Below are 1153433 nucleotides of genomic sequence, written 5' to 3' on the forward strand. Positions count from 1 at the left end.
TTAGGCAATGGCTGAAAATGTAAGTACACCCTGATGCTATTGTCCCACATAAATGAAGTCTTATTTACGAATTCTACGGGTCGCACTCTATGTAGGATCATAAACGCAGGGTCACACATTCGTGGAAATATTTTCGCAGAAAGCTTCAGTATCGTGTACAATTCAGCAAACTCAAGCCTCCATATATGCATAAAGATGGTCTATAACGAAATTCGTTTACTTCACAGTCCTTGAGGTATCGGCTCCTAAGATAGTCTCTTGTCACTGCCGCCGGTTGGCAAAACGTCTCCTCCTCTGAAGCCTGACGCAACAATCGCACCCAAGAAACGTACCTACGTATCATCATGTCTAGTATGGCTAACTAAATAGCTAACTGAATATAATGGTCTGAGATACAACTTAAAATTGGTTTAATGTTAATGTGTTTTTAATAACGGTTCCAAACTTTTTGTCTTTCTCTTCTACAGTTCTCGTGGAACTATTTATAATAGACTTCAGATTAGAAATTCGAGGTAATGTTTTACTGTCAAATTTATCTTCGACTTCTTTCAGAAACTGGTACTGTTGTTACCACACAGTGTGGTTTACTTCATCTTTACTCGCAGAGTAATACAAAATTTGTTTGAAGTCCTCCAGTCTAAAAAATTTGTTACTAAGGATCTGTAAACTGCAACTGTGGGAATTATGTTATTTCGCTGGTACAATATCATTTCACCACCGCAGTCTTTGTGTTCCTCTACATAAAGATCAGTCTGGCAAATAATTTTTAATTTAATGTTAGTTGCCATACGCAGGGTATTTTCAAGTCTAGGGAACAACTTATGTTTGCGGACAAAATTTTCGCTGATGCTTCCTGTAGACGCTAGACGTCTTTTAAAATTTTTTATGCCCCTGAGAGATAGCATAGCGTAGGCAATCTGCAGCGATCACGTGCAGTGTGTGTTTCTGTAACTCTATGTGAAAGAGTGTAGGCTGAACTTATAAAATATTTTTCTCCGCTTGCAGTGGTACCACATGGCAATCGGATTTTTGTAATTTTTTTCATTTGTGGTACGTGAAGTTCAGAACTCAAACATACCTTTCCTAAAGCACTTCGATGCAACTCTCAAAAATAAGAGAAGCTGGAGATTAAGGAAGACAGATTCGACCTCTACTTATCATCTTTTAGTAGAAAACCATTCATATAAGGTCGAATGTGAAGTTTTACATTCTGTTAAGAGAAACAGAAAGATGTCGCTATTGAAAATACTGCAGATCAACAAACGCATGACATGGAATGTCAGCTTATTAGTTAATTAACAGACTCAATTTCAATTTTTCTATTTGTTAAGTCAAGTTTTCATCACAAATTCTAGATTAAAACCGTAAAGTCCTCATATTTTTCATAAATTGTTAAATGTATTTCCATGTAAGAACTTTGTTTACTTCCCATTTTTAGTTAATGTAGTTGTTTGTATGTGAGCCGGCCGGAGTGGTCGTGCGGTTCTAGGCGCTACAGTCTGGAGCCGAGCGACCGCTACGGTCGCAGGTTCGAATCCTGCCTCGGGCATGGATGTGTGTGATGTTCTTAGGTTAGTTAGGTTTAATTAGTTCTAAGTTCTAGGCGACTGATGATCTCAGAAGTTAAGTTGCATAGTGCTCAGAGCCATTTGAACCATTTTTGTTTGTATGTGACAAGAAATGTAATGCGTTTGTAGCTGGCCGGTGTGCCCGACCGGTTCTAGGCACTACACTCTGGAACCCCGCAGGTTAGAATCTTGCCTCGGGCATGGATGTGTGTGGCGTCCTTAGGTTAGTTAGGTTTAAGTAGTTCTACGTTCTAGGGGACTGATGACCTCAGAAGTTAAGTCCCATTGTGCTCAGAGCCATTTTAACCATTTGAATGTGTTCGTATGTAAACACTCGGTCATTTGTGCATCTTCTGTACAAATAATACCTGTGTAGGTCGCGGGTAATGTTTATCTGCGTTTGCGACATTTAGGTGTCTCATGAAGATCGCCTGAGAAACCGAAAGCCGATTGTGATGAAATAAATATAATTTTGCAGAACATAGGAAATGTTTTCCTTGTTTATACGATTATCATGATCCACCAGGCATCAACGTAAAATTCAATTAACATTGTTATTATTATAATTTCTATTATTATTACTATTAACTCCAACTGTAAAAATTTTAAAACGCTTATTCATTAAGAAAACTGACAATGCCAAAGCAGATAACTTTGTTTCAAACTAATTTTGAAAAAATGTGGTGCGAGAGGCTTACCATCGTTCATTTCGACTACAGGCAAGGAGGTATGTTCTTGCACCATACCAAACTACAGAATCAAGAGAAATCAGCTTATGTCATATTTTTTGTAAATATCGTAAGCAAAGTTGTTCAGGTGGAATACTGTCGCATATTAGCATGCAAATGGCTGCCTCCAGAAACATTCCAGATCCAAACTAATTTGGCTGTAGTGTTTTACAGCTTCTCCAGTCCATTGTAGGAAACACATGGCGTATATTTTAGGGGATCTTATGTGTTTTTCGCCACAGTCACTTCACCTCATCCCCTTTATTCTATTCGCGTTGCGTAACACAGTGCGCGTAAGCAGGGCTAACAAGTAGCATCTCCACTAATGAGCTCGTTGTGGACGGGGTTTGAAACCGTAACAAGTAAGTTCCGTTTATTTGTTAAGGCGCGCTACGCTGGTGGGGAGCACAGACTGTTCGTAATTCGTCATCACGCAAACCGTAAACGAGAGTCTGTAAATATTTTCTGCGTTCACTTTTCACTGATGACTAATGGAGTGCATTGCTAATTGACCTACGGAGCAAAATCTGAAGGAGCTTGACTCCATTGTTATTCAACAGCGATCTTCTACAGCTCGGAAATTATGTTCTATGAACAGTGATATACGTTTTGAAAAATGACCTGATTGCTGTTCCACGGAACATAGTAAGCAACGTCGGTGTTTCTTTATATACACCCTGCGACAACACCGTAATTTCCCGTTAATGTTGGCGCTTTTCATTATCAAGTGTAGAAAGTATTGACTATAAAAAAGAAGGATTATGATAGATAGCTCTCGACCAAAAGTGTAAGAATATAAGTTAAACGTAACTAAACACCTACATATGTCTTGTTCATTGAGTTTTCAAATACATCACAGCGTTCGCCATGACAAACTGTACTGCATTATGATAGAGTATACGAGTATTATTATGGTGATGGTACGTGCAGGATTCGTGTCAGAAGTACGGAACTCAAACTGAGGCATTCTGACATGCTAGAAAGTGTTATATAGTGATGTGCAAACGTACCTCCGCAGATCACTGTAAGCGAGGCGGGTTATTTCCTAATCTGACGTTTAAATCAATACAAGACTCCTTCTGGAGATATACTAAGTTTCATGTAAGAAGAGAAATTCATGTACCTGATAATGCCAGACGTAATTAACAGGAAACCAGCGTTTATAGTCTTTAAATCATCCCTAAGTTCTGAAGCCCTGTCACACAGAAGAAAGCTGAAGATTTACATTATTTTTTCAGTTTAGATAACTTCGAAAGAAATTTAACACTATAAAGTTATGAACCTGGACAGTAAATAAAACTGACAATCAGCGAAGTATGTGATTTGTGGACGTCACACATCATGTTACAAACATCGTGAGAAGAAATCGAATCAAATGCTCAAATGTGTGTGAAATCTTATGGGACCTGACTGGTAAGGTCATCAGTCCCTAAGCTTACGCACTACTTAACCTAAATTATTCTAAGGACAAACACACACACCCAGGACTCGAACCTCCGCCGGGACCAGCCGCACAGGCCATGACTGCAGCGCTTTAGACCGCTCGGCTAATCCCGCGCGGCAAATCGAATCCAGCGGGCAGATTATGCAGCAATGCCCATAACTGTGGTAAAGCGAAAACCAGAGAAAACTATGTCCCTTCGGAGACCAGACTGCAATGGTGGATTAAATGGTAAAACAAAACAGATCGGTGTATCAGAGGCTTGTGCAACTAGAACCTAGGTGAATGGATGTAGAAGCAACTTCATAAAGTAGCACAAGGGTTCTGGGATTGCGATTTCTGGATTATTATTAATGGATTCACTTATTTTTACATGATATTGATATAACAATGATAACGGTTTAAACAAAAGATGTGACCAAATTGTGAACTTAGTGTGAACCTGTCGTATCATTCTGCAGGTATTCAGCACAACTGCAGTTTTGTCATATGATGACATGGTTGGAAACCGTGGCTGTTATTTGAAAACCAATGTTGATGGTGTTGAGACAGCAACCAGCCACAAATTTATTTTAAGTTCCTTTATTCGAAAGTTACCATTACCGGTTTCGAAGCATTACAATTCATCGTCAGACGGCGTTCATGCTTTCATTGGAAGATGTGGTGCGTTTATTTTTATATTTTTAGTTGTCCTAAAATAAAAATAATACATTGTTATAAGCACGCCACACAGATGGTTGCGTTGCAGATTTGCACTGGGATGTGACTTACGTGAAACGTCGGTCTCGAGTACTTGTTTTCATAGTTTTCGTTCAACAAATGATGTTCGTAGTTTTCACCACATTCTTATCGTTGCACACATATGTATGTATATTGAACACTTAAGATTTGTCACAGAATGCATTTCCACCATATTCTTATCGTTGCGCACATAAATTTGCGTATGAAGTACCTAACTGCATAGCGATGAATCCCCCAACACCAAAACTGCGTGCGCAGCGAAAGGTTCATAAAGAAAATTGTCCCATTTGCCCGATTTTTAACTCAAGAAACAGCTCAACATACTTCATAAGCCATAAACTAAAAGACCTCATTACCAAATACTATCCATTTGAAAGTAACTACACCATACATAACATACATGTACTCATAAGCTTAATTAAAGACATCAGCATCCCACCAACAGCTAAATTAGCATCATTAGACATAGTCAACCTATATACCAACATCCACGTCAAAGATACTATTAACATTATAAGAAACAATCTGCTTAAATGCAAGAAAATTAGTATTGTAGAGATCTACGAGCTCATAGAAAAACTTACACTTATTCTAGAGCATAATTGCTTTAACTTCAACAAGAAGCTGTACCAACAACATAATGGTTTAGCAATAGGAAGTAGCTTAGCTGGGATATTGGCTCATATTTATATCAACCATATAGAACAAAAATTCTTCTTAACCAACTAGCACATCTCAAACAAAATAATCTACTACCGAAAATATTTTAATGATATAATCTTGATTTTTGATGGTACAAACAATGAAATGATTCATTAGCACCATATCTAAGCAAAATACACAAAAATATTAAATTCATGGTTGAATATGAAACTAATAAAAGCATTAACTTTCTTGACCTGAAGATTTGTAACAGCAACCAAACACATCAATTTAATATTTACAGAAAACCTACCACCACAGATGTCAAAACTGACAACCCATCTTGCCACCCCTGCCGACAAAAAGTGGTATATTTCAGAGCTATGGTGCACCAAATTAAAAAAAGTACCAATGAGTGACAGAGACCAACAAAATGAAATCAATATAATTAAAACAATTGTTCATAATAATGGATATAAAACCATAATAATAGAAAAACACCACAGCAAAATGGAATCAAAAACCACAGGTCCACTTAACAGTATACCACAAAACATGAACTCCAAAAAAAATCAGTGTTCCACAGAAGCCAAACCTAAATGTGCTGTTCTCCCATGCATAGGTCCACTATCATTCCAAATAGCAAACTTGTTTAAAAATAAAAATATCACAATCAACTTTCCACAGATAATGAATTACAACAAAAAGTAATCCATGAAGTAAATAACTCCAAGATTCCCTACAGTATATTAGGAATATACAGGCTCAAATATGATACATACCCAAAATTCTACATTGCACAGACAGGCAGAAGTTTCGAAGCTAGATAGAAAGAACACATTGATGCTTTAAGGCTTGGTAACTTTAACAAATCTGCATCTGCAGCCCACATTGCTGAAGAGAACCATTGAGTGAGAAACACTGAGAACAACTTAAAAATTTTACATCCAGCAGAAAAAGGAGCCACTATGAATATATTAGAACAAGCAGAAATACATACACACAAGAACAATGCCACAGACTATATCCTTAATGAACAAACTGAGTTAGCTAACACCTCTTTCCTGGAAAATTTTCAAAAATTATTTTCCACCTCACAAAGCAAATAATATTCCTGCACATATCTGCTCATTTCCATTTTCAGTTCAAATCTGTAACGCAACCATCTGTGTGGTGTGCTTATAATTATGTATTATTTATATTTTACGACAACTAATAAAAAAACGCACCATATGTTCTAATGAAAGCATGAACTCCGTCTGCATTATTATAACACTGGTGTCTGATATACAGAAAACAGAGTTCTGTTTTCTCTTGAGCTGGCATGTCCCTGCATTTGGTCGTCATCTCTTTGCAGCTTGTTTGGAAATTATAGGTGTTAGGTACAGCTATTTCTAAGTGTAGAGTGACGTAATCAGCTTTAATTATTATTATTATTATTATTATTATTATTATTATTATTATTATTATTATGTCACGAAAATTGCACTGAGTGAGTTTCTCGACTAGTATACTATGGTTTGTGTAAATTATGACGTTTTTTTCTACAATACTGACAATATCGTATGTGTACTATGGAGGAAAGACTTTTATCAGTTCATACTACTGTCCAAGCTTCTAGTGTATTATTTTAGCGACCTCATCAGGCCTTTACAAATACGCAGCGGGTGCCGGGTATTACACTCAGATGTGATGTCTCATATGGTTTATTTCTAAATCCCTCGCTTATTGCAACTATCATGTACTTTTATTTATGGTAGGCGTATTTTCGATGTGAGGAGATGAGTCGGTTCTTACCTTCTACTGCAACCACCATACACTGTTTCATTTAAACAATCTAATAGGTGAATACTTACAAGGGAAACTCCCCATCGCTCCCCCTCAGACTTCTTGGTAAGAGGTCCCAGTGCAGAGCCCGCCAAAAACTGAACACAGATGAAGCAAGAAAACAGGAAGAAGGTGTACTGGAATGAAAAAAAAAGCAAAAGAGATACACTGAATGGTCCAAGCGATGAACAGCAACATTGAGCAACGTTACTGTGTTGGACTGCCATGTAGGTGGGCCGGCTTCGAAGCTGATACGGTGCCGTTTTTTCCCACAAAATTAATAACTGTCCTTCCGGTCACTGAGGTGTCTGTTCTCTGTATTCAAAAGTGTTAGGAGGGCTTAACATATCGTCAACGTTTCCCTCGTTACGCTATTAGATGTCCAATTGGATTGAAATATTGTGGAAAACCGGCAACGGAGTTATGAAGGAACCATTACATCATTTTGGGGTAATGATGTAAAATTAACGAACACTTCAGTCACGACGATAATCAGAACTAGTTTTGAAACAGGCTTCTCTTTCATTTTAGTTTGGTGTTTTACTGAAACAGCAAGCCGCTTTGTTAACGAATCCTCACTTTACTCTTAAGAAAATTCCATAGGAGTTCCTGGTGTACCGTGCTAGGATTTTTCATTGCTTTCTAAAAGTGTTTATTGCTGCAAGGGCGTGGGATCTACTGACAGTTTACAGATTGTCTGAGGATGATTGGAGGAAGAATGACAGGGATTAACAAATAGTTGTTTTATTGAATGTAAGGCAAAACAAGCGCTGTATCATTGTAGGAAGTACAGAGACGAGCGAGTGTGCCGCGGCTTACGACATTTCACTACAACCAGCGTCACGTCATCATTACTCGCCTGTGTTTAACATAGAAAGGACTGCACCATGATCTAAGAGTGAAATTAAAAACTGAAATAATTTTTCCAAACTTCGTAGATCTATGCTTAGGTATGTTAACGTTAACATTGTAAAGTCACAGAATTATCAAATGCATGTCCGCCCCCGGTAGCTGACTGGTCGGTGTGACAGAATGTCAATCCTAAGGACCCGGGTTCGATTCCCGGCTTGGTCGGAGATTTTCTCCGCTCACGGACTGGGTGTTGTGTTGTCCTAATCATCATCATTTCATTCCCATCGACGCGCAAGTCGCCGAAGTGACGTCAAATAGAGAGACTTGCACCCGGCGAACGGTCTACCCGACGGGAGACCCTAGTCACACGACATTTACATTTACATCAAATGAATGTGTTAGGCAAAATATACTGTCGTAAGAAAAAAAAAGTGGGGATGCACAATAAAACTACGAAGCTAAAAACTTTCAGAATGTGCAGATGTATGTTACAATTAAAAGTTACAAGCCTTAACTTGCTCATAACAATATTTTAGTTAAAATCGGCGTTCTTACGAAAAAAAAGATGAAACTTCGTATGTAGCCTCAATTTGCTGTAAAAACATTAAATATGTAACACCAATAAGGTACCTCAAATAGTTTTCAAGGTATTTACTAAAAACCAAATTGGGAACAAAAACGTCCTTATTCGTGGTGTATCAAGTATCAATTGCATTAGTAACAGGAAGTTCTGATTACACCTCTTGATTACATTCATGCGTAATACAGCCGCACCAAGTTTCAAGACTGTATCGTGAATAACTACAGTTACAAGGAATCTTAAAGAGAAAGAGGCTGTTCAGAGTTCATGTTGTACTGTTGGTTCTGTTCTCAGAGTTGTAGCCGGAAAGGCTTAAAACCAGTCGAGCCAAAACTTTTTCAGTAACTAAAACGAATTTCACTCTGTTTGCATGAAAATTAACAAGATTGTAAGTTGTTAAACGACAGAGCTATTAATTAATACGTGGCTGAGAAAGGGGAATTTAGATACTGCCCTCTGTGCCTATGACGTTTGATAGCAGATGTTCCATTTGGCGGTCCGCTGTGCCCTTATATAAATACAGCCAGAAGGCAGAGAAGAGACACTTGACACCGAGACGTCAATCTGTTTTGCGCCAGTCAACCGCCTGGGATGACGTCAAAGATGGGCGGAATTGAATGTGTTCTCGGTAAAAGTAGGAAGAGAACTCGCGTGACTGTACACCGTCCTGGATCGCTTACATTTCATGGAAGTAACTGTCTGTGTGCCGTCCGTAATGTTAACAAAACTGCCTGGGAAGTGTAGAGATTATTTTCCACTTTCAAGGAGAGCAATTAACTTTTGATGATCAGAAGTCACGGAGATAGACCATTTTCCTGGAACTTGCCCTGAAGGTCACTTCTGAACTGTTAATAGAGCTGTTTCCAGTAGACGCATTATATAGAATACTAAGACCTATATTTAATGCGTGTGAACTTTTATAGAATGTATAAAACAGTTAAAACTCAAATCTTTTATTTATAGTCGTAGTTCCTGATCCTGCTGAGTAAATGTCAAACAGAAACATTTTCTTTCAGTGAGCACAAAGAGTCGTGTGGGCTTGCAGACTGGAAATTATGGTCGGTATGTTCTCTACCACTTTCCGGCTGACCGCATAAATAGTTTTCAGCCTATTGTAAACGGCGAAGGTAAGTGTAAAGTAAGCATAGACAATTTAAGAGTCTTTTCATAACGACATAACGAAAAAGATCGACCATTTGATTACTGCCTGCCGTCCCACAACTTGAAGTACAGTACTGAGATCTTAATATAGCCGAGAACGATAGGTTAGTAAAGGAGATGTGCGCAAAGTAGAAAGTGACAGCGGAATGAGGAGAGCATGGAAATGGTGTGACGGAAGAATGGTTACTACCAGCGAAGCTATTCAACATACTTGCAGCAGAACGGGTAAGTAAGGCTTTAGAGGATGTAGGAGACAGTGCAATAATTGGGGAAGTAAGGACAAAGACCATAAAACACGCGCACGATCAAGCAGTGCTAGCGGAATCAAAACGGGAGCTACAGCAAGTTTAGAACAGTATTGCAAGAAGGGTCGAGGAGTATGAAATGAAGATAAATATAGGAAAGACATAGGTGATGAGACTAAGGAAGACGGAGAAAAGGTATAACGTTTTTACCTGTGCGATTTATTGGCATGGAACGGAAACTGTACAGAAGAAATAAGGAGGAGGATACATGTGGGAAAGAAAGCATTTGAAAAGCTGAAGCATTTACTAACAACTAGCAGAATTCCAGTGGAGGTGAGGAAATAACTTCTTGAATGATATGTCTGGAGAGTAGTGGTACACAGCAGTGAAATAAGGTGAGTTGAAAAGACAGAGGGGAGATGTTAAGACAGTTTTGAAATGTGGATATGAGAAGAATGCTTAAGGTGATGTGTATTGACAGTCTTAAGAATAAAGGAAACAGATGAATGATGAAGATTATTGGAGATGATTAGAAGAAAAAATCTTGGCTGGGGCATATTCTGCTACAGCGCAGCTACCATTTTAAGTGAAAAATATACGAGGGGGTGTGGTGGAATACTGCATTGCCCGCCGGTAGCTAGAGAGCATGGCGTGTCGTCATTTGGGGAAAGGCAACAACGATGTCGAAATATTGCGAGACTGGCTAGACTCACTCCGTGTAACGTGCTGACGCCGGCCGAAGTGGTCGAGCGGTTCTAGGCGCTACAGTCTGGAACCGCGCGACCGATACGGTCGCTGCTTCGATTCCTGCGTCGGGCATGGACGTGTGTGGTGTCCTTAGGATAGTTAGGTTAAGTACTTCTAAGTTCTAGGGGACTGATGACCTCAGATGTTAAGTCTCATAGTGCTCAGAGCCCTTTGAACCATTTTGAACAGGTGCGCCCATATCTGGAATAACTAGCTGTCAATCTTGTGGCATAATAATTCGCAGCCCAGGAGTGTACCAGGTCGAAAGAAAGCAAGATAGAGCCGCCAGCAGCAGCAACGTGTTCGAGTCTCAGTCACAGTACCAGCTTCCTACACTAACTCCTCCTATGTGAGCGGTCTAATGTGAAGGCGGCGCGGCGCTGGAACACGCTAATAGGCGAGAGATGCAACGCTAAGCCATGTGATGAGGGTACTCTGTCGTACGTGCACAACCCAGCCGCTCGACAGCTGATCCCAATACTTTAAAACAGCAACTTTTCCAATTTTCTTCCTTTAAAAAATACTGTATGTTAATAAATCAAAGCTACATCGACTCGTGGAGTTTTTCTGTGCAGATTTCCCTTTTCTTTAAAAAAATTAGAAACCACTTCTTTCCGTTTTGTGAGTTTTCTTCACTATAAAATATTTCACATTCGATTCTCAGAAAACGGACACAAAAATTGATTTTTGTCTTATCGTAACGTTCCACATCACAGCTCGAAGATGAAGTGTCTCTTTTTTAGATATCCGTCATACTTACCGTAATACTTATTTTTAAAGTAATGTATCGCATAAAATTTGAAAGGTTTACAGCTCAAGGCGTGGTCGCTGGCTGCTTTACGTTTTGTTCATTTTGGGTGCTCTGTTACTGCCTACTAAATGTAGCTAACATATACAAATGGTTTTTAAAGTTGAAACGAAAGGCATGTCTCGCTACAGTATGGAGAAAATAGAAGATGATGTACTTCATTCGAGCGCACTGACGCCGAGCGTGCTACCTGAGCGTGCCACGCACAAATTCCCTACACCTCACACGGTCGTGAAGAGTTGGTGGAAGTAAACACGTTTTTGCGCCTTCAGAACGGCCGCCAGTCAGCACAGTAGAGTCATTATGGAAAAATGGTTCATATGGCTCTGAACACTGTGGGACTTAACATCTGAGGTCATCAGCCCCTTGAATTTATAACTACTTAAACCTAACCAACCTAAGGATATCACACACATACATGCCCGAGGCACAATTCGAACCGGCGGCCGTAGCGGTCACGCGGTTCCAGACTGAAGCGCCTAGAACCGCTCGCGCACAGCGGCCGGCGGAGTGTAGTAATACAATATGCACCTCCCTAGAAAGGTTAATAAGTGAATAATTTCACGAATTGCACGAAGAACTGAAACGTCAATCTTTGCTATTCGAGGAGTATGCTCTAATGTTACTTGCAACATTTGATAATGTCGTGGACACTATCCATTCTGCAATTAAATTCAAGTAATACAGCTCGGCCCACTCACTTCAGATATTGCTGTTTTCCCAATCGTTGCAGAAGTCTGTTAAGTTAGATCGACGACTTAGTTAATAAAGAACATGCTGAAATCAACAGAAGATGACTTCAATAAAAAGTACATGGTTTTTGTGACAGATGTCAATTCCCTAATTGTCTCGCAAGTATTGATGGGAAACACATTCACAATAAGAAATACAGTAAATCTGGTTCCGTGTATCATTGCTACACAGCCTTCCTTTAGAATAAATTATTAACTGTCACTGGTGCAAATATTAGATCTGTTATGGTGAAGATAGGCTTCTACGGTAAACAGAAAGATGCAGTTGGTTTTGATGACTGCTCATTGCAGCATACAATATAAATGGCAAGAATAAAAATACCTAAAGAAGAATTTTTGCCAGGATCCACTATCAAGTACCATAGGAGTTGTAGCACCTATGTTATGTTAACCGGGGACCTAGAAACGACGGAGAGGCTCCGTCCCCGCCGCAGCCGCAGTGGTCCGCAACCCCACGACGACTACCGCAGTGCACTTTGCACCTCCACCGTCCCACACCGAAACCAGGGTTATTGTGCGGTTCGGCCCCCGGTGGACCCCCTCCCCCCATAGGGAACGTCTCCCACCAGACGAGTGTATCCCCTATGTTTGCGTGGTAGAGTAATGGTGGTGTACGCGTACGTGGAGAACTTGTTTGCGCAGCAATCGCCGACATAGTGTAGCTGAGGCGAAATAAGGGGAACCAGCCTACATTTGCCGACGCAGACGGAAAACCGCCTAAAAACCATCCACAGACTGGCCGGTTCACCGGACCTCGACACAAATCCGCCGGGCGTATTCGTGCCGGGGACCGGTGCTCCTTCCCGACCGGAAAGCCGTGCGTTAGACCGCACGGCCAACCGGGCGGGCCTGCAGCGCTTACTCTAAAGGAATATTTAATGAACCCTTTTCCAGAAAGGACAAAATCTGTGTGTGATGCTAAAGATAGGTAAAGCTATCGGGTACCTTAGGCAAGAATTGTGATATAATATTCTTTCATTTTGCGTAAACCTATCGAAACCAGTCTAGAAAATGGAGTACGTTTCGTGAGAGCTATATGTTTACTTATCTCGGTTGAGGGAATGAGACTAAGATTGCATAAGACTATTTACCAAAGAGATAAGATACTGCATAGCGAGTAGCCGTGCAAAAGATGATAGTTTTAAACTGTATTTTAAACAAAATCTTACGCAAAGAATGTAAAATGTGCTGCTTAATTAATGTGTTGTATGTATTTATTTATAGTACCAATTACTTTGGTAACTTCCTCCCATTCACAGCATGTTTTTACTCTGTTATTACAATTTTTATTTCTCATGTCCCACAATACACAACTTTCTTGAAGAGCACTGCTCAAAATTTCAGACATTGTAACCCGAGAAACGAAACGCGATAACGCGTCCATTTCGCGCGAACATACCGAACCAAGTGATAGCGTCCGCTTCGCTGCATCGCTTCGCTGTATGCGCCCCGCTTGTGTGCGCTCACGTAAGACTGTTCAAAAAATGGTTCAAATGGCTCTGAGCACTGTGGGACTTAACATCTGGGGTCATCAAGTCCCCTAGAACTTAGAGCTACTTAAGCATAACTAACCTAAGGACATGACACACATCCATGCCCTAGGCAGGATTCGAACCTGCGACCGTAGCGGTCGCGCGGTTCCAGACTGAAGCGGCTAGAACCGCTCGGCCACACCGGCCGGCCGTAAAACTGTGGATCCATTGGCCACCGTTTGATATTTTCGCTTGGTGGCCACGCCGCTTTCGCAACAGTTCGTTCACGCCGCCTTGTGCATTCTCACGACTTGGTACCACAGTGCGATGGGTCTTACCAACACCGCCTCAAAGGAAGGGCTCGGCACTTTTTCGTGACGTCACGTCAGCTAGGTACGGCGAATGCCAGGACTGTTGCAGGCAGAAACGCCTGGGCGTGCTTATCACTATAAATCTCTTATTTTTGGACAAAATGTTTGGTATTTGGATGAAAGATTTTCTTACTATCGTAAAGCTACAAATGAAGATCATAGTTCTGTATTACTGAATCCTGTCGAAACAAATGTAGATCAAAATGAGATGATGCTTTGCCCCATTGCAAGCTTCGGAAATTTTACATTCAAGTAACTATATATACTTGATCCATTTTGTTATCGAAACTTACCCCAACCCCCTTACAATGAACTCGTTACTTTTATTTATTTATTTATTTTCGTTTGACATCGTCACAGGAAATGTGAACTAATTTACATGTGTAAATGTCCAACTGTTGACAGTCATAAGGTTACAGTCGTTTACAACGAAAGGAATTCTAAACAGGAAACAAAATACACTCCTGGAAATGGAAAAAAGAACACATTGACACCGGTGTGTCAGACCCACCATACTTGCTCCGGACACTGCGAGAGGGCTGTACAAGCAATGATCACACGCACGGCACAGCGGACACACCAGGAACCGCGGTGTTGGCCGTCGAATGGCGCTAGCTGCGCAGCATTTGTGCACCGCCGCCGTCAGTGTCAGCCAGTTTGCCGTGGCATACGGAGCTCCATCGCAGTCTTTAACACTGGTAGCATGCCGCGACAGCGTGGACGTGAACCGTATGTGCAGTTGACGGACTTTGAGCGAGGGCGTATAGTGGGCATGCGGGAGGCCGGGTGGACGTACCGCCGAATTGCTCAACACGTGGGGCGTGAGGTCTCCACAGTACATCGATGTTGTCGCCAGTGGTCGGCGGAAGGTGCACGTGCCCGTCGACCTGGGACCGGACCGCAGCGACGCACGGATGCACGCCAAGACCGTAGGATCCTACGCAGTGCCGTAGGGGACCGCACCGCCACTTCCCAGCAAATTAGGGACACTGTTGCTCCTGGGGTATCGGCGAGGACCATTCGCAACCGTCTCCATGAAGCTGGGCTACGGTCCCGCACACCGTTAGGCCGTCTTCCGCTCACGCCCCAACATCGTGCAGCCCGCCTCCAGTGGTGTCGCGACAGGCGTGAATGGAGGGACGAATGGAGACGTGTCGTCTTCAGCGATGAGAGTCGCTTCTGCCTTGGTGCCAATGATGGTCGTATGCGTGTTTGGCGCCGTGCAGATGAGCGCCACAATCAGGACTGCATACGACCGAGGCACACAGGGCCAACACCCGGCATCATGGTGTGGGGAGCGATCTCCTACACTGGCCGTACACCACTGGTGATCATCGAGGGGACACTGAATAGTGCACGGTACATCCAAACCGTCATCGAACCCATCGTTCTACCATTCCTAGACCGGCAAGGGAACTTGCTGTTCCAACAGGACAATGCACGTCCGCATGTATCCCGTGCCACCCAACGTGCTCTAGAAGGTGTAAGTCAACTACCCTGGTCAGCAAGATCTCCGGATCTGTCCCCCATTGAGCATGTTTTGGACTGGATGAAGCGTCCTCTCACGCGGTCTGCACGTCCAGGACGAACGCTGGTCCAACTGAGGCGCCAGGTGGAAATGGCATGGCAAGCCGTTCCACAGGACTACATCCAGCATCTCTACGATCGTCTCCATGGGAGAATAGCAGCCTGCATTGCTGCGAATGGTGGATATACACTGTACTAGTGCCGACATTGTGCATGCTCTGTTGCCTGTGTCTATGTGCCTGTGGTTCTGTCAGTGTGATCATGTGATGTATCTGACCCCAGGAATGTGTCAATAAAGTTTCCCCTTCCTGGGACAATGAATTCACGGTGTTCTTATTTCAATTTCCAGGAGTGTAGCTTCATACATCGAAAATACTGCTGAGCTTAAACTTTTTTAAACATGCACATTAGAAAAGATAAATATTCCCCTCTTGCAACTGAAAGGAGAAACTTTATAAGATAAAAAATTTTTTATTTGTTAAAAGAAGTATCTCTCTTTTGCTTTTTCTTCTGTCCCCCACCCCGTCCCCCAACGTGTACAATCACAAGATATTTCATTAACATGCAATGCTCCTCACCCCATAGTCAACCAAGATACCTAAACAAGAGCACAAATATGTTCACAGTTTCTTGTAAAAGCAACCCAGTACAAACGTAACTTCCTCAGATTTACAAATAAGGTAAAGAAGCACGAATTCCGTTGCTGCTGGACCATGAAGTTGTTTTTGTATGTCAATGCTTAAAACAGGTGGAAATTTAAGTTCAGGAGTACACTATTTGTTAAGAAGTGTAATGAATTGCTCAATTAATTGATTGCAGAAATCTCTCAGAGCAATGTGACAATAGTTTCACATTTTCCTGTGTCAGAGAGGGAGACACCACCATTATGAGAATGCCTGCAACAGACCTGGCGTTCGCTGGGCCTAGCTGACGTGACGTCACGAACAAGCGCCGAGGCCTTCCTTTGAGTCGGTGTTAGTCTCACCGGCTCACTCCTGCACCAACCGCACTGCTGCCCGGGGGCACCGGAAAGGACACAGTAGCCGCCCTACGAGAACGCCGTGGATGCGTCTCCTCCCTGCACGCTTCGGTCATTCATTGCGGACTTGGCTACTTCTACAAGATTCCTGTCCGTCTCCACGCTGCGCTGATGCCGACCCAGTGGCTCGTGCAACAGGGGCGACTGCACGACACCGAGTGCAGTCGGCAGCAAAGCGGAGTACAACTATGTGTTGCAATCAGCTGGCTGGTCGCTAGCAGTCGTCTGACCGGTTTCCGACCCTCTTTCCGAAGGGTGGGGGCTTTCGTGCCTCCCCATATCGACATAGTGTTGATGTACAAGCAGAAAATAAATTACGGAGTAGGAAATACTGCAAACGGCCACAAGGTTTTTGAAATGATTTTATTGTACCATTCTAGTTTCGGGACTGAGCCCATCGTCAGATGGTAGCGTTGACTTCTTTGCAAGTTTTACATTTATGTCCTAAAATTCACTGAAGAGCCAAGGAAATTGGTATACCTGCCTAATATCGTGTAGGGAGCACGCAGAAGTGCCGCAACACGACGTGGCATGGGCTCGACTAATGTCTGAAGCAGTGCTGCAGGGAACTGACACCGTGAATCCTGCAGGGCTGTCCATAAGTCCCAAGGAGTACGACGGGGTGCAGATCTCTTCTGAACAGCACGTTGCAAGGCATTCAGGTTATGCTCAATAATGTTCATTTCTGTGGAGTTTGGTGGCCAGCGAAAGTGTTTAAACACGGTACAGTGTTCCTGGAGCCACTCTGCAGCAATTCTGGACGTGTGGTGTGTCGCATTGTCCTGCTGAAATTGCCTAAGTCCATCGGATCGCACAATGGACATGAACAGACGCAGATGATCATACAGGATTCTTACGTACGTGTCAACAGTCAGAGTCATATCTTGACGTATCAGTGGCCCCATATTACTCCAACTGCACACGCTGACACCATTAAAGAGCCTCCACCAGCTTGAACAGTCCCCTGCTGTCATGCAGGGTCCATGGATTCATGAGGTTGTCTCCATACCCGTACACGTCTATCCTCTCGATATAATTTGAAACGAGACTCGTCCGACAAGGCAACATGTTTCCAGTCATCAACAGTCCAATAGCGGTGTTGACAGGCTCAGGCGAGGTGTAAAGCTGATTGTCATGCAGTCGTCAAGGATACACGAGTGGTCCTTTGGCTCCAAAAGCCCATATCGGTGATGTTTTGTTGACTGGTTCACATGCTGACACTTTGAAATCTGCATCAAATTGCGGAAGGGCTGCACGTCTGTCACGTTGAACGATTGTCTTCAGTCGTCGTTGGTACCGTTCTTGTAGGATCTTTTTCGGGTCGCTGTGACGTTGGAGATTTGATGTTTTACCGGATTCCTGATATTCACGGTACACTCGTAAAATTCTCCCCACTTCATCGCTACCTGGGAGATACTGTGTCCCATCCCACGTGAGCCGACTATAAAACCACGTTCAAACTTATTTAAATTTTCATAACCTGCCACTGTGGCAGCAGTAACCGGTAAAACAACTGCGTCTGACACTTGTTGTCTTATATAGATGTTGGTGACCGCAGCACCATATTCTGCCTGTTTACATATCACTGTGCTTCAATACGCATGTCTATACCTGTTTCTTTGGTGCCTCAGTTCTTATCAATTTTTGTTAGAGCGTACTTTACAAAAGGTTTCACATTTTCGTACTAAAAAATAACAATGCTTTTGTGATTACATAGTTTTATACTTATATATGCCCTATACATTGTACTTACTGCATGAAAAGCCCTCGGTCACATCGAACGACAGAGGGCTTCTTATGAAGTGGGTGTATGTAGAGCACGTATAAGTGTAAAACTATATAATCACAAAAATTTGTAATGTTTTAGGACGCAAATTTAAAACGTTTTGTACACTATGCAATCACAAAAACTGACACATTTCAGGTAACAAATGTAAAACTTGAAAAGAAATGAACGCTACCATCTGACGATGGTCGCAGGCCCGAAACTACTAATGGTACAACAAAATCATTTCAAATATGCTTGTGGCCGGTTGCATATGATGTTGTGTGGCCAGCGGAAGTGTTTAAACAGAGTACAGTGTTCCTGGAGCCACTCTGCAGTAATTCTGGACGTGTGGTGTGTCGCATTGTCCTGCTGAAATAGCCCAAGTCCATCGGAATGCACAGTGCACACGAATAGACACAGATCGGCTTTGGTGTTCTCTACCCAAAATGGATAAAATAATGAAAGAAAATAAATTAATATTTTTGACAGCCGCTTCTCTCTAGACCTTCATTGGTCTACCACTAAGCCTCAGCCCACAGACGTTTGACACCCTGACCCCGCCACACCAGGGTCGGCTATAATGTGTAGGTACTGTCTGCAGTCAACATTTGTAGAGGGAAAATTGGAAGGAATCAGAGGAAGAGATAGGAAGACAACTGAAATAATGGACAATTATACAAGAATATGAAGGAAGGCGCTCAGAAAAGAATGTGTGTGATGAATTTATCCCCTTGAAACCTGTCGTAAGACAGATCCACTACAGATGAAGAAATAACCCGAATTGAAGCTATTCATATAAGCCAGTTGTCTTCACGTGACAGAAACAAGTCGGCAGATTTATTTGTGATTCAGTAAAACGTATAAACCAAATGTCGAGGCCTCCGCACCAGTCAAAGTTTGGTAATCTTCTGATTGAGAGAACGCTTGCTGATCGTATTAAATGCTACATGAAATAGACTACACACAGTTACTGACTGTGTACTGCAAGACGGGATTCTGCAAAATGGTAATCTTAATTATGATAGATCTTCTCACTGTGCAATTATATCAAAAGAACTTTTTTTCTTCCGCTTTCCCATTCGTCAACGATTTCAACAGCATTTTCATTCTGAAGTGGAGTGTACGTTGACTGGGAATTCCCATCAGAATAAAGCTGTGTACTGGACCGGGACTGCATTTCACAGTAAAAAGCTGTACAGACTCAGCTATTCGGTCATGACACGCCCCCACAGCCTTAATTCCGTCGGTAACTCTCTCCTACCTTACAAATTTCACAGAAGGTCTTCTGCGCACGATGCCGCACTTAGTACCCCTGGCATAGTGTGGAGAAATGGCATAAACACTGAGAGAGCTTTTCTGTAAAACTCGACAAAAACTCTTTAACCAACATCAAAAGCTCAAAACAACATCATTTCTAAAAAAAACAAAAAAAAAACCAATATCAATTTCCCTAACAGTCACGCGTCTGAATGATCGAATCAATCTTGCAGAACTTTATGAAAGCAAAGCAATGTTATCGCTTCTTTGAGCAACGGTGACACGAATATGAAACGCTGACAGTGAACTCTTCCTTTCCTTCAGATGGTTTCATACACAATATATGCATCTTAAAACATCATAGAACTGTGTCCTTCTAATGGCTCTGAGCACTATGGGACTCAACGGCTGAGGTCATTAGTCCCCTAGAACTTAGAACTAGTTAAACCTAACTAACCTAAGGACATCACACACATCCATGCCCGAGGCAGGATTCGAACCTGCGACCGTAGCGGTTTCGCGGTTCCAGACTGCAGCGCCAGAACCGCGCGGCCACTTCGGCCGGCTGTCTTCCTAATCTTAAACGTATTATTTGACTACATGACGAACATCCACATGCTCTACTGTTAGAATATGCTAGGTAATTTATCATTTACATTTACACTATGTGATCAAAAGTATCCAGACACCCTCAAAAACATACGTTCTTCGTATTAGGTGCATTGAGCTGCCACCTTCTGCCAGGTACTCCATATCAGCGACCTCAAAAGTAGTCATTAGAAATCGTGGGAGAACAGAACGGCCGGCCGGAGTGGCCGAGCGGTTCTAGGCGCTACAGTTTGGAGCCGCGCCACTGCTACGGTCGCAGGTTCGAATCCTGCCTCGGGCATGGATGTGTGTGCTGTCCTTAGGTTAGTTAGGTTTAAGTAGTTCTAAGTTATAGGGGACTGACGACCTCAGAAGTTAAGTCCCATAGTGCTCAGAGGCATTTGAACCATTTTTAGAACAGAATGGACTTCGGAAATCATGGACTTCGAACGTGGTCAGCTCATTGGGTGTCACTTGTGTCATACGTCTGTACGCGAGATTTTCACACTCCTAAACATCCCTAGGTCCACTGCTTCCGTCGTGACAGTGATGTGGAACCGTGAAGTGACACTTACAGTGCAAAAGCGTACAGGTCAACCTCGTTGGTTGAGTGACAGAGACAGCCAACAGTTGAACAGGGTCGTAATGTGTAACAGGCAGACATCTATCCAGACTGTCACACAGGAATTCCATACTGCATCAGGATCCACTGCAAGTACTATGACAACTAGGCGGGAGGTGAGAAAACTTGGATTTGATGGTCAGCGGCTGCGCGTAAGCTACACATCACGCCGGGAAATGCTAAACGACGCCACGCTTGTTGTAAGGAGCGTAAACATTGGACGATTGAACAGTGGGAAAACATTGTGTGGAATGACGAATAACAGTACTTAATGTGGCGATCCGATGGCAGGGTGTGGGTGTGGTGAATGCCATGTGAACGTCATCTGCCAGCGTGTGTAGTGCCAACAGCAAAATTCTGAGGCGGTGGTGATATGGTATGGTCACGTTTTTCATGGAGGGGGCTTGCATCCCTTGTTGTTTTTCGTGGAACTATCATAGCACAGGCCTACACTGATGTTTTAAGCACCTTCTTGCTTCCCACTGTTGAAGAACAATTCGGGAATGGCGATTGCATCCTTCAACACGATCGAGCACCTGTTCATAATGCACGGCCTGTGGCGGAGTGGTTACACGACAATAACATTCCTGTAATGGGATGGCCTGCACAGAATCGTATGGAACACCTTTGTGATGTTTTGGAACGCCGACTTCGTGCCAGGCTTCACCGACCGACATCGATACCTCTCCTCAGTGCAGATCTCCGTGAAGAATGGGCTGCCATTCCCCAAGAAATCTTCCAGTATCTGATTGAACGTATGCCTGCGAGAGTGGAAGCTGTCATCAAGGCTAATGGTGGGCCAACACCGCACTGAATTTCAGCATTACCGATGGAGGGTGCCACCAACCTGGAGGTCATTTTAGCCAGGTGCCTGGATACTTTTGATCACATAGTGTATGTCTGACCTCAGTGCGGTGATCCAAGGTAATAGCGAGTGCTCAGCACTAGCTTATCGTCACTCTCATTGCGGCGGGTGATTGCTGCAATTTTATTCTCGCGTTTACTTCCACACTTCTGCACAACAATATATGGAATCACGAGACTGCCTCTTTCTGTCAGTAGGCACACCATTTTATTGACTGTAACGAAGGCTGTTAAAGCTTCATGAATTTGTATGAGCAGATTGGCCACAACAGTACCAAAAATCTGAAACAGCCTGGGATAAAGAGACATACACTTCCAAATGACGCACCACCGGCAAAACATGGCAAAATTTCTGCAACTGATGCCTCGTGTTACAATGAGAGAACACTGCTTCACTCAAAATATTAGCACGTAATATAGCCAACAAGCTACGAACGAAAAAAAGGAAAACAATTCGAACGTAAATGTTGCTACTCCTGGCAAAAATGGTAGATTTGTTAGCGGGGAGATAAATTTTAAGAGGTTATTCTAGCAACAAACCACATGTCTGATGAAGCATAGTTCAAAGATGGGAAGTAACAAGTCTAAGCTTCACATCGTGAATGGTGGGTGGGGGAGAGGGGGATTGTTCTGAAGTTTCTGTGGAATCTCAGAAGTCATACATGCCCCCTGAGTCGTATTAAATGATGAGAACTTCAGAGAATTCGGCTAATCCGTAGGGGTACGGTAAGGCGGGGGGGGAGGGGGGGGGGAGGTCTGAGAAATCACGACTGCATGCTGGTGAGCGCAGCTATAGCCATATATACATAAAATCATGGCATACTACAGAGGTCACGTCCAGCGTGACGGTGGAACGTTGTATCAGAAAACAGGGATCTTTTCTTAATCGCCAGTAAGACGACGACGCAGGAAACATGTACGTAAAAAAATTATACCTTAAGCTGTGTGCTACATGCCGGGACTGGATGGCTGCTGAAGAAAAAAGTCGTTAGTGGTCTACTTCTAGGCCACCTTTCGCAGATCAAATCAATTTCCTGACTTACTATGTCAAAAAGTGCAGTAAATACTTTTTCAGTCGTAGTTCAACAGCCTCTACCGATGTCGTTTTATGCAACCAGCAAATTTATATTTCACGTTAAAAAAAAAAAAAAAAAAAAAAAAGACAGGTATGAGATTTTCGTATTCTTTCGCTCGCTACGCGCAACCTATAGTCCTACAGTAAATTTAATGCAGTTAACTTTTGTACTGGGATATATTTTCTCTAGAGCCGTAGTTTTCCAGCTACCCAAGAAAAACCCACCTCTACATCCACACACAGCCCCCACCGGTCGTGATTCAAAGTATGAAGTTCATGGCACACCTTCCTAACCACTGCACAAATATTTACGGCTGCACGAACTATTTCCCAGTGAATTTTAACAGCATAAAATAAACAATTACATCGTTGTATTCGTCAAGCATTCTGACTACGAAACGACTGTGCTTGTTAGGGTTAAGTTTGGTTAGAATTGTCAATGTAATTAGTTTTAGCGTAACGTTTACAAATGTCGTTTTCCTTTCATTACCCACAAGGGCACTTTTAAATTAATAATGTTAACTAAACAAACGACTTTGCTGCTGGTGTAATAGCCCAATCAATAGAGAACAAGAAAGGTCGAATTTCGGGAATAGTTCGTGTAGTCGGATGTTTTTGTACGCTGATAAGAGGGAATGCCACGAACAGCATCCTAGAAATCCTGTCTTGTGAGGAATGAGTGTAGGGGTGGAGGTGCGTTTGAGAGTCGCTTTTGTGCGGTTTCCTTGAATAACTCGAAAACCATGGCGTCCAGCGAAAACTTATCCCAGTAAAAAGCTTAAATACGTAAATCTACAAAAAGATCTTGGTCATTTTTTCTGTAGGACGAATTGTTTACGTGTAGCGTGCGAAAGAATATGTAAATGTCAAGCGCGATTTTTGAAGACAGATATAGAATTGCGGGGTGCTTAACACGACATGTGTAGGGGTAGCTGAATAGCCATGTACAGTCATTTATATTTGGAGGAACACATTGCAAGCTACAAAGAATCCAGAAAAAATATTCGTGGAAATGCAGCGCGAGGGTGAAGACGTATAAAATCTCTGCTAACATCACAGCGCTCAATGAAAAGGAAGTTTCTTTCAAGGTTGTGTTAAAATGGAAAAGGAATGAAATATTTTGTAACTTTATTTTCAGATGGTTGGTAATTATTTGAAAGACAGCGTTGGTTCAAAAAACATTCTGAATAAGACTTATCTGATAACACAGGTGATACGGTACTACAGCTTTTTCCTGCTTTCTATGGAGATCCACAGTGATGCTAAATTCAGTTTTCAACAGAAAACGCCAGCGTCAATTATCTGATGCGTGAAGCGTGACAAATTTTTAGACGTACTTTCTCGTAAATTCATGTATATGAATGGAACTACTGAACTATAGACAACAGCAATGTATCAGTTAAACGAATGGGATAGGAAACGTGTCGGTAAATTTCTAAAGATATTTCGTTCTGACCGCTCTAAATGTAACTGGCGTATTTACAAAAACGGACCTGCACGCGGTGCAAGAGCCGCGCGGACGTAAAGACGATCGTCGGAAATTTTTTCCACAGACAAAAGAATCAGTTACTGTAAGGGAATTTATACATTACTAAAGAAATACATGGAAAAATGGGAGTGGAAAAAGTGCACGCTTCATGAAATCGTACAAAATTTAATCTGTAAACCGAAGAAAATTTTTATCTGCAAGAATCGAATACGAAGTGATTCAGACTGAAAAGTTCGAAGCTTTTATTTCAAGTGCGAAAATAAGAATTTTTTTCTTATCTTGCGCGTATAATACATATGAAACTACTTTGGAAAAAGAGAAGCACGCTAAAAGGCAGCTAGCTTCCCGATGGGAAAAATTAAGTCCCAGTTTGCATTCAGTCATTCAATCATTCGAACTCTGTAGTGTCCATCAGAACGCTGTATGGCTAAATTTTATCTGTGTGCTATGGGTGCGATCACGAAACGGCCAGATATTTGTGATCGTATAACCAAAGGTCGAAGTTCAGTACAGGATTCTTGTACTACACTCATCGAAGTCTAAAAATAGTGGGAAAGGAAATTTTGGCATTTGAGTATGTGGAATTTTGCAGCGTATTTTATCAATTAAATTACATTAAATGTCGTATGGCACTGTTGGATAGGATATCCTGTGGGGTGGGTTCAGCCACCTAGCGGAAAGAATGATCTTCCTGCTCTCATTGCCCCCTTTCCTTGCGGATATGTGAGAGTTTTCGCGCACGTGTATTTGTGGCATGTAGGTGAGTGTAATGGTGCGTTATAGTGAGTGTTACGTTCGGGTCATATGATGATGATCAGAGTAGGAGGGCCGAAATACAGTCCCAGCACACAGGCTACTCCTCTCAAAAAGCACGAAGGTGTTTGTTATTAGCACACTGGACTCGCATTTGGGAGGACAGCGGTTCAATCCCGCGTCCGGCCAACCTGATTCAGGTTTTCCGTGATTTTCCTAAATCACTTCAGGCAAATGCCGGGATGGTTCCTTTGACAAGACACGGCCGACTTCCTTCCCCATCTTTCCCTAATCCGATGGGACCGATGACAACGCTGTTTGGTATCTTCCCCTAAATCAACCCAACCTCAACCCATCCAAACACCGTTTCTGCCAAGCCCAACGTCATGATCTGACGAAGGGATCACCATCATCACTCTAACACGCCCTCATTTCATGGGGTAATGCGGAGAGGCTTGGACGGGTGATCGGGAACTTTAGGCCAGAATCTCTCCTCACCTTGTAGGCCAAATACAGACAGTGAAAATTTCATCCACTACCAGGATCATAACTGGCTTACCTCTGAGCTGAGCCCCGCTGCAGAGGTGTGCGGATGTAGAGCATCTGTGACGTTTCAAAGACAGATAAAGCTCTTATCTCAGGACCACGGTGTAACCTCATGCCCCGCCTTGCCTCTGGAGCAGTGATGTGTGATGTAAGGGGCAGTCAAATGAAAGCGAAACACGTGGAGGAAAGTAGGTATCGCCATATCTATAACACATTCATACCACTGTGAGACTAGGCTATCAACGCCTTCGTGGAAAAGTGTTAACGGTGGCCTACGGAATCATGTTTGGACCCAGGCGTGTACTTCTTCGTCCGCACCAAATCGACGTCCACGAATGTCTTTCTTCAGAGCTACAAAATGAAGGGAATTGTATGGGAAGAGATTAGGAGGATGTATGGAGGATGTCTAAAGGTTTCTCGACGAAAATTTTGCAGCGCAGTCGAAACAGTCTTGCCAACATGTGCCTTCTGTCAATACACCACTGCAGTCTACGGTTATACCCATTTTTCCCAACATTCCACATTAGCCAATTTTCTCAATAAAAACACTTAGAAATATGGGTAAAAGAATCAACGCATTGCGATAATTTAATATAATAACAGAGATTTTCAAAATGGTTCAAATGGCTCTGAGCACTATGGGACTTCATCTGAGGTCATTAGTCCCCTATAACATAGAACTACTTAAACCTAACTAACATCACACACATCCATGCCCGAGGCAGGATTCGAACCCTCGGCCGTAGCGGTCGCGCGGTTCCAGACTGAAGCGCCTGGAAACACTCGGCCTCACCGGCCGGCTAGATTTTCAGAATTAAAGAATTTTTTTTTTAGTAGCAAATATGCACCAGACCTATGTTTTTCTGAAACGAACTTATCCTCCGACACTATTAGAGTGTTTCGTCACTTTCTTACCTGCCCCCTTAACACTATAACATTATACTGGGCTTGTAAAAATAACAGCGGGAACGTATCTACAGAGAAACGCGTGTTGTTGTTGTTGTTTGTTGCTGTGATCTTCAGTTCGAAGACTGGCATGACGCAATTCTCCACGCTACTCTAATCTGTGCAATCCTCTTCATCTCCGAATAACTATTGCAACTTACATCCTTTTGATCCTGCTTACTTAAGTCACTTCTTGGTCTCCCTCTACTGTTTTCACCCTTGTGCTTCACTTCAGTACTACACTAGTTTCCCCCTGATGTCTCAAAATGAGTCTCATCAGCCGATTGCTTCTTATAGTCAAGTTATGTCACAAATTTCTTGTCTTCCCAGTTCTGTTCAGTATCTCCTCGTTTGCTACGTGTCCTATCCATTTAAACTTGAGCATTCTTCTGTACCACCAGATTTCAAAAGCTTCTATTCCTTCATTGTCTTAAATGTTCATCGTCCACATTCCACGTCCATGTAAAGCTACACTCTAGACAATACTTTCATGAAAGACTTCAAATGGCTCGGAGCACTATGGGGCTTAACATCTGAGGTCATTAGTCCCCTAGAACTTAGAACTACTTAAACCTAACTAACCTAAGGACATCACCCACATCCATGTCCGACGCAGGATTCGAACCTGCGACGGTAACAGTCTCACGGTTCCGGGAAAGACTTCCTAATACTTAAATCTATATTCGTTGTTACCAAATTTCACTTCTTCAGAAACGCTTTCCTTGTCATGGCCAGTCTACGTTTTATATGTTCTGTATTTTGCCCACAATAAGTTAATTTGCTCCCAAATAGCAGACCACAACTACTACTCTCAGTTTATGGCTTCCTAATCTAGGAGAGCGACTGAAAAGTAGTGCTTTCGACGCTTTTGTGGGAAAACTCTTAACGCTTTTTAAATAAAGGAAAACAGTGCTAACATTCTACAACTCTTTTCTTCGTATGTAGAAATTTTCAGCCCTCTACCACTAGAAGGCTCGGAATGATAGCGTGTAACATGGTAGCATCTAACATAATAATAATAACAGCGTATTGTAATCGAGTTCCGAATTCGAAGAGTTCGTCCACATCTGGAGCGTCGTCTCGTTCAGCATGACAATCAGCTGCACAACGATTGTGATTCACGATATCCAGTTTTATAGCGCTATACGATAAACTCGTTGATTCGTAAAAAGCGTATGGGGCCTGAAGATGGCAAAATGAATTGCTGAAATTCGTTGCTTTCGAAATAAAATAAAATATCTTAAAGTGTACGGCTGTTGGTAAAGTTTATTGAACTGAAAAGTACGTGCCAGCCGATGTCCCCTGCTGTAATGGACCAACAGATACTGAAGAGAATTGTTCAACGTAACAGAAGCGCAACCTTTCCACAAATTTCTGCAGATTTCAATGCTGGGCCATCAACAAGTGCCAGCGTGCGAGCCGTTCAACAAAACGTCATTGATATGGACTTTCGGGAAGGAAGCCCACTCGTGTACCCTCGATGACTGCACGACGCAAAGCTTTACACCTCGCCTGGGCCCGTCAACACCGACGTTGGACTGTTGATAACTGGAAACTTGTTGCCTGGTCGGACGAGTCTCGTTTCAAATTTTATCGAGCGGATAGACGTGAACGGGTATGGAGACAACCTCATAAATCCATGAACCCTACATGTCACCAGGGGATTGCTCAAGCTGGTGGAGGCTCTGTAATGGTGTGGGTCATGTGCGGTTGAAGTGATATGGGACGCCTAATACGTCTAGGTACGACCCTGACAGGTGACATTTAGATAAGCATCTTATATTGTATCCTGCATTCATTCATGTCCATTGTGCATTCAGGCGGACTTTTGCAATTCCAGTAGGACAATGCGACACCCCAAACAGCCAGTATTGCTACAGAGTGGCTCCAGGAACACTCTACTGAGTTCAAACACTTCCGCTGTCCACCGAACTCCCCAGACATGAACATTATTGAGCATATCTGGGATACCTTGCAACGTGCTGTTCATAACAGATCTCCATCTCCTTGTAGTCTTACGGATTTATGGATAGCCCTACAGGATTCACGGTGTAATTCCCTCCAGCACTACTTCAGACATTAGTCGAGTGCATATCACGTGCTCCCGGAGGCCCTAGGCGATATTAGGCAGTTGTACCAATTTCTTCGCTCCTCAGAGTACTTTGTTACATATAAACAACAAATAAGTACGCATAGTATATGGTAAACACAAAACCCTTCACTTTACATGTTTTCTGGATATTTTGCTCGTCAGTCATAGTTCATCGAAAACACTCGCCTTATGATTTATATCTTACAAGAATAAAAATGTTACTACAAACATTTTACTGAATTTGCAGTCCTTCCAGGTTTAAGTAATTGTCTACAGTCATCTTAAGGGGCTCCTGAACGCCCTATACTTGCAATGTTAAAATAACGCTTATAAATTACATCTTTCCTCACAAAGTATTTGAGGTAGGAAGTTGAACTTTTTACAGATTATTTATTGGAATATGGGCTACAACTTAACACAGGGATTTTACAAAATTTTAGTTCAGTTGTTAAACATGATTTTTTTTTCAATTGTAATGAAAATTCACAACATTTTTTTGCAATTTTTTATTTATATATTCAAAAATATACAGTTTTTTGGAAAAATGCTGTGTTAAATTATGCAGAAGGTACTGTGTAACATTTACTGAAAGTTTGAAACAAATATGTTTGGAAGATCCTTAGAAAACATGTAATTAGTATGAGAAAATAAAAGTTTTGGGAATCGAGCGACAAAGATTGGATTAACTTTTTAGTGCATTCCAGGTCCATAGGATGGATTATCTTCATCCTCTGCAAACTCCTCCTCCAGCTTCCTCTTGTTCCCCCTCCTGTTTACTCTTGCTTGTTCAAATGGTTCAAATGGCTCTGAGCACTATGGGACTCAACTGCTGAGGTCATTAGTCCCCTAGAACTTAGAACTAGTTAAACCTAACTAACCTAAAGACATCACAAACATCCATGCCCGAGGCAGGATTCGAACCTGCGACCGTAGCAGTCTTGCGGTTCCAGACTGCAGCGCCTTTAACCGCACGGCCACTTCGGCCGGCACTCTTGCTTGTATTTCTAGACTCTTTACAGCCCTGTCTGCAGCCCGAAGGCGTTTCTTGGATAAAGCAAGCATCGCTCGTTGTTGTGTTCGTAGATTTTGCTACCATTTTCTTCAGTTGCAGTTACTGCAACACTGTTCCAAAAGGTGGTCATGTATGAACACTTATCACATTTCAGTTGTATTTTACTAGCAAGTCCTACGTGCTTTATTATGGAGAGTTCCAGACCAACTTCACTACAATGAATACATCTTACACAGTTTGGAAAAATTCCTTTGAGAACCAACATATCAAATATTTCATTCACATCCGATTCGCCCATAAAACATTCATAGTTTTCACTCATTGAACCAAGCTTCTTCTGTGAAGTATTTTCTTTCCCACTTTGACTGCTATGGGCAGGTGTACTTGAGAGGTTAGGTCCACTCACTTGGTTATCGTCTTTATTGTTTACAGTAATAACACATACCTTTGGCTTTCCAACATTTCTCCTTTTCTTAAAATCCTTCAGAGGATTTCTAATAACTTTACTTTTACTCATTATTATACTTCAACAAAACAGAGACTCAAGAAACAGAATTAATTACGAATATTTTCGAGATAACGACAGAGTAAATAAACATGAAACAATCGACAATCACACCAGCAATATATATTGAACCATCACAGGTTAGCCACAACACATACTTTATCTCACATCACTAAAATGTACCTGATGAACACGGACGTTAATAATAACACCATTTGACAGCAGTTTAACAGCGCCACAGTGGGTCACGCCCATGTAGAACACATTTCAAAAAAAATTTAAAAATAGTTGTTGTCTTCGGAATTGAATAAATTATATAAATATTAAAAGGTAATAGTCTGCAGATTCATAAAACGCAAAAAAGTAAAAATTGAACTTTTCATGATTTTGAGCCTTTCCGGAGCCCCTTGAGTTTCTTCAGTCGCGTTAAGACCCTGTTTAGGCCACTTTTGTCACTGGAGAACCACTTCGGGAATATCTGTATACGCTTGAAGTGCCCATTATACAGATGCAGTGCGTCACAAGCTTTTGTTAGTGATAGAAGCTGGCTAAAAACATCCTTTAGTTCGGTGATTTCCAAAACCCTTGGGATGACCCTAGAACCCTTGCCATGTTTTCATTACGACAGTTAACAGGATATTACGTGCACAAGAACAGTCACTTTGAATCCCCGAATCTCGTTAACTGGTAATGATATCACAAAAATTTCAAGGTTCCCCTACTACATCATGTTATGAACATTCGATAAAAAGTTCGACTATTTGCCATGGTTGGAAATGACAGAAGTGGTCATCCCCAAAACTGCAACGGAAGATACGTTACACACTTTAGATGCCAAATTTTCTGTACATTTCATCATCATCATAGAGGAGTAGTTCATTTGGGCCAGATATCTTATGGGGAGCTTTAGCATGACGCTGCTGCTCACATATGCACCAGTAGAAAAGACGGTGAATATTTTTCGGTAGCGTATGACACCAGATGTCTGTAAGCTCGTGCGACGGAATATAACGACCACTTATTTCAAGTGGAAAGGCAAATTTTATGAGTGGCTGGACAGAATAGCAATGGGGTACGAGTAGTAGCGGTCCCCTTTATGGCAGCGCTCGAAGAATAGCCACTTCACTCCGCAACGTTGCACCCAAAATACCGGCTCCACTATGCTGACGACACTTCCGTCGTATGGCCGTATGAAGAAGAAGAACTCGAAATATTCCACGAGCACTTCAACTCGCAGAAGTACACAGTTTACGGTGGAAATAGAACCGAACGGCATTCTCCTTTCCTCGACGTTGCCGCACTGTTTGCAGGAAGATCACCAGCATCCACAGAGATGTTCCTTTTTTAAAAAAAGAAAAACAAAGGAACTTGTCTTACATACCAAAAGGTTTCACCACGTCTTCTACGTTGCAAACACAAGATTCCTAATTCACCGTTAATGTTACCGAACATGCTAAATCTATCCCTCTGACGACCATATCTCTTTCGATTTCTTTTGATTTTTCCTGGAGCCATTTCGTTTTAGCTTCCCTGCACTTCCCATTTATTTTATTCATAAGTGAATTTGCCGATGTATTTTATGTATTTTTCTCAGCACGTTTGTACTTTCTTCTCTCGTCGATTAAATGAAGCATTCCGTCAGTTACCGAAGGTTTCTTCGCATTTACCTGTCTTGTACCTACTTCTATTGGTCCAACTTCTACGATTTCTTCATTTAGAGTTGTCCATTCTTCTTCGACTGAATTATCGACTGTGGTATTCATTATCGCAGTATCTATCGCCTCAGAAATTTAAACGCACTTCATCATTTCTTAGTATTTCAGTATTCCGTTCCACGTTGATTTTTCCTTGCAACGTTGTTCAAATGCAGCTTACTCTTCATCATTACGCAGTTGTAATTTGGGTCTCTATCTGCTTCTTTCACTACAAGATCCCCGAGCGCGGTGGCGCAGAGGTTAGGACAGTAGACTCGCATGCGGGAGGACGAAGGTTCAAATACGCGTTTGGCTATCCAGATTTAGTTTTTCCATGATTTTCATAAATCTCAAGCAAATGCTGGGTTTGTTCCTTTGAAAGGATACGAGCGATTCCCTATCCCATCCTTGAAACATTCTAAGCTTGTGCTCCGTCTCTAATGACATCGATCTCGACTGGACGTGTACGCAGCTCGTGGTCTAGTGGCTAGCGTTGCTGCCCGTGGATCATGGGATCCCGGGTTCGATTACCGGCCTGGTTGTGGATTTTCTCTACCGAGGACTGGATGTTTGTGTTGTCCTCATCATTTCATCATCATCATTCGTAACAGTGGCTAGATTCGACTGTGTAAAAACATTGGACTCTGTAAAAACTAGGGCTGAGTACAGGTGCTGAAGACTGCGCAGTTGGGCACCCTACGAACCCCATCAAACATCATCGACTGGACGTTACACTCCAAATCCTCCTTCCTTCAATCCAATATCTGATTTCGTAATCACTGTCCCTCCATGATCTAATCCAGCTGGTATATTCCTATCTCCTGTTTTTTTTTTTTTTCAACTATAGCTCATTTCTTTTGATTCTAAGTGAAACCGTCAGCATGGCAGACAGGGAAGAAAGACACACATCACGTTTCATTCACAAAAGCGACATGAAAAGATTCTATTTCGGGAGCATTCTTCAGCAATACTAATTTTACACCATACTTCCATTAGTATATTTGCAGCGAATATCAGTCTGCAGAAGATTAAGGGAATGTGATGTTTATCACTCAGTTGGGACATGGAGTTTTGCTTTAAGAGTATCTGACTCGAGAAAGTTCACCTATACCATTTGAGATGTAGACAGGGATTCTAAAGATGCCGTTTAGAGAGACATGTACCAGTACTGGATCAGTAATCAACATTGTCTGCACGACAAAATCCATCTCTGATCTTATTCAGTGCAGTTGACACAAACAACAATAGTTCTGAAAATGAGTTTGGTCCAACCACCATCCACAAGGCCTACGCAGCATTGCACTACTTTCAGCACATCGCAGTTTATGTCGAAACATGTGACAGGGACAGAAGATTTGCCTATTTATTTAGAAACTCTGAATGGAGCCTCCTGTTCTGAAAACGATTTCGTAAGAGATAAATAGTTTACAGTTCAGTGGATTTGATACAGGGTAACAGTTATTGAACTAGATGAAAAAACGTAAATTAGTTACAAACTACGGCGTGGACACACCATATTAAAACGGTAAACGTCACTACAGATATTCGGATTTAGGTTATTGACATTTTCGAAATGGCTGCCATCATTGACGATGATATGGCGCAGACGAATAGCGAAATTCTGCATGCCCCGATGCTGTCAGTGACCTCCTGAATGGCTGTTTTCAGCAAATCAATGGTTTCTGGGTTATTGCTGTACACCTTGTCGTTAATAGAGCCCCACAAAAAGGTGTCGCATGTGGTCAAATCAGGGAAATATGGTGACCAATCGAGGTCCATGCAAGTGGCTTCTGGGTACCCCAGAGCCAGAATGCGGTCACCAAAGTGTTCCTCCAAAACATCAAACACTCACCTACTTCGATTGGTCGATCTCCGTCTTGCATGAGCCACGTATTGTCGAAGTCAGGATCACTTTGAATAAAGGGAATGGAAGCATCTTCCAAAACCTTCACGTACCCTTCGGTAGTCAACGTGTCATCAAGGAAAATCGCAGCGATTATTCGCTGACTAGACATTGCACACCACACCGTCACCCGTTGAGGGCGAAGAGACTTCTCGATCGCAAAATGCGGATTCTCAGTTTCCCAAACGCGCTAGTGTTGCTTATTGATGAACCCATCCAAATGAAACTGGGCTTTACTCTTTGTTCAGTATAACGCCTTTATAAATGTCAAGCTGTCCACCAGCAGGACAGCATTTGTGAACCGAAACTAATAGAAAACATAAACTGAAAGATGCTGATATTGCAGTACGTAAGTCATACTTTTTAACCAGCAGAGGATCAAGTAGGTGAAAGGAAGAGGGCTAATAGAAATCCTTGGGTAATAAAAGGGATATTGAATTTAACTGATGAACGGTGAAAATATAAAAATGCAGTAAATGAAGCAGGTTAAAAGGGAATACAAAAGTCTCAAAAATGAGGTCGACAGAGAATGCAAAATGGCTAAGCAGGTATGGCTAGAGGACAAATGTAAGGACGTAGAAGCATGTATCACTAGGGGTAAGATAAATGCCGCCCGCAGGAAAATTAAAGAGATCTTTGGGGAAAAGTGAACCACCTGTATGAATACCAAGAGCTCAGATGGAAAGCTAATCCTAAGCAAAGAAGGGAAAGCAGAACGGTGGAAGGACTATATGGAGGGTCTATACAAGGGAGATATACTAGAGGGCCGATTATGGAAATGGAAGAGGACGTAGATGAAGATGAGATGGAGATATGATACTACGTGAAGAATTTGACGGAGCACTGAAAGACCTGAGTCGATACAAGGGCCCGTAATATAGAACATTCCGTCAAAAGTACTGATAGCCTTTGGAGAGCCAGCCGTGACAAAATTCTTCCATCTGCTAAGCAAGATATATGAGACGGGTGAAACACCTCAGACTTCAAGAACACTAAAAAAAATACCAATTCCAAATAAGGAAAGTGCTGACAGATGTGAAAATTGCAGAACTATAAGTTTAATAGTATACGGCTGGAAAATACCAACACGTATTCTTTAGAGACGAATTGAAAAACTGGTAGATCCCGACCTCGGGGAAGATCAGTTTGGATTCCGGAGAAATGTAGGAACACGCGAGGCAATACTAACACTATCACTTCTCATAGAAGATAGGTTAAGGAAAGGCAAACCTTCGTTTACAGCATTTGTAGACTTAGAGTAACCTTTTAACGATGTTGACTGGAATACTCTGCTTCAGATTCTAAATATGGCAAGGGTAAAATACAGAGAGCGAAAGAATGTCAGTTTGTACGGAAAGCAGATGGCAGTTATAAGAATAGAGGGGCAGGAAAGTGGAGCAATGTTTGAAAAGGAAGTGAGACAAGGTTGCAGCCTATCTCCGCTGTTATTCAATTTGTATTATGAGCAAGCTGTAAAGGAAACGATAGAAAAATTTGGAGTAGGAATTAAAGTCTAGGGAGAAGAAATAAAATTTTTGAGGTTTGCCGATGTTATTTTAATTCTGTTAGAGACAGCTAAGGACTTAAAAGAGCAATTGAACGGATCGGAAAGTTTCTTGAAAGGTGGATATAAAATAAACATCAACAAAAGCAAAACGAGAATGCTGGAATGTAGTCGAATTAAATCAGGTCATGATGAGGGAATTGGATTAGGAAATGAGACATTTAAAGTAGTGGATGAGTTTTGCGATTTAGGCAGAAAAATAACTGATGATGGTTGAAATTAGGGAGAATATGAAATGTAGACTGATGATGGCAAGAAAACTGTTTCTGAAGAAGAGAAATTTGTTCACATCCAGTACGGATTTCAGTGTCAGGGAGTCTTTTCTGAAAGTATTTGTATGGAGTGTACCATGTATTGAAGTGAAACATGGGCGATAAACAGTTTACACAAGAAGAGAATATAAGATTTTGAAATGTGGTGCTACAGAAGTGCTGTAGATTAGATGGGTTGATCACGTAACTAATGAGGAGGTGCCGAATAGAATTGGGGAGAAGACGATTTTGTGGCACAGCTTGAATAGAAGAAGGAATTCGTTGGTAGAATACATTCTGAGGCATCAAGAGATCACCAGTTTAGAACTAGATGTAAGCGTGAAGGGTAAAAATCGTAGAGATCAAGAGATGAATACAGTAATCAGATGCAGAAAGATGTAGGTTGCAGTAGTTACTCGGAGATGAAGAGGCCTGCACACGACGCAGTATCGTGCAGTGTTGCATCAAACCAGTCTTTGGACCGAAAACAACAACAACAACAACAACAACAACAGATTTCTGATACATGTAATGTGTTTAAAATAAGTTTACATTCACATCACTGCATTTCTATTCGTTAACGTAGCATAACCTGTTTTGTACAGAACCACAAACTCACTTGAGAATGACCTAGAAGGCTGAAACTAGCCACCGACAAATAACATTAATACAGCAAGCGTGCAAAATGCCAACTTCGTTTAAAATTTTTGTTTTGTGTACTACGACCTTTTGGCTGTGTAGCCATTTTGAAGCAAGTTTCTTAACCTCTTAAACGCGTATGTTTTGGGTTATAGTCATCTAATTTCATGGACATTGCGTGGTGGAACGGACGGCCCTGATATGTGGTTGTGTTGAAGCAATAGCATGAAGACGAGCTATGTACTAGTGTCTATTTTATGTATTTTTGAAATTTACTGGTGGGAGAGGGCTCTGAACTCGTGGAAAACAAGTCAAAGATAGAATAAACCTGTGAATGTCTAAACGGCCGAAACGTCGTAGTGTACAAAATAAAGATAAAATTAACAAAAGGGAAAAATAGCCAAACCAGGAAACAAATGTTTCTAGAAATTTACCAAGGATTTGGACCATGTTGCAACTACAACAGTACTACAGTTCGTCTTATTTATTGTATAGTATTAAACGTATGTATGCAACAAAATTCTTAAACTATTTAATATAATTAGAAGCAACATACAAAAGTAAGAATATCAGACAAGTGTTACATATACACACTGACCAAAACAGAAAGTTTTTGATCACAAATACCTTTAATATACGCTACCAAACTGACACCCCAGTATTTCCATGACTGCGAGATTTGTTGATTAAAATTCCATCCGTATGTGAGATTATTTTAACTATATTCTTTACAAAAACGCCATTACTGCAAATGAAGAGTTCCAAGAGTACGTGATGGCTATTGTGGTGTATAACCTTTCTGGAGACCGGATCACAACATGCCAACACGACGTACAAACACACTGAAGAGCCAAAGAAACTGGTATAGGCATATGTACAGAGATATGTAAACAGGCAGAACATGGTGCTGCCGTCGGCAACGCCTATATAAGACGACAAGTGTCTAACGCAGTTGTTAGATCGGTTGCTGCTGCTACAATGGCCGATTATCGAGACATAAGTGAGTTTGAACGTGGTGTTATAGTCGGCGCACGAGTTATGGGACATAGCATCACCGAGGTAGGGATGAATTGGGGATTCCCTCGTTTAATCATTTCACGAGTGTACCGTGACTATCATGAATCCGGTAAAACATCAAATCTCCGACTCGCTGCGGCCGAAAAACGGAAAAGTATCCTGGAAGAACGGGACCAACGACGATTGAAAATAATCGTTCAACGTGACAGAAGTGCAACCACTCTACAAATTTCAGCAGATTTCAATGACAGGCCATCAACAAGTGTCAACGTGTGAACCATTCTACAAAACATCATCGATGTAGGCTTTCGGAGCCGAAGCTCCACTCGTGTGCTCTTGATGACTGCACGACACAAAGCTTTACGCCTCGCCTGGGTCCGTCAGCACCGACATGGGACTCTTGATGATTGGAAACATGTTGCCTGGTCGGACGAGTCTCGTTTCAAATTGTATCGAGCGGATGGACGTGTACGGGCTTGTAGACAACTTCATGAATCCATGAAACCTGCATGTCTGCAGGGGACTGTTCAAGTTGGTGGAGGCTCTGTAATGTTGTGGGGCGTGTGGAATTGGAGTTATATCAGACCCATGATACTTCTAGATACGACTCTAACGGGTGACACGTATGTAAGCTTCCTGTCTGATCATCTGCATCCATTCATGTCCATTGTGGCTTCTGACAGACTCTGGCAATTCCACCAGGACAATGCACACTCAACACGTCCAGAATTGCTACAGAGTGGCTCCAGGAACACTTTTCTGAGTTTAATCACTTTCGCTGGCCACCAAACTCTCCAGACATGAACATTATTGAGTATATCTGGGATGACTTGCAACGTGCTGTTCAGAAGAGATCTCCAGTACCCTTACGGATTTATGGACAGTCCTGCAGGGTTCATGGTGTCAGTTCCCTCCAGCACTACTTCAGATATCAGACGACTGAATGCCACGTCGTGTTGCTGCACTTCTGCGTTGCTCGCGGGGTCCTTACGCGATATTAGACAGGTGTACCAGTTCCTCTGGCTCCTCTGCGTACAACAAATCGCTATCTTTCAGGTTCTGAGGAAGGATGAATCACTGGTATCATACCGTAATGCAATGAATTCAGTGCGGATGGTAAAGGGATGGATGCGGGAAAATCTAAGGTACTGTCGACTGTCAAATTAACTTCGTACACGTGTATGAGATCGGCGGGTATGTAAATGATTAGGTTCGCAATTCTCTGTGACACGCAGAACGACGACTAGATTGCATTACTGTTTTCGTGTTTAGTGTTCTTACCTGGCTTGGCGAGGTATATAAGGGGCGTGAACAGCGTCAGATGTTGAGTAATGACTGAAGGACACAGAGATGCTGCGTAACCCTTTGAGGCGGCGTTATCAGCACGTGGCAGAGTCTGAAAGGGGCCTCACTGTAGGTCTCTAATCAGCCGACTAATCGTATTGTTGACTACCTAGATTTGTGGGGCATTCGGATGTGACAATGACCCAATATTTGGCTGCAAAGGAACGTGAGGACGGTATACTCGTTGTCAAAATTTCGGACGACTACGTCTGATCACCAAAACGAGGATCACAGTATTGTGCGCCAAGTCCATCGTAACGCTTCACATTAATGCTTGCCATCCGAGACCCCGTAAAGGACTCCCTACAATATTCTTTGCCGTACCACACCATTCATCGAAGACTAGCAGCAGTCAGGTAAGGGAATTACCGTGCCACGTCTACGCTGCCGTTATACCACAGCACAAAGGTCTGTGTCTGGAGTGGTGTCGTCATCGGGAGGCGTAGACTGGTGCTAGAAGGGGTCGCTTTGTGTTCGGCAATGAATATCAGTTCTACATCGCCGCGGAGGGCCGACGTCGATTACACCCCCAGATCTGTCCCCAATAGAACATACGCCGGGTCGCCATGGATGTCGACTCCAAAATGGGCCAGCTCGCTCCGGGAGGGGATGCCATGGACTTATGCATTCATACTAGCGTGTAGTCTGTAGCTCGCAGTCTAGTGGCTAGCATTGCTGCCTCTGGACCACGGGGCCACGGGTCCGATTCCCGGCCGTGTTGGGGATTTTCTCTGCCCGGGGAATGGGTGTTTTCCTCATCATTTCATCATCATTTGTGAAAGTAGCGAGACTGGACTGTGTAAAGCTTGGGAATTTGTACTGGAGCTGATAACCGCGCAGCTGAATGCCCCAAAAACGAAACATTATCATCATACTACTAGCGCGTATCCACGTAGAGTGGTGGCGGGTAAAGTCATACTGACAAGTGGGCTCCTACCGTAGATTTCTTTGTAAATCTGTCTCGACTTTGCAAAAACTACCATAAATTCACATATCCCCTCAACCCTTGAAACTTCACTTCGGTCGCTCCTCTCCTTCTGGGTGCGTCACTTTTTTCACTCATATACCCCCTTCCTCATTTCTGGTGATGAAACAAAACCGCGAGGAGAGGATACTTCTGCCATTACGAAACCCCTCCGCGAGTGTTTTTCAATGGGGAAACGAGTAACTTATAAAACGAATGGTTGAAATGGCTCTAAGCACTATGGGACTTAACATCTGAGGTCATCAGTCCCCTAGACTTAGAACTACTTAAACCTAACTAACCTAAGGACATTACACACATCTATTCCCGAGGCAGGATTCGAACCTGCGACCGTAGCAGCAGCGCGGTTCCGGACTGAAGCGCTTAGAGCTGCCACAGCGGCCGGCTTATAAAACGGTATGGGCTTCTCGTTGGACGAGTTGCACTTTCTTGGGTCGCGGCTAAGAGGATAAGACCGTGTAGAACACCACGCTTTGAAGTTTTGCTTCTATTGGTTCACAAAATGAGTGCTATAAAAGCTTCAGTTATATCTAATGTCTATTTCGGGACGGATAGAAAATAGAACTACAAAAGATAGTTGGTGCATCCTGAGGACCATGTTGCATTGCTGATGTGGTGACAAAGGTCGATATCGTCAATCCAAAACGCTGAAGCAGCGAGGCGACGGAATCTCAGAAGGAGTGGGAAGAACCAACTCGAGAGAATTCGCTTGTTGAACCAACAGAAGTAGAACAAAGTTGTTTTTCTCTGCGGTAGGAATTTCTCATGAAATATCAATCACCAATTTTCTCCTTAGAGTGTGAAAATATTTAGTTGGCACCCACCTACATAGGAAGATATGATCATAATAACAAGAGACATCGCCGGCCAGTGTGGCCACGCGGTTGAAGGCGCCTCAGTCTGGAACCGCGCGACCGCTACGGTCGCAGGTTCGAATGCTGCCTCGGGCATGGATGTGTGTGATGTCCTTAGGTTAGTTAGGTTTAAGTAGTTCTAAGCTCTAGGGGACTCATGACCTCAGATGTTAAGTCCCATAGTGCTCAGAGCCAACAAGAGAAATCAGTGCTCGGACGGAAAGATTTACTTGTTCGTTTTTCCGCACGCTATTCGACAGTGGCACGGTAAAGAAGTAGCTTGAAGGTAGTTCGATGAACCCTCTGCTGGGCACTTAATTATGAATTGCAGAGTAACAGTGTAGATGTAGCCCGAAGGCGGGCAGAACTGAGAAGACGAGGTGGCCTGACAAGTATCTTAGCCGAGACGTTCTCGTTAATAACACGAGACGAGTAAATGAAAGACAAGCAACAGATCCTAAACAGGGATCAAACGAGAAACGGAAACGATGCGATAACGTAGCGGAGATAAACTGGAGGCCGGCGAGATGGAAACCATGCAGAGTGGAAGAAAATACCAGCCTGTCGGATAACCCGGCTGTGTTTATCTAGACCGCGGCGAGAGATGTTCACGAGAGGAATTACATGCAGCGACCTTTCGGTGATTGCAGCTCTTCGCATGTACTTCCGCCGCGTATTTGGCATCTTGAGTCCATGTCTTCCGTCGGATTGGGCCGGTGTGCCACATGCACCTCCGATTAAATTCATAGGGTTATGGAGAGATATTGTCTCACTATTTTCGTGTACCTAGCTACATACTAGTAATTTAAGTACCATTATTCTGTTTGTTACAAGAATTACATTTGATGCTTCATAAACAGCTGCTGATACACAAGCACAAAAACGTACAGCACGAAACACATTGTAAGGCAACAACTCTCAGACGCAGAACGCAATGTGGGGTGATTGCTGTCGCTGTGGGAACATCTCGAAAAACTGTGCCACGGTCGTTCTTCCACGGCATTCAGTGAATCCACGCAGGAGACTAGTATCGGCGAACACTTCATAAGTAAATCTACCCATACTATACTGCTGCGTATCACTGTTAACAGAAAAGTTACATTGCCAGAAACACAAATCTGAAGACAGGTAGTAATACATGTAAGGTTACTTCTGCTGAAAATAATGAGTTTAGAGGTCAGATAATGTATTATGATATGTTATTAGCATCCCACTACTAGAAACCAATGAGCTCAATTTCTATAGAATGTTGACACCCCAAACCACAACAAGAGATGAACCACGATACAAGGAGAGACATACTGCAGATATACAGGCAGGAAGAGAGTATTTAGTACTAGTTAATTCTAAGAAGTTCTATGGTGGACTCTCAGCAGATCAAATACAATGCAAAGAGGGGACTTAACGGGATACAAATATTTAAATAAACTTTTATAAAGTGGTCCATGTCCAGTGAGGACGAGTGTGAAGTCCATTTATTACAAAGCAGGGTCATTCCAAAGAATTGCACCTAAAAGTTAATTACCTTAGAAAACGCTATGTGGACGCATCTTAGCGATAATAAATTTCTACATATATGTCTGAAGGAAGAAAGTGCGACTATTCTGAGTAAGGAATAGGCTTATAGGGATATTCACCTACGTGGCCTGGGATTGCTGATATTCTATAAAAATTTCAAAGGTGGTGGATCGAAGCTGTGCATCCAGACGAATAGAATAACATAGACCACTATAACTGGAAAAGACATTTTACCTAGTATTACACGGAAATAGATTGTTGTGAAAAACTGGAGAGAAAACTGAACCTATCAGAAGTACCATTAGAATTTACACCAAGACATGTAGGGACTACATTAGGCGACCTACTGGTAGCTGAGAAAAAACTGGAGGATGTGGAGCAACAAACTAATCAAGAACAAAATGAAATGGACCATGAGATTAGAGAGAAACACTATTCTATACCTACAAATGTAGGCTTCATATTAACTGTAGTGATAGTTAAAGCTTGGTGTTGCTTGCATTGCCCGTGTTGCAAATAAATATTTAAGCATTTCAAAAACTGTTTTGGCGGTGGAAATTGTTGCCAGTCAGTATGTGTTGAGACTAATGTAGTCAATACACCTGAGTCTACTCGATCGAGAAGGGCAAATGACGTCGTCATTTATGAGAAACGTACTAATGAAGAAGAAAATGAACTTTACTGAAAGAATAGTGAGAAAAAAAGAAAAATGAAAATCATGTTATTGCATTATAAGAAAAATCTTTAAAAATGCATTTGTACATTTAAACGAATTAATGGCACACTGTGTAAGTGATCACGAGTTATTTTGCGGGAGGAAGGTTTCATCGCTGTAGAATTTTATTAATGTAACAAATGTAACGGCTGCAAGGAAAAGAGAGAAACTTTGCTGTGATTAATATTTAAGATGATGCACAAAGCGTAGTGTGCGGCAGACATCAAAACGTGGCCGTGCACTCCGTATGAAGTCAGATTTGTTGACAACTTGCTGAGGAAGCGATGGCGCTGTCATGGCTAGGAGGGTACAATACCCTCTGCTACCAAGCTGACGCTTGCATGGCATGTAGCCAGAATGTTCGCGAACTTTTTGGAAAGTTCTGGAAGGGTCCTTAGGAAGGTCTTCAGAAGAATCAGGGAAAACACCTAATCGCCAGAACCTTGCTCAAAAGCTCTGAGAAAGCCAGTTTATATACAGTAAGTGCGGGGATCCAAGACAGTTAGTACCACGAAGCAGCTAGGAGCGGTACAGCAGCAGAGTTTTCGGGAGCAGTCACTAAAGAGTGATAACTTGATGCTGATACAGTATAAACTGCGAGAATTCTATTCACATTCGCCAGAGTACAGCTGGATTTCCGACAAATGCCCAGCAACAGTTATGTTGAATTTTCTACCTGTTAGAGAATAATAACCTCTGTAGCTTTTGTCTCTGGTAGCTGCAAGACTAAGAGTTGATATTTTCTGTGTGGCAGGGTATAATGTGGAACAAGTACCGTCTCGCACTTGTCTCCTACTGCGAGTGATTGTGTTGAGGTGCAACGAGTAATAGTTGATATTTTCTGTAACTCAGAAACAAATGATGTCTCGGTTGAAGTATATGATCTTGAGTTATTGGGACGAGTGCCAAGCAGTGTGCTCATCTCTGAATGTGATAGATAGAACTCAGGACCGGTAGTTGTTGGAAAGGACTAGGATACAGACTGGTAGGGTGTAATCGTTTATGTGCAAAGATACACAGAAGCGTCAAAGAAACTGGTATAGGCAAGCGTATCCAAATACAGAGATACGTAAACATTCACAATACAGCGCTGCGATCGGCTACGGAAATATAAGACAAGTATCCGGCGCGGTTGTTAGGTCGGTTACTGCTGCTACAACGGCAGGTTATCAAGATTTAAGTGGGTTTGAACGTGGTGTTATAGTCAGTGCACGAGCGATGGGACACAGCATCTCCGAAGTGGCGATGAAGTGGGGATTTTGGCGTATGACCGTTTCACGAGTATACCGTTAATAGCAGGAATCCGGTAAAGCATCAAGTCTTCGACATCACTGCGGCCGGGAAAAGATCCTGCAAGAACGGGATCAACTATGACTGAAGAGAATCGTTCAATGCGACATAAGTGCAACCCTTCCGAAAATTGTTGCAGATATCAATACTGAACAATCATTCGGTGTCAGGGTGTGAATCATTCAACGAAACATCATCGATACGGGCTTTCGGAGCTGAAGGCCCAATCGTTTACCCTTGATGACTGCACGACACAAAGCTTTACGCCTCGTCTGGGCCCGTCAACATTGCCATTGGACTGTTGATGTCTGAAAACATTTTGCCTGGTCAGACAAGTCTCGTTTAAAATTGTGTCGACCGAATGAACGTGTACAGGTATGAAGACAACCTCATGAATCCACAAATCCTACATGTCAGCAGGGGACTGTTCAAGCTGGGGGAGGCTCTGTAATGGTGTGGGCGTGCAGTTGGAGTGATATGGGATCCTTGAAACGTCTAGATACGACTCTGACAGGTGACACGTACGTAAGCATCCTGCCTGATCACCTGCATCCATTCTAGTCCGTTGTGCATTACGACGGACTTCGGCAATTCCAGAAGGACAATGCGACATTCCACACGTCCAAAATTGCTAAAGATTGTCTCCAGGAACAATCTTCTGAGTTTAAACACTTCCACTGGCCATCAACCTCTCCAGACAAAAACATTATTGAGCATATCTGGGATGCTTTGCAAACGTGCTTTTCAGAACAGGTCTCCACCCACTCGTACTCTTACGGATTTATGGACAGCCCTGCAGGATTCATGGTGTCAGTTCCCTCCAGCACTACTTCAGACGTTAGTCGAGTCCATGGCAGATGGTGTTGATGCACTTCTGCGAGCTCGCGGTGTCCCTACGCGATATTAGGCAGGTGTACCAGTTTCTTCGGTTCTTCAGTGTGTATAGCCACTGTGAGACACCTCTCCGAATAAGACTGAACTATTGGGAAACAAAATGTTCTTAAATTAAATCCGTGAGTGTTTGCACCCTTGTTCACTTCGTACGAAGCCAAAATTTCCTTCTCTCCGTTCCCAAATCACCTGTGCCAAGCATCCTATGAGGCTCTCTTCCACTCCCTACGTTGCAACGTAGTAGACCTCAGCTCACACTGTTGTCATCGTCTTGCTTGCGCCACGCATGCCTCACTTTTGTCCAAAGGTTGTGATAGGACCTGTGTTGGGACACGAAATGGTAGCACATAATCATAACCAAATCAAAGTGATATATCTGAGGTATATTGTACACCACTGGTAATTAAAATTGGTACACCACGAAGATGATATGCTACAGACGCGAAAGTTAACCGACAGGAAGAAGAGGCTGTGATATGCAAATGATTAGCTTTTCAGAGCATTTACACAAGACTGGTGCCGGTGGCTACACCTACAACGTGCTGACATGAGGAAAGTTTCCAACCGGTTTCTCATACACAAACAGCAGTTGACCGGCGTTGCCTGGTGAAACGTTGTTGTGATGCCTCGTGTAAGGAGGAGAAATGCGTACCGTCACGTTTACGACATTCATAAAGGTCGGATTGTAGCCTAACGCGATTGCGGTTTATCGTATCGTGACATTGCTGCTCGCCTTGGTCGAGATCCAAAGACTGTTACCAGAATATGGAATCGGTGAGTTCAGGAGGGTAATACGGAACGCCGTGCTGGATCTCAACGGCGTTGTATTACTAGCAGTCAAGATGACAGGCATCTCATCCGCCTGGTTTTAACGGATCATGCAGCCACGTCTCGGTCCCTGAGTCAACAGATGGGGACGTTTGCAAGACAACAACCATCTACACGAACAGTTCGATGACATTTGCAGCACCATGGACTATCAGCTCGGAGACCACGGCTGCAGTTACCCTTGACACAGACAGGAGCGACTGCGAAGGTGTACTCAACGACGAACCTGGCTGCACGAATGGCAAGACGCCATTTTTTGGGATCAATCCAGGTTCTGTTTACAGCATCATGATGGTCACATCCGAGTTTGGCGACATCGCGGTGAACGCACATTGGAAGCGTGTATTCGTCATCGCCATGCTGGCGCATCTCCCAGTGTGATGGTACGGGGTTCCATTGGTTACACGTCTCGTTCACCTGTTGTTCGCATTGACGGCACTTTGAACAGTGGACGTTACATTTCAGATGTGTTACGACGCGTGGCTGTGGCCTTCATTCGATCCCTGCGAAACCCTACATTTCAGCAGGATACTGCACGACCGCATGTTGCAGGTCCTGTACTGGTCTTTCTGGATACAAAAAATGTTCGAATGCTGCCCTGGCCAGCATATTCTCCAGATCTCTCACCAATTGAAAACGTCTGGTCAATGGTGGCCAAGCAACTGGCTCATCACAATACGCCAATCACTAACCTTGATGAACTGTGGTACTGTGTTGAACCTTCATGGGCAGCTGTACCTGTACACGCCATCCAAGCTCTGTTTGACTCAATGTTCAGGCGTATCAAGGCCGTTATTACGACCAGAGGTGGTTGTTATGGGTACTCATTTCTCAGGAACGATGCACCCAAATTGCGTGAAAATGTAATCACATGTCAGTTCTAGTATGCCATATTTGTCCAATGAATACTCCTTTATCATCTGTATTTCTTCTTGGTGTAGCAATTTTAATGACCAGTAGTGTAATTATTGGCACGTAGTTTATACCAATTAGAGCTGTAGAGGTAGCGTTATGGTGAAACCATCTCTAAACCAGACGCGAGAAATCAGATTTTTGTATAGTTTTGACTTGAGGTGGTATATAAACGTCTTTCCTACAGAATATCGATCCAGTGGAACACAATTCGAAGATGGTTTTATAAATTTGTGGACCCTGCGTGAAAGATACAGCAATTGCGGGGCACCTATGAGTACAGATTCGTTATAGGGTCCTTTTCTGATGCAACATTAGGTATTTAGGTTCATGCATACTAGGAAGGTCTTTATCCCCAGCTTCTCGTACTTGCATCGACAGCAGACTTTCTGCTTCTTTTTCTTTCAATTCTTTCCATTTCGTCTTCTCAGCTCCACATTGCATCAGGAAATAAGTTCTGACAGCTATTACCTTTATAATATTGACCTCAGTGTTTGTAGTCCAGACTGCGCAGTCTGTTCTATATGTAACTGGGCCGCATTTCGCTGAATGCAAGCTTCTGCTGTGGCTAGATTTATTACGTTAGACTTCTTACTAGGTGCTAAAAGGCGTCCTGAATGTGCCAGTAATAAATTTACAGGGCACCACTTTCAGAACAAAATCAGGGTTAGACTCAGTTAACATTAAGAAGCTGGAGCCAATCCCGTAGAAGAGAGAGGTACTAACGCAAATTCCATCTATTGACATAACCAGTGTTGCAGCAGTGGCAGGGCAGATGCTCTGCGATATGCAGATAATATTTTACAATACACGAAGTGGAACCAGCGCTATCCACCGTCCTAGGCCTGAATTCATTCCGCCCTGCTACAAGTACACTAAAGCCCAGTGTAGTGTCTGTGTACGATATCATTTGTCAACGCAAGTATGAAGTTCAATTCGTTTGATTAATTACTGAGCCTGCAGCAAACACTCGAGGTAGGCAACATATGTATTCTGCGTGCTCCAGTCTGATCTGCTTCTCATGTTGTCTCTCCGCCGCTGGACGTTTCGCCGTTGTGAATTCCATTCTCTGACGATGTGTGCGAATTACACCCAGACGGCCTCATTTCTCATCAGGGAAAAGGCTTACTTCTCTGGGTTGTAAATGGGGGAGGGAGAGGTATTTGTAGTTTGTACACAGATATTGCAATCAGTAGCTGCTGCACGCTAAAGACACACATCTGACGTTGATTCCCTTTTAAGTAGACAGTTTTAAGCTAATTGACTAGAGGGAACCTAAGCTATTTGATGAAGAACACCAACGGTCCGGTAACGCTCATCTCATAAATCTGAAGGCAAGTGTAATTTGGTTCCCAACAAGGATGCGCAGCGCAAAAAGGACTGAATCATACAGTGAATGTAACAAACAATGTTCTTGTTTAACTTATCGTCGACTTCTAGATCATTACAATGAAGGAAAGGAAGATCAGTCGTCCAGTTGATGACGAGGTCGATAGGATAAATCTGAGTGATGTAAGAGTACATCGGAAAATCTAAATCTTACTGGCTGAACCAAAATTTTGAACCCAGATTTTAAGAATAGAAATTCGAAACCTTAACTTCTGTGCCTTCTAAATCGGCGTACTATCGGTATCAGTCCTGTCACCCACGTTTACACAATACCACTCCTCATAAGCGAAGAAAACACTTCTATTAAAACTTACGTGGGAGAAGAGTATCCTATCAAATGCTTGGGTGCTTCCCACTGAAAACGGTTTCCTACCCTAATAGCGCTGACGATAGATCTTTCGATAAACTGGTATCTTTTGGTTTAATGTAATGTACTTAAAACCCTTCATGCAAAAGAACATTTCTATGCCACCCGTGCGATACTGCAATACTAACAACGTCAAATGGCAACACGTGATAAACGGTGGTTTGTATCATTTATATGCCCAGCTACTGCAATAGGACACCTCATACCTATTGAACAACTTGTAGTGGATGCCGCTGGGGAAAATGTGCTGCTCGTTTTGCGTAAAAGTTTTAAGCGCCGACCACCGATGAGTGGAATCCAATCAGGTGGGGATAGCAAGCGTGAAAATGTAGGTGGTATTCATAACGAGAAAAGGCAATTACATTATCTGAGGTATGGCAGCACAAAACGAAACATTTGGCAGACGATCTTAATCAAGAGGAAAACAATCTGTGTAAATTAATTGTCGCAGTTGCCTGACCTGAATCTGCGTGTAATGGGATGAAAAATTCTATTCACAGCTGTCCCGCACATCGCGAATCACATACGTGGTTCTCCGATAAAACCATCTATTTTGAAAATAACGTTACTTTGCTGTCATGCAGATGAGATGCTTCAAAGTTGTTATAAAACAATTAATTATTACCGACATACTGGCATCTGTTTTGTTCCTTTGAAGGGAGTGAATAGCAATTTACATCATCACTGTTATTAACAACACATATTTCACTTGATATTATTATCCGACATCCATCAATTATGACTCAAAATTAGTGGTACACAATCGATGAAATGTGTATGTCGCAAATGTATCAGAAGGAGCGGCTCTTCATTTCACATCAGGCATGTCGAATTCCGTGCAAACATTGTCGGCAAAAATACTGTGGATGTCACACCAACCTAACGTAGTAACCACACATAAATTTAAAACATTTGAATTTAATTTTGTGGAAGTGTACTCCCAGGCTCTAGGATCCGCCACTGGATTTTTGTTATTTAAATTACTACACTACCAAAAGAAACTACTGTGAGTAAATTTTGATATACGTATTTTAATATCATTATTTAGTCAGCAAATAATTCTGACTGTCTTTCACCATCATTCCATAACTGATGAGTTCAGTGACTGACAACACCGGTTTGAGATTTAGTAGCTAAAATGTCAAGCTAAACACTAACTCGTGTAATATTTTCAGGCTCTCTCACAATCTGATAGCACGAGGGGGTACTCAAAAGGAACCGAACTAACTTTTGGTGGGCAGAGCTTTTGTAGTACCGCGTTTTGCCACTAGGAGCGCATAGGCCGAAAAATACCATAATAAGTAAGTCGAGTGCGTACGCAGAGTTTATAGAGACAACAGTTTTTTGTGTTGCCGTTTTTGCAATGTCTGATATTCGAGAACAGCATGCGCTGGAGGAATTCTGGTTTTTGCTCGGAGAAAGTGGAACAGAAACTCTTGAAATAGCAGGAACGGCGTACTAGGGCGATGCTATGCGGAAAAATCAAGTGTTTGAGTGCCACTCCCGTTTCAAAAATAGTGAAATGTAAGTTGATTGCATATCTCGTTCTGGTCGCCCTAATACGGCCCGAACACATGAAAGTGTTGAAAACATTAGAGGAACGATCAACGAAGATCGAATGCAGATCACTGAATAGTTGTGGAGCTGTCGGAAGCGACTTGGAGTTAAGCGCAGCGAATTAAAGAAGATTTGGAAATGAAAACAGTGGCTTTCAAATTCGTGCCACGACTGCTGATTGCTGAACGAAAACAAGATCTCTTGGAAGTATGGTGAGTTTTGAATGAAGAGTCCCGAATGTGGTGGTGGTTAGTGTTTAACGTCCCGTCGACAACGAGGTCATTAGAGACGGAGCTCATGCTCGGGTTAGGGAAGGATTGGGAAGGAAATCGGCCGTGCCCTTTCAAAAGAACCATCCCGGCATTTGCCTGAAGCGATTTAGGGAAATCACGGAAAACCTAAATCAGGATGGCTGGAGACGGGATTGAACCGTCGTCCTCCCGAATGCGAGTCCAGTGTGCTAACCACTGCGCCACCTCGCTCGGTGAAGAGTCCCGAAATGATACAGACTCTTTTTCAAAAATTATGACTGGTGAATCAAAGCAACAATCATGTCCGTGAAAGACTTCAACTTCGCCTAGCCTCACGAAAGGCCGTCAGGTGAAATCAGACATTAAAAGAAATGTTTTTTCGACGTGAGAGGAGTCATCGATTTAATGTTTTGAAGTTCGGAAGTTTTGAGAAGATTGCGCAACAGTGTGCGACGGAAATGGTCCGATTTGTGGCAGATGGGTGACTGGTTTTTCCACCACGACAATGCCCCTGCTCACACAGCCTTGTCAGTATGACAATTTTTGACGAAAAATTACAAGTCTCCTGTTCCGGACCTTCCATACTCACCCGAACTTGCTCCCTGCGACTTTCATTTTCCTTGAATGAAATGAGACATGAAAGGAAAGCGTTGTGATAATGTTGCTGAGGTGAAGAAAAAACGACGGAGCTGCTGTCAAGCAGGGAAATAGTTGCTTCTTAGTACACAGAGAATTTCGAGACCGCTATTGTTACTTCTATAAATAGTTATACTGGTGTAACTGAACTTAGGTAACGTAGGTGTATAGTTTCTTTTTTACCTTGAGTGAGAAGTGTGGGCTCTGTCGTAGGTTTGTGAGTAGTGGGTTATGGTGTGGGATTTGTTCCAAGTATTTCCTGTGGGGGAATGCAGTGGGGAAGCCAGTGGGCATTCTAGCGAGATCTTCTCCTGGGAGTGCAGAATGTATAGTAGAAATAAGTTGATATAGTAGCAGGAGCGTTAGAGTTGTGGCCTTCAGGTGCAGTTGCAATGCGCAAAGGAGGTACAAGATAGGCTGAGGGGGGTGAACGGTGGTGGGGAATGGGAACTGGCAGTTGGCAAGAAGGCAACTAGGATGAGGAGGTATCAGACAGTTACACTTCGCGTATATGCAATAGATCTGAGCCACTGTCAGAGTTGAGTGGAGAAGAGCCTCCTGTAGCTGTAGATGTAGGGAACATGCAGCAATCCTCAGCAGATAGGAAGCCTAGGTCAGTTGCAAAGTCTAACAGGAAGGAGAAGGTTCTGCTGCTAGGTAGTTCGCACAGTAGAGATATGGAACAGGAGTTGCAGGAAGTGTTGGGGAGTGAGTACCAGGTCACCAGCACTGTGAATCCCAGTGCAGGCTTGACTCAGGTGCCTGACAACATAGTGGAGTTATTTAGGAATTTTACGAAGGAGGGATCAGGTAGTGATAGCGGGTGGAGCAGGGAACAGTGTTGATAGGGACGGGGAATATGATATAGGTGGTGACCTGGTACAGATAGCTACTCAGACTGGCGGCACTAATATGCATTTCGTGTAATTGTTTCAGCGTCATGATCGGCCTCATCTCAATGCGGCTGTTAGGCGCGTTGACATGGGGCTGGGGAGGGCGCCGATGGCAGAGGGCATGGGTCACTTTCCATTGGTGCTAGTTGGGTCTATCAGTAGATCGGGTTTCACTAGGCATGGCCTGCACCTCAATAGGTAGAGGAAGGGGAGGCTGGCAAAGCTTATAGGTAACAGCGTAGTGGGTGGTGGTGGGATCACTCATGGAAAAATTCCTGTAGTAGTTGGTTTTAGAGCTGCACCTTTTTTAGATTGAAGTCATCTGATAGGATTACCCGCGTAAAGGAAGTCCCTCTAATTAGGGGCTCACCTTCAGAGGACGTCATGTTTCCTAGTAGAGAAGTAATTATTTCATTAGAATATAAGAGTTATTATAGATAAAGTTAGTGAGCTCCTTGTAGATGTTGACTCTGAAATTATTGGTGTATCGGAGCACCACATAAATAATTTGACAACTCGGAGGCTTCCTTCACCAGGATACAGATATGCTGGCTGTTTTTTAATGTGTTCCTTGCAGGGTGGGGGAGTGGCTAAGTACGTAAAAACAGTATACCATTTGTGTCTATAGACGTATCACGGCACTGCACTGAACAGATATTTGAATGTTGTGCAGGGGCAGTTGAATTTAGTGAAACTAAAATTCTAACTGTTGTTGTTTATAGGTCCCCTAACTCTGACTTCATAACATTTCTGGTCAAGCTAGAGAAGGTTCTTGATTCATTTTTAGGAAGTACCAGAAATTAGTTATATGTGGTGACCTCAATACAAATTTTGTATATGATGGTGCAATAAAATGGATGTTGGTAGATCTCCTAAATTCATATGATCTAACGCAGATTTTTTTTCCAACTAGGGTGCTGGGGAACAGTAGCACAACCATAGAGAATATTTTTATTCATTCTTCATTAGCAGATGGGCATTCTGTTAGGAAAATGGTGAATGGCCTTACAGACCATGATCCACAAATTTTAACACTAAGGGTTTAGGTACTCAAACAAAGGTCACATATAATCACAAACTATGTAGGAAAGTTAATCAGGGAATGGAGAGTTTTTTAAACCTTGTCTACGAACAAGAGTGGTAGGATGTTTACAGTGCTGATAACATAGATGAAAAATATAACGCTTTCCTTAACACATTTGTCATGCTCTATGAGAGTTGCTTTCCATTAGAACGTTCTAAACGGGGTAGTAGCAGCAATAGACAACCCAGGTGGCTGACTAGTGGGATAAGGATATCATGTAGAACGAAGCAGGAATTACACACATCAAAAAAAGTTTTGCATCACCTCGGTTCCGAGAGTTCCGGAACCTGTACAGAAAATTGTAATAGAGATCAACATAAACATCATTTCTGCCCTTTTTATTGCTCATGAAAATTACACATTTCATGTTGTACCACCATACAGCGAGACCTTCAGAGGTGGTTGTCCAGACTGCTGTACACAACGGTACATCTAATACCTAGTAGCACGGCCTCTTGCAGTGATGCATGCCTGTATCCGTCGTCGCATACTATACACAAGTTCATCAAGGCACTGTTGGTCGGCGATTCGGCATAGATCCCTCATAGTGGTTGGTGGGTCACGTCGTCCATAAACAGCACTTTTCAACCTATCCCAGGCATATTCGATACGGTTCATGTCTGGAGAACATGCTGGCCACTCCAGTCGATGGATGTTGTTATCCTGAAGGACGTCATTCACAAGATCTGCACGATGGTGGCAATAAGACGAATGCCTCGCCAATATGCTGCCAATATGGTTGCACTACCGGTCGGAGGATGGAATTCACAAATCGTACAGTCGTTACGGCACCTTCCATGACCACCAGCGGCGTACGTCGACCCCACATAATGGCATCCCAAAACAACAGGGAGCCTACACCTTGCTGCACTCGCTGGACAGTGTGTCTAAGGCGTTCAGCCCGACTGTGTTGCCTCCAAACACGTCTCCGACGACTGTCAGCTTCAAGGCATATGCGACACTGGTCGGTTAAGAGGACGTGATGCCAATCCTGAGCGGTCCATTCAGCATGTTACTGGGCTCATCTGTACCTCGCTGCGTTGTGTCGTGGTTGCAAACATGGACCTTCCTGTGAACTTCGGAAGTGAAGTTTCGCATCGTGCAGCCTATTGCGCACAGTTTGAATCGTAACGCGACGTCCTTTGGCTGCACGAAAAGCATTATTCAACATAGTGGCCTTGCTCTCAGGGTTCCCCCGAGCCATAATCTTTAGGTAGCGGTCACTCACTGCAATAGTAGCCCTTGGGCGGCCTGAGCGAGGCATGTCATGGACAGTTCCAATCTCTCTGTATCTCCTCCATGTCCGAAGAACATCGCTGTATTTCACTCCGAGACGCCTTACACTTCCCTTGTTGAGAGCCCTTCCTGGCACAAAGTAACAATGCGGGCGCGATCCAACCGCGGTACTGAACGTCTAGGCATGGTTGAACTACAGATAGTACTAGCTGTGTACCTCCTTCCTGGTGAAATGACAGGAACTGATCGGCTGTCGGACCCCTCCGTCTAATAGGCGCTGCTCATGCATGGTGGTTTACATCTTTGGGCGGGTTTAGTGACATCTCTGAACAGTCAAAGGGACTGTGTCTGTCATACAATATCCACAGTCAATGTCTATCTTCAGGAGTTCTGGGAACCGGGCTGATGCGAAACTGTTTTTGATGTGTGTATATCAAAATGTTAGAAGTAGTCGCAATCAACCTGCAGTAGCCCATTATAAACAGTATTGTAAGGTGCTTAAAAACGTTATCAGGAAGGAAAAGAGTATGTGGTATGCAAATAGAATAATTAATTCACAGGATAAAATTAAAGCCATATCGTCAGTTGTGAAGGAAGTATCTGGTTAGCAGTACAAAGTCGACGATATAAAGTCAGTTCGTAACAAAAATATTTCTGCTACTGTTGAATCAGATATATGCACAGTATTAAACAATCATTATCTGAGCATTGCAGGTGAATTAAATAAAAATTTTAGTTTCTGCTTAGAACCATATAACTTTCTTGGCAAATGCCTTTCCGAGACTGATGTCTGAAATACTCCTCTGTGATACAGACAACGGGGAGATTGAGTCAGTAATTAAATCAGTGAAGACTAAGGTCTCTTATAGATCTGATGGACTGCCTAGCGGAAGATTAAAGTATTGTGCTGTACATGTTAGCCCTGTATTTAGCCATATTTGTAATTTTTCCTTTATTAATGGTCAGTTTCCTGAACGATTAAATTACTCAGTAGTAAAGCCGCTTTACAAAAAGGGAGAAAGGGTAGTTTTAGACCTACTTCTATGCCATCAGTGTTTGCTAAAGTTACTGAAAAGACTGTATATGTAAGTTTAATTGATCCATTATATCACGCGAATTGGTATCAAATATACAGTTCGGCTTTAGAAGTCGTTTAACAACTGGAAGTGCTATATTCTCTTTTCTCCGTGAGGTACTGGATGGGTTAAACAAAAGGTTTCGAATGCTAGGCATATTTTTTTATTTAACTAAGGCGTTTGATTGTGTTCATCATAAACTATTGCTCCAGAAGTTGGGCCATTACGGAATACCGTGGGTAGCTCACGATTGATTCACCTCTTACTTTAGCAACAGACAGCAAAAGGTCATTATTTTTCAGTGTTGAGAATGGCTTTGATGCGAGGTACGGTAAAGTGCGGGGTGGCCCAGTGATCAATGTTAGGGCCACTCTTGGTCCTTATTTATATAAATGATATGCCCTCTAGTATTACGGGTAACTCTAAAATATTTCTGTCTGCTAACGACACTAGCTTGGTAGTAAAGGAAGTTGTGTGCACCAATGGCTCGGTTTCAAATAGTGCAGTTCATGACCTAAGTTCACGGCTTGAGAAAATAAACTAATGCTAAATCACAGTAAGACTCCGTTTTTACAGTTCTTAACTCACAGTTCAACAACACCTTATGTTTTAATTTCACAGAATGAGCATATGTTTAGTGAAACTGAACAGTTGAAATTTCTAGGTGTTCAGATAGAGAGTAGACTGTCGTGGAAAGCCCCCTTCTGGATCTTGATGAAAGACTTAATGCTGCAATTTTTACTATTCGAACGGAATCTGAAGTGAGTGACGGTTCGACATGAAAATTAATTCACTTTGTTTATTTTAATTCGCTTATGTCGTATGGTACTATATACTGGGGTAACTCTCCCCATTCTAAAAGGATATTTTTGGCTCAGAAACGGGCGGTTCGGGCAATAAGTAGTGTAAGGTCACGAATCTCTTGTCGATCCCTGTTTACGAGTCTGGGTATATTGACACTGGCTTCTCAATATATATATATATATATATATATATATATATATATATATATATATATATATATATATACCTTACTGTCATTTCTTGTTAACAACATTAGCTTATAACCAAGAATAAGCGGCTTCCACTCAGTTAATACTCGGCAGAAATCAAACCTTCATTTGGATCGGACTTCCTTAGCTCTTATTCAGAAAGGTGTGCAGTATACTGCTGCATCCATTTTCAATAAGCTACCATTAGAATACAAAAATCTTAAACTGAAGAATTTCCTCATGGGTCACTCTTTCTATTCTGTGAAGGAGTTCCTTGAAAAATTAAGCTGATTCTTGTTGTATTGTTGATTGTGTTTAATTAAACTTATGGATTGACTTTTTTCGGGGTCATAAACATTTTATTTTTATCTGTTATTACTTTTATGTTGTAATTTCATGTACTGACACGTGCCATGACCTTGGAGATTTTCTCCTCAATTTGGTCCTACGGAAGTTGGCGCGTAAATAAAAAATCAAGCACCACAACAGGTAAATTAAATCAGTGTTTCAAAAAATGAAATAAAATATTAGAGAAGTAAATTAGTGCAAGTGTAGAGTACTTTGAAGGGGTTGAATGTTTGTGCTCAAAATGTAAATAAATAAGTTAAAAAATTGGTCGGTTCCTTTTGCATACCACCTCGTATAATGTGGGAAACTCACCACACTTCTCACAGACTTATAAGCATATCAAGTAGTGTTTAACTTTGCATAGATCATGATAGTGCGTCGTATAATGCAACCACGTGCAGCAAGAAATTACAAAAAACATTTAGTAAGCTTAGAGGGAGTTACAATGATAAAATACAACTTTATAATATGAAAACTTCATCCAGCATACTGAATAAAAGGATTAATTTAGATAGAAACAATTTTTAGAGCTTTATTTTACTCTAGTTTCGTGGTGATTTTTTTCTGGTCTGGTAGTGCGACCCAAAACAGAAGTACTAATACGTCAAACGAAACTACTTTTGCGGATGTCCATGCGTCCAGCCCACACGTGAGCGACGTTGAATTAAGTTATCCTTAAATGTTTTGTCTAACAGAAAGCTGTTTACATTTATGCTGTTAGATGATTCTTGTGCCACAGCACAAGGAGCTACTTTCTTTGGTTTTGCGCGCATGCGCTTCTCTATTAACTAGCATTCGTGTCATGCCGAACTGTTGGTTTTCGGTCTTCCTTGTTTATCGTATTTTTTTCTATTTGTTTATCCGTTTCAGTGTTTTCCATCCCAGTCAAGGCAACTTTAATGTGCTGGGACCTAAGAATGATGCGTCTTTCAGCTTTTCTCAAGCAGTTTGCTGATTTACTTTCACGTAAAGAAGACACAGAAGGCACACATTCTAAACGAATGGGCCTATCACAAGAATGTGTTGGAGTTGAGTAGAAAGCAATGGCGTAACTATTATTTCACTTGAAGGCATAAAGGAAAGCAGAGTGAAAACAGAAGCGATAAGGGGTGACACGGTCACCTTGAAGGTAACTGCGTTCCAAAGTTTAACAACATGTAAAAACCAAAACAGTCTATGATGACCAGTATTCGTTTTATACCACAGACGGTTTCGATCGTAATGTCACCTTGAGATGATCTCTTTCCTTAAAGTTAACAAAAGAGACAAATAAAGTTTATAGTCATTGTTGGCAAGATCACACAGTATAAAATGATCAAACTGTAGTACATACGACTCACATCGTAGGGCCGTCGTTGTCACACACTAACGACGGTCCTACATTATAGGTCAATAATGTTTATCATAGTTTTATCTAGTTTTTGTACCACGTGACGATACCAGTCATGGCTATACATTCTTTTTGCCCTTTCGTTATCTTCAAAGAGACATATCGTCTGAAGATGATCACTACGAACGAAACAGGTCATTGAATAAAACCAATACTGGCGATCGTAGACTTGCTTTTTATGTATTTGGAAACAGAAGAACCCGAGTTTTCCACCCCGTATAATGTTGATGGACTGGTTTTTTTCTTGCTTAGTTCACTTCCTGGAAAAGGCCTTAGTATTATGTACTAATATATAGTCTGCCATAACTACCTGTACTTCATGGTCTGTGAGCGTATTTACGATCAGGTAAGCTGATATTTGCGCGTTGAACATCTGTGAAGCCATAATCAATCAGTATTCCTCACTCTGTAAGTAACTTGCTAGAATACAACTTTAGTTTTCAAATAATGTCCCCACCTCATTTATACTATTGCAGTTCTTTGGAGGATACCCTACTGGCATCACTAAAACCAATAATTACTTATGTTTCCATGATTCTTTGATATGTTCTTGGATAAGGTAAGTAGAAAGCAGTTTTCCTGTGTGAACTTCTTCGTTCCTGCAGTAAAGGGCACTTTTCAGCTTCCTATCACAAGTACATGCGTCTACATACTGATCTCTATAAAATACAGATATTTAAATTTCCCTGAGCTTGTGACCTGGCATGATACACAAATAACGTTTCCTGTTGTTATGTTTTCTTTCCACAGAGACGGTGGTAGTGTCTAACAGTTAACATATTAAGTACGGAGTTCTTTGCTTCGGATGCTTTCAGATTTGTATGATACCTGAAAACCGTTATAGTAAGTAGTAGATGTGTGGTTTCTTCACATAAGAGTACTTAAGTTGTGAAAACTGTTGGAAAGACGCATATTTTCTCATACAAAAAGGCACAATGTGGAGGTATCCGGTACAGCGCTGGCGACCCCCCGCTGTCGTAACTCGTATCAATACTTGAGAGGGACGCGCAACGGCTTTCCCGCGTGCCTCTTCGATAAATTATTCCGGGCAACCTCCGCTTTTTGGAGATGGCCTAGTGGTGCATAAGTTGGGGAATTTTTCGAAAGAAGTTACCACAGGCAGCTGGGAATAACGGCTCATATGATTTCGGTAAATTACTTCCATAAAGTGTAAGAGAGTGTTCACTTCTGTTTTTATTACACTGTGAAACGTCTTTAGAGAGATTCATGTTTTAGTGGCCCACAGCACAACACGTTGGGTGCTCAGCTTCAAGTCAGAAACTGTTCTCCATTATTACTGCAAATAGGCAGCTGGTGAGATGCGGCTAAGAGTTTCGAGGAGGTGAATCTTTATTTTGTGAAAGCAATGATTATTTTACTCTTAACGGAAAGTCTTGATTCACAGATAGATTCAAGTCTCTGCCTTCCCTTCTTCAAACAATACAGCATTAAATTAAAGAGTCATCTCTGATGTATTTTACAGTTCCAATGCCATCGTGTATTTGGAAATAGAGAAACTTTAAAGGAGCAATGAAGAAATTAAAATTAAACCTCTGAATGGGGAGCTCTCGAAGGAAAGAATTTTACTGGTTGGCACCATGTTGAGATGCCCTGCTTATAAGGCACCTACACCTAGTTGAGGAGGAATTTTGAAGGAACCTCTCTGCTTTGTCCTCAAGTGATGTAGGGGAGCCAATGGAAGACTAAATCAGAATGGGTGAACTAGGATTTAAAACCTACTAGTCCTGTATATGACTGCAATTTATCAACTATTGTGTCAACACCCCCAGTGCGACAGCTCATGAAAGTTTTAGACTATGTTAATTTCGTTTCGATTTTTCATGTAACAATTACGCAACACTCAGTGTAGAAGAAACACACTATGTGAATGGTTATTTTCCTGTCATGGATATTACAGCTAAAGTCCTTGGAATATGGTCTTGTGAGTGCTTCTTCTGTTCCTTTTCACGGGTCTCAAGCATTACTGCCATAACTTCATTCCGTAACCTCTCAACGATGTGGAAGTTATATTTCATAGCACAATAATAACGTTGTTTCTGGTTACTGTGAAAAATGATCGTGGAATAGAACTTCCTCCTGCGGCTTCTTATCCAACGAGTATCACATCTACGATACCAAGATTATACCTATGGTAGAGGATCCTAAATTATATTTCAATACGGAACATTGGTTGGAATTAATATTGTGGAAGGTACGATATGCGTACACCGCTTAGCTTCTGCATATATGCGGTGGTGGCATGTACTACTGCTATAAGCAATACACAATAATATGTGAGTTATTAACGGTAGATTTTTTCCTTTGAGAACACGTGATGGTCTTGGTGCATGAAATCCGAGTAAGAGCTGAACAGGAACTGGTTATTAAGGTTCTGGCTGCCCGTCTGATTGTGCAAGAGGCACCATGAATAATGTTTTGAGAATGCATCAAAATGTTATACGGACTGAGGACGTTATTAACTACCAAGATGGTGAAATTGTGATTTTTTGATATTAAACTAACACTACATATGTATATTATGTTGTGGACACAAGTAAATAAATAAGAAATCTATAATTTCTTTTTAGTTCCAGAAGAGCAGTTGCCGATCATACAAATTACAATCATACAGTAGCGTGAGAATTAAACTGCTTGTAAAATTAACTTTGTCATGTTCTTAGAATGGGTTGAAAGGAGTAGAAACGAATGTTTGCAGCACTGGACATGGAAATACATGTCTGCGAGATAAACAGTGCACAGCCCTTATGAGAATGACCTGCAGCGAAATCCTGGATAACATAGATCACGTAAGCTGGGAAGATCAATGAGGTTAATGTTCAGTATGCGCTACACAAATTTAATGCTTTGCTGGGGCATCTATCGCAATTACTACAAATGATGTTGAAACTCATTACTGTTTAGCTGTTAATATAGAGAAAAGAATGATAATTTCGTACATGAAGGAATCAGAGACAATTTCTGTAATTAAATATCAATCTGTTTTTCTGCAGTTATGGGGGGAGCTTCTAGATTCATAACTTTCATTGTTGCATTGGTACTAGACTTATTTCACATACCCTCCAATCACGAGGTGCTTATTCACAGTAACTACGAAACTGGATCGAGTTGAACGGCCTCTGCTCGCAAACAGTTCTGATAGTCATCGGAAATTTTGGTGGATCACCCATAAATTAATTTAACGTCATTCGCAAAAATCATACTACCTAAACATGAATTACGCAAAAAATGGTAGAGCCACTGCATTTCGTTCAACCATTCAAAGCCAAGTATCCATTTATTGGGTGATTAATTTTTCTTCGCCGAGAATGCCGTTTTCTACGAGTGGTTAGCAGTTAAATACGTCACATCAACAACGACATAGAAAAGAAAATGTAAATTACAAAAATTGGTAATCTTCACGGGTTGGCTTCCAGAAGAGTGGAAGATAGAGTTTCACGTCCCATCGACGGTACTTGTTAGTCTCTGCCAGAGGTGTATTAATACACTTATCATAATATTACTATGTGAACCTCGAAAACAGAACTACCGATTTTTAAAATTAATTGTACAAGGAGCCCAATGAAACTTAAATAATTCGAAAGGTACTTCGTCATATGCGTACACAAAAAGTAATGTGCGTACGTATCCCTTAAACATGTAATACGAAATAGATGTACACACATGAGAAAAGTTCTCTCCCGTCCCTCTCACTGCTACCGATTTCTAGGCCGAGCGGTTCTAACGCTTCAGTCGGGAACCATGCTGCAGCTACGGTCGCAGAATCGAATCCTGCCTCGGGCATGGATGTGTGTGATGTCTTTAGATTAGTTAGGTTTAAGTAGTTCTAAGTCTAGGGGACTGATGACCTCAGATGTTAAGTCCCATAGTGCTCAGAGCCATTTGAACCATTTGAACCAATTTCTACCAATCAGGTACTATGGTGGAAATGATACACGAAAGTAACAACTTTTTGTGAAGTCTCAATTTAGAGGCGATCATGTTGAAATGTTGCTTATTCCTCACTTGCGGCAAACACGCACACCGGGTAGTACAATGCCACAACTACAGGGTCACTGATGACGTCAGCAGTTGAAACTAATCATCGAAGTAACGAAGCCTTCGGGGGCAACACAGACCTTACATAACGTCGATTATTGGCGTCTTTTCATCGCTTACTTTTACCTAAGAGTAAACGGAACTAAATGTTGTTTATTTGTCACCATTAATTATATCCCTGATACGGGTGTTTAATTCTCTCATGCCTGCTCTTCGCCTTATCTTACTCTTTTCCTAATAGCGTTCAGGTAAGAACTAAAAATCTGCATTGCTTTCGACTAAGAGTTAGGAATCTATTTATATAATACGTGGGTTGGAACTTATATAGTGTTAACTATTTATTCACAACCGATACAAAAGAGTTACATGTTTGCACGTGTCACTGTCCTTCAAAGTAGCCACCAGCGTTGTGTAAATCCGTTTCCAACGATGTGGAAGGCGCAGTACACCGTTAGCAGAGCCTCTTCTGTTGAGCGAATGGAGCGGTCCAACGTTATGGTGATTCTCGTGTACGACTGTGATGGTGTTATCCTAACGCATTATGTTCCTCTGCGACAGATCGTCAATGCACAGTATTACTGTTCATTTTTGGAGCATCACCTGCGACCAGCTTTGCGAAAGAAGCGGCGAAACTTCCTGCGCAATCAACCCATCATTATGCACGACAATGCGCGTACGCCGTACAGCGCAAGCTGTGGCTGCTCTGTTCGGCCGATGGGACTGGGAAGTACTGTACCATCCATCATACTCCTCGGGCTTAAGTCCTTGTGACTTTGATTTGATTCCGCAGATGAAGGAACCACATCGTGGCATTCGCTTCAGAACTGTTCCAGAGATTCGACAGGCAGTAGGCCACTCCATTCGCACCATCAACAGAACTGGCTCTGCTAACGGGGGTACTACGCCTTCCACGTCGCTGGCAACGGGTTCTACACAACGCTTGTGACTACTTTGAAGGACAGCAACAGGTGCAAACATGTAACTCTTTTGTATCGGTTGTGAATAAATAGTTGCCACTATTTAAGTTCCAACCTTCGTATGTATATTGATTAATCGTGTATGTATATTGATAACTATCAATAAAATAAAGCGCTGCTTATTGAATTGGCCAGCATTTGGTATTGCCTACTTTGGCCCATGTAAACAAATACTCGTCAGCATTCAGTTTCGTCTATCTTCTTCTATACAAAGTAAAGGGGTGGTCTGAAACCAATGTACCATATGGAACCTCAGCTGGAAGGTCTGTACTCTCCGCTATACTCCACGTCTTCCAAGCCAAAACGTTTGCATCAGGCCCGCATGGAGTTCTTTGTTCCGCAGCTCTGCGGCTGTAGACGCGTGCGGATGCTTTGCTCTTGGGTGTCCCTGGGTGTTGGCTGGCAACGTTCACTTGTGTTAACGTACCACTGCAATGCCTGTGCGACGTGGTTATCGTACCGTTGGTGGCCCAGTGTTCCTGTGTACAAGTCTATGAAGGCAATAGACATTGACCTTGCTGACCAATTCAATAAGCAGCCTACTAGCTAAGGTTCCCTATGGTACATTGGTTCCCGACAAGCCCTTTTCTTTGTCTACAAGAAGAAAGAATAAGCTGAATGCTGACGACTATCTGTTTATATGGGCCAAAGTAGGTAACAATTGTAAAATAAGGATTACTAGTGACTGTATGTTGTATTACAGACAATAAAAATTCCTCATCTCCTTTCCTAATGCCTTACCTTACCACAAAAAAAAAAAAGATTCGTTCACTCATTTACTCTCTTAGCGCGTGGTTATGCGCTAGGCGTTGTGTGACCTACATATATAAAATTTTACCCTCGCTAGTGGTTTCCAGCTAGATTGCCGGCCGCTGTGCCCGGTTCTAGGCGCTCAGTCCGGAACCGAGCGACTGCTACGGTCGCAGGTTCGAATCCTGCCTCGGGCATGGATGTGTGTGATATCCTTAGGTTAGTTAGGTTTAAGTAGTTCTAAGTTCTAGGGAACTGAGGATCTCAGATGTTAAGCCCCATAGTGCTCGGAGCCATTTTTTTGCATCTAGATCTTGAATCAATACGCCCGCCACTTTCAGATGAAACACAGTTGCTGTCTATCCCTGCCAGTTCCAGAGACTGTGAGTTCACATAGGCCGCTGAAAATGCCAGGCGCATTTTGAGCCCGCTGTTACTATTTGGCTAAGTGAAAAGATATTATAAAATATAATCGGGGTTAAGTCGCAGGCACCCTTTTATGTAGTAAATGGATACAGAAGTCTATATTTCAACGAATATATGTTGAATGACTACGGTAGATGAAAATTTCCTTAGTATGGGAGTAGGTGAGGCGTTGCTCATCCTGACACTTCTTATGCTGCCGTTATATCTAAATACCAATCAAAACAATTGGGTAGAAGGTTCCATTAACATTCTCCATAAATATTCATTGTATGAAGGAGGGATTTTCCTCAGGACACCCAGAAAACGTTTAGCTGTAATGCAACCGGGTTTTGTACATGACTGTTTCACTCTGCTGGGGTGTGTGCGTTTTTCAGAAATTCGCTAATAGATAATAACTGTGCCGGACTTAGAACTGAACCTACACACGTGCCATCCGGTTGGAATGCTCTTATCAGTTGAACTATGCTGTCATTACTCACCATCAGCTCTCATAGCTTCAGTTTTGGAACAGAGTTGACTGAGGTAAGTTTGGCAGATAGGAATGTGTAACAACTCTCATCTTTCAACTGCCACGTGACTAAGACAGGTCTCAAACCTGCCGAACGAGTGGTTAGTGAGGCGGACGAAATTATCTGTTTCTTTATTTTTTCTTCATGTAAGTAAAATTCTACACGAATATGGTAGCATTAATAGAAATAGTACTTTTTGCTATTCGTAAATTATTATGGTTATTCGTACTAGATAATTCCTCTGTGCCAGTTTAAAGCTTAGGATTACTTTATTACTTCGTGAATAAAGCTTGGGGGGTTAAGTTAAAACAATTAATTGGTTAAGGAACCAAGTTTTCACAGAGGGTGCAAAGCTAATTCACATACTGTTTAAGCTTGTACCATGTCTGTGTATAATTAACCCTTATGATTTAATATTGCTTATTTATATTTTTAAAGGGCAATATTATTTTCAGGTGAAACAAATATTTCCAATTTCAAAAGAAAAAATGGGGAAAGTGGCTGCAGACGAAAGAATTAACAAGGTAATCTTAGAGAAGACTTCCAGCAGCAGTTGATTTTTAATTACAAGATTCGTGCTATCTCTTGTGACAAATATGAGTCCAGCCAGCATCAAGACCTCGGATTACTTTCAAACGTAAAGAATTTGACGCTGGAATCACGATCTTCAGTGGCGGTTAAAGTTTACACGTAGAACTGGTTTTTTCCTTGTTCAATCTGCTTTGTTATTACTGTAGTACAAGACTCTTTATTAATGTAACTATCAGAATGTAATCGTAAAAAAATGCCCAACGTATAAAAAACTTAATCAATGGATAGATGATTTAATATGAGATTATTATTTGAGTTTATCTTCAGTGTCGAATGTCTTGTTGAAAGACAAACCAGTCTGAATAGATGTTATTTTGTAGTATATTTGACGTTAAGTGGTAGACTCTGAATCTGCAGAGACCTTGGAAGTGGAACCAAACATGTGCGGTTTCTTCTGGACTGAACCGAGTGTTACCACGACGTGTCGACGTTTCTGGGCGTCCTTGGTCTCAGTTTGGCTATGGTAAGACGAAAATTACGATATATATTTTGTTAAATCACAATCACCTTACCAGTTGAGTACATACTAACAACTCATCAAAACTTATAAAAAGACCTGTTATTCAAAAAATGGTTCAAATGGCTCTAAGCACTATGACACTTAACATCTGAGGTCATCAGTCCCTTAGACATAGAACTACTTAAACCTAACTAACCTAAGGACATCACACACATCCATGCACGAGGCAGGATTCGAACCTACGACCGTAGCAGCAGCGCGGTTCCGGACTGAAGCCCCTAGAACCGCTCTTCCACAGCGGCCGGTAGACCTATTATTAACTCTTTGTGTTCTTATGCCTGTAGATATTCAGATCCGAGCAGGAAAAACTTCTAACTGAACAATAGAGAAATATTCGGACATTTACTTTGAGTCGACACGAAAAGAAGTTAGATGACTTGCTTACAAGTACTCCTTTGTGAGCAGCCGAAATATGCAACTACCTCAGGATGAACCTGAAACGTCGGTGTGATTTGGACTTTATCTTCCATGAACGGAAAGAAGTCTATATCGATCAGAACCTGTTACCCTAGCCCACAGCTCGCGGTGTAGTGGTTAGTGGCGCTATTTCTTGACCACGGAGTCTCTGGTGCGTTTCCCGGCTGATACAGCGATTTTCTTCGCCTGGGGACTGAGTACTCGCGCTGTCCTACTCTTTATACATCATCTTTATCGACACGCAAGTCACTGACGTGGTATCACATCGGAAGAGTTATACAAGGCGGCCGAACAACTCCAAGACGATGTCACCCAGCCATGCGATTATTTTACTTACCTCAATCTACTTGTCTGCCGAGTGCTAAGAGTTTTAACATGACAGCCGTTAGGGATCTTTCAAAAATCTGACGACAGTCATGCACCTTATGACTAGGAATGTTGACGAGACTGGCGTGACATCAGTCCACTAGCTGAAACGGATGCCTGGATCAATGGGATTCCACCAAAGTGTGGCATCATATCCCTCCAACAAGGGATCTCGAAACAGTGGCAGTGGCTGTAAATGCTACTGGCAACAGTTTTCCTTCTTTTATTGTGTGCCATAGGGTTAACGTCACGCCGAACCTCGTCCCTGATGCTCCTGTGAACCGTGAAGGGGATTCTAACACCCCAGTATGGATGATAGAGGGAATTTTTCAAAAATTTCCCAGTAATTTTATCCGTAACCATTGAGGACTTCTTAAGAAGGCCGTGCTTGTTGCAACTCTAAAATCATCATTCCCGTCTCTCAGTTGAACTCCATGATTATTTCAAATACTTGGAGGTGATACGTCTCAGACGGTTCCTCCCGACTGCAACAACTTAACAGAAGTGTGGGCTGACCTTACAAATCTTTTAGCAGCTACACTGTCTCTCTAATCACTTTTGTCAATATCAATGCGGCCTCCAGAGTCAGGCTTTCCCTTTTAGAAACTAATACTTCAAGATGGGCCTTGTCTGGGATGTGGAAGAGGCCCTTCCGGCGGCTATCGAGCGTGAAGGGTGCAGCCAGCAGCAGACTGTTGCACGTGTTGGCACCAATGATGCCAGTCGTCGGGGTTCCTAGGAAATCCTTGGGTCCTTTCGACGGCTGGCAAAATTGGTGAAGGCGGCCTCCATCTCTCGAGGAGTGGAAGCCAAGATGACGATTTGCAGCATCGTACCCAGGGTGGACTGTGGTCCTCTGGTTTGTAGTCGAGTGGAGAATCTAAACCAGAGGCTACGTCGACTCTTTGACGAAAAGTGGAAAGTTGTATTAAGCCCCTCGATAGATCAGTGGTGCCCTACACACAGGTAGCAGTTACATGGATAGCACAGTACATGTGGCGTACACATGGTTCTTTTTTAGATTAGGTTCCTCCCCACGGGAAATAAACCGATGGCCTGAAAAATTACCTGTTCATGTCACTAATGTGGGTGTGTCAACTGTAAAAATTGTTAGTTCGCCTAAACAGGTCATTCCAAAGCATTTAAATATGCTAAGTCTCATGTTAGCAAGATCCAAGACTTACTCTCCGAAATAGTGGTAATGCCAGTATTGTATTAGGTACCGAAAGATGGTTGAAACCAGACATAAATAGTAGTGGAATTTTGAACTCGGATTGGACAATGTTTAGGATGAAAGGACTGATGCTATGGGAGGTGGTGTGTTTATTGCAGTTAAAAGCTGTTTAAAGGCGGTTAAGATCGATACTGGGTCGGACTGTGAAATAGTCTGGATACAGCTATCAATCAGACAAGGAGTGACCATTGCATTAGGATGTTTTTATAGACCACCAGCATCCACAATAAACGTCGCAGAACGTTTCAGGGAACGTCTTGAGTACATAGGAAATAAATATCCAAATTATCCATTAGTTATAGGTGGAGACTTTAAGCTGGCGTCCATTGACTGGGAAACTTACACGTTTATCACAGAGGGCAGAATCAAAGACTCGTGTGAAGTTATTCTAGGAGCGCTCTCAACATACAAACTTGAGCAATTGATTAGAAAACCAAATCGAGATGGGAACATATTAGATACCTTGGCAACAAAATGTCGTTGTGGCTTCTGTGTCAGTTGACGTTGCAAAAAAATCAGCGTAGAGTTTTCTTGCTTGGGAAAGCAAATAAAAGTGTCATTAATGAATACCTTCAGAGTCAGATCCAAGCATTCACCGCGGGAGACAAAGATATTGAGCATCTTTGGTCGGAATTTAAAGGTATTGTCCATAATGTGCTAGAGAAATATGTGCCTAGCAAAAATATAGGGGAGAGTTAGGATCCACCTTGGTTCAAAAAACATCATGAAGTTGCTGATAAAGCGGAGAATTTTGCACAGTCGTTTTAAACGTAGTCACTGTCGCGCTGACAAACAGAAATTATGCGAAACGAAAGCAGCTGTCAAAAGGCCAATGAGAGATTCCTTTAACGAATTTGAAAGAGATATTTTATATGCAGATTCTAAAAATAACCCCAAAAATTTTTGGTCGTACGTAAAATCTATGAACGCTACAAATAATTCAATATCTGCTCTTGCTAACAGTACGGGTTATGCAACGGATTATGATAAACAGAAGGCCGACATTCTAAACTTAGCTTTCAATAACTCGTTTACGGTAGAGGACTGCTGCACCATTCCCCCTTTCAATTATCGAAAAAAGGCAAGGATGGCTGACATAGTGTTTAGTGTATCTGGGATCGTAAAACAGTTAAGGTCCTTAGATGCCACGAAGGCATCTGGCCCAGATGGTATACCCGTAAGATTTCATGTTGGCTATGCTACAAATATAGCACCATTGTTTTCCATCGTCTGTCAGAGATCATTGGAACAGCGGGAAGTTCCACGGGACTGGAAGAAGGCCCAGATTATAGCAGTCTATAAAAAGAGTAGAAAATCGAATGCACGTAATTACCAGCCAATTTTACTGACATCGATTTGTTGTAGAATCATGGAACATATTTTTTGTTCAGACATAATGACGTTTCTACACACTGAGAAGCTCATCTGCAGAAATCAATACGGTTTTATAAAACAGCGGTCATGCGAGGCACGGCTGGCCCTCTTTGTGCATGATATACAACAGGTTCTAGATACCAGCTCCCAGGTTGATGCCATGTTCCTCGACTTTCTAAAGGCGTTCGACTCAGTTCCGTACTGACAATAGACCCTAGATACTCGCTCCCAGGTTGATGCCATATTCCGCGACTTTCTAAAGGCGTTAGACTCAGTTCCGCACTGTCGCTTGCTCCAGAAAGTGCGCGCTTATGGTCTATCCGAGGACACATGCAGTTAGATAAAGAGCAGTATATCGTACACAATGGGAAGACTTCAACAGAAACAAGCGTAACATTAGGTGTGCCCCAAGGCAACGTAATAGGTCTGCTGCTTTTCACGATTTACATAAACGATCTGGTTGATGATGTTGACAGCGGCATTAGACTGTTTGCCGATGATGCTGTAGTCTACAGGAAAGTAGTATCACACGAAAGTTATGAACAAATCAATGAGGATTTGCAGAAAATAAATGCGTGGTGTAGTGACTGGCAGTTATCTCTCAATATTAGTAAGTGTAACCTACAGTGCATAACAAAGCGAAAATCCCCATTAATGTACGAGTAAAAAATAAATGCCCAGTCTTTGGAAGCGATAACATCCGTCAACTATCTTGGTGTACCTATTCGAAATGATCTCGAATGGGACGATCAGATTACATGAGTAACGGGTAAGGTGAATTCCAGATTCCGGTTTATTGGTAGAATCCTGAAGCAATGCAGTCCTTCAACAAAGGAAATTGCTTACAGTACTTTAGTTCGTCCAGTCTTACTGTTCGTCTGTCTGGGAACCTTACCAGTTGGGTCTGATTCAAGAGATTGAGAAGGTCCAAAGAAGAGTGGCAACATTCGTGACTGGTACACTGAGCCATCGCGAGAGCGTTAAAAATCTCATAGAAAGTTTGAAGTGGGACACACTTGCAGATTGACGACCCCCTAAACGGAAGGGGCTGTTCACTAAATTAAAAAATCCGATCTTCGCCGAGGATGTAGAGCATATATTATTACCACCAACTTTCAGATCACGCATGATCACCATTCAAAGATAAGGGAAATTTGAGGGTTTAGAGGGTTGGTTTTCCCTCGCGCGATCCGCGAGCTCCGCAACCCACCGCTTGGTGGCTAGCGGAGTATATATGTAGATACTAAAACCTGATATAATCTTAGCAAGAGTACGTTCCCCGTATATATCACTTTCGCTTAATATTATGGCGAATTTACTTGAAGACTGTTTTTTTCTGATGAAGTTGATGATCACGATGATGATGATGATGATGATGATGATGATGATGATGGTGATTGAGGCGATGATGAAGGCTACACTTGTCTGGAAGCGGGGGAGATTGTGTGGTGATAAAACACCTTACTCGTTTTAGACAGGCTCTAATCGCCGTCTGGTCATTCATATTTTGGTTTTTGCGTGACCCTCCCTAATTACTTAATCAAATGTCGAAAAGGTTTCTGTGAAAGGACACAGCCGATTTCCTTCAACCTAATTCTTTCATCTGAGCTTGTGCTCTACCTCCTTTTCGGAGGGACGTTAAACCATAAACTTTCTTCCTTTCCTTTGTAGTGGTTTGGATGCAGGATCTGTGGTTCTTTAGCACCCGAACTAAATATCTCTTACGATAAAAGTAGGATTAAAAGAAAATTTAAAAAAACTTCCAACATGGCTTAAATAATCAGTTCTGTGAAAAACAGTCTCCCTCTCTGTCTGTCTGTCTGTCTGTCTGTCTCTCTCTCTCTCTCTCTCTCTCTCTCTCTCTCTCTCTCTCTCTCTTTCTCTCTCTCTCAGGTGTATAATTTTGTTCCTGACGTTAAAATAATCTTAAAGATAAATTCCACTTCAGGTAACATGGTGATGGACGAATGTATGTCAACGATGTAACGCCACTAAGATTCCGTGGGCTGAGAGATAGGGGAGATGTTTGTTATCAGAATGTAGAAAAGATCAAAACTGTAATTGTATCACAGTCTAAAGTTAATATTCTAGCCCAATTTTCTGTGACATAATATCTGTGCAGTTATATTCCGCAGCAAAGCAAAAATGTTCAAACAAGACATGATAATTTGTTGTGGCTAGTGGTGCGCGAAACGAGCGAGGTTTCGATGAACATTAGTAGGTATCGTTTGTACACAGTGTTTTTGCGAATATCCTTTTACTGATCACGGTGTTACAGCGCAAAATAAAATTTTACTGCTGTTTCGCGTCCAGTTACAACATGCGGTGGTGTCGTCTTTCACAGCGTAAACTGAGCTCACTCTAAATACTGGTAACCTGCGTAAAATTGACCGCCAAATCCGCCAGTATCGCCCATTTGCTATAAATACTCTCCCAGAATACAGATGACATCGGAATAGTGTCCATGGCGCGTATTCAGGCTGCAATTACAGTAAAATTGGCTTCAATCTATCCGTGACAATTAGTGACGAGATTTATCGAGAAATTACCGGTTGGCTTCCGTATCGAGTTCTTCGGCCGAATTTGTTTCATAATTTTTCTGAAGTTTCGCCAGTGCGAATGGCTGGCATGACCAAACCTTCACATTCCATTGTTGGTGGTGGAGGATGAAGCTTTGACAACACAAGCAATTCGTGCTTGTGAAACGTCAGAAAAGTTATCAAACATACGTCGGCCTAAGAACCCGAGACAGAAGCCAACAGGCATTCTGTCAACAAGTGGCCACGAAAGCCTTAACAATTTTGAGGTTTATCTTGTCCAGTAAGTGTTTAGAATTATATGTGTGTACACTTTCCCTAAAAATGTTCATCGAGAAAGTAACGTAGTTAAATTTTATTATAGTATTAGCCTTCAGTTTCGCATGGTCTCAAGGGCATTGCTGCCGAAGTACAATGCTCTGTAGACAGTGCCCCACCTGAACCCCCCCGGTCTGTCATATCGGATCGCGGTATCGTTGGGCGACGTGCCCATTCTGGCCTGCCGAAACGGCAGTCGCAGTTAACACGGTGCGCACCAATGTCAAAGCAGGACTAGCTCTTAAAATATAAACAGCCCTTTTACCTTTTGTGTTGCTTACAAGGGTAAGTATCATTGTCACTGTAAGCGGCCTGGTTGTTGTTACATTCCAAGTACCTGGAAGAATCACTACAGAAAACTTCCCCGATTAAAATACCGACTGGTACACTGTGTGTGCTGACCCAAGAATAAACAGTTTAACACTATCTGACATTAGTTTAAGAGCACATTTATGCAGGAATAACTAACTTTTCCCAACAGTTAATCAGTGGGCTTAATGAATACTAGAATACATTTTAATGATCCAGTTTCGTATCACTGACTCCATCACTTGACTAACGGAATTTATAAATGGTCCATCTTATGGAGGAAGCATATGCTACGAACATACTTCGCTCACAGTTATGCGCCGGTAGCTGAGTGGTCAACGCGACAGAATGTCAATTCTAAGTGCCCGGGTTTGATTCCCGGCTGGGTCGGAGATTTTCTCCGCTTAGGGACTGGGTGTTGTGTTGTCCTAATCATGATCATTTCATCCCCATCGATGCACAAGTCACCGAAGTGGCGTCAAATCGAAAGACTTGCACCCTGCGAACGGTCTACCCGACGGGAGGCCCTAGTCACACGACATTTAGTTGTGCCTCAGGTAAGTTTCCACACAAAGAGTGTAAATATCGGATAAAAGAAGAACAAGTGTATGTCTCCTGGAATATAACTAGCCTTTCTGAAGCTCTCAATGCAAACTTACCATCTGCAACCTGACACACTACCAGCAGTTGTAACCAAAAGTGGTTCAAATGGTTCTGAGCACTATGGGACTTAACTTCTGAGGTCATCAGTCCCCTAGAACTTAGAACTACTTAAACCTAACTAACCTAAGGACATCACACACATCCATGCCCGAGGCAGGATTCGAACCTGCGACGGTAGCGGCCACGCGGTTCCAAACTGAAGCGCTTAGAACCGCACGGCCACACCGGCCGGCTAGTTGTAACCCACAGATTTTTCGTGGACATACGTAGCATGTAGCGAAGCAACCCAGAGGGCCCTTGCCACCAGGAAACAAAGAGAGAGAGTGAAATAAAACTAATCCAGACATCAAATTATAGATTCATAACGCTAATGAGATGACTAGTGCATAATTAAAGACATACCTAATTAAATCAATCAATTCGACTACCAAACTAATTTCCTCTGACCAACAGCCGACCGTTGTGGCCGAGCGGTTCTAGGCGCTTCAGTCCAGATCCGCACTCGCGCTACGGTCGCAGGTTCGAATCCTTCCTCGGACATGGCTGTGTGATGTCTTTAGGTTAGTTAGGTTTAAGTAGTTCTAAGTTCTAGGGGACTGATGACCTCAGCTGTTAAGTACCATAGTTCTCAGAGCCATTTGAGCCTCTAGCCAACAAATACTAATGTTGTCATGCCTGCAAGGGAGAATATCGAGTGGAGAGGACCCTACATTTCTCCAGTTCATCATTAAATTAATATTAAAATTAGTGAAGAAGGAGAGCTTTCTTCAAGTTTGAGCCACTACTCTCAAACTTGACCACAGACCACACTGGCACGTAGGGACACTAATTATCTGCTAGTTCGAAGAACTGGAGTCCAAACAGGCCCCGTGACGTAAACTGTATACAGCCGAATTGTACCATCGGTCTGAGGTCACAGCAGCTCCTGTCCCTTTTGAAATGGATGCAGTCATCTTTTGACCTCCCTTGTTTCTGTTAGCGTATCTCGATTCACGTGATTTCCATTTCACATTCTAGAGGTTCAACTCTGAAACGCGTCAGTGAAATAGTGTACTGGCATATATCGTATAGCACTGCTGTTGGTTCATTTTGTCATAATCCGTATCATGTTTCTACCGACTGATGAATATCTAGTGCTGATAATATGAAAGATATCAGTTATTGCAAATATCGAGCCTCTAACACACGTCTTAACTTCCCTGTACCTGTGTAGATAATTTCATGTCCGGAGTTTGTTGTGTTGCACGAACCTGACAGAGTCTTGGATAGGCCACAGGCGAATAGCCTCTCAAGTTCCTTGGGGAGAATTGTCGAGTTTAAAAGATTAAGCCACCTTTTTCTTTTCTACTACATATTTTAATGAACTGAAATAAGAAGGTTTTACAAGTGTTTATGCATATTCCAAAAAATCAATTCCTTCTCTTACTCATAAACGTAATAGCAATAATAATAATAGCAGTAATAATAAACACCAAGCAGAGATTTTTCTCTGTTGTATTCTCAGTGTGGTCTCAGGAAAGCCTCTACTGTAATTCTTTTTCCTTGTAAAATTAAAATGTTTTTCTCAAGCGTCTTAATCCGTCAGGCGATTATGTTACTGACTAAAGCGTTCTCTACATCGTCCTTTTTCTTTCGTAACCGGGCTCGTGAATCATACTAAGATAACTATGCACTGGCGCTCCATGTCTAGTTCCTATCTGAGACCGAATGTTGATTGTAGTAAGAGAGACATTTTTCCTTACTCAGCTCCAATACTAAACGTTTTCTTGCATAGATATATGTGTTCCATATTCGCTTCAACACAGCACACACCGCACAAGGCTGAGGGGGACTATCTTATTTTAAATTACTTAGCAAGCGTTGAGTTGGTTTCCGTGATGACACCTAGCCACATAACTCTCTATTGGTGGGTAAAATCTTTGCCTCGACATTTCTCTACACTTGTGGGCTATTTGTGTGAGGATATTTAATTGCTGTATATTGCTTAGGGGCGCGATGGTTTACTCGTTGGTAGACTATTGCTTAGGATTGCTTCAGGACGTCCTCTCCTAAGTTGCTTGTTTCTCTGTAGCAGTATCTGTAAATTTGGCGCTCTGGTTCGATATAAATTGGCAGGCTTAACTGAGGGTCAAAATATTTTGAAAGTATTTTGTGTCATGCACCTTCTGTAAGTATTTTTCTTGCATATTTTATGACTATTATCATGCACCGCTGGTACACATTTCTCAACCCCAATCCAGTGTTATACATGGGGTTGCTGTATTGAGAAACGCCAGTTAGAACAAACTGAACTTCCAGACGTGCCACGCTGCCACGAAAAGTGTCTGTCTCGCATATGTTTCAGGTATAGCTACGACTGTCGCCACGTTAATGAGTTTGAATAATGCGTAAACATTAATGTAGAAAGCCATTTGTATTCTGTCTAGGCTTCGACTGTATGGGCTTCTTAATGTCGTTTTGATTGACAGCACTTTCTCCTGCCAGCTGAGTGCTTGGGATTCACCGTTTCGTCAACTCTACGCAACCATAGGTGCAGTCGATGATGAAAATTGGCACCCAGGTCAATAAAACTGATTTATCCACTTTTATTCCCGCTCCGCTGGCTCTTTGAAATTCGTCGAGAATGTCATCCATGCTGCCCCTATCATCCCGTTATTTAAAATTAGACTGAGGTCATCTGCGTATATGTTTTCCGAAATCTTCACACGATATATACAGCATCCGGTCAGTGCCGTCTGTAATCTTCGAGGAATTGCTTCCGTAGCTGTTGCATAGAGAGAAGGAGACAAAGAACAATCATGGCGGAGGGTCCTGTGCACCAGTATGTTTTCCAAATGATTATGATAAATCTTGACTCTGGTGGGCACATTTCACAAACCTACACAGATAATTTCCATGAATTTTCTACCAAATCCCACTTTATTCATGACATTTTTAATGTAGTTGAATTCTACTCTATCGTACACTGTTTGGAAATCAAAAAATTCAATACGCAAAGTTTCCCAAGCGAAATGGACGCGTTCAACATAGTCTGTAAATATGTCAGTCACTCTACATCCTCGGACCGCGGATTTTTGGGCGCTTGGAGCAGGGGTTGGTGATACAGGTACTGACCACCAGGTTGGAGTTTATAGATCCCGTACGGTCTGCTCCAACGTCGGTAACGCTTGTGCGGTCAGGATTTCACAAACAGTTCGAGACTCCGATTAAAACGCCCACTATAATGAACTTCGTCTTACGTTCTGCCAGCACAGAATAAATCATTTTTACAAGTCGTCCTCTCTATTCAAAGAACAGCTTTTTGGAATGCTGTTTACGACAGTAACGCTTTTTGTAGACAAAAGAAGGGTACCAGCCGGGTCGAGAGGTATTCGTATCTGCTTCCTCGTGGGAAACACAATGACTGTTACTGTTAAAAATCATTTTCTTCTCTCGTTGCCTTGTGGGAATGGAAATATGACAGCCTTGCACCACTCCTCGTGGAGTGATAATTTCTCTTCCTCGCTTAGTGGGAAGTTAGTTTATTGGGTTATCTAAAACAGAATTTGAAAGTGGAAGTTTACGACTCCTTTTCTAGAAATTTTGGACAAGGAAAACAGCCCATTGGGCGACATAAAAATATATCTTAAACTGGGAGAGTGGAATTCTGTTTCCTCGTAATTGTACATGCGAAAAGACAGCTCATTGACTAACCTATAGAATAGATGCGAGGCAGAGCGCTGGACTGCTGCTTGACAAAAATTACATCCCCCAGTGTTTATTGGGCCTACTCGTTGCTGAGGATTCTTTTGTGTGAGTTTTTGTGTAGAGAAATACTTCGTCTTACGTTCTGCCAGCACAGAATAAATCATTTTTACAAGTCGTCCTCTCTATTCAAAGAAGATATATTTTTATGTCGCCCAATGGGCTGTTTTCCTTGTCCAAAATTTCTAGAAAAAGGAGTCGTAAACTTCCACTTTCAAATTCTGTTTTAGATAACCCAATAAACTAACTTCCCACTAAGCGAGGAAGAGAAATTATCACTCCACGAGGAGTGGTGCAAGGCCTCGGAAGGCCTAACGGTCCCAACCCACCGCCATGTCATCCTTAGGTAAAAGGGGTCACTGAACGCGGACAAGGAGAGGAATGTTTTCAGCCCACCACTATCTGGGGCGTTGTTGGTGTTTATGAGCGGAGCCGCTACTTTTACTAAGAAGCTCCTCAATTCGCCTCACAAGGACTAAGTGCACCCCGCTTACCAACAGCGCTCAGCAGACCCGGACGATCACCCATCCAAGTCACCCTCCCGCCGGAGGTTTGTGTCCTCCCTCGGGCATGGGTGTGTGTGTGTTGCTTTTAGCATAAGTTAGTTTAAGTAGTGTGTAAGTCTAGGAACCGATGATCTCAGCAGTTTGGTCCATTAGGTATTCACACAACACACATCCAAGTCCGACAAGGCTTAACTTTGGTGATCTCACGGAAACAGGAGTTATCACTGCGGCCTGCGGCAAGGCCGTTGGCCAGAGAGAGAGAGAGAGAGAGAGAGAGAGAGAGAGAGAGAGAGAGAGAGAAAGATAGAGCGAGGAAGGATGACAGAGCGGCGAAATTTGACATTAATGAGCTATGGCAGCATACGACCAACGCGAGGGCCTTGCTAGTATCATGACAGCACCTGTAGCTCCTCACCTGGACACGTGACCATATCCGTTGGACCCTAGGCGACTGGAAAACCGTGGCATGATCAGATGAGTCCCGAATCCAGTTGCTAAGAGGTGATGATAGGGTTTAAATGTGGCGCAAATCCCACGAAGCCATGGACCCATGGACCCAAGATGTCAATAAGGGTCTGTGGAAGATGGTGGTGGCTCCATAATGGCGTGGGCTGCGTTTCCTTGCAATGGACTGAGTCCTCTGAATGTTAGACTACTTGAAGACCATTTTCAGCCATTTAAGGGCTTCATGTTCCCAAACAACGGTGGAATTATTGTGTATGACAGTTTGCCATGTCACCGGGCCAGAATTGTTCACGATCCGTTGAGGAACATTCTGAACAATTTCGGCGAATGATTGGGCCACGCAAATTGCCCAGTATGAATCGCATCGAACATTTATGGGACACAATTGAGAGGTCAGTCCATGCTCAAAATGCTGCACCGGCAACACTTTCGCAATTATGGAGGGCTATAGAGGCAACATGTCTCAATATTTCTGCAGGGGACTTCCTATGTCTTGTTCAGTCCATGCCACATTGAGTTGCTGCACTACGCCGTGTGAAATGAGGTCCGACACAATATTGCCGCCCGGTGTGGCCGTGCGGTTCTAGGCGCTTCAGTCTGGAACCGCGCGACCGCTACGGTCGCAGGTTCGAATCCTGCCTCGGGCATGGATGAGTGTGGTGTCCTTAGGTTAGTTAGGTTTAAGTAGTTCTAAGTCTACGGGACTGATGACCTCAGATGTTAAGTCCCATAGTGCACAGAGCCATTTTGAACCGACACGATATTAGGAGGCATACCATGACCTCTGTCAACTCAGTGTATGTATCCTGCCACTTCTCCTCCCCTTGACGGCGAAATATTGTCAGTGAAAATTTTCCGACTCTAGCGTTCGAACCGTCTTACCTCCAAGTGGAGTGCCATCGCACAGGCGTTAGTTAGCGACCTCCGCTTCGAGGGCAAGGTTACTATGAAACAGACACTAAAAGTTTTATGGACAGTTCGTGCACATTACACCTATTTTAGTTATAAATAAATGATCATAAAAATGTTGCTGTAATCACTCTGTAACTGTCATAACAAGGCTCGTGGGACAAGAAGGCCACGGCTTTGGTTTGCACAGCGCGTAGGTGCTGTGGAGGTTTAATTGCTGTGCTGTACCGTCAGCGTTCGGTGGAATTACGGGCAGTTAATGAAACTGTCAGTCATATCTGGTAGGATCTCGTTCAGGCTGTCCCGCAACGTTCCAAGACAAACGACATGTACAACGACCAAATATGAGGCTTGCAGCTAGTAGCTGTTCCCAATTTAGGACAGATTCATACCAAAGAAACTTTTACAGGTAATATAAGTTATTCACTGCAGTTCAATTACCCTTTACAGAGGCAAGTTTTCTGCTTTGTGGAATACAACCATTCTCGAAATGATGATATCAATAAATCCTGATGGTAATCAGGTGCACCGTCGCAACATAATGTTGCCAGCTATTGACGCTTTGACGAAGTGAAATTTTTACGTTTCCTTTTAACTATTTTGCAACAAACTGTGACTGTTACTGTGACAATTGCTGAGGCAGTAACACATGTGTCGTCACCAGCTGCTTTTCTGCAAATGCATAGTATTTAGTCGTTATTTCACTTTTCCAGTAAATATTAGTGCGAACAGGTAGTATTTTATGCTTAACCCCAATAGGAAGGTTTGATATTCCGGAAGGTGATGTACGTGGCCAACTGCGGTAAAATCGTTTAAGACAAACATAGGGAATTCTTAGAATATTCTCTACATAAACACTTGCATATATTTCCGTCGTAAGGCATAATTTTGTTTCTATACACTACTTATTATAACCTTTTGCTGCGTTTAAAATATAAAAGGCTTTATAATTTATTTTCATATCTTTATAATACATATTTAACAGTCACACACTTTTCCGAATTCACAACAGTTATGAGACATTTTATATTCAGTTTTAAAAGGTCGAAAATAAATTTTCAAATATCGTTCACCTCCTACTTCAGTTCCTTCCTTTCGGAAAATGTTGATCTCTTAGTACTTATCTGTGTCTCATTACCCTGGCATAGTCTCCTTGAAGTAATCTAACAGTTTATCTCTCTTATTCTACTTTCTTTTGTGGACTTGTTTGTTAATCCAAGCCCATAAACTTTGTAACAGTGTTAGGTCTTGTGGTTTCATGGACGAATATTTGTACAGCCACGAGTAATTCAGTTATCAGGGAAAACGATGATAATATGTTGCTCTTGCGTATGATGCAATGTAAAGGGACTCGAGTGCGTAGGAAGTAGTTGTACATTCATGGGGTCATTAGTCCCTGTATAATTTCTCATGTACTTGTACTCTCTATACAATACCGAAACGGATGCAACCATTGTTGCAAAATTTGTTCTGCTGCCCGTATGAACCGCCATGGCAGCCAGAGCTATAAATGTAGACCATTACGACATTTGCAATAATATAATAAATTCGAATATGTGAGTAAAGTTCTGAGAGTAATTAAGACGTCCATCAGTAGATCGAGAAGAAAACGTTTCCTTGATGATCAATTGAATCAGCATGACACCCTTTAGGTAATTTTGAGATCGCTGACGACGATTATATTCCATGAAACGAGACATGAATCACATAAAAGAATAGCAGTTGCATTGATTGTACAAAAGTCTACTAAAGCATATTCTGAGTTCAAGCACAGAGAAGTATCTAGAACAAAATGACCTCCATGGATTAGGAAAATATCGATCATGTGAAACCAACTTTTGCCTTTCTCACGTGACATTCTGAAAGGCGTGGATCAAGGTAATGAGGAAGATACCTTATTTCTTGACTTCCTGTCAGAAAAACGTTTGATTCGAAACCACACCAATGTTCACCATTATATGGAGTATTTGTCACTGAGTTAAGGCTTTCTTTGTGGGCAGGACAGAGCATTTATCCTTGAATGGATAATTATTGGAAAACCTCTTGTCAACCCCTGTTCACTAGTTACCTTACGTTGTAGGATATGAAAATAACTATTATGGCTCAGTAAAATGATAGTAGTTTACGTCTGACAAACTGAAATAAAGACAAATTAATTTTGCAACTCAGGCCGGAGTCTACGTGCACATAAATTCTGTATGTGCTTCAGTACTTCAACATTGCGCTCCCAGAACCCTTCTAATGATAACGGAGATACTTAACAGCATATATCTTCGTACGACAGAGTGATTACTGCAACATTTTTATTATCCTTTATTTATAAAGAAAATAGGTGTAATGTGTACGAAATGTCCACAAAACTTTTAGTGTCTGTATCATAGTAACCTTGCCTTCGTAGCGGAGGTAGCTAACTAGCGCCTGTGGAATGGCACTCCATTTAGAGGTAAGACGGTTCGAACGCTAGAAGCGGAAAATTTTCGTTGACAGTATTTATATTACCTGTATTTTCACCCTTGTTCACTAGTTATTTTCATATGAGTGACATGTCGTGTTGTAGCAGGGGAAAGAATGGACCCAGCGGAAAAATGCTCGTATCGGAGCACTACAAAAGCGAAGATGATACTGTTTAAGAGACTCTGACTGAAAAGTGGGCTACCAGCTGCCTGATTCTACCTTCCTCAGCACCTATAAAATTTTTCCCACAGTGTTGGAAGCCGAACATATCCGCACTTTTCCATATGGAGAGAGCAGACAGTGGGAAAGACACGGAAAAGTAATAAATACTGGAAGATATTAGAGAGTGGTTGTGGTGTACACAGAGCGAAGGAGACAATTGCAGTGTAAGAGAAAGAGAGGGATACGGTATTCAGTCGATAATTTGCGTCTATTTTAAGGAATTGCCAATTCAAATTCTTGAACGTCTCTGCGGCACTCTTCCGTGAGTCAAACAGGTTTGTTAACATTCCTGCTGCCTTTCTCTCTACATTCTGAATATCGTACATTAGCTATATTTTATTTTTATTTACACGTCAAGTTCTTTAGGAACAAATTGAGCAGCAAATCTCCAAGGTCGTGGAACGTGTCAATACATGAAATTAAAACATAAAAGTAATAACAGATGAAAGTAAAACGTTTATCAACCCAAAAAAGTCAGGCCATAAGTTTAAGTAAACACAATCAACAATATAACGTAAAAATAACCTCAAGTTTACAAGGAACTCCTTAGCAGAATAGAAGGATGACCCATGAGGTAATGCCCATGAACTAAATGGTACCTCCATGAGCCTCTTGAGGCGAACCGTAGACCACATCTAATGTGAAAAGAACCAATCGATCTGCTAATATTCAAAAATGTACCCTGTACTGTAGGACAGGTACAGTAAGGAGGTCGTTTTGTTAGGTATATAAAGGACCATGTAAAACACTTGACCCCACCTTTCTGTCACCAACAAAACCCGAGGTATGAGCCCCAGAAAAATACTGTTTTTGTGTCCGGCGTTTTGGACCATATTGGTAGGGCATGCAGTCACATGCGTACCGATTTAGAAGTATAAATTGATTCTGAAAGTACATTGCTTTTCCACTGGCCTTCGGAGCGTTTTCTAATTGTTCGAACATCGTATTTTCTAAATCTTCCAAGTATATGTCCGCCAGTAGTTCCTGCGTATTAGCACATTACGTTCTCTCAACGTGTCACCGATCGGAGCGAAAATATATTAATGGAAACGTTTGTTTCCACTATATCATGTGTTTCTTTCTGCTACCATCCTTGGGTAGTACGTTTTATCGATGCGACCGTATGTCAGTGTGATAGTACCGACGGAGAAACATCATGGCTTGTACGTAAGCAGAACCAGGATATCGCTCTGATTGTATCATTATACTGCATTGCAGATGCAGATAAAATATGAGAATTAGGCTGCATGCGGTTTCCACGCAGTGCGTTAGAATAAAAACAATGATCCGATATTCACCGTTTTGAAAAGAGCCGACGATTTTCTACAGTCGTAGCACTTCCATATCATAAAGTGCGTTACTATTTCAGTAACCATTAAGGTACAACATACTTCCTATTCTATATTAGTGAACACGTGTGGTATTTTCAGCCAGCTCTCTAACTTTAAAATGTAAAAGTTAGTTCAGAAAACATACAGATCCACTCGCAATCGATCGCACTCCTGCAGTAGCAGAAAGCAATAGGTAGCTACGAATCTAACCGTTCCAAGTTTCCACAACATAAACATTCTGTGGACAGACGTTCGAGTAAAGAGAAGTGGGCAAGTTAACAACGGAATTCCAGGAGTAGAAAATCTAATGTATATCAAGCGAGTTGTGTCTGTGAAACAATAATTCCGATAAAAGCTTTCTCTTTCCAACAACCATGAGAAGTGGCTGCCATCATATGTCGACTAATGTGACATAGTTCTGTGATTCTTTCGTAAATTCCACGTTACTATTTTAAATTATTTTGATAGTGTATGTGTTGCCTAATGTTCTCAACAATGCTTTCTTAATGCAAACACAGAACACAAGGATCTAGAATTGCACAACCAAGCGAGCTGTCAATAGTGCCATTCTATAATTTTGGATTACTTTGTTTACAAAAGGTCGCCAAACAGGTGGACACAAGAAGTTTAAAACAATTGTCTACAACCGTATTGATAATTGTTTTCTATGACAAGCGTCGTGAACAAAACTTTAGTGTGGTCTAATTGATGTTGTTGTTGTTGTAGTCTTCAGTCCTGAGATTGGTTTGTTGCAGCTCTCCATGCTACTCTATCCTGTGCAAGCTTCTTCATCTCCCAGTACCTACTGCAGCCTACATCCTTCTGAATCTGCTTAGTTTATTCATCTCTTGGTCTCCCTCTACGATTTTTACCCGCCACGCTGCCCTCCAGTACCAAATTGATGATTCCTTGATGCCTCAGAACATGTCCCACCAAACAATCCCTTCTTCTAGTCAAGTTGTGCCACAAACTCCTCTTCTCCCCAGTTCTATTCAGTACCTCCTCATTAGTTATGTGATCTACCCATCTAATCTTCAGCATTCTTCTGTAGCACCACATTTCGAAAGCTTCTATTCTCTTCTTGTCTAAACTATTTATCGTCCATGTTTCACTTCCATACATGGCTACACTCCATACAAATACTTTCAGAAAAAACTTCCTGACACTTAAATCAATACGCGATGTTAACAAATTTCTCTTCTTCAGAAACGCTTTCCTTGCCATTGCCAGTCTACATTTTATATCCTCTCTACTTCGACCATCATCAGTTATTTTGCTCCCCAAATAGCAGAACTCCTTTACTATTTTAAGCGTCTCATTTCCTAATCTAATTCCCTCAGCATTACTCGACTTAATTCGACTACATTCCATTATCCTTGTTTTGCTTTTGTTGATGTTCATCTTATATCCTCCTTTCAAGACACTGTCCATACCGTTCAGCTGCTCTTCCAGGTCCTTTGCTGTCTCTGACAGAATTACAATGTCATCGGCGAACCTCAAAGTTTTTATTTCTTCTCCATAGATTTTAATACATACTCCGAATGTTTCTTTTGTTTCCTTTACTGCTTGCTCAATATACAGATTGAATAGCATCGGGGAGAGGCTACAACTCACTCCCTTCCCAACCACTGCTTCCCTTTCATGTGCTTCGACTCTTATAACAGCCATCTGCTTTCTGTACAAATTGTACATAGCCTTTCGCTCTCTGTATTTTACCCCTGCCACCTTCAGAATTTGAAAGAGAGTATTCCAGTCAACATTGTCAAAAGCTTTCTCTAAGTCTACAAAATGCTAGAAACGTAGGTTTGCCTTTCCTTAATCTTTCTTCTAAGATACGTCGGAGGGTCAGTATTGCCTCACGTGTTCCAACATTTCTACGGAATCCAAACTGATCTTCCGTGAGGTCGGCTTCTACCAGTTTTTCCATTCGTCTGTAAAGAATTCGCGTTAGCATTTTGCAGCTGTGACTTATTAAACTGATGGTTCGGTAATTTTCACATCTGTCAGCACCTGCTTTCTTTGCGATTGGAATTATTATATTCTTCTTGAAGTCTGAGGGAATTTCGCCTGTCTCTCTATAATTCATATTTATTGTTAACTTCTATAATATACTACAAAGAACAGACCTTCTATCTGTTTTGGATTTTACAATACTATTGTTTGAGATCAAAAGAAATTAATCTCAAAATGCATTTTTGTGACCTATTCAGTATTAACTGTCACAACGTATAGATCAGTTATTAATTCATTTAACACTGTTGTCATCGAAGCACACTGTTTTGATGAACACAGAGTACTCTCATTTACGAACAGACAATGTATTTGAGGTGCAATGCCGTTTTTATAGAGCAAAGGAAAGAAAGGATACATTTACACACAGTGTACAAGAAATTACAGTAAAACGTCTCATTTGAGTATGAAGTCTAATAATCAATAAATTTTATATTGGCATCAGATTACATTATAGCCTTTAATCGCTATAATGATCATTTTTCACATCCTTTAGTGACATTTTTGTAACTGAACTGTCTTCAACATGCTGACTGCTTCGATGCCGCCGGTGGTCACGGCAGAGCTTCTCGCCTGACGCCGTTTTCACAAGTGTGGCGCACATTGATGTATAAGCCACAAGCACCACACACTGGAGAGTCCTCTCGTCAGAGTATGAAGCCATGCGTTCTAGGGCTGTGGCCTACTCGAAGATGAGTCAGAAGGATCTCGTCCCGTCGAGTGGCTGGAAGGAGGTACGCCACGGCCGCATATTGTCTGCCACTTCCAGCCACTCGTCTTCCCATCGAAGCATGACTTTGTAACTCAACAGCGACCTTATAGCATGCAGGGGGATGCCACACTAAAATACCTGAGGATCACGAGAGGCCTCCTTGGCTGCCAGATCCGCTATTTCGTTCCCCGCAATACCCATGTAGCATGGACCAGCTAAAAGACACCTCCTTGTCCAGTCGTTGTAGTTGGAGGACATCCTGGTTATTTTGGATTACGTCATCTGCAGGGTCTAAACGTTGGAGAAAGTGAAGGGCGCTCAGAGAATCGGAAAAGACAAGAAATCAAGCCCCGGGAGAACGTCTCGTCTGCTCCGGTGCCCGCAGGACCACATATAATTCTGCGTCGAAGACAGTAAATTCCTGACGCAGTTGGAACTTGAGGACACGAACCGAGGAAACGACAGAGCAAGCAACGGAGTCTCCCTGCTCGGACCCATTCGTAATGATAGCTACTGAGATGTGATTCTCATACAAAACATCAGCCAGTATCGCATTAAAAACAAGAGGAGGATTGCAATTTCTCGTGTACTGCACTATATCTAAAATCAACTTGGACCTCTGCAGTAATCAGGGCGGCAGACGGTTAAAACTCTCGATTGAGGTTGTACTTGCTCTACACTGAGTGACTCCAGCACACGTTGCACGCGGATCCCATATGACACTGTGGCCCGTGGAAGGTTGGAGAAAAGGCGTTCCAGAGGCGGACGAGCAACAGTATGGTGTGAGGGTGACATGGCAGCTGTGAGGAGCTTACATGCCTGACGCAAGATGAGATACTGCAACCGGATAGTGAGTCGCGCTTCCTTAACCTCAGCTCAGGGAGTAGCTACGGGACTGATCCTACAAGAAGCCGTGGCCAACCGAATCCATGATGGACAGAGTCAATGATCTACAAATAAGAAGGCCTCGCCCATCAATACACCGTGCTCTGTGTTCGCCAGCACCCTCGTGGCAGTCAACGTGCTAATATCAAACAATGGTCACTTATGGACCAAATACAGGATTCTATTGCAGGTTCAGCGTTTCACGGTGAAGCAAGATTTAGCATTTTGCAAACATATTGACAATTTCCCACTATCAACCATGGACCTCGCCATGGTGGAATTGCCTGAGTGCCCAAACAATAATACCGCAGGTGCACACATATCAGATAGGCTTTTGTAGAGAGGCCGGAGTGGCATATCCTTTCTGAAGAGCGGCAGCGGCCTTTATAGCAACTGCAGCAGAAAAATTCGGGATGACTGACCTATCTAGCCTTGTAACATGAGTTAACATGGCTTTGCTATAATTGGCACTTCGAACGGCTGGGAGCAAGACCAAACTACAGCCGTTATGTTTTACCAGGTTATGTAGCTCCACCGTATTGCTTAATGAGGATGGTATTCCCTTAGGCAAAACATTGTGGAGGTAAAATATCCCCCGTCCTTACCTCCAAACGTGGTCTACTCGGGAGGATATTTTCATCGAAGGCAACAAATCTGGTGTTGTATGGACTGGTAAGTCGGGCGTTAGGTCCTTCAATCGCGTAGGTAGTTTAGAGAACATAAGGGAGGAATGGATAGCTTAAAGCTGGATATAGTGGGGGAGGCAAAGAACCAGGACATCTTGTCGGTGAGAATTAGGTTAACAACATAAAATCAAATGGGAGCAATGTACGAATAAGTCTAAAAATGAATAAGAACATACGAAAGCTGATGAGGCATCATGGCCAACATAATAGACACATTATACTAGCCAAGATGGGCACAAGGCAAACACCTACCGCAGCACGAATTTATATGCCTTCTAGCTTCGCAGCTGATGAAGGGATTGAAAAAAGTGTTTTATGACTTAAAAGGGGCAGATGTGCGTACTGGCCATAATTTATTTTTTACTTAAGATTAAAAGCGAAGAAATTGTAGAAAAGTAAGAAATTAAGTGGATGAGACGTGTAATAGTCCAAAAAAGAAAAAGAGAGGTGGTTGGGACTTTAAGAGGAAGCTTTGAGTAAATAGTGTCCGAAGCAGGGGCCGGCCGCTGTGGCCGAGTGGTTCTAGGCGCTTCAGTCCGGAACCGCGCTGCTGCTACGGTCGGAAAAAGATACCAGAGGAAACAGATGTCCGAAGCCTGAGAGTAACAACAAGTGCAAACTATCGAAGCTGCATCAAATATGTGAAGACACAGAAGCATGGCTTCGGGTCCTGCATATATAAAAATTAAAGGGTCCTTTGGAATAAAGAGAAGAAGCTGTATGAATACCAAGAGCTCAGATGGCAAGCCAGTATAAGAAAAAAACGGAAGAGTGAAAGAAATACACACATAAGAAAAAGTTTTTCATCGCCTCGGTTTCGAGAGTTCCGGAGCCTGTACTGAAAATTGCAACAGAGATCAACGTAAAAATCATTTTCGCCTTTTTTATTGCTCACGAAAACCACACTTGTGTGTTGTACCACGACACAGCGAAACATTCAGAAGTGGTGGTCCAGATTTCTGTACACACCAGTACCTCTAATACCCATTAGTACATCCTTTTTCATTGATGCTTGCCTGTATTCGTCTTGACATGCTATCCACAAGTTCATCGAGGCACTGTTGGTCCAGATTGTCCCACTCCTCAACAGAGATTCGGTCCTATTTGGTCGCATTCGTTACTAATGTCACTATAGCTCACGTTTACGCGATTACTGGACACCCGTAAAAATATTTTCTCAAAAAGAGCCGTTTACTAATATCTAATGTAAATTTTAGGAATTAGGAAGTCGTCTTTGAAACCATTTACTGAAGTGTAACCTTGTATGAAAGTGGAACGTGGATGATAAACAGTTCAGCCTGTGAGACAATGGAACATTCTGAAATATGCCACAGGAGAATGGTAAAGATTAGGTGTTTTTTTCGGATAATTAAAAACTTTTGACATTACTTGATCAAACGAAGAGTTTTATTGATAGATCAAATTCTGAGGCATCAAGGAATCGTCGGTTTGTTAATGATAGGGGTTGTTGGGGGTAAAATTTGTAGGTCACCAAGGCTTTACTACAGTAAGAAGGTTAAAACGAACACAGGGTGTCCCAGGAGGAAAAGTCAGCATTCATCCATATGACAGGAACGACCATTCGGAGTAAAATCTCTAGTAAACATGGTCTCTAAAATGTATACCTTAAGAGCCGTGAGTACTTCACCATCTACGATACTGTGAAACAAATTTCTTCTACTGAACAAGTGATCCTAGTTCTTATGGTGTTCCTTTTAGAGTCCATGTTTACTTAATAATATTATTTCTTGTTTTGGTCTATACTACCTCTTCCCAAAACATGGAAAGTAAAGAGCCTGCAGTAAAAAATATATATTTCACAGTATCCAAGACGCACTGCTCAGAGCTCTTAAGGTATGCATTTTAGAGCCCATGGTTACTGAATTTTCCTGCTTGGGATAAGCATTCCTATCACATCCCTGAATACTGACTCCTGGGACACCTTGTATCGTGTTGCAGTAGATAAGCAGAGTTGAGGAGTCCTGCACAAGATATAATACCTTGGAGAGGTGAATCAAATCATTCTTCGGACGCGAGACCACAACAAGAACATCAAAAGATAATAATTTCACTGGTCCATAGCCACTGCTACTGGAAGATTGTAATTGCTTTAAGGTGACGATATTCTGCAGGAGAGCCTAACCTGAATTATTAGTCAAGTTCTATAAGTTCGTAGGGCTTCCGCGGCCTGTGTTGTTTTGTGTAAAATAATTTCGGGTATTAGACCGCGTCACTGGAAACCACTAAAACAGCTAAAATTCCGACGTTTCGACTAATTTGCTGCCGCCCTCTTCGGGCGATTTATTGTGAACCGTCCTGAAGAGCATCGTAGCAAGTCGGTCGAAACGTTGGCGATTTAGTTGTTTTGGTAATTTACAATCACGCTGCCAAATATCCAAAATTGTTTTATTCAAAATGTTAGTCAGCTTGTTCTGCTACACAAGTCGCTCAATAATAGCTTTGTTTGGCTCATAATTTCTTCTGAAAGAATAATGTCGATTCTATCGTATCAGCCTGTTAATAATTGTGTAGTTCAAGTAGCGAGCAACTATATACACGCATAACCCCACGTCATCCGAATTCATGCGTCTATTTCTTTGCTCGTATGTGACTCTTCCTTCGCTCCAGTGCATTGCTTATTGGCCACGCCCTGCCTGCTCCCCTAATCAATGCGCTTCCTCTAACTATAATTCTTTTGTGTCTGAATATTATTTATTCATACACCTCTGAACAAACACAAACTATTATGTCCTTTTTAATGAAAATACAGAACATTTTCTATTATAAGGAAAAATGACATGCTATTTAATATCATGTTGTATGTGTTATTATCAGTTCTACCAAACTACACGAAGACTGACCTTCCTTCATCGAATATCCTGTAGTTATATTTCACGAGTCGAACTAATATTTTTGGAACTAAGATATCAGACTTTTGCCTCATCATTATCGTCGCGGGCTAGAGCATTGAGTCGAACCCAAAGCTAATGAGTACCTGGTTGCCCTGTTAAGAAAGATCTTGTACAGAACAAACGACAGCGTCTCTAAGCATTAGTGAATAACGGAATTGCCACGATGAAGAAATACGAAGCAGTATTTACAAACGACAGGAAGCTTTATATCCATCAAATGCAAGCACATTCAACTGCTTGGCCACACGATACTAACGGAACAAGAGAAACTCAAACAAGCACGACCGTAAAAGAAAGTTTCATCGGTGCGATTTCCGAAACACTTGAGGTGAAATAAGAGTCCATTGCTTTAGAACTATACCCTAGATAAGTCATCAAATAAGGGGGTGAAACCCCTTCAAGAAGAAATAACAGAAAAATGGTTCAAATGGCTCTAAGCACTATGGGACTTAACATCTGAGGTCATCAGTCCCCTAGAACTTAGAACTACTTAAACCTAACTAACCTAAAGATATCACACACATCCATGCACGAGACAGGATTCGAACCTGCGACCGTAGCAGCAGCGCGGTTCCAGACTGAAGCGCCTAGGAGCGCTCGGCCACAGCGGCCGACTAAGAAATAAGAGTATGTTAAAACAAAGACAACATTATTTACGACTGCTCAGCATCTGATGATCAGTTATCGTAGGCTGTGAAATCTATAGCCGGTTCTTAGCGGTAACAAAGCCACGTTGTTTCGATTTCTTGAACAATTCATGGAATAGTACGTATGGGTACGTTACATAGGCCATCCCGTACTTACGGTTTAACAAAAAGATACAACCAAGCATTAGGAAACATTCCTCTCAAATAGAAGAAAACATGCTACATCGACGTGGATCCGGGATCCCTTTACTTCCTTATGAGAACAGTTTCCAGTACTCTTTATAGTGCGTGAAGCATGGAAAAGACGCACGAACAAAGCGTACCAACTCCTAATATTAAACTATTTCCACCGTAAAATGTTCAACTGTCTCCCGTTAGCATAGATACACGCATTAACCCTTAGTTACATTACATTCCAGATGTTATTATGCATCCCTGGAGTATTATGTATGTTTCCACGTATTCCGGAATAAGGTCAGGAAGACTCTGTGTAACGTGCCGGCGTGCGATGAGCATGAGCTTTCAAATGCCATACAAATAATTATCGGATTAGGTCCGGAAAAGATAAAGGCTACAGAAACTGTCAACCTTTTCCTAACCCTCCGTTAAGGAACCTGAAATGAGTATTAACTATATGTTTCATGGACGTGATAAAGGTATCTTGTGTGGCAGAGCAAGTAGATTACTCTCTAAGAAATGGAGCCTAGATGGAAGATCACCAGGCTTTAACACTCACGAAGAATTACAGAAGTAAGCACGAGTGTATTTCGAAAATTTCATGTGAGAGAGAGTTTGAGGTGTTGTACTGGTGCGTTCTGTTTCTGTATGTACAATAAGTTGTGAAAAATGACTTCTAACATCGAAATGATGCGTTTCCAGACCTATATCAGTGTAATATCTCTTATTTTTCAATGTTTGTACATTCTTTATGGGTACAAATTATGATTCTTATCAGCCATTTGACCAACTCTGATGCATAAATAGGTCCCGCAGACTTCTCCACACATTGCAGTCATTTCCGTCTACCCCCTCTGTTATTTATGCACGTTTTCTAGTATCTTCTACAAACCTTCCAACCAGTAGCTGTCTGTGTCTTTCGATGTCTCTCAGAATAGAGTAAATCCCTACCGCGTTTGCCGCCTGGCTACGTATCTAGCTCAACTGTCTTAGATTTTCATTAGATATATTGTCACATTCCTCACTCCAGAGTTTTCTCTGATCCATTTATTTATCGGTGTATATTCTTCTATGAATCATTCTCTACACCACAAGTTGATATATCTTGTACGTGTTTGTTAAAGAGAAGTAAACACTAATAGAAGAGCTCTTACTATACTTCTTTTATCGCTTACTACGTGGTTTCCCACTTTCATAAAAGATCACTAATTATCTTGCTATACTGTTTCTAGAGTACTTCCTATAACTGTCAGACATTCTATTCTTCATCGTCATTATCCGTCTCCTAACAGTGACTTCATTAAATGCGTGATTTACATATACTAATTACTGAAACAATGCACTACTTAAACTATGTTGTTATTTGGGTGTTCCGGAGACATGACAGCGCAGTATACTTATTTATTATGATAATTACAAAAATTAATAGTAACTATTATATAGCAACACGAGTAACCTATAACCTCAAGAGCTCGCACCTGTCTACAGAAGAGAGGGAGTGTATGGAATTTTCGTCTAATAGGTGTGCACCTAGCAATGTTGAAGTTTATTACTACTATCTTTGGCACCCACCTACTGCAATATATCTCTGTTTACTGGAAAAAAAAACAACTAAAGCCATGTTACGTAAGCTTGCATTTTGGTAAAATAATTTGTGTATTCTTTCAGTCTGAGTAGATGTGTTTCACTGCGTACCAAAAGGCTTCATTGTAGGGATCTGAAACCTTAAGCATAATTTGCCAACTCACTGAAAGAGGTATTCCACTCACAGAAAAAAAAATGTGAGGTGAACGTGTCTAACGACAAAACCTACAACACGAAATTACGCAGTACTGAGATAATAAATTTCATCACGCTAGCTCTCGTTCTGGATATCCATTGAACACAAAAATATCGCCTTTCTTACGCTTTTTTTTTCGTTCTCTGCTACTTCGCTTCATATTACGCAGTTTCTTTTACGTAACTTTTCTCATCTTTCTGTTGGTTCATATTAGTTTCCCACCGTTCTTTTTATTATAAGGAATATTGTATTTGGAATGTCTAGAACTGATTTCGAACAGAAGTCAAGCGGAATACGATCATATTATTTAATTAGGATAATACGGAGAGGGCTGGGCTGGTGTTTACGCCGCTACGAGCCGATCTCTGCGGTGAAGATTAGGGCGCGCGCGTCGGCGAGCAGACGCGGTTGCTGCTCCGGACTAATTAGCTCCGGCAGAGGAGGGGGCCGGGCACACCTTTCACTTTGATAAACATGCACCCAGCACCTCATTGCCATTCACGCGCCTCATTTAAAGCTTACAACGTCCGTATTTGTCAACAAAGATTACCTTTAGAATTCAGTACTGTGGTCTAGTATTTCCGACCATAAAAATAATAAATAGACTGGCCCCGCCGTCATTTTCGTGGCTCTAACATCTCTGGGCTAAAGTCACGTGAATGTTGGCAAAACATGGTTGTTTCGCGTAGCGCCTATGGCTGTACTCAGCGTTTTGTCGGGGGAAATGGCATTACATTTCATGTGTGTTTCTATGATAGTGCAGATGCGTTTATAGAAATCTGCTGAAGTGACTTTTATATCTATTTTACATTTAAAATAGAGTATCACGTAAAGTGTTGAAAGCGACGCCTGTAAAGTCAGACTCATATTACATTTTGGAAAGTATCTGTAATAATTCGGTTACAGACGTAAGTATAACTGTTTCTCGTTCCTACTCGTAGGTTCACTAAGGATGAAAACCGAAGGCAGCTTTGGATACAGGCCCTGAAACGGAAAAACTTTAAGCCATGTGCACATACGCTCCTTTTTGTGTATACAAGTCAGATTATAATAAGGTAAGAGCACCTACAGTCAACACAAGAAGAGAATTTTTTTCTACCTTCTAATACTACTAAATAAATGTAGGCTCCAAAATTATTTTCTGAAACTTCAAAGTCTCACCTTTCGTCTAAAATATCTTTTTTTTAACTGACAGTTTAAACTTTTGTAAAAATAGTAGGAACTGCACCTTTGAAGTGCACCTAAAATTGATACTCTAAAATGGACCTGCTCCTAAAGTCGACAATTTTGGCACCTATAGCTGACATAATTCCCATATCCCATTTTCTTTTATAAGTGACTAGACCTCAAAACGCGGCGAATCCAATATTTAAAGTTTTGACACGAGCCCACTCTTACTGTTTAAAAGAAGTTTAACGACATTTTACTTTAATTGATAGTTTATAGTAATTACGTCCCGCTGCCCACCAGAGGGGCGTTCGGTGTATTTGTTAGATTTTGTAAATGGTACTGTGAATAAATCCAGGTCAAATGTAGTTCTGACATAATTTATCGCAAATAAAAAAATAATTTTTGTTGGAAGCGTTTGGCAGTCAATTGAGAAATGTGGGTAAAATGCGATACAAACATAGCATGGCAGACCGCCGATTTGAAATCCCGCCACGTTTTGCCAACAGTTACGTGGTTTATGTTGGAGCCACACCAGCCCTATAGCTTCTGCACAGTATCTATGGTCGAAGTTCAAATGGCTCTGAGCACTATGGGACTTAACTACTGAGGTCATCAGTCCCCTAGAACTGAGAACTACTTAAACCTAACTAACCTAAGGACATCACACACATCCATGCCCGAGGCAGGATTCGAACCTGCGACCGTAGCGGTCACGCGGTTCCAAACTGACGCGCTTAGAACCGCACGGCCACACCGGCCGGCCTATGGTCGAAGTCTAGTATATAAATGGTTAACGTCTTTTCCAGAAATGCTGTTTCTTTTAGTCATTTATAACCATCGCATCTACTATAATGCCAAAATGTTACGAGTATCTTAAAAGAGAAGAAATTATTTATATATGCCTTTGATTCACGTGGCAGGATTAGAGTTTCAGGTGCTCTCTTATCTCTAATTAAACATCTTCGACTGTTAACTGTGCAATGTGCACAGTGCATTAATTATAAATAGTATATGACAAAAGTCACCAGACTAAAAGTCATAGGCGATAAATTCAGTATCAGAAGCAATCAGTTGTTCAGAGAGTTCTCAGACATTCACATCATAAAACGCTGATTAAAGTTGTGCTATCATAGCTAGAGAATGAAACCATACTTACAAGACAAATAGTTCAATTTTATGAAAACAGAAGTAAAGCAATAGTGGAGTCCACGAACTGGACTGAAAAAACAAAACTCGAGAGGCATCACACAATTAGATATTGACCATAAAAGTGTTTCATCTAAAGTTCAATAATGTCTAGGTGACCAGGAGGATACACGGAAGACGACCGGGGGCAACTTTGTCCGAAGCAAGTAATCATGCCTATAGCAAAGTAATGAAACAAACCTCCACAGAGGAATGTCAACAAGCATTTAAAGTACTTTGCTTGGTCCTAAACGGATTCATTCGAATGAAAAGGAATCCAAGATGATAACACTCATAGTGATGAGTATACACCGTCCGTCCAAAAAATTCTGAGACTGATTTTATTCCAGGCGTATAAGTGTCGTAAGCGTAGTAACAACTGGGAACAACAGATGTGCACTACACCAGACGGTGTTAAGAAGTAGCCCCTAGTGTATCAACGTTGCTGTCTCACAAATCGCAATGAAGCAACATCTGTAAATTCAAGAATCTACATATTAATTTGAAGGGGACAAACGCTGTGCAAAGTTTGTCATGCTTAACTTGACTCCAGAGCAAAATCGACGACACATGGACGCCTCCCATGACTTGAGTGAATGAAATGCAAAATGCGGGCAATTTTTTTCCAGCAAATATCATGTGTGTGGTGACAAGGTGTTATCAATATGAACCAGCACTATGCGATCAAAAGTATCCGAACACCTGGCTGAAAATGACGTACAAGTACGCGGCGCCCTCCATCGGTAACGCCGGAATTCAGTATGGTGTTGGCCCACCCTCGGCCTTGATGACAGCTTCCACTCTCGCAGGCATACGTTCAATAATGTGCTAGAAGGTTTCTTGGGGAATGGCAGCCCTTTCATCACGGAGTGCTACACTGAGGAGAGGTATCAATGTCGGTCGGTGAGGCCTGACAAGGAGTCGGCGTTCCACAACATCCCAGAGGTGTTCTATAGGATTCACGTCAGTACTCTGTGGAGGTCAGTCCATTACAGGGATGTTATTGTCCTGTAACCACTCCGCCACAGGCCGTGCATTATGAACAGCTGCTCGATCGTGTTGAAAGATGCAATCACCATCCCCGCATTGCTCTTTAAGAGTGGGAAGCCAGAAGGCGCTAAAAACATCAATGTAGGCCTGTGCTGTGATAGTGCCACGCAAAACAACAAGGGGTGCAAGCCCCCTCCATGAAAAACACAACCACACCATAACACCACCACCTCCGAATTTTACTGTTGGCACTACACACGCTGGCAGATGACGTTAACCGAGCATTCGGCATACCCACATCCTGCCATCGGTTCGTCACACTGTGTACCGTGATTCGTAACCCCACACAACGTTTTTCCACTGTTCAATCGTCAAATGTTTACGCTCCTCACACCAAGCGAGGCGTCGTTTAGCATTTACCGGCGTGATGTGTGATTTATGAGCAGCTGCTCGACCTTGAAATCCAAGTTTTATCACCTCCCGCCTAACCGCCGTAGTACTTGCAGTTGATCCTAATGCAGTATGGAATTTATGCGTGATGGTCTGGATAGATGTCTGCCTATTACACAATACGACACAGTACACCCTCGGCGGTGTCTGTCAGTCAACAGACGAGTTCGGCCTGTACGCTTTTGTGCTGTAGTTGTCACTTCGCGTTTCCACTTCACTATCGGAATCAGTGGACCTACGGATGTTTAGGAGAGTGGAAATCTCGAGTGCAGGCGTATGACACAAGTGACACCCAGTCACCTGACCACGTTCGTAGTCCGTGAGTTCCACGGAGCGCCCCATTCTGTTCTCTCACGATGTCTAATGACTAATGAGGTCGTTGATATGGAGTACCTGGCAGTAGGTGGCAGCACAATGCATCTGATACGAAAAACGTATGTTTTTGGGGGTGTCCGGATACTTTTGATCACATAGTGCGCCACGAAATGACAAAGTACAGAAAGTCGCATGAAGGTTCAACCCTTTGACGAAATAATGAACATTCAGACCATTGTGATGCATGAGTTGAGCAACATCCCACACATTCCCACGGTTGTAGGAACGTTCTGTAAGGACACGGTACTAAAGTGGTGGGAGGGAGACTATGTGGAACACCTACAGCAGTAAATTTACTATCTTAATGTTTCACTATGTGCTGTTAAGCCAGTATCGATATTTTTTGGACTAACGAGGTATGATGTATCATTTTAATTAACTTTATGTAAAGTAATATTCGCATCAAATATGTGCATCAGGAACAAAGAATAGAATTAGGAGTAGCTGACTGATCACGAGTAGAGCGGAAAAAGTAGTGTAGAACAGATGAGAAAAAGGAAAAGAAGCTCAATAAGTATTCACATGCAGAACAAGAGCAATCCATACATTAACACTCATGCTTTTACAGTTTTCACAGCTATGTAACACATTTGCGGATAATTTTTACTTGTATGAAACTTTTAAGATTTAACTTCAAGTTTTTATCTACAGAACAAAAAAAAGTAATTTTATTTCTGAAGCATAATACGAATATGGGTAAAAATTATCTGATAGCTTAAGCACTGTCAGAAAAAAAAACTGAACTGAAAGTTAAAACGCTCGTTTCAGGTCTCCGTCACAATGGGCGGAGGAGGGAAATTATAAGAATACGTAATACAATGTTCAGAATGTCATTTGAATTCTGTGACTCTTCAGGTGATATGATTATCATAATTTTGATGACTCACAAAGTTTTTTTTTTCAGATCAGTTTGCTTTATTTTTTCCGTAGGTTTGGGTCCAGCTTAAGGCAGGGGCATACGCTTACATTTCTTCTGAAAATAACAGAGAACATCATAACTTACCAGATGTTAATCGTCACGAACATCCATATAAATTTTGCTGGCAATGATTGATGGTAAACACGCACCTAATCGTTACAATTTCTGAATGCATCAGCCGTTTATTTATATATATATATATATATATATATATATATATATATATACTGTACACAAGTTTCATCCACTACTGCTAACATTAATTCATTTTATTTTTATCATACTAAAATGTTAAGAAGCGGTTGTACAAATGACAAGCTACTATAAGCTGCACAAGTTAGTAAGCATGAAACAATAAGACCAAAATTTTTATAGATTCGATGGTATTTTAAATTATTTGTTAACTCGATTTCCTACGCTCTTTCTATTTTATTTGCGTTATGTCATCTAAAAAGCTAAATGACATGCTCTTTAACTTCCCGATCGGTTAGAGTTTTTCCGATTTACGTTAGTATTGCGAGGCTACGATTACATCTAACTACAATTAACGGATACAGAGTTTCGAAATTTTGCTATCACTAGCACAGCCATTAAACACACTTTTCCAGAATTCTGATGTACCTTGGTACACTTTAAAGGCGTTCTTCAAAATCTGCCACAATGCTCTCTAGTTGTTTATATGAAAAAGTTATTTTACAACTATGTTTAACCAATTAATAAAGATACGAAAAGTAAGTGTTTCACTATGAACATCCTTTAAGCACAGTCTGTGACATTCAACTTCGCAAGACTCCACGATAAACCTGATCAGCGCAGGCTGCGAATTAATTACACTTTATTCAATCATGCTGAATGACAATACACAATATCAAAGTATCTCTTATTTCGATGACGCATATCTGCATTGAGAGTCACATGAGTATCATTCAGTCCACTGCAAAAAGCTACAAACATCCAATAAATTTGTACTTCGTAATGACACTTCAGAACGCAATGTTGACCTGCTCGTATTTTGTAACGCGCAGTCCGCTAGCTTGCGAGAGATGGAGATGACCCAGACCCGAATCGAATGCGCATGGTGGATTTACGACCATAGCCAGTACGCCGACCAGCCTGAGTGTGGTTTATACACGGTTTCCTGCGTTCGTCCTGGCAAATGCTGAGCTGATCCTTCAAATACCACCTCAGAGAATGTAATACACGAACAGTTAAAATACGATATCGCATGGGATGAAGGGTGCACGATTCACAGACAGGCAGCAGACACGACTCCCTCCCTTAGGTTACCTTAACGACTGTAGAGGCAAGAAAGGGCATCCGGACACAAAGTTAAATAATAAAGTAAAGTTTGCCAAACCTTGATAAAGCGGAAACCATACTACATAGGATTAACGGTACGGAAAATAAAGATTCCAGATATCAAAATTGATTTTTTGTTTGTTTGTTTGTAGTAAGATTACGCCTGTGCTTCCGTCGCAATTTCACGACCTCGAGTAACTATTAATCGAAGTAAACATAGATCAGCATTCACTTAAAAGTATCACTGTATCTTTCAGATGATAGTTTTAGGGTGACGAAATACACGGAGTGTGATAAACTAAGTATACAAAATTTTATAATTTTAGAGTCGATAAAATGAAATGCTTCTTTACGTGTAACATTTCACCGCTAGGGGCCCATGAAGGTTCTGACTTTAGTGATGTACAGAGACAGTGTTCAAACGGCTGAGTGATGAACATCCTTTGAGAGATGTTAGGTTCCCATATACGTGAGTGTTTCGAAGACTTCTTAAGTAACAGAACACAGTAAGTTGTCCTCGACGGGTATCGTCAGAGGTGTTCCAGGGAAGTGTGGTAGGACCTCCCTTACTCTCTATACACATACAGGGTGTTACAAAAAGGTACGGCCAAACTTTCAGGAAACATTCCTCACACACAAATATAGAAAAGATGTTATGTGGACATGTGTACGGAAACGCTTAATTTCCATGTTAGAGCTGATTTTAGTTTCGTCAGTATGTACTGTACTTCCTCGATTCACCGCCATGATTTCATACGGCATACTCTACCTGTGCTGCTAGAACATGTGCGTTTACATGTACGACACAACATGTTGTTGGTTGGTTGGTGGTTGGTTGGTTTGGGGAAGCAGACCAGACAGCGTGGTCATCGGTCTCATCGGATTAGGGAAGGAAGTCGGCCGTGCCCTTTCAGAGAAACCATCCCGGCATTTGCCTGGAGTGATTTAGGGAAATCACACAACATGTTGTTCATGCACGATGGAGCTCCTGCACATTTCAGTCGAAGTGTTTGTACGCTTCTCAACAACAGATTCGGTGACCGATGGATTGGTAGAGGCGGACCAATTCCATGGGCTCCACGGTCTCCTGACCTCAACCCTCTTGACTTTCATTTATGGGGGCATTTGTCTACGCCACCCCGGTACCAAATGTAGAGACTCTTCGTGCTCGTATTGCGGACGGCTGTGATACAATACGCCATTCTCCAGGGCTGCATCAGCGCATCAGGGATTCCGTGCTACGGAGGGTGGATGCATGTATCCTCGTTAACGGAGGACATTTTGAACATTTCCTGTTACAAAGTGTTTGAAGTCACGCTGGTACGTTCTGTTGCTGTGTGTTTCCGTTCCATGATTAATTTGATTTGAAGAGAAGTAATAAAATGAGCTGTAACATGGAAAGTAAACGTTTCCGGACACATGTCCACATACCATATTTCCTTTCTTTGTGTGTGAGGAATGTTTCCTGAAAGTTTGGCCGTACCTTTTTGTAACACCCTGTATATTATGTGACGGACACGGTGAGCACCAATCTGAGGCTGGTGTGTACGCGAAGATGTCGTCGTTGAGACACTGCTGGAAGATACTAGAGAACATAAACAAAATTTCTAGTTGATGCGGTGAATGACAGCTAGCTCTGAATGTAGAAAAAGTTAATGCGGATGAGTTGGAAAAACAATTCTGCAATGTTCGAACACAGTAATTTGCCACTTGATACGGTCACATCGGTTAAATAACTAGGCGTAATGTTTCAAGGCGATATGCAATGGAAGGAACATGTAAGGCATGTAGTAGTGAAGACGAATGGTGACTTAGATTTATTGGGAGAATTTTAGGAATGTGTGGGTCACCGCGTGTAGAAAACTTGTGCAAATCTTGTCTTGAGTACTCCTAAAGTGTTTGATATACGAAACATGTGGGATTGTTGGAAGACATCTAACCATTTCAGAGGCGGACTGCTAGACTTCATTCCGTTAGGTACAATCAACATACATGTATAGCGGAGATGCTTTGGGAACTCAAATAACAATCCCTGAAGGGAAGGCGATGTTCTTTTCTGGGATCACTGTTGAGAAAATTTAGAGAACCGACAACTGAAGCTCACTGCAGAACTATTCTACTGTCGGCATCTCACATTTCGTGTAAGAACCACAGAAATAAGATGAGAGAAATTAGGTCTGGTACGGGGACATTTGGATATTCGTTTTTCCCTCGTTCTGTTTGAGAATGGAAACGGAAAAGGTAACCTCCACCACGCACCATACGGAGGCTTGTGGATTATGTATGTAGATGCAGAAAATGTCATCCGTTTACATTAATGGGCAACTGGCAACTGCGTACTAATGATAACGTAACACTCTCAAAACAAAGAACTGTTTGAGGAATAATGGCTGCAGCTTCAGCCAAACGGGTAACCAGCTGTTCTGGCACGTCTGTCGGTGACTCGAGCACCAAATGCTTCACCTTGCACCAAAATTCTATAGGTGGTCAGCAACATCTATGAAACAATATTCATCACACAGCAGTTTGAACACCGTCTCTCAACATCATTAGTCTCCAACACTTCATGGAACACTTGTGGGAAAATGGCGCTTCTCTAAACGCTCTAAAATGTTGCATTCGTAGGTTTCTTATACTAAATGTAATACCTAACCATATATCACACTGACAAGACATGTACCTCATATAAAACCAAATAAAAATGCTTTCAACAGACGGAGATGTATATTTTCTGCTACATATCAGACTCATTTATATGTGAAATTCCGCATCTGTGTAGTTTGATATTTGTAGATTAATGAATGTAAATGCTACAGACGTACGAGTCGATGAAGATACAATGATTAGTGACAGGCACATTCACAAGGGTAGTAAATCAAATGTTTTTTGGGAAAAAAATCTAAAAATTTGCTGACAACTGTGAATATAACATAAATAGTACTTACGAAGTAACATTGGGTGGCCTACGGCAAATAGCAGTTTTCAAGTTGGCCACACTGCTACTACGTAGAAGTGTTCGAGCCATCTTCAGCATTATACCATTGAGTTCAGTGTGTAACTCATCCTATGTGGGTGTGTACTGTGCCAATATCGTGTGGAGAGCGTTCTAGCTGTTCAACGCGCTAAGTGCTTGAGAAGAGACAGCCATTTCTGTGTTCCACGCAGGACAACATCCATGTAGGTAAAATAATAGAGCGTGACACGTTCGGTAAGCTATGTAAAGTGCAAGGAACCTGAAATAACAGTTATAAAGCAGGAAAATATCCGAGTAGCTCATGCAGCTCTACTACGAAGCCCACAGCGATCAGTCAGTCGAAACTGCAGAAAGCTACAAGTGCCTGGCAGGTGTTAGCAGAGGGTTGTGAAAAACATTTAAAGAATCATCTTTATAATCTGCGAGAGGTTGGTTGGTTTGTGGGGTTGAAGGGACCAGATTGCAAAGGTCATCGGTTCCTTTTTCCACGACCATGAAACACCCATAGGGAATAAAAACAAGCAACGGAGGTGACAAGGGGCGACACAAGACAAGAAAGACACAGACAAAGACCAGAAAAAAGGAATTAAAAGCACACAGAATTTTACAGTGGTTAGCCGACCATGGAAACAAAAAAAGTAATAGCCAACCACCAAGAGACACACTAAAAACCCCAATCGAAAGCCGTAGGCCGAAGGACAGACTCAACACACAAAAGAGACAGACCCTCAGATTGAGCGATAAAAGGTGTTTGAGCATCTAATAGTGGGGGCCGTATCAGGGCAAGCAGCTAGGACACTTTGGAATTCCCACTCACTGAATGGAGCATTGTACGATTCGGAATGGCACGTATGGAATGTAAGGCTCCAACGTTCAAACCACTCTTTCAGGGAGCGGAAGGCCAGCGGGTAATTCGTAGAAGCGGAACTTTGAGCATAATGCTCTGCTAAGAGTTCTGCAATTGTGTCTGATTCAGTACAGACTGGTCCATTCAGGGAAAGCCCAGATACGCTGATGGGGTCTGATATCCATAGAGTCACCTAACCCTGGTCCAGACCTGCGATGGAGAGGTACGGATGCCAATGATGGAGTCATACCTTTCCCAGCATTCCTGCTTCCGTCGGCGAGTAAGGCGTCGGGCTCGGGCATGGAGCCGCTTAAAAGTAAGAAGATGTTCCAGTGATGGGTGCCGCTTATGACGTTGGAGGGCCCGCCGGCGATCCCAAATCGCCTCAGCGATCTCCAGTGACCATCAAGGCATTGTCCTCCGCTGAGGGGACCCGGAACAACAGGGAATTGCAGATTCCGCTACAGAAACTATGCCGGTGGTTATCGTGTGAACCACCAAACCAATGTCGTCATGAGAAAGAGGCTCAATAGTGGCAATGGAGGAGAACGAGTCCGAGGCAGCCTTATTCAAAGCCCATCTGGGGAGGCACCCAGAAGAGTGACGCTGTGGCAGTGACAGAAAGATCGGAAAATGGTCACTATCGCACAGGTCCGTATGCACACTCCATTGGACAAATGGTCGAAGTCCAGGGCTGCAGACCGAAAGGTCGATGGCTGCGTACGTGCCATGTGCTACACTGAAATGTGTGAAGTCACCATTATTTAAGAGAGAAAGGTCGAGCTGTGCCAACACGTGTTCAACAACAGTGCCTCGGCCTGTTGCCACCAATCCACCCCACAAAATGTTATGGGCGTTAAAGTCGCCCAGTAACAGAAAAGGTGGCGGCAGTTGGGCTATCAGCGCAGACAGTACATGCTGTGGGACATCACCATCCGGCGGCAGATAGATACTGTAGACAGTAACAGCCTGCGGTGTATTCTCCCAAACAGCGACAACCTCTAAAGGTGTTTGAAGAGGTACACACTCGCTGTAAAGAGAGTGAAGAACATAGACGCAGACTCCACCAGAGATCCTCTCATAAACTGCCCGATTCTTATAATAACCCCGATAGCCACGGAGGGCGGGGGTTCGCATCGCCGGAAACCAAGTTTCCTGGAGAGCAATGCAGAAAAAAGGGTGAAGGCTGACAAATAGTCGGAGCTCAGCAAGGTGATGGAAAAAAACCGTTGCAATTCCACTGGAAAATTCCACTGTCCACAGCCGGAAAAGGCGTGAAGGGACTGATGAGGTGGATTACGCCACTGGGTCATATACCACCACCGAAGGAGAGCCAGAATCGAGAACCATTGCGTCCGAGGTAGGGGCGAGATTGAGGTCGTCGGGGGAAGCCAAAATCTGCAAATCGTCCTGAGACGCAGAGCTCGTAGCAACAGGTGGCACACAGGGAACCGGAACCTCTTCCTTCTTACCCAGATTTTTCTTCTTCTTGCTCTTCTTCTCCACCACCTGCTTGATTCAATTTAACCAGTTTTATTGCGGGTCATCCGCCCTGATGCCACCCACTCCGACCAGGGGCTCTCCCCACGGGCGCCACCCAGCCTCAGCAAGAGCCACTTGGCGGGATGGCCATTGTCTGGAGTCCTGATGCCCCAAAATGGATGGGCACCTATTCCTTAGCGTACGCGGGGAGATCTCAGCTCTAGCATCAGCAGTGCGATCCCTGTGTTGTCAGGGGGTTATACATGATACACGACAACCCCACCACGACGGACTGGCTACCGCGTTGTATTTCGGGTGCCGAAATGGTCCAGAATTGTCTTGGGCGGGAAGGATGGGACGGCGCAGGAGACGATAAGAAGGAAATCCATAATACGTCGGATGCAAAGTCCGCTATACGACAATAAGTAGCATGCAAGACCTTCGTGCTCGATGGACAAACAAAAAACACCACGTAAGGCGTCCTTCCCCAAATGGCACGCACAGTCAACAGAAATTTGGGAAAGGTGGAAGTCAAAACCGAGCGGGGACCATCACAGAAAAGCCGAAACGTTGGAGACTCCATTTACTCGCCTCTTACGACAGGCAGGAATACCGCAGGCCAATTCAAACCCCCGAACCCGAGGGGGGGAATCTGCGAGAGGGTCAACAGTTACAGCTTAGAGATAAAGCGAGTAGGCGCAATTTCTGCACAACATTACAGAATAGAACTGACCAGGATGACGCATTTCGGAAAAATCTTGCTATATTTGAAGATACAAACTTTCGTCTGATTGGGTTTGTCAATAAACAAAACTTCCGATGTTTTTCGGACACAAACCATGGTTAGCAAAACCTCATGATCTCTCAGCCCCTGTTGATTTCGTGTGGGATCACCTCAAGAACAATGCTTTTACGGCCACAATATTTATGAGTCGAAAGCCGCAACTTGGGAAGAGAGAGAGAGGCAATTTCTCAATAAATGACTGAGAACGTAATGAGAAGCTTCCGCGAACATTTTCAGCAGTGCATCGTCAAAGATGAAAACCATTTGAGTGATGTACTTTTTAAGAAATAAGAAATTGTGTTTGGCTTTTCGGTAATGCCAATGCGTGTAGAACTACAGTGAAGAACCAAAGAAATTGGTATACGAATGCGTATTCAAATACAGGGACATGTAAACAGGTAGAATAGGGCGCTGCCGTCGGCAACGCCTACGTAAGTCGTTAGATCGGTTACAGATGTTACAACGGCAGGTTATCAGGATTTAAGTGAGTTTGGACGTGGTGTCATAGTCAGCGCACGAGCTATGAGACACAGCATCTCCGATGTAGCGATGAAGGGGGGTTGTCCTATACGATCATTCCACGAGTGTACCGTGAATATCAGCAATCCGGTAAAACATCAAATCTGTGACATCGCTGCGGCCGGAAAAGGTACCAGCAACAACGGGACCAACGACGTCGAATCGTTCGGCGTGACAGAAGCGCAACCCTTCCTCGAATTGCTGCACATTTCAATGCTGAGCTATCAACAAGTGTGAGCGTGCGAACCAATCAACGAAACATCATCGATATGGGCTTTCGGAGCCGAAGGTCCGTTTGTGTACCTTTTATGACTGCACGACAGAAAGATTTACGCCTCGCCTTGGCCCATCAACATCGACATTGGACTGTTAATGGCTGGAAACATGTTGCCTGGTCGGACGAGTCTCGTTTCAAATTGTACCGAGCGGATGGACGTGTAGGGGTATGGAGACAACCTCATGAATCCAGGGAACCTGCATGAAATCAGGGGACTGTTCAAGCTGGTGGAGGCTCTGTAATGGTGTGGGGCGTGTGCAGTTGGAGTTATATGGGATCCCCCATACGTCTAGATACGATTCTGGCAGGTGACAAATACGTAAGCATTCTGTCTGATCACCTGAATCACTGTCCACTGTTCATTCCGACGGACTTGGGCTATTCCAGCAGGACAATGCGACACCCCACACGTCTAGAATTGCCACAGAGTGGCTCCACGGACACTCTTCTGAGTTAAACCCTTCCGCTGTCCACGATACTCCACAGATATGAACATTATTGAGCATATCTGGGATGCCTTGCAACGTGCTGTTCAGGTGAGATCTTCACCCGCTCATACTCTCACGGATTTATGGACAGCCTCGCGGTTAAGGCGCTCAGTCCGGAACCGCGTGACTGCTACGGTCGCAGGTTCGAATCCTGCCTTGGGCATGGATGTGTGTGATGTTCTTAGGTTAGTTAGGTTTAAATAGTTCTAAGCTCTAGGGGACTGATGACCACAGATGTTAAGTCCCATAGTGCTCAGAGCCATTTGAACCATTTATGGACAGCCCTGGAGGATTCATGGTGTCAATTCCCTCCAGCACTACTTCAGACATCAGTCGAGTCCATGCGACGTGGTATTGCGCCTCTTCTGCGTGCCCTCGGAGGTCCTACACGATATTAGGCAGGTGTACCAGTTTCTTTGACTCTTTAGTGTGTTATCTATAGGTTATATTGATATAAATACACGCTAAAACTTCTAATAACTAACCGAAATTGTACTTCTTTCCTTCTGTCACCCTGTATATCCCAAAATAGTCGCTCTGTTGCTGTACTTCCTCCCCTTATTCAACATCGAAGTGCAAATGTGGCATTTCGATGAAGACATTAAAGTCCAGCACACTTGAGAATACCAGTTTGTGTACATGTTACATCATTTTCAATCCATCCACTCAGTGGTAAGCGAACATTAAGAGCCACAGTGATCACATTGCACCGATCTTTGCCACGAAGTGTTCCATACCACTGTGTTTCTACCACGTCACTAAAACTCCACATTTACACTTGGATGACGAATAAGGGACGAATGTATGACAACGTAGCAATTTATGTTTCGGGAAATATCATTCTGTGATTACCGCACGTGTTAACATTTATTGTTTAGAAAAAGTTATTAGTCTTTTTTTTTTAAGTAATACCTCATTTACAACTCTCGTAAATATGCTGGCCTCCATCACTTGTTATACGGTAATGTTTCTCACACCCAAACCTCCAGATGTGGGACATTCAGATACACTGAACGCTGTATGTCGTTACGAGTTGGTAAAAAAAAGTTGGTGGAGTGTGAGTTCGTGATGCCTAAGGATCCACGTTCAAACCACACTGACGACAACTTATTGTAACTGTTTATGTGTGAAATTGTTATATGAGAGAACATTTTCCTGACAAGTAAAAGGACTTTTCGGAAATTGCAGTAATTTTCTTTTGACAGTCTGCTTTCGCTTCGTTAGTTGAAACTGGTAAACCTATAGAGTACATCTGTATAGATAGGTGTGGTGTTTTGTCACACATGTGTTTGTTACTTTCAACTAACGAAGAGAAAGCAGACTGCCAAAAGAACATTGCTACAAACTTCGAAAAGTCGTATTATGTGTCAGAAAAATGTTCTGCAATTCGACCGTTTCACCCGTAAACGGTTAAAAAATTGTTATTAGTGTTTTTTTTCTTGGATTTCCCCCTTATCGCGAGCGGTCGCCTTACCTTCTTTATTTTTTTAAGTACTTTATCGATTTGTTTTGTTATTTGATTAGATCACATAGGATGCCCTCCAGGCAAAAAATGATGATGTGTAATTAGCATGAATGACAAACAAAACACAAATGGAATTAATCAAGTGCCCTCCTGGAGGAACAAACAAAATGGAACCAGCGCCCCGCCAACTTGTGGGTAGACGCAATTAGAACCCCAAGGCAGTCAGGCACGTTCCAGGCACGTCTTCGCCAAGAATAATCCACTTTACCGGTACATTGGACCTATTCCTGGTATTACTGGGGTCTGAACGCGAGCCCTTTCATACGTCATCCTCAAACTCTACCAACTTACCAATGCGAGACCTACAGAACAACTACCAACACAAATCACACATGCGAGACCCACAGATCAATACTGACAGATACGCTTTTCTTGTGATCCGTAGTTCTGGTGTTACTTTTAATTACCTTTTAGGAATGTCCCACTGGACAACAGACGCGCTGTGTCAGTGAGACTACAGCGCGCGTACGGGATAACCACTTTTTGTCGAAAAATCAGAGTCCTTATATTTTGACTTTCCATTACTTAAATGAGAGATATAGTTACTAATAATCAACTGTCTGAGTATCAGCCAGTTATACTGACAAATTACGAACTTATAAACAATTTAATTTTTGATAGACTAAGTCTCATACGGCATTCAATGTATAAGAACTTTAACTTTGCTGCCTTGATCTCCAACCGCTGACGTCATCAACCGCACATAGAACAAACCAAATCGGTGTTTTGGCTGATACTCTATCGACTTACAACGTTTGGTACCTATCTGAGAGGCTGACTTCTGAAGGCTTGGGTGTCATTGGCATACACTTTTGTAGCCTCTGGATTCGTTATCTTTCAAATATATGAATAGACTGCACACAAATACAGAGTTTTACAGATAAAAGATCTTGATGGATGGTATAAGAGACAAGTGGTTCAAATGGCTCTGAGAACTATGGGACTTAACATCTGAGGTCTTCAGTCCCCCGTATAAGAGACACATATTCGTATTACAATATCATTTTTATAACGGCTTAGCCTTTATAGCTGGGGTGCTTCCCTTGTATGTAGGGAGGCCATTATTGTGAGCCAGCGAAGAGTGTACCCACTTGAATTAACAATGGTTGCCCATATTATCAGTCCTAGATACCAATAGCGGAAGAAGGAGACTGCAAGTCAAATTCTGTGCGCTGCGTTGCTAAATGTCTTCACCCCTGGGGCGAGGTAGACGGCCGGGCGGCGGATCGCAAAATGCACGACGCACCGCCATGTTCGCTGCGCCTCTAATTATTGGCTGGCACCGTGCCTTTGCCATTTATTATGCTTAGGCCGCTGTCTTCTGGCTCTCCTATTTTCTCTCCAGTGGAAGCATGAGGAAGCAACGGGGAAGGTGTCCGTTTCTTATGAATAAATATATTTGTGATCGTTTGCTGAGATATTCCCTGCGACAGGTGAAAGCACTGAATGCGGCGATTTTTGTGAGAATAGAGCTTCGAATGAGATTCATGCCAGCGTTGATTCTCTAACTAACGCTATATCACCCACAGGAAATGATGGAAAATAATTCTGAGTCAGTGTACAACCTCTGCAGAGAACGCAAGAGTCGCTTCTGATCTTCAATAGAGCGAAATACAAGAAAATGAAGATAATTCCTGCACATAAAAGTTAATTACACAGACTGCTGTGTTGACAGCTAAGTGTCATTGCTTATGATACTTACTTCTGGACTACTCGGCTTTTGTAGTGTAACATTAGTGGATACTGGAACAGGAGTCGTACTTCCCTCAAATGGTTCAAATGGTTCTGAGCAATAAGGGACTTAACATCTGAGGTCATCAGTCCCCTAGACTTAGAACTACTTAAACCTAAGTAACCTAAGGACATCACACACATCCATGCCCGAGGCAGGATTCGAACCTGCGACGTAGCAGTAGCGCGGTTCCGGACTGAAGCGCCTAGAACCGCTCGACCACAGCGACCGGCTAGTACTTCCCTAAATAACGGTACAGGGTGCACAAATTGTGAAAACGTTTTAGTTCTTTCCTAAATAAATGTACTTACAAACGGAAGATGAGAAGGTATACGTACTAACACTTTTTACGCGTGAAAAGAATAGGACCTTAGCAGGACTTGTGAGGGCAGAGCGGTGAATGTCAGCAGAAGTATCATGTTAGAATGCAGGCTACCACCAGATTAGCATGAAGGAAAATCAATCAGTTGGCCTAGTTCATATAAAACAAGTGAGAAAGTACCTATACCGTTGAAAACACCATAGGTACGAGGTAGAAATTATGCTGAATAACACGTTAAAAGAAGACTAATGGAAAATCTACGGGTACTCTGCACTCGACACCGATAACCAATTCAGGTTTAAGACTACTTACTTGAAATTAGCATAACACAAAAGTTGCTGTAGGATCGTGCCTCATCAGCAGTTTTAAGAACTGGCAACTGACCGAAAGGGGATCGCTGGAGAAATACATTGAACTTATCAGGTTAACGAGAGCTATCTCTGAAACGTGAACTACAGATAGGAGAGTCAAAACCGAAGCCTCGGATTTAAAACGTTGGTGTAGCCATTCATCAGAAGTGAAACAAATGTTGGAGAATATTTAGGAAAAACTTGGAGAGTGGTAAGATGAATCGCGCACAATGGAGTGCATGAAACCGGTTTGTACCGCAAACAGATACTGTAAGACGTTCGTCAACTTAGATCTACCAAATAGGTACTACGTACTGTGCTAACACGATACAATAAAAAAAGGCAGCGTGTTGCCCACACTGTGTGCCATATTTTTGACGACACTGGCTAAACTGTCTCCCACACGCCCCTCTCGTAACCATCTGTACGGAACTGATCTCAGTCCACAATACTTTAATTCATTCTCCCATTTAAATACATCCAAGCAATCTACGGATGTAAATAATTGGTTTGGACTACATAAAATTGCTGACGTTTAGTGTTCTAAAGGCAATTCACTGAACTGCAGGACTTGACTATAGAAAGTGCCTTGTCAGGCAGAGCATATGTAGTGCTGCAGACAGATCTGCTCCTGACACTCAGCATAAACTAAGACCGAGACAGAGACGCCGAACGAATCTTCAGCTATAGGGCAACTACATATACTTCCTGTTTTAGCTCTGCACAGAGGACTAAGAGTAGGAAAATTGTCGTTCAGGGGCTTTCTAATCGCCTCTTTCCCCGTTTCCATCTGCAATGATGTCATGTTTGCCTTCATAGTTTGCAAAATGTAACGACGCTACACACTTGTGCAGTGTCACCTATCTGCTAGAACATCAATAGCGAAACGTCGTATATGAACACCTTAGGCCTCCTCCTACGTCTCTAGCCATTTTGATCTTGTATTCGCAAGTGTGGTGCATCATGGCCAGGACACACTACAGTTCTAAGCGCCACTATTCATACGCTATTGACATGCGATGAGAACTTACTTACCTACAATCGTGGACGCAGATATGTGTGCTAGGCTAAAGTCTCCACGACTCTGCCAGACGCAGCTCATGGTAAGGAAATGCTGAACTACACACGACACTTTTACACTGAACCATCCATATACATTTGTGTCACAAAGGCAAACCGTTAGACTAGAGGTTTCGTCTGATCGCACATACGTTAATTTTACTTGAATTCCTGATTTAAATATTGCATGGAATAAAAAATATTTTTTTCTGTTTTAATTGTGAAAGTTAGCGCATTCAGTGATTCAGCGTAGCATGGCTTCGACAATAGCTTTTTAGGTTTCCAGGGGTGTGTGGCACCAGACATATACGTACACGTCACGCAAATCCCGAAAATTTCGACTACAAGTTTGTGGTCGCGGAATTGGCGCCCAGTAGTACCCCAGATATATTTCACCGGGTTCAGATCAGGAAAATCTGTCTTCCAAGACATAAGACTGAGTTCACCACCATGCTCCTGAAATCCTTGTAGGACCATCCTCGCTTCGTGACACAGACAGTTATCCTTCTGAAAGACGCCATCGTCAAGGGGAAGGTATCAAGCATCCTCGTAAACAGATGGTCCGCAGTCACGTTCACATAGACCACAGATCTCATAATGCCTTCGATTACTACCACACGTACCATGGAAGCCCAGGCGAATGTCTTCCATAACATAATACTATCCAACCTTCCGGCGGCCGTCGCGCGGCCCATGTTAGGAGCAGCCGTTCGCCTAGATGACAGCATATCCAGGCACGATAACTGACCTAATGTGTAACAAAGAACGGGATTCGTCCGATAAAGTGACACTTTTACATTTATGCTCGTTCTGGTCTCGATGTCTGTTTGTGCCCTCGGCAGCAGTGGACGTTCAATGACCATCATTTGTACCCCAGAACATGTCGGGATACCGGGCACTGTACTTGCTGACAGCCTGGCCAGACAGGATACCGGTAAGCCAACTCTGGAGATCGGCCTGCCGAAGACTGATCTCCGATCGGCCTTACGTCGTAAAGTTGTCGCCATCTGGGATACTGAGTGGCGCATCCTCAGCACACCAAATAAACTCCGTGTTATGAAAGAGACAACGAATGTCCATCCATGCGAGCCACATCATCTAAAGAGGATGCTGGAAAGCAGTCGCCATGATTTGGTGTCAAAGGGGTGCATTTCAATGAGCGCGTGTATCTTGAAATGAGGTTGTTGGCGATTGCTGCACAAACAAGTTCTCCACGTGCGCGTACACCACCATTACTCTACCACGCAAACATAGGGGTTACTCTCGTCTGGTGTGAGACGTTCCCTATGGGGGGGTGGGGGGTCCACTGGGGGATGAACTGCACAATAACCCCTGGGTTCGGTGTGGGGCGGATGTGGGATGGGTGGACTGCTGTGTCCTGTTGTGAAGTTGTGAACCACTGAGGGCTACGGCGGGATGGCGATGACTCCACAGCGTAAACATTGTGGAGACATGCAGTGCCGCTGCCTACGATGACAAGCCCCAACCCAACATCGCGTGTGCTGAGAGTAAGGGTTTCCACCCGTATCTTGGGGATACGTCCAACGCTGACGAAACAACTGAACGCCGCCAGTAGTCGTTGTGCCATCACGGCCATCATCGGGATGGCTATTGATGAAGGTGACTCGTCGGACCATTTCCAGTGCTCGTAATAAGTGCTCCGTCACGCCTGTTCGTACCGCCTGTAGAACGCGTATATAATTAATCGCCGCCGTGAGTAGAATCAGTGTGGATAAAGAGAATGTCCAGCTATGTAAAAATGTTCATCGACTTCAGGGGTGATACAGTACCCTCCTGGAGGCCTCTACCTCTGTTCATCACTCCAGACTCACCCATGTTCATATGATTGCACGCCGCCGCCCCGCATCGCACAATCTATTTCACAGCCAACTTCACCTCATGGTGATCTGGCCAGAAGGAGCAGATCATCCACATGTGCCCTGCAATGAAATGTGTGTCCTCGCAGCGTTGTTACTGTGAGACAACAATTCAGTCTGCTTATAAGTGATTTAAGAGCATGTAAGATAGCTGAGAGCTAGCAACCCTAGCGGGCCGATTGCGAAACTGGCATGAGGCCCGCCACACATCCGTTAACTAGTACTTTGGATAATGCAACACGGAAAAGTCGCAGGACGCACTGCTAAAGGCTGGGGGAAAGCCATGTGGGCCATCATCGCCTTAAGGAAACCATGGCCCTCCCTGTCAAAATTGTGTTCAAAGCCCACTGCGATCAGGGGACCTCGAAGGCGACAGGCCTCTGTGAGGGATATCAGATCGCGATAGTCTTTAAGCGCCGTTGCATGTTATTAGCTTCTCCGATGGACGTTTGTTCCATAGAAAGTACTTGGGGCAACGCGCTCTTAAGTCGCGCCGCCAGAAACCTTGTCAAGGTCTTAACGTCACTGTAGAACAAGGTTAGCGAGGTGTTATTCTCAATCCCTCCTACCCTTGTGGGCTTGGGGCTCGGGATAATCATGCCTTCAACAAGGAACGGAGGCAGTGGGACAGTAGACGTCGTCATTTTTTTGACACATCGAGGTCCATCTAAGAATCATCAAATATTGACAGTCCAAGTACAACTCCAAGGAATTCCGTAGGAACCAGGGGACGTGTTGTTAATACCTTTTGCTATGGCTTCTTCGAAGCATTCGCAGGTAACTGGAATCATAAGAGATTCCACTGCTGCGCTCTCGAGGATATGCGATATTGAATGTGGCACATCAGCAAAAGGTTCACCATTGTAATGCTCCTCATGGTAGAACCGTTGGTAGTCGTGAACAAATGCATTCACAATGTCTGGCTGTGCAGTCGAACGGCGACCATGTGGCATGTCAAGAACGTGGGTCATCGTTCGTCATCCCTGTTGCATTTCGCGAAGAAAACGGTGCATAGACGGAGGTTCATCGCCGACCCGATCTTCACAACCTGCTAGCACCACGACACCTTCGAAACGACGCTGCGCATGTGAGATGGTCTTCGCCTTGATGCCACGAATTAGCTCCTGTCGGTCAGGAGACGGTGGGCTTATCATACGCTCTCAGAGCAACGGAAAGTAATAATCTGTCGTGTGCCGATGCCAAAGGAACTATCCTCTACCATACTGCGTCATCGCGGGCCGAAGTGACGGTATGGCGCATTCGAGTCACCGCTTCAGCGTGGATTGATACTGCGACAGTCGTTGTTCACAGGTGGACCATGTGTCCACTACGAGTAGACAACATTCAGGCTCCCGAAAACTCGCTACTTTCATTTTACAGCAGCAACGACTCCTTCATATCTTCTGACAACAGAGAAAGACTGTGCCTATGTATGGGCTTTGATAGGAACAGACTAACGACAATGTTTCCGCCTCCATCGTCGCTGCTGCTAGATCAGGCGAGACATACTTACGATCGAAACGACTAGCAGAGTCACTGGTGATGTGTATCTGCTGGTCGCCGTGCACCATTTCCCAAGTGTGTAGAAGACGTAGCTCCTGCACCAGAGTGCAGGACACATGGTGTAATTGGGATATTGATGGCTCTGAGCACTATGGGACTCAACTGCTGAGGTCATTAGTCCCCTAGAACTTAGAACTAGTTAAACCTAACTAACCTAAGGACATCACACACATCCATGCCCGAGGCAGGATTCGAACCTGCGACCGTAGCGGTCTCGCGGTTCCAGACTGCAGCGCCAGAACCGCGCGGCCACTTCGGCCGGCCGGGATATTGATCTTTTGGGTAAAGTACACTATTGAAGTTACCACCAAGGATACAGTTATCATAGGGTCCCAGGAAGAGAAGTGTGATATCCTCCAAACAGAAACGCGACCAGCTGCGCCTCTTGTCCGTGCCGTTAGGTCACAGATTTTTATAACCTGTGTATCTTGTGTGATTCTCACCAACCCTCAGGCAGACCGGAAATACGTCACCTCGTCTACCTCTATGCTATCTAGCACCAATATAGCCGTACCACTACCAGCATTAATAGCAGGCGTAACGTACAATGCGTAACCGAAGAGAAGCCCAAAAAGGTCTCCAAACGAACTGCTTGCACGAGTGGAATGTCCACATCTTACATTCGTAGCATATCGCACAGCAATTGAAACTTCACTTTCTAACCGAGTGGAACCAATCCATTGGTCTACCACAAGTATACTGGCACATGTACACTCATTGCAACAGATGGATGCAATCGTTCAACATCTTCTGCAGTGTCCATTCGCACGTCTTCCTACACATCACCAGAAATTTATTAACTGTGGGCTGCTGAGGGCTCGGTTTCCAGGACAACCTCAGTCGTGGTCTCTTCTTCGTCATTATTCGCCGACAGAGATGGGCGGCGGACGGCATCATCCGCTAGAACTTTCGAGGGCTCAACGTTGGCGTTGGCGCTGCAGTTGCAGGGGAGCATTTTTCACCTCGGCAAACATCGTCAGGTTTTGCTACTTTTGACAATGGTGTAACCATGTCCAGTCCAGTGTGTGAGCACAGGTTGCGTGTATCCATGGCTTCTGTCAGTGCGTTATCGTCTGGGCGATACGAAGCATCATCTGCCTGCAACTGTGTTTCGCGGTCATCAGATGGTTCCTCCATCTCCTCTTGCACTACTTTGGCGATCATTGTGTACGTCAGTGGACTTCCGTGTAGGACAATGGCAAGTTTCTGGCACGAATGCTGCCGTGCGTACTATTATGTTATCAACATTTATGCCTCCGTCAGCAGCTTCACCGTCCGTCGACATAGCTGTCGGGGCAGTAGCTGTATCTGTGATGGGCGTGGAAGTCGCTTCTTTCCTCTGTGCTGGCTCAGTCATCCGCAGAGAGTCGCTAGTGCCCGTCACAGGCGGCAACGTGCCAACAGAGTTCTTGAGCGATGCCATATATGTCGCAGGTGGGGACCTAGGCAACGGGAGAAGAATCGGGTCGACACGTGGTAGTTATGCTATCCTCCTCTGCAGACATTCGGACAGGACGTGACCTTCTTTGCCGCACCCTCAACACGTCTTAGGCTGTCCATCGTAAATGATGGCGGTGCTGCGTCATCTAATGTATAAATAGGAGGGACGTGTTTGTTTAAAGTAATGCGGACTTGACGCAAGCCCTTAAGGACTGGGTATGTGCTGAAAGGAGCCCATTTCTCCGCAAAATGTCCATACACTGTCCCGGAAGGCCGAAGCGCTGAGACAACCTTGTCCTGAGCAGTTCGAAAGTAAATTCGAAGGTTGTGATCGTCTGAAATCCCAGTCCAGCATGGTCGATCTCCACGTCATCCATATTACCTTAGGAGTGATAGAACGTGAGTCCGTTTTTGGTCTCTCGAAGGATCTTTGTCGCAGAATGCATCGTTGAGAAGCTTGACATACATCACACTGCGTACTATTGAAAGGTGTATACCAATAAGTTCGTAACTCGCGATCTTCACTACGTCTCTGAGAAAACGTTCTATTTCCAGAGCTTTAGTTCTAGCAGATTCATGCTAGAAACTGTATTTCAGCGTCGATTGTTTATAAGAGTTGGACATTGTAATGGATGAAAACAGTAGTACGCGCGAAACGACCGTATCAAGTATACAAACGCCAAGCGCGCACATCACGTTAGGGACGCAAACAGAACGTCCGCACCACACGGCCCCTCGAGCCAAAGAAGACATGTTCTTTGCTGATATTCGGAGTCCCTCTCATCCCTTAGATCAGTTACAAAAGCATAATGGAACTCATTTACAGTATCACACACCGTGATGTGTGCTGTGTTACCATCATAAGTAATTAATCTCCTCATTAACTTTACATGCAAAGTACCAAAATGGTATCTCCGTTTTGTGCATATTTTACGTTCAAAAATCAATTCCTTCGAAGTATACGTTAATTTTTTATCCATGCAGTAATACATGCTCATTAACTATCACACACCACAGTGATAAAATGAAATTCTGAGTTATAATTTTTGAGTTTTTATGCGAACAGAATTTATCTGTAAGTGACTGAGGCCACATGATAGGAAAATATGTAGTTGTTGGGTAAGCAGTATTTACTGTCATGTAGACAGCTCCTCCTTTATTTCTCTCTATATAGCATAATCCCATGTTTATATAATTATCGTTTGTTAGCTCTTAAAATTTTCGTTCTATTGTGGGGCTTGGTTTTACTCACTGTCGTTTGCGTGCGTTGTTGATTAATGGCTCTGAGCACTATGGGACTCAACTGCTATGGTCATAAGTCCCCTAGAACTTAGAACTACTTAAACCTAACTAACCTAAGGACAGCACACAACACCCAGCCATCACGAGGCAGGGAAAATCCCTGACCCCGCCGGGAATCGAACCCGGGAACCCGGGCGTGGGAAGCGAGAACGCTACCGCACGACCACGAGATGCGGGCGCGTTGTTGATTATAATTTTTCTTCGTTGCTTTAACATAATAACCAGAGCAAGGTCAGAAACATGGGTAATAACTGCCAATATGTTAGAAAAGCATCCTTTACGTAGCGAAATTCTTACATAATGATTCATAATCAGCAGCCTCAGCAGGCATGTATGATCCTAGACCAGTTAAATTGATACGTCATCATTAATCCTTCAAGTGGAAGAAATGAAGCTACAAAACACATTGTCGATATCCCCTTTCTGAACGGGTCGAACTGCAGTGTAATTGTCCACCATTACGCAAAACTTTCAGTAAAAATGATATCGATATCAATAATATTCGTCATTAGAATGAAATACGAAGAATCAGGCGCAAGCATAAGGCGTTCAATTAAGTAACAGTGAAAATAGTTACCGATCGTTCCATTTGCGTAAACATCCTCGAGTTCTCATCGATGTTAATTTGAATGGAGCTATAACAATTTTTGTTGTTGTTCCCATTCCATCTAGAGTCCATACAATATGCAATGTAAATTATGGTTACGTGTAAATGCGTTAATACGCACACGTATGTATGGTTAATTGGAAATTGCGCTACGAATATTGCGGTAGCCGCAAGATTATTCCAGTTACTAGCACCCACTGAACACTGGTGTCTTGCTAAAGGGAAACTAATTTTACTGCCCACAATCTCCGTCCTCCGTGATTACATCCTGGAACCATTTTCGCCGTCTGCTTACGCTTAACTGTACTTGCTGTTACGTGAAAAATTTGACGTAGGGAATGGCTTCAATAGCGAATAGAGGTATCGGTTACAAATAACTGCGTATATCCGAAGAGGAAGAAGCAACAACTTATTTCATTCTTAGCTGTATACTATCCGTTATCTTACATTTTGATCAATTAGGTACTCGAAAAATAAGGACGTAATAAAGAAAAGATTATGACTAATTCACTTACAATTTGTCTAAGCACAAGTCACACTGAGTGATTAGCGTGCGTAAACAAACCCCTATTTGCTTCTTATTAACTCAGGAATCTTGCCGCAAGTTTTATTAAATACTTCTTGTAATATAAGTCAATGATGAAGCGTTTCCCATTCTACCACAAATGCGTATTTACTTGTGGTATTTTGGCTGGTTTCAGGATACACGCGTAAGCAGTAATAAGACTTCCTTTCCCGTGTCGAATATCAGATCTGTGTTTAGATAACGTTATCTGTCAACTGTCACGCAAATTTATGAGAGTCTAAAAATATTCACATTGATCTTACACAAATCTGTGAAAGAGTAATCTGAAAAACCAATCGTGAGCTCAGTTCCCTTAGGGAGAGCGTTGCATCCGACTTCGATTCCCCTTTCTGTATAGTTTCCTGTAATTGGATCCAATCGGTGATAGTGCATACGTTAATATCAAGTGTCAAACAGCATACCAGACCAAGATCAAAGCATATTGTGAACAATAGTGCCCTGGCTATGCCTCTCGGTGTATTCCGAGACCTACATTGTCCGCCGGCCGGTGTGGCCGTGCGGTTAAAGGCGCTTCAGTCTGGAACCGCGTGACCGCTACGGTCGCAGGTTCGAATCCTGCCTCGGGCATGGATGTGTGTGATGTCCTTAGGTTAGTTAGGTTTAATTAGTTCTAAGTTCTAGGCGACTGATCACCTCAGAAGTTAAGTCGCATAGTGCTCAGAGCCATTCACCTCCATTGTAATCCTTCAAACGCATAGCAGAGGAGATGTAACACAGGTAATTAATTGGTCACAGAACCAAGTGGTTAGTATGATAAAATCTTTGAACTCTTTCATAGTGAAACGTTCGATAAGGATGAAATATGTTTAAATACGGCTCCGAGAGTTGCTGGTAGAGGAATTAAAGCGAATAAAGTTGGTAAATGTTCCCATTATCATTTTGTCAGTTTGTGAAACATGTTAGACAGTGTCCAAATAATATCAGCATCGTACAATAACAATAAATACCGGATGTCTTATAGTCGACTGTGGTCGGCGTGAGTGTATATGTGAGTGTGTATGAGCGCACATGGAGTATCAATAGCCGTCCGTGCGTATCTCATAGGGATATGACTTCAAACTTCCTTTATTTCCTAAATAGATGAAGGTAATGTCGGAACGGTTCCTTTGAGATGGACATGGCTGGTTTCCATCCCTAGTCTTCCTCAATCCGAGATTGTGCTCCGTCTTCAATGACTTTCTCTTCGACATGATGCTTAACCACAACCTTACTTGATTCTTTTTCTTCGTATTTCGGAGGCACCGTTAAATTTCTTTGAATTATGCCCCTATCGTTATGTCAGTACCGGATCGAAATACTGCTCTTTCAGAAGCCCTTTGAAATTACATGAACACGTAACCATCTAGGGAGTGGAGAGGTTTGTGAGTACAGTTTCTTACTAAATACGTGACAAACAACGGTATGTGATTAACGACTAACATGAATTTATTTATTTGATCGTTTAATAATACTGAATATCTGTACGCAGATAAATATACGACTGAAAAAGTAACTATTTCACTAATAAATTACAGTTTTCCCCATGTCATAGCCGGCCGGGTTGGCCGATCGGTTCTAGGCGCTACAGTCTGGAACCGAGCGACCGCTACTGTCGCAGGTTCGAATCCAGCCTCGGGCATGGATGTGTGTGATGTCCTTAGGTTAGTTAGATTTAAGTAGTCCTAAGTTCTAGGGGACTGATGACCGCAGAAGTTAAGTCCCATAGTGCTCAGAGCCATTTGAGCCCATGTCATAAAGACTGATGACAGTTTACTTACAGGTGTAATCAAATGAGCAGATTCCACTCACTTTCTCACTGTGACAGTCGCGATTTGAGATTTTCGCTTAAGCCACATGACATAACACTTCCGATATTTGCTGTTACACAGACAAACTTGGCAGTTACCCTTCCATTTATTTGCCTTTAAGTATGTATAAACCGCTAATATCAATAATGTCTGGGGTATTTAGCGATCAGGAAATGGCTTAAATCTGTTAACTGCGTATTAAAAATCCAATAATAGATCATCTCTAGGTTACAAAATGTGGTGATTTCTACATTAAAAAGAAAAAAAAAACCTCTGAAACAGACGGTAGTCACGGGTATTTACTATGCATACTCTGTATCGTCAGCAGAAATGATGTGGTAACTATAAATGGCCTTTTTTCTATTGTTGTAGGACTACAGATTTGCTACCTATATCTGAAAATTTCGATTTTTCATACCCACTTTGATCACTTCTTTACGTAGACTGATTTTTGTGTTGTCAGTGTGATTCTTTCGTTTCATTTACTGTGACGAGTGGAAGGCACATCAACAGTCACCGAACATATTAGAAGTATGTCTGAATATAAACACTAAAAACGCCGGAAGTATGGACTATAGATGCTGATATACGCACTTTGGTACGGGAAACATGCGCTAGAAATGCGTTAGCTACGCACTTTAATGGGATTAACCAATATAAAATAAAAACTGGGTACCGACTAAAACGCTTTATTAGGAATATATAATATCAACGATAATTTCATCTTGCAACGAACAGTGTTGTACGAGGGTGTGCTGAAAACTAATGCCTCACAATTCTTATTCCCTTCTCACTACCGACTGAGGTATTATCTGCCCTACATATTACTCGGTCTTCCCAGGTTTGCTGACCCAAATTACAAACTTTAGCCACTAGAGGACTCCGAACTGTAGCGTGTAACATAGCGGAGTGTAACGTAACTATGTCGATGTATGAGAAACAGAGTGCTGTAATCGAGTTTCTAACTGCAAAAGAGTTCGTCCACACATGGAGCACGCTCTCCATCAGCATTGTACTCACGAACAATGCGAAGTTTGCAACAATCCGACACCTTGTGTTTACTGTCATCGATCGTCCTCCGTGTCGTTCCGACTGGGCCCCATCCGCTTTTCATCCGTTTCCTAAACTTAAAGAACACCTTCGAAGATGTCAATGTAATAGTGTTGAAGTGATGCAAGCACAGGTGAGGTCGTGGCTCCGTCCACAAAGTCACACACTTTACAGTGACGGTATCAACAAACGGGTCCTTAGTTGGGAGAAATGCATTTGTCACTAGGATGGCTATGTTACGAAATAAAAGCGTATACATGAAGAATAAGTATGCAGAACGCTAAAAAAGTTTGTTTTATGTAAAAAGCTTTAAGAGTTTTCACATAAAAATATTCGGAGACATTAGATTTAAGCATGCCCTCGTATACTAAAATGTAGACTTTCACGGCCGGAAATATCATGTCCATTATAATTATCCGGGCTGTAATGCCATGGTCGGTTGATGAATTCTGTGGTGATTCCCAACGTTTCGTCTGCGACTGCGGGAGACATCTTCAAGGGGGTCCGTAGCTCGATGGAAGGTGCAACACACACAAAACGTTGGGAATCACCACAGAATTCATCAACCGACCACGGCATAACAGCCCGGATAATTATAATGGACTACTTATTTTAACCGGTATTTTTGAGTGCTTTTCGGACTCGAAGGAAGAATGTTACCAACACCCTGTTCATTGATAACGGCGTTGTATATTTTCACAGATGTATGCCAAACTAAGTTATGTTCCCTATAGTCGTTTGCTTTCTGATGCCAGGTTACGAAAGTGTGATTTGGTGTATGCAAGACAGCTCAGAATTCTTGCTCCCACATGCTATAATGACAACCTCGATGGTGTAATATTCCTCTGGGTTTAGGGCAAGCATAATACATCTAAAAGTGCAAAACTGAATAATACACATCTATAGTTTGAATTATTTTTTCAGTGTAAGCGAAAACCATGACGTATGGGCTGGAAATGAGAAACAAACTGAGACCGATTACCGGCATACCGACTACTTTTCTAGTCTTATAAGAAGGGCACCGCCAACAATAACGTTCCTATACAACAGAAGCATCACTGTCTAATCAACACGGTCAGATTATTACACTCCAGTAAGGCAAAGTCAACATGTTGGTGATTTAGCCCAAAATTTTACCATGTAGTTTTCGACCAAGAACATTACACTGCCATATTTGGACTACTCTTGTCCAAATATTTCATGTTTTTCCGGAACCAACATCCGAACTGTCTGGTCGCTGCCACGAAACTACGATCCTTTCACTGTCAATCTTACTCAGGTGGCTAATAACACTATAAACAGCATCAGTATATGTGCTAAAGTGACTTTCTTCCAGATTAAAATTCGCTACGTTAAACAGGTGGATTTTTGCGACACGGTACTACGGGGAAGTTACTTATATATTGAAAATAAAACTCAGAAGCCGTTATTGGAAGTTGTTGTACTCAGTCAGAGAGCAATAACGAAAAGGTTAGATTTCAATCTAGTTACGTTTACCGCTTATTTTGTGTTAGGGAATAATTCAGTTTTTTTAAGTACGTGTTCGGATATATTTTTAATTTTATTTGTGGTTAAATTCCTCTGTATTTCCTATGAAATGGGTGGACTTGACAGTGCCCTCTGTTCTTTTTCTACACAGCCACGTGCCTCCAGTACTTGTGCCTAATAACTTGAATCTCTTCGTGCGTATCTAAAATTTAATATCTCTCAACTCGTTGGACCAAGTATTTTGAGTTAAATGAGTAAGTTACTGAGGTTGAGTGATAAATTCCACTGCCATACCCATGTTTAGTAAATTCTGTAACTGTTGATTTGGGTAATAAAATGAGTAATCACCTTGAGTTATCTACTCACGGTTCTCATGCATGCTTCCAATGATTTTATCGCGAATTTTTTATCGTTTCCCATGTGTCACGTGACCACCACATGTGATATAATTGAAAATTGAGTGATCATAGGCACCACCAATGACTGTACCATGCTATTCTACACGGAAAGAACCCCAATTTAAGACGCAGGGATGGAATTTAAATGAAGTTATCGAGTTTATTACATATTGTTCGAAAGCACTGATGTTGAATCCTCTAGCACTGTAATTCACCCTCCTTTTTCCGTTGTCTATATGGTTTCATGGCATTGGAAGAAGGTGGTAAAGTTCTCAGAACATTGTGTGTTTGCAACACGGACGTATTTTCCCTTTTGTGAAATTTTCTAGTTTTCGTATCCACACCTTCCCCCAGTTCTACTGGGTCTTGGCAGAATGTTAAATATAAATTACATATATTAAGAGACCATTCTTCTTTCAATATTAAATTCGAAACTGTTTTATTTGCTTTATTTGGGTATTTAGAATATTGTAATTAACTCCTATTTTGATCATAATTGATTTGAAAATGTTAAAGCACGTCACACATTTCCGTATCGTACGAAATCCACCTAATGGCCAATAGCTCAGGGTTTTGAAGAGAAAAAGTAATAGGTATTTATCATCATGAGTTAACCAGATTATGTGCTGTGTATTTCGTCTCCATGTGTTTGTACCATACCCGTTGTGCAATCTAAATTCATAGTTTAATAAACGATGTACTCTGCAAGGAACGGACTGCATTGCGTATATGGTAGACGAGAGATGTAAGTAAATTACTAGCTTCCCGATTTGAAGTCCTGTGAGAGCAGAAATTCCCTGGTTCTATTTACTAATTGTGTGTTTACTAAGGTAACGGCAAATCAGACAGTTATCGCTGGTAGAAAATATAATCGGAGTAGGGAGACTGTCGTTTCCATTTACCAATACCTCCCAGGAATACTAAAAACAAACTAGTAGACGGCTTTTTCACAGAATACCTTTACACCACGTCGTACCAGTCGAGAAGCAGAGTAACTGAGTCGGGACACTCAGGTGCCACAGACCAAGACGTAGAATTATCAAGATAAATGTTAATAATGTTTCCATATGTTTTAGACGTATGCTGCGTGTTTTAAAAACTATATAAAGACTCCTGAATACGGCTAACTATTTGTGGAAATTAGTTTCCGACTTCGCGCATCAACGTTGGTGAAGTTTGCCGCCCGATGAACTGAGATATAAACACAAACAGAAATTTGGAAATTTGTGGTAAGTACTATGGGAGCAAATTGCTGAGGTCATCGGTCCATTGGCTTACACGCCACTTAAACTAACATACGCTAAAGCCGTCGGCACACGGACCGTGCTGTCGAACGTTAACATTGAGCGTGCCAAGTTCAACGTGCTGCTGAACGTTCAGGAATGATGCGACTTGTGCATACGATACGTGGGCTCCAACGTGATATACGCGATCGCAACGCATTCCGGCGGCAGTTGAGGGATGTTTCTAGTTCGTAAATCACACTGTTTACTCAACGGGTCCGCCTAAAATTCCCACGTTAGCTCTATTAAAACCCACATTTCCTCCAACGTCCACGAAAAGGAAAGTACCATGTCCAATCAGTAAGGACAGAGACATATAAAAGTTCCGTTACAAACAGTGCAGTACAAATTTGGAATATTTCTCCGCTTAAGGTAAACATTATTTCATCAGTCCCACATTTTAATAAAACCCCAAGGTCAGTCTTACTTAGTCACTGTTCCTACCCAGTAGCAGAATCTTAGCAACGTGTGAATTACTATGCGTAAAAGAAAAAGGAGCAATATATCTTTATACAAGTAGCGCAAGCTGTCCTGTAGATTAAGCCAATCGAACAGTCACATCTCAAAAAAAGGTGAACTTATATTTACATAACATCAAATATTATAGTATATATTTATATTAAACTAATAATAAAGTATGAGAACCTAAAAAAACGCGAATGTTAGGAAATAAAATTTAGCAGTGTCAAGACGCGAACCTCCGCCCCCACTTCCAAATCATTACAAGACAATGACGCAACTTTTTTTTCTTTTATCCCATTTTGTTCGCTTTTGTTCGCTGCATCTGCTCGGGGCGGACGTCATAAGATATCCATTGAAGTTCGTTGTTGATCGATTAACTCAGTTTTTTTTTTAATTTTTTTTATTTATTTTTTGTATTACAGAGGACACGTAACCCTCTGACCAAACACGCTGAGCTACCGTGCCGGCATACTCATTACGATAAACCAACAACACAGACATAACAACTAATCAAAGTATGTTACCCATTGCAGAAAACCTTATCGTAGATATGTTACTGATTATAACAAATTGTACCAAGAACAATGCGTTTTGGGTGGATCTTCCGTGTCGCTGCCTTCAAACAGCCCACTCTCATAATACGCAAGTTACAATAATTCCTTTGCCATGAAAATGATGTTTCTCGTTATTTTATTGGAACGAATCACGCAGTTAACAACGGGTTTTCCAGTGATTCTGAATTTGCTGGTGCTCAGAAACGGCATATATACATATAAGCATGAAATGAATGCCAATATGGCGCCTCACATCTCTGTACTGAAGGGAGACGGCGTGCGTATGACGTAGATGGCGTTGTGCCATCTCATTGGTCAACGCTCAGAAGCACGCTCAGAATATCTGACATGCCAGATATTGCTCTGCACGTTCGGAAAAACTCCCGAACACCCACCAATGCCCGAGAGAGGACTCGAACCTCTGACAGGGGGAGCCAAGTGAACCATGACAAGGAGCCTTGAACTGAACATCATTATACACTCCTGGAAATGGAAAAAAGAACACATTGACACCGGTGTGTCAGACCCACCATACTTGCTCCGGACACTGCGAGAGGGCTGTACAAGCAATGATCACACGCACGGCACAGCGGACACACCAGGAACCGCGGTGTTGGCCGTCGAATGGCGCTAGCTGCGCAGCATTTGTGCACCGCCGCCGTCAGTGTCAGCCAGTTTGCCGTGGCATACGGAGCTCCATCGCAGTCTTTAACACTGGTAGCATGCCGCGACAGCGTGGACGTGAACCGTATGTGCAGTTGACGGACTTTGAGCGAGGGCGTATAGTGGGCATGCGGGAGGCCGGGTGGACGTACCGCCGAATTGCTCAACACGTGGGGCGTGAGGTCTCCACAGTACATCGATGTTGTCGCCAGTGGTCGGCGGAAGGTGCACGTGCCCGTCGACCTGGGACCGGACCGCAGCGACGCACGGATGCACGCCAAGACCGTAGGATCCTACGCAGTGCCGTAGGGGACCGCGCCGCCACTTCCCAGCAAATTAGGGACACTGTTGCTCCTGGGGTATCGGCGAGGACCATTCGCAACCGTCTCCATGAAGCTGGGCTACGGTCCCGCACACCGTTAGGCCGTCTTCCGCTCACGCCCCAACATCGTGCAGCCCGCCTCCAGTGGTGTCGCGACAGACGTAAATGGAGGGACGAATGGAGACGTGTCGTCTTCAGCGATGAGAGTCGCTTCTGCCTTGGTGTCAATGATGGTCGTATGCGTGTTTGGCGCCGTGCAGGTGAGCGCCACAATCAGGACTGCATACGACCGAGGCACACAGGGCCAACACCCGGCATCATGGTGTGGGGAGCGATCTCCTACACTGGCCGTACACCACTGGTGATCGTCGAGGGGACACTGAATAGTGCACGGTACATCCAAACCGTCATCGAACCCATCGTTCTACCATTCCTAGACCGGCAAGGGAACTTGCTGTTCCAACAGGACAATGCACGTCCGCATGTATCCCGTGCCACCCAACGTGCTCTAGAAGGTGTAAGTCAACTACCCTGGCCAGCAAGATCTCCGGATCTGTCCCCCATTGAGCATGTTTGGGACTGGATGAAGCGTCGTCTCACGCGGTCTGCACGTCCAGCACGAACGCTGGTCCAACTGAGGCTCCAGGTGGAAATGGCATGGCAAGCCGTTCCACAGGACTACATCCAGCATCTCTACGATCGTCTCCATGGGAGAATAGCAGCCTGCATTGTTGCGAAAGGTGGATATACACTGTACTAGTGCCGACATTGTGCATGCTCTGTTGCCTGTGTCTATGTGCCTGTGGTTCTGTCAGTGTGATCATGTGATGTATCTGACCCCAGGAATGTGTCAATAAAGTATCCCCTTCCTGGGACAATGAATTCACGGTGTTCTTATTTCAATTTCCAGGAGTGTATGTGAGTCATTATTAGTTGAAAACTAGTATTGAAAATCCCTCCAAAATATCGCACTAACAATATTTGGATTCATCACCCATCAACTGCGTACTTCATTAATTATTTGAGAGCAAATATCGGAAAAATACCTTTAGATTTTTGTGTGTGAAATAAATAGTGATTGTTATGCATTCTCATTATACGGTTTTAAACATTTCATCAAATATATCATGCAAGACCTAGATCTGTGATTATGTAAGGACCCCATAAGTCAAACCCCCCCCCCCCCCCCTCTCCGAAAGGATGTGTTTCATTTTTATTATTTCTGTATTTCCAAAATTAATTTTTTCTTTAAGATACCTATGATTTTAATAATCTTGAGGTGGAGAGTATAAGACGAGTTCTGTCGAAGGACATTATTTTTATTTTAGCGCTTTTCATTTATTCGTTCTATGCGCATATGTAAAGGTGGGAGATTCAGGCGGTGCAGCTTCGAGCAGAGCTGCGAGGATGAAGGGCTTCTCGAGCACCTGTGACGTCAAATGCAGGCTAGGATCAGAGGCGGGCGCAATTCTCAGAGCCGTCCTCGCCTAATGCGGCAGGTAATCACACAGCGCAGTGACGGAGGACAGCCAGATGTGCTAACCGTACGATAGGAAGCTCACTAGAGAAAATCCTACGTTAATTGAAGGCCTTATTTCAATAGTGGTGCACCTCGAAATTTGTTCATTGCGATATATTTGAGGCTTAAATATAACTGAGTGATGACAGTAGAAAGAAACGGTAATCCCATGTAACAAGTGATGGGGTGCAATATTTCAGGTATCTCAGTCCGAGAACTGTCATCAGCCTGTTGTGTGTAAGCCTCATTAACTCGAAATTAAAAAAAAATTAAACTGGACGTGTACCACTACCTTCAGTCATACACTGGTCAGCAAGAACATTACGTCCACCTACCTAGTAAACGGTACATCCACCTTTGACACGGGTAGCAGCGGCGACGCGTCGTGACACGGAAGCAGTGAGGCCTTGGCAGGTCACTGGATGGAGTTGATACCACATCTACACACACAAGTCACCTGATTTCCGTAAATTCTGGGGAGGGGTGATGAGCTCTGACGCCACGTTCAATTACATGACAGATGTGTTCGATTGGGTTCATATCTGACGATTTTGGGGGCCACCACATCAACTAACTCGCCACTGTGTTCCTCGAACTACTGTATCACATTCCCGGCCTTGTGACATGGTGCATTATCTTGCTGAAAAATGCCACTGCCGTCGGGAAACATGATCGTCATAAAGGGGTATACGTCTTCTGCAACCAGTGTTCGCTACACCTTAGCCGTCATGGTGCCCTGCACGAGCTCCACTGGACCCTTGGATGCCCACGTGGAAGCTCCCCAGAGCATAACGGAGCCGTCGCCAGCTTGTCTCCGTCCCGCGTTACATGTGTCAATGATCTATTCCCCTGGAAGATCACGGATTCGTGCCCTCCCATCGGCATGGTGAAGAAGGTATCGGAATCCATCAGACCATTCAGCACTCAGCCACTGTCCCAACGTCCAGTGCCAATGGTCACGTGCCCATTTCTGTTGTGGTTGCCGACGTCTTGGTGTTAACATTGGCACATGGATGGGTCGCTGACGGCAGAGTTCCATCGTTAGAAGTGTTCAGTGCACTGTGTGTTCAGACACACTTTTATTCTGCACAGCATGAAAGTATGATGTTAGTTCCGCCACAGTTCGCCGCCTGTCCTATTTTACCAGTCTTCCTAACCTACGAGTCCGACATCTGTGATGAGGGGTGGCCGTCCAACCCCTCGACGCCTGGACGTCGCTTCACCTTGGTTTCGCCACGTGTTGAAGACACTGACAGCAGCATTCCTCGAACACCAGATAAATCGTGCAGTTTCCGAAATGCCACTGGCGAGCCTCCGGGTCACCACAATCTGCTCTCGGTTAAACCCAGATAGATCACGCGCCTTCTCCATTCTACACACGGACAGCACGCTCACTGATACTCCATGCACCCTGAGTGTGTCTTAAGGGGCTCCGGAAAGGCTCAAAATCATGAAAAGTTCAATTTTTACTTTTTTGCGTTTTCTGAATCTGCAGACTATTATCTTTTAATAGATACATAATTTATTCAATTCCGAAGACTACAACTATTTTTAAATTTTTTTTGAAATGTGTTCTACATGGGCGTGACCCACTGTGGCGCTGTTAAACTGCTGTCAAATGGTGTTATTATTAACGTCCGTGTTCATCAGGTACATTTTAGTTATGTGAGGTAAAGTATGTGTTGTGGCTAACCTGTGATGGTTCAATATATATCGCTGGTGTGATTGTCGATTGTTTCATGTTTATTTACTCTGTCGTTATCTCGAAAATATTCGTAATTAATTCTGTTTCTTGAGTCTCTGTTTTGTTGAAGTATAATAATGATTAAAAGTAAAGTTATTAGAAATCCTCTGAAGGCTTTTAAGAAAAGGAGAAATGTTGGAAAGCCAAAGGTATGTGTTATTACTGTAAACAATAAAGACGATAACCAAGTGAGTGAACCTAATCTCTCAAGTACACCTGCCCATAGCAAAGTGGGAAAGAAAATACTTCACAGAAGAAGCTTGGTTCAATGAGTGAAAACCATGAATGTTTTATGGGCGAATCGGATGTGAATGAAATATTTGATATGTCGGTTCTCAAAGGAATTTTTTCAAACTGTGTAAGATGTATTCATTGTAGTGAAGTTGGTCTGGAACTCTCCATAATAAAGCACGTAGGACTTGCTAGTGAAATACAACTGAAATGTGATAAGTGTTCATACATGACCACCTTTTGGAACAGTGTTGCAGTAACTGCAACTGAAGAAAATGGTAGCAAAATCTACGAACACAACAACGAGCGATGCTTGCTTTAGACAAGGAACGCCTTGGGGCTGCAGACAGGGCTGTAAAGAGTCTAGAAATACAAGCAAGAGTAAACAGGAGGAGGAACAAGAGGAAGCTGGAGGAGGAGTTTGCAGAGGATGAAGATAATCCATCCTATGGACCTGGAATGCACTAAAAAGTTAATCCAATCTTTGTCGCTCGATTCCCAAAACTTTTATTTTCTCATACTAATTACATGTTTCCTAAGGATCTTCCAAACATATTTGTTTCAAACTTTCAGTAAATGTTACACAGTACCTTCTGCATAATTTAACACAGCCTTTTTCCAAAAAACTGTATATTTTTGAATATATAAATAAAAAATTGCAAAAAAATGTTGTGAATTTTCATTACAATTGAAAAAAAAATCATCTTTAATAACTGAACTAAAATTTTGTAAAATCCCTGTGTTAAGTTGTAGCCCATATTCCAATAAATAATCTGTAAAAAGTTCAACTTCCTACCTCAAATGCTTTGTGAGGAAAGATGTAATTTATAAGCGTTATTTTAACATTGCAAGTATAGGGCGTTCCGGAGCCCCTTAAGAGCACTCATTCCTCGCCGTGTGACACTGCTATTGCCTGGACGGGTTTATATCGATAGTATGTCGGTGGTCATAATGTTCTGGCCGATCAGTGTTAATACTGGGAAATCCATTACGTGAACTGATCATAAAACTTGATGTTGCCATTCTGCAATATTTCCTAGTGTGCAAAATAAAATGACTGTAAATTAAGTGCATGTCTGTGACCGAAGCCGTCCACAATCGTCCGAAGGCCTTTTATATCAGGAGTGCTTGTAGTCAGTAATCATTTTGACTTCTGCATGATTCAGTCGGTCACCATAGCGGAGGTAGGCAACTCGTGAACGGAATGTTCGCCTGTTTGAAATGTACGAATAAAATGAAAAGGAATAGATATGTTGTCTTCAGCGATGTGCGTTTGGTAGAATATAAATCTCGACCCCGATTCCTTTGCCACAACTGAAGTATTAATAGTATATACTGCAGGTGTATACAGAGAGTATTAAAAAGAACGATTTTTAAAAAATCCTAACTATTTCGTTATTTGAGATACGTGCGTGTAAAACGTACTGTTGGAAAGATCAAACTCTCGAGTTTCCCGCTAGGTAGCAGCAGTTTGCGACCACTTCAGTTCTAGTAAAAATGGTGTCTGGACAACAGAAAGCGTTTTGTGTTCTACGTTTTGCACTGTGCGGGTCAGTAATAAATGTTCAGCGTGGCTTTCGCACTAGATATGGTGTGGATCCTCCTACAGCATAGAGCATTAGACGATGGCATGAAGAATTCCGAAAAACAGGTTGTTTGTGTAAAGGCAAATCGCCGGGCCTCCCCGAGTGTATGACACAGACGTCGAACGTATCCGCCATAGTTTCACAAGGAGTCCGCAGATATCCGTTCGCTGTGCAGCTCGACAGCTCAACATACTCCATGTCCGTCTGGCATGTGTTGCGTCGACCGTTACACATGAAACCATACAAAATTCAGTTGCTGAAAGCGCTTCGTGAAGGTCATAAAGAACAACGTGTGGAGTTCAGTAATTTCGCTCTTGGCAAGATGAAGGATGACAGTTCTCTTTCACGCTTAGTGTTTAGTACGAGGCAATATTCCGGTTAAATGGTAGGGTGAACCATCGCAATGTGAGAATATGGGGTATGGGACAACCACATGAAGTTGTACAACATGAGAAGAACTCTCCGAAATTTAATGTGTTTTGTGTAGTATCACGGGAAAAGGCGTATGGTCCACTTTTCTTTGCCGAGAACACTGTTACAAGAAGCACATATCTCGATATACTAGAGAACTCCCTTTTCCCAAAGTTGGAGACTAATTCGAACGACTTCATTTACCAACATGATGGGGCACCGCCACACTGGTATTTGGAAGTTGGGGAATTTTTAAATCAAAGGATTACTGAACGATGGATTGGTCGCACTGGACCAAATGATTCAGCCTTACATTACTTGTTTTCAAAGTCACCGGACCTGTATTTGATTATTTCTTTTGGGGGTATATAAAAGGCTCTGTTTATGTGCTTCTGTTACCAACAACAATGAATGAACTGAGACATAGCGTAACAGCAGCTGTGGAAACTGTAACTGAAGACATGCTCGCTGCAGTGTGGCAACAATTTGAATACCGCATTGACATATGCCGTGCATCTGACGGGGGGCATATTGAACACCTAAGAAAAGGTATAAAAAACGTTTTAGAGTTTCCCGTTCATCAAAAACCAAAATTCATTGTATGTGTTTATTAGTTTCAGAAATATAGACGTGCCAAAAACGGATGATTATTTTTGATACACCCTGTATATAGTTTAGCTTGCCTATCCTGAGTGCCTATACATACGAGTATGTCACTCAGATCTACGCTGGTTGGCTGAACAAGCTATTACACGGGGAAAGATAAGCCGAAGAAACAAAGTTGGGAGCTGTGACGTCGTGCACTATCGCAGAACACCGTAATTTTCGCTTCTTATAAAATTATATATAAATCGCAACTCTAAATCCACAAATTAGGGAATATAAAGTGGTATCGGGAAACACTTTTTCCAAAAAGGGAAGAAAGAGTTTATATCGATATCTTGGCATTTATAAAAAAGAAATGTATGAGAATATAGAGTGATATTCCCTCATCTAAATACTACTGTAGTTGAATTTGGTCTAAACCAATGGACAAAAATATTTAAAAGGAAACACAAAGACAACACATTGAAGAAATTTATTGGAGAATTAAGAAAATAATGAGAATGCATTCAACGCGCCCCTAATCTCATTACTGTTTGCACATTGATTTGAAGGAAGACAGCCTAGCTTTCTCCCGCCTTGGACCGAAACCCAAACGCATAGAACTGGAATTTCTTCTCTAATTTGCATCACAAATTGCAAATGCATCTCATACGTAAAGAAACATCCTCATATACTATTGAAACAAGTAAAAAATTTGGACTTCAATTAAGAACATTCCCGCACAATTTCAGTTCAGAAATATAAACTTTACCGCTGCTTGTTATCTAGTAGCCATATCTTTCATCTGTGACTCTCACATCTGTTGATATGTTGTGAAGTTAAAAATTCTGTTGTTTGGGTGACAAACTAATAATCTTGTTTAGTGCTTCACATTCACTCCACTATTTTTTTTTGAACGTGTAGGATCAATCATCATTAGTGTAATGGTAATCCTCTTTCGAGACCAGTCTTTTTTCCAAATTAACTGAACTGTCGCCATCTACATCAGTACTCACTCATGACACGTGCTTCTACATCGCGAGCTCTTACGATGATTCCTAAAGAGCGAAGTATTACTAAAGAAGTAAACATTTAGCAGTGTAAAGTGTATGTACCAATGAGGCTTTGGTTAAATGTTGTGCAAATATCAGCTGCACATTATACAGTGTCCTTCGGGTAAGACAACGCGCAAAGCATGGATTCCCGAGAAAGCAATGTACGTCGTACGTTTATTTTTATAGCTGACCGCTCTACAAACGTTGATTGTCATGAAGAATGACTGTAGCTTATCTGACTGGAACGGTGTTGACTGAGTAAATATGACATACCGCGTAAAGAGTAGTAAGTTTACAGCAAACGTAAAACAAGGACTGTCCGCAAACGCCGGCCGCTGTGGCCGTGCGGTTCTAGGCGCTTCAGTCTGGAACCGCGTGACCGCTACGGTCGCAGGTTCGAATCCCGCCTCGGGCATGGATGTGTGTGATGTCCTTAGGTTAGTTAGGTTTAAGTTGTTCTAAGTTCTAGGGGACTGATGACCACAGATGTTAAGTCCCATAGTGCTCAGAGCCATTTTTTGTCCGCAAACTTCAGAGTACTTACGGGGGCATGGGGTAAAGGAATATGTATGGCTGTAAGAACTCTGGCAGTTTTGAATGTTACCCCCTCCTCCTCTGCTTCTTTTTTAAATATAACGTCGGTTGGAATATCACGTCTTCAACTGAGAGATCATCGTGCATTAAAGTATAAGTTAATTTTGCAATATATGTATTAGACAATCGTTTGTGTAATACAAATTATTATAAAACACCTAGAAAATACATCTTAGGAGCTTTTAATGTATTGTGCATAAACAGAAGGAAATAAGTGTTCTTGTTTGAGCACACATTTGTACTTCAACCACTGTAAACAATCCCAACCATTACTTATCTTGCAGTAAGTGTCCGAAGTGCTTTGTAGTGGAACCATCACATCATTTTAGTAGGGAAGGCAAATGTAAAAAGGATTAATTGGAAGATTACTAAGAAAATTTTACTCTCCCCCTAAGTAACTAGCCTCAAAACTTTACTTTGACCTAATTTTATGTATCGTTAGTCAGTTTGAGGCGACTGTCAGGTAGTATTCGGGAGGACGACGGCTCAAACCCTCGTCCGGCCATCCCGATCTAGGTTTTCCGCGATTTCCCTAAATTGCTGCAGGAAAATGCCAGGATCGTTCCTGTTTGGTCCCCTCCTCCAAATCAACCAGCCAACCAGCTAGTATTAGCAGAAAAGAAAGATAAAACGCAAAGATAGAAGAACAGTGCTTTTCGTCACTGGTTGGTTTGGTAAGCGCGACAGCCTCGTGGTAATGGTCATGCAGTTACTGGATCAGACGCTAGGACTAGATGTGCATCACAGAGAGGTTTACTATCAGTGTGCGTAGAGCTCCGTTACGCGAAGTCTGAAGAAAAATACTCCATTCTCTACATATATCTCATGAATTCATCATGAAGAGAAAACTAGAAAACTACGAGCAGATAGTATGATCCGAAATACACTCTCAGGTAAGTAAAAAAAAAAAAAAAAGATTATAATTTCAAGAAAATTGGGTTGTGTATTCGGTAGAAAGAGCTTCGCAAGTAGAGAAAGTCAACAACATGTTCCACCGAGCGAGGTGGCGCAGTTGTTAAGAACTGGACTCGCATTCGGAAGGACCACGGTTCAATCCCGCGTCCGGGCATCCTGATTTAGGTTTTCCGTGATTTCCCTAAATCGCTCCAGACAAATGCCGGGATGCTTCCTTCCCCATCCTTACCTAATCCTATGAGACCGATAACCTCTCTGTTTGGTCTCTTCCCCCAAGGCCGGCCGGGGTGGCCGAGCGGTTCTAGGCGCTTCAATCTGGAACTACGCGACCGCTACGGTCGCAGGTTCGAATCCTGCCTCGGTAATGGATGTGTGTGATGTCCTTAGGTTAGTTAGGTTTAAGTAGTTATAAGTTCTAGGGGACTGATGAAATCAGATGTTAAGTCCCATAGTGCTCAGAGCCATTTGATTTTTTCTTCCCACAAACAACCAACCAACAACACGTTGCTACACCTCTGGTCCTTACGCAACCAGTTATTCGGCTTAGCACTGATTGAGGCAATTTTTGGATGTCCTCCTGAAGGGTTATCATGCAATATTCTGTATAAGTGGAGCTTGCTGGAGAGCCCTGTCCATAAACCTCTAAACGTTCGCAATTGCGGATAGATCCGGCGACCTCACTGGCCAAAGTAGTGTCTGGCAAGCATGAAGACAAGCAGTAGTGACTCTTGATGTGTGCGAGTGGGCATTATCTTGCTGAAATGTAAGCCCTAGATGGTTATCCTTGAAGGGCAACAAAACAGGGCGTAGAGTATCATCGACGTACCGCTATGTTGTGTGCATCGGATGACAGCCGAAGAGGCCGCACTCTGAAATGGAATGGCACCATAGACCAATGCCAATCCGAATAATTGCTAGCGTAAGGACCAGAAGTGGAGCAACGTGTTGTTTACTTGCTTAGTTTGTGAAGCTCTTTCTCTTGAATAAACATCCAAGTTTTTGAAATTGTGATCATTTGTTTGTCTGTACACGTACATCACATCTACCGATTTCCGTCCCAGTCTGATAATTTTTTTCTGGTCATCGTCGCGCGTCTTTTTTTGTCTTAGTATGTCTGATACATGCGTTTTACATCTTCGTAATTTTATAGGCCAATTCAGAGGCCACAAGTCTGAAAACTTTTAAGTATGAAACAATGTTCTCAATTTTTCTATGTTTATTGACCCACGTACAAATTACTTCGAAACGACCAATTTATGCGACATTATTATTGTTATAATGTATGAATGTTCTCATCTGCGGTAAAACAATGAGTTGCAGCGTTTATATAATAGTGTGCACATCTCATTATGTAAGTTTTATTTGGTGAGGTGTTCCCGTATCTTTATGCCTTACGTGTTGCCTCAGTTACGTTGCCTGGAAGAAAAAGGCTCTTGTCACCAACTGATTGCTGCAGTAACGATCCAAGAGGAGTTCTCTTCCTTGGGGATTGTCTGCACCGGCCGTTGGAAACTTACTAATTGCCAGGTTCTCACGTCTTTCGCGACTGCACACCGGCAATAAACCTAAGACAAGCACTCCATGTTGATTCTTTGTCCACCAGTCGCAATGCTGACATTTATTGCGTACCATGTTGGGAAATTTAGAAGCTGTGACAGTCTCCAGCGCATAGTTTTGTTAAGTTACATGATAAAACATGAACTACTCAAACAAAATCTCTGAGACATTACGTCAGTCTCGTGATGCGGTCTTTCGATGAACAACTGAGATTCAGCAATGACGTACTGTATGATATGTGATACTGTATTGTTGTATGTGCAATGCAGTATAACATGAAGCAGACATGAACCATAAGGTTACTATGGGGACCCTTGTGGAATCTGAAGAACCTGGCAACTGTTCCCTCCTAAATGTTGTTGTTGTTGTTGTGGTCTTCAGTCCTGAGACTGGTTTGATGCAGCTCTCCATGCTACTCTATCCTGTGCAAGCTTTTTCATCTCCCAGTACCTACTGCAACCTACATCCTTCTGAATCTGCTTAGTGTATTCATCTCTTGGTCTCCCTCTACGATTTTTACCCCCCACGCTGCCCTCCAATACTAAATTGGTAATCCCTTGATGCCTCAGAACATGTCCTACCAACCGATCCCTTCTTCTGGTCAAGTTGTGCCACAAACTTCTCTTCTCCCCAAACCTATTCAATACTTCCTCATTAGTTATGTAATCTACCCATCTAATCTTCAGCATTCTTCTGTAGCACCACATTTCGAAAGCTTCTATTCTCTTCTTGTCCAAACTATTTCTCGTCCATGTTTCACTTCCATACATGGCTACACTCCATACGAATACTTTCAGAAATGACTTCCTGACACTTAAATCAGTACTGGATGTTAACAAATTTCTCTTCTTCAGAAACGCTTTCCTTGCCATTGCCAGCCCACATTTTATATCCTCTCTACTTCGACCGTCATCAGTTATTTTGCTCCCCAAATAGCAAAACTCCTTTACTACTTTAAGTGCCTCATTTCCTAATCTAATTCCCTCAGCATCACCCGACTTAATTACATTCCATTCCATTATCCTTGTTTTGCTTTTGTTGATGTTCATCTTATATCCTCCTTTCAAGACACTGTCCATTCCATTCAACTGCTCTTGGAAGTCCTTTGCTGTCTCTGACAGAATTACAATGTCATCGGCGAACCTCAAAGTTTTCATTTCTTCTCCATGAATTTTAATACCTACTCCGAATTTTTCTTTTGTTTCCTTTACTGCTTGCTCAATATACACATTGAGCAACATCGGGGAGAGGCTACAACCCTGTCTTACTCCCTTCCCAACCACTGCTTCCCTTTCATGTCCCTCGACTCTTATAACTGCCATCTGGTTTCTGTACAAATTGTAAATAGCCTTTCGCTCCCTGTATTTTACCCCTGCCACCTTTAGAATGTGAAAGAGAGTATTCCAGTCAACATTGTCAAAAGCTTTCTCTAAGTCTACAAATGCTAGAAACGTAGGTTTGCCTTTCCTTAATCTTTCTTCTAAGATAAGTCGTAAGGTCAGTATTGCCTCACGTGTTCCAGTGTTTCTACGGAATCCAAACTGATCTTCCCCGAGGTTGGCTTCTTCTAGTTTTTCCATTCGTCTGTAAAGAATTCGTGTTAGTATTTTGCAGCTGTGACTTATTAAGCTGATAGTTCGGTAATTTTCACATCTGTGAACACCTGCTTTCTTTGGGATTGGAATTATTATATTCTTCTTGAAGTCTGAGGGTATTTCGCCTGTTTCATACATCTTGCTCACCAGATGGTAGAGTTTTGTCAGGACTGGCTCTCCCACGGCCGTCAGTAGTTCCCATGGAATATTGTCTACTCTGGGGGCCTTGTTTCGACTCAGGTCTTTCAGTGCTCTGTCAAACTCTTCACGCAGTATCATATCTCCCATTTCATCTTCATCTACATCCTCTTCCTTTTCCATAATATTGTCCTCAAGTACATCGCCCTTGTATAGACCCTCTATATACTCCTTCCACCTTTCTGCTTTCCCTTCTTTGCTTAGAACTGGGTTTCCATCTGAGCTCTTGATATTCATACAAGTTGTTCTCTTATCTCCAAAGGTCTCTTTAATTTTCCTGTAGGCGGTATCTATCTTACCCCTAGTGAGATAGGCCTCTACATCCTTACATTTGTCCTCTAGCCATCCCTGCTTAGCCATTTTGCACTTCCTGTCGATCTCATTTTTGAGACGTTTGTATTCCTTTTTGCCTGTTTCACTTACTGAATTTTTATATTTTCTCCTTTCATCAATTAAATTCAATATTTCTTCTGTTACCCAAGGATTTCTACTAGCCCTCGTCTTTTTACCTACTTGATCCTCTGCTGCCTTCACTACTTCATCCCTCAAAGCTACCCATTCTTCTTCTACTGTATTTATTTCCCCCATTCCTGTCAATTGCTCCCTTATGCTCTCCCTGAATCTCTGTACAACCTCTGGTTCTTTTAGTTTATCCAGGTCCCATCTCCTTAAATTCCCACCTTTTTGCAGTTTCTTCAGTTTTAATCTACAGGTCATAACCAATAGATTGTGGTCAGAGTCCACATCTGCCCCTGGAAATGTCTTACAATTTAAAACCTGGTTCCTAAATCTCTGTCTTACCATTATATAATCTATCTGAAACCTTTTAGTATCTCCAGGGTTCTTCCATGTATACAACCTTCTTTCATGATTCTTAAACCAAGTGTTAGTTATGATTATGTTGTGCTCTGTGCAAAATTCGACCAGGCGGCTTCCTCTTTCATTTCTGTCCCCCAATCCATATTCACCTACTATGTTTCCTTCTCTCCCTTTCCCTACACTCGAATTCCAGTCACCCATGACTATTAAATTTTCGTCTCCCTTCACAATCTGAATAATTTCTTTTATTTCATCATACATTTCTTCAATTTCTTCATCATCTGCTGAGCTAGTTGGCATATAAACTTGTACTACTGTAGTAGGCGTGGGCTTCGTATCTATCTTGGCCACAATAATGCGTTCACTATGCTGTTTGTAGTAGCTTACCCGCATTCCTATTTTCCTATTCATTATTAAACCTACTCCTGCATTACCCCTATTTGATTTTGTGTTTATAACCCTGTAGTCACCTGACCAGAAGTCTTGTTCCTCCTGCCACCGAACTTCACTAATTCCCACTATATCTAACTTCAACCTATCCATTTCCCTTTTTAAATTTTCTAACCTACCTGCCCGATTAAGGGATCTGACATTCCACGCTCCGATCCGTAGAACGCCAGTTTTCTTTCTCCTGATAACGACATCCTCTTGAGTAGTCCCCGCCCGGAGATCCGAATGGGGGACTATTTTACCTCCGGAATATTTTACCCAAGAGGACGCCATCATCATGTAATCATACAGTAAAGCTGCATGCCCTCGGGAAAAATTACGGCTGTAGTTTCCCCTTGCTTTCAGCCGTTCGCAGTACCAGCACAGCAAGGCCGTTTTGGTTATTGTTACAAGGCCAGATCAGTCAATCATCCAGACTGTTGCCCTTGCAACTACTGAAAAGGCTGCTGCCCCTCTTCAGGAACCACACGTTTGTCTGGCCTCTCAACAGATACCCCTCCGTTGTGGTTGCACCTACGGTACGGCTATCTGTATCGCTGAGGCACGCAAGCCTCCCCACCAACGGCAAGGTCCATGGTTCATGGGGGGGCCCTCCTAAATATGACACTTAAAAAAAGACAATTCTAAACTTTTAAATTCAACTATTTCGTTGTTTTCGCATAAATTAAGCTTAACTACAATGTCGGTAACTTTTTTACGCGAAAGTTCATCAGTATTGTTATATATTGGTTTAGGTTTAGCTTTTTTGTGCTTACTAAGCTTTTATAAATGTTGCTGCTGTACAAATTTTTACAGCTACCAACAGGTTTACCATACATAAATACAAATTTTCATTAAGAAAAGGAAAAAGCAACACTTAAACCTATATTCTGGTGCTTCTTTCTAGCAGCCACCTTTCCACTGTGCAGCTTTTAACTACGACTTGACTGAAATATAGCAGGAATTTATGTGCAAAAGAAACAAATCCACCACATGTCATAAAAACACGGGGTATTAAGTTGAAAACATGTTCCTGCCTACTGCAGAAAATTTTCACATTTAGTACACCGTCGGTTTAATTCTCGAAACCGCACAACCGTACTTAGTACGCGTCCCATTCAGGCGAAAGTGTATTACGGGTGAGCTGAGCCGGAAAATCTACTTTCTAGACAGTTCCTCAGGATTTTCCCCTAATCTCAGTCTCTCCTTCGTTCCTAGTCGTTAATCGTTTAAAATGGCCTTACAGAGGGCAACACCTTTATGAACACTTTTAGTGGGTAGACGGAGCCGTGGGGGGGCGGGGGGGCAAGCTGGTGTGTCAACACTACTTGGATTTCTCTGTATGTCCATCGTTTTAGTGATGGTTGCGGTACTCGGCTGTTAGATAGAGGATGTCAAATTAAACACCTTTCAGCCGTCAAATACGCAATCTTATTATATTTGGTAACCAGTTTCAGCGATCTACTACGCCATCTTTGTTTGTCGGCAGGTGATGGTTGAAGTGATCACTGTAGTAAATATCTCCTAATACCAGGATTGCTGGTACCTATTTTGATCACAACCTAGGTAGATTTTTCCTACACGTCGGTCAGGGACCTGAAGATAGCGTAGTTCAACGCTGAAACTGCAACTTGATAAATTTTTACCTGTATATTGCATCGCACAGCGTCAGTCATCGTTTAACGAGTTTGTAATGCATTTACACTTGCGGTTGTTTACTGATATATGACTGAAACCTTCTGTAAAACATGTTAGTAACAAGCTTATGGTGAATAAAGCTTTCACGTGTACACGTGCTCTACTCATTTGATGTAATTATATAAATTTCTTAATGAACATGTTACTTAGCCAGCTCTACTGCGCTCTCGCCCTGTTTCTTTCCCCACCGCTGGTTGAAATGCGATACAACTCGCTACCCCTCCCTCCACCCCAGCCTCCATCACCTACACCACCACTTGTATCAGCACTCTGTGGAAGTATCAGCAGCTACCTCGCTCCGCCATCCGTCAACAGAATCAACTCCCGGTTAAAGTACATATCTTACCGGTGTGTCACTACCGTAAATTGCATGATTTACTATTGAAATAATTAAAAAAACTCGATGATAATTAGGATCAGAAATGTTGTTTACTAGGACAGATAATTCAGAGTTATGATCTGGTAACAGATTTTTTAAAATTACTGAAAAAAACATCATGTATCAATCCAAATTTACTTTAGAAGGTGTGAGCGTTGCTCTGAACTGAGAAATACGGCAAATGGTAAAACTTTTCTTAAACTTGAAGAAATTTATTTTATTTGCTACCATACAGCAACATTCTTATAACTATTTATAAACTGTTCTTAACCTCACCTGATCTACCAGCACACGACATGTTTTCCTGTAGAAGATACGCTAGGCGAATCGACAATGAACAGTCGAATGCGTAATAGATATCATGGTACGCGCATCACCGAGTATCGAAGTAGAAATAAATTTTGTACTTGTAAGAATAAATCTTCTAAAACGTGTGAAATCTAACATCACAATACAAATTTTGTGAAATGATTTGTCTAAAAGTGAGGATTAAAAGAGATTAGAGAAACATTTGACACTATTTTGAATGATGCTGGAAATCATGTGCAGCAGCTAATACGCTCATATGCTATTGACGTAAGGAGACCACTAAGTGACATTCCACCAGACAAATATACACTGCAACTCTTTAAAATTTTAGGGTTCTAAGATCAACATTATACTTTAAATTCTCAATCAGCACCTCATTTGCCGAGCATGCTTTCGAGCATCACTCAATGGCGCGTCAAATAAACTCTCTAAACTAATTTATTTCTGAGTATTAGACCAATTATTTCGCAAAATATTTTACCTGTTTTTAATTTGTTTTCTATTTTCAGGTCTCGTTCAGAAAGCATGCAATGTAACATATTTAAATATCGATCGATATTCTATTGCTGTTAAGAATATATAGATCAAGGGAAAGCTATGGCGTTTCAGTTTATCCTGTGATTTGATATTTTTCGACACTTCATTTCCATAGCTATCAGCTACTTTCGTGAAATACTTCAATTTTTTCACAAATTATTAATTAATTATTAATCACCTCGATTACACTCAAGCAATCAAATATCTTTTTGAAAAAAAACAGACCTCACACTGGTCTTTTTGATGCCCCATTTTTCCATTTTCCACTGTTCGTTTGGCAATGAAAATTCGGGTAAAAATCCACTGTGTAATTTCTGGGGAGTATTGTTTTCGCCCCGCTCGAACATTTGACCACAAAGAAAAATAAATCAGAAAGGTAGAAATTGTAAAAAAAAGTAATTAAAACCTGTCAAAGTCAATATTGAGGCTGTCTTCCCGAATTCGTGCCCTGTGTCCTACACAGAATTCCTCGTTGCTCAGCAGAGAGTGACAATTGGCCACGTCTGGAGATGGTGGGCTGCCAAGTTCCAGGACGCAAATACACCGCCGCTGTGCTGAGTTACTGTTATTAATTCGTATTCATATCGCGGGTCGCTACTAACATAAGTAAAACGCGCATGTGAGCATCGGTCTCTGTGGGACATGTCCTTTCCCTTACATTGGTCCGTTTAAAATTTTGTTTAACTCTCAATGTGTCACTGTAACAAAACGGCGGTACATCTTTCACATAGAAAGTATTATGTCCCTCTGAACTGAATACCCGCAGTACGTAAAGGAAGAAGATGTGCAAATACTATTGCCACGAGCCAGTTCATATCTCGGTTCTACAAAGCTGATTATGGTGATTAAAGGTTCCGCCATTCAGTTTAGAGCTACGTCCGCTCTGTCACTGAAGCATCCCAAAATTTGACTTCCTACCTGTGTTGCAAACACAAAAAATGGCACTTGATGATGAAGTGAACTGTAGAACCTCTGCACTCCGATGAGAGACAACGTGTAGAAGACTCTCTTATACACGTCTCTATTCTCACAATTCATTTGTGCAACGGCTTTTAAAAAAAAAAAAAAAAAAAAAAAAAAAAAAAAAAAAAAAAAAAAACGCTCAAGGAACTGGTGACGTCAGAAGGCAACAGTTGAAAAAGTATTTCAAAACCCAGTTTCACATAAACCCAAGAAGAGATCGCCGTGCACAATGGTAACAGTGAAATTAGAATCTACCAACCCGGTATCCATACTTCATAGTATAATAATTGGCTAGAGACAAACTTAGAGCTTACCGCCTCGCTATATGGGAGTCAGTCGCTTAATAGCGTGTGCTGTAGAGTTAATAAAAGTACAGAAAACATGTATCTGTGTTGTAACTACAAGACATACAAATTCCTGACACTCAACATAAATATGAGCTCTCTATAATACATCACGAAACCTGCCCTGTCTAATTCTTAGTATTACATACCTGGAACAGGCAATGATCATGGCGGGATAGAGTCAAAAGCAGAACATTGGTAAGGACTGCCTCTGTTTTGGTGTACACAACAAAGACATAATTGGCTGAGAGAAGTTGTCAAACTGCGAGAGAGAAACAGAATTTGCGAGGTAGGCAAGAATTGTCTCATCTTCGGCCACCGTATTCGGTCATTTGGATTCATGCGCAGGGTGAAATTTGTTTTCTCGCATCGTTGGTTTCTTTCATGCGCTAACATTATGTATGTTGTGTCTAGGAAACCTGCATATTCGGTTCGCTACACAAACAAGCAAACAACTCGTATTAAGGAGATTTGTTACAATAAGAGAAGTACAAATACTTAACTTTCATCTGAGAATTCTTTTAGTCCTTTATACATGATCGCCCACAAGCGCTATTGCACAGATGTGTCACAAGCAAATGGCGACATACAAAATAATCAGTCTTCTTCAGAATAGACAAACACAAGTAACACTTCTGGTCCTAGCGAGTGCTACTAACGAAGTCTGTCAACTGAACTGCAGTAACTGCTGATCTCTAACTGCCCTACGTAGAGATGGCCAATCAAAAGCCTACGATGCGTCGGTTGATGTAGTGGCTTACGTTGAAGTAGCTATCGAAGTGGGCTGCACCAGTCGGGTGCGGCGCTTATGTCCTCTTCACCTAGGGGGCTCTGCTGTCGTGTTGTCGTCCTGGAGGGAAGTAGGTCAGCGTGCGATTGGCTGACCTCTTCTCACACCCTTCTCTTCTCTGTCGCTCCCGGCTGGTGTGCCGGCGCTGACTTCATGGTGTAGAGATCTCTTGCAGAACATGGCCAGTTGAGAAGAGTATCCATATTTTGCTGTGCTGACAAGTCCTACACCATCTCTGGGTAGAACATTACTGACTAGCTCGACTGGAAACATTACTCCCTGAGCTGCATACTGCATGCATCGAGAACATTTCCCGATTGCCTCAGTGCATCGCTTATTATTTACGTGCAACTGTTGGATTTGTGAACAGTGTGTATGAAAGCATGCGTTGCAGATAAACGTTGTGCAACGAACAGCACCGTCGCCAGGTGGAGCTCCTCCTGGAGAGCCCACAGTTCACAAAAATGGTTCAAATGGCTCTGTGCACTATGCGACTTAACTTCTGAGGTCATCAGTCGCCTAGAACTTAGAACTAATTAAACCTAACTAACCTAAGGACAAACACACACCCATGCCCGCGGCAAGATTCGAACCTGCGACCGTAGGGGCCGCTCGGTTCCAGACTGCAGCGCCCAGAACCGCACGGCCACTCCGGGCGGCCCACAGTTCACAGCTCATTGTCTCCTCTGTGTGCGTGCCGTGAAGCGGGAGATTTGTAAGTGGTCTGATTTTCAAACTTCTTTTACATCGAAATAGTACATTTCCTGACTTGGGTTCCTTATGCTCTTTACACCTGCTAGAAGCTTATGATAGGAACCGTGGACCACCCTGTGTGCGTTTTGGCCACTTCATTCGACGCACTGACAATTTGCAAAGTATATAAAGTGAGAGGTACGTAACAGTGTGTTCCTAAAAATAAGAGTGAGTTGGCGTAGTGATAAGATACTGGATTCTCTGCCCGTCTGGCCATCAGGGTATATGTTTCCCACGATGTATCTACGTCGCTTAAGGAAAATTCTGGTTTCGTTCCTTTGGTACGGACGTAGTGATTTCCTTCCGTACATTTCCACAATACGAGGTCGTGCTGTGTCTCTAGTGACCTAGTCGTGTAATGGACGTTGTTCCTTATATGTTTCTGTTTTGTATCATCAACAGCGTCTATTTAAGAAAACCGAAATACACAGTAGTACACGACATTGCTAGGCGTAACTCGAGTATGGTGAAGGACAAGCTGTAGAATAGGCTGCAAGTTCGTCTTAAGGAAATGTAGCATACAGCAGCAGGGCAAGTAAAGTTCACAAGTTCAGCTCAAAAGTACACAAGATACATAGCATATGTCTGGAGATATCGAGTTTTCAAAATAAGACAGGGATATTGTTGGCATCAGATACGAGCACGGTCAAGGTATTCTTCCGTTTCGTTGTGCCCTTCGAAAACTTTTCTTCAATCACGTGTGCAGTAACTTAGGAGACCAGAACCAGCGGTCGCACTGCGGTCAGTTACTCAGGATGGAAACCACGCCTTGCGAGTGAGGGCCAATCGTGATGGCAGCGGTGCGTTAGTTACGCCTCCTTCAGGAAAGCAGAAGTAACGAAGTGCTACAGTACCACTGTGTCCACGGCGGTGCTGAAGAGGAGGCTCTTGGCTTCTGTTCTGCCCATGTCATGTGACGTCTGTGATGCACAGAGCACACAGCCTGTATGTAGTCTACGTGCAAGTTGCGTAGCAACCATGAAGCCAAGAGCTTACCTGCTGGCTGGAGCCTGTGCGTAGGGAGGCGTGTTGAGATGTCTCTGTCGAGAGGGCCGCTCGACGGCTGAGCGGCCGGAATTGATAGTGCTTGGCAGCGGCCGCATGTCGATGTCCGGGACGGCAGGCTGTCTGCATCAGTGGAATTGCGACGCCGCTGAATGTAGAGGCTCGGTATCGTCTGGCGCACTTCGGCGCCCTCCAGACTCGAACATGTCTTCGAGGACCGGCAGTATTACGGGATACAAGTGGTGTGCCGCCGGGAAACGATCGACTGGCGTCGATGCATTGCATCTGGACAGCGACGTCGTTGCTTTGGCTAGAATGTGTAACGCTGATACTAGTTCTGGAGCAAATGGTGACTACGACGATATCATCTGGTTACGGAGCAGAATGTATGGCAATGGCAAGGAAAGCGTTTCTGAAGAAGAGAAATTTGTTAAAATCGAGTACTGATTTAAGTGTCAGGAAGTCGTTTCTGAAAGTATTTGTAAGGAGTTTAACCATGGATGGAAGTGAAGAATGGATGATAAATAGTTTAGACAAGAAGAGAATAGAAGCTTCGAAATGTGGTGCTACAGAAGAATGAATAGAATTGGGGAGAAGAGGAGTTTGTGGCACAACTTGACTAGAAGAAGGGATCGGTTGGTAGGACATGTTCTGAGGCATCAAGGGATCACCAATTTAGTACTGGAGAGCAGCGTGGAGGGTAAAAATTGTAGAGGGAGACCAAGAGATGAATACACTAAACAGATTCAGAAGGATGTAGGCTGCAGTAGGTACTGGGAGATGAAGAAGTTTGCACAGGATAGAGTAGCATGGAGAGCTGCATCAAACTAGTCTCAGGACTGAAGATCACAACAACAACAACGGAGCAGCTTTTACGACGGTGAACCTCTCGAATCATTTCCGTCGGAGCCTCCGAGTTTATCCCGACGAATAAACAGCGATGGGGTGTCAAACACCCGATCTACATGGTCCTGGAAAACAGTCACTTCCTCTGTTCCGCGTACGGAGGGAGGTACCTATTTCATTTTAGAGGCTTGTTGACACGCTCGAGATATTGCTAATACGTTTCCACTTTTAAGAATAATCACTACTGCTTCATAAAACAGCGAACATTGTGTTCCCACAACAGAGATGCAAGACCTTTTCTTTTTATTTCTTCTTCTTCTTTTTCATTATCATCATTATCAAACGAAACCAAGCAGTTTATGAGTTACACAATAACAGTTAAAGGTGAGTTCGGCTGCTTCTTATGCGTTCTCCGTAAGTTGGTCCACTTTTACCTATTTTTTTGGTTTCGAAACTTTTTCATACAATTCTCCATTTCATACTTCAAGACGTCCTTAATGTTTGGCCCCTCATGACTGAAATAATTTTTGTGGCATCGTTTTAATTGACTGTAGGTGTCAGCCGCTTCTCTGCCCATGACGTAGGACCCCCATACGATATACATATAGCTTCATTTTGATTGACTGCTCTTTCAAAGAACTGCCAAACATCACAGTTCCGTTTTGTCATATCAGAAAGATAGATGTTTTTCGAATACAAATGTAATAATAGTCTCAGATAAAGCACTGTTGCAAGAAGTGTCAGCGAATATGTGTAAACGTACCTTCTTTACAGTACCACACGTAAAGTGCATTGGAACATACAGCGTCGAATTCTTTTGCTATCAATTTCCTCATCATATCTTATAATAGCACTGTAGATAACCAGAAACAGCGCAATAGTCGTAATTCCGATTTCCCCGCCGGTTAGGTGGATTCGCTGACAAGCTATAATGACGACGATTTATGAAATGCCAGCTGTTACTAATGCCTCCACGGTCAGGGCTGCTCCTTGTCTGTGCTGTCGAAATGAACTCTTTTCCACAATATACTTAAAGGGCGTGCAATTACACCCAGTTGAAGGAAGGACTAATCGATTTTTCCCATAAAGTGTCGCAGATATTCACTCTCTCTCAGCTTCAGTACATCTTCATTTGCAGCCAAGTGGTCCTCTGTCGGTTCAAACCATTTCATAGAAAGACTTAACTATTAAAGTCCCATTTCAGTCCCGCTTGTTTCAGTTTCGTGAATAGCGATCTTTTATTCCCGACGTATTCTTTCGTGGTGCTATAACATCCCACGTACATGATTGCTGCAGGCGGTGTTGGTTTCGTGACTTGAATGAGTTACTCTAAGTGTCTCATGAAGACTGCCGTTATACTGGCTACACCTCGATGTAGTGCAATAGATCGGTTTGCTTCTGTCACCATTACGCTCATCGAGATTTCATCGAGCAGAATTTGCAAATAGGTGACAATGTGGGAAAACACTCGCCTCAATCAACTTTCTAGTTACTCTTCAGGATGCATAATACTATAAGTGACGTTTAGTCCACAAGTAAACTTACTAACAATAGCGACATCTCTTTTCTCATGAAAAACTCATTTCGATATTATTTCGCTTAAAGTAAACACACTGTCAGTTTTTGTGCGAGCTATTTAAATCTGTGCAGTTGAAAATTTTAGTACATTCTTGTTATGTCGTACTCTTGGTACTGCATATCTGTTTGCTCTCCTATAGATTCTACAAACGGTCTGTTCTATCCATGGCTGAAGGCGGTTAACTAGTTAGTAAATACAACGATACATTTTATCGCGCTTGTTATGCCAAGCGCAATAAAGAATACTTTTTGCAATAATAACTGTTTTTCTAGTGAAGGCGTTTCATGAGTTTTCTTCTGAAGGTTAAACATAAATTTTCTTCAGAACTACAATTCTCACAATTATTTCAGCAACAGTTTGGTTTTTGGAAAGAAATTCCTCTGATAATTTGATAATTCTTTGTGTATGACGGCTCGAGATGCGGTTTGGTGGATGGAATTTTATATTTACTGTAGAATAGAAACTATGCCTCGGGAAACATCCATCACTTTGTTTCGTTACTTAATGACAGGGAGCAATTTCTTCGCGGTCACTTTCTTTTACTTTGTGTTTCTGTCAGACGTTCTGTGTACGACGCGTGCATTAAATTCATTTGGACACTAACTAAAATAGCAATCGGCGCTCATCATAACCATAAAAATTGGGAACATTATTTTATATTTACTCCGATAATTTTCGAATGTCCTAAATAAGAGCAACACGACAGGAAAATCTAAGGCTTCTTTCACTTAAGACAATTGTGATTCACTGTTAGATATACACTTGTCACTGTGTGTATGCAGGACGGTGCCTGTAAGACGTGTTAGAAGATCTTTACATCTCGCTTTTATCAGAAAGGAGAAACAGCACTCTCAACGTGTTCGCTTGACATGTTGTTCGCCAGAGGGAAGTTTCTTCGATGGATGATAGCAAGTTAATGCAAAATGACGAAGTATTGTACTTTTCGTAGTGGATGGAAGCTCTAAAAGTTCATACATGGAAGATAATACCGATAAAAAGACAGAATACACTCAGTAATATCTGATTGCGAAATTAGGATTAAATTTCAGGAGCTTATCACATCGTTTAAAATCATGGGGCTGAAACAAAATTTGTAGGGATGAATACTAACCATCAGTTGTAATAATCAGACGAAGGGAATCTAATCTCCATGTCAAATCGCTAGTCATGAAATCAAGGCGCCGGCCGGGGTGGTCGAGTGGTTCTAGGCGCTGCAGTATGAAACCGCGCAACCGCTACGGTCGCAGGTTCGAGTCCTGCCTTGGGCATGGATGTGTGTGATATCCTTAGGTTAGTTAGGTCTAAGTAGTTCTAGGGGACTGATGACCTCAGCAGTTAAGTCCCATAGTGCTCAGAGCAATTTGAACCATTTTGAAACCAAGGTGGAACAATAATTACCGCATAATTACATACTGTTCCCACGTACACACATTCCTCAGCTATGGAATCGTTTTTGGTGATCAAAGGCATAAACTAATGACTGAAAATAATGTGACTCATTATTAAAAAGTTTTAAGAGTTCGGAATTCTGACAGAATCTTTTGAATAGATTTACCAGCCAGTAAAAATCTCTAATTATAATCATGGAATAAGAACATGACTCAACTTCCACAGACCAATAAAATTGTACGTATTTGAAATTAGACCAGAAAAGGAAACTAACCTTGATCATTACGACGGAGCCTCAAGTAATTGTAACCGCAGATATCCTGCTGCTTGGCAGGATATTTTTCACAGCGTAAGACACAACTGGAGGAGTTGCCAAAGTTTTAATTATCACCTCGTAAGATAAAGTTTTGTAATTAAGTTTTTTTCTTGCTTACAGGTACGTGTCAACAGTCGTAGTAGACACTGAAATCTCCGTGCCCAGCATCGTAGCACGCTGCAAGAGGAGCCGTCTTCACAGACGGTGCAGTGTGCTTTGCAATACGTGTGTTGTTTTAGAAATTTTTTGTCGATTTCTACACGTAGAACTTCTTCACGTAAACCTCACATTTCCCAGTGTCATTTTCAAGATTTCAATATTTGAAAGCATTTATAACAATAACGCCCTCACCTAACCCCCAGCCCCCATTCCCACAGGGTTCCTGATACATGGTAGTTCAAGTAGAAGTTATTATTTGACGTCATAATCACTTTACTACTTCTTACGTGCTAAAGAAAATTGCCTAATCACTAATGCCAAAAATGGTTCAAATAGCTCTAAGCAATATGGGACTTAACATCTGTGGTCATCAGTCCCCTAGACTTAGAACTACTTAAACCTAAGTAACCTAAAGACATCACACACATCCATGCCCGAGGCAGGATTCGAACCTGCGACGTAGCAGCAGCGCGGTTCCGGACTGAAGCGCCTAGAGCCGCTCGGCCACAACAGCCGTCTCAGTAGTGTCGCTGGTCAGATTTGACGAGTGGTTTGGAATTCTTCACAACTTCCTTTTTCTAAGCACGTGCATCCTCGTAGATTCTTCGATAGGGAGCATCACTTAACACAAATGAGGCAACGTTTTAGGTGTTACATCTAACAGATAATAATAATAATAATTCATTGTCCAATACAACATTTATTAAAGACCACTCATATTTCATAGTTTCTTTCTAGCCATTTGAAACATATTCATTGTCTTTCTGTAACAAAGTAATGTCTGTCGCATTCAGATCATACCACATAAAAGTTCCTACTAGCCTGTTTCTGACATTTACTAATAACATACGGAATGGGATGGCATAATACCTTCTTTATTGCTTGAATTCGATGTGTGCCAGCTACCTTCTAAAACCAGTTTTTATGTTTTTGGCTTCTTGGTCTTGAGCTGAGATCCGCCAAATCTGAAAGATGATACTGATTTACCGGGGAACACTTATTCCAGCCACATAATAAGATACACTGAAGAGCCACATAAACTCGTACACCTGCCTAATATCGCGTAGGACCATCGCGAGCACGCAGAAGTGCCGCAACGCGACGTGGCATGAACTCGAGTAATATTTGAAGTAGTGCTAAAGGGAAATGAAACCATGAATCTTGCAGGGCTGTCCATAAATCCGTAAGAGTAGGAGGGGCAGGAGATCTTTTATGAACAGCACGTCGCAAGGTATCCCAGATATGCTCAATAATGTTCATGTCTGGGGAGTTTGGTGGCCAGCGGCAGAGTTTAAACTCAGAAGATTGTTCCTGGAGTCACTCTGTAGCAATTCTGGACGTGTGGAATGTCGCATTGTCCTGCTGGAATTGCCGAAGTTCGTGGGATTGTACAATGGACATGAATCGATGCAGATGATCAGACAACATGCTTACGTACGTTGCGCCTATCAGAGTCGTATCTAGACCTGTCAGGGGTCCCATATCATTCCAGCTGCACACGTTCCATACCATTACAGAGCCTCCACCACCTTAGATAGTCTCCTGCTGGCATGTAGGGTAAATGGATTCATGAGGTCGTCCACCCATGAGATACAATTTGAAAAGAGACTCGTTCGAAAAGGCAAGATGTTTCCAGTTATCAACAGTCCAATGTCGGTGTTGACGGGCCCTGGCGAGGCGTAAAGCTTTGTGTCGTGCAGTCATCAAGGGTACACGAGTTGGCCTTCGGCTACGAAAGCCCACATCGATGATGTTTGATGAATGGTTCGGACGCTGACACTTGTGGATGACCCAGCATTGAAATCTGCAGCAATTTGCGGAAGCGTTGCACTTCTGTCATGGTGAACGATTCTCTTTTGTCGTCGTTGGTCCCGTTCTTGCCGGATATTTTTCCGGCCGCAGCAATGTCGGAAATTTGGTTTTTTATCGGATTCCTGATATTCACGGTAAATGATCGTATGGAAAATCCCCACTACACCACTACCTCGGAAATGCTGTGTCCCATCGCTTGTGCGCCGACTGTAACACCACGTTAAGGCTCACTTAAATTTTGATAACCTGTCATTGTAGGAGCAGTAAACGATCTAACATCTGCATGAGACACTTCTTGCCGACCGCCGCGCCGTATTCTGCCTGTTAACGTATCTCTGTGTTTGTATACGCATGCCTGCACCAGTTTCTTTGGTGATTCAGTGTATATGCAAAATATAATATTGTGAAATATCGGCTAAACTTAATTTGGCGACACCTACTGCGTCGTGATCACGCATAGGACGCGTGGTCGATTACAAACCACTTAGAAATATATTTTCTCGTAACCATCTGGCTGTCCAAAGCATGGCCTTACAAGGAAGCATAGACTTTTTCGGCGTTTGATGGGTTACTGTTTGGCGAAGGGTGGCTTCAGTCTAAGGGTGAGCGTGCAAGGATAATGACGAATGCTGTGAGAGAGCTTTTTGCAAATACTGTGGATTTTATTCTGGTTCAATTTTGTATGATTACTATTCAACGTGATTGTGATTACAGAGAACAGTTCTCGTAATAGACAAAAGAGTACCATATAAATCATAAAAACTGTTTAAGTGCTCTTTGCCAACAGCCAGACAATCTAAATTTCCTTTAATTCACGTCTATGATTACAAATGTTTTGTCATCAGACTACCAGTTTCGGTCTGTAATGACCATATTCAGATGTGTTTTATAAAAATATGTCCTAATATACTGGATCCATAGTGGCATCGTCACTACAGTATATTAGGACATGTTTTTATAAAACAGATGTGAATATGGTCATTATAGATCGAAACCGGTAGTCCGATGACAAAAAGATTTGTGACCATAGACTTGAAGTAAAGGAAATTTGTATTATATTAGGGTCACTGTTCAATTCGAGACCATTTCGCAGCTTGTGAAGCCCGACAATCTATTAAACTTATAGCGATCCTCATTAAAATGTGAATGCTGCCATGGACCTACGAACCCACGAAATTTTCTCCGCAAGGGACGCAACTACACAAGACGTAAGGTGAGTGGAAATAATATTCGTGACGAGGGCATGAAGATGTGTGCATATCCCTTGCGTGTAATATCTGGCTGTTACAACCTGCCAATATCATCACGTTTCATGAGTAATGACGATTGATGTTCTTGCGAAGTGTAATCCAGCGGAAATATTCCGTCCGCTTTATCCCCGAAATCATCGTACTCGATCCTACTTACAGCCGCAAATCCCGCAGTGTACAGTTACATTATTTATTCAAAGCTATTCATTACTATGTTGATGAACAGGAAGTGTCAAACGGAAAGCAAACCACGGCAGGAAACAATAAGTTAACTTGACAACTTAAATACACTATCTGATCAAATGCATCCGAGCTTCTATTAATGGACATTAATATTGGTGTGTCCAAACGTCGCCTTTATGACGCCTTGAGCTCCACTGAGGACACATTCAGTGATATGTTTGAATGTCGGTGGAGGAATGGCAGCCCATTAGTCCTCAAGAGCCGAAACCAGAGAAGCCACTGATGTTGGACAGAGGGATCTGGAGCGAAGTTGAATTCCTAATCTTCCCTAGTTTGTTCCACTGGGTTCGTTCAGGTCGGGAGTCCGCAGTTCGTGGTCTAGTGGCTAGCGTTGCTGCCTCTTGATCACGGCGTCCCAGGTTCGATTCCCGGTCCCATCGGGGATTTTCTCCGCCCGGAGACTGGGTGTTCATGTTGTCCTCATCATCTCATCATCATTTCTGGATTACATTGAAATCAGACAAAATGAGTTCATTAGTATGGAAGGTTTCACATGTTGTCAAACCCAGCAGTGTAGAAATGCGGTAGGAATGAATGTCTTCAGATAATGAGAAAGGCGTTACTGGATTCCAACGAGCGAGGGAGAGAATAGCAAGTAGTGGGAAGGTGGAGTGGATGATGTTCAGATGTGTGTGAATTCCTAAGGGACCAAACTACTGATATCATCGGTCCCTAGGATTACACACTACTTAGACTAACTTATACTAAGAACAACACACACACCCATGCCCGAGGCAGGACTCGAACCTCCGGTGGGAGGGGCTGCGCAATCCGTATCATGGTGCCTCAAACCTCACGGCTACTGCGCGCAGCAGGTGGAGTGGAACATGACGACGTGTTACCTTGTCTGTAGGCGATTGAGTCTTATTGTTAGCTGCAGACTGCTAGCCGGTGGTTCGTCCTTTGATCGCGTAATCCAATCCTTGTGAACGGTAAGCGTCAGCATCTCCATCACAGGCTCTTACAACCTCTCTGAGTATGCGAGCTCTGAGGAGAAGACTGTGGTCAGCATGTAGTCTAGCACGAGATGCACTGTGGTGGGCTCTGGCTACCTGACTCCAGTGGTACGTCTGAGCTGCTCCAGAAATCTGACGAAAATGAGACAGACTGATCCTGGCAGTTCTATTTAACGACTCGATCCTGGCGTACTATCGTGACTGGCATTCATTCCTGTTGTGATCTTACATGGAATTTTCTAAGAAAGATTGTCACATTTGCAAGGAACTTCTGAGAGACCTCTTATTTATTAGTTTTACATCATCTGGCTGATCCCACCCGCCAACTACATCTCAGTCAAGGTAGCCTAGTGCTCAGGGCGTACACTTTTATACGAAGAAAATTATCTAAGGGTAACCGTTATCTTTCTGAAAAATTACTAGAAACTCAAAGGAATTAAATCCTAATTGAAATTCACGCAAAACTACCTCCGCGTCTACTGAATAACACAGTCTATTTTGTGTTACTTCGTTTCAGGAACAGGGAAACTTATTGTATATTTGTTAGCTCTTACTAGCCGAAATCAAACTTCAATTTAGTCAAACGACCTTCAGTTTTAGCTAGATAAATATATTAGCAAGATAAATGTGCTAAAATCACCATCCCTAAAGAGAACGAAGGTGGAATGTACTCCCCGACAATACTCGTTCAGATGTTAAACATAAAAAGATGCAGATATAAAGCCTCTGACTGGAGATTTTTCCTTTATTCAACCATCACTTGAATGGACCACGGAATGTTTTCTCTGATAAAAATGTAGTAGATTTTCCAAGCTCTAAACCAGCTAAAAACCTTCAGTGGAATTCTTTCTTGGCTTTACTATGGCGTAATGAATACATGAAAAACAAGTCTGCTCGCATTCACTCTCCTATGCTGGAGTGTGGAACCATTAACTTGGCGGCATATTTTCCTGGGGGAGAGGCGAGGTTCGTGGGTGGAGCCGCCTGAATGAGATGTAAATTTTGATTGCTGGGCTCGTGTTTTTGTGGAGCACAGAAACTCTACATTTTCAGGCCGTGCGACTGATTATTTTGTAAGCACAAAAATTCGGACGCTGGCTTTTGTGAAGAAAACTCATTGCTGTGCTGCAGTAACTGATCAGCGCGGTTGCCGCATCATTGAAACAAACAAGACGATTTGAAATACTTCATACATTACACACAGATGTGGATCCACACTGGACGGAACGTACGTGTTACTACAAGCTTTCTCTCACTTCTACCGCTGTTTTTACACTGATAAAGGCTGTACATTTTGACTATCAGTGACGGTAAGGGTATTCTCCATTAATGGAACGAGATCGCTTCGAAATCATACCAGACTGCTCTCAGAGCATGTGTGGGTGTAAGTAAGAAACAGAAACCGAGCAAATACATTCAGCTTTGAATAATATTTGTGTACATAGATGCATTATATCGGTAACATGAAATTTTATCAGTTTGATGTAAAAGAAAATAATCAAACATGTAACAGTTTTTCAGTTATTTATTTGTAATTTTTGCTGCCAGTAAATTTTTTATTTTTTGTTATGTGTTTAATCTACCATAATACAACGCGCTTCGAAAATGTTCTGTTCATCGTCAGGCGTTTATACATACATACATACACAGTAATGTTACTTAAAAATAAAGTGTATTAAACTAGATTAACCTAGAACTCTCTGTCCATTGTTTGTTACTGTAGTGGCTGGTGTGGCATTTGGGGGGAACAGGGGGCAGTGGATTGCCAGAAATCGATGTCAGTGATATCTTCTGCTGGTTTTATCTTGTGAATGATTATGTATGATATCACAGCCTGTATAGGATGCAGATAGTTTTGCGTCAGTTGTGTGTTGCGAAAATAGGGTGAAAGGCATTTTTACAACTAAGCAAGTACGTTTTCAACTTCAGTGTAGCTTCTTCAGGATTCCACGATTGTGTTCTGCAAATATTGAAGCATATCTTCAGCTGTTTCCAACACTACAGTGAAAGTCTATCTACAGCGGCTGCATCTCGAGCGATGTTGGGCAATGATGGAAGATAGGGACTTATTTTTTCATATATAGAACGGTGAGATGCATTTCCAATCTCTACTAGTATCAGATTTTCCGTAGTCCCTTAGGCACTCAAAATGAATGTAGGACTTTCAAACGAGTCACTACAGATTCTTTCACCCACGACTTGTTCAAATTGTCTAGTGCACTCTCACTCATGCCCCGAATTTTGAAGAGCAATTAATATCTAACTTGAGCCCGCCCGGTTAGCCGTGCGATCTAACATCAAATTGTTTAAATTGCTGAATACGTTGTCTGGAATACGTTTTATTCTTGATGCACTTTGTATCGTACATCCTACATATGGCCTACATTTATTATTCTTATCCACAGTAACCCCAGCAAAAGAGCACACTGGTCGCTCTATGGCCCTATAGATGTTGCAAAACTGATACCAGTTGCTCATGTGATCCTCTGTCGATGACGTAAGGCATAATGGTGAAGCGATATGTTTGTTGTAAGGAATCGGCAAGTAAGATGGGTCGAAGTGGAAGCGTGACAGAACGGCAGTGAGAGCAATCGTGTGTGACTTTCCATGAGCACACCGTGAATGAATTTATCCTATTTGTTGTTCCAAAAACATGGACTGTCTAGCGTCTCTAAAAGAAATGGTTTAAAGCTATGTGACACGGCATAAGGACTGTGGTCGTAAAAACATCCTAACCGACTGGGACAGTAGACGAATGTCACGCCTTGTCAACGCCAATCGTTTTAAAACCAGAACTGCTGTCGACAGTGAATGCAGACATATCTTAACCTCTTTCCATGAGAACACCGGAAAGAAAACTGCACACAGTCGACATTTCTAAGTGGTTACCTCGACAGGGCCATTGCTCACAGTGGCACTTGTATCTGCACTTCTCCAAAGGGCTAAAGAATACAGAAACTGATTGAAGGCGTGTGGTGTGGTCTGACGAGCGGGTATTTTGGCTCGTTTAGTTCTGAATTTGCTGAAGGCATGATAAGGGCATTTAACCCTCAGAGTTTGGATCTGTAGGATTCCTCTTGATAGGTCAGGGGTGCACTACACAATGGAAGCAACTATGCGGGTAGCAGAGTACTTTTGGAGTGCACATGAGAGATTCTTAGACTAGGTGGTAGTTAGAAGTGCTGTGACGAACACTTGCCAGTCAATACGCAACAAGGGAAGTCAGACGGCGTTCAGAGTAAAGACGCTTCGAATGTCAAAATCTTAGAAGTATACTGTCGAATTATTCGTAATAAATTTCCCGAATGTACTACCCTCCAGGAACGTTCTCCTCAAATTATTCTTGGGACCGAGAACTGGTTGACACCCGAAGTGGAAAGCTCTGAAATATTTATCCACTCGTGGAACGTATGTTGGAAAGCCAGATTAGAGGCCATAGGATGGGGAGTGTTCACTGCAGTTGACAAAAAAATTGTCTCTATTGAGGTTGAAGTTCAGTGTGACACTGAAGTTATCTGGTCGCACATAACAGGTGTAGGTGAAACCATTTTAGTTGTTGGATGTTTTTGCGGCCACCCGACTCCATTGTGACAGTTCCAGAGGCATTGAAAGAAAGTCTACGGTCAGTAACACGGAGATATTCAGCTCATACAATACTACTTGGAGGGGACTTTAACGTACCGAGTATGGACTGGGGTGCCAATGGATTCATTGTGGGTGGGGGGGGGGGGGGGGGGAGTTATGAGGGACAGACAGTCATGCAAATTCTTTTGAACATGTTTTATGAAAACTGTCCCGAGCAGCTAGCTTGCCAAACTATACGCGAATATATGTTAGATACTGTAGCTACAAACAGCCCTGATCTTATCGACAGTGTCAGTATATAAATGGGGATCAGCGATCATGATGTCATTTGAGCAGCTATGTTCACGAAAATTAATAAATCAGTTGAAAAGGCTAGGAGAGTGTTTCTGCTAGATATAGCAGATAAACAGTTATTGGTTCAAATGAGTCTGAGCACTATGGGACATAACATTTGAGGTCATCAGTCCCCTAGAACTTAGAACTACTTAAACCTAACTAACCTAAGGACATCACACACATCCATGCCTGAGGCAGGATTCGAACCTGCGTCGTAGCGGTCGTGAGATTCCAGACTGAAGCGGCTAGAACAGCTCGGCCACAAACAGTTGTTAACATCTCACTTAGACAGTGAACTGACATCACTTAGTTTCAGTAAAATGGGCAAAGTTTAAGCAGATCGTAAATCGTGGTCTGGAGTGTGATGAGCCAAGTAAGTGGATAAAGGATGGAAAAAACCCACCATGGTTTAATAACGCAATTCGCAAGATGCTGAGGAAGAAGAGGCTGTTGCACTCTCGGCTGAAAAGAGAGCGCACAATTTACTACAAGCAAAGGTTAATAGGGGTTCCAGCGTCTGTGAAAAGATCCATGCGCGAAGCATATAACAACAACCTCCGTTACATCTCAGCAAAAGACCTAGCAGAAAACCCGAGAAAATTTTGGTCCTATGTACAATCGCTAAGCGGGTCTAAGGCTCCATTCAGTCCACTGTTGACCGGTCTGGTGTGGCAGTCGAAGAGAGCAAAAAGAAAGACGAAATTTAAAATTTCCCGTTCAAGAAATCGTGCACACAGGAGAATCGTAAGAACATACCGTCATTTGTCCATCGGACAGACTCTCGAATGGACGACATAGTAATAATCATCCCTGGCGTAGAGAAACAACTGAAAGATTAGAAAGCAAATAAATCACCAGGTCCAGATGGAACCCAAATTCCGCTTCACAAAGAGTACTCTACGGCACTGGCCCCTTACGTAGCTTCGTGAATCTCTCGCCCAGCACTATGTCCCAAGCGACTTGAAGGAAGCGCAGGTGATTCCAGAGAATAAGAAGAATAAAAGTTCACACCCGCAAAATTACAGCCCAACATCTCTAACTCCTGTTTCCTGCAGAATCCTTGAACATATTCTCAGTTCGAATATGATAAACTTTTTTGAGACTGGGAAGCTTAAGTCCACAAATCAGCATGGTTTTACAAACTATCGCTCGTTTGAAACTAAGCTTGCCCTTTGCACACATGATATGCTGCGAACTATGGATTAAGAGCAACAGCTAGATTCCTTATTTCTGGATTTCTGGAAAGCATTTGACACGGAGCCCCATTGCCGGTTGTTAACGAAGGTACGAGCATATGAAATAAGTTCACCCATATGTGAGTGGCTCGAAGACTTCTTAAGCAATAGGAGCCAATATATTGTCCTCGACGGCGAATGTTTATCAGAGGCAAGGGGTGCCCCGGGGAAGTGTGAGAGGATCGCTGTTGTTCTTTGTGTACGTAACTGATTTGGCGGGCAGGGTGGACAGCAATCGGTGATTGTTTGCTGAGATGCTGTGGTGTACGGTAAGATAGGGAAGTTGAGTGACTGTAGGAAGATACAAGACGACTTAAACTAAATTTCTAGTTGGTGTGATGAATGGCAGCTAGCTCTAAATCGGGAATAATGTAAGTTAATGCGGATGAGTAGGAAGAACAAACATGTAATATTCAGTTACGGTATTACCGATGTCCTGCTTGACACAGTCAATTCGTTTAAATATCTCGGCGTAAAGTTGCAAAGCGATGTGAATTGGAACGAGCCTGTGAGAAATGTAGAACTGTGGTAGGGAAGGCGAATGGCCATCTTTTGGTTTATTGGAAGAAGTTTAAGAAAGAGTGGTTCAGCATCAAAGAAGCCCGTATATAGGACGCTGGTGCACTCTATTCTTGAGTACTGCTCGAGTGTTTGGGATCCGTACCAGGTCGGATTAAAGGAAGACGTCGAAGCAATTCAGAGGCGGGTAGATTTGTTACCAGTAGGTTTGAACAAGACCTAAGTATTACGGAGATGGTTCTGGAACTCAACTGGGGAATCCCTGGAGGGAAGGCGACATTCTTTTAGAGAAACACTATTGACAGAATTTAGAGGACTAGTATTTGAAGCTGTCTGCCAAACGATCCTACTGCCGCCAATATATATCGCACGTAAGGATCACGAAGATAAGATTTGAGAAATTAGGGCTCGTATGCATGCATATAGATAGTTGCTTTCCCCTCTTTCTGTTTGCAACTGGAACAGGAAAGGAAGTGACTAGTAACGGTACAGGGTACCTTCCGCCACGCACCGTACGGTGGTTTGAGTAGTATCTATATAGATGTATATGTAGATGTGGATGTAGATGTGTGTGGGGAGCGGGGGAGGGGTGGTGGGGGACGGGATGGGGTTAGTTCAGGACAGAGGTGGTTTTGTGATGTTTTGCGGTGCACAAATGCTTTTCTGGTTTGACGAGCACTCAGACATCTTAACGCACTTCGACTGGCTCGTTGATCAACCAGTCTCAATTCCACAGAAACCTTTTGGGACTCTTCGGACCAGCGGCTGAAAGGTGGCATCTTCGCAAATTTATAGCGTTGCGCAATCTTATCATTAATGAGTGTTTCCGGCTGTGTGTGGCATACCTGAAATAACTGTCTTCCTCGCCAACTAGTCATTATCAAGGCAAAAGGTGGTGTTACACAATGTTAACGTGGTTTTCCCTCGGGGGTTGGCTAATTTTGTGTTCGATGTGCTTATTTATTGGAGTGTGTTATCGCACAACTCTCTTTCTCTCTCGAGTTCTCTTCTTACACCGAGACATGTTTTACCTCGCTCGATCAACTCAATGAATGGCGATACGGCTTGTTCTTGCTATCCGCTGAGGCCTAATTTGTACTAAATGTGAATGAGAAGGAGCTAGACAGATGCTGCCATACTCTATACTTACGCCGCGCCATACCACAATGAACTCGTTTGTTTGATTAAGATGGAAAGCGTCAGCCTTCGCTCTTTTACCAATCGTTGAATTTAGAAAGCATCGATTGTGCGAAACTCAAAGTGCCGTTTTCTCAAATTATATCCTGCAAACCATAGATGAAGGGCCATGGGATATTCTACATTCCTAGAATTCCGCGAAGCGTTTGACATAGTGCCCTAGTGCCGACTGTTAACAAACGTCTGAGCATACGGAATAGGTTCCTGTATACGTGAGTGGCTCGAAGACATTTTAATGATGGAACCCAGTACGTTTTTCTGGATGGTGAGTGTTCATGAGAGACTAGGGTATCATTCCGAGTGCTACAGGGAAGTGTGGTAGAACTGATCCTGTCTCCTATATACGTAAAGGATTTGACGAGTATTGTGACCAGCAATCTGTGACTATTTGTTGACGACACTGTGGTGTACAGGGAAATGTCGTTCAGTGCCTGCAGGTAGATACAGGACAGAATTCCATTTGGCGTGGTGAGTAGGAGCTTGCTATCAGTGTAGAAAAATATAAATTATTGCGGATGAATAGGAGAAACAATCCCTGAATGTTCTAATACATTATTAGTGGTATGCTGCTTGACACATACGGGTCGATTAAGTATCTAGAGGTAAAGGTGCAAAGCGATATGAAATGGAACGAGCACGGGAGGTTCTAACAATACCACCACTTGCAAAGTAGGTTAGAGATCAGATTAATAATGTTGCTCACGCAGCATATGTTCGCTTTATCGGGCAACAACAAAGTTATTGACTGTGGATGGTATCGTCAGAATGGAAATAATGAAGTCACTGTAAAAAAGTCATTAATTTGGGCACTTATCTTGAATGGATTCCCACGTAGATTTCGTCGAAGTTGTTATGGCTCATCTTGTTGATTCTAGGGTGATTCCACTTTGACTGCTAGAAGGTCCAGATCTTTATATTAGCAATATTTGAAGACCTAACAAATGCGTTTTTTAGGAAATTCTTAATGATCAAACAATCCCAAATCAGAACAATGGTATGGTAGAAATAATGTTTGACTTGGTGTTCACGATCCACGTTTTTATTAAACTTCTAGTAAATTCACATATACTTCTTCTTAATTGTCACATCATCAGGGAAAAAGTTTTGTATCAATCTTCATATATTTAATTTCCACTTCAACAAAACACGAGACTTGACTGTTCTTTTACAAAGCGAAATAACAACTTAACTTCTACAAAGTGAAACAAAGACTGCTCTGTGAGCATTCGCGCCAAAACGGTCACAAGTAAGTCAAAGATTATGACAGTCTCACAGAAATTAATACACACGAGAACCATATCACTGTAATATATCGATACATCGGAGTACCTATACATTAATAAAACCAAATGTGAATATTGTCACAAAAATACACTCCTGGAAATGGAAAAAAGAACACATTGACACCGGTGTGTCAGACCCACCATACTTGCTCCGGACACTGCGACAGGGCTGTACAAGCAATGATCACACGCACAGCACAGCGGACACACCAGGAACCGCGGTGTTGGCCGTCGAATGGCGCTAGCTGCGCAGCATTTGTGCACCGCCGCCGTCAGTGTCAGCCAGTTTGCCGTGGCATACGGAGCTCCATCGCAGTCTTTTAACACTGGTAGCATGCCGCGACAGCGTGGACGTGAACCGTATGTGCAGTTGACGGACTTTGAGCGAGGGCGTATAGTGGGCATGCGGGAGGCCGGGTGGACGTACCGCCGAATTGCTCAACACGTGGGGCGTGAGGTCTCCACAGTACATCGATGTTGTCGCCAGTGGTCGGCGGAAGGTGTACGTGCCCGTCGACCTGGGACCGGACCGCAGCGACGCACGGATGCACGCCAAGACCGTAGGATCCTACGCAGTGCCGTAGGGGACCGCACCGCCACTTCCCAGCAAATTAGGGACACTGTTGCTTCTGGGGTATCGGCGAGGACCATTCGCAACCGTCTCCATGAAGCTGGGCTACGGTCCCGTACACCGTTCGGCCGTCTTCCGCTCACGCCCCAACATCGTGCAGCCCGCCTCCAGTGGTGTCGCGACAAGCGTGAATGGAGGGACGAATGGAGACGTGTCGTCTTCAGCGATGAGAGTCGCTTCTGCCTTGGTGCCAATGATGGTCGTATGCGTGTTTGGCGCCGTGCAGGTGAGCGCCACAATCAGGACTGCATACGACCGAGGCACACAGGGCCAACACCCGGCATCATAGTGTGGGGAGCGATCTCCTACACTGGCCGTACACCACTGGTGATCGTCGAGGGGACACTGAATAGTGCACGGTACATCCAAACCGTCATCGAACCCATCGTTCTACCATTCCTAGACCGGCAAGGGAACTTGCTGTTCCAACAGGACAATGCACGTCCGCATGTATCCCGTGCCACCCAACGTGCTCTAGAAGGTGTAAGTCAACTGCCCTGGCCAGCAAGGTCTCCGGATCTGTCCCCCATTGAGCATGTTTGGGACTGAATGAAGCGTCGTCTCACGCGGTCTGCACGTCCAGCACGAACGCTGGTCCAACTGAGGCGCCAGGTGGAAATGGCATGGCAAGCCGTTCCACAGGACTACATCCAGCATCTCTACGATCGTCTCCATGGGAGAATAGCAGCCTGCATTGCTGCGAAAGGTGGATATACACTGTACTAGTGCCGACATTGTGCATGCTCTGTTGCCTGTGTCTATGTGCCTGTGGTTCTGTCAGTGTGATCATGTGATGTATCTGACCCCAGGAATGTGTCAATAAAGTTTCCCCTTCCAGGGACAATGAATTCACGGTGTCCTTATTTCAATTTCCAGGAGTGTATGTCTGTTGCTTCGCAGAAAAGTAGTACGATATTACCGGTATCGAGAAATGGGGTTGGAGTGCCGTAATGGTTCTTTATTTACGTAACCATTGCAAGGTCAGTTGTAGGATGGAAGAATTTTTAGGAAGGTGTAGTCAATTTTCGAGTAGACCACGCGTAGAACGCTAGTGCGACCCATTATTGAATGCTGTTTAAAGTGTTTATGGGATCCCTAACAGGTCGGATTAATGGAAGAAATCGAAGCTATAGCGGTGCAATATTTGTTAATGGCAGGTTCGACCAAAATACGAGTTGTACAGAAATGCTTTATGAACTCAGATTGGAATATCTGGAGGTTAAACGACGTTCTTTTCGAGTAATACTATTAAGAATAGCTAAATGGGAATTCGTTGGATAACATTAAGAATATTTAGAAAACTGGCAGCTGCGGCTGACTGCAGAATGATTCAACTGCCACTAACGTATATTTCGCTTCAACACCGCGAAGACAGGGAAAGATAAATTAAGGCTCGTAAGGAGGCATACAGACAGTGGTTTTTCATTCTCTCCACTTGCGTGTGGAACATGAAAGACAATGACTAGTATTTTTACAGTGCACCCTGGATCTTGCACCGTATTGTAGCTTACAGAGTATGTGTGTAGATGCAGAAGTTGTAGCTGTATTCGGGCGCCGTATATACAGGGTGAACATTAATAAAGCCGACAAACTACAGGGATGGATTCCTGATTGGAAATTGAGAAAAAAAGTCCTATGAACACGTGTCCGGAAATGCGGCGTTGCCACGGTAAACGACGCTAGCAAATGAAAGTTTCTCTCACTACGTACCGTGTGTTCCTTGTCTGATGCAGGCTGCATGGTTGAAGCAGCGTACTGTAAGCAGCACAATGGCCCAGTATTCATCTCCTGAACAAACGGAGATGGTGTTTGTGTACTGGAAAGCAGATGGAAACGGTCGCGATACAGCACAGCTATACCAAAACGAGTACCCTCACAGACACCAACTACACCAGACACCATTTCAAGCTCTTTTTGGGATTTTGTGTGATCATGGGTCCTTTCAGATAGACGAACGTGCAGAAAGGAGCCGAACTGTGCGTTCACCAGATTTGGAGGACTGTGTCCTACAGGTTACTGAGACGAACTCTAGTACAAGCTCCAGGCAAGCGCCCGCCAACATGGCGTAAGCCAAAGTACGGTTATGTGTACCCTCCACGACAGCCGCTACTATCCATATCACCTGGAACGAGTGCAAGGATTATCAGCAGCTGATTTTACTCTACGGGAAGAACTTTATCGATGGTTTTTGCACCAGACCATAACCATTTATGGGATTTCTGTCATCAGTCCTCTTTCCCGACGTAGCAACCTTTACCAGAACTGGCATCATCAGTCTGCATAATCGTCATCTGTGGGCTACAGACAATTCTCGTGGAATGGTTGAGTCGTCTCATCAACATCGATTCAGCATCAGTGTGTGGGACTACATACTTGTACCTGTTATTATTCCACAACGCCTCAAAGGAGGAACGTACTTGGATTTCCTGCGGAATACTCTGCCTGGGCTGGCTGAGAATATGCCTTTGGTAATGCGGCAGTTTACGTGGTTTCTGCATGACAGAGTGCAACCCCATTTCGGCATTACAGTTCGCCGATACTTGAACATCATCTTTCCCGGCATGGATAGGATGCGGAGGCCCAGTAGTATGGCCTGCTAGATTACCGCTCTTAAACTCCCTGGATTTTTACCTCTGGGAGGTATCTGAAAAGCGTTGTGTATGTTGTACCGGTTCCTTATAACCAGACCCTTCAATAGCGTGTTCATGACGCCTGTGGCACTATTCGGAGGGACAGCAATCCGTGATGCGACGTGTTAACGTATGCATCGCATTCCTTGCAGGCCTCTTTGAACATCTGTTGTGACGTGAATGCGATGCAGCTGTGTACTTTATTCTATAACGATTTGTTGTCGTTACACGCACACCGTCCATTTCTGGACACCTGTTCATAGGACCATTTTTCTTCTATTTCCAGTCAGGAATACGGCCCTGCAGTTTCCCGTTTTATTAATGTTCACGTGTATAATTTGTTTGGAATTCGGAGGGAAGTGTGCATAACCTCTGCTGAATACAGCCGATCCTATGTCCTTCGGATTCTCTGCAGTTCAGAAGATCAGATCAGTTTCCTCTGGGACACATCGGTAAGATTGGTGGCTATATTAAGACGGCAATATCTCTCTGAAACCCCTCGGGACGGTGTGGTTGTGGGTGTAGGATGTCAAATCGGACGTTGGCGCCTGCCCCCGTCAAACGGGCGGCGGCAGCGCTGCGGCTGGGCTGGCACTCCAACTCCCAGGAGAAATAATCGGACGCTTGCCAGCTCACTACCGGTTTATGCCGCCTGTCAGCGCTCTATTGGAAATCTCATAAGAAAAAGGGCCCCCTCTGATCTTTTTCAGCTGTGTGAACGCAGTTAGCGATGTAACGCGGAATTCCTTTCAAACAGTAAGAATTAATTCGTTATATTAAAAAGTGGTATCAATTCTGGATGCCTCTTAATCATATTACGTGAAATATCACTTCAATGAATAATTATTATATATTTATTCGTTATGCACCCAAAATACCAAACGTGAATATACTGGCAGCACAGTTTGTGCTGTTATCGAAACGTATAATCCGATGTCGAACTTCAGTTGACTTCTTTTTTGTATTTTTTGCTTCGTTTGGGGCAATGCTGGCCCCTGCGTGGATTTCTTAATTATACTTTGTCCCTATATTCAAATCCACACAGCTGTTGCATACTCGAATAACAGGAGTTTAATCACGTAGTTTCGGATACATATCTAATGGTCCATTCAGGGAAATCGACTGGTCTATTGATGGAAACGGGTATCCATGAATGGACCATTACAGACAATAATTCAGCACTTTTTTTCTTATGGTTTTAGAGGTATTTTGGGAATAACCGTCGTACACTGCCAAGTAGATCACCAGAAGTGTTCTGATATTTAGTTTCACAATATTCGAAACATTGGATTTCCCTCAATTCGAAACAAAATTACTTGATCCACTGATAGCAGTCTTATTCTAGAATATGTAAATCACGGCTGTCGCTAAGTGACTAGTTGAAAGTATAGTATCAACAACGTTTCAAAATCGTAGTCAAAGTCCAGAAGTGCGAGCTATCACTGGTATTCAGAAATTGGTGTTACAATGGCATAATTGGCGAGATAAAAAATGTAGATCCGTTTAAGCTGTTCCATTATGAGCGGAGGCCCTTTAGTTTTTTTTCTGTTCCTTCTTGAAATAAGATGTATTAACAAAGCAAATACATAAAAGGAAAGAAATACACTCCTGGAAATGGAAAAAAGAACACATTGACACCGGTGTGTCAGACCCACCATACTTGCTCCGGACACTGCGAGAGGGCTGTACAAGCAATGATCACAGGCACGGCACAGCGGACACACCAGGAACCGCGGTGTTGGCCGTCGAATGGTGCTAGCTGCGCAGCATTTGTGCACCGCCGCCGTCAGCGTCAGCCAGTTTGCCGTGGCATACGGAGCTCCATCGCAGTCTTTAACACTGGTAGCATGCCGCGACAGCGTGGACGTGAACCGTATGTGCAGTTGATGGACTTTGAGCGAGGGCGTATAGTGGGCATGCGGGAGGCCGGGTGGACGTATCGCCGAATTGCTCAACACGTGGGGCGTGAGGTCTCCACAGTACATCGATGTTGTCGCTAGTGGTCGGCGGAAGGTGCACGTGCCCGTCGACCTGGGACCGGACCGCAGCGACGCACGGATGCACGCCAAGACCGTAGGATCCTACGCAGTGCCGTAGGGGACCGCGCCGCCACTTCCCAGCAAATTAGGGACACTGTTGCTCCTGGGGTATCGGCGAGGACCATTCGCAACCGTCTCCATGAAGCTGGGCTACGGTCCCGCACACCGTTAGGCCGTCTTCCGCTCACGCTCCAACATCGTGCAGCCCGCCTCCAGTGGTGTCGCGACAGGCGTGAATGGAGGGACGAATGGAGACGTGTCGTCTTCAGCGATGAGAGTCGCTTCTGCCTTGGTGCCAATGATGGTCGTATGCGTGTTTGGCGCCGTGCAGGTGAGCGCCACAATCAGGACTGCATACGACCGAGGCACACAGGGCCAACACCCGGCATCATGGTGTGGGGAGCGATATTCTACACTGGCCGTACACCACTGGTGATCGTCGAGGGGACACTGAATAGTGCACGGTACATCCAAACCGTCATCGAACCCATCGTTCTACCATTCCTAGACCGGCAAGGGAACTTGCTGTTCCAACAGGACAATGCACGTCCGCATGTATCCCGTGCCACCCAACGTGCTCTAGAAGGTGTAAGTTAACTACCCTGGCCAGCAAGATCTTCGGATCTGTCCCCCATTGAGCATGTTTGGGACTGGATGAAGCGTCGTCTCACGCGGTCTGCACGTCCAGCACGAACGATGGTCCAACTGAGGCGCCAGGTGGAAATGGCATGGCAAGCCGTTCCACAGGACTACATCCAGCACCTCTACGATCGTCTCCGTGGGAGAATAGCAGCCTGCATTGCAGCGAAAGGTGGATATACACTGTACTAGTGCCGACATTGTGCATTCTCTGTTGCCTGTGTCTATGTGCCTGTGGGTCTGTCAGTGTGATCATGTGGTGTATCTGACCCCAGGAATGTGTCAATAAAGTTTCCCCTTCCTGGGACAATGAATTCACGGTGTTCTTATTTCAATTTCCAGGAGTGTATTATCAATTGTGAGAAACGGCAGTCACCTTAGAGAGCGCTAGAGTAAAACATATTGTACAGTTTATTTTGCCTTCTGTAATGAAGACGCCGTTGAGGATCGGAATACGGACGGCAATTAAATTAAAAATGGGGAGTATAATCTGCTGAGCAAGTTATATGTGCGTGTGTGTATTAACACCGCACAATTTCAATAAATGAATTGTTTAGTAGTAACTTAAGCTGGTGTTAACTTCCCATTTTACTTTATATTCAAGCCCGTCTTACGCCATTCACAACTTCGATGTATTAGCAATTAATTACTTCTTTCTCAGAAACGATTTCGTGAAATAAATTCAATGAGTACGTAAACCAGAGAGTAAAATATTAATATCGTTTGTGAGGTGGTGTCATCACTTCCATCTCACTCAACAGAGACGCAGAAAACCAGTTTTTCTATACTTCATAATGAGCCTTTCCGTAGCCTCTGGTAATTTACATCATCGAATATGTTTATGCTGTCATGCAAGCAATTTCACAGGAAAGGGCACTGCCGTGAGAGCTGACAGTTTACATTTTCTGTTTGTGATTCCCTTTGACGATATTGCCCCGTACGTGCCGTTATCTTCAACACGTTTGTGAAAATTTCGATTGATACTTACTTTGTTTTGCTGTCTGATATCGTTCTGTGGCCCTTTGTTATGTGTGTAGGACTTTTAATTCCGTTTTCGCACTGTGTAACAGACGTACCATTTACAGATATTTTGGTAGCATCAAGCCAACTAGAGTAAATTTCATGTATTTTTTTCATTTTCATGAAGCCTTCATGTATTGTAACAGAAAACGTTTCATCTAGTTTTATAGGCTTATTTTTCCCACACAATAACTTGTCAAGCATCTCATTTAACACATTCTGTTTTAACCAGATCATGTGAACGTATACGCGTTAATTAAATTACATAATACAGCTTTCGAAACCCTATATCCGTTGACTAATAAATAATGGAATACGCAGATGAATTCCTGTGGTTTATAATTGACCGTATCAAATTAAGTATACCGCAGAACACGCGATATTTATCTACGGCGCAGTTTGTGGTACGATTTTCAGAATGACGAGGATATACAGAATTGTGAATAGCATGTTCGGATATCACTTGAGACTGACTCAGTATTTTGAAATGAGTCTGTCATTTGTAAGGGTCTCAGAAGTGGATCGATATGTTTACTCCGTAGCACTCAAAGAGAACTTTAACGCCGTCCAGATAATGCTGAACACTTAAAACATCACAGAAACTTCTTAGTTTTTGCGGTAATTAAACTTTTGACTAAGTATGATGCTTCCTCTATCTCCTTATGTGTTAGCTCTTCATCTACACTTAACATCGAGGGTAATCATTTTGCCTGGCCTTGAGGTTTTTCATCTTCCGACTCTATGTTAACTAGTATGCATGTGAAGGTTCCCATGGCATGTTAATGCAGTAAAATCTTCCGCGCTTTCTTCTGCGTTAATTTGCAATGTGTCTTGGTTTCAGAAAGGCGTATGCTTTGCTTCCTTGTTTCATATTCGCCACAGGTATTAAGGAGTGGATATATCTTCAGGAACGTCGTAGACACACAGCAGATAAACTCCACAAGAGGTCCATGAAGATTTTATTGTTGCGACAGTACTATTCTGTGATGTTTTCATCATGGTCAAAGAATTCCTTATTTTTCTTTATAACGATTCTCATAGATTTCATTCTTTATTCTTTCTAACACTTCTTTATTTCATATTTTACCTGACGTTAGTTGCCGATATACGTCTGTAGCAACACAAATCAGATGCTAGTATCTTCATCGGTTTACCCACTGTCCGCGATCCATTTCCATTCAGTGCTTTACGAGACGCTGAAATTCAGAAAATTCTAGAAATAGTGTTTAATTCAGTTGATTTCCTAAGAATCAGTCACCAGGTCGCCTACGTTGACGTAATACTAATGTGAAATATGCACTATACTGCCCGAAATTCTGAAAGAATAGCAAGATTCCACAGTTCTGTGACGTTAAATACGATCTAGTCTTACAGAACTCGAGCTTACACGTTATCTCGTCCAACCTGCAGCTTCCAAGTGGCTATAAAATTATGTTTCTTGCAATGAACCCTGAAGTTTAAGAAACTGTTAATTTTGTGTGAATTACAGTTTTGTGTTAGATAATATTCAAGGTATATTGTAATCTCTGAATTACAGGTACGTCCATGATAAACTTCATGCGCTTCGAACATGTTGTGTCATATTCCTCATATTTCTTAAAACTATGAACAAAACAGTAAGCGAGAAAGACAAACACAGTCTGGATCATATTTTGTGTCTAATCGGATTAGTGGTTTCCTAAATTGTCAGAGCCCATCTTCAGCTCCGAATCCTACAAAAGGTGATAACACGATAGGACTGTACAAAGCTGATCGTAATGTGATATAAAAGTACACACAGTTGCAGCATACAAGTACTATTGTGAATCGCAGTTAGCAGACGGGATGAGCCGGCAAGGGAGCCCGAGCGGTTCTAGGCGCTACAGTCTGGAACCGCGCGACCGCTACGGTCGCAGGTTCGAATCCTGCCTCGGGCATGGATGTGTGTGATGTCCTTAGGTTAGTTAGGTTTAAGAAGTTCTACGTCTAGGGGACTGATGACCTCAGAAGTTAAGTCCCATAGTGCTCAGAGCCATTTGAACCATTTTTTTATCGGGATGATGTTTAGATACAACTACAAAATTTGTGAAAGCTGAACTACTTGGAAAGTTATGTACGTTGTCACGATTGCTGGCACCATACTCCAGCACCCGCATGTAATTGGAACCACCTTCGTAACAAGTTAGAAAGACCGAGCCTAAGAACTTAAAGTCTAAATACATGTGTTTAAAGTATTACAATTAATACATATTAACTATTACACAAAAAGCTAATGATATGCAGGTTTACAGAAAAACAAATAAAAATAGTGATAAGATAGCTCCATGCAGTACATTGAACTTCGAGCGCGGCACTAGAGTGTGTTTATGGACATTGTATTTTGCCGGTATCGCAGACTACAACAAAAACTAGGAATGTGGACTGTTATGGTATAATGGACACAACATGCATCCTACATTTCGTGAAGTAGGTCATACTCTTTCTTATTTTTCCTGGCCTTATCCCGTACCTTCAAGGGGATGGTTCAAATGGTTCAAAGGGCTCTGAGCGCTATGGGACTTAACATCTGAGGTCATCAGTCCCCTAGACCTTAGAACTACTTAAAGCTAACTAACCTAAAGGCACCATACACATCCATGCCCGAGGCAGGATTCGAACCTGCGACCGTAGAGGTCGTGCGGTTCCATACTGAAGCACCTAGAACTGCTCGGTCACACCTTTCAAGGGGATGGCGTATTACTGTGGATTAGGCGGTGTTAGTGCTAGAGGCTGGCCGGACGGTATTCCTGTCTACAACCCTTCCACCCCAGACAGAATTATTGAACCCCATCTGTTTGCTTCTAGTGCTATCCAGATGGAAGTGTGAAAACGCTTTCAAAATGGTTGCGAATCGTGTTACTGAGGTTGGACGTGAGTACCAGCCCAGTATTCACCTTGTCATATGTGGGACATCAAAAATAGCGGACGTAATCCCAACCGAAATCAGCTCAGGGAAACAGATGCAGTATTCCTGCATCGCCAGTCTTGGCAGGGTCGCCGTTGCCTTCTTCGGCTCTCTTATGAAACGTCAATTGCGTATTTTTTCGTGTGGATGAGTATGATGATTGTGTTTACTGTGTAGCGTTGAGTTTATGTTGTTATGGATGAATGGAAGGGAGAGAGTGATACCCACAGTTATACATAGCCTACTGATCTCTAATAGCTGTGAGGGAGCCGTTCAGCTTATTGTGACCATCCGACAGACGGATCACCATTAAATTCTCCTTTCATGAGACACCGACAAGAAGATTGTAACTTAATCCATGGCATTGACATTGCGGAGAGGTTGGTAATTTTATCGATGACATTGACGCAAAGACTTATGATCAGAAGCTTCACGCCACTACCTCTCCCCCACTTGCAAACCAAATACTGGAAGAGAAAATTTTCCACCACCAGGATTCGAACGAACAGGCTTACCTCCGAGTCCAGTACCACCACACATATGTGAGTTAACTATCACGGCTATGAAGGCAGGTAGACTCATGTCAGATCACAATATAAAGTCGTTGAGAAGGTCACCAATATCTTCTAATATATTTGTTCACTACTGGACTTGTGATTGCAGATATAAATTTGTTATATGTCTTTGCAACTGGAGCTCATCCACATTAAACAGTCTATTCTAATTGTCTTATCATTGTTCAGCATTTCATTGCTATTTCCTCGGTAGTCTTCTTTCGCAGAGAGATTGTTGTTTGATGTTATGTAGTTACACAGCTGTTCTAGTAAAATTTTGCGTTATATCCTGATCCACAAGTTAACAGTCATCTGCATACAGCTGCCGCAATTTTCTTGGCAGCTGATCCATTAGTACAGCTATTCTAACGTCAGCCAATTCCACTTTACATGATACAGCCACATTTATTTATATTTCCACGAAATGGTTTCCAGTCCTTCCTTGCCGATATTTTCCAATATTCCATTTCCTGTGACATTGTCGTTCCCTTGTAGGAGAGATGGTAATTCCACCTTGATGCCATGAACTTTGTGAATTCACCAAATAGAGAAATGTTAGATGCACCACACGTTTCCTTCTGTAACATTAGAAACTCTCCATCCTCAAATTGTTTCTAGCATCTCTCCTGATCACAGATTTTACTCATCATAATGTTATCACTTAATGAGTCTGTAATGAGTGTAAACTCATTTAAATTCTTCTTGGTAGTAGATGTACATGTTCAGTGTAATTTATGTTACCAGCATCAATACCATGATGGTCCAGTTGCTGCAATAATAAATACAAACCAAAGCGTTCCTCAGTTGATCACATCGTCTTCCCTAATAGTTGTATTTTTAGCACGTTCGAGGACACCACGTTGAGACTTTTCACTACCACTTAATACTAATAAGTTACAGCTATCGAAATTGTTACATACTCTAAAGATCCAAGAAGACGGCATTTCTGATCACATGATCATGTCACTTCAGGTTATGCTACCGAAATTTAGAAGACTGCTGGGTGCTACCTCTCAGGTTGTCGCCCACACAGCACTGAGCGTGTGGAATACTACGATGTTGGCCATGACAAGATGCTGCTGCTGACCTACGCACATTTCACCCACCGAGACCAGCCAGCACCCTGGTGGCACTGACGCCCGTCTGTTAACATTACGACCATTACATCTTTAGGTTTGAACAAACGTTTATAAGTAACTACTGTTTTCGTGACTGGTCGTCGGACATCCCCCAGGTACCTGCCCACAGCCTTGCTGCAAAGAACACAAGATACAGAGCTCAACGCCATCCCGCTCACAAGAAGTACAGCTGCACCACCAACTGTACAGGTCATTCAGCCCCTGATCTCTATATTATAAATGTTTTCTGGGGCGGTTTTATTTTCCCTACAGTGTATGTGTGATCGATGTGGTGCCACTACAGTGTCAGTGGCACTCCAGTTGTCCTCCAGTCTACGATTTATGTCTGCTGACAATTTTTCACACTTATCCCTTTCCAGACTGTTAGAGAAGCAGGAAGAATTCTAATACAAAGGTTTATTTCTTACAGCTAATACACTTACAGGTTTGAACATCTAAACGACGCCATAATATTACAATAAATATTAATCTATAATTATGTTGTAAGAAGAAATCACCAGTCAGGTTAAATAAAAAGGGAAAAAAATAAAAACTTCACCTGATTTTTTTGGTAATATATGCAGGTCTGTATACTCATATAATCCTTTATCTTTTTCTCTGGAATATTTTTTTTGTTATTTTCTTCCATTCTTTGTTTGCGTTCTTTTACTCTGTTATTGATTTATAGCCTCTCAATATGGGTCACGTAGTTACTAGCGAAAGAAGTGTTAAATGGAGGTTAAACAACTGAGATCGAGAATATGATTGCGTCAGCTGTAGCTATTACATAATGCCTGTTGATGCATAAAAGCTACATTGATCAGTGTAATCGAAAAAATTAAAGATGTTGGAATTATAGGCTACTTACTACTTACTGCTTTCAGCGGTTTTCCTCATCCCATTACGTGAATGCCAGGCCGTTCCCCACATCCCGCCTCGGTTACACGACTCGCAGACATTTGAAACACATTCGCACTGTTTCATGATTTACGCTAGACGCAGACAGCTGTGGTACACTAATTCCATCTCTCAAGGGAGGGGGGGGGGTCTGGGGAGGTGGCAGGACGGACATCTGGCCAGCCCTTAACATTAACCTTTCCAAATCCGTACTTAACCCTGCCGCCTCTGCGCACGATGCGGGACAATGGCAGTAGAAAATCAAGCACTACTTACTGCTTTCAAAAGCAAAATGTCTGTACTCTTTGTGTATGTGGTTGGTTCAAATGGCTCTGAGCACTATGGGACTCAACTGCTGAGGTCATTAGTCCCCTAGAACTTAGAACTAGTTAAACCTAACTAACCTAAGGACATCACAAACATCCATGCCCGAGGCAGGATTCGAACCTGCGACCGTAGCGGTCTTGCGGTTCCAGACTGCAGCGCCTTTAACCGCACGGCCACTTCGGCCGGCCTTTGTGTATGTATTATCTTATCAGTCGTACAGATGATATCCACCTCTCACTGTTGAAGAATCTTCTGAACGCTCTTGCAAATCCATTGTAAACAACTGTATGAGGAAGTCTGAAGGCAAGGTTTTGTGTCTGTCTTGTGCTCTGTGTCACAGATAAGGACATATTGCCACGGCTTGTGTGTAAAATATCTTCGAAATTATTTAAACAGTACAATATCGTGCATAGAATGCTGCACACTAACATAAAATAATAATTCTGGACAGAGACAACAATGTTTCTGAACATAACCTCACTGTCAAACACACAATTTTTTTTTCGCACTTAACGCAAATGTGTAGCACCACTGATGAAAAACCAACAGTTATGCACCTGGTTATGGCAGAACGCCTCTGAAACGCATCTTGCTTATAAATATTTGTGACTGTAGCTGAGTAAGTGTTAATTTATAAATTTCGTAATACAATCACAGAGGTCAAAATTTCGCGTTAAACATGGACAAATATAAGTTTAAGATTACAGTGACTGGAAAGTTCAATGCACGTCCTATCCATTTCTGTAGATTTTCAGGGCTGAAAGCTCAAGGTTATAAATGTACTTTTGTGAATATAGATAGTAAATTTACTCTGTGTTCTAAGCAAACAGCTAAAGTAGGCACGAGGGCAAATTAACTCGTAGCAGGTTGCCTATCTAACTGTTTCCAGGGGAATCTGAAATGCTGCCATAATATGCTCGTCACGAAATATAGTCTTACGTTTAAGGCTCAACACAGTAAGTCAAGTATATAAAGTTGGAAACTGTGTATATGTGTTGACGTAGCGTAACTGAAACAGCGCATATTAGCCGGGCTGTTTTCATCGGGTATTTGAGAATGAAAGCATTTAACGACTTCCAACAAACTTTACACATAATTTCAGAACTTTTCGGATCTTTTCTCGCCGACACCAGCCACCCCGTCATAAAATATTGAAACAAAAACAGTTTATCGTTTACTACATTTTCTCTGTTCACGCAGTAAAACTTCGCCATAAGGAATGAGGTTTTAATTTATTACTTCTGTAGTCGCAACACATTTTGCTGACAGTATTCACATACACCACTGCATGTAGCTGCAAAATCATATCACTGCACATCACATAATTCAGGAGTACGACGACATTAACACGGAGATGCGATAAAAATTAAATCTTCTTAAAATGCAAATTACTTAGACTATACTCATCCAGCGTGTGAAGTCGTTTTATACATACCATTTAGATTCTTTAAAAAATCTGGGGCTGTGGAATGCTTGTGTTTTTCTAATATTCTCCACGTAGCCATGTAGATAAAAAATGACAGAATTCTTACGGACATTGCTCCTCACATACTTACCTTTCCAACGCAAATTCTGAAACGAGGCTGAAAAGTAAAAGTGACACTCGCTAAAAAGTGAAGAATGGAGTATTTGTGTGTTGTTGCAGGAGAGAACTGTCCGATAACAGGTGCGGGCTTTCTGTTATCCGTTGTGGGTTTCTGCTAATATCTGCAACCTCCCTCGCATCTGCCGGTTCTCGGTGGGCTCAACAGGCCGGAGTTTTGGGCTACCTTCTTGCGGCCCACACGCTCCTTTGAAGGCGCGCAGCACCACAGCCGCAATTACAGAGCAAGAGCGGGAGCCGGCGCGCAATCCCGCCGATGCTACGAGCCACACAAATTCCTCCGCCTGCTCGTATGAACACACGGAACCGAGATTATTGGACGCTTTCTATTCCCCTTTCGCCTCTATATCGCAACTAAATGCGTTACACGAAACAACACATGTTCCTGCAAACGTTAAATTTAATTGTCCATTTCCTCGCAAAAGCTCTTTTGGTCTTAAGGTATAAGACTGTGGCCACGCCGCCCAATAAAAATCTTTGTCTCTTTCTGAATTCTTGAGTCAATTTCCCTAGTCTCCTTTTTATGGGGAAACTCCGCAACTTTCTTAGCGTGATCGATGTCTCGTTACTTTTCTTCGTGTGATATACAATCCACCGCTGTGTAATGTGCATATATTCTGCACTGGTTTCTCGCGTACCGAGAGTCTTCTGTTATTTAGAACTGTTTTGTTATGTTGAATGTCTTTCATAACAGCGTTGTTCATGCTGAATCCTACTTTATGTACAAAAGATGGAGAAAAGAATAAATTGTGTCGTAGCATATTTGATTGAAATAGATAGCATATACCAAAATATAGATGGCCGTTCGAGGGTTTAACGGATTTTCCGATTGGGAATAGAAAAACAGTACGTTTCAGATGTGCTGTGCGTCTATGCAGCGCCTTTCTCAACCTCATAAAGCGATGTGATGGAAGATGCATTTTAAAACTCACGTAGTTTTCATAAAAACCCCTTCTTCCAAAAATCAAATTTCGTCCTTCCTTCTTTCTCAACCAGACGTGTTCCAGCATGTGCCAAGTCCAGGATATCTCTTATTTATGTGAAAATAAGATACGCGTTCGGGTTATTTTAAGGGATCTTGGACTCATGTTATTTTCGCGGTAGTCAAAATTTACAGATTTCCAAACAGATAGCTCTCTGCACACTTGCTTCTTGAAAATATCCATTAATTTTTTGGTGTTTCTCAACTGATACGTCTCTTTTTAACAGGACTGTATACGAGCTGGGTATGCGAATATTTTTTTTTCTAGAGGGCAGGGGGGGGGGGGCGGCTTTTCTCCCCAGCCCTTTTGAAATTGGTGTTCAAAAATGTTCAAATGGCTCTGAGCACTATGGGACTTAACATCTATGGTCATCAGTCCCCTAGAAGTTAGAACTACTTAAACGTAACTAACCTAAGGACAGCACACAACACCCAGTCATCACGAGGCAGAGAGAATCCCTGACCCCGCCGGGAATCGAACCCGGGAACCCGGGCGTGGGGAGCGAGAACGCTACCGCACGACCACGAGCTGCGGACGAAATTGGTGTCTTTAATGGTAAAAGTAACTTCAAAGTCACCATGCACAGAAAACTACTACAAGAGAATGAGGTTGAGCCATGGAAACCCACGAAATAAAATACACTGAAGTGGCAAAAGTCATTGGATACCTCCTAATATCGCGTCGGACCTCCTTTTTCCCGGCACGTGCATCAGCTTAACGTAGCTGGGACTCGACAAGCCGTTATAAGTCCCCTGCAGAAGTATTTTATCATGCTGACATTACAACCGTCCATAGCCGCGAAAGTGTTGGCGGTACATGATGATGTACATTAACTGACCTCTAGATTATTCCCATAAATGTTAGACAGGAATCGTGTCGGGTGATCTGGGTGATTAAATTATTCGCTCGAACTGTCCAGAATGTTCCTTAAACCAGTCGCGAACAATTATGGCCCAGTGACATGACATGGAACACGAAGTCCATAATGGTTGCTAATGGTCTCCAAGAAGCCGAACATAGCCGTTTACAGTCAATGATCGGTCTAGTTGAACTAGACGACCCAGTCCATTTCCTGTAAACCCACACCTTTATGGAGCCACCACCAACTTGCGCAAAGACTTTTTTCAAACTTGAGTCCTGTGTTTCGTGGAGTCTGCGCCACACTCGAACCCTACCAACAGCTTTCACCAACAGAAATCGGGTCTCACCTGACCAGGCCACAGTGTTAGTCATCTGGTGTCCAACCAATAGGGTCACGAGACCAGGAAAGGCGCTGCAGGCGATGTCTTACAGGTAGCAAAGGCACTCGCCTTGGTCGTCTGCTGCCATAGCCCATGACTGCCATATTTCGCCGCACTGTCCTAACATACATTCCTCATACGTTCCGTACTGATTTCTGAAGTCTTTTAACACAGTGTTGATCGTCTTTTAGCACTGACAACTCTACACAAACGCCTCTGCTCTCCGTGGCTTAGCGAAGGACGTTGGCCACTGTGTTGTCCGTGGTGGGATGTAATTCCCGAGATTTGGTAGCCTAGGCACACTCTTGACACTGTGGATCTCGGAATATTGAATTCTCTAGCGATGCATACGGTCCCATGCGTCTAGCACCAACTACTATTACGCTTTCAAGGTCTGTTAATTGGCGTCGTGGGGCCATAATCACGTTAAATAGGCTTCCACATGAATCACCTTAGTACAAATGACAACTCTGCCAATGCACAACCCTTTTATACCTTGTGTAGGCTATACTATCGCCATCTGTATATGTGCATATTGCTATCCCATGACTTGTCACCTCTGTGTATTACAGCTGTTTGACTGGGAACGTTCTAAAGAACTTGGAAAATTACGACAAGTTATAGCTGAAATATGCGTTTTATGGGGAAATAGTGGAGGCTATTTCGTTTGGTAGTTGCAGTTAGAGGCAACAGTGCCTTGGGAATCGAAAATTTACGTTAGCTGATTGCACACTGGATGGTACGACAAAAAATTCACTCGCATGTAAATAAACTATGTTTGTAAATTGTGATACGCAGCAGTACATTGTTATTACATTCAGAATACTGATAAATCAGACGTTGTTGTCATATAAAGCCACAAAACAGTGTCATATATAATGTTCTTATTCCCAAACAGCAGAGTAGTTCTCCAGAATCTTATCACGTGTCACCAACCTTAATATTTCACATCAGAGCAACTGCATATTACTCATCTTATTAAACTGTTGGAGATCAAGACGTCAGTTAATAAGCTCACTATCCTTATCATATTCATACAAATATTTATATGCAAAGAGTATCTACTAATCATCGTGAATATTTCTAAAAAATGGTTCAAATGGCTCTGAGCACTATGGGACGCAACTGCTGAGGTCATTAGTCCCCTAGAACTTAGAACTAGTTAAACCTAACTAACCTAAGGACATCACAAACATCCATGCACGAGGCAGGATTCGAACCTGCGACCATAGCGGTCTTGCGGTTCCAGACTGCAGCGCCTTTAACCGCACGGCCACTTCGGCCGGCGTGAATATTTCTGTTTCACGCCCTATATACGCATTTAGAAAGTGAAATGTCAAGTGTAGTGAATAAAGGGAATATCCGACGGTGACAAACAGAACATACAAGTCTCGTCAAAATAGGAAGAAATGTTCGATACAGTTGCAGATGCCAGATGAAAATGGTCACCAAATTGTTTTTCGAAAGTATTAAAACTGTTATATAAATTGAGAGTTTCTGAAAGCACTATTTTAATTGTAAGAGAAAATCTGCATCGTTTCGTCTCACTAAAAGTTCTGGAAAAAAATCTTTTGATTATTGAATTAATTAGCGCACACAGAAAATGGCACAACCACGTATAAACAGGCATGGGGCATTAAAACGTAAATAATTGTTTTTCAAACGACGACAGTTACGAATTCGTTGTAAAAATACTCTTAACATTCACCTAGATAATTGTAGCGGAAGGAAAAAGTCCTCGGTGAGGACAGAGCGGGTCGTGGTGCTACGTATCAACTTCTTGTAGCAAAGTAGTAGCAAAACATCTGTGACACTAAGCAATCCGTTCGTCTGGGGACTAATTGTCTAAGAGTCCTTAATCAACTAGTCCAGACTATTGCTCCTGAAACGTGGCAGCCTGCTGCCGCTAAAGAGCCAGCTGCATTCAGAGTATTCGCACAACTACGTGAGTGCTCTTTAGACATTCCTCAACGTTTGCATGCATTCCTACCCCAATCCTGCCAGCGAGGTTACAAGTGTCTTCGGAATTCCTGCGTTCTATCGGTCAAAGCGCTCCGCGGTGTAACGGGCTTTTGATGTTTGCAGCTTAGTGCTCTTCATGCAGCATAACAAGCACTCGCATCGAAATGATATTGGCGCAGAGTTCAAGTGATTGCGGTTAACTTAGGCTATAAGTACCGGTCCCTTGCAAAACAGTGAGTGGCCAACCGGTCGCAGGACACATTGACAGAGCTTAGCGCATGGCTAACTATATGGAATGCACACACTGGACTGCTTCAGAGGTGTTACGAATCTCTCTCTATGGAGCGACCAGAAATAATCTGTTTGCCAGTTCACATTGTGAGTGAAGTAGCGGAATCTGTCATCGCCCATAGTCACCAGTCCAAAGGAAGGGCCCTGCACACCGTCTGTACTGGTTGTGAGCGTGGGATTGATCTGAGATGTACCCTTTACCCTGTGGCTCCTGCAAGATGCAATTTCCACCCCCACGCTACTACAGAAGTCAGACAGACGCTCCTAACGTTCTAAAGAGAAATGCCTGAAAGACTTTCAGCAATAAATATCTTCTGGAGTCGTCCGCTGTAAGGAAATGACACAAAAATTCACAAAATTTCTTACATGACTAGTGGGATACTTGGGTACTGGAGTAGTGCTAGTTAGTGTAAGAAAAACATGAAACTAAGAAATTTACTTCTGAGAAATCACAATGGCACTTTTAGTTACGAACTTAACACGTTATTTCCGGGCTCTTTTTGGAATGTGAAGTTACCTCTTAAGGATAGGATTCGCTAATGAAATTTCTATACAAAGTTTAAGATTGTTATTGACTTGGCAGAATGGCTGAGAGACACGCCTACTCAACTTGAATAATTATCCGTTAGAATGTTGCTAGTTACGGTCGAGGCTGTCGCGTGTGAAATGCAGTGAAGTGTACTGTTGTGGAGGAAATATGGGGCTCGCAAGAGCTGTAGCGCACAATTCCGTAAGCTGCGATGACTGCTGTCTGCGCCGCTCGCTACTGACAAGTAAGATAACTCTCGTTCTATCTGGATTGACCTTCGCCAATCAAACTCTCCCTACGCCTTGATGAAGTCAAGGACTCCTATTCGCCCCTGGTCTAACTATTGGTGTGGTACACCGGTCAGATAACCAGTCCACCGCGATGCCACTCAAAATTCGCTCGCAGACGTTTAACTACAACTTTGTCCATTCACACCGCACAATAAGTGTGGCGGCCAACACAGTGAACAACGCTTAATCGTAAGGACTCAATATAGAGTCGCACTTCGATTCCCGCTAGACAGAGGTGCTCTCCCACTGAAGTATTGAGGAGAGACTTGCTCCTCGCTCTTTGAGTACACGTACGAGCGCGCACGCTCTCGTTACGTGTTCTCGCTCCAAGAGCGACAACGGAATGGCCCCTCTCCACGCCTGACGTGAAGGAGTATATCTTTCGGTCTCTTCCATTACTCCTTCAGCTCAAGGCGTCAGAAATATTGTCTGCCAATCAGCATTGCTCTTCTAAAACGGGAAAATGACGTTTCGTTTGAGGCGATCAATCCGGAAATCTGTAGTATCGGCGTTTGGCGTTTGCTGTCTCCCTGTGAAAATCTCTGAAACTGCATGCTACGTGTAAAGAACGCGTAGGCTGGCCGCTCCCACACAATGTAGCGGAATTTGCTTTTAAGCCGAACACGGGGTCGTCCTTTCACTCGGGCAAACGCTGTCTGCTCTACGGGCGGTCACCGGCCGACGTAGACGGATTGGGACCGGCCTCCTGGCGTGTGGTTGCCTCTCTCAAACTGAAAGCTTATGTGACCGTCATGTCTGGAATGTATGTGTGTACGCCAGCCTCGAGTATTTCAACCACGGTGCGCTTACTTGTTATTTGCATATCGTTTACATGAATTCTTACAACACTGACTTTATCTTATCGAGTTTGGGTTCGAATGAAGCGTCTTGATGGGTGGAATATGATTGTGAGGGCGGAATATGTAAGCAATGAAGGTCAGGAGACCACGACGTCTTACGTGGTTGCACGGCTGAGCTGGATTACAGAGACTGCTCTATTTAACAGAAGAACATACACAGTGTGACAATTATTGAGCAATATGAAATAAAATCGTCGTAACTTCTGAACGGTTTGCGTTGGGATGTTCAAACTGCACGATTGGTCGCGGAGCATGATGGGAATTAGTTTGCGCATTATGGTTTCGTTTAGCGACGAAGACTACTTTCATTTGGATGGGTTCGTCAGTAAGCAAAACTGGCGCAGTTGGGGTACTAACAAGGGAACCTCCCCATCGCACCCCTCTCAGATTTAGTTATAAGTTGGCACAGTGGATAGGCCTTGATAAACTGAACACAGATCAATTGAGAAAACAGGAAGAAGTTGTGTGGAACTGTGAAAAAATAAGCAAAATATACAAACTGAGTAGTCCATGGGCCACATAAGCATCATAATCGACATTATGAGCATAGGAGCGCCGTGGTCCCGTGGTAGCGTGAGCAGCTGCAGAACGAGAGGTCCTTGGTTCAAGTCTTCCCTCGACTGAAAATTTTACTTTCTTTATTTTTGCATAGTCATTATCTGTCCGTTCGTTCATTGACATCTCTGTTCACTGTAATAAGTTTAGTGTCTGTGTTTTGCGACCGCATCACAAAACCGTGCGATTAGTAGACGAAAAGACGTGCCTCTCCAATGGGAACAGAAGACATTTGATCGCAAGGTCATAGGTCAACCGATTCCTCCACAGGAAAACACATCTGATATATTCTATACGACACTGGTGACGGCATGTGCGTCACATGACAGGAATATGTTGTCGACCCACCTAACTTGTACACTTGGCGAATGGGTAAAAAGATTCTTCTACCTTGCCCGATTTAGGTTTTCTTGTGGATGTGATAATCACTCCCAAAAAAGTGATGAAAACATAAGAATTTGTCACATAAACTGAAATTAACAACTTAAACTTCTCACTTGATGGAAGATTTGAACCAGGGACCTTTCGTTCCGCAGCTGCTCACGTTACCACGAGACCACGGCGCTCCTGCGGTCCCAGCCTCCTTTATGTTGCCTATGTTCCCTTGAACTACTCAGTTTGTATATTTTGCTTATTTTTTCACAGTTCCACACAACTTCTTCCTGTTTTCGCAATTGATCTGTGTTCCGTTTTTCAAGGCCTATCCACTGTGCCAACTTATAACTAAATCTGAGGGGGGTGCGATGGGGAGGTTCCCTTGTAAGAAGGCGCATTTCGCGATCGAGAAATCTCTTCACCCTCAGTGAGTGACTGTGTGGTGTGCAATGTCCAGCCACGGAATAATCGGTGCTATATTCCTTGATGGCACGGCGGCTACCGAACGGTATGTGTAGGCTTTGAAAGTTGATTTCATCCCCATTATCTAAGTGATCAGGATTTTGGCAGGATGTGGTTCATGCAAGACGGAGCTCCACCCAGTCACAGCAGGAGAGAGCCTGACGTCCTGGAGGAGCTTCTTTGAGACCGCATTCTGGCTCTGGGTACCCAGTGGCCACTGGCATGGGCCTCGATTGGCAACCATATTTCCCGGATCAGAACACATGCGACTCCTTTTTATAGGTCTTTGCTAAAGGTTAGATATAAAGCAATTACCCCAAAACCATTGCTGAGCTGGAAACAACAATTTAGGAGGTCATCGACAGCATCGATGTTCCGACACATCAGTGGGTCATGCAGAATTTCGCTATTGGTCTGCGCCACATCATCGCCAATGATGGCAGGCATATCAAATATATCATAACCTAAATCTCAATATTTGTAGTGACGTTTACATATTGAGTAAAATGTGCGGCCAGCATAGTTTGTAACTAATTTTCCTTTTTTTTCCTTCGTATAGTCCAATAAGCTAGGAGCAGCCACCGGGCAGTGTACAGTTGAGAATTTGGTAAAAATATCGTGCATCCTAATGTCTAAATCAGCAATACATTTTATAATATCTTACTTTTAGAAACGACATACTTACGTATTTCCAATCGGCCTACAATCCCTGTCCTATAAAGAAAGGCTTTGTGATAATAATTACATTGTCTAAACAAACCGAAAATAAAACTTATTACAATCGTGAAGGTCAATTCACGAACGCTCAGTATGAAGCACGGTTACACTACGTAGCACTGCCATAAACTATATAATTTTACTTCATTTCATACATTACTTGACTGTGTCTGCTTCTGAATGAGTGCGATGTCAATTATCATAGAGATCAATCAATTTTCAATGCTTTGTCAGATTAATTCATTGTATTAGGCCTGAAACAATACAAAAATTTATTTTTCATTTTCAAGTGATCGAAACGTTACGTACCCATATTGCGTCAGCGATTTGGCCGTATCTCACGGGTCTGTAATACTTCCATCTCCTAACCGGTGTTATGCTTTTGTGTGTGTGTGTGTGTGTGTGTGTGTGTGTGTGTGTGTGTGTGTGTGTGTGTGTGTGTGCGTGCGTGCGCATGTGTGCTCACATGTATGTGACAGAGCGAGCGAGTGAGGCAGAGAGACAAACATACGGCCATGTGTTTGTGCTTATATATACGTTATTGTTCCTATTTTCGGTGGAAACGATTTCATTGGAGATAGAATATTCTCCAGTGAAAAGAAGAACCAATAACTGAATGGTACGTGTTCGGGCTTTTCATTTGAAGAATAATGGTTTAAAGGAAAGAAAATAGAAATTCTGCCTAATACCATTGTTCGACAGCTAACGTATTTAAGGGTTCCAGTATATCTGCAGCTTTCGCAGAAACAAATTGAAGTTTCTTTTAGCCGGCCGAAGTGGCCGTGCGGTTAAAGGCGCTGCAGTCTGGAACCGCAAGACCGCTACGGTCGCAGGTTCGAATCCTGCCTCGGGCATGGATGTTTGTGATGTCCTTAGGTTAGTTAGGTTTCACTAGTTCTAAGTTCTAGGGGACTAATGACCTCAGCAGTTGAGTCCCATAGTGCTCAGAGCCTTTTTTTTTTTTTTTTGAAGTTTCTTTAAGAGATAAAATATATTGGAGACTTGTATTTGTGGACAGAAAAAGGCACATATCACAAGTTGTCCCTCTTTATATATTGAACCAATGGCGTATACCTGCTAAAAGTCCGACCGTTTATTATATACTTCGCACATTATATTGCATTAGATGTCCCTCTGTATATGCACTTTATGGAAGACAACTGAGTAACTGTGCATACAGATACGGAGCAAACTTGTGCCAAGGATTTTTGGTTCTTTGTGGACAAGTTACCTCATATTCTGGAGGAAGAGAAGGAGAGGCAAGATGGGGTGGGGGGGGGGGGAGGAGGAGAGGAGGACAAGGAGGAACATTCCGGCAAATTAATTCGGGGGCCTCCGGTTTGAAGCGTAAAGGAAGGTCTGAAAAAGGACATCCTACTAACCATATATATATGTCTACCACCAACTCCTCCTGAATTTGCGGGGCTTTTGAGGAGCTTCAGTTAAGAGGGTGTTCCCATTGTTAGTGACCGTACTGCCTAAGCAGAACCTAATATGTCTATACTGATAATCGTATAGTTTTCTTAGTATGTCCTTTCATCCACTATTGAACGCCACACTACCGTAGTCAAGTCTAGATAGAGTTAGCTCTTTCTGCGACGTCTTTAAATGGGTAGGACGAGAGCCCATCAAACTCGGGAGACTGATCGGATAAAATTGAATCCCTTTTCACACTCATATTACTTGGTTTGTGTGTGTGGCCCATAATAACTGAGAATCAGATTCGAAGCAGAAGAGCCAAGTGTCGGATGACGCTGGGTAAGGTTCAGAATCTAAGATCATTAAATGTGGATGCGTGGACAGGAAAAGTTGGACAACACAACGATATGTTACTTATCAGCCGAAGCTATCGTTACGTGTTCTCAGAGTCAGCTTTTCAGACGGGACATGGCAGAGGAGAGTGTGGCCTCACATCATATACCAGTTTATATGATGTAATAATCAGTTGTGTGGATGCATTTTGGTGACATATTTTAGATGTGGAAATACAGCTAGTTGCACCCTCTGAATTTTTTGAGCTAGGTTCGAAAGTATTTACCAGAATATTATTTATATTGCTTGCATACTATTTAGCGCAGCCAAGATGGTGTCTCTGCGGCTACAATATGAGTGGTTGTTTAATTGCAATGCAATGTAAAGTACTGCGATGTTATTGGAGGCGGGGACAGTGGATAGAAGGGGTTGGGGGAAAGAGGGGGAAGGGGTTACAAGGCACAGCCGGCCGGTGTGGCCATGCAGTTCTAGGCACTTCAGTCCGGAACCGCGCGACCGCTGCGGTCGCAGGTTCGAATCCTGCCTCGGGCATGGGTGTGTGTGATGTCCTTAGGTTAGTTAGGTTTAAGTAGTTCTACGTTCTAGGGGACTAATGACCACAGATGTTAAGTCCCATAGTGCTCAGAGCCATTTTACAAAGCACAATTATGCTAGTTCTGCCAGCTTGGATTTTTCTGATTTTCTTTTATTTCCATTACCTGTCTATAAATTTTTCAATTTCTTTAATTTTTATCATATTGAAGTTCTGGATTTCCCATCAGTGTATGTTGTAGTTTCAAAGTTCCCTCCAGCACCATCTTCCAGTTTTCAATTTCTCGTCATCCGCCATTTTGGATGTTTGAATTTCTCGCACCATCAGCCTTTGTAGGGCCGCGACAGTATCGCCGTCTAGTGCCGTTTAAGTACATGCCCCTTTCGTTTCTGAGCTTACACTCAATCACAGTTGTATTTCAGATCGTCGTAAGTATTTACTGATTTAGTTAGGCGTTAACACAAGGAAGAAATACGTTAGGCGGAACTGATATTTACACTCTTTGACTATGGCGTTGCACACATGGAGGCAGCCACGAACTCGGAAACCACCCAAGGGATACTCAGATCTTGCACTAGCGTCACTGTTTCTTTAATGGTGTCCAAATTGGCGTTGGTAACACGCCTCCTTTTAATATCAGTCTCAGAGATTTTGTACTAGGTCCTCTTACACATGCTTGATGTCTGTCGTCACTCTTTTCCATGCTCAACCTAGCCTTCGTGTGTCCTATAGAGTTCCTACCTCAAACCCTTTGAATAAGCAGTATACCTTGTTCTCGGTTCATAGCACGTGTTCCGTGCACTTGCGCCAACAGCGATTTGTTCTCTACCACCCTCAACGCACTTTCTGACGAAATGTAAGCTTTACTAATTCTGTATCGTATTATGATGCAGATCATCAGACTCACTCTATTTTAAGAGCTTCAGCAGTAAGAATTTGCTTCACATCGTATGTTTTAAGGAGGCATTTGTGGCACACGTTGCGATTAACATGCCAATATTTGTCCGGTCACTAAAACCCGCCAGGGTAGCCGAGAGTGCTAACGCGCTGCTTCCTGGACTCGGGTAGGCGCACCGGTCCTGGATCGAATCCGTCCGGCGGATTAACGGCGAGGGCCGATGTGCCGGCCAGCCTGGATGTGGTTTTTAGGCGGTTTTCCACATCTCGCTAGGTGAATACCGGGCTGGTCCCCATGTTCCACCTCAGTTACACGGCTCGCAATCATCTGAACACATACGCACTATTCCAATGGATTACACTCGACGCAGACGGTTGGGGTACACTAATTCCGTATTCGGGGGTACGGCGTGGCGGCAGGAAGGGCATCCGGCCACCCCTTAACCACTAACATGCCAAATCCGATTAAAGATGGCTGACCCTGCGTAACTGTGGGACAAGGCTTAAGCCGTAGAATAAAAAAAAATGTCCGTTCACAAAACTTTTAGACAAACATTGTTTTACATCTACATTACGAATCTGCAGTTCACCCTGATATCCCAGTCAGAGGGTTTAACGAAACATCTTCCGACTATTTCCTTACCGTTCCACTCTAGAACAGCGCATGCGAAAAAAAAATCTTTCTCTTATTTTATTATGATGGTCATAACTTCACATGCACGTTGGCATTAAAAAATACTTTCGTAATCATAGGAGAACGTAGGACGTTGAAAGTTCTCGCCATCCAGATTTAGGTTTCCCATGATTTCCGTAAATCGCTCCTGACAAATTCTGATATTGTTCATTTGAAAGGTTATGGTCGACTTCCTTCCTCATCCTTGACACAATACGAGCGTGTGCTCCGTCTCTAATGACCTCTTCGATTAACCCAGTCTTACTTCCTTCTTCCGCCTGGTGGCGTTGCGGGCACGTGAAGCTGTAAGGAGGGTATGCAAGCGGAGGTGAGACGGATTGGAGATCACCCTAGCTAAGCCATGTGCTGCAAATTGGGAAATTCATTGATGTAAGCGACTCTGACAAAGGGCAGATTATTGTTACGCAGAGCCGCTGAATGTGTAACTCCAAAACGGCGAAGCTGTCGTGAGTATCCACGGAAAGAGTTAGGAGAACAGTGAATCTACCTCTAGGCTCTCAGTGGTTAGACGTCCAGGCGTCTTCGCACCACGTGGGGGTCGGACGCTTCTATGCTTTGTAAAGGGCAGATGGCGATCTGTGGCATCTCTGACTAAAGAGCACAATGCCGGAGCACACACAAGTGTTTCGGAACACACTCTTTATGGTACATTGTTGAACATGGAACTTCGCAGCAGACGAATCCTACGTATTCCCACGTTGACCGAAGGAAATCGACAATTACGACTGCAATGGGCACGGGACCGTGGGCGGTCGACCTTGGATTATTGTAAACTTGTCAGCTTTTCGGATGAACCATCTTTCTTGCTGCAACAGGTCGATGGTCGTCTCCTTTATCCGTTATCGAGGCGAACGGCGGCTCAAATCATGCACCGCACCTCGGGCGCAGGCTGGTGGAAGCAGTATTATGCTTTAGGAAACATTATCCTGCGCTTGCATGGAACCTGTGACAGTAGTCAAAGACATCATTTCAGCAGCGGACCACCTGCAACCCTTCATGCTTTGTGTCTTTCCTGACAGTAATGTCGTCTTTCAGCAGTTTAACTGTCCTTGACTGGAAGCCAGAATCGTGTTAAAGTGGTTTGAAGAGCATTATAGTGAAATAACGTTGATGTATTGGCCACAAAATTCATTTGGTGTGAATCCAATGGAACCCTTCTAGGTCGCTATCGGGCGCTAACACCATGTATACAAATAAGCGGCACGCTATTGTATTTTGAAAATCGTATCATATTTATACACATCAAAAATAGTTTTGCGTGACCCCGATTCCCAGAACTCCTGAAGATAGACGTTGACTGTGGATATTGCCCTGTGGCTGTTCAGAGATGTCACTAAACCCGTACAAAGACGTAAACAACCATGCATGAGCAGCTCCTATTAAACAGATTCGGTCTGACAGCCGATCAGTTCCAGTCACTCCACCAGGAAGGAGGTGCACGGCTCGTGTGGTCTGTAGTTCAACCATGCCTAGTCGATCAATACCACGGTTCGATGCGTCCGCATTGTTACTTTGTGCCGGGAAGGGCTGTCAACAAGGTAAGTCTCCAGGCGTCTCGGAGTGAACAAAGCGATGTTGTTCGGACGTGAAGGGGATACAGAGAGACAGCAACTGTCGATGAAATGCCTCGCTCAGGCCGCCCAAAGGGGATTACAACAGTGGATGACCGCTACCTACGGATTATGGCTCGGAGGAACCCTGACAGCAACGCCACCATGTTGAATAATACTTTTCGTGCAGCCACAGGACGTCGTTTTACAACTCCAACTGTGCGCAATAGGCTGCATGATGCGCAACTTAACTCTCTGCGTCCATAACGAGGTCCAACGTTGCTACCAAGACACCATGCAGCGCGGTACAGATGGGTCCAACCACATGCCGAATGGACCGCTCATGATTGGCATCACGTTCTCTTCAGCGATGAGTGTCGCATATGCCTTCATCCAGACAATCGCTAGAGACGTGTTTGGAGGCACCTCGGTCAAGCTGAACGCATTAGACACACAGTCCTGCGAGTAAAGCAAGGTTGACGTACCCTGCTGTTCTGGGGTGGCATTATGTGGGGCCGACATACGCCGCTGGTGATTATGGACCGGGTTCCCGGGTTCGATTCCCGGCGGGGTCAGGGATTTTCTCTGCCTCGTGATGACTGGGTGTTGTGTGATGTCCTTAGGTTGGTTAGGTTTAAGTAGTTTCTAAGTTCTAGGGGACTGATGACCATAAATGTTAAGTCCCATAGTGCTCAGAGCCATTTGAACCATTTTTTTGTGATCATGGAAGGCGCCGTAACGGCTGTAAAATACTTGAATGCCATTCTGCGACCGATAGTGCAACCATATCGGCAGCATTTGGCGAGGCCTTCGTCTTCATGGACGACTATTCGCGGCCCCCATCGTGCACATCTTGTGAATAACTTCCTTCAGGATAACGACATCCCTCTAATAGAGTGGCCAGTATGTTCTCCAGACATGAAGGCTGTCGAACATGCCTAGGATAGATTGAAAAGGGCTGTTTATGGACGACGTGACCCACCAACCACTCTGAGGGATATACGCCGAATCGCCTTTGAGAAGTGGGACAATCTGGACCAACAGTGCCTTGATGAACTTGTGGATAGTATTCCACAACGAATATAGGCATGCGTCAATGCAATAGAAAGTACTACTGGGTATTAGAGGTACCGGCGTGCACAGGAGATCCGACCACCGTCTCTGAAAGTCTCGCTGTATGGTAGTACAACATGCAATGTGTGGTTTTCATGAGCAATAAAAAGGGCAGAAATGATGTTTATGTTGGTCTCTATTCCAATTTTCTGTACAGGCTCCGGAATTCTCGGAACCGATGTGATGCAAAATATTTTTTGATGTGTGTATTTTTCGATTGTTGGTTTATCCGTAGTAGAACATTATGGTACCTTTTAATTCTTATTACTGTTTGTAACTACTATGCTGAAACACTAGCTATACTGCCCCTCGACGAATACCTGGGCCACTGTTTATACTCTAATTATAGCTGTCGATGCACAAGAACAGTGGTGCGACTTGTTTAATTAAGCCATTCAGATGTCACATGCATATCTGGGAAAAAGTTCTCCTTTTACAGATGTGCAGTTTCTTCAAAGATCTGTGTATTTCCATAGCTACAGCTCTCGGTACATTTTTTGTTGGTGCCACAGATCGCTTAACCATGCCAAGAGCTTCGAACAATCGTTTCTCACATTTTGCATCCAATATTGTTTAGCATTTATATTGCCTGAGACTCGGTTCGCCACCCGTTCGTAGCAAGATGGCGGGGCAAGGCGACGCAGCAAAAAATTCTCCATCTAGTCTATACTGTAGATCGTTTTCATCCTTGTGAACAAGTTTTCTTGGCTGGCACTTGCTAGCCAAAAGTTTTCGTGCCAAGAGCATTCTTTAAGCAAATTAACTTACAATTTTGTAAGTCAATAAGGTAATCGCCTAAAGAAATGTTAGCGCTTACACTGAATACATAATTTTGAAAATAATTTTTATGCAGAGGGACCTTTCTTTGCAGACTGAATTTTTCCTTGAAAGATTGAAAGCAAATGAGGTCGGTTTTTAGATTTTATTAACTATTAAAATAAATTTTGCAATTATGAGATTGGATGTGTGAAACAGTTTTTGTCTAAAATTTTTAACTTTTTAAAACATATCTTCCTTTTTGCCTTCACTGCATTAAAACTTTACAATTGATTACTAGTTTCTGTTTCTCCACAACCGTTTTCAGATCTGTAAACGTAACTGGAAACCGAAAATGGCTTTTAGGTTAAAATGACATTTAAAGCCTTGAAGAACATATGCTATTTCTAAGTAATGAAAGTTAAGCACTGAAAAAATACCGTTCATGCTAGAGACTCGGCTTCTACACACACTGTACGCTGGAATGCCATCGTCTGATTGCGTACAGAGGAACATGTAAATAAATGGAAATTGTCTGCAAGATCAATGTGAACAGTTAACTATTTAGGGCATATGTTATTTAAATAGGTATTATAGCGCGAACAGAATTAATAAAAACCTACTACGCTCACTAATGAGCCAAGTTTTCAGTACAGTTTTAGTTATGTCAACAAAGTTACGGAGTGCAGTTATGAATCTTTGGAGACAAACGAAGAATTTTCTTTAGTTAAAAGTAAGGCAATGAACAAGTTCCAACATAAATTAATTGTAAGGCAGAGGAATAATAAAAATGTAAAATATAAGACATACGCACCATACTTATTAAGAAGTGTACCTCAGGACAGAGTTGACATATTCTTGTCACGATTGTAGTACGTATCATACTAAACAATACAATATAAAACAATGTAAAAATTTGTCAAAGCGTCTTCATCACTGTTTGAAACCATCAGAACACTAAAAGTCATAGGTGCTTGTCGGCACCAACCAATGCCTTATATTTTTTATAATTTACGTACATCGACGTATTACAGTTCGTAACAAGAATATGTCAACTGTATACTCTTAATAAGTGTCGTATGTTTTTCTTATTTCTTACATATATCATGCTTTTCTCCTTTAAAATAAATTTATGTTATTAGCTGGTCTAGTAGATAAAAGATTCGGCTAGGATATAAAGAAGTAAAAACCATCTCATTGAGAGTCAACAAAGATAATAAAATAGATGCCGCAGAGAAGAAAGAGATATGGGAAGACTAAAACATGAAATTTTTCGGATGATAGACCAAATGTTGTAATTTCTATTAATAATAATCTAGCAGGACCTATATTTATAAAAGAAGATATCAAGAAAGCCATATGTAATTCAAAAACCAATAAAGGAACAGGACTTCACGAAATTCCACTGGAACTCAAACTTTCTGATAAAGAGTCTTATTCAAAAGTTTTAACAAAGTTCGTGATACAGATCATTCCTCAGCGCAATGGCTATTATCATCATTCATATCCTCACTGAGAACAAGAATGTCAGAATGTGTGAGGATCATATACTCATTGGTCTGATGAGCCAGTCCTTGAGATTATTTCAAAGTTTATATGAAAAAATATTGGAAACTCATTGGTGAAACGCAGTTTAGGTTTAGGAAAATTTTAACTGCAAGGGGAGCAATAGTTGCACAACAAGTTCTAATGAAAAACTAGTATTATCAGGATGAAAACTGATTGTAGAAAAGCCTTCGATAGCGTAAAATATGATAAACTGACGGAAGTTTTCAAAAGAATGGATATAAGTCGGACGGACAAACGCTGTATAGATAATTTATATCGGAATCAGACAGCACAAAAAAATGGCTCTGAGCACTATGGGACTTAACATCTGAGGTCATGAGTCCCCTAGAACTTAGAACTACTTAAACCTAACTAACCTAAGGACATCACACACATCCATGCCCGAGGCAGGATTCGAACCTGCGACCGCAGCGGTCGCGCGGTTCCAGACTGAAGCGCCTTTAACCGCGTGGCCACACTGGCCGGCTCAGACAGCACAAGTTAAGTTTGATAATGAGGTCATCGACTTTGCTAATTTTCGTAGAGGAGTCCGACAAGGATACAGTCTGTCAACCCTGTTGTTCAGTTTGTAGTCAGAGAGCATTTTGCTGGAAGCACTTGGAGGTACAGAAAAAGGCATAAAGGTTGACCGAGTTCTCATCAACAACATGCACTATACTGATGATACAGTACTGATTGTTGGTAATTCAGATGATCGTCAAGAACTCTTCAACGTAGTAACAGATTACCGCAGTAATCTAGGTCTGAATAATAACACCAAAAACACGAATCTTATGATTGTCACACGGCAGCCCGACTCTCAATAAATGCAAAACTAATATTCAATGGCTCCCTGAAATAAAGAGTATAAATGTTTAAGTACTGTAGAAGGTTGTTCTGTTAAGTTTGGGGAACAGAAATGGAGATAAAATGTTGCTCAGAGAACGCCCGTAACGCCTTAATAAAATTTAAGAAAATTCTCTCACACACAGACCTAGAATTAAACGTTAGAGTTCGATTTGTAATATGCTACATCTGATCTACGGTTCGATACGATTCTTAAGGATGGGCTCTAAATATGAAAACAGTAAGGAAGAGCGAGGCCTTTGATTTAAAATACCATGGACAGCAAGAGTAACTAAAACTGAAGTATTGCCAAGAATTCGCAAACAATGAGAAATGGTAACAATGTTTGAAAGAAGAAAACTGCATACCTAGGCAGTATTTACCGAACACGAAATATATGCATCCACAGTTGATAGTGGAAGGGAAGATTAAGGAAAAAGGAGAAAAGGAGGTAGAAGAATATCTTGGTTAGATAACAAAGCAGTGGACAGGATTACCAAGCGCAGAACAGCTGTTAAATACTGCAGCTCATAGAATAAAGATGTGTCATGTAGTCGCCAATATCCATTAATCCTCGCAATACCAAGGCGGTGGTGGTGGTGGTTGGGGGTGAAGGGGGAGCGGAATTTTAAGCCCAACTTTTTAAGATATAGTAATAAATCCAGATACCTCATATTATAAAACTTAAGAAGAAAATATTCATTGTTTTTAATGAAGTCTTCTGCCGGATTCCATAAATTTTATTTTTCAGTTAAACGTTGCCCAAAAATTTTAAGTTACAAGGAGGGGTCCCTAGCCGTTGGATCGAATTTTTGAAACCAAGTCTGCGGTGGCATAGCTTAATGTCGTAGATATCACACACTGCAGCCATCCGCCGTGGTGGGCTCCCGTTTGCGAGTAATCGACATGCTTCTCTATGGCTTAAAAAAGAAGAATTATGTAGATCAACAGCTTAGTTTAGTCGCTGCCTGTGCAGACGTGCATTGCGGCGGCCCATGTTGTAGCTGACTGGTTACGTAAACAAGTGTTGGGGTACGTGGATATGTACAATGATGCACAATGATTCGATCACGAAGAATACTTTGAAGATCGCCTTTGACAAGAGTGAAAGACATGTGCAACCCACAGCTATGGAAACTTTTTGCTATATTGCGTATTTCTGCTACGTTAGAATATTACTGGAAAGCGAGGGCAAAACTGAATTCCGTCATCGTGATGATTCTGTCAGTACCGATGATATAAGTAACGCTAACAGCGAACAACGAACTGTTGGGGTGCTAAATATTCCCCCAGAGATAGACAACAAGGACTTAATAAGAGTACTTTCTAATTACGGACAAGTTAAAAGCATCGAATTTGAAGAGTGGTCTACTGGATACAGGACTCAGTGCTGTATCGAAATTACATCTGTACGAATCTCTCTTACTTCCAGTAACCCGTCCCACATTCTTTTTCAACTGTCCCCGTGGATATTTATCAACGCCTGTAAGCAGCTAAAGGTATTGATTTCATTGTAATTTCACACATAACATATGTTGGACAAACTACCTTATGTCACGTGTGCAATGAACCAGGACATCTTCGAGAAAACTGCTCACAGCGAGTGTTTATTTTACGAAATAATTTGTAACAATGTACAAGACTGGAGACTCAAAAACTGATTCCTTCAAGTACCGCAACGGGCAACACCGAGGATACTCACATGGAATCAACTGAACAATCCCGTATTTTAGTTGAACAGGACTTCCCATCAAATGGTTCAAATGGCTCTGAGCACTATGGGACTCAACTGCTGAGGTCATTAGTCCCCTAGAACTTAGAACTAGTTAAACCTAACTAAGCTAAGGACATCACAAACATCCATGCCCGAGGCAGGATTCGAACCTGCGACCGTGGCGGTCTTGCGGTTCCAGACTGCAGCGCCTTTAACCGCACGGCCACTTCGGCCGGCGACTTCCCATCCTTAAACAAGAGACCATTAACAAATTACGAACACAAGAACTGAGACAAAGATGAAACGGATGCTACCGGCAAAGATCAGTGTGCAACTATTGTCCAGGAAGATATGAGATTTTAATTCAATAGCAAGAAAACGAAACAGACATGGGAAATGGGAGTTCTTATCTCATCGAAATAAGGACAACAAGAAACGACCATTATAAATGGGCAATACGAGCTCCGAAGAAGACCCCGAAGAAAAATCGGCACAGGTACCAAGGAAACAGAAGCCCGATAACGTTACGACAACAATGGGTGGACCCGAGATTGGGATGGAATCTCTCGCGGACACAGACATTTTGCAGTCTGCGCAACCATACGTGGCGAGCCCCTTGAGCCGTCTTTAGTAGGAAAGTAAACACCAACCACTGCAGGAAACAACAGGCCAGGCACCCACAAAGCAACAGCTGAGTGAAAACAGCAGTTGTGACTGGACTATAAACGGGAAAGCAAAGTAAGAGGTTGTATGGAAACGACTTTCAGTATCACCACACAATCTGCAAGGCACACATTTAAAGCAACAGAAGGAAGTATTATTAACCAGAAGTCTATAAAATCTGAAGATGCTGAAAAGGCACCGAGAGTGAAAGCCAAACCAGATGTAAAGGCTCCAAGTCGGAAAAATAAGAAATATGAGGATAGAGAATACCAGGATGTCGAAAAAGGGGAAATGGAAAGTGACCTTTCTGGAAACTGATCCGGACAAGACATTTGTTGTTGATGGCTGTTTTTGGGGGGAAGGAGACCAGACAGCGAGGTCATCGGTCTCATCGGATTAGGGAAGGAAGTCGACCGTGCCCTTGGAAAGGAACCATCCCGGCATTTGCCTGGAGCGATTTAGGGAAATCACGGAAAACCTATATCAGGATGGCCGGACGCGGGATGACAAGACATTTAATGAGGGGAATATGGACATGAAAACTGCTAAACAGCCTGCAGTGAACAAAAGTAGGGTGCTTACTCTACTCCAGCTAAATATCTCCGGAATAACAAGTGAAAAAAATATGAGGATTCTGTGGTATATTTTAAAAACTAATGACGTGGACATTGCGTTCCTTCAGGAAGTAACTTACGAGGAGATGAACCAACAAACGCAATACACTGTGCACAAATATGTCGGCTCTAGCCATAGGATTTACTGCATTTTAATGGGAATGGGACTGGAGATGGAGAACTTAGAAAAGCAACCGGATGGACGCGTTGTCAAAGCCAAACTAAATTAAGTAACATTATTAAACCGTTATGCCCAATCAGGAACAAATTACAGAACTAGTAGAGAAAACTTTTTTAGTGAAACTGTCCCGTACTTTATGAGACACGCTTAGGGTGAAATAATAATGAGGGGTGATTTTGTGTTGTAATATCGGCAGAATAGCGTCTCTGGAGGACTGCAATTGATAGGCGTCATAGATGGACTAGTCATCACACGACCCAACAACACATATCTCCATTCTCAGCCTCCAGACTGGACAGATTCTATACCACAACAGGAATAGATGTATAGGACTATGAAATAATCTCCGTCGATTCCTCGGACCACCATGCAGTTTTCATTAAAATGAAAGATCCACTGCAGCCCAACGTAATGGGAAAGCGATACTGAAAGTTACACTGCAATCTGTTCAGCACTGTGTGGGCATAAACAGAGTTCCGTGGAAGTTATCGAACATGGGTTGATCAGAAGCGGTTCTTTAGTAGCGTTCTTGAATAGTGGGGTAAACTGGTGAAACCTGAAATTAGTAAACTGTTCAGAAACGTAGCGTATAGTATCAGTGATACTAGAAGGAAAAACATCGAATTCTATTTTGTGATTGTTCGAGAACTCCAAGAAAAAGTGGATAACGGGGAACACCGACCTCGCGCATTGAAGAAATTCAAAAAGAAGATCCTAAAACTAAAGGATGAAGAACTCTCAAGCAAAATAATCACTTGAAAAGGTGAACAGTGGAACAGTGGAGCATCTACCACCTCAGTAGAGAACGCAAACGGCGCACACAGAGATTTATCGTAAATACAACGTCTTTCTACGGAAACGATACCAGTAATATGGAACGTATTAAGGACCATTTCCGGAGACTTTCGGATAGCAGCCATGAGTTACTACCAAGACAGCAAGTTTGCTACAGTACAGCACGAATTCCCTATGACGAAAATGTCACTATATTGATGGAGCCCATATGAGAAGAAGTAATTGAAGACAATATAAAATACTAACCACGAAATAGGAATCCGGCCACTGACGGTATACCGTAAGAATTTTACGAATTCTTCTGGCATACCAAAACAATTTTACAAAGTCTTCTGGTCAGTTATCAAAGTGGAATTCACGGAGCTCATGAAAAAGAAACACAGAGTGGGCCAAAAATATTCAGAAAATGAACCATGATTAATAGTCCTTGTATCCAAAACTTCGAATTCAAGAAGATTAACTGAATATACGTCAATAATTGTGTTACGTGCCGACTCAAAAGTAATGGAGCTTATAATAGCTGTGAGACAAACAGACTCTTCCAGAGATATTCGGGCCCGGCTAACTTGTAGTGTTCCCAACAGGAAGATCATTGGTGAACTTTGCTCTCTGAGAAACATGACATTCTTCTCATGGATTTACCTAACCGTAACGATAGGACTGTTGAGCATCGACATAGATAATGCCTTTGACAAAATCAGTCACCAATATCCATGGAATGTGTTGCAACACTATACCTCCCCACAGGCCACAAAAGATTTGCTACTACCTGACCGGAATCCAATAGTCTCCGAAACACCGAAAGAACCGCCACTTCATCGGAAAATTCTCTGTTCAGCACTCAGCCCAGGAGGGATGCACGTCATCTATGACATTATTCATAATTATGATTCCTTGGAAGAAGTGATACGCTCAGCAACCCACTGAATCTCTGGAATAAATGTTGGTGAACAAACGTTCGCCGTTAACGCTTATGCCGACGATATAACTATTGTACTCAGCAGTATCAACATATTGGGAAGATATTAGAAATAATGAGTTTTTTTACCGAGCGAGGTGGCGCAGTTGCTTGCACACTGGACTCGCATTTGGGAGGACGACGGTTCAATCCTGCGTCCGGCAATCCTGATTTAGGTTTTCCGTGATTTCCGTAAATCGCTCCAGGCATTTGCCGGAATGGTTCCTTTGAAAGGGCATGGCTGACTTGCTTCCCCGTCCTTCCCTAATCCGATGAGACCAATGATCTTGGCTTAAGTGAGCGGATTAAACTGAAATGTGGAATAGTATTAACGACAACAACGGCTGAAATTAACACCAACAAGACAATGTATACAGATTTCAAAACATCCCTGGCTTCAAAGACGAGAACAATCACTTTTCCTATGTACAGGGTTATAACAAATGATTGAAGCGATTTCACAGCTGTACAATAACTTTATTATTTGAGATATTTTCACAATGCTTTGTACACACATACAAAAACTCAAAAAGTTTTTTTAGGCGTTCACAAATTTTCGATATGTGCCCCTTTAGGGATTCGGCAGACATCAAGCCGATAATCAAGTTCCTCCCACACTCGGCGCAGCATATCCCCATCAATGAGTTCGAAAGCATAGTTGATGCGAGCTCGCAGTTCTGGCACGTTTCTTGGTAGAGGAGGCTTAATCACTGAATCTTTCACATAACCCCACAGAAAGAAATCGCATGGGGTTAAGTCGGGAGAGCGTGGAGACCATGATATGAATTGCTGATCATGATCTCCACCACGACCGATCCATCGGTTTTCCAATCTCCTGTTTAAGAAATGCCGAACATCATGATGGAAGTGCGGTGGAGCACCATCCTGTTGAAAGATGAAGTCGGCGCTGTCGGTCTCCAGTTGTGGCATGAGCCAATTTTCCAGCATGTCCGCGGGCTACGCGTGAAACTTGCACGCACGCGTTCAACCGTTTCTTCGCTCACTGCAGGCCGACCCGTTGATTTCCCCTTACAGAGGCATCCAGAAGCTTTAAACTGCGCATACCATCGCCGAATGGAGTTAGCAGTTGGTGGATCTTTGTTGAACTTCGTCCTGAAGTGTCGTTGCACTGTTATGACTGACTGATGTGAGTGCATTTCAAACACGACATACGCTTTCTCGGCTCCTGTCGCCATTTTGTCTCACTGCGCTCTCGAGCGGTCTGGCGGCAGAAACCTGAAGTGCGGCTTCAGCCGAACAAAACTTTATGAGTTTTTCTACGTATCTGTAGTGTGTCGTGACCATATGTCAATGAATGGAGCTACAGTGAATTTATGAAATCGCGTCAATCATTTGTAATAGCCCTGTATATTACTGTATAAACTACGTCATCAACGACGGAAGTGAAATGTAACTGAAATCGAACTATACTTGCACCAGAAAATGGACAAAATTGCCAGAAATAACTGTAAAAAGGAAGAAATTGGCACATTCATACACTTTTTATGAAAGAACAATGTAATTTTAATTATTTCTATGCATTAACATCACTGCAATTTCATCCGTTTCCCCATATTCCTTTCCTCCGATTCTGCGTGGAACCTCCTCATTCCTTACCTTATCAGTCCACCTAATTTTCAACACTCGTCTGTAGCATCTTAGCCTACAATACCGTACAGATGATTTCAAAAAGTCTATTCCACTGTTGGGGACGTCTCATTAGTAGTAGATGTGACTTTCCACAATGCACGTCATATTCAATATTTTCACGTTTAGGGCTCTCCATACACATCAGTACCTCTTTTAAAAGGTATTTTGTCTGTAACAGTCCACAACAAAAAACGAAATTCATAATTTAAAAATTTTTGTTCGTGGTCACAAAAAACCCCCTCCTTGGTAGTTCTCGTTGCTGACAGTGCTTTGGTTGTGCTAAGAGTGAGCTGAAAGATACTTTCAATTTCTTGACCCTACTTACACATCAGGAGTTAACAACAATTAACGAATCTTGTTTTTTCATTCTTTTTAAAGCGGGCATAAAAGTACCCGCCCACCCCTCTCGGTAAGCCACCGTTTGCAAAATGCGTTCTTATTGCGAGGGTTAATGGATAAACAGAAGAAGAAGAAGAAGAAGTTCCTTGATATTTACGAAAATAACTTCTTTTGTCTCCATAGGTTCAGAATTTCACTCTGTAACTTCTTTGGTGTAAAGAACAGTGTACTGAAAACTTGGCTCATCAGCGAGCATGGTATGCTTTTGTGAATTTCGTTTGCGTTTTAACATCTATTTAATCCTAGTAAGGTGTTCTGGTCTATTTTTACCCATGATGATTGTTGATGGCTTATAATTTTGAAAATATTTGCTTTCAGTAAACTGCCTTCATTGACTTTTTTGGCCGTTAGTGAAGCGAATTCCGACAAATAAATATATTTTGGAGCATTGCTATTGCATCTAAATGAATAACAACCTCAAGCTGTTCTGGTCTTTTTATATCCCGGGCGTATTTTAAACTTCATTATTACAGCAAATTCTCACAATATTCAATTTGCCAACAATGGAACATGTACAGTTGCAGTAAGGTGTGTGTAAAGAATTGAAGCCATGGTTTTTTTAACACTAGGATGTTTATTTCTGTGTAAATGAAGGAAAAGGTAGTGCGAGTCATTGGTTTCTCCTGTAACGACACCACTTTGTAAAGTGATTCACCCCGCTCAGGTGACTAGGTTTCTACCTTCACAAATCATGTATTTCGTATGTTTTTTTTTTTTTTTTCTTCTTCAGGATAATGACCGCTTTGCAAGATGACGAAATAGCAGACACACTGATGAACATATGTGATAGTGATGAAGAAGTTTTGGAGAATGAAGATCACATTTCGGAATCTAGCTCTTTATCTTCTCTAGCAGTCACAGAAGATACACCAGAGCAGCAAATGGTAAGCAGTTTACTTATGATGTCAAGGGGTAAATCAACTGAATGGAAGACAGAATCCCTTCCTCAACTGGGACGGCGTGTAGCATGTAATATAGTTCACTTAACTCCAGGACGAATGAGGTGTGCTACTTCTCGCACTACAAATGAGTATTCAGCTTTCAAATTGTTCCTCCTTCCATTCAATTAAAAACATTATACTCGCCCATTCTAATGCTGAAAGAATGAGTTTATATGGAGGTAAGTGGAAAAATTAGATGTTCTTGACCTAGATGCTTAAATAGGTCTGTTACTATGAGCAGCAGTCACATAATGAGTCTGCTGAAAGTTTATGGGATGTGTACAAAGGCGTCTAGCTTTCAGAGCTGCAGTGTCACTAGAAACTTTCAAAAACATATGAAGGGTTATTGTATTTAATGACCAAGAGAGAAGACTACAAATACGTGAACTAGATAGGTTTGGATCAACAAGCGATTTGTGGGAGAAATGAGTAAAGATATTACTTAAGTTATACAATCCAAATATGTGTATTACGGTAGACGAACAACTTGTTGCATTCAGAGGGAACTCCCTTTTCCGCCAGAATATGCCTTGTAAACAGGCAAAAGTTTTGGGTACTTTGTGATGATGAAACACGTTATGTATCCAACGTTGAGCCACATGCCGGGAAATGACCAGGTAGTGCCCCTGAAAAGAAATGAAGTTAAGGGTTGTAACTGACTTGTCTTATGGCTTGAAAGGGCATAAAATTACCTGCGACTAGCCTTTCACCTCCTACGAGCTAAGGCTAATGCCAATGAAGAGAAATATCACAATGGTCAGAAAAAAAACAAGCCTTCTGTCCCATCAAAACAATTGCAGGCAAGGGGGATTCCTAATTGCGCATAACATTTGCTTTCAAACAGGCAACAGCGCTCGTATCACATTTCCCAAAGAAAACCAAATGTGTTGTTGTGCAAAGCACTCTGCACCACAATGCAAAAATCAATGATGGCATCAAGAGAAAACCTCAAATTATATTAGACAACGGCGCTACGAAAGGAGTTGTGGACGTACTAGACAAGATTGCCGGTAATTACACAGTAGAGAGGAAGACAAACAGATGGCCTATTGTTGTGTTCTCAAATATCATCACCATGTTCGCACCGAGCGAGGTGGCGCAGTGGTTAGCACACTGAACTCGCATTCGGGAGGACTACGGTACAATCCCGTCTCCAGCCATCCTGATTTAGGTTTTCCGTGATTTCTCTAAATCGTTTCAGGCAAATGCCGGGATGGTTCCTTTGAAAGGGCACGGCCGATATCCTTCCAAATCCTTCCCTAACCCGAGCTTGCGCTCCGTCTCTAATGACCTCGTTGTCGACGGGACGTTAAACACTAACCACCACCACCACCATGTTCGCATGCAACCGTTATGTGTTACACCAGGCGACTTACCCCCAATGGAAAGCAAACATCCTACAGCGAAGTGGACTATTACTAGAAACTCTTGGCAATAATCTAATTAATGGGGGTATGAAGAGACGAGGGCATCATCCAAGAAGGGAAGGTTTAGAGAGAAGAACATCGTTTGTATCTCCATGCTCCACATCGGAAGAAAATTAACCTAGGTGAAAGAAGGGAGGCAGACGTCATCTATAAAGAAAAACTGATAGCAGAAGTTCAGTGAAATACGTTAAGTGGGAAAGAAATTGACTTGCAACAAACATCTTAGTCCGCAGCTCGTGGTTGTGCGGTAGCGTTCTCGCTTCCCACTACCGGGTTCCCGGGTTCGATTCCCGGCGGGGTCAGGGATTTTCTCTGCCTCGTGATGACTGGGTGTTGTATGATGTCCTTAGGTTAGTTAGCTTTAAGTAGTTCTAAGTTCTAGGGGACTGATGTCCATAGATGTTAAGTCCCATAGTGCTCAGAGCCATTTGAACCATTTTTGAATAAACATCTTACATACACATGTAAAAACCGTTATTAAAAGTTAGGCATAGTGAAGTAAAACCAACACGCAAATAATTATAATTTTCGAATATTGGGTTTGTATACTCTTCTATTATTTACTTTGAATGATCAATGTATTTAAGTATGTAAATAATAACTTTACTTACTATTTCAGTATACCAATGTATAAAAGTGAACCTACAGGAAACAAAATACAAAACCGGGTCTCTTTCGACTCGAACATCTTAAGTGTATGTTCTAAATAAAAACCGTAGTGGGGTTAAATAATGTGTGTCGCAGAAACGTTAATTGTTCAGCTTGGCCTGATAGATAGTATTCATTTATTCACATAGTTTCGAGATACGCTACCAGACGATGGCATTACAGCCTATAGTGTACGCAGAGATGCAGTCTCTAACATGAGTGGTATTTTTTCGCTACTTAAGGTTCATTACTTTCAAATAACGAATGTTCTTAAAGATTGTGAAAGTCGTTTTAACCTAAAGCCAATTTTCTATTTCTTCTTACTTTACAAATCTGAAAATATTTGCTTAGCAACCGAAAAGAGTAATCAGACGCTCTGCCCATCTGAGCCACCGAGGGCACATAGGATAGTGCGACTGCAGGGACTATCTCGCGCACGTCTCCCGCGAGACCCACATTCTCACCTTATATGTCCACACATTACATTCGTAGTGACCCTACCCAACACACTCATTACACGTGGAAGACATTCTTACCAAGTCCTGTAAGAGTGCGGGTAATATGTGTGCATCCGCACAGAACAAGGAGGTCATGGCCGGTATTGCCAGAACTATATACTTATGTGGATATGGTATCTGTTCTTTCGGACATGTCCGAAAGAACGGACACCATAACCATATAAGTATATAGTACAGAATATGGTGCGATTTCTCAAACTAAATGGAGAGTCCAGTTTCGGAGAACCACTTAATAATTATTTAAAAAGTATCATTAACTATCAATTCTGTTGCTTTACTGTAACACTAGTATCGTCTGCAAAATGTACCTATTCTGCCTCCTTTCAAGGTGTTTGAATTATTCAGCACAATATTCTGCATTCTGTGAAGGGTCTTTAAAGTTTTATAGTTATTTGTTTTGTTGGGACAAATTGTCAGCAATGAACCATAGTAAAGCTGAATTTTGAACTACCTCTTACAACGTCTGCATTGAGTTACATAGAAGCTCCCTACGTACCCGCCCTTCCACGGTAGATGGAACAACACAGAGTAGCTAAGTGTAATTTTCTCATTACGACGACCTTAACAAAACGTACAGAAACACTGACAAAAACTGAAATAACTGCTAAAAACACCCGGAAGAAAGAGAGTTATTTTAAATTTTAATTAAAGGAGAGAAGTATATACCACTTAGCTACTGTTGAGTAAATTCGTAAATTCGAGCTCTACAGCTAGATCCATACTCCGTAAATCATTGTGAAGTGCATGCCTGACGATGCTTCCCACTGTGCCACTTATTATGGTTTTTTCCTTTTGCGCCGGCCACTGGGGCCTAGTGGTTTTAGGCGCATCAGTCCGGGACCGCGCTGCTGCTATGGTCGCAGGTTCGAATCCTGCCTTGGGCATGGATGTGTGTGATGTCCTTAGGTTAATTAGATTTAAGTAGTTCTAAGTCTAGGGAACTGATGACCTCAGATGTTAAAAAGTCCCATTCCATCTTCCTTTTGCATTCGTGTATGGCTTGCAGAAAAAATGATTGCTTAAATGCTTCTATGCGCTGTAATTACTCTGATCCTGCCTTCACGGTTCCTACAGGAGCGAATTCTGCAGAACGTCTGTACGAGACAGATAAAGTTACATATCTGGCCTCTTGCGGCTCAGCGCTGTCTGCTCACATCAACTCGCAACAGCATGCAGTTCATGCGCAACTCTGCTCTGCGCGACTAATTCATAATAAAATGCTCTGCAATACATAGCAAGGCCACTTAGGACAGCCTCAGTACATCCTCTTCTACACAACTGACACATCAAAACTGCCTAACTTCAACTGCCACTTTCCCTTCCTTCGAAAACAACGCGATCACGTGGCATCAACACGCCCTACACGTTCATTGACTGAGATAATCAATCCAAAGAACCTAAATACTTCCTATGCAACGGAGGGATATCGAAATCTCTCAGCGATCGGTCGGGAAATATGCCAAAGAACTCTGCCCCAATCGATATGCAAAAATACATAATCGAAATGAAGGCTGGCTGAATCAAAACACATCTTTCAAAGTATCAGACAGGTGGGTGTTACAGGGTGAAACAAAACTATACTGACAAATTTCGAAGGGCTACACAGCCTTTTTTAAGGAAAAAATTTGGGGGTAGCAACCAGCGTTCGGCAGTGGTATATGACGACGCTACTGCGTGTCAAAGTTACAGGAGCCAACGCATCCGTTTGGGGATTTCGCCAGTAAGAGTGCGTGCCTCCTATGTCACCACTGTGCTTAGCCGTTTCGTAAGTATTTTGGTGCCAGCACGTGGACGACGCGTTCAGTACCACCTTACGTCCTGAACGTGCAAGAAGTTCTGCTTGTGATTTTTCAGCTTACAAATTCACGTTTGTCGTCGAAAGTGTGCCCTCTATAAACTCAACGATTTGCATCTATTCGGTTGACATTACTGGACATTTGTTAAGGTAGTCAATTTATTTCTCAAGGTAACCTCTACGACAACAATCGGGAGGTTGTCCATGACGTTTAGTTACAACCTATATACAATCTTAAAGAAAATCAAATCCAATATAACTTTTTCAGTAGTATGTGCAGTGTTCGGAATGTGAAAGATGCTTGCCTACAAGGAGCATTTCAATGAATCGTAAGTGCAAACTGAGTTACTGAGAGAGGTAAAACACAGGGCTCACTTTCAGACTATCCAGATTTTTACTATACGATACTTCAGTGCCTGTGTTATTCCGATTATGAGGCAACATTCCTTTGGTTCTGGCCGTGAGTCGTGCACGAATACCCAAATGGCAAGGTGACCGTTAGCGATAAGTGGGAAATACGGGTTCGAGTCCCGGCCCGTAACAAATTTTCAGTGTGGTCATTCCATTCTACAGCTCATGGTTGTCCTTAATCGCAACTCTGAATTTATTTAATGTATCCAGATTTTGTTCGTCCGTGGCTTCCCTAAATCGGTTACAGTAAATGCAAGGCTCAGTCATTTGAAAAGTTTATACAGTAGATTTCGTTCGCTTTTCTTGCCCAACTCGAGCTTTTGCTCCTCCTGCAATGACCTCGTCGGTGACGTGTCATATAATCTATCGTCGTCTTTTCTTCTTTACACAGTTAGTTGAACTTCTATAACGACGGAAGCATTACTCTTGTCGTCATTCCGTGAGGTTGTTCTTGAACATCGACAGAAGTTCCACACGTTCTCCACTTCCCCAGGACACACGCAGCGGCACCACAACCTTCTGGGACGCTGAGATGTCTCATCATGTCTCTTCCAACGTGGGGAGTGAAGTTATGGTGGTTCTTTTAGTCCTCCCGCACAGCAACACTGCTCCGCGGGTGGCCAAAAGTAGCAGGGGCTACAACAGCCAACACGGCCACTGCAGTTCCGGCTGCAATCACCGCCAACAGGCAGCAATGGCGTAGCTCCTAGAGGGTACATTCGGTGTGGACCCACTCACTTCCACAGCCTCATATAGTCAGAAATAGGTCTCACCATTTGCTGACGCCTCAAAAGTACTTAGCCCCGTGCACCGCTACGGCTAGTGAGTTCTCCAGGGACGAGCTCTGAATTTTATGCCGACCGCGGCCACTGTTCAACTGTCAGCTTTCCTGGAATCCTTCCTCGATCTGACGTCCGGCGCCACTCTACGACTGGAATCTTCGTCACCGATAAGACAGTTATCCTCGAGGTATGCTAAGACTTGGCTTCCACAGCGCGGACTTCAAGAACTTTGGTATCTCGGTCAGTGCTTTGACTCTAGAGAGTCCACCAGGATAACGTATTGCACCCACTTCAAAGACAGAGATTTAATGGTGAACAATTTCTTGTGTTTCGCGTAAACTTTGTTCTCATTGTCTGCTTGTAGTTAAGTTTCTCTACTTTGAGCCCTGTGCCGGCCACCTCGCAAAATATACCAGTTATCTCAAATTTAGGAACAAAGCTAATGACCCATAAGCCAGTGACAACACTCGGTAGTATTTATTCTCAAATGCAAACACGTATTAATTTTATCAGTACGAGGGCATTATGTCTGTAAAACACAGCATTTCCCGCACAGAAAACATTGTACTGAACTCGCCGTTGCCTTTCTTAAGTTTTAATATCGCTTAAACGTTTTTAGAAACAACGTAAAACCTAATCGCACGAACGATAGATTTGTACTGCTTCGCGTTACTTCGTACAATAATGCATTGGTAGTTATATCATATTATATTTGGTATTCTAAAAATGAACAAAAATGAAGATCTACAGCACAAAAGACATATGTTATCCGTCATTTAATGAAAATCTAAAACGCACAATAGAAAACGACATAAGTAGAGATTACACCCGTATTTAAATAATAAAACTTTTAAACAATGAGACTCTTTACTTGCTGTAGCTTCTTGTCTTTTAAGCAGATGAGGTTGACCCCTGTGAGATATCGTTCATACGAAATCGGAAGCACGCACCAGTGGTTGTTCCTGTAAAAAAGGAGCAACTTATCAGAAATGAATAAGAAGTCAGAACGCACCGTCATGCACCGAGAAGTCTTTAACGCGTGTGGAACAGGAACCGTCAGTACTGTTCTACCTAGGAGTATTTAGAAATACTGCACGAAGGTGTAACGAGAACAGCAAAAGAAAATACATCGTCGCTACAAAGCCAGACATAATGGTTCTCGAAAGATAAACAAAGCATTGGTTATTTTCGTTTCACCAGAGAAAAATCGTTTCTGTTTCCTGCGCAGCTGCAGCACGAGGAAGAAAGGACTTGTTATGTTAAGGTTACAGCAGAGAAACATGTGCGTCTGTGAGAGACAAAACAAAGAAACGTAAAGGAAACACTAGGCAGACGAGAGTGCCACACAACCGTTCTCGATGACGTAACAGACTCCGACAGGAGTATTTGTAATATGCACCTCTCATCCGTGTATTTGTTTATTTGTGTAGTCATTGTTTTCTATCTCTGCCACTAATGACAACAGTAAGAAACATAAAACCTATGTAATGCAATGAAGCAATCACATTTTGTAACAGTTACTGGCAGAGTCAGTGCGAGTTAACATATTTGCTTTCGAGGACCGGCTGACAGGCGAAAGAAGTGTGTGACGTATAATTGGTTGGATGGTAAAGTCGCCGCACTCAACGGCTCAGTTGACAGAGCTCTTAAAATACCCTTTAGCAGAATAAAGTGATGAGCATATGTAAAAAGAAAACAATATTCCCACTAACTTTAGTAAAACTCCACTTACTTTCTTACATCCAAGCTCAGTTTGAAGAAAAACTAAATCTAAAATTGCTAATATGGTCTTCATGGTCAACTGTTGCATTAACAAGCAAATACAAAAACATAAAGGAGTTGATTTATCACTTGTATAATAAATCTATGACCCATTTACCATGAATACACTAAAACCTTGTATCTATCAATACAGCTAGGGTAGGTGTGAGGCTGGATTTTAGGATCTATGCGATGTTAATCATACGATGACTTAAACTGGAGGATATATTTTTACCCACTCTCAGTCAAGTTATATCGTACCAGAATTTCAAAATCTGTATACCAAAGGAACTGAGCACTTTTGGTCCTCTAGCCAGAGGGATAAACATTGCAGAATTGAGCAGCGTCCACACAGAGGTGAGTAACAAACATTTGGTTAAATACCTGTGGCTGGAAGGAGTTGTTAACAGGTAGTTTAAATAATGATTTCTCAGATCTGTCAGAAGCAACAGCGCTAGTTTTTCTAGCACATAAATTTTTCTACGGTGAGTCAGAAGCATAAGCAGGGTCCTGACATCGCACTTACCCCGGCGTTGTGAGTTCCCAGACACAGCTGGAGCGTGTGTTCTGGGACAAAAAAAAGAGCACAATATCAACTCAGCAAAGAAGTTTCCATCCCTTTATGTGCAGAACAAATCGAGCACCTGCCTTCTTACTTGCACACCGCTATAGTGGAGGACTAACCGTGTACTAGCAGTTGAGTGGCAAATCGCGCACGTGCCACTACTAAGCACTTCCTGATGTAGGAGCTGGAAAGAAACGTGAACCTGCCGGTACTTAGTATTCGAGAAACACCCATCTCATCAAAAAGTTGCAAAGTAAACAGTTACGTGGTAGTCTACCGGCACTCACAACTGTTATACCACTGATGAACTCAAGAAATAGTGAAAAGTAGTTTCCAAATGAATAGATGGTTCATTGGAGACAATTGGACTGAGAAATTGTAATGCTGGATCTCAATATTTTAATATCATGAAGATTAGCAGATACCGAAATTTTACTTATTGTATTACTACAGTATATTAGCAAGAATGTATGATTAAATTTTTGGTGAACTGGAGCAATGGCTCCAATCCGACTGGTCATCGAATCGACATGTGCTTAGACGACAAACACGAGTAAGTCATTCTATGCTGCCTCAATTTGTGATTGAGTTCATCAGGCGTAGTGGTTAGCGAGTAGTGGTGTTTCCGTCTACCAACGAACAGATGTTTTCAGTAAAGGAGAGATCTACATAAACGATTTAGGAGACAATCTCAGCAGGCGCCTTAGGTTGTTTGCAAATAATGCTGTCGTTTATCGACTAGTCAAGTCATCAGAAGATCAAATAATATTGCAAAACGATTTAGAAAAAAAAAAGGTCTGTGTCGTGCAGAAATTGGTAGTTGACTCCAACTAACGAAAACTGGGAGCTCATTCACACGAGTGCTAAAAGGAATCCGTTAAACTTCGGTTACACGATAAGTCGGGCAAATCTGAAATCTGTAAATTCAACTAAATACCTAGGAATTACAATTATGAACGACTTCAATAGGCAAGAATACATAGAAAATGTTGTGGGAAAGGTTAAACGAAGACTGAGTTTTATTGGCAGGACACTTAGAAAATGTATCAGAACTACTAAAAAGACTGCCTGCACTACGCTTGTCAGTCCTCTTTTAGAATAATGCTGTGCGGTGTGGGATTTTTACCAGATAAAACTGACGCAGTACATCGAGAAAGTTCAAGGAAATACAGCACGATTTACACTATGGCGAAATAGGGGAGACAGTGTCATTGAAATGATACAGGATTTGGGGTGGACATCATTAAAACAAAGGCGTTTTTCGTTGCCGTGGAGTCTTCTGAAGAAATTTCAATCACCAACTACCGAGCGGGGTGGCGCAGCGACTAGCAAACTGGATCGCATTCGGGAGGACGACGGTTCAATCGCGCGTCCGGCCATCCTGACTTAGGTTTTCCATGATTTCCCTAAATCGCTCCAGGTAAATACCGGGATGGTTCCCTTGAAAGGGCATGGCCGACTTCCTTCCCCGTCCTTCCCTAATCCGATGAGACCGATGATCTCGCTGTCTGGTCTCCTCACCCAAAACAACCCAACTCAATCACCAACTTTCCACTCCGAATGCGAAAATATTACGTTGACGTCGACCTACATAGGGAGAAACGATCATCATAGTAAATTAAGGGAAATCAGAGCTCGCACGGAAAGATATAGGTGTTCGATTTTTTCCGCGCGCTGTTCGAGATTGGAATAACTGAATTGCTGTGAAGGTGGTTCAATGAATCCCCTGCCAGGCACTTAAATGTGATTTGCAGAGTATCCATTTAGATGTGAATGTAGGATTCTGATAGTTTAAGGTACTGCTGCAGAATACTAGAGGTACGAAACCCACAGATCCTCACTTCTGAACTCGAAACACATGAGGACGTCAAATATTTGGCTCCGGTTACACTACTAACCATGAAAATAGCAGCACCACGAAGGTAGCACGCAACAAACGTCTAAATGGCATTAAGTGCATTACTAGCTCGGAAGTCCAATGGCCGGCCGCTGGTGGCCGAGCGGTTCTACATCTACGTCTACATCCATACTCCGCAAGTCACCTGACGGTGTGTGGCGGAGGGTACCTTGAGTACCTCTATCGGTTCTCCCTTCTATACCAGTCTCGTATTGTTCGTGGAAAGAAGGATTGTCGGTATGCTTCTGTGTGGGCTCTAATCTCTCTTATTTTATACTCATGGTCTCTTCGCGAGATATACGTAGAAGGGAGCAATATACTGCTTGACTCCTCGGTGAAGGTATGTTCTCGAAACTTTAACAAAAGCCCGTACCGAGCTACTGAGCGTCTCTCCTGCAGAGTCTTCCACTGGAGTTTATCTATCATCTCCGTAACGCTTTCGCGATTACTAAATGATCCTGTAACGAAGCGCGCTGCTCTCCATTGGATCTTCTCTCTCTCTTCTATCAACCCTATCTGGTACGGATCCCACACTGCTGAGCAGTATTCAAGCAGTGGGCGAACAAGCGTACTGTAACCTACTTCCTTTGTTTTCGGATTGCATTTCCTTAGGATTCTTCCAATGAATCTCAGTCTGGCATCCGCTTTACCGACGATCAACTTTATATGATCATTCAATTTTAAATCACTCCTAATGCGTACTCCCAGATAATTTATGGAATTAACTGCTTCCAGTTGCTGACCTGCTATATTGTAGCTAAATGATAAGGGATCTATCTTTCAATGTATTCGCAGCACATTACACTTGTTTACATTGAGATTCAGTTGCCATTCCCTGCACCACGCGTCAATTCGCTGCAGACCCTCCGGCATTTCAGTACAATTTTCCATTGTTACATCCTCTCGATACACCACAGCATCATCTGCAAAAAGCCTCAGTGAACTTCCGATGTCATCCACAAGGTCATTTATGTATATTGTGAATAGCAACGGTCCTACGACACTCCCCTGCGGCACACCTGAAATCACTCTTACTTCGGAAGACTTCTCTCCATTGAGAATGACATGCTGCGTTCTGTTATCTAGGAACTCTTCAATCCAATCACACAATTGTTCTAATACTCCATATGCTCTTACTTTGTTCATTAAACGACTCGGGGAACTGTATCGAACGCCTCGCGGAAGTCAAGAAAAAAGGCATCTACCTGTGAACCCGTGTCTATGGTCCTCTGAGTCTCGTGGACGAATAGCGCGAGCTGGGTTTCACACGATAGTCTTTTTCGAAACCCGTGCTGGTTCCTACAGAGTAGATTTATAGTCTCCAGAAAAGTCATTATACTCGAACATAATACGTGTTCCAAAATTCTACAACTGATCTAGGCGCTTCAGTCTGGAACCGCGCAACCGCTACGGTCGCAGGTTCGAATCCTGCCTCGGGCATGGATGTGTGTGATGTCCTTAGGTTCATTAGGTTTACGTAGTTCTAAGTTCTAGGGGACTGATGACCTCAGATGTTAAGTCCCATAGTGCTCAGAGCTATTTGAACCATTTTTTTTATGTCCAACGGTTAGCATTTCAGCGCAACTGCACAAAGCATAAGCGGCAGTCAAATGAGAAACAGACAATTGGAAAATAAGTAAGCGAACTGTTTACTGTTCAAAAGCAATCGCCATAACTTTTAAAACATTTATCCCACTGTGGGACAAGATGGCCAGTGCCTTCAGGGAACAGCTTCTGCGGCTGTCTACCAAACCATGATTGTACAGGCGGGCACCTCTTCGTTCGAAGAAATCGGTGGCCACGAATGTCTTTCTTCATGGCTCCAGAAGTATGGAAATCGCATGAGGAGAGGTCGAGACTGTATGGAGAATGAGAATGTGCTTCCCGGCAAAACTTCTGCAGTGTAGTCGAAACAGCCTGCCAGTAAAATGCCCACCCACATCTTGCCAAGGTTGTTTCGAATACACTGCAGAAGTTGCGCTGGGAAGCTGGGAAACGTTATCAAAAAAATTACAAAAGTTCTTGACCGATTTGCAACAAATTTTTACACTAGGGTCTAATAAATATTGGAACAGACATGATGGGCCTTACAGTTTTTAAAGAACAATGTACAGGTTTTCTGCTAAAACTGATTGTGAGAAAGAAAATGCCGTGCTATGAAAATGTGTGGAAATTCGGAAAATTGTGGTAAGGTACTATGGCACCAAACTCCTGAGGCCATCGGTCCCCAGGCCTAGACACTACATAACATAACAAACTAACTTACGCTAAGGACAACACACGCACCCACGCACGCACGCACGCACGAAGGAAGACTCAAATCTACTGCCGTTGGGGAGAGGAGAGGGGGGGGGGGATCCCCGCAAATTGTTGGAAGGCGCCTCAGACCACGCGGCCAAAATGTGCGATTTTGTTTTCTCTGTCGCAGTCAGGTCTAACCATGAAAGCAGGGTATTAAAACCATGTGAGGAATTGTTTCTCCCATATGTAGTCTTTCCCCTTACATACTGTTATAAACAATTTTATACTCTACACTGTACTGTTTTGTTTTGTTTTCTTCTTCGTAATCAGTTTTAACGGGGAACAGGGAAGTACTATTTATGACTTACCGGCTTATGATTAGAATACTGCTACAGATTATGTGTAAAGCTGTGACTACAATCACACCAAACGCGTTTCACTTTTATTTATGAAACACCTATGGCTATTCTGCAAATTGGATACACGTGTTTGTACGTTGTTGGTTGTTTTATGTTAGAAACAGCGTTTTGTTTATAAAGTTGGTGTGCAAGTTATTTGTGGTGTTTCTTAGCATATGCTGCTCTTCCGTCCTTGCTAGAGTCGGCTGACGTCCGGAAACTTCGATTCACACATGCACATGACGGTGTTTGCTATTCTGCAGTATTTGTTGAGCTCCGTTATCTACACTTCAGTTTTTTAAACTATTGTATTCCGAACAGTAACAGTGTTTATGTCTGTTCGTTTGTTTTCGTTCACGTTCTGAGTGTTGCCAACCTGTGAAAATACTTCGCGTGTGTGTGTGTGTGTGTGTGTGTGTGTGTGTGTGTGTGTGTGTGTGTGTGTGTGTGTGTGCGTGCGTGCGTGCGCACGCAGAGATGAGAGGAGTGGGGGTGGGTTGAAAAATTTCTTTTCCAATCTTTTTTTTGGGGGATGTGAGTGGGGATGTGCCTGGTCGGTGATTATAGGATAGAAACTGGGAGGAGATGGTGATGGTAATGGAGCCCGTGATTATATGTATGTATTTAATGTTGTATTAAGTGGTCAATCAGTTTAGAAAGTGTGTGGTTTGCTAAGTTGGTATTATCATTAATGAGTTGTTTCTTTACTGTTATGGTTCTTTGGACGTGGTACTTTTCTCGTAAAGAAAGGAGGTGTTTCTATTTGTTGTTTATCATTATGATTTCGATGTCTGTGTGTCTCGGTGTAATTTTATGTTCGTGTTGGTGTAAGTGTTCTGCAAAAGATGAATGATTTGTACTATACTTCCACGCTCTTACATGTTCTTTGTATCAGATGTCAAACGTCCTCCTGGTTTGACATACACTCCTGGAAATGGAAAAAAGAACACATTGACACCGGTGTGTCAGACCCACCGCCGGCCGCGGTGGTCTAGCGGTTCTGGCGCTGCAGTCCGGAACCGCGGGACTGCTACGGTCGCAGGTTCGAATCCTGCCTCGGGCATGGGTGTGTGTGTGATGTCCTTAGGTTAGTTCGGTATAAGTAGTTCTAAGTTCTAGGGGACTTATGACCTCAGATGTTGAGTCCCATAGTACTCAGAGCCATTTGAACCATTTTGTCAGACCCACCATACTTGCTCCGGACACTGCGCGAGGGCTGTACAAGCAATGAACACACGCACGGCACAGCGGACACACCAGGAACCGCGGTGTTGGTCGTCGAATGGCGCTAGCTGCGCAGTATTTGTGCACCGCCGCCGTCAGTGTCAGCCAGTTTGCCGTGGCATACGGAGCTCCATCGTAGTCTTTAACACTGGTAGCATGCCGCGACAGCGTGGACGTGAACCGTATGTGCAGTTGACGGACTTTGAGCGAGGGCGTATAGTGGGCATGCGGGAGGCCGGGTGGACGTACCGCCGAATTGCTCAACACGTGGGGCGTGAGGTCTCCACAGTACATCGATGTTGTCGCCAGTGGTCGGCGGAAGGTGCACGTGCCCGTCGACCTGGTACCGGACCGCAGCGACGCACGGATGCACGCCAAGACCGTAGGATCCTACGCAGTGCCGTAGGGGACCGCGCCGCCACTTCCCAGCAAATTAGGGACACTGTTGCTCCTGGGGTATCGGCGAGGACCATTCGCAACCGTCTCCATGAAGCTGGGCTACGGTCCCGCACACCGTTAGGCCGTCTTCCGCTCACGCCCCAACATCGTGCAGCCCGCCTCCAGTGGTGTCGCGACAGGCGTGAATGAAGGGACGAATGGAGACGTGTCGTCTTCAGCGATGAGAGTCGCTTCTGCCTTGGTGCCAATGATGGTCGTATGCGTGTTTGGCGCCGTGCAGGTGAGCGCCACAATCAGGACTGCATACGACCGAGGCACACAGGGCCAACACCCGGCATCATGGTGTGGGGAGCGATCTCCTACACTGTCCGTACACCACTGGTGATCGTCGAGGGGACACTGAATAGTGCACGGTACATCCAAACCGTCATCGAACCCATCGTTCTACCATTCCTAGACCGGGAAGGGAACTTGCTGTTCCAACAGGACAATGCACGTCCGCATGTATCCCGTGCCACCCAACGTGCTCTAGAAGGTGTAAGTCAACTACCCTGGCCAGCAAGATCTCCGGATCTGTCCCCCATTGAGCATGTTTGGGACTGGATGAAGCGTCGTCTCACGCGGTCTGCACGTCCAGCACGAACGCTGGTCCAACTGAGGCGCCAGGTGGAAATGGCATGGCAAGCCGTTCCACAGGACTACATCCAGCATCTCTACGATCGTCTCCGTGGGAGAATAGCAGCCTGCATTGCTGCGAAAGGTGGATATACACTGTACTAGTGCCGACATTGTGCATGCTCTGTTGCCTGTGTCTATGTGCCTGTGGTTCTGTCAGTGTGATCATGTGATGTATCTGACCCCAGGAATGTGTCAATAAAGTTTCCCCTTCCTGGGACAAGGAATTCACGGTGTTCTTATTTCAATTTCCAGGAGTGTATGTATCTTCTATCACATGTCTAAGATTTCAGTTGGTATATTCCTGATTTCTGATATAGATCAATTTTTTCTATTGCTTTTGAGAAGTATTTCTGAACCGAGTTGTTAATATCCCCAAAACAATAGGAAAAAATGATCTTTATCATAAATCAGGAATATACCAACTGGAATGCAATACATGTGATGGAACATACACAGGTGAAACGAGGAGGATATTTATCACCAGATACTAGGTTTTGTGTCGTCCTTCTCATCTTTTCATCATCGTAACTGACCCACAAGTCGTCCAATGTGGCGTCACCTGAAATAAAACATACTCCCGGCGGCCGAACGTCCCCGGATGGGAGCTCTCGGTCATGATGTCACACAATTTTTTAGTTTAGTAGGGAATCTAAATCGTCTCAAACGTTGTAATCCTACCCGCTTACACGTTAAAGCTATGCGAAATACTGTCGCTGAAGCTACTACCCTCAGATTCAGCATCTGGAAAGGTCTCTTATTCCCTATACCAATGACCCCCAACTGATTTACCTATTCATTATAAGCGTCTTCAGTGCCCAGTCAAGGTTTCGCTTGAAATACCGTGAAATATGGCTCAAGTTTAGAGAGAGAGAGAAAGAGAGAGAGAGAAAGAGAGAGAGAGAGAGAGAGAGAGAGAGAGAGAGGGGGGGGGGGGGGAAGACAAGGAAGGGAGAAGGTGAAGATGCGCAGAGAGAGGGGGGAGAAGGGTGATAGGAGGGACATCCAACTCCGAAACATATTTAGTGGTTGCAAAGCATTGCAGAGTTCCCTAATGTTGTATAAATTCAATGTTTTACCATAAATAGGCGTACACCATTTTTATGATTGTCAGTTGTAGTTGCTTTCTTCACCATAGACGAACTTCCGAATTTTTTTCGTATAGGTAATAGACGGGAAGTATTTACCACCATTCTTGCGACCCCCCTCCCCTCTCCCCCATCTCAAAGTAACAGTCTACACGCTTAGTGAATTAGTGTCTATTAGAAGTAGTAAAATAGTGAAACCGTTGTTTAATTCTGTTATTCTCATATATGTAGGTAATTATATATGGTGGCATTATCGAAAAAATGTTACACAGGCGTACCACCCACAGTGAACCATTAGTAAACGTAGAAACTGAAAAATAAACTTAATTTTGCACAGAAAAAAAATCACAGGAGTATTTGACTAGTTCAGAATAGCAGTTGATTCGTAAGAGGAGTTTAAAAACAATAAATTGTTACTGAGCTCCATAGATTTATGGAATTTTTTAAAATACGCTGCTTCATTATACCAAATAGATATTTAGACTTTTACTTCTCTAAAACAGCATATCTCAGCGACAAGTAAATCGACGTCCCATCTCCGGACACGTTCCTCTCCATACGCAGACAGAGGATAAATTTGCACGTGATTACCGCAAAATTCCGGTATCGCTCACGTGTCGTGAAATTCGCGTTATTTCCCCGACTGTTATATCTGCTGTTTGCCTTGATGTTTTGAAATAACGCCAAATCCGCCAGTATTTCGGCGAAATTGCTTCCTCTCTGCACCAACTGTACGCTGATTGAAATCTCTAGTGGCAGATTAAAATTGTGCGCCCAGCAGGAGTAGAGGTAAACAACACAACACTGCTTAACAGAATGATGAGAATGAGCACATAAAGAGATTGTGTACGCTATGTGCTGCTCTTGTTGTACAGATGCCGACGAAATCACATAAACAGCGCCAGATGAATCGTGATTGCGTAATCGAGAAAACAATGTCTGATTGTGAAGGTTTTCTGGGTAACGTGTTGCAGACGAGAAATTGGTTCCTGGTAACATTAGTTAGACTGTGCTTATGAATTACAAGTGATATGAAATTTTTGTTGGTGGCATACTGGAACAAAGTTCAATTTCTCTGTTGTATGTCTTTTTATGGTAGTCACAGGAAACTCCAATGTGAACGGAGAGGTTTTTACAAGGTCTTTTTTTAAATCGTCTCTTCACAGAGTATTCGTATCGATAATCCATTACTGTTTAATTTCCTGAAATAAGTAGCTAGTAGTTAACCAGGAGAGAGGGATAGTCTCAACCGAACATTGGGACTAGATACCACACAGCAGTTCAAGGAAACGAATCCATTTCCGTACATCTGAAAATCCCTCGTTTTTCATTTATTATAGTAAGCAGCATTGCAGAATAGCACATCATCTGTTCGCAAGTAATAGCTCAGTCAAATTTTTCTCAAAGTTATGACTCATAGGTAATGTTTGTGTCTATGATTTCACACGCATGTGAACTACTATAATCGTGAAGTGTGGTACCATTTCCAAACTCACATACTGAAATATCTGGAACAATTTATGATACTTTAAGAAACCGTCATTGCTTTTGGAATATCCGTTCCATGAATCGATTTTTGTAGTGTTTCCATAGAAAAGTATCCGTACTACTGGAGACGGTTCAACACGCAGGACGTGAAAATGGTCATTCTCTGCCTGTCAATCTGCTGAGCTTCGCGTTGCTGCTTCAGTAAATCCACAACAAATTCAGGAGATACGAAGAGACAGGAACTGTAGAGGACATACCTCGCTGAGGCAACCCAAGGGCAACTACTGCAGTGGATGACTGCTACCTACGGATTAGGGCTCGGAGGAATCCTGACAGAACACCACCATGTTGAATAATGCTTTTCGTGCAACTACAGGACGTCGTGTTACAACTCAAACTGTGCGGAATAGGCTGCATGATGCGCAACCTCACTCCCAACGTCCATGGCGAGGTCCATCTTTGCAACCTCGACACCATGCAGCGCCATGCAGATGGGCCCAACAACATGCCGAATAGACCGCTCATGGTAGACATCACGTTCTCTTCAACCATGAGTGTCGCATATAACTTCAACCAATCGTCGGAGACGTATTTGGAGGCAACCCGGTCAGCCTGAAGGCCTTAGACGCACTGTCCAGCGAGTGCAGCAAGGTGGGTGTTCGCTGGTGTTTTGCTGTGGCATTATGTGGGGCCAACGTACAACGCGGGTGGTCATAGAAGGCACCGTAATGGCTGTAAGATACGTGAATGCCATCCTCCGACCGACAGCGCAACCATAGCGGCAGCATATTGGCGAGGCATTCGTCTTCATGGACGACAATTCAAGCCATCATCCTGCACATCTTGTGAATGACTTTCTTCCGGATAACGACATCGCTCGACTAGATTGGCCAGCATGTTCTCCAGACATGAACCCTATCGAACATGCCTGGGTAGATTGAAAAGGGCTGTTTATGGATGACGTGAGCCATCAACCACTCGGAGGGATCTACGCCGAATCGCCGTTGAGAAGTAGGACAACCTGGAACAACAGTGCCTTGATGAACTTGTGGATAGTATGCCTCGACGAATACAGGCATGCGTTTATGCAAGATGACGTGCTACTGGGTATTAGAGGTACCGGTGTGTACAGCAATCTGGACCACCACCTCTGGAGGTCTCCCGGTATGGTGATACAACATGCAATGTGTGGTTTTCATGAGCTATAAAAAGGGCGGGAATGTTGTTTATGTTGATCTCTATTCCAATTTTCTGTACACCTTCCGGAACTCTCGGAACCGATATGATGCTAATCTTTTTTTGATGTGTGTATTTCAAGTATTTACAGATCGGACTACATATGACTAACGCAGTGCCTCTAAATTTGACTAGATTTATAATCATCAAATAACTGTTACTAAAGCAAGGACACAGTAAGTAAACAGAATATGCCGTATGAAGATAAAACAGAAAATACAGTTTATTTCACCAATTATTGATACAAACATTTCTTAGTGGTGAATGATCAAATTTCAATACGTTAACTTCAGATTAAAATGGTTCGACAGTAAGATTTGTTTCTCATAGTACCATAAACCGAGGATGACATCATAGGTCCCCACGGAACTTCGGTAAAAATTACTTGTGTCACAGCACACGAAATCAAACTACCATAAACAGTTCCTAAAATCATGCAAGTGTAACAACCATACGTAGAATTACTGAATCCAATAACTCACGTAATAATCAGTCCTGCAGTGATCTACGCAAAATGTACTAAAATTCCAACTTCTTTACGATTTATCTTAAGTTTTGTCGTCACAAGATAAATGTTTTGAGTACGTAACGTGATATTTATAAAAAAATTATATAAATAATGCTGCACCAAATTGCGAGCTAAATCCCAAAGATGTTCCGGCTCACATGCGGTTCCTCATCGCCGAAATGTCTTGGCTCGAACTCATCTATGGGTTGAACAGTAATAATAATATCGGGAACTAAGTTAACGACCCATAAATGATGCAGGCCACTCAGTAGCGATTCGGTTAGAATAATGTTTATTCAGAAAGCAAACTAATAGCGAAAGTGGTCTTATTTAGAGTTACTATTACACTCAAGCGCATATCCATTTGACACAGTTCGATCATTCACAATCGCGAAATACAAGTTATCTACGCGAAAAGTTGAAGTCCACACCAGGCGCGCGGCTGCTCACCGCACAGGGACTAAGTCCTGCGATGCCACACAAGAAGAAATTTTCTAAGTCGCTTCACTTTCTAGGTACCTGAAGACCGACCGTCCGCTTTCGCGTCTGCAGGAGCACTGTCCTAACCCGGGCGCGTTTCCCTCGCGCCAAGTATCCTCGCTCAAATGACTAGGCCAGTTTCCTTTCCTGAAACCGTCCATCTGATTGGCTACAGCTTGTTCTACATTATTTTACATTTTAACATATTTAAAAAATCGAAGCTTGACCACTTTCACGTTCTATATAAAGTAACAATAATATCCATTACATAATAAACATTAAATTCTTTTACATGTAACCAATACAATTTCACTCTTACCTTTGAATGCCATGGCCAGTAGCCTTGCACCAATGTGCTTTCTGATAAATAAATAAAGAACAAAAGTAACTATTGTGTACTAAACTTTACAACAAATATTCTATTACCTAATGATTCAATAAGGAGTCATGCTGTCATCGTTCAATGAGTTTTGCGTGGAGGAAATGATCTGATGCTTAACTGTAAATACCGATAATTTAAATTTACTACATATTTTAAACAAATGAAGTTACAGATTTGATATTTACAACATTCGTCATTTTAATGATGTGTTTCCACATGAAATATAGATAGTCAATGTCGACCAAGGTGCTCAGATTTTAGCATTCAGGTCTTTGTTACAAAACTTGTTAATTTCACTTTAACAGTAAATCGGAAACTATTACAGATATGATCAATATTCAAGTTTTATTGGGATTACCATGAAAATTTATGAAGGATGGTAGATTAAAATTACTGTGGCTTCATTCCGAATTACTACAAAATTAAATAGTTTTCATAAATGTTTCCCTTTACGGGCGATTTTAGGTCCGCCTTATTTAACACTGCTACATCTCCCTGGCCACAAACAGCTTGTACGGGGTTTCCCTGTGACGTACGTTCTCTTCTGTCTCACTCACACACTACGGTGAGTAGGCCTCATTCAGCACAATAGACGGCTGTGAATTTCCCTATCTCGTGGCGAATCTGCGCTCTTTGTGGCGCACGGTCCTGAGCGACAGGGTTCGTTTCACAATTTCTGAAGGCTGACTCTTTCGGCCATATACTTAAATGAGAGTGAAAAGCTCGGTAACTCACAAAATCTACGTTCGCGCCAGGAAACTGCAAAAACCAATTTCTCCCGTGTGTTGTCATGTGTCCACTTAAATATTAGATGCCATCCCGCCCCCTCTCACCAACCCCACCACTTTCCCCAACAATTTACCCAATATGTAAGCATGAAAAAAATTGTTTGAGCAATGTACTACTTCCCCCGGATGGAACAAAAAGGAAGGTGACTGGGAAGATGAATGTGGTACCCAAAATGCCCTCCGACAAACACTGTAAATTGCATTGAGCAGTTTGTGTTTAGAAGTCCTCCATGAGTAGGTGCCGTTTGAGATATCGAGTTGGGGAAGTTATATTAGACCGGTTTGAACAATGTCTCACACCGTTTTCTGCAGACACGGCTCAATCCGCTATAGACTGATCACAAGCTTGTGACTGAAGTACAGTTTTGAAATACTAAATGCAGAGCGAACGCGGCCGTTGTGGCCGAGTGGTTCTATGTGCTTCAGTCTGGAACCGCGCGACCGCTACGGTCGCAGGTTCGAATCCAGCCTCGATTATGGGTGTGTGTTATGTCCTTAGGTTAGTTAGGTTTAAGTAGTTCTAAGTTCTATGGGACTGATGACCTCAGATGTTAAATCCCATAGTGCTCAGAGCCATTTGAACCAGTATTGCAGAGTGAACGTTGATCCACCCGATTACTGATGGCAAAGCAATCGAATGCCTTACAATAATCATAAGTGAAAATATGTGGCTATAATTTGCTGGTGTACCATAGTATAATATATTTCGTTGCAAGGAAGAGTAGTGCGCTTTCCTTCGGCCTAGTATGTTCTATGCCTCTTATTATCTACCCTCGATTTATCGTCAGTGCAATGCTATTTTAACAAGTTTATTTTATAGCAATCACGATCTGCTCCCCTTCTAGCAAATTTCCGACGAGAGCGATAAAAAAATTGTGTGTGATAACGTACATACTTGTCGAGACACGTAGACGTAAGTAAAATAGTAATTTATAAAATGACATTTCAGATCATAAGGAAGACGTTAATATGCTTCACTGTTCACAACACCCACAGGTGCACTTGAAAATGGAATTGTAAGGCGAAACAGGCAAATTGGTTTTGCATAAATTTCTAAGTACAAACGAATAAAAATTACATTGGAGGTACTGAAACTGACTTCTCATAAAATGTCGTATGCTGACTTATTTCCTGCGACAGGCCTCACTGGCAATCTCTAATTCCTAAGTGTTTCCTAATAATTTATTTTATGTTTCTTGCTGACAAAGGCTGAGAAATGCAGACGATCTGTGGATTGTTAGTGCAGACATTCGGCCGCATGCCTTTCTATAGGTATTAGTGGAGAAGTTCTCGCCGATTTGATCATGTGGGTCCTGTGAGGCAAGCCCATCAAAGAAAATGAATTATAATTTGACGCTTTTGCTACATGCATTTACCGTAATTTTGCACAGAATTCAGTGTTCAGAAAATGAACGTAGAATGAAGCTATAGGTCCTCGGTAAACAAATGAAAAGACTTCGACCAATTCTGCGAAAAAGTGGTACACCTTCGATTACACTTGATTAATGGAACCGGAGAGTTGCGTCATGTCAAATAAACCTGAAATATCGATTCCGAGAAGGCTGCTGTTTGGTGTAGGGTGTCGCTGTCGATTGTAATTCGTTTAATCTCCTCCGATACAGCCATCACAGCCGATGCATGTATAGCTTCTCCAGCACCTTTGGGAAATTGGCTGACAGCGAGGAATTCTCTAGTGGGTGCGTCTGCGAGTTTGCACCGACGTTACGCAGCGGCATAGCGGAATTCCATTCCTCCTCTTGCTATTTGCAAGGTACCTCAGTCATCGCAAACGCCAGGCTTGAAACTATGCGTACCTTTTTTGTGATGAATAATGTAACGTTTACATTAAGCGGTGAGGACCATAGATATATGCTAGCGTAGCCCAGTTTCTTGAAGCAGTGATAGTGAAAGTACTGATAAGGCTGGTTCGTTTCATTATTTGTATTAGCCTTTTGAGACGCTAGAAAGTTAAAAAAGACATTGAGATCATCAGATTTCATAGGGAATTTCTAATGACCTCAATGTCCATGGTACGCTATGCTACAATTCTGCCCATACTACCCACTGTACGAGAACTTAGATAAATCCACATGAAATTGTTTTTATGTGCTCTTAAGTGTAAAACGGTGAACAAAGAGTCAGTTTTTGTGACTTCCTGATCTGACTTTTAGTTGTATTACTCAGAACCATTTGCTAATACGAACTCTCAACCACCAAAACTCTGAAAAACTCTCATTAGGTTTCAAGTCGAGCTACGAGTTATTGTGTTCCGTAAACTCACCGTCAGCGTAGCCTTTGGAGGGTGATCAAGCATTTAACGTAATCCAGTGTTAGTAATTATAGTCATTCCCTGAAAATTCTATTTTGATTTTAAAGTTTTAAAATTATTTTTTAGGAGAAATTGTTGCTATTAATGAACCACTGTAAAACAAAATTTTGGACTGTCTCATATGGCATCTGTATATGAGTAACTCAGAAGCATTCTTCATACGGAGAAGATCGGCTATTTGAGAGATAAAATGAATCCTAGAATAGAAACGAACTGGCCAATACAATTTACATTTTATGGTGATTTGTCGGCTCGTAGTGTATCTCCCCTTCCCTTAAAAAATGGAACAGCACAGGGTACCTAAGCGTTATTTTCTCATTACGGTGAATACAACAAAGCGCACCGTAACACTGACAAAGAACTGAAATAGCTGCTGAAACATCCGAACAAAAGTGGTTTATTTTAAATATTAATTAAAAAAGGAACCGGCATGTACCGCTCGGCTTTTATTGACGATGTCCACTGAGCTCGAGCTCTAGGTCTACAGCCATACTCTGCAGATCACTGCGAAGTGCACGGCAGAGGGTACTTCCCATTGTGTGACGTATTAATGTTTGTTCCGTTTCCATTTGCTTATGGATGGCGGAAAGAATAATTGCTTTAGTGCCCCTATGCGCAGTACATAAAAAAAACACGAGAACGCTATCCACTCTCAAACGTAATAAAACGTTCGGATACCTGTCTGAGCGTGCGCTCGGTCACACACACACACACACACACACACACACACACACACACACACACACACACACATACACACAAAATCCCTTAAATCTTCAGCTGACATGAGGTAAAATAATTCTTAATTGGAAGTGGATAGCGTAGTAGAATTACCGCTGGCACAAATTAAGGTCTACGTCCAAAAAATATGGAGATTACGCCTGCTACAACGCAAAATTTTAAAGTTCGCCATGAAATCATCCATCAGTCGCCAAAAACGGACAAAAAGTCCGTAGATGATTTCAACAGCAAATAAAATCGTCAGAGTTTGAACACCATGCACCAGATATGGTACGCCACAAGCACCGAAAACTGTAGCTTCCTCCCACCGGAGAAGGAACCCATGCGTAATATGGCACTTCGGCAAGTTAATGTGGCTGGCCACTGACAAAGTTGTTGTCCCTCACATTAGATTACTTTTCCTCATATTAAACTTGCACCTCGACAACAAGAGCACTGCATGTCGGGAAACTTCACATACTGTCATTGTTTACTTCGTGCAGGCAAATTGGACTTTTCTTTCTGCCACTGCAATGCGCGGAACTCTAACGTGTGAAGCAGATCATGTCCTTCTTCCCTACATGTTGTAAGTGAAGAAGGCGTCCTGGACGGACTGGACATTTCCTGCTGTGAACGTGCTCTGGATAGCTTGTAGAGCACTAAGACAGTCGGGACAGATGAAGAATTCTGTAACTCAAATACATTTCATCTGCTCTATTTTCCCCAAAATCGAATACGTCCCTCCATTGTACACGCTTATTTGATTGCATCAGCGTATCTTGCAAGTATGACTGGTGCAAACTTCCTTTTCCTTAGTTCATTTTTAAAATTATTACCGAGGTAATATGAAACATGATTAGTTTGAGTCCACAGCTGGAAATTTGTGGGTCATGAAGCAGCACAATGGCTTAATTTACAAAATTTGGGTATCAGTCTTCAATATTACTCTCATTACCGGTAGAACGTACTTCAGTTTAAATAGAGCGTACACATCTATGTTTTCTATATTGCACATGTTATCAGTTTTTATTTAGAAATACGTCTATGGAACTAAATTCTCCATAAGATGAGATTTCAGTGTATAGCTAAAATGTGCTGGAAGGTGCCCAGAGGAAGCTTGGAACGATGTCCATTCAGCCACGTGAGGTCAAATGTAAGCGTTTTTCTGTAATAGGGAGCGAAATTGATACGCAAGCTGCCCAAGTGTCATCAGATAGATAGGCTTCCTCAAGGAATGTGAGATATATATATATACAGGGTGTTTCAAAAATGACCGGTATATTTGAAACGGCAAAAAAAACTAAACGAGCAGCGATAGAAATACACCATTTGTTGCAATATGCTTGGGACAACAGTACATTTTCAGGTGGACAAACTTTCGAAATTACAGTAGCTACAATTTTCAACAACAGATGGCGCTGTAAGTGATGTGAAAGATATAGAAGACAACGCAGTCTGTGGGTGCGCCATTCTGTACGTCATCTTTCTGCTGTAAGCGTGTGCTGTTCACAACGTGCAAGTGTGCTGTAGACTACATGGTTTATTCCTTAGAACAGAGGATTTTTCTGGTGTTGGAATTCGACCGCCTAGAACACAGTGTTGTTGCAACAAGACGAAGTTTTCAACGGAGGTTTAATGTAACCAAAGGACCGAAAAGCGATACAATAAAGGATCTGTTTGAAAAATTTCAACGGACTGGGAACGTGACGGATGAACGTGCTGGAAAGGTAGGGCGACCGCGTACGGCAACCACAGAGGGCAACGCGCAGCTAGTGCAGCAGGTGATCCAACAGCGGCCTCGGGTTTCCGTTCGCCGTGTTGCAGCTGCGGTCCAAATGACGCCAACGTCCACGTATCGTCTCATGCGCCAGAGTTTACACCTCTATCCATACAAAATTCAAACGTGGCAACCCCTCAGCGCCGTTATCATTGCTGCACGAGAGACATTCGCTACCGATATAGTGCACAGGATTGATGACGGCGATATGCATGTGGGCAGCATTTGGTTTACTGACGAAGCTTATTTTTACCTGGACGGCTTCGTCAATAAACAGAACTGGCGCATATGGGGAACTGAAAAGCCCCATGTTGCAGTCCCATCGTCCCTGCATCCTCAATAAGTACTGGTCTGGGCCGCCATTTCTTCCAAAGGAATCATTGGCCCATTTTTCAGATCTGAAACTATTACTGCATCATGCTATCTGGACATTCTTCGTGAATTTGTGGCGGTACAAACTGCCTTAGACGACACTGCGAACACCTCGTGGTTTATGCAAGATGGTGCCCGGCCACATCGCACGGCCGACGTCTTTAATTTCCTGAATGAATATTTCTATGATCGTGTGATTGCTCTGGGCTATCCGAAACATACAGGAGGCGGCGTGGATTGGCCTCCCTATTCGCCAGACATGAACCCCTGTGACTTCTTTCTGTGGGGACACTTGAAAGACCAGGTGTACCTCCAGAAACAATTGAACAGCTGAAGCAGTACATCTCATCTGCATGTGAAGCCATTCCGCCAGACATGTTGTCAAAGGTTTCGGGTAATTTCATTCAGAGACTACGCCATATTATTGCTACGCATGGTGGATATGTGGAAAATATCGTACTATAGAGTTTCCCAGACCGCAGCGCCATCTGTTGTTGAAAATTGTAACTACTGTAATTTCGAAAGTTTGTCTGCCTGAAAATGTACTGTTGTCCCAAGCATATTGCAACAAACAGTGTATTTCTATCGCTGCTCGTTTAGTTTTTATTGCCGTTTCAAATATACCAGTCATTTTTGAAACACCCTGTATATATATATTCACTACGGATGCAAACCTGGCTCGAACTCGTACGGGTATCGGCGAAATGCCGCGAGTAATGAGGATGATGCACAAGGAGCACTACAGTAGTAGTGTATGGATAACCTGAGAATTTTGTCCTGACGGGAGGCGTGCTAGAGTATTTTGTGCAGTTCTGATGGCCACTGTCCGGATGTCGCAGTAGTACCGACAAGGCTGCACCCTATCCATGTACCTTTATGCAGTGGCGCTGGAGCTGCTCATAAGCCTGCTGACGACGCAGTTGTCTCGTCTCTCCTTACGCGGCTACATCTTCCGGTATCGTGCATACGCAGATGACCTCCTGCTGCTGGTTCGTTCTCGGGAGGAGGTCGGACGGATCCTCGACACTATCACGGCTCATGGGAGAGCGGCTGGCAGTGTGATGAATGCGCGCAAATACACGGTGCTACCTATTGGTCGCGGGCTACCCCAGGAAGATTTGGTGCCCCTGTCCTGTGTCCAACATCTCCGCTATCTTGGGATTACCTTTACGTCTTCAACGCGCTGTACGTCGGTGGTCAACTTTCGTAAAATTTTGAGAATTACCCGTATGATGATCAGCTCCCTACGCCGCCTCGACCCTTTGCAGCGTGTTGCCTACCTGAGTGTCTATGAAGCATCCAGAATGGTTCATATTTCGCATATTCTACCGCTGCAGATTACGATAGGTTGTTGTATTCCAGTGGCATTCAGATATTATCTGACGCTGGGTACACCTGCAAAGTACGTGTGACACACTCATTCGCCCTTGCGTGCAGGAGTGCTTGGTTTACAAACGTCCGCTATCGTGCGGCAGAACCTTACATGGCCACGATGCACAAGCAATGGATCAGTATCGAGGCTACCAACACGCAGCATTTACTTGCCGTTCTTGTGCCAGTATCCCTCTCTCCGCCGGTCCCGGTCGGAAGCATCAGGCTCACCTTCGCACATATCGCGGCTTTCATTGTGGAACTCTGTTATGATTGCGCCGAACTCCTTTCCTTGAGTGGTGTAACCTGTAGCGTCGTGGCCAGCCGAAGTGGCCGCGCGGTTCTGGCGCTGCAGTCTGGAACCGCGAGACCGCTACGGTCGCAGGTTCGAATCCTGCCTCGGGCATGGGTGTGTGTGATGTCCTTAGGTTAGTTAGGTTTAACTAGTTCTAAGTTCTAGGGGACTAATGACCTCAGCAGTTGAGCCCCATAGTGCTCAGAGCCTGTAGCGTCGTAGAACGTAAGTTCCCACTGTTGCGGTGGACTGTGATTTGGCGCCACATTTATCACAGCTTCTTTCCGACACATATCAGGTCGACTTGGTATTAAGCGACCTGTGGGAAGTATCTAACAAATGAGCGGCTCCATGCCATAGGTCATGTCGGACGTGTCCGAAAGAACAGATACCATATTCGTATAAGTATATAGTTCTTGCAATACCGGCCATGACCGTCTTCTTCTGAGCGGATGCACACATATTCCCCTAACTCATACGGGACCTGGTAAAAATGTCTTCCACGAGTAATGAGTGCGTTGGGGTGGGACACTACAAATGTAGTATGTGGACATAAAAGGTGAGAATGTGGGTCTCACGGGAGGCGTGCGCGAGATAGTCCCTGCAGTCGCGCTATCCCCTGTGCCCATGGTGGCTCAGATAGAGGCCGGCACGGTAGCCCACCGTGTTCGGACAGAGGGTTTAGCTGCCCTCTGTAATAAAAAAAAACCCTGAGGGAATGGATCAACGAACAACCTGAACGACTGTCAACGGACGTCCGCCACGAACAAAGTAAACGAACAATATAGAACAAATTGAGATTATTAAAAAAAGGTAGATAGAGCGTGTGTCATGTAAGCAAGAGATCCCGGGTTCGATTTCCGGTCGGGGCACACATTTTATCCTGTCCCCGTTGATATATACAAACGCCCGTCGGGAGCCAACGGTATTAATATAATTCTAATTTCGTTCTAGGCGGCTGCAAGTAATCAGTGGTGTCTGTTATTTCGGACATATCGTAATTATCAAGCGCGTCAGCACGCGCGAATCAGTAGTTTTGTTATGGTGACTAATGGTAAGTAAGCTACTGTATGTGCTGTGATGTCAGCCGTTCTTACATGTCTGCTTTTCCGGATAAGCACAGCTAGGGAGGTGCCAACCCCTACACCCCCAGCAACAATTTCTCCAACAAACGATGCAGTGACACGCGCAACGTTGTAGCACGGTGGTGCTACCGGAGGGGTCTGCGTAGGAGCCTGCATCTGTGAATCGTGCTACTGAGTTAGCCATACGTTATACAACATATACATTGTGCCACCAATTTTACAATTATTAACTTGGATTACGTTCAGCGATGAAAAAAAAAATAGTTCTGTTCCCTTCTCCACTTCCTCAAGGGAGGTTTAGTCATGAAAACGTAACAGAGTTATTTTTTTAACCAATAATATTGACATGAAAGTATGGATTAAACACGTTGAGGAAGGTATAAGCACTACGTTCATTGTGTTGAATCGTACACTGCAGAGCCATAGAAACTGGTACACCTGCCTAATATCGTGTAGGGTCGCCGCAAGCTCGGAGAAGTGCCGTAACACGACATGGCATGGACTCGACTAAAATCTGAAGTAGTGCTGAAGGGAACTGACACCATGAATCCTGCAAGGTTACATATAAATCCGAAAGAGTACGAGAGGGTGGAGATGTCTTGTCAACAGCAGTTTGCAAGGCATCCCAGATATGCTCAGCAATGTTCATATCTGGGGAGTCTGATGGCCAGCGGAAGTGTTTGAACTTAGAATAGTGTTCCTGGAACGACTCTGTAGCAATACTGGACGTGTGGGGTGTCGCATTGTCCTTCTGGAATTTTCCAAGTCCTTCAGAGTGCACAATGGATATGAATGGATGTAGGCGATCAGGAAGGATACTTAGGTGCGTGTCAGCTGTCGGACTCTTATCTAGACATATCAGGGGGCTCATATCACTCCAACTGCACACGCCCCACACCACTACAGAGTCTCTACCAGCTTTAACAGTCCCCTGCTGGTATGCAGGGTCCGTGGATTCATGAGGTTGTCTCCATACCCGTACACGTCCATCCGTTCGACAAGATTTGAAACGAGAGTCATCCAACCAGGCAACGTATTTGCAGTAATGAACAGTCCAATGTCGGTGTTGACGGGCCCAGTCGAGGCATGAAGCTTTGTGTCGTACAGTCATCAAGGGTACACAAGTGGGCCTTCATCTTCGAAAGCCCGTATCGATGATGTTTCGTTGAATGGTTATGTTTCGCACGCTGACACTTGTTGATGGCCCAGCTATGAAATCTTCAGCAATTGACAGAAGGGCTGCACTTCTGTCACGTTGAACGATTCTCTTCAGTCATCGTTGGTCCCGTTCTCTCAAGGTTTTCTTCCTGCTGCTGCGATGTCTGAGATTTTATTTTTTACCAGTTTCCTGATATTCACGGTACACTCGTAAAATGGTCGTACTGGAAAATCCCACTTCATCGCTACCTCGGAGATGCTGTGCCTCATCGCTTGTGCGCCGACTACAAGACCACGTTCAAACTCACTTAAATCTTGATAACCTGTTACTGCAGCAGCAGCAGAACCAGTAGTAACCGACCTAAAACCCATGCCAGTCCCTTGTTGTCTTATACAGGCGTTGCCCACCGCAGCGCTTATTCTACCTGTTTGCAGATCTCTGTATCTGGATACGCATGCCTATACCAGTTTCTTTGGCACTTCGGTGTATTATGTAGAACATATAAAAGCGGTGGCTCGTTATTATTTTACAGGTCACTATTTCTTGCTGTAAGGGCTGTGATTTTTGATATTTTGTCCAAACCAGCAACGTAAAACAGAGGCCACTACTTCCACCACATCAAGTGGATTTAGTGCTCACTTACTCACACTAAGCCGTGAACACTTCCCAGTTTATCAACGGGGAATAATTGAAAATGATCATTACTATTATCGGTGCCATGCGTGCGATGGTCGTGCCAGGCGCGCGATATTGAATCTTTATACTATCGTTAATGGCGAGAGACCTGCACGACCTTATAGCAACCGCTATAGTTCTGCATTATTCTGTTACACTAGGGGTGATTTCCTTAATGAAAGAGAGAATGTAAGATTAAAGGACTCATTTATTAAACAGTTGAGAATTAAACAATAATACAACCAAATGGGGGTGGGGGTAGAAAGATTCGAGTTCAGCAGCCTGCCCCAACGTACGTTCATAACAAGCCACGATAGCAGAAGAAAAGGAATTTTAGTAACGATCGCCGTATTATCAAATGGGGTCCCATTTAGTAAAGGAAGGGGTTGCAGGCATGCAACGACCACCACCATGAATCAGCCAAAGACTAAGAAAGATGTTACTGTGCGTGAATCAAAAATGGTTCAAATGGCTCTGAGCACTATGGGACTTAACTTCTGAGGTCATCAGTCCCATAGAACTTAGAACTACTTAAACCTAACTAACCTAAGGACATCACACACATCCACGCCCGAGGCAGGATTCGAACCTGCGACAGTAGCGGTCGCGCAATTCCAGACTGTAGCGCCTAGAACCGCTCGGCCACTCCGGCCGGCCGTGCGTGAATCGCTAGGTAGCCTCCCGTACTAAAGGAATAAAACCCGCAAGACGCGAAACTATTCACAATGACCTATAAGGTTCCCTCTGGGCCGCAGGGTGCAAATCTACAATGCACGTCGGCGCTCATGCTTACCGAACTTCATCTCCTGGAAGCAGCACCTCTGGTCTCCGGCACGGAAGGCGGTTGGCCCCTACCGGCGAAAAACGGGCGCGCACCTGAACTGACCAACCAGAGGGCCGGAATCTTACAGGGAGGCGACCTCGCGACGTTAAAATCGAGCAGAAATAGCTGTTACAAGGTTGGTAAGGCAGGTTGGGGAACTGAGAACAGGAGAAACTTTGGCCACTACTGAATCTTTCAAACGACACCACGTGCTACCCTGGCGATCGGAAAAAGGATGGGAAACGGGAAGCCATCATGGCTGCTAGGAAGACTGCTGCTCTCGCCCATAAATAAATAAAATTTCTAGCGCCAAGCTCCTCTCACAGATCAGTGTGAGACAAACTGAAAAAATCGTCAAATAAATCAGGCAACTGATAGAAATTATTAATATTGCCTGAATTATTATTTTACCGAATACCAGAATGCTGGGATTCGAAATATGAAATACAAGCACTGAATGGTGAATGAAGTGCACGTCTTTCGCATATAAACGTATAAAAACATGTTCGCAAATATGTTTAAGTTTAAATCTCAAAGAAAAAATGTCTTTTTCAAAGAAAAATGTAACAGCGCCATCTATTAGGTCTTTGGTCTATTACGAAACTAGCAGCGCCATGAATTCGTTTTTTGACGTATTACGCCACGATGGTCGTGTTTCCGATTGTGAACATTCGAATGCGCGATCTCAAGGCAAGAGTAGGTCTTTATGCATGGCCGAGACAGTTGCCCGGACCACGTGGTAGTCGGCCGTCTGTTGTCCGGCTGTTCCGCTCCACCAGCCGCTACCGCTAAAACGACTATCGCTACAGCGGGAGGCAAACTTGAGTACGACGGGCAAGGCGGCGTGCATTGTCTGCGAGACGGCATGCAATACGGAATTTTCCTGCGAGGAGGAAATGTAATTCGAGCGTTCTGCACTTGTGAAGACCTATGTACGGGAAAGAAGAGATGACAACACCACTCCAGGAAACAGACAGCAGCCCATTATCGCAGACGAAGAAGGCTTCATTAACCCGCCGAAGAAGTGGCAGGCGAAACGGAAGCAAGTGATGGAAGTGTCAGTTGTGGAGACCAGCAACAGGTATAAAGCTATTCAGGAATGCACTCATGCAAATCAAGATGGAGCCGGGCAGCAGCCATAGCCTAAGACGCAGAACAGCTCGTGCTACAGTATCAAGAGATACCGGGTATACTGAAGTTGACTGATGTCTGTAGTTATGTCAAAGTCATGGACATTGTAGAAGCGAGAGGGATACCGTACTTCACCTTTGCCATGGTGAAGTCGCAGAGGTTGAAGACAGCTATCTACGGCATTTCTAATGATGTGAGAAACAAAGAACTATAAGAAGGATTTGAATTTTTGTGGTTACTGTTGTGGACTACTTGTACTACCGAGGTAAACCGAGGAAAACGACGTGACGAGTCATTATACTTCAAGACACTGCTGAACATTGAGAAATACTTTAGCTTATAACACCATTATTTAATCGGTGGTTGAAATTTATATAATTTCTTTTCATTTTGCATTATCTTATTGTAACTGTGATACGTAAAGACTATTTGAAAAGTGTGATATATACTTAGATTCATAGTGCTTTGCTAATGTATGTTTCTAACTTATGTAAAGAATTGTGAGATGTATAATTTACTAAACAGCATTTTGTTGTGGATTAACGAAATGAAAATGTTAGTGTATGTAATTTTATGTATTTGTGCAAGTTTCCGTTTGTATAAAATTGTACACGCTTAGGGACAATGTGCAGAATATCTGTTGTATAAAACACAGCGCGCTTTTCTGCTGCACGGGTGTTACTCTGGGAAGCGTAAACGCTGTTTGGGATTTTTGTCTCGCTGCCTGTAGAGGGAGCGGGAACGAGAAGGGACAGTGAAAGAGGGAACACTCAGACGATGCAGGCGATGCCTTGCCTGTAATTTATTGCACAATAGTCTCGGGAGATGACTGCTGAATCATTTCGGCCTTAGTACAAGTTGTTTGGCTGCGTTAAGAACGTTGAAACGACGCCAAGAAGAATTAATTAGCCCATACGTCAAGAATCTTGTACGCCGTTCCATGGGTAGTGTAGACGCTATTACTATCCGCCATACCAAACACCTACAGCCGACAGGTTACGAACCATCGCATAAACCATCACTTCCAAATTAACTTTTTTTAATGACTATTTTGTAAAACATAAAATATGGTTCACCGTGTTATTTATTGCTAATCATTCAACTATATAGGATTATTTTCTGGTGTTTAATTATTCCAAAGAACCTGTTAATAACATTTTTTGTGCTTTATTCAGTATCTTCGAGCACTAATTTTCATCTTTGAATAAATATCTGAAAATAATTGTTGTAGAATAACTTTTAAAGTGCAGATAAAAGTGTTGTACGATTTACGTGGTAGAAGTGCAGAAGTGAAATTTTGCTTAATTACTGAAAGATGTTTTCAGACAAATTTAACAATTTTAATATTCTTACTTTCTGTGAAGCACTAAGTAAAGTGAAAGTGAGTAAATAAGTTTAGAGTAAATCAAGGCTAGAAATCCTTTGGTTATAAATTAAATTCAGGAAAGTACACCAAAGCCATAAAATGAAAATTGCTTAGTAACAATAAATTAGGGATGCATAAAAATTCTGAATGAAAATATAAAGCGACCACACCCTACCTTTAGCTTTTGACAGATCATTTATCAAAAGAAAGGTATAATTAAAGTGTCTTAACAACTTCAAATATGTGCATTATGCTAATAGAATATTTAAGTATTTAATTTGTTGTTTTTACAAAATGAAACATAGAAGTCCGCCTGGCCAAATTTTTTTAGCACAACGTGATGATTAAAAATACGTTGCCTTTGTATGTCAAAACAATACACGTATGTTGGCGTAGTAGCTAAACGATTGCTATGTGTTTCTCAGGGCCATATGTTGTAAAGTTGTATATGTATGTGAAGTTATGTTAGGGAACAGCAGGAAAGTAGGCCAAATTTACTTCTGATTTTCTGAAATTTAATCATTTCTTTGCCTAAATATCCTGGAAACCGTAAATCCATTAAACAAACCACTTAACCACTTAATGAGCTTCATGGATAAAGGTGCTAGTTTTAATGTTACCGAATTTTTTCTGAGTTTCTTTCCAACAGCCTAGAAAACTTTTAGGAAAAGAACTGACAGTCTGATTTCCATATCCATTAGTCATACATCACGATCACATCCCGTAAAATTTAAGGGGGGGGGGGGGGAGGGGCGCAACATTATAGGCCAGGTGTATAATATACGCACAATTCCCCATATAATCGTGTTATACGTGGCTTTTTCCGTAGCAGGACTATTTGTTCTGTTGACGATAGTGTTGTACACTAATGAGGCTTTGCCACTAGTCGACAAAGTCGAGAAGCTGAAAATTTCTCAAGGACACACACAGTGTTCCTGCTGCAAAGGATTTATCCAAGTGGCATGCCATTGTACTTTGCTGCCGGTCGGGGTCAAGTGCAGCTGACCCCATGACTACAGACAGTTCACACAAGCGGGACAGACCCCTGCTAAATGCTCACTTTGTTAGCAGAGCTATCCCGCAAATTACAAAAGATGCCAGATGCACAAGGAAGCCAGCAGAAGACAGCGGCGAATACTTGAGCAACATGGCATCTGGAAGGAATCCACATGTGGTCTACTGGCAACATACAGATACGTTGTCAAGGGAGTCAGAAGCCAGACCCATGCTGACGGGGCAGAATTTCGTGGTCTACCGACATCTCAGCATCAACAACCAAATCACCTCAGGAGAGAAGGCAAAATACAGCAATCACAGCAGACAGTCAAACTGAAACTTACGGACATGGCCAGACTACTCACGAACCGGACAATAGCATCCGCTGACATCAGTAGAACGCTAGCTCGTTTACCTGGCAGCGTAACTAAAGCTGTAGACGCAGCCATCAGCAGAAGCACCATTGCAGAAAGCCACACCTCAGCAACCCAGAATCAGAAGAATTGAAGACCTGCAGTACCTAACGTACAATGCCAGTGGACTATTTTGTCACCTGTTAGAATTTCAACAGGTTTTGGGAGACGAACTCTTCGATATACGCTTAATGACTGAAACTCACACGAAGCCCGGCTTTAGAACTGACATAGCTAGCTGTCGATGCTACAGGACTGATCACGTGACTGCCGTTGGTTGCACAGCCATCTACATGAAAGCATCTATTCGCCGATATGCTGCACCTGAACCAAAACTACAGACTACTGATACAACGGCAGCAGCTACTGAGAGAACTTCAGGAACCGTTACATTCATAGCAGCTTAGACACCGTCTTGAAGACGTCTGAGTATAGGTGACGAACGGCAGCTGTTACAACGGAGAGGGAAACTATTTGTGGATCGTGATCTCATCTCGAAGCACGCGGCATGGGACTCGATAACCACCAACCACAGTGGAAGGCGACTACTGCAAGTGGCTGATGAACAACACGTATACATTTGTGGGCCAACTGAACCAACGTTTTACCCACATACAGGAAATCCTGATAGCTATCAGAAAAGGCATCAACAGTTTTGTGACATCTAATGTTTTAGGACCTCTGTCTTCTGATCACATGCCTGTCATATTCAGATTGGACATGGAGCCAGTGACCAGAGGCATCAAGAAGAATCTTCGGCAGACAAACTGGGACAGTTGTAGGAAGCATTTATCACGCTTCCTGGAGTGGTCATTGGCTAGAGAGGTACACCGTGTTGACAAACTCCTTGTTACTTTCAGCACCACCGTCACTGAAGCCGTAGGTGCTCCCACTCGGCCACCATCAACATGACAGCGCCCGTCCCCACTCTATGAAGGGAAATACAAGAAATGACAAGGAAGGGCCATCACCGCTGCAAAGAATGACTTATTATGAGAGACCTCAATGCCAAGCGAAGAACTTATTTGGTAAGGAGGCAAATTAATGCGACGCTCTCCAATCTTAAGCACCAGCGATCAGCTGAGAACTCTCCTCGCTACAACCTGATGCCTCAGCGTGGGACAGTCAGAACTGTCACCACCACCAGAACTCGAACACCGCCCCTGAAAACCGCAGGTACGATGTGTTACCGACCTGAGGAAAAAGCGAACGCTCCTGCTGATGTTTTTGAAGATCACTTCAGACCAGATGCAGATAATGGATTATGGCTGTTCTGCATGGGGTACGGCAGCAAAGACTCATCTTCTCAGATTCCAGACACACTAGAGCAGGGCCTTGCGAAGGTTATTTCACATACCGCACAAATTCGCAGCTAAATACCTGCATGAAGCGGCGCACGAAGAGGAAGTCTTGGACCACTTTAAGACAATTGCTGCCACCCAGCGTCGGATACAACTCTTCGAAACACTGACCGCGATATGACAAACACTTCTGTAGAAGAATATAATTAGAATAGATATTTTTACCAGAGCGATACTTAGACTTAAGGAAAGCTGAAAAGTTGTAAAACAACCTCTCACCAGCCACTTTTGTGTAAGATAATATCAGATTTAATTAGCTCTTCGTAGAAACGTCTGAAGGCTCCCAGTAATTAAGGGACAGAACTAGGCTGGCGTTAATGTCAATATTTGAGGAGACTAGGTACCAGTCAGAAAGGGAAGGGGTCGGATGGGGTGGGGAGGTTATTCTATCCGCTATAGAGACTTGATAATGAGACTCATTGTAAGACAAGAGAAATACCTGATTTCTTTTGTAATAAAATGGGGTCAGGCAGGAAGTGTGCACGAAGAAATGCTTTACTTACGACAAAAGATCCTTTGTGTCCAACTCTTGAATGCGAAAGTTGGAGAGAAATTGCCTGATAGACTTATTTGTTGAAACTGACGTACTGCGTGATAGCGTTTTTCCAGACTAAGAAAGCGAGTAAAGAGAACATGTTACCTCAGTTAGGGCAATTTTAGATCTTGTGTTATGTGATAGAGTGATAGCTGACAGGAGTTGAGATGGAAAGCAATATTTTTTCACTAAATTTGTGGTCGTGGGAAAAATACTTGTTAAGAAGCTTGAATTATCGTTCTATCGACAAGGAATTTTACTACCACCATTTCTTAGTGTTTGAGTAGTATTGGGCAATGTCTGCTGGACGTGACATAACTAAATCGTGATAACGGCCACCACAGGGTATTGAGAAAACTCACTGGCGATAAGATTCCTTAATATACACGACACTGTCCCTGAGAAAGACCCTACTCCCCAAAGTATGTATCGCGGAATTGTCCTCACTAACGCCATCTGAAAAATCTAGAAGTCGTTTCGACACATTGCCAACTGCCGTATCACCTTTAGTAGCTTTCAGTTTGGAGTCAAGAATCTCATTTCGGGGTTAGTAACCCCACGCTGCTAGCGGCAGCTATACATCTGGACTGCTTAGGGAAACATCACCTATCACATATTTTTCGTCCATAGGAAGGTCAATATCTGTTGGAATTTTTTCTGACAGTATCCAGAATGGCGTTTCTAATTACATCTTTTAAACCGTCTTTTCCCTCCTAGTTTACGTCAGATATTGTATCGAGAACGTCGTATAAGGACAAGAGGACAGCCTCCTCCACATTAATGACATATGTATTTTGGACTAGTAGCTATGAATCTCGTAATTCGCACAGTAAGGAGCTCCTTATTCCAGTTCCTCCTTATGACTTTAATATAAGATTTTTCTTACGCTCCCAGCAGCTACAAGGTAGTTAATAACATTAAGCATATTCGTTTGTGAACAAAAAGCGTTATACATTCTCGCATGTTGGTATTTTTTAACTCAGACATGTTACATATTTTATTATGAATATCTTCAGTCTGAGCTTTTAAATATTACACCATTTTGACCCCAACATACGTTGTATTTGAAACAATTCACGTCGTGACGTTTTCGCAGTATGAATGGATATTTTCAGTTACATCTGTTTTCCTAACGTCTAGTGTATACGGTGCCACGCACTGCGCACCATAATCGTTTGTGAATGTCAAGCCCCTTTCAGATTTCTGTTAAGTGCTTAAAACTATCTTTTCGAAATCGGTTTGGTAGATGTCAATGTTATGCCATGGTTGGAGTAAGGCATCACCTTTATTTCATTAGAAATTTGTAGTTATTTAGAATTCAACCACATTTAAAAGGCAATGTACTTCCAGTGCATTCTTTGAAGCACCGTTTTACAACTCACTGCAATATTATTACAAGTTTGCAATGAGGAATCTAAATTTGGGTACTCTACTGTCTCTTCAATCAGCTTCCCTGCCCACGTCTTTGGTATTCGCCTTCCAGAAAAATTAGTATTTTGCCGTGCAGAAATGCATGAAATTCATAACGCATCGCAGCAGATACGGAGCACATTCCAATACTAAACAGTGCAGCTCTAGTTTGCATTAAAAAGGAAGTCTGTTACGTTTTGATATAACGTATCATATAATTTTACAGGGAAAATGGGCGAGACAGAGGCAGTGTGTATCTAAATCTACAAGTCTCAGTCAGTCTTCGGGGGAAAAAAATTACGTTCTGTCATTTCTTTCACTGATGGATGGACGATAATTCTGATATGACAGTTAATGTGTTGCTTCGGCTAATAAATTTCCAACTGAAAATAAACTTGGCCATGCGAATATGACTGAATTAAGATAGATGCCTGTAAACCTAGAAGTTCCGAAACTGAATTAAATCCAGGTCCTCTAGCATTACATGCACGGGCTAAACAGGCAGCCTTATCTGGACAGGTTGGAGCGGGTTTCATTTCCCTCGCCTCAGCTGCGTTGAGCTCCCTCGCGGCAGACATTGCGCTCATTTCGTTCCTCTTCTTGTGTCTGCCCAATGCCAACCGAGAGAAACTCCACACTCCATACAATAAATTTTATTATTAGTTTCCTCATTTCCACCCTCAGCTTGCACGTCAGTAACGCACATGCTCGTTTCAAACTTTCCTCTTTCTCCCTTGTTTCCACTATCTATCTCCATGTCAGACATACGATGGACAACAAAAGTCAGAAACTGAATATTTTTCTATCGGTTTCTGCAACGGCGCAACTCGCGGGAAACATGATATTTCCATTACGAACTGCGGAAGGTCTATTTTTTTCTGTCAGACTATTTTACAAATTACAGAACCGAAAGCTATAGAGAAATTGTGAAATGTGATATTTCCATCGTTTACTAGATCGTGGATGGATAACAAGATACTGAAAGTTTCAAAGCAGTTTTAATACCCACACATACACAGCCTGACAAGAAAAAAGCTAAGCACCCAGAATCATAGCCGGACGTCTGTAACTTCGCCACATACACTCCACCAGAGAGTACGCAATTGATTGCAGCTGCAATTTTCTGTGACTGTTGGAATGGACACCAGAGTGAACTTTTTTTGTTCACGTTGTTAGAAGTGTTAGAGAGGGATCTACACATACTGTGTGTACACGAGTAGTACTCCCCATGCCAGACATGGCATTAGACTATCGAGTAATGACCGAAATTGTGGTGCTGCATAAAAATATTACAGTGACAAAGACCAACTCTTCGACGAACACGCGTTGTCAGCAGAAGTAATGACTGCCTTAAGAAAAATTTACGTAATTAATCGATAATTGCAATGCAGTTAGGAAATTCAACCATACATAGAAAGGTTAAAGATAGCAGCGTTACCGGATGGACACGACAGACACATTTTCCAACTAGATGAGAATGCGATGTCACGATATACAAGAATTTGGGCTTCATGTCACGAATATGCCTCTCCACCCACCTGCTTTCGAAACTCACAACAAAAATAGTCAGACTGGAAATTCATGAGCTCATTCTAACCTGAGCTGTCTGTCAAGGACTTACAAGTGACCATAATCATAGTTACTTCAAAATAACAGATGCAAATGATTACTTACACATTAACATCCATCTTGAGCGTATAGACGTACAATATGCGCAAAGAGAGCTGAAAAATTTGAAGGCGGAATTCAAAACAGAAACACTGCATGACCGCGAACTTTATGTTTAAAACGGAGTCAAAGAATTAGTGCGAGCGTTGGAGACGGCGCAAGACCAAGAGACACCAACGTGTGCTAGGAAGTAGGAAGAGTTTAAAATTCCATGGTGTATTGACCTACAGTCCTTACGATGCAGAGCAAAGCAGGTTAGAAGACGCTACCCGAGATGCTTAGATGAAACATAAGGACATTGAAAGTTGAGTTTCTATCGCACAGTCAAAAAGCAAAAATGGGAGGCATATGTCAAAGATCAAATGGTTACAGATGGTGGGTTTACCATACACTTTTGTAACAAACGAGGTTCAGTCACCCACTGTAGTATCAACCTTGATACGATTAGACTGCACGATGACGACAGATTAGAGACGAAGTATCTGCGCCAGCAAAATAGAAATGCGGAAGACAAGTCCGAAAACAATTTATTGGACTCACCAAAACGAAACAATAATACAGTATCCAAAAGAACAACCGAGTCGATCCCCACAGCGGATCGACACAATTAAAGAATAACTAATAATAATAATAATAATAATAATAATAATAATAATGACCCGTCTCTTCACGAGAAGCGAACTCTAACAGTTCTATAACGTTAAGAGGTTCGTCGACTATACCAAGATATCAGCGAGGTAGAAGAGGCGTCCGGCCGTGGCTGCCGGGGAGGTAGCTGTATATCCCTCCGAGCGGTGCGTCGAACTGCCTTTTGCCTTTTTTTGTGGCAGTTTACTGATACACAACGTCACCGGTTCAGATCCTAACTGTCTTGGTGGACAAGTGAGAGGAGACTCAAAGCAACGGCTGAATAACAACCGAGCGTAGCACGTTGAAGGTGTGGCGGTGGAACTTTAAGTTCCGTGCCACCCTCCGACGGTGGAAGTACAGAGGAGGGGTGCAGTAATACGCCAACTCTATGCTCGAATAAAAAAGTGACTGGACGAGAACAGGCCACGGCTGGTGACTGTACGAAAATGGACAGAAAAACGTGGTCGTATTGTCCTTTTGCCGGCAGTGCGCCGTCTTATAAATCCCGTTGGCGGATGTTTATGCGGGAACTACTTGCTATCACGTACTTGGCGCAGCAAAGTAGTTCCTAGGCTAGCTGCGACCTTTGGTGAAGCTGTTCAGCAGGCTCTGCGATTGGGTAGCGGTCCCTATTCGGCCGTTGTTGGAGACCTGGTGGTGTGTTGTGTTGCAGCCGCCGGTAGGTCTTTGTTTTGATTACACAGACGACGTAGGTTTTCCTGGAAAAGTGGGGTGCCGATGCAGTAGGCGCTATGATGTCCGAAGTGTGCGGTCACAGCGAGAGACATCAGTGATGTACCTACCGAGAGCGCTGCACCCGCACGGTACGACGATGGAAGACACAGAGTACTGTCAGCGTCTTCGTTCTCAATTATTAGAGCAGCATGCGAATAATCAGATTATGATTCCATTCACCCAGGAAGAAGTGAGGCTGGAAATAATGAAGTTAAAGAAGACGGAGGACCTGGGCCAGATACAATTACGGCAGAAGTGTTCCACCACATTGTTTCATATCTAACAGTGCTATTTAATGAATTTCTTTAGCTGGGATGTGTGCCCAGAATCTTTAAAATAAAGAATATTTTGGCGCTACAAAAAGGGGAAGACAAAGATGCAAGAGAACCGAAACCCCACAGGATAATTTCTTTGGTAAATATTCTAGTCAAAGTACAAGAAAAGCTTGTGTGCCGCTGCCTGAGAGATCACAGACAGGTAACTGGCATGAGCCCAGCGTAGTGCAGTTTCAGCAAAGGGAAATACACCGAGGATACGAAAAATCACGCAATGTATGTTGTGAATAGCACAGACTACATAATCATTGCTGGCCGCGGTGGTCTTGCGGTTCTAGGTGCTCAGTCCGGAACCGCGCGACTGCTACGGTCGCAGGTTCGAATCCTGCCTCGGGCATGGATGTGTGTGATGTCCATAGATTAGTTAGGTTTAAGTAGTTCTAAGTTCTAGGCTACTGATGACCTCAGATGTTAAGTCCCATAGTGCTCAGAGCCATTTGAACCATCTAGCAATGAGATTAACCTGATCAGTGGGCTTCACTTTTGTTGCCGCGTTGACGTAACTGCCAATAAACCATGCTAAATACTAAAGAAAGACCACTGCCACTATAATCTTGTTGGGGTTAGAAGCTCCACTTGACGGTTTTGCGGTGCTGCACATTAATTTTTATTAACCCCGCCCTCAGCAAAACATAATGTCTTTCTTTTTTCCATTTACCCAGACATATTCGACACCTATGTTCCACATCCTACGGATCTCTTATTTCTGTAAAAGTCTTGTACATAGTTCGTCGTCGTTCTTCTATCTTAAACCTAAAACTACAATAAGAGCGGTTTTAAAAGTTTTTGGCTGGGCACCAGAAATTATATAAATTTTGCAACTGAATTTGTAGAGGTCTTGTTTAATTTACGCCTTTTCATGGTTTTACAGCGCATGTCATCTATAAAGTAGTCAGAATAGTTTGCTTAGTGAGGTATTGATTCTGAAAACATATTTTCAGGAATTGTAGTGGTGTGCGTCCTGTATCAACGTTTTCTACATTGTGCCGAATTATTGGTGTGTCTTTTTGTTTGATTGTAATTGCGTACACGTTTTTCAATCACAACTGCAATAAAACAACAAAACACACCAATGAATCAACAAAGTATGGGAAAAGTAAGTACGGACCGCGTACTTCTATTACTCTCGGAAAATTGTTTTACTTTGTTGATGACATGCAAGCACACCTAAACAAATCCAAAAAAATTCAAATGTGTGTGAAATCTTATGGGACTTCACTGCTAAGGTCGTCAGTCCCTAAGCTTACACACTACTTAACCTAAATCATCCTAAGCACAAACACACACACCCATGCCCGAGGGAGGACTCGAACCTCCGCCGGGACCAGCCGCACAGTCCATGACTGCAGCGCCTTAGACCGCTCGGCTGATCTCGCGCGGCTAAACAAATCCACTATCACAATTAATGTAATTACAGGTGAAAAATGAAAGAAATGAAAAACGCACATATTACAGTTTTCCTACTACGAATATTAAAACAACGACGATATTTATGTAATATTTTGACAGAAAATATCGAAAGCTTCAGAAGGTGACACGTAGGTGCTGAAACATATCTGGGTAAATAATAAAAACGAAATATATTGTGTTTCGCAGAAGTTGAAATGCAGACACCCAAATGGAAAATCATTTTATGCAACAGTTAATCACTCTTTTAACTTTTCGTTGCCTGTAGACAGATCTGGAGAATACGCAGTAACCAATATTTATTAATTTGCGTGGTAATTACAGTGAAGTTGACAGGCGTGACTGTTCGAGTGTGATCGTGTAGTTCTCAGAGAAGACTTGATTCTTATGTGGATACTTAAAGTCGCCGGCCGCGGTGGTCTCGCGGTTCTAGGCGCGCAGTCCGGAACCGCGCGACTGCTACAGTCGCAGGTTCGAATCCTGCCTCGGGCATGGATGTGTGTGATGTCCTTAGGTTGGTTAGATTTAAGTAGTTCTAAGTTCTAGGGGACTGATGACCACCGCTGTTAAGTCCCATAGTGCTCAGAGCCATTTTTTTTGGATACTTAAAGGTACGGGGTTACTGTAAATGTGAAAATAACTCGTTCTTGTAGAACGCTCTGGGGAGAATGTATAAATCCTGTAGACAGGACTGATAAGAAAGCTGACTTAAAATTGCCTGAACACTTACATTATGTCATTTTAAATACAAGCCATAAAGCCTAATATTGATGACTGATCTCGGTGTAGCTCGTATAGCTGGCAACCAAGAAGAACTCAATAAGTAAAAAAAAAAATTTGCGATAAGGTTCTCCGGTGGGGTAAAATACCGGACAAACTTTAGCTCTTTAGCGTTCCTTCACTTGTGCTACATATGTTTGTGTGATTCAAACTTTTGCGCTATTTTATTCGAGTAAATATGCTTCATTTGCGTAAACTGCACATGTGTGACAAACAGTTGAGTGATGGAAAACGAAATAAGATCTAATTGAATGCTACGTAGATGACTGTCGGTTGTAATATCTACGGAACTAACATAAACTGAACTGGTTTTGTATACTATCAGAAGGAACGAATTGCCACAAGGCGATCGTGCACGTACTGAAAGCTGAACGTAATAATAAATCTGTGGAGAAATTTTCAGGAACATAAAGAAGGTTAGTAGTAGCGCACCCTCAACGAGATTTATGAACCTCTCAGCAGAAGATAGCAATCTGGTTGACGGAAAAAGTAATTTGTTAGAACTGTAGACGAGACTAGTGGCCGCAGAGAATACAAAAAGAGGAAAATCCCGTCTTGTTCTCATCCTTTAGTATTGCTATCATTCATATTTTCGCATTTGTCGCCTCCACCCCTCTTCCGTTAATGACGGGGTTCGTATCCATCACGCTCCGCGAGAGGGAAAAATTAAAGCGACGCGATGAGATCTGAAATCGGCGGCGGCAACGTCAGGTGTGGAGGAGAGAGTAATCGCGGCGCAGTGGCTGTGGAAGGGCGGTGGGGGTGGGTGGGGGAGGGGCTTTGGCAGGGAACGGGAGAGGATTTAGTTGAAGCCGGTCGCTGGCGCTGCCACACGAGCAGCCTTCCTCGGCGCACTTCACAGCAATGTTACGTCCTAACGCGAAAACTTACTGTACATGAGAATGACGAAAAGAAAATATGCATCGCGTAGTCATTATATTTTCCACATATGGAGTGAAGGTAACTAAACTTTCGCTAATTGAGTCAGCGCAGGCGGGAAACTATTTACCGTATGGGTAAATAGTTTACAGGAGTGATGTCCATACTGTACGCTGCAGAATCTGCGTTTTTAGTAATGTTAGTGCCATGACTTGCCATTAGGCGCCAGAGCTGGTTCGGCGGTGTAGGGTTGAAATATAAGCACCAGTGTGCATTACAGTTGCAGACAGTCAACATGAGTCTGGACAGGGTGAGCAGGACTTAACTCTTGAAGCTGTTTTATCAAAAACAGCAGCGATGGATGTGCTGGTCTTCGCGAGTTCAAAAATGGGTCTGAGCACTATGGGACTTATCTGCTGAGGTCATCAGTCCCCTAGAACTTAGAACTAGTTACACCTACCTAACCTAAGGACAACACACACATCAATGCCCGAGGCAGGATTCGAACCTGCGACCGTAGCAGTCGCGCGGTTCCAGTCTGTAGCGCCTAGAACCGCTCGGCCACCCCGGCCGGCTGTCGTGAATTCATATGGTTGTCACAGTGAGTCACATTTGTAAAATGGAACTGTTACCCTCTCCTGTGGAAATAATCATGTGTTTCTTTCAATAGTGTATTCGTTCCTTCCCATCCGCATGTCCTTACAAATGTTTCCACTAAGATTCAATGTCATAAGACCACTTGTTTTTCACTGGGAATACCTCAAACAGCTAAGGTTTAATTGTAACTACGCTGCACTTGTCTGCAACATACTGTAGTCAAACCGCACTTTCCCTCGCTCATTTAATGAAACACTCTGTTTTCACTACCTGTTTTTTTTTTTATAAAAGGTACTGTTACTCCCATTTCAGTCTTCTTTTCTGACATTATTACTCCTGTTTCTAGTTATATTAAATACAGGTTAATAAGTGTTAAACTAATTAATATTATTGTTAATCGCAATGTCTTAAGTTATAACAAGTTTGCTACACACACACACACACACACACACAATCACACGCAAACACAGTCAGACAGAGCGGTGAGAGAGGGGGGGGGGGGGGGGGAGAGATGGAGGCAGAGAGAAACAGAAGGAAAGAAAGATAAAGAACACAAAAGAAGAGACAATAGGTTGTCAACATTTATATACACGAACAAGATAAGAGGCGCCTAGTGAACAAACAATCATCCCAAAATTTTGTGCCGGCCGAAGTGGCCGTGCGGTTAAAGGCGCTGCAGTCTGGAACCGCAAGACCGCTACGGTCGCAGGTTCGAATCCTGCCTCGGGTATGGATGTTTGTGATGTCCTTAGGTTAGTTAGGTTTAACTAGTTCTAAGTTCTAGGGGACTAATGACCTCAGCAGTTGCGTCCCATAGTGCTCAGAGCCATTTGAACCCAAAATTTTCTTCACAGTTTGAGTACGGTAAATTTGAAATTCTCGTTAGATCAACAGTCATTGATTCACACTTCTTGTCTTACTTAAAACGAAGTACGAAAACTAAAAGACCAAAAATCTGGAAGTGAACATACGTATATTTTTCAAAAGTGGAATGGAAGTAAGCCCTGTAAACTATGAACAGATGAGAGTAAACACAGCGAAATAACTTTAAGTAACATTTTAATCATTTAAATTTGTGATGTGAACTGTTTCGGATACAAATGTATAAGAAAAAAATTTGTATTTAAAAATACCACCGAAAATGTCTTGAATGTAAAGGATGAAACGAATGTGGAGCGTAAATAAATATTATATTGCAACAAGGAAGAGACGTTTTGAAATTATAAAATGAAAAGTCTTCAGAAATTATAATAATAATTAATATTATTTACTATTATTCTCTATGTAATTGAGGAGGGACTTCTGCTACGTCTCGGATAGAGCGTGGGAGTGAAATTACGCGGAAACTGGAAATGTACTCTGAAGATGAAGTAGGCGGGACAGTGCCATTCATGTAGGCAAAACGCCTAAATTTCACACAGATTTGACGTATAGTTCTGGCGGTATATAGACAAAACGAAATGGCGCGTTCAGCTGTAGGGCAATGATGCCAACAGATCTCACAGACGAGGGGGACGTGATCGAAAAGGAAGGACATCGGCTCGACCACAGAGGATAATCTACAGACAATCGAGGAAGGACGTCTGGGAGGAATGAAATTTTCCTACGTTGGGGACGTTAACGCACACCGGTTATTGAGACTCCGTGACCAAGGACCGGATTTTTGTCGTCGAGGAACTGAACAATTCTTAGAACGTCCCCATTATTATTTAAAGAGGCCTGATACGCCTAAATTATTACTTTCCTAATTTTTCTTACTTGGTTTACTTACCTTACTAAATTACTTTATGAAGAATTCTCGTATACTTATTCACATAATGCAATGCTGCCCGTTAAAAGGGCAGCAACATGAAGACAGCATGTAAAACCGTAATACTAACACGCAATTTACTACAGTCTTGGATATCCATGTGATTAGCATGTCAGAGCAACTTCACAAAGCAGATAGAAGGAACGCCATAGAGGGTGTTCAGAAATCCCCGTTTCAGACCTCTAGGACTTGTAGAGCGGAGTTAGTAGACAATATTTTGAATAGGAACCTATGTCCAGAAACGTACCGTTCCTGTGATACAGCAGTTTGAAAACATATTTGTAAGATAGGTATGCAACAGGATGTGTATATGTGTATGTGTATTGAACCGGGGGCCTAGAAACGACAGAGAGGCCTCGTCCCCGCTGTAGCCCTCAGTGGTTCACAACACCACAACAGGCTATCGCAGTCCACTCACGCCACCGCTGCCCCACACCTAACCCAGGGTTATTTGGCGGTTCGGCCCCCAGTGAATCCCGCTCCCCTCCCCGCCGCCCCTGAGAACGTCTCATATAAGACGAGTGTAACCCCAAATGTTTGCGTGATAGAGTAGTGATGGTGTACACGTACGTGGAGACAGTGTTTGCGCAGCAATCGCCGACATTGTGTAACTGAGGCGGAATAAGGGGAACCAGCCAGCATTAGCCGAGGCAGATGGAAAACCGCCTTAAAAACCATCCACAGACTGGCCAGCACACCGGACCTCGACACGAATCCGCGGGCGGATGCGCGCCGGGACTGGCACGCCTTTCCGCTCGGGAGGCAGCACGTTAGACCGCACGGCTGGCCGGGCGGGCATGCAACAGGGTAGTCATGGAGGGGGTAGTAGTTTCATCAGGTTAGCTCATATCATTTGATGTCTGTGCTACCTCTCTGACCCGGTTCCAGACTCATTCACGTGTGTCTCAGTGTAAGAGCAACATGGTTGAGTACACGTTTACAGCCGGCCGCTGTAGCTGAGCGGTTCTAGGCGCTTCAGTCCGGAACCGCGCTGCTGCTACGCTCGTAGGTTCGAATCATGCCTCGGGCATTGGTGGTGAGATGTCCTTAGGTTAGTTAGATTTAAATAGTTCTAAATCTAGGGGACTGATGACCTCAGATGGTAAGTCCCATAGTGCTTAGAGCCATTTGAACCAGAAAACACTGACATGGTCCTTCTGAAAGTCGATGCCCAAAAGTGGTTCAAATGGCTCTGAGCACTATGGAACTTATCATCTGAGATCGTCAGTCTCCTGGAACTTAGACCTACTTAAACGTAACTAACCTAAGGGCATCACACACATCCATGCCCGAGGCAGGATTCGAACCTGCGACCGTAGCAGTCGAGCGGTTCCGGTCTGAAGCGCCTACAACCGCTCGGCCAGCGTGGCTAGCAGTCTATGCTCACTGTAAAGGAAGAGCACTACGTTGCTATTATCAAGACCGTTCTCCACAACGGCCGACTTCATCGCATACCCTTTTAGCCAGAATTACGCAATGGCTTCGAGAAATGGTACCTTCACCGTCAGCAGGAGTGACTGATGTTCCAAGGAGACGCCGCACACCTGAATTGAAATATGCCGTGCGGCATCACCTTGAAGAGTCGCTGTCAACGAGTAAGCGAGCAATTTCTTTGGCTATTAATGGGTCAATTGCTTGCAAAAGTTGTCATGATACCAATATGGTTGTAGCACGGAAACGGTGCGTTTGCAGACACGGGTTCTAATTCAAAATATTATCTACTGACGCACCTCTCCTAGTCCTAATTTCCGAAAACTCTGTATACGTTTTCTTGCATAAAGAACAATTACACAGTGCGTTTTCCGTTCAGAAATCGCATTTGAATGTTATTAATTTCTGAGAAGATCGTGTTATGCTCCGTGTAAAAACGAGGCATATCTGTCGGTACTAGTCGGTAGTAGCATGGCTAATCAGATTCAAGTTCAATGTTTCCCGAAACTTGCGGTTTGCGATGGTCGGGATCCCAAGACTGTCATACGAATACAGGAACCATGGACTCAGGAATGCCATACGCAACGCCATTCACGGTCTCAATGCCCTAACGCAGGTAGCACCGGATATGAGATACATTTTGTTTGTAGCAAGGTTTTACAGCCACGTCATGTACCTTGAGTCAGGAAACCAGCCTGTTTGCAGCTAGACAAGTGGAGTGACGACGTCTCTAGGACCAAGGATTGTCAGCACGACGACCAATGCTATGCTCCGCGGCAGCGGAGAATCACACCGACACTGGTGTACCCAACGACATCACTGGACACAGGAGTGATACCACATCTGCGTACAGCTTCACGGTCGACGTACTCAAGTGTGGAGGGTCCGTGGACAACGAACGTTGCCCGACTGCATTCCCATGCGGGGTGTCTGCTCTTTGCGACATGTTCGAAAGAACAGAGGCCACGCGTTAATATTACTGATTCACTTCGGTGGTCAGTTCATCCACTGCCTTCAGTGTGGATGCACATTTCGTTCGACCTCCAGTGGGAATACAAAATTAGCGATCATGGAGGACATGGACGGGGACTGTGTATAGGGGGCGCTCGGTGGGAATGTGAATCGGTCGGGCAGCATGCCTACGTTGTCCGCGCCTTTGCGATAAACACTGAGTCTGGATTGCGAAGTGGTTGACGCAAGTACCGAGTAAACGGGAGACCCATGGTTCGGGTCTTGGTCTGGTACCCATTTTCACTCATCGTCGCGTATCCAGCACAGATTCCCGATGCAGCTGATACCATTAGTTCCTTCCCATTCCTTTCCTTTCAATTACATAATATCCCTCATCGTCATTTCGTCATACGGGAAAAGCAACTGGGGTCATGGTATGGGATGCCAGTGAGTGCACAGCGCCACCACCACTGGCTCACATAGCCGTTAACTGGGGTAGAAGGCGTTACATTTCTGACACGTAGTGGCCCGTGACTATGCTCTAAGTTCCTGACCTCATTGACGTACTTTTCAACAACACAACACAAGAACATATATTTCCTCTGCTGCCTTGAACTGCCCTGACTAGTGCGCTGGCCAGAAAATTCTCGGAATCTGTCACCCATCATCGGGGTAGGGGCTGCGGAGAACGTGGTATGCCACCATGGAATGATCTATATCTGCCATTCAACTTCACTGCGACTCCACGCTTAGCCGGGTTACAGTCGTTACGTTCATTTCTAGTACATGTATGGTATCTGATATTACTTATCTTTACGTCATGTAGTTATAAGTTTCCTGTCTTCCTGCTTCCAAAAGTAAAGACCGTTTGCTGAAGCAAACACTGCTTTTGCCGCGAATTTTTACGGAGCGTCGACAGTTCACATATGCCAATGTGTGTGCCGGCCGCGGTGGTCGTGCGGTTCTAGGCGCTTCAGTCCGGAGCCGCGGGACTGCTACGGTCGCAGGTTCGAATCCTGCCTCGGGCATGGATGTGTGTGATGTCCTTAGGTTTGTTAGGTTTAAGTAGTTCTAAGTTCTAGGGGACTGATGACCTAGGATGTCAAGTCCCATAGTGCTCAGAGCCATTTGAGCCAATGTGTGTCCCATAAAATAAGCTGCTCAACCAGCATGGCACGCTCTCTAAACCGAGCGAGGTGGCGCAGTGGCTAGCAGGTTCCTTTGAAAGGGTACGGCTGACTTCCTACCCCGTCCTTCCCTAATCCGATGAGGCCGATGACCTCGCTGTCTGGTCTCTTCCCCCCCAACAACCCAACCCAACCCAACACTCTCTGAAGGTGCCCTAGACCTTCAGTTCCAAAATTATGTGCACGGTAAAGGATCCTTTCCTGAGTATTTTGAAATCAGGAACCAATAGCTAACAAATGACAATTTCAGACGGGTCGAGTTCCTGTATTAGGAATGTATGTCATGCACAGGTTTGTGAAAGTGCTTATTTTTCGTAACAAATATCTGCCTGCTGCCTGCCGTTGGTGGTGGTGCCTCAAAATACGACACATTATCATCTGAAATGTGTCTGCAGTGTGGTTTAGTACCGGTAACGGTTCACGAGTGGTTGTCGAAGATGCACCATTACTCGTAAAGGGACCTACTGACGGACACACTTCAGGTAAAGGTGCAGTGCCTCCAAAGCCGAACGAGTATAGGCCTACAAAAGTTTCACAACAAGAGTCATACAAATTGGAAAAATGGGTCACTGTTGATAAGAACTTGTGAGAAGCTGAGTTCTTCAGTCCAAAGAGAACAGGTTAATATTCTCGACAAATGATTATTCTAATGTTAGAATTCAGGGAAAGGGTTTGAGTAGAGTGGGAGAAATTCAACAATAACTGTCATTCAACTGGCCCGCGAAATATACGCTTCGAAGAATGTAGTGTGGAGAGTTTTTGTGGAATAAGCAGTTACTCCCCTATCACAAACAGTTTGGACAAGCGAGGGGAGAACGTGTTCACTTCTGTAAATATCTCGTTTTATATACGTTGAGAATGACGGTCGTCACTACGAACAATTGCTAAGAGCATAAGTTGCTGCTATAATGTGTGAGCTATTTAGCTCAACCAAAATTTTAATATTCGTTTCTGAAAATTTGTTTACAAAGCCAAAATACTTGGTTTAGGTTTCATGTAACCGATATAACATATCAACTGTCAGGTAATGACATATCTACTAAAATATAATGCCAGTATTAACTTCGTCAGTTCATAGTTAGTATACGTAATTTACTCACACCACCTCTTCATACAGTCAAATCATTTTAATACTAGTTTTCATATTAAAATTGTAATATTCTTAGGTAACTATGATGTAATAGGTACTGTATGTATGAAACCCTGGTCTGATGTAACAGAGGGTTTGATGGCCCTTATCAGATCACGTTAAATAAAAAAATAAATGGCCGTGCGGTTCTAGGCGCTACAGTGTGGAGCCGAGCGACGGCTACGGTCGCAGGTTCGAATCCTGCCTCGGGCATGGATGTGTGTGATGTCCTCAGGTTAGTTAGGTTTAATTAGTTCTAAGTTCTAGGCGACTGATGACCTCAGAAGTTAAGTCGCATAGTGCTCAGAGCCATTTGAACCAAATAAATAAGATATACTATTGTTACTCCAAAAGCTTTGGTATCGTGTGTAGATACTGCAATGCAGTTGTTTACCATGTGTAGTACATTTTTTACATTAACTTCAGATCTTCAGAGCCCTTTAATCAGTGTAAGCTAGCCGAGAATAGGAAGGGGGGAAAATTAGTGTTAGCCGCCGCGTCAACAACGAGGTCATCGAAGGCGGAGCACAAGCTCGAATTATATAATCATCGTGCTCTTTCAAAGGAACCTTCCAGGCATTTGCAGTAAGTAATGTAGAGAAATTACGGGAATTATAAATCTGGATGACCGGTCGCGGATTAGAATCGTTGTCCTCCCGAATGAAAGTTCATTGTGCTAACCACAGCGTCACTTTGCTCCATAGCTAAGAAGAGCGTGCGTGAGCAGATGACGTTTACCAACACGATGAGTTAAATTTTTAATTCCATTGCTTCGATAATAGCCATATACAGAATCTGTAACAAAACTTTGAGCCATGTGATGGTACATTGTATGGATACTGTTCCTCTAACATAAGACATTTTTACGCAAGATGTATTTAAAGTACACCGCTCTTCTTTGCCCAATAAAACGATTGTGTGTTTCCATACTATGACACAGTCCCTTTCGGTATACCAGATTGGCAGCATGAGCGACAGTACTGATATTCCTCAACTAAAACTAGCTCTACATTTTCTCAACATCATTGTTCTAGGGAATAATGGAAAAAATGTATTCACTAGTAATCAAATATTACATCCATAGGTGGCAAGTTTTGTCATACATTGGGGTACTGAGTATACTATTATAGATCCACGCCATTCTATATAATTATCGCATCAGCCAAACAGTTACTGACATAAATTGTTCATCATTTGGAAGGCAGAAGCCACGTAGCTAATAGCATACAGATCCTTATTTATCTTGAGGTCAAGCTGTAGTTAAGATTCGATTAAAGTCTGATTTGTAGCCATTATCTCTTACACACTGACAATAGGACTTGGAAAGATTTGTGGCATCTGATGTAAGAGGCCCGGAAGATAAAACGACACAATTCGTGCTTTTCTCTTCGCGCTTTACTCTTACCAGAGAGGCGGCTACTTGTATTGACCTGCGGGATAGGCAGCGATAGCACAATATGTTTAGCCTACAATGTGGTACCCAACCGACACAAGAGTTGATCCTCAGGTTGTCCACTGCGTTTGAACAGACCAGTCCAGAAAATCCACCTGACTTCCGCCGAACCATGTTGTGACTAGGGCCGCCCGTCAGGTAGACCGTTCGCTAGGTGCAAGTCTTTCGATTTCACGCCACTTCGGCGACTTGTGCGACGATGGGGATGAAATGAGGATGATTAGGACTACACAACACCCAGTTCCTGAGCGGAGACAATCTCCGACCCACCCGGGAATCGAACCCGGCCGTTATAATTAACATTCTGTCGCGCTGACCACGCAGCTACCGGGGGCGGACGCTGAACCATGATGAAACCTGCCTACTTTGTTGACAGAAGCGTGAAATAAAAATGACCCTATTACTGTTTCCACAACGAGGCAAACATACTAGTGTGTAACATTTTTGAATATGTTGTCTGATGACTGGCTCGTACATATTTTTTATCAGTTATCTTTTTATACTCATTATCTGAACTAATCATCACTAAACAACATCTCAAAATTAAAATGTGGGCAGTGTGCTGGAGTAAAGAATCAGCGTAACTGTACCTCACTTCACTGAGTGGCCTTTCAGAGTCCAGCAGATTGCAAGCTATTCTGTAAACGATTTTTGTGTCATACCCATCACTTTCGATGAAGTAACGTAGTTTGCCCAGAAAATTCAGTTGCACTATTAATGAGGGTAATTAGAAGAGAGCACGCTACACAGGCGGCCGCGAGGGGAAAGTGAGCCAGTCAGCACAGTATTTTAACCTCTGACCTTACTCTCTATTGACTTAGAGCTTTTGTGTTAGAGCGCTCCATTTTACGAACAAAGTTTCAATGTTATTTTCAGAAAATTGTACAACGGAGTTGTACCATGTCGCGTCCTCGACGTGAGCCCACCGTAATTGGCAATTCTGTTGACACATTTATAGGACCTATAACTGACCCTGAAAGCACCAAGTATATCATCCTCTGGCTGGGTGTTATTTTGGACCTTGACGTCACGCGTGGACTGTATAGAGAGCGAGCATATAACCTTTGTTGGAAATATCCTGAATTACAGCTGCAGGAAAGTACTGCGACGACAACAGTTTAACACGTAAACCATCAAATGCAGAACAAAAACTACTTTTTTATTACCAGTTTCACAAATCACCCAACGTGACAGTTATTAATTTCTTGAACGGACATGTGCCACTATCATACAGGGGTAATAGAAACATATCACTCGATTAACAAATCGAGAAGAATGCTGAAGATAAGGTGGGTAGATCACGAAACTAATGAGGAGGTGATTGGGGAGAAGAGAAGTTTGTGGCACAACTTGACTAGAAGAAGGGATCGCTTGGTAGGACATGTTTTGAGGCATCAAGGGATCACAAATTTAGCATTGGAGGGCAGCGTGGAGGGTAAAAATCGTAGAGGGAGACCTAGAGATGAATACACTAAGCAGATTCAGAAGGATGTAGGTTGCAGTAGGTACTGGGAGATGAAGAGGCTTGCACAGGATAGAGTAGCATGGAGAGCTGCATCAAACCAGTCTCAGGACTGAAGATCACAACAACAGCAACCAGATATGTGTCCTTAAACAAAATTTTCACATGCATATTACTACACAACACTTGTTGCATCATAGCGCATGTCAATCCAGGCACATTGGTGAGACAAGAAACAATACTATACAGTTCAGAAAACCAGCACATACAGGCACATCATTCAGTTAACTGAGATACAGTATTTGACATAAAACCTGGCCGGCGGCTAGCTGCAGTAGAGTTTACGACTTCGCTGATCACTATGGGTCAAATGAAGGGACCGCGCTGATAATACTTCCAAGTCCAGCTATCGGCACAATCTGGCAACATTGTAGGCTCTGCAGTTCCTAGAGGGAATCTTGTCTTCTGTTTCGGGTGTTGTGCTACACTTATGTCCGTGGTCTGGCTGTAACCAGTGCGTTGTCTGAGTGCAACGTCTCACGTTGCAAGCCGTTGGTAACCTAAACTTTTATAGCACCTTTCGCCTGAATGCCGAAGTCCGGAGTGTAATGGTAGGACAGCTATAATGTATTTCACTTTCTGACACAACGGTATTTAAAGTTGTGACCAATAACATTTTTGTGAAGATTTCTTGGCAAACTGTCTGTCTTAGAACGCCGTACGCTTCAGAGCTTCCCGGGACCAGGTAGCTGCGCTTCCTCGCCATTTTCGACAGCTTCAGCTAACGTTCACCGCTTGGGCAGTATAAGATGCTTTACTGCTGTTGAATGATGCTCCACAAAAACGTCGACGATTTGCATTTCATACTTTATAGCAATGTAGGCAGACGACTCATTTTTATATCATGAGTATTGTAATACACTAACAGGCAAGACATGAATATGGCTTTAAATTAATTTTATATTTTGTGATTCGATCGCAAAACCTCACAACGTTGTTTAATGTTATTAATAAAGCTTTGTATCGCGTTTATATTTCTTTTAGAAGTGATTTTTCACGCAAGTTTTTAGTCAGGAATTCTTATCTTTCCGCCAAGCCACAGTGAGTAACTGTCGTTGTTTGTTTTCTTATAGTAAACGTATTCGATAAACTGTGTGAATGCCGTACAGTCCTTGCTCTATAGCAACGCAGGGACTCTACACATTCTGAGATCCATTTATGGATGCATAAAGAACTCAAGGCTGCTCGAAAATGATATTTAAGGTATTCTAATAGATTTAAACCAACAAAATTGCTCATTTTTGAAACTACTCAGAGTGGACGGAAGTTAGCAACGACCGTGTCAGAAAACGTCCACCAGCCTGTCTGATTGCTGTTTCACAGATTTAGAGCACAGGAACCATATTCACTTCATAAGTATTCCGCTGACGTATGGGTCCTATGCGAGGAACAAAACTCAGATTCGTATGGTTGACGGTCGAGTCGAATGTCTTCAGAGTCGTTTCTGTAGTGAAGACGCCGATAACCTTAAACAGCTTACCGAGTCGAGCTTGGGTAAAAGCTTTCATCTGATTTTGTTAAAGGTTTTGCTTCTAGCAATTTGCAACTCCGTTAAAAAAAACGGAAAATAAGAACCTGGAGTACACTGGCCTGTACCACGATTAGAACTGAGATTTCACGCCGCCCTTGCATCACAAGACGTGTGGAACCACTGATCCAACGATATCATCGTAATATTGGTCGCTGAGACTTACAATGCAACATTAAAGTAAGAACAGTTGTTAATTATATGATGTAAGACAGCTTTTTTAGTACAAAAACTAAATTTTATTTCTCAGTGTCTAATCTTACATGACGATTATGCCATCGAAATGGAAAGGGAACGCCGAGTCATTATAGCAGAACAATTCAGGACAACGTAAGGAGATAAATGCACTATCACAGGGTTTGAAAATATTTGTGATAGTGATTCCAATCCTTAGCCGTGCTAGTGGCCACTATGGAGTGTTGTGCTCGACTTCAGCGAGCTCTCAATGGGAAGGTATGAGTGTATTTCGTTTCTATGCATAGTTGGCTCCTGATACCTCCTGACGTCGCCCTTCAGGCTATCTATAATTAAGGCATTCAGCTAGATCTACTCTGTAATTCCCCATTTATTAAGCATTATGGCGTAGAAGGGACCTGTTAACGTCGATGTTGGATAATATCAGTGCAGCAATACCAAAGCTAGTGTTATTAGCTACCGCTCACGCAGCATACAGCATGTGAGATATTGAGGTACACAATTTTTCTTTACTATTAAAATGTCCCCAGAATGCTAAAGAATAAAACAGTTACTTTAATAGCTTGGCACGGAGAATTATTGCAGGTAAATAAAAAGTAATTGGAAATAGAGCTTACCCCACACGTCACGAAACAATAAGGTATCATACACTTTGCACCTCGGAATCGACTCTGTCTGCCTACAGTCTTGTGCGAAATACAAACGGAATCTCACGATTACCACGAGGATGCAAAAGTATGTTGGTGGGGATGGAAGCAAGAAGAAATGGAGTTAACTAATTATTAGGTGCCACTTAATAATCAATTCATTTGAGGACTCAGCACTGAAGAATCTGAAAATTATGTTCGTTAGCACAGAAAATAAGCTGTAAATGTGGGAAGTGCACCATTATTCGCCGTAATATGTTTTCACCTTGAGATCTGTACACATAATGCATACTAACTAGACTGTTCCTTGCCTTTGTAATGTTCTTTGCTTGCTTATACTGCTGAAAGATGACATCGCCGTGGGGGAAGACATAAAGCTTGAAGGGATGACGCGGCTCCCCTTGTCGGAGTTTCTAGTCTTCCCTCGGGCATGGATGTGTGTGTTGTCCTTAGCGTAAGTTAGTTAGATTAGGTAGTGTGTAAGCTTAGGGACCGATGCCTGAGCCGTTTGATCCCATAAGACATCACCACAAATTTAGAATTTTAAATGGATGGATGCAGGTGGTTCGGATCTGTAAGCGTATCTTCGATTACTACCACAGGTCCAATGCAAACGCACTAGAATGTCTCCCGTATCATAGTTCTGCCCCCACCAGCCAGTGTCCGTGGAGCACTGCGTGTTTCGAGCCGCGTTCACTTCGATGACGGCGTTTGTGGAGACGACCATCGAAATGTGATTCCCGGAGGGGCCGACAGGTTTCCATTGATCGACAGTCGAATCCCGATGGTCCCGTGCCCACTGCAGTCATAAATGGTGATGTCTTGGGGCCAACATGTGAAGGGTGGACTGCTGCGGAGCTCCATGTTCGTCAGTGTACGATGAACGGCGTGCTCCGAAACACTTTTGCGTGCACCAGTATTATGCTCGTTCGGCAGATAAACCGCGGACCACCATCTGTCCTACTTTACATAATAGACAAGCTTCCGAAAGCCAGATTCTGTGCAGAGTCGTAGGCGTCCAACCATTTAGCGCCTAGTTGTAGCTTCGCTGTTCTTCGACCTCTTTCTGTAGATGTTCATAACAGTAGCACGTGAACGTACGACCAGCTTCGCCGTTTCCGAGATACTCGTACTCAGGTTCTGCGTAATAATAATCTGCTTTTTGTAAAAGTCGCTTATCTGAATGGAATTCTCCATTTGCTGCTCATATCTTCGCTAGGTTGACCACTTGTCCGTGTCTGCTCGGCTTACATACTTTTGCAATCGCGTCACGTGTACACAAAGCCAACAGGCACATCCAGGGTCGCGGTGGCACATCCAGGGTCGCGGTGGGCAGTGGTCATAATTTTTTGGCTGCTCAGTGTAATTCCTTTGTGCTAAATCTGTGAAACAGCAACCAGGCATCCCGGTAGACGTTTCCTGACACAGGCGTTGGAAATTTGCCTTCACTCTGGGTAGTTTCAAAAATGGGCGATTTTGCTGGTTTAAATGTAATTAAATATATTAAATATTCGATGAGCATTAAGTTCTCGATAATCCATAAATGGATCCTGAAATCTGCGTTGTTCCTACTTTGCTGTATACCGTGGACTGCAAGTTATTCATGCAGTTAATCACACATATATTTATTATATGGAATCAAACAAGGGCAATTACTCAATGTGGTTTGCGAAAACATACAAATTCCTGATGAAAGAACTGCACGAAGATTCGCTTCTGTAAGGAAAAGAAACGAGATATAAGACATTAATAATAACGTTAAAGAACGTAGTGAGGTTTTCTGATTGGATCACAAACTATAAAATTATTTTATAGCCACACTCGTTATCTTGCCTATTAGTGTAATACAGTACTCATTATACAGGGTGTTACAAAAAGGTACGGCCAAACTTTCAGGAAACATTCCTCAGACACAAAGAAAGAAAATATGTTATGTGGACATGTGTCCGGAAACGCTTACTTTCCATGTTAGAGCTCATTTTATTACTTCTCTTCAAATCACATAAATCATGGAATGGAAACACACAGCAACAGAACGTACCATCGTGACTTCAAACACTTTGTACAGGAAATGTACTCCGTTAGCGAGGATACATGCATCCACCCTCCGTTGCATGGAATCCCTGATGCGCTGATGCAGCCCTGGAGACTGGCGTATTGTATCACAGCCGTCCACAATACGAGCACGAAGAGTCTCTACATTAGGTACCGGGGTTGCGTAGACAAGAGCTTTCAAATGCCCCCGTAAATGTAAGCCAAGAGGGTTGAGGTCAGGAGGGCGTGGAGGCCATGGAATTGGTCCGCCTCTACCAATCCATCGATCACCGAATCTGTTGTTGAGGAGCGTACGAACACTTCGACTGAAATGTGCAGGAGCTCCATCGCGCATGAACCACATGTTGTGTCGTACTTCTAAAGGTACATGTTCTAGCAGCACAGGTAGAGTATCCCGTATGAAATCATGATAACGTGCTGCATTGAGCGTAGGTGGACTAAAATGAGCTCTAACATGGAAATTAAGCGTTTCCGGACACATGTCCATATAACATCTTTTCTTTATTTGTGTGTGAGGAATGTTTCCTGAAAATTTGGCCGTACCTTTTTGTAACACTCTGTATATAAAAGGGGCGTCAGCCTCCGTTGCTGCCGATCGTGAAATATAAATAATACAATTTTTTATGGAGCATCACTCAACAACAGTAAAGCATTCTATATCATCTAAGACTTTCCAAAAAGTGTGAGGAAGTGCAGCTAAGCCGAAGCAGCCGCTCCTGGGTGTCAGCTAACTGACCTCCAGCTAGGTCTGGCGCATGCGACGTTTACAGACAGACAGTCTGCCAAGAAATCTTTTGTAAAATTGTTATTCGTCGGGTCTGGCATTACCCGTGTGTCAGAAAGTGTAATGCATTGTAGCTATGGTACTATTACACTCAGAATCAGACGAAAGGAGCCACAAGAAATTTGGGCAACGGAAGATCGCGAAAGCGAGACGTTGCACGCTGCTCAGCAATAGACCACAGGCGTTAATGTAGCAAAACACTTCGAACAGAAGACAAGACTTCCTCCAGGGACTGCCGCAGCCTATAGTGTTACCAGACTTTTCAGATAGCCTGAGTTAGAGTTTTTTAGACGAGGTCATGTTATTTGTTCCGTAAGAAATCAAGATCCAACAAAATTCGAGAGGCAGAATCCTGCTTATTCAGTTAAAGTCTACGGCCTGGATGTTGGTGTTAGCAAGCGAGAAGACGAAAATGGCCATGCGCACACTGTAAAGAACAAAAAATTTAAGCATGAAGTACTGGGACCTCTCTACCTTTGAAAATTAGCTGGTCACCGCTACAGAAATGTAGATTTGCTGCTGATCTACGAGGGCGAGAAGGAAGATTGGTTCAAATGGCTCTGAGCACTATGGGACTCAACTGCTGAGGTCATTAGTCCCCCAGAACTTACAACTAGTTAAACCTAAGTAACCTAAGGACATCACAAACATCCATGCCCGAGGCAGGATTAGAACCTGCGACCGTAGCGGTCTTGCGGTTCCAGACTGCAGCGCCTTTAACCGCACGGCCACGTCGGCCGACCGCGAGAAGGAAGACTACGTGTGCATCAAAGTATGTCCCGTCTACTTTCCTCCCAGTTGTTCAAACATCATGGTGATCGAGAATATTTGCTGCAGATGCCTCAACTCGTTTACCACAAATGAGTGTCTTGAAAGGTACCTTATTTACTGCTCTATCCAGAACTCGGTACTTGTAGGAATGCCTGCCGAGGGGAAAAGTTCTTAAAATTAATGAACGCCGACCACCAGGAGCGATGTCCCTTCGTCATACACAACGACTTCCCGTGCCTCGTAGCACCTGAGATGTGTTGCGAAAATGATCGGACTGCCACCTGTACAATGTTCACAGAATGGGACGTACCGTATGTTGCAACACATCACGTTCTATGCTAGTGTGGCTCCAGTCGCAACAAATTCGAATTAGTGGATAATCCTACGAAATGGCTGCTCTCTGAGCTCCAAAAATTGAGCGAGAATGATGGGATGTATGGGAAAAACATTACCATGAACGACTCGCAGGAGAATGATGCAGCATTCAAGATGGCAATTAAACGTCCTTTTTGTGGGGCGCAGTTGTATAGAACTCCACATACTGACCACTGTCATCTAAAGAAGGAAGTTCTGTGGCGCAGCTCACAACGCATACAGCTACAATCTGCAACAGGATTAAAGGATCAGTCCCATTGAGTTACACTTTTAAATTATTTTACGACCAACAAACGTTTGATTTTAGCCCCAAATTCATTATACTGTAAAACTGCTTTCCATGGGTTTGCATTACAGCAATTCAGACCACAACCCAGCACAGGTGACATTTGTAAGTAGGTTGGCTTAATTGAATTTATTGAAGTAGTTGTCTCATTGAGACACGAATGTTTGCAGTTTAGCGTAAGGGTACCTTCTACCTTCCTCTGTAATGGTGCTCTGCCACGTCACCCATGGTCTTGGCGGCGCCTCAAACAGCAAGGAGTCTACACAAAGAAGAAAAGGCCACAGCTCAAAAGTTCATGTGAGCTGTAAGGTGAGTTAATGATGTCGCAAGATTAGGTAACCCATTCGAAACTCCTCTGGTGCTGTTTGCCTAGCTTCAAGCACAAGAGCAGCTTCCATGCTCAACTGACGTCGAAATTTCTGACAGGTACGTATGTTGCGTTTGTACCACCGAGGGTGTTGCCGAATTCGGGAAAGGGGCGGGTGGTTCTTAGAGGGACCGTCTGCCATTTTATCAACGCACCTGTTAATATTGCACTCCCGCGTGATCACGTCAGAGGTATGTGGAAAGAAACGGGGCAGAAAAAGCTTAAGTTCGCTTTGATACTTCGTATAACGTTCAAAATTTCGTCGATTGGTTTTGAACGATCTCTAGTGGCTCCACACTGTACACGAGAGCAAAAATTCGGTCGCACTGCACTACAAAGAGGAGTGATCACTTTCAATGGGGATACAGCCTCCCAATGTCCATCGAGAAGGGTTGAAACATTCGAGGGTGTCACTTTCGTCACTACCGTCAAAGGTTGTCAAGAAAGTACACTACTGGCCATTAGAATTGCTGCACCAAGAAGAAATGCAGATGATAAACGGGTATTCATTGGACAAATATATTATACTAAAACTGACATGTAATTACATTTTCATGCAATTTGGGTGCACAGATACTGAGAAATCAGTACACAGAATAACCACCTCTGGCTGTAATAACGGCCTTGATACGCCTGAGCATTGAGTGAAACAGAGTTTGGATGGTGTGTACAGGTACAGCTGCCCATGCAGCTTGAACACGATACTACAGTTCATCAAGAGTAGTGACTGGCGTATTGTGACGAGCCAGTTGCTCGGCCACCACTGACCAGACTTTTTCGGTTGGTGAGTGATCTGGAGAATGTGCTGGCTAGGGCAGCAGTCGATCATTTTCTGTATCCATAAAGGCCCTTACAGGACCTGCAGCATTCGGTCGTGCATTATCCTGTTGAAATGTAGGGTTTCGCAGGGATCGAATGAAGGGTAGAGCCACGTGCCGTAACTGATCTGAAATGTAACGTCCACTGTTCAACGTGCCGTCAATGCGAACAAGAGGTGACCGAGACGTCTAACCAAAGGCACTCCATACCATCACGCCGCGTGATACGCCAGTATGGCAATGACGAATACACGCTTCCAGTGTGCGTTCACCGCGATGTCACCAAACACGGATGCGACCATCACGATGCTGTAAACAGAACCTGGATTCATCCGAAAAAATGAAATTTTGCCATTTGTGCACCCAGGTTCGTGTTGAGTACACCATCGCAGGCGCTCCTGTCTGTGATTCAGTGTCAAGGGTAACCGAAGCTATGGTCTTCGATCTGATAGTCCATGCTGCTGCAAACGTCGTCGAACTGTTCGTGCAGGTGGTTGTTGTCTTGCAAACGTCCCCATCTATTCATTCAGGGATAGAGACGTGGCTGCACGATCCGTTACAGCCATGCGGATAAGATGCCTGTCATCTCGACTGCTAGTGATCGGAGGCCGTTGCGATCCAGTACGGCGTTCCGTATTACCCTCCTGAACCCACCGTTTCCATATTCTGCCAACAGTCATTGGATCTCGACCAACGCGAGCAGCAATGTCGCGATGCGATAAACCGCAATCGCGATAGGCTACAATCCGACCTTTATCAAAGGCGGAAACGTGATGGTACCCATTTCTGTTCCTTACACGAGGCACCACAACAACGTTTCACCAGGACAGCGCCGGTCAACTGCTGTTAGTGTATGAGAAATCGGTTGGAAACTTTCCTCATGTCAGCACGTTGTGGGTGTCGCCACCGGCGTCAACCTTGTGTGAATGCTCTGAAACGCGAATCATTTGCACACCACAGCATCTTCTTCCTGTGGGTTACATTTCGCGTCTGTAGTACGTCATCTTTGTAGTGTAGCAATTTTGATGGCCAGTAATGTATTCCTGTAGCTCATCGCACAGCGAGCTGTTGTTTTCGACCGCGAAATATGTGGTAATCAGAGCCCCAATGCAAGGTGTAGTTTCACTGACACCTTCCATGCCACCCCCTGAGTCTTTTTCGTGTCAATTCTGAGCGGCCATCCATATGAAAACCTTGTGACTTGAACGCTGGGTGTCGCAGTTCTGCCCTCCACCGCAGAAACGTCAACATAAGGGGTGACATTCGGGTAAGAGGGCCTTTGACGACCTTCTGGTCGTATGACACGTCCACGGTGACGTTGGGCAGAGTTTTGGTGAAATTTGTTGACAATGTGACATCATTAACCCAGCGAAGCAGTTGAGAATGTCGCGCAATAATCATAGATATATTCTACACTACAGTAACCTCAAGCTTTTTCTCTGGTTGAGATTGAACTTGGTTAGAATCATAAGTCCACGCAAGCACTGCAAGCCGCCGTTATTCGAAGAAGCCTTGCACATTTCTCGACTCATGTGGCTGGGTATTGCTCTGCTGAGCTACAGAATTTGGAGTTATGTGGACACAGTGCAGTTTCACAGACATAGAATCTCTGTGGTGTACTTATCACTATTCAGATAGCTCTCAGTACGCAAGAGTTGACTGCAAGTGTTGTATCCATTGTCACTTCAGTTGTATAGCGTGTGACGTCCTGTCAAAGACGACGTTCTTAGAGCCGGATCACAAGCTATGGTTAGGCAAGGATGAGGAAGGAGATTGTCAGGTTCCCTTATCGTAACGTCAAACAAACACTTAGTACAAAGTGGTAAGTGATCGGTTACGTTACGAACTGTGGACTAAATTTCCAACATGCCATGCTGTTGTCATTTATTAAGGTCTTGTACGGTCACTTTGCTGCGTGTGACTTCCTTCTGTATCTCAGTTCCCGTGCCAATCACTGTCTCAGTAGCTTGCTCGATATGAAAACCCCCTTCCCTGGAGAATGATCACTCTTCCCTGTTATAACTAATTTTCACGTTGATATTATGACCTTTGATGCGCATACTGACACATTTTTCATATGTCACCTTCTTTCCTCTCCATCAGATGACTTTGGCTTAACACAGACCTTTGGCACATCTTTGTAATACGGATCACTTATTACTGGTATAATTTTAGAGACCTCTTTGACGACTGTTTTCTTTTTTATTCTTTCGTGATGTACAGTTTTTCTAAATATTTCTTTAAAATGATCGTGTGGTCCAAAAAATGATTCAAATGGCTCTGAGCATTATGGGACTTAACTTCTGAGGTCATCAGTCTCCTAGAACTTAGAACTACTTACACCTAACTAACCTAAGGACACCACACACATCCATGCCCGAGGCAGGATTCGAACCTGCGACCGCAGCGGTCGCGTGGCTCCAGACTGTAGCCCTAGAACCGCTCGGCCACTCCGGCCGGCCGTGTGGTCCAGTTGCTACGTGAATTTTCTCTTCGCCCGATCCTGTGGTTCTACTGCTACGTCAATTTCCCCTTTGTTCTTCGGAGCCACTGCAGACGGCGCTGGGTTACTGCTGGACGCCTCATTGTCAATAAAGACAGATGATTGCTTCCCATGCCCTTACAGAACAGCGCTAATTCGCTGACAACAGGCAAAATGAATGGTTGCGACTTAAATACATTCACTATATAATTTACAACCAGTAAGGAAGAGGTGCGCTTATTCAAGTTAGTGATTTATAAAAACCTCGAAAATCTTGCTCAGGATGGTAGGATGTGAACTATTCGGTCTTCGAACACATTTCCACTGAGCTAACAACTACTTCAATCAATTCAATTAAGCTAAACTATGTACTTACAAATTTCACCTATGCTGGGTTGTGGTCTGAACTGCTGTAATGCAAACCCGTGGAAAGCAGTTTCACAGTATAATGAATTTACGGCTAAAACAAACGCTTGTCGGTCGTAAAATAATTTAAATGGGTAACAAAGAGTGTAAGCTACATTTTCGTAACAGACAACTGCTTGGTTTATGTGGGACAGTTGTTACACAATATGAGTATGTAGATCTTCCTACAGAAAGCCCTCTTACTTACAATAATACTCAATAATTTACACGTTTTCAGGACGCTGACGGTTATTAATTTGTTCCATACAGCAACTACAAAACACTATTTTCAGCGAAACACAGAGGTCAGAATGTTCAATTAATCGATTCAGAAATTTAAAAAAAAAACCTCAAATATACACCGCTTTTTGTTTGTCGCTTAATGTCACCTCAACAGTGCGGTCCTTCTACGCTGACAGATTGTACAGATTCGTCAAGGATATATTAACAACCATAACCCTACTACGTGACCTTCCTGAAATCAATCTGGAGTAATATTTCTACTGATACACCGGTGTCCAAAACTAAAGCAAGAAAGCGCTGTTTCCCCGTCCTGTGTCTAATTCACGGTATGACCATACAAACTGTCAACCAGACGTCAGTACGATCGTGTTCTGCACAGAAGATGGCATTCCGGTCAACGGACTTGCGTGCTAACTATGACGCCAGGGCACCTATGGAACGGGATAGTGTTCGTCAGGTAGCCCCACAGCCACAATCGCTGTGTACACAGTCGCAGGCGGTGCAATATGGTACAGAGAAGATGCCTACCAGACTCTCTGCGGTGGAGGGCCATAGAAAGAAAGGAATGCGGCCCGATGGCTTAATGTGAATCGTTCTGCTGTTTCTCACATGTGGCGACAGTTTACACAGGCCGAACCTGTATCCCGAAGACGAGTGCAGAGCCGACCACGTGTGACTTCAGAAGAGACTACCGTTATTTGGCTCTAAGGGCACGACGGTACCGCCTCCGCCGGCCGGAGTGGCCGAGCTGTTCTAGGCGCCACAATCTGGAACCGCGCGACCGCTACGGTCGCAGGTTCGAATCCTGCCTCGGGCATGGATGTGTTTGATGTCCTTAGGTTAGTTAGGTTTAAGTAGTTCTAAGTTCCAGGGTACTGATGACCTTAGAAGTTAAGTCCCATAGTGCTCAGAACCATTTGAACCATTTTTTTTTTTAGTACCGCCTCCGTACTGCACAGCATATGGCATGTGAGCTTGCAGCATCCACTGCACGCGTTGTATCGAGGCAGAGAGTGTGCAGAAGGTTTTCGGCAGAGTGCCCTTTATTGGCGGAGACCTGCTGTATGTCTACCTCTGACACGTCTTCACAGAAGGGAACGTCTGGAGTGGAGTCATCAACAAGCCACCAGGACGGTCGAACAGTGAGAGAATATGGTTTTCACAGATGAGTCACTATTTAGTCTGCAGAGTGATTCTAGATTGTTTCGCATCTGGAGGGAACGTGGAACACGATTTCGGAACGCAAAAATCGTGGAAAGAGGCCGAGATCTAGGAGGATCCCAAAAGTGACGTCAGGGGTTATGTTTACCGCAAGAACCCGTCTTCATGGACTTGTACGGGTGAATCGGCAAGGTTTAATTGCTGTCAGGTGTCGTGATGAATCTTGGGTCTTCATTTGCAGTTGTTGCAAGGTGCTGTGGGTCCAGACGCCGTACTGATGGATGATAATGCTCGACCTCATAGAGCACGGTTGGTTGATGTTTTCTTGGAAACGGAAGATATTCAACGCATGGCGTGACCTGCTCGCTCTCCCGATTTGAGACCCGGAGATCGTGTCTGGGATGAACTACGGAAACGGCTTGCATCACGTCAGCAACCACCAACCACTATCCTAGACTGCGAGCAGCTCTGTGGGATGACTGGGAGTTACTGCCTCAACATGAGACAAATTACATAATTCACAGCATGTCCCGTCGTTGTCAGGCCTGTATTGCTGTCAGAGGTGGTCACATCCCATACTGAACACATTAACCAGTTGTCTGAATGTGTGTGCAAATCCATTCAGTTGGAAAGAAAGAATAATATTTCTTCTACCGTTATGCATCTTGCATTTATTTACAATGTATATTCTTTACATTGTTTCTAGTTTACTACATGTGTTTGTACCGTTTTGTAGCAAAATAAATGCAACATTACAAAATTTCATTTTGTCGCTTTAATTTTGGACACCAGTATAGATAAAAATGTAGTGGTGCCTGTATGGAAAGGATCCTGTTACACCGTCACGTAAAGTATTGATGAACTGAGATTAAAATTTTCTTGAAGCTAGCTAATATGTCTGCCTCATACATAGACCTATAACTATTTTGAATATTTTCATTGTTTTAAGATGAGTTTATAGGACGGTACTGCGGGCTTTAAAAATAAATTGCCAAATTTTTCGCGATTTGGTGTCTAAACAGCTTATTCGCTCTCGTTTTGACAACACGTTGATAATTTCAAATATAACGTGGTACTCAGTTTTTTCTTGATTTAGTGTCAAATACAAAAACTGATTACAAAACGCATTTTGTAGCGTTTTAAAAATAGAGCAGTATAGCACCGTACCCACATTACAGTGTTTAGTTCACATCATTCCCCTAGATTTCTGCAGCGTAGGTCATTTACATATTTTCGAGTGTTTAATAGCGTATGAAGACAACAATTTTTCCAGTTATAATGTACTCATATTTCGTGCACATATTATAATGTTACGTATGGTATTGGCTGTTTACGGGACTGCCACAATTTATCCATTGCAGTGAGGCGAACGTCTATTCAACTACTTGCATTCCGAAAGTTCCGATGAATTCTCAATGTCTCCACAAGTGGCTATATACGCTGTACCTGAAACGACAGTGTCTTTCCGTGTCACAACCGTTAGCTTGAAGTGCCTCGGGCTGGAGCTGTGCGCATCGTTCATCATCTGCTACATCTACGTCTACATGAATACGCTGCAGTTCACTTTACTGATATGCAAGCCACCAGAGACCAATTTCAGGAGACAGAGTGCTCATTCTACGCCAAGGCCGAGCGCCCTGCCAGAGACATCTGCGCCATGGGTAATCGACTGGCGCTGGCGGCGCGGCATCCGATTCCCTGACGCGTTACGTCAGTTAAAACAGGCGTGACAGCGACCGCTCGGTTGCACAACAGAACACCAGATATGAGGAGTACAAGGTCGATGTTACGATGCGGAGGCAGAGAACGACCGCGACGATCCTAACGGCCTGGCAGTGAACCCTGAATACATGAAAATATTGCCCGAAAATCCGAATTTTTAATTCGAAATAAGCTATTTATATGGTACTATTTTTCATTTATACTTGACGGCTGATCCTCATGGTATATTAGCAAAGTGTGTGCCTGAAAACCGAACGGATTTTGTGACCGTGCAAAGTCATATATTCGGAAAATCTCAGTCAAAAACCTAAGATTATCTTCTTCCAGCTGGGATTCACAGTCATGAAAACTTTTGTACGTGACGTCGTGGCTGCCCGTCGACTGTCAAATTATTTATTTGTGAAACCCAATATATCTGTACTTACATAAAGATGAAGCATCATTATTATAGTTACGCTGCCTTGCCACTTACAATTGTCCCACTTGTATCTCTTTAGTCACCAGTAAATTATTTTTTTTGTATTTATATAGTGATCTCCAGCAATATAAACATGTACATGAATGTATAAACACCTGAGGATGGGCGCAAGCCCGAAACCGGTCGTGTGACAAATAAATAACCTTTTATTGCGACTGGTAGTGGAAATTTTTCTGCGCCCTATAAAGGAGCCGTCACGGAGTTCAACAGCATCCACTATGGATAAAATTCATTTACGTTTAGTTATTGTTTCTTTCTTGCTGTCTTATTGTCCGTTCACTTCCTGTGATATGATTCTCCACGGTCTTGTGTGCAGTCAACTAATTTATCTCGGAGTCTTCCTTAAAAGCAGTAACACATGTAGCTCCAACTTAGGAATGTACTCTTATCTGGCAGATCATTATAGCCCAGTCTAAAACCGTTCGTCCACATTTGTCACTGAAAAAGCTGCAGTTTGTAATGATACGAATTTTGCAAGTCTTTGGGTTGAGGTCGGCAATATATGGCTTCAGATATTCTCACAAATGATCTATGGGAATATCATTAAATTTGTTTCGTCATAACGCAACTCATATTGCAGTATTAATAGTTTCGTGTTTTAAAAGTCAAACTACGTAGTGCATACCCATCTCCAACTAGTCTGTAATAATGGTTTCTGTTTTATCGAATAGCTGCAGTTGATATTTCCAGCGGTATCAAGGGGTCACCCATTACTTCGAATGTTCGTCCAATTCGAACTTCTGAAGTAAATACTGTATAATCACTTTTTATTCAGTATGTGATGATAACATAACATCCGTAAATGCTATCTGCGGTGAAATTATTCGCTGCTGTTTGTATCCATGTTCCAGTTGTAGTCACATTGGAATACATTTGAGCATGATATCTTGAAGAGCAAAAAGCGTGGCAGTGTGGGCACAATAGGAACCTGGCTGATATAACGTAAGGCTCCTCACAGATTCAATAATTCCTCAACAAGTGGGGTTCCGTGAAGAGAACTCCAAGCTTTCGGGACAAACCAGCAAAAATCGTTCATTGACGGATTTTCTCATTTCCAGAACTTAGTCGATTTGACAGGCACCTGAGGCAGGACAATAATCCTATTAACAATATTCAGTAACTAACAGTAATAATTTGTGCATTCCAGTTACTTGATATGCTTCAACTACTCTATGGTACTGTGCATAGATGGCATTACCACATCATATCAATAATGCAGCTACAAATATCTGAATTTTCTGTTTGATATTTTATCATTCATAGTATAGTATGTCACTAAGACAAAGCATCGCATTAATAGGAGTTAGTCACAAGAACAGAGCTTCTCCTCATTATCATTTCTTGTGCACTGCACTGTTCTTTGACAAAACGAGTGTTTATTGACTCGGAAGACAGAATTTTTTCTCGAAAAGCCTGTTACGTCATTTATTAAGCGCACCACATCCCGTATCGTCGAAAATAAACTAAGACTTTGATATTTCACAAAAACAACTGAAACCATTGTCAGACGTCACAGGCGAACAAAGTAACAATTTTTACATGCAGAGATCCATAAAATATACACGAGAATTTAAGCACAACACTGTATCGAAAATAGCTTTCATACTAGGCTACTTGTTACGTATCTTTAGAAACACACACAACACACTGACAAACGTTTTCATTACCGGTTAACGTCGCAGTATAGTTTATAATAACGTAAAATCTTAATTCGTAAGGATATGGTAATAAGATTAATGAGATTAAACAAACAAACTGTAGAAGATTGTAGGTTCCTGAAAAATAATCGTACATACAATTGCGGCAAGATATCGGATAATAAGAGGTGTCCTTCCATGTGCGTCTGAAGTTCGTATGTTCTGAATCTGTTAGTTGCGTGGTGTTTCCCTGTCCGTGTTACTCTAACTTGATAAGATACCGAACTGTATTACACCGTGTGTCGCACAGTTAGCTTTATAGTCAATATCTTTCGTAGACATACTGGAGTTTCACAGTACTTTATCAGTGAATCGAAACCTACTTGTTGTTCCCTCACGCCTCAGTCTACGTAATCCTCGGAAGTAATATCATCAATATTGGATAGCTGTGCAGTTTCAGCCTTAAAGGCAGCTGCGTCATCTATTAAAAATCTGAATCTGCAAATAACGCCATTAATGAGTGAGCAACACGTAAGATGTATAGTCCTGGTTCTAATACGGTACCATGGAACTCATTTGAAGTTACTTCTGTCTATTTAGGATGAAGTAGATATCATATTTAAGAGTATTTTATTCACAGACGTCGATACGGAACTGCAATGAAGTTAAAAACTGAAGCATCGAGTGTTACGTAAGACAGCTATTCTTATTTTCAACTAAGAGAGTGCTTCAGCAGCTTACCCAGCAGCGTAAGAGAGTGATAAGTCTTAAACACAGCAGATGGACTTTAAACTTGTTAGGAACATATCTTTTGTAGCGTGTTGTTTGTCAGCTATGCGCAATAGATATCCTCAAGGTCCTGATATCTAACTGAAATAATCATATACAAATCGCACTTTATTATAAGCATAAATTAAATTAACAACAAGTGTTCAAACAGACCGACATGCCAGTATAGCCCGATGTGCAGTGCTATAGTTTGTGAGATATGAAATTTAGCCATATTCTAATCGGTTTCACACAATCACACAACGGATAACGACCGTCGGTCTGATACATTGAGCAACCTGAGTGTGGTTTCTAGGCAGTTTTCCACTTTAGTTAAGGTCTCTGCGTCTGAAAACACGAGGCACAAACAATCAAAATACGAAGACGCAAAGAATCAAGTTTACACGAATCACAGACATCTACATGTACATGACTTCCCTCCCTTAGGTTTACTGGCGACACGACTGTAGCGACATGAAGGACGTATGGCCACAATGCCAAAATAAAATAAATTACGTAAATCACGAAACCAGCAGACTTCGTACGAAAGGACAAACTATAGGAAAGAGAAAGGGAGTGCCGTCTCATCAGTCTGCCCTGATCATCATTACACTCTCGATACTTTCGTTGCCGGCCGGTGTGGTCGAGCGGTTCTAGGCGCTTCAGACTTTAACCGCGCGACCGCTCCGGTCGCAGGTTCGAATCCTGCCTCGGGGTTGGATGTGTGTGTTGTCCTTAGGTTAGTTGGGTTTGTGTAGTAGTAAGTTCTAGGGGACTGATGGCCTCAGATGTTAAGTCCCATAGTGCTCAGAGCCATTTGAACCATTTTTTGATACTTTCGTTGCACTACCACCGAGCTAGGTGGCGCAGTGATTAGCACCCTGGACTCGCATTCGGGAAGACGACGGTTCAAAAACCCCTTCTGGCCACCGAGACTTACGTTTTCCGTAGTTTCCCTAAATCGCTTAAGGCAAAAGTCGGGATGGTTCCTTTGAAAAGGCACGACCAATTTACTTCTCCATCCTTCCCTAATCTGAGCTTCCGCTACGTCTCTAATGACCTCATTGTCGATAGGATGTCAAACATTAATCTCCTCATCTTCCTCCTTCGCTGCGTTGCTCCTCCAACAAATTCAAATATAACAGCATTCGGTATTATGTTATGAAACTCCTCATTGACTCGTCCAATTGTTACTATTTTTAATACAGTTGTAGTGATAGGAACTTTTAAGGCAGTTTTAATACATACTAAACTGCATTTGAGTGCTGCATTTGCATCTTCAGTAATAGTGAATCACAATAATATATCTCGAACTACACTTGAGTATGGCATTTGCAAATTATGTATGAGGATTAGGTGCGCCGGCATCAAGAAAATAAGGTGATCAGTCAGAAACATTTACGAGGAGCTTTAAATAAGTAATGCAACCCAGTTTAGTTCTCGGTCGCTTTCGGCTGAAAAAAATGAGGAATTCGTCGTGGGATATCGCGGAATATTCCCGCTTCAATCCTACGGTTTCATGAACTTCCTATGGGTGGCGACGCTATACATACCCATCAAAGTCGAGTCTGTAATGGACCTGCGTTGTCAGCAGAGAGCTGTCATTGGGTTTCCTTTGTCGGGAAACCAGAACATCGCAGATATTCACAGGCGCTTGCAGAATGACTACGGAGACCTGGAAGTGAAGAAAACCACGATGGGTCGTTGGGGGAGGAGTCTATCATCGCAACAAGGTCGCACAAACCTGTCCGATCTCCCAGGTGTGATTCCTTCAACGTTGAAACGTGAGGACACTCTCATTCGAGGTGATCGAAGAATCACAGCCGGCCGGTGTGGCCGTGCGGTTAAAGGCGCTTCAGTCTGGAACCGCGTGACCGCTACGGTCGCAGGTTCGAATCCTGCCTCGGGCATGGATGTGTGTGATGTCCTTAGGTTAGTTAGGTTTAATTAGTTCTAAGTTCTAGGCGACTGATGACCTCAGAAGTTAAGTCGCATAGTGCTCAGAGCCATTTGATCGAAGAATCACACTGTAACACCTCGGTGCTGGACGGCTCTGTTAGTAGTGCTGACACTTTCGTCCACCAGTTCGGGTACTGAAAAGTGTGTGGTCGCTGGCTTCCTCGCCGCCTAACAGAATACCATGAAGAGCAACGATGGACCATCTGTGCGGATCTGAGTGCGCGTTACGAGGCTGATGAGACAATTTTTTGTCTAACATCACCACAGGAGATGCAACATGTCGTCATCACTTGTAACATGAAACAAAATGGCAGTTCATGGGATGTAGCCGTAGTGTCTCTCCTCCGAATAAAACGTTCGAAGCCGCACCCACAAGCCGGCCGCTGTGGCCGAGCGGTTCTAGGTGCTTAGGTCTGGAACCGCGCGATCGCTACGGTCGCATGTTCGAATCCTGCCCTGGGCATGGATGTGTGTGATGTCCTTAGGTTAGTTAGGCTTAAGTAGTTCTAAATTCTAGGGGACTGATGACCTCAGATGTTAAGTCCCATAGTGCTCAGAGCCATTTGAATCGTTTGAACCGCACCCTCAGCCGGTTAAGCCATGGTGACGGTCTTCTGGGATTCTGAAGGGGTTATATTGTTTGAAGTTCTCGCTCAGTGTGCGACGATCTACTCTGTAGTGTACTGTGCTACCCTCAGGAAATCGAAGAAACGACATCAGTATGTTCGTCGCCACAAAAATGCAAACTAACTTCTCCTTCCCCATGACAACGTAAGGCCTCACCCAAGCATGGGCACTCGAGAGGAGCTCGCAAAACTTCATTGGATTGCTTTTCTCCATCCACCCTACAACCCGTATCAAGCATCCTCCTACTTGCATGTGTTTGGCCCAATGAATCATGCACTCAGTGGAAAGCAGTACGTGGATGTTGGATAGTTTACTGATGCAGCAAGACATTGGCTCCGACGTTAACTAGTAGAGTGGTACTACGCGGACATGCAGACCCTCCCAGTAAGTTGGCGTAAGACCATCGCACTGAACGGAGATTATGTTGAAATACATAGTTTTTAGCCAAAAGAGTGGGAATAATATAGCGTATTGAAATCCTGGCTAAAACAAGCCTATTTTGGAAAAAAAAATGTTTTACAGTAATTATTGTACGCCACTCGTATATTTAGAATCAACAGTGCCTTGGACCACGGTTATTCAAATGAAATTTGGAAATTACTTTTACTCGTAAAAAAGAAGTAATAATCTGCACATTGTCAATTACAATATTAGGTCTTTACGAGCTGGTTAAGTCGTCACTGCTATGACACAAACGGAACTGACAGACGGACTTAAGTGAGAAATGCGGTGCATTTCACCAGGAGATTATCGGGCTATTATCAGCATGGAGGAAGACGCGCTGCAGACGGCTAGCGGAATCTTGGTACCGGCATCGAGTAGCTGGTGAGGTGTGTCTGTCGGCGGCCATATCTGGATGTTCCGCGTAGGCGGCCCGGCGGAAGGCACTCGGGAGCAAAGTGTCATCTCTCCAGGAAGTCTCACCTTTTCCGGCCGGATGACACGTATCACCTTACCGGAATGCAAATATAGCTAAGCTCTCTCGCAGACGAATCGACAGTGTTCATCTGATATGTGTGGCGCATAGCTCGCGTGGCATCGCAATAATACTGCTCACATTTCCCGCAGAGGAATAACGTTTCACAAGTGGAGCACAATATACGATATATTACATTCGCCAGTATAAAAGAAGGCGGGAAGTACTGCATTGTCAATACAGAACCAGTAACAGCACAGCAGGTCGGTTGGGAAAACTCAGTGACCTCCGGCGTGGATTTGGATGCCACGTCGATAGCAAATCCGTCGGAGACATATGAACTCTTCTACAGCTGGTGATATGATTCTGAAGTCGAACCGAGAAGGAATATTCACAGCTAAACCAAGAGCAGGCGAATTTCATGTATTGGCAAATAGGGACCGTTGATCACTACAGAAGGTGGTTGTTAAAAGTCACATGACGTCAGCGGAAGGAATCACTCGTTAGTTCAAAGTTGCTACCAGTGGTTCAGCTAGCACAATGACTGTTCGTAGAGAGTTGAAAAGAATTCGCTACAATGGCCGCACAGCTCCTTGGAAGTCATACATTTCCGTTATACACTGAAACGCCAAAGGAACTGGTACAGGCATGCGCATTCCAATACACAGATACCTCAGCAGGCAGAATACAGCGATGCGGTCGACGACGCCCGTATAAGGCAAGTGTCTGGCGCAGTTGTTACATCAGTTACTGCTACTACAATGGCAGGTTATCAAGATTTATGTGAGTTTGAACATGGTGTTACAGTTGGAGCACTAGCGATGGGACACAGGATCTCTGAGGTAGTTAGCAAGTGGGGATTCTCCAGTACGACCATTTCGCGAGTCTACCGTGAACATCAGGAATCCGGTAATCGCTGCGACCGAAAGAGATCCGACAAGAACTGGACCAACTAAGACTGAAGAGAATCGTTTAACGTGACAGAATTGCTGCCCTTTCACATATTGCTGCAGATTTCAATGCTGGGACGTAGACAGGTGTCAGCGTGCGCACTATTCAACGAAACATCATCGATATGGGCTTTCGGAGGTACTCGTGTACCCTTGATGACTTTACGACATAAAGCTTTACGCCTCGCCTGGGCTTCGTCAACACCGACGTTGGACTGTTGATGGTCCGCATCTCGTGGTCGTGCGGTAGCGTTCTCGCTTCCCACGCCTGGGTTCCCGGGTTCGATTCCCGGCGGGGTCAGGGATTTTCTCTGCCTCGCGATGACTGGGTGTTGTGTGGTGTCCTTAGGTTAGTTAGGTTTAAGTAGTTCTAAGTTCTAGGGGACTGATGACCAGAGATGTTAAGTCCCATAGTGCTCAGAGCCATTTGAACCATTTTTTTGACTGTTGATGACTGATAACATGTTGCCTGGTTGGACGAGTCTCGTTTAAAATTGTATAGAGTGGATGGACGTGTACTTTTGTGAAGACAACGTCATTAATCCATGGACCCTGCATGTCAGCAGGGGACTGTTCAAGTTGATGAAGGTTCTGTAATGGTGTTGGGCGTGTGCTGTTGGAATGATATGGGGTCCTTGATACGTCTAGAAACGACTCTGACAGGTAGCACGTATATAAGCATCCTATATGATCACCTGCATCCATTCATGTCCATTGTGCGTTCCGACGGACTTGAGTAATTCGAGCAGAACAATGCGACACCTCACACGTCCAGAATTGCTACAGAGTGGCTCCAGGAACATTCCTCTGAGTTTAAATACTTCCGCTGGCCACCAAACGCCCCAGACATGAACGTTACTGAGCGTATCTCGGATGCCTTCCAACGTGCTGTTAAGAAGAGATCAGTCCGCCTGCTTAGCTGGATGGTAACGTGCTCCTCTCCCATGCAAGTGGATCCGGGTTCGATTCCAGGCCAAGGTGGATATTTTCTCCGCTTGGCGACTGGGTGTTGTGTTGTCCTCATCATCATGTCATCCTCACCACCGGCGCGCAAGTCGCCCAACGTGGCGTCGACTGAAATAAGACTTGCACTTGACAGCCGAACTTCCCCAGATGGGGCCTCACAGCCAGCGATGCCATACGCTCATTTCAATTTTTTTTTCTAGCCTGTAGTACACTTACAGATTTATGGACAGCCCTGTAGGATTCATGGCGTCACTTCCCTCCAGAAGTACTTCAGACATTAGTCGAGCCAATGCCACATCATGCTGCCGCACTTCTGTTTGCTCTCAGCGGCCCTACATTATATTGGGCAGATGTACCGTTTTCTTTGCCTCTTCACTGTAAATTCCACACGAAACCAAACATGATGTGCAGAGTTACACACTGGGTAGTGGATGACTTTAAACATTGATTCAGGGAGATGAACCACTCTGTATCCCATGGTAATCCAATACAGCTGAGGTGGGTTACGGTATTGAGGTGTTTTTCGTGTGTGTGGTGTAAACTGCTCATCGTGCTTAAGAAAGCGCTGAATTTGGTAAGATATGATCACATTTCACAGGGTGTGTATTGCGTACAGTAAACGAAAACTTCGGAGAAGGAGATTGATTGTATTAGGATGATAACGCACCCTGTCATAAAGAAGCGGCTTCGAGGCAGTAGTTTGTGTATAATAATGTTCCTGAAATCGACTGGCCTTACTTGAGTCCCAACCTGGACCCAATGGAACACCTTTGGGATGACTTAGATACCGACTTCACTCGAGACTCCGACGTCCAGCATCACTATCTTTGGCGGTTGAGGGAGAGTCGGCTGCTATTCCTCCACAGAAATTCAGATACCTCATTGAAAGTATGCCCAGTAGAGTTCAACCCATCATAAAGGCGAGGGGTAGACACGCCCCATCGTCAAGTCTGCTAATAAGTTTCCAGATACTCTGAGTAAGATAGTGTAGTCCGTGCCATTAGTAGTCAGTTATATACGCGAATTTAGCTTCTTAATTTCTTACTAATACATAAAAACTATCGTTGTCTCTATATATTGTTATTTCTGTGAAGCTACTTCAGTTCATGTCGGCACACATTTTTTCAAGTCAGGTCGGAAATATTTCTCTAACCCTAGACATCAGCAACAAATGTAGCTTTCGCATATCATTGACTTAGCTCAAAAATAGAAATGAACTACTTTCAGAATGTGGAGCACCAACTAACGTGATATACCATCTCCTTGAATTCAGATCTTACTCTGCCATGAAAGAATTGCTTTAGAATATTGTTGATAGAGTTAACGATTTACAAAATGGCCAGTAATATTGCCTGTAATATCTGCCAGTGACACTATCTGCTATTGGAACAACAGATTTTCAGTAGGTCTTAGGTTGGGTGATTAAGGGCGCCAGTTAAGTTGTCTGAGTGTTATTTAAATGAGAATGTACGCGTATTGCCTTGTGTACTCGGCTGTAGCCATCTTGGAAAACGAGAATGTCCGCAGGGTACTCAACGTCAAAATGTAGAGGGATGAGGAAGACTACTTCACCGAAAATGCACAAACAAAAGTCACGGTTCATGCTCACGGTAGCTTTAACGAGTGGGCCCTAATCACGGGACGCAAAACACTCTCTAAGCATCACAGGACCACTTCTGGCCTAACTATACTCTCCGCGCACTGTAACGCCGTTGGTGAACTCGCCGCCTTTAGTCATTCTAAAATAACCGTTCTCGCGACTAGTCGGACCACACTACATGCCGTTAGTCAGTAACAGTCCAGTCTGATGTGTGACTCACTGGAGACCTATAGCTTCACGTGCCGCTATGAGAAATGCTCAAATGCTGAAATAAAAGCGATTTCCCCACTCCAAATGTCCATTACAAGCAATTACCTTCGTAATGTCAGGCCAGCATTCACTGCCGCAACAGTTCCTGTAGTACTTGGAAACAATCGTCATTGACAAGGCCTGACAATCATCTCCGGACCATGCCGTCTAAGATCGTTTTACAACTTCTGTTACTACACAGTGTTACAGCGACTGCGATTGGTACATTTCTTTGTTGACACGTTAGTCTGTCCACGTTTATACAGGGAGATTTTTCCACAGTCTACAAACTCTAGAGGATACGGAACAGAAAAGGTTAATGAAATTATGCACGGAAATGCGTGGTTTCCATGTTAGAGAACATTTATTCAATCATACATTGTTACAGACATTGCAGTCTACTAATCGATGTACCATGCAGCCATGGTTACAGCATGTGCTGAAAATGGTTTCCAGGTGCCTCAAGGCATGCGTGTACGCGCTCTAGCGTGTTCTGTCTCACACGTTCACATCGGCCAGGCTGCATACGAACAGTGTCAAAGGCAGCATGAATACGCTGCTCCATTGTCTTCACATCTGTAATGGGCTCTAAATACACGATACATTTGAGATGGTCCCACAACCAGAAATCGGACGGGCCGAGATCCGGTGAACGATCCATCTACCAGAGAGGACACGATTGAGATGCGTCCGTACGTTAACGGCGAAGTGGGCTGGAGCACCATCACGTACCCGTCACATAACTCTTCGAATCATCAATGATACTTCTTCTAGCCTGGAAGGCAATGTCACACGCAAGAAACGCCAACAGTCCGGATTGTTGGGCGATGTTGAAGGAATGCTGGTCCCAAAATATGGTCGCCAATTATCCCAGCCCACACATTCCGGCTGCACCGATGCTGATGATTCGCTGTCGTCATACCACGGGGGTCCTGCATATTACCCCTCAGACGACTGTTATGAAAGCTGAAGATACCACTCTGCGTACATGTAGCCTCATCTGTGAATAGGATGGATGATACAAGTCCTGCAATCGTGGTTGTCTGGGGAAGAAACCAGTGACAAAACTGGTCCCGACGTGGAAAGTCTGTGGCTAGTAAGCCCTGCACACGTTCTAAGTGATAAGGGTAGAAACAACTGTCATGGAGAATGTTCCACACGGTCGTCTGGCTTACCCCGTGCTGGCGGGCCAACTACCTGCTACTGACATGGCGGTCACCTTCCACAGTGTTAATCCCATTTTCCTCCAAGTCTGGTGACCGAACGTTTCGGGTACGTCCTTTACGAATTCCTGCTTCCTGAAACGCCCCTGTCCCAGTCAAACAGCGAAACACTGTTGCAAACATTGAATGCTGTGGTTGATGACGGGGTATAGGTATCCTGGCACAAGCTTGCTGCCCGCAGTCCGTTGCCATTTGACTTTCCGTAAGTAAACACCATGTCGGTAAGCTCTCTATTCGAATACGCAACCATTCTGTACAACGCTGTATCACATCCATTACACGGCGAGTCAGCAAGAGAAGTGAACCGGACAGAACATTACCAATTACTATGGCAGGAGAGGGCGCTGGGGCATGACGTATGAAGAACAGTACCACTCTCTAGGAGGAAACCATGCATTCTGTAACGGTGGATGCATGGTACAGCGTGTATTAGACTGCAGTCTCTGTAACAAAGTATGATTGAATAAATGGTCTGTAGTATGGAGACCATGAACTTCCGGACATAAGGTCATTAGACCTTTTTTTCCGTATCCTCTCATCAATCAGTCGCCAGAGTTTGTACACGGTGGGAAAAATCACCCTGTATACCAAAAAATCGGGCGACTTCATTCACTGAGTGGTCACGGGCACACGCAAGCACGATAGCTCCTTTCTGTCGTTCAACCACTTCTCCACGTCTTGACTGGGACGTTCACACCACTTTACTGTCCCGCGTTAGGTCAGTGGAGGAGAGTAACGTAACCACTTGGTACCTGTTGCACACCATTTTCAGCACTCCAAAGCTACCAATCTTTCTTTAATTGTAGTGACAAGTATTTTTTATGGTGGAGTTAGAAAGAGATACTCAGAGTAGACGATAAGTCTTATTATTTGCGTAGTAAGATAACCGATGATCTCCGAAGTAGAGAAAATGTAAAATGAAGACTGTCCACAACGCGGGAAGCTTTTATGAAAACATGACATTTATTAACTTCTAACATCAATTTAAGTCCTCTGAATTCTTTTCTGAATATATTTGTCCGGAGTGTAGTCTTATACGGTACTGGAACGTGGGCGATCAACACTTCAGACAAGAAAGGAACTGCAGCTTTTGAAATGGTGTACTACAGAAGAATGCTGAAAATTTGATTGATAGTTCGAGTAGCTAATGAAGAGGTACTCTGTCGAGTTAGGGAAAAAAGAAATCTATCGCACAAGGTATCCAACAGAAAGGCACTGTTGAGAGGAAACAGTCAGAGGCATCAGGGAAATGTCAGTTTCTTAGTGGAAGGAAGTGTGAGAGTCAAATTTATGGAGCAAGACCAAGGGGTAAGTAATAGAACTCAGTACGTTGTCTTCGATGGTGAGTGTTCATCGGAGGTGAGGCTCCGCTGTTGTTTTCTGTCTACATAAATGATCTTTTGGATAAGGTGGATAGATATGTGCCGCTGTTTGCTGATGATGCTGTAGTGTACGGGAAAGTGTCGTCGTTGAGTGACTGTAGGAGGATACAAGATGACTTGGACAGGATTTGTGATTGGTGTAAAGAATGGCAGCTAACTCTAAATATAGATAAATGTAAATTAATGCAGATGAATAGGAAAAAGAATTCTGTAATGTTTGAATACTCCATTAGTAGTGTAGCGCTTGACACAGTCACGTCGATTAAATATTTGTGCGTAACATTGCAGAGCGATATGAAGTAGGACAAGCATGTAATGGCAGTTGTGGGGAAGGCGGATAGTCGTCTTCGGTTCATTGGTAGAATTTTGGGAAGATGTGGTTCATCTGTAAAGGGGACCGCTTATAAAACACTAATACGACCTATTCTTGAGTACTGCTCGAGCGTTTGGCATCCATATCAGGTCGGATTGAAGGAGGACATAGAAGCAATTGAGAGGCAGGCTGCTAGATTTGTTACTGGTAGGTTTGATCATCACGCGAGTGTTACGGAAATGCTTCAGGAACTCGGGTGGGAGTCTCTGGAGGAGAGGAGGCGTTCTTTTCGTGAATCGCTACTGAGGAAATTTAGAGAACCAGCATTTGAGGCTGACTGCAGGACAATTTTACTGCCGCCAACTTACATTTCGCGGAAATACCACAAAGATAAGAGAGATTAGGGCTCGTACAGAGGCATAGAGGCAGTCATTTTTCCCTCGTTCTGTTTAGGAGTGGAACAGGGAGAGAACATGCTAGTCGTGGTACGAGGTACCCTCCCTCACGCACCGTTTGGTGGATTGCGGAGTATGTATGTATATGTAGATGAATATAGAAGACGGTTCAAACGGATGTGTGGTGGAGTGGTTATTCGGAGATAGAGGCTTGCAGAGGCTACACTGGCGTGGAGGGCTGTATCATACCTGTCTTCGGAGTGAAGACCACGATAACAAACAACAAAACACTACAGGTCGTACTCAGTCAGCTTCTTCGAATGAAGTAAACATCTACTTTTGGGAAGCACAATTTCTACACCTCACGTAGCTACTGTTCTTGATAGTTAATTATACAACACATGTACAAACGAAAATAAATGGTTAAAGAGTCGTTCCTACCTAGTGACGATATCCTCCAGCACGCTTTGTAGGCTAGAATTTAGTAACTCATGGATGACTGGCTCAGCTGAGGGATATCTATCCTAGACCCAAACACTTTTGAAGAAATCATCAACAGCTATGATATGAAGAATTCTTCATAAACCTTTGGCTACGCCTAACAGATCTGTACCCCCTATCGCCGTCCTTAGAATTCACCCCACAACACTAACATAAACGTATATAAGAACAGTGTCAAGAATTTGAAATCACATTCTTTATTGGATCACCTTGCGTCTATGAATAACAAATTCTTATATATTCGGAAGCTTAATCATAAATTTGGGACTGTGTCAGTCACGACCGGGGGGTTAACTCTGCTAAGTTCTCAAGACGAAAAAGGTGGGAAAGTGATTAGTACACTGGAGTTCCACTGTGAAGGACAACGGTTTTAATCCGCATCTGATCATTGAGATTTAGGTTTTCCGTGATTTCCCTCTGTCGCTTCAGACCCATTCAGGGAGTGTTCCTTTGATTAAAAACGGTCGATTACCTTTACTATCGTTGCAACACTCCGAGCTTATGTTCCGTCTCTAATGCTATATATGTCGACGTGACGTTAAAGCCTGATCGTCGTTTCGGTTTTTTTTTCTTTTTTTTTTTTAATATCTCATGAAACTGCAGAAAACTATGTAAACTTTTAAATTATATTTTACTGAGTATTCATCGATGAAGATCATCATATTCGTTTTCTACCGCGAACAATATCAACAGGTTTTGCTACTGAATACCTGTCCATTCAGATGAGCATGCCACGAGTGATACGGCAGAACAGTTGCATGTGAAAATAAGATGTAATTTGCATAAAGAAGGTAGCAGTGAATTTACGAGAAGCATTTGGAACTCCTCGTAGTGAAAAAGAGGTTAGCGGGTTACACGTCACAACAGAAGTGCGAGCCAGAAGGGAATCTTTACATCGATCAGCATTTCAGTTCATCTTACGCGATATGAAAGATGTAGTCAGCAATAGCCTTACAGGTACCTAACAGACACTAAAACCATTTTGATTACAGTGAGGTCAAATTGTTTCCTACCTGTGATCAGGTATTTGTTACACAGTAACGCTACGAATCTCAGCAGAATGTAATAACATTTCATTGCCCTTAAAGGTGACTTGTTGTGGATTTCTCCAGTCGAGCGAGGTGGCGCAGTGGTTAACACACAGGACCCGCATTCAGGAGGATGACAGTTCAAAGCAGAGTCCGGCCATCCAGATTTTGGTTCTCCGTGATTTCCCTAAAACGCTTCAGCCAAATGCCGGGATGGTTCATTTGAAAGGGTATGGCCGATTTCCTTTCATATCCTTGACACAGTCCGAGCCTGTTCTCCGTCTCTAACGACCTCCATGTCGACGGGAAGTTAAACCTAATCTTCCTTCCTTCCTTCCTTTCGGATTTCTCGATGAATGGAAAGCAACCTAGCGTCACCCCAGTCTCTAGGAAACCCCTTTCGCATAGAGAGCGTCACTGAAAATCCTGTTAAATAACAATATCCCACAGACGATTTAAAAAGACTACCAAGACTTCATTCTAACAACATTTGTTTCTCAGCCAACATTTACTTTAGCCATTTGCGGTGCATACGCCGAAAAGTCTGTATGAAATCAATCTGAGAAGCTCAATTGAGAATAACACACTACAATGACAACGTTCGACAATGGAACACAGTTGTAAAAATATACATATTTATCTTACATTAATACAAAATAGGGTCGAAAATTCAAACATTACACAGAGGAATTGTATTACGACTACAATTCTCTTCTATCAACGGATTATAATTCATTAATAACGACTAAATTTCCCTCGTGAAACAACACTGAAGAACGCTAAGAAGCCATTTCATAAGTGAATAGATTGTGATACAGTTGAAAGCCATTTCTCCATTTATTAATTTTTTGTCAATAAATATTTTCCATGAGAATTTGAAATGAACACCTATATTGTTAAGTAATGAGGAGAAGTTCGGTTATATGCTTGGTTTTCGTGTTTCGAAAGGTGAATGCATTCCAGCAGTATATCAAGAATATTAAATGTGAGTGGCAACAGGAATTTTTTTTTTTCAGTGGCAAATGAGTTTCAAAATGTGATACATTAGAGTATGTTCTACGGAAAGCTTAAATGAAACAAATAAATTGCCTTTACCTTTTTTCCAACACAATATGACACTAATGAATTAGAAAAGCTCGGCCATGGTAAGGAGAATCAACTAGTTTCATCAGAATATAAAGTGCCCCGAGGTATCTTTCATGGAAGCTTTAAAAGCGATAAAAAGCACTCCACCGCAATTCACGTTTCTAAGAAAGAAGCAGCGGACCGCGGAAGGGGTTTTACCTTCCGTCCATTAATGGAAGTGCGGCTTACATGCACATCAAGGAACTTACTGTAATGGTGAGGTCAAACCTTTTTAACAAAATAATTTTTCCTACGTTGACGCTTCCATCGCCTGCAGCTGGAAGAAACACAACCCGTTGATAACGGATTCATAGTAATTTTAGCTCAGATTTCGAACTGTCCAGCCCAATTCAGAACGTCAAACTAGTAACTGAAACGTTGAGACATGCAATGGCAGATATTAACTCTGCAGTACTGTCGCTAACCAGTTACTGTATTGAGCTGTCCAAAATACAATAGTTACTGCTCCCTAATGAGTTGTCCTCATTGATAATAATCAGAAACTGACTGAGTAAAGTCCCGTTTGTGAAAATTGCGTCATCAAGAACGATACATGTGACGGAAGTAGACTTCAGGATCACTTATGTACCGGACAAAGAGCATATGATTAGAAGTTCAGAGATGCACATGATTTCAGAGTTAAAAAATTCAGTATGGCGTGAAGTCTGTAGATATACCGATCAGAGACACAAGACTCCTACAATGGAACAAAAGACGGTCTGGATATGGTTGTGATAGTTCTTATTTGAAGGTCATCATATATAATCGACATAAATACACTACTGGCAATTAAAATTGCTACACCACGAAGACGACGTGCTACAGACGAGAAATTTAACGGACAGGAAGAAGTTGCTGTGATATGCAAATGACTAGCTTTTCAGAGCATTACACAAGGTTGGCGCCGGTGGTGACACCTACAACGCGCTGACATGAGGAAAGCTTCCAACCGATTTCTCATACAAAAACAGCAGTTGACCGGCGTTGCCTGGTGAAACGTTGTTGTGATGCCTCCTGTAGGGAGGAGAAATGCGTACCATTACGTTTTCGACTTTGATCAAGGTCGGATTGCAGCCTATCGCGGTTGCGGTTTATCGTATCGCGACATTGCTACTCGCGTTGGTCGAGATCCAATGACTGTTAGCAGAATATGGAATCGGAGGGTTCAGGAGGGTAACACAGTACGCCGTGCTGGATCCCAACGGCCTCGTATCACTAGCAGTCGAGATGACAGGCATCTTACCCGCATGGCTGCACCCATGTCTCGATCCCTGAGTCACCAGATGGGGACGTTTGCAAGACAACAACCATCTGCACGAACAGTTCGACGATGTTTGCAGCAGCATGGACTATCAGCTCGGAGACAATGGCTGCGATTACCCTTGACGCTGCATCACAGACAGAAGCGCCTGCGATGGTGTACTCAACGACGAACCTGGGTGCACAAATGGCAAAACGTTATTTTTTCGGATGAATCCAGGTTCTGTTTACAACATCATGATGGTCGCATCCGTGTTTGGCGACACCGCGGTGAATTCACATTTGAAGCGTGTATTCGTCATCGCCATACTGGCGCATCACCCGGCGTGATGGTATGGGGTGCCATTGGTTACACGTCTCGGTCACCTCTTGTTCGCATTGGCGGCCTTTGAACAGTGGACGTTAGATTTCAGATGTGTTACGACCCGTGGCTCTACTCTTCATTCGATCCCTGCGAAACCCTACATTTAAGCGGGATAATGCACGACCGCATGTTGCAGGTCCTGTACGAGCCTTTCTGGATACAGAAAACGTTCGACTGCTGCCCTGGCCAGCACATTCTCGAGATCTCTCACCAATTGAAAACGTCTGGTCAATGGTGGCCGAGCAACTGGCTCATCACAATACGCCAGTCACTACTCTTGATGAACTGTGGTATCGTGTTGAAGCTGCATGGGCAGCTCTACCTGTACACGCCATCCAAGCTCTGTTTGACTCAATGCCCAGGCATATGAAGTCCGTTATTACGGCCAGAGGTGGTTGTTCTGGATACTGATTTCTCAGGATGTATGCACCCAAATTGCGTGAAAATGTAATCACATGTCAGTTCTAGTATAATATATTTGTCCAATGAATACCCGTTTATCATCTGCATTTCTTCTTGTTGTAGCAATTTTAATGGCCAGTAGTGTATTTTGCCTTATATTAACATCTGTCGTGTGTCACCACCAAAAGGGAGATCATCTCTGCAGGAAATCTGCATTTCAAGAACACGATAATCTACTGTTAAACCCAAAGGTCAATGTTTTCCGTTCAGCCCTTAGAGGGTAAATGGAGTGGGAACGTCACAAATTACCTCCACCCAGTTGGACACGATTTGCTAAGGTGTGGGAGGAAATTCACCTGAACGCGCCAACATCTAAATTCTGAAACTGGTGTGGAGATGATATTTTTTTTTTTTTTTTTTTGGGGGGGGGGAGGGGTCATTTAGAACTGACAATTACATGCCTCAGTTACCTTCCGATGCCGCATAGCTAATCTGTAGCCTTCGCGTCATCACGAATATCGGCTGTGCTTAGTGATACATAGGGTGTTCGAAATTCCCATTACAAAGTTCTAGGATTTGTAAAGGGGAGTGAGTATACAATAATATGAATAGGAACCCACGTGCGGAAACATACCGTTTGAAAAAAAGATGTTTGATAGGTAGGTATGCAACATGGTAGTCATGGTGGGAGGGATTGGCTACGTCGGATCGGCTGATGCCATTTGACGTCTATCCTACCTCTCTGACCTGGTTCGAGCCTCATTCACGTGTCTGAGAATGTTAGAGCAACATGGATGAGTCCACGTTTGCAGAATACACCTACATGATCCTCTCGAATGGCGAAGCTCACGGTAATGGAAGAGCTAGCTGCGCGTCGCCTTCATCACAACGTCCGACTCCATCGCATACCCTTTTCGCTACAATTACGCAACGCCTTCGAGAAAAGATACATTCACCGTCAGGAGGCGTGACTGTAGTGTTCCAAGGAGATGCCGCACAACCGAAAGATGGTCAAATGTGTGTGAAATCTTATGGGACGTAACTGCTAACGTCATCAGTCCCTAAGCTTACACACTACTTAACTTAAATTATCCCAAGGACAAACAGACACACCCTGCGCTGCTGTTTGGGTGGGTTTTGTAGGCCATTTGGATGTTTTTTTTTCAGGCTTTATAGACCACAAGATCCTACATTAATTTGTTCGTCTCGATTTCCCCAACGCAACTGTGATACGTTGTAAATCGTTGTCGTAGTCTGAAGGCGGCCTTGTACGCCGAAAACAGGTCAATGAAAAAAATTAGTACACTACTACTCGAACCTCCGCCGGGACCAGACGCACAGTCCATGACTGCAGCGCCAAAGACCGCTCGGCTAATGCCGCGCGGCCGCACGCCCGAATTGGAAGAAACGGTACTGCATCACGTTGAAGAGAACCCATCAACGAGTACACTATTAAAGAGTGGAATTGTAAAATAACTGATATGTTGGGTCATGCGTTATCAATTACTCGTAAAAGTGGTCGCGCTACTAACCTGTTTTCAAAATGCTGTAGCACCAATACAAAATATTAACTACTCACTCTCCTCTACTAGTCCTAGTAGTTTGTAAAGGGGATTTCCGAATACCCTGTATTCCTTGGGATTTCGTAGACTCGCTGGAGCAAATTGGCAATATGAGTAACCAGAAGGAATAGCCTAGAAACAATGAAAATAATGAGTATATTTCAGGTCCGGGTTGACAGCGAAACACGGTACTTTCACGTTGTTGTTAAAAAAAAAAAAAAGACCACGACTGTCAATGTAAGCGCATACGTGTAATGTCTTGCGTGTTGTGTAGCTTCTTTAGCAACTGGTGTGAGTATTGTTACATGGGCTATGTTATGTAATGTTATGTTTTACCAAAAAAAAAATGGTTCAAATGGCTCTGAGCACTATGGGACTTAACATCTGAGGTCATCAGTCCACTAGAACTTAGAACTACTTAAACCTAAATAACCTAAGGACATCACACACATCCATGCCCGAGGCAGGATTCGAACCTGCGACGGTAGCAGTCCCGTGGTTCCGGACTGAGCGCCTAGAATCGCACGGCCACCGAGGCCGGCTTACGTTTTACATCAAATGCATATCTGCGAACGCGCAGAGCTTGGTTTCAAGGGGTGCAGCTTGCAAAGACTTTTGAAGTTACTGAAATAACTAATAGAAAGAGAGTCTGTTCGGAACTGTATATCTCATAAATCTGTGATACCAAACTCTGCAGCTGCGTTACATTCATTACCGAGTTGTTCCACCCTGCCACCTTGGCATTCTGCGCACAAGGCATTCTAAATGTCCCAAAAAGTGTCAGCTGGTACCAAGTACGCTCGTGCACCATTATCTGGAAAGACAACACCGTCGATGAAACATAGGATGGGCCTTTGTCACGTTCACATTATATTTCGTTTGTTGCTTTTTAACACTAAATACTGTGACTAAAATTTGTGCCGGCCGCGGTGGCCGAGCGGTTCTAGGCGCTTCAGTCCGGAACCGTGCGACTGCTACGGTCGCAGGTTCGAATCCTGCCTCGGGCATGGATGTGTATGATGTCCTTAGGTTGGTTAGGTTTAAGTAATTCTAAGTTCTAGGGGACTGATGACCTCAGATGTTAAGTCCCATAGTGCTCAGAGCCATTTGAACCATTTGAACTAAAATTTGTTGCCATTGAGGGGGCGTTATTTTGTTGCCCAAGTGATGTGTCGTTATCTATGCCGGTAATACCATAATAAGAACGTGTTCTGGGAAAGGAATTTTGCAGTATCACTCTCTACCGTTGCATACCGCGGCCTGGGACCTTCAGAATAAGGCTTAGGACACTGAAGTCGCATTATTAGCCTTTTTTGCATCAGCCTGCCCTTCCATGTTGAACAATGGAAACTGAACTTTATTAAAGCTTTAATGATGCCACACATGCAATAATGTTGTTTACTCCAAGAGGATACTAGTTTGAAATTAGAGTAAGTGTCATATTTAAATTTAAATATTTGTTAACTAGGCGCCGGGTGTTTCAAAACCATTGTGTGAAATATCTAGGGAAAAGCAAGTTCCTCATTCGATTCTAAAGTACCATTCTCCGTTTACAGACATTCAGTCTTATGTCTTATGGTCTTCTTGTTGAAAATCAGAATTTCCTGGGATAGGTAGCATGCAGCAGACCTGACTAGTGGACGACGCTAGTCTGATGAAACCTAGTTGTCTCAAGGCCGACGAATGGTGAAGGATGCCTAGGGCCGCTGGGAAGTGTCGGCGAACGTTTCGTCTGTAGCAAAACTCGTTCCCCATGACGTGATCTATCACCCCTAGACGTTTGATGCAAAGACTACGAAACACCCTGTACGACAAGTTTGAACAAAATGATTACTGTTAACTCGCATAGTAATGTCATATGCCAGTTTGGGGCATGCGAGTGACTACCACGGGGCAGATTTGCAATGTTTTACCTCTCACAACAGGGAGTCAACTTTCTAGTAGCGTACTGTTTGGTACATAAAATCGGCGGGAAACTCCCATGTTGATTACCTTTCTTGCCGTATAGTGCCATTGCACGTGCGGTAATATCTTGAAAGTCTCGTGTTTGAAAGCTGCCCTCTTTCAACTAGTAAAATTAGTGTTAAAAATTACGGACCGAGTAACAGAGGGTCGGGTATATGAGTAACTTAGCAAGAGTTTGGCTGGAACACAGAGATCGTTAATCACATTTTGAGAACTTGTCAGTAGGACCATGAGATTTTCACTGCATAACCACGAAATCGATGAAATAGTGCCACATTTTCAAATATCATATGTGAAATAGGAAAATTAAATAACTCAAGAGGACAAATATTTACAAGGATATGCTGAAAAGTAGTGAACGAATTTTTTTTTGCGATGACTCTTCAAGCCATTCAAATAAGAAAAAAATTGATTAACATTCTACATCTTTATTACTCATGTATACATATTTGCAGGCATCTGGGTATGTTACATTTGTCTAGTTAACATATATAAGGGATTAACATTACAAGGTCACAGATAAATTTAAGCGTGAGATAAGCCTTTACAAATGTTAATTGCTGGTCTATTAATAATCGGTGTAACCACCAGAATGTTGAATGCAAGCTGGCAAACATGCATGCATTGTGTTTTGCAGGTACTGAATGTCAGTTTGTGGGAGGGTGCTTCATGCCTGTCGCACTTAGTTGGTTAATACAGGGAGACACTGTAGTTGCCGTCCAACGATTTACTTTTTTTTTTTTTTAATTTAGACGTCAAGTTCACTGCGACCAAATTTAGGAGCAAATCTTTGAGGCCATGAAACGTGTCAGTACATGAAATTACAACATAAAAGTAACAATAGATAAACATAAAATATTTATGAACCCAAAGAAAGTCAATCCTTAAGCTTAAGTAAACGCAGTCAACAATACAACAAGAAATAGCTTAATTTTTCAAGGAGCTCCTTGACAGAATAGAAGGAAAGGCCTATGAGGAAACTATTTATTTTCGATTTGAAAGCGCGTGAATTACTACTAAGATTTTTGAATTCGAGTAGTAGCTTATTGAAAATGAACTCAGCACAAAAGTTAAGGCAGTCCGACCCAAATGCAGGTTTCATTTCTGCCGAATACTAACTGAGTGAAAGCTGCTTATTCTCGGGAAGCAGCTAATACTGTTCGCCGGCCGGAGTGGCCGAGCGGTTCTAGGCGCTACAGTCTGGAACCGCGCGACCGCTACGGTCGCAGGTTCGAATCCTGCCTCGGGCATGGATGTGTGTGATGTCCTTAGGTAAGGTTGGTTTAACTAGTTCTGAGTTCTAGGGGACTGATGACCTCAGAAGTTAAGTCCCATAGTGCTCGGAGCCATTTGTGAGCTAATACTGTTAACAAGAAATGACAGTAAGGAGTATACAAATATTGAGAGACCAATATCGAAATACCCAGACTGGTGAACAGAGGTCGACAAGATGTTTGTGAACGTACACCACTTTTTGCCCGAACCACCCGTTTCTGAGCCAAAAATATCCATTTAGAATGGGAAGAGTTACCTCAAATATAGCACCATACGACATAAGCGCATGGAAATAAGCAAAGTAGATTAATTTTCGTGTTGAACGATCACTCACTTCAGACACCGTTCGAATAGTAAAAATGGCAGCATTAAGTCTCTGAACAAGATCCTGTACGTGGGCTTTCCACGACAGTTTAGTATGTATCTGAACACCTAGAAATTTGCACTGTTCAGTTTCACTAGTCATATGCCCAATCTGTGTAATTAAAGTGTCAGGTTTTGTTGAATTGTGTGTTAGAAACTGTAGAGACTAAGTCTTACTGTGATTTAGCGTTCGTTTATTTCCTACAAGATAAGAATTTAGATCATGCACTGCACTATTTGAAACCGAGGCAATGTTGCATACAACATCCTTTACTACCAAGCTAGTGTCATCAGCAAACAAATATTTTAGAGTTACCCGTAATACTAGAGGGCATGTCATTTATGTAAATAAGGAACAGGAGTGGCTCCAACTCTGATCCCCGGGGCACCCCGCACTTGACCCTACCACACTCAGACCCCACATCACAGCCATTCTCTACATTGTGAATAATGACCTTTTGCTGTCTCTTGCTAAAGTAAGAGGTAAACCAATTGTGAGCTACTCCCTGTATTCCGTAATGGTCAACTTCTGGAGCAATATTTTGTGATCAAAACAGTCAAACTCCCTATTTAAATAAAAAAATATGCCTAGTTTGGTACCGCGCGCCGCGGGATTATCTAATCTGGCGTACGTCGGTTTACACCTCGCTTCGCGCTAGATAGCTTACTTCCTTGTTCTGTGTACGGATGGGCGTGTTTGTTTCTTGGTGACTCCGTTGTTCGATCTTGCTGTATTCGTTCTGTCCTTCGTTGGTCATGTCCATCCTCTCCCGTTGTGTTGTTGTTAGCGGCCCTCTCCGCGGGTCCCGCTGCGCTTTCCGTCATTGCTACCCCGCGACCGTCCAGGTCGCAGTTACAACACCTATCATTCGAAACCTTTTGTTTAACCCATCCAGTACTTCACAGAGGAAAAAGAATATAGCATTTTCAGTTGATAAACGACGTCTAAAGCCGAACTGTACATCTGATAGCAAGTCGTGTGATATAAAATGGTCAATTATCCTTACATACACAGCCTTTTCAATAAGTTTAGCAAACACTGAAGGCATAGAAATAGGTCTAAAATTATCTACATTATTCCTTTCTCCATTTTTGTAAAGCGGCTTTACTACTGTGTACTTTAATTGTTCAGAAAACTGACCATTCCTAAAGGAAAAATTACAAATATTGCTGAAAACAGGGCTAACATGTGCAGCACAGTATTTTAATACTCTGCTAGGCTCTCCATCATAACCATGAGAGTCGTTAGTCTTCAGTGATTTAATTATTGACTCAATGTCCCCCTTATCAGTATCACAGAGGAGTATTTCGGACAGCAATCTCGGGAAGGCATTTGCCATGAAAGTTACATGATTTCCTGTACAAACTAAATTTTTATTTAATTTACCATTAATGCTCAGAAAATGATCGTTATACTGTACATATATCTGATTTATCAGTAACAGAAATATTTTTAATAGGAACTGACTTTATATCGTCGACCTGGTGCTGCTGGACAAACACTTCTTTGACAACTGAACATATGGTTTTAATTTTATTCTGTGAATTAGCTACTCTATTTGCATACCACATATTCTTTGCCTTCCTAATAACATTTTTAAGCACATTACAATACTGCTTGTAATGGGCTACTGTAACTTGATTGTGACTACTTCTAACATTTTGATATAATTCCCACTTTGTTCAACATGATGTCTTTATCCCACTTGTCAGCCACCCGGGCTGCCTACTACTGCTGGTGCCCCGTGGCTGTTTAGCACTACCATTTCGCGAGAAAATATTAGAGGTGATCAAAACGTTTCCTTTTGGAAGCAGTACTGTCTGTATCGGTATCCCACTGACGCAGCAGTTTGTAGTTACTCGTTTGGTAAAACACCGTGGCCTGCTACTTGAAGTCCGAACCAGCCTGTTGCATATCCAGGTCCGACAGGAATCGTTGACCCTTCAAGGCGTTTTCTAATGGACGGTAGACGTGATAATCAAATGGTGAGAGATCTGGAGTATAAGCCGGGTGCTCGTGTGCCTCCCAGTTGTGTAGCCTCCCAGATCGACCGCCGTGATGTGTGGAAGCGCGACCAGCACAGAATTTGGCGCACCCTTGCACAACGCTTGTTTTCGACAGCCACGCTGCCCCATACAGGTTCTTCATTCTCTTATGGAAGTCCACCAGTGCTTGTTCTTCAGTATTCAAGAAAATAATTACAGTACGTTGGTCCAGTTTGGGTGTATTTAGTAATAAAGTCGCCATAGTTCACCTTTACACATTTACCGGACGCACTTCGGAAAGACACGAATGCCACACTATTCCCTCGCCTACATATCGATCCTTAGGCACCGTCATTGCAGTCGTGCTACGATGCATATACGCTCCAGCAACGCCCTGAAACGAAAACATTTTGATTTCTACTTATAATTTAAACAGGCTTTAATGTTCACTGATTCGGACTTGGCACGGACGATAAGCCGGACGAAGTCTTATCTCCAGCGCTACCTACTCCTAACTCACCCCCGACAGACCGCTAAGACGACTCAAGCACAAAAGCACCCCGCCCCACAAGCGCGTCTCGCTGATATCGCCTTGCTTACGTCACACTTCCTTATTCGCAGCAATAAAATTTACTTTTATGGCCGCCATTCAAAAACTAGAAACAAAACATTAAAACTATACGTAATACATCTAGCCCTCTTTCTTTCAGTCACTTTCCGCCTACAAACAACATTATACGTGTACTAAGTTCCTTGTTATAAAACATACATGTTGAAATATTTTGTAACATAAGTTTACACAAAAAAACACGTTTATAAACTAACGTAAAATTTAAGTGGCCAATCTACAACATTTGCACCAAACTCACCTGGCAAAACCTTTATTAATTTCCGATTTTAGTAAATTTAATGTAACTATCATTAGTGATGAATAGCCTAAAATAAGTAAGACATGAAACAGGTTATGGCTGTGTCTACACTGTGTTAACTTCATAATACGTGTTACCGTGGAGAGGTGCTTATTCTGGCTTCATTTGTTTGATTACAAAATTGTTTATTGCTTGTAACGTTTAAACTGTTAAGGTTATAATATAAACTAGTATACTTCTTCTGTCACCTCACTGAGTTCTCATGGAATTAATGTGGTAGGAAATTAGTGTATATATTTCTGAACTAATGCAGCGTTACTGGGTCGTGTAGCCGAGCGGAGTGGCCGTGCGGTTCTAGGCGCTTGAGCCTGGGACCGCGCCACCGCTACGGTTGCAGGTTCGAATCCTGCCTCGGGCATGGATGTGTGTGATGTCGTTAGGTTAGTTAGGTTTAAGTAGTTCTAAGTTCTAGGGGACTGATGACCTCAGCTGTTAAGTCCCATAGTGCTCAGAGCCATTTGATTTTTTCTTTTTTTGGGGTCGTGTAAGTGAATACTAGTTATCCAAGATGTTCAGTAAATATTCTTGCCATGACTCCTCGTCTGTTTGAGCTGGTGTGACGTATTTTGGCGGCAGGGAAATCTACGGCGTGTTGAGTGTCTCTCGTGCCTTGCCGTCTACCCGGTAGCCAAGAGCCGTGTTTAAACTCCTTGGCCGGCGTATCATCATCCCTACTGCTAAGCACGCGCGTTTATACACGAGCGCTCCTGTGTTTTTCTTTAGCTTACATTTTGACAGGCTGTATAGTACACACAAGCCGCACTGCCCATTCACGAGGAGACATCCCTTAGGTTCAACTGAACGACACGGAGAACGCTGCCTTACTTTCGCCTCCTTCATTTTTATTTATTTATTTAAACTGTTCTGGTTAGGGCCATCAGGCCCTCTCTTACATCTGACCAGGGTCTCGTACATTCGGTACCTTTTTCACACAGTAGTTACCTAAGAAGTAACAATTTTATAAAGATAAACAGTATTAAAATTATTTGAGCGTCAGTAGGGCCGATGTGAGTATGAACTAATATTTTAAGTTAATTCTAGAAGTAATTCTACTACGGTTGCTGATGCCACTAACAATGATAATTATGATAAAACAGTAATGACGATAATAACAATAATAATAGGGGTAGATATAAAAAGAATTTATAAGCGTACAAAGCCGATGTTTTCTGATACAGCGAGTTCTGGAGAAAGGGAATTTAAGGAGACAGCGCCAGATAAGAATACGGGGATAGGAGAAAGATCAGGTTGCACAGAATGATGTATAGGGTCTACGACTGCGTACGAGAACAATGGTATTTCGGTCTGAGTCGCCTTGTCACGGTCCGTGCTGCTCTCCCCGTCGGAGGTTCGAGTCCTGCCTCGGGCATGGGTGTGTGTGTTGTCCTTATCGTAAGTTAATTTAAGTTAGGTTGAGTAGTGTGTAAGCTTAGGGACCTATGTCCTCTGCAGTTTGGTCCCATAAGACGTTACCATAAATTTCCAATTTCCAACAAAGGCATTTATTAGTGCTGCTTTAGTAGGTATGTCATTAGTTGCCTTCTGAAGCTGCAGATGTTATTCAGTTTTTTAATATAATGTGGGAGATTATCCCAGAGTGTGGTTCCTGCTGCTGAGAAGATTCTGAACGCTGGAGAGGGACAGAAAAAATTTCCTTCTAATGGAAAAGACCGTTTCTACCATGTTGTTCAAACAAGAGCACTGAGGACGAGGAGAAATACGGGAGACTGTGTGCGCTCATAAAACAGCAGAGAAGACAAAGGGTATGGAAATATCTGCGCTTGTCTGCACGTAGCCAGGATAGCTGTGCATGTGATGGTGGAATGTGGAACATAGGCATTCATAACGAATTCCAGGTGTCGTGAATTTTCCTGAAAAGGACCCTGCAGGATAACATCCCTGTAACCAGTAACTTTAATTACTAATGTTTGTACAAGTTTCTTTTTCAGGTCAAGAGAGAAGAGCTTTTTATATTTACATTTTTATTTACAAAGATGGCTGTGGGCAGTGTTTGCCTGTACTCAGAATAGTACTGCGAAAGAGGTTCCACACAAAAAAATTGCAGTTCACGAGGCTGATGTAAACTGTTTTTAAGAAGGTTACATTGAACTCGATCGATGTGGTATTATTTTTGACTTAATGCACAAGAAGCTCATAGTATATAAATTACATGATCATCTATAGTTGAAAGTGGTCCTTTGGTATTTACTGGCAAATTGTTGTGAGCAAATTATTTTACTCGGAGAATATACAACTTAGTAGCAGCATGAGTGGATGAATGATTACTATGAACGCAAGGAAACTGAAAATAATTTCCAGAGGACCGTCAGAGTAGTACTGCTCGAGCTTTTGGGATCCCTATCAGGTCGGATTGAGGGAGGACATAGAAGCAATTGAGAGGCGGGCTGCTAGATTTGTTACTGGTAGATTTGATCATCACGCGAGTGTTACGGAAATGCTTCAGGAACTCGGGTGGGAGTCTCTATAGGAAAGGAGGCGTTCTTTTCGTGAATCGCTAGTGAGGAAATTTAGAAAACCAGAATTTGAGGCTGACTGTAGTACAATTTTACTGCCGCCAACTTATATTTCGCGGAAAGACCACAAAGATAAGATAAGAGAGATTAGGGCTCGTACAGAGGCATATAGGCAGTCATTTTTCCCTCGTTCTGTTTGGGAGAGAAGATGATAGTTGTGGTACCCACCGCCACACCCCGTATGGTGGATTGCGCAGTATGCATGTAGATGTAGAATGGAAATATGATTAACGTCTACACCTGGAGCAGAGAGTACGTTATTCTTGGCCTCTAGTTTAGCACGCATGGGTTCACTCACAAAGGTTTCTGAAGTGCCTGCACATGGAGAAGGTTTAGCACAACGTACTGAACGTTACTTTTGAAAAGGTTACAACAGTCAAACCGCCAGAGGCGCCACGTCACATGTGACTCCCGTAGGCACTCACTGACATGCAACGGTTCAAGTGCTGTATGAAGGCAGAAGTCTGATTTCTTCAAGTTTGTCCTGCCAGTCGTTAGCAGCGGCAGCTTTCTCAGTGGAGTTCTCTGATGCAGGAAACTGTGAACCATCAGTCTTTATAGACGGCGCACGCCGCGACAGATAGGATAGCGGCCAGCCTTGAGAAGTGCCCCGACCATTCTTATGACTGTGCTAACGCAGTGCTTGAGGCATTGGGCATTCCGGAGGAGCGGAGTTCAAATCCCCGTCTGCTCATCCAGTTTTAGGGTTTCTAGAGTTTCTTGCATTAACGAAGAACAATGCTACGATGTTTCAATGCTACGATGTTCTCTTTGAATATCGTCCCGTAAATTTCATTTGGGACCCTTGACCTATTTGTGGTTATTCTCCGTCTCTACTAGTATTATCATGGAGGGACATGAAAGAATAATTCTCCTCTTTTTGCCATAAAGTAGACATTCATAAGCGTGCTGTTAGTTGTTACATCACCACTGGTCGTTAAAGGCCGTTAAGATCCTATACCAGGTTGATAAGCTGTCATCGCAAATGGTCGTTAACCACATTGTACAACCCAACTCCGATGACACGTGTAAACTGTCACGTCCTCAGTCAAAGCGGTCTACTGGTCTTCGTCATTATGAATGTATTACAACACTGAAAGGTTCCATTAGTACCGAATAAAATAAATTACATTCCTCGTCATTAAATGTTAATGGTTATCAGCAGCAACATACTCTACATTTTTCACGTGTTTTCAGGTATTTAAGTATTGTTCGCTGTGGTCCACTCAATGGCAACCTGTCATCCACTCCAGGTACGTTAATTACTGAGTTAATTGAGTGCAAAAGGGTCAACTAATATGTTTTATGTGATTATTTAACATGGCATATTTAGCTAAGAACAATTTAGTTATGGATATAAAATCTTCCTGCGGAATGTTCCGTAACATGACCGCTGTATGAGTCGAAAAAACATAAAGAGTGGCTTTTGGAGTATCGTAAGAAATATGTTTCCCTCCAACATATACTAAACCCGTCCATTGGAGAACATGTCAGGTGAACGTGAATAGCAGGGAAACAGAGGCACTTGTTACATTTCAAAGTGAGCTTGCACAGCTGTTCTTACCTTTGTAGCGTTGACTTATTGACATGACACGGCATAAGTTGACTGAATCTGGCTCTAAAGCATTTTAATGCAATTTATGACATTCGAAATGTCCTCAACGTTTAGGATACGAAGTTATATGTCGTACCCAAGGGTATCCCAAAGCATCACATTTGGCGGTGGTAGTATACGCCACCCAAGAATCTAACACGTCTGCGACCATTACTGTAGCACAAACTAAGGTGGGACTCGTCCAGAAGTGAGCTGTGCATGTGTTCGTTGCTGTCTCAGGCACTCCTAGTTTGTGGACAGTGGAAGGTGATATGGCATGCATGACAACAGTCCAGTCTTCATCAGGCGGCGTCGAACCACTGACGAACAGGTCTAAACCTGAAACAGTGCTCCAGCGCCATGCCAATACTGTCGACAAAACTGATCGCTTTTCGCAGAAACATATCTTTTTTCCTCGGTCGAGATCTCACATGCTGCAGCGGCGCCATCTGAAGTCGACGTATACTGTCACCAGTTTGCGCGTATTTGCATTGGTTCATGGGCCTTATTAATATGGTGTAACACTTGGTTTGGTGTACCACTGAATCTTCCAGACACTGAAGAAGGGATGCTGGTGGCACTACGCGTGCTCCTTTTCTCTGATGTTTTAATCATCCCAATTTCTGGTATAGTGTTACACGCATCTTCCGGATTCATTTGGTTTATTCTTTACTAGTGTAGTAATTTTCTCACATAAAAGGTACTAGTGGTCTCTTATCTGTTTATTAACTAAATATAATTACGGAGTATCAATTAAGAATTAATAATTAGTATATAATTATTACTAAAGCTGTTATATCAACCTCTGTAACCATTGTTTTCTAGACTCATAATGGTTAAGAACTCAATTTTTGGCACAAATCCTTCTCTTTCGCACCTTGCAAGCGTGCTGTGAGAATAAGCCAAGCAAATACTTTAAGCGTTGGGGGGGGGGGGGGGGGGGGTAGGGGGGACATTGGTTAGTTGGTATAATGAGCTAGTTGGCACACATCTTCTATTTTCTGCTACCGTGGAGATAGAGTACTGCAAACTTGCTAATGTGGAGTGTATGTAAAGGTGCAACATCCACCGCAACTTCAGTCTGCTTGAAAGCGTCGCGAAAGCAGGACCCCTCTTTAATCATTTTTCTGACTGTTGAGTAAATTTTGTGATGGGAAATTTTTTTGTTCTGGTGAACATGTCGATGGAATTGAGCATCTGCTCATAGAAGTTTTCGAAAGAGTGGTTAACTGTTGGTACATGCAAAGTTCATAATCTTTGGTTTCTGTCGTTTCCGACGCTGTGGTACCTATTTCATTTTTTATATCGCAAGTGAGGCTAGCTGGCGTAATTACATATGGGGTTACCTGTAAAACCTGTGACAACTCGTGTCACGCCTATGCCAATTAAACGCTCCATTACCGTTAATTAAAAGAGAAACAATTCCTGTAAAATGAATAAATACACGTCGCCCCAGAAAAAAACTCGTCTTTCTCCCACAGCCAGGTCAGGACACCAATCCAGCTATGGCTGAAAAAAAACAACCTTCCCAGAAAACGTTCGTTTGAATTTTCATGCACGGATTCTGATGACGGCGTGGTGATTAGTTATGTTAGTTATTAATTATGCCGGAAATGACGACGGCTTGGCCTTCCTTAATGACAGTTCAGAGGCTGAAAAATCTCTCCATGGCGAAGAGCCTTCAACCTCAGCCTGCTGTCTAGATGAAGATGAAGGTTCTCATTCGACAGTTTCCGCGAATGCTGCAAAACGTCAAAAATATTCCAACAGGTCACGTCATACAAGACTAGCAAAGGATCCTCGACAATCTCAAGGGCATCCTGATCACCCTGAATTCCGTATAAATGACTGTTTTGGTGAAGTATCATACCCGCCAGCACCCTGATAAGTACGCCGAAGTCGATGGTAAGGAGATTCACGTGTCTACCATCGTAACACAGACGAGGATGATTCAATTGGATACAACCAAAGGAAACTTATGCAGAAATTGAATCCACCTACTCAAATATACGATTGTCAAACCGCTACATATGTGGTTCATTTAAAACATTGATCTAATTGTATTCAAATAACTGTGTGTAGCAATAGCTATAAGAATAAACTTTTAAGGATTAATTGTCTGCTCATACATTTAAGTTCATACTGTTGTTTATATAATAAAGCAATATTATTTTTTGTGCAAATGCAATTTCTTCACTACTAATTTACTTTCTGAATAATTTATTCTTTGGAAAGGAACTTATCACAAGTTTGGATATAATAAAATGTTTTTCCTCGAATATTGCTCTGTTCTGTCGAAGTATCCTTATGCGTACCAGCTTACGCCAGCTCACACATAAGGCCAACTAATCCCGGACCTGGGATTCGTTTGCATAGATGCAAGCATTTGGGGGAAAATATGTTTGCGGTAACCTTGACGCGTATTTCATTAATGGGTCCAACATGATTCTATGGTCAAAAAGTTAAGCTATCGGCCGCATTCAGCATAATCCCCTCAAGTGTTGCACAAAACAATAGAAAATTCAAAACCCAAAATCTGTGCTAACTTACCTCAGCCTCCCCTACGATAAATAGGCAGGTTACTAAAATAATTCTAGTTCACATTTTTTGTTTCAAATCGGAAGCCTTGATAATAAACTAATACAGTTGTAAGTTTTACCAAGGTACATTATCACCTTTGGGTTGAAGATCTTTTTTCCGTGTTTGCTTTAACAATAGGCCTACATATGTTTTTGGATAGGGTCCGCCTTTAGGAAAACACAGTTTTATTTCTTAGAAACAAAATTGTGTTTTGCTAAGGGCGGGCCCTATCCAAAAACATAGGTACATTACAGCTTATTTTCTTGCTGTGAGAATGATAGAGATGTTAAATCCTGTGCATTATCTATTTGAAACTACAAACAACTGTAGAAATTCAACTCTAACTGTCTTTACACAGTTTCAGGGATGATGAAAGTCAGTGTTCTCCCTTCCCATCTCGATTGACAAAGATTTCCCTAAGCCACTGCAGACAAATGCCGAAGTGGTCTAATCGACCATTTGGTTAATGCCCTTTCCATCAAATGCCTATTGCGGTTGTTTCACCTGTAATTAACAAGAAGACGACGAACATGAATATGTAGAGTTTATCTATCACAAACTTACGCTGATGAAGCTGAACGCTCGAGCCATCCTCGTCAGACCAGTCGCATTTCAGCGTGGCGTGAACTCTACAAGTACTTGATACAAGACCTTTGGTCACTATTATCCGGCAAATTTCGAAGCGTGGCGTTTGATAGAATTTCCCCATTACGCATTTTTAACCATACACGTCACTTCCGCTTATTTTGTGGACAACCGTCTCGCTGGAAAACATCATCTGCAGGCGTAGGGTATTATTTTCGAAGAACTATATTGGATACAAAATTATACTGACGCAAATTCTTCAGTTTTATGGCCCTTATGAGCGTAGAAGAATGGAAGAGCTGGTAGAAGCAGACCTCGTCAACGATCAACTTGGATTCTGGAGAAATGTAGGGACACGCGAGGCAATGCGGACACTACGACTTACCTTGGATGATAGGTTAAGGAACGGCAAACCTACCTTTCTAGCATTTGTAAACGTAGCGAAAGCTTTCGAAAAATTTGACTGGATTACTCTCTTTGAAATTATGAGAGTATCAAGCAAAAAATACACGGAGCGAAAAGCTGTTTACAACTTGTAGAGGAACCAGATATCAGAAATAAGAGTCGAGGGGCCTGAAAGGGAAGCAGTTGATGAGAATGGACTGAGACAGGGTTGTAGCCTATCCTTGACTTTATTCAATTTGTACGTTAAACAAGCGCTAAACTTAACCAAAGAAATATGTGGAGTAGGAATTAAAGCTCAGGGAACAGAAATAAAAACTTTGGGGTTTGTCGATGACGATCTAATACTGTCAGAGACAGCAAAGTAGTTGGAAAAGCAATTGAAAGAAATGGACATTGTCTTGGAAGGAGTATATAGGACAATCATCAACAAAAGCAAAGCAAGGACAGTGAACGTAGTCGAATTAAGTTAGGTGATGCTAAGGGAATTATGTTAGGAAACAAGACACTTAAGACAGTACATGAATTTTACTATTTCGGGACCAAAATAACTGATCATGGCCGTAGTAGAGAGGATATAAAATGTAGGCTGGAAATGGTAAAAGAAGCATTTCTGAAGAAGAGAAATTTATTAACATCGAATATAGATTTAAGTGTCAGTAAGCCTTTTCTGAAAGTGTTTGTCGAGACTGTAGCCATGTATGAAGGTGAAACACTGACAATAAACAGTTTAGACAAAAAGAGGATTGAAGCTTTCAAAATGTGGTTTTACAGAAGTATATTGAAAATTAGAAGGATGGAGCACGTAACTAATGAGGAGGTACTGAATAGAATTGGAGTGACAAGACGTTTGTGGAACAACGTGACCAAAAGAAGGGTTAGGTTGATAGGACAAATTCTGAGACATCAAGGGATCACCAATTTAGTACTGGAGGGAAGTGTGGCGGCTAAAAATCGTACATGGAGACCAAGAGATGAATATAATAAGAAGATTCGGAAGGATGTAAGTTGCAGTAGTTATACGGAGATGAAGAAGCTCGCACGGCATAGAATAGCATGGAGAACTGCATCAAACTAATCTTCGGACTGAAGACCACAGCAACAGCTTGAGCCTAGTTACTTCATATTACACTGACGGGAAGAAACAGCTGCAACAAAAAGTAATTAATGTAGAGTATTGAAATTACAGAAATACATTTGTCTAGGTAACATACGTAAATGATCAAAATCGCAAGATCACAGATTAATAGAAGTCCGAGAAAAGCCACTGCGAATGTTAAATGTTAGTACCGCCAGAATGTTGAAGGCAAGCATACAAAACATGCATGCATTGTATTGCCAAATGTCAGTCTGTAGGACTGCTTTACATGCGAGCTGCACTTGGGCAGTCAGTGCTGTCGGTTGATGACGCTAGATTTGTTGCCCGCATATGTGCTCGATTGACGACAGATCTGATAATCTAGCAGGCCAAGGTAACATGTCGATACTCTGTAGAGAATGTTGGGTTACAACAGCGATATGCAAAACTACTGGATTGTTTAATTATTAAGCTAGCTGGAGGCTGTAACACTTATTTCTGAGACCGACTGTCTGATTTTTTCTTTCAAATTCTGTGTTTCTATGAATACTGTATTATCTGTGTTATAATGTTCTCTGAATTAACACGTGTGGAATTAACTGTTCTCATTTATTTAAAGTTATATAACTTGAATTGACTTGTAAATGTCCTTTTCTAAAACTGTGTTCTTTCGTTGTACAAACGTGTTAAAGAATTAAAACTAAAACTGGTTCATGCTTAGGTGCTGTAGGATTGTATGAATTGCAAAACCCGGAGGGAAGTTCCTCCGCAACGAGCATTTTTAGACTAGAGTGTAAAAGGTGTTTTGGCGTGCAATAGCGCAAGATTTCTTTGTGGAAGAGATAGTCGGTAGCCTGCATCCTGAGTTCTTAATGAGCGAAAAATTGTACCAAGAGTTGATTAATTACGGCGCGAACTTCGATTTATAATGGCTGTTTGATCATGGCAGGTATGGGTTTGCTCTAAATATTGAAATTGCCACTCCAAGAAAATATTTTGCAGAACGTTTTTCATCAGGAGCCATTATAACGCCTGACGACTTCGTTCTTTTGCCACGGAAAGTCACTATAGAAACCACCTTACAGACAAGTAAAGTTCAGTAGTGTACGTATCTGCATGGACCAGTCATGTGCTGAACTGTTAAATAATGACGGTTCCATTCTTAACTTTGTGTCGAGGACACTGATTTATTCTCAGTTATTCAACTGAATGGGTTCCTCTTGCTATTGCTGAAATAATCCGAGCGTTTGCGATTATAATGAACTACAGAATCATTACCGTTCAAAATAATTATTAACTTTCGTGGAGTAATAATTTTCTCAAGTCGTTAGTGAATCCTTTGTATCAAATGCTCCATATGATCATCAAGGTGTGTAATTAAAACATTTCAAAATGATGAGTGCTTGAAAAATACTTCATTACAGTACTTAATTTCAATTGTAATTAAGTCGGTAGTGCAATATTTCGACGATAGGGGACCGATCTTAATGGTCACTTCTCTGGCGTTTTCAATCAATCATCAGGCCTGAAATGCATGCAGGGCACAAAACAAGTAAGGAATGCCCACGGCGGCGGACTGTGTGCTTTTGCAGCGTGAGGACTGATAGGAAACACCAAAGAAGTGTTAATTAACAGCTGTCCACTGTAGTGAGCGCTATGCGTCACAGGATTGAAAGCTCTGCACAGTACCAAACAGTGAATTTTAAATACCACGAATAGCCAATAAAAGTTCAAAAGCCTCCACTTATTTTCTATGAATTACAGGACTGTAACAGTGCTGTTTTATTTATTTATTTGTGTTTATGTGTATAGTATTACTGTGTCTCGTTAGAATTGTTAGGCCTAAATTACGTCAATAGACAGAACCGTTTCTGGGCCCATATCTTATGTTGAGTCAGTAGTTTAGGCAACATTATAGGGAAAGTGTTCATGAAGTTCAGTAATTATTCCAGAAACGTTTGTGCAATTAAAGCCATAACTTGTTACAGCTTATAAAAACCATATCAGATTCAGGGTCCCCATACTACAGTTATGTTTTGTATAACGCAAAGATTTATATGCTTCCCATCAAAACAGTGTTCATGTTAGTTAACATAACATTTCCGTAACTACTTCAAATTTACTGTCTGTTAATAGTGAAGTATTGAAGCCACCTCATGTCCATATTATCTGTGCTTATCTCTTTCTAAGAGTCTGCTTTGTACTGAGCTTTATCCTTCACACTTTAAACCAGCCAGTGTGCGTTAGGATGTATCAGTTTGTTGTTAATACATTTTAATCATTCGTCTGTGTCGCTCATGGTTAGTGACTCTGATAATACATGCTCCAGTGTGCTGTAGTTTTCAGGTCAAAATTACAAAACAGGTTTCAGTTCCAAGCAAAGTTTAAAACAGCACGTAGCTTCCTTCGTTAGTAGTACATTTACTCGGGATTATGGTGCCCGATGAGGCTGGCGACCGCACTCATTTGCAAGAACACAAAACCACTTCCCAACTGTAATACCGTACTGCCGGCCGTGGTGGCCGAGCCGTTCTAGGCGCTACAGTCTGGATTCGCGCGACCGCTACGATCGCAGGTTCGAATCCTGCCTCGGGCATGGATGTGTGTGATGTCCTTAGGTTAGTTAGGTTTAATTAGTTCGGGGCTGATAACCTTAGAAGTTAAGTCCCATAGTGCTCAGAGCCATTTGAACCCTTTTTTTTTGTAATACCGTTGGTTCGATTCCCGCTAAAGTGTCTGCTGCTCCCTGTCAGTAATTAATCCCTCATGTTACGAAATACAGTCCGATTAACCCTAGCAATACCAACGCGTTTACCATAACGTGTACTACCTGGGAGAGATACTTAATGCTGACCACAAAAAATTTAGAATAAAAATTTCGTTGGTTTTTGTTAACTTTTGATAAAAACATCTTATGTAAACGGGTTCTGATGAATAAATGTTCAAATGTTAGTCAAATCTTATGGGACTTAACTGCTAAGGTCATCTGTCCCTAAGCTTACACACTACTTAACCTAAATTATCCTAAGGACAAACACACACACCCATGCCCGAGGGAGCACTCGAATCTCCGCCGGGACCAGCCGCACAGTCCACGACTGCAGCGCCTGAGACCGCTCGGCTAATCCCGCGCGGCTCTGTTGAATAAGTGGGACCAAAGAAGCTGAAAATATCTTTTAGCACAATCTTAGAAATACGAACACATTTTCCGTAATGTGTACACGGAAGGGAGAGGTACTTCATGACCACCACAAAAATATTTAAAATATCATATATTTCATTAACTGAAATTTACTTTTATTTATAAAATACTTTTCAGATACGAATAGATGTGTAAGAAGGGTTCTGAACTTCAAAATATGAATATGACATTTGTTGCGAAAAGTCATATTCACTAGTAAGACTGAAATTTTTGGGTTATGTTTTACGGAAAAGTTTTAAAAAATGTATGGAATATGGTATAATAAACCAATAAAAACAATAAATATGATTTTCTTAAATTTTTAAGTACAAAATACATGAAAATATAAAGTAGATGACTCGATCACATTACTTTCAAAAGGTGGGCGTTAAGTCCCCCCTCCTCTTGGTATTGCAAGGGTTAACATCCATTAGCATACTCGATCACGGCAAAACTTAATTCCTGTTCAAAGCAGTAACATTACAGGGGACATAAATATCGTAGTATAGCACCAGAATTAAACAATATTGCTGTTTTTCTTCCACAATGAGAACGTTTAGTGTGTCATATACAAGGCATCAGATAAATTAGCTAAAAACATCATCTAAAAACCCTCTAAAATGTGAAGGCATGGCGCGTCGAGATGTAAGTGGCTAATGCTGTAAGTAGGAAACATAGGCTTATCTCTTAATTAACGGACTGGTTTTACATCCACGAGCAAACCGAAATTTTTGTATGTCCATCCTTCTGATTGGAGTTGTGAGGGACTTCCTCCATTCACTTACGTAACAAAATAGAACGCATATAGCCGTCCTTATGATGTTATTTATTATATGGCTACCAGTTTCGGTTTTTCAGTACAAGATCTTCAGGCCTTAACTGATTCTGTGGGGGTTGACTCCAATCGTAACATACACTCCTGGAAATTGAAATAAGAACACCCTGAATTCATTGTCCCAGGAAGGGGAAACTTTATTGACACAATCCTGGGGTCTGATACATCACATGATCGCACGGACAGAACCACAGGCACATAGACACAGGGCCGGCCGAAGTGGCTGTGCGGTTAAAGGCGCTGCAGTCTGGAACCGCAAGACCGCTACGGTCGCAGGTTCGAATCCTGCCTCGGGCATGGATGTTTGTGATGTACTTAGGTTAGTTAGGTTTAACTAGTTCTAAGTTCTAGGGGACTAATGACCGCAGCAGTTGAGTCCCATAGTGCTCAGAGCCATTTTTTGAACCATAGACACAGGCAACAGAGCATGCACAATGTTGGCACTAGTACAGTGTATATCCACCTTTCGCAGCAATGCAGGCTGCTATTCTCCCATGGAGACGATCGTAGAGATGCTGGATGTAGTCCTGTCGAACGGCTTGCCATGCCATTTCCACCTGGCGCCTCAGTTGGACCAGCGTTCGTGCTGGACGTGCAGACCGCGTGACACGACGCTTCATCCAGTCCCAAACATGCTCAATGGGGGACAGATCCGGAGATCTTGCTGGCCAGGGTAGTTGACTTACACCTTCTAGAGCACGTTGGGTGGCACGGGATACATGCGGACGTGCATTGTCCTGTTGGAACAGCAAGTTCCCATGCCGGTCTAGGAATGGTAGAACGATGGGTTCGATGACGGTTTGGATGTACCGTGCACTATTCAGTGTCCCCTCGACGATCACCAGTGGTGTATGGCCAGTGTAGGATATCGCTCCCCACACCATGATGCCGGGTGTTGGCCCTGTGTGCCTCGGTCGTATGCAGTCCTGATTGTGGCGCTCACCTGCACGGTGCCAAACACGCATACGACCATAATTGGCACCAAGGCAGAAACGACTCTCATCGCTGAAGACGACACGTCTCCATTCGTCCCTCCATTCACGCCTGTCGCGACACCACTGGAGGCGGGCTGCACGATGTTGGGGCGTGAGCGGAAGACGGCCTAACGGTGTGCGGGACCGTAGCCCAGCTTCATGGAGACGGTTGCGAATGGTCCTCGCCGATACCCCAGAAGCAACAGTGTCCCTAATTTGTTGGGAAGTGGCGGTGCGGTCCCCTACGGCACTGCGTAGGATCCTACGGTCTTGGCGTGCATCCGTGCGTCGCTGCGGTCCGGTCCCAGGTCGACGGGCACGTGCGCCTTCCGCCGACCACTGGCGACAACATCGATGTACTGTGGAGACCTCACGCCCCACGTGTTGAGCAATTCGGCGGTACGTCCACCCGGCCTCCCGCATGCCCACTATACGCCCTCGCTCAAAGTCCGTCAACTGCACATACGGTTCACGTCCACGCTGTCGCGGCATGCTACCAGTGTTAAAGACTGCGATGGAGCTCCGTATGCCACGGCAAACTGGCTGACACTGACGGCGGCGGTGCACAAATGCTGCGCAGATAGCGCCATTCGACGGCCAACACCGCGGTTCCTGGTGTGTCCGCTGTGCCGTGCGTGTGATCATTGCTTGTACAGCCCTCTCGCAGTGTCCGGAGCAAGTATGGTGGGTCTGACACACCGGTGTCAATGTGTTCTTTTTTCCATTTCCAGGAGTGTATATATGAAATGGTTTTCACCGACTACCTGTAACAACGACGTTGGAAACACAACATTGTTGTTGCAGGCAGTCTGTGAAAGCGAGTTAATAGATATTGGCCACTGATGAATCGTGTATACGATTGTAGTTAAACCCCCCAGCGTCAGTTAAAACCTGAAGATCGTGTACTGAAGCACCGAAACTGGTAGCCGTATAATAAATAACATCGTAAGTACAGCTGTAGGTGTTAAATTTTATTAAACAAACCAAAACTGTAAATACATTGCATTCCAAACTACTAACGACGGTTCCCGTATATATCAGAAAGGTTGTAAGTAGGCTGTTTATGTTTTCTTATTGACAACGTTACGTAGCGCTCTGTATGAAAATCACTGGCTGTGCTGTGTGCAGTCTGTGGCTAGTTTGCATTGTTGTCTGCCATTGTAGTGTTGGGCAGCGGCAGCTGGATGTGAACAGCGCGTAGCGTTGTGCAGTTGGAGGTGAGCCGCCAGCAGTGGTGGATGTGGGGAGAGAAATGGCGGAGTTTTGAAATTTGTAAGACTGGATGTCATGAACTGCTATATATATTATGACTTTTGATGACTATTAAGGTAAATACATTGTTTGTTCTCTATTAAAATCTTTCATTTGCTAAATATGCCTATCAGTAGTTAGTGCCTTCCGCAGTTTGAATGATTTATTTAGGTGGCAGTAGTGGCGCTCGCTGTATTGCAGTAGTTTGAGTAACGAAGATATTTGTGAGGTAAGTGATTTGTGAAAGGTATAGGTTAATGTTAGTCATGGCCATTCTTTTGTAGGGATTTTTGAAAGTCAGATTACGTTGCGCTAAAAATACTGTGTGTCAGTTTAAGCACAGTCATGTATAATTTTTCTAAGGGGACGTTTCATATGTCGATCCTTAGCCGAGGATACCTCACGGGAATCTTCTGATTTTTTTTCTTGTAGTTTGTGTAATCAGTGTAGCTTTTGTTTATTGCTAGCGCGTAATTGTAGAGAGAATCTCCTTTGTAGTTGCAGTCTTTTATTGTTGTACAGTAAAACAGTTATGGCATGCATGTAAATTTGCACCAAGTATTTTGCAGCTACGCTTGCAGTAAACTAGATATTATTTTCAGCGCTATGTTAATGTGTTCTCTTATTTTTGCTCTTCAAATTGTTCTTTTCTGTGTTATCGTGTGAAATACTGTGACAATAATGGCGTGTGAAAAACGTAACACTAGGCTCCAAAGTAAACTGAGAAATAATAGTGACGACGAGCGTAGCTTATCAGCACCACTGTGTAATGAATTAAGAGACATTCAAAGTAGTAATTTGGTAACTGTGCATAGGGAAATGGAGCGGGCGGCAAATAATGGTGTAGACAGTGAAACAATTAGTGAACAGGGAAGCATTATCGATCGATCGGTCAGCAACAGTTCGCCTCAGGAATCCGAAATGACAGGACACAATCTTGCAAATACTGTAGATTCGGGTTTTGGGTCCTCACCGTTTTCTCAAATAAGTCAAGACACATTTTCTGCTTGTCAAAATGTGAATGTTGCCGGTGCAACTTCACTGCCGAAAAGCACTGAGGAACATGTTTCAGACCCCAGTGCATTGTTATTACAGTTAATGCAACAAATGGGACAAAGGCTACAAAAGTTAGACACAACGCTTGAACAAAATCAGAAACAAATGGGACAAAATCTTCAAACGTTAAACACAATGGAACAACACCAGAGACAAACACAGCAACAGTTAGACGCAATGGAACAAAATCTTCACACCACACTTGAACAAACACGTGAAGATTTAACTACTGAGTTACATAAAATCGAATCGAAATGTCAAAAAGTCTGTAATGACGTAAAAACACAAATATGTGAGCATTTCCAACCTGTTTTTTAGCGTCATGAAAATGCATTACAGAATCACGAAGGAGCCATAAAAGAACTGCAAACTATTGTTCATGAAAATCATGAGACATTGCAAGCTAAAATTGACTCATTTGCATCTACTGATTCGATTACGCAACTTGCAGAAACGCAGGAAAACTTAAAGGACACAGTAGATACTCTGAAACTTGGTTCAGAAAAACACACAGAGGAAACAATTTCACTATCGGATAAAGTAGCCGAACTTTCAGATCAGTTCACTAACTTATCTATAAAGGTAGACGATGATCTGAATGACACAAGACCTGTAGCCTTCACGGACACTGAAGAGTATAAATAAATTAGAAAATTCAAACAAAATCAAATCAAATCAGTACGCAGTACAAAAGAGAAATCCGAGAAGTACAAGATCAGTTGGCACAAGTAATACAAGAATTACATATTTCAGAGGACACTCGCACTCCAGTACGGGAAGAGGGACATAGAAATACGGAACAACCACAAAATAATAACACAGGACATTTCGGAAATTATGAAACAAATTGGCAAGGTGCACCGAATTTGGAAATGGAACCGCCGAAACGACGTAACAATGACCGAAATGTGACTCGCCAACATGATGATTTTGACTATAAGCTGTTCATTACTACACGTAAATTTAAAACATTTAAGAATTCTGGCAACGACATTCATCCACAAGCGTGGCTCCATCTGTTCTCCCATTGTTTTCCTCCCAACTGGTCATTGGAGCACAGATTAGAATTTATGTGTGGCTACTTAGAGAATGAACCAACTGTAAGAATGCGATCGGTCATTTACGATTGTCACAGTGAAGGAGAATTTTACCATGCCTTCCTCTCAGCATATTGGTCTCAAGCTACACAAGACCGAGTAAAACATAGCATCATAATGATGAAACATTTCGAAGAATCTGAATTTTCCAGTCTTGTGAAATATTTTGAAGACACGTTGCACAAGAATCAGTACCTGTCAAACCCATACAGCTCCTCACAACTCATCCGCATTTGCTTAATCAAATTACCTGAACATTTACGACATATTATTTTGGCAGGACGTTGCAAAGACGACATTGAAGATTTTCAGGGACTCTTACAAGAATTAGAAATTGACACTGACAATCGCGGAACGCGAAAACAGGAACACAACAATTACAAGTCACATCCGTCACAATTCCGCGATGAAAGAAATAATAACTGGACATGACAAGGCTATTCTCACAACAAAAATCGCGACCAAAACTGACACCACCCGTATGACAACTGTTGGCAGAGTAGTAATAATTATAGTGAAAGATCACCTCTCCGCTGTAGTGACTATCACAGAGACAATCAGGGAAAGAGACAATTTGGGAACCAAAATAATTATTATCAAGGGCGACACAATAACTTTAAACGCAACGGTCCAGCGCGCAGTTACGATTCAGGGAGAAATTCTCCACCACGTGACCGACAAGAAAGAAACTATGGAATCTACCGACATGACGACAGACGATATGATCGTAACGACAGACCTGAATTGCATCAGAATTGGCGAGCTTCAAACAGGGCAGGGCCTTCTCATGAAGGTGAATTTGTAGAAGTTAAGTCTCCTAATCCCAATAACGACTCACGCCAACAAAGAGATAGCAGACAATGACTCGCACCGCAGGCAGCCACGTGCGCCGGCTGGCTCAGAGAAAAATAACATAGACGCTAACATTGAGAAAAATTCCAGTATTCTTTACCGACGTATATCACATGATAATTGCGTTGAAGTTGAAACTCTGTGTACTAGGAAGAGTAAAGGTTTACACCACATTTCACATGTAAAACCGTTTATTGAAAGATAATCTGCTTTTTAACTTTGTCTTTGCCATATAACTTTTCACTTTACATTACTAGTATGCTTTGTCAGACTTAGAATCTGTTAACATGCAACAATGTTCGAAGTTAAATATCCAGTCAAGAACCAAGAGAACTTACTTAAACAGAAATTACGAATGCATTGTTATAGTGAACAGACGACACAGTGTTATTGTGTGTGTATATTCTTGCTTGTTAGTTGCACAATTATGTAACGACTATAAGGCTTACATACTTAGAACATATACTGGTACTGCTAATGAGATTTTAATGCAACATTTCGGTTTACTTGAAAATACATTCTGGATTTAAAGTACTTTCTGTGAGATACCAGATGAGACAGTGGTTAGTTTATGTGTCAGCTACACGATTTTATCACAACGCTACTAATGAGTGACAATTTACAATGTTGCTTTTGCAGTGTTTCTGTTTTATATCTGCACAGTTTTTCTGTATTATTCTGGAAAGTAAAACATGTTTTAGTAGTAACTTTTGTGGTATAGCTACAATGAGACAGCCTTTTCTGTAGCACAATACGTTACAGCACAATACTTTCTTCATCACGGCAATAAGCGTAATAATTACGATATCAATACGCAAAGCATTTCACTTTTGTTTATCATGAGGTAAGTACATTGACTTTTGCGGAACTTAGCTTTCGGAGGACGATAACTACGACACTTCCACAGAGATTATCTTACAACAAGACGCACAGTTTAGCGCTACAGTACACGTACTTGAGTGATTAATTTTGTACTTAAAACATTTATTTTTAAAGATATTTGAAGTACAACGATACAAAGGTTTTCCGTGATACATTTCATTCCATTGCTGTTATCTGTAACACCTGAGGGTATAATTACATTAATCCTCAGGGGGGTACACGCTTACTTTGTGTATCATGTGTTTGGCAAGCACAAGGAGCCCTAGCTAATATGGTATTTGCTTATACAACTTTACACATCAGTACCATATTTCTCTAACGCACAAATTACACAGCTATCAGATCATTTAACTGAGAGATAAACTTTTTTTTACTACATCAGTGACACATGTTTACGCAATTACACAGTTGGGTAACTTCACACTTACGAAATTGTATTTTGTCTGTACTTTGTGAACTGTTCATATTTTTTCGGAACCATTGTGATACTATGAGAGCATTGAATGATGTATTTGGTAAGGGAGCATGATTTTAAAGTACGTTTGAGGTAGATGACACTATTGAAATGAGCAGAGAATTTTTTTTTAGGTTTTGACATTATTGCAGAAAGCTACGACGTTTTTGAGATTTGACTGAGGTGTTATGATGTTATTTTCATGACGACGAGGTGTATTATGCTGTTCAGGTATGTTTATGATCAATAAGCTGATGATATATGAGGAATTTGATTATGCTATGTATTTATTATGATGAAATATTGAAGTGTCGACGAATATGTATATGTGTAATAAGGTAAGGAATAATGAGAAGTGGTTGGGGACTCTGGTTTGTGAAAAAGGATGTTGGAAACCAAGAATCATACTTTAAAAGTTATTAAATGCGTGTAAATGCGTGAATGTACCACAATGCCGACGAAAATTTTTTGGACACTGTTATATTTAGAAGATTTTGTTTCTACAGATTTGTAACGCAAATATTTCGACCTGTGAAATTTTATTTGTATCCAACTGTCACTGTAGCGGAAACTGACGTCGTAAATATTTCGGTAGGTCACTGTAAGCACCCAGCTGCGCGACAGTTGCCTGGAAAAAAGCCATTAGTGTGTGCCTTTCAGAGGTACAGGTGGAAGAAAAAAGAGGCCATTATCCTCACTTTGACATTTCTTTGTACAAAGCATCGCAAATACGACACACCCAAACTTGAAAACATATGATTACACTGTGGAGCTCTTAATTTATGATATTTACTAAAATACCTAATGAAACGATGAGAAACATTTGACGGCTATTGTCTTGCTAGTTGAGAGAAATGCCATATGGCTTGCTTTATGTATTTATTTATTCATTTTGTGTAATATCTAGTTTCTAGCTGCACTGCAGCATTGGTTAAAATAAAATTTAATAGATGTACTAATATAGTTATTTTACGCCTACAGACCCAGTCAATAAGAAATTTATGATCTACTTCCAAGAAAACTACGGCACATAAATAGACATTTCCCTTCACAGAAATTGCATAAATAATTTTTTTACGGTTTGGTAACTTATCTGCTAGTGTAAGTTCTTGTGATGCATCACTCTAGTGTTAAGATGTGACATAGGTATTAAACACGGCCATTTTTATTGTAATATTTCTGTGCTGCTGCATTGCCTCGTCCCTTAGTTCAGCATCTGAGCACAGTAGATTTAAGTTAGCTTAAGAGGGGGTAGACTATATAAGAGAATGAGTTGGGATGAATTGGAAGAAATGCATTGAGAAGTCATACAAAAAAAGTACAGAAAGCAGGTATAGATAGGACTGTTTGGAAATAATGAAGAACGAAGGGAGATCTCCGAGAAGTAAAGAAAGTTTTGTTTGCAAAATACTGCAGTAAAAGAAACCCTGTCCTTTCCTTGTGTTATCCCACTACGTGTTTGTGTTCCCTTGTGTATTTGTGTTTTTCCTGTCTTTATGTGTTTAGCTGATGTTGTTATGTTGTAGAATTTTTTTAATACTATGTTATTTACCTTGTAAAGATGTTTAAGCATTATTTGTTCTGTTTTGTTTTAATGCTCATGTGTGAAGTTGATGTTTCGAAAGTTATTCTGATCTTTTATGTATGTACTCATGTCATAATTCCTGTAACACTGTTGTATATGTTATTTTGATTCTTTTGTAAAGCCTGTACTACAAATGTTATCTGTATTGTTATGTTCTTTAATGATGTATTTTGTACCTTCATAATTGTATTCTTATGTTATAAAATTGTAATTGACACCAGTTCATCGTATTATTAACTTGTAAGTTCCATTTCACTGCACACGTTTCTGTTGGTGGTAGTATATGGACAATATGTGAGAAGTAGGGACTGATAGCGTTTGCACGTGTGTTAATAATTCAGCAAGGGACTGGTTAACAGCATTGCTGGTTCTAAGGACAATTCCAAAAACTTTGTGAGTGCACAAGTGGTGGTTTATGGACTTGCTATATTCTCCGCAAGACTCTTCGATGGTGATTGTACACCTGCACAGTCGCAACAGATGGCTGCTGGCCGTTTCTACAAGGACTACAGTGGGCCTGCACCTCTGGTGGCCCACCAATACCATAATCTCTACCAGGACTACAGTGGGTCTGCTCTGTGATGACCTACTTACCAGTATTCTTCAAAACTTCGAATGACTCTGCTGTGGGTTTGCTCTGTTGTGGCCCATTACCTGTCTGCATGTCAAGAGTCAGCACTGTCTTTCCGTTGGAAGGACAACACCACTTCTTCAAGACTGCATGGAAATCCACTACTTCCATGTGCATTTTCTTTTACTGCTCAGACATTGAGAAAAACACTGCTATTTTACTGTGATGAATGATCAGGACTGTCTTTATGGACTGTGAGAAAATTTTAGCTTTTGACTAACATTGTATCAATAAGTGTGTGCATTTGATATCTTTGTTATTGTAATTATGAAAAATTTTATCGTATCATTATTGGCCACTGCCCAAAACAATTTGTAAAATTTTTTGTGGGGTGCATGGGGGCTATGTAAGTAGGCTGTTTATGTTTTCTTATTGGCAACGTTACGTAGCGTTCTGTATGAAAATCACTGGCTGTGCTGTGTGCAGTCTGTGGCTAGTTTGCATTGTTGTCTGCCATTGTAGTGTTGGGCAGCGGCAGCTGGATGTGAACAGCGCGTAGCGTAGCGCAGTTGGAGGTGAGCCGCCAGCAGTGGTGGATGTGGGGAGAGAAATGGCGGAGTTTTGAAATTTGTAAGACTGGATGTCATGAACTGCTATATATATTATGACTTTTGATGACTATTAAGGTAAATACATTGTTTGTTCTCTATTAAAATCTTTCATTTGCTAAATAAGCCTATCAGTAGTTAGTGCCTTCCGTAGTTTGAATCTTTTATTTAGGTGGCAGTAGTGGCGCTCGCTGTATTGCAGTAGTTCGAGTAACGAAGATTTTTGTGAGGTAAGTGATTTGTGAAAGGTATAGGTTAATGTTAGTCAGGGCCATTCTTTTGTAGGGATTTTTGAAAGTCAGATTGCGTTGCGCTAAAAATACTGTGTGTCAGTTTAAGCACAGTCATGTATAATATTTCTAAGGGGACGCTTCAAGGTTGACTGATACTTCGTATGAAAGTCCCTCACCAGTGGATTTATTGTGAGAAACAATGTAATGAACAGCCCGGTTTATCCTACCTAACATTTTGTTTCTATTGTTTGGTCTTTCAATCTCCTTATCCATGTGAACCGTACATGTGGGTCAACAATTACACACACACACACACACACACACACACACACACACACACACACACAGAGTACGCTCGGTGTGAAGTCCCTATTGTAACAATTCGTGTTCAATAGCATGTCCCGTATTAACTGTTGCGTCTCCGGATACGTCCTCGACCGGCAGCTGCGGCAGAGCTTGCCCTTTTTGCTTCTTTACAAGTGGGCAAGCGTCCAACGGCGTCGTTCTTCGATGCAGCATGAACACCGACGCCTCGTCGCGACAGGCCACGTGTTTCAGAACGAATGGTTCTGCGGAACTGTTGATGGACGTTCATCCGTCATCAGTGGACTTTGTTGCTCAGCAGGATAAATGCCGAAGGAAATAGAAATGAAGAAATATTAGTGTATGGTTACACTAAATTCCTACGTACAACTTGAGGTCTTCAGACGAGAACAAAATCGGTGGGATTACAACTTCTGAAATAATTAAGAATTCTTAAAACTGAAGGTACGATAGGATCGCAGAGATGGAGGGTGTTGAAAAATGATTTTGGGGATGCCACCCGGGAGAAGAATCGGACCACGAAATTTAACGTTGTAAGAGTCAAGTTTGTACGGAAATTCTACGAGTACAGATTAGAAGAGAATTATCCAGCATGTTATTCATGTAGTCGCTTCCAAAAATGTATTAGGATGAAAAGATCTCCTAATGGCATAAAGGAATGGCGGACTCATCATGTCGTTTACAGAGATGTCAACGACGCTGAAACGTTTCACATAGACATACAGCCACAAAACGTAAGAGCGTGTCGAAAAAACACATAAAGGGACAGTCGGTATGAAAACATCCACGTGTAGATCAGAACGACTGGATGATTCCGAAGTGTCACTCGAGAGGAACAGGGAGATAATTTCACGAACCGTTCTACATACGACGACGGCAACTGGGCCGCGAGGTAATGTGACTTCAAAGTACTTGTTCGGAGTAATTATGTTCAAGCATTCCGGGAAGGCGTTATGTCAATACACAGGAAGCACGTGCGTTTGGCGCGATCCGTGAAGGCACCGCAGTGGGTCAGTGTACATCCACAGCTGTGAGTCCCTGTCTGAAACCATAATAGGAGAATTGCAAAGGGGTGGGTGGCGGGGGCGGGTAGGGGGCGGCCACACAAAACGACGACTCGTAAAATCGATAGAGGGTACACATTAGCACGCCGCTAGGACGGCACGCAGCGGAGAATTCGCCGCCAGTATCCCCGGAGCGCGTGGAATGTGGAAAATGCTGCTTCCACAGAGAGTCATACAGGCCTCATTAGCGGAGCGACAAAAGACCACAGTCTCATAAAACTGAGGTAAAAGCTGGACTTATAAAGGGAAAATCGATCACAGCTGTCATTTATCACAACAGGAGACTATAATGCGAGCCGAAGTATGAAAAGTGTATCTGTCTTGACCTCTGCAATGGGAAAGATATTAATTCGTAAACAACAACAAAATTATCAACTGAATTTTCTCAATATTTTTTATGAAACTGTAAACAAGAGGTTACATAAAAGAGTGACATTTTGTTGCTAGTCAGAAAGAGATGACACGGCAACATTCACAGTATATTTATATTTGCTGTATGTTGACGTAAACGATTGACTGCAATGTACGTAGGTGAATAAGGAAGCGATCTCAGGTGTAAATTGGAAGATATGAAGCATCTTGCATACTCCTATCAAAGAGTTAGAAAGATACAATCCGATGCTCAGATAAAATATACCTATGTATGACGTGTGAAAGAAATATAAAATTGCGATCTCTTTCATGTCAAATTTCAGTTCTAATTCTAGATTTGTTAAATATTAAAATAATTATGATTGGAGTCGAAAACATCTGTACCACTACATGGAATATAACAATGCTGAGGAATCAACCAAACAGATCAACGAAATGTCTTTAGTGTCGACATTTACATACTTTTCTGAAAAGTAGAACGGACAACAATTATGTTGGTCTTAAAAGTTCATGTAGTTTCAGTCGCTCACCATACTAGTGATCACAGCGTTCGCCTTTTAGTGGTGGGCAATCTGGAAACAAGTGACCTTGAATTTAATGATGACGTAGCCCATGTCGGGATACACTTGACCTTGAGTAAGCTAGATGAACGTGACGCTGAGACTCTAAGTATATATGATCTTGAGAGAGGGAACGTACCCCTCCCCCACTCCTTATCCACCAACCTTCCCATGCATTTGGGGTACTGTAATTTCAAGCCAAGAACTAGTCATTATTGGTTTAGATAAGTACTTCTGGGAACCCCGCCCACGCACATATATATGGCACATTCAAGGTCACCCCCTCCCCACGCTTTGGACCTTTCGGATTAAATGTCCCTTTCTCTTTTAACACTGCAGCCGCTGCGTGGAATGCTCCATTCGAGTTCAATGCACCATAGCGAGAGGTCTGTCAGGTTTGTTTGCTCAGGGTATTGGTATTTGTTACAAAGAATACTAAATCAAATTTGTGACGATGAGAACATTCGAGGTCTATGGAGACTACCAATAAAGAACAAAGTGTGATATAATAATTACGTGAATTTAGTCATTCAAAGTACCAGCGGAGAATAACCACCACCCCCACGCAAGTATGTAAGTACTCTCATTTTTCATTTCTTCACAATTTTTCCATATTTTTCGACAATTCTACAATTTTTATGTATTTATTCACATTTTTATAATTTTCCATATATTTTCATATTTTCCACAGCTTAACAATCTTGCCATATTCTTCCATGTTTTCCATGAACTATATGCCTTCATGTAAAAGTATAAGAATATATATGCTCTTATTGCAATTAACACAAAGAAGTGTTCAACGTCAAATGTGCTGTTGCAGAGACATTAAACGTAAAGAAACACCACAATATGACAGACAAACGAATTAAAATCTTGCTGCACCATCCCATCATTACTGGTGTGTGTGTGTGTGTGTGTGTGTGTGTGTGTTCAAATGGCTCTGAGCACTATGGGACTTAACTTCTAAGGTCATCAGTCCCCTAGAACTTAGAACCACTTAAACGTAACTAACCTAAGGACATCACACACATCCATGTCCGAGGCAGGATTCGAACCTGCGACCGTAGTGATCACGCGGTTCCAGACTGTAGCGCCTAGAACCGCTCGGCCACCCCTGCCGGCTGTGTGTGTGTGTGTGTGTGTGTGTGTGTGTGTGTGTGTGTGTGTGTGTGTGTGACATTAAAGTGTATGCGTTAAAACGAGCTCAATCTCCTATTGGCAAAAATAATAAAGCCTTCACGATTAAATCTAAGTAAATATAAACTAAACTTATGAAATCAAGTGAAAATGCTCATGTTTACTGATTTAGATGACGCGCGTAAATGATGCATGTGTAACAAATACTAAATAGCAATAAACACACACCTAGAAAAGGGTTTCAAAAATGTTCAAATGTGTGTGAAATCTTATGGAACTTAACTGCTAAGGTCATCAGTCCCTAAGCTTACACACTACTTAACCTAAATCATCCTAAGGACAAACACACACACCCATGCCCGAGGGAGGACTCGAACCTCCGCCGGGGCCAGCACAAGAGGAATTCGTCCCTTTATTTGCCAGATAAATGCTGATGGAACGCGACATCTGTGTCGCAACGACCCATTTTGCCGCTGCCACGGCCGGCACCTTTAACACGACCGAAAGAGCCAGAGAAAGCAGTGGTGAAGAAATACATTTTATTGAAACAAGCAATGCGTGTCTAATCCTCTTCGTGCCAGGTGCGGCTGCCGTGGGTGTTGGCAGAGAAGACAGTGGTATGAAGGCATGCACTCAGAGAAAGACATCCCATCCACTGTAATAAAGGTAAAAAGGTCCTGACACGCCGGCGAAAATATGTGGGCGGCTTTGCAGATAAGCGCCAAGCACTCCCATCTCCTCCTCCCGTTTCTCTCTGGAGCAGTACGAAACAAGCTCCCCCAAACATTAAGCTTTTAGAAACTCCATCAGCGAGGTCAGTGTCGCTCAGCTAGTGTTCCCAGGCAGAATAAAATAGAGTAAGAAGACAATTAACATACCATAACACAATGCTTTAAACAAACAGCCCATGCATTGTTAATGTGTGACGTCACTATAAGACTCGTAAATCATCATGCGAAAAGTCGAAGTATATATACGACCTTGTCACCCAAAAGGGACTGAGCAATAGGCACAGTGTAGGAAATGTGGTGTCACCGCCAGACACCACACTTGCTAGGTGGTAGCCTTTAAATCGGCCGCGGTCCATTAGTATACGCCGGACCCGCGTGTCGCCACTGTCAGTAATTGCAGACCGAGCGCCACCACACGGCAGGTCTAGAGAGACGTCCTGGCACTCGCCCCAGTTGTACAGCCGACTTTGCAAGGAAAGGTTCACTGACAAATACGCTCTCATTTGCCGAGACGATAGTTAGCATAGCCTTCAGCTACATTTGCTACGACCTAGCAAGGCGCCGTATTCAATTGATAATTAATATTATGAAGCATGTACCGTAACGAGAGATGTTCTACAATTGTGGATTAAAGTTAAGTATTACATCATCTACGTACTTTATTTGCAATTCTCAAGATTTTGTCCTGTTCCAGACCTCACGCCAGTCAGCGTGTAATTAAACGCGTGCATTTCGGCCTCCTCTAGAAACACTACAGGAAAACAAACTATTTACACATAACAAGTCATCGACTCTGAGAGGTCACGTCACATCTGCAGAGTATGACATATGTGACCATAGAGATATGCAGCTTTTACGTGACATCTGTTGACAAACATCTATGCTTAGCAGTCTGCGCAAAATCTCGCAATAGCGTAGTGGTGTGCTGTGGACGTCCGGGAGAAAGAACTGCCTTGCATACAGCGTGCTTTCCACCACACATCTGAGGAGGCGATCGGCTTTTTACGATACGGACACGTACTATTTAGCTGGCAAACTATCGTCATATGGGTAAGAAACGCACATTGACTGTACAAAGAGAAGTTCTACGCATATATGGTTAATGCAGACTCACCAGGATACCCTTTCGATTCCCGCAATCCCCACGAGAAAAAACACTCCGGTGGCCAAGAGGGTGCGTTCTCCGCCTTAGTTCCTCATATCTGAGGAGGCCAAAGCCTCTATGTCTCATGTGTACGTCAACTGTCAAGCTAGTGGAAGCACCATGCCCCTCTCTATGCAACCGACAGTATTCAAACTGCATACATCGCACGGTCATTGGCTTTCGGAAAGAGCAGGGTAATGGGCAAATGGTGACCCGTAGAAGTCTCCGCTTCCACGTTCTGTCTACTGTGCACGACTAAAGGTTCGAGATGGAAGTAACGCCCGGGCTTACCTATTATCATTCGCCGGGGAAGGCCAGGCAACACCAACTAAAGCGTACTACAGCAGTGCTGTGTTACTCTCTAGTATTATTTACGACATATCTCTCTAATTCTCGGAGAACCATGCAAAGGTGACTGACAACACTCATTTATTTGGTGTTTATTTCACTGCATTCGAGCTTCATTTTACTTTACTGTGAGTAAGTTTGCTGGATGGACTTTGGTAACAGAAAAACCTTTTTGCTTCCTGCGGAAGACATTCCTTATCCACTAACGAATAACACTGTTGAACGCTTTCTCTATATCAATCACGTAATACTGGATTTGCTTCTGGCATGTTCGATCAACATTCCTATTCAGACCGGAATCCCTGGAGAGAAGGCGACCTTCATTTCGCAAAAACACTATTGAGGAAATTCTTGTAGTTACAAATTAAAATTTCTTCAGATATTTCAAACTTTTAATCCTTATCTACTGCTGTCATCTACGTCACTGTATCAGTGCCTTCATACACAATTAATTCATAATTTATGTCATGTTATACCTACAGTTTTCACTATGACAATGAGCCCTGTAGTGTCCCATGTTCCTACGTGTCTCTTTCGCTTTTTCCTTAACTTTTGGTTTTTTAACGATTATTTTCCTCTCTATTTTATATATAACACATCATTTATTATTCACTTTCAAAGTGAATTTTGTCACAAAGGCCTGTATATTACATGTATATTACATGTTTGTGTTTTTTCATGTTGGAAACTTACAAGATATATTTTAGATATTTATCAAAGACGTTGACTTTATGTATAAACAGAAATACAAGGTGCTAAGCTGTTCTTTTCCATTAGTATTACTCTTTTAAGTCTGATTATTTTTAGCCACACTTATTGGTTCATATCTTCTTAAATCTGTAATATTCTGCATTCATAACGATCTCTTGATATAGCAAACTGTATGTAAAATGCATTGGTACTGGGGCAGTTTACAATTACAATGGGCTGTTATATACAAACTTGAACTTGCTTATATTGTGACTGATGACACTTCATTTTTGTGGGTCTTAACCAAAACTAAATCGCCAGTATTAAATTTCGTACTCTTCAACCCGGCTTCTGCTTGCTTACTCACATTAGTTTTAAGCATCTCTTTCTTTTCATCAACGGTACTTTCTGTACGTGATGGGAACCCTGTCAACTCTTCTACTGAACATTTGGATTCCCTTTTTCATAAAATCTCTTCAATAGAGAATCCTGTGCTGTCTCTAAGAATTCATAAGGTTTTAAAGCCTGTGACCGTCGTGACAATATGTACTGCATAATACACGTATTTCACGCCGTTTACTGGCATAACTTCTACACCAGAATTATTTTTGTTATTTTAAATTACGGCATTTGATTAAGCACTTATTTGCGCTCCTGTATGCAGGATGATTCCCATATACTTCTGTAGGAAATACAGTTTCTGTTTGGATATCTGACTTTCTATTCTGCTTAACAAATCCTTTTCTACTGCCAGGTCTTTCCATTCAATCTGTCCGAGCCTTAGTTCGTGACCGTTTTCCGGAGGTTTCTTCCTCCTCATATCTTTCACTGCTTTCTCCCACTGTTGAATACTCTCATCTTCTCGATATTTGGTTTTATCAACTTCAAATTCTATCTCTACTGGATCTTCATGAGTGGCGGTAACCTGTGCAAACGCATCTTGAAGTGAGGACGTTTCCTCTTCATTCTCACTAGCATCTATTTTGCTCTCAGTACAGTTGGCGACCTTGTTCTCATTCCAACATGATATCACGAGATCTGTGAATCCATGTGCCTCTTTCTCAGACTCCACTCCTCTTCCACAAAATCATCAGATTCGTAAAATATATTATCGTTATTTACCCACGGGCTTACTATATCTTCCTGTATCACATCAGCATCTATACATGTACTTTGCAGCAATATTGTTACTCCATCATCAGATACCTAATCTTCTTCGCTTTCATTAATCTCTGAATCACTTTCGCTATTGGCTACATCGTTATACCTATCTTCTCCACGGAATACAGTTTCGTCATCACTGCCACTAATTTAATCGTCGTCATTAACAAAACTTTCTTCCTTTACTTCGTAAACATTTTAATCAGCATGGCTTTCTACTAACCTCATGGCTGGATAGTGTTAGTCTTTTTCTAAAGTTGCTGTTTTAACTGAATCGAGTCTTTCTACATAATCTGCGAATGGGATTATATCATCTGCATCAACTTTGGAAAGGATCTTTTTGGTATGCCTATTTTTCTACTTATGTCCCTTTATTGTCGGTAAAGCATTCTTCAGATCACTACCTTCTTTGTTTTACCATTCTTGAAACCCGTCATACATTTGAGTGAATGTCTTCACAAATGCTTCCTTTTCGTCTTCCTCATCCATCTCTTGGCCATTCTCATTCGAAACCACAACCTGCTTTTCTATCTGCACTTCCGACCAACTCTCACACAGATACTTTACTAGAATCTGCGTACAGCCATTTCGCTCAATATCCGACTGGTTGTTCTTTCTTTGAACTGGTTCTCGTTAGACTTATTCCATGCTTACATCCACAGTTTTCATTTCTATTGTATTCCAATTACAGCTCCTCTTTCAAAATCGTTTTCAAATCGGACAATGCTTTGTGCTCCTGCTCTTAAACTCACCTCGAAAATACTGATGTTTTCTGTCGTCTTTGGGTTCAAGTGCTTTTACCAGCATCTGCCAGGATCTCGACCTGCGTGGAATCTAGTTTTGCTAGTCACTATGCGTTCTGTTATTATGGAAATTACCTCGACCAGGGTCAACCCCATCAGACACATTCACTTCCCTTAAATTTAGGTGTTCACGAGTTTCACGCCAACGATCTTTATTCTCTACCATTTCCAAAACCTCTTCGAATTTTTTATAGTTACTCTGGAAGCATTCTCCAGAGATCCCATACTATCTCAGATTCAAACTTTCTATCTTTCAGGTATTCGAGTTTTTGAAACCACGCACAAATGTCTTTCGTGGAATTCCTTCCGTTGTTATCTGGTATTCGTGTGATGATAAATTCGTGCCACAGATTGTTTTGTTTTTCAGCAGAACACAATTTTTCCAAAAACTTGTCTTTCAATCCTGAAAATATCATTTTAGCGGTATCGAGATTGAACCCCATCTTTTTGGATTACCTGCTAGTGCGTCAGACACTACATTAATTTTCTCCCTATTATTCATATAATTCGGCAGTACTCGTTCACAGTTCTCTATTAAATTTGGAAGGTACCAACCCTTAACGAATCATATTTTTCGCCTGTGCTCAGTAGTTCTGATTTCTGTATTACTAATGGAACACTGCTTGTCCTGTTCTGTAATTGTGACACAACAATTCTACTACTTTACGAATTTCAGTGGTAGGGTTACCCAACATCTCGTACACCGCTGAAGAACCCATAGTATTCTGTACAGTAGAAATTGTGTTTCTTAACGCTGAAATCTCTGCATTTCTTCCTGCAGAAGTATCGATTTTTACTACCGGAAGTAATGGCTGCATCTTTCCAACTACCATAGGTACAACAATCTCTTCGATTCGCTGCATTTCACTCTCGAATCTAGCGTTGATATCAGCCACCTACGTTTGGACATGTGATATTTCCTTTTTCGTGGAACTCATAGGATTACCAAGCTGTATTACTCTATAGCTTTGTTCAGAAAAGATATATAAGTTCGTTCCCAATTTGTCTTCTACCTTCTTCAGAGTGTCATTAAAATCAGTTTTCAATTCATTCATATTCGCCGCCATTTTCTTGTCGGTCTCTTCCAACTGAGCTGTGAAATGTGTACGTAGACTACCCATATTCCTGTTCCCGACACGTATATTACCACTCAGGTGCCTAAATAGTTCCCTTATTTCAGTATCGAAAGGTTGTTGCACCTGTACTATGCTCCGGTCTAGTACCCCATTCTCCATTTCATGAGTTTCACGTTTCGTTTTCACATACACTGAACGTATAGTGATTGGTTCAGACATTAATCTTGGAAAAAAAAAGATCCTGGCGTATCTACCCTCTTTGCTCGTATATGCATTTCTCTACAGCTGTCATCTGTTGGTAATCGGGTGAACTTTCCATGTTCGCATACACGGTGTTCCCATCTGCTGCGTCACTATTCGGCTCCATCTCGAAACGTGCACTCTAATAAAATTTTTCACCACATTGTGAATAATTTTCTGTCACTGGTTTGCAAGTTCAAGTCCTTAGACTTTACCAAAATCTGACTCAAACATCTTAAGTTACGTAAACGCACACCAGTCTGTGCAATTGATCTGCAAAGAATATTCCGACGACGTCTAGCTATGTGAATGGACTTTTTCTTTATTACGTCACTATTTACGCAACAGATGTTTAGGAAAGTCCTTTCACGACAAAGCCACTTAACAGGACTTTTTCTCAGTTGCGTCACCATTTATGCAACAGAGATTTCGGAAAGTCTTGTCACGGTCGCCACGTCTGACCAAACCCTCACAGTTTTACGTAAACTCAATCTGTGCTTTTGTGGCGACAAACTGCATACAGTCGCTTCAAGTTTCTTATATAACAGTTATAAAACAGATTTTTTGTGACCAGTTCGTTTTATAATTGTTTTTATATAATTTAATATCGTTGAATGTTCCAAATTGTCAATACTTTTATACCGAGTAACGAAAGCTATTGTTTCAGTTCATCGACTTCAGCCCGCGAAATAAGGCTGCGAAGCTGTGGCGCGTGACCTTGGCTATAGCACGAATCGTAATTTTAGCATTTGCAAAAGTTATCAGTATACACAAAAGATTCGCCACTGGTGTGTTTGCACTGCATTTTCGCAGGCAGTCAACGATGTTATGATCACACTTCTTTATGAACTGAACCGAACGCGTGCACAACAGATTGCTGTTAAAGAATTAGCCGGCCCCTGTAGCCACGCGGTTCTAGGCGCTTCAGTCAGGAACCGCGCTGCCGCTACGGTCGCAGTTCGAATCCTGCCTCTGGCATGGATGTGCGTGATGTCCTTAGTTTAGTGAAGTTTAAGTAGTTCTAAGTCTATGGGACTGATGACCTCAGATATTAAGTCCCATAGTGCTCATAGCCATTTGATTTGTTAAGTAATTAATCCACTACTGATTTCGAAATAGCTGACGGATGCATTGGTTATATCGTAAAATTCACTTCGAATTACAAAAACGGAGTAGTTTAGGAACACACAAGTCACAGAAGTAACATCCAATTGAAAGACCTGCAGTCGACCATTGAACCACACGAAATTATTATGATGTGCTTTAATCAGTGATTGGGGTATAATTCGTATTTTGGTCATAGAAAGGCATTTACCAAGTCTTAACTTACGTCATTGACGGTTACAATGTCTGTGTTTATGCAGTGTCTGTATCTTCATAATACAATGTCAGTATGCGCGCATTACATCAGTGGTTCGAGTCCAAGTCCGGAGCAAATGTTCGTGTGTCGCAAACAGCTTACATCAATGCATAGTCGCAGCATGCCAATTTCCTTGGTAGCGTAGCAAGTTAGGCTATATTAAGTCTATAAACGCAACTAACCTAAAAAGTAGGTTGGAAATATAGAAAAACTATGATTAGACTCTAGGTTAATTTACATTATAAACAAACATATACGTCGATCACATGGCACATGCCATGCGTCATCAGTGCATCAATGAATCTAACGAATCACTACTTTGCACAGTTCAGCTACAGCTTTCAAACTGTAGTCTACGAAAACGTTGTATTGATGAAGATATAATGTATTATCCCAAGTAAAAAAGAAGGAAAGGCAAAATCTCATATTGGCATAAATAAAGACACATAATAAGGGACTTGTTGCAGTATATCTTCTATTTGTGTTTGCTCTAGGGCATCAAAATATTAAAAAGGTGAAAGAACATTATTCCAATTAATGTAGGTTGATTCTTACAAAGAAGGAGACAGCAACCAGCTACTATTAATACTACTATTTATTTAAGTAAATAGCGCTGTAACCGGTTTCGAACCGACAAGTTCATCATCAGACGGCTGTTCACATGATTTGCAAGATACACTTTACACAATCGTCAGTTTAGTGTAACGTCTATCTCGTAAATCATGTGAACAGCCGTCAGATGAAGAACTTGTCAGTTCGAAACCGGTTACGGCGCTATTCTCTTAAATAAATAGCAGTATTAATAGTGGCTGGTTGCTGTCTTCTTCTTTGTAACAATCAACTTAAATTTATTGTACACAGCCACGATCTCACTGTCAGTTTTAGACAAAATAGCAGCATTATTCTAGTTTTTACAACATTAGGCATAATTAAAACTACTTTTCTTGCAAGATAGAGTTAACTCATATTTGAACAATACTCTCACTATGAGGGGTGCTACAAGAAAAATTAATTAGCCGCATACAGTAAATGGAAAAATCCTACGAGTAACATTCGGCAACTTTCATGTCCAGCAATACTTGTCTTAATTTTGGGGTTTGGTAATTCCAGTCTAAGCCAAAAATAAGGTTTAAATTCGCGAGAACCGCAAAGTTAATTTGTTCTGAGCAGCCTATGCACGTATATTTGCCGACATTATGTTGCCAGGCACGGGGAAAAGTCGCTAGCGATCCTGGTCATAAGGCGTCAGAGCAAAGGAAGCGGCGGCTCCCTGCCCGTAACAGCCTCAGCTCGATGAAAGGAACCACAGACACGAAATGAGAGGCTTTACAAATGGCTTCACTTAGCGAAAGGAGGCAGCGGTGGACTCTCAGCGCCATATCTGCTTTAGAGGTTCGCTCCGGAAAGGAATCTCCAGTCCAAAAAGATCTCTCGCTGCAGTCAGTTAGCCGACAACGTGAGGAAATTTTCATCAACCCTTAGACACAAACGTACTGACAAGGCCATCGAGGTGGTTGTTTTTTTAAATACTCCGAAAGACCCAGAATCTGTAACTGCTTCTGGGATGATTCTTTGGAATGGTTCAGTTGTAATTATTGCTAAGAGACCTAGAGGAGAAGCCAGAGACTTCAGGGTCACTCTTTCTCTTGTATGAAACAACCTTCCAGAATTGAGTACTGCATTTTGATATTTTAGGATAGCATTGTTTATCTCGCAATCGGAGATTGCGAACAGAGATAACAGACTCGCCTTAGGCAACTGGGGAAGTAGGGAGGGGTGGAATCTTACGAGGGCCTGTTCACCTTCGCAACGAGAGCTCTACATCCGACGTTATCCAACGCACCGAGTAGCTGGAACAACATACTTTTAGAAGCTAAGAAACGAAAATTGGGAAACAACTCTATACAATGAGTGAATAGAATTTTGAATTCATAAGCATGGTGAGAATTAAAGATAGAAAAGTAATCAAAGAAATTAAGGTAACGAATGAGGAATACCTGACTGTACTTTTGTTTGATGATGATATTGTTATTATTCAAAAGAACGAAGATGACCTCCAAAGATCAGTACATCAGCTGAACTAAATTTGCAAGAAGTACAAATTTAAAATTTCTAATAATAAACAAAATTATGCCACTCCGAGGAAAATATTCAGTCACATTAAAATCTGTTTCTGACAATTCAGTTTTAGAGGAAGTGTCTCAAATCTCTTATATAGGCTTTGCTCTATGTTTTGATTTTGACTTTGATATTGAAAACAAAATACCCAAATTCCAAGCTGTTCCTGGTACCATTAATAGAACATTGGCCCATAAAGTATAAAAAGAGACAATCATGAAATTCTATAAATTAATCCTGTGTTATCCTATGGAAACGAAAGCTGGGTTACCACAAAATAACAAGGAAATAAAATTCAAACAGTAGAAATGAGGTTCCTAAGAAAGACGAAGGTCTGCACAAGAAGAGACAGCATTACAAGTGAAGATATTAGAAAAGAATGAAATATTTTCAACTTGAATGAAAAAATTCAAAAATACCGTGGAGACTGGAGTCAACCCCTCATGAATGCTAGGCCACAGAATTCTCCAGAAGATTCTGAACTACAAGGCGAGTGGGAAAAGTGATACTGGAAGACCTCGAAAAAGACGGGAATGATTTTGTTTGTGAGTTCGGCACAGGCAACAGCCTAATCCGTGAAGGGAAGATTATGATGATGGCTAACGAAGAAATCAGACAGGGATATTGCACAGTACTGAAGCTATCCTTGGCAAACATAAGACATATTTTCAGACCATTAATGTGAGCAAACATTAAGGGAATCCGTGGTAATGGAATATGTCTTAACCATCTTTGCTTTGTAGATGATATTGCACTGTTTCATTGTTTGGTTATAATGCAGATAAAGGTCAATAAACGAATGAATGAATGTAATAGAAAAATTTGACTTCAGGGCCAAAAATCAGTTACAATAACAAAAGCTACTTTACAAGGAACACATCCAAAAAATCGTGTAAAGATTAACAATTAATTCACGTAAGAAAATGAATGTTTTTAATGCCCCTTCTTTCTTTCTTTTTCTTAATCGTCCAACTGTTCTTTATAGTTTCTACACACTATCACTTTCAAAGCCAAAACCGAGTGAGGTGGCGCAGTGGTCAGCACACTGGACTCTCATTCGGGAGGACGACGGTTCAATTCCGCATCCGGCCATCCTGATTTAGGTTTTCCGCAATGTCCCTAAATCGCTCCAGGCAAATGCCGGGATGGTACCTTTGAAAGGGCACGGCTACTTCCTTTCCTGTCCTTCCCTAATCCGATGAGACCGATGACCTCGCTGTCTCGTCTCTTCCCCCAAACAACCCCAACACCCTCAAAGCCAAACGGCTCCATATTCAGACGCTTTACACGGATTCGGGAATCAGTTTACAACAGCAAAATATGTTATTTGCTATCATGATACAAACGATCACCATTACGACAAAAAACTTTTATCTCAAGGGTGATGCTCAATGACACCACATTTAATTTGGCTGTGATAGAAATTAAATTGTTAATAGTCACTCTGCGTACGCTGAAACGGAATTTTAGAACTGAAGAAGCTTAGTAGACTGTCCTCCCATGTTCCCTTCCTTTACGTGGAGTGCACTCTCCATACCGACCATCACTACTCCTTTTTATTGCATAAAAATGAATATCTGCTGGCCACAGTGCACTTCAAACGCAATACCAATTGAAGGGGCCGTATTTACAGCGCTTGAAGACAATGACGGCACAAACAGCAAAACACAATTTTGAAACAGATCTGGAGTGATTTCGGCCAAATAAGTTGAATTTTAATGACTAAGGTTCCGCCGTGTTTAAAAAAAGGAAAGTCTGCAAACAAAGTGTCTTACTAGATTTTACTTATGGTAGTTAAACTTGGTCTTTCAAAGAGAAAACTGTTCAAAACTGGAAGTTCGCAATGGAGAGATTCACGTGAGAATTGTTGGGAAACAAACCAATGGATTACAGAGCAGAGTAGAATGGGAGACGTAGCTTTGAGTGCAATGATACAGAAATGTCACCAGGCTAATGGACGGTTTATGGACCAAGAAAGGTCTCTGCGGTATTCCAAGGCATAAGACGATAGATTAATGAAAGATGGGTATCTAATCACAGGAAACGTAAGAAGTATAACTAAAGACTGTAATGCGTTGATAATTCCGGAGCACCATTACCTAATACTAGATGTAAAATCTCTATAGGTGATATCTTGCATTTATATTCGACAGTACAATATGTGGCAAAATATGTGTTCATGCACGCTTAGCAACCAGGAAGCTAAACATCCTCTCGAGAGACTCCCAGCCAATCATGCGGCAACATATGCCAGCGGATCTTGAAAGAAAGAAAAAAAATGTTATCGAGATTCTACATCATTTTTACTAACGGAATCTAAATAAAACAGTAATTAGTTTCATCATCACTCGAATCTGGTATGCGATTTGTTGTTTCTTGGGAAAACGAGGAATAACAGCAGCTGATAGTAGAAATATCGGCCAGGGTAGAAACTGAATTTCTCCTCAAGTTGCACACAAGTAAACCACATCATGAGCTTCTTAGAAGTATACAAATTTTGTAGTGTAGTTTGAAGATGGTATACTCTATCTGACAAGTAAAGAGGGAAGGTCTGTTACACGAAGTCTGAAGGCTCTAAATATACAAAAATAAATCTGCGCTGTTTGGTCTGTAAGCTCATCCACCTTGAATGGCACTTTACGTTACGAGGTGCAGCCAATAATGGCAAGAAATACCGGGCTGTAACAGACACTGCTGAAATGTTTTGGTTGGCATCCCGCCTTGGGTCTTCGACGACTAGTGCTTTAGTTGTTTACTCTCCTTCCGCTAAAAGCCGGAGCTGAAGGGTTTGGTTTGGGACTTCGAAAAAAGGGCAAACATTCTTTCTGTACAGAAGGGATCCCGTAGTTCAGAGGTGCCACTTAAGGTCTTCAGAGGAACTGTAAGTTAGCATAGTGGCTGATGTAACGATGAATAGTGAAAATACTCTAGTGGTTTCGTTCGACAGTTGTTTCTTCAGGCTACCGAGACTCAAAGTGCGTGATTGGCTCTGAGCACTACGGGACTTAACATCTGAGGTCATCAGTCCCCTAGAACTTAGAACTACTTAAACCTAACTAACCTAAGGACATCACACACATCCATGCCCGAGGCAGGATTCGAACCTGCGACCGTAGCGTTCACGCGGTTCCAGACTGAAGCGCCTAGAACCGCACGGCCACACTGGCCGACTAAAGTACGTGATTGATTTGCCGAGAAAATCAAACACTATCTAGACAATATATATAGCAATGAGTTCAGTTCATTACTATTTATAGGTATAATAACTTGACAGTTTGAAATTACAGCGACTGGGCCGTTAGCGTTATTTTTATTACTAATGGGATGGATTCCATTAACCCATGACCACATAATACATCAGTCCAAACTAAATACAAATGTACGTCAATGTCATTGTAACAACTATTATCGAAAAATATAAACGGGTTGGACGCATTCGCTCCGACATGAATTATAAGAAAGGAAGGACGGAGGAATGGACGGGTGGGAGTAACGAAGGAACAGTAGATCTAAGCTTCCGTCGACAACGAGATGATTAGAGACGGAGAATGATCTCAGAATGATGAAAGATAAGTTTCAGACGACAAATACCAGCATTTGCCTCGATTGATTTAACTGAATCCCAGAAAACGTATTCACAGTAAGCGCATTTTAACAGCTGTTCTGGGAAATGCGAGGCTTGCGGTAACCATCACGCAACCGTACTCGGTCAAGAGAAATAATGGTTTGAAAAAGCAAATATGGAAATCAGAGAGTGGTATTACACCTTACATGATACTTGCAAGATCCGGGGCACCGATAATCTACGATCGGTTGCCAAGCACATCCGATATGTGAATTTCTGCTGTATACGTCAGAACAGGTGGCGCTCATCAGCAAGTTACCCTGTTGAACTTCTACCAAAGCAGATTGTGGTCTGGGCTGGAGCTTTTAGAATATTTCTGACAAACATTCTACCCTCATAGCAACAATTAAACCGTATCGACTGTTCAGAGTGACGACCAACAGTCTCAGTGTATGCATTACAAAGTAACCCACTGACATAGAAGAATACTTTGTGACACTAATATCCATATCACCTATACTTACCTGATTAACTTCTTTGTCTGCTGATGATTAATGTGACTTCTGTATCACAAAGCTCTTTAATGTAACATCTATAACAAAGTTATATCCATTTTTAATGTCCATTTACATCAACATAATTAATTTAGGGATTCAATTTTAAAAGTAATGTTCTGTAGAAGTATGGAAGTGTTTCAACTGTACTATTAATACTGGTTCATGAATACGGAGCTTACGTTTATAGGCCGGCCGGTGTGGCCGAGCGGTTCTAGGCGCTAAAGTCTGGAACCGCGCGACCGCTACGGTCGCAGGTTCGAATCCTGCCTCGGGCATGGATGTGTGTGATGTCCTTAGGTTAGTTAGGTTTAAGTAGTTCTACGTTCTAGGGGACTGATGGCCTTAGAAGTTAAGTCCCATAGTGCTCAGAGCCATTTGAACCATTTTACGTTTACAATAACGTAAAACACTTAGGGAAGCCCCTCTGAAACGAAACTGGCTTTTAGGGAACAGAAGAGATGAATTTGGTGGTCGAATTTTAAGGCTTTTTTTTGGCAAGAGTTAGTCGGTGGCTGGGATGCAAAGTGTTCGCATATTGTGTGCTGAATGATGCAAGAAGAGCAGCCAGTACTTGATAAAAATTTTCCTAATTAGACCGGCGACCGTTCCCTTTCTTGTAATTACGGTTTACTTTATTACTAATAGAAGCTTGATTCGATTCCCGTTTGGTTTGCTACTTCTTCCTTTCAACGAAAATCTTTTGAAGAACATAGTTCCATACCTTACCCATTGCCCACGATCACAGTCATTCCAAGTTCTTGTCATCTGAAATTCTTTCATAGGGATAACATTATCAGCGCATTGCTAATTCAGTAAGAACCGGTAGTGTTATACTTGGCTCCACGTGACAGGACTCACTTTTCCTTGTTGTACATTAAAATACAGACCGTAGAAAATGTACAAAGAGTGAAACTAACGTATAACAAGTATTGAGTGTCCAGAGGCACCAACTTGCAGTACATTCAGTGAAGCAAATAATATCAGACAGTGGGAGAGTTTAGAAGGTAAACTGTAATTCATGTATCGTATTAAAATGGATACAAAAACAATAGTAGGTCAAAGGGAGCAGAATGGCAAGGTACAGCGAGTACCGAGAAACGTTATGTAATCCGGTAGCTGTTACCGAAACGAATACGCAAGTAGTGGCTCAAAGTGGCAACTGGCTTACGCCGAATTCTACACATACTTAAACGATCAGGTTCAGATAATGAATCTGTCACGAAGGAGACAAGAACTAAAGCACGGAACAGATGAGAAAGGCTACGTGAAAAATTGTGGCTAGGTGAATGAATCAGTTGAGTCTTCAGTTCGCTACAAGTAGAGAAAGAATCGATGGAACTATATGATTTAGAATCAGAGCATGAGGATATGGTAGAGCAGGATAGTGAAAAACCTTTGAGCGTCAGCGATATATTAAAATTTATATCTACACAAATTAAGGTGCAAGGTACTTGCCTTGAGAATCAACTGAAAACGCAGGCAAGTGGTATTAGTGGCCTCAATAATCCAACGGAAACATTGCGTCTAAAGATCAATAAACAGATGGAAAAAGTAGGCGTTTTGAGTATTGGAATTAGGGTCATGAAATGTAAAGTAAATACGATAAATATCAATGTGCCCACTATGCAGCTGCAGATTAATGATAGCAATGAAAGTTTCGATTCATAAATCATAAAGATCCAAGAAACGGTAGGACCATTAGTAGTAACGAAAGTAGGTGAAAGAGTTTTCAGTCTGAAAAAATGTAGAAATGAAACCACATTTCAGAGAGACAGTATATGACTCTGAAAAGGTATTAGGCAAACAAGTAACAAGATGCGAACAGAAATGTGATCAAAACACTTAGGAAATTCAAGGCAAAGTTTGTGAACTTGCACATAAAATTAGAGACCAGACTAGTGGTTTGAGTGATAGATTACCTTATAACAAACCGTTAGAGAGCGAGAAACGCTTTGATCCTGTCAAAATACATACTGGTTGGCATCCACAGGATTTACTGAAAAAATTATGAGGGTACTATTCATGAATATTTGACAGAGCAGGAAAAGATTAACGTAGTTATCAGCTCATTAGCACGTGATGCTAAACGATGGGGGACTAAATTTAATCACGGATCAAATGACGTTGAAGGAATTCAAACAAAATTTTGTTGAGGAATACTGGTCAGAACTGAAACAAGATTAATGGCGACAATTCATAATGGCTAGACTGTATGACAATAGGGGCAGAAACTCCATGAAAGATTTCTGCGAATCGTGCTACCGAAAATTTACACACTTAAGAGATAGACGATACGAGTCCGAGATTATTTAGGAACTATAGAAAAAGCAGCCAGATGATTAGAGGAGTTAGTGAGCAATCATAAAATCATTTCTCCATTTCTGGAAAGAGTTAAGGATGAAAATCGTTGAAGAAGAAATCCTGATTATCCTCAAAGTAACAACAGTAATAGAGGTAATCACTATGACAGTGAACAGAATAATGGTGATAGGTATCGCGTTAATACGGTTCAACGAGGTAGGGACAAAGGTCGTGGTACGTCAGCAGTACGCAGTAGAGGGTTTGCACTGCTACATCACCACGGCAGCAACATCGCAGAAAACTAAGGAGTGCCTATGTTGCTGGATAATCTAACGCGGACTGATTTTCACGGTCAAAACGTAAGAAACAAAACCGCTATGAAATTAATGTGCATTGTGTACAAGTGAACGATGTGAAGCGCTGCAGGCTGCCCCAAGTGAAGTTACAGGTATGCTCAGGAACGAGTCACGCAGTCAGGTGATGGAGCGAATATTAGCTTGCGGACAGAGAGCCCGCCAGTAACGAATAAATCAGGTCAATCAGCTGTCCTTACGGAAGCTGTAGTTACGGCAGAACAGAATTAGGATGATACAGTAGATTCCAGTGAACCTGTTTTGGTAGATAACGATACAGTGGAGAGAGGAAACGTGTTCATAGGAGAGGAAGAAAACGCCGAGAATAGTTTAAATTATGCTAATATTAGCGAAAATGGGTTGTCTGGGACTGAAGTTTGGTGCGAACAGATCGTTGATCTGTACCAAGTTCTAAAGCGGTGCTACTGAGAGGATTAAAAAAAAAATGTTACCAGAAACTTCGATAGTAGTGAAAGGAGAAAAAGACACAGAGAATAGTGCATGCCCCAATAGCAAGGAGAAAATTGAAGTGTTTAGCGCCGCACGAAGTTCTCGAGCAGTAATTGTTAAAGAGGTGGTAGATAGTGGGAAAAAGTGGCCGCGCAAACTGCGCTTGCTGCCGGTAATATTGAAATTAGTAACAGGGAAAGAAATACGGTCGCACTGAAGAGAAGAAAGGAAGAAGATGAAATTCTGAGCTTGCAGAAGAATCATTCCTGACTAACGAAACGTCTATAAAATAAACTGTTTGCGATAGGGAGGAAGAGGTACATTCAGACGACTGTTTAAGAATTATTGAAATTTACGACGACAACACAAAATAAGAACTAAATGCAGACGTTATTAGAGCCGATAAAGACGATTGCTTTGCTGCAGATCTTGGCGTGACAGAAAAAGAACCACTAACTTTAGAAGAAAACGTGACCCTGAGTATTTAAAATCTGACAAAAGATCAGAAGAGTAATTTAACGTCTGTGTAAGAAAAGTGTTTGTGTTAGAACCAAGCAGTGACTCAGAATGGTCACACTTGAAGACAGCTCTTCACCAAATGAAGAAAATTAAAACGAGGACTAGAGGTAAACATAGTAGCAAGAAAGAAAGAGGCTCCGGGTGATACGACACCTGGTCAACAACGCAGAAGAGCATCAAGACATATGTGAAACTTCCTGGCAGAGTAAAACTGTGTGCCCGACCGAGACTCGAATTCGGGACCTTTGCCCTTCGCGGGCAAGTGCCCGCGAAAAGCAAAGGTCCCGAGTTCGAGTCTTGGTTGGGCACACAGTTTTAATCTGCCAGAAAGTTTCATATCAGCGCACACTCCGCTGCAGAGTGAAAATCTCATTCTGAAGACATATGTGATCTGCCAGCGAACAAAATGTGTTAGAATAATCATATGATCGATCAAGGTTTGTTATGGGACGAACGAAAGATCTCTGACAGTAAAACAAACAAAACACCAGTCCAGTCGACATTTACAATATAAGTTTGCAAGTCCTTTCAGATACTAGATCATAAATCAGTGCCATATCACAGTCATTTTTGAGTACATTACAGACAAATCCGGATTACTAATGACCTCCATAAATGATGTCAAAGTCGTAGGGTTAGTGGCAAAATCAGTAAGCCATTTAAAAGTCAAGTATTGGCGGTATTCTCAATAAAATCATGAGGAGTCGAACGTGATAACCTGATCGTTCCAGATTTGAACGCCACAAAGATTTTGAGGATCCGTTGGTTACAACAGGAAAGATAATTACTGACTGTAGTAATGAAGTTGTCAAAATTGACAATAAATGTGTTAATTTGGAGGTAGTATTTGAAGAAACTGAAATTTCACAAGACACTATGTTTGAGACACTGAAACTCTAAACTGACAAAGAATGAAGGTTTGTCCATAATTTTTGACATTTACCCCTTTAAAAGTTCAATTGATGGTGATCGGAAAAATGATGGTGTTAAAAAAATTGCTGAGAGCTTACAGTACCTTACACCAGTAGTTAAGAACAGTGAGTAGCATGTCGAATCACTGGAACGTGAACCATTTTTCGTGAGACATCATTCGGTTCCTTTTGCTATGAAACAAGCTGTGCAGGCAGGTATAGATAAAATGTTTGAATGGGGTGTAATTGAAAGAAGCAACAATTAATTTAATTGTACTCTCGTAATAGTAAATAATAAAGTGGAGGAGCGCTAATGGTGAATATCACACGAACTTTAAATAAGATTGTCAAAAGAGGAGTAGATCTAAGTGAAAATTTAGATGACATGTTGCTAAAATTTCATAATATGGATACTTAACCAGGCCTAATTTGACAGCTGGATACTGGCAGATGACATTGAATGCAGAATCACGGAAATATACTCCATTTTTCTTTGCTAGGTTGTTTAACCAGTACAAAGTTGTCCCTTTAGTCTTAATACAGCTGTTTCGGTTGTGATCATAGCTTTACGTTGGGTACTAGGACGTAAACTAAGCGCTAGATTGAAATATATGTAGACGAAATGTTCATCGCAAGAGCAGTGTGGATTGTTAAACACAGTCTTCTCTGTTCTTCATGCAGGGTGAATGACATCAAAACTAAAAAGAAATGTGAATTTGTTAAAGGAAAGATAAAATTCCTGGCCCATATCATTACTACTTCGGTGATTGGCAAGGACACGGAAAAATTAAATGCTACTAAAAAAGAACAAACAGCAACGTAACGCTTTCCTTGATCCTTGTAGGTTCTATCGCTAATTTTAAAAGGTGCAAACATTTCAAAGTCCCCCTTTAAATAACCTACTTAGAAAAAATAGTTCTTTTATTAGGACTAAAGATTGCCAAGACAATTTCGAAAATTTAAAAGTGAAATACTGAGAAATAGCGTTTTACACCACCTCGAACTAACGTAGTCATATGAATGGAGATAGTAGTTCGTATGGAACGAGGATTCATATTTTCCAAGAAACAAGTAATACAGACCAATAAGGTCACAAAATAACAGTCTTCCAAAATAGTACTTTAAATAAATACGAAAAGAGTTACAACGTATCGGAGAAAGAAGTCTTAGCCATCATATTGGGATTAAAAAATTCCGAAATTGTTTGTGGGGAATAAACTAGCTATCCACACAGAACGTAGAGCACTGACCTTTCTGAAACATTGCCATCTATGAAACAACAGATTAATCACTGGACAGTGTACCTTCAACAGTTCAATCACGAGATTTTTTATACTAAAGGCACCGACAATTGCGGAGCAGATGACTTATAAAGGCTACCAGAAGATCTAAATTGTGTGTCAAAAGAAAATATGAAGACGGTACTTTCCTAATGAAGTTCATTAAAGAAATTACACGAAAAATGAAAACTGAATACATTTGTAAAACATGAGGCATTTCCAAAATGAAGATAAAGTTCAGAAACCAGTAAAAGTCAGTTTTGTCAGTGCAAATTCTCCTCGTATTGCGAAATGTTTCAAGATATTCAGAGGCGTTTAGTATAAACGGAAAGATCTGAATAGCTCTGTACTACGAAAACCCGAGGCTAAGAAAGAGAAATTACAGGGCTTCTTACGCAAAAAGTGCCATGCGTACTTTTACACCTTTTTGAGTAGTCACAGGAATTCGCTACAGCCACCATCTACGTTTGAAATTATGAGTTGAGTACTGTATAAGTGCACGGACGACCTATTTGGTTTCTCATTCAAATAATAATGCTATTTTGTTTAAGCTTTGTATCGAAGATCAATATTTTATCCCTACTTATTTACCGAGGCAACCTGCTTTTTCAAGTTTTTATTCAACTGGAAAGTAATTATTTTCTGTAATACATTTAACAACTTTGGTACAGCAGTAAATTTTGTAACTATTCAGTGAACTTGATTTTGAAGTACTCCAACTGTTTTTTCGTAAAAGGATAGTTTGAGTTTCACTGAAGTACAATAGCAAAGAGATGATCTAAAATGCTTCGCCTAAACGTTGTTCTTACCGAAATCTCAGTACACTACTAAAGTTACAGAATTAAAACTGGGATAATTCAAAATACTTTATTAGCCAATAAACTTGAAGGGCCAGCGCAGGTTTGTAAGTAACAGTGTTTATATTTTCACTTACTTATAATTAAAAGCGTTTCTCATATTGGCTATTAAATAAAAAGTTTAGTTTTGATCTGAGTCAGTTTATAGAGTAGTTTCTGGGACACCATGCCGTAGTTGAGCCAGTCTTTCACTATATTTCCAATAACAACACTAAATAAGTGCAACTGTTACTCTTATAGCTTTTGTGCGCTACAATAAGTAACTAGCTACCATTGGTCAAACTAGGACAGAGTCAGATTGTCAAAGTCAATCCCAATAGTTAAGTTCCTTTATAGACAGAGATAGTACTTGGCACAACTTCCCCTAATCGGGCTGGCGAACATTTTATTTTACGTAACTGCAGTTTAATTATAAATAATGGGGTCTTGGTTCTGCTATTGCTAACTTTCAATAGAAATCTTATGTGAAACGGAAAACAAACCGATACCTTTCCACTAGGCAGGAAGACGGACATTGCAAATTCTTCCACAGCAGTATTACTATCGGCGAACTGCTAATTTATAAAGAACCAGTAGTGTTATATGTGGAAACGGGAAACGAAACCAGCATTGAGTACCAGATTCACAGAACCGAAGATGGAACGGCAAAAAATGGCTCTAAGCACTATGTGACTTAACATCTGAGGTCATCAGTCCCCTAGATTTAGAACTACTTAAACATAACTAACCTAAGGATATCACACACATCCATGCTCGAGGCAGGATTCGAACCTGCGACCGTAGCAACAGTGCAGTTCCAGACTGAAACGCCTAGAACCGCTCGGTCATAGCGGCCGACGGTTGGAACGTCGCAAGGCGCTTCAAGCAGGAGCAGACTACAAAGAGAACACCTGCAACCGACCCGGACCGATAACGAAACGTCAGCACTGAGAACAGGGATGGGAAGAGACATCGATATATAAAAAGATCGATACTTTTTTCTTGGTAATATCGATGTCCAACGCTCTCGTCGTAGTGACTGATGTATTCGTTCATATATGTTAATTACAGAGAGTCGACAGTGATATTTTTTATTGTCTGTCTTTTCTCATAGGCAGTAGCGTTCTCATCGGCAGATACCTTGCCCATTCCGACTGCTACCAGTCTTTGGAATGTGAACAGTAAATGTCTTACAATGGGCTTAATGTAATTTTACGTTAAGTAATACAAATTAGCAACAGATTTGAACATGAATGAAACTGTACTGCATATTCATGAAAGTTTGTTACTCTCGTGAGTCATTTTTACCGGTGCAACTGATAAGTACGAGGGGCAAAACGAAAACATCAGCAGTATGTGAGAATGGTGGGAATTACCACTCCCCACCCCCAACTATAAGGCAGAATATGCGCTTTCCTTACCCCATGAATGACTGCATAAAGAAAATATAAAACCAGTGTAAAAGTAACCTAGACTCGACACAAAAGCCAAACAAAATACTGCGATGATATATGATGGGAAACAAACTCTTTTTGTCTGAAATGTTTATAGCAAGTACCATATTTGATACATAGAACACATGTCAGAAGTGTTTCACTCCGGCGATATCTCTCGATAAGACAAAAGAACCGATATGCCAAAGCATCGATAACTTGGTCACGATAGCATCAATACCCGCGTATATTATCGATATAACATATATCGATGTTTTAACAATCTTACTCATCCCTAACGCAGATGGATACAAGGGAGAAAACGCGTAATACAGCTTGGCTTTGGGAACCAGTCCGAAGAGGGAAGGCTCAAGAAATAATATATCGAGAGAGGACCGCAGGGAGAAAACCTCAATCGCATCGGATCCAAAATAGAACGCAACCTCACATACAGCTTCGAAATGTAAAAGCCACATGAGACAACTAGTGAGATCTGAAGACGGAGTATCAGAAACCGACGATGGAGGTACAAGAGCGTAGATATAAATACTGGACCCATTCCACTCGACGAGTAGCACCTGGTGAAGATAACGAGTCACACTGTCATAATATCGAGCCAGGCCGACGCTAACATCGGCCAATATTCCCAACACCTCGGGATGTGCCCATTTCAGATTTCATCCAGTAGCCAACACACTTCCACCAAATGTGAGAGAAGAAATTCAATGGGAGGCCTGTTGGCTGATCACCTGGATAAAAACTCAACTCCGAAGTGGAACACCTCAAGTGATGAGAGGCTTTCACTAAAAAGGCTTTAGAAAGACAGCAGCATTATGGTGTTTCAAGCACACAAAGGGGATTCTGCAGTCGTTCTGCAGCAGGCTGATTATGATGAGGTGGTGCTTCAACTTCTAGTGGAACCTGCATACAGACTTTTTGAATGTGACCCTATGGTCAAAGTGAACCAGAAGACCTGGAATCTCTTGAAGGAAATCAGAATTACTGACAACATCATTAAACGATTATGAACGAGATTATCAGTACCACCTAGACTACATAGGCTGCCAAAAGTGCACAAACAAGCTGTGCCACTGGACCTGATTAACAGCAACTTTGGTGCATCAAAGTACCCAACCAAGTACTTGAAAAATCAGCTGTTCCCATATATAGGGAATTGTGTTTATCACATCCCAAATTTGGGGGATTTCTTGCAGTGTCTCATGCAACTACATGTCACAGAATCTGATATTATGGTTCAGTTCTGATGTGATGTCTCTGTTTGCTAGACTTCCACTGAAAGAATCGTTGGAACACATTGGAGAAGAATCTGATAATGTTTTGCTGTAACACTTCAGCCTTACACTGACCTCAACTTATTTTCTGTATGGGGGTCAATATCACGACCAAACAGAGGATGTAGCATTGGGATGCCCTCTTCTCCAGTGGTTACCAATATTTTCACATAGAGATTTGAAGAAGAGGCATTAGAAACAAGTTGATTCTAATCCACATATTTCTTCAGATATGTGGATGGTACCTTAGTGATCTGGCCTCATGGTTGGGATAGACTCACCGAGATTCAGGAATACGTGAACTAACGCCACCCAAACATTAAGTTCACCATGGAACAGGAAAAATATGACAAGTTGCCATACACGTCAACAGGAGATCAGCTGGTTCCTTTGCCGACAGTGTGCGTCGTAGATCTACAATCACTGATTTGTACCTGCAAGACAGCAGCTGTCACGAACCAGTGCAGAAGAACAGAGTTCTGAAGACATTTGTACACAGAGCAAACATCTTGCCATGTCAGATAGTATGGCAGCAGGTACAGAGCACTTCCGATCAGTGTTCTGCAAGAATGGATACAAGGCCAAACAGAGTGAGATGACCCCTCAATCAGTCACTCCACAAAAAAATCTAGAAGAGCAAGAAGAGGCAAAGAGCGTGGCGTACTTGCCTTATACAGGATCTGTTCCTCAGCCGGCAGGATTTTCTGGATGCACAACATCAAATAGGTTTCCAGTCCACTTATCAAAATAAGAGGGCTATTGGGTAATGTGGAAAACGGCTTGTTATTACGAATGCCAGGAATTTATGATATACCTTTATAACAAGTGGCATGTCATACATTTGCCAAACAACTAGGACAGTGGACATCAGATGCAAAGAATATCAGAGGCACACCCGACTAAGACAGGCAACTAAATCAGCCGTTGCCGAACACTGTCTGGAACTCCGTAATTCCATGAACTACGATGAAACAAGGTTCTTTAGACAGACACCCAGATACTGAAACAGTGTTATAAGAGGACTTATACAAATAAAGTCGTCGAATAACCTGATGAATGGTAACACTGGATTCCAGTTCAGTAGAGCATGGGTTCCTGCGCCGGAGTTTCTGAAAACGCAATGGTGGCAGTAGCAGAACTCCACAAAAAAGTACTGAGTGTGTGGACATGGGAAACGAATCCGAGATGGAGCAACAGGCGCACCGGACCGAAGATGGAACGCCGCAGGGTGCTTATAACTGGGGCAGACCTAAAAGGGAACGCCTGGAACCGATGCGAACTGAAAACAGACCGCTAGCGCGCAAATGGGTGCATGAAACTGAAGACGAAACACCAGCGCTTGGCTTGACTCACCGGACCAAAGAGGGAACGAATAAGGACGTTTCTAGTGGGAGCGGATCGCAGAAAGAGCACCTGAGACAGAAGCAGTCCCAAGACGGGTCATCATCCCACAGACAGGGTCGAAATGGGAACGCCGAATGAGGCTGCTACCGGATCTGAAAGCAGATGGAACGCCTGAAGCCAACGATGGAGGTTGAAGAGCGTAGATATAAATACTGGACCCATTCCGCTCGACGAGCAGTCTCAGGTGACACCCGATTACAATAATGAGTCACGTTGTCGAATTATCGTGCAAGGACAACGCTAATATCCGTCAGAATTACTAACAACTCAGCATATCAACAGATCGCCGGGGAAGTATGATATATTACATCAAGAGACCCTACAGGGAGGATATGTACTGAAATATCAAGAACCTGGACAAGTTTCGTCTGAGGAGAGGTAGGATGCTGAGTTCGTTGATTTTCCACCTGAAATGTCGTGATGGATGACGATGATGATGTTTGGTTTGTGGGGCGCTCAACTGCGCGGTTATCAGCGCCCGTACAAATTCCCAACCTTTGCTCAGTCCTATCTCGCCACTTTTATGAATGATGATGAAATGATGAGGACATCACAAACACCCAGTCATCTCGAGGCAACCCGTGGCCGGGAAGGGACACCGCGACCGCGAGACCACGAGCTGCGGACACGTCGTGATGGAGACGTAGTACCCGTTTTCACTACAATTAAGTAGCACGGTAACTCTAGATGGTCTAACATGATGAAAGGTCGGAAGACAATGGCACTTGTAGGAGAGAGGATTCAAGGTTGCGCCACAGGCTAGAAGTGGTAGCCAGCAGGAAGCTTTTAGACCTCCACCTGTACATGACCTGTGGTGAAAGTGGACAAGAAGACTAGCAATATCTTGAAGGAAACTTAAACGCCTGACAACGTCATTAAACAAGCACGAACAAGAGCGTTATATTAAATGTCAAAAGTACACAAAGATGGTGTGCGACATCAGCAGCATTGGTGCATCAACGTGCCCAACAGCCTAGTACTTGAAGAAATTGCTACTCCCATATATGGAGAAGTGCTTTCACCACATATGTTACTCACTGGTCTTCTGCAATGTCGAAAGCAACTACATATCACAGAATCTGATAAAACAATCAGTTTTGATTTGGTATCACAGCTCAATAAGGTTCCACTGAAAGACTCGTTTGAACTGATCTCAACTCACTTTCCTGATGGGGGCCGATATTACGAGTAGAGAGAAGGACAGCCCTCTGTCTCCAGTGGTTGCCAATATGTTCATGGATAATTTTGAAGAGGAGATAAAATGGTTCAAATGGCTCTGAGCACTATGGGACTCAACTGCTGAGGTCATTAGTCCCCTAGAACCTAGAACTAGTTAAACCTAACTAACCTAAGGACATCACAAACATCCATGCCCGAGGCAGGATTCGAACCTGCGACCGTAGCGGTCTTGCGGTTCCAGACTGCAGCGCCTTTAACCGCATGGCCACTTCGGCCGGCGAAGAGGAGATAGCTAGATCTAAACCCACATGCTTATTCAAGTATGTGAATGACAACTTTGTGGTCTGGACTCATTGTAGGGATAAGCCCAAGCCGGCCGGTGTGGCCGTGCGGTTCTAGGCGCTTCAGTCTGGAACCGCGTGACCGCTACGGTCGCAGGTTCGAATCCTGCCTCGGGCATGGATGTGTGTGATGTCCTTAGGTTAGTTAGGTTTAAGTAGTTCTAAGTTCTAGGGGACTGATCACCACAGATGTTAAGTCCCATAGTGCTCAGAGCCATTTGATAAGCCCAATAAGTTTATGTAATATCTGAACTTACACAACTCAAATTTCACATTCACCATGGAAATGAAAAGGAAGGTCAGTTGCCGTTTCTGGATGTACTTATATAAAGGAGAAAACTAGTTCTTTCGGCCACAATGTATGTTGGAAAACTACACACAATAATTTATACCTGCAAGCCGGCAGCTGTCACCACCTAGTGCTGAAGTACGGAGTTCTGAAGACATTTGTCTACAGAGATTACACCTTATCGAACGAATCCCAGGTAGAGCACCAGGCGCACTAGGCCTAAATGGATGGTCTCAGGGCGTTTCTAGTGGAAGCCAACAGCAAAGGGAAGAACGGGAATCGCACCGGACCGAAAATGGGACGCCAGCACATAGACGGATTCATGTAACCGAAGACGAAGTGCCAGTTCTCACCCTGGCGCACCGGATAGAAGAGGGAACGCCTAAGAACGATTATAGCGGGAGCGGATTGCAAAGAGGATACCTGGGACCGCTGGTGGCCAAAAGCAGAACGCCATCCCACAGACAGGAGCCCCTGATCGAAGAGGGAACGCCTAAGAACGCTGTCAGCACGAGCGGACTGCAGATGGAAAACCTGGAACCGATGATGATAGGGGATGGGTGTAGGTACAAACGCTAGACCCTCCCACTCTACCAGCTGTCTCAGGTAGCACTTGATAAGGACGACGAGTCACGTTGTCTGAATTTCGTGGAAGAACGACGCTGATATCAAACAGAATACTCAACGCTTCAGGATGTCAACAGATCGCCTGAAAGTCTGAGGAATAACATCAAGAGACGCTACGGCAAGGAGATGTACCGAAGTACCAAGAAAATAAAGATCGACAGAGGAAAGGGAAGATGCTGAGTTCTCCCAGTATCTTGCAGATATGTGGAAATGGAATCGTAATACCCTTTTTCGGCAGAATGAAACTTCACATGAATTCCAGAGTGGTACACAAGATAAAACATCGGGCGGGCATGGCACTTATGAGAGAGAGGATTCCAGATACGTGCCGAAGGCTAGATGAGGTAGTCAGGAAGCTTTTGTACCTTCGCCTACACATATCAGCCTCCTTAGCAGAAGAAGTTTCGGACAGGGTAGACAATGTCTCTTGGTCTTTAGCAGAGTGCGCCAAGAAGAATGCTCCAGCACGCCAGTCTGCGTAGTTTAACTGCATGAGTAAGAAAACACAGTAGATGGAAGACACGCGCACTGTGGCTAACCAGAGTGGCAAACACCTTTACACCACTGTGAAGGTACTCAGCAGGGACCTCAACATCACAACGACTCCTGTAAATATGCCCATTTCAGGTTTCGTCAGTGAAGTGGAACAAACCTCCCGTGTAGATGTACTCTGTACTTGATGACATTACTCTCCAGCCCCTTTTGTTTACACAATTGTTATCATTAATTTTATTATTATTATTATCTCTTTATTATTACAGACCACGTTACACAACAAAGATTCGACCTATTTCTCCCAAGAAATGTTCTTCACATAACTTGCTGGAATCGGGAAGTTTCATCCGTCTCAATACCAACTATAACCAAACGACAGAGAGTATTGACACTGAATTTTTGCTTTTTCGACAGTTTTATCACACTTTCTAACATGGAAAGTATCTTCGCAGTGTAATTAATATAGAACTTATTTTCTCTCCTGAACGCAGTTTGAGGTAGATTATATTCACTCACGATAAAGATGCAGATGCAGCAAACCGACATTATAAAATCTCTTTAAATAAAGAGATAAATTTCATATCAGGAACTTGTAAAGCAATTACTGTACCGGTGTCTTCGATTTTTTTGGAATTCAGTAATGTCACATTGTACTACATAAATGGTTGTTTCCAGCAAGTCATTGCATTTAGAATAGTGTTTTGAAAAGAATGTAGTGAAATTCTGTAGACAACTTTAGTAACAGATATTCGTGTGTACGAGCTGGACTAAACAAACGTTTGCTCAGAGGCACGTGGAGTGGAGCTCGTGAGAATAGAGTCCTGTGATTCTATTATCCCAGAGGAAACTTCTGCACATAAATTCTAGAAGAGTCTGTCGAAGTTGTCGGCAAGCCCTGGAGGGGCTATTTAGATGGCAGTGCACCTGCTAAAGGTACGGCGGAAATTTAAAGTGGAAACAGACAAGATGTCCTTGATAGCATCCCAGACGACCACCGGGGGAGTACGCTGGGAACTACTGCAGCAGCTCCTCACGTCTCAGAACATTTCCCCGCTCGCCACTTTGGCTAGCTATCTCCTCCTAGACTTCCTTCACGTGCATCCAACAGGCTGCTGTTGCTCTTTTCGCGTGTTTCGCTTGTTTGGCGTCCGTAAATTGAAATGAAGGAGGAAGAACAGGCAAGGGGAAAGATTCAAATTCATCTCGTTATTGATCTGCATTGTACAAGTATCCGAAGCTTTCGCTGCCCATTATGGACTTATTGCCACACTTTATTAATAGGAAGAAGAGATAAACGGAACAGACAACGGTGAGTTGCATGCGACAGGTTTATTCGTACGCCTGTTTCAGACTGACACCATAAACCGTACTAACAACCAATTAAAGTTACGATAATCGACTCATGTTTTTAAGTATAGGAATTACGTTTTAAATTACTTTTTAATGCATTTAAATTAGGATATTATGCAAATTTCTAGAAAAGAAGCTACTTTAAGAAAAGGCTAGTGCTTCTGCTCTTACACAATTCAGTTTTTAGTTTCATCTACTTCATAAAAAATATCTATAAATCTTTATTTTCTTTAGAGAGTTTTATCAGAAGTTCATACACAGGAAATGTACATAACCCGTTTCATATGCACATTATTGTTAATCGAAATATGTATTCCCGAAGTTAAACTTTGCTGATTAATTATCAGATTAACCAATTTATTTATGAATATTAGGGAATTTACAGTTCCGTGGGTCTTACCTCTCAGCAATCCGTTAAATAATTTGTTACGAGAACATAAAATTACATTCCCACAAACACTATATGAAAATCAGTTTTATTTTACTCATTGTCTCTGAATTTTGCAGTTCATCCTAAATTCTGTCTCATTATTGTACATAACTAGCGATATCTACTTCACAGGCATACGTAGCATCCCGGTAGAGGAGTGAATAAATGGGATATGGATGACCAGTTTTGTTAAGCTACTCAGATAGCCTTTTATATTACTGTCAGATGGGATTTCAATGTGTATCATGACTGCAAACATGTACCTGCAAAAAATAAATTAAGCAACTTTACCTCTGTGAATGGTTCAAATGGCTCTGAGCACTATGGAACTTAACATCTGAGGTCATCAGTCCCCTACAACTTAAAACTACTTAAACCTAACTAACCTAAGGACATCACACACATCCATTCCCGAGGCAGGATTCGAACCTGCGACCGTAGCGGTCACGCGATTCCAGACTGAAGCGCCTAGAACCGCTCGGATACTGCGGCCGGCTTATCTCTGTGAGATGATTATTAAAACAGTGGTACCCGTTGTATAGTAGTCCAATAATATCAATGCCAGAATTGCAGAAATGAGCACTAGGAGGATAGAACTGAATTTGAAAATCATCAGGAAAATTTGAATACGCTATATGATCAGCAATATTCGTACATGCGTATGTAATGCGGGTTTCACCACTGATATCACGAGAGTCGAACCAGTTCATATAAAACGAGGTGGGGAGTATTTTGTTGTCCGTAGAGAAGCATTAAAAGCAGAATATGTCGGTCACAAGAGCTCAGTGACTTCGAACGAGGGCTAGTCTTGGATATCACCTGAGTAACAAATCCATCAGGGATATTTCAACACTTCTACAAGTTCCAAGTCGACTGTCATTTTAGCTGCGATTATTTCTTTGCCTTTCAACTTCACAAACAGCTCACCAAGACCAGGCACACTTCATGGACAAGGACCGTAGAACATTACCGAGAGCGGTTGTAAAAAATCTCACAAAATCTGGTGGAGGAATAACTCGTGAATTTCCAAAGGGCTACCGGCAGTCCATCTAGCACAATAACTGTGCGCAGGGAGTTTATATGAGAATGGGGTACAACGGTTGAGCAGATCCACATAAGCTACACATTTCTTTAGTCTACATCTACATCTACATGGATACTCTGCAAATCACATTTAAGTGCCTGGCAGAGGGTTTATCGAATCACCTTCTAGCCGAGCGGTCTAAGGCGCTGCAGCCATGGACTGTGCGGCTGATACTGGCGGAGGTTCGAGTCCTCCCTCGGGCACGGGTGTGTGTGTTTGTCCTTTTAGGTTAAGTAGTGTGTAAGATTAGGACTGATGACCTTAGCAGTTAAGTCCCATAAGATTTCACACACATTTCAACATTCTTTTTTCAACCACCTTCACAATTCTCTATTATTGGGTTGGGTTGTTTGGGGGAAGAGACCAAACAGCGAGGTCATCGATCTCATCGGATTAGGGGAGGATGGGAAAGGAAGTCGCCGTGCCCTTTCAAAGGAACCATCCCGGCATTTGCCTAGAGTGATTTAGGGAAATCACGGAAAACCTAAATCAGGATGGCCGGACGCGGGATTGAACCGTCGTCCTCCAGAATGCGAGTCCAGTGTGCTAGCCACTACGCCCCCTCGCTCGGTCTCTATTATTCTAACCACGTGCAGCGCGCGGAAAGAACGAACACTTGTATCTTTCCGTGCGAGCTCCGATTTTCCTTATTTTATCGTGGTTGTCGTTTCTCCCTATGTAGGTCGTTGTCAATAAAATACTTTTGCATTCGGAGGAGAAAGTTGGTGATTGGATTTGGATTGGATTGTTTGGGGGAAGAGACCAAACAGCGAGGTCATCGGTCTTGGTGATTGGAATTTCGTGAGAAGATTCCTCAGCAATGAAAAACGCCTTTGTTTTAATGATGTCCACCCCAAATCCTGTATCATTTCGGTGACACTCTCGCTCCTATTTCGCGATAATACAAAACGTGCTGCCCTTCTTTGAACTTTTTCGATGTACTCTGTCAATCCTGTCTGGTAAGGATCACACACCGCACGGTAGTACTCTAAAAGAGGACGGATAAGTGTAGTGTAGACTGTCTCTTTCTCAAATCTGTTACATTTTCCAAGTGTCCTGCCAATAAAACACAGTCTTTTGTTAGCCCTCCCCACAACATTTTCTATGTGTCCCTTCCAATTGAAGTTGTTCGACGCGCGGGATTAGCCGAGCGGTCTCAGGCGCTGCAGTCATGGACTGTGCGGCTGGTCCCGGCGGAGGTTCGAGTCCTCCCTCGGGCATGGGTGTATGTGTTTGTCCTTAGGATAATTTCGGTTAAAGTAGTGTGTAAGCTTAAGGACTGATGTGCCCTTAGCAGTTAAGTCACATAGGATCTCACACACATTTGAACTTTTTGTTTTTTTTTGAAGTTGTTCGTAATCGAAAATCCTAGGTATTTAGTCGAATTTACGGCCTTTATATTTGCCTGATTTATTGTGTAACCGATGTTTAACGGGTTCCTTTTAGCACTCATGTGGATGACCGCACACTTTCCGTTATTTAAGGTCAATTGCCGTTTCTCGCACCATACAGATATCTTTTCTAAATTGTTTTTGAATTTGTTTTGATCTTCTGATGACTTTACTAGTCGATAAACGACAGCGTCATCTGCGAACAACGGAAGCCGGCTGCTCAGTTTGTTTCCCAAATCGTTTATATAGATAAGGAACAGCAAAATGCCTGTAACACCACCTTGGAAATGCCAGAAATCACTTCTATTTTAGTCGACGACTTTCCGTCAGTTACTACTAACTGTGACCTCTCAGCCAGGAAGTCACGAATCCAGTCATATAACTGAGACGATATTCCATAAGCATGCAGTTTCACTACAAGCCGCTTGTGTGGTACAGTGTCAAAAGCCTTCCAGAAATCCAGAAATAAGAAATCCATTGGAAATCCCTTGTCAATAGCACTCAACACTTCGTGAGAGTAAAGAACTAGTGGTGTTTCACAAGAAGTATGTTTTCTAAATATGTGTTGACTGTGTGTCAATACACCGTTTTATTCGAGGTAATTCATAATGTTCGAACACAAAATATATTCCAAAATCCTGCTGCATATCGACGTTAATGATATTGGCCTGTAATTTAGTGGATTACTCTTACTACTTTCCTTGAATATTGGTGTGACCTGTGCCACTTTCCAGCCTTTGGGTACGGATCTTTCGTCGAGCGAACGGTTGTATAAGATTGTTAAGTATGGAGCTATTGTGTCACCATACTCTGAACAATTTTAACGCTTTACGTGGTAATATAAACTACAACTACAGTGACGACATTGGACACATTGAAAGCTTCGTAATCATGGTTTCAGTAACTCCAAAATGAAGCTCATTTTTTAATTACAGTTTTATTTAATATTTTCAGTGACTGGCAGAGTAAACGGACCAATCATAAACGCACCGTGTGCAGGCAACCGCCAAACAGTGAATCTATCTTACGAGGTTGTGCGTAATGAACTTTCATGTGGACAACTTGCGTGCTTTACATGTTCTGGTGTTGTACATTCATAAGCGATTTCGTGACTGCAGGTGCATCACACAAGGTTTATATGTGAATCCTAACTGTCGTGAGAGTCGTGTGGAAATAATTTTATGAACCTGAAATGCAGTTTGATAAGTCAAGATTAGATCCGCAGAAACGGATTTATATGTTGTGGTTAGAGTGGCTCTGAAGACTGTATTTTCCTTCATGTTTACAAAAAAATGTAGCGTTGGCATTTTCCCATTTACATCAGTCACTATTGATTGTATTCACGTATGGAGCCACGAGCAGCGGAGAACAAGAGACAACTTCACCAGACAAGAGGTACGCAAACCTCTTAACAGCGGATTAGGGAACTTGCAGGTGTGCTCGGTTTTCTCGTCACGAGTTCGTTGAGTGCAACAATTAGCGAAGAGCCACCTGCGCTGTCTAGCATGTTCAACGCAGTAATTTGTGACTGAAGGAACACTCCTTATCTCACCGTAATTAATTAATTACGGCAGTCGATTAAAATACAAAATTAGAATTGCACTTATTTTGTTTATTGCGTTATTTTATTTCATAACAAAGTAGTTGTTTCGTGTTTTTCTTCATTCCTGCTCCTCTTGACTTTTTTTCATTCCGTCCTTCTCTTGAATCCAAACCTATACACGCCTGCACATGCAGATGTCTGTGAAGTCTTTAACACACACAAGAAAGTAGGTAAATGTATTTTGAAATCAATGAATTAGGGACAAGGAACTGAAGTATAAGCTGAGAGGACACAGAGAAGAAGAAGAAGAAGAAGAAGAAGCAGAAGTATAAGAAGGAACAGCGAAACAGAAGCGAATAACTAAAAATAAGAAGGTGGGGAGAGGCCGAAGTCTTCACATATCAAGTCATGTGCGTAAACTAACAGTAGTTCTCGCGCGCACCATTCGTGAATGAAACAGGAAAGTTGGGCAATGATAGTCGCAGGATTAAAGTCTGCTACACGTATTACAGTTTCTGGCATGAGTGTAAGTGTAAATTTAGTAGAAGGCACCTCCGAGGTTCTATAATATTGCCTTACATTGACACTTCGTGCGACGACATGATAAAACTTGTACACCCCATATGAGTGCGGCAGTACATACAACTCTCCATGTAGACGGAGGTCTTGGGGATAATGGTTCTGTGTACTGTGTGGGGCTTCCACAAAATTTCTTGCGTCAGACTGATGCCGAATGATACAATGAACACATTTAGAAGACGTTCAGAGAGGCTGACTGCTTGGCAGATTGGAAGCCATCAGAGTCAGCGTGAGGTGCGCCGCGAATTGAATGTTCCACGCAGCGTGATTTCACGGCTGCGGAGCAAAACCAAGGAGAGAAGAAACTTTCAACGGTACTATAGGAGCAGTCTCTATCGAGCCACGACTCAATGAAAGTATCATTATTTTGCCTGGAATGCCTGTAGACGTCGAAGTTCCGTCGGATCTGTTCAAAAATGGTTCAAATGGCTCTGAGCACTATGAGACTTAACAGCTGTGGTCATCAGTCCCCTAGAACTTAGAACTACTTAAACCTAACTAACCTAAGGACATCACACATATCCATGCCCGAGGCAGGATTCGAACCTGCGACCGTAGCAGTCGCGCGGTTCCGGACTGCGCGCCTAGAACCGCGGCCGGCGACGTCGGATCTGTACTGCCTAAAGAACTTGCAGCACACACTGATTCGCCCATCTGCCATGAGACCGTGCCAGCTTCGAGAGAACGCTCTATGCGCTCGGCGACCTGCCATATCGATTTCTCATACATGAATACAATTTACGGCTCGGCAAATGTGATTTCTTACCCACTTACCCACCAATTATCTGAGGTAGACTCCTGTCCAACGATAAGTCGTGTTTTATCTTATCGAGTGAATTACACGCGGAAAACGCGGCAATTACAGAGGTCTCATCAAAGAAGGTATCATGTTAACAGCATTGTTGATCTTCAAATAACTGAATGGTCGCAGCTGAGTAACATTAAGACACCGGACAAAGCTGATGCAAGAGGCCGCGGGTCAGACCAGAGTTGACTGAACGTTATTACATCAGGGGCTGCTTGCTGATACAACAGGAACTCCCGTTATGACGCTGGACAATTACCATAACACAACGCGCTGCCGAGCGACCACAGCTGGAATATCACCAACTCAGCAGAAAGGCAGAGCCATTGCACTGCTGACGGCCCAGTTGCTTTACATCTGAGCCACGAACATGTTGTAGCTTATGTGATAGAAACCGATGCTGTAGCTAAACTAGAACGTGCCAAGACTCTATAAATACTTGCAGTTCTTACTAGTAGGTATCAATGTTTGGCCGCTAGCAGTCCTGAGAGGGACTTTACGTCGCCCCACGAGTCCACGAGCGTCGACCAGTAACTCTCTCCAGACTCTGCCACTGTTAACTGCGGCCCTGCTGCTGGTGCCATTTCCGATACTGTGGACTTAGAGCCATCCAATTGGGCCATCTGGGATCCTACATCACCTGTTGAGAGCCCCTACCCGGATATCTACTGCTCGAGCCCGGGGCCATGCTGCCATCAACAACCATCGCCAGTACAGGCAATCTGCTCCGTGCTCAAAAGGATTTCAACCGTAATTCTGCCACTACGTACACGTCCTTACCTGCAGATGGCTCTTGTCCGACAGTACTGGTTCACAGTATGGAGAGGCTGTGCGGCTGATCCCGGCGGAGGTTCAAGTCCTCCCTCGGGCATGGGTGTGTGTGTTTGTCCTTAGGATAAGAGAAATTAGGGGTCGTACACATTAATGTAGACACTGGCTTTTCCCTCCCTCAGTTTGCCAGTGGAACAGAAAAGCGTATGCCTAGCAGTCGTACCTCATGGTGGCTTGCGGAGTATGTATGTAGATATAGCCGTACAGTCATGTACACACCGTTCTACTCTTTTGTTACGGAACGAAACATTTACCACAGATTGCGCTTCGTCACTAAGATTTCCACATAACAAAAAATGATTCAAATGGCTCTCAGCACTATGGGACTTAACATCGGAGGGCATCAGTCCCCTAGAACTCAGAACTACTTAAACGTAATTAACCTACGGACATCACATACATCCATGCCCGAGGCAGGATTCGAACCTGCGACCGTAGCGGTCGCGCGGTTCCAGACTGAAGCGTCTAGAACCGCTCGGCCATACCGTCCGGTTCCATATTACAAGCGGCCATAATTTATCTTTAAGGTTGCGAGATTAGTGTAATATCTTTAAACTTTTGCTTTTAAGTTAATTGACAAACTGTCGGTTGTCATACATATACGTTATTTAGACGTGCACTTCACCATATTTTTAACTATACGACGACCGACACTTTAGCCAGTACTGCTCTTATATAGCCACAACTTACAGATGTTCTATTGCATCAAAATCATTTGCATGGTGCTAATGCATACTTAATTCTACGGTTCTTTGTAATATTCTTCCTCATGACTTCAATTTCAGCATGTATTTTAGGCAGCAGATCTTCCATAACTGCAGTTGGGATCAACTCTTATCGTAAAAATTAACTGCCTGAAATAATGTGAGAAATGACACATAGAAATAATACTGATACGAGCTATACGGTTTGAGAGTCACGTATCATATGTGAGTTTTTTGGTATCCCCATCGGACAGCAATGGCGTGACACGCTATCTTCGCATGGAAGTGAAAGATACACTGCTGCTCTCTATACTGTGTATGAAATTTTATGGGACTTAACTGCTAAGGTCATCAGTCCCTAAGCTTACGACAAGAACTTCTTCTCCCATCCAGGGGGCGCCTTTTGAGTTTATGGAGCATTTCCGTATTACTGGCGTGATGATAGAACCCACCGGTGACGAATCTAGAAGCACGCCTTTGAGTTGTTTCGAAGCCTTCCTTTAATTCGACCTGGTGTGGGTCCCAAACGCGCGAGCAGTACGCAAGAATGGACGCTCAAGTGTTCTGTACACTACATACTTCTAGAAATTTCCCAATAAACCGAAGCTACCATTGGTCTTCCTTGCAAGTGACCATATTTAGTTGTCCCATTTCAAGGCGCTTGAAACGTCACGCCGAGATATTTAATCGACTTGACTGTATCATTCAGCACACCACAGATACACTGTTCGGACATTACACTATTGGTTTTCCTACTCATCTGCGTTAACCTGCGATTCATCACACAAAATAAAAACTCTATTCAATTCATCCCGTATCCCCAAACAGTCACCCAATAACGACACTATGTGGTAAGTGATTGTGGAAGGCTTTAATCTAGAGATAACGATATGTTCCGTACCAAATCATTCTTTGGATGAAAGGGCAATGGAAAACCTTGGCCGCAAGTATCATATGTCCTTGGATAATGGTCTCCGACGAGAAAGTGGGAATGATGCACATTACGGCGCGTACCTGTGAAGCCGAAAGAAGGCTTAGCTACGTGCTCGGGTGCAAGTGCCCAGGGAACGCTACAAACACAACAGCTAACCCATTCACAGCAATTTTTGCTATGCCTATGCTACAGTTGGGGTTTTACGCAACCATAGCAGCTCTGAGAGCTCCGAGGCTATCTGAAAAGTCTGTTTGTGCTACGACAGACAACGAGCAAGTTAACAAGGCCTTGATCGAAGCAGGAATTCCTTAACCTACAACTGTGGCGGACCTGTTTCGGCAGCTGTCCACCACAGAATATGTCAGTATCGCCATTAGTTTTTGCAAGAAGCAAATATTAGGTTCTAAGACAGACACAAAGGATCTGGCGCGAGACGATGTGTTTTACGGACTCTGTTGAATGTATGAATGTACATAGTTTACCGTTAAGTTTAACTGGTACTAACGTAATTTACAATGCCTACGCTGTGATACTGTTTACAGAGTTTGTAATTTCTCGTTTCTGTGGCTAAATGGTTAACGACAAAGATTAATAAAGAAATTTTTAAAAATTGCAAAAACCGAATGAATGGGGGACGACAGCTACAAATTGTGACTTCCCAGTTAAAGGTAACATTTCGGATTCCAGATGACAGTTATGGCGGGATATTCACCTGGGCGAACAAGCGAGGCAGCGGGTTAGAAGTGAGCCGAGTGAGCAATATGAGCACGTCTCTGACAATGTGTATGTGACAATCAATCAAAATATTAAAAGCGGCCAAGAATGTGTACCGGAACCTAATGGGGGGAATCAATTCGTCTTAGGCTGGTGATGATGGTAGTTCAAGGACAGATTGGCGTGTGTGGAGTGCAAAGAGCGATGTTAAGGCAATAGTGGCTACACCGCACGAAGTAACTAGCTGGAAGTTCTACATAGAGGGGTTGAAAGCGGAGAGACGCCGTCTGTGTAACTCAAGCTGTGTGTGTGTGTGTGTGTGTGTGTGTGTGTGTGTGTGAAATCTTATGGGACTGAACTGCTAAGGTCATCAGTCCCTAATCTTACACACTACTTAACTTAAATTGTCCTAAGGACAAACACACACACCCATGCCCGAGGGAGGACTCGAACCTCCGCCGTGACCAGCCGCACAGTCCATGACTGCAGCGCCTGAGACCGCTCGGCTAATCCCACGCGGCCATTCGTCGTAGTTAGTTTTCGGGTGAGAGGAAGAAAAGCTTTTCGGTATAGGATTGAAGGATCCGTAGTTTTCTATTACCTTGTCTAGTTTCCTGGAGAGCTTATGAGTTACTAACGGTGTTACTAAGACTCAGCGAAGTTTTAGCAAATACGTGAGTTAAAATACGAAGCCAGGAATTACTGGGAATTAAGCCGGTAGTTTAGCTTTGAACATAAATTTAATAAAAGAGCTTCAGTCTCAATTTTTATTAACGTGCCCATATTAGTAGTTAGTCTTTTGTTTCTTTAAAGCGTTTTCCGGTGTCTTGTGTTGTCGCTGCATTCCAGTGTATTCTGTCATACTTCTGTGAGGAAGATGTTAGTAAACGCAGGATTTTTTCATTTAATTTGATTTACTGTTGCGCATTTTCCGGCTTTAATATCACTATTAATCGCCAACCCTTTCACAGATGTTAGGTGCACGGGAACCGAGCTGTCAAAAGGGGCCTCATGAGTCACAATTAGCGAATGACCCATGTCTCACGGATTCAACAACTTAGAGTGAGATGGCGACAGAATTTGTTAAAGTTATCACTATTGGCAGGGTTCCTATTAAATGCAACCGACTGTCATCTACTTTGCCGGCTGGGTGGCCCAGCGGTTCTAGGCGCTACAGTCTGCAACCGCGCGACAGCTACGGTCGCAGGTTCGAATCCTGCCTCGGGCATGGATGTATGTGATGTCCTTTGGTTAGTTAGGTTTAAGTAGTTCTAAGTTCTAGGGGACTGATGACTTTAGAAGTTAAGTCTCATAGTGCTCAGAGCCACTTGAACCATTTTGTCATCAACTTTATGTAGGTAGCTAAGTAAGGAGGTAGTACTTCACTTTTCAATACGCTACAGCGCCACCAGTACGGCTTCAGTGAGTACATCCAAATATGAGCACCCTGTAACGTCACTCACTTGTTTCATTTTACTATCAACAATTTAGTAACCCAGTCCCCACGCGTTTGTTATGTTTCGAGTGTCAGTGTGCGTCTGTTCGTGTGACAAGGAAGGCCAGTTGTCGGCGTATCCAGTGCCAGTGTTCTCTTCCACAAGAGACAAACCTGTGTGGTAATGTAATCAGGTTGATGACATGTCTCGCAAAGACCAGTCACACTAAGATCAATGCGATGGAGGTGTTCGTTGCTCGGGATCAGATTGGGAATGACCCTGTACCACGAGGAGGCGACGTCCATCGGGAGGATAGGAAGCCATGAAACCACACTGTTTTCAAGGGTACAAATGGCGCGGCCATTTCAACTGCGGGGAGGGATGCTTGCACTCCATAACGAGGAAGCTACCATCTGGTGGTAAGGTGTGTCATTGATAGAATGTCAGCTCCCAGAAGACAAATTACAATATAAAATTCACGTACGTGCCGCAGTTTAGAGTTGATGCGGCCAACATCGGCAGGCGGAGTCAGACTGGCCGGTCGAAAACACTTAAACAAGCGAAATATACCAGAACGAGTTGCTCGAGTACATGTTAAAACGATACGCCGTATAAACAGTAGTGGAGTCTTCACTTTGATATTGGGAAGTCACAACCCCCCAAGAGGACGGGGCCTTGCAACCACTTCCTACCGGAGTCGAAAAATATGTCTTTTCCAAAGGAAGCGATTAGACATTTGCATCAATTTTCGCGCCATCATTGCGGCGAGCGGGAATATTTGTGCAACTTAGTACACTTTGCTGAAAATGTAGGAGTCTAAGATCCGCACTTTGTGAAGGAGACTAATGGAACGGCGTTCGTTTCCAAGAATTTCCCCTTGAATTCGATTCATCACCTCCCGCCAATTCACTGCAGCCATTTTCGTTGGACAGTGATCCACGGTAATTCCCAACGATTTGTGGCGAGCAAAGACCGTTGCCCATGAAATGACGACGTGTTGAAAACCCTTCTATGGTAACAGGGTACATTTCCGTTCATTAATGCTGTCCCCAGAAAGATAACAAAAGGAATTCCATATGTCATTGAGCAAAGATATACCATCGACATGACGAAGCAAAACCATAACATCATCCACGTACGCTCGTAACGAGAAGGTTTCTCCTAAAATCTTCCAGCCACTTAACTGATCAGCAATACGGCGAAGCAGAGGTTCTAGAAACGAGACAAAAACGACATGGAGAGGGGATTCCCCTGCAGTAAGCCCCGTCGGATGGTGATTTGGGGAGTAAGTTCTCCACTCACTAGGGCAGATGCGTGAATAGCAGTAAAAAGATTGGGTAATACCAGGCACACAGTACGATTGCCACCGGTCGCCTTGAGGACCTGCATCAAGAAACCGTGACTGACCCGGTCAAATGCCTTATTAAAATCAACAAAAATCAAGGCTTCAGAGAGAGAAGTCGCTGCAGCCACCGAGACAACGTCGCGGTACTCGACTACAGAAGTCAGAATCTTGCTTCCAGGCACATAGCTTTGGTGGACAGCAAGAATTTTCTCTAGCAGTATCGACAAACGGCTATTAACCGCCCGGGCGACAGTTTTGTAATGGAAACTAAGTAGCGTGGTCGAGCGGAATTAATTAATGTCTGGATGTCCGATTTTACCAACCTTGAATGGTTCAGGAATCAAACCCTTGCGGATTACCTCATTTACCATTGACGTAATGGTACCACCTATAAGAGGTCAAAAACGCACATAAAATTCCGTAGGAATACCGTCTAGGCACGGCGATTTTTGCGATTGTGAATCAACAACAAGGCGATATATATCACCGCAAGTAAAGTCACTTAGAAAGCGATCATTTAATGAGGGCGTAACCACGCAGTGGAGGAGAGGAATAAATTCATCAGGGCAACTGTTTCAGTATCAGGGCCGTCATAAATTTCGGTGAAGTAATTATAGATCGCTGGGGAAATGTCACGTTGGATGTCAGCATGTGACCTTCGGTGTGAGTAAGGGACGTGATACATGTTCGTTGTGACGCGTCCGGAACCGGATAAGGTGATATAAGGAGGTCGGTTCATCCTGTAGGAAGGATCGGGGTTTTGATCGCACCCTGAGTCCTTCCAGTTCTCGCTTCTTTATCTGAAGAAGTTTCGCCTTAACATGTCGGACATCCGTAACCCGTAAGGGAGCTTGTCTGGGTAAGGATGCTTGCCTGGCACCATCATAAAGTTGACGCAAGACGGAATAATAAATTTCCTGGGTCCGACGGTGATCCCTCGCTATCTCAGAGCCGAAACGCATTAACTCTTTGTGGAGCAAATTCTTTGGGGTGCCCTGATCACCATTCTATAACAGAAGGATAACGGTCCTGCAAACGCAAGCTACGGTCCCAAACCTCTAGAACGATAATTTCGTCGGAAGGATCCTATAAGAGGTATGTGTTCAACATCCTGGGAGGCGACACAGTTTTACTGGTTGCGGCACATGTTTTAAAGTTACACCTATGGCAAAGTGATCAGTGAAACAAGAGGGTATCACGTCTAAAGCAAACAGATGTCCACATACAGAGTCAGAAAGATAAAAGAGATCGAGTCAACTGCTGGAAGTAGCTATGAAATGCGTGTACCTGACGGGAGTGGGATATTGACAGACTCACGCAACCCGTATTCTCGAAGAATGCACCAGCTCGTCCAGTTCCTTACTAAAATTAAAATTGGAGGTCTGATCCACAGGACGCTAAACACAATTAAAATCTCCGCCTAACAGAAGTTTCTGTGAAATTTTAAGGAATAAATGAACTATATCCTCTTTATAAAAACGCGCACGATTTGTGGAACGACCATAAAATGAAGGGGCATAAAGAAGAATCAGAGTAAGGTTACGAAAAGTGCAACCTGTTCCTCGACCGTTATCAAGAACGTCGAAACCAGTTAGTTTTATTCCCTATCTATAAAATAACGCAGTACCAGTATATAATTCAGAAGCCACGTTAAAGAAAGTAGAACAGCCGGGAATAGAAAAAGTTTCAAATAACACTTGCTGGATAAATATCATATCTGCCCTGAATCTTAAATAAACTGTCGCAGCGCCGCAAGCCTAAGCTTGGAACTAATTCTGTTCACATTCAAGGTAAGGAAGGTGTAGGCCTGCATCTATCGCTTACCAAAGCTATCAAAGCTATGCAGTTGATTGCCTGCAAATAACCGTTAACAGTCCATCGCTGAGTCAACAGATGAATCTGAATGTAAAGAGGTGGATCCCTCTCTTCCGCCCTATTTGTTTTTTTTTTTCCTTTTTTCGCGATACCGCCAGCTCAGGTTGAAAACGTTGTTTGTTGCAGCTGTGCGGCAACACGATTGCCGCATGGGCCAACGTGGGGGGGGGGGGGGGGGGGGGCTGCGGAAATTCGGTATCAGGTAGATATTGGCAGTGCGGCTCCTGGAAATCAACGGAATCTGAAACTGACGATACTCCTTTTACCTTCACTCCATGTGCCGCTGGCACAATTGGGCCTATTTGGGTTCCAACACCAGCGACTTGTAGCACGCTTCCTCATCTAGGGGCACAGAATAAAGTTGGGAATACGGTACGGACTCAGGGATGTCTGGCAAGTCCGTAGATAAAGTAAGGAGCTCCGGAACAGGCCTATCATCTGTGATTCCGAAGAAGCGGTCTCGATCCCGGGAGTCAGGACGGAGGGAGTGCTGGACGCTTTCGAATCTTGAAAAGCAACCGACATGTTATCATCCGGTCTAAACTCAGGGAGTGGAGAGGACTCCTCCACCGAAATCTCTTTGGTAGAGCGGAAAGGCGAAGAGGTATCGTCTGACTCCTCACTATCTTGCGTCCGTCTACGCTTATTTTGAAGTGCAGGTGGAGGCGGCGCGGAATCTACTGTGGCCAAGCCCCGACGCAAGGCTAACGGCGGCAGTGCGCTAGGACCATCACGAGATGGCTCGCCTTGCCCTTCAGAAACGTGATCAGGCACAGTGGCTGTCATTTGGAGAATCAGATCCGCTAAGGCTTGCCTTTTAGGCTGTTCATAATTGGATTTTAAGACCGTGACAATAAACGGACAATTTGTGCGGAAATGTCCAACCTCATTACATACAAAAGATGTTCCTTCTTGTCGTGCGTAAATTATATACTGACGAGCCAAAGAAACTGTTACACGTGCCAAATATCGTGTAGGGCCCCCGCAAGCATGCAGAAGTGCGCAACATGACGTGGCATCGACTCGACCAATGTCTGAAATAGTGCCGGAGGCAACTGACACCATGAATCCAACATTTACATCATACTCCGCAACCTACCTAATGGTGTGTGGCGGAGGGTACTTTCGGTACCACTAACTGATCCCTCCAACCATGTTCCACTCGCAAATAGTGCGTGGGAAGAATGATTGTCGGTAAGCCTCTGTATTGGCTCTAATTTCTCGACTTGTCTCCTCGTGGTCAATACGCGAGATATATGGGAGGGGTGAAGTAATATTTTGTTTGACTCCTCCTTAAAATTGCTGTCCAGAAATTTCAATAGTAAATCTCTCTGTGATGCACAACGTCTGTCTTGTAACGTCTGACAGTGGAGTTTGTTTAGCATCTCCGTGACGCTCTTTTGGCAGCTAAACGATCCCGTGACGAAACGCGCCGCTCTTCGTTGGATCTTCCCTATCTCCTCTATCACTCCTACCACATAGGGATCCCAGATAGATGAACAATGCTCAAGAGTCTGGCGAACAAGCGCCTTATAAGCCACTTCCTTCGTGGATGAGTTACGTTTCCCTAATATTCTTCCGAAGAATCTGAGTCTTGTGTCTGCTTTTCCCACTATGTCTTCTGGGACATAACAATCGAACCCCTCCTACAACTTCTGGATGGGGATGACAGGTCAGACGGAATTGTCGCCTACGCAGATGACCTATTAGTTGTAGTCACTGCAAACAACAGAGCCCAGTTAGAAGAGAAAGCCAGTGGATTACTACAAACAATTACTCAGTGGTGTCACAACAACAAACTCAGGATAGCCGAAAACAAAACAACATACACTTTACTGAAAGGATCACTCCAAAGGAATCCTTCGGTTAAAATTGGGGACACAAACATCAAACGAGCACGCATTACGCGCTATCTTGGGGTACACATAGATGAAAAATTGAATTTCCACGAACACATAAGGCTAACAACAGACAAAGCAGAAAAAATACTCCACAAATTGGTGAGGCTAAATTCAAAACAGTACAGACTACCTCTACCAGTCATACGTACATACCACTGTGCGCTCTTCGAATCAGTACTCAGCTTTGCAGCTAGCACGTGGGCACATAGACTGAACGTGGTCACCAACAAAGCATCCGTCAGACGAGGGCAGAGAAGTGTCCTACTTAGGCTATCTGGAGCCTTCGGTACCACCTCAGCAGATGCACTGTGTGTGGTGCTCGGAATATGCCCCATAGATATCACGATCAAATACAGAGCTGCAAGGTACTGGTTAAAGGTGGGGAGACTAGATAAGGTACACACAATAACCGGTGTGCCCATAGAGACGATACGTCACCTTAAAAGTTGGCGTTTGGATACATGGCAAGGTGAGTGGGATGTAAGTGATAAGGGACGTAGACTGCACAACTTCCTCCCTGACATAAGGGAGCGGTTGAGAATGAGACATATCGATCCCAGCCGCGGTATGGTACATTTCTTAACCGGGCACGGACCTTATCCCACGCACTTAAACCGCGTGAGTCTGAGGCAGACACCTACATGCATATGCGGGGAAGAAGGTTCCCCAGAACACACTGTCTTTTTCTGCGGGCAATACGCGAACAATAGACATACACTACACTTAGATTACACAGATACAGACATAGATATATACACAGCAATAAGAGACGAAGAACAATGGGCACAATTAAACGCACTGACAAACAGTATTTCAAAAACAACACATGAAGAGTATATGCGGACACGACGTCACAGACATGCCTATGTGCAGCGTAACAGAAATCTCCAGAGGATGGACAGCGATACCCACAGTGACAGCGAAAATAGTGACAATGAGGAGGAACAGGAGGAGGAAGCTGAGATGTGACAGTAAATAAGCAAATTGCTGGCAATCTAGCCAAGAAAACACCAAATGCTGTACATGGATGCGCACCTAATGTAGTTAATACATAGGATTAGTAACAAATAGGATAAGAAACATTTCTCTACTAATAACCATTTGTGTGTGTGTGTGTGTGTGTGTGTGTGTGTGTGTGTGTGTGTGTGACTGGCGGTCAACGGCTCGATGAAACCATTCCGAGGTATTCACCGTCAGTCACACTCGGTGATGGTACTAACAAATCTCTCATCTATCCTATCTTCTTTTTATATTCTTCTTAAAAACAACAAAATTTTATTTATATTTCAACCTCAAATTATTGTTATTTTGAATCATTCTTTGTAAATTTTGTAGATAAAACAAAAGGAAAGAAAACTGTAAAAAGATGAAAAACGAAAATTGTAAGATGTACGACCTTGTTTTAAACATCAGGTAACAGGTCTATAATTTGACAATAAATAAATAAATAAATTTACAAGTAAATTTTTTCCCACTAACTGTCTTATATGGTCGTTCCACTTAAGATCGCTCTGGATAGTTACGCCTAGATATTTTATGGCAAACGCTGTCTCCAGCTGTTTGTCATTAATAGTGTAGCTGTACAGACTTCACTGAGCCGTTATTTTAAACAGACCTGTGCATACCCCAATTCCCTAATGTTCAATTAAGCTCAAGTAAAGTTTTAGACGACTAGAGGTACCTGAAATTTGTTTAGAAAAAGTTCGTACGATTACCTTAGTTTTGTTTCACATCTCAAACTGTAATTTTTCTGTCCATGAGTTGTTACACGTGGGCTGCATACCTTTGTAATATCTAAGTTATAGTCTAACATCCACAAAGTAGAAGCAACTACTGTAGAAATCACTTACAGTTCTACATGCAGTGTTCTATCTGCACGAAAACCACACTATCTACCTTGACGTCACGTTCAATTTTAAATTTAATCACAGACAAAAAGCGTTGGTTTGCCTCTTCGCAGAAGTCGTCAGAAAAATTACCCCGTAGTTCTCATAGTGTGAGCCAAGTTAAAAGATTTGTATCACGCCAGGAGTAGTAGTGCGAGACAAGACGTTGTGGCAGAGGCGCGGATTAAGCCTGCAATCCTTCTTGACTGCGAAACGTATCGCTGTCTGTCGAGTTTCCTCAGCACTGGCCACAGATTCTGCCGGCTAGAGCGCACACCGTGCCAAAACGTCCTGCTGCTCTCACTTCCACATCTCACCCTGCCCCGCTATTTGAACAATTTTCCCTTTCTTACAGCTAAACTGAGTCTTGTATCTTACTGTTTTCATTAGGGTATACCTATCACTAGCAGGAGAAATTTACTCTAGAACGTTCGCCTCATTACCGAAATGAACGGTATCTTTACCACGATCTCAATCTATCTGCAATCGCGTATTACGTGACTTGAGTACAGGGCTGGTGAAATTATTTCAGTACAAGTACTTATACATTTCAGTAAAATTGAAGAGGCGTTAGATAAAAGACGAAAATAAGTTTCGTTCCTCACAGGACTGGACTGATGGAGAACCGACAAGAAAGTAATGACGTATGCAGTGGGGGGCATTCACTTCAAACCAGAACTGGCTTCATTTGAGCGAGAATGGTGATCAGTGCGTGTATGGAGATGTTTCTTATGAGTACTACAGCTATATCCATTTCTGTATGTGCCTGTGTTTTCAGGAATATCGAGTACAGGGTTCCACTTCTTTGTATGGAAGGAAGAAAAACTTAATTCGGGTACATGCCGAGAGAAAAATGGAAAGATATCTCCGGCTCTTCAGCATTAAGAAAATTGTCAGAGCCAATGCTGTCTGCAAGATATGCAAACGGATTATGGTGACTGTTTTTAAGTAATGTAGGTCAATCCCACCCTAACATTTACGCATCGCGACTGTTTATAGGAAGCTGACCTCCTTGACAATTATTTAATTCATCCGGCCTTTTACAGCGTGACCCTCATCGAAATTTGTAGTATGCTGTCGGGTATAGCCCTCTGTGGGCACTCTATTCTAGTAGATAGGTGTCCTCGAGATCGCATCTCACGAACACACATAAAAAACTGAAAACGTAGTGTACAGGGACAGATATCAAAAGTTTTAGCAGAACGTGAAGTAAAACCGTAAATTTTGCTGATTGCAAGCCCTGTGCTTTCTCCAGGAAACAGCAGAAAAGAAACTTCCTGCAGATTAAAACTCTGTGTGACACCAGGATCGAACCTGTGAACTCTGACTCGCTACAGGCGAATACTGCGATAGTTCCTTTCCATGAGAACGAACGTTTTCCTTCCCCAAACATTAGAAATAATAATAATAAACGCTACGAATATGGGTTCTGTTGCTAATGATCTCGTTGTCTACGGGACGTAAAATCCAAATCTCCTTTCTTTCCTTTTTCCAAACTTCGCAGAGGTTCTATTGCAGCATTGCGGAACTGAGCCTGCCAGAAGAAGGAAGTAAGGCAACGAAGTGCTGGCGGAAGTAAGACGTGAGGAGGGGGGATGATTACTTATATATTTATTTATTTATTGTTCCGTGGGACCACATTAAGGAGAAGTCTCCATGGTCATGGAACGAGTCAATACATGAAATTACAACACGATTGTAGAAACAGATAAAATGAAATATAAGAAACATATTCAGTTGTAGATTGTAGAAACAGATAAAATGAAATATAAGAAACATATCCAGGCGACACGTCGTTAGTTTAAATAAAGAAAATCAAGAATTTAACACTGGAATTTGCTTAATTTTTTAGCTCTTCCAGGAGCTCCTCGACAGAGTAGAAGGAGTGAGCCATGAGGAAACTCTTCAGTTTAGACTTAAGAGCGTTTGGGCTACTGCTAAGATTTTTGAGTTCTTGTGGTAGCTTATTGAAAATGGATGCAGCAGAATACTGCACTTCTTTCTGCACAAGAGTCAAGGAAGTGCATTCCACATGCAGATTTGATTTCTGCCTAGTATTAACTGAGTGAAAGCTGCTAACTCTTGGGAATTAGCTAATATTGCTAACAACAAACGACATTAAAGAAAATATATACTGTGAGGGCAATGTCAAAATTCCCAGACTATTGAATAGGGGTCGACAAGAGGTTTTCGAATTTACACAACACATAGCTCGAACAGCCCGTTTTTGAGCCAAAAATACCCTTTTTGAATCAGAAGAATTACCCCAAAAAATAATACCATATGACATAAGCGTATGAAAATATGCTAAGTAGACTACTTTTCGTGTTGAAATGTCACTTATTTCAGATACTGTTCTAATGGTAAATAAAGCAGCATTTAGTTTCTGAACAAGATCCTGAACATGGGCTTTCCACTACAGCTTACTATCTATCCGTACGCCTAGGAACTTGAACTGTTCCGTCTCGCTTATAACATGCCCATTCTGTCTGATTAAAATATCAGTTCTTGGTGAATTGTGAGTTAGAAACTGTAAAAACTGAGTCTTACTGTGATTTAGCATCAAATTATTTTCCACAAGCCACGAACTTCTTTCATGAACTACATTATTTGATAATGTTTCAATATTACACACAAGATCCTTCACTACCAAGCTGGTGTCATCAGCAAACAGAAATATTTGTGAATCACCTGTAATACTAGAAGGCATATCATTTATATAAATAAGAAACAGCAGTGGCCCCAGCACCGATCCTTGGGGAACGCCCCATTTAACAGTGCTGCAGTGGGACTGAACATCATTACCACTCTCAATATTGCGGAGAATTACCTTCTGCTTTCTGTTCTTAAAGTAAGAGGCTAACCAATTGTAAGCTACCCCTTTTACTCCATAATGTTCCAACTTCTGCAGTAATATTTTGTGGTCAACACAGTCAAAAGCCTTCGTTAAATCAAAGAAAACACCTAACGTTCGAAACCTTTTATTTAATCCGTCCAAAACCTCACAGAGAAAAGAGACTATAGCATTTTCAGTTGTTAAGCCATTTCTAAAACCAAACTGTACATTTGACGGCAAATTTTGTGAATTTAAATGCTGCAGTAACCTTGTATATACACCCCTCTCTATAATTTTAGCAGACACCGAAGGCATAGAAATAGGTCTATAATTATCAACATTATCCCTGTCTCCCTTTTTCTAAAGTGGCTTCACTACCGAGTACTTTAATCGGTCAGGAAACCGACCACTCCTAAAGGAAAAGTTACAGATATGGCTAAGTACTGGGCTAACATACATGGAACAATACTTCAGTATTCTGCTAGATACCCCGTCATATCCATGAGAGTTCTTGGTCTTTACTGATTTAATTATTAACTCAATCTCCCTCTTGTCAATATCATGGAGGAGCATTTCAGGTAACAGTCTCGGAACACTTTTTTCTACGAGCGCTTTATGATTCCCTGTTGGGACTAGGTTTCTATTTAGTTCACCTGCTATATTCAGAAAGTGATTATTAAATACTGTACTTATATGCGACTTATCAGTAACACGGACATTCCCACTACGCACTGATTCTATATCCTCGACCTGTCTCTGCAGACCAGCCACTTCCTTTACGACTGACCATATTGTTTTAATTTTATCCTGAGACTTAGCTATTGTATCTGCATACCACATACTTTTTGCATTCCTAATAACTTTTTAAGTACCTTACAATACTGTTTGTAATGGGCTATTGCATTTATATTGTGACTGTTTCTAACGTTTTGATACAATTGCCACTTTGTTCTACAAGATATTCTTATACCTTTAGTCAGCCACCCAGGCTGCTTGTTTGTGCTAGTACCCTGCTTTGAACGTTCCAACGGAAAGCAACTTTCAAAGAGCACGAGAAAAGTCTTGAGGAAGGCATTATATTTATCGTCTATTGTATCAGCGCTATAAACATCTTGCCACTCTTGTTCCTTGATAAGGTTTACAAAGGTCTCTACAGCAACTGGATCAGCTTTCCTAAAATGTTGGTAACTATATTTAACACTTGTTGCAGCACAAAAATCTTTTAGACTTAAAATTTGTGCATCATGATCTGAAAGGCCATTCCACCATTTTGCTAACAGAATGCCCTTCTAGTAATGACGAATGAACAAAAATATTGCCTATGGTAGTTCTACTGTTCCCTTGCACTCTCGTTGGAAAGAATACGGTTTGCATAAGATTATATGAATTAAGGAGGTCTACCAGCATCCTTTTCCTTGCACAGTCACTTATACAATTTATATTGAAGTCACCACATAACTAACTTTTTGTATTTCCTATAAAGTGAACCAAGAACATCTAGCTTTAGCAAAAATGTTGTGAAATCGGAGTCTGGGGATCTATAAATAGCAACAGTCAGAAGCTTAGCTCCACCAAATTTAACCACACCTGCACAACATTCAAACACCTTTTCAGTGCAGTACTTTGAAACATCAATTGACTCAAATGGGATACCGTTTTTCACATACATGGCTACTCCCCCACACCGCAAAGAGCTTCTAGAAAAGCTGCCAGCCAACCTGTATCCTGGTAAAGGAAGCCTCTGAATTATCTCCTTATTTAAGAAGTGTTCAGATATACCAATAATTTCAGAGCCAACATCTATAAGCAGTTCACTAACTTCTTCTCTAACGCCTTGTATGTTTTGATGAAATAACTAATTCCATCATTAATCGGATACCTAAGCTTTGTAGAAAGTGGTTTCTTTGTTAGAGAGACTTCCCTTAAGCAGAAATACCTGTCAGCTGACTTTAATCTAAAAAAGATACAGCTCTAACACCCACAACTACCAGAATTTTCCCATGAGTGATCCCACCACCCCCACCTATGCTGTCACCTATAAGCTTTGCCAACCTCCCCTTTCCATACCTGTTGAGGTGCAGGCCATGTCTAGTGAAACCCGTCCTGCTGATAGATTCCACCGACACCACTGAAATGTGACTCATGCCTTCTGTCATTAGCGCACCCCCAAGTCTCATGTTATTACGCCTGACGGCTGTATTAAGATGAGGCCTACGTGACGCTGAAACAGTTCCACGAAATACACATTCGTGTTGCCAGTCTGAGTGGCTATCTTTTCCAGGTCACCATCTATGTCATACTCCCCATCCCTATCAATACTATTGCTAGCCCCACCCACAATCACTACCTGATCCTCTTTTGTAAAATCACTACATAACCCCTCTATGTTAAAAGTCATCTGAGCCAATCCTGCATTAGGCTTCACAATGCTGGTGACCTGGTACTCACTCCCCAAAACTTCCTGCAACTGCTGGCCTACACCTTTACCATAAGGACTACCTAACAGCAGAACCTTCTTCTTTCTCTTAGACTTTGCAACTGTCCTAGCCACCGTAACTGCTGAGGTCTGCTGCATACTTCCTACATCTACAGCTACTAGAGATTCCTCTCCACTAGACTCTGACAGTTGGTCATATCTATTACAAACACCATAGTAAAACTATCTGAAAATCTCCTCCTAGCAGATCTCTTGCCAACAGCCAGCTCCCATTCCCCAACCCCCTTCTCCCTCCTCATCCTATCTAGCTCCTCCTGTGCGTTTTTCATCTGCACCTGAAGGCCACAGATCTTACGCTCCTGCTCCTCTATCATCTTACTCTTGCTACATAACCTGCAGTTCCAGGAGAGGATGTCATCAGAATGCCCACTGGCTTCCCCACTGCATTACCCCCAGCGGAAATACTTCGGACAAGTCTCACACCGCAATCCACTACTCACGAACTTATGGCAAAGCCCACACTTCTCACTCACGGTACAATTTTACAGTTATTGAAACAAGAAAATAACTTTATCTAAGTTCCGCTACTACAATAAGAAGATGTTAAAAACTGACTACAATAATCATAAGCTTGCTCTACAAGGAAAGTAACTACTATTATTGACAGTATTAATCAACAACAAATGAGAATATAACAAAATACTAACACAGAAAGAAAATCAAACGTCTAATGACAGTAACGAAACTGAAAGCAGTTCGCAAAAATTTCTTCTGAAGTTATTTCACCGGAAAACACCAAGAACACCGGTTGAAGACTACTAAAGTTCCTAAATAAACTACTATACACAAACAATTAATTAGTACTTAGCTTTCGATGCGCCGCTACATCTGCAACTGGTCAGCGCGGAATGTAAACACGGGTAAGAGGTTAAGTTGCTCGATACGAAACACTCACAAATATCAGGTCACAACACAAGAAAGGCAGAGGTGAATGAAGAAACCACTAATAAGTCACTTATATAGTAAATATTATCACAAAAACCGTTAAAATATATATCTGCACCCTACAAATAGAGGAAAACTTAGAGAGCGATCTCACACGCAGTCACGCGCTTATGACGTCACACCAAAGCTCTCCGTGATTGGATAAATCAGTCGGTAGAATACTTGTCCGTGTAAGATAAAGGTCCAAGTTTCGAGTCCCAGTGGAGCTCACAGGTTTAATCTCCCAGGAAGTTTCACATTAGCTCATACTCCGCTGCAGAGTGATAATTCGTTCTATAAACAGCAGAAATGTTTGTAAGTCATGTCTTTCCCTAACAAAAGACGTGGCAACATCTCATTGTCTAGATTTTGTCTCATGGAATCCCGTCTGACTTCCAACATGGGTTTCACGATTACTGGAAATGGCACGTTTTGTGTGTCTGAATGATTGTGTGCATGTATGATTGTTGTAATACGTTACAGCCTGAAATGTCTGTTGAGTATGGATGTAGGTCTTGTACCTGAAGCGTCGGGGTGACGTGTACCTATCCAGTGAAATAGGATGGTGCGGGGGGCCGGAAGCTTCTCGTAGACGTTTCCATATTTCTTTTGTATATATGTGAAGTATGGTCCGCCTAATCGGTCCCTAATATGAGTGTTTGGCGTATATCGATCGGAGTTTGCAATGATGTGAAGGATTTTTAATTATAAATATAGTAGTTTGTTTAGGTGTGTGCTTGATGACATAGACCATACCACCGACCCGTACGGATCGTTGGTAGGATGATACACCCGTAAGACCTTCTGTTTGCCTGCCGCGGTGGTCTCGCGGTTCTAGGCGCGCAGTCTGGAACCGCGCGACTGCTACGGTCGCAGGTTCGAATCCTGCCTCGGGCATGGATGTGTGTGATGTCCTTAGGTTAGTTACGTTTAAGTAGTTCTAGGGGACTGATGACCACAGCTGTTAAGTCCCATAGTGCTCAGAGCCATTTGAACCATTTGAAAACCTTCTGTTTGTCCATAACTTCCACTCCCCACCAATAACCATCAGAAGGGGTTACAGTTGTTACAAAGCATTAGAGCCATTGCTTCTTACCTTAGTAATCCGTTTCCGAATTTCGGGCACCTATCAAGTTAATGTAGAGCGTGTAAAGTGCAAGACCCAGAACCGAGCCCTACGGTATCCTAGCTACAGCATTCCTGGTCGTAGTGACAGGTTTGCCATACCTAAGAGTTATGTGTCTCCACCAGGGACGAGTCAGTCATACTAATCATGTTTCCTGGAATGTCTAATTGGGACAATTTGCAAATTAAGCCAGGATACCAGACTTTGTCGAAATTCGTCGATGTAGAGAAAGACTGCTCCTGCAATATGTTCCCTACCGTTCGCGCTGCATGCGTGTTCCACTAGACATAAAAATTATTGACTGGTTGTATGTTCTGGACGGAAGTCGTTCATTGACTTCTGTTGCATAGTTATTTTGATGTGGTATTCTGAAAGCAATTTGGCAACCAATGTTTTAGTTCGTTCGGATTTATCGTAAATATTTGTTAGAGTATTGCCGAGCGATTCACCGCCGTTTCGTCAACGGATGAAGGTATACTATAGCCGTACTGCAATCGAGGCGGATTCCTTATAAAGATAAAATATCAAATATACACTCCAGGAAATTGAAATAAGAACACCGTGAATTCATTGTCCCAGGAAGGGGAAACTTTATTGACACATTCCTGGGGTCAGATACATCACATGATCACACTGACAGAACCACAGGCACATAGACACAGGCAACAGAGCATGCACAATGTCGGCACTAGTACAGTGTATATCCACCTTTCGCAGCAATGCAGGCTGCTATTCTCCCATGGAGACGATCGTAGAGATGTTGGATGTAGTCCTGTGGAACAGCTTGCCATGCCATTTCCACCTGGCACCTCAGTTGGACCAGCGTTCGTGCTGGACGTGCAGACCGCGTGAGACGACGCTTCATCCAGTTCCAAACATGCTCAATGGGGGACAGATCTGGAGATCTTGCTGGCCAGGGTAGGTGACTTACACCTTCTAGAGCACGTTGGGTGGCACGGGATATATGCGGACGTGCATTGTCCTGTCGGAACAGCAAGTTCCCTTGCCGGTCTAGGAATGGTAGAACGATAGGTTCGAAGACGATTTGGATGTACCGTGCACTATTCAGTGTCCCCTCGACGATCACCAGTGGTGTACGGCCAGTGTAGGAGATCGCTCCCCACACCATGATGCCGGGTGTTGGCCCTGTGTGCCTCGGTCGTATGCAGTCCTGATTGTGGCGCTCACCTGCACGGCGCCAAACACGCATACGACCATCATTGGCACCAAGGCAGAAGCGACTCTCATCGCTGAAGACGACACGTCTCCATTCGTCCCTCCATTCACGCCTGTCGCGACACCACTGGAGGCGGGCTGCACGATGTTGGGGCGTGAGCGGAAGACGGCCTAACGGTGTGCGGGACCGTAGCCCAGCTTCATGGAGACGGTTGCGAATGGTCCTCGCCGATACCCCAGGAGCAACAGTGTCCCTAATTTGCTGGGAAGTGGCGGTGCGGTTCCCTACGGCACTGCGTAGGATCCTACGGTCTTGGCGTGCATCCGTGCGTCGCTGCGGTCCGGTCCCAGGTCGACGGGCACGTGCACCTTCCGCCGACCACTGGCGACAACATCGATGTACTGTGGAGACCTCACGCCCCACGTGTTGAGCAATTCGGCGGTACGTCCACCCGGCCTCCCGCATGCCCACTATACGCCCTCACTCAAAGTCCGTCAACTACACATACGGTTCACGTCCACGCTGTCGCGGCATGCTACCAGTGTTAAAGACTGCGATGGAGCTCCGTATGCCACGGCAAACTGGCTGACACTGACGGCGGCGGTGCACAAATGCTGCGCAGCTAGCGCCATTCGACGGCCAACACCGCGGTTCCTGGTGTGTCCGCTGTGCCGTGCGTGTGATCATTGCTTGTACAGCCCTCTCGCAGTGTCCAGAGCAAGTATGGTGGGTCTGACACACCGGTGTCAATATGTTCTTTTTTCCATTTCCAGGAGTGTATGTGGGATATCAATTTCCACGGATGGCCCAACGAACGTTGGCTGGGGCGAGGAAGCACGTTTCTGACGCTTGAGCTAAGTACAGCTACTGACATGGTACACACGTACCGTTTATTTAACATTTTATGCGAGTCTTTTGACCTTTTGGGCGTTCTGTGTTAATGTTGGACCATGCCACTGTAGGCAGTTTGTAGTTTTAGTGTATTCTGAAAAAGGCGTGGTTATCCGCGCAGAAACCTATGTCAACATCCAGTTTCTATTCGCAATCGAGGCGGATTCTTTATAATCATTAAATTATTCACGATTGCTGACGCCCTGCAATGTTAAAAGTCCTTATATTTGATATTATTATCATTATTCAGCCTTTTACTGCTCTGGAATAATCACAATCATAACGTTTCGGCACATTAACAGTCACAAGCGAAACAATACAGCTAACTACTAAAACGAACAAAAGAGAAGAATCATAAGAATCTATTCCTAATTTCTTCAGAAAATTAATTGCTTCGGTGTAAGTTAAAGGGGAATTAGAGAGTCTGTGAAAGGTAAATGAAGATGATATCGTGAAATTTAAAATGAACTCAAGTCTTATAAGCTTAGCCATGCAATCCGTTTGTGGTTAAGTGTTGCCCCCGGAAGCAAGTATAAATAGTTACTCTTGTAACCTTCACCTCTGAGCTGTTGACTAAATATACTCATCACATCTCTCAAGAAGTTCTCCTCGCGGCGTGCATAAGTCTGAATCAAGACTTGTTAGCTCACTGCTGCTCTAAATTAACTTCACCCACTTTCAGAAAGCCCTAGAAACAGCAAATTCAGCAAGCTGAGAGAACATCACCGCATTACTCTAGCGGACTGGAACTTGCAATGAATGCGTCTGTACCGTTCCCGTGTTGCTGCAGCAAAGGACGAGTCCACTGTGATGACATTATGGAACATTACACGGCCCGTGTCATAACTTCACTTACAGAACTCTTATCAAACTATCAAAAGTAGTCTACTGCGGAGAAAGAAAATATTATTTCACCCTACTGAAAGGCTAGCATTTGAACATGAAAAACGTTATGCGAAACATTGTCTCTGAATTGGTATTGGCATGACAAGGTCCATACTTCACTACGTCGCAGCTCCTTACTTTTTAATTTTTAATGGCCCAAGCAGTAATATAGTTGCGGAAGTGGTCAGAGGACATTCAAATTGTGGGGTCTTGCCCACTCGTCTTATATAGGGTGCGTAAGGAATGCTGCGTTCTCGGAATTCTGTACAACAATTCAAGCAAATAATATTAGTAGTTTTATTTCAATAAAGCGGATTGACAATACTTACCTTTGAAATAACAATGGTGTCACAAGCGATGGGTGACATGCAACATAAATCAGAGTCCTCTGTTATATATAATGTTCATGCAAGTTTGACACACAGTTTGTGGACCACTACTAACTGCTATCATAGCACTCTGAACTAGACAGTGCTATTATTCCGTGAGTATTGGAACAAAGCTGTTCTACCCCAAAGTACCATTATCCAAGATGGCAGCGATGACGTCATCCAAGGTGACGGTCATGACGTCAGCTGATGACGCAAGTGCCGTTATCCAAGATGGCAGATTTTGGCGGGAAGTTTAAATTTTGGCAGGAAAGTGCCTCACGCCCCTCCCCCACAAAAAATGGCAGGAAGTTCAAATTACCACAGGACAATGCACCACATCACTGTTATCTCTACTAAGCAAAAAAATCACAAAAAGATAGCTTACTTGGGTTAACCTAAGTCAACCGACCGCCACCTTCCCCTACAAACTGGCGCCATGTATGAATTCCAACAGGACAATGAACCACACCGCTGCTATCTCTACTAAGCAAAGAAAATCGAGTGAAATTAGGGCACTTGGGCTAAACTAAGTCACCCGACCGTCACCTCTTCCTACAAACTGGTACCAAGTTTGAATTATGGCGGTAAACAAAGGTCAATTTGCATTTCTCTGCTAAGCTAAAAAATGGCGCGAAGGAAAGTACACTTGTACTAACCTCAGTCGCCCGACCGCCATATCCTCCTAAGGATTTGTGGGATAAAAGGACTTGTCTTTATTATTTAAACAATTTCATTCAGGTGTGTTCACTGTGAGGTCAGGACTCCAACTGACTTGGTATATATAGTTGATGACAGAGGGCGCCACTGTGACGTCAGTTAATGACGCAGTAACTGTTGTTCAAGATGGCTGCATACATTTTGTTCACCACAAGGCCTAGTACACATCGACACCACCAGAGAGCACTACCATAACGTCCGGTGATAACGCAAGTACAATTATCCATGATGGAGGCAAACAGTGTGTTCACCACGAGGTCTAGTACCCAGTACCACCAGCAGAAGATGGTGTTGTCCGTTTCATGATGTAACACAAGATGGTGGGGGTAAATAGCGGGAACACTACTCTGGACAGAAGTATTTATTTTGCAGGCAGTGTCTCCACCACGAGATCTAGGATCCAACTGACCAAGTACACAATACTGCCACCAGATGGTGGTGTCATCCCTCATGTGACGTAATCCACGATCATGGTCTGGAGGGGGAAATGGTGCGAAAGTGACTCAGTCTGCTCTGGGCTGCTGGAGAGAGTAAGGAAGGATTGACCTCCATTTATTTCGAATAAACTTATTTAGGGATGGAGTAAACTTACCAAACTGACACTAAACACATGTTCTGTCGTGCTTGGGGTCACAATATACAGTCTGCAGACACGTAACCAACTCCTAATTTACCGAAATAATTTCAGTAGACACTTGAAGACTTTTCCTAAATAATGCACCACAGTGCTGTGTAGACATCCTAAGTACTCGTAAACTATCCAAATAGAGCATATTACAGCCTCCAGAGCTGCTCCCATAATAATGCAATCACCACGAACAAGCGCCCTTTGCCACCCCCGGTTCCCTCCGCGAAGTGACGCCGGCGTCAGCTGTCCAACCACACACAGAGGTTCGTTCAAGACTCCACGCTCCATCACACGCACGAGCCGCTGCCACCAAACGCACGTGTAAGTTGATTCTATATAGTCTCCGTTAAACTGACGTCACAGAATTCCAAGGCGCGCTCACGCCAGTCTCATATGCGAGACATCTCCAGCCACCACTTGTCTTTACCGTGGATAACAGAATAGCACGTGGCGCATTGCTCCTAGCGCGACATGACACACGCGTTTAACCATACTTAACTACCCAGCGTGACTGATGCAACACGGCCAAGTGCGCGCACATAATTACAAACGCGTCTAACAACGTTCCCAATGTTATTCTTACGTCACGTGGCTTTGTAAAAAATAACAGCTAACTCGACCTCTCGGGAATTGTATAGTGATCCAGAAATAGTTAACGCTCGCTTTCTTGATGTATCAGTTTGTATGCACGAAACGGCACCTCTTTACGAAAGTAGCGCCGAACGCTGTCTTCCTCGTGGACCTAACGTGATAGCCTTCAGCTCTCAACATACGCAAATGTTCTCACCGCTATGTAGAGCCTCATATATCCCAGCAAAAACGATGTGAATGAATCGGGCATTCTGATTGGCTCTTATCGAATTTACCCTCCGAATTACTGATTCCGCTGCTATCGAAGCACCATCCACCTTTTCTTTCTGGGATTTTCTGGATTTATTTTGCACAGATCGCTAAATTGGATTGACAGTTAAACACGCAAAGTTATGTGCAGATCATCAAATACATAGGAGACTCACAAGAATATTGGAAGCCAGGAAGATATTTACCAGTGTAACTACAATTAAATATTACCATTGCTGCTACAGTGTGGTATGGCTCAATGTACATGTAATGTCTCCTCTTTACGACTGTGCCTCAGTATATATAGTGCAAATAATTATCCACATAAAAAATCTCGCTCATACCCTCACGGTTATCGATGTGCTGAATTTATACGTGCCTCACGATAGGACACACAGTCATTCTCTCTAGTCATTCCATAACATAAACCATAGTAAATCTACAATATATATACTTTGCGATATAGACACATTTTACACAATGTAAGCCACAGTAACTTTACAATACAATATATACACATTTTACACAAACAGTGCAGTTATCTTTTATATCTGTACAGCGCCCAAAAAAAATATGGTATGCCTACACTCACACTGGCTATACGTCACTTTTCTCCTCCAGTCCTTGGGAAGCACTTTCAACCTGTTCTTTCTTTGTACAGACGCGACATTCAACGGTAATAAACTATTTTGCACTGATCACTATATTGCACCTAAAACTAAACCTCACAAAGTGCCACACAAATCGTCAAATACAAGAAGACTCTTACTCAATTACACTGCTATCCCACCGAGGACAGGAGCTTGAATGTTGCAGTGTGAAACCGACGTCCATCTGGGCAATATATCACCGCGTACTATGTCGATGTAGTAAACATACAATTCATATCCTCAGCCACACAAAATAATCTCATACATCATTCATACATATACCACAAAGACGGACAGTACCGTATATATACTAGTCTCAGCACTAGCGCATCTATGCCTGACAGGTGCCCACAGCACCTCAGATCTGTTCTACAAACTCGGGGTCGTTTCCTCACGGCACAAACGCGTTACAGTTTCTGCTTCCTTGCTTGCTCGCTTTTCTTCACACATCCCCAGACTCGTGGATTACAAGAAGACATGTATTTTCGCCATAATATTTTATCAGTTTAGCTGTTCTTCTCGATATCAAGGACTAGACGACATCCCACCGATCGCTACCGCAACATAATTTCCAAGGTATAGTCTGGAAATTATTTCTCTACAAACTCCAGACTTTATCGAGCTGCAGTGTGCTGTAAACTACTGAGAAACTAGAAACAAATTGAGGAAGCAGATATTTCTACTCTCGAATACCGATGTCGGTCATGTAACAGATTCCAAATAACCCCTATAATTTACAAGCCAAGTAAGTTATTTCCCATGTCTAAAGAACAGGTAAAAGTGTCATCCTCATGCTACATGCATACACCACAATCGATCTTCACTCAGCTAAATGAAAGCACGAAATGTGCAGAAGCTGTCAACCGAACAATTTACATGGGAGGGAATAACGCTCCATCGCAAACGCGCCTCCATACACAATCTTCTCAAATTCCCGCTTGATCACAAAAGCAGGCGAACACATACTACGTATCAGTTCGCTATTCAGTCGTCTAGAGGACTGAAAAGTTAACTCCGATACATTCCTACAGTCCAACAATCCTGCGCATTCGGACGGCTGCTGCCGTTACCAGGAAACGAGAATCATTCCCACCACCGGTCACGCATACATGGAATCATTCTAGAAAACTGATCACATATATCTTTTATTATACTTATAATTTAATCTTACTATCGTGGTCTCAATTGAAAGGCATTTGACGATGAGCGAAGTATCGGAAATACACCCTGTTGACGGCTGTGGCTCTGGAAATGGAAATATCTGTACCTTTCATACGACTGGGCACAGTCATTTCCTTTACAGAAACATAAACTTTATAAACCTTTATGCTCGAATGCGAACATATCACGCACCCACCATTACCACAAAGTATAATACTTCATCAATAATTGATTTCCTACGATACCAAATAATACTGACTGAAAATCAACAATGGGTGTGCATGTCTCTTAGGTTCTTCTTGCGAGTCCTACCACAGCGTCCTAGAAAGGGAGACATAATCAGAGAGATGTTAAAGAAAAAACCGATCGCAGCAGCCACTGCATGTCACTGCCACAAGCGGTATTGATTCTACAGGTGCATACAAGTATCCATGTTAAAAGCTATACCCGCTTTACAAATCATGGTACGATACATTACCTCTGAATGAGGTAGTTTTTTCCAGACAAATACGGTGACGGTGGTCGTATTAATACGTATTATCAGCTAACGATGCAACATCATGATAAAATCACTGAACTTTGAAAGTAATTCGGCTAAGGAACGTAGTATGTAAGACGTATTTTCAACGCCCTCACACCGACCCAACTAGATAACTGCTTAGTATTTGTAGCGCATTCTGTCCTGACACCATATCAGAGCTTCCCCGATACACCCACTGAGTAAATGTTTCACGGAAGTAGTTTTTTCGTTTTACAGTTTGATAAGTTAGTTCATCGTAGAGAAACCGGCGAGAAGGATATATGTCATGCGCTTGAAATATATTTCTCACAATGCAATATTAACAACGCTACATTCCATACGTCTGATAGGTCGGAAACGTAGGCTATCTAACATTATAGCCCGTTTTTTAATTGCAGAACGTTATAGCCTTAGGTGTACGTGTGTTTACGTTCTCTCTCTTACCAATAGCTTCCTGGTACCGATCATAGACTCTAGAATAATACTTTAGAGATGGTAGCTTGGTTGATTTACGTAAAAATGCGTCGGATAGGGTAACACTAGATGTCTGAAAAGCTAGTGTACATTTCTTACGACCTCAGTAAGCATACGATTTACTACCGTTTGAAAACTTTCTCATTCAGTCATCGCCTTTAACTCAGTGGATATACACTCCTGGAAATGGAAAAAAGAACACATTGACACCGGTGTGTCAGACCCACCATACTTGCTCTGGACACTGCGAGAGGGCTGTACAAGCAATGATCACACGCACGGCACAGCGGACACACCAGGAACCGCGGTGTTGGCCGTCGAATGGCGCTAGCTGCGCAGCATTTGTGCACCGCCGCCGTCAGTGTCAGCCAGTTTGCCGTGGCATACGGAGCTCCATCGCAGTCTTTAACACTGGTAGCATGCCGCGACAGCGTGGACGTGAACCGTATGTGCAGTTGACGGACTTTGAGCGAGGGCGTATAGTGGGCATGCGGGAGGACGGGTGGACGTACCGCCGAATTGCTCAACACGTGGGGCGTGAGGTCTCCACAGTACATCGATGTTGTCGCCAGTGGTCGGCGGAAGGTGCACGTGCCCGTCGACCTGGGACCGGACCGCAGCGACGCACGGATGCACGTCAAGACCGTAGGATCCTACGCAGTGCCGTAGGGGACCGCACCGCCACTTCCCAGCAAATTGGGGACACTGTTGCTCCTGGGGTATCGGCGAGGACCATTCGCAACCGTCTCCATATAGCTGGGCTACGGTCCCGCACACCGTTAAGCCGTCTTCCACTCACGCCCCAACATCGTGCAGCCCGCCTCCAGTGGTGTCGCGACAGGCGTGAATGGAGGGACGAATGGAGACGTGTGGTCTTCAGCGATGAGAGTCGCTTCTGCCTTGGTGCCAATGATGGTCGTATGCGTGTTTGGCGCCGTGCACGTGAGCGCCACAATCAGGACTGCATACGACCGAGGCACACAGGACCAACACCCGGCATCATGGTGTGGGGAACGATCTCCTACACTGGCCGTACACCACTGGTGATCGTCGAGGGGACACTGAATAGTGCACGGTACATCCAAACCGTCATCGAACCCATCGTTCTACCATTCCTAGACCGGCAAGGGAACTTGCTGTTCCAACAGGACAATGCACGCCCGCATGTATCCCGTGCCACCCAACGTGCTCTAGAAGGTGTAAGTCAACTACCCTGGCCAGCAAGATCTCCGGATCTGTCCGCCATTGAGCATGTTTGGGACTGGATGAAGCGTCGTCTCACGCGGTCTGCACGTCCAGCACGAACGCTGGTCGAACTGAGGCGCCAGGTGGAAATGGCATGGCAAGCCGTTCCACAGGACTACATCCAGCATCTCTACGATCGTCTCCATGGGAGAATAGCAGCCTGCATTGCTGCGAAAGGTGGATATACACTGTACTAGTGCCGACATTGTGCATGCTCTGTTGCCTGTATCTATGTGCCTGTGGTTCTGTCAGTGTGATCATGTGATGTATCTGACCCCAGGAATGTGTCAATAAAGTTTCACCTTCCTGGGACAATGAATTCACGGTGTTCTTATTTCAATTTCCAGGAGTGTATAACGGAACCTCTGACATGGTATCGAGACAGAATACGTTACACATATTGGCTAAATACCTAGCGCCGTGATGGAGTTGCAAGTACCGGTCACATACCGCATTCCTTTGCCAAATCACTTTCAAAATTCACCGATTTTATCACGAGGTTGCATCGTGGGCTATGTGTTGGTCTGATAATACACATTCCTAGAATCACCATCTCGGTATTTGTCTTTTACAAAAAACCACCTCATTCAGAGGTAATTTCGTACCTAGATTTATAAAGCAAGTGTATAACTTTTAACATGGACACTGCTTGTGGCAGTAACATACAGTAGTTGTTGAGATCTGGTTGTTTTAACATCTGACTGCTTAAGTCTATCTTTCTAAGACAGCGTGGTACCATTCACAATAAAAAACTCATTAGACATATCGACTGATAGCTGATTTTCTCTCAGTATTATTTAGTGTTGTAGGCACTGAGTTATTGACGAATTATTATACTTAGTAGTAGTAGTAGGAGATGGGTGATAGGTTCCCGTTTGAGTATCAGGCTTATAAAGTATGTGTTTTTGGGAAGGAAATTTCTATGTACAGTCGTAAGGAGGGTATGGATTTGACTTGGAGTACTGTGATAGCAAAGGGAAGAGTATGTCAAGTCATAACAATGGTAGTGATATTTCTATTTCCAGAGCCACTGCCAACAGCAGGGTGTATTTCCGGTGCTTTGCTCGTTGTCGAATGCCGTTCAATTGGGATCGCAATCGCAACATTTAATTGTAAGTATAATGATAATAAATATATGTGACCGGTTTTCTAGAATGATTCCGTGTATGCATGGCCTGTGGTGGGAATGATTCACGTTTCCCATTGATGGCAGCAGCCGTCCCAATGGAGAGGCCTGTTGGAGTACAGGAATGTATCTGAGTTAACTTTGACGTCCTATAGACGATCGAATAGCAAACTAATACATAGTATGTGTTGGGCGGCTGTCGTCATCAAGTGGAAATTTGAGAAGATTGTGTATGGAGATGCGTTTGCACTGGAGCGTCGGTATTCCCTTCCATCTAAATTGTTTGGTTGACTGCTTCTTCACATTTCGTGCCTTTATTTAGTTGAGAGAAGATCGATTGTTGTAGGTGCATCTAGCATGTGGAAGACATGTTTGCCTGTTCTCTAGACATGGGAAAGACCTTAGTTGGCTTGTAAATTATAGGAGCGATTGGGATTTTTTTACATCACCGACATCGGCATTCGAGACTGGAAATATCATCGCTGTACCTCGCTAAAGTTTGGGGTTTGTAGAAAAATAACTTCCAGTCTAAACCTTGGGAATTATGTTGCGCTAGCGATTGATAGGATGCTGCCCAGTGCTTGATATCGCGTAAGTACAGCGAAAATGGTATAATATTATGGTGAAAATATGTGTGTTCTTGTAATCCCCGAGTCTGGAGATGTGCTTACAAAAACGAGCAAGCTACGAAGCTGGTTTGGAGCAGAAGCAGTAACGATATTGTGCCGAGGGGAAACGAGTGCACTTTACTGCACGTTAGTGCACGTTAGTACACGCTAGTACACGTTTATGTACGCTAATTTATATGACATTATTCCCTTGAAATATACCACTTGCAGTTTATTGTATCGTGTAGCTGTTGTAGCTTAATATTCAAGCTCCTGTCCTCAGTGGGAGAGCAATGTAATTGGGTAAGAGTCTTTCTGTATTTGACGATATGTATGAGACTTTGCGACGTTTAGTTGTCCGTGCAATATGGTGATCAGTATAAAATAACCGCTGAAAGTCACGTCTGCACACGGAAAAATGGCGGACAGTGCTTCGGTATTGGAGGTATCAGTAATTCGATGGGTAAACTTGATAAGAGCGAATAATAATGCTCGATTGATTCACATCCTTTGTTCTGGGAAATAGGAGCATCTACATAGCGTTGAGGACGTTTGCGTATATTGAGAGCAGGAAGGGTTGGACGAGTGAATTGGATATTAGTTTCGTAAAGAGGTTCTGTTAGGAGAAGAATTTCCGTTCATAAAAGTGAGAGATTAAGAAAGCGAGCGTTCACTATTTCTGGGGATTATAGAATTAGGTGGATGAATCGTTGTAGAGTAAAAATAATGTTGATAAAGTTTTAGACGCGGAGTCGCGGCGCGTACGTTTCGCGGAGAGGTAAGAGCAAGGCTGTGCAGTTATGTATAGTTAAAGGGGTGTGTCATGACGTGCTAGGAGCAGTGCGTGGTGTGCTGTTGTGTCATAGGCGCTAAAGACATCTGTTGCTAGGAGATGTCTCGCGTATGGGGGCTGCACCTTGGAATTCTGCGATGTCGGTATAACAGTGACTGTATCGACGCGACATTCACCTGCGTTCAGTGGCGGTGGCTGGCGGGTGCGACGGAGCGCGCGTCCCTGGCCGGTCGCGCCAGGAGCCGTATCTATGTGAACACGTATTTGCATAGGAATTTCTCAGAAATTCAACTGTGAAAGGGATGCGGTCGCCTCATGCCTGCGTAACTCGAGCGGGGGCCTGTGCGTGGTTTGACATCTGATGGCCGCGTCACTTCACAGTCCTTTGGTTAGAGTGAGGCGGAGGGTGATAGCGCGTGCTGAATGCATTATTTTGCGAGCACGTCTGTAGGCTGTGATATGCTCTATTTTGACAGTTTGCGAGTACTTAGCGTGTCTAGAAATCATTGTGCTGTGTTATTTAGGAGCAGTTTTCATGTCTGTACTGAAATTATTTCGGAAAACTGGGAGTTGTTTGCGTGTCTGCAGATTGTTTATTGTGACGCCAAGCACATTAGGGCGAGTCTTTTGCGTGAGTATGATAAATATACTCGTTGGCTACATAAAATAATCGAAAATAAATATAGTGCATTCACTCCTTACTCTATCCAGCAGCCCAGCGTATCCTGAGTTATTTCCACGCCATTTTCCCCTCCGGACCACGATATTGGATTACATCACATGAGGGATGACAGCACCATCTAGTGTCAGTAATGTGTACTATGTCAATTGGAGTCTAGATCCAGTGGAGACACTGGCTGCAAAATAAAGACTTGTGTTCAGATCTGTTTTCCCGCCATTTCGCCCAACCATCTTGGATGGCGTCATGCACTGTGCACGTTAGTACACGTTAATACACGTTAGCCCGCCAACATGGATCGGTAAGGGGACGTGGCGGTCGGTTGAGGATCGTGGTGTGGACTTTAACTATTTCCTTCCATGTCCAGTTGGGCGTGGTATTCGCGAAAATTCATTCCAAGTCCACAGTAGCGCACTCTGGTGGTGTGAATATGTTCTAGGCCTCTTGGTGAACACATTGTATGCTGCCATCTTGAATAACGGTACTTGCGTCATCACCTGACGTGGCGATGTGTACTAAGTCAGTTGGAGTCTGGAGCTCTTGGTTAATACGCTGGGTGTCGCCATCTTGGATTGCGTCACAGATGAAAGTGCCCTCTGGTGTTGGCGATGTGTACTAAGTCAATTGGAGTCCTGACCTTGTGGTGAACACACCTGCATGGAATTGTTTAAATAAAGTCTTACGTCCAAGTCCTTTTCCCACAAATCCTAAGGAGGTGGTGTTAGTACAAGTGTCTTTTCTTTCGTGCCATTTTCTTAGGTTAGTAGGTATTTGGCAATTGCATTTTGTTTACCGCCAAAATTAAAAGTTAGTGTCAGTTCATAGGAAGAGATGGCAGTTGGGAGACTTAGGTTAGTTTAGGTAGGCCAAATGAGCTATTTCCTGGCGATTTTCTTTGTTTAGTAGAGATACCAGTGGTTTAGTGCATTATACTGTTGGAATTTGAACTTTGCGCCAGTTCGTACGAGGAAGTGGTAGTTGGGTGATTTAGGTTAGTGGAGGTAGAGATATCATTTTCTTTGATTAGTAGAGGTTGCGTTGTCCTGTTGGCATTTAAACTTCCTGCTAGGGGGGCCCTGGAAGCATGGCATGGCACTTTCCCACCAGAGAGGTTAATTAAATGAATAGTTTAATTAAGTAGTCAATCAAATTGATAAGAGTGAGAGGGGTGCCTATTCCAATAACTCAGACCTGGAAGTGCACCTGTAGCAGTGAGGGGTCAGGGGAATGGGGAGGGGGAAGAGGTGGGGGACAATAGGTTAAGTGCTTGTCAATCAATACGAAATGGGGGTGACATGGAAAAGCACTAAACAGAACAATAGGTTAACCTAGACCTGAAAGTGTGCCTGTAGCAGTGAGGGGGCAGGGGGTTGGATGACAGTGAGTGCGTGTCATGGGGGGGGGGGGGGGGTGGCGGGGGGGTGGCAACAGGTTAAGTGCAGCGACATTGAAAAGCACTTAGCATAACAACAGGTTAAGTACCTGTCAATCAAAGGAGAACACTAGGCTGACATGGAAAATCACTTAACAGGTTTGCCTCTGAGTGCATACCTGCCCCTGATGTACGCAACCCACACTAACAAAATGGCCCAATAGCCCTGTAGCCCCCCTACTCTTATATTCTCTTGTAGAGGCCACTCGTGTCGTGGTGCGGTCCTAAGCAGCGCACCACTGGCCGATGTTGTTTATTGCCTTCTCTTCTCTTGTGTTCCTCAGCTTCGTTCCGGAGCTTGTGATTATACCAGAACACAAATAAATAGATGCCAGCCAACTGTGGGGTCTATTGAGGAATCACATCACAATCGCCATGTTAAAGGGAGGTAGGGAAACAGCAAACAAAATGCTATACATGCGATTGCATTCTCTCTTCTTCCTTCGCTAGCCATTTGAGTTATCTAAAGAACAACATCCGTTGCATTCTGCAATTTCATTAGTTAAAATATTAATAATAATAATCATAATCATTACTGTAATCGTAACAGGTAACAGAATGGGTGAAATTCGTGTCAACTCACACAATGATTAGTTGTTATATTAATGTGAAGGGAAATGAAATAAGATTTTCTATGGACCTTAAGTCATTATGCAACTTGTTATAAAGAAAAAGAAAATCAGTCTTATTTATTTGCGTGTATTGAGATGTTATGTCAGCAAAATGAGGTTAACTGCCTTTTCTCAGTACATCATACCTATTAATGTTCAGCACTCAACTGCATTTCATAATTTTGCTATGGTTTTGTGAAGATCAAAGTAAACTATGCCTGGAGTAATGTACATATGACAGTTTCAGGACAATGGGGGGCATTGTTCTCCTTAACCAAGCAAACCATCCACTAGCGTAATTTAATGATCCTAATGTAAACAAATTGTTCACTTGGACGCAAGTTTTGTTTATTTAGGTCATAATTAATGGCAAATAACTGTCACGATAATTACCGTAATTTATGAGAAAGATAGAGGCATGTTTACTCAGGTGATCAATGCCCTTAGCTTAAAGTGATGACTGAGCTCTTTTTTAAGTATCGAAATTTATGATCCTAAAAATGACGTTCCCACTGTGTTTCTATTGGTCGTTCCCTCACCACCACCGCCCACACTGCTGCTTAGCGTCCCCAAGATCACCATTCTTAATGTGGACCTGACTCAAGCACCAGCAGCAGTAAATTCAGGTGGTATAGTAGATCTCCAGCACAACATAGCACCCAGAGATTTTGTCGTAGTTTCACGAATGTTCGACTCCAGTGCTATTTAGTGCAACATAAGGCGCTATTTACTGTTTCGTGGCTAATTTATACCGGGTTTTTGAAAAGACGCACATTTCATTGTTATTTTACTGATTTCCTTGCACCCCTTAAGAAGATACATTAAAATACGGGGTTCGTTGTTATTTTATCTCGCTTTTCAGGAAGGAACAAGACACTGATTTTGTGACAAATTTCAACTGTTTTCTCAAGACAACACACATAAATGTAGGTTTCACTGCTATTTTATCGTTTGTCAGGAAAGACACAAAAACAGATGGCTTTAATATCTTCTGGTAAACCTTGCGGTATGTAAGGTCGTGGTCCATGAAACTCTTCAGCTCCTAACGTTTCGTCCAGTGCTTCGCTGGACATCTTCAGAGGGGTGTTTCTCCTCCGGTGAGTCTTGCCGACTCGGCAAGACTCACCGGAGGAGAAACACCCCTCTGAAGATGTCCAGCGAAGCACTGGACGAAACGTTAGGAGCTGAAGAGTTTCATGGACCACGACCTTACATCCCGCAAGGTTTACCAGAAGATATGTCATCCGGTCGTGAAAGCCTTCATACTAAGATGGCTTTAATGTTTGATAACTAGCACTGCCACTACAAGAATCTATTTACAGTTTTTGGGCACGCTGTTAAAATTTGGTTGATTATCTACTAGTATTCCACAAACAGGTACTTTTTTCGAGAAGAGACACGTAAAAGTATCGGCCAAACAATCACCACATGCCGTAATTTAATACATTCAGAGTTAAACAATTTTTATTCAACATCAAAGTACGGATCAGGCATACGTTATGCTCAAAAGGAGCTATATCCCGCACTATAATCTACCTTATACACACAATAAGATTATTCTTAACATGGTAATAAAAACTGCGTTGGTGTTTCTACAGAGAAAGGTAGATCCCGCACTCGGAAAGCCTGCACTAGACCGGCAGAGTCTTACGCTTCTGCGGCCACCTTCGGTATCTTACCTTCACTCACAGTTAGCAGTTTAGAACTGCTGCGAGCTAACAGCCGGGATAGTTTTCGAATAATTACCTCGTTTATATCTAAACAAACACCAAGGGCAGAGGGGGCACGTTGAACTGCACCACATGTGCCAGAGCCCTTGCTTGTAATGAGACGATGCTACTCACAGGAGCAATAACCTACCCCACTCCCCGCACTCGGAGTGCGTAAAGACAGAGGGGCTCTGTGCGACCACCTGGGGGACTGGCCACATCACCCCTACCTCTCGTTCTCGAGATGGCGCGCACCTGTATCCAGCTTTTCAGTCAATGTTCTACAAACGACATCTGTCCATGTGTACCCCAACTAAAAAGTCAGTAATGCACCTCCATTACACTAGCCCTACGAATTTAAGCAGACGACATACGCGAATTTGCCTCTCTTCTAGTCGTCTACACCGTGATAAAAAAAAAAAAAAAAATTGCCAACTTCCGCTGTGCAACTGGAGGTTCAGTGCGTGCGTCTGCTCCTAACGCTCGTTGCCATGTGGAAGGTCATCAGCCAACTACAGCCGCACTATTTAAATACGCGCACACACTCTCAGAATTTTTTAATGCAATGTGCTCCCTAGTTCCGTAACTGAGACTTTTAAGCGCATGACTGCGTGTGAGATCGCTCTCTAAGTTTTCCTCTATTTGTAGGGTGCAGATATATATTTTAACGGTTTTTGTGATAATATTTACTATATAAGTGACTTATTAGTGGTTTCTTCATTCACCTCTGCCTTTCTTGTGTTGTGACCTGATATTTGTGAGTGTTTCGTATCGAGCAACTTAACCTCTTACCCGTGTTTACATTCCGCGCTGACCAGTTGCAGCTGTAGCGGCGCACCGAAAGCTAAGTACTAATTTATTGTTTGTGTATAGTAGTTTATTTAGGAACTTTAGTAGTCTTCAACCGGTGCTCTTGGTGTTTTCCGGTGAAATAACTGCAGAAGAAATTTTTGCGAACTGCTTTCAGTTTCGTTACTGTCATTAGACGTTCGATTTTCTTTCTGTGTTAGTATTTTGTTATATTCTCATTTGTTGTTGATTAATACTGTCAATAATAGTAGTTACTTCCTTGTAGAGCAAGGGAAAATTCCGGCAGTTGTGGGTGTTAGAGCTGTACCTTTTTTAGATTGAAGTCAGCTGATAGGTATTCCTGCTTAAGGGAAGTCTCTCTAACAAAGAAACCACTTTCTACAAAGCTTGGGTATCCGATTAACGAGGGAATTAGTATATTTCATCAAAATATACAAGATATTATAGATAAAGTTAGTGAACTGCTTATAGATGTTGACTCTGAAATTATTGGTATATCTGAACACTTCATAAATAAGGAGATAATTCAGAGGCTTCCTTTACCAGGATACAGGTTGGCTGGCAGCTTTTCTAGGAGCTCTTTGCGGTGTGGGGGAGTAGCCATGTATGTGAAAAACGGTATCCCATTTGAGTCAATTGATGTATCAAAGTACTGCACTGAAAAGGTGTTTGAATGTTGTGCAGGTGTGGTTAAATTTAGTGGAGCTAAACTTCTTACTGTTGTTATTTATAGATCCCCAGACTCCGATTTCACAACATTTTTGCTAAAGCTAGATGTTCTTGGTCCACTTTATAGGAAATACAAAAAGTTAGTTATGTGGTGACTTCAATATAAATTGTATAAGTGACTGTGCAAGGAAAAGGATGCTGGTAGACCTCCTTAATTCATATAATCTTATGCAAACCGTATTCTTTCCAACGAGAGTGCAAGGGAACAGTAGAACTACCATAGGCAATATTTTTGTTCATTCGTCATTACTAGTACGGCATTCTGTTAGCAAAATGGTGGAATGGCCTTCAGATCATGATGCACAAATTTTAAGTCTAAAAGATTTTTGTGCTGCAACAAGTGTTAAATATAGTTACAAACTTTTTAGGAAAGCTGATCCAGTTGCTGTACAGACTTTTGTAAACCTTATCAAGGAACAAGAGTGGCAAGATATTTATAGTGCTGATACAGTACACGATAAATATAATGCCTTCCTCAAGACTTTTCTCGTGCTCTTTGAAAGTTGCTTTCCGTTAGAACGTTCAAAACAGGGTACTAGCACAAACAGGCAGCCTGGGTGGCTGACTAAAGGGATAAGAATATCTTGTAGAACAAAGTGGCAATTATATCAAAACGTTAGAAACAGTCAAAATCTAAATGCAGCAGCCCATTACAAACAGTATTGTAAGGTGCTTAAAAAAGTTATTAGGAAGGCAAAAAGTATGTGGTATGCAGATAGAATAGCTAAGTCTCAGGATAAAATTAAAACCATATGGTCAGTCGTAAAGGAAGTGGCTGGTCTGCAGAGACAGGTCGAGAATATAGAATCAGTGCGTAGTGGGGATGTCCGTGTTACTGATAAGTCGCATATATGTACAGTACTTAATAATCACTTTCTGAATATAGCAGGTGAACTAAATAGAAACCTAGTCCCAACAGGGAATCATATAGCGCTCTTAGAAAAAAGTGTTCCGAGACTGTTACCTGAAATGCTCCTCCATGATACTGACAAGAGGGAGATTGAGTTAATAATTAAATCACTAAAGACCAAGAACTCTCATGGATATGACGGGGTATCTAGCAGAATACTGAAGTATTGTTCCACGTATGTTAGCTCAGTACTTAGCCATATCTGTAACTTTTCCTTTAGGAGTGGTCGGTTTCCTGACCGATTAAAGTACTCGGTAGTGAAGCCACTTTATAAAAAGGGAGACAGGGATAATGTTGACAATTATAGACCTATTTCTATGCCATCGGTGTTTGCTAAAGTTATCGGGAGGGTTGTATATACAAGGTTACTGCAGCATTTAAATTCACATAATTTGCTGTCAAATGTACAGTTTGGTTTTAGAAATGGCTTAACAACTGAAAATGCTATAGTCTCTTTTCTCTGTGAGGTTTTGGACGGATTAAATAAAAGGTTGCGAACGTTAGGTGTTTTCTTTGATTTAACGAAGGCTTTTGACTGTGTTGACCACAAAATATTACTGCAGAAGTTGGAACATTATGGAGTAAGGGGAGTAGCTTACAATTGGTTCGCCTCCTACTTTAAGAACAGAAAGCAGAAGGTAATCCTCCGCAATATTGAGAGTGGTAATGATGTTCAGTCCCAATGGGGCACTGTTAAATGGGGCGTTCCCCAAGGGTCGGTGCTGGGGCCACTGCTGTTTCTTATTTATGTAAATGATATGCCTTCTAGTATTACAGGTGATTCAAAAATATTTCTGTTTGCTGATGACACCACATTGGTAGTGAAGGATCTTGTGTGTAATATTGAAACATTATCAAATAATGTAGTTCATGATATAAGTTAGTGGCTTGTGGAAAATAATTTGATGCTAAATCACAGTAAGACTCAGTTTTTACAGTTTCTAACCCACAATTCAACAAGAACTGACATTTTAATCAGACAGAATGGGCATGTTATAAGCGAGACGGAACAGTTCAAGTTCCTAGGCGAACGGATAGATAGTAAGCTGTTGTGGAAAGCCCATGTTCAGGATCTTGTTCAGAAACTAAATGCCGCTTTATTTACCATTAGAACAGTATCTGAAATAAGTGACATTTCAACACGAAAAGTAGTATACTTCGCATATTTTCATACGCTTATGTCATATGGTATTATTTTTTGGGGTAATTCATCTGATTCAAAAAGGGTATTTTTGGCTCAAAAACGGGCTGTTCGAGCTATGTATGGTGTAAGTTCGAAAACCTCTTGTCGACCCCTATTCAATAGTCTGGGAATTTTGACATTGCCCGCACAGTATGTATTTTCTTTAATGTCGTTTGTTGTTAGCAATATTAGCTTATTCCCAAGAGTTAGCAGCTATCACTCAGTTAATACTAGGCAGAAATCAAATCTGCATGTGGAATGCACTTCCTTGACTCTTGTGCAGAAAGGAGTGCAGTATTCTGCTGCATCCATTTTCAATAAGCTACCACAAGAACTCAAAAATCTTAGCAGTAGCCCAAACACTTTTAAGTCTAAACTGAAGAGTTTCCTCATGGCTCACTCCTTCTATTCTGTCGAGGAGCTCCTGGAAGAGCTAAAAAATTAAGCAAATTCCAGTGTTACATTCTTGATTTTCTTTATTTAAACTAACGACTTGCCGCCTGAATATGTTTCTTATATTTCATTTTATCTGTTTCTACAATCGTGTTATAATTTCATGTATTGACTCGTTCCATGACCATGGAGACTTCTCCTAAATGTGGTCCCACGGAACAATAAATAAATAAATAAAAATAAAAAATAAATAAATGTATACCTCATCGTGCTGACATATTTGTTCTCTGTAGCAAGACATGTGCAGTCGTCATTGTTAAGTCATCTGTACTGCCAACGACATTGAGGTAGTGCACAGCAGACACCGTAACTGTGTGTTGGTATACCATTTACGCCATATCCAACATCAGTTCTACTTGACAAAAACCTCGTTCGCATTTTCAGAGGTATGTGGCTCCACATATTGTACGAAATTCAAGTTCAATCGCAGCTTGAAAATTCCAGTGTCTATTTTACCTCATTCCGATAGAATGTGTTCCTATTCTGACATAAAGCTCTTCATCCACTTCGTTTCCATTATCACAGCGATCCGGTATACACTCTGTCATTACTAGTAATCGCCAAATATACACGTTCTTCGTCTGCAGTCAGAAGTATTCACGATTTGCGAGAGGAGAGAATGTCTGTTTGTTGGTCAGGATTTTTGTGCTGCAGAGTAATTCCATATCTTTACTTAGTTTGTTGCTGGAAACTGCTTCAGGCTATTTGTCCAATGACATATATGGCATCGTCCCCATTTAAAGAACTTTAAATATGATACAAATACGTTATATCTTGCAATCATTGCTCCTATATTCATTTGCTCGTCTCTGGCATGTGGAAAGAATGTCTGTCCGTCGATCAAAACCATAGAGTTGCAGAGTAATACTATAACTTAATCCACAGAACATTTTCTATGAGATAACAGTTTACACGTGATTAGATATTTCTATATTTCCGGAAAGGATTTGACACCATGCCCCACTGCAAACTTTTAACGAAGGTATGGATATATGTAATAGAATCACAGATATTTCAGTGGCTTGAAGACTTCTTAACTAACAAAACCCAGATCGTTGCACTCATCAGAGACAAGGATCTCGTCAGCTGTACTCCAGAGAATGCGATAGAACCTCTATTATTTTCTTTATGCTTAAATGACCTGGCGGACAGGATGGACAGCAATCTACACTCGTTTTCCGATGACGCTGTGGTGTACATTAAGATGTCAAAGTTCAGTGCCTGTAGGAGGATACAAGATGGTGCAGACAAAATTTGTAGCTGCTGTAATGAATGGCAGCTAGTTCTAATGCAGATAAGTGGATAAATAAGCCCGCAAAGTTTTGAAACAATAGTAGTAGTGTCCTGCCCGCCACAGTCACACCGTTTAAATATGTCCGCTGCAAAACGATATGAAATGGAAAGAGCATGTAATGATTGTGTAGGTAACACGAATGCTCACATTACGTTCATTGGAGAATTTTGGGGAAGTGTGAGTCATCTCTAAAGGAAGACGCATACAGGACGTTAATACGATTTTTTCTTGACTACTGCTCGAGTGTTTGGAATCTATACCAGGTCTAATTAAAGGATGACATAGAAGCAGTTCAGAAACAGGCTCCTAGAATTGTTACCGGTACTTTCGAACAGAGCGCAAGTGTACCGGAGACGTTTCGGGACCTCAAATGGCAATCTCTGGAAGAAAGCTGACGTTCTTTATGAGGAACGCTACAGAAAAAATTTGTAGAACCGATATTTGAAGTTGGCAGCAGAACGATTCCACTGTCACGAATAAACATTTCGCGTAAGGACCGTGAAGATAAGATACGAGAAATTAGGGCTCATGTGGGGGCATATAGATAGACATTTTTACCCTCTCTCTATTTGCGAGTGGAACAGGTAAGGAAAATGACTACTAGCGGTACAAGGTACCCTCCGCCACGAACTGTATTAAAGATCGCGGAATATGTAGATGTAGATGCAATTGTATAAGTAAATCTAGTCTACCTGTTAAGATGTCAGTCCATCTATTTATTGGCACACAAAACTGACGGCAGAATTGTGTCTCTTATTTATCGATAAAAAGAAAGACGAAACTTCTGCTCATGAATATCTATCGGTAAAAACTTCGTATTAGCCCCTGATTTTCTCACTGCAGTCACTTCATGGGACGGATTTAGGAGGGAGCAATATACTTTGCTCCCAACATTTAGAAGATACGGTATGGAACCCACCTCTCATCTCCATTTTGCCAGAGCATGCCTTACCCTCACTCCCCCCCCCCTTACCACCTCCCCCCCCCTCCCGGCCACCGCGGTATTCATACCATTTATGAATCTTTCAGCCTTATGGCATTTGCATCTACCTGATTCTGACGACTGGGGCTGGTTGTAGATGCCATCAGCCAAGTCACAGACCCCTGCTTATTCTCTAGAAATCCCGTCACGTTGCGACAGCAGTTTTCCAGTAGTTATAAGACGGTCTATCCCTCTACCCATCAGTGACTGTATAGAGAGCTATCAGAATGTGAAAAACAGCACACTAGTGAACAGGAACTAATTCACAATCTTGCGGATACTTATGCCCAGGCATTTTACGATTGGTCCTGCTTCTATTTATTTGAGGTCAGTGGCGTAACGGGACAGTAGCAGGTCTCTTTATTTAAATTCAATAGCTACATCTATTTACGTTCAGCTCCAACTCCCTGCAATCGGCAATTCTCTGCAAACCGCAATAGCCTACCAATGTCGAAACCCTCCAATAAATAAGAGCCCACATCTAAATACATATACCGCAAACCACTGTACAATCTAGACAATGTCGTAGCTATATATTTTCGCGTTTCTGGTTCCCTCATACAAGTAAAGATCGAGTAAAAATTGATTCTTTGCTTCTGCAGGTACCGTAGTCTCCTTATGATCACCACGTTAGAATGAGCTTTTCAGTTTCCAAAAAAGCCTTACAGCTGTACCTTTGAATTCACTAAGAAATTCAGTAGCATAATACTTGCTTTTCATCGATATCGAATGACTGTAAATATCTCCATGTATGTCATCTAATCTCCTTTACCGTATTCCTGTATTCATTACGCGAGAAATACGGGGGCAAAATGGTATCAGATTCTTCGTTGAATGCATAGCGTTTTGCGAGAAATACGTAATATTTTCCTTGTTGCAAATCACATATATCGACATAACGAAATCTAACAGTGTCACAATGCTTCCAACACGCATGCTGTCCACTGAATGATCTACACTGGTGAAGATACTCCGCACAACCGGGAAAAGTTCGGAGCAGGAAGAGATTTATGGATAAATCACAGCGTTGTTCCTTATTGTTCACCTACATGATAATCGAGAGTTGGCTGACCATGATATCGTATTCCGGCCAGACCAGTGGGCAGTGTGCATACTTGTAGAGGTACTTCCATTAAGTTTCCAGCAAATGATCTGAGCGCGACATATGCATTCTTCTTCAGCTCTCTCCAGATGGTTATTGCCTGGCATTTTACTGCGGTTAATGCTTCAGACGACATTGTACGGGATTTCTAGTCCTATTAATGTACAATAGATTTAGTTATGTTCATGTCAGCTACCAGTCACAACACAGGGTTGCCCACTGCTTTGTAGACAACTCCATTACTTGTAAACATCTTACGTCTAAAACAGATACGCCCCAAGCCATTGCACAGCAGATGATGGAAGGTACACCGCATCAGTATTACTCATTTCTTTTCCAACCCAGTGTTACGCGCTAATAGAGTAAAACATAATTGTCTATATACATCAATTCATACCCTAATCCACCATTATGTTTCTGGAAGAAATATGTGACCTTTGCCAGAGATTTTCTCTTCGTTATATATTCGAATGGAGTATGCCAATCTATACGATCCTAACAGCACTCACATGATGCTTTTGTGTCGCAGATCACCCATCTAATGGGAGCAGATGCGGACTCACATGATTGGTAGACAGTGATTATGTAGTACCGAGCTTTCGAATTGATGTTACTGTTAACTAGTATGTATCATTTAACAACAAATGGGTCTACGTGTGTTTGTGTCTGGATAGCAGCTGGTAATGACCTCGAAGTCAAAGTGGAAATTGAGAATGTGAGGTGACGTACAAAGTTTGGGCTCGTGCAAACAGATTGGAAGAATGTGTGTGGGAAACTGAGATACATCGAAGGGCAGTTGACGGCTAAGTACAGACGTTCTGTCCCGATATTCCTGTCTTCCCCAGCAGCAGTGTTAGTACATCAATACTCGTTGCTGCTGGTGTTGCCACGCTAAAATTCACAGCTCGAGAATAATTATAGGGAGTATTTATATAGCATGAACGAGTCGTGAACATATGTGTTCAGCAGAAAGCGGTATATGTTGCAGTGGAACAAAAGTAGAGCAGTGGTAGTTGGTGCATCGAAATGGAGACGTGCTGTTTATGATTTCGGGAACTCAGTCGTGCTTTGATCAACGAAAGTTCAATGCCAGACGGTATACTTACTCCAAGAGTTGTTGGATTGATTAACTGTGGTATTCGAAGAATACAGAAAATAGTTATTCCCGATATACTGTCCCACAGTTTCGATACGTCTGCCAGTGATAATTAACTATAGTGACGCTGTTTAGCGTACTCCTTGCCGTCATTAACATATGATCCTTTAAAATTACTGTCTTCCGTGCAATATACATCCTATACTGAGTTCTGAAATGTATTTCCGTAACGCTAGCATTTAGACAGGGTCATACTCGAACAGTCCATTTATACAGTTACAAATCAGAGCTTAAAAACCCAGGTCGTTTGAAGCGGAGGTAGACATAAACATTTCTGCTACACGTTGGGTAGATGAACATATCCATTCCGTTAAAAAAATCGTTGCGTTTTTTCTCTGTCCATAAACTGGTAGTCATCTATAGAAGGCCATTTTAGTAGTTCAGACTGACGGTCCATTTCAACCACAACCAGTTCTGCCTTAGAATGATTTCTTATTTTCCCACTGCATGCATACCAATTTCTTCTAATATCCCTCCTGCTCCTTACTGTGGGAAAATGGTACAGTGTCTATAGAGTGCATAGACTTCACCCTACTAAAGTACTGATGTATGGCATCATCCATGTCCAACATATAGTGCACGCATTAAGTAACTAAGCACCACCTACCGCCAATTCCGACTCCATCTGCTGTGTATTGCTTTTTCCGTAGTTTTTGTGTGTTTCGATACTAAAAAGTCACGATTCTTCAGTGTGTACGGGAATTCTAGTCCTATTACTGTGCAACAGATTTAGTTATGTTCATGTCAACTACCAGCCACACCACAGGTCTACCCACCTCCTTTAGAAAACTTCATCACTTGTAAACATCCTACATCCAAAGCAGAAACGATTCAAGCCTCTTACAGTACACGGTGGAAGGTATGCCGCATCACTATTATCGATTACCTTTCCGTCCCAATATTACGCGCTAATAGAGTAAAATATGATTGTCTATATACATCGATAGATACCCTAATCCACCATTATGTTCCGGGAGAAATATGTGGTCTTTTCCAGAGATTTTCTTTTAGTTCTATATTCGAATTGAGTATGCCAATTTACGCGATCTTATCAGCACTCACATGATGATTTTGCGTCGCAGCTCACCCATCTAACGGGAGCAGATGTGGGCTCACATGGTTGGTATACAGTGATTATGTATTACTCTACTTTTCAATCGATGTTACTGTTAACTAGTACTTATCATTTGACAACAAAGGAGGCAAGATCACAGTATAACCGTATCTGTCATATTAAGAGCAGACATAAGTGTGTTTTATGTAGTAAAAACAAGAAAAGAATGCATTTTGACAATTGTACTTTATTCTTCATAATGTCTATGATCAATGAATAAAAGTACATCATACAATAATAATATCTCTTGCAACATTGTTGTTTTCGTCAAAAATGCTCTCTCTGTAGCTGAAACAGGTCTCTAACACACAGTACACGAGGAAAGGGTAGGTCTAAGTTTAGCGCAAACAGCAATATGTCTGCAGGGAAAGAATCGTGCACCCGTATCTTCCTGCAGATAGATTTGACGTAGATAAGCACTGTCAGAAGCTCTCACAATGACATAGTGTTCCGATGCTGCTTCAGAAGATTTGATGTAGATTTATTACTAGCTACATCCTTTGCAGTAATTTTTACATCTGTGTTACGACAAATATTGTCCACAAAATCCTTACCTTCATTAAATCTTCTGAGGCAGCATCAGAACACGATATGACTGTGAGAGCCTCTGACAGTGCTCTTCTGTGTAAAATCTACTTCCTGGAGGAAATGGGGTACTTATCTTTCCCTGCTATTCTTTGTTGCTTGCTTTAAATGTGACCTTACCTTTCCTCAGGTGCTGTGTGCTGCAGTCCTGTTGCAGTTACAGTAAGAGCATTCTTGATTAAAGCAGCGATGTTGAAAGAGACACTATTATTTTATTATGATTTTCTGATACATTTTAATACGCATTGTGAAGAATAAAGCATTATCGTTAAAATTTAAACTTTTCTTGTTTTTTCTACATCAAGCATACTTGGGTCTGCTCTTAATATGATAACTAATGGCCACACCATGGTCTTAACACCTCCTGAACTGCATTAAAGAATGTTCCTTTTTTAGTGTCGAAACATAGAATTCAGTAACACCGCTCAGTCGATGTATGCAGTCTTCCATGTGGCTAAAAAATATCGTTTCACCCCAGCAGACCACTATTGTTAAGATCTGCGCTTCACAGTTCCATATAATGCGGTAACAAGCGCTTTGCGAAATGTAAACCGACATTAAACAAGCGGCAACTAGATTCTATAATTGAGTGTGTTGCAGGGAGAAAAAGAAAATCAGAGTGAAAAAACGCGCAGCACACATCAGACGCTTAATGTGCGTACTATATGCTGGACAGATGTACGATGCCATATGTCAGTACTTTAGTATGGAGAAGTCTGTGCTCTCCAGTGACACTGTACCATGTGCCACAGTCAACAGCAAGCGGCATATTAGGAGAAATTGGTGCGCATGCAAAGGGAAAGTAATAAATCAGTCTAAAGCAGCATTCGTTGAAGTTGAAATGGAACATCTGCCGGTACTACTGCAATAGCCTTCTATAGATGTCTACTAGTCTATGGATTCGGACAAAATGCGAAATTTTTTAACAGAGTGGATATTTGCAACTACCTAACGTCTGGCAGAAACCTTATATCTTCCCTCACTGAAAAGGATCCGGGTTTTAAGCTCTGATTTACAAGTATGTAAATGGACTGTTCGAGTTTGATCCTGTCTAAATTCTAGCGTTACGGAAGTACATTTCCAAAACCACTGTGGGTTGTATACGTCGCGAGAGACAGTGGATTTAATGGACCATTTGTTAATGATGGCAGGGAGTAATCCAAACAGCGTGAATTTAGTTTAATGCCCCTGTCAGATGTTCGGAAACTTTATTATGACATTTTTTTCATTGCTGTACTCGATGCCTGGGTATTTCCTTCAGAAAAAAATGCATTTCGAAATCATGAGAGTCTATATGCATGTATATGGTATGGAAGACTGTTGGTTTAATGGAACATTTTCGATATCAGGAGAGTCTATGAGCTTGTATATGGTATGGAAGATTGTTGTATTAATGGAACATTTATTAATGGTAGGAGGGAGTACCATACAAAGCATCAGTGATAGACATTTGCATGTTACATACACGTAATTCCATTGCTCCATTGGATGAATGACTATTTTCTTCGTAAGTAAATTACATTTCGAAATCAGGAGGCAGTCATATTCTTGTATATGGCATGGAAGACTGTAGTTTTAATGGAACATCGTTGACGATGGGAAGGAAAAACACACAGGAACACCGTACTCACATAGCAGTGACAGACGTTTGAAAATTATACGACAGTATTTGGTGGATAACTATTTTTTGCATGTTTCGAACTCCACAGTTATACCATCCAACACCTCTTGGAGTAAGTATACCGTCTGACATTGAACTTTCGCTGATCCAAGAATGATTGAGTTACCGAAATCGCAAACAGACATTTCAATGCTCCCACTACCTTAAGCAAGACAATACCACTCATCTACTCTCGCTTCACTGCACCACATACCACTTCCTGCTGAACACATTTATTTACGATTCTTCCTTGTTTTAGAAACAATCTCCGTAATTAATCTCGAGCTGTTAATTTTAACGTGGCAACACCAGTCACAACGAGTGTTGATGCACTAGCACTGCTGCTGTGGAAGACAGGAATACTCGGACAGAAGGTCCGTACTTAGCCTTTACCTGCCCTTCGATATATGTCAGTTTGCTACACACATTCTTCCACTCTGTTTGAACGAGCCCAAACTTCATACGTCACCTTACATTCTCAGTTTCCACTTTAACTTCGAGGTAATTGCCAGCTACTGTCCCGACACAAACACGCGTAGACCCATTTGTTGTTAAATGATACGTACTCGTTAACAGTAACATCGATTGGAAAGCAGAGTAATACATAATCACTGTATACCAACCATGTGAGCCCACATCTGCTCCCGTTAGATGGGTGATCTGCGACGCAAAAGCATCATGTGAGTGCTGATAAGATCGCGTAAGTTGGCATACTCAATTCGAATATAGAACGAAAAGAAAATCTCTGGAAAAGACCACATATTTCTCCCGGAAACATAATGGTGGATTAGGGAATCTATCGATGTATATAGACAATCATATTTTACTCTATTAGCGTGTAATATTGGGATGGAAAGGTAATCGATAATAGTGATGCGGCATACCTTCCACCGTGTACTGTAAGAGGCTTGAATCGTTTCTGCTTCGGATGTAGGATGTTTACAAGTGATGAAGTTTTCTAAAGGGGGTGGGTAGTTGACATGAACATAACTAAATCTGTTGCACAGTAATAGGACTAGAATTCCCGTACACTGTCATCTGGAGCATTAATTGCAGTGAAATGCCAGGCATTAAGCATCTGGAGCGAGCTGAAGGAGAAAGCAAATGCCTGACTCAGATTTTCATGCTGGAATCCTAAGCGAAGTAAACTAGACACTAAGAACTGACAGATCGACTTATATGTGACAGGCAAGCAGCCGCTAGTCCTGTCCGCATGTCATCTAACTAACATTACAACTCAGACGATTTGTAAGTACTGGCAGGTTTATTTCTAAAAAAAAAAAAGTACCACTAGATGTTTGCGCGAGGCCCACTGATTTAGCCGGAATACGATATCATGGTCAGGCCACTCACGAATGTCATCTGATGGACAAAAATGAAGTAATCTGTGACTAAACCATAAATCTCTCCCCACTCTTATAGCAGCCCCAAACTGCATGTCTGTGCGAAGCAGCAACCACAATTTAAATGATTCAGTGGACAGAGCGTGTGATGGAAGTTCTGTGACACAGTTGGATTCACATTATGTCGATACATTCCATTTCAAAACAAAATTATATATTTCTTGCAAAACGCTATGCATTCAACGAAAGATCTGGTACCATTATGTCGTCGTATATGTAGCGTAATGAACATAGGAATACGAGAAAGGAGGTAAGAGACGTGCGGGGGGATATTTGTAGGCAATAATTTGATATCAATGAACTGCAGGTATTATGCTTCTGAATTTCTTCATGCACTCCTCTTGCGCGTGTTCTAAAGGTACTGCAGTAAGGTTATCTACAGAGGCATGCGGACCATCAATCTTCACTCAACCATTACGCATGTGAGTGGAATATGAACGAGAAAAGCAATAATACTGCTGCGACATAATTCACACTGTAGACTGGTTTACAGAATATGTATTCCGATGTAGGCTCTTATATTTTAAAGGGCTGCGACACTGGTAGGCTATAGAGATTTGCAGAGCACTGATGACTGGTGGCCGTTTGAGCTGAATGTAAATAGATGTAGCTTCTGAATCTAGATAGCCAAAGAGTATTGCTACTGATCCATTACGCCATTGACAGTAAATCGCTAGACCAATTGTAAAATACCTGGACGTAAGCTTCCGCATGGTTGTGAATTGACTCCTGTACGTTACTATGCTATTTTTCTCGTTATGATAGCCGTCTTTAGCCTGTGATGGGTAGAGGGGTAGACAGTCTTGTAACTAATGCAACACTGCTGTCGCATTGTGACGCATTGTGATGGGATTTCGAGAGAATTAGCATGCATCTATGACATGGCTGAGAGCATCTACAGCCAGCCTGACTCATCAAAGTCAGGTAGATTCAAATGCCATATATCGAAGACTGGAAGACATATGAACAGTGAGAACATTGGGAGGTAAGCGATACACTTCTAAAAGAGGAGCTGAGAAATGAGCTCTATACCACTTCTGCTAAATGTTGTGAGCAAACATATTACTTCTTCCCACATACATCTCACGAGGTCCTTACGATGAGAAAATTAGGGGGTGATACAAAGGTCTCTACTAACAGTCGTTCAACAGAAGGACTTAAGGTTTTTTGTTTTCTCGATAGATAAGAGACAACACTCTTCTTCAAGTGCTGTATGCCTATGTAGACTAAATTTTCTTCTACGTCTACATCTGCATACTCCACAGGCCATCATGCAGTGCGTTTCGGAGGGTACCCTGTACCATTACTAGACATTTTCCTTGCCTGACTGACTCGCAGATAGAGAGAGGGAAGAAATGACAGTTATATTCCTCCACATGAGCCCTGATTTCTCACAACTTATCATCGTGCACTTTACTTGAAATGTTTTGTTTTAGACAGTAGAAACGCTCTGCAGTGAGCTTCGAATGCCGGTTCTCTAAATTCTCTCAAGAATGCTCATCGAAAATATCGTCGCTTTCAGTTCAGAGGTTGGCTTTTGATATTGAGAAGCATCTCTGGAACGCATGCGATTTGTTCGAAACTACCGGTAACAATTCCAGCAGCCCGCCTCTGAACTTCTTCTACGTCTTCCTTTAATCCCACCTGTTATGGATCCCAAACACACGAGCAGTAGTCAGTAATAGGTCGCAAAAGCGTCATATATCCGTTCTCCTCTACAGATGAACCACACTTTCCCAAAATTCTCTCAATAAACCAAATTCGACCATTCACGTTCCCTACCGCAATCCTGACGTGCGTGTTCCATTTCATATCGCTTTGCAACGGAGATATAAAAAAAAAATACGACTGTGTCAAGTAGGACACTACTAACACTGTATCATAACATTACGAGTCTGTTTTTCCAACTAATCTGCATTAACTTACATCTTTCTACATTTTGACCTAGCTGCCATTCATTACACCGACTAGAAATTTTGTCTACATTATCTTGCATCCTCCTACAGTCACTCATCTTCGACACCTTCCAGTACACGACAGCATCATCAGCAAATAAGTGCAGATTCCTGTCCGCCAAATCATTTGTGTATATTAAAAATTATAACCGTTCTACCACACTTCCGTGAGGCGCTCCTGACGATATCTTTGTGTTTGAAGAACACTCGCTGGAGAAGAAAACCTACTTGGTTCTATTACTTAAGCAGTTTTTGGTGCACTCACGTATCTGTGAAGCTATTCCATATGTTTGTACCTTCGTTAACAGTTTGCAGTGGACGACCTTGTCAGACATTTTCATGAAATCTAGTAACATCGAATCACATTTAGATTGTTGACTCGTAGATAAAATTCTGTGAATAAAGTTGTAGCGTTGTTCTGCTGCTCAATAAATTGATCGACAGGCAGACATTATTTCCACCCAGCAGAAATGAGCAACTGGATGTACCAGCAATGAAAGTAGTTTCTATCGTCTTTATATTACATTTAATATATCTTACATGATGATTATTTTATACATGACATTGAACAAATAGCTTGAAGCAGTTTGCAACGAGAAGCTAAGAAAAGTTATTGAATTACTTTGCTGTGACACGCACAGTGCGGTAGGGCGCAGGGACAATGAGGGAGAGCCTTCCCCATCCCTCTGCGGTGTTTTCTTTTTTTTTTAATTTAAGACATTGTAATTATTGGAATATTATCCCGGTGGTTCTAATGCGGGAGTACTAGAAAGTGAACAGTGAATGAAGGTTAGTTACGGTAGGTGACCGCAGATATATAAGACTCCGTCGGTCTAGTGCGGGCTTCGTGAGTGCTGGATCTACAGTACATATCTCTGTAGAAGTGTTCGCGCCATTAATTTTTTACAAGTCATTTATAATCTTATTGCGTGTGTAAGGGGAGCTGACAGTGCAGGGATTACTTCGTTTCAAGTGAAAGATTACAGATATGTGGTGGTTGTTTGACCGAAATTTTAACGTGTCCATTCCCGAAGAATGTGGTTATTTGTGGAAATTAATAGTAATTGTCAAAATTTTAACAATTTGACCAAAAACTTTGAATAGCGTCATATGTTGCCGGTGGAAGTTATTAAACATTGCAGCCGCGTATTTTGTATAATTTTTCTGAACATTGATAAAATAGCAGCGAAACCAATATTTGTGTGTGTTGCCTTAAAAAATCGTTGGAATTGGTTACGAAACCACTATTTACGTCTATGTTCCTAAAAAGTGGGAGAAAATAGCACGAATCACATATATACGTGTATCGTCTCAAAGAGTGCAAGGAAATCAGTAAGTTATCAATTAAGTGTGCATCTTCTTAAAATATTGATATAAATTAGCCACGGAACCGTAAATAGCGTCGTATGTTACAGAAAATTGCGTGGGTGCAAAGATGTGCCAACACTATGCCAAAACTGTTGCATGCTACGCTATACTGGAGATTTGCTGTATCACCTGAATTTACTGGTGCTGGAGTCAGATCCACATCAAAAATGACAGTCTTGGGGACGCTAAGTGCATTAGGGGCGGTGGTAGTAGTGGTGGGAGAGCGACTAATAGCAGCACGGTAGGAGCGGTGGAGGCGTCATTATTTAGGTCGTAAAATTACCAAAATTATCAAAATGAAAGTTATCACTTTAAGCTGTAAGCATTGAACACCTCAGTAAACATCCTGCCACAAAAATGGCTCTGAGCACTATGGGACTCAACTGCTGTGGTCATAAGTCCCCTAGAACTTAGAAATACTTAAACCTAACTAACCTAAGGACAGCACACAACACCCAGCCATCACGAGGCAGAGAAAACCCTTGACCCCGCCGGGAATCGAACCCGGGAACCCGGGCGTGGGAAGCGAGAACGCTACCGCACGACCACGAGATGCGGGCATCCTGCCACCTTGACTATAAATTATGATAATTATATTGACAATTTCCCCCCCCCCCCCTCCCCCCACCCCCCCCCCATGAACCACTGAACCCTGCCGTTGGTGGGGAGACTTGCGTGCCTCAACGATGCAGATAGCTGTACAGCAGGTGCTACCACAACGGAGAGGTTGAGACGCCAGACGAACGTGTGGTTCCTGAAGAGGGGCAGCAGCCTGTTCAGTACTTGCAAGGACAACAGTCTGGATGATTCACTGATCTGGCCTTGTAACATCAAACAAAACAGCGTTGCTGTGCTGGTTCTGCGAACTGCCGAAACCAAGGGAAACTACAACCGTAATCTTTCTCGAGGGCATGCAGCTTTATTGTATCGTTAAATGATCATGGCGTCCTCTTTCGTAAAATATTCCGGAGGTAAAATGGTCCCCCATTCAGATCTCCGGGCGGGGACTACTCAGGAGGACGCCGTTATCAGGAGAAACAAAACTAGAGTTCTACGGATCGGAGCGTGGAATGTCAGATCCCATAATCAGGCAGGTAGGCTAGAAAATTTAATAAGGGAAATGGATAGGTTAAAGTTAGATAAAGTGGGAATTAATGAAGTTCGGTGGCAGGAGGAACAGGACTTCTGGTCAGGTGAATACAGGGTTATAAATACGAAGCCAAACAGGGCTAATGCAGGAGTACCTTTAATAATGAATAAAATAAATGGGAACGCTGGTAAGCTACTACGAACAGCATAGTGAATGCTTTATTGTAGCTAAGATAGACACGAAGTCTGCGTCTACCACAGTAGTAGAAGTTTAAATACCAACTAGCTCTGCAGATGTTGAAGAAATTGAAGAAAGGTATGATAACATAAAAGAAATTATTCACGTAGTTAAGGGAGACGAAAATTTAATAGTCATGAGTGACATGAATTCGATAGTAGGAAAACGAAGAGAAGGAAAAGTAGTAGGTGAATATGGACTGGAGGCAAGGAATGAAAGAGGACGGCACCTCACAGAATTTTGCACAGAACATAACTGAATCATAGCTAACACTTGGTTTAAGAATCATGAAGGAAGGTTCGATGAGTGGAAGAGACCTGGGGTCACCGGAAGGTATCAGATTGATAATACAACGGTAAGACGTCGATTTAGGAACCAAGTTTTAAATTGTAAGACATTTCCAAGGGCGTGTGTGGACTCTGACCACTCTGAACTGTAGATTAAAACTTAATAAACTAAAAGAAAATAGGAATTTATGGAGATGGGACGTGGATAAATTGAAAGAACAAGAGGTTGTAGATAGTTTCAGAGGGAGCATTAGGGAACGATTGACAAGAACAGAGAAGAGGAATACAGTAGAAGAAGACTGGGTAGCTTTGAGAGGTGAAACAGTGAAGGCAGCAGAGGATCAAGTAGCTAAATATACGAAGACTAGTAGAAATCCTTGAGTAAAACAAGAAGTACTGAATTTATCTGATGAAAGGAGAAAATATAAAAATGCAGTAAATGAACCAGGCGAAAAGGAATACAAACGTCTCAAAGAAGAAATCGACAGGAAGTGCAAAGCGGCTAAGCGGGAATGGCTGGAGGACAAATGTAAGGATGTAGAATCATATATCACTAGGGGTGAGATAGATGCCACCTACAGGAAAATTAAAGAGACCCTTGCAGACAAGAGAACCACCTGTGTGAATATCAAGGGCTCAGATAGTAAACCAGTCTGAAACAAAGAAGGGAAAACCGAAAGGTGCAAGGAGTATATAAAGTGTGTATACAAGGGCGATGTACTTGAGGGCAATATTATGGAAATGGAAGAGGACGTTGATGAAAATGAGATGGGAGATATGATACTGTGTGAAGAATTTGACACAGCGCTGAAAGACCTAAGTACAAATAATACCCTGGGAGTGGAAGACATTCCGTTAGAACTACTGATAGCCTTGGGAGAGGCAGCCATAACCAAATTCTTTTATCTAGTGAGCAAGATGTACGAGACAAGTGAAACACCCTCAGACTTCAAGAAGAATATAATAATGCAAGTTCCAAAGAAAGCAGATGCTGACAGGTGTGACAATTATTGAAGTATCAGTTTAATGAGCCACGGTTGCAAAATACTAACAAGAATTCTTTACAGACGAATGGAATAACTGTTAGAAGTCGATCTCGGGGAAGATGAGTTAGGGTTCCGTAGAAATGTAGAAACACGCGAGGCAATACTGACCCTACGACTTATCTTGCAAGATAGATTAAGGAAAGGCAAACCTACGTTTACAGCATTTGTAGACCTAGAGAAAGCTCGTTTTCTAAATAAAACCGCGTTTTCATGCAGCCACTTAATTTATTTATCCCAGATGTGTTTCGCCTAGTTTCCTGTTCTAAGGCATCATCAGTTGGATATATAACGATACAGTTTTGTTAGTTTTAGATTATTAAACAGTTCACATCAGTAGTGGGGCAAGGCCAGCATCACCCTACTCTATTGTGTTGCCAAATTTATTCAAGATGGCGGCGATGGCGTCATCCAAGATGGCGGCATGTAGACTTGGCAACAGCACATGACATCATCCAAGACGACGGATTTTGGCGGGAAAATAGCTAATAGCTAATTATGCCACATCCCCTAACCTAACCTCAAGAAAAAATGGCGGAAAATTTGAATTTTGGAGGGAAAATAGACCAATTGAACGATGTTCCCTAACCTAAGCCTCCAGAAGAAAAAATGGTGGGGGATTTGAATTCCAACAGGAATGCATGCAAAACTGTACTTGTCTTTTATTATTATTGATTACCATTTATTAACATTCATTATCATTTATTATTATTTATTGTCATTTATTACTATTTATTATTATTGACCTGTCTCCACTAGAAAATTTCCTGCAAATTCAAATTCCAACTCAATAATGGCTGAAAAACCTTACTTTTATTTATTATTATACATTATCATTTATTAACATTTATAATCATTCATTATCATTTATTACTATTCATTATCATTTATTACCATTCATTATCATTTATTATCATTCATTATCATTTTTTTATTACTTATTATTATAGGACTACCTCCACTAGAAAATTGCGCCAAATTCAAATTCCAACACGATGATGTCCCGAAAACTGTACTTCTATTTATTATTATCATTTAACATTTATTAAACATGTCCGATTTTCTCGGCGAGAAAGCCATTTTCCTTACATCCAAAACTAAAATATATCACAATCAAATCCCAACACCATAATTGATCACACGTACGAACTTTCTCCATCAAATAATAAACTGCACTCATAGTAACGTAACTCACGTCCATTCATTTTGCAGGGGGGGGGGGGGGGGAAGGGACTGAAGACTTTATTTCAAGCAGTACGGTCATTACTTGTTCTCCAACACAGTCAGCACACACATCTTTGATATCGCAGTGCAGTCGCCACGACGTCCGCACTCCAACTGAATTAGTTCAGATCCTCGCCACCCCCTGGCCAGCACCCAGAGACACTGCCGACGCCTGTCACGTGTGGCGGCCGGCCACTCGTGCTGGGGTCGAGCCCAGCGATCGCTCCCACGTCGTAAACATGTTTTCGCTGGACACGCAAGAACTTGCCGAGTTTGACGTCACAGCGGCCCCTAGTCCACTCACCACATGTATTCGTCGCCTCCGCACGTTTCCCGCCAAAATTGTTTGCCTCAGGGCTAAATCACTCAAAGGTCGACCGTTCTCTGCGACACTTTTGGCGCCAAAGTTGTTTTCCTGGGCACGTTCAAACCTGCCGATTCCGACCACTCACCGTCCACCACGTGTCCTTGTGCGATCGAGTACGCAGTACTACACTTTTGGCGGCAAATTTTGCTCGACAGTGGAATCCACCATGACTATATAACAGCATGTTTGGTCCGCACTAGAACGCCCGCTATTTGACTCGCTCTCGCGCGCGCGTAATAACTGTACAATTGCTGCCCCGCCGCCCCGCTTACGTCACACACCCTCCATACACGCGACGGATATAGTCTTCTGTAAATACCTAAGTACTTAATTCCATTTCGATTTTAATCATATTAAATAATTCAATTTGCAATTTCATATACGTATGCAAAGGTGTTCAAGTACCTAATTTCAACTACTTTTCGAGGACCAGACGACCACCTCTTCCTAGGAACCAGCGCCGAGTTTGAATTCTGGTAGTAAAGAAAGGGCACATGTACCAACCTCCTAGGAACCAGTGCCAAGTTTGAAATCTGTCAGTAAACAATAAGAAAATTGTTGCAAACAAAGCTCATCACCACTAAACTAAGCCACCAGCACTCAACCTCTTCCTACACGTTTCGGCTAAAAGGACTCACCCTGCACTAGGCCTATGGATGGAGGAACTGTCTGCGAGGTGTGCATGTACATAGAGATACAGAAAACAGAGCAAGCGCTCTCCGAATGTGGCGGTGACTGGATAAGTCTTGGTTACATTTAGAGGCAATTTTAGAACACAGAACGATAACTTATGTCGAGGTCGCATGGATGGATCTGACATAAAGTCGAAAGAAATGTGAAAACTGGTAAGCGCATAGATATTAACTAACCTAATATACACCGAAATGCGGTGAAAATGAGAACGTACTTGCTTATCTTCTGGTTCGCATGGGGGAATTTGTACATGGAGTCAAATATGCGGCAACAAGAGGAATGCAGGAAAACGATGACATCGGAGCGAGCTGAATAAGGAAGGCAGTCAATTTTTTCTCGTTGAGTTCGTACTATAGTGTATGTCTGTTGAGGTAGCAGTGATACATGCGAGTTGAATACTGTATTTGATGTTTTTCAGGAGGACAGAGAATCATTCACGTCTAAACTTACTCACATCTGTATTAAATGATAACAGAGGGTGTCCGGGATGATCGATTGAGACAGTGCTGCAACTAGGTCCAATTCAAACGTTGACTCATTTATTCTAGAGAAGGACAAGCTGCTGAAGGTAAATTTTTTGTCCAATATTCTTTTTGGATGCTTTAGTCACGTTATGAAGTCAGCGTTCTAGTCGTATGCGGCTACGTGTTTGGTATGTGGTTTAAAGCACTGTCTACTTGCCATGGTTAATGGTGGACCCGCCGGTCATCAGAGGACTTACATCTCATGTGTGATGAAAGTTGACACATTCCTCTAAACATAGTTTGATTTACGTGATCCCCACCCTGTCGCATGCTATGTGTAAAATAGAGACTTCAGCGTCATACCTAAGTTAGCTGTGGGTATTTGTGAGGGGCTGTAATCATTGTGTACACACTTACCCGACAGACGGGTGTTTACAGAGTTGGTGATGGGATGAATTGTAATTTTCACATGTTTGACGCTGCTGTTATGCGTATCTGTTTGCTTGTAGGATGTAGCAGCTGCTAATAATTATCATTTTTATATAGACCTGATGGAGTAATAGTTTTATTTCTGACTCGTGATAAGTTGTGATCATTGGGCACTAGAAGTGTCCGCAGGGCTATATTGGGCTCGTATCATAGAAAAGAAAAGTTTTACTATTGGGGTAGAGATAGCTCAGCGTAGGGTGAGCGGGGAGAAGGATGTATGTCTGACAGGATGGAAAAGTAAGCGATCTAAGGTTGTTGCCCGTTTTTAAGTGCCGAACGTTCTAGTCTTAGGAGTGTGTGTATGTTTATGCTCTCTCTCTCTCTCTCTCTCTCTCTCTCTCTTTCTCTCCTACCGGAACCTTCGATGCACCGATCATGGACTCTAGAACAATACTTTACACATGATAGATGGGATGATTTACTTAAAAATGTATCCAACTACGTTGTGTATAAATATCGCTCAGTTCTTGTTCTTCTTAACTGTATGCTATTAAATTAAGGCACTTTGAGATCTGTTACTATAGATCGATATGGTATGCTAAGCTCGAAGACTTGGTTACATTTCGAGAAATGTGTTGCACTTGGAGGGGTTAGGACAAGGAAAGCTCTATTCAGTCAAGAGAGGTGGAGTGTAGCTGTATTCGTCTGCTTGGTTGAGAATAATTGGGTAGCGATGTTGCGGGGTAGGTTGGTCAATGCCGAGGTGAGGATGATCTTTTACGTAAGAGGAGTAGATAGCTCTGTGACCACTATACGCAGAGAGATTGAGCGAGTACTATGCGCGAGGTCTTAGAAATGTGTATAGTGTTGTCTGGTATAATTTAATCATCTTTATGTGTTCGAGAATTAAGTGTGAATGGATGTGCTGAACAGTCATCTACGAATGTTCGCAATGATACTTGCAAAGTAGAGGATGTATGGTTTAGCTATGATACTGAAATTAAGAAAACAAGCTGTCACATGATTGGCCAGTGTTGGACTTACTGTAAAATTTTTCGCGATATCAGCTATGATGGATAATATTACAGTAGATCGGTGGTGTCTTATCCATCGCATCTGTGCATTGGGTACGACATAATGATTGATTGGCAATGCTTGCTTGAGTTGGGGGATAAATTTTGGTTGATGGACTGCAATTTACGGGGTTGCTAGCGCCGAGATCGGTGATCCCGTACTTGTGTGCAAAAATTACCAATCACTAGAAATGGAAGGCAGAGTTATAAGCTATTCGGTCACTGCGACATATGAGTTTAAATGTAGAGGTGGTCAATCACTTTCGAGGGAAGTCGCTACAACGCCAGCAGACTCTTCTAGTTTCCTTGTGTTATGGCTGTCCTTTATTGAAAATCATTCAATGTTATGTTATCGACTGTAAGAATATGATTTACAAGGTGCAAGGTATAGTTTCCTGTGAGAGGCCGTGCATCAGTCCGTGTTAATATGTTTAGAATCAGACACTGACTTCGAAGTCGCGGCAGAAAGACGAAAGGCTCGGCAGTGTGCAAAAGCGTGTTGGAAAACACTGTTTGAACAAGGGGCAGAGACAGCTTCTCATTCGCTTAGAGTATGAGTGATCAAACTTTAAAGGGGTCTCAGCAGCGTGTGTATATTTAATATGATCTTGTTCATATAGGCATCTGTAATTTGAGGTGTCGGGCTTGGCGAGGTGTTAGGAATTCTTGAATGGTCGCACACTGAGTTATTTGGGGTAGTTTTGTGAATTCCGTTTGTCCGCACTGGAGGTGGATCACATTGGTGCCTTTGTGACTTTTTCACTGTTTGATGGTAGAGGATCAAGAAGGTATGGTGTTGAGCATCTGTTATACCTGTACCTAGTTTGAGGCGTACAGCATTGCGCGCATTTCCGGTGAATGGTGAAAACAAGGTCTTGTAGTAACGGAGATCGTTCTGTTTCTAGACAGGTTGCAGAAGGTAATAGATATGTCTTTCTCTCCATGACCGCTACGGTCGCCGGTTCGAATCCTGCCTCAGGCATGAAAGTGTGTGATGTTCTTACGTTAGTTAGTTTAAGCAGTTCTTAGTTCTAGGGGACTGATGACCACAGATGTTAAGTCCCATAGTGCCCAGAGCCATATGTCTTTCTCCGACTTAAATTGCAGAGATCAGGTGGGTGAAGATAAATGCATTCTCATCTATGCTTTGAAAGGGAGAATGATTTTTATTGTTAAGTGAGTTTTGGAAGGAGTGAATATGGTTTTATATATGCAAGTGTTTCAGCGAAGGGTGAATGACGTTGGGTTCGCTGGCTGGGGATGGACACTGTTTACATGTCCTGTTGGAGATGCAAGGGGGAGATAGAGATATACGCTATTTAGGAATCCATTTGTGCACTGTATGCCGTTAGACAATAGCTGGAGAGCAGGTATGGGGAGAGCCCACTTCAGCAATCTGGTCCTGGGGGCTGTTTAGATGGACAGCTATGTGGCTTTGACATGCCACCGCCGGCGCTCGAACACTCCCTCTGTAAGGCGCTATGGGATTAGTTTGAGCATTTAGTACTTGTTTCGGTGGTTATTGGATTAAGAACTGTAATATTGAAGGTCATGTACTCAGCGGGGCCGCTGGTTAATTGAGTAAGTGAGTTTACGTATTTGAAGATATGTTTCGCGAATGGTGATGTTCAGTTGATGTAGCAAATTTACTACCACTGTAAAAAAAAAATAGCTGTCTGCTGCTAAAAGAGAGAAAGAAAGAAAGAAAAGGGATGCCTAGCCCCCAGATCTGATGGATGAGTTATTAGATAAGAGCAAGTGATAGTTGAATGATGTTATGTGTTCGGATATAGGAGTCTCTAAACAGCAGGGCGAGATTTTTTTATGTGGAAATTTATGCAATCTATAGATAGTGATATTCGACCACTAGTGACAACAGTCAAGAGCTGAAAAATAGGTACAAATCGAGCGCTGGCAGAATGTTGCGGCAATGATAATAATATTTAATTCAAGGTGGAGGTGGTAAATATGGACCAGGCTTTAAATATTGGTGTGAGTGTCGTATGTGCTTGATGCTCTGCATAAATGTTTGACACCTTAATTGCGTTTGGTATTTCTGGGTGTGTGTAAAATTAGTTTTACTGTTGAAAGTGCGAGATAGATGAGTTGATTGGTGTTTAAATAGAGGCTACGTTTGTAATTCGAAAAGCGGAGATGAGAATGGTAAACTGATCGATGGACATGGTTTGTGGGGTGATATGTGTGTGTGAAGATAGGGTTGAGGACGTTTGCATATGTTGCTGGTGGGAAGGGTGTGAGGTTAGGTGGGGTGGGAGGTGTAATTTAGATCTTTTTTTTTTTAAACAAAATGTTGTAATGTAAGAATAATATTGAGAAGGTTTTAGATGGCTGGTCACGCGATGAGGAGAGAGCAGGGATGTGTAGCTATGTTTAATTAAAGGGCCGTGTAATGTCATGTGAGGGGCAATGCGCAGTGTCCTAAAGTGTCATAGGAGGTAAAGACATGTGCTACAATGATGTCTCTAGCGTATGGTGGCTGCGCTTTGGAATTATGCTACGTTGATACAAAGTTGACTTTCGCCCGCATTCGGTGGTCGCGGCTCAGGATTGTGACGGATCGCGGTCCTGGACGGACGTATGTGTGTGCTTTGACCGCTGACAAGCGCGTTGACCAGGCCAACTCACGCTTGCAGAAGCCGAGCAGGGACTGTGCGAGGTCTGAAATCAGACGGATGGGTGACTTCACGATCCTGAGGGCAGGGTGCTGAGTGGGGGGTACCTGCGCACGTCTGCTGAGTTATTTTGCGAGCGGATCTGCTGGCTCTGCTATGCGTTATTAGGATTGTTTTAGAATACTGAGCGTGTCTGCATATCTGCGTGAGGAATTATATAGTATCAGTTTGCTATAGTGTGTACTGAAATTATGATTGGGTGCGTGTCTGTGGGCTGTGTAACACGGCCCAGGGCACGTCTGGGCGGGTGTTTTGTGATAACGTGATAGATATACTGTATGGTTCGAAAAAATAAATGGAGTGTTCTCAATGATGACAAGCGCCTGCAACGCAGATCAGCGTGATTGTTTTTCCGCCACCATCTCGGTTGCATGCGAGTAGTAAATGTCTTTCCAGCCGCGTTCATCTTGAGTGTCAACGAGCTATCAGCTATTCTGACAATAGACGTGAAAGCAGGTCCAGACCTGTGACGCCGGCTGTATACATGAGTAAATCAATGCAGCTTTCACGTCTGTCAGATGAGGGTGCCCTTTTCCGGTCAGCTGTCACGAGCGAGAGCTGGGAAGCTGAACGAGTGAAGGCTCTGGAACTCCCTTCCCCGCCGACCGCACGTGTGCGCGGCCTGCCTTTTAGCGTAATCTAAAGCGCATAGGCGATATCAATTTCTCCGGTGTTAGGTTCGAATGTGACTGTATTGAGGTCATGTTTGGGGGAGGCCGAGCAGAGACCTTTGGTCGGTTTGGCGCCTGGGGGTGTTTGGGCGCGTCTGTTGCACTATTTTGCGAGCATGTCTGTGCGCAGTGCGGCGCTTTATTAAGAGTACAGAGCTCGTCTGCTGATATTGTGTACTGCATTATTTAAGAGCTGTTTGCTATTGTGTGGTGAAATTATGAGCTGTTTACATGTTTGTGGGCTGTGTCAGATGACCACAGTCGGATCAGTGAGGGTGTTTTGTGACAAATATACTCCACTACTAAATAAAAGGGCTTGAAATAAATAGAGTGCAGTCCTTCCTTAGTTCCCCGAGCAGCACAGCGCATCCTGAGCTGTTTTTGCGCAATAACGGCAATCTGGTCAGACTGTGAGTGAGTCGACAAATAACTGGAAAAATTTTAATGTAGAGAGGTTACAGGTCTGGACTGGAATGAATATCTTGATGGGTGTGGTTGTGTTGCCAAGTGTAGTGCACTACGAGAGTTCAGAACATACCTCAGGTCAGCCTTACATATCGAAACCTATGAGAAGCAAAACTTTCAAAAGACATGTCGCAAATAATTAAAGTACACTCGTTCCTCTATCCATCAACCTATGCACTGAAATTATTGCGAAAAATTAGCAGTTGTTTGGCTATTTGGATGTAAATGTTTTGCATTATTTACGAGTGGTTCGCATGTCTGTAGGCTGTGCTATGAGTTATTTTTACTGTTTACAATTAGCAAGCGTGTGTCTAGAGCATTATAAATGAATTATGTAGGAGTGTTTTGCAGGTCTGTATGGTGTGGAACATGTTGGTGTGATACATACACTCCATTCCTAAATAAAGTAAATTGGTTCCTCCATCCATAGGCCTAGTGCAGGGTGAGTCCTTTTAGCCGAAACGTGTAGGAAGGGGTTGAGTGCTGGTTGCTTAGTTTAGTGGTGATGAGCTTTGTTTGCAACAATTTTCTTATGTTGGTGGCGGGAGCGCAAGTGAACTTTGTTTACTGACAGATTTCAAACTTGGCGCTGGTTCCTAGGAGGTTGGTACAAGTCCCCTTTATTTACTACCAGAATTCAAATTCGGCACTGGTTCCTAGGAAGAGGTGGCTGTCTGTTCCTCGAAATGTAGTTGAAATTAGGTACTTGAACACCTTTGCATACGTATATGAAATTGTAAATTGAATTATTTAATATGATTAAAATCGAAATGGAATTAAGTACTTAGGTATTTACAGAAGACTATATCCGTCGCGTGTATGGTGGGTGTGTGACGTAAGCGGGGCGGTGGCGCAGAGATTGTACAATTATTACATGCGCGCGAGAGCGAGTCAAATAGCGGGCGTTCTAGTGCGGACCAAACGTGCTGTTATATAGTCAAGGCGGATTCCATTGTCGAGCACACTTTGTCGCCAAAAGCGTAGCACTGCGTTCTCGATCGCACAAGAACAGGTGGTGGACGGTGAGTGGTCGGCATCGACAGGTTGGAACGTGCCCAGGAAAACAACTTTGGCGCCAAAAGTGTGGCAGGGAACGGCCGACCGTTGTGTGATTCAGCTCCGAAGCAAACAATTTTGGCGGGAAATGTGTGGAAGCGACGAATAGATGTGGTGAGTGGACAAGGGGCCGCTGTCACGTCAAACTCGGCAAGATCTTGCGTGTACAGCGGAAACATGTTTACGATGTGGGAGCGATCGCTGGGCTCGCCCCCAGCGCGCGTGGCCGGCCGCCACACGTGACAGGCGTCGGCAGTGGGTCTGTGTGCTGGCCAGGGGGTAGCGAGGATTTGAACTAATTCAGTTGGAGCGCGGACGTTGTGGCGACTGCACTGCGATATCAAAAATGTGTGTGTTGACTGTGTAGGAGAAGAAGTGATGACTGTACTGCTTGGAATAAAGTCTTCAGTCCCTTCCCCCCTGCAAAATCAAAGGACGTGACTTACGTTATTATAAGTGCAGTTTATTATTTTACGCGATTATGATAGGCTACCAGTGAAAATATATAAGTGACAGAGAAAGTTCGTACGTGTGATCAATTATGGTGTTGGTGTTTGAACTTGTGATAGATTTTTGTTATGTATGCAAGGAAAATGGCTTTCTCCCCGAGAAAATCGGACATGTTTAATAAATATTAAATGATAATAATAAACCGAAGTACAGTTTTTGGGACATTATCGTGTTGGAATTTGAATTTGGCGCAATTTCCTAATGGAGGTAGGCCTATAATAATAAAGAATAATAAATGATAATGAATGATAATAAATGATAATGAATGATAATAAATGACAATGAGTGATAATGAATGTTAATAAATGATAATGAATAATAATAAACAAAAGTAAGGTTTTGGAGCCATTATCGTGTTGGAATTTGAATTTGGAGTGAATTTTCTAGTGGAGACAGGTCAATAATATTAAATAATAATAAATGATAATAAATAATAATAAATGATAATAAATAATAATAAATGATAATGCATGTTAATCAATAATAATAAAAGACATGTACGGTTTTGCATGCATTATCCAGATGGAATTCAAACTCCCCACCATTTTTTCTTCTGGAGGCTTAGGTTAGGGAACATCGTACAATTGGTCTTTTTTCCCGCCAAAATTCAAATTTCCCGCCATTTTTTCCTGAGGTTAGGTTAGTGGACATAGCACAATTGGCTATTTTCCTGCCAAAAGCCGCTATCTTTGATGACGTCATGTGCTGTTGCCAAGTCTACATGCCGCCATCTTGGGTAACGTCATCGCCGCCATCTTGAATAAATTTGGCAACAATGGAGAGTGGGGTGACGCTGGCCTTGCCCCACTACTCACGTCGCGATTTTTTATGTTAAAAAGTAATTACTTAATATTTGCTTATCTGTGTTTCCTCTCATCTGGTCTGGAGGTCGCACTACCGCTTTATTACTAACATATAAGCACAAATTTGCGTTATGACTTGCTTCACACTGTTCACCATGTTTCTCCTTCTTTTTTGTGGTGTAATATTGTTCTTTTTCCTCTCGATATAACTGTTTTGTCGGAGACTATTTTTCACAACGTCAATATTGCAACTTGATTACGTGTTTCCCCGGCTTTGGCATGTTTACATACTTGTTGCCAACCAAACGAAGTCTATGTTCAAGACTAGCTTCTATTCATCATGTTTATACCGTATGTATGTATGAGAGAGAGAGAGAGAGATCTGAAGAGTGTCTTTTTTTTGGGACCGGTGTGGGGGGGGGGGGGGGGGAGGTTGGTCATTTGAATTGTATGGTGTTGTACTAGCTGTTAGTGACTGGTTAAAAGCTTTGAAGACAGCTGATTTCAATTTCGTTTCAGTTTTCTTTTGTAAAGCATTGTCTGTTGTGTATGTTATATTTATTCCTTGTCTTATGAAAATGTTGGTGATTCTGTGGATGAGTTTGTGTTTGTATGTCATTGTGTCCCATCTTGTGTTTTTCTTTCATCTTTTTCTGACTATCCTGTGTAGTTGTTATGGGACTGCGTTTTTGTGTTTGGTTCTACTGTGTTGTTGTCTGTGGTTTGGTGCTTTCTGCTTTTATTTTAATTTTAATTAAAAAATACACTTTTCAGCTCGCTCTATCTCTCTCTCAGTCTCTCTCTCTCTCTCTCTCTCTCTCTCTCTCTCTCTCTCTCTCTCTCACACACACACACACACACACACACACACACACACACACAGCGTATAAACATCATGAATAGAAGTTAGTCTTGAACATATACTTCGTTAGGTCAGCAACAAGTCTGTAAACATGCCAAAGAAAAGTAAGCACATAATGGAGTTGCAATATTGACGTTGTGAATAGCAGTGTCCAACGAAATATTTGTATCGAGTGGCGAAAGAACGATAGTACACCACAAAAAAGAAGGAAAAACTTAAAACTTCGTGAACAGTATGAAGAAGCTCAAAACGCAAAGTTGAGCTTATATGTCAGTAATAAAGTGATAGTGCGACCTCCAGACCAGATGAGAGGAAAAGCTGATGAGCAAATCGTAAGTAATTCCTTTTTTACATAAAAAATCGTTACATGAACTATTTAATAATCTAAAACTAACATAATTGTATCGTTATAGATCTCACTGATGATGCCTTGGAACAGGAAAAAGACAAAACGCGTCTGGGATAAATAAATTATGTGGCAGTAGGAAAAGACGGTTTTATTTACAAAAGAAATACTTCTATGTTGGCTGCGGAGGATGGCCACCTAAACAAACTTGGTAGACAAAGCTATTGACAATGTTGACTGGAATACCCTCCTTCAGATTCGGAATGTGGCAGGGGTAAACTACAGGGAACGAAAGGCTACTTATAATTTGTACAGAAACCAGAAAGCAGCTATAAGAGTCGAGGAGCACGAAAGGGAAGCAATGGTTGAGAAGGAAGTGAGACAAGGTTGTAGCCTATCACCGGTGTTATTCAATCTGTATACTGAACAAGCAGTAAAGGAAACCAAAGAAAAATTTGGAGTAGGAATTAAAATCCAGGGAAAGAAAATAAAAACCTAAACGTTTGCCGATGATATTGTAAGTTTATCGGAGAAAGCAAAGGACATGGAAGAACTGTTGAACGGAAGTGTCTAAAAAGGAGGCTATAAAATGAACATCAACAAAAGCAAAACGAGGATAACTCAAAGCAATCGAATTAAATCAGGCGTTTCTGAGAGAATTAGATTAGGAAATGAGACACTTAAAGCAGTAAAAGAGTTTTGCTATTTGGGGAGAAAAATAACTGATGGTGATCGAAGTAGGGAGGATATAAAATGTACACTGGCTATGGCAAGGAAAGCGTTTCTGACATAGAGCATAGATTTAAGTGTTAGGAAGTCTTTTCTGATAGTATTTGTATGGAGTGTAGACATGTATTGATGAGAAACATGGACGATAAACAGTTTAGACAAGAAGATAATGGAAGCTTTTGAAATGTGTTTCTACAGAAGAATGCTGAAGATTAGATGTGTAGATCACGTCACTAATGAGGAGGTACTGAATAGAATTCGGGAGAAGAGGAATTAGTGGTACAACTTGGCTAGAGAAAGTGATCGGTCAGTAGGACACGTTCTTATGCCTCAAGGGATCACCAGTTTAGTATTGGAGGGAAGCGTGGAGCGTAAAAATCGAAGTGGGAGGCCAAGAGATTAATACACTAAGCTGATTCAGAAGGATGTAGGTTGCAGTAGTTGCTCGGAGATGAAGAGGCTTGCACAGGGTAGAGTAGGATGGAGAGCTGCATCAAACCAGTCTTTGGACGGGAGATCACAACAACAACGTCTTGACAGTTACTTACCAGTAATTATGACCTAAATGAACGAAACAGGCTTCCAAGTGAGCAATTTGTTCACGTAAGGCTCATTAAATTAAGCTACATTAAGTGGCTGGTCTGTTTAGTTCAGGAGAACAATGTACGCCACTATCCTCAAACTCTCACACACATTACTATCTGGATCTACATATTTTACTTTGTTTTGTATTATACGAGTGGTTTTGTGAAATAGAAAAGAGGGATTAATTTTTACTTACCCATGTTTTCTATCAAACTGTGCGTGTTGATGATCGCTAAATATCAGGCACTTCCAGTCTTACCTGCAGAAAAAAGAATATGTAAAATTAGCAAGAAGACGTTAAAGGAAAGTGCTAACGATGGAAAGTGCAGGATCCTCATTAATAAAACACTAAGATGACGAAAGCCTATAAAACATGCAGCATAGAAAATCCCAAGAGCAATTACTATGACCGATATTCGAAAATTCTTTTAAAGACAATTCTTAATTTCGTTATGACCTTCACGTCAGAGGCTAAAGAATAAAACGATAATCATTTGCAGGCGTTCAGTACGTATGTCAGTGGAGCAGAAGCGTAAAAGCTGAATTTATTTTGAGGCAAGGGACATTGATATGTGAATAAATTATGAATGGGAAACATAAACTGCAATGTACATGTCACCATTGGCAACATTAGTGACACAGTGACATCGTCGGCGTTACTACAAAGTGATAGTTATAGTGTAAACTATCCGTTAAGACTACCTTTCAGGTGTAAATGCATTTCGAATAACGCACTGTAGCTACGTTTTGGTTGGAGAAATGTATGGAAACACCGTGAGAAATACATTCTTGAACGTAAATGCAGATGATAGCTAAACCTGCAGGGCGCGATGTTGTATTCGACCACGAACAGCATCTTTGCAATGTCCTCAATACATTGCAAGTGCCACCATGGTGTGAACAGTATTCTGAGTAGCTGTGAGTGCACTATGTCGGAGCTAAGAGAATTCTAACATGGGCGGTTTTGGTGTTCGTGTGGTAGGTGCTTACCTAACCAAGGTGTTTCAGTAGGCGTCGTATGGAAGACTTATGGTGCACGTACGGAAAGGGAAACAACATCATCTGATAAGTCACAACGCGGACGGAAGTGTGTGTTGAGTGAAAATGAAAGGTCGGTCATATAATAACTAGCATAACATGGGGGATAAAGGAAAAGCATTAACGAAAATAGCTTTGAACGTGCTAATTTTTGTGCTTATATACTGATGGGAATCAGCGTTGTAAGAGAGATGTCGTTCATCTTCACGGAAACCTAGATGCAGCAAATGTTACGCTACGTTTCATTACTAGTTCAAAACACGTTAATATCAACGAATGAATTATAGCGTTATATACAGGGGCAGCTAATATTTTCGAGCAAAGTTTTCATAGACAAAATACTAAACGTCAGAAAAAATGTAATACCCACTTAATCACACTCCACAAGGAGAAATTTGTTCTTTTGAAGTGCATATAATCCAGAGTGAAAATTAGCGTTAATAACACATAAAAACTAGAAAGGTATTGTCATACGCACAAATCTATCAGAGGTAAAAGATCATTCATTAGTCTACAAGTAAACTGGCTGTGGTCTTGAAAGTCGTGTGGCAAAAAAGGCTTTTCATTATTTACACAGCACACAAAACATTCTACAGGCCGATACAGCATATTTTACAGCCAAATTAAACTTTAACTCATTCGTGTAACAACAAAGGCGCTTTAGTAAAGGAAAATGACAACAAGTATAGAGTACACAAATAAGTGGCTTACGGCTGCTGTTAAATTTAGCTATACACAAATAATAATACCTGTAGCGTAAAAGAATAAAATCCTTGTTGATTTCCATTATTAAGTATATGTGTGATTCAGTAATCCGTTTACGGTCTATAAATTGGGCAGCATGTGAATGTATACATAAATAGATTATATGTAAGCAGTATTTAAATGGATCCCTTCCATATCGTCATCACACGAATCGGTCAGTTGGCATAAGGAACTTGGATTAACTAACTACCCGAACGGTATTTGATGAATGAATCCGGAAGTACAGAAGATGAAAACACACTGAAGACGTCACTTGGTAGATATAGGTAAATTTCATTACAGGGGATATTTACGTATGTGCGATCCTCGCGCTTGCTTAATTCGTGTAAATCGAGAGTCATTTGATGCGTAAAATATGGTGCTAGGTGCCTTCGTTTACTCACATATCAAGTTTGAAATATAGTTTCTTAGTATTTTTACCAAAAATAATCATTACATCATTGTGAATTAATGCAAAATTTATACACTTGAGAATTTAAGACTGAAACACTTAACAATACCCTAAAATAACAATTGTGTCTCAATGAATTCTCAGCCTGTTCTTGTCACTAGGAATTTGAGAGTGGTAGATCACAACGGGTTTTAATTTGCAATCCCCATCAGCATTCCCTCCGAAAAGAAGGGCGAATCTGGTCTTGGCAGTCTTAAATACAGGTGGTGTTTTTTCTTCACTAAAAATGAACGTGCGGCTAGACATTCATTTCCAAAATAAGACCGTTATATCAAGGTTGAAAACTTGCTTCGGAATATAAACTTCTTCTGTCAAAATTTCTTTAAACTTCTTTGTCAATTCCTCAGCTCTAACCTCGCCTGCCGCAGCTGCCTCTCCTGTCATTTTAACCTTGTGAAAGCCGAAACGCTGCTTGAAGCGATCAGACTAACCTGAGCTGGCCGAGAAAGGCCCAGGGTCGTCCTCTTCTCTCGGTAAACCTGCGTACAAGCTCTTAACTTCAGCTTGAATAGCAGCTCAGGAGAGAGGCGGTTGGTTGTGATCTTTTTCTCCTCTCCGTTCCTATCCGGTTCGGATGTTGGCTATCACGATGGCTATTCTGCTCTTTATGGAAGTAACACGTAATTTTTCTGTTGAAGACATATTGAACCAGTCTCTAAGAAAGTAAAACAGGGTTATTCGTCTTCTTCCAGGACCTCATCTGCTGTTAATTCGCTCTTGAAATATTTTTTGTAGAAATTCGTATCTATTTGTATTACGCGTGATATGTTCTGAATATTGGAACTTTCGGCATTTCACTATCTTCATTAATTTAGGAGTTGTGTTCATTCTTGTCAAAACTTCTACGTTTGTCACTCTCTCTGTCCAAGACATTCTCAGGATCCACCTGTAAAGCTATAATGCAAAGGCCTCCAAATTCTTCTCCCTGTTTTCATTAATGGTACACATCTGTCCTTCACATAGGACAGATTATACGTAGCAGAGCAAAAGTCTGATTTTTTTCCCTTGGAGTTAGGTTATGGCTTTTGGAGACACACTTCTTGATTGCCTGATGCGAACCTTGATTTATTGCGAGTTATCCCAATTTACATTCATTGTGGTTCAAAGGTATGTATATTGTTTTAGCCTTTATATCGTTAGTTGGCATATGAATAAGTTTACTCCTGTAATATTTTCTTTACTTACAACCATGAGTTTTATCTTTGTGCTGTTTATTTCAAGCCCATACTGACTGCAATCCTATCCATTAATAATTTTAACGCTTTAATAGTGTCAGCAAATACAATAGAGCCATCAGCATATCGAATGTTCGAATATTATTTAATCTTATTCTAGTTATCAAAATTCGTTCAAAAATGGTTCAAATGGCTCTGAGCACTGTAGGACTTAACTGCTGAGCTCATCATTCCCCTGGAACTTAGAACTACTTAAACCTAACTAAACTATGGACATCACACACATCCATGACCAAGGAAGGATTCGAACCTGCAACCGTAGCGGTCGCCCGGTTCCAGACTGAAGCGCCTAGAACCGCTCGGCCACACCGGCCGGCAAGATTCCTTCTTCTACTCCTTCCAGGGATTTTTTAAACATGAGTTCTGAGTATACATTAAATAGCATTGGTGACAGTATACATACCTGACTTGTTACCCTGAGAATTTTGACCGCTTCATTGTGCTCTACAACAATATGTAACACCGTTGTTTGATTCCAGTGCAGGTTCTTGATGGATCGCAGATCTCTTTCCTCAATTTCAATATTTCTCAAAATCTCCATTAATTTGCTATGTTTTGCTCTATCAAAAGCGTTGTGGTAAGCTATTAGGTAAACAAACACATTTTTGTTACAGCTCTACATCTCTGCACCAATACTTGTACAATGAATAAGGCTTCTCTCGTACCCATGGCATTAACGAAGTCAAACTGATTCGGGGCTATCTGTTCCTCGCATTGTCTATATATTCTTCTTTGCATTACCCTGAAAAACAATTTCAAGATATGGTTCATTAAGCTTACCGTACGATAATCTCTGTATTGTTCTCCATTTATCTTTTTGGGCAGTTTAGTGCACTCAGCTTTCAGCCACTCCAGTGGAATATTTCCAGATACATATATTTCATCGAAAATTTGGGTTAACCATTTTACATGATTTTCATCCGCCAATTTTAAGAACTCTGCTCCTCCTTCATCTGGTTTCACAGACTTTCCGTCGTTCATCTGATTGATGTCTATTTGAACCTCTACTTCTATTATATTTGTACCACTTATTTCATTTGTAGTTGAAGTAAAAATACATCTAGCGTCATGAAAAATTTTTTCCATATATTTTCCACGTCTTTTTCTTGTCTTATAATTTCACTATCATAATCGCTGCTTCATTCACTAATTTTAAACTGATGTTCTTCCATTATTTCCCCGATTTTTTGTCTTTCTTGTGCACATTGAAACTATAATATTTACTTTGATAAAGCTCGATTACCTCTCATCAGTCCACTTTTTCAATTTCTTTTCCCTCCCTTATTCTTCTTCTGATATCCATATTTACCTTCCTGTATTCCGTTGGGTTTCCCTTAATTAATCTCCTTTCCTCCATTAGATTTCATAGTCCAAATGCTACTACATTGTCTGAGGCTCCACCTTCCCCTACTTTCGAATTAAAATCACCCATCAGAATTGTCAGCTTATATTTGCCAAGTTTTCTCAAAATTCCATTTATGTTATCACACACCTTACTAGTTTCACTGATAGTATTAGACTCACACCATGTTTACGGTCCTCGCCTGCTCTTTCTGAGTATAGCACTGTATGTATTTTTGTGTCTTTTTTACTGTTAGTTTCATTATCTTCTGTTTATGCTTGTTTTGTAAATGTTTCACTGCGGTGTATGTGTTGTGTTCAGTTTTTTCTATTAGTACCATGAGAACAGTGGCGTTTCCTATGTTTTGCGCCAATTCTAGATGGGTCTCATACAGCATCATCTTTGAATACTGTTTTTTTTTAGAATATAGTATTTTAATTTCATTTAGTAACCAATATCATTCTGCAATTGATTTCGACTTTTGTGTCACTGTAGAACTGTTTTTAACCTTTACGCTAATGTAACTTGGAATTAAATCGCCCTAGTTGTGTGTGTTTGTACGTGCGTGCGTGCGTGCGTGCGTGCGTGTGTGTGTGTGTGTGTGTGTGTGTGTGTGTGTGTGTGTGTGTGTGTGTCTGTGTGTGTGTGTGTCCAGAAGGCGAAGGGGAGGGGGGGGGGTAGATCTTTTTTTTTGATTGTGTGAGGGACGATTTTTATAAGTACGTTCAGCTCTGCTAACGCATTACTTCTTCCATGTACTGCTAACAAATGGCATATTAAAATCGATTGTATGCAAAGACGCAGATAACAAATCCGCATATAACGGATTCTACCTGTACTCTAGTTTTCAATGAATCGTCAAGACCCAGTTAAACCCAATGATAACAGACTACATATAGCAGCTTGGTAACCGATACTGCATATCGACAAACCCTCTCCCACTGCTGAAAATGCGCAAATCTGCTCTTTAATAGCTCGTTTCCAGGCTCGTAAATATTTTTATTCATTTTTTTAGACTGGCAGTGCTTATCCGCAACCTATCGTGAGCCATTACGTCCATCTCCTGTTGTGGACCACGCAATACCCCCTCGAATTTAGGTAAAATTCTCCAGGGCTGCATCAGCGCATCAGGGATTCCATGCGACGGAGGGTGGATGCATGTATCCTCGCTAACGGAGAGCATTTCCTGTAACAAAGTGTTTGAAGTCACGATGGTACGTTCTGTTGCTGTGTGTTTCCATTTCATGATATATGTGATTTGAAGAGAAGTAATAAAATGAGCTCTAACATGGAAAGTAAACGTTTCCGAACACATGTCCACATAACATCTTTTCTTTATTCGTGTGTGAGGAATGTTTCCTGAAAGTTTGGCCGTACCTTTTCGTAACACCCTGTATACAGAGTGGGGGGCTTACCCTACCACAACGACAATACGTCTGTTTTCAAACATTTGGAACCAGACGATTAGAAAAAGATTTTGTGAGATTGCCGATTTTCATTTCAAATTATTAGCAGCGGCCTCTGTTTATTGTGGTGTTCCAATAACAGCGATTAATACGACGTATTTGATAGAAATATCACTAGAACTAATTAAAGCAAGGATTTCCGCCAGTTTGTATACCCTTAGCTACCATATTGACAGGTAATTAACTCACCGTTTGCTCAAAGATTGTCCACTGACATCAAGCTGTAGAACTTTCGTTGCGGTCAGTCGAGCGCACCAAGGAACCTTCCAGATGCCTTATGTGAATTTTCAGGTACCCACCAATCATTGTTATGACGCATCAGTGACGTAAACAGTTACAATAAGAACTACTGCTGGTGACTATAAGAACTATTTCTCACAAACTCCAAGACCTGCCAAACTGTAGTACTTAATGAGATTATAACGTTGATTTTTATCTATTCCGAACTCGCTTAAAAATGAAAAATTGTCGAAATCAGCTAATAGCACGATTTAAATAAGGATCATTTGCATTACAGCATACTACGGACAATGTTTCCTTTTATTAAGTATTTAGAGACTGTAGATCGACACGGAAACAAAATTTAGCCTCCAAGTACGTTGCTACACTGCCTCCAATTCATGAAATTGTCGTCTCGAAATAAAATCTAGACTGTGCTAATCTCAATTTCAAGGCAATATCATCTACCTTCATTTTCTGTACTAACATAAACACAAGCTTCTCAGCAAACGAAAAGCTTAAAAGCAAATTTAATAATAATATTACAAGGAACATACATCTACACACTAAATCTAAGGTTTTTAAGTTAGCATGTACTGTTTGTCCATCATGCTACTTCAGCAAAAACATAAACTTTGAAATTACATAAGGGAACATATTTATGCGGCTTAGTCTCAATAATCTATGACAACCATTTGGCCGGTTTATAGCACTGAAACGAAAGCTCCACGTTACATATTAGGATCTCAAAGAAAAAAAAGTAACTTTCTCAAAAAACCACAAATAATAGCGAATAACCAAACAATAACCTTAATGATCAGAATGAACCAAATACATTTTTCCTCAAAAATTTCACTGAATTTTCTATTGCACTTTAATATCACTTTCTCTAGCACATAGGCACGGTTAATTTGCGAATAAAATTAGGAAACTGTAGATATATTGTTGTCATGAATAAAGAAAAAGGCACAAGTAATTCTGTTACATTGCTAGGCTATGATATTTAAGTCGAATGTCTGAATCTCATAAACGCAGTTTGAGTCAAAAAGAATTTTACAACTTTGGAACGATATAGGAGTTTATTGCGATAACTTACAGAAGCGTTAGGCATGTAATTTTGTATCAGACAGTTGCATCAAACAACCTCAATTTTGAATAAAGCACTGCATCAGTACCCCATTCCGCTACCAGGAGCGTCAGCGCAATACACAGTTAAAATGGCTTCCTTCACTGGTGCGGGGCGTGCCCTCTGTGTATTTTGGTTACATGAAACGAACTCTGCAACAACAGGTCAGCGTAAATATCGCACCGAATACGCTAAATAACCTCCCAGTAGGCATACCTATTGGCACAAGAACTTTGTTGAGACGGGCTGTCCACTGCGACATGAAAAATCGCCACGTCGCCCTCGTGTTGAAGCTTCCGCGCAGTCCACAAAAATCAATGGTACATACGTCTCGCGATACTGGCGTTCCACAAAAGACTGTTCGGTGAATACTGCGTAGACATTTACACTTGAAACCATATAGGTTCACAATGGCACAGCACATTAGTGATGCAGATAAAGTTGCTCGTGTGGAATTGTGTGCGGAAACGTTGCATCGGGTAGAGGACGACGAGATATTCCCGAACACAATAATCTTCAGCGATGAGCCAACATTTAATATCAATGGCATGACGAACACCCACAGATGCATAAAACTAGGCAGCGAAAATCCACATGCAACTCTGGAACACGTTTGTGACAGACTCGAAGTTAATGTGTTTTGTGCCCTTAGCAAATTGAAAGTGTACGGCCCGTTCTTCTTCGTAGGGAAAACTGTCACTGGTATTGTGTATCTGGATATGCTTGAAAACTTTTTAATCCCACAGATCTGTGAAGACGACCAAGATGGGATGGTCTACTACCATCAAGGTGGTGAACCATCTCTTCTCTCACAGAATTCGAGGTTTCCCCGACAAGCACTTCCCATGTCGGTGGTCTAGCTGTGAAGGGTCAATCGCATGGCCACCTCGCTCCTCAGACTTGACACCACCGGATTTTTTTCTCTGGCGTTTCGTTAGAGACCCTGTGTGTTCCTCCTCTACAAAGCAATTTAGCCAGCCTCAAAAACCGAAACTACGCTGCCGTTGCACAAGTTATGCCCAATTTGCTGCAACAACTGCGGGAAGAAATTGATTACCGGTGAGATGTCTGCCGCATCACAAATGGTACTCACATCGAACCAAAATGACACTTATCACTTTTAAGTGAAACTTTAGGTTCTTTGCTACATAATGACACATCTACCGATTTTGTGAGTTATCTCGATAAAGTTCTATATCATCCCAATGTTATACTTCGAAAATAATGGTTTGATTATAATTAATTTGGTCCATTACAACAGAAAACTGCTCATCTGTATTTTTGTTTTATGTTTAATCAAAAATAATACAACGTGTTTCGAGCATGTTCTATTTGTCTGCAGGCGTTTGTACATACATACACAGATACATAGAGATAAATGTTACTTAAAAATAAATTCTTAAACTAGATTAATCTAGAAATCTTTGTCCATTTTTTGTTACTGTAGCGGCTGGTGTGGCATTCGCGGGGGAGGGGGGAGGAGGGGGGGGGGGGGCAGTGGACGGCCAGAAATCGAAGTCAGTGATGTCTTCTGCTGGTTTTCTTCCTTGTGGTTGACTATGTATGATATCACAGCAGTGATGAAAGTGAAGATGCAAGGTTATGAAATCGCTGTGATATCATACATAGTCAACCACGAGGAAAAGAACCAGCATAAGACATCACTTACTTAGATTTCTGTCCATCCACTGTCCCCCTCCTCTCCCTCCGCCCAATCCACCCCCCGCAAATGCCACACCAGCTGCTACAGTAAAAAAATGGACGAAGAGTTCTAGATTAATCTAGTTTAAGACAGTTCATTTCTAAGTAACATTTCTATTTCTGTATGTATGTATAAACGCCTAAAGATGAACAGAACATGTTCGGAACGCGTTGAAATATGTTAGATTAAACATAAAATAAAAAAGTGACTGCAGAAATAACGAATAAATAATTTTTCTGTGTTATTTTCTGAGTATTGTGACATCACGTCCCGTAGATTCCAGCGGCTCGTTACACAGTAATTGCAGTTCATTGAGTGAAGAACTGATAGATCGCAGTGGTCCTGCTCCGTGACTGGTACTGTCACCAGACCCAGAGTGACACCAACTGCATCTCCTGGGGGGCATGTGAATAGCTTAATTTACCATACTCTTTTGGACATTCTCATAGACCTAGTTGTTGGATTATTGCAGCCACGGAAGTAGCGCGCTGCTCTCTTGGAATTCTAGAGCGTGTGAAACTGTCGATGGTGTGCCATTACACACCCTACTACTACCATGGTGGTCTAAATTTCAAACAGTAACTACACTACTGGCCATTAAAATTACTACACCACGAAGATGACGTGCTGCAGACGCGAAATTTAACCAACAGGAAGAAGATGCTGTGATATGCAAATGATTAGCTTTTCAGAGCATTCACACATGGTTGGCGCCGGTGGCGACACCTACAACGTGCTGACATGAGGAAAGTTTCCAACCGATTTCTCATACACAAACAGCAGTTGACCGGCGTTGCCTGATGAAACGTTGTTGTGATGCCTCGTGTAAGGAGGTGAAATACGTAGAATCACGTTTCCGACTTTGATAAAGGTCGGAATGTAGCCTATCGCGATTGCGGTTTATTGTATCGTGACATTGCTGCTCGCGTTGGTCGAGATCTAATGACTGTTAGCAGAATATGGAATCGGTGGGTTCAGGGGGGGTAATACGGAACGCCGTGCTGAATCCCAAAGGCCTTGTATCAATTGCAGTCGAGATGACAGGCATCTTATCCGCATGGCTGTAACGGATCGTGTAGCCACGTCTCGATCCCTGAGTCAACAAATATGGACGTTTGCAAGACAACAACCATCTGCACGAACAGTTCGACGACGTTTGCAGCAGCATGGACTATCAGCTCGGAGACCATGGCTGCGGCTACCCTTGACGCTGCATCACAGACAGGAGCTCCTGCGATGGTAAACTCAACGACGAACGTGGATGCACGAATGGCAAAACATCGTTTTTTCGGATGAGTCCAGGTTCTGTTTACAGCACCATGATGATCGCATCCGCGTTTGGCGACATCACGGTGAACGCACATTGGAAGCGTGTATTCGTCATCGACATACTGGCGTATCACCCGGCGTGATGGTATGGGGTGCCATTGGTTACACGTCTCGGTCACCTCTTGTTCGCATTGACGGCACTTTGAACAGTGGACGCTACATTTCACGTGTATTACGACCCGTGGCTCTACCCTTCATTCGATCCCTGCGAAACCCTACATTTCAGCAAGATAATGCACGACGGCATGTTGCAGGTCCTGTACGGGACTTTCTGGATACAAATGTTTGACTGCTGCCCTGGCCAGCACATTCTCCAGACCTCTCACCAATTGTAAATGTCTGGTCAGTGGTCGCCGAGCAACTGACTCGTCACAATGCGCCAGTCACTAGTCTTGATGAAATGTGGTATTGTGTTGAAGCTGCATGGGCAGCTGTACCTGTACACGCCATCCAAGCTCTGTTTGACTCAATACCCAGGCGTATCAAGGTCGTTATTACGGCCGGAGGTGGTTGTTCTGGGCTCTGATTTCTCAGGATCTATGCACCCAAATTGCGTGAAAATCTAATCACATATCAGTTCTAGTATAATATATTTGTGCAATGAATACCCGTTTATCATCTGCATTTCTTCTTGGTGTAGCAATTTTAATGGCCAGTAGTGTATAAGGGGCATTAAATTTTTGAAAACATTATCATCGATCTTATATAAATAAATATACATAATTAAGAAGCAGTCTTGATCGCAAATTTCTCTTAATCGGAGTGACCGGACTGACTGCAGTCAGTTCAGCGTCGTAGGTCGCCGCAGCTTGCTCCATGGAAGTCCGCCTGACGTTCTGGAGCCTGAAGATGATCCTTAAAGATTGAAACCGGTCACTCCGATTAAGAGGAATTTGCGATCAAGACTGTTTTTTTAATTACATATGTTTAATTATAAGGGGACAGTTCTACATTTGCTACGCATTGTCCTGTATACTGACAGAACACAATTAATACATTGTAGTAACAGTGTAAGTGTTCTCCTGAGAGTTTATTACATTACCCTGTGTTTTGTGCTTCATGTTTCGATGGCGGGATGTTATAGGATTTTTTGCTGCTGTGAAGGCATTCTCTCATACAAAAATACTCGGAAAATCTGCCTGAACAGCCTCTGAAATTTTGCCGCTGAAATTTAGGTTTACTCTATATACCTATTCAAGAGTGTAAACCACGTATAACATATCAGCCCCAGAACGTTCTCCACATAAACAGACTGTCTTTCCTATCATTTATCCTGATCAAATCAGCAGTTATCTCTACCTCTTTGTTGGCTAATCTTCCTCACATATCGCAGAGTCCTCCGTAATGTTCGTCAGTTATAAATTTGCGGTGCGTCACATAATAGTGAGGTCGATAACAATATTTGGACGTAACACTGTGCGACAAACCATTATGTCATCCATCTGGTCTGACTGATAGAGAGGGAAATCACAGTGACCTCGTACATCGCTCTGGAAGCACTCACTCTGTGATATAACTTTAAACACTTTCCCGTTAGTACTTTCTTTCGATGGTGTTGTAACTGTCCTGATACAACGCTGAGAGAGAGCTGAGATAATCCAAGACAACAGTAATATATGTTTCATGTTGCACCACGCTGTGTCCAAATTACATTCCGATACCAGTGCTATTTATAAAAATGTCCAAGGTATTGACCGCATATGAAACTTCTACATTCCTTTCAGTTTTAGGACACAACTTTTTGCCTTCCTTTGCTGATCAGCTTACAGAAAAAAACTGCTTTGATGGTCTGTCGGGAGCGTAGACTGTTGCTCTCAAAGGAGGAAAATTGGAAATTTGCATTGCACAGCATTAAGAGCGGAGTGGTGTTCTGCAGTACGGCGAAGCGGCGCTCCACTCCACATCCGCGCGTGCCTTATTTGTTTCGACCGCCTGCCTAATTGACTTACATTCTTTAATGATCTTAGTGTCTTCTTTGAAGCTGTGCTCGCGGCCACCCCCTAGTATAGGCGTCCTATTCACTCTCCTGCCTGCGTCCTGCATCAGTTGCGGGCAAAGTGGTGCAAGGATTGCCTCTACTTCTGTTCTTAATTTGTCCTCAAGCACACCTGGTGCGATTTTATACTTATACTTCCGTAGAAAATCATCAATTTTTTTTGTTTTGAAAAATCAGTCTCTGTACTGTGGCGTCATTAACAAGAAAAGGTTAATTCATTTTTGCTAAGAAACATTTTTCTTCCAGTTACAGTATTTGTGTGTCGAACGTTGAAGACATAACCAGGTTAACTGACTTCCCGGTCAAGAGAGTCTCCGTGCTAAGAAGCATCACTACACGTTGTGAGAAGCTTTTTAAGCTTATCAAATCCAAAATAGATCTGAGCGTCGTAAATAGCCAAGGTTGCGATTTCTTGAGCCTTAGCATACAACATTAGTACAAGTGACGCATATATCAAAAATTTTTGGACAACATGGTTGTGGAGAGAAGCAGCGATTAGTATGATTAATCAATAATTCAAGAACAGTCTTAACAGCATTTATTATTATTATTATTATTATTATTATACCGCCAACCGGTTTCAACTCGACGTAGGGGTCATCTTCTGGGCGTTTACACCGTTGGTCGACTGCTGGTGGTGTCACTCCTGTTTACATAACGACAGGAAACTATGCCGATATGTAGACAGGAGTGACACCACCAGCAGTCGACCAATGTTGTAAACGCCCAGAAGATGACCCTTACTTCGGGTTGAAACCGGTTGGCGGTATAATAATAATAATAAATGCGATTAAGACTTTCTTGAATTATTGATAAATATCAAAGACGTAGCTTGTTCCACGACTCACTCTACGCTCGTTACTGGAAAATGATTAATGAAATAATGCACCATAAGTGGAGAAGCAATGGTATGATTGATAGGTGTCTAGGGTACTGAATAACTTTCATATGCATCTCACAGCGTGCCATCTGATACCCACTGACGGGTTCTCGGCGTCAGTATATGTCTCACCTGAGGATAGGGATCGTTCTGAATTCACATGTGCTATAACCTGCGTGATTTACTCACGGTTGTCTACATCAAGAATCTTCAGGTAGAGAGACCAAGTAGTCCCAAACACCTCGAGACACAATCCTGGTTGAATCTTACGAGGGCTCCATCAAACTGTATCCTTAGTGTTACGTCAGCTGTTCATGGACTGTGGTAACGCATTTTAAAATTTTGGGTGCTTTAAAGAGCCACTCTCTCAGAGCCCTCAAACGTGACTACCCGACAAGATAACCGACAAATGGGAGTCCCAAAAAAATTCAAAGGGATGTCTTGGGACTAAGACAAGAAAAATTAAAAATTCACTGACTTTTGAATGAAAAATTTAATACCACTGTCTTCTAGCTACACATCCAGCCCTCCATTTTATATTTGCAAGTACCGTGTAAGTACCATGTGGTTTCACCAGGTTCACAGGAAGAGCAGAAAGTTAAAAACCATCCAGAAATAAGGATCACTGTACGAGGCCACTTATTGTACAAGTTGTGTTGTAGTAGCGACCGAAACAGGCAAACTTCTGAAACACGGTCACAGGGGATACGATATTGCAGTGCCTATGTTATCCTAATTACGACGCAAAGCTCCTTTGTACATATATGAAGATAGTAACAGTTCTCGAAAGAACAGATACCACTGATGACCGTGCAGCTTCTCTAAAATAAATGATAATTAATTGAAACCCTCAGCTGCTGAGTGGATGGGCAAATATCTATTAGGTACGTTACGTATGTATATTATGGACAGTTGGGAATGTGGGTCTCACGGGAGGCGTGCAAGGGGTAAGTCCTCGCAGTCGCACTATTCGTCTGTGTCCTCGGTGGCTCACAGACAGCACGGTAGCTCAGCGTGTTCGGTCAGAGAGCTACTTGGCCTTTGTAATAAAAAAAACTGAGTGGAAAGATCAAGAAAACAAACGTAAACGGATGTCTTGTGACGTCCGCAACGACCAAACACATCGATCAACAATGAACAAAAAAAAAAAAAAAAAAAAAAAAAATGGATAGAGTCCCGGTCGGGGCACACATTTTCAGCTGTCCCCGTCGAGGTACATCAACAACACCTGTCAGCAGCTGAGGGTTACAATTAATTATCATTTTTTCCATTGTAGATGCATGCATGTTCAAAGGACCTGGTACTGCTGCGACCACAGCTGTTACGAAACACGTGAAATGAATTCGCAGTTGCAGATAAGGACTACCAATAACTGTAGAATGGAATGACGGCACTTTGTGCCGAACCGGGACTCAAATCGGGATTTCCAGGTTATCGCAAGCGGCGAATTTCTATTTGGCTATCCGTGCACGACTGGGAGTCAAATCCAAACTTCCATACTACGTCAACCATGTGTCTGGGACCTTAGATCGTACATCGATTATGTATATTCCCGTACAGGTCATGTGTTTCGTAACAGTTGTGGTCGCCGCAGTGCCTGTTTCTTTGGACATGCACACATGCATGCATTTCCAAAGGAACTTTGCATCGTAATTATGATGATATAGGCGCTGCAATATTGTATTTATCTGCCCATACTGGGAAAGTTACTTTCAAGTACAACGTATGACCTCTACGGGAATGCACATAATGGACGTACGGTCGCAGACGCATGGTTGACGCCGTAAGGACGGTCAGAGAGGTAGCTGCCCTCTGTAATAAAAAAACTGAGTGAATGGATCAACGATAAACTTGATCAAGCGTCATGGGACGTCCCCATGAACAAATACAACAACCAATAACGAAAAAAATGCAATCAACCCAAAAAAAGAAAGAGAAGGTAAGACGACCGCACACGATAAGCGGGAAATGTGGGTTCGAGGCCCGTTCCGGCACGAATTTTTACTGTCGTCATTCCATTCTACAGTTTATGGTAGTCCTTATTCGCAATTGCGAATTCATTTCATCTGTCTCAAGGGACGTCGTTTTCTTGTGCAAAAGAATATGGTTCAAATGGCTCTGAGCACTATGGGACTCAACTGCTGAGGTCATTAGTCCCCTAGAACTTAGAACTAGTTAAACCTAACTAACCTAAGGACATCACAAACATCCATGCCCGAGGCAGGATTCGAACCTGCGACCGTAGCGGCCTTGCAGTTCCAGACTGCAGCGCCTTTAACCGCACGGCCACTTGGGCCGGCCGCAAAAGAATATGATAGGGTGTCAGCGATACAATATTTACAATAACGTGAGGAGAGGTATGACCCTATTGAAATAAGGAAGACGTTCCAAGAAGAAAGAAAAAACCTTTATTGTAAGTTGACATATGAATACTGTGATAATAATAGACGGAATAAAAGCTCGTAATGGAAATATCTCAATAATGTATATAATACCACTGTACTTAACACCTGATAATCTAAATCGGTATGCAGTCTCAACGAATCTCATGATAAACAGAACAGTAAAGTTTTTCCGTTGCATTGCTTTATTTAGTAAGTAACTGTTATCAAGGTTTCGTTCGTGATCACAGCACAGGACCATTTTACTAAACGCAAGAATATATTTTCCGCAGCATATTGCTTCTAGACCTAATTAGCCATCATATCTGCAACACAAATCGATTGTTAAAATTTTAATTTAGCAAATACATGTCGTGGTGCTAACACGGCTACAGTCCTGAATGCAGGGAATGCCTGCTAAAGAACAGTTTAGAAAATGTGTACTCCATTACCCCATAAAGGCGCCAGAAGACGTTGCCCCTAATGACGCAAGAAGTCACGTCGTAAACGTTTTACGTTCCGGTCAAACCGCTTTCCATGGCGGCAACAAAATGAAACTGCTGGATATAGGCAAGCGTTTGCCCTGGCGATGGACGACCCCTGTGACCTTTCGTGTCGCATCTCGCGCCGGAACCTAAGTGGCTGCTCATCCCAACACTCTCATCCGAAAGCAATTAATATTTATGTCATACATATTTCCTTGTTTGAAAATTTATTGTAGTTCCGTTTGTACTCTGAATCAGACGAGTCGATTACATGACAGTAATCATATAAATTATAGACGGATAAGTAATGAGTAAAAGGAATGTTCTTAGCATATACAATTAGCGGTTGAACCTTAAGAGTATATATAACAAATATTATAGCGTTGACCTCGACACTAAACTACTGTAATTACAGAGTTAAATGCATAGAGAGAGACAGTGCACTGGTTAAAACTCCGAGCTCGTATTTCCGATGAGCGGGAAGGACAAAACTTAATCTTTAATATGGTTTATCGTAGTTTGCCTAAATTAATTCAGACCAATTAGTGTAATATTAGGCTATGTTGATAATTATTACTTTGGGAACATCTAATCACAATCGAATAAAACAGTTTTTGTGCTATAATCGCTTCGCGTTTATTCCTTGTAAGGCATTTTCAGCAGCCTGTTATATGTACATATTTCTGTTTGTACTATTTAGTCTATATTTATGACGTTGCACATATCGATTATAAACAGTTCTCGAACATTTTGCTTTTCAGTGATGTGGTTATAACACAAAAGTTCTACTTACAGATTTCGAGGGTTTTGATCTACTTGTGTTCTTGTCCCTTTGTTACAGCTGCTCCTCTGATAACTGCCTTTTGAAACTTCGTTTTCATAATTCACAGCAGTAAGAACTGAAAACTCCTTTTGATGTTGTGCTTTGGATGGTGCCGACAACTGTAGAATGTTATTGCCAACTACTGAGTGTGTCTTTCAGGTATATTCGATGAGTTTGAGTGCGTGTGCCATGGAATTTGCTTTGGTATGTATAGATAAGCGTTTGTGTTTGTGAATTGTATTGCTATTTGTTATGGTGCGGTTATGTAATTTTTCTTTTGGTAAGTGTGTGTGTGTGTGTGTGTGTGTGTGTGTGTGTGTGAAAGAGAGAGAGAGAGAGAGAGAGAGAGAGAGAGAGAGAGAGAGAGACAGAGACAGAGACAGAGACTGATGCACAGAGATAGAAATTGTTTATTTCAACACGGCTGCATGTACAATCGGAATGTTTCTTAAAAAATGGTTCAAATGGCTCTGAGCACTATGGGACTCAACTGCTGAGGTCATTAGTCCCCTAGAACTTGGAACTAGTTAAACCTAACTGACCTAAGGACATCACAAACACCCATGCCCGAGGCAGGATTCGAACCTGCGACCGTAGCGGTCTTGCGGTTCCAGACTGCAGCGCCTTTAACCGCACGGCCACTTCAGCCGGCGGAATGTTTCTTATCTTACCATTTGTTATCATCTCAAATATGAATATAATCAGAATAAGCAACCACAACAAAAACATAATACAAATGCTGGAAGACTATCATATTCAGAAAGACATTTCTGAGAACAAACACACGAGAAATAACCGGAAACACGTCAATAGACATTCTGCTAAAATTAGTTAAGGAAATGATAAGGGGAAAAAATGTTTCATTTATACATGCAGCCATATGAAGACAAATACATATTCACACACACATACACACACACACTAACAAAAAAATTACTTACCCATACCTGATCGTACCAACACAAACACCATTCCACACGCACACACATAATTTTACATATGCTCAATAACGTTCCTGTCTCGGCAGTTTGCTGTGCCAGCGGAAGCGTTTAAAATCAGACGATTGTTACTAGAGACACTCTGTAGCAATTCTGGACGAGCGGGGTGTCACATTCTCCTGCTGAAATTGCCAAAGTCTGTCGGAATGCACAAGAGACATGAATAGATGCGGGTGACCAGACAGGATGCTTACGTTAGTGTCACCTATCAGAGTCGTATTTAGACGTATCAAGGGTCCCATATCACTCCACTTTCACACGCCCCACACCATTACAGAGCCTCCACAGGCTTGGACAGTCCCCTGCTGACATGCACGGTCCATGGATTCATGAGGTTTTCTGCGCGCCCGTACACGCCCATCCTGTAGATACAATTAGAAACGAGAATAGTCCGACCAGGCAACATGTTTCCAGTCATCAACAGTCCAATGTCGGTGTTGACGGGTCCAGCTTTGTGTCGTGTGTCATCAAGGGTACACGAGTGGGTCTTCGGCTCCGAAGGGCCATATCGATGATGTTTCGCTGAGGTTCGCGCGGTGGCACTTGTTGATGGCCCAGCATTGAAATCTGCATCAATCTGCGGAAGGGTTGCTCTTCTGTCACACTGGAGGATTCTCTTCAGTCATCGTTGGTCCTGTTCTTGCAGGATCTTTTTTCAGCCTCAGCGATGTCGGAGATTTGATGTTTTACCGGATTCTTGTTATTCACGGTACACTCATGAAATGGTCGTACGGGAAAATCCCCACTTCACCGCTACCTCGGAGATGCTGTGTCCATCGCTCCGGGGGCGACTGTAACACCACGTTCAGATTCACTTACATTTTGATAACCTGCCGACGTGTCAGCAGAAACGAATCTAACAACTATGCCAGACACTTGTTTTGTATAGGCGTTGCCGACCGCAGCGCTGTATTCTGTCTGTTTAGATATCTTTGTATATGAATACGCATGGATACACAAGTTTCTTTGGCGCTTAAGTGGTCATAATCATTATATACAACGTCCTAAGCGTAAACTAAATAGTATACACAAAAATATGTACATATTCTGGGCCACAGAAGGCACCTTGCGAAGAATAAAGGCGACACAAGTATCCCACAAATTTTTTTTTGTTGTGATTAGAATGTTCAAATGGTGAAATGTGTGTGAAATCTTATGGGACTTAACTGCTAAGGTCATCAGTCCCTAAGCTTACACACTACTTAACCTAAATTATCCTAAGGACAAACACACACACTCATGCCCGATGGAGGACTCGAACCTCCGCCGGGACCAGCCGCACTGTCCATGACTGCAGCGCCTAAGACCACTCGGCTAATCCTGCGCGGCTGTGATTAGACGGTCCTAAAATTATAATTATCAACATAGGGTAATATTAAACGCAACTGAGGACGACAGGACTACGAAAGTTGGATGGCCGCGTGGGTTTAGCCGAGCGGTCTAGGGCGCTGCAGTCATAGACTGTGCGGCTGGTCCCGGCGGAGTTTCGAGTCCTCCCTCGGGCATGGGTGTGTGTGTTTGTCCTTAGAATAATTTAGGTTAAGGTAGTGTGTAAGCTTAGAGACTGATGACCTCAGAAGTTAAGTCCCATAAGATTTCACACACATTTGAACATTTTTGAAAAGTTGAAGGTATTTCTACAGTTAGTGCAAACATCAGTGACCCACACAAACTTCCGTTTTTAAATAAAATTAGATTTTTGTAAGTTTATTGTCAAGTTCATCATCATAAACGAGACAGAGTTAAAATTACCCACTTAACATTCATGTAACTAACTGAATAATTACACAAGCTATACAACTTTTTTTTTTCAAACGAGGATGCTGTATGGAAACGTACAGTTCATCTCCGGACGTCTTAGTTTTTGAGGAAGTCGTCATACATGAACATTGCTATGTAGTATGAATCGTTTTCTGAATAACATTAAGAAATATTTTACGTTGAAAACTATATTTGATCTAATTATATACCTGGGAACTAGTTTTCTCTTTACAGGAAGTGTATCATGAACGTGGATTCGTGTTACACAACACAGGATACTGTGGAGCATCTCAGATTGCCGAGCACTACAGACTGTGATAGCTCTTTTCTACGTAAATTGTAGCCTCCAGTGTTGGCTCACATCACAGCTATCTCCAGTTTGGATATAACAGCTCCATTTAGGATTAGTCAGACAATCATGTCATCTGCAATAACAGATGTCATGTACAGGGTGGTCCATTGATAGTGACCGGGCCAAATATCTCACGAAATAAGCATCAAACGAAAAAACTACAAAGAATGAAACTCGTCTAGCTTGAAGGGAGAAACCAGATGGCGCTATGGTTGCCCCACTAGATGGCGCTACCATAGGTCAAACGGATACCAACTGCGTTTTTTTAAATATTAACCCCCATTTTTTATTACATATTCGTGTAGTGCGTAAAGAAATATGAATGTTTTAGTTGGACCACTTTTTTCGCTTTGTAATAGATGGCTCTGTAATAGTCACAAACATATAAGTACGTGGTATCACGTAACATTCCGCCAGTGCGGACGGTATTTGCTTCGTGATACATTACCCGTGTTAACATGGACCGTTTACCAATTGCAGAAAAGGTCGAGATCGTGTTCATGTATGGCTATTGTGATCAAAATGCCCAACGGGGGTGTGCTATGTATGCTGCTCGGTATCCTGGACGACATCACCCAAGTGTCCGGACCTTTCGCCGGATAGTTACGTTATTTAAGGAAACAGGAAGTGTTCAGCCACATGTGAAACGTCAACCACGACCTGCAACCAATGATGATGCCCGGGTAGGTGTTTCAGCTGCTGTCCAGGCTAATCCGAAACGTCAGTAGCAGACAAATTGCGAGAGAATCAGGAATCTCAAAAACGTCGGTGTTGAGAATGCTATATCAACATCGATTGCACTCGTACCATATTTCTATGCACCAGGAATTGCATGGCGACGACTTTGAACGTCGTGTACAGTTCCGCCACTGGGCACAAGAGAAATTACTGGGCAATGACAGATTCTTTTGCACCCGTTCTACTTAGCGACGAAGCGTCATTCACTAACAGCGGTAACGTAAACCGGCATAATATGCGCTATTGGGCAACGGAAAATCCACGATGGTTGCGACAAGTGGAACATCAGCGACCTTGGCGGGTTAATGTATGGTGCGGCATTATGGGAGGAAGGTTATTTGGCCACCATTTTATCGATGACAATCTAAATGGTGGAATGTATGCTGATTTCCTACTTAATATTCTACCGATGTTACTACAAGATGTTTCACTGCATGACAGAATGGCGATGTGCTTCGAACATGATGGATGTCCGGCACATAGCTCGCGTGCGGTTGAAGCGGTATTGAATAGCATATTTCATGACAGGTGGATTGGTCGTCGAAGCAACATACCATGGCCCGCACGTTGACCGGATCTGACGTCCCCGGATTTCTTTCTGTGGGGTAAGTTGAAGGATATTTGCTATCGTGATCCACCGACAACGCCTGACAACATGCATCAGCGCATCGTCAATGCATGTGGGAACATTACGGAAGGCGAACTACACACTGTTGATAGGAATGTCGTTACACGTATTTCCAGATGCATTGAGGTTGACGGACATCATTTTGAGCATTTATTCCATTAATGTGGTATTTACAGGTAAGCGCGCTGTAACAGCGTGCGTTCTCAGAAATGATAAGTTCACAAAGGTACATGTATCACATTGGAACAACCGAAATAAAATGCTCAAACGTACATACGTTCTGTATTTTAATTTTAAAAACCTACCTGTTACCAACTGTTCGTCTAAAATTGTAAGCCATATGTTTGTGACTATTACAGCCCCATCTATCACAAAGCGAAAAAAGTGGTCCAACTAAGACATTCACATTTCTATACGTGCTACACGAATATGTAATAAAAATGGGGGTTCCTATTTAAAAAAAACGCAGTTCATATCCGTTTGACCTATGGCAGCGCCATATAGCGGGCCAAACATAGTTTCCCGCTTCAAGCTAGACAAGTTTAGTTCTGTGTTTTCTTTTCGTTTGACGCTTATGTCCTGAGATATTTGGCCCGGTCACGATCAATGGAGAAATCTGTACAATTAGGGTTAATGGACTGTACAGGTTCGTCCACAGAGTTGGTTCGACGCTGCAAATTTTCAGCGGATACTGAATAGTTTACTTTGATGCCTCAGAGCGCACTGAGTAAGTGAACGCCCTGACTGGGTGCTGAATGACATAATGTGGTATCGTCGTACGATACCCACTTCAAATTGTTCTTCAGCGATTACTACATACGTCTTAGACGAGGCAGAGAAGATAGCGCTTCAACACTCTATATTGTTCTGCTGCATCATGAATGCTCCGGATCAAAGCATGTGGCTGAATCATAGGAAAATGGTAGACCAACACTCGATGCAAAGGTACTTAGCAAAAACGTTCATGATGAGAACGACCCTCATACTGTACAGACTCTTTAAAGGGACTTCTAAAGAGGCCAGACAAACGTGTGGTTCCTGAAGAGGGGCAAACAGCCTTTTCAGTAGTTGCAGTCTGGATGATTGACTGATCACTAACCAAACCGGCCTTGCTGTGCTGGTACTGCGAACGGCTGAAAGCAAGGGGAAATTACGACGGTAATTTTCCCGAGGGCACGCAGCTTTACTGTATGGTTAAATGACGATGGCGTCCTCTTGGGTAAAATGTTCCGGAGGCAAAATAGTCCCCCATTCGGATCTCCGGGCGGGGACTACTCAAGAGGACGTCGTTATCAGGAGAAAGAAAACTGGCGTTCTACGGATCGGAGCGTGGAGTGTCAGATACCTTAATCGGGTAGGTAGGTTAGAAAATTTGAAAAGGTAAATGGATAGGTTAAGATTAGATACAGTGGGAATTAGCGACGTTCGGTGGCAAGAGGAACAAGACTTCTGGTCAGCGGAATACAAAATCAAATAGGGGTAATGCAGGAGTAGGTCTAATAATGAATAAAAAGAAGGAGTGCGAGTAAGCTACTACAAACAGCATAGTGAACGTCTTATTGTGGCCAAGATAGACACGAAACCTACGCCTACTACAATAGCACAAGTTTATATGCCTACTAGCTCTGCAGATGACGAAAAAATTAAAGAGATGTATGATGAGATAAAAGAAATTATTCAGATAGTGAAGGAAGACGAAAATTTAATAGTCATGGGTGACTGGAATTTGGTAGTAGGAAAAGGAAGAGAAGGAAACGTAGTAGGTGAATGTGGACTGGGGGTAAGAAATGAAAGAGGAAGCCGCCTAGTAGAATTTTGCACAGAGCATAACTTTATCATAGCTAACACTTGGTTCAAGAATCATAAAAGAAGATTGTATACATGGAAGAAACCTGGTGATACTGACAGGGTTCAGACAGATTATATAATGGTAAGACGGAGATTTAGGAACTAGGTTTTAAATTGTAAGACATATCCAGGGGCAGATGTGGACTCTAACCATAATATATTGGTTATGAGCTGTAGATTAAAACTGAAGAAACTGCAAAAAGGTGGGAATTTAAGGAGATGGGACCTGGATAAACTGACTAAACCAGGGGTTGTACAGAGTTTCAGGGAGAGCATAAGGGAACAATTGACAGTAATGGGGGAAAGAAATACAGTAGAAGAAGAATGAGTAGCTTTAAGTGATGAAGTAGCGAAGGCAGCAGAGGATCAAGTAGGTAAAAAGACGAGGGCTAGTAAAAGTCCTTGGGTAACAGAAGAAATACTGAATTTAATTGATGAAAGGAGAAAATATAAAAATGCAGTAAACGAAGCAGGCAAAAAGGAATACAAACGTCTCAAAAATGAGATCGACAGGAAGTGCAAAATGACTAAGCAGGGATGGCTAGAGGACAAATTTAAGGATGTAGAGGCTTATCTCACCTGGGGTAAGATAGATACTGCCTACAGGAAAATTAAAGAGACTTTTGGAGAAAAGAGAACAACGTGTATGAATATCAAGAGCTCAGATGGTAACGCAGTTCCAAGCAAAGAAGGGAAAGTAGAAAGGTGGAAGAAGTATATAGAGGGTCTATATTAGGGCGATGTACTTCAGGGCAAGATGGAAGAGATTATAGATAAAGATGAAATGGGAGATATGATACTGCGTGAAGAGTTTGACAGAGCACTGAAAGATCTGAGTGGAAACAAGGCCCCGGGAGTAGACAACATTCCATTACAACTACTGACAGCCTTGGAAGAGCCAGTCCTGTCAAAACTCTACCATCTGGTGAGCAAAATGTATGAGACAGGCGAAATACCCTCAGACTTCAAGAAGAGCATAACAGTTCCAATCCCAAAGAAAGCAGGTGTTGACAGATGTGAAAATGACCGAACTATCAGTTTCGTAAGTCACGGCTGCAAAATACTAACGCGAATTCTTTACAGACGAATGGAAAAACTGGTAGAAGCCGACCTCGTGGAAGATCAGTTTGGGTTCCGTAGAAATGTTGGAACACGTGAGGGAATACTGACCCTACGGCTTATCTTAGAAGTTAGATTAAGAAAAGGCAAACCTACGTAACTAGCATTTGTAGACTTATAGAAAGCTTTTGACAATGTTGACGGGAATAATCTCTTTCAAACTCTGAAGGTGGCAGGGGTAAAACACAGGGAGCGAAAGGCTATTTACAATTTATACAGAAACCATATGGCAGTATAAGAGTCGAGGGACGTGGAAGAGAAGCAGTGGTTGGGAAGTGAGTGAGACAGTTGTGTAGCCTATCCCCGATGTTATTCAATCTGTATATTGAACAAGCAGTAAAGGAAGCAAAAGAAAAATTCGGAGTAGGTATGAAAATCCATGGAGAAGAAATAAAAACTTTAAAGTTCGCCGATGGCATTGTAATTCTGTCAGAGACAGCAAAGGACTTGGAAGAGCAGTTGAACGGAATGGACAGTGTCTTGAAAGGAGGATATAAGATGAATATCAACAAAAGCAAGACGAGGATAATCAAATGTAGTCGAATTAACTCAGGTGATGCTGAGGGAATTAGATTGGAAATGTGACACTTACAGTAGTAAAGGAGTTTTGCTATTTGGGGAGCAAAATAACTGATGGTGATCGAAGTAGAGAGGATATAAAATGTAGATTGGCAATGGCAAGGAAAGCGTTTCTGAAGAAGAGGAATTTGTTAACGTCGAGTATAGATTTAAGTGTCAGGAAGTCGTTTCTGAAAGTATTTGTGTGGAGTGTAACCATGTATGGAAGTGAAACGTGGTAGTTTGGACAAGAAGTGAATAGAAGCTTTTGAAATGTGGTGCTACAGAAGAATGGTGAAGATTAGATGGGTAGATCACATAACTAATGAGGAGGTACTGAATAGAATTGGGGAGAAGAGGAGTTTCTGGCACAACTTGACTAGAAGAAGGGATCGGTTGGTAGTACATGTTCTGACGCATTAAGTGATCACCAATTTATTATTGGAGGGCAGCGTGGAGGGTAAAAATCGTAGAGGGAGACCAAGAGATGAATACACTAAGCAGGTTCAGAAGGACGTGGGCTGCAGTACGTACTGAGAGATGAATCGGCTTGGACAGGATACAGTAGCATGGAGAGCTGCATCAAACCAGTCTCAGGACTGAAGAACACAACAACAACAACAACAACTAAAGAATGGAATACCATTGCAGAATAAGGTAATGGAAAGCACACAACTATAGATAGAAACACGTTTGGTGGCAAAAGGCAAATCTCCGCTTCCTTGAACAAATACTGATAAAGATTCTTATCGAAATACCTCTCACAAAGCTTAAAGAGATTCTAGTTGTATGTAAAGGCTGTCAGTGTCATCAAGGACGACACAATATCTCAAACTGACGGCAATGAAGCAAAGATGGTATGATGAATTCTGCATTCAAATGTTCCTCTACAAGGGATGGGTTGTTGGTCTAGTGTAATTATGGCACTACTGCAAAGATCAGTGTTACACATATTAGTGCAGTTGACCCTTCAAAATTCGGTTTCTAGTTTCAGAGTATCTACAGTATTTGGAATTTCAAATTTATCTGTTTTGAACATAAAAAGGATTGTGGTCTTATTAGGAAGTTCGTTGTTTCGTACCCAAATAAGGATACAGCTCAGGTCAGATAGGGGGAAACGAAGTGTTGCACCGCAAGTAATACCATTACATAGGAGGCACAGAGGAATCATAGATTCCATTCTGTTTGTGCCTTTCACGTATGTCAGGGGCTGATAGTTTGAAAAATAAACGACTTCCACAAACCAAAAGAAGCTAGATGCGCTACTTCTCTACGGATAAACTAGAAGGTTCGTGAAATGAACAGCTAAGTTGTACGCACGAAGGTATATCGACAGTATGTGTCCAGTAAGAATGACAATTAAGCGAATGAGATAAAAAAGTTATTGGCTGGGGACTAGAATGATTCGCAAAGGGTAAGGAGCTAGCCTGCAATGAATGGAACAAATGAAATTGATGTTCTGCCATCTTCTGTTCATAACCCCCATGCGGGGGCCTCTGGATGAGTTAACCAAGCACTGTCAGCAAACAGCTACCATCTTTGTAATGTGTCACTCCACCAGCAGATAACCAGCGGCACTCTAGAAGACGCATGGAATTCTGCCGATCGGTTCTGAGGCGACATCAGTATTTTTCCAAGAGTTCTCTTTATCCATGAGGCTTTCCAAATATAATATAAACTATTGGGTCGCTGGTCGGGTTGAACATCATGGGCGATTGAGTATGAATGTTTGATGTGGGGTTAGTTGAGGTTACGTACTACGTCCTACCTTAATTGAAGAAAGCTTAACGGGTAGGAGACACAATTTCTCACCGAAGTATTGCCGATACTACTGCAGGAAGTACCACTTGAAATATGTAGATGTTGTTGCACCATCGCGATGGGTGCCCAGCTCACTATTCGCTATATATATATATATATATATATATATATATATATATATATATATATATATATATATATATATATATATTAATGTTATTAAGATATAGATGAATTCAGTATACCTACAATACGTACACATATGGATGATGATATTACTTACAATACTTTGAAGATGGAACTGAGCGTTTTGCGTCATTGGCCGGGAGGCCCCTTGCGGGGCAGGTCCGGCTGCCTTGGTGAAGATCTTATTACATTCGACGCCACATTGGGCGACCTGCGCGCCGGATGGGGAGGAAATGATGATGAAGACAACGTAACACCCAGGCCCTCAGCGGAGAAAATCTCCGACCCAACCGGGAATCGAACCCGGGCCCGTAGGACGGCAATCCGTCACGCTGACTACTCAGCTATCGGGACGGACTTCTTTGATGATAACACACGAACAGTTGATGACAATGACAAACTAATTAATTTTATGGAGGAGGATGATATCCAAAATACCTACAGTGAACTATAATACCCCAGTGGAAGTTTATTTATTCTATCATCCATACTGTGCCTTATATAGTCATGTGCACTGCTGTTTTATTTAATTATACTATATAAGTTTCACGCCTATAACTTCTAATGAAACTCTTTATCCTATATAATTCACTGTGACTGAACAAGCATGCTCCGTAGTCATCTAATGTGCTACTGTTGTTCACTAACTCCTTTCTCACACCTTTTGATTCTTTACATTAGAAGTTTGCAACACGATTACCTCAGTCGAGTGGAAGCTCTTGTTGAAGGTCGATCTATGTTGCTGTGCCCTGCCTTAGATCAAATAAAATATTATATATTAAATTTAGAAGTGTAAAAAAGCGATTGTGGTTGATGTATCTGATCTAGCTGAATGAAATTCACCTGAATTTTGTCAGGATTGTATACACTGGTGTAGCGATGGCAATCGATGTTATCACTTGTGCCCTCGTAATCCAGGCCCACATAACAACCTATCCTATCTATATAAATATTTTCATAACGATTTTCATGCACTTGTGCAAAACAGCCAACAAAGGACTACATATGATTATGTTTAATTCTCATAAACAGCAGTTTGATGTGTTTTAACAAATCAGTCTCATCTCCTTTTAGAAGACCCTAACTGTTATTTTTCTGACACGACAGTCCCGGGTCACATGTGGTGACAAATGTGAGCGCTTTCTTCAACGGATTAACCTTTTTCTAGGCTTTATTTTCACGTAACATGTCACTCATCAGCGACGTCTAATTTATGCTTGGTCTGCACATCGTTAGTCAAGGTTCTCCAGCAAATACAGGAGATGCATTTGGGACGCGCAGATGAATCACGTGGAGTAATATTCCCAGGAATATATTCACCACTCTAATTCTGTTCCATGACAATGACACTCTGAATACATCACCTGCTGGCTTCACATAATACTAAGTTTTTCAATTCAGGGATCATGAACAGTGCTCCAAGCCAAATCGATTGTGCTTTGTCGCTTACCTAATCTTCCTATATTCCTTATTTCCGCTGCTTGTATCGTTTGTGGTGTTAGATTACATGAGTAAATGATCCCACTTAAAATGAAAAATATTTCGTATGAAAATACAGGTTGGGGCAAACAAAAGTGGGTGAACGACTGGATACGACTGGATTACCATTTGTGGCAGCATTAGCGGACGAGGAAAAGACCCAAAGTTACTTCCGACAGAATGGAGCAACTGCCCATACTGCCGCCCGAACCTTACAGCACATTTACACTATCTTCACGCCTGACGGAGTTGTTAGCAGAGGTTAGTCCGGTTACGGCCTGAGCTGGCCACCCTGGTCGCTTGAACTGTCAGTATGCGATTACTTTGTGTGGGGAGCCTTCAAGTCTTAAATGTACCGCAACAACCCTCATAGTCTTGAGGAACTGTATCAGAACAATTCAGATTAGACAGCATCTATTCCAACAGTCCAGGTTAGATCCGCCTTCAGCAGCTTGCGTTCCAGGACCAAAAAGTGCCAAGAGATGAATGGTGGTCACTCTCAGTATCTGCTATAATCAGGATAGCACGGTATTTCTTTCCTCTGCTGGGTGTCTTCGTACCCTGGAACTCTGTTCTCCGGGCCACTTTTATTTGTCCCATCGTGAATATGCATACAAAACAGTATTACTTCATTTGAACTGTGTAGCAAATTTGTGTTAATCGCACTTAAAATTCCGACACTGACGAGGAGGACACGGCATGTGTCATAACCCGATTTGCCAGAAACTTCGCTCAGTGCAAGAGGGGCCAAAATAAGCGAACACTGTCTCGGTTTATCCGTGAATACTCTGCTGCTTCTGAAAAAACGGCGATTAAAGTTTTCGACGTACTTAAGGTGATTTTCGGGAGTAAACAATTCTGCCGGAGTGGCTACACAGTGGCTCGTGTCACAGCTTCACACTTTCACGACCCATTTCGAAACACGATTTTTAGTTTTGCTTTTGATTTATATACCCATATCCGTAGATGTTTACTACAGAAATGCTTTGTGATATATATTTAAATAACATTGACCTTATTCGTTTCCTAACGGTACGTTTGATTAATAAATTAAAATAAATAAAAAAGCGAGCATTTTTTTTTCAAATTGGAAGTGTTTTCGGTGAAACTCCTGTAGTGCATCCTGATTCATAATCAACTGCTAGCGTCAGTTTTCAGTAAAGTGATCCGTTATGCGTGGTTCGCTGCGAAATTACTACCAACACATGAAATCTTCAGCAGTGCTAATGATATTTCTGTCTTTGTGCAGGGCTCGTGGTATTCAAAATCTCTATATTTGGAATACACCAAATTACCCTGAAGAATATAAGTAAGAATAAAATATAACGATGAATAGAAGAATTGATGCAAGAACGGAACATAAGAATATGAGAATTGAAAAAAATTGTAACTATTGAAAATACCATACACACGTGAGACACTTACTGTGGAATGCTGTTACGATTTACAATTAATATAATATCCTTGTATTGCGTAACTTAATGAGAAACATTCGTGTAGTAACATTCTAAGGACATAGGTAGATAAATAGTAAAAAATAAAAGTAAAGTGAATAAAAGCAAAAGTCAGGTTTCGAGCACGAAGCGCAAAATGTGAGAAGCGGCGACGCTCACTGGGCCACCACTGAGGCCGATATTATATGTCGCTAGAAGCCCTCTAAATTATATCGAAAACTTTGACCGGCGTTTTCTCAGAAACGGTGGAGTATCTATCGATAAAACGAGATGCGTGTTCACTTATTTTGACCCCTCTTGCATTCAGCGAATTTTTTTGGAAATCGCGTTATAGCACTTAACACGTTCTACTCGTGAATTAAAAAGAAAAAACTACCTCAGGGGTTAACAACTGGCCGGTTTTGAGCGCGAGTACTCGCGTCTGCTCAGGCACGTGCTCGCGAGCAGGTGGAAGGTCGCGGAGTAGGGAGGGAGGGGAGGGAGGGGAGGGAGGGGAAATGCGCGCGCACGTTTGAATAGGACCGCAGCATGCCTATTGAATTCGCGCCGACTGTGTAACGTTAAAAGTACTACGATCAGCCCTAACAGTCACTTCGCTGGTTAAGAATCATGTCAAGTCGCCATTGTGTAGCCCCAACCATGCTTTCGCAGTTCAACCCCCAATGGGAGGAATTGTATCTCTTTACAGAAAAAGATGGTGTTGCAAAATGTTTAGTATGTCACAAAACGCTGAATTCTTTTAGGAAATTTAATTTGCAGCGACATTATATGTCGTACCACGCGAAAGACTACGGAAGTGGAAAATGTGATGGACCAGATCGTGCACAGGAAGTTATTAAACTTAAAACGAAGCTATCCGAAGAAGATCTGGATGACGAAGAAAAATCAACTGAGGCAGCTCTCAGAGTGAGCTACAAAATTGCTTTGTTTTTAGCAAAATCCCTGCGCCCCTTCACTGATGGCGATTTAATAAAAGAATGTTTGGTAGATGCAGCGGAACATTTGTGTCCATCTCAAGTTGAACAGTTTCCGATTGTGCCATTATCTGACATGACCATTATGCGTCGCATACAGGACATGGCAGACGACGTCCAGAGCCAGCTTGCAAATATCTATAAAGATTTTATGGCGTATTCTCTAGCTCTGGACGAAAGTATTGATATCACTGGAACAGCGCAGCTTTCCATATTTATTAGAGGTGTTAGTAGAGATCTTCAGGTGAGGAAGGAACTCCTCGATGTAGTAGCCGTGAAGAACACTACAACCAGAGGTGATATTTTAAGTAGTGTTGAAGAAAGTGTTGAAAATATAGGATTGTCGTGGAATTCCTTAGTTTCAGTGTCTACAGACGGTGCATCAGCGATGACAGGCAAAAAATTAGGTTTCGTTGCGCTGTTGAAGGAGAAAACGCAAAAACTGACCATGCCGAATGAAAGTGTGATCCACCAGGAAAACTTATGTGCAAAGAGTATCACTCTAAAAAATGTTATGAGTGTTGTTGTTCGTACAACCAATTACATAAGGAAGCATGGGCTACAACACAGATAATTTAAAAGCTTTCTTGAGGATGTAGAAAGCCAGTATGGTAGCCTGCCTTATTACAGCGAGGTCCGCTGGCTTAGTCGTGGCGAATTATTAAATCGAATTTTTGCCTATTAGATGAGATAAACATTTTCATGGAAATAAATAACATGTGTGTTCCTGAATTGAAAGAGCCTTCATGGAAATGTGATCTCGCGTTAGCACATTTTACTAGCCATCTGAATGCTCTGAACATTTCACTACAAGGTAAAGATCTGCTAATTACTCATTTCATAGATCGAATACGAGCTTTTAAAATGAAATTGACACTTTGGGTGAGTCAGCCGGAAACAGGAAATCTAGCTCATTTTCCTAAATTATCATCCATGCAAGATGTTCACAAAGACTGTGAACGCTATTCACATAGTTTAGTTGCCCTTAAGGAAGAATTTGATCAATGCTTTCAAGATCTTGTAACGCCGGAAATGCATATCCTCCTATTTCCATCTATTGTACTATTATTTTTTCCTTGTTTTGTTACCTCAAGATATGACATTTCTGTCTCTTTATATATTGTAATTGTTTTACTGTTTGTATATATATTTATGCACTTATGTCGATGTATAATTGGTTTGTTGTGTAAAGAGTATTTGTATTTTTACGCTGGGTCTTGCCTAGGGAAAACTGCTATCGAACGATTACATCGATAGGTCGTGTGAAGAATCAAAGTTTGTAGGATCTTTGGTAGTGAACTCTGCCGCGTGGAGCGCGGGCAGAGCAGGGGGAGTCTGGCTGGAGTAGCGAGTGGAGCAGGTGTGTTGTGTGACGCTCCCGCGAGTTGCCGCGCTTTCGGGGTTTGGCAGCATGTAATTGCGCTCGACTCGCGATGATAGTTTCTGACATGGTGTCGCGGACGGGAAGCATTAGCTGGCGCACATCAAGAGCCCGTTTCGCCTGGTGACCGTGTCGAGAAGAAGGCGCGCCAACATCCAGCTTCTGCAACAGCGACGGCCGACAATGAGTGACTGTCGCCACCTCCTCGATCGACGGCTTCAAACCTTCAATCAACCAACAAGGAAGACTAAAAGCACGTAAAGTTTCAGAACTGTATGGCAGACCTCAGCTTTTCAAATTGTTCCATTTGCCTCGCAAAATTACAGCAACTTAGCATGAACCTTTGTTGCTCATTGTCCCAATTGCATTGCCAAGCAGGGTCCCTTCCTTTTCCGAAATGAACCCGAGTGTCATTGAAATTCAAACGCCAGCATTAAAGTAATATTCTATTTCGCTGCTTTAATTTCAAAGTTCAGTTAAAGTCTCAGAGCTGGCTACAATATTCAGATTACACAAGCACGAATTAAGAGTGCGAGCTTTGTTACCGTATTTTAGCTTACCTGTGACTGCAGCTCAGCTTGGTACGTACTAAATTTTACTATTGTTAATAGTTCAAAATCATTTAATTCAAGTTCAAAGTTAAATCTCTTGTTTCTAAATTGCGTAGAGTCAAGTTGCTTTTGAAATGATTGTTGAGGTAGTCCAAGACTAACCGTATTTTACTGAATTTCGATGTGCTTCAGAAAGAAAGCTCACTATTAACTTCAGTCACTAAATTAACTTTCGATTTTCCGGTTTTAGTAATTCTTTTGCTAAATTAAGTCAGAGTGTAGCGAAATTTATTACTTCTGACAAACTTTCAGTTTTCACACTACACGTGTCAACCTTCAGTTGCCACGCTTCTAGTGCTAATTATATGTGTAATAACCTTTCTTTTTCAGTTACTATAGTAATTGTCCTTAGGACTGGCGACCGTAATTTCCCCCAAATCTCAAATACCTAATTACCGATAGTTAATTGTTAACGTAACGGCTGCACATTTACTTTCCTCATTAACTTTACCCCTTTTTAAAATTAATTTCCACCAGTTTCATTAGCACATTTCCTTTCATTTAGATGTAACCCTTTCCTCCCTCTTTACCGACAGGTTAACTTCGGTGACGATTGCTTTTCCAAAACTCCCATTAGGTACACGCGGTTTCATTTTTCACTGTCATTAAGGTCGGTAAGTGAGGGGGAGGTTACACGTGGCGACCTGGTGACAGGACAATCTTCAATTTTGAGGTTGTTCTGGACACGAAGTTTGCATTGTGCAAATATCGTAACAAAGTACTGGTTACGTACAGGCCGTTACGTCAGCGAGAATAAGTAGTGGGAGTAATCCTAATTATATTTGAGATTTGTCATTTATATTGAAAATTATTAAAATGAGTGAAGGCAACAATTACCAAAATTTGGTAGACTTGGATACGGAACAATCGGTCGAACAGTGGGAAACGCGCACGGCGGTTCCCATTGTTCAGGGGCAGGCGGCTAGCATGAAAGACGCGACCGCCGAAACGCAACAAAGAGCAGAAATGGAATTCCAAACTTTAGAAAATGTTTCGGAATCGGAAGCGAAAATAAAATCTGTACCCCTTGATGATGAATACGGGGGAACATGTATAGAGGAACCAGCTACGGAAGTAAAACCGGTAGTCTCCGGGAATTTAACTGATTTATTGAATGTTTTGATTAATGAAATCAAGAGTCAATCGGCAGAAATTATAGCTCTGTCTGCCAAGCAAGAAGCTCAGTCTGAAAAGATTGAACGAAAGCTAGACAATCAGAACAAAGCTATTAATGTTGTTAACAACAATGTTGGAGTTGTTAATACAAAAGTTGATAAAATCAAAGAAGATATTGTTGTAATTAATACCGAAATCGGTAATCTTAAACAGGAAATGATAGGCGTTCAGGCGGAAATTGCGAGCATAAATACTCGTTTTGATTCCGAAATTAGCAGAATCGAGAAAAGTGTAGGAGAAGCAGTTGCTCCGATCATCGAGAATAAGGTGACGGAACAAATTCAATTAGTGAAAAAAGAGGATCAACAGAAGGTGGAAACTTTAAAGGCTTTAGTGTCCGAAGTAGACACTAAAGTGAGGGAGCAGGCTAATACCTGTGAAGAGAAAAAGAGGGAAGTGGAAACGCTTGCGACAACCACTTGCCAAGTAATTACGAGAGTGTCGGAATTAGAAAAGAAACTTGACGAAAAACAGAGCTATGTGCCAATCTGTACACATAGTTCGGAATTGTTGACGAAAGAGGAGCGGTTCGACCCCTTGAAAAAAGGCGGTATACACGCGACGGATTTCATTAAAAATTGTGAAAGAGTTTTACCCAGATCATGGACTAATGAGAGAAAAATTAATGCGGTTATTGATGTGCTGGCTGGTGATGCCAAGCGTTGGGGCTTAAACCTCAACATTACGAACCTGACTTTTGACGAGTTTAAAAATTTGTTTCTGGCTGAATACTGGTCAGAGCAAAAACAGCAAAGTGTCTGGCGCGAATTTGTCGTATCGAGGCCTTTCGATGCGAATTCGCGCGGTTCGATGAGGGAGTTTTGTGAGGGCTGGATCCGCAAGTTGGAATATTTGCGTGATCGCCGCACGGAATCCGAAATAGTCTGGGAACTCTACAAAAAGCTTCCAGATGATACAAAACGCTACGTAGGAAGCAATTACAGGACAATAAATGATTTCCTGGAAAGAGTGGAGGACGAGGACAATTGGCGCAATAATCGCGACAGTGGCAGAGGCCGTGGTAACAACAACGGGTACCACAGCAACCACAACAACGATAACCACCGGAATAATGCATACCGCAACCATGGCAGCAATAACAATAATGGTTCGGACCGTAATAACAATCGGTACAATGCAAATAATAACAGGAATGACGGAAACCAGTATCATACAAACGTGATACGGGCTTCACAGAATAGTAATAACGCCAGAGGGTGTGGTCAGCCGCCTCAGCAGCATCCGGGGAGCGTATCTGCTGGGACGAGACAGGGAAACCATTAGCCGCGCCGGTGAGGGGCCGAGCGGGCGTGGAGAAATTTTGGCGGCCCAATAACAAGAGAAAACCCAGGTGTCGCCGTTATGAAAATTCCGTATGGAATAATCAACGGCGGGAGAGTGTGCCAGTGTTAAGAGAAAGGAGTGCGCCCACAAGTAGTAGATCAGCAGTATACACGGCAGTAGGTAGTACATTCACTGTCAGTGAGAACAATTTAAGTAGTGTTCCGGAAATCGATTATAAAGTGGCAGCTGTAATACCCACAGCGGAACTGGAGATTGAGTTTAAGAATGGTTCGCAATTGTTGAGAGAAGATCAGATGTCGGATAAAACGTCCGTCATCGAGCGAGGGGATGCAGAGAGGGATGAGGTCTGGTTAAGGCAGTTCGGTCGCTTATACGACGAACTAAGAGATTATAGGGGCCTGTATGGGAGAAGCGTTTATGGGGAGCGCGTGAAGGATTTTCCGCGTCTCGTCCCGCAGGAAGTATTACAAGATATACGATCATATCTTGTACATACGTAAGGGTGAAGATAGTAATATTTGGCGGGTATGCTGGCCCAGCAAATACGTCACGGAAATAATAGACTACTACCATTTGGCGTATGGTCACTGTGGACCAAAGAAATGTACGGAAAAGCTGAGTGAAGTAGTGCATTTCAACAACATGTTAAAACGAGTTACTGACAGAGTGAAAACTTGCGATTTATGTCAGAAGGTGAAGGTTACCAACTGTACGAGTCGTGGTCCTATGCAAAGTATAAGGCCTAACGACACCTTTGAGTTACTGTGCGTGGACTTGTACGGACCTTTGCCCAAGTCATCAGGAAACTTTGCCTACATTTTAGTAGTGCTAGAAGCTTTTTCCAAGTTCATCAAACTATACCCGATTAGGAAAGCTACAGCCAAAGCGGTCTATAGCAAGCTGGTGAACGATTATTTTGTTCATATTGGTAAGCCCAAGGCGATTCTATCAGACAATGGGGCACAATTTACTTCTAAGTTGTGGAATGAAGGCATGGAAAGTAATGGGGTCGATGTGATCCATATTTCAGCTTATTGTCCGGCTGGGAATCCCGCTGAGAGGTATATGCGCGAGCTAGGCCGACTGTGCCGTACCTATTGCCATCACAACCATAGGGCATGGGGCAAATATGTAGCAGTATTTGAGAGAATTATGAACACCTTGAGACATGAATCGACGGGATTTTCTCCAGAGGACATCCTGCTGGATGACAGAAGTAAAAGTTTAGTGGAAGAGATAATCAAATTCCCTCCACGGATTGACATTAGTATTGGTGTGAAAAAAGATCGTTTGCGAGAAGTAATGAAGCTAAAAGCCGATGCTCGCATACGTCGTCATGACGCTAAAGCGCGTTTTGCTAAGTTTGCGATCGGAGACTTAGTACTTGTAAAAGCTCATGAGAAATCGAGCGAGATAGACAATGAAATCTCTAAATTTAAGTTTGTTTATAATGGACCATATAAAGTCATTGGTATACCTCACACAAATGCTTATTGCTTAGAGTATCCAAGCTCTGGAAAGCTATTAGGTATTCGAAATATAGTAGATTTGAAATTGTACCAACCTAGGATCGATTAATACCACACAATGGGTAATTTGTACAATATGTAAATATAGAGTGTAAGATTTAAGGTTTGCTAGATTGCCATGCTTTTGACTGACCAAGGTCATTAAAGAAGTTGTAATTAATAAGTAATTAATTTTGATTAATCAATTTAATTTTAATCAATTTAATCATGATCTAATCAACTGAAAAATCCAAGCTGCTAGTTTAAGTTTTCAGCTGAGTCACAGTAGATTAAGCAATGTAAATATGATTTTGTAACTAGCTGTAAGATTTCATGAATATGTGTTTTACTAGTCATTGCCGATGTACTTAGACGCTGTTTTAAGTTTCAGGCTAGTACATGCGTGTGATGATGGACAGTGTTGAGTTATCCGCTGTGATAGTGTTTATGGACTCCTTGAGATTACTCGGGAGTGAGTTTTTCCGAAAGAATTCATTGGAACGGACGTTCTGGAAACGCCGTCACCAGGGCGAGAGAGATCAAGCGTGCCGCACAGGCGGGCGCAACAATACTGGCGAGGCGGTGCCGCTGTCGGCTCTTGTGCCGCTGTCGGCATTCTTTGTACTTGCGAGTACGAAAGGCGGAATAGTTTTTCTTCCCGGACAGCTGATGTGAAAGAATTCTGCTGTCAATATTTATGTTTTTTCCGATCTACTGAATATTATTTTCTTGTTTAGCGTTAAGTAGATTCTCGTGACGAGAATATTAATTATGAAAAGGTTAAATAAAATGTGTAGTCTATTTAATTATTTATTTGCGTATTTTGATCTACCTGTTTTTATGACCATGCACATTAATTAATTTTGCAAATAGTATTCCATTCCTCATAGTGTTACGAATTTTAAATGATTTTGGAATAGCTAAACCATTTTCTATATTTTCTATGAATTTTAATATGTTGTCAACCTGTTTTATTTTGATCAAGATGACAGAGTGGAATAAGATTAGGAGTGTCTCCACTCAATTATTATGGTCTAAAAAATTGATTTATGGTTAATTAGACGAGTGCTAAATTTTGTTGATGTTTTGAGCATATGCATTTCCGCTGTTTCTTTTTTGGGACATTTTCTGAGTCTGTTTACGTTACACGAACATCCTCAGACAATGTGGGGCACGTGTAACGCCGGAAATGCATATCCTCCTATTTCCATCTATTGTACTATTATTTTTTCCTTGTTTTGTTACCTCAAGATATGACATTTCTGTCTCTTTATATATTGTAATTGTTTTACTGTTTGTATATATATTTATGCACTTATGTCGATGTATAATTGGTTTGTTGTGTAAAGAGTATTTGTATTTTTACGCTGGGTCTTGCCTAGGGAAAACTGCTATCGAACGATTACATCGATAGGTCGTGTGAAGAATCAAAGTTTGTAGGATCTTTGGTAGTGAACTCTGCCGCGTGGAGCGCGGGCAGAGCAGGGGGAGTCTGGCTGGAGTAGCGAGTGGAGCAGGTGTGTTGTGTGACGCTCCCGCGAGTTGCCGCGCTTTCGGGGTTTGGCAGCATGTAATTGCGCTCGACTCGCGATGATAGTTTCTGACATGGTGTCGCGGACGGGAAGCATTAGCTGGCGCACATCAAGAGCCTGTTTCGCCTGGTGACCGTGTCGAGAAGAAGGCGCGCCAACATCCAGCTTCTGCAACAGCGACGGCCGACAATGAGTGACTGTCGCCACCTCCTCGATCGACGGCTTCAAACCTTCAATCAACCAACAAGGAAGACTAAAAGCACGTAAAGTTTCAGAACTGTATGGCAGACCTCAGCTTTTCAAATTGTTCCATTTGCCTCGCAAAATTACAGCAACTTAGCATGAACCTTTGTTGCTCATTGTCCCAATTGCATTGCCAAGCAGGGTCCCTTCCTTTTCCGAAATGAACCCGAGTGTCATTGAAATTCAAACGCCAGCATTAAAGTAATATTCTATTTCGCTGCTTTAATTTCAAAGTTCAGTTAAAGTCTCAGAGCTGGCTACAATATTCAGATTACACAAGCACGAATTAAGAGTGCGAGCTTTGTTACCGTATTTTAGCTTACCTGTGACTGCAGCTCAGCTTGGTACGTACTAAATTTTACTATTGTTAATAGTTCAAAATCATTTAATTCAAGTTCAAAGTTTAATCTCTTGTTTCTAAATTGCGTAGAGTCAAGTTGCTTTTGAAATGATTGTTGAGGTAGTCCAAGACTAACCGTATTTTACTGAATTTCGATGTGCTTCAGAAAGAAAGCTCACTATTAACTTCAGTCACTAAATTAACTTTCGATTTTCCGGTTTTAGTAATTCTTTTGCTAAATTAAGTCAGAGTGTAGCGAAATTTATTACTTCTGACAAACTTTCAGTTTTCACACTACACGTGTCAACCTTCAGTTGCCACGCTTCTAGTGCTAATTATATGTGTAATAACCTTTCTTTTTCAGTTACTATAGTAATTGTCCTTAGGACTGGCGACCGTAATTTCCCCCAAATCTCAAATACCTAATTACCGATAGTTAATTGTTAACGTAACGGCTGCACATTTACTTTCCTTATTAACTTTACCCCTTTTTAAAATTAATTTCCACCAGTTTCATTAGCACATTTCCTTTCATTTAGATGTAACCCTTTCCTCCCTCTTTACCGACAGGTTAACTTCGGTGACGATTGCTTTTCCAAAACTCCCATTAGGTACACGCGGTTTCATTTTTCACTGTCATTAAGGTCGGTAAGTGAGGGGGAGGTTACAATCTGACACCACTAGACAGTGATTCTGATCTGTTCTCCTCTCCATATTCAGCGAATATTGAAGAGATTCGTCCTGAGCTGCAACTAGAAATTATTGACCTGCAGTGTGACAGAGAATACAGAGACAAATTTCAGAACAAGAAAAACATTTTGGAATTTTACAGACACTTCCCTCAGGATAGATTTCCTCATTTCACAAACTGGCGGCTACAATAATATCAATGTTCGGTTCCATGTATGTTTGTGAATAACTGTTCTCTGCAATGAACTGTAACAAGACGCGCCTGAGAAACGCATTGTCGGATCGAAATTTAAACTGCACGCTGCGCCTACGATGCACAAGAACAATTACTCCGAACATAGACGCAATTGTAAAGGGCAAAAAGTACAAGATAACAGAGAATCCCACACTTCAGTGACACCTTTTATTGTGTAACAGTTCACAAATTAATACGAATGTAGAGGAATACACTAAGCTAATAAAATTATGTGGCACGTGTATATTCTCCTTTATTTGTTTCATTTGTCACAGTAATAATTTGTGAGTGATATCCCTGCAGGTGGCCGCGGATTTACATTGACTGGCGGCAGCTGTTGTGTGCTCCATGTGACTCTCCCCACTCTCCGCTCTGGTCCGGTAGTACGGGTAGCGTGCTTGCGCTGCTCCGTGCTCGCGCCTTGCTGCTCACAGCTTGCTCCGCGAGCACGTATGTTGTGAAGCCCTGAACTACATGTATCATGATAAACAGACGTTTCAAAATGTAGTATGTAATTTGCCATAATGGTAGAATCAGTATTTGAGGAATTGTTGAAGAGAGGGAATTATGCGGGATAATCCTGAGTTTGACAGTGGGCCAAGTGAGGTCACCAGATAATGGAGCGACTATAATGAGGTGGAATCTTCCTAATTGTTTAAGAGGTGTCACAACTGGAATGGAGAATTCTGGCGCACAGTCCGGAACCGCGCGACTGCTACGGTCGCAGGTTCGAATCCTGCCTCGGGCATGGATGTGTGTGATGTCCTTAGGTTAGTTAGGTTTAAGTAGTTCTTAGTTCTAGGGGATTGATGACCACAGCTGTTAAGTCCCGTAGTGCTCAGAGCCATTTGAGAATTCTGGGAAATCGGGTTACAGCGCTTGTTATGTTCTCTTTGTGAGATGAAAGGACATAAATACATGTTTCATGGTTACACACGTTTCCAAATGCTATCTGTAATTGTCTGTAATGGCTGAATCAGTATTTGATTAATTACCACAGAGAGCGAATCATGTGGGATAAATCCTGAGTTTGACAGCGGAATAAGTGGGGTCACCAGATAATGGAGCGACTGTAATGAGGTGGAATCTACCTAATTGTTCAAGAGATGTCACGACTGAAATGGGGATTTCTGGGAAATCGGGTTGCGGCGCTTGTCATGGTCTCTTTGTGAGACGAAAGGAACTAAATACATGTGTCATGGTAAACAGACGTTTCCAAATGCATCTGTCATTTGTCTGTTGTGGCTGAATCAGTATTTGATGTATTACCGCAGAGAGCGAATAACGCGTGACAAATCCTGAGTTTGACAGTGGGATAAGAGAGGTCACCAGATAATGAAGAAACAGCGAGGCGGAATCTACCTAATTGTTCAAGAGGTGTCAGGACTGAAACGGGGATTGCGAGGCATCGTAAGAGGCATTTCACATACCGCACTCTAACTCCGGGAGGATAACAGCAGATAATTAAACATCCCAGTAGATAATTAAACATCCCACAGGGATGGAGAGGATGATTTCGAGAACAGACCACTCGGTGTAGTGAGCAGAAGCTCTCTGACAGCAACAATAGAGCTCGTTAGCAACTAATAGGTTGCCTTTGGCGCGACGGTGCTCGGCCAACACTCGTCGTGCCGATGCTGCGCTTTCTGCTCAACTGCTCCCCCACTGCCGCCTGATGGCTGGCACGCAAAACACAAAGGACAGCCGCAGGCGCAGCTTTGCTGTCCACCCACGCTAATAAAACCCTCGGGCAGTGAGAAACACACAACGGAGATAAATCCAAAAAGAGATTCGCGACATAATTCTTGCCGTATTTATATTTATACACAGAGAAAAAGAACTAAACAGAGTTAACATTAATATTAATTTTCCTGTAAGCAAGCTATATTCTGGTCGAAAACTACAAGGGCACATATGTTCATGAAACGCACGAACACTGGGCGTACTGAGCCGTCACTATACTTTCGGCTTTCTATTTATAATTTTTTTCATTTTATTAATAGTTGAGCCGAAGCAGCAATTGATTGTGAGACGTGTCTGTCAAATTTAACCAGGTTTCTGCTATAGATGTTAGCTGTTTGCGCATAGGAATATCATTGATTGTTATAGAAAGTTAACTCTGTGGTTATCGAAATGTGAAGTTCGTTTTTTGCATCCATTCTAGAAATTAACAGCTCTAGACGTAACTAAATTAAAATTCTTTTACTTTCATCGTTTATCGAGTAAAGAGTGGCTATTTCAAGAAGTGGGATCCTTTGATTGCAGTACTGGTTACTGTTAACGGTATGGTATTCTGGAATCTGAAATCGTTATTGGTAAAGCACAGTCGTATCTGCAAAAGTATCTGTTGACGAAAAATTTGATGAACCGTCAACAGGCGAGCATTGTACCAACTGATAGCAGTTGCTCACATTTGTGGTTAGAATTTCTTAATACATTTTTATTACTTCCGCGGTAACGAATTAGTTACACCACAATCAATAGAGGCTGAACCTGCGGTGTCGCACGAGCCACATTTTCGGTTTCCGAGTGTCATACCGCTAGACTCCTGAGAATTCCAAGCAGAAACAAAATACGATAAAAGAAACTAATGAAAATAGTAAAAGTAGCCACGAGATTGAACAGAACGAATGGTAGACAGATATCACATTTCTGTACTTAAAATGGCCGCTTTCGTAGTCACTAACAGCTGAGACAAAATATTAAAAGCAATCAAGGAGTTTATGAAACATTTTTTAACTCTATTGGTGAATCACAAACAGTCAGAGATGAAAATAATGACCATTCGGAAGCAATACCATATGAAGAAGATAAAGCCATGTTAAGTATGAGGAAAGGAAAGACGCCTGGAGATGACGATGTTTTAAAAGAAATGGCTACAGCCTGAGGAAAAATAATCTGAAAATAACTAGAAAAATTGTTTTTAGGATATTCGTAATATTAGCTGCTACTCAGAGGTGGAGGAATGCTGCAACTATTCTCCATATAATAAAAGTAAACACACAATATCTATCAGCCTCTTCTCCGTTATGTAAAGATATAATCTAAAACCATTACGAACCGCATAGAAAATGCTTCATATTTTAATCAGTCAAATTAACAGGCTGGCTTTCGTAGGTGATTTGGTACAGTGGACCATCTCCAACTTGCGAACGAAACTGTAGAATGAAGCTACGAGTAATATAAATTCTCATGGGATTCATAGACTTTCAGAAAGCTTTTAACTCACTCAGAACGAAATTTTTATTAGCAGCCCTTCATCAACAAGGTTTAGTACACTAAATGTATGTAAGCCAGTACTACAACTTACATTAGACTTTTCCAAAATAGTGAGATAAACAGACTATAACAGGAGTCAAGCGAGATTTCCTATCACTAAAATTAGTTTCAGAAGAACTCGAAGACGTTTTCACACCCTTAAACTAGAAAAACACAGAAGGTGTATGTTGTAAAAGAATAGGCACTAATGATCCAAAAGAATATGACCACGTGTTTGATAGCGTGTTTGTCCCCCTCATCCGGCCGCTGGTGGCCGAGCGGTTCTAAGCGCTTCAGTCTGGAACCGCGCGACCGCAACGGTCGCAGGTTCGAATGCTGCCTCGGGCCTGGATGTGTGTGATGTCCTTAGGTTAGTTAGGTTTAAGTAGTTCTAAGTTCTAGGGGACTGATGGCCTGAGATGTTAAGTCCCATAGTGCTCAGAGACATTTCAACCATTTGTCCCCCTCCGCTGGCCGCTGTGGCCGAGCGCTTCTAGGCGCTAAAGTCCGGAACCGCGCTGCTGCTACGGTCGCCGGTCCCAATCCTGCCTCGGGCATGGATGTGTGTGATGTACTCAAGTTAGTTAGGTTTAAGTAGTTCTAAGTCTATGGGACTGATAACCTCTGATATTAAGTCCCATAGTGCTTAGAGCCATTTTGCCCCCCTTCGCGGCAGGGATCCAAAAATTTCTTGTTTGGTTTCTGCAAGTACGTGACACCAGATTTCTTAGCACAGATCACAGAACTCTCCCAAAAAGGCGTGCTGGTAGCTTGTGGGCACGGAGATGGAAGCAGAGTGGTCCTCAAACCACTGTGTCACGGTTTTGGCCTTTTGCTGGGAGATGCCATTGACATAGGGGAGACGTGGTGCGTGAATGGATGCAGGTGATTCGCAATAATGTTCACGTACTGCACAGCTCTCCAGGTGCCATCCATAACTACCAAAGGTCCCATGGTGAGTGTCTGCCATATCATAATACTGTCTCCACCAGCCAGCGCTCATGGCCCAGTGCAAATTTCTGCGTTCTACATCTACATCTACATCCATACTCCGCAAGCCACCTGACGGTGTGTGGCGGAGGGTACCTTGAGTACCTCTATCGGTTCTCCCTTCTATTCCAGTCTCGTATTGCTCGTGGAAAGAAGGATTGCCGGTATGCCTCTGTGTGGGATCTAATCTCTCTGATTTTATCCTCATGGTCTCTTCGCGAGATATACGTAGGAGGGAGCAATATACTGCTTGACTCCTCGATGAAGGTATGTTCTCGAAACTTCAACAAAAGCCCGTACCGGGCTACTGAGCGTCTCTCCCGCAGAGTCTTCCACTGGAGTTTATCTATCATCTCCGTAACGCTTTCGCGATTACTAAATGATCCTGTAACGAAGCGCGCTGCTCTCCGTTGGATGTTCTCTATCTCTTCTATCAACCATATCTGGTACGGATCCCACACTGCTGAGCAGTATTCAAGCAGTGGGCGAACAAGCGTACTGTAACCTACTTCCTTTGTTTTCGGATTGCATTTCCTTAAGATTCTCCCAATGAATCTGAGTCTGGCATCTGCTTTACCGACGATCAACTTTATATGATTATTCCATTTTAAATCACTCCTAGTGCGTACTCCCAGATAATTTATGGAATTAACTGCTTCCAGTTGCTGACCTGCTATATTGTAGCTAAATGATAAGAGGTCTTTCTTTCTATGTATTCGCAGCACATTACACTTGTCTACATTGAGATTCAATTGCCATTCCCTGCACCATGCGTCAATTCGCTGCTGATCCTCCTGCATTTCAGTACAATTTTCCATTGTTACAACCTCTCGATATACCAGAGCATCATCCGCAAAAAGCCTCAGTGAACTTCCGATGTCACCCACAAGGTCATTTATGTATATTGTGAATAGCAACGGTCCTACGACACTCCCCTGCGGCACACCTGAAATCACTCTTACTTCTCTCCATTGAGAATGACATGCTGCGTTCTGTTATCTAGGAACTTTTCAGTCCAATCACACAATTGGTCTGATAATCCATATGCTCTTACTTTGTTATTAAACGACTGTGAGGAACTGTATCGAATGCCTTGCGGAAGTCAATAAACACGGCATCTACCTGGAAACCCGTATCTATGGCCCTCTGAGTCTCGTGGACGAATAGCGCGAGCTGGGTTTCGCACGATCGTCTTTTTCGAAACCCACGCTGATTCCTACAGAGTAGATTTCTAGTCTCCAGAAAAGTCATTATACTCGAACATAATACGTGTTCCAAAATTCTACAACTGATAGACGTTAGAGATATAGGTCTATAGTTCTGCACGTCTGTTCGACGTCGCTTCTTGAAAACGGGAATGACCTGTGCCTTTTTCCAATCCTTTGGGACGCTACGCTCTTCTAGAGACCTACGGTACACCGCTGCAAGAAGGGGGGGCAAGTTCCATCGCGTACTCTGTGTAAAATCGAACTGGTATCCCATCAGGTCCAGCGGCCTTTCCTCTTTTGCCCGATTTTAATTGTTTCTCTATCCCTCTGTCGTCTGTTTCAATATCTACCATTTTGTCATCTGTGCGAAAATCTAGAGAAGGAACTACAGTGAAACAGCTTTGGAAAAAGACATTTAGTATTTCGGCCTTTAGTCTGTCATCCGCTGTTTCAGTACCATTTTGGTCACAGAGTGTCTGGACATTTTGTTTTGATCCACCTACCGCTTTGACATAAGACCAAAATATCTAAGGATTGTCTGCCAAGTCAGTACACAGAACTTTACTTTCGAATTCATTGAACGCCTCTCGCATAGCCCTCCTCACACTACATTTCACTTCGCGTAATTTTTGTTTGTCTGCAAGGCTTTGGTTATGTTTATGTTTATGTTATCGGTGGCCGCACTTTCAAATTTGCGGGCCACCAGTTACGCCGCCACGTTTCCCATACCCGCCACCGCGGCACGAGGGCGCTGCCACGAAGGATTACGCCGCTGCCAATGAGATGCAAGCATCCCCTCTCTGGAGCTCCAGCGGTGGGTGTACATAAGTTCGAACATTCATGTACTGACCCCATTATGTGCGCCTGCCAGTTGTATAACATTTACAGACCTTCATAGTAGCCTGGTCTCAACAACTTCTGAATAGACGTTGTACTGACGAGTGACGGATTTGTAAATTATTTTTATCTTTATATGTTTCTACGTTCAGATCTACTATTAGCAACTGACGTTTCAAATTCAGCAACAAATTTATGTATTATTTTTACTATTTGATATTAGATATAAGCTAACTTAATATTTGAATTCTGTGTTCATGAACGGCGTCTGTGCCTCGATCCTGTATACACTGAAGAATCACGTAGCTTTGCAGAGGAAGACGTAACAGTTTCAAGCAGGCACTAACCTGCATGATATGGTAACCACGTACCAGCATTGACCTTGTCTAACAACGAACGTGATTCATCCGAGCAGGCGAGACGTTTCCACTAATCCACGGTCGTATTTGGATGATGCTGTTCCCACTGCAGTCATGTTTGTCACTGTGTTGGGTCAACGTGAGACAATGTAGTTGTCTCCTGTGGTGCAGCAGAGCACAAAAAATTCAACTGAACGGTGTGTCCCTGACCATTTGCGACTGCGAGATGCTCGTTCCCCAGGCGCGGAGACGTAAGACCTGCATTTACAAGGTAGCTTATTTCAGAGGATTTTTCAATTTCCGGACCGTACCGTGGTTAAACAGATTCCATATTCGTCTCTTCTTCTCTTACGTACATTTCTTACCGTATCACAAGCCTGTACTGCCATCAGGTGGCACTCAGTCTCGCGGTGGATACTGGCTGAACAGTCAATCTGCACAATCTTCATTTTGAAGATGGCATTGTACGTTCACAGTGTATAGCAGCCACACCTCAACAACTTACGGAGGGCCTTTAACTGAGCGCTTGAAAATCTGTGCTGCAGAGCCAAAGAAACTGGTATAGGCGTGCATATTCATATACAGAGACATGTAAACAGGCAGAAGATGGCTCTGCGGTCGGCAACGCCTATATAAGACAACAAGTGTCTGGCACAGTTGTTAGATCCGTTGCTGCTGCTACAGTGGCAGGTTATCGCGATTTAAGTGAGTTTAAACGTGCTGTTATAGGCGGTGCACGTGCTATGGGACATAGCATCTCCGAGGTAGCGATGAACTGGAGTTTTCTATACGACCATATCTTGAGTGTACGCGAATATCAGGAATCCGGTAAAATATCAAATCTCTTACATCGATGCGGCGGGGAAAAGGTTCTGCAAGAACGGGACCAACGACGACTGAAGAGAATCCTTCAACGTGACTAAAGTGCAACCCTCCTGCAAAATACGGCAGATTTCAATGCTGTGCCATCCACAAGTGTCAGCGTGCGAACCATTCAACGAAACATCATCGATATGGGCTTTCGAAGCTAAAGGCCCACTCGTGTGCCCTTTATGACTGCACGACACAAAGTTTTCCGCCTAGCTTGGGCCGTCAACACCGGCATTGGGCTGGTGATGACTGGAAACATGTTGCCTGGTCGGACGAGTCTCGTTTCAAATTCTATCGAGCTGACGGTCAAATACGGGTACAGAGACAACTTCATGAGTACATGCACCCTGCATGTCTGCAGGGGACCGTCCAGGCTGATGGTGGCTCTGTAATGGTGTGGGTCGTGTGCAGTTGGAGTGATATGGGACACCTGATACGTCTACATACGACTCTGATAGGTGACACGTACGTAAGCATCCTGTCTGATCGCCTACATCCATTCATGTCCATTGTGCACTCCGACGGACTTGGGCAATTCCAGGACAATACGACACCCTACACGTCCAGTATCGCTACAGAGTGGTTTCAGGAACAGTATTCTAAGTTCAAACCCTTCCGCTGATCACCAGACTCCCCAGATATGAACATTGCTGAGCATATCGGGGGTGCCTTGCAACGTGCTGTTCGTAAGAGATCTCCACCGCCTCTTACTCTTACGGATTCTTAGAGAGCCCTGCAGGATTCATGGTGTCAGTTCCCTGCAGCACAACTATAGACATTAGTCGAGTCATGCCACGTCGTGTAGCGGAACTTCTGCGTGCTCGCGTGGGCCCTACACGATATACGGCAGGTGTTCAAGTTTCTTTGGCTCTTCATTGTATTACAATAAGATTGAAACCATTATGTTATAAAGAAATTGGTATAATTTATACCCGATCCCGGAGTTGAGGCGAGGTAGTGGACTGGTGGAGGCCCTGAAAGATGTGGCTGTCATAGTCGTACATTAACGCTGCGTCGGTGCAGAGTAGAGAAGATCCCCTCTCCACTTGCAGAGGGCCAGGTGGCTGGCGAGATATAAGCTAGCATCCGGCCAGCTAGCTGCGACAAGCGTGTCCGGGTTTGCTTATGCCTATCGACAATGCGTAGCACCCCACCCCGTTGCGAATATCGCACCACCATCGTCTGGCATCAGCGCCGTACGAAGACGGTCAGCAGCCATGCCGCTCCTGCGGTGGATGACTCCGTCCTGGCAGCCGTTGGTGCATTGGGCGGACGTGCGCCCAGTGCGGTGCTGGGAGACGGTTTCTGTGCCCGGGATGCGACTCATTGCTCCCTGATCAAGAGTCCGTCTGCTGCTGGAGTGATCCCGGAAAGCCTACTGCACTGTGACACTAAGCCTGGAGGGCGGACTTCGCGCTAGAAACTAGTACTGCAACTCAATCCCGAACTCGTGACTGTTGCAGGCGGCTCTATGCGATCCCCTCCCCTGGCATACCCCTCAAGTCGTGATAGAGTGCTGAGCTGTTAAAGAAACTGCTACAAAGACGACAGCTACTTATTCAAGATAGCAGAGCGCCTGTTATATCAGTGGACGCCCTAGTCATGTACTCGGCAGCACCAGTGAAACCCGCTAGTGGAGATATCCCCTTGGCTGTGTAATGCATTACCGCTGCGCTGGCAGGTTTCACTTACAAGGGAACCTCCCCATCGCACCCCCCTCAGATTTAGTTATAATTTGGCACTGTGGATAGGCCTTGAAAAACTGAACACAGATCAATCGAGAAAACAGGAAGAAGTTGTGTGGAACTATGAAAAAGTAAGTAAAATATACAAACTGAGTAGTCCATGGGCAACATAGGTAATATCAAGGATAACGTGAGCACGGGAGCGCCGTGGTCCCGTGGTTAGTGTGAGCAGCTGCGGCGCGAGAGGTCCTTGGCTACTGGCGGCTGCTACAATACTTCCCTACATACTCTCATTAATTTACCCATAAAATGGTAGAGGCATTGCAGAATTAACAAGAACGTCGTTTAACCAGTTGAAGAGTTTTTGTATTTAGCGCAGCTGCAGACAACGACTGGATGGACCGCAAAATAAATAACCAGAAGAATAGTACAAATGATGCTGAGTTCTTTTGATAAAGTGCAAGTTTTCAAACCAAACTTTCTATTTAACAGAAAAAAATCTGAAATCAGAGTGTGTTGTCAGTTTTTGTTCCATGAATATTTTTCAGTACGTTTACAGGTTTATACATTTGTAAAAACATTTTTGTGAGTGTTGTCGTCAGTCAGCATTTCGGAACGTGGCTGTGACGTGTAAGACGAATACCGGTGAGACAACTAGGACTACAGCCGCGAAAAACAAAGTGCGTATGTGTTACTAAAACAACTTGTCCAATTTACGTGATACTTAGATCTTTTATAAGAATCGCGTTTACTCTTGTCAGAGTACACGTCTTTGTGATTAGCTGTTAAAATTTTAAGACATAACTTCAACTTGTTAAAAGTTTCAAGAAATATGAAAAAGTTGGAAGTTCATCTGCCATAAAGTGCAGGTATTCTGTTTTCTGGAGCCCGCCTCCGCAGCTGAGGGAGCTAACGCACATCTGCCTCGATTCGGAGGTAAACACTTTGAGCTCTGGTGGTGAATGAAATGTTCCGTACTAGAAGTTGGCCGGCAAGAAGAACGGAGGCAGCGTCATAAAATTCTTGATCACCAGCCATTGGGCTAATGTTTTTAGTTACATTCCAAACCTCACCGCAGTTTGTCACGAAGTGAGGGCGGGTGACGCGGGTGATGGTAATCCGTGCTTCGAATGGAGATGTTAATCTCTGTCGTAACATAGGTGCCATTCGAGAGCAGAAGGCCATGTTTCGGTACCGGGTTTCACTTTCTCCTTCCTCTCATAATCACACAACGCAAACATAATATCACAACGTACAAACACCAATAACAGTCACCTACAACCAACAGACACAGAAGTTACCCGAGGAAAGGGTCTATTGTGCGTGGAGGAACAAAACCCTCGTCCTATAGGTGGCTTAAAAAACCGACAGGGTCTCCCTACCAAGAATGCTCTATCACTCTCTCTTTATTTCCTGAAATATGAGAAGTGGTTGCAGGTATGTTTATGAAAGAGCAAGGTCATTTCTTCACAAACTGCACATTCTCAAAATAGGAAAGACGAAGTTTGGGACTGTTTTCAAGCATCAGCGGATGAACTGAACAACTTCACCTCAGAATCAGACAGCTCTCTACTTGCGCTAATTTATCAATCATCACATGCAGAGCATAGCACTTCCGCGACAAAGTCTTGTTCGTTGAAACCTGTTATAAATGAGAACATTTTAGGTTAAGCTTAACGGCAAGTGTTATGAGGAGTTATGTTATTGTACAAGTAATTTTAATTCCTTAAACTATTTTTCTACTTCGTGGTTTGTAGGACTATACCTGAACGATAAGGTGGATTTATTTTAATTAACGTAACATAGATGATTTTTACATAGTCACGTGGCACTGTCATTCAGTAACTACAGGATACTTTTCTTATTCGTAATCACATTACACGCATGCTAATCATAAATCTGAAATTTTTAAAAATAGGTTGTTTCATTGCTGTCTGAGGAAATGATTTCAATCAGTCGTTTTTGGATCGAAGAATTCATCACGAAAAAGTGTTTTATCAGAAACCTCATTTCAGTCAGTCCATTGTTTTCAACCCTTGATATGAATGATATTTCGTTTGTGTACCATACTTACGAATACCACATATATATCTATGTTGTTTAGTAGGACTAAGTTCCAGACCTAAGAATATCATTTCTCTGCCTCGTGATGACTGGGTATTGTGTGATGTCCTTAGGTTAGTTAGGTTTAAGTAGTTCTAAGTTCTAGGGGACTGATGGCCATAGCTGTTAAGTCCCATAGTGCTCAGAGCCATTTGAACCATTTTAAGAATATCACTTCTGCCACACCAGCCATGAGTGACTGCCCCACTTCAAAAAAAATCTGGTATCGGTTAAAGTAGCTTTACTTGCATTCTTCATAGTCACAAACATAAACCTTTCAATGTACCACAACTGCAAAAGCTACAAGCCACTGACTTTTCAGTAACTTTTGCAATTCTGTCAGTGGGATCATCAGCTAGACAATATGTTTATGGAGGATCTTTTGATTGCCAATGAAGCCTCATTCATTGGCCATGGGAACCAAAACGTTGTGAGAATGTATACTGTCCAACAGAAGAGTATAATGATTTCATCAAGAGTGCAATCAACGACAATTATATTTTAAAAAGCGATGTAGCACAACCCGACGAAACGTTGTTGGCCCTTATTTCGTAGGTAGTACTTCGAAGTGGGGAGGTTATAACCATTTCTTCATAAACCTGTTGCCCGGATTACTAGAAACGTAATTCTATGTATGCGAAAACGGTATAGACTCGAAGTTGACTGACGTCTTTCCCATAAATATTCAGCAGTAATAGATGTGCTAAACCTATACCGAAAAAGCATTGTTAATAGGAACGGTAAACTCGAGAAGAAGAGGAAGTACTTAAGATACTATTTATTTCAAATACTTTCAGTTCGCACGTTGCAACAGGAGATTACAAGGAATTATGTAAGCGAGTTAGTAATTAAGTGAAGGGTTACGTAATTATAAACAAGAAAGACAAAGATCGTTTTACCTCAGTTTCTTGAGTTCTATTGATATATACTTCTACTATATAGGGACTTTTCTCAGCAAAAAAAGACAAAAATATATGACCTTCTCGCAAGCGACGAGTAACAATCGTAACTGAAGACGGGAAGTTTTCTTGCTACGAGTTATCAGCTGTTATGAGCTCTCAGAGTGAACTATATTGTCGTCTGCGCTCTCACAAGCACAGTAACTGGAACCCTTGATCACAGTAATTGACGTCGATCTAGCCAGGCAAAGATTTTTCACTTACCGTTGCTGCCTCCACGTCAGCAAACTGGAAAGCAGCACTTCAGTATAATGTGTAGACTTGGCAGAAGGGAACACATGCCCTCACAAAACGGGTATCGTGTTTCAGAACGGACACTCGTTTACCGGTTGTGGAGCTGAGATAGATTCTCCAGCGAAACGTTTTCCATCCTGCTCATTGTAGTGATGTCAAGATTCAACACCAAAAATTAATAATACATACTTCTTCTATTAAACTCCAGTTCCGAGATAGAAGTAAAGTAATGTAACGAAATTATGGAATGACGGCTTGTGATGCGTTAGTATTGTGATAGCCTTCGGTCTTAAAGTTGTATTTACAGTGTGAACTCAGAAGTTACTAATACATAATTTACTACTGTGTTGTAACTGTTGGGGAGTAAACTCTTGTTCTGCGAGGAAGAAACTCTTCGCGTTAAATGATGCAGAAAATTAGTACAAATGCAGATCAGGATATCCAGTCGGGAATTGAAATCAGTCTTCCCTTCAAGAAAAGTAAAATATCTCAACCACCGCTATCATCACTTCTCAGTTTACAGTGCCTGTTATACATTAGCTACATCTACGTCTACATATACACTCCTCAAGCCACCTTACGGTGCGTGGCGGAGGGTATTTAGTTAACCTGTGTGACTCGCGCCTTTTCCTGTTCCAGCCGCGTGTATTTCGCGCAAGAAACGATTATTGGTAAACCTCTAAAGGCTCGAATCTCCGTAATTTTATCTTTATGGTCTTTTTGCGAGATGTACTTAGGGGAAGGCAGTGTATTGATAGACACGTCTACGAATGTACGCTGTCGGAACTTAAACAGTAGACCATAACGTGATGCAGAACGCCTCTCTTGCAGCGTCTGCCACTGCAGTTGGCTGAGCATCTCCGTGAAGCTTTCATGTTACTAAACGAAATTTTTACGAAACGCGCTGCTCTTCTTTCGATCTTCTCTGTTTCACAGCCCCATTTAGTTCGTATCTCATACTTGCGAGCAATATTCGAGCACTGGTCCAACGAGTGTTTTTTTATTCATCTAGAACTCGCGTAACACAGAGTGCGTCCAAAATACAACTGATAATATTGCTATAAGAATCTCGGTAATCGCAACAAAGATATACGACCTGCAGAGCGACCATTCGACATCGTGGGATACCAACTGAAGAAACGTCCGCCCCTGGTAGCTGAGTGATCAGCGCGACGGAATGTCATACCTAACGGCCCGGGTTCTATTCCCGGCTGGGTTGGAGATTTTCTCCGCTCAGTGACTGGGTGTTGTGTTGTCCATATCATCATCGTTTCTTCCCCATCGACACACACGTCGCCGAAGTGGCGTCAACTCGAAAGACGCGACGGGAGGCCCTAGCCACACGGCATTTCCACCTGGAGAAACTGCGCATTGCTTCTCTGTACTGCATTTTTCACAGCTATGCCTTAAAAAAGTACCAAGTCAGTATACGGTGGTTGCGAGTCGCAAAAGAACAAAAACGTGTACTGCGCAACATATTTAAACATTTACTTTTTCGAAACCTCGTCTTTGTCTCCCACTGCGATACAAAAGTTTGAAATTTGTCTCGAAGGCACCCTCCTACAAACATTCTCTGTAATGGCGCAGAAGCGTTACAACTTGTAATGTTACTCTCGGCGACGCTTCAAAACAGAAAGGTGCAGACACATACCAAAATAAGACCATAGCTCAGAAGTTCATGTGAGGTGTAACGTGGATTAATGACGTCACATTGGCACCAAATTTCACTACAATTCTGTCCAACGCCACAGTGGATGTGCCACACGTCGTCCCCGTCCCTCTTATCGCCCATTTCACCCCTCTGCGTTAGAGATCAGAGGCGCGACACCCAACGTTATCAACACCCGGCTTTATTATGGTTGACCGAGGAAAAACATTTCGGATACATCGCCGCTCAGAACAGACGCAAAAAAACCTTTAGGGTGTGCCAAAAATGCGTCAGTGAAACCACTACTTACCTTGGAGAGTCGATTCCCATACATTTCACGGTCAAAACCGACCGTTCGCAGTGCGATGGGCTACAGGAAGACTATCGTACTGACCTCCTATGAACGATTCCACCCCTCTTTAACGACAAAGCGAGTCGTCTAACCCAGTGAAGCTAGGGCCACACTTTTGCATAATTGCAGAGGAAGGCTGCAGGCACCTGTGAACCAAACCTCAAACTTCTGCGTGGCAATGGGAGCAACTTACGCGGTTTGAAAGAAGTGATATTTTAATATTATTACACAGTGTAACTGAATCAATTAGGAAGGCGGCATGGTGTTCAACTGGTCAGACGCATAACTTCGATTTAGCTCGTTTTTGTCTTTGAACCGTCGTCCATAATTTTTTGCACATGTAGTTTGTGATCGATCATGTATGTAGATGAAAGTCTGTTCCTCTCGTTTTCTTCGGTCTATAAGTCATATGTTAGCATCAGTACACGATCAGCTATGCAAAATAATTATAACTTCCTCATATTATACAAATAAGACATTGAAATATTACTCTCATATTAACAAACGATTTATTTATCATCTGTGCTCCATGATACCATATAAATCTCTTATAATCTTCTCATCATTCTCCAGTGCACATGCACTGCACAGTCAGAGGACAACCATCACATAAAGTAGGGACACTGTCGAATATCCAAGGTGTCAGAATACCAGAATGAATGTGATAAACATGTGAAGTTCGAGAAGAGTAGTTTTCTAGCCAAGCAGCCACTTACGTATATAGGGAGGATACAAGAGGTGATCTATCGGGTGGTTCTAATTAAACTTTCCCTATTTAACAGCCGGCCGGGGTGGCCGAGCGGTTCTAGGCGCTATAGTCTGAAACCGTGCTACCGCTACGGTCGCAGGTTCGAATACTGCCTCGGACATGGATGTGTGTGACGTCCTTAGGTTAGTTAGATTTAATTAGTTCTAAGTTCTAGGGGACTGATGACCTCAGCAGTTAAGTCCCATAGAGCTCAGAGCCATTTGAACCATTTTTAACCCTATTTAACACGTTATAACACAGAAACTAATTACCGTACGAGTACCAAACTTGGTAGCATTAATGTACAAAGTATGGGGTGAATGACTTCCATGCGTCCAACGCCACCGTCCAGTTCCAGATATGGCCACCAGGTGTTGTGATCAATCAACTTGATTCATATCTCACACACCTGACCAGTTGCAGTGCATTTTTTGACGTGTCAATATGGGATTGGACAAAAAGAGCAGAGAATTACTGGTGAAGCTCTATTATGAAAACAACAGTAATGCTGCAGCTGCACTTTGAGAATATCGCCAAAGGATTACGGAAGGGTCCTCTTTCTCCACGTGCTGTGCGGAGCTTGATGAGAATTGGGCGTCGCTCCGAGGAGAGGCCGACGACCGGTTGCCCCACAGGTGTTTCATGAAATCGCTGTTGCTGTGGCAGACAGATGGTATCCGTACAAGATTCATATCGTACAGCGGCTTGCACCACAGGACGCACAACGACGTGTTGACTTCGCCGATCACTTTCTCGCAAGGATTGAAGTTGACGAAGGCTGGCCCTATACCATCCTATGTACAGACGAAGGTCATTTTTCTCTGACGGGTGAGATGAACCCACATAATTGCCGAATATGGAGATCTTCGCCTCCAGTGCCTAGGCATAACGTTCCTCTCTATGGTGAAAGCGTCACCGTAAGGTGTGCCTTCACGGCTACGTTCATCATTGGCACATTCTTTTTAAAACAGATTGGCGCTCAAGGACCAAACACGCGCAGTCTGACTGGCCAGCGTTATTGCGGTATGCTTCTCCAGCATGTCATACCCGCCCTACAGGAGAGAGACGGGTTGAATTCAACAATTTTCATGCAAGATGAGGCCCCACCGCACATTGCTCGTGACGTTCATCTGTTTCTCCGAAGCACATTTGGAAACGCTCGAGTTATCAGGCGATCGTTTCCAAATGCTTGGCCAGCCCGATCACCTGATCTCACTCCCTGTGATTTCTCGTTCTGGGGCTACCTAAAGGACAGGGTTTACCAGGGGAACATTCGCACTTGTGCTGATCTCAAGAGCAGCATATCAAGAGAGGTAGCCAGCATAGCTATGGACATGCTTCGTTCTGCTGTTCAGAGTGCGAACCTGCGCTTTCAGACTCTACTGGACAGTGATGGGCGCCATATTGAACCCCTTTCGTAGCCATACTGGTACCGGTATGTAATGGTATGATGTACCGTAGAAGCACATTAAGTGTTTCAACTGAATTGATTCTGTATTATTTCTTTTCCCTATGTCCTTGACATTAATGCTACCAAATTTGGTTCAGGTGCGGTAGTTAGCTTCCGTGTTATAACGTGTTAGATTGTTGTTGTTGTTGTGGTCTTCAGTCCTGAGACTGGTTTGATGCAGCTCTCCATGCTACTCTATCCTGTGCAAGCTTCTTCATCTACCAGTACCTACTGCAAACTACATCCTTCTGAATCTGCTTAGTGTATTCATCTCTTGGTCTCCCTCTACGATTTTTACCCTCCACGCTGCCCTCCAATACTAAATTGGTGATCCCTTGATGCCTCAGAACATGTCCTACCAACCGATCCCTTCTTCTGGTCAAGTTGCGCCACAAACTTCTCTTCTCCCCAATCCTATTCAATACTTCCTCATTAGTTATGTGATCTACCCATCTAATCTTCAGCATTCTTCTGTAGCACCACATTTCGAAAGCTTCTATTCTCTTCTTGTCCAAACTATTTATCGTCCATGTTTCACTTCCATACATGGCTACACTCCATACAAATACTTTCAGAAATGACTTCCTGACACTTAAATCAATACTGGATGTTAACAAATTTCTCTTCTTCAGAAACGCTTTCCTTGCCATTGCCAGCCTACATTTTATATCCTCTCTACTTCGACCACCATCAGTTATTTTGCTCCCCAAATAGCAAAACTCCTTTACTATTTTAAGTGCCTCATTTCCTAATCTAATTCCCTCAGCATCACCCAACTTAATTAGACTACATTCCATTATCCTTGTTTTGCTTTTGTTGATGTTCATCTTATATCCTCCTTTCAAGACACTGTCCATTCCATTCAACTGCTCTTCCAAGTCCTTTGCTGTCTCTGACAGAATTACAATGTCATCGGCGAACCTCAAAGTTTTTGTTTCTTCTCCATGAATTTTAATACCTACTCCGAATTTTTCTTTTGTTTCCTTTACTGCTTGCTCAATATACAGATTGAACAACATCGGGGAGAGGCTACAACCCTGTCTTACTCCCTTACCAACCACTGCTTCCCTTTCATGTCCCTCGACTCTTATAACTGCCATCTGGTTTCTGTACAAATTGTAAATAGCCTTTCGCTCCCTGTATTTTACCCCTGCCACCTTTAGAACCCCATACCATCACGCCGGATGATACGCCAGTATGACGATGACGAATACACACTTCCAATGTGCGATCACCGCGATGTCGCCAAACACGGATGCGACCATCATGATGCTGTAAACAGAACCTGGATTCATTCGAAAAAATGACGTTTTTCCATTCGTGCACCCAGGTTCGTCGTTGAGTACACGATCGCAGGCGCTCCTGTCTGTGATGCAGCGTCAATGGTAACCGCATCCATGGTCTCCGAGTTGCAAACATCGTCGAACTGTTCGTGCGGATGGTTGTTGTGTTTGAAACGTCCCCATCAGTTGACTCAGGGATCGAGACGTGGCTGCACGATCCGTTACAGCCATGAGGATAAGATGCGTGTCATCTCGACTGCTAGTGATACGAGGCCGTTGGGATCCAGCACGGCGTTCCGTATTACCCTCCTGAACCCACCGATTCCATATTCTGCTAACAGTCATTGGATCTCGACCAATGCGAGCAGCAATGTCGCGATACGATAAACCGCAATCGCGATAGGCTACAATCCGTCCTTTATCAAAGTCGGAAACGTGATGGTAAGTATTTCTCCTCCTTACACGAGGCATCACAACATCGATTTACCAGGCAACGCAAGTCAACTGCTGTTCGTGTATGAGAAATCTGTTGGAAACTTTCCTCATGTCAGCACGTTATAGGTGTCGCCACTGGCGCCAACCTTGTGTGAATGCTCTGGAAAGCTAATAATTTGCATAGCAAAGCATCTTATTCCTGTCGGTTAAATTTCGCGTCTGTAGCACGTCATCTTCGTGGTGTAACAATTTTAATGGCCAGTAGTGTATTTACTCCATGCAGTGCATGAATGTATTGTAACGCTTATGTACGCAACTTTTCAGTTTGAACAGACGGAATACTATACAGTTGTGTTGTCTGCTAATAAAATGGCACTAAATGTTTAATCCATTATAATTACTTACGCCTTACAGTGCATATAGGTACTGTAGCGAATATATAAGCAACTTACAATTCATAACTAACAGACAATTATTCTGTTTCATTATGCTAATATACAGGCTCTAAATTGGAGTTCTTGTAACTATTTACGTCATACAGTGCATGTGGCTGTTTTAACGCTTTTGTTTGCTATTTCTCATTTTGAACAGCACACAAGTGTACTGTTTTTTACGCCAGTCTGTCGGCACTAAATGCCTTCTTCCTTGTAACTATTTACGCCAAGCAATATATGCAGCTATTTCAACGCGTATGTACGTTACTTTCCATTCTGAACAGGCAGAAAACTGTATTGTTCTGGTTTGTGCTAGTAAGTCGGCATTAAATGTTTAATCCATTCCAACTATTTACATCACACAATACATGTAACAGTTTAGTGCTTATACAGGCAACTCATAATTCGAAACAGGTAGAATCTTTCATTGCGCTTCCATGTCGACACTAAGTGTGTAATTCTTTGTAATCATTTACGACATGTAATGCATATAGCTGTCTTAGCACATGTGTACGCTACTTTTTATTTGGAATAGGCTGCGAAATATACTCTTCAGGTTATTTGTTTTGTGCTTGACTGCACAAGCGAGCTTCTTTTTATTGCGACCCTTGTCAGTTTTCCGGCACTATATTTGCACATATCACCAGTTACAACTATGTCAATATGTAGCGTTATACTTGCATGTGTAACGTCATCTGCCGTCGAACACTTCTACCCTCGTCAATTGTCGCAATGAACATGCTGTATATTTTACTACGTGGTTTTCTTTACATTACGCTTATCTTCTGTAAACTTTTACTATTGTTATCGTATACTTGTTTTATTTCTCTTGGCTTATTGGTCTTTGTAGTTCATATGTAATTTCATATGAAGGCATTTTAGAGTACCAAGCCCTCTCTTGTAACACCATCTGGTGTTCAAAATTTGTATCCTGGTATGTTGGTTAACTATCTTGTTTTAGTCTGCTCATATTTGTTACCTTGATAACATGTGGCACTACGTCTACTGGTTCCTTACAGATCGAGGGTACGTGTCTTCGTATTACCGTATGTCTATGCTGGTTTTGTTACCAATTTTTATTTCATGTGTAGTTAAGTGATTTATTTCTACAGATATCTGATGATAGAAAACACCAAAACGCGTATTACTGTATTAATGAAGTCATTTTGCACTCAGTCCGTGACTTTCCGTCATCTACCTAATCAGCAATTTGCAGACTAAATATATATTTCAACATTGTCGCATGCCTCCTTCGTGACGTTATGTCACGAAGATTATTTTATAAACACTTCTCCCCGACCTTAAATCTACAGTCTCCAGACCCAATCCCAACGTAACTCCAGCCACATCGACCTACAGAAGCACAAAATGCAGCCAGAGGCCTACCTGCCCTTTCAGCTTTAACAGAAAACGTTTTCCCTTTTCCATGTAGTGGCTTCTCTTCTCCCAACTTTTCTCTCTCTCTTTTCGAGAACTTCATTCGGAGTCCTCCTCACGAACTCTTCCACCCCAGTCTTTTCCAAAACACTGTCTCTCTGAATTACTCCTTATCTTCTCCTCGCTTCCTACAGAGCAGTACACTGCTTAACTTTTTGTGAAAGAATTATCGTCAGTACGCAACTGAATTTCTCGTAGGTACGTACTCTCTTTGAATTTTTTAAATGATATTTTCGGCATGTATTGCATTATTTATTGTAAATTCCGTGTCTTATAGAGAAACCAAGACTCCAGTTACACGAGATTTGTTCCTGTATGTTTCATATCGATGGTCTACGTGACGAATGCTGAGACCAGCCATGTAAGACTGCTTCCGTTTTACTATTTTACTAATGTTAAAAACTGCTGTCATCAGCTCCTTAACCATTGGAAAATGACCTAAAATTCGAAACTGCAATTGTGGAGATCAGTTGTACAGTCTATAGCAATAATGTTGTTATCTGAGAAACCATCGTTAATATTTTTATGTTTTTATTTTAAAAGACAACAATATTTTGCTTCACATACTCATTGCATAAGGGTCGATCAAACGGATTATGTCTGAGGGCATCGCTGGAGCGTATATGTAACGTAGCGCGACTTCGATGCAAGTACATAAGCACCGACATCTAAGGGATTAGTGTGGCATTCGTGTCTTTCCGACATGCGAGCGTTAAATAGGGCAACATGTACTATGGCGAGGTTATTACCAAATGCGTCCAAATAGGACAAAGGTGTTGTTATTCTTTTCTTGGCTGCCGATGATACATATCGCTAAACATTCATGGGTGGCTGAAGGATGTGCATGGCGCAGCATGTCTATCGAAAACCACCGTTGTGGAATAGTGCGCCAAGTACCGTGCCGGTCGTGATTCGACCCAAGACGCAAATGCCGTAACGCAGAAGCTACGCCTACTCCCCCACATGCCCTATAGTCCCAGTGTCCACCCATGCGATTAACACGCCATCGGTCCCTTAAAAGAAGGCTTAGAAAGGTCGATGATTTCTGTCGGACGAGGATGTGCAGCAGGTACTTACGGACCTCTCTAAGCAGCAGGACACTATGTTTCACTTCATCTAAGCCTACTGAAATTTTATTTTTTAGTTTTCGAACAGTTTTATTGACTTTATTCTCTGCGGTTGGAAGTAACATCATTGTATTTAGTGCAACATTACTTATAGGTGTTACATTTGTTTTGAAGAATTTTTGCTGAACATCTCTGCAATACTTGAAAAATGCTCGTTTACATAGTTTACAATGTGTTGTGGATCATTTATTACCTTATCCCCCAACTTAACAGTATGTTATTCTGCATTTGTTTGCCTCTCCCCATTTCCTTTTTTTAATATCCTAGACTGCTTTGCTTTTATTCTCCGTATTATATATGATTTTGTCATTAAATTACTTCTTTGCAACAGTCAGCACCTTCGTATAGATCTTTTACTATCTATGATAGAACTTTAACAATTCCGGATCATTGCGACTCTTTTTCGTGGAATTGAGATATTTAAGTGTTAGGGAGGACTTCTTAATACCTTATGTTATCAATCTCACTACCCTATAACAGCAGGAGAGAGACCCATGCTGTATGGACATCAAATGTCGCACGACGTCGAATACAGTGACTTTAAGGGATGCAGTGGAAGGTTTCATTACTTCAGACAGCGCTACAGAATTGGAAGATGTGAGATAACGAAATGTCAAACAAAGCACCAACTTCACGATGCACAGAAAACTGCGGAATCGCCTTGAAAATTTGTAGATGAGGTAAACAAACTTGTCCTACTGTACAATAAGGAATTAATTTTCAACTTCGACCAGCCGGGATTTGAAGAAGAAATGCGTATGGAAGGAAACCTACAAATTAGAAGTACCGAAACAATGGTATCAAAATGAACTATCATCAATCCTTAACGCATTTATAAACAATTATGCCAACTGTTAATCTGGATGGTAAATTGGCTGCAAAGTTATTCATTATGCTGGGAGAAGTTTTGCTCTGCACGATTGTTTCTTTTGTGCGTGGTCTTGCACGGGCAGCAGGTAATATTTACGTCACAGCAAGCAAGAGAGGAAAAAAGGGCTTAAGATAACTACAACTATGGCGTAAGCATTGATTTTGGCTAGTAACTGGTCAAGCTAATTTGTTTTTGCTTCCTTCCTAGTCTGAGTGTAAAAATTATACTGCCTTAGAAACACACTATCCCTCCTGAAAAGAGTGTGACATTGCAAATGATACCACTGGCAAACAATGGACAAATTCAGCCTCTGTATATTTGTTTTCTTCCGTATCTATAAAACACGTTGTCACAATATCCGCAGCTACTCCTTAAAGGATAGCCAGTTTCACGATAAGCCCCACGAATACTATTTCGCAGTAGGTTGCATGCCATCACATTCCATCATTACTCATCACCGCGTTACACCAATATGATGTTATACACATTCCTTAAGAGTGGATACCCAGCTATACATCGTGTACGGTTTGTAGCTCCCTAGGAGTTCGCCTTCGGTCTTGATGGTGTGAATCTTTGTGATCATTGTGACGCGTCAGTTTTCATTTGGTGTTCATGTTGCAAGTTAATGGTGTTTTTTTTAACATTTCTTAGATGTCAAAGATGTTCATTTTGTGAAGTGTAATATATACATCGATAGAAGGCTGATCTCTGCACCTTTTGGACACTCATTTTCCGTCACCTAGCTGAGGCACATGATGAGTCGTTGGCAGCTAATATTTATGCTGTCTTAATTGTTAACACAACACTTCCAAATAAGCATTACTAAAGATTAAGATCACCTCCTCGCACTCAACGGATTCCTTGTAAGTTATCTTGTGTACTCCTGCAGTTACTTACCCACAGCACATTTCTTTACACCGCAGCATCAGCAGCAAACTGCCCTAGATTGCTGCTCACCCTGCCCGTCAGATTGTTCCTATCACACCTCTCTGGGGCACTTCTGACCATGCACCCTTATGTCTAATGAAAACTCACCATTGAGGAAAACGTAACGTGGTCTATTACGCAAGAAGTCATCGAGTCACTCACATACCTAGGAACCTATTACGTATGTTCGTACCTCCGTTAACAGTCTTCAATGGGGCACAGTGTTATAAGCTTTCGGGAAATCTAAGAATGTGGAGGGCAAGCTGAGTTTCTCACGACCGATGCTTCCTCAACCCGTACTGATTTGCACACAGAAGCTATTCCATCTCAAGGAAATTTATTACTTTCCAAGAGAAAATATGTCTCAGATTTCTGGAGCAAACCGATATTAAAGATGTTGGTCTCTTATTCTGCGGGTCCATTCTTTCACTCTTTTTGCAAATACAGGAGTCACTTGCCCTTTTTTCCAGGCGATTGGGACTCTGCGCTGTACGAGAGATGCACGATAAACGCTCTAGAATACTCTGTGTAAAGCTGAACCGGGATTCCATCAGGAGCTGCTGATTTATGACTTATTTGTCTTCAACTGTTTCAGTTGCTTTTCTACAACAAAGATGGCTATTACTGTGTCCTAAATAACGGAATCTGTCAAACGAGGGTATGTTTGTATGATCCTCCTGCGTAAATGATTTCTTGAATTCGAAACGCATGAAAGATGAATCTCGCACACATGTCTTGATAATATCTTCCGTTTTCGCCTATATTGCTTTTGCTTCTCATTAGGTTTTGTGCAGTATGATCAAGTACATATGACCCATTCAACCATGCCTGTGTGAATAATGGCGTTAATGCAGACCTTGCTAATTCCCGATTCCGATTAGTGTCACAGATAATCGCCGATTATGTTCCAGCCTCTGCCGCACATGCTCGGTATATTTACAGTACTGACCATTAAAACAGCAATAGCATGAAGACAGCGTGCAATAAACTTGAAATGGCATGAAGTGTGATATATGCTTGGATATGTAAATGATTTCAGTGAAACGACACAAAGGAGCCAGATCTAACGCCACCTACATTCTCTACTTCAAGAAATATCCATCCAATTTCAATGTTTGTGTTGTGAGAAGCTAAACTCTACCAGCAGATTTAGCAGGATCGTGACCTATCAAGATAAGGTAGATGTTCCGATGACTTTTTTGGTCAACCAAAATGTAAAAAGTACCCAAGAAAACTAGATTTTACGGAAGGCTAATTAAGTAAACATTAAAGAATGAACATTACATTTCTATCAGTTTTTGTTTGCAACACTCCCGTCTCTCGACTGCGAATTGGTTAGTAAACTTACAACAGTATACCGAAGATTCATTCAAAGCAATAAACAAATTTAAGCACCTTGCATGGAGCAACAGCCTGTCGGCTGTAATCTTATCGAAATAACATTTCCGTAGTGAGCAATTCCTTCAGTTTTGCTAGTACTCCAGGTACGTCAAAAGCTGTGAGTTTCATCAGTGGAGAGGAACGGGCGGTGCTGCGCCTCGAACAGGAAGTCGCCTCCTCTTTGAAGTACAAGGCTCGCTACAAGTCGCATATTAGCAACAGACGAGCACCCCCCCCCCCCCTCCATCCCTCCCATGTCAAACATCAGCAGAACGGAGAAGTACTCCGTCCCTTGGGTATATATGAAGATGTAGTTGTGTTCTCTGCTAACAAGGGAAATACTATGGCTATCATATCAAAGGATCCTTACCTATGGAAGATAATACCCAGAGAGTTCTGATGCGTGATACTGCTCTATCACTTTGCAGAAAAATATGAAGCTGTAATAATTTGACGAACCTGAAAATTTGGTGAAGAATCTGACAGCCCGAATTTGTACCCCCTCCTCTTCCGGATCCATTAATATCCAAAAGTAAGTAATTGCATTGTAGTCAAACGTTAAAGCCTTTAAACTCGTAACTTATGGGCTAGTCAAATACATATCTAATTTAATGTTTCCGACGGCTTGTAGCTGTAAACATCACATTAGAGATTATGCTGTAGTACGTACTATGGCGACTCCGTACTTTTTGCGTGGTGATAACTGTATGACGGAGCGACCTTGGGTCTTAAATTTATTTGCCCTTCGTCCGCCTTCCCTCTTTTGTTATGTTGGCTGCATGGTACTGAACTTCTTCTACAGTTCTTCGGTCATATTAATAGTCTGTACCCTATTATTAACTTTACAGTTGAGACTGAAAGAGAAATAAATCGGCTAATATTTATTTTTCCTGTACGTAAATCCAATGGATGGCTCGACGCATCTGTGTACACCCAGCCAGTGCTTACTGACTTATATTTCAGCGCAGAAAGCATTCATTATCCAATCCGGAAGACGGTGATTTCAAATACTTAGATACATAGAGTGATAACGCTGAGTACCCCCTGTATTTCTCCTCCGTAGTCGAAGTCTCTAGAGCTCACCTGTCGGAATCCAGATGAAGAAATTTCCACGCCAGTTTTTTCTCGGCAAGGGGAAGAATGGTGGAGGTGTGAAGTTCCTGATCACCAGACTTTGCACCTTTTCTAACCTCTTCGAGTTCATCATGAAGTGAGGCCATGTGACACTGTTCATGGTGTTCCAACGCCAAAAGAGGACGTGAAGCCCGACAGTACTCTTGTTGTTGTTGTTCGAGATGAGTAGGCCATGTGCCGACAACTGTCTTTCCTTCTGAGACAAGAGATGTGAATAAGATATTACTAAATAAAGGTTATGATGAAAAAAAATTAACCACGCGTAAGAAACGGGAAGTAGAATGATGAACCAAAACAACCCGATCCTTCTACAGGTTTTTTCCTTCCTCCATTGTGGGCTACAACTAGTGAAATAGGCACCGTTCTGGGCGTACAAGATATGCAGTCTAGTTTCTAGACGCCTACGAGGACAAATGATGTAATCAGTGTGATAAAATACAATCTTGGTGTCATTGCTGCTAGGCTTTATAAACTCCTGGGATTCCGTCATGAATTACGTTGCTGTGGTCAAGTTATGCGACAGCAACTTTAACAAGGATAGCGTCTGTACCCTTACTGTTGCATGGAAACGGGCACTTAGTGTTGACTGACTACAAAGGCATTTGCCGACTCATTGGCTTTCCAGCGAGATCAAGGGCTATAGCAATAGTCATTGGTCACAGACCTCGATATACAGTAGCATATGGTAGTATATTTAAATACATTGGCCTTCGCCTGACTTCATCACGGCTTAATTGGGCAGACCATTACATATAAGCTACAATGTGACGTCAGCCTGCTGTGTTGGTATGGGTCTGTAGCTCTTTGGGAAGGACGGCGGAAGGATATGCAACAACGAATGCTAAACGTTTTGAGCACCTCCTGTTGTGTCGACAAGTAGACGGCTGTCATCAGACAGAATATACCATATCTCACTAAGTACATGATTTCAGGCATATGGTCGAACGTGGTAGCCATGCGTCTGATGCGCTTTACCACGGTTCGCGCGGCTCTCCCCATGGGGGGCTCGAGTCCTCCCTCGGGCATGAGTGTGTGTGTTGTCCTTAGCGTAAGTTAGTTTAAATTAGATTAAGTAGTGTGTAAGCCTAGCGATCGATTACCTCAGCAGTTTGGTCCCATAGGTGCTTACTACAAATTTTTTGGGCATATGTATGTACGACTTTTTCAACAGCACTGTGCCCTGTAAGAATATGGGACACTGTTTTAAACGTACAGTATGATGAAAAAAATCGTATGTACTTGGGAAGTGGGCTTCCATACGTTGAAGTGCCAGCTGATTTATCTGTAGCTGCATCACCTGCTGGCCTGGAGGTAACGGTGGTTATACCTGTACGGATGAATTTGTATGTTCCCACATGCTGGCCCAGCTGATAGAAAAAGTCGTCCGCAATCGTTTTCTGCTATTTACCATAATATTCTTACATTTTTGGAGGCACGTACAGACACCATCGAGGAGTGTAAAAATAGTATCCATTGTTTCAGTTGATAAGACATTAGCTTATTCTTGAAATATGGGAAATGTGTTACTTCTCTGGTGTCAGAAAGGAGTTTATTTCACAGCCGAGTGGTTGTAATTCAGTGGAAGATTATATAAACACGTAAGGTAAGAATGGCGACTGAAAATGATTTAGAATGTTTGGATATGATGTGAAGTTCTTTTTTGTGCAAGAATTTTATATCTGAGGAAATATTTTTGAGGTTGTGATTATGGAGTCGATACAGTAAAAAAATCGAAAAGTAATTCTGACAGTGCGTTCTCTGTAGTAAGGGCAACATGATTATACCGTGGTGCGCCGGTAATGTATCTTACATAAGAATTTAAGACAATGTCAAGACGTAGAGAGAGTTGTTCCAGAAGAGAAAAAAGGAACCTAAACCTCCCACCAATGTGGACGTAAGACCGTAGCATAGTTTCATCTAAGAGAGTGTTCTTAACCTGAAGCTTAGTGTGTCCGAAAGTTGCTAAAGTTCTTAAGTCATTACAAAATAACTTCAGCTGCCCCTAAAAGTCCATGAAATCTGATATTTCAGCTGTGGCAGACAAAATAACTTTGGTGCTTACTACAAGATTTGAATTGCAAAACACTGTCAGGAAGCAACCTAGTTACAACTGTAATACCAAGCAAATACGTACACAGACGACATTTAAACCACAAAACAGTATAATGGAAGATTGAGCTGTAGAACCAACCCGCTTGTTTCAGGTATTCTTCTTCTCATCATTAAAAAATCATATTATTTTAAATGATAATTAATTGAAACCCTCAGCTGCCGACAGGTGTTGATATAGCTCGATGGGGACAGCTGAAAATGTGTGACCCGACTACAACTCAAACCCGGGATCTCCTGCTTACATGGCAGATGCTCTATCCACCTGAGCCACCAAGGACACAGATGAATAGCTCAACTGCAGAGACTTATCCCTTGCACGCTTCCAGTGAAACCCACATTCCCAACTGTCCACAATCTACATACGTAATGTTCCTAATAGATATTTGTCCATCTACTCATTACCCAAGTTCGGGCAACCTCTGCGGATACACACAAACGAAGTCAATGGCTGAGTAGCCATTTAACTATATACGAAGATAGTAATTGTTCTCGAAAGAGCAGATACCATTGATGACCGTGGAGCTTCTCTAGAATAAATAATTGGAACCCTCAGCTCCGACTGAGGGCCTTATAGTCCTATTAAATGTGGCTGCATTTGTACTCTCTGTCTGATTTGGGTTCCTTCTTGCCCTTATACAATGTAGAGTTCGCCTCCTGCTGTAGTTAACTGTGGTCGACAACCACCTCTTCTTTGTGCAGCACTGCCTGTGGTTTGGAACGTTGTCCATCCACATAATACAATGCTGTGAACAATACCAAAGACTTGGGCTACACATATCTCACATTTTCCTGCTTCCAGTTTCCCAGTGATTATTTCACATGTGCAGTAATCCAGATATTGCGTCCAGGAAATGTTGTAACAAACAATACCTCCACAGTGCACCGTAATTACTCGCTGATTGACACACTATCTTTTTCCGTTCCTTTAACTGTCTCGTGTTGCAGAGCAGCCCCAGCTACGGACACGCTGCCGTCACACTATGTGACGTCCAAGGTCTGCGCACGACTGGAAGACCTCTGCTAACGTTTTCCCACACTTGCATTCACTTGAAGTGAGTAATTAATATGTTATGTTACTTTACCAATGTCAACTTTAAGTTTTCGGAACAGTATATATTACTGAGTGAGTTTTCAGAGCAAGATGCTTCCAAGTACCCCTACCCTTATTGCCAACCTCTAAATACAGGTATAGTGTCATACACAATTAAGAACTGACAAGGGAACAATCCCAAGTGAGAAATCAACTATCTTGATGAAACTTGGTGAGTGTGTAAAGGGGGAAAATAATGCAATACCTATTCTTTGGTTCGTGCCCAAATTCGCTTTTAAGGGGCAAAACACACCGTGGAAGGTAATTTCGCATATTAGGTTTGGAGGGAATATCTTAGAAACGATGATATGTAAAAAATGTTCCTCGTACAAAGGTTGATATGGAATTAACGTTCTTGAAATCTGTACAATCAAATTTTCAAAATACCCCACCACCATTAAACAATTTTGAAAAACGAAAATTTTGGTAACAACGTAAATTAAAGAAGCTTTGAAGCTACGTACATTAATGTGCATTAGATCTGGTTTCTCAAATAACATTTTTGGAAAATAGGCGGTACGCAATGTGCTGTCAGAGTGATTTCAGTATATTGAATTAAAATATCTAAAAATTCACTATTGGTCTAGTTAATTATTTTAATTATATTTTTTATTTTTTAAAATAGTTATTTTATGTTTTACATTCGCGTCTTCTTTGTTGTTTACCGTTTCACATTAATGCATGCTGTTGATTGAAAATAATAAGTAATTCTTTATTATGATACAGAATCATTACAATAAAGATATTCTATAAATATACGCTTAAAACATTACGTTTTCATACACCATGCAGATAACACTAACGATATTTCTTCACATAATATACAGGACAGAGAACGCAATATAAAACAAAATTCTGCAGGATTTTAGCTTGTTGCGGATGATCCTCTAAGTGGCCTGATTTGTATCAGGCTTATTTCAGTACATTAGTAAGCTGTGGCGAAAAGAATGATTACGTACTAGCGACTGCAGAATAATTATATTGTTTCTCAATTGGAAATTGACATCAAAATCATTGAACAGAACTGAAACTGAAAATTTACTCATAAGGTTCTCTATGGAGACAAACAATCTGATAACATCGTCATGCCAGGCGTTGGGACGGTGAATCGAGCAAGGTTCTCAAAATAACCATAGTCATAAATGCACCGTTATGGAAATACAGCCATTGGTTCAAATGGCTCTGAGCACTATGGGACTCAACTTCTAAGGTCATCAGTCCCCTAGAACTTAGAACTACTTAAACCTAACTAACCTAAGGACATCACACACATCCATGCCCAAGGCAGGATTCGAACCTGCAACCGTAGCGTCGAGCACTTCCAGACGGTAGCGTCTAGAACCGCTCGGCCACCCCGGCCGTCAAATACAGCCATTAAATTAGAATCTACTAGCGATGAGTTCGTGGAAGTGTGTGCATTTAAAGCAACTACCCCAGCTAAAATCTGTTATGCAAAAGAAAGAAGTTGGTAACTGCATTATCTGCAGTAAATGGTTTGAGGTGAACAGTGAAAGGTCGGTAAACTTTAGACTCTTAATCATAACTGTTCATGTAAGACATGTTAGAGTACCTGTGATATTTGTTGTGATAGCTTCACTAGTAAATGTACTATACCAACAGTACCGTAATGCCATTAATTTCTTATGATAAAGAGTTATATGACAGAAACACCCAAAAGTCTTTAGTAGAAAAACTTCTGCGACCTCTTTGCTGATTTGATACTGTTTTCTGTGAGTAGGCTCTCAATGGAGCATTTCTGACCTATGGTTATCTGAAAAAATTTGCTTGATTTGACGTCTTCTACCCCGCTCTATCCTCTTTTACCAGATTGTTTTTCTCAGTTCTGTATATTGCCATAAGCGGCAGCAATACAGCGAAATGTAATATGTTGCCATCTAATAATAGGTGTGGTCCACTCACGTACAGGGTGTTTTCGTGAGACCGTGGAAAAGTGTAACAGGACATAGAGAATGCTCCACACCAATTTGAGATAGTGAACCTGTGATCAGAGAAGGTAGTTTAAGGAGATATGGAAGTAAACTTGTCTACCGCTTTGTCTAGCTACACTGTTTTCCAGCTTATTTACAACTAACATGTGTACAAGTTTGCACGTACTGTGCTGTTTATTTACATGTAAATTCTTTATATCCTGGAAGGAAACAAGGACGACGAGCCAGATTCCAGGAAGTCATAATGCAAGTTTTATTTACTTTACTAGTCCATAAGGTGGCTCTAATATATAGTATTTACATCGTCCCATGACAGAACGTGACAGAATCAACGACAGACCCATTCATTACTCAGTGCTATTCAGAGATGCGCAGTATACTACGATGGAGCAGTACGGGTACAGTATTTCCTAGGCGCTGGGTTGGAAGAGGAGGTCCTATTACATGGCCTACGAGGTAACCTGACCTGATTCCCCTTGATTATTTTCTATGGGGATGTCTAAAGTCATTTGTGTATGAGACCCCAGTGGATACGGAGATGGAATGTTTTGCCATAATTGCAGCTGTATGTGGTGTGATTCGAAATACGCCAGAGATAGTTGTCAGGGTACGTCATGACCTTGTTCGACGATGTCATGCTTGCATTGAGATTGATGGCCGTCACTTTCAGCACATTTTGTAAGATACAATGTCAGTGATGGTATTTGCAGTTAACTAAAATAAATAAAAAAGTATACATTATCATCTCCTTAAGATAGCTTCGGAGAAGCAACATGTTCCCTACCCCAAATTGTTCAGTGAAGCATCCTCTGTCAAATTTTTTCACGCTATTGCGGATCCATCCCGTATGTGTATAGTGTTACACCACAGCCTTTCCAAACCGGCGTCAGTAACTTGCAGCTAGGTGAGCGAGAAGGATGCCGTCGTATTCCACTGGCAAAAGCTGGGAAGGTGGTTAACTGAAAGTCTCCATTCAGCCAATGGCGTGAGCCTGTTACAACTCGCCTAGCTCTAGTGCGGCTGCCGGGGCTGGAACACTGTCGAAGCAGCTTGATACGAGGGCTATTTTGCTGCTGGGGTGATATGGACTACACCAAGACCAGGTTTGGTGCAGCATTCTTTCCGTGATCTACATGATCAAAACTTAGGTCTTGTCGCAAAAGGGCTGTACTGAAAGGCTAAAAAATCCAGCCTACCCTGAGATGTACTCAACGACAGGTGTCTACCAGATGAAAGTCATCCAGCATCGACTACGGGCTGCACCTAGTCCTGCTACAGCTGGGATTTGAACATGTGCCTTCCAGCTGGGATCTTATTATCGAACTTCATCTGACTCCAAGATGCCACCCAGGGTCCCTGTTTCACGCACCGTGCCTGAGGACGCCTCATTTCTGCCCCAGAGTCACCGGCTTTTGGCGTTCAGAGCTTCCGTGCCATTAGCATTTGGCGACCAACAGGCGCTGCTTCATCAATAAAGGTAACTGATTGAAGCGACTCCGACCGCTGACATTCGTGCCCAGTCAACACGCTACCGGTATTGTGCTTACGTCGGGTCAGCTGCGTGAAGGCAATACACGCCATCGAGACAACGCCTTTGGTTTCTATATGAGTTCTGTTACATATGGTTGTTGTTATTTTCACTGATTGTATGAGTCCTCGACGGCCAAAGTGCTGGCTCATTGTACCTGGTGCTCACTGTTCCTGCCTGTAGCAACATCGTGGCCTGAAACGAGTTTGTGCACTCGGACCATCCATCCAAAGCTACAGTTGGTTGTTAGACCGAGAGTTGAATCAGTTTCTATCTCTACCTTCAAGGTAACGTGACGACATGTAGCGGGCAGTTGACTGCGAAACGTGCCAAGCCTTGAGTGAGTGATCACACATTCCTGCCAGACCCCATCAAGATGGGTCCTATCTTATAGAGAAAAATGTGGAAAATACCTCGGTATGAATGTTTACCTTGGAATATTGTCCAACCCCCCCCCACCCCCCCCACCCCGCATGAACAATGGACCTTGCCGTTGGTGGGGAGGCTTGCGTGCCTCAGCGATACAGATAGCCGTACCGTAGGTACAACCACAACGGAGGGGTATCTGTTGAGAGGCCTGACAAACGTGTGGTTCCTGAAGAGGGGCAGCAGCCTTTTCAGTAGTTGTAGGGGCAATAGTTTGGATGATTGACTGATTTGGCCTGTGCTGGTACTGCGAACGGCTGAAAGCAAGGGGAAACTACAGCCGTAATTTTTCCCGAGGGAATGCAGCTTTACTGTATGATTAAATGATGATGGCGTCCTCTTGGGTAAAATATTCCGGAGGTAAAATAGTCCCCCATTCGAATCTCCGGGCGGGGACTACTCAAGAAGATGTCGTTATCAGGAGAAAGAAAACTGGCGTTCTACGGATCGGAGCGTGGAATGTCAGATCCCTTAATCGGGCAGGTAGGTTAGAAAATTTAAAAAGGGAAATGGATAGGTTAAAGTTAGATATAGTGGGAATTAGTGAAGTTCGGTAACAGGAGGAATAAGACTTCTGGTCGGGTGACTACAGGGTTATAAACACAAAATCAAATAGGGGTAATGCAGGAGTAGGTATAATAATGAATAGGAAAATAGGACGCGGGTAAGCTACTACAAACAGCACAGCGAACGCATTGTTGTGGCCAAGATAGATACGAACCCCACGCCTACTACAGTAGTACAAGTTTATATGCCAACTAGCTCTGCAGATGACGAAGAAATTGAAAAAATGTATAATGAAATGAAAGAAATTATTCAGATAGTGAAGGGAGACGAAAATTTAATAGTCATGGGTGACTGGAATTCGAGTGTAGGAAAAGGGAGAGAAGGATAAGTAGTAGGTGAATATGGATTGGGGCTAAGAAATGAAGTGGCAGCCGCCTGGTAGAATTTTGGACAGAGCACAACATAATCATAGCTAACACTTGGTTTAAGAATCATGAAAGAAGGTTGTACACATGGAAGAACCCTGGAGATACTAAAAGGTTTCAGATTGATTACATAATGGTAAGACGGAGATTTCGGAACCAAGTATTAAATTGTAAGACATTTCCACGGGCAGATGTGGACTCTGACCACATTCTATTGGTTATAAACTGTAGATTAAAACTGAAGAAACTGCAAAAAGCTGGGAATTTAAGGAGATGGGACCTGGATAAACAGAAAGAACCAGAGGTTGTACAGAGTTTCAGGGAGAGCATAAGGAAACAACTGTCACAACTGGGGGAAAGAAATACAGTAGAAGAAGAATGGGTAGCTCTGCGGGATGAAGTAGTGAAGGCAGCAGAGGATCAAGTAGGTAAAAAGACGAGGGCTAGTAGAAATCCTTGGGTAACAGATGAAATATTGAATTTAATTGATGAAAGGAGAAAATATAAAAATGCAGTAAATGAAGCAGGCAAAAAGGGATACAAACGTCTCAAAAATGAGATCGACAGGAAGTGCAAAATGGCTAAGCAGAGATGGCTAGAGGACAAATGTAAGGATGTAGAGGCTTATCTCACTAGGGGTAAGATAGATACTGCCTATAGGAAAATCAAAGGGACCTTTGGAGATAAGAGAACCACTTGTATGAACATCAAGAGCTCAGATGGAAACCCATTTCTAAGCAAAGGGAAAGCAGAAAGGTGGAAGGAGTATATAGAGGGTCTATACAAGGGCGATGTACTTGAGAACAATATTATGGAAATGGGAGAGGATGTAGATGATGATGAAATGGGAGATATGATACTGCATGAAGAGTTTGACAGAGCACTGAAAGACCTGAGTCGGAACAAGGCCCCCGGAGTAGACAACATTCCATTGGAACTACTGACGGCCTTGGGAAGCCAGTCCTGTCAAAACTCTACCATCTGGCGAGCAAGATGTATGAAACAGGCGAAATACCCTAAGACTTCAAGAAGAATGTAATAATTCCAATCCCAAAGAAAGCAGGTGTTGACAGATGTGAAAATTACCGAACTATCAATTTAATAAGCCACAGCTGCAAAATACTAACATGAATTCTTTACAGACGAATGGAAAAACTAGTAGAAGCCGACCTCGGGGAAGATCAGTTTGGAATCCGTAGAAACACTGGAACTCGTGAGGCAATACTGACCTTGCGACTTATCTTAGAAGAAAGATTAAGGAAAGGCAAACCTACGTTTCTAGCATTTGTAGACTTAGAGAAAGCTTTTGACAATGTTGACTGGAATAATCTCTTTCAAATTCTAAAGGTGGCAGGGGTAAAATACAGGGAGCGAAGGGCTATTTACAATTTCTACAGAAACCAGATGGTAGTTATAACAGTCGAGGGACGTGAAAGGGAAGCAGTGGTTGGGAAGGGAGTAAGACAGGGTTGTAGCCTCTCCCCGATGTTATTCAATCTGTATATTGAGCAAGCAGTAAAGGAAACAAAAGAAAAATCCGGAGTAGGTATTAAAATTCATTGAGAAGAAATAAAAATTTTGAGGTTCGCCGATGACATTGTAATCCTGTCAGAGACACAAAGGACTTGGAAGAGCAGTTTAATGGAATGGACAGTGTCTTGAAAGGAGGATATAAGATGAGCATCAACAAAAGCAAAACGAGGATAATGGAATGCAGTCGAATTAAGTCTGGTGATGCTGAGGGAATTAGATTAGGAAATGAGATACTCAAAGTAGTAAAGGAGTTTTGCTATTTGGGGAGCAAAATAACTGATGATGATCGAAGTAGAGAGGATATCAAATGTAGACTGGCAACGGCAAGGAAAGCGTTTCTGAAGAAGAGAAATTTGTTAACATCGAGTATAGATTTAAGTGTCAGGATGTCATTTCTGAAAGTATTTGTATGGAGTGTAGCCATGTATGGAAGTGAAACATGGACGATAAATAGTTTGGACAAGAAGAGAATAGAAGCTTTCGAAATGTCGTGCTACAGAAGAATGCTGAAGATTAGATGGGTAGATCACATAACTAATGAAGAAGTATTGAACAGGATTGGGGAGAAGAGAAGTTTGTGGCACAACTTCACCAGAAGAAGGGATCGGTTGGTAGGACATGTTCTGAGGCATCAAGGGATCACCAATTAATTATTGGAGGGCAGCGTGGAGGGTAAAAATCGTAGAGGGAGACCAAGAGATGAATACACTAAGCAGATTCAGAAGGATGTAGTTTGCAGTAGGTACTGGTAGATGAAGAAGCTTGCACAGGATAGAGTAGCATGGAGAGCTGCATCAAACCAGTCTCAGGGCTGAAGACCACGACAACAACATTGTCCAACACCTGTACACAATAAAGTGCTTTGTTTCAAAATATTTGAGTTCTTACAGTAGACCAGTGAGTACCAATAGCTTGAGAACCAGTACGATATTTAGCTCGAAATTAATGTGAATAAGAATGTTAACAATATACGTCATAAATTAACTTTCAGAGAAAATTAAACATTGTCGCTCAAAGTTGTCAATGTCAAATATCGTTGAGAGTGAATCTCAGCCGAAAGACTGTAACCATTCGTGCAGACGAGAGTAACTAGCAAGACGCGATGTGCTCCGGATTGTGTATTATTGTCCAGAGCACGATTTCTGCTAAAGCTGACTGTTTTTAGGGGGGAGGGCGGGGGGTGGGGGGTGAGAGGAGCTAAAAGAATGTGCAACGAGTAGGGACGTCCAGAATGTGGTAATTCTAGAAAAGGACGAAGCAATATGACGAAAGTTTCCTTTTGAGCGGTGCAGTTGACGCAGCAGATGCTTTTCAAGTGGACGTCGGAATTTCTGTTTCTGACCACTGACAACTGTGGGGAAGATGTAAAACATCAAAGCGCATTGCAATCGTTTTAGTAACTCGTTGCAAGTTGGCGCTAAGGACGAGCCGAATGAAACAGTGTGGAGACGTGAGGGCGGCTTTTAGCGTGCGCTGGTGGCTATTTGCGCGGCTAGGAGAGCGGCATTTCGCAGCAACAGAGACGACGGCCCGAGGCTGGGTCCTCACCTCCCGCCGTGTCACCGACACGCGCCGCGCTCACGAAATAACTCCACCACGAGAGCCGCAATTTCGTCGCGTACAGCCGCTTTCCCGGCCTCCGATCGAGCTGCAGCCCCACTAACACTTCCAAATATTTATTCTGGTGGATCGTGTCAACAATCCAGCTGTTCCTCTACAATAGCTGATACTGTTTCGCTTCTGCATTTGCAGCTAATACCGTACTCGGCGCTATTATGCGAACCGGGGTATACTTAAATTCAGTACTGCTCTACTCGCCATCGACATCAGTGTAATGAGTCAAGATTTTTCTACATCTACATCTCTATGATTACTCGGCGATTAATACTTACGTTTTTCGCTGAGGGTTGACTGGACAGCCTTCGGACTACCTATCTACCTTCCACTCTCGAGTTGCAGTGAACACCGGAAACTTACTTCGAGCTCTGATTTCTCATATTTTATTACGATAGTAATTTCTTGCTACGTATGTGGAAGTCAACAAAGCACAGTCGCGCTCGGTGGAGTTGTTGATTACCTGCTAGTTCCATCGTGAGAAGAAATATTCCTTCTTTTCAGTTATTGCCATCCCAACTCGCATATTATATCCGTGACTCTCTCTCCTCTTTCGCAATAATACAAAAGAAGCAGTCCTTCTTTGAACTTTTTCAGCGTCCTCCGTCGATCCTACCTGGAAAAGATTCCATTCTACGCAGCAGTTCTCTATAAGAGGACGGTTAAGCGTACTGATGCAGTCTGTTTAGTAGAATCCTTGCTTTTTCTAAGTGTTGAGTGCTGTGCCAGTTAAATGCAGTCACTGGTTCTCCTTCCCCACAATCTTTCCTATTCGATGGTTTCCATATAAGTTGTTCATAATGGACACCCCTAGGTATTTAGTTCAATCGATAACCTTTAAATTTGTGTATTATCATGTAACAAACACGTAACCGAATCTTTTTAGCACTCATGTGAAAAATCTCGCACTTTGTACTGTTCTCGGTCAGTTACATCCTGTCTGAATCATTTAGCAATTCATTTTCATCTTATACCATCGTCTACAAAGCATCTAAGAGGGTGGCTCAGGTTGTCTCCAAAATCGTTTATATAAATTAATAACAGCAGAATGCCTTTAACGCTTCCCTCGCAACCCCAGGTACACCTTCAGTTTCACTAGATGGCTTATCTGTGACCTTTCAAACAGAAAATCACGAATCTCTCCGCAATGCTCAAACGACATTCTATAAGCCTTAAGTTTAATTAGACGCAACTTGCGACGAACGGTGTCAGGATCCACGTGCAAATACAGAACTATTTAATCAGTTTCCAAAAATTGTCGCTGAGTTTTATAAATAGCCATCAAAAAGTTTCCGCTCGAAGGCCACACAGTCCGAAATTTGTATGCCCATCAGGCAAAATAGTCATGAGCATTGAGGCAATCATACCACCGAGGCGCCAGGTTGAATATACCCGTTGGGTAAAACACTGTGTCCTGCTGCGGGAAGAAGTCCTTAACCACCTGCTGCAAATCCTTGTTGGACAGGAATCTTCGAGCGTTCAATGCCATTTTTAAGGGATCTATGGCGTGATAATCGCATTTGGAGAGATCAGGACTATAGGGTTGGTGCTCGAGGGTCTTCCACTTGTCCGAAATGGATGATCGACCGAAGTCTTGTGTGACCAGCACGGAACTTGGCGCACCATTCCACAACGGTACTTTTCGACAGACATACTGCCTCATATACATTATTCATTCTCCGATAGATGCCTGCCGGTTTGACCCCTTCCGCAGCCAACAAAAGAATAACAGCACGTTGATCATGTTCGGAAGCATTTGATTACAACGTCACCATAGTTTACGTTTCCGCATTTGTCACACGCACGTTGGAAGGACACGAATAGCACACGCATCTCTTGCCTTCAAGTCACTGCTTATATACCCGCATCGGTGTAGAATCACGCTGCGTATGCGCTGCAGAAACGCCCTCAAACGGAAACTTTTTGATGGATCCTTATAGACTACATTTAGTACCTGCAGTAAAATATTGTTGTCGTGATACTTCTCATTCGTAAAGAAAATACACTGACGGAAAAAAATCCAGCACCAAGAAGGACTGGTGCGACATAAACGCAAGTTAGAAGACGTATTTCTACATCTGAGAGACGATGTCTATTAAAATTTCGAGCCAGTCGCAAAAGATTCTCGCTAGCAGCGCCCCTAGGAGGATACAAATCAGGTCTCCTATAAATACACGCTATAACGGACGTGAGCGTTAGCTGCCTTTGAGAGAGGACATGGTGAGTTAATGTTATTCAAGACTGAATTTAAGACGACAAGGACGCCATTAGCCTATCAACAGCTCAGTGAGTTTGGACGAGGTCGTGTAACAGGGCTACGAGACGCTGGGTGTTCCTACTGCGATATTGTTGGTAGCGGCGGTCACCAGAATGTACAGACGCAAGAAGACGGGTCTCCGGACGGCCACATCGTATTACCAAGAAATAAAACCATCGTGTTCGGCGTATGGATCGTACTGCATCTGCAGCAGCAATTTGAGCAGTAGGTGCCATCAGAGTGACACAACGAACTGTTACAAATCGGTTACTTTAAGGACGATTCCGAGCCGGAAGCCCTGTAGGGTGCATTCCACTGACCGCAAACCACCGACATTGGAGATTTCAGTGGTGTCAAGAGAGAGCTCATTGGACGGCATGGTGGAGGTCTGTTGTGTTTTATCACGAAAGTTCGTTCTGCGTCGAAGCAGTGATGGTCATGTGTTGGATAGAGGAAGGTCATTTGAGGACCTACAACCAACCTGTGTGTGTGCTAGTCACATTGGAGCTGCGCCTAGACTTATGGTCCGCTGTGTGATTTTGTATGACAGCAGCAGCGCTCTCGTGGTTATTGCACGCACCCTGATACGAAATTTGTACGTCAGTCTGGTGATTCGACCTGTTGTGCTGCCATTCATGAACAGCATTCCAGGAAGTGCTTTGGGACAGGATAACGCTCACCCACATGTCGCTGTTGTAACCAAACATTCTTTGCAGAGTGGCCACATGTTGGCTTGGCTGTCTCGATCACCAGATCCGTCTCCGATCGAGCACACACGGACATCATCGGAGGACAACTCAAATGCCATCCACTACCAACACCAACTGTCCCTGTATTGACCGACCAAGTGATACAGGCATGGAATTCCATCCCGTAAACCGACATTCGGCACTTGCAAAACACAATACATGCACGTTTGCATCCTTGGATTCAACATTCTGTCAGTTACACCGATTTAAGGTATCACCATTTCACGTTTCTAATGGCTTTTCTCGCACTTACAATAACCTATGATCTTGCAGTGTTAATAACTTACAAATTTTACCTAGATAATTCTAATCGCGAAATTACATTACTCTACTTTAATTATTTTTTGGTGCTGCTATTTTTTCAGTCAGTATATATTTATTTATGTATGGCTTAATTAACCTGACTAGCAGGAGCAAGCCATACCAAAGATATTATCAAACCTTCCCAATAATAATAATAATGATAATATTGGTAATAATAAGAACAACTGACACTGAAAATAATAAAAGTGAAGGGTATTTAAACTGATATAGATCAGCTTAGCACATATGAAGCCATTTTTAATATTAACAGAAGCGGTATGGATAAAGAAAGTGGAGAATATTAAAATGATCGTGACAGTGGCTTTCAGGAAAGGACAGAATGTAAACAGAGATATCTGACATCTGACGACAATGGGTAGGGACATATGAAATAGCAGAGTTTTTCTTTGCTATTTAATTTATCAGATGGTCATCGTCACCTGTTTACCGCTAAAGAACCTCATCTGTGATGACTGCCAGTTTATGTTTCTCGTTACAGAAAGAACATGATGACACAGAAATGTACCTTTAACATTTGTTATACTGACTTAACATCATCATCACCATCATCGTCATCATCATTAGCTTTTTGATATATACTGCCTGAGAAAGGTCTCCTTTTTTCCTTTCCATCCATTACGGTTTTCATCTGCAAGCATCAATGTCATTCTTTCCTATTTCTGATGTCATCTAGCCATTTTTCATTAGGCCGTCATCTCTATCGTTACTTATGTCGTGGAATGCGCCAGAGAAAATCCTTCATCTCACTACAATTCATTCTCCTTGATACATTGGGGGACTGATGACCTTCGCTGTTTAGTCCCCCTTATACATCCCAACAACCACCACCACCTTGATACATGTCCGCCCATCTCCATTACATTTTCATGACGTCTTCTTGCTTTGGTCACTGGCGCAGTTATTTGCTTTCCTGTCTCTCCTAGAAATTCACAAAAATTATCACCCCACTGCTCGCTCGGATTGCTTCAGCTTTAAATTGTTTTTCGATTTAAAACGTATGTCTCACACCCAAGGGGTAAAATAAGAAATACGCATTGATGATAAACTTTCCTTTTCAGACACACAGGACATTTCATTTGCAAAACCGCATTTATTTCCCCGAAAGTGTGAAAAGCCATTTTTATGCATCTGTTTATTCTTTTTCCTGTCCACCCAGTCATTTTCGTCAACTGGTCTAAAAATAAAAACTCATTAACTGACACTGTGATTTAGAATCTTAATCTCTACTATTTTCTTTTCGATAGAATCTTTATACATTACAGTCGCCAAACTGAAAGTGATTTTCAGACCCGTTTTCAAACTCGCTGTATTAATTTCTTTCAACCGTTGATGATGTCCATTTGCACTAAAGGAAACAGTCCAATATCGTCGTCAAAACAAAGGATCTACATCTACATCTAAATACATACTTTGGAAGCCAGCGTACGGTACGTAGTGGAGGGTACCCTTTACCGCTACTAGTAATTTTCTTTCTTGTGCCACTCGAAAACAGAGCGAGGGAAAAGCGACTGTCTATATGCCTCCTTATGAGAACTAATGTAACTTGTCTTCGTGATACTTACACGAAATGTATATCTGCCGCAGTAGAAACGTTCCGCAGTTATCCTCACATGCCGAATCTCTAAATTGACTCAGTGATGTTCCTCGAAAAGAACGTCACTTTCCCTCCATGGATTCCCATTGTAATTCCTGAAGCATCTACGTAATACTTGCTTCTCGTTCGGACCTACCGGTAACAAATCTAGTAACACGCCTCTGGATTGCCTCAATGCCTTCCTTTGCTCCCAGTTTGCGCGGATGCCAAACACTCGAGCAGTACTCAAGAACAGGTCGCGCTACCGTTCTATTGCAGTCTCCTCTACACAAAAACCACACTTTTCTAAAATTGTCCCAATAAACGGAAGCCGATCATTCGCCTTCCCTACTAAAATCCTTACCTGCTAGTTCCATTTCATATTGCTCTGCAACGTTATGCGCACAGCAGCACGGTATATTCGAACATCATGTGTCTGTATTACCTACTAGCCTATATTGACTTACGTCTTTTTACATTTAGAGCTACCTGTATTTACCATTCATCACACCAACTAAAATTTTTGCCATAGACATTTTGTATACTTCTACAATCACTCAAAGACGACATCTTGCCGTACACCACAACATTATCAGCAAACAACTTCAGATTTCTGCCTATTCTGTCCGTCATGTCATTTACGTACACAGAAAATAACAGCGGTCCTATAACACTTCCATGGGGCACTCCTGAAGATACACTCGCCTCTGATGAACACTCGCCGTCGAGGACAACGTACTTGTTTCCCTCACGTAACAAGCCTGCGAACCACTCATGTAACTGGGAACCTATTCCCTATGCTCATACCTTCGTTAACAGCCTTCAGTGGGGCACCATGTCAAACGCTTTTCGGAAATCTAGGAATCTGAAATCTGCTTGTTGCCCTTTATTCCCAGCTCACATGTTTATTTATGGATGTGGCATCGTTAATTTAAGGAGTTGCCGGATGCCCTTCCTGTCTCTCCCAAGACGGAATATGTACATCCCAATTCTTTGTGTGTAGTGTTACTGTTTGTGAATGTGATCGAAAATTTTCTAAATGTTTGCGAATCGTGGAACTGAGGCGGGACTTGGGAACTAGTCCGGTATTTAGCAAGCAGTATCTGGAAAATCACTTGAAACCACATCTAGGCTGGCCGCCATACCGGCCCTCAGGGTTAATCCACCAGGCAGATTCGATCCGGGGCTGGCGCGGATCCTAGTCCCGGCAAAGGCGCTGTTACATGCATGGCTGTCCAGGTGCGTGTTGAGGAAACTGACCATTCTTAAAGGAAAAACTATATATTTGTTTTACCCTTTAGTATAACAGAATGTCACAGCGTACATGTGTTATTGACGGCACAGTTTGCGAGAACTGATGAGATGTCATGGATGTCAAATGAGGGGAATGTCGATTCTAATACGCAATCCTGGCGGCCACCTAATACTACTTGTTTCCGTTGCGACTTTAGAGTCCCAGACATGCCACTGCGCTTGCGGTACATCAGGTTCGAGTGAAACCAATATATTACACCTGGAGAAAAACGGTGCCAGTTTTTGCAAGGAGAAAGTTGATTTTAACAGTAAAAAGGCACTGCCACAATATATAAGGTACATGGGTAGTCCAAATGCAAAAGCCGCTAAATGCATGATAAGCGAAACTGAGAAAATGACGAAAAAATCGTACCATCCAAACTACCCATGTTTAAGACTTCATTTCTTTTTTGAAAATAAGTAAAATATAATTAATTACTTGTTATTAATGGTTGATATCTGTGATTAAGTTTTATATGTTAAAAACTAAAGTGAAATATTTTAGCGGTTTTTGCACCCGAGTTCTGCAGTTAGCAAGTTTTGCAAACATCTCGATCCAGTTACGAAACAATTATTCGGTTTCAAAACCTGATATTCGGTGATATGTTAGGAATGACAGAGGGATGGAATTTAATTATTGCGAATATAAATAGAATACGTTTTATTTCAAAGAGAAGTCTGAAAATTCTACAATAACCGCATATAAAAATACGAATGTGATATTACTTTTCCAGGCAAAACTGACTTATTTAACGACAAAAAGAGAGCAGGTACATTAGTTTTTCTAAATACAGCATCGTCGTTTTGACATCACAAGATATTGTAGAAAATAAAACAATTTCCTAATTGCATCTTAGTGAAACATCTATAAAATTTTATAAATGATAAAATTTTGCGGGAAGTTGCATCCCAGTTAAAACAGAGACAAAATATTCTAGAAAATGAAATTGGCTTAAAATTGCTTTTAAGTGACATCGACATAAACACTGTCAACAACTCAAAATCGCTTCCGGCCTCTTCCTCGTTCTGAAGACTGCCATTGGCAAGAGCGGCTCTAATAGTGCATTCCTGCTCGTCTAACACTTCGGTGTAGAATTTGAGTTAGTCGTTGGTAACCCAGTCTTCACCAAAGTGCAACTGCAAAAGCTATTCGACACTTCCGAGTTTGCCTTCTGAAAGTTCTGTACCTCTTGTGATCGGTGTTGAACCGTTTATTTTGCTGAATTTTTTCCCCTTTTTAGGATGCTCTTCCCCTCTCCCGCTTCAAAATTGTAGAAGGGGTCTCCACGAACTAGACAAATCTTCTTGTTTTTGCTTTTCGTGAAAACGATTTTTTTGGCTTTTTGAATCTGGACATGCCAGTTACCAGTCACTTTCAGTAAGCCTTTCGCATGCGTCATAACAATTAGTGTCAACCCAGTTTTCATTGCATTGATTACATTGATTTAAATAATGCTTTTCATAGTTTCCTTTTTTGGAAACATTTTCTTTCAACTGATCAGGACGCCGCTTCCTTTTCTGGGGGATTGTCACCCTCGGTTTCGTTCTGGTCATTTTCAACTCTACAATGGGTTCGATTTCTTGCAGGGTTCCTACTATTTCAATTACTCTCACATGATCCGCGTTTAAACCATCCACAAAACCACTCATTTTCTTCAAAACAGTAACGCAAATATTTCAGCATAAATCCTGCTGCTCTGTTGAACTGTGCATAGCGGCGTATATGTCGACAGCGCATCGGCAAGCGAGAGCTTCATTGTTGGGTACGCGTTCGCTACGGCGCACTCAACCTAACTCTGAATAAGAAAAATATACCTTCTAATCCTAACAAACTGAAATTTAGCCTAACAAACTGAAATTTAGTCTTGATTGGTAAGTTTGATGTCAGTTGGCGCGCTTTGCATCCGGACATGGCACGACGACAGCCATGCCTGTTGAACTTGGCGGGTTTTGCAAACGTTGGATATTTAGCAGGCTTTGCACCCGATGACAACGTGCAGTAAGCTGCTTCTGCAACCGAACACGATTTTCTACAGCCATTTTAAACGGTTTATGGCTAGCTTTTCACAATGAAACCTATTTCATCGTGTAGGTGCTGTACGGAAGTGTGTTCAACTCAGAATCGACAAAAAATGCATTTAGCAGCTTTTGCATCTGGGCTACACACACCGTAATCACATTCGTCGGTTTGCGATACTTTGTTCCCAAAACAGATTCGAAACATTGCAACGGCCCTCCTCACTTTTCAAGGACATAGGGAAGATTCACAAATTATTACGGTAGGCCAACTGGAGAAATCAGTATGCGGAATATAAAGAATCCATCCTTGTAAAATGCATAATTAAAACGACTCATCCTTGAAGTACCGGTCTCTAATGGGCCAGTTAATCTTTGTAAATTATCACAACAGCTCCTGCTCCCCCCCAACACCACATTTGTTCAAATGGTTCAAATGGCTCTGAGCACTATGGGACTTAACTTCTGAGGTAATTAGTCCCCTAGGACTTAGAACTACTTAAACCTAACTAACCTAAGGACATCGCACGCATCCATGCCCGAGGCAGGATTCGAACCTGCGACCGTAGCGGTCGCGTGGTTCCAGACTGTAGCGCCTAGAACCGCTCGGACACCCCGGGCGGCTCTACATTTGTCCTATAACATGCGACGTCGATGGCACATTTATTTAAATTCACAGTAATGTTTCAAATAAGGGCAGGAAAGCTGCTTCGAAATTCTTGGTGAGGTAAAAAGGGCAGATTCCCGACTGCCTGTCCTCAAGGGTACAGTACAAAATGCAGCCCCGCTGCTTTCGGCACGATGTGGCCACGTCTTGCCAACTGTGTGAAGTGCCTGGCCTTGGTTTGGGTATGGTGTGATTCTGGGGTGGTTCCTTCAGGTAACCGCTGCTTGGGTTGGTATCAGCAGCCAAGTACTGGGTGACGTGCTCAGCGGAAAAATTTGAATGGCGAAGCTATCTGGACGCCAGCGACTCGTTAAAACGTCAGTTATGCGTAGTTCTCAATCCGTCTCCATCAACGCCGGCGCACCAGCATGTGAAGTTTTCCATGAGATTAGCCGTCTCGTCTTTATCTTTTTGCATACTCCAGTGTTCCCACTGTGGTTAGGGCCTTGATAAAGTACTCCTTGGTGTTATTAGAAGCATTAGAGCTATATGCTGTTTCTAAGTTTCCTGAAAAATATGTGTGTGTGTGTGTGTGTGTGTGAGAGAGAGAGAGAGAGAGAGAGAGAGAGAGAGAGAGCGCTACATTATTTAGTTTCATCTAATTTCAATACACCGATTGCCCTCAAATCGGCGCTAACTTGAAAAAAAAAAAAAAAGGAAACAGAGATATGGTAGGCCAATACCAGCTTTGTTCTAACTGCCGAGGCATTAATCAACTCACTTTACTTGCTTTCCTCTCATAAATATAACTTTTAATTGTGCAGAGTAACGGTAGCTGGGTTGAAATACATGGTTGGACAAAAATATTAAAACTCCGCTATAAATACATGCTTGAACATAAATGCAGATAATTGCCAAAACTGAGGGTTCCACTGTTGTATTTGGCCACGAACGGCACCTGTGCAATGTCCTCACTGGGTTGTAATTGTCAGTCGTGGTCAGAAGAGTGTTCTGTGTAGTTGTGAGTGCATTATGTCGGGTCTAAGTGAATTCGAACGTGGACAAATTCTGGTGCTCACATGGCGGGTGTTTCCTTAACCAAGGTACGTGAAGTGTTTGGTATTTAAGGAGGCACCGTATCGAAAATATATACTGTATATACGAAAAGCGGAAAAACAACATCCGCAAAGTCATAACGAGTACGCAAGTGTATGTTGAGTGATCGTGCCAGACAGTCAATGAAGATGTTTGCGATGAAAAATAGGAAGACGACGACAAAAAAAGTCACTGCTGAACTGTATGTCACGCTCCCAAACCCCGTCGGTATCAAAACAACGTGAAGTGAACCCCAATACGCTGGGATTTGCAGGTCAAGCTTGAATTTCGAAAACAAACATCAGTGGAGCAAATGCCTGAACAGGAAAACGGGGTGCAGAAGCCATAAAACCGGGACTATGGAGGAATGGAAGAAAATCGTTTGGTTGGATGAGTCTTGTTGCCGCTGTTTCTCGCTTCTTGCTGACATGGCCCGGTGCAAGTCTATCTTGCAGACTGCTTGCTGCCAAGTGAAAATCGCAGGGTTTTGGGTCGACATATCTTGGTATTCCATGAACCGCTTGGTTACTCTGCCAGTTCGCATTACTTCCAAGGAGTGTGTGACAATTTTGGCTGATAAGGTCCATCCCATGGTACAATATTTGTTCAGTGGTGATTTTGTGTTTCAACACGACATTGCACCTGTTCACACATGTCACATTGTCCAGGATTGATTCTGTGAGCACGAGGACGAACTGTTGCATCTTGCCTGGCCACTACAATCACCAGATCTCAATATTACTCGTATTAAGCGTTCGTCGTTTACTTTGGAGAGAAGAGTGCATGTCGCTATCCACCTCCAGCATCGTTACCTGAACTTGCCAGTGTTTTGCAGGAAGAATGGTGTAACATTCCCATGATAACAATACAGGACCCTTATTTATCCATTCCAAGACAACTGGAAGATGTTTTGAAATGTAAATGTGAAATCTTATGGGACTTAACTGCTAAGGTCACCAGTCCCTAAGCTTACACACTACTTAGCCTAAAGTATCCTAAGGACAAACACACACACCCATGCCCGAGGGAGGACTCGATCCTCCGCCAGGAGCAGCCGCACAGTCCATGACTGCAGTGCACTAGACCGCTCGGCTAATCCCGCGCGGCAGATGTTTTGAAAGCCAACGGTTTTCTCACACCGTCTTAGTCATAGTAATGTGCTATGCTTTCGGTGTTTCTATACGTTTGTCTATCCCTGTACCTTATCCCATGGAAGATATGGCAAACAAGAGATCCACTATCAGCAAAGCTACTGCAGACGAACCTCTCCTGCAAGTAGGCAAAAGAGTCCTTCTTACTTGTGCCACGGATAAACTATATAATCATCCTCGTTTCGTGTGAGTTTATTTTATTAGCGTGGCTCCATCTCCCCGAAGGAAAATCCTACCCCTGCACCCAGTTTCCACCCGCCAGTCGCCTCTTCACTCCGTCCTGATGCTTTGTTATGCTGTTTGCGGAAGTCTGAATCGTGTTCGTCTGATAGGTTATTTATCGTTAAGTGATCGGTAAGTTGAACGCGCGTTAATGAAGGGCTTCATACACACCCAGGCAGACCTGTCCGTTACGCATGAACAGTCCGCAAGTTGGCGTTCAGCTCCATACACCTACAATCGGAGGTATACCGGGAAATAGGCAAGGCGCCTGTCGCCACGTCTCCCGGAGGTAAAGATGCGCTAAGAATTGTTGCTTTAATTTTGTTATTAGCGAATAGGAAAAAATTAGTAATACCGAATTTATGGTGTTGTGAGTTTACCGTTGCTGCATCAAAATGGTTCAAATGGCTCTGAGCACTATGGGACTCAACTGCTGTGGTCATAAGTCCCCTAGAACTTAGAACTACTTAAACCTAACTAACCTAAGGACAGCACACAACACCCAGCCATCACGAGGTAGAGAAAATCCCTGACCCCGCCGGGAATCGAACCCGGGAACCCGGGTGTGGGAAGCGAGAACGCTACCGCACGACCACGAGATGCGGGCGTTGCTGCATCTTGACATATACGATAGCAAATACGTACTGAGTGAAGCGCGACAACGCGTGATTAGGCATTTCTGTGTTTAAGGTCGTTTGTGTTTAAGGGCGCACCATCCCAGCAGTAGCTAACCCACGTGTGCCCAGAACCTTTTTTGTCACCTGATTGTATGACTTTCACAATTATCGTTTATTAATGACCACAGATAACAACTGCAACAGTAATTTGCACTTGTCAGTTCTCAAAGGAGTTTTTTAAAGTGAGCCATTAATGAGCCCATGGGTACATAAACTTATACCCTACTATGGAACAGTAATGATCAAAATAAATCATATTTTGTGCTAATAAACGTTGATTAATCTATCGACGCAGGAGAGTGTTTGATGCTTTGGAGGAGCACTTTGGGGACCGCACTCTGGCTCTGGGGTACCCAAGGCCACTGGCATGGGCCTCAGTTGTCCGCCATAGTCTCCGGATCAGAACACGTACGACTCCTCTTCGTGGGGCTGTATTAAAGACAAGGTGTACAGGAATAACACCAAAACCATTGCTGAGCTCAAAACGGCCATTCAGGAGGTCATCGACAGCGTCGATGTCCCGATACTTCAGCGGGTCATGCAGAATTTTGCTATTCGTCTGCGTCACACCATCGGCAATGATGGCAGGGATATCGAACATGTCATAACCTAAAGTAGTGACGTTTATATGCTGAATAAAGTGTGTGCACGCCGTAGTTTGCAACTAATTTACGTTTTCTTCATATATTTCAATAATATTAACCCTGCAGGTTACATTTGGGGCACCATTTGACAGTTTCATTTTTACAAAGCGCTCATATTCTTGTGACCTGACCAGTGAAAATAATATGTTGAATACGTTGCGCTAAATGTTTTCTAACAGAAACATATACAGTTATCCTCACTTACCGGCGTGACCCAGGCTTAGTTTCAAGACTCCCGTATTTATGGAGACCTGTCGAATGCTCGGTGCTACCCGACTAGCACATTTGTTGTGCGGTCAGCCTGTGTTCAGGCGAACTCGTCAGGGGGCATCAGGGAAATTTTCGACCCCTTGGGCATATATGGGTTAATGTTGAACCTTCAGACGTGGTCGATCGTGAACACTCGGTCAGAAGAAGTATTCGAAACAAAACGTGGTAGTGTACCGAACTTTACGGTCACGTGTTGGAAAAATATTGCGAAGTAATTCGCTAGTTGGGAATGTCATACGAGATTGAAGCATTCATGAGAGTTGAAATTTTAATGGAATCTTGTAGCGTGATTTATATGCGATAGGCAGGGATAGGCCCTTGCATGTTTCTCCATCACACTTCAGTATATGCCTCGCAGGCCAGGAACGCCTCGGAAGTCTTTTGTAGGTAGTGATGCTATTGTCTACAGTACCCGCCACGTCTTCCAGGGCGCCAGCTTTCCACTACCAGGGGTGTAAGTTGCAGCACAAGCGCTGCGATCACGGGGTCTCTTTACGAAAGGGAAGCAGTGGATGAGTAGGAAGTGAGACAGGGTTGTAGCCTATCCCCGTTGTTATTCAATCTGTGTATCGAGTAAGCAATAAAGGAAACAAAAGAAAAATTTGGAGTAGGAATTCAAATACCGGTAGAAGAAACAAAAACGTTGAAGTTTGCTGATGACATTTCAATTCTGCCAGAGTCAACAAAGGACTTGGAAGAGCAGTTGAACAGAATGGAGAGTGCCTTGAAAGGAGGACATAAGATGAACATCAACAAAAGCAGAACGAGGCTAATGGAATATAGTAGAATTAAATCAGGTGATTCTGAGGAAATTAGATTAGGAAATGAGACACTTAAAGTAGTAAATGAGTTTTGCTATTTGCGCAAGAAAATAACTGGCGACAGTCGAAGTAAAGAGGATATAAAATATAGACTGACGATTGCAAGGAAAGAGTTTTTGGGGAAGAGAAACTTGCTAACACTGAGTATAGATTTAAGTGTCAGAAAGCCTCTTCCGAAAGTATTTATATGGAGTGTAGCCACGTATGGAAGTGAAACATGGACGATAAATAGTTTAGACAAGAATAGAATAGAAACTTTTGAAATGTGGTGCTACAAAAGAAGGCTGAAGGTTAGATGGGTAGATCACGTAATTAATTAGGAGGTACTGAATAGATCGGGGGAGAAGATGAATTCGTGACACAACTTGATGAGATGAAGGCGTTGGTTTGTGGTACACGTTATGAGGCATCAAGGGATCACTAGTTTAGTATTAGAGGGAAACGCGAAGGCTAAAAATCGCAGTGGGAGACCTAGAGATGAATATACAAAGCAGATTCAGAAGGATGGAGGTTACAGTCGTTACTGGGAGATGAAGTGGCTTGCACAGGATAGAGTAGCATGAAGAGCTGCATCAGACCAGTCTTTGGACTGAAGACCACAACAACAACAACAACGTTAGAGCAACGTGATTGAGTACATGTTTGCAGAATACACCAACATGGTCCTTGAGTACGGCGAAGCCGACCATAATGGAGGAGCTGCTCGTCCCCTTTATCAAAATCGTTATCCACAACGTTTGATTCCATCGCATACCCTTCTCGCTATAATTACACAACAGATTAGAAAGAAGGGTATCTTCACTGTTAGCAGGAGTGAGTGCGATGCTCCAAGGAGACGCCACTGTAAACAACAGTGTTTGTGAAACGTGATTAAGTTTCCTTTTTGCTTCTTTGGATATTAATAAGTGGAATTGTTAAACAAGTGATGTATTACTTATAAAAGTGGCCGCGTTACCAACGTGTTTTCAAATGGTTGTGGCACGGAAGTGATTCGTTTTCGGACATGGGTACCTATTCAAACTATTATATTCTCACTCCTTTCTCCAAGGCCTAGAAGTTTGTAACAGGAATTTCCGAATACCCTGTTTACATACTTTCGGGGCGTTACCGAGTCTGTAACAACAGTACAAGGAAACATCACAAGAGGATAACTGCAATCTCTGAATGGTGATTAAACATTAAGATAAATTACAGAAATTAATGAGAAGCTACACAATTCGCTGTTAGCCCATAAGCGCAAGTTGCCATGTCCAAACGATTACAGAAATAGAGCGCATTTTTGTCGCTGGGATACAACAGTGAGGCTGCTCTTTGCCCAGTTTTCGTGTGACGCAACACATATTCACTGGTGTCCAAAATTAAAGCAACAAACCACTACTTCCAAGTCCTGTGTCTAATTCACGGTATAATCATGCAAACTGTCAACAACTGTCCGTACGATCGTGTCCTGCACGGAAGATGGCATTCTGGTCAATGGAAAACCACGCCAACGATGGTGTCAGGGGACCTATCAAACCAGATTGTGTTTGCGCGGGTAGTTCCACACCCACAGTCGCTGTGTACACTGTCACAGACGATGCAGTATGGCACGAGAAGACACCTACAAGGCTCCCTGCGGTGCAAGGTAGTGGAAAGACTGGAAATAGGACAGTCGCAAACTGATGTGGCCCAATAGCTTAATGTGATTCATTGTTTCGTTTTCCGGATGTGGCGACAGTTTACAGAGATCGAAACAGTGTCTCGAAGACCAGGGCGGGGTCGACCACGGGTGGCATCAGAAAGAGTGGACCGTTATTTGCCTGTAAGGGCACGACGGTACCACCTTATTACTGCACGTCAACTGGCATTTGACCTTGCATCAGCCACTGGACGTGTTGTTGAGAGGCAAACGGTGTACAGAAGGCTTCGGCAGAGTGTCCTCTATTGTTGGAGACCTGCTGTACGAGTACCTCTGACGCGTCTTCACAGAAGGGAACGTCTAGAGTGGAGCCGACATCATGGCACCTGGACGGTCTTTTCACAGATGAGTCCAGATTTGGTCTGGAGAGTGATTCTCGATGCATTCGCATCTCGACGGAACGTGGGATACGATTTCGAGACCAAACCATTGTGGAAAGAGACTGATACCGAGGATGATCCCTAATGATGTGGACAGGGATTATGTTGATCACTCGAATACCTCTTCATGAAATTGTACTATTAAATAGGCAAAGTTTAACTGCTGTCAGGTATCCTGAAGAGATCTTGGGACCTTCATGTGCGGTTGTTGTGAGGTGCTGTGGTCCCAGACTTCCTTTTGCTGGACGAGAATGCTCGACCTCATACAGCAAGGATGGTTGATGATTTCCTCAAAACGGAAGATACTGCACGCATGGCGTGGCCTGCTCGCTCTCTCGATTTCAATTCCACAGAGCGCGTCAGAGATCCACTAGTAACAAGGATTGCATCACGTCAGCATCCACCAAGCACTCTTCAACACTTGCGAGCAGCGCTGCATAATGGCCGTTATTCCCTCAACATGATGCCACAGGTGGTCACACCCCATTCTGAACGCATTAACCAGTTGTTAGAATGTGTGTGTAAATCCATTCAGTTCGAAAAAAGTTTAAGAACTGTTTTGTCTACCGTTATGCATATTGCAGTTGTTTGCATTCAGTATTCGTTATACTGTTTCTACATTACTATCGCCTGATTATACTGTTTTGTGGCAGAGTAAACGCAACCTTATAAAATTTCGGTTTGTTGCTTTATTTTGAACGCCAGTGTATATATTCATTGTGGAAGTGAAATAAACCGTCATTTTGTTTGCACTGGATGAAATTTGTACGTTTCTCGTCTGAAGTGTGGAATATGGCGGGAAACTTATTCTAAATATCAGTCCCTCGTCTAATGGAACAAGTTTTTACTTTACATCAATTATTTTTCATCTTGTACTCTCCATACTCTCACAAAACACAGCATCCTTAATGCCTATTTCGTTCCTACAGTAGGTCGTTTCTCCTTGTCATTGCTACTTTACTGGAGCAAGATCGTCTTCTCATCTTCTGTACTAACAGTAAGTGACGACTAGCTTTACACTCCTGCAGTCTTCACAACAGAGAACAAGTGGACGAGTATGAAGCGACCACAGTGCCCCGGTTCTCAACACTCGTCATACTCGCGGAACTACACACAAACGAATGATGTGCGTTAGCACTGATGTCACAGATGGGCCCTGTTTTTTCGAGTATGCAGCCCGAGCATTAGAATCGTACTCACTCCGTTTCTGATTTCTATCTAGATCGGCGCTTCATGCTTCGAAAGCCACGACGTTCCGGCCTCTGATCGAGCGACAGCAGCTCCGCTACGTGTCTCCGTTACGGAACCCGCCTGCCGCCGCCGCTGCCCGCCAAGCTGTCGTCTCGCCATCGGAGTGAGTTACGTCCGCCGGTGCACTTCCGTCAGCCGCTACCGAGGACACCGCTTCGCAGGATTCGCATGTGCCTGGCTACGACTGTGGTCCCCAACCTTCCTGATACCGCTACTCCTGAGTGCAGTTATACATTAGGTAGTATCCCCCCTCCCCATGCCCTCTGTTGCCCTCTCCCGTCCCCCGCACTATCACCAACTTTAGGTTACAATATCTCCGGATGTAATTAACATTTGACAATGCAACAAATGGCACTGATTACGTATTTATTTATATGTTCAGATGTGCTAACAAAACTAACGTGGTTCCATTTTTAAAAAAAACGTAGGTTTGTGTTAAAAAACATACTTCCGTGCATTTTTGTATGGTTTGTATTAAACAATTACACTAACCCCTCTCCTCACGTTCGGTCTGTGGAATCGGTTCGTCAGTATTTGATGTGGTTTACGAAATATATCCAGCTGTAACGTTGGGTGACTCACCCTGTATAACCCTGTATAACCGGTAACGCTGTTCTCTTTGCGATACTTTTGCACCTGTATTTCTGAAGACGAAAAAATTCGTAAACACGTCATGCACACTTTGTGATCAATAAAACCATTCGTCTTCACCTGCTATATGGTTTTTTATGCGAACTAGCCACCTTAAATTCAGATTTACGATTGTCGATTTCGTGCACCGTGGTTCAATTTCCTTCCAGTTTTTCACAGATCGAGCATATGCAGCGTCTCTCCTCACCCTTTCGTTGGTCTCAGGAGACCTCTTGTGTCAAAGACTAGCTGTCACTTTGATATTTACTAATGAACTCGTACAGACATTAAATTACTTTTCGCGTGACACTGTTGCTGCAGAAACTATACTGACATAACGGGAAACATTAATAGGCGAGCCGGACCCAACATACGTGACGAAATGTTGAGGCATAACTGTTAGGGCTGCCAGAAAGAGTGTGAGGTCTCAAGGAAGATGACATATGTGCGGTAAACAGCGGGAACTGTGACTGTCCACCTTGAGTAGTGGCTTGACACATCACTTGTGGTGCATTTCTGAGCCATAGGACTTGCATTCGGAAGGATAGTGTTTAAAATACTGGTGTGGCCGTCCCGATTTAGTTTTTCTGTTATTTCCTAAATCGCCTAAGGCGATCGTCACCTTGAAAGCACATGACCGATTTCCTTCCTCATTCTGCCATAATTAGAGCTGGCACCTCACTAATGACCTTCACGTCAATGGGACGTTAAATCACAATCATTCTTGGTCCAAATGGTTCAAATGGCTCTGAGCACTATGGGACTTAACATCTGTGGTCAACAGTCCCCTAGAACTTAGAACTACTTAAACTTAACTAACCTAAGGCCATCACACACATCCATGCCCGAGGCAGGATTCGAACCTGCGACCGTAGCGGGCACGCGGTTCCACACTGAAGCGCCTAGAACCGGACGGCCACACCAGAAGCACAATCTTTCTTCGCTTCTTCTTCTGTTATACCTTTTGTATTCTGCCCACTCGTCTAATATAGGGGGCCTACGAAGCTGTTTTCTCCGATGGCTATACAACAATTCAAGCAAAACGTATTAATGGAATTTATTACAATAAGTTAAGTTGATCGTACTTAACTATGCGTATTCACAAAGGTGTGTGGCAAGTAAATGGCGACATACCAATAATCAGTGTCCTTTGGTATACACAATTTCAATATAAGCTAAACAACATAGTTCGTAAGTGACTGCTATAGCGTTTGTATGACGGCTCTTCTTCCACTCCGGCCGTGCCTAGGCGGCGCGGCGCTTATATTCTCTTCGTTCAGATGTCGCTCCTGTCTCAGTATGTCCTAGTCAGCTTACTATTGGCTGACGACGTCTCAGCGCCCTCTCTGCTCTTCCGTTCTTGAGTGTCGTGCCGGCGCTTGTCGTTAATATATGTTATTTTGGGCATTACTATGTCAATAACAAGCTTGCTGTTTTGCCTTATAACACCGTAATACCCAGCAGATGCTGATAGTGACGTGCTTAAGACAGTTTTTCGCTGCTGTCGTCATTTTCCCGCGTGAAATAATAAGTAGTTCCTATTTTTGTTTGCAGTCCTGTGGTAATTGTCGGAAAAATGAAGTACTCGTTTAGTTTCTCAAAAGTATCCGTAGAACCAGCTGCTGCCTTTACTTTTCCTATCCTTAGTCCAGTCAGAGACAGCTGGTGTCTGTATGTTGTCAGTTAATGTATGAGCGACTCTGACGTTAGCATTACTCTCAGACTGACTGACTCTGTTCCATATCTATTTGTAGGCAATATTATTTTCTGGGGTGGACGTCGTTTGTATGTACGATAATTAGCGTCGCAAATTCGTGAGCCGTGGCAGCTCACCCATTGGTCGACATACAGGTTTTCTTCTCAGTTTTTCGGTATATTGGGGAGGATATTTGTCATATAGATGAAGAAGTTAGCAAATCGATGTTATTTGTTGCTTGAGTTCAGAAAAGGTGTTGACGTCATCTCGTAAACTATCTCTTGCACGTCAGCCAGAAGTTCACAAAGATTGACGTGTTTAAAGTCTTTTTAGCTAAATAGTAGCAGTTTGTTACTTCGTCATGCTAACGAGTCCATCGAGAAAATTCTTTCATTTGCTGACGTACTGCGTGTGGACGTCAGAATGGAAACAATAGCTCTCATTAGGTTTATATGTATATAGCTGTGACTATTTGCTGTGTGATGGATACATGTCAGATGCAGTAGGATCATATTTAAAGAAGAAAGAATATGGCAGAAATTAATAGCAGAACGGCTGTGGGCAAAAATTTTATATTACTGTCAGCGGCAATCAAAACATACTCGTATGCAGAGTCCAGATATAAATGTGCAGTCTCCAAACAGGCCGTAGGGCTACCTCAGGAGGTTAGTAGAAGAAAAAACTCAAGCACTTCCTATAAATGAATTTGATGTCAATAAACATTTATTAGTTTGTTTTTGCTTTGTTGTTGTTGGATTCGAAGTGAATGTATGCCTGTATTTCACTATTGAATGCACGTTTTACAAACACATGTCCGTTTAAAATTTTCCGGAATTAGACGAAATTCTGGCTTTTTGCTATGTCTTAGAAGTATTATAGGTATGTTTAGGTATGGGCATGTATGGAGGAACTCATCGACACGGCTGTCAGAGATGTGACATGTGCGTGCGCCGTATGGAGCATAGTGCACCCGTGAGTGTCTTCCGTCAAGACAGCTTTCTTGAATACGATAGCGAGCTCTGCCTTGCGCCTGTCCATTGACAAAGCATAACACGTTCAGAAGAATACACTGGGAAGAAATGCTCGGAAGTGGCGCAGTTGGCACAAGTTGGGTAGCCAGAGCAAGTGGGAAGGGACGTATTACTAAGAACGTCAGCTGTATTTGCAGCTATCACTGGGAAATGAATGTGACAATGACGCTGAAAACGCTGACGGTAATTAACCTCAATACCTTGACCGGACGCTAACAATCTGATGCTGCAGTATTTCCATACCTGAACAATTAATTACAGTTACTCGTTACTCGAGTTCATTTTCAGTGCAGTATGTAGCCATTCCTACAGAGGAGAATGGAAAGGATGCATAATTGTTCTTAGCGGCGTGTAGCGTACTGGAATTTTTCAGGCGGACATCGCCTTTTGGGGTTTCCAGAGGACGGGAACGTCCTGTATATCGTCATCTTTCGGACTCTGCGAAAGGGCGACTCTTTGGCATGGGGGAAATGGTAGAATCACAAAGACAGATCGTACCAACAGAACTAGTGGGAACAAGATGGACTCAGGTCAGCAGAGTTCCGAGAAAACTACGGGTGGATCCTTCCAGAAGGACTGCACCACGTGAAGATCTGATGGTTGTTCGACCGGCTCTGACGAACAGACAGATGACAACAGCCGGAATTTGGGCAGAGGCTCCACGCAGAGTGCCATCTCGAACAGCAGCGACCACCTTACTGGAAGCTCTCCAGCTGTCATGCGTCGTTTACCGCACAGACCAAACCAAACACATCCGAGACTCTCATGCTGTAGAGTCAGAGTCAACGGAGACATTCAGTGGGATTCTCTATTTCTCAGAGACGATTTTCATTTTGGTTTGTGGCGGTGAGATGGACGCCAAGCTGTCCCTAGAAGACCTGGTGAAAGTTTACAGCTGGCCGTGGTGGCCCAGCGGTTCTAGGCGTTTCAGTCTGGAACCACGCGACCGCTACGGTCGCAGGTTCGAATCCTGCCTCGGGCATGGATGTGTGTGATGTCCTTAGGTTAGTCAGGTTTAAGTAGTTCTAAGTTCTAGGGGACTGATGACCTCAGATGTTAAGTCCCATAGTGCTCAGAACCATTTATTCTGAAAGTTTACAGGAAACATCTGTTCTAGACTCTCTTATCTCTCCAACTCCTGCGTCCTAATGTGTGGAGCTATTGGATGTGATAAAAGGGATGATTTGGTAAATGTTGGACGGAGGCTGAATGCTCGCCAGTACGGCAAGACTGGTGAACCCTGTTGTCATACCCTTCATGATCGAGTGTAACAGGTGATATATTTAAACACGATAACGCAGGCCACGCAATGCAGTATACACTTCAAACGCCTTGAGGAGCGCATGGCCACCTCTCTGGCGTGCGCAGTCCTCTGATTTGTCACCCACAGAGCATGAGTGGAATGCGATGAGAAGAGTCGCACTTTCATTCCAGCTTCCTGTCGGCAAGAAGTTCTTAAAGATGACATTTGCCGTTTGTTTGCTTTCACGACTCAAAGAATACAAGAATATATTGGTGGCCGTGCGGGTCATACCACATAGGGGTGTTGATGATGGACGTCAGTTCCGAATGGAGTGAAAGTTAAATCATTGAGTACCCCTTTATGATGAACATCTCCACAAAGTTTGATGACCCATATCGGTCTTGTGCTTCAAAGTGTAACACTTTCCATTTCATTGGTGCAGAACAAATATAATCTGTATCGAATCGTATCAAATGCAGGATAAAGATGATAATAATAATAATAATACAGATCACTATTAATGTTTGTGATCCTAGTAATAAATAGCAGCAATGAACAAATGGTAACTCATTAATTATTATACTGAAGTAGGATTATGTTAGTAGTTGATTAGGTAAAAAGGTGCTACACTATTGGCCATTAAAACTGCTACACGACGAAGATGACGTGCTACAGACGCGAAATTTGACCGAAAGGAAGAAGATGCTGTGATATGCAAATGATTAGCTTTTCAGAACATTGACACAAAGTTGGCGCCGGTGGCGACACCTACAACGTGCTGACATGAGGAAAGTTCCCAACCACTTTCTCAAACACAAACAGCTCTTGACCGCCGTTGCCTGGTGAAACGTTGTTGTGATGCCTCGTGTAAGGAGGAGAAATGCGTACCATCACGTTTCCGACTTTGATAAAGGTCGGATTGTAGCCTATCGCGATTGCGGTTTATCGTACCGTGACATTGGTGCTCGCGTTGGTCGAGATCCAATGATTGTTAGCAGAATATGGAATCGGTTGGTAATACGGAACGCCGTGCTGGATCCCAACGGCCTCGTATCACTAGCAGTCGAGATGACACGCATCTTATCCGCATGGCTGGAACGGATCGTGCAGCCACATCTCGATCCATGACACAACAGATGGGGACGTTTGCAAGACAACAACCATTTGCACGAACAGTAGAACGACGTTTGCAGCAGCATGGACTATCAGCTCGGAGACCATGGATGCGGTTACACTTGACGCTGCATCACAGACAGGAGCGCCTGCGATCGTGTACTCAACGACAAACCTGGATGCACGAATGGCAAATCGTCATTTTTTCGGATGAATCCAGGTTCTGTTTACAGCATCATGATGGTCGCATACGCGTCTGGCGACATCGCGGTGAACGCACATTGGAAGCATGTATTCGTCATCGCCATACTGGCGTATCACCCGGCGTGATGGTATTGGGTGCCACTAATTACATGTCTCGGTCAACTCTTGTTCGCATTGATGGCACTTTGAACGGTGGACGTTACAAAATGGTTCAAATGGCTCTGAGCACTATGGGACTTAACATCGATGGTCATCAGTCCCCTAGAACTTAGAACTACTTAAACCTAACTAACCTAAGGACAGCGCACAACACCCAGCCATCACGAGGCAGAGAAAATCCCTGACCCCGCCGGGAATCGAACCCGGGAACCCGGGCGTGGGAAGCGAGAACGCTACCGCACGACCACGAGATGCGGGCTGGACGTTACATTTCCGATGTGTTACGACCCGTGGCTCTACCCTTCATTCGATCCCTGCAACACCCTACATGCACGACCGCATGTTGCAGGTCCTGTACTGGCCTTTCTGGATACAGAAAATGTTCGACTGCTGCCCTGGCCAGCACATTCTCCAGATCTCTCACCAATTGAAAACGTTTGGTCAATGGTGGCCGAGCAACTGGCTCGTCACAATACGCCAGTCACTACTCTTGATGAACTGTGGTATCGTGTTGAAGCTGCATGGGCAGCTGTACCTGTACACGCCATCCAAGCTCTATTTGAATCAATTCCCAGGCGTATCAAGGCCGTTATTACGGCCAGAGGTGATTGTTCTGGGTACTGATTTCTCAGGATCTATGCACCCAAATTGCGTGAAAATGTAATCATATGTCAGTTCTAGTATAATATATTGGTCCAATGAATACCCGTTTTAGTGGCCGCGCGGTTCTGGCACTGCAGTCTGGAACCGCGAGACCGCTACGGTCGCAGGTTCGAATCCTGCCTCGGGCATGGCTGTGTGTGATGTCCTTAGGTTAGTTCGGTTTAACTAGGGGACTAGGGGACTAATGACCTCAGCAGTTGAGTCCCATAGTGCTCAGAGCCATGAATACCCGTTTATCATCTGCATTTCTTCTTGGTGTAGCAATTTTAATGGCCAGTAGTGTAGTAAGCAATACGGGGAAGAAACTCGGTGCGACGCTTATTTACCTCTGCAGTAAAGCAGGACAGTCTTATTTTTCTTACTTGCCATTTTTTTCCTGCTGAGAATGATTCAATGGTTTTTCTAATTTGTCTGACTAGGATCAATCTGTTAGTCGCGCTCATTGCTGAAGTTTGAAGAACTGACAAGGCACGTTTTTCTTCTTAGCTCCACAAAGGAATAATGAGAGTTTTGTAATACCGCAAAATATAGGACTAGTGCTAAACATTGTGATGTGGGGGCAAGGGCGCCTTCAGCATACGCGTAAGACCGGCGAGCGAGTGCCGCCAACAGCCGACTGAGATGTCCAGCTGCGGCGGTCGAAGCTAATGTGATCGCTGTCGCTGAACGCGGTGGGTGCCTCCGACAGGTGTCGCACCTCTACAATTACGCAACCGACACGGGCGACGGGTTGCAGCAACGCCACGCTAGCCAACAGCCACAGCCTCCAAACGGCAGTACAGGCCTCTTAACGTCACGTTAGTGAGATCACGGCTCCGTTGCTAATACAAATCATCCACTTTCCTCAAGAAAGGTGATCTTCGTATTGAATAATTGATGATGTGGGTTTTATGTCTATATGCCACACCCTTTCAAATTCTGAAGGTGGCAGGGGTAAAATACAGGGAACGAAATGCTATTTACAGTTTGTACAGAAACCAGATGGCAGTTATAAGAGTCGAGGGGCATGAAAGGGAAGCTGTGGTTGGGAAGGGAGTGAGACAGGGCTGTAGCCTATCCCCGATATTATTCAATCTATATATATTGAGCAAGCAGTGAAGTAAACAAAAGAAAAATTCGGAGTAGGTATTAAAATCCGTGGAGAAGAAATAAAAAGTTTGAGGTTCGCCGATGACATTGTAATTCTGTCAGAGACAGCATAGGACTTGGAAGAGCAGTTGAACGGAATGGACAGTGTCATGAAAGAAGGATATAAGATCAACATCAACAAAAGCAAAACGAGGATAATGGAATGTAGTCTAATTAAGTCGGGTGATACTGAGGGCATTAGATTAGGAAATGAGACACTTAAAGTAGTGAAGGAGTTTTGCTATTTAGGGAGCAAAATAGCTGATGATGGTCGAAGTAGAGAGGATATAAAATGTAGACTGGCAATGGCAAGGAAAGCGTTTCTGAAGAAGAGAAATTTGTTAACATCGAGTATAGATTTAAGTGTCAGGAAGTTGTTTCTGAAAGTATTTGCATGGAGCGTAGCCATGTATGGAAGTGAAACATGGTCGATAACTAGTTTGGACATGAAGAGAATAGAAGCTTTCGAAATGTGGTGCTACAGAAGAATGCTGAAGATTAGATGGGTAGATCATATAACTAATGAGGAGGTATTGAATAGGATTGGGAATAAGAGAAGATTGTGGCACAACTTAACTAGAAGACGGGATCGGTTGGTAGGACATGTTCTGAGGCATCAAGGGCTCACCAATTTAGTATTGGAGGGCAGCGTGGAGGGTAAAAATCGTAGAGGGATACCAAGAGATGAATACACTGAACAGATTCAGAAGGATGTAGGTTGCAGTAGGTACTGGTAGATGAAGAAGCTTGCACAGGATAGAGTAGCATGGAGAGCTGCATCAAACCAGTCTCAGGACTGAAGACCACAACAACAAACATGCCACTTACGTTCCATACGCTATCTCGAATTACTTCCTGTTATTAAATACTTTTTGCCAATGCTTACGTATGCATTGTTACTTTCATGTATGTACAGGGTGACAATTATTTAACTACGTGAAATAAAGTCGTCAAAAATTCTAAACCGTTTGCGTTAGGAAGTTAAAACTGCACGGTTGGCCACGGGCCGTGATGTGTATTAGCATCCGCATGTTAAGCGACGAAGCCCACTTTCATTTGGATAGGTTCGTCAATAAACAAAATTGGCACATTTGGGGGACTAAGTACCCACATTTCCCGATCGGGAAGTCTCTTCACCCTCAACGGGTGACTGTGTGGTGTGCAATGTCCAGTCACGGAATAATCGGTGTGATATTCCCTGTTGGCATTGTGACTACCGAACAGTAAGTGAAGGTTTTGGATGATGATTTCACTCCAAATTATCCAAAGTGACTCTGGTTTCGACAAGATGTGGTTCATGCAAGACGGAGCTCTACCCCATCGAAGCAGGAGGGTGTTTGATGTCCTGGAGGAGCACTTCGGCGACCGCATTATGGCTCTGGGGTACACAGAAGCCACTGGTATGGACCTCGATTGGCCGCCATATTCCCCGGATCTGAACATATGTAACTGCTTTTTGTGGGGCTATATTAAAGACAAGGTGTACAGTAATAACCCTAAAACCATTGCAGAGCCATTCAGAATGTCATCGACAGCATCAATGTTCCGACACTTCAGCGGATCATACAGAATTTTGCTATGCGTTTGCGCCGCATCATCGCCAATGATGGTAGGCATATCGAGGATGTCATAACCTAAATCGAATATCTGTAGTGATGTTTACATGTTGAATAAAGTGTGTGCACGCCGTAGTTTGTAATTAATTTACGTTTTTTTTCATATAGTTCAATATTTGTCACCCTGTGTATGACAGAACTGACTTCATTACTGACGCAATCGAATAATCAGAGGCATTTGCGATATTAATCCTCACAAAGTACGCTACAATGCATTTCTTTACATTATGAGCCATTTGCCAGTCGTTACAACCCACTTAGCTTAGCCCAAATCAATTTCTAAATTAATCAGACTCTTAATTTGCAACATAAATTTATTTTGCGACTAAATAAGAAATGCCGCTGTATGTTCGCCATACAAAATTTGTAAATTTGTGGTTAGGTCTTATGGGAGCAAACTGCTTAAGTCATCGGTCCCTAAGCTGAGCCACTAATTACTCTAACTTAAACTAACTTAAGCTATGGACAACACACACACCCAGGCCCGAGGGAGGACTCGAACCTCCGACGGGGGGAAGGGGGGCGGGGGAGTTCACCATACAGCAGATCCTTCTAAAGTGTAGGTGATATTTATTGTTGTGTCTAGACAAGACAGCCTAGACACAATGAGAGGAAGCCGAAAGGCACGCGCTAAGCCAAAGCAGGATGGTGTGAGGTCTGAAACAGGATTCGTAATGAATGCTATAAAGAAAAGTACGTAGCTTCTGGAATACTTAACTTTAATCCATCCTTTTGGTACATCTGGAGATTGTGGCGATACAAGTGAGACTCTTTAGATACATGCAATGTTACTAATGGTGCCTTGCTAGGTCGTAGCCATTGACTTAGCTGAAGGCTATTCTAACTATCTGCTCTGCAAAGGAGCGAGGCTTCGTCAGTGTAGTCGCTAGCTACGTCGTCCGTACAACTGGGGCGAGTGCTATCCCGTATCTCGAGACCTGCCTTGTGGTGGCGCTCGGTCTGCGATCCCTGACAGTGGCGACACGCGGGTCCGACATGTACTAATGGACCGCGGCCGATTTAAAGCTACCACCTAGCAAGTGTGGTGTCTGGCGGTGACACCACATTTATCATCAGACATTGCGAAGATTCTATCATATGGGTTACTAGTAAAGACGAAGTAATTACAAAGATTTGTTGTACCTTAAATATTTTAAAAGTAACTTCGCAGTTATATAAGTCGAATAGAGACATATTTTGCCGTTCGACGCGTTATAATTTGTAGTAGGCCTATAAGATCTGGTTTTCTAGCACCCATACAAAAGTGGCTTTAAAATAATTCTTTAAAATTACAGTTACCCTGCGGTACTGTAATTAGTAAAGCTCAATTATTAAGATCTTCAGTACGAACCGACTTTCTATCATTCTAGGATTCTTGCAAGTAGCGGTTTTCACCTTTCCAGCAAGTGGATTCAATCTAAAGAAAGTGAAGAGGAAGGAAAACCATTTCTTCAGTCCATAATCAAAGCCTTACTTCAGTATTTCATAGCCAGACAATATGCTTATCGTCTAAATCCGGATAGTACTTATTACACGGCAAGTATGAAAACTGACGTTAATTTACCATGCAATGGTAACGGGAATAGTTTTACTCTTCACTCAATGCTGAAAAATACATAATGGTAAATTAGGCCGCATCAAAGCAGTCATAAGAGTAATGACTCTGAAAAACGTATGTACCGAAAATTATCGAATACAGCCCAAGAATTGATTATCATTTAGCGTCAGTTGGGTAACAAATAATTTGAAGAGTCACAGTTGGCTTTATTTACATTACACTTGCCCCGTGTACAGGGAAAACCATATTTTCACAGCTTTTACAAACGATAAAAACAAACCACTGTGTACGAGCACCTGTCAGATCTCCTCTGAAGCAATAAAGCAGTGACGTTTCAGAGATTTCGCATGAGGCAATCAAAGGAATTTTTTCTGTACGCACATTCACACAGTTGTGTGTACGATCCATTTTCTGACAGGAAAGCCTCTGAAACGTTATTTTTGATTCATCTTTTATTACTTCCTCTCATATCATATCCTAACAGCGGTGACCTGAAACAGCTAATCTGCTGTTCTCCAGCCGTGTAAACGTATTTTTTAAACGCTACATAATTGTCGTGTTGGAGAATATCGTGATATCTAACAGCTGTTGCTGATATGTACCTAAGGTTCAGCTTCTATTTTATTTATATAATGTTTTATATGCTGAGCACACAATGAATATATAAAGGTCTTATGTTTTCATCGGTAGATGACAGACGCTTGTTATCTACTGTTCTCTTATGTCTCTATACTAAATGTCTTACGTGCTACGTTAAACAGTATGACAAATCACTCGCCTATGTGTTACGGAGATTCTTATGCAGTAACGTTGGCACAATCATTTTAATCCTGTCTTTCTACAATGATATTTTAAATTTTGAGTCTTGCTTAGTCGGAATTGGTGGACTAGCGGTAAAGGACTTGCGTGGAAATTAAAAGGTCACGAGATCGAATCACACTCGGATCAAGGATTTTTCAGTCTGCCTTTAACGTAGCGCTCAACTTTCAATCATGTGCAATTTCGTCAAAGGCGATACGTGGCTCGGGTTCTAAGCTTAACTCTAGGTACCGTTCCCCCGGTTTGATACCTTAGGGACCCTCAAGTTTCCGAAGCGGTGTCCAATTGAAAGACTAGCACACAGGATTGAGACACACGAAGTAATTACTACCTTCGCTTCGTTTTATTTTGTTATGTAAAATTCTGAAGATGACTCTATATCACATTCGGCAGCGATAGTAACACCAGTGACTGTTCTCCTGTAAACAAACGAACGAAAAAGTATTTTCTAGCTTACTAAAACTCTATAAAATGTAAAAAAAACTGTTAAAATGTTTGAACGCTATTATATTATTATGGGTAGATTAGCGCTAGGTGTGTGGGATTTATTGTTTATATCAATTGTGTGGTTAATTGTGTGTATGGTAGTGACGTGCAGGTGGTGAAAGTGTGAAATAATTTCTGAAACATCATTATAGGTGTTGACGATAAAAGGTAGCTTCAGTTGGAAGAAAAGTAGTAAAGGTGGTTAAAACAAACCACAAGTGGCGAAAAGTAGGGAACGCTGTGACGAACTACAGACAGCGGAGAAAAGTTACAGAAAACGATGCAAATCTACTGGCAGCAGTGAAAACGCGATACAGTTCATTTGCATCAAGTGTAATCCAATGCGTAAGCAGTAGCACTGGGTGGCTGCTAATGTAAGTAGAATATCTGCTAAGTATGAATGACTGTGTGTGGGGAAGGGGGCGAAGGGGATGGGAATTGGAGTCTTATCTGTGGAGTAGGGTGATATATTGGTACTAAAGCAATGTTTTGGGCGGCCTTATAAAAAGAAATCGCCGGTACTAAGTACGTGTGAGGAACAGAAGGACAGACCGGGTACTGGAGCGTACATACGAGTAGTGACCACAGCACGAGACCCACAGTGCTGATCGTCCACATTCCAGGGAACACAGTTACTCCAAACGGAGCCCAGTTTAGCGCAGTCGTCATACGACGTGACGTTGGTGGCTGTTTGCCTAATCAAAAGCTATGGGAGTTTTGTCCCGTCTCTCCACCTTAATCCTGCTCACCAAGATGCCATTCCCTTGGCCTAACACCAACAGTGTTCGCAAAGTTTCCGTGCTCTCAGAATCAGCTCTCGCTGGCCTCTCCCCTCAGTTCAAATACGGCCAGACGAGAAATACGGTGGCTGTTGTCGACTCCTATGTAAGTATCTTTCACATATTTTTTGTTCCGTTTCCTCTTTTGCGTACTTCCTAGATATTTCGAGTTTCTGTTGACAGATATGTTTTAACTGATTTTTTTGTTTTGGTAACTCCTTAGGTTCCCTATTCTATGAAGTGGTATCCCGTAGGGTGGAAAACAAACATTGTTCGTCTACGGTATATGTAAACAATGTCTAGTCATCACTTACCAATTACATTTTTACATATTGATTTATGACTTATTAAAACATATTGTCTCCATCGTTGCAGTCCATGCGAGAAGATGGAATTATGTTGTTCCAAATTCGTTCGTAAAAACTAAAATATCATTGCGTAATCTTCGGCTACGTTGGTTACGGAAGCGTCAACCATACGAGCACCAACAATTTGCCTAAGCTGGAATTGACTTACCTCCGATATCGCACTTACAACTAAAAACTTCACAGAACTCTGTTCTGACCAGGAATGATACTAGCAATGTATTGAGGACATTGCACAGGCATCGTACGTGGTCAAATCAACAGCGGTGCATGCAGGCTTGGCTATCATACGCATTTATGTTCAAGCATGCACTTCTCGCGATGTTCCCATGTTTTTGTCGGAGCCCTCTGCATTAACATTGGAACAGTGGTGCAAGGGACCCAGTCAAAAACACAGCTCTTATAACTTCGTGTCCTTCGCAGCAGAATGTTCCATCACCAAAGGGCACGCAGTCTGTGAAAATTCACGCTCCAGATATTTTAATAAAGCACGGGAGTGGTATCTAATGGAACAACACACGGAAGTCCGCCGCAGGCCTACTCAAAGACAAGCGAAACGGCTCGAAACGGAGGGCATGGTGCAGGTGGCAACTGAGGAGAATGCTAGGGCGCTATCCTTTAGTTTGTCTGGGGCGCTTTTGTAGACAGAACTCCTGAGAAAACATTGTCTTAATATTGGTAACTGTCCATGAAGTTTAGCAAAAAAAGATCTCCTTCTTATGGTTCGGCTAAGTGCGGACTTTCCAGTACAGCTTTCCACATAGCGCGTTAGCTTCTGAAGCTAGGAGGCAACCTAGACTCGGATCGAGCCCGGGCGGCTGTTTTCCCTCAAGTAAATCCCTGTCAGGGGCCCGTAGTAGACTAGCAAGTAGAACACTAAAACCCGACACTGGAGATCCCAGGATCAATTCCTCTCCCAGGATCAATCTCATATAGGGATAGGGACTTTTCGTCGTTGATCTGGTATGCCGTTCAGACCGACTGTGCATTTAGACAGTTTTCCACGATCGTTTACGCAAATTCCGGTCTGGTCCCCTACGTTCGCCTCAGGAAAAATGATACATAAACAGTGAAAATACGATGACACATTAAAGTTTACATGACTCGCAGACAGATAGCATACACCTAACTATGATGTACGTTTTCAAACAGTTTCTCGGCGACTCTTCTCACGAATATCACACGAGAAAAATGAAAACCTAAACTTATCAACGCTAGCTCTAATTTCTCTTATCTTCTTACTATTGCCATTTCTCCCTAGGTGGGCGTCAAAAGATATTTGGATTTTGGTTGAAAAGTTAATTATTGTAATTTCACGAAAAGATCACGCTGCAACTAAAAATGCCTTTTTCGAATGATTACCACCCCAACTCGCTTATCGTATCCGTATTTCTCCTCCTTTCTTGATAATGCGAAACGAGCTGCCTTTCTTTGAGTTTTTCAAACTCCTTCGTGAACTCCATGTGGTAGAGGTCCCATACCGCACAAAAATACTTCAGATGTGGGTGGAGTGTAAGGCAGTAGATTTTTAACATTTACTAAGTGTTACGGCAGTAAAATGTAGACTTCGCTTCACGTTCCCAACAATATTTTCTGTGTGATGATTTCCACCTAAGATGATCTTATTTATAATCCGTATGTATTTACTTGGCGCGACAGCCTTTATGTCTGTATGAATAAATGTGTGACCGAAATTTAACGGATGTTTCTTAGCACTTATGTGCTCGACCTCACACACATTTTATCCAAGGTCAGTTTCCACTCCTCCCATCACGCAAATATCTCGTCTAAATCATTTTCTAATTATTTTGATCTTCTGATGACTACTCGACAGTAGATGGCGGCACCAGTTGTCTCCTAAATTGTTAACAGAAAGGGAATATGGCCACGAAGTTAAAATGAAATAAAGTAAATTTGATGAATCATAAAAAGAAACAGTTGATTCTATGCGACGGGACAAACGTCAGAAACGTGAGAGGAAGAGAGATCTTTCAGCTAAATTGATATATATATCATATTATCTTTTCTTATATGAACATGACGACGACGGTGGGGATTAAAAATAGGTATGGGATGCTGATGGCGTCAACACCTCTGTCCACTGCTATCCCAAGAAGAACAGAGGATTAATGATTACTTCCCATTACGATCTTTAAGCAGCGCTGAGGATCTTTCTTTTCCCATTGCATAAATTTCTGGTGTCTTTCATCTAATCGACATGGCGTGAATACCTTCATATGTAGATTAATATTCCCTGCATGCCTGCTTAACACTTCAGGGCATCTGATCTCTGAGGCAATGATGGGAAGTGTAAGTTTTGGGAGGGCAGAGATAATAATCCGTTAAAATGTGATGGGATAATATTTCAGTGGTGCTTATTGATGCTGTTTCTTTGGATCGCTCAAATGGCTCTGAGCACTTTGGGACTTAACATCTGAGGTCATCAGTCCCCTAGAACTTAGAACTACTTAAACCTAACTAACCTAAGGACATCACACACACCCATGCCCGAGGCAGGATTTGAACCTGCGACTGTAGCGGTCGTTTCTTTGGAGATGTTGTGAAGTAAGGGATATCTGCTACAGCAGGATCAATCAGTGGCAGACATCAGTCTATAGATACTAATGATTATCGAACAGTTACATTATTGCAGCTGGCAGTGCTAGACTGTTGTACTAATTTTCGTTGGCACCACTAAGTAGTACTAATGGGTATCATACGGTTAACGTTAAGATTACAATAGATCTGCGGAGTGATATTGTTGATGAGTCTGGTCGAAGAGTATGCTGATCATGGCGTAGCCAATTTCAATGTTGTAAATCTGGTGGCAAGACCTTCCAACTGTATATACGAGTGCTATTTGGAATGAAAGGTCATATGGGGTGCGAAATGGAAACCACAGTGAAAATACGATGAAGCTTTGCACAGATGTGTTGGGCAGTGTCTCTAGTATGCCCATCGATAGCGTCACGTGGCTCTTTTTAGTTCTGAGCGCACAGTGAGCACGTAAAGATGCTTAGAACAATAGTGACTTCTGCCAATTACGAGGGCCGCGTGTGAGTTTTCGCCTGCTGTCGTGCAGCCCACATAACATAACTGTCATACGTTTCTCGGCCGCACTCTGAAGGGGCAATGAAGATGCTCCCGCTGCGTTTTCGATGGGGAGTGTTTTATCCCCCACAACAGAGTCTGTAATTGACTCTTTCTGAGTTTCATCTCTGCTCATATGAACCTCTATCTATGAAGACAACGTTCTGGCACAGACAACGAACTGTAGACCAGCGTAGAGAATTCGAAGGAAGCACAGGTGGCTTGCTTCTATGGTACTGGAATGTTGGTACAACGCTACGACACATGTCTAGATTGGAGCGGCGACTATATGAGAAGCAGCTGGAAGGTGTAGCTAAATGTTGCAAATAAAAGATTTTTGGTTTTCACAAGTGTTTCCATTTCCCGACCGATCGGACCTTACTTTCCGAATAGGCCTCTTATGTTTACTTGTTGGTACAGTTTTAATGTGCTGCCACCGGCATGCATCCTGTCCAGGACCTTCCATGGCCACACAGTCTTGGATACATTATGCCCGCCATCCTCCAGGTCGACTTCAGTGTAAGCGTGGACCGAGTTTTTCTGCTTTTGGCCTGAAGACCATACAGACAAGGACCCATGTTTAGGCCACCATCGTCCCTAATGAGAGTCCAGTATCTTATGCATTCAGTCAACTTGTTCGGTATGTTATAATATGTTATTTAAACCTTTTTGGAGAGGTACTCCTGTGTTACTGCTGGCACTATGGTGTGGGGAGCCATCGACTATAAACGAGTTAACTCTGCTGGCATAACTGTACGTCACGGACTTCGTGTGTCCTCGTTTGTTTCGTCTCATGCGACAGTATCGTGGTGGTATTCTTCAACAGAACAACGCCCGTCCTCACACGCCATACTCTGTGTAAATTATTTGCATAATGCTGAGATACACTCGTGGCCAGCAAGATCCTAAGATCCGTCACCGATAGAACATGTGGGGGACCAGCTCGGATGTCAACTTTGTGCCTGTGCTATCTGGGATATCAAGGACCAGTTACAACAGTTGTGGCCCAGCTTGCCTCAGGAGAGAACCCGACGGCTTTATAACACCCTTCCGAAACCGATCTGTGCAAGTATCTGATCACGAGGGGGGCAACGTCATACTGACAAGTTCGTGGGCTCATACTGCCAAGTTCTTTGTAAATCTGACTCGATTTTGTTATCACTGAAATAACATCATGTAAACACCATTCGAAAACGAGTGTAGGGTATTTTATTTGAGCAAGGATTTCAGTTTCGACTCGATATTTGTGGTAAATAGCTGCTTCATCGAACATCTACATTAGCAGAGTGGTGTAAACCACACCACTGATTATCTGTATATATATCGTAGTAGTATTTTTCGTCGTACGTGTGACTTGTCGAGAAATGGGATATTTTTTAATTTCTTCCAAACGAACTTAAACGTTGTACATTTTCAATGTGATCTGCAGAATCAACTGAAGACTAGACGAGAAATTTTCAATCATGTGATTAAATTGGGGAGTCCACAGCATCAGCAGAGAGTATATACTCCTTTCTCTTATTAGGAATTTAAAAGGGTTGGGGAGTGGCCAGAGACACGAAGATCCCATCTAGTACGCGGCATCTCAGCTTAACATGGAATGCACGCAGCGGTGCTTTCTTACCGTAAGTCACGTGCTGTCAAAGGAAGAGCCTTTTTCAGGAGGTGAAAAGATGCCTGCATTACACGCTTTGCAAAAGCTCTTATGTTTAATGGCGACGTCGGTGGCGTATGTTCTGAAATGTCACACGACACGAGGCATCTGTTAACCTTTAATGTGAGAAACGAAGCATAGAATTTTAGTGCCACACTCCACAAGAACGTAATAACTTCGACCAGCTATGAAAGCATGGTTAGTCAAGGAAATAAATAAGATTTCTTTATAATTCTAAGTTGACGATTCTTATTCCGTCTCCCCAGTTTCTAGACGTCGTGCTCCAGCACTTCCATGAAGCGAGAAAACTAAAAGTGGTCATCTTCCTACATGATTCGCATTTTGACAGATTTTCGAACATGTTACAACACGTCGATCAATAGTAGTGACAAGGGAAGCCACAATTCTCGCTTTTCATATCTACAATAATGCACCCGGCAAATGAATTTTTACAGGTCAGCTATTGTTCCGATTATTAAACTATATTAAAAGATAGATTTGCGTTTTTATGCATTTGGGGTTAATTGCCTCTCTGTGGATCACTATGAAGTGTGAAGCACTGTAATGTGAGAGTGCATACGAATGCAGCAGCCATCAAAGAAATTGCCATTAGTGGGCTGTCTACCTAGTCATTAAAACAATTTACAAATAGCAGAGATCTTTTCACAGTACTCTGAGACACGGAATACCACCTCTGCATCTGCTGATAACGCTGCATCCGTTTCCATTCAAGCACGTCACCTTGTCGCAACAATACGTCTGTGCTTAGAAAACAGCATACGTATTGGCTCTGAGCACAATGGGACTTAACATCTGAGGTCATCAGTCTCCTAGAACTTAGGGCTACTTAAACCTAAGTAACCTAAGGATATCACGCACATCCATGCCCGAAACAGGATTCGAACCTGCGACCGTAGCAGTCGCGCTGTTCCGGACTGAAGCGCCTAGAACCGCTCGGCCACCGAGCATACTTATTAGATTGGTTTGTTGTTTACTGCTGTAATAATTAAAAGGGTCTTTTAACATAAGTATCGATAATGGATTGAAGAGACTAACGAATCTAATAAAGAGTATCTTGAGCAGGAACGCTAGATAAAAGGGCTGTTTTTCATCAAAGAACTTCCCTTCGTGATTATAACAATGTAGGACGGGATATAATATCAGATAAATTACTATATTTTAGGTAACATGTATTCACATGACGTTATCCGTTGGCAACTGAGTTTGTGCCAGGTATGTGGATTTGTAGAAGATCTGGATCTGTTTCAATTAAATTGGCCCACTAATGGTATTAACATCGATTCCATGCCCCACGGTTAACTTTCATTAGCACATGAGCTATTGATGGTTCATTGAGTAACCTAATACACACTGGGGTAATTAATTTCTTCTCCTTTTCCGTATACTCGCTACGGCGTTGGAGCAGGTTCAGCTACTGACAGGGGAGAATTTGGATCTGTGCGACTTATTCATAAAAGACAGTGGGTCAATGATCACAAATGTTGGTCTGTTATTGGTTCTTAAAACATAGAATTGTCACCAAACTTTACAAAATAAAAAAAAAAGCACACACACACACACACACACACACACACACACACACAAGAACGGTTTCGGCAAATGGAACGCAAATAAAATGAATAACGACATAGTCTTGACTAATAGTTAGTAACAAATATTCACGAGCATGTTGGGTGCTACTACGCATGTGATAAGCATAGAGTACGCGGTGGATAGGGAGAGTGGCTCGTCACAAAGGCAACGGAAACAATTCACTCAAACTATCAAAAAATAGCATGCTAGGATTCAATGGTGGATCTACAAGGAATCTATGGTTGTTCAGCTCTTATAATTAAGTCCACTGGAGTGAAAACATGGGGCGCACGGGCTTGTTACGTGTCAGACACCGATATGATCAAAAATTCATTATGCATGTCGGTACTCGTTCGGAAGCATAGTACTGCTGTCTGAATATAAGATATAGGGTACATGATCAGTTCTGCCTATTTATACCATGTTCACCTTCGACTGGATCCATGAACTGGGATAAAATATCCCAACCGGACTGGCGCGACGTAATTAATGTGATCTCTGAAGGCGATAATATTTTCATTTATAGAACATGAGGCGGGTTACGACTGACCAGAGTCCTACGTGGCGTGACTGCCAACAAAGTACGAAGACTAAAGCAAGGAAGAACACATTAAAATCCCAAAAATGCCGAGAGAAAGGACCTTGCACTTTCGTCAACAAACATATAATTCATTCAGGAATAAGCCAAAGCAGAAAACACTAAGTTCACTGATCTGTAAACATACTCTTATGGGCAAAGGCTCTCTCTACGAAATGCATTCAAAACGTGAAAATTGATTAAATGCCACTGAAAATGAGATCGCAAAACTATTATTCGACTTTCACTCTAAGCGAAAACCGACCAAAAGCTGCTACGTGATGAAATATCAACTCAGTGCCTAACACCAAAGCATCTCAGTTAGGTCAAGAAAGATACGTGCTATACTTCACGGGACGCCAAGCAGAGTGCATGCCTCTCGAAAATTTCTAAATTTCTGAGTGCCTGTCCTCACCACGTCGAGAGGGAGGGGGGAGGGAACTGATTCGTTACTCATTGCCAAATGCTGGACAGCGGGTTTGGAAAATAACAGAACATCGCCCCACAACTGCCACATTTGTGTAATGTGGGCATAGCTCAGTTATACAGGTATCGACTCCCTGAATCCGTGTGAAACTTTCGAAACACACTGTGAGGCGTAGCGCCGTATAGCGATCCTGCCTTGGAGGCGGTTAAGTGGAAGATGTGTCTCAGAGCTGGATAGTGACAGATGGTGATGCGAGACTGGATGTGCACGTAGTTTATGTAGCAGCCGGTAGAGGACAATATTGGATAGGGGACTGATTTAGTTTCGATTGCGCCCAGTAGAGTGCACTAAAGTAGTAGAATGTTTTTCATAAACTATTCCAGTATTTTCATAAAGTGTTATTATGTCATTTTTGTGTATGTAAAATGTTATAAATGTATTTTAGCAGTATGAATGATGCGTGAGTGTGGTTTAAGGTTAATATGAAGATAATTGTTTAACGAGTTATGTAGTGGGATTTAGTGTGGGAACATTTCGAAGAAATATGGATATGGACAAAGGGAATTCTTGTAGAATAGATTTGTAAAGTAAGTTTATGGTAAAGAGAAAGTTAATTCAGTTATAAATAACAATAGTAAATAACTTTATGCATATGCAAAACTTCAGCATATTAGATAATTACGTCGGTAAAAAGTGCAGTTTTTCTATTGGCTGTAGAGTAAACTGACCAATGGTAAAGCAATATTCTTCGTGCGCGTTTCTCTGCTAGTAGAGAAGACTTAGAGTATTCTAGAGAAGAGTCGGAGCCTAGCCATGAAACAATTCGGACGGTGTGTAGTAGTAGTTCCGATGGAAATGATAAGTTGCCGGATCTAGCAGTGTTCCATACATCAAAAGGGTAGTAAAGTGACGGCATAATTATTCCGATGGGTGTGTAGAAATTTCGGAATTTTTAAGTGAATTTTGTGATGAGAAAAGACTTACGTTCCTCGTGGCATATTGAGTAGGTCGGTGGCCAAAAAACTGTGACTGCATTTGTTACCGACAGACTTAATATTTGGCGAACATTATCAATCAAAAACAATCAGTATTTTTGTAGCTATTACGTTTTCTGGAAATGCAACACCATAAACTTGATAACGTGAGTGAAAGGGATTGTGAGTGACCGTGTTAAGACTAGCATGGGCTTGACAGTGATACTTGTTTACCTAAGTTTCAGAATATATGAATTGAGGAAAAAATTTCCAACCTTTCATTTCGTGTGAAAACTGACTTTAATTGCAGCGTGGTTCACGTCGAAGTACAGTAGGTTTCGCTCGGCGTTCCTACTGATGATCTGCTGAGACAATATTCTCAGGTAGGTGCTGGTTCGTCTTAAAGGGACGGAAAGAAACGCGCCGTCGCAACTGGTACACCCACGAAGTCATTCAGTAAGGTGTACAGGATGGAGAGTGGAGCATAAAGGTATCGTAAATGATAAATAAACAAATTTTCCAGATCACAATTTCTCCAGAGGCTCCCCAAAACTGAAAAGAAGTGAGATTCAATGCGTCTCACGTATTAATACTGTATCATCCGTGGAGATGCCACGCGACAAATACTATGCATCCAGTGGACACTGGCATCACCTTGTCATAAATACCAGGCTCGCTGTGAATCACTTTCGCTCCGTCACTCATGAGACATAACTTTTAGAATTCGGGAAAAAATGTTACGACAGATACCTCTTGACTTTCTTTCGTGCACCAACAAAACAGTTAATATGATTCTGTACATAGGACTTCATTGCTAAAGGCACGCTAGCGGTCAGGTGTTCGTTCTCTAACATAGAATACAACTGAAAACACACACTGATACTTCTGTTCGATAATCCTTTCCTTATTCATTCAAAGGCTGTTTTTTTTAACTATATACGAAAGGCACATTTTCAGTTAGTTAAATATTTGACGAGAAGTCGAAAAGAGTACCGTCTGGCATTATTCCCCTCAAAGAAAATGTTACTGGAAGGTAACTGCTGAAGAAAACACGACGACACGTCGATTTTATCTTTAAGTAAACAGTATGTCCTAATCGAATAAAACTTTTAAAGACATTTCCTCCGCCTATTGAAAAGAAGTCATTGCCATTACTTACCTCCTCGACAGATAGCCCATTTATATTCGTCTCTGTAATTACAGCCGGTAGGAAAACAATGTAACTGTAGTAGCAGAAAATTGCACGCAAGAATTTCAGACACTCAAATTTAAAATTCCTTAGAACTCTCTCACCAGTTCCAGTGGAATATGCCATCAATAGCATATTTCATAGGTTCTCGAATCACGCTCTGCTAAGCCTAGTCTTCACGTTAATACCCTTGTCGCTCACAGCATTATAATGTTGTTCACTTGAATAGTATAAATAATTACCGAACCTAAACAAAGAACTCACTTCCCGAAGTGTGTTTTCTGGACTGACTTGTTGCTTGTAGCTTACGGAACATGCTCGTAAGCCTTCTTGCTTCCTCGAAACACATTACATTCCGGCTAGTAAATACTTTAGTCGATTAAATACTCAAGCATCCTAGGAAGTAGAGCAGTATTTTCAGCTGTTCATCACTACTGTCAAGAATTCGATGTTAAAATTAGGAACTTATTTTCTGATTGGTATATATCACAAGAAACATCCAACTACCGTAGCCTGAGAGTATTTCTGCTGTAAGATACATCTGTATTAATTACTCCACTACATATGCTTCAGTTTCAGGCAAGTAACAGTTATTCAATAAGTCGTCACGTGGTGAACCCACCGCTTAGATCTACAGGTTAATGTCGACAATCCGTAATTATTAGCCCGCATTTCACCGTCTCGTCAAAAACTTTGGTTTTATTCCATACGTGTAGTAAGCTAGACAAACTGCGTTCGTTCAAAACACTGCTTCATGCTGGTAGCTTGTGCCTTCTCTGAAAACATGTATCACTGCGTACAACCGTAACGTTATTAAGTACTGTAATGGATCATCAATTCCTATAGAACTATGGAAGCAACGCCATTTGCAGAGAATTTCTACTGTTTCGCTTCATTGGTGAGCGTCGCATGTAAAGTAAATTTCCAGCATCAATTCCGTTCCTACACGACTTCATTGTGGAGTTTACATTTGGTCGCCAGGTTTCTCTTTCTTCCCCTCTTTCTTTCTCTTTTCCTTGGCGCTCGACTGGCGACGGGTCAACGAACACCTATTTCCAAATATCACAACACTACATTTCTTGTCTTCATTTGGCTCTATGGAGATTATTTTTAAATTTGTATGATTACATGTCACTTTTATTCAAGTCACGAACCATTCCTTATGGCCCAGGCAGGTCTCCAGTATTCATATATTTCAAATATTCTTCCTGCCGACCGTGTCCTTCGCTTGTCGTTCTAATTAGACCCATACACATGGCACCAGTTCTGAAACAGGCCACATCTCATCCGGTGTACACAAAGTTCACTACAGCACCCTCAATAGAGACAGAAAAACCCTAGTGTCTCCGAAATCACGGTCTGGTTGCAGAAGGAAATAATATCGTGGACCGATTGGGCCAAAAAAAACCCTGTGATTTTTGTTTCTAAATGCTCGTAGCTTGCTTTCATTCCACTCACAAAAATGGACAATCACTGAAGAATTTTTAAAGTTAAGTGTTCATTAAAATTATCTATGTCTTTTAAATTCCTGTGAAGGGTTGTAGTGATGGATAGGTATCAAAAGCACAAACTAGGTCCCAGAAGCAACAGTACGTGAATGCGATATTTCTTAGCTTTGCTTTATAAAAGTGAAAACCGTGAATACATTTTAAAACTGTCTGTTGTAAGTTTCCACTACCACAGTGTCCTATACTTATTGATACACATTAGCGGTCACAAGTTTAATTAAGGCATTCGCAATCTAATTAATTGGTGGAAGGGGTGTCGTGTAGAGCTGAAATACAAGTAAACATATCAATATTAGGAGCAGTGACCGTGAGCCTACTACAAATCCCTTGCTTCTCTTCGATTTATATGCACCTTGATTCCTACTCATTTCAATTCAGATAGACAATAGATGAGCGGGGTTCATATTTAATAATTCAGAACGAACGAACTACATAAATATAGTCAGCGTTTATTAGTTAGGCATTTAAACCCTATACGGTACCGTTGGTGCTCACACTCATCCACGTTTGTTTCACCATGGTTAGTGTCATTATGAGTTGTTCCACATTAAATAACAAAAACGTAACTGAACCATCGTATATGAAAATTACTGTTGCGTATCACTCAGATGCAACTGATAATTTACCGACTTGAGTCGCTTTAAATCCGAACGCTACTGCCTTAGTAAGCCCTTATTACAATCTTTTTCACTGTATTACTAGTTAATATTCTTCTTCTTATCAATTCTCTCCAGTTTACTTATCGTTTATATTAGATTCACTTTGGATATTCATTAATATTCGATGCATTGTGTCCTCCGGAAGATATGGAACACGGGCATGCATATAGGAGCACCGTGTTGCCTAGCACTCAGGTGCAACTGACTAGGAGATTACGGCAGACACTGGCAAGCGATTCGGCTAATACTCGTATTCGGCAAGTTGCTTGTGTACGGTCTTAAAATCGAAATCTCTACGGTACTTTGCCATCCCCCTCGCCCGCCCCTACCCATCCCCCCGCCACATCATTCATGAGAAAACAATACCTATAATTCATAACGCGCAATCTGCTCAGAACTGAAGAAATGGAGAAATCGATATTTAATTAAGTACTGAGCCTTTTTCATCAACATTTACATGTGTAAACCCATATTTTCCTGGATTCCGACGAAAGAAACTCTTTCGACTGCCGCTTAAGCACCTATAAGGCAAGAGCTGTACAACAAAACCACCGCTGGTGTAAAGACCAAGGTGTCTGGCTAAGGAACGCAGAACCTGAGCTCGATTCCCAGTTGCATTCTGCAGTTTTTTTTCATTTGTAGTTTTGGCGCATAGAATATGGTGTATAAGCGGAGCAGAGACGGATGGGGCAAACATTCTAGCGACGATACGGGCAGAAAATGGGGAAATATACTGAGACAGAGGTCAGATTACTATTACCCGAAGCCTGTGGACGATTATCTCGAAAACGGCGGATCTGATCGAGTGTCCACATGCTGGTGTCATGAGCACATACGGAAAGTGGTAGAAGCGCAGTGAAAATACCGCTAGGCGCTAAATGGTTGGACGTCCACGACTCTACACAGAACGTGGAATTCGGAGGACTGCCTGTCCTGTAACGTAGGATAGGCGGCGATCTGTGGCATCTCTGACGAGAAAGCGCAATTCTGGTGCAGACACATGGGTTTCAGACCACATCATTCAGCATACACTGTTGAACGTTGGGCTCTGCAGCAGACTACCCCTGCGTGTTCTCATGTCTATCTAACATTGTCAATTACGATTTCACTGGGCATGGGATCAGCGGGATTGGACCGCAGATTAATGGAAACTTGTCACCTGGGCAGATGAATCACGTTTCTTGTTACAACAGGTCGATCGTCAGCTCCAAAAATGCTGTCACTGAGGTGAACGGTGGCTCGAAACGTGAACCGCGCCAAGTAAGCAGGCTGGAGGGACCAGTATTATGCTATGACAGACATTGTGTTGCGCTTGCGTGGGGCCTGTGGTAGTAATCTAACATACGCTGACAGCTGCGGACTACCTGCACCCCTCCATCCTTAATGTTTTCTCCGATGACGATGTCGTCCTTCAACAGTATAACTGTCCGTGTCTCAAAGCCAGAATCGTACTATAGTGCTTTGAGGGGAATGGTAATGAACTCACGTTGATGTCTCGGCCAGCAAATTTTCCTGATGTGAATCCGATGGAACCCATTTGTGTCACTATAAGGCGTCAGCACCTTGTTGTTTACGGGAATTACGTGACTTGTGCTTAGACGTCCGCTGCCACATACGTCTACAAACCTACCAACATACTGTTTAACAGATGATACGCAGAAACGATGATATACTGCGTTCCAAAGAAGGATCAACAAGTTATTAAGCAGGTGGTCATAATGTTTTGGCTCGTCAATGTATTTTTGTCTCCAACTTAAACACTATATTTCGAGGCTTCAGTGTCTCACGTGCCCTCTCTCCCTGGAACCTCCTCTTGTATTGAGCTCTTCCAGTAGCTGTTCTCTACAATACTATTGGACTAGCACTCCTAGAACAAAGCACATCGCAAAGAAACGGCTTATCCAAATCTACATCCAAGCTTCAAAGCACCATACACTCCGCTGCAGAGTGAAAGATTCACTCTATAAATACAGAGTTATGGAACAGCATCTCTCGTATCTTCACACATGAACGCTTTTGGAAAAACCCATGCATCTGCTAGAAACTAACAGCGTAAGTTTCTTTTAGAACTACTGGAAGAACTGATGTCACACGCCTTTCGATGTCGATAAATATACAATACCGTGTTGCCGTGTAGGATTTGATTGAGTTGATGGGACAAAAACAAGACATGATATAACATTATTTGTTTATAGTTCATTTATATATATATATATATACTCCTAGAAATTGAAATAAGAACACCGTGAATTCATTGTCCCAGGAAGATGAAACTTTATTGACACATTCCTGGGGTCAGATACATCACATGATCACACTGACAGAACCACAGGCACATAGACACAGGCAACAGAGCATGCACAATGTCGGCACTAGTACAGTGTATATCCACCTTTCGCAGCAATGCAGGCTGCTATTCTCCCATGGAGACGATCGTAGAGATGCTGGATGTAGTCCTGTGGAATGGCTTGCCATGCCATTTCCAGCTGGCGCCTCAGTTGGACCAGCGTTCGTGCTGGACGTGCAGACCGCGTGAGACGACGCTTCATCCAGTCCCAAACATGCTCAATGGGGGACAGATCCGGAGATCTTGCTGGCCAGGGTAGTTGACCTACACCTTCTAGAGCACGTTGGGTGGCACAGGATACATGCGGACGTGCATTGTCCTATTGGAACAGCAAGTTCCCTTGCCGGTCTAGGAATGGTAGAACGATGGGTTCGATGACGGTTTGGATGTACCGTGCACTATTCAGTGTCCCCTCGACGATTACCAGTGGTGTACGGCCAGTGTAGGAAATCGCTCCCCACACCATGATGCCGGGTGTTGGCCCTGTGTGCCTCGGTCGTATGCAGTCCTGATTGTGGCGCTCACCTGCACGGCGCCAAACACGCATACGACCATCATTGGCACCAAGGCAGAAGCGACTCTCATCGCTGAAGACGACACGTCTCCATTCGTCCCTCCATTCACGCCTGTCGCGACTCCACTGGAGGCGGGCTGCACGATGTTGGGGCGTGAGCGGAAGACGGCCTAAAGGTGTGCGGGACCGTAGCCCAGCTTCATGGAGACGGTTGCGAATGGTCCTCGCCGATACCCCAGGAGCAACAGTGTCCCTAATTTGCTGGGAAGTGGCGGTGCGGTCCCCTACGGCACTGCGTAGGATCCTACGGTCTTGGCGTGCATCCGTGCGTCGCTGCGGTCCGGTCCCAGATCGACGGGCACGTGCACCTTCCGCCGACCACTGGCGACAACATCGATGTACTGTGGAGACCTCACGCCCCACGTGTTGAGCAATTCGGCGGTACGTCCACCCGGCCTCCCGCATGCCCACTATACGCCCTCGCTCAAAGTCCCTCAACTGCACATACGGTTCACGTCCACGCTGTCGCGGCATGCTACCAGTGTTAAAGACTGCGATGGAGCTCCGTACGCCACGGCAAACTGGCTGACACTGTCGGCGGCGGTGCACAAATGCTGCGCAGCTAGCGCCATTCGACGGCCAACACCGCGGTTCCTGGTGTGTCCGCTGTGCCGCGCGTGTGATCATTGCTTGTACAGCCCTCTCGCAGTGTCCGGAGCAAGTATGGTTGGTCTGACACACCGGTGTCAATGTGTTCTTTTTTCCATTTCCAGGAGTGTATATATATATATATATATATATATATATATATATATATATATATATATATATATATATTCGCTTAAAAATTTTCGCATATCGGTACTATATTTTCTATAGATATGAAGTGTGTCATACTGAGTCTGAAGTTCTTTGCAATGTATGTGAGTAATGTATGTAAAATACTATGTAAATTCTTTATTACGTTAAATAACTTTCTGATGAAAGTTTGTATTTAAAAATATTTGTGCCTATTGATTGTTCAAGTTGATGTAAATTTGACAGTTTATGAAATGGTCACGCTTTGGAGTAATGTAAGAAATAGGTGTTATTCAAAAGCCAGTGTGTTTCCGTTTGAAACGAAAGTGGCTCTGGGGAGCGGAAAAGGTGGCAAGGGTAAATTGGCGCGCTACCTAGAGCAAACGCGGGAAGTTACGTCACACAGTCTGTAGGTAGTAGTGATTGAGGGAACACCTTTATGGAGCAGGAAAAGCTTTGCCTGCAAATCTGCACAAAAGTGCCTCGGATGAAGACTGCAAACGGCTTACGGCATAGCTGTAGGTTGATGGGCTACTGTATGAAAAATAGAACGTCGAAAAGAAGAGAAATTGACCCCATACAGCAAGATACTAGCGGGCCGTACTGCGGGTAGTGTAGCCGTCATAACTGTTCGCCACACCCAAGCTTACAGCAACCACATAAGGTTTTTTTTTTTTTAATTTTACTTTTGTGTAGCGTGAACCATTAATTAAAACTGTGTTTCAATTAAGTGCAAAGTTAATATAAAGAGGCACCATTTAAACTGTTTTTGTGTAAACAAGAAAAAAAGTTTTCTGAACTATTGCAAAGTTGTTGTTGTGGTCTTCAGTCCTGAGACTGGTTTGATGCAGCTCTCCATGCTACTCTATCCTGTGCAAGCTTCTTCATCTCCCAGTACTTACTGCAACCTACGTCCTTCTGAATCTGCTTAGTGTATTCATCTCTTGGTCTGCCTCTATGATTTTTACCCTCCACACTGCCCTCCAATGCTAAATTTATGATTCCTTGATGCCTCAGAACATGTCCTACCAACCGGTCCCTTCTTCTTGTCAAGTTGTGCCACAAACTCCTCTTCATCCCAATTCTATTCAATACCTCCTCATTAGTTATGTGATCTACCCATCTAATCGTCAACATTCTTCTGTAGCACAACATTTCGAAAGCTTGTATTCTCTTCTTGTCTAAACTATTTATCGTCCATGTTTCATTTCCATACATGGCTACACTCCATACAAATACTTTCATAAACGGCTTCCTGACACTTAAATCTATACTCGATGTTAACAAATTTCTCTTCTTCAGAAACGCTTTCCTTGCCATTGCCAGTCTACATTTTATATCCTCTCCACTTCGACCATCATCAGTTATTTTGCTCCCCAAATAGCCACACTCCTTTACTACTTTAAGTGTATCATTTCCTAATCTAATTCCCTCAGCATCACCTGAGTTAATTCGACTACATTTGATTATCCTCGTCTTGCTTTTGTTGATATTCATCTTATATCCTCCTTTCAAGACACTGTCCATTCCGTTCAACTGCTCTTCCAAGTCCTTTGCTGTCTCTGACAGAATTACAATGCCATCGGCGAACTTTAAAGTTTTTATTTCTTCTCCATGGATTTTAATACCTACTCCGAATTTTTCTTTTCTTTCCTTATCTGCTTGCTCAATATACAGATTGAATAACATCGGGGATAGGCTACAACCCTGTCTCACTCCCTTCCCAACCGCTGCTTCCCTTTCATGTCCCTCGGCTCTTGTAACTGCCATCTGCTTTCTGTACAAATTGTAAATAGCCTTTCGCTCCCTGTATTTTACCCCTGCAACCTTTAGAATTTGAAAGAGAGTATTCCAGTCAACACTGTCAAAAGCTTTCTCTAAGTCTACAAATGCTAGAAACGTAGGTTTGCCTTTCCTTAATCTTTCTTCTAAGATAAGTCGTAAGGTCAGTATTGCCTCACGTGTTCCAATATTTCCCCAAGGCTGACTTCTACTAGTTTTTCCATTCGTCTGTAAGGAATTGGCGTTAGTATTTTGCAGCTGTGGCTTATTAAACTGATTGTTCGGTAATTTTCACATCTGTCAACACCTGCTTTCTTTGGGATTGGAATTATTATATTCTTCTTGAAGTATGAGGGTATTTCGCCTGTCTCATACATCTTGCTCACCTGATGGTAGAGTTTTGTCAGGACTGGCTCTCCCAAGGCCGTCAGTAGTTCTAATGGAATGTTGTCTTCTCCCGGGGTCTTGTTTCGACTCAGGTCTTTCAGTGCTCTGTCAAACTCTTCACGCAGTATTGTATCTCTCATTTCGTCTTCATCTACATTCTCTTCCATTTCCAGAATGTTGTCCTCAAGTACGTAGCCCTTGTATAGACCCCCTATACACTCCTTCCGCCTTTCTGCTTTCCCTTCTTTGCTTAGATCTGGGTTTCTGAGCTCTTGATATTCATACAAGTGGCTCTCTTTTCTCCAAAGGTCTCTTTAATTTTCCTGTAGGCAGTATCTATCTTACCCCTAGTGAGATAAGCCTTCACATCCTTACATTTGTCCTCTAGCCATCCCTGCTTAGCCATTTTGCACTTCCTGTCGATCTCATTTTTGAGACGCTTGTATTCCTTTTTGCCTGCTTCATTTACTGCATTTTTATATTTTCTCCTTTCATCAATTAAATTCAATATTTCTTCTGTTACCCAAGGATTTCTACTAGCCCTCGTCTTTTTATCTACTTGATCCTCTGCTGCCTTCACTACTTCATCCCTCAGAGCTACCCGTTCTTCTTCTACTGTATTTCTTTCCCCCAGTTGTGACAGTTGTTTCCTTATGCTCTCCCTGAAACTCTGTACAACCTCTGGTTCTTTCAGTTTATCCAGGCCCCATCTCCTTAAATTCCCACCTTTTTGCAGTTTCTTCAGTTTTAATCTACAGTTCATAACCAATAGATTGTGGTCAGAGTCCACATCTGCCCCTGGAAATGTCTTACAACTTAATACCGGGTTCCGAAATCTCTGTCTTACCATTATGTAATCTATCTGAAACCTTTTAGTATCTCCAGGGTTCTTCCATGTGACAACCTTCTTTTATGATTCTTGAACCAAGTGTTAGCTATGATTAAGTTATGCTCTGTGCAAAATTCTACCAGACGGCTTCCTCTTTCATTTCTTTCCCCCAATCCATATTCACCTACTATGTTTTCTTCTCTTTCTTTTCCTACTCTCGCATTCCAGTTACCCATGACTATTAAAATTCAGTATTACAGTAAAGTTTTACAGTAAAAGTAGTCTTAAGTAAAATTCAATAAGAGTGAAGCCAAGTTACTCGAATCTGTTAGTTAGTTCAAAGAGTAATAGCTTTTGAAAGTAAATCCTAGTAAGAAAGAAGTTTTCTTGAAGTGAAATGTCCAGTATGAAAAGTTTGTGCTTTTGTACTTAAGTATTAGATTATTTAAGTTTGTTGATTATGAAAAATGCTTTTCTAGAAGTCCCCCCCCCCCCCCCCCTGGCCAACCAAATTTTTTTAGATTCCTTGAAGTTATCTACTGGGCTTTTCCTCTTTTAAAAACGTAATGTATAGGGGTGTAGTACAACATTCCTTAAGTCGAGTAATACTTATTTGAAGAACCAAATTAAACAGTAGCAAGAAAGTAGGCAAAATTCACACTTCTGCTTTTCCAATGCTTCACTGTTTCATTGCCTGGATAGGCTGGCGACCATTAGTACATGTTTTAAACGACTAAATGAACTTGGAACTGAGTTGTCCTAGCTTCAGTATAATATTATTCATACTGCAATTCTATCTAACTGCTGCGTAAGATCTTAGGAAAAGAAGTGAATAGTCTAATCCATTAGACTGAACACACGGTCAAATCCCGTAAAAAGGGTAACTCTATTGATTAGCTTTTCCTATATACAGGACTACTCCCATGGTTTACTTCATTTGGAAACTAGACTAAATTTTAGTAAGAGGGTTATACGTGGCAACATAGAGACAGGGTTTCTGTTATTTAGGTTATTTATTATTTATCGTATGATGATACAGAGCTTGGATCAAATACGTAATTTTAAGAGTATACAGTGTAAGAAATGACAAGAAAAATACAGATTCAAATGTCCGAAGTATTATGTTAGATTATGTACACATTACAAGTCCAATCTGTTGATCCAGTTGAGTCCTCCAGGCGATGCATGGTGGATGTCATTTATTGATCCCCCGAAGGCTCGTTTCGGGCATTCACCAACAATGTGATTTATTGTTTGCAGAATAGCTCGACAGTCACTATCTGGAGATGTTGTCCAGTCCCATTTGTGCTTTAGATATCCGCAGTTCCCTAGTCCTGTTCAGATGCGGTTGGTGGTTCTCCACTGGCGTCTGGGGAGTGTGAAACCTGGAACTCGTATGGAAGGCTTTTCAACCAGATGACCGTTGAACAATGACGATTCTTCCCACTGACTTCTCCATATTTCGTTGATGTTAAAGTCGGAGGCTTCAAGATGTTGTGCAGTTCGCCAAGGTGGTTTTCTTGACGTCAGACGCTGATGTTCTGCTATTGTACGGGTAGCTGGGGGTTCTTCTGAATGTTTCTCCAGATATTCAGGTGAGCATCTGATCTTCGTAGAGCTGGAGGTTGGATGTTACTTAAAACGGGTAGCGATGCAGTTTAAGTGTTACGTATGCAGCCTGTGATGTTATATGGGTAAAAGCATACTAAATTACAATATTAGTAGTAGAGTTATAATGAGAGACCACATACGATGAGTGTGGTGAATGTGCAATAGCTTACAGGCACCTGTTGTCATACAGTGGATGCCCGTCTCTAGTCCTCTAAAACAAAGGTCACACGTGACAGATCATGTTCATGACGAAAATGCTACTACCACTGGCTTGGTCATACAGTTTTGAGGCGAATCTTCTTGGAAAATGGCGTAGCAGCTAGATATCATTCCCTTGATGAGCACTTGATTTCCCTATGATATTGGAACCATCAGCTCTCGTCACTCAGGATGATAGTTATAAGAGAGATAGAATTTTCTACGGGTTGAATCTCCAGCAGTTTGCGTCCGAATTTTCTTCAGCTCGTGAATACCTTCTGTGACACCACTTATCAACTTGCTGCAAAATGTTAATACATAATACGATAGGCACATACATATATTTTTTCCCTTTTTTTTATAAAACAGTAGATGAGAGACGTACATGAACAGCACAGATGAAGACGTTATTTATAAATTACGTTATGCTATAGAGGAGCAACGTCAGATGACAAAAACAATAGAAGTCAAGTGGATCTAAAAACGTTTTGCTCCCAATCACGAAATGGGAGAAATGTGTGGGTCGTAATTATAAAAGCTGTAAAATCAAATACTTTAAAACTGTTCGCATGTTTCACCTTAGAAAGAGTTATCAGATACGTTTCAGAATTACGCTGGGCGTTTTTCAAATAAAATGGCAATAGTAAATAATAAAACACCTAAACACAATTAGATTTAAAAAGAAGTTGTGCGCTCAGTTTCCTAATTATAAAAACGTTCAATCTGGCAAAGTGATAACGTGCTTTAGCTTAAAAGAGTTGCATTCTGACGTGTTTCAGAATTACATTTGGATGTTTTTCGAATAAAATCTGAATGTAATTATTTGAAATAAATAAAAGTATAAAACAGATGCAATGAACGAGATGACCAAGTCGAGCGTTAAGGTACGACCTCTAACAAGTAAACGGTTGAGGGCTCTAGTATAGCTTGGAGGCATCACTGACTGCTTAAAAATGTATGTTACAGACAAATCTGTGGAGAACTTTTGAAAGGCGTTGTCAGTAACTGGACGGCTGATACCCGTGAAATTGGTGCTCCTTATTGTGCATCGCTTGTAAGGGCCAATTCCATGGCTTTTGTTAGGTAGATTGGGCACTAGCAGGATAGCAGTACTAATTTGTTAGATCTTTCATCGCCACGAATGAATATAGACAAGCGTCTGGCATTATCAGAAGCCTACCTCTTCCGACGCCATTATTCCAGCTGTGTTATGCCATCCTGCTCAGTATGAATGAAATTTTCACTCTGCAGCAGAGTGTGCGCTGATATGAAACTTCCTGGCAGATTAAAACTGTGTACCGGACCGAGACTCGAACTCGGGATCTTTGCATTTCGCGGGCAAGTGCTCTACCAACTTACTTTTTTTTTTATTTACGCCTCCGAACGTTTTATTCAAAAAAAGAAAAGGGTAAAGGAAGGGGTATAATACTTTTATTATATTTTATTTGTTTTTTTTATTTTTATGTTCTTATTTGTAATTCTTTTTCTATCTGTTTTTTATTTATTTATTTATTACCTTCATTTGGGTGTTCACAGCAGCGTGACGGCGGGATGTCCTGGTCGTCTTCTCGTTCAGCGAGGGTGAAACACCCTATAATTACCGTTCATGTCTCTCATCAGTCCATCATATGCTATATCTCAGTCTCTTCTCACACCTGGTACACCCTAATGGTCTGGGAGACGCGGAAACAACGACCCCAAGTAATTCGCAAAGAGCGAACCATACGACGCTTTACGCTGGTATGATTGATCAATAAATAACCAACTGAGCTACCCGTCGGGGCCTTAGTCGTGCTTGGGTAGCGCAGCTGGTACAGCGCTTGACCGCGAAAGCAAATGTCCCGAGTTCGAGTTTCGGTCCGGCTCAGAGCTTTAATCTGTCAGGAAGTTCCAGACCTTTTTTGTTCAGCGATAAATAGACTCTTAAAACTGCGACTACAACCTTAGGAAATTGAGAAGGGACTTAGCTTGTTGCGAAATATTGCATGGAATAACGGCTGTCATAACATAATCGTTGATGAAATTTGCGATTTGATGAAATCTAAAAAGAATCAATTGGCACAAAACAATGTATTACACAAAAAACAATTTTTTTCGTTTCATTTCAGTGGCCACGTATCGTGTCCACTAAACAACATTTTTATTAAAATATTATGTACAAACGCCATATTAACCTCAATCCTCACTTCCACGCCTCTTTATCCACGACGTTTACACTACACGTAACGTACACCAAAACAGTGGCATTTACAAAATTCACTGCCCTGAGTGTAAGAAGAGCTAGACTGGGTAAACCGGAAGAAATTTCAAAATGCAATTAAGTAACACATGGCATAAAAAAGAAGAAAATCCATATTCGCAGCACGCTTTATGCGAGGTCTGTTCAGAAAATTCGGGAACTTTCTCCACAACATTTTTCTACGCTTATCTTTCACTTTCAGTGCATCGTCTTCTTCGAAATACTCTCCTCCGCAATTGATTCAACGCTGCCAGCGCCGTTTCCACATCCGGAAGCAGTCTTGGAAAGCTTCTTGCTGTATCCTGAGAAGCGCCGTCTGCAAATTGTCTTTTATCTCGTCTATCGTTGCAGTTCCTCGTCCTTTCAAGGGGGTTTTCAATTTTGGAAATAAGAGAAATCCGCAGGAGCCAGGTCTGGATAGTCTGTTCTCATCTGCCCGATCCAGAAACACTTCACAGATTACGTGGCGAAGGTCTTTCTAGTCTTGACTCATGAGCCGTGGGACGAACTTGACGGCAACACGATGCATTCCGAGTTCCTGTGTCAGGATTTCATGACATGAAACAACTGAAACGTTGCATTATTCTGCAATCTCTCGGGCAATCAGTTTTCGATTGGCATGAACAATTTCATTGACGTTCATGACATGAGCGTCGTCGGTAGACGTCGAAGGGCGTCCTGAACGAGGGAATTTTTAACCATCGTCCGCCAATTTTTAAGCCGCGTGAACCATTCGTAATACCGATCACGGCTGAAGCATTCGTCACCGTAGCCTGCAGCATTTGGTATGTCTCTGAGAAGTGTTTTTTGAGGTTCAGAAGCGTTGCTACTCAACTCTGCCATCTCGAAATTCGCAAACTGCACGGCCACAACGTTCTTCTCAATACAGCACTGAACAACAACTAACGGATATACACATTAAACACAGGCAAGTGCAGAGGTGCCAACCGCATTTCGCTCCAACACACCACTGGCGCGAAGTTACGAATGTTCCGGAATTTTTAGAACAGACCTCGTATAATATAGTCGCAAGATACGTAGTATCATAAACAACTTTCTAATGCTTCATATGATGAGAAGGGTAGCTGGAATAATGACGTCGGAAGATGTGCGTTTGTGATAAACGCCAAGTACATGTCTGTGTTTATTCATGGCGATAGAAAGATCTAAGAAATTAATACTGTTATCCAACTTGTGCTCTTCCGTAAAAGTGAGAGATAGAAATTTACACTCACTTAAAAAAAAGGCAAGGCAAAGACGCTTACGAGCAATGCACATTAAGGAGTAGAAATTTATTCGATATTTGCCACTCAGTTATTAACAACATCCTTTAAAGAGTTTCCGCAAGTTCGCAGCTGTAGCTACTTGCCTGTTAACATACTGCTGTAATGAGCCGACCACAATAATATTGCACTTACGAGTGAGGGCGCTTCTGTCAGCTTATTGCGAATTTTTATTGTGATGTTTCACGAAGACTCGCTGAAACAGTTGATGGTATGCTCACAATTGGAAACCATTCACTGTGCGATGCGTTTTATTTAGTCACGACTGTACTTGTTTACTGTAGCGTCGCCGGGTGTTTCTGGTAACGGACACGCAAGGCCAAGAGCAGTAAATCGTTGCCGGCCGCGGTGGTCTAGCGGTTCTAGGCGCTCAGTCCGAAACCGCGCGACTGCTACGGTCGCAGGTTCGAATCCTGCCTCGGGCATGGATGTGTGTGATGTCCTTAGGTTAGTTAGGTTTAAGTAGTTCTAAGTTCTAGGGGACTGATGACCATAGTGCTCAGAGCCATTTGAACCATTTTTGAGTAAATCGTTGACAGCTAGTAAACAGTCTACGATGTGTCCAGTCAATGCTGGAAGTTCCCGGTGGTTTGAAATTTACTCGTTAGCGGTCGTACCTTTACGCTCGACTTGATCACGTTGATAATTGCAACTATTTTAAGCTCTTTTTAATTCCGAATAACTGCTTTCAGCATTAATTTTAAAAACATGCGCTTGTAATTCTGAAACATGCCTTTTAAGGTATAGAATGTTGATGCACCCATTTTTCTCACGACGTCATTGCGCACGAAACTTTTTTAAAGCCACTCGACTTCTACTATTTTATTCATTTGGTGTCGCTTCTCTACAGCGTAACATAATTTGTATATTACTAGTGGACTTGTACTGGACATGTATACGCATTGTTCCTTATCAGCAATTTAAAAAAATAAAAATATTTACGTGCACATCTTATTATGTATAAACATTTGGCAGTTTCAGATATACTTGATTACTGCCTAATGTAAAGGCCGAAACCGGTGGTGTGACCTTAATAAAACTCTAAAGGAACTACTGGTGGGGCTCTTCACCGATTGAACAACAGTTATGGAATCAGGATCATCCGAACATGGCGAAAATAGAAAAAAAATGGTTCAAATGGCTCTGAGCACTATGAGGCTTGACATCTGAGGTCATCAGTCCCCTAGAACTTAGAACTATTTAAACCTAACTAGCCTAAGGACATCATACACATCCATGCCCGAGGCAGGATTCGAACCTGCGACCGTAGCAGTTGCGCGGATCCGGACTGAAGCGCCTAGAACCGCTCGGCCACAGCGGTCGGCGATAAAGTTGAAATTTTCACATAAAATGTGAAAGATTTCGGCGGATATACGATAGTGTAATCTGTGTTGTTATTTCTTGCAGAAACGTAAACCAGTGTAATACAAAATTCTGTAAATGCTCCTGTATACTATAAATGCAACATATGTAAACTAGTGTATGAAATGTTATATGTAATACAATATATGATGAAAAGTATCTGGAAAACACCATGTAACGTGGGATTGACCATTAGATGTCATAACAGGTGAACCCACTATCTAAAAACCGAAGTTGGGGGTATTGTGTTGTCAGTACAGAAGTACTAACAGCGGAGGGGTTCAGTCACGAGAGTTCTGTGTATTCGAACGTGGACTAGTCATTGGATGTCAGCTGAGTAACAAATCCATTAGGGATATTTCAGTCATTATAAGACGGCCCACGTCGACTGTTGCTGATGTGATTGTGAAGTGGAAACTCGGAGGAACCAGCACAGCTAAGCCAAAGCCGGCGCACCCCATGTACTGGCGGACGGGAAACTGCGAGCAGTGCGGAGGGTGGTTGTAAAAATCGCATAAAATTAGCGGAGGGATCACTCTTGAGTTCTAGATTGCTACCAGCAGTGCAGCTGACAGAAAGACTGTGCGTAGGAAGTTGAAAGAAAGGGTTGCAATGGTCGAGAAGCTCCTTATAAGTCACACATTCCTGCAATCAAAGCTAAGCGAAGCTTGAGGGGGAGCCGGCCGGTGTGGCCGAGCGGTTCTAGGCGCTTCAGTCTGGAACCGCGCGACCGCTACGGTCGCAGTTTCAAAGCCTGCCTCGAGCATGGATGTGTGTGATGTCCTTAGGTTAGTTAGGTTTAAGTAATTCTAAGTCTAAGGGACTGATGACCTCAGATGTGAAGTCCCATAGTGCTCAGAGCCATTTGAGCTTGAGGTGGTGTAAAGAGGGATGCCACTAGACAGTGGAAGCAGTGGTTAATCACGCGATACCCTATGGCAATTCGATGTAATGGCTCAGGTTTGGCCAATATCATTATGTGCAGTGCCAACGGTGCAGTACGGAAGAGGTCGGTCCTGCAGTCCTGTTACTTACCATATGGGGGTGTTTTTGAGATTATGGCGTAGTCCCCTTATTTCGCTTAAGATGTGCTGCCCTGGCCAGCACATTCTCCAGATCTCTCACCAATTGAAAACGTCTGGTCAATAGTGGCCGAGCAACTGACTCGTCACAATACACCAGTCACTACTGTTGATGAACTGTGGTATCGTGTTGAAGCTGCATGGGCAGCTGTACCTGTACACGCCATCCAAGCTCTGTTTGACTCATTGGCCAGGCGTATCAACGACGTTATTACGGCCACAGGTGGTTGTTCTGGGTACCGATTTCTCAGGACCTATGCACCCAAATTGCGTGAAAATGTAATCACATGTCAGTTCTAGTATAATATATTTGTCCAATGAATATCCGTTTATCATCTGCATTTCTTCTTGGTGTAGCAATTTTAATGGCAGTAGTGCAGAAATAACCAAAATGCAAAAACACGATGAGAAAGCTGTTAAATGGTCAGCTGGTCGGAAAGAATCAAATATACACTCCTGGAAATGGAAAAAAGAACACATTGACACCGGTGTGTCAGACCCACCATACTTGCTCCGGACACTGCGAGAGGGCTGTACAAGCAATGATCACACGCACGGCACAGCGGACACACCAGGAACCGCGGTGTTGGCCGTCGAATGGCGCTAGCTGCGCAGCATTTGTGCACCGCCGCCGTCAGTGTCAGCCAGTTTGCCGTGGCATACGGAGCTCCATCGCAGTCTTTAACACTGGTAGCATGCCGCGACAGCGTGGACGTGAACCGTATGTGCAGTTGAGGGACTTTGAGCGAGGGCGTATAGTGGGCATGCGGGAGGCCGGGTGGACGTACCGCCGAATTGCTCAACACGTGGGGCGTGAGGTCTCCACAGTACATCGATGTTGTCGCCAGTGGTCGGCGGAAGGTGCACGTGCCCGTCGATCTGGGACCGGACCGCAGCGACGCACGGATGCACGCCAAGACCGTAGGATCCTACGCAGTGCCGTAGGGGACCGCACCGCCACTTCCCAGCAAATTAGGGACACTGTTGCTCCTGGGGTATCGGCGAGGACCATTCGCAACCGTCTCCATGAAGCTGGGCTACGGTCCCGCACACCGTTAGGCCGTCTTCCGCTCATGCCGCAACATCGTGCAGCCCGCCTCCAGTGGTGTCGCGACAGGCGTGAATGGAGGGACGAATGGAGACGTGTCGTCTGCAGCGATGAGAGTCGCTTCTGCCTTGGTGCCAATGATGGTCGTATGCGTGTTTGGCACCGTGCAGGTGAGCGCCACAATCAGGACTGCATACGACCGAGGCACACAGGGCCAACACCCGGTATCATGGTGTGGGGAGCGATCTCCTACACTGGCCGTACACCACTGGTGATCGTCGAGGGGACACTGAATAGTGCACGGTACATCCAAAACGTCATCGAACCCATCGTTCTACCATTCCCAGACCGGCAAGGGAACTTGCTGTTCCAACAGGACAATGCACGTCCGCATGTATCCCGTGCCACCCAACGTGCTCTAGAAGGTGTAAGCCAACTACCCTGGCCAGCAAGATCTCCGGATCTGTCCCCCATTGAGCATGTTTGGGACTGGATGAAGCGTCGTCTCACGCGGTCTGCACGTCCAGCACGAACGCTGGTCCAAGTGAGGCGCCAGGTGGAAATGGCATGGCAAGCCGTTCCACAGGACTACATCCAGCATCTCTACGATCGTCTCCATGGGAGAATAGCAGCCTGCATTGCTGCGAAAGGTGGATATACACTGTACTAGTGCCGACATTGTGCATGCTTTGTTGCCTGTGTCTATGTGCCTGTGGTTCTGTCAGTGTGATCATGTGATGTATCTGACCCCAGGAATGTGTCAATAAAGTTTCCCCTTCCTGGGACAATGAATTCACGGTGTTCTTATTTCAATTTCCAGGAGTGTATTTTGATACCATCAGCTCATTGTTTTAGTAAGTTGTTAAGCTTGGATGCTTTCAGTCATTTCGTGCCGTATCACATTTTTGTAAGTTTTTACAGGTAAAAAAATTTAACGGATTTTTTTAAAATTTACAGTTTTTAACGTAATTGGTTTTATCTGTAGTTCTTGCACTTCATGTGTGAGTTATCGTTTCATAAAATATGGTATATGTTACATTCGATCCTTCACACTGATACAATTTTATATTGTTCTGCTTTGGAATTTTATCAGTCATTGTTCTAACGGAATATATTATTATTCATATATTTGCATTGGGATAGGGTATTATGATTCTGTCTTACTTTCTGAGGTTACTGCTTATAATATGAAGCTATTTTAGTGCGCCAGTGGCCTAATTCTGACGTAAGGGGATGAAAGTGTACGAAATGATCTTTAGCCATAGTACTGCCTGGCCCACTGAGAAATTAGTTCTCTTGGCTTCTTTGAGTAGTTTTTATTCATATGCGCCACGATAGGATACACTTTTATACATTTTCAGATTTTAAAATTTATCTGTTCATGTTTATTGTGACCAATTTGCATAAACATGCAAGGTGACGATCATTTCGAGGAACAGTATTGAGAAAATTTTGAGAACTGGCGTTTGAATCTAACTGATGAAGTATTCTACTGCCGCCAGCGTAAGTTTCGCATAAGGACCAAGAAGGTAAGATAAGAGAAATTAGAGCTCGTACGGAGGCATATAGACAGTCCTTTCTCACTCGCTCTATTTGTGTGAGGATCAGGAAAAGAAAATGACTGTTAGTTGTACAGGATACTCTCCGTCACGCACCGCGCGGTGGCTTGCGAAATATGTATGTAGATGTATGTTGTGGAACTTCTGGAAAGGAAGTGTATGTTGCTGTTATATTACGCTGAAAGCGTATTTTACATTAAATATACGTCACTGAATGCAAAGAAATAAGTAGCATTTAGTGAATTACGGCAAAAAAATTACTTTATAAAATGGTTACAAATAATTGAGGACAAGAAGATACGCGGAAATCTTACCTGCTATTTACACCTTGTTGACGGCAGTGCATTAAAAAATTGTCAGTTATGTGAAAATTATTGACTATTGTAGATACGTATAATATTGCAAGATTTATTACGTAATGTATAGCCAGGTGGATAAACCTTTTACGTGTTAAGGCGTGCAAAATAACTTTTGGTACGATCATGTAATAATTGACAAGTACCATAACAAAATAACAACCAAAACAGCAGGTCCACAGAAGAAACGTTGTTCAATGTGACGACCACCTGCGTTCACGACAGCCTGGAACTGCACTGGAGATACCATTTCACACATGTCTGCAGCACTTTTCTAACGGTGGACCATTGAATGTTCAGCTGTCGTGACACAGCTCGTGCACTGCCTAAAGATCATACGTTTCCTCCAGAATTCTCAGCCATGGTGAAAGTTACTACTTCAACAATTTGTGACCCAATTTGCCACCGGCTTCTCTCTGGAGCAGTTCTTAAATGGCGAGTTAATGCGAATTTCCGAATAATGTTCTTCAACTCCGGTGCAGATAGACTATCCCTCCGTATTTCTTTAATGTATCGATATTCGCGAAGAGCAGCTACACTTCTGTTGTTGTTTTGATGAAACATCTTTATAAGTAAAGTTCTGCTCACTTTGTTAGGGCCCATGATAACTGTCTGCAACAATAATCCCTGTTGGGATTATTATGTCTACATCATCTTTGGCAAACATCTTTGTGCTACGCCCCTTTTCCTCCTTACTTACCTTTAACTTCGGTATAACCTCCTTTAGGTCACTGAAGTCCTCATCTCCCCATTTTTGAAACACGTCGTACGTCTGACCCAGTTTCTTTACAAATACATTCTCCTCTTCCACCTCGTCCATTTGGCGCCAATTATCGTACTAAACGAACAACCTGCCTTTCTATCGATACTTCTGATCTACCCTCACACCGATCTCTTACTTCAATCTACCTTAAATTCCGATTGGGAGATCTTTCTTTGAACTGGCTCTTGTGTCACCAAATCTGTGCTTACGTCCAGTGTTTGCGTACGTACTGTATTCCGATTATACTTCCTCTGTCGAAACCAGTTTCTATTTCGTCAAAGCTGTGTTCTCCTTGCGCTAATCTCATCTAGAAAATACATATGTTTTGCGACGTCTTTAGCCACCTACTTTTACCAGCACCCTCTATGCCCTCGACCTACGAGGAAACCAATTTTTCTCACCATTGTGCCTTTTATTACTGTGCACGTTACCTCGCCCACAGGTATCCAAGTTGCCTCTAACGTGCCTTTTTAACATATTAATTTCTGGTCCATTCCTACCACCCCTATCAGACACATTTATTTGCTCGAAACTTGGTTGCCCACGAGTTTCGTGCCAACGACCTTCATTCTTTCCCTTCCACATAAATTCGTCTAACGTTTTGTAGTTACTTCCGACGTAACGTTTTGAGTCATCTCGAAGTTTTTTCCAGAGTTCACATACTGACTCACATTCGGACTTTCTGTATTTCAGGTATTCGTATTTTCGAAAACATGACTCACAAAAGTCTTTGATGGCATTCCTTACATTATTATCGGGCATTCGTGTGACGAAAAATTCGTGCCACAAAATGTTTTGTTTTTGGATAGACCAGAATTCTTTCAAATACTTGTTATTAAATTCTGCAACTTTTTGTGTCTAGATTCTAACCCCACCGTTCAGCATTAAATACTAGGGCATCACACACTACATTGATTTTCTGCTAACTGCTCATACCGATCGGTAGCACTCGTTCACAGTTTTCTGTAAGACCACAAGGGTGCCAACGCCCTTGCTTCTTCAACAGATCGTTTTCCCCTTATTTACTCAATAGTTCAGATTTCTGTACAACCAATGGAACGATGGTATTTCAAGTATGTAACTCCTGTTGCAACGGAACCACTTCATAGAGAATTTCTGTGGTTGCAATACGCAAGAACTTACTGGGTTTTGAACAGTGTTTCTTTACGCTGAAGTCTTTGCGTTTGTTTTCGCAGAAATTTCGGTTTCAATTACCGGAATTAATGCCCGTATTTTTCAATCTTTCTTCGATTCGCTCTATTTCGGAGTCAAATCTGACATTGATATCAGTAACCTGCATTTCAAAATATATTTCCTTTTTCATAGTTGTCATAGGTTTAAGCTATGTTATTCTATCACTATGTTGAGTCAGAATAACTACGTTAGGTTCCAGTACGTTTTCTAATTTCTTATTGTTTTCTTCCATTAATTTATTATTATATTTTAACTGTCTAGTAAAATCAAACTCCATTTCATTAATATCAGTTTCCAATTCTTTATGATTAGCTTCCATTTTCTTGTTGGTCTCTTCCACATGAGTTGTGAACTGAATATGTAAAATGTCCTATTGCCGTTCAATATTTTCATATTCCTAGTCTGCATTATTTCGGTTTCAAAAGGTTGTTTTGCTTCTACTATACTTTGATCCAGTACTTCATTTTCTGGTTCGTGAGGTTCATGTACAGTTTTCACATCCAACGGACATGGAGTGACTGGTTCTGATTTTATTGTCTTCAGGTCCTGAGTCACCTACCCCACACGTACCTATACACTTCGCTACAAGTGTCATCTACTAGTAATCAGGCGAACGTTCCATGTTCGCATGTACTTTTTTCCCATCTGCTGTGTCACTGTCAGCTTCATCTTGAAGTCTTTTACCAGTTCTTTGAGCGATTTGAATTCCGGTTTGGACAATCACTTTACCGACTTGCTATTACGTAATTTAGTCCAATAATATTTTTAACTGCTTTTTACGATTATTTTCTGCCCCTGTTTTGCAAGTTCGCGTGTTACCAAACTTGTCAAAATAGCCCTGTTTATGCCATAGAATTTTAGGAAAATTGTATCACGTCAAATCACTTGTGACTGAAGATTGAAGAACACAGTCTACGCAGTCTCTTACTGGAAAATCCTGCCACGGTCGCCACGTGTGACCGAACCTTCACGATTTTATGTAAATTCAATTTCTGATTCTAACTGATGAGGAACTCCGTACAATCGCTTCAAGTTCCATCTATGACAACTATTATAAAACTGATATTTTATGAAAAACTAGTCATATAATTATTTATTACGTATGTTAATATCGTTTAAATGTCCACCTCCGTAGCGTTACCGCCTACCACGGAAGGGGGCCCGGGTTCGATTCTTGGCAGGAGACTGGGTGTTGTGTGTCCTTCATCATCACTGACACGCAAGTCGCCCAAGTGGCGTCAACTACAAAAACTTGCAATACGGCGGGCGAACCCTGAAGGGGATATCCCGGCCAATAAATGCCATACGATCATTTCATTTCATCGTTTAAATTCACCAAGTATGGTGAAAACCTTTATACTGAATTATGCAAGCTGTTGTTCAGCTTAATCAGCAGCTGCAATTGGAATAGGATGCTGTGGATGTCATTTGCTTGTCAGCGGCGTGTGACTTTGGCTATACCACAAATCGTAATTTTTAGCCTTCGCAGAAGTTACCAGTGAACACAAAAGATTCTCCCTATAACTCACTGGAGTATTTGCAGTGTATGTATCTGAATATTCAGTTATGTTATGTCTTAATGTTTTTGTAGACTGAATCGTATGTGTACTAAATGGATTGCTGTTAAACAGTTGTGGCATCTACTATCAATTCCGAAGTAACTGATGGAAGCAGGGGATTGATCGTAAAATTCACTCCCTATTACGAGAACACAGCCTTTATCATAGCACTACAAAACTTCAGTATCGTTTTGATACTGTGAATACATCCACCCGTTGAATAGCCAGAGTTTAGGTGCAAGGAAGGAGGACATTGTGTTTGATCTCATACTTTCAAAAAGAAATATAAGGTCTAGGTTCTCAAGGCCACTGTACTCTGAAGCAGCTAAGTTAATTTTAATTGACTTTGAAATTTACTTATAATTCAATAAAAAAGTTGTTAACTGTACTTTGTACTTAAAATTCTAAGATAAAAGCTAGTCATATTATCTCTAATATAATGTTCTACAAGTCAACTTTGAATCGCCTTGCGTAATGAATACTGAAATTTAGTGACTGGATTGTGAATTTCGAGTAGCAAAATTTTCGTCAGAAAATGGAAAAACAAAGAGGACCAGTTGTTAGATACTTAAAATTGCTGTTTAAACAAACTGCATTATTAGCAATGTACTCTGAAATACCATAATTTGAAAATATTATTACGATTCTAAAGATTTTTATTGTTATACAATTGACTGTCATTAATAAATAACAAAGGACTGAGAATGGTATATTATTGGACTGATAAAATAAAAATGTAATCACCGTTACTTATAAACGATAATTTTTAAATTCATTGTTTCACTTTGAGCTAACGCGATTGATACTATGCAGACAAAAGTACTTTACTGAATGAAACGAACATCTTGCTTTGTCCTTGTTTGGGCTGGAAGAAGCGGTCGTGGACAATGATCTCTCACGGCTTCCTCACGTCTTTTATAAATTAATACACGTCAGTGAACAAGACGTTTCCCAGAGCCATTGTTCCAGTGACAGCCATCGCTCACGAAATTTCACATAGTCATAAGCCTGTAAATTTTTGGATACGCTGCTTGATGATTGCAGAGACGACTTAATAGCTCGTACGGCAGAAACCGCAGCATACCGCTTTGACGAAGACTCACCGCACTTTTAGCACTACAATAAATTTACATCCGGTCTGATTGCCGGAGATTGGCGGTATTATTATTTCTCTTATTTAAAGCATCAACTAAACTCTCGGAGTGGGGCAGTCGCTTACTATTTGACAAATAAATAATACTTTTCCATCTTTTTAAAACAATACACATATAGAAAGTAACACATTTTACAAATTTTCAAAGATAGCTCTATTTCCAACTTTCACATATGATTTGAAGATTAATCGATCTATATTTGTATCGAAAAAAGTACTGTTTATGTCTCTAGCATAGCTGTTCCGTTACAGTGAACACGAGTCCATTTAGGAAAACATACTCAGTTGATATAAGAGTAAAACGTGTTGCCCATACCACAGAATAAGACGATCAAGGAAGGAAGAAACATTAGGGTTGTGCGTCCCCTGGAAAACGAGATTACTGGTGACAGCACTTGCTCGGACTGAGGGAGGCCGAAGAAGGGATTCAGCCGTACCCTTGTCGATAGCACCATTCCATCAATTACATTAAAGTATTTAGGGAAAGCAGGTATACACTACCCTAAATGTGTGTGGTTAGAATCAGTTTGAATTCTGAGACTACAGAATGCAAAGCTAGTGTTTTAGGCAGTAAGGAACCTCGTTCATTGATAATGCAATCAGGTCAGTCGCTGGGTAGATTAACAAAGGAGTACTTCTTATTCGCTTTCCCATTATCTACTTCCATTACTAAGTGGAAATAGTACTCTAAATTAGCCTAAAGCCGTAAAGAGGTTTTGCAGGTAATGCGGTTTAGTGTTGAACTTTAAAGCGGACACTGCTGCTGAGTGAAACTGCAAATGAACCCGATGAGTGAAGTTGGAGCAACACTATTACCTTCAGCACGGTTCTACTGTAGAAAAGTTAGCCCTGAAGCGAGCATTTGGTAGAGCGCAGGAGGAAGCGGTCACTCTTTCTCGCCTCGCCCTGCCGTCTTTGCTTCCTCGTTCGCTCTCATGTTGGATGTGTCACAGTCGATATGGACACATCAAACAGCACAAGTGTCAGCCCCGAAGAATTTACTGCCTCCCAGCCGGCGGTGCAGATCTCGCCTCGAAATCGAAACTGCAAAGCGTACGTCTCTAACAAAGCAGATAGATAACCTAAAACCTCATCAGTAGTTCGCTAATGGCACGAATATATTGTGTGATGTACATTTTTTTAACCAGCGACTTCCTCTTCGAACAAAGTAAGCTGGAAAAGAAACAGTAATACAGTGATTTCTCACCACTGCGCCAGAAAAGAAATCGGAAACCAACTGAAACTGAAGATAATGACTGCAAGTTTAGATATTATCAATTCAAAGACATGCTGGCATCAGTACACGATTGCGTTATATTTTTCAGTGACATCTTTCACAATAATAATCTGCTCCTACAAGACACAGACAGAAGCTGTACCTACATGACGTTTTACCTCGCAGTAGAACGTCATCGATAAATATCTTTCGCACAGAATGAGATTTTCACTCTGCAGTGGAGTGTGCGCTGATATGAAACTTTCTGGCGGAATAAAACTGTCTGCCGGACCGAGACTCGAACTCGGGACCTTTGCCTTTTTCGGGTAAGTGCTCTACCAGCACATTCCCGCGAAAGGCGAAGGTCCCGAATTCGAGTCTCAGTCCGGCACACAGTTTTAATCTGCCACGAAGTTTCATCTTTTTCACAAATTTTCGTGCCTGAATGTACTTCGTGCGAGAGAACTTAATACAGTTTTCTGCTGCCCACTAATTAGAATCGTAACTTTGCGGTTTTCAGTCGGTAGCGAGTAAAATGAAAAGAAAACTTCAGACACGGCGTCTACGAAACTACTGCGGCGCATCATCAAAACTGATTCAAAGACAGGCCAAATCGCTGTTACAGTGAAGGAAGTCCGCATCTCGTGGTCTAGTGGGTAGCGTTGCTGCCTCTGGATCACGGGGTTCCGGATTCGATTCCCGGCCTGGCTGGGGATTTTCTCTGTCCGGGGACTGGGCGTTTGTATTGTCCTCATCATTTCATCATCATCATCATCATTCATGACAGTGCCTAAATTGGACTGAGTAAAGATATTAGACCGTGTGAAAAATTTGGAATTTGTATGGGCGCTGATGACCGATCAGTTGAGCGATCATCAAAAGCAAACATCATCATCATCATCACAAATAGTGACAGAATGGTAAGTGTTGCGCCAAGAACACCAACATCCTACTCTACAGAACTGGTACTGCCGTATGTCCGTGCCTCTGAGGTATGTTGCTTAAAGTTTTATCATTCTGCGAGATTATCTTCAATAGTTTCAAACAAGTAGAAAAAAAGCTATTCTTACAGGCGAAGAATGGTGTGAGTAAATGATAGCTATAGTGGGTGTCTAACAGTACTGGAACTTTTCAGGTACAGAGCACTGCACAATACGCCCAGAGGACTTGCACAGACAAACTAGTTTCACCTTTTGGACATTGAGAAAGATCGAATAATTGCGACTAGGTCGTGGGAGCTCCGTTCGGACAGATTGTTCAGACTGTTGACTTTAGTGCAATGAATGAATATCGAGTGGTGACGAGACGATCCTATGGCGAGGAGGATAGGCACGAGTCCTTCCACAGGAACTACACCGCGAGAAGATCATAGGATTGTTTAACTGCCTCTGATGAATAGGAGTGTGACAGCTTCTGCAATCTCTGCAGGGGTTACGGACACATTTACCATCAAATGTCGGGAACAGATTACTGGAAGCTAGATTGATGTATCGTTCTGTCGTTCGATGTTTATTACTTACACCATAACACAAACAACAGAAACTAACGTGATATAGAGCCACAATCAACTGGGCGTTGAGTTCCATGCTCTGGCGTTGGCGTTCAGGGATGAGTCTTGCTTCTCTTAGTGGCGGCCATTTCAACGCCAAAGTGCCTACAGACGATCTGGTAAAAGATTACAGGCAGCAACGATTCTCGGAAGATGCACCTCCTCAGTACTTAAACCTGTGGTACATGAATTTCACTACAGTGGACAACTTATAACGGCAATTTTCTGGCGTTTTTAATCAGTCATGAGGCTGCAAATGCATGCAGGACACACCACCAGTAGGGAGTGCCGACTGCAGTGAACTGTGTGCATCTGCAGCCTCGGGACTGATTGAAAATGCCAAAGAAGTGACCATTAACAACTGTCCACTGTGGTGGACGCTATGCACCACAGGGCTAAATGCCGTGTGGCTAGGGCCTTCCGGCGGGTAGACCGTTCGCCTGGTGGAAGTCTTTCGAGTTGATGCCACGTCGGCGACTTGAGTGTCGATGGGGATCAAATGATGATGATAAGGAGAACACAACGCCCAGTCCCTGAACGGAGACTGAGTACATGAAATCATAGCATGGGGAGTTCTTGGGTATGACAACAGGACTGATTATGTAATTCTGGAAGGAACGTTGAATGCTCTCCAGCATGTGGCAAGAATGGTAAATCCTGTTCTCATACACAGGGTAACAAATGACACATTTCAGGAAGGTAATGCAAGGTACTGACACTGCAATTGGCACCAGACACGCATTGAGGAAGATACGGATCCTCCATTGGCCTGCCCGAACCGTAATTTGTCATCCATGAAGCATGAAGGAAAGCAATTGGATAAGGTATACTTTCATACCAAACTCCATGTAGCAGCCTCCATGAACTGACATGGCACGCGTCCCAGTCGATGCAGGGCAAACTTCAAGATGACATTCGGAGATCATTTTTTTTCCATACCACAACGAATGAAATGATGTATTCGTGCCCGTGGAGATCAGGCTTCACGTGAATACGCCATTGTATGGCGCACATCTTCGCAAATTTAGATTTCGTTGAGTATCAGACTGTTGCCTCATGGTGTAACAGTTTCGCTTTCCGTTTAATTTTCGACGTATGACACTTGTGTGTACTTTCAAACGGTTCAAATGGCTCTACGCACTATAGGACTTAACATCTGAGGTCATCAGTCCCCTAGACTTAGAACTACTTAAAGCTAAGAAACCTATGGACATCACACACATCCATGCACGAAGCAGGATTCGAACCTGCGACCATAACAGCCGCGTGGTTCCGGACTGAAACGCTTAGAACCGCTCGGCCACAGCGGCCGGCTGTGTACTTTCAATCAGGGTTGAGTATTCATGAAAACCAAGTTAACTGATAAACTGAACTATCCCATTTAGCTTCGACTATTTTTAGATATTTTTTTAAAATTAAAACGACAATATGTAGCTGTTCCCATTTTCGCTTTTAAGAACCATGGAAACCACTCATAGTCTACGTGAAAACGACAAGAAAACCTGTAGTATTCGGCCACTTCCTTTCCAAAGCATGAAGTGTATCATAACGTAGTGTTCGTGTGCTCAATTTGTTTAATGGGTATTAACTAATATAGCTTGACGCTGTACCTTTGTCGGGTTTGCCACATCACTCTGCTTTCAGTTGCACGTGATAATTTAATTTTCCGCATGGCCACAATCAAGTGAAACGCCGTGCTGTACGTCGCTGAACTAGTGCTACCCGACAGACAAACCTGTCTACAAGCCGATAAAAGAAAACGTATACACCCCCTTGAACATTTCATGCACACATATAGTTCCAAAACGTTGTGTAGGATAAAAATTACGATTTGTCGCTGTCAAGAAAGGCGAATAAAACCGTTTATTGCATGAGAGAAAGAGACGTTCTGATTGAAAAAATCCTTTGTCTCCACTGTTAGATTATTGCTCACCATAATTTCAGTAGATTTCTTAACCACACTTTCTCAGCTGCCGCCAGTGTTAACTGATCCGGAAATATTTTGCATCTCGTCCACTGACTGGCAAAGGTTCTTGTTTTGGGCAGTTTTTTCTTTGGGTTACGTTAATATCAAGATAGCTTCCCACGTAAGCATCATATACACTACTCAGAAAGCATCAATGAAAATCGGATGATTCGCAGACAAATAACACTACACGAGATATCCTAAATTTTCGTTAAGGCATTGGTTTCCCATCAGGAGTGGCATCTCTAATCAGAAGTACTCGGTGAACCTATGATGAACTGTCTCTTATCAGAATGAATAATAAATTAGGGAGGGACAAACGTGCTAAATTGTGATATAAATCTGAAGTGGTAGTAATGTGATTGCATCACAACCGAAATTCGTAAACGATCACAGTAAGGCACAGGGAAACCATCTTAGTATAGTGTAACAGTATTTTAGATCCTACTGGTAGAAGTGTGCTAGGTTCGTCTAAACGAGAGGATCATAAACTCAGGCAATGGGAAGGCACGTTAACACACCGGTCAGAAAAGTGCGAGCCGAAAATCTGCCGTACAGAAGATACGCAATTATACGTACAATACAAACTACTTGTACGTAGAGTTGGATAGATTTATGTAACAGCACAAGGGAGTACAGAGTACACTGGAGCTGTATTTTAGCATCATACGGATGAAACTCTGTTGGTTCTCTAAAATGCTATGAAATGGACCTAAGACCGGTCGGAGTAGATTGTATTCGAAAACACTGACAAGAAATCATTGTTAAGAACTCGCAAATTACAATACAAGAAATATATATTTCTTGCAAAACTTGCCATTGACTACGAAATGTTATTATGAGAATCGAAATTAATGACTGAATCTTTTTCTGACTAATATCCCCGAAAATTTAATACTGTATTTTAAGGGGTGTAGGACGTCAAACGGGCCGAATTGGAACAGGAGAGGCACCACATTACATTTTAATTTCCACTGTCTTTTACAAACAAATTCATAAAACTTTGTCAGCATGACCAGGGAGGATTCAGAATTCACACTCATAGCAATGTAAGTTCAAAAACATAACAAAATAATTTTTTTACTTGTGAAATTTCATCATTTTTTCACTTACTATTAGCTGCATTTGTTGCTATAGGTACGCTTTTCCTCATACGTATCAGAGATTCTTCGATGAATTTTGCACAACATACAAACCATACTTACAGGTGTATGAAACGATAGAATTTATTTAATTTACGAGAAAAATGAAAAAGCCGTTACGTTTTTAACTTCAGGTTTAGAAGAACCTCAAATTTTATAGTTAATTATCACAATTTTCACCATAGTTTTTAATAAATTTGAAACATTCTAGAGTTTCATACACTTGTAAGTATGATTAATATGCTGTCAAAACTTCATCGAAGAATCTCTCCCACTAATGAAAAAGGGTACCTACAGCAACAAATGCAGCCAATGGTAAATGAAAAATGAAGAAATATCACATATAAAAAATTATTTTGTCATGTTTTTGAAATGCCACGCCGCGCGGGATTAGCCGAGCGGTCTCAGGCGCTGCAGTCATGGACTGTGAGGCTGGTCCCGGTGGAGGCTCGAGTCCTCCCTCGGGAATGGGTGTGTGTGTTTGTCCTTAGGATAATTTAGGTTAAGTAGTGTGTAAGCTTAGGGACTGATGACCTTGGCAGTTAAGTCCCATAAGATTTCACACACATTTTTTTGAACTTCCACGGCTATGAGTGTGGATCCTGAATCCTTCCTGGTCATGCTGACAATGTTTCATGAATTTATTTGAAAAATTGTAAACAGTGGAAGTTAAAATGTACTGTGGTGCCTCATTCCGCTCCAGGTCGGTCCGCTTTATGGTCCTACCCCACCCCCTTTAAATATTTATGTTTGTAAATTGGTTTCATTAATTGTGTTACGTGGCAAAAAATGAATAAAAGAATACATGAAATCTGACACAAACCATCTCTGGGCACAATAAATAATTTTTAACATTTTCAACATTTTCAACATTTCTCTGTTTTGGAATTAGAAAAAAATGCCCTTATCTGTGTTATTTACATAACGAAGACATTTATTCGTGTTATCATAGAAGCTAGCGTCACATCATGCAGATTACACGAAGAGAACATTTTAAAAGCTAGTCCATTACAAGTACATCGAGTTTTAAAGGTGGAGTTGGAACATATAATACCAAAGACTTACAAATACACTACTTAATAGATGTGTCTATTAACCCTTGAAATTTTGTAATAGTAACGATTTGCAGATACATGTCAGAATAAGGCTAAATTTATAACACATCCACGAACGAAATATTTGTGGACTACAACGTAAGTGCGGCTGCAGTGTCCAAATGGCCAGCCACAAACTCTGATACTGAAGTGCTGCCTGCAATTTATATTTTATCGACGGTTTCTGAGTGAAAAAGAATGCACGTCGCTAGAAATTTTGACATGCTTTCCTTGTGGAAAGAAGGGTAATAGAATTTCAGTGTTATCTGAATTGGAGTGCTCGTGATTGGCAGGTCATTTTTAGAGGGCTACTGCTGTAACCCACAAAACGTTTGCAGCTGCCGCAAAGAAATCCTTTCATCAAAGTTTTTCGCGGGATGTAAATTGAGACTGCAACAAGATAATGATTTTTATGCAGCTACAGTGTGCTTCGGGATCCTCTAATACTGAGAATTCTTTTATTAGGAAACTCTAGAGGCATTACACACAATATTTACCTGCTAGGATGTTTCATAGCTTCTTCCATATGTAAATATCAATACTTGAACAAGAGATTTTCACGAGAGACATCTCTGGATAGCGTACCAGATGCTCATAACAACCATTTCCATGTTCAAGCGGCGTTCAGTTGAACCTCACTTGGAGTTTGTTAGCACCCAGCAACACACGCTTTATCTACTTCCATATTACAACAGTAAAATTACGTGGATAATTATGTTATTTCCTAATATATTCACTCAGCTCTCAGTTATGTTTAAATATTATTATCATATACATTTCCAAACTTTTGTAAGAGAAGTATCCAAGTTATCGTTAAGAAGCTTAAGAATATCTACGTCGATGAGCTCATATTAAATGTGGTCCTGCAATTTTTGTTATGCCTTATTTTAAAGCCTGTTTTTAGAAGGTTACGTTATCAACTATAGATTGAAAATAACAGGGGCAGACAAAAGTTCAAGAAGGTTAAGTTATCGATTATCGACTGAAAATTACAGGGGTGGAGAAAAGTTTGGGATTACAGTGAGAAACACCTGCTTGGACATGAACGAAGATGCTATCGAAGCCTGCAGGTTATGCTATTATATTTGACGACGAACGGCAATTGTGCTATGTCCTCAATACGTTGCAATTGATAGTCAAAGTTCTATGTAGTTATGAGTGTATTATGTCGGAGCTAAGTGAAATCGAACATGTGCAAATGTCTGGTACTTGTTCGATGGGTACTTGCGTATCCAAAGCAGACGAAGTGTTTGATGTTTTAAGAGCAATCGCATTAAAGATTTATACTACATCATCCGCTAAATCACAACGCTGACGAAAGTGTGGTCTGAATGGTCGTAACAGACGATCAATGAAGAGGATTTTGACGAGTATTATTCCTTAGACTTACTGTGTCCGACGAAGTTAATAACCTCTGCTCTAAACGGAACAACATCTATAACAAAATATAACATCTGAAAGTTAATGTTGTGTCAATATGATAAACTTATTGACTGCGTTAGTTATATGTTCCATAGACCATTTGAAACATTCTTTCGTCGAAATGATGTGGGACGAGTCAGTTTAAAGGATATGTATACATGATTAGTGTTAAAATAATTGGATACAGTACTTTTTGTTCCTACTAACGCAACTTCACTTAAAAACCACAGTTTTTTTATTATTTTTAAACAGGCTACCGGTTTTTAAATATAAATTAATATACGGAATAGCAGTTATTATCCACGAAAAATTCTTTTAGGTTTAATTTCAAACTTGCTTTGCCACCTTCAGATATTTTGTGTTATTGGGCAAATGATCAAAAATTTTTGTTGCTCTGTTCTGCACTTCTTTCTGACAGCATTAATGATGGGTAATAAAGGAAATTTTTTGCTCTGGTGTTGTCAGTGTTGACATCACTATTATTCGCAAATTGTGATGGATTTTTTATGATGAATTCCATTAGCGAATATATGTACTGTGATGGTGCAGTTAAACTACCAAACTCCTTGAAGACTGTGGGTTAACAGCGTATATTATTCTTACCGTTTTCTTTTGTGTTATCAGTAACTTCTTTCTAAGGGATGAGTTACTCGCAGAAAGCTACTCCATAAGGCGTTATTGAGTGGATAAGTGCAAAATTCCATAAGAGGTTGATTCGGTTGTTTTCAGGTATAGGAATTATATGAAGACCAAAAGTATGCTGAACTGTACATCCACCAATTAGAGCATTCAACCCTATTTACTGACTTCTTTCCATGTGCAACATCAAACTCTATATTGTATGACTCTGTATCTTGTAGGGAACTAAATACAGTGTCTTCTCAAAACAGAGTGACAGTCCTTGCTCACAGAACCACTTCAAAATTCCTTGAAAAATATCATTAAAATCTCCTCTGTGGGTTTATCTCTAATGGTGTTTATTATTACATTCGTATCGTCTGCAAATAGTATTAATTCTGATTGTTGAACGTTAAGATGACAGTTGTTCATAAATATAAGGCATGTGAGAGTGCTCTACAATATATTAATTTTCTGAATGTTTTAGCGAAGAGACGTCCTGGAGGAAATTGGAAAATAATTATGTAAGTAATTCTTATCACATTTCAAGTGAAGTGGTTTAACAGTTACATATTTTAATCTGTCTGGAAAAGTTCCATGTGCCAGTGATGAATGACATATATCACTAACGACGGTACTTATTAAGTTACAACAACGTTCCAGAACTATGTCTGAAATTTCATCAGCACAGTATATGAACTTTCGTTTTTTAGGATTTTTATAACACTATTAATGTCAGTGAAAGACGTTGGTGCTACTTTTACTTGATTACATTTTTGTGGTATGACGGTTTTAATACGTTTTCTTGCTTCTTAGACTCAACCACTTCATACTATTTTTGCTGCTACATTTAGAAAGCGATTGTTAAAAATACTCGCAACCTGTGAAATATTAGTCACCGTGCTGTCATTTAATTCTTACCGTATCTAGTACATTGACTGACTGTCCTATCTTCCATTTGACAATGTGCAACGTGGCTTTAACATTCTTACCTGAATAATTAATTTCTGTCAAGATGTACACACATGTTGACATTTTAATTACTGTACTTAAAATAGGTCCATAATTTATTTGTGTTTGGATACACAGAGGGTAATGATACGAGTAACTGAGTATTAATTTTTCGCTATGTTTTTCATCTTCCTGTACTAGGTATAGCATGCAGCTAAAGGGTCATTTGTGTCTTATACAAACATGGTATGAATAAGTCAGCGTTTCAGATTCAAATTTCGAATTCAAATTGTGGACATGGAACATTTATCGAATTTCTTCAACAAATGAAAGTGATGGAAGCACATATTTGTTCGAATAAGTAACATAATGACACACCTACGGCATTCTGTAGCAACTATCTGGTGATGTATTTTGTTTCAGTTAAGGACAATAACTGTAGTTGTGATAGTCGAATAATCGTTTTAAGTTAAACAAATTCCATTCGCTATAATGTGAATCTGTTACTGTTTTAAGTTACGCAATAATTGTAAACAGGTTTGTCCCATCTCCTTACCGATGTCTTTGCCACATTGGCACATCTGGATGACAGACAACAGTTTTAATCTACGATTTCAAGTACCTAGGTCCCGGCAAGAATTATAAAATGCAACTACATGAATTTTCACGCGAAAAAGCTCTTAAGTTCCAGAGTAATTCCTCAGAAAACGTACAACGAAACTGTCAGTAATATGTAGACCTAAAACAAAATCATTATAATAAAATTTTCTGAAAGGAAGGACTCACCAATGATACGTACAGATAAAGCACACATTTTAAACGTGATTTTCAGTTTCTAATATAAAACATTTACTATCTTCTTTGCAACCATCTTAACTTTCAGATGCTACGTCATAAGCTAATTTTATGATCGCGTGTTTGATTGAGAATGGCAGGCTTTCGTAGTGATTTCCTACGAACAAATAAAGTATACAACATCTTTCACGTCATGATCTTGTGCATGTTATGCGGTATATTGCTTACGACAAAGTTGGATTACCTGCTAACAGGAAACTTCATGTGATGTAAAATCAGGTGCAACATTACGCTGATAAACAAGAATAGTAGCTCGTAAAATGTATCTAAAATCTTGGAGAACAACAAAGGCTGATCTAAAATGGAAACAGAAAGTGACAAAAAATTAGATGACATTGTAAGCAGGAATGTAATATTACAGTTTAGCGTCCCGTCGGATATGATGTCATTATAAACCTAATACAAGCTAGCGTTGTGGTGGGAAATGAAATAGACAATATCCATTTCGAATGAACCGATCCGTCATTTCCTTCATTGGTTCAGGGAAACCACAGGAAATCTAAATCTGAATGGTCAGACGAGGATCTGAACCTAGTTTCTCCCGAAATCGAGTCCTGTGCTCTAACACTCCGCCACATTTCGAGGTAGAGATGTCCCTGTAAATTCAACATCTGGTGACCTTAGCTGCCATGTTACTAAAACTCGTCATTGGCACAAAGCAGCAACATACAACATAAAAGATTTGCTTACCGCTGATGAATTTAGAGAGATAGATATGCTCTCCTTTTCGTGGTTTCGAGTACACCGTCACGAATGTTCCACAACGATTCACATTCATACACGTACACCGAAAGTAAGAAACCGTAAGCGGAGGTTCTCTCTGTAATTCTACAAGTATTGATAGTCGTAACGTTTGATCAAATCCCACAGCACTGTTTTTCCTTGGTTTAGGAAATAAATGGGGACCTAAATAAACCCTAAATATCAATTCCACTATCAAAAATCAGTGAAATCGGTTAAACGGTTAGTTTCTTCATTAAATACAGTTACACAATAAAGCACAACACATGTAAAATTTTATTTTAAATGTGACGTTCGTTAAATATCACCTCTTGCACGATTTACATGCTGCACACTTCAGTCTCGCGTCAAGCACACTTTGGAGGAAAGTTTCCTGCATTAATTTTCGAACAGCCTTACAGAAGTGACTAGGAATTTGAGAAATTCTGGAGTTCAAGATAGTCCCTCCTATTGAATTTGAGTTGCCTGCTGCAGGTTATTCACGTACATATACTGAGACCAGGTAATAACCCGAACACACACCGATTCTATTTTCTTCTCACCGTTTAAAGACATATACTAGCGACTTAGCACCGCGTAAATCAGTGCACCAACTTCACTTGCAAACACATATTGCTTTCCTTTCAGTTGATTCAAATCGTGAAACGACTACTGCCTAAAAAACTTTTATCTACGAATCTATCACATGTAAGTATGTCTCACAAGATATTTTACTTTGTTAGATCAATGTGAATATTGCTTGATTCTAATCTTCTAATTTCGAGAAAGTTAGCGGGAGTTTTGCAATTCTGTTAATGACGTTCGTTATACTTGCATGTTCGTCACCGTAGTGAATATGACAGCTTCGAGCATAAAACTATTCTCAGTCAAACAGAAAATTCTTATTTTACTTGGGGGCTTCTAATTATGAAATTAAAACTTGCCTCCAAATTGCGAAGTTGTATTTTAATGGCATGGCATCACGAATCCCTAAACAAATGCCAACGAAACACACGAACACCCTACATCATTCCGAAGAAAAAACCGTGCTCTCAGCCTTCATGGCTCAAGTTTTTGAACATTAGCAATGCAAAAACGTCTTTAACGAAAATTCGTTCCTTGCATATTTTCGGTACAAAATGGACTTCAGAAAGTAGCGACAAGGTACCACTAACGGCGTGTACGATAAGTATTTTCAGTCAGCGATGGTTAGCAGCGCTAACTCGGTAACGAATTGGATAGTCGTACGTCAACATACGAGAGCTACAGGGTTCGATACCTGGTCTATGCGTGTTTGTTTTATTTGCCTTTCCTTCCAAATAGGTAATACTGTAATGCATTCCCTGTGGATTAAACCGTATCGATTGTGTCCTCAACTATATACTAAAGAATATTCAATCGTGAGTACAATAATTTTCGGTCAGCCAAGTACTGCCTAGAAGTACAAATTCAGTCATGGAAGATAATAGAAATAGAGTAGACACAAAAAATATGGCGTCTCACTGAAAAATGGAGAAGCAGTGGTAATACAGGTGCGAAAAAAGAGATCTAACGCTTGAAGACAAACATACACATTTCAGATTGGAATAGCAAACACAGTTGCATTTTCATCCCTGTATTTCTGTTACATAATTGCGAATTTTTCGTACAAAACGTACTGTAATCGCTGTAGAACGATTAAGCATGCAGATGCAGTGCCACACAAATAATAAAATCCTTAAGCATAGGATACATTCTTATCATAGAAATTTTTACAGAGGTAGTACATGTCGCAAAACTTTTACTGATTGGGGAAGAGTTTAGTGCAATCTATTAATCATATAAAATATTTTAAATTAAAGTGTCTCCAGAAATCACGCTCTTCGATTTAACAGAGGCTATGAAGTCATCTGATCACCATTTACCGTAACACTAGGACGTGGAGGTGCGCTCTAAGTCATTGACGTGAAGGTGTCACTATCAAAACGCAGGTTTCTACTGACGAAGCGACTGAAAGAGAGAACTTTTTGAGACAGAAAAGTTCCAACGCACAGAGAATCACAGAAAAAGAAGAAAGAAAAGCAGGATCCTCACTTACCTTCAAGTGTATGGTCTCACGCTATGGAGCAGGTGCTGTAGCTGCATTTTGTTCTCCAGAAGTGACTGATGATAAATATACTGAAATTGATCGGTTTAGATGTTTTACAATTTTTGTGAGGTACGACGAAAAACGCTAGAGAGTAGTTTCCTCATTTTTCCCCTTGTGTCAAGCCTCTTTTATCCTACACGAAATGGCGAACAAAGTAGCGTGATAGTTATCCTACTGCAAAAGAAAGGAGGGTTAGCATTTAACGTACCGCGAAGAATTAGTTCGAATGCACGATGTGAAAGAAAGCGGATAGTATGTTTTGCAAGTAAAAAGCTGAATTTGGAAAACCATGTTGTTGTTGTTGTGGCCTTCAGTCCTGAGACTGGTTTGATGCAGTTCTCCACGCTACTCTATCCTGTGCAAGCTTCTTCATCTCCCAGTACCTACTGCAACCTACGTCCTTCTGGATCTGCTTAGTGTATTCATCTCTTGGTCTCCCTCTGCCCTCCACACTGCCTTCCAATGCTAAATTTGTGATCCCTTGATGCCTCAGAACGTGTCCTACCAACCGATCCCTTCTTCTAGTCAAGTTGTGCCACAAACTCCTCTTCTCCCCAATTCTATTCAATACCTCCTCATTAGTTATGTGATCTACCCATCTAATCTTCAGCATTCTTCTGTAGCACCACATTTCGAAAGCTTCTATTCTGTTCTTGTCTAAATTATTTATCGTCCATGTTTCACTTCCATACATGGCTACATTCCATACAAATACTGTCAGAAACAACTTCCTGACACTTAAATCTATACTCGATGTTAACAAATTTCTCTTCTTCAGAAACGCTTTTCTTGCCATTGCCAGTCTACATTTTATATTCTCTCTAGTTCGTCCATCATCAGTTATTTTGCTCCCCAAATAGCAAAACTCCTTTACTACTTTAAGTGTCTCATTTCCTAATCTAATTCCCTCAGCATCACCAGACTTTATTCGACTACATTCCATTATCCTCGTTTTGCTTTTGTTGATGTTCATCCTATACCCTCCTTTCAAGACACTGTCCAATCCGTTCAACGGCTCTTCCAAGTCCTTTGCTGTCTCTGACAGAATTACAATGTCATCGGCGAACCTCAAACTTTTTATTTCTTCTCCATGGATTTTAATACCTACTCCGAATTTTTCTTTTCTTTCCTTTACTGCTTGCTCACTGTACAGATTGAATAACATCGGGGAGACGCTACAACCCTGTCTCACTCCCTTCCCAACCGCTGCTTCCCTTTCATGTCCCTCGACTCTTATAACTGCCATCTGCTTTCTGTGCAAATTGTAAATAGCCTTTCGCCCCCTGTAGTTTACCCCTCCCACCTTTAGAATTTGAAAGAGAGTATTCCAGTCAACAGAGTCAAAAGCTTTCTCTATGTCTACAAATGCTAGAAACGTAGGCTTCCCTTTCCTTAATCTTTCTTCAAAGATAAGTCGTAAGGTCAGTATTGCCTCACGTGTTCCAATATTTCTACGGAATCCAAACTGATCTTCCCCAAGGTTGGCTTCTACTAGTTTTTCCATTCGTCTGTAAAGAATTCGCGTTAGTATTTTGCAGCTGTGGCTTATTAAACTGATTGTTCGGTAATTTTCACATCTGTCAACACCTGCTTTCTATGGGATTGGAATTATTATATTCTTCTTGAAGTCTGAGGGTATTTCGCCTGTCTCATACATCTTGCTCACCAGATGGTAGAGTTTTGTCAGGACTGGCTCTCCCAAGGCCGTCAGTAGTTCTAATGGAATGTTGTCTACTCCCGGGGTCTTGTTTCGACTCAGGTCTTTCATTGCTTTGTCAAACTCTTCACGCAGTATTGTATCTCCCATTTCGTCTTCATCTACGTTCTCTTCCATTTCCAGAATATTGTCCTCAAGTACATCGCCCTTGTATAGACCCCCTTTATACTCCTTCCACCTTCCTGCTTTCCCTTCTTTGCTTAGAACTGGGTTTCTGAGCTCTTGATATTCATACAAGTGGCTCTCTTTTCTCCAAAGGTCTCTTTAATTTTCCTGTAGGCAGTATCTATCTTACCCCTAGTGAGATAAGCCTCCACATCCTTACATTTGTCCTCTAGCCATCCCTGCTTAGCCATTTTGCACTTCCTGTCGATCTCATTTCTGAGACGTTTGTATTGCTTTTTGCCTGCTTCATTTACTGCATTTTTATATTTTCTCCTTTCATCAATTAAATTCAATATTTCTTCTGTTACCCAAGGATTTCTTCTAGCCCTCGTCTTTTTACCTACTTGATCCTCCGCTGCCTTCACTACTTCATCCCTCAGACCTACCCATTCTTCTTCTATTGCATTTCTTTCCCCATTTGTGACAATTGTTCCCTTATGCTATCCCTGAAACTCTGTACAACCTCTGGTTTAATCAGTTTGTCCAGATCCCATCTCTTTAAATTCCCTCCATTTTGCAGTTTCTTCAGTTTTAATCTACAGCTCATAACCAATAGATTGTGGTCAGAGTCCATATCTGCCCCTGGAAATGTCTTACAATTTAATACCTGGTTCCTAAATCTCTGTCTTACCATTATACAATCTATCTGATACTTTCTAGTATATCCAGGATTCTTCCATGTGTTCAACCTTCTTTTATGATTCTTGAACCAAGTGTTAGCTATGATTAAGTTATGCTCTGTGCAAAATTCTACCAGACGGCTTCCTCTTTCATTTCTTTCCCCCAATCCATATTCACCTACTATGTTTCCTTCTCCCCCTTTACCTACTCTCGAATTCCAGTCACCCATGACTGTTAAATTTTCGTCTCCCTTCACTACCTGAATAATTTCTTTTATGTCATCATACATTTCATCAATTTCTTCATCACCTGCGGAGCTAGTCGGTTCAAATGGTTCAAATGGCTCTGAGCACTATGGGACTTAACTGCTGTGGTCATAAGTCCCCTAGAACTTAGAACTACTTAAACCTAACTAACCTAAGGACATCACACACATCCATGCCCGAAGCAGGATTCGAACCTGCGACCGTAGCGGTCGTGTGGTTCCAGACTGTAGCGCCTTTAACCGCTCGGCCACTTCGGCCGGCAGCTAGTCGGCATATAAACTTGTACTATTGTAGTAGTTGTGTCTATCTTGGCCGCAATAATGCGTTCACTATGCTGTTTGTAGTAGCTTACCCGCACTCCTATTTTCCTATTCATTATTAAACCTACTCCTGCATTACCCCTATTTGATTTTGTGTTTATAACCCTGTAGTCACCCGACCAGAAGTCTTATTCCTCCTGCCACCGAACTTCACTGATTCCCACTATATCTAACTTTAACCTATCCATTTCCCTTTTTAAATTTTCTAACCTACCTGCCCGATTAAGGGATCTGACATTTCACGCTCCGATCCGTAGAACGCCAGTTTTCTTTCTCCTGATAACGACATCCTCTTGAGTAGTCCCCGCCCGGAGATTCGAATGGGAGACTATTTTACCTCCGGAATATTTTACCCAAGAGGACGCCATCATCATTTAATCATACAGTAAAGCTGCATGCCCTCGGGAAAAACTACGGCTGTAGTTTCCCCTTGCTTTCAGCCGTTCGCAGTACCAGCACAGCAAGGCTGTTCTGGTTATTGTTACAAGGCCAGATCAGTCAATCATCCAGGCTATTGCCCCTGCAACTACTGAAAAGGCTGCTGCCCCTCTTCAGGAACCACACGTTTGTCAGGCCTCTCAACAGATAACCCTCCGTTGTGGTTGTACCTACGGTACGGCTGTCTGTATCGCTGAGGCACGCAAGCTTCCCCACCAACGGCTAGGTCCATGGTTCATGGGGGAGTTGAAAAACCGTGAGGATTCGAGTCCAGTGTCTTAACCATATAAGTTACTGGATCGATATCCACACGAGTAACGTTCGATTGACAGTTCCATCATTCTGATTTCGGTTTTCAGTAATTTCCCTGGAAATATCCACATGGCCCCTTAAATTTCTCCTCCCTGTTTTTTCCAACGAAACTAGTGCAGGGTCTCTAGCGACATCGACGAGAAATTCAATCTTGTGTAACTCCTATCTTATTTGCTTCTTTGTCTAATAATGATCATTAATTGAAAAGTACGTAAACGATGCAATATCATCACGATATTAAGCGTAATTTCCAACGCCGGATACAAATCCAAGATGGATAGTTGAAAGGGCTACAGCAGATAAGATGTACGTTTGTACGTTAAGTAACCAATTTCATCCTATCATCGCAGCCGTTATGCCATTGGCTCTTGAGAAACTGTAGAAAATTCTTGAGATGTTGGACTTACAGAACTCCACAAGCTACATTAAGAGTCTACTAAGACAACGAAATTCTACGTTCTAAGATTCTGATGACATTACGAATCCATAATCTACATTCTAAAATTAATCGAGCTCCCACTGTAACTGTTCAAAACAAGGAAATAATTTCGTCTACGTTTTTCCATTCATTAATGAGTTGCGGGTCGCTTTTAGAGAAACGCAACCTTAAGATACAGCATATTTAAATTGTAGAAGCGTACTCTAAGAATACTTCACTAAACGAAGGGATCAGTTGATAAAACGCATCCTGAGGCATCAAGGAATCTTCAGTTTGACAATGGGGGGAATTGTGGTGGGGACACAGGGATCAATACAGCAGGCAACTTCAAAAATTCAAGTGTTCAAATGTGTGTGAAATCCTACGGGACCAAACTCCTGAGTTCATCTGTCTTTAGACTTACACACTACTTAAACTAATTTATGCTAAGAACAACACACACACACACACCCATGCCGCCCGCATCTCGTGGTCGTGCGGTAGCGTTCTCGCTTCCAACGCCCGGGTTCCCGGGTTCGAATCCCGGCGAGGTCAGGGATTTTTTCTGCCTCGTGATGGCTGGGTGTTGTGTGCTGTCCTTGGGTTAGTTAGGTTTAAGTAGTTCTAAGTTCTAGGGGACTGATGACCATAGATGTTAAATCCCATAGTGCTCAGAGCCATTTTTTTGAACACCCATGCCCGACTGAGGACTCGAACCTCTGGAGGGAGCGGCCGCAAAATCCGTGGCATGGCGCCTCAAACCACGCGTCCACTCCGCGCGGCTGCCGGCAACTTCAAATGGACGCAGGTTGCAGTAGTTATTCGGAGATGAAAAGGCTTGAAAAAAACATACTAGTTTGGAAAGCTGCATCAAACTGGTTTTCAGGTTAAAGATCACAACAGCAATACTCTAAGAATCAGATATGATGTTATGAGCATCCTGAAAATATATCGATAGGTATTTGATATTTTTGTGGTGTCACCGCCAGACACCACACTTGCTAGGTGGTAGCTTAAATCGGCCGCGGTCCATTTAGTACATGTCGGACCCGCGTGTCGCCACTGTGTGATCGCAGACCTAGCGCCACCACAAGGCAGGTCTCGAGATACGATAGAGCACTCGCCCCAGTTGTACGGACGACATTGCTAGCGACAATACGGACGAAGCCTTCCTCTCATTTGCCGAGAGACAGTTAGAATAGCTTTCTGCTAAGTCCATGGCTACGACCTAGCAAGGCGCCAATTGTAACAGTGCATGTATCTTATGAGTCTCATATGTATAGTCCAGAGAGATGTATCACAACGAGTAAATAAAGTTAAGTATATTCCAAAGCTACGTATTTTCTTGATAGCAGTCATAACGTATCTTGTTCCAGACTTGACGCCAGTCGGCGTGTGTGTACGCGTGCCTTTCTTTCGGCTACTTCAGTGTGGCGTAACAGTCTTGTTACGTCACAACAATTTTCATAACTGCTGCAGAATATATTTCGATTATTGTCCCTTGCCGTTAGCTATACATATCTCTTCTCAAAAAATAGTATAAACCATGAGGATAACACTAGGACCGTAAACCACATTTACGAAGACGTTACGGAGTTAATATGATCAGATAAAGGAGTCAGATACACGGGTTTACATGTGTTTAACAACATTGTAGGAACTGTGGGGAGTTTGAGACGTAATTCAATAACTTTTCGTTGGGAAACACCCTGCAATTTATCCAACAGTGTCCTCACAAGCATCCTGAAATTAATGTCTTGGATTATTTCACAATTAACATTAGCTGTGTAACAAAATAATATTTCCAAAATAGTGTCTTCCTCTTGTAACCTACCGCTCCCTTTCTGCTGTTGCTACTGTGCACGATGGTGAAGTCTTTTCGGAGAAATCGAGAGGAGTAAGATTTACAATAAACATTTTACTTATCTTTCTCGCAGAATTGGCTCCAGTTCTTCATGTCTAGGAGTCTGATTCTTGAGGCTAAAATTGTTAAATTTTAGGTTCTCATGGTTAAATTGATTTTAAAAAATTTGAAGAATAGCTTTGTAGAATTTTTGTTTTCAAGATAATTTATTGTCTCACATTTTACTATATCACACTGTCTTTTGAATTTTCACGTAAACAAAACCGAAATTCATTGTTCGTCCAAAATACAAAAATACGTCCGATCACGTTAGATGAATACTTACTACTACTTCACTCTGAGGTAATAACAATATTCCAAAGGGTTTACAAATTTTCTTGACAAACGAATTTCTATTACTTTAGATTATTATTTTATAAGTGAGTCCAGAAATAAACATAATAAACAGTAATAGATTGAGTAATTAATAATAGAAATTTTAAGTGTGACAAATAACTTGTAATTTCAAATGTTTCTAAAAAAAATTTAACTGGTAATTCAGAGCTAGTACTATCGATTGTAACACCGAAAACAAAGTAATTTCTTCTCACAGATCTTAGCCTGAAATACTACATACTGTGTATAAAATTATATGAAACTTTTCAAAGAAACAGCTGAGATGATACTGAGCTGTCTAAAATTCGAAAAATATTTCTGGTATCGACTACTACTGTTGAGGAAAAGTAATGCTAGAGAAGGATGTCCCTTTACACAGCGTATTGCACTTTGACTTCTTTCCACATTCCAGAGACACTTTTCAACAGAATTCACGACATATAACTAATTTAATTTAAGATGATCTTACTATCTTCATAATGTTCAAATTCGTAATGTCTCCATAAAACTGTCGCGGGACAAGACAAGAGCGACGCCCATCTTCTCATATTATGCTCCAAATCACTAGCCCGCCATACTCACTGGACACCGGGAACTCTCAGTTGGCAATAATCGTTGCGGAAAATAATACTGCTGAGGTGAGGAGTGCAGCTTCCTTTAGATATTTCTTCACTTCTCTTCCCGGGCTACTACTTCTGGCTATGTCATGTCATTCAGTAAACAATTACAAAAATCGATGAATCTTCCCACCAGCGACCAGCACCCCTTCGAGGTAACTGGTCTAGAAGAAACGCGTGCAGATCGATACGAGGCTGGGGCTTGCTGAAGAAGTAAGGCAGCTGGAGGAGCGGTCGTGAGGCGGCGGAGCCAGAGGGCTGCGAAATGTTTGCTGCGGAAGTCCCGCGGGTTGCAGCGCCGTCTCGCAGGACGGCCGCTGCGCACTTAGCAGAGTGCTGCGAGACCAGGGGCCGAGATTCCTCTTAAAAAACTTACTCTCATCCTACGAGGACAAGTGCAAAGTGTCACATTTCTCTTTCTCCGTATTATCTCCAAACTTGCCCGAATTGAATCAGTAAACGAGTGAAATATCTGACCTAAACTTTTCGTGCAGGTTGTGAAACAACGGTGCTACAACCAAATTGCATTCAGTAGTTTTTCCCTGTTATCTCGAAACTCGCCTAAACTTAATTTGTAAACAAGTGAAATATCTGCCTAGAAGTTTTCGTGTGGGTTATGGAACAACGGTGCTACCACAGAATTATCTTCAGTGTTCTTTTCCGTATTATCTCGGAGCTCTTCCTAAGTGAATCAGTGAAGAATTGAAGTATCCGCTTCGGCGTCTTCGTGTAGGTTATGAAACAACGGTGCTACCACAGGATAACTTCTGTAGTATCATCGCGGAATCCTTCAGAACAGAATCAGTGACTAACTTCAATATCTGTCTTACAGTTTTCACGCTAGTTTTGAAACAGCGGTGCTTCTGCAGAATTACTTCAGTGGTGATTAATGTGAACAATCTTGCCACCTTTTGCTAGTAATGAATGCCGTGTACAGTGTACGATGTCATTCGAGGTATGCGCAAACGGAACGTGCAGCGATATGATAAGGGTTCTATGCAAATGCTTAAAGCTGGCCGACATTAGCACCGTGAAGAAGTTGCAAAACTAATTGTAAAGTTATGATGAAAAAGAGCAATTCCTTAAAACAGGAACAGCGTTGTATTTATTCTCCGTTATAAGGTATGAGACAGACAGATACCAAAACTTAGACGTACGAGCCTTCTTTCAGTGACGTTTAAATTATTCACTAAAATTAGCACCAGCCATAAAGGAAAATAAAACACTAGATTTGAAACCAAGAAAGGATCAACGTGATTTTAAAACTATATATAGCTCAATGGGCCATTGGAAAGTTGTGGACGAAGTTACAGAATGGAACTATGACAATGAGTTACCACTTTTTATAAGATTCATAGATTTCGAGAAAGATTTTTACTCAGTTTCAAGAAAATCTGTACTGACAGTCCATGAGATACGAGGCATACATTCAGCTCAGATTACGTTCAGAAGAATATTTGCCTGTATGCTACAGATTTCAATAGACATAATAACGGTAGTGAGAACTTCATGTTTGAAAGTGGAGTCACGCAAAAGATCTAATATCACTAAAAGTATTCTTAGTCCTACGGGAACTTTTCACATCCTTGAACTGAGAAAACTGAGAAGTATTAGATGTCGATGGAATAAATTTTAGCTACTTTTGATTTGCTGAAGACATTTTAATGTTCGCCTCTTGTACAGGCAAACTTCAACAATGAATGGAGCAGCTTAATGCAGCTAGTTTAAAAGTACGCTCGAAAATCAGTAACGACAAGGCAAAAAATACCATATACTACATATAAATAAGAAAATAATAGAAATTCACAACGATGTCTTAGAACCAGTTCATGACAACCATTTAAAAAAACACAATGGAAGAAATTAACACAAGGCGTGATAAGGCTATTCGTAAACTAAACAGGGTTTCCAAAATTACGTTCCATTGGAGAGTTGCATGATGGCAGTTACTAGGAGATACACATAAACAAACTGATCAGGGAACCAAGTGGAGTTGACGGAGAGATTATGGCCTACATAAAAGGAGACAGTGAGGTAAAAGTGGGGGCGGAACGTGTAGCCAGACGCATGGATGTACCTACCAACGAAGTTACTTGGAGTGTTCCAAGATGCCATAAGCAATACAAGATGAAGATGAAGACGACGACGTAATGGAAAATGGGTAGATCTCAGAAAATCCACAGAAGATTCATGGACTCGTACATCTGACGGTCGCAATGCATGTAAAAGTCAGGAGTAGGCCTTTATCGAGCAATGGATTTCAAATGGCTGATAACTATGATTTTTCCGCAAATTGTACTTGTAGTGCCCAGATATGTACCACGTTCTAGTTGTTAACGAGATTACAGCACTTAAATTTTATGATTTTAGTTTCTTTGTGCACCGATATTGCGTTTTTCGTGCAGTCTATGTAACAAACTGGTACTCAGATTGATTGAATGTATCGTCATTTCGCCATTGTCCCTATTCCGCCGCATTTTCGCCTATGGTTATGTCCTGGCGGCATACGAAACGGTTTCGTCTGTCGAAATCCATGTATAACAACAATTATCAGAAGACAAGTTGTCGTCAGTCCCACTCACAGAAGTTCAAGAAAGTCAGATAACAGCGACACGTTCACTGAAAAAAAGAAAAAAAACAAAGATATGATATTCAGTCATTATGTTACACTTCAGATTGTTTCAGATTCTTTGAACTATCAATCTAACTGGAACTCGTAGATTTAGTTTCAACATAATGTGTATTGACAGTCTTTAAGAAAGAAAACCTTGAATAAACCTATATTAGAAGGTCTACGCTCAAAAGTGTTTACGTCCATGCTATAGTTTCTGCTAATTTCACAAGGGTAACGAGAAATTCACAACTGAAAGCGGAATCAGGTATTCCCATACCACAATATATATTCTCAGCGGTCCTCGAGAGAGTTTTCAGATCCTTAAACTGAGAAAACGAAGAAGAAATATGTGCTGATGCAACAAATCTGAATCATCATCGTTTTTCTGATAAATTGCACAGATTTCGTCTAACACAGATTAACTTCAACAACACATGGATGAATTGTATAGTGTAAGTTCGAAAGAATATTGAAAACGACCTGCATAAGACTGTACTGGTGGATAACTAACAGATCTAAAGGAAAATAATTTACGAGGACAGTTCAGTAAGTAACGCAACACATTTCTTTTCTCGGCCAATTTTGGTTGAAAAAACCGGAAATTTCTTGTGGAATATTTTCAAACATTCCCGCTTCGTCTCGTATAGTTTCATTGACTTCAGACAGGTGGCAGCGCTGTACGGAGCTGTTAAAATGGCGTCTGTAACGGATGTGCGTTGCAAACAACGGGCAGTGATCGAGTTTCTTTTGGCGGAAAACCAGGGCATCTCAGATATTCATAGGTGCTTGCAGAATGTCTACGGTGATCTGGCAGTGGACTAAAGCACGGTGAGTCGTTGGGCAAAGCGTGTGTCATCATCACCACAAGGTCAAGCAAGACTGACTGATCTCCCGCGTGCGGGCCGGCCGTGCACAGCTGTGACTCCTGCAATGGCGGCGCGTGCGAACACGCTCGTTCGAGATGATCGACGGATCACCATCAAACAACTCAGTGCTCAACTTGACATCTCTGTTGGTAGCGCTGTCACAGTTGTTCACCAGTTGTGATATTCAAAGGTTTGTTCCCGCTGGGTCCCTCGTTGTCTAACCGAACACCATAAAGAGCAAAGGAGAACCATCTGTGCGGAATTGCTTGCTCGTCATGTGGCTGAGGGTGACAATTTCTTGTCAAAGATTGTTACAGGCGATGAAACATGGGTTCATCGCTTCGAAACCTGAAACAAAACGGCAATCAATGGAGTGGCGCCACACCCACTTCCCTACCAAGAAAAAGTTTAAAGCCATACCCTCAGCCGGTAAAGTCATGGTTACAGTCTCATGGGACGCTGAAGGGGTTATTCTGTTCGATGTCCTTCCCCATGGTCAAACGATCAACTCTGAAGTGTATTGTGCTACTCTTCAGAAATTGAAAAAACGACTTCAGCGTGTTCGCAGGCACAAAAATCTGAACGAACTTCTCCTTCTTCATGACAACGCAAGACCTCACACAAGTCTTCGCACCCGAGAGGAGCTCACAAGACTTCAGTGGAATGTTCTTCCTCATGCACCCTACAGCCCCGATCTCGCACCGTCGGATTTCCATATGTTTGGCCCAATGAAGGACGCAATCCGTGGGAGGCACTACGCGGATGATGAAGAAGTTATTGATGCAGTACGACGTTGGCTCCGACATCGACCAGTGGAATGGTACCGTGCAGGCATACAGGCCCTCATTTCAAGGTGGCGTAAGGCCGTAGCATTGAATGGAGATTACGTTGAAAAATAGTGTTGTGTAGCTAAAAGATTGGGGAACAACCTGGTGTATTTCAATGCTGAATAAAACAACCCCTGTTTCAGAAAAAATAAATGTGTTGCATTACTTATTGAACTGCCCTCTTATATTAACAATGAATCATTGAACCAATGGTTGATTTTTGGGATGTGTTTAGTATAAATCAACGCAATGATTTGTTGCACAGGGAAAGAACTAAACCGAACTGTAATAATTGCTTAAAGAGCTTCTGGTAATTATATAGAGACTTCTAAGTTAAAATTTTGAAGAATCTGAAAATAAATATTTACAGTCAGTATGTATTACCAATTTTTAGTTACAGCACTGATACATGGACTTAACAAAGCGAAAACCATTGAAGACTATGAGTTGCTCAGCGAGTAACGGAGAGATGCTTGTAGAGATCTCATTAAAAGAGACAGAATATCAAACAAATCAGAGAACGAACTAGGTGCAAGACGTGATTATGAATGTAACGAAGATTAAATGGCGATAGGTTGGACTTGTACCAGGCGAATAGACAGCAGATGTATGAAGGAGGTTCTTTGGTGGACTTCGGGAGAACACAAATGACCAAGAAGACGACCTAATGGTAGTGGGGCAGGTGAGGTTTGAAAACATTCAAGAGTGACATATATGTGCATAGCGTTAAAGCTAGATGATATTTATCCTGTATTGGATGACATATGACGCATGACATTAATGATGACGACCGTGATTGTCCCACAGCCATGACTAAATGTTCGGAAATTTAAATCCTCCTGCCACTATTTTAATAGTGAACTGCGCTTTCTCCTGCGTCTCCTAATATTACCTGCGTATGCCAGCTTCCACATCTCATCTTTTTGGTGGTTATATATCTCATTTTACTCCAGTTGTTACAAGTCACTATCTTTTTTACTCTATGGATATCCGTGGATAGCATACTTTCATTTGAATATTAATGTTCCGATGCTTTATTAGATTTTTGTGGATTGAGGCATCGAGAATATCTGTTTTGTACACTAATATGTATAATAAATCCATCTCCCACTGAGAATGACTGTAATAAATACAAGCTTGTACGATTTTTAGAGCCGCTTATCAGGGAACAGTCATTATGATTGCAAATAGCGTGTGCGCACGTGGAACCAGCGATAACCTTTCTTACGATGCAAAAAATGGTCTGTGTCATAACAAGCTCACATACATAACAGCCGTAAAATGAAGTGAAAACGTGACTTCAAATGTCACCACACCACGGTGACAACGAAGGATGTCATAACAGCATGAGATTACAATAGGTGCAGACCAGTCTGCATCGAAGATTAGTAGGAGACTACCACAGAGCGGCTCGTGAGATTCATGCCATTGCGCCGGTTTCCTGAAATTGCAAATGACAGAGAGTGAAATATGGAGTGGCAAAATGTGATGTCTACGAGTAAAAGCCGCTTCAAGATGATGACCATATCGATGTTACATTACAATGTAGTGACACATTATAGGCAGCAGTAATTAGCAGCATCAGGAACCAAAGCTAAATGCGAAAATTTGAGGCTATTTCCTTCTGGGCATTGGTTTACTTTCAGAAGATTGGGGTGTCGTCAGTAAAATCCACAAAATCGATTGCGGACACTTAACGTTTGGTTTCTGATCTTAGCTTCCATTAACGTCAGGCAGAAAATCTGAACACAGTTTCAAATCAATGCCTATACACGTATACTGAGTGTGAAATTCAGTACACCGTGTAAGTAGGCTGTTTAGGTTTTTTTATTGGTAACGCCACCTCTGTATGAAAATCACTGGCTGTGCTGTGTGCAGTCTGTGGCTGCTTTGCATTGTTGTAATACTCGCCATTGTAGTGTTGGGCAGCGGCAGCTGGATGTGAACAGCGCGTAGCGTTGCGCAGTTGGAGGTGAGCCGCCAGCAGTGGTGGATGTGGGGAGAGAGATGGCGGAGTTTTGAAATTTGTCATGAACTGCTATATTTATATATGATGATATCAAGGTAAATACATTGTTCTTTCTCTATTAATATCTTTCATTTGCTAACTATCCCTATCAGTAGTTAGTGCCTTCCATAGTTTGAATCTTTTATTTAGCTGGCAGTAGTGGCGCTCGCTGTATTGCAGTAGCTTGAGCAGCGAAGATTTTTGTGAGGTAAGTGATATGTGAAAGTTATAATTTAATGTTAGTCAGGGCCATTCTTTTGTAGGGAATTTTGAAAGTCAGATTGCGTTGCGCTAACAAAATATTGTGTGTCAGTTTAAGGACAGTCATCTATAATTGTTCAAAGGGGACGTTTCATAACCGAGCTGATGCCTCTAGTAGCAACAACTACTCAAAACCCGCTGTGCATACAGTCGAACTGAGCTTGGATGACAAATAGCTACATGTTACTCGATGCTCATTCATTCCTGTGCCAGAATTCATCGTCGTAGCGCCGGGCGATTGGTGGAGTGCTAGTCTCTCGACAATCCATAACCAGATGTCTTTAGTGGGTGAGAGATATGGAGGAAGCGCTAACCAGGAAACAGTCGAACAGCCTCTCTCTCGAGGTTGATCAGGACTGCACGGTCAACACTCAGTTTTGTGTTATTTCGTTAAAATATAAGTCACAGACATCGCAAAGGAAGGACGCAGCCACCACCCTAAAAAAAAAGAGTATATGTATATGCAGGGTGAGTCACCTAACGTTACCGCTGGATATATTTCGTAAACCACATCAAATACTGACGAACCGATTCCACAGACCGAACGTGAGGAGAGGGGCTAATGTAATTGTTTAATACAAACCATACAAAAATCCACGGAAGTATGTTTTTTAACACAAACCTACTTTTTTTTAATGGAATCCCGTTAGTTTTGTTAGCACATCTGAACATATAAACAAATACGTAATCAGTGCCGTTTGTTGCATTGTAAAATGTTAATTACATCTGGAGATATTGTAACCTAGAGTTGACGCTTGAGTACCACTCCTCCGCTGTTCGATCGAAAAAAGTGGTCCAACTAAAACATTCATATTTCTTTACGTACTACACGAATATGTATTAAAAATGAGGGTTCCTATTTAAAAATGCTGTTGATATCCGTTTGCCTATGGCAGCGCCATCTGGTTTCCCCCTTCAAGCTAGACAAGTTTCGTTCTTTGTAGTTTTTTCGTTTGATGCTTATTTCATGAGATATTTGGCTCGGTCACGATCAATGGACCACCCTGTATATATAAGATTATTATAATTAAAGTTAAGTTAAACATACAAAACGCCGTAGAAATAACAGCACTGGTCAAAATGACGTCAAATTGCAACGGAAATTTATCGGCGAAGGGGGAAAACGTATAGCAGAAGAGAAAAAATAGTGTGAAAAGTGATCCATAGATGGCGCTGTATGTGTGATAATACGTAAATGAGAACGCTTGTCATGCACACCACCCACTGAAGTTCGTATAAACACTCCGGGTACACGGCTTTCCCCCTTTGGCGTCTGCGACGTTCGCCATGACTGTCTTTGCTTGTAAAGCTGTGTTACAAGAATGATGACTATGCACACGGCGCTGTGCAGAAGTTACGGGCACTAAAGGGTTTGAAAAAAGGCATTGGTCCGATGAATGCCGTGGGTCTGAAGAAAATGATTCGGAAGTTCGAAAAGACGGGTTCATTTGGCGCGCAACCTGGTGGAGGGAGGAAACGAATTGATTCGACGTTAGTGGAAGCAGTGGCCACACCACTGAGAGAGGAGACGAGTGGTGGTGTGCAAACGTGTAGTGCACGGAGAACTGTCCGGTGATCACGGTGCATAAAATCCTACGAAACATCTTTCTCTGCTGTCCATTCAAAATTACCCATGTGTACGAGTTGCTTCCTGTCGACCTGCCAGCAAGAGAGACCATTGCTTTAGAATTTCTTGCTCGCGTGGAAGTGGACAATGATTTGCCGTGTAAGATTTTGTGGGCAGAGAGAGCCCACTTCCATCTGACAGGATATGTCTATACACAGAATTGTCGAATATGGGCAACTGAACATCCACACGCAAATCAACCAGTGCCACTTCATCCTGAAAAGATCACTGTGTGGCATCATTTATCATAGGGCCATATTTTTTCGAAGAGACAGGTACTTCCGGTCCTGTTACCTGTATCGTCACTGGTAAGCGCTTTGAGTGTCTTTCGCGTAACCACGTCATTCCAGCTCTCCTAAAGCGTGGATGTGTGGATGGGATCATTTTTACGCAAGATGGGGCACCTCCGCACATTGTAAATCCAGTTAAGCAGCTGCTACACTGCCATTTCGGAAATGCTAGAATTATCAGCCACCATTTACCTATAGCCTAGCCGTCCCAATCACCTGATCTTAATCCGTGTGACTTCTAGCTGTGGGGCTATCTGAAAGATGGTGTGTTCAGTGTTCCGATTGCAAACTTAGCTGCATTGAAGGCACGCGTTGAGCAACACATTCTGAACGTGACCCCGGAAACACTTCGATCAGTTGTGGAACATGCTGTTTCTCGATTTCAACTTGTTCCAGAAAACGGTGGACAGCACATTGAACACGTTTTGTGCAATTCACACGGAAATTTATAATCCGATTTTATTTTAATTGATACTTTTTATGCAGTTTTTGGCCTCAGGACAATTAGAAACCGACGTCAGTGATGCTTTATATGCGGTTTTTAGCCTCAGGACAATTAAAAACTGATTTTTCCCATCCGATTGACGTGGTGGATGGGCTTACGTAACTAACAGTATCACACCTGTGCACCCATGCACACTGAGTAGTAAAGTTTGTTTATCGTCAGACGTACACCTTAGGCATTGTTGTATGATTCATTTGTCATTTTTAGTCGACCACTTGTAAATTATGATACTTACGGTGCCATCTATTGCTACATTATGAAATTATTTATTTTGCTTCTGCCATACGTTTTCCTCCTTCTCCGACAATATTCTGTTGCAATTTGACGTCATTCTGACGAGTGCTGTCATTTCTACAGCGGTTTGAAAGTTTAACTTAAATTATAAATTATAATCACCCTTTATAAATACTGACCATATTTCCGGTTAAGCGGACGACAGCCGATCGTGTTGAGATCTCAGTGGCGCCCTATAGCATCATGCCAGATGCTCGGAAAAAAATTTGTGGCAAGGACTATGCGACCAAACCGGTGAGGTCATCGGTTTCTAGGCTTACACACTACTTAAACTAACTTACGCCAAGGACCACACAGACACCCATGAACGAGGGAGGACTCAAACCTCCGACGGAGGGAGCCGCGCGAACCGTGACAAGGCGCCCAGGTGTTCGGTTCATATGATGAAGGCAAAAGTAGTGTAGCAACGCTTGATCTGTTCGGAGCATCCAGATACGGATACTTCTGTTGTTAAATGGGAACCGTCTCAGGAGACGACATAGTGCGACTGTAGCGTCCATTGTTGTCGTAGAGCTCACTAGTGTTAGCGCTCCTCCTTTTGCTGATGCCTGTAGGGAAGCAGCTACAATGGTCGCTATGTGAGAAATCGTCACACTGATCATGTGGGCACTGGTTGTGCAGCAAACAGATCCATATCCTGACTAGAGTCACGTGACGAAGTTGTACGATCCTGCACGGCCGAAAGAATCCTTTGTGTGTCATCTCGTATTATAGTCTCGTGGAGCCGTTGAGATTGGCATAGCGTCGAGTGTGACCGTACTGAAACCATATGTTCTATATTCGCATAACAGTCATTGCATCACTACCAACGCGAGAGCAATATCGCAGAACGTTGAACAACTGCCTCTATTGTTCACGATCGGATTCTGACACGCACTGGTAGGCGTTTCTCCTCTCACACCAGGTATTACACGATCTGCTCAGACGCAACTAACATTCGAACGCGATTTCTGAATGACAAATTCACATCGTTATCTTTACTTAAATACAGATTAAATGCTGTTACTCCGACCTTCTTTGTGCGGTTGTGTAGGAAAACTAATCATTTGGATATATATTGTACACTTACAGGTAATTTGATGTTTGTTCCAACCGGTCTTATGATGCTTTAGTTTTGTTGGCCACCAGCGTGTAATGCGTTGAGGCACTTGCCAGGTGTCTGTGCGGTCATACGCTTATGCCTAAAGTACAGTATACGAGGGTTGGAACTTTAATACTGGCAACTATTTATTTACAACTCGCACAAAAAAATACGTGTTTCAAAGTTTCACTGACCTTCAAAGTAGTCACCAGCATGGTGTATAACCCGTTGTCAGCGATGTGGAAGTCGTAGGATATTCTTAGCAGCGCCAGTTTTGTTGACAGTTCGAACGGCGCGGTCTATTGCCCGACGAATTTGTAGCAGTTCTGAAGCGAATGCGGTTAAGTGTTTCCTTCAGATTAGAAATCGAGTTGAACTTACGAGGGCTTAAGTCAGGGTGTGCAGTAGGTGGTATAGCACTTAGCAGCACCATCAGTCAAACAAATTAGTAAAAGCTTGCACTGTACATGCTTGAGCATTGTCCTGTAAAATGATGGTCAGGTCCAGCAGAAAGTATCATCTCTATGCTGTTAATTTTTGGAACACAACACACGACCATTTTAGAGACATAAGTGATGACACTTTCTGCGGGACTTGACCATCATTTTGCTGGACAATGCTCAAGGACGTACCGTGCAAGCTTCTACTGATTTGTTTGACTGATGGGGCTGCTAAGTGGTATACCACCTACAGCACTCCCTGACTTAAGCCCTTGTAAGTTCAACTCAATTTCTAAACTGAAGGAAACACTTCACGGCATTCGCTTCAGAACTGCTAAAAAATCGTCAGGCAATAGACCGCGCCGCTCGAACTGTCAACACAACTGGCACTGCTAAGAGTATCCTACGACTTCCACATCGCTGACAACGGGTTATACATCATGCTGGTGACTTCTTTGAAGGTCAGTAAAATTTTGAAACATATATATATATATATATATATATATATATATATTATACGAGCTGTAAATAAATAGTTGCCACTATTAAAGTTCCAATCCTCGTACATGGGGGCTATGTCCGCCACGATAGCTGAGTGGTCAGCGTGACGGATTGTCGCCCTATGGGCCCGGTTCGATTCCCGGCTGGGTCGGAGATTTTCCCCGTTCACGGACTAAGTGTTGTGTTGTCTTCATAATCATATCATCCCCATCCGGGGCGCAGGTCGCCCAATGTGACATCGAATGTGATAAGACCTGAACCAAGGCAGCCGGACCTGCCCTGTAAGGAGCCTCCCGGCCAATGACGCTAAACGCTCATTTCCATTTACATGGGGGCTATAATTTAACTTCCGCTACATGAAAACACAAGTGATCCTACAACACTGAAACTTTGTAGAAATATATGTAAGGACATGCAAAAGAGAAGTCACTGAAAGAAACAAATTTTAATTAATAATATGAAAGGGTGACGTTCGTTAAATGCGTACTACGTTGAGTACCAGGTTACAAATGTTGTTCCATGTGACGACCATCTGCATACAGGAAAGCCTGGAATAGCACTAGAGAAACAATTTTACGATTGTTCGCTGCACTTTCCGAACAGCGTGAAATGGACTGTTCAGCTGCCGTAACACAGCTCGTGCACTGCTTCAAGATCGCACACTGCGTACAGTATTCTCAGCCATGCCAACTGTAACTTCTTCAATAATTTGTGGCGCAATCTGCTTTCGGTCTCTCCCGGGAGCAATTCTCTAAACGCTGATTAATTTGAACCTCTGAATCATGTTCTTCAACCGCGATGCGGAAAGAGGACCTCTCCGTAATACTGTAATGCGTCGATACTGGAGAAGAGCAGCAGCTCTATTGCTGCTTTTTGTTGTTTATAAAACAGCTTTACGAGTACTAACCGACCGCAGTATAATTTCACCTGAGAGTGAGGTGCTTCGGTGGGATTAACGTGAGTTTTCATCTTGATATTTTAGTAGGAGACGCTGAACCACTTCACAGTATATGCACAACGGTCTTGAAAGGATTCACAATGCGATACGCTTTCGTTGGTCACCGCACAACTTGTTTACTGTAACGTCGCCGGATTTTTCCGACAATGGACACGGGTGAAAATGGTTCAAATGGCTCTGAGCGCTATGGGACTTAACATCTGAGGTCATCAGAGCCCTAGAACTTAGAACTACTTAAACCTAACTAACCTAAGGACATTACACACATCCATGCCCGAGGCAGGATTCGAACCTGCGACCGTAGCGGTCGCTTGGTTCCAGACTGAAGCGTCTAGAACCGCTCGGCCAGCCACGGGTGACCAAATGCAGTAATATCTTGGTTTGGTACTAAGGCCCTGCTCACCTTCTCCACACTCGTGTTGAGAGTCCGCATCTGTAATGCACTCTGATGTTTGTGTTTCAACCCTCCGTTGCCGTGACAATAACGATGCATAATGGCACGTCACTGCGCTACACTACTAACTATGCAAAACATGCAGTGCACAATCTTAGCGTCATTCCTACACTGAAGTACCAAAGAAACTAGTGTAGGCATGCATATTCAAATATAGAGATATGCAAACATTCAGAACACGGCGCTGCGGTCGGGAAAGCCAAATAAGACAATAAGTGTCTGGTGCAGTTGTTACATCTCTTACTGCTGCTATCATGACAGATTATCAAGATTTAAGTGAGTTTGAACATGGTGTTATACACGGCTCACGAGCGATGGGACATAGCGTCTCCGAGATAGCGATGCAGTGGGGATTTTCCCGTACGACCATTTCACGAGTGCACCATAAATATCAGGAATCCGGTAAAACATGAAATCTTCGACATCGCTGCGGCCGGAAAAATATCCTGCAAGAACGGGACCAACGATGACTGAAGAGAATCGTTCAACGTAACAGAAGTGCAACCCCTCCACAAATTATTGCAGTTTTCAATCCTTGGCCATCAACAACTGTCAGCGTGCGAACTATTCAACGAAACATCATCGATATGGGCTTTTGGAGGCAAAGGCTCACTCATATAACCTCGATGACCGTACTGAGACCATATGTTCTATATTCGCATAACAGTCATTGCATCACTATCAACGCGAGAGCAATATCGCAGAACGTTGAACAACTGCCTATATTGTTCACGATCGGATTCTGACACGCACTGGTAGGCGTTTCTCCTCTCACACCAGCCGCTGTGGCCGAGCGGTTCTAGGCGCTTCAGTCCGGAACCGCGCTGCTGCTGCGGTCGCAGGTTCGAATCCTCCCTCGAGTATGGATGTGTGTGATGTCCTTAGGTTTAAGTAGTTCTAAGTCCAGGGGACTGATGACCTCAGATCTTAAGTCCCATAGTGCACAGAGCCATTTGAACCATTTTTGGTTACACGAGACAAAGCTTTACGCCTCGCTTGCGCCCGTCAACACTGACATTCGACTGTTGATGACTGGAAACATGTTGCCTGATCGGACAAGTCTCGTTTCTAATTTTATCGAGCAGTTGGACGTGTACGGGTGTGGAGAAAACCTCATGAATCCATGGACCCCACATGTCAGCAGGGGACACTTCAAGCTGGTGGAGCCTCTGTAGTGGTCTGGGGCGTGTGAAATTGGAGTGATATGGGACCCCTGATACTTTAGATACGACTCTGACAGGTGACACGTACGTAAGCATCCTGTCTGATCACCTGCATCCATTTATGTCCGTTGCGCGTTCCTACGGAATTGGGCAAGTCCAGCAGGACAATGCGGCATCCCACACGTCCAGAATTGCTACAGAGTGGCTCCAGGAACACTCTTTTGAGTTGAAACACTTCCGCTGGTCACAGAACTCCCCAGACATAAACATTATTGAGCATATCTGGGATGCTTTGCAACGTGCTGTTCGGAAGAGAGCTCCACCCCTTCGTACTCTTATGGATTTACGGACAGCCCTGCAGGATTCATGGTGTCATTTCACTCCAGAACTACATTAGACATAAGTGGAGTCCATACCACGCCGTGCGTGCCCGCGGGGGCCCTACACGATATTAGGCAGGTGTACCAGTTTCTTTGGCTCTTCAGTGTATAAAGTTGGGTACCCATAAGGCAAATAGTTTTCCGTCTACATTGACTCAAGTAGCGAAAGTTTAATTCGTACCACACTGTATGTCGATCGATGTTTTTCATTATCGAATAAAACTGAGTTTTGCAGCTCCAAAAGATAGTTTTGGAAAATTATGGAACAAATCGCATATATTAATTTCTCAAAGGGCTCTCCGATATTACAAAGTTATCTGAAATCTTATCCATAACACTGTGTACATTGTAGTACAGTGAAATGGAGCGTATGGGCGTTGATTGTGTTGAGAATAACACCTCAAGGAGTGAAGCATCGCTCTAGCACCCGATAAGCATGAATCTTCCGACACTTAGCACCTCAAAGCTAATTTCATCAATCGTGGCCAATCTGACCTGTTATTCTCATCCAAAAAATTCATAAAATGTGTATTACATAGTATGTGTACGTAAATATGGTATACAAGATGGTTCAAAAATGGTTCAAATGGCTCTGAGCACTATGGTACTTAACATCTGAGGTCATCAGTCCCCTAGAACTTAGAACTATGTAAACCTAACTGACCTAAGGACATCACACACATCCATTCCCGAGGCAGGATTCGAACCTACGACCGTAGCGGTCGCGCGGTTCCAGACTGTGGCGCCTAGAACCGCTCGGCCACTCCGGCCTGCGGTATACAAGAGGACATTAATATTTCTTTGCATTAAAAATACACACACTCGAAATTATTTGCAAAGGTGCAAACTACGGAGTGCACACACTTTATTCAATATGTAAACGTCACTACAGATATTCGGATTTAGGTTATGACATGTTCGATGTGCCTGCCATCACTGGTGATGATGTGGCTGGGACGAATAGTGAAATTGTGCATGACCCGCTGAAGTGTTGGAATATCGATGCTGTCGATGACCTCCTGAATGATTGTTTTCAGCTCAACAGTGGTTTAGGAGTTATTACTGTACACCTTATCTTCAATATAGCCCCACAAAAAGGAGTCGCATGTGTTCAGATCCGGAGAATATAGCTGCCAATCGAGGACCATGTCAGTGGCCTCTGGGTACCCCACAGCCAGAATGCGATTCCCAAAGTGCTACTCCAGGACATCAAGCACACTCCTGCCTCGATGGGATCGATTTCCGTCTTACTTGAACCACATCTTGTATAAATCAGGATCACTTTGTATAATGGGGATGCAATCATCTTATAAATCATTCACGTACCGTTCGGTAGTCACCATGCCATCAAGGAATATCCCACCGATTATTCTGTCACTGGACATTACACACCACACATTACCTGTTGAGGGCAAATTGTGGATTCTTCGTCCCCCAAATGCGCTAATTTCGCTTTTTGACGAACCCATCCAAATGAAAGTGGGCTTCGTTGCAAAATCAAACCATACACTGCACACTAGTTTCCATCATGCCCCGCCGCCATCGTGCAGTTTGAAAGTCCTAGCGCCAAAAGTTCAGAAGTTATGACGACTTTATTTCATATAGTTCAATAACTAGCACCCTGTACTTACTGCGTAATTGGTAATACGGCATCGTAAATAGCAAAGAATCCTTTATGTAACAGCCTTACAAAAAGGATGCAAAGAAAGAGAAAAATATCGCGGCAAATGAGTTTGCACTTGTGATACGTACTCGTGTAAAGGCGAACTGTGAACTGAGACAGTGGCATAGTAGCTACGAAAGATAATATCGTTCTATTCATCATCGTGTGTCATTCGTAATATAGGTATTACTGCGAGTTATAAACGTCCGAGTGTCGTCAGAGGCGTTGTGTGATTTCAGACGAATCCTTGTAGCCAGCAACGTCTCCTGACGGGAATGCGAAATGAACCTGGAGCGAGAAACGCAGTTAAGCGGAAATTCCACGGTGCAGGATCGTTACTGGAACGACAGTCTGGAGCGTCCGCCCAGATGTTCCTGATATTCTGCTGGGAGACAATTCTGGGCTGGAAAACGTAACACTGTAGGCGACGTGCGTTATAGCCAAGTCAGACGGAGTACAAACGACAGTTTAAAAAGGACTCTCCTTCGAATTTCTGGACGTTCTCCTTATTCACATCTGGATTTGGAACAATTTGCCTCAGTGATTTCAGTTAAATGCTCGAATATGTAGTCAAGCGACTCAGCTAGTGCTCAAGTGGTCAAGCCATTGATATCAGCATCCTGCATTACCAAATTGTCTTATTACATATTTTCAGTCTCTGATCGCACAAATTCTTTAATATCCAATTTCGACTTTCTAGCTAGTGTCATTTGAATACGTTGCATAGTAACTTGTCGAACTCGACATGTAAACGTTAAGTAGTTTCTCACAGTATACACTGTTACGGCCTATTCTTAGCGAACTCTCCGTCTAATGTCAAACATGTGCCAATGGAAAAATTTGTCGCACTACGGCATCCACTAACTAAGTAAATAACACTAACAGAAAGAGGTTCATGCCACTGATTTGTTTGCACAAAACGTAGAGCTTTGGTCTTAAATGCCAAAGTCGAAAATATTCCTGTGCCAGTAACAGATTGCTGCTTAAAAACTGTTAAGTTCGTCGATTCCTGAAATTGCTCTTCTTTCTTTATCCGTAGTCACCTCCGAACTGGTAAGTAATGTGGATACACGAAACCAACTCAGCGAAAGAAATCTGTTGACACGAAGGTAGGAAATCGATGTCCCTAGAAGCGTAACTCACAGCTACCAGTTGCGTTGGCATTACGCCACTGGATTCAATAGGCAATGCGATGCCAATAAATACTAAAACGTCTCTTCACGTGAGTTATTTCTTAAATCATATTAGAAACGGTAACACGGAAAACTAAAAAGAAAAGCACATTATTTCAGTCATTTGTCTCACAGTGACTTCGTTATATCTATAGCCACTGACTCAAAAATCACAAGAATGTATTTTGCTTTTTGTAAACGGAAGAGTGATAAAGTTATAAGTAAAGGGAAAGTAAACACTATGATCGTGGGAATGTGATCAACATGTCGCCAATCCTTCTAGCCTTTTCTACCAATATATGAATCCTCACAAGGAGTGAGTGGAAACCGAAGCAGGCCTTCCTGCCTCAAACAAAAAAAAAAAGAGGAAGTACCGAAAATCTAAGAAGAGCTCTTCCGTAGCCAAGGTAGCGACGCAACCCGTTTAGCGAAGGAAATGTCACTTTATCATATGAAGTGATATGTTTGTTATGTATTTGTATAAGCTGTGGAAATGCTTATCTTGACAGATTTAATACGTAATTATGAACCGTGGGCGTCCTTTAGACAAACGAGGTACAGTTCACGTAACACTCTTGGCAATGTAGTTTCCAGCTGTTATCAACAGTCGACTTGCTTCTTCCTAATTAAAACGGCCCACCTCATTATCCCAAATCTTCGGTACTAATCTATAGATCCTACTTCTGTTCCAAATAATGTTATTAAGTTTGTTACAACAGTTTCTCAGGAAACAATTCGTTGTTGAAAATTTCGTTGCGTAAACATCGTTAGGAAGTTAAGACGAGAAAGCCATTTAATACTGGTAACAAAAGGGGAGACATTTTTCACTGTTTTCTATTTACCACGACTACTTTGTTACTGAAAATTATCATTAAGGTATTATTCATTGCTGCAGCATCAAGGAGTACGTGTTTTCTAGTCGAATCCTGTATCAGACTTTATTGCTTCACATGTGAAATTAGTCAAACCTCTTTGATCTCAGCAGCGAGAGGCTCACTGCTTTAAAAGAGTTCTCCGCACTATATAAATATGTTATAATATTTTAGTGGCAAAGAATGTCAATATTGCGGCCTTTCAGGGTCTAAAACGTGTTGTTTTGAGGTAAGTCTAAAGGTTCTATTTTCTTCATTATAACTCTTTTATTATTTGGGAACATCACATTCCATTACTTTGGTTTGAGGTACACTCGAATATATTTCCAGTTTACTTAGTAACAGTCCCGTTTATTAATGCAACTCTCAAATGCTTTTCAGATGAAAAGTGCAGCTCCGAACATTACTACGCAATATGACTGCCTCATTATTGCAGAAACCATTTGGAGTCGAAGCTTTAGTTATCGGTCCTAGGGAACCAAGTAACAAAAGGGAAAACTTCTGTATTATATGACACTTACGATTTTTGGCCCGCAGCTCGTGGTCGTGCGGTAGCGTTCTCGCTTCCTACGCCCGGGTTCCCGGGTTTGATTCCCGCCGGGGTCAGGGATTTTTCTCTGCCTCGTGATGGCTGGGTGTTGTGTGATGTCCTTAGGTTAGTTAGGTTTAAGTAGTTCTAAGTTCTAGGGGACTGATGACCTAAGATGTTAAGTCCCATAGTGCTCAGAGCCATTTCAACCATTTGAACCACTTACGATTCAGCTCTATGTACAAGTCCCCTCCACAGCAGCTTCTTGTTATTCGCATTCCGACTGATGATCACATTACAGAGGATTGATATATCAATTAAGGGGCATGACATTTCTCTACCTCGCATCACACAATTATGGGTTTGCCACTGCAGTAGTTCGACGTATGTGTCATTCGTTGAAGATTCTGTTGTCAATGCGGTTTTTGTATGTTACTAAATTTTTTGGGAAGATCAGCTGCTGTAAGTCATCTGCATATTTGTCACTGAAGATATGGACACTCCTCACCGAGCCTCTGTAAACAATAGGCGCTCTGGTACCATGTGGTCAACAACTACGGAATAGCTGTGCAACTGGGGTTTTGAATAATTTACATAATTAAATTCTAGTAACCAAATTAATGGAAACGCTTTTTACTAACTGCTTTAATTCCATTTGAAGCACAAGATGTGTGGCCGCCTCCCAGCTGCGGATCTCTGCTAATGCACCAGCCGCACGTAGCTAACTTCTCCCGAAAGAGAAGTGGCAGACACGTGTTGCGCGGGGCACTGGATCAGTATGCAAGCCAAGCGGCTCGTAAATAAACCACATAATGTTTGCGAACCTAGTGTTCTGTTCTCAACGTTCGACGAGGATAGCTTCCGATGTTCATATCTTGTTGAAAACTTCCGAATATTCGGAAACCATCTCCACATTATTGGGTATTCTCGTTAAAGTTGTCTCGAAATGACTAGCCTATTCATATTCTCTCTCACTGGCGACATCATGTCGAGAGCCGTTCACCCACTCAAATTTTGTCACCAATACATGAAAAAAGTACTTACTGCAGTGGCGGATGAAATTATAAATGACTCTTAGTACAAGCTTATCTGGTGATAAATCTTCTGGTCAATCAAAGTGTATTATGAAAGCTCGGAAGAAGCGCTAAAATAACGTACTGACTTACTAAGTATGTATTACGGTTAACTATCATTTTGCGGAAGGCTTATCGCAATAGATTATCGAGAGTTGCTACGGGGAGAAAGGCATTGATTGTTATATGAACCCTATTGCAGGAATATCCTTTCCAGTGTTTCATGCATCTATGAGGGTGTTCCATTTACCTGATGACTGCAAGCGCGGCGTTGTGTTTGCGGATTGTCATCGAACAGTGGACCGAACATCACGAGTGTAACTTTGAAGTCTGCTTACGGAACCGTGGCAAGACCAAATTATTGCGCTTCACAACGAGTATTTTTTTGCGATTGGTACGTGCGTAGAAAGTCGGCTCGTATAGTTTGAAAAGAACTTTGCAAGAGTTCGAATTCCTAGCCGTGATGGAATTCACAAATTAATAAATAAATTTGGTGGGATGCGAAGTGTTCGTGATAAGAAGCGTAAACGACGACATACAGTGCCCTCGGAAGCTCATCTCGATGTATCGCATATTGCCTAGAAAACTCCCCTAAAAATTCACTTAGATATCTTTCAAGGCAAAGGCAAATATCTTGCACCTCTGCACAAGGAGCTAATAAGTTACTTGGTCTAGGGCCCTATAACGTAGCAGTCGTGCAAGAACTTAAACATGCTGATCCTGTGAACAGAGTTAGGATTTGCAAATGGGTTTTGAAGTAACTGTATGGTGTTGAAATACATCCTCACCTAATTCTGTTTTAAGGTGAGGCATGGTTCCATTTACATGGTTATGTTACATCCCAAAACTGTCGACAATGGATCGCCGATAGAACTGTTCTGCTTCATGGCGAACCACTTCAAAATTTGGAAAATAGGTGTGAGGTGCGCAGTTAGTGCTGTCAGAATAATAGGACAAATATTTTTAATGTTGCAGTTAACAGAGTAAGATATCTGTAAAACATTTCTCAGCCGTTTCATAGTTAACTAAGTGAAAGAGAGCGAAGTGTCACGTTTTTCCAACAGCAGTCACAAAGGGCTCATACAGCCAATGTTTCTTTGCAGGCAATTCACGAAGTGTTTCAGGACAGAATCATTAGCAACAATATCTGGCCCCTGCAGTGTCCCGATTTCACCCCGTGCGATTTCTATTCATGCGGATCACTGCAGGATAAAGTGTACGCAACAAGTTCGTACACGTTACAGCTCTGAAGAATAGGGACAGTAACGTACTGACTTACTAAGTACATTTTATAGTTAACTACACTTTTCAGAAGGCTTACCACAATAGACGGATTATTGAGTGTCGTTACCGTGAAAAAGGCATTAATTCTTATATAAACCCTACTACAGGAATATCCTTTCCAATGTTTCATATGTGTATGGGGGTGTTTCATTTATCTGATTATCGCAAGCGCGGCTAACCCGAGGGTCATATCCGCGAGTCATTTAATTCAGTTTCTATAAGAAAATTACATTCTGTGATAAATAATTTCTTGAGTGGATGTCAGAAATGCGCAAAACACAATGTCAGGTAGATTCAGCATGTGCTTACTTAATTTGGGTGAATACAGAATTTCTTTGTATATATTATAAATTTAAAATAACTACACGGCATCTGATCCGCCCGCCGTGTACTGGGCCGCGCGTGCAGTTATCAGATAAACTGAACACCATGTAGATTAATCACAAAAAATAGCGCTTATCCAGAGTAAAAATTCGCTAATCGTCGTCTGTCTATGATGAAATAACAGTTTTATGCGCTGTTCGTAATTGATGCTAAATATAGAATACTTCGTATAAGAAACATATGACCACTAATCCATGTAATAAACCTATCACATAGAAGACATAAGTAGAGAATGTTCTCTATCATTTATATCCTTATAATATGTAGTTAATCAGATACAGGCGTTCACTAAACTCTTAAACTGCCTGATGAAGCAGACTGCTTGTTCGGAGGTGCATGAAATCAGCGTTTGCTGTGAAACACGTTAAGAACATTTTTAGGGCATTTTCCAGGTGTTACACAGTGTCATCGAGTTGAGCTTATGTGGCTACTGTGTTTCGTCGCTTACACTTATTGTCATATATACTTAACGTTTCGCGAAATTTATTCGTTAATTTGTGGATTGTATCACTACTCGGGATTCAAACAGCTAGAAACTTCAGTTAAATCAGTCTACGGACAATATGCGTTATAGAAAAGAGTAATTCTGTCCCGAAATTGTTGCTTTCGCGGATTTCGCAGATACATTCGTGATCTCTGTTTCACTGTTCGATTGGCTGTGGGCGAAAAGGCGTGTAGTGCAGCATTGGCAGGTAGACGAGGGACCCATTCAACTGGCCTACGCGGCTCCGGTGGCTGGCCAACGTTAACACCTCGCGTGAGGTTATCAGAGAAATGGAACTTCTTGTACTATTCCTAAATATTTATACGCTCTGGAATTCTCAAGATATTCACCATTACACTGTTGATGGTGAACGGCAACCAGCCACATATTGTTTTTACGTTACTTCATTCGAAAAGTTCCGTTACCGGTTTCGAATTTTTTACAATTCATCATCAGACGGTTTTTTCATGCTTTGCTGCGAGTTACCCTTGGACAAACAATAACTTACACATTTCCAATTTGTAAATTATCGTTTATCCTAGGGCAACTCACAAGTAACCAGTCTATAATGTCTATTGATGAAAGCATGAAGAAACCATCTGATCATGAATTGTATAAAAATTCGAAATTGGTAACGGAACTTTTTCAATAAAGTAACGTACAACCAATTTGTGGCTGCTTGCTATTCACCATCAACAATTTATTTTATATAAAAGGCACGGTCTCCAACCATGCCTATCTATAACAAAATTGCGTATTCATCACTAGTCTGATATTAAGATATTATCAAAATATTTATATATGTTGTAGGAATAATCTCGCATTTTTTTCACATCTGAAGACAGCTACAATTCATTTTATCAAGTGGTGTTCCTGCTAAATTAGGTGTCAGGCGCGTTTAAAAAGCTTCATGAGTAGAACCATATAACAAAGAAAATATAACTTACGAATAAAATGTCTTTACTCGCCTTCAGAATAACTCATGGTGATAACAGCCAACTTTAGGCAGGATTTATGTAGCAAAGCCTGATTTTCGAATCGATCGAAAAAACTTCATTCGCTGCGAGATGTGCATCCACATGTGACTGCTCACAGGCGTGCACTACTGCCATGCTGGTTGCCTATATCACGCCTGCTTGTACTGCAAGCTACAGGTCTCGTCCACTGGGAGTGTGAAGGTATCACAGAAATATTGAGCAGTTTCCTCTATGTTTACCTTTTCAATATCTGTATATTCCTTTCACCATAGTTATCTATAACCTACACAGTTAATATTATCCTCTTCCCAGTTACTGCGAACCGAACATTGCCGACTGTGGCCGACTTGGTGGCTGGCACCATCCGTCAAGTGTGTTCGATGATGTCTGCCGTTAAGGTTATTGATGCTTTATTTATGTCCATGAAGAGTTAGAAACGGCAGTTAACTAATTTTCCTTTCGTACACATGTCGCAAATGTAAGTTTAATTACAGTATCGATATCGTACTACCCCCTAAAGGTATGTGATCCAGCTCAGTGAGATTACAGGACTACAATGTCCTTAGAGATGGGTTGAATCCTATGAAAAGTGTGGAAATCAACAACCCTAAGGAGGGTGTGGTTTCTTTCACGCTCCTTATACCACCCTCTGAGGCATTTTCATGTCGAAACTGCGCGGCGGTGTATGTGAAATATTTTTCTCGGCCATCCACATAGTCTTAATTCTGTGTTTCGTGCCTCTGACCTTCATCGCAGAGGAATCGAAAGACGGTAGGAGTCTGTGTAAGAAACGGGTGTAACGAACTACAACCCATAATGTGACACATCTGCGGTGACGTTGAACAGAATTGTATGGATATTTGGTGCCAACGTGCCATCATTAACCCAAAATACACCTCACATGAAATTCTGAGATCTGGCCTTTTTTTCGCATATGTCGACATCCTGCCTTTTTAAGCGTCGTCGAGCCCGAGGGTGACGTCACAGAGCGGAACACGTTACAGAGGAAGTTTGTAGACACTTTTGCACGAGATTTGAAACTTCTGCGCCGCCATGGGAGAGAATTACGGCGCTCAAAGGAAAGGGACCCTTTAATTGTCTTGCGCAATATACTATTACATGGAACATAGAAGTGAGTTTGTAGAACAGTTTGTTTTTGAATAATGACACCTTCCTTGTGATAAATGAAACATGTGTCTGAGTTTAGGACTAATTGAGAGTTGTCGTCATAAGGGTCTCACTGCTCCGAATAATAATATTTAAGATGAAGTGAACTTTAGTATTCAAAGCCTGGTAGACGGACGAAAGCAGTAATTAAATGCATAACTGAACTGAGCTCGATTACATCAGAGTCTTCTTTGTACTTCATTCACCAGTAGAAATTACTTTGAATTATGTATACAATTTTCGTATCAGTTCAGACACTTTTTAGAAAGTTAACAGTACTGTTAAAACAGAATGGATAAAATCCAGTATGTCAAGGGACGTATTTACCTAATAGCTTAACGCGCCGAAAAATTGGTTGTTCATTGTCGTTCAGACGTCTGCTTGTACCCAACCATGATTCTACACTAGCCTCATAGTTAATGTTCATTTGGTTAAATGTTACACGGTTTCCGTAAAGTTCATATATCGTTTCGTAAGGTTCATATATCGTTTCATATATTTAACTCAAAGGTTTTTGTAGTTTGAGTAAGAATTGCACTTGTTACACAATGTTTGCACAGTGCAGCAAACACACTACAGTAGAGGGCATAGTTTTTACGCTTCTCATTCCTTAACAGTTATGTCCCTTAGTAATACCATTGTTTATGAGCTTACTGAACATGACTGTCTGATTATGTAGATATTATAATGATATTAATACTCCAAAACATTCTCTACGTATTTCTTGTATAAAATAGCTATATTACTTGGATTATTGGTCAGGTTTTTCCTATGGAATACGCCACATTTACAATCAGTTTCAAATACTGGATAAAAATGTTCATTCCCCAGATAAAGAGAACCATATGTGAAATTTTAGTCTATGAGTTTTAGCTTCTACGTCATCTACAGCGTTTTCCATTTATCCTATAAATGTTCCTATAGGAAACATATGACTACTAATCCAAGTAATACAGCTATCATATACAAGATACACGTAGAGAATGTTCTAAGGTATTAATATCCTTAGAACATCTATCTAATAAGACAGTGGTGTTCTCTGAACTCTTAAACAATGGTATTACCAAGGGACTTTAGTATTAAGGAGTGAGAAACGTAAAAACTATGCCCTGTACTGTACTGTGTTTGCAGGACTGCGCAAAAATTGTGTAACAAGTACAATTCTTACTTAATTTGCAAAAACCTTTGAGTCAAATACACGAAACTATATATGATAATGTATACTTTACCCAAACCGTGTAACTTTTTAATCAGAATGAATATTAAGTATGAGGCTAGTTTAGAATAATGGTTGGCTCCAAATGGAGGTCTGAACGACAATGAACAAAAAAGTTTTAAGCTCGTTTAGGGATTACATATATACGTTCCCCGATACATTGGATTTTATCCGTTTCCTAATGTTAACTTTTACTAGAGTGTCTGAACTGATATGATAATAGCACACATATCTTAAAGTAATTTAAACTGGCTGCTGGATTACATATAAGAACCTTAGATAATTGATCTCAGCTTAACTATCATTTCAACTACTGCTTTCGTCTGTCTTGCAGACTTTGAACACTAAATCTCACTTCCACTGTTTAATGACGCACTCGAGCTCGTATACATACATTTCGATATTTCAAAGACCTCGAACATTATTATTCGAAACAGAGAGTCTCGTATGACGACCACACTCATTTAGACAAAATCTCAGACTCATGTATAATTTATGATACGGAAAGTACCTTCAGTCGACAACAAATTGCTCTACAAGCTCAGACCTCTGTTCCAAGTGATAGTATACTGCACGACACAATTAAAGGGTCACATTTCTGAGCCCTGTGATTCTCGCTGACTACGGCGTATCGGCCGTGGTGGCCGAGCGGTTCTAGGCGCTGCCGTCCGGACCAGCGCTGCTGCTACGGTCGCAGGTTCGAATCCTACCTCGGGCATGGATGTGTGTGATGTCCTTAGGTTAGTTAGGTTTAAGTAGTTCTAAGTTCTAGGGGACTGGTGACCTCAGACGTTAAGTCCCATAGTTCTCAGAGCCATTCGAACCATTTTTTTGACTACGACGAAGAGATTTGAAATTTGTTTCTAAGGTGCCTACGAACTTCCTCTGTAACGTGTGACGCCCTGTTACGTCACCCTACGGCTCGGCGTCGCTGCAGATGGGAAGATGTCGGCACATACGAAAAAAGGCCTCTCTTAATTTCAAGTAAGGTGTAATGAGGATTAATTATGACACACTGGCATCTAATTTTCTCCATATTTCTGATCAGTGTGACCGTCGATGTGTCACACCATGCGAAGGTCGTCACTCCCGTTAACCAATCGTCGCTGTAATCAGACATCTATTTGTGGCAAGTATACTCAACGAAAAATGTGCTTAATCCTGTTTCTAACGCTTCGTGGATTTAAATATGGCATCAGTAAGCCTATATACAGACAACATCAAACAAGTGCCACAGAACGGGCCAGAAAGTCGATGACAGTCTGTAATACTCGCATAAGAGTAACTGGTAATAGGAGAATGTTAACTGTGTACTTAACAGACAATTTTGACAAAAGTAATTTATGTTTGCAGATGCTCAGAAGGGAACTGGGAAGGGAAATAAAGATTTCATTGATACCCGCACATTCCCAATGGACGAGTTCAGCAGCGTACAGTTCGAGCAGGCGTGTAGTAGGCAACGAGCGCCGACAGAGTAGACGTCTGTTAGCAATTACATTTGGGCGGATATCTAGTAGGGTAGAAACGTTTTCGATCAATTCGAAAATCAGCCCTTGCTTCATAAATGATGCCTAAAGCAGGTTATTATCACAATGAATACTTTCAAGGCGAGTAAAGACATCTTATTCATGATTCTCCCTATCATACTTTGTGCACGTACCTAATGCGTAGTTAAGGCGGGAAAATTACTTGACGAAATGAATAGTACCTGTCATCAAATATGAATAAGCGCAATATAACACCTATACAAACACAAATAATTTGATTCTATCTGAATGTAAGATTAATGATCAATATCGTGAACATTCGAGAGTGTATCAATATTTAAGGATAAAACAAGTGGTTCCGTTCACCTGATGACCGCACGCCACCGAGGCAGCGCAGGCCGGTCGAATGGGCTCCGCATCTCCCTGCATTACGCGCATTTTCCGCCAGTGTCGTTCAAATAGTGAAACAAACATCACAAACGTGACTGTGAAGTCTGCGAACGCCACAATGGCAAGACAGACTTACAGAATTTTTCTATTCCACAACGATTGTTCATTCACGATTCGAATGTGTGCACAGAGCCCGCTCGTGTTGTCCTGAGACTGTTCGAACAGTAGTTACCACGTGTCCGTATTCCAAGTAGTGTTGCAGTTCACAAATTAATGAATAAATTTCGTGAAACAAAAGTGTTCCAGACAAGAAGCGTAAACGACGACGTAGGATTGTAACTGAAGCTCCTCTCGATGACATTCCGTACCGCAGGGAAAATTCCGTTAAAATGTCTGTTAACGTATTTCACGACAAACGCAAATTTCCTGCACCTCTGTAAAAAGACCTGCTACGTTACTTACGCTAAGGCCGTATAAAGCAACAGTAGTTCAAGAATATGAACCTGGTAATCCCTCGTAGGCAATTAGATTCTGCGAATGGGTTTTTAAGCCAGTACATGACGGGGACATGGGAGAAATGTAGAGCCTGGAACTGCTTCACGAGGAACACCTTCCCTATGAGAAATTATGGGTGGCCGAGCGGTTCTAGGAGCTACAGTTTGGAACCGCGCGATCGCTACGGTCGCTGATTCGGATCCTGCCTCGGGGATGAATGTGTGCGATACCCTTAGGTTAGTTAGGTTTAAGTAGTTCTAAGTTCTAGGGGACTGGGGACCTCAGAAGTTAAGTCCCATAGCCCTCAGAGCCATTTTTTTGCGTAGTTAGTGATGACGGGGTAGGAGGCCCAAATTTTTTTATGTCGCAGTAGCATTTTGCAACAGTTTTAAATAATCAAGAGCCAAAGAAGCTGGTACAACTAGTACTCTGTACTAAGAAGTGGGATGTTATGGGACGATAACATAAAGTCGCTTTATTGGAAATAAAATTGTCGGACATACTGTGTGAGAATGTAGTAGATCTTTAAATACAGGCGACTCGTAGACGCTAGAACGAACGCTTCTCCGATACCGCTCGATTGTTTGGTACCGCTACCAGTTCGGTTTAAAAGAAGCCATCGAAGCAATTCAGAGTCTGGCTGCTAAATACGTTACTGATAATTAGAACAATACGCAAGTGTCACAGAAATGCTTCGGGAAATCAGATGGGAATCTCAGGAGGGAAGGCGATGTTCTTTTCGAGAAAAGTTAGAGAACCGGCATTTGAAGCTGACTGCAGAACGATTCTACTGCCACCAACATACATTGCGCGCAAGGTCCACGAAGATCAGATACGAGAAATTGAGGCTCAGACGGTGGCATACAAGGGCTGTTCAAAAAATTCCGGAACATTCGTAATTTCACGACAGTGGTGTGTTGCAGTGATATGTGGTTGGCATCCATGGACACGCCTGTGTTCAATGTGTAACTGCCGGAAATTTCATTATTGTATGTCTGTTAGTTATTGTTCAGTGCTGTATTCAGTAGAAAGTTGTGCCGCACATTTAGCGAATTTCGAGATGGCACAGTTAGAGGAGCAACACATCTGCATTAAATTTTGCGTGAAACTCAAGAAAACCTTTACAGAGACACACCAAATGATACAGGAAGACAACGATGATGAACGCATAAGCCGTACCTATTGTTACGTATGGTTCACACGGTTTAAAAATGGCCGCATGGATGTTAAAAATGACCCTCGTTCAGGACACCTTTCGACGTTTACCGACGACGCTCAGGTCACGAACGTCAACGAAACAGTGCGTGCCAGTCGAATCGGAGATTGACTGTCCGAGAGACTGTAGAAGAATGCAACATTCCAGTGGGATTATGTCATGAAATCGTGCCACAGCACCTTGGAATGCATCGTGTTGCCGCCGAGTTCGTCCCAAGGGTCAATATCAGAAAAACCTTCGACTCGCAAGAGACGGCTTTTCGCGGATGATGCTGTAGTATACAGAGATGCTGCAGCATTAGAAAATTGCAGCGAAATGCAGGAAGATCTGCAGCGGATAGGTACTTGGTGCAGGGAGTGGCAACTGACCCTTAACATAGAGAAATGTAATGTATTGCGAATACATAGAAAGAAGGATCTTTTGTTGTATGATTATATGATAGCGGAACAAACACTGGTAGCAGTTACTTCTGTAAAATATCTGGGAGTATGCGTACGGAACGATTTGAAGTGGAATGATCATATAAAATTAACTGTTGGTAAGGCGGGTGCCTGGTTGAGATTCATTGGGAGAGTCCTTAGAAAATGTAGTCCATCAGCAAAGGAGGTGGCTTACAAAACACTCGTTCGACCTATGCTTGAGTATTGTTCATCAGTATGAGATCCGTACCATGTCGGGTGGACAGAGGAGATAGAGAAGATCCAAAGAAGAGCGGCGCGTTTCGTCACAGGGTTATTTGGTAAGCGTGATAGAGTTACGGAGATGTTTAGCAAACTCAAGAGGCAGACTCTGCAAGATAGGCTCTCTGCATCGCGGTGTAGCTTGCTGTCCAGGTTTCGAGAGGGTGCGTTTCTGGATGAGGTATCGAATATATTGCTTCCCCCTACTTATATCTCCCGAGGAGGTCACGAATGTAGAATTCGATTCGAGAGGGCACGGAGGCTTTCCGGCAGTCATTCTTCTCGCGAACCATACGCGACTGGAACGGGAAAGGGAGGTAATGAGTGGCACGTAAAGTGCCCTCCGCCACACACCGTTGGGTGGTTTGCGCAGTATAAATGTAGATGTAGATTTAGAGTTTTGGATCCCGAAAATGAGAACGAGATGTTCATTTAGAAAATCATAACTGGTGATGAGATTTGGGTCTACCGTTATGATGATGAGGCCAAGATTCAGTATTCACCTTGGGTCGGGAAAGGTTCTCCAAGACCAAAACAAGCTCGTCAGGTCAGGTCAAATGTCGAAGCATTGGTCATAATTTTCTTTGTCTTTTAAGTATTGGTTCATCATGATTTCATGCTACAGGGCAAACTGTGAATCGATGGTACTATGGGGACATGTTGCGACGCCTGGGAGAAGAACTGAGAAGGAAACGGCCTGAAATGTCGCGAGACAATTCATGGCTTTTGTATCACGAAAACGCACTCGCACATTCATCCGTGTTGGTGCGTGAGTATTGCACAAAAAACGAAATTCATGTGCTGCCTCATCGTCCGTACTCTCCAGACTTGGCCCCTGCGGATACAGCTGAAAACCACGTCGAAAGGACAATGATTTGCAACGATAGACGAGATATAAGAAAATTCGCAGACCGCGCTTCGAGCGCTCCAGTACAGGGCGTTCCGAGACTGCTTCCAGAAGTGGAAACAGCGTTGAGAGCAGTGTATCAGTTGTGGAGGACAGTATGTAGAAGGAGACCATGCGCAATAAGTAAAAGGTGAACGTAGAAAAAAGCTGGCACTTTTTGCCGATGGTACTAGAATAGCTATCACACCCAACAGACAAGAATTAACTGGTGAAATTGTAAACGATGTTTTTCAGAAAATCATTAAGTGGTTCTCTGCAAATGGGCTCTGATTAAACTTTTACAAAACACAGTATATACAGTTCCACACAGTAAATGGAATGACACCATTAATAAATATAGACTTCGTTCATAAATCGGTAGGTAGAATATTCAAAATTGCTAGGTGTATGCATTGATGAGGGGTTGAACTGGAAAAAACACACTGAGGAACTGCTGAAACGTTTGAGTTCAGCTACTTATGCTATTAAGGTCATTGCAAATTTTGGCGATATACATCTCAGTAAATTAGCTTACCACGCCTATTTTCATTCTCTGCTTTCGTATGGCATCATATTCTGGGGTAACTCATCATTGAGTAAAAGAGTATTCATTGCACAAAAGCGTGTAATCAGAATAATTGCTGGAGCTCATCCAAGATCATCCTGCAGACACTTATTTAAAGAGATAGAGATTTTCACTGTAGCCTCACAATATATACACTCCTGGAAATTGAAATAAGAACACCGTGAATTCATTGTCCCAGGAAGGGGAAACTTTATTGACACATTCCTGGGGTCAGATACATCACATGATCACACTGACAGAACCACAGGCACATAGACACAGGCAACAGAGCATGCACAATGTCGGCACTAGTACAGTGTATATCCACCTTTCGCAGCAATGCAGGCTGCTATTCTCCCATGGAGACGATCGTAGAGATGCTGGATGTAGTCCTGTGGAACGGCTTGCCATGCCATTTCCACCTGGCGCCTCACTTGGACCAGCGTTCGTGCTGGACGTGCAGACCGCGTGAGACGACGCTTCATCCAGTCCCAAACATGCTCAATGGGGGACAGATCCGGAGATCTTGCTGGCCAGGGTAGTTGACTTACACCTTCTAGAGCACGTTGGGTGGCACGGGATACATGCGAACGTGCATTGTCCTGTTGGAACAGCAAGTTCCCTTGCCGGTCTAGGAATGGTAGAACGATGGGTTCGATGACGGTTTGGATGTACCGTGCACTATTCAGTGTCCCCTAGACGATCACCAGTGGTGTACGGCCAATGTAGGAGATCGCTCCCCACACCATGATGCCGGGTGTTGGCCCTGTGTGCCTCGGTCGTATGCAGTTCTGATTGTGGCGCTCACCTGCACGGCGCCAAACACGCATACGACCATCATTGGCACCAAGGCAGAAGCGACTCTCATCGCTGAAGACGACACGTCTCCATTCGTCTCTCCATTCACGCCTGTCGCGACACCACTGGAGGCGGGCTGCACGATGTTGGGGCGTGAGTGGAAGACGGCCTAACGGTGTGCGGGACCGTAGCCCAGCTTCATGGAGACGGTTGCGAATGGTCCTCGCCGATACCCCAGGAGCAACAGTGCCCCCTAATTTGCTGGGAAGTGACGGTGCGGTCCCCTACGGCACTGCGTAGGATCCTACGTTCTTGGCGTGCATCCGTGCGTCGCTGCGGTCCGGTCCCAGGTCGACGGGCACGTGCACCTTCCGCCGACCACTGGCGACAACATCGATGTACTGTGGAGACCTCACGCCCCACGTGTTGAGCAATTCGGCGGTACGTCCACCCGGCCTCCCGCATGCCCACTATACGCCCTCGCTCAAAGTCCGTCAACTGCACATACGGTTCACGTCCACGCTGTGGCGGCATGCTACCAGTGTTAAAGACTGCGATGGAGCTCCGTATGCCACGGCAAACTGGCTGACACTGACGGCGGCGGTGCACAAATGCTGCGCAGCTAGCGCCATTCGACGGCCAACACCGCGGTTCCTGGTGTGTCCGCTGTGCCGTGCGTGTGATCATTGCTTGTACAGCCCTCTCGCAGTGTCTGGAGCAAGTATGGTGGGTCTGACACACCGGTGTCAATGTGTTCTTTTTTCCATTTCCAGGAGTGTATATTCACTTATGAAATTTGTTATTAACAATACGAACGAATTCAAAAGGAACAGCAGTGTACATGGCTACAACAGTAGGAGAAAGTATGATCTTCACTACTCAAGGTTAAATCTAACTTTGGCTCACAAGGGGGTAAATTATGCTGGCAAAAAATACTTTGGTCACTTACCTAATAGCATAAAAAGTCTGACAGATAGCCATATAGCATTTAAAAGGAAATTAAAAGAATTTCTTAATGGCAACTCCTTCTACTCATTAGATGAATTTTTGGATATAGTAAGTGCGTAATTCCCCAACCCCACAAAAAAAATTAAAAATATTAAGTGCCATGTAATATTTTGTGTAATGTAATATCTTGTATAGACACCTTTTATTAACCTGACACGTTCCACATCATTACGAAGTGTCGTATTCATGATCTATGGAACAAGTACTAATCTAATCTAATCTCTAATCCAATCTAATCAGCAATTTTTTGAACAGACCTCTTATAGATAGTCGTTTTTCCCCAGCTGTGTTTCAGAGTGGAACGGGAAAGGGAATGACTAGTTGTGGTACATGGTACCCTCCACCACGAGTCGCATGGGGGCTTGCGGATTGTGTATTGGATGTAGATAATCGCAATGGCACAAAAGACGTAGGTGTGTGTAGTTTTACAGTATTGTTTCAAAGAGTTCTCGCAAAAACTCGTTTTCGATTAAGACTGCGACTATTTTACTGCCACCGCGGTGTACTTCGCTTAAAGATAAGATAAGGGAGACATTGCGAGTGCAGACATACAGACAGAAGAGTTTCACTCGCTCAATACCCGAGTGGAACAGAAGAGAAAATTGCTAACGTTAAGACGACGAATCCTCCACTACGCACTGTACAGTAGCTTGAGGTGTGTATGTGTAGGAAGAGCACTCATAATATCAAGAATCGAGGCGCTTTGAGCGTCTGCATTATCCTTCTCTCGTGATAGCACGGCTTTTCTCTCTAACCCAGCTTCAGACTTAACTATCCCGTGATCTCCTTTAATGACTTGAAACGAATAACACCTTCCTTTCTCCCGTGTGGTCACAGCCTGCTCCATTCCGTTCGTAGGAAGAGCTGTGTTAGTGCCTCTTCTGCACTGACCTCGTCGTCGACGGACTTTAAATCCTGAAAAGACAGTCGTCCTTTCCGCGTAGAAGGAAGAGCCAGGGATATCCGCCGGCGGTGATTTGTACGGCGCGCTGCGGTAGCGCAGTAGCCAGGGCCCGCAGCGAAATTACTCGTGGCACGCCCTCCACCCGCCTGCCCCAAGCCGCCCGGCGTTGCGACGCTTTCAGCCTTCGCCCCACTCACGTCCTACGAGTACACTCGTACGACGCTTGTACACACACGAGCATCCTCTACGGCTTAAGCTGGCAACTGCAACAGTTGCCGAGTGATGTTACTCTGTCATTTGAGTTCCACGTCACCACGAACTGGCAGTATTTTAATCAGTAATTCTGCAATCAGTTTGAGAGGATCGCAACGGTAGAAGTACAACATCAGGCAAGGAATGACTTTACAGCTCTTATGACGCGTTTCGGAATTTATCCGTCATCAGATATCCACAAAAATTTCTGCACAACAGTATTTTATAAAACATAGCGTTTCGGAATTTATCCGTCATCAGATATCCACAAAAATTTCTGTACAACAGTATTTTATAAAACATAGAAATAGGTAGCTATAGCACTCCACTTTAATTAAAATCACATGGCACAACTGTGTTACACCGACTAATGAGTTATTGCTGCACGCAGAAATGGCGTTTCGAGCTGCATATGTAACAACCATTCGTAGACTACAGTCACACTTCTGCAGAATGCGGTGCAAGAAGTCATTTTTGGCTCCAGGTGGCGTTACAAAATGTATACTGTTGCTAAGGCGCATCAACTAATGTGCATTTCTTATGTCGCGTACCTGGTGACTGTGAACCAACTTACTAGTAAAGAAATATTCCCTTTATACAAATAGTAATGACGACTTCACAGTGATAAAAGGCTACACAAAATATTTGTATAAATTCTGGAATAATACTCGGCCCCACGAATCGTCAAAGGTTACAATCACATCCGCGCGAGCTGAGTCACCTTGTTCCGGTCCGTGCGGCTGCCCCTGTCGGAGGTTCGAGTCCTCCCTCGGGCATGGGTGTGCGTGTTGTCTATAGCTTAAGCTAGTTTAAGTTGGATTAAGTCGTGTGTTGGCTTAGGGGCCGATGACCTCAGCAGCTTGGTCCCATAAGACCTTACCACAAATTTCCAAATTTTCCTACAATCACAACAACTGTGCGACATGACAAGCGGCATAAAAATATAAAATAACAATACAAACACATGCCACATATTTAAACATAGTCAATAAGACAGTGGAAGGGGAATGCAACATTTTCGTTAAAATTGGGACAGTCCGACTGTCAGACTCAAATGTGGTACCACAAAGTACCCAATATGCGCTACTACGCTTAGGTCTACATCAAGTACAAGGACCATTTTCTGCCAATGAGAAAAACCAGTTTTTTGTGATACATAGGAAATGTAATAGTATAATCAAAATCAGTTGCGGGCGATTGAACATTACGATCATATAAACGTGAGAAATATTACTTGGTTCCATGTATCGTCAAACACAAAAGAAGTATGAAACACACAGTGTAATCATACAACTCAGTCTCCATGATAAAAAACAGACGGTAGAAATAAATGGAGCGTGTGGGAACGGGGTGGAGTAAAGATGGAAATCCGCATATTATAAAATATAGGAAATATTAGTTTGGTATACACAAAAACCAGTCATCGGAGATTACACATAATACTAATATCAAGCTATGAAATATTACTTGGTGCCATGCAGCGTCAAAAGTTAAACCGATAGCATCTTGTGACGCTTTACAAAAGTTGTAAGCTAAAAGTATGGAATACATAGCGTAATAGCACACCACAAAATATAAAAAGCGTGCGGTAGAAATTCGAGGGGAGAGGGCGAAGTAAGGGAGGAGGGGGGGGGGGGGGGGGCGGCAGGGAAGATGCACTACATAAAAAAAATTAAACGGAGAGAGGAGCGTTTATCAGAATCGTAGTACACAGCCATGGTCATAACAATTCCTGGAAAATATCGAAAAACCGTTTCCCGTGGGAGCGGACATGTCCATTCAAAATTTCATCTTAGTTAACATTAAGATTTTATAAATCTCAGTTTCCTGTAAAATTTCAAAGTCCAGGCTTTTCGGCTATACGTGTAAGGTCGTTAAAGGTTTTGCAGTCTCACCTAAACGATGCTAATTATCAATGTGATGGCATGACACAGCAGCAGTGTTTCTATGATAGCGTTCCCTGAATCTTGAAAAGTCACGCACTGTCTGCCCAATGTAAAAGCTATCACATAAGTCACAAATGATTTTACATGCTTCCGACTTTGTAAATTATTTCTGCTTGGTGGCAACAGTTGTATGCAAAATTCTCTTGAGTTCCTTGCGCGTCTACAAGCCAATTTCTGTACTGGCTTTTTTTTTTTTTTTAATCATTGACAATTCGCTTATAGACATTCCCTGTGTAGGAGACAGGGGCGAGTCTAGACGGATTCTCATGAGAACCGAGCATAGATTTTTCCTTCTATTAAAACCGACGCCCTAATCCTCCGTATCGAACATTCAGTGTAACCGTTTTTCAGTCCTGTTTGGGAGATTATATCAATGTCTGAGACATACTGAGCTGAAGTCAAGTTTCGCTAACCTGTTGAACATCGACAGAAAAAAGCACGCTTATACGCGCGTTCTCGAGAAGAGTCCACATTAATAATTACATCAGTGATGGATGTTTTCTTTTTCTTTTTTTGAAAATATCTAAACCAAAATCTGTAGAATTCCCAGTAATATTCAAGTTCAAGCAGTTAAGGTTCATAAGCATTTTAATGCTAATCAATGTGGCATCTTTATTCTATCTCTACGGTGAAGCGTATTTTTGAGTGAAACATACTGAACGGACCTGCCAAATCGATCATGTCTGATTCTGTTTCTCTAAGAGCAATAAAAATATCGTCTTCATTCAACGACACAAAATTATATTATCAGACACTGCCCAGTTATTTGTAAAGGATTTTCTTTCTAAATAAGTAGTGAAAATGTCACCAAATTTTTGCTTTTAGCCTTATATTGTTTTACTTTCATAGGTAATACTTATCTTCGAAACGACGGCCTGGCAAATGATTGCTACTTTTGTGCCTTTTTGTGCGTCATTTTCATTAACTATATACCAAGAAAATTCTTTCAAATAACAGGGCAGTGTCTGATAGTAAAATTTTGCATCGTATATGTGTAGATGATTTTTTTTTCAGTTAAAGGAACAAAATCGGACAGAATAGACTTGACAGGCTTCTCCAGTCTGTTCCGTTCTGTAGAGGTGGATCCAAAGGCATGTCTTTACTACTTGGATTTGAACATTACTAGGTAATCTAGAGTTTTTTTACATATTTTCAGAAAACCATCCACCACTGATGTAATTATTAAGTGGATTCTTGTCACCGACACGCGTACAAGCGTGCTGTTTTTCTATTGATGTTCAACAGGTTAACGAAACTTGACTGAAGCCCAGCATGTCTTAGAAATTTATAAATCAGCCAAATAGGTCTGAAAAGCGGTTACACTGAACGTTCGCTACGGAGAATTAACGCATCGGTCGGCAATAGAAGGAAAAATCTGTGACAGGTCCTCTTGAGAATCCACCTAAACTTGCGTCTGTATCCTATACAGGGCATTTCTGTAAGTGAGTTGTGAATGATTTTAAAAAAGTCAATATACAAATTGCTTCTAGATACGTAAGAAACTCAAGAGAGTTTTGCATACATCTGTTGCCAACAAGCAGATTTAATTTAGAGAGACGGGAGTATATATAAAATCGTTTGTGGATTCTGTAATAGCTTTTACAATGGGCGGACAGCGCGTGGCTTTTCAACCAGATCCAGAGAACCCTGTCATACAAACACTACTGCTATGGCGTTTCATCGCAGTGACGAGAAGCATCGTTTAGATGCGATTGAAAAAGTGTAACGATCTTCACGTAGAGCCATGAAGCTTAGACTTAAGATATATTATATGAAACTGGCATTTATAAGCATTTTAATGATAACCAAGATGGAATTTTGAATGGACAGGTCCGCTCCCACGGGTAATGGTTTTTCGATACTTTTCCAGGATTTGTTATAACCATTGCTGTGTGGTACTAAAGTTTGATTCTGACCAACACCCTAATTTCCGTTTAATTTTTATGTAGTGCATCTCCCCTGCCCTCCTCCCCCCTTCCTTCCTTCCTTCGCCCACTCCCCTCAAATTACTACTGTACGCTTTTTATATTTTGTGGTCTGGGATGTACGATTACACTTTGTATTCTACACTTTTAGTTTACAACTTTTGTAAAGCGTCACAAGATGCAACGATTTTATATTTTGACGATACATGGCACCAAGTAATATTTCTTAGCTTGATATTAGTACTACATGTAATCTCCGACAACTGATTTTTTTTGTATACTAAAATAATATTTTCTATGTTTCATAGAACACAGGTTTCCTCCTTTACTCCTCCTCCCTCACTTCCCTCCCCGTCCACTAATCTCTACCGTCTGTGTTTTATGTTATAAGGTTTGGGACGTACGATTAAAATATGTATTTTATCTCTGAGTTCGTAGTTTTTGTACAGCGCCACAAGACGCTACGATTTTAAGGTTTGACGATAAATGGAACCAAGTAATATTTCTTAGGCTTAAGTGGAATAACGTGTATTCCAACACAACTGATTTTGCTTACACTAATACATTTCCTATGTTTCATAAAAAAAAAAACTGATTTTGCTCATTGGCGGAAAATAGTTCCTGTACTTGATATTGACCTAAGCGCAGTACCGCGTGTTGGTTGCTTTCTGGTACAGGATTTGAGTGTGTCATACGGACTGTCCTAATTTTAACGAAAATATTGTATTCCTCTTCCCCTATGCTATTGCCTAAATTCAAATATGTGACATATGTCTGTATTGTTATTTTATCTTTTATGACGCTCTTTATATCGCAGAGTTGTTGTGATTCCAGCATTTGACGAAGTGTTGCGCCGCGTACCACGTCCAAATCTAAAAATATACGTTGCGTAGCATTTTTCCACAATAAATTCGTCATTACCATTTGTATACGGAAAATATTTCTATTATAAAAAGTTGGTTCACAGCCTCCAGATACACGACATGAGAAATGTACATTAGTTGATGCGCCTTGGCGCCAGAATGCATTTTGTAATGCCACTTGGTACAAAAATGACTACTAGGTCCGCGCTCTGCAGAAGTGTGCCTCAAGTCTGCGGATGTTTGCTTCACATATAGCTTGAAACATCATATCTACATGCAGCAATCGCTTCTGGGTAGGTGTAGTAAAATTTGTGAGATGTGATTTTAATGAAAGTGGAGCGCTATAGCTATCCATTACTGTGTCTTATAAAATATTTTTGTGGATTTTTGTTTTTTTGTTTTTTGCAGATATCTGATGATGGATAAATTCTGAAACTCGTCATATGAGAAATAAAGTCATTCCTTGCCGGATGACCGACTTTTACATTTGCGACCCAGTCAGCCTATATGCAGGACTACTGATTACTATAATTTTGGAACCACGCGACCGCTACGGTCGCAGGTTCGAATCCTGCCTCGGGCATGGATGTGTGTGATGTCCTTAGGTTAGTTAGGTTTAAGTAGCTCTAAGTTCTAGGGGACTGATGACCTTAGCAGGTAAGTCCCATAGTGCTCAGAGCCATTTGAACCATTATAATTTTGATCGTCTGTCTCCTGCATTACTTATGTCACATATTTCAATGTTTTGTTCAGAGAGCTTTAGTTTGGAGTGTAGTTTGTTTCGCTTCATGTGCAGATTGAGAAGAAAAACGTGGACATACACACATACGAGACGTTCATGTTTACGTCTGGGGCGTATGATCTCAGAAAGAAAGTAAAATTTGCTCAAATCCGCCGTTTTCGATCTAGGATTTATCTAGATTTTATTCGATCTTATTGCAAATGCCCGAACTTCTAATCTCTCGAAGAAATACGTAACTGGGGAGCCCTCTGCGCCATTCACTGGGTTTTGGCTGAGATGAGCCCAGCTCTTCCACAGACAGGATCTCCAACCATTCACCCTATCCTCTGGAGAAAGAAATAGAAAACTAAATAAACAAAATGAAAAAATTTCGCATCTTTGAAAGGTGAGAATGCGACGGGCGAAATACAGACTCATGCTTAACTACAGGAAACGTAACAACGAGTTACGCCTTTCGTAAACGAAGCATTGCCGTTTTCGCATCGTGTGTGTACGGAGAGCACAAAAATCTTGCTTGAAACCTAACGTAAGACAGGCGAACCGGAATTGTTATCAGTCTGGAGTTCTGCATTGTACAGTGTTTTCGTTCACTGACAGATCTACGCTGAAATAAAATTACACAGTACACAAAAATATCAGTTTAAGGCAACGTATACGTGTTGTGTGGATTCAAAGTGAACTTCAAGAATTATTTCCTCATGCCAAAATTGAGAGCAAGGCGTTGAAAAGTACAAGTAGCCTTCGACAATGAATATGAATAAGCTGAGTGTTTACATTCGTCATCTTTTGCATTAGGCCGTAGTGCAGCATCTTGTCCAACGTGCAGCGTACGAAAAATGGTGCCAAACATGGAAAACCAAACTATTCATAATTTCAGTGCAACTACGTTAGCACTGCTGACAGCCTCAGAAAGCGTGAATCGCTGCTACGCAGGCAATGAACATTACCTTACGCTTTTTGGGCGCTGTATAGAGTTATATATTTAGAGAAATCTGCGCTTAGGATTGCTGTAGTTTTTTGATAAAAATTATTATTATTACTATTACTGACCTTACAGTTTTCACGTTAAATAAACACTACCTAAACGTGTCGTTTTAGTTTTCGTAATTGCCAGAAGGTGACTGCCCGCTGGTTCACATTACCTCAGCAATTACTGTCCTAAAACAAACTTTTTATCCTGAAAGAGAAATATATTCGCCAGAGTGCGTATTATTACCTACAGGGTGTCCCACAAATGTTAAACATCAAATAAAAACAGTGTCGATCGCGTTTTCAGATTTTTTATTGCTTAACCGTCGGTTTTGGCCTTTTCCTCAGATCACCTTCAGGCTCAGCACCGCCATTATGGCTTTTGGTGGGGGCACACGGAGCAGATATGTGGAAGTAAGGTTGTCACTGCTGTGACAACTTTACTTCTACGCATCTGACTTCGTCTGCGGCCTCTAGCAGTCATGATTGCAGTGCAAAACCTGAAGATGGGCTGAGGAAAGGGCCGAAACCGGTTGCTAGAAAATTAAAAATGTGAAAACGCGAGGGAGTCTGTTTTATTTTTCTTGTTCTTCTTCTTCTTCGCGGATGGATCACTTAGGACCACGCGTAATCAACATTTGTTGGCCTTCCTTTTCGCCCAGCATTCCTTCACAAACAACGAATGGGCTAGCTTTCGTTGCGTAGACCACATATGTCGGTTCGTTTATCTCTCTTCTTCCTCAGAACCCCGTGTGTTTGTGATTTTTCTGCTTTCATTTCTATCATGTAGATTTGGATACCCTAATACTCTCACGTCTTTTTCCGTCTGTTTAAACCAGTTTGGTGTTGTAGTTTTGTTCTTTAAAAATGCATGGATTTTGTGCGTTAACCTGTTTGAGTCCATTCTTTCTAAATGCTCCATGAATTGGATTCTTCTTATGCGCATTGTGTCTGTTATTTTGGAGATATTTTTATATACTTCTGCATTGGGTTTTGGATAATGCACACCATCTTTAGTTCTTGGTTCTAGGATTTTCCTCATTATGTTACGTTCTTTCACTTCTAATTCCTCTTTTAGTGTTCTGTGTTGAAGGTTTAGTGTTTCAGCGTGCGTAGAGAGCTTCAATTACTGTTGTGTAGTGTCGTATTTTGCAGTTCCACGAGTGACTCTTTTTGTTGTAAATGTTTTTTGTTAACTGAAACGCCGTCTCCATTTTCTGGACTCTTGATCTGACAGATTTCATTTCATTACAATTTCCTGAATCCATTCACCAAAATATTTAAATTCTTTTACTCGAGAGATGTAGTTATTACAAATTTTGAAAGCAGAAGGTGCATCTTTGATGTCAGTCACAAATTTTGTTCTTTCAAATGAAATTTGTAATCCTATTTTTGCTGCCTGCTCTTGTAATAATTCTACTTTACTTTTAACATTTTATACCCATCGCTGTACTCCAATTACAGAATGCTTTCTAAAATTTTATGTCCCAGAAATGTTGCAACAAACTTCTAGGCGTTGTAGAGGGTGTTTTCAGGAGGAAATTTAGGATAGAAACTCATGTTCGGAAACGTGATTCGACGAAGCTACAGATCGTTGAAGATATGGGCGCCAGAACCTGCTACTGAGCCACCCCTTCGCCAACAAACGTGGCTTTGTATGCTGAAGGACCGTAGCCAGAACATTTCGCAATGTTGCTTGGTATTCATCGATCGCTAGTGATTGCTACTATCTCCTGTGGAGAAGTTGGGCCAAGCTGATGCGTAGAAAGGCCATGCCTCCTACGAATTCGATGTTCTGTTGGTCAGTGGATGACGCTTTCGGCCACGCTTTTCCACCCACAGTTAATTTTTCTTTTAGAACCTTCATAAATCTCCAATATTTTTTAATTTACACAAGAAATATTAGCTGCAAATGGAATCTCGTGTCCGAAACCGTCATCCACAGAGGCAACAGAGCATCGCACTCACAGAAGACAAGACATGTCTGTGTAGCAGCTAGCTCCATCTTCTTCAGTCGAGGTAATCAGTCGCGATCAGTGAATACCAAGCACCATTGTGAGACGTACCAAGTCAGAGTACAGTTACGTTTGCTGTCAAAGGAGTGACCTAGCGGTAGACGCCGGTGCCCATTGCTTCAACGTTTTGTAGCACCTTTGGATGACGTTTCCAGACACTGGTGCCTACCCTGGAGCTGTTCCTCAAGATATCCTCTACAACCCCTCGAATTTTAGCGCAACATTGCTATGCTTAAGCTAAAGCAGTTTACTAATGGATGTGCATTCGGGAGGGCGACGGTTCAATCCCGCGTCCGGCCATCCTGATTTAGGTTTTCCGTGATTTCCCTAAATTGCCCCAGGCAAATTCCGGGATGGTTCATTTGAAAGGGCAAGGCCGACTTCCTTTCCCGTCCTTCCCTAATCCTATGAGACCGATGACCACGATGTTTGGTCTCTTCCCCCAAACAACCCAACCCAACTAATGGATGAATCTCATTCGTTCTACTTCATAGCATCGTATCGGAAATAGACGTTCGTCCCCAAAAGAGAATAATGGTTCGTAGCTCATGCGTGAGAACAATATTTCCACCAAAACTACCTGTTCCATGATACAATTTTTCCATACAAGCCTGACAGTAAGACCTTTTTTGCTATCGATTGTATGAGACCACTCCTGCAAATTAATCAGCAGCAGGAAGCTACATTTCAGCCATCACCTTAACAAATACATCAGATAATATTATTGACTCTGCAAAACTGAATTCGACTGTACACTCTACATCCGGGCAGATGCCGACATGGCGTTAAACCTTCTTGTCTTCGACCCAAACAATTATTTTATATTATGCGTTGTGGAGCAGACTTTTTTTTTTCCTTATTATGACTTCATTCCTCTCGCCCCATATAGCTGCGGAACGGGCTGGCATTGTGTGTTACAGAAAGAGCTGTGGCAGCGAACAACTTTGTTAGGAGATAACGAGTATGAAACCTGTGGAAAGATTTCATCGAGAAGACGCTATTACTCGGGTAACACCCCGAGAGAATTTCTCTAGCGAATTAATTATTCGCGTAGCGTCTAATCTCACAAACGGAGCACGTTAGCGCTGCTGAGAAGCTTACGTGTGACTGGAAGCGCGTTGTGGCGGCGGCTGCGAAGCGCCCGATTTCGGCGGCCGCGGGCGCCCCGCCTAACAAAGGGCCTCCGGATTTCTCCCTCTCTAATTGTCTCAATGACGAGGCAATGTTAAACGCCCAAGGAGCACGTCCCGGCTATAACTCTGTCACAACTATTCGCTTAGACTCTCCCTTTCGCCTTGCTCGACAAGCTGCCCCTTTGGTGGCTCTGTGGCAAAATTGTCGTCATAGCACTATGTACATTATCTTTCTCGTTGACGAACAGAATTTCTGTTTTTTATATACTACACAAAGATTCATTCTACACTTAAGAAGAAGAAAAATACGTAAGTCACCCAAAATTACGATACTAAATGCGGCTCATTGTTATAAGGAACGAAAAATTCTTTGGCATCATTTTTTGCAGCTCTGTGTGATTTCTTTGTTAACTTCCAGCTATTTCCTTGGCCTTTTCCGTTGGTGTTATAACTCTAATAATTACAGCCAGCGATAGATCGTAAAATGCTATGCTACATACCACAGTATCTCCATAATTTCACCAAATTCAGGAAATCTGTCTCACCAACTGGTTTGAGTGGATAAGTCGCTATGCTACATACCACAGTATCTCCATAATTTCACCAAATTCAGGAAATCTGTCTCACCAACTGGTTTGAGTGGATAAGTCGCAATTGTCACTGACCTCTATTGATACAGGTATCATTATTACTACTTTATTGTTATGCCTACTAATGTTATGATTTTCATCGTTGTCATTATTTTACTGGCACAGTGCCAAAATCTCTAAATTGTTGATTTTCAGAATATAGGAGTATATGTATTTGTCCAGTGCTTGATTTTTGATGGTACGCATAGTATACTGTACCAGTACCTGTGACGAAACAACAGCGTTAAAATAGCGTTTTAAGACGTCTAAATTTCAAAAAACACCTGAAAGTCACAGTACCGGACTTCCATCTTTTTTTCTTTTTACAAATCAAGCACTGTGTCTGTCATACACAAAACATAACAACAGAGTCCAAGAGAAGTTTGTTGAATTATTTTACGTATTTGTAGAACATTTTCTGCCACGTAACATTTCAAAACTTCGGCTACACGCTCTTTTCCAACACACAGAATTCAAATGTCATTTAGGAAAAAAACAGAACACTGAAGGCATACATTCGGGTCTGTGTCCACAAGACATAGAAAAGGATGCATATTTTCTGTTATCTAAGATTTTTAAACCATCTTTCTATGATACTGAGTACTCTATAAGAAAGGAAACGTAAGTGAAAGTCGGTACTGTAGAGTATGACAGGATGCAGTTACATGTACAATACCAGATGATAATCTCTTACGTAAACTTACAGCTTGCACAATATATGTAAGACCTCAAAAATACTGGAGACTTAATTCAGTATTTCCATTTACAAAAATTTTAGTGTAATGAAATAATAGTTTACTAGCTAGGTCTAATACACACAACTACCAACACATATCTGCGTCGTATTTATAGTTACAATCAAAACGGAAAATTTTAAGTATGTATTAATACAATCAAAGACATAATTAGTGCTTTGTCAGTATATTTATAATAACAGTAACAAGAAATTACCTTGTAACTAATATCAAAATTAGAGATCTCGTTCCTAAGTTTTCACGAAAACATGAACAAAATTCAGGTTTCGAACAACACTGGCTTCCCAGATTTTTCGCTAAATAACAAAGCCCTGAAGGCAGGTCTTTAGTGACGCGCGAAAAATCTTACTGGATTAATAACGACACAGCACTTTTTAACTGACTTTCCGTTCGCCTTCAATTTTAACGCAGTCCCATTCGACTGGAAATTTGTTGGCGATGCGAGGACATGAGCGTCTACAGGTAAAACAACGTAACATCAGGAGATGACGATCGTGGCATCTAGCGCACGATCTCAGCCGTCTTTAGTAGGAATTCCGGGACGAAGAGTTACGGCGCCAAACTGCAAACGGTGAGCTGTGTTGTGAAACACAGTACCAGAGACCAGAGCGTGTGATTTTTAGAGGATGCAGATCGCGGTGAGATAAACGTGACGCTGAAAGGCTCCGGATGATTCAATCACGGTGGGCCTGCGGCATGCTCTAACACACAAGAATGCCGCTGCTGGGAAGCCTCAAAGAAGTACTTTGGTCACCAAAGTGACTGCCACAGCAACATAAATATTCTGTGTATGAAACATAACAAAATTTTCTTTGGGTGAGGAGCCGCGTGTGTCCGGTACGTCGAAGTGGTCTCGGAATTATTTCGTTTACATATTTATTTTTTTATTAATTCTTGCATTCGCGAAATTTCGTTACACTTCTGTGCGAAATACTGCTGTGACATCCAAAACGAAAGTAATATACTTTTTAATGTAACCCACATAAATATAAGTGTAACGCATAAATAAAAACAGAACATTTTATGTATTCTTTACATTATTCGCGCGCACGACGTATAATAACACCCGCTTTAGCGTTATAACTCCGGAGAAATGTTTTTTCTCAAAATGCGCAATGACTTAAGTTATCGTTGGTGTGGCCTACCTTGGGTGCAGACGGCGGCCAGGCAAGCGGCAGCAAGCAGCAAGGTGGCCATCGTCGAGGGCAGTCGACGAGCGACTGTGAGTGCGCCGGCCACTGCAGCCGCGAGCCGCGGCCCGCGCGCCGCCCGCCGCCCCCACGGCGCACGCGCCATCCGCCTCGGCCCACCCCCACGCCGCCCCCGCGCCACCACCTCCTGCTGGCCAATCACTGGCACAAGTTTGTTCAGTCGCGCCCGTCCTTCGGGAGGGGGTACCGAGGTACCCACCCCACGCTCCTCAGAGAAAAACTCTATGTACACTCTGCCATAAGGCCCGAGACACAAAGTCGCCGACACCCTCGGCAGAACATCGTCCACTCTCCCTGACACCCTGTATCACACTTTCGCTTAGTCATGTTCGGTTTACTAGAACCACCTGCCCCAGAAGGAATTCTCCCAGAAGTACTGTGGACTTTTCATGTTCAGAATTTTTTTTAATTTGGTGGCTTCAGGAACATTCCCATTCAGTCATCTTAACAGTTGAATGTCGTTTCTGACTACACGAACGTAAGGAAAACATAACACCCAGTCCTCGAGAGGAGAAAATCTCCGATTCGGCCGGGAATCAAACCCGGACCCCTTCAGTTAGCAATCCGCCGCCCTGAGCGCACAGCTGCCGATGCGGACCGTGTTTAGATTTATCCACACTTCTGTCATATGCTCTGGAAAGACAAAAAGGAAGGTGCAAGGAGAAATAAAGTCCCGTCGGCAATAAGGTTGGCAGAGGCGAGACTTGGATTGGTTGATTTGGGGGTGGGGACCAAACAGCGGCGTCATCAGTCCCATGGGATTACGGAAGGTGGGGAAGGAAGTCGACCGTGCCCTTTCACAGGAACTGTGGCGGAACTAGCGCTGTATAGAGATACAGAGGCGAGCAAGTGTGGCCGGAGTTACCCCAGTTTACTGCTACTAGCGCCACGTCATCATAACGCGGGGACGGCTATTGTGGCCGAAAGGTCCTAGGCGCTTCGGTCCGGAACCGCGCGACCACTACGGTCTCTGGTTCGAACCCTGCCTCGGGCGTGGATGTGCGTGATGTCCTTAGGTAAGTTAGGTTTAAGTACCAGGTGATCAAAAAGTCAGTATAAATTAGAAAACTGAATAAATCACGGAATAATGTAGATAGAGAGGTACAAATTGACACACATGCTTGGAATGACATGGGGTTTTATTAGAACCAAAATAAAAAAATACAAAAGTTGAAAAAATGTCCGACAGATGGCGGTTAATCTGATCAGAATAGCAATAATTAGCATAACAAAGTAAGACAAAGCAAAGATGATGTTCTTTACAGGAAATGCTCAATATGTCCACCATCATTCCTCAACAATAGCTGTAGTCGAGGAATAATGTTGTGAACAGCACTATAAAGCATGTCCAGAGTTATGGTGAGGCTATGGCGTCGGATGTTGTCTTTCAGCATCCCTAGAGATGTCCGTCGATCACGATACGCTTGCGACTTCAGGTAACCCCAAAGTCAATAATCGCACGGACTGAGGTCTGGGGACCTGGGAGGCCAAGCATGACGAAAGTGGCGGCTGAGCACATGATCATTACTAAACGACGAGCGCAAGAGATCTTTCACGTGTCTAGCAATACTTTTTTTTTCTAATAAAACCCCATGTCATTCCAAGCACGTGTGTCAATTTTTACCTCTCTATCTACATTATTCCTTGGTTTATCAAATTTTCAAATTTATACTGACTATTTGATCACCCGGTAGTTCTAAGTTTTGGGGGACTGATGACCTCAGATGTTAAGTCCCATAGTGCTCAGAGCCATTTGAACCATTTGAACCATAACGCGTCTGTGCGTAGCACACAAGTATTGCACCATAATTTAAGAATGAAATTAAAAATTGAACTTACTTTTCCAAGCTTTGTCAACATATGGTTCGATATATTAATGTTTAAATTGTCATACCTCAGAGTAATTGGATGAATACCTTTCCCTAAATGCATGGTTTTAAGAAAAAAAATAAGTAGCGCTAAGTAATAAAGCTAGGAAGTCAGAAATTGTTCAGAATGAGCAAATGTATGTCAAAATCAACTGTTACAAGTTTCAACTGGATCGGAACAAAATTTTACTCAGAATCCACGTTTTTACGAAAAATTAAAGGCGCTAAATAATAGACTTAGAAAGATGAAGATTTGAATGAAGCTTCAGTTCTATATAAAAACCGTAACTTTGTGAACCCATTGAGCTACTTCTAATAGTTTTCGAGTAATTTACTGCAAACTAAATATGGAACAAAAACATCCTTATTTGTTATAGATTAAGTATCAGTTATGTTAATGCTAGTAATTTCTGATTACAGCACGTAATTAAACCTATTAAATAATAAAGGTATAACAAGTTTCGAGACTTTGATCTAAGTAATAATCATTACAAGGTCTCTTAAAGATGTAGTTCAGAGGTCATGTTCTACTTTCAGTAAAGTTCTAAAATTTCTAGACGGTAAAATTTAAATGCAGACGAGCTAAAATATTTTTGTGATTAAACCCTACTTGATTCCATTCATACAAAAATTACGAAGATTCTAAATTAATACATAATAGTGTTATAAAATATTGTGTGTCCGAGAAAGCGGCCATTTACAGTCTACTATGGGGGAATAGACCGGATGACAGCAAGTGTTCCCCCGGCCGTCCGCTGCGCCCGCTACCCTAAGTATGGCCTGAGGTGCTGTGACGGGACTTCACTTCGCGCCCAGCTTACGGTCCGCGTCAGTCAAACGCCGGAGTACGCGCTACCTCGGGTGATGTCACAGTCAGACTGCAACTAAACTCATGTTTTCGGTACAGATAGGAAGTGAACTCGCGAAGACTGTTCACCGTCATGGATCGCTTAGGTTTCGCGGAAGTAACTGTTAGTATGCCGACCGTAATGTTAACAAAACCGCGTGGCAAGTAGTGATCATTATTTTCTAATTTTGTGGCGAGCAATTATACTGATTATCAGAAGTCGGGGCTAAAGACCATTTAATTGGAACTTACGTAGAGGTCGCCTCTGAACTACTCATAGTGCTGTTTAGGATAGAGACGTTTATTATTATTATATCGTTAGGAATGTTACTATGTGGTGCGTGTGAAAGCTGACCAAAAATATCTACCAACCGGAACTCAAAATCTTCATTCATAATCATAGTTCCTGATCCCGCTGAGTAAATAGAAAATAGATATTTTTCTTTCAGTGGGCTGGACAAGAATGTGGACTTACAGACTGGGAACTATGGTCAGTATGTTCTGCATCGCTTTCTGGCTGAACACAGAAATATTTTTGAAGCTATCGTAAAAAACAGCGCCGCCGCCCCACAGAACCTTCCCGGCGATTGTCTGAAGCGATTTAGGGAAATCGTGGAAAACCTTCATCAGGATGGCTGGATGCAGATTTGAACCGTCGTCCTCCCAAATGCGAAGCCAGTGTGCTAACCACTGCGCCACCTCGCTAGGTGCAGACTTGGATTGGAGAAGAAAATCGGCCATATTCCCTCGGAGGAGCCATCGCGTCATTCGCCTTAAGAGGTGTTGGGAAATCGCGGAAGGTCTGGAGGAACCGATTTCCTTCCTAATACGTTTCTAATATCTTAACCAAGCAGTCTAAGACGCTGCAGTCGTGGACTGCAGCTGGTCTAGGCGGAGGTTGGAATCCTCCCTCGGGCATGGGTGTGTGTGTGTTTGTCCTTAGAATAATTTAGGTTAAGTAGTGTGTAAGCTCAGGGACTGATGACCTTAGCAGTTAAGTCCCATAAGATTTCACACACTTTCTTTTTTTTTTTTTTTTTTTGTACCCGCCTCGCCCGCTATATAATCCCGAAATCTTGAAATCTTTCGTTAGTGGTTTAATGAGTTAAAAGGTACCAGTCCACTTGTGTTCAGTCTCTGCGTAAGGAACCCGAACATTCGACAACAGTAATCTTTGTCATACTTCTCCTTCATAGTGGATACTACAGTAAAAAATAAATTAAGACAGGGTGATATTTTCCACTTCCAGTTGTAAGGTAAACTAGTCCTACCTGTTATGGAATAAGCCCTGGTAGCTGCGCAGTTTCGCTGAATCAGCACCTGAAAGTTCTGCAATAGGACTTACCCTTAAAATAAATAGCCAGAACTTTTTTTAAGTTCTATTTTGGAAGTTTACCAGTCTTTAATCACGTCTTTCAGATCCTACCAGTGATGAAAAGGGCTCTTATAGTCTCTAATGTTTACAAACAGATGGTGAGTTCCGACATATGCGGAGCGTAATAATCCTTATTTCTTCGAATGCTAATTTTCACACAGTAGAGATGATGTGAACGTAGTTTGCTTCACACACAATAAGTCACATAACAGTTATTAGTTACATGTTCAAATGATATTGCTCATTATAATAAAACACGTTCTCACAGCCCGGTTTGCATGAACGGAGATCCAGCTGAAAAAGTTCGCGAAGCTGTGTCAAAGAACAGGTGGATGCAAGATTAGCCCTGTCTGTGGCCGGTCACAGGCCTAAAGTAAAACTGTGCAAGTGTTGACCTTATAAAGACTCGCCCCAGGATATTACTGAACTTTGTTAATTTATAATAGTTAACAAATTCTGTAGGTAAAAATTTAATTTTTTATTAGCTGTAGACTTTGTAGTCATAGTTTGAATATTTTTTACCATGAGCAGCATTTATTAATATGGGCAGTACTAATTTTTGCCTACACAATGGGAATCCCGGGTTTATGACCATGGGGTCCATCATGGGTGTTAAGTCATTGAAAATTTAGTAAGTTCTAAATGGGGACTCTTACTCCATAATATGGGTATCACTGGATTCAGTGAAATCAGACGATCCGTAGTATAACAGCAAATCTCGGAAATATACAGTACGACCAAGTTAGGACCAGGTGAAATCTTTAATTAATAATGTCTCTTAAACTAATTACTTTTGGGTTGTTTTAAACACTTTACTGAAAACATCAAAAATAGCAGTTTCATTTGGAAATGGTTTCTCCGTCTGATTTTGCCTTTTGGCTCATAAACTTTTCCCAATGACAAAATGTACTAAATTTTATAACTGCAATTACTGTTGATGGCCATTATGAATGATAAAACTAATTAACTCATTGCAAGCAGGACACCAAACTGAAAGATCTGAATAATGAAGTTTGGGGAGGGGGGAATTTGTTTCTATATTTTGATAATATGCGTTCTACAGGCTTTATATAGGGATTTTAGTATCAGAATTATGAAAATAAATTTATTATGAATTTAAGTAGGATGGTGGGCGTCAACCTGCTTTGTCACACAGTGTATTTATTTTACTGGTGCACGAGTATTTTATGCCTTTCAGGTCATTTTACTTGTTATATTCCATTTTGTTTATCAACAAACCATAATGAATTGGTAGTTTACGCTTTTTATTTGTAGCATGACTTGTAATAATAGTAACATCAATATGAATACCTATTCGAACTGTATTAGGACAACCCAGATCTCTAACTGGAGATGATAAAATCTATAATGTAATTTATTACAGCCCGCACAATTTTAACAATGTTTTGAATACATGTCTATTACAATTGGTGGACCTGGTAATTGACTTTCTCCATTAATAATTTGAGTATCAGATACAACCTTCCCTCAAATAAATAAGTATTTGACTTTAACCTCCACACTTACGATTCTTCTTATATCTTCTGTGCAGGTGCTATTGCTCACGGAGGAAGTTCAGCAGATTAAGATGCTTCCTCGTTGCACGTAGCACGCGGATATCAGTTCTAGTAGCAGTAAATTTGACTACAACTGCAATTAATACACAGTCAGAAAGTATAACCTTAGACCAAGCATCATTATTTGAACGATCGGTGGCTGTTACATGTCTTCTTTTACTTCGATCACTCCCAGGTCCAGCATGTGCTATTACTGTAACATTAATCGGCCGAACTGAAATATATTAAATTCAAAAGGATAGTTTCTTTTGCAATGTAGTGTGGCACAGGGAGGAAAGCAGTTGATGCGACCTCTGTCGAAAATGTGGCCACAACATTAGAGGAGGAATCGACAGGGGCTGTGTAAACATGCAGTGCACGGGGAATTACCCGAACGCTGGACATGACTGCGAGCACGCTGCATAAAGTACTACGATACGTCCTGGATTACTATACGTACTAAATCACCCATGTTCAAGAGTTGCTTCCTGCTGACCTGTCAGCAAGATAAACGTTCGCTCTGGAATTTGTTGCTCCCATTTAAGTCGACGGCAATGAAACATTCTGTGGACAGACGAGGCCCATTTCCATCTCCAAGGACATGTCAGCATGCAAAATTACGGAATATGGGCAACGGTAAATACGCACGCATATCAGCCGGCACTTCATTCTGGAAAGGCGACTGTGTGGTGCAGGTTGATGACATTGTTTATCGTAGGGCCATATTTTTTCGAGGAGATGAGTCCTGTGGGTCCTGTTACCTGTAGCGTCACTGCTAAACACTAGAGCAGTCTTTTGCGCACCAATATCATTCCAACACTTCAACAGCATGGATTTGTTTGTAGGAGCATTTTTATGCAATATGATGCTCCTGTGCACATTCCACAGTCAGTGGAGTGGCCGCTACAGAGGCGTTGTGAAATGCTAAAATTATCAGCCACCATTTCCCTGCAGCCTGGACGTCCAGATTACAGAATCTTAATCCGTGTGACCTCTGGCTGTGAGGTCACCTGAAACATGTTGTTTTCAATGCTCAGATTACGATCGTAGCTGAACTGAAGGCACGTATTGCACAACGCATTCTCAACGTGAGCCTCGAGCCATTCCGGTCTATTGTGGAATATGCTGTTTCTCTGTTTCAGCTTGTGGCAGAAAACGGTGAATGGCGTATTGGACAGGTCTTTCGCCAGTCTCACGACAGTTTGAAACCGGTTTCATTTTGCTTTATATGCTGTTTTTGGCTTCAGGACAACTACAACCGGTTTTTCCCTTGCGATGTGATATGACTTTGCAGCAGTGGCAGGGCTTACCTGACCAACAGTGTCGCAAATGTTGATTGCGTAATTTGTGGGGTCATGCACATTGAACACAACAGTTAGTGTAACGTGTAACTCAAACCATAGCCGTCATATTGATATTAATCTGTCATTTGCAGCCGACCTCATTTACAATAAGGCGTTTACAGCGCGATCTAGTGTTAAAATTTTCGGTTTTTTTTTTTTCTTTTTTTTTTTTTTTTTTTTTTTTTTTTTTTTTTTTTTTTTTTTTGCTTGTTTGTTCCATAACGATTGCTCCTGCGTCAGTAATATGCTGTTCAAACAATCTGATGTAATTCAGAGCAGTGGTTCTCGTTTTGAAACTGGAAATTTATATTCCAATCACAAGATACTTCCAGTTTGTTAACATAACCTGCTTCTCTATCTATTTAGGTAGTACTTATGAATTTGATCCACTGTGTAACACTGCGCTAGTGCACACGATACTCACTAAAGCCTGTACTATGGTGAGTTGACGGGCTTCGCCTTAAGAGTAAGGATTTTAGTATAGATATTGACCGCGTGTACCTAAATGGAGGCAAAATCAGACTTACACCCACTCAGTAATAACAATGATACAGCAAGCAAGTCCGAAGTGCAACTACACGTTAGGACGGACAAGAAACAACACAGAAGATGCTACCTATTTGTTAATAATACGGTCGCCAGCCTGATTAGGCATTAACTGAGCTTATTCCCTGTACAAGTTGATGTAAGTGCATGCAAAACAACACGTAATAACACTGCATAATATGGTAAATTTTAGAACCAGAAAATCTACTGAACTGATAATTTCACTTTCTGTACTAATATGGACAAGCCATAAATACACAACAAAACACAATAATGTTTACTACAAACTTCGTACTGTCTATTGATCTGATTAAAATCGGGCATAGGTTACCCTAGAAATAGCACTTTCGAAACACACATACAATGTCAATTTTGAAAAAGGTAAATCACTGATAAATTTTGCTGGTCAAATCAGTTCAGTACACTTCAGAATTCAAATGAATAGAAAAGAAAAAGGGGGGGGGGGGAACCTGAAACTGTTATAATCACTGTATTGAAAATTTAGATTATTGAAATCATTAAGCACTCAGGATTTCCAATATACGAGTTACTACTCTTTTTGTCTTATTTCCTGCTCATTTAACTACCATTATTTTTGTCTCAAATTAATTAAACTTCATTACTAATTCAATTTCAAAATTATCTTCCAACTTTGTCTGACCTTTGTTACTTACCTATATATTCATTAACAACAAAGTTGTTTAAACATCATTCTAACATAGATAGGTCTGCAGGTAATTATTATTAACATAAATTTTAATTCTTCATCTCGGGACAGTCGGATTGCACAACATGTGGAAAGGACCCTGTCTAGGTTAGTTGTGAGGATAATTAACTGATAGGACAGTTCTGGTAAAATTTAAGTTGTTATTTAACAGTATGGAACAAAGTAACACTGGTCCACACGAATACAGTACTAAAAGTTTCAACCTGTTCGTATCGACGCGGCGGTTGGCGGGCGGCGAGATGGCGAGGCACAGAGCACACATACAATCACAGCTATGGCTCTTGATGTATCGGCACTTTGCTTCTTCTTAGCGTCGCAATACTTTTCCGTTTAGTGCCTATGGAATATTTCCATGCTGTATAGGCGTCGGAAACGGCACATCCGAGGCTCAACGAAATCACGTTTTCCAGGAGAGCCTCCTCGATCCAGAACGTGTTTCTCAGACCGATGTCCAACTTCGACTACCACTGCTGAGCCCGTTATGCCGTGCAGCGCCCGTGTGCATTTTCCCGCGCTCGCCTGTGTCATCCACCTTTAACCGCTCCTCTACAGACAGGGTATTCACCCGAGGTTTTGCATTCTACATATCCTAATACATTGCCTACGTATGGACCAGACGCACGATTACAACTTTGACATCTTACAATAGTTCCAACGTTTCTTACATTACAATTCTATCATAATATTGCTTGAAATTTGACATAAACATTAATATTCACATTGAAAGTTGTTTATAGTTTCCTTAACATAATGGCATGAAACAAAAAAGAAATGAAATCAGAACATCGATTACACTAATCTATCGAAATTCAGAAGAAAAAATTATTATATGTACAATAGTACAGCGTTGTTGTTGTTACACATGCCCCTGTTTCCTGTAAATTTCACTAAATGCAAATTTGATGGGAACACTAATTTTTATATTTATACAGTGGTTCTGAATCTTTGTGTGACTGTCCCATCAAAAAAAATTTATACCACAAACTTCCATTCACTCGCATTGTATAGGTCTATACTTTTTTTAATATAACGAGAACATTTACTTATCGTTTGCTTAAGTGCCTTTGGCACAGTCCAACCTCCTATCACAACATGATTTAAGTAGCAAATTACTCATTTTTATTTAATTTCTCAAAGAAATAATTTCAAAATCTGGAACACAAACACTTAACTACAAAAGCAAATACAAATATCTATATACACTATAAGACAATTTGTTGCTGCTTGCATTGAATGGCAGTCCATTTCCTTACTTACTAAAACTTTGAGATTTTTATCATGTATTTTAGATCTAGATTCAGCTTTTTGCTTTGCCCTTTTTCTGACTAATTCTTTCTTTTGACTCAACCCCAAGCTTGTACAAGGTGGAAACTCTAGTTTTTCCTCAATTAAACTTTTATTCCTGCTGCCTAACAAAATTTCTTCCGGTGGGAATCCATTAGATTCATTAGGTGTTCATGACATTCTCAAAATCCGATATAAATCTTCCCCAGGCTCTATGGTTATGACTGCAGTACGTTCTACAGAATCCCCCGATTTCTCGCATGTACCTTTCAACCGGGTTGCTAGCAGGATGGTAGGCTGCGATATATTTAACCTCCACACCATTTTGCTCCATTCCTTCTTTCCAAATTTTGGATATGAACTGGGGTCCATTGTCAGATAGTACTGCCTTGGGTTTCGCGATGTTTCTGAAGTATTGAACCATCCTACTAAATACAGCTTTTGCTGTTGCTTTTTTCAAGGGGTATAATTTCACTAACTTTGAGAATACTTCCAAAATTACTAAAATATATGCACAATTTCCCGAAGTCTTCGGGAGGGGACCATACAAATCTACTGATTATAATTCTAGGGTGTCTTCAGGTAATGTACTTTGCATTGGACCTTACTAGTTCTGTTCGGTACTTTGGCCCTTTGACAGACATCACACGACTTAATTCGTTCCTTTACCTTCTTACTGACACTACCAGCAATCACTACTACATTATTCAATTTATCCAAACATTTATTTGGCCCACTATGCCCCAATGCTAAATGAAAATAGTCTGATACTAAAATGTAAACTTTCACGGCCGGAAATATCTTGTCCATTATAATTATCCGGGCTGTTATGCCGTGGTCGGTTGATGAATTCCGTGGTGATTCCCAACGTTTCGTCTCCGACTGCGGGAGATATCTTCAAGGGGGTCCGTAGCTTGATGGAAGGTCCAACACACACACTGGCTCGCTACTGACTGCCGCTAAACTCCGTGTCCGCGCGCCCCCGCGCCGCGGCGTGACGTCACGTGTTTTGAAAACGTCAGTGCAATTGGCGGCTGTCCGTCGCCGTCGATCGCCGTTGCCATCACCCAGTAGTGGACGAGTGGTACACATCTTCTTTAACACCGGCATCCATATACCGTTTAATTTGACGCCCTCCTCCTTTCGGTTGAAAGTTTGCGGACAGAGCTAGAAATATTTGTGAACCTGAGTTGCTCGACGCTGAGATGGAACATCTCCACAATGCACTAACGAAGAACGGATATTCGTCTGTCGAAATAAAACGTGCGTTGAGGCAGCCACGCAGAAATCATACTGACGTACAGGCTACTGCAAAATCTAAGGTTTTCCTGCCGTTTGTTAAAAATGTAACGGAAAGAATAGGGAGGATCTTGACGAAGCGGAATATTACCGTAATTTACAAGATACAGGAATACCTTAGGCCTGCCAAGGACGCTCGCAAACCATTGGAAAAATCTGGAGTGTATAGGATCCCATGCAGCTGTGGTGATGTTTATGTGGGTACCACCAAAAGAACTGTTTCTGAACGTTTGGAAGAGCACAAGGGAAATTGTAGAAGAGGAGAAACGGAACGATCAGCTGTTGCGGAGCATGCTTTCCAGCCAGGGAACCACAATATTCGTTTCGAGGAGACGCAAGTACTAGCGGCCACGAGCGGATACTACGAAAGGCTCTACAGGGAGGCAATCGAAATCGCTAAACACCCAAATAATTTCAAACGAAAGGAGGAGGGCGTCAAATTAAACGGTATATGGATGCCGGTGTTAAAGAAGATGTGTACCACTCGTCCACTACTGGGTGATGGCAACGGCGATCGACGGCGACGGACAGCCGCCAATTGCACTGATGTTTTCAAAACACGTGACGTCACGCCGCGGCGCGGGGGCGCGCGGACACGGAATTTAGCGGTAGTCAGTAGCGAGCCAGTGTGTGTGTTGGACCTTCCATCAAGCTACGGACGCCCCTGAAGATATCTCCCGCAGTCGGAGACGAAACGTTGGGAATCACCACGGAATTCATCAACCGACCACGGCAGAACAGCCCGGATAATTATAATGGACATGAAAATAGTCTATGACATCAGTATCAAACTGGTGTGGCCAACATACGCTCCATTCCTCAGTGACTAAATCTTTCTTCCTATATAAAATGCCTTTAAAGATTTTGTAATATTTCTTAATTTGAGGATACTGCACACTGTCAAAATTTACCTTCACAGATTTCCATGTCGGATCCTCATTCTGATGGTATCTCATATTTTTGCATATTTGCTCAATTTTCCTTTTTCCTGAAACCCCTTTCATGTACCTGATCTGAAAAGTACCCTCTTCACCATTTTCATTGGGCACTTCACTCATACCATTAGGCAATCGAGATAAAGCATCTGCCACATAATTCTCAGTACCCTTAACATAGCAAATCTCGTAATCAAATTGTCGCAGGTGCAAAGCCCAACGAGTTAGCCTGCCATTAAGTAAACGACAATCTTTAAGAAAAGTTAAAGCTTTGTGGTCAGTATGTATGATGAATTTGTGGCCCCACAGATAATTTCTGAATTTCTTTAACCCCATATAATGGCTAAAGCTTCCTTTTCCGATATAGTGTAGTTTCTCTCGTATTTTGTTAGAGTTCTACTTGCAAACGCGATAGTCCTGTGTTCGATTTCTTTGCCATCACAGGTTTCTTGGAAAACTTCTATACAAATTCCATAAGCACTGCTGTCAGTACTCATGTGGAAAGGTTTTGACAGTACGGGGTGATGCAAAATATTGTCATTCAAAAGTTCACTTTTTAAATTTTCAAAATCTCTCGTGCACCCTTCAGTCCACACAAAAGCACTATTTTTCTTAAGTAGATTATTCAAATGAGGACTATTAAAAACTTGCCCCTTGACGAATTTTCTATAGAACCCACATAAACCTAAAAAGGCTTTCAACTGTTTTCTATTTCTAGGAGCTGGACACTCTGCTATTGCACTTAACTTTTCCGGGTCCTTGCCAATACCGGTCGTAGTAATAATGTGCCCCAGAAACTTTATTTCCGACTTCACAAATTCACATTTCTTCCACTTAGTGTCATGCCCCCTGCTTGTAGAGCAACAAAAACTTTCTGCAATAATTCACAATGTTCTTGCTATTCTTCTGTAGCAATCAGTAAATCATCTACATAAATGGTTAGCCGGGAACTCAATTCTCTCCCTAATACAAAGTCCAGTGCCCTAATAAATACTGCCACAGAAGTGCTAAGCCCAAATGGCACTACTTTATACTGATAGCATTTCCCGGCAAATAGAAAAGCGGTATATTTACGGGATTCTTGGCTCAATGAAATTTGCCAGTATCCGGCGGTCATGTCCAGACTGGTTAAATACTTCACGTTATAAAACTTTTGAAGCGTTTCGTCCAGATTTTCAGATCTGTCTATTTCCTTCTTTACAATTTTGTTCAAAGTCCTGGCGTCAATAACTACTCTCACTCCCCCATCCCTTTTACTCACGATGATAAGGGGACTATTATATTCGCTGCTACTCCGTTCGATTACGCCCCATTCTATCATTTTATCTATTTCCACTTGAACAGCCTGCCTCTTTGATATGGGTACCGAAAACGGTCTTACAAAGAAAGGTTTATGCTCTATTGTCTCAATCTGGTATTCAAAGTTCTTAACTAGGCGAGGTTTGTCCGAAAATACGGTGTTATTACTTTCTAAAACATCAACCAATTCTGTTTTCTGATCAGGAGATATCTCCTTCAAATTTTCCACAATTTCTTTAAAATTATGCCCCTGCTTGTCACTCTCATCTATTAACCTCTGGACATGGTACACCTCACACATGTTTGTCAAACCATTATTCCCTTGGTCGATCTCCAACAATAAAGAATCCATTTTTGAATCGAACACCTTCCCATTTTCCTCAAATTTTAATTCCAAATTCATAGATGCATTATTAATTTTGATCACTTCCTGGCTACAATCAATATTAACCTTTTCTTTATCTAACCAATCTATTCCCAGATTCATTTCAGTGCTCAAGTCTGGCACAACCAAAAAATCGTGTTCAAACTGTTGTCCTATTATACTAAATTCAACTAAAATTTGGTTCTTTACTGGCTTGCTAGTCTTGCCAGTAGCACCAACAAATTTTACACCCGTCACTGACATAATTATTAGTCCAGGCTTATCACAAATGTGTTCGATAAACGACTGGGAGATTGCACTTATCTGAGATCCAGTATCAAGAAGTACTTGCAATTTCACATTATAAATTTCAACTGGTATTATAGTTTGTTTAACCATCAAATGCTTTTCATTGTTGTGATCTTCTCTAAGCAAATCCGGGTGGACGATAACATCGTCCCAAGATATGCTTTTAACATTCACATCATCCTATATCTGGCGGTTTCTTTGGTTCTGGGAGTTCAAAGTCATTAATTACTTGAACTCTTTGTAAAATAGACCCTGAGTCGTCAGGTGGCTCTTTCTTTCTGTGTTCAGTCTCAACATCTGGGTCTTGTTTTGACACTTCATCATTGGTAGGTACAATATCGCAATTAGCTGTATCCCCATTATTTTCACTAGTACCGAAATATTCGTCATCTGAACTATCGTCAGAATCCGACCATTCTGGATCGCTTTCAGTTTCTAACATAAAAGCTTTCCTGAGACAGGCACTAAGTTCTCCCTCTGCATTTTCGTCAGGCTTTAATTTTAATTCAATATCCTCTTTTGGCAAAACGGCCTCATTATCAGTTTTACTCACATCCACTGTTACTTCATATTTAGTGTAATCCTCATGGACTTCAATTACCTTCATGTAATTACCTGCCTCTTCCTCACAGTGCCTTTCGGTAGTAGCTTGTACTGTTGGCGGATCATTAACAGAAGTTACTTCCTTGTAAATGCTTAGGATTTCATCCTCCAATTCCTTCCTATCTTTAATCATTGTCCTATCGGCAGCACGCGTACTTTGCGCGGCGCTATTTACTCTCTCCTCTTCAACTTTGGGCCACGTCACCTTATCGACGTCCCTACTATTTCCTTTTCCACTATTTAACCTCCTTGCCTCATACTCCTTCTCAAAATCCTCCCACTCACATTGCTTAAGGACCTTGTACAGATCGTCGATCTGTACACGCCAATTACTTACTTCCGCTAATTCATTCTCGCCATTTACTTCATTGCTAACACTGCTAACAGCACCTCTCTGTGTATCCACAGTTTCATCTATTATTTCCTTCGCCACAGAATTACCACTCGTAATGTATTCACCAGCTCTTACGGCAATGTTCGTATCCAATGCTGCCTCATCGCTAGCGGCTTCTCTCTGAACAGCTGTTCTGTTAGGCAGGGCCGTTGCCCACTGATGCTCCACTCGCCTGTTAACAAGTATCGCTCTGCGCGGCGAATATGACTCATCCGCGCTCGCACCTGACACTTGTTTCACAACAACACGTTGCGTCGTTCCACGCCTGTCTCTAACCTGTCTCATAACTTTACTGTCAGTCCGGTAACATTTCTTAAATCGGGGCCGGTATATACTGTCCGCTTCCGTTTGGCCCGCAACGTTCGCGGAAATCAGTTTCCCGCGTCGTTATTATTTTGCGCGACGTACCCTCTATCGCGACCTGGATAACTCCCTCTTCCTCTGCCTCTACCCCTTTGTATCATATTGACGCGAAACCCATCGCCGTCATTTTTTCGTCATTATTACGATTATTTCTTTTACCAAAATTCTGATAATTGGCACGACTTTCGCGCCAATGGTCCTCGTCTTCGACCCTTTCGAGAAATGCTTGGAAGCTGCGATGATTGCTTCCCACGTATCTCTTTGAATCTTCTTGAAGCTTTTTATATAGTTCCCATATTATTTCAGAATCGGATCTTCTTCCTCTTAAATGCGTCAACTTCCGGTACCAATATTCGCAGAAATCTTTCAAAGAATTCCTGCCCCTGTTATCATTAAGTTTGGCCATGATAAACTCGCGCTACAAATGATCCTGTTTTTGTTCGGACCAATATTCTTCCGTAAATTTTTGCTTAAATTCTTCGAACGTCATTCGTTCGGTATTCAAATTAATTCCCCAGCGCTTAGCTTCACCTGCTAAGGCACTAATTACTGCGTTTATCTTTTCCTGACCAGACAAGTGTCCAGGAAACATTCTCTCGCAATTTTTGATGAAATCTAACAGATGCCATCCGTTATGTTTCTTGGCGGGATCGAAGGGTTCCTCACCTTCCAATGGCTTCGTAAGTGGTGTGCCATTATAGACAACACCAGGCCTATCTTTAATTTTACTCTCGAGATCGAAAATTTTGCCTTGAATTTTCGAAGTATTTTGTTCACATTTTTGTACACATCCGGTAACTTTCTCACCTAAATCTCTTTCAGTGTCTGAAACTGCCTTTTTCAACTGTGCGATTCCGTGCTGACATTCGTTTACGATCTCAGTTTTAAGACCGAAAACTTTTAAGTCTACTTTTGTTTCAACTAGAGGCTCTACTTTCTCTTGGATGTTGAGAATTTCAACATCAAACCTACTGTTAATTTTGTCAATTTCCCCCTACACAGTATCCATATTTTTATTAATTGTGTCAATTTCAAACTTCATAGTATTTACTACAGAGCTTAAACTACCCACTTTTTGTTCTACCTGTTCTATTTGTTTACTAATTTTAATTCCTTGCTCTTCGACCTGTGCTTTAACCAGACCAACTTATGTTTTAAGCTGCTTGTCAACGTGTGTTTTAAGCTGATAACTTTGTGTTTTAAGCTGCTCATCAACGTGTGTTTTGAGCTGACTAACCTGATTACTGAGCCGGCCGCGGTGGTCTCGTGGTTCTAGGCACGCAGTCCGGAACCGCGCGACTGCTACGGTCGCAGGTTCGAATCCTGCCTCGGGCATGGATGTGTGTGATGTCCTTAGGTTAGTTAGGTTTATGTAGTTCTAAGTTCTAGGGGACTGATGACCACAGCTGTTAAGTCCCATAGTGCTCAGAGCCATTTGAACCTGATTACTGACTTGTTTCTGAAGCTGATCATTCTGCGTTTTGAGCTGCTCGGCAACGTGTGTTTTAAGCTGATTATTCTGTCCTGCAATTTGTTTGATTAACTGTTCAAATAAATCGTTCATGCTTAAAATTTTCACGCTGTTTTGTTCTACGGAGTCGGTGTGTTCCGATCCTACCTCAAAATTTTCTTTCGATTCTTTCTTTATCTGTGGAGAATCAAACATGTCAGTGGATTCGTTCACGTATCCACTATCATCTACAAAGTCATCCTCTACTTCTTGTTTTATCCATTGGTGTGTTCGAGGCAAACTCGACATTTCAATCTGTTCGTTAACATGTTCGTGATATTGTATATACGCCAATTGTGTTCCGCTAACGCCATCTGTTATCTGGCCGCGTAAACTCCTGCTATTGCCATGCGCATTCTCCATTACTCTCGGCACATCTACTGGTTCTAAGTTCTTGTCCATACTGAATGCAAATTACACCTCTCCACTGTACTTGACGTTCACTGCTATTTACTTTACTGAATATTATTACAATTCGTGCCACTGAACATCCACTCTTCGGTATTCACATTAATTTGTGACCGACAACAACTGGATGTCCTGTCACCGGGAGCCACTTGTAACACTGCGCTAGTGCACACGATAATCATTAAAGCCTGTACTATGGTAAGTTGACGGGCTTCACCTTAAGAGCAAGGATTTTAGTATAAATATTGACCGCGTGTACCTAAATGGAGGCAAAATCAGACTTACACCCACTCAGTAATAACAATGATACGGCAAGCAAGTCCGAAGTGCAACTACACGTTAGGACGGACAAGAAACAACACAGAAGATGCTACCTATTTGTTGATAATACGGTCGCCAGCCTAATTAGGCATTAACTGAGTTTCTTCCCTGTACAAGTTGATGTACGTGCATGCAAAACAACACGTAATAACACTGCATAATATGGTAAATTTTAGAACCAGAAAATCTACTGAACTGATAATTTCACTTTCTGTACTAATATGGACAAGCCATAAATACACAACAAAACACAATAATGTTTACTACAAACTTCGTACTGTCTATTGATCTGATTAAAATCGGGCATAGGTTACCCTAGAAATAGCACTTTCGAAACACACATACAATGTCAATTTTGAAAAAGGTAAATCACTGATAAATTTTGCTGGTCAAATCAGTTCAGTACACTTCAGAATTCAAATGAATAGAAAAGAAAAAGGGGGGGGGGGGAACCTGAAACTGTTATAATCACTGTATTGAAAATTTTGATTATTGAAATCATTAAGCACTCAGGATTTCCAATATACGAGTTACTACTCTTTTTGTCTTATTTCCTGCTCATTTAACTACCATTATTTTTGTCTCAAATTAATTGAACTTCATTACTAATTCAATTTCAAAATTATCTTCCAACTTTGTCTGACCTTTGTTATTTACCTATATATTCATTAACAACAAAGTTGTTTATACTTCATTCTAACATAGATAGGTCTGCAGGTAATTATTATTAGCATAAACTTTAATTCTTCATCTCGGGACAGTCGGATTGCACAACATGTGGAAAGGACCCTGTCTAGGTTAGTTATGAGGATAATTAACTGATAGGACAGTTCTGGTAAAATTTAAGTTGTTATTTAACAGTATGGAACAAAGTAACACTGGTCCACACGATTACAGTACTAAAAGTTTCAACCTGTTCGTATCGATGCGGCGGTTGGCGGGCGGCGAGATGGCGAGGCACAGAGCACACATACAATCACAGCTATGGCTCTTGATGTATCGGCACTTTGCTTCTTCTTAGCGTCGCAATACTTTTCCGTTTAGTGCCTATGGAATATTGCCATGCTGTATAGGCGTCGTGAACGGCACATCCGAGGCTCAACGAAATCACGTTTTCCAGGAGAGCCTCCTCGATACAGAAAGTGTTTCTCAGACCGATGCTCAACTCCGACTACTACTGCTGAGCCCGTTATGCCGTGCAGCGCCCGTGTGCATTTTCCCGCGTTCGCCTGCCATCCACCTTTTACCGCTCCCCTACAGACAGGGTATTCACCCGAGGTTTTGCAGTCTACATATCCTAATACATTGCCTACGTATGGACCAGACGCACGATTACAACTTTGACATCTTACAATAGTTCCAACGTTTCTTACATTACAATTCTGTTATAATACTGCTTGAAATTTGACATAAACATTAATATTCACATCGAAAGTTGTTTATGGTTTCCTTAACATAATGGCATGAAACAAAAAAGAAATGAAATCAGAACATCGATTACACTAATCTATCGAAATTCAGAAGAAAAAATTATTATATGTACAATAGTAAAGCGTTGTTGTTTTTACAACTGCACCTCTGCAACTCACAGCGTACATACCTTCATAAGTTTCTGATTAGTATACTAGCAGATCGCCAAACACTCATTGTTGCGGCGCGGTACCTTCCGTTCATCACGTGCACCTACCTGTGAACGCGTTGCAACAGATCGTCAGTAGGAAAGCCAAGCACAAACCTACCGTACTGCAACTCGCACCAGGCTGAATACAACGTAACTATTCCAAGAATCCGGAAAAGGTCTTAATTTTGAATGAATGGAGGAACGACTGGCAAAACTTCGCTATATCTGAACTTTGATAATGTACACGTGCAGTGCCAAGCCCGTGCTAATCTTAACACAGCCATGTACAAACAATTTCATTCACGTTAGCAAGTTTATGGTAATGTATTTCCCGAAATCTGAACAGCAATTAAGCACGGATTGTTCAAAAAATGGCTCTGAGCACTATGGGACTCAACTGCTGAGGTCATTAGTCCCCTAGAACTTAGAACTAGTTAAACCTAACTAACCTAAGGACATCACAAACATCCATGCCCGAGGCAGGATTCGAACCTGCGACCGTAGCGGTCTTGCGGTTCCAGACTGCAGCGCCTTTAACCGCACGGCCACTTCGGCCGGCCACGGATTGTTCTTCAATGAAAATTTTTCACATACTATTAAGTATATCGGTGTGTAACGCACACATGTTTTTAGTCATCGACCTGCTCACTATGCCTCGAGGAATTACTGTCTTTTCTTATACACAAAATTACTTAAAAAATCCGTATTTTCATAGCACACACAGGAATAAATATGCCTTCACTTCAAAACACTATTGAAGCACGCAGCGCAACTAAAACCGGCAAATTATAGCTTACTTCCGACCTCATACAACACACGACCCTACCATTGAAAGGCTGGGCTCCGATCCCTTACACTGACGTAAGAATTCTCTATTTCCAAGAGAAATGAAGCGCGAAGAATACTCGGTTCTGACTGGACAGTCTTCTTTAAGGCCAATAGAAAAACATTATTCTCCCACGTTAGTCCGTGCTTTTCATGACTAACCAATGAACAAATGTCACATTTCCGAGATGTACATTTTCCCGAAATAAATATTTTACATTCTGATATTTTGTGTATACTTTCCGTTATTTCCTATTTTCTTTTGCACTCGAATTAGCTTTCCTTTTGCCAGAAACTCACTTAAAATATTATTCCTCGTCGACTGCATTCACACTGTCTTAAGACTTTCTCACACAAGTTCGTATAGCGTTCATCAGTAGAACAATGATCTGCATATTTACTTTAGACCACATTTAATCATCATTCACACTACTAAAAGCATATAAAAACTGCACAAACATTAATAAACAAAAAAACCTGCAAGATATAAACAGAACAATTCAAAAAAACATTATCTTGAATTTTTTCTTGAATGTCTCTGTGCACTACTGTCGTCTATCAAATGAAAATCAGAACTACGTACTCGACCGAACCCGCTTCATACCATCTGTGGTGCACGCTGGAGTCACTCACCCGATACAAGGGCTCTAGGCAGGAGCGATATAAGGCGCCTCGCTTCACCATCACTGACTGCTTTCAGAAGTAACGTTACATTGACCTTTAGCTTATTTAGAAGATCATTACAACCATTCATTTAGCGTGTGTATAAACGCATTTAGGTCATGCAAAGAGATGCAACGCATTTCGCAATATATATCACAGGCGCAAAGACGTTGACTGGTTATTTGGCCGAGTCCTTGTACAGATCGACGCGAAGCTTTGGCGAAAGGCGGGGGATGATCTCTACTAAACTGTGAAATGTATCGGAACTTCAATATCCACCGTATATTCCCGTACTGCACCTATTCGCATATATTGTTATTAGATAAGTGCTGGTGGAAATGTTAGCACACGACAAGACGAAGAAGGTATATTTGGGCTGGAGAGTGCCGGCCGTTGTGGCCGAGCGGTTCAAGGCGCTTCAGTCCGGAACCGCGCTGCTGCTACGGTCGCAGGTTCGAATCCTGCCACGGGCATGGATGTGTGTGATGTACTTAGGTTTGTTAGGTTCCAGTAGTTCTAAGTCTAGGGGACTGATGACCTCAGGTGTTACGTCCCATAGTGCTCAGAGTCATTTGAACCATTTGGGCTGGAGAGAACTTGTCCACTTTGTGGAGAAAAACAGACATACGTATATGACAACAAAATAAGTTCATTACATCTCCTTGCACATGGAGCTCTGCATAAGGCGACATCATGTGTTCTTTATTTCGCTACATGGCATCATCAGTGATGATTGCAGTGGATGCTTTTACACGGAATCTCGTACTACTTGTGGTGTACAGCATATGATGCGATCGGTTCCTTGGGCAACTCACGTATTACATTCCACAGACGATTTGGTAAACAGACGTCGCCAACTAAGATAATTTACCTCAAGCTAGGTATTTATACTTCAGGAAATATGCAGCAGTGACATTATGAGTATCATTTTGTGCGCCAAAGGTGGACTAGATGAGTGATGTAGGTACATATCCATCTACAGACATACTCCAAAAGCCACTTTGTGGTGCATGGTGGAGGGTGCCTTGTAGTACTACTAGTAAATTCACTTCCTGTTCCACTCTCAAACACAACGACGGAGAATCAACTATTTATATCTCTCCGTATTAACCTTAATTTAATTTATTTTCATGGACCGTTCGCAAAATGTATTTTGGCTGATGTATAATCATTATGCAGTCAGCTCTACACGCCAGTTCCTGAAATTTTCTTAATAGTTATCTACGACAAGAACGTCATCTACTCTCCAGGGATTCCCATTTCAGTTCACGAAGCATATCTTAAATAATCGCCTGTTTATTGAATCTGCCATATCGTACAAACAGTGGCTCGCCTCTGAATTGCTTCGGTGTCTTCCTTTAAACCTATCTGCAGGGATTCCAAACACTCGGGAAGTTCTCAAAATTGGCTCGCACTAATGTCCTATACGAGGGCACCTTTATACACTAAAGCGCCAAAGAAACTGGTATAGTCATGCGTATTCAAATACAGATATATGCAAAGAGGAAGAGTACGGCGCTGTGGTCGGCAACGCCAATATGAGACAAGTGTCTGGTGCAGTTGTTGGATCGGTTACTGCTGCGATGGCAGCTTATCAAGATTTAAATGAGTTTGAACGTAGTGTTATAGTCGGGGTACGAGCGATGGGCCACAGCATCTCCTAGGTAGCGACGAAGTGTGGATTTTCCAGTACAACATGCGAGCTAGCATCCCAAAGGTTTTCGGGCTCACATGTGGTTTCTCTTCGTCGAAATGTCTTGGCCCAAACTCGTCTAGGGGTTCATCCGCACCTGTCGTATTACACGCCCTAAATTAGACACTTGTGACCCTTTTGTTAAATTGCCTGACTGATGGCAAGTTTGCCAAATACAGAGTTAATATAACATATAATAACAGTAAAAATAATATCGGGAACTAAATTAACGACTCACAAATTATGTAGACTTCACAGTTGCGATTTGGTTAGAATAATGTTTATTCTGAAAGCAAACTAATGATGAAAGTGGTCGTATTTAGAGTTACAGTTACACTCGGGCGCATATCCATTTCACACAGTTCGATCATTCACAATCTCACCGCGAAATACAAGTTATCTACGCGGAAAGTTAGAGTTCACACCAGGCGCGCGGCTGCTCTCCGCTCAGAGACGAAGTTCCGCGGTACCACACAACGCGACATTTTCAAAGTCGTTTCGCTTCCTAGCTACCTAAAGACCGACTGTCCGCTTTCGCGTGTCAATCCGAACTGTTCCCTTTGGTGTCTAGACCTGCACTGAACAGTCCGCTTTCGCGTCTGCACCAACACTCACTCTGACCGTCTCCGGCCGTGATTCCGGCGTGCCGAACATCGTCGCTCAAGATTCAATAAGGTGTCATGCTGTCATCGTTCACTGTGTTTTGTGTGGAGGAAATGATGATCTAATGCTTAACTGAAAATACTCATAATTTAAATTTACTATATCTTTTAAGGAAATGAAGTTTCAGAGTAGATATTAAAAACGTTTGTCATTTTAATGGAGCGCTTCTATACGAAATGTCGATAGTTAATATCGACCAAAGCACTCATATTTTAGCTTTCAGGTCTTTGTTACAGAACTTGTTAATTTCACTCTAACAGTAAATCCTAAACTATTATAAATATGATCAATATTCACGTTTTATTGGGATCACCATGAAATTTTATGGAGAATGGCTGAATGAAATTACTGTGGCTTCATTCCCTGCACTGCTACAGAATTAAATACTTGTCATAAATGTTTCCCTTCATGGCCGATCGTAGGTCCGCCATATTTAACAGAGCTACGTCTCCTTGGCCACAAAAGCCTTTGTAAGTTGGCTGTTTAGGTTTTTATGTTGGTAACGCCATGTAGCGCTATATATGAAAATCACTGGCTGTGCTGTGTGCAGTCTGTGGCTGGTGGGCATTGTTGAAACAGTCGCCATTGTAGTGTTGGGCAGTTGGCTGTTAGCAGCGCGTAGCGTTGCGCAGTTGGAGGTGAGCTGCTAGCAATGGTAGATGTGGGGAGAGAAATGGCGGAGTTTTGAGAGCGGATGATCTGGACGTGTGTCCATCAAAAATGGTTCAAATGGCTCTGAGCACTATGGGACGCAACTGCTGAGGTCATTAGTCCCCTAGAACTTAGAACTACACTCCTGGAAATGGAAAAAAGAACACATTGACACCGGTGTGTCAGACCCACCATACTTGCTCCGGACACTGCGAGAGGGCTGTACAAGCAATGATCACACGCACGGCACAGCGGACACACCAGGAACCGCGGTGTTGGCCGTCGAATGGCGCTAGCTGCGCAGCATTTGTGCACCGCCGCCGTCAGTGTCAGCCAGTTTGCCGTGGCATACGGAGCTCCATCGCAGTCTTTAACACTGGTAGCATGCCGCGACATCGTGGACGTGAACCGTATGTGCAGTTGACGGACTTTGAGCGAGGGCGTATAGTGGGCATGCGGGAGGCCGGGTGGACGTACCGCCGAATTGCTCAACACGTGGGGCGTGAGGTCTCCACAGTACATCGATGTTGTCGCCAGTGGTCGGCGGAAGGTGCACGTGCCCGTCGACCTGGGTCCGGACCGCAGCGACGCAAGGATGCACGCCAAGACCGTAGGATCCTACGCAGTGCCGTAGGGGACCGCACCGCCACTTCCCAGCAAATTAGGGACATTGTTGCTCCTGGGGTATCGGCGAGGACCATTCGCAACCGTCTCCATGAAGCTGGGCTACGGTCCCGCACACCGTTAGGCCGTCTTCCGCTCACGCCCCAACATCGTGCAGCCCGCCTCCAGTGGTGTCGCGACAGGCGTGAATGGAGGGACGAATGGAGACGTGTCGTCTTCAGCGATGAGAGTCGCTTCTGCCTTGGTGCCAATGATGGTCGTATGCGTGTTTGGCGCCGTGCAGGTGAGCGCCACAATCAGGACTGCATACGACCGAGGCACACAGGGCCAACACCCGGCATCATGGTGTGGGGAGCGATCTTCTACGCTGGCCGTACACCACTGGTGATCGTCGAGGGGACACTGAATAGTGCACGGTACATCCAAACCGTCATCGAACCCATCGTTCTACCATTCCTAGACCGGCAAGGGAACTTTCTGTTCCAACAGGACAATGCACGTCCGCATGTATCTCGTGCCACCCAACGTGCTCTAGGAGGTGTAAGTCAACTACCCTGGCCAGCAAGATCTCCGGATCTGTCCCCCATTGAGCATGTTTGGGACTGGATGAAGCGTCGTCTCACGCGGTCTGCACGTCCAGCACGAACGCTGGTCCAACTGAGGCGCCAGGTGGAAATGGCATGGCAAGCCGTTCCACAGGACTACATCCAGCATCTCTACGATCGTCTCCATGGGAGAATAGCAGCCTGCATTGCTGCGAAAGGTGGATATACACTGTACTAGTGCCGACATTGTGCATGCTCTGTTGCCTGTGTCTATGTGCCTGTGGTTCTGTCAGTGTGATCATGTGATGTATCTGACCCCAGGAATGTGTCAATAAAGTTTCCCCTTCCTGGGACAATGAATTCACGGTGTTCTTATTTCAATTTCCAGGAGTGTAGTTAAACCTAACTAACCTAAGGACATCACACACATCCATGCCAAAGGCAGGATTCGAACCTGCGACCGTAGCGGTCTCGCGGTTCCAGACTGCAGCGCCAGAACCGCGCGGCCACTTCGGCCGGCGTGTGTCCATCAGAGACAGTAAATTTGTAAGACTGGATGTCATGAACTGATACATATGTTATGACTTTTGAACACTATTAAGGTAAATATATTGTTTGTTCTTGTTATCAAAATCTTTCATATGCTAACTATGCCCATCTGTAGCTAGTGCCTTCAGTAGTTAGAATCTTTTATTTAGCTGGCAGTAGTGGCGCTCGCTGTGTTGCAGTAGTTCGAGTAACGAAGATTTTTGTGAGGTAAGTGATTTGTGAAAGGTATAGGTTAATGTTAGTCAGGGCCATTCTTTTGTAGGGATTATTGAAAGTCATATTGCGTTGCGCTAAAAATATTGTGTGTCAGTTTAGTGTTGATCAGAATAGGTAAGGAAGAGCGAAATGTGTGAGTACGTTCAATTTCATCAGAACTGGCGGGATTCAAACAAGGCTGGGCCCTCTCAGCAAGGTGAATGTGTAGAAGTTAGGTCTCCTAATCCAAATAACGACGCACGCCAACAAAGAGATAGCAGACAATGACTTGCACCGCAGGCAGCCACGTGCGCCGGCTGGCTCAGAGAAAAATAACATAGACGCTAACCTTGAGAAAAATTTTAGCATTCTTTACCGATGTACCATATACCACATGATAATCCCGTTGAAGCTGGAGCTCGGCATAGTAGGAAGAGTAAAGGCTTGCACCACATTTCACATGTAAAACCGTTTATTGAAAGATAATCTACTTTTTAATTTTGTCTTTGCCATAAAACTTTTCACTTCACGTTACTGGTACTCTTTGTCTCACTTAGAAACTGTTAACATGCAACTATGTTTTAAAGTTAACTATCCAGTCAAGAACCTAGGGAACATATTTAGACAAGTAATTACAATACTTAGAACATATACTGCTAATGATATTTTAATGCAACACTTTGGTTTACTTGAAAAGACGTACTTTATTTGAAGTACTTTCTGTGAGATTAAAGATGACTTAGTATTTGGCTTCTTTGACATCTACACGATTATATCACTACGCTACTAATGTGTGACACAATTTACATTGTTGCTTTTGTGCTGTATCTGCTTTGTATCTGCACAGTTTATCTGAATTCTTCTGCAAAGTAAAACATGTTTTAGTAGTAACTTTTGTGGTATAGCTACAGTGAGGCAGCGTTTTTCGTAGCACAACAATACGTTACAGTATAGTACTTTCTTGATCACGGTACTGTACGTAATAACTACGATATCTATACTCACATAGCATTTCGCTTTTGTTTATTACGAGGTAAGTACATTGACTTCCACAGACGTTTGCTTACAGACGACGATAATTACAACACTTGGCACATTTTTTACCCTTATATAATGACAGAGATTATGTTACAACATTGCTGTAATCTGTAACACCTGAGGGTATAATTGCGTTAATCCTCGGGGGGCACATGCTTAGTTTGTGTACCATGTGTCTGGCAAGTACAAGGAGCCCTAGCTAATATGGTATTTGCTTATACAACTTAACACATCGGTACCATATTTCTCTAACAAATAAATTATACAGCTATCTGATCATTTAACTGAGAGAGACAAACATTTATTTTACTACATCAGTGGCCGATGTTTACGTAATTACGCAGTTGGATAACTTCACACTTATTGCTTGAAATAAATTTTAATAGATGTACTAATACAGATATTTTATGCCTAGAGACCCAGTAAATAATAATTTTATGATCTACTTCCAAAAAAAACTAGGGAGCACAAAACGACATTTCCCTTCACAGGATTTGCATACATAATTTTCGTCAATGACTGGGTAACTTGTTTCCTAGACTAACTTATCGTGATGCATCACTCTAGTGTTAAGATGTGACATAGGTATTAGACAAGGCCATCTTTACTGTAATATTTTTTCTGCTTGAGCTTTGTCATGTTTAGATAGTAGTTATTGCATTTGATGCTACTCTTTGCCAGGCATAGTGCTACTGAATTTCCCTTTGTATTACTCTGTTAAGCCAGTTTTACTACTGGTTTATTTTTCTTGTTTGCTGCACATTGCCTTATATTAGTTGTAATGTTGCATTTGCTTTGCTAATTTAGATATACTGCTGCGTGCTTTGCCAGTTTGCGTTTTTTTTGTCATTGCTGTTTGTGTTAATTTGCTGTGTGTTGCTGCATTGCCTCGTCCCTTAGTATACACAGGGTGTTACAAAAAGGTAAGGCCAAACTTTCAGGAAACATTCCTCACACACAAAGAAAGAAAATATGTTATGTGGACATGTGTCCGGAAACGCTTACTTTCCATGTTAGAGCTCATTTTATTACTTCCCTTCAAATCACATTAATCATGGAATGGAAACACACAGCAACAGAACGTACCAGCGTGACTTCAAACACTTTGTTACAGGAAATGTTCAAAATGTCCTACGTTAGCGAGGATACATGCATCCACCCTCCGTCGCATGGAATCCCTGATGCGCTGATGCAGCCCTGGAGAATGGCGTATTGTACCACAGCCGTCCACAATACGAGCACGAAGAGTCTCTACATTTGGTACCGGGGTTGCGTAGACAAGAGCTTTCATATGCCCCCATAAATGAAAGTCAAGAGGGTTGAGGTCAGGAGAGCGTGGTCCGCCTCTACCAATCCATTGGTCACCGAATCTGTTGTTGAGAAGCGTACGAACACTTCGACTGAAATGTGCATGAACCGCATGTTGTGTCGTACTTGTAAAGGTACATGTTCTAGCAGCACAGGTAGAGTATCCCGTATGAAATCATGATAACGTGCTCCATTGAGCGTAGGTGGAAGAACAAACTAAAATGAGCTCTAACATGGAAATTAAGCGTTTCCGCACCAATGTCCACATAACATCTTTTCTTTATTTGTGTGTGAGGAATGTTTCCTGAAAGTTTGGCCATACCTTTTTGTAACACCCTGTATATCTGAGCTCAGTAGATTTAAGTTAGCTTAAGAGGGCTAGCCTACATAAGAAACTAACTATGGAGAATAGGAATAGAGAGAGTATGCTTGGATAGGATTATTATTATTTTCTTTTTAATTTATTTATTTATTTATTTTTTTTTTTTTTTTGGAGGAGCAACTGTTGAAAAAAGAGGAAAGATCTATGGAATGAAGTTTTGGGTTGGACTGCAGTACCAAATGTTACACAGAAAACAAACCCTGTCCTTTCCTTTTATACAGGGTGATTCAAAAAGAATACCACAACTTTAGGAATTTAAAACTCTGCAACGACAAAAGGCAGAGCTAAGCACTATCTGTCGGCGAATTAAGGGAGCTATAAAGTTTCATTTAGTTGTGTTAAACCTCCTGATAGGTGGTGTATTAAACGTTGGTATAAACAGATTACAGAGAATGGGTGTTTGTGCAAAGGGAAAAGTTCTGGACAGCCGAGAACGAGTGATGAAAATGTAGCACGCATCCAGCAAGCATTTGTTCACAGCCCAGGAAAATCGACTCGCAGAGCTAGCAGAGAGCTGCAAATTCCACAATCAACTGTATGGAGAGTCCTACGAAAAAGGTTAGTTATGAAACCTTATCGTCTGAAATTGGTTCAAGCACTGTCTGCAGCTGATAAGATTAAAAGAATCGATTTCTGTGATTTTATCCTTGCTCAAATGGAAACAGACGAATCTTTCGTTTCAAAGATTGTGTTTAGTGATGAATCAACTTTCCACACTAACGGGAAAGTCAACCGTCACAATGGGTCACTGAGAATCCGCGGAAAACAACTCAGTATGAGCGTGACTCGCCTAAGGTGAACGTTTTCTGTGCCATTTCAGCCAATAAAGTTTTTGGTCCCTTTTTCTTCGAAGGTGCTACTGTAACTGGACTACAGTATCTGGAGATGTTAGAGAATTGGCTGTTCCCTCAGTTCGAACAAGAAGCACAACAATTCATATTTCAGCAGGATGGAGCGCCACCACATTGGCACTTATCTGTCCGTAACTACCTGAACGTCAACTACCCGAGGCGATGGATCGGCCGCCAGGCAGCCCGTGACAGAGCACTTCATCACTGGCCTCCAAGAAGCCCTGATCTTACCTTCTGCGATTTTTTCTTATGGGGGTATGTTAAGGATATGGTGTTTCGGCCACCTCTCCCAGCCACCATTGATGATTTTAAACGAGAAATAACAGCAGCTATCCAAACTGTTACGGCTGATATGCTACAGAGAGTGTGGAACGAGTTGGAGTATCGGGTTGATATTGCTCGTGTGTCTGGAGGGGGCCATATTGAACATCTCTGAACTTGTTTTTGAGTGAAAAAAAACCTTTTCAAATACTCTTTGTAATGATGTATAACAGAAGGTTATATTATGTTTCTTTCATTAAATACACATTTTTAGAGTTGTGGTATCCTTTTTGAATCACCCTGCATTATTCCGCTATGTGTTTGTGTACCTTGTGTATTTGTGTTCTTCCTGTCTTTATGTGTTTATCTGATAAGACTTAAGTTGTAGAATTTTTCTAATACTCAGCTACATTCACTATGATAAGGAATATTGTTATCCTCAAATATAATTTCATTTATAATATGTCATTTACTTTGTAAAGATGTTTATACATTATTTATTCTGCTTTGTTTTAATGTTAACCTGGGAAGTTGATGTTTCGAAATTATTCAGACCTTTTATGTATTTACTTATGTTATAATTCCTGTAACACTGATGTATATGTTTATTTCTAATCTTTTGTAAAGCCCTTATTACTACAAATGTTATCTGTAATGTTATGTTCCTTAATGATGTATTTTATACCTTTGTTATTGTATTCTCATGCTATAAAATTGTAATTGACACCAGTTCATCACATTAAGTAACTTGTAAGCATTCATTTCACTGCACACGTTTCTGTTAGTCATAGTATATGCAAAATATGGGAAAAAAGAGGACTGTTAGTGTTTGAACGTGTGTTAATGATTCAGCAAGAGACTAATTAACAGCACTGCTGGTTTTAAGGACAATTCCAAAAACTTTGTGAGTGCACAACTGGTGGTTTATGGACTTGCTATATTGTCCGCAATGGTGATTGTGCACCTGCACAGTCGCAACAGATGGCTGCTGGCCGTCTCTACAAGGACTACAGTGGGTCTGCATCTTTGATGGCCCACCAATACCATCATTTCTACAAGGACTGTAGTGGGTCTGCACCTCTGGTTGCCCACCAATACCATAATTTCTACCAGGACTACAGTGGGTCCGCTCTGTGATAACCTACCTACCAGTATTCTTCAAAACTTCGAATGACTCTGCTGCGGGTTTGCTCTCTTGTGGCCCATTAACTGTCTGCATGTCAAGAGTCAGCATTGTCTTTCCATTGGAAGGACAACACTACTTCTTCAAGACTGCATGGAAATCCACTACTTCTGTGTGCATTTTCTTTTACTGCTCAGACATTGAGAAAAAAAAGCACTGCAGTTTTACTGTGTTGAATAATCAGGACTGTCTTTATGGACTGTGAGAAAATTTTTGCTTTTGACCAACAGTGAATCAATAATTGTGTGCATTTGATATCTTTGTTATTGTATTTATGAAAAATTTTTACAAATATGTATTGGCCAGTGCCCAAAACAATTTGTAAATTTTTTTGTGGGGAGCATGGGGGCTATGTAAGTAGGCTGTTCAGGTTTTTATGTTGGTAACGCCATGTAGCGCTCTATATGAAAATCACTGGCTGTGCTGTGTGCAGTCTGTGGCTGGTGGGCATTGTTGAAATAGTCGCCATTGCAGTGTTGGGCAGTTGGCTGTTAACAGCGCGTAGCGTTGCGCAGTTGAAGGTGAGCCGCCAACAGTGGTGGATGTGGGGAGAGAAATGGCGGAGTTTTGAGAGCGGATGATCTGGACGTGTGTCCATCAGAGACAGTGAATTTGTAAGACTGGATGTCATGAACTGATATATATATTTTGACTTTTGAACACTATTAAGGTAAATACATTGTTTGTTCTTTATCAAAATCTTTCATTTGCTATCTATGCCTATCAGTAGTTAGACCCTTCAGTAGTTAGAATCTTTTATTTAGCTGGCAGTAGGGGCACTCGCTGTATTGCAGTAGTTCGAGTAACGAAGATTTTTGTGAGGTAAGTGATTTGTGAAAGGTATAGGTTAATGTTAGTCAGGGCCATTCTTTTGTAGGGATTATTGAAAGTCAGATCGCGTTGCGCTAAAAATATTGTGTGTCAGTTTAGTGTTGATCAGAATAGGTAAAGAGTGAAATGTCTGAGTACGTTCAGTTGTGCTCAGCTGTTTGAAAATCAAATAGCGTAAGAGTTTTATCAGCACAGTAATTCATAAATTTTTCTATGGGACGTTTCACCTTCTACTGGGTTTCCCTATGACGTAGGTTCTCGTCTGTCTCACTTGCACGCTACTGCACTTAGTCCTCAATAGACAACAGACGCCTGTGACTTTCCCCATCTCGTAGTGAATCTGCGCTGTCCTGGACGACAGGGTTCGTTTCACAATTCTTGTAGGGTGACTCTTTCGGCCATTTATTTAAATGACAGCGCAGTGCTCGTTAACTCAAACGCCTCCACTTCATAACATGTTGGCGTGCCTTATATGTTATGAAGTAGCACCCAAATTTACAAGACACAAATTCGAAATACCGTTACATAAATATTCTAAGCGCCAGATCAAAATGGTAATTATTTGTAGTGGTGTTCATGCAGCATGCTTTAAATTTAAAGAAACTTATATCTAACATAAATCATGAAATGCGGCATATTAATTAAATGCTAAATAAAACTATACATTTATCAAAGTCGGCTGTTTATTGAAATGCCGCAGAAATGTCAGCGCCACTGCACTTACTTTCACAGAACCTTTTCGTCATAACGAACTCTCCAGCGGCGCTCCACAGATTCGGAGCCGAGTACCCCGCCGATATTCTGTATGGTTCTGCATTCCATCGCCAAAGTTTTGAGGGAACAAAAGTGTTGAAATTCTAGTCGGGTGTAGATGCCAGAAAGAAACACTTTCCTAAAGCACCCAGAATCTGCAATGAACGCTTCTCCAAATGGAATCGATGCAAACAGATCTAAATTACACAGTAAACAATTGCTTTACAGCGTTAGCAACATACTCGTAAATTCTTCAATGATTCTGACGCGTTATTCAAGTCCCACTACAGACATGCATCTCGTGACAAATTCCCAATCGACTTCATCGGCAATTTAATATTTTCTTTTAGTTTAAATAAATCCCTTAGACTCAAAACTAACAACAAATACGAATAAATCTCACCCCTCGTTTAATTCCGTGCAGTGAAGCTGCGTACACAAAACTTAACCCCATACAACAATAAGTTATTCCCCTAAAATATTCTCAGATAAGTAGGTAAACATACATCTGTCGTTCTAGGTAAGCATTATTAATTTTCAGTTTTCCAAATTTCTACGACCTCCATGCACCAAAATTGGCGTGACCATAACTTATAATTTAGAAATTACAACAAACATAAGGCCATCCAAAAACCTAAGCCTAACACATGTATACACATAAATAAATCCCTTATCTACCCCTAAATCCTAATTTATATGCATACTGTGCACTGATTCTTGACTTGATACCGTTCACCAAATAATTGGGTTCTTTGGGTTCTCCGACTTCCTCGCACCAAAATGTGCGCCCAAACCATCTCATTATAACTGCATGGACCTTGCGGAAAAAAAACCCTTATGCGACGAAACAACAAACAAGCTACAATAAATCCTGAAATAAAACATTGCAAATTACCCTCCTAATAACCTTATAATATAAACAAACATACACTTATTTCTTAGCCTACTTTACCCTTCTCAATGTACAGTCTCAATTCTGTCTCATTTCTCAATCCGAGAAGTTTTCCTGAAACAGGGTATTTGAGTCGGTAGGCATTAGGGTGCGGACATTCTGCCACTACAGATGGCCCATAGTACAGCTCAAACAACTTTTTTATTCCTCTATCCACTTGCCTGGACTCTTCTTTCGTACGTACTAGGACTTTGCCTCCTATTTTTAATTTAATTGGCTTGTACCATCCATCATGCCGTTTCTTCCTTTCCGCTGCCAACTTCTCCATACGGGATTTTACCGCTTGCTCCCACACACATCGAGTGTCTATCACTCGTGTAAGTCCGACACAGTCGTCCAACTTCTCGCATATACCGCTCGCAAGGGTTACTCGCCGCGTGGTACACGGATATTTCAAAGTGTCTTATATCCTGGTCGTCATAAATTTGTTACAAACATTTGATATAAACTGAGATCTGTTGTCAGATAACAGCCTGTCTGGTCTGGTTACGTTTTTAAAGAAATCGTTTTCTAATTTGCCTATCAGCGTCTTGCTGTTAGCTTTCCGTATCGGATAAAGTGTAATACATTTTGACAAGAGGTCCAGAACAACAAATATGTGCTTCATACCGCCACGTCCTGTGGGTAGTGGGCCAAAATTGTCAACCGCCAGTAACTCTCCAACCTTGGTCGGTATTATATTTTGTATTTCCCATTGTTGAGTTGTAGTGCAATATTTTACTAGCTGACATTGATCACAGGCAGCCAGCTGTGCGCCTATTCGTTTGGCGAGGTTATTAATGCGAATGTATTGCTCTATAGCCGGCCGTTGTGGACGAGAGTTTCTAGGAGCTTCAGTGTGGAACCGAGCGACCGTTCCGGTCGTAGGTTCGAATCCTGCCTCAGGTATGGATGTGTGTGATGTCCTTACGTTAGTTAGGTTTACGTAGTTCTAAGTTCTAGGGGACTGATGACCTCAGATGCTAAGTTCCATTGTGCTCAGAGCCATTTGAACCATTTTATTGCTCTATAAGTTCCGTGCACTTCTGGGCCCCGTAATGACCGTGACTTACATGGACGTAATCTATCAGCTGTTCCACTTATTTATCTGGGAAGCACAGTCTCCAGTTGATCCGTCTTCTCGTCTCTTCTGCGGAAAAGCACACCCTTGTGGATCTTGAAATAGCGGGGTATTGTTTCGTAGCCCTTGGTGTCAAAGTTGATGTCGATGTTCTTCAGTTTCAGGGTCATTATTTTGCGCTCTCAGCATATTCCTGCGGACCGCACGAATTCCCTTCCCCCCCCCCCCCCCCCCCCCCCCCTCCGGTACTCCTTTCATGTACAGCAGCTGAAAATCGTTCTTTTGCTTCCACGCCTTCATTGTCTTCCTCTCCAACGGGCAGCCGCGACAGAGCATCGGCAGTACAATTCTCGGTCCCATTAATGTGGCGTATCTGGTAACTAAATTGCTGCAGGAATATTGCCCAGCGCATCAAACGGTCGTTTAGTATTCCACAGTCTTGCGGAAAGCTAAGGGCCTTATGGTCGGATTGCACTGTTACCTCTCTACATTCGAAATACATACGGAACTTTTTGAATCCATACACGATATCAGACAGCTCCTTTTCTTTCATGCTGTATCCTCATTCGTGTTTTTTGAGCATGCGGCTGGCGAAAGCCACACTCCGGTGTTCTATCTTCCCGTCGATTTTTTTTTTTTTTTTAGGATTTTGCAGCCTATCCCATAATCTGAACTGTCCGACGACAAATAGAAAGGAAGTATCAAGTTGGGCTAATAGAGCATATTGCTCGCACACACTTTATCCTCTATGTTTCGAACTTCTTTTTCACATTCCTTGGTCCATTTCCAGGATGCGTTTTTCTTCAATAATCTACATATATTTAGGTGATTCATTCCTCTATCCCCCAAGAATTTTCGATAAAACCCACATAATCCGAGGTACGATCTTAATTGCTTTCTGCTGGTTGGACTTTTGCAATCCATGGTTGATTTTAGTTTCTCGGTGCTCGGTAAAATTCCCTCAGATGTAAGAGTATGTCCTAGAAACTGAATTTCCTCTTGGACAAATTCGCATTTGGCAATCGTTAACATCATCGCTCCTTGTCTTAAGACCACAACCACTTCCTGCAGCAACTTACATTTTTCGTACCAGGATTCCGTCGCTATTAAAATGTCGTCCACATCGAACACCAGCTTGCTCATTAAGCGTCCTCCTAAGACTTGGCTTAGCACTCTCACAAATATTGCCACTGAAATCGTGAGGCCGAACGGTATAACCTTAAACCGGTAGCTTCATCCTTCGAATAAGAAGGCTGTGTAACGTGTGCTTTGTTCTGCCAATGGGATTTGCCGAAATCCTGAGGTCAAGTCAACACTAGCCATCAATTTTACGTTCCTGAAGTTTTGCAGCTGTTCCTCCATATTACCAGGCTGGTCGAGTTCTCTCACAATTACCTTATTTATCTTACGTGCGTCTAACGCGATTCTAACCGATTTGTGTTTTCTTTGCAATTACAATGGGATTACAATAATCGCCCCTACACTGCTTCTAATTCAGTAACGGAATAATTTTTTTCATATTTTGTTAGCACTCGGCTAGCAAAAGCAATGGTTTTCTGAACAGTAGTGTCATTTTCTGTGGCTTCTTGAAATAAATGGGCACCAAGACCGACTTTAGAAGAATCCGTGCTAAGGCAGAAATCTTGTGACAGATCTGGATGAGCTGGTATTGGCGCGTTAAGTAGCGATTCTTTCAATGAATTGAATTCCAACTGTGCTTGTTCGTCCCAGATCCAAATAGTATTTTTTCCAGTGAGAGAACAAAATTTTGGTGTAACTAGAATTTGGATACGCAGAAAACGACGGTCAAAATTTATGAGACCTAGAAAACTGCGGACTTACATTTTTGTGGATGGAACTGGAATGGCTCTGATTGCTTCTGACTTTCAGGATCCGGCTGAATGCCTTCAGAAGAAATAATATGTCCCAAAACTTCACCTTTGTCCTACCGAATTCAGACTTTTCCAAGTTAATTGTAATTCCAGATTCTGCAAAAATATGTAGCACGCTGTAGAGGATGTGATTATGTTGTTCCCATGAGGCTTCTGCTATCAGAATATCGTCCACATATAAGGTGATGTGACGTTTTAAGAACTCAGGTAATGTGGAATTTAGCCTGCGAATGAATGCTGCCAAAGAAATGTTCAAACCAAAAGGAAGTTTCCGAAACTGATAACAAACGCCGAAACAAAGAAAAGCTGTGTATTTTCTACATTCTGGATGAAGTTCGATCTGATAAAAGCTGGATCTGAGATCAAAAGAAGACCACATTTTTACACCATTAAAATTTTGAAGAAGTTCTTCCAACGTTTGCGGCCTGTCTGTTTCAGGAATGATGATAGTATTGATTTGTCTCGAATCTAAGACAAGCCTGATCGATCGATTTTTCTTCTCAACTACATGTAATGGGTTGTTGTATGAGCTTACTGCAGGCTCAATAATGCCCTCGTCAAGCATAGATTGTATTTCTGTTCTAACACGGGCCCTACAATGTGCCGGAGTTACGTATGGTCTAACACAAAATTTAGTATGCTCACGAACACGAAATTGGTATTGAAATCCCTTGATTGTTCCTGTTTTGTGAGTAAAAACTGTGGAATGTGCTTGTAAAATCTCAAAAAGGTCTTGCCTATCAGTGTCATTGCAATTCTCAGTTGTTTGAATTTTATTCTGAATTAACTCATAAGTATCAAATGCGCCGTCGATATCATCCCTGTCAGTACTTGCAGAGTGATTGTTAGTGTCAAGTTCCGTCGAAAATTCGGAACTGTTGCCTAACAGGAGGTAAAGCCGATTAATTTCTTCGTCATGGTTTGAGAGCCAATCTTCAAATTTCAAAGCTATTGACTTACCTTCTTTCTCTAAACTTATTTCAGTATTGTGAAAGTTTAAGATTGCTTTGTATTCATTAAAAAAGTCTACTACCAATATAATTTCCGTCGACAATAATGGAACAATAAGAAAGTTCATAGAGAAGCTGTGGCTTTGACAAAAGAATTCTAAGTTGGTTTGTTGGCGTACATCTACACTTTTTCCAAAGAATGCACCTTGTAATTTAATCTTACGTAACGGAAGTGTGGGGCAATCGTTCGATGTGTTGCATTTGCTAAAAGCTGTTTCACTAATTACTGAAATGGGAATGCCAGAGTCAAGTACTGCCACAAATTTTACGTCATTTACTGTAATGTGAATCACAGGATATGCAATGTTGTTATGTTTTACGACGTGTTCCTGGAGTAAGATGTCCCTAATGTTTTCCATTTTTACGTAATTACTAGCTACGGCAGCTGCGTCGTCAGTTTCATAAGTACGTTTTGTGGCTGCCAGCAGTATGAGTCATTGCCTATTGTCTCTTTGATGGCGCGCGTCGTTATTGGGATTTGGAGACCTAACTTCTACAAATTCACCTTGTCGAGAGGGCCCTGCCCTGTTTGAATCCTGCCAGTCCTGATGCAATTCAGATCTGTCGTTATGATCATATCGTCTGTCGTCATGTCGGTAGATTCCATAGTTTCTTTCTTGTCGGTCACGTAGTGGAGAATTTCTCCCTGAATCGTAACTGCACGCTGGACCGTTGCGCCAAAATTATTCTGTCTCCCTTGATAATAATTATTTTGGTTCCCATATTATCAGTTTCTCTGATTGTCTCTGTGATAGTGACTACCGCGGAGAGGTGATCTTTCCCTGTGATTATTACTACTCTGCCAACGGTTATCATACGGGTGGTGTCTGTTTTGGTCACGATTTGTGTTGTGAGAATAACCTTGTCGTGTCCAGTTATTATTTGTTTCATCACGGAATTGCGACGGATGTGACCTGTAATTGTTGTGTTCCTGTTTTCGCGTTCCGCGATTGTCAGTGTGAATTTCTAATTCTTGTAAGAGTCCCTGAAAAACTTCAATGTCGTCGTTGCAACGTCCTGCCAAAATAATATGTCGTAAATGTTCAGGTAATTTGATTAAGCAAATGCAGATGAGTTCTGAGGGGCTGTATGGGTTTGACAGGTACTGATTCTTGTGCAATATGTCTTCAAAATATTTCACAAGACTGGAAAAATCACAGTGTTCGAAATGTTTCATCATTATGATGCTATGTTTTACTCGGTCTTGTGTAGCTTTAGACCAATATGCTGAGAGGAAGGCACGATAAAATTCTCGTTCACTGTGACAATCGTGAATGACCAATCGCATTCTTACAGCTGGTTCATTCTCTAAATAGCCACACATAAATTCTAATCTGTGCTCTAATGACCAGTTGGGAGGAAAACAATGATAGAATTGATGAAGCCACGCTTGTGGATGAATGTCATTGCCGGAATTCTTAAGTGTTTTGAATTTACGTGTAGTAATAAACAGCTTATCGTCAAAATCATCATGTCGGCGAGTCGCATATCGGTCATTGTTACTTCGTTTCGGCGGTTCCATCTCGAAATTCGGTGTACCTTGCAAATTTCTTTCATAATTTCCGAAGTGCCCGGTGATATTATTTTGTGGCTGTTCCGTATTTCTATGTCCCTCATCCCGTATTGGAGCGCGAGTGTCCTCTGAAATACATAATTCTTGTATTACCTGTGTTAGCTGATCTTGCACTTCTCGGATTTCTCTTTGGTGTTGCGTATTAATTTGAGTCTGATTTTGTTTGAATTTCCTAATTTGTTCGCACTCTTCTGTGTCATTAAAGACTACCGGTTTTGTGTCATTCAGATTATCATCTACCTTCGTAGATAAATTATTTAGCTGATCCGAAAGTTCAACTACTTTCTCTGATAATGAACTAATTTCCTCCATGTGTCTTTCTGAACGAATTTTCAGAGTATCTACTGTGTCCTTTAACTTTTCTTGAGTTTTTGCAAGTTGCGTAACCGAATCAGTAGATGCAACTGAGTCAATTTTTGCTTGCAAGGTCTCTTGATTTTCATGAACAATAGTTTGCAGTTCTTTTATGGCTGCTTCGTGATTCTGTAATGCATTTTCATGCCGCGAAAAAATAGGTTGAAAATGCTCACACATTTGTGCTTTTACGTCATTACAGACAATTTGAAATTTCGATTCTATGTTATGTAACTCAGTAGTTAAATCTTCACGTGTTTGTTCAAGCGTGGTGTCTAACTTCCGAAGATTTTGTTCCATTGTGTCCAACTTTTGAAGCTTTTGCTGTGTTTGTCTCTGATTTTGTTCTATTGTGTCTAACTTTTGAAGCTTTTGCTCTGTTTGTCTCTGATTTTGTTCCATTTGTTGCATTAATTACAGTAATAATGATTAGTGTCTGGATGTGTTTCTCTATGCTTTCTGGCAGTGCATTTTCACCGGCAACATTCACATTTTGACAAGCAGAAAATGTGTCTTGACTCATTTGAGAAAAGGGTGAGGACCCAAAACCTGAGTCTACAGTATTTGCAATATTGTGTTCTATCATTTCGGATTCCTGAGGCGAGCTGCTGACGTCTGATCGATCGATAAAACTTCCCTGTGCACTACTTGTTTTAATGTCTACACCATTATTTGCCACCTACTCCATTTCCCTATGCACAATTACCAAATTACTACTTTGAATGTCTGTTAATTCATTACACCGTGGTGCTGATAAGCTACGCTCATCGTCACTATTATTTCTCAGTTTACTTTGGAACCTAGTGTTACGTTTTTCACATGCCGTTATTGTCACAATATTTCACACGATAACACAGAAAGGCACAATTTGAAGAGCAAAAATAAGAGAACACATTAACATAGCACTGAAAATAATATCTAGTTAACTGCAAGTGCAGCTGCGAAATACTTGGTGCAAATTTACATGTATGCCACAACTGTTTTACTGTACAACAATGAAAGACTGCAGCTACAAAGGAGATTCTCTCTACAATTACACACTAGCAATAAACAAAAGGTACACTAATTACACAAACTACAAGAAAAAAATCACAAGATTCCAGTGAGGTATCCGGGCAGGGTCGCCATATGAAACGTCCCCTTAGAAAAATTGTACATGACTGTGCTTAAACTGACACACAATATTTTTTAGCGCAACGCAATCTGACTTTCAATAATCCCTACAAAAGAATGGCCCTGACTAACATTAACCTATACCTTTCACAAATCACTTACCTCACAAAAATCTTCATTACTCATACTACTGCAATACGGCGAGCGCCACTCCTGCGAGCTCAATAAAAGATTCAATCTACTGAAGGCACAAACTACTGATAGGCATAGTTAGCAAATGAAAGATTTTGATAACAAGAACAAAACAAACAATGTATTTACCTTAAAAGTATTCAAAAGTCATAATATATATAGCAGTTCATGACATCCATTCTTACAAATATACTGTTTCTGATAGACACACGTCCAGATCATCCGCTCTCAAAATTCCGCCATTTCTCACCCCACATCCACCACTGCTGGCGGCTCACCTCAAACTGCAAAACACTACGCGCTGTTCACATCCAGTTGCCCAACACTACAATGGCAGACAACAAAGCAAACTAGCCACAGACTGCACACAGCACAGCCAGTGATTTTCATACAGAGCACTACGTGGCGTTACCAATAAGAAAACCTAAACAGTCTACTTACAAATATAAGAAGAAAACAGGGATACAATAGATTCTTACTGCACATAATTAGTTATGAAATACAACACAGCTCGTGAGATATTCACTTCTAAACGCACACAACGTCTTCACTGTAGAAGCCACAGAAATCTCACAAGTGCACAAGTCAGCACTACGAAATATGGTATTTCTATCTGCCGCGACAAGCGCAAACCGCTCCACACTCTCCCTCTCCCAAGACCGTCCGTCCGTCGCGCCTTCACGTCCAACACTTCCCGTGTCCAGTGCGACTGTCCTGTGCCCCATACTGTTGTCCCACTTCCATCGAGTCTCCCCATTCACGAGCGCTGTGATTGGCAAGAGCGCTCCCGCCATGTCTTCAAGCCAATGCACACTCACAAACAAAGAACACTTTCCAAATACTGGATTTGCATTTAAATAACTTGAAATTAAATTAATATTCCTATGGCTGGTCCATAAACACGCTCTAACATACATTATTAAATACATAAACAAATTAAATAAACATATATCAAAGGAATAGCAAGCAAAAGTAGGTCAGTAGCCTAATGCCTCTGTACTTTCTAAAACACAGTAAATATTTGACCAATTTCTTCATGAATAGTATATATCGGATGTGAACGAAATCATAGACAAATAAATATATTTATAAGCATGGTGCTACCGTTTTTTCGTGTAACTGTGGAGTACTTGTGGCCTGACGCGATCGATAGTAATCAGCCACTTTGACCTCCTATAACTCATGTACTATTCAAGTTAAATGCCTGTAATTTATACCAATTTAGGTTTACACTAACAGCTTTCTAACGAGACGTCGATCGAGAGAATAAGATGAAGCGTTAAGATTTAGGAAATTCGTTTTTGGTGTTACTAGTATAATTTACGGTCAGATACTAAACTTTAAACTGATAAAGATATTGCCAATCTGATTACTCCATCAGAATATTCGTCCAAATAATGGTACAGTACATGTTTCTTTTTGAGGTATCATCATGCATCAGGCTACTATTAATTTCTATACGAACTGTGAAATGTCTGCTATTATGGTTTCACATAATACAACATCTTTGGCACTCCCAGCATAGACATCTCCTTCATCGGCACAAAGCACCGTCCTCGTCACAGCGTCAACATGGAATTCCCAGCCACGCGATCGGGCTGCAGAGCGGCCCACGCCCGCCGAGCGGCCCTTGCAACCATGTCAACTCCGAACTTAAAATATTTTCAGGGCTCCACAAATCGCCCGTTACCTCACAACCTCTTAGGATTTTCTATACCATCTAACTCCATCAAATTCAACTCACCTCAGCCTCTTTTATTGTAGTAACATTCACACACTCCTTTGTTTCAAATTCATAAAAAATATCATTTAGCCGTAAATCGTCATCATCGCCTTTATCGTTATTTTTCACTATCTTAGGATTACGCCTTCACATACGGTCTGATTTGATAATTTACCTATTTGTTTCAGTTGCGAATTGGTTAGTATAATGTTTATTCTTAAAGCAATGTGGTCGTATTTAGAGTTACAGCTACACTCGAGCGCATATTCAGTTGATACAGTTCGATCATTCAAATCTCGTCGCGAAATACAAGTTATCTACGCGAAAAGTTAGAGTTCACACCAGGCGCGCGGCAGCTCTCCGCTCAGAGACGAAGTTCCGCGATACCACACAACGCGACATTTTCTAAGTCGTTTCGCTTCCTAGCTGACTAAAGACCGACTGTCCCCTTTCGCGTCTCAATCCGAACTGTTCTCTTTGGTGTCTAGACCAGCACTGAACTGTCAGCTTTTGCTTCTGCACTAGCACTCCCTCTGTTCGTCCCCGGCCGCGATTCCGGCGTGCCGAGCATCGTCGCTCAACTGATTAATGCAGTTTCCTTACCTGAAGTCGTCCATGTGATTGGCTACAGCTTATTCTACATTATTTTATTTTTTAACATATTTACATAATCAATGCTTGACCACTTTCACGTTCTAAATAAAGTAAGAATAATATCCATTAATAATAAACTTTAAATTACTTTACATAAAAGCCGTGGCCGAGCGGTTCTAAGCGCTACAGTCTGGAACCGCGCAGCTGCTACGGTCGCAGGTTCGAATCCTGCCTCGGGCATGGATGTGTGTGATGTCCTTAGGTTAGTTAGGTTTAAGTAGTTCTAAGTTCTAGGGGACTGATGACCTCAGAAGTTAAGTCCCATAGTGCTCAGAGCCATTTGAACCATTTGAACTTTACATAAAACCAGTACAATTTCCTTCTTAGCTTTGAATGCCACGACCAGTAGCCTTGCACCAATGTGCTTTCTGATGAATGAATAAATAACAAAAGTAACTATTATGAACTAAACTTTACAACAAATATTCTATTACCGAATATTTCAATAAGGTGTCATGCTGTCATCCTTCAACGTATTTTGTGTGGAGGAAATGATGATCTGATACTTAACTGTAAACACTGATAATTTAAATTTACTATATCTTTTAAACAAATAAAGTTAGAGAGTTGATATAGATCGTTAATATCGACCAAAGCGTTCAGATTTTAGCATTTAGGTCTTTGTCAGAAGACTTGTTAATTTCACTTTAACAGTAAATCCTAAACCAGTATAGATATCTTTTGCAAAAACAGACAATGTCTGATGGGATAATAGCAATCAGTGATTTTATAATATTACTTATAATCCGTCTTGATTGCAAATTTTTTTTATTCATATGATCGGTTTCGGTTCATTCAGAACCATCTTCAGATCTGATATTTCAATTACATGAGTAACCCATCCAAATTCAGCAAATTTCACATGCTGCGTCACATGTCAAGACGGATTATAAGTAATAGTAGAGATATGATCAATATTCAAGTTTTATTGGGGTCACCATGAAATTTTATGGAGGCTGGCTGATTGAAATTACTGTGGCTTCATTCCCTGCACTGCTACAGAATGAAATATTTCAATTTTTATTACCTTCAAGTACGTAATGTCCTGCTGCTTTCCCATATTCAACGGTGGATTACCAGAGATCCAACCTAAGGACGTCATTGGTGCCGACGTGAGCCAAAACTTGCAGACGACTGCAATGTCCAGTCTACAACCACCGGCAGTGCGTCCTCCACAACTCGGATGTGGCTCCCACGGCAGACATACCGAGCACACATTGGAGTTATTTCCAGCTGTGGACTCTAGTACCCTATCTGTGGCTTACCAATGTCTACTTATGCGTGTCATATGCATAATATCCAGCGTTTCTCACATATCATTGCTCTACTCACAAATAAAATTTGCTAGCAGCACGTATCCCGTGTAAGTAATATAGAACCTTTAATAGACATCTTCGTCAATTACCTCTGTTCTTCTAAGTGATGAGTAATATGTCTTGGCAGCCATGCTCTGATCCTTTTAATGTCGGACTATGAAGTTTTTGTTAGTCGCTTGCTATGGCCGCTAATATACGGCCAAACCTTCACTTTTAAGAGTAATATAATAGGATCACATTTTATCCACAAAATACCAGCTCCGGACGCTTCATTAATAATGTTGATTGTATCTGCTCCTTGACATTTAAATAAAGCCTGTAGAAGGATACTGCGTGAAACTTCGACAATTCCGGCCTTGCTGTCTGGAGGAGTGAAGATCGAATCTGCATAAAGATTTCCTGACTTTAGTTTTCCCTGTTTCCCCTACAGTCCTTAATAAGACTTGGCCCTTTTCCTTGTCTAATTTCGTCCTACGTGCAATAGCGCTTTCTTTCTCTGAGATCCTTTCCTATGGGATATTATATCCTACTTTTTCTTCGTAAAAAGAAAGTAAGTTAAATTCATGATATGGTAGTCGCTACTACACGTGCAGAATGTAGCACAAAAATTGCAAGAAATAAAAAGCAGATGAAGAGGCTGTCGATAGGACTTGCGAAATCTATAAGACACGGTGGTAATAAATGTACTGAAGCATGAGCAACAGTTCACAATTTTTTTTTTTTTTGACAACAGCTGCAACAGGATTTGGATAAGAAGTACGAAAGTGGATGGCGACTGAAAAGAACAATGTAAAAAACAGAGAATGTTCATCGCAGCAGACGTGCGGAAACAGAGATGGGAACGAGCAGAAACAATGTAGCTGTATGATCATATAAAATCACTAAAAATGAACATGAGTACAAGGAAATGCAAAAACGGTTTAATTTACTTTGAACACTGAAGCTTTTTGCTCATGAGTTAGACGTAGTTTACAGTGGGGAACGCAAATAACTATATTATGTCACATTCGGAAATATAGACAGTGAAAACTCGTTAACTAGAACGAGAGAGGAACGTGTGTGATCAACACAGGAGAAAAAACCCTTACATTTAGCTTACCTCGACAATATGAAGTATTTACGGAGCCAGTGCTATTTAAATCCTCTGAAATTTCGCATACTTCAGTAATTTAGTGGAGGCCTAATGTGTGGAAAGTGTACAATACATCTAAAGTGGTATATTATCGCGGCACTTAAATAAGCGCGTAGAAAGTCAGGCATGGAAGCAATAGGCTGCAACTGTCACAGCTGCAATTTACTGCGACGACTGGTGTTTTCTCAAATGCAGCAAAGTTGCGTGTCTCTTCATAAGACTGCGAATCAACACAGGTCGCGAAAGTAAAGCAATGAAGTGCCTGCTGCGCCTCGCCTCTCGGTATTAGTCATGCGCATCGTTGGCGGGTGTTTACTTCCCGCTCCGAATACAGCTTGTAGTGTGTAGCTGCGTGTTATCTTTAGAAAATCGATGAAGACAACATAGACAACACAAACATTGTGAAGGCAAGCTAAGGAAGCAGAACACAGCGGCAACAACGCAAGCAACATCATGCCCGTGGTTTCGTTCGTTCCCAAGACAACACATTTGTGGACTAAAATTTTCCATTTGGAAAACCAGATAGTTGTCGGAATTTAATTTCATTCGGTATTCTGACAGGTCTGGGAACAATTTTTACATGGTTTTCAGTTTTCAACGAATGCAGTGTATATCGTTAGTTTCGTGTCTTTTCGCCACTTACGAAGAATGGTTCAATTGGCTGTGAGCACTATTGGACTTAACTTGTGAGGTCATCAGTCCCCTACAACTTAGAACTACTTAAACCTATCTAACCTAAGGACATCACACACATCCATACCCGAGGCAGGATTCGGACCTGCGACCGTAGCGGTCGCGCGGTTGCAGACTGTAGCGCCTGGAACCGCTCGGTCACGCCGGCCGACCATACAAGTATCTCCCTTGCTTATTTGACGCATGCTGCCACGGGACGGTAGGTCTGCAACTGTTCAAATGGTTCAAATGGCTCTGAGCACTATGCGACTTAACTTCTGAGGTCATCAGTCGCCTAGAACTTACAACTAATTAAACCTAATTAACCTAAGGACATCACACACATCCATGCCTGAGGCAGGATTCGAACCTACGACCGTAGCGGTCGCTCGGTTCCAGACTGTAGCGCCTGCAACCGTTCAGTACTGAGGAAATTGGTTTTTTTTTTTTTTTTTTTTTTGTTTCGTCAGTTTCAGTTGCATTGCAATTTTGGCGTAGTGGTTACTGGTTTCGGGCTGACATGTTCATTCTCAAGCCAGACACCTTGTTATGATCTGTAACTATTAATACAATGTGGTGCCCAAAGGCACGCATAGCTTCTGTACAGACAGGTCTACTCCTTTCCGCCATCTGCTCCTATTCCTCGAACATATCCGTATACTCTACACCTCCCGCCGCCTTGATCCCCCTCACCCCCTGGTTGCTCGTCTCCTCTCCCATCCCTGCCCCCTGCCACGTCTTCACTGTTGTGTCCCGCCAACCCTCCATCTCTACACCCTTCATCTCATTTCCCAATGTGGCTTCCATCAACTCCCCCTCCCAGATGATGCCCTCTCTCCCTTCATTTATCCCTCCTATCAACTCTGATCCTCACCCCCCCCCTCCTTTCCTCTATCCTTTTCTTGGGCTCCCTCTCCCCCCCTTCCATCCTCTTTTCCCCACCTACCCTCTCTCTGCCCCCCTTCTCTCCCCTGAGTCCTTTTGCATTTCCCTCCTCTGCCTTTTCCCATTCCCTCTCGTGTCTGCCCTGCCCCTCCCCCCCCCCCCTTATGAGTCCTCTCCCTGCTTTGGTTCCCCGCCGCCTTTTGTTTTTCCTCTGCTCCCTCCTTGTTTTCCCCCTCATCTGTCCAGGTCCACCCCCCATCTGCCCTAGGCTATGGTGTGTCCTCCTTGTGCCGACATTATAGTGCAGCGTTTACAGTGAGTGTTCACTCTTGTGTGTCTTTTCCGAAGTGCTGCAAACGGCCATCATACTGTCGCTAGGTGTGATTTTATATCTCTTGTGAACAGAAACCAGACTGTCGCCATGTTTTTAATTGTCTGTCTACTATGTTACCTGTCTGCATCCTGTGTAATTTATTCGCTTGCCAACCCTTTGCTTTATGTTTTAACTTTCCACAATTTTCCGCCGTTTTACAATTTAAGTCCCCGTTTTAGCGCCTGTTTTTATTGTTTCTTAGCTTCTCCTTATGTTTTAAAAAGTCTGTAGGCTGCAGAGCAGCGTAATAAGCTGCTGCCAACCCGCCCCCTTCGAAATACATTAAAGGAAAAAAAAAACAGTTATACTGTGGGCAACAAGTGTCCCCATTGACATTAGCCTATGTGTCTGTTTGCACAAGACTGAGTTTGGCTGCAGCAAAATTTTATGTCAATGCAACTGAGACGGACGTAATAAAAGAATTATCGAATTTCCTGAGTATCTTTCTGGTGTGTACTGTTACATGTGGCGAAAAAATAGAAACTCTTACTGGATCCATTACAGTACATAAAGTAAAACTATACTATCACCCACAGTACATACATTTTCATTAATATATTGTTTGGGTACACTTTGTGATCAAAATTATCCGACAGCCACCAGCAGACAGTCATACAGATTGCGTCCGCGTGCTTACCCGAGTAGTAACGTGTTTACCTACCATGCAGTGGGCCCTGGTTCGATGCCCGGCCGGGTTGGATATTTTCTCCACTCATGGACTGGGTGTTGTGTAGTCCTCATCAGCATCTGATCATCACCGACGCACAAGTCGCCCAATGTCATGTCATCTGAAATAAGACTTGCACCTGGCGGCCGAACTTCACGGGTGGGGCCTCTGGGCCATCAAAGCCACACCATCATTTCATTTCGCTGCGTCCTCCGTTAGTCTTTATGATGGTTTCAACTCTGCTACAGACACTTTCACTAAGGTAACTGAATGTCTGTGCCTGAGAGGCGGCCCATTCTTCCTCGAGAGCCGTAACCAGTGAAGGTAGTGATTTGGAGTGAGGTCGACGTTCTGGCTCATCGCAGAGGTGCTCCATTAGGTTCATTTCCGTACTTTTCCAGGAATGTAATTGCAGACTGACCAATGCTTCACTGATATTGCCCTATGATAGCGTGATTGTCATGCTGATAAGAACAATCATTGTATCTGAACAATTCCTCTAGTTTACACAGTCAGGTCCAACTGTCATGACATATAGTAATCAATTCTGCATTGCACAGGAGCTTCTGTATAGGTTTGATCCGATAGTGGAGGGCTAGTCACGGCGTGACAGACTTCGAGCGTGGAGCATGTGAGGGCTGCGTGCGGGCCAAGGCTCGTCCTGTTATTCGGCTTTGCTTGGTTCTTCTCAGAAGCACGCGGAACAGCGCGACATTTCATTCGGCACTGCAGTGTGGCATTTTTCGGTCGGCACAAATCTCTGAGTTCGGCAGAATCGTGCTGCCAGCGTTGTTTACCTTTCGCTGTTTGTTCGTGTTGCGGAGGACGTTCACCGGTCCGATGGCTCTTTGCACAAAAAGAGGCAGTATTGCAGTCTGTCGTCACAACCCTCTAAAATGAAAGGTAACGGCAGAAGAGATGGATGAAAATTCTCAGTTCACATAATCGACGGTTACTGTATACTTGCCGACAAACGGTAAATGAAAGAATTTAAAGATTTGGTTCGTAAAGAAAGAGCAAAAATTTACAACGATCGGCAGACGGGATTCACACTGTGTGTGAATTACTAAGGGACCAAACTGCTAAGCTCATCGGTCGATAGACTTACACAATACTTAAACTGACGTATGCTAAGACCAACACACAGACCCATGCCCGAGGGAGGACTCGAACCTCCGGCAGGAGTGGGCGCGCAGTCCGTGACATGACGCCTCAAACCGCACGGCCACTCCACGCGGCAGACGGGATTCATTGTTCCGTATATCAAGAAGCTTTTTGTACTAAATTTGCAGGTACGGAGCACGTAAAGAAATTGACAGTACGAACACTAAAGCTTCAGAAGTCGCACGCATTGTTCCATTGTCAGTTGCAATAGTTTTCAGTGGAACTGATCGAAGAATATGGAGGCTTTATGTATCACTGAAAAGTATGTAGGTTAAGTCAAGGGGCTTGCCTCGAAAGATATTTCGACTTATAGCTCGTTATCGTCCAATTTGTGAAGGCAAAAGGACTGCAAGAACGAAAATTAGTACGTACTGAGTGGGTTGCAGACGTCGCGTTTTAAGTGGACTTCACTACACACTGCCCACAAGGTGAGAAACTACTCCTTTCTGATTTGAGGGGGATGCATTTGAAAATAAACTGCATTATACACTGCAGTGCCGAACAGACTGGTATGGGCATGCGTATTCAAATACAGAGATATGTAAACAGGAAGAACACGACGCTGTGGTCGACAACGCCTATATAAGACAACAAGTGTGTGGCGTAGTTGTTAGATCGGTTACTACTACTAAAATGGCAGGTTATCAAGATTGAAGTGCGTCTGAATGTGGTGTTATAGTCGGAGCACGAGCGATGGATCACACTAAAAAAAAAAAAAAAAAAGTATATGTTCACATGGCTCTGAGCACTATGGGACTTTATGGGACTTAATATCTGAGGTCATCAGTCCCCAGAACTTTGAACTACTTAAACCAGACTAACCTAAGGACATCACACACATCCATGCCCGAAGCAGGATTCGAACCTGCGACGGTAGCGGTCGCGCGGTTCCAGACTGAAGCGCCTAGAACCGCTCAGCCACCAACAGGCTGGCTGGTCACAGCATCTCCGAGATTGCGATGAACTAGGGATTTTCCTATACGACCATTTCATGAATGTACCGTGAATATCAGGAATCTGGTAAAACATCAAATCTCAGACATCGCTGCGGCCGGAAAAAGATCCTGCAAGACCGGGACCAACGACGACTTGAAGAGAATTGTTAAACGTGACAGTAGTGCAACCCTTCATATTTCAATACTGGGCCATCAGCAAGTGTCAGCGTGTGAACCATTCAACGAAACATCATAGATACAGGCTTTCGGAGCCGAAGGCCCACTCGTGTGCCCTTGATGACTGCACGACACAAAGCCTTACGCCTCGCCTGAGCCCGTCAACGCCGACATTGGACAAGTGATGACTGGAAACATGTTGCCTGGTCGGACGAGTCTCGTTCCAAATTGTATCAAGCGGATGGACGTGTACGGGTATGGAGACAACCTCATGAATCCATGGACCCAGCATGTCAGCAGCGGACTGTTCGAGCTGCTGGAGGATCTGTAGCGGTGTGGGGTGTATGCAGTTGGAGTGATATGGGAGCCCTGATACGTCTAGATACGACTCTGACAAATGACACGTGCGTAAGCATCCTGTGTGATCACATGCATCCATTCATGCTCGTTGTATATTCCGACGGAGCTGGGCAATTCCAGCACGACAATGCGACATCCCACAGGTTCAGAATTGCTACAGAGTGGCTCCAGGAACGCTCTTCTGAATTTAAACACTTCTGCTGGTGACCAAACTCTCCAGGCACGAACATTACTGAGCACATTTGGTATGGCTTGCAACGTGCTGTTCAGAAGATATCTCCTCCCCCTCGTAGTATTACGGATTTATGGACAGCCTTAAAGGATTCATGGTGTCACTTCCCTCCAGTACTACTTCAGACATTAGTCGAGTCCAAGCTACGTCGTGTTGCGGTACTTCTGTGCGCCCGCGGTGTTCTGGCGTAACCACATGCGCCGGAAAGAAGATGCCGAGAGAAGGCGGGGAGGAAACCTCGGTCAATGGTGCTCGGAATTGGACCGCGCTGCGCCAGGAGCGCCCCTTGCAAGAAGTGAATATAAGCGCCGCTCCCGCCAGCCTCGGCGGCTCAGATCGCCTCAGCGTGCTGCCATTAGTAGAACGTATTTGCAGAGCGTGCTACAAGAACAAGTAGTTGTTATCGTTATCAGTTACTTGTCTCGACTTTGTCTGTAGAGAATAACATTCTGTTTGCATGTCAGTTACGACACCGAAGTAACTCCAAAGATAAGTACTGTCAGATCTGCTTTATAGAAACAAAACTACTAATGTTATTGGTTTGAATTGTGTAGCTTTCCGAGGACGCAGCATCCTTTAGGCACCAAATAAGTGATGAGTGGGCAAGATCCAACACGTGGGGGCCCTACAAAATATTAGCCAAGTGTACCAGCTTCTTTGACTACAAGGGGCACATTCTAACAGACACAGTCCATTTCCCTAAGTTCACTGGCATTGTGGCCTTGAAATAATTACAAGGTTAGTTTTCTAAACATTTTGTGAGCACTACCAGTCATACATTTTTTTTTTGAGCTGTTTTCGTAGCCATACGCTTTTTCAGTTGAAAGCTCCCCTGCACATGTGAGGATCTAACTGTTTGACCTGCAAGGCAATTCTCGCTTTAATGACAAATCCTTTTACGTTATATCTGTACAAGACATCTACACTGCTTTCCCCAGGTCGAGTATCATCATCTCCATAAGAGGCTGCAGAAGTGCTACAATATTTCAACCCACATATTTGTGTGAAAAATCTCCCAGTTATGAAAGTATGCAAGTCACAATTACATGGCAACCTGAGTACAAGAATCTGTGAAATTGTCTACCCCTGCTCGTATACCCAAAAAATAATTAAATGATACTGAAAATTTGTATTATTTACCATCTATGCTGTTGAGAAATGTAAAATATAAAATCATTAAATGCGTTGATTTCTCAATTTTCCCTCTTCCCCTCGTCGCGCTCGGATAGCGTTGCATGGTGGTGGGCGAAATGTGCGGGGTAACTGAGCGGTTTGCCACTCGTGCCTGGACAAGGCCTATGAGCCGAAATCTTGGCTGCCCCTTTGGCAGTGTGTACAGTGTGTTCAAAGTTTACTTCTACAAACTTCGGGAACAGGCTCCTTACACCAAAACAAGAAAAATTCATAGACACGTATGTCCGAAAGTCCTTCATTTTTGAGTTACATAGTAGTTTACGATTTAGATGACTGGATCTCATCAACGTATAAACTCATAATAAATGCTCCAAATTCCCTCCGCTGTTTCTAAATATGCATGAATTTATGTAGTATTGGACTGTAACTCCTTTTGAAAGCACTTCCTGGTGGTTTTCGAACAGTCGACAGCTTTCGGCATCTGGGTAGTTTGCTGCATAAACCAGTTGCATAAGGTGCCACCAGAGATAATAATCCAAAGCACTGATGTCAGAGGAACGTGCTGGCCATGTAAATGGTCGTTCTATACCTATTCATCTACCATAGCAAATACCAGCCGATCCATCTCGAATACTGAGCCCGAAAGATGTTGGAGCTCCATCATCCATAAACCACATGTTTCTTCCTATTTGCAGGGACACATATTCTAGTAGGCCTTGGAAAATATTCTGAATATAGTCCCTGTAGACAGTATGTGTAAGACTCTCTGGGAGAATGTGTGGCCCTACCAGAGAGTTACCTACAACTCTTGCCCACTCATTAATCTTAAAGTAATGATGATGTTTAGCCTGTTCTGTAGCATGAGAATTGTGGTCGGCCCATATGTATTGGCTCTGGATGTTTCCATCGTAGCTCTTGCAACATCATTGTCGGTCAACAAAACTGAAGACACCAACAATGGGTTGGCAGTCTGTGCAACAGACCATCGGACGAGGTTCCCCCTTGGCGAGTGAAAAGCTAGTGTCAGACGCTACACACGTTGAAGGTGAAACGGATACATGAGTTGCTAGTGAAGTGTCCACCATGCTGAAGTTGAAAATGCACCACATGCAAGGGCCGCTTGTCTTGCGCTGATACCAACCCTTATTCGACAGCCAGTAGAACGTGCTCTTCCTGGTCAGGCGTACGAGCAACACGTATTTTTCCTCAGCCAGTACTCTCCGGTGCTACGCATAATGTCTCGGCAACGCGACGATACACAGCACCGAAGATGGATGACCTGGCTATGTTCTGTCTGGAAACGCTGTCTGATACAGCCGTGCAGCCTCGTCTCTGCTACCGTTTTCGTGGCCTACATAAGTACCATGTTTGGACGAAGGAGTTACAGTTAACTCACTATTTCTAATACATGTATACAACAGACACGTTGAAGACAGACGAACGACGAAAGTAGACAATTGTCCTTGGCAGCACAACTCCATCTAAGGTACAATGAGTCAAACGTGTGCATAGATAAGTAAAGATCATGGGATGTGCCTGGAAATCCGTTGAACGTCAACTTTCAGTAATAACTCGAAAGCGATAGATTTTCGGATATACTTTGGTATGAAGTCTTTTTCTGTTTTGCATTAAGGAACGTGTTCCCAGAGTTTGTAAAAGTATTTTTGAAACAGCCTGCATATCAAGGAATACTGCGGGCCTGTTAAGAATACTCTGTGATATCTCACTTTACACAATTATAGTGACATTCATATTATTTCCCTGTTTATAGAAATAAATAGTTTACGACATTTTCTTCTCGTTCTGCATGCTCCAACATATGCAAAATTTCTGCTGGGTCCACACAATGAAAAAAGATGCCTACTCTCCCCAACTTAGATCTTAGACCCCCTATAAGAAAAATTGTATTTTCTATAGATGTTTCTCTTCGGATTTCAATTTGCAGGTATGACAAAGTGTTATACGTCGCTGTTCACCTAGACATTTATTTCTCAAGATAAATTCTAAAACAATGGTAGAAATTATGCTGAACGATCAATGTCTGCAGTACATAATTTTTCTTTTCTTTAAATTGCATTTATTAATGAATATTTTAACCGTTCTGGAAAGTACTATTGCATGACAGGTAAATTGCACAAATGTTAAATGCTAAATAATTTCATAATGACGGAATCGAAACATTGGTCCACAATTCACCTGCCAGCTGCAACAATCGCTACGCAACAGTGGACGACATGCGGCATTGCGCCGCTTCTTTTGCGTTTGAGTGTACTACAGCTTTTTAGAATTGGAATTTGCTTAACTGGGAAAAAAAAAGAAAAAAAAAGTGTTGTAGTCTTCCGGGATGTTTTGAAATTCAGACTAATTTAACGCTTTTCTGAGCATTTTGAAACGTGAATCCTCCGTTTTCATGATAAAATGTAAAACTCCCATATCCCCCAAGAATGTATTATTACATGTCTTATTCATTAAGTTAAATATTATTTCCAAATTTACGATTTGTTACAAAAAAAAATTACAGTAAGGTATATAAGATATTGAAAAGGGAACAAAAACATCTAGATAAACTGCAGGCTAGTCTCGCACTAAGTAGGAACAGTTTTACATCGCTTCAGCCGCAGAAAATGTTCTATCTTATTGTACGCCCAAACCTACAGTTCTCATTTTTTTCGGCATAGGTACCGGTACGGACCTTCAAAAATCCAGTACTGTAATGAGAAGCTTCCTTCCAGATTAAAACTGTGTGCCGGATCGAGACTGGAGCTCAGGACCTTTTGGTAGAGCACTTGCTCGCGAAAGGCAAAGGTCGTGATTTCGAGTCTCAGTCCGGCACACAGTTTTAATCTGCGAGGAAGTCTCATATCAGTGCACACTCCACTGCAGAATGAAAATCTCATTCTGGTCACTGCAATGAGATCTATAGTGGGTACAGCCAGGCGAGTCTCCTAACATTTAAAGTGGGCTTGATGTGAATGATTCGTGCATGTACCACGAACAATAACGTAACGCGATTTTGTTTGCGTTTCTATGACAACATTTCAGTTTAGGGACGGGAAAAACCGACAGGTTAAAACCGATCCCGGAGCTTCATTTCTGAATAACCGGTATTTTTCGGTATTTCTTTGGTCCCGGTTAGTACAGATGTTTCTTATTTTTTACTAATAACCGAGTAAAAAAATATAAATTAGCCATAGCAAAAGTGCTAAAATTGTTCCTTTTTAACACACTTTTTTTAAAAAAAGAATTACATTTTATCATGAAATTTGCATTGGTTTGAAATATGGGAAAAGCGATTAGTCCTATTTTAATAACAGTTCCCACGGAAACGAGCAACAAATACATGGCATAAGATTTGGAGCAACATTGGTGGGACGGTAATGTCTCTGTTGCTGTGTGTCTTCGCGTAAGATACGAGTGTACGTGCAGTGTGCAAGACTTCACCCCACCTGTTCTATACGGTAGTTTCTCGGTGACGGCACCCGACATCCGTTGTATGGTACCAACCCCAGTTGGAATACTTTTACGGTGTGACGTAGCAATGAAATACAATGCTTAATTTGCTTTAAAATGTTCAAAATTTGTCTGCCATTTCTATGAAGTAATAAAAGAAGGATCGAAATTGTGGTCACAGTAATACATTAAAAACTTAAGAACAGTCCATTCATAGTATACAATAAAAATAGAAAGTTGGTAATCTGCTGTCTGTGTCTACATGATGTGTTTTTGTCTATTTGTGGCCCTTGAAAACGGACAAATTAACATGGAAAACAGTGTTCCTTAGCCTAAGTTTTCACCGTTTAAGAATACACGTAACACCCAAATACTGGTATGATCCCCGATTACAACAAAATTTCTTAGCAGAGTTGTAAAAAATTATAAACAGTACGAGAATACTGGTGATTTTTTTGTAGTATTCAATCAAATATCACTTTTTGAGAAAAGCAGCGAACTGTGGACGGATTAAGTTTTCTTCTACTTGCCTATTTAATTCAGAACTTTGATTCTATGTATCTTGAAAATAATAAGGTCAAGATTTTTCAGTTTTTGTTGCATTTCTACTTTTATTACAGGAAGTAATGGGGATAAAATCCAAAAACTGGTTATTTAAGAAACAAATTATTTCGTGTGGTTTTAACAGTCAGGTTTAACTGACGTGGCAAAAAGGCGATATAACAGAAAATCGGTTGTTTCAGCGATAACTGCCACCCTGAATTCGTTGGTGCCGCAGTTGTAGGCAACAATGGCCTCTAGTCAACGTTGCAGCAGTCGTTGGAACTTCACAGATAAAAATCGGTAACTATGCTGCCAGCTGTGGGAGCTTCCCTCGCCGTATGGAGTACAGTTAAGTATCCTTAGTACTGACACTGGTAGTGGATCCTCGCATATTGGTCACGTTGTCACGTGCTCAGGGTAACTGCACTGTGACGATCAAATGGAGCTGTGCAGGAAATATTTTCGCAGTTGCGAATATGAACCACCTTAGCTGTATACTGGAGAGACGAAAGTGGAAACTGGTGCCGGACCGAGACTCGAAACCGGATTTCCCTCTTTACGCGAGCGGTCGCCTTAACCGCTTCGGCCATCCGAGCATGAATCAAGGCCAGACCAAAGCTTCAATATGCCGTTGTCCATGTGTCACACACTATAGTCGTTCGTTACGTATATTCCCGTCCAGAAAGGACATATTTATTGCGAGACGAGGGTCTGGTATTGGTGAATAAATTCTTCTTTATTCGTCAGTTCCACACCTTCGACTCTCAATAAAAATGTCCTTCCTGGGCGGGAATATACGTAACGTACCAGTGCAGGTTGTGAAACATGGACGGCAGCATAGATCTGGCCGTGATACATGTTCGCATGCTCGAATCGGTTAAGTCGACCATTCGCATAAAGCGGGAAATTCGGTTTCGAGTCCTGGTCTCGTACAAACTTTCAGTGTAGTTATTGTAATACATAGCCAAAAGTGGTTCATATTCTCAACTGCGAATACATTTCCTGTATTTCTTGGCGGCTGTAATCGCTGCAGTGCCTGTTCCTTCGGATATGCATGTAGGTCAGAAGGAGCGTTATATTGTACTTCATAATAACACAGCTACTGCAATTTCGTATTTCGAAAACGGAGTTACTTTCCTCGAGGAGTAGTGATCGTTGAGTTAGTCATCATACTGCTTGTATCGGAGGCCCCCATCGACGATCTGTTCTTCAGTTCTACGGTAGGAGATCATGCGAAGATATGGACGAAGTCTCTGCGTTTCTGTGTCTTGGACTTCATAGGTGACGTTTGGTAAGCAACGTAGGATTTGGAATGTGCCAAGCAGCACTTCAGTAATTTTTCATGTGGCCGTGCCTTCCGCAAAGGTATAATGATTCAAAGGTCGTCTGGGTTGTAGCTTATAAGTCAGTTTTGGCGCTATTACGTTCGTAGTTCTTATCATGGGAGTCCAAGGTCAGCATCTGTGCAGTAAGCCTTGCTTTCTCCAATGTGTTGATGAGTTGTGTGATGTAATCATCCTTAGCGTCGTGTGATTGAAACAGGCACTTCGTTGTAATAGCCTCTCGACCGCAGATCAGGGAAATGACTGAAACCAATTGTGGAAATTGGAGATTTGTGGTAATGTCTTATGGGACCAAACGGTCATCTGTCCCTAAGCTCACACACTACTTAATTTAACTTAAACCAACTTACGCTAAGGACGACACACACACCCATGCCCGAAAGAGGACTCGAACCTCCGACGGGGGAAGCCGACCAATTGTGGATTGGTACGTTGTGTTGTATACGTATGCTATGACGGGCAGAATGGTAGCCGTCTCTGTGTGAGACTTCAACGTCTGCCGAGAGAATATCTGCGAAGGTCTTATCGGATCAGTCCAAGAGACCATTCGTCTGTGAGTGGTAAGCAGTTTTTAACCTCTGAACGACGACGCATCACAGAATTACTCCAGACGTTTATCTTTATTGAAATGCATTTGCACGACCACACATCGTTTACACGTGGCGCTCCATGCAATTTCTGGAACTTTGGTAGTTGACACAGTCGTTGTAACAAAGAAAGGAGGTAGTTGTAGGGCTTGGGCTTAATGTGCCGTCGACATCCAAGTCATTAGAGACGGAGCACACGCTCGAAAAGTTTCAACGATGGGAAGGAAAACCCTCTGTGGTCTTCCCGATTAACCATCCATATCATTTGCCAGGAGCTTTTTAAGAAAACAACGGAAAACTAAAATCTGGATGGCTGGACGCCGTCTGGAACCGTCGTCCCTCCGGATTCTAGCCCAGTGTGCTAGCAGATGCGCCACTGCGCTAGGCGTCGTAGAAGCGAAGCTAGTGAGGTAGTAAGGGGACGCTTCAATCCATTTATTTCTATCTGTTGACTTCGGAGATCTCCTTAACAAATCAACAGCAGTCCACTGAAATAGAGCAATTGTAGGGGGAATTGATAGCGTATTTTGTGTGGGTGGCCTACGTCGTCGGCTTTTAGCACCGATTTACATAATACGAACCAGATCGATTGAGACGTTATTCTGTCAAGTGTCTTCACAGATGCCACATGCCCAGGTGTCGGAGCATCTGAAAATAAATCAGTGTGGTTGGCCGTAAATTAACGAGAAAGATGAGCAACTCTTTCCATTCCATTGGATCGTAATTTTTCTATACTATATTCCATGTATTTATCTTAATTGTTCTTGGATCTTCTTCCTTCTTTAAGGCGTCTATCGCAATCAGTAATGCTGGATCTTCTATTTGTTTCATTACAATGCCCGTTATTTTAACAATGGTTAGGCTCTCATCACGGCTGTAACGTTCTTCCAATGTGTACTGGAAAAACCGGTCGACATCCTCTTCAGTCGTCCCAGTGGACCCATCAAGACTGTCACGCCAGTGTTCGTCAGGATAGAGGTCAGGAGCGGAGGGCGTTGTAAAATGAAAAGTAATGAAGTGGAATGGACCCAGTTTATTCTTGTAATGATGATACAGTGGTGCCTACGTAGGGCCGAGCAGCCCCAAGAGGGGTTGCCGTCTGCTCATCAGAGAGGCAGAGGCTAGAGGAGCGACTACTCGGGGCCGAGGTCAGAAGCTAAGAGAGCGCGGAGCTGTTTCCAAGCCGCCCTCGCCGCTCCCGGCCGCGTCCCCACGTGATCACACGATTAGTCTCTGATTGGAGGATTGATTCCGCCAACGCGCCTTGCTAGTAGCGTACCCCCGTCAGCGCAACCAACCCGTGGGACTTGAGTCTGACCGAGGAGCACGTGGCAGGAATGTGCCGACCGTGGTCTTCCGGCCAGCACCTTCCACCACAGTATGCAGCAAGCACAGCGACGAAGTCCCGTTCAAGGTCACCCGCCTAGCGAGCAACCAGCACGGGTACAGCCACTAACTTCTAAGTGAATATTGTTTTTAATTTTAAAAAAAAATCTCACGGGATAGATAAGGATGGTTCTCGGGTAGGAAAATATTTATTGTCTGTAATACAACATACAATCTCCATTGATCTTTATTTTACAATTTCCATTACCAATCTTGCACAATAAAAATATGTACTCATCGGCATTCAATTTCTTCTTCCTTCGACTACTCAAAGTAAATGGCATACTAGGAACAACTGTACCATAAGGCTGCTTAGCCAAAAGTCCTGTTGTCTCTGCTATACTCCATGTTTTCCATGTTAAAATATTTCCATCTGGAAAGGCTACAGGGCCACCATAGTCTGCGTGGTTGCCCCATACGACAGCAAGAGTAAGCCATGTACTACCTCCAAAGACTGCTTGTACATCGTATGTAAAGTTCAAATGGAGTCCATGAAAGACATTTGGACCTCCAATCAACTGTTGTTTATTAAACTGTCCAGCCAAATCAATCTCAATAGCCCTCAAACTGCGATATACAGGAAAGCTGCGCCGCCAGCGACGACGCCATGCACGTCGCCGAGGCATTGCTGTGGCACGTTAACGCAAGTGAACGGCCGAACATTATGCATAATAAATTTATTTGATAAAATTTTGTCGGCAATGATCCCTCTTGGGGGGTCTCCTCCCTGCACATCCTTTCCCCTTCCGAAGAAGGCTCTCTGGATGAAAATGAATGAGCTTATTCTAATTGAGTATTCCATTTAAAAAATATATGATCATTATGAAGGGTCCCAGAAATTAACATCCAAAACATAGTATAAATATCAATACGTGCAAAAGTTACAAAGTGGCCTGAAGGGCCTGAAGGAAGGATCTTGAATAACAAACTTGTGAAGTTGGTGCGACGGCAGTGGGGCGGCGCCATGCTGTGAGTGTGTGTCGGCGGTATCAGTGGTGGCGGGTACCCAGGCGATGATGAGGGGCACCGGAGCACAGCACACTGAAACACTCCACCCTCGTGGGGGTGAGAGAATGCTCCCAGGCCTAACAGTCACAAGGGGGTTTTTCCCCGTAATATTACTTTGAGTTCTTAAATCTAGGATTACAATGGTAATTGCCCAAGTGGGTGAATGAGAACATTACAAAATGACAAAAATTTAAAGAGAAAACAAAATGACTTACATGAGGGTTAAAACTCGACAGTTAAATTGTGATTCCATAGATTTTACATAGAAATACAAATCCATTACAAAATTAGTTCATTGACCTGACACCTAGACTACAACTTAATTCTAATGGGGGGTCATGCCTGATCGCATGCACCAAGGCTGGCAGGTAGTTTCAGGTGTGATATTCACCTTCAGGTTGTGGGGGTGGAACTACTTCTCCAAAGGAAGTGAAACACTTGCAAAACCCTCTTTTACAGAGTATCCAGGATACTATAATCAGAATCATTACAATGATGATTACCGAACCAGCGCTGGGTAATACAACGGTGGTTAATCGCTTTGTTTGATGCCAATCAGGAATATGTGAGGCCACTCGGTCAAGAGCAACTTGGTTGTGTTCCTGGGTAAGGAGATGATTGATCGATTGGAGTAGATCTGAATCATTGGTATTCGGTAAATTCTGTAGCTTCTCATGGTGATGGAGTTTAAAAGAGAGTTCAGGAAGGTATAAGGTAAATGTGGGAATGGTGACATGAAAGGTGGAGTGCAATTGAGCAGATATCCTCATAGAAGCAGCGTATACGTCACATCTTGAACTGTTATACACTAGGCCACTATTATTCAGTGTTACCCGGCACGATTCAGTCTCTGACATTAAACGGTGGCACACCAGGGTGGCGGTGACAGTTTGTGGAACAGCGAACAGAAAACTGTTGCCAACAGGCTGAATTATTGGTTGACGAAGTGAGACTAGAACACGAGGACATGGAGGTGTAGTAGTTTCAGCTAAAAACAGTGACATCTCACACTCAGTAGTGTTAGTGCGTAAAATTAGCGTGGAGCGTAAGTAATGTGTTGTATGGAAGCAACTGGATAGTTTAGCGCGAGAGACAGTGGCGTGAGTTTGTCGATCCCGACTAACTATTAAAAATTCTTGAGTCTGCCAAACAACATGGTGGTGAAGGGTAGCCCAAGAGACTGGGAAAGTGTATATTTGATAGCACTCGTATTCGCAATTTGCGCACGTGATCGGCAACCTCATTTGCATCCGAATACCGTCCGAATTACGGGTAAGTCGGACCTACAACGCAGCATAGTAAAAGGGGAAGTTGCTTTCCCGCACGGCATAAAGCATTTGTTTAGGGGCCAAAATTTGCGACGACACATTGTGTAGGATGTGCAAGAAGGGCTCTGAGGGTAACAGATGTGGACTGAGCTTTCCTTGCAGTCCGAGTTGAATGGCCGAGTGTAACATGTGCACGTGTAACTGTGCTGTGTGTATATTAAATAAAAGAATCTGCGTGGTCTTCACAATGTCCAATGTGATAGTCAGATTACGTAATCCCGAGCGAAGATAAGTCCACTCTTTGTTAAAGGATTGTTCAAGTGCACCATAGTGTCGTGTTAATCTGTCGGCTACAACTTGTAATTGTCTAGTTGTGGCCAACAGGTTATTCTCAAGATGTGTCAGGCGCACCTGTTGGTGTACCAACACTTCGTGATTAACTTGTGTTTCCAAAAGCGCTTACTGTGTGTCCAAATCCCAGCGTTTTGCGTCTGTTTCGTCAGGAGTCCCAAAGACAGATTTTAATAATGTACCTCCAACGGGCAACCAGGCTCCTTTGAAACGAGGCCGTGGTACTGCATCCCTAATACTGTTCAATTGACTTCGAAGGGTTGAAATAATTCTAGTCACTTCCCACAAAGATCGGAGAAACTCATGTTCCTTCGTCTGCGTCAAGAAGGTTTCATATTTGACAATTGCTGAGCTGCATCATATAAAGCTCGGTCTTCCTCTTCTAATAGTGTTAAGTTGACATCAGCTAACACAATAGCATAATGTGGAGTATGCACCAGATTATGACGACGTCCAAAAATCACGCCAGATGAGGAAGGGTAGACGTGAAATGGAGGCGCCTTAACGGCGACGACGACAACCATTGAGATTAACATGCTTCCCATTGCGGATGATAAATTGACAGCCATTTGAACGGAGGTTGCTTTCAGCTTCCAATGTTGATAACGGTCGACTGCGAGAGAAAGTATTAGTGACCCTACAAGTAAAAATTTCCTGGCTTACTTGATGAGCAATTCAGAGATGACAGAGGGGGTACAACGTTGTAGCAATAATTACCTGGCAAGTAGCGACGATGGAGCAGTTCAGTCACGCTTACTGATGAAGAAGGCACCGAAGTAGAATCACGGCAGGCAACCAACAGTTTGGCAGCCGTGGGGGTAGCAAGGCGGTAAGACAATGGTGTAATTCAACACTGAGTATCCGCTAATCAATCACGCGTCAGCAAAAAAGACGCTGAACGCGGAGGCAGTACTACGCAGCGCAAACTAAGTGTAACTCGCTGGAAAAATTTTTCAACCTGCTATGGGACGAAGGCCAAGTGTCGTTAATTAATTTGAGATTTTGTACGAAGAAAGTTTTTTTTTAAATGAATAAAATGAGAAGGAATCCTGTGATCGCGGTGTAAACCTGCACAGCCTAGGCACCTCCCACGCATTGGCCACTACGCTGGGGCACCCACCCCGCTAAGGCTCGACACGGCGAGACAGGTGAAGTGCTCCATAAATTTCAGAAATAATATTGAGTGGTTTTTCAGCTGTAGAAGACCAGAATGAGGGTAGGACAACGCAAGTTAACTCATTAATCATAGGATCTTTACTTACAGAAGTGGTCAATAGAGAGATTAACTGTACTGAAGTCAGAAATGTATGTTAGCGAGAGCGAGTCTGTTGCTCGTGAATACAGAGGCTGGGCGTGAAGCAGTGGAGGCGGCGCAGCGCAGCTTTATCAGCGTTGAGCCGGCAGAGTGCTGAGCTCAGATAACAGCGACGGAGAGCGCTAGTGGCTCTGCGTCCGAGACTAAGACATTGTAAGTGCAACTTAAAAGTAACAGTTTATTGCAAAGCAATAATAAACGAATAGCTGATGTCACAAAGACGTTTGATTCAATTTTGACAGAACAACTTAAGTGTTCAACAGGTAAATTGACTACGTTGTTGATTGAAAGAAACTTCTACTAAACATAACGTACATACGTACGTACTTCCCTTTCCCCTTCCGAAGAGCGGAGGGCATAAACGATAAAAGCCTTGTTCATGTACTTTGTATATGACAATAGAGGTCTGGTAACATCAACAAGTTACACCAAGGTAGTGTGGATATGAACAGTGTGAGTGTGCTGTAAGTTGTTTTTGGGCGTATGAAGTGTTGTGTAAATGTGTGACTAATGGTAGCTGATGGCGGATACGAACTGAAGGCCAATAGGTGCTATCAGAGATACTTCCAGTCGAGAAACAATGAAAGTTAAAAGGGAATACCGAATATGACACAAAAATAACGTACAACCATAAAGTGTACTAACATTGATCATAACTATAAATTGATAACAATAAAACATGACATTGGAGTAATAATAATTGACAAGAAATAAAATAAAGGGAATATTTCCCGAAAATAAACTTCCGAGTCGGATACGAAATCCGTCATGGAATGTTGGTTTTCAGTCGGTTGACGAAGTGCATAGGGGACTACGTCAGTAGAATCAGACAGTGTGTGTATATAACAACATTGTTATTAAAAGTTCAGTTTGCACTGTCAGATGGTGAAAAGCAACGAATCCGTTCAGCAACGGTAAAGGCTGCCATTTGGGGAACGGTATCTGAATCTTTGGCAGAATCCGATGATTTTGCAATGGAATTGCCATGTAGAAGAAAGTGGCGTTGTATAAAATGTAATAAAAGAGCATCTGGGGCTCAGTTCATTTGTGGTTGAGTGCCAAAGGCGTAGTGTGAGCGCAAATTGTCTCACGGTAATTGATGTATGAATTGTTTTAAGGTCAACCGGGGAGCCTAGGATTCGGTGACGTGTAAGTACAAGTTCGCGGTACGAATGAGCTACCTGCGAGTGACTCGAGTAATAAGTTCAGCAGTGCATTAGTGCAATCTGCAGACTTGAATTGATGATTATATAATTTGCAGGGCAATGGAGCAACCTGCGGACAGTGCTAAGCAACCTGTCTAATAATTGAGGGGTAGGCAGTGCATTGGAGCTACCTGCGATACCGTGGTTCAGCGGGCCTAAGGGCGTCCGTCTGACTTAATAAGAATAAGTGTAGGCACATGGGTTTCCTGCGATACATGGAATAAAAGTATCAGCGGTGTTATTAGCGACCTGCTGTACTAGGAAAATGTCGACTGTTCAAGCAATAAAAATAGCTCTGAAGCTAGAATAGCATACATGCATAAATAGCATCACTTTTTGTGTGCGCAGTACATAACACTACATAAAATGAAAATCATGAACTGTAAATCACTAGCGCTAATATAATGACATAATTAAACACAATTACATATATTGACAGGAAAATAAAAACGCAATGATGTACAATAATAACGCTGTAAGTAGTCGGAACGCTCAACGTTAACATGTAACACTGACCACCTGGGGCTGGCTGCTAGGCTGCGTGTGTGTTAGTTTTAAAACTGACGATAACAAATTGAACTAAAAGGACAACTAGGCACAGTTCCCGTAGCGCTTACATCACCGGCTAATTAGACGCAAAGTACGTATCTCACAATTGATCATCGGCCGATATTTTGGGGCAAGAATGCAACAAGGGAGAGCAATATCTCGGTGTAAATGGGTGGTAAGATTAAAAAACCGGTACTGTCGGAAGAGGGTATCTAACATGTTGTAGGGGCCTCCTCATCGACAGAAGAAGGAAAACAGGATAGAACAATGACCACGGCGGTAGAGTAAAATAAATGGGGAGGGCAAAAATAACTGCGTAGCAACCAAGGAACAATCGCCCACCGATATACGTCAGCCCGGACGATTGGTCGTTTGTGACTCGTCAGTAGCGTGAAAAACCCGTGGCATTGCATTGGTTTGCCCATATCTGGCCTTGTCCAAGGAAGATAACGTTAAATGTCCTCATAGTTCGATGTGTAAGAGGGTTAGGGCTGTAGTTTGTAGCTTATACAATGAATGAAAGCAGTAGTGAAACTTCACTTATAGGATTGGGAGACTAAGGTATGCAGAATATTGTAAATCGTTAAGAACTTCGTGTGATTTATCCAGCTAATGCGAAACAAAACGAGGAAAAGAATTTAAACAATGAATCACATCTACTTATTATTTATGTTAAGATTTATTGGGATGTTTGAATGAATTTTGTTTGCCGTGTCTTCCGGCTGCATGAAAGAAACCAGCTTGGAGCTGTTAGCGAGCGCGCAGCGCACGCGTAGGTGCGGAGTAGGCACCGGCACGTCAGCGGTTAAGTGAGACGGCGTGTAGCCGCGAGAGACCGGCCGCTACTGCAGCGACAAATATCACGCGCTTAGCGTGTACAAGAAATAACGATGAACTAGAAATTGCTAATTATCTAGAATAAGAGTTTTGTAAAAAGGCTGTTAGTTATATAAAATGATGGTAAATGCATTGTAGTCTGTCATACACGGAGGATAGGGCAGTAATTTGCGGTTTGTTTTTGTAACTACTCGGACGCGCCGCGTGTTGAGACGCTGGAGGCGGCAGCGCACGTGGTGATAAGATACGTCATCGCGCGGAGCGCTGTTACCTGGCTGAGAAAAAATGATGGCCGCTGGCCAGTTCTTGGCGAGGAGAAGGGACAGCGCTGAAGAGGAGGGGAGGCGACAGCTGATGTGTTGCCTCGCCAACAGCTGGTCCCGTAAACAAAGCGTACGAGGCGTATGCATTTCAAGTCCTGGCTTTATCTGTTCCGCTTACTTACGATTAGCTGCAGCAAATACAGAACTACGACATATAGTACAATACACTAGACGTCAACGTAACAAGTATTAAGAAAAGCTCGGAGTAAAAATGCTCCACATGTACTGGTTTGCCAAATAGATGGCAATAGAGGACATTGAAGAATATTACTCGGAGTTAGCAGCCGCGGTACTGCCAAAACCAAGTGTAATGGTTGCATTTGAAGCAAGTCAGTTGCGTGACGTCTAATGCGTGGCATTGCTTGCAAAACATAAAACATAATCATACATATAAAAATGAGAAAAAATACATGACAGGACTGGAAATTGACAATTGAGAATGGCTGGGAACTCCGTGGTGGCCAGGCACGTCTTGCTTCCAAGTCCCTGGAGAAAATGACTTAAACTAAGCTGCAATAAAACATAACATAAAACTCTAACTAGGCGTGATTAATCACGCGACCTCAACCCATAAGGGTGTCGATTCCGCAAAGGGTATCTACAACCATGTGGAGGTAATCTCCTCCGTTTTTTCTTTCGTCTTTGTTCCACTTGAGGTGGAGGTGACACAGGCGGATCGGGGGCTGCGACCTGTTGTGGTGACACAGCCCTACCGTGGTAAGGTTGCAGGCGGTCAAAGTGCACTATCACCGTACGATCGGTTAATTGCAGTTCTGCATTGACTGGTGAGGTCAACGGTACAATCCGATACGGGCCTTCAAAGCGGGGAGAGAACTTTTTAGTTCGTCCATTTTTGATTGCCGGGTTTCGTAGTAACACTAAATCACCTGTTTGATAAGTCGGTAAAACAGCATTTTTGTTCTGCCTGTGCAACTGTTTATTAGTAGCTTTGATATTATTCCTCTTTACCTTATACCAGATCGCTTTTAGCCGGCGGGCTAAGCCTTTTACTTCCTTTATTTCTACACCTTGAGGTAGTTTGTCTATTTCGAACGGCGAATTCATCGGCCGTCCAAACACAGCTTCGTAAGGGGTATACCCCGTGGATTCATGAATTCGGGAGTTTTGTATGCAGAAGAAATATGCGGTACATATCTGTCCCAATCAGCATGCGTTTTTGCAACATAATACGATAACATTGTACGGTGTACGCGTTCAACGCGACCGTTGGCTTTAGGATGGAAGGGAGTTGTACGCCATTTTTTGATTCTTAGCAATTTACAAACTTGTACAAATAAAGCAGACATGAAATTGGTTCCATGATCCGTTAAAATGGCATCAGGACTTCCAAAAGGTAGTATCACACGATTTACAAACTCTCTCGCCGCAGTTACAGCTGTCATGTCGGGGAGGGGGACCAAAATTAGATAACGTGAAAAGTGATCAACAACAGACAAAATGTATTTGTTGCCTTGTTGCGACTGTGGAAAAGGACCTTGGAAATCTAAAGCAAGAATTTGGAAGGGTGAAGATGCCTGAGGAAGTATTTGCAGCGGCACTCTCGGATGCCTATTTTGTGCTCGTTGTGCACACGGCAGGCAAGATCTTACATACCTGTCCATGTCACGTTGTCGGTATTGCCACCAATAACGTGTCGCAATTCGAGCGTTCGTAGCGCGTTTTCCGCTGTGACATGCTTGGATCGTATCATGGCATTGCCGTATTATACGTTGCTGCAAGCATTCCGGTATTACCAAACGATTTTCATGGGGAGTTCTTCGATACAAAAGGTCGTCTATTACTTCAAATTCTGGCAAGGTGGCGTATCTTTGACATTGAACGTCCACCTGCTGTGCTTCTTTTAACTCTTCGATTGATACCTCATCTGATTGAATGACACGCACCTTTCTACTTAACGCATCAGCATTTTGATGCAATCGACCAGGCTTGTGCCGAACTTCAAAATCATATTCTGACAGTTTCATGACCCAGCGCATAAGTTTGCTGCTAGAGTCTTCAAGATTCAATAACCACAGCAGAGCAGAGTGATCGGCAAGAACTTTAAACTTGCGACCATAAAGGTAACATCTAAAATAATTAATTCCAAAAAGAAGGGCAAGCAATTCCTTTTCTGTAGTACTGTAATTAGTTTCTGCTTTATTCTGTTGACGAGAGGCATACCCAATGGGTTTTTCCTCACCATCTTGCACTTGGCTAAGGACACATCCTACAGCAAAATCTGATGCGTCACAAGATAAAATAAAAGATTCAGCGAAGTCTGGGTAAACAAGTAGAGGTGAACTAGTTAAAATAGTTTTCACTGTTTGAAAGGCGGTCGAACATTCATCCGTCCAAACAAAAGGAGTATCCTTTTCAACAATTTAATTAGTGGTTTGGTAATAGTAGCATAATCTTTAACAAAACGGAGGTAATAATTTGCAAGGCCAAGGAAGGATTGTAATTCCTTAAAATTTGTTGGAATAGGAAAAGTGTCTACTGCTTCAGTTAATCATGGATCTGGCTTGACTCCACTGGAACTGATGACATGACCTAAATACTGTACTTGTGATTGAGCAAAAGAACATTTTTCTAATTTTAAGCTTAAATTAGCATTTTGTAAGCGCAACAGTACACTGCGTAGATGTTCAGCACATTCAGCAATGGATTTTGAAAAAATAATTATATCATCAAGATACACAAGGCACATGGTAGGTTTCAACCCACGTAATAGCAGATCTGCAAATCGCTGAAAGTTTGCTTGCGCGTTGTGAAGCCCGAAAGGCATCCTTAAGAATTCATATAAGCCACCAGGAACTACAAAAGCTGTTTTAGCTCGATCTTGAGGAGCAATTGGAATTTGATGATACCCACTGCGCATGTCTAATGCTGTGAAGTACAGGCAATTGCCCAGACGATCGAGTGTTTCTTCGATCCGGGGTAATGGATAATGATCTGGAGTAGTAACTTTGTTTACTGCTCGCATGTCTACACAGAGGCGATAGGATTTTTCTCCGTCTATAGATTTCTTTGGAACGACTACAATTGGGATAGACCACGCACTAGAAGAGGGTTGTATTATTCCTGCTTCTAGTTGCTGTTGTATAGTTTCCTCTACCACTGACTGATGATGGTAGGGAATTCGGTACCCTTTTTGAGCTATTGGCCTAGCATTTCCGGTTGGAATCTCATGTTGGATTAGATCTATTGCTGGTAAATATTTCCTGTCTTCAAACAACCATGAATACTCATTCAATACTTCATTTATTAGCTTTTGTTCATGCAATGGGAGGTGACTAAGCTTAGCTTTAAACTTATCTGTCAGATGTGACGTGATTGTCAAAAGGTGTTGAGAGGCGGCAGCAGTCTTTTTCTTTTTCAGAGAAGGGGTTCTCATTGGCAACTCATCTTCTGTGATAACCTGTAAGCTGGCTAATACTGTACCACGCGGTATTAAAGCTTGCTTGTGACTAAAATTGTCTAAACACACGGGTACGCAATTTTCTTTCTGTACTTGCTGCGCTTTGCACAGGCTACGTTTTACGTGGACCTGCATCTGGTCAAGAGTTTCATTCTGGCAGAGTGGATCTACCAAGAAATGAACCTCTTCGGATTCACGTATCAGGCACCCAAAGGATCTTTCCTGTGCCTTCTGGTATCTCCACGGGATTATCGGCTTTTAGCATCGTTACGGGAGACCCCGAAACTTGGGAAACGGATCCTTTTTTCCCAGTTCCGCTCGCCCGCAACGTGCAGTCACGTCCAAAACGGTGCACGTTGTCGCCGAATTGGACGGTATTTAACCTATAGTCAATAACCCCCTGGAAATGACGCAGAAAGTCACTTCCCAGGATGATGTTGTAATCCGTGCGCCCGTTTCGTACAACCTCCATCGTAAAAGCATATTCTGTGGAGACCAACATGAACTCAACGCAACAGCTGTCATCAGGTTTCACTATGCCGGGACCAATACCACTGATATGGTACCGCGGCGGTTGCAATGTTCTTTTATCTCTCTTCGATAAAAATGCCAAGCTGTTCTGTGCGCCTGTGTCAATTAGCACGCGTATTGGTTTGCGGCCTCTAACACCATCGTCAACCACGCTTGCCACCTGCGTGATTCCCTTATAAGCTAGGGGAGTCACTATTTTTAACGGGGGACGGGAGGGCTGGCACTTCCTGCCCCGTGGCCGATTCCCGAATTCTGTGGTTGGTTTGCATTTCGCCTGGAATTTGTAGGCGGTTGTGGCCTACTATTTGGACAATGCACGCTTTGGTGCCCATGTTCCTGCACTGATGACAATATGGCACGCGACACTGCTCTGCCACATGTCCTTGTCTATTACAGCGCTCACACTTAGTATCGTTCGAAAAGATACGTCGGGGCTCGCTTTGCCGCGCAGAGACGGCCACAAATCGGCTCGCCTCCTCTCTCAAGAGTGCTAATCGCACGGCTTCGTGTAAGGTTGTAACGTACGCGCGGGGCACACAATACTCATTAAAACCTGTACTATGATAAGTGAATGGGGTGCACTTTACAAGACGGGATTTTTGTATAGATATTGACCGCGTGTACCTGAATGGTGGCTAATCAGACTTACACCCACTCTGTAATAACAATGATACGTCAAGTAAGTTCGGAATGCAACTACACGTCAGGACGGACAAAAGAAAGCACAGCAGATGCTACCAATTTGTTAATAATACGGTCGCCAGCCTAATTAGGCATTCACTGAGTTTCTTCCCTGTACAAGTTGGCAGATATTCGGGCAAAGCAACAAGTAGTAACACTGCATAATATAGTAGAAGATCTATTGAACTGATAGTTTCACGTTCTGTACTGATATGGAAAAACCGTAAATACATGACACTACACTATAATGTATACTACAAAACTTCGTACTGTCTATTGATCTGATTAAAATCGGGCATAGGTTACCTTAGAAACAGCACTTTCGAGTCACACACACAATGTCAATTTTGTTAAAGATGAAAACACTGATAAATTTTGGATTTTATATTGACTTTAACTTTTGCTGGTCAAAACAATTTAGAACACTTCAGAATTCAAATGAATAAAAAAAAAAAGGGGGGGGGGACCCTGAAACTGTTATGATCACTGTATAAAAAAAATTATTACTGACACCATTATGCGCTCAAGATTTCCAGTATATGAGTTACTACTCTCTTTCTCTTATTTCCTACTCATTTAAATACCTTTATATCTGTCTCGAAATAATTAAACTTCATTACTAAATCAATATTAAAGTTATCTTCCAACTTTGTCAGACCTTCGTTATTCATTTACTGGTTCATTAACAAAACAGTTCTTTAAACACCATTCTTACATAGTTAGGTCTGCATGTAAATGTTATTAACACAAAATTTAATTTTTAATTTCGGGACACTCGGATTGCACAACATTTGGAAAGGACCCTATCTAGGTTAGTTGTGAGGATAATTGAATGATAGGAAAGTTCTGGTAAAATTTAAGTTGTTATTGAACAGTATGGAACAAAAGTAACACTGGTCCATACGGATACAGTACTAAAAGTTTCAACCTGTTCGTATCGATGCGGCGGTTGGCAGGCGGCGAGCTGGCGAGGCACAAAGCACACATACAACCACAGCTATGGCTCTTGACGTATCGGCACTTTATTTCTTCATAGTGTCGCAATACTTTTCCATTTAGTGCCTATGGAATTTACCCATGCTGTATGGGCGTTGGAACGGCATACCCGAGGCTCAATGAAACCACGTCTTCCAGGAGAGCCTCCTCGCTCCAGAACGTGTTTCTCAGACCGATGCCCAACTCCGACTATCACTGCTGAGCCCGTTATGCCGTGCAGCGCCCGTGTGCATTTTCCCGCGCTCGCCTGCCATCCACCTTTTACCGCTCCCTTACAGACAGGGTATTCACCCGAGGTTTTGCATTCTACATATCCTAATACATTGCCTACGTATGGACCAGACGCACAGTGACAATTTTAAACATGTTACAACAGCTTCAGCATTTGTTACATTTCAATTCTATTACAATATTGCTTGACATTTGACATAAACATTAATATTAACATTGAAACTTGTTTACAGTTTTCTTAACACAATGACATGAAACAAGAAAACAAATGAAATCAGAACATCAATTACTCAAGTTTAACGAAAAATCAGATGGAAAAAAAATTTTTTTTAATATGTACAATAGTACAACGTCGTTGTTGTTACAAGGTGCGGGGGGAAGCTACCTTGATTTCGCCCCCTATTTGAGGGTTTATGCCACGAATAAACACGTCTATCGCACGACATTCTGATTCTTCCAACAGAACCTCGTTACGAGCAGAACTGGAACTTAGTGCGTACGTGTGGCATGCGACGCCTCTAATCCCGTCTGCGAATGCTTCTAAATCTTCACCCGTTTTTTGCTTAAGGGTGGAAAGCAAGTCGCGATAGTAACTAGTACAACGTTTGTCTGTATACCTTTCAATTAACCCTGTTGCAAGGGACTGGAAGGTAGGGGCATTTATCAAGCTCTCGATCGACTGCACGTAGTTCCGCGTTTCGCCGGTGAGTTTCATTTTCATCACGTTTAAGAGAAATTCATCTGGCCAACCGCAAAGCTTTCCGATGTCCTGGATATTCTGGACAAGCGTTTGAATATCCTCGTGCGGCTTTCCAGCGAACATCGGTATAAACGCTACTGCTGGAAAGCTCTGCACCAAAGTAGAGGTGGCTACTGCCACAGGTGATTCTGCACTAGTGAGCGGTAGCTGCTTCGGCTGTTCTCCCTCTAGCACTTGCTTAGCAACATTAGATTGCGGAGAAGCCATTTTAAGATCATCTATCTGTTGCTTAAGCTCCGCGTTAGTTAAAATTAATTGATTTAACTGGGACTGCAGCGCCAAGAGGGGATCTTCATCCTCTCCGGCTGCTCCTGCCTCCGATTGCTGCCTGGTGATCGGCATGTTACAATAGTGACTTACATTATATGGCGGCGTGCAGACGACGGACGGCGGCGGTGTCGACGAGCGGCGGCAGGCGCGTTGATCACGCGCGGGCGCAGCAGGCGGCGGGCGACAGCACGGACAGCTGTGACGGCGGGACGGCGCGAGGGCCGCACCCCGGACCCTGGCGAAGGCGGTGACCCGTGGCAGCTACGGACAGCGGCGGCGGCGGCGGCGGCGAGCGTGACTGCATCGCGGACCCTCCTCGGCTCGCGTCCGGCGGCGAACTGCGTCACGCTTGTGGCGCTCTAGTGCGCGGCCACGCACATTCTGCAACGCAGGCGACCGGCTGGCACGCGCTTGGCGCGCTGCAGCCTCGCCATGTTCGGTCTAGTTTCCTTTACTTGCTCAGCCTCGGCCCCTTTGTAGTACTCATACTCAACTGATGAGTTGATTTTACAACCGTAAGGTGGGTCGCATCCCACTTCTGACACTACTTGTTCGTCAGGATAGAGGTCAGGAGCGGAGGGCGTTGTAAAATGAAAAGTAATGAAGTGGAATGGACCCAGAATATTCTTGTAATGATGATATAGTGGTGCCTACGTAGGGCAGAGCAGCCCCAAGAGGGGTTGCCGTCTGCTCATCAGAGAAGCAGAGGCTAGAGGAGCGACTACTCGGGGCCGAGGCCAGAAGCTAAGAGAGCGCGGAACTGTTTCCAAGTCGCCCTCGCCGCTCCCGGCCGCGTCCCCACGTGATCACACGATTAGTCTCTGATTGGAGGATTGATTCCGCCAACGCGCCTTGCTAGTAGCGTACCCCCGTCAGCGCAACCAACCCGTGGGACTTGAGTCTGACCGAGGAGCACGTGGCAGGAATGTGCCGACCATGGTCTTCCGGCCAGCACCTTCCACCACTGTATGCCCAAGCCGCTACGGCCGAATATTATGCATAAAAAATTTATTTGATAAAATTTTGTCGGCAATGATCCCTCTTGGGGGGTCTCCTCCCTGCACACCAGTATAAAGATTGGTGGTCGGTCACAACAAAGCATGCAAACGTAGTCGAAAGCTACTCATTGTCCAAATAGGTACTAGGCACTCATTCTCAAATGTAGATCGATTACTCTCAGGTTATCAGTGTATTATGGAGATGTAAGCAATCACTCTTACAAAAACACCTTCCTAGTGTTGCTCTATAACTGACAAGTAGAACATATGGTAATCGAGTTTTTAATTTTTGTTTAATATTTATGGCACGTAAAGGTCTGGACTCAAATACCAAAGCCGGCCTCGGTGGCCGAGCGGTTCTAGATGCTTCAGTCTGGAACCGTGCTGCTGCTACGGTCGCAGGTTCGAAACCTGCCTCGGGCATGGTTGTGTGTGATGACCTTAGGTTAGTTAGGTTTCATTAGTTCTACGTCTAGGGGGCTGATGACCTCGGATGTTTAGTCCCTTAGTGCTTAGGGCCATTTTTTTTTTTTTCAAATACCAATCGCCCAAAGCAATCGATGCAACACTCAAAAATTCTCCAGAAAATCGACTTAGAAGTTTTCCGAGGAAGAGTAATTCACTAATATTAAAGCGTTTTTCACCTTGGGACGCGTGATATAACTAGGAGATAAATGGGTTACTGGTTCGAATCTCAATGCGTTTTTTCGTTTTATTTTTGTCGTTCACTTAAATACCTACATCATTTAAATATGCTAACGTATGCCAAAGCTTCATACGTATGCTAATTAACACACATCTAGTCATAATTTTTATGAAACATTCAAGGCCTGTGGTTTCAAAATATACAGGGTGTAAATTTTAAGTTGACAAACCCGAATAACTCGAAAAATATGCTAGTCACGAAAAAACGTATGGAATCCAAAGTTGATTATTTTCGAGGGGGACATCTAAAATTAAAGCGTTTTTCACCTTGGGATACGTGATATAAATGGGAGATCAATGGGTTACTTTAGAGAACACTGTTTTTACGGCAATCAACACAGATGTAAATTACAACCAAGATACTGCAAATACTAGGAAACACGCTGTTAGAGTTAACATAACCCTACAAGCTTGTAAGTGACATTTCAAAGGCAATATCACACTCATCATAATCTGAGACAACTAATTCTGTGACATAAATCACACAGTAATCCTTAGGCAAAATTAAATACTTTCTAAATAAGAGATTTTGGGACACTACCTGGGCTCCTAAAGTTCTATGATTATTCGAAGCATTTTTGCTTCCTAAAAGCGCCTTTGATTCATAATCAAAACGACTTCGGTCCCGGGTTCGATCCCCGGCACTGCCTAAATTTTGATAAATAATCAGCATTGGCGGCCGAAGACTTCCGGCATAAGAAGTCAGCCTCATTCTGCCAACGGCCTTGTTAAAGAGGGCGTAGGAGCGGATAGAGGTTCAGGGCACTCTCTTGTCCTGGGGTGGGAAATTTCCCCTAAAGGCGGAAGAATCAACAATGATCAACGACATGAGGATGCAGAAGGTAATGGAAACCACTGCATTAAAGACACGTAACGTGTATCCACAGGACATGTGGCCTGTATTTGAAGAAGTGTCATGATGATCTCTCCATTGGCAAAAGATTCCGGAATAGTCCCCCATTCGGATCTCCGGGAGGGGACTGCCGAGGGGGAGGTTACCATGAGAAAAAGATTGAATAATCTAAGAAAGGATAACGTTCTACGAGTCGGGGCGTGGAATGTCAGAATCTTGGTAGGGAAACTAGAAAATCTGAAAAGGGAAATGCAAAGGCTCAATCTAGATATACATTCCTGGAAATGGAAAAAAGAACACATTGACACCGGTGTGTCAGACCCACCATACTTGCTCCGGACACTGCGAGAGGGCTGTACAAGCAATGATCACACGCACGGCACAGCGGACACACCAGGAACCGCGGTGTTGGCCGTCGAATGGCGCTAGCTGCGCAGCATTTGTGCACCGCCGCCGTCAGTGTCAGCCAGTTTGCCGTGGCATACGGAGCTCCATCGCAGTCTTTAACACTGGTAGCATGCCGCGACAGCGTGGACGTGAACCGTATGTGCAGTTGACGGACTTTGAGCGAGGGCGTATAGTGGGCATTCGGGAGGCCGGGTGGACGTACCGCCGAATTGCTCAACACGTGGGGCGTGATGTCTCCACAGTACATCGATGTTGTCGCCAGTGGTCAGCGGAAGGTGCACGTGCCCGTCGACCTGGGACCGGACCGCAGCGACGCACGGATGCACGCCAAGACCGTAGGATCCTACGCAGTGCCGTAGGGGACCGCACCGCCACTTCCCAGCAAATTAGGGACACTGTTGCTCCAGGGGGAATCGGCGAGGACCATTCGCAACCGTCTCCATGAAGCTGGGCTACGATCCCGCACACCGTTAGGCCGTCTTCCGCTCACGCCCCAACATCGTGCAGCCCGCCTCCAGTGGTGTCGCGACAGGCGTGAATGGAGGGACGAACGGAGACGTGTCGTCTTCAGCGATGAGAGTCGCTTCTGCCTTGGTGCCAATGATGGTCGTATGCGTGTTTGGCGCCGTGCAGGTGAGCGCCACAATCAGGACTGCATACGGCCGAGGCACACAGGGCCAACACCCGGCATCATGGTGTGGGGAGCGATCTCTTACACTGGCCGTACACCACTGGTGATCGTCGAGGGGACACTGAATAGTGCACGGTACATCCAAACCGTCATCGAACCCATCGTTCTACCATTCCTAGACCGGCAAGGGAACTTGCTGTTCCAACAGGACAATGCACGTCCGCATGTATCCCGTGCCACCCAACGTGCTCTAGAAGGTGTAAGTCAACTACCCTGGCCAGCAAGATCTCCGGATCTGTCCCCCATTGAGCATGTTTGGGACTGGATGAAGGGTCGTCTCACGCGGTCTGCACGTCCAGCACGAACGCTGGTCCAACTGAGGCGCCAGGTGGAAATGGCATGGCAAGCCGTTCCACAGGACTACATCCAGCATCTCTACGATCGTCTCCATGGGAGAATAGCAGCCTGCATTGCTGCGAAAGGTGGATATACACTGTACTAGTGCCGACATTGTGCATGCTCTGTTGCCTGTGTCTATGTGCCTGTGGTTCTGTCAGTGTGATCATGTCATGTATCTGACCCCAGCAATGTGTCAATAAAGTTTCCCCTTCCTGGGACAATGAATTCACGGTGTTCTTATTTCAATATCCAGGAGTGTAGTAGGGGTCAGTGAAGTGAAGTGGAAGGAAGACAAGGATTTCTGGTCAGATGAGTGTCGGATAATACCAACAGCAGCAGAAAATGGTATAACAAGTGTAGGATTCGTTATGAACAGAAAGGTAGGACACAGGGTGTGTTACTGTGAACATTTCAGTTACCGGGTTGTTCTAATCAGAATCGACAGCAGACCAACACCGACAACGATAGTTCAGGTATACATGCCGACGTCGCAAGCTGAAGATGAACAGATAGAGAAAGTGTATGATATTGAAAGGGTAATGCAGTATGTAAAGGGGGACGAAAATCTAATAGTCATGGGCGACTGGAATGCAGTTGTAGGGGAAGGAGTAGAAGAAAAGGTTACAGGAGAATATGGGCTTGCGACAAGGAATGAAAGAGGAGAAAGACTAATTGAGTTCTGTAACAAGTTTCAGCTAGTAATAGCGAATACCCTGTTCAAGAATCACAAGAGGAGGAGGTATACTTGGAAAAGGCCGGGAGATACGGGAAGATTTCAATTAGATTACATCATGGTCAGACAGAGATTCCGAAATCAGATACTGGATTGTAAGGTGTACCCAGGAGCAGATACAGACTCAGATCACAATATAGTAGTGATGAAGAGTAGGCTGAAGTTCAAGACATTAGTCAGGAAGAATCAATATGCAAAGAAGTGGGATACAGAAGTACTAAGGAATGACGAGATACGTTTGAAGTTCTCTAACGCTATAGATACAGCAATAAGGAACAGTGCAGTAGGCAGTGCAGTTGAAGAGGAATGGACATCTCTAAAAGGGGCCATCACAGAAGTTGGGAAGGAAAACATAGGTACAAAGAAGGTAGCTGCGAAGAAACCATGGGTAACAGAAGAAATACTTCAGTTGATTGATGAAAGGAGAAAGTACAAACATGTTCCGGGAAAATCAGGAATACAGAAATACAAGTCGCTGAGGAATGAAAAAAATAGGAAGTGCAGGGAAGCTAAGACGAAATGGCTGCAGGAAGAATGTGAAGACATCGAAAAAGATATGATTGTCGGAAGGACAGACTCAGCATACAGGAAAGTCAAAACAACCTTTGGTGACATTAAAAGCAACGGTGGTAACATTAAGAGTGCAACAGGAATTCCACTGTTAAATGCAGAGGAGAGAGCAGATAGGTGGAAAGAATACATTGAAAGCCTCTATGAGGGTGAAGATTTGTCTGATGTGATAGAAGAAGAAACAGGAGTCGATTTAGAAGAGATAGGGGATCCAGTATTGGAATTGGAAGTTAAAAGAGCTTTGGAGGACTTACGGTCAAATAAGGCAGAAGGGATAGATAAGATTCCATCAGAATTTCTAAAATCATTGGGGGAAGTGGCAACAAAACGACTATTCACGTTGGTGTGTAGAATATATGAGTCTGGCGATATACCATCTGACTTTCGGAAAAGCATCATCCACACAATTCCGAAGACGGCAAGAGCTGACAAGTGCGAGAATTATCGCACAATCAGCTTAACAGCTCATGCATCGAAGTTGCTTACAAGAATAATATACAGAAGAATGGAAAAGAAAATTGAGAATGCGCTAGGTTACGATCAGTTTGGCTTTAGGAAAAGTAAAGGGACGAGAGAGGCAATTCTGACGTTACGGCTAATAATGGAAGCAAGGCTAAAGAAAAATCAAGACACTTTCATAGGATTTGTCGACCTGAAAAAGCGTTCGACAATATAAAATGGTGCAAGCTGTTCGAGATTCTGAAAAAAGTAGGGGTAAGCTATAGGGAGAGACGGGTCATATACAATATGTACAACAACCAAGAGGGAATAATAAGAGTGGACGATCAAGAACGAAGTGCTCGTATTAAGAAGGGTGTAAGACAAGGCTGTAGCCTTTCGCCCCTACTCTTCAATCTGTGCATCGAGGAAGCAATGATGGAAATAAAAGAAAGGTTCAGGAGTGGAATTAAAATACAAGGTGAAAGGATATCAATGATACGATTCGCTGATGACATTGCTGTCCTGAGTGAAAGTGAAGAAGAATTAAATGATCTGCTGAACGGAATGAACAGTCTAATGTGTACACAGTATGGTTTGAGAGTAAATCGGAGAAAGACGAAGGTAATGAGAAGTAGTAGAAATGAGAACAGCGAGAAACTTAACATCAGGATTGATGGTCACGAAGTCAATGAAGTTAAGGAATTCTGCTACCTAGGCAATAAAATAACCAATGACGGACGGAGCAAGGAGGAAAATGGCTCTGAGCACTATGGAACTTAACAGCTGTGGTCATCAGTCCCCTAGAACTTAGAACTACTTAAACCTAACTAACCTAAGGACATCACACACATCCATGCCCGAGGCAGGATTCGAACCTGCGACCGTAGCAGTCGCGCGGTTCCGGACTGCGCGCCTAGAACCGCGAGACCACCGCGGCCGGCAGCAAGGAGGACATCAAAAGCAGACTCGCTATGCCAAAAAAGGCATTTCTGGCCAAGAGAAGTCTACTAATATCAAATACCGGCCTTAATTTGAGGAAGAAATTTCTGAGGATGTACGTCTAGAGCACAGCATTGTATGGTAGTGAAACATGGACTGTGGGAAAACCGGAACAGAAGAGAATCGAAGCATTTGAGATGTGGTGCTATAGACGAATGTTGAAAATTAGGTGGACTGATAAGGTAAGGAATGAGGAGATTCTACGCAGAATCGGAGAGGAAAGGAATATGTGGAAAACACTGATAAGGAGAAGGGACAGGATGATAGGACATCTGCTAAGACATGAGGGAATGACTTCCATGGTACTAGAGGGAGCTGTAGAGGGCAAAAACTGTAGAGGAAGACAGAGATTGGAATACGTCAAGCAAATAATTGAGGACGTAGGTTGCAAGTGCTACTCTGAGATGAAGAGGTTAGCACAGGAAAGGAATTCGTGGCGGGCCGCATGAAACCAGTCAGTAGACTGATAAAAAAAAAATAAAAAAAAGCTTTTCTCACACCTGCTAAACGTCCTTCCTCTGTCGAGTGGTTCGGCATGAACTAATTATTGAAGCAATAATGAAAAAAATGCGATTAATAGCGGCAAGCGCTCTATGGAAACCTCTACATCAACAGCGTATCACCAGTAAGTTCACTGTACTTATAATTCATAAATAGTTATTTGTTCAACTGTTTAAATTGCTGACTAGGCATAAATAGATATGAAATATCAAAGTTTTCACTAGAATCAGTTGGGAATTCTGAACTTGAAACTAAATGACGAAAATTTTTGTACTGAATTGGATATCCTATAAAGACAATTATTTCCGTGTTAATTGACTACGAAAGATGACTGATATAGCTCACTTCACATGTAGCAAAGTGTACATGTGTTTAAATTGAAATGCCATGATGTAAAGTTCTGTGACGGTGATTCAAACCCAGCACGTAATCGGACTGTTAACTATCTAAAATCAGATGTTAGCCATCGAATTTTTTCTCCAGTAGTGAGATGTTTCAACCTGAAATGGCGATACGATTATTTTTGCCTGAATGGGATTCGAACCTTGCACCTACCATCGTTGTTTTCTATACATGAACAGACCTTAATTATCAACTGTTTGTTCACCGATATGTTCGACTACAAATAAGGGCGCCTATCGTTATTGCTGACAGCACACATTAAAAATGTATATTTTTGTGCAGTGGTAGTGTAGTTAGGAATATTTTTGCACTGGGCCGGTATTCGAACCCAGATACGTGTCTGTCGTGAAGACTAGAGAATTTTGCAGTTAGCAGGAAGCAACGAAATGATCACACTGTAACGTTCCGATAGCGTCAAGTAACGTGACAGATGGTCCGCCGCCAGTAGCTGAGTGGCAGTCAGCCTTCGGCGGCGCAGCGGTTCGGACGGTGTTTACGTCCCTGCCGCACGTCTGCGCGAGAGGTGTTTGCGTTACGTGTGTAGCGGTGTGTCGCGGTAATACATAGAACGAATCATGGCCTTGTCCTTCCGCAAATCGACACTGAAATTTAGTTTTGTTAACGAATATGCTCGACCGAAGGCTTACGACATCGAACGTTATTAACGGGACGAGGTGAAAATCGGACCTGACGTTCTAGTTGGAATCCACTTATCTATAGTCAGCAGCGTGGTTTATGTCAAGCTTATAAATGAAGCGGCATGTGACGAACTACTACTTCGACACAGACAAGGGCTTCGTTTCTGTCATTCGGACGGGAATGTTGGAGCGGTAACAGTTGAACACGCCGGCATGGGACTCAGAACGATCCGCGTCTTTGAGCTTCCATTCGAAGTGCCAGAAGAATTGGTGACAGACGCCCTGCGTCCTTACGGAACGGTCCTATTCCACGTGGCTGAAAAATGGGCGAGCTTCAAGACGTATCCTGTCCTCAATGGCGTCAGACAAATACGGATTGAACTCCGAAAACACGTCCCGTCATACTTGTACATCGCCGGTTGTAGGGCGATTGTCATTTACGACGGACAACCAAGGACGTGCTCTGGATGTGGGAAGGAGGGACACATACGTTCTGAGTGTGCTCAACGAAGGTTATTACAGCTGCCACGGGATGATCCACCCCTCACGCCGCATCCGACTGTGCTCCCCATGACTTACGTCGCCGCATTACGCGATGACGTGGGCCGCGAGACAGACGCGTACCAGAACACACAGACAGCGGCGGATCGTGGCGAGCCACAGAAAGACGACGTTGCGCTGGACCGCCTGCAGCAGTCACAGGACGCCCTCTCTTCGGTGCCGCTTGAGGCCCCTTCAGATAAGGCACTTGGAGACGTCGAAAATACGACGGCGCACGATTCTGACGTCCCCCACGAACAACTGGAGACCATGCTGACCTCTGATTCCGAGGCCCGGCAACGTAAACAGCGCTCACCAAAACGCCGGAAGAAGCGCCGCCTCACGGTGGAGAACGATCACTCTGATCTAGTAGATAATTCTGAGAAGTTTACGGGTACAGAACAGACGACCATGGATACAGAAGAACTACCTCGCGTGGATGCAACGGTGGCCAGAGGGACGGCGGCACGACCTACTGCTGACGATGCTCCAGACACAGCGAAGGAGCTCGATAGACGGCAACAGGCTACTGAGGAGGCTACGGCGCCTGCATCGCACGACAATGATGGGACACTAGGGGACTGGTCAGAAGAGCCACCCCCTTGGGGAACAGATGATGCCAGAGGAACTGCTCCCACGCACTCTCCCGGTGTAAGACCGGCAGGGTGCACGGAATAATGGCAGACTATATGAGGGGACGGCGGGGGACGTTAGTCCGACAGCAGCCTATGTACGGCAAAATTAGCGACCGTACGGTACCCTATCTACGTTGACCGCCATGCACCAAGCTTATCGGATAGGGTCTGTTAACATCAATCGCATTGGGACGCCGGTGAAAATCAAGATGCTCAGTGACATGATAAAGGCTGCGGATTTAGACATCGCACTATTACAAGAAGTTCGGGTACTTCCCCCCTCGGACTTTTACGGTTACGACATTTACTGTTCCCCGTGTGATGAGAGAGGCGTTGGTACAGCTATACTATTAAAGGAAGGGATACGTGCAGACGAAGTAGAGTATTTGCCTTCTGCCCGTGGTACGGCCGTGACCATAGGAGGAATACGTTTGATCAACATATACGCACCGTCAGGTTCGGATAAGAGAAGGGACAGAGCAGATTTTTACGCCCATGAGGTTGCACCGTTGTTCCAGGGACGATACGATGGTTGCATACTCGGCGGAGATTTTAATTGTGTGCTTGACAGAAAGGACCAACAACCTAACTATACTACTAGCCAAGAACTTAGGGAGCTGGTCACCGGGATGGAATTAGTCGATACATGGGACCTGAAGTATCGCAACCAACCAGGATATACATTTTTTACTAGCCACTCCGCGGGCCGTTTGGATCGAATCTACGTTTCAAGGGCGTTAGCAATGTCAACGGTGGACGCAGAAATATGGCCGACAGCGTTTACAGACCACGAGGCATATATTTGTACCGTTAACCTTGATAGACAGCAGGTGTGGAGACGGAGGGATAATTGGAAGATGAACGTCTCCCACCTGCGAGATGCAGAATGCCGACGCATGGTGGAGGACCCGTGGCATGGCTGCCTCCGTCGACGAAATTCTTTCGGTTCTATCCTGCAGTGGTGGATCGAGTGCGCGAAGCCAGCTTTACGGAGGACGTTAATAGGTTATGGGAAGGAGGTTTCTCAATGGCAGCGCACGACCACTGAGTTTTACTTTACGGCTCTCCGGGAACTGTTAGCTCAACCACCTACACCAGAACGCCAGACGGCCGTCCACCGCGTTAAGGCGAAGCTGGTACAACTTGCGACGCAGAGGATGGCAGGTACGATGATACGCGCGAGGTCGCAGGATTTCCTGCCCAACGAGGTTCCCTCGATGCATTACGTGATAAAGGAAAGACGAAGAAGACGCAGGAATTTAATACATGAGATCGATCTCGGCGATGGACGTCGTTATACAACACAAAGGGGCATAGCACAGGCGTTCACGGATCATTTTAGCAGATTCTATGCGAGCAACGGGGAGGGTCAGAGGGAGCTGGGGAACGTCCTGGAAGAGATCCCTGACGCGACGACTGTGAACGGGGAAGCAGACGGGTTATCCGAAATTACGTGTGAAGAGCTGGAAGAAGCGATTACACGAGGTGCTTGCAACAAGTCCCCAGGTCCAGATGGATTCCCGTTGGAATTTTACCGTGCCTTCGTGACCATTATGACACCGATGTGGCTATGTATGTTTAATGAGCTTCTGCGGCAAGAAGTACCGGTTCACATTCAGTTCACGGAAGGACTCATGATACCGATACCGAAGCCCCGTGGTGGCAAACGGCCTTGTGATTATCGCCCCTTGACCCTTCTTAATAGTGACTACAAGATCTTCATGCGCATCCTGGGAAGTCGTATCAAAAAGTCGCTGGAGCATCGAATACATGCCGATCAGACTTGTCTTGGCGGCATCAGTAATATCCACACAGCCTTGGGAGACTATCGTGACGTCGTCGCCCTTGCGGCTGCATGCCGCCTCCGGGGGGCGATGGTTGCTGTAGATTTCGATCATGCTTTTGATCGCGTGGATCATGTGTACCTCGCGGCGGTGATGAACAGGATGGGTGTCTCGCCATTACTGACCAATGCTGTGATGCGGCTGTTGCACGGCGCCAGATCAGCGATGGTGGTCAACGGAGGGAGAACTGAGTATTTTAAGATCTTAAGATCAGTGAGACAGGGTTGCCCCTCGTCGATCCTCCTTTATGCGATTGCCCTAGAACCGTGCCTCGCAGGCCTTCGCCGCCGTCTTACCGGGATCTCCCTACGGCATTTATCATTCAAATGCAGAGCATATGCGGATGATATTGTGTTCCTCGTACGGAATGAGAGGGAGACTCAAACAGCCCTGGATTGGCTACAGACGTATGGGATGGCAGCTGGAAGTGTGGTCAACTACCGAAAATCACAATTCATGCATGTGGGGCGTGGCCTAGAACCAGGAACGGAAGGACCCTTACCTGCGGTGGAAACCCTTCGCTGTTTGGGTATCACCTTTCATAAAGAGACAGCGGGAACGGCTGCGGACAACTACCGAAGACTGTTACTCAGAGTCCGCACGGCAGTACGACTAAACGCCCTACGGTCGATGGACATGCTGCAGCGAGTGTTACTCGTCAACCTTTATCTCGCGCCCATGATGTGCCACCTGACACACCTTCTCCCCTTGACGCGTACGATGGCTATGAGGATTCAGGCGGCTTTTGGGTACTATGTGTGCCTGGGACAACTCTTTAAGGTACAGTACAACACGCTTACCCTCCCAGCACGAGAGGGGGGCGTTGGTTTAGTGAACGTGCACGAGAAGGCGCGTGCCATGTTTATTAATACTATGCTCAAACGGTGGCGCAACAGGAACCACTCGCTTACGGGGACGATCATCGAAGAACTCGTACCAACATCGCATCTTCCTCCAGTCAGTGTCGGCCATATATCGCCCCCTTTAACGTATGTGCGCACGTTCATCGTAGAACACAGTTACGTTCGAGAGCGTTTACCGACGACCCGACAGTCGACATCGAAGGACGTGTACCATCTGCTCCTTCGACAGATCGCCCGGAATAGGGTGGAACGCAAACATCCAGCTGTTAATTGGCACGTGGTGTGGCGCACGGTCCACCACCCCCACCTACCTACATCAGTCAGATCCACATGGTACCTTGTCGTCAACCGAAAATACCCTACAAATGATAAAAAGTACGCAATACATTTGGCGGATTCGCCCTTGTGTCAGCAATGCGGCGTGCTGGATACGGACGACCATCGGCTGGTCTGCGGCGAGGCATTGGCTGTCTGGACTCTCGCAAGAAAGATAATAGCGTTCATGCGGCGCACTATCTATACAGCAGTCTCTTCTGACATAGTATTTTTTCCAGAGGAAACGTATTTTCCGCGTCATAAGACGAACGCGGTGGCGTGGATCACAGGTATGACGGTCCATTACATCTATAGAGACACACGTACGAACTTACTGAACGTCCTGGATTACTGGCAATACTTGCAGGATGGACACACAAAACTATTACGGCTACCAAAGTACAAGGATTGGTATGCCAATTTCCTAGTAACGGTTTTTGCGGACCCGCCATATACCTGGGGTGTGCCGGGTGCGCAAAGATGAGCGGCGGTGCTGTCTTGTGAAACCGACCAAGTTAAAGTGATCGACTAAGAACACTATGCGAGTATGCGACTTGCGAAAAACTCACGCTTGAACAGTTATCAAATGAATGTATTTCAAATTTTGTTTTCATATCCAGAATACTTTTGTTTAGGGTGCCGGAGGTGGCCCCACTTCGATTTTGTTGTTATTTCATGCTGCATGGTAGGACGGCAGCAAGGATCCTTCCAGAACAGTTATCATGTGACAGGACGTACTATGTTTATTTTGTGAATAATAAAGGTTTCTGTTTCTCCTACCTTCCTTCATATAAAAAAAAAAAAAAAGTGGTCAGCGTGACAGAATGTCAGTCCTAAGGGCCCGTGTTCGATTCTCGGTTGGGTCGTAGATTTTCTCCGCTCAGGAACTGGGTGTTGTGTTGTCCTAATCATCATCATTTCATCCCATCGACGCGCATGTCGCCGAAGTGGCGTCAACTCGAAAGACTTGCACCAGGCGAACGGTCTACCCGACGGGGGGTCCTAGCCACACGACATTATTATACGTGAAAGAGGGGATTCGAATTCGAGTTCCAGTCCAGCACCAAAATATTCAACGTCTCAAGTTTAAATCAAATATGAACCCTTAGACCTTAAATGACCATTAGTGCATTAAATAAAATAAAATCATGAAATAAAATAAAATTTCTTGTGTAAGACAGCTTGCTGGTAACAGAGTTTCTACTGACGACGACTTCCGCCTCTGTCAAGGACCAGCCTAAACCGTCTCTGCAACTGTAGATAGTGAAGGAATATCACGTTTAATGTGGATTCTGAACAACGTTGCGACTCGGCAGTCTTCACTTGGCGTTATCAGAGGTGAAGGAAATCCGTTCACACCTGTTAAAAATGGACGCCGAAAGTGGGAATCTATCCTTGCCCCAAGCGCATAAACTAAGACAAATCTGTCACACCACCGCATCCGACGTCTGCCAGTCGCATTATTGTGTCCTAATGGGCAAGTGCAATACTTTACGGGAGGTCTAAATCCTGACTCACTGGAAGTGGATTCCAGTCTGTTCAATACATTCATTTCGTGTCTTCGTTGTAGTTTTGTTCTGCTCCATTCACCAGGTGTGTCAGTTCCTCAATGCCTACTTTCGATGTGCCTTAAACCTCAACGAGTCCCACTAATCAGTCACTTAACAATGATGCTGGTAAAACGATAGCACTGCTGGTAAATTCTAATTTAACTGCTGGAGTAAGTTAATGTCTGCTGTTAGTTGTCATGGTCATTCTTTCCAGATGACTTGGTAGACGTCACATATTTCAAGTATTATCAGGATTAAAATATTACAGCCATTTACACTGATGTAACCGCAAAGTGTAATGCGGTGTGTGAGGTCACACCTCTGCTTAAACACACAGCCTGTATCAATACGTGAATCTAAATTTCATTTCTAAAGTAAGCCACTTCGAAAGCATTCGAAATAGTATAGTCTTTGAGAAAAAGCCTGGTATCCGCCAGCCTCCGCAGTAGATAATACAGAACCGATTCGTTAGGTGGCAATAACATGTCAACACTTCGGGGTCTGGCAATCTGCACAATCTTCCCAGTGGCCACCCCGTAAGATGTAGAAGATGGTAGAAGAAATGTTATGATCTGCTAGAGCCATCGATTCCTGCGTCTGTTAGAGGTCTGGTGGTAAACGCCCCTGAGAGAGTTTTGAAGTTTACTCCTTGTACTGTATTTTATCTGTATACTAGATGTATATGTCAACAGAAACAAAATCATAATCTCATTTTTTGACACACCACCTGGGCAGCATAGTGCTAACGGATTATCGCTGTGGAGTTGTAAGTTGGGCGTCTCTGCTTCTGAACGCTTTCTTGCTCCCGGGTCCGCTCTCAACACAATGAGAGCGGGCGCTGGGTGTGACCGCAGTCTCCCTAACCGCCCAGGTGTTCCCGGCGTGTCGCAGGTGTATGCTGCTGTTATAGTTTTGGGTAGTATAATACTACTCATAATTGCTGTATTAGTTTAAATGGAAAAAGACCACGACATATAGCGAGTCAAAGGATCACAGTGCCTCTCCGATGGAAACACGGACAGGTCACCTGACTCTGAATTTCGTGAACGGAATTATGAAGAAAATTAGCTAACTAAAAATGACGCTATAGATATTCTAGTATATTTTGTCAGACCCACTTGTTTTGTGGATGCTGACTGTGTGAGAACTAAATAGCTGCCAACACAAGAGTCATAAAATTTCGACACAGGGATAGGAAAGTTACACATGTGTCAACAGATGGTGCAGCAAATTACATGAGAATTTTCGAATCATATACATTGAGGTTCCAAAAGTCATGGAATACCTGCTAATAGCGTGTCGGCCCGATGTACTGCATCAACATGGCGCATCATGGACTCAACAAGTCGTTGGAAGTCCCCTGCAGTAATTTTGAGCTATGCTGCCTCTAAAAACGTCCATAATTGTGAAACTGTTGCTGGTGCAGGATTTTGTACACGAATTGACCTCTCGATTACTTCCGAAAAATGTTCGATGAGATTCATGTCGGGCGATCTGGGAGGCCAAATCTTTTGCTCGAATTGTCCAGAATGTTCTTCAGACCAATCACGAACGACTGTGGTCAAGTGGCATAGGTCATTGTCATCCGTAACTATTCCATGTTGTTTTGGGAAAATGAATTCTACGAATGGCTGCAAATGGATTCCATGCAGCCGCACATATCGAGTTCCAGTCAATATTCGGTTCAGTAGGACCAATTGGACCATGTTAGCACAGCCCACTCCATCATGGAGCGACCACCAGCTTGCACAGTACCTTGTTGGAGTTTTGGTCCCTGGTTTTGTGGGGTCTGCGCCAGATTTCGCCGCATTGTCCTAAAGGATACGTGCGTCGTACGTCCCACTGTGATTTCTGCTTTTATTTCACGCAGTGTTGCTTGTCTCTTAGTACTGACAATGCTACGCAAACGCCGCTGCTCTCTGTCATTAACTGGAGGCTATTGGCCACTGTGCTGTCTATGGTGAGATATAATGCCTGAAATTTGGTATTCGGGGCACACTCTTGACACTGTGGACCTCGGAATACTGTGGGAGGCTGCGAGAACTAAATAGCTTTAACGATTTCCGAAGTGGAATGTCTCATGCGTGTAGCTCCCACTATCATCCAGCGTTCAAAGAACGTTAATTCTCGTCGTGCTGCCACAGTCACGTCTGAAACCTTTTCACAAGAATCACCTGAACACTGATGACATCTCCGCCAATGCACTGCCATTTTATACGTTGTGCACGTAATACTACTGCCATCTGTGTATGTAAATATCGCTATCGCATGAGTTTTGTAATCTACCGTCATGTTTGACATATATCAGAAGACGTAACTGAACTGCGCATCGGGGAGTGTTTGCGGTAATGGAAGGAAAAGTAAACTGCTTGTTTCAGTAACAGTTGTGAAATGCTTCAGTTGGTCACGACAGGCGGCCCGAGTCCATATTCATATCTGCAATAGTTGGTTTCAATGCAATCTCTGACATTTCTCGTTGAGAGTGATGCCATAACATTAAAATAGGAAAGGGCAATATGTCTGCCCTTACAGAGAAAAAGTAACTGCAAAACTAACTTACCCACACGTCCATAGCAAATGGTATTCACAAGGAATATGTACCTCCTCTGGTGCAAATAAAACACTAAAGGTATGAACAAGGCTGCAATTCTGCTACTCCATACGTTTTTCAGCTCCAGATTGACCTAAGGCAAATGTTACTCAGCGTGTTCCTTGCTTCCTTAATATTTATCTGCGGCGACGATTTCCTATATAACGAACAAAACCCAATTCATTCTCATTAATCATCATTTAAATGCTTTTCAGGATATGTCTTATGTTGTAGCTCAGTGTTTAAAAAAAAAGACGTTTTTGATTAATCCTGTAAGATATTGAATCGGGGCTATGAGATGGCCTGAGATTCAGAGTTTCTCTTAAGATACCGTTACTGAATTCCGCAATGGCCGTTTGCAGATTGAATGAATAAAACGAGAAAAGAAAAATTATGAGATTTAACATTTATACAGCGAGTTCCTAGTCACGATTTTAAGTAGGCTGTGTAACATTAAGCGTGCACGTTGTCGCTGCTCCAGTAGGACTTACTACAGGAAGCCTTCATCTGTCAATATAATGGTTCCTAAGGTAGGTCGCTCGGAACAAGGAAGAAGACAATAGCTTAGCTTAGGCGCCGAACATCCATCCTGCGCTCATAAAATGAATTTTATTCACTCATTGTCACAAAAAATCATTCGGAATATTTCATGGAGATAACAAGAAAGTATCGAGTAAATGTAGACGGATAGTTAAGTGCACACCTGGAAGTAAGTGGAACGCTATAGCACTGCAAAACTTGCCCCACAATTCTGTCATTTCCCATCTACACTAGATTCTGTAGCGTCCTGCCCATTCGTCTCTTATATAGTGTGCCTAAAGGATGCAGCGTTCCCAAATAGCTAAACAACAATTCAAGCAATCATGTTAATGATTTTTATTACAATAAATTAGATTGACAATACTTAACTTGCGTTTCTGCAATGACATGTCGCAAGCAATTGGCGACATGCAATAATCAATGTCCTTCGCTTTATACAATTTCCATACAAGCAATTAATATTTGGCACAAGTCTCAATATAACAGTTACGATTACGGCTTTTTTAGGCCGGGTCTACTACTGTCCTCTCTTCTAGTGCGCATCTTCTACAGGAGCGGCGCTTATATTCTCCTCGGATAGAGGCCGCTCCCGTCGTGGTGCGCTCATCGTCAGCGTAGTATTTCCTGTCGTCTGTCAGCCTTCTCTGCTCTTGCGTTCTTCACCTTCGTGCCGGCGCTTGTCGTTACACCGGAACAGAGTCCATGCCTAAAGTGTTGGGATGGTTCCGAGAGTCCTGCCTACTGGAGAGAAAGCACAGTCTCATCTTACATTAATCAGGAGTACCGTTCCCGACTACTATGGCTGCCTACACCACAAATTAAGAACAAGAGAGTTTTTCTTACTTTTTTTAAGTAGGCCTCATACATAGCAGAGGTTACAGCTATTTTCTTCCGGCTTAAGGGTACTACAAATTGACATGCTCATTCAACAGCCGCCTTTCGACTTTTGAACGATGCTCAATTGTTATGCCTAAAAGTCAAAAAATGGTTCAAATGGCTCTGAGCACTATGGGACTCAACTGCTGAGGTCATTAGTCACCTAGAACTTAGAACTAGTTAAACCTAACTAACCTAAGGACATCACAAACATCCATGCCCGAGGCAGGATTCGAACCTGCGACCGTAGCGGTCTTGCGGTTCCAGACTGCAGCGCCTTTAACCGCACGGCCACTTTTTTTTTTTTTTTGTCTTGTTAACAGTGGGACCTTCTGCGTGTTATTTTTTTTTTTTTAATTTACGCTACCCCTATTTTTTTTTATAAAATGGAACTAAAAAAAGGAAGTGCCACCGCCACTTTTCATCCTATAACCAAAAAACAAAAAAACAAAATCTGGGCCACTTCAGGCGTTGGCTCCTGACTAAACCTACCCCAGAGAGCTGCCTATATACCAGGGGAAATACGGGAATTCAAGGTTAGGGCTATCCTTACAAACAAAACAAAATCTTCCTTTTTCTGAATTTTATTTTAATTTTTTTTTGTTTTATATTTATTTTTTATTTTTTTTTTGTGTGTAATTGATCAGAGGCCTTCTGCGCCTCGCTGGTAATATGTTGAGTCACGTCTTCTCGAAATTGATGTGTTCCGTTCAATTGTTCAGAAATGTTCATTGGTTCAAACAGGAAACCGTCTTCTCTCTTGGCTTAACACATTCCAGCTGCGAGGCGGCTCGTGGAAAGCACTCCCAAGGAAGTTCGAGAAAAATTGTCTGTATTTTGGGTGACGGACAACGACATAATGACGGTCATTGAGGTATGTCCAAAAATCGAGTACAGAGTCTACAGTTTGTCCAAATAAGTAGTGAATGGCATGTCCGCGAATCCAATTAACAGCATTGGTCTTTGTCCGAGGAAAATAGTCACGTTCCGGAAATAATAATGAAAGGGGAGTAATCCGATCCGGAATGTCCCGCGTTAGAAAAGCCACAATACGTCGAACCAAGTGCCAAACCTCCGCCGCCGGTCCGCAAACAAACCGATGTTCATCATTGTCTGGCACTCCACACGTGGAGCATAGAGGTGATTGGGCGAGGTGGATACGATGAAGGCGAAATTGGTTGATTTGCTTACCATTGACAGTTATGTACCAGACAGATTGAACATTCGTGTCAAGGTAACAGGCGAACACCGCGCGCCATACATGACGCCAGTCAACCTGGGGGAACTTTAGTTCAATCGGGTTAGGTGGACGACCTAATTGGAGGACATTGTATACTGCCTTTGTCTTGAGTAAAAGCTGTCTTGGTAAGGTGAGGCGTAGATAACTGAGTTCCAGAAAGAAGTACCGTATATAATGGAACTGGGCCAGAACATCCGAGATCATCACTGGGGCTGACAGTGAGACCGGCGAGTTTGCCGACAGGAGGAGACCAGTGAGGCTCGTTGGGCAACGGGTCCATACCGTCATCTGGGAGCTGACAAATAGGGCGCGAGCTCTATCCGGCACGTGAAACAGACCTATCCCACCTCGTTCACGGGGAAGAGTAAGGGTCGCATAGTTAACTTTGAACAACATCCCAGAGCTGACGAAAGATGCCATCGCTGCCAACATGCGACGTGCCACAGTAAGCGGGAAAGGTAGAACTTGCGCTACATGGGGAACTCGGGATGCGATATATGTATTGACATATCGAGCTCGTTGGAGAATATCTAGGGATCGAAGGCGATGGTCCATAAGACCTGCTCTGATCATTAAAAGGAGGCGTCGGCAGTTGATGGTGGCTGAACGCCGGAGATCAGATGAAAAATCTATTCCCAAACAACGAATGGTATCAACGGTGGTGAGAGGTGTAACGCACTCCACGGGAAGTCCCGTGCCAATGAACATAACTTGTGGCTTACGTACGTTTAAAGAGCTACCCGACGCCTCACCATAAGTCGCTACCCACGTCAAAACAGCTCGAACTTCGTCGGCATTACGTAAACAGATGACGACATCGTCAGCATAGGCCGTGCAACAGAATCGGTAGCGATCTATGGACAACCCTACCAAACGTTGTCTTAGTCCACATAGCAAGGATTCCAAGGAAAAGGCGTACAAAATTGCTGATAGAGGGCAACCTTGACGTACGGATCGACCTATTATTATCGGTGGAGTAAGTCTGCCATTGTACATAATCCTGGATGAGGCACCCCGCAGAAGGCGCATCACTACCGTGATAACGGCGACCGGGAAACCCATTTGGTGGAGAACGGCCGTAAGGAACGAATGGTCAACCCTATCAAAAGCTTGACTAAAGTCCAAAGACGCAAGTGCCCCAGAGAGGCGCTGTGCCTGGGTAACGGCGATCATATCCCTGTAGCGGCATAAAGCCGTGCGAATATTGTTGTCGCTTCCCAAAGATGCTTGGTCTGGCGACACAACATATCGGGCAACGGTTTTAAGTCGTGCTGCCAAAAGGCGAGTGAAGATTTTCATATCACTGTTAAGGAGGGTGAGAGGCCGATAATCACTGATATTGTTGCCACCGTGCGGTTTATGTACAGGAATAATAATTCCTTCCATGAAAGCGTCCGGCACAGGTACTTCCGGAGACATCAGTTCCCGACAGATGGAGGTGAAGGTGGACTCTAACAAATCACGGAAGGTGCGATAAAATTCGAGGGGAAGACCGTCGGGGCCCGGGGAGCGATTGATGGTTCCTGCCCGGATCGCATCGCGGATTTCCTCATCAGTCACCTCCGACATCAAGTCAATCGCCGCATCTCCTAGGATACCACCGAAATTGAGCTGTGAGACTTCCTCGATCAACTCTGGGGAATGTGGAACTGCGGCGTAGAGCTGCCGGTAGTGGACGTGAAGCACATTCCCTATGGCAGATTGGGTTACGTAGCGACGCCCTTCTTGATCCGTTAGGACGTGAATCAATTTTCGGCGTCGATTTTGTCGTTCTTGGATGATATGGTACATCGACGGGTGTTCATGAGGCATGCGATCAGCAGTACGAGATCGTACTATCGCCCCTTCCAAATGGCGTCGCATGAGATTGGAGATTTGGGCCTTAGCTTGGTTCATCCTTGTATGGCGCTCAGGGGAGGCTGGCATCGTGGAGCATTCTCGTAGGATCCTGTAGTAAAAGTCCATAGTGCTCTTCCTCCAGGCGACAACATCTTTGCCATATCGGATTAAAGTTTTTCGAAGAGCAGGTTTTGCACACTGGATCCACCAGGATATGGTAGACGGATACGTGGGTCGGCGTCTATTACATGCGATCCAAGTGTCTTCTATTAGAAGTCGACAGTCAGGTGAATTAAGAAGTGCCGTGTTCAGTTTCCATAAACCACGTCCGTGCCATACTGCCTGTCTTGTGAGAACAACATCACAGAAGTAAGCCTCATGGTCTGAGAAAGCAACAGGCCAGATATCAGCCTGTCGAGTGTGTTGAATTAGGGATCGCGAGATGTAGATGCGATCCAGTCGGCTAGAGGAGTGCGCAGTGTGGTACGTAAAGCCCAAAAGATCACCGTGAACATGTCTCCACGTGTCGACAAATTGTATCCGCGTGACGACTGTTTCCAGAGCTGCGCATGGTGAGTGACGCGGCAATTGATCCTGAGGTCGCTGGGTGCAGTTGAAGTCTCCACCCAGGATCCAGTCATCGTGTGGTCCCATAAAAAGGGGTGTGACTTCATTCGCGAAGACGGCATTGCGTTCACGACGGTAGCTGGAGCCCGACGGCGCATAAATATTGATGATGCGTACACCAAAGAGAGTAAGGGCCATACCTCTGCCGCTGGGGAGGTATAGGACACCTTCGGCAGGAAGACCTTCGCGTAAGATGATGGCAACACCACTACCGGTGTCCGAAGCGGGAGAGAGATGCACCGTGAAGCCATGTGGTTGTGAAAAATCGGCGACATGCACTTCCTGAAAAAGCGCAATATCTATGTCCGCATCATAAATCATATCGCGGAGCAGCGCTAGTTTGTGAGTTTGTGGGGCGCACGAATGGTCGCGAGGTTAATCGTTGCGACACGATAATGCTGGTGTTGGAGTCCCACAGGCACAGGCGGGGCTTCTTCTTCAGGAGCGAGAGGTCGTCGATCTTGCCGGTCCGCTGAAGAGGCTGCTATTGTGGAGAGTTTGAGGGCGCGGGCGCAACCGATGGGGGTGCCCCATCATCAGCAGCGTCCACCCCAGTCCCTTCGATCTCCACGTCGTCTGCCCAGGAGACTGATACTGCGGCAGGGCATCGGCTGTGCACATCATCCACATGGAGAGGAGACGTAGTTTTCGTCTCATCGGATAGGCTCTCTTCAACGTCGACCTGTGGGGGCGACGGCGTCAGTAAGGAGGGGTGTTCGTTGCCAGTGGTCGCCTGTGGCGGGTCTTTCGCATCAGCCTTTCGGTCATCAAAGATCGGTTTGTCGTCCATCTTCGGGTCTGCATCCCCGGTATCCATCCGTAGAATGGATTCATCAGGGGGTGTACGGCTACGTTTCTTTCTCTTTCGTGTCGACCCTTGTTTTCGAACAAGTCGTTCAGAGTCCGATTGCGGGTGGCTTTCGTCTGACTCCGGACCAGTCTGAAGGAAAGCAGAAGTAGGTACCACTCCCGGATCAACGTCCATCTCAGTAGCATTTTCAGTCACAGTGCTGCGATGATTCGGCAGGTTAGGATCTGGCGTCTGGGGCACCTCAGAAGGAATCTCAGGAGCGGTTGCATCTACCTGATCAGACGACGTCAACGGAGCAGGAAGACTCTGTGTAGACGTGCTACCTTCCTGGGCAACCTTGGCGTATGTGACAGGGATCTGACTCATCACCGCTGGGGACGCTTCCTCGCCGACCGGCGTCTGGATCAGGCGGCGTCGCATGCAGGCGGATCTGACGTGGCCTTCTTGTCCACAACCCGCACATGTTCGGGGTTGGCCGTCGTACATGACAATGGCTCGCACCCCGCCAATGGTCAGGTACGATGGAATATGTTTTTTCAGTTCAATTTTGACCTGACGCACACCATTAAGGACATGGTAGGTCGTGAAGGTTTCCCATTTTTCCTCTACGTAACCGATGACGTTACCGTATGGTTGTAACGCAGAGACAACTTCGTCCTTAGGCACTTCAAAAGGTAGTTCAAACACCCTAATCGTGCGTTGACCGTACTCTGCGAGTTCAAGTGTTACAGCTCCGACGTGACCATCAGAGTATGTGAACTTAAGTCCATTGGCATGGCGGCGTATAACATCTTCACACACCTCGGTGTTGTCATTTTAATATGAACGACACTACTCGTGATCGAAAAATGGATTCCGATAACGTGGTTAGGATCTAAACGAACTTCTTCACGTATGAAGGTTTCAACTTCATGTGCACGAGGTCGCGCATGTTCAGCTGGGAAGGAAACTTTAAGGGTCGCACGGCGGTAAGCGCTCGACATGTTCACGGTGGACGGACGCAAGCCTGAAAGCTACGACGCGGAAGTAAACAACGCCTGCAGCGGAGCACTGGCCGGCGCGCGGGGCCGTCCGCACGCTGCCACGGCTGAGAGCCGACTGTCACTTCGGCCGGCCTAAAAGTCATCGTCAGCGTGAGTCTATCGGAATATTCTAGGTGTAATTACTAGGTTGGTGTGGAAAGACGTGCTCACTCGGAGACGCTAATAATAATTTATCGTCTGTAACAATGATTTTCGTCAAGTGTTGTGTCGGCTGATAGCCGTAACTCTATATAGACAAGCGCAAGGCTCTTCACTCTTGTAGCCGTGAGGCTCAACTTTTTGTAGCTCCACGTTAACGGCTAAAGTAGTCATTAGTTAAATAAATAACTGGCAAACAGTCTTCGATACATCATTTTAACGAAACTAGTGTTCCATAGAGCTATAATTTTTATTGATTGGCGACTCCAAACAGTGCTGTATGCACAACGACCATATGATAAATAAAATTAGAAGGAAGGTCAGAATTTGCCGTAATTTTGATGATTTATTAACAGCAAAATCTATTTTCGATCACATAATGATCATCTTCAGTATTTAAGAGTACAAGTTAAAGCTCGTAGGCAGTGGTGTCTAGTTATTAGCAGTGTACGTTTTCAAATAAAGTCATTAAAGGATGGTGTGATGGCCCTCAACACGTCCCTCAGATTCAGAGTTGAAATATTAAAAGTTTTTGCTGGTTTCGTTGTCTATGGGCTGGGATGCGTGGATGCCGCGTTACAAGCCAAATACTACTGAGTCTACAGTATAGAATATTAATGTACACATGGATCGGGTGGTCAAAGTTTCCTATCACTCGGCAATTTCGAATGTAACGTAGAAATTTATAAATGGAAGATTGCAATTAAATAAAATCTGCAGGTATAGCGACATTAAATAATGAGTACGATAGTAGAAGTACTTTTGAGAATGTGGTATACTTCTGCAAAACACTTATTGGTGTCGATGGTCGAGCAATTAAATAAAATATAAGTTGAATAACAGGGAAACAATAAATTCCTACTGCACGTAATTAGTTATGAACAACAATATAGCTCGCGAGATATTCACTTCTACACGCACACCACGTCTTCACTGTAGAGCGACGGAAATCTCACAAGTGCACAAGTCGGCACTACGAAGTATTTCTATCTGCCGTGACCACGAGCAAACCGCTCCACACTCTCCAAGACCCTCTCGCGACTGTGCGTACCTCGCGCCGTACTGTCCCGGACTCGCACTGACCAGAACTGCCCTGTACGCTCTCGAAACGATGCTCCTCCCCCACTTCCATACACTTTTGCAACGATCACTGTGATTGGCTAGAGCGCTCCCGCCCTGTCTCCAAGTCACTGCACACTCAGAAATATAATGAAACACATTCGAAATACTTGATTTACATTTGAATAACATGAAATTAAATAAATATTCCCACGGCTGGACCATAAACACGCTCTAACACACATTATTAAATACAAAAACAAGTTAAATAGACATATATCAAAGGAATAGCAAGCAAAAGTAGGACAGTACCGTAACGTCTTTGTGCTTTCTAAAACACAGTAAATAATTGACCCATTTCTTCATGACTAGTATGTATCGGATATCAAACAAGATATAGATGAATAAATATATTTATAAGATGCTGCTACCGTTTTTCCGTGTAACTGTGGAGTACTTATGGCCTGACGCGATCGATAGTAATCGGCCACTTTGACCCCCAATAACTCATGTACTATTCAAGTTACATGCCTGTAATTTATATCAATTTAGGTTTACACTAATAGCTTTCTCAAGACACGTCGATCGACGAAATGGGATGAGCCGTTTAGATTTTGGAAATCTATTGCTGGGTGTTACTTGCATGATTTACAGTCAGGTACTATACTTTAAACTAATAAAGATATTGAAACTCTGATTACACCATCAGAATCTTCGAGCAAATAATGGTAACGTACACGTTTCTTTTTGAGGTATCATGACTCACCTGGCTACTATTAATTTCTATACGAACTGTGAAGTGTGTGCCATTAAGGTTTCACAAAGTCCGCCATCTTTGGCTCTCCCAGCGTACAAGTCTCTTTCATTGACACAGCGTCACCAAGGAATTCCAGGCCACGTGCTCCCTGGATCACGTGCTCTGTGCTGCGGCCATTGTGAGGCACCACACGGATGCTAACGAGCTCAGGCCTGCGATCTTTGATTCTCCCGGCGTACAAGTCTCTTTCATCGACACAGCGTCACCAAGGAAATCCCAGCCACGTGCTCCCTGTATCACGTGCCCCGGCCGTTGTGAGGCACCACACGGATGCTAACGAGCTCGGGCCTGCCGCGTGCCCCGCGCGGCCACGTCACACTGAACTTAGAATATTTCCAGGGCACCACAACTCGCCCGTTACGTGACAGCAGTAAGAGAAGCTACGATCGTTTCATAGCTTCTATTACTGCTAATAATTAGACACCAGTGCCTACGAGCTTTAACTTGTACGCTTAAGCACTGAAGATGAGCACTGTGTGATCGAAAAGCGATTTTGCTGTCAATAAGTCATCAAAATTACGGCGAGTGCTGACCTTCCTTCTGATTTTAGTTATAATTTTTGGTTGGCATTTAAGTGGAAGGTCACTGTGTCAGATGTGAGGTTTCCAACTGTGCAATATTTTTCTGCATTGTAGGATACTAAATTAAAGATAATTCAGCGAAAATGTGAACTTAGACAGCACAGAATGGTAAAATTTGAGTCTACTGCAAACAAAACAGTTGAAATTCTCCAATATTTTACTCCTTATACTTGAAATAGATGACGTCAACCACGACATCTGAAAGGCATGAACGTCTCATTTAAAGGAGGATTTTAATTCTCTCTAGTTTTTAAATTCATGAATTGTCGTCTACCGGCTGTTTCACAAATGTCGTTGCTAAGTGCAAGTATTTTATAAGATCCACATGCTGTGCTGTGGGCGATTGGAATGGCTGAACATGAACACACTTGGTACGCCGCAATATCGATGTAGACACTTTTATCGTTCCAAGATAACCGTTTTCAACAGTCTTATGCTCCCATCATCTGATGTAGCTGAAAATATAAATACAATAAGGAGTGGAGGGAGGCTACAGTTCATACCACGTATTGCATAAAATATACAAAATTCAACATACTTTGTGGAAATTGTTATAAAATTTGCTTATTACATTATACTTTGACTTCATGTAATGTAACAAGCAATTTTATAACTAATTCATTAAGGAATATGGAATTTTGTATATTTTATGTAATCCATGATATGAATTGTAGTCTGTGTCCACCACCCTGCCCGTTATTATCTTTATGATTCCCCCTAGATCAGATTATGGCAGCATCAGACTACTGAAACCGGCCATCTTGGATCCATAAAAGTGTCTACACTGCGATCTCGTCGTACAAAGTCTGTTCATTTTTAAGTGCAAGTAAATGAAGTCTGCTATCATGTAACATCCTCTTCGCTTAATTTACTGTTAATGTAATCGACGAATAATTGAAGATTCCCGATATTAACTTGAAATATATTCCACAGGTAAGGGAAGAATTTAATAATTTAACTGATTTTGATCAGCTGGTGTAGGCTCTCTACGAGAATCTCGTGACAGTCCTCTGAACTTTTATGTAAACAAACCCTCACATTTTCTGTAACCTAATTTAATTACCGTTATGTAAACAAACTCCGTACTTGTGCAAACGTTTTGTTTATTTAGCACGTCATTAATGAATTGTCAATAAATGTCATGATAACGGTAATTATTAGTCAATAACTATCATGATACCTGCCGTACCGAGCGAGGTGGCGCAGTGGTTAGCACACTGGACTCGCATTCGGGAGGACGACGGTTCAATCCCATCTCCGGCCATCCTGATTTAGGTTTTCGGTGATTTCCCTAAATCGTTTCAGGCAAATGCCGGGATGGTTCCTTTGAAAGGGCACGGCCGATTTCCTTCCCAATCCTTCCCTAACCCGAGCTTGCGCTCCGTCTCTAATGACCTCGTTGTCGACGGGACGTTAAACACTAACCACCACCACCACCACCACCACCTGCCGTAATCTACAGGCAAGATGGCTCCTAGTACGTGTAGTTCCATCAGTTGGAGTGTGAATGTCAGAAGCGACACGAGCCTGCAGACACACACAGCTTCTACTAAAATTGTGGCAGCGCGGCTGACGTACCAGACCGGGAGTCCTCTGTCCACTCCACGGCTCCTTGTTCCGCCACAGCTTCCCACTTCCAGCATTCGTACTCGAGGAAGCCATCCCGAGCTCTGTGGACTCGAGTGAGAAGGACGAGCAAAACGGCCAATTTGCAGACCTCTGCAAGTGAAGACCGAAAGGTTGTACCGTAGTCCAGAATCCGCATTAAACATGATATCCCTTCATACCAACTGGGGCAGAGGTGGTTTAGGCGGGGCCACGACGGAGGCGCTAGTCACTGCAAACAGAAACTGTGTGACCAGAAAGCTATCTTACATAAGGTACTTTATTTTACGTAATGAGCCAATGCTCAGTTAACTTCACAGGACGTTTTTCTTAATTTCATCTTGAGACGTTAAATGTTTTGGTGTTGATTTCCTGTTTCGCTGTATTTGACCCTCTCGGAATGGTAAAGTTCGATAATTTCGCTATTTTCCGCTGATTGCAATCTCCTCTAGCTTTCACGAAAGGTACATATCTGGGTTCGAACCCCAGTCCAGCACAAAAATATTATTTTCCTTTCAAGGTCTATCATATGCACTCCGAACTACTAATGAATAATAATTTCCATTCTTCATGTCTCTTCGTGTGTTGTCAACAGTCTCAAAGGGTACAGGAAAAAAAGACAAGAATCGACCAAGCAACAGTGGGTATTGTAGTTGTAAATTGTCGTGGCTGTGTTGGAAAAGTACCAGAGCTTCAAACGCTGATGAAAAGCACTGAAGCTGAAATCGTTATAGGAACAGAAAGCTGGCTAAGGCGGGAGATAAATTCTGTCGAAATTTTTACGGAAGCGCAATCTGTGTTCAGAAAGTGGTGGTGTGTTTGTGTCTATTGGTAGTAGTTTATCTTGTAGTGAAGTTGAAATAGATAGTGCCTGCGAATTACTATGGGTAGAGGTTATACTCAATAGCCGTACCACAATAATAATTGGCTAGTTCTACCGACCCCCCGACTCAGATGATATAATAGCTGAACGGTTCAAAGAAATCTTCAATCTCGTTACAAATAAGTACCCCACTCATACAGTTGTAATTGGTGGAGACTTCAATCTACCCTCGGATTTGTTGGCGAAAATACATGTTCAAACCCGGTGGTAGACAGAAAACATCTTCCGAAATTGTACTAAATGCTTTCTCTGAGAATTACTTTGAACAATTAGTTCATGACCCCACACGACTTGTAAATGGCTGCGAAAACACATTTGACCTCTTAGCCACAAATAGTCCTGGTCTAACAATAAGCGTCATGACGGATACAAGCGTTAGTGAAAATAAGGTCATTGTAGCGAGGCTCAAAACCATATCCACCAAAACCACTAAAGATAAACGCAATATATATATCTGTTTAAAGCAGCAGATAAAAATTCGCTTGATGCCTTCCTAAGATAGAGTCTCCATTCTTTCCAAGCTAAATATGTGAGTGTAGACCGGATATTGCTCAAATTCAAAGATACAGTATCTACAGCAATAGATAGATTCATACCGCATAAGTTAATAAGAGACGGGACTGATCCACCATGGTATACAAAAAACGTGAGAACACTGTTGCAGAAGCAACGAAATAACCATGCCAAATTCAGAAGATCGCAAAACCCTGAGACTGGCTAAGTTTCACGGAAGCTCGAAATTTAGTGCCATCGTCAATGCGAGATGCTTTTAATAGTTTCCACAAGAAACATTGTCTCAAAATATGGTAGAAAACCCAAAGAGATTCTGGTCGTACGTAAAGTAAACCAGTGGCAAAAACAGTCAATATCGTCACTACGTAATAGCGATGGAAATTTTACCGATGATGGTGCCACTAAAGCGGAGTTATTAAATACAGTTTTCCGTAATTCCTTCACGAAAGAAGACAAAGTAAATTTTCCAGAATTCGAAACCAGAACAGCTGTTAGCATGAGTGACAAAAAGTTAGACATCTGAGGTGTTGCGAAACAACTCAAATTACTTATTCTCATGAAGTAATGAGTGCTGTCGACAAGAGATCTCAGATCGATTCCATATTCCTAGATTTCCAGAAGGCATTTGTTACCGTTTCTAGCAAGCGACTATTAATCAAATTTTGTGCATATGGAGTATCGTCTCAGTTGTGTGACTGGATTCGTGATTTCCTCTCAGAGAGGTCACAGTTCGTAGTGATAGACGGTAAATCATCGAGTAGAACAGAAGTGATATCTGGCGTTCCGCAAGGTAGTGTCATAGGCCCTCTGCTGTTCCTGATTTACATAAATGATCTGCGTGATAATCTGAGCAGCCGTCTTCGGTTGTTTGCAGATGACGCTGTAATTTACCGTCTAGTAAAATCATCAGACGATCAACTCCAATTACAAAATGATCTAGAGAGAATTTCTGTATGGTGCGAAAAGTGGAATTTGCAAGAAAGAAAAGTGTTAAAAAAATACGATAAATTTTGGGTATACGATAAATCACACAAACCGAACGGCTGTCTATTCGACTAAATACCTAGGAATTACAATTACGAGCAACTTAAATTGGAGAGACTAGATAGATAATATTGTGCGGAAGGCGAAACAAAGACTGCGCTTTGTTGGTAGAACACTTAGAAGATGCGACAAACCCACTAAAGAGACAGCCTACTTTACACTTGTCCGTCCTCTGCTGGAATATTGCCTCGTGGTTTGGCATCCTTACCACGTAGGTTTGACGGAGGACATTGAAATCGTGGAAAGAAGGGCAGCTCCTTTCGTGTTATCGCGCAATAGGGGTGAGAGTGTCACTGATATGATACGCGAGTTGGGGTGGCAGTCACTGAAACAAAGGCGGTTTTCTTTGCGACGAGGTTTATTTACGAAATTTATATCACCCACTTTCTCTTCCGAATGCGAAAATATTTTGTTGACACCCACCTACGTAGGGAAAAAAGATTATCTTAATAAAATAACAGAAATCAGAGCTCGAACGGAAAGATTTAGGTGTTCCTTTTTCCCACCTGCTATTCTAGAATGGAATGGTAGAGAAGTAGTATGAAAATAGTTCGATGAACCCTCTGCCAGGCACTTAAATGTTAATTGCAAAGTAACCATGTAGATGTAGATGTAAATGCCGTTATTGCTAGTCAAACATGCGCACATCTCACTGCTGGTGGAGAAACAATTATTATCAAACGTCCATAAGTGTATAGAATTCCACTGCGTTAGGTATCGGTTACGAAACATAGCGAGGCAAAAAAAGTATCACTAATTCTGATTCAAACATCTCGCTGCTGGTGAAAAAATTCGATACCTAAAATTTGATTTTACTTAGTTAACCATCCGATGACGTGCTGGGTTCGTATCTCCGTCACAAAACCTTACATCACGGAACTTCAATTTTAAACACATCCACGCTTAGTTACGTGTGAATGAAAGTATATCAGATACCTTTCGAAGTTAATTAACGGGGAAATAATTGTATTCGTAGGATTCGAGTTCATTAGAAAAATTTTTATCATTTGCTTTCAAGTTCAGGTATCTAAACTGATATCGGTGGAAACTTCGATATTTCACATCTCTTTCTGGCTAGTCAGCAATTTAAACACGTGAACATATAACTGCTCATGAGTGCAGTGCAGTAAAATTACAGATTATGCGCGGTAAACACAGGTTTCCATAGATTTCTTGCCGCTATTAGATCAAAGATGTAGTATATCATCAGCAAGTAGTTTAACGTCGAAGTACAACAAAGCCACGGAAGCTCCGTCATGGAGAAGGCAGTGACGTTAAACTCTTGTGATGAAACACCTATAAAAAGGCCTGATCGTCATTATTGCCGCCTTTTTTCCTTGATTGCTTCGTTAAAGGGCGGGGAACCCGTGTCAGTCAGCGGGACAGTACTTAGATTGGACTTTATCGTGTTAAGATTCACGATAAACTGTTACAATACTACGGAGATTAAAAGTGATGTAGTGTACGATCTCTGACTGTTGGTAGCAACGGAGTATTAAGGAGATTTTAGGACTTTAGTGCTAGATTGGAACTTTACGGACATATAGACGACAGAAACTCAAATTATCGGCTGATACGAGTGAATTCAGGGGTACCGGTATTCAGATATTAACGTGTAGACTTTTGAAAGTGTCGTGTGGCGTTAGTTGCGAATCTGGGCATAGGGCACGTGCATATCGGCATTTGCGGACTATTTAGATTCCTCCAGGCTAGGAACCTTTTAAAAAGACCATCATCCATCACCATCTTAATCCTTGAATATAGAGTGGAAGTGAAATACAAGACGGTTTTACTTATTTCATTTACCTAGTACTAATCAGTGAAGGTTTTACGGAACCAAAGCTATTCAGCAGTGAGTCAACACCATCTAGCGGAAAGCGTAGGCATTAACTAACACGCTAACAGAAGTGAACGTTCACGTGTTTTACGGACTGCTCAATATGAACTTTTGTGACTCTTGGACGTCCCCACTCCCTCCGAAAGGTGGCGCAGGCTGTCTTAATCATAAAAGGGGAGAGTTTCATCCGGACAAATTACTAAATAAAAGCGATATTTACAAGACTCGCAGTAATAGCAGAACACAAGGCCCGCACCTCATCGCAGAATCGTCGCTGTCACGTCGGGAAGTAAAGACGGAAAACCTACCGACGATACATATCTACGACCCATCAGGCTTACCTCGGTCTTCAGCAAGGTCCTGGAATCTATCCTCACCCGACGCATCCACCAGCATCTCCGCCAGCACCGCATCCTTCCCGTTACCCAGTGTAGCTTTCGGCCGTCCTTCTCATCCGACGACCTTCTCCTTCACCTCACTCATCTCCTTTCCGAACAGCTTAATTCCCGTCGCTCCGCAATCTTCCTCTCCCTGGGCCTCGAACGTGCTTATGACCGCGTATGGCATTCCGGTCTCCTCTTCAAGCTCCAAACCTTCGCACTTCCCATTAACTCTGTACGTCTGATCGGCTCCTTTATCTCCCGCCGTCCTTCCTATGTCACCATCCATAACACGGATTCCTACACCTTTTTCCCCTCCACCGGTGTGCCCCAAGGCTCCGTCCTCTCCCCCCTTCTGTACCTTTTGTACACGGCGGACATGCCGCCGCCGTCACCCCCCCCCCCGTCCACCTTCTCCAGTTTGCCGATGGCACCGCCTTCCTTGCCCTTGCCCCCACCCTGCAGCGCTCCCAACACCTTCTCCAATCCCATCTTGACCGGTTCACCACTTGGTGCAACCAGTGGTTGCTCAAGGTCAATCCCTCCAAACCGCAGGCGATCATTGTAGGCAAAACCACCCCTTCCTTCCGCCTCCTTGATTTCTATCTCACCATCTATGGCGGTCCAATCGCCCTCACTCCCACCCTTAAGTACCTTGGCGTCACCCTCGACCGTCGCCTCTCCTGGACTCCCCACCTGCGGACAATCCAAGCCAAGGCACGCTCCCGACTCAGTCTCCTCAAGCTCCTCTCTGGCCGTACGTGGGGTCTGGACCCCTCCACCATCCTCCACACCTATAAATCCCTCATCCGCCGTATCCTTTGTTATGCCCATCCAGCTTGGATCTCCGCCCCCCCCCCCCCTACCTTTTACAAATCCCTCCAAATCCTTGAATGCCATGCTATCCGCCTCACCTGTTGCATCCGTCTCCCCTCCTACACGCGGATCCTGTATGATCTCATCCCTTTCCCCCACCTCCTCCTTTTCCTTGAAAGGATACGGATCCTGTACACCTCCCGTAAACTCGATCCTCCTCATCCGCTAGTCTCCCCGATCCTCTCCCACCCCCGCCCGCTGCCACGCCTGTATTCCCATGTCCCACCCGGTCTCCATCTCTCCACCCTCCTTACCCTCTCCCAAGGTGGCTTCCGCCAGCTCCCCCTCCCTGATGATGTCCTCCTCCCCTCCATCTACCCCTCCTATCAACTTTGATCCTCCCCCCCTCCCTGTGTCCTTTCCATTAGGCACCCTCCCTCCCTCCCTTCCCTTCCCTTCTCTTTCCTTTCCCCCTTCCTCCTCCCCTCTTCCCCCGGGCTTCCCCTCCCCCTTCCTCCCTCCCCCTCTCTCCTCTGCCCATGGCATCTCTGCTCTCCCATCTCCCATTCCCCTCCTCCTCCTCCTCCACCTCCACTCTTGGCAGGTCCCCGGACTCGTACACGCTCAGTGAACATTCGCGCGCCGGAGATCGTCGACGTCAGCGTTTCGTGTGTGTGCCTTCGTTTGTGCGTAGCGTTGTTCGCTGTCACGCCACCACCGTTCACATGCCGTCGCCATCATCCATGTTCTGTGCACCGTGTCGCCTAGTGTTAGTGCTGTTTCTCGTCCAGCGTGAACGGCTCCATGTTTTCTCGATTTTTAGTGTCTACATTTTTTTGCCCACTGTTTTGACTGCCTTCTCTGTGCCACCTTTATGTGCTACTTGTTGTCAAACTCGAGGCTGAAGAGCGGCGTATTGTGCTGCTGACAGCCCGCCTTTGTATAAGGTGTTTAAAATCACAATAAAGAAAAAAAAACATATCTACGAGCAGACGTCGACGTGGAGTACCGAAAAAGGGAACCACAAGAGAGTTGGGGATGCTTCAAAATGGCGCCCTGAACGTGGGGCCCCAAGTAAGGAGAAGATAGAATTAAATCGGCATGGGAAAGAAGAAACAGAAGAAGGAACGAGTTATCTGTGAGAAGATAATTCACTAACAAACAGTGGCGCCAATCTTTGAGTTAAACCTGCCTGTCCGAGGACCAGATAATCAATAAATTGGAAAGGTACACGAACCAAGTTATTGTAATCTTGTGTGTGTTACATAACATTTGTTGGAATTAATAACAGTGACTAATTTTGATTGTGTGTGACCTTTATCTGAGAATACCAATGTTTAAGGTCGAGTGAACAACCTGGAACGTGAATACGAGTGCAGGAACAAGGTACTGTAATCGTTATCCAACGACTTGGCTGATTATTTGAAGTAATTGCGTAGTGTCGTTGACTAGCAGTACAACTCATTCCTATACTTGTCGTAGATTAGACATTGTGAATGTACTAGTATGAGGTATTGATTTGATTTCCCAACCACCGTGCCTGTTGTTATGTTAAGTGTATGTTTTAGGAGTGTGATTAATTTTTTTGTAGTCAGTGTGTGTCATTATGTTAAAAAGGCTTTATATGTTAAGATGAATGGACGACTTAGAGGAGAACGGGAGCGATAGGAATGTGGATAGGAATGCGCGAGGTGGTGATTCTATGAGTGTTGGATCAGTAGAACGTGTGAATGTTAATGCAAGGGAGGTAGAATCTGTAGATCGCGTTACTGCAATGGAGAGGAATGTGGATTCAGGCCGGGGGGGGGGGGGGGGGGGGGGGGGCGACAGAAGGGACTAGTTCTGGCCCGACCATAGCGGATAATCTCAATACCCGAGATGAAACTCATAGTGGACAGATACCGAAAAGTAGTACCAGCACTGAGAGTAATAGTCTGGAGGACATGATACGTCAAATTATGCTTCAACAGGGCGTTATAGATAAAGAAAGGGAAGTACGAGAAGCGGAGAAGGGAAAAGAAAAGGAAGCTAGAGAACGAGAGAAAGAAAAAGAAAGGGAAGATCGTGATAAGAGTAGAGACGACCTGTTAGCAAAATTTTTAGAACAGCAGCAGGAAAGGGACGAATCATTTAAAATGAGACTTAATGATATTATTCAAGCGCTCGAACGGCGCTATAATCAATTTAAGGAGCGTGTAGAGGAAAGAGTTACCGGAGTGGAAAACCGGGTAATAAGGGTTTCTGAAATGCAAGCTAAAATCAACGAGACTGTAGAGGAAATTAACGAAGAGCTAGTAAATATAAAATTAGATCAAAACCAAACGAGGGAAAATGTATCAGTTTTAACGCAGAAGTTTCAAAAATTAAATAATTCGACAAAAGAAGGAGTCAAGGAGTTTCTAACTGAACAGTCAGATAAATTGAAAACGGAAACGGCTCAGGGGCTAGAAACGAAAAACGATGAAGTTTAAAAGGTAGTAATACAGGCTTTAACGGAAGGAAAACCACCTTTATTGGATAAGGTAAATAACGCTAGCGAACCTGATTTTGTGGAAAGATGTACAGATGAATTTAAATCGATTAAAGACTCGATCGTGGCAGAGATTATGAATGTGCGCGTTGAAACAGACAACGTCACCGAATGCTTTGAATTTCCGAATCACAATAGTAATAAACGATTGAACACTGACCGACTGCGAGAGAATGTTAGTGAAGATAGGAGAGTACAATGGAATGTTCATCCTGCTACTGAAAATCGCTGTTTGAGTTTAGATCCTGATAGGTATCACGAGTCGTGTTATTCGTTGTGTGATAGGACGAAGGTAGAGAATAACATCTTTAAATCCTGGTAATTTCACACCTTTGATGACGAGAAGTGATCCATACACCCAGTGGTGTTCATTAGGTCGTTTAGGAATATAGTCCCAAGAGGTTGGACGGAGAAGGACAAATTACAATTTATTGCGTCCAAAACGGTAGGAAAAGTAGCAGTTTGGGTGGGCGAAATAGCTGAGAATTATCATACGTGCGAGGAATTTGAAAAGTTATTCGTAGCTAAATACTGGTCAAAGAGTAGACAGAGTCACTTACGCAATGAAATTTATAATCCCGAGTATTATAACCCCAAAAAAAGGGTAGTTTGAGAAAATACTTTGAAAAAATCTCAACAAAATCCATTACTGGAATGAAGCAATGTCACATAGAGAGGTACTGCGTATCCTGATTGGAAAATTACCGATCAGTACTAGAGAAAAGTTAATTAACGTGCCAGATGAAGAGTTAGAAAATTTCTTATCAGTAATAGAGACGATAGACGTAATGTACGAAGACGTAAAGCATTTGGGGCAGTATAATTGTGGTAGCTGTGGATTTCATGTTAATTCTGTAAGTAATTTTGCCAGTAGTCATTATTGCAACGGCTGTTGCAAGGATAATAGATCTGATAATGGTCGTAATAACAACGGAAACGGAAAGGGGAATTTTAATAGGAGAAGCAACCAATCGAATAATTTCAATGGATATGGCTCGAACAATCGATATAATGGGAATAATAATAGTGAGAATGTTAATACCAGTAACCGGACCGGCCGAAGTGGCCGTGCGGTTAAAGGCGCTGCAGTCTGGAACCGCAAGACCGCTACGGTCGCAGGTTCGAATCCTGCCTCGGGCATGGATGTTTGTGATGTCCTTAGGTTAGTTAGGTTTAACTAGTTCTAAGTTCTAGGGGACTAATAACCTCAGCAGTTGAGTCCCATAGTGCTCAGAGCCATTTGAACCATTTTGAACCAGTAACCGGAAAAGGAAGTTTGAAGGGAATTCAGTGAATATTGGTGAACAGAGAGCGGTAAGGTGGAATAATTCAGCACCGACTCCTTGGAAACAACCGTTAGGAAATATACCAAGTGGTAATCCCGGAAATAGGATGGTACCGGAGCAAAGAGCACCAGAGACTACGCCATATGTCAACAGTAGTGAATGGGGTAATCAAAATCACGATGTACGGGTCGTAGTTGTCGAGGAGTAAGCAGGTACATCAAGTCAATCACCAACAAACTTAGCCCTGTCTATGTAAGCCTTCCGACACGGACTGGTGATGGGCAGGGGGGCGAAATGAATTCAACCATTCCAGCATTGAGGTTTAATAACGGCGTCGACATTAGAAAGGAATTATTAGATATACCAACAAAGAAAGCTCCATTAACGCATCAGGTTATACAGGTCATCATAAAGGGGAACATTTGCGGAAGAGATATTGATATTCTGATAGATACCGGAGCTACCGCGTGTGTCGTGAGCCGCAATTTGTTCGATTAACGTGGGAAAACGGAAGCTTTACCTATGTTACCAGTATCTAATTGTGTGGTGTTAGGTGCTGTAGGAGCCCGTTCAATGCCCGTCAAACTTCAGACCATAGTAGAGATAGATCTAGAGGGACATAAATTGAACGTAAATTGTTTAATCGCCACAGGACTATCGTATGATTCCATTTGGGGTTGGAATTTGTTAAGGGATCACAAGTCAATACTGATCCTTAATCAAGGAACGTGTTCTCTAGTACTTGACGACCAAAGAGTAGAAATTAAATTTATAAAGAGGGTCGAGCTTACCGGAAAGTGTTCCCATAGTTTTCAGGTAATCACTGAGACATCTGACATGATCGAAGATTGTAATAGATTAAACCAGCTATGTTATTTGAGTGCTTAAGAAACGGTGGATATAAAACAAGCCATTAACGACAAGGTTAATAAATCCCAGTATTTGTCTGAAAATCAAAGAGTAGAACTCAGCGAGGTTTTAATAAATAATATAGAAGTGTTTGCTACTAAACCAGGCATAATTAAAGATTTTATATACAAGCTTGAAGTGTATCCCCACCAAACATACTGTCGAGCGTCGTATTCTGTAACATCATCAAAAAAGGAGTTGGTAGCGATAGAGATAAAGAAAATGTTAGAGTGAAAGATTATTGAACCCTCCAATTCATCATACAGTTGTCCGGTAGTTCCAGTTATTAAATCTGACGGGAGTGTTAGACTAGTTTTAGATGCCCGCAACATTAATAAAATAGTAAAACCCGTAATGACAAGACCTGAGAATTTAGAGGAAATGTTACAGAGATTTCACGAAGTAAAGATATTATCTTCAATTGCCCTCAGAATTTCATATTGGCAGGTCGTGATTTCAGAAGATTCTCGAAAGTATACAGCATTTATTTTCGCCGGACGCAGTTATCAGTTTAGGGTCTTGCCATTCGGAGTCAACATCACTGGAACAATTTTTATCACGGCCCTGGATACGGTCCTAGGTCCCGAATTATTACAATCTGTGACCACTTACGTGGACGATCTGTTGATAGCAACCCAAACTTGGGAGGAACTCCCTGAATTGTTGAAGAAAGTATTTGAAAAATTTAAAGAATTTTTTGTAACGGTTAACTTGAACAAGTCTAATTTTGGAAAGAATAAAATCAAATTTTTAGGTCACATGATAACTCCGCAAGGAATAATGCCAAATCCTAAGAAACTTGACGTAATTAGAAAATTGACATATCCTAAGGAAACGAGACAACTTTAAGCGTATTTAGGTATGGTGTCGTTCTTTCGTCGATTTTCACCTAATAAGATATTAAACGACGAAATTTTGTTGAGGTTATTGCAAAAGAACGTACCATGGATGTGGACTGTCGAATGTACAGCCAGTTTCAAAAGGATACGTAGCACTTTGTTGAATGCTAAAATGCTTGCACGCCCTGACTTGAATACAACATATAGTATAATGTCCGATGCGTCTGCTACGGGCATCGGCTCTATGCTTTTCCAAAATGATGAGGGCGACAATTTAGATAATATTTCCATTATAGGAGTTGCAAGTCTGATTCTAAGTAGTTGTGAGAGAGCATATACAGCACCCGAGATAGAAATATTGACTATTGTCTGGTCGCTGTACAAATTCCGTTATTTCGTCTACGGACGTAGGATAAACATCTATACTGATCATAAAGCACTGTCCTTTATGATGAACTGCAAATTATCACATAGTAGACTACTTCGGTGATATCTATTGCTACAAGAGCAATTATATTGACATCAAATATATCAGTGGCAAATCTAACGTCATAGCACATGCTTTGTCCTGATTGACACCTGGTTTGAGTGAATGTACTGAAATATCTCAAGCTGTAACAACAACAACGCTGTATTTTATACAAATAATATTTTTTTTCTGATTTTTCGATAAATTAGTGTAATTGATGTTCCGATTTCATTTCTTTTTTTTTTTTTTGTTTCATGCCATTATGTTAAGGAAACTGTAAACAATTTTCGATGTGAATATTAATGATTATGTCAAATTTCAAGCAGTATTGTAATAGAATTGAAGTGTACCAAATATTGTAACTGTTGTAAGATGTTAAAGTTGTAGTTGTGCGTCTGGTCCACACGTAGGCAATGTATTAGGATATGTAGAATGCAAAACCTCGGGTGAATACCCGGCTTGTAAGGGAGCGGTAAAAGGTGGATGGCAGGCGAGCGCGGGAAAATGCACACGGGCGCTGCACGGCATAACAGGCTCAGCAGTAGTAGTCGGAGTTGGGCATTGGTCTGAGCAACACGTTCTGGATCGAGGAGGCTCTCCTGGAAGACGTAGTTTCATTGAGCCTCGGATATGCCGTTCCGACGCCTATACAGCATGGCAAAATTCCATAGGCACTAAATGGAAAAGTATTGCGACGCTATGAAGAAGTAAAGTGCCGATACATCAAGAGCCATTGCTGTGGTCGTATGTGTGCTCTGTGCCTCGTCATCTCGCCGCCCGCCAACCGCCACATCGATGCAAACGGGTTGAAACTTTTAGTACTGTGTTCGTGTGGACCAGTGTTACTTTTGTTCCATACTGTTCAATAACAAATTTTACCAGAACAGTCCTATCATTTAATTATCCTCACAACTAACCTAGACAGGGTCCTTTCCAAATGTTGCGCAATCCGAGTGTCCCGAAATGAAGAATTAAAGTTTATGTTAATAATAATTACCTGCAGACCTAGCTATGTTAGAATGATGTTTAAAGAACTTTTTTTGTTAATGAACTAATAGACGAATAACAAAGGTCTGACAAAGTTGGAAGATAATTTTGATATTGATTTAGTAATGAAGCTTAATTATTTCGAGACAGATATAATGGTATTTAAATGAGTAGGAAATAAGACAAAAAGAGTAGTAAATCATACATTGGAAATCTTGAGGGCATAATGATTTCAGTAATTAATTGTTTTAATACAGTGATCATAACAGTTTCAGGGTCCCCTCCCCCCCTTTTTATTCATTTGAATTCTGAAGTGTTCTAAACTGATTTGACCAGCAAAGTCAAAGCCAAAATAGAAACCAAAATTTATCAGTGTTTTACCTTTATCAAAATTGACATTGTGTGTGTGTTTCGAAAGTGCTATTTCTAGGGTAACCTATGCCCGATTTTAATCAGATCAATAGACAGTACGAAGTTTTGTAGTAAACATTATAGTGTAATGTTATGTATTTATGGTTTATCCATATTAGTACAGAAAGTGAAATTATCAGTTCAGTAGATTTTCTGGTTCTAAAATTTACCATATTATGCAGTGTTATTACGTGTTGTTTTGTATGAACGTACATCAACTTGTACAGGGAAGAAACTCAGTTAATGCCTAATTAGGCTGGCGACCGTATTATTAGCAAATTGGTAGCATATTCTGTGTTGTTTCTTGTCCGTCCTGACGTGTAGTTGCATTTCGGACTTATTTGACGTATCGTTGTTATTACAGAGTGGGTGTAAGTCTGATTTGCCACCATTCAGGTACACGCGGTCAATATCTATACAAAAATCCTGTCTCGTAAGGTGAATCCCACTCACCATAGTACAGGCTTTAATGAGTATCGTGTTCCCCACGCGCACGTTACAAAGCCACTAATAACTTTAAGGTAATGCAGATGGACGTAGTCCGTCTTAAGAAAAGTTTTCGAATAATGTGTAAGGATATAGCTAAGATCCAACGCCAAGATCCAGTTTGCGGTAAAGTTATTACCTTACCGAATAACGAAGATCAATATGTAGTTAAGAATAATTATAAGTTAGTTGATGATGTTCTGTACCATAGGATTAAAGGTAGTGAACATAAATGGAGAGTATGTATACCTAAGGTACATGTTAGCGATCTATGTTGGTATGTTTATCATTTTTGGGGACATTGTGGACCTGAGAGGTGTGCGGCGGAAATCAGTGAACATTCTTACTTCAAAAATCTGAAAAGGGAAGTGCAACGAGTATTACAAACTTGTGTGGTATGTCAAAAGGCTAAGCCAGTGATCTATAGCCGTAAGGTAGAATTTCATCCTATAGTTCCTAAGCAACTGTTATATTTAGTATCTTGCGATGTCATAGGACCCTTACTCAAGTCGAGAGGGAACTTTAGATACGCAGATGCATTTTATGAACTATGTTCCAAACATATGAAGTTATACCCGCTTCGAAGTACCAACACCAGGCAGTTATTAAATATATTTAGTAAGAAGTATGTGCCAGTGGTTGGGAAACCAAAGGCGGTACTGACAGACAACACGTCGTATTTTGTCAGTAACATAGGGAAGGATGGTTTTTCTAAATTGAATGTCAAATGTATTTTTGTTAGTCGCTTTACCCAGAATCCTCGCCTGTCGAGAGAGTATTTAGAGATTTCAGTAAGTTTGTACGAGTACACGCGAGTAGGAAACATACTAAATGGGTCGATTTATTGACAATGTTCGAAAAAATGGATAACCAACTACCTCATACTAGTACAGGGTTTCCACCATGTCATGTAATAGGATTAAGCGAAGCAGATGATTCATGGTTTAAGTCACTGCCTAGCTGCTCTTCTAGAGAGCAAAGGTTACGTACAGTCAAACAAGGACTAACTTTGAAAGCCAACAAACGACAAGCTAGATACGACAGGACATTGAACAGAATTGTTAGCTGCAACGTTGGAGATTTGGTACTTTTAAAGACTCACCTGAAATCGTCAAAAATTTATCGTAGGCATGAGAAATGGCTTATGTTATACGAAGGACCATTCAAAATCGTAGGAATTCCTCACGGAGGAAGCTACTTATTAGGCAACCAACACGATCAGTTGAAAATAAAACGGTTATTCCTTCATAAAAATTTAAAGAGATTCTACATGTGAACTGATTTTTTTTTTTTTTTTTTATAAAATAATACTTAGTTCTAGAGGTAAGATGTTCCGATAATTTGTGGTCATCGAACCCGATTGGTATTGCAATGTGAAGTAATTGAGTTATAGTAATTGGTAAGTTGCGTGTAGAAATGAGCAGTGTTGATGATTAATTTCATTTTAATGAGTTAACTTTGATACTTCATTAATACATATAGACAGAAGCCTACGCACCTTAATCTTTGATGTTATTAAGTGTTTCACTCTCACAAACAGTGTTATTCGGTAATGGATAGACATCAAGGTTATAATGAATAGTACTGCAAGACAGTAATCTTGAAGTGATACCGTAAATTGACGTAATAATTAAAGTAGTCAGAGCATTAGGTACTGTGAATAGACGGAAGCCGACGTGCACTGTGACATAGATTGTCGTCAAAGTTCGTACTGAAACCGTGTGGTGTTTAGTAATCCAGATACAAGTGATATTCTAAGGATTTTATCACGTAATGGTACTAAGCAAAACTTATTATCAAGTGTAAATACGTGACGATGATATCCTAATTTTAAGTGGTGACTATAATAATATTTGTCGTAATTCATAGTTCCGAATATGACTCGATGAGACTGTGAATATTGCAATGATGATCGGTAGTGAATGAACTTCTAAATGTTAAGATGGAAAGAGACTCCTAAAGGAGAGCGAACTAAGATATATTTCATGTGTGTGTGGATTTACTGTATGGAATATTCTGTGCTCTGTCTATATACTTAGTAAATGAATGATATAAATGTAGGACTTAAAACTCACCGTACTATATAAGGAGCATGTCGAGAACATTTTTACGAAATTACCGAGGTTAATAAATATACATGTGTTTGTCGTGGTGTGATACAATTAATAGTTTTTTGTTTCATTGGAGGAGTCAACGAGACAACTGAAGCAGTGGCAGCCACGTGTCGAACAGCCAAGCTGTTCGCAGTACCACCGGTGATCCTGCCACAACAGTTCGGGACGCGTGCTCGAACAAGGGGCGACTGACGAGACAACTGGACAACAGTCAACTTTGTTTGAAATATTTGCGGTATATACAAGCGTCGTTGTCAAAGATCGATGTATTCATTCTCGTATCACCATAATGAAAGAAAAACCAAGACCCATAACAAAACAAAACAAAGCACCCGAAAGCCCCTTCACTGAAATAAATTATCCTCCCATGGCCCCTGAGATAGAATTGAAATAAAAATAAGAATGAGATTCGAAAAAGTAATAAGAAAAAGAAAAAGAAAAAAGTCCCAAAGGATACCCAAAATGCAAAATAAAGAAAAAGTTACAATAGGTAGTAATCCTTATGTTATGGTATTAGAAGAATGCTAACTGTGTAACAAGTGGACGGTTACCACTCTGTGGGGAGGGGGGGCGGGGGGCAATGTAACACCTCGGTTCAGGTTAGGGTGATAAAAGCTATAGAAAGAATAATTTAAAATTAAGAATAGAATTTTTAGAGGGGAAAATAGTGCAGAATCAGTGTTCGGTAACTGCAGATCAAAATCATAGTATATCAGCAAGTAGATTAACGTCTAAGTACAGCAAAGCCACGGAAGCTCCGTCATGAAGAAGGCAGTGACGTTAAACTCTTGTGATGAAAAACCTATAAAAAGTCCTGATCGTCATTATTGCCGCTTTTTTTCCTTGATTGTTTCGTTAAGGGGGGAGGGGACCCATGTCAGTCAGCGAGAAAATAATTAGATTGGACTTTATCTTGTTAAGATTCACGATAAACTGTTACAATATTACGGAGATTAAAGGTGATGCAGTGTACGATCTATGACTGTTGGTAGCAACGGATTATTAAGGGAATTTTAGGACTTTAGTGCTAGATTGGACCTTTACGGACATATAGACGACAGAAACTCAAATTACCGGCTGATACGAGTGAATTCAGAGGTACCGGCATTCAGATATTAACGTGTGGACTTTTGAAAGTGTCGTGTGCCGTTAGTTGCTCTGGACGTAGAGCGCGTGCATATCGGCATTTGCGGACTATTTAGATTCCTCCAGGCTAGGAACCTTTTAAATAGACCATCATCCATCACCATCTTAATCCTTGAGTGGAAGTGAAATACAAGACTGCTGTACTTATTTCATTTACCTAGTACCAATCGCCGGCCGCGGTGGCCAAGCGGTTCTAGGCGCCTCAGTCCGGAACCGCGCGACTGCTACGGTCGCAGGTTCGAATCCTGCCTCGGGCATGGATGTGTGTGATGTCCATAGGTTAGTTAGGTTTAAGTAGTTCTAAGTTCTAGGGGACTGATGACCTCAGAGGTTAAGTCCCATAGTGCTCAGAGCCATTTGAACCATTTGAACCTAGCACCAATTAGTGAAGGTTTTACGGAACCAAAGCTATTCAGCAGTAAGTCAGCACCATTTAGCGGAAAGAGTAGGCATTAACTAACACGCTAACTGAAGTGAACGTTCACATGTTTTACGGACTGCTTAGTATGAACTTTTGTGACTCTTGGACGTCCCCACTCCCTCCGAAAGGTGACGTAGGCTGTCTTAATCATAAAAGGGGAGAGTTTTAGCCGGGAAAATTACTAAATAAAAGCCATATTTACAAGACCCGCAGTAATAGCAAAACACAAAGCCCGCAACTCATCGGAGAGTCGTGGCCGTCACGTCGTGAATTAAAGCTGGAAAACCTACCGACGATACGTTTCTACGAGCAGACGTCGACGTGGAGTACCTAAAAAGGGAACCACAAGAGAGTTGGGGATGTTTCAGTTTCCATAGATTTCTTGCCGCTATTAGTCGCGTTCTTGTTTTATTGTTTACTTCAGCAACCAGTTGATGAAAAAATCACTCACCACAGAAAGGATATTTAGAAGATGTGGGAAAAGCATTTAGGGAGGAAAAATTCTTCGAACAGTCACAGAGCTTTAGAAATCGAGATACTGGCTCAAAAACTGTAGTTTTAAAAAAAATATAATTTTGCCTAAGGATCAGCACTTTTCAGGAGGGGTCGGACAACATATTACCTTCCCCGCATACATCTTGCGTTTTGACCATGAGGAGAAAATACGAGAAATTAGAGCCAATACTGAGGCTTACCGACAATCATTTTTCTCACGCACTCTTCGCGAGTAGAACAGTGTTGGAGGGATCAGATCGTGCTACCGAAAGTACCCTCCGCCACACACCGTTAGGTGGCTTGTGGAGTATGATGTAGATGTAGATGATGTAGATAGCCATTTGACAGAGATAGTTGTCTCAGATTATAGTGAGTGTGATAATGCTTTTGAAATGTCACTTACTGTAATAAAGTTAGGTTTACAAGCTTGTAACACATTTGCTAGTATTTGCCATATAGTTGTGTTAGTTCACATCTGGATTGATTTCAAATGAAGAACAGTGTTCTGTACAGGACTCGTGAAGGTATAGAGTATTGTCAATCAGTCGAAATGCAGTTCAGTTCGGTCGGATACTTTTCAGCGTGATAGTACGAAGCGCAGGAAGACGTCTCTACCTTCTGGCAGTCTAAGGTGTTATCAATTGTTGGAAATGGGCATACAGCCATTTTAATGACTTTGCCAGCTCACCAGTAATCGACGCAGGAGCCCCACGTCCCTACTTACTTGAAGAATATGCCAGGAAGTTTCATCACTTTACTTGTTCATGAATGACGCAGGAGAGGAACAAGGAATGTCTGACGTGTGAATGACCCCATCTCGCATAATTTTGTCGATTTCCTTCTGAATTATCCGTAGTTGGGCTGGAGACAACTTAGAGGAGCGCTGAAAGATGACTGGCTATTATCCAGTGTTGATATAGTGTTTCATATTCGAGCGTTTGATCTACCTCGTCTCCATTCAGGACATTAACTCACTCTTGAGAAGGAGTAGGATGGCCAGCACTCGTTAACATTGTTCTTCGGTCAAACTGGGACCGATTGATTACTGGATAGCAGACTCCTCCAGTCGGTAACAGCAGCTTAGCTCTAACGTCATCGGCGCCACTCAACTGAAATTCCTAGACTGGTTCCACTTGCCCTACGCACACACCATATGCATTGATTACAGCTGTTGACTGCAACATGTGTCCTGGGACCGTCCTTCCCTACTTGTAATTGTCATGATCGTCGGTACAGAGTGGGTTTATTTTCTAATGCTTAGTACCGCTTTGCAGCCGAGTAGAGCTTCACAGTTTAACTAAGGAGGAGGAGGAGGAGATTAGTGTTTAACGTCCCGTCGACAGCGAGGTCATTAGAGACGGAGCGCAAGCTCGGGTGAGGGAAGGATGGGGAAGGAAATCGGCCGTGCCCTTTCAAAGGAACCATCTCGGCATTTGCCTGAAGCGATTTAGGGAAATCACGGAAAACCTAAATCAGGATGGCCGGAGACGGGATTGAACCGTCGTCCTCCCGAATGCGAGTCCAGTGTGCTAACCACTGCGCCACCTCGCTCGGTCACAGTTTAACTAAGCATGCAAACCGTTCAGTAGAACTTCTCTCGTTGTCGAAGGTTGGATTACAGTTAATTCAGTGCTGGGCATTCTCCCAATTGCAATGTCAGTTGCTTTAAATTGTTGGAGTAGTTTCTTCACTTTGAAGTTCCAGTGTTTCTCAGTTTATGTCTGCTTGTGATACCTGTAATAAGCCTATTTTGTGCAAAATTATAGTTAATTCCTGGTTAAACGGTAGTAAGAATAACCGTGTTATGTGTTGTGTCTAGACAAGACAGCCCAGACACAATGAGAGGAAGCCGAAAAGCACGCGCCAAGCCAAAGCTGGATGGCGTGAGGCCTGAAACAGGACACGCAATGAACGCCATAAAGAAAAGCACGCAGCTGCTGGAATACCCAACCCTAATCCATCCCCTTGGCACATCTGGAGATTGTGGCGAGACAAGTGAGACGCCCCAGACACACGCAATGCTACCAATGGCGCCCCGCCAGGTCGCAGCCACTGACCCAGCTGAAGGCCATTCCAACCATCGGCCCGGCAAAGGAGCGATGCCTCGTCAGTACAGTCGCCAGCCACGTCGTCCGTACAACTGGGGCGAGTGCTATCCCGTATCAAGAGACCTGCCTTGTGGTGGCGCTCGGTCTGCGATCACACAGTGGCGACACGCGGGTCCGACATGTACTAATGGACCGCCGCCGATTTAAAGCTACCACCTAGCAAGTGTGGTGTCCGGCGGTGACACCACATTATGTCATTGCCCGGTCTGAGGCGCTGCAGTCATGGACTGTGTGGCTGGTCCCGGCGGATGTTCAAATCCTCCCTCGGGCATGGGTGTGTTTGTTAATCCTTAGGATAATTTAGCTTAAGTAGTGTGTAAGCTTAGGGACTGATGACCTTAGCAGTTAAATCGCATAAGATTTCACACATATTTGAACTTTTTTTTTGTCATTGTCAGATATTCCGACAGGAGACTTTACTGTCGGCTGAGCGTCTATTTCATTTCGAACTTCATCGCAACGGTATTTGTATCTCGAAATGGTGACGACAAGCATTCGACTCCACTCAAGATGACGCCACACACGGGACAGGTCCGTGAACAGGCTAGTCGTCGATGATGACATCAGTGTGGCTTCCTGACATCTTGGCAACATCCATCATTGAAGGATTTTCATCTACAGCTGCTACAATTTTATAGACGGCAACATCTGTTAGTTTCCCTGACTTCGGCGGCTAGTGTAGTGGCCGGAATTTCTGTATGGCAAGGTGGGAATGACAGAGGCGCTTTGGAGAGCGACCTAGACTGAGATACGGCTATGGACTTCACCCCGGAGGTCAGCTATAGCCATCTGCAGTTGCCTGGTGTGCATAAAACTACCCTTTTGATTGACGTCTTGCCGCTTAATAGTGTTGAAAATTCTTATCTTTTCCCCACATTAGCCTACTACGTATCAAAGGAGCCCAAAATGGGAATATGCGAGGGCGGGCTGATGAGTAATGCTTCTGATTTTTTATGTGAAAATATTTAAGGTTGTTTAAATAAAATAAACATTATTAACAGTCTAGATCTTTATTCTTCGTGTATAGATATTTATCTCTCAACCTGATCATCCTGGTGAGCTACACATTTCTTCCAGCAAGAGACCAGTCTATTATTATCGTCACTGCAAAATGCTTGACTTTCTTGACTGAGCCACAACCTCACCTCTGCATGCACCATTTCTTCACTATCAGAGTGAAGTCATCCAAGATGGTCTTTGGGTTTTGGAAACAGATGAAAGTCGCATGGGGCCAAATCTGGACTGTATGGAGGATGATCGCTGACAGGAACCCAAGGAGTCGGAATGTTGCAGATGTCGTAGCACCCGAGTATGGACTGATATTTTCGTGCAGAAGGAGGGTGTGCTCCATGTGTGGACGAAATCTTGGATTTCGAAACTCGATTACTGCACGCTGTTTCTGACGCACAGTCAGACACTGCCATTTTGCACGCTACAGTTCGGATCCCACCAGCGGCAGTCGGCTGCAAATATATAAACGTGAAGAATAAAGATGTAGAATGTTAGTAACGTTTGTTTTATTTAGTTACCTGAAGAGTCTTCACACAAAAATTTCGGAGGCGTTACTTTTCATCATGCCCTCCTACCTCCGAGTTGTCCTCCGTTTCCCATGCGTCAGTTTTCTGTGCAGCGATTGAGTTAGCAAGCTAATCGGTTGCATCTGCGTAGTCGAGAACCTTGGACGTTGTCTGAAGTTTTGCGCCTACGGCTGTGGTTCCGAATCAATTTCCCAATGTTGGTCTGCCTTTTAGAGACCAGTACCAACGATCATCGAACTTATTTGTGAATTAGCGATGTTAACGCCTCCTAGTTTAAAAACGCTGCAACTTTCAGTCGTCTTGGTTCGAAATTAACGAACGGCATAAAGCTCCTCTCAGTATATGCCGTATTAGATCCTGATAGCCTTCCATGACTGCCATCGGTATAAAATTCGGAATTTCTTTGAACATCTCTCTGCGCGGTCTTTTCCGATGACATCCTACTAAAAGAGCGCTTCTTGGATGTCAACTGTCACGCCCTGTTAGCCTTACTAAATCAATAAAATGCCAAACTCCAGAGACAGAAGTCGGTGCAGCCAACGAGAAAACGTCGCGGCATTCTACTACAGAAGCCAGCATCGTGTGCCCAGGTATACGGCTTTGGTGGGCAGCAAGAATTTTCTCTAGCAGTATAGATAAACGGCTATAAACCGCCCGGACGACAGTTTTATAATTGAAATTAAGTTTGTGATCGAGCGGAATTTATTAACGTCTAGACGTCCAATTGTCTTCGGAATTAGAAAATTCCTTAGGAATACCTTCGAGTCTCGGTGAATTTGCGATGGTGAATCAACAAGAAGGCGACATTTATCATCACAAGTAAAGTCACTTAGAAAGTCATCATTTGAAGCGGGAGTAACCATGCAGTCGAAGAGAGGAGTAACCCCATCAGGGAAAATGATATCAGTAGCAGGGTCATCATGAAGGTCGGTAAAGCAATTATAGATCGCTGTGGAAATGTCGCGAGGGATGTCAACACGTGACCATCAATGTGAGTAAGGGACGTGATACACGCTCATTTACGACGCGTCCGTAACCAGATAAGGTGATATAAGGAGGTCAGTTCATCCTATAGGAAGGAGAGGGATTTCTATCGCACCCTGAGTCCTTCCAGTTGTTGCATGTTTAACTGAAGAATTTTCGCCTTAACGTGGCCAACATCCATAATCCGTAAGGGAACTTCTCTGGTATTGTCATAAAGTTGACGCATGGCGGAATAATAAAATTCCTGGGTCCGACGGAGATCCCTCATCGTATCAGCAGCGTAACGCATTAACGCTTTCCGGAGCAAGCGTTTGGCATACCCTGACCAGCATTCCGTAAGAGAAAAATAACGGTCCACCGAACGCAAACTACGGGCCCAAATGTCTCGAACGGTAATCTCAAGGGTAGGATCCTCTAAGACAGATGTGTTCAACATCCAGAGAATGCGATACAGTTTTACAGGATGCGGCACATGATTTAAGGTTACAGCTACGGCACAGTGATACGTGAAACAAACTGGTATCAGTTCTATCGCTAACAGTTGTCCACATAGAGAGAGAGAGAGAGACAGAAAGATAAAAGCGATGAAGTCGGCTGCTAGAAGCAGCTGTAAAATGCGTGTAATTGACGAGAGTGGGCTATTTACAGATCCACGCAACTCCTATTTTCGAAGAACGCCCCAAATCATCTACAACATTACTGAAATTGAAATTAGGGGTCTCATCCACAGTACGCAAAACACAATTAAAATCTCCTCCTAACAGACGTTTCTGCAGTGTTTTAGGAAATAAATAAACTATATCCTGTTTATAAAAACGCGCACGATGTGTGGGTCGACCAGATCCTGAAGGGCATTGATAAGACTCAAATTAAGGTCACAAAAAGTGCAGCCTATTCCTTGGCCGTTGTCGAGAACATCGAAATCAGTCAGTGGTATTCCCTCTCTGTACAATAACGCAGTACCAGTGGATAGTTCAGGAGCCCCACTAAGGAAAATTTTCAATTAGCACTTCTTGCAAAAATGTCACGTCAGCACCTAAATCGTAAATAAATTGGCGCAGCGGTGCAAATCCCAGCTTGGAACTAATTCTGTTCATATTCAAGGTAACAAACGTATAGGCCTGCATCTATTGATTACGAAAAGTATGCAGTTGATTATTTGCAAATGACCTTTAAAATTACACGGCAGAGTCAACGGATGAATCTGAATGTAAAGAGGTAGATCCCTCTCTTCCATTACCTTTCTGGTTTTTCTTTTTTTGCGATGCTGCGCGCTCAGGTTGAAAACTTTATTTGTTGCCGCTGTGCGGAAGGCGATTTCCGCCTGTGGTAACAGTACGGGGGAGGGGAGTTCTGCGGAAATTCGGTGTCAGCTACAGGTGGGCGGAGCGGCTCCTGGAAATCAACGGAATCGGAAATTGACGGTACGTCTTTTACCGTCACCATATGTGCCGCTGGAACACTTGAGACGATCAAGATTCGATCAGCAGCGGCTTGTGGCACGCTTTCCGCATCCGGGGACGCAGAAGAAGGATGAGAATACGTTACAGACTCAGGGATGACTGGTAAGTTCGTAGATACACTGCGGAGCTCCGAAATAGGTCTGTCCTCATGTGATTCCGAAGAGGCGGTCTCGGTCTCGGGAGTCAGGTCGAAGGGAGTGCTGGAAGCTTTCAAATCTTGAAAAGTAACCGACATGTTATCATTCAGCGAAAACTCAGGGAGGCGAGAGGCGAGAGGCCTCCTCCACCGGAATCATTTTAGTAGAGCGGAGAAGCGAAGAGGAATCGTCTGACTCCTGGCCATCTTGCGTCCGGCTACGTTTGTTTTTAACTGAAGTTGGTGGCGGCGCGGAAGTTGCAGTGGTGAAGTCCCGACGCAAAGCTACAGGCGGAAATACGCTAGGACCATCACGCAAGGACTCGCCTTGCTCAAAAATGGTTAAAATGGCTCTGAGCACTATGGGACTTAACATCTGAAGTCATCAGTCCCTTAGAACTTAGAATTACTTATACCTAACTAACCTACATATCTATGCCGGTTCGGGAAACAGGCGACACCAGCGTGTGACTGTGGGGCCACAACAGGCACCCCGGAACACGTGGTGTATGAGTGCCACCTCTTCGACGATGTAGCCGCGCAACTTCGTCAGCAATTACCAAACCATGACACGTATCACCTGCTCAGGCATGAGGACCACTTTACAATCTTGAATAAATTATCCAACGAAATATCACTCAAAGTGATAAGGGACTATTTAAGGAACAACAATTAAGATCTAACTATTCCCAAATTAGACTCCGCGCACCTGACCTGTTCCGCCGAGGCGAGGACTTGGCCAGCCGCTTTACGGCTGGAATCCGCCATGCCTAGGATTAGGAGGTGGGGTGCGCCCAACTACCGATTTGAGACACTCACTAACTTTGACATTAGGTTAAGATAGAGTAGACGTAGGATAAGCTAGGATAGAAACCATTAGTATAGTACTGCAGCGTATCGTAACTCCGGCCAGCCCGGTGCCAGGGGCACGTTCACCGGGATTAGCTCGGTGAACAGGGCCAACAATGTAGGTTTATACTATTCTGGCACAAATGTAAACGCTGCAGGTAGAAGTAGCTTAGCATAAGTAGAATAAAACAATATAGGAAGATAGACAGAAGTGCCCATAGTGTGAGCAACAGAAAAGTAACAAATTGTGTTAGCTGTAGTACTAATATAAAATACAAATGTATCAAATAGGACCCACTAATTGTATAAGGTGGTGGGTTGTTTGTATGATATAAGAATATTGAGAATAAAGAATTTAAAAAAAAAAAAATACCTAACTAACCTAAGGGCATCACACACGCCCATGCCCTAGGCAGGATTAGAACCTGCGACCGTAGCGGTAGCGCGCTTGCCTTGCCCTTCAGAAACGTGGTTAGACACAGTGGCTGACACCTGGGGAACCAGATCTGCTAAGGTTAGCCTTTTACGTTGTTCATAATTGGATTTTCAGATCGTGACGCGACGCAGGTAATTTGTACGGAGGTGTCCACTCTCATTACATATGAAATAGGTCCGTTCTTGTCCTGTATAAATTATACGTACCCGGTATTCACACACCTGCCAATGAGAGGGAAAATTCCGTTTGACCACAATGACCACGGATCAAACTCCGCTAAAAAAAAAAAAATGGCTCTGAGTACTATGGGACTTAACATCTGAGGTCATCAGTCCCCTAGAACTTAGAACTACTTAAACCTAACTAACCTAAGGACATCACACACATCCAGGCCCGAGGCAGGATTCGAACCTGCGACGTAGCGGTCGCGCGGTTCCAGACTGAAGCGCCTAGAACCGCTCGGCTACCTAACCGGGAAACTCCGCTATAAACTTGTAAACTATGTTGAGTGGACCAGCGTTCTAACCGTATAACCCGTATATCTCCAAACGGAAGCAGAACAGTTTGTCAAAACTGTCATAAACTTCAGGCGGAAGGTAGAATACCCTAACATTCGTATATTCTATCTCCGCGTTCGCCAGAAAAAATGTTCAAATGTGTGTGAAATCCTAAGGGACCAAACTGCTTAGGTCATCGGTACCTTGACTTACACCCTACTGAAACTAACTTATGCTAAGAGCAACACACAGCTATGCCCGAGGGAGGACTCGAACCTCCGGCGGGAGGCGCCGCGCCACCTGTCACGTGACGCCTCAAACCGCGTGGCCACTGCGCGCGGCCGTTCGCCAGAATAACCGTGCTATTAGAGCCATCGCGATGAGTGAAAGGGACTTGTTGTCCTAGTCGCAAAGGAGCTTGTCATCCTGCAGCGGGTCTATGAACTTGGCATAAAACACATACGATTCACAATCGAAGAAAGCCCTGTGAACCTGTTCTCAAGTGACTGGCGTTGATCGTATCTACAAGCCAATCATGAATTTCGAAGGCACTCGGCTGCACAGGACGCGTGGACTTGTCAAAACTAAAACTGACGGTACGGGGGGGTGGAATGTTCCTGGGAGCCATGGAAGGCATCTCGGCGTAAGACAGCGCCGCCTCAAGAGGGAATCACAGCACGAGACGCAGAGAGACAAACAACGTACCGAGGGATACAACGATTCACACGACATTGAGTACAATCAAGGAAACTCTCGCAGTGCAATGATAGAGACGGAACAGGCGGAACCTTCTCGCCGGAGGTGCGAACGGGAATGACCACTGAGCCATACGGACAAAGTGGTCATAGCAATTGCATCGCCTTTTCTACCACCCCTTCTGTCACACGCAAATTCTCAACTTAAGCACTAGGAACGTAGTGCCCCTTGCCCATTACCCTCATTACTCAAATGGCTCTGAGAACTATGAGGCTTAACATCTGAGGTCATCAGTCCCCTAGAACTTAGAACTACTTAAACCTAACTAACCTAGGGACATCACACATATCCATGCCCGAGGCAGGATTCGAACCTGCGGCCGTAGCAGTCGCGCGGTTCCGAACTGAAGCGCCTAGAACCTCTAGGCCACAGCGGCCGGCCAACCCCGTAAGAGTTCGAGGCTGGTGTGCATCTGCACTAAACATATCATTGGCCGTCCTCGCCTTCATTACATATATGTGGTGTCTGTTCTTTCGGGCATGTGTAGATAAGTTGAGAATTTTGGTCCGATAGGAGGCGTTGTAGGGTAGTCTGTGCAGTTGTGACGACCATTGTGTCCGAATGACTCAGTGGTGAGAGCATCTGCCTAGTATGCAGGAGACTTCCCTCACTGACTTAAATCAATGCCCACACGCGGCCAATGTCGGTAATGCCATTGTGTCTTAATTCCTAGTGGCTGCTGGATCAAAATGATGTCTGTTCTTTCAGATATTTCCTAAAGAACAGACAGCATATAGATGACATGTCCTAAAGATTAGACAGCATATAGATATAATGTTAGAGCCTTAAATGTGCACCCGGACGTTTAGGAAATAGTTTTGCGTTTACATTCTTTCACTATTTTTATAAACAGGAGTGACCTGTCTTGTCTTTTAGCTATGGTAGACTATCCGCTCAGTGAAACATCTCCAATGAATATGAGCCAATATGTGAATAAAATTCTGGATATATCCAACTTAAAATCTAATAGGAATACTACCAAGAGAAGGGGCAAATTTCGTAATATACGAAGGGCGTTCCATAAGTGATGCAGTGCATTTTTTCTTCTGACAGCAGGTTGGTTTTATTCAGGATTCCAATATACCGAAATATTCCCCACTATTTCGGCTATGAAACTCCATTTTACAACATAATCTCCGTCGAATGCGGCGCCCTTGCGTCACCTTACTGAGAGGGCCTGTATGCTCACATTTACCACTCTACTGACGGACGTCGTAGCCAATTCTTCCAACATCCAGGTACTGCATCCCTCGGAATGCATGCCCGCATCTCGTGGTCGTGCGGTAGCGTTCTCGCTTCCCACGCCCGGGTTCCCGGGTTCGATTCCCGGCGGGGTCAGGGATTTTCTCTGCCTCGTGATGGCTGGGTGTTGTGTGCTGTCCTTAGGTTAGTTAGGTTTAAGTAGTTCTAAGTTCTAGGAGACTTATGACCACAGCAGTTGAGTCCCATAGTGCTCAGAGCCATTTCGGAATGCATCCTCAATTTGCCCAAAGAGATGGATGAGGGAGAACAGTCCAGTGAATTTTTGTGAGTTCCTCTCTGGTGCGCACACTTGTGTCGGGCCTTGCATTATCATGGAGAAAGACAAATTCGTTTGCATTTTGGTGGCGACGAACACATTGAAGTCGTTTCTTCACTTTACAGTGGTTACCACAATACACTTCATAGTTTATCATTGCACCAGGAGGCAGGACACCAAACATAATATCCCGTTCACCCTTCAGAGTCTCAGAACACCGTCGCCATGACTTTACCAGCTGAGGGTGCGGCTTTGAACTTTTTCGTTGGAGGAGAGTTGGTGTGGCGCCACCCCATGGATTGCCGTTTTGTTAGCGATTCGAAGTCACGAACTCATGTTTCATCGCCTGTGACGACGTTCGACAAACAATTGTCACGATCAACCTCGTAACGCCCAATCAAGTCTGCACCGATGGTCCTCCGTTGCTCTTTATGGTCTCCTATTAGGCGGCGAGGATCCCGCGAGTATACACCTCTCAGTACCCAGCTGGTGGACGAATGTGTCAGCACTACCAACACAGAAGTCCAGTTGGGCAGCTTGGTGTTTGATTCTGATCCGTCGATCACCTCGAATAATAGTACCCAGACTTTCCAGCATTACGGGAGCGACAGCTGTGTTCGGCCGTCCTGCACGCGGGAAATCAGAGAGTTAGTGCCGCCTTGTTGCAACCATGACAGAAACTCCGCCCAACGACTCAGCGTGCTTTTGTTAGCTGCTCTGTCTCCATTGATATTCTGAAAGTGCCTATGAATATCAGCGATGTTCTGGTTTTCCGCAAAAAGAAGCATAATGACAGCTGTCCAAGGGAACGCACCTCCGTCATAGACCCCATTTTGAGGACTACGTATAGTGTCTATCAGAACTTCATGAAACTGTAGGGGCTCAAGCGGGAGTATTCCACGATATCGCAAAACAAATGCTGCATTTTAACAGAAATTGGCCAAGAAAAGTGTTGCATTAGTTACTGAACGCCGTTTTTATTAACTTTTAAAGCAAGTAAGAACTATTTCAGAGTCTGTCACAATTTTGGTTTTGAGGATTCTCATTTTTTTATATATACACTCCTGGAAATTGAAATAAGAACACCGTGAATTCATTGTCCCAGGAAGGGGAAACTTTATGGACACATTCCTGGGGTCAGATACATCACATGATCACACTGACAGAACCACAGGCACATAGACACAGGCAACAGAGCATGCACAATGTCGGCACTAGTACAGTGTATATCCACCTTTCGCAGCAATGCAGGCTGCTATTCTCCCATGGAGACGATCGTAGAGATGCTGGATGTAGTCCTGTGGAACGGCTTGCCATGCCATTTCCAGCTGGCGCCTCAGTTGGACCAGCGTTCGTGCTGGACGTGCAGACCGCGTGAGACGACGCTTCATCCAGTCCCAAACATGCTCAATGGGGGACAGATCCGGAGATCTTGCTGGCCGGGGTAGTTGACTTACACCTTCTAGAGCACGTTGGGTGGCACGGGATACATGCGGACGTGCATTGTCCTGTTGGAACAGCAAGTTCCCTTGCCGGTCTAGGAATGGTAGAACGATGGGTTCGATGACGGTTTGGATGTACCGTGCACTATTCAGTGTCCCCTCGACGATCACCAGTGGTGTACGGCCAGTGTAGGAGATCGCTCCCCACACCATGATGCCGGGTGTTGGCCCTGTGTGCCTCGGTCGTATGCAGTCCTGATTGTGGCGCTCACCTGCACGGCGCCAAACACGCATACGACCATCATTGGCACCAAGGCAGAAGCGACTCTCATCGCTGAAGACGACACGTCTCCATTCGTCCCTCCATTCACGCCTGTCGCGACACCACTGGAGGCGGGCTGCACGATGTTGGGGCGTGAGCGGAAGACGGCCTAACGGTGTGCGGGACCGTAGCCCAGCTTCATGGAGACGGTTGCGAATGGTCCTCGCCGATACCCCAGGAGCAACAGTGTCCCTAATTTGCTGGGAAGTGGCGGTGCGGTCCCCTACGGCACTGCGTAGGATCCTACGGTCTTGGCGTGCATCCGTGCGTCGCTGCGGTCCGGTCCCAGGTCGACGGGCACGCGCACCTTCCGCCGACCACTGGCGACAACATCGATGTACTGTGGAGACCTCACGTCCCACGTGTTGAGCAATTCGGCGGTACGTCCACCCGGCCTCCCGCATGCCCACTATACGCCCTCGCTCAAAGTCCGTCAACTGCACATACGGTTCACGTCCACGCTGTCGCGGCATGCTACCAGTGTTAAAGACTGCGATGGAGCTCCGTATGCCACGGCAAACTGGCTGACACTGACGGCGGCGGTGCACAAATGCTGCGCAGCTAGCGCCATTCGACGGCCAACACCGCGGTTCCTGGTGTGTCCGCTGTGCCGTGCGTGTGATCATTGCTTGTACAGCCCTCTCGCAGTGTCCGGAGCAAGTATGGTGGGTCTGACACACCGGTATCAATGTGTTCTTTTTTCCATTTCCAGGAGTATATAGAATGCATATTGCACTTTCTCTCGTTTCTCACTGATTGCGGCGGTGGAGCTTTACCACTGTAGTAAGAACTTCATGTGTGAATGGACTTGAAAATGCGGAATTATCGGCCGCATGACCATCGAATCCAACGAGTAAACACAGTCGGGGAATCTGTGTCACGATGATTATAGTGGTAGCCGAGACACTGCTCGCGCTCGCGCTGTTCCACGATTTTCGGCAGCGCTTTTACCTCGTCACTTATGCCAAAACAGTGGCTCGTTTCTCCGGCAGGGGGATCTGAACGTCGACGTACTCCCAGGGCCCATCAGAAGACAAGCCGTGGCGCGTGCGTCACGAAGGTAGGCCTGTACTCGCTCGCTCGCTCAGCTCAGCAAACAAAATGCGGTTCTAAATCTGTTAACTCGCAGCTGGGGGTGTAAGTACTAACAAGAATTGTATCTTCTACTGGAATCCTCTATTATGAAGTCTTGATATTGATTTGATTTGATTTTATCAGGGAAGCAAAAACAACATTGGTCAAACTCGCTGCTGCCCGCGCCGAAACATAGCTTATTGTGCGGTGTCGTTCCCTTTGTCTCTAGTAAAGCCAACCAATGCTCATGAACAGCGCAAGGAGAACCTTTACCAGTGCTTTGCTAGACATAATTTCTTCAGGTCTCTTTGATCCGTATATTTTGCGTCTTTTAATCTCCAATGCTTCGCATTCGAAGATCACATGTGATGCGGTTTCCTCGCCCACACCACACATCCTGCTTTTGGGATCTTCTTCTATTATCCCCATTGTATGTAGATGTTTCTTCAAATTTCTATGGCCTATCAATAGTCCAACCATGAGTTTCATTTCTCTCCTGTTCAAACCCAGGATTGAGAGACTTCTCTTAGAACATGGCTTCAGCATCAATACCTTGTCATGTTTTTGCTTTTGGATCTTAGCCCATGCTGTCTCCTTGTCCAGTCTCATAGTTTTATTTTGATCATCGCCTTGGTGATTGTCAGGACGGGTTCCGGTCCAATAAATGGTGCCATCGACCCTATCCTGTCAACCTATCGGCTTTCTCATTACCACTATTCCTTGAGTGACCATGGACCCACAATAGCTTTACCCTACTGCTTTCACAAGGACTCTGTGGCATTCTGCCACGATATTTGATCTCATTGCAGAGGCTGCCAGTGCATTCAGGGCTGCTTGGCTGTCTGAATAAATGAAAATGCTGCGGCCTCTGTAGCACCTCCCCAAATTCTCCTCCACGCACACCCTGATAACAGATATTTCTGCTTGAAACACAGTGGCCATCTTCCCTAAAGAGACTGCACTCTTCAGCCCTGGCTGCAGTCCGTATACCCCCATCCCCAACACCTTGGTCTGTTTTCGAACCGTCAGTGAACCAGACTATGTCCCCAGTACAGTGTAGAAATTCGTTCTCCCAGAGCTCTCTTCTTCCAATTACTACACTGAAAGGCTTGTTGAACCATCTGGGCGTTATTATATAGTCGGCCTCCATTTCCCCAACAATACCTATGTCTACCTCACTCAGTATTTTAGTGTGAAATCCCGGATACCCCAGTGAGTTCCAGTTTTTGCCAGTATTTAACCTGTATGCTCCAGCTGCTGCCTCCATCTTTACCCACAAGTGTAAAGGGGGCTTGTCTAGCATGGTTTCCATCCCAGCAGTGGCTGTGCTGCTATTTCCACCTGTAATGCCTAAGCAGGTCAATCTCCGCACCTTAGCAAGCTCATTAGCAGTTACCTGCTGTTCTACCTTTTTCCAACACACTGTAGCCTCATAAGTGATCATAGGTCTTACTACCGTGGCGTATATCCAGCACATACCATTGAGGCTTAAGCCCCAGTTTTTACCACAAGCTCTCCTGGTACTCATTAGAGTATATTTCGCCTTGGAGCAGGTGCTCCTTGTGTAAGGGGTCCACGATAGTTTCTCATCCAGGGTTACCCCTAGAAATTTCGCTATACCCTTCACTGGTAGAGTTTCATCAAGTAGTTTGAGATTCCAATATGTGTGCTGGATCTGCTTCCTCGCGAATGGTATTACAGCAGTCATCTTCGGGCTGACCCTTAGATCCTGTTTCCTGCACCAATTTTGCACAATGTTCAATGCTTCTTGTGCCATAGCTTGGCTGTACTCGAAAACTTGCCAAGTATTGCTATGGCAAGATAGTCTGCGTATTCCTTGCAAAAGTACTGTCTTGAGTTTAATTCTGCAGTAAGTTCATTCACCATAAGGTTCCACAGTAGAGGGACAGGACCCTTCCTTGTGGACAGCCTCTGGTAGTGTTGATTACCATTTTTTCTTGCATCATGGTGGCTTCTACCTTTCTAATACTAAGCATTGCTCTAATCCACCTGCAAATCGTGGTCTCCAAACCATGCACCTCTGCTGCCTTAACAATGGATTCGAAGGCCGTTCTGCCAAAAGCCCCATCGATCTCCAAGAAGATGCAGAGGGCTATTTCTTGAAAGTGTAGCGCTTTCTTCACCTTCCCAACAAGTTGGTACAGCGCAGTTTCACACGATTTTCCTGGTTGGTATGCATGTCGGTTTAGAGACCCTAGTTAACCTCCTCTTCCTAACATGCACGTTGACTAGTTATTCTAATGTTTTGAGAATAACGGAGGACAAACTGATTGGTCTCATTTCCTTGGCCTTGGTATGATCAATTCTCCCTGGCTTTAGAATGAAGACAACCTCACTGACCTCTAGGCATTAGGAATGATTTCTGCTGCTAGGCTAAACCTAAATGACCTGCATAGGAATCTTATTAAGCTCACTGCTGCTTGTTGCAGGAGCGCTGAAAAAATTCTGTCTGGGCCAGGTGACTTGAACAGTTGGATTGTTTCCACCACCCATTCGATTTTACTATGGTCAGCACATTCTCGGTAGATTCCCGGTTCTCCCTTCGAATACCTGAAACCGATGTCTCACAGGGATCTCGTCCTGGTCTATGTTGTCTGTCAGAGTACATTGAGGAAAAAAATGAGTCTTGAGGAGTAGATCCAGCGTTTCATGTGCTGACTTTGTATACTCCCTATCCTCTTTCCTTAAAGTTCCTCCTGGATTAGTTGGCACCCTAGTGAGAATTTTGTGAAGTTCAAATGGCTCTTAGCACTATGGAACTTAATTGCTGTGGTCATCAGTCCCCTAGAACTTAGAACTACTTAAACCTAACTAACCTAAGGGCATCACACACATCCATGCCCGAAGCAGGATTCGAGCCTGCGACCGTAGCGGTCGCGCGGTTCCAGACTGTAGCGCCTAGAACCGCTCGGCCACTCGGGTCGGCATTTTGTGAAGTCTGGCCCGAACAGCCATACCCTCTACCTCCTCACAGAATAACTTCCAGCACTCCTGCTTTGTTTGCTTGATTGCAAGATTGTATTTGACAACGGCCTCCCGATATTCTGCCCATTGTCCTTTCCTTCTCACAAGGTTGAAAAGTCTTCGTACCTGTTTTCTCTGTGATTCCAGGTTATTGTTCCACCAAGATACATTCCTATTCCTGCACTTCTTGGTGATTGAGCAGTTGTCATGGTATGATGTAATGATGGCAGAGGTCACTGCCTCTGCTACCTCCTCAAGCTCTACTGGATTCCTTATCGAAGTAGTGACTTCCAATAGGCTTGAGTCGAAGTCCCTCCTATACGCCTACACTGCCTCTGCTACCTCCTCAAGCTCTACTGGATTCCTTATCGAAGTAGTGACTTCCAATAGGCTTGAGTCGAAGTCCCTCCTATACGCCTCCCAACCCATTTTCCTGGGATTCTTATAGGGCATGGTCTGTCCAATGCTCATTTCAACCTCGAAATTAATATACATGTGGTCTGATGAGGATGGCTCTAAAGCCACATGCCATTGTTTGACATAACTACCCATCAAAGTGGAACCGAAGATTATGTCAATTGTCTCTTCCCTTTTTATATTCCTAAATGTAAGTCCCTTGCTCCTACTGAGGATCTCTAAGTTATCAGCTAGAAGTAATTGTAGAAGATTCTCACCTCTACTGTTGGTGTCGGTACGGCTCCGCCTGAACTCGCTCGCTCGCTCAGCTCAGAGGCTAAATGCGTTTTTAAATCTGTTAACTCGTAGCTGGTCGAGTACGTACTAACGAGAATTGCATCTTCTACTAGAATCCGCTATTATGAAGGCTTACTAATTCACAGCACTACAACAAAATTCAATTTCAGATCAAAACTGGACATAAGTGGTATAACAGCGTGTTTATAGCATTTAGTCTCTACTGCTTAACAAGCCTCATTTCATACAAGAAGTGGTGCCTTATGCAACTGATAACCACTTTGGCATTAACTTAATTTTATTGTACACCAGCGAAGCCGTAAGAAATTATAAGTAGGCCTATGGAGTTCCTCGGATTCTTCCACGATGACGTTACAGCCGCACATCTAGGCGCCTGCACTTTACTAGCGAGCCAGTGCATGTATTCTCAAACCAATGCAGCTACACGTCAGTAAGCACCTGAAGATGACGAGCAGCCTGTTCGTTCAAATACTGTGCAGCTTTAATAACATTATCCACCCGACTCCGGTGAAACACTGAAGCAGTTATTATGTCGGAAATGTCTCAAACAGCACATGTTCCGAGATATTTATTTAGCGAGGACGCAAATTATGAAGCGTTTGAATATTAGCCACAGCTCTTTACACTTTGTTGGAGATGAAACAAATTTTCTCGTTTTGTCTTTAAAGTAGGATACAGTAACCATCAAATTTACTGAACATGCACACTGTAGTAGCTTTTCGGTGAACTACATGCCTTTGGTGACTTTTATTTCTATAACGTCACTATAGTTGCTAATGTCTAAGTCTCCAAAAGCCCGAGTCTGTTTATAGCCCTTGAACAGCTAATTAAAGACCGTTAAAATGGTGGCAGGAGGCCAAGAATTTACTTTCTGAAACCACTTTGAATATCTAAAGTGCAGAGGAACCCCGGACAGTCTTTCTGTTCTGTACTCAGAAATTCTTCAGGCATTCAATAACAGACATCTTGCAGCAGCATTTTTGGCATGAAGAGTGGACATGACAGAGCTCAAATTACGATTCTACTTCAAAAATTAGGCGGTATAAGCATTCCAAATAATTTTTACAGTCCCATAACAAAGACTCTGCCAACAAAAATTTTATATCAATCGCTGTTGTTCCGTCATGGACAGGGGACGTCGTCTAGTTAAGCAATTGTCAATGTCAATTAAATTTACCAACAGCCATGTAATATATTTTAACTAAAGTTCAGTCTTGATCACAACACTTATGTCTCAATAACATAGGTGACCGGTTTCGGTTGGCTGCCTTCACCCCGGCTCAAGAGCCCCATATTTTCAACATGTTTCATGTTTCAACATGAAAGACAGAATTACACAGCTATACCGGTGTAACGTTGTATGTGCAAAGTAGCTATGTCATGAAGAGAGAAATTTTTTGACACTTCATTTGCGTAGCTACCAGCAGCTGTTTGTGAAATATTTCAATTTTCACTCAAATCTCACATGAAGTTTTTATTAATTACCCTGATTATTGTCAAGCAATAAATTCTTTTTAAAATCTAAATATACCACTGGTCAATTTGACACACCCCCTCCGTGCACTTCCCACTTTTCGTTTGGCTGTTAAAATCCAGACAACATTTTTCCTCAAATGACTAATTCATTTTTTATTTATTTCCACGACTATTTTCAGGATGTTATTTATCGTTAAGAACTAGGCCTCATAATTGTCAATTTGATATCCCATCTGTCCATTCCCCAATCTTCGTATGGCTATAAAAATTCGGACAAAAATCCACTATACTATTTCTAGGGAGTCTTGTTTTCGCTCCGATCAATCGTTTGACCAATTTGTACACTAAAGGCACTCGACATCAAGAGACCTTCATCAGTGGGATGTGCATTTCGGGTTCCCAAGCTGAAATATTACAAGCAGTATTACAATCTACAGACAACCCGAAGTGGGGCAGGGAAATGGATATTCAAATCCTGGACATTATACGAGAATCACTGTTAAATAAACAAAGAGACATCGGAGTTTCATTTTTAACGGCCCCATTTCGTGTAGATTTTGTCTCAAATAACGAAGTCGACCAAAGAGCCCAGCTTTTCTGGCACTGTGATGAAGGTCGAACTACCATACCACGATTTCAATTTGTGGATACGGAAACTGGCCCATTACAATGGGTAGATAGTTGGTATCTTCCAGTGTGCGGTAAAGGTCAATACTAAGCTGAGATCCAACCATTAATTAGAAGCACCCCTCGGTTTCGAAAATTTCTGGCAAGCAGGAAGCTCATAACTACCTTGTTACGAAAGTGTACCAGCCATGATCCAACTCCTTCTCACTTACATAGGATAGGCTTCAAGGACAGCAACTTCTGCGACTGTTAGAAGAAAGAAGAAGCAGATGTAAACTATTTGTTTTTTTCCTGCAACGTTTTCGAAGCACAGCAAGACCATTTACTGCGAAACCTAGTGAAATTAACCTTGCCCTTTCCTACAAGTGCCCCTGTTTTACTATATCATGAAGATCCTGAAATAAAAAAAGCCCTTTTTGTTTTCTACAAGATAGTAAAGTGTTTATACTAAATTTAGTGTTGTAACTGTGATTTCATGAATATCTTAATCACGAGGCATATTTTTCTCACTATCAGCTGAGTTCTTTTTTTTATATGCAATTTTGTCTGTAGCTACTATGTCTAGTTTTCTGAGCTATATGTATTTTACTGTAACTATGAGGACATTCTAAAACAATTTTATACTATTGTTCAAAATTTTACATTGGGATTCCGAGTATATAAGATTTTATACATGTACCAATCTGTTGGCAGAATTGTTCAGTAAACCATAGCTAAATACAAATTACTGTAAATAAGTTTATAGTCCGGTTAAGAAAAATATTTGTCCCACGTTCAGGCTGTCAAATGAGGCAGTTTTCTGATAACAATTTCAGTAACATATCGGAACATTTTATGTCTTTGACACAAGTAATGTGCGAGTAGTTTCAGAGATGGTATAGAACAAATTATAGTCACCCCCTACTACTACTGTTCCATCTAATTCAGTTTGTCATTGCATTATTGTATGAGTGATATAGCACGGGGCGTGGCTATTGCGCTTGTCCAGTAGCTACCCGGCAAACGCCACTGCTGTACCGTAATTAACAAGCGCAGCGATGAGAAAACTAGTGTCTGGATGACCCCTTTAGCTAATTAAAAAGGCACCGTTCAAGTAATAATATTTTAATGTATGTTTATTACAATTTCTAACATAGCATCCAGTTATAATTGCAGTTTATTTACAGCACTATGACAAAAAGTTCCGACTGAAAGACGAGCAATGATGAGCGCCAGACCATCTCCGCTGGTGTCTTATTGCTATTATGTCGTGACGACAACTCTTCACCAGCTCCTTCCTAATTTACACTTGTTGTGTAATCAACTTTAGACCTTTGGCTGTTGTCGAGGACCTTCCCTTCTTTTCTCCTTGACACTGAAACTGAATATACAGTACAATAAACAGCTGAAAATTTTCATTTTAAAAAAAACTCTGTTTTTGCAATGTAACGAACATGTGTTTACTGAGAATCGCTACGCTAGAAGCTGAGTGAATCTTAATCGTCAGTTCTCACTGGGTGCACTCAAAGTGTCGTTAATCAGCACCAAATCCTTTCCAGGTATTTTTATTTCGGTTTTCATAACCACCTTACACAAGAAGGTGTCAATGAAGTGATGAATCGATAGTGTGTACAAGAAATAATTCATTAATTTCCTGTCATCAGATGTAGTCCATTCATAGTGCCATGCACTTGTCCCAATGTATCAGTACATCTTTACACACACAGCTAACAACTTTGCTTCATAAAGTGTCTCCGCCCTCTTCAGAACGACGTGTGGTAAGTAGTATGACTAAGTGCGTTCTGGCGCAAATAATTTATTCTAAATGGCGGCTGGGTTTTCCCCACCCTCTATGGCATCAAACGCCCTATGACATCAAACCCCCTCCTACCGCATGAAATCGTAAGAACTTCTTTTTATGGAAAATAGATCAATTGGGCTACCTCGACTAACCTAACACCTCCGCCACTTTCCCCACTCCTAGGAAGTCACCCACGCCCCTCCACTCTCTCATCCCACTTGTGAATTGACAGGAAAAGACTTAGTTTGTGTTGAACTGCAGGAGAGGAAGGATGTAAAGTATCTATTTATTTATTTTGATGGGACATATGACCTTGGCGGTATTATCCTGGTACTGGACAGTTCTAAGGTATTTATTTGTGTATTTTGGTGGTAAATATTACCTCAGCGGTGTTATCCTCCTGGTGGAAAATTCTCCACTTTCCGCTGCCCCCTGCTCCCATCTTCCACCACCCCCATCTGGCTTTTTCCAATAGCGTACGGGTGTGTTCGCCTTGAAATTTGAAGACCACCAAGGGTTGATCGAAACTACCCTACAGCCACCTCTCACTTTTTGCTGTCCCCCTCCTCACACTTTCCTTCCTGGAAATTGGTGGGAAAATCTCAGTGCATGCTGAGCTGTTGATGTTTAAGGATCTCTTGTGTGGTCTAATTCGTGATACTGTCAGCTGAAGGCACTGGAAATAGCTCAGTCTCAGTGGAGGCAATTGTGTGTGCAATCTGTTCAATAGATGAGATGTTGGTGCTGAGCAGGGAGGAGTTCAATAACCATATTACCTGTAAACATGCAGCTGACGACTGTGTCCATAGCTCTGTATGTAAGGACTGGAAAGCACAGATAATGTAGAAGTGTAAGAAGAAGGATACTTATCAGCAGATTATAATGATTCAGCATGATGGGTTGAAGTTGTATTTCACTGCTCAGTTTGGTCAGTCTTCCAAAGTGAAAGAGACGAGATGGTCATCCACTCTAGTTTGGTGTGTTTGCAATGTGTTCATTTGACCAGGTGATGGTGCTAAACAGGGAGGACGTTAATAACTGTATTACGTTAAACATACACCTGAAGACTTCGTCCATAGATCCCTACATTCGGATTAGAAAGGAAAGATAATGGAGGAGTGTAAGAAGAAGAATACTTTTTAGCAAATAATTGTCGCACAGTGGGATTTGTTGAAGATGCATTTCACAACTCACGCAGATAGCTGCTAGGGCTGAAACTGTCTACGTTTTTTTGAAATGGACAGTCAATATGTCTAAGAGGGAAAGGTGTATTCTTCAACAATCTCAGCCTGACAGTGTTAGCTCACAAAATCACTACGAGAGGGTGCCTGAAACAGGCTTTATCCCCCCACCACTTCCCTGAGGACCCGATAGCATTCCCCTCCTCTACACCTGAAAGACTATTATTTGGAGGTGGTAACCAGCGAGTGTCATTCACAGTTAGTCACTCAGCAGAATAAGAAGCACAGCAAGCAAGGTCATCATCATCATCACAGAGGAAGTGGAAAACTAAGTATTCCTTAATTGGCTCTGTGTGTGTCGCTTCCCTGTTCAGTAATAGTTCTTAACATGATTATTCTTTGTCCGCAGCAGTAACCTTCAACCTGTTGGAATCTGCTCAAACAGTGATGAGCTCGAACCTGTCAGACCTGCAGCACCATCAACAGAAGCAGTCATCAGCAGCTTGTCAGGACTTGTAGCGCCAGCAGCAGCACTGACAGACCCTGTAACAGAATGGGACAATGAGCTGTTATTATCTAACCCGCTCATCTGTTTGTATAACAAAGGCACCCAGACGGTCCCCAACTCCCAGAAGAAGTGTGCTGGGGGTCCTAGTCCACGGTGTATGTCAGTACTGGTCTTCGACGTACTAACCAACTCAGAACATTCCAGCGTTACAGCAAGGACAGAGTGTAGATGTGGTGGATGAGAGGCCACTGATTCCTCCCACTGCTCTAATTCTATTCACCTGAAGTTATAATTTAACATCTAGCGCTTCACAGTACTTAAATAATGGTATAGAAGTATTGGTGGACAGTGATTGGCGTGTTGTGCTAGATATCGAAAATGCATCGAGAAATCTTAAAGTGCAGATTACAGAGTTGGAATGGGATGAACTGTGTAATGTAAAACCCTACATTTATCAACAGATAACTACCGAGTATTATCCTTCACACTCTTTCGCAGATATTTGCTGTGCTGGTCTGACGCTATCACATCACTATACAACGGTGCTGCAATCACGCTGAGATCAGGTGGTTGGTCGATTTATTTACAGCACTCCACTGTTACAAACTTGTTCGGCCTGTGGATAATGCTGTCCATTTTGTTGGAAATTTTGAAAATGCCATTGCCTTGTGTTCAAACTATATATAAAGACATTGTGAACTATCTTCATGGACTGGCAATAAGTTTGAGAGAAATAAGTGCTGAATACTGTGCTTACAAGAAAGCTTGACTTTCTAAATTCTGTTAATGTGTGAAGACAGATCGAACTGAATTTTTCGATGTGCTGTATGACTACTGAATGAAAGTGTGTGTCAAACTGTATATGTCTCTTTTTTTTTTATTTATTTCATTTCTCTCATAACACAGAAAGTACTAAAGCTAGTATTTTCACTGCAGCGCCTATAATCCTGCAATGGCAGAAAATTGTTTCAATCATCACTGGTTATTGTCAAACTGAATGGTGAACTATCCTTTCAGGGGTATATATATCTAAATTCCTTGTCTACCCATTGTAGCTCCGTTTGTTAAGTCACTGAACTATACTGGTTACATAATTTTTCTATAAAAACCCACTGCACACCAAAGCTCGATTTAGTTGGTACTATGGCAGGGTTCGTGAACCATCCTTGATACAAAGATTTTGTAATAAATGATTAGTCCTGTGATGGTGTGGAAGAAGGCCAGAAAAAGAAAAATGGTATACTCCTTCCTGATACTATACAAGCTATAATTGTAAGTTCATCCAGCTGTGGCAAGACAAATGTACTCATAAACACTGCTAAAACACCGGGATGGTGTCCACTTTGAGCATGTCTGTTTTTTTCCAAAAACGCTGTTTCAATTTACATATCAGCTCCTGCAGAAGATACTCCGGGGCCTAGATGGTATAACATACAGGAAACTCAGTCACAGCAGTCAAATACCTCCACCAGCTAAAGTAATGTCAAACACAGTGCTCAATTGACGATGTTGCTGTAGAAAACCAGTATCAAGTACTACCATATGTATGTTACGGTCGACATATGGGTGTTGACGTATTTTATCTGAACCAGAAATATTCCAGAGCCCCAAAACAGTTAGTGTGGGATGCAAGCCTCGTTGTAGCTTTCAAACCAGACAATTTGAATTTAAATCTTATTTACCAGGTGCACATAGGAACAGACATGTCATTCAATGAATTTCTGAAGATATATGTAGATTGTGGGAGTCACTCACACAGTATGGGTTTCTCATTATTGATAAAACAAGAAAACTCAGTGACTGTAGGCACAGATGAAATTTCCAGGAGTTTCGTTACACAAAATCAGGAAAAAATGTACAGATACGTTGGTATACAGCACGCTGTCGACGAGTTCGTATGTATGAGCACTCGGCCTCATAGAGTAGGTATACATACACAGAGAATGTGTGTGTACATAGATGGAAAATTTCAACCTCTAAAACGTAAAGTTAAGGACCTGGGAATGTATATCCAAACCCTTCTGAGTATGAGCTACGACTTAGATGCTAGGGTTAAGAAGCTAGATACGAAGACCCAGATCATTCTGTGAAAAAAAAGGTGACTTAGCTGCACGTAGCACAAATAAGACACAGTCTGTGAACGAGTCCGCGTACATCTACATCTACATCTACATTTATACTCCGCAAGCCACCCAACGGTGTGTGGCGGAGGGCACTTTACGTGCCACTATCATTACCTCCCTTTCCTGTTCCAGTCGCGTATGGTTCGCGGGAAGAACGACTGTCTGAAAGTCTCCGTGCGCGCTCTAATCTCTCTAATTTTACATTCGTGATCTCCTCGGGAGGTATAAGTAGGGGGAAGCAATATATTCGATACCTCATCCAGAAACGCACCCTCTCGAAACCTGGCGAGCAAGCTACACCGCGATGCAGAGCGCCTCTCTTGCAGAGTCTGCCACTTGAGTTTGTTAAACATCTCCGTAACGCTATCACGGTTACCAAATAACCCTGTTACGAAACGGGCCGCTCTTCTTTGGATCTTCTCTATCTCCTCCGTCAACCCAATCTGGTACGGATCCCACACTGATGAGCAATACTCAAGTATAGGTCGAACGAGTGTTTTGTAAGCCACCTCCTTTATTGATGGACTACATTTTCTAAGGACTCTCCCAATGAATCTCAACCTGGTACCCGCCTTACCAACAATTAATTTTATATGATCATTCCACTTCAAATCGTTCCGCACGCATACTCCCAGATATTTTACAGAAGTAACTGCTACCAGTGTTTGTTCCGCTATCATATAATCATACAATAAAGGATCCTTCTTTCTATGTATTCGCAATACATTACATTTGTCTATGATAAGGGTCAGTTGCCACTCCCTGCACCAAGTGTCTATCCGCTGCAGATCTTCCTGCATTTCGCTACAATTTTCTAAGGCTGCAACTTCTCTGTATACTACAGCATCATCCGCGAAAAGCCGCATGGGACTTCCGACACTATCTACTAGGTCATTTATATATATTGTGAAAAGCAATGGTCCCATAACACTCCCCTGTGGCACGCCAGAGGTTACTTTAACGTCTGTAGACGTCTCTCCATTGATAACAACATGCTGTGTTCTGTTTACTAAAAACTCTTCAATCCAGCCACACAGCTGGTCTGATATTCCGTAGGCTCTTACTTTGTTTATCAGGCGACAGTGCGGAACTTTATCGAATGCCTTCCGGAAGTCAAGAAAAATAGCATCTACCTGGGAGGCTGTATCTAATATTTTCTGGGTCTCATGAACAAATAAAGCGAGTTGGGTCTCACACGATCGCTGTTTCCGGAATCCATGTTGATTCCTACATAGTAGATTCTGGGTTTCCAAAAACGACATGATACTCGAGCAAAAAACATGTTCTAAAATTCTACAACAGATCGACGTCAGAGATATAGGTCTATAGTTTTGCGCATTTGCTCGACGACCCTTCTTGAAGACTGGGACTACCTGTGCTCTTTTCCAATCATTTGGAACCTTCCGTTCCTCTACAGACTTGCGGTACACGGCTGTTAGAAGGGGGGCAAGTTCTTTCGCGTACTCTGTGTCGAATCGAATTGGTATCCCGTCAGGTCCAGTGGACTTTCCTCTGTTGAGTGATTCCAGTTGCTTTTCTATTCCTTGGGCACTTATTTCGATGTCAGCCATTTTTTCGTTTGTGCGAGGATTTAGAGGAGGAACTGCAGTGCGGTCTTCCTCTGTGAAACAGCTTTGGAAAAAGGTGTTTAGTATTTCAGCTTTACGCGTGTCATCCTCTGTTTCAATGCCATCATCATCCCGGAGTGTCTGGATATGCTGTTTCGAACCACTTACTGATTTAACGTAAGATCAGAACTTCCTAAGATTTTCTGTCAAGTCGGTACATAGAATTTTACTTTCGAATTCACTGAACGCTTCACGCATAGCCTTCCTTACTGCTAACTTTGACATCGTTTAGCTTCTGTTTGTCTGAGAAGTTTTGGCTGCGTTTAAAATTAGAGTGAAGCTCCCTTTGCTTTCGCAGCAGTTTCCTAACTTTGTTGTACCACGGTGTGTTTTTCCCGTCCCTCACAGTTTTACTCGGCACGTACCTGTCTAAAACGCATTTTACGATTGCCTTGAACTCTTTCCATAAACACTCAACATTGTCAGTGTCGGAACAGAAATTTTCGTTTTGATCTGTTAGGTAGTCTGATTGGTTGGTTGGTTGGTTTGGGGAAGGAGACCAGACAGCGTGGTCATCGGTCTCATCGGATTAGGGAAGGATTGGGAAGGAAGTCGGCCGTGCCCTTTCAGAGGAACCATCCCGGCATTTGCCTGGAGTGATTTAGGGAAATCACGGAAAACCTAAATCAGGATGGCCGAGGTAGTCTGAAATCTGCCTTTTATTACTCTTGCTAAACAGATAAACCTTCCTCCCTTTTTTTATATTCCTACTAACTTCCATATTCAGGGATGCTGCAACGGCCTTATGATCACTGATTCCCTGTTCTGTACATACAGAGTCGAAAAGTTCGGGTCTGTTTGTTATCAGTAGGTCCAAGATGTTATCTCCATGAGTCGGTTCTCTGTTTAATTGCTCGAGGTAATTTTCGGATAGTGCACTCAGTATAATGTCACTGGATGCTCTGTCCCTACCACCCGTCCTAAACATCTGAGCGTCCCAGTCTATATCTGGTAAATTGAAATCTCCACCTAAGACTATAACATGCTGAGAAAATTTATATGAAATGTATTCCTAATTTTCTCTCAGTTGTTCTGCCACTAATGCTGCTGAGTCGGGAGGTCGGTAAAAGGAGCCAATTATTAACCTAGCTCGGTTGTTGAGTGTATCCTCCACCCATAATAATTCACAGTAACTATCCACTTCTATTTCACTACATGATAAACTACTACTAACAGCGACGAACACTCCACCACCGGTTGCATGCAATCTATCCTTTCTAAACACCGTCTGTACCTTTGTAAAAATTTCGGCAGAATTTGTCTCTGGCTTCAACCAGCTTTCTGTACCTATAACGATTTCGGCTTCGGTGCTTTCTATCAGCGCTTGAAGTTCCGGTACTTTACCAACGCAGCTTCGACAGTTTACAATTACAATACCGATTGCTGCTTGGTCCCCGCATGTCCTGACTTTGCCCTGCACCCGTTGAGGCTGTTGCCCTTTCTGTACTTGCCCAAGGCCATCTAACCTAAAAAACCGCCCAGCCCACGCCACACAACCCCTGCTACCCGTGTAGCCGCTTGTTGCGTGTAGTGGACTCCTGACCTATCCAGCAGAACCCGAAACCCCACCACCCTATGGCGCAAGTCGAGGAATCTGCAGCCCACACGGTCGCAGAACCGTCTCAGCCTCTGATTCAGACCCTCCACTCGGCTCTGTACCAAAGGTCCGCAGTCAGTCTTGTCGACGATGCTGCAGATGGTGAGCTCTGCTTTCATCCCGCTAGCGAGACTGGCAGTCTTCACCAAATCAGATAGCCGCCGGAAGCCAGAGAGGATTTCCTCGGACCCATAGCGACACACATCATTGGTGCCGACATGAGCGACCACCTGCAGATGGGTGCACCCTGTACCCTTCATGGCATCCGGAAGGACCTTTTCCACATCTTGTATGACTCCCCCCGGTATGCACACGGAGAGCACATTGGTTTTCTTCCCCTCTCTTGCTGCCATATCCCTAAGGGGCCCCATTACGCGCCTGACGTTGGAGCTCCCAACTACCAGTAAGCCCACCCTCTGCGACCACCTGGATCTTGCAGACTGAGGGGCAACCTCTGGAACAGGACAAGCAGCCATGTCAGGCCGAAGATCAGTATCAGCCTGAGACAGAGCCTGAAACCGGTTCGTCAGACAAACTGGAGAGGCCTTCCGTTCAGCCCTCCGGAATGTCTTTCGCCCCCTGCCACACCTTGAGACGTCCTCCCACTCTACCACAGGTGAGGGATCAGCCTCAATGCGGGCAGTATCCCGGGCAACCACAGTCGTAGTCCGATCGGGGGATGCGTGGGACGAGCTGGCCGTCCCCGACAAACCCCTATCCGGAACCCCACAGTGATGCCCATTGGCAACAGCCTCAAGCTGTGTGACCGAAGCCAACACTGCCTGAAGCTGGGAGCGAAGGGATGCCAACTCAGCCTGCATCCGAACACAGCAGTTGCAGTCCCTATCCATGCTAAAAACAGTTGTGCAAAGAACGTCTGAACTAATCTACAGAGAGCGCAAACAAATCGACACAAAATTTAAACGGTTATTAAAATACAAGATTGCCTAGTAAATGCAGTAATGCTGCTACTTGCGCACTGCTGACACACTGCTCGGCGGCGGAAGGAGATTACGCGATTTTACACTATTCAGGTACTAAAACGCGATGCTGCAACTCTCAAATACTGTAATACGCCCGAAATTTATGAATTAAACAATGCAAGTAGCAAAAACACGCAAAGAAATTAAGGATTAAACTATGTAGCAAATGAGTGAGCTAGGAGTATACGACTTGCTGCTGCAGCTGCTTATCCAACGACGGCAGGGAGCGTAGTGTATAACAAGATGTCGACTAAGAATGAAGTCATAGAGCCACAAAATACCACTTGGGAAAAATTGCAGTTTCTAAGGTTAGGACATTTGGATCAGTAGTAGACACTGAAACGTTTAAACCAGTTACTGAATCTCTCAGGGAACTCTCGGTGAAGCCACATAACGATGACGATGATAGTATTGCCGGTTTCATTAACCCTCACGCCCAAAGAGAAAAAAATGTTCAGTGCCAGTGGCGTAAGACCATACATGTTGGGCATGCATCCTATAAGTTTACAGGACACAACAACACAGATAAGCAACAGGGACTTTCATAGAACACTGGGTTTACTGAATGTTAGTTATCTAAAACCCTTAAAAACAATAAAATTTTCACGCAAAGATCTGGAGATGTATGGTGAAATACTACAACTGAGTGGTATATGCAGGAAAGCAGGAAATCAACACAGTGCGGAATAAAGAGACATTATGAAACCATTATTATTAGATGGTCGATATAGCAGTGGTGAAGGTATTGACATTCAGCATAAAAGAGTCAGCAGTCAGCCACCACAGTAAACTGTGTATACTACGATGATCCTGATGAACTAATAGATCGACTACGACTTCTCATGGCATCAGCTGCTGTGGAGAATACCACTCATTCGAATCAAGTTGTCTCAACAATATCAAAGCTTAGAGAGAGAGGTATAATCGGATAAGTATGGAGACAGTAGTTCGAGAACTGCGCAAACTGACATGTAAAACTTACCCATGTAGGCATGTCATGATTAAAGGTTTGGATGACTTATAGCAGGCTTATTTTGTATATATGAGGAAATATTAACATGAAAATATTGGTTTCAAGTATATTTTAATAGTCATTGATACATTCCCCAAATTTGCTTGGGGATTGCCTCCTAAGACAAAAACAGAGAGGGATGTTGCAGATGTGTTTGTGCGGTTGCTGCAGACAATAATAAATTGATGATACCTGGACAACATTCAAACCGATCATGGCGGTGACTTTTACAACAGACATTTTAAGGCAGTGATAGAGCAGTATGGGATACACCACCGCTTGACACTCACCTACATAATGGCGAGAATCATGGAATGGCTGAATATCCAAACTGTGGACATAATTTAATCTCTATGGTTCATACAAATGGACAGATGTCCTCCCACAGATAATCGTGCAGAATAATGGAACCAAACATCATAGCATAAAAATTAGACTATCGATGTTCATGATAATGGACTCATTAACACTGTATGCTACCTTACTAAAATGCTAGATTCCCGTTGACAGAACTTGAACGTGGGTAATTTGGTACACATCTCATACCACAAGTCAGCATTTGAGAAGATATTCCTCCCAAATTGGTCGACTGAGATAGTTACAGTGTCCAAAGTGTAAAGAACTAATTCCTAAACTTATATCTTATGGGATAGCACTGGTACTGAAATTTCAGAGTGCATTTACACAGAAGACTGCAGAAGAGCTCATAATCACACGTGTTTCTCATAGAAGAGATCATAATATGTCGAGGGAATGGGGCACCGGTTAAGTGGCTTGTTTTCCCTGCAACAGGAAACAATTATATCGACGCTGGAGATTTTCTCTATAATGGAGTGTGCAGAGAACAACCAGCGCAATCGCGTAGCATGCACCATGGAAGACACATTCTAGTAGTCAGAATTCCAGCTGAACTGCATATTCATGGGTATAACTATTGAGGACCTGGTACAAGTCTTCTAAAAGGGTTGGCTCATTGTGATGAATGAATTAACCTGTTTAGTGAGGCGTGTTAAGAACACGATATCTCATATGAAAAACATAAAGAACCCCACAGACCTCACGTTACAGATGGAATTTTAGCTGATAAAGTTGTGTGTGGAAAGGGTATTGGTATTGGACAGCGCATTGCAGCATTTGTAGTTGAGAAAACTATTCGTGGTAAAATTAAGTTGGAAATGGATTTCAACTGAGCTATGAATAGCACTCGCTGTGCACTGAAGAAGAAGAAGAAGAAGAAGATGAAGATGATGATGATGATGAGTAAGAAAGGGTATCTCTAAACCTGTATCCTGACAGCTATGTATGCAGCTAAAAGCGCTACGAAGCATAAAGGACCTGTCAAAGCACCCAGGGCTCTACCGATAACCAAGACAGGTGTAGTCATCCCCTTCCTCATTCGAGTCCTCACAGTTCTCTCGGTGATGGGTTCATTGGCTGACAGTGCCGTGGCTGTTATTTCGACTCATTTTATGACCAGCAACCAGCAGAAGAGATACGACACTCCACCAGCAGAAGACATATGTTCTACAATTTTCATCACTACCAAGACCTTAATACCTACCTGTGTCTACGTCTATGCATCGTGTTACTCCTAACGTTTACGAGGGATATATAAGGAAGTGCATTAAGTATCCACTCATCAGTTGGACTGCAGATGTAATGTCGTATACTCTGACACTGAAAGAATGATCATCTGCATTACAAGCAAATTACTTCTCACGGATTGATTTTAGCAAAGTGGAGTGAGTATTGCATTGACTCGACTGGAGACACACAGCAGCATTCCGAATATGACAGAGGCTAACGATAAAGACCACCTCGAAATTAACAGTGGAAAAGAAAATTTATAAATAGAACCTTGGGTACAACATGTTGACGATTTAAATGCTATGTGCTAACATTAATACTTCTAAATCTGAAATAAAGACAACGATTGCAACGATTGACTTTAAACAGAAAGGTTCAATATGATCCCTCCTGGGTTTCACAAAAGGACAAGTTTTAAAGAAGCCAAACAGTCAGATGGATATACTTCCTGTCAGCCTAATCAGTGTAGAGCGTAGCATCGCAATAAACTCATACCCCAAAAATAGTTTGGTTCATGGACTTTATGGATTCGTCTCAACAGTTGGAACAGGCTAAAGATCGTAGAAACCCCTAGAAATGCTGTTTACCTTCCAGTCGGAATTCAGATAGTGGACTATCGGGAGCTGCATATTGTCGACCAGGATAACAAGGTCATCGACTTTCGTGATGAGCAAATCATTTTAATACTACATCTAAAGCAGTAGCAGTGACCTCGAACCTGCCCAGGCCGGAAGCGAGGGCTGGGAACTCCAACAGCCTCTGATCTGCAGGGGTGACCCTCTCAGCAAGAACAAAGGACCGTGGAAACAGAGCTGACCTTGAACTCGTGGCAGCCAGCAGTGCTACAGCAGCAGCATTCAATATGATAGCGGTCATGCATTAAGAAGAATCAACAATGGGAGTTACACAGAAAAACAAAGTGCATAATGCACACTGTGGCACTTTACAACAGAACAGCAAGGTGATTAACACATGTGAACCACTAGTTTCTTTAATCAGTAGGTCTGAAACCTCAGAATGACGCTATTCGATTTAGCTAGCCCTGCAGAATATGACGAGCGTATTATATGCCAGGAATACATCACGCATAAACCTCGTGCTTCAACCACATTTAACAAGGACGACGAAATTACTATTGTTATCCAGCACCAGGACGCTTCAACTCTCCCATGCAAGTTTCATATTTCTGGAAGGATTATTTACGAAAAGGGATGGTACTGCTACAGTGGCATCAAAGTTTACACGTAATGTTTTAGCGCTCCTGTTTCACACGATATCGTATGAACTTAATGGAGTTATGTCCCAGCATGCCCTTTGGATTTGAGCAATTTAGAAAATGCCAGATGGTCCGTACACGAAGCCGGAGTGGAACTGTTGAAGAGTATAGGAGCTTTATTGCGTGTACACCTCTAAAAATGCTCATGGGCTACTTTAAAGATACACAACGAATTATTATGGATGCTAAACAAGACCTTATCCTGGTACAGAGTGCAATGGATAACAACTTGTTCATTCAAGAAGCTGATGAACAGAACGAGATCTGAATCAGTAAAATAATATGGAAAATCCCACACCACTCTGTCTGATGAGCAGCGTTTTAAGGTTTTAAAAGTTCTGAATACTGGTGTATTTGTACCATTAACTTTCCACTCATGGGGGCTTATCGAATACCCCGGCTTCTGACTGCAAGCAGATATACATGGGCTATTAAAACGGTTGTTCAAGTAATGACACCAAGATTCGTCATGCTTTTGTTTCAGAACAGAAGATGGAATATAACAAATGATTTCACCGTATCTGACAACCGTAGGTTAACTAATACCAGACTCTACCTGAACTTGGACTTCTAACCATATGATAATTTACACCTATAGTGAGATAAAAATGTGTACAGTCTAGCATTTGACAGGTATGCAACGTTCCTTAAAACATAGGTGATATAATTTTACGCGTGTTTGCTATACGTCTTTGGAAGTGTGCACTGTGACTTGCCGCCTGCTCCCATAACGAAATACGTCGAGCACGACAGGCATATTTTCATACAACCATTAATGTATCTTCTTACTCTCCATATTAAACCAGACAGCAGTACTCATCTTCAGGGAGACTAATGTCATTTGGGTATCTTACACATCCTTTATACACTCCTGGAAATGGAAAAAAGAACACATTGACACCGGTGTGTCAGACCCACCATACTTGCTCCGGACACTGCGAGAGGGCTGTACAAGCGATGATCACACGCACGGCACAGCGGACACACCAGGAACCGCGGTGTTGGCCGTCGAATGGCGCTAGCTGCGCAGCATTTGTGCACCGCCGCCGTCAGTGTCAGCCAGTTTGCCGTGGCATACGGAGCTCCATCGCAGTCTTTAACACTGGTAGCATGCCGCGACAGCGTGGACGTGAACCGTATGTGCAGTTGACGGACTTTGAGCGAGGGCGTATAGTGGGCATGCGGGAGGCCGGGTGGACGTACCGCCGAATTGCTCAACACGTGGGGCGTGAGGTCTCCACAGTACATCGATGTTGTCGCCAGTGGTCGGCGGAAGGTGCACGTGCCCGTCGACCTGGGACCAGACCGCAGCGACGCACGGATGCACGCCAAGACCGTAGGATCCTACGCAGTGCCGTAGGGGACCGCACCGTCACTTCCCAGCAAATTAGGGACACTGTTGCTCCTGGGGTATCGGCGAGGACCATTCGCAACCGTCTCCATGAAGCTGGGCTACGGACCCGCACACCGTTAGGCCGTATTCCGCTCAAGCCCCAACATCGTGCAGCCCGCCTCCAGTGGTGTCGCGACAGGCGTGAATGGAGGGACGAATGGGACGTGTCGTCTTCAGCGATGAGAGTCACTTCTGCCTTGGTGCCAATGATGGTCGTATGCGTGTTTGGCGCCGTGCAGGTGAGCGCCACAATCAGGACTGCATACGACCGAGGCACACAGGGCCAACACCCGGCATCATGGTGTGGGGAGCGATCTCCTACACTGGCCGTACACCACTGGTGATCGTCGAGGGGACACTGAATAGTGCACGGTACATCCAAACCGTCATCGAACCCATCGTTCTACCATTCCTAGACCGGCAAGGGAACTTGCTGTTCCAACAGGAGAATGCACGTCCGCATGTATCCCGTGCCACCCAACGTGCTCTAGAAGGTGTAAGTCAACTACCCTGGCCAGCAAGATCTCCGGATCTGTCCCCCATTGAGCATGTTTAGGACTGGATGAAGCGTCGTCTCACGCGGTCTGCACGTCCAGCACGAACGCTGGTCCAACTGAGGCGCCAGGTAGAAATGGCATGGCAAGCCGTTCCACAGGACTACATCCAGCATCTCTACGATCGTCTCCATGGGAGAATAGCAGCCTGCATTGCTGCGAAATTTGGATATACACTGTACTAGTGCCAACATTGTGCATGCTCTGTTGCCTGTGTCTATGTGTCTGTGGTTCTGTCAGCGTGATCATGTGATGTATCTGACCCCAGGAATGTGTCAATAAAGTTTCCCCTTCCTGGGACAATGAATTCACGGTGTTCTTATTTCAATTTCCAGGAGTGTATACACATTGCAATGGGGGCAGGTTTTCTGTAAGTATCAACTTTAAAGACATATTGTAACGAGTCTTTTCTTTTATTCAATTAGCGCAGATACAGTTTGATTCATGAGATATAAATTTATTCTTTCAGACACACACAGAGACAGATGCATGTCAGTTTTGAGTGATACAATTTGGTTCTTTTTACACAGTGGTCCGTGAGGTACAATTCACACATAGAAATTGATTCTTTGTGATACAGATGTATATAAAAGTTCTGTGATACAATTTGGTTCTGAATGTAATTTGGTTCTTTTAGGAAAACAGACACTTTTTTTGTTTTTTGTGAAACACTTACAATTTGATTATCTGTGATTTTATTAGAAACAGATACTTTCATGTTTTGCAATGATACTGAACCGTCAAGGAGAGGTAACTGTAACCCACAGTCCAACAAATTTAGTGTTTCACATTGGACTGGGATTGAGATCGAACAGTCAACACAGAGGTACTTTGCCCATACACTAGAGCTTTTACTAATAATAACTACAGCCTACAGTCCATGTGATGTTGAGCTACATGTCAACTGGACTATGCATCCAAGGACGGTATTCAGATGGCAGTACTGCGTATATCCAGGAGGATAATATTACAATAGTAGCACTGGATGTATCCGAAATACTTACAAGCTTCATTGGACTGTAAAAAGAATACTAAAAACTAATCAGAATGGGATGGCTAGTAGTAGATGAAACTTAAAAACTAGACTGTTTACACGTGTACCTGGAACACAATTTTTTATATGACATAAGGTCAGATAGTTCACGAAATAAAAAAAATCTCAGCAGTTAGATTTTCATACAGATATCTTCTACAGAATTTCGTTATTTATTCCTGCTGATTTTTTTTACCAATATTTATTTTTTCCGTATAGACACAAACACCAAAGCTACACTCAAGGCGCAGATGGTGTGCATGCAAAGTATGGCAGACACGATGTGCATGAAGAAGAAATATTTACACGGTGTGGTGTGCATGAAAAAAACTATTTGCACATAGTGTGCAATTTACTACTATTTACAATATGAGAAATGGGTGATACTATTCCACAAACATTGACGCAGTATGACACACCTTTATCCGCCTCTGGATGGCAGCTACCAATAAGCGATATACACACATCTTGGATTATAAACCTGCAAACTCCACAATCGGCAAACAATTCGACTCGTCAGTCATTAGGCCGAAAACCTTCTTGTTCTGTGGAACAATACAGTATTATCGCTTATGTATGAAAATGTGTCGAATTCAGTCCCGTGGTACCTATTTACTTCATGTGGGTCACAGTTCTTCACCCAGTAGATGAAGCTATTTGTACCCATTTAAAGCAACTTACAAGTAGTGAAATGAGTTTTCGCGAACTATTAATGAAAGTGGTACATGTGGAGTTTGGATAGGTCTAGTATGCACATCCCCATATATATGTAGGTTTCGAGTACTCTACTGCGACCTTTGTCATCTCCACAGTGACAAATTTGTTACTGAATATGGTGCCTCGTTTGGAATTTGATCTGGTAATGCATTTCCTTGCGCCATAATGTCCATCCCATTCGGTTCTAATACTAATATGGCAATGGTTTCTTAAATTCTCCATAGTTTTGCCGAAAATTGCATTATTCATTAACATAAAACAGCTGTTTGAAAGTCACACGTCGCGAGCCACCCATCGCGGAAGCTCTCTTTGCTATATTTAAATCAGTATACTCCTTCAACCTTGAACCCTGGTTGAAGAAGATAGTGCTCCTAATTGCAATCAGAGCCATCCCTAATTAAAGACACTGCTGGAGGTTATGGTAATGAATAACGTGCCTCTGCTTATCGGAAAATATTTTCATCAGCCACGGGATGAAACTAGTCCCTCTGGACATAGCTGCATCATGAAAACTAATAGGATATTCACGTTCTGCCTCCAAAACACACCCTATATTGGAATAATGCACCATGCTACATTTGTTGAACATCTCACCTAATCCTTTGAGATCTTCTTCAGGTGCCCACTGAAACCCCCAAACTGGCACCGATTGCCCGTATAAGTTATTCAGGTCTAAATCATGATATAACTAGAAAAAGAAGCATGCCCACATCTGCCAATAGCTCTATGATTTTCTTCGTTTCCTTGAGCAATGCATTCCAAGACCACCCTGGCGTGTGTAATGAAAGGCACAGTTGATTTTGTACGTCGTCATGCTTACAATCCGGAATTTCTCGAAAACATAAGTCTGGGTCCATGTTCATTTTTGTGTAATCGCCCGAAGTTGGGATATCGCATTCCTGCCAGACATTCACAACATGCAAGGCATCGCCAATGAGATTACTCGAGAATGCAGTTGCGCTGGGTTGTCTTATTTCGTCGAGTTTTGCCATACTATCCAAAAACTAATATGGTAAAACTCCCTTCGCGCTCGCAAGTTGAAACTTTGCGTCTGATGATGTGCATGTGCTCCTGATGCATTGTTTCAACATGTTTCCGTAGTGGTGCCTGTATAAAACATAGAGAGTCAAGAAGAAGGAGCGTTATTATTATATATTTCTTGACGTTCTCAGGCAGGACACTAACACGATTTTTCTCGCACCTGAAATCAGCCAAGTGCTCAACAAGAAAGTGAGCGTCATTCCCGCACAAATTATGAAAAAAGACGGCTATATCTCGTAGTAATTGATACTTCAAGTTGCATGCTTTGTGAGCTGCAGCTCGAAACTTCTCCGTCAGATGACAATTGTCCCTACAAGGAGTTTCCGCTTGTCTCTCTAAAGGCAGTCCACAGATATAGTAGTCAAACGCGTTGTTGTACAGATCAATATTCTCCTCCAGTTCGGGCATGGGGACGATGTGACTGTAGTACTAAGATATATTTCGTTTGTGTGTAGCAGTATAGTAAAGATGATGTCACGATGTCTCTGTAAAGCTTATCAACCTCCCATGACAGTTTTTTGAAGTCAGTAAACAGCCAAACTGCAGGATTATCCCCAACATAACATATGACCTGTGACGGTTAAAATTGGAATCAAAGTTACTTACTATACGGTATGCTGCCACATACGATACGTGTTCTTCAGTGAAGGTTGTATGTGAGGCTATGGGATACCCTTCATATATTGTCACAGGAGCGAGGAGGCACTCAAAGTCAGCATACACTACAAAGGGACATCGGTGATGGTGGTGGTTTATCTTTAAGCATTTGTTTTCCTCTGGTAGTATTTCAACACATACCACACCCTTCGAATAGCAGTCTGTAGTATGCGCTCCTAATAACTCGCTTGAGGAAAAGTAGTTGAAGCACCTGTAGTAAAAATGCTATTAACCTTAGTGTTTATTCTGTTGCCTGGATGGGAGTCAGGACGTATCCTTGGCTCACACACAGTGTAGATTTTCGATCTCATCCGAGACTAACAGCATGTTTACAGGCAGCTTGCGCTGACCAAATTTTGATAAATGGAGGGGTTCCTACGCGTTTCTGAGTAATTTTACTATTATCGTTGTCATCATTATCTGGCTTGTACTTCTTCAGGTCAAAAAAGTTAGCTGAAATAGCCTCATTCTGCCTCTAGAATTTGGGTATGTCCTAAAGTTTGATGGGAAATCAACAAGATCAAAGTTGTTACATGCATTAATATCAGGAACATGTTATTTTTCTGGAGGCTGTGGATCTTTCCTGTAATTTCTTTCACAAGCCGGGATTGACCAATCGAAATTGGCGTTGTCTGTATAAAAAGAAATGGTTCAAATGGCTCTGAGCACTATGGGACTTAACATCTGAGGTCATCAGTCCCCTATAACTTAGAACTACTTAAACCTAACTAACCTAAAGAACATCACACACATCCATGCTCGAGGCAGGATACGAACCTCCGACCGTAGCGGTCACGCGGTTCCAGACAGAAGCGCCTAAAACCGCTCGGCCACACCAGCCGGCCGTCTGTTTCATTGTGGACATTAAGACACAGTTGGATGCTTTATCGGATCCTTTATCGGCCATCGATGAAAGCTTGGTCCGCTTAGCACTCACAATAAGGTCAGAGAACCATTTAGTCATCGAAGTGCTCCGCGCTATCACTCTGATAATCTCCCAATACTAATCTCCTCGCGAGCACCTTCCTCTTTGGGTGGTTACGACAGTTCACAGCATAGTACTGCACCGCATTTCACAGAGGGATATCGCGTATCGTCTGCAAGTTTGATGAGCCCTCTCTCCATGACAGGGTGGCACGCCAACAGGAAACTTATACCATGGATTTACCCCCCCCCCCTTTCTGGATTCACAGTCCTTGCAAACGAGACGTGCTGATCAAATGCGTCCTCAATCACTACGTAGACCAAAACTGGCATTACGTTTGTTGTCTGAAGGCCTATTATACACTGAAGTGTCAAAGAAACTGATGTAGGCATGCAAATTCAAATACAAAGATATATAAACAGGAGAATACGCCGCTGCGGCTGTCAACGCCAATATAAGACAACAAGAGTCTGTCGCAGTTGTTAGATCGGTTACTGCTGCTACAATGGCACATTATCCAGATTTAAGTGAGTTTGAACATTATGTTATAATCGGCGCACAAGCGATGGGACACAGCATCTCCGAGGGGTCGGTGAAGTGGGGATTTTCCCGTACGATCATTTCACGAGTATTCCGTGAATATAAGAAATCCGGTAAAATATCAAATCTCTGACATCGCTGCGGCCGGAAAAGTATCCTGCAAGAACGAGACCAACGACGACAGAAGAGAATTGTTCAACGTGACAGAAGTGCAACCGTTTCGCAAATTCATGCAGATTACAGTGCTGGGCCATCCACAAGTGTCAGCGTACGAACCATTCAACGAAACATCATCGATATGGGCTTTCGGAGCCGAAGGCCCACTCGTGTACACTTGATGACTGCACGACGGAAAGCTCTACGCCCTGCCTGGGCCCGTCAACACCGACATCCCACTGTTGATGACTGGAAATGTGTTGCCTGGGCGGACGAGTCTCGTTCCAAAATGTATCGAGCAGTTGGACATGTACGGGTATGGTGACAACCTCATGAACCCACGGACCCTGCACGTCAGGAGGAGTCTGTTCAAGCTGATGGAGGCTCTGTAATGGTGTGGGAGAGTGAAGTTGGTGTGATGTGGGACCCCTGATACGTGTAGGTACGTTTCTGACAGGTGAAACACACGTAAGCATCCTGCTTGATCACCTGCATCCATTTGGGTCCAATGTGCATTCCGACGGACTTAGGCAGAACAATGCGACACCCAATACGTCCAGAACTGCTAGATAGTTTCTCCAGGAACACTCTTTTGAGTTTAAACACTTCCGCTGGCCACCAAACTCCCCAGACATGAGCATTATTCAGCATATCTCGGATGCTTTGCAACGTGCTGTTCATAAGATATCTCCACCCCGTAGCACTCATACGGATTTATGGACAGCCTTGCAAGAGTCATGGTGTCAGCTGCCTCCAGCAGTACTTCAGACATTAGTCGAGTCCTTGCCACGTCGTGCTCCGGCACTCCTGCGTGCTTACGGGAGTCCTCCACGATATTAGGCGGGTGTCCCAGTTCGGAAGAGGTAACTGCTAATAGCCATAGCACTATCGCCATTTCTGCTGATTCACCCTGGCTTGCATGCAATCTTGATACCTCAGAGTCCGAATGCTCTCCAGCCGCCAGTCTCATTGCGGAATTCATGAACTATAACAATATACTGGTTTGTGAGAGAAAAACCTCAACTCTCCTTCCTGTTTCACAGAAAGAAAATATAGTTTAGTACTACAGAATTCTTTCTACTTACAAGGCCGCTCGTACGCTTCATTATCTGCCGGAGACCGTTGCAGCACATTTTCTTGCTGGTGAACCACCTCCAGATGCCCGTCAATCAAATCAAGCGACTCTAGAATAATTGCTATAAGAAGGCGAAGCACAAATGTTTTGAATGTTGACTTACACACACATCCAGAAAGATTAAATAGTTACTAAAAAAATTTATTTCTATACTTATGCAGCTGATGTGGTGAACAATTCACAGCTGGAGGCTGGTCCACAACTTGTTACTGCTGCTGTTGTTTTTTTACAGCCTTCAGCATTGCCTCCAGCTCATCAGCATTCCTGGCATGTAAGCTGAAACAAGGAGAAATGTAAACATAAAAAATCTGAGCGTCCAACCACTACTGCAACTGCCCCTGCTATGAACAGTCTGGAGAGTCCGCAATAGTCCCCCCGCCATCCAGTGGGGCCGAGCGGTTCTAGGCGCTTCAGTCTGGAACCGCGCGACTTCTACGGTCGCAGATTCGAATCCTGCCTTGGGCACGGATGTGTGTGATGTCCTTAGGTTAGTTAGGTTTAAGTAGTTCTAAGTTCTAGGGGACTGATGACTTCAGATGTTGAGGCCCATAGTGCTCAGAGCCATTTGAACCATTTTGAATAGCCCCCCACCCTCCCTTCTTGCATTCCGCAATAAAATCCTGGAGATGTTCTATAACAAGAGAAAAGAAGAGAAATTACTGACGAGAAATTGTGAAGTTTTTCTCTGAGTCATAACTATATACAGTTGAGATTTACAACGAAAATTTCCACCGATCTGTGAAATCTGATTTATGCTTAAAGGGAAGCTCGCCTTCCACAACAACACGACTGTGTTTGCCACCGCTAAAGCAGCTGCCGCTGTTGGATCGCCTCATGTTTAAAAATCAGCTACACGCACACGCACACGCACACGCACATGCACACACACACACACACACACACACAGAGAGAGAGAGAGAGAGAGAGAGAGAGAGAGAGAGCGAGCGAGCGAGAGACAGACAGACAGAGACAGAGAGAGAGAGGGAGTGAGACTGACACACGCCACACACGCCGTGAACACTGCAACAGGAGGAAGCAGAACGAGGATGAGTGGGGTGGGTGGAGGTTTATATAGTCTCACCCCGCACCACATTTCACAGCCAACCAATCACAGGTCTTCATTTTGATTGGGTATCCAATCAGGAAGTGCAGTTGACGGAAAGTTCTGTTACGTCGCTCCCCTTTTTTGGGAGTGAAGACAAGTCGTTACAAGTCTCTCTCTCTCTCTCTCTCTCTCCAACCGGCAGGTTCGAAAATTCCATAAGCCTCATTTTCGACTGTGAGATAGTGTGATCAGTGACATCACACTTCTTTATCGTGGCTGTAGTGGGGCAAGTTGTTACTAGTCTCTCTCTGGCTTTGTGTCGTCGGTCCGGCAAGTCCCAGACTTTAAGACTTTCAGAACCTCTAGTCCGACGGAGAGTTATACTGCCATTCTATTGTTTGCATGGAGATGGTGAAATACCGGCGGAAGAGACATTTTCTGGTTCTCTAGACATCAAAAATGCATACGATAATACGTATTGAAACCTTAGTACAATGATAACCTGGAAACTGTTATATCGTTGACATCGGTATTACTTAAAAAATACGAGTGGAACTACCAGTTTCCCCTATTTTCGTGTTTTCACGTGAAAATCTTTGCAGACGAGATAAATTTCTAGTTACTCACTGGTTTGCAGCACGTCGCAAGTAATGACCTCCCTAATATCTCGGCTCTCTAGAAATATAATTTTCACTCTTTATCTTCGGAATTATACTGTGCAAGTGATCGGTAGCATACTGATATGTGGTTGATATCTAGAATTGTCGCATAAATGATATGATATTCCGACAAACCATGCGAAAATACGTGAAATTTTGGAAATTTTCATGTGATGCTCGATGGTTTCAGCATAAAAGTGTCACAAATATCGTGGTTTTTTGGCGTGCAGCTGATATCGGTTTAGGGATCAGTAAATTAATTTGCGATTCACGAAGCATTTCTCAATGACAGAGCTCAGAAAGTAAATATTGTGGTAATAAAAGAGTCTGGAGATGGTCACAAGTCCTTGCAGAAACCGCGGCAGCAAGCAGGCCTGGCCGGAAGCAGTACCATTAGCAGACATCTTTGTGCCGGAGAAACCAGACCAGCCTCGCACACCAGTTCGGAGAGTGGCTGCTGTCCGTAGAGGGCGCCCCGATCACGCATCAGGCAAGCTCGTACGGGGGAAGTTGCGCCGTGACTGTTGTCCGTGGTGGATCTCTGACTGACCTCGCGGTGTATATTTAGCACTGCAGCTATACACTGATGACTCAAAACATTATGAGCACTTGCTTAATAGCTTGTTACCCCATTCTTGGAACGCATTACGTCACAAAGTCTGCGTATCATGGATTCGACAGTTGATTGGTAGGTCTGCGGAGGTATGTCGCACCAGATGTCGACGCACAATTCATGCAATTTGCTTAAACAGTGGGCTGCCGATTTGTGTACGCGGTGATGGAGCCCCTTAGGGAAATAGCGGAAAGGTCGGGGAAGAAGGCCAGTGTTCACTCTGTCTGCTTGCCGGGGGGTCTCATCCGAGATGTGGAGGAGGTCCTGCCGGCGGCGATAGAGAGCATTGGGTGCACCCGACTGCAAATTGTTGCTCATGTCGGCACCAATGACTCCTGCCGTCTGGTTTCAGAGGTCATCCTCAGTTCGTACAGGCGGTTGGTGGAATTGGTGAAGGCGGAAAGCCTCGCTCGCGGGGTGGAATCTGAGCTAACTATTTGTAGTATCGTTCCGGGAACCGATCGCGGTCCTCTGGTTTGGAGCCGAGTAGAAGGCTTAAACCAGAGGCTCAGACGACTCTGCGGAGATCTGGGGTGCACATTTCTCGACCTCCGCTATCGGGTGGAGAAATGTAGGGTCCCCCTGAATAGGTCAGGCGTGCACTACACACCGGAAGTGGCTACAAGGGTAGCGGAGTACGTGTGGAGTGCACATGTGGGTCTTTTAGGTTAGAGAATTCCCTCCCTAGGCTCGACAAGACGCCTCCTGAGACGCGGCAAGGTAGGAGTAGGCAAAATGCAACAGGGAATACCAATATTACTGCGCTAATAGTAAACTGCAGGAGCGTCTATAGAAAGGTCCCAGAACTGCTCTCATTAATAAACGGTCACAATGCCCGTATAGCACTAAGGACAGAAAGTTGACTGAAACCAGACGTAAACAGTAATGAAATCCTAAACTCAGATTGGAATGTATACCGCAGAGACAGGCTGGACAGTGAAAGGGGGGGGGGGGGGGCGTGTTTATAGCGATAAGAAATGCAATAGTATCGATGGAAATTGACGGAGATCCGAAATGTGTAATAATTTGGGTGAAGGTCACGGTTAAAGCAGGCTCAGACATGGTAATTGGATGTCTCTATAGGCCCCCTGGCTCAGCAGCTGTTGTGGCTGAGCACCTGAAGGATAATTTGGGAAATATTTCGAGTAGATTTCCCCACCATGTTATAGTTCTGGGTGGAGATTTTAATTTGCCGGATGTAGACTGGGAGACTCAAACGTTCATATCGGGTGGCAGGGACAAAGAATCCAGTGAAATTTTTTAAGTGCTTTATCTGAAAACTATCTTGAGCAGTGAAACAGAGAACCGACTCGTAGCGATAACATATTAGACCTCTTGGTGACAAACAGACCCGAACTATTTGAAACAGTTAACGCAGAACAGGTAATCAGCGATCATAAAGCGGTTACTGCATCGATGGTTTCAGCCGTAAATAGAGATATTAAGAAAGGTAGGAAGATTTTTCTGTTTAGCAAAAGTGACGAAAAGCAGATTTCAGAGTACCTGACGGCTCAACACAAAAGTTTTGTCTCAAGTACAGGTAGTGTTGAGGATCAGTGGACAATGTTCAAAACCATCGTACAATATGCGTTAGATGAGTATGTGCCAAGCAAGATCGTAAGAGATGGAAAAGAGCCACCGTGGTACAACAACCGAGTTAGAAAACTGCTGCGGAAGCAAAGGGAACTTCACAGCAAACATAAACATAGCCAAAGCCTTGCAGACAAACAAAAATTACGTGAGCGAAATGTAGTGTGAGGAGGGCTATGCGAGAGGCGTTCAATGAATTCGAAAGTAAAGTTCTATGTACTGACTTGGCAGAAAATCCTAAGAAAGTTCGGTCTTATGTCAAAGCGGTAGGTGGATCAAAACAAAATGTCCAGACACTCTGTGACCAAAATGGTACTGAAACAGAGGATGACAGACTAAAGGCCGGAATGCTAAATATCTTTTTCCAAAGCTGTTTCACAGAGGAAGACTGGACTGTAGTTCCTTCTCTAGATTGTCGCACAGATGACAAAATGGAAGATATCGAAATAGACGACAGAGGGATAGAGAAACAATTAAAATCGCGCTATTCGTCTACGAGACTCAGAGGGCCATAGACACGGGTTTACAGATACACTCCTGGAAATGGAAAAAAGAACACATTGACACCGGTGTGTCAGACCCACCATACTTGCTCCGGACACTGCGAGAGGGCTGTACAAGCAATGATCACACGCACGGCACAGCGGACACACCAGGAACCGCGGTGTTGGCCGTCGAATGGCGCTAGCTGCGCAGCATTTGTGCACCGCCGCCGTCAGTGTCAGCCAGTTTGCCGTGGCATACGGAGCTCCATCGCAGTCTTTAACACTGGTAGCATGCCGCGACAGCGTGGACGTGAACCGTATGTGCAGTTGACGGACTTTGAGCGAGGGCGTATAGTGGGCATGCGGGAGGCCGGGTGGACGTACCGCCGAATTGCTCAACACGTGGGGCGTGAGGTCTCCACAGTACATCAATGTTGTCGCCAGTGGTCGGCGGAAGGTGCACGTGCCCGTCGACCTGGGACCGGACCGCAGCGACGCACGGATGCACGCCAAGACCGTAGGATCCTACGCAGTGCCGTAGGGGACCGCACCGCCACTTCCCAGCAAATTAGGGACACTGTTGCTCCTGGGGTATCGGCGAGGACCATTCGCAACCGTCTCCATGAAGCTGGGCTACGGTCCGGCACACCGTTAGGCCGTCTTCCGCTCACGCCCCAACATCGTGCAGCCCGCCTCCAGTGGTGTCGCGACAGACGTGAATGGAGGGACGAATGGAGACGTGTCGTCTTCAGCGATGAGAGTCGCTTCTGCCTTGGTGCCAATGATGGTCGTATGCGTGTTTGGCGCCGTGCAGGTGAGCGCCACAATCAGGACTGCATACGACCGAGGCACACAGGGCCAACACCCGGCATCATGGTGTGGGGAGCGATCTCCTACACTGGCCGTACACCACTGGTGATCGTCGAGGGGACACTGAATAGTGCACGGTACATCCAAACCGTCATCGAACCCATCGTTCTACCATTCCTAGACCGGCAAGGGAACTTGCTGTTCCAACAGGACAATGCACGTCCGCATGTATCCCGTGCCACCCAACGTGCTCTAGAAGGTGTAAGTCAACTACCCTGGCCAGCAAGATCTCCGGATCTGTCCCCCATTGAGCATGTTTGGGACTGGATGAAGCGTCGTCTCACGCGGTCTGCACGTCCAGCACGAACGCTGGTCCAACTGAGGCGCCAGGTGGAAATGGCATGGCAAGCCGTTCCACAGGACTACATCCAGCATCTCTACGATCGTCTCCATGGGAGAATAGCAGCATGCATTGCTGCGAAAGGTGGATATACACCGTACTAGTGCCGACATTGTCCATGCTCTGTTGCCTGTGTCTATGTGCCTGTGGTTCTGTCAGTGTGATCATGTGATGTATCTGACCCCAGGAATGTGTCAATAAAGTTTCCCCTTCCTGGGACAATGAATTCATGATGTTCTTATTTCAATTTCCAGGAGTGTAGATGCCGTGTTTCTTGACTTCCGCAAGGCGTTCGATACAGTTCCCCACAGTCGTTTAATGAACAAAGTAAGAGCGTATGGACTATCAGACAAAGTGTGTGATTGGATTGAAGAGTTCCTAGATAACAGAACGCAGCATGTCATTCTCAATGGAGAGAAGTCTTCCGAAGTAAGATTGATTTCAGGTGTCGTAGGACCGTTGCTATTCACAATATACATAAATGACCTTGTGGATGACATCGGAAGTTCACTGAGGCTTTTTGTGGATGATGCTGTGATATATCGAGAGGTCGTAACAATGGAAAATTGTACTGAAATGCAGGAGGATCTGCAGCGAATTGACGCATGGTGCAGGGAATGGCAATTGAATCTCAATGTAGACAAGTGTAATGTGCTGCGAATACATAGAAAGATAGATCCCTTGTCATTTAGCTACAAAATAGCAGGTCAGCAACTGGAAGCAGTTAATTCCATAAATTATCTGGGAGTACGCATTAGGACTGATTTAAAATGGAATGGTCATATGAAGTTAATCGTTGGTATAGCAGATGCCAGACTGAGATTCATTGGAAGAATCCTAAGGAAATGCAATCCGAAAACAAAGGAAGTAGGTTGCAGTACGCTTGTTCGCCCGCTGCTTGAATACTGCTCAGCAGTGTGGGATCCGTAACAGATAGGGTTGATAGAAGAGATAGAGAAGATTCAACGGAGAGCAGCGCGCTTCGTTACAGGATCGTTTAGTAATCGCGAGAGCGTTACGGAGTTGATAGATAAACTCCAGTGGAAGATTCTGCAGGAGAAACGCTCAGTAGCTCAGTACGGTCTTTTGTTGAAGTTTCGATAACATACCTTCACCGACGAGTTTAGCAGTATCTTGCTCCCTCCTACGTATATCTCACGAAGAGACCATGAGGATAAAATCAGAGAGATTAGAGCCCACACAGAAGCATACCGACAATCCTTCTTTCCACGAACAATACGAGACTGGAATAGAAGGGAGAACCGATAGAGGTACTCAAGGTACCCTCCGCCACACACCGTCAGATGGCTTGCGGAGTATGGATGTAGATGTTGATGTAGATGTAGATGGCGCCTGGTAGCGACCCAGATGAGTTCCATTGGATTCACATAAAGTGAATTTCGTCGCCAATACATTAATGTAAGTTCACAATCATGCCCCTCAAAACACTGTAGTGCGGTTCTGGCTTTGCTACACTGAAAGTTATCCTGTTGGAAGATAGCCGGCCGGTGTGGCCGAGCGGTTCTAGGCGCGTCAGTCTGGAACCGCGCGACCGCTACGGTCGCAGGTTCGAATCGTGCCTCGGGCATGGATGTGTGTGATATCCTTAGGTTAGTTAGGTTTAAGTAGTTCTAAGTTCTAGGGGACTGATGACCTCAGATGTTAAGTCGCATAGTGCTGAGAGCCGTTTGAAACATTTGAACCTGTTGGAAGATAACACAACCAGCGGGGAAGACATCAAGCTTGACAGGGTGCAGGAGGTCCGCAGCTGTCAGCGTGTCTTCGATTACTACCACATGTGCCACATGAGTGCAACAGAATGTCTCCCACAGCATAATACGGCTCCCACCTGCCTGCATCCTTAGTGTGGCGCACATTTCAAATGGCCGTTCGCATGGATGACGGCTTTTGTGGAGACGAGCATCGACCTGGTGTAGCAATAACGAAGACTAGCTGCACAACATCGCCTCTACGTCCTTATTCTGTCCTGGCCAGTAGGCATGTTGCCTCATGAGGGGTTTTATCCCTGACCTACCCAAGTGCCCAAAATGGAGGAGTTCCTAAACTACTACGCAGCCACCTGGTACAGGATTAGTACAATGTGTGGTATAAATGTAGAGGTATCGCAACACATGCAGCATATCTCTAAATGACGTATCTGAGTGAAAATATCATTGTGGATATGCAGGGATCTTAGGACGAGTGTGAACAAACTTTCTTTTAGAGATGTTGCATTCGCAATATTTTCAAACGCTCGACAAGTATTAACGAAGTATTCTAAAACTGTTGCTTTGCCGAAACCGTTTAGTACAGTACATTGTGCTAAGGCTCGCCGAATAACTGCGTGGATGACTCGCTATCATCACGGAAAACAGTGGGATGATGAGGGCGCATCGTATGAAAATATGGTGACATCACTCTGAACCTATGATAACAAAGGCAGTATAGTTTACGTCAAAGGCCATCTAAAAGTGCTGTGGCTGCATGACATCTTCAAGGGTGCATCAGTAAGAAACCTTGAGTATAGGTGCCCATCAATTCACAGACTCAAGCAAATGTAAGGCGACAGTAGCAGCAGAAGGTATAGGTGTGCTTCAGGATACATACAAATATTTTAAAGCTGGATTATCAATTAATAAATTGTTTTTAAAATCTTTGTATTCAATTATTCACTTCATATTTTCCACAATCTCACTTACAGGCTTCAGATTAGTATTTAACATTCGTTGCGCAGGCTGTTAATGAAGAATTGGAGAAATAATGTGGAGACCTCGTCTACAAAATTTTGGATGTGGCAGCGGTGCATGACTATTTGCAGCAAGGGGCGCAGGCGAATGGAGAAACTCCAGTCGTTTAGTGTGTGAACTGACGTAAACTCCTCATTTGAAATATGGGCGTTATTCTTCTTCATCTCCTTCCTCTGGTTTTTAAATGAATGGTATCGTATTTTTAAAGCAACGTGTGTATTTATTCATCCAGTGCTTATATGGTAATCATTTCAGTCCGCGCACAGCGACCGCCGATCCGCTGCTCTAGCAAGCGGGCGCGTGATATGCCTCGACACCGGCTCGCGCCAGCAGAGCGGCACATCTCGAGAAATGTTAAGGACTTACGGAGGGAACAGAATAACGATCCCCAGCTAAAGAATGTTAAGCAAATCTTGAAGTCAAATAAACATCCGTAAGTGAAGGTGTTTTACAAGCTCCATAATGGTGTGTGGTTTAGGAAGAGAATGGCCAGTGTAGAAGGATGGAAATTATGCTTCTCTGTCCAACATGTGAATAAATTATTAGAGTTGATACATAACAGCTATGGCACTACGGTGTATGTAGCTGCATTGAAAAGCTGCAGGAGACAAATGGTTCAAATGGCTCTGAGCACTATGGGACTTAACTTCTGAGGTCATCAGTGCCCTAGAACTTAGAACTACTTAAACCTAACTAACCTAAGGACATCACACACATCATGCCCGAGGCAGGATTCGAACCTGCGACCATTGTGGTCACGCGCCTAGAACCACTCGGCTACTCCGGCCGGCTGCAGGAGGCAGTTATTGTTGATAACATGTGGAGAGATGAGTGAGAAAGTTAGTAGGAGCATGTGACCAATATCAGAAAGTGCGAACTGCTGTAGGACCCTTCCTGGGCCTGAGGTAAAGTATCCTATTTCAAAAGCGTTTGAACTTTTGGCCGCAAATTTTTTCAGGCCGTTACTTAAATGAGGTGTTGGGGTCATATATAATTTTTGTAGCACCTGACGTGTTCAGTAGATTTGTAAGCTTTATGTTCAAAATGTTCAAATGTGTGTGAAATCTTATGGAACTTAACTGCTAAGGTCATCAGTCCCTAAGCTTACACACTACTTAACCTAAATTATCCTAAGGACAAACGCACACACCCATGCCCGAGGGAGGACTCGGACCTCCGCCGGCACCAGCCGCACAGTCCATGACTGTAAGCTTTATCCCCATGAAAAAGGCAACCGGTCGCGTATAAGTAAAGAAGCTACAACTTTTTGTCGAAAAGTTTGGTAAGCCTGCAGCTATTTTTCCCTATAACAGCCCTTAGTTTGTCAACAAAGTTTTCAGGAATTTCCCGGAAACTGAAGGAGTTGAACGTGTGAGAATATGCCTTAATTTCCACAGGAAACCTCTAAGAAAAATTTATGAAGAAGTTGAAGAGTTTATGTTACCAGAAAATGGGCAAACTCCATACGTGATTCTGAAGGAATGATCAACATCTGGGCCGGCCGGAGTGGCCGTGCGGTTCTAGGCGCTACAGTCTGGAACCGCGTGACCGCTGCGGTCGCAGGTTCGAATCCTGCCTCGGGCATGGATGTGTGTGACGTCCTTAGGTTAGTTAGATTTAATTAGTTCTAAGTTCTAGGGGACTGATGACCTCAGCAGTTAAGTCCCATAGTGCTCAGAGCGATTTGAACCAATCAACATCCGGCGTGAGGTGACCGGATTTCCTCCTTGTTAATTGATGTTGGAGAGAAAGCCGACCAATGTCATCATAGATGAGGTGGATTTTCCTCTGACACAAGTGATGACTAAATATGATATATGGAAAAACTATTTAGGGTTAAAATGAAAAAGAAGACCCAAGAGTAGAAGAAAAGACACGATGGAAAAGCTAAGGTTCCAATTCTTAAGGAAATGTTCTTGTCTTATTGTGGGCGTAGAAGATTTTCAGTGAAATTAATAAGTTTCTTCTTGTGTATCATGGTCACTTCGTGGTTGTATCACGCCTCCATGAAAATAGTTATCAGTTAACGTATCCAAGACCTGCGGAGATATTTGGTAGTCGGGACCTCGTGGAGTTAAGGAAATGTGTTCTCAGTAGTGAGAATTACGTACTTCAAAGGCATCAGTCGATCTGTGTCTGATACACGATTTGAATACCGTGCACCCCCATATGTGGAATGGTTTTCTTCGCCCTTCATAGCCATTCGTCCCAAGTCTTCTACCATTACTCCATAACTATAGCACTGCAGTGATACAGAGCAGTCTTGTAATTCTATATTACAGCAGTGAAGACGTGAGAGATTAGTCGATCAAGATATAGAATTTTTGTTGCATGTGGGCAGCAGCAGTATGTAACGTTTTTCTTTCAGGTTTATTAGAACATACAATTTGCAGGTGTTAAAGATGTGTGCATGGAGTGATCTTAGTATACAGGGTGTCCCACCTAACTCTACCACCCCTTTTACAACGAGACAAAATGTGAAAAACGCAGTTGGCCAGGGATGCAATTACGTCAGGGGCTCACACAATGGACAGCAACGCACAGCCCATAAATGTAAACACAAAGTTACGTCTTTTAAATGACACATGTTTGTTTTTTTCTGTGGAAATGAAAACTAGATTTACAATTAAAGAAAACACACTTGTTTCCTTTGTTTTAAACCTCGTACCATCTGAAACATACAGACTAGTAAATGGCTATGGTGCCACTGTTTCCACCGTAATGCGCAGAGCTTGGCCACAGCTGCCTTCAGGATAGTGCAGGCAACCCGCGTTACGAAGTTACAGCATTACGCCAGAAACTGTGGCACCGTTTCCGTTATTTAAAGTCTAAATATTTCAGAAATCACAAAGATTAGAACAGTGAAATTAACTTGGCAATCGCTAAGTTTACCTCTAGTTCTCATTTAGTTAGAAAAAACATAAATGCGGCACTAAAAAAAAAGTAACTTAGAGTTGAAAGTGATGTTTGTTTACTTACAATGATTGTGCTTTCCTGCCCATTGTGTGAGCCTCTGACGTTGGTGCATCCCTGGCCCATTACATTTCTCACATTTTGTTTCAGTTTCAAAATATATGATACGCAAAGTTTCAGCTTGTGACGAAGAAGGGGTCTTTCCTTACGAATATCTGGATTCGATGAGGACACTGTGTGATAAAACAATGTTCGATATAACCACACTCACCAACTAACTCGCAGGCACTGCCATAATGGATGTAGAGTACAGGCACGTGGTGACTGTTTAGCATTTGGAGAAATTCTGGAGTTTATTCCTGGGCCCATATACTGTGGATCTGCCGTCTAGTACACCAAGCCACGCAGTGCTAAAACAGACTTGTATCAACGTCAGACTTGATCGATGTTGCTCATTTTCGATAGTGGGATCCGTGGGGAACTTTGGCATTGCGTCCACCGGGATGTCAATGCAAATAACTCGTAACTGAGTGAGGAGGAGTAAAGGCCATTTGACGATTTGGGTTACATACTCTATGGGCACGCCATGCAACAATCTCTGACATTTGAAGTGTTTCGCTAGCTGTATGAAGATCAGATCACCATACTGGAAGAAGAGATCCTACGTATGACTGACGATACCTAGTGTGGGATATGTCCTGGAGCCAGACGTGAAATATCGTTCCACGTTGCATGATGTGCACAGTGACTTGTCACTGTACCTGGAGCGCCTAGTCCCGAGAAATGGTTCCATCCCCAAACATTCTAAATGATAGAAACTTCCAGAAATGTCTGATGTAAAGACTGAGACTTTTAGAATCTCCCGTGGCGTCTCCTTCAAGAAGTATGTCTGACTGAAAGAGCAAATTGACGTTATTACCAAAATGAAGGCTCTTTGACTTGTGACTCTGAAAACGAAATTATAAATGAACAAATAGCTCTGTTTTCGGCAAAGCCATGGACAGTGTTGCAAAGCACCGTTAAATTGATTTATTTTGTCAATTGGATGGCGTTTGGCGCAAGAGATTACATCGCCAAGCCGAATTTTAAGCAAGGCACAGTCTTCAGTGAAGGACTAGTCGCTGTCGAGATATCTAACATTTCAGTGGAATTCGCAAAGTCTGTCTATATCGATATCTGTATTCTGGACCTCTCATAACTCCCCATGTACCAATTCCACTATGAGTCTGCGAAACCAAGCTTCACTGACCCCAGGTTTCTATGTATATGGATACAGAAAGTTTCATTTTCTTGGTGAAAGGGTGCGATCCATCTGAAGTAATTAGGTATATCCTCGAAAACTTCGACACGTCTGGGTATTTGGCTGACAACCCTTACGGCATAACATATCAGAACAAGAAGTTTATGGGCTTGGTGAAAGACGAAGTGAATGACTTACCGACTGTGAAATTTGCGGGGCTCGGACCAAAAATGTATGAATTCTGTATAGATGCAGGTGCCAATCAAAGTTGGTCTCAGAGTGTACCTCATGCAGCCTCACAGTCTCTCACAATTGAGGACTAAACATAGTGTTTACATGTCGGTGGACATATAGTGCAACTAATTGTCTTTCAATCACTATGTCATGAGGTACATACTGCACCGCAACTGAAAGCTGGCCTGTCACACAATGACTGCAAATGCTTCATCTGTATGGATGGGTTTGAGACCCTCCCTTTCTCACATTAGTCGCTTGAGAGTTACTGAGTGTAACTTGTATACATTATTTTATGTGTAGTATGTACATATTTTCTTTTTTTACTCATTATGTGTACGTGTATATTGTTGCGTAGCAGTAAAGTAAGTGTGGAAATAATATTTTGTTAGAAATCGACTGAGACATCACTGAGTATGGTGCATCTGCTGTTTATGCAACGGTGTTGTAACCGAAAGTCTACATGGTAGGCCCAAAGTACAAAAAAGTTGGGAGCTTGTTTCATCAGACTACGCAACAGGGAAGCCAACAACAACTGGTTCATCATTTTTACAACAGTGTGGAGCAGACAGAATGTTCTTCTGTAATAAGGCTAAGTGTAATAACTTCACTGCAAGCTGAAGTCCTGCCTATCATAACAGTGACTAACTGAGGGTGGGGCCCAGGCCGATTTGTTGTTGATGAAGACCCAGTCCGCCCGTCTGAAAGTTATTCAACTTGGGCACTGGGCGCCTATGTCGTCGCAGCTGATGCAGTACAAGTACCGCCATACCGGCTTAGGATGCTGCTGCCAGTCAGGCTGTCTTTCGTGATGCTGTTTTGTTTTCGGAGTCACCGAGCTGTTTCCTGCTCTGATCTTAAATACTGGAGATGTGGACAAACAGGCCATATGAAGAGGCAGTGTAACCAGCCACAGTGATCTGAATGAGGTGAGATTGGACATAAGGTGTGTGACTGCAGAAATAGGAAGCAGGAGATACACACTAAGAAGAAGCATTTGTTAAACGCAAACGGAAGTGTCTTGACCATCACAGATAATTTCCAATGAAACAGTACACTGCAAGGAAAAGTACAGAGATGGATTGTTGCTTGATTGGCGTAACAGGGAATAAGGAGCATAAATTATTTGTAGACACAGTGGCAAATTTGTCAGTTGTTAGTCCGGAACTCTCAGGTAGGAGGACAGTTCAGTCTCCATGATATATGTTACATGGAGAGCGTATTAATACGGTAGAATCACTTGGGACAACACAGCTCACTTTTAGCGTAGGAGTTGAAAAGTTTAAGGAGCATATGGAGGTGTTGCCACACGTTGGTGAGGGGTACTGTGTAATTCTCAGACTCAATTTTCTGAATAAACAATGGACAATAATTGATCTTTTGCACTGTATGATCGAACTTGGTGGAAGTTAGAAGGTCATGGAGAATGTAGAATGACACATAGATGTATAGCAGAAACGTTTTGTTGGAGAATCAGAAAGCACATTTTTGACCACTATGTGATAGACTGTGTGCCATTACGAGCTAACATCCCAAAGATGTTCGGGCTCACATGCGGTTCCTCTTCGTTTAAATGTCTTGGCTCAAACTCGTGTAGGGGTTGAACCGCAAGTGTCGCATTACACGCCCTAAAATACATACTTGTGACCCTTTGGTTAAATTGTCTGGCCGATGACAAGTCTGCGAAATAAAAAGTTAACACGGCATTAATAAGAGTAATAATAATATCGGGAACTAAATTAACGATCCAGAAATGATGTAGGCCACACAGTTGCGATTTGGTCAGATTAATGTTTATTCAGAAAGCGAACTAATAGCGAAAGTGGTCGTATTTAGAGTTACTGTTACACTCGAGCGCCATTCCATTTCACGCAGTTCGATCATTCAGAATCTCATCTCGAAATAGAAGTTATCTACGGGAAAAGTTAGAGTTCACACCAAGTGCGCGGCTGCTCACCGCTCACAGACTAAGTCCCGCAATACCACACAACGCAAAATTTTCTAAGTAGTTTCACTTCCTAGCTGCCTAAAGACTGACTGTCCTCTTTCACGTCTCAATCCGAACTGTACCCTTCGGAGTCTCCAGCCGAACTGTCCGCCAGTCCCCTGCAGCGTTTCTCGCGCGCCGAACTTCCTCACTCCACTGACTAGCGCAGTTCCCTTTCGTGAAGCCGTCCATCTGATTGGCTACAGCTTTTTCTACGTTATTTTACATTTTAACGTATTTAAATAAAGGTTGACCTCTTTCACGTTCTAAATAAAGTAACAATCAAACCCATTGATAATTCTTTTACATAAAACCGATACAATTTTCTTCTTAGCCGGCCGAAGTGGCCGTGCGGTTAAAGGCGCTGCAGTCTGGAACCGCAAGACCGCTACGGTCGCAGGTTAGAATCCTGCCTCGGGCATGGATGTTTGTGATGTCCTTAGGTTAGTTAGGTTTAACTACTTCTAAGTTCTAGGGGACTAATGACCTCAGCAGTTGAGTCCCATAGTGCTCAGAGCCATTTGAGCCATTTTTTTTCTTCTTAACTTTGAATGTCACGGCCAATAGCCTTGCTCCAATGTGCTTTCTGATAAATAAATAAAGAACAAAATTACTATAATGCACTAAACTTTACAACAAATATTCTATTACCTAATGATTCAATACCGTTATCGTTCAATGTGTTTTGTGTGGAGGAAATGATGGTCTGAAACTTAACTGGAAATACTTATAATTTAAATTTACTATAACTTTTAAACAAATGAAGTTATAAATTTGATATTTACAACATCTGTCATTTTAATGATGCTCTTCTATATGAAATGTCAATTAAATAGTTTCCATAAATGTTTCCCTTTACAGCCGATCTTAGGTCCGCCATATTTAACATTGCTACGTCTCCTTGGCCACAAATGGCTTCTAATGGGTTTCCCTATGACGTAGGTGCTCGTCTGTCTCACTCACACACTACAACGCTTAGGCCTCAATAGACGCCTGTGAATTTCCCCATCTCGTGGTGAATCGTCGCCCTTTGTGGCACACGGTCCTCGACGACAGGGTTCATTTCGGAATTCCTGAAGGCTGACTCTTTCGGCTATATATTTAAATGAGAGCGCAATGCTCGTTAACTCACACCGTGTATGCAAAGAGCAGATTTGAGGCACCGACACGTGCCCTCACAATGATTGCCAGAAGCGACAAAATCTTTTAAGATGCTTCATTTGAATATTATTGGACATTTAATAGTATAGTAGCTAGTAACAAATATATTCTAACGGTAATAGAGGTGTAACTTGGAACTGATTACCAACCAGTTGATGAACATGGAATATACTGTACTAAATAACACAAGAGTAGCATGAGAATTGGCAAACGATTTCATTTGGTACATTAGAAGCACTAAGCAGATTATAAACATAGATCTTAAGAGGGAACAGAACAACTGCAGGAAACAGATGAGCAGATACTTGTAGTCGAACAGTGTCAGGCTTTGGCAAATTGAATCAATGATGCTAGAGTGGAGACAATAACATTGCTAGAATCCATTTTCCATTCCATACGTGGGCAGCTAAGCGGCACGCTATTGCCACTGCAGCAGTTCTTACAAGGGAACCTCCCCATCGCACCCCCCTCAGATTTAGTTATAAGTTGGCACAGTGGGTAGGCCTTGAAAAACTGAACGCAGATCAATCGAGAAAACAGGAAGAAGTTGTGTGGAACTATGAAAAAAGTAAGCAAAATATACAAACTGAGTAGTCCATGCGCAAGATAGGCAACATCAAGGACAGTGTAAACTGAGGAGCGCCGTGGTCCCGTGGTTAGCGTGGGCAGCTGCGGGACGACAGGTCCTTTGGTTCAAGTCTTCCCTCGAGTAGAAAGTTTACTGATTTTCGCAAAGTTATGATTTGTCCGTTCGTTCATTCACGTCTCTGTTCACTGTAATAAGTTTAGTGTCTGTGTTTTGCGACCGCACCGCATAACCGTGCGATTGTTATTGAAGTCGCGAGCTATATTTGCTGGATTCATATTGCCCACGGAATACATCTCACGTATTTAATGCACTCTCGTCCAAAGTAGCGAACAGCCAACTGCCAGCCAGGGAGCCTCGTTAGCAGGAATACTCTCTCTTCCGTGCGCTGTAGTCGACTGACGGCGTGTGTTTCGATGTTTGTTTAGCTGTAGCGTCCCCATACTACGGCGCAGTTACCTCGCATCGGACGGACGGACGGACGCACAGATAATAATTGTCCGAAAATAAAAAATTAAACTTTTTACTTTAGGGAAGATTTGAACCAAGGACCTCTCGTTCGGCAGCTGTTCACGCTAACCACGGGACCACAGCTCTTCTGAGCGCACGTTATCCTTGATGTTGCCTATCTTGCGCATGGACTATTCAGTTTGTATATTTTGCTTATTTTTTTCATAGTTCCACACAACTTCTTCCTGTTTTCTCGATTGATCTGTGTTCAGTTTTTCAAGGCCTATCCACTGTGCCAACTTATAACTAAATCTGAGGGGAGTGCGATGGGGAGGTTCCCTTGTTAGCAGAAGTTCAAGAAGCACAAGTGCATTTTATAACTGAGCTACTGCATATAGTTGAACTAACCGAGGGCAACTTAGCATTATTTTCGCAGATGTCAGTAGTTACAGTGAGAACAAATGGAGTGCGACTTCATGTGTCAATATGTTTTCTGGTAGCAGGCTGAAGCGCCCAGTATTAGTATTTTATTATATGCCCGTACCTTGTGAAACGGAGCATGATAGGAAATTCGGTGTAAGTACGCACTAGCGAAGAACTGATAAATTCTTAGAACAGGGAAACATATGCGCTTAATTCCAGGGAAGAATTATGCGATTGTCACCAGGAGAGTGTTATGGTTCGTCGAACCAGATGGTCCAGACCGACATGCGCAGATGTGTGGTACAATTGCTCCTTGGGAAATCGAAGCAACAGTGTTGGAAACAGGTATTAACCCCTCATCCCCGTTTACAGAGAATGGGGGAGCACTGGATACATTCGTTATACACTCCGCTTATCACAATTTTGAACTGCTATAAGAAAAAGTCCAGAGAGTTATGGCCAAAATGGAGTTAAAAGAAGTGGAAATTTAAGAAACAGAACGATTTGCGATACAACTGCAATACTTTTTTGCTTACTAGCAACAGTTACGGGTACAGCAATAACTGAGTTGTCACACCCTTTGCTCGTTTGGCCAGAGTAGCTGTTACAAACACTGCTTGTCCAAAATCTGAATTTTTAAATGGTATCTTGAACCTGATACCCTACGCTCAGTAGACCAAGTAAGAGTATCAGAGAAAGGGCAGATTTCTGCAGAAAAGATGTTACGACACTTCCAAGAGTATTGCGAGAAGCAGCGTAATCAGGTTATAAACATAAACATTTCAGTTACGAGTGCTATAGTGTTTTCGGTAACCATTTGTGTGATTTATATTTGCCATAAGAAAAAGACTATATCACAATTACCTTTGCTTGAGCTACCTATTGCTTAGTTTGGCAATACGCTGTGAATACTAAGGACTAGTTAGAATGAATGATAGGTCTAAACACTAAGAAGTAGGTTTAAGGAACTGATTAGGAATTAGTACAATATTTTAAGGGAATAAAGATTCGTGAATTTTTTTTCGATTTTGTGACTAAGATATTCCATGATGGATGGAGTAAAAAGACATGTACACAAGTAGGAAGGTATGAAAACTCGTGAATAATTTTATAAACCATGAGGGACTGTTGCACAGTACAACAGTAAGTGCAGGAATAAAATTTTCTTACAAACTGGCTGTTATAACTGTAGCACAAAGAAGGTAGGAGCTCGTTTCATCCGACTATGCAAGGAGATGGAGAAGAACAACTGATTCAGCACTGTGACAACAGTATGGAGCACTGTACTGTAGCGAGGCTAAATGTAGTAAGTTCACATAGAGATGTCATAACAACGCCTTTCAGAAAGCAAACTTAACATAAGGAAACACCCTGAAATCCTGAAGCTAAAAACTAGAGAAGCCAATAGCGCTGACGGGCTCAGAATATAAAAGCACATTTGTTCACCAGCTTATGGGGGATCACGTCATTGCCTGCTATAAAGCCTCCGACCTTCTCAAGCTCATTTTGAGCGTCAGGCCATTCCGTTTGCATCACGGACGCCTAAGGAAGACCATCTCTGTTAAGTTGCAAGATGCGCTGGTGAATTCAACAAGCGTCTGCAGGCTACTGCCAACTTGGTGTCCACTGTTGCAAGTCGACAGCCATTGCGCCGTGTAAGGGACTTCTGATCTACAAGCTGCGATCATACTGGCCACTACAGTTACTGACTGAGGATAGGCGCTGGTCCGCTCTTCCGTGGATGAAGAACCAAATGCCTGTCTGCAAGCTGTTCAGTTTGTTCATTGAGCGCCTGTGTCGCCTCTACTGCTGCAGTACAAATTCCGCCTTACTGGCTTGTACAGTGGGACCGCTACTAAGGCTGTTGTTCATGTTGCTGTTGAGGTCTTCACCTGCACGCCATCTCGACAGCCGACTACAGGAGAGTGCAGTATTTTGGGAATAAGTCTGAGCTAAACTTCACTCATCGAGAGTGCTGAGGCTGCGACAGAAGTCCACAGCTGCGCTGGGCTGCAGAGCCACACGGCTGCAGCACCCTCCTATGGGCTGCTACAGGGAGTACGGGCCAGGGTGTGCACTCAGCAAATTCCTCAATGGGCTCTGACGTGTCACCTCATCCTTTCAAGCAGCAAGGACTCAACACTGTCAGTGCTAGGCAGTGCTGAGAAGAAGAAGAAGTGATTGCAAAACTCTCGCGAATAAATGACGGTTACCTGAATGATGCTTCAAAAATGGCTCAAATGGCTCTGAGCACTATGGGACTTAACTTCTGAGCTCATCAGCCCCTAGAACTTAGAACTACTTAAAGCTAACTAACCTAAGGACATCACACACATCCATGCCCGAGGCAGGATTCGAACCTGGGACCGTAGCGGTCGCGCAGCTCCAGACTGTAGCGCCTAGAACCGCTCGACCACTCCGGCCGGCACAATGATGCTTCATAAACACCCCAGCGCTTCAAAAGATTACTCTTTCCCGCCCTTCGCTGGAACTCTCCATAACAGTACAACCCCAGCTCGGATCATAGCAGTATATATATGATGTGTGTGTGTGTGTGTTTGTGTGTGTGTGTGTGTGTGTGTGTGTGTGTGTGTGTGTGTGTGTGCTTTGGCCCGTCGCTGTGGCCGAGCGGTTCCAGGTGCTTCAATCCGGAACCGCGCTGCTGCTACGGTCGCAGGTTCGAATCCTGTCTCGGGCATGGATGTGTGTGATGTCCTTAGGTTAGTTAGCTTTAAGTAGTTCTAAGTCTAGGGGACTGATGACCTCAGATGTTAAGTCCCATTATGCTTAGAGCAATTTGAACCATTTTGGCCGGCCGCGGTGGTCTAGCGGTTCTGGCGCTGCAGTCCGGAACCGCGGGACTGCTACGGTCGCAGGTTCGAATCCTGCCTCGGGCATGGGTGTGTGTGATGACTTTAGGTTAGTTAGGTTTAAGTAGTTCTAGGTTCTAGGGGACTTATGACCTATGATGTTGAGTCCCATAGTGCTCAGAGCCATTTTTTTTAACCATTTTGTGTGTGTGTGTGTGTGTGTGTGTGTGTGGTTATTCTCTTACTGCTGTATACTACTAGTCCCTAATACACCGTAAATATTGTATACGTATTGAACATTGTGAATACGGAAAAAAATTTTTAGTAATAGAAGTAGTACTAGCGCGGAAAAGCAAATGAATCTCTGCAACCTTGTATAAATATTACATATTTGTTTAGAAAGATGCAAAAAAAATATATATAAACCACCCTTTTTTCAAAAAGGGCAAAATAAATCTCTGAAAATGTCTTTCACTGCTGTATTTGTAAACCATCTTTTCATTGATTTAACAGAAACAGAAGTATGTATGCAACCTTAAAGTGCACAAAAGCAAAAATAAAAGAAAGGTGTTGTTAAATCTTTCAATGCTGTAGACGAATAACTCATCACTCTCCGCTGCTTCCAAGGTTCTGGGAATGTGTTTGAACATGGCCCCTAGGTATTCCTTAATAGCTGTTGACGTGTTCACACGTTACGTTATGGTGACCCAATCACTACTGTGGGTGAATTACTTCCATATCTTCCTAAACAAAAAAGTTCCGACTATTTATCGTACAATATGCGTGCCTCTTTACGTGCTATCGTTTGCAAAATTCTCGTTTAGTTACCTTGAATAGTTCATGAATTATAACGATCCTTATGAACAATTGACTCTACATGTGCAGGGACGGAATGGGAACATCGTGTGCTATTGTCCGCTGCATGTAAAAACAAATAATTCAAAACGAAATGAGATACTGTTCTGCTGTTTCCTAAATTTCATACACATGAATGTACGGGCTAAAACAACCATAAGCAGAATTTATGCGATCCGATTTTACCACTGCAAGCTCTTTCTAATTTCGTGCAATACTTAATTTGATGGAGCACAGTGATTGTGACGAATAATTAAAAGAAATATAATACTTTATCGAGCGAAACTTTCAGACTGTAATATAAACAAAAATCAGTCTTTTACCTTATACATTTCTTAAAATTGGATGATAAGTATTTCGTAGGGGCCTAAATGCCATGGAGGGTGAATGCGTCGACAGTGTCCTTAAATATGACATTCATAACTGCATCAGCTGTAACACGACACCGAAAGTAATTTGAAAGTTGCTCTCACCGGTAGCGATACACTACTATTCTTGCGAATAATAATTCTAAACAATGAGCACATCTCCTCAAAAGTGACTGTGACTGGGTTCGAGACGAGAGCAAGTTTCTTCAGTAAGAAATATATGTCGTGGGAAACCCAAGAAAGGGAAGCGACCACTGGAGGGCGTCATCAGAGACCCACGTTGTGAGGTGCTGTTTCAATCGCTGAAAATACGTGTCCCAGTCGTCTTTCACATCGTTGAAAGACGAAAATACGGGTGGGCGCCCGTCTGCCTGGGAAGTGACCACTGCATGAATGGTGTGAAGACCCTGAAGCTGCAGTTGATTCTTCAAAAGCTGAATTTCTGAATGGAGTAATTGAGTTTCGTGCTGCTGTTGTTGTTTCTACTATCGAAGGTGATTCTGGAACTGCTATCGCAATTTCTGCTGGAAGAGCAGCTGTTGTTGTTGCTGTTCCATGATCTGCGCAATCACTGTGATCATAGGGAATTATTAACCTTTCACCTCGTTGCCAATAATTGTAACTGTGACTCGGTTGAAAATCGGGTGCAACAAAAACCCTCTGAAGCAGGACGACAGGCCATTGGTCTTCAACAACGGTTCACCGAGTGTGACCACAAGGACAACGACGACGATGACGACGTCAACAACAACAATAACAACAAGAGGAAGGAGAACAGAGATTTCACGGCAGAATAACAAGTCCAAGTGAAGGAGCCAAATTCGACAACAAAGAACGTGGAAAATTACGAGACTACCACCGAAGTGTAGTGACAACGATATAGAGTGTAGCGGAGTCACGACTGAAGACTTAGCATCTGAGCTGCTCCTCAAACAATTAAGTTCAGCTACTTTTGCTCTTTGAATAATTGCTAGTCTTGGAAAGAAAGGAAACTGCCTCCTAACATATTTTGCATATTTCCACTTAATAATGTATTATGGAATAATTTTCTGGTGTAATCCACCAACAAGAAATAAACTATTGATTGCACAAAAGCGTCATGCAGGTGCCTTTTGAAGCAATTAGACATTTTAACTGCACTGCCACGGTGGATATATACGCTAACGAAGTTCCACATAAATAACCAATTTGGGAAGAATAGTGATGTCCATACCTACAACATTAGAGATAAATATGACCGTTATTGCCCATAATGAATGCTTTCAGCTGCTCAGAAAAGAGTTCAATACGCAACAACAAAAAATTTGGATAGTTTGCGAAATAACATATACTGTCTGACAAGTAACGGAGTAAGTTTTAAATTTTACCCATATAATTTTTGCTACAAAACTCCTTCTATTCCATGGCCGGAATTATACCTAAAAACCGATTGCCTGAAAAAAAGAAATCCTTATTTCTATGTGTACTTTAACTAGCTGAGCTAGAAAATGTGCTCATTAATGCTAACTTCAATCATGTACGCATACCTTGGAAATCGGCTCATTGCATACCATTTACGTACAAATCTCATTCAAATGATCAGTGGAACTAACTAGTTAGTTACATTTAAAGGGCGACTGTGAGCAGTGATAGACCGGCAATATGGGCCTGGTTCTGTGGCCCGCGCTTCAGAGGCGCTGCAAGTGCTCGCACACGGAGCAATGCCGACTAGTGGCCGCCATCGAGTTTCGTTTCCTCCAGCGCGCTTCCAAAGCATCATGGAATGCTTGATATGTTAACAGAGGGCAGTCTGGCGGAGGTGAGGTTTAAACTTGTAGAGGTAGACCAAAGTCCAAACATAGTTAACAGGTCCAGATGTACGAGCGTTGTTTTTTTTCTTCTACAATTCTTTACTGAACATAATGTGAATTACACACACGAAAGAATGGTGTTTTATCTACACACCATATTTTTCCACCTAATCTTCATACCGTTCTATGGCCTTCCTCCAGCGGGAAACAAGAGCGTGTGCGCCCTGTCGGTACCAATCGTTGTCCTGGTAGTGCAGCCAATGCTTCACTGTGTAAATCACCTCTTCATCGTCCTCAAAATGTCTTCCACGAATGCCATCCTTTATGTGGTGAATGACAACATCAGCTCGCTGCAACATGTCAAGTATGACAGCCATGGATTTTCTTCCAGCCGGCCGGTGTGGCCAAGCGGTTCTAGCCGCTTCAGTCTGGAATCGCTTGACCGCTACGGTCGCAGGTTCGAATCCTGCCTCGGGCATGGATGTGTGTGATGTCCTTAGGTTAGGTAGGTTTAAGTAGTTCTAAGTTCTAGGGGACTGATGACCTCAGATGTTAAGTCCCATAGTGCTCAGAGCCATTTGAACCATTTTTTTTATTGTCTTCCGGACCGCTGCGAAACGTGGAGTTTCGCCGAACCGCCTTCTGATGACATCGCCCTCCGTGCCCAGCGACTAACTGTGCGTCTCCCGACAACAGGTGCTCCGTAGACTTGCACAAGCGTTTGTGGATTTTCCCCACAGTTTGCTTCTCTGCAGTGAGAAATTCAATGACGGCACGTTGCTTGTAACGTACGCCACCTACAGAAGCTATTACGAAATTCTCCTGCTGCTACGCTATCTGTCGGAAGTGACGGAAACTTCGCGCGCCCACTTACGAGACCTCAGATAATGCATAAGTAACCTTTCACATTTGCAGCATTGTTTTCGGATGAGAAAAAAAATGCAGGGCATCACTTTCTGGGCAACCCTCGTATGTAAGCTCCAGTTGAAATGTAGATATGAAAACTATTATTAACATTAGAACGCATTTCTCCTTAGTTGCAACTTCAGTTATACTTTATTAAATAGATAACAATAAATTGTGTCTTTGCAATTGAAAGTTTTATTTGCGTGTGTTGATGATGAAGTCCCATACTTCTTGACAGAGCGTAGGGGAACGATGCGGAAGACCCGCACCGCCGTACTAGGCAAGGTCCTAATGGCGGTGGTTTGCCGTTGTCTTCCGCCGACCGCAATGGGGGTGGATGGTGGTGATGATGAAGACGACACAACACAGCCAGTCATCTCGAGGCAGGTGAAAATCCCTGACCCCGCCGGATATCGAACAAGGGCCACCTTGCTCGGGAAGCGAGAACGCTAACGTGAGACCACGAGCGCGGATTTATTTGCATGTACCAAACACGTTTTGCCTGTTCATGTTAGGCATATCCAGTGTTCTATAATATACAAGAAAAAATTATTTAGTTATACGTATTTTATACGAAGTGTGTAGTGATTATTGACAGCTCATTTAACCACATAAGCCGTTTGGAGTGGCCAAGCGGTTCTAGGCGCTACAGTCTTGAACCGCGCGATCGCTACGGTCGCAGGTTCGAATCCTGCCTCAGGCATGGGTATTTGTGATGCCCTTAGGTTAGTTAGGTTTAAGTAGTTCCAAGTTCTAGGGGACTGATGACCGCAGCAGTTAAGTCCCATAGTGCTCAGAGCCATTTGAACCATTTACCACATAAGTATTTACAACTACTGTGTGTCCCAGGTCCTCCTGGGTTAATATTCAGGAATTTTCGAATCGAAATAGTCCAGTAAACATGGACTAAAAGACGAATACCTGGAAAAGCTATGAACACTTCACCTTCGATACTGTGAAACAAATTTGTTCTCCTGCCAGCACTTTGTCCTATTTTGAGAGATTGTAATATGGATCAAAACAAGAAAAAATCGTCCAGTAAATGGTTCAAATGGCTCTAAGCGCTATGGGACTGAACATCTGAGGTCATCAGTCCCCTAGACTTAGAACTGCTTAAATCTAACTAACCTAAGGGCATCACACACATCCATGCCCGAGGCAGGATTCGAATCTGCTACCGTAGCAGCAGCGCTGTTCTGGACTGAAGCGCCTAGAACCACTCGGCCGCAGCAGCCGGCCGTCCAGTAAACATAGGCCTTAAAGCGAATACCTTAAGAGCTATGAGCACTTGTTCATATTCGATTTTTTTCTTCTTTTCGTCCATAGTATCGCCTCCCAAAAAATGGAAAGCTAAAAGTATGCAACACAAAACTCTTTTTTTTCAATGTATCGAGGATGAAGAAGCGCTGATAACTCTTAAAGTATGCATTTTACAGCCCCTGAATACTACATTTTTATGTTTCGAATTATTGTTCTTCCCATATACTATTTGTATATGGTAGTGCTTTTTACATTTCCATTTATTTTTATGTCCTTTTCATCTACGCATGTGTACCGTATGTATTAAACGGATATAGTGAAGGCTTCTTCCAACAAGTAGGTCACATTGAAACATTTCACTACATCTAATCCATACCAGGGGCGGGCAGATGTCGCACGTGGCTTGTCTCGTGAACGCACAGGCCTGCATGTGAGCCCTGGTCGCGTGGAGCGTAAAATGTGCGGAGCCTGAGGCACGGCGCCAGTCCTCACGTTGCGGCAGCGTATTACCTGCCTCAGCTGTCGAGGTCGTTGAGAAGCGATCACTAGATAGTGTACTTGTATCACATGCAATAGCAAATGCAGTGTCAATCAGAGGAATGGAGGAGTATACATCTGACGCAGTTTAAAATATAAGGAGTACTAGTTCCTTTACGGAGAATGATGAAAATACAAAATTTTTAACATATGACCATATACCGTATTTACTCGAATCTAAGCCGCACGTTTTATTCCGGTTTTCATAATCCAAAAAACCGCCTGCGGCTTAGAATCGAGTGCAAAGCAAGCGGAAGTTATGAAAAATGTTGGTATGTGCCGCTACAACTAACTTCAGCCGTCGAATATATGTAGTGCTACGCAGGCATGCTTTGTAGGCACAAAGATAAATACTGGCGCCAAAACCTCTGCGTCAGTAAATAAATTAAAAAAAAAAAGTGGAAGACGAGCTTTTTTTCTCCGCCGCGAGTTTCGACCACTACATTTTCATACATTATCCAACGAACTAAATACAAATTCCGTATTGTTCATCTTCGAATGTAGCACAGTTTCAGTGTACTACGAAAATCTGACTGGCAAGACCGTTTCGGATGTTTGTCAATATGGCCAACTCTACGTTCTGAATTTTTTCCTATCTGTGAGAAGAGATGGTTGCTAATAGGAACCTGATGATGGTTGGTTGGTTGTTTTGGGGAAGGAGACCAGACAGCGAGGTCATCGGTCTCATCGGATTAGGGAAGGACGGGGAAGGAAGTCGGCCGTGCCCTTTGAAAGGAACCATCCCGGCATTTGCCTGGAGCGATTTAGGGAAATCACGGAAAACCTAAATCAGGATGGCCGGACGCGGGATTGAACCGTCGTCCTCCCGAATGCGAGTCCAGCGTCTAACCACTGCGCCACCTCGCTCGGTGAACCTGATGAAATTTGAATCACATACAGTATTCTCTTCACCATAAGAATAATACGAATATAAACATTTTGCCATGTATTCTTTCGTGTTTGCTGCTATCTCATTTAAATCCTGTCTGCCTAATAAACTTCGAAACTAGAGTGAGACAACAGCCAACGCGGAAGAATATACGTATCGTGTCATGTTTATATTCGTATTATTCTTATGCCTAATAGTGATACAGTCAGAAATGAAGCACGGCAAGTGACTATATTTTTAAATCTAAGATGACTAATTTCTGTGCAGAATTTGATATAATAAAGAAGCGGCCGCAAAGATTTTCAAACGGAGAAAAATTTTCTCCTAACTCTCGTTCAGAACATGTTCTATCATACGCAGTCTATTATTTGATTCTTGTTCATCATTATCAAAGAAAGCAGCAGTGTAAGTAACAACAAATAGCAGTCTCTTGCCATTGTTTTGCTAATGAGACGATTCCTCTTTATTGTACGCGGCGGTAGCGCACACAAAAGCAAGCCATGCCGCGAGCCGCGACAAGCCGTAGCACTATCAGAATGCGACAAACAATGCATGACACAGTGCAGTAATGCATTTTCAGCTTAAGAGTGACGCAAGCACCTATAACAAAGAAAACGGCACTTATCAGATCAAAGCAAAATAAGCAATCGATTCAAACCAGACGTGAAAAAGGAAGGGTACCCGTATAAATACGGACGGAGCGCCTGACGTATAGCAATGGCTACGTGATAATGCTTAACTGCTAAGCTTACGACTCGAACCAAACTACTGTAGCTGTATCGTCATTCATTCGACCTACATTGTGTCTCATATTGCAATGGACCGACTTTGTTTCGAATTGGAGGTGTGGCCTAAAACTTTTCTCTCCCCTTGAATTCCGAGTCTCAAATTTCAGGTGCGGCTTAGATTCGAGAATTTTTTTTTTCCTTTATTTTGAGTCTCATTTTTCAGGTGCGGCTTAGATTCGAGTAAATACGGTACTCTACGTTCAGCGGAAATTTGATGCTCAGCGGCATTATACCATATTTCACAAGAAAGACTACAGCTTATCTTCGTATTCTGAATGGATGGGAAAATTAACCGAGCTTAAATAGAGCGGTCATACGACACCAGATGAATATGACATTACTTTCTTTAGTCACGAGAGATCTAAAATTTTATTTCTACGTCTCTCTCATCTAAGTGATGTGCATTTTAAGCAGAACTATTTTCGATTTTTTCAGGACGACAACAAATACAGCCATGTGGCACGTGCAGGTTACAAGGTTGCACTTAAGCAAGAGCTGGGAAATCCGTTTGCTTACGGTTAGTTCATATACGAGTGCATCGGTGGCGTTGAAAATCAGCCTTTCTCGGGGCACTATACGTCGCTGTATACGTGCTATGGCTGGTGACTTTACCGGCAGGGCTTCACTGCATTTTCCATTTCACTTGATGAGTTGACAGGCATTTCAGATACCGCACAGTTTGTAATTTATGTGGCGGGCACGCCAATCTGCGCATAAATGAGAAGTTTTTGGACACGATATCATTAAAGAGCACCATCATCGGCGCGGACGTCCTAAAATTATCGAAGAATTCGTCGATTCTGTTGGTTTGTACCGGGAACACTGTTGCAGAAGCAACGAAAAAAGCATGCCAAATTCAGAAGAACGCAAAATCCCCAAGAGTGGCTATGTTTCATGGAAGCTCGAAATGCGAGATGCTCTTAATAGTTTCCACAATGAAACATTGTCTCAAAATATGGTAGAAAACCCAAAGAGATTCTGGTCGTATGTAAAGTACACCAGTGGTAAAAAAACAGTCAATACCGTCACTGTGCGATAGCGATGGATATGTTACCGATGATGGTGCCACGAAAGCGGAGTTACAAACTACAGTTTTCCGTAATTCCTTACGAAAGAAGACGAAGTAAATATTCCAGAATTCGAAACCAGTACAGCTGTTAGAATGAGTGATATAAAAGTAGATATCTTAGGTTTTACGATACAACTCTAATCTCTTAAGAATGGCAAGTCTTCTGGTCCATCCAGATGGTTTACCAATCCGGTTCGTTTCAGAGTATGCAGACACAATAGCGCCTTCCTCAGCAATCATATACAACCACTCACTTGACGAAAGGTCTGTTCCTAAAGACTGGAAAGTAGCACAGGTCACACCAATATTCAAGAAAGGAAATAGGCGTAACCCATTGAATTACAGACCGATATCACTGACGTCAATTTGTAATAGGATTTTGGAGCATATACTGTACTCGAACATTATGAATCGTCTTGAAGAAAATGACTTATTGATACATAACCAACACGGATTCATAAAATATCGTATTTGTGTAACACAGCTAACTCTTTATTCCCATGAAGTAATGAGTGCTGTCGACAAGACATCTCAGATCGATTCCATATTCCTAGATTTCCAGAAGGCTTTTGATACCGTTTCTCACAAGCGACTATTAATCAAATTGCGTGCGTATGGATTATCGTCCCAGTTGTGTGACTGGGTTCGTGATTTCCTCTCAGAGAGGTCACAGTTCGTAGTGATAGACGGTAAATCAACGAGTAGAACAGAAGTGATATCTGGCGTTCCGCAAGGTAGTGTCATAGGCCCTGTGCTGATCACGACTTACATAAATCATCTAGGTGATAATCTGAACAGCCGTCTTCGGTTGTTTGCAGAAGACGCTGTAATTTACCGTCTAGTAAAATCATCAGACGATCAATTCCAATTACAAAATGATCTAGAGAGAATTTCTGTATGGAGCTAAAATGGCAATTGGCACTAAACAAAAAAAAGTGAGAGGTCGTCCACATCGGTACTAAAAGAAATCCGATACATTTTGGGTATACGATAAATCGCACAAATCTAAGGGCTGTCAATTCGACTAAATACGCAGGAATTACGATTACGAGCAACTGAAATTTGAAAGACCACATAGATAATATTGTGGGGAAGGCGAAACAAAGACTGCACTTTGTTGGCAGGACACAGAAAATGCGACAAACCCACTAAAGAGACAGCCTACATTACACTTGTCCGTCCTCCGCTGGAGTTTTGTTGCACGGTGTGGGAGCCTTACCAGGTATGATTGACGGAAGACATCGAAAAAGTGCAAATATGGGCAGCTCGGTTCGTGTTATCGCTCGACAGGGGTGAGAGTGTCACTGGCATGATAAGCGAGTTGGGGTGGCAGTCACTGAAACAAATGCGGTTTTCTTTGCGGTAACATCTATTTACGAAATTTCAATCACCACCTTTCTCTTCCGAATGTGAAAATATTTTGTTGATACCCACCTACATAGGGAAAAGTGATGATCATAATAAAGTAATAGAAACCAGAGCTCGAACGGAAAGATTTAGGTGTTCCTTTTTCCCACGCGACATTCGAGGGTGGAATTGTATGGAAGTAATATGAATATGGTTCGATGACCCCTCTAACAGGCACTTAAGGGTGAATAGCAGAGTAACCATGTAGATGCAGAATGTTCGGTGCCAGTGACAATAGGCGGAGTACCTGCAATGGAAGAGGATCAAATGGGATTTATTGCACTGCTAAGAAAGCGGAAGTAGCTCACAGAAGAATCATTGTACCCAATCTAGAATCGCTTGGACCATGTCGCTCAGGCTGTTTGTGCCATGGATCCTCGACCGCGAAATTTACCACATCTGGCCACGGCGCTAGTGTCGGAACGGTTCCACATCCCTCCAGTACAAAAGTAGTCCGTCTTCCTGCACGTTCGGCAGCTGTTCGTGCTGCGGAAGATAGTTATTCAGGCTTTTAACATTATTGCGACTGGGCAACTAACAAAATCAATGAGCTTTACAGCGAGACATCGTTCCTACAGATGTAGCGACCAAATACAGAGCACCGAACTCCCTAATCATGCTGGAGATGGCCAATACAAATAACTCGCAGGTTCGAATCCTGCCTCGGGCATGGATGTGTGTGATGCCCTTAGGTTAGTTAGGTTTAAGTAGTTCTAAGTTCTAGGCGACTGATGACCTCCGATGTTAAGTCCCATAGTGCTCAGAGCCATTTGAACCAAATAACTCGCAATGAAAAATGTAATTGTAGCTTCTTCATGGAATAACCTTCCTGGACGCAAAACATAAAGTTCATAGATGCGTGTGACGAGGGTCCCCCGTTGGGTAGACCGCTCGCCTGGTGCAAGTCTTTCGATTTGAAACGTAAATAAGTGGACTTTTTTTTCACATAATAGTGAAAAAAAGAAAATAAAATATCCTGCTTCTGTCAGTACAAAACAATAACGTTCTACGTTCCTCTTTTAGGCGCGTACCTCCCTAATCCCGTCATACCTCGCGTTGGTGTCGGGTACGTCTTCAAGTGTGTTTGTGGATCCTCTCCACTGTCCTGGTCCGTTCTTGTTCTGATACTTATAGACAATAATTACATTCTCCTACCCGGGACACCCCAACTGGGTGGGGGATCAAGCAAGGCACTCCCTAAAAAATTTGCGTAATATGTTCGATATCTCGGATGTCTCATAAGCTGTGAGTGATGTTCCTGTAGTAAGGCCCAAAAGTCAAGCACATTCTTACTGCCGTCTCGGAAAAGATAACGCACAGTCAAACCTCGAATCCAAGTCACTGCGTTTGTTTTCGTTCGGGGATAATATGTCCTATCTGGGAGAAGTAGTGTGCGTGGTTCTATTGTTTGCGGCCCCACCCGAAGGAGGAAAGCGATCATTTTTTTGACCAAACACCATACGTCCGCCGAAGGACCGCATATCAGGCGATGCTCCTCAGTGTCTATAACATTGCACTGCGGACACAGTGGCTCGTCCGCCATATGAATTGTATGCAACCTGGAACGAGTCACGTATTTCCCATTTACCACCTGATACCACAGTGCGCGCGTTCCCGTATCAAGGTGTGGGTGGTGCACTGTACGCTATACCACTGACCACGTAACTGTTGGTTGGCGGCGCTCTACGGCATTATTCGGCCGTCGTCGAGTCAAGATGTGATATATATCACGTGCCGTCGCCGTCCTGGTAGTCGGTAGTTCCATATGTACATAACTGTGTTCCACAAAAAAAGTTCGCATATGGGCAAGCGATGGTGAGATGTGAGCCACCGCTACCGGAGCCGAAAGAGAAGGTGGAGCGAGTTCGTCTATCAAGCTGCCCGTCAGACTTGTCTGGTGTCGTGTCCACAGCTTTATCATTGTGGTTACATAAATAGCCACTGCTCGGTCGCGTACGTGGACTAGTCCAAGACCTCCACGACTACGAGGAAGGGTGAGGGTTTCGTGTCCTACCTTAAAAAGCAGACCTGTGCTCACAAAATATCCTAGTGCCGCCAGGATTCGGCGGGCCAACACCACCGGCATAGGAAGAACTTGTGCCAGGTGGGGGATGCGAGAGGCTAGATAAGTGTTGGCAAAGGTGACCCGTTGTATCATATCCAGTGCCCTTAACCTGTGACTTCGGACACTCGCACGAATTGTTTGCAGAAGATGTCTGTAACTCAGTGCCGCCGTGCGTCGAACGTCTGTAGTGAAGATAATTCCTAGGCATTTCATCTTGTTGATCGTCTGTAATGGTACTACACTTCCTGTCGGGAGTCCTCTCCCGATGTTCGTCGCTCCTGACTTTGCCATGTTCAGACGACTTCCCGTAGCCATACAATACAAATTAATCCAATGCAAGGCCACTCTTGCCTCGTCGCCTGACCGTGCTAAAAACACTAGGTCATCTGCGTATGTTCGGCATATAAACGTGTTGTGCCTTATCGTCATTCCTTGGAGTCGATTCCGGAGCCCGCAAAGCAGCGGCTCGACAGCGATGGCATACAATATCGTTGACAGCGGGCACCCTTGCCTGACCGATCGTGCGATGGTGATGGGCCCCCACCAAGCGTCCGTTGATGAGCACTTTGGATGCGGCTCCGTGGAGTAGTCTCGTGACGACGGTGACAAAACTTTCCGGAAACTTCATTTTCGTCATCACGTCCGTGAGATAAGCATGACTCAGCCTGTCAAATGCGCGATCGAAGTCTATCGAAACCAATACACCCCGGAGACGACATGTTGAAGCCAGTGCGATTACATCGCGGTAGTCGCTGAGTGCCGTTTGTATATTGCTAGCTCCTCCTAGCTGGGTTTGGTCGAGTGAAATCACTTGGCGTATCACGCGTTTAAAGCGTGCTGCAAGTTTCCTGGCGTAGATCTTGTAGTCGCAATTAAGAAGGGTCAGTGGCCGGTAGGCCTGTATCCCTGTGCCGCCAGATGGTTTGTGGATGGGGATGATCATTCCTTCCACGAAGGAGGATGGAAGAGTCACGTTGGGAGACATCAATTCGCAGTACATGGCAGTCCATCGTGGAATCATGAGATCTTTAAATGTACGATAGAACTCTAACGGAAACCCGTCGGGCCCCGGCGATTTGTGCGACGCTCCCTTATCAATCGCTTCCATTACGTCGTCAACTGTGATTTCACCTGTTAACTCCAGGTTGGCCGACTCGTCGAGACACGCGGAGAGCGTTCGTCGGACCTCATGAAAGGCTGCCTGATCGTGTTCCGCTTCTTCATAGAGATGACCGTAGTGGTCCACGAAAGCGTTGGCAATGTCCTTTTGGGTTGCCATGCGGCGATCATCTGGCAGTACGACCGTCTGTATTAAGGTTCTGCGGCTACGTTGCTTTTCTCTGATAACGTGATACATCGACGGGGACTCTCCACGGACTCGTTTAAAGGCCCTTGCACGGATTGCGACACCCTCCAGTCGGCGGCGCGTTATGGAAATTATTTGGGCCTGTGCTCGTTTTATACCGGCACGACGCTCCTGTGAAGGTGCTTGTACAGAAAGTTCGCGGAGCATCGTGAAATAAAATTCCGTCGTGTATCGCCTCCACATCATCTGCTCTCTTCTGTATGCATTTAACGCTCGGCGCAATGCAGGCTTAACGCATTCCAGCCACCACTGCAACGTCGTCGGATATGTCGGGAGGCGTCGTTCACACACGTGCCAAGTGTCTTCGACTAAGCGTCTGCACTCAGATTCCCTAAGGTGTGCTTTATTCAGTTTCCAAACACTGCGACTCCTCCACACTTGTTGACGACTCAGGGAGACCGTGCATATATATGCTATGTGATCCGAAAAGGCGACAGGCCACAATTCCGCATCGAGGATCGCAGGTTCGAGACGACGTGATACGTAAATGCGATCGAGACGACTTGCAGAGTGACTAGTGACGTAGGTGTATCCACGTCTGTCGCCATGTATCTTCTCCCATGTATCAATGAGATTCATGTCCTGTATGAGTTGCCGCAGCTCCGGGCACGAAGTATAACGTGGGTGTTGATCTTTTGGTGCGAGCACGCAGCTGAAGTCGCCTCCAAATAAGACATGTTCATACCGACCTAAGAATAGTGTTGCAATCTTCTCTGCGCAAAATCGGGATCGGTCGCGCCGTCTGTCTGACCCCGACGGTGCGTAAATGTTAACTACCCGTACTCCCAGTACTGTGAGCGCCAGTCCTCGCGCTGACGGCAGGTACACCACGTCCTCGGCTACTATGCCGCTACGTAGAAGTATCGCTGTTCCGCTGCCGCCGTCGGTAGTAGGTGTAATGTACGTATCGTACTCATAGAGGTCGGGGAAGCTCTCAACACATACTTCCTGCAGCAGAACGATGTCGACGTCTGACGCATGCAACATGTCTCGTAATAATTGCAATTTGACAGGCGTTCTGATCGTATTAATATTAATAGAGGCTGTTCTATATGGCTGCTGCTGTTCCTCAGTGCGTAAAGCGCACATGAACGCTTATGTTAATTTGTGTGCTGCTGCCCGGTGACATGCTGTCCGTGCGTCAGTCTGCATCTTCTGCGCGGTTAACATCCGGTGGACGCAGCACTCGCCATGGCGGGTGCGTCGTCGGTGTGGGGGTCAGTATCGGATTCGTCGGCCCAGTTCCTGTGCTGGAGGTCCAACTCCCGTCGTGTCTCTCCGGCCGGGCTGACCGAAGGCTGTGGCGTTGCTGCGGTGGGTGGAGGGACTCTTTCCGTCGGCTTTCCGTCCGGTGTGTCTGTATTTAACCCCTGTGTGGCATGATTCGCGTCGTACTGCTGTGTGGGAGGTAGAACCTCCCGTTGCGCATCCGGATGCACTGTATCGACGTTACACCCAAGTTCGTCTGCCGTGGACTGCAGTAAGCAGGTATCCGACGACGCTAGCCGTCGTTTCTTGTGACGCTTCGGCGATCGTTGTTTGCGCGTGTGCGCCTCCGTATCCGAGTGCGGAAGTGACTCCCGGTGCTCAGGGACGAAAGCAGCTGTCGGCACAACAGCAGGATCAATTTCCATTTCTCCTACCGATCCTTTCCGCTCGGTTAAGTGCGTCGTCGGCGCCGGAGCGGCAGAGGTGTGCGTCGTTTCGTCACTGGAGGCGGTCTCTGCCGCAGTCGGTTGCCGTAAACTGTCAGGATTCTGTAGCTGGCCATTCTTCGGGATGGGATCCGTTCGAAACGCGTCCGCATACGTTAGTGGCAGCGGCGTCAACGTGGACGGAGGTACGGGTTCGCCGTTTGGAACTTGCACTATCCTCCGCTGCATACATTCGGAACGGACGTGGCCCTCTTTCCCGCAGCCTGAGCATGTTTTGGGTTGTCCATCGTATATGACTATAACTCTGCATCCGCCGATGAAGAAGTACGAGGGTACATGTTGTGTCAGTTCTATTCTGATTTGACGCACCCCATTGAGAACGGGGTAAGTCGTGAAGTTGGACCATTTTTCCTCAACGTGGCTAACCACTCTTCCATATGGGCGTAAGGCGTCAACGACCAAGTCAGACGGAACCTCGAAGGGAAGTTCGAAAATACGTATGTTTCGTAAGCCCAGTCCTGCATGATCAATAGTTACTTCTCCAACATGTCCATCAGAGTGACGAAATTTGAGTCCATGTTTAGTATCTCGGATGATTCTGTCACATACTGCATCGTTAATCAGCTTGACGTAAACGACACTGCTCACTATGGAGAGGTGGATTCCGATAAGTTCGTTGTAGTCAAGTTTAACTTCGTCTCGTAGGAACCTTTCTATTTCGTAGGCTTTCGGTCTCGCATATTCATTCGAAAAACTAATCTTGAGAGTCGACTTTAGGTATGCATGTGCCATTCTATATCGAGTCGTCTAAACGCACGAGTACGCCGAAGAGGTAAACAACTGCGCGAGCGCGAACTTCTCCGGCAGGGACGTAAACAGACGTCCGTGCCGTAGCACCGCCGAAGGCAGACTTTCGGCGACCTGCGCGTCGATGTAGATGAAATGATGGTGATAGGACAACACAACACCCAGTCCCTGAGCGGAGAAAATCTCCGACCCAGCCGGGAATCGAACCCGGGCCCTTAGGATTGACAGCCTGTCGCGCTGACCACTCAGCTACCGGGGGCGGACAGTTCATAGATGCCACACCGTAAGTGAAAATTTTTCAGAATACTTCATTGATATACCAATACGGTATCAAGGGAATTTAGGAGGACACTTTTGTGTCATTCCAGGGAATAAATTGACAGTAGGAGGGTTGCCAGATATATTCCATTAATAATAAGTTTGTTTGCTCATCCGCAGCAAGCACAGAAACATTGGTCTTGTAAATAAAAACCGTCTTTTCTTGCTGCAATGTATTTTACTTCTTCCAGACGCGTTTCCCCATTAACATTAAGGAATCTTCAGTTGAATAGTTCTTCGCGTTTTTTGTTGGAATCTGCGTTTCCTCTAATCTGGTCACATGTTGAAAATCGCACTATACATTCACTTACGAAACATGAGGACGTTTTGTGTTACGAATTTTTTCTTCACAATTATTATTGTTGTGGAGTATTATTAATTTTCTGTCACTGTCCTCTGTGTATATAAAAAAAAGGCTGAGACATAAAGAAAGCACATGGTAGTAATGACCTTAAACTAAAGTTTTCGACAAAATATCTACGACCAGTGACAGGAGATTAATAATGCTCCACAGCAACAAGAGCGACAAATATGAAAATTGTGAAGAAAAAAGAATCGTACCGTGAAAACGTGCTCATGTTTTGTAAATGAAGCTACAGTGCGACGTCCAGCATGTGACCAGATGAGAGGAAATGCAGATGCCAACCAGAAACGTGAAGAACTATCCCACTGATGATGCCCTAAAGTAAAAGACAAAACTCGTCTGGAAGAAATAAAATATATTACAGCAAGAAAACGAGGTTTTTATATACAAAACGAATATTCTATAATGTTGCCAAGTCCTAACCCCAATCATCCTCGCAGCAGGAAAGAAAGCGTTTCCTCAGGCAATGTTGAGCAAGTGAGCAATTCAGGAGTACGGCTTGTGCTTTAGAGGTATAGCGGAAACTGCCCCCAAATTGCCACATGCATAGAATGTGACAGGTGTAGATTTGTATAAACCAACCAAGAAACCATATATTAAAAGCAGTGGACGTTAATTGGACGCCTATCCATGTCATAACTGCCATATTTGCATTTAGTCTCTTGATTTTCGTAACTTTCATATGAGAAGTATCGAAGAGTAACTGTGAGAGTACACCACTATGTTACTTTAAAATAAGAAAATAACTTAGTGCTCATTCTCATGAAGTATTCAGTGACGGCCGGCCGAGGAGGCCGAGCGGTTCTAGGCGCTACAGTCCGGAACCGCGCAACCGCTACAGTCGCAGGTTCGAATCCTGCCTCGTGCATGGATGTGTGTGATGTCCTTAGGTTAGTTAGGTTTAAATAGTTCTAAGTTCTAGGGGACTGATGACCTTACAAGTTAAGTCCCATAGTGCTCAGAGCCATTTGAACCATTTTTTTGTTCAGTGACACTAGGTCCTTAAATAAAAAGAAATTTAGGAAAGCAACGTGTAGTGGCGTTTACACACAGCAAGCCACAGCAACATTTGGAAGGAATATATGAACAGACGGTGGTGGAATGCGTGGAGACTATCCAGATGCTGCTGATACAATAACCTATTAAGCAACATCCCACATTCTATTAAAAAAGAGCGCTGCTAGCCGTATTATAACTTAAATTTGATACCTGCCAGTGAAATAATTCTTCAACAGTGTGTGGACAGCATTAGCACCTTTGTTTCCCATACTCAATACAACCTTATTACATTCTGGTCTATTATAGCAATATTCCTTATGCTTGCACCTTTCTGTAGACAATTTAAATTCTTCGTGGCATATAGTCACCAAAATTTGTGGCCAATAAAAAGGAGTAACAGTATATCTCACCAGGGAGCACCCCGTATTCCCCGACTACTCCGCCCACTCACCACTTCCATACGCATTTCTCATAAATTATGATAGTACATCTATAAACATAACTTAAATTCTTTTTGTCTTTCCGCGTTCGAAAGTAGCTTGGCGATTACCCGTTGATCCCTAATGTCTGTTTTATGAAACTGGTGTACTACCGAAAATAGTTACCATGTCTTCCGTCCCTCTGGCCACTACCATCTCTATTCCAGCCTCGAAGAGGTATAACCACCGACTGCTTCCGCAAGTTCTAAATGGCACCTGAAACTGTTTAACATCTGTGAATCTTCGCCAGGCGGCACTATAGGTACAGTTTTACTGGCATCTTGTATCACCCACAGACATTTACCACTAAAAGCATTACTCTACGAAGTTCGTGTAACTTCCTCGCCGTGAATATTACAACAGTTCACTTGAGGTCAGTGAAAACGTTCTCATCAATTCGCGGACAGGGGACGAAAGTAACATGTCATCATTAACGGTTGAATACCAATTAATGCTTCCAGGTCGCGCACCATCAGCTCCTAGTTCGTTTACTTCGTTGAAGATCACGCAGCACAGTAACATTATGACCATTACGTGATTGCTCTGCGTGTGATTTCTCACCATATTTCTGCGTCACTAACAACAACAGTCCACTTGTTCTTAAAAGTTTATTTGCTAAGATGCTTCATCAGAACATCATATAAAAGAAACTCGTGCGTAGTACCGTGTCACATGATTTCAATCTTGACATTGGTGCGCATTTAAGATTGAAATCACATGAACCGATACTATATATTTTGTGAAAATTATCAATTTTGGCTACTTCCTTCATCAAAATTTGTATTAAGTCATTTTATATGATAATGTGATGATGTACTATGCCCAAAATGCGTAAACTAAACATCACAGTGATTAAAGACGTGCTCAGTATTGGCTGCCCTAAGGTGCTACTGTGTTATGTGTGGGATACACGACTGTTGATACCATTCAAAATCTGTTGAGCAAGTTGCAAGATATAATCTGGTAGTCAACGAACACTGTAATGAATTTTGGTAGTCTAACATAATAAATCTACAGCATCCAAATAGTCTCCACACGCATCAGTACTGTCTACCCATCTACAATGCTGCATTCGTATGCCCAGATATTGCTCTTGGTTGCTGTGTGTAAGCGACACTAGAAGCTGCTATTTACATTTCTTTTATTTAAGGATCTGCTATCATTGGGCCCTTAATCAGAATGGGCACCAAGTTATTTTCGCTTAAGGTAGCAGCCTATTCCAACGACGACACCTCGGTAAGTCTCATATCAATGTTCCTAAAATCTATAGGCTAAAATAAATAATAAGATAATATCAGTTACAACTGGAAAGGACGTCTTATTAACTTCCACTGTTATTAATTTATGGCTAATTGGTTGGTTCATTGAAATTGGCTTATCCCTGTCGTATTTTAGGCGTCTGCCAATTTTGTGGCAGTTTCTGCTGCATCATCCAAGCACCAACCATACTCCTGGATTTATAACACATTCGCGAAACACACGGGCTAAGGAAACGCATTCCATCCTGTTGCGAGGATGATTGGGACTTGGCACTATTGCAGAATACTAGCTGAGTACCTGACGTTTAACGTGTATGTATTTATTCCAGTTGTAATAGTCCATCTCCTGCTTCCCCTTCTCTCTCTCCATCCCCACTGGCCTCCTCTCTGTCATTTTACTGCTCCCCCCTCAATCTGTCAACCTCCTCCACTCCTACCCCACTCTCTGTGCATCCCCTCCTTCCCATTTCCCTGTCCATTTTCTACTCTCCCTCTCGCTATCCCTCTGTTCCCCCCCCCCCTCTGTCCAACCACTCCTTCTCCCTCTCTCTGTCTCCTCCTAGTCCTCTGAGCCCATCTCCTCCTGGTCCCTCTATGTAATTACCACTCATTTTATCTCCCCCTCCCATTCTCTCTGTCCATCTGCTTCCCTCTATCTCTGTCCACCTCCTCTTCCCATTCGCCTTTCCTTTTCAAAAAATGGTTCAAATGGCTCTGAGCACTATGGGACTTAACATCTGTGGTCATCAGTCCCCTAGAACTTAGAACTACTTAAACCTAACTAACCTAAGGACATCACACACATCCATGCCCGAGGCAGGATTCGAACCTGCGACCGTAGCAGTCGCGCGGTTCCGGACTGAGCGCCTGAACCGCTAGACCACTGCGGCCGGCCTTTCCTTTTCTCCTCCCTCTCTCTCTCTAGATCTTCTCCTCCATTGTCGCCCAGTCTACCTCCTCCTCCCCCTCTCTGTCTACCTTCCCCTCATCCTTTTCTATGTCCTTGTCGACCACCCCCTACCCATGCCCATTTGGTCCTCCCTCGTATCTGTGTGCACGCCCTCCTTGCCCCTCTCTGTCTGTCAATCTCTTGTTTCCCCCTTCTCTCTCCACTTCATCACCCCCACCCCATTAGGAGATAGCTGGTTTTATTCCCATAGTATTTCTTTCCAGATAAGCAGTTTGTGTTTCAAGTTTGGTTGAAGGATGAGGATTGTAGCCGTATCTTTGGCACATAGCACATGTCTCGTATATTTCGTATGTATTTGATATATTCACACACATTTGCAAAAATATCTCACCTTAACGTTTCGCGAATTTCGCCCTGCAGTTTGGTTTTTACGCAGCTCAATTTGTATGACGTCATACCTCCTGAACTATCTATCGTAAAATGATAAAATTGTGTAAGTACATTCAGCGACATATTTGGAAACTGCCTACTGACTGTGGTGTGAATAACAGTATTAGCAAAGAAGTAATCAATTTAAACGTCATGCGTGATGCGGCAGTTTCTCACGTACCTCAGTTCCTATGATGTCATATCTCCCGAATTATATGTTTTGCAGTTGCGGACGTGATTACTGTACGCTACTTTGTCACGAATACAGTTAGCAGTAAAGAAGTCATAAACAAAACATCATGCCTGATGCTACAGTTCAACCGCACGGACAGCGAAATTGTAGTAAGTGATAACATTTTTGCTTTCGTCATTTTGTGAATGTTGCCAGCGAGAAAACAAATTGGAAGAGATTGGGAAATATGTGTGAAGATTGTTGCAAGTAGCTAAGGGTTGTCATTCTCAAAATTTGACCTCTGACCCTCTGATATGTACCCCGAAAGCACAAAAATCAAGCCTCTCTGAATTCCAAAGTGTAGGCCGCACGTAACTGTATGCAACCAATGTATGCAACCTCTGCAGTACAGTCGTTTGAATATACACGAAGGGTACCACAAGATACTATTAGAGAACCCTCCTCTTTATGACAGTCAGTCCAGATACCTTAATACAAGAAATATTAGTGGTGACACAGACCTTAACGCTTGTAATTTAAACTTCATTACAATAAATCACACAGCACAAGCCTTATCACACTCACTAAATTACATGACGACATGAGACAAAACTTGCATGTCTGATCAAGACTCGACTAGGCATAAAGAGACGTAAAATAGCGAAGTGTTCACCAGGATCAGTTTACAAGGCTGAATGTCCGAACCTGGAAATAGATGACGAAACATTTAGTACTGCATTGGGAGCACCATGAAGCTTATATTGCCCCTGAGAAATATGGTATGTAATAAAGTGCAACGCACAAGTGTGAAACGCCACGAAGTAAAGCTGTGATGATGGACAGGGAGGAGAACCCAGTGCATACATGAATTGTTGACTCAGAACAGCCAGATGTCAGATATTAAATATGTTCACCAACAGCGTGACATCGGAACCTGAAACGACGAGACAAATGATTTTTGCCTCGCAGGGATTCGAACATAGCAACTACCCCTATTGTCTTATAGGTACGAATAGACATAAAATATTTATTGTTTTTTCACCAGTATCGAGATGTGCACATGTTCGGCTAGAGGTAACGAACGAGTAGTTATGTGCTGCCTGGAACTACAAACCCTCGAATATCGTCGTTGTTGAGCGCACACGAGGAGATGTCAACTATCAAATTCTCTTTCACTAGTAGTTACAATCGCACCGTTCGTAGAGACTTGGAGGAGTCTGGCATCGTGAGGAAACGACGAGATGATGGGACAGTATCATCTCGCAGAATTCAAATCCGGAGAAAAATTGGAATAGGAGCTTGAATCCCTGTCCAGTGTCAACATTTTCAAAATCTTAAGGTCACTGAAAGAAAGAAATGATGGTCCTATGACCTTACATGACAGTTGGTTCGTGAACCAAAAATAGCATTACTAGTGTAAAAAAGATAACTAGAGACAGAGTTTCTGCAAGCAGCGACTTCCGTCTCTGACAGCCAAAACTAATCCAACTCTGTTCCCGTCTTTAGCGAATGGACATGTTTAAAGTTGATTCGGAACTACGACTCAGTCCTGCCTCCTTTACTTGGAATTACTGGAGGTGAGGAGTGTCTGTCTGTGGCTGTTAAAAACTGGTACCCCCAGTGGGAGTCGAGCCCACACCTCAGCCATTAAAAACTAACCTCGGTCCAACCAACCACCGAATTTCACATGTGTTACTATCATGTTTTTGTCATAATGGGGTATGCAGCACACGGTAGGAGAAGTGTTGATCTCTGCTTGAGCTGTTGCAAATAGCCCAGTCGTGGCCTAGTATTCAACGTCATGCAGTGCGAACCTAAAGCTGTGATCTAAAACACGTCCTTTTCCTCTATTTTTTAAACCGCAATCCGTCTGTCTGCTAATAGTATCAGTCTGAAAGGTCAGAGGAAGTTATGTTCATTTTCTAACCAGCCTATAATAGCAAAATCTTGCGAAAACATTTTTGTGAAAGGGCTCGCTGTTGTCTGTCATCGGAAGATGAAATTCAGAGCTATCAGCCAGCGGTCGCTTGATACTGATTCGCTGCTGCCCAAGCGATCGCGACGCATCAGGCATATAGCCTATGATCTCTCGAGGACTTCTCTGCACTCGAATTAGCAAGTATATCATTATGTAATGTTGCATATAATATAACACTATGTTTCAGCACGCTCCGTAGCGATTTAGTATGCCATGTTACCATAAGTGTATTTTACTATGGTCTTATATTGTTCAGCCCGCATCTCGTGGTCGTGCGGTAGCGTTCTCGCTTCCCACGCCCGGGTTCCCGGGTTCGATTCCCGGCGGGGTCAGGGATTTTCTCTGCCTCGTGATGGCTGGGTGTTGTGTGTTGTCCTTAGGTTAGTTAGGTTTAAGTAGTTCTAAGTTCTAGGGGACTTATGACCACAGCAGTTGAGTCCCATAGTGCTCAGAGCCATTTGCACCATTTTTTTTCTTATATTGTTCAATCTTGTAGAATAGCTCGTGCCATGACACCTTGAATATTTCTCATTCTTGACGTCCTGAGGAGTGCCGTTTATGCTTTAGAAAACAGATTTTAAAACGGAGTAAAGTCAAGCATTTCTGACATTGTGTTCTGTTTGTCTTTAATCAAAGAGTGAAAGCGGTGGAGGCAATCTGAAACACCTGTGCCCTGTATGGAATGAATGCTACAAAGAAAGCCAAGTTGTATCGTTTCAAGTACAGTCGTTGTGAGATAAATTAATCACCATATTCAGGAAGACAAAGATATGTTGACGAAGGATATTTATGCGATTTACTACTATGGTCAATGGTACTGTATCCAATAATTGGCAAGTGTGACGACCACTTGTCTTCAGTAGTCGTATAGGGGTTAAAAGAAGGAGGGTTATGGTACGACATCTCGTCGAAAACATGATTATTTACTAAGCGGAATCTCGAACTGGGAAGGATGTGGAAGGAAGTCGTCTGTGCCCCTTCAAAGGATTGATCCTGGCACTAGCCGTAATAGATTTAAGGTGTTCACTGTAAACCTAAATCAGAGAAGCGTGATGGCGATTTGAAGTACCGTATGGTAACGTCATAAGGAGAAATTGTGGGTAACATATGACAAATATTATCTCAAACGATGGGCTGTATACGTCCACAAAATGTGTTGGTAGTGATACACATCTGGTGGCACAAAGAAAGTGTTTTGTGTAACCAACTGCAGGGATATATTCTTCGCAGCTGTCATTTGTTGCCAACAAATAACATGTCTTCCAGCAGCAGAGAAACAAATGCGACCGGGAAGAGACCACTAAGCCGCTTGGTTGGCAAACTCACATACCGCGAGTCCTCTAATCTGGCACTCGTGTGTGTTTAGCTTTCTCGTCCCTTATGGATTAACCACCAGGGAAGTTTAGCTTCTGTTTTCTTTCGTTCGTTTTGTTTCGGTGATTGTGCTTTAAACGTGCCTTAACTCGCAATCAGCAAGTCGCTAAATGCGTGGGATCGAAAAATTAACTGCGCGTCAGCAGACGGTTGTCGATAACGAGATGTAATATTCTGTTGATAATTTATCTGATATTTGTGTGTATTTTGATCAGTTGGTTGACTGGTTGGTTGGTTGGATTGAGGAAGGGGACCAAACAGCGAGTTCGTCGGTCCCATCGGATTACGGAAGGATGAGGAATAAAGTCTGCCGTGCCCTTTCAAAGGAACCGTCCCGGCATTTGCCTGAAGCAATTTAGGGAAATTACGGAAACCCTAAATCAGGATACCCGGACGCAGGTCAGAACCGTCGTCCTCCCGAATGCGAGTCCAGTGTGCTAACCACTGTGCCACCTCCCTCGGTATTTTGTGTGCCTCATCATAAAACCATACAATGAATGGCTGACTTAATTAAACGTGAACTCTTTTGTCATACTCAAGTAGCCTTACCAGACTACATCGAAAATACTACAATATGGCTGTGAGAGTTGTTGCTGAATGAAACACAATAAACAGAGTATTAACTTATATGATTTCGTTAACAGATTTGTATATTTTCAGTAGCAATTCCACAGTATTGTATGTTTCTTTCCTTTTGATCTATTGGTTGCCGAACATATGGAGATGTCTTATGATGACAAAATTTCTGAAGATGTCGTTCTGAGGTCGATATAGCAGTTTTTAACTCTGTTACAGAGAATGTAAAATGTTGTTCTCGCGCCAGTTTAGAACAGAGGGCTATTGCCTCTCACTCTTCACAGTGCGTCCACATTTTCACAGAGCAAGCGACCAGCTGCAATGTTCATCGCCTCCTCATTGCCCTCGTGATGGCTAATACAGATAATGTGCAATGTAGGCAACGAGATTAGTTGTATTCTCTGTGTGAAAGTAATCTCTCCTGTCTGTAAACTTATATCTGATAAGTCGATCACACATGGAAGTCACTCAGAACCTTTTATTGGTATACCACGAATATATCAAGTGAATCTTGCAAGACAATTCTCTGTCATTCCAGGAAGGAACAAAACTACCAAAGCGTCACCAGACATTTTCTACTATGTTGTCGTTGAAGGGCGACTGTGTTTCTGTAGGACACGTGGTTTTTTTTTTTTTTTCAGTAGGCTTACAATTTACGAGTCCATCACGTACACCAACGATTCTGTGGCTTAATTATTTTTCCTACGAATTCATGAGGAGTATTCTACTATTTACGGTGAGGGAGAAGAATGAAAAGTTGCACACACCACCGTAATTCATACGATAGAAAATAATCCAAATCCAATGAGTTAGAGATCCATTTCATTGACATCGACATGTAGCAGGATGTGTCAACAAATATTTTGTTCCACCGTTATGAAATACCTCCAAATATGTTACTTATTGCCATCAAACCAGCATGGATTTTTAAAGCCTCACTCTTGAGAGACAACTGGCACTTTATTCGCACGATGTACTGTATCCAGGGGCTCTCAAATGGTTTCCGTATTTACAGAGGTCCAAAAAGGCTTTTGATATCATTCCTCATAAGCGGCTTCTAACGACATTGCTTTCCTATGGACTGTCGTTCAGTTGTGCAAATGGATTCGTGGTTTCCTGTCTGAAAAGTCACAGTTCGTAGTAACTGACAGGCCCTCACCTAGTGAAACGGAAGTTATGAGTGTGACTCCGCAAGTAAATTGACGTAGACCTTCTGCTACTTCTAATATATATAAGCTGTTTGGAAGACAATCATTTCTCTTAGATTCTTGGCAGATAATGCTGCCGTCTAGTAAACTCCTCAGAAAAGCAAAGCGAATTGCAAAATGACGTTGAAAATACGTCTTTATAGTGCAAAACGTGACAATTGATACTAAACAGTAAAATGTGCGCTGTTCTCCACATGAATACCAAAACAATTCTGTTAAAGTTCGCTTATACGATAAATCAGTCACATTTAAGGGCTGTCGATTCACCTAAATATCTAGGTGCTACGATCGCGAAGAACTTAAACTGGAAGCGTCATATGGAAAATATCGCCGGGAAGGCCACCCAAACACCGCGTCTTATTGGTAGAAAGTCCGCCCCAGTAGCTGAGTGGTCAGCGTGACGGATTGCCGTCCTCTGGGCCCGGGTTCGATTCCCGGCTGGGTCGGAGATTTTCTCCGCTCAGGGACTGGGTGTTGTGTTGTGTTCATCATCATTTCATCCCCATCCGGCGTGCAGGTCGCCCAATGTGGCGCCGACTGTAATAAGACCTGCGATGTGGCGGCCGGACCTGCCCCGCGAGGGGCCTCCCGGCCAATGACGCCAAACGCTCATTTCATTTCATTTCATTGGTAGAAAAAGTAGAAGATGCAACAAACCAAGTAAAGTGACCGCCTGCAACACACATGTCCGTCGTTTCCGTGAGTATTCCTGTGCCGAAGGGGTCCCTACGAGGTAAGACTGATGGAAGACACCGAAAAAGTTCTAAAAAGGTTAGCTCAATTTCTACTATCACGATGTATGCGAGATTCTGTCATGAATATAGTAAAGGCGTTTAGATGGAAATCACTGAAACGTAGACCTTTTACATTGTGGTGAGGTATTTTCACTAAATTTCAAACGCCAACCTCCTTCACTGAAAGCCAAAATATTTTGTTTATCCCGACATAAATGGGAGACATGACTTGTGAGAAGAGATATCAATGCTTGCGCGGTAAAATTTAGTTCTTCATTTCTTCCACGAGCTTTTTGAGAGTGGAACAATAGAGAAATGATGTGACTGTGGTTCAGAGAACCCCCTGTTAAGCACTTAACTGTGGACTGCAGAGTATTCTGGTACATATGGATGCAGATGTCAAAGGAGGGGTAGCAGGGAGGAGGGAGGAATCTAGGAAGGAACAGGCTTGCAGTGATGCAAAATAAAAAGAGTGAAAAGCTTGCAAAGTATTCCTTACTTAGACATATGCCACAGTTCAGTTTATCTCAAGACACGGAGAAAAGAAAGGAATGTTTCTAGAACTAAGAATGGATTAAAGATAATGAGATATAAAAGAACACGGTTTCCTTGGTTTTGAGAGGGATGATAGAGGACATTAAAGAAAGTAGAAATTAAACAAGAACGTCTATTTTTATTGAGACCACTAAATTTGTTTACAAAGTTTTCGGAGAATGGAGGAGAAGGGCAATTGAGGTGATAATGTAAGAGAGGTGAGAGAGAGTGAGAGAGAGAATGGATTCGGAATAAACAGTGAATAAATGTAAGACGAAACCACTTGGATAATTTTTCGCGGACGTAGGGTGTATTAATGGATGGAGGCGAAAAGAGAGATGTGTTTTAAGTAACAGTTTAGATGGACGCTTTTAAAGTATTTTGTTTTATGTCAAAATTTTGTTTTAACTCAAATTTCATTTTATCTGTTGCCAAGTGACATTCCACTGGCTCTCAATAAGGAAAATTAAGTGGCAGCTAACCGATACTGAATTTCGGCTTAGGATGACAGACACCCACGAGCCCTTTCACAGACATGTTTTCGCAAGATTTTTCTATTACGGTCTGGTTACAAAATGAACGAAACTGTCTCTGACCTTCTATCAGACTGATGCTCTTACCAGACAGACTAAATGTATGTGTCACAGAATTATCCTGTTAAATTCAAAAATGGTTCAACTGTCTCTAAGCACTATGGGACTTAACATCTGAGGTCGTCAGTCCCCTAGACTGAGAACTACTTAAACCTGACTAACCTAAGGACATCACACACATCCATGCCTGAGGCCGGATTCGTACCTGCGATCGCAGCAGCCGCGGGGTTCCAGACTAAAGCGCCTAGAACCGCTCGGCCACAGCGGCCTGCTCCTGTTAAATTCACTTGATATTTTATTGGTATATCTATTGACTACTTTGAACGATTTTCACTTACGGTGTGTCATCTACCAACTGTATGCTTTTTGTCCAGGAAGGTCATTCCATGCAGAAACTACAACCACGTTCGTCTTCTTAATTGTGAATTATCTGTATTAGCCATCACTAGGATGACGATTGACCACTAAGTGCCGCAGCTAGTCGTTAAACTTGTGGAAACGTCGTCTCGCTTTAAAGCCAAATGCTGCGCTTGTCCTCGCTTCCAATTCACGGAAGAAGAACTCTTGCATTTGATCGTGTCATCCTCTACTGTCTTGCATGTTGTAGTAACATCGAGAAACATGATGAAAGACGGCATTACCATACTACTGCATCATTTGGCACCTGTATGGTTCAGCTTGCATCGAAAGTACTGCCAGACATAGTTAAAATTTACGGGATACGTTGTCCGATGGATAGCCGGCCGCGGTGAGCGAGCGGTTCTACGCGCTTCAGTCCGGAACCGCACAGCTGCTACGGTCGCAGGTTCGAATCATTCCTCGGGCATGGATGTGTGTGATGTCCTTAGGTTAGTTAGGTTTAAGTAGTTCTAAGTGTAGGGGACTGATGACCTCAGATGTTAAGTCCCATAGTGCTCATAGCCATTTGAACCATTTGTCCAATGGATATGTATACTATGTGATCAAAAGTATCCGGACACCCCCAATAACATGCGCTTCTCGTATTGCGTGCATTGTGCTGCCATGTACTGTCAGGTATTCCATATCAGCGACTTCAGTAGTCATTAGACATCGTGAGAGAGCAGAATGGGGCACTCCGCAGAACTCACGGACTTCGAAGGTGTTCAGGTGATCGGGTGTCATACGCCTGTAAGCGAGATTTTCACAATCCTAAACATCCCTAGGTACACTGTTTTCGATTTGATAGTGAAGTGGAAAAGTGAAGGGACACTTACGGCACGAAAGCGTACACGCCGACCTCGTCTGTTGACTGACAGAGACCGCCGACAGTTGAAGAGGGTCGTAATGTGTAATAGGCAGACATCTATCCAGACCATCACACAGGAATGCCAGACTCCATCAGGATCCACTACAAGTACTACGATAGTTAGGGAGGAGTTGAGAAAACTTTGATTTCATGGTCGAGCAGCTGTTCATAAGCCACGCATAACGCCGGTAAATGCCAAACTACGCCTCGCTTGGTGTAAGGAGGGTAAACAGTGGACGATTGAACAGTGGAAGAACGTTGTTTGGAGTGACGAATCACGGTACACAATGTGGCGATCCGATGGCAGGGTGTGGGTATGGCGAATGCCTGGTGAACGTCATCTCTCAGCGTGTGTAGTGCCAACATTAAAATTCGGAGGCGGTGGTGTTATGGTGTGGTCGTGTTTTTCATGGAGGGGCTGGCACCCCTTGTTGTTTTACTTGACACTATCACAGCACAGTCCTATATTGATATTTTAAGCACATTACTGCTTCCCACTGTTGAAGAGAAGTTCGGGGATGGCGGTTCCATCTTTCAACACGATCAAGCACCTGTTCATAATGCACGGCCTGTGGCGGAGTGGTTACACAACAGTAACATCCCTGTAATGGACTGGCCTGCACAGAGTCCTGACCTGAATCCTACAGAACACCTTTGGAATCTTTTGGAACGCCGACTTCGTGCCAGGCCTCACCGACCGGCATCGATACCTCTCCTTAGTGCAGCACTCCGTGAATAATGGGCTGCCATACCCCAAGAAACCTTCCAGCACCTGATTGAACGTATGCCTGCGAGAGTAGAAGCTGTCATCAAGGCTAATGGTGGGCCAACACCATAGTGAAATCCCACATTACCGTTGAGAGCGCCACATACTTTTCAACCAGGTGTGCTGATACTTTTGTTCTCATAGTGTATGTCCCTTCTGTGCGGCAATGTTTTAACTGTCTCTGATTTAATCATGTAACAAGTGTATTGCAACCGGGGGCACGAGGCTGGGAACAGAGCGTGCCCGCAGTACAGTAAGGGAGTCGCTACTAGTCAAGGCGTCACTTTCGATGAAGCCAAGACGAATATCTCACATAGGCCGTATGCTGATGCATTGCAACGCTACGTAATGTACGAGCCTTCCAAGATCTGCCGGCTCAGCTGCACAGATACGGTATGCACTCACAATGCAGTGACACCAGCTCGCCCACACAACGATGGACGTTAGCCACCACCACTGCACCCGAACAGCCAGCCACTAGGACCAATCCGCAGCAATCTGTAATCATCGTGACATCACGCCTCCACGTCGCTGAACAACTCCATAAACGTAAGTTCCACTCCAGAGCTGGAAACAGAAAGGCTGTCCCCTCCAGCATGATTCACATTACAAGACAAACTTTTCAGCCTGATCATACAGTTCATTCACGAAATCCAAAAGACATCACAACGACCAGTCAGTTCCACAGTGATACGTCAGATGTTGCTAGGAACTCTGAGACATCAAAATGGCGATTGAAGTTCTACGGCCAGTCAGTCATTTCCAACAGAGAAACCATGCAAAGAGATTTACTTTCAGAAGACATACACGCCTTGGACCCATCTCAGGAACTTGATTTAAGCCAAATTCACTGTTCTTGGTCCTAGGTTCCCACATTTTTCGGGAAGACAGACATAACGTAAAGGGGCAGTTACACTGTTTGTTAGGTCCTCAGTTGCTGCTCCTACTAGATACGTTGACCACACAGAAGAGGCTTCAAGGCGGTTACGGTGCACACTCACTTAAAGACATTATACCTTGCCATAGTGGCACTGCATATGCCCACAAGAACCAAGATCAACGTTGATGAATGGCATAAACTGGTGAATCAGCTCCACCTCTGTTTGCTGTTCTGTAGGGACTTCAGAGCGGTCCGTATGACCAGTGATTGCAAGATGCACGACAGTTTTGGATCAGCTGTTTTATACATGAATTCAATTTATTTATTCTGAACAACGGTTTCCCATCTCTCATCCCAGCGCCAGGAAGACGCTCGTCTGCAGTAGACATCACCTTCACCTCGTGTTCTCCCAATATTTCCTCAAGAATTTTAGTGGGACGTCTGCCCCTACCCGCTGGGGCCTGATCATTTTGTCATTCGAATTACTATGCTAAATGAGAGTGATTCGGGACCTTATATGCCATCATCAAGATGGAAAATGTGCAAAGTAGACTATGAAGCGTATAAAACTCGTATCAAGGGAGACTTCCACGCAGGTATACTGCAGGTGGCCAGCAGGTTAACGCTGCAGTCGGTTCGTTTCCATAATAAATGAGGCAGCCGTCTGTTCCAAATGCCAAATCAATCCGATCCAGAGACCTATAGGTCCTTCATTTCCATCGTGGAATAAGGACTACCCAAGACAGTTTTCTAAACGAAAGCTAACTTACAGCATCTACAAAAAATAACGCACTTGGGCGAATTTTCTCAAATGTAAACAGGTGGCCGATGCCACAAAAACTATTTTTGAAAGAGCGGAAAAAGAAAATATTTTTGGAAACAGTTTTGTGAGAGGCTCACCGGAGAAACTCCGTTGTCATTTGTTGGGTCCGCCGCACAAATTCGAAAACCGATCTCCGTAGGAAAAAGGGTTACATGGCCATCTGTATGACTTCTCACAAATCGTCGCGATCCCTTGGGATGTCATCTCTCCTTCGACCCTGGGATCGACACAGTCCTTACTGACTACATTTGAATTATTAGAACGGAAGACCTAACGCGATACCAATTCGATTCTACACAGAGTACGCGAAAGAACTTGCCCCCCTTCTAACACCCGTGTACCGCAGGTCTCTAGAGGAACGGAAAGTTCCAAATGATTGGAAAAGAGCACAGGTAGTCCCAGTCTTCAAGAAGTGCCGTCGAGCAGAAGCGCAAAACTATAGACCTATATCTCTGACGTCGATCTGTTGTAGAATTTAGAAACATGTTTTTGCTCGCGTATCATGTCATTTCTGGAAACACAGAGTCTACTCTGTAGGAATCAACATGGATTCCGGAAACAGCGATCGTGTGAGACCCAACTCGTTTTATTTGTTCATGAGACCCAGAAAATATTAGATACAGGCTCCCAGGTAGATGCTATTTTTCTTGACTTCCGGAAGGCGTTCGATACAGTTTCGCACTGTCGCCTGATAAACAAAGTAAGAGCCTACGGAATATAAGACCAACTATGTGGCTGGATTGAAGAGTTTTTAGCAAACAGAACACAGCATGTTGTTCTCAATAGAGAGACGTCTACAGACGATAAAGTAAACTCTGGCGTGCCACAGGGGAGTGTTATGGGACCATTGCTTTTCGCAGTATATATAAATGACCTAGTAGATAGTGTCGGAAGTTCCATGCGGCTTTTCGCGGATGATGCTGTAGTATACAGAGTAGTTGCAGCATTAGAAAATTGCAGCGAAATGCAGGAAGATCTGCAGCGGATAGGCACTTAGTGTAGGGAGTGGCAACTGACCCTTTACATAGACAAATGTAATGTATTGCGAATACATAGAAAGAAGGATCCTTTGTTGTATGATTATATGATAGCGGAACAAACACTGGTAGCAGTTACTTCTGTAAAATATCTGGGAGTATGCGTGCGGAACGATTTGAAGTGGAATGATCATATAAAATTAATTGTTGGTAAGGCGGGTACCAGGTTGAGATTCATTGGGAGAGTCCTTAGAAAATGTAGTCCATCAACAAAAGCGGTGGCTTATAAAACACCCGTTCGACCTATACTTGAGTATTGCTCATCAGTGTGGGATCCGTACCAGGTTGGGGTGACGGAGGAGATAGAGAAGATCCAAAGAAGAGCAGCGCGTTTCGTCACAGGGTTATTTGGTAAGCGTGATAGCGTTACGGAGATGTTTAGCAAGATCAAGTGGCAGACTCTGCAAGACAGGCGGTCTGCATCGCGGTGTAGCTTGCTGTCCAGGTTTCGAGAGGGTGCGTTTCTGGATGAGGTATCGAATATATTGCTTCCCCCGACTTATACCTCCCGAGGAGATCACGAATGTAAAATTAGAGAGATGCGAGCGCGCACGGAGGCATTCCGGCTGTCGTTCTTCCCGCGAACCATACGCGACTGGAACAGGAAACGGAGGTAATGACAGTGGCACATAAAGTGCCCTTCGCCACACACCATTGGGTGGCTTGCGGAGTATTAATGTAGATGTAGATGTAGAAGAACGTTTTGAAAGGTACTTGCGATGCTGCTCGTGGGTATGACGACATTCACCATAGAATGCTAGCCAATTTGCTGGACGAAGCCTTGAACATATTGATCGACATCTGCAGCTAGTTACGGGAACTAGGTAACTTCGTGGACGGTCTGCGTCCTTACATAATTGTTCCCTTACCTAAGCTCGGCAAAGACCATGTTTCAGCAAGTTCATACCCTTCCAATTACTCTGTTACTTAAGACATTAGCAAGGATCTTGAAGCACCGATTGGAATGGTAGTTTGAGATGAGCTCCCCTCTACCTGGCTTTCAATATGGGTTTCGAAAAGTCTTAACTACGAGCATAGAATGTACTTATGATTCTAACGGTTACCTGACGGCACCGTTTTTCGACGTTTTCGGTGCGTATGGCAGTGTGGACGCGAACATCCTTATACGGAAACTTCAGTCATAGGGTGTGCCAGATTTCAACATCTGCAACCTTCAGTCTCTATTATGGTAAAGTACAATTAATGTTAGACAGTAGGACAATACCATGCATGGACCACGTCGCGTCTACAGAGCGTTGCGTACGGCTTCGAGCACAAAGGTGATGAGAGGTGCTGTACAAAGTGGAGTCGCAACTGTCGTCGCAGGAAAGCTTGACAGGATCAAAAATGATTAGTGAAAAAGTATACAAGAAGCAGAAGATCTACTTCACTTGTATTACTCCAAATGTACAAAGACTCATTACAGATGATGCAACAAGAGACAGTCCCTCTATCACAACGTCTTCAAGGAAAAGTCTGTGCACCAAAACACGAACGATGAAGACAGAGCGGCTACCAGGTAGCGTTTGCGTAGCATCACGTTGTGAAGTGGCTCCGAGGGTGAGTGGGCTGCGCTGCTGCCGCCGGCTCTCTTATATTTCCGCGGCAGAGGACATCCAGGTACCGGTCCGCCAGAGGCTTGGCTCAACGAGCGTGCTCCACTGGGTCTGCCGGGTGACGCAATTCCACTATCGGCATTGGACGGAAACTTGCTATGATACGCCGGTAGTGTGGTATCGGTTCGGGATACCACAAAGAGGACTGCCGCATGGCTCCAACATAAATCCTGTTCTTGATACAGTCTATTTGTCACAACGTGGCACAATCTTTGATCCTTCAGTAAAAATACTAGCATACACCGAGGGCACCTGTACGTAAACTTCTTCTCTCAGCTTGAGGGTGGCTCTAATGTGGTTGGATTGAGCGGCGAACGTGCTGTACTCGCTAACATACAGAACCAGGCTCAATATGGCATGGACAAATCTTCGACGGCTGTCTTTACACGGTACAGGAAGACAATAATAACGCCCTAGACGCGATTAGGGCCTTTTGGTATTCCAGTAAGAAGCTCAGTCAGATGGCTTGGACCGTATGCCGAGAGCAGACTAATGTGGGCAAGTCATGTGGAATATTTGATATCCAATGTCGGTCGATCGCTCAATATCCTACGAGAGACATTCTGCGTATGGGGTGTTGCTGATGTTGCAGATCTACTCATTTTTTATGGTGGCGTAATTCGTTCAATATTCGATTACGGAGTATCCATGGTCTAGGTGTAGCATCCCTGATCGCCGGCACGGTATCTCAATGTGTTCGGTCAAAGTGTTAGCTGTCCTCTGTCATAAAAAATTGAGTCAACGGCTCAATACGGAACTTGAACGGGTGTCATGGGACATCCGCACTGAACAAATGCAACGAGCAAAATCGAACAAAATGAGAACAATAAAAAAAATAAGCGCTTGCTTACAAAAAAGAGAAAAAGATTACAAATCAAAACGTCCTTGGTCCCGGGTTCAAGCCCCGCCACCGCTTAAATTTTGATTAATAATCAGCACTGGAAACCGAAGACTTCTGACATAAGATGTCACCTTCATTCTGCCACTGGCCTTGTCGAAGAGGGTGAAGGAGCGATCAGAAATTCATGGCGCTCTCTTGTCCTTGGGGTGGGAAACTGCTCCTAAAGGCGGAAGAATCACTATTGATCAACATCTCGATAATTCAAAAATTAATGGATACCACTGTATCAAAAACACATAACGTGCATCCACAGGACATGTGGCCTGTAATTGAAAAAGTTTCATGACGATTTCTCCATTGGCAAAAGATTCCGGAAGAGTCATGGACGGGACAGCCGACGGTGACGTGACCGTAAGATAAAGACTGAATGGCCGACGAAAGGGTAACGTTCTACGAGTCAGGGCGTGGAATGTCAGAAGCTTGAAAGGGAGGCTGCAAAATCTGAAAAGGGAAATGCAAAAACTCAAACCAGATAAAGCAGGGATCCGTGAAGTGAAATGTAAATAAGACAAGGATTTCTGATCATATGAGTGTAACGTAATATCAACAGCAACAGAAAATAGTACAACGAGAGAAGGATTTGTTATGAATAGGAAGGAGGAGCGGACAATGTGATACTGTAAAAAGTTCAGTGATAGAATAGTTCTTATCAGAATCGATAGACAACCAACACCGACAACGTTAGTTCAGGTGTACATGCTGACATCACAAGCTCAAGATGAAGAGATAGAGAAAGTATATGAGATTATTGAAAGGGCAATACAGCACCTTAGAGGAGATGAAAATCTAATTGTTATGGGGTCTGGAATGCAGTTGTAGGGGAAGGAGTAGAAGGAAAAGTTACAGCAAAATATGAAATTGAGAGTTCTGTAATAAATTTCATCTATTAATAGCGAACACTCTGTTCAGGAATAACAAAAGGAGGAGGTATACTTGGAAGAGGTGGGTGGTACGGGAAGATTTCAGGTAGATTACTCCATAGACACGCAGAGATTCCGAAAGCAGGTATAGGATTGCAAGGCGTACTCAGGAGCAGATATAGACTCAGATCACAATGTAGTAGTGATGAAGAGCATATTGAAACTTAAGTGGTTAGTCAAGGAGAATCAATATGCAAAGAAGTGAGATACGGAAGTACTAAGGAATGACGAGATGCGGTTGAAACTCTCTAAGGCTATAGACACAGCTATAAGGAATTGCTCAGTAGGCAGTTGAGGAGGAATGGACATCACTAAAAAGGGCAATCATAGAAATTGGAAAGAAAAACATAGGTACAAAGGAGGTAACTGCGAAGAAACCATAGGTTACAGAAGAAATACTTCTTTTGATCGATGAAAGAAGGAAGCACAAAAAAAAAGTTCCGGGAAATTCAGGAATAATGAAATACAAGTCGCTGAGGTTCACTCTGTAAAGGATTTACCAGGGAAGACACCGTGGTTATTGTGGGAGGGCCAGGGAACAGCATCGACAGAGATCCTGGGTACAGTATAGAGTGTGACCTGGTAAAGATTGCGTCGGCATCGAGACACACCAATGTTGAATTTGTATCTGTCCTGAGAGGCCATGACCGGCCTCAATTGAACTCTTCTGTTGGGAGAGTTAATTTGGAGTTGGAACGACTGCTTGGGTCGGGTGCGGGGGCTCATATTGGTGTGGTTCCTGTTGATTATCTCAGTAGGTGGGACTATACCAGGCACGGCCTACATCTCAACAGGAAAGGGAAGGGGAAACTGGCTGGGGTAATAGCAGGAAATTTGAGGGGGGGGAGGCACTGCCATGAATGGAAAAATACCAGTGGTTACAGGTGTTGGAGCAGCACCTTTTTTAGGATAGGTAAGACAGAAAGATGTCAAGTTCTACGAGAGGTCAGGATTGAAACAAATCTTCAGTTTAGGAAAGAAATTAAACAGCACAATTCTAGCACATTGGATCACCAATCACAGCTATCAATTATAAATTTTCACCAATCACCAGAAATTTTATCTCCACCAAGTTGTATCTCAGTCCTAGGTAATTGCATTGATGAATTAAAGTCACCCAACCCAGTTGACATAATCTGCCTCTCTGAACACCATGTGACCACTGGTATAGGAAATAGGCCTAAGCACAATGAGAAACTCAGACAGGAGAGTACTGCAAATGTTAGAATAAGGAAAGGTTCTCATAAAAGTATAATTAAAAATAATGTAAGTATATTTCATCAAAATATTGGGAGTTTAAAGAATAAAGTAGATGAGCTTCTGGTTTGTTTAGAAGATTTAGAAGCTGAGAATGAAATAGATATACTATGCCTGTCTGAGCATCACATTGTTACTGATATGGATAAGGTAAATGTAAGTGGTTATAAGCTCTCTGCACATGTAATGAGAGAAAATATGGAGAAAGGAGGAGTTGCCATATATGTCAAAAGTTATCATTGTGCAAAAAGTATAGAAACAAAAAAGTTTTGTGTAGAGAAACATATAGAAGCATGTGCCTGTGAGCTTAAATTAAATAAAGGCACATTTATAATTGTAACTGTATATAGGTCCCCATCAGGAAATTTTGATCTATTTCTGAGAAATTTGGACTCCTTGTTGTGCTATCTGTCAGACAGGGGGAAGCAAATTATTATTTGTGGGGACTTCAATGTAGATTCTCTGAAAGAGGGTAATAGGAAAAATGACCTTGAAGTATTACTCGGTTCTTTCAATTTGACACCCGTTATTGATTTTCCTACTCGGGTGGTAAAGGATAGCAGCTCACTGATAGATAACTTCTTTATAGACCAAGACAAGTTTAACCAGATAAATGCTCAGCCTGTTGAGAATGGTCTTTCTGATCATGGTGCACAGCTAGTTACAATATATGACATAGCTCCATTCAGCAATGCTAAACAGTCCTCCAAAGTAGTACGTTCAGTCAACGATTTAACAATTGCAAATTTCAGGGAAAGCCTACAGCAGTTAGACTGGGATGAGGTGTACCGTGAACCTGATGCCAATTTAAAATATAATTTATTTCATGACATTTTTGTAAATGCATTTGAAAACTGCTTCCCCAAGAAAATAGTTAAATATACTCGTAAGAAACCTTGTAACAAACCATGGCTTACTAAAGGTATAAAAATATCTTGTAACCGGAAAAGGGAAATGTATCTGACAGCAAGAAAGAGTAGTGACCCAGAAACTATCAAAAATTATAAAAACTACTGTGTTATATTAAGAAAAGTTATAAAAAAATCCAGGAGTATGTGTATCACGTCTGAAATCAGCAACTCTGATAATAAAATTAAAACAATTTGGAATATTATTAAAAGAGAAACAGGTCAACCAAGAGAACAGGAAGACAGTATTACCATCAAATTGAATGAAAACTTTACGAACAAAAAGTCAGAAGTTGAAAATATTTTTAATAATCATTTTCTAAATGTTGTGGATATAGTAGGATCCAGGTGTTCATTAGAAGATGCTAGGTTGTTAATGGAAGAGGCCATACCTATGCAATTTGATACAATTGAAATCTCACCCACTTCTCCCTCTGAAATTAGGAAAATAATAAACTTGCTTAAAAGCAAAAACTCACATGGAATTGATGGCATTTCCAGCAAAATACTAAAAGCTTGTTCTCAACAGATAAGTAAGATTCTCAGCCACCTGTGTATTAGCTCTCTGGAACAGGGCATTTTCCCTGATAGACTGAAATATGCTATTGTTATACCTTTGCATAAAAAGGGGGATAGATCTGATATCAACAATTACCGTCCAATCTCCCTTCTAACAGCTTTATCCAAAATTTTTGAGAAAGTAATGTATTCAAGAGTAGCTTCACATATCTGTAAAAATGAAGTACTAACAAAATGTCAGTTCGGTTTCCAGAAAGGTTTTTCAACAGAAAATGCCATATATGCTTTCACCAGTCAAATTTTGAATGATCTGAATAACCGAACACCACCCATTGGGATTTTTTGTGATCTCTCAAAGGCTTTTGATTGTGTAAATCATGAAATTCTGCTAGACAAGCTCAAGTATTGTGGCATGAGTGGGACAGTGCACAAATGGTTTAATTCATACCTAACTGGAAGAGTGCAGAAAGTTGAAATAAGTAGTTCTCGTAACATGCAAAGATCAGCACATTCCTCAAGAGTGGGGTTCCACAAGGGTCGGTCTTGGGCCCTTTGTTGTTCTTATTATATATTAATGACTTGCCATTCTATATTCATGAAGAGGCAAAGTTAGTTCTCTTTGCTGATGATACAGGTATAGTAATCACACCTGAGAAACAAGAATTAACTGATGAAATTGTCAATACTGTCTTTCAGAAAATTACGAAGTGGTTCCTTGTAAACGGACTCTCACTGAATTTTGATAAGACACAGTACATACAGTTCCGTACAGTGAATGGTATGACGCCATTAATAAATATAGACCTTAATCAGAAGCATATAGCTAAGGTAGAATATTCCAAATTTTTAGGTATGTCCATTGATGAGAGATTAAATTGGAAGAAACACATTGATGATCTGCTGAAACGTTTGAGTTCAGCTACTTATGCAATAAGGGTCATTGCAAATTTTGGTGATAAACATCTTAGTAAATTAGCTTACTACGCCTATTTTCACTCATTGCTTTCATATGGCATCATATTTTGGGGTAATTCATCACTGAGGAATAAAGTATTTATTGCAGAAAAGTGTGTAATCAGAATAATAGCTGGAGTCCACCCAAGATCATCCTGCAGACATTTATTTAAGGATCTAGGGATATTCACAGTAGCTTCTCAGTATATATACTCTCTTATGAAATTTGTTATTAACAACCAAACCCAATTCAAAAGTAATAGCAGTGTGCATAACTACAATACTAGGAGAAAGGACGATCCTCACTATTCAAGATTAAATCTAACTTTGGCACAGAAAGGGGTGAATTATACTGGCACTAAAGTCTTTGGTCACTTACCAAATAGTATCAAAAGTCTGACAGATAACCAACAAGTATTTAAGAAGAAATTAAAAGAATTTCTGAATGACAACTCCATCTACTCCATAGAGGAATTATTAGATATAAATTAAGAAAAAAAAGAAAAAAAAAAACAAAACAAAAATATTAAAAAAATAAAAAATAATAAAATAAAAATAAAAAATAAAGAAAAACAAAAAAACACAAAAAATAAAGTTGTTATATTAACTTAAGTATGTTGTTAAATTAACCTAATTATGTCATGTATTGGAAAATTCGACTCGTTCCACATCATTACGAAATATCGTATTCATGATCCATGGAACTAGTATTAATCTAATCTAATCTAATCTAATCTGAGGAATAAAATAACTAAGAAGTGCAGGGAAGCTAAGACGAAATGGCTGCACGAAAAATGTGAAGAAATCGAAAAAGAAATTACTGTCGCAAGGACTGACTCAGCATATGGAAAAGTCAGAGTAACATTCGGTAAAATTAGAAGCGAGGGTGATAATATTAAGAGTGCAACGGGAATTTCACAGTTAAATGTAGAGAAGAGAGCCGATAGGTGGAAAGAGTACATTGAAGGGCTCCATGAGGGGGAAGATTTGACTAATGTGATAGAAGACAGGAACGGATTTAGAAGAGAAAAGGGATCTAGTATTAGAATCAGAATTTAAGAGAGCTTTGGAGAGGTCAAGATCAAATAAGGCAGAAGGGATAGATAAGACTCCATCAGAATTCCTAAAGTTATTGGGGGAAGTGGCAACAAAATGACTGTTCACGTTGGTATGTAGTATGTATGAGTTTGGCAACATACCATCTGTGTCTCGGAAAAATTGCATCCACACAATTCCGACGACTGCAAGAGCTGACAAGTGTGAGAATTATCGCACAATCAGCTTAACAGCTCAGACATCCAAGTTGTTGACAAGAATAATATACAGAAGAATGGAAAAGAAATTTGCGGATGCGCTAGATGACGATCAGTTTGGCTTTAGGAAAGGTAAATGCACGAAAGAGGCAATTCTGACGTTGCAGGTGATAATGGAAGCAAAACTAAAAAAAATCAAGACACGTTCATAGCCTCTGTCGACCTGGAAAAAGCATTTGACAATGTAAAATGGTGCTAGATGATCGAAATTCTGAGAAAAATAGGGGTAAGCTATAGGGAGATACGGGTAACATACAGTACGTACAAGAGTCAAGAGGGAATAATAAGACTGTACGACGGAGAACGAAGTGCGCGGATTATGAAGGGTGTAAGACAGGGATGTATTCTTTCACCCCTACTGTTAAATCTACACATCGAAAACACTGATAAGAAGGGAGAAAAAGCAATGGAGATTTTATTCAATTACCGAAGACTTCCTTGGCTCAGAAATTCATACTTGGTAGAGCAACAGAAACGGTTAATCCTCTCCTGCATAATCTTAACTCCTTCATCGAGGAAAACGGATACATCGATAGGATAGAAGGCAGAGGGCACCTCTAATAGTTCGGAGATGCAGACAGCACATATATATGATTCCCTATTTCTATAAGACTCTCATGCTCTTGCATTTAGCTTGGAATACGAAGCACTAGCCTACTGACCCGTCTGTCGAAACAAAGTGTGATTGATGAGCAACCATATTACACTTGCCTACCAGATACAGATGTTTGTTGCTATCGTAAAGAAAAAAATTCGCCAAGAATGGGCACACTTGTAGGAGATCTCAGAAAAGTTCAAAGGAAGATATTATCACGCAATATAACCGAGCATTACGCGAAAAACCCCTTTCTCTAAAATCATACTATACAGCTGTCATACGACTACTGTAACGCTCATGCGTCTGGACCACGGCTGTTATTCTTCACGTCTTCATAGTACGAAAGTTGAGCCACCTCCGTACAGCGAAGTCCACCCACTTCAGGCAAGGGTTTCAATTCGCACTAGCAGATCCTATTTACCTCTAGTTTGTCAAGTAAAGAATGGTGGTTATACATTCACGTTAAAGACGACATCCTATTGCTAGTGACTAGATGCTAGATTGAGTCATGACAGAGGCGGAGGGGCGGTCTCTAGAATCTCTGTCACCAGTATCCTTTCTTATAGCTGTAATTTTGTTTTAGTTAACGAAAATAATTTGGAGTAGGAATTGAAGTCCAGGGAGAAGAAATAAAGACTTAGAGGTTTGCCGATGACACTGTTATTCTGTCAGAGACAGCAAAGGACTTGGAAGAGCGGTTAAACGGAATGGACAATGTCTTGACGGCAGGATATAAGATGAACATCAACAAAAGACAAAACGAGGATAATGGAATGTAGTCGAATTAAATCGGGTGATTCTGAAGGAATTAGATTGGGAAATGAGATGCGTAAAGTAGTAGATAAGTTTTGCTATTTGGACAGCAAACTAAGTGATGACGGTCGAAGTAGGGAGGATATAAAACGTAAACCGTCAATGACAAGAAAATCGTTTCTGAGGAAGAGAAATTTGTTAACATCGAGTATAGATTTAGGTGTAACGAAGTCTTTTCTGAAAGTATTTGTACGGAATGTGGCCATGTATGCAAGTAAAACATGGACAATAAACAATTCAGACATTAAGAGAACAGAAGCTCAAGATGTGGCGCTGCAGAAGAATACTGAAGATTAGATGGGTCGATCACGTAACTAATGAGGAGGTACTGAATAGAATTGGGGAGAAAAGAAATCTGTGGCAAAACCTGACTTGGAGAATGGATCAGTTGGTGGGACATATCCTAAGACATCAAGGGATCACCAATATAACACTGGAAGGACGCACGAGGGGCGGAGAGGGGGGAGGGGGGGTAAAAGCCGTAGAGGAAGACTAAGATGTGGATTCAGTAAGCAGATTCTAAAGGATGTAGGTTGCAGTAGTACTTGAAAATGGCCGTGCGGTTAAAGGCGCTGCAGCCTGGAACCGCAAGACCGCTACGGTCGCAGGTTCGAATCCTGCCTCTGGCATGGATGTTTGTGATGTCCTTAGGTTAGTTAGGTTTAATTAGTTCTAAGTTCTAGGGGACTAATGACCTCAGCAGTTGAGTCCCATAGTGCTCAGAGCCATTTTTTTAGTACTTGAAAATGAAGAGGCTTGGACAGGACATAGTAGCATGGAGAGCTGCACCAAACCAGTCTTTGGACTGAAGACCATAACAATAACAACAACGAACCAAACACGATATTAAATATCTTTCCTTGTAATTTAACTGAGACTATAATTGCTGGACAGGAGTTCCGACCCAGTACAAAAATTCCACGGTAAAGTTGACTAACTGATACTATTTAAAAATTAAGTATATCACTTCTCTTTATTCCTAGTCAGTAATGGCGAGCAGTGCTGTGTTCGAGTCTCGATCAGGCATGAAAGCCGCGCGGGGTAGCCGCGCGGTCTATGGTACGTTACCACGGTTCGCGCGGTTACCCCCGTTGGAGTTTCGAGTCCTCCCTCGGGCATGGGTGAGTGTGTTGTCCTTAGTGTAAGCTAGTTTAAGTTAGATTAAGTAATGTGTAATCCTAGGGACCGATGACTGCAGCAGTTTGGTCCTATAGGAATTTACCACAAATATAAAAAAAAAATGCAGGCATGAAAGTTCCGCTTAGTTCGCATTGCCTATAGATGCTGACTTGAATCCATATCCGTAACAGTTCGTCATGTGATTTAAAGGTCAAACGTATGCACAAGGCCGGCCGCAGTGGCCGTGCGGTTCTGGCGCTGCAGTCCGGAACCGCGAGGCTGCTACGGTCAAAGGTTCGAATCCTGCCTCGGGCATGGGTGTGTGTGATGCCCTTAGATAAGTTAGTTTTAAGTAGCTCTAAGTTCTAGGGGACTTATGACCTAAGATGTTGAGTCCCATAGTGCTCAGAGCCATTTTGAACGTATGCACAAATAGCTACTCACAAATTATTTAGATTTAGAATATCACTTTATGTTAGGTAACTGGGGCAATAGGTGACTTTCGCTATTAAAAGTCAATTTGTTAGCTCTACTTCACTGGTGCCAAACGTATCTAGGCTCACTACCACCTTCCAGCCACCTCTCTATTGTACGAGTACTATACCGTTCTTTTCTAGTGACTCTATGACATACAGCACATGAGCATGTATCTCAGTTTCTATACTCACCTAAGGCCGCTTCCTGGCGCCCTGCAGCATTATACCGTGCAAACCAAGCCTTAGTGTTTGTATACGCAGTTTAGTCAGTTTGTCCCTTCAGTCATACGAATTTTTAGACAGTACTTCAGTGTCGACAGTTTCCCCTTGCTGGAATGTCGTCCGTCTAAAAGCCCCGCAATATGTCGCTGACAGTCAATTTTGGTATGCTGTTTACTTAGAAAATCTAACCCCAGGATCATGCAGTACCCCTCACTTACAGGGGACACTACTTACACTCACTATTCAAACTGAACCATGCCGAACACCAATTTTATTACTGGTGACCCTAATGACTTGATGTCGTCATCCCCTACCACACGCAATCTATAGCGCAGTGGGTTCATTTGCCTCAGACTCAGAAGCAGCCTATTGGCCTCTAACACGTGTGCCCCGTGTCCAATAAGGACTTCTCATTGTTGCCCTTTACAATTCCCTCTGCTCCACATTCCACCTCCGCATACCCATACGTAGCATAAAAACTTAACGGGAACGCCGCTCGACGGACTTGGGATTCCTTCTTGCGTTTTAAGCTTGTGCAGTACGCCCTTGCCTCGTCCTACAATTGTTTCTATCGCCCTGTTGCTGGCATTGCGTCTTACAGTTCCAACACCGCTGAGGCTCCCTACACTACCTCTGGACGTCCCCCTATCGTCCACACCTATAAAAGTTCAAATTCGCGCAGAATAGCCAACGCTGGTCCCGCACTCCCGTTGCCAGATCTGTCTCCTTGAATTTTGTTGCCAAACTGGTAGCCGGGTATAGATGTTTAGAAAAACCAGTTGGAACTTTTCTCGACATATCCGGTGACAGGACCCTCAGGAGAGCATCGAGAGACCTGTGCTCGGCTTCCTGCAGTATAACCTTATCCGCCTCGACACTACCTCCTAACTCATATGTCTGTACACTAAACTTAATTATTCTATCCAGTTGGCCCCCCCATTGCTTCTCAGTGCCTTTTCCTTAAACTGCTTAAGGGGACCACACCGTGGTTCAGGTGGAAAAAAAAACTGTTTTTGGTTTTCATCATATTTCGATAGATTAAGGTTTTAGTTAAGTACTCTGAAAAGGATTTTGCTGAAAAAATATTTTTATAGCATTTAAAGAGCATTTTCCTATCACGTATGTTTATGTGCCACGCCCACTTTCTGTCACCCACTTCTCTGCATATATTCTAGATCTTTATATCCTTTACATTACACGTTAGGGAGTTTTCTTTTTCTCCCGAGTGTGTTGGCTACCCTTGGAATGCAACGGTCGGTATTCTTTTGTTTCTGCTGTTTCTAAACAACACGCTTTCAAATACGCGGTTAGTTTTTTTCAAATGTGATTGCGAGTAGTTGTTATACTTACGTTTGCAGTGCTTGTTTAGTGTGTTTATTGAAGATGACGAAACGTAAAGGCATTTTCAAGAGACGACTATTTAGAGGAAACAAGTTTAGAAAGCTTTCTGTACAAGAGGTTATGTCGCCTGGCAACGATGTTTCTAATTGTAATTCTACAACAAGTTCATCATAAAAAATGTTCAAATGTGTGTGAAATCTTATGGGACTTAACTGCTAAAGTCATCAGTCCCTAAGCTTACACACTACTTAACCTAAATTATCCTAAGGACAAACACATACACCCATGCCCGAGGGAGGACTCGAACCTCCGCCGGGACCAGCCACACAGTCCATGACTGCAGCGCTCTAGACCAATCGGCTAATCCCGCGCGGCAGTGCACCATCAAAGAAGCTCTCACCACTTCAAGAGAGCTACAACGAGTTTAGTATAAGTGACAAGGGGTGCAGGAACATTACTATAAATATGAGAGTATTATCCGATGTAATTTCTAAATTTGTACAATGTAGACAGTGTGGTGAGTCACAGAGTGTGAAAATTTGTTAGAGTGCCAGTGGGAGAAAAGGCCTAGCAATTGCTTTGGGTTTAATTTGCACTAAATGCTCAGCTGTGATTACATTTATGAGTTCTTCAAATCCAGATGCAAGTGACCCTTATGAAATCATATGCAGCAGGACACTTTTAAGTAACTGTAAGTAACAAATTTCAAAATGTTTTTCCTTAAAGTCAATATCCCGCCAACTAAAATTTTCAGTACGTATGCCTCAGTATATCAGAAACTATCATAGAATGAAATGTTCAGAGACTCTGCATAACATAAAAAGCCACCTCTGAAACTACATTCATTAATATTCCCCCGTTAGTAAGTTCACAATAAAATATTTTCTGCAGAAAAAACTTAATATTTTTTGTTAATAAATTTTAAAAGGTATTTCTTAAAAACTATAAAATGGATAAAGTATATTTTAGTACAGTTGACTCTATTAGCATCATGTAACATACAGTAAAAATATTAAGGTCCTTCATCAAATAGTTTTTTTCAGAAATGGGTCAAATACTTGCCTAAATTAACATGGGTTGGACAGGCAGGGTGTGGTCCCCTTAACCGCTCCCGAAAAATCCTCGAGCTGTTTCGCTTCCTAAATCACTGGAACCTTTGACTCCATTATACTTCTTAATACAATGTAAAATCACTCACAGTAGCTCATATAATGTACTATTCACAGTAGAATCACCCACTCTAATCCTCATCTCGATTCAGTGCATTACCTTGTCGTATGGCCAGACCTGTGAAACGTAAAACATGCCACAGCCGGTGACAGAGAACACGGTGCAGTGTCCACCAGCAAATTACATTTGGAACACTTCACAGGCTGCAAACAATACGCGCTGGCATTGCCCCGAAACAGTGACACGTGTAACAGGACAAGGCATATCTGTGTAGATGTATTGGTATGCAATTTGGTCGGGGGTGGCGTTTGGATTACATGCCCGCGCGGCATGCGAGAGAAGGGGGCACACACGCTGCCTCTGGCCGCCGGCCTGGGGCTCTTCTGTTTTGCCGTAAGGCGTTACGGCTGCAGGGCCGCATGCTCGTCACGAGCTCCGTACGCGTGGTTTCAGACAAAGCGCAGAACATGTGAGCGTTTCTTACGATCCCGTGATGTCAGCAAAACATTGCCAGTTACGGAGCATCAAAGAACTGTTGGCGTTTGTACACATGCATCGCAAACCGTACTACGTACTACAGAGGCACACGAGGTGTAATACGAAAGAGGGTTTAGTTACGCATCCAATGATATAAAGATGTTATCTGAGTGTATACGTAATAGGAGTTACAGAGACAAAGAGGTTTACTTATAACGAATTCAATTTAAAATTTATAACTTCTAATAACTTCTAACATAATCACGCCAACAAACAGGTGGAGCACTCAATTTGTCGCTTATGATGAGACTCATCGACTGATATCAAATAAAGCAACAAACGACGGCGATGATCCCCCTTGGTACAAAAAACAGGTTAGAACACCGGTGAAGAAACAACGAAAAAATCATGCCAAATTTAAAAGAACGCAAAATTTCTAAGACTGGCGATCTTTTACTGGAGATTGAAATTTAGCGCTGACTTCAATGCGAAGTGGTTATAATAGTTTCCAGAACGAAACTTTGTTTCGAAACCTGGCCAAAAATTCACAGACATTCTGGACGTACGTAAAGCATTTTAAGCCAAGACGCAATCGACGCCTTTCCTGCGCGATAGCAATGGAAATGCTATCATCTACATCTACATCTACATGGACACTCTGCAAATCACATTAAAGTGCCTGGCAGAGGGTTCATCGAACCACCTTCACAATTCTCTATTATTCCAATCTCGTATAGCCCGCGGGAAGAATGAACACCGGTATCTTTCCGTAACAGCTCTGATTTCCCTTATTTTATCTTTGTGATCGTTCCTCCCTATGTAAGTCGGTGTCAACAAAATATTTTCGCATTCGGAGGAGAAAGTTGGTGATTGGAATTTCGTAAGAAGATTCCGTCGCAACTTTTAATGATGTTCATCCCAAATCCTGTATGATTTCTGTGATACTCTCTCCCATATTTCCCGGTAATGCAAAACCTACTGCCTTTCTTTGAAGTTTTTCGATGTAGGGTAGAATGGGAACGGCTGTGCCAGGGTACGGTTGTGACAGTCGCCATATTAGCCAAACAAAAAAGAATAACGTGGAGAGTGGGAGGGAGACAAAAGCGGCGTGCCTGTCTGGACTTGTGTCACAGTACTGCGTCAGCCGTCGCGCGACAATAACGCTAGCAGCGGTCTACATTACTTTTCAACAGTCAAAAGTAAGTTTCATGATTCCATTTCTTTTAATGATTGTTGCTATATGTGTACTGATAAAGTTATGAGAGTTTCTTCTCGTTAAACGTTAAACATTAGTAGTTTAATATCAGTGATTACTTCGCACGTAGAAAATTTTGTATTGCCATTGCGATGTTTTTCTTGTGGAGGAGTGCGTTGGGTACGGTTGTGACATATTTTCTGGGTACGGTTGCAAAGTTTTTTAAGCGTACGGTTGTGACATATTTTCTGAGTACCGCTGTGACACGAAGATAATTATTTTTTTCTAGATGCCCAGAAAGAGGTTGAGGAAGACTGACAGAGGGCAGTGTGGCATTACAAAACATGAAGACGCTTATAAAGAAGTGGAAAACGGGAGTTCTATACGCAGAGCCGTGGAAATGCACGAAGTTAATCGCATGTCTTTGCTACGATACATTCGTAAACGCGATGGAGTCACTGCAGGCCAGAATGAAGACAGCGTCAGCATGGGATATGTCGCACATAATAAAGTGTTCTCTGAGGAGTAGGAACAGCAGCTGCCACTTTATATAACACGATGCGCAGAAATATATTTTGGCCTTTCTCTGAAAGAGGTGCGGAAGCTAGCTTTCGAACTTAGAACTAAATACAATCTGAAGCGACCTGCTGCTTGGCTCGAGAATGAGATGGCTGGCGAGGAATGGTTTCGTTCGTTCATGAATAGAAATCCTTCACTCTCTGTTCGCGTAGGTCAAGCAACTAGCCTTTCAAGAGCAACGAGCTTTAATAAAACAAGTGTAAAAGCTTTTTATGACAATTTTCAAACTGTTATGGACAGACAGAAATATGAACCACAGGATATATACAATGTTGACGAAACAGGCGTCACTACTGTCCAAAAACCTGACAAGGTAGTAGCAAGACGTGGGGTACGCCAAGTGGGAGCTCTTACTTCAGCTGAGCGAGGCACATTAGTCACAGTTGCTTTTGCAGTAAATGCCTTGGGGAATACTATGCCTCCTCTATTTATATTTCCACGGGTTCGTTATCGTGATCATTTTGTTAGGGATGGGCCTGTAGGATCAATAGGGACTGCAAATCCTTCAGGATGGATGCAAGATGAATCGTTCTTAGTATTTCTCCAACATTTTAAGAAATTCTCTAATGCTTCTCAAACGCATAAAGTGTTGCTATTGCTGGATAACAATTCCTCACACATCCACATCAACACACTGGATTTTTGTAAAGAAAATGGATTCACATTGCTTTCATTTCCTCCACACTGTTCGCACAAACTTCAACCCTTGGATAGATCTGTGTTCGTACCCTTCAAGAAAGCTATAAATACTGCTTGTGATTGCTGGATGAGGAGTCACCCTGGAAAAACAACGACAATCTACGATGTACCAGGTATTACCAAAACTGCTATGCCTCTGGCTTTCACACAATCTAACATTCAGGCTGGTTTTTGCAAAACTGGTAATCACCCCTATAATCGTAATGTATTTCAAGAAACTGACTTTGCATCTTCCTTTGTTACGGACAGAGCAAACCCTGACACAGAAAAGAACACTTGTGCACACCGAACCCTGAGACTGGGAAAAACAATGCTCGAGTTAACAATGAAATACCACAGTTTTTAACACAAGAATTTGGCTTTTCACCATCGTCTGAAATAGAAAGACCTGACTCTGGAGAGAACAATCCTGAACGCAATGATGAATTGGAGCCACTTTCAGCTTCTTTATTATGCGAATCTTCAATCCCAAGTTCAAGTAGTATTGAGCTAACTGCGTCATTCTCAGCCACTCCACCTGTTTTCTCGCCTGAAACTGTTCGGCCTTTTCCTAAGGCTCCGCAAAGAAAAACAAGAGGTTCCAGAAATAAAAGGTCAACCATATATACAGACAGGTCTGAATAAGGCAGTCAGGCAAGAATATGACGAAAAAGAAAAACGATTGAAGGCTCAGCAGGTAAAGAAACATCTTACTGAATCAAGAGGAATAAATAAAAGAAAAGGAAAAAACAAAGCAAAGAAAAGGAAGATACCACCATCGTCATCGGATGAAGAAGATTATTTCTGTCTGGTTTGCTTAGGCCCATATTCAAAAAGTAGGCCTGGCGAAAAATGGATAAAATGTCAACGAAAATGTGAGCTCTGGTCCCACTTGGAGTGCGCAGGTGGCAGTCGGTTTTACATTTGTCATAATTGTGATGAGTCAGACTAGATCTCAGTGTCGTACTTTTGCACTTTTAGAACTAAGAATCAACCTTATATTTCTACTGTTCTTTGTTTTTTTGTGATCATATTTACACAAATGCTTAGATTTTCCTTGAATAAGACATTTTAAGACTTTTGTATCACTGGTTTTATAATGCCTATTTATTTATATGTTTTGTATTTCAACACACTTATTATATTGTATAGTTTGATATTTTAGTTAAATTCTTTTGCTGATTGTAATACGATGACTGTTATAATAACAGCTACAGATGCTAGAGCTCCTTATTAATTACAAGCTATTAAAGTGTTCCAAGATTATATTTCTTTTGTTGTATAAAAGTTAAATTTTTACAGAAGAAGATTATGTTGCTATTATGTTAGATATGAGTTGCATAAAAACTGATTTTATATTATTTTGATGCAATATTTAACGTGTCACTCCCGACCCCAGGTACTGTCACAACCGCCCCTGGGGTGTGGTCGGTTGTGACATTTTTCATTTTTTTTCTAATTTGCTCCTATGAGATAACCATTGTAACTAGCGACAAAATTTTAATATTTTCATTTAGACAAATGTACACTGTACTATAAAAAACAATTTTACTCCATCTCACTCGAATAGTAACAAAAATATAGGGAATCAAATAAAAATTGTCACAACCATACCCAGTCTACTCTACTCCGTCAGTCCTATCTGGTATGGATCCCACACCGCGCAGCAGTATTCTAAAAGAGGACGGACAACCGTAGTGTAGGCAGTCTCCTTAGTAGGTCTGTTACATTTTCTAACTGTCCTGCCAATGAAACGCAGTCTTCCCCACAACATTTTCTATGTGTTACTTCCAATTTAAATTGTTCGTATTTGCAATTCCTAGGTATTTAGTTGAATTTACGGCTTTTAGATTAGACTGATTTTTCGTGTAACCGAAGTTTAACGCGTTCTTTTTAGCACTCATATGGATGACATCACACTTTTCGTTATTTAAGGTCAACTGCCACGTTATGCACCATTTCGATATTTCTTCTAAATCGTTTTGCCGTTTGTTTTGATCTTCTGATTACTTTATTAGTCGATAAACGACAGCGTCATCTGCAAACAACCGAAGACGGCTGCTCAGATTGTCTCCCAAATCGTTTATATAGACAAGGAACAGGAAAGGGCCTATAACACTACCTTGGGGAGCGCCTGAAATCACTTCTGTTTTACTCGATGACTTTCCGTCAATTATTACGAACTGTGATCTGTCTGACAGGAAATCACAGATCCAGTCGCATAACTGAGACGATATTCCATAAGCACGCAATTTCACTACGAGCCGCTTGTGTGGTACAGTGTCAAAAGCCTTCCGGAAATCCAGAAATACGGAATCAATCTGAAATCCCTTGTCAATAGCACTCAGCACGTCATGTGAATAAAGAGCTAGTTGTGTTTCACAAGAACAATGTTTTCTAAACCCATTCTGACTGTGTGTCAATAGACCGTTTTCTTCGAGGTAATTCATTACGTTCGAACAGAATATATCTTCTAAAATCCTGCTGCATATCGACGTTAACGATATGGGCCTGTAATTTAGTGGACTACTCCTACTACCTTTCTTCAATATTGGTGTGACCTGTGCAACTTTCCAGTCTTGTGGTACGTATCTTTCGTCGAGCGAACGGTTGTATATGATTATTAAGTATTTAAGTTCCGAAAAGAACCTAATTGGTATACAGTCTGGACCAGAAGACTTGCTTTTATAAAGTGATTTAAGTTAGTAGTATATATTCTCGGAGTGGTGAAGCAACTTAAATCACTTAAAAAAAGCAATTCTTCCGGTCCAGACTGTATACCAATTAGGTTTCTTTCAGAGTATGCTGATCCAGTAGCTTCATACTTAACTAATATTACTACCGCTGGCTCGACGAAAAATACGTACCCAAAGACTGGTAAGTTGCACAGGTCACACCAATATTCAAGAAAGATAGCAGAAGTAATCCACTAAATTACGGCCCATATCATTAAGGGGAGGTTTTTTTTTTTGGCACGAAAAAAGCATGTTCTTTGAGAACATTTTTCTCGTCATGTGTTATAGATATCAATTTCAAATTTGGTCAAAATGTTTATTGATATTTCCTCTACAAACTGAAATTTTTTCGACCGGAAATGTCTAAGAGCAAAGGCGGAAGTGCCATCGGAACGAAACAAAATTTCGATGTAAACCTCCAAGCGCGGTATGTCACAGGTCAGCCGGCTCGTCTGAAATCAAACTTGAGTTTACGTTAGCGAGGTATATAAGATTCTTTAGGAGTTATACCTCGCTTAAGGTATTTGGACCATAGGAAACAAAATAGCGGCCATTTGAAAAAAAAATAGGGTTTTTTCATCGATTTTTCAACTTCGTCGGCCAAGTAAAAATATATATAGTTGATGGATCGGAATAAAAGTGATACAACTCCTAGACAATTTAGTTAGCTTCGTCGGAAACAAAGAATCATGTCAATCGGTTCAGTAGATTTGAAGTTACCATACCGCGCGATAAAATAAAAGTCATTTCGAGAAAAACGCGTTGGAAGTTTTGATTAAATATAAATTCAATATTATGCAACTTACGTTCACTCTGCTATTCCGGGTCAATAAACTAGTTCTTCCTGTTCCTCATAGAGGGCATTCTGCTCGATCTGGGCCACCCCGCGCTGCTCCAGAGTCGCTCGTACGGCCGGTAACAAGCGGTTTTCGGCCGCTTGAATCCGTTGGTCTTCCGAATGCTTGGCGAACTGCGTCGAATAGAGTCCCAGGGTGACGTCCATCGTTGTCATGGTCCTCAGAATTGCTGAATACCCTTCGTTGAAGCTGCTCACTGCCAGGAAAGTCGTAATCTCCACAGTCTTCGTATCAGAATGCAAATGCTTGAGGGCTAACTTCCGAACACACTCGTTCAAACTTCCATCTTAATTTTGTGTGTTTCCTCCCATGCACCGGTACAATAACTCGTCCTCCGAAACAAAAAAATTGGTGCGTGAAAAAGGCCAATTTCAGGTAGGTGCATTTTTTTGTTCAATAACGAATAACAAACATTTCCGTTCCGTATTCGGAAAAACCGTTTCAGGGGTGGATTCTAAACACTTTTATGGATCCAAAAATGCAATTTAAAAAATCGGTTTTTTGAAACAAAAGATAGTCAACCTCTCTTAACGTTGATATGCAGCAGGATTTTTGAACATATGTTGCGCTCGAACATGCTGAATTACCTCGAAGAGAACGGTCTATTGACACACAGCCAAACCGAGTTAGTAAACATCGTTCCTGTGAAACACATCTAGCTCTTTACTCACACAAAGTGTTGTGTGCTATTGGCAAGGGATTTCAAACTGATTCCCTATATCTAGATTTTCAGAAGACTTTTGACACTGTACCACACAAGCAGCTTCCAATGAAATTGCGTCCTTATAAAATATCGTCTCACAAGGTAATGGTCCAATAAGACATGTCGAAACATACTCTGCAATGTTTTACACAGGAAGAAGACAACGAAAGAAATGCACTGACAAAATTTTTGCTACCAAGAGGCACTGCAAGTATTAAAAAAATTGCTGAAACTTGCCAAATTCGTAGAACGTACATATGTGTCATTTGTTAGTTGATTTCCTTGACATTCATTCGAATGAAATCGACATTTCGTTTGAAATTGTGGATACGTTAAAAGAAATACGAGATAACTATGACGATTCCATGAATTGTGATTCGGGCAGCGTCAGTTGTGCCAGTTACAATTCTGAAGAATAATACCTTCTAAGCTTAAAAAAACACGAAATGCAACAGCTTTCAGCGACAAAGAAAAGGCAGTAAAATATTCGTTAAACGAAAAAGGGAAGAAACGCTTGAAGTTACGCAGTGTACGAAGGCGTTTTCGTTTCGTAAAATCGGAACGTGAACCGTACAAATTGAGGAATGAATTACATGAAGTAAGAAATATGCGAAAAACGAAAACCCAAAACCATCTGAATGAAAAACTGTTCGAAACATTTAGAACTGCTCATGAGAGGTTATGCACCGTTACAGATGGAGATATACGAGACTGGGCCCTCCGAATTGCATCTGACATGAACATTGCTGATTTCCAATCTTCGTCGATTTGGCCGCGCAGGTTCAAGAAATCGTACAGAACTGGAAGTCGCAAAATTACTAAGTTTACGTCACGTAAACGTGTGGAGCAGCTGCCAGTGAACATGGTTCTAATGGCTCTGAGCACTATAGGACTTGTCAACGTAATTGTGTTTCAAGTGGTTCAAATGGCTCTAAGCTCTATGGGACTTAACATCTGAGGTCATCAGTCCCCTAGAACTTTGAACTACTTTAACCTAAGTAACCTAAGGACATCACACACATCCATGCCCGAGGCAGGATTCGAACCGGCGACCGTAGCGGTAGCGCGATTCCAGAATGAAGCGCCTAGAACCGCTCGGCCACACCAGCCGGCAGCTGCCAGTGGTAGACAATGCTATAGAGAAATTCATAGCTGATGTGAAGACGAAACTTTCTGTTATTCCAGCAATTGCTGTTTATAACGCTAATCAGTCAGGTTTCGTGACTGCATGCACACCGCACTTTATCGTTTCGGGGTGAATAAAAGACGGAATCGGTTGCCCGATCAATGAATGCAATGACACAACGATAATGCCAATGATAAGTATGAGTTGTTTACTATTTCGCAGCTGTATATCTGTCTTCAAGAATTGCAAGGCAAATCAGAAAAAAATGGACTGTTTGCTTGCCAAAATCTTGTAATCTACGTATCAAAATCTGGAAATGTGAGAAAGTATAACTTTCAACATTTCATTCGAAACGTATTCCTACCAGCTGCAGAAACGCATTCACTGCTTTTGTTGGATTCATGGTCTGGACATAAAGACGCCTCTGTTTTTGAAGAAGACGACAAAAAATCTGTAGATGTAATGAGGATTCCGCCTGGAACTACTAGTGCGATTCAACTTCTTGCTATAGAATTTTTTCGACAGTGGAAAGCATTTTTCAGAAAATTGTCGGACTACAAACGTTTTCTTCGCCACGCTTTACGAATTTGATCAAGTATGCCTGGTATGCAGCGCAATATGCATAACAATAGCCGGGTCCATTTCTGACTCCATCCCAGCTGTATCTAAATAAAACTAGTGGTTACTGCGAAGTGTCTGACTGCATCAATTTTTCCTTTGCCCGGTGTGGCTGGTGCAAGAAAAATTTTTGTTTGTGTAATTCAATAGACAAATCGAATTTTACGGAGGACTACAGGGAATAAATAAAGAATTCTATCACTGATAATCAAATGTACAACATTCAAATGGCCTACAGGAATTGTTATAAAATGTAGCACTGCAAGACACATTTCATTTCAACAAATTACAAGTCCTCACTGATAGAAGTCGTCTGTGACATCAAACACTGCCATGACTTTATTTTCTCTGCTAGCCACATTTATCAGAATTAGATGTGCAAGAAATGAACTGTCGATATAAAGTTATTCAAAAAAATGTTTTTATAGCTTAAGCCAGGTTTTCACCGGAGCAAACAAGCTGTGAAGCACGAGCAAAAGAGCATTAGGTCTGGTGTACTCGGTAGGCCTCTTGCAGTTCTGTCAACTGGACGTCACTGCAACTACTTACATGTCCCTAACCTTCCCCAGCTACCTAAACGGAAAACGGAGACCTGCAGTTTAACGTGGAATCCGGAGCACATGTCTTTCGTGGCCACTCCAACATCTGTGAGAAATGAATGCTAGGTTAAAAATCCTAGTGAAAAAGTTGTGATCTGAACGGGATTTGATCCCGCGCTTTCTGGATCACGAAGAGCGCACTTTGCCACTAGACCATTATCGTTTTAGGAAAAAAATGGACTATGACCATTGGACCTTTCACTCGTAGTGGAAACACAAGGTGTGTCACCTATTGAGATGATGCTCGACGTGATTAGTGTTCTGTTTATAAATTTCCCCTCAGTGGTATTGAGAAGCCAGAGAAAAATGGCACCCGACATGCAAGGAAAATTTTGAACCAATCATAAGGAGAGATAGAGATGCAATTCCGTATAAAGTGCACGACCTCAACGCATGTCAGACTTTCACACAAATTGAGACACTAAAATTCTTCCTTCCGTGCGCTATTTTGCATACTCCGTCAGGAAGAGTGCGCTCGCCATGCAAAATAATCCTAACTGAATAATAAAGTTTCGCATTGTGGCTATAACAAGGTAGAGTTGGCAATGTTCGCTACCTCGTGTTCTCTTCCATTCTCTCTAGTATATACGATTCTACCCATATACAAGCGAATGGTAGCGAATTTTCTGCAAATGCTCATTTGCACATGTTCGCTTCCATTCGCTCCATTGTAGACCATGCTTTAGGTAGTTAGAATTGGTGTCAGTGAACTCCGGATAATTCCGCTACGCCGCGCTGCACAAGTGATTCGCCGAGTCGCCCGCTTGCCGAATAGGTTTGTACAAACCACTGTTATACGCTGTCCTTCGCGCGGCAAAAATGTGTAACTTCAACATTTTTTACAAAATACTTGCAGTGCCTCTTAGCAGCTAAAGTTTTGGTACTGCATTTCTTTCGTTGTCTTCTTCCTGTGTAAAAAATTGCAGTGTAGGTTTCGACATGTCGTATTGAACCATTCCCTGGTCAGTTATGTGACTGGATTCGTGATTTCCTGTCAAAGAGATCACAGTTCGCGAAACTGGCGGAAAGTCATCGAGTAAAACAGAAGTGATTTCTGGCGTTCCTCAAGGTAGTGTTATAGGCCCTCTACTGTTTCTTATCTATATAAACAATATAGGAGACAATCAGAGCAGCCGTCTTAGGTTGTTTGCAGGTGATGCTGTCGTTTACTGCCTAGTAAAGTCATCAGAAAACCAAACCAAATAACAAACAGATTTGGAAAAGATATCTGTACGCTGCGAAAATTGGCAATTGACCTTAAAAAACGAAAAGTGTAAAGTCATACACATGGCTGCTGAAAGCAATCCGTTTAACTTCGGTACTCGATAAATCAGTCAAATCTAAAGGTCGTAAATTCAGTTAAATACCTATGCGCTGGTCCCGGAGGAGGTTCGAGCGCTCCTTCGGGCATGGGTGTGTGTGTTTGTCCTTAGGATAATTTAGGTTAATTTGTGTGTAAGCTTAGGGACTGATGACCATAGCAGTTAAGTCCCACACACAGATTTCACACAAATGCCTATGAATTACAATTACAAACAACTTAAATTGGAAAATCACATAGAAAATTTTACAGGGAATGCAACCAAAGACTGCGTTTTGTTGCCAGAATTCTTATAAATCGCAACAGATCTACTAAAGACTGCCTACACTACGCTTGTCCCTCCTGTTTTGGAGTACTGCCACGCGGTCTGAGATCCATACCAGATAGAATTCAAGGAGTACATCGAGAAAGTTCAGACACAAACAGCACGTTTTCTATTAGCCAAAAATAGGAGAGAGAGTATCAGGGACATGATACATGATTTGGGATGGACATTATTAAAACAAAGGCGGTTTTCGTAGCGGCGGGAGCTTTACACGGAATTTCAGTCACCAACTTTCTCCTCCAAATGCCAAAATATTTTGCTGACGCCGACCTACTTAGGGATTAATGATCATCGTAATAAAATAAGGGAAATCAGAGCTCCCACGTAAAGATATAGGTATTCGTTTTTTCCACGCGCTGTTTGAGATCGAAATGACGAAGAATTATTGTGAAGGTAGTTCGACAAACCGTCTGTCAGACACTTAAATGTGATTTCCAGAGTATCGATGTAGATGTGAATAAGAAAGTAGATTTAATTGGAAATTAATGAAATTCAGCGTAACTTAAATACACTAATAAGCCAAAACATTATGATTATCGCCCACCGGGACGTCGGACGCCACCTGGTGATGTAGTGGACACGTAATGCGGTAGCAAAAGTACGTATGTAAGTGGAGCAGACACGGACGGTGGATCACCCTAGCGAAGATATGGGCTGCAAATGTGGAGATCCATTGAGATAAGCGACTTTGACAAAGGGCAGATTAATATTACGCAGAGTCTCTGAACGAGTATTTCAAAAACAGTCGAATTTTCACATCTGACTGTCGTGAGCATTAACGGAAGTAGGATGAATGATAGTGAAACTACCAATGAGCGCTAAATGGTTGGATGTCCACAACTCTTCACAAAACATGGGGTTCAAACGTTTTCCGCTCTGTAATGTTGGATATCTGGTGATCTGTGACATCTCTACCGAGAGAGCATAAGGCTGGTGCACGCACGGGTATTTTGGAGCACACCATTCATCGTACATTGTTGAACGTGTAGCTCCTTAGCAGACCATCCCAACGTGTTCACATGTTGACCCGACGACATCGTCAATTACGGTTTCAGTGGGCACGGGACCATCGGCATTCGACCATCCATCAGTGGAAACGTGTTGGCTCTTCGGGTGAATCACATTTTGGTACGCTAGGTCCATGGTCGCGTCCACAAACGCTATCATCGACGTGGACGGCGGCTCGAAACGTGCAGCACGTCACGGACGCAGGCTAGTGGGAGCAATAGGATGCTATGGGAACATCCTCATGCGCGTGCATGGGACCTGTTGCAGTGATCGTAGACATACTGACAGCTGTGAGCCACATGCATCCCTTCATGCTTGATGTCTTCCCCGACGGCGATGTCATCTTTCAGCAGTATAATTGTCCGTGTCTCGGAGCCAGCACAGTGCTACAGTGGTTTGAGGAGCATTATAGTGAATCCACATTCATGCCTCGGCAACCAAATTCGCCTGATGTAAATCCTATGGAACCCATCTGGGTCGCTATCAGATACCATCAACGCGTACGTAAACCAGCGGCCTGTTATTTACGACAATTACATGACCCGTGAATAGACATCTAACACCACAGATTTCCAAAAACCTACCAACGAAGTCTCACAGTCATGATGCTCAGAATCGGTGATGTAGTCCGTTCCAAAGAAGGACATATAAGTTATTGAGCAGGTGGACATTATGTTTTGGCTCATCAGTGTATGAAGACAGATACACTTGTAGCATGGCAGCATGTCTTGGCAGCAAATTCTAGTAACTATGTGAACTAGATGGTGAAGTTATTATATTTTATTAACCATCCTACTGTTTAATGTTAAACTTACGTAGTTTTGCCCATAGTTTGAATTTCATCAATGATACGTAAATTCTGAATACAGAAATGAAACCACGAGACAAAGTCTGATGAAAATTATATACTATTTGAAATTGTAGCCGATATAACAAAAATGCCAAGGGCATAAACAGTTTTCGCCTGTTGAAAGTCCTAATTGTGCATAAATATACCATGATTTCGCACAGACTATTATACTTCCAAAATACTAAGATATGTGCAGAATGAAATTTTCATTCTGCAGTGAAGTGTGCGCTGATGTGCAACTAAATGGCGGAATCAAACTATGTGCTGAACACAGACTCGATCTCGGTAGAGCTCCTTCCCACGAAAGGCTAATGTCCTGAGTTCGAGTCCTGGTCCGGCACACAGTTTTAATCTGCCAGGAAGTTTCAGTGTGATGTATGTTTCCGAGTAGAATTTTAGAGAACAGATAATGATGCAATCGGAATTTCAATTAAACGTATGTATAAAAATTTGTAAATTTATACTTGTGATCACAGAATGGACGTGCGTCATGTCATTCGGTGCACTTTTCTCGGTTGGGAGACGCTCAGAGTTAGAGAAGCGAATTAGTGCAAGGAGTGGGTGACCGAGACTTTAAAAGGACTGCGGCCAGGTTCCTCGTGGGCTGTCCGTCTGTGGTGGCTTTCTGTCTCGTCTGGCTATCCATCGTAGCCTCCTGAGTTTAAGGTCGGACACGATCGTTTTGAGCGGTGGTCTAGCCGCGACTTAAGTATTTGAAAATATTTCGTGTTCCGTGTGGACACTGACGAATTTTGTGCAGTTTTTGACTTATTTTCTGGCACAGTCGCAGACTTAGAACTATTCGGGATGAGTTTGGACTCTGATAACTTTGCAGCGTGCCACATCAGTTAATGGATTCGTTATTTGAATTCCATTTGTCTTTTCTAGCCATGGGTGATGGGATAAGCAGCCGCCCAGTGTGTGTGGCTCACATCGAGTCGCCAGCACCATGGGGAGTCCTACTAGGTCTCAGGGGGTTCATAATAAAATTTTTGGGGAAGGAGATGGGACGTTGATGTCAGGAGCTTTTAATACGATGTTGCTGGTAATTATGCAGAAACTGGGAGAGACTGATCAATTAAAAATTCAATTTAATCGGACTGATGAGTTAAACAATGAAGCTCGCACATTAAATATGCTGAGAAACAGTTGGCAGATCGAATACCTGGTGTTGAGAATGATTTGCAACAAAGAATAGATTCTTTATTGACAGTATGCGAAATAGAAGGAGTCTGCCCTGAAATCAATATCACACAGCTTAGGCCATGTCGTTCAGTGCCAAAATATTTCAAATGCCTCTAGGCACTATGGGACTTAACATCTGAGGTCATTAGTCCCCTAGACATAGAACTACTTAAACCTAACTAATCTAAGGACATCACACACATACATGGCCGAGGCAGGATTCGAACCTGCGACCGTAGCAACAGCGCAGTTCAGAACTGAAGCGCCTAGAACCGCTCGGCCACAGCGGCCGGCATTCAGTGCCAGATGGAAGCGAAGGCGGAGCTGTACTCAGTAAAATCTAAGACGAGCTGTCTGCACGCTTCTGTCCTTAAACAGGCAAAAGTTCGAAAGACTGAAATCACGTCTTTTAGGACCATTATAAATTGGGTTACAATGAGTCAGAGTTGGACAGTGGCCGCGCAATTTCTAATGAATTCTACCTTGAGTACGAGGGGCGTTCAATTGTAATGCAACTCGGCCAGTTTCGCTTGAAAAAGTTAGGAATTTACTCATTGAGTTTCTTTTTTATGAAAACCAGAACATCGCAAATATTCAATGGCGCTTGCAGAGTGTCTACAGAGACCTGACAGTAAACAATTGAACGATGAGTCGGTGGGAGAGGCAGCTGTCCCCATCCCAAAAAGGTCGAGCAAATCTATTCGATCTTCCGCGTGCTGGCCGACTTCACGCAGCTGTGACTCCTGCAGTGTGGGACCGTGTGGACACTCTCATTGGAAGTGATGGAAGTATCACAATCAAACAATTCGCTGTTCAATTGGAAGTCTCTGATGGTAGTGCTGACACACTCGTCCGCCATTTGGGATCCTCAAAGGTAGACACATAAAAAAAAAGGTTTGCATCACCTCAGTTCCGACATTCCGGAACCTGTACAAACAATTGGAATGGAGATCAACACGAGCATCATTTCCGTCCTTTTTATTGATCATGAAATTGCATGTTGTACCATCATACAACGAGACCTTCAGAGGAGATGGTCCAGATTGCTGTACACACCGGTACCTCTAATACCCAGTAACACGTCCTCTTGCATTAATGCATGCCTGCATTCGTCGTGGCGTACTATCCACAAGTTCATCAAGGCACTGTTGGTCCTCAACGGCGATTCGACGTAGATCCCCCAAAGTGGTTGGTGGATCACGTCGTCCATAAACAGCTCTTTTCAGTCTATCCCAGGCATGTGCGATAGGGTTCATGCCTGGAGAACATACTGGCCAGTCTAGTCGGGCGATGTCGTTATCCCGAAGGAAGTCATTCATAAGTTGAGCACGATGAGGGCGCGAATTGTCGGGCATGAAGACGAATGTCTCGCCAACATGCTGCCGATGTGGTTGCACTATCGGTCGGAGGATGGCGTATCGTACAGCTGTTACGGCGCCTTCCATGATCACCACCGGCGTACGTCGGCCCCACGTAATGCCACCCAAAAACGGCAGGGATCCTCCACCATGCTGCACTCGCTGCACAGTGTGTCTAAGATATTCAGCCTGACCGGGTTGCCTCCAAACACGTCTCCGACGATTGTCTGGTTGAAGGCATATGCGACACAATAGCGAAGAGAACGTGATGCCAATCCTGAGCAGTCCATTCGGCATGTTGTTTGGTCCATCTGTATCGCGCTGTATGGTGTCGTTGTTGCGAAGATGGACTTCGCCATGGACGTCGCGAGTGAAGTTGCGCACAGTCCTAACACGACGTCCTGTGGCTGCACAAAATTCGTTATTCAACATGGTGGCGTTGCTGTCAGGGTTCCTTCGAGCCATAATCTGTAGGTAGAGGTCATCCACTGCAGTAGTAGCCCTTGGGCGGCCTAAGCGAGGCATGTAATTAACAGTTCCTGTCTCTCTGTATCTCCTCCATGTCAGAACAACATCGCTTGGTTCACTCCGAGAATCCTGGACACTTCCCTTGTTGAAAGCCCTTCCTGGTTCAAAGCAACATCTACATCTACATCCATACTCCGCAAGCCACCTGACGGTGTGTGGCGGAGGGTACCTTGAGTACCTCTATCGGTTCTCCTTTCTATTCCAGTCTCGTATTGTTCGTGGAAAGAAAGATTGTCGGTATGCCTCTGTGTGGGCTCTAATCTCTCTGATTTTATCCGTATGGTCTCTTCGCGAGATATACATAGGAGGGAGCAATATACCGCTTGACTCCTCGGTGAAGCTATATTCTGGAAACTTCAACAAAAGACCGTATCGAGCTACTGAGCGTCTCTCCTGCAGAGTCTTCCACTGTAGTTTATCTATCATCTCCGTAACACTTTCGCGAATACTAAATGATCCTGTAACGAAGCGCGCTGCTCTCCGTTGGATCTTCTCTATCTCTTCTATCAACCCTATCCGGTACGGATCCCACACTGCTGAGCAATATTCAAGCAGCGGGCGAACAAGCGTACTGTAACCTACTTTTCGGATTGAATTTCCTTAGGATTCTTCCAATGAATCTCAGTCTGGCATTTGCTTTACCGACGATCAACTTTATATGATCATTCCATTTATGTATATGTATATTGTGAATAGCAACGGTCCTACGACACTCCCCTGCGGCACACCTGAAATCACTTTTACTTCGGAAGACTTCCCTCCACTGAGAATGACATGCTGAGTTCTGTTATCTAGGAACTCTTCAATCCAATCACACAATTGGTCTGACAGTCCATATGCTTTTACTTTGTTCATTAAACGACTGTGGGGAACTGTATCGAATGCCTTGCGGAAGTCAAGAAACACGGCATCTAACTGGGAACCCGTGTCTATGGCCCTCTGAGTCTCGTGGACGAATAGCGAGAGCTGGGTTTCACACGATCGTCTTTTTCGAAACCCATGCTCATTCCTACAGAGTAGATTTCTAGTCTCCAGAAAAGTCATTATACTCGAACATAGTACGTATTCCAAAATTCTACTACTGATAGACGTTAGAGATATAGGTCTATAGTTCTGCACATCTGCTCGACGTCCCTTCTTTAAAACGGGTATGACCTGTGCCCTTTTCCAATCCCTTGGAACGCTACGCTCTTCTAGAGACCTACGGTACACCGCTGCAAGAAGGGGGGCAAGTTCCTTCGCGTACTCTGTGTAAAATCGAACTGGTATCCCATCAGGTCCAGCGGCCCTTCCTCTTTTGAGCGATTTTAATTGTTTCTCTATCCCTCTGTCGTCTATTTCGATATCTTCCATTTTCTCATCTGTGCGACAATCTAGAGAAGGAACTACAGTCCAGTCTTCCTCTGTGAAACAGCTTTGGAAAAAGATATTTAGCATTTCGGCCTTTAGTCTCTCATGCTCTGTTTCAGTACCATTTTGGTCCCAGAGTGTCTGGACATTTTGTTTTGACCCACCTACCGCTTTGTCATAAGACCAAAATTTCTTAGGATTTTCTGCCAAGTCAGTACATAGAACTTTACTTTCGAATTCATTGAACGCCTCTCGCACAGCGGACGCGAACGAACAGCGGTATTGACCATCTAGGCGTGGTTGAGCTACAGACAACACGAGCCGTGGTGGAATGACTGGAACTGATCGGCTGTCGGACCCCCTCCGTCTAATAGGCGCTGCTCATGCATGGTTGTTTACATCTTTGGGTGGGATGAGTGACATCTCTGAACAGATAAAGGGAAAGGGGACTGTGTCTGTGATAAATTTCCACAGCCAGCGCCTATGTTCAGAAGTTCTAGGAACCTGGGTGATGCAAAACTTTTTTTGATGTGTGTATGTGCCACTGGGTTCCTCGCTGTGTAACGGATGACCATAAACAGCGGCCACGGACCGTCTGTGTGGAATTACGTTCGCATTATGAGGCTGATCGTGACAGTTTTTTTGTCGAACATTGTCACAACCGATGAAGCATGAGTTCATCATTTCGAACCGGAAACAAAACGGCAGTTGATGCAGTGGTGCCACAGCACCTCTCCTCCGAGAATTAAGTTCAAAGCCGTACCCTCCTTCGGTAAAGTCGTGACGACGGTCTTCTGAGACTCTGAAGAGGTTATTCCGTATGATGTCCTCCTTCATGATGCAGCGATAAACTCTGAAGTGTACTGTGCTATCCTCAGGAAATTTAAGAACCGTCATCAGCTTGTTCGTCACAGCGAAAATACATACCAATTTATCCTTATCTACGAAAATGCAAGGCCTCATACAAGTCTTAGCAACAGAAAGGAGCTCACAAAACTTCGTTGGATTGTTCTTCCTCTTCGATCCCACAGCCGGATCTAGTACTTTCCGACTTCCATCTGTTTGACAAGTTATTGATGCTGCAAAACGTTGGCTCCGATGACGACCAGTATAGTTGTACTTTGAGGGGATGGCGGCCCTCCCAGTAAGGTGGCGTCAGGCCGTCACGCTGAACAGAGATTATCTTTAAAAACAGGGTTTTGCCGCCGAAAAGAGTGAGAAATAATATGGTCTATGGGAATCACATATTTAAAAAATGTATGTGTTGCATTAGTTACTAATCGCTCTTCGTATTTCAACGAGAAAAGAAAGTACCAAGTGTTGCACTTTCTGGCCTCATGCAAAGATTGTTTCGTTGAAGTTATGACCGACGAGGCGGAAGTAAAGTTTATTAAGCGAGAGCACGACGGGAGCGCCCTGTCGTGGGAAAACCAAAATCCAGCTCTGTTTTGCGACTGCGTCTCGTATGAGGCACTTCTGCTTAATAGGTACTGAGAATTTGGAAAGCAAATGCGACTGCGGAAAGCTGTTCTGGACGGTCCGCATTACAGCATTGAACGTGGCAGTATGCGCACGTTTTACAAAGCTGAACTGCATAAGTTAGTTCACCTTGATAAACCGTTGGGCGCGCTTACTGAGATTTCCACCCTCAGGAGACGGCTGCATGAACATTTGCAGGGGGGGGGGGGGGGGGGGGGGGGGAAGGAGGGTTGTTAGACAGCCCCACGGAAACTATTGACGGTTTGTTTGATTTTGTAGGACGTATGGATGATGACATGTGCTGCCGTATTAAGGGAAATTACGGAAAAGGAAATACGACCTGGTAGGAAGTAGAAACCGCAAATTCCAGCGAGAGGGGAAACAACTATCAGCAGAATGCGGAAAATTGTAGCAATCAGCTGAATAGGGGTAGGTAAGATAATGGTGGACATGCCAGAAATTGGCAACAGAAACGGAAATCGGCAGCGGAAACAGTCGGGAAATAAGATTTTCTTCCGACTGTGATCCTTGAAGGGAGGGTTCAGTATAACGAAATTAGGACAGGAGTTGGTTATGAAAAAGAATACTGACTTAAAAGAAGCTAGAATGTTCCAGATGGCGGCAGTGTTAGGCAATGAATAGATGTGGTGAGGTTGCAGGCAGCATGAAAGAAATTTTAGGAACAATGCATGGGGGCTTAATTATATAAAATGAATGCAATAATTTTAGTAGCTGTGTGTCCGGTTACGAAGTCTCGTAACCGGTTGGCCCTGAGTAGTATTAGTACGCAATCTGACTGCATGAAATAACAATAAAGAATGAAAGGAAATTTCCGTTAACACAATTGATTAATTAAGTACCCAGCAACTATAAAAGCTACAAAACAACAAAGCACAAGTGTAACTGTTCTGCATGTGGAAGTGTGATTCAACGTACACGTATTTGGCACGGTTCTTCCTCAATACGACGAGATATTTTAAACACCTTTTACAATCAGCTAATTAAAAAAAAACAGAAATACTATAATTGCACATAGAAACCAGAATTACAACTCTAATACATGAACACGAGCCAGATGCTTTGTTGACTGAACCTGTGACCAAGAGGCATTGTTATTTAGGAAATTTGAAATAAAAAAATTTTTGTTACCTCCATATATATTGACGAAAAATACACTGTGATCATTGCAACATCTTCCATATATACATTACACCAATCGAACAGTATCAACTCTCTCGGCCAGCAGAAGAACAACTGCACACGACATGCTCTCAACTAGCACTGTTCTCGACATCCTCTCAACAAGCACTTCCCACGGCAACCTCTGAACTACAACTGCCCTCGACATTCTCTAACAACTACGGCGCCAGTGGAGGCGGCGGAATAATACTCTTTGGCGCAATCTCTGGCGCTGTGACTCAGTGTAGCAACCTTTCATATGCCCCTCCTGCACGGGCTAGAATTTGATGTTATTTTTGCCAGGATTGGTGGTGAAAATACCATCAAATTCGTCAAAAAAAAATACAGACAAAAATAAAAGATTATATTAATAAATAAATATCACATAACTAAATAAATTTTGGCTTTGCACTGACACTTCAATAACCTAATATATAAAATACAGTTACGAATACAAATGCTTGCATACATGTGATTTTACATAATAGTTTACACAAGTATCCTTTGTTAAACAATGTGGTTAAACAATTCAATCAATAGCGTCAGCAATGACGAATAGGTGCAGGTAAGAATCTCATAACATTTCATAAACAGAAAATACACAAAAAAATCAGTTTATACAAATATTCACATAAAATCTTTTCAGTAGTTCAATAAACAAGTAGCACTACTCAGAGTAGTTGACAGTTCCAACAGTGGCACCCAGCAATGGCGAGCAGGCGCAGACACCAACAAGTGACATTATCTCAGTAGCAGCAGTTTCATCAGTGACACCCAGTAATGTTCACAGGTGCAGATAGCAACAAGTGACATCATTTCAGTAGAAGTACTTCCATCAGTGGCACCCAGTAATGTTGAACAGGTGCAGACAGCAACAAGTGACATTATCTCAGTTGAAGCAGTTCGATCAGTAATGTTGACAGGTGTAGACAGCAACAAGTGACATTATTTCAGTAGAAGCAGTTCCATCAGTGGGACCCAGCAATGTTGAACAGGTGCAGACAGCAACAAGTGACATCATTGCAGAAGAAGCAGTTCCATCAGTGGCACCCAGCAATGTTGAGCCGGCGCAGACAGCAACAAGTGACATTATTTCAGTAGAAGGAATTCTAACAGTGACACCCAGCAATGTTGAACAAGTGCAGGTAACAGTCCATATTATTCACTATCACTAATTAAACAGTTCATCAGAGTTCATTAGCAGAAATTAAACATTTCCAAGTGGCACCCATCAATGTTAATACGTGTAAGCACGAACAACAGTTTAAATGCACACACAATTGCTTTTACAAAATTATTATCAATGCTCTTACACTAAACATACAAATTATAATAAACACACAAATGATATCAGATAAGTGTCATATTAACTATTACAAATGCACAAATTTCAGTAAACCTATAATATTTATGTGTGTCAGTCCAAGCCACAACAAACAAGTAAAATAATATTTCGGAGATAGGTCGGTACCTATTATTTGGAATTAGGAAAGGAAAACACACAAAACACACTCACTCATCTTTCATCCACATTAAGTACTACTGTGAAATTGAGTAGTGTTAACTGTGTAAATGCAATTCTGTCAAAATTTGATGTTCAGCATGTGTATCAAGTAGTAGTGGCAACAGTGTATAACAGTCAATAATAGTTAGTCAACGTCATAGTCATCATGTCAAGACCAATGTTTGCCAAGCTAAATCAAAATGTACGGTTGCTGAACAACTGTCAGTGTGCCAAGATATGCAAATACTTCCTCTCCCCCCAAAAAAAGTATATAGTGCTTATTGATTTAACAAAATGTGTGTGTAGACAATCTTCCTTCTACTTGAGTGTTCTAGTCTGCCATCTTCATCCTCCTTGTTCCATATAAACCAACAAAAAAATATGCTCCTTACCTACTTTACCTCTTATCCACCAAAACTCCAATAATCATCAGCATCACATAATCTTAATACCTTAACAACACCTCTTACGTCGATACATATAAACCTTATCATCAATATCATTTACCTTACCTCTTGTCCACCAAAACTCCAATAATCATCAACTTCACGCAATCTCAATACCTCAATAATACCTCTTCAATACGTCGATACATATAAACTTTATCATCAATGTCATTTCACTTTCGTAACAACTCTTTCCTCTAGTCAGTCTCCTCGAACAAGTACAGATAAAATCCTAGTGCAAACTTCAGTTCATCATTCCATACAATCCGAAGACACAATGTCCACACACAACCTCTGTGTAATCCACGTGACCAAAATCTTCTACTCATTATGAATTATAAAATACATTTTGGTTACCTTGTCCATCATTAAAAAAGAAATAAAAACCTCTAACAGCCTTTAGCTTGGATAACTTTCAGTAAGTAAGTACGAGTACGGAGTATGAATCGTTACATAAGACTTTGAATGAATCAATCGTAATATTTCACAGTGTGTACACCACTTCAAGAATCATGGCAAAACAGAAGCAAACATGTGGAGTATTTCTTGTGACAAGTGTCACTTGCTATTTCAATTGCTCACGAAGAATACAGTGTAATAACTGTCAATGGTCTAAACCTAGCGTTGTTATTTCATGTCGTTAGCTTCCCTTCTATTAGCATAAATTTATACAGCTTCCATAAAACCTCCAGCTCATGTGACTTCAATGACGTTTCTTGTACCAATGTCGTTCGTAGAATTATAGCAGTTCATTTTCTTATCTTAAAATATAAAGCACTAAGTGTAAGCAAAATATGCAATATCGAGTAAATATATAAGTAGAGAACAGAATGTCAACAAGTGGATGTAGCACAATCCCTACAACGAAGCTCTGCCAAGCGAACAATCTATAATTAATATCATAGTGTGACCGAAACTCCATGTTCGTACACCGTATATCAGCATTTCTATATACCAAATTAAAGAGTAGTATTGACAACAAAACAAAAATGTGTAAATATGCAATCCATACGCAAAGCAGCAAATATATATCTTACATAATAAACAGGTCATTAGCCTCATATCAGCATAAGCAAATAAATGTTCATATGTAATCTTAGTAAGTAAACATGAAGGCGCAAGCAGGTAAATCACAAAGTATAACTTACATACGTAACCATATCAGCACAACTAAACAGGTGACAATTATAGTTTAAATAAATAAGCACTGCAGGTACATAATAAAAAATATAACATCAGTGAAAAAGCAGCGCAGCCAAGCGATGCATAATATACATAAGTAACAACCCTGTTCATTAATCAATCATTGTCAAAATCAGTTAACACAAAGTATAAATCGCGTAATCGCGAGCAGCAAATTACGTCTAAAGTACGTAACTAAGTGGAAATATGTTACCTGAAAAATAAACTCAATAAATAATTACCTTTTTAGTTTATTAGTTTCTTCTTAGAAATTACATTCTTCCTGAAATTTTCTCGATAGCAAGTCCTCTTAGGTCCGACACACACAGAATTTACCTGAAGTTCTTAAATAATTTATACAACTGTATCCTGAAAAAAACTGAACGTTAATAACATAATTTATGAAGTCACTATAGCTTTATATTGAATTTATTCGGAGAAATTAGACTATGTATTTGTTTACGGCTGTCGGTGCATTCGCACTGAACTCTCGATCAGCTGTAGGTACGCGTGACGTAGGAAGTAATTGTTTGCGGTCAACGAATGCCTTGTGCGGCGCGCAGACTTGACTGCTGCTTTGAGTATGTGCCGCCGCCAGAACACGGCGCGGTATCCTTGTATTCTCTGCGTGTTTACATGTAATTGTTAGTTTCTCAAAAGTATGTCATTCCACAAAAATTTTAACGTTCGATATATGATGTATTCCCTTAGAGCGCCGAAATTTAAGAGTTTCTACTTCGACAGTGTTATCACGAATAATTTTGCGAACTCTATATGGACCGTTATAAAGCAGAAAAAATTTGCGGCACAAGCCTCTTCCTTTGTGAGACAAATGATGAGACTTAATTAACACCTTTTGACCAACTGACAAAGTTTTTAAACGACCAGGACGTTTAGCTGATTTCTCTCTTCTAGCAGCCACAGATGCAATACTTTGTAGAGCCAGGTTGACAACTTCAGAATGCCGCAGTTTCCGTGTAGGCGGAAAAGGAACGATTTCAGAAATGCGATTTGTCGGTGCTTTATTTTTTAATATCAATATAGGTGGTAAAGGAGTTGAATCATTAGGGAGTTCATTAAGAATGTTTTGAAAAATATGAAGATACTGATCCCACGTTCTGTGATTCTGGTGACAATAATGACGACACAATTTATTGATTTCCTTCATACATCTCTCTGAAGCGTTAGATTGAGGGTGAAAAAGTGAAATGAAAATTGGTTTAATCTTACGACGCCATAGAGTACGAAGCCAAAGTTTAGAGCGAAACTGTGATCCATTATCTGATATAACCTTATCAACATGACCCACTTCTTTAAGAAAATGTTTGATGAAAGCATTAGATACTGAACGAGCTGTTGCTTTGCGTTAAGGTGTAAAACACACATACTTTGATGTCAATTCCACTGCTACGAAAATGTACGCAAAACCATTAGTAGAACGAACCACTGGACCGAACAAATCGACTGCAGCCATTTCCTTTAATTTCGCTGAAATAATAGGTAACAATGGTGCTCTGTGAGAAATAGTTGGCGGCTTAGCCTTTTGACATAATTAGCATTTGGCAAGAACGGATCGAATACGTTTTTCCGTATTACTGAAGTAGCAATTTTCTCGTAATTTGTGAAAGCATTTTCTGGGACCAAAGTGTGCATAACTGAAATGTGTGTACCAAATCAATTTATTAACCCACTCATCAGGAATGCAAACTAACCAAACAGAGTTGTCGACCGATTTTCGTTTAAAAAGAATATCAATGCAAACTAAATAATACTGTCTAATCACTACGCTTTCCTTTCTCCTCAACTTCTCCTTAATCTCCTTCCAGAATGGATCCTTGATTTGCTCCTTAGCGATGTCCTGGAGCGATAACGAAATAAAATTTTCAAACGCAACACCTTGAATATACAACAAACAATAATTGTTTCCTTTGCAGTCTTCCTCAGAACTTTGTTTCAAACCCATAGGTGCACGTGATAAAGCATCTGCAATAATATTTGAAGAACCCTGTATGTAGACAATACTAAAATCAAATTCCTGTAGATACAGCGCCCATCGTGACAATCTTCCATGTGTTAATTTTGTTGACATAAGAAATTCCAGTGCTCGATGATCGATGTAAACCTTAGTATGTCTGCCATACAAAAATATGCGAAATTTTGTAAAAGCCCATACAACAGCCAAAGCTTCAAGTTCCGTAATCGAACAATTCATTTCTGATTTCGAGAGAACACGACTTCCAAATGCAACAGTTTTCTGTACTACAACGCCGTTTTCTTCTATCTCTTGAAATATATGTGCACCTAGGCCTTTGTATGATGAGTCCGTCGCCAAACAGAAATCTTTAAATAAATCCGGATGTGAAAGAAGTGGAGCAGCAACTAAAGCATCACAAAGTGGTTCAAATTCTGATTGGGCTTCCTCATCCAAACACCAATTAGAATTCTCTCCAGATAGTTCACATAAACGAGGTGTGCCCAAATTGTCCAATCTAACAAAGCGTCTAAGAAAATTACAGACACCAAGGAAACTACAAACATCACGTTTTGTAGTAGGAACAGCATAATTACGAACAGCGTCTAGTTTCTCTGGATCAGGAAGGATACCTTCTGTAGAAATAATATGACCAAGATATTTCACCTGTGAACGACCAAATTCAGATTTTTTTCCAAGTTCACTGTAATGGCAACTCTTGCAAAAATACGTAATAATGAATCCAAAATGTTGTTATGCTTTAAACAAATGTCTGTCGAAACACCAGACAAAGCGCACGTGACAACAACATACTATAGCAACTGGAGCATTTACGTTCGAAATGAAAATTTAAATCACACAACTGACAGTAATGTGCAATCCATATCTTAAAGCGATGGACTTCTTCTCTAGATAGATTGATAGTTGAAGAGTTGTTTTGATAGATACAAAGAATAGCAAAAGAGTAGGCAGCAGTGCAGGAAACTAAAAGGGAAATAGCACCACTACAGCTCGGGGCCCTGTGCACTTTACGGCACATATTCAATTACTGTAGCGAATCCCCTGAGGACTTGAATAGAGGTGCATAAATTCCAGTTTGTCACTTAGTGGCCAATTTGGTGGAAGTGTGTACATAAATTGATCTAACCATGAACATGGATGTATGTCATTCTTAGAATTGCGAAAGATCTTAAATTTCTGAACAGTTAAAAAGTGTTTATAGGCAAAGTTTTCGCCGCGTGGCGACAAAGACCTATTGCGTCTGTTCCAGTCCGAATGTCGATTATTGTCAAGTTCGCGCACCTGGCGCTCTCTTGTCGCATCTCGTAAATGAAATAAATTATTTTCTTCAAAACCCGCTGGTATCTGTGATTCTAAAATTCTTCTACTGTCTTTTCCTACGATTTCGCTTTCAATTTGTTTAACTTGCTTTCGTAATGCCTCAAATGCCCTTTTAACGCGTTCATTAAATTTTCCTTGATTTTCAACATGTTTATTTACGTTCTGGTACTCTTCTGTTTCTGCAAATGGCAATGGACCTATATCATCCGAATCTCTGTCCCCATTTAAACTAAGACTTGTCAATTTATCTGAAATGTCCTCAACTCTTTCCGATAAGTCACCTATTTGTTCTTTCTGTTTATTTACGTCTCCCGTAAGTGTCGCGACTCGGTTTTCAGTATTGAGACATTTAGTAGTTAACTGTTCATATTGTTGTGTTAGGTTATTTATTCTTTCATTTAGTATGGATTCCTCGATTCTTTCAAATATTTCTTCCTTTTCCTGTGGACGTTGTAAATTTAACTCTAAAAATTTTTGTACTGTCACACGATCTCTTTCTTCCTGTTCTCTATCCTGTTCCTTTTGTCTAATTTCTATTGAAATTTATCTATTATTGTGAGAATTCAAAATCAGTTGTACTTCTTCTCTAATTTCTTTCTTTAATTCATCTTTCACGTTTATGAAACACGTCCCTATTCGTGAATCTAACCGTGTTTACATTGTTCATATATCAGTTTTAATTGTTCTTATTTGTGAGTCTAACTATGTTGCCAATGTTCCCATCTGTGATCCCAAATTTAATATAGCACCCATCAACTGCTTCATATTAACTGGTTCAAAATTCATTTCGCCCCTAACATTTCCCGTAGAACTAACTTCCTTCGTCATAGCTGTAAAGCTATCTGTGTTCGATACTATTTCAGAATCTTCTATCGTTACTCTCGTATTCTGAAAATTTTTTGATTGTGAAAAATTTTGAACTGGTTCCGGACTATTTTCCCTGCTTATTAAATTGTTTTCTACTTCATTATTCATCATACTGTTCTCCTGTGTTGGCGAGTTCACCATGTTAACAATTTCGTCATTCTGACTATCCATCATTTTTGCCTTTTTCATCGATCATCTAATCATTTAAAAAACATACAAAACTCGTCACTATACGAAAATTACACACAATGTAACACTTTATCACCAACAATACCATTCACACGAAATGCTTCCCAACAAACACGATTAACAAACAACTGAAGTCTTCATAACTGCATAAAATTGTCAAACCCGCATACAAGACATCAAAAATTAAATTCTCCAAAAATACCATTAGAATAATGACAATACAACTACAAATGTTCAGTTACCAAATCTACACATTCAATATAGACTACAATTACTAAACTACAAGTTACTACAACAATACTACTGTCTGCTATTTTTACTGTCAAAAGAATTCCAATGGACGATCCTGGCAGGGTCGCCACGTGCATGGGGGCTTAATTATATAAAATGAATGCAATAATTTTAGTAGCTGTGTGTCCGGTTACGAAGTCTCGTAACCGGTTGGCCCTGAGTAGTATTAGTACGCAATCTGACTGCATGAAATAACAATAAAGAATGAAAGGAAATTTCCGTTAACACAATTGATTAATTAAGTACCCAGCAACTATAAAAGCTACAAAACAACAAAGCACAAGTGTAACTGTTCTGCATGTGGAAGTGTGATTCAACGTACACGTATTTGGCACGGTTCTTCCTCAATACGACGAGATATTTTAAACACCTTTTACAATCAGCTAATTAAAAAAAACCAGAAATACTATAATTGCACATAGAAACCAGAATTACAACTCTAATACATGAACACGAGCCAGATGCTTTGTTGACTGAACCTGTGACCAAGAGGCATTGTTATTTAGGAAATTTGAAATAAAAAAATTTTTGTTACCTCCATATATATTGACGAAAAATACACTGTGATCACTGCAACATCTTCCATATATACATTACACCAATCGAACAGTATCAACTCTCTCAGCCAGCGGAAGAGCAACTGCACACGATATGCTCTCAACTAGTACTGCTCTCGACATCCTCTCAACAAGCACTTCCCACGGCAACCTCTGAACTACAACTGCCCTCGACATTCTCTAACAACTACGGCGCCAGTGGAGGCGGCGGAATAATACTCTTTGGCGCAATCTCTGGCGCTGTGACTCAGTGTAGCCACCTTTCAACAGTCGGAGAGAGATTAGTGCATCAATAGATGTTGTTTGTTCAACTAGGCAGAGTGTGAGGAGGATGAGTGTATCTGGTTGGCGGCACTCAGGCTGAACGTTTAGAGTGTAACATCAGAATCAAAAGGAAACGGCGAAAGTAACGTTAATTATGATGTGAGACGGGCAGAAGCAGCTAGCGTGCAGTAAATGAAACCTACGCAGCTGATTTAAAGGTCAGACACACACGGAGTCTAGTGTGTGCTGGTGAATGGTTCACTGAGCAACAGGAAGCTGCGGTGAATGTTATGTGGTACGCTGGGTTCCGAGCGACGTGATTATTTTGTAGACATCGCAGACAGCCATGATGATGTGTGGACGTTCGTCGATGTTAATATTGAAAATCACTTCGCTGTTGATGATTTAGACTGTGAGTGGATCAGAAAAGGGAAGAGTGAATTCAAACCAAGGGATTGTGTTGCGCAGGCCAAGTGCAAAGTAGATTGTTGCTACAAAATTCGGAAAATGAAAAATTTAATATGGCCAGGAAGCCCTGCAGTCTAAGTGATGGGCAGCCTGCATTTCATGCTGCTTTGAATGAGACTTTCAGAGAAGACGTTGATGTTTAACCTCCAGGTGATATTGATACTTTGCGCCTTGTTGATTTTGAAAGCGACATAAGCTGCATTTCCAAATGTGAAGTTTACGAACACCTTTATCCAATCAGTGTCCACTATTGGAAGTCAAGGCAGTCCAATAAAGAGTGAAGCCATTTTAGAGGTAAAGACAGATGGGGTACATTTGCAAATCGGAAGCGCATAACATTTAAAAGTTCACTAGTGGGTTGTACAATGGTGGCCAGATTGCACTTACAGATTAAGTAATTTGGGGCGGAGTTGTTTATTTATTCGTGTATTGTATATATGTTCGCTGAGTGATTATTCGGGGGCAATTAATTCTGCGAATTAATTCAGGTGCGTGGAGTATGGCAATATGTGTTGGCAGCGAATATAGCAACTACATTCACTTTCTAGATTGCAAGATAATTATTTTTTTGGAACCGTTTCATTGAATGACGTTAACTTTATATAGTTTTGCCAATAGTCTGTATTCCATAAAAGATACGTAAATTCTGAATAGAGGAATGACAACACGAGCTGAAGTCTCATGAAAAGTATTTCGCGTCACCAGCCTTAGTTCACGTGTGAACAGTGTGCTAGAAATTTGATTTGTAGGCGTGACAGAATAGAGGAACGGTGACCATGGGCTTAACGATTGTGTTCGTGTATCTGGAGTACCCAAAGCTACAATAAAGAAACATGCCGATAGTTAAAACACGATGTACAGAGCTTCGCACTCGCCTGATGTTACATATTTCCACAGTGAAAAGGCCTAAATGGTTCAAAATGGTTCAAATAGCTCTGAGCACTATGGGACTTAACATCTTAGGTCATCAGTCCCCTAGAACTTAGAACTACTTAAACCTAACTAACCTAAGGATATCACACACATCCATGCCCGAGGCAGGATTCGAACCTGCGACCGTAGCAGTCCCGCGGTTCCAGACTGCAGCGCCTAGAACCGCAAGGCCACCGCGGCCGGCTGAAAAGGCCTATTCCTGACGATGCCATCTAGGGAAGAGTGGCCGAAATTGGATCATTGTCTAAGCTGAATCCTCCTTCGTACTTCAGTGTGTGTTGGTAACTGAAACCTTTGAGATAGCTCTACTGGTAAGAGATGATGTCGAGGTCACATGGCCCAGCGGGCAGCCGGCAATGGCGATTGCAGTCAGCGCAGTTGCCATTAATGTATTTTCTTCGTACTTGCTGCAAGTGTTGTGCTACAGATCATAAGCTGTTCTGTACAGTACGAGTAAGTAAATAAATTGCCTGCAGTATAGTTCGTAAGTCCCATTCATTAGCAAATAATTAAATAATTAAATACGGCAAAACTAGAGTTTAATTTTGTGTGTTCCTGTAGCGTTATCGTTACTTATATGGCTTCCAGTTTCCGAAGTTGAACAAATAGCTGTTGCGCAATTTGGAACAGTCCAGATTAGAAGACACTCAAAACAAATAATTTTTAAGTACATTTTTACAGTAAGTAATAGGTAGGAGTAATATTTTAGGTTTCCATATTGCAAAAATTGGAATGTATAGGAAATGAACAGAAAATGGGGTGACGGTCACCGTGGCAGCATATAGGTACGGGTGACCATGGGCTTAATGAGTGTGCTCATGTAAGTTATATGGAGTACCCAAAGCTACAATAAAGAGAGACATTCTGAAAGTTAAAACATTATGTTGTTTTCCGTCACTTACCCAAACCACGACGGCGTCCCATGGTGTAGTAAGATGTCGCTCTTGCTGAGCCCAGCTCATAGTTTAGCTGATTCGTCACTACTGTAGGTGTACGCCTGTTCTCGATGTAAGCAGTGTAGGACTGGCGGCTGTTGCAGTGACATTATGACCTCCTTCCCACCCGCGGCCGTTTTGTGTTCACTCCGGCTATGCTACTATTTGCAGTAGCAGCACCTAAAGTTTATTGGTGGCCGTACACTATTTACTGAATCAGGTTATAGTTCTTTTTTGTAATGGTTATTTTTTTATTCCTGTATTCTTGTTTATCCATGAGCACTACAGCGTTACTTTCGTCTGATGCTGTACCCGATGCCCCCTTCCTGAAGTTTTTGATTTATTTACTTAATTGTTAGTTCTTTGTCATTTTCATTTTTGGTTATATGGGTTTTATTGTTTCGTTGAACCCATTTAGATTTATATCATTGTTCACCACTCCTTTCATTGAAGAGAATTGTCACAATCAAAAGTCGTTGTGTTGTCAACGCAATTGTGTTCCACTTCGCTAATGCCGTTAAATATTTTTTTTTTACGTACCATGAGTTTGTACACCTCAAAGTACATTGCTAGAAAGAAATGTAACACACACAATATCTGTGTTCAATCACACCGAGGTATAATATCTACATAATGAGGGTTTGTAGTGTTAGGGATCCAGTTTTCACAGCCATCAGCGATCATATTACGATCTGGAGGCCTATCTGGGTGCCCTCTGTTCAGTGTCTGCCGACAGTATCAGTGCTGACTTTAGAGGTGAACAGTGTTAGTAACATTCATAGCAGGGTACGACCATGCCCTGCCAACGAGTACGTGCTCCCGTTGAAGAACTTCAGCCGTTTGTTCAGGATCCCATTTTGGGCCTGGGAGAAGGTGGATGGATGTATCGATGGGTTGTTGGACATGTTGGGTACAGTGTATAGGTGACTAATCACTGCTTTTAACAGTCGTCAGTGTAACATCACCACACCTGTAGACCAGATTCTGGACTTCCGCGTAGTCCAGACGCACGTCATGAACGGTGCATAGTGCTAATAGCGGTGTCCGACCGACTATCATCCAGGGACGAAATCCGCACATCTGCTGCAACTGCTTTGTCATTGCGTACCACTGGGAACCTTCTTCTTACAGCAGGACTAAGATCATGTGTTCTTCTGGCCAGACTACTACTAACACTATGACACAACCTCTGGTTGTCGTGAAAAGGGTTGACTGTAGACTGCAGTGACACTTCGTTGGCTTTAGTGAGGGTGGTTGGTTCTGCCGCATGCGAGTGATGCACGTACAGGTATACGGCGTAGACGAGGTGAGCGGCATATTCCAGTGTGTGTTCGCGCACGAGAAACATGTCCCACACCAGACTTCGTGATGGAGGGTGTCATCAGCGCAATTGAGCTTCCTGTAGTGTTATGTAACCAATGCCCGCTACATTGCTCAGATTGTTATCGACGTGCTACTGCCATTTCTTCGACAGGAGTGTGATGTGCTTTTTCAGCAGAAGAGTGCACGCCCATGACGCAGCTGCAACACAACGTGCTCTTCATGGTGTACAACTGCCGTGACCAAGATGATCACCAGATTCTCTCGCCAATTAAACACATGTGGGACATTGTGAAAACATTCCCGCTCTCCATAATATGCGAAACCATCGCCGAACTGCAACAAAAAGAGCAAGGTGCTTGGGACAGCCTACCTCAAGATGCCATTCATTACCTTTACTATCGTTTGAATGCCAGGATTCACGCCTGTATTGCCGCCAGAGGGAGATACACAGTGTACTGATGCAACTGTTTGGGCTACCTTTATTGCGAAATGTGTGTTCACTTGGTTTGAGTTTGTTATCGAATACCACTCAAATAATGAATTACATGTAACCTCATTTGTCAACAAAATGGCCGTGTCCTTCAGGGTGCTGCGTTTTTTTTTTTTTTTTTTTTTCGTCTGAGTATTTTCGTTATAGCATTCGCATTTTTAGAGCACTGTTGCTTTACTGTAGCAATTTTCTGTCTGCTGTCTGACGAAATCAAAAGTTTTAGCTTCAGATTTTTAGCATCGGACCATTCTTTCTTCAAAGTGCGTTTCTATTCGGTTGTCTTCGTCCTAAAGATGATCGCATCCACCCCTACGTTTGGTCTTGAGCGCATCATGATTCTATGAAAGTAAATCAACAACGTCACTTTTTATATCTTATAATTTATCATTTACTCCCTGTGGGAGATGACTGCTTCGTGCAAAGTTTTTACTTTTTAAACCTTGATGAAATTCAAACAGAGTGTGAATTTGTGGCCGTCTTCATACGATTTTGACGTGGTTTCAAGTTGCAAAACCTGCATTTTTGTGGTCTAAATCACATTAACGTATTCACTAGTTTCACTGCTTTCAATATATTCTGCACCTTCGTACATCTCAAATTCATTAATCACATTTGCTACAAATACATATTCACTGTTCTTTGCGTAAGTAGGCTGTCTAGGTTTTTATGTTGGTAACGCCACGTAGCGCTCTGTATGAAAATCACGGACTGTGCTGTGTGAAGGCTGTGGTTGGTTTGCATTGTTGGAGTATGTGCTATTGTAGTGTTGGACAGTTGGCTGTTAACAGCGCGTAGCGTTGCGCAGTTGGAGGTGAGCCACCAGCAGTGATGGATGTGGGGAGAGAAATGGCGGAGTTTTGAGAGCGGATGATCTGGACGCGTGTCCATTAGAGACAGTAAATTTGCAAGACTGGATGTCAAGAACTGCTATATATATTTTGACTTTTGAACACTCTTAAGGTAAATACATTGTTTGTTCTCTATCAAAATCTTTCTTTTGCTAACTGTGCCTATCAGTAGTTAGTGCCTTCAGTAGTTTGAATCTTTTATTTAGCTGGCAGTAGTGGCGGTCGCTGTATTGCAGTAGTTCGAGTAACGAAGATTTTTGTGAGGTAAGTGATTTGTGAAAGGTATAGGTTAATGTTAGTTAGGGCCATTCTTTTGTAGGGATTATTGAAAGTCAGATTGCGTTGCGCTAAAAATATTGTGTGTCAGTTTAGTGTTGATCAGAATGGGTAAGGAACGAATGTCTGAGTACGTTCAGTTCTGCTCCACTGTTTGAAAATCAAATAATGTAAGCGGTTTATCAGCATTAATTTTCCTAAGGGGACGTTTCATTTGTGCCACTAGCCATTGTCTATCCAGTTCACTGAAGTTCAACACACATACCAGTATCTTCAATGAAGTTCACAGTCCATTTTTCCTATACCTGTATCCAACATTGCACTTAGAGTTTCTTACGCGACAGTCTGCACGTTTTTTGAACAGACTCGCCGGGTACCTCCTGTGACCTGGCTTGGCCGGATCAGAAGACTGCCCGCCATCCGTCGTCCAGGTGTGCGTTGCCAGGCGGTAAGCTCCACCCGTTATCCTCTCGCTGGATAAAAGTCTGATCCTGCTCCTAACGTGCTGCCTGCTGAGGAAGCGAGCTCACAAATTGAAATTAATGGCAGGATCCTGTTCTGCCTGGTTCAGGAAAGGTTAAGAAACAAGTCTTCAAATGAGGCACAAGGTCTACGTTGATTTCAATGAATCCCTCTATTTTGCACCAAACATCGATTTCCACCGTTATTTATACCTCTAATAACCTGATGCCACTAATATACTGACAGCAGTAGACGTGATACAAATCACACCAGAGCACTCTACACAAAAACTGCGCCAGACCAGTGCAGACTGGCAGGAAGTGCGATCATCCCCTGAGGCACGCGTCCCAACAGCGGCTGCCTCTCGCTTTTACTGCAACACAACACTTATTGTGTACTGATGCGAGACAAACCAGGACAAATCTTAAAGCGACAAACAATTAGTAATGTGTCCTTAAAGCCTTATAATTCAGAAAACTGATAGAAATGTTACATATATACGCATATTACGCAATAAACAGATATAAAAATCCACGTGTTAAATGACAGAAAAGATTCCCATGAACGACTGGGCATCGAACTCCCGAACTTTGGATCAGTCACCGAGTCACAATTGTTATGATTGACATATAGCATACATTTCATACACTTCGAATGATTCGCTCATAATTCAGAATCATCCTTCTAAAGTTATACATTTCATTCCGAAACAAACCCGACAAATAGTCATTGTTCCATTGTGTTCAATCAACGAAAAATTTAGCGTTTCGTAAGAGAGGGGGAAATTTGTAAGAAATTTGTTTTTCTTATAAAACGTTTCCACGATTATTTTATGATGATGATGATACCGTGATCTGTGCTGGTCCTTCCGCAACCAATTGTCAGATGTGAGAGTGCTTTCCGTTTCTCATTACGTGGTAGTCATTGCAATATTTTACGCTTTAAAATGTCTTAATTCGCTGCATTGAACTATGGCAGCCATGAAGCTTCATGTTCTTGGTTTCCCGAACATTTATGGAATACATGGAGTTTATGTGATACACCAATCAGTTGCACGTTTATCACCATTTGTCACATTCGTCAAAGAAAATTATCATATGCTTTTTAAAATGTATATAAATATCATAACTCATGACTGTTACGATTCTACCTATTACTCTGGTTCAAGTTCACAAGCAAATACGCTCTAAGACAAAATTAACAAATCACTACGGAGGAATTATCAGAAGGAGGCTGTAAACGGGAAGTGTGATGAACATGTTCAGACAAACAAATGAGCACAATTTCAGTAATACGTGTTTGACGATTTATTGAAGTGAAAGAAAGTGACGAACTCAGCAAGTCAATAACGCGTTGGTCCACCGCTGGTCTTTATGCACGAAGCTGTTCGGCTTGGCTTGGCGTTGATTAAACGAGTTGTTGGATGTCCTCCTGAGGGATATCGTACCAAATTCTGTAAAACTGGCGTATCATATGATCAAAATCGCGATCTGGTTGGTGGACACTGCCCACAATGCTCCAAACGTTCTCGATTGGGGAGAGTTCGGGCGCCCTTGCTGACCAGGGTAGGGTTTGGCAAGCTCGAAGCAAACAGTAGAAACTCTCGCTGTGTTCGTACAGCTCGCATCGTCCAGGATTGGTTTTATGAGCTCGAGGATGAATTGTTGCACGTGCCATGCCCACCACAGTTACCACAGCTCCATATTATTGAGTTATTATGGGTTACTTCGTAGAGAAGTGTGCGTGATCGCTAGACAGCTCCATCGTTGTTAACTGCATTCACCAGTATTCTCCAGAAAGAATGGTATAAGATTCCTTAAAAACCATACAGGGCCTGTATTTGTCCATTCCGAAATGAGTGGAAGCTGAGATGTGCAACAGACCACACAGATGAACCAAGGGGCTACCAGCAGTGTCTCCTCGACGACCGTTCAACGTATTAGCCTCTGCAGCTGGCGCCTTATGGATGCAACAATCCTCGACTGCCGTTCATCGGTGGCGAAGGCCGGAATTTGCGCGCCTATATCTCAGCAGACTTCTACAGAGAGGCGACGTGTGGCCTTTTCAGGTGGATTGCGTTTTATACTGCATCAGACATATGGCAGTAACATACCTGTAATAATCGTCGGAGGGGTCCAGGCCGAGCAGGGAGCGTTATTGTCTGAGAATGTATTCGTGGCATTCCCTGGGTGATCTCGTCATTCTGGGAGGTACACTGCTTTGGAGACTATGTGCATCCCTACATGCAGTTTGATTTTTCCTCGGCACTATGGCACCGACATGAAGGACAATGCAAGGTGTCACACAGTTCGCAGTGTACGTGCATATTTCGAAATGGACCAGGATATGTTTACGGTATTCCCCTGTCCACCAAACGCCCCGGTCTTAAATGCAACCAAGAATCTGCGGGACCGGTTTTGATCCTCAACCGAGAAACCTAAAGCAGCTAGTCTCGGTACTGAGGTCGGCACGGTATCACATTCCTCTTGGTCCCTTCCAGAACATCACTGACACTCTTCCTGCACTTACAGTCCGTAAAAGGTCGCTAGTCAGGAATTTGGCTGGTGGTCACATTAATGCCACTAGACAATATATTTGTCCAACCCCAGTACGTACATATCGCAAAGGCCCCAACTTAGTTTTAAATGTATAGGCACGCTTTAACTTTTCTCTTCTGGTGATTTAGGACCAGCATCCGTAATTTACGACTCAATGGTTAAACCGATGTTTAAGAAAATTCAATCAGCTTCTGTTATTACTTAATATCTTAGTCTGTTATACACTCCATGAGTACGGCTGAAATTTTAACTGTTGCATAACATCGAGGTAATTACTTCTTGTAATTAATTAAAGGAGGAGAACAAGAACGTGTACGCGTTGGCTTCGATTATCCAGAAATAACCAAACAGACATTAAACGATTGCATAGAAGGGAGTAGAGGCAGAAGCTTAAGCCCTAAGTTTACTGCATTGAGTACTGGAAGACATCGTCAGCATAGAAAAGTGGTTTATTTGAAATCCTTGTCAAAGTCCAGCTAGAGCTGTAATTGACAAACTATCCAAGTTTTCGGAGCTAGCTTCGTACAGAACGTGGCTTCTTCGACAGCTAGACTTCGTTGATCCCGATCCGTTACTACTACTACTCCACGCAGTACAACGAACGTCATCTGCCTGTAACAAATTTCCTACATGCGATAATACCGTAATGCAAAATAGTAAAGTATGAATGGAACAGTACGAATTACGCATTTCAGATACTTCCTTCCTAGAAACTTGTACAGTCGTGCTCAAATGCATCCGAACGACCTCAATTGCATTTCGCCTGATTCGAATGCAACCCACATAGCGCAGCTGTCTAGCAGGTCCTCTAATCGCCCCTCGGTACAGTCGTTTGACTATTGAAAATGGTTCCAACAATTCACCAGTAGAAAACACTGCTCTGTATCGCAATAACTCAAGATGTAAAGTAATACCAAGGTACTACAAATATCAGGGAACATCTTATCACAGATAAGACGGTTCTTCAGGCACGTAAGTTCACATTTATTACAATAAATGACATACACGAAATGTTACCACTCTCATTATTACGCCAGATAGGTAATTCACGTAGTAAGTTCGTCGTATTCATGATTTCTTCTTCAAAAAAATGGCTCTGAGCACTATGGGACTTAACATCTATGGTCATCAGTCCCCTAGAACTTAGAACTACTTAAACTTAACTAACCTAAGGACATCATACAAAACCCAGTTTTCTTCTTCAAAATAACATACAGTACGTATTATTTAACACAAAATTACAATAAAAATTTAAGTTATTCACGAGCAGCTAGTTGAGAATATGTATGACCTCAAATGACACGACGAACCGCCTCGTTCTGCATATGGATTCAAACCCAGGTCATTCAGACTATTGGCCGGCCGAAGTGGCCGTGCGGTTAAAGGCGCTGCAGTCTGGAACCGCAAGACCGCTACGGTCGCAGGTTCGAATCCTGCGTCGGGCATGGATGTTTGTGATGTCCTTGGGTTAGTTAGGTTTAACTAGTTCTGAGTTCTAGGGGACTAATGACCTCAGCAGTTGAGTCCCATAGTGCTCAGAGCCATTCAGACTAAGCAAAGACTTCGTGACTGACGGAAACTAACAGTCATTCCTGACTAGGCATACAGAGAGTGATATGCCTCGATTTTAGACAGTATCAGTTAGCAAATATCAAATTTAAATTACATAACGTAAACATTGTTAACTGACGCGAATTCCTAGCCAGCGTGCCATTTAATTTTTCTCGTGAAGGTGAATTTTATACTTAAATTTCCCTCATGATTTCCCTCATGATGCATGCATATTTGCAATAACGAGCCCAGGAACCCATATATCAAAATTTTCTGACGATGGCACGGCAGTCACTATCATCTCGCATACTTACGGTGAATGTAACTTCAAAAAGGGTTATACATATCGTTGAACACCTATTAAACAACTGTTAATCAGTACCCCATTCCTGGATATCTAAACTAGACGGTCTGTCTGCATTCCATCCAATGTGCGCTCCACGGCATTCACTTTGTTTATCGCACACAGTTAATACAAAAATACACGCAATGACAAGAAACAAATTTTAACGTTTCTAGTAGCAATCGTTGCGATTCGAGGAGTTCGAGGAGCACATCTGGGCAGCTACGCCGTCGTGGCGTCCTCTGCATCGAGAGTAGTACCACGTTTTCAGAAGACATTAAGCAAAAAAAAAAAAAAAAAAAAAGGTTCAAATGGCTTTGAGCACTATGGGACTTAACATCTGAGGTCATCAGTCCACTAAAACTTAGAACCACTTAAACTTAACTAACCCAAGGACATCACACACATCCATGCCCGAGGGAGGATTCGAACCTGCGACCGTAGCGGTCGCGCGGTTCCAGACTGAAGCGCCTAGAACCGCTCGGCCACCCCGGTCGGCCCCAGTAAGCCAAGAGCATTGTCCTTCAAATATTTTTTGTATAAATCTACTAATATGTCAAGTTAAACAAATTGCGATAGTGCTTCCATTAGACGTACACCAGCAGTGACATGTGAGCATGTTTGAACTAGAAATAATATGACGAAGAGTTCAGTGCTGACTGGGAATCGAGTCCCACACATATCGTTGTTAACTGCATACAAAGAGACGTCAGCTACCGAATTTTTCTCCACCAGCAGCTAGGAATAACGTCCTTGAAATTACAATGACTTTCCAAACAGCTCTGTGTCTCACTGGGACTCAAAAACGTCAGATACCGTTAGTGTTGACAACGAATGAAAATACATTAAAAACCAAAATTATTACCCACCAGCAGATAGGTGTTCTCGAGCTAGAGCTTGATAATACATAATGAAAGCTTTAGTGCCGGGCCAGGATTCGAACCCTTTCACGTGCAATATGTAAAGATGTTGAGGAATCTGCAGTTTTGAACAAACAACAAATTGCAATCGAGCTGTATTGTGACGAAAGGATCAAATTCTGCGTTAAAGGCGGTCTAAGTTGCATTCCCAGATCAGAACCAATTTTATCGACATACAGAAGGTCAAATAAGAGGTATCACAAAGAGTGTTCCTGTAGCTGTGGGAATCATTGGTTGAAAACGAGTTTAACACCAATGGGTACAGTGTTGCTAAATATTCAAAATGATTATCAACCTGACGTGAGAATAGCATAATCTCTATGTCAGAAGATTGCTTCTACTTAACCATTTAATAGTCTCGCGTTTTTTCCACCGTCACTAATCTTGTAAGCGAAGCACTTCATCCGTTACAGCACACTCCTGGGGCTGGGAAATGTGGCCACAATGGTCTGGTGGAACGAACTATCACAGGTGCAATGCGTGGGTTTAGGTATTTACTTTTAAGAGGCACAAACAGATTTACTTTTCCTCAGGTAACCTCAAGAGAAACACGTTATAACCCAGAATCCGCATTAAGCACCACGATCCTTCATTACCAATTGGGAAGAGCCGGTTTACGTTGGCAAATGACACAGGCGGAAGTCATGGTAAACAGAAATACTGTTTCCAGTAAACTTACTTACATTAGAAAATGTTATTTTATTTGATTTGAAGGAACAGACACTTATTTTTCTTGGGACTTGATTGAACTAGAGACGTTGAAAAATTTGGTGCTGGACTGTGATTCGAATTCGTATCTCATTTTTAGAGGATCTGAATCTCTCGGAACAGTATAGTTCAATCATTTCGTTCCTTTTCCCTAAACTGCAAATCTTCTCTAGGTCTTCTCCAAAGGTAAGTATGTGGCTCCGAATACTTATCCAGTACAAAAATATTCATTATTTGATTTCAAGCCCTATCACGTGCATACCAATCTGCTAGTGAACATTAACGTGCATTTTTAATATCTGTTCATGTGTTACCAACAATCGCAATAGGTGTCGTTATTTCTGGTCAAGCACGCACACATCTTACTGTTGGTGAGTAAGCAAGTGTTACGTAAGCTATGTTCGTGGATGATAAAGAAGGACGGTAGGTGTGCGGTTCGATTGTCGCTCAGGCACAAAAATTTGTATCCTTATTTTAGATTCAAATATCTAGCAGTCGGTAGGAAATACCGATACCTAACATTTGATTTTACTTAGTTAACAATCCGATTGCGTGCTGGGTTCGTATCTCCGTCACAGAACTTCACATCATGTGCTTCATCTTTAAATGCATGAACACTTTGTTCCTTCTGAATGGAGGTAAATCACACGTCTTTCGTGGTTAGTTAACAGGGACGAAAGGGTCTTTAAAGGAATCCCAATTTATTACAAAAATTGTCGTCTTTTTTTTTTTTTCAAGTTTAGATTTGGTTACTGATATTGGCGAAAATTTCTATAATTCGTTCCTCTTCATGACTAGTCAGCAATATGATATGATTAGATTATATTAGATTAATACTTGTTCCGCAGATCATGAATACGACATTTCGTAATGATGTAGAACATGTCATTTTAACGAAAGATTTCTTTACATACCGTGATTCAGTTTCTTTGCAACAATTTTTTACTCTCTCTCTCTCTCATTCTATTTTACTTTTATCTCTCTCTCTCTCTCTCTCTCTCTCTCTCTCTCTCTCTTCTCTCTGTCAATCTCTCTCTCTCTCTCTCTCTCTCTCTCTCTCTCTTCTCTCTGTCAATCTCTCTCTCTCTCTCTCTCTCTCTCTATCACACACACACACACAGTCTTTTTTTATTTTTATTTGTTTGTTGTGTTCGACTATCGGCGAAGCACGAAAACGTTCGTCAACGATTTTCTTAATTTTGAGTACATTTCAAAAGAAAACAACTATAAGAATTACTGATTCATGAAGCTTAGTTTGCAATCAGTTCTGAGTATTATTAGTAACTACGTTCCAGTCCCTAAACCCAGTTACAGACATGTGAATCAGACGGATTACGTATTCCAGGCCGTAGCAGCCGCGTCTTTGAGACGCCAGCTATGGTCACTTCCCAGCCCGCTGTAGGATCACATCGGTTCGTCTTCTTCCTGATGGTAGTGTAACTGAGATTTGGCAACAAGGCAAGGTATATTTTGCAACTCTGTGATCGACGAGTTACTTCCTGGTGTGCACGGAATTAAGCCTCAAAGTTCACTTGATTTTTCCTGTCATTTCCATTGAATAATCTGAGTTATTATTAACGCTTGAGCTGAAACAAAAGATTGTAAATTTACGGTTTTCAGCCCAGGAAAGTCGTTGCACGTGAAAATCGCATCTAATCTCGTCCTTTAAATAGCGGTTTACGAGTTCTAGCCACTACTGGTCTCGTAAGTGGAGACCAGTCTAAGACGCATGCATCTTCCCTAGCTCTGTGGAAACGTGCTAACCCGAGAGAAAGCGTTGTTATGGTTTGCGGTTCCAGTCTTGCTGACGGTTACGTTTTTATCCCTTGTGTGAAAGAGCTACAAGCAGTCAGATCACACATCGATAAGGAAATCGAAAGACAATACTTTCGGCTCATAGGGCAATGGTGAAAAACTTAGAATGCTGCACAACAAGTAACGCCTCTTTCCGCTGCTGACAAACAAATTTTGGGTTTCTAGTAATGCAGAACTTTATTTATGAAATGCCACATTTGCATACCACTTGACTATGACACAGCATACCAATCAATCATACACCCAATCGAAATCTAAGTGATAAGTATTTTACTAATTCGTGCCGATAGAGGCACGCTTGTGTACAGATACTCAGTTTTATTGAAACAGACTTTCGTCGTAAGGTTATCGTGGGTAGTTTTATTTTATTTCTTATAATACAGTACACAATTTTCGTACGGTTTCTTTAAGTGTTGTTAAAACATTAGTTAACATGAGAGAGAAATTAATCATCAACGATATATGCGAATTCTCTGATGTTATCTATAACAGTCTAACAATGCACATGCAGTTTATTGATTACATGCATGTAGAAAACATGTTCTGAGTTAAAGCCATCAAACAAGGTTTGAAGAAGAATAAAATGCCACTGCCACACGACAGCTAATGTAGAAAATACTTTTCTGACGTGTTTTGGCACGATGCGCTCTCCCCATACATAATACAAAAGTTTCGAGATGCTTCTGCAGCCTGGCCATATGTTAAACCTGAAAAGAACAAAATGTCGCAGAAGTTAGCCCTTTTTCCACATGCGACTATTTTGGGTTGAGAAGTGAAGGGAATTATGTTCAAAGTTCCATTAGATCGATAACTTCAGCAGACAGCAGTATGGTGTTTTAAAAATTGTAGCAGTGAATGTACCCAAACTCGCGACGTCTCAGCAACAGTGCGCGACACTTACCGTTACGCTACTATCTGACACATAGCTACAATACATCCAGAACTCAACAACAATTCCTCCAGAACTTGAGCATTGCACAGTGCTGTGAGATAATGCATATGGCCGGATCTAGACTTCTGAGAGACAGACAGTTACAGCTTTTGTTTTGCACTGCACGACGTTTTTAACTAACAGATAACGCAATAGAGTAGCTCAAGTCGAAAGGAACACTTCCTGTTTAAATTTCTGCATCCTACACTGTTGGCAGTTCTGTGTAGGTATCAGTTACGTTGTTTTATTTCGGTGATTACAAAAGAGTCGAATGTATGCACTGGGTAGCCGAGGCAGCTAGTTCATGGTGATTCGGTCAACCAAGTAAATGAATGTACTGAACATGCTGCAAACCACTACAGGGAGTCTGTGTGTCAGAATTCTCATCCAGTGTGGCGCAACATTGTTATAATAGAATAATGAGTGATAGAGAAGAGAATTTTGTGGTCTCTTGGATTGATGCTAGGTTCGTATAATTATGGTCTGGGTTCGATTCCAACTCCTGCGGATGATTTTTGATAAGGAGAGACAGATTCTGTTCTCTTTTGGCTACGCCAAGTGAAGAAGGTATAATGGCATTGTGGTCTGAAATTCACGTTAAACATGATATTCCTTCTCTACAAAGTAGACGTTAGGTTGAACCACAATCAAGTCGGGAGACGCGTCACGTAGAAACTTTATCAGCAGTAACCTTTCCTATACTAGTTATTTATTTCTAGTGACGAAACATGAGCAATGTAGTGTCACAGGACACTTATTCCATCTTTTATTTGAGCTTCTGTGTGTCGATAAAATTGGTTCTGATCTGGGAATGCAACTCAGACCGCCCTTAACGCGGAATTTAATCCCTTCGTGACAATACAACTCGATTGCAATTTGCTGTTTGTTCAAAACTGCAGATTCCTCAACATCTTTACATATTGCACGTGAAAGGGTTCGAATCCTGGCCCGGCACTAAAGCTTTCATTATGTATTATCAAGCTCTAGCATGAGAACACCTATGTGCTGGTGGGTAATAACTTTGGTTTTTAATGTATTTTCATTCTTTGTCAACACTAACGGTATCTGACGTTTTTGAGTCCCAGTGAGACACAGAACGTTTTCTCTAGAATATAACAGTGATAGGTGCCAGGTTGGAGTCTTGCGAAATAAAAAATTAATGTTTCGTCTCGTCATTTCAGTTAAAACATCTAGCTACTGCCGAAAAAATCCGATATGTCACAGTTGATTGTGCTTCGATGACAATCCAATTAGGTTCTGGATTCGAATCCCCGTCCAACACAAACCTTTACCTCACGGCATTTCAAGTAAGTTACTTGTGATGAACCAATATTGAACATCTCTCGTAGTTCTTTACCAAGGACAATAGATGCTGGGTAGGAATTCGCGTCCGTTAACAGTGTTTACCTTATGTGATTTAAAGTTGATATTTGCTGACTGATACTGTCTAAAATCGAGGTATATCACTCTCTGTATGCCTAGTCAGGAATAACTGTTAGTTTCCGTTAGTCACGAAGTCTTTGCTTAGTCTGCATGACCTGAGTTTGAATCCATATGCAGAACGAGACGGTCCGTCGTGTCATTTGAAGTTCATATATATTCTCAACTAGCTGCTCGTGGATAACTTAAATACTTATTGTCATTTTGTGTTAAATAATAAGTACGGTATGTTATTTTGAAGAGGAAATTATGAATACGACGAACTTACTTTATGAATTACCTATGTGACGTAATAATGAGAGTGGTAACATTTCGTGTATGTCATTTATTGTAATAAATGTGAACTTTCAAGCCTGAAGAACCGTCTTATCTGTGATAAGATGTTCCCTGACATTTTGTAGTACCTTGGTATTTCTTTACATCTTGAGTTATTGTGATCCAGAGCAGTGTTTTCTAGTGGTGACTTGTTGGAAACATTTTCAATAGTCAAACGACTGTACCGAGGGGCGATTAGAGGACCTGCTAGACAGCTCCGCTATGTGGGTTAAATTCGAATCAAGCTAAATGCAATTCATGTCGTTCGGACACTTTTGAGCACGACTGTACACATTGTCTACATTATAGAGCATTCATCCAGTACGATCTTTTGTTTTTGAAGCCGTTTCCGAGCACTGCTTCATAGTGCCACCACATGTACATTTAATTAGGTTTTATATGTGTCTCTAATGCTAAGATATTGTGTAACAACAACAGATCGTATAGTATACGGATTAAAATAATTTATAAAAAAAGTGGCAACATGAATTTTTACTGTTACATGCTTTCAAGTAAAATTTATTATTGCGTTTCATCCAGCTATAGATGCGTTTCACTGTAATACGCATCATACGAGAGAAGGTTTCAAAAACACAATTCAGACTGCAAAAACAGTTCACTCATTGTTTCACCTCGCTTAGTGACGTTCCATAAGAAGCTAATCTGTAATTTAGCACCGTCGTAGTCTAATGGTTCCACTCACTAACGAACGCTATGTAGTTACCCTCGTATCAAAAGTGACCGCTATGAATGCTGTTCATGGAATAGATCCTTTTGCTCTCTAAGCTTCCTGACGAGAGATAAATGGCGTAACGATTGTGATCATCGCGTTTTGCGCCAGTTAACTGGAATAAATTCCTAACCCCTCTACAGTGTCTCACGGTGTGAGGACGTGTGATAATTTTGAAACTGATCTGCTCTTTAACTTGCAAAGTAGAACTAAGTCAACTTGGTATTTGTCAAGAGGATTAGATTACGTACTGGCACCGTACTTTGCTCCGTATCGTCTTTTTCTCCCTCACAGCAACGTAAACCGGGTACTGCACTACAAAGGATTCAACACACTACGGGATGCAGGAAGGAACTCGAATTAAAAAAAAATAAAAGCTTGGTCATCACATGGCCCCATAATAAACAACTCCGAGACGACAGCTAGTGCGACAATAAACTTGCCCCTCGTGGAATTAGAGTTCCAATAACGTACAAAAGTAGAGACTGCTGGATTTTACATAAAGTCCTCTCTTCCGCTCGAGTACTCCATTCTCTGCGCTTGTGGTCTAGACGTAGACGGAGAGCAATTTTAACACAAAATCAAGCGTTGAACGCCTCTCATCGTGTTATAATTTTTATACCGCATTTATCCTGTAAGCTAAAAGTATGTCTAATGGAAGCACTATCGCAATTTGTTTAACTTGACATATTAGTAGATTTATACAAAAAATATTTGAAGGACAATGCTCTTGGCTTAATGGGGCCGGCAGCGGTGGCCGAGCGGTTCTAGGCGCTTCAGTCTGGAACCGCGCGACCGCTACGGTCGCAGGTTCGAATCCTGCCTCGGGCATGGATGTGTGTGATGTCCTTAGGTTAGTTAAGTTTAAGTAGTTCTAAGTTCTAGGGGACTGATGACCTCAGATGTTAAGTCCCATAGTGCTCAAAGCCATTTGGACCATTTTTTTTAATGTGTTCTGAAAACGTGGTGCTACTCTCGATGCAGAGGACGCCACGACGGCGTAGCTGCCCAGATGTGCTCCTCGAACTCCTCGAATCGCAACGATTGCTACTAGAAACGTTAAAATTTGTTTCTTGTCATTGCGTGTATTTTTGTATTAACTGTGTGCGATAAACAAAGTGAATGCCGTAGAGCGCACATTGGATGGAATGCAGACAGACCGTCTAGTTTAGATATCCAGGAATGGGGTACTGATTAACAGTTGTTTAATAGGTGTTCAACGATATGTATAACCCTTTTTGAAGTTACATTCACCGTAAGTATGCGAGATGATAGTGACTGCCGTGCCATCGTCAGAAAATTTTGATATATGGGTTCCTGGGCTCGTTATTGCAAATATGCATGCATCATACACCATGAGGGAAATTTAAGTATAAAATTCACCTTCACGAGAAAAATTAAATTGTACGTACAAGCGAATTACACTATTACCATAATTACATCACTACGTAAGTTTAATTCTGTTAAATTAACTTTCAGTATACAAAGAGTTCCCAGAAGAAGACTTGATGTAATAAGTCATTACGCACTTTTGACCTCAAAACGGATACAGTGTACTCGTGGTCTTGTGAAACATACAAGTAACATTCCAGAGCCACCTTGGGAACGTGGAAGTATGATGGTGAGTTTATCCACGTGAAAAAACTCAGTTAACAAATTATTCCATGCCACACAGTCATCAATAAAATTCTAAATTCTGGAAAGTTATATCAGCTGACCCAGAAACATAAATTTAGATATGAGGGTGTGTAAAATACTGCATTTTCATCAACGTTTCCCCTCTTTATCGACCACATAGGGTGAAACTGATCCTTGCATACGTGGTCCTGCATACGTACACTATGTTGATCAGAAGCTTCAACATTGGGAAGCAAGAAGGTGCTTAAAACATCAATGTAGGCCTGTGCTGTGATAGTGCCAAGCAAAATAACAAGAGTTGCAAGCCCCCTCCATGAAAAATACGACCACACCATAACATCACCGCCTCCGAATTTTTCTGTTGTTACTACACACGCTGGGAGATGACGTTCACCGAGCATTCGCCATACCCACACACCCTGCCATCGATTCGCCACACTTTGTCCTGTGATTCGACACTCCGCACAACGTTTTTCCACTGTTCAATTGTCCATTGTTTACGCTCCTTATACCAAGCGAGGCGTCGTTTGGCATTTACCGGCGTGATGTGTGGCTTACGAGCAGCAGCTCGATCATGAAATCCAAGTTTCCGCACCTCCCGCCTAACTGTTATTAGTACTTGCAGTGGATCCTGATGCAGTTTGGAGTTTCTGTGGGATGGTCTGGATAGATGTCTGCCTATTACACATTACGACCCTCTTCAACTGTCGGCGGTCTCTGTCAGTCAACAGACGAGGTCGGCCTGTACGCTTTTGTGCTGTATGTGCCCCTTCATTTTTCCATTTCACTATCACATCGGAAACAGTGGACCTAGGGATGTTTGGGAATGTGGAAATCTCACGTACAGACGTATGACACAGGCGACGTCGTATCACCTAACCACGTTCTAAGTCCGTGAGTTCCGCGGAGTACCCCATTCTGCTCTGTCACGAAGTCTAATTACTACTGAGGTCGCTGATATGGAGTACCTGGCAGTAGGTGGCAGCACAATGCACCTAATATGAAAAATTTACGTTTTTGGGGGTGTCCAGATACTTTTGATCACGTAGTGTATTTGCATTCGATTTCCAGTACTGAACTGAGCTAAGATAAGCTTACCCAAAAACGGGTAAGGCTCGTACCAGAGGCAAGTATTACACTTATTTCCACTAACATTGAAGGCTTATCAAAGTGTAAGAACTATTACAGCGCCACTGTTGTATACTATAAAGATATTTATCATGTGTTCGAAAGCACATAGGAACACTCAGCAAACTCGCCCTGATGATCCAGGAATTAACTACTGGCCGAACGACCTCATGGCCAGTGTGGTAGTGGAATCTTAACCAAACCAAATCTTCACATTTTTACGACTTCTTTCACAGTGTGTGTGTGTGTGTGTGTGAGAGAGTGTGTGTGCGTGTGTGCGTGTGTCTGGAGATCATGGGCGCCCAGCGGTGAGGTTATCAGCGGCCTTACATAAATTAATAGAGACGAATGTGGATAAGATAGCGAAATATTAACATAAGAGCTGAGACAACGAATAAATACCAAAATAAATGTCCTATCCAGAGGATTAAAACACAGGCAATCTACAGAAGTGCTAAAAGAAAGCCACAGGGAAATGTGACTGGCTGGCCGCTTGCAAGAAACATGGGTGAACGAGTCACTCTGTTAACACCTTAAAACAATCTCCCTAAAATCTTGGGAAAAATGTTGGACAATTCACAAATTTGAAACTCTAACCACATTCATTTGAACGTTACTTAAAACAGAGAGCAGATCCGTCGGCAAATCCGCCACAGCCCGCTGGTCGGATAATAAAGCACTGTTCAATAAAATGTGGCTCACAGTTATCTGTACGCCAGAAGCAACAGACATTGGAGGCTCCCTTCGCCGGAGTAAAAGCCATGTGTCATAGGGCTGTGGCCGAGCGGTTCTAGGCGCTTCAGTCTGGAACCGCGCGACCGCTACGGTCGCAGGTTCGAATCCTGCCTCGGGCATGGATGTGTGTGAAGTCCTAAGGTTAGTCAGGTTTAAGTAGTTCTAAGTTCTAGGGGACTGATGACCTCAGATGTTAAGTCCCATAGAGCCATTTGAACCATTTTTTGCTGTGGCCTATGCGAAGACAAGGAGGAAAGACCTCATCCCGTAGTCGTGGCTGGAAGGAGGTATGCCAGGGCCGAATTGTGGAATTTACTGCACGAAGCTTATTGTCGGTCACTTCCAGCCACTCGTTTTCCCAACGACGCATGATTTGAACCTCAACAATGAGGCGACAGCATGGAGGGGGATGGCCCACTGAAAGAATTGAGGATTACGACCGCTTCCTTGGCTGCTAGATCCACTCTTTCGTTTGCTGCAATGCCCATGTGCCCTTGTAACCATCAGAAGGACACCTCGTTCCCCAGTCGTTGTAGTTGTAGGAGGGCATCCTGGATCTGGGTTACTTTAGCTGCTGGGTAGAAACGTTGAGCCGACCGCGGTGGCCGAGCGGTTCTAGGCGCTCAGTCCTGCCACGGTCGCAGATTCGAATCCTGCCTCGGGCATGGATGTGTGTGATGTCCTTAGGTTAGTTAGGTTTAAGTAGTTCTAAGTTCTAGGGGACTGATAACCATAGATGTTAAGTTCCATAGTGCTCAGAGCCATTTGAACCATTTTTTAGAACATTGGAGAAAGTCAAGGGCACTCAGAGAATCAGAACAGACCAGAAATTTGACACTGGAAGAAAGTCCCATCTGCTCCAGTGACCGCAAGATCGCATATAATTCTACGTCGAAGACAATGAATTCAGCCGGCCGAAGTGGCCGTGCGGTTCTAGGCGCTACAGTCTGGAACCGCGAGACCGCTACGATCGCAGGTTCGAATCCTGCCTCGGGCATGGATGTTTGTGATGTCCTTAGGTTAGTTAGGTTTAAGTAGTTCTAAGTTCTAGGGGACTAATGACCTGAGAAGTTGAGTCCCATAGTGCTCAGAGCCATTTGAACCATTTTGAACAGTGAATTCAGTCAGGCATTGAAGACACGATCCGAGAAAACGACAGAACAACCAATGGAGTCCCCCTGCTTGTGCCCATCCGTAAAGACACCTACATAGTTGTGATGCTTATACAAAATGATACAAAATGTCGCATTAAAAACAAACGCAGATATCCAATCTCTCCTATACTGCAGCAAATCTAAAATTACGCTGGGCCTCTGCAGTAACCAGGGCGCCAGACGGCTAAAACGCTGAATTTGGTGTTGTACTTACTCCACACGGAGTGAGTCCAGCACACGCTACACACGGATTCCAAACGGCATTGTGGTTAGTGGACGGTTGAACAAAAGGTGTTCCAGTGGCGGACAAGCAACAGCATGGTATGCAAGTGAAATGGGACCTGTGAGGAGCTTTCATGTCCGACACACCATGAGGAGCTGCCGCCGGATGGTGAGTGGCGGCTCCCCGACCTCAGAACAGAGACTGGGTATGGGACTGGTCTTCTAAGCATCTGTGGCCACTGGAATCCTCTCATTGTACACAGTGCCAATGACCTTACAACACGAAAACCTAAGCGATCCATTCACCGTGCACCCATAGTCCAGCCGCGAACGCACGAGAGCCCTATAAAACAGGAGCGGATGCGCCATGTCCGCTCTCCAAGACCTGTGGCTAAGGCGCTAAGATACTCAGTGTCTTCAGAGTTTTGGGTTTTAGGTCTTTGAGGTGCGGCAGCCACTACTATTTGGAGTCGAAAATGAGCCCCAAAAACATCACTTATAAAATGTAGTATGGTGTCCTTCATATGCAAGACAGGTAAATGAAAAATACGACGAGAACGATTAAAATGAACACACACACACCCTTATCTGCAGAAAACTGAAAACCAGTCTTTTGCAGCTCACTCCTCTAATCTCCGCAATGTGCGTTGCAACTGACGGCTTGCTATTGCGACACTGGAGAAGGGACATACAACAGCAAAATCTTCCACAGATAAGGAGCACTGTACAGGACTCCTATCCGTAGACGTGATACTGTTTATGGCTTTGGCGAAGAGGGTAACAGTTAAAACACTGTCCTGAGGGACACCGTTCTTCTGTTCATAACGATTGGACAAAGAGTCACCAATGCTGGTCCCAAAAAACCTCTGAGACAGGAAAGACCGCATGAAGACGGGGAGTTGGTCACAAATGCCCCATTGATGCAGTTGCAGGAGAGTACTGTGTCTCCAAGTAGTGTCATATGCCATAATGATATCAAATAAGATGCCAATACAGTGATGTTTGTCTAGGAAAGACTGCTGAATAGCCGCCTCCAACAAGGTCAGGTTATCGACCGTGGGGCGAAATCTCCGGAATCCATACTGAGAGCGTCTAAGGAGTTGCCTAGTCTCTAACAACCAGACCAGACAACGGTTAACCTTTCGTGCCAAGATTTTTCTACACGGTATGGTAAATACATGACATTAGAGATGAAGCCTGTCCTCTGGATTGGGGATAGAAGTAGAAGGAAATCATTCGTGTCGTTTTCAAAAGAAACACTTCGTCCTTTATCTCAATCGAAGTTGGGAAACATCAAAAACACTGTGAATAGTAACGCTATGCTGATCCCAGCACACTTTGACGTATACATGGTCTTAACGCAGAGACAGGGCAGTGGCGTTATCGGAGATATCTTCGCTCTTATCAGTGACGTCATCCATCTCATCAGTAGGAATACCTGCCCCTTTATCTCTCTGCAACTCTCCAATCTCCTTGCAACCACCACTTTATTCACCACCTCCCCTCCATTCCACCTATCTCCTACCAATCACTGTTAACTATTAGCAATGAAAGAGCTAACTCAAAATTCAAGATGTCAGGACGAACACAACTGCTGTAGTGCGAAATTAAAAGGCCTCTCCCTCTCCTCTCCCACTTACCACCAACTAATCATAGCGCAGTGTTACAAATGAAAAGGATGATCAAAAAAATCTAGATGATAGAACCAGGACAACTGTGTACCCCATTCCCCCTCCAAACTATCACCACTCAATGGAAAAATTCAAGATGAGGAAACTAGCTCAGTTTTACTTTATGCCCACCTGTACTCTTTGCAGTCATAATGAAGTACTACAAATGAAACACCCAATCGGGAATCATAGATAGAGGAACTATCTCCGTTGATATTTATACCCCTCCATCTTCTCTTCAATCGACCACAATGTAAGATTAAAATGAAGCATAAAAGTGACACCAGATACTTATTATTTCCAAAAAGACATATACGTAAATATGTATTTAAACACCTGAAAACTATTTTTATGATGGATAAAAACTGTGCCAATTTAAATTATTACTGTGGAAGGCAAAGGTGATTGTGTAGCCTCTGGTGTAATACACTATTAGCCATTAAAATTGCTACACCACGAAGATGACGTGCTACAGACGCGAAATTTAACCGACAGGAAGAAGATGCTGTGATATGCAAATGATTAGCTTTTCAGAGCATTCACACAAGGTTGGCGCTGGTGGTGACACCTACAACGTGCTGATATGAGGAAAGTTTCCAACCAATTTCTCATACACAAACAGCAGTTGACCGGCGTTGCCTGGTTCAAATTGTTCAAATGGCTCTGAGCACTATGGGACTTAACTGCTGAGGTCATCAGTCCCCTAGAACTTAGAACTACTTAAACCTAACTAACCGAAGGACAGCACACACATCCATGCCCGAGGCAGGATTCGAACCTGCGGTTCCAGACTGAAGCGCCTAGAACCGCTCGGCCACTCCGGCCTGCCGTTGCCTGGTGAAACGTTGTTGTGATGCCTCGTGTAAGGTCGAGAAATACGTACCATCACGTTTCCGACTTTGATAAAGGTCGGATTGTAGCCTAATGCGGTTGCTGCATGGGCAACCGATTGCGGTTTATCGTATCGCGACATTGGTGCTCGCGTTGGTCGAGATCCAATGACTGTTAGTAGAATATAGAATCGGTGGGTTCAGGAGGGTAATACGGAACGCCGTGCTGGATCCCAACGGCCTCGTATCACTAGCAGTTGAGATGACAGGCATCTTATCCGCATGGCTGTAACGTATCATGCAGCCAAGTCTCGATCCCAGAGTCAATAGATGAGGACGTTTGGAAGGCAACAACCATCCGCACGAACAGTTCGACGAGGTTTGCTGCAGCATGGATTATCAATTCGGAGACCATGGCTGCGGTTACCCTTGACGCTGCATCACAGGCAGGAGCGGTTGCGATGGTGTACTCAACAACGAACCTGGGTGCACGAATGCAAAACGTCATTTTTTCGGATGAATCCAGGTTCGCTTTACAGCACCATGATGGTCGCATCCGTGTGATGAACGCACATTGTAAGGGTGTATTCGTCATCGCCATACTGGCGTATCACCCGGCGTGATGGTGTTGGGTGCCATTGGTTACACATCTCGGTCACCTCTTGTTCGCATTGACGGCACTTTGAACAGTGGACGTTACATTTCAGATGTGTTACGACGCGTGGCTGTGCCCTTCATTCGATCCCTGCGAAACCCTACATTTCAGCAGGATAATGCACGACCGCATGTTGCAGGTTCTGTACGGGCCTTTCTGGATACAGAAAATGTTCGACTGCTACCCTGGCCAGCACATTCTCCAGATCTCTCACCAACTGAAAGCGTCTGGTCAATAGTGGCCGAGCAACTGACACGTCACAATACGCCAGTAAGTAGTCTTGATGAACTGTGGTATCGTGTTGAAGCTGCATGGGCAGCTGTACCTGTACACGCCATCCAAGCTCTGTTTGACTCAATGCCTAGGCATATCACGGCCGTTATTATGGCCAGATGTGGTTATTCTGGGTACTGATTTCTCAGGATCTGTGTCCCCAAATTGTGTGAAAATGAAATCACATATCAGTTCTAGTATAATATATTTGTCCAATGACTACCCGTTTATCATCTGCATTTCTTCTTGGTGTAACAATTTTAATGGCCAGTAGTGTATTATAAATCTTCAGGGCCAAATATATGCCATAATACTAAAATTATGTGTAAGTATGATACCAAGTCGCTTTATTTCCATGACATTTGTGTATACACACACAGCATAATGTAACACATCCCTTCTCTCTCCTCCAATCATAGCCTAGCTTCCTATCAACCATTAAAATGAAAGAGACAGTTACAATGCGACTAATAATGTTTGTGCTCAAAAGTATCCAAACGATTAGAAATATTATGCAAGAAACTTACACTTCTAAGAAATGTGACTGAATTGCGTAAAATGATGAAAACGTGGTCAACTATGTTTGCCTTACTCACTTCAAAAATCGTTTATGTGTTGTCCTATCATTTGCATTACTAAATTTAATTCAAAGCTATGTGTCATTCCCTATGACATATTGAAACAACTTATAAAATATTTTCCATAAATAATTATAAAACCGAGCACTGCCTCTAAAATACAATAAAAGAATTAGTAATGTGTAGTTGTTGATGAAGAATTTCACTTTAAATACTCTTGTGCAAATTCTGAAAACTGCTATAAACCTCTTCCCAGCGGTCTGTGCTGACACGTCTAGGCTCACAATCCTTACCCGTCCTGTGGTAGCTGTACGATCTGCCACTGCTATCCTTACAATACAACGATCCTGGAGGGCGTCCGTGTTGTATGGACGTCCAGAAATTTGTGTACGGGTGTGAGAAAGTTCACTTGGCCACTGATATCAGCATCGTTACACAACTGAAGCAGTACGCGCAACTTGTGTGGCAATTCTACGAAAGAACCATTCTGCTCCTCGAAAGGCCACAATTTCACCCCTTTCAAACTCGTTGCGTTAGCTGTAGGAAGCACGAGTGTGTCACCGTTGCGTTATTGACTGCTTGCTTCACACGTCTGCACAAGATTGTGTTTTCTGCCTATGAGCATTCCCTGTCAAAGGGTAGACACAGAGGGTACCCTTGTAGCTACGCCACTACGCTCTCTGTTGGCGGACAACTTTGAAATCGTTATTAGTACATCTATTATCCACCAGGTGGCATATGCCGTCATCGGAATAAAATCGATGTCGTCTTTCAAGGAGTATTATTTTTTTCTCGGCCGTGTGTATACTATAATGTTGTTGTCTCATTAAAATAAGCATTACGGCCTTCCGTTGTGTTGGCAATATATGCCTGTATTATAATGGTATTGCCTCCTTAAAGTAACCATTAAAGAGGAGAGAGGGTTTTATTCAACATCAACATAATCCTTTTTATACACACACATTAAAATCAACTACCTACCTAGCTGAAAGGCTAGTGTCAGTGTCTTCATTGTCGAAAGACCCGGGTTTCATTTCTGGTATATCCTAAGATATTTCTGAAGTAGGGAAGTCTGGAATGTGTAGAGCGTTAAATTCTATAATAGGTTTCCCAGTGGAATACTGAATTTGTTATTTGCTGGGAAACTGAGGTACTGAACCTAGTATGCACGTCACTTTTCCTTTCCTGTAGGATATTTGGAGTTGTGGTGTGATACATTACGGTGTTGATGCTTATGTAACAGCTGTAGAAATAAGCATAACTACAAATGTCATTACCAACAGAATAACTTTTCATTTTTCGGCAGATCACAGTAGCTTCATGAAATGAATTCCAAATTCATTAATTGTTGTCACACCACAACAAATCACAACAATTCATATCAAATGAGTCATTCATCATCATCTATAATCTACAGAGTATGACATGCTCGTAGATGGCGTCAGTGCGAATGTGCAGACATCAGCAAGTCCAATTATGATGAAGACTAAGAAAACTGAAACAAGCAAAAGCGAGTGGAGGCTTATGCAGTCAACACCTGTTCCCACAGTGTTGTGGGTGTCAGCAAGTGGAGCAGAAAACTGTATTTACCCTGTAATATGTCACTGCCGAACATTTACTGTGCTGCACAGCTGAGACACATGTTGATGAGGCAGATGAGGAAATATTGTACAGGAAAGTATTTGCCATCTGTGTCAGCTAATGCTGGGGAAGGGATTAGCCAGTATTTCTTATCACGTATGAAACAGCAGGAGGGTATCCCCTTGGAATTTATTATCTTCGCTACTTCCCAGCCCCGCAGTAAAGAAAAAAGCAATTATCGCTTGTCTCTTCCTTTCTCATTTCCAAGAAACGCGATCCCGAAAGCACATGTGCCCTCTCACCATCTCCAACTGAGCAACGTCTCAGGAGACCAGAGGAGACACGTTGCTTTAAAAAATGGTAGTGGCTAACTGGATCAAAACAATTAAATTTATTTGAACTATCTCAAGAAACCCGAGAGAGGTAATGATAGCACGCATGTTCTGTGACATGAAGAAAGAAAAGTATGTTATTAGAGTATTTAGAACAATAGGTAAAGTAGGTCACTCTGTCATACACGAAAGTGAGCACCGAACTCTTCTGTATTTAAGAGGTGTAGTGTGAGCTATGTTCTCAGTTGTTGTATGGATGTCAAGTGGGTAAGAGAGTTCACTATTATTGCCTCATATTGACGGTTACACATCATCCAGTTTAATCCTACTTGGTATCGTATAGTTGTTTATTAATAACTTTAAACAAATAGGATAATGGCAAAAGCCCTGTGAAATGACCCAACCTATAGCATACAGGGGAATGCTGATCACGCAAAGGGGGATAGCAGCCACCCACTGAGTCGGAATGGTGTACACCTAAAGGGTGATTGGTGACTGTCCAGGAGGAATGGTGGCCATCGGAAGTGTACACTCAAAGGGAGAATAGTGGACACCTAGGGTCAATTTTGGCCAGCCAGATAGGGAATCGTGACAACCTAAGCGCTAAAGGGTACAGTGGCCACCTCGGAAGAGTGTTGCAAATTTTGGGGGACTCTTGACCACCCAAGGGTGAATGGTGGTCACCCGAGAGTGAATGGTGGTCACCCAAAAGGGAGAATGGTGGACATCAGGAGGGAATTGTGGACACCCATTTTTATGTTTCAGATGGGTAGATTATAAGTAAGGAAGACCGAAAGAATTAAATGGAGAGCAGAAATTTAGTAAAAGGCAAAACAAGCTGTTCGTGGAGTTTAATCGATTAGAAAACCTGCTGAAAATTTTAAAATACCTCATAGCCCACTGTAGATCAGATTAAGGAATGCACATAAACCAGACCTGAGCTTAGGAAGGAAATGTGCACACCATGTTAAAACACCTGAACATACAATGTCTTTAGAAATGCATTCGCTACTTTTTTACCAGCCATTATAATGAAAGAGACAGTTAGAATGTGACTCACCTGGGCTGTCTCAAAAGTATCAAAACGCCCTGGCATATCAATCAAAAAAATCACAAATCTAAACGAGTAGCTGAACTACATGATACGACAAAATTTCTGTCAACTATTTTTGCATTACTCACTTCAAAAAATTACTTATGTTCTGGCACACTAATTGCAATGGTAAGTTTAATTCAGAGCCATATATCATTCGCTATGAAATACTACAACGAGTATAAGACATATTTTCTATAAATAATGTAAAACCAAGCGTTGATTTTATAATGCAGTTAATGAATAAGTAATACGTAGTTCCTGAAGAAGAATTTTACTTTAAATATTGTTCTGCATATTCTGAAAAGTGCCAAATGAAGTCAACTGCTGATATCTGCACCAGTTGCTTATTGTCACCAAGAGATACCTGTGTTAGTTCAAACGTTAAACATTCGATCTCTGTACGTGCTAGGTGTAAGACACAACACAGATTTTAATTAATTAATTACCACCTTTATAATGACTGTCAAACCTCACAGTAGGTTAAAATGTTTGCAAAAATGCACCAACAGTCCAAAAATTCACCATATTTACATTAAGTATCACAATGTTTTCCTCACGCATTAAGATCTTATTTTACACCCATACCTGTAAAATTGCTGACAATAAAACATCTTTATGAAATGTAAAGTATGTGCTAAAGGAGGTAGTCAGAAGATAATGTATCACTAGGAAACTATAATGGATGACAATTACAAATCTTTGCGACCTAGTTGAGGTTATGTACGATACATTTTAGCATAGTGTTAGCCACAAATTAATTATTTAACCTCATGTATAACACTTGCTAGTTCTCACACTATTCTAAAAGTCCGCAAAAATGCGTCAGCTATCCCAGAAAGAACAGGCTCCCTAAAAAACTAATGATCGGCACCAACAAGTAATAAACAATACTAGCACGTGCAGAATACGAATTTAAGAAGGTATTTTATTATGATATATCGCCGAAACTGCAGAAGGACATGCTTTGTTAATACACAGTCACACGAGGCGACAAAAGACAGTAACAAAGAAACGTGACATACAGAAAGACAATAACATAATCAGCAGCTCGAAAATTTAAAAAATGATATTTTTTTATTGTTGATTGTATTACATCTAGGATTTCGCACACTTTGCAAGAGAATGAAGGTTTAAATGAAACATCGCAGAATCTAAAGTGTCTATGTTACTTATTAAATTGCATCCAGCTTGCATATTTGCACTTCTGATAAAAACGTTTAAGATAAGCAGCACTCGTACCACACTTGGAAGCTCTATGGAGCTTCAAACTACGTAATTCTGCTTTAAACTACTTGCAAAATTTATTCAAATCAACACAGTTATCATGCTGCTCGTACTAAGGAAGATGTCTAAGAAAATTTGAGTCAAATAAAATTGTATTACATAAAAGATTTCGCACAGTTTGAAAGGGTAATGGACCCTCAAATTAAATATTTCTGTATCAGAATTATCTGTATTATTTATTATCATATTTGCAGCTCGCTTATCTACATTACTTAAATAAATTATAGATTAATAGATGACAGTCGTTTTATCTGACTACCAAGCGTTAAAGTCATCTACGTACGTGAGAAGTGGTCGTACATGGGCACTACCACCGATCTAATTTACAGCTTAAAATGTGCTCTCACATTTCAGACTCGCCGAAAGATTGCCACACCTTGAAAGAAAACTAAATATTTCCACATCAAAATTATCTGTATATAACGGAATAAAATAAAACAAAAAATTAAATTCTTCTAGAGTACTACTGTAGATCTGAGTTGCATCCTAGGATGTGTAAAGTAAACAATGACAATATTTGCTGAAGCAGTTGATCATACATCACCGTCATGTTTTATTGACAGCAGTTATTTGATGGATATGGGCAAAGGTGGATGGTGGCCCAGCGAGGGCGATGGTGTACACCTAAAGGGATAGTGGTGACCGCTCAGAAGGAACAGTCGCCACCCAAAGTGGGAATGGTAGCCACCCAAAGGAACAATAGTGGACATGTAGGGAGAATTTTGGACAATCCAAGTGGGGTTTTGTGACCACCTGAGGGGCATGGTAACCACCTTGGTTATAGGGAATGTTGACCATCCTAGTGTGAATGGTGGCCACCAGAGAGTTGATGGTGACCATCCAAGGGGAGAATGGTGGACATCTAAGGGAAATTGTGGACACCCTGTAAAATGAGCTTAGGAAGGACACGTGCACATCATGTTAAAACACCTGAATCCATACTACTGGCCATTAAAATTGCTACACCATGAAGATGACGTGCTACAGACGCGAAATTTAACCGACAGGAAGAAGATGCTGCGATATGCAAATGATTAGATTTTCAGAGCATTCACACAAGGTTGGCGCCGGTGGCGACACCTACAAACGATTTCTCATACACGAAATTCGTACCATCACGTTTCCGACTTTGATAAAGGCCGGATTGTAGCCAATCGCGATTGCGCTTTATCGTATCGCGACATTGCTGCTCGCGTTGGTCGAGATTCAATGACTGTTAGCAGAATATAGAATCGGTGGATTCAGGAGGGTAATACGGAACGCCGTGCTGGATCCCAACGGCCTCGTATCACTAACAGTCGAGATGACAGGGTCTTATCCGCATGGCTGTAACGGATCTTGCAGCCACGTCTCGATCCCTGAGTCAACAGATGGAGACGTTTGCAGACAACAACCATATGCACGAACAGTTCGACCACGTTTGCAGCAGCATGGACTGTCAGCCCGGAGACCATGGCTGCGGTTACCCTTGACGCTGCATCACAGACAGGAGCGCCTGCGATGGTGTACTCAACGACGAACCTGGGTGCACGAATGCAAAACGTCATTTTTTCGGATGAATCCAGGTTCTGTTTACAGCATCATGATGGTCGCATCCGTGTGTGGCGACATCGCGTTGAACGCACATTGGAAGTGTGTATCCGTCATCGCCATACTGGCGTATCACCCGTCGTGATGGTATGGGGTGCCATTGGTTACACATCTCGGTCACCTCTTTTTCGCATTGACGGCACTTTGAACAGTGAACGTTACATTTCAGATGTGTTACGATCCGTGGCCCTACCCTTCATTCGATCCCTGCGAAACTCTACATTTCAGCATGATAATGCACGACCGCATGTTGAATGTCCTGTACGGACCTTTCTGGATACAGGAAATATTCGTCTGCTGCCCTGGCCAGCACATTCTCCAGATCTCTCACCAATTGAAAACGTTTGGTCAATGGTGGCCGAGCAACTGGCTCGTCACAATACGCCAGTCACTACTCTTGATGAACTGTGGTATCGTGTTGAAGCTGCATGGGCAGCTGTACCTGTACACGCCATCCAAGCTCTGTTTGACTCAATGCCCAGGCGTATCAAGGCCGTTATTACGGCCAGAGGTCGTTGTTCTGGGTACTGATATCTCAGGATCTATGCACCCAAATTGGGTGAAAATGTAATCACATTCCGCTACGGTCGCAGGTTCGAATCCTGCCTCGGTCATGGATGTGTGTGAGTCCTTAGGTTAGTTAGTTTTAAGTAGTTCTAAGTACTGGGGGACTGATGACCACAGAACGTACGTCCCATAGTGCTCAGAGCCGTTTGTAATCACACGTCAGTTCTAGTATAATATATTAGTCCAATGAATACCCGTTTATCATCTGCATTTCTTCTTGGTGTAGCAGTTTTAATGGCCAGTAGTGTATGATGTGTTTATAGATGCGTGCACTTTCACTTCCCGTCATTGAATAAGTAAAAATGTAAAATAACCATATTTATATTATTTCTTACCCTTACTTAACAGATATACCAATAACATGTTATTCTCAACATCAGACACCAACTTTGCCTGACTCTGAATACCAGAATTTTCGATAGGTTTGCTTAGAGGCGAAGGAGATATTCTGGAACGATGTACTTCAAGTTCCCATCATAATGAGCTAGTAAAAATGTGAAATGACAATATTTAGTCTCCTAAAATTATTTAATAGAGATATGAATGAAAACATTATTTCCGATTTCAGATGCTACTAAGACGGTTTGGAGTTATGAAGGTGCAGAGGAACACCGTGCGACGCCAGTCCAACAGCCAAGAATTCCAAGACGCTCTATTGAGGATTCCCACCGTGACTTATCATTAGCAGGAGCAACATGGCTACCCAGCAGTGCTGACGGCGCATGGCGTAAGTTGATCGGCGACGCGTTACGCAACTGCTTCTGCCAGCGCCGACGCCATATTCCCGCGGCTGCGACTGGCTTTAGCCGTGTAGGCAGCCACGTGTCTTCTTCCCTCGTGCAGACAGTGGCGGCGATACGTGGTATAACGGCCGCGATCCACTGTCTCGCTCTGACGGACGTCGAACTGCTTCCAAGGGCCGTGCGTGCCCAGTGCGGCAATGGCTCTGCCCCCTGTGATCTCAGGGTGGGGTGTCCTGACGCAGAGTCGTATTGTGGTCCCGGAACAACATTATGGATGGCGCCCAAGTGTCACAGCCCATATGGTAGTACAGCTGCAATATTAACCCAAGTGACTTTAGCACAAAATGGCTTGCTATTTACATGCTTTCTGGCTGCGCTTGTTTGGGCTTTGTCTTGTGCCACGTATACTGCACACTTCCACGGCAGCTGGTGTAGAAAGGCCTCTCCACCTTCCTCTGCTTAGGCAGTGTTCTTTCAACTGTTTCCACACCTTGCCAAGCCAGCTCACCTCGCAACGTTTCGACTGCTGTGTTGGATTTTACAAAGCACATCCGTGCTCACTTGCAGCTGGTACTACTGCAATTAGCTTCCTACTTTGTGTGTTTCCGGTGGAATATGGCCGGTGCCCTACACTGCCATCCTCCTTAACAAGACGTGGGCCGACGAGTCACCTTAAACTAGATTACCCTCATGCAACTCCATTCCGCCCTCTATTCAAGATTACTTTTACCATCACCCTCTCTTAAGCACTACCTATCCATCAGTCCGTTAGTTTCTCTTAGCTTAATTTGACTCACTGTTACATTTCCCTCTTCTTCCGCTGGCCGCTGTGACCGAGCGGTTCTAGGCACATCAGTCTGGAACCGCGCTGCTGCTGAGGTCGCAGGTTCGAATCCTGACTCGGGAATGGATGTGTGTGATGTCCTTAGGTTAGTTAGGTTTAAGTAGTTATAAGTCTAGGCGACTGATGACCTCATATGTAAAGTCTCATATGCTTAGAGCCATTTGAACCTCTTCTACCTCCTAGGCTCTGGGAATCCAGTTCTCTAAGATCTGATCATTGGCTGGGTCTAACTTTGTCTTGTGAGTCACTTCTTGTACATGCAAACAGGGACTACGTTTAGCAGAGTAAATGTCGCTGCTGCACCTGGTATTATTTCCCTCTCGTATTGATTATCCTCGTACTGGATCACATGCCGCACCAACGTCTCCACAGAGATTCACCCCTCCCACTCACAACACGTTGCAATCAGTTCCTGAAAATTTCATAGCATTATCTTGCTTCTTAAATCTTGTTCAGTAATCAGATCCGGGGCTGGCCAACACAGTCGAGGCTACGAATTGCTTCAATGGGTTATTTCTGAAATTATGGCACTTAGACTGAAAGTGGCCCCATTGTTTCTCAAAATATCCGGTGTCTTCATAATCCATTGTCATCCAGCCCCAGCCCTTCCGCTGGCGTGAGTTTCCCCTTTTTGAAACAACTAGCTACTACTATCACTTAACAGATGGCGGAGTACGACCAATGTACCTTAATGGGGGGGTGTAACTGAAAATTTAAACAATTATTTAAAAAATCATTACAGCCATATTTATTGATGTACAAATCTACAGTTTTGCGTGTGTGAAACAAAAGAACTGTATTTTAACTGAAATGTATAATAAAATATGTAGGATTAATATTTTGCCAGAAATTTGAATTTTTTTGTTTTCTTTATAAAAAGCCATAACTCAAATTCTGATCATGCAATGAATCTGAAAATATTATTGTAGTGTCCTGAGAAAGTTATAAGACCACTGAACTACAGTTACTAATTTATGGTACAAATCGTATCATTAATTGAGTTTTTAATTCTGCACATCCAAAATTAACATTGTTTTCTACATACAATCATTTAAAAATCAGAATGTAATTGCAGGATCTCGTATTTTTTATTCCAGGGAGACAGCAACACATTGCACTCAGTTCCTGAAAATTTCATAGCATTAGCGCATATACTTCTTGAGAAAAGGCTTCTAATAACGAAAAAAATGTAAAACAGAGAACATGAGGTTCAAAGATTTTCTTCTCATACTTCTACATGTAATAAACTTACCTCAATTTTAAAATCCTACATACTGATACGCCTCTTCCTCCAGGTTTCGCTTCTCTCCTCTTCGAATCTGCCTGGTCTGAATTTGCAGGTAAGACACTACTGTGTTAGCTTTCTTGACCATGCGCTCATCGATGGTGTAATATGATTTTGTTGTAAACACACCAGGATCTATACCAACTCTCTTCAGCGCTTCAATTCTGCCATTATTTTCATTATTGTCACATAAAACTGCAGCATAGACACCTATTTTGAGTACTTCAAGTCCACAGAATGTCATTTTTGAGCATCTAATCCAAATTAAATTATTGAGGTTTTCATTTGCATTTTGTGCCTTTCCGTGAAGACACTTCCTCAATAAATCTGTGTTTACAAGAAACCTGAATATGGGATTAATTGCAATCACAAACGTCTTATTTCTTTTGCGGAATTTACACCAATCGTCTTTTGGACACATATTGTGCATTGGTGTTTGGTCAGTGGATAGTTTGTGGGAAAACATTGCCCACACAGCATGCCTCATTGCCTCTAAATTATTTGTGTTCTTCCTCAAAGCTCAGAGAACCAGTTTCTTTCAGAGTAAGCCTGCCTTTTCGTCCTAGTGGTTTTCCATCCTCAAGTACTTCACCTTTCTTCTCTTCCAGTAAGTGACGAAGCCCGCCACCAAGCCTCTTTTGGATGTGGCCAACACATTCCAACTTTTCTATTGTTGTATTGAACTGATTTTTATCTGTTACAGCTTTGAACGAAGAGGAGTCCCCATCGCCAAGGTATTTAGTATATCCAACGCCCTACTGGTCCTCAGGTCCGGAGAACATCCTCACAACTGCAGCAACCTCCATGACCCTACTTCAGCCTCTATAATTTTCAGAGCGTGCTACTGCATGCTTTTCTTGCCACAGTTTCTCACTGTTTTCATTGTTGGACATTTTCCTTGTTCCACACAGGTGGCAGCATTTAGATACAATTTCTACATCTAAAACTTTATCTGAGTCAATACCAATAACAGATGGAATTCCATACAGAGTTGTGTGACCTCTTTTCATCAGGTCCCATCTACAGACATACGGAAGTCAGTAACATTTGTAGGAGATCCTCTGTGATGAATATCTACCCCAGGATATACTTCTTTTTGGTTTATTTCCACTGATTCCTCCACTGCTTTCTTCATAAAAACTTTGGCAGTATCGCATTCAGCATCAGACAACTCTTTATTTATTTTTTCAAACCTTGCACAAGGTGGAAGCATGTTCAGAAAACCACACAATTAATTCTCCTTTCCTGCCTTGTCCAAGGTATCTTGGAGCTTATGTTAACCTAAAATTGCTTTCTTAGGTACCAGTGTCAGTTTTTTTGGAGGAAGAAAATGAAAATCATAACCACAGGAATAAAAAATTAATTTGAATTCACAAGCTATTCCCATTCTTCTTTCTTCAACAACAATCATGAATTCCAAATTTTTACAGCTAACACATGAACATCAAAACATTTTTTAGCCTGGCAGAGAAGCTCTAAATCAGCAAGTCCGAATTCCGTGGAATCCATATCAACATCATTCAGGTACGTGTACGATTCTCCTGTCCCAAGTTTCGATGCTGAAGCTGAGAGCTTATGTTCTTCATTTCGAGCTGCTTCCTCTTTTTTGGGCCGGCCAGAGTGGCCGAGCGCTTCTGGGCGCTTCAGTCTGGAACAGCGCGACCGCTACGGTCGCAGGTTCGAATCCTGCCACGGGCATGGATGTGTGTGATGTCCTTAGGTTAGTTAGGTTTAAGTAGTTCTAAGTTCTACGGGATTGATGACCTCAGAAGTCCCATAGTGCTCAGAGCCATTTTAACGTCTTTTTTGTTGGTAAACCGATTTCCGTGAAACCTCCGTTTCGTAAATACAGTTTTCTACCAGCTTGCGAATGCAACCTTCCACCAACTAATATGTGTTAGTATTGTCAGTACGTAAATAAACCACATGCAAGGAAGTTTTAAGGCAAAGATATAGATGTCATTGAGAGATATAGATTTCAGCCAAGGATATCGAAAGAAAAAGCCTTCACACTGACAAAAATTACGCTGAAGCAAGCAGTTTCCCAAATGTCGGAAAAGATGGGAGTGGCAGCCAGTGCAGAGTTAACCAGTTTAACAATTTAAAGGCATTTGTAAATCTGCTATCACTATAAAATTCACACACAACATAGATGTAACAGTATAGATCAAGAAAAAAATATTTCTGAAAAACCGAGTTTTTGGACTAAAATCCATTACATCCCCCCTTAACCTGTTGGAAGTACAACACATACCTAATCATCTTTTACTGTCAATCTTTTTCCGTTTCCCCACCCAGCAGTAACATCACTTCACAAAAGTTCTGATCTTATGTAACTGCCCTGTTCAGGACAAACTCCGGTAACACTTCTACAACTCCACTTCTTCCAGTTCCGCATGACTGCTCTTGTCTTTTGCAGTGAATAGCAACCGCTGTATCTTTACCCCGATAAATTCTTCCAGCATCCACCATTTAATGGAATAGCTGTGGAGTACATAACGTAGGTATCATGCCTGCTTCCCTGGTACTGGAAAGGATATGAAACGTACACCTTTGCTCCATCGGTCCTTGCTTCTACCGGGGCTAGATCAAAATGAAAAGATGAGTTCTTACGACTAGGTTTCGTATTTCTCGTGGTAGCTCCATTTTCAGATTCCATAGGCGCTCCAGGTACTGATGTGGTGACGAAACGTTTACCCTTAGTCGTCCTTGCAAAGCGTGCTGAGTAACTTCTTGCAACTATGATAACTCTCTGTGTGCTAGCTACACACTATTTTCCAAGGACTGTAACTACTTCGTTACCACTGCTTCGATGTCCAACTCTTCCATTTAGGTTTGTAGCGTGCTAATGTTCTGATTCGCCGATTCTTCCACAGTTTTTGCGTAGTTCATTACGTCCCCAGCCAGCTGGTGTAGTAACCGAGTGTTGTTTAAAACATATAAACTTGTGATTTGCGTGTCGTGCTATTCTCTAGTTACCTTGTTGCCTCTTAGGCATTGTTTCACTACTTCCACGGTATCATTCTTCGTTCTGATGCCCTCCCCGACACAAGTCCCACCCATAGTTTCAGAAGTCGGCCTCCCGCATCGATCCAACAACTCCTTCTTCTTGTGTGCGGTATAATCCCCAGAACCTGTGTCATCTCGACCCTCAGTTTCTCGTAAGTCGATGTAGCCTCATACACGCCTCAGTAACTCCTTAAGCACTCCGTGATTCTCCGCACCCTTCCGGAAACTGTCGACTGCTTCCTCTAGACATCTAATTTCGTTTCTCATCTCCCACTGTAACGTCCACATATTTTATGCGGCCCGCTTTTGCGAAAATATGTTTGGGCGCGTTCATGTGTGCCTAACAGAAAGTAAAACTTGACAAGGCTATCGTTTCCGAAGGAAAATGTGACACCGATTAGTGAGGGAGATGTTCAGAACAAGTTATCTCTGAGGCCAACTAATTCCGCCTACTCTACTTTCAGTTAAATTTGATTCAGTTATTAAAAATTTTGCAATCATTCACGCATTGTTCCGACGAAAAGGGTACTATGGGACTTTGGATGCAAAACAATAAACTTTACTAATGGTTTTGGAATAAATGAAAAAAAGGGTCACCAGCCCAACTGAGCACTGTCTGTCCACTAAGTAATTAAAACTGCGAACAATAGGGAGTAGGCAATAATTTTAATGCGTGTGGCAACAGAAAGCTACATACACGTTTGCGTAACAAAACAAATTAGTGCATTCATTATTAAACACAACTGAACGAATTTGCGATGTTACAAATTCTTAAATTTGCAATACATAAAACTCACACTGATTAACTGGATTCCGCCTACTGTTTTCCTAAGTAGTTGGGTAACATAACAGTGGCGTTTCCTCACTTTTGATAACTTGGGAACTGGTAATAAAGCACGAAAGAAAACTTCAATTGACTTTAGAATTTTTTAAATAAAAGAACTACCATTCAGTAACAACACAAGTGCAAACGTCGGAATACGAACTAGGCCAACACACATAACAGTATCACAAGTTTATATAAAACTAGCAAGTGTGAATAGTGGTTCCCTTTAAAATAAAATCTTTAGTTTGAATGTTACGAATTAATTTACTTTCAGATAATTGAATTTGCTTTTAATCTGCAAGAATAACTTTGCCTTTAAACAATATTTATCTCAACAGTAAAGTAACTGAGGCGCATTAAAAAAAATACTTCTGTTCTCAAAATTATTAAAAAGTGCAGAAACTAACTGGCACTGAAATTAATTTCGATATACAGTATTTCTTTATTTACAAGTAACCGACACTCGAATTATTTCGGAAATAGGAATAGACATGGGACCCACCTGGTAGTGTTGACTTGTTACAATAATTAGATTAAAGTTTCTAAGTTTTTGCAGTAATTATTATCAAAACTGAAAGTTCACCTATATCACTGCGTAATTCCGTTGCAGTTCTAAAAAAACTGAAGTTAGTCGAACAGTCTTACAATTGTTCGTTGTTGAAGAGATGAAGCCGTAGCCGTCGTCGATAATGTTGCAGTAATTCAAGACAAAATTTGCTATCACAGATTTACTTAGCAGTGACAATTGGCGCAGCAGGATGTTGATGTGAATCGAGCTGCCTTTTCATCTACCCACGGTCTTCAATTATCGTACCGCTTATTAAGACTCCTCCTCACACTGACTTAAGGATACAGGTTACTTATAAATGGTAAAAAACTCGAAATTTTTTATGATTTTACTAAATTCTATAGTCTGTCCTGATTACATTGATGTATACATATATAGGGTTTCAAATGAAAATTGACCTATATATACCAAATTTTAAAGTTACGGTCATGTGTGCCAGCACGTTTCCTTTATTTCTGTTATAGAAACCAGTATTATTTCGAAAAGAACTGTGAATTTCCTGTTTCCAGCGATTATACGTATCATACATTGTATATGTCGGTAACAGTGCAGGTTTATAGTGCCTGTAAGTGATTATTTTTGCTAGTATTTACTTTTGTTTCGCTGAAGCAGTTTGCTCACGTGTTACTGAATGTTTGTTGCTCAAGTGCTACATATATTTGTGGAAGTACATTTCCTTTAGTGTGCAATAAGTACGAGCTATGCCACGCATCAACAAATTCAATAAAAGGCAATTCCGTGGTAACCAGTTCACAAACAAAGCAAGCCACACTGTTGAAAGTAACCTATGTATCAGTTCTTCAGGGAAGCATCTCCCACATGGCACCCTTCCTCGTGATTCAAATTTTTGTGTTAACAATGACGCTGTTTGTAGTGAATTTGTTGTTGTTTATGTGGGCATCTTGTTGTGGTGTCACCGCCAGACACCACACTTGCTAGGTGGTAGCCTTTAAATCGGCCGCGGTCCGTTAGTATACGTCGGACCCGCGTGTCGCCACTATCAGTGATTGCAGACCGAGCGCCGCCACACGGCAGGTCTAGAGAGACTTTCTAGCATTCGCCCCAGTTGTACAACCGACTTTGCTAGCGATGGTTCACTGACAAAATACGCTCTCATTTGCCGAGACGATAGTTAGCATAGCCTTCAGCTACGTTATTTGCTACGACCTAGCAAGGCGCCAGTACCAGTTACTATTGATACTGAATCATGTACAGTCAAGAGTGACGCTCATCATTAATGGATTAACGTTAAGTATTCCACCAGCTGCGTCCGTTTTTGCTAAATTCTAATTTCCTTGTCCTGTTCCAGACCTCACGCCAGCCTGCGTGAGCTAAAACGCGTGCCTTTCGGCTTCCTCTAGTATACCGGGGTTGGCTCTCCTGCCAACCCACAACACTTATCTCCTTCTATAAAGGAAGTGACGAAATGTAAACATTGTGATGGTGTAGGCTGTCTGCAAACAACTGAACAACAAAGTAGCTGGAAGGGTTTAGCGTCAAAATTAGTTGTTCTGAGTAGACCCTGCAATAAATCTACATCGAAAATGACTTCGAACATTGTGCATAATTCATATGATGTGAATTTGAAGTTAGTGTACGCAATGAGTGCAATAGGAAAAGGAAAAAAGGCTCCTCAAACGTTTATGGTTTGGTGGAACTTCCTCTTCCTCCCAGTAGGTTCAGCAAGTACATAAAAATAATTTTAGGTGCATTTACGGTTGTGTCTAAAGCCTCTATGAAAGGTGCAGTAGAATAAACTGTAAATATTTGTGGAAATAGGGGCACTGGTGTTGCTCTAGGGACACGGCAACGTGGAGGAATCGTTCCTTGAATGGTGTTGTAAGTGCTACTTCTCTGGAGAATGGAAAAGTTGTTGATGTTGAGTGCTTATCTAAGTACTGCCATACATGCAATGGTAACACTGAAGGACATATTGAACGTCAGTGTTCTAAGAATTATGATGGTTTCAGTGGAGGTATGGAGTTTGATGGAGTTCTAAAAATAGTTCAGAAGTCGGTGCTCGTTTAAAACGTTAGATATACGAAGTACCTAGGCGTTGGGGACTCTAAAGCTTTCAATAAACGTAATGAGTTAAATGTTTATGGTGATACCTTGGTAACAAAACTGTAGTGTTTGGACATGTGAAAAAGAGGATGGGTGCTACATTGAGGAAGCTACGAAGAGAAATGAAAGGAAAGTTGCTATCTGATGGAAAATCTCTGTCTGGCCGAGGTAGAGTGACAGAATCTGAAATAGACCTTCTTCAGAGTTCTTATGAACTGGCCATTAGACGAACTGCACCTCTCAATGATGTTACAGCAATGATAAATGCTGTATGGGCCACCTACTTTCATAAGTTGTCCACAGATGACCACCCTGTTCACAGACTTTGTCCTAAAGGAGCTGATTCTTGGTGTTGTTACCAAAAAGCAAAAGAAAGTGGTCAAGTATACCATTATAAGCATTCTCTTCCTAAGCCTGTTATGAATGAAATAAAACCAATATTTAGAGACCTGAGTGACCCTGTTGTGCTTAGTGAATGTCTTCACAGGGGTACTCAGAATACAAATGAAAGTTTCAACCATCGCATATGGAAAAGATTACCCTATAATGTTTTTGTAGGACTAAATAATTTAAAATTTTGTGTACTAGATGCAGTGATATATTTCAATGATAGGAAGGTTGGAAGTCCTGTGAAATTTAGGCGTAAAATGTGGCTTTAATATGGAAGATCAATTGCTTGCGTGTGACAGACAATGGTTGCATGAAGCTGAAAGATTCGCTCTTCAAGTTACCAAAGAAGCAATAAGTGCTAAAAGGAATGCCAAGAGGAAGCTTGAACGTGAAGAAACGCTGCAGGATGAAGACTATCCTTCAGGAACGTTCTGAGGCACAGATTAATTGGACTCCTGTCCGCATCCGGTAGCTGAGTGGATGCCGGCACGGTAGCTCAGCGTGTTCGGTCAGAGGGCTGCGTGCTCTCTGTAATAAAAAAAAACTGAGTCAAAAAATCAACGATCAACTTGAACTGATGTCTTGCGACGTCCACCCAGACCAAACTCAAACGAACTACATCGAAAAAAAAGTGGTCATCGCGACAGAATGTTAATCCTAAGGGCTCGAGTTACATTCCTGGCTGGGTGGGATATTTTCTGCGCTCAGGGACTGGGTGTTGTGTTGTCCTAATCATTAATATTTCATCCCCATCGACGCGCAAGTCGCCGAAGTGGCTTCAAATGGAAAAACTTGAATCCGGCGAACGGTCCACCCGACGGGAGGCCCTAGTCACAAGATATTTATTTTTATTGGACTCATATCTTCATTCGAAATTTTCCGTATGTTTTTTTCAGAATTCAGATACAAATATTTCCTAAAGTTTATAAAGCAGTGCTCTAATTTTTTTCTGTAACTTGCGATAGTCCATACTTATCTAGTAAACCTAAGCTTTATTGCAGAATGAAATAAATTATAGAAATAATAACATTTTTATTAGTAAAAAATTATAAAAATTAAAATGTAAGATGTGATATTTTTTATTCTTCTAATGTACATAATGGGTGGAATTAAATAGGTCTAGTACCTCAGCCATCATGTCTTGCATATCTGGTATATATTTGGTCTCCTTCAAATGTATAACATTGGATTAAATGGTACCTCAATTTGAGGAAGCATTTTGGAAAAAAATTGCATGAATTTCTTTGTAATTTTTAATAACCCTAAGCAGGTTCAAAAATGTTCAAAATACTTCTAATTTGTTTAGAAAGTGTGCTGCATTGCCCGATATCAACAAAAAATCTGTAAAACATATACATTATAAACTGTGCCTGAAAGAAGTAGGTGTTGATTTTTGCATAAGATTGAGCCGTAAAAGTACCGTGTATCCTTAACACGCAACCCGCACATCCTGTCACATCAGACTACACAGCAAAAAAGTGCTTGTGCACGCCGCGAGTTCCGGCGTCGCTCCACTTTCGTCTTACCCTTCTTTGTTTTTAACAAATTAAACGGCGTCGTATAACTATACGCTACCTCATATGGTGACAATCCTGTATTCCTCTGCTGCTTCAACTTGTACACTGAGACCACATATCTTAAACATCCAAGTTGCAATGGCGTGCGTTCACAAAGTATCCTACCATCTTCCCTATAGTTCTATGCCCTCGACCTGTTCTTCCGTAGTCAATTTTTTCACACACCAAATGTTACACTAGTTCTTGAACAAATCCTACAGAAACTTGGTTCAGTGATCAGTCACTATCGTGTCAGTACCCTAAACTTCAGAATCCAATTGTTTGTTAGCGTTTGCACAACCGTTGCTGCCTGTTGGTTTAGCATTGCTACCATTTACGCGTACCTCTAAAAATTATCTGTAATCGTCAGTAGTTATTTATTCCCTGCAAGTGTTTTGTTGGAAGAATATAAAACATTGGGTCTGAGCAATTTAATCGGTGCTAATGCTTCAGATATTCTTTTCAGTGGTACTCTCGTCTGACACAAATCCACTCTCTGTACAATCTGTATACAATTCCACAGATACCGGCCCTCGTTCATACTCCAGTTCTTCCACTATTACCTCTCCTCTACTGTTTTGTTGGTATACCTACTTTCCCCCTGACCTGCAAACGTGGAGTCATGTGTCTCCTGTAATACTCTATTCCTCAGCTTCCCTAGCACTACCACATAAGGTCTCAACTTTGTTTCTGCACACAGCAAACCATCCTGTATACAAAACTCTGATTGCTTACTAAACTGTTTACATTCGTGATCCGCCTTCTGTGCTGTCTGCCATTGCTTCGACTCACTTCCACTTATCTGCAACACTGCTACTTTCCTACACAAACTGTCTGCGTTCTTGTGTATCTTCCCAGGGTTATGTACGACTTCAAAATCAAACTTACTCAATCGTACTGCCATCACGTCAGCGTACTGGATGGATCCTTCAACTCTAGCAACAGTTTCAATCGTGTATGATACGTTATTAATCGAAACTTTTTCCCATAGAGATAGCATATGAAGTAGTGTGAGTCCGTAGATAAGGATCAACATCTCTTTTTCAGTCATGGAGTAGTTCAGCTCAGCTTAGTTCATTTGAGTTGGTACAGAGGCTAATGAGTGCTTCAAAACCTCTACTTCCTGAGACAACACACAACCAAGCGCGTTGTTGGACACATCGCATGACAGAATGAATTCCTTATTGAAAAATTAAGATCAAAGCTTCTTCCAGTTTTTCAAAAGCACCTTGACAATCCTCTGACCAAACAAATTTTGAGAGTTTCTTCAGTAGTTTCGTCAACGGTCTGGCAACATCCTCAAATCCCTTTATGAACCTACGGCAATATTTTGCGACACGAAGAAATAATTGTAGTTCCTTCACTGACTCCAGCACAGAGAGTTCACATATAGCTTTAACAAATGTCTGGGGTCTCTCCTTTCCTTATTCTTACTAGTTGTGTGACCAAGATGTGCTACCTCACCAACACAAAATCGCACTTTTCTGTACTCAAAGTTGAATTATCCTCCTTCCGCGTCAGGAACGCTTTCTTCAAGCGTTGTACACTACAGGCCATTAATATTCCCACACCAAGAAGAAATGCAGATTATAAACGGGTATTCATTGGACAAATATATTAGACTAGAACTGACATGTGATTACATTTTCACGCAATTTGGTTACATAGATCCTGAGAAATCAGTACCCGGAACAACCACCTCTGGCCGTAACAACGGCTTTGATACGCCTGGGCGTTGAGTCAAACAGAGTTTGGATGGCGTGTACAGGTACAGCTGCCCATGCAGCTTCAACACGATACCACAGTTCATCAAGAGTAGTGACTGGCGTATTGTGACGAGCCAGTTGCTCGGCCACCATTGACCAAACGTTTTCAATTGGTGAGAGATCTGGAGAATGTGCTGGCCAGGGCGGCAGTCGAACATTTTCTGTATCCAGAAATGGCCGTACAGGACCTGCAACATGCGGTCGTGCATTATCCTGCTGAAATGTAGTGTTTCGCAGTGATCGAATGAAGGGTAGAGCCACGGTTCGTAACACATCTGAAATGCAACGTCCACTGTTCATAGTGCCGTCAATGCGAACAAGAAGTGACCGAGACGTGTAGCCAATAGCACCCCATACCATCACGACGCGTGATACGCCAGTATGGCGATGATGAATACACGCTTCCAATGTGCGTTCACCGCGATGTCGCCAAACACAGATGCGACCATCGCGATGCTGTAAACAGAACCTGGATTCATCCGAAAAAATGACGTTTTGCCATTTGTGCACCCAGGTTCGTCGTTGAGTACACCATCGCAGGCGCTCCTGTCTGTGATGTAACGCCAAGGGTAACCGCAGCCACCGTCTCCGAGCTGATAGTCCACGCTGCTGCAAACGTCGTCGATCTGTTCGTGCAGATGGCTGTTGTCTTGCAAACGTCCCCATCTATTGACTCAGGGATCGAGACGTGGCTGCACGAACCGTTACAGCCATGCGGATAAGATGCCTGTCATCTCGACTGTTAGTGATACGAGGCCGTTGGGATCCAGCACGGCGTTCCGTATTACCCTCCTAAACCCACCGATTCCATATTCTGCTAACAGTCATTGGATTTCGACCAACGCGAGCAGCAATGTCGCGATACGATAAATCGCAATCGCGATAGGCTACAATCCGACCTTTATCAAAGTCGGAAACGTGATGGTACGCATTTCTCTCCTTACACCAGGTATTACAACAACGTTTCACCAGGCAGCTCTGGTCAACTTCTGTTTGTGTATGAGAAATCGGTTGGAAACTTTCCTCATGTCAGTACGTTGAAGGTGTCGCCACCGGCGCCAACCTTGTGTGAATGCTCTGGAAAGCTAATCATTCGCATATCTCAGCATCTTCTTGCTGCCGGTTAAATTTCATGTCTGTAGCACGTCACCTACGTGGTGTAGCAATTTTAATGGCCAGTAGTGTATGTACTGTTTCACATCACTCGCATAGACGGTTATATCATCTAGATAGATCCCGCAATGATGTGATTTCAATTCTCTAAGAACTCCGTCTAACAATTTCTGGAACGTCGCTCGTGCGATCTTAAATCTTAAAGGCATCCTCCTGATAATCATGTCATGGTGCAGAAAATGGTATTCTTGGTCAACCTTCCAAGGTGATTTATTGCTGATGATAGCCACTCCTTACGCCCATCGTCAAAAAATACATGTACTGATCGAAATAGTCCATGGTTTCAGAAATGTTTGACAAAAGGTGGTTGTCTGCTACACTCTTCGCATTCAGAAGTCTATAATCATAGCAAGACCCTTTTTTTGTGACCCATACGCTGATTTCTTGGACGCGACGGGAATTCCTGACCCTCATAGGCTATTACTTTCATCAATACTTGCATCCTTCAACGGCTGATCGATAAATTCCTCCAAAATCTGCTACAAGTACCTCAGGATTTTATATGGTTTGCAGTACGTTAGATTTAACATGAACGCACGGCGGTTTCCCGGTGCTCTCAGGTACACAATGATGCGAATCGAGTCTTAGTGTGACGGCTCGCAATGCAAGTGATTCGTCACATGCAATAGTCTCATCCAGAGACATTGCTACACCGTCAGCTGTTCCATGCTACTGAAACGTCTTTCCGTGAGGCTCTATCACACTGAAGATAGATTCTGGAACAATGCTGATGCAAGAAATCCAACCCTAGAACCATATCATAGGTCTCACTTACATGTTGCGCAATCTAAACACATTGTGTGAGCTGGATCATACCCAGGCAAAAATCTATGTTCTCCAATCACTATGGTGTGAATTCTATCCTCCACTCCACGCACTCTATACCATGGTAACTTCCATTGCTAATGTTCCACCATATCACTATTGGCAATCTAAACATGGGCCCCTGTGTCCAAAAGTATCCTACAATTCTTTCCCTTCCATTCCTGTGACCGCAAAATCCTCCTCTACATACTATTTCATAACGTCTAATCGTACTAGGAATGTCTCTATGTGGACCTCTGGTTCCCTTTGGCGTTTATCATCTACTTCCTCCCCGTTCCCCTACACCTGAAGCAACCATTACCACTATCCTGACCTCTGCCTCTGCTTCCACTGTCCTGTGAATGATGACATTCCTTCTGTCCACAACTATATCATCTGATACAGGCTGAAAATACTGCCTGTCCAGTGCGGGCTTTCAAATTAAAAAATGATGTAATGAGATGGCCCTTAACTACGTACCCTCTGACTCAGAGTTGAAATATTAGTTTTGGCTGATTTCGTTGTCTAGGGGCTAGGATACGTAGTTGTAGCACTACAAGCCGAATACTGCTGAGTCTGCAGTATAACATATGAATATACACATGAATCGATTGGTCGAAGGTACCTATTACTCGGCAACTGCGAATTTTTAATGTAACATAGTAATTTATAAATGAAATATTGCAACTAAATAAAATCTGCAGATACTATCTCAACGACTTTAAATGATGAGTAGGATAGTAGAAGTACTTTTGAGAATGTAGTATATTTCTGCAAAACATTTATTGGTGTCGATGGTCCAGCAATTAAATAAAAGTTGAATAACAGGGAAACAATAGATTCCTACTGCACGTATTAGTTACGAACGACAGCATAGCTCACGAGACATTCACTACTAAACGCATACTACGTCTTCACTGCAGAAACCTTGGAAATCTCACAAGTTCACAAGTCAGCACTCCGAAGTATTTCTATCTCTCGAGACCGTGCGTCCCTCGCGCCGTACCGTCCCGGACTCCTTGTGTCCTGTGCGACTGTCCCTCGTGCTGCACTCCCCGTGCTGTTCTCAAAAAATGGTTCAAATGGCTCTGAGCACTATGAGACTTAACATCTGAGGTCTTCAGTCCCCTATAACTTAGAACTACTTAAACCTAACTAACCTAAGGACATTACACACATCCATGTCTGAGGCAGGATTCGAACCAGCGACCGTAGCAGTCGCGCAGTTCCGGACTGATGTACCTAGAACTGCTCGGCCACCGCGGCCGGCGTACTGTTCTCCACTTTCATCCAGTCTCCCCATTCACGCTAGCTGTGATTGGCTAGAGCGCTACCGCCCTGTCTTCAAGCCAACACACACTCACGATCATAATGAAACACATACGAAATACTGGATTTACATTTAAATAACTTGAAATTAATTAGATATTCCTACGGCTGTGCCATAAACACGCTCTAACACACATTATAAATTGCTCGCCTCTGTGACCGAGGGGTTCTCGGCGCTGCAGATCGGAACCGTGTTGCTGCTACAGTCGCTGGTTCGAATCCTGCCTCGAGCATGGATGTGTCTGATGTCCTTAAGTTAGTTAGGTCTAAGTAGTTCTAAGTCTAGGAGGCTGATGACCTCAGATGATACGTCCCATAGAGCTTAGAGACATTTGAACCATTTAAACATTATTAATTATATAAACAATTTAAATAAACTTATATCAAAGGAATAGCAAACCAAAGTAGGCCAGTAGCTTAACGTCTCTGTGCTTTCTAAAACAAAGTAAATAATTGACCAATTTCTTCATGAATAGTATATATCAGATATAAACAAAGACACTGATCGTGACCGGGCAAAAAAAAATCTCACGAAATAAGCGTCAAACGAAAAAACTACAAAGATCGAAACTTGTCTAGCTTGAAAGGGGAAACCAGACGGCGCTATGGTTGGCCCGCTAGATGGCGTTGCCATAGGTCAAACGGATATCGACAGCGTTTTTTAAAAATAGGAACCCGCATTTTTTAATACATATTCGTGTAGTACGAAAAGTAATTAGTTGGACCACTTTTTTCGCTTTGTGATAGATAGCGCTGTAATAGTCACAAACATATGGCTCACAATTTTAGACGAACTGTTGGTAACAGGTAGGTTTTTTTAATTAAAAGACAGAACGTAGGTACGTTTGAACAATTTATTTCGGTTGTTCCAGTGTGATACATGTACCTTTGTGAACTTACCATTTCTGAGAACGCATGCTGTTACAGCGTGATTACCTGTAAATACCACATTAATGCAATTAATGCTCAAAATGATGTTCGTCAACCTCAATGAATTAGGCAATACGTGTAACAACATTCCTCTCAACAACGAGTAGTTCGCCTTCCATAATGTTCGCACATGCATTGACAATGCGCTGAAGCATGTTGTCAGGAGTTTTCGGTGGATCACGATAGCAAATATCCTTCAACTTTCCCCACAGAAAGAAATCCAGGGACGTCAGATCCGGTGAACGTGCGGGCCATGGTATGGTGCTTCGACAACCAGTCCACCTGTCGTGAAATATGCCATTCAATACCGCTTCAACCGCTGGCGAGCTATGTGCCGGACATCCATCATGTTCGAAGTACATCGCCATTCTGTCATGCAGTGAAACATCTTGTAGTAACATCGGTAGAACATTACGTAGGAAATCAGCATACATTGCACTATTTAGATTGTCATTGATAAAATGGGGGCCAATTATCCTTACTGCCATAATGCCGCACGATACATTAACCCGCCAATGTCGCTGATGTTCCACTTGTCGGAGCCATCGTGGATTTTCCGTTGCCCAATAGTGCATATTATGCCAGTTTACGTTACCGCTGTTAGTGAATGACACTTCGTTGCTAAATAGAACGAGTACGAAAAATCTGTCATCGTACCGTAATTTCTAAAAATGGTTCAAATGGCTCTGAGCAATATGGGACTTAACGTCTGTGGTCATCAGTCCTGTAGAACGTAGAACTAATTAAAGCTAACTAACTTAAGAACATCACACACATCCGCGCTCGAGGTAGGATTCGAACCTGTGACCGTAGCAGTCGCGCGGTTCCGGACTGAAGCGCCTAGAACTGCTCGGCCACCGCGGCCAGCCCGAAATTTCATTTGTGCCCAGTGGCAGAAATGTACACGACGTTCAAAGTCGTCGCCATGCAATTCCTGGAGCATAGAAATATGGTACGGATTCAGTCGATGTTGATGTAGCATTCTCAACACCGACGTTTTTCAGATTCCCGATTCCCGTGCAATTTGTCTGCTACTGATGTGTGGATTAGGCGCGACAGCAGCTAAAACACCTACTTGGGCACCATCATTTGTTGCAGGTCGTGGTTGACGTTTCACATGTGGCTGAACACTTCCTGTTTCCTTAAATAACGTAACTTTCCGGCGAAAGGTCCGGACACTTGGATGATGTCGTCCAGGATACCGAGCAGCATACGTAGCACACGCCCGTTGGGCATTTTGGTCACAATAGCCACATATCAACACGATATCGACCTTTTCCGTAATTGATAAACGGTCCATTTTAACATGGTTAATGTATCACGAAGCAAATACCGTCAGCACTAACGGAATGTTACGTGATTCACGTACTTATACGTTTGTGACTATTGCAGCGCCATCTATCAGGAAGCGAAACAAGTGGTCCAACTAAAACATTCATATTTCTTTACGTACTACACGAAAATGTAATAAAAAAGGGGTTTCCTGTTTAAAAAAACGCAGTTGATATCCGTTTGACCTATGGCAGCACCATCTAGCGGGCCAACCATAGCGCCACCTGGTTTCCCCCTTCAAGCTAGATGAGTTTCGTTCTTTGTACTTTTCTATTTGATGCTTATTTCGTGAAACATTTGGCCCGGTCACTATCAATGGACCACCCTGTATTTATAAGCATGCTGCTACCGTTTATTCGAGTAACTGTGGAGTACTTATGGCCTGACGCGATCGATAGTAATCAGCCACTTTACCTCCAATAACTCGTATACTATTCAAGTGACATGCCTGTAATTTATACCAATTTAGGTTGAAAAATGGCATGCATTCGAGGGTTGGATTCCCTCTCTTCTTCATCAAAGAGTTTCACTGCCTGGGCTACTCTCAGGGTGCACCTTCGACGTGGAAGATCCCCGCCGTTTCCCTGCCGTGTCGTCTGCTTGCCGTCCATACTGGCTGCCGGTGCTCGCCGCCGCCGCCGCCGCCGCCGCCGCCGCTTGGTCGCCGCCTTCCGGTCCTCGCCGCCGCCGCCGTCGCCGCCTGCCGGGGCTCGCCGCCCCCGCCTGGTCGCCGTCTGCCGGTGTTCGCCGCCGCCGCCGCCGCCGTCGCCGCCTGCCGGGGCTCGCCGCCGCCGCCGCCGCCGCCGCCACCGCCGGTGCCCGCCGCCGCCACCGCCGGTGCCCGCCGCCGCCGCCATCCGGTGCCGCCCGGTCGCCGCCATCGCCGCCGTCCTGACCCTGGTCTACGGCCGTCTTCGTCTTCATCCGTCTTCGTCTTTGTCTGTCCCCAGTTTCTGTCCTTTCCTCTTCGTTCTGTTCGTTATTGCTTCTCTCTACCGTCATGTCCGCCCCCACCACCACCGTCACTACTACCACCACCGCCATAGTTTATACTTCCCCTTCCGCCGCCTCCACCACTATAACTTGGTGTGCCCAGTCCCACCCCCCTTCTTCCATCCCACCTCTCCTCACTCTCCCTTCACCCTCTATCTTTGTCGCCCCCTCTCCCGCTTCTTCCTCTCGCTCCTCTCGTTCTGATCCTTTCCCCCCACTTCCCCTGCCTGTCACTGCAGCTCCGGCTCGGGTGGTGGCCCGTCGGGCCACTGTCCACGCCCAGCTCTCCCCGTCACCTTCACCATCACCGCCGCCACTGCCACCGTCATCGTCATCGTCGCCGTCGCCTTCGCCTTCGCCGACACCGTCACCATCTCCGGCGCCGCCTCCGGCCCCGGGACCTGCCCCTCCCCGCCACATTCCCGTTGTTCCCATCCCCCACACCTCCTCCACCGCCGTCAAGCGCCTCAGTGGCACCCCTGCTCCCTCTGCTTCCAAAAAGGCTTCGCCTCGTCCTCCTTCCCCCACCCATGATGCCATGGATGTCTCCCCGCCTGTCCCTGCCCCCTCATCCTCCTCCTCTACCCCCTCCTCCTACCGCTACCTCCTCTCCCGTCCTGATCCCTCTCTCCTTGAAGCCCGGAACCTCACCCTCTTCCTTTGCCAGCATTGTCCTGGTGCCCCCATCTCCCTCCTCACTCCTCGCCGTGATTCGGTCCTCATCTCCTCCCCCAGCCCCACCCTCCACACATACCCTCCCGCATCCCTGTCACCCGCTTTGGCCCTCATGCCTCTCTCACTCCTGCTCCTTCACCACCTCCCTCCCGCCAACCCCAACCTCCGCGTCGCCCGCCCACTCTCACCGCCGTGATCACTCGGCTTAGTCCAGTGATCACGGAGGAGGAGGTGTTGTCGGAGCTCAAGGCGCATCCCCATTTGGAGGTGCGTGCGGTTCGCCGCATACATAACGCTGCCAGCCCCACCCGCCTTATGCGGGTTTTTTCTGAGCACGCCCCCTCCATTGACCATCTCCTGAAGGAGGGTGCCCTCCTTTTTAACCAGCGGTACAAGGTCGACCCCTCCCGTTCCCCTCCTCAATCCCTGCGCTGCCAGAGGTGTCTGCGCTATAACGCGCACCCCACAGCTGAGTGCCGCGAGGCCCCCACCTGCCCGCATTGTCGGCAAGCGCACTTCCTCCGGCAGTGCCCTAACCTCCAATCCCCTCCTTCCTGCAATACCTGCAATCTCCCCCATCCCACCTACTCCCAAAAGTGTAAAGCCCGACCCCCTCCAACCACTCCTGAACTCACCGTCCCTGTCCGTCCCCTGGACGCCCCCACCCCTCCTGGCAATTCCCTTCGTCCCCCCCCCACCCCTGAGGACGTCATCAGGTTCCTTACCATCGTCCTCCAGAATGTTCATCCCTTTCAGCGCCCTCACACCCTCCAGCAGATCTCCCTTGCTGCCCGTTCCATCTTCCAACTCAAGATGTACGCCACCTACTCCAACAACCAGGCCCATTTCACCTTCTCCCGTCTTGACACCCTCGTTTAAATGCCAGTCATGGCGCGACAGCAACGTATCCTTTTCAACAACATACGCTCCCTTCCTGCCAACAAAAACCTCTTCCTGCACACCCTTGCCACCCACCGCGTGGATGCCTTCCTCCTCAATGAAACCTTCCTGCAACCCCACCACACAGTCCACACTTCGCCCTACCTCCTCCACCGCTCCGATAATCCCCTCCCGATTGCGCGTGGCGGAGTTGCCATTGGGCACCACCGCCAGATCCCCGTTCGGCTCCAACCTCTCCTTCCCGACCCCACCGAACACCTGATCCTTAGTGTCTTCTTCCCCGGCCTTACCATTACCTCCGCCACCATCTATGTTCGCCCCAACGCTCCTCTTCCCTTCGACTTCCTCTCCCACATTGACCGTACCTTCTCCTCCTACGTGATCGCCGCCGACCTCAACATCCATAGTCGTTCCGCCGCCCAGTTACGGCGGTGGCATCGGTTCCTCTCCTCCCTTCAAGGCGACCTCATTCCCATCCCCCAGCACACCCGTCCCGAATCCAACTCCACTCCTGATGTTGTCCTATCCTCCCCCAACCTCCTTGGCCGCATAACGGTGGATGTCCTGGAGCCTATTGGTAGCGACCATCTCCCTGTCCTCCTCACCATTTCAGACGGTCGTCGCCCTCGCCCCGACCCTCGTACTGATCCTCCCCCTAAGTATGTCCACGACTATTCCCGAGCCGACTGGAATGCCTACCGGGATACCCTTTCCACCCAGGTCGATAGCCACCCTCTCACCTACCACCACCCTGACGATGTCACCCATGCCGCCTCCTTTCTCCAGCAGACCTTGTCTGAGGCCGTGGAGGCCCACGTTCCTACTGTCGCCATCCACCCCCACCGTCCTACCTTACCCCCACAGGCCGTTCTCCTCCTCCGTGAATCCCGTCGTCTCTACCGTGCCTTCCTCCACACGCGTGACCCGGACACACTACGACGCCACCAGCAACTCCAGCGACACGTTCGTAATTTGCTCGCGGCTAAGAAACGCCGGGACTGGCGACAGACATGCACCCGTTTAAATGCAACCCTACCAATCAACTCGTCCAAGTTCTGGTCGGCCTTCCGTCGCCTTACCGGAAATAAACCCTCCCCCTACTACCCTCTCCTCCACGATGATCACCCCTTCCCTGACACCCTTAGTAAGGCCAATCACTTTGCCTCCTACCTCTCCGATGTTTTCTCCATCCCCGATGATCCCCAGTTCGATTACTCCCTCTTCCTGGCTATCCGCGATCGAACTGACACCTCTGTCCCTCCCCTCGCTCCTGGTTTCCAGTACTTGGACAACATTACACACACGGAACTCAATGCCCCTATCACTACACAGGATCTCATTGATACACTCCGCACCAAACGCAACACCGCTCCTGGTCACGATCGTGCCACCTACCGTCACCTTCGTGAAGCTCCTGTCTCTTTCCTCTCCACCCTGGCCAGGCTCTACAATGTAGTCCTGTCCACCGGTTACTACCCCGACCTGTGGAAAACCTCCCGTATCCTCATGTTCCTTAAACCTGGCAAACCGCCGTCCGCCGTCTCCTCCTACCGTCCCATCAGCCTTACCTCGGTCTTCAGCAAGGTCCTAGAATCTATCCTCACCCGCCGCATCCACCAGCATCTCCGCCAGCACCGCCTCCTTCCCGTCACCCAGTGTGGCTTTCGGCCATCCTTCTCTTCCGACGATCTTCTCCTTCACCTCACTCATCTCCTTTCCGAACAGCTTAATTCCCATCGCTCCGCCATCTTCCTCTCACTTGACCTCGAACGCGCTTATGACCGCGTCTGGCATTCCGGTCTCCTCTTCAAGCTCCAAACCTTTGCCCTTCCCATTAACTACGTCCGACTGATCGGTTCCTTTCTCTCCCGCCGTCCTTCCTGTGTCACCATCCATAACACCGATTCCTACACCTTTTTCCCCTCCGCCGGTGTGCCCCAAGGCTCCGTCCTCTCCCCCCTTCTGTACCTTTTGTACACGGCGGACATGCCGCCGCCGTCGCCCCCCGTCCACCTCCTCCAGTTTGCCGATGACACCGCGTTCCTCGCCCTTGCCCCCACCCTGCAACGCTCCCAACGCCTTCTCCAATCCCATCTTGACCGGTTCACCGCTTGGTGCAACCAGTGGTTGCTCAAGGTCAATCCCTCCAAAACCCAGGCGATCATTGTAGGCAAAACCACCCCTTCCTTCCGCCTCCTTGATTTCTATCTCACCGTCTATGGCCGTCCTATCGCCCTCACTCCCACCCTCAAGTACCTTGGCGTCACCCTCGACCGTCGCCTCTCCTGGAATCCCCATCTCCAGACAATCCAAGCCAAGGCACGTTCCCGACTCCGTCTCCTCAAGCTCCTTTCCGGCCGCACGTGGGGTCTGGACCCCTCCACAATCCTCCACACCTATAAATCCCTCATCCGCCCTATCCTCTGTTACGCCCATCCAGCCTGGATCTCCGCCCCCCCTACCTTCTATAAATCCCTCCAAATCCTTGAACGCCATGCTCTCCGCCTTGCCTATCGCATCCGTCTCCCCTCCCCCACGCGGATCCTGTATGATCTCATCCCCTTCCCCCACCTCCTCCTTTTCCTTGAAAGGATACGGATCCTGTACACCTTCCGTAAACTTGATCCTCCTCACCCGCTCATGTCCCCGATCCTCTCCCACCCCCGCCCGCTGCCGCGCCTGTATTCCCACGTCCCACCCGGTCTCCATCTCTCCACCCTCCTTACCCTCTCCCAAGGTGGCTTCCGCCAGCTCCCCCTCCCTGATGATGTCCTTGACCCCTCCATCTACCCCTCTTATCAAATTTGATCCTCCCCCCCACCTCCTGTGTCCTCTCCTTTAGGCACCCTCCCTCCCTCCCTTCCCTTCCCTCCTCTTTCCTTTCCCCCCTCCCTCCTCCCCTCTCCACCGGGCTTCCCCTCCCCCTTCCTCCCTCCCCCTCTCTCCTTTGCCCATGGCATCTCTGCTCCCCCCTCTCCCATTCCCCTTCCCATTCCTCCTCCTCCACCTCCTCTCTTGGCAGGTCCCCGGACTCGTACACGCTCAGTGAACATTCGCGCGCCGGAGATCATCGCCGTCAGTGTTTCGTGTGTGTGCCTTCGTTTGTGTGTAGTGTTGTTCGCCGTCACGCCCCCACCGTTCACGTGCCGTCGCCATCATCCATGTTCTGTGCATCGTGTCGCCCAGTGTTAGTGATGTTTCTCGTCCAGCGTGAACGGCTCCATGTTTTTTCGATTTTTCGTGTCCCCATTTTTTTTGCCCACCGTCATTACTGTCTACTCTGTGCCACCTTCATGTACTACTTGTTGTAACACTCAAGGCTGAAGAGCGGCGTATTGTGCTGCTGCCAGCCCGCCTTTGTATAAGGTGTTAAAATCACAATAAAGAAAAAAAAAAATTGAAAAATGGTTCTTGCCACTGGCTTCTATCCCGACCTGTGGAAAACCTCCCGTATCCTGATGTTCTCCAAACCCAACAAGCCTCCCCTTTTTGCTGCATGGTGTAACCAGTGGCTCCTGAAACTCAACCCTTCCAAGACCCAGGCCATCATCGTAGGTCGTACCACTCGCTCCTTCCGGCTCCTGGATTTCTCCCTTACTGTCTGCGCCCGTCCTGTCCGCCTCACCCCCACCCTCACCTACCTTGGCCTCACCATTGACCGTCACCTCACCTGGATCCCTCATCTCCGCTCCATCCAATCCAAAGCCCACAACTGCCTCTGACTCCTCAAACTCCTCTCCGGCCGGACATGGGGGTTGCACCCCTCTACCATCCTCCACACCTACAAATCCTTAATCCGTCCCATCCTCTGTTATGGCAGTCCTGCCTGGATATCTGCCCCCCCCCCCCCCAAATTCTATAAGTCCCTCCAGATCCTTGAGCGTCATGCACTCCGCCTCGCCTTCCATATACGCCTCCCGTCCCCCACGCGGATCCTCTATGATCTCATTCCTTTCCCCCATCTGCTCCTATTCCTCGAACATATCCGCATCCTCTAGACCTCCCGCCGTCTTGAACCCCCTCACCCCCTGGTTGCTCCTCTCCTCTCCGATCCCCGCTCCCTGCCACGTCTTCACCGTTGTGTCCCCCCTACCCTCCATCTCTACACCCTACATCTCCTTTCCCAAGGTGGCTTCCATCAACTCCCCCTCCCGGATGATGCCCTCTCTCCCTCCATTTATCCATCATATCAACTCTGATCCTCACTCCCCCTCCTTTCCTCTGTCCTTTTCCCGGGCTCCCTCTCCCCCCCTTCCATCCTCTTTCTTCCACACCTCCCCTCTCTTTGCCCCCTTGTCTCCCCCAAGTCCTTTTACATTTCCCTCCTCTGCCTCCTCTCATTCCGTCTCGCGTCTGCCCTTCTCCCCCTTTATTAGTCCTCTCCCTCCTTGGTTCGCCCCCCTTTTCGTTTTTTCCTCTCCTCCCTCCTTGTTTTTCCCCCTACTCCAGGTCCCCCGCCCCATCTGCCTTGGATCGGGAGTGCCACCTTTGTGCCGCCTTTTTCGTGCAGTGTTTCACAGTGTGTTTTTCCAGTGCGTGCTCCATGTTGTGTCTTTTGGGAAGTGTAGCGAACAGCCATCATACTATCGCTGGGTGTGCTTTTTATCACTTGCGAACAGAAACCAGACTGTCGCCATGTTTTTTTAATTGTGTGTCTACTATGTTACTTGTCTGATTCCTGTGTATTTTATCAACATTGCCGTCCCCTTTTGCTTTCTGTTTTAACTTTCCGCATTTTTACGCCTTTTTCCACTTTAAATCACCATTTTATCGCCTGTTTTTTCTTGTTTCTTTCTTCTTCCTTTTTTTAAAAAAAAAAAGTCTGTAGGCTGTAGAGCAGCGTAGTAAGCTGCTGCAAGCCCGCCCCCTTCGGGGGGAATTGAAAATCAATAAAGAAAAAAAAAAAAAAAAGGAAAATGGTTCAAATTGATCTGAGCACTATGGGACTTAACATCTGAGGTTATCAGTCCCCTAGAATTTAGAACTACTTAAACTTAACTAACCTAAGGACGTCACACACATCCATGCCCGAGGCAGGATTCGAACCTGCGACCGTAGCAGTCGCACGGTTCCAGACTGTAGCGCCTAGAACCGCACGGCCAGATCGGTCGGCCCAATTTAGGTTTACACTAATAGTTTTCTAAAGACACGTCGATCAACGAAATCGGATGAGCCGTTTAGACCTTGGAAATTCGTTGCTGGGTGTTACTTGTATAATTCACCGTCAGATACTAAACATTAATAAAGATATTTAAAATCTGATTACACCATCAGAATCGTCGTGCAAATAATGGTAATGTACATGTTTCCTTTTGAGGTATCATGATTCACCTGGCTGCTATTAATTTCTGTAGGAACTGTGTGTCTGCCATTAAGGTTTGACAAAGTCCGCCATCTTTGGCTCTCCCGGCGTACGAGTCTCTTTCATCGATACACCGTCACCAAGAAATTCCCAGCCACGTGCTCCCTGAACCACGTGCTCCGGCCGTTACGAGGGACGACGCGGATGCTAACGAGGCCCCGTGCGGCCACGTCACTCTGAACGTAGAATATTTCCAGCGCGCCGCAAATCGCCCGTTACCTCACACCAGCAATTAGTCTGGTTGACGTGTCAATTCCCTGACGTTTACCACAAATCTGATAGCTGCACACAGCTCAGTTCGTACTCTTCATTACATTTCTGAAGTCGACCCTCTTAAAGATGCACCAAGTACTCTCTACTTAGCGTCCCGCAAGATTACTTCATCCCCCCCCACCCCCCCACCCCCAAGCATTCTTTCTAAACTCGTATGTACAATCATTGATCTTCCATAACTTATCCACAAATTCTTCTACTGATCCCGCATGCTTTTTTGATAACATGCCCAACTGTTCTCTGAAATATATGACACTGTCCTGCTCTGTATACCTCTGAACTAATTCCTTTCTAAATTCATCAAATTTTGCAGCTCCCTTGACAGCATCTGTATTAGAGGTCTGCAAACAAGGCGTTTAACTTGTTCCTACTCGCTCGAGCCAACCGCATTTGATCATGGCTAGTCCGAGTGCCAATGCTGGAAGCAGGATGAGATTGAACGAGGCGCCATGGGGAGGACAGCGCTCGCCACGCTGCTGTTGCGACATTTTAGCCGGCCGCTGTGGCCGAGTGGTTCTAGGCACTTCAGTCCGGAACCGTGCTGCTGCTACGGTTGCAGGTCCGAATCCTGCCTCGGGCATGGATGTGTTTCATATCGTTAGTTTGGTTAGGTTTAAGTAGTTCTAAGTCTCGGGGACTGGTGACCTCATATGTTAAGTCCCACAGTGCTTAGAGCCATTTGAAGCATTTGAGCGACATTTTATTCGCAGCTTTGTGTGTCTGCGGGCTGGTGTCACTCCTGACATACTTCCATCAACTGATGGAATTACGCACACATCAGTCTAGTCACACTGAAGCCGTACATTCGTGGGTGATAGTTTCTAATAGCGACATCACTGTGATCCGTAACAGAAGGTACCTAGCTTTATGCAACAACGAAAATTTGAAAACAGTTTGGTGTTTTACAGGGAACCTATGTAACTACCAACTTTCGTGACAATGGTAATCAAAACCCACACTTCTGGTTTTATAACACCACATCCTTTATTGATTCAAATGTAAATATGTGAACTAGACCACCTAATAAATTAGATACTTAACAGGAACAAAATTATCTTCCAAATTATTCCCTGTTATCGTAATTTAAATGAATCGACTCGTTCCGGATCATGTCTGCATCGTCCGTCTGAGATAAGGTTCCACAGAGCACCGAATTTTCTTTTTCTAGTCACTTCTTAGGATGGAATACAAAACATACTTCTTGCATAATTAAATAGTATGGAAAAGAGACTGCGGTTGCGCTGTCACCCCTGAAGCCGATAATCTTCGTCACTGCTACTATTTGGTTTAAATAAAAGTCAACCTCATAGGTAGATTTGAGTACGATATGGTCCACAGTGTAGTCACTCAGAAAACATAGAATCCTTTTTTTCGGTTGGTGCGCGTGCCCGACATTCTCTCAACGGCCCTAAATAAATATTTGCAGATATCACAAAAACAGAGTAGGCTGTTGCTGCCTCGTTGCAATACTGTTCTAGCTTAGTAGGGACTGCTATTTCATCACATATTTGACTGATAATATTTAAAGTCTCATCTCTATCAGACACAGAATTTTCAGTAATCTAAAGGGCGACCACAGAAATATTACTGCTCTGTGCATCTTCCGAATTTCGACTTTCACCTCTACGAGACGGAGACAGCAGTCTTTCAGCTACTGTAGAATCTCCAGTTAATAGACAACAATACAACAGTTATACTATACTGCCAAAACATTGGTGATATTGAATGTTGCGTTCTGCAATTAACCGCAATTATCATTTGCTGGACAAGCACCGTGTATTAAAGAACGCTTGGTCTACAGTAATCTGAACGTACCTCTGTATCTTCGAGCTCTGTATTACAATAACTTTTCAGTTTGTGCACCCATAACAAAAAAAAACTGAATTTCTGGATACGTCTCACCTTCCAGCATTCCCATTCCATCTTTGAATGTCTCTAAAAATGTCACGCGTTCTTCTGCGTGGTTGTTGTCTTACGCAGTAAGTTTTTCAGATACACCTCTCGCCAGAAACATTTCCACGATCTTATCGTGCTGAATAACTACAGACTGTGGCGTCCTAAACATTCCGCTTCACCTGCACTACTCTTATTACTTCAAGCTTGTCTGTATTGATTCGACGTCACCAGTTTTCTGCAGCAAACGGATAGTCTCTTTGGCAGCATAAGTCGTGGAATAAACCACTGCAGCCAAATTTGTCAAATGAATGTCATCGAAAATATGGTCCAGGACTGTGTTCAAAACATGTGTATAGCATGCATAATGCTGAAAGGGTGCAGTTACCACCTCTTCATATTACCACCTATGTCAGTGAGAAATCAGATCTTAATAAAATGCCAGGATTTACTCCTAACAATTTGAATAATGTTTCCCCAATTTAGTTCTCAATAAATTCCCAGGCTTTTTTTTTCTTCTCATGAAAGGAAGTTGACATTAATATCATATTTCGAAGTGCCTAATGTTGATAAACGCAGTAATAAACATGTTATACATTTTACTATACGTATCGATCCGCTATACATCGATATGTGTTCATGCTTATGGCCTGGATAATGCTGAACATCCCATATACCATCGACTTGTCTTTCAGTGTTCCGTGATACTGTCGTAAGATGAAGCAAAATGTTGCGGATGTCTACATGTACCAATTCTGAACCGACATTTACAAGCTCCTGATAAAGTGCGGAAGCCTACGCCTAATATTAATGTAAATGGACGAAGGTCTCTGCAAAGCATTTCTACGAACCAGTACACGTAGCGGACATCCGTATCAGTTACTAATGAAAATCTCTCCCAGACACTGTTACGACCGTCGCGTTTCGCACTCAAGATATATTCTTTCGAATAAAGTTTCGCTTTTGCGCTGTCCTACATCTCCGGTTCACGCGCCACGAACCTAAAGCGTTCTACTTAGGGGCGCTCGGGTAACTGTAATAGACGGCGGGGAAATTGGAGCGTGAGACGCTCGAACGAGCTTCAAGAAAGTCGAGTGCAGCTGCTCCTCCAGTCCAAAGCGGCGGTATCGACATCTGCCGGACTTACGCGGAAGTACACACACCGAGCAATTCGAGCGAGCATAAACATCAGCTGCAGACCTTTAATCTGTATAATCCGCATAAGCTTTCGCTTCTTCCGTTAATCTTAGCTTTGCTACTCTCAGAAATTCCGTGTCAGACCACCCTTACATCACTGCTAAATTCCTAATACCCTCCACAAACGCTTGCATATCCTCAGTTGATTTATCAGAGAAAGGAGCAACAAAGCTTGCGGCTGGCAAATCAATACTTCGTTGTGGCGGTTACAACTCCACCAGACCATGTAATCCCCTATTGTCTGCTACCAATTGCGCTACCTTTCAGTTAATACGCGAGCTGTTTCTGGTTCTGATACACCTTGCGTTTCTGACTCTGACAAAGTCTTTCCGTTCTTGGCACTCATTTGGAACAACAAAAATTACATACCAAACAACATACATTAACCTAATTCTTACATATAATTGTTAACCAATTTCATTCCAGTCACTGTCTATCCATCTGCGCATAACGCTTAAATGTTAAAAACACTACCAATACTTATTATGTATGTGATGGTGAATGACTTTCTAAATTACATTGAATATATCTGACAGGTTCTAGCCAATCACGACCGCCATTCCCTCTATAGCGTGACAAATCCACTGGCTCCTTGCTATTAAGAAAATACACCTTACAAAGAGTACGGCAGCCATGCCTCTCTTCCATGACCGAGGCACTCTGACAACAACAATTACAAAATGGTTCAAATGGCTCTAAGCACTATGGGACTTAACATCTGAGGTCACCAGTCCCCTAGACTTGGAACTACTTAAACCTAACTAACCTAAGGACATCATACACATCCATGCCCGAGGCAGGATTCGAACCGTAGCAGCAGCGCGGTTCCGGGCTGAAGTGCCTAATACCGCTCGGCCACAGCAACAACAATTACAGTTTTCGACGCATCGTACTCTACGCTGTAGATTCAGATGTTGTGCCGAAAAGCGGACATCAGTACTCAGACACCAGTGAAGAAATCTGGTGTCAAAGAGGTGCAGGGAGACGCCATCTGACGCCAGCCAAACAGTCAAGAATTCTTTATTGTAGTCTTTCGCCTCGTCTCATTGCAGGCATCGCCAGTGTAGTTGCGTCATTTCGTGCTCTCCTGTGTGTGTGTGTGTGTGTGTGTGTCGTCCAGCAATGCTTGACAGAGCGTGACGTAGTGGGAGCGGTGGCGCGTTACGCAACTGCTTCCGCCAGCGACGACTCAGGTGTCGGCGATTACAGCTGGTTGTGGCCGGTGTGCACGGCGGAGCGTGTTGCGTCCCTCGAGCTGGCCAGTGGCGATGGCCGCGACCCTCTGACTCACGCTGACTGCCTGCGAACTGCTTCCCGGAGCCGGGCGTACCCTGTGTGGTCCCAGCCTTGCGCCCCGTAATCTCAGGGCAGGCTGTACTGACACCAAATCGAACTCTTTCCCACAAAGACATTCCCGATCACTACCATCATATATTACAAGATTTTTTTAAACAGCTAGACTTTGTCTGCATATTGGCACTACTGATTTAATACACTCAGTCGCAAAAGTATTCGGACAGCGGGAAGTTTCACAATGAGTACTCGAGAAACATTGACTATGAAACTCAAACACATTTATTAGCAACATATATGCGTAACAACATTAACTACAAAAGAATTATTGTATTATTTCGTTTCCAAAACATAAATAGCAGAAAAATTAACAACAAAAATGAAACATCCTGCACACCCTGCTGCTACAAAAGTATTCGGACACTGTCCAATAAATCTTCATAAGTTGTACGACGAAAATGTCAATACCTTGTGGGTCCACCTTTCATTTTCAATACCTCCTCCAATCTACTAGGCATACTTTCCACGAGTTTTTTCGTGAAATCTGGGGCTATATTTGCCCATTCTTGGCGCAGTTTCTCTTTCACAGTCTCCTTCGTATAGATGTTGTCCGCGCGGAGGGTCCGTTTCAATTTATCCCACAAATGTTCGATTGGGTTAAGGTCTGGTGATTGGGGAGGGGGTGCAGTACTTTCGGGCAATTGAAGAGCAACCACATTTGTGCAATATGCGCGGTATGCTTGGGATCATTATCCTGATAAAAACGAAAGTTGTTCGCAATACCTAGATGTCGTGCACTCTGCTTCAAATGTCCTCGCAGTATATTCAAATACGCTTCCTTGTTCATCGTATCATCAATGAACACTAAATCACCCACACCACTGCCGGACATGCATCCCCACGCCATGATGCTCCCACCTCCACACATTACTGTTGCTGTGAGGTTCCTGGGATTCAGCTCTTCATTGGTCTTTCACCACACGTTTGACTTTCCGTCGCTTTGCCAAATTGTAAATTTACATTCGTCGCAAAATATCAGCCGATTCCACCAAGCCTGATCGTATTCGGCATATTCCCTCGCAAACTGCATACGTTTATTCTGGTTCACTGCATTTATGAATGGCTTTCGCCGTGTCACTCGACCAAGGTACTGCGATCGCCGTATTACTCTCCGCACGGTTTCGGGGTGAACTTTTACGCCAAGGTCTCCCTCCACCTCACTTGCAATTCGTGTGGCAGATATTTTCGGATTCTGTTGTACCTTTCGCACAATCACACGTTCATCTCTCTGTGAAAATGTCCGTGGCCGCCCTGTACTGCAACGGAACTCCAATCGGTCTTCTTTCTCGAACCGTTTAATAATGTCGTGAACTGTACTGCTCTTCATGTTCACTATTGCGGCAATTTCCCTGCAGGTTTTCCCCTACGCGTGATGATAAACGGCAAGTTGCCTTTGCTCGAACGTAGAACACTCCCCTCTGCGTCCCGACGTCGACCTGCACAGGTTCGCGATACGTGTTTACTAATCATCGGTATCGTCTCGCGGAAATGTCGGACACACTGCAGTCGCTTCACCCTCTGTGCGTCTCGGAATGAAGTATTCTCTCACGTTGTCCGTCTTTGTCCGAATACTTTTGTTGAACCTTACCATGCCGTTTTCAGGAAATATTACGTAACAGACACATGTCTAACAACAATTCTTCGTATTTGACGAGTGTTTCACGTTGCGACATCGTACCCAGAGTCCCAAATACATTACAAAGTGCAATTTCTGTATTTGTTCATGCGGCAAACTGCAAAATTATGCGCCGTTACGTGCTGTCCGAATACTTTTGCGACTGAGTGTACATCAATTAAACAGCACTTCTTAATAACCGAAGTTTGACTGCTGTATCACATTTTACAAGTGCAGTGGATCTCCAAATGTAATATTTCCCATCTCCATTGTCTATTTAACCTATTAAAATACATTTTCTCCCCTTATTGACACTACTGAAATAAAAAAAGGTTAAAATGGCTCTAAGCACAATGGGACTTAACATCTGAGGTCATCAGTCCCCTAGACTTGGAACTACTTACACCGAACTAACCTAAGGACATCACACACATCCAGGCCCGAGTCAGGATTCGAACCTGCAACCGTAGCGGTCGCACGGTTTCCAGACTGTAGAGCCTAGAATCGCTCGGCCACTCCGGCCGGCCAATGTTACTCTCACGTCAAAAATTCGTTCCTAGAAATAATGACGCCTCAGCTACAGGGCCTTAAACAGTATTCTGTATGTGCTGTGGCTTCCACTCAGTTTACGGGAAAGTTTACCACATTATGAAATGAATGGTTATAAAATATAATTGTTTCATTGGCTTTAAACACAGCAAATAGCTTTTCAGTTACTATATGTAGAACGTTGTATCATTATGGTCCCCCGAGTAGATGCAATGCAGAATGCACACATTCATGGTTAAAGGAATCTGGTGTACTAAAATAAGGGAAGCGTTAGACAAATATATAAGTGTGTATATATGTGTTACGTATGCGTCTGTTAGTGTAAAATGATATTATTTTAACAATAGTGATTTAATTTTTCACATTTAGCTACGTAAAAAGAATGTATATTAAAATCCGTTTTATATGTCGAAACTATTTATTATGACAAAAATACCCGTACGGTAGCTAAACAGGATTCCGACAACTGCACATGAGGAAAGGGGAGGTGCACATTTAACGCAAACAGTAATGTGTCTGTGCGAAAGAAAAACAATCCCATCTCTTCATGGAAACGAATTTTACACACCCTCGATAGCCTTGGCAGTCATTTGCTATTCAGATGGAGAAGCGCGTACTCTTCCGGATTAACAACCATTGCACTTCAAAGCCACAAAAAATATTTTTAAGAAATCAAAATATGGAGACAGTGCAGGAGAACAAGAGGATGGCTGCTGATTTTATGGTCTAAGTCACTTCATTTGCGAATAATTACTCCTACTTACATCCTGGTGACTCTGTTTACTGTATTCATACCCTGGTCACCTTCTACAATTTTTACCCCTCTCACTTCCCCCCAGTTCTAAATTGGTGATCCCTTGATGCCTCAGAATGTGTCCTACCAACCGATCCCTTCTTCTAGTCAGGTTGTGACACAAATTTCTTTACTCACTAATTCTATTCATTATCTCCTCATCAGTTGCATGAGATAGCCACATAACCTTCAGCATTCTTCTGTAGTACCACATTTCAAAGGCTTTTATTCCCTTCTTGTCTAAACTGTTTATCATCTATATTTCACCTCCAGACATGGTTACATTCCATACAAATAGTATCAGTAAGACTTCATAACATTTAAATCTGTATTCACTGTTAACAAATTTCTCTTCTTCAGAAATCCTTTTTGTGCCATGGCTCGCCTACATTATGTATCCTCTCCATTTCGGCCATTATCAGGTACTTTGCTAGTAGTACCGAGTAAGAGAAGCTGATTCTGGTGGAGACTGATCTGAAACCTGACACGGACAAACGAACAAGACTGCATTTCGAGAAGACATATCCGAGTCCCCACTGTGGAGAGTTGGGATCAGACAGCGTTTATTTTCTGATGTTCTCGAGTGGTCATCGTTCTTATATTGTATTACCGAAAGGGTAGCTTCAGTTTGATTGTATTCCGTTTTATATTGTTATTCATAAATTACACGGCTCTTGCAAAAAATGCAAAACACCACAGTTTGGTAATAATAGAGTCTCTAGTTCTAATCTTCTTAACACAAAATTTTTCTTTTTTAGTTTCATTTATACTGTGTGTTTTCGTCAAATGGAAATTACAGTAGACACACATTGAATCATTAAAAAGTTGAAAAAGATACAACGAAAGTGGTTAAGGCAACCGCAACATAAAAAAGAGGTTAAGGGGAACACTCGCTATTAGTGGGAAATCAGGTTTGAGCCCCAGTCTGACAGAAATTTTCGTATATAACTAATAGGTCGTATACCTGTTTCTAATACAGCTGATGTCAAACAATTAGCAGTAAGCGAATAAGTTTCTAATTAGGTCTATTTGGCACAGCTGTGAATCGTTGAACAAGATTTTTTTTTCCAAGCAAGAAAGTAGGTATTAAAAGCCTAGAGGGGCACACAACAATAACAACTTTGGTTTGGATTCTTCTCTGTCTAATTCTCCCTGACTCTGTAATCCAATTTATAGCGTTGGCGAACATTAGATGATGAATATAGAGGATTATGGCATACGGATAAAGACAGTGTGACATATGGAGGTATGGATTGGTACGGGAAACGTGCACGGATAGCCGAAATTTTTGGAAGTAAAAAGAAATTATGCTATAACATAGGAGAAGAAAATGATTTTATTTATTTCCCTAATTTACATGACAAAGAAACAAGAACTTCAGTTAATATAGATGACAAGAGATTAGATTTAGGCAAAATATTCGATTTCTTTGCATTTGTAAAGCAGCATATGTTAAATTTTTAGAGGAAAGAAAGACATGAAGAAGTTCAGAACGAGGAAACATTACTTTATTTTTTAAAGATGAAGGAATACACAACTATCATAAGTAGATATCACATTATAACTTTTCTTTCTCAGTTCCAGGAAATGAAAAATTTTCCTTATCATTTAATTCAAAATTAAGACTAAATTTCAATTACATAAACGCATTAATCCACAATGATCCACATCAGTGTATTCAAGAAGAGGCAAATGTCATGAAGAGTGATCATTCCGCCATCGTGCAACATTTGCGTATAATGAGGAAGGTTCAAAAATCGGGTGTACGGATACCACATGCGTTAAACCAAAATCGCAAAAATCAGAGGGTAGCCGCATGTGTATCTCTGATTGCTCGTAATCAGTTGGCTCATAAGCAACACCGACCATTCCTCTCCTGTTCCGATATTGGTGACGAGAAATAGTGCCTTTATATCAACACAATGAAAAGAAAGGAATGGTTGAGACGAAACAAACTAGCAATTCCCGCACAAAGACCTGCGCGCAACCACAGAAGACAATGTTATGCATCTGATGGAACAGTGACGGTGTGCTGTGCTACGAATTGCTTCCCCGAGGTGCAACCATCGTTGCTGACATTTCTTGTCAACAACTGAGACGTCTTGCAGGCGCAGTCCAAAAAAAGGTTCAAATGTGTGTGAAATCTTATGGGACTTAACTGCTGAGGGCATCAGACCCTAAGCTTACACACTACTTAACCTAAATTATCCTAAGGACAAACACACACACCCATGCCCGAGAGAGGACTCGAACCTCCGCCGGGACCAGCCGCACAGTCCATGACTGCAGCGCCTAAGACCGCTCGGCTAATCCCGCGCGGCAGGCGCAGTCCAAAAACAACGTCCAGGAAGACTGCGCGAAGTGATGCTACTCCACAATATCACACGTTTTCTTTCAGATACACAACGTTTTCCGCTCACTGATGATTTGCTTTGTTCATCAGCATGTCTGGACAGTAGGTACTGCTAATTATAAACTTATTTTCCAAATAATCACAAAAGATGACAACTTGGGCTTTGCGAAAGCTGGTCAACTCGACTTTTCTCTCTGATACTTGAGTGCTGAAATTCATTCGGACAGCCGGCCGGTGTGGCCGATCGGTTCTAGGTGCTTCAGTCTGGAACCGCGCGACCGGTCCGGTCGCAGGTTCGAATCCTGCCTCGGGCATGAATGTGTGTGATGTCCTTAGGTTAGTTAGGTTTAAGTAGTTCTAAGTTCTAGGGGACTGATGACCTCAGATGTTAAGTCCCATAGTGCTCAGAGGCATTTAGCCATTCCACGCTTTGTAATTTGGACTGTGAATCAAAATGGTGAACACCCGTTAAGATATTATTTGGAAATGCGTCACCTTCCCTTTAATAGCGTACTTTCAAGTCTGTACGCACTTTGAGTCTTATGTACTTGTTTTGTTGCGTTAAGATTTTCGGGACTCTGTCATGTATTTGTTTTGCTCTACTAGAGGCATTTACTGATAACCTTATGAATTTCAATATTACTGCAGTATATTTCTATACAGGGTGTAACAAAAATGTGCAGCACAAGGCACGTTCCTGACACGTAGGCGAAGCAATGGTGTTATACAGAGATGGGTCTGAAACGGCTTTGTTTCCATGTTACAACTCATTTTCTCCAACTCATTAATAATGGGAAACACATAAGAACGTTAGAATCGTGAGGAACATTCACTCTTGATGACGTCTGGTTAGGTTGCGCACCGCCATTATTGTATTTTACATCTGCCTGTTGGTTCAAATGGCTCAAATGGCTCTGAGCACTATGAGACTTAACAACTGAGGTCATCAGTCCCCTAGAACTTAGAACTACCTAAACCTAACTAACCTAAAGACGTCACACACATCCATGCCCGAGGCAGGATTCGAACCTGCGAACTTAGCGGTCGCGCGGTTCTGTGCCTGTTGCCATGCGACGTACGTCATTCTTTGTTTGTGGGTAACATCAATTGTTTCAGCGATCAGTACGGCCGTTGCAATCACACGGGCTACTAAGTAGAGTGAATCACAGACTTTGCTCGTGCAATGGCAGTGTACACAAATGTAGAGATTGCAGATGCCAATTTGAGCTATGGATTACGTGACGCTAATGGCGTTCGCGCTCTACGTTTATACCGAAAGAGATTTCCAGGACGAAAATGCCCGATAGGAAACGTTTGAAGCCATTGATTGTCGTCTTACGGAACTTAAGCCTCATACTCGGGACCGGCCTAGGCGTACAAGGACCAAGACACGGCAACGAGCGGCGCCAGTTCTTTATGCAGTTGACGACGATCCTAGAGTCAGTACAAGACATGTGGCTGCAACACTGAGTGTTGATCACGTAGCTGTCTGGCGAGTGATTACCGAGGACCATATTTATCCATACCATTTACAGCTTGTGCAGGTACTATCAGTGGCTGACTTTCTTGCACTGATACTCTTTGGCTCATTTTAGTGCAACCGTGAGTTCACAGATGAGGCGTCGTTTCAACGATATCGTATTGTAAATTTTCACAGTCGGCATGTATGGACAGACGTCAGTCCTCAAGCAGCTGTTGAAGGAAGTCATTAACAAAGATTTTCTTTTAATGTTCGGGTCGGCATTGTTGGTGATTGTTTGGAGAGGGTCTCACTTTCTGCCACCCACACTCATCGAACAAAGTTATCATAACTCCGTAGAGAACATTCTATCCGGTCATTTAGCAGATGTGCCTTCAGCTATGCGACAAAACTTGTACTTCTTGCACGATGGAGCACCTCCTCATTTCAGTGTTAATGTCTGTTGGCTTCTAAATAACAGATTCGGTGACAGGTGAATAGGTAGAGATGGAGCAATTGCCTGGCCCCACACTCTCAGGACGTAAACCCTCTTGACTTTTATTTAGGGGGGGGGGGGGGGTCATTTAAAGCTCTTGTCTACGGAACCCCAGTAGATGTTAAGAGTCACCGTACCCGTGTCATGGAAGGCTATGAAGTTATAAGCAATACCACAGAGGATACATCAGAGCATCCGAGATTCACTAAGGCGGCGGGTTGATGGATGTATCAGTGCCCACAGAGGGCATATTGAATGTATCCTATGACAATGAGCTACATATAGTATGCTGGTGCATTCTGTTCGTGTGTGTTTTCCGATATTAAGGAGATGGAGAAAATGAGCTGTAACAAGGAAGCGAAGCGTTTGCAGACCCATGTCCATATAACATAATTTCTTCGTCAACGTGTCAGAAATGTGTCCTGGAATTTATGACTTACATTTTTGTTGCACCCTGTATGTTCACCTCCGACACGTCGAGCTTCACGAAAATGTCAGCGTGGGTTTCAAACGGAGGAGCTGACACACAAACTGGCCGGCCGGGACGTTGTTCATCACTCACTGTGGTTCCAGAATTTGTGAACTGTTCTACCCGTTTATATAGCCTTACACCTGTCATTCAACTTTCACCACACTGGAAAATTATTCGATAAAAGATTTTAGCCGTTTTTTCACCTACAGAATGCAAAAGACCCATCTCCAGCCGTTGTTCAACTTTCATGGAAACATCAAGCAGACACGCCATCGTTAAATGTAATATTAAGGTTATAAACAAAACAATTTTTATCCCTCAGCCGCTCTCAGCTCATGCCAGCGACGCCAACCTAAAGTCATGGAAGTACACAACACCTCCTACAAACAGTTTTTCTCATTAATGATTGGATGTCCTTCGTATAACAATTTGTATGTGAAACGATCATTGTGATAGTTGACGTAAACGGTGTATTTCTTGACCGATCTGGCGTATTTTTGTAGACGTGGGACCCGCATCTGGCACCTGGAAAGCATCATACAAGAATTTAGAGTGGAAAATATTTAATTTGGGGTTCTAGCATGCCTTACACCACGCTGGGTGCAATAATATAACTATGAGTGCTGCCCTCTGTTAGCCATGAGAAGGAACAGGGGCGTTACACAGCAGTTGATTTTATTTCGCGTTTTTCTACAGAGTAGCATTTAAAGTGAAACTCACGTTTGGCAACTACGTGGCATAGGCGAATGTTGGTTTTCAACTATTTATGCAGAGTATGTTTTACTCTCGCTATTATATTCCACAGAGAATGCTATATGGTTCCCAATGAAATGTGCAGCCACGAGATAGAAGCTAAGGAAATGTACTGATTAGACGCAATTTTTTTATATGAAGAGTTTTTGTAGTGAAGAACAAAAAATATATATTTGCTAATGTTTTGTTTAGAGTAGAATCCTGTTATGTATTTTGTTTAATAAACAGAGAGAGAGAGAGAGAGAGAGAGAGAGAGAGTTCGTGTTCGTTAGTGTTGTGATGTGTTTTATATGTGGAAATTGTATGTTTCGTTGTAATGCTCTGCTGAGATTGATTAGAGAAGGATGTGGCTTGTCACATGATGATGATGATGTAATTGAAAGGGATGATTACCTCACTGATAAGACTGGTGACATCACTGATTAAGGAGATACTGGATTGTGATGTCATGAGACTGCATTCCTAGAATTCTAAAGTAGATCGGGTACTAGGCAGATATACTAACACTATTAATAACAGAAATAACGATGCTACAATGTATCTCCATAGTATTCAACAATAACACTCATCGACTGGTATAGATAACGCTGCCTTATTAAAAATGAACTAGAAGTGAGCACGAAATTTTTCTTCATAAATAATGATGATTTACATAGAGAAATTCTCTAACCGACAATATTTAGAATGCTATTAAGCCACTTTCTGTGGTCTTGTAGCTAAGAAGTGTGAAAAAAGTGATGCAGCAAACCATTAAACTTGTTTGGGAACGGGTCACGAGTTGGATAGTAACTCAAGCGAAGAGAGAAATAACAGCCATTACACCGGAGTCAACCTGTTCCTTTGAAACATCAAAGAGCATAATTTGTTATACGGTGACTGCGCACGATGTGGAGTTACTTTGAGGAAACGAACGACACTGCCAAGTCTTGCATCGTACAAGGAGCTCGGCGCTATGTATCGTCCACGTGTCAGGACATAAACGACCCACTAGCTTTGTTCTTCCTCTGCTCTGCTATTGAGCTGGAAGTAAACGTCTTCCACAACAATCTCTGCCGAACTGGTGAGTGTGGGGTGCTGCCAATGCCACGTGCTCCCATTATTTCCAAGAGCGCAGTACCGAGTACCAGAGATCGAATATCTTCAAGAAAAGAAGACAAATTTGATCCAAACGAGTAGTACAGGGTGTGGCGCTTAAATCCGGGCAAAAGGAACTTTTTTTAAAAGCAAATGTATCAAAATTAAATACAGATGAAAATGAAAATCCTTTTACGTATAAGTAGTTGTGTATTTCAAGAGTAACATTACTCGATGTAACACCCTTCAGCAGGCTGGTCCCAGCGGAGGTTCGAGTCCTCTCTTGGGCATGGGTGTGTGTGTTTGTCCTTAGGATAATTTAGGTTAAGTAGTGTGTAAGCTTAGGGACTGATGACCTTAGCAGTTAAGTCCCATAAGCTTAAAAATAAAAAAAATAAAAAAATAAAAGAAAACCTTCAGCCGAAATGACCGCCTCTAACCTTATTCCGAAGCAATTACACGCGCTGCCCATATTTGCGAAGGCTGCTTCGATAGCGGTGCGTAGAGATGTGACATTAAAGTGCCTCGTCTTATTGGCAACTCTTTCGATTGCGCTCCAAACATAGTAGTCAAGAGGCTTCAAATCCGGGCTATTCGGGGGCCTGAACTCCTTTGATCAGAGTATGTCAACGTTATTTGTGAGCCAGTTTTCGACTAAATGGCTCGTATGAGGTCTTCCTCTGCGATGCGTTGTTCGCTCGATGACATTCAATACTAACGCCAATTTCCTCAGCGATTGCACCGGGACCTCCGAAATCAGCACCTAAGCCCTTTCGATGTCCGACGCAGTTCGTGACACGCGTTTCCTCGAAAGAGTTTTCCTTGCCGGGTTAGGGGAAACTTCCCCGGACTTTTCAGAAGCATTATACTTGGCCAAAATATCGGGAACGAGAAGAACTGAACTACTTTAGTAGGTGAACATTTGGTAATCGCGGCTCTTCGGTTGTACTCCGCACTTACCCGTAACATTTCGGCCATTTTGAGGGTTATGACTGTTTACTAGACGCCTATGGCTTTCAAGAACGCCAATCGCAAACTCCGGCGGAACTACGATATGGCGGGAAATTCAGATTGAAATTCGTCAGAATTTAAGTGCCGCACCCTGTAAGTAATAACTAAGCTTGTGTTACGCTATAAACGTCGCGCAGTATGTTAAACTAGTGCATATAAAGTGCTCATCCTACACATACTGCAAACCAGCTTGTAAGTAACATAAGAGCCACTCATAAATGAAAGTTGGTTAGTTCTACTTTTTCTCGAACGTTACCCTCGTAATTTTTTGGGTCACCAGTCATCTGACAGTTTTGATGACGCCACGAATTTTTCTCCTACGCAAAATTATTCATCTCGAGGTAGCACTTTAATCAAATGGCTCTGAGCACTATGGGACTTAACTGCTGTGGTCATCAGTCCCCTAGAACTTAGAACTACTTAAACCTAACTAACCTAAGGACATCACACACATCCATGCCCGAGCCAGGATTCGAACCTGCGACCGTAGCGGTCCCGTGGTTCCAAACTGTAGCGCCTAGAACCGCTCGGCCACTCGGGCCGGCGCACTTTAATCCAGCGTCCTCTATTTGTAGGATATATTCCAATATACATCTTACCCTACTGCTTTTACCCTCTTTATTTCCCTCATGTACAATATAAGTGATCCCTTATGCCTTAATAAATGTTCTATTCGCCAGTCACTACTTGTTCGTGTATTCCACATGTTCCTCTCCCCGCCGATTCTGCGGAGAACGTATAAAACTAACGTATATCACTCTAACATGAAACACGCTAACATTACCTTCTGAGAGGATTTCGAAGATCGACCGCGCGTAAGTATAATGGACAATGTTATCGGACTATAATTTTGAATTTGGTAAAATTTACAGAAAAACCAAACGGACTTCAACCTTAGGAGTTAATTAAAGCAGAAAATTCATAAGTGAATGAAGAACATGAACAGCCGCCAGCCCAATTAGGCACATTAATTAGGAAATATATGTTTAAGAAAATTTAATATTGGTTATTGAAGTCACTTTCGTTGAGATTTCCCTTTGAACAGCAGAAAGGATACAAACTGACACGGAGCTCTCTGAACTGTGTGTAGCAGCTGTCTCCAATAACGCACACACCAGTAAAATATAGGAAGTAATTTTGCACCAAGTTCGTACTAATGACAGCTACACTCAAGAGCATTAATTATTCAAACACTGAAATGTTACTGTATGAAGTGCAGAACTAAATTTGGACATGAGGGGCTTTTATCTTGAATAACATAAATAAAAAACACATATAGAGATGAATAATGTTGTGGACTGACAAGACAGCCAGTCCACAGTGACGGGTAACCGAAAGGCACGCGCTTAAACTCACGCAGGATGGCGTGAAGTCTGAAACAGGATACGTAATGAATGCTATAAAGAAAAGTACGTAGCTGCTGGAATACTTAACTTCAATCCATCATTTGTATACATCGTTCTTGATGAGACATGCTTCATACGATAACTGTCAATTGCTATGGCGACTTGCTAGATCGTAGCCATTGACTTAGCTGAAGGCTATTCTAACTATCTTCTCTGCAAATAAACGAGGCTTCGTCAGTGTTTCATCGCTAGCTAAGTCGTCCGAACAACTGGGGCGAGTGCCAGTACGTCTCTCGAGACCTGCCGTGTGGTGGCGCTCGGTCTGCGATCATTGACAGTGGCAACACGCGGGTCCGACATGTACTAATGGACCGCGGCCGATTTAAAGCTACCACCTAGCAAGTGTGGTGTCTGGCGGTGACACCACATTCCTCCCCCGCAAATCGGCGAACGGTCGTGTTATAAGGCTTCCGCCCGCCGTGGGGAGGACACCATGTTGGCGTATGCGATGACGTGGGGAGCCTAACAGGCGAGGCTGTGCCACCCGCACCCGGCCATTCGGTCCGAGGGGAGCTAGGAAACGCCTGAAAACCTAGTCCAGGGTGCACGCCAACATGCGGTGTATGCGCCCGTAAAGAGACAGGAGGGGCCGAAGGGTCGACCTCCATCGCGCCGGGGTACCCGACGCGCGAAGACGCCATGTGGTCCGAAGCGGGCAAGAGTTCCATGGCGGAGGACTGCTGGTCACGGGAAGCGATCGGCGGCGCGTGACCCAGGGAGGCGCTTGACGGCTGCAGCGACGCGTCCACAGCGGGCGGCATCGGCGGGAGAACAGGCGGCGGCGGCGGCGGCGGCGGCGGCGCGTCGACATGGGGCAAAATGGAAGGCAGCGTCGGTAACACCTGGGGATGAGGCGAGCCAGTAGATGGGTCCCCAGGGCGCTGACCGGACGGCACCGTCGCTGAAAGCAGACGGGGAGCGGCAGAACCCAGGCGACGACAGAGGCGCAGCTGATTGAGATGCCGACGCACCTCACCAGAGGCCCCCAAAACCAAATACATCGCGCGGCCGAGGCAGCGAAGAATGCACCCTGCGAGCCAACGCCGTGAACCTCGATAGTTGCGATAGAATACAACGTCGCCTGGAGCAAAAGCAGGAGTCTGCCGCTGCACAGGAACCTGATGCGGCGGGTGCAGCAAAGACATCAAGGTTCGATGAGGACGACCGTGGAGCAACTCAGCCGGCGAGCGACCAACTCGGGGCTGAGAGCGATACGAGGACAAAAAGAGCAACAACGCGTCCTCCCGAGAATGCGACTCTTTCAACTTCAACATCTGTGACTTGATGGTCCGGACCAATCGTTCAGCAGCACCGTTTGACTGAGGCGAAAACGGCGCGGATCTCAGATGTTGCATACCATTTGCCTTGCAGAAAGACTGAAATTCTGCGGACATGAATTGTGGGCCATTGTCATAAACAATAGTCTGTGGAAAACCTTCAATGCAAAAGATAGTGGATAACGCTTGGATGGTGGCAGATGACGTTGTGGAAGACATCCGGACAACAAAAGGAAAATTACTGACGGCATCCACCACAACCAACCATCTAGCATTCCAGAATGGACCAGCAAAGTCGATGTGCAAGCGTTGCCAAGGGAAAGTGGCTTTTGGTCATGCAAAGAATTTCCGCGGCGGTGCGGATTGTTGCTCGGCACACGCCATGCAAGAAGAGCACATATTCGTAATCGCAGCATCGATTCCGAACCAAATACAGTGCTGACGAGCAAGTTGCTTCGTTCGCACTATACCCCAATGTCCTTGGTGAACAAGCCGTAAGACAGAGGACTGTAACGAACGTGGGACCACTACTCTGGACTGATCATTATCAGAACGCAACAACAAAACACCACTTCGAACAAAAAGTCTCTTTGTGAGCAAAAAATCGACGATCCAACAGATCCTCGATCCGCGACTTTGACAAAGGCCATTGCGTAGCAACAAAAACGCAAAACGATAGCAAGGACAGGGTCAGCAGCTGCGGCTGTAGCTACACGACGAAAATCAATCGGAAACGATTCGACCACGTCATCGGTTTCCGCATCAATGAACATGCAAGCAAGTTCGGAAGAGTCGAATGCTTTATCCTCAGCAACAGGCAAACGGGACAACGCATCAGCGTTTCCGTGCGTAGCAGTGGACCGATACAAGATATCGTAGCGGTACTGCGAGAGGAAAATTGAACAGCGAATGAATTTCTGCGCTGTACGTGGAGGTACAGGCTTGTTCGGATGAAAAAGCGATGTCAAAGGTTTGTGGTTTGTGATGATGGTAAAGTGACGACCATACAAGAAATCATGGAACTTAGTAACACCAAATACGAGAGCCAAAGCTTCTTTATTTGTGAATAATTTCTTTGCGCAGAGGAGAGCAATTTGGACGCAAAGGCAATAGGCCGATCACGCGATCCATCTTTGTGCGCAAGCACAGCACCGATCCCGAAATCCGATGCATCTACCATCAACAAAAGAGGTTTCTGGGGATCGAATGGCGTAAGGCAAGTATTTGAAAGCAACGCCGATTTCAACTGGTGAAAGGCGTGTTCGCATTCCGTCGTCCAGACGAACGGAACACCTTTACGGCGTAAGCGATGAAGCGGAGCTGAAATGGAAGAGGCACGCGGGATATTCCTGTGGTAGTAATTAATTTTTCCCAGCACACTCTGTAGCTGCTTCAAACTCTGCGGCGAAGGCAAGTCTTGTATGGCACGGAGGTGCCCTGGACTGGGGTGTATGCCTTGGGCATTGATTACATGTCCCAGATATGGCAAGTCACGAGCAAAAAACACACATTTGTCCTTCCGCAAGCGAAGACCATGTTGTCGCAATACCTGAAATAATGTTCTTAGATGTGCTAAATGTTCTGCTGCCGTCTTTCCGGAGATCACAATATCGTCCAGATAGTTTGCTGCAGTAGGGACCGATGCACAAACAGTTTTTAAATATTACTGAGACAATGCAGGGGCGGATGCACACCCGAATGGCAGTCTTTTGAATCGGTACAAACCAAAATGCGTGTTAACCACCAAGATGCGCTGGGATTCGTCGTCCACTGGTATTTGCAAGTACGCATCGGCTAGGTCCAATTTCGAAAAGTATTTACCCGGGCACAGTTTATCAAAAAGATCTTCCGGGCGGGGTAAGGGAAAAGTTGCAATCACTAGTTGTGGATTCACTGTTGCCTTGAAGTCCACACACAGTCTCAATTTTCCGAAAGGTTTTGGCAAAATTACTAAGGGTGATGCCCAGAGAGAAGCCTGCACACGTTCAATGACACCGTGTGATTCTAAATCGTTTAATGTTCTTGCGACCTCCTCACGCAATGCGTGGGGAACATTGCGCACTCTGAAAAATTTCGGTTGCGCGTTTACTTTCAGTTCCAAATGTGCTTCATAGTTCTTAGCGCAACCAAGGCCCGGTGCAAAAATGTCTGCAAATTCTTCACATAGACGAGAAACACTGGCGGAAGGCACAGTCTAGTTCACTGATAGGACCTGATTGGTTGAAATAAATCTAAACCAAACAAGTTCACTGCAGAAGAACGAAGAACGTAAAATGACACAAGTTTTGTTTGTCCCTTGTATGTTGCAAGAAGGCTGCACTGTCCTAACACAGGGATATTCTGACCTGAATAACTATTTAACTTAACATTTGCGGCACGCAACGGAGGTTTGCCCAGTTGTTTGTACGTGTCGTGATTGATCAATGAAACTGCAGCTCCGGTATCGAGCTGGAATGGTATCACGCGGCCATGAACGTCCAAGTCTACAAAAAGTTTATTGTCCTGCTGACGACAAGAGCGACTTTCTCGCGCAACGCGAACTGATACTGGTACAGAAGCACTCGCGACTTGACGGGATTTCCGGCGACGTCGACGCACACTTTTTGTGGGACGAACAGAGTCACTGTTAGAGAAAGTGGCACTGGACAGAGTTAAATTAACTACATGAATGTCCATGGGCGAAGGTTCACGAGCCTGAGTACCCTCGGTTCGATTCCAGCGTGAAGCAAAGGGCCTGGAATGGTTGTGATTGTCTGATCTGAGCTTTTTCTGGCGAACACTTTGAACATGTCTTTTCTTATTACAGAAAAAGCAAATAGCTTGGCGTGACGGGCAATTGTCACGCGAATGTCTTCACTGCATTTGCATGCTGGCGCGGCACACCTGGTTTAGAGCGTGGCGGCAGCTGCGCGGAGGTGCGCAAGGGCTGTTTACCGTTCCGTGCAGCGCGCCCGGCGGGCCGGTTAACGTGACACACGGCTGGCGAAGTTGCAAATGATTCCTGAGCAAAGTCAAGTGTGTCTTGCCTATCCAATATGTCTATCACTTGTTGAAGGGAGGGATTGACTAGTTTCAAAATTTGCTCCCGTATACGAACATCAGAAACGTCCTGTGCAATTGCATCAAGCACCATAGTATCTGAATAAGGGAGTCCACATTCACACTCAAAAGCACAATCCCTGGTAAGGCCGTGCAAAGTTGCAACCCACTTCCGATTAGTTTGACCGGCCGTACGGTTTGTACGAAAGAAAGTATACATTTTTGCAACTACATTAGCTGATTCCTTGAAATAGGCATCTAAAGCAGACAAAATTTCTTCGTAGGACAGATTTGCTACGTCGCGTCGGGGAAACAATTTCACTATCACACAGTACGTCTGGACTCCTACACACGACAATAAGTGAGGCTGCCGCTCATTACCTAGAATCCTGTAGGCGGCGAGATGGAATCCAAATTGGTGTGACCACTCCATCCATGTTTCCAGTTCCGCATCGTATGGACGAAACTGGGGTGCAACAGCATGTTGTGGCGGCGGTAGCGGTGAAGCGGCGGCCGCCGCATCGTTTTGCATTGCACGTTGACCCTGGACGAGCTGTCCAAGGGCATCCAATAACGCCTGCGTCTGCTGATTCTGCAAGCGATAAAATTCCCACAGTACATATGGAGATTGTGGCGAAGCCATGACACAAGTAACTCAATCAAAGAGAAAGAAGAAAATCGTTTTAATCGTCGTCGCCAATATTTGTTGTGTCTGCAGATTAGCCAACACAACGCACACTAATTGAGAGAGGAGGCCGAAATGCACGCGTTAACTCACGCAGGCTGAAACAGGATACATAATGAATGCTATAAAGAAAAGTACGTAGCTGCTGGAATACTTAACTTTAATCCATCATTTGTATACATCGTTCTTGATGAGACATGCTTCATACGATAACTATCAATTGCTATGGCGCCTTGCTAGGTCGTAGCCATTGACTTAGCTGAAGGCTATTCTAACTATCTTCTCTGCAAATAAACGAGGCTTCGTCAGTGTTGCATCGCTAGCTAAGTCGTCCATACAACTGGGGCGAGTGCCAGTACGTCTCTCGAGACCTGCCGTGTGGTGGCGCTCGGTCTGCGATCACTGACAGTGGCGACACGCGGGTCCGACATGTACTAATGGACCGCGGCCATTTTTAAAGCTACCACCTAGCAAGTGTGGTGTCTGGGGTGACACCACAAATAATATCATAAATATTCCTCTACATATATCACTTTTCCTTAGCAACAGTAATACTTCAATTTTTTCCTAGTAGATGGAGAATATGATGGGGACCCATAAACTAGTATAGTTCCACTAGCCAACGCTCTGTGATTATTGCAGTAGTAAAGACTAATTCAAGAAGCTAATCCCTCACTTCACTTGGAGAAGTTCAAAATTTACTTTGCAGGACAGTAAAATACAACAAAATGGTTCAAATGGCTCTGAGAACTATGGGTCTTAACTTCTGACGTCATCAGTCCCCTAGTACTTAAAACTACTTAAACCTAACTAACCTAAGGACATCACACACATCCATGCCCGAGGCAGGATTCGAACCTGCAACCGTAGAGGTCGCGCGGTTCCAGACTGTAGCGCCTAGAACCGCTCGGCCACCCCGGCCGGCAATACACAACACTGGGCTTAATCAACGTCAGAAAAGGTACCATTCATGATAGAAATCGAAACCACAGTATTTTTGAAAATGAGCATAGCTTATTTGTCTTTTTATCACCTGTGAAGCAGGTATTCTAGACAATAATGTTTACACAATTCTGCACTGTAATCCCACAAAACTATATTTTGTAATAAACTAAGGATACTTTAGCAGAAGCCTATACAATTTTACTTTTGTGGTTTTAACTTTAACTTTTACTACTCCTTTTACATTAGACAAAAACCACTTTTAATCGCCTGAATGCAAGAATTGTTCATTTAAATTAAGACATCGGTTTTAGTAGCACTTAGGTGAGGACCCTGCATAGTTTCGTGATCAGGATAGTAAATAAGGTTCCGGACACAAATTTATGTTCTTGTGATTATTATTGAAACAAGACACAAATTAACTGGTCCATGCCCATGCACGTTACTGAATGTATGAAGTTAGTGAAGCAGTGGCGAAGATTGGTACCAAGCGACATGGAGGCTAACTGTATTCACGGCTCTTAATGTTCGAATGCTGTATAAAATCTCTTCTTGGCGTCAGATTTTCAACATATTAGAGCCATTCCTTTATGCCCAGAATACCAAATAATAACCAGATCCACATACGAGGCAAAGCCTTTCTAAGCTCGCTTCCAATTGCTGGTCTTAGAACCGGCGAAGTATACCGTGCTATGGCTAGCCACATACTGCTTGCCGTTCACACAAAGGGGCCGTTCGGTTAGACCGTCAAAACCACTTTTTACATCGCACCATGCAACTTCCGTTGCGGTGGGACTTCCCTGCAGCTTTTATATGTTACAAATACAAGTGCCCTAAGCATGAACCAGATTCTAATAAACATTTTCTTTTTATGAACATGCTCATGTTATGATAATTTATCATTTTATCATATCCTTTAGCTTTTTTCATACATACATTGCAAAACTAATTTTCTTGCAACAGATCAAGGAGTTTAAATAGCACAGAATAAACACTTAATAACTGTAGATACACAGTTACGTAATATACACCTACTTATAATCGATATGAGTGTTACAAACGACCTACTTTCTTTTTACATAATTCACTTCCGTACAATGCTACACCGATATTTAATACAAGTGGAGTTATTTTGGTCCGAAGTGCCCTCCTTGCCTTTCCTAGTCTGCTTTCTATGTCCTCCTAGCTTCACCGTAATGTGTTACTTTACTTCCGAGGCGCTAAATTGCTTCACATCATCTAATTTGTGGTCCTCAATTCTGGTATTACATTTATCGTTAATCTAAATTCTCAGTCGCTCAACAAACTTCTGCCAAAGTACTCCAGAAAGAAGCCAGTAGCCAGTTCTTCAACATGTGACCACGACAGCCTCAAAAATTTTATCCTTTTCTCTTTCTTCGATTTACTCTTATACCATAGTGTGTGCTCATTAGACAGTCCATTCTAAATAAAATGATAAAAGATGTGGTGGCCCTCAACTACGTACCCTCCGACTCAGAGTTGAAATATTAAAAGTTTTGGCTGGTTCCGTTTTCTAGGGGCTGGAATACGTAGTTGCCGCACTACAAGCCAAATACTGCTGTGTCTTCAATATACAATATGAACAGACACATGAACTGAATGGTCGAAGGTTCGTATCGTTCGGAAATTGCGAATTTTGAACGTAAAATAGATATTTATAAATGAAAGACTGCAGTTAAATAAAATATGCAGGTTTTATCTTAACGACTTTAAATAATGAGTACAATACTAGAAGTACTTATAAGAATGCGGTATATTTCTGCCAAAACACTTATTGGTGTCGATGGTCCAGCAATTAAATAATATATAAGTTGAATAACAGGGAAACAATAGTTTCCTACTGCATGTAATTAGTTACGAACGAAAACATAGCTCGAGAGATATTCACTTCGAAACGCATACTACGTCTTCACTGCGGAAACCACGGAGATCTCACAAGTTCACAAGTGGGCACTACGAAGTATTTCTATCTCCCACGCCCACGCGCAAACTGCTCCACTGTCCAAGTCTTTCCGCGACTGTGCGTTCGTCGCCCCGTACTGTCCAAGACTCTCCGTCCAGCATCTCCCGTGTCCTATGCCGTACCCCGAACGTCCCTGTCCTCTCTCGAAACGATGCTCTTCTCCCACTTCCATCCAGTCTTCCCATTCACGAGCGCTGTGATTGGCTAGAGTGCTCTCGCCATATCTTCAAGCCAATGCACGTTCACAAAGATAATCAAGTACTTTCGAAATAATGGACTTACATTTAAATAACCTGAAATTAAATAAATATTCCTACGGCTGGACCATAAACACGCTCTAACACACATTACAAAATACATAAACAAATTAAATAAACATATATCAAAGGAATAGCAACAAAACGTAGGCCACTACCCTAATGTCTCTGTGCTTTCTAAAACACAGTAAGTATTTAACCAATTTCTTAAAGAATAGTATATATATATATATATATATATATATATATATATATATATATATATATATATATATATATATATATAAGTATGCTGCAACCGTTTTCTCCTCATGTAACTGTGGAGTAGTTATGGCCTGACGCGAACGATAGTAATCGCCCACTTTGACCTTCAATAACTTATGTACTATTCAAGTCAAATGCCAGTAATTTATACAATTTATGTTTACACTAATAGCTTTCTAAAGACACGTCGATCAACGAAATCGCATGAAACGTTTAGATTTTGAAAATTCGTTGCTCGGTATTTACTCGTACAGTCAGATTCTACACTAATAAAGATGTTGAAAATCTGATTAGACCGTCAGAATAGTCGTGCAAATAATAGTAATATACATCTTTCTTTTTGAGGTATCATGATTAATCTGGCTACTATTAATTTCTATACGAACTGTGAAATGTCTGCCGTGATGGTTTCAAAAAGTCCGCCATCTTTGGCTCTCCTGGCGTACAAGTCTCTTTCATGGACACAGCGTCACCAAGGAATTCCGAGCCACGTGTTCGATGGACCACGTGGTCCGGCCTTTGTGCGGCATCACGTGCTTGCTAACGAGCCGCGCCTTCCCAAACGGTCCGAGCGGTGGTCACCAACTCGGAACTTAAAATACTTCCAGGGCCCCACAACTCGCCCGTTACATCACAACATCTTGCACCAAATTATGTTGTCGAGCTCTTTTTCTAAGTAAAAAAAAAAAATTTTATGAATGTGTATCAATTTTTTCGCATGTCTTGCTTCCAAGTGCAACTTGAAAACTGCCGCTCTGGTGCCTCTACCTTACCTAAAGATACACTTAACATCACGTAGCAGGTACTGTCTTTCTATTATTCAACTGTATTTATCCTCTTCAGCATCTTGTAAGCAAAAGGTTTTGAGCTCATTGTGCTGTAGTTCTCGCATTTACTTGTCCTTCCTATCTTCGGCGTTGTGTGGATGTAATTTTTCATAGATTCTCCTCACAAACGAGAGTAGTCGTCTGGTTGCCACTGCCCCCAATAATTTTACAAATTCCGTAGGGATATTATCCATATATTGTGCATTATTTGATCGCAGAAGTTCCAAACCTCTGTTAAACGCTGACTCTAATACTGGATTAGCTACGTATTGCATATCGATTACCATTTCTTCTAAAATCACGTCATCAGAAAGGTACTCCTACTGACGGAGTTCAACGATGTACTCTTTACACCTACCAGCTCTCTTCACAGCGTTTAGGAATGGCATTCCTCTTGCACGTTTAATGCTGACGCCTCTTCCTTTACGCTGAAGTGACAAAGGTCATGGAATTCCTCCTAATATCGTGTTGGACTTCCTTTTGTCCAGAGTAGTACAGCAGTTCGACGTACCATGGTCTCAGAAAGTCGTTGGAAGTCACCTACAGAAATAATGAGCCATGCTGCCTCTACAGAAGTCCATAATGTGAGAAAGTGTTGCCTGTTCCAGATATTTTGTACGAACTGACCTCTCTATTATGACCCATAAATGATCAATGGAATTCATGCCGGGTGCCCTGGGTGGCCAAACTATTCGCTCGAACGCCCACAATGTTCTTCACACCAATCGAAAACAATAGTGGCCCGGTGACATGGCTCATTTTCGTCCATAAAAAACAACCCATCATCGTTTGGCTGCAAATAGTCTCCCAGTAGCTGAACATAACCATTTCCAGTTGATGATTTGTTCAGTTGGATCCATTCCATGTAAACTAAGCACACGCCATTATGGAACCACCACCAGCTTCCACATTGTCTTTTTGGCAACTTGAGTCCATGGCTTCGTAGGGTCTGCGCCACGATCTAACCCTAAAATCAGCTCTGGCCGACTGGAATCGCGACTCATCTGACCAGGCCACGGTTTTCCATTCGTCTAGGGTCCAACCTATGTAACCAAGACCACAACAGAGGCGCCGCAGACGATGTCCGCGACTGTGCGTCCGTCGCCCCGTACTGTCCAAGACTCTCCGTCCAGCATCTCCAATGGATCGGTTTCAACCAAATTTGGTATGCACATCATTTACTGTTTCAGAAGATTCGCTGACAAGGTAAGAACCACCTATCTATCAAAGTAGCAGCGTTGAAGATGAAAAAGCTAAGTAGCCCACAACGCACGAATACTTGTAAGTTATTCACCCCATAATTGATAATGAGAGCACTTATTCACTTGCTACAAACTACACACACTATTTCAAACTTTTAAGAAACTTTTCGTCGCTAGCAACCCGCACAAAAAATGAAAGGAAAAGAATTATCGCTTACTACGTTTCCGTTGTTCATGCAGTAAAATATGTATGATACACGTTTAATATATGTGAAATGTATTTTACATATGTATACGCGGGAAAGCCACGGATAATAAGCTGATCCTAAACTCCAGTAACTATTTCAACCGAAGTTGGTTGGTTGGTCGAATTGGGGGAGGAGAGGTGGGGGAGGGGGGGGGAGGTGAGGCGGACCAAACAGCGAGGTCATCGGTCCCATCGGATTAGGGAAGGATGAGGGAGGAAATCGGCCGTGCGCTTTCAAAGGAACCTTCCCGGCATTTGCCTGAAGCAATCATGGAAAACCTAAATGAGGATGGCCGGACGCGGGCTTTAACCGTCGTCTTCCCGAATGTGAGCCCAGTGTGATAATCACTGAGCCATCTCGCCCCGTAAACCGAAGTTGATACACGTGTTTGTTACACTTACTCGTACATATATTAGTAAAGATTAAAGCATATACTGAATTGGTCGCTGTTCCACCGACAATATGCCGGGAACATGTAACGTATTAATAACGTTCTGGAAATAAATACTGTGGGGGTAAGAACCACCAGCCTCCTACTGGGGTGGAGGTGATGAAGTGGAGGAGCAGGGGGGGAAGGAGGAGCTGAACAGATGGAGAGGGCGAAGGAAGAGATGAACTAAAAGAAGGCTGGAAAAAATACATACCTGGGCAACGCCGGGCACTAAGCTAGTTAGTGATAAAGAAACTTACGCAAGAGGAAGGTGGAGGAGAACATTATTTTTCTTGCATGAGGATATCATGAAGATACAATAAAATTGGCGGCATTATGCGTTTATCTTTGTCTGTTCACACATAAGACTTTTTCATAGTATTTTCTATGTCGCATCATGCAGCAGGTACATCTCCTTTAAGTCCTTTATTTATTTTTCGTGGTTCAGAAAACTTCAACACTCTCGAGGAACTGAACTATGGGCAACTACCTCGTTGTGTGTTGAGTCCATTTCGACGTGATGGAGATGACGACTCGTAGTATAATTAAAAGCTGAATTCGTAATTCAGACATCAGAATCGATTGCCTCTCCACTGACACCCAAAACTCCCGGCTATTGCATGGAAGGAGATACAAGGCTCGCAAGTTTCACTCGACACCGTCATGGATAAGCACAACAATATTGAAGACAGGCGCTGAAGAACCTGCCGTAGGCGACACAAACTATCTCAATGACCAGTCAAGAAGTTTAATAAAAAAAAACGTTTCGTCTACTCCGAATAATTACACAAGATTGACAATTGAAAGTCACTGTCGGAAGGCGCAAAATGAAAATGTTTTGTCACGTTCATGCTGTCTTGAAGCAAAGCTCAACTAAATGTTCAGTTCTTTCGTCTGTGCATGGAGTCGAAGTTCCCTTGGAACAGTGTTCAGTCAATATAGTACAAGAATATTTTAAGCAAAGTTTTACGACATCCACAACCACGAAGACAAACCCGTCAGCGGCAACATGGCGGCCCAGGACTTTGTTCATAGCGGCGCGGCTGGTTGGTGGCGGAGACCACGAATTCGATGTGGGGCTGGATGTCCGAACTCGAGTCCTGGCTCGTAGTGAACTACGCATGTGAACTACTACTGCGAGGCGGCCTAAGTATCGTCTGGCGGAAGGATGTCTTTGCATCTAATCTGTGTCACGTATATTGCGGAAGGAAGTACGTTTCCGCGACCCGCGACCTCTGGTGGCGCCGCTAGGGCTGTATAGTGGAAAACCAGGAAATCTGCTTTTCGGCGACAAGTCGTTGCCCAATAGGCGAAGAAAGCCCTGACGCTGAGATGTTTGGAGTGCTGTCAAACTTGCAGGCGTAAAGCTGCGATATGATATATCCTTCCCCCTGGAAGAGACGCGGAGGGCGAAGCTCATCTCGCCATCTTCCAGCTACGCAGAGTCCCCGAAGGTGAACGGGGAGGGTTCCACAAGCACTTCCACTTCCAACGGCGTTGGTTCTGCAGGTGGGGAGTGGCCTGCAGAACTGGTTAATAGCTGTGGTTGAGATGATCTTCGGTGCCTCTTTGTGGCTTCTCCACTGTCTCCATCTCTGGAAAAGAAATAGGCTAGTAATAGTTGCGCACTTGGAATTTTCCCTTTGTGAGTCGCATTTGGTTTATATGTATCTGGCAGTGGATGCCGTTTGACAGTGGGATTTCAGCCACGACTCTCTTGAGGGGTTTTGTTATTGTTATTGGGAGACGATTTTGGATTCCCCGAAAAAACACAGGCCCAGACAGGATCGTGAAGAGGATAACGGTAGTGATTCGTTTTATGTTATGGTTGCTGGTTGACTGACCGGTGGATGATGCGAAGTTGTGATGTCTAAGGTCGACCATGTAGTTTCTCTGCTGGCGAGTCCCTGTCTTGCGGCGACGGGACGATATGAAACTAGGAACAAGGCCAAAAACTCGTCCTGAGATTGGTGGAGGTGTACGTTCCATATATGATTCTTGAATGTGCAGACAGATCTTTCCGTTAGGCTGTTGCAGGCCCAACGGAAAGCTACGCCAATATGAAACTTCGTAGCAAACCGAAACGGTGTGCCAGACCGAAACTCGAAATCAGGACTATTTCCTTTCGCACGAAAGTGTCCTACCTACTAACCTAAACAAACGCGACTCATGCCCCAACCTCACGGCTTTATTTCAGCCAGCACCTTGTTTGCTACATTCCAAACTTCACAAAAGTTCTGCTGCAAAACTTACAAGATTAGCGCTCCTGGAGGGAAAGGATATTATATCAGTGCACACTCAGACGCAGAGTGAAAATTTCGTTCTGGATACTTCTGGATCCTCGCCAATTACTGAGTTCTGACCTACTAGTAAGTGAGACACAAGGTTGGAATTTGCATCCTATGTGGTGGAACAGACTTAGACGTCATAATCATACTTGGATAAAAATAGTGTGCCTGGTACAGGCTGCAAGTCAACTTCCTGGGTATGGATGTTGAAGCCTTCAAAAGGGATAAGAACGGCTTATGTTCAGTCATAAAGGTGAATTTTCTACCATATATGTAACCGCGAATACGTTTGAGGCCCAAGATGATGGCCAGCGCCTCCTTCTCAGTTTGCCTAGGGATTCGTTGAGCAGTGGACGGAGTACATGAGACGAATGCAGTGGACCACTTCGCCCCATTGATAATGTGGGATGGAACTGCTACCATTCCATAGTCAGAAGCATCTGTTTGCTAAGACCAGCAGCTGGGATGGATCATGGGTGGTGAGACACACGTGCTGGAGGATGGCCAATTTAAATTTTCGGGAAGTCCTATCACATGCTGGCGTCTAGTACCACTTTACGTTTTTCCTGGGCAGGTCATGAGGAGGTTCTGTAATTGCTGCAGCCTGTGGTATGAATTTCTGGCAATTTCTGGACCATCTCCATGTACCGGAGTGTGGAACAAATGCCTGTAGCACAAAGGATGTGCCCGAAATATTCGGCTTGTGCTGAAAAGAAGTTACAGTTTTCCTCCTTGCACTTAGAATTTGCTTTCTGGAATACTGAAAACAATGCCTCTAAATTGTTAGCCTGATTCTCAGCATTTTTGCCCACTGTGACGCTGTCGTCAAGGTAGCTGGCTGTATGTGGAACTTCACAAATGATATGTTCGAGATATCTTTGGAAAATCGGCAGGGCATCAGACACTTAGGATGACAGGCAGTTGTACAATTGAACTCCGAATGGTGTACTGATTACTAGCTTCTACTGGAACACAGCATCCAGGGAAAGTTGAAGGTACACGTCTCTCAGGTCAACTTTACCAAAAATACTACCATCGTCAGAGTGGGAAAGATGTCCTCCACCTTTGGAATTGGGTTTGAGTCTGCCATGGACTGGAAGTTTATTGTGTTCTTGAAACCACCACATATGCATAGAGTGCCGTTCAGCTTTTCTACTATGACTATTGGCGCGGTCCACTGCGAGTGGGGTAAGGATTACCTCATTCTGTAATCGTAATTCAAGTTGCAGCTTATCTCATAAGGTAAATGGCACATTTTGTGCTTTAGAGAATTTTGAGGTTCTGAATGGAGGTAGCGCCACATGTGTTTCAAATTCCATAACACCTGATCCTAGTTGGGAAAACACTGAGATGAATTTTGCAAGCAACTTCTCAAGGAATCTGATAAAGCAAAAGGAGTGGGCGGTGGGTCCAGTCATGTCTCTTCAGTCCCAATGTGATGAAGAGATGCATTCTTAGTGGGTGTGTCCACTACTTGGATGTGGGATGATGTGAGTGCCAAACTGGACCTCTGGGGTAAACTGTCCTGAAAAATGCGCGATGCCATTGCTGTAAGTCCTCATCCAAAAATCTAGAGATTGAAGAATTAGGGCCCCCACTTGCCGATAGAATTGCCAGTCAATGATGGTGGCAGAGGAACCTGTGTGTATTTGCAACCTGAGCAGCAGATAAGCAGTGTGGATATCAGGAAGTTACTAATATTGGCGTTTGAGAACACTGATTTGATATATGCTGTGCCTAGGAAAGGTTCACCTCCAGTCACTGCTCAACCATGTTTTAGCTTATTGACATTTTGTACACTGATTGACATACTTCTGGTCGGTGCCCTGAGTTGCCACATGTTGCCCTGCGATTATAAAATTTATGATATGGATGTGATATAAAACAATGGGTACCATATGGCAATTCTTGGGGTCAGCACTTCCGTGCCCGGTCGTTTTACGACATCTGTCAATCTGTCCTGACCGGTGGTGGGGGTCTACAGGTTACCCTAGTTGCAAAAACTTGGGGCGTGTCTTGCAGAGTTGCTGCCGAACACAATGTTTCTTTGAAAGCCCTAATGGTGGGCCAACATATTTCCAACGAAGGACCTTTCAATTTCAACAAGTCTGTTCAGAGTACATTATCTACAACATGCACTAATATCATATATCCATCTAATGAGGCTCAATATGACGGTTTTCATTCCATATTACTGCACACATCTGTACTGTACCTGGATTTCCCTTGTAACTACGCAGTCCATTCTCTGTATGATTGTCCACTGAGCTTTTGTCAATTGAAGAACTTATGTCTTGCTTTCGCTATGTGCACATAACAATCAAAACATTCAGGCGACTGGATTTGACCCTATCTCATGGAAGAGCATGAGTTTCTGCCTCCAAGTTAAGATGTTGTACGCGATGGTATATATCTAGTCTTGCATAAACCAACAAAAAAGTGCGTTGTAGGTCGTTACCAGAGATGCTGTAGACCAGTAAAAGCTGCTCCATCTGGGCGATGTAGATGGCCCATGACTCGAACTCGTGGTCGAATTCCTGCAGAGATGGATGTCATGACGAACGCCATTCCCATGGTGATAATTCTGGACAAACAGTTGCGTATCTCTAGCGTTGAGTTGAAACTGCGGATACTCTGCCAATAGTAGGGTAATGGGGTAGGAGTGCACATTTTTTAGTGTTGGTTGCATACATTCAGGAGGTGTTGCAATGCTAACTGATTTATGACGCTCTGGAGGTTATTCATGACCCCTGGGGATAATCCATCGTTCTGATAAACTCTACACCCCCTAGTCCCTTCCCCCTCCTTCCCCACCAACTGGGAAACCCCAACCCACCTCACTCCACCTCGCTGATACAAGCACACTTTTGATATCTAACTAATTAAATTGATAAATGATGGGATATCTCACAATCCTCCCCACCCCTCATACACTTCATCATCCCCACGAAGAAAAAAACAGATTGCGAAAATTCTTCAGTCTGTGGCAGAACTGTATATGTGGAAGTTGCATGTATTATCCTGTCCAGCAACTACATGCCCTAATGACGCAGTTATAATGCTGCAGTCTGGAGGCATCGTTCTGTTTAAAAATGTTTGCATGTTTGTTCACCCTGATGTGCAATGATCGACTGAGGCAATGCACGCTGCCACCAAAAGAGAAAATCCCGCCCATCGCCCCCTCCCTCTAAACCCATCCCAGAAGAAATTGGAGGGAAAGATCACTGGACTGGTGGACTGGAAGGATACCATGACAGGAAATTCAACTACGCTGCAGAGAGTATAATAATGTGTTGTTTATCTGTAAAATTCAATTTGCAGGGGATGGATCTCTCTTTTATTTGGTGGTGAAAGCTCATCATTTACTGCTGTTTCGGAACATGCAGGTTGTAAAATACATCGAAAAGAAGTAATTTAATCAGGAAACGTTCAGTCTGTGCTGAGCTGATGAACTGGAAGGTGCAAGTATTATCTTGTCAACAAAATTACGTGTCCTAATTACGTAATTACACTGCTGCAGATTGGAGGTGTTGCCATGTGGGAAGATTGACGTGCACGGATCGACTGACCTAGTATACAGTGCCACCACCAGATGACGTTCCACAACCACCCTTCGCCCCCTCAGTCCTCACACCTCCTGGAAGAAACTGACAGGATAAAGGCTGAGTTTGTGCTGGATAGGAATGATCTCACAACATGAAATACAAATCATTGTCAATAATATATTGATGCACGTTCTTTATTTGATCAGTTTGTGGGGGACATAGCTCCCCCACTTGGACAGAGCTAACGTCTGCATCCCGCACCTTCGCTTACCATGACGTAATAACTGTAAACCTCGAGAAATGGAATGAATTGTGGTGTAGTAGGAGCTGTTTGGTGTCTCCCGAATGTGTGTCTGTCATCCGGGAGGTCATAAACCATCCAATGTCCTAACTCGAGATCATGATACTAAGTACCACCGATCAAGGACCGGATGTCGGCCTCGTTTTATCTCGCGGCCCCAAACGAAGCATCAAGTAGCAGCATTCTGTTGATCAGGAAATTCCAGACTCGCTTCCTACCTCTGTCTCTCCCAAGAGGCTATTTCCTGTTTTTGTGTGTGTACCAATGTCTCCAAATATGCAGAGGGAAGTTTTCATCTTCCCTCAGAATACTCTGTCCCTATCGGCTCATACTGGTGACAAATGGCGGACTGACGCAATTTCGATTTCAAAAATAAACGGACATAATCCATTTGCTCTACGTTATCAAATTAGCCGTTTAACAATTTACAGGAGTCGAATAGATTGCTTGAAACACACACCACCACGTTACAACAATAGCCATTCGTAATAAAGACATATTTTCAACGTTTGAGAATCACACACAATCATTTATCAAATCAAGTAACTAAATTTTCGCACAGATACATCGTAGGGCTATACATATATGAGATCCGTGTATGTACTGACGTTTGACAACACAGGCACCCCCCTGAACCACAACGTTTCCACTAAACACATCTGGTAAAAAAATCCTACCGATCATACACACTCGCAATCGCTAAGAGCGTGCCGTCCGCCGACTGCTAAGAGACACAGCAGTGGCGGCGGCCGGACCTCACATCGTCTTGTGGGCGCTGGTCAAGAGAGACCTGCACATGCATCTATAAAAGCTCACCCATCCCCTGGCATCCACACGCTGGTGCTACCAAACGCTCAGAGGCCAGAGAGACTGTTATCATGCAGTCTACTGATCAGTTTATATGGGGGGGAATAATCGTGCATCAGAAACACCTAACATATTGAATCTTCTCACACAACACATACATCTGCATCTGTCGCCGCTCACCCAACATACTGGTCACTTCATTAGTCAGTCGCTCTAGAACCCCACCGCTGGGACTTGTAAGCGCGGCCACTGGCAAGAGCCGACAGGTTATAGTATTCTTTGTAACTAACCGCCGGTCACAGGCTAAGCTAATTTGCGAATTCCGGTCGAACAAAGACTCATGCTCACTCGTGGCACTGGCTGCAGGACACTGCAAGACAAGCAGGCGTGGCTTGAATGTATGGTTTGAACTGCAATTCCATCCCAACATAGACTCTATCCAGTTTGAAGAATCCACTTTACCCAATCCGAGAGAGGGATGTTGTTGACCATACATCTCGAATTTCTCACGTGAAATGTATATTACTCCGATTTATACGAGTTATCTTCGAAGACTGAACAAATCGGGGCATACACTCCTTTTTACATCACTGACGTAATGTTACTTGTTGTGAAAACCCTGTAACAGTACGGCATAGGCTATATTTCCCGTAAGTGGATAGTGTCGGAAGTTCCATAGATAGTGTCGGAAGTTCCATGCGGCTCTCCGCGGATGATGCTGTAGTATACAGAGAAGTTGCAGCATTAGAAAATTGCAGTGAAATGCAGGAATATCTGCAGCGGATAGGCACTTGGTGCAGGGAGTGGCAACTGACCCTTAACATAGACAAATGTAATGATTGCGAATACATAGAAAGAAGGATCCTTTATTGTATGATTATATGATATCGGAACAAACACTGGTAGCAGTTACTTCTGTAAAATATCTAGGAGTATGCCTACGGAACGATTTGAAGTGGAATGATCATATGGCCGGAGTGGCTGTGGTGTTCTAGGCGCTACAGTCTGGAGGCGAACGACCGTAACGGTCGCAGGTTCGAATCCTGCCTCGGGCATGGATGTGTATGATGTCCTTAGGTTAGTTGGGTTAATTAGTTGTAAGTTCTAGGCGACTGATGACCTTAGAAGTTAAGTCGCATAGTGCTCAGGGCCATTTGAACCATTTTTGAATGATCATATAAAATTAATTGTTGGTAAGGCGGGTGCCAGGTTGAGATTCATTGGGAGAGTCCTTAGAAAATGTAGTCCATCCACAAAGGAGGTGGCTTACAAGACACTCGTTCGGCCTATACTTGAGTATTGCTCATCAGTGTGGGATCCGTACCAGGTCGGGTTGACAGAGAAGACAGAGAAGATCCAAAGAAGAGCGGCGCGTTTCGTCACAGGGTTATTTGGTAAGCGTGATAGCGTTACGGAGATGCTTAGCAAACTCAAGTGGCAGACTCTTCAAGAGAGGCACTCTGCATCGCGGTGTAGCTTGCTGTCCAGGTTTCGAGAGGGTGCGTTTCTGGATGAGGTATCGAATATATTGCTTCCCCCTACTTATACCTCCCGAGATCACGAATGTAAAATTAGAGAGATTCGGGGGCGCACGGAGGCTTTCCGGCAGTCGTTCTTCCCGCGAACCATACGCGAGTGGAACAGGAAAGGGAGGTAATGACAGTGGCACGTAAAGTGCCCTCCGCCACACACCGTTGGTTGGCTTGCGGAGTATAAATGTAGATGTAGCTGTAGATGTAGATGAAGAATTCCGTCATGAGGTAAAAAAATCTATTCTAATCAGGTCAATGTCTATTACATCCCGCCTCAGAAGACTAAAATACTAAACTCAAATTTGGCTCATGACAGATAGCTAAATTCTACCTCTGTCACAAGATACTTCCTCACTTTCAAACTCTCCTATAGTAAACAAATGCTTCGTCCCATACGAAGTCTGTTAAGGTAACAACACATAGATGTTATAAATATCAGTTTTATATTACGTATCACTTCACAAATTCGGTAATGTAGCTGATTTTGCTACGAAGGTTATCCCTCCATGTGTAGGTTAAAGATATCACCACAACGGAAAAGCGCTCCAACTCGCAAATTACGAGTACATCCATGTAACTCTAGCCCTCGCTTCTATCCACCACTCAGCAGCACGTCATTGATATCAAACTGATAGGCTGATTAATTAAATTCATCGTGAGAGTTACTTTTCATGGCCAGTAATTTTTTTTCCAGCAGTCGGACTAACCTCTTCAAGTACTCGTTTCAAATGGGAATCCCTGGAGGGATGACAATGTTCTGTTTGAGAAACACTACTGAGAACCGAGATTTGAATCTGATCGCTGAAGGGTACTACCGCCGCCAACATACATTTCGCACCACGAAGATAACATACGATAAATTAGCACTCGTAAGGAGGAATACAGGCAGTCTTTCTCCCTCTTTCTATTTGCGAGTCGAATAGGGAATGAGTAGTTGTGATGCATGATACAGTCCACCACACACCATATGATGGATTTTGAAGTAAACATATAGATGTAAACGTAAATTAAACCTACCTGTTAAGAAGTTACTCCATCCATTTGCAGGCACACAAAACTCTCATCAGAAAGTCGTCTCTTATTTATTGAGAAAACTAAAGATGGAACTTCTGCTGCTGATTGTCTCTCGGTAAAAATCTTCATATTACCTCCTAATTTTGTCATGGCAGTTACTTTGCGAGATGAATGTAAGAAGTTGTAATATGTTTGCCTACAACACTTAGAAGAAGCAGTATAGAGCTCACTTCACAATTCCCCTTTCGTCAGAGTATCGCTTACCTGCCGCATTCCCTCAAATCTTCCAGTCTTCGATATGTAGCATTGGAATCCACATGATTTCCACCAGTAAAAGATGTCCCCCGCCAAGTCACAGACCCGTGTCATTTCTTTCTAAATCCCATCATGTTCCAACGGCATTGTCCCGTAGTTAGAAGGCTAACTAGTCCTCCACCTGTCACTGACTAGGTAGAGGACTAGCACAACGAGAAAAATAGCACACTAACGTACCGGAGCAAATACACAACCATCCAGAGGATATATGGACTCCGCACAGAAATTCAGTAGCATAACACCTATAATTCATCGATATCAAATGACAGTCTGTAAATATCGCCCACTACGTGGCCTGATCTTATCATATTCCTATGATAACTATGTTAGAAATACGAGAGTGTAATGGTGTCAGAGACTTTGCTGACGACAGCGCAGCACCACTCTCTGTCTCTCTCTGTCTCTGTCTCTGTCTCTCTCTCTCTCTATTTATCTATCTATCTCTCTATCTCTCTCACGTTCCTCATTGTTTTTATAACATCCAGTGGAGGAAAACTACGAAGTATAAAATCTTCGTTAAGGTTACCTAGTAGGGAACCTAATAAGATATTACCGCATCTCTCTGTTCCAACATATCGAAAACAAATATCGTCTGTGTGTTCAATTGAGCATATTAAATATACATTTATTGATCCACTGGAGGAGGTGGAAAGTGATAGAAGTCGCTTTCACAGTCTTGTGTAATGTTCTGTTGCCTGTACTGCAGGAAGACCATATCCAATAGACTGTCAATCACAAGAATGGCTTCCTGTGTTGCTCTTTCATAAGCAGTTTCATACATCGTTTTTCTGCTGTAACACATCCAAGCAGCGTATGACTATAGCTTTGCACCCCACCATACATTTTGTTTTTTTAACATGACTTTGAGGTCTGTATCAAGTGCTGAACTGACATTAACACGTTTCAATCCATCATCTCTCAAAGAAAGATGGACATTGCATGGTGTAAGTTAAGCTGTTTCCACAACAGACGGGGACAATGTTTCTTATTGATAAAAATGTGGAAGAAATGTTAATATATGGAAACTGGAAGAGTTTTTGCAGCTTTGTGGAGCACTTCCAAACAGCTGTCCGAAGGTGATGACCTCTACATTTAATCTCATCTTCCACAGTGACTCGGTAGTAGATGTCTCGGTGTTGTATATATGAAGAGACACAGAGCATTAATTCTTCATATTGGTGGTGCATACTGCACCCAGGTATGTGATCGATGTTTCAGTGCCCTAGGTGGTATCATCCTGACCCCAAATCTTTTGACACTGCATCTTTCATATTTATGACCTAAAATGCCTAACCACATGTGGAACGAGAAGAGTTGCTCCCTACAGGGCATAAACCCACAGAGCAGGGATAATATACACCATCAGTTGTCAATTCCACCGGTGGAGGAACGGAGTTATTTTCATACATCCAGGCGAGCTTGTTAGTACCCTCATCCCTCGACATGTTTTGTCGTATTTTCATCAGTTTTACGTATTTTCCATCAATTTTTCGTAATTTTACCTGTTTTTCCAAAATTACAACACATAAAAATACCTCGAGGCCAAAACCACCACTATCGACCAGTTGTCACATCAACAAAACGTCTCATCGCGTCCATCTCATGATGCTATCAGCCAATGACATTGCAGCACGGATCTCAATTTTTGTATCATTGCAAAACCACTCCTCCATTACTTTGCGAGGGTTATACACATGTGGACATATTGCGAGCCCTGTTGCACTGCCTACATCACATGACACTTATACTTTTTCTTACCGCAGGAAATAGCCATCAGCAGAGAGGAGATGCAAAAACTACGATTCTACTTTTTTAACTTCGGTGAGATTTTATTACGATTGGCCTCTCCCCCTCTGTGGAAGTGAGTCGCAATATATTGTCACATTCGTAGGATAATGTCGTAAATTCAAAGCTCTAGCACTCTGCCCTCTATTTCGAAAAGCTGAGTGCACTGCACTTGCCAACTGCGCTCGGCAGACCGAATGGTCACCCATCCAAGAGCTAGTCCAGACCGACAGCGCTTAACTTGGGTCGTCTGTTGGGTACCACTGCGGCAAAGCCGTCTCTCCAACACCGACTGAGCCTTTTTTCTGCCATTTTCTTCTGGGAGGTGTGGGGGGAAGGAGGGAGCGAGTGGTGGAGGGGAGGGTGGGAGGCTCAAATGGCTCTGAGCACTATAGGACTTAACATCTTTGGTCATCAGTCCCCTAGAACTTAGAACTACTTAAACCTAACTAACCTAAGGACATCACACAACACCCAGTCATCACAAGGCAGAGAAAATCCCTGACCCCGCATGAGGGTGGGAGGGTGGGACGTCCTCTTTACAAGACCTGCATCTTCCAACGCCTGCAAAGTGAATTTTACAAATAAAAATATAACAATGTAGTTGAATTTCCTGTTGTGTGATCCTCCCATTTCAGCAGCTGAACGAATTTTCGTGCCAGTTTTTTGGTATAGTGGTCGAACTTTGTGTCTGTGAGTGGGTATCAAACACGAAAATTCCTCCTGCAAATTGTTTAAATAAGGAATGTTCCCACAAATTGTTTAAATAAATATCGATATTCTCAGCACAAAAACACATTCCAGCAACACTTGGTAGTGAGTGTGAAATCCATCCCTCAAATTGCTTAAATAAATAAATTAACTGTGTGAAATTACTCCTAATTGCATAAATATTAAATAAACAGTGTGAAAATGCTTAAATAAATACTGTATTGACCCTTTCAGTCTGTCAGCTCGACACAGACTGAGCGAGTTACCTGTCACTTTTTTTTTCAGGCAGGGGGAGGGGGATGGGGGAGGAGGGTGGGAGAGGGGGATGGGATGGGCAAGGTGTCGGGAATTTCCCTGAGGGATTTGGGAACGGACCCACGTGCTCGGTGGGGAAAACGCATGACGGCATCAGGTGGTGAGGGTAATTAATTGGTTAATTTAATTAATTTCCATGATTAATCTGATATCGATTTGATATAAATTGGCCCATTACCCTTCTGCTTGTGTGTGCCATGGCCTGCAGATCTTGTCGTATATCCTGGAGCGTCAGCAAAACCTGTGTAATCCACTGTTTCAGGCATTTTGGAAAACAAAGACAAATGTGGCACAGAGTGACAACACATGCAGTTTCCTGAATGTTCCTGTTGGTGCATGCGCGAAACTTCTAATAGTCGTTGCCACCACTGAAGGAACACAAGAACTGTCACAGATTCTTCAAAAGTTTGCTAACAAAATCCAGCAATACACTGTTCGTCTATTCCTACGAATAATAGTATAACATTGAAACAAACACATTCGCCACACTTAATGGATGCGTTTGGTCTTCTTGTGGCGGTTCTGAAGCATAGTTCAACTGCGTGTTTAGTTCTTCCTTCTAGCATGCATTTAAATTTCCACGAAAGATCTTAATTCTTCCTTGTGGCACGAAGTTATAGTTCTTTTGGAACAGTCTACAGTCAATGTACTACAAGAATTATTTAAGAAAATTTTACTGCATCCACAACCACGAAGACAGATCCATTAGCGGCGTCGCGGCAACTCAGGGCGTTTTCCGTAGCAGTGGCGACTGGTCGGCGGGTGGGATTGTGGCATCGGCGTGGGGCTGTACGTCCAGAGTGGAGTCATAGCTCAGAGTGAACTACTGACCGACGACCATGAGCCGGCCTAAGTACTCTGTGGCGGCAGCATATCTAGGAATCAATTTTCAATCACGTGTAATGCGCAAGCACGTAGGTTCCCAAGACCCCTGGCGGCACTGCTAGGGGCGCCTAATGGAAAACTAGGGAATCTGCTTTTCTGCGAAAAGTGGTTGCCCGGCTTGCGAAAAACGCCCGACGTTGGGACATCTGATGTGTTGTTGACCTTGCGGTCTTTGTTCTGATTCTGTAGTGCAAACCCTTCTATGATCGTAAAAGACGTAGACAGATTTAATTTGTATGAGCTTATTCGGCAAAATTTTTCAAAAAAATAGCTCTGAGCACTATGCGACTTAACTTCTGAGGTCATCAGTCGCCTAGAACTTAGAACTAATTAAACCTAACTAACCTAAGGACATCACACACATCCATGCCCGAGGCAGGATTCGAACCTGTGACCGTAGCAGCAGCGCGGATCCAGACTGAAGCGCCTAGAACCGCTCGGCTACAACGGCCGGCAAGTAGGAGCAATCCGATGAATTACAGACCCATATCTGTGATGCTAATTTGCAGTAGCGTTTTGGAACGTATACTGTGTTCGAATAATATGAACTACCTCGAGGAACACTATCTGTAGACACACATTCAGCGCGGATGGAGAAACTATTGATCTTGTGTAACACAACAGGCTCTTTGCTCACAGGAAGTAATAAATGCTATCGGTAGGGAATCTCAAATTGATTTCACGTTTCTAGATTGCCAAATGGCTTGCCTATGGACTATCGTCTCAGCTGTGCGACTGGATTCGTGATTTCCTGTCGGAAAGGTTACAGTTCGTAGTAAGTGACAAAATGTCACCGAGTAAAACAGAGGTGATACTTGCAAGTGCTATACGCCCCCTGTTGTTCCTAATCTACATAAACGACTTAGAGGACAATCTGTGCAGGCCTTTTAGATTCTTCGCATATGATCTTGTGATTTACCATCTAGCAGAGTCATCATAAGATTAAAAACCATTGCAAAATGAATTAGACAGGTCATCTATATGGTGCGAAAAGTGACGATTCACACAATATAATGAAAACTGTGAGGTCAAGCGCATGAATACCAAAATTATTCTATTACGTTTCGGCTACACGATGATTCACTCAAATCTAAAGTCTGCAATTCAACTAAATATCCATGAATTACAATTACAAACAAATTAAATTGGAACGATCACATAGATAATGTTGCGGGAAGGCAAACAAAAATCTGCGTTTTATTGGCAGAACACTGAGAAAATACAATAAGTCTACTAAAGAGACTGCCTAAACTACGGGTGTCTTTCCTCTGCTACAGTGTTGTGCAATATGGGATCCTTACTGGATAGGATTGGTGGAGGACAACGAAATAGTTCAAAGAAGGGCAGCTCGTTTTGTAGTATCGAGAACTAGTTGACAGAGCGAGATCATTTCACAAAATTTCTATCTCCATCTTTCTTCTCCGCATGTGAAAATATTTTGTTGATACCCACCTACACAGGAAGAAATGTTTATTATAATGAAATAAGAGAAGTCAGACCTTGCACGGAAACATATAGCACCAGCAAACCGAGCCAGATGGTGCAGTGGTTATCACACTGCACTCGCATTCAAGAGGACGACGGTTCAAACTCGCTTCCAGCCACCCTGATTTAGGTTTCGCGTAATCTCCGCAAATCGTTTCAGACAAATGATAGGGCACCGCCGCCTTTCTTCCCCATCCCTCCCTAATCCGCTGGGACCGATGACCTCACTGCTTTTGCCCCTCCCCCGAATCTACAAACCAACCAACACTAGCAGTGCCAATGTATTTTCCATAACACAGCCTACCGTAAAAAATTCGTTAACTTTTGTTGATGTGTATTAAAAAGATACACCTTAAAGAGATACTAGTGTGCAAGCAGGGTCCAGCACCCGAAAATATCTTTTAGCACACTCTCAGCAATATCAATCCTTAAGCAACGTGTGCTACCGACGGGTCAATTTTTGTTGACATTTACTCACAACATACTTTTTAAAGAGACATTGATGCGTAAGTAAGGTACTGAACCCGAAAATGTTGACTATGACATTCACTGGAGAAAGTGACGTCTACTATTAAAACTTACAGTTTTGGGTTAAGTTTAAGTGAAAAAATTTAAATCTGTATGGAATCTGGTAGAAGAATTCATTAAAAACAATAAGCACTCTTTCCAAATTTTAAAGTATAAAATAACTGACTAGATTGCAATATTTTCAAAAGTGGGCTCAAGTACCTCCCATCCCACGCCCTTGCTATTTCGAGGGTTCAGTATTCGTTTTTTCCGTCCTCTGTTAGAGGTTGGAATGGAAGAGAAATTGTGCGAAAGAGATTTGATGATACCTTTGCCATTCACTTAAGTGTGAATTCCAGAGTAGACATTTAGATGTACATGTAAATGGGTTGATATCAGTGAACATTTTTAGAAAATTAGTGTATCTGCGGCAAAAGCACGTCTCTGTTACTTTCTGGTGACACCAATGAATGGTATAGAAACATTGGTAAAGATCAACTATTAAAATAGGTTGAATATTTCCATATTCGCAATTCTGGTTGGGCGTCGAAAGAATTTGTGAAACTTTGAATGTAAATAAATTAATTTATGTGGAACTACATAAAAAATTACCAAAAGTGATTGCAAAGAAAAGTGTCAAGATAAACGTTAATTCAGAGAACTATAATTATTGTTCCAAGTGCTCAATTATACAGTCTTCCTCCCCAGCAAATGACATATCTCGTTTAGTCAGATGCGCTGATCTTTACAAGTATTTACTTTCCTACGGAATTGATGCATGTTACCATATTTGAGAAAAACGTCGAAAATGTGTTAACTAATTAAATGGTATTCAGTATTCCGAACACACGTGGATTGTCATAAGACAGGAAACATGAAGGAGAAAAGTTTGAAGTGATTCCATTGTTGAAAGTGCTTCCAAGTGAAATACATGTGATTGTATTAATGCTTCTGGTCGAAAACACAAAAATTTACCATTGATGTTACACAAAAAACTTGCAAGGCAACCACATGGTAGTATTATTGCTTATCATGTTATCAACATTCAGCTGAATTATGTGAGCGGTGATTCACCTATTTTCATTCTAATGAGATGATGGCTACATATTTAGTTGATTGTTCACAAATGAAAGCAGGCAACAGCTTCGTGACCAAAGCAGAGGTTCGGTACATAAATTTCGACAAGTATAGCAAATAATCAAACTCACGATTTTATAATTATGAACCTCTGTGAAGAAGTGGAAGAAACCGAGCATAATAAAACAACGAAAATAAATCCAGATCATGTTTCTGTGATCGTCACAAATATGGAAAAATATGAAACATTTACTGTATGGCATCATTTTATCATGAAATTTCGGTCAATATATTGCTTTAGTTATGTGGTATGCTCTCTAGGAAAAATGTGTATCCTATTTAAAGTATTTAAAACATTATGAGTTGAGATTAACAAGAAAGTATACCCTGGAAGGGGACAGTTTCGTTTGATCAATAAGAGTGGCGTGTTCCCACATCAGCATGTAACTGGTGAATCATGTTTGTCGGATGAGCAATTCCTGAAACTTGAAGCTTTCAAAAGCTTGTAGACCGGTGAAACAGCAACCAAAGAACAGGAATACCAAAAAGCATGCCAAGTGTGGTGTTAAAGTAAATACAAAACATTAGGTGATTACTGCGACTTACATTTGAAAACCGATGTCTGACTATTGGCTAATGTATCTGAAAATTTCCGCACACGCCGTAGGAACTGAATACAACCAATTATATGTTCTCATCTGGGTTATCGTGGGCTGCTTTTCTGACACGTACTAATGTAAAAGTGCAACTTATTGTGGTTCGGAACAATTGAAATTTGTTGAGCATGACGTCAGAAGTGGTGCTCTACACAGTTCGCATAGATACGCTATTGCAAACAGTAGGTTCATGGCTGACTGTAATGAAATCCTGCGTTGTATTTTATGATATTATACGTCTCAAATTTAACAGTTTCTACAGCTGGGCGATGATGCAGTACATGCCACACTGTGACTCTACCTTGGTGTCAGAGGACATTTCTTATGTCATGAGAATACCAGATAATTCAGACATTGGTTGCATTTTAGAAACTGCACTTCAGATCTTGAGTATCCGGAAAATATACATGAAAATTGCGGCGTCTGCACATAGTAGAATATCCATCACACCGTGTGTGCCAACAGTCCTGTTTTGCTTTTGTTACGTTCACCGTATAACTACTCATTAGTGATTCGTAGTAATTTCAATGAGCGGTTAATTCCACAACGTTGTATCCAGTCGGTCCATATACCCTTTCACAAGCGCCCAGTATCAGTTATAACGTCGGTGTCTCGTTGGGTAACTACCACTTACATTGCAGGATGTAAGGGTTCAACCGTATTGCACAACAGCCTCTGTATTTCCCTAGGAATCTGGAAAACTGAAGGACCTACATTCAAAAGATCAGTAGCACAAACTAATCTTTTACCATTGGTGAGGAATACTCTTTTAGTATCTCACGTGAATTTTACGTGAACTAGCTTCAGTGTTGTTCTATTACTTTATGCAGTGTCTGTTTTTAATGATGTAATATACAAAGTCTTTCAGACATGCATGCATGTCTAAATGACTGACACTGCTACGATCAGTAGGTTAATGAAATGCAAGAAATGTATTCGGAATTGCGAGTATGATTAGACTGATGCTGCACAACTTATTAGTGACAAACAAAAATTTGTGGCGAACCGGAACTGGAACCCAGATTTCCCGTTTTACGTGAGCGGTCTACTTAACTGTTACGGCTATCCAAGCATGCCCCAGAGGCAAACCATATCCATATGTCACTGAGCGCCTACGTTCCACACACGCACATTTGCTCTGTTTCCCGCATAGGGAGATACTTATTAATGTCGCGGCGTGACTACGCATGTAACACTATTTGCAATGTCTGTGTTTAACGATGTACAATGCAATGTCCTGGAGGCATGAAAAAAAAGGAGAAGAAGATTTGGTTTCCAAATATTGCAAAGAACACGAGTCTGCCTTCTTTAGGTGAAGATTTAGTACTTCGTTTACTTTGCTTTTCTTTTTCCAAAGATGAGGATCAATTTGTATTTAAGATGAATGCAGATCTATCGTTTTTGTCTACTGTTAAGCCTGTGTTTCGATGGTTAAACAAAGAGGAGATTCCAACATCATCAGCATAGCATAGAAGCTCAACGTAGAAGGCATTGAACAATAGTAATAATAATAAACCGGTTAAGACGGCCGCTCGCGTGAAGTAGGAAATACGTGTTGGAGCCCTGATCCGGCACAAATTTTCTTTTGCCTCTAATAAATTGTGCAGCAGCAGTCTAATCGTATTCGCAGCCCCCAATGCATTTCATAAATTTTGTCCGTTGCTAAGTTATCCGTAGATTATACACCAATTGTCAAAATCCGTAAAGACCGCAATTGTCATAAATACGTTGGTTAATACGTAAATATAGGATATTTTCAAACACATTTCATGTGAACGGGGACAGTATTTGCAACTGCTGATCTTCACTATGTCGTTTAAAGAATGTGTGTAAAAATATCGTTATCTGGCATATAGAATGATATTGCATATAAATCGTCAATACAGGTAGTTATTATTTTCAAAGATACGGCGTATTTCTTTATAGTTTCCTTCAATCTCAGTATCATTAAAGCTTCTGTTTCTGGTAATATGTTCCCGTAAAACAATTCGACACTTTCATTAAAATAAATCTTTTAAGCGACTCCAAACGTAATTTTCTATTTTTAACAACAATCTCGCATTTAGTTTATTACATCATCAGCACAGCCGGCCGCGGTGGTCTAGCGGTTCTAGACGCTCAGTCCGGAACCGCGCGACTGCTACGGTCGCAGGTTCGAATCCTGCCTCGGGCATGGATGTGTGTGATGTCCTTAGGTTAGTTAGGTTTAAGTAGTTCTAAGTTCTAGGGGACTGATGACCACTGATGTTAAGTCCCATAGTGCTCAGAGCCATTTGAATCATATATCAGCACAACATCAATCTGGTCTGCCACTATTACCAGAGAACAGAGTATCACCACTAAACATCAACAAGCCAAGCGTCCCAAAGAAGCAGATTTCCACTTAATTCGATAAAAAATGTAGGATTCACTACAGAAATTTCAAGGAGTGTCTGAACAATAAACTTAGTGTAAGTGAAATTCACTGAATATTAGCATTCACCCTGGATATATCCCAGTATCAGTATTAAGACTGGCAAATTAGGTGTTTTAACCGAGTGAGTCGTATCTGGGTAAAACATACGTACTGGGCTTGTTGTATGTCACTGATTACGATGGTGCTAGTTTCTTGCTGAGCAAATGTCTTTTCATAAAGATATATGATTTGCGAACTGCAGTGAAGCGCCAAAGAAACTGGCATGGGCATGCGTTTTCAAATACAGAGATTTATAAATAGGCACAATACGGCGCTGCAGTGGGCGATGCATATAGAGAACAAGGAGTGTCTGGCGCAGTTGTAAGATCGGTTACTGCTGTTACAGTGGCCTGTTATCAAGATTTAAGTGAGTTAGAACGTGGTGTTACAGGCGGCGCACGAACGATGGGACACAGCATCTCCGAGGTAGCGATGAAGTGGGGAGTTTCCCATACAACCATTTCATGAGTGTACCGTGAATATCAGGAATCCGGTAAAACATCAAATCTCCGACATCGCTGCGGCCGAAAAAATATTCTGCAAGAACAGGATCAACGATGACAGAAGTGCAACACTTCGGAAAATTGTAGAAGATTTCAATCCTGGTCCATCAACAAGTATCAACGTGCAAACCATTCAACGAAACATCATCGATATGAGCTTTCGGAGCTGAAGGCCCACTGGTGTACCCTTGATGACTGCATGACACAAAGCTGTACGCCTCGCCTGGGCCCATCAACACCGACATTGGACTGTTGATGACAGGAAACATGCTGTCTGGTCGAACGAGTCTCGTTTCAAATTATATCGAGCAAATGGACGTGTATAGGTATGGAGACAACCTGATGAATCCATGGACGCTGCATGTCAGCAGGGGACTGTTCAAGCTGGTGGACGTTCTGTAATGGTGTGGGGCGTGTACAGTTGGTGTGATATGGGACCCCTGATACGTCTAGATACGACTCTGACAAGTGACAGGTAAGTAAGCGTCCTGTCTGATTACCTGCTACATTCATATCCATTGTGTATTCCAGCAGAACAATGCGACACCTCACACGCCTAGAACTGCTACAGGGTGGCTCCAGGAACGCTCTTCTGAGCTTAAACACTTCCGCTAGCCACCAAACTCTCCAGACATGCACATTATCGTGCATATCTCGGATGCCTTACTATGTGGTGTTCAGTAGAGATCTCCACCCCCTCGTACTCTTACGGACATAAACGGCCCTGCAGGATTTATGGTGTCAGTTCCCTCCAGCTCTACTTCAGACATTAGTCGAGTCCATGCCATGACTTGTTGCGGCACTTCTGAGTGCTCGCGGGGCCCGTACACGATATTAGGCAGGTGTGCCAGTTTCTTTGGCTCTTCAGTGTATATATCCTTACTGTGTGAAACTACACCACTGCACTGAATGTGCTGCATGGTAGTTTGAGATGAGGCCTTAACAGTACGTTTATCCAATGCGTTGGAGCATTGCAGAGTGGAGTAATGTCATGTTTCCTGAAGATATCATGATTTGTTTGCGACCGGATACTAGACGTGATAGGGTTTGGAGAACCGCTAGAGCGCACCAGGAACGCCGATACGTTCAGGAAGTCCGTCCGTTTGCAGGTGGAAGTGTAATGTTCTGGGCGGCAATAATGATGGGACGGCGGACGCCTCTAATTCCCATCTACGGCAATTTGACTGGTCCCCGATACCTCCAAGATGTCCTACAAACGATTGTAAGGCCCTGCAGACGTGAAGTCGGTGACAATGGAAGACTGCACCGTACTCTAGCAGTGTCTCGGTATCTTCAAAGATACAACATCAACAGAATCTATTGGCCAGTACAGTCCCCAGACATGAATGCAAGTGAACATGCATAGGACCTCTTGAAGGTGGCCATTGCACAGCGTCCGAATCCACCTGACAACCTTCAGCACCTCACTGAAGCTCTCATTGAGGAGTGGGACCTCATGCCACAAGATGAACTTGATGGTCTCATTCAGAGTATGCCTCGCAAAGTGGAGGAACTCATCCGCGTGTAGGGAGGACATCCTCACTACGAAAGACTGAAAACATCATGAGGTAAGGATTTCCACTTCATTTGTTTTCGATATGTACACTTAGCAGGGAGCCTGCTTTGTTGTATAACAATTTCTTGTAACTAACCAAAATCGTTCTTGTTTTCAGAAGCAATTACATTTATTTTGTTGATAAGGTATTGTACAAATCTCAGAGGGTGTACTGTAAGAATTCACTGTAGTAAACTCTATGATACTCCAAACTTTTTTTGAGGTGTATATGTTAAATGTATAGATGTGAAATATATTTGACATGTGCGTTCGTGAGCAAAACGGAGGGTAAAAAATTCATCGTAAATCCCTGGAACGATTTCAACCAAGTTTGGTACACCCGTCAGTTACAATGTGGAAAGAAATACTATAGGTGCTAGAGTGCTACAGCCACCATTCACCTGTTGTGGTGAGGGTGATAACGTGGAGGGCGAAACGGGTGGAGGTGATGGGCAGACAGCGAGGGAAAAGGAGGAGATTGGAACAGATATAAGGAGGAGGAAACGGAAAGAGGAAATTGGGAGAATAAAATGGACAGCAGAGAGAAAGGTGGAGAGGAGTCAGACAGAGAAAGGAAAGAGGAGGAGATGGCCAGAAGCAGCGGGAGGAAGAGAATGCGCAAGGAGAAAATCAACAGACAGAGAGGGAGGAGGAAATGGACAGAGAAACCGGAAGAGGAGGTGATTGATGGGGAGAGGTGAGAGGAGGCGATGGACAGATAAAGGACGGAGGAAGAGATGGGCAGAGAGAGGAGGGAAGAGTAGGTGAGTAAAGAGAGGAAGAGGAGGAGATGGATAGAGAGAGCAGTGGGAGGGGAGGTACAGAGAGTGAGAGAGGAAAAAGGTGAGCAGAGAGAGGCGGTAGAGGAGATGGATGGAGAGGGAGTGAAGGATGAGGTGGATGGAGGGAGAGGGAGAAGGACAGGAGCTGGATTAATAGAAATTTGGAATAAATACATAACCGGACAGTGCTGGGTACTTAGTTAGAAATAAGTTTGTTTTGGCATCGAAAAATTAATTAGATGGCAGAGTATAAATATTTTTCATTCAGTTCTTTATTACCAGATGTCTCCTTCAGTTTTCAAAGACGTGATCATTTTTGCCTTGCAGACATGTGGATACGACACAGAGGAAACTGTAGCAAACTTCAATGATACGAGTAGAAAATAGTACTTGTAGTTTCAAACACTGTGAAGTCTGTGCTGTTATTAATTGCTTGTACCGTCCTCAAAAGCTCTACCTAGAACTTTGTAGTAAAGCTTCATTATCACACATGAACGCTATCATATTATAAAGCAAAATACACTAGTACAGAAGTACCATTTTAGAACAGAAAAGTACATGTCCGTATTTGATTGTGAACGAATATAATCTTTGCACCTATAATTTTGCACATGTTTATGTTCAAAAGTTCTTATGTATGTATGTATGTATGCATATTAAAGGATGAAAATAAATGTGTCCGTTAGTTTTTAAACGGTCTTTTCTGTTCTGTATTGTACAGTATATTGTGGCGTTTATTTCCGTCAGGAAATAACACTGACTTTTGCCAGAAGAACAAACATATGGCTCGTGAATGCATGGTCTTATTTCTCGAAGTCTAGGCATTTCCATAACAGGAGATCCTCACCACTGTATTCACCGACATGGAGTGAGAGTGACGTATAAGTTTCACCCAAATGAGACTCATACAGTTGAAACACCTACCTTGTGAGAAAAGCATGCACGCAAAAAAAATTCTTTTCAAACAAGTGAATCGTAGTGTTTCTATCAAAATTATACAGAATTGGTGAAAAATGAGTGAAGTGTAGATAGCAACACTTTGAGAAGATAGATGCTTAGCTCCCACTCTGGTTGCAAGACTGAATTTCAAACTCAGTATTTCATATGGTTGCCACTGACTTAAGTAATCTTAACACTGTCTTTAATAAACCCCAAGCTGTAGGAATGGCTAATTTACATATTTCTAAGACACTTCTTGTTGATTTCCCTTATTATTATTATTATTATTACATTTTTGCCTCAATGAGAGTGATTATTCGTTTTTTCTTGTCTCCTTCTTCTTTTTCTCTTTCCAAAACCTTTTCACTCTTTGACTGTGTTTCTGTTTCCATTGGTCTGTTCATATTTTGCCTATTTTCTTCCTTTTTTTCTTCAAATTTCGTGTACACAATTTTGCTTCTGAATTTGTCTCTCATTAATCATTTTAATACTGATCCATGCTTGTTTTAGGCCTCCTTCGATTTATTAGAACCAATTGGATTTTTTTGATTGAACTGTTTGCCAATTCGAAAGTCCTCTTCGTGAGTCTGTTATTGTCCATTGTACGTATGTGTGCATAGAATGTCTTCTGATTATGTCTGTGAGCCTGGCCGTGTGTTCATATAACTCTTTGGTTGCTCTCTTCACCTATATACCATCTCTGTGTACTGCTCCAAAAAATTTTCTGTGGACTGTACGTTCTATTTATTCTCTCTCTGTGATGCCTGATGCTTCGATGGTGGTCGTTTCTGATGTGTAGAGTGCTTCAGGTAGTACAACAGTGATGTAGTGCCTGAGTTTAGCCCCTCTTGAAATATTTCTTTCATTGTAGTGCGTCCATGTCAGTTTGTATGCACTCCGAAGTTTTTCTGTTATCTGTATGTCGGATGCCTTGTTTGATCCACCTATTTGTATATGTTCACCAAGATCTTTGAATTTTTCCACTCTGTTAACCTTTCCGTGTTTTGTGTACATGGCTTGGCTATTTTTGTTCTTTCTTTCCGTGTATTGCGTCTTCTCATACGAGACCTGTAGGTCTGTTTTCGCTAAGACTTGGTGAAGGTATTCCAGTGCTTCTTGTACTTCTTATCTATTGTTGCAGAGTATTGCCATCTCATCTCCAAATTCCAGACGTTTTATGATCGTTTCGTTTGCACACGTTCTTCCTAACTGAATTCATTTTACTTTTTCTTCCCATTGTTTGATAATTTTGTCCAAGACAATGTTGAATAAATGTGGTGCGAGACCACCCCCTTCTCTGACCTCTGTATGTATCTCGAATGTGTTTGAGATTTCTCCCACAAATTTTGTTTTAAAGCTTCCGAATATGACTGAAATGTTATTCGTCTGTCTGATCTTCAGGAGCGTCCGCAGGTTCCAAATGTGTTCCTTACTTTTCTGAAGCCTGCTTGGTACTCATCTACGTTTGTATCAGCTTGTGGATCCAGTCTGCTGAGTAATGCCTTGGAGAGAATTTTGTAGGTGACCGGTAATAATGAGATACCTATGTAGTCATTAGGGTCTGCTTGTTGCCATTTTTGTGGAGTGGGTGAATCAACACACATTTCCATTCCTGTGGAATTTCCTCTGTCTTCCATATTTCTGTAAGAAATGTGTGATGGTTTTGTCATATAGTTTTCCGATCTCTGAGATAATGCCGTCGACTCCTGGGGCTCTGTTGTCGTTTAGCTGTTTTATAATCTCTTCCGCCTGTTATTGAAGGCGGCTTTGAATCTGGGTTTGGTACTGTTTTCGTGACTAGTAATTTTTATTTAGACTTGTCGCAATTAAGGAGTTTATGAAAATCATTTTTAAGAATTTTGGGGTTTTCTTTAGTATTGGTTTCCATAGATCGGTCTGTTCTTTTGAAGCAAATATTCGGAGGCTGATAGCCCTTTATATTTTCCCGAAAATTTTTCAGATTTTCCTTGTGTTATTTCTCTTGATGTCTTCCTCTATTTCATTTAGTCCATTTTTGTCGTACTACGTTTTCACTGTTCTAATGTTTTTCGATGATTCTGGACCCTGTGGAAATCTTGCCATGTCTCTTTTGGACTATTGCTGCTAAACTTCTTCCAGGCCAGAATCCTATGTTCAATGGTCTGATCGCAAGCTGCGTTCTACCATCTATGTTTCCGTTTCCTAGGAGTTTAACCCCAACGTTTTGCATTCTGAATTGTCTTCGTGAGGTCTGCCCAATTTTCTGTTGAATTTTGATTAATTTCTTCAGTAATTTTGTCTTTGTTTATCTTTAGGTATTGTGGATCCGGTCTTATACTTTTTTTCTGTGTTGTCTTTCCGTTTCTTGGGACTGGCCTAATTTTTATTGTAGCAAGTGATGATCGGACCCGAAGAATCCTTTGCGTGTTTTCACATTCAGAATTTCGCTTTTATTTTTGCTTGTGATGGCTACGTAATCCATATGAAATTTTCAGCATACGTTTTTGTGCGTTTTCCATGTTGTGAGTTTTCATTTTGGCGCTTGAAACTGCGTTCATATAATTTTTAAGCTAAAATTTTGACAGTAAAGTATGAGATATTCCCTATTCTTATTGGTGCGTTTGTGAGCTGTGTATGGGCTTTTGATTTGCTTATTCTTCTTCTCCTTGTCTTTTTGTGCATTGCAGTCTCATAATAAGGTTTTAACATGACTTTATAGTATTTTGTTTGTTATTTCTTCTTTGTTCTCCCAAAAGTTTTCTATTTCTTTTGGTTTCTTTCTGTTGAGATCGTTTGTCCGACCAAGTGCATTGATGACTATGTGTACTTTGTTTCCGATTTGAAGGTTGTTGCAGAAATTATTTCTGATACTGAACTGGAATATAGAATGCTGTCTATGATTGATTTCTGAACGTCAAATCCTGTGCCAAACATTGTCGGTGTTCTTCTTCTGACAGCTGATTTTTCTTTGTATATCCTGTAATTTTCGTTGTAGAACAGGCTTTTGTCTGTGAAAGTTGTCTCTTGTGTTGCGAGGATTTAGATATGAAATTTTTCCAGAACATCCGTAAGCTGCTTGAGTTTGTCTATCTTGACCAGCCTGTTTGTGTTGTGCGTGTCAATACAGGGTTTGCGAAAAGGATTCGAGAAGATCCGGTTCTTCTCCTTCTCATGATGTTCCTGGTTCCCCAGAATCCAATGATCAGGAAAGCCCATTATATTTGATGGTTCCTGGGGTAGTGGATATTTTTCCTGTTGTTCCATTACGATTTTTTTCAAATGGAAGGTGACTGTAGTGATTTCTTTTCTAGATCACAAATGTTGAAGACTTGGTTGCTGAGATCAAGACATATTTGTAGCATCCGCACCAACTTGGTGAACAGACGCTGACCACTAGCCGCTGGATGCCAGAGCAGACACCGATGGGCTTGAGCCTAAGTTATTATTTAGTCCACCCTGGGTATTTCATTTCATCAGTACCATCCATATTTGGTAAGCTTTCCCCTACCCGTCACTTGCAGAGGCCGCCGATGGGGGATATAACAACCCCACAGATTTCCTTTATGGGTATATGCTGAAGAAATTTGAGGCAACATATGTTAAAATATATAACATAGACAAGGATAGCTTAATACATCACGTAACTACTTCAATGAAGTATTTGCGGTGTTTCACTTAATGTTCTCGCAGCGAATAGGGCCGTGTATAGCTGGTGCCTGACGGCCCAGCACACACGCCACACAGTAATGCCCTGCGGGTGGCAGTCCCGCCAGGCGGCAGCAGCTGGCCCAGCTCAACTTCACTGCCACAGCCGCTGCAGTAACGAGGACACTACGATCACCGGACTCAGACAGCACTATCTCGCATCCACGAAGTCACGTGACGTCGGCCAGTTTCTGGTATCCATACGCCGGGCAGCCTTTGTAGGACCGCTGCCTGTGCTCTCTGGAGTCTGACGCCGAGTCTGAAACCGATCGCGAATCCGAGTGACCTCGACGAGTCTCCGATACTGCGCATCAGGGCTACACCAGTGCCGCCACCGGTTGTGACTGCGACATATTCTGACCTTGTAGAGTGATCTACAGTGACAAGCAGTGTGCTTCTTCTCGCACCTTCGTGCAACTGTATTCAAAGAGTGACAATTCTTTTCTTAAATCATGACGATCTCTTGTGTTCCTTTGATGGAGAATCTGCTTTCTGTTGTTCTTGTTTTCTTGTTTGCTTTTTTGTAAAAATAATCTTCCATTGTTAAATGCTACCTGAGCACCTTCTTGATCATCTTCTTGTTTTTTTGCAAGCACCTTCCCACTACGGGATACTTTAAGGATAATATTCCATCAAATTTACGGGGTGCATCCTGGATAGAAATAATACTATCCTGGATGCAAATGTTAAAGGTGATGGGGTATTTACGATTTTATTAAATGTGGTGTGTAAATAACAACGATATGAGTTTAATGAAAGATTAATTATCACGGGAGATTATTAAGTAATTCAAATGGTTTATAGTGCAAATGTTCGCACTCAAAACTGAAAAAAGTGAATAATGAATGCATCGATCGATATTAAACGGTCAGAAACTATGCAATTAAGGATTTCAATATATCATTCGGTCCTAGTCACATACAGCTTCCACTATACAGCATTGTAAGTCAGCGTTATTGCCAAAAGATGATAAACTCTTCGAATTCGATGAGAAAGTGAACACTGTTATGTGGGGACAGTTTAATATTGTTTAGCAGTAATTTACCTGTTGTGGATGTAATGTGCTGAATTTGTAGACTACATGTGGTGATAATATAATGTCCTGAATTTCTAATCTAAATGTTGCCGATGTAGAGTAGATGTAATGGTAGTAGCGACTCAAATTCTAAATTAAATGTTATAGACTTATTATAAATTATGATAATTAAAATGCTACTGTAAGACACTGGCTATAGATGTAGGAAAGATGCAGTTTATATTAAAATGTAGCCAGAAACTTCCATAATGTATTATGAGCTACATATCTTGTTAACTATACGTATCAAGCCTGTTTGAACCAGCCAGGCCGACAGTTACTACACAGTTGTCATCATCAGCCTGAAAGTCATGCCCCCGAAACTATTTCTACTGTGGGAAGCTGTCTCATTAGGTGTTTCACTTTTATCGCACTAAAATATTTAACAGCGAATGAGAGTGTAACACAATCGGCTTAGAAGCTCTCTGACCCCTATTTAGAAGAAAGTTGTGTGGTCTGACTGGCTTAAGAAGGAGTTGGGAAATATGATTTAACCATAAAATATTGGGGTGTCATTGGGGGAGCAAAATACGTATGTCAACTTAGAAACTATATGGTTGGCCTAGTTTCAAAGAAACGGGTGTGGCTTGAGAAGGTAGAGGGGAGGAGGGGAGGAGGTTGAAAGACTGAGGGAGGGGACGGGATAAGGGGATTGGAGGAGATCTGGTTTGGGAGGTGGGAGAGACATCATTATGTCATTTTTTTGCCTCTGTGTCTGCATGTAGACAACAAGGGTCAAAGATCAGTATCCATTCACAGTCTCCATTGCGCTCCTCATAACAACAACAAACTACCACTCTTCACAATCGTACAAGAACTTCGTTCACACGATGTATTTACACATGTAGTCCAGATGTCAGTGGGAAGAAGAGGAAAGCGATTGGCATTAGTACGTCGCCAAAAGAGCAATGGCCGTTGTGCCAGTTGGACACCATGCTCAGTAATAACCAACAATGTGGTTAAGATCGAAGTAAAACTGAGATGGCACTTCAGTGTCAACGGATGACGTACACTTTCTTAATATCACCGACTACTTATTTTGTAAAATGCAGCTTAGTAGTCACGTATACGTACACTGACATTAGGTTACAGTTTTCAGTTTAATATGTGTGGTGTCACCGCCAGACACCACACTTGCTAGGTGGTAGCTTTAAATCGGCCGCGGTCCATTAGTACATGTCGGACCCGCGTGTCGCCACTGTGTGATCGCAGACCGAGCGCCACCACAAGGCAGGTCTCGAGATATGGACTAGCACTCGCCCCAGTTGTACGGACGACGTAGCTAGCGATGCACACTGACGAAGCCTCGCTCATTTGCAGAGCAGATAGTTAGAATAGCCTTCAGCTAAGTCAATGGCTACGACCTAGCAAGGCGCCATTAGTAACATTGCATGTATCAAATGAGTCTCACTTGTATCGCCACAATCTCCAGATGTACCAAAAGGATGGATTAAAGTTAAGTATTCCAGAAGCTACGTACTTTTCTTTATAGCATTCATTACGTATCCTGTTTCAGACCTCACGCCATCCTGCTTTAGCTTAGCGCGTGCCTTTCGGCTTCCTCTCATTGTGTCTAGGCTGTCTTGTCTAGACACAACATTTTGTAGGTTCGCTATGCTGAATATTTTTGTTCATGTGTACTTTGCGACATAAATTAAATCCAAAATCGTGTTTGTGATATAAAGTAGTGGACTAGTCACTCTGTGATTAAAATCCACTCTTAACTGGTAGAAGTCGATCAAGAGTAAGATGAGTTTGGCTTCAGAAGGAAATTAGGAAGAACAAAAGACACTTTTATCAGAAGAGGGGTTTGCAGAAAGATAAACATACGTTTACAGTATTTGAGAAAAATATTTTTATATTTTTCACTGGAACGTACTCATTAAAATTCTGAAGACAGCAGTATAAAATACAGAGAGCGAAAGGTTACATACATTTCATAAAGAAAGCAGAGTACAGGTATAAGAATAGAAATACGGAAGGAAAGTAATATCTGAGAAGGAAGTAAGATAGAGTTATAACCTCTTATTTACTCTGTACTTTTATCACGAAGTTGAGGTAACCAAGGAGATATTTTAAACGGGAATTAACCTTCAAGGTGAAGAAATAAAATTTTTTACGTTTGCGAAGACTTTGCACTTCTGTCTGAGACGGCAGACGATTTCGCAGATCAGTAAGCAGCGTAACTCGTGTCATGCAGGGATGTTATAATCTGACAATCAACGGAGGTAAAACGATATTCTGAGGTGAAACGAACGGAATATAATACACTTAAATTAAACGATGCTGAGGGGAAATGAGGTACTAAAAGAAGTAGCTGAGTTTCGCTCTTTTGGGCAACAAAATAACTGACGATGGCCGAAATAGAGGGGACATAAAATGCAGGTCGGCAACCGTAGTAAAATAATTTCCCGGAAAGATAAATTTGCTATCATTAAGTGCTATTAGAAATTTAAATGCTAATATGTCTTTTCTGAAAGAATTTGCCTGGCGTGTAGCGTTGTGCGAATGTCAAGTGTGGACCTCGACGCATTTCGTACTAGATGACAATAGAGGCTTTCGGAATGTGGTGCTATAGTAGAATTCTGAAGACTAGTTGGGTATATCGGAAAACTAGTGATGAGATACTGAACTTAATTTGGAAGAAAATATATTTATGGCACAATTTGAAGCAGATAAGGAAGCGATTCATATAATGTGTCAGGAAGCATCAAGGAATCGTCAATTTCGTACTGGAGAGCAGTGTAGCGAGTAAAAGTTTTAAATAGAACATAATGGTTGACTGCAGTAAGCAGGTTGAAATAGATATAGTTGCCCAGAGATGATCCTACTTCCACGTTGAGCTGCACTCTACCAAAGCTACGGTTCGGTAGTTTTGATACAGTACGTAAAGAACGTAGTAAATGGTAGAATTATCGGTACTACTGGTAGCATTGGCAGGGAAAGAAACGTAACTGAATGTGTGAGGGAGAAACTGGGAGCTGACGACTTCTCTTCGTGTTTTGTTTGTTTTGCACATACCTAGAAACGCACATCGTCCAGTGTTAGCCCATTGTGTATTTTATATCTTTACGAAATATTAATTGCGTTTTACAAGTAATAAAAATTTGTTGATCTCCTTACTTCAGCGCTTTGGTGTCACCAAAGCAATTACTTTTGATGCTAGTACAGTTTACATGCACAATCAGAAAAAATATTTATAGTTATTGTTATATTTTACTCTATACAATGTTCTCCATCACGACAAAAGGAAAGAGTTTTCTCTTATTACTGGTAAGTGTGAAAGTTATTAGTGAATAACACAAATATGCTTTATATAAACTGGACGAAGCACAGAAGCAACATTTCATGTATTTCTGTTTTGCATTTATTTTTCATTCTACCGTTTTTTCTAAAAAAATGGTTCAAATGGCTCTGAGCACTATGGGACTTAACATCTGAGGCCATCAGTCCCCTAGAACTTAGAACTACTTAAACCTAACTAACCTAAGAACATCACACACATCCATGCCCGAGGCAAGATTCGAACCTGCGACCGTAGCAGTCGCACGATTCCGGACTGAAGCGCATAGAACCGCTCGCCTACCGCGGCCGGCCTTTTTTTCTAGCGCAATATAATAAAGTTGTGTGGTATTTTATCTTTACTACAAATTTCCCTTTGTTTCACGTTACAAATCAATAATTTCAGAATAAAATCTGAACTAAACAATGACAATTTCAATTTTTCTATTAATACTGTTTATAAAAAGTAACAGACAGGAGGGTAACTATTTATAACAAAAATGTTCCGTAGGTTACACGGCCCTTTATATTTGTTCAGTCACTTTGTAGCCGATTCACTGCTTAAAATTTCTAAGGGAACCTAATAAGAAACTGATTCCATATGCAAACAAAGTGATGAAACTGAGGTAACGACACACAGATATGCAGCACACCTAATGCACGGCAAACGCGTTTAAGGTCTTAGCTGACCAAAGCTAAGAGGTAAACCGCCGTAGTCTACAATTGCTTATAATAGTCTACCGTAACCTACTGTAGTTTTACAGATCTCTTTCCTCTTGAGGGTCAAATGTGGAGAGCTGTATCAAACTAGTGTTCGGAATAAAGACACAACAACGACAACAGAAACAACAGCAATGACGTTTTTTGTCCCCCATTTTGCATCATACTACACTGAATAAAACTCTAGCGACAAGCGACTTTTATTTCTGATATATTAGAGACACATCAATGGTTAGTAGCTCTCGAAATGAAGTTTCATGACCAAAAAAACACAAAGCACACATTAAAACCTTTATTTCTGAATGTCTAATACGCTTGAGCACAAGCGTATTTTTGGAAGTATTTCATTTATTTTTTGTGGATGTATTTCATTTATTACTTGTAAATGCGCTATTAAGGCGAAAACTAGTAAGTAGTGAACATTAGCAGAACAGTATCATTTTAAATGATTTATACACTTCAATGAAATCGCATATCCAAGATATAAGAAATAAAATTTACAGTCTGTCGAAGATCTAGTACTTAACTACGATGAAATTGTATTTTTGGCAACTAATAAGAAACTTATTGGTTTATCACTTTAGGTCGTCTCAGGACAGGACTTAAACAGAATATATAGAGATGTAACGAAATTCTTCATCTAAGAAGACGACGTCTTCTTCTTTCTTTACGAAGGTACTGCTCCACAGTACACGGGACTATCGCAGTAAGGGTCGCATAAAATCTAAACCTGAAAGGCCGCGGGCAGAATAAAATCCCCCCGCGCCAGCTGAGTCGTATCGCCGGAGCCGAAGTAGAGCCAGCCGCGGCTTATTCGCGGCACAACGTGACCAGACGCTTAGAGGAGCCAGCAGCACAGGGGAGAGAAGAACTCTGCCGTGACCTCCGCGTGTGAATACAGGCAGCAGGGCAGCGTCTGTAGACGTATCAACACTGTGGTTGGTCTACTAAGCGCTGGGTCAGGATGGTTGATTACGTTCCATATCAGGAACAGAAATCTACTTACTTAATATGGAAGGTGGCAAGAGGAATGCTTATCGCCCATCCCACAATCAGAACACAGATACATATACATGGTGTGGCAGAAAAACGGACTGATTTGGATATAGCGAACAGGTCGAGGACTTTACTGTACAATATTTTCAATCACATCAACAAAACTCGTGTGTATTGCCACTTCATACACTGTATTTGTGATGTAAATGATTCACAGAACGTTCAAGCATCTGTATAGGAATGTTTCTCATTTCTGCATGAATGGCGTCTTTCAGTTTCGCAATTGTGTGTAAAAGTCTAGTATAAATCCTGTGTTTTGTTACTCCCTAAGGAAGTCGAGAGAGGACGAATCACTCTCTCATTATTCTCCATATCATATGTTGATTTTACGCCCAGCGCATCGTTTCTGTGAGACGATAGGAAGTTATCAGCATGAGCAACATGTACGAGGGTTGCCCAGCAAGTAATGCAGCGCATTTTGTTTCTCAGCCGAAAACAGTGCTACGAATGCGAAACGTTACGTATGTATAATCTGAAGCCTCCTGAACGAGTGGGCCACGTTTCTATGACTTCCGACAGATAGCGAAGCTGCAGGACAGTTTCAAAATGGCGTCTGTAGGTGATGTAAGTTACAAGCAACGTGCCGCCATTGAATTTCTCAAAAATGTCTGTGAAATATTATGGGACTTAACTGCTAAGGTCATCAGTCCCTAAGCTTACACACTACTTAATCTAAATTATCCTAAGGACAAACACACACACACCCATGCCTGAGGGAGGACTCGAGCCTCCGCCGGTACCTTTTATTTCGCACTGCAGAGTAATAAACTGTGGGAAAGATTCACAAGCGCTTTTGCAAAGTTTATGGAGCATATGTTGTCGACAGGAGAACAGTTAGTCGCTGGGTACGGAGGGTGAGGCCATCAGAAGGCGGTTCGGCGGAGCTCCACGATTTTCTGTGGTCGGGGAGATCATCAATGGCTGTCATACCTGACATGTTGCAGCGAGCAGATGTTGTCATTCGCGAGAACAGACGCTTTACGACACAGCAGTTGGCGCTGCATCTGTCAATCATCAGAGAAAGTGTGGATGCAATTATCTTCACTCTTGGATATTCAAGATGGGCCCCGTGGTGTTTAACGGTGGATCAAAAATCGCACAGAAAAAACTTTTGTCTCGATTTGTTGCAACATTTTGAAGATGAAGGGGAGGCCTTCTTGTCCCGGATTGTGACACGTGATAAATCCTGGGTTCACCATTTTGAGCCCGAAGTAAAACGACAGTCAATGGAATGGCCCTATTCCCACTCCCCATAGAAGAAAAAATTCAAAGCAACTACTTCTGCCAGTAAGGTCAAGGTCTCCGTGTTGTGGAACTGTGAAGGTGTGATTCTCATTGATGTTATGCCATGAGGTGGTACCATAATTCAGAAGCATATGTAAACACATTAGCAAAACTCAAGACGCGCTTCCGGCGACTTTGGCACCACAACAACCCAGGAGGTGTTTTGCTGCAACACGATAACGCTCGGCCGCACACAAGTCTGAGGACGGCTGAACACATCGCAAAACAGGGTTGGACAGTGTTACCCCATCCACCCTACAGCCCTGACCTAGCCCCATCGCATTTCTACTTGTATGGGCCATTAAACGATGCCATTCGTGGAAGACACTTTGAAGACGATGAGGAGGTAATTCACACAGTGAAGTACTGCCTCCGCCGTCAGGACAAGGATTGGTACCGACAGGGTATACACGCCCTTGTTTCGCACTGGAGGAGGGCCATGCGACGGGATGGAGACTACGTGGAAAAATAGGATGTGTAAATAAAACACCATTCTTTCGTGTGTGTAACTCAAATTAGGTTCAATAAAGAATTGTTGAGGAAAATATGCGATGCATTACTTTCTGGGCAACCCCTGTAACTTGTTAATGCATGCAGGATCTTAATGGTGGCTATCCTTCGAATAGTATTTTCTGGAGTTGCAAACAAGCAGATAGGTCATTCAGCAGTATATCTACTAATGGACGTTTGGGGCTTGAAAGGCACTTGGACATGTTAGGGCAACGAACGTCTCGAAGTACTTACTGGGCACTGAATGTCGGGCCCAAGAACTTTTCGCACCGGTGTGCAGACGATGCATTCGATCACAGAGCCGGAAAACGTGCCTACCTATGCCTAACTGTTAGGCGCCTCTTGGCACAGCAGGGATAAGGGCGCTAGGGAAATTCATGTTGCCAGGCCAATGCGTTACGACAGTGTCACAAACGCCATTTGTGAAGAGCGATGGGGGCCTTACAAATTTGCGACTTTTCATATTCACCGTGGACCAGACACTATCGAGGGAGCATCAGGTGGTGTAATCCCTCAGCCTGCAGATATTTTTGGGAAGTCACAGGCCTTCAAAGCAATTTTGGAAGGAACGCAACACTTATTGTGGCTCTGAAATAATCTCTATGGGGACACAAAAGCACTTCTCTTAGTTAGCCGGGTCCTGTGGTAGGACATGCGTGACGTTCAGGCCGTCCAGATATTAATCTGTATGGTAAATGTGTTGTTCACTTTAGTTCTACACAGAAACTCAAAACACGCTGTCTAAGGCGGCCGTGCCAGCCGGGGTGGCCGAGCGTTTCTAGGCGCTACAGTCTGGAACCGCGCGACCGCGACGGTCGCAGGTTCGAATCCTGTCTCGGGCATGGATGTGTGTGATGTCCTTAGGTTAGTTGGGTTTAAGTAGTTGTAAGTTCTAGGGGACTAATGGCCTCAGAAGTTAAGTCCCATAGTGCTCAAAGCCATTTGAACCGTTTAAGGCGGCCGCGAAAAAAAAAAAAAAAAAAAAAAAAAAAAAAAAAAAAAAAAAAAAAAAAAAAAGTTTGAGAGCACAACGTCTCCTCCCCTCTCCACGGGAATCTGCTAGTCGGAGATTGGTTGTTAGTTTTGATTAGTACTGGTGAATGAGCAGAGCAGAGTTAGATATGAGACATGGAGCTCGTGGATTCTTGTGACTGGCACGTAACGGTTGTGGGGGCGGTTGTGGGAGTGCTTTTGTAAAGTTTACTGAACTTTTTTGGAAGGTGAAGAGAGGAGAAACTTGGTCTTCCAATTCATACTCTGGCCTGGAGTGGGTCTTCCGATACAGAATGCAGTCTGGAGTGGGTCTGGTCTTACTTTTGCTATGAATGAGTTGCACTTGGGACACTTGTACTGAGCGTGACTTCGCACTAGCACTGGTCGAGACTGTGGAGCCTGTGATGAGGAGTTACCTGTACTGACAGTTTGGACCTCAGTCATCTCGGACAACTCGCTGTGCTGAGAGCAATCTTATTCTTGACAGTTCTGTCACCTTGACGTTTGATCTCCTTGTGCGCACTGCGGTATAAGTGGGTCAAATTGGTCCACGGTATGACCAGCGAGTGAGAGCTTCACGCGCTGGAACCTGCCAACATTTCAGGGGTCCATTAGGGAGTAATTGCGATCTGTCTAAGAGATCGCCGCAAACAGGACCCCAGTCTCGCCACTTGTTTTCAGCTGCGCAATTGAAGGTGGCAGGGGTAAAATACAGGGAGCGAAAGGCTATTTACAATTTGTACAGAAACCGGATAGCAGTTACAAGAGTTGAGGAGCATGAAAGGGAAGCAGTGGTTGGGATGGGAGTGAGACCGGGTTGTATCCTATCCCCGATGTTATTCAATCTGTATATTGAGCAAGCAATAAAGGAAACAAAAGAAAAATTCGGAGTAGGAATTAAAATCCATGGGGAAGAAATAAAACCTTTGAGGTTCACCGATAACATTGTAATTCTGTCAGAGACAGCAAAGGACCTGGAAGAGCAGCCGAACGGAATGGACAGTGTCTTCAAAGGGGGATATAAGATGAACATCAACAAAAGCAAATCGAGGATAATGGAATGTAGTCGAATTAAATCGGGTGATGTACAGGGTGTTAGATTAGGAAATGAGACGCTTAAGGTAGTAAATGAGTTTTGCTATTTGGGGAGCAAAATATCTGATGATGGTCGAAGTAGAGAGAATATAAAATGTAGACTGGCAATGGCAAGGAAAGCGTTTCTGAAGAAGAGAAATTTGTTAACATCGAGTATAGATTTAAGTGTCAGGAAGTTTTTTCTGAAAGTATTTGTATGGAGTGTAGCCATGTATGGAAGTGAAACGTGGACGACAAATAGTTTAGACAAAAAGAGAATAGAAGCTTTCGAAATGTAGTGCTACAGAAGAATGCTGAAGATTAGATGGGTAGATCACGTAGCTAATGAGGAGGTATTGAATAGAATTGGGGAGAGAAGAAATTTGTGGCACAACTTGACTAGAAGAAGGGATCAGTTGGTAGGACATATTCTGAGGCATCAAGGGATCACCAATTTAGTATTTGAGGGCAGCGAGGAGAAAAAACCGTAGAGGGAGACCAAGAGCTGAATACACTAAACAGATTCAGAAGGATGTAGGTTGCAGTAGGCACTGGGAGATAAAGAAGCTTGCACAGGATAGAGTAGCATGGAGAGCTGCATCAAACCAGTCCATGGACTGAAGACCACAACAACAACAACAACAGCGTAATATAACCTCTGTGTAGAATAAGTCTATCAAAGTCTATTCAGTGTTAAATAATTTCAGATTGCGTTATCCACATTCTGAGCCATAGTAAATAGTTCGATCAGGTAAACCTTAGCCTTTGCCGACCTAGGAAAATATGAACTGTTTGTTGCATATTTGTGCTGCCAAATGTCCACGTCTTATTTTGTCATCACGCTTAACATTTGTAGTTTTGTCCCATTTTATAATGAATAAACTTGTGCCATAACTTTCATAAAACATCAATCCCGTGTCGATATACTACTCGGCCACCAGCAGCTGGCTAAAATAATGACAGGGTCACCATTTCATTAATATTATTTCAGCATTCAAGTTCATTTGGATTCTGATAAAGATAATAACCTTTAACGCAGGCTGTCAACAACAAACACAGTCAATGGGGGAAATCAGTGTAGCAGACACATGGGGCAGGTATTCAAGTGTAAGCCTTACTAGTTAAAGTGATTGCTGTCAAGACGGTAACTCATATTTGGCTGTCGCCTTCCAAAACACAACGCAAGTCCAGTGTAGTCTTGCAAAGTAATCACATTTCAGGATGTCGGGAGATCAAGCAGGCCACCAGACGCTTCCATTCCTTGAAATGATGTGGTTACCGAACAGTATGCCGACTGATGTCATTCACATTTGAGTACAATGAGACGTAGCATCATCTTGCTGAAACCGATACTCATTTGCAGGAAACATTTCAAGTTCTTGTGCGAGGAATGTGCCAACGATGCAACATACCGCTGAGATGTGACTGTGGTTGCTCATTCATGTTCATCCTACAAAAAGATAGGACCGAATAAGCTCACTGAAGAGGCAGCACTATTACTTCTGGCTATTTAAGGTGCGTTGATGGTGCCGTGGCGGGCACAGCCACGCAAATACAACGGGCGGCTACCGCTGCAGAATAAGCCGCACCTTCAACGTAGTTACGGCGCGTTCCGCTAGCCAGCACTAGAGGCGTTTCCCGACCAGAGAGCCTGTATACAGAGAGAGTGGCCATAGGTGAAGTTGCCCGTGATTGGTCGATTAGCTTCGGCAGAAAAATTGCGCCAAACGTCTCTCGCACTTTTGGACACGATTAAAAGGTATTTGAATTATTCAGAGACTTGTTATGCGTTGTGCATGCATGTTCGATTTAGTTGTATATCGTTTTTAGTACGTAATTAGCGTTTGCGATCTTAAATACGAGTTGAAATAATGAAGCGTTTTGTGATGAAGTCGGTAGGCCTACATGTTTGAAGTAAACACGTTAGTAATTGTACAGTATTGTTTTTGACATCTGTAATTCGTTCTGCAGACGTTCGTAAACGATGCCAGGTTGTGCTGCATTTGGTTGTTCCAATAGAGGCGAAGGTGGATTTCGCATGTTAGCATTTCCACGCAATGAAGAAAGACGAAAGCAGTGGACAGTCGTAGTCAACAGGGCTGACATAAATCAAACAGGAGCCTTGTGGAAACCAACCAAGTACTCTTATCTATGCGAAGGAAGTCGTTTTTGCTTTTTACTACACATAAAACAACTTGCAATATACATAGTTAAATTTGAAAACAGACCTGTAAATTGGCTGTGTGAAAATTATTATAACACATTATTCTTATAAACAAACGCATTTAACGAATGATTTCGCCATATTGTCTTGTGCTTTTGATTCGGTGAGTGTGTACTCCACTACTCCGCTACTGGCCATTCAAAAGTCCCGCGCGCAGTTTGGCAGAAAAATGGCCGCCGTATCGTCCGGCTGGCCACTCTCTCCCTATACAGGCTCTCTATTCCCGCCAAACGTGAAAGCAGCCGCGGAATACGCACGCGCGCGATCCCTTTTTCCGCCGCGGATGGTAATATGGTGACATCACCATCCGCCATTCGGGTAGCGCCAACGGCCGCCAATCCTCACGACAGAATCCGCGTAGGAAGACTAGAGCCGCCGGGTTAAATAGCCGGCAGGAAATGAAACAGGCGTCTTTCGACCCGCCGCGGACCGCCGCCAGGAGGAAACATCGTCGCAGCCGGATCGACCAGGTGCCCGTCTTCAATACGCCAGTCTTCGACCCGGAAGCGGCGCCCGTCTAACTCCACGGCATCCGTTGGAGAGTATCGAGCGAGCACTACCAAGGAACGTAAAACCAGTTCAGTTCTAAAAGTCAGTTTTATTAAGGCTGTATATTCGTGTTTTGATACTAAATTTTTGGGCAGGAGAAAAGACTTTTTATTTTCTAAAGAATGTTTTCTATTGTAAAATTAACTGGTGTCCTGGCTACACCTAATAAAGCAACGTGTTGATCAGAGTATATAACAGATGGAGTTCGTGAGGATTATCCCCGCAGCAGTAAAAGCAATTTTGTATCTTGAAGTAACCACTGACACGCAAATGTCCTTCATCACTCATTCATAGCAAATTTGAAACGCCTTCATCGTCCCTAATTTTAGTCAAAGATTCAATAGACAGGGTCATACGCTTCTAGTAATTACTTTCATTTAACTGTTGTACGGCTGCAACTTTAAATTTTTCCGCAAAACTCCGCGCACTACAATTCGACATTCCCATACTGCTGCAGTTAGCCTCACAGAGCGCTTTAGATCGCGCCTTACAACATTTTGCACCTCCTCTATTCGTTCCTGTGAGAGACAACCTCTGGGCCTTCTTGGCTACTTCAGCTTAAGTTCACTTCCTGTAGCTTCAAAGTTTTCACCCATAACCTGATTACACGTATTAATGGGATTGGATCACTGCGATTAAGTTTAAAATGACGACGGTGTTTTCGTCTAGCAGCAGCAGCACATTCATGTTTTTGTAAAAGGCCTTCACAGCCACAGCACGTTGAGGTCCATTGAAGCGCTCCATATCAGGAAATGGTGAACCAACCTGAAACACATTTCTAACGTTCTGTGTTACCAATAACACCATATCACTTTCAAAACAGTCCTGTCTTCTGACACAGGCTATACTTAACAATTTGATAATGGAGTATCCCATAATCGGAGTGCATGTGCGTATACTTAACGTCTTACGAGATCTGTAACTAGATTCATACACTACTGGCCATTAAAATTTCTACACCACGAAGACGACGTGCTACAGACGCGAAATTTAACCGACAGGAAGAAGATGCAAATGATTAGCTTTTCACAGCATTCACACAAGGTTGGCGCCGGTAGCAACACCTCAAAAGTGCTGACAAGAGGAGAGTTTCCTCGTATCACTAGCAGTCAGGATTACAGGCATCTTATCCGCATGGCTGTAACAGATCGTGCGGCCACGTCTCGATCCCTAAGTCAACAGATGGGGACGTTTACAAAACAACAACCATCTGCACGAACAGTTCGACGACGTTTGCAGCAGCATGGACTATCAGCTCTGAGACCGTGGCTGCCGTTACCCATGACGCTGCATCACAGACAGGAGCACCTGCGATGGTGTACTCAACGACGAATCTGGGTGCACGAATGGCAAAATGTCATATTTTCGGATGAATACAGATTCTGTTTACAGCATCATGAAGGTGACATCCGTGTTTGGCGACATCGCGGTGAACGCACATTGGAAGCGTGTATTCGTCATCGCCATACTGGCGTATCACGCTGCGTAATGGTATGGGGTGCCTTTGGTTACACGTCTTGGTCACCTCTTGTTCGCATTGACGGCACGTTCAACAGTGGACCTATCATTTCAGATGTGTTACGACCCATGGCTCTACCCTTCATTCGATTCCTGCTAAACCCTACATTTCAGCAGGATAATGCACGACCGCATGTTACAGATCCTGTACGGGCCTTTCTGGATACACAAAAAGTTCGACTGCTGCCCTGGCCAGCACATTCTCCAGATCTCTGACCAATTGAAAACGTCTGGTCAATGGTGGCCGAGCAAGTGGCTCGTCACAATACGCCAGTCACTACTCTTGATGAACTGTGGTATCGTATTGAAGCTGCATGGGCAGCTGTACCTGTATACGCCATCCAAGCTCTGTTTGACTCAATGCCCAGGCGTATCGAGGCCGTTATTACGGCCAGAGGTGGTTGTTATGGGTACTGATTTCTCAGGATCTATGCACCCAAATTGCGTGAAAATGTTAAGTAGTTCTAAGTTCTGGGGGACTGATGACCACAGAAGTTAAGTCCCATAGTGCTCAGAGTCATTTGTAATCACATGTGAGTTCTAGTATAATATATTCGTCCAATGTATACCTGTGTATCATCTGCATTTCTTCTCGGTGTAGCAATTTTAATGACCAGTAGTGTATTTTGTTCCACATACAAATCTACATATACACTCTGCAAGCCACTGTACAGTTCAAAGCTGGCCGGCCGCGGTGGCCGTGTGGTTCTGGCGCTGCAGTCCGGAACCGCGGGACTGCTACGGTCGCAGGTTCGAATCCTGCCTCGGGCGTGGGTGTGTGTCATGTCCTTAGGTTAGTTAGGTTTAAGTAGTTCTAAGTTCTAGGGGACTTATGACCTAAGATGTTGAGTCCCATAGTGCTCAGAGCCAGCCAGTTCAAAGCTGAAGGTACCTCCTACCAACAATATTGATGTCTTGTTATGATATATTCACGTATTGGGGGAGGCAAAACTGAGTGTCCTTATGTCTCTCTCTCTCTCTCTCTCTCTCTCTCTCTCTCTCTCTCTTTCCAAGCATTTATCCCGACTGGCGGGGTCTGCTTTATAAATACTGATTTGGCATGGTTAACTTTGAAGGGGTGGCCGGATGCCCTTCCTGTAGCCAGTCTTTATGTCTCCCTCTCTTACTTTATTCTCATGATCCCTACGTGATATATAATATGGTCGCAGCACAATAGTCTCAAAGGATCATAGACTTTTTAGAATTGAGATTGTCTACAGCAGGCTTTCGTCTTTCTTCCAAGGATTCTCATTTCAGTTCCCGAAGCATATATTTCCGCTGTACGGGCTATACCGACCTGTTCAGATCCCAGCAGGGAGTCCGTGAATTTATCCACTATCTGTTGATATAATGTTAAATTATACGTTATAGATTTTTATTGAGGGAATAATGAAAGCACTGTTTTGTACCATCGGTTTTCCTAGGTTCCGTCTCACATCATAGATCAAAGACGAACTTGACGGGTTATGATTCTACATTAGTTATAGTTTTCACTCATAAATGAATCGTCAGAAGCACAAAGGGTTGATATTCGTGCCCATTCAGCGCCAGATACACCTGGACGGGCAGCGGCTGTGATCTGCGCAGCTGCCTGTATTAGCCGTGCACTTTTCGCTTTGACATGACCTGTACTTCCGGCACCAATACGATTTACGCCATTTATTAAGCGAAATGGGGACTGTGCACGTGACCAAGGACTGTCAGAAAGCTTCCTGTATCAGTCTGAACTTTTCCGAGTTACCCATAAAAGTTATTTCTAGAGATGAATTTGGGAGGAATAAATACGTCGCCGAACTCTTCTACGAATTGTGAACTGTTCCATGATGTACATCGTCTCTCTTGTAGCGTCTGCCGTTCCAGTTTGATAAGCATTTTCCGCAACACTTCCACGTTTACTCAAGGAACCCGCGACAAAACACGTCACTCATCTGTGGATTTTTTTGTGTTCTCTATTAATCCTATCCGGTAAGGGTTTGCCTGCATACAAACGTGCAGTCCCCAGGAAGCAGCGGAACGAGTGTTTTGCAAGTTACCTTTGTTGTAACTCAATTCCATTTCCTTAGAACTCTTCCCATAAGTACTGGTACTCCATCTGCTTTTTCTCCGACAATTTTTATGTGGTCGTTGCATTTTATGTAGTCCCAAGTATATTACGGTTATAGCTGTTTGGAATAATTTATATTCAAAAAATTATCCTGCGATTGGTCTCACCACCTATTCGTGAACAATTGCTACATTTATTAATGTGGTCGTTCATCTACACCTACATATAAATTTATACTCCGCAAGCCACCTAACGGTGTGTGGCGGAGGGCACTTTACGTGCCACTGTCATTACCTCCCTTTCCTGTTCCAGTCGCGCATGGTTCGCGGGAAAAACGACTGCCGAAAAGCCTCCATAGGCGCTCGAATCTCTCTGATTTTACATTCGTGATCTCCTCGGGAGGTATAAGTAGGAGGAAGCAATATATTCGATACCTCATCCAGAAACGCACCCTCTCGAAACCTGGACAGCAAGCTACACCGCGATGCAGAGCGCCTCTCTTGCAGAGTCTGCCACTTGAGTTTGCTAAACATCTCCGTAACGCTATCACGCCTACCAAATAACCCTGTGACGAAATGCACCGATCTTCTTTAGGTCTTCTCTATCTCCTCTGTCCACCCGACCTGGTACTGATCCCACACTGATGAGCAATACTCAAGTGTAGGTCGAACGAGTGTTTTGTAAGCCACATCCTTTGTTGATGGGCTACATTTTCTAAGGACTCTCCCAATGAATCTCAACCTGACACCCGCCGTACCAACAATTTATTTTATATGATCATTCCACTTCAAATCGTTCCGCACGCATACTCCCAGATATTTTACAGCAGTAACTGCTACCAGTGTTTGTTCCGCTATCATATAGCCATACATTAAAGCATCCTTCTTTCTATGTATTCGCAGTACGTTACATTTGTCTATGTTAAGGGTCAGTTGCCACTCCCTGCACCAAGTGCCTATCCGCTGCAGATCTTCCTGCATTTCGCTGCAATATTCTAATGCTGCGACTTCTCTGTATACTACAGCATCATCTGCGAAAAGCCGCATGGAACTTCCGACACTATCTACTAGGTCATTTATATATATTGTGAAAAGCAATGGTCCCATAACACTCCCCTGTGGCACGCCAGAGGTTACTTTAACGTCTGTAGACGTCTCTCCATTGAGAACAACATGCTGTTTTCTGTTTGCTAAAAACTCTTCAATCCAGCCACACAGCTGGTCTGATATTCCGTAGGCTCCTACTTTGTTTAACAGGCGACATTGCGGAACTGTATCGAACGCCTTTCGGAAGTCAAGGAAAATGGCATCTTCCTGGTAGCCTGTATCTAACATTTTCTGGGTCTGATGAACAAATAAAGCGAGTTTCCGGAATCCATGTTGATTCCTACAGAGCAGATTCTGGAATTCCAGAAATGACATGATACGCGAGCAAAAAACATGTTCTAAAATTATACAACAGATCGATGTCAGAGATGCAGGTCTATAGTTTTACGCATCTGATCGACGACCCTTCTTGAAAACTGGAACTACCTGTGCTCTTTTCCAATCATTTGGAACCTTCCGTTCCTCCAGAGACTTGCGGTACACGGCTGTTAGAAGGGGGACAAGTTCTTTCACGTACTCTGAGTAGAATCGAATTGGTATCCCGTCAGGTCTAGTGGACTTTCCTCTGTTGAGTGAGTTTAGTTGCTTTTCTATTCCTTGGACACTTATTTCGATGTCAACCATTTTTTACGTTCGTGCGAGGATTTAGAGAAGGAACTGCAGTGCGGTCTTCTTGTGTGAAACAGCTTTGGAGAAAGGTGTTTAGTATTTCAGCTTTACGCGTGTCATCCTCTGTTTCAATGCCATTATCATCCTAGAGTGTCTGGATATGCTGTTTCGATCCACTTACTGATTTTACGTAAGACCAGAACTTCCTAGGATTTTCTGTCAAGTCGGTACATGGAATTTTACTTTAGAATTCACTGAACGCTTCTCGCATAGCCCTCCTTACGCTAACTCTGACATCGTTTAGCTTCTGTTTGTCTGAGAGCTTTTGGCTGCGTTTAAATTTGCAGTGAAGCTCTCTTTGCTTTCGCAGTAGTTTCCTAACTTTGTTGATGAACCACGGTGGTTTTTTTCCCTTCCCTCACAGTTTTACTCGGCACATACCTGTCTAAAACACATTTTACGATAGACTTGAACTTTTTCCATAAACACTCAACATTGTCAGTGTCAGAACAGAAATTTTCGTTTTGATCTGTTAGGTAGTCTGATATCTGCCTCCGATTACTCTTGCTGAACAGATAAATCTTCCTCCCTTTTTTTATATTCCTATTTATTCCACATTCAGGGATGCTGCAACGCCCTTATGATCACTGACTCCCTGTTATGCGCTTACAGAGTCGAAAAGTTCGGGTCTGTTTGTTATCAGTAGGTCCGAGATGTTTTCTCCACAAGTCGTTTCTCTGTTTAATTCAAATGGTTCAAATGGCTCTGAGCACTATGGGACTTAACTTCTGAGGTCATCAGTCCCCTAGAACTTAGAACTACTTAAACCTAACTAACCTAAGGACATCACACACATCCATGCCTGAGGCAGGATTCGAACCTGCGACCGTAGCGGTTTCGCGGTTCCAGACTTTAGCGCCTAGAACCGCTCGGACACCCCGGCCAGCTCTGTTTAATCGCTCGAGGTAATTTTCGGATAGTGCACTCAGTATAATATCACTCGATGCTCTGTCCCTACCACCCGTCCCAAACTTCGGAGTCTCCCAGTCTATATCTGGTAAATTGAAATCTACACCTAAGACTGTAACATGCTGAGGAAATTTATGTGAAATGTATTCCAAATTTTCTCTCAGTTGTTCTGCCACTAAAGCTGCTGAGTCGGGAGGTTAGTAAACGGAGCCAATTATGAACCTAGCTCGGTTGTTGAGTGCACTCAGTATAATGTCACTCGATGCTCTGTCCCTACCACCCGTTCTAAACATCTGAGTGTCCCAGTCTATATCTGGTAAACTGAAATCTCCACCTAAGACTATAACATGCTGAGAAAATTTATGTGAAATGTATTCCAAATTTTCTCTCAGTTGTTCTGCCACTAATGCTGCTGAGTCGGGAGGTCGGTAAAAGGAGCCAATTATTAACCTAGATCGGTTGTTGAGTGTAACCTCCACCCATAATAATTCACAGGGACCATCCACTTTTATTTCACTACAGGATAAACTACTACTAACGGCGACAAACACGGCACCACCGGTTGCATCAATCTATCCTTTCTAAACACCGTCTGTGCCCTTGTAAAAATTTTGGCAGAGTTTATCTCTGGCTTCAGCCAGCTTTCCGTACCTATAATGATTTCAGCTTAGGTGCTTTCCATCAGCGCTCGAAGTTCCGGTACTTTACCAACGCACCTTCGACAGTTTACAATTACAATACCGATTGCTGCTTGGTCCCCGCATGTCCTGACGTCGCCACGCACACTTTGAGGCTGTTGCTTTTTCTGTACTTGCCCGAGGCCATCTAACCTAACAAACCGTCCAGTCCACGCCACACAAACCCTGCTACCCGTGTAGCCGCCTGCTGTGTGTAGTGGACTCGTGTCCTATCCAGTGGAACCCGAAACCCCACCACCCTATGGCGCAAGTCGAGGAATCTGCAGCCCACACGGTCGCAGAACCGTCTCAGCCTCTGATTCAGACCCTACACTCGGCTCTTTACCAAAGGTCCGCAGTCAGTCTTGTCGACGATATTGCAGATGGTGAGCTCCGCTTTCATCCCGCTAGCGAGACTGGCAGTCTTCACCAAATCAGGTAGCAGCCGGAAGCCAGAGAGGATTTCCTCCAATCCATAGCGACACACATCATTGGTGCCGACATGAGCGACTGCCTGCAGGTGGGTGCACCCTGTACCCTTCATGGCATCCGGAAGGACCCTTTTCACATCTTGAATGACTCCCCCCGGTATGCACACGGAGTGCACAGTGGTTTTCTTCCACTCCCTTGCAGCCATATCCCTAAGGGGCCCCATTACGCGCCTGCCGTTGGACTCACAACTACCAGTGAGCCCAGACAGTAAGTTTCTAACTTATGCACGTCTTCATCCATTTAGCTACAACTTTAGGCGTTGTGACTTTCCTATATAGGGGAAGGCGGGGCAAGATGGTGAAGCTAACTTTAAACCCTTACAAAAGAGACAAAAATAAAAAAATTCAAGTAGGTTTGATTATCATTTGCTTACTTAACCATTGAATTACAATATCATGCAAAGAAACCTGCAAACTTGTTACATTTAGTTAGAAATATCTCGATTTGAAACATAAACTACCAATTCCCCGTCTTGCCCCATATGCGGGGTAAGATGGGGAACTAGCATGAAGTCATCTCTAAAGCTTAAATAAGAACTGGAATAACGAAATCAAGTGACGATAAGGTTCGAAACATTGTTCTGCGAATTGTAGAATCAGGTATTACGTTTTATTTAGGCCTCTTACTTTCATATAGTACACAAGTAGGGACAGCCTCGTCATCATCACTTTCTATCCCTGCAGAAGTGTCGTGGGCCCAGCGTATCCAGCGTATCTAGCCTCCTTCAGAGAAGTCATTGCAGTATACACATTCGTCAGTCTCTTCCTCGTTGTCATTCAGCCTCAGTTTATTATCCCTTGAGCATAAAGGCGTGGTTAAGGCGTCAGTAACGTTCGTCACTTTTTCGTTGTCATTATGTCCTTTTGGTGGTATCCCAGGTTTATTAAACGTCTTTGAGAAGTGTTTTCTTTTACCTGCAGCACGTTTGGGGACTCCTTTTCGTTTAATTTCTCCAGATAGTTCACTCCTGTAAGGAATTTCGGTTAAAACGACGGGTTTTCCACACCTGTTGGATGGTTTCCTTTTGGTTTTTTATCCACCTTTGGAATAGCTAAGACCATTTCAGGGCTGTTAACCTGAAAGATAGACGAAACAGAGGCTTGCTCGACAGTTGTTAATTGTTCAGGTGTTTTACGCCTTGACAACATCTCTCGTATTTGGTCTTCCGTTTCTGTAACTTAAGATGCGTGAGCTTGATGAATGTCTGTAGTTGAACAGGGAAGGTAATCACTTTCTTGAAATACATTTCTGTTTACAGGCCAAATGCCTGTTTTCCGAAACCAGTTCACTGCTGTCGACATTGTAGCTGAATGAATGAAGGCCTTGCCGAATAAACTTGCGATCTGATGCAGCGTTACCACTTTTCCAGGATGGGTGCGAAGCCACGATCTTACTTCATCTTCGTAAAATTTACTGAGAGGTTTCATAATTGCCACGTCCAAAGGTTGAAGACGGTGTGAGCAATGTGGTGGCAAACACAGCACGACAACCCCATTTTCGCGGGCCACAATTATCAGTTCTAAACTCTTGGTGTGCATTTTGTGGCCGTCCAGTATGAGAAGTATTGGTCTTTCCTTTGACGCTCCAGTAAATGCAATAAACTTCTTAAACCAAGTCAAAAACAGTTCTTTCGTCATCCAACCAGTTTCCTGGACTTCTGTCCAGGCACCAGCGGGCAGGCCAGTCTCAAATGCTTGTTGCATTCGTTTTCGAGGATAAATTAACATAGGTGGTACGTAGGACCCCGACGCTGAAACACAGTTTTGTGCAGTCACAGTCTGGCCTCTTTCAGCTGAAGTAACTGCTCCCACCTGCTTGCGCCCATTCAAAGTAAACCATCTTTGTGTGACCGTGTGGAATGACTGTTAAATCAGTCTCATCGCAATTGAAAATTCTGTCTCCCGTAAACTTGAATATGTCTAATTGACTTTCTAACAGATCGAAAAACCGATCTACAGCAATTCGATTAAACCCCATTGCTCGTGCGATTGATGTGGCCTCTGGTTTTCGTATTGTTAAGGTAGGATTTCGTGCAAAAAAAAAAAAAAAACATTTAACCAATCTCTTCCAAAAGATTTGGTTGCAGTGTTAAATGGATGTTTGATGTTGTTTCGTTTAGCTAGCTGAAAAGCAAGTTCACAAAGTTCTTCAAGTGTTAGGCCAAAATACTGTCCTTCCATCTGTGTTAAGTAGTCTTTAAGTTCTGCCTCTTGTTCTGGGGTAAAAACACTAGTGATTGGTTCTAACCTATATTATATAGTAAATACCATATTTCCAATAGTCAATCGGTAAAGCATAGCAAGAATACTGACTTTGCACGTTTTGTGTTATATAGCCTAATGCATACTTTGTAATTAATTAGGAAACGTTGGAATAACGAATACCATTCTATTTACAATTGTATTCAACGTATAATGTACGTGTTCAAAACCCGCAGCGAGGTAAACACATGAGACAATAAGAACGTAATGGTTGGACAAATAGTAGGGTCAAGACGGGGAAGCTCCCCATCTTATTCAGACTTACTATTCAGTGCTATATATACAGTCTGGACAAATGTTCACAAAACACATGTTTTAGGACCTCGAAAGGTGTAAAACATTGCAAATCAGTATAATAATTGTACGTACCTTGCAAAGCTCACAGAAGCAGCCGCGAAACTAAGGTTCGCCGGCCGCGGTGGTCTCGCGGTTCTAGGCGCGCAGTCCGGAGCCGCGCGACTGCTACGGTCGCAGGTTCGAATCCTGCCTCGGTCATGGATGTGTGTGATGTCCTTAGGTTAGTTAGGTATAAGTAGTTCTAAGTTCTAGGGGACTGATGACCACAGCTGTTAAGTCCCATAGTGCTCAGAGCCATTTAAACCATTTGAAACTAAGGTTCAGCAATGTCAACACACTGGGACCTGTGTATTGATGATGTTGACGTAGCTATCCACAGATGGCAATACTCTAACTGCAGCTTATAGCCCTTCCCCGTCTTACCCCACCTCCCCGTCTTGCCCCGCCTTCCCCTACAACGGACTCGTCAGCAAATACCAACAAGTGATTAAGATGGTATCTACCAGATCATTTATATATGTAACTAAGCCTACGGTTCCGAACCAAAAGTGCCCAAAAGCTTTAGTTTTCATTTCAAAGACACATCCGTCTACCTATCGGATTCAGGACCTTGTTGTGCTATTATCGCGGCATTTTGTCTCAGGGAGTGCCTTCACAATAAATTACTCTACGCTGAAGGAGGAATTTCTTTCTTTTCTTCCTGAATGAAGCATATTTGGTTCCAGTTTTCTTTGTTGAATTGATTCCCTTTCGCGCTTTCCTCCAGTCGACCTTACACGAGGGTTGCCCAGAAGGTAGTACACTGCATCTTTTTTCTCAGCCGAAAACAATGGAACGAATGTGAAAGGTTACGGGTGTAGTCTCGTGAGTGAGTGCGCCAGGTTCCGTTACTTTCGACAGGTAGCGTAGCTGCAGGACAGCTTGTAAATGGCGTCTGTAGGTGATGTACGTTACAGGCAACGTGCCGTTAATGAATATCTCACTGTAGAGAAATAAACGGTAGGGAATATTCACAAACTTGTGCAAAGTCTATGGAGCATCTCCTATCGACAGAAGTGTAGTTAATCGCTGGGCATGGAGGATGAGGTCATGAGAAGGTGGTTCGACGGAGCTCCACAATTTGCCACGGTCGGGGTTGACATCCACGGCTGTCATACCTTACATGTTGCAGCGAGCTTCAACTTGTTTGCACCATTAGAGGATGCCATTCGTGGATGATATTTTGAGGACGATGAGGAAATGATTTACAAAGCGAAACACTGGCTCCGCCACCTGACAAGGATTGGTACCGACAGGGCATACACGCCCTTGTTTCGCTGTGGAGGAAGGCCATAGAACGAGATGGAGGTTAAGTGAAAAAAAAGGGTGTGTAGATACAACACTATTCTTTCGTGTGTGTAATTATCATTATGTTCAATAAATAACTGCTGAAGAAAAAAAATGCCGTGCATTACTTTCTGGAAAACCCTCGTAGTTAGTAGCAGATATGACTGATGCCATTCCAGCGCATGAAATTTCCGCCGCACTGTGATGGCCCGTACAGTATAGACAGAAATATGATGATCCATAAACGGCCTGATTGCAGACTTTTGGTACAGTGTGGGATATATAAGGGTTGGAAGCTAAATAGTGGCAAATATTTATTCACAACCGATACACAACAGTTAAATGTTTGCACCTGTTACTGTCCTTGAAAGTAGTCACCAGTGTTGTGTAGAACCCGTTGCCAGCGATGTGGAAGGCGTAGTATACCATTACCCGAACCTGTTCTGTTGATGGTCTAATGGAGCGGTCTAAAGCTATGGTGATTCACGTGTATCCTAACGCATAACGTTCCTCCACTGCAGACCATCAATGCAGAGTATTACTGTTCGTTTTTGCAGAATCACCTGCGACCAGCTTTGCGAAAGAAGCGGCGACATTTTCTGCGCAACCCACCCATCATTTTGCACGACAATGCGCGGGCGCGTACAGCGCAAGCTGTGGCTGCTCTGTTCGGTCGATGGGACTGGGAAGTACTGTACCATCCACCATACTCCCCGGTCTTAAGTCCTTGTGACTTTGAGTTGATTCCGAAGATGAAGGAACCACATCGTGGCATTCACTTCAGAACTGTTCCAGAGATTCGACGGGCCGTAGACCGCTCCATTCGCACCATCAACGGAACAGGCTCTGCTAACGGTATACTACGCCTTCCACATCTCTGGCAGCGGGTTCTACACAACGCTGTTGACTACTTTGAAGGGCAGTAACAGGTACAAACATGTAACTATTTTGCATCGGTTGTGAATAAATATTTGTCACTATTTATGGTCCAACCCTCGTATGCTAATGTTCAGAATGTTTTCATTAGCATTAGAATTTGTTTTTACTTCCGACAAACGTATAACTACAGTTCAAAAATCACCTTCGCGTAATTCAAGGTACTAAGTGACGTTCTGCATTGTAAGAGACTTTAACTCGTTTTCGGAAGTACAATAGTTCTGAAACTTCTCTGCAGATTAAAACTGTGTGCACTGACCGAGACTCGAACTCGGGACCTTTGCCTTCTGCTAGTTCTGCAAGGTTCGCAGGAGAGCTTCTGTAAAGTTTGGAAGGTAGGAGACGAGATACTGGCAGAAGTATAGTTGTGAGGACCGGGCGTGAGTCGTGCTTCGGTAGCTCAGATGGTAGAGCACTTGCCCGTGAAAGGCAAAGGTCCCGAGCTCGAGTCTCGGTCGGTGCACACAATTTTAATCTGCCAGGAAGTTTCATATCAGCGCACACTCCGCTGCAGAGTGAAAATCTCATTCTGGATACAATAGTTCTGATCGCTGTTGGTGTACAAAGTTTAGGTTTTCCGTGATTGTCTTAAATCGCCTAAAGCGAATGGAGTCTTGGTTGCTTTGTCAAAGGCATATCTGATTTTCTTCGCCACCCTTAATCTGATGCGTATTCCATCTCTGTGATTTCGTCCTCAATGGTATAATAAAATTCAGCATTCCTTTTTTAAAATTAAAGTTTCCTAAAACCTCACTCGCCATCAGTTCACCATATCCGCGTCATCTACACAATACTCCGCAAGCCGACGGAGTGTACTTCTGGTACTACTAACTGATTCCCCCTACCCTCTTCCACTAGCGAATGGTGCGTGGGAAAACCGACGCTCGGTAAACCTGCTCAAATTTCTCGAATGTTTTCATTCGGCGAAATGTATATAGGAGGAAGTAATATGTTGTCCGATTCTTCCCGGAAAATACTATCTCGAAATTTCAGTAGCAAATCTCTCTTCAGTGCTCAACGTCTCCCTTGTAGCCTCTGCCACATCAGTTTGTTGAGCATTTCTGTAACGCTCTCGCCCGGCCAAACGATACCGTAACGAACCGTGCCGCTCTTCGCTGGATCTCCTCTACCTCGTCTATCAGTTGTAAGTGGTAAGGGTCGCTGACTATGAACACTGCTCAAGAATCGTTCGAGCAAACGCCTTGTAAGTCACTTTCTTCGTGGATGAGTTACATTTTCTTAACCATTCGATGCATGAGTGGCTGGACTCGCAAAATGTGTGACAGAAGTCTATAAGACCCCTACTTCAAAACATATAAAATTACTGTTTGCTAAGAATATTATCAAATTATTATACGGTTGATCACAAAGAATGAATTATAAAGTATTTATTACGATATTGTGACCTTCATTTTCTTACATGAAATACAATATAAATTATCTTATAAAATTTCTGAGACTGAATAAGAAGCCATGTGATGAGCATAAAACGTCTCTTTTCTTTGAAGTCTTTATTTCTTGAGGAATTTCCTTTTGTTTCTGTTGCTGGAATAACTCCCCAAATAACTGGAATACTTGTGTGAAATTTATGATTTGTAATACTTTTTGAGGTTAGTCCAGTGCCTCTCTTCGTACCTTTGCTGTAGAAGTAATACTGAATACTGTACAAAAATGCATTCATTTCCTGAGGCATAATATTCTGATAATTTGTTCTTGATATCAGCAATGCGCCTACCTTCTGAACTACTAAAACGCATGATCTCCTGGAACATTTTTGTGCCACATTAAATAGTCCCATGCGTTCTTAGCGTAACAGTTACACTACCTGTTCGTACAATACTGAATCTACGAGTTACCTTACAAAGTAGATTAAGGAAAGGGAAACCTACGTTTCTAGCATTTGTAGACTTAGAGAAAGTTTTGAGAATGTTGACTGGAATACTCTCCATCAAATGCTGAAGGTGGCAGGGGTAAAACACAGGGAGCGAAAAGCTATTTACAATTTGTACAGAAACCAGATGGCAGTTATAAGAGTCGAGGGGCATAAAAGGGAAGCAGTGGTTGGGAAAGGGAATGAGACAGGGCTGTAGCCTATCCCCGACGTTATTCAATCTGTATATTGAGCAAGCAGTAAAGGAAACAAAAGAAAAATGTGGAGTAGGAACTAAAATCCATGGAGAAGAAATAAAAACTTTGAGGTTCATCGATGACATTGTAATTCTGTCAGAACGAGGATAATCGAATGTAGTCGAGTTAACTCGAGTGATGCTGAGGGAATTAGATTAGGAAATGAGACGCTTAAAGTAATAAATGAGGTTTGCTACTTGGCTAGCAAAATAACTAATGATGGTCGAAGTAGAGAGGATATAAAATGTAGACTGGCAATGTCAAGGAAAGCGTTTCTGAAGAAGAGAAATTTGTTAACATCGAGTATAGATTTAAGTGTCAGGAAGTTATTTCTGAAAATATTTGTATGGAGTGTAGCCATGTATGGAAGTGAAACGTGGACGATAAATCTTTTGGACAAGAAGAGAATAGAAGCTTTTGAAATGTGGTGCTACAGAAGTCGCCTAGAACTTAGAAGTACTTAAACGTAACTAACCTAAGGACATCACACACATCCATGCCCGAGGCAGGATTCGAACATGCGACCGTAGCAGCAGCGCGGTTCCGGAGTGAAGTGTCTAGAAGTGCTCGGTCACAACGGCCGACTAGGAACAGCACAAGCTAAGTTTGGCATGACCTTTTTTTGTGGAATCCATGTTGATTTTTATAGAGGAGATTTTAGTTCTCCAAAAACATCATAAATCTTGAGCATAATACACGTTCCATAACTTTCCAACAGATTAACGTTAATGATAGAGACCTATAATTATGTGCGTGTGTCCTTTTCCCACGCGTTAGGTACCCTTCGTTGCTTCAGCAAACTAAGTTAAACTGCTGCTAGAATGGGATCAAGTTCTTTTGCACAATCTTTGTAGAATCTTATAGACATTTTATTTGGTCCCGATGCCTTTCCACTACTAAGCGATTGTAGATGCTATTCTATTCCGCAGTCAGTTATCTCAATATCTGCCATTTCGGTATTCGTCCGATGATTAGAACCAGCAGTCGGGTTACGACCTTCCGCCATAACAAAATTTCCGAAGATCGAATTCAGTACTTCGGCCTTCTATCTATTATCTACCGTTTCGGTGACAGTATGAGCACTGAATGACTGAATAGATGATTTCGAACCGCTTACTGATTTTATGTAAAATCAAAACCTCTTAGGATTTTTAGTCAGATCGGTTGACAAAGTTTTGCTTCCATAGTCACTGAATGCTTCTCTCGTTGTCATCCTTCCGCTCATTTTCATTTCGCTCAACTTTTGTTAGTCAGCTAGGCTCTGACTTCGTCTGGATCAGTGATGAAGCCCTCTTTGTTTACATAGCAGTTTACTATCTAGGTAACTAAACCATGGTGAACTTTCCACATCCCTTAAGGCATTAGTCGGAACACACATGTCTAGGATATGTCCAATGGTGATTTTGAGTGTCTTTTCATTTATGCTCTACATCTTCGTCCTCAGCAGTGAATATTTCATGCTAACTACTCAGATAATCTACAATTTGTATCCTCTCACTCTACCTAGAAGAAAATATTTTCCTATCTGCCTTAACATCCTTTGGGCAAGGGCCCTGCCACATTGGATACACCAGTTCCCGTCAGATCACCGAAGTTAAGCGCTGTCGGTCGTGGCTGGCACTTGGATGGGTGACCATTCGGGCCGCCATGCGCTGTTGCCACTTTTCGGGGTGCACTCAGCCTCGTGATGCCAATTGAGGAGCTACTCGACCGAACAGTAGCGGCTCCGATCACAGAAAACCATCTTAACGACCAGGAGAGCGGTGTGCTGACCACATGCACCTCCTATCCGCGTCCTCAGCTGAGGATGAAACGGCGGTCGGATGGTCCCGATGGGCCACTTGTGGCCTGAAGACGGAGTGCTTAACATCCCTTGCAGTTCCCGTACTCGTAGTTGCCAATGCAGCATTGTGTTCGCTGATACCTTCCTCTAAGTTAACTGATTCGATAGGTTCAGACCATCTGATCCTAGGAGGTCTAAGACGTTACCACTGGCAGCCACTCACTCTCGAGTGGAGATGGACCGATCAGATGTTGCGTATCGAAAGACGCAGCGGCGACCAGATCACTAGTGGATTCCAACACTGCCACTGGTGCCATAGCTTTAAGCAGTAGCCAAGAGCCAGTCGACTATGGCAAACACCACTTCCAGCTGTTTATGAGCAGCAGCCAATTCCCCTTGTGTCCGCTCACAACTTGAAAACTCTATATCCATATTGTATTGTGTAAAAAATTGAATAGAATCTTTAAAATACGAACAGAGCAGTCAGGAATAACTGAAAGAGTAAAAACATATACCCACGGAAAAGAAGATTATCTAACTGTTGCGCTACTGTTGTTGGAATGCACGCAAAATGTAAACGAGGAGAATAAACCAGCACTACAATTTGTTCTGCAGAGTTCTCAGTACAACCTGACCACAGGTAGACAGCACATAGGCAGACAACGAACTGAGGATGCCAACTGACTGCTCTAGGAATTTCTAAATGCTCCACTGTGGGGCTGCAAGCGGTGTAAATATATAGTACTAAAACTACCATACTCATAAAATATAAACAAGAAGAAACAGTGGCTCTGATGTCTTTTAGGCGGTGTGATACTAACAACCACTGCAAGAAAATGAAATGCGCAAGCTGGTATATAAATACTAACTGTACCTCTGTACCATCCCTCTCCATAGCAAGGAGGTATGAGGGAGTCGTGGATGCTGGAAAATGAATTTACCCCGCCTTCAGGAGACGGAATGTCGTTGACTCATAGTAGACATTTGCACTGGCTGCAACGATGCACTGGTGAGATATCCTTCCACTCTGAAATGGTGGCTCGCCTGCGCCAAACGGGCATTACAGAGAGCGATGATGCGATATAGTAGAGAAAAATCCCTTTGGTATCACCACACGACAGAGTATTACGTTGTATTGCTACGAGAACCCACCGTCCCCTGATCGTCAGGCGGAGATTCGTCGTATTTCACGCGTCGTCGTCTCGAAGGTGTCGTGATACGAGTGCGATGTTAAGATCAGGTTGGCGGCAAACCTCCGTCAATGCACCATATTCTTCGCGAAGGGCAAAACTGACGACGAACTCCCCATTGTTGACATGACAGGTCGTCGTTTGACTGCAAAGGCAGACATTGTGAATGCATTCGTTGACCAGTACCGGCAGTTTTAATGTGAGGAATATTACGATGGTGCAGCTTTTGCTGAAGTGTCACTTTCTATACCGGGTGCTCTTGATGTCTCGGCAGCAGAATCTCTTATGATGTCAATTATCTGTGTAGACGTCGAGGAAGCCATAGGAACGGGTGCAAGCAACAACACCCCTGATTCCAACGGCATCCCCTTGGGGTTCTACTGTGCCTTTCAATATCTGATGGTTCTTAGATGGATGTCCATGTATGAGGAATTGATGACACCTACTGTCCCACCACCTCATTCCTTTGTTGACGGCCAGATTATCCCGATCCCCAAACCAACAATGGGACGAGGGACTGAGCAGTACTGCCTGCTGACCTTACTCAACAGCAACTTTAAGGTTTCCATAAGGCTTCCGGCAGCGCGCCTTAAGAGTATCTTGCCCTAACTGCTTTCTACAGAAGAAACGTCCATGGTGGAGCTAATAATATGTAGACGACGCTCAGTGACTATCGCGATGTGACAGCCCTGACAGCAGCTTGTCGCCTCCAAGATGCCCTGATCACAGTGGACTTTGACCACACTTTTGACAGGGTGGACCACGGCTTCCTTTTGGTGCTGATGGCCCACATGGCTTTCACCCCGGCCTTTGTCAGTGTCGTCCTGTGACTTCTTCAAGGCACATCTTCCATATTGACATGGACATTAATGGACATGTGGTAGGCCCCCTGTCGATTTCGCGGTTGGTCTAACGGGGATGCCCGCTGTCAGGAACAAAAGTAGAGAGAGAGGGGGGGGGGGCGACACTTCCCTTTGCTGATCATGTGGCTGGCATTGTCAGGCCATGAGGTGAAGTTGGCTCTGGAATGGATCGCACGATATCGTATGTCGGTGGGTAATTGTATGTACATGGAAAAGTCCTGGGCGATGAACATCTGTAGAGGCCCCCAGAAAGGCAGAATAGCAACCCTAAAACCGATGGAGACGGTTAAATGGCTGGCCATTACATTTAGCCGCAATTTCCGCCGTACGGCAACGGTTAATTATAGAAGCCTTCTACAGCAAGTCTGAATAGGCGTCAGGAGGCACTTGTTACTAGCATTGTCAATGGTCCACCTTCATCAACATCCACATGCCATCCAGAATACATCACCTGGCTCATATTTCCTCAATGACGACCGTGATGGCATAGCGACTATCGGCTGCGTTCGGTTATTTCGTCACCACTGGAAATTTCCTCAAGATATGGTACAAAACTCTCTCCCTCCCCACACGAAACGGTGGGCTGGGACTTACCAACGTCCGCACGAGAGCTGCGGCGCTGTATGTCAGCAGAGTGGTTGACTTACAGTCACATCGCTGCAGACCTGTCACTGATTTGATTGAAGCACTGAAGCCTACATCCAGCCTTAAGCCCATTGCTGTTCCACACACCACGCCATCTATCTCATTTATCAAGACCTCTTTCTTTGAATGTAGCTATGTGTATACTGTGTATATTGACCCCCCCCCCCCCAAGCATCAGAGCACCAAAGGCGAAGGACACACATCATCTAATGATGCGAAACCACTCAAGAAACGTGATTTAGATTCGCCGTTCCACGGCTGTATGACCCACTATGTGGCGCGACAAGCACAGTGCTATCTTGGTACGGTGGTGGGAGCCTCCTGGTACAGTGTCGTTAATGAGAAACACAAGACGCGGATTTGATTCACAATATCGGTATGGTTGACTCCACTCACTGGAAGCAACGTCGCCTGATGGATACGGATGAACGTTGCCTAGTGTGTGTACCGCAGAAGACGTGTGGCTGCCGGTACGAAGGACCCTCGTCTTTCATCTTCCAACTGCGCCACACGAGATCGAGCCACGGATATTACTCTGCACGTAAGATGCGTATTTTTCATCTCTGAATGCCCACTCTCTGACTCGGATCAAAGGGCCATCAGTTTATTTTCTTTTCTGAGAAGGGACTATGGATGTACTCGCTACTGGGCTTCCTTACAGGGACGACATGAAACTTTGATGAAACTTTCACAATACCGCCAGATTTATTCCCCTGCAGTTGGGACGTACCGGACGCGAGGAGATGACATAATAATTTTGCTCTCTTTACGGACCATGACACAGAACACGGAACTAATAATATTTTCGCTGAAAAGACGTACCTGTCCACGTGCCGGCCGTGCGCCGGGGATCTGCCATTCGTTTATTCTTTTCGTTATACTGTGGTCGCCAAAAATGTTTTGCTCTTACTTGAGGGGTTCTTTCGTCTTTTTTCTCTTGTTTTGTGTGTACAAACGTAAAAATGTAACTATGTAAAATCTTAAATAAATATTTTAATGGTACACCATCTCAATGTCCTGGTTGTTTGACTTTGATTTTCATTATATTACTTATAGGCTGTATAATGTTTAGTTGATTATTATAGAGGAGCATTAAATAAATATATTTTGTTAATGGTGTTGAAAATGGTATAAAAGTCTTCCAGTAAAATAAAAAGCAAGCCGTTAACAACACCGCTCGCATAAAGTGGGAAATCTAGGTTCGATTTCCTGTCCGACACAAATTCTCATTGTCGTCATTCTCTTACACAGCAGATGGTTGTCCGTATTCGCAACTGCGAATACATTTCATCAACTTAAAGTACCTGTTGTTCTACTGCGTATTTTACTGCTGCCGAAACGCTGTTATGTGAAAGTGCTTAAGCAGGACCAACCTTCATTTTATCGTAATGCCCTTGTTTTATTATATTTCCTCGAAATTTGCAATTTCAGTTTCCGATCAGAGTTCGAGTTTTATCTTTGTTAATACCACACAGATCTCCAACACACTCAGTGGAGACAGTTGGAAGTGTCAAATTATTGTCTTCAACAACTTGTTGGGAAAGAATAATGTGGTTGGAAATTGCTACTACAGAACTGAATTACGAACAAAGTAAACTTAGGAAGACAGTAGTATTACGTAAAGGCAACTAAAAAACTTCCTCCAAACGAGGATTGATTTTGCTAACTGTACACAACATATACAATCGATAACGTGATCATTCAAAGTGTGTATTTATGTTAAACTGATCCTCACAGAAATAAACACACATTGTGGCCTTTATCTCACTTGAATCTCTACGAACGAGTTGAAACCACATTGTAAGCATCTTCTTATTCTTCGGAGCACTCAATACCAATTTTCAGTAGTTTTTATAGATCTGTTACACAATGTAGTACTACACACCATTCGTTAACCAGTTTCCGAAAAGTGAACTCCGAAACAAGATATGACTGTGAATGAGCTTTTCGACGGTAGGAGCATCATGCTAGCCAGTGATGCCACATGCTTTCAAGTTATTTAAATTCAATTTCCGTCTCTTTTTTTAAAAAATACCGGAAATGATCAAGGAAAAAGCATGTTGAGAGCATAAAACGACACAATTAACTATTTAAGGAGATTTCCACGAAAATGTCAAATAACCTATTGTGACACTCAAGGTTGCAGTTACTCGTCGTCGACTATTCCGATGCTGCTCTACATGTTGCATTAGTTGTTCCGCAGTGAGCTGCCCGTCCTGTGTGGCTGTCATTTGACTCAGCGAATAAAGTAGATTTGGTTCCAAGGTATCATTTACGGTTCAAGACTTCCTTGCAGACAGAATTCAACGCGTCGCCCTTAACAGAAGAAAATCGAAAGACGTGAAAGTAGTTTCCGGAGTACCTCAAGGAAGTATGTTAGAACAGTTACTATTTACAAAGTATATTAATGACCTAAAAGAAAACGTCGGAAGTTCTTTAACACTGTTAGCAGATGATGCGGTTGCGTATATGAAAGTAACCACCTCAGAAGACGATAGCGATTTGCAGAATGACCTGCAATGAATTGATGAATGATGCAGGCTCAGGCAGCTGACTCTGCACGTGAATAAATGTAACATATTGCGCGTACATAGGAAAAGAAGTTCACTCCTGTCCAACTACACTATTGATGACAAACTGCTGGAAACAGTATCTACCGTAAAATATCTAGGAGTAACCATCGATAGCTACCTTAAGTCGAACGATCACATAAAACAAATTGTAGGGAAAGCAGATGCCACACTGAGATTCATAGGAAGGAAATGTAAATCACCCACGAAGAAGTGACTAATAAAGCGCTTATTTGGCCGATTCTTGAGTATTGTTCACCAATATGGGATCCTTACCAGGTAGAACTGATAAAACATATAGAAAATATTCAACTAAGAGCGGAGCATTTGACCACGGGATCGTTTAGTCGGCACGAGAGCGTGACAGAGATGCTCAACAAACTGCAGTGGCAGACGTTACAAGAAAGGTGTTGCGCTTCACGCAGAGTTTCTCGTATTGATATTTCAAGAGATCATTTTTTTGTGGAGAGTCAGACAACACATTTCTTCCTCCCACATAGGTCTTGTGAAATTACCACGATGAGAAAATTCGAGACATTAGTGCTAATACAGAGGACTGCCGACAATTATTCTTCCCACTCCTCATTCACGAATGTAGTAGGTTACGGTGAACAGTTAATGGTACCAGAAGTACCCTTCGCCTCCCATTTGCAACATCTCCAAGCATTCGTCCGGTCAATAATACTGCGGTTCTATTATACTTAAAGGAGTAACTCTCGTCATTGCAACTAGTAAACGAAACATCGCTCCCGTAATATCACACATGGTTCCATTAATTAACAACCCACTGCCTCTCTGCCCCATGAGCCTCCCTCCTTCATAACAACTAATCATTAATATTACATCTCGTACACCGGGTATACCCAATGTAGACCCGCTCACTGGAAGTACAACTTCGGTTCCATCACATCCTTTCAGCTTGGTGACCCTCTGCCTTGCCCCTGAACAATCGTATGACATATGCGTTTCCTCCCATCTGAATCTTGCGAACAGGACGTATGGTCAGCCCGATCTTTGGCAATACTTTAGCTCTCCCTTGATAATTACCACCTGCCGATCCCCATCTTCCATTATCTGCACAAATTTTTCCCGATATTTGCAACCTTATAACATCTAAATAATGCGTATGTTTTCGCTAATGGTACCTTCACTGACACATACAACCGTGTGCTATACATTCTATCTTCCTGAGTTTCTCCATGACAGCTGAAAGACAGGTTTTGACTGTTTGGCTCTGCTATTAATTGTAGTTGTGGCCGTAGTTCTCTCAGCACCTTTTTCATACCACCAGATATAGCTCGTGTTACACTAGGGCCACACTCAGTTGCCCTTCTCGACTGCAAATCTCCAAGTTATTGCAAAAGTTTTGTTAGTGGTTTTCTCGCATTAATACTCACATTCGTACTTGAACTTCCTCTAAATCCAGGTTTAGAAATTTTGTTGATTCTCTGTCATAATCCATTGCCTTTCAAGTTAGTTGTCGAAGCTCACGTTTCTTGTTCAGCACGCCACTCTCCAAACTCGGAATGTGTGTGAAATGTCTTTCTACAGTTGTCCTATTCCCGTCCGCCAAGTGTCTCGCGGCTTCCGCTGTCCTGTTTAGGTCATTCACGTCGTTTGCATTCACTGTCCCAAATATTACTTTGAGTATCCTTCCTCCCACATATACCCATCCCCTTTCCTCCCTCCACAAGTAAAAGGTACCTCTCTTACTGCTTCCTGCATTTGCTTCTTCAGTCGTACATACACTACGGCTAGGCGCAAATTGAAACGCGTATAGTGCGTGTGGTGCAGCGCAGCGCGTGTTTTTGTAACATCACAGGTTCAAATGTGACCGCGCAAATTCCGACGCGACGCGACTGGGACGCGACACGCGCCTGCGCCACGTCGCGCGACGTTGTGGTTGAGCCACAGCTTCTCGCGCCGCGCGTCGAGCGTGCCTCGCTAGCACCGTGGGAAATTTGAGGTGGGGAGCGGAAAAGTAGCCCGGCCATACGCTCACACCGGAACGGCGCATATGAGCAGTGGTAGTATTGCCCATACGATGAATTTTGCCTTATCGTGTACTACATTTTATTGCCTTTGTGTAGTGTTTCGTTTTTCGCCATTTAAACGCACCAGCTTTCCTCGTTAGTATATTATACTTTTCTGTTATTTATATCTGTATAGTTTTTTTGTTTTGTTTTTCTTCTGTCAAAAAAAAAAAAATGCATAGTTCAGTAACTGATGAGCCATTGGCCGCTGGAATTGTATCATATGCCTCCGCGATGTTTTCAGAACGCAGAAGGGACAGAGGGTAGTGAATAAGGAAGCAAGGAATATTATAAAATCATGTGATAAAGAATCAAGGCAAGAAAGTGAAGCAAGGTTACCTTCTCGCTGCCTAGTATGCTGGCGTATCTGTGCGATCTGTTACAAAAATTTAGAAAGGGATAATGTCCACAGGTGTGACCCCTTTGTGCTCCTGGTAAGAAACGTCCAAGATCTGAAGTATAGAAGTCTCATTGTGATTACTCTGATATGGATGTAATAATGTAATACGAAACACTGTACTACATGCAAGTGAACATCACATTTACACTGCAAGCTAGAAAAAGTCGAGAAGCAGTCACAAATAACAAAGTTTTAATTGGTTCGCCGTGATGAGAAAAAGCATTTAAATTGTTGCATGCACATTATCAGCATTAATAAACTAATTATACAACAGACTACACAAGTGATGGAAATGGTCGGTATTATTGGTTCAAGTGGCTCTGAGCACTATGCGACTTAACTTCTGAGGTCATTCGTCCCCTAGAACTTAGAACTACTTAAACCTAACTAACCTAAGGACATCACACACATCCATGCCCGAGGCAGGATTCGAATCTGCAACTTTAGCGGTCGCACGGTTCCAGACTGTATCGCCTAGAACCGCTCGGCCACTCCGGCCTGCTTGTGTGCTATAATTCGCCAAACTTTCGTTTCGATGTCTCGAGCGGTTTAGGAGATGTGAGAGATCTTACGAGTATTTAATTTTCGCGGGAGTGAGATCGGAAGTGAGCGCGCTACATAAGATTCATTTTCTCGACATCGGAGGCAGATAGAGACCTTGTAATATTATTGGGATTTCCGTAGTATGAAAGCTGTGAGTACCCTTGGAAAGGCATTCACCTATCTGTATATTAAATGATCAACTTATGAGATGAGACCTATTCTTTGAAAGACATTTGTTTTATATAATTTACATAACTGTAAAGATGCGCATCTAGCGCGGACGCTAATACATCGATTGCGCAGTCAAAGAAACATTTTAACAGAAGCTGAACTGACGTTCCGCTTCGATCTAAATAAAAGATGACAGTAAAAACTTTTGTAGATCTTCAGATTTTATCGTACTTCTGCTTGTAATGTGAAAACGTAAAGAAGGTCGACTTTAAGCTAAAAAAAGTGAGCGGTCTTGCCAGCGTGCAGACAACGTTATTAATTAATAAAATTCAAGTAATTTACGTTCGAAACTGTAAATCGGCAAGTTATTGTTATGTAGGTGTTTAACAGTGCAAGAATTGTCTTTAACGAAGGAGAAAAGTAATGACTGTAATTTTTGAGAAAAACGTAAACCAAGGAGACAGCACAGGGCAGGCTGAAATCTGATCGCACCATACAGTTAGAAAAGTACTTATGTAAGTTATATTGTTTATAAATAAGCCCTAATATGCTAGTGAGAATTGTTTGAATATATTTAGTGTTTACCAGATTTCTTATTCTGTTCTTTTCCTTTATAATTTTTTAACCTCCATGACATATTATTTTTATAATTGTCAAACAGCCTTTACTACAGCAGAGAATACTGAGCCATCCTGGTCGTGTACAGAAGGCCGCTCCTTGTCTTCTATACAACTCATAGCTGCCCTATTTATTAATGATTTCATTTGCAACTGCAATTTTTTTATTGTTCATTGTTAAAGGTCCCTTAGGTAATTATAAAATTCATACTGATTACGTAAAGAAATCCGGGTTATTCTTTCCCAAATAATAGAAGTCTTTGCGTAATCAAAAACTAGCCTCCTTCTGACAACGATCTGGAGCCGACCAGAAGGCGGACGTCTTCGACCGCTTTCGTGTCTCCTGTGGCAAAGCTGTGCCAAACTGGGAACACGACATTCTAGTACGAAACACAATATATAATCAGATTAAAATTGAAAAAAAAATTCAAATATATTTAACCTAAATTTTTTTATCATACTAGAACCTCCTTCCAAGTCTAAACAAAAATTCAACATGTTAGCTAAATTTCATACGCAGCAACACATGGTGTAATACGCACCAAACGCAAAATCGTAGCGACCTCTAATTCTCGTTGCAAACTTTTTCAGTTTTGCGTAGTGTCTTCCTAAAATGTGTACATCACAATAAGAATAGTCATCAGCGAGATGATGGGCACTTCGCCACGAAGCTGACATATAACGCTACAAGTAAGGCAAAAATCAAATATTTTCAGTGAACAGTTTCTGTAAAATCGTTTGAGGAAGATAACAGGTTGCGTCGCCATCCGGCGCGTGCGAAGTATGGTGCACGCGTCGCAATATGCGCTGCACCCGCGCGACTCGTGTGGCACGTGCGTGTCGCGCTGTAGTGTCGTGTCACGTCACACGTGCTATACGCGTCTCAATTTGCGCCTAGCCTACGGGCAACTTCTTATGCTGCTCCAATACCTCCTTGACTACTTCTTTACTCCTCAGGAACTGCTGTAAGCCTAAGCATACTTCTCACAACTTCCTTTCCTCCATAATTCCCGGGCATTAAATACCAAACATTAGGTCCACTTGTGATTAGACAATACCACACATTGCTACCTGGAAAACAAAATTCCTCCGTTCAGGTGATGATTTTGCAGCGCCCCTATTCCGTCCGGGTGAAGAGATACAGCATCACCAAAACTGGCATCCTTCCTTCCTCGTCCCGGCGGCTGGCAACCTGAGAGCAGAGACTATCATCTTCTCACTTCCCACAGATGCCTAATTTCTCCATTCAAAATCTTTCACACAGTAATTAAAATTATTTCTTACTGCAACAGATATACACTCCTGGAAATGGAAAAAAGAACACATTGACACCGGTGTGTCAGACCCACCATACTTTCTCCGGACACTGCGAGAGGGCTGTACAAGCAATGATCACACGCACGGCACAGCGGACACACCAGGAACCGCGGTGTTGGCCGTCGAATGGCGCTAGCTGCGCAGCATTTGTGCACCGCCGCCGTCAGTGTCAGCCAGTTTGCCGTGGCATACGGAGCTCCATCGCAGTCTTTAACACTGGTAGCATGCCGCGACAGCGTGGACGTGAACCGTATGTGCAGTTGACGGACTTTGAGCGAGGGCGTATAGTGGGCATGCGGGAGGCCGGGTGGACGTACCGCCGAATTGCTCAACACGTGGGGCGTGAGGTCTCCACAGTACATCGATGTTGTCGCCAGTGGTCGGCGGAAGGTGCACGTGCCCGTCGACCTGGGACCGGACCGCAGCGACGCACGGATGCACGCCAAGACCGTAGGATCCTACGCAGTGCCGTAGGGGACCGCACCGCCACTTCCCAGCAAATTAGGGACACTGTTGCTCCTGGGGTATCGGCGAGGACCATTCGCAACCGTCTCCATGAAGCTGGGCTACGGTCCCGCACACCGTTAGGCCGTCTTCCGCTCACGCCCCAACATCGTGCAGCCCGTCTCCAGTGGTGTCGCGACAGGCGTGAATGGAGGGACGAATGGAGACATGTCGTCTTCAGCGATGAGAGTCGCTTCTGCCTTGGTGCCAATGATGGTCGTATGCGTGTTTGGCGCCGTGCAGGTGAGCGCCACAATCAGGACTGCATACGACCGAGGCACACAGGGCCAACACCCGGCATCATGGTGTGGGGAGCGATCTCCTACACTGGCCGTACACCACTGGTGATCGTCGAGGGGACACTGAATAGTGCACGGTACATTCAAACCGTCATCGAACCCATCGTTCTACCATTCCTAGACCGGCAAGGGAACTTGCTGTTCCAACAGGACAATGCACGTCCGCATGTATCCCGTGCCACCCAACGTGCTCTAGAAGGTGTAAGTCAACTACCCTGGCCAGCAAGATCTCCGGATCTGTCCCCCATTGAGCATGTTTGGGACTGGATGAAGCGTCGTCTCACGCGGTCTGCACGTCCAGGACGAACGCTGGTCCAACAGAGGCGCCAGGTGGAAATGGCATGGCAAGCCGTTCCACAGGACTACATCCAGCATCTCTACGATCGTCTCCATGGGAGAATAGCAGCCTGCATTGCTGCGAAAGTTGGATACACACTGTACTAGTGCCGACATTGTGCATGCTCTGTTGCCTGTGTCTATGTGCCTGTGGTTCTGTCAGTGTGATCATGTGATGTATCTGACCCCAGGAATGTGTCAATAAAGTTTCCCCTTCCTGGGACAATGAATTCACGGTGTTCTTATTTCAATTTCCAGGAGTGTATATAATCCTACCTAAAACTACTAAAACAAACTATGCACAAAACCTCGCAGGGATAATCAAATATACAACACATTGATTATCTCCTTAGCCTTAAAGAATAGAGTATACAAGGTTCACGGTCCTCCTTCTCCTACTGTTCACTCCTCCAATCCTTATATTTTGCTCTTCTTTGTTCATATTGATATTCCCACTGAGATCTAGTCTGACACAGCCTTCAACGGCTGTAAGCTTCCGGCATTAAGATCATTGACCTTGTTGGCAATTGTAGCTTCACATTTACAGGTTATGTGGTTTCAGTCACTTGGTATGAGCTTTGTCATCATTTCACCAACATTTTCGATTTCACTTTTGGAGCAAATGAACTCAATAACATCGCCCACTGGCCCACATGTGTTGAGGTAAAGTTTCTGTGCTCTTCACTGTCTCATTTTGCCTTTCCAACTCCTTGCTTTATTAATCCTCTTCCAAACTTCTCTCATAGTTCTCACTAACTCTTGGGATAACTCTGCATCCCCGCTCCCTTCCTCTTTAATTATACCAAATGACGATGGCATCTTTATACCATAAATCACCTTGAATAGTGGCAACCCTACGTTGTGATTTTCGTTCGAGTTTTATGCGCTCATCACAATATATATATATATATGTACCCAGTCCATATGGTGGAAATTGACATAACAAATAACCATCCTCACAGTCGTTCAATAAACCCACTCTGTTCTTCCATTTCACTGAGGATGAACTGCACTAGTTCTTAATTTCTTCGCTCTCAAGAAACGACACAACTCCTTCATCTGTTCCAACATAAATTCATTCCCTGATGTGCTGTTATTGTCTCTGGTACCCCAAACTTCAACAGCCGCATATTCACCAACACTTGCATGATTGTGATTACCTGCTGGTCTGGTATCAGCACCATACTACATAATGAAAGAAACTATCTCTTCTAGTCAGGACTAATTGATTCCCTGCTGGAGTTCAGTTAAATGGTTCTGACACATCCAGCCCAATATTCCAAAACAGTTCTGTAGCTGATTCCTTCCTTTCCACCAGTAATTCTCTGATACCCACTGATTCGCTACTCTGTGCCCTCCATGGCCAGACAAAATGAGGTCATGCATCTCTTTAACCAACCCTCCCCTTAGCTTCACTCGTAACCACTCATGGTACGAATCCTGTCTCCTTACATTACAGCCTGTCACATATGCTGAAGAGCTGTTGCTTATTGTATTGCTCACATTCTCCATGAGTATACCATGCAACTTGCCACTGAGCAAGGTTCTACCTAGGGCTCGTATCACAACTACCTTCCTGCTTAGTGTATCTGAATTTCCATGTTCCTCCCCTTGTTTGTGCATTACTTCGTAGTGAATTTCACTGGGTTTTAATGCCCATCTCACCACTCTACTGGATGGTTCCTTCAAACCTAGAAACCACTTTCGGATCATATGATTTTTAACTACTTTAACGTTCCTCCTGTAAGAAGTGACACTTGGAAATGATGTTTGGTTTGTGGGGTGCTCAGCTGCACGGTCATCAGCACCCGTACCAAGTCCCAATTTTTACGCAGTCCAATCTATCCACTCCCACGAATAGTGATGATGGTGGTGAAATGATGAGGGCAACACAAACACCCAGTCCCCGGGCAGAGAAAATCCCCAACCCAGCCGGGAATCGAACCTGGGACCCCGTGATCCTGAGACAGCAATGCTAACCACTAGACCACGACTTGCAGACTGTGAAACTTCAAGAATGTTATCCTATACACCAGGCTAAGCACCTCCGTCTCCATAGCAAAGGAAATGCTATCGACGACAGTGGCGTGGAAGCAGTCACTAAACACAGACTTCCGAAATGCCTTCACAAAGGGAGACGAAGTAAATATTCCATAATTCGAATCAAGAATAGCTGCCAACATGAGTAACGTAGAAGTAAATATCCTCGGAGTAGTGAAGCAACTTAAGTCACTTAATGAAAGCAGACTGTATACCAGTTAGGTTCCTTTCAAAGTGCGCTGATGCAATAGCTCCATACTTAACAATCATATACAACTGTTCGCTCGACGAAAGAACCGTACCCAAAGACTGGAAAGTTGTACAGGTCACACCAATATTCAAGTAGGAGTGATCCACTAAATTACAGGCCCATATCATTAACGTCGATATGCAGCAGGATTTTGGAACTTATATTGTGTTCGAACATTGTGAATTACCTCGAAGGAAACGGTCTATTGACACACAGTCAACATGGATTTAGAAAACATCGTTCTTGTGGAACACAGCTAACTCTTTACTCGCATGAGGTGTTGAGTGCTATTGACAAGGCGTTTCAGATTGATTCCGTATTTATGAATTTCCGGAAGGCTTTTGACACTGTACTACGCAAGCAGATTGTAGTGAAATTGCGTGGTTATGGAATATCATCTCAGTTATGTGATTGGATTCGTGATTTCTTGTCAGAGAGGTCACATTTCGCAGTAATTGACAGGAAATCATCGAGTAAAACAGAAGTGATTTCTGGCGTTCCTCAAGGTAGTGTTATAGGCCCTTTTCTGTTGCTTATCAGTACAAACGATTTGGGAAAGAATCGGAGCACTCATCTTAGGTCGTTTGCAGATGACGCTGTCGTTTATCGACTAATGAAGTCATCAGAAGACCAAAACAAATTGCAAAACGATAAAGAAAAGATATCTGCGTCGTGCGAAAATTGACCCTAAATAACGAAAAGTGTGAGATCATCCACATGGGTGCTAAAAGGAATCCGTTAAACTTCAGTTACATGATAAATCAGTCAAATCTAAAGGCCGTAAATTCAAACTAAATACCTATGAATTATAATTATGGACAACTTAATTTAGAAGAAACACATAAAAAATGTTGTGGTGGAGGCTAACCAAAGACTGTGTTTTGTTGGCAGGACACTTAGGAAATGTAACAGATCTACTAAAGAGACTGATACGCTACGCTTGTCCGTCCTCTTTTAGAATACTGCTGCACAGTATGGGGTCCTTACTAGATAGGACTGACGGAGTACATCGAAAACGTTCAAAGAAGAGCAGCACGTTTTGTATTATCGCGAAATAAGAGAGAGAGTGCCTCTGAAATTACGCAGGATATGGGGCCGACATCCTTAAAACAAAGGCGTTTTTCGTTGCGGCGGAATCTTCTCACGAAATTCCAATCACCAATTTTCTCCTCCGAATGTGAAAATATTTTGTTGACACCGACCTACATAGGGAGAAATGATCACCATGATAAAATGAGGGAAGTCAGAGCTCGTACAGAAAAGTTGATGTATGTCTTATTTAGAAACAAAGACTGTAGTGGTTCCAATATTTCGGGCTAATGAGCCTAGGATGACCAACCAGCACCACTTGTGTTTCGATTAGGCTGAGCTTTAACCCTTTATTCTGAGCCAATTTTGATAGCTCACACAGACAGGTATTGAGAATCTCGATAGTGTCTTCAGGTTTGTTGGTTTCGCCTGTAAGTACAACTGGAGGTCATCAGTCTACATGAGGTATTTGCAGTAGGACAGAACTGATGACACATAGTTGACACACAATGAAAAAGAATACAGGATCTAATATCGAACCTAGGTGGACACCTGATACCACCTGCCTTGATTGTGACTTTAGGGTGACGGACATGACGCATTACTGGTGAGACGTCAAGTATGAGCGAAATCAGTGCACTGCATTTGGCGATATAATTTTGATACTAAGACTGTCAGGTAAAACGTCAAAGTCGACTGTGTCAAAGGTCCGCTGAAGTCTAAGAAGCACATGGTAGTCGCCTCTTGTGCATTCATGGCAAACTTGAGATCATCTTTTATCTTTATTAAGGCAGATGTTGCTCTGCGACTTTTACAGAAACCTAATTCATATTGGTCTAGTAGGTTGTTAGTAGTTAGGTTCTTTGTTAGCTGGTCATGGACTATACACTGAGGTGACAGTCATGCGACAGCAATATGCACATAACGAGACGGCTGTAGTATCGCGTACACACGGTATAAAAGGCCAGTGCATTGGCTAAGCTGTCATTTGTACTCACCATGTGTGAGAAATTCTGATGCCTAGCAGACGACAAAACACGCTCTGAAAGCACGTGGCCGGGGCCGAGGGCTGGAAAGCCGCTGGGGAGAAAAATGGTGGAAAGGGCCGCCATGACAGACAAAAGGCACCTGTTAAAGACAGAAAGTCAGATACTTTCTAATAAATGTGAACCCAGTAAGGTAGTGGAAAGCTAATGCTACAGAAAAATTCCAATACTATAGGTACATCAGCAAGGGGTGTTTCAGGGATAATAACAGTCATAGTACGAGTAAAGAGGTAAGGGAAGAAAGAATTTGTGGAATGGATGCAGTTCTAGATGATGAAAGTTTGTTTGGGGTTTGTGCCTCCAGTGTAATAAACAAATGCAAATAGAAGGAGGAATTTTAGAGAATCTGGAACTCAGAATGGAGATCTTCATATTAGGGGTTTGTTTGGTGAAGGATCTGCTTGTGTAGTAAGTATGGAAGAAAATAGTACTGGTTTGGCCTTTGTATTGTATGAATTAGGATAAGATGTACAAGCTGAGAAGACTAATGTATGTCGTAATGTTCAAAGTGTGTGTGTGAATGACAGCTTTAATAATATTGAGATGAGCATAACTGAATCAGCTACAGTGGATGATAGTGCTGTTAATGTTGAAGCCATAGTGCCTGAATCTTGTGGTTTTGTGGATGGTGGTGCTGTTATTGAAGCCATGGTGCCTGAGTGCATGCACATAGTGTTTTTGTGACTGGAGGTGTACTTGAGAGTACCCACTCCAGTGATATAAATGAGCGAATTTGTCAGCGGTCTCTGAAAATGATGGCGGGAGTAACTGTGATTTGCAGGATGAACCCACAAGTAGTGTCTTTGTAGCAAAAGCTGTATCCAATTCAATGAAGCCTAGTGAAGGAAATAATTTTGACATTTGTCTGCATGACATTTGACAGCCATCTTTATTTGTTGAACGACGGGAGAATAAAAAGGAGTGTGGTTTTTATTTAAAGGTTTGGGTTGTAAGGGCCAAGTAGATCCAGAGGTGGCCAGCAAAAGATTGGACACTTAGCAAATATGATTCTGTTAAGTAATTAGGGGAGCGAAGTGAGAAGGATAAGGCATACTACGATGCTCTTACAGAAATATTTGATGGGGAGAGAGAATTTGATGTATTAAGGGGAGAGTGTGTGTTGATGATTGTAAAAAATAGGCTGGGGAGTAATAATAATGTTATAGTGTACTCAAAACACCCTGAAGGACTAAGCACATCTTCAATGTGCATATTAGACTGCAGGTCACAACCTACAATTTTTTTAACGAACCTACTCTTCTTAGTTTTGTATATTGTGCAAGGACCGTCAATTTCCTGTCTTCCATTTTTCGTTGTTACTCTGTGGAAATTATGCATTTCAGTAAATTTGCTGCACTTGAAGCCCCAAATATGATTGTCCATTTACATAGATTAAAATTTTATTAATTGTTGTTTCAATTTATCAGCATCATTTGGTTCTACAAACAACTCACCAAACGTAAGTAATTCGCCTGAAACAGGTACTGTTATAACACATTGACTTAGATATATAAATATTTTATCTTTCACTTCAATTATAAGTGACTGATTATTTAGTCGAGGGGGATACAAAATGTGCAGTTCATCGACGTTATATCTTTTTGCCTCTGTTTTAAAATCAGTAGGTGACAGGTCACCATTTATATTGGCTCCAAAATTTAAAAATTCTCTTAATTTTTACATCATATTCAAATGTATATTTTAATATTTCACTACCAGTAACAAAATGAAGTTTCGGTTTATGTTTATCACACATTCTATTTTGAAGATAGCTCAGGTGGTTTGTGTATAGAGTTAAATTTGTCTTTGAGAAATAATCTGCAAAAGCTTTTTGTAAAGTAATACTGTAATTTATCTCTAAGAATCTGATTAATTTTTTCGTTGGGATGTGCTGTAGTGACATACTTATTGAATTGTGTTAGAATACTTGCGTATCCAGGTTTGTTACTATGATCATTTAATCCATTTTCTAAGTATTGTTTAGTAACTGCGTCAGAAATATTTGCATGAACTTTTATATCTACTAATCTTCTACCTTTAAAATCATTACTTCCTTTAGTTACTTTAGAAATGTTATGTAATTCTTTATGAAATTGTTCAATTAAATTTTCTATGTTTTTATCAATTTTTCATTGCAAATGTGCCATTTTTCTGGAGAGAGCCTAACCATTAACTTTAACGTCTGAGGTCGGTTTTCCGGAAAAACGGCTTCACAGAGAAGCAAATTCGGAGAGCTCTACGTCCCACACCGACTGTACAACCGCAGCAAACAGGAGATGAACCTCAGCAGGATGAGGGCATAGCATTTATTCCGTTCTGTGGCGCTTTATCAGGAAAGATAGGTCGAATCCTTCAAAAACATCAAGTGAAGACTGTCTTCCGCGCACCAATTAAGACATAGGCACTGCTTGGCAATGTCAAGGACGATCTAGGACTACGGAAATCCGGAGTCTACCAGATCCCCTGCGAATGTGGCATAGCTTACATAGGTCAAATGGTGCGTATTATCTATGATCGTTGCCAAGAACATTAGCTGCACATCAGACTGCAGCAGCCTAAAAGGTCAGGTGTTACCGAACATTGCCTCTCGGAATTACACAGAATGAATTACGAGCAGACCAAGTCTCCGTCACAGATGTCCAAGTACTTGGGCTGTGTCATTAATGAAGCTATCGAGATTCGAGTGTTGGAACCGTTCATCAATCGAGATAGCGGTTACATCATTAGTAAGGTCTGGGAACCCACTTTGAATCTGATTAAACAGAGAAAGAAGACATCCCACCATGATCTGACTTCGACTATAGGCAGAAATATAAGAAGAAGCCGCCAGCACGCGTCCTGGGCGCGAACCGCGTACAGAAATGGCTCTGAGCACTATGGGACTCAACATCTGAGGTCATAAGTCCCCTAGAACTTAGAACTACTTAAACCTAACCAACCTAAGGACATCACACACACCCATGCCCGAGGCAGGATTCGAACCTGCGACCGTAGCAGTCCCGCGGTTCCGGACTGCAGCGCCAGAACCGCACGGCCACCGCGGCCGGCTGTACGGAAATCCTGAACGCACCGGGTCTGGGCGCAGACTGCGTTGGGAACATTTGGAGAGGGGGGGGTGGGGTGGGGGGGGTGGAGGAGATAAAAAAGCCCAGTGCCGGTGCCTTGGCGATTAGTTCGTCAGTGCACCTGACGCTAGCACCGTGGCCGTTCGCCGAAATATTGTACCCGTTGGACACTAACACCCGGCTTTTCACCCCTGATCACTTTTGTCATGAAGTACGCCAGGAAAAGTTGAAGAATCTAGAATGGACAATTTTCTGTTACATTCACATGTTTCTTTAGATACTGAATTAATATGTACATTCTGAAGTCTATGTTCCATACTGCTAAGTATAGTTTGCATTACGTTTCTTCCACCTTCAGTGCGCCTGACGCTAGCACCGTGGTCGTTCGCCGAAATATTGTACCCGTTGGACACTAACACCCGGCTTTTCACCCCTGATCACTTTTGTCATGAAGTACGCCAGGAAAAGTTGAAGAATCTAGAATGGACAATTTTCTGTTACATTCACATGTTTCTTTAGATACTGAATTAATATGTACATTCTGAAGTCTATGTTCCATACTGCTAAGTATAGTTTGCATTACGTTTCTTCCACCTTCATGGATTGATTTAACAGGCACTGTTTCGTTGCTAATGTTATTCTGTCCCTCAGGCACAGAATAAATATGTGAGAGCTGACGTAAACAATCCATATTACAAGTTTCATTGACATTAATGTGTTCATCAGTAACATTATTACCTTCTGTATACAATGGCTCGATAACAACTTGATCCTAACCAGTGCTACCAGTATTATTAAACTCAGTTCCTTTATCGTTAGCTTCAATAATTTCAGAAACTGACTGCTTACCCTAGCCTGCATGAGGAGCTAATCGCTCATAACAGGCGTTAATTTATCGTATCATTCATTTTATCTTAACATTTAGTGAAATTCTCGTGCAGCACTTTCTTTTCTGGTGACTGACTTTGGTTTTGCTTTACTGGACCATTATTTTTCCCACTAGTGTTTTCGTTTGTCAAAACGTGAGCTGACATAATACCATAGTTTAACCGAAGTAAGTCTTCTAGCGATTCCTTTCAAATGTTGATGTCAGATTTAGTGTTTCTTTCTTCTTCATTCAAATTTACCATTTCAGTGTAGTCATACACGACACAATCTTCATCCTCAATATAGTCATTTAATTTCTTAGCCCATTCTTTTGTTTCTTACATTCCCTACTTGATACATCCCTCTGTTTGAGCTTTAAGTTTTGTAATATTTTACTATAGAGTACTAAAATTGGTGCTAATTTGCCTCACTTCCGCTTTAGCTTCTTTCAACTCTGTCTCGATTTTACTTTTTAATATCTCTTTGGTTTTTCTAACCACAACTCGAATTTATTTTTAGGTTCGTTTAGCTCTTTCTTAGTTTCTTTTGGAAGTCATTTCAAGATTGTCATCTTATGTTCCTCATCACCGATTTCCTTTTTGTATTATCTACTGTTGGCCAGTATCAGCCAATGCAAGACTATATCTTAAACCTACTTAATTCTACTGTCAACTCATTGGTAATGTCGATATCAGATTCATTTTCTCTGGCGTCATCGTTCCAATCGATCACTTCATTCCGATTATGTACAGCTTACTCTGCATTTACATTATTATTATTATTTTACATTAAATCTACATTTTCAGTATCATCGTTGTTAGTTAAATCTACTTTGTCAATGAAATCATTCGTGGCTACTTTAAAACTCGCAGTGAGATCATTGGTAACTGAATTAACTATTTATAATTAATTCTTAACATTTGAATCTGTGTTTTAACTTGAGTCATTCATAAACCCATATCTGACTTCACTACTGGTTACCTGTGCTTGATCTGCTGGATCCTCACTACTGCTGTGTGACTGCCCCTCCTTCTCTATTTCTAAGAGTGTATCTCACTGCTTTTATTTTCGTAATGCCTCGGCTTTCACAACAAATGGTCTTCATTGCGATACGCAAGCGTAACACTTAGGCAAATTTTTCTTCCTGATGCTCGTAGCTGTAGGCTGCGCCGCTAGCTGCCGCTTCGCTGACGTGCTGTGCTGAAGGCAGGACTTCGGTGGCTCCCTGTGCCGCTAACTGCACCTGCCACTGCTTGCTGCTGCCGCACCTGTTGTCCGTGCTCGCTTCACGCTGCTCTCTGCATTGTACCCTCTCGTAGCACAAAGACCCTTGAAGTGATGCTCTTACATAACCCCATATAGTGCGCACATGAATTGTATGTTTTGTTACTCTTGTTACACGTAGGCACTCCATATCATGACTACTAAAGAAATGAACTTTCATGGCATAAATTATCATAGTTCTACCAAAGGTCAAAAAATGATCAAACACAGTTCAAACAAGTTCAAATCCTACTTATAACGGTTCTCTGATAGTTCTGCAGTTATTCACTAGTTGTTCAGTCATTTTTGACTTCTCGTATTTTTTCGGCTTTTTTACAGTTTACAGTTCTCGCTAATAATTTCAAGCCTCATACCATCCAAAGCACTTAGACTTCAATGATATCCCTATCATAGATGCCATACACGACGATTTAAGAGAAGTACTATTAATTCTATCCCCTTAATCTCCTCTGTGTTACCACAGATGACGTGTTGAAGATCCCATATGTACTTGGAATGCATTACACGCCAGAAATGCATAGAGTTCTAGTGATCTGACGAACCTGGCGTCTTCTGAAGTTGTCCCCTGTGCAGACAGCGGCGCGTTGATCCGTTGTCTTGAGGCTATAGCAAACCGTTGGCTAGGAACTGATGTTATGCAATTAAGTACTTCGTTCACTTCTTTTTCAGGGATGCAATTTCAGCAGAACACGAAAAACTGCGGGTTACAAACGTCATTCATTGCTTTTTCAGAAACTTTATCTTATGACTCCATTAAGTGACTACATTTTACTAATTCTTAAACTGACCTAATTAACATTTGAATGTAAAATTAATCTACAGGGTGTTGCAAAAAGGTATGGCCAAACTTTCAGGAAACATTCCTCACACACAAAGAAGGAAAATATGTTATGTGGACATGTGTCTGGAACGCTTACTTTCCATGTTAGAGCTCATTTTATTACTTCTCTTCAAATCACATAAATCATGGAATGGAAACAGACAGCAACAGAACGTACCAGCGTGACTTCAAGCACTTTGTTACAGGAAATGTTCAAAATGTCCTCCGTTAGCGAGGATACATGCATCCACCCTTCGTCGCATGGAATCCCTGATGCGCTGATGCAGCCCTGGAGAACGGCGTATTGTATCACAGCCGTCCACAATACGAGCACGAAGAGTCTCTACATTTGGTACCGGGGTTGCGTAGATAAGAGCTTTCAAATGCCCCCATAAATGAAAGTCAAGAGGGTTGAGGTCAGGAGAGCGTGGAGGCCATGGAATTAGTCCGCCTCTACCAATTCATCGGTCACCGAATCTGTTGTTGAGAAGCGCACGAACACTTCGACTGAAATGTGCAGGAGCTCGATCGTGCACCAACCACATGTTGTGTCGTACTTGTAAAGGCACAAGTTCTAGCAGCACAGGTAGAGTATCCCGTGTGAAATCATGATAACGTGCTCCATTGAGCGTAGGTGGAAGAACATGGGGCCCAATCAAGACATCACCTACAATGCCTGCCGAAACGTTCGCAGAAAATCTGTGTTGATGACGTGATTGCACAATTGCGTGCGGATTCTCGTCAGCCCACACATGTTGATTGTGAAAATTTACAATTTGATCACGTTGGAATGAAGCCTCATCCGCAAAGAGAACATTTGCACTGAAATGAGGATTGACACATTGTTGGATGAACCATTCGCAGAAGTGTACCCGTGGAGGCCAATCAGCTGCTGATAGTGCCTGCACACGCTGCACATGGTACGGAAGCAACTGGATCCCCCGTAGCACTCTCCATATATTGACGTGGTCAACGTTACCTTGTACAGCAGCAACTTCTCCTACGCTGACATTAGGGTTATCGTCAACTGCACGAAGAATTGCCTCGTCCATTGCAGGTGTCCTCGTCGTTCAAGGTCTTCCCCAGTCGCGAGTCATAGGCTGGAATGTTCCGTGCTCCCTAAGACGCCGATCAATTGCTTCGAACGTCTTCCTGTCAGGACATCTTCGTTCTGGAAATCTGTCTCGATACAAACGTACCGCGCCACGGCTACTGCCCCGTGCTAATCCATACATCAAATGGGCATCTGCCAACTCCGCATTTGTAAACATTGCACTGACTGCAAAACCACGTTCGTGATGAACACTAACCTGTTGATGCTACGTACTGATGTGTACATTGAAAGACTATGGTTCTGGCGGTGTTTCACATAAGAAAGAGATGTGACACAACTGATAGCGTCATATGCATAGTCTGCAACCTCTACTGTACTGCGGAAACAATCTTGGAGCTCAATAGAGCAATGAGTCCCATGTCAACACAAGCACCGAAGTCAACATTACCTTCTTCAATTGGGCCAAGTGGCGGTGAATCGAGGAAGTACAGTACATACTGACGTAACTAAAATGAGCTGTATCATGGAAATTAAGCGTTTCCGGACACATGTCCACATAACATCTTTCCTTTATTTGTGTGTGAGGAATGTTTCCTGAAAGTTTGGCCGTACCTTCTTGTAACACCCTGCATATACCGAGTCATTTAAATACGAAATTCATCAAATATATTCTAATTGTCATTTTTCCAAAACAAGCACGTCCTCTGTATATATAACCATTTTTTGACCTACAGTATGGACATGGCGGACCGTGATTTCCTCTGATTTGCATGATTTTTTATATACACCCTGTATAATCGATCACATCAAAGAACATGTATGTCCCCATGACTGCCCTTTCCGATCTGATTAGACCGTGCTGCTACTTCACCTTGGAGCCCTCTCTAGCCGGAGCTCCGAAGACGCCAAAAGAGCGTCTTTATTTTCTCTTAGCTTTTGTGTTTCGTTAAGAATTTAATTCTGACCTTAAGAACAAGTACGCAATAGCTTGCTGTTTAGAGACACTTCTTCCAGAATGTTAACTAAGTGTAATGCACCGATATTATAACATTACTGAAAGAAAGTTAGCTTTATGGCACGCACCCTACGAACTTACCAATGAGTCACATTGAAAGACTATGGTTCTGGCGGTGTTTCCCATAAGAAAGAGATGTGACACAACTGATAGCGTCTTATGCGTAATCTGAAACCTCTACTGTACTGCGGAAAGAATCTTGGAGCTCAATATAATGGTTTCTAAAGCCAGAAATATAACAAATGTCGAAAATGCAGGACGCGTGAATAGGGACTCGCAGCAGGAACAGGAATCCCAGACGCCACTATTGGGTTCAGAGACGGCAATGCATTCGCCTCAAATCCCATCGCAGCCCAGGATAGCAACTTCAAGTCAGTCGACCATGGCGAACACAGCCTCCAGTTGTTTACGTAAAACTAGTTTTTACATTGTCAGTTTCATGTTTTCCTGCCATTTACATTACTTTCTGTTGGTGCTAAAGTAAGCCCTATTCTCACAATTAATTTATTTTTGCCATTAAAATGTTCGGATGGATAACATTCCCCACATTTTGCGCTTTAAAACCACTACCACATGTTTCAACATCTATTTTCTAATCGATTTTCCCGCTCACGCACAGCTTGTAGAATAATGCATAACACAAAACTGACGTTCCAGAATCTAATCCATTTTGGGTTCTGTGAGAAATTTAAGTGGCATTTTAGGACCTCATTTAAAACGTTACTCCAGTGTTGCTTCACCTAACTTTTCTAAACTGCAATGCATTATCGAAATGACCATTTTAATTTGATTTTCCTCTTGAAGCCATTTTGTGTCATGCACAAAATAAAAAGCAAGGAAGCTACAAATTACACAGTGTCGTATTGGAAGTCAGTTCTGAAAGCTGGCGAGATCTATCGTCTTCTACAGTTGTTTCCCCGGCGCAAAGACAGTTCGTTGGTCGTGGGATCTTCTTCGACGGAGGCTGCTATGCTGTCATCTCGAACTTGAGCCTGTGTGTGTGTGAGATGCCACTTGCTCTGGTAAGTCTCTGTATTTACAGAGGGCAAGATCTGTAGTACTGACAATGATGACTGGTGACACCTCTCATTAATGTATCAAAAAAAAAAAAAAAAAAAAGGTTCAAATGGCTCTGAGCTCTATGGGACTTAACATCTGTGGTCATCAGTCCCCTAGAACTTAGAACTACTTAAACCTAACTAACATAAGGACATCACACACATCCATGCCCGAGGCAGGATTCGAACCTGCGACCGTAGCAGTCCCGCGGTTCCGGGCTGAGCGCCTGAACCGCTAGACCACCGCGGACGGCCATTAATGTATCCTGTTTGTTTCTATTCTAAAGTACCACTTTTTACACTGTGTTCTATAACAATTGACATAGATTTCTTAACAGTACGCCGGCTGAAGTGGCCGTGCGGTTAAAGGCGCTGCAGTCTGGAACCGCAAGACCGCTACGGTCGCAGGTTCGAATCCTGCCTCGGGCATGGATGTTTGTGATGTCCTTAGGTTAGTTAGGTTTAACTAGTTCTAAGTTCTAGGGGACTAATGACCTCAGCAGTTGAGTCCCGTAGTGCTCAGAGCCATTTGAACCATTTCTTAACAGTACGGTAACTTTTCTGACAACTTCCGATAAAGAGGACGACATGTTCGTCCGAAACAGAGATACACGTCCGGAATGAAGAACACCCGAAACAGAGTGACTAGCGCAGTCGAAGTACTTCTTCTCCCACGTGGGTCAAAGAGACCCGAAGGTGTCCGAAGGACTTCGATTGTAATATCATTACTCGTATGTTTCTCAAAACTAGTGAAATTTAATAAACAAAAACCGCAGACTCGTAGGGTAACCATGAGAGATTGTCATACTGAAAACTGGGTTAAATACAATGAAAAGTGTATAAACAATTAATAAGAGAAGTTAGGCGTTTCGGCGTCTAACACACGAATGTGCTGACCAATCCGAAGCAAGTTCAGTACAACTGGTGGACTCTCCCATGGGAATAGCACATACTCTACCATCTGCTGCTTGTACCTCACTCCATTTATGTACCATATCCTACTTCACGTGTATCAAGCTGCATCAAGGCGAGCTTCTAGCAAGATAAAATACTCGCGGCTACAGCTAGGAATATCACACATCCCCTTCCTTCCTTCCTTGATTTCTAAAACTGGCCTGTTCTCGAAGACAACTAGTAAGTTTGGAAATGAGAAAATTTTGCCCCATATTTAAGAAAAATTGAAGTTTCCAGTCTCTCTCATTCATGGAGAGTATATAATAATAAAACTTGGCAATTGTTGTTCCTAAAATATCATCCCAGTTAGCCAAAACCATTGACTTACCTATGCTAAATATATTCTTTCTCTTCATAATTCTATCAAAAACCTTAACTAAACACACATTACATCATCAAATTCTTCTTACTACCAAATACAATTAATGATTTTCAGCAAATAGCTGTCCTTTAAATTTATTGTAGTCTTGTTATTCAAGAGTAAACATCGGCACCTGAGCCATTAAATCTCCTCATAAACACTCACTGCACTTACTGATGTTTATATATGATAGGAACTAAACAATATATGTTACCGGCGTAATGCCGTCCGTCTTTACACAACACACATTTTTCACCTAATGTCAGCTCAGTACCGTCCACTTTTAGCTAATAACACTCAAATTTTTTTATCTGAATTTGTTGCAGTGCCATCCACTTTTTCCTAATAACACTCACTTTCTTTTTACTTATGCCAGCACTAGGCCGTCCATATATGTTCATATAATTCATAAATACTCTAAATTATGTCAACATATAAGTGTCGTTAATAAAATTTATGCATAGATTTTACATAGTTTTACAATATACACAATGTTGGATTGAACATAATATAATAATATTTACAAAGTCTTTATTAGTGCTATGGTTACTAAAGAGCTTTCATTTGAATTGTCTCCTTGCGGGACTGGTGTTCCTAGCCTTGAATGATAGGGCAGTGCACTCGAGCACGACCTGTTGATATATTGCCATTAAGCAACAGGCGTGACTCATCCCAGAGCGCGCTTACTTTCATTCAAGTTAATAACAGCGCTCGACGCACCGGAATTTACGTCTGTGTATTGAGAACGGAAATGATATGAGAAGCGCTCTTATTTCATACTTAAGGTTTTATTTTCATTTCATCCGATAACTTAACTAGGCATTCAAACAAGATTCGCAGGTCTTTTGAGAGAACTGAAGATACCCTAGATCCTGATAACAGAGAAAAATAGCGAAACAAATCCTGTTGATTTAATTCTCTTGTAGCTTATTATGGACTTTGCCGCTCAAACATGTAAACACTACGAATATAAAAAACATTTCTCATGTCCATTATGCATTTGTATCTCAGTACTTATTATTGTTTGTGATATATGTGAGATTCATGTTTTGTGTTCATTAGCTGTTTGAGTAACATTTATGGGTCGTGATACAATTAATAACAATACTTCGGCGGATATACCTCGCTTACTAATCTTTGAATGTGTGGCCAACTCTCGCATCGCCTATTACCTTCCTATTTCCTATCATCATATACGAATGGTCGACTTATATGGTCGATTCAAAACTCTTTCATCATCATTTTAAATGTGGCTGGACTTATCCCAGCCTAAATATATATGTCTTGCAGCGGAAACCTCACCACTGCTTGTAACCACTCGCAAGCCATCTACTAATTGTTGCTAATAAAGTTCAATCTAATCGTCTCAGGATCATTGTGTACTGTTTGTTCTAACTGTGTCCACTTACTTCGTTTGGCGCTGTCCTCTTCCTCTGCGTCAGCTGCAAGCTAGCTAAATGAAGAAATATAGAAGATTTTTCGCTCTGTATATATGCGTATGTAATTTCTTTGTGTTTCATAACATGTATAAAAAGTTTCTACACGTAGTTTGTAGGATGTTGTGCAGCCTGTATGTATGATGATTTTAGGTCTTATAGCCTAGGTTCTGTACTGCTGCATGTTATCTTTTGTGACACATAAGTACAGTGTATGATCGGTTGCTTAGTGTTGTGACGTAACAAGACTGTTACGCCACTGGAGGTAGCCGAAGGAAAGGCACGCGTGCACACACGCCGGCGGGCGTCAAGTCTGGAACAGGCTACGTAATTAATACTATGAAGAAAAGTACGTAGCTGGATTAATACTTATCTTTAATCAATCATTGTGGTACATCGCTCTTGACTATACACAGGAGACTTTAATTACAATCACTGTAAGGCTAATGGCGCCTTGCTAGTTGGTAGCCATTAACTTAGCTGAAGGCTATTCTGTCTCTCGGCTAATGAGAGAGAAAGGCTTCGTACATCTAGTCGCTAGCTAGGTCGTCCGTACAACTGGGACGAGTGCTTGTTCGTATCACGAGACCTGCCTTGTGGTGGCGCTAGGTCTGCGATTACACAGTGGCGACACGCGGGTCCGACATGTACTAAATGGACCGCGGCCGATTTAAACTACCACCTAGCAAGTGTGGTGTCTGGCGGTGACACCACACTTAGCTAGTCAGTTTATACGTCCTTAGTTTCAATTGATCACTTTTCATCTTTCTCTTTCCTTTTTTTCTTATCTTCACTGCAGAACAAGGATATATGACAGATTTTTAGTTCAGAATGATGAAGAGGGAAGAACTAACAGCATGAAAAGATAGGAAGTAAACTGTTAGTTAACTCGGGTACCTGGTAAGCGTCACCAACCTGTTCATGTAAAGAGTGCTATTGCACCCTGAGGTTTCTCGACAGGCATTTTCTGTATGAGTCACGGTGGATACGGCGGTCTGTAAGCCACCTGTTTTTATGCCAGCCTTTCGGCACTTGTCTGTTGCCTGAAAGTGCGTCCAGCTGTTCTAACATATACAGGAGGTTATTAACCTCACTCTAGTTGACATGAATTAGTTTCTCCTGTACAGACTGTGGAAACTTACGAACTATTATTTCTACTAGGTCAGTTTCATGTAAAGGATCAGTTAAATACTGGTTCTTTTTCCAGTCTGAAAGAACCCCGTATATTGCAGCCACTGTTTTCAAAGTTCCTAGCTTCAAATATTTCTGTTCGTATACCGTTTTGTGTACTTGTGGACCAGTATTGGTTTAAGAATGCTCTAACAAACTCTTGATATATTTTACATGTGTTACTAGCTGCTGTTCTCCATGATACTGCGTCCCCTTCAAAACGACTGGCTACAAATTTGATTTTCTGCTGTTCTGTCATGTTGTCAGGTATGATATCCTGAGACTGATGGATGAAGGCAATAGGACGTATTCTACCTTTGCTAGAAAAGTTATGAAATTTGTAAGCATTGGCATTACCGACTACTTCATTAATATGAACAACACCCTTACGCTTTCCCAATTCAACCCAAGTTTCAAGTTTCTGTTTTAACGCAACTTCCACATTACCTATGTTTCTACTCATCTCACTTAGTTGACGCATGTTTTCTACCTTTTGTTCTCTTTCTCACAAACGACCACCGAGAAAAGGTGGCGCAGTGGTTAGCGCACTGGACTCGCATTTGGGAGGACGACGGTTCACTCGCCTGATTTAGGTTTTCCGTAATTTCCCTAAATCGCTTTATGTAAATGCTGGGATGGTTCCTTTCTCAGGGCAAGGCCGACTTCCTTCCCCATCGTTCACTAATCCGATGAGACCAGTGACCTCACTGTTTGGTCTCTTCCCCCAAATCAATCCAATCGAATTCACAAACGACACTGAATCGTATTTGTACTACCATTACAAACAGATTCTATTCGTGATACTTTACGACTGAGGACTGTATTTTCGTCCTTTAAGTCTACGACCTGTTTGTTTTGCCTTTCATGGGTACCTCTGTAAGTTTTGTTTATTTTACACTGATCCTTACATAATTTAATGACTTCATCCCTAACTCACAATACGAAAGTATCTTGAGCTTGCATTTTCCCTACATAATCGTCAATCTAACGATTAACCGTTTGCTTATACTTATCTAATTTTTGACCCCATTCTTTACTCTCATGTTCAATTCTTTTTTCACAAGCTCCTATTCTACTTTCGTGAGAATCAACTCTGGTCTCTAAATACTTAAACTTACGATTAACTTTTGCTATCTCCTCGTTTGTTGCTTCTATTTTATCATCAAGTAATTTTTGTCCTTTCTGTAATTCATTTGAAACCTTTATTATTTCTTTTTGCCCAGATACTAACTCCATTAACAAATCAAACATAATTTTAGTATTATCTTGTGCAGGTAATTATCAGCTGATACTGCTTTCCTTATTTTACCAATTTCATCTCTCATGCCCTGAAATTGGCTGCCCCTTCCATTTCATTAAAAAAAATTGGAAATTTGTGGTAAGGCCTTATGGGACCCAATTACTGAGGTCATCGGTCCCTAAGCTTACGCACTACTTAATCTAACTTAAACTAACTTACTCTAAGGACAGCACACACCCATGCTCGAGGGAGGCTACCCCGAGCGACCCATTTCATTACCCTGAGGCTGCACTGAGTCTTTACTTCTTAGGTTGTACCACATTTCACTTCCCCGCGACATTTTGTTATAAAGAAATTATTACGAAATAATTTAACGCTATTCTTAAACATCCCTATCGTTGTTAATACTAGCTTCCTCTCGCTAGCTGTAAAGTGATTAGCGTACACGCCACCTACTTCGCGGGCGAGATGTTGCTGCTCGCCGTATTATCTTTGTGGCGTTGTGTGTCTTCGGCTGCCGCAGTCGACCACAGACGCGTATTCCTGCCTTTCGCAGGTCTCTGACGCTGGACTGCAGCTGGTGGAGGATACAGATGCTGCTTCCAAGTCATTCGCCTCGCCTGTTGTACGCTGATCTGCTAACTGCTCCCTGACGCGTTGTTTCTCGTAGCGGTGAAATAAAACGTCATCCCTTTGGAGGGCGCTCTCTTATAACTTTAAACTTCGATTTGCGTTTTCACGTTTTCAATTTCAACTACGAGACGCGGATTATCAGCGGCATTTATTGATTTTGTTGCCTAACAGTTCAAAGAGACTTACAAAACTTCAAATAGGATATAATTACACAGTTCACACAGTGTCGCTTTTTATCTTTTTCACTGTTCATACACTACTGATTCGGGCGTTTTATGATAATAATTGCAGTTCATTGTTCTCACTATGATTTTCACATCCCACCCGGTTCACAGTTCTCGTTAATAGATAATAGCATCTTCTTTAAAAACATGTTACCCACCAAGAATGCCAAGCATAAATTATACATTGTCGCACTGGAAGTCAGATATGGAAGCTGGAGAGATGTGTAGAGATTGAATAAGAGTCCCTAACCGTTCTTTCCATCAACCTGTCGTCTTGTAAAGTAGTGTCCCCACGGCAGAAGACTGCTCGTTGGTCGTGGGATCTTTTTCGGTGGTGGCTGCTATGCTGTCATTTCGCACTTGAACCTGTGTTTGTGTGTTTGTGTGGGATTCCACTTGCCCAGGTACAGAGGGCAAGATCTGTAGTGCTGAAAATGATAGTAGGCGACACCTCTCATTAATGTATCCTGTTTGTTTATATTCTAAAATATCACTTTTTACACTGTCTTCTACAACTGTCGACATAGATTTCTTAATTATACAGTAACTTTTCTGACAACTTCCGATATAGAGTACGACAAGTACGTACGAAACAGATATACACGTCCAGATCTGAAGAACACCCGAAACAGAGTGACTAGCGCAGCCGAAGTTCTTCTTCTCCCAGGCACGCCAAAGCAACCCGAAGGTGTCCGAAGCACTTTGGTTGTAATATCATTTTTCTTATGTTTCTCAGAAGTAGCGAAATTTAATAAACAAAAACGGTAGACTCGTAGAGTAACCATGAGAGACTGTCATACTGAAAACTGTGTTAAATACAAGTTAAAGTATATAAGTAACTAATGAGAGAAGTTAGGCGTTTCGGCCGACTAATCCGAAGCAAGTGCAGTACAACTGGCGGACTCTCCCACGGGAATAGCACATACTTGTGCCTCACTCCACTTCTGTACCATATGCTACTTCTCGTGTATCAAGCTGTATCAAGACGAGCTTCTAGCAAGATAAAATACTGGCGGCCACAGCCAGGAATATCACAACGTGTACCTTTATCTGCTTCAAATACGCTAACGATGGAGTTAATGTCAGTCTAACAGAAATGATCTCTTTGCGCCATCTACGTCATTCCTGAAGCTATAATTTTTGTCCAGCTGCCATAAATTCAATAAAATTTTATGCTTTTGGGAATCGTCAATGTCCTTTTTCAGAAGTAATCTCTGATATCAGAAATACTAATCAGGAGTACCATTATAACACCTGAGACCAATAGGGCACTTACTAGGACGATATTTTCTCCACCATTACAGTTACTGACGTTTTAATTGAGATATGTAACTCGCCCTTCTCTAGAAAAATTCCATCGCAGATGCTGTATTTTGTACTGTTCCATTCACTCACGCTTCCGAGATGGAACTACCAGCATCGACCTCCTTCTTAATGAGACAGTAGTTGCTAATACACACGGATTAACTGACATCACCGTTGTACAAAATATCAGAAGAAATTACTACCCCAATAATCGATGAGACATCTCCGTGCAGAAAGAATAGTACTGGTGATCTCAGAAATTTATCATTACGTCCCTACGCTGCCATAGCATATGCTGTATGACTATAATTGTAGAAGTGCGGCAATACAGTGTGCTGCTTCTCGAAGAGGTCGGCGCCTGTAGTAATCCCGGAGCATGACTCGGAAACACTGGACTGCTAAACGAATGCTGCCTCATAAATGCACTGTACCACAGATGACGTGTTTTCTAGCACAGTTTGTTTAACCATACGCGAACTCCCTGCCGTGGGGCCAAGTTCAGACAACTTCCAGGTATAGCAGCAAGTACAGTGTCCTAACAACTATCTACTACAAAACAGCTCAAGACAGCAAGTCCCTCCGTCGTCTCCACAGAGCACGTCCAATCCTAAGGAGCTCTAAGGCAGAAGACAGCAGACGGTCTAAGTTTCTCCACAGCGTCTCTACAGAAAGTCTCGGTTCCCCTCCTCCCAGCCCCTCTTTAAATGTGGGTGGCGACACATGCATCTGGAAGTCGCTTTCTTCCATGCCCTTACCAGTCTACACTTGAATTTTGGTTTTAGCATCGAGGCTTCTGGACTATCTCCCTACTTCATCGACGAAACGTGAACCTTCGAATTAGTTACATTTTCCGCAGGAACGCACCGTGCCTAATTTCTCAACATGCCGCGTGGGCGTGTCTCAAATTGTGCGGAATCCACTGTATTGTTTATGGTCGTGACGGCCAGGCACAGGACGCCACCGCGTCTCAGAGCGACTCTCAATCTGCTGCCCCATTTCACTGCCGAATTCTACACAGACGGTCACTGCAGACAGCTTGTCCTCCCCACGGCTACGCAACTCAAGAGCTTTCTGGAAAGAAAACGGCTTGGTATAAGCATACATTCTCTTTCTTTCTTACACTGAGCAAGCACAGCATTGCTTCTACCCGATCACCCATAATGCACAAAGAGTATGAATTTTCTAAGTGTACTTGTCGATGTCAGTCACACAGATGCTCCAACAATGAATTACAGCCTATTTGATATCTCCTTGTAGACGCTTCATCGAGTAATTTTTGAGGAAAAGGCTCCATGGAAGGTGCAAACCACTGCCACCTTACAATATCTCCAAACACCCAGTATTTTCGTACTACCATGAGGTGACTCTTATAGTGTCATTTCGAGTAGTACAAAATTTAGGATTCAGTCAATATCTCCTAATCAACAATCAGATCGAGAGCAGAAGAGCAGTTGCGATCCAGTTAAAGAACGTTCCTTCTTGTGATGCTGCCGCAATTATTTATATTACCGCCATGATTATTATTTATTTTTATAGCCTGGCCGCTCATTTATGCATTGAACACGTTGGCCTGGGACACAACAGCATTACAATACATCCAAATGCAAAATTACAAACGTCATATGAACAAAACGTTTAAATAACGTGACAGTACTTCATCCCGTAAATTAAGTCAAATGGCAGTCAATACTTTTAAGACTTCAGATCCACTCATTCAGTCAGTCATCCATCCGTTACTATTTTTTTTAAATTAACATATGTTGTGAAATCTTTATACATGTGCAAGTTTTACAGTTGGTTGACATGCTTATCCAGTAAATCAGAGACTAAGTAATTAATGTATTTATAAGTTGTCTTTTTTTAAAGCAAGTTGGTTCGTCATTATCTATTAAAGCGTGTTTTTACTACAATTAATATTTTCTTTACGCAATTTACTAAATTTCTGTGTAACTGTGTCTGGAAGTTTTCCTATCCCTGGTGACTGAGTCAGTTTAACAATACATAGATTTTAGGCCTATCTGTGTAAGTCCAGTGCCTGCATATACGAGGGCAGTTCAAAAAGTAATGCAACACATTTTTTTCTCGGCCAATTTTGGTTGGAAAAACCGGAAATTTCTTGTGGAATATTTTCAAACATTCCCGCTTCGTCTCGTATAGTTTCATTGACTTCCGACAGGTGGCAGCGCTGTACAGAGCTGTTAAAATGGCGTCTGTAACGGATGTGCATTGCAAACAACGGGCAGTGATCGAGTTTCTTTTGGCGGAAAACCAGGGCATCTCAGATATTCATAGGCGCTTGCAGAATGTCTACGGTGATCTGGCAGTGGACAAAAGCACGGTGAGTCGTTGGGCAAAGCGTGTGTCATCATCGCCGCAAGGTCAAGCAAGACTGTCTGACCTCCCGCGTGCGGGCCGGCCGTGCACAGCTGTGACTCCTGCAATGGCGGAGCGTGCGAACACACTCGTTCGAGATGATCGACGGATCACCATCACACAACTCAGTGCTCAACTTGACATCTCTGTTGGTAGTGCTGTCACAATTGTTCACCAGTTGGGATATTCAAAGGTTTGTTCCCGCTGGGTCCCTCGTTGTCTAACCGAACACCATAAAGAGCAAAGGAGAACCATCTGTGCGGAATTGCTTGCTCGTCATGTGGCTGAGGGTGACAATTTCTTGTCACAGATTGTTACAGGCGATGAAACATGGGTTCATCACTTCGAACCTGAAACAAAACGGCAATCAATGGAGTGGCGCCACACCCACTCCCCTACCAAGAAAAAGTTTAAAGCCATACCCTCAGCCGGTAAAGTCATGGTTACAGTCTTCTGGGACGCTGAAGGGGTTATTCTGTTCGATGTCCTTCCCCATGGTCAAACGATCAACTCTGAAGTGTATAGTGCTACTCTTCAGAAATTGAAGAAACGACTTCAGCGTGTTCGTAGGCACAAAAATCTGAACGAACTTCTCCTTCTTCATGACAACGCAAGACCTCACACAAGTCTTCGCACCCGAGAGGAGCTCACAAAACTTCAGTGGACTGTTCTTCCTCATGCACCCTACAGCCCCGATCTCGCACCGTCGGATCTCCATATGTTTGGCCCAATGAAGGACGCAATCCGTGGGAGGCACTACGCGGATGATGAAGAAGTTTTTGATGCAGTACGACGTTGGCTCCGACATCGACCAGTGGAATGGTACCGTGCAGGCATACAGGCCCTCATTTCAAGGTGGCGTAAGGCCGTAGCATTGAATGGAGATTACGTTGAAAAATAGTGTTGTGTAGCTAAAAGTTTGGGGAATAACCTGGTGTATTTCAATACTGAATAAAACAGCCCCTGTTTCAGAAAAAAAATGTGTTGCATTACTTATTGAACTGCCCTCGTAGTATACACTCGGTAAGTTTCAGTGGTGCAGTAGACGTAAACGGCTTGTGTATGGTATCGACCGTTTTCATTAACTAAGTCATTGCTCATATTTTATAGCAAAATTGTGTAGTTGAAACAAAGAGCCAAAGAACACAATACTTATATAAAATACATTCAGTTGAAACAAATAACCCGTAAAACGAAAAATACGCAAATACAATTAATTTCATTATATGTGAGAATAGGAAAAATTATACATCTGATATATGAGTAGTAAAATACATTGAAATTATAGGTGTATTGATGATTTTCGTCTGAGTGGGTGTTGTTAAGAGTTTATCTGACACTATAGTTTTTTTGTACAACCCTAACGTTATTCATCGATTTGCACTTCACTAGCACTCCAGACTGTATTTCACTTCCAAGATTTGACTGTAGTTTACGTGGAGACATGTGTGGTACAGGCTGGTCTGTGCCTATGATCGAAATTATCCAAAGTACTGCTTCAAGTAGGCCTTGAGCCTTCAGTTCTAATTGTCAATTTTCATAGATAGCAGATTTCTTCCTCGTCGGTGTGTGATGGAATTCTCATGATGTGCAACAAGGTAAGTAAGTTTGCATTTTTCTTGGCACTCTCACACAGCTGTATTTGTCGAGACAGATTTTTGTTCTAATAGGAAGGGCACATGGGTTTTTGGTGAAAAAGGCAGATAGGATATGGGTCAGCCTACATTTTCTTCGGGTTGACTATGGAATAATGTATATGTCCCTAGATTATGATTCTTCTTGTTTCTGGTGCTCTTGATACTAATTTTAGTGTGCCTATTTTTCTTTCTTCATGTCCTTCTTTTCTTGATTATCCTATTGCAGTTAGGTATGGCACATAGGTCGCTATGAGGTAGGTTATCGCAATGGTTGTGTAAGTTTTTTGTTTCGGAATGCGAGCCATTTTGGTCGAGTCCGTCACTTTTGAGGAGGTGTCAGAATACACTTAAAAGTTAGGTTTGTAGCATTAAAGTCATTCCCTGTATATAAAGGACGCTAAAGGATATTGCTAATGGAGCTCTCGGCGCGGCACTTGTTTCATCCGTTTAGTCGTGATATTTCCTGTTGTGCCTAGCTGTTTATCTGACTTTTGTGTTCTCGCTGTTGAGACTCTGTACAACACGTCACTATTATTCTGGTGCCTTTGTCAAGCCGTCTCCGCCCAAGTCTTTAGCTGGGTGAGCCGCGTTGTGGACCCGTCTGCCCGTTGACAAGCTTACTGTACAGCACAAATACTCAATCTGACACAGAATATTGAGGATGATTTTGCGCGGGTTCTCGTCACAGATGGAGTATTCGTGGATCACTCCGCAGCTTATGATAGAGTGCAGCACAATATCGTTTTGCCCAAACTATATTAACTAACGAGAGATAATGAATTTACTATCTTCATAGGAACTCTCTTTCAGCACCGTAGATTCTACGTCGAACTAGACGGGTAAGTAAACTAGATAGAGAATCCAAAAAAGCAGTCTGCCTCAAGGTAGCGTGGCAATACCAACCTTGTTTAATAAACTAAAACTCCTCCCGAACAGGCCATGAAGGCCCAACGGTACCGACCGGCCGCCGTGTCATCCTTAGCCCATAGGTGTCACTGGACGCGGATATGGAGGCGCTCGTGATCAGCACACCGCTCTCCCGGCTCGATGTGTTTCCGAGACCAGAGCCGCTACTTCTCAATCAAGTAGCTCCTCTATTTGCCTCACAAGGGCAGAGTGCACCACGGTTGCCAACAGCGCTCGGCAGACTCTATCAAATGGACTTCACACGCTCGCGGCATACTACCATAATAACTGCCTGAAATCGAAATCCACTAAAACTCAAGTACGCGCTTTTCATCTACGAAACAAAGACGCCGATAGAATATGAAAAGTCGCATGGAATGGCATGGAGTTGGAGTACTGTTACAATCCAAAATATCTGGGGGTCACGCTTGACCGTGCGCTGACATTTGGGAAGCACTGCCTAAATACAAAACAAAAAATATGTGCCCGCAATAACATCATCAGAAAGCTCACAAGTAGCGGATGGGGTGCCCAACCGAAAGTACACACAACATCGTCACTAGCATTATGTTACTCTGCCGCTAGCTACGCCTGCCCTGTTTGGTACAGTTCTTAACATGCTAGGCATGTGAATGTTACCCTCAACGAGACTTGTAGAATAACATTTGGATGCTTGAGAGCAACGCCTACCTACAAACTCTACAGCATGGCGGGGATAAACCCACCATATATAAGGCGAAAGTTGCCGTGAATGCAGCGAGAAGCAAAGCGGAACTTAAACGCTACTCACCCGCTGCATGGACACCAACCTCCGCCAAGCAGTCTAAGATCTGGGAAGAGCTTTCTAAAACTTTTCGTCAGAGACAATACATCACCGTCAATGGCATGAAAAAACCTGGGGACAACCAGAAACGCAGATATCGCATCATGGATCCCAACTTCGGAGGCCCACCTCACCAGGCGAAAACCTGAAGCGGAAAACGTGGAAGTCCCTCAACAGACTAAGAAGTGGCGTGGTAGAACAAAGGATAATATGGCCAAATGGAACTATATTGGGGACCCATCAACATTATGCGAATGTGGATACCTCCAAACCACCAAGCACCTGTACAACTGTCCTCAGCGCCCACTTTCCTGCACACTAGAGGACCTGCTGTGAGCCAGGGACATCACCGTCGGTCCCTAATTTTTTATCTAATTTTTATTTACTATTTGCAGTCTGCTTATATATAACTACACTCCTGGAAATGGAAAAAAGAACACATTGACACCGGTGTGTCAGACCCACCATACTTCCTCCGGACACCGCGAGAGGGCTGTACAAGCAATGATCACACGCACGGCACAGCGGACACACCAGGAACCGCGGTGTTGGCCGTCGAATGGCGCTAGCTGCGCAGCATTTGTGCACCGCCGCCGTCAGTGTCAGCCAGTTTGCCGTGGCATACGGAGCTCCATCGCAGTCTTTAACACTGGTAGCATGCCGCGACAGCGTGGACGTGAACCGCATGTGCAGTTGACGGACTTTGAGCGAGGGCGTATAGTGGGCATGCGGGAGGCCGGGTGGACGTACCGCCGAATTGCTCAACACGTGGGGCGTGAGGTCTCCACAGTACATCGATGTTGTCGCCAGTGGTCGGCAGAAGGTGCACGACCGGACCGCAGCGACGCACGGATGCACGCCAAGACCGTTGGATCCTACGCAGTGCCGTAGGGGATCGCACCGCCACTTCCCAGCAAATTAGGGACACTGTTGCTCCTGGGGTATCGGCGAGGACCATTCGCAACCGTCTCCATGAAGCTGGGCTACGGTCCCGCACACCGTTAGGCCGTCTTCCGCTCACGCCCCAACATCGTGCAGCCCGCCTCCAGTGGTGTCGCGACAGGCGTGAATGGAGGGACGAATGGAGACGTGTCGTCTTCAGCGATGAGAGTCGCTTCTGCCTTGGTGCCAATGATGGTCGTATACGTGTTTGGCGCCGTGCAGGTGAGCGCCACAATCAGGACTGCATACGACTGAGGCACACAGGGCCAACACCCGGCACCATGGTGTGGGGAGCGATCTCCTACACTGGCCGTACACCACTGGTGATCGTCGAGGGGACACTGAATAGTGCACGGTACATCCAAACCGTCATCGAACCCATCGTTCTACCATTCCTAGACCGGCAAGGGAACTTGCTGTTCCAACAGGACAACGCACGTCCGCATGTATCCCGTGCCACCCAACGTGCTCTAGAAGGTGTAAGTCAACTACCCTGGCCAGCAAGATCTCCGGATCTGTCCCCCATTGAGCATGTTTGGGACTGGATGAAGCGTCGTCTCACGCGGTCTGCACGTCCAGCACGAACGCTGGTCCAACTGAGGCGCCAGGTGGAAATGGCATGGCAAGCCGTTCCACAGGACTACATCCAGCATCTCTACGATCGTCTCCATGGGAGAATAGCAGCCTGCATTGCTGCGAAAGGTGGATATACACTGTACTAGTGCCGACATTGTGCATGCTCTGTTGCCTGTGTCTATATGCCTGTGGTTCTGTCAGTGTGATCATGTGATGTATCTGACCCCAGGAATGTGTCAATAAAGTTTCCCCTTCCTGGGACAATGAATTCACGGTGTTCTTATTTCAATTTCCAGGAGTGTATTACTATATGGCTCACATTGTATCTATATTTCCTTTGTCTGTATTAATTTTATACATCTATTCTGCTTTTCTCTTTTTTGTGTATTTTTTATGCAACGCTTTTGACACGAATAAATAAATAAATCCTTCTCCGATTGGATCTGTGGCGGACGCGGCCTCAGGTAAGCTGGCCCCGGGCGCTGCCATAACTCCCTGATCGAATCAGTCATCTCGTCAGATGTATCCTTACGTTTGTGCCACCTTTGAATATCGTGCCATCCTGCTGCTATGATCTTGTTATCTACACTCAGTAACAACTAAAATGTTAATCACTGACACCTTTTTTTACACGAGCTTATACAGGGACACAAACATAATATACAATAGTATAATCCGAATAAAGATTCAGTCAATAGCCATGTTATTTAAATTCACCTATTTTAAAAATTCTATTTGTTTGAACAAAAAATTGAATTACACGACATTAGTTTGTTTATATAAGATTAGTTTCTAGTTAGTATTAAGTACATAATAAAATTATTATTTGGGCTGCTGTCCCGTCCACCGGGTACCAGTCATGTTCAAGATAAATATTCTGATTAGTACAAACTATGTACATTCCACCACCGAGGTCTTTAGCATAGGCTGAATTCCAAAATTCAATGCCATTCGTCAATTTTTTTAAAAAAACGCGCAGGCAGAGTGTCTGCTCTACTCTTATGCTAGTTATATTCTTTTTTGGTAGATATTGAATGCTCGAAAGCATTGACACCCTCTGTATCTTAGCTGTCCGTGGACGTCATGAACATACGAAACAGAACGTGCGACTGTGCGCAGATTCTATAACTGTCCTGAAACTTTTCTTCTCATTTATTCCTTGCTTCCAGTGGTCATTCCTTCGATGGAGTCACTGGTGCCACCTCTGTTTCTTCATGCTTTTATTATGGCTATAGCTAGTAAATATGACATAGTTGTTGGTACCTGTGGAAATATAAATTATTAGTATTATAAATTGTATATAAATTATTAGAGCACCATTGCCACGATCACTCGATTATTACTTCTTACATTTAAGAGGTCCGCTGCTCGTGGTCTCGCGGTAGCGTTCTCGCTTCCCGAGCACGGGGTCCCGGGTACGATTCCCGGCGTGGTCAGGGACTTTTCCTGCCTCGAGATGACTGGGTGTTCCTGTGTCGTCTTCATCATCATCATTCATCCCCATTACGGTCGGAGGAAGGCTATGGCAAACCACCTCCACTAGGACCTTGCCTAGTACGGCGGTGCGGGTCTCCCGCATCGTTCCCTACGCCCCATCACGGAGTATGGGACATCATCATCACATTTAAGAGAAATTTTCGGAACTTTTTCTGTGACTACAACTGTTGTAAATCTGTGATACACGTCTTTATTTAATTTTGCATGATTAAAGTACTGCATTTAACGTCCTCACGTTACGTTACAACAATAATACATCCTTGCGGTGCACTCTTACGCAATCGCACAAGTCAGGCAACCTTATACATCTTCTGCTTCTCAACGACGGCTTACAATTTCCATTTACACAATTAACTGTGCGCTTTTACGTCCTTCAGTTGAATAAGTCACCTTTACGTCTTCCTGAATGGAGGCAAACAGCACTATTAACACTCACAGGTGTAATCGCAAACAATACACAAAAAATCACCCACTGGTGAAGCCATAAACATGTGTAAAATATCTTTACTCATCACGGTCTACTGTTCCGAAGACTGGCAGCTTTAAATGTGAGATTATACCTACTGTTATTGCAACATTGTGGTATTTCCCTTTATTCTGCCTTAACATTTACTTCACTCGTGTTTTCGCTTTGCGTTAGCAAGGTACTGTATTCTCTTCAGAGTGAATTGCCACACCACTGCTTTTCGTATTTCCATTCTGTGTCGTAGATACTAACTTTAATCTGCCAAACAGTTCTTATGAGGTGGAACAGATTAGTTCACACCCACGCTTAATATGAAAACAACAATTTTCAGTTATAGATAACAACATTCAGCTCGACTATTGCACAAAATTCTCCAGCTTATACGCTACGCTATATTGTGAAACATACTAATAATCTAAATTTATAACTGACTAAACATGTGTACATTACTGACAGATTTCTTCCCTTTCTAATTCCACCTACCTCTCGTCTTACTCCACGAAGTATTTGAATGACTGAATCCGATTTCATTTTCGATCTGTTTCTCAGTCTTGCATGACCCATAGCCTAGTCAGTCGTCATTATCTACTTCTTCAATTTGAACACGGCCCAGATTTGGTCGACTCGTCTCTATCCCTAGTTTCCTATTATCCTGATGATTGCCTTGCCATTCTTGGTTGTCATGTGGGTGGTAGCCACCGTTACTATTATTACCTCACTGTGCCCCAATGTTTCAAGATTTCTACTTCAGTTCATGTGGTTGCCTACTGTCTCTCCCATAGTTTTTCCAACTGAAATTATTCCCGCCTTGGTTTCCTGGTCTATAATTTTGTCGTTGCTAGCTACTTCTATCATTTTTCCAGTTCTGGCCTCTGTTATTTCCGTTACGATTCTCGCGTCTCGAATTCTGTGTTTCCCTCTGATTTCTTTTGTCTGTTGCCTGTTGCTCATTAAAGGCAAACTCTAATTCCCTTAACGTTCCTATAAATAGTTCCATACTGTCACCGCACCCGCCATCTAGTGTCTGCTGATATGCTATTGGTAATTTCATGTAACACAGTCGAGCAATTTCTGCAGGGCTACATGGGTCGACTAAATACTGGTTCTTCTTTCCATACTTTCGAAAAATTTTACTGACATGCAGAACCCTGAATTTTATAAAACTCAACTCATCATCAATTCTTGTTTGCGTCTCTCTAGACCAATACTTATAGAGAAAAGCCGCGCAGAATTACTCATATGATGTACATGTTCTCACCTATATTCCTAATCCATTCTGCTGTTGCGCCTTCCACATGTGAGCAAACAAAGTCTAACTTGTACATAAGACGCCAATGAGGTGGTAAACTGATATCAAATATCCCATAAATGTTTTTGGATGTAAAATGTTTCCATCATCTTTATAATGTTGGAATTTACTGACCTAAATAAGATGCTTGAAATCGAAATTCTCCTCTGGATGTCGAACCTTTCGCTGCTGGATTATCGAATCTTTCGCACGCCTCATGACGTACGCCGTTCTGGACGGAGTCCCTCCTGATCTCTATTGCACATTCTTTATTATAAGCCAGGCTAGCAGTATTGCGTATTAATGAGCCATAGTTGTCCATGTTGTATATTTCATTACTGCTAGGGTAGTTCGCTATTTGTGAAGCTGTAGGGCTGTGCGTGGGTGCTTTTGCTTGATTCATGTCACAAGGTGCCTCGATATGTTCCCTCACTGTGCACTGCCTGCATTCTGTGTCAGGCGCTCTTGTCTGATGCTTTGCTTTCAGTCTGTACCAGATTTTGCCGTAACAACTTTGGACTTGGTGCCGTAGTGGCTGCCGTCTGCAAGTCACCTCCCCTCTCGGTTTCCATAATCATGGTACTTTTCATCTGTGATTTCACTTCACCAGCTAGTTGTTTAACTTCGTTTCCCAGCCACTGTTTAAATTGATTTAATTTAGCAGTGAGCGCATCGTTAGGCGCAGTCTCTTTCTTACGTAATTGCGTCTCTTCAATTCGCTTTACTCTTGTCTGTAATTTATATATCACGGTTTTTCCTCTCCTTGTGTTCCTTGCGCCTCCTCCTTAGTAGCACGAGCAACGCGTTTTGCGTTCATCGCTATCAATTTCGCTCCATCCGCCGTTCTTTATGCCTCTGCTATCTCGCGTTTTTCTTCAGAGCTCGACGCAGTCACCTCGTCTTTGAGTTCTCTGGTTTCAGTTTTAATTGTGTTAATCTCAGTCTCCATTTCAGTACTGACTTTATTTATCCTTATTTTCAAATCATTTCGGATTTCCTCGTTGCTGTCATCTATATCAGTACACAATTCCGTGCTCTATTCTTTAAGAAAAGCCAAGAGGAGTGACACTCCTGTCGCGTCTAAACCTTACATGTTATTTGGTGCTGTTCGTTCTGAACTAGCATGCGAATTTATGTCCTCTTCCCTGTCAATGACTATGTGCCTCTGATAACTGAGACAACGCGCATCAGTTAGACAACTACGTGCCGAAGCATTACACTGTGGTCGGCTATAATAATTTGTGGGGCTTTTACATCCGCATAGACGACCTACATCGTAATTGTCATAATTTCAAATTTTTACTATTTCTTGACTATGATTCTGCACTTCGTCCTCGCTATCAGATTCTCGACCCATGGCCTGACTGTATACACCGTTCTCCAGAAATTCTCTGGAGTCGGCGTTTATCTCATTACTTCTCTGCGCTCTTAGCGTTCGCATTTCTGTCTCGTCCCACTGTCTTTCCTTACTGCGACGTGGATCTGCCATTTCAAATGTATTTCTACATCCTACACTATTCTGTTCAGCTAAAAGAGCTTTAGCCCTAGTAACCATGGGAAATGAACACTATTCAGCACTATCCCTCACAAGATTTTTCACATGCCACAACGGCCGGCTTTCACACAACAATTAACTAATTACTCAGTTAGGCTGCCTATGGCAACGCAGTGCTTCAGCAGTGACGACATATACAAGCCGGCCGCGGTGGACAAAATAGTTCAGAATGGTTCAAATGGCTCTGAGCACTATGGGACTTAACTTCTGAGGTCATCAGTCCCCTAGAACTTAGAACTACTTAAACCTAACTAACCTAAGGACATCACACACACCCATGCCCGAGGCAGGATTCGAAACTGCGACCTTAGCGGTCGCGCGGTTCCAGACTGTAGCGCCTAGAACCGATCGGCCACCTCGGCCGGTACCGCGGTGGACGTGCGGTCCTAGGCGCTGCAGTCCGGAACCGCGGGACTGCTACGGTCGTAGGTTCGAATCCTGCCTCGGGCATGGATGTGTGTGATGTCCTTAGGTTAGTTAGGTTTAAGTAGTTCTAAGTTCTAGGGGACTGATGACCGAAGATGTTAAGTCCCATAGTGCTCAGAGCCATTTGAACCATTCTGAACCATTTTGTCCACCGCGGCCGGCTTGTATATGTCGTCACTGCTCAAGCACTGCGTTGCCATAGGCAGCCTAACTGAGTAATTATAATGAAACTGTTAACAGAAGAACATAATACACTGAGATTATATGTCATGAGATACGACATGCACATTTACATGGCGATAATGTCGCATACACAAAATATAAAAGGGAAGTACATTGGAAAAGCTGTAATTTTCACTCAGGTGATTCATGTGTAAAGGTTTTCGACGTGATCACGGATACACGACGGGAATTCGCAGACTTTGAACGCGGAATGGTAGTAGGAGCTAGACGCATAGGACATACCATTTCGGAAATCGTTAGGGGACTGATTATTTCGAGATCCACAGTGTCAATAGTGTGCCGAGAATAACAAATTTCAGGCATTACATCTCACCACGAAAACCGCAGTAACCGATATCTTTCACTTACCGACCACGAGCAGCGGCGTTTGCGTAGAGTTGTCAGTGCTAACAGTCAAGCAACACTGCGTGAAATAATCGCAGAAATCAACACGGTACGAAAGATGAATGTGTCTGTTAGGATAGTGCGGCGAAATGTGGCGTTAATGTGCTATGGCAGGATACTACCGACGCGAGTGTCCTTGCTAACAGCATGACATCGCCAGCACGCCTCTCGTGGTCTCATGACCATATCGGTTCGATGTTAGGTGAGTGGAAAACAGTGGCCTCATCAGATATGCCCCGATTTCAGTTCATAAGAGATGATAGTAGGATACGAGTATGGCGCAGATCCCACGAAGCCATCGACCAAAGTTGTCAACAAGGCACTGCGCAAGCTGGTGGCGGCTCCATAATGGAGCGGGCTGTGTTTACATTTAATGGACTCGGCCGTGTAGTCCAACGGAACCGATCGGTGACTGGAAACGGTTATGTTCAGCTACTTGGAGACCTTTTGCAGCCATCCATTGCCTTCATGTTTCCAAATAACGATGGAATTTTTATGGATGACAATCTGCCATGTCACCGGGTCATAGCAGTTCCCGATTGATTTGAAGAGCATTCTGGACGACTCGAGCCCCAGTCACGAATCCCAGAGAATATTTATGGGACGTAATTGAGAGGTCACTTCGTGCACGAAATCCAGGACCGGCAACACTTTCGCAATTGTGGATGGCTATTGAGGCAGCGTCGCTCAGTATTTCTGCAAGGGACGTCCAACGATTTGTTGAGTCCATGCACGTCGAGTTGCTGCACTATTCCGGACAAAATGATGTCCGACACGATATTAGGAGGTATGCCATAAGTTTTGTCAGCTCGGTGTTATTTTGAAGACTGGTCGAGATTTACGTGAAAACTGATTTGTGACTGATTGATTTGAAAAGCCAGCAGTATGTGAGTCAAATGAAGTTTTCTAGGCGTTGAAGTTTCATTTATTAGGCAACTCAAGATTAGATACAAGTTAGTAAGACCCTGGTTTGAATGAAATTACATGATTGATATTTTTTTGATTTTATTGCACTACATCTGGAAACGAAAGGGCGCTGCTTAAGATCTTTCGAATCCTAACGACCTTTGTGTCCCTTCTGAAATGAAGAATTACAAAATAAACGTTAAGCCCAGTTTTCGAATGACAGTTCTTATTCACAAGAGATAGACATTATTTTCCACAAACGCGAAGCTTATACTAGCGGTAATTGTGGTGTCACCGCCAGACACCACACTTGCTAGGTGGTAGTTTTAAATCGGCCGCGGTCCTTTAGTACATGTCGGACCCGCGTGTCGCCACTGTGTGATCGCAGACCGAGCGCCACCACAAGGCAGGTCTCGAGATACGGACTAGCACTCGCCCCAGTTGTACGGACGACTTTGCTAGCGACTACATGGACGAAGCATTGCTCATTAGCCGAGCCAACAGTTAGAACAGCCTTCAGCTAAGTCAATGGCTACGACCTAGCAAGGCGCCATTAGTAACATTGCATGTATCTAAAGAGTCTCACTTGTATAGCCACAATCTCCAGATGTACCAAAAGGATGGATTAAAGTTAAGTATTCCAGCAGCTACTTACTTTTCTTTATAGCATTCATTACGTATCCTGTTTCAGACCTCACGCCATCCTGCTTTAACTTAGCGCGTGCCTTTCGGCTTCCTCTCATTGTGTCTAGGCTGTCTTGTCTAGACACAACAGTAATACTAGCATATCTGAGTGTTATAAGCTACGCTGCATACAACATTAATGTAAGAAGGGTTCACTTTAAGGAAAGAACTCTAATAATATTCAGAAGTTAAAGCATTCACTAAAACAGATAGCGTAGACTTACTGAAATCATGATTAATGCATTAATTACGGGCTTTTGCACAAATAAATACTGATAGACCACAGATAATTTACGGCGTATTCTTCACGAGATGGGAATGTCTATGGGTTAAAATACCAACAAGATATCAACAAGACTGTGGTACGAATCTCATTTTATTGCAACAGCACTTTTTATCTGATAGGTGGCACATTTCATCGACCGGTAAGAAGCGTGACGAGCCACCGAAAGTTACAGGCACATTTTATTCGTAAAGGAAATGAATTTTCGCTAGGGGCAGCTGCCCATTCTTAACCCCCCCCCCCCCCCCCTCTGGGGACGCCCATGGAGCGACGTACCACGGAGGACACACTGTACCACTCCCATTAGTCTTCGCCGATCTGCCTGTGAGATACGCGCCGCTCTCGTGGCTGCAGTGATTTCAGCACGTGTTGCAGCTTCCTTTGACACACCTGATGAATGTGTAAGCTAGCTCCGTCACTGTGCGCCGAGGTGACATGAAAAAATCATTCCACATAAACTGTGAAGGTACCCGAGTTATTTGTTTTGTTTTGAAAAATGCACTGCTGTGGGATATCATCGTAATTTTTTTGTTAAATCATTATATGCTGTCGTAATTGTTCACCACACTTAGATACGCACCGTTAGGTGGGCGACCCACGCACAACCTCTGGTACTGCGGCGTGATATCCGCCGCTCGCAATGGGCCGGTAAGGTGACCGCACCATTCTTGTTCCACTTCACTCTGCATATAGAGACAAAGTTCTTGCACCGGATATTAATAACAAAAAGGTTTCCGTAATAAGCTAGGAGGTTTGGCTGTTGTGCTCCACGCACGCGCTGCGCACACTGTTTTGAAGAGAAGGTCCTGCGCCACTTAGTAGAGGAGAACCCAAGGACAAGTACTCGAAACATTGCCAATGCTACGTGCTCGTTCAGCACACAGGTCAGGCCTAATTGTCCCCGCTGTGTGTGTACCGTGGAGCGCGAAATTTGAAATTGTAGTGTTGGCAGAAGAGCCAACACTGTGTTTCTAGAGGTGACCGAAATGCACGCGTTTAATTACACGATGACTGGCGTGAGGTCTGGAACAGGACAATATCTTGAGAATTGCAAGTAAAGTACTTAGATGATGTAATACTTAACTTTAATCCACAATTGTAGAACATCTCTCTTGATGATACATGCTTCATAATATTAATTATCAATTGAATACGGCGCCTTGCTAGGTCGTAGCAAATGACGTAGCTGAAGGCTACGCTAACTATCGTCTCGGCAAATGAGAGCGTATCAGTCAGTGTAGCTTCGCTAGAAAAGTCGGCTGTACAACTGGGGCGAGTGCCAGGACGTCTCTCTAGACCTGCCGTGTGGTGGCGCTCGGTCTGCAATTACTGACAGTGGCGACACGCGTGTCCGGCGTATACTTATGGACCGCGGCCGATTTAAAGGCTACCACCAAGCAAGTGTGGTGTCTGACGGTGACACCACAGAAATGATCCAATATTCAAACTTATTTAATATCCAAACGGTACATTTCGCGACATGGGTTCCTTATCAAAACTTCATCTAATAAGTCTCCTCTACAGCCGCTTAAAACATGTAACAGGAATTTCGAATTACCCTTTATATTGGGTAATAAAGTTCGTGTCAGTGGGGAATTGGACGAATGCACTGAAGCATTCGGGAAAACTCACACACACACACACACACACACACACACACACACACACACACACACACACACACATGCAGAACTGAAGATAAATAAAAGGTAGTTATTCGCAGACCATTGTTGCATTGCGAAAGGAGAGAATGATTGAAGAAAGTCTGTTTATTGGTACTGCCAAAAAATTTAAAAATTATTTTTGTCATCCTCTTTTCATATATCAGTTTCAGATGTCCATGTAATAAAGCTCTTCTCTACCTTATTGTGTCGATTCTATTTTTTTATCGATTTCTTTGTTACTTCTTAATTTCCATTTACCATTCGCCTATTTTGGTCCGAAGGCTTTCCTAATTATGTTTCTTTCCTTCTTCTCTATTGCATGTAATTGTTTAGCTGTATTTAGTGAAAGCATTCTAGAGCATTAAGGCAGTCTGGTTTAACGACAGTATTGTTGTGCCATAGGTTTTTATGTGTGGAAATTGTTGTCTTGTTATATAAGTCTTTTGATAGTGAAAAAGTCACCTCCATTTTCCTTGCCCTTGCTAAGTTAGCTTCTGTGTGCAAAGCATTTGGTTGTAGAATTTCACCTAGGCATTTAAATTTTGTAGTCTTTTTCATGCTTCCATAATCAGTTTCCATTTATTTCGGTGCCTTATTCGCATCTGTGATATACTCTGTCATATACACTGTTTTTTTCAAAACATATACATAGGTCTGCTTTTGAAGCTCTCCTGTGCAGGACATTTATCTGCATTGCTGTGTCTTTTATACATAAGCTAAGATGGCAAGATCATCTGCAAAAGGCAAACAGTCGAAACTCAGATTTTCCCTCCGTGATTACATTTACTAGTACACAGGTGAACAGTAGTAGGGACAATCCACCATCTAATTTTACCCTTGTTTTGATTCAAAACCCTTGGAGGTTTGACCTAAAAATGTAATATTGCATTTTGTATTTGTTAATGTGTCTTTTAGATTGCCACTGATTTTTCTTCAGCACCAACCCTTTTTATGATAATTGACTAATGTTTCCATGTCAATCGAAACAAATACTTTCTTAAAGTCTAAAGATGTTATAAAGGAACTTTAGGATCTCATTCTTCTATACCTGATTATAAATTTTACATTTAAAATTTGTTCCACGTGGGATTGTCCTTTTCTAAACTCTCCTTGGTACTCTTCTAATTGCTGATCCAGTAGCCTTTCCAGCATGTGAAACTAACTTTTTAATTATTTTTATTTTACACTGACCTACCGAATTTTCCCTGACAAAGACAACTCAAACTTAACCTATTCGTTTATTACCCACAATATCCAAGCCCAACGCAATCTGACTGCTATACCTTGGCAACATGACTTCCAATAATTAACAGTAAAGAATGGCCCTGATTTGCAAGAAATCCTAACAATAATACAAATCCAAAAAATATGAAATTAAAGAAATATGAAGCTGCCTCCAACCCTGTTAATTGCGTAAACTCATTTCAATCACGAATCCCGACAGTGGAAATATCCACTGTTTTTTTTATAAGTCACTTCCCTCACAGAAAATCTTCATAACACGAACTACAGCAATTACAGCAAGTAGCAACAACGGCTAGCTAAATAAAAAGATTGTAACTAGTATAGACTCTAACTGCTGGGAGGCATATGGTTAGCGAAAAGAAGATTTTATTGTAGAGCAAACAATTTATTTAGAAAATTTTACCTCATTCATGTGACATCCAGTTCCAAAAATTATATAGTTGTCGATTTTTCCACTGGCCAAATATTATCAACCATACAGCCATCCTCATACATTTCCTTGCGTCTCACTTTACAATGCGTACCTGCCAACACAGAGTCTCCACTAAGAATATTATGTCCATACACCTCTCTGTCCACTCGCTAACTGTTACTACGTCCAACCACAGAATCTCTTGCCGATGGCGCAGAGCGCTGTCAGCGATATTTACACGGTTTATAGCGCTGCAAACAAACAAACAGACTACTTACACATGTTTTTCGCTGCTTTTGAAAGAATTTTCTGTCACGGGAAAGTGGGATATCCCTCGATAATTGTTGAGGTCAGTTCTGTCTCCCTCTTTGTGGGTTGGGCGAATAAATGCTGTTTGCTAATCTTTTGGTATAGCTTCTGTTTCCTGACTTTTTGAAAGTCTCCATCTAGCTTCTTGTCTTCTCTAGCACCTGCCATTTTCCGCATTTCAGCGTTTACTGAATCTTTCCCGGCGCCCTCATCGTTATTCAAACCTTTGATGACAGTTTGGATTTTATCAATATTGGGAGCTTCTAGGTGTCTTTTTTCGCAATACGTATAGTAATAATTGAATAAAACGAAACTTTCAGGAGTTTCTGTTGAGAAGGTAATTTGCTAATATCCAACTACATTTGTAACACTCTGATGACTGCTCCAGTCATTTAGACGCCGCAATGGTTATTAGGCCCGATATATTAATTAAAACACTCTTAGTAAACAAAAACTGAAGTTCTCACCTAATTAGTCAATATTTTATCTCTAAACCACTACCCAAGCCTACACTAGCTCACCATAACTCCAGCACCTTCTCTCTACAGTGAAAAGTATGCGATTCTCCAATACCTGTAATTGAGTGAGCACCCTCATCACTCGGCAATTCGTCTCGAACATCCACAAGCCCTCTCACTCACCTCGTCTCCACTTCTATTGGCCGGCCGCGGTGGCCGTGCGGTTCTGGCGCTGCAGTCCGGAACCGCGAGGCTGCTACGGTCGCAGGTTCGAATCCTGCCTCGGGCATGGATGTGTGTGATATCCTTAGGTTAGTTAGGTTTAAGTAGTTCTAAGTTCTAGGGGACTTATGACCTAAGATGTTGAGTCCCATAGTGCTCAGAGCCATCCACTTCTACACTCCTGGAAATTGAAATAAGAACACCGTGAATTCATTGTCCCAGGAAGGGGAAACTTTATTGACACATTCCTGGGGTCAGATACATCACATGATCACACTGACAGCACCACAGGCACATAGACACAGGCAACAGAGCATGCACAATGTCGGCACTAGTACAGTGTATATCCACCTTTCGCAGCAATGCAGGCTGCTATTCTCCCATGGAGACGATCGTAGAGATGCTGGATGTAGTCCTGTGGAACGGCTTGCCATGCCATTTCCACCGGGCGCCTCAGTTGGACCAGCGTTCGTGCTGGACGTGCAGACCGCGTGAGACGACGCTTCATCCAGTCCCAAACATGCTCAATGGGGGACAGATCCGGAGATCTTGCTGGCCAGGGTAGTTGACTTACACCTTCTAGAGCACGTTGGGTGGCACGGGATACATGCGGACGTGCGTTGTCCTGTTGGAACAGCAAGTTCCCTTGCCGGTCTAGGAATGGTAGAACGATGGGTTCGATGACGGTTTGGATGTACCGTGCACTATTCAGTGTCCCCTCGACGATCACCAGTGGTGTACGGACAGTGTAGGAGATCGCTCCCCACGCCATGATGCCGGGTGTTGGCCCTGTGTGCCTCGGTCGTATGCAGTCCTGATTGTAGCGCTCACCTGCACGGCGCAAAACACGCATACGACCATCATTGGCACCAAGGCAGAAGTGACTCTCATCGCTGAAGACGACACGTCTCCATTCGTCCCTCCATTCACGCCTGTCGCGACATCACTGGAGGCGGGCTGCACGATGTTGGGGCGTGAGCGGAAGACGGCCTAACGGTGTGCGGGACCGTAGCCTAGCTTCATGGAGACGGTTGCGAATGGTCCTCGCCGATACTCCAGGAGCAACAGTGTCCCTAATTTGCTGGGAAGTGGCGGTGCGGTCCCCTACGGCACTGCGTAGGATCCTACGGTCTTGGCGTGCATCCGTGCGTCGCTGCGGTCCGGTCCCTGGTCGACGGGCACGTGCACCTTCCGCCGACCACTGGCGACAACATCGATGTTTTGTGGAGACCTCACGCCCCACGTGTTGAGCAATTCGGCGGTACGTCCACCCGGCCTCCCGCATGCCCACTATACGCCCTCGCTCAAAGTCCGTCAACTGCACATACGGTTCACGTCCACGCTGTCGCGGCATGCTACCAGTGTTAAAGACTGCGATGGAGCTCCGTATGCCACGGCAAACTGGCTGACACTGACGGCGGCGGTGCACAAATGCTGCGCAGCTAGCGCCATTCGACGGCCAACACCGCGGTTCCTGGTGTGTCCGCTGTGCCGTGCGTGTGATCATTGCTTGTACAGCCCTCTCGCAGTGTCCGGAGCAAGTATGGTGGGTCTGACACACCGGTGTCAATGTGTTCTTTTTTCCATTTCCAGGAGTGTATTAATACAGTCTTCTGGAGTACTGAGGTGCAACGTGCTTCATCTCCTGTGTAGTAAAATATAAACAGAGGTACTGCCCGGTATTGTTTTGCTCTTTCCTAAAGCTATTTTTATCGGTATTTGTAGCTATCTCTTACCATTATCATGTATACAGGGTGGTCCATTGATAGTGATCGGGCCAAATATCTCACGAAGTAAGCATCAAACGAAAAAACTAAAAAGGACGAAACTTGTCTAGAATGAAGGGGGAAACCAGATGACGCTGCGGTTGGCCCGCTAGATGGCGCCGCCATAGGTCGAACGGATATCAACTGCGTTTTTTTTAAATGTAACCCCCATTTTTTATTACATATTCGTGTAGTACGTAAAGAAATATGAATGTTTTAGTTGGACCACTTTTTTCGCTTTGTGATTGATGGCGCTGTAATAGTCAGAAACGTATAAGTACGTGGCGTCACGTAACATTCCGCCATTGAGGACGGTCTTTGCTTCGTGATACATTACCCGTGTTAAAATGGACCGTTTACCAATTGCGGAAAAGGTCGATATCGTGTTGATGTATGACTATTGTGATCAAAATGCCCAACGGCCGTGTGCTATGTATGCTGCTCGGTATCCTGGATGACATCATCCAAGTGTCCGGACAGTTCGCCGGATAGTTACGTTATTTAAGGAAACACGAAGTGTTCAGCCACACGTCAAACGTCAACCACGACCTGCAACAAACGATGATGCCCAAGTAGGTGTTTCAGCTGCTGTCGCGGCTAATCCGCACATCAGTAGCAGACAAATTGCGCGAAAATCGAGAATCTCAAAAACGTCGGTGTTGAGAATGCTACATCAACATCGATTGCACCCGTACCATATTTCTATGCACCAGGAATTGCCTGGCGACGCCTTTAACGTCGTGCACAATTCTGCCACTGGACACAAGAGAAATCACGGGACGATGACAGATTTTTTGCACGCGTTCTATTTAGCGACGAAGCGTCATTCACCAACAGCGGTATAATATGCAGTATTAGACAACGGAAAATCCAAGATGGCTGCGACAAGTGGAACATCAGCGACGTTGGCGGGTTAGTGTATGGTGCGGCATTATGGAAGGAAGGCCCCCATTTTATCGATGGCAATCTAAATAGTGCAATGTATGCTGATTTCCTACGTAATGTTCTACAGATGTTATTACAAGATGTTTCACTGCATGAGAGAATGGCGATGTACTTCCATCATGATGGATGTGCGGCACATAGCTCGCGTGCGGTTGAAGCGGTGTTGATTAGCATATTTCATGACAGGTGGATTAGTCGTCGAAGCACCATACCATTCAGCAGATCTGACGTCCCCAGATTTCTTTCTGTGGGGAAAGTCGAAGGATGTTTGTTGTCGTGATCCATCGACAACGCCTGACAACATGTGTCAGGGCATTGTCAATGCATGTGCGAACATGAAGGAAGTCGAGCTAAAAAAACCTACCTGTTACCAACTGTTCGTCTAAAGTTGTGATCCATATGTTTGTGACTATTACAGCACCATCTATCACAAAGCGAAAAAAGTGGTCCAACTATTTCTTTACGTACTACACGAATATGTAATAAAAATGGGAGTTCCAATTTAAAAAAAGAACCAGTTGATATCCGTTTGACCTATGGCAGAGCCATCTAGCGGTCCAACCATATCACCATCTGGTTTTTACCCTTCAAGCTAGACAAGTTTCATTCTTTGTAGTTTTTTCGTTTGACGATTATTTCGTGAGATATTTGGTCTGGTCACGATCAATGGACCACCCTGTGTATAAGACATTATTTAGATGGAAGAACGAAAATCTTCTTTATATATTCTTAGATCAGAACAGCATTAAAGATAGAACTTGCCATGTAGACAACAGTGAAGTTTAAAAAAAAAAAAACAAAAAAAACAAAAAAAGGCCGGCCGGTGTGGCCGTGCGATTAAAGGCGCTTCAGTCTGGAACCGCGTGGCCGCTACGGTCGCAGGTTCGAATCCTGCCTGGGGCATGGATGTGAGTGATGTCCTTAGGTTAGTTAGGTTTAAGTAGTTCTAAGTTCTAGGGGACTGATGACCACAGATGTTAAGTCCCATAGTGCTCAGAGCCATTTGAACCACTTTTTTTTTTTAAAAAAAAAGGAGCAACGGAAAATTAATAAACTGTTTTGCTCGTAAGGATCTTCAGAAATGACAACAGTACTTTAAACAACGTGTTGAACCTAGCAGAACATGCATTCTCGCATGTGTCCTCAGCTTGTGGTCTAGTGACTAGCGTTGCTGCCTCTGGATCACGGGGTCTCGGGTTCGATTCCCGGCCGGGTTGGGGATTTTCTCTACCCGGCGACTTGGTGTTTGTGGTGTCCTCATCATTTGTGATATGGCTAGACTGAACTGCGTAAAACATTGGACTGTGAAAAAATTGGGAGTTTGTACTGGCGCTGGTGACAGCGCAGTTGAGCGCCCCACAAGCCGAAACATCAGCACTCTAAAACGTTACATCTCAGTTAAGGTACTTGTTTCAACTTGGGAACCATATAATTACTCGAGAAATCTCTTGACTTTTTGGCAGCTACACAGGATAGAATAATCAAGTTTTTTTTTTCTTTTTCTCTTTATAGGTATGTGAATATCGGGACTAGAGGGAAGAAGCCAAGACTTTCCAATGACAGATATCATATTAATTTCGGTCCCGTATAGTTTTTCGGTGTACCATACCTAGCTATTCCTTCTGCTGAACACACTATACGTAGCAAACATGCGAGCAAACATCCGTAACATATTCGGGCTCACGTGCTGTTCCTCTTCATCGAAATGTCTTGGCTAAAACTCGTCTAGGTGATGAACCACACGTGTCGCATCATATGACCTAAATTACACACTTGTGACCATATGGTTAAACTGTCTGCTTGATGGCAAGTTCGCGAAGTACAAAGTTAACATAAGATATAATAACAGTAATAATAATATCGGGAACTAAATGATGTAGGCCACACAGTTGCGGTTTGGTAAGAGTAATGTTTATTGAGAAAGCAAACTAACAGCAAAAGTGGTCGTATTTAGAGTTTCTGTTACACTCGAGCGCATATCCATTTTACATAGTTCGATTATTCCCAATCTCATTGCGAAATACAGGTTACCTACGCGAAAATTTAGCGTTCACACTTGGCGCGCGGCTGCTCACCGCTCAGAGACTATGTCTCGCGATACCACACAACGCGAAATTTTGTTACTCGTTGCACTACCTAAAGGCCGACTGTCCGCTTTCGCGTCTCAATCTGAACTGTACCCCTTGGTTTGTCCAGCCGAACTGACCGCTTTCTCGTCTGCACCAGCACTCTTCTCCCTCAGCCCGCCCCTTGCCGCGTTTCCTGCGGGCCGAATATCCTCGCTCAACTGACTAGGGCAGTTCCCTTTCCTGGAGCCGTCCATCTGATTTTCTACAGCTTGTTCTACATTATTTTACATTTTAACATATTTAAATAATCAAAGCCTGACCACTTTCAAGTTCTAAATAAAGTAACAATAATATCCATTACATAATAAAAGTTAAATTCTTTTACATAAAACCAATACCGTTTCCATACTAACTTTGATTGTCACGGCCAGTAGCCTTGCACCAATGTGCTTTCTGATAAATAAATAAAGAACAAAAGTAACTATTATGCACTAAACTTTAAAACAAATATTCTGTTACCAAATGATTCAATAAGGTGTCATGCTGTCATCATTCAATGTGTTTTGTGTAGAGGAAATGATGATCTGACGCTTAACTGAAAATATTGATAAGTTAAATTTATTATATCTTTTAAACAAATAAAGTTACAGAGTTGATATTTACAAAGTTTGTCATTTTAATGATGCTCTTTTATATGAAATAACTATCGTTAAGATCGACCAAAGCGTTCTGATTTTAGCATTTAGGTCTTTGTTACAAAACTTGTTAATTTCACTTCAGCAGTAAATCCTAAACTATTATAGATATGATCAATATTCAAGTTTTATTGGGATCACCATGAAAAGTTATGAAGGATGGTACATTAAAATTACTCTGGCTTCATTCCCTGCATTACTACAGAATTAAATAGTTTTCATAAATGTTTCCCCTTACGGCCAATTGTAGGACCATCATATTTAACACTGCTACGTCTCCTTGGCCCCAAACCCCTTCTACTGGGTTTCCCTATGATGTAGGTTCTCATCTGTCTCGCTCGCACACTACAGCGCTTAGGCCTCAATAGACAATAGGCGCCTGTGAGTTTCCCCATGTCGTGGTGAATCTGCGCCCTTTGTGGCACCCGATCCTGGACGACAGGGTTCGTTTCACAATTCCTGCAGGCTGACTCTTTCGACCATATACGTAAATGAGAACGAAATACTCGTTAACTCACAAACAGTGTTTCTGTAGCAGTCAGACGTTGGAAGTAATATTAAATGATAAGTTTAATTATAGAGGAGGCTGGAGACGGTGTAGAAGACGACTACCTTTCTTTTATTAATGGCTGCTAGTAGAATTTTTTCTCTGTGTGCAGCGTGAAATGGAACAAAAACAACAAAAAATGGTTCAAATGGCTCTGAGCACTATGCGACTTAACTTCTGAGGTTATCAGTCGCCTAGAACTTAGAACTAATTAAACCTAACTAACCTAAGGACATCACACACATCCATGCCCGAGGCAGGATTCGAACCTGCGACCGTAGCAGCCACGCGGTTCCAGACTGAAGCGCCTAGAACCGCACGGCCACAACGGCCGGCCAAAAACAACACGGTAGCCTTATCGCTCCAGAGCGAGTGTTGAATATCGGGCTCATCTCACGGTAAATATCTAAATGTGATGAACAATGACGACAGCATATTATTACATAACACAAAGAATTACGACTATATCCCACCGCAATGCTTTATTTTGCCGGCCGAAGTGGCCGAGCGGTTCTAGGCGCTACAGTCTGGAGCCGCGCGACCGCTACGGTCGCAGGTTCGAATCCCGCCTCGGGCATGGATGTGTGTGATGTCCTTAGGTTAGTTAGGTTAAAGTAGTTCTAAGTTCTAGGGGACTGATGACCTCAGCAGTTAAGTCCCATGGTGCTCAGAGCCATTTGAACCAATGCTTTATTTAAAACAAATAGGTACTTTAACAGTTTACAACCGAGGGAGGTGGCGCATTGGTTAGCACACTGGACTCGCATTCGGGAGGACAACGGTTCAAACCGGCGTCTGGACATCCAGATTCAAGTTTTCTGTGATTTCCCTAAATCGCTCAAGGCAAATGCCGGGATGGTTCCTTTGAAGGAGCACGGCCGATTTCCTTCGCCATCCTTGACGTAATCAGAGCTTGTGTTCTGTTTCTAATGATCTCGGTGTACAAGGGACGTTAAACTTAATCTTCCTTCCATCCATCCTTGGCAGTTTATGTAGAATTATTTTTCTCCATCACTCCGATGCTCAGTACTGCTGCTGGAAAAGAGAGACAGGTGCTGACACATGCATCGGATGTGTCAAAGGTAGCCACATGTGCCAAGGTCACTGCTGTGGCGAGGGCAGTTTGTTCCTCATAGGCAGATCGGTGGCGACCAACGCCTAGAGCAACGTTAGTAGCCGGTCGTTGTGACCGAGCGGTTCTAGGCGCTTCAAAAAAAAAAATGGTTCAAATGGCTCTGAGCACTATGGGACTCAACTGCTGAGGTCATTAGTCCCCTAGAACTTAGAACTAGTTAAACCTAACTAACCTAAGGACATCACAAACATCCATGCCCGAGGCAGGATTCGAACCTGCGACCGTAGCGGTCTCGCGGTTCCAGACTGCAGCGCCTTTAACCGCACGGCCACTTCGGCCGGCTCTAGGCGCTTCAGTCGGGGACCGCGCGACTGCTACGGTCACAGGTTCGAATCCTGCCTCGGACATGGATGTGTGTGATGTCCATAGGTTAGATAGGTTTAAGTAGTTCTAAATCTAGATGACTGATGCCATCAGATGTTAAGTCCCATAGCGCTCAGAGCCATGTGAACCATTTTTTTTTGAGCAACGTTAGTAGAGAACTGATACATCACTTCTGTTGTTGTTGAGGTTTAATATTTACCGTTAACTTTTACGCAGTTCGTATACAAATGTTGCTCTGTAAGAACGACAGCTTCTTTTTCTTTTTTTCCTTTTCCCTTCTCATTTTGACAATGTGAGAGGAACTTGAGCAGTTTCAAATACATACTCATAATTATGGTGAGTATGGCTCCGATGAGCTGACAACTGCTCTGTCATGGATTATAATTACTTTACTTCAACAGTTTTATCGTCTATGACGTAAAACACACACACACACACAAAGATAAACACTAAAATTACTATGTACTTGCCTCATTCAGTGCTTCAAGTGCACGTAATTCTTTACGTATGTTAGACAATGACGAGGTACACAGGCGCAACACACATTAAAGTTGTTTGCAAATACGTTCTCTGAGGTGTTCTAGTGAGTACATACCACAAGATTCCTAAAAGAGCCACTCACATACTCACAGGAATCTGAATGGCTGGGATAACAAATATTAGCTTTCATTCTTGACTGGTAGCGCACACCTCAGTATTCCAGCTGATATACAGGGTGACTCTTATCAACTTTTAAAAGCCTCCGAAGCGACGTAGGTAATGTTGAGACAAGTTATTTAATAAAAGACACTTGGGGTCGCAATTGTCGAGAAATATCCCAAAATCGAATGACAAATGTTGAACATGTGACGGCACTAGATGACGTGCCTCCCGCACGTGCAGCGGTTGAGCTTGTCGGTTTGTCGTAACTGATCATCCCAAGTATTCACGTCGGTGTGTGTTCGGGCCTACATGTGCGACTTCACATCGTGGGTCTGAGGTTTCGAGTCTTGCGTATGGCGGGCACTATTTTTTCAGGCTACTATGTATTTACATTGAGGTGAGATTTATTATTTTTTCTGCCGGTCTCTGGGTCTCCGCTATTTTACTCCACCGTAAATCACAACAAAAACCTACCCTATTGTGTCACAAGTAAATGAGTTTCCGAACTTCGTCGTTACCAGTAATGACCGACGTTTCTGTACTAATAATGTCTGTAAACAAAAAATGGAACAAAAGGAAAGAAACACAAAATAAGGTCAGCTTTTATATGGTTAGAGTGAGGGTAATAATTTTGTAACTTCTATGTATACAACAGATCACATTTATGAAAGGTGTTTCAATTTGCTCTGTTCGCTCGAATGGTAGTATAGCATCGTTCAATCATCCCTTCACACCGCAATCCCAAGTGTTGCACGTGCGGTGAGGTATGTCATCTGGTGACGTCACATGTTCAACATTTTTCGTCCACTTTTGGGGTATTTCCCGACATTTGCGACCCTATGTGTCTTATATTAAATTACTTGTCTAGGCGTCATCATCGCTGTTTCGGAGGTTTTTAAAATTTAATAAGAATCACCCTGTAACCTAAACTGTATTCAGGTTGCCTAGTAAGACAAGAGGTGTCTGACTGTTAAACATATCTGAGAAAATACACGCCACTCATTGCGTAAGTACATTACAATTTCAAACTTCACCACTATGCTGAACCCTCGACCTGATGATAAACCTACACGCAAATGCTCCACATTTTGATTGTACGTTATACGGAATAACATTAGCTTAACTGCTGAGGTATGTCATGGTGCTGATGATGGTGATAGCTAGAACACCTGATGCATATCTCTGCACTGTGATGCAGAATAATTCGATAATAGAAATATGGTTCAAATGGCTCTGAGCACTATGGGACTCAACTGCTGAGGTCATTAGTCCCCTAGAACTTAGAACTAGTTAAACCTAACTAACCTAAGGACATCACAAACACCCATGCCCGAGGCAGGATTCGAACCTGCGACCGTAGCGGTCTTGCGGTTCCAGACTGCAGCGCCTTTAACCGCACGGCCACTTCGGCCGGCGATAATAGAAATACTTACTTTCAGCACTCTTCTGCATTTTTTTGGTGATGCACACAGGATGTTACAAAAAGGTACGGCCAAACTTTCAGGAAACATTCCTCACACACAATTAAAGAAAAGATGTTATGTGGACATGTGTCCGGGAACGCTTAATTTCCACGTTAGAGCTCATTTTAGTTTCGTCAGTATGTACTTACTTCCTCGATTCACCGCCAGTTGGCCCAACTGAAGGAAGGTAATGTTGACTTCGGTGCTAGTGCTGACATGCGACTCATTGCTCTACAGTACTAGCATCAAGCACATCAGTACGTAGCATCAACAGGTTATTGTTCAACACGAACGTGGTTTTGTAGTCAGTGCAATGTTTACAAATGCGGAGTTGGCAGTTGCCCATATGATGTATGGATTAGCACGCCGGCCGCGGTGGCCGAGCGGTTCTAGGCGCTTGAGTCCGGAACCGCGCGACCGCTACGGTCACAGGTTCGTATCCTGCCTCGGGCATGGATGTCTGTGATGTCCTTAGGTTAGTTAAGTTTAAGTAGTTCTAAGTTCTAAGGGACTGACGACCTCAGATGTTAAGTCCCATAGTGCTCAGAGCCATTTGAACCATTTGATAAGCACGGGGCAATAGCCGTGGCGCGGTACGTTTGGATCGAGACAGATTTCCAGAACGAAAGTGTCCCGACAAGAAGACGTTCGAAGCAATGGATCGGCGTCTTAGGGAACACGGAACATTCCAGCCTATGACTCGCGACTGGGGAAAACCTAGAACGACGAGGACAGCTGCAATGGGCGAGGCAATTCTTCGTGCAGTTGACGATAACCCTAATGTCAGCGTCAGAGAAGTTGCTGCTGTACAAGGTAACGTTGACCACGTCACTGTATGGAGAGTGCTACGGGAGAACCAGTTGTTTCCGTACCATGTACAGCGTGTGCAGGCACTATCAGAAGCTGATTGGCCTCCACGGGTACACTTCTGCGAATGGTTCATCAAACAACGTGTCAATCCTCATTTCAGTGCAAATGTTCTCTTTACGGATGAGGCTTCATTCCAACGTGATCAAATTGTAAATTTTCACAATCAACATGTGTGGGCTGACGAGAATCGGCACGCAATTGTGCAATCACGTCATCAACACAGATTTTCTGTGAACGTTTGGGTAGGCATTGTTGGTGATGTCTTGATTGGGCCCCATGTTCTTCCACCTACGCTCAATGGAGCACGTTATCATGATTTCATACGGGATACTCTACCTGTGCTGCCTAGAACATGTGCCTTTACAAATACGACACAACATGTGGTTCATGCACGATGGAGCTCCTGCACATTTCAGTCGAAGTGTTCGTACGCTTATCAGCAACAGATTCGGTGACCGATGGATTGGTAGAGGCGGACCAATTCCATGGCCTCCACGCTCTCCTGACCTCAACCCTCTTGACTTTCAGTTATGGGGGCATTTGAAAGCTCTTGTGTACGCAACCCCAGTACCAAATGAAGAGACTCTTCGTGCTCGTATAGTGGACGGCTGTGATACAATACGCCATTCTCCAGGGCTGCATCAGCGCATCAGGGATTCCATGCGACGGAGGGTGGATGCATGTATCCTCGCTAACGGAGGACATTTTGAACATTTCGTGTAACAAAGTGTTTGAAGTCACGCTGGTACGTTCTGTTGCTGTCTGTTTCCATTCCATGATTAATGTGATTTGAAGAGAAGTAATAAAATGAGCTCTAACATGGAAAGTAAGCGTTTCCGGACACATGTCCACATAACATATTTTCTGTTTTTGTGTGTGAGGAATGTTTCCTGAAAGTTTGGCCGTACCTTTTTGTAACACCCTGTATAGCTATATGCGACTGACAGCGTTTCATTATGGTTCTGCATTTTAAGAGGCGTATATACACATGACATATGCCATATTACACATCGCCTGGGTGTGATGTGTTTAAATATCCGCGTTTTAGTATAATATATCTAGATTATGCCAATGTTGGGACTAACGGGTCGAAGACAAGACTCTCCTATTAAATTTTGATCCAATATATTTTTCATGGAGGCAGGTTATGTATGGGTAATGTTTCTATGCGTACAATTCGAAATGTAATAAGAGAGGTTGTCAGACGCTGCTCCAGCGAGAGCCCGTACGACACCACCATGAGGCCGGCAAACACCAGTGGTGTTCAAAAGAGTGCCGCGCAATGTATGCCGGAAAATCGTGACACGTTTAGGTCAAGGCCATTGCGGTGCTGCATGCGCGGTCACGTGCACAACAACTGATATTCGTAAAGTCCAGACACTTCTTTAACTCTGCTTCTCGAATGGCCTCTGCCTCGAATTGAAAGCTACAGTGCATGATGACAATAACATAATGTGACGTCAGTGTGACGCCAGCGTTAATTCGGCGTAGGTGAGTGATGCTTTCCGACTGTTTGTATGCTTTTCATACCACTCGATTAACATTCTGCTTGTCATTATTTCATTCTCCCTACAGCGTCGCGGAATTTGGTTAATTTTTTGTGATCAGTGGGATGCATGATGTGCAGACAGCAACCGAATTATAGTAAAAACTGATCAAACTGCGAGAGGCTTGTCTTCTCACTGCAGGGCACAGACCTCGAATGATTCCTGCTGGAGGCGGGTGGGGGGAGCTTGAGTCCCATTGGCCATCCACCGTCTTCCTTCTCCTCCCCTGTTGTGACTTTGACACATGTCACCCGTGACCTTGACTGTGATTTGCACAATTGCATCAGCTGTATCACAACACTGAGCAAAAGGTGCTGACCGATGTTGAGTCATTGCTGTGGCCAGAACATACACTGCCCCTCTACTCCTTCTCCTCCCCCCCCCGCCCCCCTCCTCCCAATGTTTTATAAAATTTATCTAATGTCAAGTCTGCAGCTCGTCATTTGATATTTGTTGTACGGTAATTCTTCTCACCACTGAAAAGACGTAGAATTTGCTCTCCTCAGTAAATACGTCATCATTTCGTGATCTCGTGTGAAAGGGGCTTTTGGATTTGGTTCAAATTTTTCACATACGATTTTTTCCTGGCCCCTTTACTTTTGTACTCCTCTTCTTTGATAACCCTCTGAACAGTTAATTCACTTGCTAGCTTAAATATCTTCGCAGCACTTGGTTTGTAACACGCGAGATACCTACTCAAGAATTCCGCTTCAAATTTCCGGTAATTATTCACCTTTGCCTTTCTTGTAGCTTCTTTGCTGACCTCTCCGATGGATGGATTGTCCGCTATTTCAAATCTTTTCTAATAGCTCCAAACGTGCTTCTGGGAATATCCAACAAAGTAGTAATATCTCTGTGGCTACGACCCTTCTTGCGAAGGAATGTGATAAGTTGTCCATGTTTGAACGTGGTGTTAGTTCCCTTGCGTACAACTGCAACCTTATAAATCACGTGGCAGTACGAAACAATAACAAATGAGCGCGTAGGGGAAACTCTATGTATAACACAAAACTCAACGACCAGTTATACAACTAGACTCAAGTCGTGCTCTTAAATGACCAAATATTACATATTAATTGCTTCACGACCCTTCCCATTTAATTATTTTCATAAGTATGCCCATTAATATTATACTGTTTTAGTTACGCTTTGTTGTATAAGAGCTATGTCTCTACTGATCTTGAATATTATTTTGTACGATGCGTAACCGGTCAATTGCCACAGAAAATTGTTAAAAAGCCGTGCATGGACACAGATTAATGACAGCCTGTTCCTCTTCTTCATCTTTATTACGTCAGTATCGAACCTTTCCATTCATGTAGACAAGCACACATTTTATAGCTCATTCACTAATTTCACATTTCTCAGTATAGTGCCTTACGTTGATCTAACAGACAAATCTGTTTTCATTCATTTTTTATTCACTGCCTGTGATTAGTTGGTGTTTGCACACAAAGCTATTTTAAATTATTTATGTAAAATGTTGAATAACATATTTTATACTATTCCCCAAACACATTTGTTAGTTTCGTGAGCCTGTAATACCGTAAACTCCATTGTAAGAAACTCCGAACATTGAAGTAGATCAGGCCTGTGAATCTTCCAGTACTAAATCGCCAACTCTCGTACCCGGAAAGAGTGAGAGCAACACCAACTTTACATCGAAACAACCTTACCGAGCATAGTACGCTCACCTACAGAGCTAAGACAGTTCATACTAATAGTGGACTTGGACCGTAGCCTATAAAGCACATGATGTTCTTGGGACCGAGAACTCGCTGAAACCCGAAGTGGAAAGCTCTGAGATATTTAGCGAGTCCTCGAGTCCTGTAACGTATACCGGAAAGACAGATTAGAGGCCATAGGAGTAGGGTGTTCATTGTAGTTGACAAAGGTATTGGCTCTATTAAGGTCGAAGTTGAGTGTGACAGTGAAGTCATCTGGTCGCGTATAACAGATGCAGGTGAAACTAAGTTAATTGTCGGAAGTTTTTTCAGGCCACCCGTATCCGCTGTGACAGTTCTATAGTCATCCAAAGAAAGTCTGCTGTCAATATCCTGTAAATACCCAGATATTGGACTACTAGTTGGAGGCGACTTTAACACGCAGAGTATAGACTGGGATGTCTTTGTATTCAGTGCTGGGGTTACGGACAGACAGTCATGCGAAATGTTTTTGAACACGTTTTCTGAAAATTGTCTAGAGCAGCTACCTCGGCAGTCCACACGCAATGGAAATATCTTAGACCTTGTAGCCACAAATAGGCCGGACCTTATCGACAATGTCAGTATAGAAACGAGGGTTAGCAATCATGATGGCACTACAGCAACTATGATTACGAAAATTAATAAATCAGTTAAGAAGGCTAGGAGAGTGTTCCTGTTAGATAGAACAGATAAGCAGTTATTAACATCTCACTTAGACAGAGAATTGGGATCTCCTAGATCCAGTAAGATGGATGTAGAGGAATTACGGGCAAAGTTTAAGCAAATTGTAAATGGTGTCTGGTGAGTTAAGTGCCTAGTAAGTGGATAAAGGATGGAAAACACCGACTACGACTATGGTTTAATAACGAAATCCGGGGGATGCTGAAAAAACAGAGGCTGTTGCACGTCAGGTTCGAAAGGGGACGCACAAACGATGACAAGCGAAGGTTAGTAGAGGTTCGTGCATCTGTGAAAAGATCTGTGCGCGAAGAATACAACAACTACCATAGTCACATCTTGGTAAAAGACCTGGCAGTGAATACGAGAAAGTTCTGGTCGTATGTAAAATCGCTAACCGGGTCTAAGGCTTCCATTCAGTAGCTTGTTGATCAGTCTGGATTGTCAGTTGAAAACAGCAAAACGAAAGCCAAAGTTTTAAATTTGACGTTCAAGAAATCCTTCACACAGGAAAACCGAACAAACATACTGTCATTTGACCATCGGGCAGACTCCCGTATGGACGACATAGGAATATGGATACATGGCGTAGAGAAACAAACTGAAAGATTTGAAAACAAATAAATCACCAGGGCCGGATGGAATCCCAGGTCGATTTTACAAAGAGTACTCTACGGTAATAGCTCCTTACCTAGCTTGCATTTATCGTGAATCTCTCGTGCAGCACAAAGTCCCAAGCGAATGGAAAAAATCGCAGGTGACTCCAGCGTATAAGAAAGGACCCGCAAAATTTCAGACCAACTTCCGTAACTTCTGTTTGCTGCAGAATCCTTGAATATATGCTCAGTTCGAATATAACAAATTTTCTTGAGACTAAGAAGCTTATGTCCACGAATCAGCATGGTTTAAGAAAACATCGCTCGTGCGAAAGTCAGCTTCCCCTTTTCTCTCGTGATATACTGAGAACTATGGATGAAAGGCAACAGGCGGATTCCATATTTCTAGATTTCCGGAAAGCATTTGACACAGTGCCCCATTGCAGGCTGTTGACGAAGGTACGAGCATATGGAATAGTTTTCCACATATTTCAGTGGTTCAAAGATTACTTGTGTAGTAGAACCCAGTATGTTGTCCTGGACGGCAAGTGCTCATCAGAGACAAGGATATGGTCAGAAGTACCCTTGGAAGTGTGATAAGACCGCTGCTGTTCCCTATATACATAAATGATTTGGCGGACAGAGTGGGTAGCAATCTGTGGTTGTTTGCTGAAGATGCCGTGGTGTTCGGTAAGATGTCGAGTTGAGTGACTGTAGGAAGATACAAGACGACTTAGACAAGATTTCCAGTTGGTGTTATGAATGGCAGCTAGCCCTAAATGTGGAAAAATCTAAGTTAATGCCGATGGGTAGGAAGAAGAAACCTATAATGTTCGGATACACTATTACTAGTGTCCTGATTGACGCAATCAATTCGTTTAAATATCTGGGCGTAACGTTGCAAGACAATATGAGATGGACCGAGCATCCGAAAACTCTGGTAGGCCAGGCGAATAGTCGACTTCGGTTTATTGCGAGAATTTTACAACAGAGTGGTGCACTTGTACAGAGAGCGCATATAGGAGGCTGGTGCGAGCTATTCTTGGGTACTGCTCGAGTGTTTGGGATCCCTACCAGGTCGGACTGAAGGAAGACATCGAGCAATTCAGAGCAATTCACCATCCGGTTTTCAGCTCTACACTAACGGCGAAAGATATTTTTGTCATTAGCAGACTGACGTCAAGTCACAAGAGTACAAATAAAACGAGATCTTTGTTATAATTGGTACCTCTACAAACTATGAGTACTTCGCAAATGAAGACATTGTAACTAACTTATCAATATATAATAGGGTGGTGAGAAACATTCTGAAAAGCTTCTAGGGGAGTTGCAGGGTGGGTTGTGCTTAGAAGTAATTGTCAACAAAGAAATTCAGTACCCTTGCGCCGTTTCCGAGTTATTTTGCATTGAATTAAGCCGACCAGACCGTTGCCCGATAAATTTTTCCAACAGAAGAAATTAACAGAACGTTATTGCAGGAAATTCATTGGAGTTAAATTTGACACTGCGATACGTTTTCACTGTAGGACGTAGTTTTCCAGTTATTCAAGAAGAACTTACAAAGTGACCTTCAGACGAGCCCCCACTCCCACACTCAGCCCTCACCGGGCGGTCGTTCATGGCACTCCCTCCTACTATTGTACAATAATTTGCAGGTACACGATTTCATTTCCAAATTTGACCTTTTCCGGTCCTCATTGACTGCCTTTATAATACCACCGGCTCAGTCGAGCATTTACAGATTGCAAAACTGATGTTTGTGAAAATTTTACCTTACAGTTCTGTGAATTTTAACAACATAAAATAGGCAATTACATCGCTCTATGCGTCAGGCCTTCTGACTATAAATGTGCTTGTAAGGGCTAAATTTCGATCGAATTGTCACCGTAGTTACTTTTAGCACAACGTTTACGAAAGTAGCTTTTCTTTCATTACCTTCTTGAGCGGCCTAAATTAATAAAGTTAACGAAATAGCCGACTGTACTGCTGGCGTAATAGCCCACTCAAGAGAGAGCAAGAAAGGTCGAATATCGGGAATAGTTCGTGTAGACGGATATTTTGTAAAGTGGCTGGAGGGAGCGCCACGAACAACATATCAGAAATTCTGACTGGTGAGGGATGTGTGTGGGTGTGGAGGTGCGTTTGAAGGTACTTTTGTACGTTTTTTCCTGAATGATTCGAAAAATGTGGCCGCCAACGAAAACGTATCCCGGTACAAAACTTAACTACATTAAATTTCATACAAAAAGGTTGGGTTTTATTTTTCTGAAGGACTAATAGTTTGCCCGTAGCAAGCAAGAGAACATGAAACTACCACGTTTGGTTTCTGAAGGCCAGATACACTGATGAGCCAGAACATCATGACCACCTGGTTTATAGCTTCTCTGTCCCTCTTTGCCTGCCGGAATGGCCGAGCGGTTCTAGGCGCTACAGTCTGGAACCGCGTGACCGCTACGGTCGCAGGTTCGAATCCTGCCTCGGGCATTGATATGTGTGATGTCCTTAGGTTAGTTAGGTTTAAGTAGTTCTAAGACGTAGGGGATTGATGACCTCAGCAGCTAAGTCCCATAGTGCTCAGAGCCATTTGATTTTGTCCCTCTTTGGAACGAAATACATTACTGATCCTGCGAATCACGAATCCGACAGTTTGTCGATAGGTTTGTGGAATATGTGGCCTTAGATGTCTACGCAGAGGTTATGTAATTCGCGTAAATAATGGGCTGCTCATTTTCGTACGCGATTATGGCGCCCGAAAGCGATCAGGATGGGTTCCGTAGGCCGAACATCAGGCAATTTGGAAGCCAAGATATCAACGTGAGTTCACTACAGTGCTTCTCAAACCACTGTAGCACGGTTCTGGCTGCGGGACACGGACAACTGTACTGCTGAAAGATGACATCGCCGTTGCGGAAGACATCAAGCATGAGGAGATGCAGATGGTCTGTAACTGACTTGGTGTCTTCGATTACTACCACAGCAAGCGCAGGAGAATGTCTCCCACAGTATAATAATGTTCCCACCAGCCTGTGTTTGTGGCGCGTTGCACCTTTCGAACCGCCATCCACATTGAAGAGACGTTTGTGAAGACGACCATCGCCTAATGTAGCAAAACGGGCCAACACGTTTCCATTGATAGACGGTCGAATCCCAGTGCCCACTGCAGTCGTAATTCACGATGTGGTTTGCTGCGCAGCTCCATATTCACCAATGTACGATGAACTGTCTGCCCTGAAACATTTGTGCGTGCACCAGCATTGTGTAATTGCATTCGGAATGCCACAGATCACAGTCTGCCCTACTTTACAGAGCAGACAAGCCTTTGAACCCTACGTCCTATGAAGAGTCGTGGACGTCCAACCACTGAGCGCCTAGTGGCAGTTTCACTGTCCTTCTGCCTCTTTCCATGGATGCTTACGGCAGTTCAAATGGCTCTGAGCACTATGGGACTCAACTGCTGAGATCATTAGTCCCCTAGAACTTAGAACTAGTTAAACCTAACTAACCTAAGGACGTCACAAACATCCATGCCCGAGGCAGGATTCGAACCTGCGACCGTAGCGGTCTTGCGGTTCTAGACTGCAGCGCCTTTAACCGCACGGCCACTTCGGCCGGCCCTTACGGCAGTAGCACGTGAACAATCCACCAGCTTACTCGTTTTAGAAATACTCGTTCACGGGCTCTGCGTAATAATAATCTGCTCTTTGTCAAATGCACTTATGTCAACTGATTTTCCCCATTTGCAGCCCACACCTTTGCTAGGTTGATCCTCCGTCCGTGTCTGCTCCTCTTACATACTTTTGATTCCGCGTCACGTGCCCGGAACGCCACCAGGCAGTATCCAATGCCGCAGTGGGCAGTGGCCACAATGTTCTGGCTTATCAATGTATAGCACTTTGAGTTGCACAAAACGACACAAAATGTGTGTTTGTGGATTTTACAAGTTTCCTGTATCAGCCTCGACATACAGGGTGGTCAGAAAATGTGTGAAATGCATGTAGGGATGTTACAGGGCAGGTTGTACTCAGACATAAATGTTAAGAAAGAAATTCGATACGTTGCTCCGTTTCCGATCTATTTAGCATAGAATTTAGGCAGTCGGGGCGTCGCGGGTTCACATTCAAGCGGCCTGCCAGGGGCGGTGTTGCCCAATGAGTGCTTTGTGTCGTTAGAGCGTTTCAGACATTTTCTGAGCACACAGTATATTCTACAAATGTATACAACATTTGGATGAAAATCGAAATCACACTCAGCATGTATTTTAGTACTGTTTCTGTAGAACATTACATGCAATATCAGTAGTGAGAGTAAGTACACGAGAGACATTTGTGCTACATATGCAACTGATTTTAGTACTGGAATGTTATAATAAACGCATTTGCTGCATTTGTGCACTTACTGTGAAGCATAACAATGCGTACAGATGCATGAAATGGGTCCTCGGCGAGCCATTAAAACAAAAGGGAAATACTATTTTGTCAAAAACTGACATTTTGAGACCGCGGGTGTACACATATTCTTTTATAACGCTGTTTACTTACCGGTTTCGAGCCGACAGATTCATCGTCAGATGGTTTGTTCAAGTTCACACGTATTTCTGTTGCAGTTTACGATAGTTCTCACTTTTTGTTCTCCCATGTGGTGACAATTCCCTTGGGTGGTGGTGCCCTACAATCAAAACATGATGTTAGAAACTGCCTGTTTAAATCTAATTGTGCCTGTCAATAATTTCAAATCGAATCATTAAAGTGAAAATGTTATAGTTAGTTACGTTGAAAATTTCGCACCATTTCATTACAATGCTGACTGCTTGTGTTTATGTGGTAGCGAAGATCTCGTATATATATATATATATATATATATATATATATATATATATATATATAGTATCATGCTTGACATTATAAGTATACATTTGTATCAAAAAAGTGCTTCACACAGTATTTGTTACTGCAAGAACACAAGCAGTCGAGACTGCAACGTAGTGGCCGGGAATTTTGAACGTAAGTAACTAAAACATTTTCACTTTAATAATTCGTTTACACCGTCTGAATTCGTTATGAGGCACAGTTACAGTTGAACAGAAAAAAATGAAAGCGCAAGGTGCTATACCGAAGTACGTAATCGATTCATTCAAGTTGACGGATGCACGGATTTGCCAAGGAGAGGCTGACGCTGGATTTAAGTACGGCAAGCGGTAGAGCTGGGCTTTGTATCGGCGCGCGCAGCTACAGAGCGGAGCCGGTAATAAACGCCCGCCAGCTCGCTGCCAGCGACAGCGCCAGCGGCTCAAGTGCGAATTTATGCAGCAGTGCAATGTGTCGCAGCCAAGCAAACAAGTTCGCAGCCTGCCGGTTTATGGACTCGTCAGCGACAAATGCTGTGTAATGCTAAGACTCCTGCCTCCCACTGCGGATGTCAGATATTTGTCGCCTTTACGATTCGGTGCGGCTACGATGCCGCAATGCCGCAAACGATTCATTTCCATTTCTCGCTTCATTCACAATATCAGACGCCCTAAACGCTGATGTAACCAGCTGAGTTTACCAGCTGATTTTTTTTTTTTTCGTTCAAGCACTATATACAGTCAGTTCACGTTTCCTTTTCTATTGTCTGTTTAGGGACGGTAACATGGGTCCATACACTCAAATGAACTTCTAAAATACGTACCTACCAAGAAAATAATCAGAAAATGTGATAGCTCTTACACAAGTACATGTAATTATATGTAAACTCGCACGTACAATAAAATACTGGTTCAAGTGGCTTTGAGCACTATGGGACTTAACATCTGAGGTCATCAGTCCCCTAGAACTTAGAACTACTTAAACCTAACTAACCTGAGGACATCACACACATCCATGGCCGAGGCAGGATTCGAACCTGCGACCGTAGCGGTCGCGCGGTTCCAGACTGAAGCGCCTACAACCGCTCGGCCACTCCGGCCGGCGTGGAATAAAAATTCGTCTAGTAATGGAAGAGCTAAAGAGAGGATGTTTGAAATCAGGTTTCAAAATAAAAAAGAGAAAGTATAAAGTATTATATATCCAGTATATCGAGCGCAAACTAGTACTAATTCACAACTAATCCGCACAACCAGATAAGCTTTTTATTCAGGGTAGTTGAATACAATGACTGGACGGACGGGGAAAAGGAATAAACGAAAAGTAAAAGTAGGCGTGTAGTTCTTTCCGTTAATTAAATAAGATTTTTAGACTTGAGCTTCCGAAACTAAATAGAAAATTTTCGAGCAGCATACGCGACTATTTTGAACTTATGGCACTGAGATATCGACGTTACATGTGATTATCATCCCAAAACCGAGGGTCGCCGACCCACCAGCGAAGGAATAGATCACAAAAACTTGGACAGATAGTAAGACAAACGAAAAGGCTCAGGAAATACAATGGTGTGCAGGACATAGTATGACTGCAATGAAAATGAAATGGAATAATGCTAGACGAATGGCTTGTAGATGGACCGAAGAACATCTTTAATGGATTCCAAGACATAATAAAAGACAGAGAGGAGGACGCGTCTGGAGCAGACTTTAATCACCACTGATTATGATAACTTACTATTTGACTAATTCATAATGTGTAATTCACATTACAATAAGTTATCCACAGGTCCTAACGCTTACTTACTGAATAATGTATATTTTTTTCGTTCATCGTACTAGATGTTTCAGGAAAGTATGTAGCTGTGTCATTCACGATTTAAATAATAAAAACTACACTAGTTACTTATGTTTTGATGCTTAGCACAATGCGTTTCGATAATTTATTCTGATTTCCGAGTGCATTTGTGCATTTATTTATAGCCGGCCAGTGTGGCCGAGCGGTTCTAGGCGCATCAGTCTGTAACCGCGCGACGGCTGCGGACGCAGGTTCGAATCCTGCCTCGGGCATGGATGTGTGTGATGTCCTTAGGTTAGTTAGGTTTCAGTAGTTTTAAGTTGTAGGGGACTGATGACCTCAGATGTTGAGTCTCATAGTGCTCAGAGTCATTCGAGCCATTTACTTATATGAATGTGTTTGGGAATGTTTGCACTTGTGATTTTCTCCCTCTCTTGCGTCTTTTTGCTGTTAGACTGCAACTGAAAAGTCGGACAATATGAATCTTGGAGTGAGGTCGAGATCGACAGAGAGTGGGGCAGGAGGGAATGGCAAAAGAGAGTGTGTGTGCGGGGGGAGGGGGGGGGGGGGGAGATGGACAGAGAGAAGTGGTGCTGATGGTCTGAGAGGGAGTAAAGGAGAAAGTGGGCGAATAAATACATACTCAGGCAACAGTGGGTACGCCGGTAGTATAGTGACAAATGAAAGGCCATGTAGAAAGACTGTCACAGTGGCGACCACTACCACAAGGCATGAAATATATACCACGTGGGAAAAGATGTCTTGGTGCATCCAAGAAGTGATGGCATGAGTAAGGCTGTGCCACGAAGAACGTAAAGGTATGCCGGTAAATTTGTGTTATAATCGCCAGTGGTCGCTTCCACTAATGTTTATAACAGCAAGAAGCATGGAAAACTAGGACGATAACGTAACTACACATTTAGTTCAAAATATATCATTGTGACTTTCATGTATTCTAAAATGTATGATTCTTTTTTCTAATTTCCAGAATTATGAAAAAGAGTAATTGGTCTACAGTCAATTTCATATTTATAAAACAGATGTGATTTACTTGGTATGCTTACAGTAACTAGAAATGCCGTAGACGTATAAGTGAAACTCCCACGAAATGTGTACCATTATCAATCATGTTTAATGGCATTTGTTTTACTTAATATGCTTATCTGACGGACGAACTGCCGTGCAGTATGGTAAGACCCATACAACTGTTAATCTCTACAAGCAAGAACGGGACAACGGCTCTGTGGTAGCACTGAGTAAGCGCCTAAATTTTTCACCAGTTCTACGACGTCTGCCAATTTCGAATATTATTAGTGGGATAGAGCAGTGACTTCGGCATTTGTCGCACTACGCAGCTTGGGACGTCAGACTAACCACCAGCCGTACACTGGCGGAAGCTAAGTCACCGAAATATAGTATCAACCGGGAGTACAGCCGTGGCTTACACTTATTGCGGGAGAACAAAGACTTGATTATGTTACCTGCCGACAAAGGAAAGCCCACTGTCGTTCTGAACACCGAAGATCAGCGCCTGAAGGTGCTACATTAATCAGGAGATAACGTGTACCGGGAGTTTTGTCGCGATCCGACATACGCGATCGTCAGGAAGAGGGAGAAGTTATTAAATGACTCTGGTTTACCAGATGAAGTGGTGATAAAGTTAATGCCTCGTACTGCCAGACTTCCCAGGCTGGGATGTAGAAGTGTAATGAGCTCGGCTATCTACAGACTACCGCACAGTGTGGCCTCGCTGTTTGAGGCACCATGGAACGGATTGCCCGGTCCCTGCCGCCGAAGGTTCGAGTCCTCCCTCGAGTATGGGTGTCTGTGTTGTTCTTAGCATAAGTTAGTTTAAGAAGTGTGTAAGTCTAGGGAGCGATGACCTCAGCAGTTTGGTCCCTTAGGAATTCACACACATTTGAACATTTTTTTATCTACAGATTGGCAAAAATCCTTGCAGGATTATTAGCGCCAAAAATGGGACATTGTGAACACCATGTTGTAAACTTGCAGACATTTCTTGAAACACTGAAGAACATGAAAACAGGCTGAAAAGACGTAATGGTTAGTCTGGAGGTTGTGACATTTTTTACAAGGGTGCCAGCACAAGACTCGCTGGATCTGTTGGCATCACAGTTTCCTAATGGAATCGTCAAGTTGTTCCGCCATGTTCTAAAGAGAACGTACTACTTGTGCTGTGACGAATATTATGAAGTGACGGATGGCACAGCGTTGGGCTCACCACTCTCTCCAGCAGTCGTGAATTTGTTCATGGAGCAGTTTGAGGACCAGCCTCTGAACTCGGCGGCGTTGCGTCCGTCTTGCCTCGTAACGCACGTTGATGACACTTTCCTGATATGAACTCACGGTGAAAATACTCTGCAACAGTTCGTCGATCGCATGGACAGTGTCTATCCCAACATTAAATTTACCATCGAGATACAGAAAGGTGGCAAGGTACCTTTCTTAAATGTTTTAGTTGAGCAGAAGGCAGAAAGCCGGCTCCGCCATTCAGTGTACTGGAAACCGACGCACACTGATCGATACTTGAATGCCGATAGTTTTCACCACCCTGTACACAAGAAAGCAGTCCCGAATACGTCAATACACAGAATAAATTATTTATGGCCATGGCCGCCTACAGTCAGAATTGCAATACCTGAGACACGTCTTCAGAGAGAATGGCTATACCAAGAGAGACATTGAAAACACTTTCCAGTGACACAGGAGAAGAACACCCTGTGAATCGGCAGAAGAGACCAGCTGTTTTCCTGCCATACTGTGGGGCAACGAGCAGTAAGTTAAGGCATTTTGCTGCGGAATCATGGACTAATACCATTGTTCCTGCCTCCCCAAGATACGAGATATACCGCGCCATTTTAAATACGACATAGCTCTTCGTGTGCCCGGTCTCTATGGTATCCATTATGGGCGCGGCAGCATCTATGTAGGTCAGACAGTTCGCACAGTTGCAGAGTGTTGTGCCGAACACAAGCCCAAAAAACTTTTGCATAACCCCAGTTCCCAGAACTCCTGAAGATAGACGTTGACTGTGCATATTGTACCAAACGCACAGTCCCTTTGACTGTTCACAGATGTCAGTAAATCCGCCCAAAGATGTAAACACCCATGTATGAGCAGCGCATATTAGACGGAGGGAGTCTGACAGCCGATCAGTTCCAGTCATTCCACCAGGAAGGAGGTAGCTGTACGGCTCGTGTTGTCTGCAGTTCAACCATGCCTAGACAGACAGTACCGCGATTCGATCGCGTCCACATTGTTACTTTGTGCCAGGAAGCGCCCTCAACGAGGCAATTGTCCAGGCGTCTCGAGGTGAACCAAAGCGATGTTTTTCGGACGTGGAGGAGATACAAAGAGACAGGAAATGTCGATGACATGCCTCACTCAGGCCGCCCAATGGCTACTCAAATGTGTGTGAAATCTTATGGGACTTAGCTGATAAGGTCTTCAGTCCCTAAGCTTACACACTACTTAACCTAAATTATCCTAAGGACAAACACACACACACACCCATGGGCGAGGGAGGACTCTAACCTCCGCCGGGACCAGCCGCACAGTCCATGACCGCAGCGCCTCAGACCGCTCGGCTAATCACGCGCGGCTAATGGCTACTACTGCGGTGGATGACCGCTACCTACGGATTATGGCTCGGAGGAACCCTGAGAGCAACGCCATCATGTTGAATAATGCTTTTCGTGCAGCCACAGGAGGTCGTGTTACGACTCAAACTGTGTCGCAATAGGCTGCATGATGTGCAACTTCACTCCATCTTTACAACCACGACACCATGCAGCGCAGTACAGATGGGCCCAAAAACATGCCGAAAGGATCCCTCAGGATTTGAATCACGTTCTCTTCACCGATGAGTGTCGCATATGCTTCAACCAGACAGTCGTCGGAGACGTGACTGGAGGCAACCCGATCAGGTTGAAGGCCTTAGACACACTGTCCAGCGAGTGCAGCAAGGTGGGGGTTCACTGCTGTTTTGGGGTTGCATTATGTGGGGCAGACGTACGCCGCTGGTAGTAATGGAAGGCACCGTAACGGCTGTACGATACGTGGTTCAAATGGCTCTGAGCACTATGCGACTTAACTTCTGAGGTCATCAGTCACCTAGAACTTAGAACTAATTGAACCTAACTAACCTAAGGACATCACACACATCCATGCCTGAGGCAGGATTCGAACATGTGAGCATAGCGGTCGCTCGGCTCCAGACTGTAGGGCCTAGGACCGCACGGCCACTCCGGCCGGCTACGAAAAGTGAATGCCATCGTCCGACCACTAGTGCAACCATATCGGCTTTACGTTGGCGAGGCATTCGTCTTCATGGACGACAATTCGCGCCCCTGTCGTGCACATCTTGTGAATGACTTCCTTCAGGTTAACGACATCGCTCGACTAGAATGGTCAGCATGTTCTCCAGACATGAATCCGATCGAACATGCCTGGGATGGATTTAAAAGAGCTGTTCATGGACGATGTGACCCACCAACCACTCTGAGGGATCTACACCAAATCGGCCTTGAGAAGTGGGACCACCTGGACCAACAGTTCCTTGATGAACTTGTGGATAGTATGCCACGACGAATACAGGCGTTCATCAATGCAAGAGGACGTGCTACTGGACATTAGAGGTACCAGTGTGTACAGCAATCTGGACCACCACCTCTGAAGGTCTCGCTGTATGGTGGTACAACATGCAATGTGTGGTTTTCATGAGCAATGAAAAGGGCGGAAATGATGTTTATGTTGATCTCTTTTCCAATTTTCTCTAAAGGTTCCAGAACTCTCGGAACCGTGGTGATGCAAAACTATTTTTGATGTTTATATTAAACAGAGGGGGTTGACAAGTCGGCCACAGCTGAGCATTTCCTGGAAAACTGACACAAAACATAGTTTGAGAACACGAGAGTCTTGGCTCATGTGTCAACATATGGGAATTGTGTTATAAAACAAGCAGCTGAGGTCAGAACGAACAGCAACGGTTTCAACAGAGACAAGGGGTAGACAGTTTGCAGGGCGTGCGGGCGCTAGTTGGATGTCGGAAAGAAGCAACGACGAATGCTTGAAGCTAGGTGGGAGACGGGGTGGGCAGTTTCAAACATGGCGCCAGTCCCTCATGCCCCTTGATGTATATCAGGCCCGCATGAGTCTACAGTCCCAAAGTGGGCCAGATCTGCTCTTAGCTGCCCAGATAGCCTTGTGCGCACATGTCGGTTCGGTCTTCTCTGACTGGTGTCCTCCAAACCCACCTTGACCAGTTCACCACTTGGTGCAACCAGTGGTTCCTTTGTGTCAACCCCTCCAAACCCAGGCAGTCGTCATAGGCCGCACCACCTGCTCCTTCTGTTTCCATGATTCGTACCTAACCATTTGTGGTCGTCCCATCCTGCTCACCCCCGACTGAGATACCCTGGCCTGACCATTGACCGTCATCTTAGCTGGATCCCTCATCTCCTGACCATCCAGCAGAAAGCCCATACCCGCCTCCTGAAACTCCTGTACAGCTGGAGATGGGGATTGCATCCTTCTACCATCCTCCACAACTATAAATCAAATCCCTAATCTGTCCTATCCTCTGCTATGCCAGAGTTGCCAGAATCTCCGCCCCCACCCCTCCCCCAGCTTTTATAAAAGGCCATCCAAATCCTTAAACACCATGCACTCTGCCTTGCTTCCGTATCTGCCTTCCGACCCCCACACGACTCCTGTATGACCTGATCCCCTTCCCCCACCTCCTCCTTTTCCTCCACTATATCTGCATTCTTTACACTGTCTGCAGGCTTGAACCCTCCCAACCCATGGTGTCGTCCTTCTTCTCCATACCCCGCCAATTGCTGCTGCTCTATCGCTGCATCCCTCCCTCTCTCCACCTCCACACCCTCCATTTCCTTTATCAGGGCAATTTCCAGCAGCTCCCCCTCCTGGATGATGAACCCCTCCTACCAGCTGTAGCCTGGTCTTGTTCCCTCCCCTCCCCAGGGTCCTCCTTTTCCCCTCCCCTCCTTCCGCCAGAGCGGTTTTCCCCTCATTCTACCCCTTGAGTGTCTCCACTCCCTCCTCAGTTGCTTTTTATCTCCCAGCCTTCCCTCACCAGATCCCTTCGAAGCATCCCCTGCGCCATCTCCCCTTCTCTTTCCCCTCTAGCACTGCCACTCCCCCCTTTCTTCCCTACTTCCTTCTATCTCTGCCCTTGGCAGATTCTCCTAGCTTGTTTTTCGTCATCAGTGTGCTAGGTCAGTGTTGTATTCAGTGCCTTTCTACAGTGACGCCAAGTGCTGTGGTTTTAATTGTGTGCCTGACTTGTACATAGTGTTGCTGTCCATGATTGTCTTGTGCTACACTGCCCATCGCAGCTTTTGTGCTCTGTCCATAGTTTGCTTAGTGTTCTTTTAATCCTTAAAGTGTGTCTTTTTTGTGTAAAATGCTTTTTTTCGATGTTATCTCTATTTTTACAGTCACCCCCTCTTTGTACCCTATCTTCCATAATGTTAACCCTTTTTATATCTCTGTACCGCCATATTTTCTCCTTTATGTTGTTTTAAATGTCTTCTATTATATACTTAATGTCTTTTGGCTGAAGAGCAGCGCCTGAGCTGCTGCCAGCCGGCCCCAGATGGGGAATTGAAGTACAATAAGGAAAAAGGGAAAAAAAGAGGCTGAGCGGCTATAAAGCGAAGAACTGTGCCATCCCCGGCTGCACCTCCTCCTTTTTCTCCTCGCAGTCGCTCCCCACTCCCTTTTCCTTTCAAATTCGCAGAACTCCCTGTCCCACAACAGCCACCCTTATGTCATTGTCACTGCTACCTCTTACTATCCCGTATTTCCCATCCCCATCACTCTCCTCTCTCCCTCCGTAACTACTTTTCCTTTCATCCACCATCCTAGGGAAGGCCCTTTTGAGTTTTAGTGAAAACGTGCAGTGTCCCGGTTTTAAGGATCACTGTCTCTTCTGTGTTGTTTGGTGTTGCTCCAGTGTTGTTTCGAGTGTTTTTAGTGTTCTACATGTGTTTTTATAAACAGTTCTGTCTGCCCATATTTTTATCACTGTTTTTAAACTATTCAACCCTCCATATAATGTTTGTATTTCATAATCCTCATATTTCACCACTATTTTAAAATCATTGTCATTATGTCTTCGGGCTAATATGTTAGTGGTCTCAGTTTGTATAGTCAGTCCCCTGGCTAAAGAGCGGGTTGAGCGTACCGCTGGCAGCCCCCATCCCCACACCCAAATTGAGCTGGGGGGAAGGGGTGAAATCGCAATAAAGACAAAAACAGAAAACCAACCCTGGCATTCAGTGGTTTTGTTTCTAACGGTGGCGGTGATCGCCATCGAAAGTTCGCGAATTTTATTCGAACGAACGGTGTTTGAAAACCGAGAAGATTTTATTCAGACATGCCGCCGCGAAAGACTCTGACGACACAAGTCATTCTTATTGGTTACGCGAGATAAAGCAGTGTACGTCAGTGCAATTACAGTTCCGAAAATAATAGCGAGTTCTGGCCGTCTATTATTCCAGTAACGTTTCAGAGCCGCTTGACACTGGATGCCCGACAGGAGCGTGTGTACGTGCTTTCTGTGTGTTGGGACCTTATACTGGCAACGGCTAACAACAGTGCTGGCCACCCGTCTTCACTCTGCAGTTTCGTAGGACTGGGTTATAAATTTTTTTGCTGGAACATATTGTAACAGTTTTTTCTCTTTCTGTCCCTCTCTCTCTCGCTAGGGGTTATACACAACTATTTGCTCTATTAACCGTGAGAAGGCGACAGTCTCTCTTTCTCCCATACTTAGAATTTCAGGAGACTGCCTGTTCTGTCGTATATTGGTGGCTCGACGTGGGGATCTGATCGTGTTCATAACGAAAATGCCTGCTGCAACACATATCACGTTCCAGACACGCCAACGGCATGCGACCCCTGCCGGAAAGAAATGTCTAAAGTACTGATCGTGGGAGAGGATTGTTTCCTGAGTGATTTTGTTGGTAGTATCGTATAGCTCGTTAATTACCTAACTGACGCTATTTACAGTGTCAGAGGATATTCCTTTTCTTCCCACTACAGTAAAGAAGTCTCGGCTGGTTGATGAATACTACATGCACTTTCGAGCTCAAAATTACTTATGAACGTTGACGTGACTTTGTACCGATTTGTGTGAAACGTCGTCGGATTGTTCACCTATAAAGGACAAAATAAAATGAAATTTTTGTTAGTTCTGTCAACACACATTTTCCGTCGGATCGCAGGGAGTGAGGGACACTCCTCTGCCTTAATATACGATACCATATTCTGGTAAAATGTCCGTTACCCATTTCACTTTCCCGAAGCCTTTCACGAAGACAACCGGCTGAGTTGCAATAAGTGAGCGTGTACAACAATGAAATGCCGGCTGAGTCCATGCTGTGCCAGCTAGCGATTCAGCACCAACCATTTAGCACGACTTACATCCACATCATGGTACAGCGCTGTCAGTCCCAACATAAAATCACCGGATGCAGTGAAGCTGCCTCGTTCACCATCGAGCATCATAAATGCTATTCCTTTTGCAACAAATCGATTGTCTGTGGTGCGAAATACCTTACATTCAAAGAACACGTCGAACGTGGTTCTACTTTCAGATTACTACTTATGATGCGGCTGCAGCTATCAGCAGTCAGAAGTACTTTTGTACCTGAAGGTTGATTACATCTGCGAGAGTGTGCCAAACAACGCTTGCTTCCTATTGGTTTATAAAATCGTCGATTAGTGCGTACTGTGAAATTTCTGAGAGTAAATCTTGGTCCAGACGCAAACCTGAAGAGTTACTCACTAGGCATCCAGTTTGATTACAAGTATCTTGTAAAGAACGGTATCAAAAGCCTTCTGGAAGTACAGAAATACAGAGTCATTTTGAGAGCCCTTGTCGAAATCGCTCATTACCTTGCACGAATAAAGAGATACTATTATTCCACGAGAAGGATAGTTTAAATTTGATTGCTGACACTGTGAACGTGACCTTGAGGTAATTCACAATGTTCGAACATAGTAATTACGGAAAACTGCGTTTAATAACTCCGCTTTAGTGGCACTGTCATTGCTAATACTGCCATTTGTTGATAAATATCACGGGTACTTTTGAGCGCTATATCACTTATGGTCGTTGTCCTGATGTGTGACGTCGTCCGACTATTTGGGGCAGCAATAATTTGTTACAACAAATATCCGAGCATTAAACAATGCATTTTACGCTGCTGTGTGAGAAACTCCTATGTTACACAGATGTGACGCGTGTCGGACGTCGTGATATCTTTAGAATACTTTAAATTAATTTCTCGTTATAACAGATACCCGAGTACTGAATATATAACTCGAAAATAGTTGCAAGTAGCGTTATTGACTATGACGTCGACGGGTGGAGAGAAAGGGGGCGCTGTGGGAGGGATCAACTGTGTCTGTGTTCTCGGAATGATAAGAAGGCGCTGATGTGAAATACACTACTGGCCATTAAAATTGCTACACCACGAAGATGACGTGCTACAGACGCGAAATTTAACCGACACGAGGAAGATGCTGTGATATGCAAAAGATTAGTTTTTCAGAGCATTCACACAAGGTTGGCGCAGGTGGCGACACGTGCTGATATGAGGAAAGTTTCCAACCGATTTCTCATACACAAACGGCAGTTGACCGGCGTTGCCTGGTGAAACGTGGTTGTAATGCCTCGTGTAAGGAGGAGAAGTGCGTACCATCACGCTTCCGACTATTATAAAGGTCGGATTGCAGGCTATCGTGATTGCGGTTTATCGTATCGCGACATTGCTGCTCGCGTTGGTCGAGATCCGATGACTGTTAGCAGAATATGGAATCGGTGGGTTCAGGGGGGTATTACGGAACGCCGTGCTGGATCCCAACGGCCTCGTATCACTAGCAGTCGAGATGATAGATAACTTATCCGCATGGCTGTAACGGATCGTGCAGCCTCGTCTCGATCCCTGAGTCAACAGATAGGGACGTTTGGAAGACAACAACCATCTGCACGAACAGTTCGACGACGTTTGCAGCAGCATGGACTATCAGCTTGGAGACCATGGCTGCGGTTACCCTTGACACTGCATCACAGACAGCAGCGCCTGCGATGGTGTACTCAACGACGAACCTGGGTGCACGAATGGCAAAACGTCAATTTTTCGGATGAATGCAGGTTCTGTTTACAGCATCATGATGGTCGCATCCGTGTTTGGCAACATCGCGGTGAACGCACATTGGAAGCGTGTATTCGTCATCGCCATACTGGCGTATCACACGGCGTGATTGTATGGGGTGCCATTGGTTACACGTGTCGGTCACCTCTTGTTCGCATTGACGGCACTTTGAACAGTGGACGTTACAATTCAGATGTGCTACGACCCGTGGCTCTACCCTTCATTCGATCCTTGCGAAACCTTACATTTCAGCAGGATAATGCACGACCACATGTTGCAGATCCTGAACGGGCCTTTCTGGATACAGAAAATGTTCGACTGCTGTCCTGGCCAGCACATTCCCCAGATCTCTCACCAATTGAAAACGTCTGGTCAATGGTGGCCGATAAACTGGCTCGTCACAATACGCCAGTCACTACACTTAATGAACTGTGGTATCGTGTTGAAGCTGCATGGGCAGCTGTACCTGTACACGCCATCCCAGCTCTGTTTGACTCAATGCCTAGGTGTATCAAGGCCGTTATTACGGCCAGAGGTAGTTGTTCTGGGTACCGATTTGTCAGGATCTATGCACCCCAATTGCGTAACAATGTAATCACATGTCAGTTCTAGTATAATATATTTGTCCAATGAATACCCGTTTATCATCTGCATTTCCTCTCGGTGTAGCAGTTTTAATGACCAGTAGTGTATAACGTGTGTACGGTGTCTGCGATTTCAGTATGATGCGTAAGCATACGGGAAATATAGCAAGCGTGTGTGGTGGACGCGTGGAGCGGGTTGTGCTTCACGTTGACAACACACACACACACACACACACACACACACACACACAAATGTAAACTTGCACCCCATTGGCACAGCATTAGATTAGGGATATAGGGCTCTGAGCACTATGGGACTGAACTTCTGTGGTCACCAGTCCCCTAGAACTTAGAGCTACTTAAACCTAACTAACCTAAGGTCATCACACACATCCATGCCCGAGGCAGGATTCGAACCTGCGACCGTAGCAGTCGCGCGGCTCCGGACTGAGCGCCTTAACCGCGAGACCAGGGATATAGGGGAGCAAGGTTTACTGGTGCCATGAACCCTGGAACATCAGTGGAACGTTATGCTACGCATGTGAACTATAGTTGACTCTAGCTACTACCTAAAGGCTAATTTAGCAGCTACACTGGCTTTCCAGTACAGTGGAGACTCTCGGGGTAGAGGCTCATTCATGCAAAATTTGCAGAAGTGAAGGGGATGTGGGAGGTCCATCCTCTCCCCTCACCTCACTGATGTTGGCACGTGACAGGATGTCATGATTCCCAGTATGGCCGTGGAGATAAAGAAGTGCTGACGCTGCTGTCAACAAAACATGATACGACAACTGTATGAGACCACCTAAAATGATCTCTCAGTTGGGGTCAAAGCCGGCCGGAGTGGCCGAGCGGTTAAAGGCGCTACAGTCTGGAACCGCACGACCGCTACGGTCGCAGGTTCGAATCCTGCCTCGGGCATGGATGTGTGTGATGTCCTTAGGTTAGTTAGGTTTAAGTAGTTCTAAGTTCTAGGGGACTTATGACCACAGCAGTTGAGTCCCATAGTGCTCAGAGCCATTTGAACCAATTTGGGATCAAAGTTATCTATAACATACACTTCCCTAGTATTACTTGTTACGGATTGTCTTATACCTCTAAGGTCTGCAAATTTTATGTAAAGGGTAACATCAGATTTTTTAGATGAAACTGTCATAATGTTGACTTACTATTTTCTATTTTATTCACAAATGATCATAATATTCTGGGGTAAGTCACTATTGCGGGAAAAAAATGTTTGTTTTGCGGAAGTAAGTAATAAGGATACTACATGATGTCTTCTTAGAACCTCTAGTGGACGGTTCTTTAAACAGTTGACCATTCTGTCAACGGCTGTAACGTCTCTATAAAATCGTTTCATAAGACATTTGGCCGGCCGGAGTGGCCGAGCGGTTCTAGGCGCTACAGTCTGGAATCGCGCGACCGCTAAGGTCGCAGGTTCGAATCCTGCTTCGGGCATGGATGTGTGTGATGTCCTTAGGTTAGTTAGGTTTAAGTAGTTCTAAGTTCTAGGGGACTGATGACCTAAGATGTTAAGTCCCATAGTGCTCACAGCCATTTGAACCATAAGACATTTGTCTGACTTTGTCTTGCTCCCATCTCATTTTCTGTAACACTTATTGGCGCTGAACTTCTTCAGACTCGCCCAGAAATAATGAACAGTGAGACTGATACAAATTCTTGAATCAGCTGGGGTTTAGATACAATTAATCTGTGCTCCATATCAGAAATTTTGTATACTATGCCGTAGGCAGATTAGCTGCTGTCTATCTGCTGAAGGTACAGGTTAACCAATGTAGTGTTCCTTTTACCTTGGCAAAGAGGTCTGTCCCCACTGCCCACGTCTTGTTTGTCTGTTACATTGGTGGAGGAAACGACCCCTCTGGTATTTCTGTTTCACCTGGCTGCTTCTCTGGGTGACATCCCTAGAGAGGCACTGAGCTGCTGGCTCTTGGTGACTCCAGTTCTTAGTTCTTAAGCGCCGTCTTGCTGCTTTAAACACATTGTGAATGTGTAAGTTCTTCATCCCAATTGAAGTGTGTTATCGCCTTTTCCAAGATGTGTAGAATTAAAATGCTTCTCTAATGTTAGAGGTTTCAATTCATTCGGTAGTCTGTGTTTGTTCTATTCGTTTGGTACATAGTGGTTTGTAATGTTCGCCACTGCATGGTGGTTAGGCCAAGTTAGAGCGCTTTATACATTGTTTGAATGTGACAGTAATTGTGTCTTCATGTGCGTGTGTTTCCTTCTGAACTGAAATATGTGCCTATTCCAGCCTGAGCTTTGTGTGTGATTAGATGCACCGACTTGCACTTGCGATTTTTTCCACCTATTTCCCGCGTGTTCTTTGTTCAGCGAGCCCTCAGTTAGAACTTCCACATTTCAGTGTGTGATGCTAATTGGATTAAATGACCAGTATCTAACATGCTATTTGAGCAGCTACATCTTCATAATTATAACACATGTTGCATTAAACAATGGAGGCCTTCAGCTTTCCTGATCTCGTTGATCTAGTCGCAGTTTCCTCATGACTTAGTCTAACTTTCATAGTCGTGTATCTGTTTCTCTGCAATTTCGTGATTTTTATCTGTTTCAACAAGGCGTTGCTCAATAAATAATTTATTCACATTGACTGATGGTTCCATCAGTTCTTTGGAAGAATATTTTATATGTTATTAATGAAAGCACATACAACACTGGCGTAATATTCTACAATATTTATTATTTGTTTCACAAACCGTTTTTCGGCTATTAAGTCATCATCAAGTACATACATAAGTATGTGGTGCAGTGAAATTTTGTTCCATCAAAGCTTTTGAACTAGTGTATATATATGGTATATCCATTTCCAGAGATGAAATATTTGAATGTTAGATTTAGTAATAAGACAAGAGTGATTATTTCACTGCAAATATGGTGTTAGATTATTTAACTATGCTAAAAATGTGAGACATTAACTTACGAAAAATACATAAATTACAACAGTTGTTCAAAGAAGAAAATAAATTGAACTATAAACTTTTCCGGACTGTTGTTAAACAGAGCTGAATCAGTCTTAGATCAACAAATGGGCGAACATCAAGCTGGTTTTGGACATCAAGATCCTGTGCAGAGCAGGTCCATAACCTGAATTCTGTTATATCATACGCCAATTCAAGATCAAAAACGTTTGTTGTGACCTTCGTCGACCTTCAAAAAGAGTATGACTCAATTGATCGAGAAACAATAAAGAACACCCTTGCCGAATTTGACTACATAGGAAAACAATCAATCTGATAAACGCCACTTTAAATATCACAGTGTCAATGGTCAAGTTCAGATGCGAACTATCAGAACCATTTGAAATCTGTACAGGGGTGAGACAAGGTGACCTGCTCTCTCCTTTGCTTTTCAACTGTGTCCTGGAGAAGATAGTCAGAGAGTGAAAAACAACCGTACCGCCAGGTTATGGGATTCAAATTGGACACAAAAGAAATGGCCTCAGTGGAAACTGTTTAACTTTTGCTGATGATCTGGCACTCATTAAAAATAATATTGACGGAGCTAAGGTTCACGTGTCCAGCCTACAATCAATTGCTGCTAAGCCTGGCCTAAAAAATAGCATTTAACAAAACTGAATTCATCACAAACATCATACACGCCCCTCCTGATATTGAAACACAACAAGAGAAAATCAAGCTGTCGAAGAAATTTAAATATCTTGGAGAAATAATTACAGCTGACGGTTCAGAAAATGCAGCTGTAGAAAGTAGGTGTTCTAAACTAGAAGGTGCTTTTCATCTGTGCAAAGACCTATACAAAAGCAAAAGCCTGTCTTTAATCCTAAAACTTTGTCATTATAACACCGTAATTAGACCGTCAGCTTTGTATGCATCAGAATGTTCAAACATGACGAATAGGACCACTACGAAAACTTGAAATACAAAACCGGAAAATTTTGAGGAAAATCCTTGGCCTTATCAAAGAAAATGGAGATTTCCGCCGAAGACACAACTGTGAATTATACGAACATATAGAAGACATTGTTACCAGCATAAGGAAGCGGAGAATGATGTTTTTTGGTCATCTGGAAAGAATGAACCCGCAAAGACTTACTAATCGCGTACATTCATCAATTTCAAAAACAAAATCCTACTCAAAATGGGCAAGCCAAGTTAAAAAGGATTTACAGGAAGCTGAAATTACATTGCATGACATTCAGGATCGAGAAGTTTTCAGAGAAAAAGTCAAAATTACTAAAAACCTAATTTCGCTGACTACGCCAGTTCCAAATCTTGCCTGCAGATGGTTAAGACAGAGAAAAGAAGCACAGTCAGCCAAAATAAAAATCTACTGGCAAAAGAGGAAAACACAATCAGGGAAGAGATAAAAATCTTTGTGGTCCACAGCAGGGTGAAACGATAGCAAAAAAATTTTTGGTAATGTGTCCCAGAGTATGACCAAACAAAATAATTTTGTTTTTAATAGGTTCTAAACTACAGACACATAAGATAAAGTAGTGAGATTAAGCAGTTGAGTGAAACAGCTGTGATTATACAAAGTCAAATTGTTCAACAAACAGGAGAAATTTTAGTAGCTAAAGTAAAGGAAAGTAGGGTATGTGAGTGAGAGGGGTAATTTACAATGTAGCCTGGATGGGAATATGAGTAGTATGTGCAGTTATAAGTGGCAAGTAAGGGAACTGTATCACACCACTGAGTACTAAGGTTGGACTGGTGGATATCTGTTTCTTAATTCCCATTATTTCAAGATAGTTCATCTTCCTTCCTTTATGGATGTGATGTAATAGTACATATTTCACCTTATAAATGTGGCCTTCTTTAAACAGGTGATCTGCAAAAATTGAGTCTCCTTTCCTAAGTTTCCAAATTCTGTGGTATTTCTTCAAGCAGATATATAATATTACACTCTTGGAAAATTCTATATAGGTCAGTCCAGCAGGGCCATATAAACCCATTCTTAATTTCCACACCTATTGCCTAGTCAAAGTCATAGTCTGGTGATATCCCACATTAATTCATTTAGATTTACTTGCTGTCATGTTGTAACTGATGCCGAACAGCAGTACTCTTGAAGGGCTTGCCTGTGGCTAGGTGAGCTGTGGTCATTCAGCAGGCGACTGCTGCTGATGCGGTTGTGGCTTTGAATAGTTGAATGGTTGGTCAGAAAGACATTTTGTGGAGAACGACTGTAGCTGCTGAGACACTAGTAGGTCATGGAACACCTGAGTGTCCTTGTCTGTAACCAAAATGATAAAATCTAAGTTTAACAACCCACATATATAATAGTAATAATAATTATAGATTTATGGACAAAATATTTACTGAAATTCTTTTCCATCCCAGCTGATCTCTGCATCTTGCACTGTTTCTCAGCGAACATTTGGCAGGATAGGTCAGGCAGTAAATGATGGCGCTACCACAACAAAATTATAGAAATAAAAATACTCGAGGGACAGAAGAGTGAGATTGTATGTCATTGGCGAAAACATCAGTTCCCCAGAGCTGTGCAGCGATTCGCTGACAACATGATGACATCACCTCTGCTACTGGCCATGAAGGGACAGGACAGGGGCAGGGAAATCTGGGAATAGGGGAGGGTTAGAGAATTACAGGAAAAAAAATCGCTGACATTGTGATTAAACGAATGCTGGTGCTGATGTTAGCAATTCCAGGAATGCTGATGCTGTCAACGGCAAATTTTGAGCCAGAATGCCCACCCCCCCCCCCCCCCTACTGCTGTCATATACATTCTTTCCAGATTTTCGAACCATTTCTTTTCTCTTCACGCCCCAATCATTTCCATTCGTCTTTCCCCACATAGGATTACCTCTTCACCAAAAGGGTCCTATTCATAAAGTAGTTCACATTTGCTCAGGATGTTCTTTGATTCACTGGAGAGGTCTGGTATAAAATCCTTTCTGCAGCCAAGTGGTTTTTGTCTCCTAGAAGTTTCTGAAGCGTCTGGACAAAGGTTTAGTAATTTTCTGGGACTGGGCAGAGATTTTATATTTCTACATCCATTTCCTGAGAGGATTCTGTCCATGTAACGTTTTAAAGTTGAACCATCTGCAGAATGCTATTTTTGTTGTTCTCACAGCAGCATATAATTAGATTCTGATAGGCTGGCGTTGTGCTGCAGACAGAGGCGCATACACGGTTTTAAGGCATCGGTATTCTATCTTTGCACTTGCAAAACAGATAATGGGGATATGTTCAAGCTTGTGGTCTTGCTCTTCAATGACCCTGGTAACTTGGGGTCATGAAGATGAGAGAAATTATTTATTTCCACCCAGTGCCCTAGTACATGACCATTTTCATCTGAATCTCTGTAGCCCTGTGATGTGCTGTGGTAGTTAAAGTCTTCTAAACTGAAATTTGATTTCTGGTCATTGAAATTCGGTGGTGACGTAAGGCTAAGCTTCTCTCCATGGTTTCTGTATACTGAAGATACAGGGAAGGTCCTACATTCAAGTGTATGTAGTTCTAAGTTGTTGATGATAGTTCTGTTAGTCGATGTTATGGCTACCTCAGGTTTTATGAAGATAGAGCTGCCATATTCAGGATACACGATTCCAATAGCTAATTCCATTCCCTCTTTATCCGTTCTTATTGCCCCTTTTTTAAGTGTGTCCTAGGATTAACACTACCCCTATTTATGTGCGTAGAAAAGTTCTGACACAATTTGTTGTTTATTTTTGGTGATACCCTCTAGTTTAGTTTAGCAATCGCCAGAATTTGCTCTCGGAAGCGTCTTTTCTTCTTGCTTCTCCGTTGTTCCAAGGATTCCTTGTCAACAAACAGTCACAGTTCGAAAGCGACACTAACATTCCTCAATGTAATACAAGAAGGAGAAATTATTTACAATAACCGTCACCGTCGCAGAAAGGAGCGAAGTACTAAGCCTGAAAAGCCTATCATGGAGTAATACCTCCTTGACAACTGCTTCTACTCCACAGAAGTGTATCTGAATATGTAGCAGCAAGATGTGTGTCCATTTTCATGTGAATATCATCGTATGTGTACATGTGGCATGCATGCATGTGTGTGTGTGTGTGTTTTGGTGACGGGGGGTTGGGGGGGGGGGGAGGGGGCGGAGTTGATGGATGCTTACACACCAGTTAATCTAACTTAACCTAACTTACGCTAAGGACAACACATGCACCTATGACCGAGGGAAGACTCGAACCTCCGACGGGGGGCAGCCGATGTATGTACCAAAAACCATTTTTTGCTGAGAGGGTACACCTTATTCCATATTTCTAGATTTCTAGAAATTATTTGACATGGTGCCCCACAACAGACTGTTAATGTGTGGAATGGTTGCCACATATGTCAGTGGCTCGAAGACTTTTTAAGTATTAGAGCTCAGTATGCTGTCCACGCTGGTAAGTGTTCATCAGAGACAAGGGTATCGTCAGGAGTGTACCACGGCAGTGCAATAAGAAATGGTTCAAATGGCTCTACGCACTATGGGACTTAACTTCTGAGGTCATCAGTCCCCTAGAACTCAGAACTACTTAACCCTAACTAACCTAAGGACTTCACACACATCCATGCCCGAGGCAGGATTCGAACCTGCGACCGTAGCGGTCGCGCGGTTCCAGACTGTAGCGCCTAGAACCGCTCGTCCACTCCGGCCAGCAGTGCGATAAGACTAATATTAGTTTCTACATACATAAATGATCTGAAATACAGTGTGGGCATAGTCTTCAGTGGTTTGCTGATGGTGCTATAGTGCACGAAATATCTGGATGTACTATTGCAAACGATATTAGTTGGAACGAGCATGTGAGGTTTGTGGTAGTGAAGGCGAATAGTCGACTTCGGTTTACTCGGTTTACTAGGAGAGTTTTGCGAAAGTGTGGTTCATCTGTAAAGGAAGCCGCATATTGGACACTAGTGGTACGTAATCCTGAGTTCTGCTCGAGTGTTTATGAATTGTACCAGGTAGGGTTATAGAAAGACATGGAAGCAATTCAAAGGCAGGTTGCTAGATTTGTTACTGGTAGGTTCGAATAACATGTAAGGATTTCAGAGATGCGTCGGGAACTCAGATGGGAGTCCCTGGAGGGAAGGCGATGTTCTTTTCGAGGAACACTATTGAGAAAACTCAGAGAAACGGCATAGGAAATTGCTAGCTGAACGATTCTCCTACCGCCAACATACATTTCGCGTGAGGACCACAAAGATAAGATACGAGAAATTATGGCTCATACGGAGGCATACAGAGAGTCGTTTTCCCCTCGCTCTGTTTGCGAGTGAATCAGGAAAGGAAATGACTAGTGGCACAAGCTACATCCGCCACGTACCGTAGGGTGGCTTGCGGAGTATGTACGTAGATCCAGATACAGTTGTGAAACTGACTTAATATGTACACATCGGAGGAAGGTGTTGTTACGATCCAAGGAACTTGAAAATAACTAGCAGCTAAAATTATTTGTAAAAGAAATGAATTCAGCCTGAGTCCGCTATCATTGTGAAAATTAAACTGACTGACAATAAAGAGTACAATCAGGCGCAAATAATGTTTATAGCATATCCAGATTTCAGTCACTGTGTGGCTGTCTTTAGTGATAAATTTATATAAAAACCAGTTCAGTAAGGCAAGATGCATGTCTTGCTCTCTCTACAATCGTATAAACTTTAAACGTGAGCCATACGTACCAGTAAATGCACAGATAAGTTAAGACTTTAAAACCTTTTATGCAGGGTGTAACGGGTAGAACTGCAGATATTTTCATATGTGGTACTTTAATATGTACACACCTCCGTGTGTTGATAGTTTTCTCTCTGCGTCAAACAGTTTTCCGCAAACACATCACAAACTTAAGACTCGATGTTTTCTGCATGGTCGTAACTGCACCACTCAGTGGACTGTAACTGTCACTATAGACTACTAACCTATTTGTGCCAGTGTGCCCACATTTCAACACCTGACCTGCTGCTCAGTGGAAAATGAGCAGTAATGCTTTGCCCTTGCCACATGTATTTGGAAGTACTATCCAACCTAAATACATACGACTTGTAATAGCTGTATGTATTAGTCTGCAGACCATTTAAATAATGATATAATGTGGTACAGTACATCGTCCTCAGTCACTGGTGGAAATATCTAGACACGACTGTTGTTCATGATTAGAACACAGCTGGCTTCAGTGTACGTCATAATAATCTGTGTACTCTCTTTAATGTGACAATTTGTCATTTTATTTATAATTCTATTCTGTTAAAAATTTGTACGTAAGACAAATAAGGTTTTTGTCACTAAATACAACGACTGGTGTTTTCAGATATACGTGGCGTTAGTTGTGTGAACTAACCACTGGCACCAGTTAGAGATCCAATTTACAACTGAATATAATTTAAAAAATACAAAACATCTAGCTCAAAAGGCCTAAGTTAATAAAATCTTGATTAAAACAGTGTTACATTGTTATCATAATTGAAGGAATTGGAACTAACATTAATTGTGTTATAAGTTACCGTACGAGCAGTGGTATGTCAGAAACATTCTAAATCTTTGTCCTTTATAGTGTCGTCTCTCATAAGTTTCACATAATAATACATTATAATTTACACAGTTTGGTTTAAAACAAATAAACTATCAACTATGTTATGTAATAATGTGGGAAATACATTACATTTTTAGCGTAGTGAACAATCAGACGTAGAGATTAATGGAAAGACTGAGGGACAAATTTTTCAGAGTTGTATTTTATTGCCGGCCGGTGCGGCCGAGCAGTTCTAGGCACTACAGTATGGAATCGCGCGACCGCTACGGTCGCAGGTTCGAATCCTGCCTCGGGCATGGATGTGTGTGATGTCCTTAGGTTAGGTACGTTTACGTAGTTCTAAGTTCTAGGGGACTGATGACCTCAGAAGTTAAGTCCCATAATGTTCAGAGCCATTTGAACCAATTTTTTTTTGTACTTTGTTACATTTCATCATCTGGTTCAAAATGGTTCAAATGGCTATGACCACTATGGGACTTAACGTCTGAGGTCATCAGTCCCCTAGAACTTAGAACTACTTAAACCCAAATAACCTAAGGACATCACACACATCCATGCCCAAGGCAGGACTCGAACCTGCGACCGTAGCGGTCCCGCCGTTCCAGACTGTAGCGCCTAGAACCGCTCGGCCACCAGGCCGGCTTCATCATCTGGAACTGTGTCTTGTGTTAGAACTATAAGACTGGGCCTGGGCTGGTGCGATACCGGATGCTGCTTGGAATACAGCTACCCACACTCAGTTCGCGTCGGCAGCGTTTCCACAGAAGGCACTTCTCACCATGGGAAGCTAATATGCGAGTACTTCTGACCGAGGGATGCACAGAGTGCCCTTTCGCCATCCAATGGAAGTAATTTTGTAGGAGGGTGCCTATACCTGGGCATATGGAGTGTTTTTAATATTTTGGAAGATAAATATCGACTTGTAAGCAGCCATAAAAATGTTCCAGCTCCGACCCTGTTAAAAACCTGAGTAATACCAACTTTTAAATTATTTTCTTGAGAAAGAAACACCTGAGTACACTACAATTTCTTCCTTTCGTTGAGAGGCAGTAGGGGGAGGTGGAGGAAGGCACGGCTCCCCTTCCCCCCAGGTATGGGCGCCGTTGATGGATAAGTAGGAAATGGTCACCTGAAGGCACGGAGCGGATTGGCGAGAACGCCCCACTACCACTGGAATGGGCTCTTGCCTGTCAGCTGCCCCCCTAACTAGACGTGTTTCCCAGCTCCTCAGTTTTTCGGACATGTCCCTCAGTGAGGCTGCGGCAGTCCTCTGTCGCCGCAAAGTGTAACACATCTGTTGCCCTTAGAGAATAGGTTTGGAACCACTAAAACTTCACTTTCGAATCTGAAAATTGTCTGATTCTGAATTTCTGTCAAAGTTATCCTGATAACACTAACTGTCAGTGGTGTGGGAAAGTGAACCACACAGCCAAGCGCTGCCATGCTCCTTGTTGTACGAGATACTGTATGATAGGACATACAGGTGATGGCTGCCCGCAGACAAAGAGGTGATGCAGCATCAACGGTGGAGCATTTCTTCGGACTGATCTCAGAGCATCGATATAGCCGAGATTGAACTTCCTAGTTGATCCTCTCGGCTATAATGACTTTCTCGACCGGCTGCAGATATATGTCATAAAAGGTTTAAGTAAACCAGAGATATTTGGAGTTTCGAGTACTAGAATCTGTCGATAAATTTTGGCCAACGACATATACAGAACCCACAGGAAACTATATTAGCTAGTAATGATAAAGGGATAGAATGAGAAATTCAATGTGAGAAGCAGTTTAAACGTAAGGGAAAGGAGCCATTGACAATGACGACAGTTTGCACAGTTGCACCTTTGTTAACGAATCAGTTAAGAAAGGAGATGACACATTTTCCTGAGTCAGTAAAGAATATTTTGTACCCAGTTTTGGAGGAATATACATTGTTATTCGAGGAACAGAGGTACATGCCAGCAAATGACCTCATATGGCACCAAATCGCAACGGGAGACACTAGACCAGTTACTCAGAAACCATACAGACTACCATTTCATCTACAATCTGCTGTTGAAGAAACTGTTCAACAGCAGCTGGCTGCACGGATAATTTAATCCTCTGCAAGTCACTGGCAGTCACCGATCGTCCTGGTTCCTGAGAAGTCAGTCAATGAAGAAAACACCTATCATCTATGTGTCGACATGAAAGCGGTAAACGTCACGACCCCTGACAGTTACCTTAACCCAGTCGACGAAACACTGGACATAATAGCAAATTGTCGTTATTTTATCACCCTTTACATGCGCTCCAGTTACCACCAAATTCTAACTGCAGCACAAGGTTGACCAAAGACCGCTTTTGCGAATTCTTTCCGGACTGTATGTGTTTCTTCGCATGCCTTTTGGTCTAAGGAATGTGGCTGCCACTTTCCAAAGATTCGCAGATTTACTGTTAAGAATTTTCAAACCTACTCTGTGTGTTATATATTCAGATGATATCAAAGTCTTTTCAAGAACAACTGAAGAGCATGCACAGAGAGAATACAGAGTGTATTGTCCATCATGCTAAGTGCACACGTAAGTTTGAAGACAGAGTAGTGTTCATTAGAAAAGTCACAGGTTCAGTACATGGAACACATTATCAGTGTAGGTGGGGGTTAAGCTGGATCCTAGGCTAACACAATCAATTGACAATTTTCCATTTGCTACAAATGCTAAGCAGTTGCAGTGCCAAAAGCCACGTAGTGTATATCAAAATGCTGATGGACTAAGCCGCAAAACCAGGGTTGTTCTGACTGATGATGTTTCATTGGAAGAACTAAAAGGACCACAGGAAAGAGATATGGAATGCCACGGGTATGCCTCCTACTTGGATTTCACTTCAGAAGAAGATTTCTTGTACTGTAAAGCCCCTCGGGGTAATTGGGTAGTAATATCAAAAGAATTTCACCATAGCATGATTGTGCAATGTCATGGCAGTTTGCAGGCCTGTGATAATGGAAAATGAGCCTAAAATTCTAGTAACGGCTCCCACTTTTGGTTGAGAGGTAGGCAAACCGATGTTCGGAAATATACACAGAATTTTCTACCTTGTGCGCACGGGGCGCCTCCACCGAGAACAAAATTTCCTTTACAGATCCTTCCAGGATCTACTAGGCCTTTTCAGAATATCACTTTGGATATTGTTAGCCCCTTCCCACAAAGTATCCAGAATAATAAGTACATCTTATCCATTACTGATCACTTTCTCAGGTACATAATCCTAGTACCAATTGCGGACCTGTCCGCAAAAACTGTTGCTTGCGCTTTTGTAAATCACTTAGCACTACTTTAAGGATACCCTGATGCTATTCTGACTGACCAAGCGCCAAATTTTATGTCTACCCTGTTCACGCAACTATACAAGTTATTTACGAATAAAAATTAGTGTAAACGCCATTTCATCCAAAAGCAGACGGTCGCCACGAACATTACCACAAAACGATCGTTCGGATGCTGTCGTACTGCATCAGTAAATCATATTTAGTTTGGGACAGATATGTTGCTTACGTAACTTCCGCGTACAATAATCGTATACATGAATCAAGCAGGTAGATACCCTACGAGTAATTTGTGGAAGGCTCATGACTTCTCAATTTGAATTCGACAAGTTGCCACCCGATGTTGATATAGATGAATTAAAGCTGTTTGCCCACCGCCTTCAAGAGATCTGGAAACAAGTAAAACATAATAATTCTAAAGCTACTCAGAAATAGTTGCAGCATAGCAACAAGGGGACTACAGTCGCTCAACACAAACCAGAAGAACTTGTTCTGCTTAGGAAGCCCATATTCAAAAACGGGAAAACTAATAAATTCACACTTCCGTGTGATGGCCCATACCCTATCTTACGGATAACTTCTCCTGTGAATGCAGAGATTCGGCTGTCTGATCGTACAGTAGTATTACACTTTGATCTGTTACAACCGTGTCATGGCCAAGCTGTATCGCCTCCTACTGTACAATCAAGTTCGTCCTCTAATGCTCCGCTACAAAGTAAGGGTATTACTGTAAATGGCGTAAAAAAAGAAGAAAGACATATAGCAAACATGTCTAAAATTATATCTCCTGTTCTTGAAGGAAATCACAGACATAGTACCAGGGCAAATCTGCACACTATCAAAGGGGGAACATGGTCTTGTTGCATGGGTGATGGTATCCATATGGTGGAATAATTGAAGTGACGTCACCATCCTTTTATCCTTGAAAGACTTCGGTGATGCAATGTTTGCTGAGAATGTCTCTATTATTCCGGCATCTTCTGTGTAAGATACGATTGCAATGTCTTTAAGTATGAACTGTCTATGCTCATCATCATAGAAACCATGAGCGTCTGCAGTGATGTTCGCACCTTGAGATACCATAGTGGAATGATCTGGGTATGGCGCAGCACCTGTTCATTCATCTACGAGGGGCGTTCAGAAAGTAAGCTCCGATCGGTCGCGAAATGAAAACGACTATGAAGACGATAAAGCTTTGCACAGATGTGTTGGGTAGTGTCTCTAGTATAACCCCAGTTAGCATCACGTCGCTCTTCTCATTTCTGAGCTCGAAGTGAGTGCGTAAAGTTGTCTAGAAAATAGTATCTGCCGCCAAGTACGAGGGCCTGGTGAGAAATTTCGCCTGAAGCTATGCAGCTAACATTACATAACTGTCGTGCTGTTTCTTCTTCAAGACAATTCTCAGCCGCATTCTGCAGGGGCAATGAAGATGCTCCTGCATCGTTCTCACATGGAAATGTGAGATTACCCACAATACAGTCCGCAATTGTCTCCCCCTGAGTTTCATCTCTGGTCACATGAACCGCTGTCTTTGAAGACAACATTTTGACACAGACAACGAGGTGTAGGCCAGCGTGGAGAATTGGCGGAAAGCACTGGCGGCTGCCTTCTATGATGAGGCTATTGAAAAGTTGGTACAACGCTATGACAAAAGTCTAAGTCAGAACGGCGACTACGTAGAGAAGTAGCTGAAAGGTGTAGCTAATTGTTACAAGTAAAACATTTCTGATGTTCACTGTGGTTTCAATTTGGCAATCAATCGGAGCTTACTTTCTGAACAGGCCTCGTAGCTCGCTGCACAATACCGGAGAGCGGACAATAGTTACTCACACAGTCATGTAGTACTAGAGCATAGCTCCAGGGGGTTCCAGGACATTTGTTGAAGATTCAAATTCAATTCGTACATCTATAGGTCCAGAATTAAGTATCTTTTTTCTGTTTTGAGCAGTCTGTTCGATGATTGGCACCAGCTCCTTGAATTTATGTAGACTGAGTGGACACACGCCTTCTTCATAATACGAAACATGGAACCTCGCTTAGATTTCATACGCTAGACTACATACATTTTCATCCCACTGCAGGTTTAAATCATTACATGGGTAGAATTTGGGGTTCAGGTAGACTCTGGCATTAGATATATTACAATTATCAAATATGGTGGAATCACTTGCTATATTCCCTCTTCTATTGGTTTCAAACGCAAATGTGATGAACCTGGATGTCGCCAGCTGAGCGGAGGTTTTAATAGACCACACCCTGTCTACCCCATGCAACCACCCTACATACTTTGTTATCTTGCGTCTTAAACTTCACCTCCTTAATAGCACTCACCTTCAGAAAAATTAATGTCACTTGTCTCATGCATGCTCCAGCATGTCCACAGCATACCTTAAGAGATAGGTACCCATCTGCCCTGAGGTACAGGGACTGATTTTGTTATGTGTACAAAAGACATTTATCTTTTTAAAACTAAAAAGATGTGGGAAATGGTTCAATTACAGACACTTTGAGTGAATAGAGGTGTGTAAGTTACCATTTTATGATCCAGCCTATCACTCAGTATTTTGTATTTTATTTATGAAAAGAAGCTTTGCTAGGTGGACAAATTCTCACACATTCACACAGACACACACACACATACACACACACACACACACACACACACAACCACGCGCGCGCACGCGCGCGCACGCACGCACGCACTCACGTAAACATATTCAAAATCAGCGTCATAACAAATACAAAATCAACGTTGAACAAATGAGCAACGACAATAACATAACACCTCTCACTGAGTATGTTGTCAAAAGTTTCTGCTCAGATCACAATTTTGTGTAGGTGCATGTGAGGTGAAGTAGTGAACGAAATTTGTGAAAAACAGAGTGAAAACAACACACTAGATAGCAGTTGACTGAGACACCAACCAGGGACACGAAACAGGACTAAAAAAAGTAAGTAGAGAAACGTACATAACTTCTACCCTTGAAACAGCTCTCCACAAGTACACAATAATTTTCTTCATGGCTAGTTTGCAGATGAAATGCTGTAAAAAAAGCGACGGAAACGAGCACTACAATCAATGTATAATAATACAATTCAGTTAGCGAAGTAATTTTAATGTGAGTGTCTAAACCAAATGAAGCAAATTGCAAATATTGTATTTCGCAGATCTACAGCAGTTGGTTGGTTGGTTTGTGGGGGTTGAAGGGACCATCCTACAGCAGTTAAATTATTACAAATGTGATATTACACTTTAGAGAAATAAAAATTCGACCCACAGAAGATGACACATTGATGTCGAAACATATCTGGGCAAATATAAAATCAAACTACTGTGTTTGCATAAGGCTGCTTTCCAAAACAACCCAGTTTTTAAACCGCAAACATGGAAGAACGACAAGAGGAGCTTTATACCTTCGTAACAAAGAAGTCAGTTTTACGGATCTTCATTAATGTTCCCGTATGAGGTCAGGAAAGCTGCTTGCACTGTAACATAGTGTGTAGGTGCACAATGCGATATTGTAACGTGTAATGTTAGGAATTACTAACTGGAGCAGTGGTCATGAACAACGTGCTGTTTTAAATGTGGAGTAGTGGAAACTATTTAAGTGAAGAAATAGTTGAGGAGTAGAAGTTATTTCAGTTACATAAGAGCGAGTCGACTGTTTTTACTTGCCGCCCACTTCTGTATCAGAGTTACTAGTAAAGTTTCCTAATTACCCACCATTACCTCGGTAACGGTAATGTATAATGTACGGAAGTCACTTTACTTTATAAATTTTTGTAAAGCAGACTTACAGAAATTCAAAGAATTTAATAACAATTACTTACCACATACTGCATATCAAATGTTATGAAAACCTAATGAAAATGTTTTTTATGCCCATTCCACCTACTGCCAACCGTGAAAGCCGGAACACCCATCAGTGAGTGGTACGCATCAAGATGACTACAACTGAGCTACAATGTACTGATAATCGTTTAAGAAAAGACGCGAAGGCACTACCACATTACATTAACACGAGCCAGCGAGTATAGCAGTAAAAACATACTATAATTGGAAGAAAGAGCACATTGAAGTAATACAGTAGATGCCCAATAAGCGAAGTTTTATTCTGAAAAGTTTGTATATCATAAAAGATATGTTTACAGAGACCCACTTGCCTTAATACAAACTGAGTTAAATTATTGATTGATCAATATGCAGTATATAAAGTAATTTTGCGATAGACAGATACTTTGCACTATCGGTCTATTGATCAACTTTGTGGAAGGTAATTGTCCGAACACTTAATGAATTGCCCCTAAAAATCTTGCCCAAAACCACCTCCACGAGAACACACATATTTTGTAAGAAAGGGGTGGCGGAAGATTTTTTTGTTTGCGTCTCTACTGTGCACAAGAATCCTGCATTAATTCTTGTCAAAGACTTGACCGATGTTCATTTTTCTCTTAAAATTTTCAACGCCAACTAGAAAGCCTACTATGAATTACCTGTTAAATCCAAAATTGTCTTAGAGTAACAGAAGAGTATATTTCATTATTGTTTACTTGTTTATTGACGTAATGGAGCCATGTTACAACACATCTAATTGTGTGCTTGCAGTAATCACATTATATGGTTAACTGCAAATCTCACATAACAGTTTAAGGCTATTGAGAAAGCAAAATCAACTAAGTGAGCTGTTTGTTTTATTAATTTGTAAACACGTTTATGGGAGACGACTGGAGGAGACTAGGACAGTTGCTTGAAGTTCAGTTAGAGAGACTAAGCCATGCACGTAACGACAGCATTCATTTGAATCAGTTAGGGATATATTATGAAATATCAGCCGCAAAGAATCAACGCAGTCACCTGTGATTTTCAGTCCTGCAGTAGCCTGATTTGAAACAAGTGGAAGATACAACATCACACATTGGCTAGTCTGAATTCATCTCTCTAGAGAACACAGTTCATTACGTACCCTAGAAGTAAATTTATATCCAAAGTAATTTTGTGTACTCGTGGTTCATGGTAATAGGTGTAGTGCCTTGCAAGTCGGTAGTATGGAGGTGGTTACACACTTTGCGTAACTTTTAAAGCAGTTGTGGTATCCTTCAGGAAATATTAATATAGACATTAATAGTAAAATGTGACTAACTGTTCTATGGCGAATAATTCATCACCGAAATTTGAGTGATATCATGATTATTTTTTACTTTATTCCTTAATCTTAACGTTTGCAACTTAGATAAAGACCACAATTTGGGTACAAAATTCGTGAGGGGCTAAAAAAACAAACTTACTGTTTTGTCTCTTATAAGATAATTTTATTTTCAGTTGACCTGTGACTGCGTGGAGTATAGTCCTCAATACTCTTGTGACATCATCCATGTATTCGTCAACGTTTTAGGACACTTGTTTATCACCCGTAGCAGGAATAAATAATGGAGATCCACACGTTAGCAAGGGACCGCTACTATATGCATTTCCGTGGTCTCACTTGTTAGGTGGGAAGAAAAGCGAATTTCCGGACCTTGCATGAAACTGTCGACGCTCCCTAAATTGCTTAAGCAAAATTTACTGTAACATCCAAAATTTAGTCCATATTTACTATATTCACAATTGGATGTTAGTCGGTAATTCCTATTTAACCGTCGAGCGGGCGCGCTGTTATAAAAAGTACAATAGCTGCAGTTTTTACGCCTGATCGATGCCTTAACTTTGAACTTTTTGCGCCATTGCTGCCATGTATTCCGTTGTCGATGTTTTGTCGACAATGCTAAAGTGATTTCAATTCATTTGGTTAGCTTTCTCAGTTTGTTTTCTGAATTGTAAGCAATGACGTGTCGAATGTTGTAAAAAGCACAATGCGCGCCCGCTGGTGTGACAGTTGGAAACTTTGTTCCAGCTGTCAATGTCCTGAGGAAAGTGTACTAAAAAGTTAACTATACTTGCTCTTTTTTCAGTTTTTAGAGATGCTAGTTAAACTTTACTTTTGTTACACTATCATCTGAATATCATTCCAGTTCTTTGATGTTTTGTTCCAATTCAAAGGGTGTATCAGACGAAGAAATTCGCAAACTGCTCGAAGAAGACGATGATAATGTCTATCCAGACTTTTCAGACTTGGTGGAAAGTAAAGTAGATTTGAGTGATGAAAACACTGAATAGGACCACGGCAGTAAACCTGCACTTGAAGGTAGGATGGTGATGATCCCAAAGAGACAGCTGATGTGCGAGGGTTCTTTATTGAAAAGACAAAGCTTAACGTTGGTGTAAAAGCGAGTGTCCTAAAACATCAAAAATCAACAGAAAAAACATTGTGCAAATTCCACCAGATCCGAAGAGAAATGTGATGGGTATAACTGATGAAGTCAGTGCTTTTTTGAAAGTAGTTAACCTTGACTTTATTGATGAAATCGTAAACTGTACAAATACCTATATAAATAAACAACGAGACGCACATAAATTCTCGCGCAAAAGAGGTAATAAAGTGACGAGACGAAATAATGGCTGTGTTTGGGATTTTTATCTTTGAAGAAGAAGAAAATGCCATCATGCTAAAGTACTGGAACTCTGGGCAGCAGACGGACCACATGCTACTGCTTAGGACTGCAGAGCGTTACAACAGGTTTCCGTTTTTCCTAAGCTGTATGCGGTTTGTTGATATGGGAACGAGGAATGACAGGAGAAAAAATGATAAGTTAGTTGCAATTTTTACAGTATTGGATCTTTTTGCTACTAACTGTCAATGTTCTTACAGCCTGGTAAATTCACCACGATAAAAGAAATTCTTCACCCCTATGCAGACAGCTGAAGAGGGATTCAGTACATAACCAGCTAACCGGTTAAATGCGGTACAGTAATGTTATCTCTGTGTGATGCAAAAACATTTAATTGCAGTAATCTGGAGGTTTATTGCGGCATGCAACCAAAGGACAATATCGGGTATCTAATGCTCCTTAGGGCATAGTGAAAATATACGATGCCCATTGAAAATTCTAACAGTAACCTCACAACTGACAATTGTTACAATAGCTACCTCCTTTCGGAAAATTTGCTGCAGAAGACTTTCACTTGCATTGGTAAAATGACGAAGAACAGACGTGAAATTCTTCCAGAATTTCTCCCAAACAAAACAACAGAAATTGGAGGTGCAATGTTTGGATTTCAGTAGGATAAGACTTTAGTTTCATATGTTCTTTGTAAAATCTGTGCTATCGCATTTTTGTCGGAGCTAGATTAAGGAAAGGCAAACCTAAGTTTCTAGCATTTGTAGATTTAGGGAAAACTTTTGACAATGTTGAATGGAATACTCTCTTTCAAATTCTGAAGGCGGCAGGGGTAAAATACAGGGAGCGAAAGGCTATTTACAATTTGTACAGAAACCAGATGGCAGTTATAAGAGTCGAGGGACACGAAAGGGAAGCAGTGGTTGGGAAGGAAGTGGGCCAGGGTTGTAAACTCTCCCCGATGTTATTCAATCTGTATATTGAGCAAGCAGTGAAGGAAACAAACGAAAAATTTGGAGTAGGTATTAAAATCCATGGAGAAGAAATAAAAACTTTGAGACTTAAAACTTCCTGGCAGATTAAAACTGTGTTCCCGACAGAGACTCGAACTCGGGACCTTTGCCTTTCGGGGGCAGGTGCTCTACCATCTGAGCTACCGAAGCACGACTCACGCCCGGTACTCACAGCTTTACTTCTGCCAGTATCTCGTCTCCTACCTTCCAAACTTTACAGAAGCTCTCCTGCAAACCTAGCAGAACTAGCACTCCTGAAAGAAAGGATATAGCGGAGACATGGCTTAGCCACAGCCTGGGGGATGTTTCCAGAATGAGATTTTCACTCTGCAGCGGAGTGTGCGCTGATATGAAACTTCCTGGCAGATTAAAACTATGTGCCCGACCGAGACTCGAACTCGGGACCTTTGCCTTTCGCGGGCAAGTGCTCTACCATCTGAGCTACCGAAGCACGACTCACGCCCGGTACTCACAGCTTTACTTCTCATTCTAAAAACTTTGAGGTTCGCCGATGACATTGTAATTCTGTCAGAGACAGCAAAGGACCTAGAAGAGCGGTTGAACGGAATGGATAGTGTCTTGAAAGGAGGATATAAGATGAACATCAACAAAAGCAAAACGAGGATAATGGAATGTAGTCGAATTAAGTCTGGTGACGCTGACGGAATTAGGTTAGGAAATGAGACACTTAAAGTCGTAAAGGAGTTTTGCTATTTGGGGAGCAAGATAACTGATGATGGTCGAAGTAGAGAGGATATAAAATGTAGACTCGCAATGGCAAGGATAGCGTTTCTGAAGAAGAGAAATTTGTTAACACTGAGTATAGATTTAAGTGTCAGGAAGTCGTTTGTGAAAGTATTTGTATGGAGTGTAGCCATGTATGGAAGTGGACGATAAATAGTTTGGACAAGAAGAGAATAGAAGCTTTTGAAATGTAGTGCTACGGAATAATGCTGAAGATTAGATGGGTAGATCACATAACTAATGAGGAGGTATTGAATAGGATTGGGGAGAAGAGAAGCTTGTGGCACAACCTGACTAGAAGAAGGGATCGGTTGATGGGACATGTTCTGAGGCATCAAAGGATCACCAATTTACTATTGGAGGGCAGCGTGGAGGGTAAAAATCGTAGAGGGAGACCAAGAGATGAATACATTAAGCAGATTCAGAAGGGTGAAGGTTGCAGTAGTTACTGGGAGATGAAGAAGCTTGCACGGGATAGAGTAGCATGGAGAGCTGCATCAAACCAGTCTCAGGACTGAAGACCACAACAACAACAACGTGCATGACAGGGCGACAGTGGATGAAGAAACAGACAAACCTGAGAACATAATTGAGTACAACGTGACGAAAGGTGGCGTTGACGTTGTAACTAAAATATGTGCCTGATACTCCATATTTCAAGAATTACAGGGAGATGGCCATTGGCAACTTTTTCATTTTTATGAAGATTGCCGTAATTATTTCGCAAACAACTTTTCTGTGAAACGTGTTACGAAAGTGAACATACGTCAGAAAAACTGGCAAAATTGTTGTTTGAAGAACTAAAAGACAAAAAGTTTTTGTTGTAAACGTTCAAGATAATGAATGTGAACTGCTTTCTTCAGTGAATAGAATAATTTGTTTAAGACAAGTTTGTTTTTACTGACAAATGACCATGTTGTAAGTTTTACAACGCGCACCTGCTATTGTGACAGCAGCAGCCGCGCCTGCCGGAGGGTTAAGTGGTGAAGGCCTGTCATTTCCACATTCGAGATCCTGATTGGAATAAATAGTAAAAACAAATAATTAAATGTGGATGCCTGCTTAAAGCGCACTGAGAAACCGGAAGAAAAATTATGTATACCTCACTGGTGATGTTACAGCTACCATTAATTAATATTTTTCTATTTTACTGAATACTGATTTCATACTGTCACGCACGATTCTGCTAAAGGGCTCAATAAAAGATTCGTGTGTACTACAGTGAAGCGGTGTAAATTATAATAACCTCCGCCACACATCATTAGGTGGCTTGCGGAGTATGGTGTAGATGTGAACTGGGCACAGTATTTCCAAAGATTTATATGACCAAAGGTGTCGTTCTTATCGTCAAGTGAAGGAGCACCAGCGAGCCGGCGCTGTAGTCACCCAGCGCGGTGTTACTGAAACTGCACAAGCCGACGCCCGATATGCGCCACAAGCACTGAAGTAAGTGATGCTGTAGTATCACCACATAATGATATTAATATTTAGCAATTAACGCTTCTGAGCACAATTTAATAGATGAGTGCATTCGCATTTATCTCTGGTATGCCTACTCCTAGGCAGCAATTCACATTCTGCCCTGATTGGATGAAAGAATTCGTGGCTTTAAAGTGGTGTCACCACATCAATTTCTCAGTCAGTGTGAACTCCATTATGGCTTATTCGTTGCACCATCGGACACTCTTCCCCTATGCAGGACCACCTGTCGTTTCTATAAGCAATCTCTGATCCGCACAGCTCAAAATGGGTCTGAGCACTATGGGACTTAACATCTGAGGCCATCAGTCCCCTAGACTTAGAACTACTTAAAATTAACTAACCTAAGGACATCACATACATCCATGCCCGAGGCAGGATTCGAACCTGCGACCGTAGCAGCTGCGCGGTTCCGGACTGAAGCGCCTAGAACCGCTCGGCCACAACAGCCGGCTCCGCACAGCTTCAGGAATGAAGATGACAAAACGTCCGTTCTTGTGAGAGAGACCCCCCACCAGCCTTACGTCACTGAACGTCCGTGTCAAGGTCCCTGCCACGCAGAAGGCTTGCTCCTCCGAGATCTAAAGATCTGGGTAGCCTGACTTTCTTCTTAACACGCTGAATGCGAACGGAGACATGGTCAGAAGATAACTACACAGCAGGATAGGGAAAAATGATCACAATAACTCATGTTGATGTTGAACAGGCCGGCCAGAGTGGCCGTGCGGTTCTGGGCGCTACAGTCTGGAACCGAGCGTCCGCTACGGTCGCAGGTTCGAATCCTGCCTCGGGCATGGATGTGTGTGATGTCCTTAGGTTAGTTAGGTTTAATTAGTTCTAAGTTCTAGGCGACTGATGACCTCAGAAGTTAAGTCGTATAGTGCTCAGAGCCATTTTTTTGTTGAACAGATTACACAAGGTTAGAAAACTTAGAAAACACCTTTGTACCTATCAATGCAATACGAATGACAGAACTCTGATTATTATTGCGTTCCACTAGACAAGATCTGATTCAGCTACACTCCTGGAAATGGAAAAAAGAACACACTGACACCGGTGTGTCAGACCCACCATACTTGCTCCGGACACTGCGAGAGGGCTGTACAAGCAATGATCACACGCACGGCACAGCGGACACACCAGGAACCGCGGTGTTGGCCGTCGAATGGCGCTAGCTGCGCAGCATTTGTGCACCGCCGCCGTCAGTGTCGGCCAGTTTGCCGTGGCATACGGAGCTCCATCGCAGTCTTTAACACTGGTAGCATGCCGCGACAGCGTGGACGTGAACCGTATGTGCAGTTGACGGACTTTGAGCGAGGGCGTATAGTGGGCATGCGGGAGGCCGGGTGGACGTACCGCCGAATTGCTCAACACGTGGGGCGTGAGGTCTCCACAGTACATCGATGTTGTCGCCAGTGGTCGGCGGAAGGTGCACGTACCCGTCGACCTGGGACCGGACCGCAGCGACGCACGGATGCACGCCAAGACCGTAGGATCCTACGCAGTGCCGTAGGGGACCGCACCGCCACTTCCCAGCAAATTAGGGACACTGCTGCTCCTGGGGTATCGGTGAGGACCATTCGCAACCGTCTCCATGAAGCTGGGCTACGGTCCCGCACACCGTTAGGCCGTCTTCCGCTCACGCCCCAACATCGTGCAGCCCGCCTCCAGTGGTGTCGCGACAGGCGTGAATGGAGGGACGAATGGAGACGTGTCGTCTTCAGCGATGAGAGTCGCTTCTGCCTTGGTGCCAATGATGGTCGTATGCGTGTTTGGCGCCGTGCAGGTGAGCGCCACAATCAGGACTGCATACGACCGAGGCACACAGGGTCAACACCCGGCATCATGGTGTGGGGAGCGATCTCCTACACTGGCCGTACACCACTGGTGATCGTCGAGGGGACACTGAATAGTGCACGGTACATCCAAACCGTCTTCGAACCCATCGTTCTACCATTCCTAGACCGGCAAGGGAACTTGCTGTTCCAACAGGACAATGCACGTCCGCATGTATCCCGTGCCACCCAACGTGCTCTAGAAGGTGTAAGTCAACTACCCTGGCCAGCAAGATCTCCGGATGTGTCCCCCATTGAGCATGTTTGGGACTGGATGAAGCGTCGTCTCACGCGGTCTGCACGTCCAGCACGAACGCTGGTCCAACTGAGGCGCCAGGTGGAAATGGCATGGCAAGCCGTTCCACAGGACTACATCCAGCATCTCTACGATCGTCTCCATGGGAGAATAGCAGCCTGCATTGCTGCGATAGGTGGATATACACTGTACTAGTGCCGACATTGTGCATGCTCTGTTGCCTGTGCTATGTGCCTGTGGTTCTGTCAGTGTGATCATGTGATGTATCTGACCCCAGGAATGTGTCAATAAAGTTTCCCCTTCCTGGGACAATGAATTCACGGTGTTCTTATTTCAATTTCCAGGAGTGTATATTCACACGCCTTCCCTTGCTGTATAGTACAAGACAGTATTCAAAATTTATGCAGCCACGACAAGCACGAAAGTTAGTACATGTGCATCGCATACTTGCACATAAATACCTATGTCCATAGGAGGAACTATTTCAACTTAGCTACTGAGATATAAATGGAAGCCATATACACTGTGCGAAATTTTGCTGATCACTACTTCAAAGGAAACTCAGCGCATCTCGAAGGTTATGGTTACGTGGTTAACGATCGTCGCATTGTATTTGAATCCCAGACCAATACAGGTAAATCCGTCGTCCGCGGAATCGCGTCACTACATAAGAAGGTCATCGAACCTTAACAACGAAAGTTAGAAAATTTCCATGTAAGTCAAAGGAATGTGAACAGAGAAATGGCACAATGAGGTCTATAACATTACAGGTCGGGATTGATCTATGCTGTCTTGAATATCTTATTTGTTTCGGTCAGCTGGCACGGAGAAATTGAGATTTGGGGGATTTCTTTATACAATTATGCGTGATTAAGTCCCGACGCTATGCAAAGCTGTCATTTAGTTACGTTCGATTTGCGATCTGTTATGGATTACTTTCCGATAACAAATCATATTTTTTGATTACCGTTGAAATATATTGACAATAAATGTTAGAGATCATTTGGAATAATGTTATAATAACTATGAAGATGACGTGACGTCATTCGTTTACTCTTAAAAAAAAGAGTTAATTGTGCGTTTACGGACGGTCAGCGTCGGGATCAGTGATTACGATTCCAGAAATAATTGATTGGACGAAGTTCAATTGCACACAATCGAATAGGGCGAATTATGACCTTGAAATTGGTTGTAGATGTATGCAGGTCAATGCTATCGCTACAAGTCGAGTTTTGGGCCTGATAAAGAGTAGCTGGTTCTTACAGTCTCAAAGGTTAAGTGAAGAATAATATCACATTTAAATAACGCAGCATCGAAACCGACTATATTTATACTATGTTAAGCTAGCTATTCCGGGATCAGGTGATACCGTGGCCGTGTAGTCGTGTGTTGTCGACAACAAATGGGTAAACACTTACACAAACATTTCTCATGCTCTGATATCGACTAGGGAAAGAAGAGACGATAACGACGGCATACACGTATACATATACAAACGGTATACGTAGCGCCTTACAAAACAACGACACAACAGACGTCACGGTATAGATCGAGGTACATAAATGAACTATTTGCGCAGGAAGACAAGCCACGCATTGATACGATAGCATCAATACCATTACTCGACGTCGAGGAAGCATTTGAGAGGGCCAATTAAAAGACAATTTGTTAATAACAGGACGCGGAAGATTATGGTTGACTTTTACGCCAGTTCATATGACATTAAAATAAAAATCTGCCCACACATATGAGTCTGATTCTTATAGTACCATCATTCCCTTGAAAAATGAAAGGTGAAAAGGATATTGTTATGAACCTGATAATTGCGAATTAACTGCTTCCACTGCTGCTCTAACTACTGACTATGTTTAATACATTTAGCGTAAGGTTGTCGAGGTCTTTCTTGCTATTTTTAATGTATTTGTATCTGTGATTTTTGTGCTTTGTAGTTTATGTGTTTTGTTCTGTAAAGAGGGACAGTCCTACTCTCTCTGCGCTTGGCCGTAATTATGAGCTAGTAGTCTGTAATTTGTAATGAATCAGTCGATAACAGGATGAAACATTTGATTGCAGTTCGGTATTGCTGGGCGTTGGAAAGCATACTTCATAACTTTAAATTAGATGGAACAGTTCTTACTTGTTCACTTGAAATAAGCCGGAAGCTTATGCTTAAAATACTTTTAAGTGCATTACTTTTCATCTCATTTACGTTTTACTTCCCCTGTTATGAATAAATTAGTGATTACTGATACATCCCTTCAGGGGACTCCACCTCATGCGCGCTATAGTGGTTTATGTCTCCTCCTTGCTGAACGCTGGTACCGAATGATACTTGCTCTCTACAACGTAAGTGCCCCACTATTCTCTTAACAATAGTTGCGACCGTAGGACAGCCATCTGAAAACCAAATGCGTTAGAAACAGGTTGCTCCCACAAGAACTGGCAGTAGTTACCGTTGTCCATATTTAGTTTAGCAGATATTCGTCAGAACACATTCTAGTTAAACTTGCGTCTACCTTACATTCTTCCGTGTACCACAATACCTTCTTGCATCTTCCATCTTATTTAATTAGATTTTGATTCCGTCATCATGCATGTCATTTCCACCACTACTGCGTTTGAGAAATTGTAAGTACTAAGTGGCTATGTCCCCTTTTAATAGTGTTTCTTTTCAATTTGTTAATTTTCTACTTGTAGGAGTCAGAATAAAGCACACCAACAATGTACTACTGACAGAGCCGCAGCGTACCCCGCTCCATATCAGCGCAAGAATAAATGGAGCAGCACTCAGTTGCGCGTCTACGTCACGTATCCATACGCCACGCACTGTTACGCACAACGTACTAGATATGTCTCAGACGGGTAGCCATATTTTCGTCAGATTACTCTGCAATGGCCGGCTAAGTGAAACGTCCTATTACGTACCGATTGTCAAATTTAACTCGCCCTAACAAAGAGTACTTAAACAGGTTCTACTAGCCTCGTATCATTGACATCTCGATCCCTTTGCACTGAACCTTCCCCGATCGACTTCCGCCCCCTACTTCCTGACACACACGAACAAAATCGAGCCGGCCGCTGTGGCCGAGCGGTTCTAGGCGCTTCAGTTCGGAACCGCACTGCTGCTATGTCGCATGTTCGAATCCTGCCTCGGGCATGGATGTGTGTGATGTCCTTAGGTTAGTTTGATTTAAGTAGTTCTAAGTCTAGGGGATTGATGACCTCAGAGGTAAAGTCCCATAGTGCATAGAGCCATTTGAACCAAATCGACCAATTCGATTTACAGGCCTCTGAAGTAAGATTAATGCGCTCTTTCAAAAGAACTCCAAGTGAGTAACGTGAGATTCCCCTTATCGTGTCAGTACCAACATGTTTTTGCAAAGAAATAGAACGCTATGCTCCAATGTCAGAACAAGACTTGATAATGTAAAGCAAACTTTGTACACCATTCTGACTTAAACTACTCATAAATCCTAAAAAATACACTCCGTTGAAGACTTACTGAACCATCAGAACCATAAGGGCGACACCGCATTACATTGCAGTTCACTATTCTTGCGTCCGCAGCTCGTGGTCGTGCGGTAGCGTTCTCACTTCCCGCGCCCGGGTTCCCGGGTACGATTCCCGGCGGGGTCAGGGATTTTCTCTGCCTCGTGATGACTGGGTGTTGTGTGATGTCCTTAGGTTAGTTAGGTTTAAGTAGTTCTAAGTTCTAGGGGACTGATGACCACAGATTTTAAGTCCCATAGTGCTCAGAGCCATTTCACTATTCTTGTGGCTCTCTCTCTCTCTCTCTCTCTCTGCGTCTGAACAGACTTCGGAAGGCCCAACGGGACCAACCGACCGCCGTGTTATCCACGGCCGGTGAGTGTCACTGGATGGAGATATGGAGGGTCATGTGGTTAGCACACCAGTCTACCAGCCTTTGTCGGTTTTCGTGACCGGATCCGTTACCTCTCAGTCCAGTAGCTCCTCCGTTGGCCTCACAAGGGCTGAGAGCACACCGTTTGCCAAAAAAAGCTCGGCAGACCCAGAGGGGCATCCATCGAACCATCGAAGTGCTAGCCAAGTCCGACAGCGCTCGACTTCGGTGACCTGGCTGTAATCGGTGTTACCAGCGCGGCAAGGCCATTGACCTACCTATGTCTGCACTAACAAAAACAAGGAGATATATTATACATCGCTAATAGTCTGTCTCACTAGTAATTCTTTACACGACCTAATGTGATAGACCTTACACTTATACTCATAGGGTAAATCCGGGAGAGATGGCCATGATTTTTTCAAAACCCAGTTTCACAGCCTCATACACAAGAACAACCTGTCACCTCTCACCATTTGATTTTGCAGTTCATAAAAAACAAAATTCGACTTCGTTTACGAAGATATACTGGAATTCATACTAGCTAAAAATTCTTAAAACGTATCGGAGTTAGATGGCCAGACGCGTGAGGGATTGATGTCCAGCGGACAAAATGGTAAAAAAACTTTTAACGCTTTAAAAATGTTTTATCGAATCTCTCGATGTAAAAATATTTTACAAAGATATTAATTATAGGTAAATTATAGACTACTGGCCACTAAAATTGCTACACCAAGAAGAAATGCAGATGATAAACGGGTATTCATTGGATCAATATGTTGTACTAGAATTGACATGTGATTACATTTTCACGCAATTTAGGTGCATAGATCCTGACAAATCAGTAGCCAAAACAACCACCTCTGGCTGTAATAACGGCCTTCACACGCCTGGACATTGAGTCAAACAGAGATTGGATGGCGTGTACAGGTACAGCTGCCCATGCAGCTTCAACACGATACCACAGTTCACCAAGAGTAGTGACTGGCGTATTGTGACGAGCCAGTTTCCCGGCCACCATTAACCAGACGTTTTCAGTTGGTGAGAGATCTGGAGAATGTGCTGGCCAGGGTAGCAGTCGAACATTTTCTGTATCCAGAAAGGCCCGTACAGGACCTGCAACATGCGGTCGTGCATTATCCTGCTGAAATGTAGGGTATCGCAAGGATCGAATGAAGGGTAGAGCCACGGGTCGTAGCGCATCTGAATTGTAACGTCCACTGTTCAAAGTGCCGTCATTGCGAACAAGAGGTGACCGACACCCCATACAATCACGCCGGGTGATACGCCAGTATGGCGATGACGAATACACGCTTCCAATGTGCGTTCACCGCGATGTCGCCAAACACGGATGCGACCATCATGAAGCTGTAACCAGAACATGGATTCATCCGAAAAAATGACGTGTTGCCATTCGCGCACCCTGGTTCGTCGTTGAGTACACCAGCGCAGCCGCTCCTGTCTGTGATGCAGCGTCAAGGGTAACCGCAGCCATGGTCTCCAAGCTGATAGTCCATGCTGCTGCTAACGTCGTCGAACTGTTCGTGTAGATGGTTGTTTTCTTGCAAACGTCCCCATCTGTTGACTCAGGGATCTAGACGTGGCTGGACGATCCGTTACAGCCATGCAGATAAGATGCCTATCATCTCGACTGCTAGTGATACGAGGCCGTTGGGATCCAGCACGGCGTTCCGTATTACCCTCCGGAACCCACCGATTCCATAATCTGCTAACAGTTACTGGATCTCGACCAACGCGAGCAGCAATGTCGCGTTACGATAAACCGCAATCGCGATAGGCTACAATCCGACCTTTATCAAAGTCGGAAACGTGATGGTAGGCATTTCTCCTCCTTACACGAGGCATCACAACAACGTTTCACCAGGCAACGTCGGTCAACTGCTGTTTGTGTATGAGAAATCGGTTGGAAACTTTCCTCATGTCAGCACGTTGTAGGTGTCGCCACCGGCGCCAACCTTGTGTGAATGCTCTGAAAAGCTAATCGTTTGCATGTCACACCATCTTCTTCCTGTGGGTTAAATTTCGCGTCTGTAGCACGTCATCATCATGCTGTAGCAATTTTAATGGCCATTGGTGTAACTGAAACAGTACCTCATTTGTAAAAATCATTTGACAATTCTTGAATTTTTAAACATTTTTATTAACTCGTAGTAACAATCCAGTTTTGTATAGAAAATAATGAGAAATCGTATCAATTATGCAGTTATATGATTCTAGAACTAAGCCTAATGTATGGAAAGGAACATTTACTTTATAAGCTTAGATTTATTTTTTAAAAAATTGCATCACCACATCAATGGTGCACTTGATGTGCATGATTCGTGTACCCAACGCTTGCACCTGACACATGGAATCCAATCACAGGTTTTATCTGTTTTTGAGTGGTCTTCCCCGCATGCAACGCATTCATCCTCTTCTTCAATAAATCGACTCTTGACTCCTCCTTTGTGAGTTAACGAGCATTTCGCTCTCATTTAAGTAAATGGCCGAAAGAGTCAGCCTTCAGAAATTGTGAAACGGACCCTGTCGCCCAGGACCGTTTGCCACAAAGGACGCAGATTCACCACGAGAAGGAGAAACTCACAGGCACCTATTGTCTATTGAGACCCAAGCGCTGTAGTGTGCTAGTGAGACAGCCGAGAAACGACGTTATAGGGAAACCCAGTAGAAGGTGTATGTGGCCAAGGAGACGTAGCAGTGTTGAATATAGCGGGCCTACGATCGGCCATGAAGGGAAACATTTATGAAAACTATTTAATTCTGTAGTAATACAGGTAATGAGGCCACAGTAATTTTAATCCACCAGCCCTCATAAATATTCATGGTGATCCCAATAAAACTTGAAGATTTATCACATCTATAATAGTTTAGGATTTACTGTCAAAGTGAAATTAACAAGTTCTGTAACAAAGACCTAAATGCCAAAATCTGAACGGCTTGGTCAATCTTAACGATCGATATTTCATATAGAAGAACATCATTAAAATGACAAACATTGTAAATATAAACTATATAACTTTATTTGTTTAAGAGATATAGTAAATTTAAATTATCAGTATTTACAGTTAAGTGTCAGATCATCATTTCCTCCACACAAAACACATTGAACGATAACAGGATGACACCTTATTGTATCATTAAGTAATTTAATATTTGTTGTAGGGTTTAGAGCATAATAGTTACTTTTGTTCTTTATTTATTTATCAGAAAGTACACTGGTGCAAGACTACTGGCAGTGACATTCAGAGTTAAGAAGGAGATCGCATTGGTTTTATGTAAAAGAATTTAACGTTTATAATGTAATGGATACTATTGTTACAATATTTAGAATGTGAAAGTGGTCCAGCTTAGATTATTTAAATGTGTTAAAATGTAAAATAATGTAGAATAAGCTGTAGTCGATCAGACGGACGGCTTTAGGAAAGGGAACAGCCCTAGTCACAAGAGCGAGGATATTCGGCGCGCGGGAAACGTGGCCGGGGACAGGCAGAGGCAGAGTGCTGGTGCAGACGAGAAAGCGGACAGTTTGGCTGGAGACACCAAAGGATACAGTTCGGATTGAGATGCGAAATCGGACAGTCGGTCTTTAGGCAGCTAGAAAGTGAAACGACTTCTAAAATTTCGCCTTGCGTGGTATCGCGGGATTTAGTCTCTGAGTAGTGAGCAGCCGCGCGCCTGTTGTGAACTTTTAACTTTTCATGTAAATATCGGTATTGGACTTGTGTCACATGATGAGATTGTGAATGATCGAACTGTGTCAAACGGATATGCGCTCGAGTGTAACAGTAACTCTAAATACGACCACTTTCGCTATTAGTTTGCTTTCAGAATAAACAGCATTCTAACCAAATCGCAACTGTGTGGCCTACATCATTTATGGGTCGTTAATTTAGTTCCCGATATTATTATTACTATTATTATAAGTTATATTAACTTTGTATTTCGCAAACTTGCCATCAGCCGGACAATTTAACTAAAGGATCACAAGTGTCTAATTTAGGGCATGTAAAGCGACGAGTCTGAGCAAAGACATTTCGACGAAGAGGAACCGCACATGACCCCAAACATCTTTGGGATGTTAGCTCGCAGTTGGAGGCTCGTCGGGATAGGAATTTGGAAAGTGTTAACTGAGGGATAAGAATCTTGTAAAGTGTTGGAACAGGATTGGATTTTGGAAAGTGTTAGTTGTGGAATATGATTAGAAGTAGGTTTATATTATGTAACTGTGTAGCTGTAATTACAAAGTGTGTATTCTTTGTTGATTAAGTCATTGATTTGTGACAGGAAATTTTAATTATTGTCATGTATAGATGGAAAAAGCTAAATGATGTTTAAAACACTGAAAATTTATAATATGTGTATATTTAGAATAAAAACAATGTATATTGGAAGATGGTTCATGCTTAGGACACTTGTATTGTAAAATGTAAAAGATATAGGGAAGCCCCTCCGGTTCACGGGTTCGATTCCCGGCGGGGTCAGGGATTTTCTCTGCCTCGTGATGACTGGGTGTTGTGTGATGTCCTTAGGTTAGTCAGGTTTAAGCAGTTCTAAGTTCTAGGGGACTGATGACCAAAGCTGTTAAGTCCCATAGTGCTCACAGCCATTTGAACCATTTTGAAGTCCCTCTGCAACGAAAACCGCTCGGCACGATGTAAAAGGTCGAATTGGCGATCGATCTAAGCGGCTACTTGGTGCAGACGGTACGCAGTCAGTGGCTTGCCGTTGGACGGTATACATCGACGGTGCCAAGGGAGGCAACTGGAAGCCGCTTTGCAAGGAATTTTGCCTCGGATGTGGATTTGGCTGTTGCATGGTACTCTTGGCAATAAGGAATAGCTCTAATACATTAAAAATCCGTCGCCAATAAGAAATTGTATAGAGCATTCAAACATCAAGAGCCGCGAGTACAGTTAGTAGCCACGTCGCTTGCCACCACTACTTCGGCACTGCTCCACCAATTTCATAAATACATATATGTATTAGAGCATGGACCAGATAATTTGTGTGAGTAATTTTAATAATAACCCAAGTGCTATAAATCTGTGTTTAAAACCTTGATCATGAACCTATGCAAGATCCCCTCCTAGGTGTTTATAAAACCAAGAATCCAGTTCCAAATGCTCTATTATTGTTTATTTATGTTTGTCAGGTGTGCAAGGATAATTAACAGTGAAGCTAGTCAGAATTTTACTAAAATACTCTCAACTTATTGCAAAGTATCGTTTTGCAAAAATTCAGTGTCAGACTGTAAATGTTACTGTCTAAAATACCTGCTTCACAGGTGATGAGAAAAGGCTGATACGTTATACTCATTTGAAACTTAATTGAGGTTTGATTACTATATGAACGAATTTTTGATGTTAATTGAGCTCAGTGTTGAATAATTTGCCTTGAAAAGTAAAACATAAACTATTTCGAGTGAAGCTAAGAATTGAATTTAGTTGAATTGAATTTTGCTACTGAAACAATCATATAGTTTGACTAGTGATACAATATCAGTTTATGGTTCCCCACCAAATTCTTCTCATATTAGAAAGGTAGTTGGAATATTATTGCTACTAAGGAAATCTGATACATTTCTATAAATGAGAGTATAAACAGTGTAATTGTGGTATTATTTATTTTTATTAGTGGTATTTATATGTCAGTTAGGTAAGAACCCCCTTCTGACGAAATTTAGTTCTGCACTTCTTGCAGTAACATTTCACTACCGAACCAAGTAACAGTCTTCAGTGTTGCTCCTATTAGTGTGAGTTTGGTACAAATTTTGCTTTCTATGATTACTAGTACGTGCAGTATTGGTGAGTGCTGCTACGCACAGCTCAGAGTACCCTGTGTCCATTTGTATCCTGTGTACTATTCAAAGGGGAATGTTAATTAAAGTAACTTCCTCAAGTAACATTTAGTTTTCTTAAACATATATTTGCAAATTCATGTGCCTAAATGGGCTGGCGACCGTTTATTTTTTCCTTAGCATACGAAATTTACTACTTTCATTAAACCCCAAAATTTAAAGCTTGTTTAGTTTTTCTGTTAAATTCACCGCTACCTTTATCCATTAGATATTCACGCACTGTCGAAACCATAAATCCTCTCAGAGGGTAACATTAGTTTGCGTCACGACAGGCTATTGTTATAAGTGGCTTTTCCTCGGACAGGACTAAAGGTTAGTTTGTTAGGGAAGAGTGACATACACACTAGTGCATTGCACGTATATCAAGCTAGTGTTATACGTGGCGCCGTGTGACAGGGCATTCATCAGTTTATTCTCTAATTTTTTTTTCGTTTATTGTAATTTCATGCCTCAGCTGAGGCGGGCCAGCAGCGGCCTACATACGCCGCACTTCGTCCAAAAGACACAACATAAATACACGGAAGGCATAGAAAAAATAAAAAAACATGGTAAACACAAAATGAACACGTCGTTCAACGGGAGACATTGTAATGAAGGACGGCACCAGTTGAAAACAGATGAAGACGTCCAGGTGGAGACACGAACGTAGGAGAAAACACTGTACACAACGGAGAGACACTGACGCACGAAAACACTGGCAACAATTTTTTTACTCTCTAAAATACAGTCATAACGTAAATATTGGGTGTAAAACAATTATAAGACGAGTATTGAATGTCCAGTGGCGCGAACTTGCAATAAATCAGGCAAAATAATTAATAGAAAAATTTACGGGTCTGCGAAAGATAAAATAGAAAGTATTAACAAAATTAAAATGGATACAAAGACGACTGTAGGTCAGAACGAGCAAGACGAAAAAGTATCTAGCGTATTAGGTGGCAGTATTTCGCTAGACAATAACACAGATGACGCCACGGGACGGCAACAAGCTTATGTGGAGTACCATAAGCAAGTAAATGATCAAATTCAGATGATGAGCTCATCGCAAATAAAACGAGGTAGGAAAGACGACACGACTGACGACAGTGGTTATGTAAAGGACTCTATGGATATGTTCAGTTCATCGAAAGTCGAAAGTGAAACGAGCGAAACGCGAGAAGCAGAATCTGAATATGAGGACGCCTCAGAACAAGAAAACAGAAAACCACTGGATATGACCGCATTGTTAAAAATTTTGTCTGCATAAATTACAGCACAAGGTCGTCAAATTAAAACACAAGGTAGTAATATTAACTACCAAATTAAAGCACAAATTTCAAGACAAGGTAGTTACGTTAACAACCAGCTTAAAACATTTGAGAAAGCACAAAGCCATCAAATTGAAATGCAAGGTGTTAACACCAGTAAACAGATCGAAGAAGTAAACTCGAAAGTAGATGTTGATCGCAATGCAATCAGGGACTTAAAAATTGGAATAGACACTATCAATAACATTGTCGACAATATGCAGGGACAGACAAATGACATCAACGATAGGTTTGATACAGAAATAATGAACATTCAAGATACTGTAGAACCTTTGGTGATAACAAAAGTTACTTGGAAAGTTTTCAACCTCAAAACCGAATTAATAAACAAATGTAACACCGAAATTTCTCAGTTGAGACAAACTGTGAATGACTGCGAAAAAGAACTGAGTAACCAAGTGGCAACTTGCGGAAAGAAATGTGAACAGAACACTTCCCAGATTCTAGGTAAAGTGGGCGACTTTGAACAGAAAATGAGAGAATAGCCGAATTATGTAACTATCAGAATAATGTGTAACAAATTACTGGAGGGTGAAGAACGATTCGATCCAGCAAAAAGACATAATGGATGGCACTCCTTAGATTTTTTGCATAATTGTGAAAGGAATTTTCCTGGTTATGTAACGGATAAGGAAAAGATCAATGTGGTCAATAGCGCCTTAGCTGACGATACGAAAATATGGGGATTAAATTTGGATATAGAGCAAATGTCGTTTGACGAATTTAAACAAAAATTTATAGAGGAATACTGGTCACAGCTAAAACAGGATTGTCTATGGCGAGAGTTTATCGTGACCAGATTATGTGACAACAGGGGCAAGAGCACTATGAAAGAATTTTGCAAAATGTGGTATCGAAAACTGACACACTTGAGAAACAGACGAATGGAATCCAAAACAGCGTGGGAACTATGGAAAAAGCTCCCAGAGGATTCAAAACATTATGTGGGAAGTAACCACAAAAGATTCTCGTCGTTTTTAGAAAGAGTAGAAGACGAGGATCACTGGAGGTGAAACTGTGATTATCCCCAAAACAATAACATCCAGAGTAGGGAAAATCACGAGCATAATGAACCAAATGAGAACGAACGTTACCAAGTAAATATGATGTAAAGAGGTAGAGGCACAGGTTGCGGTAACGTGTCATTTTGCGGTAGGGCATTTTTACCGTGAAACTTGCCTGTCCGGATAGCCGTGCAGTCTAACGCCCTGCTTTCCGGGTGGGAAGGCGTGTCGTTCGCCGACACGAATCCGCCCAGCCTGTGGATGGTTTTTAAGGCGGTTTTCCATCTGCCTCGGTGAATGCGGGCTGGTTCCCCTTATTCCGCCTCAGTTACAATATGTCTCCATGTACGCTACACTATAAATACTCTACCATTCAAACAATGGGGTTACACGAATCTTGTGTGAGACCTTCCTGGGGGGATAAACTGGAGGCCGAACCGCTCAATAACGCTGGGTTCGGTGTGGGGTGGTGGTGGGCTGAGCGGACTGCTGTAGCTTGTTATGGGGTTGTGTACCACGGCGGGTTATGACGGGGATGAAGCGTCTCCAACGTTTCTAGGCCCCCAGTTCCATACAGTACAATACGGTGAAACTTTCAAAACCAAAATGACGTGGAAAACTAAGGCCCGCGTGTTTTACGGGTCAGATTTACACAGTTAAGTACTACGGGCCCAAACTAAAGCAACCATTCCGGATAAAGTAAAGTAAATTTAAGACACTTACAAGCAGCAGAGCTGCATCATAAGGTGGTGCGCGGGGAACAACAGATGTGGGCATGCATGAGTCACGTACAGGGGAATATGCTGCAGGCAGTAGCGTGCGAACTAAGCCGCCGAGTGTATTGAACTTGGCGGAGAGATCGGCTATCCATCATGTGGCTATAGTTGCGGCAGTAGGAAGAGATGATGTCGCAAGGGAATTCAGTGGACCTGTTTCATTG

This window comes from Schistocerca serialis, chromosome 3, assembly GCF_023864345.2.
Source record: "Schistocerca serialis cubense isolate TAMUIC-IGC-003099 chromosome 3, iqSchSeri2.2, whole genome shotgun sequence".
NCBI lineage: Eukaryota > Metazoa > Arthropoda > Insecta > Orthoptera > Acrididae > Schistocerca > Schistocerca serialis.